General features: G+C 38.5%; 3 protein-coding genes and 1 long non-coding RNA gene across 5 annotated transcripts; 1 reads left to right on the top strand and 3 right to left on the bottom strand.

The window, feature by feature from the left end:
• Positions 1-13059: 13059 nt before the first annotated feature.
• ESD (esterase D) lies at positions 13060-38617 on the bottom strand. 2 transcript variants are annotated; one of them, XM_047079830.1, is made up of 10 exons: positions 38544-38617; positions 34893-34955; positions 34276-34350; positions 33612-33700; positions 29061-29159; positions 26466-26590; positions 25307-25426; positions 23407-23505; positions 21266-21433; positions 13060-13967 (listed from the first exon to the last, which is right to left on the bottom strand). In XM_047079830.1, exons 3-10 carry the CDS (start codon positions 34341-34343, stop codon positions 13887-13889), a joined length of 849 nt encoding a protein of 282 aa, XP_046935786.1. In that variant the 5' UTR covers positions 34344-34350; positions 34893-34955; positions 38544-38617; the 3' UTR covers positions 13060-13886. The 2 variants fall into 2 exon arrangements, with proteins under 2 accessions (XP_046935786.1, XP_046935797.1); XM_047079841.1 differs by lacking the exon at positions 38544-38617 and adding an exon at positions 38192-38486.
• A 37211-nt stretch (positions 38618-75828) lies between these two features.
• On the bottom strand, positions 75829-136091 carry HTR2A (5-hydroxytryptamine receptor 2A). The gene is made up of 4 exons (XM_047079802.1): positions 135489-136091; positions 134315-135049; positions 131336-131536; positions 75829-79536 (listed from the first exon to the last, which is right to left on the bottom strand). Exons 2-4 carry the CDS (start codon positions 134724-134726, stop codon positions 78737-78739), a joined length of 1413 nt encoding a protein of 470 aa, XP_046935758.1. The 5' UTR covers positions 134727-135049; positions 135489-136091; the 3' UTR covers positions 75829-78736.
• On the top strand, positions 134517-936956 carry LOC124512329 (uncharacterized). Its single transcript, XR_006962102.1, has 3 exons — positions 134517-134564; positions 524334-524556; positions 936810-936956. It is a non-coding gene; the product is annotated as an uncharacterized LOC124512329 (long non-coding RNA).
• LOC124512319 (non-POU domain-containing octamer-binding protein-like) lies at positions 314520-315964 on the bottom strand. The gene has a single exon (XM_047079812.1). It carries the CDS (start codon positions 315918-315920, stop codon positions 314520-314522), a length of 1401 nt encoding a protein of 466 aa, XP_046935768.1. The 5' UTR covers positions 315921-315964.
• Positions 936957-1013201: the final 76245 nt, after the last annotated feature.

Below are 1013201 nucleotides of genomic sequence, written 5' to 3'. Positions count from 1 at the left end.
TTAGGCTTCTGCACGTGATGCAGGACCAGCACTCATGAACTCTGTGCGTTGTAAGTCGGCTGGAACAACCGGAGAATGTGTGAGGGGCAAACCAAGGCGAGGCCACGGGAGCGGAGCACTGGGGGGCCTGGCAGGGGCATCCGCGCCGTGCAGCCATGTGGCGTTGGCCACAACTGGGGACGGTCCCAGAGACCGAGTCCTGGCCAATGGCCGCCTCAGGGGCGTCCCAGTGCTTCCTGGGTGCGTCTGAGAGATCCAGGCAGCAATGACCCTGGTGGGGCTGGTTAACTAACCTCCCAGCTTTCCCAGGAGGGCAGCTAGCAGAGCCCAGATCCAGGTGAGTCTGGTCTCTGGGGAGGTATGATGGGGGGGGGGGGGGTTCTCTTAGGACCTGGTAGTCCTTGAGTGTGGGGCATGTGTGGGAAACAAGGCCCACTCTCAGCCGCTACCTTTACTCCTCACGCTCACACGCTTGTGGGCCACCTTAATGGTTACTATTTATTGAGTGGCTACTGTTTGGGGCAAGCGTTTTTTCTGAACTGTAAGCTCCCTTAAAACAAGGCCGCTTGTTGTCTGTTTCGTTCTCTGCTGATCCCCCCATTGCCTGGAACAGTGCTTGTCCTGTAGGAGGCCCAAAAAGATGCCAGTGAGGAGAATTAATGAACCCTGCATACATTATTTCAAAAACTCTTGCCAAAATGCTACCAGGAAAGAATTTGTGGACTCCTATACCTCCGTACTACACGCATCCAGTAACTAACTAACCCTGCCTCCTATGCTGTGAGGTTTTGTGGTTCTTACCTGACATTGCCCACGTGGCTGTTGGTTCAAGAGCAGCCACCTTATTCAAAATTGAGCACTAAATCTCTTCCCCAAGATTTTAATTCTTTTCCTGACGACAGGAGACAAAAGACATAAAACCTGGAACAGACCCTGAGGTTAACACTGGCATTCAGAGAGATGTAGGGACAAGAAACAGGGAAGAAACCCCTGATGTTTGCACTCCTGGCTCCAGTAGGAAGAGCCTGGAATTTCTAGAGCTTGGGTAGTCAACCCCTCCCTGAGTCCTTTCAAGAGGCTAAGACTGTATAAAATCCATTGAAGTTGGACTTCCATCATTTCTAATTAAGACTACATGGGGCGCCTGGGTGGCGCAGTCGGTTAAGCGTCCGACTTCAGCCAGGTCACGATCTCGCGGTCTGTGAGTTCGAGCCCCGCGTCAGGCTCTGGGCTGATGGCTCGGAGCCTGGAGCCTGTTTCCGATTCTGTGTCTCCCTCTCTCTCTGCCCCTCACCCGTTCGTGCTCTGTCTCTCTCTGTCCCAAAAAATAAAAAAAAAAAAAAAAAAAAAAAGAAAGACTACAAACTAGTAAGGAAAAGACAAGACCGGGAGCCTTCAAACAGCTTGTTCAAGCTCACATCAGGTGAGGAAGAGCAAGGCAAGGTCAAGTTCAATTGTAAGGCATGCGTCCTGTTCACTGTACAGGAGGCATCCTGGCAGAGCTGACCAACTAGAGTTTCTAGAGTTAAAAAAAAAATGACTATGATGCTTTCAATGTTGCCAACAAAATTGGGATCATCTAAACAAGAGTCCAACTGGCTAAATATAAATACAATTTTTTTTTTTTGCCATAAAAACAAGAACAAAAGAAACACCTGTGGCTGTGCTGGCAGCACGTATTTTGGCTATGCTTAGGATTTTGGAGATACAAAAGAAAGTATATATTCATGGGATAAAACTTGATAAGCTGAGCCTTTTGGGACCAGTTTTAATGCCAGTAGCTAAGACAGATCAAGGCCAGGAAAAGAGGTTTACAAAACAGGTTAAGCACAGAGGAAGCATTCCTCACATTGAAATGAGGTCTAGGAAGAAGTTTCCAGTTTCCTCGCCATTTCTGTTTTTTTTTTTTTATTTTGGAATTTTTTTCTTCTGTTTATCGAAGTGATACAGGTTCATCATAGAAACTTTGGACAGTATGAAGAGATTGGGGAAGGTCACCTGCAATCCTGTCTTATAGGAAACTGTTAAACTTTTGAAATATTTCCTTTGAGACATCCCTATGTATTTTTACACAGTACAACTTTACGTACTGTCTTTTTTCCTTTGTTAGTACCAGAGGATATGCATTTTCCCCAGGATAGTATTATTTGCTGAAAGAAAAAATGGGGATTCACTGAAGAGCCACCAACAAGATATTTTAGAAGCCTCCTCTGGAAAAATGTCCAGTTCCTAGAGTCATGTGGTCTTAGGTGGGCAATACCTAAAAGAACTGGACAGACCCTGAAATAGAAGGGCCCTTAGGTCTTTGATGGGCACAGGGAGCCTGCGGGGGGATTGATAACAAGGTAGGGCTAGAAAGGGAAGGTGGCCAATAGGGGGCGCATTCTCAAGCCACTCCACAGTGAAAGACTGAAGTTCAATCCTGGAGGAAGCTCTGGGAAATGGTACAGAACATCTCATACCTCAGAATTATCCTGGCCAAACTCTCAGGAGGTATTTATATCCACCCCCAAAACTCCCTCAAAAACATGCCTAGAAATGCTTAAAAAAAAATAAATGTATGCGCATATCAATGCTTTGGTTATATAAGAAAATAAGGAAATCCCCAGATTCTCCAGTTCCCTCTCTCTGCCCCTCCCCGGCCCTCTCTCTCAAAAATAAAAAATAAACATTAAAAAAAAAAGAGGGGCACCTGGGTGGCTCAGTTGGTTGAGTGTCAGACTTCAGCTCAGGTCATGATCTCACAGCTGGTGAGTTTGAGTCCTGCATCAGGCTCTGTGTCGACAGCTCAAAGCCTAGAGCCTGCTTTGGATTCTGTGGCTTCCTCTCTCTCTGCCCCTCTGCTGCTGGTGCTCTGTCTCTCTCAAAAATAAATATTAAAAAAAAATTTAATAAATAAAAAGTTACTTTACCTGTGTTCCCCTCTTGTGGGTCTACCTGATAGAAATGACCGATAGGCTAAGTTTTTCCTAAATTTCAACATACATCAGAATCTCCTGGGAGAGGGAGCTGGAGACCAGAATATCAAAATGAAGGCGACACCATGATGGTGCTGGGAGAACCGGTCCATCATCCCCTTGACCAAGAGATGGTGTGTTAACTAGTGGGCACTCCGTGACAGAGACAGATACATGGGCCCCGTCAAGGTGGGTCCTGAGCAGGATCTGAAGCCTGCAAAAGCCAGCATCCATAGAGAGCTGTATCTTCACTGAAAGGATAGAGGGAAAAAAAATTAGCCTATCTACAAAGAGAGATGTCAAGGAGAGTAGCCAATCCTTGGGCGAGAGGAAGTGGGAAAATAGCAGCTCCTGTGATGTTGTTACTACATGCCTCATCTTCCATAGATTCATGCTTTGAATTTCCGGTGCAGCTGTGGTCTGGGAAACCCCGAGATGAAGAGTATTTACTTACAGCGTTTCAGGGTGTTCACACCCCGGGACACCGAGGAGAGGAAAAAGCAATCCCTTGCTGAAGCAGGCCCCACAGATGCCCCGGGATTACACCCAACCGAGCGTGAGCTTCCTGTGCAAAATCGCAAAAGAGGTTCTGAAACTTGAAGCCTGAAAGGTTTCTACTTAAATGTAGTGGTGAGACTCAATGTGAACTGGCGGGAGGCTCTTCAAGTATTTATTTATCATCTTAGTGTGGTGTTTAGAAGACAGCAAATACAACACAGGAGAGGCGACGTAGAGATGGTACTTGAGAACTTTCTGAAACTGAGAAAGCATTTGAATGGTTGGATTCAGGACACACAACAAATTTCAGGCAGGACAAGTGAGGATACATGTATACCTGTCGTGAAGGGGGAAAGACAAGGTGACCCTGAAAGTGAAGACAGGAGCCCAGACTTCTTCATTCTGCCTTCTAGTGGATGGGTGCTCCACTCGTAAAGGTACTTGAGGAGGACCATCTAAACAGGTAGGTAGAACCCTCCACCAGCAGTACTGGAAATCCGTGTCACCATACAGCCAGGGCTAATCCAGCTGTGTCCGACCAGAAGATCTGAAGAAGTACACCTGTCTGTGGGCAGAGGACCCTGTCCTGGCGAGGAGGTCTGGAGCTGAGTTTTGGTGCATTACGCGAAGTGTCATTGAGAATGCCGGACAAATGTCTCCAGGAAGACAGTAAAGAGGTCTTTTCTGACAAGGTCCAAGAGGTGATGAGACCAGAGGAACGGAATGCAGCTAACAGTTGAAAATCCACCTGACCAGCCTCGGAGCTTCTCGTATGCTGGACTTGAGGTCAATTGGTTCGGCAACACTCACGAAAACAAAACAAACTAAAACTGCTGAGGATTTATAGGGGGCGGCGGGCGCAGACTCAGTAGTATTTTACAAGATCACAGGGTGTAAGGTGGAGGTGGGATTGGGAAGGAGAAGCAATGGTGGGTAGGCAGTCTACTTTCCACTGTGGTTACAACGCCCAAGTACTTGGCCAGCAAACTCCCTAACAACTATCATTTTTCTCTGAGAGGTAAAAGAAAGCTTTTGATCTCTTGGAATGTGATTGCCACATAAATACCTGTTATAGTCACTGAAGCTGGGGATGGGGTCAGAGGGAAAGACGTGCCTACTGTCCGAGGAAGATTCCATATAGGTAGACTTCACCTTCCCCTCAAAATACTGTCTACGCTCCTGTCCTCCCAGTCCTTAGTGAATGTTCTTCAAAGAGTGTTCTATAAACAGTGCTGCAGCACAATCTCCATTAGGGCAGGGGTCTGTGTTTGGTTTACTACTGTATCCTCAAGGCCTGGAACAGTGGCTGATACATAAGAGGTGTTTGGTAAATATTTGTTGAGCAGATGAACGAACAAATGCCTTCAATTTCTGTTCATTTTCCCTTCTATCCTTATCACTCTATTGAAAACACTCATCACAAAGTCATGGGTCCCGTCCCTATGGCTTCTTCCTGTATAGGGAAGCATAAGGGATGGTTGACCACCTGCTTCTTGAAACCCAAGAATTTTCTTCTGATGACATTTTAATAAATGTTTATTTATTTAAGAGAGAGAGAATGCACTTAAGTGGGGGAAGGGCACAGAGAGAGAGGGAGAGAGAGAATCCCAAGCAGGCTCTGCATTGTCAGCAGAGCCCTTGACCATTCTACTCTCAGCACTTCCTCTGCTGCCCCTCGCCCCTGACCAAATATCTACAATAATAAAAATAAGATACAGAGCTAAAGCCTTTACTTGGGTTATTTTATTTGATCCTCACCATGGCCCTAGGAGTAGGCCCCATTATGGTCATTCCTCTTTTACTCTCCTGAGTGTGACAGGAAGTTGTAGTGGGGCTCTCTCTATCCCAGTTCTGACAGAGGTCCCCAAGTAGTGGGCACTATGTTCCGCCACCTTCCAAAGGGAGGCGCTAGGCCATCTGCAAAGGGGATGCCAACCCAGCTCTGTCCAACACCCCCTGTGAAGGGGAAGGAGAAGAGCTGAGAGATCAAGGGTTTTCGGAGAAAGTTGCGGGGTGCGGTGCACTTCCCCGGCCTTGCCCTGTCATGGGAGATGGGCAGCTGGTCTACCTCCTGCCTCATCACATGGGCACACAGGGAGTATTTGGAAAGCCTGATGGGTGCTCCCTGGAGTCTTTGACACAGGGGCTCGGCGTCTGAGTCCTGGCCTGTGGGGTGGCAGGACGGAGAGAGGGGCCACGCTGGGAAGGAACAGTGCTCCCTCTGGGGTGCAGCACAGGACAAAAGCTTCTCCAGATGCAGTCTCCCTTCCCCCGCACGAGGGAACTGCTCTGGAGATAAGTTCTTGGGGGGGGGGTGGAATGGGCCACGGTTGCAGCAGAAAAGCTGTGGGGGGGAAACGCATTGTGAAATCCCTCAGCACGCAACAACTGAGTAAGGCTAGCATATTAGCAGGATTATCTCCGAATCCATATTTTAATAAAACGTTCATTCCGACAGCTGGGATACCCTCTCTTCATGATGCAGCACGTTCGGGCTGGATTAGCCTACATAAGGCCAGGATGTTCTACAGTCCATCAGGCCTTATCTGTATCTGACTAAAAAAATGAGTCATTTGCCATTTTCTCTGGAAAACTTTATTTTTTTGTGTGTGGTCTACGGTCATTGTCCTAATCAAAACACTGGGTGGCAGTATTTTTACTGAAATGATTTCATAAGCACCCCGAAAGGAGTAGGTTTCTGTCTTCTGAGAAGAAGAAAAATCCTACTTCACCAGCAGTGAACAAAAAGGCAGTCCACCATCAGTCCACCACCCGCACAGCCCGTGCTGAAGATTCCAACTCCAGATGCAATGTTTACCCCCCCCCACACACACACAGACACACATATAGCACACGCAGACGCGCACGCACACACACAGACACACACACACACACAAGCCAGAACGCCATGCCGGAAATACTATCTTGATGAGTTAAAAGAAAAGTCTGTTGCCTCATCTAGTTCTCACCTCCATGCCCCACTTTGAATGGTACTTGGATCTAATGAACCCGATGAGATGAAAATGCTAATACATTTGACTGGTTGAGTATATACACCATTGTCATCCAAACAAAGGCGCTGCTGGGGTTCTGTTCTTTACATTCTATTGCCAGGAAGTGAAGTGCCCATTAAACATGGCCAGTGCCAGGCTGACACCTGGTGCCAAAGGGATAAGAATGAAATTGGAAATTCAGTGCTCTTGGACTGGATTCCTGGTCTCCGGCCAAATACAACAAGGGTGTACATTCCCTTTATTTTATCTCTGAAGACCAAAAGGACATTTGCTCCTGGACTGGCTGGGGCTGCACAAAGACCCGCAGAAGTTTACAAAACTATGTTCTTCTGGAGGAAACAATTGTATATCTACTGCCAATCACTCTAGGTACAGGGTGATTGCACAGCTGATATTCAGTGTGTTGGTCTTCACAATGCTTTTACTCAAAAAGTTACGGTGGGGGGATTTTAGGGGGAGAGGTCTCACACATGCCGCACGCATCCACGGTATGGGTAACTATTTCCATGTCATTGCACGTATCAGCATGCCAGTAGGTTACGGAAATTATAAAGCATGCACAGAAATATACGCTTTAACAGGAGGGGGATGAACTCAAAATAAGCATAGACAGAAGCTCTTATGCACCCTCCCAAGATAGCATGCCTCATTTTGGAGGCCAGTGACACTGATGTACCTGGCCACTAACATCTGGATAGGATAATGGTGATTTCAAAGGCCATCTCGTTCGGCTACGCTCCACAGCCCTGTGAGTTAAACAGCATAGGAGCTCTTGTCCACCCCATTTGCAGACGAGCCACCAGTCCCAAGGTATCTTATAGATGCGGGAGTCATATAAGGTTTTCTTCTTCTGAAAGTCTCACTGTGTCACAGAGTAAGTTAATTCTATTTTTTTTTTTTTTTTTTTTTGCGTTTTTGAATCAGAATTGAAATTCCCGGAAGTATAAAGAAAGTAGAAGGCATGAAGGTGTGTTTCTGGGCCTTGACACAGCTGGGTGTAAGCACTGTTTGTTCTTTCTGGCTTTCCACATTTATTAAACATTAAGGTTTAAAATTAATGTTTTACAACCCCAAATATACACGCGTAACTTCCGTTTGTAAAAATGATGTCCGTCATCAAAAATAAAGCCCTTTGACTATCATCTTCAATTCCGAAGCTCTTCTTTTTTCCCGGAAGTAATGGCCATTTATTTTCATTCAGACCTTTTCCCATGACGTGTTTGTACCTCTGGAACATATAACACGTTGTGTCGGTGGTTTAAAAACATAACAGTACTGAATTATGTGCATTGTTCAGCAGCTTATTTTTATTCGTAAACACTTGGGGCTGTTCTCATATTTTCTCCACGACAAGCAATGTTGCAATGCAGGGCCTGGCCGGGTCTACTCTTGGTCGTGTCTCCCCACGAAGCTGCTGGGAAGTCATTTTGCAGCACCGTACGTGGAAGCGTGCCTGTTTTCCTCACCGACTTGAGACAACACCAACCCCCGAATTGGTCTGCAGCGGGATTTCTTTGGTCCACTGCACTCTTCTGAGTCCAAACCTATTTTCATGATCGCTGCTTTCCAACGTGTCTTGACACCAGGTAGAGCAATTTGTTCTTTTTCAAGAAAAAAGCATATTTTTCCGTATGAATTTTATAATTAGCTTGTCAATTTCCATAGAAAGCATTGAGATTTGGGTTAAGGCAGCATTGCATCTATAGATACTATGGGGTGTGTTAATACCTTTACAATATTGAGTCTTCTGTTCCATTAATGTATTGCTCTCCATTTGTTCAAGGTTTACTTTACTAAAGACCTTGTACAACTCTTGCTCGCATGATTTCTAGGTACTTTCGTTCTTCGTTGCTGCTCTGAATGGGATCATTTTCCTTTTATACTCTTTTGTTAGATTATTGGGGCGACTGGGTGGCTCAGTAGGTTAAGCATCTGACTTCAGCTCAGGTCATGATCTGGAGGTTTGTGAGTTCGAGCCCCCCGTTGGGCTCTGTACTGACAGCTCAGAGCCTGGAGCCCGCTTCAGATTCTGTGTCTCCCTCTCTCTCTGCCCCTCCCCTGCTCATGCTCTGTCTCTCTCTGTCTCTCAATAATAAACATTAAACTTTTTTGTTAGATTATTTATAAGCTGATAGGAAAATTATTAATTTTGAGATGTTGATCTTCATTTGAATACTTTGCCCCCCATCTTGAACACAGCCGCTGCTTCTGTCCTCAGGTCACCGGTGCTCCTGTGGCCACTGCTGCTACTTGATTTGCTCCATCACTTCTGCTCTCCTCACCAGGAAGCACCACCAATCGTATGTCCTTTCTTCACCCAAACCCGATAAAATGAAAGCTTTAAAACAACAACAACAAGAAAAAACCCGACACGTGGCAGATTTGTTTTAATAAAGTGATTTTGGTTCCAGAAGTTTCTTTCTTTTTTTTTTAATGTTTGTTTGTTTAGAGAGAAGGAAGGGGCGGAGAAAGAGGGAGACAGAGAATGTCAAGCAGGCTGCGTGCTGTCAGCACAGAGCCCGACCCAGGGCTCTATCTCACGAACTGTGAGATCATGACTTGATGCAAAATCAAGAGTTTCACTCTCAACCCACTAAGCCACCCAGGCACTCCGGTTTCAGGAGTTTCATAAACCAGTGTAATCTATGTTGTATACGCTGTGTTCATCCAGTGTGCCCAAATGCAGATCTGCAATTTTTCTTTTCTTTTTTTTTTTTTTTTTAAATTTTTTTTTCAACTTTTATTTATTTTTGGGACAGAGAGAGACAGAGCACGAATGGGGGAGGGGCAGAGAGAGAGGGAGACACAGAACCGGAAACAGGCTCCAGGCTCTGAGACATCAGCCCAGAGCCCGACGCGGGGCTCGAACTCACGGACCGCGAGATCGTGACCTGGCTGAAGTCGGACGCTTAACCGACTGCGCCACCCAGGCGCCCCAGATCTGCAATTTTTCTGATGAGAATATGCAAAAAGGTTGCTTGGCTAACTTGGAATATGTTTATGAGCTCTTCTATATAAAATTCATGTCTCTTTGTCACAGCTTACAATACATATATATTAAAAATATTTTTAGGGGCGCCTGGGTGGCGCAGTCGGTTAAGCGTCCGACTTCAGCCAGGTCACGATCTCGCAGTCCGTGAGTTCGAGCCCCGCGTCGGGCTCTGGGCTGATGGCTCAGAGCCTGGAGCCTGTTTCCGATTCTGTGTCTCCCTCTCTCTCTGCCCCTCCCCCATTCATGTTCTGTCTCTCTCTGTCCCAAAAATAAGTAAACGTTGAAAAAAAAATTTTTTTTTTAATATTTTTAAGGGGCACCTGGGTGGCTCAGTCGGTTAAGCGTCCGACTTCGGCTCAGGTCATGATCTCGCGGTCCGTGAGTTCGAGCCCCGCGTTGGGCTCTGTGCTGACAGCTCAGAGCCTGAAGCCTGTTTCAGATTCTGTGTCTCCCTCTCTTTGACCCTCCCCTGTTCACGCTCTGTCTCTCCCTGTCTCAAAAATAAATAAAACTTTAAAAAAATTAAAAAAAATATTTTTAAGATGTTAGCTTAGAATTTTTCCACTGTAAGATTTCGTGAAATAGTTTTATTTAAACTCCACTTGCGTGTTCAAAATCAGAGACATCATGAGCTGATTTTTTGAGGCATCACATATTACATATTACCTTCACTTCTTAGTGGTTTCTAAGTGAGATATAACATTACTTGAATCTGTAACTGATGTGGCCACTGGAAATTTTATCCCCCCAAATAAGTGTCCTTTGTGTAACGTTGGAAGTTTTTCTTCTTCTTGCAGTATATTTATGATCTCGACAGAATAACTACTTAATGCATTTTTTAGTGTAAACTTCACAAAATAACACATATGAAAAAATGTGTAAACCTTTTTTAAAATTTTTTAAATGTTTGTTTACTTATTTATTTATTTATTTTTGAGAGAGAGAGAGAGAGAGAGAGAGCATGAGTAGGGGGAGGAGCAGAGAGACAGGGAGACATAGAATCCAAAGCAGGAAGCAGGCTCCAGGGTCTGAGCTGTCAGGACAGAGCCCTAAGCGGGGCTTGAACCCACGAAGTGTGAGATCATGACCTGAGGTGAAGTCGATGCTTAACTGACTGAGCCACCCAGGCGCCCCCCCCCCCCCAAATGTATAAATCTTAAAGTGTATGCATTTTCAGAGTGAACACATGCACGGAGCAAGCACCCAGATAAAGTAAGAGAGCCTCACCAGCTCCCTAAATGCCCTTTCATGCCAACTTCCCATCACCTCTCCCAAGGGCCCGCCCCTCCCCTGCTAGGGTAACACCACCCCGACTTCGAACATCATGGATGGGTTTTGCCCGGCTTGGAACCTTACATGAGATGTACAAAACGATTTACACAGTCTATGGGTTTTTTTTGTCTAGGTTCTTTTACTCGGTATTATGTTTGCAACCCCTCCATGTTGCACGTTCATTTTCACTAATGTAGCATATTCCACTTCTGAATATACTCCAATTTTACCCCTTCTGTGTAGGTGGACATTTGGATTGTTTCCAGATCGTGGCTATTAACGAGCAGTTCTGCTAAGAACATTCTCATAAGGGTTTCGCATGCCCTTGCTTCTCTACCTCGGGGGGAATCGCTGGGGAGGAACACGGCGTGTTCTACTGCGGCAGACTGGCCAGCTCCACGCCCACTGGCGGACTACCACACAGCCTCGCCAACACTTGGGGTTTCTGCCGTCCTAACCTTAGCCCTGCAGGTGGGTGTGCAGTAGTATTTTATTGTAATTTTTATGTGCATTTTCTTGGTCCTAGGAAGTTAAGCACATTTTCATGGGTTTATTAGGCATACTTACATTCTGTTTCGTGAACTACCCATTCGAATCTTTAGGCCATTTTCCTGTTGGTTTCCATCTTTTTAAAAAAAGGAGCTCGTGGGAGCTCTTTAGATATCTAGATACAAATTCTTTATCAGATATGTTTTGCAAGCAACTCCACCCTCTTTAGGACTTGCCTTTTTCTTCTCAAAGGTGGCTTTCACAGTATTGTATTCTTTCCTAAAGGGATCATAGAGGGTTTTACGACATCTGTAACCCAGGAAACGTGTCAATTCTTTTGCCTCCTTTTATACCTGATTCTGTCAGGTGCCTTTTAGAAGCACACAAAACTAGTATTAGGAGGTCATTTTTAGGTTATTTTTTTTTTACTATGAAGTCATGGGAGATGGTTCCTTATCATGTGAGCGACTCTGAGAATTATTTCCGGGGGGGTGGGGGGAAATATTTTACATTTAGGCATATATAAGAATTCATCCCTCCCCATGCCAGTCTTTGCAGCACAGAATAACAAGCTTAAATTTACTGGTTTCCTATAGATCCTTGACAGTCGATTCTGTGTTGTGAAAGAGTTCATTTTTATTACAGTTATCATTGGCTAGATGTCAGCAATTATTTACTGAATATCTAAATATTTTGCATTTACCTTGTAAAAGGGCAAAGCAACAATTTTCTTATAATGCTGAGCCAACTTGGCAGAGTAAAGCTCCCAGTCATTCAATCAAACACTAATCTAGGTATGCTATTAAGGGATTTTGAAGATATAATGCAAGTCCCTAATCAACTGACTTTAAATAAGGAAGATTATCCTGGATAAAATGGAGGGCGCCACCTTATCAGGACTTAAAAACAAGGCTGAGGCTTGCTCCAGACAAGAAATCCCACCTGTGGGCAATTGCTTCAGCCCACAACTGTGGGGTCCCATCCTGCTCATGAACCTTCCTTCTGGCCTGCCTTATGGATTTTACACCTGCTTAGCCAGCCCCTACAATCACAGAAACCAACTCCTCATAAAAAAAATCTCTTTATATATCTCCTACTAGTTCTGCTTCTGATTAAATTTGCAGCTAATACAGCGATCTTAGAAGTACACAACTGCTTTTCTTTACAAAGGAGTTACCAAAAACATGCAAAATTCCACGAATTAAGTGAACTTATTAGAGGACATGAGACTGTTTAGACTAGAACCATTTTGTGTGTAGCTCACTATGGGGCTCTAACTTGGCTACTGGTATTTCAGTAGCACTAATTTAAGAAATTCTAGTACAATCTAATTCACATTTAAATGGTACTAATTTGATAACTTTAAGAACCTGATGACTTCTTCGATTACCATATTAACATGCATTCATATCAAGTGTTTAAAATGTATAATCTGTGTGAAACAGGTGAAAGGGATTAAGAGTACACTTATCTTGATGAGCACGGAGTAATATATGGATGTGATGAATCACTATATTGCACACCTGAAATGAATACAATGTTAACTACACTGGAATGAAAAAAAAATTAATGTATAATCTTCATGCTTCTCTAACAGAAAAATGTTTTTAAAATAATCTGGGGAGCCCGGGGCGGGGGTGGGGGTCAGTTGATTAAGTATTCAACTTCAGCTCAGGTCATGACCTCAGTTTGTGAGTTTGGGCCCCCTGTCGGGCTCTCTGTTGTCAGCAGGGAGCCCTCTTCGAATCCCCTGTCTCCCTCTGTCTGTATCCTCCCCTGCTTTCTTTCCCCTCAAAATAAACATTAAAAAAATAAAATAAAATAGTCAGACTTTATCTATCATGTTTCAAAATGAGTTTATTCATATTAAGTTCGTAAAAGGAACACAATTTGGTATTTACAAAGAGACTGATTACTTTTCTTGGTGAGCTCACCAAGCTAAATTTCTGCATGTAACTACAGGAAAGTATCTGTTTACAGAAACATACGAAGCAACTTTCCTTACATAGAGCTATTTTCAGATTGAGTCTTATTATTTAATTCTCGTCTCTTGAGAAATCCCAGAAACCAATATCCACAAATCTGTTTGGCTTAATAGATAAGAAAAGAAGTCTCATTGGATTGGGTTTATGAAATCTGGCTTCTAATCTTAGCTGTCCCACAAATAACTGTGTAATGATGGAGAATTTACTTAATCTTTCTGAGCCTCATTCCTTACTCAACAACAAATAGTTACTAAATGCCTCCTAGAAGCCAAGTGGTTGGCAGATACTAGAGACAGAACAATAAACATAATGAAGACAGTCCATGCCTTCACAGACGTAAAGTCTGGAAAAGTGAGGGGTTTAGGCTAAATTACCTCTTAAACCAATTCCTGAGTTAACATTCTATGATTTAAATGCGATTATATTCATATTCTGTGGCCTGAGGTTAATACAATGATTTCCAAATGACCTTGAGAAAGCTGTAATGTATTAAATATTTCCCAACATTGGCAAAATAACTTTTCAATCAAAAGCAGGTTTTATATATTCATTCAGAAAGTGATTCAACTACGGAATGATTTTTAGCACTATGAAATCCAATGCATTGAAATCATTTTTCCCAGCAATTCTGTTTATTACAATTTTATAATCCTGAACAAATTTTCTTATCTGAAGTTTTTTATGCATTCAGGTATTTTGCATGATGTCTGATGTGATCAGTAATAAAGGTTGCAATGAAGTAGTAGCTATGATCATAACCCTAGAAGACAAAAAAGAGGAACATAAGATACTTTCCATTCAGAAACATCAAAGACATTAAACGTATCTCTCATGTCATTTAATTATCTGTAAACAGTGAAAAAATTACAGTATAAGGAAGGCTTATAGCCGAAATCAAGCTTAGGGGTGCCTGCAGGCCTCAGTCAGTTAAGCGTCCGACTCCTGATTTTGGCTCAGGTCATGATCTCATGGTTGTGAGGTTGAGCCCTGTGTTGGGGCTCCCCACTGGCATGGAGTCTGCTTACGATTCTCTTTCCTTCTGTCCCTCTCCCCAGCTCATTCTCTTACTCACTCAAAAACAAATACGTAAACGAACAAATAAAGTCGAGCTTATACTTGTACTTCAACATTTTCTCTGAACATTGTAAAAACAGCAAAAATATGAAGAAAAATAAACTTTCTGTATAGCTTAGTTTCTAGATGCTGCCATTACTATGCAAAGAGAGGAAATGACACATTAATTAAATGTACAGGACACACAAGTGGTCCTATCAACAAGGGCTAAAAGAATCAGGATTTAAAGAAGTCAGAAACATAGGCAAGAAGTTTTGACTCACAGAAGAAACACATTAACATCGATAAGACAGAAAGTATTAAAACGCAAAATAAGCACACATAAACAATATAGAGAAAGAACAAAAAACATCCAATGGTCAAATGTTGTCTGGGAAGTTAAACACAGCCATCATAAAGTTTTGTTACAAATTCTACTTTCTACTCAATAAAAGTCTATCACATCATCATTTGAGGAAAAAGGAAAAATTCATTAAAACAGACATCCCTTAGCAATAAACCACACTGGGGAAAAAAGTCAGTAAACTGTTTAGAAAACAATCACGAAACAGAAAGAAAATGTAATTTTCTGCCAAGCAGTTGAGTTGAAACGGATCTCAAACTATCTGGTCAATTAAATCCACTGACAAAGGGGCACCTGGGTGGCTTAGTTAGCTAGGCATCCGACTTCGGCTCAGGTCATGATCTCATGGTTCATAAATTCGAGCCCCAAGTAGGGCTCTTTGCTGTTCGTGCGTAGCCTGCTTCAGGTCCTCTGTCCCACCCCCTCTCTCTGCCCCTGCCCTGCTCTCTCTCTCACAAAAATAAACAAAAAAACTTAAAAATACCCCCACTGATACAGGTCAATGGACAGGCAATGCCCCCAGGGGCATCTTGAATACAAGAGGCTTTCTAAAGGAAAAAGAAACAAAATTAAGCTGGGAAGAACCTAAGGGGGTTAAACAGCAGGTAATCTGGGGGCAGCCTCCCTTCCAAAACACAATGAACACGCAAGGTGAATACACCGAAAGGACATAAAAGTCTTAAGATTTTTAAGTTTTTACCTTAATCTTGTGAATGGTCTCTGATGGGAGAAAATGGGAATTTTCCTAAGCACTTAAGAACCAAAAAGAGCCCTAATAAAAATATCACCTGGGTTTCAAGGAACAAGGCAAATCCCTAAGGTTTTAGCAAATCGGTCAACGTTCTCCATCTCTTACTTCCAGGAGTATTCGGGGTACGTATCTCAGAATGGCAGTTAATAAAGAGTTCTAGTTTAAAGTCATCAAAGCAACTCAAAAGCACTGTCTTCTATTTACTGTGGCCGAACCATAGAAGTGAGTCTGACAGGAACGTTGTCAAAATTAAGACTGACCTTTGGAATTATTTGGCTTCACATTTCTCAACGATTAGACGAGGCCCAGTTAATTCAATTTGGAGCTAAAGAACAATTTCTTATGTAGAGAAAGAAACGTGAAGAAAAGCATTTTCCATCCATGGAATTCTTGAATTGTTACCAGGTTAACCAGGCCCACGATTTGCAATCCACAAACCCTAGGGAATACAGTCCCAAGTAGTAGCTGCTGGTTTTTAACAGATGAAATGATGTATCTGATGGACAATAGGGACCGATGCAAGGAAATGGATGCCCCAAGCACTTGAGGAGCAAAGTCCCTACGGTGACTGCGTATGCTGTATTTTTATGCAGTTTCACAGATGTTTAATGCCTTGCAGTTTCGGGCACATAGTGGGTAGTCACTGTTACCACTGCTATTATTATTTATTATATTATTATTATGACTATATTAGAGAAGTCCCAGGGTAAAACAAAGTTACAGTTTTGAGCTCTCAGGGGTGTACTGCAAAAACACAGTACGTTTTATCTAAAATACCAAACCGATGCCCTTGACTTCCATAATGATATTTTCACAGAAGATCCACCTTTACGAGAAAACAGAAAATGCCTACTGTGACACACCAAGAAAGAGTTAAAGGCAGGAGAACACATTTGAACTACTGGCATTCTGGTACACAGAAGATCCTTATATAACCTCAGCCAATTGTGTCATTCCTGACCAGTCATGATCTATTTATCAATATGATTAAATGGGGGTGGGTCCTTTCATCAAATTCTCTGAATCGGTTTGGTTTGTTAGGCAGCTTGCACAATTATATATATCCGGCGACACTTGAAAGAGCCTAGGTTTCCTCTTCTACCTCCCACTCTACATGGAAAAATCATCAGTAGCAAGACTCTCTCAGAGTATAAAAATAAATGAACACATTTCTTTCATTCTTCACTCGGCTCTCAAAAAAGCAGCAATGCTCCAGCAGCTATGATGAACATTTGTCCTAAAGGGCAGTGCTTTCCTACATATTTTCCAGACCCAATTAGAAAGGCGCACATATGAATTCCTGGGTTATTAAATCTCTTCAGAATACAAAGAAGACTGTGGAAAAGGTGTTCACTTGTTTACTTAATAAACAATTCCTGAGAGTCTGTGCTGGGTAATCGTGCTGAGTATGAGGATACAGGGACGCCTGAGAGATCCCTGCACTTCTGGAATTCTGTGCCATGTTCTTACTGTTCTCTGACAGGCAGTGCAGAGGCCAAAACCATCTATGAATCTTCAGAAAGGGCCTTGAAGAGGTAGTATACAGCCTTGCTTCGATGTTGTTTCTGGAAGTTTCCATTAGGTCACTGAAATTTTTCCCTCACAGTGTAACTTTAAAACTGAAAATTAGACAAATGAGGCTTCAGAGTAAAATCTGATCTTTGTATACTATCAGGACTCTGCTATCTAGTGCTTTTTCAATTTAGATTCACTGAAGCCAAAAACAGAAAAGGAAAAATTCTATGAGGTGACAATCATACAAATGCCTCTATGCACCACACTTAGCTCTCAACTTTTTTCTGACAGTAGAGAGTATGTACAAAAAGACCCTGAGAGGGGTGCCTGGGTGGCTCAGTAGGTTAAGCGTCCGACTTCAGCTCAGGTCATGATCTCGCGGTCCGTGAGTTCGAGCCCCGCGTCGGGCTCTGTGCTGACAGCTCAGAGCCTGGAGCCTGTTGCGGATTCTGTGTCTCCCTCTATCTCTGCCCCTCCCCTATTCACACTCTGTCTCTCTCTGTCTCAAAAATAAATAAACGTTAAAAAAATAAATAAATAAATAAATAAAAGACCCTGAGATTTAACACCAAAAAGAAGTAAATAAATGAAGTTGGGTAAAGCATGTACATGATTGTAATAATTTTCTGCCTTTCTCCTCAGTTCACATACTTCTATATAGACCCCATTTTTTTCAGCTTACTTAATTCTTCACCACTCCCATTTCATAAAGAAATACAGTTATACTGTACTTATAAGCAAATGATAAAGCAGGTAAAAGTCTCGGACCTAAGGTCATCTGAAGTCAGTGGAAGCCGGCCTGAAAACCTGAAAGCAACTTCGCCAAAGCTATGCCCAGTCATGTCTACTCAGTCGCTCATTCAATTATAACAAGCCTAAACAAAACCTTCAGACTGTGGCCCTTGCCAGAAGGAAACTGAATGAAAAACTGCCCGAGCTAAAGACTGTGACTGGTTATTTCAATACTTTCTCGCTTTCTTTTGTTTTCAGAATTCAAGAACGTTTTGTCTTGGCTCCTCATTAAATACACCCATCTATGTTTTTTACTTGTTTAGGCTATGAGCATTTCAGAAATAAAAAGTTTCTTTATTTTTTTCCTCCTCTAAGAATTTCATCAGTGTTTTACTTCTATGCTGTTTTTATAACACGCTCTATAGAGATTTTTCAGTCTCTGTTGGCAGGCTGAAACTTTGTTGGTGGTGGTAACAACACAATTTCCTGGCACAGCCTCGCAGGGGCAAGAAGAGGCATCCAACATTGTGAGTGCCAAGAAATCATTTGGAAAGAAACGGTTTGTTATGTTACTTATAGCTATGGTTAATACAGTTAAACGCATTACTTTACAATCAAATCAGTATTTGGATTTCTCAAAGTTGGTTATTGATCTAAAACAGGCAATTTAAGTGATTAAATGTTTAAGTATTTTAACTAATCTAAGTAAACCCTATTTCTTAAAGGGGGACACTCAGAGGAAAAAAGGTATATCCAATATATTGGTTTTTGACATATTTTTCCTTGTGTATGTGTGTGTGTGTATATATATATATATAATATGATACACAGTATATTTATATAAATTGTTCACACGTTCAAAATATTAGGGAAATTAAAAAAAACAGGAAGATTGTTCAGATCTGTTGCATAAGTTAGACGGAGAGGAGGCTGTGCATAAGTTCTCGTATTAACTAATTCCATCCCTCTGTTCCTCAGAAGCACTGCTTTACCGTGCTTGGGATTGCTTAGACGGATGACAGGAGGTCAAGTATTTTCATTTCAAGTGACCTTGTTTCCAATCCTGGTTCTACTGTGAACTAGTTGTGAGACCTTAGATACGCAGGTTACTTTTCTGAGCCCATAAAGTAGATGGACAGGAGCCATATTAGAAAACCCACAGCAAACATCACACTAAATGGGGAAATACTGAAAGCTTTTCCTCTGAGATCAGGAACAAGACAAGGTACCTACCTCTGCCACTTCTATTCAACATAGTACTGAAGTCCTAGCTAGAGCAATTAGGCAAGAAACAGATATAAAAGGCATACAGATTGGAAAGAAAGACGTAAAATTATCTCTGTTCATAGATGATATGCTCTTCTCTTTACAAAACCCTAAAGCCTCCAAAGTTGCAGGATACAAAAGCAACACACAAAAATCAGCTGCATTTCTCTATACTAGCAGTGAACAGTCTAGGAAGGAAATAACGCAAATGGCTGTATGATTCCACTTAGAGGAGGTACTGAGTAGTCAGATTTACAGAGAAAGGGGAATTATGGTTGCCAAGGGTTGGGTGCAGGGAGGAACGAAGATGTGGTGTTTAATGGGCATAAAGTTTCAATTTTACAAGATAAAAGCGTTATGAAGACGGATAGTGGTGATGGCTGAGCAACATTATGAATATATTTATTAGCAAAGACATGTACATTTGAAAATACTTAAGATGGCAAATTTTATGTATGGTATTCTGCCACAACAAAAAAGTTGAAAAAAATGAAAGAGCAAACAAACAAAAAAACAGATGGGAGAGGACAAGAATGGTCTCTCATGTGGTCACATAAAAATAAAATGACCTAATGCTGTGAAAACATTTGGTAAACTGCAATGTGCCACATTATACATTGATCTAGATGTATCTGGACATTTATCATCGTAATTACACGTTTTAGATCAATGTGTCTGACACAGTACCCTTGAACATGAATAAAAATGTTTTTAAAATCACAATCATTTCGGGGCACCTGGGTGGTTCAGTTGGTTGAGATCTGACTCTTGATTTTGGCTCAGGCCATGATCTCAGGGTCATAAGACTGAGCCCCACATTGGGCTCTGCACTGAGTGTGGGGCCTGCTTAAGATTCTCTCTCTCTTTCTGCCCCTCCCCCATGCACGTACGCACTCTCTCTCTCAAGAAAAATAAAACTTAAAAAAAAATCACAATCACTGGGAATGCAAGCTGGTGCAGCCACTCTGGAAAACAGTATGGAGGTTCCTCAAAAAACTAAAAACAGAACTTCCCTACGACCCAGCAATTGCACTACTAGGCATTTCTCCACGGGATACAGGTGTGCTGTTTCGAAGGGATACATGCACCCCCATGTTTATAGCAGCACTATCCACAATAGCCAAAGTATGGAAAGAGCCCAAACGTCCATCGAGGGATGAATGGATAAAGAAGATATACAATGGAGTATTACTCGGCAATCAAAACGAATGACATCTTGCCATTTGCAACTACGTGGCTAGAACTGGAAGGTATTATGCTAAGTGATATTAGTCAATCAGAGAAAGACAAAAATCATATGACTTCACTCACAGGAGGACTTTAAGAGACAAATCAGATGAACATAAGGGAAGGGAAACAAAAATAATATAAAAACAGGGAGGGGGACAAAACGGAACAGACTCACAAATATGGAGAACAAACAGAGGGTTACTGGAGGGGTTGTGGGAGGGGGATGGGCTAAATGGGTGAGGGGTACTAAGGAATCTACTCCTGAAATCACTGTTGCACTCTATGCTAACTAACTTGGATGTAAATTTAAAAAAATAAAAAATAAAATCACAATCCCTTGTAATTTACAGTGTTCACTTTTCATCCTGAAATATTTTGTTTATATATTCCTAAGCTTATAAATAAGTAATTTTTTAAGAATAAAAACAGAATTCCTTTAATTATAACTGTATTAGCATAGAGTTAGGCGAGCAGTGGATAACCAAAAGTCATTTAGTCAAGGAAAACTTGCCAAGCAGCACAATGTTTAGGTTAGCACCTAACTCAAACTGTATAAAGTGCGGATGTGTGTGAGACCAATGGTTGACAGCCTCTGAGCTTAAGGTGTACACGAAGTGAAGAGTAATTAAGCTTATTCTTGTTATTTCCTGTGAGAACAGCCACATGTGTGTAAAGAAAGACATATCCAGTAATTTTGTTATTCACTGGTTCTACGGCCATACAGAAAATTATAAGCACTTTTCACTGCCAAAGCTTTCTTTTTTCTATGGAATTTGGTCTTAGATATCATTAATTTAATCAGAAGGCTTTCACATTAAGTATCTTATTATAATTTTAAAAATATCTTACTAGAGGTAGTTTTCCAAATTCCAAATATAAAGTATTATGGAATCTTGCCTTTTTTAAAAAGTTTTTTTGAAAGAGAGAGAGAGAGAGAGAGAGAGAAAGAGCATGTGAGTGGGGGGAGGGGCAGAGGGAGAGGAAGAGAAACTTAAGCAGGCCCCACGCCCAATCTCATGAACAACCATGAGATCATGACCTAAGCCAAAATCAAGAGTTGGATGCGTAACTTACTGAGCCTCCCAGGAACCCCTGGATTTGCTTTTTTATAGTTACTTGGAACAAGTTGAGGTTTCCTGGGACTCACCTCTTGCAATCTAAAAACAACAGGGACTTTCTTTTCTGTACAGGCAGCAATGAAGTTATCAGGTAGTAACTGTCCATCTGAAAGGAACTGGTCATCTTTTCCTTGATCGATTAGTATGTCCAGCTGAGAACCTGGGTAGGACTTCACAAGATGGGTAGCATCATAAGCCTAGAAAAAGAAAAACACTGAAAAATAAATTTGAAAGTACCCAGAAAGATATTCTTCAGAAGAGACCACAGTAGAACCAAATAGAAATTTAAAGTCATTTAAGCTCGAAGGCCTTTTAAATCAGAAAACACTTTTTACATTGGTTTGCCTGGTTTTTATTCACAAGATCTTCAGAATTCTATGTCCCAATTATAGCCTCTTTTCTACTTCCACGCAGTCCTGAGCCAGTGGCAAGAGTTCTGAATCTCAGCATTTTTCAAATATAGCCTTTTCCCTTCTAAACCTTTGAGGTTTTTAATCATCTCTTAACTCCAAAAAAAAACCAAAAACCAAAAAACAAAAAACAAAAACAAAAACAAAAAACCCCACATCATATCTTTTCCTTTATGAATCCCACCACAAATTGACTCTTTCTTCTAACTCCCTTGTATCTTTTTCTATTTCCAGATATTCTTTGTTTCAAATAAACAGTCTGTTTTGTTGTCTTCTCTTTTTGGCTTTAGTACATTCAGCCTTCTCTTTCATGGTGTTGAATAGCACCAAATATCTGCTATCCCCATGAGCTTTCAGGAAGATTTAATTTAAATAATCTGAATCATATAAACAACTCCTCAAATTTATGATCTCAGGAGCTGCCACTAGTTAGAATTTTATATTTTATTATCCACTTTTAAGTATTCTTGATTATTCATATATATTCACTAGCCACAACTTCCATGCACCAATCAAGACAAACAAAACCCCCAATATTTCCCCTTCTAAAGTATCATGCTTTATTAAGACTTGCTTTCTTTAATCTTAAAGGAGAGAGTGGAAGGGGATCTATAAAGTCCAACTAATTCTAAATTCTGTGATTTCATAGTCCTTAGGAGAAGGAGAAAAATTATAGATAGTCCAGGAGAAAAATTATAGATTCCTTTATCGGTTACCTGTGCCTTTACCTCTCCCTTCCTTTCTCCCAACCAGCTGGTCTTTTGCTCAATGCTTCTATGAGACCCTAAGACCCGTGTTGATGGGAAAGGTGATCACTTTTGTGACCTAAGGTCTCAGAACTCCACACAGACTCTGCACAGTGGCAAGGACTGCTAACACTGATGTATGTGCACTGTCAGCTCTCAAACTGCCTAATAGTAATCACATTCTGCATTCTTCCACTGTAACAAAAATCTAAGCCTAAGCAAAACACGATTCTAATTTAGTGACTACAGGATTAAACCTCTGCTTTGTTAGAATTTCAACGACCAATCTTAAGTAAAATTGAGATGCACGGGTGAATGACCTGGAACACACAACAGTAAGACAAAAAAGTTTTTCTCTTCCCCCCACTCAAGTATTTCCTACTTGTTCACATGCATATGATGATGAGTACATTTGCAAAATATTCAGACTCTTGGTGAAGTTTGCAAATAGTCTATTTCTGCACAAAAGTCAAATGAGTCTCAAGAGAAAGAGCCATTTTTAATTTTCATTTTGAAGCATCTGCTCCCATGCTTCAAAAAGCAATCTTGCTATTGGGAATGTTCACATAGATGTACATTACACACTATCTATTTTTAAAGACTTTTAAGTCTGGAATTGACTATCTCAATCTGAGAGATGCTGGATTTTGAAACAGACACATGAAACAATTAAAAGGCCGGGACTCATGGTTCCTGTTGTACAAATGAGCACAGGGTTAAGAGGCAAATCTAAATTTAGGGATAAAATGTGGTATTTTTTGGTAATGTTACTTAAGAAATAAACATGTAAATTAATCATTAGCAGAAAAAACATGTAGTCTCAGAATGTCTGCCACAATTCAATACAATGAGGAAAAGGGCTTTTTTTGTTATTATTATATGTATTTCCTTTTGTTAATTATTTTTAGCTCTGCGTCTGTGAGTGAGCTAGGAATATAATGTCTGCGATATGTAGCGTCTTCACAAATTTGAAAACTTAAAAATGAACATTAAGACAGCCTTCCCGGTACCTACCTTCCATTTATTTTGATCTGTTCCCAAATATCCACTGAAGGCTTTTTTGCCCCAAGGACAGAGCACTGGGTTGCAAATTGGAGCAAATGCTGACACAGACTTCAGAAACAAAGGAAATTTAAAAGCTATATTTTGCAAAATCAAACAGGAACACATATTTGCAACTTGCTTAAAAACTCAAAAGTTTATTTGCAACTTGCTTATAAACTCTGACTTGCCACGAAAACTACTTGTGAACAATTCTCTGTGAGTTATCATATGTGCTGGGATGGCAGGCCTCTCCATGATACATCTCTCATGTGTTCAAGTAAGAGAGCTAATTAACCATAGGTGCCAACATAGTGGAAAGCAAAACATTACATTTCATTAAATAAGGCACAAATGCAAGTTTACGTTCAGACTTTCTACTCCTTTTTTCCACTTAAAATTAATTCGTAGTGATATAAAACAGTTCGTACCTACTTTTGTGAGGTTATTAAATCTGAGACACATTCTTTCTCTTTAAACAGGACCAAGAAAGCACTGAACAATGCCCTTAAATGTGGCAGAATTTTAATACAACACAATTTTGGGTTCTAAGCAGTGTTGTTTTTCTTTTTTTTTTTTTTTTGAAAGTTTATTTTTTATTTGGGGAGAGGGGGAGGGAGAGGGAGGGAGAGGGAGAGAGAGAGAGAGAGAGAGAGCGCGAGAGAGTGAGAGCACATGAGTATGTGAGCCAGGGTGGGGAGAGAGAATCCCAAGCCATCTCCTGTCAGCTTGGAGCCCTACACACAGGGCTTGATCTCACGAACTATGAGACGCTTAACCGACTGCGCCCCCAGGCACCCCCATGCAATGTTGTTTTGCACTGGGTAAGTGGCACAGATGGAATCGCTCAGTTTCAGAGCACTTATCACTGTGTAGGTTTATCAAAGTCTAACGCTTTTTTTAAAGGACAAAAAAAAACAACTGAATTTGATTTTCTTCCTCAAACGTAATAAACGGATTGTCTTACGTACAAAAATATAAGACCATTTTATTTATTTATTTATTTATTTATTTATTTATTTATTTATTAAAAACCTAAAAACCCACTGCCAGGACTTGAATTAATTCAACTTTATATAGCAAAGCCCATTAAAAGAAAAATATTTGATGCCGCAATAAGAAGCTGGCATAAGAAATATTTTCCCTTCTCAGTGGCACACCCGAAATGACTAAGAAGTTCCTTCTGGGGGAAGGAAATGGATTAAACAAATCTTGAGGTATCCGACAGCCCTGTGATTTTAAAGACAGAGCAGTCCTGAGATTATCCCTGTTTCAACATTCCCTTTTTCAACACGATGGTATGCTGCTCTGCCAGTCAGACATTCTACATATGGTGGTCATTCCAACTTGGCTCATTTAAACAACAAAAAGTAAAGCTATACAGTTTCAAATAAATGAATGGAAAGACTGAGGATGTTATCTATCAGTTACGCTGCAATCCAATTTTCATCCAAGGCACTGAGAAGAGAGAATTCTTCACTTTCACAAATCATGAATATCTTCTTCTTCCCTCAGAACATCGAACTCAATTAACAAATATATTTCCTGGTAAAAATATGATATATACTGCAATAGTAACAAGAATACGACTTAGAGGGGAAACAAAGCCGAGAAAGCTACAGTTTGAATAGAAGCAGTAGAAATTGCTTTATAATGTTTTTAGTAGACCAAATGTGATAGAATTCCAATACTTCTGATTCTGGAGCATATAATTTTGTGTTCAGTTTAATGCTCTTCCCCTACAGCTCATTCCCAACACTAGAAAAGTTTAGTCCCAGTACTAATAATAATATCCTACTATCGCTCTTTGTAAAGTTCCTAATTGATATTATCCAAGAGAAATACTTGTCACTGGAAGCTTCGGTAATCTTACTTTGTACTTTCCAGGATTCTTCAGAGCACATATCAGAGCTCCGTGGCCTCCCATGGAGTGGCCAAAAATAGACATCCTTTGGGGGTCCACTGGAAAATTGGCATTTATGAGTTTGGGAAGCTAGAGAGAATTTAATAATATGACAGAAGGTATGAGAAGTAAGTTTAAACTTTTCCAAAGTTATATAAAATAATTACACAATCAATACTTCCAAATCTAGTCTTACAATAGTATGAACTAATAAAGATGAAAAAATAAAAATCTCAGGTAGACAAGGATTCTTAATGTAACACTGGAGAAAACATGGTACATCCTTCTAGGAAAGCAGCATAAAGAAAATGATGCAGAAAGAACCTTTAAAATGTCTAAAATTCACTTCTTGGCATCTATTCTAAGGAAAAAGTCCTTAGGGGGGAAAAATGATGCATAAAGACACTCAATGCAGTAAAACTTAATACAGTAAAAAATATATGTAAATATGTAAGTATCCTATATTACAAAAAAGTAAATTATGACACGTGATATAATATTATGAAATTATTAAGGTTATGTTACCAACAGAGTATTACAAAATGTTTGTTTTATGCAATTAAAAAAATGAACATAAAAAAACTTTTATAATTCTAGGAAAACTAGTCACAGAAAAAAAGTCTGGAATATACCAAAACATAGTTGTTGTTTGGGGTGCAGAATAATAGATGATTAAAATTTTGTTATCATTGAGTTTTACGATGTACATATGCAAAATTTAGAAAAATGCATAAACTACACATAAATATTATTAATAGAAGCAGTGATTTAGCTACTTATTTATCCTTTCTAACTAAGCCTTGGTAAATCATTACAAAATATGTCTGAATGAACTGGCTGCCAGAGAAATGAAAAGTTTTTTTATATATTATTTTCTTTGTATCTTCTGGGTAGTGTATAAAGGTGTCAATATAATTATTACCCTCTTTAAAAGTGTACTTAATGTTAACTTCAATTGTAATAAGACTATTGTACAAGTAAACTTTAGAACGTTCACTAATAAATATGTACCAAATAGATTCAATACTACCACACCCTGATTTAAAATTCTCAGGACTAGAAGGACTCTGTGTCCCAAACCAAACTATTGGCAATCATCAGTTAATAAGTACAACACAAATGAAATTACCTCCTCGGTTACGTAAGAATACATTCTGTAGTTAGTTTTCCAAGGATCTTCAGTGGCATCCACATAAAACCCAGCACCAGTGCCAAAGTCCCAGCTCTCATCTTCTCCTTTAATATTGCAGCCACCTATCAAGGGAAAATCCTGTGGTTTCACCTACTTCGTAGTGATAACCTGTATTTCGTAACACACTTTTAAATGAATCTGAAAGTTCATTTGCATCTGAGCTGATCACCAACTACTGCAGTTCTCTGCCTCTTACGGCACATACTTCCTGGCCCTCTTGTCCCTCAATAGGGCCACGTGACTAGTTCTAGTCAATGAGGCAAGGGAGGGAATGCCCTTTCAGGCTGGAGAATTCACTGCCAAGGTGAGGCACACTGATATTCTTTGTGAATGAAATGTCCTCCAATGTATTCTTTAAAAAAAAAAAAAATTAAGTTTATTTATTTTTGAGAGAGACAGAGACAGAGTGTGAGCAGGGAAGGGGCAGAGAGACAGGGAGACACAGAATCCAAAGCAGGCTCCAGGCTCTAAGCTGTCAGCACAGATCCTGAACTCACAAACCATGAGACCATGACCTGAGCTGAAGTTGGTTGCTCAACCAACTGAGCCACCCAGGGCACCCCTATGTATTCTGAATATATGCTTCTTCACTGTTCACCTCTCAAAGGGCTTATATCCTCTATCCTTCTAAAATGTGCTGAGATTCCTTCTCTGATGACCCCTCCCCTATTACCAACACTTCAAGGGAAGGGAGACAAGATGCTTGTGCTGAGTTCACTATCTTGCACTGAAAATGTCTCCTTATGTATTTTGGAATCACTCCATCATGTTTCCCCTATTTATTCATCCCCCAATGGGATTTTCTTATAATCTTTTAAAATTTATTAGGTTTTATTTTATATACTTCTAGGTAGTTAAAAAGCCAACTGAGACTGTTAATAGAATTATGGTAATACGTAATTTCAGGGAAATGACCTCTTTGTAATACTCAGTTTACTCATCCAGGAACATGACATTTTTCCATTTATTAAAGTCTTCGTTTATGATCTTTGGCAGGTTTTGCAATTCTTTTAAAAAATAATTCTTCATATTTTTAAAGTTTATTCCTAGGCATTTAACATTTTTGATAGTACTCTGAATTACATTTTTTAAAAAGTAGGCTCCACACTCAGCATGGAGCCCAATGTGAGGCTTGAACTCATGACCCTGAGATCAAGACCTGAGCTGTGATCAAGAGATGGACACTTAACCAACACTTAGCCACCCAGGTGCCCCTGAATTAAATTTTTTATTACATTTCTAGTGAGACCTGTCTTGCTTTGGTGTACTGTATGTGCTGTGAAAGGAAATGCACTACTTCCTAAGGCCCGCCATTTATCTTCCAGATAGTTTTAGCTGCCATTTTTTTAAACATAATTTATTGTCAAATTGGCTTACATACAACACCCAGTGCTCATCCCAACAAGTGCCGTCCTCAATGCCTATCACCCATTCCCCCCACCCCCCGCATCCGCCCTCAGTTTGTTCTCTGTATTTAAGAGTCTCTTGTGGTTTGCACCCCTCCCTCTGTTTGTAACTATTTTTCCCCTTCCCTTCCCCCTGGGTTTAAATTCCACTCAGGGGTGCCTGGGTGGCTCAGTAGGTTAAGCATCCGACTTTGGCTCAGGTCAGTTCACAGGTTGGAGCTCCATGTCTGGCGCTAGCAGCTCAGAGCCTGGAGCCTTTTCGAATTCTGTGTCTCCCTCTCTTCTCTCTCTCTGCCCCTCCCCGCTCACACTCTGTCTCTCTTAAAAATAAGTACACTTTAGGGGCGCCTGGGTGGCGCAGTCGGTTAAGCGTCCGACTTCAGCCAGGTCACGATCTCGCGGTCCGTGAGTTCGAGCCCCACGTCAGGCTCTGGGCTGATGGCTCAGAGCCTGGAGCCTGTTTCCGATTCTGTGTCTCCCTCTCTCTCTGCTCCTCCCCCGTTCATGCTCTGTCTCTCTCTGTCCCAAAAATAAATAAACGTTGAAAAAAAAAATTAAAAAAAAAAAATAAGTACACTTTAAAAAAATTAAAGACAAGTAAATTCCTCTTCCTGACACTTCTAGGGTCACAAAGTAAGCTTTAATTCTGATGGACTGAGTTTTCAAATATTTGATATTTTCATTTCTTCAATGTAAGCATTCTAGTTATTTATATTAAAACGAATGCACATTTCACTGTATGATTGTTTGATGAAGAGAGGATGAAGAAAACCTAATTTTCATGTGACAAGGCAGTTTATCTTTGAAACAGAAAAACTTCTTATCCATCGTATGTTCTTTTGGCACTGGTGCCAATATGGTATATTAACCAAGTTGCTCAATCTCTGTTTTGAAGCGTCTTCATCTATAAAATGGGAATAGCAAAACTGTCTGTTCTTTTGTAAGAGTGATGTCATGAGTAAAATTCGCAATGAGGAAAATATATAGCACAGTCTTTTATAATCATGATTATTACCTGAAAGGTTGAGATAATAGCAAAAATATGAAATACATTGTATAGCGTTACACAACTTATACTTTAAAGATTCATATTTTTACAAAGAATATCTGGAATGAGAACACTTACGAGGGCTGGTATCTGGAGCAATGACGACAAGGCCATGTTCTGAGGCAGCTTGATGATAACCAGACTTTGATATGAAATTTTGTTCCGTGCAAGTTAAACCTGCAGATGAATAGATTATTTCATGCTATACTGTGGATAGCTGATAAGAGTTAATCCCTGTATGATATGGGAAAATGAGCTCACTTACTATCAATAAAAGGCTTTTTTTAAAAGAAATAATTCTAAAGAAGATAATAAAGTTCCCTTTCTTGTAAAATTTACAACAGTATTAATCAAGAACTGTCTTAGGTTAAATGCTCTCATAGCTGTCCTTTCAAAGTCACTCACTGAAGTTTTAATTACTGAAATCCTTAGGACCAGATGTATTTGGGAATCAGAATTTTTCAAACTGGAGAATGTTATATCAACCCCACTGGGGTGCTGTCAAACATGCCAATTAAATGTGTTACTATTCCTGCATTAAAACATAAATACAATAAGTCACCATAATACTATAAATAACTTATAATTTTTTTATATATGAGTAGTCCTCAGCTACAAAATTCTGCCTGATCATCTCTGTATTCTTCACTGATTTAAAAGAGAAATGGTCGCCATGTACCTTCCTTAAATTTTAGCCCCAGTCTTTACAGCTGTTTCTTCCATTTTTCCTAGCTATCTAGCCTTTTCAGACATGTGATCGAAGAGATGACTGAATTTTCTTACTATAGGAGCCTAATACTATAATGACGTGAGAATGGCCAAGAATAAACTGGCAATAAATGACTGAGCTAAGTACTGCCCAACCTAACACACCTTTTCCCGTGTCCAATGCTAAATATTCCACTACATCTGATGATTAGCAACATCAAAGCTTACTAGTATGCATGACTCAGAATGAATTAACTATGGAACACTTTTATAGTTTCTATTTATCCCCTAACAGCCAGCACAGGGACTTATGAAATAGTTGCTAATGAAGATTAAATTCATAATTACAAGATACAAAGTTACAAGTATCATGGTATAAAGCGTTATGGGAGTTTATGTTTAAACTGTGAGGACATACCTACTTTCACTAGTCATGGCAGAGTACAGGGTCCTTGTTTGTCTACCATGTTCCTTCCCAGTACGTCTTCCAGAGATACTGGAGCCGTATCATGAAGGAGAGCTGCCCCAAATACTGCTAAAAGGTTAGCACTCTTGCTGACCTTAATGTAAATGTGTTTAGAGGCAAGGTGATAGTGTAAAAAGAATGTCTGAAAAGGATTTCAGACAGGATCTCATACTAAAGATGTTACTCAGCCACTCATTGCCTAACCAAAATTAGGCAAGTAAGCTGAATATTCTGAGTCTCAGTTCTTTCATTTCAAAAATGGGGATAATACTGCTTATGTTTATCTTATACTATGGCTGTGAGGATTAAATGTGGTAACATGTAAAAAGCCTTGAATTGTGCCTCGGACACAGTGCACAGTGTCTTACGCTTAAGAAATGTCAATGTTTAGAGCCCAGAGAAAAACTTGTTGTTTTCTAGTCAGAACACAAATTCCTTGATTAATGTAGGAGGGAATAAACTGTAGACTCCTAGAAGGGAAGATAATTCTACTAGCAGAATTACTCTCACAAGTATAAAGACGGTTACAAATTAATATCCACTAGATCAACTATATTTTCTATGAAGAGCTTTGAGGGTTTTTTTTGTTGGTTGACAGGTTTATTGAGGTAGAATTCAGATGCCATATAAGTATACAGCTCCACTGTTGGTATATTTACAATTATGGAACACTACCACTATCTAATTTTAGAACATTTCTATCACCCCAAAAAGAAACCCCATACCCATCTGTGGTCACTCCTATTTTCACCCAACCCTCCCTCCACGGCCCTAGGTAATCACTTCCCATCTTTATGGATTAGCTTATGCAAGGCATTTCATATATATGGAATTTAACAACATGTAGTCTCTTGTGAATGGCTTTTTTCACTTAGCAGGTTTTCAAGGTTCAACCATGTTGTATGTAGCATCTATAAAGACTGCATTACTTTTTGTTATTGAATTAATATTCCATTGTATGGACATACCACACTTATCATTTCATTAGTTGATGGACTTTCAGTTTGTTTCCATTTTTTTTTTTTGCTATTTATAATAGCAAATGTATAATGTAATATATGGACATTTATGTGCAAGTTTTTGTATGGACACATATTTTCTTTTTTTTTATGTTTATTTATTTTTGAGAGACACAGCATGAGAGCATGAGCAGGGGAGGGGCAGAGAGAGAGGGAGACACAGAATCAGAAGCAGGCTCCAGGCTCTGAGCCGCCAGCACAGAGCCCGATGCAGGGCTTGAACCCACGAGCCGTGACATCATGACCTGAACTGAAGTCAGATGCTCTACCGGCCACCCAGGCACCCCTGGACACGTATTTTCAATTCTCTTGAGTATATGGCTATTCTGATGGTCACCCTAACTTGGGAAAGATGTAAACCACACCATCAGGACCATCTTTGACAATTTCAGTTTGGATGTTCTAATTTTAGTTAATTTGTTAACTTTGCAAATATAACAACTGACATAAATCCTTGTCAGTGTTTTCCTATTCAACCTACTTGGAAATAAACATCCTGAAAATTTTCTGCCATTATTTCTCAAGTATATTGATCAGACGATCTCACTTTTTTTAAAAGAAAATCAAGCATTGATTTCCAAGGTCTATCTGTTCTTCAGCCTCTCACTAAGGAAAGCGTGCTGTCATGTGATGTAAACAAAGATTCTAGTTTTTATACTCATAAAGCTCAGATGATAGGTCTTGACAGATTCAATTCTGCTTAGGAATATAGGGCCTTATTATTATAGTACCTCTTACACAATACCCTCCTGGTACTTCTGATTTGGTTATCTTTCTTGCAGCCAAGAGACAGGTCTCTAGCGGCTGCTGCCAGAAAACAAAATGCAAAAAGAATAAGAGAAGGACTAAATCCAGTGCCAGGCTATGAGTCAGACAACTTGTTCACTCTGTCAAGGGATCTTGGGTAACGTATAACTTCTCTGGGCCTACAGAATAGTTACCTTTTTTCTTTTTTTTTGTTTGTTTTAATTTTCTTTTTTTACATTTATTTATTTTTGATAGGCAGAGAGAGAGAGAGCACAAGCAGGGGATGGGCAGAGAGAGAAGGAGACACAGAATTCGAAGCAGGCTCCAGGCTCCGAGATGTCAGCACAGAGACCGACGCGGAGTTCGAACTCACAAACCACAAGATCGTGACCTGAGCTGAAGTGTGACGCTCAACCAACTGAGCCACCCGGGCGCCCCAGTTACCTATTTTCTAAGGTGGTCTTCAGCTATACAATACTGTTTCTAAAACAAACATGCAATTTTGTTCTTTCTTTTGCTTTTGGCAATACTTGTTGCTCTTCTAGCAAAATCAGATTGCTTTTTTCAACCACAGAAATGGGCCGCTGAGTTACAATCACACAGACACTTAATTTTTGCCTTTTATTTATTTACTTTTAAAATTTTTACCTTTTAAAATGAAATATGTATTTTCATTTTAAAAGACTGGTATTTGGGGCTTATCCTTGATAAAACATATGTAGGTGGGAATTTATTAAAATCAAAGATATAAGCAATTTTAAGGTAACAAAAAGAGCACTCTATGATATAATTTGATTTCTACAGAGTGTCTCCTTACAATGTTTGCTTCTAAAGATAAAATACCAACAACATCTTGTGAAATAAGTTAGCAGGGAGCTTCAAACTACTGGTGGCAAAGCCTTACTGTCTCATAATCCATCCTATAGTCTTTAATATTCACCACTGCTTAAGAAGCTTTAGTATTCTTTTGTGATTTCCCAGACTGTTGCCAGAGAAGATTGGTGGAGTCCAATTAAAACATTCTAGAGAAGGCTCTAAAAAAGTTATTTGCTGGTAGTTTCCAAGTAGTGTATCGTGGGTGCTCTGGTGTTTTACCTAATATTGTTCTATTTGAGTGGTAAAATCTCCATAGACTTCAAAAATTCTTAGGTAGGTACAAGTTAAGTAATTTTTCTTTCTTTTTTTTAAATAATGTTTATTTATTTATTTTTGAGAGAGAGAGAGAGAGAGAGAATGCACAGGGGAGTGGCAGGGAGAGAGAGGGAGAGAGAGTGAGAACGAGAGCAAGTGAGAGACTGATTCCCAAGCAGGCTCCACACTGTCAGTCCTGAGCCTGACACGGGGCTGTAACCCACGAACCGTGAGATCATGACCTGAGCCAAAGTCGGATGCTTAACCGACTGAGCCACCCAGGTGCCTGAATAAGTAACATTTCTAAGCTCTTGCCATTGAGTCCAGAATTTTACATTTTCTGTTAAATTACTTGGTTTAACTTTAAAAGAAGTGAAATAAATGTAATTCCATAGGGCTGAAGTTATTCTCAGGATAAAGTAAGAGTTGACTATAAGAGGCTCCTAAAGTCCTATAAATGGCTCAGAAAGCACTAGAGGAAATCAAGATAAAAGAGTAAGATGAACCAGTTAAAAACAAAAAGAAACTCCTTCCAAAACTTAAATACATAATACTTACCAGACAGCCAATACAGCGCAGGGCATTTTCCAGTTTCTGCCTTGGGTGGTAAGTAGATAGCGAATTTCATTTTGCAGTTCAGTTCAACACTGTAATTTTAACAGCCACAACAAAAAAATCAATGCCTCAGACTGGTTAAGACAGAAACATAAAAATAAGTGTTTTAATGTACAAAATAAGTGATTCTACCAATATTTAAGGAACATAACTTGATCCTTAAAGAATGGGGCCAAATTAGCATACTGATCTATTAACCAATTTGAGTCTTTGCTGTGCATGGCACGTAAGTCACTTGGGGGATGGGGGAATAAATTAAAAGAATAAATGTAACATCCTCAATGTAGCACTAATATTACTAAAAGAGAAACTTTTTCTGTTTCTAAAGAAATGTATGAAATAACAAATCAGCTTTTATAAAAAATGAATTCTAAAGATCTTAAATTACATTTTTGCTCATGGGCACTGAAATGTACCACATCTTTGTTTGTCACTCATATAGTATTATAATCACTAATATCACAAATGAGGTAATTTTGATAAGAACTATATGCATTTTTCTACGTAAACAGTAATTTTTTGCAACAGTGATCGTTCATGGGCCTATTAAGGAATCAAATAGAAGCAGGATGAAAGATATCTAAAATTAGATCTTCTTAGTAATTACCTGTCATGTTCAAAAACTTTCTGCAATCCTCCAAAGCACTTGTTACTGGAAATCTGTTTCAATGCCATTCTTCTCCTATTAGTAAAGATCAAGCTCATTCATTTCTACATTCATTCTTGAAAAATTTGAAAACTCATTTTCAGATAGATTATCAAACATGCAACTGTTTTCCACTTAGAATATTTTTTCACATGCTAATTTTCTCTGATAAATAACATTAAGAAACTGACTCACTTTCATGCACACAATTATACTTGTTATGCACTTTAGGAAACTTTAGTACTTTGGTATGTCATTACTAATTTGCCTAATTTATTAACAAGCTTCTTTTTTTTCTTTTTCTGGACTGCTCCAAATTCTTTTCAGAAAGAATTTTAATTATTTTATCTCCCTTTTGTTCTGCCCCTCCCCTGCTCATGTGCACGCACTCTCTCTCTCTCTCAAAAATAAACATTAACAATTTTTTTAAAAAAATTGCTAATAGTTTACCTGTCAACTCTAACAAAGGAATCAAAGAATTGGTATTACTGATTATGGCTGATTTTAAAATGGGAGGAGAATGATGTAACAATAACCATTTTGGTAACAGTAAGTGAAAACATTTATTGAGCACTTACAGCGTGATCGCCACTCTGTGATATGCTCACCCCGATCAAATTCCTTGTCCCAGGAGAGTTTTTCTGAGAAAGCAATGTACAGCTTTTAGATCAACAATTTTCCTTTTAAAAACATTACTGAATTAAAAGTGCAGCTTATCGTTGGGAAATTTTGAAGTTTGGTAATTCTTTTCTCTCCAATAAATCTTTTAAATGTCATAGATAGTTTTAAACTTAAATGTTAAAATACCACACATTATTAATTTTGAATGATACGAAAAAAGCTGGAAAAGCATCCTTACCATAAGTGCCCGCTGAGCAAAGAAGAATCTTCTGATTTGTATCTCTTGAGGAAGGTTCCCTTCCCCTCCTTATTACAGACCAGCCAAACACACTGAATAGAAAATCCTCAGAAACTGGAAACAGGTATTACCACTCTAGTTTTATTCTCAATGAATATGTTCTACATAATTTCTACTGATATGCTGGGTTCTACAGTACGCTGATCAGTTGTGGTGTTAGGGTCACTCTAAAAAAATACTTAACAATAATCTTAAAAAGTTAATCTTGGAAATGTCTTTGCAAAATTAAAAAAAATTAGTTTAAATTCCATCTTTTAGTAATGTCCTCAGTAAATCCAAATACTTAGCTTTGCATTGGAAATCTGGGATTTGAACCAGGAAGCCTGACAATAGGACGTCTACTCTACTGCTATGCTCTCCCTTCCTTGGAGGGTCTTTAAATACTCTCTTTGTTAGACACTCTGAGATTGACTAATTTTATAGGATTAGGGTTTACAATTATAGAGACATTACCTTCTATCACAGGTGTATGCATTTAATCTATAAAAGATCAATTTTTAACAAATTTTATAAATGTTATTAATTATTGACTATTAACTTCAGCTATTCTTATTCATGATCCTAACTTAAATAATACACTGACAAAGACAGATGCATAATTTTAGCATATATACATAAGACCAAGGAATAAATTTTTTTGCTGAATTATTCTATAAGGATGTCCTATTAAATTTAGTAAGGACTGTCTGCTTTCCCAGGCCATGGTACATCTAGTAGATAAGAGATAACTAATAATTATTTGTTGAATTAATGAATAACTTATTTTATTAACTTCAGACTACCAATTATATGCCAGTTTAAAAAAATTGTTTTTTAACATTTCTTTATTTTTGAGAGAGAGACAGACAGACGGAGTGCAAGCAGGGGAGGGGCAGAGAGAGAGGGGGACACAGAATCTGAAGCAGGCTCTGGGCTCTGAGCAGTCGGCACAGAGCCGACATGGGACTTGAACCCACAGACCACACAAGATCACGACTGGAGCCGAAGTCAGACTCTTAACTGACTGAACCATCCAGGTGCCCCTCATCCAACTTTCAAAGTAACATATAAGAAATATAAATTTACCTGACCAAATGCTACTTGCCTTTTTGTCTGCACCAATCCTCGCCTCAGAGAGAACTCGAGAGCCGGGTTCTCCTACTCCTGCCCCTTCTCCCTTTCCTTTTCTCTTCACAGGCACTTGCCCTACCTCCCCATTCCCTACGTTTCTACCACATTTTCTAGGTGGAAGAATCAAATTCTGCATCTCTAGATCCAATTGTTCTCACACATTAGTGCCAGAATTTAAATGTCTTGCTGGACCCTTCTTCCAAGATATGTCACCAGCTAACAAAACTCAACACATCTGGGGCATCAGGGTAGCTCAGTAGGTTGGTTAACCATCTGACTCGATTTCGGCTCAGGTCATGATCTCACGGTTTGTGAGTTTCAGCCCCACATGGGGCTCTTCACAGACAGTGCAGAGCCTGCTTGGGCAGAGCCTTCTACCTCTACCTCTATCTCTGCCCCTCCTGCTCTCTCTCTCTCTCTCAAAAAATAAATAAACTATTAAAAAATTAAAAAAAAACCCTCAACACATCTAAAATGAAGCGTCTGTGTCCCACCTTCAAACCATTTTCTTTCCTTTGTTTGCCTCTCTTTTCATCCATGCCTGTCTATGTGTAAAATGTCTTAAAGTTACTCCTTTGAATTCTCACTGCTACCATCCTAATTATACACAAGAAATGAAAACTTAGGCTCCTTTGTTTCTTTCTTGTATATCCCACTAAAATCAACCCTGCATGGAAGCCTAGGATACCTGTACCTAATGGATACCTGTACACATTACATATTCAGGCCTAACATGGCCTGCATGCAATTGCTGGTCATTTTGATTTATTTTTTATTTTTAAAAACTGTGATAAAAAACACATACCATAAAGTTTACTGCCTTAACCATTTTTAAGTGTATAATTCAGTTGTGGTAAGCATGTTCTATCAATTTTAAAAACATGGTTAGCCTGCCCACATTAACTAGCAGAAGAGAAATCTTGGCCATCTCCAGGCTGCTGCTACAGGTGTAGGGCTTATCCGACTCACCTAGTGGTTGAAACCCACTAAGTTATTGAAACGAAAAATAATGCAACTAATTATATATATATATTTTCAGGTTTGAGGCCATTAAAACTTCATAAAATTGAAACTATGAAGAAATGACAAAAGGTAAATAAAGACGAATAAAACTTTGGTTTATTTTGGTATATATATAATACTTGCCCTACTTTGGTAATATACTTTGGTCACATTTTAACTGCGGTACTAAGCATAATCTCTTTTCCTTTATAAACATTCACATGGCTGGCCCACATATACATTTCTTAATCCACCGTGGGAGGAAAAAATACAGCATCCACGAATTCCAAACACATTAACTTCGCTCTCAAAATTGTCTTCAACGGTCCCACAATACTTTTTTGGCCTCACTTTCTATTACCTTAAATCAGTCAAACTCATTATGCACAATCCTAGTACAGCCTGGATGTTTCCACTGGGTGGCTTTACTCAACGCTATGGTTTAACAATTTCTGAGTAGGTTCCGGGGCCAGACCCTCCAGGTTAAAATTCCGGCTTCACCACGTATATCTAATATGTATAATATCTAATACGATAGAATATTCGTGATTGCTCCCGAGACTAAATGAGTTAATTCACTACTGGTTGTGACAATGCTGACTATGATATGCATGCAAATGTTAGTTATTATTATTCCAGCAACTTTGAATGCCCTCCTTCAAGGTCCGCCCCAATGCCAGCTCCCTGGCAACGCCTTCAGGGGTGACCTCCGGACCCCTCCAGAACTCGCAAAACATTTACGACACGAACAGACGAACAAAGCGCTCGCTGAGCCCTGAACGCGGCGCTTGGCAGGGCCACTAGCGCTTTGGGGTCTGTTTCTCTATAAACTGGGTACACATATACCTCGTGCAGTGGAGATCGGGTCAAAGGGCGGGGAAAATCTATGCAAAATGGAAAGCGCTAAATAAACGTAGCAGAGACCGTAGGCCCGAGCACCCCATTCTTGGAAGTTCAGTGAAAGAAACGGATTCGGGACGAGGCCTGCGTCTGCAGCCAAGGTCCTGGCCTCGGTGCCCAGCGCTCGGCCTCCGGCCTCGGCTCGATCGCAGGCGGGATCCCGGCCGCAGTTCCCGCGATCAAGCCTGCGGCGCCACTGGCCTCAACGTCCGCCCGGACCAGGCTCCGCCGCGTCGCGGGTGCAGTCCGAACCGCAGGCGAGCCGAGGACACCCAGGCCTCAGTCCAGGCAGTCTTACCTCTCGGAATCACCGCGGCAAGGAAAGGGGCGGCAGCTGGAGCGCAAAGGCGGGGCCTCATCATGGCCGCCGGGGCCAACGTTTGGGGGAGCCCATCCTTGACCACGCCCCCGTCGGGCCCGCCCACTTACGGGTCTTTGCTCTTGTGTCCCTTCTCCCGCGCGGGGTCAAGCCACAGCCACGCCCCTCGGCTCCGCCACGCCGTCTCCGCCCTCCCTCACCGCGCGCTGCTCCGCCGCCCAGCTGTCGCGGGCTCCTCCTCCTGCTCCTCCTGGCCTAGCGTCCCTTCGTGAAGGACCAGCTCGTCCACCGACCCAGGTTGTTCCCGGAGGCCTGAGGTCTGGCCCCACTTAACTGGTGGAAAGGGTTTACACGTAGGCTTTGAAATTATTTAAAAACCAGGTTATATTAGGGAGTCTGGGAGCCCCCAGGCCCCCCAATCTTTCCAGTTCACCTTCCTGAGAGCTTGGAGTTCAACAAGCGGCGTTTTTATTATTTATTCATTTTTATTTCCAGTGTAGTTAGCATAGTGTTACGTTAATTTTAGGTGTATAATATGATTCAGCAGTTCCATGTATTGCTCAGTGCTCATCAAGTTAGGCATACTTTTTTTTTTTTTAATTTCTTAAAGTTTATTTACTTTGAGAGAGAGCACGCTGCGTGCACAAGTGGGGGGGGGCGGAGAGAGAGAGAAAGAGAGGGAGAGAGAATCCCAAGCAGGCTCTGCACAGCGCAGAACCCGACCCCACAAACCCTGAGATCATGATCTGAGCCAAAGTCAGAGGCTTAAGGCACTGAACCACCCAGGTACCCCTGGGTAAGCATACTCTTAATCCCCTTCACATGTTTCACCTATCCCCGCCCCCAACCCACATCAAACATCATTTTTAAATCTCCAGTGCCAGGCACAGAGAAGGAGCTCCACCAATGTTCTGTTTTCTCCCTTCTTTGAATATAACTTACTCGAATTAATAGTTGCTGATTGATAATTTACAGCAAATCTTCTTTGATTTTTTGATATGATTTAATTGAACTGATTGTTAGTGTAGTTTGTTGCCTTTTGAGAAAAATTAAATCTGATCACAGTTTTGTTTTTTGTTTTTTTTTTTTTAAGCCAAACAGACAGTGTAAATGATACAATCTGAAAGTCAGGACTAATTTCATGGGTGTGCAAACCGTGCCGGAGAACAGGGTCCCTATCTCAGAAGGACCCTTCACTTGGTACAATTCTCTGCTTGGTGTAATTATTTTCTGCGCCACATGGTTAAAACGATTTTAAAGAGGGGTTCCCATATTTTCATATGGCACTGAACCCTGCAAATTATTGTGGTTAATCCTGCTGAAAGGACTGTGGGTGACATGACCTCTGGGAGCTGACATGGATGCCAGAGTCTGTCCTGTGGCCCAAGCCCATTTTGTCATAACGACCTGTGGACTAAACCTGTGCACCTGCAGATCAATTGAGACTCAGTCTGAAAATAATGTTTAATCAAAATAAAGCTTTTATTCTGGGAAAGTGAAGTTGAAGTGAAGTGAAATTTCTTTTTACTTTCTATTGTTTTTATTTAAGTTTATTTACTTATTTTGAGAGAGAGAGAGAGGGAGAGAAACCGTGAGTGAGGGAAGGGCAGAGAAAAAAGAGAGAATTCCAGACAATCAACACAGAGCCCTTAATGGACCGTGAGATCATGACTTGGGCCAAAGTTGGATGCTTAACCAACTGAGCCATCCAGGGGCCCCTCTATTGTTTTTAAATATAAATCACAGAAAAGGGAATTTTCTCTAAACTGAGCTTCACAACAAAACAGAACACCTGGGTTTGCAAGTTATTTCAAAGTGATAGGAAATATTTGAAGAAAGTTAAAGGGTGTTTATTTAATAAATTAATTGCTGTGGGGTGCAAACTAACCTAATGAGCATGAAGTCGTTTATGCAAGGGTTCTGGTGTTAATACAATGTGATAATAACCAGAACTAAAATTTCTTTTACTCCACATAAATAATAAGTGATCCAGTAAATTTCTGTTTCTGCTTGAAAATATTACGTACTCATATACATGCATGGAAGCAAAGTAGGCTGAAATAATAAATTAAGGTTGATATTTCTCATAACAAAACTAGTAATAAAAATGGCTGAATATTAACTACTTAAAGAAGTAGACCCAAAATGATCTGTAAATATGTGGCTGAGAAGATTTAAGGACTCTGTCTGAACTATAATAAATAGGGTGTAATCTTAGGGAGGCAACAAGGATCATGAAAGAGAGAAAAGCTCAACTCTGCTTAAGGTCTTTGGGAAAGGAGACAGAAAAGGCACCACACATACATGAAGAATGGTATAATCTGTTGGACGTCAGCACTGTGCTACTTGAGAAGAGTTCTTATGGCTTTTCCACAGACTTGATCAGTGTTTCTCAACGTTGGCGCCATTGACATTTAGGACCAGATAATTTTTGGCTGTGGGAAACTATCCTGGGCATTGTGGGATGCTTAGTAGCACCCTGCCCTTTGTCCACCAAATAACAAGAGGATTCCCAGACCTCCCCTTACCTCCAAGCTTGAATTTTACTCTGAGGCTAATATAACCAGATGAACTTTCTTTTGCTTCCTGTGCATCCAAGCTGTGATGACCACAATGTCCCTAGATCTTGCCAAATGTCCACTAGTTTGGTGGGGGTGGGAGGGGAGGGTGGGAAATTTGCCCCCATTTGAGAAACTCTGGCCTAGGTAAACATTTTCCAAAACTCCTTTTATTCTGATTCTGTCTGTTCTCATCTAATGACATTTTAGAAAAGAATAGCCCTCATTATTATTTAATAAATCAGAATTTGGGTTAATAATGTATTAGTCTCTGGAGAATCTAATTGGGGTGACTCATTCTCTAAGAGACTGTTCACCTTTGAATGTGATACTCACCTTATAAAATTGAGTTTCTAAATATGTATCGCTGAAGACCAGATTTTGAACCATGAGAACTCAACCCAGTACTGCAAATGTGTAGCCCTATGTCAGTGTCGCATCCCAACATTATGACCTTAATTCTAACTGCAGAGTTCAGTAGAATGAGTACAGATGAACCTTAGTGAAGATTATCTAACTCCCACACTCGTATTGACAAATGTCCAAATCTCACAGACTGTTTTCCATTTTATTTCCCAATGTCGTTTTTTTTTAATTTCTTAAATCCTAAAGCTTGTATTTCTTTTCCACCACACATTCACTCCTTACTTGTAACTCCTTACTTGTCTCAAAAAGATCGAGTGACATCAGATGGTGAACAGATCCATGAAAAGGTGCTCAACATCACTAATCGTCAGGGAAATGTAAATCAAAACCATTAGATACCACCTCAAACCTGTTAGAATGGCTAGACTCAAAAAGACAAGAAATGCCAAGTGTTAGTGAGAAGGTGGAGAAAAGAGAACACTCATGCACTGTTAGTGGGAATGTAAATTGGGGCAGCCACTACGAAAACAGGATGGAGTTTCTTCAAAATATTAAAAATAAAACTACCATATGATCCAGCAATTCCATTTCTGGGTATTTATCCAAAGGAAACATACTAAGTTGAAGAGATATCTGCACCCCCTCCCCCAACGTTCGTTTCGATGTTACTTACAATATCTAAGACATGGAAACAATCCAAGTATCTATAGATGGATGAATGGATAAAAAAATGTGGTGTGTGTATGTATATATATATATATATATATATATATATATACACACACACAATACAATATTAATCAGCCATAAAAAGAAGGAAATCTTGCCATTTGTGACAAAATGGATGGAACTTGAGGGTATTATAAGTGAGGTAAGGGGGTGCCTGGGTGGCTCAGTTGGTTAAGCCTCTGACCGGCTCAGATCTTGCAGTTTGTGGGTTTGAGCCCCGCATCAGGCTCTGTGCTGACCGCTTGGAGTCTGGAGACTGCTTCAGATTCTGTGTCTCCTTCTCTTTCTCTGCCCCTCTGCAACTCCTGCTCTGTCTCTCTCTCTCTCTTAAAATTAAATAAATATTAAAAAACTTAAAAAATAATAAGTGAAGTAAGTCAGAGAAAGGCAAAAACTGGCTCACCTACATGTATGTGATCTCTCTTAAATGTAGAATCCTAAAAATTAATAATAATAACTCCAAGCTCATAGGTATAGAGAACAGATTGGAGGTTGTCAGAGTTAGGCAATTGGGGGTGGGCAAATGGGCAAAAGCTCAAGTGGATTAAAGCTACAAATTTCCTATTACGTAGTTAAGTCCTGGGAGGCAGCTCAAGATGGCGACCCAGGAAGACCCTGAACTTATTTCCTCCCACGGACACAGAGAATCTGCAATTACATATGGAACAATTTCCTCTGAAAAAGACCTGAAAGCAAGCTGAGAAACTCCTTCACTTGGGCAAATGAAAACATCGGAGCAGGTACGAGAGAGGCTGGGATAAAAGCTCACCTTTAACTTCCCTCCCACGGTGACTCACAATTAGAAGGAATCCCACAAACTTGAAGTTTCTCTGTGAGGAATGATGAGTTTGTATCCCACATCAGGCACCCCCAACTTTTAAGACCTGCATCCGAGAAAGGAACCCACAAAACATCTGGCTTTGAAAACAAACAAGGCCCGAGTCCATGAGACCAGAAGGGAACCAAGGAGCGGCCCTTAAAGGGCTCCCGCAGACTCAGCTGCCCTAGGGTCTAGAGCAGAAGCAGCTCTTTGAAAAATACCCAGAATTTAGGTGAAAGAGATTCAATTGCTAATTTTAAAGGATCCCCGGAGGGGCAGGGGCCTGTTGGGATACTCCTAGCGATAGCACTGGTGGCAGGCGCCATTTTCCTTTTTTTCCCCTAGACCTTTTTTCTTTCCTTGGCGGGCGCCTTCCGGATCTCCCTCTGCCGCACTCCACAGCCTCAGTATCTCCCAGACGGGAGCTTTCACACAGTCTGGTGCCCCAGGTTTTGCAGTGAGAAACCAGGGGAAGCTCCTTGATGGGCTGGCTCTGGAGGGAAGAGCACCAGATTTGCACCCCTACAGCCCTGCGCTGATAGACTGCAACACAGGCCTGTCTTTCGGAGGAGGAGGCCTACTTTGCTTTTTCTGGAGCTTTGGCCTGGGAAACAGGCTACACTTCTGTTCTTATCTCTTTCTAAAGAGCTCAACGTCCCCAGCCAAATGAGTACCACCTTGACCCTGCCTTTCACTGATTTCAAAGCTTTGTAAAAAATTACGTATTGTCAGTTTCATGATTTCAGTTAGATTCATCCAAGTTTTTAATGCATTTTAGTTGTAATATTACATATAATATTATATTAATCATATAAAAATTTATTTGAGAAGTAGAACGCTTAGAAAATATGGAATAGTGGAAAAAGAAAATTAAATCACCAATAATCCGACTGGTTAAGAGAGAATTTGGTTTAATTTCTCTGATAGGTCTTCCGTTCATTCAAGTTTTGAAACCACTTGCATGCATAATTTTTTGTGCCTGACAATTTTTTGGAAGCTGCAGTGAAATATTTTTTACCTTCTAACATAATTACTTAGATTTTAAATGTCTGTTTTTAAAAAGGATAATTTTGATAATTTGTATTTTCAAAAACAATCTATTTTATCCAATTTTATATTTTTTGGCATTGAAAAATTTAAATCTCCACTCCTGTGTTTATCACACTTTTTTTCCTCGTTAGTTTTGAATGTTTGTGTTCTTTCTTTTTTTGCCTGATTCTTTCAGATGGGAATTTTTTTTAGTTGACTTTTTTAAAGAACAATTCTTAGATTCACAGTTAAGGTTTTAAAATGCAAAATATAGATATATTCTTACAAAAGGAATTATTGGGTCAATTGTTTTGGACATTTCTACTGCTCTTGAAATAAATGTACTGCCAAATTGCTTTCTAGACAGTTCATAAAACTCATATGCAGTATTTATTTCTCTGTTTTATGAACTGGGTCATAACTGTCAATTATACTTCAATAAAGTTGGAACAAAATTTTTAAAATGTAGGGGCTGCTTTTAGGCAACCAACTTCAGCAATGGAAACCTGAGTAAGGTAGAAGAGACCACAGTGACCCCCTTGACTGAATACAAGCAGGCCCATTAGGACACACCTCTAAATACCCATAAGCTCTAGCTGACCAATGTGACCAATGTGTTACTTACACCCAGACATAGATACCAAAAAAGGGAAAATTCTGCACCTCCCCCCTTCACTATAGTCCTGTACCACTCACTGCCTTGTGGGAGTCTCTCCTTTGCTCTCCTGACAGCTGCTCCCTTACAGTATATTCAAATAAATTCCTATCTCCTTTGTTCTGCTTTAAGCGGATTGTATTACTGCCCATTCTGTCAGCCCCTCCCTGATCAGGCTGCCTCACAAAAAAACACAAAACCAAGTTGGGTTATATTATGTATTTTTTCTAAAACTACGCCATCGTTTACTTTTTAATAGCTGTCAAGTGTTTCCTTCAATGATGTACCATATTTTACTTAACCAATGCCTTATCATTCTGGGGAGCTATGCTGCATAAAAACTACCCTAAAACCTAGTCATATGAAATACCATTTTGTTGTGCTCACCCTGTGGATTAGGAGTTCAGACAGAGTACAGTGGAGATGATTTATCTCTGACACATGATGTCTGTGGCCTCAGCTGGGGTCACCCAACAGCCAGACAGACTTAACAACCAGGGAGTGGAATCACTGGTAGGTATTTTCACTCACATGTCTGTGGTTGCTGCTGGATCTTGTCCAGAGCACTTACCTCTCCATGTGGTCTGAGCTTCCTCACAGTATGGCAGCTTGAGTGCAGTTAGACATTTTTCATGGCGGCTGACAGTCCTAAAGGTGAATGCCCCCAGAGTACCAGGCAGAAGCTGCATGGCCTTTTTTGGCCTAGTGTCACTTTTGTTGCACTCAGTCGGTCATGGTAGTCACATCAGGAGAGGGGACATAGACCCCATCTTTTGAAGGAAGAAGTGTCAGAGACTTTGTGGATAAAACCACCACATCTATTATGAATAGTTAGGTCATTTACGATTTTGTTCATTACAACATAGCAAATAACATGTGCATACATGTCTGCATGCACACGGTAAGAGTTCCTACAGGGCATATTTCCCATAAATAGAATTGCTGCTCCATGGGGGTGCACATGTAGAATTTTGATAAATCTACCTAATATCTCTCCCATAGGGCGTTGCCAAATTTATGCACCCTCTACAATATGAAAGAAGTTATTTCTTTACCACTTTCCTGACACTAACCTATATATATTTTAAATTTTAACCCTGTTATTGAGGAGTGATTGGCATGCAAAAAGCTGTTGATATTCAATCTATACAACTTGATGTTAAAACTTTGGTAGACATTCCATATTGGTTTCCCAAAACATTGTTCTAATTAGACTTCCACCAACAATATAGGAGTGTGTCCGTTTCTAATGAACATCACCAATTCTGCAGAAGATCATTCTCTTGCTAATCTGATGAAAAAATTTGTATTTACCTGGTTTTTGAGAAAGCTGAGTATTCCTAAGTTTGTATTCCTTTTTCCACTTTTTTAAAAAAATTTTTATACATTAAAAAAAATTTTTTTTAATTTACATCCAAATTAGTTATTATATAGTGCAACAATGATTTCAGAGGTAGATTCCTTAATGCCCCTTACCCATTTAGCCCATCCCCCCTCCCACAGCCCCTCCAGTAACCCTGTTTGTTCTCCATATTTAAGTCTCTTATGTTTTGTCCCCCTCCCTGTTTTTATATTATTTTTGCTTCCCTTCCCTTATGTTCATCTGTTCTGTGTTTTAAAGTCCTCATATGAGTGAAGTCATATGATATATGTCTTATGTCATATATCATATGATATATGACTAATTTTGCTTGGCATAATACCCTCTAGTTCCATCCACATAGTTGCAAATGGCAAGATTTCATTCTTTTTGATTGCCGAGAAATACTCCATTGTGTGTGTGTGTGTGTGTGTGTGTGTGTGTGTGTGTGTGTGTGTATACACACCACATCTTCTTTATCCATTCATCCATCGATGGACCTTTGGGCTCTTTCCATACTTTGGCTATTGTCGATAGTGCTGCTATAAACATGGGGTGCATGTGTCCCTTCGAAACAGCATACCTGTATCCCTTGGATAAATACCTAGTAGTGCAATTGCAGGGTTGTAAGGTAGTTATATTTTTAATTTTTTGAGGAACCTCCATACTGTTTTCCAGAGTGGCTGCACCAGTTTGCATTCCCGCCAGCAGTGCAAAAGAGATCCTCTTTCTCTGCATCCTCGCCAACATGTGTTGTTGCCTGAGTTGTTAATGTGAGCCATTCTGACAGGAGTGAGGTGGTATCACATTGTGATTTTGATTTGTATTTCCCTGATGATGAGTGATGTTGAGCATTTTTTTCATGTGTCAGTTGGCCGTCTGGATGTCTTCTTTGGTGAAATGACTATTCATGTCTTTTGCCCATTTCTTCACTGGATTATTTGTTTTTTGGGTGTTGAGTTTGATAAATTCTTTAATAGATTTTGGATACTAACCCTTTATCTGATATGTTGTTTGCAAATATCTTCTCCCATTCTGTCAGTTGCCTTTTAGTTTTGCTGATTGTTTCCTTTGCTGTGCAGAAGCTTTTTATTTTGATGAAGTCCCAGTAGTTCATTTTTGCATTTGTTTCCTTTGCCTCCAGAGACATGTTGAATAAGAAGTTGCTGCAGCCAAGGTCAAAGAGGTTTGTGCCTGCTTTCTCCTCAAGGATTTTGATGGCTTCCTGTCTTACATTTAGGCCTTTCATCCATTTTGAGTTTATCTTTGTGTATGGTGTAAGAAAGTGGTCCAGGTTCATTCTTCTGCATGTCGCTGTCTAGTTTTCCCAGAACCACTTGCTGAGGAGACGGTCTTTATTCCATTGGATATTCTTTCCTGCTTTGTCAAAGATTAGTTGGCCATACATTTGTGGGTCTATTTCTGGGTTCTCTATTCTGTTCCATTGATCTGAGTGTCGGTTCTTGTGCCAGCATCAGACTGTCTTGATGATTACAGCTTTGTAGTGTAGCTTGAAGTCTGGGATTGTGATGCCTCCTGCTTTGGTTTTCTTTTTCAAGATCGCTTTGGCTCTTCGGGGTGTTTTCTGGTTCCATACAAATGTTAGGATTATTTGTTCTAGCTCTGTGAAGCATGCTGGTGTTATTTTGATAGGGATTGAAACACTAACCTGTATTTGAGCATATTTCCAGGATAATACTTTTTCTGTCAAGGAATTTTTAATGCATAAATAGTTTTCCATATAATGAATTTTGCCACTCTTGTATTGTTTGGGTGTTTAGATTGTTCCTAGTACTTCACCACTCTAAGGAATTTGATGATGTATATATCCTTGTAAGTAAACCTTTGCCTACTTTCTTAATTATATCCTAAGGATACAGTCCTAAAAGTAGAATTGCCAAGTCAAAATTTATCCTCTTGTTTAAGCCTCCTGATACATATTGCCTAAATAACAGAACATTTATGTCATTTTACATCCTATCAACATGTCCTTTCATTAGACAATGTTCTTCAACAGTGGGGCACTTAGCATTTTCTAATATAGAACATAAAGCACATTTAACTACAAATTTTCAGAGCAACTCAGAAATCACATAGAACAACTCTCTAGTTGTAATTCTCTAGGAATAGGATGTTTTGATGAATGTTTTTTGTCTTTTTCACGTGCACCATGTGCTAAAGAAAATAGAAAATTCAATACTTGCACTGCACCACTTGTCTGTATTTCCCTGCGCCCATGATAACTACATTTACAGAACCATGCTTTGGCTTATTTTCTTATATAGATGGCTGATGTGAAAACATGTAACATTTGAACAACCTCCTTATAATATTTTTAAAGCAGTTCAATGGCCTCTTACAAAATCTCCTAGGAGTATTTCTCTTAGCACTAAGAATCTGAATAAAAGTTTGTTTTTCCCAATAAACTAGTGTACTTCTGTCTATCGGTGAGAGCTATGTGGTGTACTTCCTTTTTTGTCCTGGTTTTTAGGATGATCAGAACTAAGTTCTATGCAATTACTATAGCATTATTCACTTTAAGCAAGATTTTTTAAAATATAAATTTTCTTTTGTCCTTTTTTATTTCTCTCTCTCTTTTTTTGTGGAATGTTCAGCTCTTACTATAATTAATCTACCTTTAATACTTTTTAGAGGGTAGAGAGAGAAGGTCAAATTATAAACCAGTTGATAAAAATTCTATCTTGGGGTGCCTGGGTGGCTCAGTGAGTTGAGCGTCTGACTCTTGATTTTGGCTCAGGTCATGATCCGGGGGTTGAGGGAAAGAGTGCTGTGTGGGACTTTACACTGGGCATGGAGCCTGCCTTATGATTCTCTCTCTCTCTCCCTCTGCTCCTTCCCCCTGCCTCTTAAAAAAAGTTATATCTTTAATTAGTAATATAGATGATTTTGGGGTTGGCCTAAATATGTATTAATTTTTATGTATGACTTAGAAACAGTTTAAAAATTAGAGTGTGAGTTATTTTTCTATTCACCTTTCTCTGCCTGGCAAAAGAAACTAGGACTTTGGGAGTAATCAAAGGCTTTATTTTAAGTTTAATCTGATTTTGTTTTTATAAACTGTATTTAATAAAACATCTAATGGATTCCTTTATAACACAGAACTAGCTATAGAAGAGAGGTTTGCATGTTTTAACGTTTTATATTTACACAGATGACAGATCTAGCAACTGTAGGTTGACAGCCTGAAATAGTTTATGTTTCTGGTTCTGTATTTTTTAAACATTATCATGTTTGGTATCTTGGCTTTCTGTTATTATGTGTTAGCTTGCAAATATGACATGGGAGACTGGTTAGGTTTCCAAATGTCATGGGAAAATAGGATTTACATCTCATAGTTATGTGTACATTTATTTGTCTACTGAGTTAATTCTGTGTCCCTTCCACAAATGTTCTATGAACCATGTAAAATCAATTCTGATTGTAGCTAGTTAAACAGCAATTTCCTCCTCAAAAATGCTGTTTCGAGAGATGAGACAACTGGAATAAAAGTTACCCATGACTTTAGCCATGAGTCATTTCAAAGAACTCAAGGTTGATTCAGTTACTAATGCATTCGTTCAGTGTATATTTGTTTACCTTTTATGTATCAGGTACTATTACTGGGATAAAATGGTGAACTGGACAGCAGTAGACGGGCAAGGTTCTTGATCTTATAAAACTTACATTCTAGGGGTGCCTGGGTGGCTCAGTCAGTTAAGTGTCTGACTCTTGATTTAGGCTCAGGTTATGATCTCATGGTTCGGGATCTCAAGCCCTGTATTGGACTCTGTGCTGACAGTGTGGAGGCTTCTTGGGATTCTCTCTCTCCCCCTTTTTTTGCCTGTCCCCCAATCTCTCTCTCTCTCTCTCTCAAAATAAATAAATAAACTTAACAAAATAAAAAATAAATAAAACTTACATTCCAGAAGGAGGAGCCAGAAAATAAAATAAAAATAAATATGTAAATAAATAAGAAAATTTTAGTTAGTTGTAAGTACTATTCAGAGAATTAAGTAGGGATATAGTAATAAGCCTCTACTTTAGAAACATTGGTCATAGAAGGACTTCTGAGGAGGCTAAATTTTAGCTGAGATCAGAATCAGAATAGTTCCTTTCTGTAAAGATGAGTGGAAGACAATTCTAAGTAGAGAGTATAGGTAGTGCAAAGGCCCTAATGTAGGACCTGGTGTGCTTCCACAAAAGAACGAAGGCTAACAGGGCAGATAGTAAAGATGCTCTGATTTTTTTTTTTTTTTTTTTTTTTTACTCTAACAGAGACTCTCTGTCTTTTGGTACCTAAAGATCAAAATGAGAAGCACCTGGGTGGCTCAGTTGGTTAAGTGACTCTTGATGATCTCAGCTCAGGTCTTGATCTCATGGTCTTGAGATCAAGCCCCACATTGGGCTCCGCACTGGGTGTGAAGCTTATGTTAAAAAAAAAAAATCAAAATGAAAGGCAGCCTTTCCGATTTCTAACGGCTGTTCTGCGTTTTTCTGATTCTGAGATAGGAGTGCACAGTGCTATTACTAATAACAGTAGAGACTCATATAGTGCTTCCTACAGGCAGGTACTATTGTAAGTTCTTTACATGTGTTAACCTATGAGGTTATGAGATACATATTTTTATGTTTATGTTTTTGTAGATGAGGAAACCAAAACACAGATAAGTTACTTAACATGGGATCAAAGAGGTAGTACATGGCAGAACAGAGATTTGTTTCCATTAGTCAGAATTGAGAATTTGTGTGTTTAACCATTAAACCATACTGCTGCTTGATAACAATAATGAGGAAGATAGTGGCATACACCTTTATTTTTGTTATCAAAGCATCGTAGATTAAACAAATCGGTGTTATCCTCATGTTACATCTTATGAAAAGAATAAGGAATTGGTATTTAAAATATAAGATACTGGTTACAAGGACATGGGTTTATTTTGCATCACTGGGCAAAGTAAACTCATTTGCCATTCCTTCTGGATCTATACCTTCTGGATCTCCACTTATACCATCATCCATTCATCCATTCTTTTACCCACCAATAATTACTGTTTGCCTACCATATATACCAGGAACTTTTTTAGATACTACCAATACAGAAATGGACAAGTTAGTCTCTGCTTTTATGGAGTTTACTTTTTCCAAAAGTGTGACAAAAATTCTGTATTAGTAAAGCAAATCTTTAAAACTAATTCAGTTAACAGAATCAAATATCTTCAGATACAGTTAATTTGGTCTTTACAGATTACGTACTAATTCGCAAGGGAATAAATGACTTGAGTCAAGGCATTTGCACAGCTGGAAATCAAGTTTAAGATTAGATTGCCATGAACCCAAGTGATCTGGCTCCAGCCTAAACACTGAATGAATCCACTTACTTGGAGCGGACCAAGGTTTGCAAGAGAGGCAGCATCTGTCCCATAGAATGGTAGCTGATGTGTTTGTAAATGACCAGTGCTTTCAACTCTGTAAAGTTCAGTTGAACTTGAGAAGACATAGCCAGTATCTCCTGATTCTTAGTAAATTCTGATCTTTTCCAGTTTACCTTCTACTAAATTAGGCCATAGAACCTGGAAATCAGCCATGTTACATAAACACTCTAGAAGCATTACGCTGTGAGTAGGAGACAGGGGTAATGAGCCATATCTAAAACTGTTTTTATTGGAATCCAAAAGAGAAGGAGAGAGTAGAGTTTTAAAAAAGTATGAGTGAGATGAGTTAGTGGAAAATGAGACTAAGGTGAGAATAAATGTGTGAATATTAGAGATTTTTACAGACTGGAACTTGATTTGAAATGGAAGAATGGAAAAATGCTGAGACCATTTTGGACTTAATGGAAATGGTAAGGAAACTGTGATAATTTTATTACTATATTTGAATTGCCTGGTACTATAAAAAACCATTCTTATAAAACTGCCAGATTTCTGGAATTTTCATGAACTAATTATATAAAACCATAGACCAGGATGTTTCAGGAATACACTTGGGTGAAGTCAGAGCTCACATAATTTATATCTTACTTTAATTTTATCATCACTTGACAAAACTTGTTTAATAAATGCACTTTCTTTATAAATCTGGTGCCACATTTCTCAAAGTGATGTTGAGAAACTCGCATTTCCTTAGGAAATTATTTAGATTCATGTTTCTGTGATTAAATGTGGGAGTGGTAGGTTAAACAAAGGACTTCACTGAATCTTCAAGGTGCTAGGGAACATATAAATCTCCCCTTGTGGGATATAGTACTGTTTTTGTCTTAGAGCATTCTGATAGATTTGTGTTATCTGAAACACAATTTGGGAAATTCCCGTCTAGTTCACTGGTGGTCATGTTCCCATTGGATCAGACCCCATAATCTTTTTCTAAGTCCTTAACTGTTTGTATTCCAAGGACGACTTGATGTCTCTTCATTCTTAATATCATAGTATCACCTGTTTCTTAAACAAGAAACTCCAAGCAGTTATATATTTGATTGCCTTTTATTCTACTTTCCCAGCCAATTGTCAACTCCTACTTCATTTTTCTTCCCAGAATTTCACAAATATTTCTCACTTTTTAATTTTCTGGAATTACCTCCTCAAGAGGGGAGATTTTTTTTTTTTTTTTTTTAAATTTTTTTTTTTTTTTTTCAACGTTTATTTATTTTTGGGACAGAGAGAGACAGAGCATGAACGGGGGAGGGGCAGAGAGAGAGGGAGACACAGAATGGGAAACAGGCTCCAGGCTCTGAGCCATCAGCCCAGAGCCTGACGCGGGGCTCGAACTCACGGACCGGGAGATCGTGACCTGGCTGAAGTCGGACGCTTAACCGACTGCGCCACCCAGGCGCCCCGGGAGATTTTTTTTTTAAATATTATTTATTTATTTTGAGAGAGAGTGAGAGAGTGCAGGAGCAGGGGAGGGGCAGAGAGAGAGGGAGGAGAGAATCCCAAGCAGGCTCCGTGCTGTCAGGGTGGAGTCAGAGGTGGGGCTCCATGTGGGGGTCCATCTCACCAACTGTGAGATCATGACCGGAGCGGAAACCAAGGGTCCAACACCTAACTGACCCATTGAGCCCCTCCAGGCGCCCCAGAAGGGGCTTTGATCAACATATGCCTTGGTTGTTTCAGCCCCCTCAACAGGCCTAATTTCTCTCCAAGGAAATTTTTTATTACTGATAAAGACGTCACTCCTTCTTCTTTTGACCATGTTGCCTTTTAGGTTTCCTTGGAGGAAACATTTGTTACCTGATAGTCCTGCTAAGTGTAATTTTTAAAAAGTCATGTGCATGTGCATGATTTTCATACAAGTAAAATGAGTAACATGAATCAAAGACTTTATTCAATTTATTTATTCTTATTATTTTTTTAAAAATTTTAATGTTTATTTATTTTTGAGAGACAGAGTACGAGCAGAGGAGGGACAAGAGATACAGGCTCCAGGCTCTGAGCTGTCAGCACAGAGCCTGACGTGGGGCTTGAACCCACGAACTGTGAGATCATGACCTTAGCCAAACCTGGTGCTAAACTGACTGAGCCACCCAGGCACCCCAACTTTGTTCAACTTCTTAATTAAAGGAGAAGCTAGTAAGATGTTAAAATTGGTTCAAAGTTTTATAGTCAGAGATTATATTTTCTACTAGATAAAATTAATCTGCATTACTATAAATATGAGTAATTTGCATTGTGACTAACTGGAATCATTTGCATTGCTACAAGTTTTCTATTACTTAACCTCTACCCCTGTAGCATTGTAGAATAGCCTCGCCAATAGAAAGTCAATCGCGGATGCAAGCTCCCTTACAATCAGGTAATACCCAGAGTGTCCATTAGACAATGCCCAATCTCCATCCAGGGCACTCCCAGTAATCTTTTTGCCTATTTTTAAGTATTGGGTAATTTTTTCTCAGCAGTCAGTAATTCTCCACTGACAGTATTTATTTAATCAGCGTTTGTGTTACTTTGTTTCTACAGTGGTGCCACGGCCTGGGTTTAGTAACTTCTAGAGAAGGATTTATGTGGGTTTAGCTTGCCAGGTGAAGGCCTTGCATAGTTCCACTGGAGACAGGAATTTTAAAGCTTTCTGTGAGAACATGAGAGAAAAACTTTTCCTAATTAAAGAAAACTAAAAATAAATTTCCACATAGATGTAACTAGTCAGTGGATTTTAACCTCCTAAATGTGCTCCACTTCCCATTCTCCAGCCTTCCAAATACTGAGCTAAGTATACAGTCCCCTCATAATCAGTGCACACTGCAGATGTGAGATGGCCGTGGAAGTGTGCCTTCTTGAACGAGGCTGTGGTCTCGAATGATTCTTCTGTGAGTAAGGATAGCTGATGCTTGCAGAGATGAAACCCACATATTTGGGCTCTTCCATTACCAAACTGGGTAGAAGTGACAGCATAGTTCAGTTATAGTGGGAATATTTATTTGAATCAAACAAACAAATTAAAGAAATCCTATCAATCCACTGGATCCTTTATTCTCTTAGTGAAAGAGATCAGGTCCTTTCAGTAAGCAGATACCTCTGGGAGGCTGGATTGTTTATGCATAAATCAGTCTTTTAACCAGTGCCTCTTAAACTGTCTGCAATGAATAACCGCACATATAATGCCCAATTTTATGGACAAAGATAATAAAAATGAATTTCTCGAAAAACAAAACAAAAACCCCCCACAAAGGCCAAAACGTAAGTAAGTTCCAATTTTTTAATTAGTAGATTAAACAGATAAAAACTACATTTCGGTAAATATAATTAGCATAATATAAGAAGAGAAAACTCTAATTAGAAAAAATGTTTATTGAATATGTTCATGGGAATAGATGATAATCACTAATTACTTTTTAAATTCCACATTCATAAGTAAACTAAAAGTTGAATCAAATAGTCATTCCCACATATAAAATGCCTATATGCATACTTTGAATGAGCATAGTGCATATCAGTATTAAAAGTGTCGATATGAGGGGCCCCTGGGTGACTCAGTTGGTTAAGCATCCGACTCTTAATTTTGGTTCAGGTCACGATCTCATGGTTTGTGAGGTTGACCTCTGGGCCGGGTTCTGTGCAGACAGTGTGGAGCCTACTTGGGATTCTCTCTCATCTTCTCTCATGCTCTCTCGCACCCTTTCTTTCTCTGTTCCTACCCCACTTGCTCTCACTCTCTCTCTAAATAAATAAATAAACTTAAAAAAAAAAGTTTCTATCTTATTTTTCCTTCCCTTTCCCTATGTTCATCTGTTGAATTTCTCAAATTCCACATGAGTGAAGTCATATGATATCTTTCTCTTACTGACTTATTTCACTTAGCATAATATGCTCCAGTTCCACTCACGTTGTTGCAGATGGCAAGATTTCATTCATCGCTGAGTAGTATTCCATTATATATGTACCACATCTTCTTTATCTATTGATGGACATTTGGGCTCTTTTCATAATTTGACTATTGGTGATAGCACACTGTAAACATTGGGGTGCATGTGTTCCTTCAAACCAGCACTCCTGTATCCTTTGGGTAAATCCCTAGTAGTGAAATTGCTGGGTTGTAGGGTAGCTCTCTTTTTAACTTTTTGAGGAACCTCCATACTGTTTTCCAGAGTGACTGTCCAGTTTGCATTCCCACCAGCAGTGCAAGAGGGTTCCCCTTTCTCCACATCCTCACCAACATCTGTTGTTTGCTGACTTGTTAATTTTAGCCACTCTGACCAGTATAAGGTGATAGCTCAGTGTGCTTTTGATTTGTATTTCTCCGATGATGAGTGATGAGCATTTTTCATGTGTGTGTTAGTCATCTGGATGTCTACTTTGGAAAAGTGTCTATTCATGTCTTTTCCCATTTCTTCACTGGGTTATTTGTTTTTTGGGTGTTGATTTTGGAAAGTCTTTATAGATTTGGGATACTAACCCTTTATCTGATATGTCATTTGCAAATATTTTCTCCCATTCCATCAGTTGCCTTTTAGATTTGTTGGTTGTTTCCTTTGCTGAGCAGAAGTTTTTTGTCTTGATGAAGTCCCAAGAGCACTGCGTGTCATATGTATGACATAGTCACTGGGTTCTACTCCTGAAGTCAGGACTACACTGTATGTTAACTAACTTGAAAATAAATAAACAAAAGAATATATATAAAGCACATGAAAAAGAAGTTTCAATTTGACAAATGAGTTTGCCTTTTGTGTGTTACTTTATCTAAAGTAGGGTGGATTGATAACTTGTGTTACACATAAGGGATAATAGTCATCTAAAATGTTTTTATGTTTTGTTTTAATAGCACCATAGTGGAGAAAACAGTCTTATGGAGGTATATTACAAGAGTAGTAGAAAAGATTTTAGAGGAAAAGATTTTAGAGGAATTTCCCATGCTTGGGATATTCATTTTTGGGTAACATTTTATGATGATGTAATTTAGAGATTACAAAATAATTGCAAAAATAACATAAGGAAGTCTTGTACATCCTTTACCACTTATGCTCTATCAAAGACACTATTTAAATTTGAAATAACCTAGTGCCATTATTGAAATCAGGAAATTAACATTATATAACACTATTATCTAATCCACAGTTCATGTCTGAATTTTGTCAGGTTTCCCTTTGAATATTCAAAGTGTGTGTGTGTGCGCGCGCGCACACGCACACACGTGTGCATCTATGTGTGTGTGTATTTTACCCCTCACAGTCCAGAGTCATGCATTTAGCTGACATATCTCTTTAGTCTCCTTTAATCTAGAACAGTTCCTCAGGTTTTCTTTGCCTTTTTTGAAGAACACAGGCTAGTTAATTTTAGAGTATCCTTTCTTATTGAGTTTTTATTTGTTTTAGCATTCATTAATGCTTTTCTAGCTTTCTTGTTTCTTCTGTCTTTATTAGCGGGCATTCTAATATAAGGAAGATGTTTCCCTTCTCCTCTATTTGTTTATTAATTCACTTATTTATATCAAAATGTACTCATGCATTTGTATCTTTCAATGGGTTATGTAATCCATTACTAATATGATTTATTCTGATGCTTGAGGTGTCCCAGATTTTGCGAGGGGCTCTCATGTCTTTCTGACATGTTTCCATTATTTTTTTGAGCAATTTCTTACTTTCTGGAGCAACAAGATACTCTAGGCTTATCCCTGCCCCAGAGCCAGAGTCAGTCTTTTCTCCAAGGAGGTCTGTTTTTATAAATTAAGATTTAGGAGTTAAGTGTGCTAATTGCTTCTGGCATGTAATTGCTTCTGGGCCCTTTCAGGAAGCCAGACTAGAATGGGCACACATATTCCTGTAGGCATACCTTCCTGTATTTATTTCTATACATATTAAGATGAATGTGTTCAGGCTGATGTCCCCAATTCCTATCCAATGCCAAGGCCTAGTGTTCCCTCCTTTCCATACTTGTAATTCTCCTTTCTATCTTCTAGCTGTCTGTTGTTATTGATTGCTAATTTAATTTCCTTGCTGTCAGGGAACATACTGTGAAAGCTTTCAAACTTTTGAAATTTATTGAGACATTCATACAACCCAGTATAATGTCTGTTTTAGTGAATATTCCATGTGCACTTGAATATATTATGTGTGATGTGGTGTTGAGTGTACTGTTTATAAATATTGATGAGGTCCAGTTGGTCAATAATGTTGTTCAGCTACTCCATATCTTTACTATTTTTTGTGTAGGTAGTTTTAAAGGTGTTCCATTAATTTTTCATAGAAGGGTATTTAAATGTGCAACCATGATTATAGATTTGTCCTTTTTCTTTAGTTCTGTCAGTTTTCCTTCATGTATTTTGAAACTCTGGTAAACATTTTTTACTGTTAAACTTTCCTGATAAATTGACCCTTTTTCATTTTGAAGTATCTCTGTCTTTTTTTTTTTAATTTTAATGTTTATTTATTTTTGAGAGAGAGAGAGAGAGGCAGAGAGAGAGGGAGACACAGAATCTGAAGCAGACTCCAGTCTCTGAGCTGTCAGCACAAAGCCCAATGTGGGACTTGAACCCACAAACCATGAGATCATTACATGAGCTGAAGTCAGACGCCCAACCAACTGAGCCACCCAGGCACCCCTGAAGTGTCTTTGTCTTTTAGTAGGAATGTTCAGTCTATTTGCAGTTAATGTAAATATTGGTTGAATTTACATCTATACGTTAGCTATTCATTTTCTATTTGTCCCCTCTGGTTTTTATTTTTCTGGTATTTTTTTCTAGCTTTCTTTTGGGTTCATTGAATATTTGTCAGTGTTCTATTTTCAGTATTCAGTATTCTTTATTGCCTTTTAATCTAACCTTTGTATTTTTAAAAAAAGTTTATTTATTTTGAGAGAGAGAGCCAGAGTGCAAGGAAGTGGGCGAAGAGCAGAGAGAGAGAGAGAGAGAATCCCAAGTAGGTTCAGCGCTGTCAGCACAGAGCCTGATGTGGGACTAGAACTTGTGACCTGAGTTGAGCTCATGACCTGAGATGAAACCAAAAAACTGGACACTTAACCGACTAAGCCACCCAGGCGCCCCAACCTCTATATTTTTAAATTGATTTCTTTAGAAATTACAATGTACGTTCTCATTTTACCATTGTCTACCTTGATTTAATATTATGCCACTTTATGAAATGAGAATTTTGTGACCATATAGTTTCGTTTCTCCACCATCATTCTTTTAGCTATTGTAATCATTAATATTACATCTACATACATTATAAACCACATGATATGACAGCAAATATATGAAATATTATACATCCAAGACTATTTGTTGCAGCATTGTTTATAATGGTAAACCAAGGAAAACAACCTAAGTCTCCGTCAGTAAAAGGCTGGTTAAATAAACTGTGCCACATCACAAAATGGGATTCTATGTGGCCTTACATGAGAATGAAGAGGTTCTTTGTGTACAAATATGGCATGATCTGTAGTTCAAGGAAAAAGAAAGGTGTAGATTAATGCATGTAGTATGGTACCTTTCATATATAAAAGTGGAGAAATATAAGTAGGTATTTGTATTTGTGTAAAGAAATACTGGGAGGATACACAAATCTACTGAAGTGTGCTATCCATAAATAAAATTTTGGAAATGAGGAAGAAAATGAGGAAACAGGAAGCCATGGGAGTCCTAATTATTTTGGTTTGATTTTTTGAAAACATTTGAATCTGTTAACTATAAAATTAATTTTAAAGCAAAATGAAAATATTTATGTTCTGTGGTTAGCTGTAAAAGAAATACATCATTTATTTAGAAGTTCTGCTCATTCAGTGTTGAATCAAAAGATGATGACTCCAGGGGAAGGTGGCCCTGTGCTGCTGAAGGTATGTGCCACACAGCTTTCCCCTTTCTTTTCACTTGATCATATCCACCACCTTTTATCTTTGATTTTAAATGACCGTCTTGTATATCCTGGCCTTTTATTCTCTCAGAAGAATATTTATTCAGGAAATAAATGCTACCAACTATTGATGAAGGATGTATATTTACTTTGGGCTATTAATTTTTGTCAATTGCTAGATCTTTTATTCTCTTAACTTTTTTTTAAAGTTTATTAATTTTGAGGGACAGAGAGTGCAAACTGGGGAGGGCAGAGAAAGAGGGAGACAGAGAATCCCAAACAGGCTCTGTGCTGTCAGCATGAAGCCCCACATGGGGCTCTATCCCACAAAACATGAGATCATGACCTGACCCCAAATCAAGAGACAGGTGCTCAACTGACTGAGCCACCCAGGTGCCCCTGTTCCCTAAATTCTTAAATGTGTTTTGAGTAAATTGTTCTCCCAAATGTTAGCAAAAGAGTATATAAGTACTGAGAAACAAGTCTTATGAATATTTTCTGAATGGATTGTTGAGAAGACTGCTGGTTTGTGTGTATAGACTACACCCATCTCAGCCCTGCATGAGGCATTGTGAGTCCAGGAGATAATGGGTTCTCAGTAAGAGAAACATATAAGACGAGCAAAGAATGGCTAAGCATGACCATGAAAGAAAAGATCTGGGCCACTAGTTAGAAACATGAAATAGGGGGAAAAGATATTCACATTGTTGATAAACTACTAAGGCATCTTGATCGTAAGTTTGTGAAACCTATGCAAAGAGAAAACACAAAATACAGTACAGTACTTGGGCAGCCTGGGTGTCTCTGGGTTGAGCGCCTGACACTTGATTTTGGATCAGGTTGTGATCTCACAGTTCATGGGATCATCTCCCCTTTCCTCCTCCCCCAACCCCATCAGGCTGTGTGCTGATGGTGTGGAGCCTGCTTGGGATTCTCTCTTTCCCTGTCTCCTGACCCTGCCCCCTGCACGTGCACTCTCTCTCTCTAAAAATAAATAAATCAACCTAAAAAAAATTACTGAAACCACTTCCCTAAGAAGAAGAGCAGACAATTAAAAATGTAAATTCTTTCCATGGGCACCTGGATGGCGCAGTTGCTTGAGCATCTGACTGGCTCAGGTCATGATCTTGCTTGTGGGTTTGAGCCCTGTGTCAGGGTCTGTGCTGACGGCTCAGGGCCTGGAGCCTGCTATGGATTCTGTGTCTCCCTCTCTCTCTGCCCCTCCCCTGCTCATGCTCTGTCTCTCTCTCTCTCTCTCAAAATAAATAAACATTAAAAAAATTTTTTTAATGTAAATTCCTTCCAAAATGATGGACAAGTTTTGTGTAATATCCCTCGAAATTCCAAAGGTGTTCTTGTGGAACTTGGCAAATGATACAATTCATCTGGAAGAATAAGAATTAAAAATTTTTAAAAAGCCCTAAGACTTTTAAAAAGTCCTAAAACATGGGATGGATTGATTGTTAGTGAGGCACAGGGATGATTAGATAAGAATAAAGTGGACATAGCAGCAGGTGAATTGTGGAACCCACATTATGCATATAGGATCTTTTATGTACAATTTTTCAACTGTTTTTCTTGTTTGAAAATTTTCCACGTAAGATGGGAAAATCTATGCCACAGCTCCCTACTTTTATCACATTGAGTCTAAATGCCTCTGCCTGGCTGTTAAAACTCAGAATTAAAAAGTTGTGCTATACCTGTCCAACTTTATTTCCACTGCTCCCTATCAAGCCCTGTGCTGTAACCAAGCTAATTTCCTCACTCTCCCTCACTTGTGCTATGCTCATTTCCTCTTCCACACTTTTGCTCCTGCTCTTTCTCCTGCCTAAGATGCCCTGATATCCCCTTTCCACTCATCCTAATCTTGCAGTCCTCCATTTAGGCCCTGCTGAATGCAGCCCTCACTCTGGTCCATATATGTGGATCTATTGCCATCCTTATGATTTAACGTAAACTCTGTGGTGCCTTACATTGTTTATTATCAGTCTAGTCATACATAATTGTGAATCTTAATGCTTCTTTGTGTTACTCAGTGTCTGGTATAGTACTGAGTAGTAGATGATCAGCCAGTAATTGCTAGATGGCTAATGGATGAGCAGTAACCATAGTCACAAATTCAGTCCTTGAATGATTACTGTCCTTTGTTTTTTCAGGGGCACACTGCCTGCCATGGTTATGGCATCTGGCCCATTGGAGATTTTCAGTAATTTCTGGATAAATAAAAAATTTTTTTAGGTTTCTGCCCTTTCTCTTTTTGAATGCCTGTTTTTCTATACATTATGTCTACTGAATAGGCTAGAATTCCAGTTGCCATATATTATACAAGCATAAACAAACAAATATGTAAGCAACTAAGTAAACAAGCATCCACAGATTCACTGGGAGATTAGTGAAATTTCAAAGTTGCAAGTACTTTTTCTACTTGTGTCTAGAAGGGATGCTTGCCTGGGGCTACTGTAAAAGAATTGCAGATTATATATTAGTTTCCTATTATTTATGTAACAAATTATCACAAATTTAGTGACTTAGAGCAGCACAAACTTATTATCTTCTACTTTCTGGAGGTCAGACATCCACAATGAGTCTTCCAGGCCTAAAATCGAAGTGTTGGTGGAGCTGTGTTCATTCTGGAGACCCTAAGTGGACCCAGGTCTGGCACATTTGAGAATAGCAGGGAAGCCAGTGCGGCTAGACAGAGCTAGGAGAGTTACAGAAGATGAGCTCAGAGAAGTAAGAACTGGGGCAGATTTTATAGAACTTTCTGGGCTCCAAAAGGACTAGACCTTTGACTGTGTGAGGTGGGGAGCCACTGGAGGCTTTTGAGCAGAACGCTGTTTTCAGAAGGATCCTTCTGACTGTTGTGTTATGAATAGATTTTTAGGGTAGGGTAAGAATGGAATCCGGAAGACCAGGAAGGAGGCTACTGCAGTCATCCAGGTGAGAGATGATGGTGATTTGGGCCAAGGTGGTGACAGAATGGGGTGATGGATATATTTTGAAGACAGAGTCGACAGGGTTTCCTGATGGAGAAGACATTAAATGTACAGAGAGAGAGAAAGAGAGAGAGAGAATCTAAAAGGAACAACAATTGAATCCCCTTTGAACTACTGTTGGAGCACGGAAAGGGTGTGCAGCATGAAAAACTTACACCGAACTGTTGTCAGTGACATGAAATACAAGAGCCTAAATGGCTGTGAAAGGAATCTTCCCATTTTGCTGTGTGCTGCTGAGTATTTGAATCTTTCACAACAACAATATAGTCTTATGTTACTTGCATGATATAAAAAAAAAAAAAAGTTACAGATGAGACTGACAACTTTTGTCAAGGACACTTCTCCCTTCATTTGGGCAACATGTATGCAATTTTAACATGAGTTTTATCAGAGATGTAGGTTAATTGAGACAAATAGTTAGCACCTACAATTGGCAAGAACACTGCAAAGTGCCATGGAATCATCTGATAAACAGAATTATAAAGAAAAATGCAATCAAGAGTGAACAATTAAATTCGTTATTGACTCAGGAGATTGAGATACAGTTGAGGTTAACAGATGTATAATTATAGATCATGGTGCATTTTTTAGAAGGGAGAAAAGTTTACTGATTGAAAGAAATAGTGATCAAACCATATTGTTAGAATGCTTAAGGAGAGAGAGGTACAGCCTGCCTTTTTTTTTTTCCCTACAGAAGTCCCATAATCCTGTACCATTTGATGAATTCAATACAGATTTCAACATCTTCCACACTGATATGGAAGTACACCAGTTAGACTTCATGTGGCTCTATAGATTCTTTTCCCTAGATTAGCAAGCCTTTCCCTGTACACAGAGGCTTTTCTGATATTCAGTGCATGTTTTCAAACATTACAGATGCAAAAATAAACTGACTGCTTCTTTTTGAATTTAAAGTTCAGCTAAGTCTATGAGTACATTCACACAAAAAATCCCCTGGGGTGGTTCAGAGGGCTAAGTGGTATAGTTATAGGACAGTGCTCCATAATCTCTAAAGCACACGACAATATAAGGAATTACTGTTTTGATTTCATTTATCTAGCTTTAAAGAGATTTGAGATATTCTAGACACATGGATTTCTAGATAGGTGTAATGTGCCCATTTAGACACCATTTTAAAAATCAATTATTTTGTTTTTGTTTTTTATTTTAGGGAGAGAGTGTGTAAGTGGGGGGAAGGGGCAGAGGGGGAGAGAGAGAGAGAGGGAGGGAGGGAGAGAGGGAGAGAATCTCAAGCAGATTCCATGCTCAGCACAGAGCCTGATGTGGGGCTTGGTCCCATGACTCTGGGATCATGACCTGAGCCAAAATCAAGAGCCGGACACTCAACCGACTGAGCCACCCAGGCGCCCCCAAAATGAATAATGAATTGGAGTATTCCTGAGCTCCTTTCAAGTGTTCCTTGATCTCTTGGTTCCCTCTTCATCATTCTGGATGATGAGAGTTTTTATTTATTTTTTTTTTATTTTTATTTTTTTAAATATATTTTTTTTAAATGTTTATTTATTTTTGAGACAGAGAGAGACAGAGCATGAACGGGGGCGGGGCAGAGAGAGAGGGAGACACAGAATTGGAAGCAGGCTCCAGGCTCTGAGCCATCAGCCCAGAGCCTGACGCGGGGCTTGAACTCACGGACCGCGAGATCATGACCTGAGCGGAAGTCGGACGCTTAACCGACCGAGCCACCCAGGCGCCCCTGAGAGTTTTTATTGTCCTAGACCCAGGCCGGAAATGAGATTTCTCTCTCTCCATCACATGCAGGTACAAGTCTTGATCTCCTTTTCTCTCTTGATGCTGTGGCTATTTTAAGTCAGGGCAGGCTCTTGGCTCTAGTTTCATAGGGCCACAGCCCTTTATCCAAAATCCTTGGGACCAGACAGATGTGTCTGTGAATTCAGATTATCCTGATTTTAGACAAGGAATCTGGAACTTGAAGCACACATTCCATAACATCACCAGCAGGAGCTAGAACAGCAATGAGGAATCGGATCCTTTAATATTTCTGCAGCAAAACATAAAGTCACACCAAGGGGGACGACTAAACATTATGCAAGATTTATCATATCAGCTCAGGGCTGGTTTTGTCATAAATGACTAGATCAGGTCAGGTTTTGCTACCACATCAGTTATTAGGAATTATTTTTTAGTTTTCAGAGCTTTTTGGCTTTGGAATTGAGGGTAATGGATTTGGGACTTACAGTTAAAAAACTCAGTGCCTGTTGTATAATGGTTCCAGGAAAGCTTGATGCTATAGTCCTCCCATCTCTAATTTATTCTTTATACTAGCACATTTCAACATTTTGGGCTTCTCCACCCTTGCTACTATTGCTTTACATAAGGCTCGGGCTTATACCGTTGAAGCCGTCGGCACCCTTAACCTTCAAGTGTGGGCTGCCTACTGGCACCCGAAAGATCAAAGGTACAAATCTATGTGTTGTTTTTCCACCAATTCTGTCAGTGGCTCCCCTCTGCCCACAGGAGAGAGTCCTAACATGACAAGTTTGCAATTCAGGGTTGGCTTTGACCGGCCCCCTACCTGTACAGTTGTACCTCCTCTGCTGTTTCTCTCTTCCTCCTTCACTCTCAAGGTTAGACCTAACAGTTCTCGCTGTCCTCACTTTTCCAACTTCGGAGCTCATCTGTTATTTAAATGCCCTTTCCTTAGGTCAGCTTTGTGAATTCATACATGTTCATGGTGCAATTCAAACATCTCCTCATCAGGGAAGGCTTTTCAGCTCTGCCAAGGTAGAGTTGATTGTTCTCTTTTTGTCACCAGTGTGCTTAGAATATGTATAAATATATGCCAGCAGAGTATCGATGGCATTGTTGCAGATTTTATCTACCTGTCTGTATCTCCACCTAGGCTGCGGGCATCCCGAGGGCAGAGGCCATGACTCCATCATCTCTGTATTCCCAGCATCCAGCTCAGGACCTGGTACATTTGAATTTTTTTTTTTTTTGACGTTTGTTTATTTTTGAGACAGAGAGAGACAGAGCATGAACAGGGGAGGAGCAGAGAGAGAGGGAGACACAGAATCTGAAACAGGCTCCAGGCTCTGAGCTGTCAGCACAGAGCCTGACGCGGGGCTCGAACTCACGGATCGTGAGATCTTGACCTGAGCCGAAGTCGGACGCTTAACCGACCAAGCCACCCAGGCGCCCCAGGACCTGGTACATTTTAAAAAAAACATTATTTGAAGGAATGAATAACTGGGGTGCAGTCATACCTTCAGTTCAACATTCTGAAAAGTGATTCAAGGGCTTACTCTTACAAAAATACCCAAGGTCTCTTAAAAAACTTCAGGTTTCTGGGCCCAACCCTAGGTGACCCCAAAGAGAATTCCAAAGGGAGACTCTGAAATCTGCACTTTAAACAAACTCATGGGGTGTTTTGAAAGCCGAAAGCTGTTATTTTGGGGGTCTTTGAAGCACGTGGGAACTGTAGCAGAAAGAAACTGTTCAGGTGATTTTCTTCTCCTACCTGCTTTATAGTTTTTCTGCCTACCACTCAGCCATGGCTGTTCTTTAGATCCCATTTCCTTCCTATTTCCCCGTCTTCAATTCCTAATCTGTTTTATAACCAGCAACCAGACAATAGTAATCAAGAGCACCTCATCTTCTGATCCTTGCCACAATCCCAAGGTACAAGGAACCTCAAGTTTATGAAGGTGTGAGGGACATAATATTGCTTATTACATAGACAGATTGACTCTGCTTCGGGGTTTGAGGGCATTTTCTGTGGAATAAAGAACAGACTTACGTCGATGGCCTTGATGGAGGTTACTTTGGCCCCTCAAGTCCTTTTCACTCATTTCTCTCTGTAACTCTGTTCTGGAGATCTGAGGTGGCTGGACAGCTAATGCCAAGAAAATGTCAGCCAGTGGTACAAGAATTCCTTTAATTAGAACAGGATTATTCTGCCCAGAGATGGCTTCACTAGAATGGAATGAGGCCTTCTCATGGACAGTCAGGACTGATAGTCTTCAGACTCATCATCAACGGACAAACAGACTTATCATCAAAGGGCAGAGTTGAAAAAGGAAATGGGACTTTCCTTCCTTCTTCCTTCTTATTGCTACTCTATATAATGACCCCCAAGAGCAACAAAACAAAACAACAAAAAATTACTTAGTTTTCTAAATAAAAACAAATCTGGGCCTGAGCTCCCCTCCCTCCTCTCCCTCCCCTCTCCCTGCCCCCCCCAGGTTTGGAGAACAGTCCAGTTTGGTCACTGTTGCCAGGGAGTCGATTATTTTACTTTGTAAGAATCCAAAGATCATCGTCCAGAAACTTGGAGACACTCATGGCTATGGCTGTGCTGAGGAGGGAGGGTGGGAAGCATATACCGCCCAGGCCTTCATCAGGTCTGGAGTGCTTTTTTTATTTATTTATTTATTTATTTATTTTTAACATTTATTTATTATTGAGAAACAGAGAGAGACAGAGCATGAGCATGGGAGGGGTGGAGAGAAAGAGGGAGATACAGAATCTGAAGCAGGCTCCAGGCTCTGAGCTATTAGCACAGGGCCCAACACAAGGCTCGAAGTCACAAACCACAAGATCATGACCTGAGCTGAAGTCAGACGCTTAACTGACTGAGCCACCCGGGTGCCCCAGGCCTGGAGTGCTTTTGCAAAGGCATCTGCTTTTCTGTTCTCTGCCATTCACTGGGAGCCAGACAGAAGCGTTCCTGAGTCCCAGGGCCCTGGATGGGGTAGAGGACAAATCTTTCTCACTTATAGAAATGCTCAACCTGCACTTTTCCGAAACTCAGGGAACCTGTGGTGCAGACCATCACCTCCACCTGCAGTTTAAAGCATTCGCTCTGTCTTCTGTGCTTCTGATAGAACACAGTCTTGGTAGGTCTGAAACAGGCCTGTTCACCAACCCCCTTGTGGCAAGGAGCCCACAGAGTTTTAGAGACAGGTGGAAGTAGGCAAATGAAATTATTCCTTTTAAATCCCTACAGGTAAAAAGCCCCAAACAATCGTGGGTTGTTTTTTTTTTTTTTTTTTTTTCCTTGCCAGCCCACATTATTATGTAAACACCAAAGGAAAAGCAGGGTAGGGATAGATTGGTTTGAGAGGCTTGCCAGACCTCAGGTGTAATTTTTGCCTATGACTTGGTAGCTCTAGAGATCCCTTTGCCTTCATTTTGGTCCTCCTTTGTGTGAGAGATAGGCAGGCAGATGCTCTTAATAAGCAGAGCTGTGTCTTTGCTCTCTAGCTGGTGACGTTAATAGTCATCATCAAGAATAGGTCAAATGCTGTCTGAGGATCCACCTTTAGTTCTTACAACACCATGAGGTAGTAGCATCCCCATTTAACAGATTAGTCTCACAGAGGTTAAGTAATTTTCTCATACAGCCCCATTAAATAGTAGAGGCAGAATCTGAAGTAATGTCTATATTAAACTCCTAAACCCATGCCCTTTCTAACATTTTCCTAAGTGTTTTCCCATTAGGTTTAAAACACAACCTCCCCTAATGGCCTTACCATGAACTTTGAATTGGTGCAATTTTCACTAAAATAAAGCCCCCTAGCTCTCTGGTGTAACTTCTTGTTATTGTGAATCCAAGGAATATGGAATAACTCGAACAATGCTTGCTGCATTACAGGGGAAAATATTTTATTAGCTTATTTTTATTAACATCCTGTAGTTAATTCCCTCATTTCTTCTTAGAGTCTTGGTTTGCAGATAACTAAACCCATGCTCCTCTCTGCTCATGGGTATAAGCTGGGCATTGTACTGAGGGCTGCAGGCCACTTGTGTCATTCTTTGCCTTTCTTCTCCTAGGTTTGTCTTCATAACATCAGGGTCAGGTGTTTGGAGGACTCTGCTAGCCCAGTCAATAACACAAATGTTTCCAACTCAGCTACTAAATGATTTCCTCCTCTACTGAGGCTTGGCAGATTTATTCTTCTGTGTTGTCTAATTTTCTTTAGATTGTAAGATGGCTATTTTAATCACAGTACACTATGTTACTTGTTGAGGCCATCAAATCACAGTTCCTAGGGAGAGTGCTGGAAAAGCGTCATTGAGTTTGGTTCATCTCCTGTCCATTGTATTTTCTGGGTTTCATATTTAAGCTTCTGTATTTTTTAGCAATGACTGTTTTGCAGATTGCCCCATAAAAGAAAATTGGCTGCCTCGCTTTTTGGTAACATTCTTTAAAATGTGACTGTTCTGTTTTATAGACTAGGTAACAGGTAGGAAATTGGAAATTATTGTATTACAAGGGGAAAAATAGGAGTGCTATTTGAAAGAAATGGCTTTCCTTAACAGAATAGTAAGTCAATAGATTTTTTATCTTTTCATATAAGGTGCTGATTAGACACAGTACTGAACACTTCTTAACCTGTTACATGAAAATTCTTCTTCTGTCCAGGGACCCAATGGAAGTTGGAGGGTACATTCTTCACAGTCCACACAGCTGATTGGATTGGGATGGGCATCTGGCCTTACCATGGTAGTGGACCATAAGAGGGGCTCAGAACAAAATCTCTGCCTAAATAGGGAGAGTATGGACCAACTACCAACTTGATCACCATCTTTTAGAAATCTGAACAGGGTAGCACAGCAAAGATCAAGTAACTAGTGGCAGGTGTAGAAGATGGAAGTCCATGAAGTAGAGAGAGGTTATGGTGGACCATGAGTGAGAGTGTTACAAGTAAGGAGAACCTGGAAAGAAGCCAACTGGTAGGTGCAGGAGGAGTTAAAGAAGCACAGAGAGGAACAGGCTGAGAGGGAGTAGCTGGATCCCATGGATGATCAAACCCTCTAATCAAGGTGGAAGAACTGGTGCCTGCGTAACCTCAGATCTTAGATTTGTTATGAAACTGGGCTTTTCTTTTTGGCTTCTGGGAAGTCTACTTAACATTTGTGATTCCTCCTTACTCATTTTGTGTGCCTCCTGACAATAAACTCCATGTTCTCTGAAGGAATTTGAGGACATTTTTCAACAAACCAGCATGTCTAACACTCATTTTAAATAGTATTTTTATCATTAGTTCAAATTCATTCTTTTATTCATTAGTGCAAGATATAGAAAGGAAACAGCAGAAATGTATTTTTAAGCATAATTCTACTAGCATGAAGGACATAGGGTTTGTTCATTTTAGCCTTCTTTGGGAGGAACTTAACGTGACATACGTTCTCTGGGTATGAAGGTAAGCCAAGAGAAGAGACAGCAATCAATATATGGTGATTGTATCTTATAAGATCCGGAATGATCCTTTAGGTAAGCATTAATCATGTTGATGATGAACTATACTCACAGGTTAAAATGTTTATTCAGCAGTGTCTCCTGTACTCTGCATTATAGGTTAGTGAAGTTAGGAGGGGTTGTCCCTCGACAAGGTTAGAGTTCTGTTCACCTTTTTTTTTTTTTTTTTAATTTAACTTAGGAAGAACAGTCTTGGACATAATGTAGGCATGATGGAGATTTGCTCTTACATTTCTGGAGTAGGGAAGAAATAGAGCAAGCGGCTGAGAATATGGACTGTTGATTCAAAAATCCAGCTCTGCCATTTACTATGTGTGAGCTTGGTCAAGTCCCTTAATCTTGAATTTCCTTATTTGCAGAATGGAGATAATAATAGTATCAAGCATTTAGTGTTGATGCTGTAAGGATTAAATGAAATGATATATTAAAGGACCAAACAATACTTAGCATTCAGTAAGGGTCCAAATGAATAGTTGTGATGGTAGAATATGTCATAGTTATTGTGTTTGTTGTAATTATTACTGTTCCTGGATGGTGTATTCCAGAGGGTGGCTAGCCCAACCCAACGGCCAAATTTGGCCTGCCACCTATTTTTATAAATACAGTTTTAATGGGAGACAGTCATGTCCTCTCATTTGCTTATTGTCTTTGTCTGCTTTCACACTACAAGCAGAAGAGCTGCATGGTTCTGACAGATCGTATGGTCCACAAAACCTAAGATATATACTACTTGGCTGTTTGTCGAAGCTGTTTTCTGATCTTTGGCATAGTGGAAAGAGGAAACAGTAAAAGTATAACAGTCATACAGCTCTGAACTTGAATTCTGATTGGAGTCGTTAGCTTAGGGAAACTGGGCCAATTTCCCTTTGAGACCTAGTTTCCTCACTGGTTATAGTGAGATACACTATAGACAGATGGACATACGTATCACTGTGATTACATATGTGAAAGCCCTTAGTACCAAATAGTTGCTCAATAAATAGTAATGTCAGTGTCTTCCTTTTACATTCTTCCTTCTGCTTTCCTTCCTACTGTAAGGAAGAAAGATTGGATAGTTCTGGGTTTAATTCCACGATTTCAAAAAGATGGCAAAACACTGTAGTTTATGTTCATATTCACGTTATCATCTACCTACAAGTAGCTGGCTGTACTTTGCATGAATTCTTAGAACCAAGTAGGACCACTCAAAACCCTTAGCAATGCAAGTTATTATTGAATTCAAATAAAAAAAATTCTTCTCCAAGGGGGAAATAATTTGTCTTTCAAAGTCATTGGCAAATTCAAATTTGTGTTTCAAATTCAAAGTATTAAGCAAATTTCCTAAACCAGAAGATTATATAAATGCACCTATAGCTTCAGTGTTTTATTTATTATGCTTAACATGAATTGAGATAGCATGATATTTGCATCATGATTACCATTATAATTCTAAGGGTGACAAGAATTATTCCTTTTGAGTGGTGCAAGTTGGTTAGGTCTATCTGGTGGACAGATGGAGGACCAAATGTGAGTCAGAACTTCACATACTACTGTAGACAAGTACAGGGATGAATTTATCAAAGACGATTTCTCTGGTGAACTGAAGGCTGAGAATAGCATGACATTTTCATGCAAATCACTCTTGCTCTTCAGTCTTGGAAATGTTTAGTTGAATTAAATTTGTCATACTCATAATCACTCATGAATAACGAACATTTCCTATTTCCTGCTAACTCAGAAAAAAAATGCACCATCTCATTTTTAGAAATTAAATACTTCTAGATATTTCTCATTTTCAGAGTATCAGACAAGTTATTAAATGAGTACATGCTGAGCAAATTAGTTTTGAATTTTATCATCGTTTTATTTCTTTTTAATTTTTTTTCTTATTAAAAAAAATTCTTCTCTGTTTGCTTGTCTATGTTGACTCAGTTCCCAGCTTTTGGATAGTCTTCTTTATATAAACTATTGTGAACCTGTGTTGTAGAATGCAGAACATTGATAGTATAGCCTGGAGATAATGCTATTGAACATTATATCTAGTTTTAATTTTCCCCCCTTTAAAATTAACTTCCAATTTCAATATTTTTAACACTTTTGCCAGTGGCCCACATGAATCTGCTTTTCACTAGGGTCTACAGTCACTGAAACATCAACGTGAGAGAGGTGGCATGCCCTGGGAACACCTATCAGATGCAGTCTCTCAAGAAGCATCATGGGTAAGTGTGTTAATTAGAGAGAGGAAGATAGAGAATCCCAAGCAGGCTTAGGCGCTGAAGCCGGACTTGGGGCTCAAACCCATGCATGACTTGTGAGATCATGACCTGAGCTGAATTCAGATGATCAATTGACTGAGCCATCCAGGCACCCCAGGAGTAATTTCATCTTGAGACTTCCTACACTAGACGATGTCTGAGATATAACATAAACATAGTAGACCCTCACTGACAAGCATGTTGAGAGAGTGTTGCAGCACTGGTTTCTCAACCTTATTTAAATATATTTTTGGTTATATGAATAAATACGCCATATAAACCATGGACCAATGGGCCCTTCTTAGATCCTTTTCTCATATAAAAGGAGAAATCTAGAGATTGGAAGATGTGAGGCCCTGATCCTATTGCTGGCTCTGATCAGCTGCTTGGCCAGGTGGCCTTGCATAATTTCTCTTATTTCCCTGGCTCTTTATCACCATTTCTGCTAAAAGAGAATCCTGGATCAGATGATGTCTAAGCTTCTCTAGCTTTTTAATTTATTGAGTATGTTTCTTTTTGTTCCTTATATTTTAGTAGTTTAGAACCATTACATAGGCTAAATAAGTAGAGCTCATACAGAGAATTAGTCACTTATGTATTTGGATGTTAGAGAACTTTTCTAGGTCTTCTGCAGCTCCTGTGGGAATGGTAATGGCTAACCAGAACTGTCTTAGCAAAGCTGGAAGGAATTACTGAGTTTCATTCTATAAGAAATGTGTTTGACGGTCTCAGTAATAATTTTAGACGTGATTGTACAATATGAATGTATGTTCGTTTAAGTATTGTTACTAACCATAATAACAGCATTTTCTGTTCAGGATGCATATTGATTTTTGAGACTATGGTTAATCACCAACTGAGTAAAACCTTCATGCAAGCTCAACCGGTTGCTTTTGGCCCACCTTTGATTTTAGTTCCATCTGCAGTGAAGAGTTCCAAGGCATCTCCGGGTAGGGGAATTGATCCCTAACTGTCTGTGGATCCTTGGTACCATACCCTTAAGTAGACTTTACTTATTCCCAAATTCTATCTGCTTCTTGGGATCATGCTCCACATAAACAATCTGCACTCAAGTTCTTGTTTTGGCTCTGTACTTGGGGTCACCCCAAGTAGACAAGATCATCAGAATAATAGCATATTATTACCTTTCAATATCTGAAATAAATGTAGGACAGGAAGTACAGATTGTGCTGTTCTCCAGAAGCCAGAATAAACACCTTTGAAGATGTTATAATCTTAATTATAAATAAAAACTTAAATGACCTTGGCTCACTTTCAATAAAAATCTAGCAGTTAAAAAGAGACCTCCTCGGGGCGCCTGGGTGGCGCAGTCGGTTAAGCGGCCGACTTCAGCCAGGTCACGATCTCGCGGTCCGTGAGTTCGAGCCCCGCGTCAGGCTCTGGGCTGATGGCTCGGAGCCTGGAGCCTGTTTCCGATTCTGTGTCTCCCTCTCTCTCTGCCCCTCCCCCGTTCATGCTCTGTCTCTCTCTGTCCCCAAAATAAATAAAAACGTTGAAAAAAAAAATTAAAAAAAAAAAAAAAGAGACCTCCTCTGCACCATGATATCTAAATCTTTTTGAGCTTTAAAAATTTAACCCTTTAAGGAAATTGAACTTAAATAGTGAGAGTACTTGTTCTTCAGGAAGCTCGGGGGCTGTTATAAAGTGCAACCTGATATCTGGTAGCAGCTAGAAACTGTGCAGAAGGGAGGCTGATTGTAAGAAAAATGCCACGTTAGGGATCATTTGTGTTGATAATCTGACTCTTGGTCTCATATCTTAGAAACTCCTTGGATCATTAAAACTTTGATTTTTCTCATAATATTCCCATATAAAACTTAAAACTGTCATTTATTTGCAATTCATCTAAAAGAATTTAAGAGAATGTGAGTATTGTTCTAGAATGTTCTTTGGTCATGAAGCTGTGTCTTGGTTCATCAAAGCCTTGACTGGACTCTGTAGCATTGAGATGAGCATAAACCTAGAAGAGACCTTTTGAAAAGATCAGTGACTCTAGTCCCATAGTATACACTCAAGGGAAGAGAGGCTTTGTTTGTGCAGGTTCAGAAAGTAGCAGCAGACTGAACCTCGGTTTCCTTCCTCAGTCTTCCATGACAATAGGTTACATCAAATCCTGAGGCTCCAATTGGGGGTGAAAACCGCCCATCATGTGTTAGCTAAGGTGGATATACTGTTGTTAAATATCAAAAACGAAGAATAGAGCTAAAACTGGGGTATATACCACTAGGGAAAATAGGGAAACCATTTGTTTTAGCAAGCCACCTGTTAAAATAATAAAAATTTAACAAAATTTTTGTCTTACTGCATAGCGACTGGGGCGAATGTCCATTGGGTATTAAACTTGAGATAAACTTAGTAATATTATTAGTGTTCTCAGTTAAAATAAAATCTTAGAAATCAGATGTTTTCTTTCAAATCGCTGTTATTATTATGGATTGAAATTTAATATTGATTTGTAAAACTTTATATAAATTATGGAGTTTCTGAAGGTGCTTGTTTTTCTGTGGGTCATTTGAGTGATACCAGGAGACTATTTCTTGTCCCTAAATTTCTTTCTCACTTGTCTTCCTGGTGCTAAAGTTTTACCTTTTGGATTAATATCATGGTGAACAGCTAAAGGGACCTCAGTGATAGACAATAGTTTATCAACCTGAATTACTTATTGGTGCTCCAGCAAAGAGGAGAAACCTAATGGAATGGGTCATAGAATGGGCAAGTTTTGATGTGAGCAGGAAGAGTACCAGCAAAGGGAATTCTGCATCATGGTGAGGACAAAGCAGAAGTAAAAAAAAAAAAAAATTAAAAATGAGAGTACTCACAGAATGTGGAAGCTATTGAATAATAATATGGACTGTCCCACAATTTGTCTACTTTTTGCTCTGATAGCTAATAATATATAATGGCTGTGTTTTTTTTCTTTTTAATAACAACAGTTATTACATTTACATAGTGCTTTACAGGTTATCAAGCACAGCTATAGTCATGACCTCATTTAAGTGATGCTGTCAGTCAGGACAGGTGCTAGTAGCTCCATTTTTAGAGACAATGAAATTGAGACACGGGGTTATTAAGTGATTTGTCCAAGCCAAGATGGGATCTCGCATCCTTTGGTTCTAAACTCAGTTCTCTTTGTTCTCTGCCAGATTGGGTAGAAACAAGAACTTATTTTTCGGAGTCAGATGAGCCAGGCTTGAACTTGCCACTTTTTCTTTTTTTGGCAGCTGTGGGACGTTGGCCACATTACTAACTGTTCTGAATCTCAGTTTCTTTAGCTATGAAAAATAAGGCATAATAATACCTACTTTATAGGATTGTTGTGAAGATTCCATTAGGTAAAGCAAACAAATCGAACAGCTTAATGCCTGGCACGTGGTAGGTACTCAATACAGGGAGCTATAAACACCTGGAAAAGATACCTGCTGTCCCTATTTCATAAACTTTTCCAACATTTAGAGGTGAAATGACAAATCAAGGCAGCTTTCCAGTTTATTCAATGATACTGTGTTTTCTTGGTTTACTTTAATTCCTGAAATTATCTCCTGTGAAGATGTGTGTACTGTTTGTGTGAATGCACCCGTGCATGTCTTGGGGTATGCCTGTACACACGTGGCCATCAGTACCTGTGTGCATGTGTTGGGGTTACAGCAGCAGTTCTCTATGTTTCTGGGCTGTGTGCAACCAGACAGAGTGACCAAATGTGGAGTGTCTCTGCTGCAGATAACTGGAAGCTGAATCATAAGCAGGTAAGTCCTAGTTGAGTCACTGAACTTCAGAAGAACAGGCTTTGTTCTCTCAAAATATCTAAATTATACATGGAGTTCCTAGTGTGAGTATCTGAAAGGTGTGGGTCACTCCCTTTGGCAGACAAAACTATGGACTCACATAATTGCATTGATTTTTGAGTAGACTTTATTGATAATTATTCCTTCTTTCTTGAAATCTTTTAGAATTACCTTGATTAAAATCATTACACAAAATAATCTTCACCGTATTTATTATATATGGCACAGAATAATTTAACACTTTATGAACATGTTTCATAGATGCGCAAATGGGAAAAGCACCCTTTGCCAAAAGCAGTACAGTAACTTAGTTCAATTTGGCTACGGTAGCACTTTAAAAAATGACCATGAGGTGCCGCTGTGGCCAAGTAGATTAAGTATGTCTAAAGTGAGTGTTTCCCCTAATTAGGTATGGCATTTAATTCCTTTCTTTAAATATAGAAGAATCTACCATTCAACTTAAAGTAGAGTAAGGTTGGTCACTGTATTTTAATAGTATTGACTAGGAGTGAGTCCTTTAATCACAGATCCATAAATCATTCAAGCACCGTGTTTCACTGGGGCCGGGGGGTGTATTTTTGAAATCCTTAGTAGTCAGAAAGTCCCTAGACTAAACAAAGGGCCCAAAGGTACCATTTTATTCAAGATCACTCAACTGTATATAAGGGCTATTGTTTTCACCACCCTTACAGAATTGTGTTAAAGTCTTCCCATAAAATCAGGTGAATTTCCAGTTTATTTAAAGAGCTGATACTTCTGTTACATTTTAATCTGCCTTTGACCGCAATGGAAGGTCATAGAAACATTAGAACATGAATTCACATTTTAATGGACAGGATACAAACATGCACACATGTGTATATATTGAAGGTTTTCATTAATGACTTCTTGCTTTTTCTCCATATAAATATATAAATATCGAATAAAGTGCATGAGAACATGTCTGTACATGTACGCAGATACATGGTTGTCTATATACACTTGAATAGATACTTATGGAAAGAAAACACATACACATTTGTAATATATATGTAGTCAAAAGATATCTGTCAGGCAGTATTTATGTTCATTCTGATCAAGATTGAGTGTATGGGGATAGAATCTGGAATTTTTTCTCTAATATTTAATGAGATGTGCAGAGTTACAAACTAAGGCAAAATACAGTAGAGAAGAGATTTTTTAACATTTGTAGTTTTATCAGTTAGTATGGTGTAATCATTAAAGTAGTTCAGTTCAAATGCAGCCTTGATACAAGTGGCTTACTATAAATTCTAGCTTTGAAATACATATCTTTCAATGTATCTACAAGGACATAATTGGATAGTCTTAATACATTTCCAAATTACACAGTGGCATCTCCCACATTCTTTAGTTTTCAAATCCATAATATTTTTCAAATGGCTTAGTGCAAAACACTATTTTTCATTCAATAGAAATGCTTCAGTATTATAATCTCATACCTAACTTCTATTTTAGTAAGGATATGTAATTTAATCTCGAGTGGCGTCAAGGTGAATTAACTGCTGTTAGTCTTTCTCTCTTTAGCAAACTTTTTTACATAGCATTATATTATTGCTTTTTTTTTTTTTTATGGAGTCCAGTGTTAGTAAGTAATAAAGAAGTTAGTTTTTATGGAAATGAACCAAAATTTTGCTCCAAACTTTGGTAGTCATAGGTTGGGCCCAGATTGAGGTGTATATTTCTAAACTAGTTACAAATTTTGACCTCATGTAATATTTCCCCTCTCGGTCATTTGGTTGATATTCATCGACAACCAATCAGGAAACTTACTGAGAAAATTACCCTCAGGGTCAAAACAAGCCTTTTTCTGAACTACGTAGAAGGAAATAGTTTGAACCAATTCTCAAAATGTCTGTTAATTAATATTTTTGACAAGGACTCTTCCAATTAGGTCATTTGCTTTAAAAGCAGGGATCTTGTTTTAATTATTTTTATATCCTCAGTACCCAGGAAATTTCTTCACAGATAATGTACACTCAGTAGATGATCGTGAGACCAAAGCTGAACAATTTTGGCAAATAATAGAGATTAATTGATCAGAAAGCATCAATTTACCTGATGGGTGCCAATGGGAAAGTCACCTGCATTTATTTTACAGAGATCTCCTAAGACTGTACTGCTGGCAGTAGCCAAAAACCTGAGTTTATTCCTCAATCTTGACACAGTTACATCAATACTGCTTACTGCTCAACGGAGCGCATGCACGGTGCAGTCATTAAAGAGCGAGTTACCAAACACCACTATGGTGTCGTTTAGGAGAAGCAATTTCTAGAAATGTATTTGGTAATGTTAAGTTATCCTTTTGATAGTTTACCTATGAGAAGAAACACTAAACAAGACCACATTGGAAATTCAGAATAAAGCACAAATAGTAGAAGAGAAAGCAGCAGTAGTTATTAAATAACATTTTAAAACTTTTTCACTTCTTTGAAGAATTAAGTTGAAATGCAGCAAATGTCAGCAACTTTGTGAATATTTCAAAACGACATCTGTGAAAAAGCAGGAATGAAAAAGTTGTCAAGTATTTCATTTAATTATCTTAACAATACAGATTTCATAACACCGTCGTTAGTGTCTTTTTTGTTGTTGTTCAAAATATGTAGCATAAGTTTTAAAGAGGATTTTTCTTTAAGAGGTCATTATATTATATTCACCCAACTTCTCACTATTTGTAGCTATTGTTATTTACAGCAATAGGTAACCAACTCATGCCATCAACTAACGTAGGAGCAAGGTTTCCACTTGGAATAGAAGTTAATTTAGACTTATTTATGGCCTCATTATAATTTTACAATAAAAGCTAATTATTTTAAAGATGTATATCATTTACAATGTTAAAAATAAGTATCGTAAAGCTCACAGCTGAAATGCTGTCAGAATATTTTTGAAGTGCACATTTTGTGTCTTTTAACCCTGCCTTTTTTTTTTTTATTGACAGAATAAAATGAGGCATATAAATATTATTGTTGGTTCTACTAGATCGGCCTAATTGTTTTTCCAGTCTCCCCTTGTCTTTTTTTTCCCCCAGATAGGTAAAAATTTGCCCAGTTTGCCCTCCATGGTTGCTATGGCAACCAGTCTATCACACATAGCTAACCTTTTCATTCACTGTGTTAATATTGTCTGTAGGAGCATCTTCTGAATGTTGTTTTCCTAGAGCAACCATACTGTAGTCGTTATCTGTGGTCTTGGCATCTTTCTTTGAATTCTTTTTTTGTCCCATTTGGAGTTGACTAGATTTGTAGGCCAAGGCCGGTATAGTGTTCACTAAAATTAACTGCAATGGTTTTTTATTTTCCTTGTACTGACACTGAATATACCGTGAAAAGGCCGACCTGTAGGTCTTGTTGAACAGTGTATACACAAGTGGGTTGACCGCTGAGGAGAGGTAACCGATCCAAACAAACACATTGAGCAGGGCTCCGATGATATCCTCGTTGCAAGACTCTTTGCAGATGACGGCCATTATGTTCGTGATGAAGAATGGGCACCACATCACCACAAACAGAAAGAAGACAATGCCCAGCACCTTGCAGGCCTTTTGCTCATTGCTGATGGACTGCATAGTCCTTCTCCCATAGGACCCTGGTTCCCTGTGGATTGACCGCTGGAAGAGTTTTTCTGAAGACAGGGAACTCTGAGGAAGGAAGCTGAAAGAAGCTAGTTTGGCCCGTGTGCCAAGATCACTCACACACAAAGTAGCTTCTTTCTGGAGTGACTTGATAGTTAGAAAGTAGGTGATCACCATGATGGTTAAGGGAATGAAGAATGACACAAAAGAGCCGATCAGGACGAAATTATCATCAGCAAGTAAGCAGCTCCCTTTCTTAAAGACCTTGGAATCATCCTGTAGTCCAAAGACTGGTATTGGCATAGATATCCCTGGAGTTGGACAGAAAACAAAACATGATTATGAAGGAATCGTCTGTGAGTATCGCTACATCATGGTGGCTGTGCAAAGGATTCTGTATTAACATTGTTTAAAATCTCAACATATACCTTCAATGAGAATTTAAAAGTCTCCTGTCTTTACAGGTATTATGTGGTTATTATATAAAATTTAATATATGGTTATAATATATAGTTATATGTAGTGACATTATATGTAGTGATAATATTATACTAATGTATATAATATATATTTACTATATATAATGCATGGTTTCTTAAACTTGTATGTTGTTTGCCCTATAGAGATAGTCCTTTACTTATAAAGAAGTACGATAAATCTAGCTTTAATTTTTCATGTTTTTTCTGATTATAACATAATTCTTGTTAATTGCAGAAAATACAGAGAGTCAAACAAAAATAAAAATGACCAATGATGCTATCACACAGAGATAATCACTATTAACAATATGATGCTATTTATTTTAGATACACACACACACACACACACACCATTCACACCCATTTTATAACTGAATTTCACATTCAGTTCTGTAACTATTTTTCCCCTAACATTATAAGTATAGTTTATAAAAATAACTTTATGAAATTGTAAACATATTTTCTTTTCAGAACACTTGAAAAATAGAAAAAAGTAACAATAAAGAATAATAATATATATTCTTGCCAGCCAGGGAAAATTCTGATACACATTTTATGTAGTTTTTCTTCCATTTATATGCATGTGTAAATAATTATGTATATGCAGTATTTTATGTGCAGTTTTAGATCTTCCTATTCCATTTAACATTCAATCATGCAAATTGCACATATTTTAAAGTATTTTTGAAAAATATAATTTCCTAATGTGAATTAAAGTAAGTCACCAATTATATATTTTATTTTTTTTTAAATCTAGCTAATTTTGATTCTTTTTTAAAAAAGCTTTTTACTATCAAAAAGTTCTCACACATACAGAAAAATTACCACCGAAAAACCAAAACAAACCTAGTACAATGAACCCATTACCCAGCTCCAGCAATAATTAATTCAAGGGAAATCTTGTTTCACCCATACTCCCACCTGCTACAACTCCTCCCATGTTATTTTGAAACAAATTCCAGACAGCATATCATCCAATCTGTAAATATTTTCATATATAGATATAAAAGCTATGCATTCTTTTATATTTTAAAGTTTATTTATTTATTTTGAAAAAGAGAGACAGAGAGAGCAGGGGAGGGGCAGAGAGAGAGAGGGAGAGAGGGACGATCCCAAGTAGGCTCCATGCTGTCAGCATAGAGCCTGAAACAGGGCTCAAACTCACAAACTGTGAGATCATGACCTGAGCTGAAACCAAGTCATACGCTTAACCGACTGAGTCACCCTGGCGCCCCAAAAGCTATGCATTCTTTAAGAAACCCCAAATATTACAGTATCATTCCCACTCCTAAATAGAAATTTAATATTTCCTTAATATTTTAAAATATGGAATCAGCGTTCAAATTTCCAATTGGTCCATAAAAATCGTTATATGTTTTTAGTAGTAGAACATTCATAAGGGTGGAATACAAAATCATAAGCAGCCACAAACTTTTCTTTTATTGATAAATACGGGAGTTAGGTATGAGATGAGAGAATACATGGGAACACTAGCCCATGGTCAACTGTTCCATCATTGAAATTTAGAGAACCCATGCAGCTCCCTTAGGCACAGGGGTTAGGCAGAAGAGAGAACAAAGTGAGTTAAAGGAACACTTGGCCTCTAATGGTGCTAATTTCTCCCCCATGATGTAGGACCTTATTTAAGGGAGATTGAGCCGGCCACTACCACCACTGTGCAGTTTTGGGGGACTGGGAATGTCTTCCTCTACTGGCCTGGGACAGACCAAGACAATCATGTGATTGCCATAAAGGAAGAGTCAGGGAGAGAGGAAGGAGAGAAAACATGAATCAAATAACTACTTTGTATAACTTAGTTTAAGGTGGCTTCTTTCATGAAGGGTTGATGCCACAGGGGCACCCTGGGAGAACATCAGAACAAAGTTTCTTCCTACCCTCTCCCTCAGAGCTGTGTAACAGGGAGCATCTTGCTCACTGCTTCTGACCATCAGTTAGAGCCTAATAAATGGTCACAGTCCAGCCAAGAACACAGGTTCATTTCAGATTTGGGAGCTGCTGCTTGTTGGACTCTTCTATCCATCTGGGAAAACTTCTTTTGAGGCTCTGTAATCTAGTTTGTGCATACTCAGAACACAGTTCAGCTCCATCCAACCACGCACCTGACTCTCCTAACCTCACATTGGCCATCCTTGCAAGGAGGGGACATTAGCTTGAGTTAATGTTTAATGCAAGTCTTTCTCAGTGGCATTTGCCATTATCTTCACAAACTTAATTGACAAGTATTTGTCACTTGTCCATGCCGGGGCATCCCAGTATTCTTGGAAGGTGGAACATACCAGTTTTGTTTAGCCTTCAGAAAACTCTGGATCACAAAAATTAAGAGATGGTTTCTAAGAAGAATGTTTTGTTTTCCAGGTGTTTGAGTATGTACCTGTGACAGGTGTTTCCTGTACTCATCTAGAAGGTCTTTGTTCGACAGTGTAGTTGCTCATTGGTTAGAATGGAGGCTTTGGAGTGAGACAGGCCCTGGATTTGAGTCTGTGTCCTGGCTCTGTGCTCCTGGGCTGGTTACTTCATTTTCATAGTTCCTCATCTATCACCAACGTGCCTCCGTGGATGTGGGGAGGATAAAATGAATCCAGTGTGCAAACACCTAGGACAGTCCTTAGTCCAGAGTGGATGTTCTGCCAATGGTAGATCAACATGGGAGTAGCCTGCTCCACAGAATCACTCAACTTGAATACATTAACTTGATTTTGTTCTATTTTGTCTTAAACCAAAAGAAGTTAAAAAAATTTGGCTACTGGCTATATTGTTAATAATGATGTAATTATTAGCTTCTGCCAGGGTAGACAAAAGGTCTCAATCAATTTTAATTTTCTACAGCTAGAGCGGTTGATTGCTTTTCTGTTGTGATGAATTGCAGCCATTACCATTAGTCATGATACACATAAACAAAATACCAACTGTGTAAAAAGGTATGTGGTTTTGTTATTAAACTCTTGGGTGTGCATTTTCCTAATGCAAAGGAAGTTGCTACTGTGAGTCTTTTGCCCTATTTTGTTTGCAGCCTGGTTGGTGGTTTATATAAGTGGCAATTCTCATTTAACCAGAATAAAGTACTGCTTAAAACACAAAACTCTTCAGTCATTTGGAAGTCAGATGAGTGTACTTGTTTGGCAAGAACAGAAGCACACACACCCTCCAGAATGGCTCAACTTCTGTAGCCAGGGAGATAAAGGGATGATGGAGCCATTTTACAAAGTGGAGATTCCCTCTTTTAGCTGCCTGGGATAAAGAGCCACTTTAAAATGCATATGGCAAGGAGCGCCTGGGTGGCTCAGTTGGTTAAGCGCCTGACTTTGGCTAAGGTGGTGATCTCACAGCTTGTAAGTTGGAGCCCCACATTGGGCTCTGTGCTGACAGCTCGGGGCCTGGAGCCTGCTTTGGATTCTGTGTCTCCCTCTGTCTGTGCCCCTTCCCCGCTTGTGCTATGTTTCTCTCTCTCTCTCTCTCTCTCAAAAATAAATAAACATTTAAAAAAATTTAAAAAAACCTCTTTATAAATTGGATATGGAACGAAGACACAGGCAGGCTGTCTGGAAGGGGGACCTTGATTTGGAGGAGGAGAATCAACCTGATTGTTCTTTAAATGGCCCATTCCTCTTTACATTTAACACGAATGTCCTGACTATTGTCAATTTACCATTCTTTTTTAGTGCCTCACTTGTAGTAAAGGTCAGCAAGGGTTTATGGAAAGAAAAACTAGACAGTTAAAGCAATACTCTGTAAAAGAGGGGAAAGAATTTTATGTCAAAGAACTAGAACATTTAAGGAGGCTTTGTGGGTAGGAGAGAGTTCAAAAACTCTCCTACCAAGAGAGACGAAGACACTGGCTCGTATCCAAGGTTGCGGTCACAGCCATCTGCAGTGCATTAATTTTCTGGCTGCTTTGTTTGATAATAGCTGCTTTTGGAGACCTGACATCTCCTCTCACTTGAAATTTCTGCATATAAAGCATTTTCCTTTATGAACAAATAGACAGTAGCTTAAACTACGTGACTCTGCATTTTGTTTAATATATTTTTCTGAGGAGTGGTAAATAGCAGTCAAGATTCAATATCAGTACTGGCTCCTCCATGCACATTTTCATTTTGTTTTTTTCATTAAAATTCAGACAATGAAATGCATGGGAAATACTGACACCCAGGAGCATGAAGACTTGGGCCGGTGTCGTGTTTTAGGGTGCCTCTGCTTACTCTGCACATTAAGTTTGCACCTCTGGTTAACATCTAACCATGGTCTGGTGAATGGCCTTAACTCTGGAGCACTGGCTGTGAAAGATAAGCTTTATTCTTAATCCTAGCTTTTTACGCTTTAATATCTTGGGACTGAGTGTGCTTCTGCAGGAGCGTTTCCTTGGGAAATAAGAAGGTTGCCTTACTAGGTATGATCCTCTGATAGGGAACACGACAATGGAGTCCACAGGGACTCAGGTCTTGTGGGGGGTAGAGGGGAAAGAAACAAATACTTCAGGGCTTTTGTGAAAAAGACTGAATTTTGGTTCATGGGTTTCATTTCCTCTGGAACTACTTCCTTTCCTTTGTATTTTAAATTTTTTTTTTCAACGTTTTTTTTTATTTATTTTTGGGACAGACAGAGACAGAGCATGAACGGGGGAGGGGCAGAGAGAGAGGGAGACACAGAATCGGAAACAGGCTCCAGGCTCCGAGCCATCAGCCCAGAGCCTGACGCGGGGCTCGAACTCACGGACCGTGAGATCGTGACCTGGCTGAAGTCGGACGCTTAACCGACTGCGCCACCCAGGCGCCCCTGTATTTTAACTCACACCGAATGTTCTCCAGTAATACGAATGGCTTTACTATCAGTTTGACAGAAAGCGCCATTCGTGAATACCGCAGGATAGCGGCAGGGAGAGAGAGAGAGATGGGGTATCTAAGGGCAACTGGGGCTGGGACTCATCCTTCTAATAGGAAGTGTAAAGTTCAAGAGTTGCTAAATTTCTTGTAATCTATGGTCTGCTGACCAGGCAGATAAAAGTGAGAGCTAGATCAACATGTCAGTTACCCAAGAAATTATGTTTCTTTTTAGATTAATTCTTAATATCTCTAATAATAAATCATAACTTCTCAAAGTACTTTCACATGTATTCATTCACTCTTGACTTTTTTTTTTTTTTTACAAAATCGTAAAAATATTACCCACACTGTCCTATGGGTAGATAAAAATTTCAGTTTGTGGAAAAGCTGAGGGCTAGCAAGCTTAGGTGATTTATTTACACTCATAGCAATTTAGGGGCAAAATCCAGACTCCTATGTAAATTTCTCATTTCTTATGGATGATTTTTTTTTCCTACTTGCTTATTTACAAGAGTAGCTACAAAAGTCTACGACTATACCAGAGGTCCTTAACATTGGTTTCAGGAAGTCTGTGATGTTTCTGAAATCTGCACAATTTTCATATATGTGCTTACTTTTTGACACAGATTATCAAAAAAAGTTCCAGGCCCCAAGGCAGTTAATAAACACTAAATTATATCGCTTCCCTGTGTCAAGAGCACACACACACACACACACACACACACTCTAATGATTCTCTGTATTTTGATACTTTCTTTTTTTCATTCTTTAATCTCAAGGTCAAAGTTTCCTCTGGTGAGACATTATTCTTTGAAGTCAGACAGCTATTCTAAAACTAAAATCCTTATAATCAACACCTAGTTTCCTCTTTTGTATGGTAGTTATTCTTTTTTTAAAATTTTTTTTTAATGTTTTATTTATTTTTGAGACAGAGAGAGACAGAGCATGAGCAGGAGAGGGGCAGAGAGAGACGGAGACACAGAATCTGAAGTAGGCTCCAGGCTCTGAGCTGTCACCACAGAGCACGATGCGGGGCTCGAACTCACGAACCATGAGATCATGACCTGAGCCGAAGTCGGACGCTTAAGTGACTGAGCCACCCAGGCACCCCAGTATGGTAGTTATTCTTAAATTTGGCTGCATATTAGAATTACCTAGGGAGCTTTTAAAAATTACATTGCATGGGCACCATTCCCAGAGGTTCTGATACTGGTACTTTTAGAAAATGGTAATGTTCGGACCCCACATGAACATTGTTACTCAAACAAAAGAACACCTGGGTGATCCTGATATGCAACTAGTGCTGAGAACCTGGGATGTATAGGGTGAAAAGCATAGTACAAATGTCTTTATTTTGAAAGAAGAGTAAATAGAGGAAAGTCTTACAGCTGCTCCCTTTGCCTTTATTAAACAACTCTATTAATTTCCAAAAGGCTCGGGCTGACCTCAAATGGAGAAATGATGGAGAGTTTCCAGGGAAAGAAGCCTGCCTCCACCCCTCCCTCAACTTGGCTATGAGTTATCTGGGGGAAAAAATGTGTTGCGTGAGTTATTGTATAAAGCTACCCATCCTTGTTTTAATAGTTTGACTGTTATGGCTAAATGCCCCCAAAGGCTTAAAGCTTGTGTTCTGTCCCAGGAGATAGGAGATACTCGGAAGAAATACTCAGTCTCCCTGAAGTATAGCCAGTCGGGAACTACCGAAAGCCACTGTCCCAACTGCCCTGTCATGGATTCCTGGAAAGATGGTCTCTTGCTTTTCAGACCCTCATTCCTTTTCCTTTCAGTTTCATAGCCCGGAAGTTGTGCTTTACTATGATGATCTTGCATTGAAAGGTAAAGGGACTGAATTCTGACTTGCAGGATGTGGATTGTCAGCTGTCGCTGTGACACCTGGCGGCCCATCATGTCTTTCCTTCCAAGGCAGATTGACTTCCATGTACCATCTTTTCCCGTCAATGTGTTATGTTTCCCACATAGAATCTGAATGATATGTTGGCATGTGGATAAATGATCAGGGCCTCATTTTGCTGTTGGAATCACAATTCGTAGAGAAACTTCTCAAATTCTTCAACTTGTCATCCACTGACCCTTTTTTAAATAAGCAGATATTACACTATTCACCAACAATGGAAAAGTTTCTTTTAGCAATATGCTCACAAACAGAGGTTTATTTAGAAAAAAAAATCATCTCTGCTCCATATTACTAAACCTCATCTTCAAAGTATCACATCCTTTCCTCCATTTGTTTTAAAAGATCTTGTAGCGATTCTTTCTGAAAGCATGGGGAATGGGTCTCACATGTGACATCTCATTTCAGAGACTCTGGTCTAGAGTGTGTTCAGCCACAGGGATGGTAGCTGGAAAGTTGGCTTGCAGCAGGTGACCACATAATCCAGGTCCACAGGTTGTCAATTCTCCTTCCCTTAGCCTCTCTTATACTTTCCCAAAGCAGCATTTATCATATGACATAATGAAGGACTACAGTTGCCCTAATGCTCAAGCCATTACCAACTACTGAGCCCATCCTACAAGGTCTTCGTGATCTGGCCTTAATGTGATCATTCAACGTTGTCAATTTTTGACATAGTCATGTGGCGGTCTCTCTCTTCTTTATGCCATCTCTTGAACGATTCAGAATGGAGTTACATATAGCTTGATTTCTCAGCCAATCACATAATATGATCTGAAGAACTCTCAAAATCTGCCGGCTCCCACCTGTGTCTTTTCCCAGTGGCTCGCTTGCTGGAACATTGCAATGTGCCACTGCTAGAATGAGAGAGGTCCCATTGTTTTGTACCTGTAACACCTCAGACGGTTAACCAATAATCCAAGCCCAAGTTGTAGTGGCACAGAGATGCACAGCCGGGAAGAACCCTGGGGGCGTGGCCCTTGGAAAGGAAAGCAGTCACAGGAGAGAAGACACAGGCTATAGCTCAGGGATGCAGGTCAGAGAGGATGTGGTATCTGTGGCATGTCGTGTTTCCTCTGGGGGAACGTGTACTGTAAATAGTAACTGAAAGGTAGACTCACTTCTCCATTTTGCCCTGGTTCAGTTCTGATTCCATCCTCTTTCCTGAAATACTCTACCAACCAGTGGGGGCTCCAGAATGTCTCTGTAGCAGGGCCCTACGGGTGGCATCTGGCTGGGCATGGGAGACTGAAATAACCTCATTTTGTGGCTCCATTTGCAGAGGAAGCATACTGTTTTTGCTTTGACTCTATGATTGTTTGGGTTTGGGGGGCTGCAGAAGGAGGTTATGTGCCCAAACCACTCCCTACATTTAAGATATATCTCATGACATCTTTCTTTAAGGACATGCCCTGTATGAAGCTTTCCTAAAATTCTCCCTGTAATAAGAGCTCTTTTAGTCTATATTCCTTCATCACCTTCATAAATAATTTATGCTGTGCTAATTCACACTTCTAATACCTTAGAATTTTTCTCTGGAAGTGTCATTTCACCCACGAGGCGATAATCTCATTAATGGCAGGGGTATCTTTTACTTACTGGAAGCCACTCCAGCATTTTGTGGGATTGATGAGTGAGTCAGTGAAAGGGAGGAAAAAAAAAAAGAAGGAATCATAATCAACTTTAGTGACACAGCTTGAATTTACTGCATTATTTTATAATGTTTCCCTTCATTTTCGCTGGGAAAACACAATAAAATGTGGCTTCCCAATTAGCCACTGAGGGCAGAAAGAAGGAAAGTGGGTATTGCAATGATACTTAATAATTTGTGTACTTTTCGGAGAGAAGAACATATAAGATTAACTAGCACGTGCACTGACTACTTTGACAGCTAAAATCACCAGGGGAAAGATGCTGTAAAATACAGTGCCTGAGCGGGAATCAGGAGACCTGGGCTTATTCTTGTATGTTTTGGCTCATAGTCTGGATGTAGGGCTGTTATTTTTCTCAAAGCTCTCTTTCAGATAGACTGAATGAGTGTGTGTTGACAAATAAGAGCCTGATGCAGTGAGGTAAGTACAGACTGGGCCACCCCAAGAGGCACGCGTGCGTCCTGGCTGACAGTCACCGACTGTGTGACCCTAGGTTGCTTAACTTTGAAGCCTCCCTCTGTGAGGTGCAGATACATAAACAGAGGACCTTCCGTAATTTACATATAGGGCTTTGGTGAGAAAACAGTGGGGCCATGTGTCTGAACTATTTTGTAAACTTTTGAGATGACAGTGATTATAATTTACTTAGTGCTATGCTAGACTCTTGGGTACCTCGAAAGGCCTTTGAGAACCTTCATGGAGCCTAAGATCTTTATCTCCTAAGATAAAATACACACACCTAATCTAGACAGACAGTGGTGTGGAGTAGAATGAGATCAAGAGGGGGCGCCTGGGTGGCTCAGTCGGTTGAGTGTCCGACTTCGGCTCAGGTCATGATCTCACAGCTCGTGAGTTCGAGCCCCGTGTCGGGCTCTGTGCTGGCAGCTCAGAGCCTGGAGTCTGCTTCGGATTCTGTGTCGCCTCTCTCTCTCTGCCCCTAACCCACTTGCAGTCTGTCTCAAAAATAAATAAACATTAAAAAAATTAAAAAAAAAAAAAGAATGAGCTCAAGGGACAAAAGCAGCCACATGGATAAAGATAGATGGATGTGTGAGCTCAGCATGTGATGCTCATTGTGGGTTACCGTCTCTGGGGGAAAAAGCTGTGTAGGAGACGAGTTGCTGATTCACGTCCTGTGAGTGAACAGAATCCGGATGGCAGTATGATCTGGATGGGGGAAACAGGTGTATGATTGCTGTGCACCCAGGACCCCGGTGCACCTGGCCTTGCTGGGTTGAGTTCTGCTGTGTTTGGCATGCACCTGTGAACTCAGGAGCAAGCACACATGTTACTTCTCAGAGGCATCAAGCAGGCCTCTCTGTGTTAGCAGTCAGTTTCAGTTATCCACCCGTTAATCAAATATTAATTGAATATACAGTGAAGTAGGTACTTTAGGGATTTGAGAGGAAGGAGGTGCTTGAGTCTATAATCGCTGCTTTCCATTCCAAGACTTTTTGCTGTCACGCATGAACTCCTCAGTCGAAACCAAGACTAGGGAGAAAGACGGCACAGAGATGTAAGCAGAAAAACTAGGTTTAACAGGGGCATCAGTTGGTTAAAAATAATACAATCAAGGGAAATCTGTATTTAGCCTGGATTTTTTTTAAAGTTTATTTATTTATTTTGACAGAATGTGCATGAGCATGACCAGGGGAGGGGAAGAGAGAGAGGGAGAGAGAGAATCCCAAGCAGGCTCCATGCTGTCAATGCAGAGCCCTACGTGGGGCTACAACTCACGAACCAGTGAGATCATGACCAGAGCCAAGATCAAGAGTCAGATGCTTAATTGACTGAGCCAGCCAGGTGCCCCTGGGTTCTTGTTTTTTAAAGGCAGCTATAATGAGAGATAGCAGTTCTCAAATGTTTTGGTCTCAAGACTCCTTTACACATTTAAAAATGATAAAGGACTCTAAAGAATCTTTATTTCTGTGGATTATACCTATAAATATTTGTGGTATTAGAAATGAAAACCGAGGGCACTTAAAATAATGATGTATCAATTCATTAAAAAAGAAAACTAATAAACCCATTCCATGTTAACATAAATAACATTTTTTTAAATGTTTATTTATTTTTGACAAAGAGAGAGAGAGAGCGAGAGAGAGCATGAGTGGGGGAGGGTCAGAGAAAGAGGGAGACACAGAATCTGAAACAGGCTCCAGGCTCTGAGCGGTCAGCACAGATCCCGACGTGGGGCTCGAACTCACGGACTGTGAGCTCATGACCTGAGCTGAAGTCGGACGCTCATCCGACTGAGCCACCCAGGCGCCCCAACATAAATAACATTTTTATGGAAAAGAATTATATTTTCCAGAACAATGGAAGAATGGCAAATCTCAAATGTCAATAGAAGAATGGCACTATTTTGTAGTTTTGAAAGTTTCTCTTATGGCTGGTTTAATAGAACACAGCTGGATTCTCACAGACGCTTCTGTTTTAGTCTGTTATATCACATACAACATACCCTCCAGAAAACTCCACTATACCCTTATAAAAGGATGAAAGGGAAAAGAGAAGATAACACCTGATTTCTTGCCAGCTTTATGGAGATATAATTGACATATAACATTGTGCAAGTTTAAGCTGTAGTGTGTGATGATCTGAAGCACCTATACATTGAGACGTATTTGTCACAATAAGGTTAGTTAACACATCCTTCACCTCACACAATTCCCATTTCATTGTTATTGTTATGGTGAGAACATTAGAGCTCTACTCTCCCAGCAACTTTCCAATATACAATACAGTTTTGTTAACTGTTGTCACCATGCTGTACCTCGGAAACCCCAGAACTTATTTATAACTAAAAGTTTGTACCCTATGTCCAACACCTCCTCATTTTCCCCGCTTTTCAGTTCCTGGTAACTACCATTCTTCTCTGTTCATAGAAGTTTGATGTTTTTAGATTCCACAGGCAAGAAAGGTCATACGGTATTTGTCTTTCTCTGACTTATTTCACTTAGCATAATGGCCTCAAAGTCCATCCATGTTGTCACAAATGACAGGAATTTCTTCTTTTTCGTGGCTGAATAATGTCACATTGTATCTATCTATATCTATATCTATATCTACATACATACACATATCTATCTATCTATCTATAGATATAGATATACAAGCCACATTTTCTTCATCCATTCATCGTTGGGCACTTAGGTTATTTCCATGTTTGACTAAGGTTATTTCCATGTTTGACTATTGTGATACGGCTGCTACAAACATTGAGGTGCAGATATCTCTTTGAGATAGTGATTTCTTTTCCTTGGATATTAGTACTGTTGTTGTTCTTGTTTTTGTTGTTATGAAAATAGTATCAATTTCTTGGACATCTTGAAAGCATCTCAGGTATCCCCAGAAATCCCACTGATGTAGGAGGAAAACTATCAGCTTGGGATCAGAAAACCCACGTTTGGATTCCCTATGACTTTTTTTTTTTTTAATTTTTTTTTAACATCTATTCATTTTTGAGACAGAGAGAGACAGAGCATGAACGGGGGAGGGTCAGAGAGAGAGGGAGACACAGAATCCCAAACAGGCTCCAGGCTCTGAGCAGTCAGCACAGAGCCCGACACGGGGCTCGAACCCATGGACCGCGAGATCGTGACCTGAGCCGAAGTCGGACGCCCAACCTACGGAGCCACCCAGGCGCCCCTCCCTGTGACTTTTAAGCAAGCCACTTAATCCCTGTGAGATCTTTCACCTTTAAAATGGGGAATGTTCTATTATTTAATAGTATCCCCTTTAACAACTTACCATGAGGGACAATGAAAATTGCTGTTCTCTTGGTAATAAATACAGTATTGTCTAGTAGATGGAAATCATAGAGAAGAATGCTCCACAGCCTTCCTTAATGTGCTGAGTTCTTTATTCTGTCTAAAAATCCCTTCGGTAGCTGAGACCTCCAATGCCCCTTGTTTGGATGTCATAGAAATCCAAACCAGCCTGATGTCATCTTTACAGTTTAGCTTAAAAATCTGTGCCTCGCTTGCTCATGTAGAAGTCTGTTAATATGGAACCTGGTTATCACTTACCTAGAGGCCTCGTAGAGCAAGACCATCGCCCAGAATGGTTGATAATGGACTCCTCAAAGCTGTAATTTTCCATAACTGACTAGCAAATGATGAAAATTTAATGGCCTCTTCTGTGAATGGTGACAATTAAGTCAACTGCCAGGAGTACTGAGTAACAGGTGTGTAATATGATATTGCTTTAGAAAGTACATGCTAGGATTCACAGAGCAAGGATAAAGAGAGATTTCTACTGCGTACTTCCTCTGTGGGAACAAGGATGGCCTTACAAAATCTGGGGTTTCTTTCACAGGTGTTAAGGTTCACAGATATCAGCGTGATTGGCTTTCTCCCAAGGCACCCCCAATGAAAGGAGGGTCTGCCGTTGCTTGTTTTATCAGTCAGGGTACTTTGGTTTGAAGCAACAGAAGCTGATTTGGGCTGATGTAGCAGAAAATGAGTTTAATAAAATGATACGGAGTAGTTCAAAGAATTCTTGACAGGGCTGGGCTCCAGGCTAAAATTCCAGGAGTAAAATTGCATTACAAATTTGGTTTGATGAGGAAATGTCTGTTTTCCTTGTCCTCTGAGCACCAGGGGCGACAACAACAGAAGGTCTTGCCTCACCAATGCCACTTCTACATCAGGGACTCAATTACGCAACTGCTGGAAGCCGGACACCTTAGCCACCTCCATGCTGGCAAAAATAGAGGTGGTTTGCTCACCTATTTGTTCACTTTGCTCTTTTCTACATCACAGTTTTGCCAGGGTACTGCTATTTGGGTGAATCTAGGCGATGAGCCAATGTTCTAGCTATAGGGAAGGCTTGGAATTTGAGTTCTGCTTCTTGGGAATTTCCCTAAATATAGAAAGGTTAGTTGAAAGAGACAGGCAGCCACAAATATGTCAAGAACCCATTTAACTTGACCTTTATATGGCATGATTTGTAGCTGCTGTAACTGAGCTGGGCCTGGGAGATGCTTCTCCCAAAGATGGCGATGCTAGAATTTCTGACATTTTCCTATGTTCATCTTTTTTCCTGTGATTGTTCTCTTTTCTCTGCCATCTCTGTGGTCAGCATACGTTCAACTATTTAATATTTTAAAACGAGCCAATCTGGAAATTACCTACCAGTACCTGTGAAATGTTTGTGGGGCTAGCGTGGTCATATAACTGAGCCATGTTGTGGGGTATAAGGTGATAGATAGAACAGTACTTGGTAACCTGGGAAGTGTCTAAGGACAATCAGGTTCAGTTAAAAAAAAATACACATTATACAAGCCAGAGAACACATATCTCTGGGCTAGACAAATTTTTCATTATTCAGTTAGCTTGGCACAGGTTTGGAACTTTAAATAAACTTTATTTGGGGTTCTTCTTTATTCATATCTCTTATGGGCTTCTTATCTTGGCTTTGCTCTTGGGGTCACTGGTCCTGCATTGATAGATTGACACTATTTCCATCACAAGGCTCAATCACGTTTTTGTTTTGGTTCCTAAGCCCATCGATCAAGCAGGGTCTTGATCTCAGCATGGGTGTCAGATGCAATCCCCTTGGATTCAGATCCAGTCACACAGGTGTCACAGAGGGTGGATAAGCTCTGGTTCTCACAGTGTCTGTGGAGGAGGGGACACAGAGAGTCCCCAACTAGCAACTCATTTTTCTAAACTGAGCTAAACTTCAGGATCTCCCTCCTGTCTTAGCCACCATCTCTTTGAGCTGCTAGGATTCTAGAAATTTCTCTGCAGTTCCACCTTTCCCATCTGGTCTGGCCCAGACCTCCAAACTTCCCATCCAGTTTAGGAAGCCTGAGATGAAGAGCTTTGGGTTTTGATTCCTCTCAGACTGTGTTTGTGGTGAGATTTCATTTACTCCATCTTCTGCATAGTCGTTTGTATCCTGAAATTTTAGTGGTTTGGGGGAAGAACATTTTTGTGACATCGGAGATACAGTTCTCTGGTCTAATTTCTGCTTCTGAATGCCCTGTCTTCTTTGGTCTAAGTGGTTTTGTGGAAAGATGCAGTGATATCAGATTAAAAAGCAGCCTTCACCAAGAAGTGTTATCTGGTTGTTATCAAGACAATCATTTGTTGTTGTTGTTTTCAAAGACCTAACATGGAGCTTAACGATCAGCTGGTGAAGCATCTTCCTTTCATAATTGGTGAACTAAGGTAGAGAGATATTAAATGCTTCTCACAAGTTTACACTGATAAAAGAGTGGTGTACTGGCAAAAAGAGTGACAAACCCTATACTTACAGGTATCCGCCATATGTCAGACACTGTGTAAGCCTTCCACAAATTTCATCCCCACAAGGTACCCGTAAGGCAAGAGTTATTATCCCCATTTTCAGGTGGAGAAAACTGTGTTTCCAAAATATTCTGTAATTGGCTCTAGGTTTTCAGTTAGTGAATGAATGGACTAGGATTCCAACGTAGGCCTCATTGGTTTTCTTCTGTACCTCGCTTTGTGTTAGGACCTTGGCCTTGTGATCCCTAGTCTAGAGGGCCTTTGACTACATCAGCGTTTAGTCAGCTTTTTCATTTGCTTTCATTTTATAACAAATACTTCGTTAGGCTTTAAGGATTATGAGTGTTTATTTGTAACACTTGAGATGTTGAGATGCACTTGAACGTTATGTGAGATCTTATACATGGGAGGTAGGAATAGAAACCGGAGATAAGGAATGGAAAACAAATCAAACCTCCACTTCAGGGCTCATGAAGCTCTTCAATAAAAGTATTCTATTCAAGGTCACAAACAACTCTTTAATAAGGAGTAAATATCTAGCTACCTATGTCGCCTCTCAGCTTGGATGTCTTGAATAGGCACCCGTAGCCTTACACGGTCACAATAGAACTCTGGAATGCACACTGCCTCCCTATCCCCTGAATGCCCACTTCCCATCATTTCCCCATCTTAGCTCATGGTGCTACCATCCTTCCAGGTGCACGGCTCAAAAACTTAGAAGTCGTTCTTTCCATTAGCCTCCCCTTGGAAAAACCTCACCCACATCCTATTAATTCTATCTCTGAAATATATTTTCTGTCCAAATCTGTCCACCTCTCTCCATCTCCACTGCCGTCTCAGTACTCCAAGCCATTAAGACTCACAACCGGATTATAACAAGATGCAATCCCCTTGGATTCAGATCCAGTCACACAGGTGTCACACCAGGTGAATAAGCTCTTGTTCTGACAGTGTCTGTGGAGGAAGGGACACAGAGAGTCCCCAACTAGCAACTCATTTTTCTAACCTGAGCTACCCTCACTGTTTGTACCCTTACCTATGTACCCCCACCCCTGCTTAAAACTCTCAGAGGTCCCCCACTACACTCAGAACAATGTCCGAACTCCTTACTTGGTTATAAGGCTCTGCTTACCTCTCCTTCCTTGTCTCCTATACTTATCCCTTCTTGATGAATTGCTTGAGCTGCATTAGCTTCTTTCTGATCCTTCAACCCCAAAAGCTGGTTTCCACAGTAGGGCCTTAGACTTTCCTGATCCCACTGCCAGGAACATGCCCTCCACTGACAGTCCCAAGGCTGGCTCCTTCTTATTCTTCAGCATCAGTTTTAATGCCCTCTCCTCAGTGAGGCCCTTCCTGAGACATTCACATAAATTAGTCCTTCCTCACCCCTACCTGAGTCACTCTATAGCACATTTCCCTGATTTGTTTTCTCCATAGCATTTGTGACTCCATGACATTTTTTGTTGGTCTATTTATTTGCTTGTTTGTTGTCTGTCTCTTTTCATGAATGTGAACCCCATAAAATCAAGGCATCCTCCTAAGATAGTGGCTGCCTGGCACATAGTATTTAAATGGTAAATACTAAATAAAGATCTGTGGAATAAGTGAACAGGCAAATTCAGAGGCCTTTGGGAAATAAAAAGAGAAATTATGACTAGATGGTAGACATCTTCATTATCTTGGTTATAGGGGTAAGGGTAAGAATTTGCCCAAAAAAGAGGTCATTTGGGCCAGGAAAAATTCTGGTAAATTAGGGCTTTTTAGGTGAAAGGTAAAGTTATTAAATATGCGGGCTTTCTACAGATATTACTCTTTCTCTAATATCCTGGAGTTGATAATACTTGATCTTTACAACCTAACTACTTCAGGGACACTATGCCGCCGTGGTAGTGATAAGAACAGTAAAAATAGTAACAGCAAATCCTTGTGTGATGTTTCCGATGTTCCAAGTACTAGCCTGAGCACTTTATACCAATTAGCTCACTTGATCCTTAGCAGCAACCCTGTGAAGTACATACTACAGTGTCTTCATTTGCTGATGAAACACTTGAGGCACAGAGAAGTGAAGTTTCCTTCCTGAAGTCACACGGTAACTTGCCTAAAGTCACACAATCCTAGGTAGGAACTAGGACTTTGAGATGCACTCGGCCTGGCTCCACAGTCTGTGAGCTGCTTTGCTGTGCGGCCTCAGCCCAGCTTAGCCCTCAGGCCCGCAGGCTTGTGTGTGTGTGTGTGTGTGTGTGTGTGTGTGTGTGTGTGTGTGTGTTGGTGTTGGGTGGGGGAGGGATCAAACTACCCTGCTGCAGAGAATCTGCTGCTTGACGAGCCCCATCAGTCAGGCCTGGTTCCTGCACCCAGCAGCCTCAGGTCTGGATCCTGACATCCCTGCCGTGCTCTACTGATAAAGTGAGTGCGACTAGCTTGAGTCTCCTTCTTCCTGTGTTTGGGCACACGTTTCACATTTAGAGTCACATTGGTGCTCTCCACGGGAAGGCCAGTCATGGCCCTGAGTCATGAATGAGATACGATACGGGACGTGCTGTTGCGGGGCTCATGGTTGTGGAGTCATTATGTACTGTAAGCCTTTGATATCCACCCCTCAGGAGTTTTTTTCCCCCTAATTTAGCATTTGTACATTAGTATTAACAATGTTAACATTTAAAAAATTATAATTTCCTCCACTTAAAAACATTTTTTTGTACATTTATTTATTTTTGAGGGACAGAGAGGGACAGAGAGTGAGCAGGGGAGGGGCAGAGAGAGAGGGAGACACAGAATCCGAAACAGGCTCCAGGTTCTGAGCTGTTAGCACAGGCCCCGAAGCGGGGCTCGAACTCACAAACTGTGAGATCATGACCTGAGCTGAAGTCAGTCGCTTAACTGACTGAGCCACCCAGGCACCCCTCCCCCACTTATTTAAAGTGGACACTTAAAACTTATTGAAGTGTAACACCCACAAAGAAAAGTGTATAATCAGAGGGTAGAGCTGAGTTACTGAAGGTGAGTGAATCCATGTGCCTGACACACAGCATTACCAGCACCTCAGAGGCACCCTGGAGACTCCTCCCGGTGGCCACTCCTCCTCTCCCCCTCCCCCTTCCCCTGCCCAAAGGTCCCGGGTCTTCTTCCTCTGCAATAGATTAGCTTCGTGTGCTTGTAAACTCTCTATATTGGAGTCACTCAGCATGTATTGTTTTGTGCTTGGCTTCTCACTAGCAGTATATTTGGAAGATATGTTTTTAAACATCTGCGAAGTGTTAAACTCGCTCTTATTATGGTTTCAGGTATTTTAGAAAATAATGAGAGTTTACAGGCACTAAATGTTGGAAGAAATGGAAATTTGTACCCGTAAGGCACTCTGCATTCTCTTTTTTATCGTGGTAAAATATACATAATATAAAATTTACTATTTTAACCATTATATTCTTTTTTTTTAACGGAATTTTATGCTATATCTTTGAGGCATATTGAATAAGACTTGTTGGCATGATTTCTTACTATGCTTATTTTCTTTTCATGGGTTCCAGAGGATTAGCGTCCTATACCCGTTCTGATGCTGAATGCTTTTCTTCCAACTTAACCTTTATATGATTTCAGGGGTGGGAGTGGGGCAGAAACCCCCTGAGAATGAATAGAAAATTTATGTTGTTGTGACTGTGTAAAATTTTCATTAGACAGGTAATCCCCTAATACTCTGTAAAACAAAATTGATTCTGAATCACTGAGCGTGGGTGTACAAAGGCTATGTTGTGTGTGTCCCCAAAAAACCAAAAAGACAACAAAAAAAACCATCTCCAGAGTTCTACTTCCCCTGGATAGTTCATTTCTGAAAATGTGGAAGCAATCTGGAGCCTTGCAAGACATTAAGGAGACAATTCACAGTCAAAATATAATGAGCCAGATAGTTTCAAGGAAATGCAGGAAAGTGGTAAAGAATGAGTTCCTTTATGAGTCGTGCATTCAGGTTAAAACCCACAGACACACACTCCACAAAACGCATTAATTCATTCACTTTGGTATCCTGTGGAGAAGTTAACTTGCCAGGCTAGACACATGTTAAAATTGAAGCACTTAGAATAAGTCAACCCAAAAGATACTTTCACACAGGATATCTATCTAATGGGAATAGGAACATGTGAAAAATTGGTTCAGCTTTCCACCTGGCCTTATAAAGTTAGGATGGTTTTAAGCTAACTGGGAGAGAAGTCCTCCTTTTAACAGTATTTTAGGCACCTGGGATGGTTGTAGATCAGCTAAATAAGCTGTGAACTTACTCGTGTTGTACTCATCACTTTTCTAAAGTTTGTGACAGTAACAGGGACATTGTTTAACCAACTTCAGCCCGCTAAACATTTGACCCCAATGCATCTTGTGGTAGAAATAACGATCCCCCCCAAAGTTTCCATCTGTCTCCTGGAAACTGAATACGATGTGTTCCACAGCAAAGGGTAATTAAGGCTGCTAATTCGCTGACCTTCAAATAGGGCGAGGATCGTGGGTTTTCTGGATGGATCTGGTTTAATCACTAGCGTTCTTAAAAGTGGAGGAGGAGGGCAGAGAGGTATGTCAGAGTGCTTCTGTCTTTGCAGAGAGTGGAAGGTGTTCTCTGGAAGCTGGAAGTCTCAAGTGGACGCTTTTTCCCTTAAAGCCTCCGGAAGAGATATAGCCCTGCTGACATTTTGAATTTGGCCCAGTGAGACCAGTTTTGGACCTTGAGCTGAAACTGTAAGTTTTGAATTTACGTTTTGTTTTTTTAGCTAACAAAAGTGCTAGTGTTTTAGAGCAGCAAAATAAATGAAAGTATGTTGGCTGGCCCCATTCTTGCTCCAACATTTGGATGTTGCTGTAGGTGTGCACACTCCTGGAGAGGGTGGGGGGCTGCTCTTCGGCCTGGGAGGACTAGGTTTTCTTGTGTGGAGGGCTCCCCTGCTCCCACTGTTTTGAATGGCATTACTTTGCGTTTGGAGTGATCTTCACTTTGAGAATCCTTCAAGGGGATGGACTTGGTGGGTTTTTATGACCTTCAGACTTGTGTATTAACTTTCAAATTTTTCCTGTGAGCAAGCTGTAAGTAAGCAATGCTTTTCACTTTTACTAGCCTATTAAAATGTAACTCAGAGCTGTAGACAAGTAGGGTAAAGTGAGGCCCAGTCTGGGGGGTGAGGGCCCTGGCTTTTCCCTTGTTCCTTCCTCTGCCCCATGCAAGCTGTGGTTATTTTCCCAGAAACATCTTTACAGGAATTTCATCAAGGTCAAGTCCTACCGGCATTTGAATTGACACCGTCAAAACCGTGGGCTAATTTGGGGGAGAACAAATATCTTAGTCCTGTAACGTACAACACTAAACTATCCCAGTACAAACGTGTTGTATTGAAAAGGCTAAGTCTTTGATGTCCTATAATCTTAAGGTTTCATTGTTCCCCCCCCCCCCAAAGATCTTGTAAGTTTTTATGTTAACCTGTCTTTACATCCAGTATTGCTGCGTTGTTCTTTTTGCTCATTTTGTTCCTTTGTGCCGTGTATTACTTCTGAATTGTGGGGTAGAGGTTGGTCTACTTGTTACGTGTCTTTTATAGAGACTTGATTTTCCTATGCTGAAATATTTTTTTCTTGTGTGTTAATATTGCTCTGGGGATATAAGCTACCACAACCAAGTCTATATAACAGAAGAAGGGGCTGCAGCTGAAGCCCTACTCTGTTCCCTTCCTGGTGATTCTGGCTGGAGTGGAAGGAGGAAATGAGGGCAGAGAACCTCTAGAATTAAAATGTGGGCTTAAGGCTCCCTCCACCCCCGCACTCCCCATTTACCTGCATCCTTCCCAGATCCCTCTACGGACACCTGTCTGGGCTGCTACTCTAGATTCCAATTTCTTGGGTTGGGAGGAGCAGGAGGAGAGAAAGCTAAGACCAGACAGGTGGCCTTTCACCCTCCACTTGCCTAAATTCTGTGGTTCTCGACCCTGGAGCATGTTGGGACCACCTGGGAGCTTTAAAAATATTGATACTTAGAATGAACCGAGTCTCTCAGGAGCTGCAGGTGAGGCCTCAGGCATAAGGAGGCCTTAAAACTCCACAGGTGATACTAACGTGCCACAAAGCCTAAGCTTTATCTAGGTGGCTAGGGGCCTATCCTGAAGTTGCTCAACCAGCTGGAGGAGGACCTGGGCCACCACTTGGTCCTGGGCTGGTAGGCCCCTGCCAAGGGCCTTGTGGAGGTTCCAAAAGGGAGCCAACCACCCTGTCTGTGGCTCTCTGGCTTTTCCATCTGGGTTACGTGTCTGCCATGTATGGATCTAATCCCCTTCTCTAAGGTTTTTTTTCCAAAGCTTTTAGGTTCTAAGATTCACCAACTTCCCTCTTAGGACTGCCAGCTGCCTCTTGTAAACCTGATCCACTTGCCTACATGACAGCACCTGGAGAACTGAAGGGAAACCAGCCTGAAGGGTCCTGGTCTTCGGTGTCCTGTATATTTTGCTTCAGAACATTATCCAATTGAGGGGTTATTGGAGAAGACCCAGGCCACATAGTGCCAAGTCTGGGATTAGATACTTAACAAAACAAATTTATCCCTGAGTTCTTGTGAGGATTAAATGGGATAAAATACAAAAGTATGCACCAGCAATGGGCTCTCAGGAGGTAATCCTAGATATTAGCTGGAGGTTAACTGTTGTGGGGGGAATAGGATAGAAACATTAACTGATAAGTGACCAGGGATCAGTTATCTGAGAATAGAAGAACCACCTAGTAGGTGGTGGTAAAAAATCACAGACTTAGGGGTTCCTCAGTGGCTGTGAGCCACACCTCAGTGCTTCCTTCTGTTAAGATCGCTTATTAGAATTGGCTAGAATTTAGTTGATGAGATTCCTCTGTTAGGCTACAAGAGGGGCATTAAACCTCCTGTAACTTCAGGCTTGGATTGGCTGTTGGTAGAAAGTGATAAAACTTTGTGTCTGGACTTAATGGTTTTTGTTTTTGAGTTTGTATTAGAATATATTGGAATAAAATCTCACCGTTCCAGGTCTGGCCCTATCTGACCTCAAGCCTCTGCAGGCTGGAATCTGCCCTGAGGTTATTAGTCTACCTAACATAACTCGGCAGGTGTGATAACATTTGAGGCTGAAACTGATTGGGGCTAGTAGACCATAGATGCCTTTCTGTCCACCCCCCCCCCACCTCCCATGTTGAGATCCTAACCCCTAGCACCTCTGAATGTGTCCTCATTTGGAAATAGGATCTCTGGAGATGAACAAGTGAAAATAAGGTCATTAGGGTGAGCCCTAACTCAATATAACTGGTGACCTTACAAGAGGTGAAATGATGGTGGAGACCACACAGGGATAACACTATCAAGATGAAGGTAGAAGTTAGATGATGTCCATCAACTGAAGAAATGCAGAAGATGGTCAGCAAACCAGCAGGAGCTGGGGGAGAGAGGCATGACATGGATTCTCTGAGCCATCCAGAAGAATTGGCCCTGCCAACATCTTTACTTTGGACTTGTAGCTTCCAGAATTGAGACCGTAAATTCTTGTTTGAGTTGCCTAGTTGGTAGTATTTTGTTATGGCAACCCTAGGAATCCAACACACTATTTCTGTCTGCCTCTCAGGAGCAGGGACGCCATGGATTGGTTGACTTCAGAGACCCTCAGTGAACTACTAGGTTGGAAGTGAAAAGGCTGGTATTTGACCTTCGGGAAGGGTAGTATCCCATGATCCACTTAAAAACTTTTCTAGTGGGGGGACCCTTTTGTGAGACCTGAGAATCTCAGGGTAGGTGGGGGTGCTCTCTGGATTTTTCACTTCCTGTGGGGTGAATGAAGGAAGTGCTCTGAACTGGGGAACATCCTGGCCACCTATTTCTTAGGCTTTCCCTTTTTGTGGGGTTCTCCTATCCCATATGGTGATGTAAAAATCTGGTGGGATAAGGGAGGAGTAACAGAACTCTAAAGCTTTCCCTCCCTGCAAAGGCCTGAGGTGGGTGGGTAGGTGGGGACCTTTTGGTGTTCTGAAGGGCCTAAGAAAATCTTAAGACTTGGAAAAAAAAAATCCAAAATATATGGAACCTCAAACACTTGAATATCTAAACTATAACCCAGCCAGATCGGTTTAGATAATTACAGATCAGTAGACCACATGAAATCCTATTTAAGCTATGATGTGGGTGAAGTCTCTAAATGTAACAGTAAGCAAAAATCTTCAACAGCCCTGGGCATCGGGGCAAGTGGTTTTTCCTCCTCTAGCTACTGCCGTCTAGCACCTACCCCCCTTTCTCGCTCGTACACTGACCTCTGAGATGAGAGACTTTGTGAACGGAGCACAAAAGACCTGGAATAAAGCAATCCTTGGTGCTACTTCATCTCTGATACATGGGGAAAATGGACTGTTGTGACAGTGGGCTGAGAACAAGATTCAGGTGATTTTTCCCCCTGCCAGTGCTTCCTTGTTTTGTAAGAGTCCCCACTTGAAGTAGTCGATCTCCATTAAAAAATTTTTCATTAAACAAAAACCCAGCAATCCCCTGTGGCTTTGTAATCAAATACGCAGTTTAGAAAAGATGTGAAATGAAAGCACGTACATAGGCACTATCTCCTAAGTGGACAGTGAACCCTCAATAAGTAGAGGTAGCCTCTATTTTTCCTAGGCAAACAAGTTGGAAGTAAAGATGTAAGGTGTTCCTTCATTCACTCTGATCCAAGCTTCTGAAACTCAAGAAGTTAAAAAAAAAAATGCAGAGTTTTTAATAGCAGTCCTCTAAGTGGACATGAAGCTTGGTTATCCCCCTCCTTTATGGAATATAAGTCTTTTAAGTGGATAGGAGTCTGAGACCCTAAAGCTGGTAAAAGGGAAGATAAACGTGTTCTTTCTTAGCAGGCTTTGACTCTTACTAACAAAACACAAGGATGAAAGGACCCCTAGAATAGTAGGGTGATGGTTGTGGGTTTTTTTTTTAATGTTCATTTTTTGAGAGACCAAGCATGAGTGCGAAGGGGCAGAGAGAGGGAAGATGCAGAATCTGAAGCAGGCTCCAGGCTCTGAGCTGTCAGCAGAGCCTGGCCTGGGGCTGGAACTCACGAACCAAGAGATCATGGCCTTAGCTGAAGTCTGACACTTAACTGACTGAGCCACTCAGGTGCCCCATGGTGATGGTTATATTTACAATCTAAGTACTTTGATCCTGGGATCAGTTTCTTCTTAAAATCCTCATAACTTAGGTTAAAGGGATTTGATGATGTAATTAATCATTCTGCAGATACTTTCTGGATGTCAAGTAAGTGTCAGGCATGATGCTAAGCAGGGTGGATGCCTGGCCAAAACAGCCAGTCTCTGGCCTCATGAAGTTTATAGTTCAGTAGGAGGCATTAAGAATTCATGGTAACAGGTTCATGGTAACTGGTGCTGTGAAGAAACCATGGAGCACATTTGACTTGAATTTGAGGACTGATCAAGAACGCTTTCTATAGAGAGGGACTCTAAGTTATGACTCTAAATAAGAAGGGTATATATTCAGGCAAACTGGACAAATTGCCTAGAGGCAGAAAAGCACAGTACATAATAGGAACTGAAAGTAATTCACTAGGAGGATCCTCAAGAGAGAAGAACTTGGAGAGGTATGCAAGAAGGGCATTGTGAGCCATTTGAAGTTTTACTTTTATCCTGAGAGCAACCAGTTGCCATTAAATCTTAGTGAAAAGGATCAGAGGAGTTGCCTGGCAGTGTAAAAAAAAAAAAAAAAGGGATTAGAAAGGAATTAGATTAGTAATGGGGCTGATGCAGTAAACAAGGGGAGAAGTGACCAACAGTGGCAGTGTGGGATACGGGAGCTACTAAAAAATAGAACTGGTAGAATTTAGTGGGTATGGATGAGAAGCGGAAGACTGAAGTGTGTTTCTGTTTCTTAAGGTTAATAGAGTGGTACCCCCCCCCTTTGGAACTTGAACTCCAGGAGAAGGATCAGTTTTAGAGAAAAGGAAAGGAAGTTAGCTTGAGACACACTAATTGGGAGACAGGGCATATCCAAGTAGAGCTCTCAGGTAAACAGATTCATGAGACCTGGAGAGGGAAGGTGCTAGAGACTCTTGCAGGAGGAGGAGTCGCTCAGAACTGCTGTTGGAGGAGGACCCCAGAAAGCAGTACTGAGCTGAGTTTTGAAGGATGAATAGTAGTAGTTGGGTGGTAAAGAAGGTAAAGGTGCTCCAGAAAGGAGCAGGTTGGTGAAAGAGACCAGAATGCATCGAGGAACTGTACATGGTATAGGGGATTGAGATGGAGTAGGAAGGCAGGAAATCATGAGGTCTTCCATGGCCTGTTCGATGCCTAAGGGACTAGGAAGGAGCCAATAAGGTTTCAGACAGGGGAGAGACCTCCTCTTATTTGTGCTTTAGAAACCTAAGTGACTAGCAGGAGTACAGGAAGTGGGAATAAGTCACGCTACTTAGGAGAACACAGTACTACTCCTGTCAAAAAAGAAGTTACAAACTGAGGCAGAGGGGATGGAGAAAGGGTGAATCCAGGCACTACTGAGACAGAAATGGCAGATGGAGCCATGGACTCAGGGAGGCAGGAAGGCAAGAATGGTGCTCCGGGTTCTGACTTTGCTGATGGCGGGTCACTTGGTAAGGACACCAGATGGGTGATGATAAGAGGGAGTTTTAGGGAAAGCAGTGTAGATGGGTCACAAACCTCGGTTTTTCGTCTGACTCAAGTCATGAGTTACTGAAGCATTAGAAGTGGCAGTCACTATGAGAAAAAGCAACTTTTACTTCCATCTGCAGTAAAGAATTTGCAGTGATGTCCCTTTTACCTGTTTATATCCATATTGAGGCTTAGGAATTTTCACTCTGCAAAATTACTTTTCTTTTCTTTTTTTTTTTTTTTTTGAGAGAGAGGGAGAGAGAGTGTGAGCAGGGGAGGAGCAGAGAGGGGGAGAGGTAGACACAGAATCTGAAACAGACTCCAGGCTCTGAGCTGTCCACACAGAGCCTGACGTGGGGTCCAACTCACAGACCTCGAGATCATGACCCGAGCCAAAGTCGGACACTACACCAACTGAGCCACCCAGGTGCCCCAAATTACTTTGTTTTCTAAAGAGGTATCCGTATTCAACACGTGGAGGGAAAAGTACTAGGACTTAGAATCGGTAGGACGGATTTCTTTCCCAAGTCAGATACAGATATTGGTAAGAAAAGCTTTTTAATAACTTGTCCAAGGCCTCAAGATGTTATATGGCTGATCTATTTTTAAAGTTTCAGCTGAAATGTGAAAAGCTTTCCTTGAACACCTTCTCTAAATAGTATCATAATAGTGGGAACTATGGACTATGTGTTCAGAACACTTCCATCAGCTTCAAATCCTTTTTGTTTATATGGTTGTCATTCTTACTGAAATGTCCTTGGTGTCTGTGTTGAATAGGTCAGTGAAATCTTTTGATGGTACCCTGTGACTACACTCCTAATTCGTGGTCAGAATCTGCTTTATGTTGGTTTATGATACATGGAAACCTTTAGAATTTGAGATGGGCAATGGTAACATGAAAAAGGGAAGAAAACCTGTAGTGTCAGATATGGTAAGTGGGTGGGTCTGTGTGTGTTAAGGTCGGAGATGGGGAGGTCTGTGGCTAGGGAGGATTGCAGAGCTATCACCCTTTGTTTTGAAAGAAGGACAAAGTTGCCTTGCTTTCAAAGAGGAGAGCTGTATGGAGTACAAGTTTCTTAAGTTTTTTAAGGTTTATTCATTTTTGAGAGCGTGTGAGTAGGGGAGGGGCAGAGAGAGAGAGGGAGTCGGGATCTGAAGCAGGCTCTGGGCTCTGAGCTGTCAGCACAGAGCCCCATGTGGGGCTCAAACTCCTGGACCTCGAGATCATGACCAGAGCCCAAGTCAGATGCTTAACGGACTGAGCCACCCAGGCAGCCCAGTCAAGCTTAAGTTTCTACGACTGAGAGATGCTGAATGAACCTTCCTCCAGAAGCTGGCTTAATTGGATCCCCACTGGGCAGAATGAGTTCTTAATCAGAACATATTTTATTTGCTTAAAATTAATATTGTTGAAGTTATCCCGTATTTATCAACAAAGTGGTCATTAATGGCCATCAGGGGCTGACTGACAGATTCCATTACTGAAATAATGAACTATGATGGGTTACTATTAACATATGCTAATAGTTGGACTTGTGCAGAGCACATGAGCCTGGAGTGAAATACGTCTGCTTACTCAGGTTAACCCACAGGGAGGAGGTGAGGAAGGAAGTAATGAAAGGCACAGGGAGCTTGATGAAAAATGAATGGCTTGCAGGAAGAATTCCTACAAACGAATGCAAATTCAGATATATATCTTTTAATTACCATATTGGAAAGGTTGATTTAAAATTAGACTTGCCAGATGTTTTTGTTGGAGGCAGGAATGGGGAGCTGACTGGGGGGGGGGAATAGGAATTTATCCTTTCAAAAGGTCCTAGTTATTTCATAACAGCTGGTAGGAAACTGAACTGAAATCACGTTCAGAGGGAAATGGAGGAGAAAAGCTTAGAAGTGAGAAGGAGAATAAATCAAATCCTATGGAGTGTTAGCGTTTCTGAAGTCGGGAAGCTTGGGCTGCTGTACACAAGAATGCGATTTTCTTCTCCTAAGCAGCTTCCTCCTCCCTGACATATTTGGAGATGGTAAAAATTTTTCTTTCCTTATCCCCCAGGCCATTATTAAACTTGGATTATCTCCAGGCACATGACTGGCAACAACAAGTACTTAAATGGGTTCCCCTCCTCCCTCCATAGACAACCCCCAGTCAGCTGTGGACAAAGGAGTGAACCTGCTTCTAGGATATAGTTGGGGAGACCATGGAAAGGCCTGTTCTCAAATGAGCTCTCCCACCTTCCTACAATTTTTCAATCAGATTCATTCATTGTATCAAGCATCTTGATTCCCCCCCCCCCACTTCCTAGTTCTTTGTTCCTGAACACTCCTTTCTGGAAGAGGTAGGAACTTGGAACCTACTAGCTCAACTAAAACCTTAACCCAAATAGAAGTCCTGTGGGGACTGAAGCAGGTAGAATAGTTGATCGGGAAATCGGCATATGAAAGAGGGGGAGAGTAATACACTCCAAAGGGAGAAGAGTGGATTTTTCTTTTTCATGGTAAAGAGCATTTATTTATACAATGAAAATCTTTTTCATTGGTATCATAACACATTGGCTTTTTTTTTTTTAACTGGCATTCTGCATAAACGGTATCCCAGTGTGGACCAAAATATTTAAATGATGATTATATACTAGATAAAGGACATTTGTGCAAACCCCACACTTAACATATTCAGACCGAAAGCCTTCCCCTTAAAATAAGGAATAGGACAAGGATGCCTGCTTTTACTGCTGCTACTCAATATTTGTACAGAAAATTCTAGCCAGAGCAATTAGACAAGAGAAAAAACATCCAAATTGGAGAGAATTAAAACTAGGTCTATTCATGGATGGCAGGATTCTATATTTAGAAAATCCCACAGAATCCACAAGAAAGCTGCTAGTGATGGTGTGTTACAGCAACCTCAGAAAAGTCCGTCACATTCTGAAGTGCTGGGTGCTTGTGAACGTGGGGTGGGGAGAGGCACTATTCAACCCACTACACTGGGCTTTCAGATTCCTTTACTGACAATTATTCTTGTATTCCTGTGCGTGTATGTGTACAGAACTCGGTTTTACCTGCTCTCCTCTGAAGAGGAGGCTCCTTCTCTGGCTCTGTTTCTACTGCCAACTTTCCCAATCACTAATTGCCCAACTCAAGTCAATTTCCGTTTTTTTTTTTCTTTTCTTTAAACTTTCTTTAAACTAACGGGGAGGGGAAGGGGGAGGAGGAGAGAATCCCAAGTAGCTTCTGCACTGTCAACGCAGAGCCCAATGTAGGGCTCAGACCCACAAACTTCCAAGCCCTCCCAAGACTGGGACACACAACTGAGCCACGCAGGCTTACTGATGGCAGTTGTCATACCTTGATATATTACTGAAGAGCCTAAGATGGTAAATACTGAATTTATTAGGGAGGCAACCTCACAGACAAGATTCTGTGTTGCTGTTGCCTGTCCTTTAGTTTCTGGATCAGGGGTCTAAGACCTAGTAGTTTATTTCATAAGAAATGAGTTGGGGGTTTAAATGATCTCTATCCAAGCATGCAACAGAGTACTTGATGAAGATGGGGAAGTTTCTTGTCTGACTCTGTTCTAATGAAGGAAATTACTGTACCTTCTGAAAGTATACTTAAACTCAACAGTTACTACACAGCATGTAGGAACTACATCTAGAGTTGGGAACCAAGCAGCTCAAAGCTCAAGCATATCACACGTTGGAAGAAATAGACTCGTGGCAAGCAGTTCTTAGGGGGCAGTGGTGGTAGAGATTTTGTGTATTAGATCATTTCGAGCCTACTGTGGTAGGTATCACAACCAAAGAGTCTAGAGGTAAGCACTATAAGATCAGTTCAATCCAAATGGGGAAGATAAACTGTTTCACTATACAGTCTAATATAAACAAAAGAAAATTAGCTGGAAAAGAAGTAGAACTATGGTTTTAAATGTGGCGTACTGGGACCTAGAAGCCCCTAGTGAGAAACCCCAGAAATAGGAAGAAGAATGAGAATTTGGCTGACCAGTGAGGGGAAATAAAGTTGTGAGGGGTTTCTGTTAAACTGATGATGACTTACGTTGGGTTCACTAACTCCATGTCCTCTAACTAGTAGTGGCTCCAGTAGTAAAACCTAGTAGTTTAAAAAATTTGGGGTTCAAACCTAAAGGAAGAATAGGAAGTGAAGTGAATAGTGGGTGGGGGAGGAAGTCCTTGACCCCTGAAGCAGGAGCAAGACTGGTGTGGGAAAGTCAAGGCAGGTCTGAAGCGAGATACGGAACAAGTGGGTAAAAAGAGGGTGGAGACATGAGCAGGTGTCGGGGCGGGGGTGGGGGGGTGGGCAGAAGGGCTTCCTTAGCATCTAAGCCTAGTGAACACCTCTCAAACTCGTCCTAAAGGCTGGTAAGCCATTGGAAAATTTACTAAAAGCTCTTTCAGAACCCTTCCCTCTCAATTCTGAGTACCTAAAATAATGAATCAAACCTCTGGGTGTTTAAACATTCAACTATTCAACCACAAATTAACTGGGTTAATAGGTATATGTATTTAAAGAGTATATAACAATCTTGGTACTGTTCTGACCACTTGATTGTCATTAAGATCTCTAGGAGCAAGAAATATGTGGACCATAGCTGACTGCTCTTGAGATGAATGATGCTAGGACTCCTGACTGATGTTTATCAAGTACCGGAATCAACTGCTAAGAAATAGGGTTGTTTGAGTTTGCCTTCACAATGACAAAGCTGATAGGAGTGCATCATTGTTACATATGACATTTTCAATAACACAAGTCAGACCTATAGTAAGGCCTGTCATGCAACCCATCCAAGAAAAATTAGGTTCTTCAGTTCCTATAATAAAACTATCACTACTTCACACAAGTATTTCTCATATATGCAATCTACAAAATGACATTTCTATAACCTCAAATAAGTTATTGGGGGAAATATTAAGATGTCTACACTGCTTTTAGGTACATGGTCCACATTGGTGTGAATTCACTACTTACATAACTGTTTAATTCAGTGGGAGAAGATATCAAGGACCTATGTACACTGCCTTCTCTTTGGTATAACCCTAGTTTACTATGTGCACGTGAGGGTAAAATTAATAGGCACTTAAGATGCTTTAATTCAGATTTGCTTTCCCAACGATTAGATAAGGTTTCATTATAAGTCAAGATACAAATTGGAAATAGCCTATTGCTTATGAAGACTTGAAGGACAAATACAAGTGAAAAAAAGGCTTAATTCCCCTTAATAAGGGGAGAGACCTTCCCCTTCCTTTTCTTAAGGCATTTTCTTTGATCAAATTGTAATGGTATATTCTTTCTTGGCCTTGTTGAATTTTAAGTCATCTTACAAGCTTATTGTGAGTCTTAAAACTAGGGGATATCTTAAGGATCAGGAAGCCATCCTTTTGAAATGTAATTATTAAAGGAGATCTTACAAGAGTGATGCTACATCTACCAGGTTCTGTAGGAAGGTGGAATCTTAAGTTTGGCCAATACCTCCCACTGATTTGCAAAACTGCCTCCTGTCATAAAGATGAGAAATTCACATTTGTATACAACAAATTAGCTAACACAGATAGTCAGGTCATGCCAATTACCAGGTAAGTCTAGGATGAACTTTGTGAGACAAGTGTTGCCGGCAAATCCTGTATACTTAAGGACCAGTTGCTTCAGACCACATGGGTATCCGGCTGTCCCTGCCTGGCTAAATAAAGGAAAATTCACCCTGTCTCCTCAGTCTTAAGTTGCCTGTGATGCAGAGTATGTGCTGACCAATGCTTCTTAGTTAAGAACTCTCGGTTGTTTTGTGGAGAGGTTTTCTGGGTTGGGAGAATCTGTGTTTAATTTCTCAACAAGATCTAAAATTGATGTTCTATTTCCTGCTGTTAAAATATTCTGCCAGGCCTCCAGCAGATGTGAATACTTAAATGACCAGAGATTTTGAGAGACGTTAGGAGACTGGCCTATGGGTTAACCATGAGTGCCAAACTTGAGTTCTCCTATTTCCATATCTGGCTACTTGCTACTGGAAGAGATTTTGCTACCCCTCCCCATATTCTGGGATTACAGCTAATCCTGTAATTTGGGCATGGAGACCCTGATGCATCAAAGAAGGAGAATAGCAAACTAGATTGTCCTAAGTCTCATGTGGCCAGGAAGTGCCAGCTGGCTGACAAAAACTAGTGCATGTGGGGAGGGAACAGTCTCAGCTGTTGAGGACTCAAGGTCAACAAGAAAACCCTGATGGAGAGTAAAACTCTTGCTGGCCTCATAAGACTGTATGAGACCAAGAAATGCCCCAAAATTCATAAGAAAAGTGTTGAAGGGACTATTGGGCACAAGTTCTAGCACCAGGACTTCCCATAGACTGCCATACAAAACCATCGTAGCTCTACCAGGTTGACATGCGGAGTATACCTGTTCACATGGGCTGTACCTGGAATGGTGCTGTCCGTTAGAACTTTCTGTGATGGAAGTGTCCTATATCTGCTGTCCTACACAGTTGTCACTGGCCATATGTGTCTACTGAAAATTGAAAATGTAGCAATGTGAATAATTACCTCTTATATTTTCAAGTTTAAATAGCAATGCACGGGTCGAGTGGTTCCTTCATGGGTAGCTTTATGGAACTCTTTGATTTAATGGAAATCTTGGGTTCACTTAGGGTATATGTGAAAATATACATCACTTGTGTTATGAGGGGGAAATAAGTCTAGGATACTGGTGAGGATCTATGAATGACAGCAGGATATGTAGACACTGGAGTGGAAGTTCTAAAAGTTGTTAGCAGTGATGGGAATATTGGGATGCTCAGACCGAGGTAAACTCCTTGGGGCTTTCCAGCCATCTCATGAGGCCTTTTTGCTGTTGGTCTCACTTACTTCATTCTTTTCAAGTTCTGCTATTTTGTCTACATCCTGGGAATCCTAAGAGGATTCGCTTGGGAGAGTTTTAGAAATTGCTTTGTAGATTAAAATTCAATATCAAGTGTTTATTACTCTGGGCAGTCCTGACTTGGAGAGATTAGACTTCTGAAAGCTCACCTTTGTAGATTTCAGAGATGTGCATGTGTTACTAACCCAGGAGGCCAACGCATACATACGGCTGGATCAGGTAGTCTGTTTACCCGGAAAGCTGACTTATCCTTCTGCTGCCTCCTAGTCCCCCCTTTTCCTGGGGTCATTCGGCTCCTAGGTCCAGCTAGCACAGACCATGCCTAGAGGCCTGAGGACAGGGAGAGGTAGAGATAGTAACTGAGCCAGAAGATCTGTATCTGCGTCCCAATCCTACCTCTTTAGGAAATCCTGTGCCTCTGTTCTCTCCTTGAACAAACTGAGCATCAACTGTGGGTGCATAGACATTGTTGGGGGCTGGAGATTGATCAGGTACTAGATTACAAACTTCTACCCTCATGGAACATAGATTCCAGTGGGGGAAGCTGAAGATAAACATAAATATACATAAAAAGAAGGTAATAAGCTGGGTAGGGTGGATGGAAGGGTAGACAGGAAAGAATGTGAGAAGTTCTCCAGATGGGGTCAGGTAGCCTTCTCCAGAAAATGAACACAGGAGCAAAGGCTTGAAGGTACATGTCCTATTGGCCCATTTCCTATTTGGGGAGGAGCTTTCGAAGTAACACAGTTCTGGATCCAGAAACAGGAAAATAAAAAACCTAGTTTGTTGTATATAAATGAGTTTTCATAGCTTCTATATTTTATATATAGTTTAATGTATTAAACCACACTTTCCTGGACCTAATGACCTTGAAAACAGCTCCTCCAAGATGCTCATTACATGTGAGGCCCAGAGTAGATGAAGTAGCTGGCATAGATGATAGCTAAAATAGTGTAGATCTACTTTACAAGCTGGTACCAAGTGACCTTCATCCTAGAAAGTGAAGGCAGCTCTCTTGTCCCCTGATACTGATAATTTGCCATTTTTAATTTGAAATCTGTCTTGTTTTAGCATTTTTTTCTCGCCAATTTAGATCAACTTTGTGACCGCCTGGTACATACGATGTGCAATATAGCATAAAAAAGAGCCAATCTAACACTGTGTTAACTACCCTGGAATTAAAATTTTAAAGGGATAAAAAAATTAAACTGGGGAGACCATTCTCCACAGAATTCCGGGTTGTCGTTCCTCCAGAGCATCTCTTCAAGGCTGTCTGAAAAGTGAACAGCCTTGGATGACAGAGCTAACCTTTTCATGTGGAGCAAGGTTGCTTACTGCTCACAAGGAAGGATTTGGGTTTAAGCTCAGGTTCATTTCCTGTAATGCAGTACACTGTGTGGTTGTGAGATGGCTCTCTGGGTGGCACACTGTGGGAACTAGGGCTCGGGCAGCAGGTATAAGAATATTCTGATACTCTGTGAGAGGAATCTCTGACCCAAGAGTTTGATATCCTCTGCCAGCATCTATAAAACTGGCAAGCTAATTTGTTAGCTTTGCACGTAGAGGTAAGCCTAAGATCCACATTAATTCTTCACATCTATTATTTGAATTAATTAGATTTTGCTAGAACAGAATAGTTAAATTGAAGAAATAATAAACTTGAAGTTACAGAAGAATCTACACCTCATTTGTCCTGAGGTACAAAATAACCAGATCATAAGGTAGAATATAAAGAGGATATTTCATTAATTGTCTCAGTATTGCAGAGAGATGGTCAATTCTTAGGTAGCTTGTTTCCTTAGGCAATTAGAAACCTAGATGATATAAATTGTGAATTTAAAAGCTGATCAGTGGAAATCGTTCCCATTTTAAAATGTTTCCTTCCCATCTCTAAAGCCATGCGGATGTCCTCTCCCTTGAGAGGTCAGGCTTCAGGAAGCACATAACATTTGCATCATCTGAAAGCTCAGCATCCTTGGATGTGCAAAGCTGCCAGAGCTGGGTCAGAGTCCAGCCGAATGGAATCACCGAAGGCTGCTGTGTGGCTGGAAATGCAATCTGTAGATGAACTAGATGGCAAAGATCTGACAGCTTGGTATTGAGATTTAACCTTCCTATAAGGTCTTGGAGGGTGAAGCCAAGAACAAATAACTATTCAGAAGATCATGTATTGGGAAGAATCAACCATATGAGGAAGAACAAACTCCGACTGAAGGAATTAGACTACCTAACACTTGACTAAAATATTGCTCGATTCTTTTTATCTCTTAAATGAAGGAGTTAGCACCATCAAATGTGTAATTATACCTAGTTCTTTTGAGAGTGTTTTCACACAGGTGTAGAATATCTTAAATTCTCTATATTTGACTGCATGGGTATTTCATTGTCTACACCTTATTTTCATGATCTGTCATGAGGTACTTCCCCAAAGAAATCTAGGGTGGCTCTTTATCCTTGAAGCATCCAAAAGTGCTCTGTAAACGACATCAACACTTGCCAACTGCTGACATATTGCCATGTCTGAAAATGGAAGGGTTCACTTCTTTTAACAGTGCCACACACGATTTCAACACTTAAATGAAAGGAAACAACTTTTTGCAAATCTATTTAAACCTTGATAATTGATTGACTATATAACAATAGTATAGCTTGTGATAAACCTTAGGGAACATGAAGGGAGGAAGGAAACTAGATGAAAGGAATAAAAAGTGATTAAACCAGGACACTAAAAGGACAAGCAACAGAAGAAAAAGGTAAATTGGACTTAATGTCCTTCCGTGCACAAGTGTAATTTTGATTGTCAAAAGGACAACCTATAAGGGAAAATATTTGCAAGTGTTGCCTGAAAGGCTTATGTCCAAAATACGTAAAGAATTCCTAGAAATCAAAGGATAAGCATCCCAATTAAATTTTTTTATTACATTGACTTATTTTTGAGAGGCAGAGAGCATGAGCGGCAGAGGGGCAGAGAGAAGAGACAAAGAATCTGAAGTAGGCTCCAGGCTCTGAGCAAGTGTTCAACACAGAGCCTGATGTGGGGCTTGAACCCACGAACCGTGAGATCATGACCTGAGCTGAAGTTGGACACTTAACTGACTGAGCCACTCAGATACTGCTAAGCATCCCAATTAAAGGGGAAGAGTTGGGGTGCCTGGGTGGTTCAGCTGGTTAAGTGTCCAACTTAGGTTGTTGAGGTTGTGGTTCATGGGTTTGAACCCCACGTTGGGCTCCGAGCTGACAGCTCAGAGGCTAGAGCCTGCTTCGGATTCTGTGTCTGTCTGCCCCTCCCCTGCTCATGTGTACTTGCTCTCTGAAAAATAAACATTAAACCGTTAAAAAATGGGCAGAGGACTTGACAGTTCGTCAAAGACACACAAAAGTCAACAAACACATGAAAAAACATCGGTCGTTAGGGAAATAAACTTCAAAGCCACAATGAAATACCACTTCACCCTTACTAGTATGGCTACAATAAAAAACAAGGTAACTTTGATACGGGGAAACTGGGACCCTTACATGTTGCTGATGGAAATGTAATGCTGTAGAAGACAGTGTAGCAATTCTTCAAAAAGGTAAATCTAGAATACCTGCAATTCTACTCCTTGGTAAATACACAAAAGAATTGAGAATGTGACTCCGACAGAACCTTGAATGCCAAAGTCCATTACAGCAGTTGGCACAATAGGCAAAAGGTGAAAATAACCTAGGTGTCCACCACCAGATAAATCAACAAAAAATGTACCTACAATAGGCTACTGAGCTAGAAGGAGGAATAGAGTTTCTAGATACATAGTGTAATGAACCTTGGAAACCTAAGTGAGGTAAGCTAGGTTCAAAAGGACGAATATATTTCCTCTTCTATGAAATGAAGAGACTGATTCAGAGAGACCAAGTAGGTTAGCAGTTAGGGGCTAGGGTAGGAGGGAATGTGGAAAAATTGCTTAATGGTCAGCTTCTGCTTGGCATGGAAGCTTGGAAATGGAAAGCTGTGATGGTTGCACAAGATTCTGAAGGTGAAATCGTGAGATTAGATGCTTAATAGTGAAATGGCACCTTGGATGTTAAAACTTGGTTTCGAAAAGTACATGCCTTTGTGACCTTAAATAAATGAAAACAACAACAAAAAAACCTTGGTCAGATTTGCTTAAATAGGAAAACAGTGAAGAAATCATTTGGACCAGGGTAAATGCACCTGAAGGAAATATGGGCAAGTGAAACTGAAAGTACTAAACTAAAAAGTAGACAACCATAAGGACAGAATATAGTAAATGCTATTAAGTGCCAAATGAATGTCCTGAATATACTACTGTTGGTCAAAACTAGAAACCAAGGGGAGATTGCTAACACAGTATGCGTTACCAACATGAGGGAATGACTTGTCTCTGTTAAAACCCTATAACAGAGCCTGTAATGGAAAAATAGAAAAACATCAAAACAATGTTATGAAAGTATTAGGATATAGAATCACATGAAGGGTATTCTCTTTGCTAAAATACTTTCTACGTGGGAGACCGATGAAAATAGTTCTAGGATTAAAATTGCAACTGTTTTCAACTTTTTTTTTTTCTTTAAAGAGGAAAGCTATTGCCTGGCTCAAAACCTTGTGTATATTAATAATGACCTGTTAATTACCTATTGGAGTTTTGAGCCATATTTTAGAGCTATATCAGTTATACTCGATTTTAATCTGGTGAATTCTATCTAATTTGAGCTAAAATGTGAAGAACAGCCAAACTGGTGGTTTAGAGATAATAAATGCTAATTAAGCTTTACTTGGGCTCTCCCTAAATATTCTCCTTTGATACCAAGACTTCAGGGTTCAATTGTACAGACTTTAGGACTGTAGTCCGAACTTGGCACTTTGCGAGTACATGGACACAGCCCACATACTGATGAAAGCTGGATGGTAGCCTAGGTCTCCTGGGTCTCCATACCCAGCTCATCCTGCCGGTGAAGCTTTCTACCTGGTTGGTGCTCAACTCTGAATGTCAGTGTACCATGGACAGAGGGGCTTGGTGCTGCAAGGCCGCTCTAAAATGTTGAACTTCTTGCTATGAGCCACACCCATCATCCCTACTCTCCTTCTTTTTAACTTTTAGGGGTCTTTGACGTGGTGAGAATTATTTCAACTTAGAGTAATTGGACCTTAAGCTTCTAGCATGTATTAATGTGGAACAATCTTCCTAAAGAACTCTGAAAGCAATCTGATTCTGATTTCTTATTTTATCCTTGGGAAAAATCTGTTAAGAGCCCCTAACCCAGTCAATTTTGACCTGACAAACCAAGGGATATCAATCGTAAGACCCTATCTTTTATGATTGCTGTCTACTGAGTTCTACTTGAAACTGGATCTGGGCTAACCAAAACAAAAAACCCCTTTAGATTCGTTACTCCTCACCTGCTCTAATTCTGTTTATATCCTGTTTCGCGCTGCTGAGCCACTGATTGGGTTGCTAAATAAGCGATGTCTTCTCTGCCTTCAATCTTTATGGAAAAAGAAAAGCAAATCATTCTGAAGCTAGGCTATTTAGCATTACTCTTTCAATAGGGTCTGTAAATTAGTCACCCAAGAACCATCCCCATTTCAAAATAATTATGAAGAGCTGACACACTTTCCAAATAGGGGAACAGATAGTTGGAGGTAACACTGTCTGGGCAGGCCAGTAAGTGGTTTCAGTGCTCTCCTCCATATTTTGACACACAACTTGTTCTGAGCATGATTCTGAAGGTTGAATGCAGATCTAGAAATAGAATTCTTTGCTACAGGAACAAAAGCATCTTTGTTCAGAGGCTTGCTGACCATTCTAGGTCTTGAGACCCAAGAGTAGAAAGTGGAATTAGAAAGTTAGGATCATCAAAATGTAATTTAATTCTAGACAAATCCCATGTAAGATGTAAAATTTTCTAAACCCTTTCAAAAGAGCTCCAGGGAAATTAGGTCTTAATTGTATTTTACCTCTTAAATTCTGGTAATATTACTGATGGGTCTTGATATCTGTAAAATATCATGATCTTCCTTTAGATGTGAGAAAGTACTTTATTACCTTGACAGATTTGAAAGGAAAACTGAGGAAATCGGGATTGGCTCATTATTGGTCAGTTGTGCAAGAAATTAGTGACTATCTACTGTTATTAGTAAAGAACACAGACCAGTAAGACCTGCCCCTGCCCCTCCCCACCCCCCTTGTTAAAAGCCTAGTATGTTCTTCATGGTTGAACAGCTGTGTACCAGTGGAAATGCTGACCTGGTTCTTGACAAATACATACAATCTGAAATCTTAATACATGTAGTATGATACATGAAAATATACATTAAAAAAAAAATTCAAATGCCAAACTGATAGTCCGGGCAGTGCTTCTTGAGGTATACCAATTCCTGGGCTTCTCTGTTCCTATTGAACCAGACGATCTGGGAATGGGCCCCAAGCACGTGCATTTTACAGTAATTTTAAGGTACTTCCATTGTTACAGAAAAGTCCTCCTTCAGACACAAAGGAAGTTCTCCTCCAAGGGTGGAAATGGTCTTCAGTTATGGGTTGTCAATTTTGTTGCACATGGTTTCAGAAACTGGTCTGAGAATGGCTACTAGGGATGCTTAGAGAAACACTTCACTTTCACAATTCAGTCATCTTCTTTGAGTCTTTCAGTTTTCTCTAACAATCCAAGTGTTTAGCTAAACCATAAAATACCTCAAAATATGCAGATGAGCAAGTGGTGGCTACGACAGTTCACGGAGAAAAGGGCTGGGTGGGGGGCGGTTCTGAACACCATACCCAGAATCTGTAAGTTTTCCATTCCCTAGAGGAACATTACCAAGTCACACTGTTGTGTGACTGCTGTCAATTTTACGAGAAATCTAAGTCAAAAATGAAACCTCATTAATAACTATTTTTTGCTTGACTTAATAAAGCTCTCCTGCTGAGTTTAAAGCACCAAGTTATAGAAGAGACCAAAGTGTGACTTTTAACATTTGCCTGAAGTTCGTGTAATGCTCATGGTAGGTCTCTGCTGCTTTGACCCGTCTTTGCCAAACCTGTGTCTATGGTAACAGACCTTACATCTGAATACTGAAAAAAGCTACGCTTGGCTAACTGAGGTCCTGTATGTAAAACAGCTGGCATAGGGGACCTATTACTTTATTTTTAAAAAAAATTTTTTTTTCAACGTTTATTTATTTTTTGGACAGAGAGAGACAGAGCATGAATGGGGGAGGGGCAGAGAGAGAGGGAGACACAGAATCGGAAACAGGCTCCAGGCTCTGAGCCATCAGCCCAGAGCCTGACGCGGGGCTCGAACTCACGGACGGCGAGATCGTGACCTGGCTGAAGTCGGACGCTTAACCGGCTGCGCCACCCAGGGGCCCCTGGGGACCTATTACTTTAAATATGACTTGGTATCAGGGAAAAACTACAAGGGCCTCCAAAGAAACCCTATTGCTTTCCCTCCCTTTGCTTCCCTATCCATTCTTCCAGGTCTTCCTCCATCCTTTTCTAGTTGATTTACTTAGTTGAAACAACATGATTGAGCTCCTCTATATGGCTAAATACACTCTGCCTTTGTCTCCTAGGTGTTTGATTCCTTGATAGGTGGCTTTAGGAGACCAATCAAAAGAAATAATGTCTTCAGGCATACGTCGGGGGAGCATGTGTGTTAAGCCCGAATGATAGGGTAGACTTGGTGACTTTTCATCATGGCATCCAAAAGGTAATGCCTCAGTATACATCTAAGAATGGTGATGCCTGAATAGTGATGGGAGCCACAATAGAATGCTGGTTGGAATGTAAAGGAAGGTGCTGGGAACTTAGGTAGTTGGGAAATGTAAGAGGACCCTCTCCTTTCCCTCTGAGTAGAGAAACCACAGGTACATGGTTTATAGTACAACATGGGCATTTATGAGGGGTTCATTAGCCAGTGCATAAGGCAGACACAATAACCACTGGGCCAAATAAGACAACCAATGAGCATCAACTTTCTCCCAGACAGGGTGGAGTATCTTTCATTGGATGAAATGAAATTTTAATTAAAATTAAAAAAACAACAAAAACAAACAAAAAACTACATGGGGTAACTGCTGTATTGGAAGCAAAAAGGATCCCTGAGTAATCAGATCTTGGGTTCCTATATCCTGGGTGGTTTCCAAAGTTCCTATACCAAATGTGTTAACTAAGTGGTATCCTTAAATGTGGTGGGAATTGGTCATGTCTTAACTCTGAGTGTAGCCTGTAAATACGATTCCTCATATAAACCTTCACAGTGATTCTTCTGGGAGGTAGTAAAGGAACAGAGGAATTTTTTGAAGAAGAGATTACTCTGAATTAAATACATAAAAGAATAGACAAGGAATGAGAAATCTCTTTGAATCAGGGTTGTGTAGACAACCCTAAAATTCCTTTGATCAAAAAACAAAACGCACAGGTCAAAATTAACTGGAATAACCCATGTAAAGAATGTACACTCATTAGTAATTCACAAATGATGGAGGACAGCAGATGGGATCTGGTTTAGAAAACGCAGAACTTGAAGAAAGGGCCAAACCAGAGCAACTGCAGCGAAGGCCAGCAGGGTTTAGAAGGAACAGCTTGAAGTGCAGAGTCCAAGGAGAGACAGATGAAAGGGGACTGAGGGGCATTGTCAAAGGGCCGAAATCTGAGGGATCTTTGCTCGGTACTACTCACTTGCTCCTCTCATGCCTGTGCTCCGCGTTGAATGGTAAGGTGAGGTTCAAGGTTACCCCAGTGGGTTCTGGTCAGGAAAGGCAGAAGAGATGAAAGCGACTTTGTGTTCTCTGTAGTCCGAACTGCTTGACTTTCACATTGAGAAGGTATTTACATATTACTTGAGAATATTATTAAAGCCTTCCAGATACGGGAAATGAGAAAGGCTTTGGTGACCTTGGGAACAATGAAAAGGAGGGCGGCCAAAGCTGGATGGTGCTTTGAGGGTGAACGATGTGACAAGATGGAACAAGCAAGGGTGGAATTGTTAAGGAGCTAAATCAGGATGGGGAGGAGTTGAAGACACTTTGGGGAAGGACAGGAAGTAGAGACAAAGTACAGAAGAACATGGATGGTCCTAGAATGCCTATTTGGAAATTGGAAATGGGAAGTAGAAGTAGGGAAAGGGGGAATTGGGCTTGATGGCTTTTTCTTAGAGGAGAATGGGATAAGGTTATCTATATGGAGAATGAATGTCTGAGGTTGAGAAAACTTAAATAGGAAAAGACTTGAAAGATCCACTAGGGACAAACCAAAGCACTGACCAGAGTGAGGGTCCAGGCAAAGTTGGAAACCAGGGATCTATGGTGCCATGAAATTCAGTGGGCTACTTTCTCCAAAAGCTCTTGGTTACGTGGGTGCAGCAACAGTGAGGGCTGGTGGTCTGAGTGATCCAGGGTTGGATTTTTGTTGGGCCAACGAAGAAGCAGGTACTAGGACATGAAGGGTGCTGGTGATAACCTATCAATCAGATGATCTACCATAGTCCCTGACTGGAGGGTTCCTACCATCTACCCCAGAAGGAATGGTTAGATGTGGAAAAAGTGAAAGCCTCCATAACCTGACGTTTCCTGACACCGCCCGTGGGCATGGAGGGGCAGTATATGGATGCTAGTCCTCTGCTTTAAATGGCCAGAAGTGGGGTGCTTGGGTGACTCAGTCACCCAAGGCAGAGCGGCTCTTAATTTCAGCTCAGGTCATGATGTCACAGTTTACGGGATCAAGTCCCATGTCGGCCTCCATGCTTGGGATCTTCCCCCTTGCTCTAGGCCACCTGCACCTCATGTGCACACGCTAAGTAAAACTTAAAAAATGGTCAGAGGCAACAAAAGTCCGAGTCCTGTCCCTCCTTTCCTTCCTCATTTTCCTTGAGGGAGTGATTAAAAAGAGCAAAAAAGTCCATAAGCAGGCCACAGCACAGACAAAGTATAAGCCCTTCTTCTTTACCACCCAAATCAGTTGTTAATGTTCTCACCAGTTTCCAGTAACCCTGGAGAGTATATGCTAAGTGTCATTTTATTGAGCATATTGTCCCATAGCTATGGCTGAGTCTGCCATGCAGAAAGAAGTCAGCTGTTAGTCTGGCAGGTTTTGAGCTGCGTGCACCATTAAATGGCTTCCTATCCATGGGCGAGCATCCTGGAGGACAATCAAGGACGTGTCCTCCAAAAGCCTAGCCTTTCTGTGGTGTTCCTAAGTATGAGAAGCGCTGGTCAGCAGGGAAGAGGTCCCTAAATTCTGCACCTGTGGGCAGAAGAGGAAAGGACTGTGGAACTCAAGGGATAAGAGAAGGTGGGTTGAGTGGGTAGAGGCCCTGCGGGGGCTGGCCACTTGGCAGCTTGTCTGGCACTGTGCTCCTCTTGGGAAGGACAGCCATCTGTGTGTGGCTGTGAACATCCCTGTTCGTGGACACTGGCCCACTCACCTGCAGGCTGAGGTGGTGCCCAGAGCTCCTGGATTAAGACAATGCAGTATGGCAGAGGCAAAAAAAAAAAAAAAAAAAAAAAAAAAAGTTGGGGGGGGGGCAATTTCACTTCACCCAGGAGATGAAATGACTACAGAAACCAACGGGAAGGAAGATGTAGATTAATTCGTCAGGTTTGCCTTTATGTCCTGGTAGGTGCTAGCCTACATTGTGATCTCCCAGCAGTGGGAGACAGAACAGGTGACCCATTGGCTTCCTGTCCTGGTTGCTTGAGTCGCTGGACCCCACTTCCTGGGCTGACTCCTGGCAGTAAGGGAGTTGGGCATAAACCCGTCAGATTCCAGAGGACAGAATCCCAGGCAGACTCCTTAGATACTTGGTTTCAGGCAGTGGAGCTGGGAATTGGCCCCAGCATAAAGGCCAGCAGAACACTGGTGTTGAGCTCATTTGATTCAGTTAATTCAGTTTGTATTTTGTAAGTTTTTTTTTTTTTCCCCAGAAGATAGGATCTGATAGAAAAATGAAGCATAGTTCACTATTGTTTCTCTTGGACCTATGTGCATATGGCTTTTTAAAATGCCAAATGCTAGAATTTTAGATAGTTATATTTGTTTCTATACGTTCAGTTCATTCCATATTGGAGTCTGCTTACAAAAACACAGAAAAGTAGAAAAGACCCAAAAGATACACTATACCACCCAAAAGTTCTAGAAAGTTGATTAAGCTAAATGCAATTTCAATAAAACTATTTTTTCCCCCCTGGAGCTAGATGTGATTTCTAAAACTCAAAGCAAGTGAAAATGGTCATGGTAAGTCTGAAAGAATGAGGGAGTTGATATAAGATAATAAATGCTATTATGTATTCTTAATCCAAAATACACCTTGGGTAAAAGAATAAACAGATGAACAAAACAAGTCCAGAAATAAACCCAAATACATATATGGGAACTCAGATTATGATAAAGTGGCATGTCAAATCAGGGGGAAAAAAGGCATAAGTAGCAATGTAGAAAGAATAAAATTGCAGGTTAAATTCTCTAAATGGCTCAAAGACTTAATCTTCCATTACTTTTATTGATTTTATATTGTTAATAACTTAGAAAGGCAATTTTAGTAACTCAAAATTCAGAAGACCTAAAGAAGAAAAGAACATACCCAAAAACAAAAATCCCTGTGGTAAAAACCACCAATGTCAAGTGACCAGTAGTAACGTACTGGGAATACATAGATCAATCCTGAAAAGAGACAAAATGCTAATCCCGATAACTTGTTAGGAAAAAAACCCAAGAACCTTACAGAAAGGTTTACATGTTGTAACACTTAAGACACAAACACTATATTGACTCAATCCCTAAAGGTCAGGACATAGGTACTATTACTGTCATCGTGCTTGGGGAACCTAAGGTACAGAAAGGTTAGTAAAAACTTGTTCTGTCACAGAGATTAGGAGCGACAGATAGCGATACTCCAGGCTTTTACCTTATAACCCAGATCTGTGACCAACCGACCATACCAAACAAGATAGAAAATTGTCTAAAGATACTCAAAGTCCTATACAAAATATTAAGGCTACACCGAGATCCTTCCACTGTCCCTCAGTTTCTTTATCAATCTGCACTAAGAAGGTAAATTTTTGACTTGCTCGAAGGCAAGAGGTTGTACCTAGTGGCCAAGGCATTTAATTTGAGGATTTCTGCCTGCTGTCAGTTTGTGAAAACACAGGTTCTGAATACATGTGACACAGCTGGCCTTTATCCTTCTATAAAAGTAGTAATGTAGAGAACACATAGTCAGGCATAGCCTTGAGGAGGGAGGCAAAAGATCTTTCTTTTTGGACCCATGATACTAAAAAGTGATTCCATGAGCTGCAAATAGATTTCTGAAATGCAAGAAAAAAATTTACATAGGTGTCTTTGCCTGTCACGTGAATGACTGTGAAAGAGAGTCTATTTCACTTTTTCCATCTAATCTGTACTTAGACTTGTTAAAGACAGTTGGGGAATAAAGTATTTTCTCTTGTTACATGACATAAGCAAGGCAATCATTGAGGGGAAAGGGTTTGCTTATTTTATACGTTGTAGCGAAGTCATGGTTGCCTCTGATCATGGGAATTGGGTTTATGAAGGGATGATGAAATCCAAAGAACCCTGGGATCATTCTTAATCTAATGCCTCAATCTTTTCTGTCATCAATTCTTGACTCAAAGAAGCTCACGAATAGAAAGTGCAATTGATTTGTAATTATGTTCATTTGCCTCAGAATTGGATGAAAGCCTTGGCAATGGCAAAATGACCAAGCTGGTAGCAGTAAGCAGGGGAGGCAGCAGCAAATCTCAGAAACGCCAAGTGCAGGAGAAAACGAGCTATCTAGGCTGTGGTTCCCAAGGTTTGCTGTATGCTAGATTCAAGCCAACTTGGAAGGTCCGCCACCGTCTCCATGAAGCCTCTCCCATACCACAGATGGAAATGTTTCATTCTTGATCATCATAACAATATTTGGGACAAAACTATACAGAAGAATACAAGGGAAAATACGATAATCCTGCCATTTTTTCCCCCTAATTTCACCTTGTTGGCAAATGTGAAGTCCTCAGATTCTCCTTGCTAATAGATCTCCATAAATTCCTACTTTACCAGCAGGGGCTCATATCGTCCACACCATGCTGAAATCTTTTTTCACTTAGAACCACGGCCAGTTTTCCAGTTGAATATCCAATAACCCCACCTCTGTATTCTTAAGAGCTATAAAATGTTCTGTAATTAGGATAAAAACAGTACAACAAACCATAATCCAACCTTTTCTGCTACTTCCCAAGACTGCTGCACCTCTTAATATTGTAGGCATAGATTCTTACATCTACTTTGGTTTTTTTTGTAGAACAGATGATCTGAAGTAGGTAAAATTCTAATAACTTTGGCTAGACTGTCCAAGAGCAATTCATATTCACACAAATGTGAGTACACGTGGAAACACCTAGCGTGGTGCCCTACTCATTTTAACTTTGAGACAGGTGAACAATGGTAATGCATTGTTTTAAGTTACAGTTCCGTGACTATTACAGAAGCTAAGCATTTTCCAGTCGATTTATTGTCCTTTTTTCCCCAGCATTTATCGTCCATTTTGTTCCTGTTCATATTTTTCCTAGTTTTTTTATGGGTTGTCTTTTTGTTTTTCAAAATGTAGGTACTTACTGTAGGTTGGAAATGTCAACCCTTGGTCTCTTCATACACACAGAAATTTTTCTTTTGACTGTTCATATTGATTTTTTAGCCATAAAATTTTTTCTCAGGTACTCAGGTATGTCTGGATATTGACAGTTTGTGCATTTTTTTTGACTTAAAAAGCTATTTCACTACTAAGTTCTTTTAAAGTTATGGAAAAGTCTGATTTTGGCCTCAAGGTGAACGAGGAAATGAAACAACCTTAGAAGGATTATTTATGATATATTAATAGAAATATCAGTGAAATGATTTGGGATAATGAAAGGAATGGAAAAACCAGCTAATCCAAACTGTTGGGATGGGGTGAAGGAAATGAAGGCCTTGTACAATTGAGTAAACCTGAGAAAGGGAAAATGAGCTACTACAAAGGAAAGCATATGAAATAGAAGAATAAAATTGTCAATTGTGACAGTAACATAGGCTGAATTTCTTCCTCAAAAGGCAGAGGTAGGCAGATGGTGTGTTAAACACAAGTTGTGAAAATATAAAAGGAGCAATGACAAAAATGAGAGGAGAAAAGATGCACTGGACAATTTCAAATGAGGAAAAGGTATGGTAATAGTAGTTTGAAATAAAGCAGAACTCAAGGCCCAAAGCCTTGTCTCAGGAGTTAGGGAGATCAAGAATTGGAGTTAGGGCTACCAAGGCAGCCAGGATTTCAGGAATTAAGATTCAGGAGTGAAGGGAGCACAAAGAATGTATTAACGTTATCCACTTCTGCCAAGTAGTCATATACCAGTTAGTTAGAGGAATAGACTGAGAGGCTGAGTAACTGAAGAGTCAGCAGCAGTCCTTAAAGTGCTGAGAAGATAGGTGGTCAGAGTTGCGCAAAATGGAAAACGCTTGAGGCTTTCATTTGAAGTCATGAAGGACTATACCCTTAGGTATAAGGGTAAACTAAAAATAAGTGCTTATGAAGTCAGACTAAAATAAACTCAATCCCTGATTGGATTAAGGGGATTATTGTAACTGCCTGCTGAAGCTAAAGAACCCCTATCAAGAGAGAATATTCACAATTTTTCTCAGTGTCCAGTATTAAAAAAAAAATTACCAGGCATACTAAGAGCCAAAGAGAAAAAAGATCCCAGAAAATAGAAATCCCCAGGTAACTCAGCTATATAGACACCTGTGATTCAGTATTTAAGAAAACTGTTAAAAACATGGAGAATTATTCCAGAGAACTAAATACATACAAAAGGAATTTGATGGAAATATCAAAACTAAAAACACAGTGAACTATTAAGGCTATAATACGTAGGTTGGACAGCAAATTAGAAGTAGCTGGAGAGAGGATTAATAATCCAGAAGAAAATGCAGTAAAACTGCCCAGACTAAAGACTTAAAGATGAAAAGTAGAAAAGTTGAGTCCTAACCATGAAAGTTCCACCATCCATGAAACTGGAGTCCAAGAAATGTGTTGGGGGGAGAGACTGTGGCAGAAGCAGTACTTGAAAAGACAATGGCCAATAGTGTTGCTAAATTAACAAAAGACATTGAGTAACAAATATAATAATAGATAAAAGGACCATGCAGGACAAAACCAAAGCTAAACCTCATGTACGCCCATCATAGTAAAATTGCTAAGATACAAAGAAAAAATCCAAAGCAGCAAAGGGTAGCAAAAGATATGGTAGTTTCTAAGGAACACCGCTAAGTCAGCTGAGTTCTCACAATCAAACAAAATCCTAAAAACTAGAACTTGAGAATGCCACTTCTAAGTTGCTGGAAAACTAGAAACTTGGAATTATTGACTGGGCAAAAATCCTGCTTAAAAAACAGCAAAATAAAGGTGTTGAGAATAATAAGCTGAAAGAAAACTACATCCTTAGGCTAAAAGAAATTCCTCAGAAGTAAGGAATATGAGGGCCAGCAGAATCATGGAAATGACCAAAGTAATGAACAGCAACAGAAATGGTTAGTATATGGGAAGTAGGGAGAAGAACACTTAAGTCCTAGGGGTTTTAAAAGGATTCTTAAAATTACGAAATAGGAAAAAATAATAGGAAATCTAGGGGTACATGGGTTAAATTATTCCAAAGGTTTTCCACTATCCAACAAATACTAAGGTAATTTGTGTTGTACTCTAGTAGGTAAAAAAAAGAATATTAAATCACTAAAAGGATTTAAAAGAAATAACAAGCTTATAAAGGGAATAATGAATGAATAATTCTTGATGAGGCCACTGAAGCAAGGATAGAAACCAGAATATAGAATAAATGTGATAGGGTGCCTGGGTGGCTCAGTCGGTTGAGCGTCCAACTTTGGCCTAGGTCATAATCTCATGGTTCGTGAATTCGGTCTCTGCATCAGGCTCTGTGCTGACAGCTCGGAGCCTGGAGCCTGCTTCCAATTCTGTCTCCCTCTCTCTCTGCCCTTCCCCCACACATGCTCTGTCTGTCTCTGCCTCTCAAAAATAAAGAAAACTAATAAAAAAATTTTTTTAGAATAAATGTGAAGATACAAAGAAAAATAACTGGGTAAATTTAAACCCAAATACTGCATATATGGGTTACATGAAATATAAATGGAGTAAATACTCCAATTAAAAGGTAAAGATTGGATTACAAAGAAAACTATTTGCTGCTTAAAAGCAATATACTTTATTAAATCAAAAAAGTAACAGTAGTAAGATGGAATAAGATAGATCCGGAGTATGATAACCAAAAGGGAACTGGCATAGCTATACTAAGATCAGTTGACTTTGATGTTAAGGCAAGAATTGCATTTAATAATCAGTATGATAGAAAATTTTAACTTTGTAATTACTAACCCAAGGCAAGGTAGAAAATGTAAATAACCACTGAAGAAAGGTTAGGGTTGCAATTAAAGATAACATTTGAAAAGGTAGCAGGAAGAGAGATTTGGAATTAAATTCTATATAGCTTTTATTTATTTTTAAAAATTTTTTTTCAACGTTTATTTATTTTTGGGACAGAGAGAGACAGAGCATGAACGGGGGAGGGGCAGAGAGAGAGGGAGACACAGAATCAGAAACAGGCTCCAGGCTCTGAGCCATCAGCCCAGAGCCTGACGCGGGGCTCGAACTCACGGACCGCGAGATCGTGACCTGGCTGAAGTTGGACGCTTAACCAACTGCGCCACCCAGGCGCCCCTCTATATAGCTTTTAAAGAATGTTCCTACTTAAATAAAGACCATGGTGGAAGGGGGGAGTAATGCCCCAAATTTACTTACTGTAGCTAGAAAAAGAATCTTTCTAAGAAAAACTAACAAGGTCCTCCAAAAACAATTTCATTTAGGAACGTATTGCAGGAATGCAAGGGCAGTTCAAATTCAAATCTAGGAAGAAAACAAGATACCAGTTTTTCCCCTTCAGTTTATTGATCTATCAATAGATGCTGAAAAGGCTATGTTCATTGGTACAAGAACCCTATGACCCAGTAATTGTGCTACGAGGCATTTATCCAAGGGATACAGGTGTGCTGTTTCGAAGGACACATGCACCCCCATGTTTATAGCAGCAATATCATAATAGCCAAAGTATGGAAAGAGCCCAAATGTCCATCGATGGATGAATGGATAAAGATGTGGTATATATATACAATGGAGTATTTCTTGGCAATCAAAAAGAAATGAAATCTTGCCATTTGCAACTACGTGGATGGAACTGGAGGGTATGATGCTAAGTGAAGTTAGTCAAAGAACCCGTTATTTTGTATACACAAAATTCCATCTCAACTAAGTATCTAAATGTAAAATAGAAATGGAAACACAAGAAAATTCAGAATAGTTAGGCTAAGCGCCTTTGGGCTCTTAAGAATTTTTTCCCCCAACTGTCCTCTACTCAACCTTACATCTCAGACCTGTGATATAGAGCCTAGGTAAACTCCATTTTTGTCTTCTTACCTGCCTTCCCCCACCACCTTGTTGGAGGTCTTCAAATACATAACTTGGTCCATTCAGTGCTAAGCACATAGTAGCTATGCTGTAAGCATGGCTTCATTGATGATGACCCCTACTAGCACTCCCACAACCTTTGCAGCCTGCCTTCCTCCTGGAGTGATGGCTGAATGGAGTGATGTCGTCCTGTGCAACCTCTCTGCACTTGATTTCCTGTAAGGTGCTTTAAACGCTGCCGGGTTGGTAGTCTTTGCTCAGAAACAGCCCTTCTAGTGCTATTGAGCTTGACTAAGATGGGGCAAGGGCTGTTAGTACAGCAGAAGGTAAAAGATGGGTAGTGCTCCTAGTGTCAGTCTCACCAATGGGACAGTGTACAAGGGTAAAACTTGACTATAGCATGGTTTACTTCATTTGCATTATTGCCTACTTTTGCTAATTACCTCTTGCTACTTGTTTCAGTCCTCCTCAACCCTAGTTGTACTCTTAGAATCACCCTCCCATAGAAGAATTAAATCACAATGCTCCCCAGGGGTGCAGCTGGGATTGAGAGTCACTAGTCTTTCTCTTGAAAGAGAACGAGTCTAAGATTGCATAGATGCAGAAACAACAAACTTTGGTAAAGCAAATATGGTTTTATAAAGAAGGTGGTCATTCAGCAGTAAGTGCAGGGCTTGGTGCCAGAAGGGTGGGAGTCCCAGTCCCGCCGTTAGTTGGAGAGCTGATCCGGCAAGCCCACAAGACCTTTCATTGCTCTGGCTCCCTAACTGATCAAATAAGCTTAATGAGATCTATCTAGTTCAAACTGCAATAGGAAATTTAAAATGGAAAAATAGAAGACTCTACACAACTTAAAAAATCATGCAGATTGTTAGCATTTCCATCATAATTTGGCACGGTCCTATGTGCTAGCTGTGGGAGTCCTTTTGGCTAGCTGTGCAGGAGTCTTTTCACTTGTTGAACCCTAGTTCCCTCATCCATAAGATGGAGTTACCTATTCTGCAGAGGAATCTGTAGCAGCAAGGCAAACAATGGGAACTTAAAAAAAAAAAACCCATCCTCGTGTTAGCTATGAACTAGGATTTCTATTACACGCTGTGGGGTAGACTCAAGCCTGCTATCAAATCCCATAGTCTCTCATGTTAGTAGATGCTGGTACCCATGTGACCATAAGCAGGTGCAGTGTTATTGCCTGTGAAGTTCTGCAGCTTTAAAGCAAACCCCGGGGGAATCTGGTTATAAACCAAGTCTGCTGAGGTGACAGGTGCAACTGACTTAGTTACCTGGGAGCTGCCCCTCTGGCTTCCATTACCCGGGCTTTCCTGTTTGTTGGGTGTGTGACAGAACATCAATCCTGGTGAGCGGTGAATGTGTGTGATCAACATATAAGGGGGTTGAGATCTTCTGGGGTGTGGTGACATAACAGGACCAGGGTTTACAGAGGCATGAGGCAGGCAGAAACGTCTTGACCCTGAGCAAGTACTGCCTCTGCAAGTCTTCTGTCCTCTGCCTCTGAGTTAGAGAATCCAGCACCTTTCCCCAGTCTCCAGAAGCTGTGTGTTGTTCAGTGTGGGGATCTGTAGTCTTAAACTGACCACAGTCTGGTGATGACAAATGCTGAGGTCTCTGGGGGACTTGTAGAGAACTGAGTTTGAAAGTGTGAGGTGGGGAAAAAGCATCTGGTAGTGGCTTTTGCACAGTTAGGTCTAATTTTGGCGCTGTAGGTATGTGTGGTCTTAACTGTGAAAGCTTGACATTGTCAGCCAGTGACGTTAATAGACTTTGCTTCCTAAAGCAAACCTGATAATGACTACATTATACCTTCTCTTGCAACAACAACAGCAAAAAAAACACCCAGAGATTCAGGGTGTCAGGTTTCAGGGCAACAAAACAGGACCAGTCCCTCTGGAAGGTGTGACCTGTCCTTTCAAATGAGACCCTGAAATCCTGTACCCAACTTACCCACTGATATGGTCCAAACAGCAATTATTTTCAGGAATGCCTTAGTTCTGGAGTTGAATCGGCTGTGATGGATGGGATTCTGGATGGCAACGTAGCGATCCAGCGAGATGGCACAGAGGTGCATGATGGAGGCCGTGGAGAAGAGCACGTCCAGGTAGATCCAGACAGCACAGAGTTTGCTAGGTAGAGGCCACCGATAGCCTGTGATGCAGAAGGTTAGCGTTAGTAAGGGACCTCCGGCCTCTTGGTGGGTGGCACTTACCGTGCCGGAAGGGTTTCCATGCCAGGGAAAGGCACAGGTGCTGGCAAAGGGCAATACCACAGATTTTCAATATATTAAAAAGCCTTAAAAAAATTGTGTTTACAATAAGCCCATACTAGCTGAGGAACACAAGGTTTGGAAATTTCTTGTGGCTGCAGTTAGGCCAGGGTGTTGTGGTTAACGTGGGTTGTCTTCAGGGTTTCTCTTGATCTATCTCCTCTGCCTAACGGAATCGACCTTTGTTGTCTTGAATGAGCTAGCAGCCTCGATGTATTTTGAGCCCCTCTATTGAAGCGCCTCTTGTAGTGCACTGCCTTCAGTTCACCTCTTACACATGTTGTAGGGTCCCGGAGGTTCGACCCACCTGCGGATCACTAGAACCCCTCAGTCTTCCACAGTGATTGCATTTGGTGGTCTCCCAATCAATGCTATTGGTGTGAATGAATAAATGATTAAAAGGTCCAGATGGACAATATTTTTATTTGGAAAGACAAAGTAATTACATAATATTTGGGGATGTTTAACTCCAGTTTGGGACGTGCCTGTGGGTAGGGGAAACCTGCAGAAAAGCATGGTGTTCTTGCCCTGACCATTGTTTCAGGGAAGTGGCTCTCAAACTTGAGGGAGCCTCAGAATTTCCTAGATGGGGTCTTAAAATGGTACTGCCGGACCCCACCTGGAGGTCCTGATGATGTGACTCTGCAGTGGGGCAGAAGAGTCATTTCTAACAAGTCACCAGGTGGTGCTGCTGGTCGAAGGATCACATTTGGGCAGCAGCTGCTGCCGGCAGTGGTTGTCAGCCCACCCCCGCACTTTGCAATCAGCTTGGAGAGCTTTTCTCTAGGGTCCCGGGGCCTAGGGGTGTGGGTGGAGGTGGGCCCCAAACAAAGTGTTGCAAATCTGTCCCTGATGATTCCAATATGAAGAGCTCTGCGGGAGGAGGGTCCATAAGGCATATTTGAAGTGTCCTGTCTTTGTTGGAGAGGGATTCAAACAGGTAAACCTGTATTAGTTTTGATAGCTGTGTAAGCAGTAATGTTGCATCTGTGTGCTTGTGAAAAGGCGAGTCCTAAAGATTGCCTTTCTTTGCGATATTCCAGACTGACAAAGCTGAATGAACTACATTCGCAAACAGACTCTGTGAAAATGCCATCACCTATATTTAGGAAAGTAAAGGGTGCAGGATACCAGCCTAACATAATGCTGTTCACTCTGATTATTTGGAGGGGGAAAAAACCAACAACGAAAACCTAAAACAGGAGCGTCTTCATTTGCAGTGCCTGGAGGGAAGCCCCGCTCCGTCTGGTCGGAACTGATGTTTGCCTCTGGAGTTTGCTCTGCAGGGAGGAGGCAGTTGGGGCGGGCCTAGTCTGGTTTCCGAGGCAAGAATAGGGAGGGAGCATTTCCTCACCCTGCGGTGATGGGTTCGGGGAGAGGTGCAGCCTGCTGGAACAGGCTGCACGCGGAGTGGCCGCCGCCAGGGGGCGCAGTTGGATCCCGAGCGGGAGGCCCTGGCCAGGTCCTAGCTTCTTAACCCAGCTGGCGGGTGCCTGCCCCCCACTTGCCACTGGGGTCACCCCCGCCCCCGCCCCGCGCTGTGGTTTTGGTTCCCTGACAGAACCTCTGGGAGTCGTGCGCAACTCCCGGAGTTCGCCTTCTAAGGGGGTGGGGTTTGAGGAAGCCAGAACCTTTGCAGCCTGTCTGGGAAATGACGGCGAATTTAATGAAATCATCCCGGTGTGACATTTGAGTGGCCAAACGGAGGCTGGCCTTGCAAGGAAGCATTATCGACCCTGTGCAAACCGGCGCCTGCTCTGCGTTGCCCATCTCCCTCCTCTTCCAGACTCGGCGCTGGGGTGGTACATATATAGCCCATAAGACCTGGCCAGAAAAATCCCCTCTTACACTGACCATAATGTATTTCCAGCTCTGAGTGACTGTGTGCCTATGTCAGTCTAAATATTGTTTTAAAAAGAAACCCGGCTGTATTACTCCTGACTTGAAAACCTCACATTCTGCTTTCTGCTGAAGCCGTCCCAGTGTTTGCTGACTTGCTAAGAGGTCTGACTCTTTGAAACTGTTGGAGACAGCAGGATTAATGTCTTCCCGTTTGTTTTCTACCCTCCAAACCAGACGGGAGGAGTTGGTGTGGCTGTGTTTTTAAAGAGCGGAGGGCATAATTCAGAGGCACGCTTCTGAATTAGCTTCTCTGGGTAGGAACAACTGACACTGGAGTAATTCATTTATTCTAAAGGAGAATCTGCATATTTTAACATCACACCCGCTGCACCACTGAGATTGTCTCTGCACATGTTCTAAGGCAACTGGGAAGGTTTTACCACTCCAGTAGAAGTGCTGAAAACTGTGACAAAGATACCACTGTGTTTTGTCCCGGAGGCTGGAATACTTGGGAATCTACAGAAGTGAAAATCAAGGGGATTCAGAAGGACAGATTACTGCTTTATGACTTCTTTGGGGGCATTTAAAATTACTAGATGAAATGTACGTGTCCCAAAGCCCCAAACTCTCCAAAAATAGGTTGTCAGATCGTGTAATATGTGAAAGTTCACTTTAAATTTAACGAGTATGACACGGTAGACCCTTGACTATAAATAAACCCTGGTGTTGAGTTTGTCCCTTGAGCCCCAGCTCATCTGCTCCTCACATGCACATGCTATTACCAGGGTGGGTATAGCTGGGAAACTAATGCCACTCACCATATAGGATGGTTAACATGGACACGGGCATGACAAGGAAACCCAGCAGCATATCAGCTATGGCAAGTGACATCAGGAAATAGTTGGTGGCGTTCTGCAGCTTTTTCTCTAGGGACACTGCCATGATGACGAGTATGTTTCCAGCAATGGTTAGAATAATCACTACAGCTGTCAACAAAGCAGACCAGTTTTTTTCCTGGAGATGAAGTAAGGAGAAGCAGGGTGGTGAGAGGCAGCCCTCACAGGAAAGGTTGGTTCGATTTTCCGAGTCCACTGTCCAGTTAAACGCATCTGAAGTGTTAGCTTCTCCGTTGTTAAAGTCATTATTGTAGAGCCTTGTGTCGTCATGTAATTGCACTAAGGAGTTTGTAGTGGAGCTCAAGGAAGCATTTTCTTCAAAAAGAACATCCATTGCTAAGCCGGAATTTGTAGCAGCTGAAGTAAAGGAAAACTAACAAGTCAGAGCCTCAGCCCGCCATTCATCTTTCTGTCCTCACGCTCTGTCACACGGAAGCTGGTGTACATGCTGGGCTCCTTGGGTTGCCTTTTTTCCCTCATGATCACAATGGTTGTTGAGGAACTGCAGTGGCTTCTTCTATTTCTTTCCTTCACAATGTTAGGGGAGTCTTGTTGGTTGCATTTTTTTTTTTCCTTCAAAGCAAGGTCAAAAAAGCAGAATGAACTTTTTAACAGAGGTTGCAGAGTTTTGAGGATTCAGGAAGAAACAAGGTGATCCTGGCCAGAAAAGAAAAGTTTGGTGATTACCAGGAATCTCCCTGAGCTCTATCTCATTCTGTTGGTTATGTTGATCACACTAGTTTAGCCACAGCAGTATTAAAATAGCATGCAGTCCAAAACAGTGGGGCGGGAGGCATTCTACATGAAGAAAATCCATTAAAAATACATCCAGTGTTAATCCCATAGTAATTGAATCTAGTTGGGGTTATAGTTCTAAGTCTGAGGCTGAATGTCGGGAATTTCCCAGCTGCTGTCGGGAATTTCCATTTGCATTATTCTTAGTTAATAAAAGAAGGGAAAAAAAAAGTCTTAAGCAAAGATCAGACAACTTTCCACGCTAGCAATTCTCATGGAAATGGTAACATTTTGGCCAAGCATGATTTCAAGCCAGAAAGAAAATTGCACGGCAGTAAAATACAGCAGCATGAGAACTTACATTTGTCTTCAGGGTCCCCACGTTAGACATACTTTGCTGTTCTGTGACTTGCCGCATCTCTCATGGTAATTAAGCGAGCATAGAGTCCCTTCTTGAGCATCGACCAGCATAATAGGATAGTAATTTGATTTCTGTTTTGCTGACTTCAAAAACTGCATGCACGAGTAGAACCACTTCCAGCGCTGCGCGGTCTGTGTTTGCTGGCTCTGCCCCCACTCAGCTGGGTTACTCCCTCCCTGTGCGGCTTGCCTGAGCCAGGCACACGTTGAGAAATCATTCATGAGCCCCTCTCAAAGTCGCACAAAAGAAATCCCGCAGGAAAGTAGGGAGAGCTGCCTGTGCCCAGGGATTCGTGGTTTCCACGGGAATGGACCAGCTCTCCGGCTGCCTTGTTCACTTCACCAGACCTCCCTCTATCTGCATGTCATAAACTGCAAGGTAGCAACAGCCAGGGAGGGCGGACCAAAGAGGCTTTTTTTTTTTTTTTTTTCTTTTTCTCTTGTTTCTCCTTTTTGCTACATGTTAACACTGGGAAGTTTTCTATTGTTAGAAACGGGAGAAATCGCCTTCTGTACAGATGGCTAAAGCAGGTAAGCTGCTCTCTGGTGTTTTTAGGGTGAAGAGCTAACATAAATAAGGCTAGAAAATGGCATATCCCGGGAGCGCTGTAAGCATGCCATGCTTCCGTCCAGAGCCCGTAAGCGCTTATGCCCGAAGCGCAGCTACTGACGTCAGTGACTTGGGCTCAGAGTGGCCAAGCACCTCTTGGGCGATACTCAAACCGTTTGTAGCATTTTTAGTTCTTAAAAGCATAACACCATTCAACTAACTTACTTTGTCCAGACTTGTACCGCCTAGAAGTAATTAAAAATCTCACATGTGGAAGACAGAGTTAGTTTCTCAGAGAATTTTGAAGGCCTCCTGCCTTCCTTGTAAACCAAACAAAAAAGCGCCTTCTATAGTTTCTAAAGAAAGCAGCTATATGGCAGACGCAGAAGCGTATATATGCATACACACGCTATCTGCTTATTTTTACAGAAGAAAACAGGAGTCTTTGCTGAATAGCACAGTTTTCTCGGTTTCTGTCCATTGTCTTCACATTATCTCTGGACACATTCCATCACTTGGGTCCCTTCAACATGTCTTGGGACAAACCTGTACCTTCTTAGCAGATGGTTTCTCTCAGCTCTTGACTTAGACATTCAGCTGCCTGACCCCCTTCGTCTGTGCCCTAGAAGACCTTGACTCTGCACCTTTCTCCCTACCCCGTGCCCACTTCTTGGTGCTTATCTCCACCCATTCTCTTAGTCACAGAATCAGCATCTCTTCAGACAGCTGGCTGTTAGCAAGACTCTTCGTTTGTGCTCACTGCCAGAACTTTGTCCACAATGCCACTTGGGTGGACTCAGATGTCCTATCCTCCGGCCCATGCCCTACAAGCTTGCTGGGCTGGAGCGTCTCCTTAGGGGGAATTTTCCCTTTCTGCCACCCTCCTCCCCCTCTGCATTCCTCGGAGAAGGAGGGGGGTGATGCCGGGCACCTAGAGCAGGCAGCGGAGAGCCTGGGCTCTGGGTCATGACTCCTTGGTTTTGAATCCCGGCTCCTTGACTCAAACAGCAGAGCCCTGGACAATCCAGCTGTCCTCCTTGAGACTCTGTATCCTCCCTTGTAAAAATGGGATAATTGTAGTACCTCCCTCAAGGTGGCAATGAAACTAAAAGGAGGTCATGCATATAAATAATTAACCCAACATGCTTAAAGGATGTTGTTAATGTCAGTGGCTTCTATTAATACTAGTGTTGACTTTATTAAAACAAAATTGACCTCGGGGCGCCTGGGTGGCACAGTCGGTTAAGCGTCCGACTTCAGCCAGGTCACGATCTCGCGGTCCGTGAGTTCGAGCCCCGCGTCGGGCTCTGGGCTGATGGCTCGGAGCCTGGAGCCTGTTTCCGATTCTGTGTCTCCCTCTCTCTCTGCCCCTCCCCCGTTCATGCTCTATCTCTTTCTGTCCCAAAAATAAATAAACGTTGAAAAAAAATTAAAAAAACAAAAAAACAAAATTGACCTCACTCCCAATCAACTTGTGCTTCCATTCGTTCAGTCTCTCCCTTGTGAGGCACAACTCCAGTCTCTTCTGCCCCCACCGTTCCCACTTCCCAGGCCTGGATTCCTGTTTTCTTCTATAGGCAGCCTGAGTGCAAGTGAACTTGCAGGTTTGATCCTTTCGAAGCATCTGTACTTGCAGTTCCCTGTGTCTGGAATGCTCCCCACCCCCCTCATAGTATCCATCTGGCAAATTCCTACTCCATTGTCAAGGCTCGGTTCCAGAGGTAAGTCCTCTCAATCCCACTCTTGACACTCACTACCTGTGTGACCTTGAGAAGCTGCTTCATCTTTGTGCCTGAATTGCCTCATCTGTAAATAGGGAAAAATAGTATCTACCTTAGACAATTGATGTCAGAGTTAAAATGTACCAGGCACGGGGTACCTGGGTGGCTCAGTCCGTTGAGCATCCGATTCCTGATTTTGGCTCATGTCGTGACCTCTCAGTTCATGAGTTTGACACTGCATTGGCTCTGTGCTGATGGTAAGGAGCCTGTTTGGGATTCTCTCTCCCTCTCTCTGCCCCCTCCCCCAAATGTGTACGTATGCATGCTTGTGTGCGTGCACTCTTGCTCTCTCTCTCTCTCTAAACAAAAAATCACCAGACACGTGTAAACTTAAGAGCTCTGTAAAGGCTAGTTGTTGGCTTATGGTTATCAAGCTTTCCATGGCTCTCCTCCCATATGTAGGCCCCTTCAGCCTTCTATTTTATCAGGTCTTACATTGCACGTAGGCAAAGACTAGGTTTGTCTTGTTGATGGCTGTACACATAGTGCTTAGGTTTGTTTGTTGAAAGAAACGTGTGACTGATAAATACCTGTTCACATGTCTGTCTTTATTAAATGGTGAACTTCTTACCTATCTTCAAGGCTAAGCATGGTATCTCCTGCTGAATTTTGAAAGAATAAATGAATTGACAGCCTGTATTAAAAAGCAGAATCAGGGGGCGCCTGGGTGGCGCAGTCGGTTAAGCGTCCGACTTCAGCCAGGTCACAATCTCGCGGTCCATGAGTTCGAGCCCCGCGTCAGGCTCTGGGCTGATGGCTCAGAGCCTGGAGCCTGTTTCCCATTCTGTGTCTCCCTTTCTCTCTGCCCCTCCCCCGTTCATGCTCTGTTTCTCTCTGTCCCAAAAATAAATAAACGTTGAAAAAAAAATTTTTAAAAAAATAAAAAGCAGAATCAGGGGGAAACAAAGAATCTCTAGTTCCTTTTTCATTACTTTGCCCAATGAGATACTAATTTAATCTTAAGTGTGATTGAAAAATACTTTGTTATAAAATTAAAGCTTTCTGATGATACATTTTGTTTTATGGATTACTGTGTTTTTCTTAGAGAAATCTGATCTCAGGCTTCATGTCTTCATGAATAGGTAGGTTTGCAATCATGGCAAAGCCAGTCCATGAATTTCTTGGTGTACGATTTATATTGCAAAAATAATTGTCAGTAGCCTTTGGGGTTATTCACGACTGTATGAATACTTGTGCAAAACTCAGAGCCTTGGCTACTGTGCTTAAGCAGAGCTTGTGTATTAATAGGGTGGGGGTGAGATTTGGTAGGAATGGTTTCTAAAAGGTCAGACACTGTTGAGTTGGGAAGAGGGTTGTAGGTTGGCTGCTATGGTGAACACTGATGTGCAGCCCGGCTTCTCCTTCAGAGGTACTTGTTTTCCCTGTTGCTGGAAGTGTTGATAACTGATGGCTCTCAGTGGATTCTAGTTGTGAAAATTAACCTCCACCAAAGAGGCCATTTTGCCCATAGTCCTGCCTCTCCCCTGGGGTCTGCTGTGAGGATACAAAAGTCTGGCTCCCTTGCCTCGGGACTGGACGATGCTGAGGGACCATCCTGGTATACCAGAGCCTCCATGACATCTGCTGAGGCCTCTGTTGGGACTATACCATAGTTAATCTCCTCCCTCTCCCTTGTCCTGCCTCCCTCGCTGCCCTGCACATATGGATCTGGAGCTCTAGGCAATCCTTCTCTTGCACACAAGTGTGTCTCTTGCACACAAGTGTGGCTTCCTAGGGAACCTAAAGCTTATATTTAAAAAATAAAAAAAAAAATTTAACGTTTATTTACTTTTGAGAGAGACAGAGTGAGCAGGGGAAGGGCAGAGAGAGAGAGGGAGACACAGAATCCAATGCAGGCTCCAGGCTCTGCACCGTCAGCACAGAGCCCGACATGGGGCTGGAACTCACGAACCTCAAGACCAGACCTCGGCCCAAATTGGCCGCTTAACTGACTGAGCCACCTAGGCACCCCCCTAAGGCCTATATTTTTTTCTAATACTTATTTATATTATTTAGTCGTCCCATTTTATTATTTTTAATATAATTTATTGTCAGATTTGCTTACATACAACACCCAGTGCTCATCCCAGTAAGTGCAGTCCTCTATGCCCATCATGGGTGGGGGTGGGGGAAGAAAGACCTATGTTTTTAAACCTGTGTTTTTAATGCTCACTCTGGATGAGCTTAATATCTTAGAGAAAATAGAAAAAAAAAAGTATGTTGATGAATATACTATTTTCCGGGCACCTGGGAGGCTCAGTTAAGCCTCCGACTTTGGCTCAAGTCATGATTTCACGGTTTGTGAGTTCAGCCCCACGTTCGGCTCTGTGCTGACAGCTCAGAGCCTGGAGCTGCTTCAGATTCTGTGTCTCCCTGTCTCTGCCACTTCCCCCCCTTGTGCTGTCTCTCAGAAATTAAACATTATAAAAATACATTATTCTCATAATCTAGAAGTTCTTTATTGGACAACTGGCTTTACTATATACTTCCACAAGGAATTTAAGGCCAATAACCCCCAAAAGAAACTTCCTTGGGGCACAATTACTTGAGTCCCTAATTGGGCCCTCTTTCAGGATATGTTTTGCAATGTTCTGTTTATTCTGGGAGGGTTCACCAAAAGATGATTGCCTAAATCAGATGTTGACTTTTTTTTTTTTTAATGGTTGCAGTGGTATTGCAACCTTGAATTTTCCTACAGTCAAAAGTGAGTGGCTTCTGAAACATGAGTGCCTTACAGATATTAGTAGATGTGTGAGGGAAATTGTTGAGCAAGTAAATCGGGAGTAGAATGCATCCTATTGCCTCCTCTTAGATATCTGCAGTGTACTGTAAACCTAATATATGCAGTGAGGGACTGTGCAGTGAAGAGATTTGCTCACAATTACCTTTCTCAATTCCGATCTGTCCCCCACAACACTCATTTCAGGCCCCTTTCGCTCATTTAAGGACTGTAAAACTAAAATGTAAAGATCCTAAGCATATAGTTCAAGTTTTGATGAGCATCCACCGGTGTGACCATCCCACAAATAAAAAAGCCACCATTGCCATCACTTCTGAAATTTCTCTCCTCCTGCTCTTCTCACCTTGATTTAAATGGTAACCTATAGTATATACTGATTTTCGTTCTGGCTTCTTTTGCTCAGTAGTATGTGAGATTTACCCATGTTGCTGTAAACTTTCTGTGGATCGTAGTCTGAAAAACTGTTAAATGACCTGTACATTTGGGAAGTCGTTTATTTCCTCTTGTTCAAAGAAACCTAGGTCACATCCTTGTTCCAGTCTTCCTAGGTTTCTCTTCAGGGCCATGTCAACCTTCACCTCTGCTCAGTGGACTGTATCTGATTTCATTCTGAAATGGCTGCCTAGAATTCTTCAACTCTGTTCTTAAGAATATATCCTTGAGATTTAGGCTGTCCAAATCCTACTAATAGTCTGAGAATGAGAACAATTTTCTTTAAATTTTTACTTAGAAAATTTTTTTAACATTTTTGAGAGTGAGAGACAGACAAAGCGTGTGCAGGGATGGGGCAGAGAGAGAGGGAGACACAGAATCCGAAGGGGCATCCAGGCTCTGAGCTGTCAACATGGGGCTCGAACCCACGAACTGTGAGATGATGACCTGAGCCGAAGTTGGCTGCCCAGTGGACTGAGCCACCCGAGTGCCCCGAGAACAAATTTTAACAGAAGATTTCCCAAACGATAAATGATCCATCACTTCCTTTGGATGCTCTAGTTCTCAGGTTTAGAACAAACCAGACCACTTGATGACTGCATGCTTGAAAAGCAAGGTCTTAAATTGTCCTCCCTTACACCATTGACTTAGGTCAAAAGAAGCAATTACTTGGAATTAGCTAATCACTGTTCTCTGTTAAATATTTGCACAGTGGTGTTTAGTTTAACAATACTCCTAACAGACAATCTTTGAGTGCTATGTCAAGCCCTGTTGTAGTGCTGAGTAGAACATTGAAGATAAGATTCCTGCCTTAATTCATAAACTTACATAGTTGGTGGCAGCAAGTTGGAGTTCAGGGGTATAGGGAGGAGGTATAAACTTGGTGATCCATGGCATTGTGGTGGTACTTAAAGTATGAAACTTGGTGGGAACGCTGAGGGAAGGAGTGGAAACATAAGGGAAAAGAGGTTTGAGGACTGGGCCCTGGATTATTCCAATATTTTGATGTTGGAGCAATCTAGGGGGGAACTACTCAAGCAGAATGAGTAGCACTCAGTGAATTAGGAAGGACAAAGAGTACTATCCCAGAAGTCAGATAAAAAAAGGGGTGAGGGGGGAATATACTCAACTGTCCAGTGCTCTGATTAGCTGAGTATGAGATAGAAGAAATGACAATCACACTTGCCAAAATGGAAACTTTTGGCTTTGACTGTAACTGGAGTAGTTGGGAGTAAGAGCCAAACTATGTGGATACAAAAAAAATATAGGAAGACGGGAAGAAGTGATAAATATAGACAGAGATAACTACTTTGATAATCTAAATGGAATTGCAAATGACGGGATATGAGGCAAAGGGAATTTTTTTTTTCAAGATAAAAATAAATTATACTGTGTCTTTGTGGTGGTAGGAATGATCCAGAAGAAAGGAAGAAATTGACCATGCAATAGAGGCAGGAAATAATTGCTGGAATGACAGCTTTGATTTAGAGACAAGGGATGGATTTTAAAGATTTTAAGGAGGTAGAGGATTCAACAAAAAATCTTTAGAGAAATGGTAAGACCACTTAGGGGAGTATGGTGTCTTGGAACCCAAAAGAAGAAAGTCTTCTCAAGAAAGAGGCTAAGAGGTCCGTGAATACTGAGATGTCTATTAAGATGAAAGCACGGAAGAGTCCATTGGATTTAGCAACATGAGTTTGGTGATAACCTTGATAAGATCCCTTTCATTGAAAATGTTAAAATATACACGAACAACATGGGTTGATAGCAGGGGGTGAATGGGAGGTGGAAGGATAGCATGTGACACGTGAGAAAACCAAGTGTCCAAAGGTGACTATGAGGTTTTAGATCTGAGCAACTGGGTGGGTGGAGTGGTCCTTAACCGAAGTGGGGAAGGCTTTAGGAGGTACAACTTTTAGAAAATTTCAGACCAGTTTGGGGCATGTTAAACTGGAGATGAATTATAACAAATAACAATGTCCTAAAACACAAGTGAATGTAAAGGTCTGGAGGAGAATGAGGGAGATTGAAGTTGGAGATACAAATTAGGATATTGTGAATATATAAGTGATGTTGAGAGTCATGAAATACTTGAGAAATCATCCCATCTAAGGAGAGTAAGAAGCTGTCCAAGGACAGAATCCAGAGATTCTTTAACATTTAGAGGTGAGGGAAATGAGGAAGAACCCACAAAGGACAGTGGGGTGGAGGTGATGACGAAGGAGAAAAAGGCAAGAGTGCAGTGTCCTGGGAGCTAAGACAATAGAATATATTTTTTAAGAAATTTATTTACATGTATGTATGACATAGAGGGTGTAACATAATGATTTAAAAACGGTAGGGGCACCTGGGTGACTCGGTTGAACATTGGCTCTTGATTTTGGCTTCCGGTCATGATCTCATGGTTTGTAAGACTGAGCCTTGTGTCAGACTCTGCACTGAGTGTAGAGCCTGCTTGGGATTTTCTCTTGCGTGCTCGCGTGCGCTCTCTCTCTCTGCCCCTCTCCCCTGCTTGCATGCACTTCTGTCTTTCAAAGTATATAAACTTTAAAAAATACTTTAAAAATTCTGTACGTTACCCAGTGCTCATGATAAATGTACTCTTAATCTCCTTTACCTGTTTGACCCAGCCCTCTCCCAAACTCCCCTCTGGTAACCACCAGTTTGTTCTCTGTATTGTAACCATCTTTATGTTTTTGTTTGAGATTACACATACGAGTGAAACAACACGGTTTGTCTTTAGACTCTATCTGACTTATTTCTCTTAGCATTATACCCTTTAGGTCCATACATGGTGAAAATGCAAGATCTCAGTTTTTTTTGACTGAGTAATATTCCACTGAATACATATAACACTGTCCATCTATTGATGGACACGTGAGTTGCTTCCATTTGTTGGCAATTGTCAGTAATGCTGCAGTAAACATAGGGATGATAGATCTTCTCAAATTAGTGTTTTCATTTTGTGGGGGGGGGGGGCGGGTAGATACCCAGTAGTAGAATTCCTGGATCATATGGTATTCCCATTTTTAATTTTTTGAGGAACTTCTGTACTGTTTTTCAGAGTGGCTGTTCCAATTTGCATTCCCACCAACTGTGCATGAGTTCCTTTTTCTACACATTTGCACCAACACTTGTTATTTCTTGTCTTTTGGATGCTAGTCATTCTGCCTGGTGTGAAGTGATATCTCATTGTGGTTTTGATTTACATTTACCTGATGATGAGTAATGTTAAGCATCTTTTTATGTGTGGTCCTCTGTATATCTTGTATGGTGAAAGGTCTATTCAGGTTCTGTGCCCAACTTTTAATCAAATTATTTATCTTTTTGGTGTTGAGTTGGAGTTCTTTATTTTAGATATTAACTTCTTATCAAATACATCGTTTTTAAACATATTCCATTCACTATGTTCCTTTATTTTGTTGTTGGCTTTTACTTTGCAAAAGCTTTTTTATGTTGGTATAGTCCCAATAGTTGATTTTTGCTTTCATTTCCCTTGCCTTAGGAGACCTTTAGAATAAGTTTCCATTGATGTCCAAGAGATTAATGCCTGCTGCCTGCTTCAAGATGTTGGATGGTTTCAGGTGTTCAACCTATTTGAAGTTTCTTTGTATATGGTGTAGGAAAGTGGTCCAGTTTCATTCTTTGCCATGTAGCTGTTCAGTTGCCCCAGTACTATTTATTGAAGAGATTGTCTTCTCCCCACTGGATACTCTTAGCTACTTTGTCCTAGATTAATTGACTAGATAAGCATGGCTTTATCTCTGGGTTCTATATTCTGTTCCATTGATCCATATGTGTTTTTGTGCCAGTACTATCCTGTTTTTATTACTTCAGCTTTGTGGTATGACTTGAAATCTGGAACTGTGATACCTCCAGCTTTGATTGCTTGGCTAGTTGGGATCTCCTGTGGTTCCATATAAATTTTAGTATTCTAGTTCTGCGAAAAATGCTGTTGATACTGCATTGAATCTGTAGACTACTTTGGGTAGAATGGACATGTTCCCAACGTTCTTCCAATCCATGAATGTACAATAGCTTTCCATTTGTGTCCTCTTCAGTGCTTGCGTTTTCAGGTAACAGGTCTTTGGCCTCTTCAGTTAATTTTATTCTTAGGTATCGAACTCTTTTTGGTGTAATGGTAAATGGAATTTTTTCCTTAAAAAAGAAGGTGAAATACTGTGAAGCTTCTAGGAATCATGCACTTGAAGAGTATTTCATCATGTGGAAAACTACGCATAAGTTAACATTAAACAAGAGTAGGATATAAAGACCTCTCTAGAATATTATTGTTACTTTTGAGAACATGTATGCCTTTCTTAAATTTAAAGCAAACACATTAAAATGGTCAAAACCATCTGGGCCAAGAAGTTCATCATATTTTGGACTTTATAAGCTTTCTGAGCCATGTATATGCTCCTAGAAATATTACTTAATGATCAAATGTCCTATGAAGAGAGCTGGGGATGATCTTACATTCTTACTATGGGATACACTGACTTTAAGGTGAAATTTTTAAAAAATAGCTTGTACCTTTAAGACATAGTAGTTGTGGTATTCAGGATTTTATTGGCAAGGGGAAAATATCTAAGTCAAAGAAACCTCAGAAAGAGAGGTAATTGACAAGTCCAGGAATAGAACTGGAGCTTAAGGCATGGCAATATCTAGAAGCTAAAAAGATGGAGACAATATTTCTATCCCTAGAACTGGCTTTCCTTTGGGCTGAATTGATTTTCTTTTACTGAGATGGCTTCCTTCATATAGTTGTGAAAGATAGCTGCTGACAATGCCAATTTTTGCATTATTGAAGCTTGCGAAAAGGATTTAACTGTCATAATCCTTTTATCACACGGAGGGAAGATCCTGATTGGACCTGATGTTCAGATGCCCATCTCTGAACCAATCATGGTGGCTGGAAGAATTGAGTACTTGAACTGGCCAATATGGGTCCTGCCACCCGACCATCCTTGTGCGGAGATACCAGGACATGTGATTAACCAGTGCATTAGGACCCCTTTCCTGAATAAGGACTTCTACTCAGACTAGTAAAATGACTATCTAGCCTATTAATTGAATGACACACTTGATTTGCCAATTTCTTCTTTATTCAGTCGGATTAACTGAGGTGCTTCAAGGTGCATTGCCTTTATTTAAAGTCATAAGGAATCCACTTGGTACATTCTTACTAGATGTGCTTCCTGAAATACCTAATTTACAACCAGACACAATGCAGGTTTGGGGATAAACATATATATATTCTTTAGACTAATTATACGGCAGGGGGATAACCTCTTATATGAAGAGCACAGAACTATTTAAGGCAAATATTTTTGCCGGTTCCAAAGGATTGCCTCATAAAATCTTGCAGATGCTATTAAGTGAATCTCCAAGACATTTGGGCAGGATCCCAAATTTTGTTCTGGCACCAACTGAGGGTGGTGCTACCCTGGTAGTTGTTTGTGATATGTGCTGGAGGAATATTCCTGGCAAATACACATATTCCTAACTAGGACATGTAGTGAACCACATTGGACCATGTGAGCTGTGAGGGTTCTATTTGTGTGATCAGAGCCACACCTAACAGCCTGTTAGACCTCCCTTCTGTGTCCCCATTCCATTTCCAATTTTGGGGTATTAGGGAATATGGGTAGCTGATGGTTGAGGTACTTTCCAAGGGGGAAAAACCCTTGGGGACAATTTTACTGAAGGAGCACTATGAGAAAAGCAGCCTATTAGAGGAAATGCATCTAAAAAGCAAATCATGACAGCTCATTGCTCAGAGGATAGATTTTTAATGTCTTGGTTTCTTTCAGGGAAGGCTCTATCTTTTCACATTACAGCCTAATTGTGCCCTTGGGTTTGACCCACATTGGATCTCTACCTCATCTTGAATTTTGGTAGAATAAGATGGGTAGACAATATACTTGGTTCCTCTGTATTCTAATGGCTGCAATAATCATAGATTAGTGAATGTGAATAGTAATTATTGACCTTCCTCAGGAGTAAAACTGTATATCAGAAAAGCCAAATTTTCACCTTCATGAGGCCCTTGTTTATTTTTATTTTTAAATTAGGTAAATTACAGTTAACATCAGTGCAGTATTAGTTTCAGGTATACAATATAGTGATTCAAAACTTGAATAGATCTCCTGATGGTCATCACAACAAGTGCACCCCTTAATTCCCACTACCTATTTAAGCCATTCACCCACCCATTTCACCTCTGGTTACCATTGGTTTGTTCTGAATAGTTAAGACTTTAAATCTTGATTTGACTCTTTCCCACCCCCCCCATTTGTTAAGTTCCACATGTGAGTGAAATCAAAGGGTATTTATCTTTGTCTGACTTATTTTGCTTAGTATAATACACTCCAGCTCCATCCACATCATTGAAAATGTAAGATTTTATTTTTTTAAAGTTTATTTTTGAGAGAGCATGAATGGGGAAGGGGAGAGAGAGAAAAGGAGACACAGAATCCAAAGCAGGCTCCAAGCTGTCAGCACAGAGCCCGACACGGGGCTCAGTACCTGAAATGGGAGATAATGATCTGAGTTGAAGTCGGATCCTTAACTGACAGAGCCACCCAGGGGCCCCAAGATTTTATTATTTTTGATGGCTGAGTAATATTCCACTATTTGTATGTATATGTGTGCATGTGTGCTATGTATGTTTATATATATCTTACCTCTTTATCCATTCATTAGTCAGTGGACACTTGGGCTGCTTCCATAATTTGGCTATTGTAGATAATGCTATAAATATTGGGGTGCACGTATCTTGTTGAAATAGTATTTTTGTATTCGTTGGGTAAATACTTAGTGTGATTGCTGCATGGCAGGGAAGTTCTATTTTTAACTTTCTGGGGACCCTCCATACTGTTTTTGCAGGGTGGTTGCATTCCTTTGCATTTCTACCAAAAGTGCAAGAAGGTTCCCCTTTCTCCACATCCCTGCCAACGCTTGTTTCTTGTGTTACTGATTTTAATCATTTTGATAGGTAGGAGGTGATATCTCATTGGAGTCATTGATTTGTATTTCTCTGATAAGTGGTAATGAGCAGCTTTTCACATATCAGTTGGCCATTTGTCATCTTTGGAAAAATACCTATTCATGTCTTTTGCCCATATTTGTATAATTTGTGACTTTTTAAATCAAATATCCCTTCTGTCCACCTGACATTGCTGTTTCTGGCAGTTAAACCCCTCAGGGTCTTTTATCAAAACCTCCAATGGGGTTCCAGAAATTATTGAAATGGACAAGAATATTACTGTACATTAAAATTATTCCTTCAGGAGAGAAGGGTTTAAGATGGCAGAGGAGTATGGAAACCCTAGTTTTGTCTGGTTCCTGGAGCACAGATAAATATAAAATCATTTTGAACACCCAAGAAACTGATCTGAGGGCTCAGCAAAAATGTACAACTAAAGGTGAAAATAACCCATTGTGGAAGGTAGGAACTACAGGGAGTTGATTTGGGGGAGAGAAGAGCTGTAGGTGCTGCAATGGGGAGGGAACCCTGATCGGAGAAAGGGAGAGTAAAAGCACATGCAGGAAACTGCACAAGGAAATCTTCCTCTGAGCGCTTGGATGGCTCGGTTGTTAAGCTTCCCTCTCTTGATGTCAACTCAGGTCATGATCCTCTTGGTTCATGGGTCTGAGCCCTGTGTTGGGCTCTGCACTGAGAGTGCAGAGCCTGCTTGGGATTTGCCCTCTCTCTCCCTCTGTCTCTGTCCCTCCCCTGCTTTGACTCCCTCCCTCTTAAATAAAAAAGCCTCTTCCTCCAAACCATTAACTGTGGAAAAAGCAGGGCTAAATACCACAAATTTCTATAAACAGTGGAGTGCAGAGTCTGAAATTGGGGAGGTTTGGGCCATCAAAGATGTTGTCTGGTGGGGTTAGTGTTGTTCCAGTGGGGAAGGAGGGCAGAGACCTGGGAGTGGGTAGTATGGGCTGAGGCTCCCCTGGGTTGCATGGGGGAGATGCTCCCCTGCTTGGGATGCATTTGGGAGATGGGACACAGCCTCTCTGAGAGCAAAAGACCCGGCAGGTGCCACTGAGCTGCCCTCTTCAACACAGGACCAGGGACACTGGCTGAGGGCAGTAAGCCTTCTGTGCTTTACCATAAACTCTGACCCACTGCACAGCTGTACAGCTGATTTCTTGGACAAGCCAACACTTGGCACAGCTCAGTGAGAGCCTCTCCCAGAGGATCAGTGTGATCCGTGCTGCAGGAATCTCTAAAATTTGGAGAGACAGAACACAGGTATGTTGTGCCACCTGGCAGGTGGGCAGGTCAGATGCAGGCAGGGATCTGGTGAAGCTGGGGACACAAGAGAGGTGAGGGCTTCCTGAAGAGTGGTGGCCCACACTTCCTACTCCAGGGACAAATGAGCTTGGGGATGTCTTTTTCATCCTGTCCACCAGCACTGACCAACTTCATTGAGCAAAAACAGTGCTCTGTCCCTCTCCTGCTCATGCTGTTTCCTTCAAAAATAAAAAAAAACATGAAAAAAAAATTCTTTTTTAAAAGATATATTCTGTTCTTGGATGGCATGTTCTGTATACATGTTATGTCCATCTAGTGTAGTGTGCCATTCAAAGGCATTGTTATATTATTGATTTTCTGGCTGGGTGATCTATTCATTGATACAAGTGGGATGTTAAAGTCCCCTACTATTCATTACCATCCATTTCTCTTCCTGTTGATTAATTTTTGCTTTATGTATATAGGTGCTCCAGATAAAATGCAGTTAAATGCATTTTTTTTTTTAGCTCCAGTTAAAAATGCAATATCTTCTTGTGGGATCAATCCCTTTATCATTGTGTAGTGCTCTTTTTTTCCCTCTTGTTATAGTATAGTTTTGAAGTCTCTTTTATTGGTTAAAAGTATAGCTTGGGGCCTCCCCTCTCCCCAAGAAAAAAACAAAACGTTTCTGCTTCTATTTGCAGGGTAAATGGTTTCCCATCCCTTCACTTGTTGTCTGTATGTGTCTATAGGTCTGAGGTAAGTCTTCTGGAGGCAGCACACAGATGGGTCTTGTTTTTAATCCATTCAAACTGTTTTTTGACTGGACCGCTTACAGTTTAGGCCGCTTACAGTTAATTATTGATAAGTATGTACTTACTGCCATTTTGTTATGTTTTCTAGTTTTTGTTTATTTTTTGAGTTATTCTGGTACCTTGTAGGGATTGACTTTATACAGTGTTACATTTGGCTTGATTTTTTTTTTTTTTTTTTTTTTTTTTTTTTTTGTGGATCTATTACAGGTTGTGAGTTTCTGGTCACCATGAGGTTTATTTGTAATAACCTAAGTACATAGCAGTCTATATTAATTTGACTATCATTTAAGTTCAAACACATTGTAAAAAACTTGCTTACTCCTTTTACATTTTATGTATATGCTGTTAGATTTTACATCCTTTCATTCATCATGTTCTTATATCTAATTATGGCCTTTTTTTTTTTAAGATTCTCTAAAGGTTTTTGTAAGCATTCAAAATTTCTTTGAAGTAGACATATCTTGTTAGTTTCAGGTGTATAATACAGTGATTTGACAATAATATACATTCTAAAATGCTCATGATAAGTATGATTACCATCTCAAGATTTAAAGTTATTGCAATATTGTTAACTATTCGCTATGCTGTAAATTTTACATCCATGACTTATTTTATAACTGGAAATTTGTATGTCTTCATCTCCTTTATCTGTTTCACTCCATCTTCACTCCTACCCCTTGGCCAACAACCAGTTCTCTGTAGTTGAGTCACTTGTTTTGTTTTTTTGTTTTGTTTTTGTTTGTTTTTGGTTAGATTCCACATGTAAGTGGAATCATACAGTATTTGCCTTTCTCTGACTTATTTCACCTAGCAAAATACCCTCTAGGTCCATTCATGCCCTTGCAAATGCCAAGATCTTATTCTTTTATATGGCTCAGTAATAATCCTGTGTGTGTGTGTGTGTGTGTGTGTGTGTGTGTGTATGTATTGCATCTTCTTGATCCATATATCTATTGATAGGTACTTGAGTAGTTCCCATGTCATGGCTATTATATAAAAAAAAGCTGCAATAAACATAGGGGTGCACGTATCATTTTCAATTAGTGTTTTTATTTTTTTCAAACAAACACCCAGAAGTGGTAATGCTAGCTCTGTAGAATAAACTTGGAATCATTCTTTTTCCTCCTTTTATTATTATTATTATTTTTTGCAATAGTTTGAGAAGGATAGGTGTTAGTTTTCTAAATGTAGTGTGGAATCGATGAAAACACAGGTTTCCTTTAAATTGTCAGCTCTAACATTTTTACATTTTTAAAACTTTTTTTTAATACATCTTATAAACCACCAGTTGTTAAAACTTGTGCCTCACTGTTAGACACAAAAAAATTTAAGTGACACATAAAAATATTTAAGAAATGTTTATTGTACCTACAAATTTTTTTTCATTTATATATAAACTTTCAAGGCCTAAAAATGAAGCAATTTGGGGAACCTGCAATCTTTGTAACTGAAAAACCCTGACTTTCACTTGGAATATCTCTGTTCCTTAGTTGGGAATTCTCTGCTTGTACCATTTCCATCAAAGTTAATTTTAACTCTGTTGTAGTAACTTGGTTCCAGATAACTTGTTAACAAAGGTCAAATGTCTTTCTCTAGATCATTTTCCACAAAGAAGAGTCAAAGACAGGAGAAAATACTTAACCTACTCAGGCAACGTAAAAATGTAACACCTAGTACTTGTGAAGATCTGTGCCTGTGATTGAGGTTTTTACATCTTTTGTAACTTTTAAGTATATGTGTATACCTTTACTAGAGAGCTTTAATAAACTATAAAAAGAGAAAATCAGCATGCTTATATTACTACTTTTTTTCCCCCTGGTTTTCCTTCTGGTTTTGTTAATAACAATACTAAGAATTTCTGGGGTTTATAATGTTAAATACTATTTTGTGACCATAATCCCCATATCTAATCTAGGCTTAGTCCTATGGTTTTCTGGGATGTACCACCATGTAGTTGATCATTTGTCTAGTTATCTTTTGGTTGATAGAAGATAGTTCTGTAGTAGTTTATTCAAAAACGACACCTGAAACTATATGACCTGACTTTGAAAAGTTAAAAAACACCTCTGTAAGTATACTTAAACGTTTAGTCAGATTCTTGCCATTTTCTTGAACATTGTACATAAAGTCTTTAATCACTCAATTCAGGTATGCTTGACAAAAAAAATTGTACATATTTAATGGATACAGCTTGATGACTTTGGAGATAAGTACGCATCTAGGAACCTCTGAACACATTTTTGTCATAAACATAATTATCACCTTCAAAGGTTTCCTCACTTTTGATTTGTGGTAAGAACACTTAACATAAGATATACCCCCTAAGCAAATTTTAAAGTATGCGATATGCTATTAACTGTAGGAACTATGCCAGATAGTAGACCTCTAGGACTTAGTCATTTTGCATAACTGAAAGTTAGTCCTCTTGAACATCTCCCTCTTTTTCTCCCCTTGCCCTACACCAAGTCGTAGCATCCGTGATTCTACTCTCTGCTTCTGTGTTTAGCTATTTTAGAGTTCCTCACGTAAGTGGTATCATCTAGTATTTCTCCTGTATCTGGCTTATTTCATTTAGCACAGTGCCTTCCAGGTCCACTTAAGTGATCCCAAATGGTGGGATTTGCTTTAAGGCTGAATAACATTCTATTGTGTATATATCACATTTTCTTAATCCATTTATCGATCATAGACATTTAGACTGCGTCCATGTCTTGGCTATTGCCAATAAAAGGACACCATGTATATTCTTAGTATCTTCTGTTGAATATGGCTGTGTAGAAATATGAGTTTAGTGAGATTTTTCACACTGTTTTAAGCGTTTGATTCCTTGTGTTGGAATGCTCAAAGGGCTTAGGTGTGTGTGTTTTTTTTAATTTTTTTTTTTAAAGCTTTTTGATGTCGAGTAAGTTTACCTGGAAATGTACTACTATTGATCCTTGTCAGTTTTTCCTGGAACATACTGTGCCCTTTCAATGTATAGATGAAATTCCTCTTGAAGTCCTCCTGAAACTTTCCTGAATTATAGCTTAATATCTTTTTTGTGTGGCCTAAAACAACAAATACTCTAATAGTTGTGGAAGCCAGATGCCTAAAACCAAGGTTATGACAGGGCCATGATCTTTCCAAAGGCTCTTGGAGAGAATCCTTAAAAAACTTTCCTAGTATTTGTCCCTTCAGGACACCAATTATGAGTTTGTCTTACTGCTTTAATTTCATGGCCATCATTTTCTTTGTAATGCATCTTTGTATTTAATTTTATTAATCTTGACTGTCCTACATTTTAGTGTTTTAGCACTATCTATTTCTGCTATTTTCAGTATGGTCTACATTTGTGAAACTACTTCGTATTTTCTGTTGCCATGAGCCAGGTCCTGCTATATTTCTTGATTTCCCTGTTAATCTTACCTGAGACTGCCCAAGATCTTAGAATCACTGTTTCAAGCTCTTGATTATAGAGGAGATTGATTAATACCTTTACATTCATGACCTATGTTTGGTCAAAATTTTAATATTCTCCCCGGAAATGTTTTGAGAAGAGCATATAGTCTTGGTCTGCTAGTTTTTCCTCAACCACCCCCCTTATATTCTTCCCCTTTGCTTAGAGAATTTGTCCATAGGTCTAGAGCAATTTACATCTTGTTTGCTCAAGTTGCTGATCATACACTGTGAGGTTTACAGCTTACTTCTCTCTAGCTGTGAGAGATGGATACTGCAGGACAATGATGCAAATATTGGCCGTAGATACCCTGCCTCACTGCTACTTGAAGATTTTTCATTCAGCCTTGCCTTCTCTATCCCAAATTGGATTAGGAAAGCTCATGTTAACATGCTTATTCTATCCTGCATATTACAAAAAACAAACACCAAAATGGTTTGTTGGTCCTCTCTCTCATAGTGGACCATTTCCTGGGAACGTCTATGCTGCCAGCTTTGAGATACGAAGCCACAGGCACTCTCTTGGCATGTCCCATACCTCTTTTCTCCTGAATTTGGCAGCCTTTTTTCACATATGGTTGCAATGCGTTGCAAGGTTGCAATAAGCTATACAGCCTGTATTTGCTTCTGACTCCTGGAGTTTGTATGGTGCCACTAAAAAAACAAAGGGGCAAAATTGTCTTAAGTACATATATTGGAATTGTCTTTTTGTTGTGCTGGATGAATTCTGTTGGAGTCAGACTGAATTCTCTTTTCCTACCAATTCTATTGTGTCAAAGCCTTATGTTTTAAAGTTTTGATTCTATAATTCCTGAGCTTATGAAAACAGGTGAAATGTGTTTAAATATCAAGAAGAGAAGGTCGTCTTATTTTTCTCAGTGTAAGGAGATTTGAAGAACTTAATGTCTTCCAAAGTATGTGTGCTCAAGCTTTTGGCTAAGGCTTTGAGGACTGTTATCTATTCATGGCCAGTTTGAGGAAAAGGGTGGTTTGCCATATTCTACCACATCTTTCTATTTAAATTTTTTGTGTATTTTTGAGAGAATCCCACTGCCAGTGCAGAGCCTGATGTGGGGCTCAAACTCCCGAACTGTGAGATCATGACCTGAGCCGAAATCAGGAGTTGGATGCTTAACTGACTGAGCCACCCAGGTGCCTCTATTTTTTTGTTTTATTTTAATCCTATTTAGTTGATACAGTGTTATATCAGTTGCAGGTGTACAGCATAGTGATTCAGCACTTGCATATATCACCCTGTGCTCCTCACAAGTGCATTTCTCAAGCCCCAACACCTACTGAACATCTCCCCTCTGCTAACTAGGTCTTAATATTCTAAAGAAAGGGTTGGGGTTGCCTGGGTGGCTCAGTCGGTTGAGCGTCCGACTTTGGCTCAGGACATGATCTCCTGCCTTGTGGGTTCCAGCCCTGTGTCAGCTTCTGTGCTGACGGCTCCGAGCCTGGAGCCTGCTTCGGATTCTCTGTCTCCCTCTCTCTCTGTACCTCTCCCCTGCTCATGTTCTGTCTCTCTCTCTCTCTCTCTCTCAAAAATAAACATTAATTTTTTTTTTTTTTTTTAAAGAAAGGGTTGGGCCACCTGTGCTGTCAGCACAGTCTGCTTGGGATTCTCTCTCTTCTCTCTGTCCCTCCCCTGCTTGCCTTGCTGAGTGTTCATTCTCTCGCCCTCTCTCTCTGTCTCTCTCTCTCTCAAAATAAAAAAAAAAACAGGGACACCTGGGTGGCTGAGTCAGTTAAGCGTCCAGCTTCAGCTCAGGTCATGAACTCAGGGCTCATGGGTTTGAGCTCCGCGTCGGGCTCTGTGCTGACAACTCAGAGCCTGGAGCCTGCTTCAGATTCTGTTTCCATCTCTCTTGCTGCCCCTCCCCTGCTTGTGCACTCTCTCTCTCTCCCTCAAATATAAACAAACATTAAATTAAAAAAAAAAAAATTGTCAAAGTATGGCTCTCAGGCTAAATACTGCCCCCTGCCTGTTTCAGTCAAGGCTTATTAGAAAATGACCATGCTCATTTTCTTCCATGTAGTCTATGACTTCTTTTGAGCTACAACAGAGTTGAATAGTTGTGGCAAACCATTTAGCTTACATACTCTAAAGTGTGTTTTTTTTTTTTTACAGGAAAACAAAAACAACTGATCCCTACTTGAGAAGAACTAGTTGTCTACCATCTTACAAGGCTCAATTTTTATTTTTTCTATTACAGTCACTCTAACAATAAATCAAATTTCCATTCTTCCTCTCCTATCTGAGTAGATGGCATGTGAAAGTTTGGCATATAAACAGTGCTTTTAAAGTATTTCTTAGCCATGGGCCTGATCCCATATTTGTAAGCCATCATTCATTTTTGGGGAGAGGACAGAAAACTAGATTTTAAAGATTTAAAGGTAAAGAGCAAAGTTACAGGATTTTACTCTGGAGTTACCTTTTGTGATACTCAGGTGTGTATTATCAATCTCTCATGGCTATATAACATGCCATAATTCCCTCAATTTAGTTACGATCTATTTTGGGGTGCTCATGATACATGACTTACAAAGCCATTTGCAATTCACCTGGTAGCCAAGTAACATAAAGATAGTGGGATATAAAACCACCCTATTCACCCAGTCACTCCTTTCCCTTCCATTCTACTTCCTCCATTTCCAGGCATGGGTTCATTATTGTAATCAGAAATTAAAGGGATGATATCCTAACTGCACATACTACTCTAAAACAAGGCCAGTGAAGGAGCCATTATTTTGTCTGGGGGGCAGAAAGGGGTCCAGTAGGCATGGTGCTAAAAACATGCAGTAAAGTTGAATGACAAAAAGGTTTGATCTTACCATGTATTTGTAACTTCTCTCAATCTGATCTTTTGATTCAAACACAGATTGTTGAATTGTGCCCTGCTTTTCTCTTCTTTGAGTAATGTTGGTCAGTTGGAGTTGTGCTTGTATGTCCTAGTCATCAACCTTTGCTGCTGTTAAGCATCTTCAACCCTTCCCTAAAGCCCAGATGAGGACTGGGTGGTGAGACCAGAGTCTCCATACACAGCAAATGTTCTGTCAGTGTGCTATGACTAACAATAGGCCAGTTCGTGCTACATCTGATGATTTGCCTTTTAAATGGAAACATGCTAGTGCTAACTGCCATTCAACTCAACATCGTTCAATACCCAGATCTCTTTTTTTTTCCTGCTGCATTTGAATTTGGCTGCTGGAATTTGATCATTTTTTCCTTCAGTGACACATTTTAGCGATATCCCACGGAGTTAGAATCACAGCTCCTGGTTGTTGAAAACTGTCAGTGTTTCAGATAGCACATTATGCACTCCATGGATTTGGTTGCTGGAGATGTCTGTCTGGTAGCTTAGTCATCACCTATCATTTGCTTTCCCACCCCAGAAAAGCATGCAAAATTAGAATTACAGTGAACCCTAGAAATGTGAGTAACTTGTTCTGTGACTGTTCTGCAAGACGAGCAAACATTTCTAATAAATTTTAATTTGAGAAATGAGTGATTTCTTGCAATCTGAGTAGTACATGATGCCAAAAGCCACATGATCATAACTGAGCCAATGGTTGTTGAAATTTGCTTTGATACACAAATGCTTTGGATTACAAGCATGTTACCAGAACAAATTATGCTCTCAAACCAATGTTTTACTGTATCTAAAAATACTCTGCAATTACTTACTTCTGAACTGGCTTAAAATTTCTTGGTAGTTTTTCCTGCATTGCTACTACATTTAAGAATGGAGGGGCGCCTGGGTGGCTCAGTCGGTTAAGCGGCCGATTTCGGCTCAGGTCATGATCTCACGGTCCGTGGGTTCGAGCCCCGCGTCGGGCTCTGTGCTGACAGCTCAGAGCCTGGAGCCTGTTTCAGATTCTGTGTCTCCCTCTCTCTGACCCTCCCCCGTTCATGCTCTGTTTCTCTCTGTCTCAAAAATCAATAAATGTTAAAAAAAAAAATTAAAAAAAAAAAAGAATGGTAAGAGTTGATTTTTATGAAGCTTAAATTTTGTTATACAATCAAGGAAGAAAGAGAAATGAATGTGTATGGTGAACCAAGTGCCAAATATTAAGCTTTGTTAGTGTTACATAATCCTAGAAAAAACCTTTGCAAGAGGTGAAATATAATATGTGACTGAGTCTTCAGAAGTTTAGGGATGACAGTCCATTGAAGTCCAATAGGCTGATGGTCCTGTTGGGACTTGAACCCCTATCTATTACTCACATCACATTTTCTTTGTATATTTTAAATGGTCTTGGTTCTTAAATTCTAAACTGCCAAATGACTGCTATTTTATGGGCGTTTTGTATTTATCATTAAGGTGCTATATAATATAGCAAAGTGCACATAGCATCTCTGTACCATTTGATTAACCTTCCGAAACTGAATGTACCCATGTGACAAGTTGGAGAAACAGAACAGTAGCAGCATACAAGAAATCCTTAATCTCCCTGTCCCTCTCCCCTTCCTGCAGCCTTACAGGTGGCTGCCATCTAGACTTGTTTTAGGGCAATGGAATTACACATGGTGTACTTTTTTGTGTCTGGCTATTTTCAACATTTTGTGAGATTGATCCTTACTGCATGTAGCTGTTGACTGTTTTATAGCATTCCATTGTGTGAATAGACCACAGCACTTATTTATTCTGTCACTAGGCTTTTGGTTAGCTTCTAATTTGGGACTATTGTCAGTCGTGCTGTTACTAATCTACATGTGTTCTGGTAAACATGAGTATTCTGTCGGGCATATGCCTAGAAGGAGGAATTGCTGAGTTTCTGTTTTTGTAGGGATTCTGAGTCACTGGTCCATTCAACAGATATGTGGAGATTTTTAAAAATGCATATGCCTGAATTCTACCTTACGTTGAGATTCAGCTCCTCTGGAGTGGGGCCAAATTTTCTTCACTAAAACAAAGTCCATGGGGATGCACCTGTGCATTGAAAGTTGAGAATCAATCATACTCAGGAGAGAAGAATGTTAAATATTCTTTGGGCACATTAACTATATTTGCTATAAGGGTTTATGTATATTCATATATAGTATAATGATACTTCATAAATGATAAAGATGTATGTATAGTTTATCTTCAATTTTTAAGAGGAATCAATTTTAACCGACTTTATTTATACCCCGTGTTTGCTCTGTGTTCAGCTCTCCAGGGATTGGAAATTTTCGTACAGCATGTGTTTGAACAGATCAAGGAATTCAATAGCTTTTATTATAAAAGATAACCATTATCCTTGTTTAAAAAAAAACAGCAGATACAAACTCTTGTTTAGCCACCACTTGTCAGGCTCAGTTCCCAGAAGCGAGCACCATCTTAATTTTTCCAAGCCTATGTGAGGTGTTGGACTTGTGTTGGCAATATGGTGGCCTTAGGCTAGCCCAAACGTTCTGAGCCTTAACTTCTTCCACTATAAGATGGGGTAGTAATTCCTTTGAAGATTGTGAGGAATAAATGCAGTTTCTGGAGAGTACAAAGTATGGTACCTGGCACGTAACAGACATTCAATAAATGGAAAATTGGGATTAGAATTATGAGAGCCAACAAGTGCTTTGTTGTGAAGAGAGATGAAGGTCAGGAAGTTGCTTCAGGTTTTACTCTCAGGCAGCATTTGCTCACTCTACATGAATCGTATTTCCACATACAGAGGACAAGTTAAAAGCTTGTCTCATTCAAAGAAAATAAGGATGGTATGTTTGTAATTTGCTGAGTTAAAAATATGCCAAGCTGCTTTAAGTTATATTTTCTGGGGTCTGGACAATCTGTGACTGTTGGAGATAAAATGATGTTTTCATCCTTAAATTCATAGTTTGTGTGGGCATAATGCATTTTACTTTGTCCCTATCAGAAGTGCTTTTTAGGGTCAAAAGTGTCTAATTTCTAAAATACAGTGTTGATCTTGGTTTGAATTTTTCATTCTTCTTAGAAATAGTTTCTGGGGGCGCCTGGGTGGCGCAGTCGGTTAAGCGTCCGACTTCAGCCAGGTCACGATCTCGCGGTCCGGGAGTTCGAGCCCCGCATCAGGCTCTGGGCTGATGGCTCAGAGCCTGGAGCCTGTTTCCGATTCTGTGTCTCCCTCTCTCTCTGCCCCTCCCCCGTTCATGCTCTGTCTCTCTCTGTCCCAAAAATAAAATAAACATTGAAAAAAAAAATTAAAAAAAAAAAAAAGAAAGTTTCTGATACTTGTGTAAAGTCTCCACCTTACCTTTAGTTGCCACACAACAATGTTTGGAGATATGTCCTCCGAGGACATTCTGTGCTCAATTTCATAATGTGCTTACATTTACACACAAAATGCAAGGTTTTACTTGGGATGGACTAATTTCTGTTGACTATATCGGTACATCTCAGAATATGCTTCTTCGAAATCATGAGATACTCTGCTGTTGAGAGAGGTTGTAACACTGAGTGCCATAATTGTGTTGAATAGATAAATAATGGATAAATGGGTGGGTGAGGGATCCTCATAATAAAAGTGTTCTGAAACAGTTCCAGCTAACTTTACTAATTCTGAATTTTAGGAGATGGAAGGGTAATTGCTATTTTAAAGAAATCTGACACCAGTGCTTTTTAGAGGATTATTTAGTTGAATGATTTCTCTGCTTGCTAAGAAGGGATCTGAATCACCTGTTGCATTTAATTTGTCGTCCCCATTAAAAGCATAAAATGAACATAAGCCTAATGATGTTTCACTCATAGTGCACACAGTCCTGTAGTATAAATTGATCACTGTTTATGCTATCCAGCTTGAAAAATGTCCAGCAAACAGTGGTTTCTCTTAACCATTTCTTTGTTTTTTAAAACAATTGAATATGAGCTGATCTAAAGAGAAAAACAGGTTGTATCAGAACACCTTGCTTTAGTGGAAAAACAATTTGAAAATTTCCCACTGAAATGGGACATATAAGTGACATTATAAGGTTATATATGTTACTTGGCAGATGCCTTTTTACAATTAAAATTAACCTATAACATCAATATTTGAATACACTTAATACTTCACCCTCTATTAGTCTTAAAAATATAGAACCCTGGTGCAACCAAACAAAAGGAAGTATATGTCCTGTATCCTTACTTTCCTTATGTTTCTTTTTTCTTAGGAGAGTTGAGGTAATTTGAACATGGCTGTCTTGTTAGGAATTGTTGAGTAGCAAGTAATACAACCCACTCACACTGGCATAAGGCCAAAGGAACCTGACCTGGAAAAACACAAGGACACCTGTCTTCGACATCTCAGAATTGGGAATTGCTGCTATGCCTTGCATTAATGTGGAACCAAGAACTCCACTGTCAGGAGGAATCAAGGCAGCTATCTATTTAGACTGCTCCTTTTTCATAGCTGCTCATTCTTACCTGCCTTGTTTGCTTTATTCTCCAATCACTTCAAACTTCTTTTCCTGCTTTACTTGGTCCAACATGGCCTCCCAGCCTCCATTTTAAATCCACTCTCAGCTCAAGCTCCCAACAGACTTGCTCTGTTTTATTTGAGATGATTGTAGATTTACATGCAGTTTCAAGAAATAGATTCTGTAGGGGCGCCTGGGTGGCTCAGTCGGTTAAGCGTCTGACTTCGGCTCAGGTCATGATCTCGCGGTCCGTGAGTTTGAGCCCCGCGTCGGGCTCTGTGCTGACTGCTCAGGGCCTGGAGCCTGTTTCACATTCTGTGTCTCCCTCTCTCTCTGCCCCTCCCCCGTTCATGCTCTGTCTCTCTGTCTCAAAAATAAATAAACCTTAAAAAATAAAAAAAATAAAAAAAGAAATAGAGTCTGTGTACCATTTACACATTTCCTCAACATGGTAACCTCTTGGAAGACAGTATTACCTGGATATTGACATGGGCACAGTCAGGATACAGAACATTTCCATCATCACAAGGATTCCTTATGTTATCCTTTTATAGCTACACCCAATTTCTCCTGTCTCCGCTTCCTCCTGATCCCCTGACAACCACTAATCTGTTCCTCATTGTAATTTTGTTATTTCAAATGGTACATGAAGGAAATCATGCAGAATGCGATGCACTGAAAAGGGCTTTTGCACTCAGCTAATTGTCTGGAGGTATATCAGGATTTTATGTGTACTGGCAGTTCATTTTATTGTGGAATAGAGTTCTGTGGTAAAAGTGTACTGTAGTTTACCTATTGACCTGTTGCTCAACAGGTTTCCACCTTTTTGCTATTTCGAATCAATTATAAACATTGATGTTCGGGTAGCTGTGTAAACATAAATGTCCATGGGATAAATATCTGATAACACTGCTGGGTTGTAAGGTTGTTTCACGTTTAGATTATTACAAAAAGGCCAAACTAATGTTTACAATAGTTATAAAATCTTATATTCACATGAGAAAGGTATGAGTTTGTTTGGTTTCCTTCCCCACATTTGGGGCTGTCACTATTCTTTATTGAGTTTTGACAGGTATGTAGTGATCTCATTGTTTTAATTTTTTAGCTCCTTGGTTGTTCATAACATTGAATATCTTTTCCAGTGCTTATTTGCCATCTGTATATCCTTTTCAGTAAAACAATTGTGGATATCTGTTGGCCATTTTCAGTTTGGGGTTTTTCAATTTTAATTTACAAAATTTTAATTTTACACTGAGGATTCTTTGTATAGTTTACAAACCAGTCCTTGATCACAGGTACACCTTATAAACATTTTCTCTCATTCCACAGACTGTTTTTTCATCCTCTTCATCCACAATTTCACAGAGAAAGCTTTTTTAGTATTAATTGATAAATAGATTAAATCAAATTTATGTAGTTTTCCTTTCATGGGTTGTTACTTTGGTGTCAAGTTGAGAAACTCTGTACCTAGCCCTAGACCCCAAAGATGAACCTGGTTTTTTTTCCGAAGAAGTTTCATAGTTTTATATTTGGGATTGCTTTAAAGGAATTTTTGTATAAGGTGTGGGACTTAAGTGGAGGTTCATTTTCTGGCTATAGATGACCAGTTGCTCCAGTGCTATTGAAAAGGCAACTTTTGCCCATGCATTGTTTTTGCACCTTTGTCAAAAGGCATAATTGTGTGGGACTAACTCTGAGTTCTTTATTCTTCGATCGGTATGCCTGTTCCTCTACCAAAACCACACAATTATGATTACTGTAGATAAATAATCCTTGAAATTGAGTAACTTGATTTCCTACTTTCTTCTTCAAAAAAATGACTGCTATTCTAGATCCTTAGCCTTTTCATTGAAACGTTCAACAACTTCACTTGTATCTATAAAATTGTTGTTGAAATTGGGGACGGAGTTAACTCAATTTGTGCATAAATTTGGAGAGAATTGACATCTTTAATATGTAGAAACTTCTACTCCATGAACATGGAATGTCTATCCAGTTCAGATCCTTGATTTCATTTTGTTTTAGGTTAAGTGAGTTATGGTAGTTTGTACTTTTCAAGGAATTGGTCCATTTTATCTAAATTGTCAAATTTATGTGTGTAGACTTATAATGGACACTTTGTCAATATATACAAGGTTTTAGTGATATGCTGGATTTTTTTCCCTTGACATTGGTAATTTGTGTCTTTTTTCAATCTTGATAGAGGATTATCAATTTTTTTATTTTCCAAGAACCAGTTACTTGTTTCATTGATTTTGCTCATTTTTTTTTTCTGCTCAATTTTCTTGATTATGCTATTTCATTACTTCATTCCTATATTGCAGTTTATTTTTGCTTTTTCTGGATCCTTGATAGGGGAGTTTTGATTATTGACTTGAGACTTGCCCTCATTTCCAACCAGTATCTTTTAATGTTAAAAAATTGTGTGTTCATATTAGCTAACTTATATTGTTAGCTCTCTCCATTTACTGTCCACTCACTGCCTGGCCCCATATCTTCTCCATTCTGCTGTTGAGCCCATTGAGCGTGTAAAATTTTTGTAGTTTTCAGTTACGAAATTTTCATTCATTTCTTTATATCTTCCTTGACACTTGATACTTTGCATTTGTTGCAAGTGTGTTTGTGTTTCTTGGAGAAGTATTATAATGGCTAGTTGAAAATCATTGTCAGAAAATTCTAATACACTGTTATCTGAGTGTTTATTGATTATCTCTTTTCAATTAGAGATCTTGTTGCTTTGTATATTTTTTTTCAATTGAAATCTGACATTTGGGTATTTTGATTTGAGATTCGGGATCTTTAGTAAACCTTCTGTTTTTGTTGGTTTCCTCTGATACATGCTTTTGCAGGGAAGTGGAGGGGAGTGCCTCTGTTACTGCCATGTGGACATTAGAAGTCCAGGTTCCCCATGCAGTTTCCAGTGACACTGAGTTAGGGCTGTTTGTCACTCAGTAGAGGTAAGTGTCCTGGCAACCTACTCAGCCTTCTCTAATAACATCTTAGGTCCTTTAGGTACCTCAGTATAGCCTGGAAAGAGTGGAAGTCTAGGATTTCCACTCTGCTTTTGCTTTATGGGACCACAGTTTAATCTTTTGATGTTGGATTGGAGGAGAGTTGTTATTAGTTGAAAAAATATCTTCCTAGGCTTGCCTTTTTTTGATCCTTTGGCTAGAGAGAAGCTTTTAAAGTTTTTTCTTGTTGAATCCTATTGGTGTTTCCAGGTTTCTGCCTTCTCTAGAAGTCGGTCTGGAATCTACGAGAGAAAAAGAAAACCCAAGGAACTCACCACTGTGTGGTGTTCCTTGGATTCCAAGGACCCTAGCTGGTCTGCTTCCTTTCCACCATTCAGAATAGTCTTAAATTCATTTTACATACAACATCTAGGGTTTTTAGTTGAATTCCATGGAAAGAATAAGGAAAAGTATGTCTCTGTTCCTGGAAGTGAAGTTTTATTGCTGAAGGATTTTGAAGACCATCTCAGAATTAAAGACCATCTGAATGGCCCAGTTAGGGCCAGTTATCCACTTCTGTTCTATTTATCTATAAGGAGAGCAGTACTGTTAGGGACTTAGTACCTACTCCGTTGGCATGCTGGAAGCAGAGCCTGTGAAAGGGGAATTAGAATAGGCTGTTGCTCTAGGAGATAGTTATTATGTAGATTTTTTAAGGGTTTGAAAAACCACTATCTTCGTCCTTAATTGTGTGCCATTCGTGAGAAGAGATGCCACTTTAGCACCACTTGGGCAGTCTGAAAACTGTTTATAAATGGACAAATTAAGTATGAATGGATATAAGAAAAAGGACTGAATATTTTAGATTGAGACAAAATTTAAATAATAAATCATAGATATTAATAGTCTTTAGTATTAAATGAAGAAATGCCATACAACATGGATTTACAAAGATAACTGGACACTATCAAATTTCATATGCATTACTTAAACATACTAGTTCTAAGATGCAATTTATTAATCATAACCTACTTAGTCAGAAGATGTTCATTACGTATTCCTAACAAATCTCAGCTGTCATTTTCTTGTCAGAAGTTTGACAATCTCAATGTTGGTACTTTTTTTAACAGTATTTAAAAATCACTTATATTCCTGCAAACATAATTGGGTTAGTGATGTTCTGTCACTAATAAAAACTCTCTAATTAAACAGAAAGATGTTTTCTGTAATCTCTTTCCAGTTCCAGTTACCCTGACAGCTAACATTTTCCCCCAGTTTCTCTTCAACAGCCTCTGACATTTGCCTCACTTACTAACTATTCTGGGTCTACCATTTTTTTCCCCAGTGCTCTAGATTCTGGGTATACAGATGTGTATAAAGATTCCATTCTCCTTGGGAAGATAAATCACGGTATACAAATTAATATATAATACTTGGCCAGGTGATGGTGAATGCCAAAGACCATGACACAGTGTAGGAAGATAGGTGGGTGGGAAGTATTTAGAGAGGGTTGTTAACATCTTTCAGAGGATGCTACGTTACAGCTAAGATCTGAATAACCAGGGGGATTGAGCTCTGAGAATTGGGACAAGCGCTTTCCAGGCAGAGGAAAAGTAAATGTGAAGACCTTTTGAGATGGATTTGGGATATTTGAGGAATAGAATAATGTCCAGCTTGACAAGGGAGAAAGTGAGAGGCGGATGGTTTAAGGAGGTGGGAGAAATAAACAACTATCAGATGATGTAGGGTTGCACAGATCATGGCAAGTAGGTGGATGCTTCAGAACACAAGAGTGTTTCGCAGTGGGGTAGAAAATTGTAGGAAGCTAGAGGGTAGAAGGAAGACAAGATGGAAGTTGTTCAAATAATCTAGGCTTGGGCTACCTGATTTTGGTGAAAGTGAGAAGGTACTCATTGGATTGAGGATATATTGTGAACGTAGAAGCAATAAAACTTGGTGGTGGATTGAAATATGGAGTGTGACAGGAGTCAAGGACAACTCTGGCTTTTGATCTAAGCAGTTGGATGGAGTTACCATTTACTGAGACATGAAAGACTGTAGGAGAAACTTATTGTGGGGTGGAGGGTAAATGTTACATTCGATGTGCCCCCTTAGGCATGCAAATGGTGATACAGTTGAATGTACGAGCCTCGCATTGGGATTAAGACTGGAGTATAAATTTGAAAGTCCTCAAATTGTATACAGTCTTTGAAACTATGGAATTGGCAGACTTGCCTAAATGGTGAACATAGATGAGAAAAAGATAACTAAAGGCTGACCTCTGAGGTAGAAGTCCAGAAGATGAGGGATCACTGGCAAAGGAAACAAGGGGAGAAGTCACTGAGGTGGGAGGACACTAAGGAAAGAAAAGTCTTCTGAAAGCCAAGAGAAGGAAATCTTCATAGGTGACCAGATAGTGTCAAATGTTTCTGAGCAATGAATCAAGAGAAGACTGATAATTGATTGTAAGTCTTAAAAAAGAGATAACACTTGAGGACTTTGTTGACTAAAGGTTTGAGGAAGTAAGTAGGATGAAAGTCTGATTGGCATAGATGGAGAACAGGATTAGAGGTGAAAAAGAAGGATAGTTAATAGGCAGTTCTTGAGTTTTGCCATAAATAGGACCAGAGAAACAGTGTGGGAGCTGGAAAAGAAGGTGGGGTTTAAGGGGGAGACTGTGATGGAAAATGTTGCAGTATGTTTCTATGCTTAGAGAAAAAAATACTATAGCAAGGGAGCAGGAAGTGCTAAGGAAGAAGAACTATAACTGCATTAAATACAAAGTGGAATAAGATGGGAATTAAAATCTAACAAAAATATAACAATAAAAGTAGAACAGCATAGAATATAATAGTTGTGTTTTAAACTGTTAGATTACTTTCAAGAGTTTGTTTTACCATTGCTTTTAGCACGTGCTTTTCAGTTTAACCAAACCCAATTGATCGTGTGAGATGGACACGTGTTGCCTTTTTCAGCCCAGCATCCCTCTTTGAGTAGTAGGGAAACTGTCCTCTCAAGTCCAGGGTTCTGATAGACTTGTTGTTAGGGCTTTCTGACTTTTAGGGTGAGAACAGGACCTAACTAGTGGGATCTGGATGCCCATCTCCTTCACCACTGTGCTTGGTCTAGGAGTGGACATGGCATCTAAGAAGACTGAGGTAGAGTCCTGTGAGATTAGAATTATAAATTCTAGGAGACAGAACATCTCACTTTTGAAGAATAATCTGTAAGCTTGAGGTAGGAAAGAATGAGGTAAATACACAAGGAGAAGCAGAGCCCAGGTAGAGAGACAGTGTGAATGACCACATTCAAGCCTCTAGATCTATCTGTGCTTGAAGTGTATCCTCCCTTGAAATTTCCAGTTGCCTAAATCAATTCCCTTTTTTGGCTTAGGGTCGTTGGATGAATTTCTACAAGTTGTACCTGAAAAAGTCGTAATAATCCTTAACACTACATGGCACAGGTAACAGAATTATATATTTTCAGATACTGAATCCTGAGCCTATTGGAAAACAATGATGATCAAATCTTTTGGTTGTCAGATAGGATTTCCATGTCTGCATGGAATGTGGGTGGATAGTCTAAGAAAGGAAATTAGTGGAGAAATACATTGCCTATATCTTATTATTGAGCTTCTTTGTTCAGATTATTTACCACCTACTTCTAACAAAGAAACTACATTGTCATTCTAGTTGCCAGCATATGCCCCAATTTTGGTTATGCTGCTGAGTTGCATGTAAAGTAATTGAGTCTGTGGGACTAGGGAAGTGGACCATGTCTGTTTAGTGAGTATATTCACATTCTTCTTGGAAGCCCACCATGATGCATTGCCATGAACACGAAGGAATGTCCTGCAACAAGAAACTCTATATCCCTAACATTTATTGCAGTATTTGAACAGAAGGAGTGGCAATGACAAAATATGGAAGAAAGTCATGATGTACTAGAAATCTCTTATTTCTGTAAATGTTCATTTTGAGAGCATGTGTGAGTTGTGGGGAGGAAGGGGCAGAGAGAGAGACTGAAGTGGGCTCCACACTGCCAATGCAGAGCCTGATGTGGGACTTGAGCTCAGGAACCATGAGATCATGACCTGAGCCAAAATCAAAAGTTGGATGCTTAACCGACTGAGCCACTCAAGTGTCCCAGAAATTGCAGTATGTAGAAGTCCCCATAGAGGCCGACCTTCGTTCCACCTTCTCAGCAACAGATCACAAGTAAATGGGATGAATAAGTGGCATCTGTTTGTCCGGGAGAAAAAGGGGATCACAAGAGTAGGAATAGACATGTATTCTCTCATTCTCCACCTACAACATCGTGGGACTTGGTCCCCTTCTCTCTGATGCCCTGGAGTTGACAGGCACATTATGTGTGTGAGGGTATGTGGTGGTCATGGGTGTTGACTATCCCTTGTCCTCTCCTTAGGCTGTGGTGGAGGCTTCTCTGAGGCTGTGATACAGAAGGGAGGCTCAGGGCCTTGGTGGCTCCTGGCCTGGTGCACATCTGGCATTGACCGGTGATCTGCCCCAACTCGGGCTAATCAGTCTCCTCAGTTTTCTACTAAAACTCAGATGATGTTCTTTTATCTCCTCTCTGCACTGCAGCTCCCTTTTGTAAAACCTGGTGTATATGCCTGGGTGCCTCAGTGCAGACTGAGAAACACATACTGTATGTATTCAGTCATCCTTCTCCTTGGAAAACAGAATTGTTGGTGTGCTAAACTTGTTTCTCTGACAGATTTAAGGATGCTCCATTGGAAGGTGGGTCCACTTTTCCTGAATTCAGGCTGGCCTGCTATAGCTTTTCCAGTGGATTTTGGAAAAGCAGTGCTATGTCACTTGTAGGCCTAACTACTAAGGGGATAGCAGTTCCTACTTACTGTCTCTTGGAGTGCTCCTTGAGAGTTCTGGGCCATACGTCCACAGTCAAATCAACATGCTGGGAGATACCCTTGAGTAGTTCTGAGTCTAGATGGAGAAATTGAGGGGCCCATCCAAGCCCAACCTTCCAGCCTCCCTCATCTGAAAGGCCTAGGCACATTGAGTGCAGACATTTTAGACATTTTATTCAGTCACCACCTAAATACAGCTGAGTGATCCAAGGCGATACTACCATGGTCCAGAATTGGCCAGCCAAGACTCGTTCAAATTCCTGACTCATAAAATTGAGATACAACAGTTGTTTTAAGCCACATAATTTTGGACATAGGTTGTTATGTAGTGATATTTCTATAACTGTAATGGCTTCTGACTTTCCTCAGGATATGTTGGTTCTTCTGTTTCCTTTGGCAACCAAAGGGTCTCAGATTTTCAGCACCAATGTCCCTGCCGGTTCTGTGCACAAGTCTGATTTTACAGGGGCAAACAGTGTGAGCTCTCCTTCTGTTGGTCCATAGGAGGACCTCACACAGCTTGGGTGAGGCTGGCTCTATGTGTTTCACCTTCACTGCTTCCTACCTTCCAGCCAGACTTAGCACTTCCTCACCTCACTCTATTGTTACCGTAACAGCCAGAGTACTCTTTGCTTAGTTTTTCTGAAGGTACTTTCTTTGGGAGTGGATTAGAGGAGACCTCTATATCCTACACCATACAGAAAAAAATAAGAATTTCCCATTACACAAATATGTTCTTTTTTTCTCATGTGTGTGCCCTGCCATGTGTCTAAAATCCCTCCTATTATTCAAGAGAATGGGCTGTCCCCATTAGTTTGCCTACCCTTCTGAGTTTCAAAACAAAGTAACTTTTGCTTCTTGCTAAGCCACTTGTAGCAGAGGAGGAAGATGACAGAAGTATTGGTGGAAAAATCCTATGTAATATTCACTGTCCCTTGATTTCCCTTTTGACTAAGATGCATAGTTGAGCCCCATCTCTTAGGCCCAGCCACCCACCTCTTCCCTGTCCCTTCAGGATTGAGCATGGCTAATCTGAGGAACTTTATTAGGTATCTCTCCTTAGCCTGGACATTAAAGTGCTGGGAAGATTTGTGCTCTAACCTCTGGGTACAGCTCTCCTGCCATTGCCCAGGCAGATGAGTGCCTTAGAGGTAAGCCGGTACCTTAGGGAACATGAGGGATTTGAGTATTGAGTCAAACTGAGTCACACCAGTGATGGGGCAGAATCCCCATCTGGGCTGCCTTTTTGTTGCTTCAAATGGAATCCAACCATACCTGGGTTATCTGACCCTCCTCTTACTCTGCAAAGGATAAGGAACACTGTGTAGGTTCCCTCCCACCCCTCTTAAGTATCTCTTTTCGGATTTCCTCTGATAAAGACACGTGGCTAAATCACTAAGTATATTTCTTTGTGGTGGCAGTCTGTCTTCATGTGTTCCTTCTCATCACAACTGACATAGGTGTACGTTTCTACCCCTCAATATGCTGGACAGTGCCAGAATTGATCTAGAATCTTCCCCACATGAATGGTGTCAAAGAGGAGCTGGTAGTTGTTACATACTTGGTAACGGCTTTGCTGTTGGTTACCATCCTTGTGAAGATAGCGGACTGGGTGGCTTGGAATCCTGTCTGACCGCAAGGGCCTTGACAAGGATGTAACCTTTTAAGAGGCTAAGCCATTTCTCTTCTCTACTTCAATGCTATCCTTAAACTCCTTGTCTCATTCCCTCAGGGAGCCAATTCTTCCCTGTTGCTTCCCACATTTGCTCTTCTGATAACATGAATTCAGTCTCTCAAGTCTGAATTTTTTTCCACATGAACCTCCCTAGGATAGTACCTTCTGAGTGCTTCATCTGTATTCCTTTGCTGCCAAGTTCTCTGGATTTTGAACCCATGTATAGAGTTTGCAGTATTGTTTTGGTTTGAGATATAGCTGACCTATAACATTGTAAATTTAAAGGGTATGATGTGTTATAACACATTTTTATGTTGTAATATGGTAACCATTACAGTTACCATTAGCTAAGAAGTGATCATGTTAATTTTTTTGTGTGTGTGAGAAAAATCTATGCTTACCAACTCCGAAGTATATAGTGGAGTATTACTATAAACACGATACTGGGTATTAGGTTTCCAGAACTTATTCATAATTGCAAGTTTGCACACTTTAACAATAATCTCCTCAATCATTCCACCTCTCAGCCCTGATGAACTACCATTCTACTGTTTCTAAGAGTTTAGCTTTTATAGATTCCACATGTAAGTGAGATCATGAAGTATGTTGTCTTTTTTCACTTGGTTGTTATACCCTCCAATTTATATTTCAAATGGTAGGATGTCCTTTTCTTGGTCATGATTAGAAAAATACATATCATGTACACCATATCTTTAGCCATTAATTCATTGATAGATACTTAAGTTTTTTTCCATATCTTGGCTATTGTAAATAATGCTGCTATAGATAAAAATAAACAAAAATACATGAAGTGGAAATACTGTTTGAATATCCTTTATTCATTTCCACCGGATATATATCTGGAAGTGGGATTGCTGAATCATGGTAGTTAGAATTTTTTGAGAAGACTCGAAACTATTTTCCACAGGGACTGAACCAATTCACATTTCAACCAACAGCATAGAAGGGTTCCTCTTCTGCCACATCCTTCCATGTAGGTACGAAGGCTGATAGATTGAACACAGACTCTCAGATTTCGTTGAGGACCCTTTCAGAGGAAAAATTTGGCAGAGAATATAATGACCTTTAAGAACAATAACCTGAAGCAGAGAACTATAATACCAAGCAACAGAGAAGACAAGAATGGGAAACTCTAAGATGGTATCCTATCCATAACCAAGAACCCAGATGAGCTGAAAACACCAAAAAGAAAACTGGCTAAAAGTTAAAGCTTTGAAAATAGACTAGATAAACCGTTCTAACCTTCAAATCACTCATTGTGAAATAGGGCAGTGGGACTGGGTATCTCAGATGTTGAGAGAACTAAATGAGATAATACCTGTGAAGTGCTTTGCATGGTGTCTGGCACATAGTAAGCATAAATGTTAGTACGCTCTTCCTAATGTTTATAATACCTATCGGAGCTGATGGGTTAGAAATTGAATTAGGTGGGGCTTGGTTGCAGTGAAACATTGGCCTCTGTGTACATGTTGACACAGACTCAGTTGGCTTTAGAATTACTAGGGGATATTGGTAATCATTTTCTTAAAAAAAGGATTTAAATATAATAAGGTTCTTGTGGTTTGTAGCTGCAAGAAGGTAAAAAATCATGGAGCTTGGAAGCCTATGTTTGAAGGAGTTGTGTCTATCTTTTAGTAGTTACAAATATGGACATGGTAGCCTCCAAGCTGGGTTTATTCTTCTAATATTATCTTTTAGTGTATGTACAACTATATTAATAAGTGCTTAATATGATTTTTTTATTCATAGGGGGTATTGTAGTTGCCACCTTATAGTTAGTATGGATAGGTGCAAAATTGCCAAGATAGACTTACTTAAGCTATACTTTAACAAAGACAAACCATTTCCTATGCTAAAACAGCTTCCCTTTGAAGATCTTAGGGAATGTTAGGGAAATACGTGAGCTATTACATAGAGGTTAAAATGACAAACCTTAAACTAGATGCTAAAATGCTGCCATGCTGAACTGAAATACAATCTAGTATAACTTGATCAAAGCATCTGACTTATTTGCAGCACATGTGCATTGTATTCATGCAACCAGAAACATTATTGTGTTTCTGCTATGTGCCTTAGGCCAATAACAGGAAAGGTTTCATACAAAATACAACACTTAAGTCAAGATGGCTTTCACCAGATAAAGGCTTTATTAAGTATTTGTTGTATGCCAAGTATTATGTTGATTGAACAGCATTTAATTGTCCCAGCAACACTATGTAGTAGGTACAAAGGAACCAAGCACAGAGGCTGAAATAACTTTCTCAGTGTCACACGTTAAGCAGCAATGGGAGTGTGACTCCAGAGTTCATGCTTTCAACCCCTACATTGTACTGCTCTCTGATACCCTAGAGGCTCTTTTATACCCTTCAATTTATTTCTGTATTTTGCCTCATAGCATTTATCAGCTTGGGTTGTATTAACATGAGAGATGGAATGTCTGATGTGGGTTAGTTTATTCTTGATGCCTAGTAAAGGTTCAATACATAGCAGGTAATTAATAAATACCAGACGAATGAATGAACCAGGTTGACATAAGGGAAGGGCATTCCAGGAAGAGGAAATAGTGTGGCAAAATCATGGAGGCATCAAAAGGACTCGGGGTGTTCTGAAAACAATAGCTACCCATTGCTGAACACATATGCTACAAAATTTCAGCATGTCCCAGGCATCCTCACAAAAGTCCTTCTGGGCAGGTGTTAATCCCATTATTACAGATCAGGAAATCAAGGTTAGAATAAAGTAACATGTTCAAGATCCCATAGTAACTGAGGGATCTGGGTTCAAATGCATGTCTGTCTAAATCCCAAACACAAGTTCATAACTTGGTAGTATCCCTCTGGTGGTAGTTGAGGATAGCATTAATAGCAGATGAATTGTTCTTTGGAACCCTAAAGCCTTCAGAAATCGTGGAGATCAATATCTAAAGTCATTTCTAGCCATAGGGTCTACAATCAAATTAGAAACCAGAGTAGTTCACATGTGTATAGCACACACATACTTCTAATGGTCTGTTCTGGATGCTCAAATGCTTGAATTACTTTTGGCAATACAGATTACATGTTTTACCTAATATACTAAATCAGAATTTCATGTTAAAATTACTGTATTGTACTAGATTCTGATATGGTTGTTACTAAGGTCTTGGGTATAAAATCGCTTCTGTCACCCATCTATTAAAGAAAAAGCTCATGAGAATTTCGAAGGAACACACTTAAGGCTAGAAAAAGGAATTGATGACTTCCTTCATTCTTGTTTTCTTGGATTTTTCTTTGGCATTGAGTCATTATTGTGGGTATTTCTGGTGTGTAGGGAAAAAATGATCAATGTTCTATGGAAGCAAATAGATGCATTAGAGTCTTCTTTGAAGATGAATGGAATGTATCTTGTGTGTAAGCCACTCATTGGTTCTTAATTTGAGCTGCTCTTCAGCATCATCTAGGGAATTCTTAAAAATTTTTTATGTTTATTTAATTTCAAGAAAGAAATAGAGCTTGAACAAGGGAGGAGCAGAGAGATAGGGAGACACAGAATGTGAAGCAGGCTCTAGGCTCCGAGCTGTCAGCACAGAGCTGGACACGGGGCTGGAACTCATAAATGGTGAGATCATGACTTGAGCCAAAGTCAGACACTCAACTGACTGAGACCCAGGTGCCCCAAGGGAATTCTTAAATAATGATGGCTGGGTTATGTTCCATTCTAGACCAATGATTCGCAAGTTTAGCTGCACATTGGAATCCTCTGGGAAGTTTTAAAAACTACTGATGCCTGGCATCTACTCCCAGAGTTTCTCATTTAATTGGTTTATTGTAAGGCCTGGGTGTTAGGACTTGTAAAATTCCCAAGGTGATTCTAATGTGTCGTCAAGTTTGAGAAAATGATTATAATAAACTAACCTAATAAGAATCTCTGGTGGCTATCAAGTTTAATGATTGTTAAAAATCAAAGCTTTTTATAGCATGGAATTGTGCTCTGCATCCTCAGATCCTCTAACTCAGTAACTTGTGGTGGCGTCCATGAGTTTGCATGTATATTAGACCCCTAAGTGGTGGTGATAATGCTGGTTCAGTGGCTACTTTTTGTGGAGTCCTGATCTGGTTATATTACTCTTAGTGCTCACTTTTTATTCCCAATTTTCAACTAAAATCTAGTGTGTAAATTTGCCACATTACCTCAGTTTAGCTTGAGTTGTAAGAGAAGTTTCCTATGCTGTGTCTTAGGCTGAAATATTAAAGGTGTGGTGTTCCCCCGGGAGACAGCTATAGTCAGTAAGAAGATAAATCTCTGAGAGGGAAGGTTATGAGGTCCAGTGATGCTTTCTCTTCCACCTGACCTTCTTTTCCATTATCAATGGAAGATATGGGGTTTAATTTTTTTTTTCACAGACGGAATGATTTGACTTTACAGTAAATAGTAAGACATGTGAAACTACAAATGCAAGTGATTGCATTAAAAAGAAGACAATTTCCAACTCAAAACAGTTGTCCCTTTAAAATAATCACTTTGGAAAACAAAAAGAGGTTAGAATGGAAGAGAGCCAAAGCATAAGAGACTCTTAAAAACTGAGAACAAACTGAGGGTTGATGGGGGGTGGGAGGGAGTGGAGGGTGGGTGATGGGTATTGAGGAGGGCACCTTTTGGGATGAGCACTGGGTGTTGTATGGAAACCAATTTGACAATAAACTTCATATATTGAAAAAAAAATAAAAATAAGTAAAATCACTTTGGGAAGACAACCGTATGCTTAAAAGAGGCTGGTAATGCGCCCAAATCTTCTATTACTTTATCAGAGATAATTCTGGAACTTAGCTGGCAGAATTGGAAATATCTTTATGATCTCAGTGACTACTCTTAATAAAAGTTTTTTTAAACATAAAAACATCAAACATACAATAGTACACAGGCTAGTACTTGAACATGCTCAACATCAAGGTTTAAGAGTTAGGATTTTTCTATATTGACTTCATAACTTTTCTGAAGTGTCAGAAGACAAATATCAGACATCTCATTTTACACCTTCGTGCTTCTAAATTTAATTACGATGCTATTATACCTAATAATTCATTATAACCCAGTACCATGTTCTCAAAGAGGTCTCTTTCTCTAAAGCTAGAATCCAAACAAGATCTATACATTGTATTTCATAATTGGTTCCTAAGACTCTTTTCATGTATATTGACTCCTTCCCTATTTCTCTGGATGACCTTTTGACTTGTGACAGCACCAGTTCAGTGACTTGTTATAAGAAACGTGTAAAAAGTCCTAAGTATAGAATAGTTGGCTTCCTTGTGTCATTTAACTAAATGATAGCTTCCATCACCTATATTTCTTGTTATTTATACTAATTTTAGGTACTTGATCTGACTTTTGTTCAACATTTTTGGCAAGAATACTTCATAGAATGGATCTTGGGTGCTTTTTATTGTGTAACATCAGAAGGCAATGTCTGGTTGTTTTAATCCTTGGGATATTAAGAGTCAATTGCTGAAGCCTGACTCTTCCATCGTAAAGTTGCCATTAGCATATGTCTAAGGGTTTCTTCTTAATGTTGTCAGAATCAATTATTTTACTTAGGGGCTGCAAAGTAGTGTTTTTCTTTTATATATATTATATATTTATATTTATATTGTAAATTTACATCCAAATTAGCATATAGTGCAATGATTTCAGGAGTAGATTCCTTAGTGCCCCTTACCCATTTAGCCCATCCCCCCTCCCACAACCCATCCAGTAACCCTCAGTTTGTTCTCTATATTTATGAGTCTCTTCTGTTCCCCTCCATTTTTATATTTTTGTTTCCCTTCCCTTATGTTCATCTGTTTTGTCTCTTAAAGTCCTCATGAGTGAAGTCATAGGATTTTTGTCTTTCTCTAATTTCACTTAGCATAATACCCTCCAGTTCCATCCACGTAGTTGCAAATGGCAAGATTTCATTCTGATTGCCAAGTAATACTCCATTGTATATATATACTACATCTTCTTTATCCATTCATCCCTTGATGGACATTTGGGCTATTTCCATACTTTGGTTATTGTTCATAGTGCTGCTATAAACGTGGGGGTGCATGTGTCCCTTCGAAACAGCACACCTGTATCCCTTGGATAAATGCATAGTAGTGCAATTGCTGGGTCATAGAGTAGTTCTATTTTTAGTTGTTTGAGGAACCTCCATACTGTTTTCCAGAGTGGCTGCACCAGCTTGTATTCCCACCAACAATGCAAAAGAGATCCTCTTTCTCCACATCCTCGCCAACATCTGTTGTTGCCTGAGTTGTTAATGTTAGCCATTGTGACAGGTGTCAGGTGGTATCTCATTGTGGTTTTGATTTGTATTTCCCTGATGACTGATGTTGAGCATCTTTTCATGTGTCAATTGGCCATCTGGATGTCTTCTCTGGAGAAGTGTCTATTCATGTCTTGTGCCCATTTCTTCACTGGAGTATTTGTTTTTTGGGTGTTGAGTTTGACATGTTCTTTATAGATTTTGGATACTAACCCTTTATCTGATATATCGTTTGCAAATATCTTTTCCTGTTCTGTCGGTTGCCTTTTAGTTTTGCTGATTGTTTCCTTCCCTGTGCAGAAAGTTTTATTTTGATGAGGTCCCAGTAGTTCATTTTTGCTTTTGTTTCCCTTGCCTCCAGAGACGTGTTGAGTAAGAAGTTGCTGGGACCAAGATCAAAGAGGTTTTTGCCTTTCTCCTCAAGGATCCTGATGGCTTCCTGTCTTACATTGAGGTCTTTCATCCATTTTGACTTTATTTTCATGTCTGGTGTAAGAAAGTAGTCCGGGTTCATTTTTCTGCATGTTGCTATCTAGTTTTCCCAGCACCACTTGCTGAAGACACTGTCTTAATTCCATTGGATATTCTTTCCTCCTTTGTCAAAGATTAGTTGGCCATACGTTTGTGGGTCTATTTCTGGGTACTCTATTCTGTTCCATTGATCTGAGTGTCCTTGTGCCAGCACCAGACTGTCTTGATGATTACAGCTTTGTAGTATAGCTTGAAGTCTGGGATTGTGATGCCTCCTGCTTTGGTTTTCTTTTTCAAGATTGCTTTGCCTATTCGGGTCTTTGCGGGTTCCATACACATTTTAGGATTGTTTGTTCTAGCTCTGTGAAAAATGCTGGTGTTACTTTGATAGGGATTGCATTGAATATGTAGATTGCTTTGGGTAGTATCGACATTTTAACAATATTTGTTCTTCCTATCCAGGAGTATGGAATCTTTTTCCATGGTTTTGTGTCTTCAATTTCTTTCATAAGCTTTCTATAGTTTTCAGTGTATAGATTTTTCACCTCTGGTTAGATTTATTCCTAGGTATTTTATGGTTATTGGTGCAACTGTAAATGGGATCGATTCCTTGATTTCTCTTTCTGTCGCTTCATTGTTGGTGTATAGGAATGCAACCGATTTCTGTGTGTTGATTTTATATCCTGCAACTTGGCTGAATTCATGAATCAATTCTAGCAGTTTTTTGGTGGAATCTTTAGGGTTTTCCATCTAGAGTATCATGTCATCTGTGAAGAGTGAAAGTTTGACCTCCTCCTGGCTGATTTGGATGCCTTTTATTTCTTTGTATTGTCTGATTTCAGAGGCTAAGACTTGCAATACTATGTTGGATAACAGTGGCGAGAGTGGACATCCCTGTCTTGTTCCTGACCTTAAGGGAAAAGCTCTCAGTTTTTCCCCATTGAGGATATTAGTGTTGGGTCGTTCATATATGGCTTTTATGATCTCAAGGTATGCCCCTTCTACCCCTACTTTCTTGAGGGTTTTTATCAGGAAAGGATGCTGTATTTTGTCAAATGCTTTCTCTGCATCTATTGAGAGGATCATATGGTTCTTGTCCTTTCTTTTACTGATGTGATGAATCATGTTAATTATTTTGTGGATATTGAACCAGCCCTGAATCCCAGGTATAAGTCCCACTTGGTCGTGGTGAACAATTTTTTTAATGTATTGTTGGATCCAGTTGGCTAATATCTTGTTGAGGATTTTTGCATCCATGTTCGTCAGGGAAATTGGTCTATAGTAGTGTGTTTCTACATCTCGTATCCCTCTTACATACTGTAGCTAGAATATTTGGGTTAAGAAAAATAAAATAAAAATTTCCATCATGAACTGAAACTATGCTAAAACACAGTTCATGTAGGGAAGGCAACCTGATGGTCAAATTCTTTCCTCTTTAATTTCCAATAGCCAACCTCCAAAATAAGGCACTGGTGACCTACTTACTTTCAGAGATGTTCAGTTAGTTTTTTTCCCTTGCTCTCTTTAAATTGTCATTATGAATTCATGGGTTTTAGTATTGTGTTTCTATCAGCATTCATTCTTTGATAGCCCTTTCTGATAAGCTTCCATATCCTCTTGGCACAACACACTTGTCTTTGATATTTTTTTGTTAATGGGTACAAAGTGTTTCAGTAAATGTGGCAAATATTTGATAGGTGTTTGCCAGAAAACATTGCATTTGATGGAAAACTGAACTCGGTGAAACCAGTTTCATATAACAAGCCAAAAATACATTTTATATATATATATATATATATATATATATATATATATATATATATATATATACACACACACACACACACACACACACACACACACACACCTGTAAAATTAAGTTTCTCAGCTACAAAAACTTTATCTTAGAGGTAGATCAAAGGAGTAATGATAGATTTTTTGAAAATATAGTTTGAGATCTAGAACTTGTAATTGTGCTGTTTGGTGAAGGGATGTTTTAATTTTAATTCTAGTAGTTAATATGCAGTGTTAAATTAGTTTCAAGTGTATAATAAAATGATTCAACAATCCCACATACCACCCCAATGCTCACCACAACAAATGCCCTCCTTAATGGCCATCACCTATTTCCCCTATCCCCCCAACCACCTGCCTCTGGTGACCATTAATTTGTTGTCTAAAAGTCTATTTCTTGGTGTGTTTTTGTCTTTTGCTCCTTTGTTTCATTTCTCAACATTATACATACGAGTGGAATCGTACGATATTTGTCTTTTTCTGACTTAGTTATTTCACTTATACACTCTAGCTCAAACCATGTTGTTGCAAATGGCAAGATGTTATTTTTTGGGTGGCTGAGTAATAGTCCATTTGTATGTATACCACATCTTCTTTATCCATTAATCAGTGGATGTACACTTGGGCTGTTTCCATATTTTGGCTATTGTAGAGAATGCTGCTGTTGACGTAGGGGGTGCGTGTATCCCTTGGAATTGGTGTTGGTGAGTTTTTTGGGTAAATAGCCAGTAGTACAATTACTGGATCCTAAGGTACTTTGATTTTTAACTTTTATGAAGTTTATTTTTAGAGAGAGGGAGAGAAAGAACAAGTGGGGGAGGGTCAGAGAAAGAGGAGAGAGTGAGAGTCTCGAGTAGGCTCCGTGCTGCCATCACAGAGCCTGACACAGGGCTTGAACTCATGAACTGTGTGATGATGACCTGAGCCAAAGTTGGATGCTCAACTGACTCACCCAGGCACCCCTTTAAGTTTTTGAGGAACCTCCATCCATGCTGTTTTCCAGAGTGGCTGCACCACTTTGCATTCCCACCAAGAGGGTTGCCCTTTCTCCACATCCTTGCTAACACTTGGGCTGATTTTAGCCATTCTCATTAAGTGTGAGGTGATGCCTCATTGTGTTTTTGATTTGCATTTCCCTAATGCTGAGTGATACAGAGCATCCTTTCATGTGCCTGTTGGCTGGATGTATGTCATCTTTGGAGAAATGTCAGATCCTGTCTTCCAATTTTAAGTTCTGTATGTATTTTGGATACTAACCCTTTATTCCATAAGTGATTACAAATATCTTCTCCCATTCAATAGGTTGCCTTTTAGTTTTATTTTTTTATTTACTGTGCAGAAGCTTTACCTTTTGATGTAGTCCCAATAGTTTATTTTTGCTTTTATTTCCTTTGCCTCAGGAAAATGATGTTATGGATGATATCACTGAGCACTTGTGAGCAGAGATATCACTGTTTCTGCTCTCTGCTAGGATTTTTATGGATTTAGGTCTTCATTTTTAGTGTTTTTTTTTTTTTTTTGTATGCTGTAAGAAAGTGGTCCAGTTTCATTGTTGTGCATGTAGCTGACCAGTTTTCCAAACACCATATGTTGACAAGACTGTCTTTTTCCAATTGGGTTTGCTTGCCTCCTTTGTGGAAGATTAATTTACTATACAATTGTGGGTTTATTTCTGGATTTTCTATTCTTTTCCACTGATTACATTGAATACTATGATAGAATTGTGGGCTTATTTCTGGGTTTTCTAGTCTTTTCCATTGATTATTGATTATGTGTCTACTTTTGTTATTACTTCAGCTTTGGAATAAAATTTGAAGTGCAGAATTGTGATAACTCCAGCTTTGCTTTTTGTCAAGATTGCTTTGGCTATTCGAGGTCTTGGGTGGCCTCATACAAATTTTATGATGGTTTATTCTGTGTGAAAAATGCTGTATTTTGATGGAAATTGTATTAAGTGTGTAGATTGCTTTGGGTAGCAGAAACATTTTAACAATATATTCCAATCCATGAGCATGGAATGTCTTTGCATTTCTTTGTGTCTTGTTCAATTTCTTTCATCAGTGTTTGATAGTTTTTGGAATGCAGGTCTTTCAACTCTCTGGTTAAGTTTATTCCTAGGTATCTTAAGTTGGCTGCAATTGTAAAGGAGATAGTTTTCTCAATTTCTCTTTGTGCTACTTAATGATTAGTGTATAGAAATGCAACATATTTCTGCAGATTGATTTTGTATCCTGTGACTTGACTGAATTCATTTACCAGTTGTAGTTTCTTGGTGGAGTCTGTAGGGTTTTCTGTATGGAATATCATGTTAGCTGCAAATAGTGAAAGTTTTACTTATTCCTTATTAATTTGGGTGGCTTTTATTTCTCTTTGTCTGATTGCTGTGGCTAGGATTTCCATTACTATGTTGAATAAAAGCAGTGAAAGTGAACAGTGTCCTTAGGGGAAAAGCTCTGTTTTTCCTGAGTATGATGTTAGCTGTTGGATTTTCATATGTGGCCTTCATGATGTTGAGGTATGTTCAATCTAAGCCTTCTTTGTTGAGGGATGTTAATATGAATGCATGTACTTGGTTAAATGCTTTTTCTGCATCCACTGAAATAATCATACTGTTTTTATCATTTCTCTTATTGATGGGATGTATCATGTTGATTGGAAAATATTGAACCCCCCAGCCTTGCATCCCAGGAATAAATCTCACTTGGTTGTGGTGAATGGTTTTTTAAATGTGTTGTTTATTTTGGTTTGCTCGTACTTTTACTGATTTTTGCATCTGTCTACACCAGAAAAATTAGCCTGTAGGGTTTTTCTGTGGTATGTTTATCTGGGTTTGTTATCAGGATGATACTGGCCTCTTAGAATGAATTTGAGAATATTCCGTCAATTTTTTTAGAATAGTTTAAGAATAGGTATTAACTCTTCTTTAAATCTTCGGTAGAATGCGCTGTGAATCCATCTGTTTCTAGACTTTTGTTGGAGTTTTTTTCTTTGATTATTGATTCAATCTCCTTGCTGATCATCTGTTCAACTTGTCTATTTTTTTCTAGCTTCAGCTTTGGTAGATTATGTTTCTAGCAATTTATCCTTTTCTTCTAAGCCGTCTAATTAATTGTCATACAGTTTTTTATAGTTCTTTCATTTGTGATTTTGTTCATCTCTTCTTGCCTCCCTCCTTTTTTTTTTTTTTAAGATGAGTCTGGCTAGAGGTTTATCAGCTTTGATCTTTTCAAAGAACCAGCTCCTGGTTTCATGGATTTTTAGTTTCTATATAATTTATGTCTGCTCTCATCTTACTTCCTTCTTCAGCTTTTGGGTTTTATTTTTCTAGCTCCTTTAGGTGTGAGGTTAGGTTGTTTGAGATTTTCCTTCTTGAGATAGGCATGTATTGCTACAAACTTAAAAGCACTTTTGTTGCATTCCAAAGGTTTGGGACCATTGTGTTTTCATTTTCATTTGTTTCCATGGACTTTTGGATTTCTTCTTTGATTTCTTGCTTGGTGCATTTATTATTTAGTAGTATGTTTAATGTCCATGTATTTGTGGTCTTTATATCTTATTTTTTTCTTGTGGTTGATAGTGTCATAGCTTTATGGTCAGAAAAGTTGTATATATGACTTGAATATTTTTGAATTGATTGGGGCTTGCTTTGTCCTAATAGTGATCTATTGTGGAGAATGTTGCATATGCACTTGGAAAGAATATGTATTCTGCTGTTTAAGGATGGAATGTTCTGAGTATATCTGTTAAATCCATCTGATCCAGCATCATTCAAAGCCACTGTTTCTTGATTTTTCTCTTTAGATGATCTGTACATTGATTTAAGTGGGGTGTTAAAGTCCCCTATTATTATTGTATTATCAATTAGTTTCTTTGTTACTAAGTGTTTCATGTATTGGAGTGCTTCCATATTGGTGCATAAAAACTTAAAATTGTTACATCTTCTTGTTGGAATATCCCTTTTATTATTATATACTGTCCTTCTTTGTTGTTAAAGTCTTTGTTTTAAAGTCTATTTTATCTGATACAAGTATTGGTTCTCTGGCGTGCTTTTGACATTTACATGATGTTTCTCCATCCCCTCACTTGCAATCTGCAGATGTCTTTATGTCTAAAAAGAGTCTCTTGTAGGCAGCAAATAGATGGGTGTTCCTTTTTATTTTTACAAAAAAAAATTTTTTTTAACGTTTATTTATTTTTGAGACAGAGAGAGACGGAGCATGAACGGGGGAGGGTCAGAGAGAGGGAGACACAGAATCTGAAACAGGCTCCAGGCTCTGAGCTGTCAGCACAGAGCCCGATGTGGGGCTCGAACTCACGGACTGCTAGATCGTGACCTGAGCCGAAGTCGGCGCTCAACCGACTGAGCCACCCAGGTGCCCCGGGTGTTCCTTTTTAAAAAATATTTTTTAAACATTCTGTCACCCTATGTCCTTTGATTGCAGCTTTTAGTCCATTTACATTCAAAATAATTATTGATATGTATCTGTTGCCATTTTGTTACTTTGTGCTTGTTTTTGTTGTTTTTCTCTGATCTTTCTCTTGCTCTTTCATGGTATGCTGGCTTTTAGTGATACACTTGAATTGCTTTGTCTTTATTTTTTGCATACCTATTAGTAGCTTTTGATTTGTTACCATTCGGTTTGTAAATAAAATCTTCTGCATATAGCAGTCTATATTAAGTTCCTTTAGTTTAAACCCACTTTTTACTCCCCTCCCTCACAGTTGAGGTATATGGTGTCATATTTCACATCTTTTTATTTAGTGAATCCCTTGACTGATTTTCTTCACAGAGACTTAATTTTACTGCTTTTATTTTTCCTACTTTGCATACTGTCACTTAAGCTCTTGCTTAAATATTAGAGTACTCTTTAATATTTATTGTAGGTTTAGTGCACATGAACTGCTTTAGATTTTGTTAGTCTGGAAAACTCTGTATTTATCCTTCTATTCTGAATGATATCCTTGCTGGATATAGAGTATTCTTGGCCGCAGATTTTCCCCTTTCAGCACTTTGAATGTATCCTGCCACTCCCTTCCGGCCTGTAAAGTTACTGCTGAAAAATCTGCTGGTAGCCTTATGTGGTTTGTCTTTTACATTACTACCTTCTTTTCTCTTGTGATAAAATTTTTTCGTTAGTTTTCTCCATCTGGATTACTGGGTGTCTTGGTGTGGACCTCTTTAGGTGGATTTTGTTGGGTGATCTCTGTGCTTCCTAGATCTGGATGTTTCTTTGTTGCCCTAGATTAAGAAAGTTTTCATCTATTATTTCTTCAAATAAAATTTCTGCCTCATTTTCTTTATCTTCTTCTTGGGATCCCTATAATGTGATGGATACTATGCTTGATGGAGTCACTGAGATGCTTAAATGGTTGTCATTTTGCATAATCTTTTTTTCTCTCATTTCAACTTAATTACTTTCCATTACTCTGTCTTCTATTTGATTGATTCATTCCTCTGCTTTTCCAGTCTACTTGTTCTACCAAGTGTGTTTCTCTCTCTCTCTCTCTCTCTCTCTCTCTCTTCAGAGATAGCATGTGTGAGTGGGGTTTAGGGGCAGAGGGAGAGAGAATCTTGAGCAGGCTCCACAGTGCAGCAGAGCCTGATGTGGGGCACAATCCCATGACATTGGGATTGTGACCTGAGCTGAAATCAAGAATCACTCAACCAACTGAGCCACACAGGCACCCCATCTATCAAGTGTATTTTCAATCTTATTTATTGTGCTTTTCCTCTCTAGTAGTTTTCTACCTCTTGAGGGTCTCTTGAGGTCCTGCATTCTTAAGTCCAGTGACTCTATTTATGATCATTATCTTAAATTTTCTATCAGGCATGTTACTCAGATTGTTGCCTAAAACTGACCTTTGTGCTCTGAAGCTGAAATACTTACTGTGAAGACAGAGTTGGGTATAAAGAGGACCAGTAGCTTTATTGTTTTCCCAGGCAAAGGAGACTGCCCCAGGCTGAGTACTTGAAAACTAAGGCCCACCTACAGGAAAGGGCTGGGAGGTTTATGGGAAAGTCAAGTATCTAGCTTCTTTTCCCAGGGATTTTTTTTAAGTGCTACTAGCCTCATTTATCATGTCTTTAGGTTGGTACCAGTTTCCTAAAACAGAAGTGTAAGAAGGGTGGAGGAGGTTCCAGGAGGGAGGGAAAAGGATACTTAGTATAAAATGAAACCTTACTGAAGCATTAGTACAGCCATTTTGCTTTTTGTTCAACTTTATGCTTTTAAGAAGTTTTAATAACTGTTTTGCTTAGGTTTCCTGCTATGGTTTTGCCATTCTTTAATTTGTGACCTATTCCTCTGTCTCCCCATTTTACCTGTGCCTGTTTTTGCATGTTAGGAAAGTCAGTCAAGTCTTTCTCTTGAAAGTGGGTGGGATGTGCACTACTAACTAGATGGTGCTGGTGGTCCTCCACAGGAGACTTGGAGCCACTGCGGAGACTGGGGTATTTGGGGCTGCCCTTCACAGCAGCCAGGGCAGTATAGGTCTAACAAAGCGAGGGCATCCTCCATGGGAGGTCAGGAGACCCAGTGTTGGTAAGGTTTGTGTCGGTTTTGTGGAGGAGGGGATCCTCAGCCCTGGGACTGACAGAGGCCTGGCCGGAGGGTGTGGGTCACGGTGTAAGTAAGTTAGGTAAAGAATGCCAGTGGCCTGCTGGCTCCCACAGGTGGTTGGGTGTTTATGTTGGGGGTCGGGGGAGGAAAATGGTGCCAGCCAGCTCCTTGGTTTCTGGAGAAGTCCCTCAGTGAACTCTGAGATTAGTAACTCTCCCTTGCCTAAACCCCAGATGCCTTTCAAACTGCTGCTTGTGAGCTGTATTTGTATTTATGCAGGCTGTTTGCTGTGCTGTCTGTTTAAGGGCAGGGACTCAATTTCCTATTGCCCTTCAGGCTCTTAGTGGTGAGCCTGCTGATATTAAAAGGGCTAGGCTTTAAGTCCTGCTGGTTACACGCACTCATAAAATTAAGCCCCTATAATTTTCAATGCTAAATGCTCTGGGGATTGCTCTTCGTGTTGCAGGATCCCTGGTAGGATACTGCTTCTGGCTTCTCTCTGTGCCTATGGCTCCCTCTTGCAGTCAGACCTACAGGACTTAGGTTCACAATGAGTCCTCACCCTTCGTACCCTCTTAGCTGTGACCTCTTATCTACATTTAGTTGTGGAGTTTGTTTGGTTAGCTTCGGGTCCTTTTCTGGGTTGTTTGCTCTGAGTGTTATTTAGTTGTATCTGGGGTGAGGTGAGTTTAGGGTTCTCCTCTGTCATCTTGCCCACTGATGAAGGCATATTTAGATGGGTTAAAAAATCCTAGTGCCTCTGGTAGAGCTTCATCTGTTAGTCATTTGTCTTGAATTTCTTACATTAAGTTGTAAAATTTCTATTTTGTTCCTTCATTTATTGGCTGAGACTTGAGTTTTTTTGTTTATTTCAATAGTGTTTACAATTGCTTCCTGGAACATTTTTATAATTCACCACTTTAAAATCTTTGTCAGATGGTTCTAGTATCTATTTAATCTCAGTGTTAACATCTGTGAGTTGTCTTTACCGTGTGACCTAGGAATGGGGAATTTGCTGATTGGGAGCTTAGTAATTTATAAGTATTAACTTAAAATACAGTTAATAGACACTGCAATATTAGTTTCAGGTGTACAATTTAGTAATTCAACATAAAACAAAGTGCTCATCAAAAGTGTATCTATAGAAATTTTGCATTAAGTATGGCACAGTTTGAATATTAGGTTGCGAGATGCTGGGTCTTCTTTAATCCTATGGTGAATATTGACATTTTGTTTTAGCATCCTGATTAGCTTTAGGCTGCAGATTCACAGCTGCCTTCAGTGTGCTATGGTTCCAATATCAGCTCAGGTTTCAAAGTCTTTGCAGTGCTGATTGTGTCTACCCCATGTTGCATCAGCCAGTGATGGCCAGTCTGGGATCTGGGTGGTAGTCTTAGTTCAGTTCTCAATCTGTTATACTCTGATTAAGATCCTGTCTACACATGAATGGCTCAAGGATGAACCCAGCTATTAATAACATACTATAAATAGTCTTAAATTTTTAGTATAGTTTATATTGTAGATAATTTAACTATAAAGATCAAAAATAAAAAATTAAAAAGAATTAGATCCCTTTATGAAGTCACAAGCTTCTCTACCATTGAAATCTTCTCGGTACTTTCCAGCTTTCTGGGGATATCCTTTTCAGTCTTCGGGCTGGATACATGGGGCTTTAGTTAAACTGGTTGGCCATGGTCTTCTGCAGCTGTGTCCACTTGTTGGGGACAAATGGGAATTCTGAGAGGAGGGAAGAAAAATGGCAAACTCACCATAGGTTTGGTGGTACTTTGAATTAGGCTCTTTCTCCTCAATCCACCTGCTGGTAATTTTCAAAGTCCTCTCCTAGTTTCCCTGTGCATTTTTTCCACGTTTTATAACTGAAGCAAATGGGAGGAACGCTGAGGGTGGGATGGGGTAGGAGTACTTTTACCCCATCTTACCCAGGGCCAGAGACTTTTGCCCAGAATTTAGATTAAAGGTTGACAAATTCTTTTCTTAAAGTGCCACAAACAATTTAGGTTTGTAGGTCGTATGAATTCTGTTGCAACTACTGAACTCGGTTTTAGTACAAAAGCAGCCATAGACAACATATAAATGAATGGGTATGACTATGTCCCAGTAAGAATTTATTTATAAAAACAGGTGTTTTGCCTGTAGACTACAGTTTGCCAATCTCCATTGTAGATAATGAGTGAACTGCTTACTGAGGGAAGGATGTTTACTAGGAATGTGGAATGATAATAGGAAATGTAAAATCTCTCTTCAACTCACTGAGAAAATCTAGCAGGGATGATAACTCTGAAAAGTTAATTACCTCATCCTGAATTAAATACTATGACACTCCCACCTGTTGCAATGTACCCTACTGGGCATTAAAGTGTTGAGGATTTACTTCCCGAATTACAGACAATGTTCTCTTACATTCCTCCTGTCACTCATTGCTTTGCTTTTGTTCTTTAGAACTACTTGGTTCTTGTCTGAGATTTAGTTAGCTATGTCTTTCCTCAATGTTGATTTTTGACAGGATGAGGGTGGGATGGCAAATGGTCTCATTATCTGAACTGGATTCTGTAAACATACTTGAAGGCAGCAGTACCTCTGCAGGTGTCAGCCAAGAAGATGACAAGCAGGCATGATGCTTTAATAGGACAAGGCTGACATGTATAACTAACTCTAGTGGGCATATCAGCACAGGCTTTACTATTTACCACGCAAAAGATTGCTGATATTATTCCTGGTTAAATAGAAGCCTTCTCTTAGACGTTCTCCAAGGCTACACAAACCAGTTAGAAGTACATCCTGACCAAAGAAACTTAGCCAGCGTGCAGGTATAGAAACAAATGTATGTGAGGGTCTATGAGGGTGATGGGCCTAGGCCTAAGTGTTATCCCAGAAAGTCCTTTTTTTTTCTTTTCTTTTTTTTCTGTATGGGAAGACAAGACCTTTTGGCAGAACTGCCATTTTCAATTTTGTATTGCTGACTGAAGTCTGGTTACTCTGGTAAAAGCAGGCATCCCTGGAGTTTCTGTTACTTGGGTCTGCCTAAGGTTTCACATCTAGAAGATGCTGTTGGGAGGCTGTATCCTGGGGTTCCTGTTGACACTTCTAATGAATTTCTGTTACCTCTGCTCAGCACCTCTCATTGAAGAGCATTGGGTTTTGCCACAATACCGTTTGAGGAGCTGATAGGAGAAAAAGGAAAAAAGAAATGGGAGAAGGAAGGAAGAGGTGGAGATAAGAAATTGAGAAACCAACATGTCTTTTAAAAATAATAGCTTAATGCTTGAAAGTGTATCATTGAATCATTACAACCACTCAGGAGACTGTATGGTTTTTTTTCTTTTTAACATTCATTTTTGAGAGTGAGAGAGCATGAGTGGGGGAGGGGCAGAGAGAATGAGAGACACAGAACTTGAAGCAGGCTCCAGGCTCCGAGCTGTCAGCACAGAGCCCGAGGCAGGGCTCGAACTCACAGACCATGAGATCATGACCTGAGCTGAAGTTGAACGCTCAACCAACTGAGTCACCTAGGCACCCTGAGTGTATGGGTTTTAATTTGCATGAAAGTAGTATTGATGATAGGAGCTTAGATTGTGGTGCCAATGTCTCAGGATTGGAATCTTGGGTCCCCTACTTTATTACTTTGGACAAGTTACTTAATATATTGTTGCCTCAGTTTCCTTATCTGGAAAACGGAGAAGATAACGGTGCCTATTTCAAAGGATTGTTGTAAGGGTTGAATTAGTGTAGGAAAGCACTAAGTACATTGCCTGCTGTGTAGTAGACACTATATAAGTTTCACCTACTTGGGAAAAAAAAAATCTTGTTACATGGAGCTCAAGGGCAGCCTTCTGGGTTTCAACCAAGGTGAAGGATATTTCTGGATACTGAAGGAGCTGCATGTAAGGCAGATAGTCTGAACATAGAAATTTGGTCTGGAGATAGTCACTGTGAATTTGAAGGAAGAAATGTCGAACATGACATATGATCCCTTGGGTTATTTTTCAGATTCCCATTAGGGAGATAATAACAGGTTGCTGAGGTGGACCTACATTAAAGCTTTTAAGGAGGCAAGTTAAAGAACCGTGTATAGTCTTAGGACTGTGTTAGTGCTGTGGAACGTAAGATTGTTCTATATTATAGCTTAAAAGTAGATTTCAACCCAGACAGGGGGTTGCATTTCTCCCTTCAGTATGACCACAGGTAAAATACAGATGAGAGGCAACACCCATGGTGTGTGATATAATAAGAAAAAATAGTAGGACTTTGTTCAAATTCCTGGCATAGACCTCTTGAAATCCTTGAAATTTCTCAAAAGGATGATAGGAACTCCTTTCAACCATACCTGAGTTTATGTTAATAAGGCACTTCTTGGTGGGTCCCCTAAATAGCTTCAGGATGGAGGCTGGTTGCCCGAAAGACCTGGCCTTGATTAGAAGCTTAGAACATTCAACTCTACCCCTCAATATCTAGAGAAGGGAGAGACTGGAGATAGAGTTCAATGACAGGTCAATTAATCATTCATGCCAACACAACAGAACTTCTATAAAAACCCCTAAAAATGAAGCTTGGGGGGGGGCTTCCAGATTAGTGAACACATAAAAGTGCTAGGAGGATCGTTGACCCAGAGAGTGCATAGTAGCTCTGTACCTCTTCTATTCTCTGTCCTATGTATCTCTTCAATTGGGCTGTTTTAAGGTATATCCTTTGTAATTAACCAGTAATAGTAAATTGAAGTTTTCATGAGTTCTGTGATTAAACTATCAAACCTGAGAAATGCATGTGTTTATATTAGCTGGGCAGAAATGTGAGTAGCCTGGGAAACCCATTTGCAGATGGTGTCTGAATTGGGATTAGATTTGTGGGACTGAGCTCTTAACCTGTGGAGTCTGAATTAATCCCAGGAGTAGGTATCAGAATTGAATTGTTGGACACCCAGTTAGTATGGAAGAACCAGTTAATTGGAGGAAAAATCCCAGATACTTTGTGGCAGAAGCAAGTTCAGAAAGAACCTCTCATGTGGCCAAATGAGAAATAACAATTGGTGAGTCATTCTATTGACCACAGACACAGCTGCTATCTTGAACGAGGACGTGCGCCCCTAAGAGCCTCACAGAGAGTGGAGATGGCTTGAGAGAGGTGCTTGGATATTATAATAAGGAACAAAAATAACTGCTACTTCATATTTATATGATGGAAGGTAGAGTCACAGACTGATTCAGGAGTAGCTTCTGGACTCAATATAATTAGGCTTAAAATTTTTTCATTCAGTAGTAATGTTCCTCTGTTATATACCTACCATTTTGTTAAGCATTTGACAAGGCACAATGATGAGACAAAATCCTTCAGTTAGCTTATCTTGCAGAATAGACATTAAGCCAATAATGGAATAACTGAAGAACTGATAAAAGCTAAAGCTAAGGACTATGGGTTGTTGTTTTCCAAATCAGAAGCTCTCAGGGCTATATGAAGGAGATTAGATACAAAAAATAAAATGCTGTAGGATTACCTACCTGCACTGTACTGTGTGATACTTTATCCTTCATGAAAGCTTACCATTATTTCACTCTAGGATATAGAGAGGATGGAAAGGAAGATGAGAGGTGTGAAAGTTTAAAATTCTTGTTAGAAACTCCTAATACACTAACATAGGTCATAATTCAATAACCCCTACTGTGGTAGAGAGGCCCCTACTCAAGACATTCTGGTCTGTTCTTAGGTCTTCTCCCTTAATAAAATGAAATGATGAAGAGTAATAATAATGAATGGTGGTCCCAAACACATGAAAGGATAGTTATCCACCCTAAGGGTGATTCAAAAAAGATAAGACCAGGGGCGCCTGGGTGGCGCAGTCGGTTAAGCGTCCGACTTCAGCCAGGTCACGATCTCGCGGTCCGTGAGTTCGAGCCCCGTGTCGGGCTCTGGGCTAATGGCTCAGAGCCTGGAGCCTGTTTCCGATTCTGTGTCTCCCTCTCTCTCTGCCCCTCCCCCGTTCATGCTCTGTCTCTCTGTCGCAAAAATAAATAAACGTTGAAAAAAAAAAAAAAAAGACAAGACCAGGAAGCAAGAGGGATGTGACTTTTGAAGTTGGTATGAAGAGAGGAAGAATTTGTATAAGAACTTAAAATTGACACTTGTAGTTTCGATTAGGACTAATTGTGGGTCTTTGTTTATTAAGGTTATATTTACATTCTGAGGTGGTACTAAAATGATAGATTCTGATTACCCAAACTTAATTGTCACACCTATAGAGATTGACACTTGAAGGAACTCAAATGGGTTGATTTGACTGTTCAAACTCAATTTTCAGGTTCTAAGGCCCTTCTTGACATAGTAGAGGAGTATGTGGCTGGTAGAACATTGCCAGGGCAACATTGATTTTGGGCCATGGCCTTTGAATCCACACCCTGCTTGCTCATCCTAGGATATCATTCATCTTAAGACTCACTGTGGCTTTAGGACTAGCTTCTGGGGGGGGGGGATGCTGTTAAACATGTGCATAGATTTTCTTACCTAAAACATTATAAAAAAAGTAAGAAATGAAATAAAAGGATACTTCATTATTTTTCTATGCTTATGTGGCATGATTACATATGAATAAAGGAGTGTTTGGAGATATTACTATCCTTTGCAATACTGCATAACTAGTTAGGCAAACCTATATATATCTACTTTATACTGAGTGGTTCCAAATGGCAGTATGCATCAGAATCACCTGGGAGAGGTTTTAAAATCTGAACATACCTGAATCCAGTAAATTTTGAGTAAACCAGAATGTCTGGAGTTGTGCTCAAGCATGGGTATTTTTAATCTAGGTGATAGATACAGCCTTAGGTAATAACTCTCCTGATCCAAGGTGAATATTAGTGTTGAATGAATGATGCTCATTTATAGTTACACAAACAACAGACTTAGAGAAGAAACGTGTTTTGGCTTTTAGCAAGGCAAACTTCCATGTATTTTCTGGACTTATTAGACAACATTTGGATTGTTAGGTAGAAGAATTCTGTTGGAAACATGGTAATATACTTGAAAATAAAATGTATAATAGGATAGTGTTGATTGTGATTTTCTGAAAAAAGGACAAAGCATCATCTGTTTTAGGAATTAGCTCTTTTGTATGATCCCTTCCCAAATTTCAGCCATTCCTAAATTTCATCCAAGGATTATTGGTTTTCATTTAAGTAATTTACATAATTCCTATAAGCTAGTGTTTCCTATAAGCAAGTATTTACTCCATTATTATCGTTCAAATTTTATTAAAACAAAAGTAGTAATCCTAGCATAATCCAGAAAGTTGGTACGGTATATTGACTACAATAGTCTCTGATTTCTGCTGTATTTTAAATACTTACCATCGGTCTGCTTTGGAGAAGATCACCCCAGATCAGTAAAGAGGCTCTTATTATTTGTACTAGAAGACTTGATAATTTAGTAACTAGTAATCTTCACAAAAACAACTTGTTAAACACTTTTGTACAGGCATATCTAGGAAATGGAGCCTCTATTTTAACTGATGTTTCTGTTAACATCAGAGGGGCGAGACTGTAACTGGTCAGCCAGATTCTTGACTTGGCTGAGGTCAAGTAAGTCAGGCCCTTATTTGTGAATCTAATGAAGGATCTACATACTGTGTTCTTACTTAATTAAATTGTCTCTCTACTCCTTGAATGCAGTTTTCAAGCTGCTGAATTGTGCACCTGTAGCAATTTTTGGCTGATTTTCAAGAAAGCCCAGGAAATGAGAAATTACAGAGTAATGTGCCTGCACAAAAGTTTAACAACATGGCCCCATGTAGTCTTTGCATTAAACACATCAGAAATTAAAGAAAATGAAGATGTATAAAAGAGCAAATGGTAAATTGCATTGCTCTCAGCATGTATGGAGAATAGGGGTTGAACAGTTATTTGCTTACTAATTCCATATATGGATAGAACCTGATTTATTTCCTACCACTTTCTAAAAGCCTGATACTAGGTGTCTGGAATAATTATGTTCTGGTTTTTATAAAAACAAAAACCATTGATCATTATTTAATAATGAAATCTGAGCAAATAATTCAAACATCAGTGCTCTCAATCAACAGATCATCTAAGTGAACAGATAATTGTCCTGTGTGTTGTTGCAGGAAAATGTGTGGGAAAGTGGGACAGTTAAGCACTCTGTAGTCAAAAGTCTAGTGTCTGCCTAGATAGTGTGACTTCTAAGTTAGGTGAAGATTTGTACTATCATAAAAGTAGATGTTTCTATATGTAGGGATTGAGATAAGATAAAGAAAAACTACATGTTAATGCAGAAAGTGGTTTTCTAACTTCATTATTCTATCTTGGCACCTCCAGCAGAATAACATCAATAGATGTTAAAATTAGAGGGCAAATATTGTTGAAAACAAGAAACTAACATTATTTTGAAATATCCTTTCCTAGATAACTATTTGTTTTGATTTAATCCCATACTTGAAGATGTATTACAAAGCTGTAATCGTCAACACAGTATGGTACTGACACAACAACAGAAGCTTAGATCAATGGAACAGAATAGAGAACACAGAAATAGACCCACAAATGTATAGCCAACTAATTTTTGACAAAGCAGGAAAGAATATCCAATGGAATATAGACGGTCTGTTCATCAAATGGTATTGGGAAAATTGGAGAGTGACAGGCGGAAAAATGAACCTGTAACACTTGCTTACACCATACACAAAACTAAACTCAAAATAGATGAGAGACCTAAATGTAAGACAGAAAGCTATCAAAATCCTAGAGGAGAAAGCAGGCAAAAACCTCGTTGACCTTGGCCACAGCACCTTCTTACTGAAAATGTCTTTGGAGGCAAAGGAAACAAAAGCAAAAATGAAGGGACCTCATCAAGATAAAAAGCTTTTGCACAGCGAAGGAAACAATCAGCAAAACTAAAAGGCAACCGACAGAATGGGAGAAGATTTTTGCAAATGACATATCAGATGAAGGGTTAGTATCCAAAATCTAGAAAGAACTTATCGAACTCAACACCCAAAAACCAATCCAGTGAAGAAATGTGCAAAAGACATGAATAGACACTTTTCCAAAAAGACACCCAGGTGACTAACATATGAGAAAAAGCTCAACCTCACTCAACAGGGAAATAAAAATCAAAACCACAATGAGATACCATCTCACACCTGTCAGAATGGCTGACATTAACAACTCAGGCAACAACAGATGTTGGCGAGGATGTGGAGAACGAGGATCTCTTCTACATTGGTGGGAATGCAAACTAGAAAACTGCTGTTTTCAATAATGTCTGTACCATATTACATTTTCACCAGTAGTGTATAAGGCTTCCCTTTTCTCTACATCCTTCTTAGCATTTACCTCTTTTTGATACTAACCTTTCTAACAGGTGTGAGGTGATTGCTCATTATGGTTTTGTTTTGTATCTTCCTGACAATGAGTGATGTTGAGCATCTTTTCATGTGGGCCATTTTCATATATTCTTTGGAGAAGTGACGATTCGGGTTTTACAGTTATTTCTTAATGGATTCTTTCCTTTGTTGTTACTGAGTTGTATAAGTTCGTCATATATTTAGGATATTAACTCCATAGCAGATAAACATTTTGTGAATATTGTCTTCCATTCTGTAGGATGCCTTTTCAACTTGTTTTATTGTACAGAGCTCTTGAAAGTAATCCCACTTATTTTAGTTTCTGTTGCCTGTGCTTTTGGTGTCTTTTCCAAGAAATCCTTGACAAAGTTAATGTTAAGAAATGTTTCCTTTTGCTTTTTATGTGTTGCAATCTCAGGTCTCACATTTAAGTGATCCATTTTAAGTTAATTTTTGTGAGTAGTGGAAGATGAGGGTTCAGTTTCATTCCTCTCCCTGCAGATAGCCACCTTGCCCAGCACGATATTTTGAAGAGACTGTTCAGTCCCATTGTGATTTTTTTTTAAGCCTTGTAAAAATTAGTTAACCTGATATTTGTAGATTTATGTGTGGGATTTCTATTCCACTGACCTATGTGCCTGTTTTAATGCCAGTATAGTACTGTTGTAATTACTAGGCCTTTATAATATGGTTTGAAATACGGTAGTGTGATGCCTCTGTCTTTGCCCTTCTTTCTCAGGATTGCTTTGATTATTCAAAGTTTTTGTGGTTCTGAAAACATTTTATTTATTTATTTGTTTGTTTATTTATTTATTTTTATTTATTTTTTTCAATATATGAAATTTATTGTCAAATTGGTTTCCATACAACACCCAGTGCTCATCCCAAAAGGTGCCCTCCTCAGTACCCATCACCCACCCTCCCCTCCCTCCCACCCCCCATCAACCCTCAGTTTGTTCTCAGTTTTTAAGAGTCTCTTATGCTTTGGCTCTCTCCCACTCTAACCTCTTTTTTCTTTTTTCTTCCCCTCCCCCATGGGTTTCTGTTAAGTTTCTCCTGAAAACATTTTAGTAAAATGATTTTCTATTAAAAAAAATGCCATTGGGATTGCATTGAATCTGCGTAGTTCCCTTTGGGTAATATGGATGACTTTACAGTGTTGTTCCAATCCAAGAACACAAGAATATCTTTGCATTTATTTGTGTTGTCTTCAGTCTTTTATCAGTGTCCTATAGTTGTATCATGCAGATCTTTCCCCTCCTTGGTTAAATTTATTTCTAAATATTTTATTGACTTTGCTATTGTAAATGAGATTGCTTTCTTAGTTTCTCTTTCAAATACTGTATAGAAATGCAGCTGATTTCTATATGGTAATTTTTATATCCTGTAACTTCACTGAATGCATTTATTTATTTTTAGTGGAATTATTAGGATTTTCTTTTTTTAATTTTACGATGATTTATGCATTTTGAGAGGGGCAGACAGTGTGAGCAGGGGAGGGGTAGAGAGAGAGGGGGAGAGAGAGCAACCCAAGCAAGCTCTGTACTGCCAGCACAGAGCCTGATGTGTGGCTCAAACTCATGAAACTGAGATCATGACCTGCACCAAAACTGAGAGTCAGATGGTTAATGAATGAAACACCCAGGCACCCCTAGGATTTTCTATATGTGAGATCATGTCAGCTGCAAACAGATAATTTTACTTATTTTCTGATACAGATGACTTCTTTTTTTCTTGCCCAATTGGTCTCGCTAGGACTTCAGGACTCTGGTGAATAGAAATGACAAGGTGGGCATCCCTGTCTTGTTGATCTTAGAGGAAAGGATTTTAACTTTGAACCATTGAGCATGATGTTACCTGTGGACTTACTGTATATAACCTGTGTTATACTGGGGAATGTTCCTTCTATACCTCATTTGTTGAATTTACCTCGAGTGTTTTTTTTTCCCTACATCTATTAAGATGATCCTGGCAGCTTTTATTTTATTAATGTATATATGACATTTATTTTTTTTAAATTTTTTGATGTTTACTAATTTTTGAGACAAAGAGACAGGCCATGAGAGAGAGGGAGACCAGAGTCTGAAGCAGGCTCCAGGCTCTGAGCTGTCAGCACAGAGTCTGATATGGGGCTCAAACTCATGAACCTGGAGATCATGACCTGAGCTGAAGTTGGACGCTTAACTGACTGAGCTACCCAGGTGCTCCATTTATCACATTTGTTGATTTGTATATGTTGAATCATATTTACATCCTCACGATACATCCCACTTGATCATGATGGATTCTTTAAATGTACTATTGAATTCAGCTTGCCAGTATATGGATATTATACATTTTTCTTTAACTGGGTCCTTTTTTCTTCTTTTCAAATACAATTAATGTACTGTATTATATTAGCTTTAGGTGGATAAAAACAAATACCATATGATTTCACTTGTGGAACTTAAGAAAATGGACAAAGACAACAACAAAAACAAACCTTTAAATACTGAGAACAAACAAGTGGTTTCCAGAGGGGTTGTGGCTGGAGGGGAATGGGATGGGCTAAATAGATAAAGGGAATTAAGAGGTACAAACTTCTGGTTTCAAAATAAGTCACTGAGATGAAAAGCATAAGGGATATAGTAATACTGAAAAAAAATAATTTGCTGGTATTTTGTTGAGAATTAGATAACTTAGGGAAAACTCAACCTTGTAATGGGGACGTATGCCTGTGATCATCTTAAGCAATTAAACTTAGCATCCTTAATAGTGGGACAATGGCCATCATGTACATCCTGATTAAATGAAATGAACACCTAATATTGCCTCTAATGTTTTTATAAAAATTGGCTGAATTTATTAATGAACCTTCAATCAGACAAATTATGTAGGATATTCTGTAAGATCGTCCTGGCTCTGGCTTAAAAAAAAAAAAGCCATTAAAAAGGCCAAGGGTAAGAGATTGCTACGGCTGAGGTCAGAGAGGTCTTTTCCTGCTTTCTCCTCTAAGGTTTTGATGGTTTCCTGTCGCACATTTAGGTCCTTTATCCATTTTGAGTTTATTTTTGTAAATGGTGTGAGAAAGTGGTCTAGTTTCAACCTTCTGCATGTTGCTGTCCAGTTCTCCCAGCACCATTTGTTAAAGAGGCTGTCTTTTTTCCATTGGATGTTCTTTCCTGCTTTGTCAAAGATGAGTTGGCCATACGTTTGTGGGTCTAGTTCTGGGGTTTCTATTCTACTCCATTGGTCTGTGTGTCTGTTTTTGTGCCAATACCATGCTGTCTTGACGATTACAGCTTTGTAGTAGAGGCTAAAGTCTGGGATTGTGATGCCTCCTGCTTTGGTCTTCTTCTTCAAAATTCCTTTGGCTATTTGGGGCCTTTTGTGGTTCCATATGAATTTTAGGATTGCTTGTTCTAGTTTCGAGAAGAATGCTGGTGCAATTTTGATTGGGATTGCATTGAATGTGTAGATAGCTTTGGGTAGTATTGACATTTTGACAATATTTATTTTTCCAATCCATGAGCAGGGAATGTCTTTCCATTTCTTTAAATCTTCTTCAATTACCTTCATAAGCTTTCTATAGTTTTCAGCATACAGATCCTTTACATCTTTGGTTAGATTTATTCCTAGGTATTTTATGCTTCTTGGTGCAATTGTGACTGGAAAGCATTGTGGAGGTTCCTCAGAAAATTAAAAATAGACCTACCCTATGACCCAGCAATAGCACTGCTAGGAATTTATCCAAGGGATTCAGGAGTACTGATGCATAGGGGCACTTGTACCCCAATGTTCATAGCAGCACTCTCAACAATAGCCAAATTATGGAAAGAGCCTAAATGTCCATCACCTGATGAATGGATAAAGAAATTGTGGTATATATACACAATGGAATACTACGTGGCAATGAGAAAAAATGAAATATGGCCTTTTGTAGCAACGTGGATGGAACTGGAGAGTGTAATGCTAAGTGAAATAAGCCATACAGAGAAAGACAGATGCCATATGTTTTCACTCTTATGTGGATCCTGAGAAACTTAACAGGAACCCATGGGGGAGGGGAAGAAAAAAAAAAAAAAAGAGGTTAGAGTGGGAGAGAGCCAAAGCATAAGAGACTGTTAAAAACTGAGAACAAACTGAGGGTTGATGGGGGGTGGGAGGGAGGGGAGGGTGGGTGATGGGTATTGAGGAGGGCACCTTTTGGGATGAGCACTGGGTGTTGTATGGAAACCAATTTGTCAATAAATTTCATATATAAAAAAAAAAAAGGCCAAGGGACAATTCTATATTAAAGAGAAAAGAAGAAAAAAAAAAACCACACAAGCAAACTCATTCCCTGAATCCTGTTTAGATCCTGGGTCGGGGGCGGGGGGGGGGGGGGTAGGGGGCGGGGTGGAGAACAAACTTGAAAAACAAATTTCATATTCAGGAACAAAACAAAATATTTAGGAATATTTTGGGAATTGTTGAAATTTAGGTAATACTTAGGAGTTATTGAATTTAGTCTCTGTCTCCCTTTACTATTTAGAGAGCACATTGATGCACACCAGCCAAGAAGGGACAGAGAAAGGGAGGGAGACAATCTTAATCAGGCTTCATGCTCAGCATAGAGACTAAGGAGGGCACCTTCTCAGAACCCTGAGATCATGACCTGAGCTGAAATCAAGAGTCAGGATGGTTAACTGACTGACTTGAACACTCACATTCTCTAAATAAATTTAAAAAAGAAGGGAAGTCTGAAGTTAACTTAAAAGTGGATCAGGAAAACAAACAAACCCACCATGGGTAAGCATATAAGAGTGAGCAAGAGAGAATGAAAATATATTCCCAATTGTCGCAGATTTTGAGTCTGGAATTTGCTCTTGTCCAGCAAGAGAGAAATGCAAAATTAAATGTGAGAGCGGCTAATGTCTGGGAGGAGACAAGAGTCCCGAGGAAGGGTCCTTGCTCCATTTTTATTAGGATCAGAAGGCTTACAAACGTGATGGGTGTGCAGAAAGAAACTGTGAAAACAGTGAACATAAACTCCTGTGTGAGAGAAAGGGGGTTTCAAAGATAGATGGTGTTAGGGATTTGGGTCAATACAAAACAAAATCCTAGCACTGAGCAGATGGTTATTTCTGACAGGAGGTACTGTGTCTGTTTATCTTCACTTGCCTGGGGGATAAGACAGAACATGCTACCTCAGGGTCCACAGGGCACCTTTCTTTTGCTAATTAGCTCTGCTCTGGGCAATTTCACCCTGCTACAGAAGTCTATAACCTTGTTATCCTGTTTACCTATTCTGGACCTTCCATCCAGTGAAAGAAGCTTGCTGCTTTTGTACTATGTTGGGGATGCTTTTGCCCTGTTTACCTAATTGTGGATGCTTTCATCCTAAGCCTTGTTAACCCATTGGTGCTCAGGGAATTCCTAAACTTACTTCCCACACCCAAAAATGTTGAGGATTAGTGAATCTACTTGAAAGTTATATGGGGTCATGTGCTATTCTTCCAACTCCCTTGTAGCTTTGGAAATATTCAAAATAAAGAGAAAGATCTTAAAACATTCATAAAAATCTAAATGAGAAAGAAACTGACTTCAATAATCTAAGTTACTTTAAATGAAAATGGAATTACTTATATTTGAACAGTTAAAGAACATTTTATAAGGATGATATTTTGAACCTATAAGCATTGTTTACTCACCTGTGGATTCACAGACCTCTTAAAATACCTCTACTCCTACTTCTTTATGGTCAACTTTTAGGTCTGTGTTTCCTTGGGAAAGAAGTTTCTGATCAGCAGAGGTTAGTTTCCTTTTAATCAAAGCCAGTCTGATAGACCTTTGTGCCTAGTGGAAAGGCAGTCTTTATTTCAAAAATAAAAATTACACCTTATTGCAGCTGTTTTGTGGGCTGTTGCTCATTCTTAGGCTAATGATGTTTATTTCTGTGTTGCTGCAATGGCTGCTCTGCCTGTGATCTGTCCAATGAACATTTCCAGTTCTAAGAAAAACACCACATCTCTTTAGTTCTGTCTAAATTGAAAATTGGTTTATTTTCCTTGGATATCCTGTTTGCGCTCAAACTTCTGGAACTTTTATGCTATTGAGGCACTTTTTACTTTGCTTTGTAACCACTTCTTGAGCCCCTGTTGTATGCATGGTTGTGTACTAAGCATGGATATGACCAAGTTTAGTTTTCAATAAAATGGCAACTCCAGGAAGGGGAGTTATTTAAAAAGCATGATTGTAAGTTCAGATAAAAAAGCAAAACCCTGGTCTGAAATAAAGTATTTAAAGAACTTTATTTGATAAAATCACTGTAAAATGAAAGAATTGTATAAAACATATGTAACTTAGTGAATTAAGGCAAATACATTTATAAATCACCCATGTGAAGAAATAAAATTTTTTGCAGTCACCTTAGAAGTCTTTGAGTCTTTATATTTGCAATTCCCTATTCTACTCAAAATTTCTTAGACTTCTAAAAAAATAACCACTATAGTGACATTTAAAGTAATTACTTTTTTGCTTTTCTTTGTCTTACCACCAAAGTGTGCATCTTTGGTGCCCTTTGGTACCCTCCCTCCCTGTCTTTGTTCCTTTCTAGTGCTTCTACAGTAGAGTATAATATAGTCCCTTTATGGTCTCCATAATGTACAGGTTTTTCTTCTCTCTCTCCTCTTTCCATCTTTTCCCTTGAAATGATTTTTGCTGAAGAAACTCAGATATTTGATCTGTATGTAGAGTTTCTCCTGCTCTGGATTATGCTAGTTGCATGCCCCACATGTGGTTTTAGCCTGTTCCTCTGTCCTCTGTTTCGTGTAGATTGATAACTGGATATAGAAATTTAATTACGTGTGAATTTTTTGGCAACACTATTCCATGGGTAGGACACGTTCTTGACTGATGGTGGCAGCCATTTGTGCACATTGCTCAGGTACAGTCATTCATTAAGATAACAGGTTGTGGCTCATTTTCTATGTTTCCTGTTCCTAATAACAGCATAATCAGCCACTCACCAGGGGTTCCTGGTATTTTTTAGGGGGAAATGGTTTTCAAGACCCTAACCTCAGTGCTAGGGCTTTTCCTTGCTACTGGACTGGTTGTTGCTAAGCCATTTGAGTGGATGGTTAGGAAGAAAAATCCCAAAAGCATAAATACATTATATGAAGAGAAATACGTAGACATTAAATTTCATGACTATAGGGTTTCTGTTCAGTAGTTTGTATCTAAAATCTGAATCTTTGTCCCACATCAAGAATTTTGCTTCTGAAGGAGATAGGATGATTGAATTAGAATATCATATAATTATTCTATTACTTTATTCTGCATCATTTAAACAGCAGGCTCTAAGAATTACACAGGACTACTGTTATGGTCCATGTAAAAATGGTTAACATTTCTTTATGCACATGTTTCCTCAGTATTTCCCATTAAAAAACTTCACAATTTCTTTATTATAGTATAGTAATATTATCACACTTTTAACCATCACTGTGTCCTAGCTCTACAAGTAAGGGCATATTAATGCTCATCTCTTGTCCATAGGTCAATGTTTCTCTAGTAATTTGGATGTTAAACTTGTTCTCTAGTAGATCCCTCAGGAAAATCATGGGAAAAAATACTACCTGAGTTGTTACGTTTTGATACCAGGTTGATTTAGTCCTCCTATTAACAAGTTTTTTTGACTAGATATAAAAATCCTTGGCTTACATTTTCTTTCCTTGATCACTCAAATGTCTTACTATATTTTCTGATGGTATAAAACACTGCTATTTATTGAAAGGTCAGATAAAAATAGGATTTCTTTGGAAGTAATACACCCTTAGTCTCTTTTTTTTTCCCATTTCACTAGAATTTGGTAGTTTCTATTTAGGTACCCTATTTGTTTCAAAATTCAGTTTGAGTATACAGTTACAACTTTTTCCTTAATTAAAAAATTGAATCAATTCATATACTGTATTCTGTTTCCTCAATTTGATTTTTATCTTTAAGCACTTATATTTATGTATGTTGTATCTTCTCTGCCTACCTTTTGATATTGGTCCCTTAGTCTCAAATCTTTGTTTCTGCCTCTTAAAAAAAATACTTTGTTTTTAAAAATAGTTTACGTTTCTCAGCAAAGCGGAGCAGAAAGCAGAGTTCCCAGGTTGCCCCTGCCACTCCCACACACAGCCTTTCCATTCATCAGCATGCCTACATCAGGCTACATTTGTTAAAATTAAGTAACCTACATTGATACATGATTGTTAATCAAAGTCCATAATTGACATTAGGGTTTACTCCAGTGTTGCACATCCTATGTGTTTTGACAAATGAATCCACCATTGTAGTATCATACAGAATAATTTCACTGCGCTAAAAATGCGGTTTTCTGCCTATTCATCACTCCCTCACCCCAACCTCTGTTGGGTCGTTGAGTGTCTTTTTAGGGTCTTTATGGTTTTGTTGTTTCCAGAATGTCATATAGTTGAAATCATACAGCATGTAGTCTTTCAGATTGCCTTACTGCACTTAGTATTATGCATTGAAGATTCCTCCTTGTCTTTTCATGGCTTGATAGCTCATTTTCTTTTTCTTTTTTTTCTTTTTAGTTTTCAATAATCTGTTGTCTAGAAGTACCATAGTCTATCCATTCACCTACTAACCTCTAGGTTACTTCCAAGTTTTGGCAATTATGAATGAGACTGCTATTAACATTACTAAGATCCAGCTTATGCAGGTTTTGGTGTGGATACAAGTTTTTTACTCAGTAGGGTAAATACTTAAAGCAGTGCAGTGGGTGGATGATTGGGTGAGAGTCTTTGTTGTGAGGAACGATCACCTAAAGTGGCTGTCCTTCCTGCCACTCTACATTCTTGCTAGCATTTAGTTTCATTAGTGTTTGGGACTTTCAACATCCTGATAGGTGTGTAGTAGCATCTAATTCCTATTGAAATTTCTTCAAGATGTTTACAATTTCCTTTCCTCTTACCTTCTATGTCTCCGATGTCTACTTTTCCCCACTTTATTCTAGTTGAGTGTTCTTTTCTAAAATTACTCTTGTATTTCTATTTTTCTTCTGAATTCTGTTAACCTCATTTCTCTAATTCTGATTTATGTTAATCTTATTTTAAGTATATTTGACTCATTTTGAAATATTAGAGTTTCCAGACGATTTTTTGGAGATGGCTTTATAGAATGCTTTTATTCTGGTAGTTTAGCAAAGGGATCCCAAGAAGGTCTCCTGTGAGCCTCAGTTTTCCTAGTTATAAATGAGGGGGATATTATTAATCTTTTTGTGGCTAACTCCAAATACTGGACCAAATCATTCTATAAATAAAATACTTTTAAATGTACAGATTTTTACCCAAGTACCCTCCAAGTCACGTGGCAAATCCTCTGAAGCTGTTTCCTGGTATATAATCATGATGACCTCAGTTCTACAGAAGATGGCAATTACTTAATTTTTCTTACTATGAAAGGAGGTTGACCTCTTGCTCTTTTCTATTGCTTAGTTTTACATGACATTTTCTTAAACTTTTATTATTTTTAAAATTTTTAAATTTATTTTGAGAGAGACAGAGACAGCACGAGTGGGGGAAGGGTAGAGAGAGAAGGAGACAGAGAATCCCAAGCAGGCTGCACACGCTGAGCGTGGAGGAGCTGTACGCAGGGCTGGCACCCACAAAACCATGAGATGATGAAAGCCCAAACCAAGAGTCGGATACTTAACTTACTGAACCACCCAGGTGCCCCTGAAATTTTCTTAACGTTTGGAGGGAGTTTTCTGACTTGACACTCGAAAGGTAGGTCGTGTACTGTTCTGTGTAACGTTAAAATACCTGCTTTACTTTGAGACCTCTTGGCTCTGTTCCTATGTCCAACTACCATGTGAGCCACCCTTTTTTCCTTTTTCTCTTTGAAGTGTTACTCCTAGCACTTTATTCTCAGTGTGGGGCTTCTATTGCAAGGGAGCTTGGCAGGTGGTTTTGAGAGTTAATGATGAACAGACTGCTCCAGTCTCTCCACAGCCAATTGCAAGGTTCATCACACTGACCCACTACTAGTGTATGAAAAACCCAGTAAGTTCTAGCTGCCGTTCTCACACTGGCCCTCTGAAATGTCTAGTGACTTCCTCTTGGCTATTTTAGGATTCTTAGGACTGTGGGATGCCTAGTTGCTTAGTCTTTCTCTGGTGTGGATGCTATGCATGTTATAGCTATTAAGTTTATCCACACCTACCTATATTGTGGGGTGCATGAAGATACTTTGTCACTTAAGTTTGTTGAAAACATGGGTCGTCTGCTTTTCTAACTTTCAATCTGCTTTGTATAGTGGGATTAAAAGAGATTGAAAAACTAAGCTGCCACTGCCACCATCTTCCCTGAATCAAACTTCATTATTATACGTTCAAGAATATATAACAAAAGTAGTGGATAGTTGAGTCATTCATGGAATTAGATTCAACACACGGATGATTTCATAACATTTTTTTATGGTATAGGAGTATGTAAAAATTTCTTGGAATTAGAACTGATTGTATAGCAGTATGATCCATGGACTCCTATGAAACTGGCTGAGTTTCATAAAATACTGGCTTCTCTCTCCATTCACTCCTCCAACTTTAGCCTTGTATTCTTCTCAAAGAGTAAAGTGGCAATTCTCTATCTAGGACCACTATTACAGTAATTTTCCTTTCCAAAATCATAAATCCTACTCTATTTGCTAATTGGCTTTCCTTGGGGGATATATTTTTGTTTTTTTGAAAAACAGATACTTTTAATTTTTTATAGGAAAATAGTCTTTGACTGTATAAGCAATATGGAATCCTAAACTTTTTACTTTTTTGGAGACTTCTTTGTTGAACCATAGAGGCCTTAATGCCAGTATGAAAGTGGCTTATGAAATAGCATAAGGAAAACAGGGAGCAAAAAGGTAGAAAGCTGGAAAAGTTAGCTTTAAGCCATACTTTTAAATACACATACAGTTTTCTAGATCAGACACTAAAAAAAAATCCTGCATTCATATCTTTGGCCCGTTTCTACAATGTACATTTAATGCCCAGATATAGCTTGGTCTTTAGTTTTGTCCTCTACATAAAAGATCAGGTCTTCTTGAAGGTATTTGATATTTGCTGCTTTACAGCTGTAGGGAAAAAAAAAACAAAACAGGATAGGTCTGAAATATTCTGTTGTCAGAAAGCAAGAATGCTTTCAAGGATATAAGGGACTATAAAATCTATGAATTCCTAATACACACGAAGTAAAAAGTTAGTATGCAGAGGGTGGTCATATAAAAGAAGCTTTTGTATGCGGATGCTTTTTAAAAAATGGGTTTTTACAGTAGAGTATATTTGGTATTTGGCTTCTATTACAAATATGCATACATAGACTTGTTTCTTTGTAAGCAGGAGACAAATCCTGTATAAAGTAGGAACTCTACCAAGAATGATATGTAGTGATGCACTTTTGTAGTTATTTATATAAAAGAACCTACTGTAATGGGTTGTAACATGTAATACTACAAAAGGTAATCAGACCTGTTGGTCAGTATAATGGATATTTCATAAGTTGCTTCCAGTAAAACAACCTAATCTCTCATCTTTAAGCCTAATAGCCCAGGAGGTGAGCTGTTCATAGAGATTAAGTTTTAGGTGCCTCCAGTAATTAAAATAAAACTGGTAAAATATATACTTAAAATGTCGGTAGTTTTAGGTTCATACATCATAAGGGCAGAATAGTAGATGAGAAACAAAAGTTTAGGAATATATCATTTCCAGACAGTCACCAAGTCAAAAAAAACCCCACACATTTATTATATAAGATGATTCAGCTTACCATATTTAGTGTCTCTTGATTGAATCACTGTGGACCTTTGAGTCACAATTGAGGTTCCAACCCCGGGTCACCTAGCCAGCAACTCAGAATCTGCAACCTTGATGGGTATAAGATCAATCTTTTTCCTTTGTGTTCGGTAAGATGAAGAACTCCTAAGAGTATCTAAAAATAGGAGCCCTAGCAAGGTGTCAAAATAAAGGTAGGAATAAGAGACAAAGTTAAACATGTTTCAGCATTTTGATAACTAGATTTAGTGTATTGTAAATTTTGTAATCCTTTTAATTGTATATGACTTGTCTGCTGTTTTAGATGCTTAATACAGTCAAAGGAATCAACCATACTCAACTTGTAATTACAGTTTAAATTGAGAGGATTTAATCAAAGTTATAATCGATGTCTAAGTCCTCCATAAATCTTCAAGTTTTTAATCAGATAAAAGTTTAATAGACTAATATTAAAAGACCATAGTAATGTATATTCCTTTCCTTGAATTAAAAACCCATTAGTCATAAATATTGGTTCTCTGTAAGGAAGTTTTTAATTTAAAACCAATTTTTTCTCATATATATATAACTTGCCTTTCAAATTCCTTTTTTTCCTGCATTTAAGTAGCTACACTGGGGAAACACAACCAGCCATAAGACTCACTGCGTTGTGATCTATCATTGTGTCCACCACCATGCGTTGGCCTTCTATTTGAGTCATGGCCGAAATGAGAGCAGAGGAGAATCGAGCACAGTGAACAAGTTGGTTATGTAGGTATTGAATTTGCAGAATTTTGCCTCTCTGCTTTGTTCACAGGGTTTGAGACAATGGCCTGAAGAAGAGAAAAGGGAGGCATAGAATATTTTTGAGGTATCTGTAGTAGACATTTACTGTTTTTGTCTTACCCTGCTCCTTCTTTTGGGGGAGATCTTGTTTGCCATTTCACCTGTGTGCTTTTTTTTTTTTTTTTTAATTTTTTTTTCAACGTTTATTTATTTTGGGACAGAGAGAGACAGAGCATGAACGGGGGAGGGGCAGAGAGAGAGGGAGACACAGAATCGGAAACAGGCTCCAGGCTCTGAGCCATCAGCCCAGAGCCTGACGCGGGGCTCGAACTCCCGGACCGCGAGATCGTGACCTGGCTGAAGTCGGACGCTTAACCGGCTGCGCCACCCAGGCGCCCCTCACCTGTGTGCTTTTGGTGGCAGTTGCAGTGATAGCTCTTATTTCCTCTCTCCAGAGACAAGCATGTGTCACATAAAGTGTCCGACTTGTACACCCTCTTGGTCATTGAATCATTGAATGACTCAAAACTTCTTTGGAGTTTCTTTGGAGTCTTTTTTACAATGGAGTTGAAGGAGAAGATGTCCAACGCTTAAACTCTAGTTTTGATTTGAAAAGTATGGTTCCAAAGGTGACAATATCCATGATCTCTGATTCATAAAAGAGCTCATCCAAGGTTGAATGGTGGAATTAGGAGGATTCTTTTAGAGAAGAAAGCTTTTAGAGAGCTGCACAGGCAAGATGCTTACAGTGTGGGACCCTCGGCTCCTAGCATCTCCAGTCTTAGGGGCTAGCCTGGTTTTTATTATCACCTGCTCCAGTTTGGGAAGTATCAGTTATTACTTTCAAATCCACTGGTTTTTGTCTGAATGTGTAAAAATGAATCTGGACTGCGTAGAAGTAACTTCTGCTTTACCAACTGGCTTGATGTTAAGCTCTGCCAGTAGGTGGTGCTGTAGGGAGATAGCAAGGTGGGAGAAGGACCCCCCCCCCCCCCCCCCCCCCCCGGGTTGGAGTTTGCTGTCAGTTGCTAGGGGACCAGTGGGTCCTGGCAACCCTTGCCACAGCAGCAACCAGCTTTCCTGGTTCTGGCAAGTAACCTGGAACCTGTTGCCTCTTCACCTTGATTGATGGCAGCATATTTCTGCAGCAGGCAGTTTCTCCTCAAATGTCAGAATGCTCATCCTGTGGTAGACCCCTTCTTTTGACCCTTCCACGACCTTCCACGACCCCTCCACGACCCTTACTCAGTTTTTCTCTGCCTTATGGTGGCAGCCACTTAGTGAAGTTGCTACCCCCTTGGACCTAAAAGTTTTTACAACTTTTAAATAATTAACTACCTTTTACCTTGTTAACCTTTGTATTAATATTTTCCTTGTTCAAATTACTGGCATGGTTCTGTCTTCTAATTAGATCCCAATGGATCTAGAGAGTTTTCTAAGACTGTTACTTTCTAATAAATACTAATCTTGCCTGAGGGAACTCAGTTTGGGTTTCTGTCACTTAAAAGAGAGTCCTGACTAATCTTGCCTTACACCAGCCTTTGATAGCTGTTCTTTGGATTCATTTGTTATCATTCGTTAAAACATCATTTAATCATTCAAAGTATGTGAGCCACTGGGTAAGCACTGTATTAAAGACTTGGGGTATAAAGATGAGTATGCTAAACTATTCAAGGTAGTAGACAATCAAGTAAACAAGAAGTTGTGACTGTCCATGTTTGTCCTGTATGGGAGAGGGGAGATCGACATCGGGAGCCACTGACGATGGTGTCCAGCACAGAAAAATTGCTGGCCAGTCATGCCTATATAAATTTTCCTATTCCTTTAGAATAAAGGGAACCATAAAGCCAGCAGAGGATCAGACGGCCAGTTCAGCTGCTGCTTGACTCAGGCTACGTGATGGTATTTCCAAACTGTGGTGCTCGGTCTAGGGGACAAGGAGATCATGAATCAGTTCTCTCTCCATACTTTTCAGGATCTAAACTCTTCTCAGATGCCAGAGTTGGTTTTTTTTTTTCCTCTCTCCCAGCTACATAGTTTGTTCTAGTATTAGCCACTTCTTCCCTTTGCTCAGCCTGATGGGTCAGGTGTCAAGTGGGTTAGGGTACAGTTGTAGACTGGTGGCAACTTAGGATGCCCCTGTCACTTCCCAAGTAGGCCACGCCGAGTAGGGATTGTCTAGAGTTTAAAATTCTTGCGGCTGTTACATGTGCTTGTGGTCTGTGATCTCTCATAGTTGATAACTGAAATGAAATGGAGTCCAAGCAACAGGGGAGAGTCACTCACACCCTGTTGTTTAATTGCCACACTAAGATGAAATTTCGCAGACCTCCCAGATAGAAGAGTCAGTGGAAAAAAAGAGAAACATCATATTGTTGGAATTGCAGAAAAGTTCATCTGTCCTCTACTCCCCACTGCTGTCCTGAGTTTGCCAAAGGCAGGTTCCCTCAAAAAGAACAGCTGCATCTCATGACTTGGCTGTCTCACTACGTGTTGGTCCGCAATGATGACAGTGTATTCTGTACAGCGATCTTTTTCAGTCAAGTAGTTAAATGTTTATCTCACCTTTTGGTTCTGCCAGAAGCCTCAGTGAATAAGGGTGTGAAATATCCATTGAATGCCATGCCTGTTTACCCACTGTTAAGTCCCTTCTTCTATGAAACAATATCACTGTCTTACTGTAAAAGGCCCAGATGCCCCCAAACATGGTATAGTTGGGTCTGCAGTGCTACTGTGTGGTCGTGGCTGGAGTAATTGTTGATGGTTTCCAGACAACACTGGTAGAAGAAGATAGAAGGGATTGAGGTACTCTGTTCACCAGGAATGGGCAGAGGCTTTGAGCTATGCACCCTCCCTGGGAAATGAGATTGACAGTTGCCTCTGGAGACAGAACTCTTAGACTCACCCCAAGTCCCTCTTTTTGTTAAGGCTGTCAAATAGGGCAGGGTGCATGGTCAGGCACCATGGAGATACCTAAGGAATAGTTGGTTCTAAGGGAGGTACCCAGCTCCCACCTTCTTAATTTTTCCTTTGGAACAACATCGATCTCCAAAGAGGAATCAGGTTCCATAGAGGCACTTTTGTGAAACATGACATTGTTTTAGCCAAATGATCTGTATATGTTGGAATAGTGGTGTCAGATTCGAGCTGGCCTAGGTGCTGCCATTCACCTAAGAGAATAACATCTCTAATTCCCTCATCACAGAAATACACTAGCCATGTCCCTAACAGATCCTAAATTTGTTGATGAAAGCGGTTCTGCATTTCCCTCCCCTTCTCTCACTGTGGGCCTACATCTTATTAGTTTGTATTGGAATACGGTGCTCGGCAGGGGTGGTTCTGGTAGGTGTTAAAACAAGGTATGGCCATGCTTTCTTTGTTGACAGGGGCCAGGGTGCTTTCTTAATGCATTATCCCACAGAGCAAGAATACAATGGCACTTGGTTAGACAGCTTGTTTCAATCCTACTTCTCACTATTCATTGGCTCAACTCTTTTTAGCAAGTGGGACAGTGAGAGATCATTGCTTCCCTTCACCCCCAGCCCATCACTTGGATGGGAGCCTTTGCCGCTAGTCCCTGGGAGTTTTCTTATATCTTAGAACCTGGCCCATGAGGCTCTTGCCTTTTCTTTTCTAAATATCATTGTCTAGGCACCTAGTTGGCTGCTGAAGAATCCCAACCCTATAGCTATATCATAACCTAAGGCCAAAAAAAAAAAAAAAGCCAGTAGAACACAATGGATCAAAACAAGACTGTTGACTGTTGACAGAGTGCCCCTACATCAGAGTAGGGGCATCCATATAGTAGTCAACTGTATAGGGGCATCCATATAGTATATCCGTATAGTAGTGCTAGTTTCATAAGCAGCAAACAACCATCTCGTGTGTGGGAAATGCATAGTAGTCAACTGTGTTCACCTTAATTGTGTGACTAACTATAGAAATTATGACAGGACAGTCGGGCCTTGCAGTTTGGCAGACTCAACAGGGACATGTGGGAAGGAGCACTCAAGGCCTATAGCAGATTGCCTCTCCTAATGGTTATATGTCTATGTTTTTAGGACCATCTGTATTTACAAATTACAAGTGATTAAATTTTAGAGGGCTTTTCTGTGAATAGAGGTGTAGCTTCATGTGATGGTCCCTAAATTGGCGGTTACTAAGAACATACCCGTGTTGATAAGTAGGTTGTGCAGAGGAAGTTTGAGATAGTTAAGGAAATCTTTCTCCTATTCTTTTACTATCTTTCCCGCATGCCTGATGACAATTGTAAAAAAGATAAGCTGATTTTAAATCTCTGTTGATCTGAGAAGCATGGTTGTAGGTATGCTGTTACTTGGATCATTGCAGTATTACTCAGCTAACTTGCTTCTAGATGGGCTGTTAAAAAAACTTGGGTCTAATCTTGAGGTACCTCAGAGGACAGCCACTCGTTGGTTATGGCTTTGACATTCCCTTCAAAGGAAGTGTACAAACTTCCAATCGGAACATTCAAAGCTCTCTAGAAAGGTTAATCACACGTGTGGTTGCTGCTCTTTCGAGTAGCAAAGGGAGAGAACACCCTATCCTGAAAATTTGTTTCAATTCCTTTATTCATGACACTACCTAGATCTCTATTGTATACTCATCTATTTTCCATTTCCTCAGTTGTTCCTTTAACATCTAGCACATGGTCCAATTCGTGACAACAAACAGGAAAGTAGCTTGCTTAGCACAGTAAGTTTACATATCTGGCACTTAACATTACCTTTCAACTCTGCCTTTACTTGCCACTAGAAGGCAAAGTTTCTTTGAGTTGCATATTGTATTTACCACATGGATTGCTTACCATGGTAGTTTGTATAGAGTGATAAATATGTACTCAGTGGCGGATGGATTTTTTTTTTTTCAATAATGGAGGAATTTCAGGTGAGATAACTGTGTTTAAATTCAAGTTACTTAACATAAAGTGTAGTCTTGCCTTCAGGAGTAGAACCGAGTGATTCATCTCGTACATAAGTAATCCAGGGCTCATCCCCAGAAGAGCGCTCATTAATGCCCATCACCTTCTTACTTGACATGTCTCCAGAGGCAAGGGAAATAAAAGGAAAAATGAAATATTGGGACTTCATCAAGATAAAAAGCCTCTTTGCAGCAAAGGAAACCATCAACAAAACTAAAAGGCAACTGGTGAAACGGGAGAAGACATTTGCAAATGGCATATTAGATAAAGGGTTAGTATCCAAAATCTATAAAGCACTTACCAAACTCTATGTATGTCTTGATAAGTTCATCCTAAATGCAATCTGCTTTAAGCGTATTCTAGGATAATTTTTGATAGTTCCTTTAGTGGATTTCACTATGGTAGTTTTGCAGATGATAGACTTGTCAGACTTTCACATTTTCTCCATGTATCTTCTCTGAGGATAAAATTCCCAGTGGGTCCATCTGGTCTCTTACTGATGGAATTATGTGTTACACTCGCCTTGCTTTGAGTGATTCTCAAAACCAACTGGTACAGCTAAGAGAAAGGGAAATGAGCTGTGGGAAGAACCACAAAACTGACTTGGGTGTGTACTAAATTTAGAGTATACATTGTAATAGCTACCTGAGTGGTGACTATCATACTGTGAAATAATCCTTGTCTGATTGATTGCTTTGGCTGAACAACATTTTTAGAAAAATAAGTTTGGCATAAATTGCTTACATGCATTATTCACTGAATAGAATATTTGTTCTTTTGTCAAGATCAGGCACCCTCAAGTATTTATTTCAGAAGGAGAAAAATAGTTTATTCATTGAGTTCAGAATTGTCTGATCCCTTAGCAGCCCTGAAGGTACTATTTTTGTGATCTTCCAAAGCCCTAATGTCCTTAGGACAACAGTAAAAAATACAGACTATGTACCGTCAACAAATCAAAAAATATTTATAGACCTTATTCCTACACAGAAGAGGAAAGAAAGGCCATCTGCAGAGCCCAATATTTACTGAAGTAAAGGGGAGGAGTGCAGTGGTAAAGAGATCCCACAATTTTGCAATATCTCAGGGTAGCTCGAAGAGCACCTATGTGAAGTGTGGGTGAGAGGTGGGATGGGGCTGGGGACTATCTGTGGCAACTTGCTGAGGCATTTTTAAACTGTATTGCTATTTTTTTTAAGTATTCTATACACCCAGTGTAGGGCTTGAACTCATGACCCCAAGATCGGGTCAAATGCTCTACCGTCTGAACCAGCCAGCTGCTCCTCATGAGGCATTTTTAGGTTCCAAAAAAGCTACAATGATTAAAAGATGGAAAATTGGATGAAATGGCCACTCTTCCTTCAATGTTACAGCACCAATATCAACACAGTAGGACAAGTTAAATTTAACTTGTTAAAATGGAACTAATTTTATACAAATGTCATGATAGATGCAAAAGTCTCTGACTCCAGGGAATGAAAATATTTAACATTTGACAATGGGTGGCCGGTGACCAATCAGGGCCCTGGTCACAACCCTTTTATGCAGCCAGGTGTTAATCTTCTTGATTTAGGATCTTGGAGATGACAGGGTGGTTGCAAGGGAAGGCCTGGTGAGGAGGAAAGGAGGTATTCAGGAGGTGCTGGGCAGTGGCTATTTCCCAATATGAATATACTGTAATAGCTTAGAAGCTAATATTGCTATACAATGTGTACTGGCTGAATATTAATCAGTGTTCACTCTAAAATTCTGTCTTGAGAAATTTTTCCCAGGAAGTGAGCCCGCATGTTCAAAAAGCCATATACATGCTGATAGTCACTGTGATAATTTAAGCTATTTCATAGGGGACTGTTTAAGTCTTGAGGTATTTAATAAGAATGTTATGAACTTTATAAAATGGTTGCGAAGGCCTTACGTTGTTGAGTTGTAATGTGCGTTGCACATAAGCAGTCTGAAGATACACAATAGGAATTGTTACTTGTTCTCTAGGGTTCTATTAAGTACGCAAAGCTTTCTTCTTTTTTTTAAATGTTTATTTTTGAGAGTGAGAAAGAGAGAGAGAGGGTGTGAGTAGGGGAGGGGCAGACAGAATCCGAAGCGGGCTCCAGGCTCTGAACTGTCAGCACAGAGCCTGACACAGGGCTCAAACCCAGGAACTGCAAGATCATGACCTGAGCAGAAGTCGGACTCTTAACCGACTGAGCCACCCAGGCGCCCCACAAAACTTTTTTCTAACACAGTTGAGTTAACCCAGATGTTTCTAAACTTGACAGTCATTTTTTAAAAACCTAAGGGCAGAATTTTAAAGTAATCATCACAAAAGTTAATTTTTAATGTTTGGTCCACTGTTCCAGATAACCACCTTCTATTAGCACATGTAATTCCTCCACCAAAGCCCAAAGCATACGATTCATTCTTGTTTTCTCTTCCCCCCATCTCCTCTAATTGATCAACAAACCTCTATCAGCAGCATTTTTGAAAATCTATCCTTAACCTGCTCTGTGCCCCAGCTCCCACTGCTACCGTCTTCTAAGCAGCCACCACCTTTTGTCTGAAGGCCTATCGCAGTCTAGCAACTTCTATCCCCACTCTATATCTAGTGCCCACAAGCTGTTCTCCACATAAGAGCTGGAGTGATAATTTTGATGTCAGCCAGGTGATGTCACTGTCCTTAAAATTCTAAAATGTCTTGCTACCCTCATGGAATAAAATTGGTACTCCTTTACAGAGGTTATGTCTGGCTGGCCTGCTTCCTATCTATATCTGCAATCTCAATTTTATCATTCTCCCCTACATGTGATGCCTCTTGAGCCACTCTGATTTTTTCCCCTAAAGTGTTTTAAGCCTCATTCTCCCAAATGTGTGTTCTACCTACTACTGTCTCAAATGCTTTGCCCTTACACCTTGAAGAACAGTCTCCTTGCCATTCAGGTCTGATCCAAAATAGTATTACTATAGGGGCGCCTGGGTGGCTTAGTCGGTTTAGCAGTGACTTCAAGTCATCTCATGGTTTGTGGGTTCGAGCCTTGCATTGGGCTCTGTGCTGACAGCTCAGAGCCTGGAGCCTGCTTTGGATTCTGTGTATGTGTCTTCTCTGTCCCTCCTCTGCTCACACTCTGTCTCTCAAAAATAAATGAACATTATAAAACCAAAATAGTATTATATTTGTTGAAATTTGTAGGCATTTTTTTGTGTAGGACTCTGCACATTCTGCCAAATGTTAGGAAATACCTATTTTTAACAGAAAGGAAATCGGTGAATAACATAAAAAAACTTTGTCCTCATAGGCTTGATATGTATATATATTTTTTTCTGGTAAATAACTTCTGTGGCTTCTTGTTTTAGGAACAGTTGGAGGGCAGGAAAAACAATTTGTTCAATTGAGCATTATGATTGTATTTGTCAACAAGAATTCATTTACTGCTAGACTTTATTTAATCTATTTTAAAAGGGGCCAAACTGTGTGTATAATAAAAGACAAAAGAGGAATGAAGTGTGTGCAGCTGTTTGACATTTCATATTGCTTAGCTTCCAGCAGAGAAAGCTTGAGACCCATGCTTTTCTATTTGAGAGGCTGCTAGAATGGTGAGCATGGTAGAAATTGGACCAAAGATAATGGATGCAATTACAACTTTGCATCTGTGATGGAATATTTGCAATTTACATACACACACACACACACACCATGGTTGCATTGATATTACTAATCAACATTATAGCTGTTACTGTTATCATTTTATTACTAATCCTATAATTACTAATTCCAGGTGAGAATTTTTATTTTACAATAAAAGTCCATTTTCTAACTTTGTAAACTACAAAATAGACATTTGGATTTGTATATGTAAGTTGAAAAGGCACTTAAAAAGGGGAAGTACATTTAATTATGAGGAGAAACTTAAAGGATATTTACTAAGTTTGTCATACTTAGAAATCTCACAAATCGGTTTGGCAATGTGTTGTAATGGCTTGTCCACCTTCATTATAGACTACTTTTTATTCTCAACTTAGGTCATAGATCTTAGTTTTTAGGTTGGGATTTTATAGGACATGGAAATTATACAGTGTAGGCTTGCATTTCATAGGTGAAGAAATTGTAGTTGAGCATGTAGGGTTACATCCATAGCTCCACTGGGAGTACATGACGTAGGAGTGACATTAGAAAGAGGGTAGAAGCCCCATACTTCACTTCTCCACAAAAGAGACACGGTTGTACCAATTTCCTTTGTGATACTTCCAGAAATTAGTTAAGAGGCACCTGCATCCCAGGTGAGCATGAAACCAACTGCTTCAAGGTCTATAGAATTCATGGCACTCAGTTTGTCTTCTGGTCCCCATAGCTCTGTGGTGTTATCAGGAGAAAACTCCCACACCCTGGCTTCTTGGATAGGGAAACACACACTACCAGACTGTACATCAAATATACAGATATATTGAGGAGGTACTGGAGGAACTGGTTTTTGTGTTGCCTGAATCTAAGTATTGACCTGAAAGAGCCAAAGCTTGGGGGCAGCTGAGAACAAAAGTGATGGTTTGAACTAAGACCTTCTATAGTCTCTCCCCCTGACTCAGTATGGAATGAATGTGAGAAAACTTGCAACTCCACCTTCTCTGTGGGGGGAGAGAGAGTTGGCACACGAATACGACATTTCAGTATTTTAGGGGGATATATGAGGGGACTGGTTTGTCTGATTGAACTAGGAGCATGGGTAGAACCTGGCATACTTAGGATTATCTAGATGTCACTGAGAACAGGAGCACTATGGAGCTTGTTGTTGAAGATGATGTGAAGTAGAGCAAACAAACTAATGAAATTTGACCTCTCCTTTGTGGGAGAGTAGGGAGAAAGGGGGTAGATCGTGCATTTATTATTACAGCTTTTTAAGCAGTTGCCTGAGGGACTGATTTCGGTCTCATCTGACTTGGAGCACTGTTGGGGCCTGGCATACTCTAGAAACTTGGAGCCATAGAAACAAAAGACTGCTGGGTGGGTAGGGGATCTCCAGAGAAACTGCAGCTGCATAGACGGACTCCAGAGGAAGGAAGAGAAAATGAGCTCCTGTGGGGAGGGGTGGGGGTGAACTGGAATATCCCTCTAATTCATAATTTACATGTAAAAATGCAGGGAATAACCATACTGACAGAAAAGGTTTGAAAGGTCCCCACAATCTTTAGCCAGGCCGAATAGTGAATTGGTGAATCTTTGCCCCTGTTTAGATGGACCCTAAGGACTGGGAGAGTTGGCTCTTCTTTTTTTTTTTCAAAGTGTGAATCCTAACAAGTTGTAAGGCATATGAAAAAAGGTGGAGATATGGCCAAAGGCACAAGGCAAGTCTCCAGAAAACAATCCCAAAGAAATGGAGGAAAATGAATTACCAAACACCTCATGATGACCTAAAGATGGTCAATAAACTTGAAAAAAACAATGCATGAACAAAGTAAGAGCATAAGCAAAGAGAAGATGAAAAAATAATGTGGAGCTACAGAAATAGCTGAATTTAAAAATTCACCAGAGAAATTCAACAGATTTGATCAGATGAAGGATCTGGTAAAGTCCAAGATAGGTCATTTCTAATTACCCAATAAGAAGAGCAAAAATAAAAGGGAAGCAAACAGCAGAGTGAAGAACACTAGGTAAACCAATATATGCATTGTAGAAGTCCCAGAAGGAGGAGGGGGAGAGGGCAGAAAGATTATTTGAATAAATAATGGCTGAAAACTGCCCAAATCTGGAGGAGATACACGTTCAAATTCAAGAATTCCATACATAGATGTTCAAATAGGATGGAAACATAGTTCATGCTGAAACCTCTTGCAATCAAGTTGTCAAAAACCAAAAATCTTACAAGTAAAAGTGGCCTGATAGGAAGGAGACTCCATAAAACTACGTGTGGATTTTTTTTTCCTGTATATACTTTGCAGGCCAGAAGGCAGTGAGATCTTACATTCGAAGTGCTGATAAACATTTTGAGCCAAGAATACTACATGTAGCAAAATTCTTCTAAAAATGGAGAGATAAAGGCTTTTCCAGAGAAACTAAACATGAGGCATTTTATTATGAAGAGACATGGTTTAAAAGGCTATAAAGGAAGTCCCTCAAGTTGAAATTGAGGATTCTAGACTGGACATGAGACTATAAAGCTCACTGTTGAAAGTAAATATCCATTTCATTGTGATTTTGATTTGTATTTCCCTGATGAAGAGTGATGTTGAGCATTTTTCATGTGCCTGTTGGCCATCTGGTATCCATCAACTGAATGGATAAAGAAGTTGTGGTTTATATATACAATGGAATACTACTTGGCAATGAGAAAGAATGAAAAACGACCTTTTGTAGCAATGTGGATGGAACTGGAGAGTGTTATGCTAAGTGAAATAAGTCATACAGAGAAAGATAGATACCATATGTTTTCACTGTTATGTGGATCCTGAGAAACTTAACAGAAGACCATGGAAAGGGGGAAAGGGGGTAAAAAAGTTAGGGAAGGAAGCAAACCATAAGAGACTCTTAAAAACTGAGAATAAACTGAGGGTTGATGGGGGGGTGGGAGGCAGGGGAAAGTGGGGGATGGGCATTGAGGAGGGCACCTGTTGGGATGAGCACTGGGTGTTGTATAGAAACCAGTTTGACAATAAATATCATATTTAAAAAGAAAAGTAAATAGACAAATAGAGAACACTATAATACTGGTATGTAAACCACTTCTAATGGTCATGTAGAATTTAAAAGATAAAAACCCTAGAAGATAAAACTATAAAAATGTTAATGGATAGGATATAAAAAATGCAATTTGTGACATTAGTAACAGTATGAGCAGAGTTAGAATTTTTTTTCAATGTGATTAATATTAAGTTACCAGCTTAAAATAGATCTTGGTTGCCAGAGGGCTCATATAACACAACATACTTATAGAAGATTCAAAAAAGAAAATGAGAATGGAATCAAAGGGTGACGCTACAGAAAAAGCAACGCACAAAGCAAGACGGACTTTGAGAGGAAAAGATGCAAGAACTATAAGAGAATAACAAAATGATAATAGTATATTCTCCCTTAACAGTAATTAGCTTAAATGCAAATGAATTAAACGCCACAAACAAAGATTATTTGGATTAAAAAAAAATAAGTTGTAAATATACACTATCTGCAAAAGACTGACTTTTGACTTAAGGACATGTATTGGCTAAAAGTGAAAGGATGGAACAAGATACTTTGGTAAGTGGTAACTAGAAAAGAGTGGTAATGGCCAAAGTTAAAGCAAGCAAGGTAGATTAAATCAAAAACAAGGAACAAAATCCACTGAAAGAGCCAATTCACTAGGAAGCTGTAACAAGTATAAATGTACTCCATATTAAAGCATGAAAAATTTCACTTAAGATAGTGGCGAGAGCATCCACATGGGTCAGTAAGGAAATAGACGGCATGAATCATGTTATAGGTCAAACAGTCCACACATACACAGAACATTGCACCAATGAAATATTTTACAAGATTGTTGATACATTAGGTCACAAAATACTAGTGAGAAGACTAAATTCCTTCGAAGTATTTCTCCCTACTGCAATGGAGTGAAACTAAAAACTAATAGCAGAAGAAAACCAGAAAATACAAATATGAGGAAATGAAACAACATACTCTTGGACAACAAATGAACCAAAGAAGAAATCAAAAGAGAAAATAGAAGATACGGTAAGACAAACACAAGGTAACAAAATATTGGGATGCATCAAAAGCAGTACTAGAATAAAAATTTATAGTGATAAATACCTAAGTTGAGATCTCTCAAGTATTCTAACTGGGCACTCCAAGAAAGAGAACAAGCTGGAGGCACGAGGAGAAGTTAGGATGGCAGAGCTGTATGAAGAGCCTGAGCTTGTCTTGTCCCTGAAATGCAGCTAGATCAGCACCAAACCATTTTGGAACACCTGGGAAATTGATTTGAAGATTAATGTAACAATCTGTGTAACTTGACACGCAAAAGTTGGCCAGCATGTGGTACAGAGAGGTGAACTGGGGGAGAGAAAAGCCGTGGAGGGTAGGGAGCTGTTACTATGGAGACAGAACAGAGCAAAAGGCTGAGAGAGAGGGACGTCGGGATTGTGCAAGAAATGCACTCCCCCTGAAAGTGGTTGGAGAGAAAGACTGAAAATGCTTGCAGGGGACTGAACAAAAAATCTGTTCCGCAAAACCATTGTTGGGAAGAAAAGAGAAGGTTTCAACACCACCAGAGTTCTATAAAGAGTGGAGGGCAGAGTTGGAAATTCTAGGGCTCAGTGCCTGGGGACGCTCTGGTGAAGAAGTAGGGCAAACTCCCAGAGGCAGGCAGTGGGGTCTGAGGGGTCCATGTGCCACATGGGGAGAAGCAGTTCCCCTGCTGGGATAGCATTTTGTAGAGACCATACAGCCTACCCACAGGCAAAGGTTCCAGTGGACCCCAGAGAACAGCCACATTTGCTGCTATTGGAACAAAGATGCCAAAGTGTGGTGAAACCTGGTGCCAGCTGTTTGTTGTGATATGCCACAATCTCCAAACCTCTACCACTGTGTGATCTAATGAACATTTTCTGGGGCAAGATGGCACCAGGCCATTGCTCAGCAAGACTCTCCCCCAGAGAGTTGGTGGGGGGGGTCCAAGTTGCAGGGTCTTTGAAGTATGGACTTGTGAGAGACAACCCCATCTGAGATAAAACTCTGGATAAAACCATGTGGCAGGCAGACAGCTTGGACATGGATAGGGTAGAGGTAGGGAATGGAAAAAGGCCTGAGTTAAAGGAGGGGTGTTTGATCATAGGTAGGTGAGAGTGCAAAGTTCCTATGCCAAAGACTCGGGAGCTGGGTGAAGCCATTGCCGCTTCTCCCACATATGCACGTGTGCATGTCTGCCACACTGATCCACCCCAGTAAGCTAATAAGTGGAGAATGGAGTTGTTAAATCAAGCTCTGCCCAATTGCAGCCTCCAAGCACATCCCCTAGAAGACTAGCATAAGGCGTATCATAGTCAAATTCACAAAATACACAGACAAAGAATTATGAAAGCAAGGGCAAAAAAGTCCTTAACCTCTTTAGGGAAGACAGATCATGTTTGCAGCAGATGTATCCACAGAGAATTGGCAGACCAGGAAGGAGGGGCAGGATATATTCATAGTACTGAATCTGAAAAATGTGCAAATGAGAGTGCTTGATCCAGCAAGGCTGTCATTCAAAATAGAATGAGATTGAGTTTCCTGGACACACAAAAACTAAAGCAGTTTGTGGCCATTCAGTCAGCCCTGCAAGGAATTTTAAGTGGGACTCTTTGGAGAAAAGAAAAAAAAGACAAAAGCAACAAAGACTAGAAAGGACCAGAGAACATAACCAAAAACTCCAACTCTACAGGCAACAAAGTGGCACTAAATTCATCTTTTAGAACTCACTCTAGAAGTCAATAAACTAAACATTCCAATCAAAAGACCTAAGGTGTCAGAATGGAAAAGAAAACAAGCCCCTTTTATATGCTGCTGACAGGAGACTAATTTTATATGTAAAGACACTCACAAATGGAAAGGGGATGGAGAGCTATCTACCATGCTAATTGTCATCAAAGCTGGAGTAGCCATACTTAGATCAAACATACTAGATTTTAAAATAGAGACTGTAACAGATGAATAAGGTCATTGTATCATAATTAAGAGATCTATCCACCAAGAAGATCTAACAATTGTAAATACGTATGCCCCCAACTTGAAAGCATCGAAACAAATAAACCAATTACAAATGCAAAGAAACTCATTGATAATACCATAATAGTAGGGGACTTCACCCCACTTAAAGCAATGGACAGATAATCTAAGCAGAAAATAAACAAGGAAACAATGAGTCTAAGTGACACAGTGGACCAGAAGGATTTAACAGATACATTGAGAAGATTTCATCCTAAAGCAACAGAATACACGTTCTTTGTGAGTTCACATGGAACATTTTCCAGAATACATTACATACTCAGTCACAAATCAGCCCTCAACAAGTACAAAAGATTGAGATAATACCTTGCATATTTTCAGATCACAATGCTGTGAAACTCGAAATCAACCACAAGAAAAATTTGGAAAGACCATGTATACTTGGAAATTAAAGAACATCCTACTAAAGAATATTAAAGAGGAAATTAAAAAGTACATGGAAGCCAATGAAAAGGAAAACATGACAACCCCAAATCTCTTGGATGCAGCAACAGCAGTCATAAGGGAAGTATGTAGCAATCCAGGCCTTCTTAATGAGGGAAGAAAGGTCTCAAATACACAAATTAATCTTACACTTAAAAGATCTGGAAAAATAACAACAAAAAAGCTAAAACCAGTAGGAGGGAAATAATAAAGATTAGAGCAGAAATCAATGATATCAAAATAATGATAAAAAATAACAGATCAATGAAAACAGGAGCTGGTTCTTTGAAAGAAGTAACAGAATTGGTAAACTGCTAGCCAGATTGATCAAAAAGAAAAAGAGAAATGACCCAAGTAAATAAATTCACAAGTGAAAGAGATAATACCAACACTGTAGAAATACAAACAAAAATAGAATATTATAAGCAATTATATGCCAACAAGTTGGGTAATCTGGAAGAGGTGGACAAATTCCTAGAAACAAAACTACCAAAAGTGAAGCAGGAAGAAAGAGAAAATTTGAAGAGACCCATAATCAGTAAGGTAATTGAGTCAAAAATAAAAATCTCCCAACAAACGAGTCCAGAGCCAGATGGCTTCCCAAGGAAATTCTACCAAATGTTTAAAGCAGAGTTAAAACCTACTATTTGAAAGCTGTTCCAAAAACTAGAAATTGAAGGAAAATTCCAAATTCATTTTATGAGGCCAACATTACCTTGATGCTAAATCCCAAGACCCCACTAAAAAGGATAACTACAGGCCGATTTCCCTGATGGATGCAAAAAATGGCAACAAGATACTAGCAAACTGGATCCACTGATATATTAAAAAATTACCACGACCAAGTGGGATTTATACCTGGGATACAGGGCTCGTTCAATATCTGCAAATAAATCAATGTGATACATCACATTAATGAAAGATTAAGAGCCACATGCTCAATAGATGCAGAGAAAGCATTTGACAAAATACAGCGTCCTTGATAAAAACTGTCAAGAAAGTAGGTATAGAAGGATCATACCTCAAGATCATAAAGGCCATATATGAAAGACCCACTGCTAATATCCTTAACAGGGGAAAACTGAGAGCTTTTCCCCTAAGATGAGGAACACGACAAGGATGTCCACTCTCACCACTGTTATTTAACATAGTGTCGGAAGTCCTAGCCTTGGCAATCAGGCAACTCAAAAGACACAAAAGGATCCAAATAGGCAAGGAGGAAGTCAAACTTTGACTCTTCGCAGATGACATGATACGTATGTGGAAAACCCAAAAGACTCCACCAAAAAACTGCTAGAACTGATTCTTGAATTCAGCAAATTTGCATGATATAAAATCAATGTAGAGAAACTGGTTGCATTTCCATACACCAATAATGGAGCAACAGAGATCTCAAGGAATCGATTCCATTTACAATTGCACAAAAACCCATAAAACACCTAGGAATAAATCTAACCAAAGAGGCAAAAAAATATATACACAGAAAACTATAGAAAGCTTATTAAAGAGATGGAAGACAAACACAAAAAATGGAAAAATGTTCCATACTCATGGATCAGAGGAACAAATATTGTTAAAACGTCAAAACTACCCCAAACAATATACATATTCAATGCAATACCTATCAAAATAATACCAGCTTTCTTTACAGAGCTTAGAAAAATCCTAAAATTTGTATGGAACCAGAAAAGACCCCAAATTGCCAAAGCAATCCTGAATAAGAAAATGAATGCTGGAGGCATCACAATCCTGGGCTTGAAGCTGTATTACAAAGCTATAATCAAGACAGTATGGTACTGGTACGAAAACACACACTCAGATCAATGAAACAGAATAGGAAACCCAGAAATGGACCCACAAACATATGGCCAACTAATCTTTGACAAAGCAGGAAAGAATATCCAATGGAATGAAGACAGTCTCAAATAGTGTTGGAAACCTGGACCACTCTCTTACACCATACACAAAAATAAATTCAAAGTGGACGAAAGACCTAAATGTAAGACAGGAAGCCATCAAAATCCTAGAGGACAAAACAGGCAACAACCCCCTTGACCTCAGCTGCAGCAACTTCTTACTTGACATGTCTCTGGATGCAAGAGAAGCAGAAGCAAAAATGAACTACTGGGACATCATTGAGATAAAAATCTTCTACACAGCAAAGGAAACAAGAAAACTAAAAGGCAGCCTACAGAATGGGAGAAGATATTTGCAAATGACATAGTAGATAAGGGCTAGTATCCAAAATGTATAAAGAACCTACCAAACTCAACACTCAAAAAACAAATATTCCAGTGAATGAATGAGCAAAAGACATGAATAGACACTTTTCCAATGAAGGCACATCCAGAAGGCTAACAGACACATGAAAAAATGCTCAATATCACTCATCAGGAAAATACAGATAAAAGTCTCAATGAGATACCACCTCGCACCTGTTAGAATGGTGTGCTAAAATTAACAACTCAGGCAACTCAGGCAACAACAAATGTTGGCAAGGGTGTGGAAAAAGAGGAACACTTTTGCATGGTTGATGGGAATGCAAACTGGTGCAGCCACTCTGGAAAACAGTATGGAGGTTCTTCAAAAAATTAAAAATAGGACTACCTTATGACCCAGCAATTGTACTACTAGGAATTTATCCAAAGGATAAAGGAATGCTGGTTTGAAGGGGCACATGCACCCCCATGTTTATAGCAGCACTATCCAACAATAGCCAAGGTATGGAAAGAGCCCAAATGTCCATTGACAGATGAATGGATAAAGAAGTTGTGGTATATATATACAAAGGTATTTTACTCAGCAATCAAAAATAATGAAATCTTGCCATTTGCAACTACATGGATGGAACTAGAGTGTATTATGCTAAGCGAAACAAATCAGGTAAAGACAAGTATCATGTGATAGCACTCATGTGGAATTTAAGATACAAAACAGATGTACATAAGGGAAGGGAAGCAAAAATAATATAAAAATAGGGAGAGAGGCAAACCATAGGACAAAGAGAAAGAACAAACTGAGGGGTGCTGGAGGGAAGATGGGTGGGGGAATGGGATAAATGGGTGATGGACATCAAGGACACTTGTTGGGATAAGCACTTGGTGTTAAATATAAGTGCTCAGTCACTAAACTCTATTCCTGAAATGATTATTATACTATTTAACTATTTAAATAAAAAACAATATATATTTATAAACAGATAAGCTAAGTTCAAAATTAGTAGAAGGAAATCAGAGCATAAATGAAACGGAATTACATAGAAAAGGTCAGTAAAACTAAGAGTTGGTTCTTTGATAAAAATGAATCAAGAAAATGAGACTCAAAATCAGAAATGAAAGCAGAGGCATAAAAAATGATTCATAAAAATGAAAGAATTAGAAGACTTATGAAAAATTGAAGACAGGAAATTGGAAAATCTACAGGAAAAAAATGCCTAGAAATAAGCAAACTACCAAGACTAAATTATGAAGAAAAAGAAAAACTGAAGAAACGTATAACTAGTAAGGAGATTATTTCAGTAATCAAAAATCTTTCCACAGTAAAAGCCTGGGACCAGATGTCTTCATTGGAGAAATACACCAACCATTTAAAGAAGCATTAATGCAAGTCATTCTTAAACTCTTGCCAAGAAAAAAAAAATGCTTTTAAACTCATTTCATAAGGCTATCATCCTGCTTACAAAGCCAAAGGTGTGTGTGTGTATGTGTGTGTGCACCTGTGTGTGCGCCCATGCACGCGTGCGCGTGCACAATACCTGATGAATACTCATGTGAAACTTGTCAACGAAATACCAGCAAACGGATTTCAATATCACATTTAATGGGTCATACAGCATGATCTTGTGGGATTTATTTCTGGGATGCAAAGAGTCTTCAATATATGGAAATCAATCATACCATGTGAACAGAATGAAGGCTAAAAAAATCACATGGCAATAGATACAGAAACAGCAAATGACAAAATATACCATCCTTTCAAGTTAAAACACTCAAAGTAGGAATAGAATGAAATTACTTAAACATAACAAAAGCCATACGTTAAAATCCCATGATAATTGCATACTTGGCGAAAAACTGAAAGCATTTCTTGTAAGATCAGGAACAAGTCAAGGACACCTACTTTTGCTAGTTCTTTTCAACATACTACTGAACAAAATAAGTATAGATACCATTATTCACAGGTGGCATATGTAAAAAGCCCTGAAGACCCCATAAAAAACTATTGGACCTAATTCAGTGGAGTTGTCAGATAGAAGGTCAACATACAAAAATTACTTGTATTTCTATATACTAAACAACAATCTGAGAAGTTAAGAAAAAAACCCTCAATTATAGCGTAAGAAAGGAAAAAGTATTTAGGAATAATGTTAACCAAGGAGGTGACAGACTTGTATATTGAAAACTTAGAGAACATTGTTGATAGAAATTTTAAGACATAAATAGGTTACCTGTGTTCATGGACTGGAGAACTTAAAGCATCCATACTACCCAAAGAGTTTGCACATTCAATGCAATCCCTATCAAAATCCCAATGATATATTTTGTAGAAATAGAAAAAAAAATCCTACGGTGCCTGGGTGGCTCAGTCTGGTATGTGGCTGACTCTTGATTTTGGCTCAGGTCATGATCTCACAGTTAGTGAAATTGAGCCCTGAGTTAGGCTCTGCGGTGGCAGTGTGGAGCCTGTTTGGGATTCTCTCTCTCCCTCTGGCCCTCCCCCCACACACTCAGTCTTTGTCTTTCTCTCTCTCAAGCATTTTAAAAATAATCCTAGAAGTCATATGGAACCACGAAGATCCTGAATAACCAAAACAATCTTGAGGAAGAACAAAGCTGGAATGCTCACACTTCCTGATGTAAAAATCTATTATAAAGCTACAGTGTCCTATATCCTAAACATAGGACCTGAAACTATGAAACTTCTGTTAGAAAACAGAAAAGATGGATGATAATGGTCTTGGCAATGATTGCCTGCCTAGATATGACAAAAGCACAAGCAACAAAAAATTGGACAAATGGGACTATGTGTGGTCCCTGACTTACAATGGTTCCACTTAAAACTTTTCAAGTTGATGAAGGTGGGATAGTGACAGATACTCAGTGGAAACTGTACTTTGAATTTGAACTTTTCTGGGGCTAGTGACAGGTGGTACAACACTCTAGTATGATGCTGGGCACCAGCAACTCCCAGTCAGCTGTGTGATCATGAGGGTAAACAACTGATATACTTATAACCATCCTGTACCAATAAAACCATTTTGTTTTTCACTTTATGGTATTCAAAAAATTAAATGAGATCTTCAACCCTATATCATAAAATAGACTTGGAGTTAGATGATTTTGCCCAATTGTAGGCTAATGTAAGTATTCTGAGTATTTAAGAAAAATTTTTTTTAAATGTTTTATTTTTGAGAGAGAGAGAGAGAGAGAGAGAGAGAGAGAGAGAGCGCGCGCGCGCAAGTAGGGGGAGGGGCAAAGAGAGAAGGAGACAAAAAATCCGAAGCAGGCTGCAGGCTCCAAGCTGTCAGCACAGAGCCCAACACGGGGCTCGAACTCCTGACCTATGAATCGTGACCTGAGCTGAAGTCAGCTTCACTTAAACGACTGAGCCACCCAGACACCCCGATGTTCTGAGTACATTTAAGGTGGGCTAAGCTTAAACTGCTAGGAATGGTAGGTTAGGTGTATTAAATGCTTTTTCAGTTGACGATATTCTCAATTTATGATGGCTTTATTGGGATGTAACCCCATTGTAAGTTAAGGTAGATCATTGCATTAAACTGAAAAGCTTCTGGTTTTGTTAATTTTTTTTTTGTTTTTAAACAAAGGAAACCTTCCACAGAGTGAAAAGACAGCATATGGAATGGGAGAAACTATTTGATAAGGGGTTAATATCCAGTGTATGTAAGAAACTCGTTCAGCTCAACAGCAAAACAAAACAGAACCAAAACCAAAACTAAAATCAAAACCCAACCTTGCTTGATGAAAGAAGAAAGGGACTGAATAGACAGTTCTCCAAAGAAGACCTACAGTGGTTAACAGGTACATGAAAAGATACTTAACATCTCTCATTATCAGGGGAAATACAAATCAATACTGTGAGCTGTTATTGCTCACCTGTTAGGGTGGCTATTAGAAAAAGTTTTGGTTTGTATGCAAAGAAAATGGATCTCTTCTCCATTGTTGGTAGAGATATAAAGAGGTGCAGATACTATGAAAAACTAGTATAGAGGTTGAAAAAAAAATACTGTGATCCAGCAATCTCACTTCCTGGTATTTATCCAGATGAATTAAACTTAGGATTTTGCATGGACATTTACATACGTATGCTTATTGCAGCATTGGTCACATTAGCCAAGAGGTGGAAGCAACCTAAGTGCCCATCAACAGAGGACTGCATACAGAAAATGTGACAAAAATTTACAATAGAATACTCAGCCTTAAAAAAGAAATTGTATTTGCTACAATATGGTTGGATCTTGACATGATGCTGAGAGAAATCACCCAGCCACAGGAAGACGAATCCTGCATGATTGTACTTATAGCAGGTATGGAGGAGTACAGAAGAGCTATGAAGTTCAGTGGATATGGTTTATCATGCAAGATGAAAAAGTTCTAGAGATCTGTGCATCACAGTGCACATAACTAATACTGTGCTATATACTTAAAAATTAGTTGCAGATCTCATATTGCCTTTTTTTTACTGTAATAAAAAATATAGCAGTAGATAACATCTTTGTCATCTTTGTGTCCCATCCAATCTACCAGGCTTTTGGAAACATGAGAAAGTAAGGGAAAAGGAAAACATGTTAAATTTTGGAATTGAAGATGAATAGATACGATCTGATTTCTTAAAGCTCCTGGTTTAGGCAAAACTGATTAAGGACTCAGGAAATGGTGTTCATAATGTTAGTGGCCCCATTTTTAAAGCAAATCATATTTGATTTTTATAATGAAACCCAAAAGTTTAATAATACAGAAATCTTTAGAATATAGAATATATACTTTACACATAATTAGATATAATGTATACAGTTTATTTATACATAACAGACATCACACACACACATACACCATATAGAAGATATTCTCTGGGGACCATGAGCGTAAGGGTAAGTTAAAGGGGATAGATGGAGGTGAGTCTGAAATTACAAGATGCTCATCCCCTTTACTTTGATGGAGAGGGAATGACTGGCATTAGGACGGGAAGAGAAGGTACAGGAGTTGCTTTAAGAGAGTGTACCTAGCTCCTGAGCATTGTTGGCCAGGAGTGTTGACCACCCTGGTCCTGAGGAGCAGCAGCATGGCAGAACGGATGTTGGTACTAGGTACTGGAAAAAGTAGTTCTTACTCTGTAATCAGTGGAAAGTCCCTAAACCTGCTTCCTTTATCTGTGAAATGAAGATGGAGTGTACCTGACTTGTAGATCAGTGGCCTGGTCTTATTTCAAATCTGTTTCTTTCTCAGACTTTCCTTGGTATTGACTGGGTAAATATGGCTGTCAAAGTTCTTGGATCTGTCCCAGACTAAATCTTTGATTATGGGTCTCGTCTCTGAATAAAACCCAGGAAACTCTTTCTTCTGTGGTTTCTGATATGCAGGTTTGGACAGAAGAATGAAGGAGCAGATAGGTGATGAGCCACTTTTAGCAGCATTCAGTTCAAGTATCAGGTTCTGTGTCTTTGGGTGACAGCACATCCTGCGGAGTGCTGGCAGCATGAATGCTCTTTTTCATTAAACACCAAATTCATCCACAGAAGGAAGGATTTTGCCATTTAACCCCTCACCTTGGCTGAACTTGCTTGGGATGTAATTTGTTAGTATCCGTTGTTAATCTCCTACAGGTCATAGTACCAGTTCCCATGAGAATGTGTTTTGCAGCCATGGGCAGGGGCAGAGAAGCCATGTGTAGGATTTTGTAGAAAGGCAGAGCCTCTGACTGTCATGAACTATAAGGTCATCATTAAAAAAACAAGCTTAACATGTATCAAGCACATACTATAAGCTAGACCTGTACAGGATGCTTTGCCATACACCAACTCCCTTATTTTGGTCGCCAAACTGCATATTTATCAGTTCTGTTTTGCACTATAAATTTTGACCAACGTTCTAACGTCCTGACCTATTTTAGATCCTATATGCCTTGTTTCTGTCGTGCATATTTGTTTCCGTCTGATGGATAGCCACCGCCTCCCTCTACTACCTCTGTAGTTCTACCTCTAAGACATCTCTGTGACTTCTTTGGTGAGTTTTATTTGATGGCTGGACATACAAGCACACTTATTCCCAGGAGGGCCTTCAACCACTGAGGACCCTTCAGGTATAGTAAGGGGAAGTTTGTATTGTAGGTCATGGCTCCTGTGTCACAGAAGTTGTGTTATGAAGCCTTTTACTGATACTACATCTACCTACCAAACTGAAACTGTGTGTTGACTGAGTACATTCTCAGATGCTGAGATTATCATATTAATGTGTTTCAGATTAAATTTACATTGGTATCTCCAAAAATCTTGAAAGTCCATTCTTGCTGAAAGAAAACATAGTTAACTCAGACGTCTATCAACTGGCTTATCATATAATATCCCAGTTCCTCAGCCTCCTTGGTAACTGTGAAATCAAGACATTTATGTAACTGATGGCATTTTTTTGATGACCATAAGTGTAAAAACTAGATTAAAGGTAAAACTAAGATTCGGTTTGTGTATTGGTTTTAATTAGTTAGGAAATGAATTTTAATCTTAGAGTCTTCAGAGACCAATGTTTTTGTTCATTAAATATAGCTCAAATGATTATATTTTCTTTGCTGTTCTAGAACAAGGAACAAATGATAATATGTAACTTTTATGTTGCTTTTTATAGTCATCAGTGTTTTCACAGCTATAATGTTATTTAGATATGGTCTGTGTTCTCAAAAAGCTTACACTGAGCAACTTGAGGGAGAAAAACTAACAGATACATAACCATTAAAAAAGTATTAAGTGGTTGTGACCCTAAATAGAGAAGAAGAAAGGTCAGTGTAGGTTGAATAAATCCCATTATGTGAGAGTTGGCCTACTCTTGCCTCTGATTTGTGAAAAAGTATCAGCTGAACTTCCCTATATTTGCACAATGGAAACATTATCTTAGCTCCTTAATGTTAGATTGTAAGAAGGACAGAGGTGCTCATATTTTACAGATACAGAACATGTCTATCTGTGTCTAATCACCCTTGATTAATTCATTGTAAAAGTCATAGATGTGCAATTAGAGAATAAACTCATTATCAAAAGAAACACCAAGTAATATATTTTGGCTTTCATTCTTAGGAAAACACAGATGAATGGATGCACTCGCATTATGTTATTGTGTTGCTGTTGGCACAATGAGGCTGGGTCTTCCGCAGACAGACACTTGAAGATCTTGCAATTTATGTTATGTTTCCCATCAGTTTCTTAACTGCAAAGCCTCATTACTTCAAGTTATACCATTTAGCCCTTATAGGAAATGGAGGCAGAAGGAAGAAAATTCAGATATAGAAGTAGCTTAATTTTGCATTAGGAAAAATGGGAATTCATTTATGAGCTCTTTTTGCTTGAAGTGCATTCTGTTGGTAAGCCCCACTCTGAGACTGTTTATTATAAAACAACTGTGCTACTCAGTACAGCTCAAGGGCTAGAGGGAGAATGATGCCCCAGGAAGGCTCATACTTGTTACTCTGGGTATTGCGTATGCGTAAGATTAATTGTGACAGCAGTGCTTAGGTGCTTATGAAGCATCGAGAAGCTAGTGTCTTGAGAAATGAAAGATTTATCACATGGTGTCTTATAATTTTATATAGAATTAAAGTCAGTGATGCTCAAACCTGTGTAGCATGACACACTTTGGATCCCCGGGCCTCTTAAAGATTTTGAGTCAACAAAGCTGGGAGGGAATCTGGGCGTCTACGTTTTTCAAAAGTTCTTCAGGTTATTCCAGTACAGTTGGTTCACTTTTCTTTAGAAATGCTGGCTTGAGTTCATTAAAATTTTGAGGAGTGAAATGATTTATTGCAATTCACTGAAAAATAAATTCTAACATATTGAAGATAATTAAGCCCATATTTTTGTGATGTATTAAGAATTCTTGGAATTTGTTATTTTTTAAAAGTGGTTCATATTACTTTGGAGAGGTGTTGCATTTTGGAAGACTGCTCTTATGTTGTATTACCATTAATCAGGTGCTGTTGCTTCTGAAGTAAATATCGGATAGGCATATGAACTTCACCTCTTGTAAATCCACATTATCTTTTTGAGTTTTGTGAGATTAATCACTTGATTTATTAATGCTGTATCAGGAGAGGGAAATGCTTCTGTAATAACCTCTAATTTCATTTTTATTGAAGAGCCAGTATGGATACATTATTAACAAAGCCCAAAGTTCACATCAAGTTTATTTTTTGTTCTACGTTCTGTGGATTTTGACTGCCGCATAATGATCCATATCAACTGTCACAGTGTCCTACACAATAGTTTCACCACCCTAAAAATTCCCTGTGCTCCGTGTATTCTTGCCTTCCCCCTTTCCACAAATCTCTAGCAACAATTGATCTTTTTACTGTCCCCATAATTTTGCCTTTTCCAGAATGAATACAAGATTTTCATGTTTTTTCATGGATGGCCTGATGTCTCATTTTAAATAATACTCTCTTGAGTATTTCGCAGTTTAACCATTCACTTACTTAACATGTTGGTTACTTCTAAGTTTTGACAAATATGGTTAAAGACGTTGTAAACATCATGTGCAGGTTTTTGTGTAGATACATATTTTCAACTCCTTTAGGAAAATAGCGAGGAGCATGATGACTGCATTATGTTAAGGCAAAATTTCAACATTGTAAAGCAAACATCTTCCTTGTTCAGGCTACATGTTCATCTTGAATTGTGTTGGGGACTCTATTCTACTCATTGAGACTCAGGCTCAAAAGCACACCATAGCCTGACATGGACTTTCATGATGAGCTTAGAAGAAATGGGGGTGGGAAACTCTGGAGGATCTTACAAGAGCAATTGGATAATGTAGCCTGGAAATGACCCACATCACTCATGCTCCCTGGTTTCATGGTTTCACCCCCACAGATGGGAGCCTGGAGATTTAGTTGCCCATGGCCCCAAAAGGAACCGATAACTGGATTTTAGTGAGCAGTTGTAATAATGACCACATTCTGCCCGTATGTTCATCAAATATTTAGTTTACTCTCCTAAACACCCGAGAAGTACACTCCTCCCTCTCGGAGGGTCATGCTCCAGAAGTGCCTTTTAGTCATGACATGAAGTTCAACGTACGGCATCTCTGGATTGTGTATATGAGTTTACACACCAGGGACAGGGAAAGGGCCACTGTTTCTAGATACATACCTGGGAATAGACTTAACTAGTAATGATTGCTGGGTGGGGCTCCCACCCCATTGTGCTCCATAGCCCTTGGCTTCACCTTCTGGGAGATGTGCTGTTTTCCTACTATCCTCTTTGGTCACGTATGAAGTAGGGATTGGACAAGACATCTTCTTGTGATCTGAGCAGCCCCCTAACCCACTTCTTACTGTAGACGTTTGAGAACGTCAAGTTCTTAGTAGGTGTCATGGTTTTGGTTTGTTTTGGCAATTCAATTCTCTCCATGTCTTAGCTCTTCCAGTCCAAGTACCAAAATGTTCTAATGGCCACACTCAGATATTTGGTAGATGTTTTCTCCAGATTTGCTCTGTATCTGTTTTCTAACCCTCTCTTCCTTGGCTTAATGGTGGGTGCCATAGGGGCCTATCATGCTGCTTTGGCAGAACTATTTCTTCAGTGTACTTTTTGCTGAGCCATTTCTTCCCCATCTGACATAATTGGATGCGACTTAAATCTGTTCAAAGATTGTAACTATGAGTGAAGCAGCTAAACTCCGGTTGAATTCTTCCTGCAATGGAGAATTTTAGTGGGCATGCACTGTTGAAGACATTGGTCATTTTTCCTATATATGTTAAGTTTGAGAAAGAGTTGTCTCTTCTAAACTTAGAAGTTCCTGCAGTATGGGCTCTATTACCTGATATTTCTGCTTATGGCATGGCTAATTTGTTCCCTGACTTTATCTTTCTTGTAGTACCTATGCTATGCTATTGTGTCCTCTGTAAAAGGTCTAAAGTCCTAACCCCTCATTACTTCAGAAAGTCACCTTATTTGGAAAGTCTTTACAGAGATAATTAAGTTCAAATGAGGTTTATTAGGCTGAACGCCAGTACAGTACCGTGTGTGTCCTTATAAAGGGGAAAATTTTAGAAAGACAGGAATAACGCCATATGAAGATGAAGACCGAGTAGCCCATGTATAAACCAAGGAACACCGAAGATAGTCAACAAAACATCAGGAGGAGGGAGGGACATGAAACAGATTGTCCTTCATACGAAGTCCACAGAAGTCAACCTTGGTGACACCTTGATCCTGGACTTGGAGCCTCCAGAACTGAGACAATACATTTGTTTTTTTTTTTGGTGGTAGTCTATTATGGAAGCCCTAGAAAACTATAAACCCTTCAAATGAAGCCAACCACAGTGGGAACATAGTATGCTGTTGTGATTCCTAACAACTTCGAGAGATACACACTCACTAAGTATATTGATCAGTTGACCAAATCATCATAGGTAATAGCATTGTCAAATGTTTTCACTGTATGATATGGATTACCATATTCCTAGTAGCAGTGTCTGCTTCATTCAGGATAGATTATGCTGCTGTAGCAAACACCCCTTAAAAACTCCATGGTAATGGCCTATTATCCCTGGTGCTACATACCCATTGCCGGCTGACTGGCAAGCTCTGGTCTCTGCTGTCCTCATTCAGGGAGCCAGACTGATTGAAAAGTGCATTTCAGTGTGATCCCAAGATCACCACAGAAATCAGAAAAGAAGAAAGGTTTCCTACTGACCGTTAAATGTTTCATTGATCTGTAACCTATAAGCCAGACCTGGTTGCATATCCTCACCCAACTATAAAGGTAACAGGAATTTTGGTGTTTTGTGTGCTCAGAGAGAAAGGAGAATATTAGTGTAACATGGATAGTTACCACCAAATATCCCCAAAATACTGGTCTATAAATAGCTAGTGTTTTAATTTATTTACTCAACATTTAGTAACACCTTATGTACCCAGCACTACAATAGGTGCTGGTGATAAAGAGAAAAATGGAAAGGATTCTCTGTCCTCAAAGTTTTAGTCTTGTCAAGGAGATATTGATCAAATGTAAAATTGGAACTAGGGTGATTGCTGGGAGGTCAGGAAAAATTCCTTAAAAGTGATGCTTGAGTTGAGGTTTAAAGGATGAATAAGAGCAAACCAATGAAATATAAGAATTTTCAGGAAGAAGAAACAACATACACAAAGGCCTAGAGTAGGAGGAAACATTAGATGGCATGGTGTGAAGATGGTTAGGGACAGCATCATGAGACCGAGGCTGCAGGGATAGGTAGGAAACACATCCTGCAAGGATTTTGAGGCTATGGGAAGGAATTTTGTCTTTTCCTCGATATAGAGTAAGTTACAGAATTGTATCCAGAAATAGAGCATGTTTCTCTGTGGTTGATGGCTGATGGGCATCCTGAAGACTGGGTAGCTCCTCTTTATATCCCTTTCGCTCAACTAATATGTGGTCAGAACCAAATGTGCTGAGTCAAAGTTGATTATGTGCTTCACTGCCAGGATCCTGGGGATCGAAGGTATCAAGGTCAGAGATAGGAAAAACGGCAAAGTGTAGTGGGGAACTTGGAAGATTAAGATAATAAGAGAGATAACAAATACAAACCATTCTCATTCCCCAAACAATATTTTAGCAAATGAGTCATTTTTTTTCTTCAGGGCTTTTCCCCATTTCTGTTAACTTGGATACAAGAATATTTGACATTTTTTTCTCTAATTTGACTATTCACAGCCTATTTAAAATTGATTTATAGCCTTAGAGTTCTCAAAATCATTCCAGGTATAAGCCAGGAGAAGGTCATCTTGTTCACAATTTGTACAGATTACCAGGGTTTTTTTCCCTGCCTAGTTTAAAGGGACAGCTTCAATTTCATTGCTTTGTGGCCCTTGTCTTTTTTTTTTTTTCTTTTTTCTTCAACATTTATTTATTTTTGGGACAGAGAGACACAGAGCATGAACGGGGGAGGGGCAGAGAGAGAGGGAGACACAGAATCGGAAACAGGCTCCAGGCTCTGAGCCATCAGCCCAGAGCCTGACGCGGGGCTCGAACCCACTGACTGCGAGATCGTGACCTGGCTGAAGTCGGACGCTTAACCGACTGCGCCACCCAGGCGCCCCTGTGGCCCTTGTCTTTAACATACATTATCTCAAGCTAATAGCCCCAACCTGGTTTTCACACACCTTGATCTGCTTGGGATCATTAACTCAGGAGGCCACTGAGGCAAAGACCTGTAGCCACTTGCTCAATGTCATGCCAGTAATTGGCCTGAGAGTTGCCCATGGGAACCAGATGTATCGTCTCCTCATCCTAGGGTTTTGCCATTATGGGCCTCAGCCTCCTGGTTTGCTGAGGCAGAAGGAGCTGCCATGAAAGTGCCACCCAGTCCCTATGCTGAGTAGTGCATTTTTGGAATGATTTGATTTGCTATAAAGAGATGGTGTATATATATTTTTTCTAGCTCTGTCGGCCTCCAAACAGCCCCTGTTTGCTTCTGTTTAATTTAGTCCTTAAACTAATGAACTCTGAGGACCGTCATTTTTATCTTTTGCTGTCTCTAAGGTTTAGAAAACCCTTAGACTGAATTTTACTGTAATTTGAGATGTTTGCTTCTCTCCTATGGTGGTGTTTTGCAGCATGTCCTGTAATTATCTTGTTTTCTTACGTATTCCTCATTTTTCCTAGGTCATCAATTATCCTAGGTTAGTGGCATTTGTCCCCCAGGTAAGTGAGGTGCTGTCTTTTGGCTTGGGAATACTTTGATTTGTATCTAGTATTGATGGAAAGTTTTTTGAAAATGCTTTATATGCTTTCATTTTTAATGTTGAGAGAATATTAAATATTATTGGTATTTCACAGTAGGATTGGGAATGAGGTCAAGATGTTCTACTCTGGTTCTAGGAACTGTCCTTACAAGGAGGACATAGGGAATAATAATAAAATACAAACTATAAAGCCAGATCACCTGTGTGCAAATCATGATTTTTTTTTTTTGCCATCTATAGAAAACATAAATCATTTAACTTTTCTGAGCGTTCTCTTATCTGTAAAGCAGAACAAACCTTGTCACAGGATGATCCTAGAATTTTATGAGATAAGGCATGTAAGGGACTTAATATGGTGCCTGAAACACAGATAGGGTTTTACTAAAATGTATTTGTTGACTATGTGCCATATCCTGGGTATTATTTCTTAAGTACATAATCTCTTAAGACTATTAAGAAGCTTTACTAAAATGTCTATGGCTTTCTAATGAGGAAACTGTATTTAAATTTCCTCATTACAAATTTAAATTAGTCATGGTCATGAAGCTAGTAAATTGTGGAGTTGGGGTTTGCGTTTATATCACTCCAGAGGGTCAGCCAGTTGATACTATACTGCAAGGCCTCAGGAGTACTGTTTATTGCAGTCATTGTACCGTTGTGTAAAATGGGTTCTCTTCAAGGGCTCCTGGGATGTATATGGCATGACTTATTTCTTACTGGAGTCCCTAAATTGCTTTTTGGTTCCACATGTGTTTTCTCATACCAACTCTGTTAGGGAGTTGTTTATGCATGTTTATGTTCTCAAAATTAATGTGCGGAATTCCTAATCCCCAATAGGATGGTATTAGGAGGTAGGGCTTCTGGAGAGTAATTAGGCTCAGATGAGGTTATGAGGGTAACCCCTCATGATGGGATTAGTACCTTTGTGAAAAGAGGAAGAGCTTTTAGAGCTCTGTCCATCTATCATGTAAGGATACAGCCAGAAGGTGGCTGTCTATAAGCCAGAAAGAAGGCTCTGAGCAGGAAACAAATCTGCCAGCATCTTGATCCTGGACTTCCTAGCCTCAGAACTGTGAGAAATAAAAGTTTGTTATTAATGCTACCCAATCTCTGATATTTTTGTTAAAGCATCCCAAGCTAAGACAAACTCCCCTAGGATTATCCTCTTTTAACCTGCTTTGAGTTCCTTGTACCCAACCCCAATATCTGATTTGTTGCCCTCCCTGTCCTATGTTCCTGTGCCCAAAACAATTATTTTGGTGGTAATCCATCAGATAAGTTTCATTTCACATATATTAAGCATCTACGAAGTGCATCATGTAAGGCATTCACCATTTTTTTTTAATTTCAAAAGAACCATATTGTATTACACCCACTTTGTGGTTGAATGTGCACCAGATCACAGAGCTGGGAAGTGTAAGAACCAGTATCCAAACCTAGGGGTTAATTTAGTAATAGGTACTGGGATTAGTAATTGCTTTTACAGGCTTGAAGGTAGTGAGGATCCCTTGTATTACAGTGGGAGACATAAGTATTCCCTGTTGCAATGGTTATTTAATCACCATTTGAGGTCATTTGGAGAGAGAAGCCTCTCAAGACATAACTTGGATGGAACTGAAGGCATCTCCCACAAGGTAATATGGATGCGCAAGGAATACTGACCAAAGGATGGGTTGCTTCTGGCTGGGCTCCAGAGCTTAAGAGAAATGAAAGCTCAAAGCTTTATCTCCTATCACTCTCCACCTTATTTTTACATTGAATATGTATGTAATTTAGGCCACAGCCTACAGAACATAAGATTGTATCTGAATTAGAGGATGAATGTGTATCATTCATATAGGTACAGGGATCAATAGGACAATGGATCTGTACTTTTTGGGGAAAAAGTTTTAATGTTTATGTAAGGCAGAGTTGGATTAAGTTAGCAGGAGGTGTTGTGTTTTGTGTTTTTGAGGTTCAATTCTAACAAGGAAGGGGTGGAATGATGTTTTGTTATAGGAACAGACTATGACCAATACTTACTTTGGCTCGTATGACACCCATTCTAGTTCCCTTTTTGTTTGTTTTCCTCTGCTAGGGACCAACATTTTTGGATTCCCTAGCAACTTAAAGTGCTAGCAAGTGGATTGGGTTCCTCCAAACCAATGCAACATAAAAGACTTAGGAGTCATTGTGGCTGTGAACAAGGAGCAAGTGTAGTGGTGGAAATATCTGAGTGTATGGTGTGGCCACAGTGGACTTTCTGGAGCTCCTTCCTCACTGGTGACACCTAGAGGGACTTACTAGTCCAGTTTGTGTGTTAACTTGCCAGCTGTTCTCTTGTCTGGGCAGTGACTGACTATAATATGCCCAAGGAAGTTCCCCAGCATCTGTAGAGATTTTTGTCTTGGACAAAATCCACATCTGCTTACACTTCCCAGACTAGGTTGTCATTTTCAACTGAACACTGATCGATATATTAGGTGTTGTGGTTCCAATTTCCTAGTCTTTCTACTTAATTACAGCTTCTTGTCAAGAAGAAAACGCAAAGTTGGATTAATCATGTAAGTCCTATTTGTAAGACTGATATAGTGCATGGGAACACTTTGTGACACATAATTTAAGATTTTCACCCTGGAAGCTTTGAACGGATTTCTAGAGGGTTGCTGTTTCTGATCATTTGTAGGAGTCCCTGCTTTAACAAAAATACCAGAGATTGGGTAGGAGTCCCTTGTAATAAGTAATAGACTATATTTCCATAAAGAAAAACTTGATTCTTATGTTAGGTAAAACCAGCTATGGTATTTATTATATACCCCTCCCCCCAATATTATTGCAGACTTGATAGAAATCTGCCCAAGAGGGTCCAGATATCTTACATGGGGGTGGGAAGGCAGGTCTCAAGCCAATACATTGAAGGAGGAGGGACTTCCTCTGTGCAGAGGCAGCACAGGCCAGCCATTCTGCCTGACCTAGGGGATGGGAGTCAGGGAGAGGCAGCCCCCTCCCCACTCAACAACTGGGCTGTAGAATAATTCAGAAGGCAGGACACTGAGGCTCTGACCCAAAACAGGTTGACTTATGTCTGAGAAAAGAGATGAGGCTCCTCACCTTTTCCAAAAGGTATGGGGGAGGGGAGCATGACAGCAAGGAATCCCCAGGGGAGAAAAGTCACATGGTTGGGAAAGAGGGTATGTATATTATTTATTACATTTTGAAAACAATGAGTTTAAGGGTTCCCCAAGGATTTTAGAATTGCTAATTTTATTACACGACCTGGCTACCTGTAATACCTTCATGGTTATTTTCGGAATATGCTAGAGTTGTAAATGTGAAAAGTGAACTTTTCCTTTTGCTGGTGAAGCCAACAGTATAGAAATTCCAACATAAATTAGTATTACCATTCACAGGGTCTCTGTTCTGAGATCTACAAAGACCTTGGCGACAATGATTCATGGGGAGAAAGAAGAAAGGTGGGTCTCTTTGGGGCATGGGCTGCTATTGGAGAGAGTCATCAGAAGTATAATGAACTCAGCTTGCTCTGGGCCCCTAAGAATGTGATTTGTTAGTTGGAGCCTGGTAGCCTGAGTCGGGTAGTAGGGAATACTGAAAGTTCAGGTTAGTGGCTGTGGTCTCATTAGTTCACCAAAGGTGGTCAGTTTATGTCTAGGATTCAGTGCAGGATCCTGCTTTTAGGGGAAGGAAAACTGACAGAAGCAGTTCAAATCTTAAGGGCCCTAATCAGGTGGTTGAGGTTAGGGCAGAGTTATAACAGATGGGAATAAAAGCAGAATAGGGAAATCAAGGTAGATGTTCACAGCCAGCTATTGGACAAGTGTCACAAATGCATGGGTATGCATATGCATGCCTGCGGGCGGGTCTGGTAGAAGTAAGACCATGGTGTGGTCCTGGAGAATGAGGAAATGAGTGGGGCAATCCATGATTTGCGAGTTTGACTTTGGGCCAGGAACTTGTTACCTATAGCAGTGAGACTGTCTCCACACTTGTGCTAGTTAAGATGAGGTGGCTGCTTTATTTCCTGTTATGACTATTTTAGGAACCTGGGAGGGAGTTGTAGGAACGTCATAAGTGAGCCTGGTGAGAGAGGCTACGTAGGCAGGGGCTGACAGATGGGTAATGGAGGGAATGGAAGGCACTGTTTTGAAATGGGAAACAATAAAATTAACTTGCACATCCTCTATGCGTGAGACATTAGCAGTCACTTTCAGGCCAATTATGTTGGCCATCACATTTTAATAGTGGCACTTAAAGTCAATTTAATTAGTAAGTTTTTGTGAATAATTTAACATTTCACTTAATGTAAAACCATTCTGAGGGGAAACTAGGTATCCTCTAAATAATCACAGCTCTGCAAAAGCAACTCAGACAACTAACAACAGAGAAATTGCTCCATTTTTAAAGTGACATTTTAATTAGGTATTTAAAAATGAAAAATAGAAACATTGCTATCAAGGGTGGTGATGAATAAGATGGGTTTCAATTTTGGTATTTTGTTCACTCTTCTCACTCTTTCTTGAGTTCAGAGTTATTAACTTTGATCCTGTTCTTTCTTATTTTCTCTTTAGTTTTCTCTCTACTATCTCCATCCCCCATTTCCACGGTTGCTATTTGATGTAAGCTTTTAGCACCTGGTGATATTTTTTTGGTGAAATTCTAGTTTGTTCTTCTACCAGCCTACCCTACATAATACTAGCAATTTAAGCTTCAAAAGAATTGTTTGGTTCTTGGTCCTCATTTACTTGAAGAAAGGCAATAAAATCTTCATAGTTCGTTTTGACCAATTCCACATTGTTTAGTTGTATTCAAAGCTATCCACAAGTGTGTCCTTAGTCATTTTTAATTGGAGTTGTTTATTTGAACTTTTTGAAAATCTATACCTGCTGATAACATTTTTCTGAGAAAATGAGATCTATATATTACCCATATGCAGATAGAAATATGTATATGTCTTTTCATTTTCTCTAGCTTCTCTGTACCAGTCAACCTACTTATAAGCCTATACTTGATTGTTCTTGTTAATTTATATACAGTTAAGAGTCCTACCTTAATCTCAAGACAAATACCCTTAAAAATCAGGCAGAAGTTGACCATCTGTTGTGGGCTGAATTGTGTCTTCCCTAAACTCATATATTAAAATCCTAACTCCTGAGAATGTTACCTATTTGGAGATAAAATCTTTAAGATAGTTTTTTTTTAAAGTTTCTTTTTGAGGTGGGGTGGGTAGAGGGAGGAAGACAAAGAATCTGAAGCAGGCTCCAGGCTCTGAGCTGTTAGCCCAGAGCCCAATGTGGTGCTCAAACTGATGAACTGTGAGATCATGACCTGAGCTGAAGTTGGATGCTTAACCCACTGAGCCCCCCGGGTGCCCTGAAGATAGGACCTTTAAAGAGATAATTAGGTTAAAATGAGATATTTAGGGTAGACTGTACTTGAGTATGACTGGTGTTACTCGAAGAAGAGGAAATTTGTCCAGACATGTGCTGAGGGAAGAGGATGGGGAAACATAGGGAGAAGACGATCTTTCACAAGCCAAGGTGAGAGTCCTTGAAAGAAACCAACTCTGTCAACACCTTGATCTCAGACTTGAGCCTCCAGGACTAGAAGAAATTTATGATGTTTAAGCCACTTAGTCTATGGTGGCAGGCCTAGCAAACTAATACACAATCCCTTTTTAAACGACAGTGAGTCTACTCAGACCTCGTTGGTGCCATTCCTCATCTCCCTTCTGGGGGTCATGCACAGGGGAATTGAGTTCCTCACTCCCAGTCTTTTCCTCAGGGTGTTTTGCTAAAACTAGGGGACTCCCCTGAATAAACCGTGTCTACTTACCATACATATCCCTTTTTCACGTCTACTCAGAGACAGATTAATCTTTGTTCTGAAAGGCAAAATGAAGAACTTGTTCATTTTCTAACTTGAAAGTCCCAGTTGAAAGTCCCCCTTGAAGCAGTCTTTGTCCCACATAGTCTTTCTTTTTAATGTTTTTTTTTAAGTAGGCTCCATGCCCAATGTGGGGCTTGAACTCACGACTTTAAGATTGAGTTGTATGCTCTACCATCTGAGCCAGGTGCCCCTCTCACACAATCTTAATCATTACTTGGATCATGTACACATTTTCCACCTTACTGTAATTCTTTGTGCATGCCTCTGTCACTGTGTTTATAACACAAAAAGCCTAGAACCTAGAAAGTCATGTTAAGGGAAGCCAAGAACAATTTCTGTTCTTATTCTGCTTTGGTCATTTAAGCAGACTCAGTGCTTTTTAGTGTACCTCCTAAATTGATCCAACTTCACATTGCACTAACGATAAATGGACAATTTACTGCAGATTCAATGTGGAGCTGGAGTGTGAGTGGAGCCATCTTGGCAATGATACAATTCTGCATCCTGTCTTCTGTTCGCGTTCAGCCATCTGATGGCTCCTTTAAAAATCTGCCCTACTGAACACAGCAGTAAAATGTTCATTGCTGAGTTGCATGTTCCACCTCAAAAACAAAGGAAGGGGGAAACAAACTTTGAAGGAATGGAAATAATTTTCTTTGGTTGTAGATGGATCTCTATTCTGTGTTAGATGTGGAACAGGAAAATGGACTAATCTGATCTAAAAAACTAGAACTCATACATATTAGGCCTAGGTGGGGAAAAGGGAAAGAAAGGCTATACCAAAACCACTGTAACACAAATGATCCTCTTTCTCCTATCCATAATAAGCTTAATTACTCAGCAGAATACCTTCAGGAGACACTTACCATGTGGGACAAGGAACTGCGTGATAAAGTTGTGATGGTTTTTTGGCAGAAGGATGCCAGCCTATGCAAAATACCTGTGAGAGCAGTTGGAAAGGTGTTTTACGGATTTTCTAGTTTATATTGGATGGCCTGCTATCACAGAAATGAGAGCCAAACCATGAAGTCACCTAACTTATGCCTACCCACAGGGCACTTGATATCACCTTTCCCACTTCAGTGAGAAATGGGTCAAGAGCCACTTTCCTCTGGAGAGGAATGTATAACCTAAAGCTTGCCACCTCTCAGAAGTTTCTAGCTCTCTAACTTGATTTAACCATGTAGAAAGGCACTTTATTAGATCATATATGAATTCTGGATAATTCCAATCTCAGGGCTCCCTAATATCTCAGGCACTATTTAAGCCAGTTGTATATTTAGCTAATTTCCGAGTTTTTTTCCCTGAAGAAATTTTCCTCCTCATTCAATTCTTCTAACTTTCTTTGATTTTTTTTTTAATGTATAATATGGGTTCTTCAATTTTAAAAAAATCATGGATGACATAAAGTACTTTTTACCATGATCCAGACTAAAATGAGTTAATGTATTTTGGAGGTATGTTGATGCTCTGAATTGGGGTTGTCCACTGACTTGTGATCCAAATGGAATCCCACATGCTGGTATAATAGTAATCTGGTCACGTTGGCATAGGAACACATCCTTCATAGGAGCATGAAAGAATTCACACAGAGAAAAACACTCCCAGAGGACAGCTGTCAACATGACCTGTATAGGGTTGCTTGTCCAAGCCATGTCTTCATGGGTCATTGGATGCTAATGGTGACAGCAGAGGGGTCTCTCAAATTCCTGGATGAGACGCATCTGATCATTTAAATATCTCTTGGCATCGTTCTGTTTCTGATTCAATGTTTGCTTGGAATCCAATACTGATCTAGTTCTATTGTAGTGATGGTAGACGTGGTCAATGGCTGTGTGAACAAGGACAAGTAACTTAGGCTCTCTGAGCCAGTCGTAGTTTTGTTTTCTCTAAAATGGTCATTATAATGCCCATATCACTGTCATTTTGCACTAAACAGAAGTCTGTTTTTCTCTCCCTTCGTCGATGGCTTCTCCCTTGATCTTTGTAATAAAACAGCTCCCTCTTAACACTCTATTGCAATATTTATATATGCATTATTAGAAGTCAGGAGAATGTTTTCTGAACCTTCTGAAGCCCAGGTTATTCCTTGAGTGTGTAGGGTTTCACCTATAAACAACTGAAGTTACTCCAAGTGAGCATGTCAGCACCATTCTGGAGGCCAATCTCAAACGTACAAAAGAAGTAGCTCGCTTCTCAGTAGGAGTGATTTGCCTCTCATATCTCATTCTCCTTAAATGGGGCTGGTCCCTGAGCCCCAGCATGACCCCACAAGCACAAGCCAGGGAGGTCCTCCAGGCTTTGGTCAAAATCCTGTGCAGGATAGAAGGTCTGAGAATGCCTTGAGAGGAAGCAATGGGATTCGGCTTGGGGTGCTTTGCTAGAATGCTTTTGTTCACCTGTCTCAGACACCTGATACGGACTTAAAAAATTATAAGAAGGGCACTGCAAAGCGTGGGAACTCCTGATTTCTGGGCCTGGGGCAGACCCCTTTGGCTAAAGCCTAAGGGAAATACTGTCTGCATCTGGTAATTCTCAATTTGACATTTCCAGTCATTGGTTTGCAAAGCACTCTGCCTTGGGGCTGTGGATTTTCAGACTAGATTATGTCTCCCCTGCTTAGTGTCCACCAAGTATAATTTAGACTTAAAGGGGCTGGGAAATTATCTAAACCTGTAAGAATACCCAAAATCCCAGGAGGAAAAATTAAATATGGTTATTAACCAATGTGAGACTCAAAGCCTCTCTCATGCAAATTTTTCTTGTCAGGAATGATGAGAGTTTAATGGTAGAAATTTGTGGATTTGTCATCTCAGATGTTGTCTGACTTTTTTGTTGTTGTTAACAAAGTCTCTAATTTCTCTCCCACAATAATTTACATTTCCTAAATTATCAGCGAAAACTTAAAGAAAAATCTAGCTTTATTGGTATGTGCCCTTATTTATTCTCTTGTCTGTCTTTAAAAGCTCATATTTTTTATTTTGTCAAGAATTTTTTTTTTTGGTCTTTATTCTTAGTGAAATTGGTCAGCCATGTTGTTTACTTAAATAGAACATTTCTAGGGTGTTGATTGTCCCAAGTGTCTCCTTACCTATTTTTCTATTGTTAAATTAGAATGTCTATCTTGGGGTGCCTGGGTGGCTCAGTCAGTTAAACATTGACATTGGCTCAGGTCATGATCTCGCAGTCTGTGAGTCTGAGCCCCACGTTGGGCTCTGTGCTGACAGCTCAGAGCCTGGAGCCTGCTTCAGATACTGTCTCTATGTCTCTCTCTCAAAAAAAAATTAACTAACATTAAAAAAATGAAAAAAAAATGTATATCTTAACCTTCATCTAGTTAAGCCCACAAAAATCACTATTTCTATGTATAGTGGGTTGATTTGTGGCTTCCATATGGTTTTTCAATTTAATCTCAATTCTAAGCATTTCTGGATTTGTTTCTATCTCACATGTATGTCATTTATTAGGAAATAAGAATTAGTACATTTGTTGACCATCTATAAATAGTCACTTAGTATGGATTTATTTAAAAAAAAACTAACTGGTATGTGTCTGATTTTTAATAAGTATCTTCATTAGAGACCACTGGCAATACCTGATTGCCATGAGCTACAACCTTTGGGCATAGCCCCTGACAAAGATTGTCAAGTTTTGTGGCTCCTAGATTCATTACTGTCCTTAGCACCTGGCAACTATGGCCTCACACTGGGTCTCATACTTCAAGGGAGCAGGGTGTCAAAAAAAATTACACCAGACAAAATTCCTGGGCAGGCATAGAAGACTTTATTCCAGCCTATTGCAGTAGGGGTCAAGACTATTTGGGGAGGAAAGATTAATTTCAGCCTTGCTGAAGCAAAAGGTAACTGTTTCAGCAAATGCTGGGGTGAGCTAGTTGAAAAGTCCTGGGGGACTTTAGTGAGGGATGTAGGTCAATGTGTTTGGGCCATCTGTTTCCTAATTGGTGTTCTTGCAAGTTGGGGGTCCTCTTTTCCCACAGAAACTAGGAGGCATCATCTCCTTTATTGATTATATATTTTTTTTAATGGATTACATTTTTAAGGGATGGTGACCAGGTCCTTGAGAAAGACATTCCTCCCTATAAAACTGGCAAGAGAATGGGAGATTTACATCTGAAAGAGGCAGAGAAAGAATTTACAAAAGGAAGTTTTCTAAAGTAAATAAGGGAGGCCAGGAGCCTGACAAAAGTCAGGAAGACACTTGTCTAAAGTATAGTCAACTTGAGACTATCTTACTCCCCATTCTTCCCCTCTACTGGTTGTATCCTTCCTGAAAGGACAGGAATCCTTGGGGCAGAAGGGAGGAAACTACCCAGCATGTAATTCTTTATTTTTAAAAAAAATTTAATGTTTGTTTTATTTATTAAAGAGCATGAACAGGGGAGGGGCAGAGAGAGAGGAAGAGAGAATCCCAAGCAGGCTCTGCAAGGTCAGAACAGAGGTTAGTGTAGAGCCCAGCATAGAGCCTGATGTGAGACTCAAACTCTCAAACTGAGTCTGACGCTTAACGGACTGAGCCATCCAGGTGCCTCTTGTAATTCTTTGTAGTGTCACCTCTGTGTTTTTCATGGCTGAACTCTACAGATTGAGGAGATTTCATTAGGTAAATGTGCAAGACCATCAGCTGATTTACACAGAACTATTTCACTATTTTTTTTTTACCTTTATAGAGCTTGTTTTTTAAGTAAACTTTATAGAGTAAACTACACAGATCTTAATGGTACATCTCAGTGGATGTTTATATTGGTAGGTATCAATGGAACAATACTCAGATCATGAAATAAATTGTTAGGATTCTGTTAGGCCTCCTGTTGCCCCTTTAAGTGAATACTACATAAAGGTAACCATTTTTGCGACCTGTATCACCATAGGTACGGTGTGCCTATTTTTAACTTCATATACATAGAATCATAATGTGTGTGCTTTTGTATTATTTATTTATTTAAATTGGTTTCAATACAACACCCAGTGCTCTCCCAACAGGTGCCCTCCTCAATGCCCATCACCCACCCTACCCTCATTCCCACCCCCCATCAATCGTCAGATTATTCTCAGTTTTTAAGTCTTTTATGATTTGGCTCTCTCCCTCTTTTTTTTTTTTTTTCCTTCCCCTCCTCCATGGTCTTCTGTTAAATTTCTCAGGATCCACATAAGAGTGAAACATATGGTGTCTGTCTTTCTCTGTATGACTTATTTCATTTAGCATAACACTCTCCAGTTCTGTCCATGTTGCTACAAAAGACCATATTTCATTCTTATTGCCACATAGTACTCCATTGTGAATATAAACCACAATTTCTGTATCCATTCATCAGTTGGTGGACATTTAGGCTCTTTCCATACTTTGGCTATAGTTAAAAGTGCTGCTATAAAGATTGGGGTACAAGTGCCCCTATGCATCAACATTCCTGTATCACTTGGGTAAATTCCTAGCAGTGCTATTGCTGGGTCCTAGGGTAGATCTATTTTTAATTTTTTGAGGAACCTCCATGCTGTTTCCCAGAGTGCCTGCACCAGTTTGCATTCCCACCAACAGTGCAAGAGGGTTCCTGTTTCTCCACATCCTCTCCAGCATCTATAGTCTACTAATTTCTTCATTTAAGCCACTCTGTCATGAAGTGGTATCTCAGTGTGGTTTTGATTTGTATTTCCTTGATGAGGAGTGACGTTGAGCATCTTTTCATGTGCCTGTTGGCCACCTGGGTGTCTTCTTTAGAGAAGTGTCCAGTCATGTTTTCTGCCCATTTCTTTACTGGATTATTTGGTTTTTGGGTGTGGAGTTTGGTGAGCTCTTTATAGATTTTGGATACTAGCCCTTTGTCTGATATGTCATTTGCAAGTATCTTTTCCCATTCCATTGGTTGTCTTTTAGTTTTGTTGATTGTTTCCTTGGCAGTGCATAAGCTTTTTATGTTCAACAGGTCCCAATAGTTCGTTTTTGCTTTTAATTCCCTTGCCTTTGGAGATAAGTCAAGTAAGAAATTGCTGTGGCTGAGGTCAGAGAGGTTTTTTTCCCCGCTTTCTCCTCTAGGGTTTTGATGGTTTCCTGTCTCACATTTAGGTCCTTTATCCATTTTGAGTTTATTTTTGTGAATGGTGTAAGAAAGTGGTCTGGTTTCATTCTTCTGCATGTTGCTGTCCAGTTCTCCCAGCACCATTTGTTAAAGAGACTGTCTTTTTTCCATTGGATATTCTTTCCTGCTTTGTCAAAGATTAGTTGGCCATACATTTGTGGGTCTAGTTCTGGGGTTTCTATTCTATTCCATTGGTCTATGTGTCTGTTTTTGTACCAATACCATGCTGTCTTGATGATTACAGCTTTGTAGTAGAGGCTAAAACCTGGGATTGTGATGCCTCCCTCTTTGGTCTTCTTCAAAATTACTTTGGCTATTCAGGGTCTTTTGTGGTTCCATACAAATTTAAGGATGGCTTGTTCTATCTTGAAGAAGAATGCTGGTGCAATTTTGATTAGAATTGCATTGAATGTGTAGATAGCTTTGGGTAGTATTGACATTTTAACACTATTTATTCTTCCAATCCATGAGCATAGAATGTTTTTCCATTTCTTTATATCTTCTTCAATTTCCTTCATACGCTTTCTATAGTTTTCAGCATACAGATCTTTTACATCTTTGGTTATTTTTATTCCTAGCTGTTTTATTATTGTCGATGCAATTGTGAATGGGATCAGTTTCTTTGTCTTTCTGTTGCTTCATTATTAGTGTACAAGGATGCAACTGATTTCTGTACATTGATTTTGTATCCTGCGACTTGGCTGAATTCATGTATCAGTTCCAGCAGACTTTTGGTGGAGTCTATTGGGTTTTCCATGTATAATATCATGTCATCTGCAAAAAGTGAAAGCTTGACTTCATCTTTGCCAATTTTGATGCCTTTGATTTCCTTTTGTTGTCTGATTGCTGATGATACAACTTCCAACACTATGTTAAACAATAGCGGTGAGAGTGGACATCCCTGTCGTGTTCCTGATCTCAGGGGGTAAGCTCTCACTTTTTCCCCATTGAGGATGATATTAGCTATGGGGTTTTCATAAATGGCTTTTATGATGTTTAAGTATGTTCCTTCTATCCCGACTTTCTCGAGGATTTTTATTAAGAAACGATGCTGAATTTTGTAAAATGCTTTTTCTGCATCGATTGACAGGATCCTATGGTTCCTTTCTTTTCTTTTATTAATGGGATGCATCACATTGATTGTTGCAAATGTTGAACCAGCCCTGCAGCCCAGGAATGAATCCCACTTGATCATGGTGAAATTCTTTTCATATGCTGTTGAATTCAATTTGCTGGTATCTTGTTGAGAATTTTTGCATCCATATTCATCAGGTATATTGGCCTGTAGTTCTATTTTTTTGCTGGGGCTCTGTCTGGTTTGGGAATCAAAGTAATGCTGGCTTCATAGGTTGAGTCTGGGAGTTTTCTATTTGTTGGGAGATTTTTGATAACTGATTCAATATCTTTGCTGGTTATGGGTCTGTTCAAGTTTTCTATTTCTTCCTGTTTGATTTTTGGAAGTGTGTGGGTGCTTAGGAATTTGTCAATTTCTTCCAGGTTGCCCAGTTAGTTGGCATATAATTTTTTATGGTATTCCCTGATAATTGCTTGTATTTCTGAGGGATTGGTTGTAATAATTCGATTTTCATTCATGATTTTACCTATTTGGGTCATCTCCCTTTTCTTTTTGAGAAGCCTGGCTAGAGGTTTATCAGTTTTGTTTATTTTTTTTCAAAAAACCAACTCTTGGTTTCATTGATCTGCTCTATAGTATTTTTAGATTCTGTATTGTTTATTTCTGCTCTGATCTTTATTATTTCTCTTTTTCTGCTGGGTTTAGGCTGTCTTTGCTGTTCTGCTTCTGTTTCCTTTAGGTGTGTGGTTAAATTTTGTATTTGGGATTTTTCTTGTTTCTTGAGATAGGCCTGGATTGCAATGTATTTTCCTCTCAGGACTGCCTTTGCTGCATCCCAAAGCATTTGGATTGTTGTATTTTCATTTTCATTTGTTTCCATATATTTTTAAATTTCTTCTCTAATTACCTGGTTGACCCATTCATTCTTTAGTAGGGTGTTCTTTAACCTCCATACTTTTGGAGATTTCCAGGCTTTTCCCTGTGGTTGATTTCAAGTTTCATAGCACTGTGGTCTGAAAGTGTGCATGGTCTGATCTCAATTATTTAATACTTATGAAGGGCTGTTTTGTGACCCAGTATGTGATCTATCTTGGAGAATGTTCCATGTGCACTCGAGAAGAAAGCATATTCTGTTGCTTTGGGATGCAGAGCTCTAAATAGATCTGTCAAGTCCATCTGATCCAGTGTATCATTCAGGGCCCTTGTTTCTTTATTGATTCTGTGTCTAGGTGATCTATCCACTGTTGTAAGTGGGATATTAAAGTCCCCTGCTATTACTATGTTCTTATCAATAAGGTTGCTTATGTTTGTGATTGTTTTATATATTTGGGGGCCACTGTATTCGGCACATAGACATTTATAATTGTTAGCTCTTCCTGATGGATAGACCCTGTGATTATTATATAATGTCCTTCTTCATCTCTTGTTACCGCCTTTAATTGAAAGTCTAGTTTGTCTGATATAAGTATGGCTACGCCAACTTTCTTTTGACCTCCAGTAGCATGATAGATTTCCATCCCCTTGCTTTCAATCTGAAGGTCTAAAATGAGTCTCTTGTAGACAGCAAATAGATGGGTCTTGTTTTTTTTTATCCATTCTGATACCCTATGTCTTTTGCTTGGAGCATTTTGTCCATTTGCATTCAGTGTTATTTTAGAAAGGTATGGGTTTAGAGTCATTGTGATGTCTGTAGGTTTCATGCTTGTAGTGATGTCTCTGGTACTTTGTGGTCCTTGCAACTTTTCACTCACAGAATCCCCCTTAGGATCTCTTGTAGGGTTGGTTTAGTGGTGATGAATTTCTTCAGTTTTTGTTTGGGAAAACCTTTATCTCTCCGATTCTGAATGACAGACTTGCTGGATAAAGGATTCTTGGCTGTGTATATTTTCTTTTCATCATATTGAAGATTTCCTGCCATTCCTTTCTGGCCTGCCAAGTTTCAGTAGATATATCTGTCACTAGTCTTATCGGTCTCCCTTTATATGTTAGAGCGTGTTTATCCCTAGCTGCTTTCAGAATTTTCTCTTTATCCTTGTATTTTGCCAGTTTCACTAAGATATGTTGTGCAGAATACTGATTCAAGTTCCATCTGAAGGGAGTTCTCTGTGCCTCTTGGATTTTAATGCCTTTTTCCTTCCCCTGATCAGGGTATTTCTCAGCTGTGATTTGTTCAAGTACACCTTCAGCCCGTTTCTCTCTCTCTCCTTCTGGAATTCCTATTATACAGATATTGTTCCATTTGATTGCATCACTAGTTCTCTAATTCTCCGCCTCATGCTCCTGGATTTTTTTTATCTCTTTTTCTCAGCTTCCTCTTTTTCCATAATTTTATCTTCTAATTCACCTATTCTCTCCTCTGCCTCTTCAAACTGTGCCATGGCCACCTCCATTTTATTTTGCACCTCATTTAGAGCATTTTTTAGCTCCTCAAGACTACTTCTTAGTCCCTTGATCTCTGTAGCAATAGATTCTCTGCTGTGCTCTATAGTTTTTTCAAGCCCAGAGATTAATTTTATGACTATTATTCTAAATTCTTGTTCCATTATATTGCTTAAATTGTTTTTGATGAATTCGTTAGCTGTTGCTACTTCCTGGAGTTTCTTTTGAGGAGAGCTCTTCCATTTTGTCTTTTGGGGTAGTCCTGCATTGGCTCCAAACTGCAGGGCACTTCCCCTGTGCTGTCTGGAGGAACTTGTCCTGGTGGGTGGGGCCACAGTCAGACCCGAATTCTGCCCCCAACCCACTGCTGGGCCACAGTCAGACTGGTATGTACCTTATCTTCCCCTCTCCCAGAGGCAGGAATCACTGTGGAGTGGTGTGGCCCCTGTCTGGGCTACTTGCACACTGCCAGACTTGTGGTGCTACTTCTATGGGATCTGGCATATTAGCCGGTGTGGATCTGCAAGGTGCACAGGGGCGGGAGGGGCAGGCTTAGCTCGCTTTGCTGGCAGTGGTCCCCTGTGGGAGGAGCCCTTCAGCACCGGGAGGGAGGCAGACCGGTTGGAGGGATGGATCCACAGAAGCACAGCGTTGGGTGTTTGCATAGTGCAAGCAAGTTTGGTGACGGGAACTGGTTCCCTTTGGGATTTCGGCTGGGGGATGTGAGAGAGAGATGGCACTTGCCCGTGCCTTTGTTCCCCCACAGAGCTGAGCTCTGTCTTCTGGGGCTCAGCAACTCTCCCTCCTGGTGCCCTCTCACCCTTCCAGCTCTCTGAGAGCAGAGATGTTGACTTTTAACATTCCAGATATTAAGTCCCTCTGGCTGCCAGAACTCACGGAGTCCAGCCCCTCTGCTTTTGCAAGGGGCTCTGCTTTGCCGGGTGGGCTGCCCCTCCACTGCCCCAGCTCCCTCCCACCAGTCCGTGTAGCACTTGGTCCTTCCTAACCTCTTCAGTGGGCCTCTTGTCTATGCTTGGCTCAGGAGAGTCTGTTCTGCTAGTCTTCTGGCGGTTTGCTGGGTTATTTAGGCAGATGTGGGTGGAATCTGAGGGATCATCAGGAGGAGGTGAGCCCAGGATCCTCCTATGCCGCCATCTTCCCCTCTCTTCCTGTGTGTGTGTGTTTTTTTTTTGTTTATTGGTGCTATTGTGTGTAGCACTAGTTAAAAACCTTTTTTCTTTTTGTAGAGTATTCCTTTCAGTAAATGGATCAGTCCTTGGATTTTATTGCTGGTGAGAATTAGGGCTTTGTATCCACTTTTTGGGTTATTATGAGCACAGTTGTTCTGAATGTTTCAGTGCATAACTTGAGGTGGACATGCAGATTTATTTCCATTGGTATATTCAGGAGTGGAATTCCTAGTCATGGGGTAGGCATGTATTTTTCTTTAATGCATACTACCAAGCCTAATGCATTGCACAATTGGCACTTTCACCAGTAATAGGAGTTCTAATAATTCAACATCACTTCCCATTGTCAGTTTAGTTTAGTCATGTTGCTGAGTTAATGGTATATCATTGTGACTATAATTGCCATTCTCAACATGAATGATGTGGAGTACTATGCTCGTGTTTGTTGGCCATTTAAATATGATTTTTTTTGGGGGGGGGCTAGTTTTCTTGTCATTAATGCTTTGTGTGTGTGTGTCTGTGTAGGTATAGATTTCCATTATTTTTTTTAATGTTTGTTCTTTTTTGAGAGAGGGAGGCAGAGAAGGAGAGAAAGGGAGAGAGAATCCTAAGCAGTCTCCATGCTGTCAACACAAAGCGTAAGGTGGGGCTTCAACTCACAAACTGAGATCATGACCTGAGCCAAAATCAACAGTCAGATGCTTAACTGACTGAGCCACTCAGGTGCCCCAGATTTGCATTCTTCCTTACATTCATGATTGGACAGATCTTTTCTCAATCTCTGTCTCACCATTTTACTCTTTATAGTACATTTTGATAAATGTAAATTCTTAATCTCAGTGATTCTAGTATTATGTAGATCTCAGCAAGAACATTCTCATGTTCATGAGCATTTCCTGCAGTAGCGGGGTACATGTTGCTTACATTAAAACACTTCACTATTGCCTTGCTTTCACCCAAGGATTTAGGCTTAGGGTTTTAATGTGGAAAAGCCTAGCCTATGGCCATCTGTATGCACTTGCCTAAGTCAAATTTGGTGCTTAGAATCATTCCTTTTAATTAGTTCCATACATACCCAGAGACCTTCAGTGGTTAAAGATGAAAAGACAGTAATTTGGGGAAAAATGAAGTGGGATGACCTTCTAGTACAAACCATGGCATCTGCTCTGTTCCTCTCTGCCTAACCACTCTGTCCACTGGAGAAAAGCAGTAGGGAGTAGAGTAATTCTGGAGTCCTATATGCCATTGCAAAGGGGGTGAATTAATTTATCCAGCAAATGTTTAATGCCTACAATGGAACTCTATTTAAACAGTAGGAATACATCTGGACCAAACAAAACTATGTACTCTTATAAAGCTTACCTCCTACTGGGAAGGGGGAGATAAATAAGCCTATAGTATATCAGATACTAAGTGGTATGGAGAGAAGAAAAGGGGTGTAGCGAGTGCTGGGGTATAGGGTTGGTGTTCCTTATTTCCCAATACTCCTCCTATGGAAAAACATCTGGAAGATGAGGGGAAAACCAGGGCCTTGTGAGATTCTTTGGGTGATTGATGAAACAGAGATTAAGGAATGAACAAAATGAGTCCTGGGGATCCCATGGCAAATGGTAGTGGTATGTAGCTGTGAGGGTTGGGGTCTTGCCACAATCATGGGACTCTTCTCATTCTTTGGAATGAGGTCCAACTCTTCAATAGTGGCTCTCCTTTGTTTGTTTGTTTGTTTGTTTTTTTAATTTTTTTTTCAACGTTTGTTTATTTTTTTGGGACAGAGAGAGACAGAGCATGAACGGGGGAGGGGCAGAGAGAGAGGGAGACACAGAATCGGAAACAGGCTCCAGGCTCTGAGCCATCAGCCCAGAGCCCGACGCGGGGCTCAAACTCACGGACCGCGAGATCGTGACCTGGCTGAAGTCGGACGCTTAACCGACTGCGCCACCCAGGCGCCCCTTGTTTGTTTTTTAAATAGCAAGTAAGAATGGTTCTTAATTGTTGCAAAAAGCCACAATCAGCAAACTTCCTATTAAATTACTATAAAAACCCTGGAAATGAGAAGAAATTGGAACACTAATATTGAGCAATATTATTCCTCCTTAGAGAGATACCTTTGAATTCTAACATACCTTTCAGGTTCTAAAGGGAACACATCGTTTAAGAATATGTTCTGTGTTTTCTATCACCTGATTTCCAGCAATAGCTGTTTTGTAGGATGTAGTAAGAGCAGTATTCACACATTTTACACTGTAGCTTTTGTTCCTCCTCAGTAGATAAAACTGACTACTAAGTAAAAGGTAGTGGATATGATTCTAACGGCTTTGCCACTGTTGTCATTGCTCCAAGTTACAGAATTTAGCCATGCTCTCCTGGACCATCTGAATTCCAGCATCTAAACTCCATTTATTGATGGAAAATGTTTTGGGTTCTGCTCTTTGGGTAAACTCATAAAAATGATGAGAGGGGCTGGTGCAGTTAGAACAGCACTTGAATTTCTTTACCTGCTTTTCTTGTTAGTTCCTTCCTACATATGGGTGAAGATAATCAAAATAAGTCTTCAGATACATGACTATTGGAGTTAATCAGTGAGAAATTAGTTCCACTAACTTCTTAGGGAATATGTTGATAATCATGAGTGAATTAAGCCTTTTCACCTGGTCTTCTTTGATAGTTGAATTCATGTCCCTTTTTATAGTTTGAGCCATTTTCCAACCTGGTTCTTTGCCTGGCAGTGATAAGGGATGATGATAACCCTGATAAGGCTCCTGATACATCCTCATTAACATTTTAATAGCATTTATTGAATACTTAACGTGTGCCAGGAATTTTTCCGAAAAACTTAGATACATAACCTCGAGTAATAACTATTCTATTCAATTGGAAGGAGTTAGAAATTTAGTTAGGGTGGAGGGACAGGAATTAACTGGAAAAGAGCACAAAAGACTTCTTAGGGTGTTGTAAAGGTGGCCATTTTTTTCAGGTGGCTAATAGAGAGGTATATACAATAATAGAAATTTAACAAAATGGAATAACTGAGATTTAGGCAATTTATTTGGTTAATTATACCTCATTAGGTTAATTATACCTCAGGCAAAAAGGAATTGGAGAGTAAGGAAAAATACAGGTGATAGGGAAGAGAAAGTGTATTGCAAAGGAAGAAAAGATAAGGATAAACTTTTAAAATGTAAGCTGCATTTTATAAATTTCATTAACATTGCAGTATTAAACCTTTCTCTGGAAACTCTCTTCCACAGTTCGACAATTCCATCATCCTCTTCCTTCCTTCATTCTTGATGGCTGATGCAATTCACAGCATTGGCAGGAATGCCAACTGTTGAAGTCTATTAATTTCCAAAATCAAACACAAAGAATGTTTGAATTGAGCCTATTTCCATGGTTCATCCAATTCTAATTTTACCAATTCTATTAAGGGAAACGTTAGTCTGTGGTGTGTGTGTGTGTGTGTGTGTGTGTGTGTGTGTGTGTGTAAGTTTATTTTTACATAGAGATGGAGAGAGATGAAGACAGAACATGGGGGGGGGGGAGAATCAGAGAGAATCCTAAGCAGGCTCTGTGCTGTCAATACAGAGCCCGATGCAGGGCTTGAACTCATGAACTGTGAGATCATGACATGAGCTAGAATCAAGAGTGGGACACTTAACCGACTAAGCCACCCAGGCGCCCCTGTGGGGTTTTTTTTGTTTGTTGGTTTTTTAGTTAAAATTTTTTTAATATTCATCTATTTTTGAGAGAGAGACAGCAGGTCACCAGGGGAAGAGCAGAGAGACAGGGAGACACAAAATGCGAAGCAGGCTCCAGGCCCTGATGTGTCAGCACAGAGCCTGACACAGGGCTTGAACTCACAAACCATGAGATCATGACCTGAACGGAAGTAGGATGCTTAACAGGCTGAGCCACCCAGGTCCTCCCGCCCCCCTTGGGTTTTTTTAAGCCAAATAATCTGTTCTGTTTTTTTCATCAAAAATAGTATTTCTAAAATTTTAATTCCAGTATGATTAACAGTGTTACATTAATTTCAGGTGTACACATAATGATGCCATAATTCTCTACATTCCTCAGTGCTCATTATAAGTATACTATTAATCCACTTCATTTATTTCACCTACCTCTCCTCTAGTAACCATCTGTTTGTTCTCTGTAGTTTGAGCCTGTTTTGTCTCTTTTATCATTGTTCACTTGTTGCTTAAGTTCCATGCAGGAGTAAAATCATAAGGTATGTGCCTTTCTCTGACTTATTTCGCTTAGTATTATATCCTCTAGCTCCATCCATGCTTTTGCAAATGGCAAGATTCCATTCTTTTTTATGGCTGAATAATATTCCATCATATGTGTATACCAGTTATTTTTGTTTTTAATTTTTAATGTTTGTTTATTTTGGGGGGAGAGACATAGCATGAGCAGGGGAGGGGCAGAATCCTAAACAGCCTCTGTCTCTGAACTGTCAGCGCAGAGCCTGACACCGGGCTTGAACCCACCAAGCATGATATCATGACCTGAGCCGAAGTTGGACACTTAACTCAGCCACTCAGGCGCCCCCACTTACTGTTTATCCATTCACATATTTATAGACATTTAGGTTGCTTACAGATATTGGCTATTGTAAATACTGCAATAAACATGGGGTGCATATATTCCTTCGAATTAGTATTTTCGTTTTCTTTCGGTAATAGTACTGGAATAACTGGATCGTATAGTAATTGTTTTTAATATTTTGAGGAACCTCCATACTGTTTTCTACAGTGGCTCCATCAGTATTTCAATCAATAGTGTACAAGGTTTTGTTTCTCTACATTCTCATCAACACTTGTTTCTTGTGTTTTTGATTTTAGCCATTCTGAAGGGTGTGAGGTGATACCTCATTGTGTTTTTGATCTGCATTTCCCTGATGAGGGATGTTGAGCCTCGTTTTGTTTGTATGTTGGCCGTCTGGATGTCTTCTTTGCAGAAATGTCTATTAATGTCTTCTGCCAATTTTTAATTGGATTATGTCTTTCGGTGTTGAGTTGTATAAGTTCTTGATACATTTTGGATACCAACCCTTTATCAGATGCATCATTTGCAAATCTCTTCAGTATGTTGTTTTTTTTATTTCGTTCCTTTTCCTGTGCATAAGCTTTTTATTTTGATGTAGTTGAAATGATTTTTTGCTTTTGTTTCTCTTGCCTCGGGAGATATACCTAAAAAATGTTGCTCTCGCAGATCATAGAGAAATTACTTCCTGTGTTCTCTTCTAGGACTTTTAGGGTTTCAGATCTCCCATTTAGGTCTTTAATTCATTTTAAGTTTATTTTTGCATATGGTGTAAGAAAGTGGTCTAGTTTCATTTTTTTACATGTAGGTTTTCATTACATATTCTTGCCTCCTTTGTCAAAGATTAATTGACCATAAAATCATGGGTTTATTTCTGAGCTCTCTATTCTGTTCCGTTGATCTGTGTGACTATTTTTTGTGCCAATACCGTAATGTTTTGATTACTACAGCTTGTAGTATATCTTGAAATCTGGGATTGTAATACCTCCAGTTTTGTTCTTTTTCATGATTGCTTTGGCTCTTTGGGTTTGTGTGTGTGTGTGTGTGTGTGTGTGTGTGTGTGTGTGTGGTTCCATGCAAATTTTAGTACTATTTGTTTTTCTGTGGAAAATACTGTTAGCATTTTGATAGGGATTGCATTAAATGTGTAGATTGCTTTGGGTATGATAGACATTCAAAAAATATTCTCCCAATTCATAAGCATGAAATATCTTTCCCTTTGTTTATGTCATCTTAACTTTCTTTCATCAGTGTATTATATTTTTCAGAGTACAGGTTTTTCACCTCCTTGGTTAACTCTATTCCTAGGTATATTATTCTTTAGGGACAATTATAAATGGGAGTGTTCTCTTAATTTCTTTTTCTGCTGCTTCATTATTGTATGGAAATGCAAGGGACTTCTGGATATTTATTTTGTTTCCTGCAACCTTGCTGAATTCATTTTTCAGTTCTGGTAGTCTTTTGGTGGGGTCTTGAGGGTTTAAAAATTTTTTTTTAATGTTTGTTTTTGAGAGAGAGTGAGTCGGGGAGGGGCAGAGAGAGAGAGGGAGACACAGAATCTGAAGCAGTCTCCAGGCTCTGAGCCATCAACACAGAGCCCAATGTGGGACTTGAACTCAGAAATCATGAGATCATGACCTGAACTGAAGTCAGACACTTAACTGACTGAGCCACCCAGGTGCCCCTAGGGTTTTCTATAAATAGTACCATGTCATCCGCAAATAAAAGTTTTACTTCCTCCTTAAGCAATTTGGATGTCTTTTATTTCTTGTTGTCTGATTGCTGTGACTAAGATTTCCAGTAGTATGTTGAATAAAAGTGGTAAGGTGAGAGGGAGTGGACATCTTTATCTTGTTCCTGATCCTTGGTGAAAAGCTCTCAACACTTTGTTGAGGGTTCTGTTATGAATGAATGTTGTACTTTGTCAAATCCTTTTCTGCATCTGTTGAAATGATGTGGTTTTTATCCTTGGTTTGGTTGATGGATTGTGTCACATTGATTCACTTGAACCACTCTTAGATCCCAAGAATAAATCCCAGTTGATTGTGGTGAATGATATTTTTAATGTATTGTTGGCTTTGGTTTGCTAATATTTTGAGGATTTCTGCATCTATGTACATGAGAGATAATGGCCTATAGTTGTTTTTTTATGGTGTCTTTATGTGGTTTTGGTATTGGGAATGCTGGCCCTGCAGAATGAATTTAGCTTTCCTTCATCTTCTATATTTTGGAATAGTTTGAGAATACTAGGTATTAACTCTTCTTTAAGTATTTGGTAGAATTCACCTGTGAAGGCATCTAGTCCTAGGCTTTGGTTTGCTGGGAGTTTGATTATTCCTTCAACTTAATTGCTGGTAACTGGTCTGTTCAAATTTTCTTTTTTTTCCTGCTTCAGTTTTGGGAAGTTATTTCTAGAACTTTATCCATTTCTTCTTTTTCCAATGTGTTGGCATTTAATTTTTCATAGTCTCCTAGAATCCTTTGTATTTCTGTAGTGTCATTTTTCTTCCCTTTCATTTGTGATTTTGTTGGAGTTCATGGTCTTTCTCTCTCTCTCTCTCTATTTTTTTTTTTTTTTTTTTTTTTGTGAGACTGGCTAAAGGTTTTTTGATGATCCATTCAAAGAATCAGCTCCTGGTTTTATCTATCATTGCATTTTTTAAGTTTCTATTTCCTTTATTTTTGCTCTATATTCTTTCTTCCTTTCACTGGTTTTGAGTTTTGTTCTTGGTACTCTAGCTCCTTTAGGTGTAAAGTTAGATGTTCATTGGAGATTTTTCTTGCCTTTTGAGGTAGGCTGGTATTGTTATAAACTCCCCTCTTAAAACAGCTTTTGCTGCATATCAAGGAATTTGAGCCATTGTGTCTTTATTTTTGTCTTCATGTATTTCTTTAATTTCCTCTTTGATTTCTTGGTTGGCTCGTTCATTGTTTAGTAGTATGTTAATTAACCTCCATGAATTTGTGCTCTTTCCAGATTGTTTCTTGTGTTTTTTTCTAGTGTCATTGTGTTGTGGTCAGAAGATGCATAGTTTGACTTCATCTTTTGAATTTATTGAGCCTTGTAGCCTAGTGTGTGATTTAGAGAATGTTCTGTGTGTAATTAGGAGGAATGTGTATTCTCTTGTTTCACAGTGGGCTGTTCCTGAATGTGTCTATTAGATCCATCTGGTCTGATATTTCAAAGTCACTGTTGCCTTGTGGATTTTCTGTCAACCAAAATGGATGATCTGTCCATAGATGGAAGTAGAAGTGTTTAAGTCTTGTATTTCTATGGGCCACTTCCTTTATCTTTGTTATTAGCTACTCTGTGGACTGGGTGCTTCTGTGTTGGGCACATAATTATTTTCCACTGTAACTCTGGTTGAATTATTCCTTCTATGCTGATGTGGTTACCTTTTTGTCTCTTGTTACAGTCTTTGTTTTAAAGTCCATTTTGTCTGATGTAGGTATTGCTACCCCAGCTTTCTTTTCACATCCATTTGCATGATAAATGTTTCTCTATATCCTCACCTTCAATCTGCAGTGTCTTTATGTCTGAGATGAGCCTCTTGTAAGTAGTAGATAGAGTGGTGTTTTTTATTCGTTCTTTCACCCTGTCCTTTGATTGGAGTATTTAGTCCATGTATGTTCAAAATAAGTGTTGATAAGTATGTACTTACTGCCTGTTTTCTTTTTACTTTTCTTAGTTTTTGTTGTTCTTCTCTGTTCTTTTCTTTTGCTCTCTTTTAAATTAGTTGCTTTTCTTTAGTGATATACTTAGATTTCTTTCCATTTATTTTTTTTGCATGTCACTAGTTTTTGATTTGTGGTTACTGTTAGCATTATATATAGCACTTTATTCACATAGGCTATATTAAATTGATAATTGCTTAAGTTTGAATCCATTCTGAAAGCAACAACTTTTTAATCCTGTCCCCCCTGCCACATTTTAGATATATGGTGTCATACTCTGCACCCTTTTACTTTGTGAATCCCTTGACCGATTTTTATAGATATACTTAATTTTACTGCTTTTGTGCTTCTTACTTTCCTTACCTTCTCTTATGGTCATTCCTTTCTGTGTAGAATCCCCTTTAATTTTTGTTCGTTTGGGAAACTAGCTCTCCTTCTGTCCTAAATGATACCTTTGCTGGATAAAGTATTCTTGGATGCAGGGTTTGTTTGTTTCTTTGTTTCAGCACTTTGAGTATATCATTCCACTCGCTTATGGCCTGCAAGGTTTCTGCTAAAAAATCCACTGATAGCATTCTGGTGTTTCCTTGTATGTTACTGTTTTTTCTTGGTGCATTTAAAACTCTTTATCACTGCTTTTTGCCATTTTAGTTACTCTGTGTCTTGGTGTGGACCTCTTTGGGTGGATTTGTTGGAGCGCTCTGTGCATCCTGGATCTGGATTTGTTTCCTTACCCAGAATAGGGAAGTTATCAGCTACCATGTGTCCAAAGTTTTTGCCTCCTTTGCTCTCTTCTGGGATGTCTACAATGAGAATGTTACTACACTTGATGGTCTTGCTGAGTTCCATTGGTCTATTTGCATTTTTAATTAATGTTACTTTCTCCTGTTCAGCTTGATTGCTTTCCATTATTCTCTTTTACAGGTTGCTGATCTGTTCTGTTTTCTCTAGTCTACAATTTCTTCACTCTCCTGTATTTTTAACTTCAGTCATTGAGTTCTTTGTCAAATTCGTTGTTTTCTCTCTGAGGGTCTCCCTGAGGTCCTCCACTATTTACTCAAGTCCAGTGTCTTTATGACCATGACTTTAAATTCACTATCAGGCATACTACTTTTCTGTGTTTCATTTATCTCTCTTGCTGGTATTTTGTTCTGTTCTTTCTTTTGGGACATACACTTCTGTCCATTTTTTTTTTTTTTTTTTTTTTTTACAAATGCTGTTTGTGTGTTTCTATGCATGAGGAAAGTCAGGTACATCTCCTAATCTTGAAAGTAGTTGCCTTATGAAGAAGTCCTGTGATGCTCTGCAGTGCAACATCTTCTATTCACCAGGATTAGTGCAGGGGTGTCTCCCATGTGGGTTGCAGGTACCCCACTGTTGTGGCCGTGCCTTCAGTCCAGTAATCTGTTGTGGGCAGAGTTTGGTCCATGTGTTGTTAGTGGGCCAGTTGGTGGCTGCCTTTGGCTTGGGTTTGGTGAGGCTATGCTTTTGCCAGGGCTGTAGTAACACCAATCTTCAGGGTGCTCTCCCTATATTATATCCTGAGTAGCTTTTGTAGATTGGGGCCAGCAGTCAGACCAGATATCTGGGGCTGCAGTCAAACTCAGGTGTGATTTTCTTCCCTTTAGGGCGGGAGTTGGGTTGAGGTGGTACTGACCTTTGTTGTGGTGGCTTGCACCCTGCCAGACTTGTGGATCTGCTTTGGATGGATTCCTATAGGCAGTGCATTGGAGGATATGGGTCTTCAGAGAATGTGAGGGCTGCATATGCTGTTAGCAAGCTAGGTGGGCAGTGTTGGTGCTGCACTTGTCCCCCAGGTGTTAATGTATCTAGGCTTGGGGCGGGGGAGGGGGAAGGGAGGGGAAATGGTGTCCTCTAGCTCTTTTGTTCTTGGAGAAGTCTCCAAAGGTCACTGCCCCCCCAGTATAGGCCCTGATAATAGTAAAAATGTCTGCCTCCCGTATATGCCAGGCATTTTTCAAACTGGTATTTTTATGTTGTGGTGTTGTATTTCAGTGGGACTGTTTGTTATGCTATCTCTTTAAGAGTAGGTACACAGTTTTCTGTCATCTTCCCAGATCTCCCAGTGCAGAACCTGCTGATTTTGAAAGTTGTAGATATTTAAGCCCTGTTGATTGTAAGAACTCGAATTAAGTCCGTCTGGTATTCAAAGTCAAACGTTAAGGAGATTCATCTTCCTAGTGTGGGTCCCTGTGCCTGATGTACCTGGTGTGGACATGTGCTCTGCTCTGCTCTGGAGATATCCCTTTCTCTTGCAGACAGTCCCACATGTCAGTTTGGCTCATGTCCAAATCTCTGTCCTTTCTAACGTCTTCGATATTGCTTCTTCCCATTTATCTGTGGAGTCTGTTCTGCTGGTCTTGAAACCATTTTCTCAGTTCTTTACACTGATGTGGGTTATTTACACTGAGGTATATCTGTGGGAGGAGGTGAGCCTTAGGTTCTGCTATGCTGCCATGTTCCTCGGACATTAGTCCATTTTGGATGCAGGTGTGAGTTTCTATGGTAGGCCAACTTAATGAATACACCCTACTCCTAACCTATAATATGCAGAGTCTGTGACAATATAAAGTTGTAGCTTAGGAATTAAAGCCCTGGGTGAAAAAGTATTCATTATTAGCTAAATTAAACTTTAAAAAGCAATTAAAGAATAATGTTTTAGCTGAAGGAGAGAGGAGGAGAGGGAGGGAAGGAAGAGATTGGAGGAAGGGGAAAAGGAAGCCTCATGATCATAAGTAGACAAATAATAAAGCCCTTGGGGCGCTTGGCCTGAAACTCACTTTTGGATCTTGAGATGAGTGCCAGTCTGTTCTGAATTGATCATCTTCATGCTGCATCTCCTCTGATCCATCCTTTGGGCAATGTGCTAGAACCTACCTCTATAGATGGTGTTCTGTCCATGGTCTCTGTCTTGATGGCCTCACACACTGTGGCCTCTTTGTTCTTTTCTCAGACTCCTGGTTACCCATTGACTCCTTGAGCATATTTACACCTAGTAACTGAGGCATGTGGGAGCTTCTCCATTCCATGTATAGCACATATAGCTCATCGACAACCAGGAATATTTATCACCTCACACCAAAGCTTCTACTTAATTACCTCCCATTCTGTTGGCTGCTGCATTAATCTGTGCCATTTGGTAATATCCATGAATAAAGCTTGCAGTCTTCCCCTAGCATTCCTAAGCGTGCTGCCAGTGTGTTTGAGCTATCCTTCTGTATACCTGCATGTTTCCCATTTTCCTGTCCTAGTGAGGCTTGATAGAAAGAGAAGCAAAAGAAATGAAAGCTCTTGCTTACTTCCCTCCTCCAGTTTTATTGAGATAAAATTGGCACATACCACTGTTTAAGTTGAAGATATACAGCATAATGGTTTGACTTACATATATTGTGAAATGATTACCACAGTTTATTTAGCACCCATCATCTAATATAGTTGAAAGAAAAAGACAAAGCAAAACTTTTCTTGTGATGAGAATGCTTAGGATTTACTTCAACAACCCTTTTACTATCATACAGCAGTGTTAACTATAGTCATGATGTCATGTGTCACAATCCTAGGGCTCACCATATGTGATTTTGTACCTTTTGACCACCTTTCTCCAATTCTCTCTCCTGCATTCTCACCCCCCTCTAGTAACCACAACACTGATCTGGTCTTCCCCCTATCCCCCACCCCCTCCATGAGTTTGGTGTTAAAGATTCCATATATAAGTGAGAACATACAGAATTTTTCTGAAGGCCCTTGCTTTTGACCTATTCACTGCCCCCTTGTTCCCACAATCCACTGAGCTGGAAGAGGCCAGCTTTAGACTATTTATCTATGTAATTTTCTCTTCCTATCCTGAGCATAAAGGTAAACTTAATTGTCTGGATTTCTAGATTTATTTCTTGAGATGAAAGAATTTAGAAGAAACTTTTGTCTCCTAACAGTGCCTACTGTCTCACTGCAAACTCGGAACTCATCATGCAGATATTGGAAGATAAATATTAATGCCATCTTTCCATCCTTTGGAATTCTTTCTGTAAAAATCTTTACTACTACCCCTACCTCCTTGCCCCAATCCAGGCAGATGGATGATTCAGGTTAACTAGAGAGATGATTGTACTGGTTTTCAAGCTATTACGTGTTTCAAAGGCTTTCGGTTCTCTTTGGCTTTGAAATGGAATGATTCTGCAAAGCAATATTCTGTTTTGCCAGAAGGGGAACCAGAGGAAGACTGGAACATATGAGAAGGGGGAAGCAACTTAGTCTTTCCTGTTGGCTTCCTATCCTTGTCACGTTACTTCAGTAATGACTTCTACCCTGACTAGTGACAGGTAGTTACAATTGTGAGTTTCAGTCTCATTCATGCCACCTCCTCAGAGGCCTGAATACCGGCTCTCTAGATGTTTCTCTGAGCTTCCACTGTCATCCCTTGGTTCCAGCCCTATGGGGCCATAGCTGCTTCTTGCAGTTAGTATCTTGGTGTTACCTCCATTTATTCTCTCTTGGCCTTCTCTATCATCTCCTACTCAGCCAATTCATCTGTGTTAAAATTTTTCTGTTAAAGAAAACTAGTAGAGTTTATCCGCCTGACTCGATCTGACTGAAGAATCGTGTATATATAAGTGTGCCAGAGAAAATCATGTTAATGTATTTCAAAATTGGAGTATTATACCAATATAGTAAAATTGTGGGGAGAAAAATTCATTGACCAGAGTTCTTTTGGTGATAGCATCGCATTTTTGGGGGAGAAGAATATAGTAAAGTCTATTTGGCATGAGAAGTATGTCCCCAAGCAGCAGATTCTACTGTCAGAAGTTTCTCTGATACTTGATTTTAATAAAGATGTTAATTAGAGGTCATTTTGTGGATCACTGGTGGTTTTGCATGTGCATGAATGAAATTGCTCTGTATACCCAAGGAGGAAAAAAAGGAGCAGGCATTTTGATAAAGGAGTCTAGGAAGGAAGGGGAGAGGAGAAATACTCAGATGGTAGCGGAGTGACCAGTGATTTAGCAGCATGGAAACACATAATGAAAAGTGTGACCACCTCCCAAATTGTCTCTACAAAATTTTCAGTAAAGCTTCTCTTGCTGTCTATTGCTTGTGTTTTGATGCATTGTTGTCATGAGCAAATGTCCAGTGCAGATTTCATTGTCTACATTTGTGGAGGGGCTGCGATGGGGGTACTTGAGATCTAGGTTGTTGGAGCCTAGAGCTCTGGTTGATGTGGTTGCGAATGCTTGCATTATGGACTTAGCCAGATCGAGGTGTTCATCCCAAGTCCACTGCTTATTAACTGTGTGGGTTGGGCTATGTTGTTAAACATCTCTGAGCCTTTTTTTTTTTTTTGTAATCTGTAAAAGGGAATAATGACAATTTCATATGGATGTTAGAATCACATGAAAGAAAGAGATGAAGTGCTGGTATAGTGCCTGGCACGTAATAACTACTCAAAAATGTTACATAGACTATTGTGGGCCCATCTGAAATGTCATTTATTCTATTTACTGAAGGCTTCAGCCTTTCTCAGTTGTTGATTTCCACCTCTTGTCAGAATAACTCAGTCTACTTATATTTACTTATTATCAATTAGGCGTACCTTGGAGACATTCAAGGTTTGGTTCTAGATCACTGGAATAAAACAAATATCACAGTAGAACGAGTCAAAATAAGTTTTTGGATTCCTAGTACGTATAAAGTTATGCTTACAACATACTGTAATCTATTAAATGTGCAAAAGCATTATATCTAAAAAAAAACCCAAACAAAGCATACACTTTAATTAAAAAAAAACTTTATTGCTAAAAGATGTCAACCATCACCTGAGCTTTCAGTGAGTTGTAATCACTGATCAAATTATCATAATAAATATAATAATGAAAAAGTTTGTAGTATTTTTAAGAAATATCAAAACGTGTTACTGAGACACAAAGTGTGTACATGCTGTTGGAAAAAAGACACTGATAGACTTGGTACATGAGGGGTTGCCACAAACTTTGTTTAAAAAAAAAATAGAAAAAAAAACACATAGAAAACCCCCCAAAACTTCTCAGAAAAAACAACAACAAAAAAAACTCTCATGATATCAGCGGAGAACAATAAAACAAGGTATGCTTGTACAGATATTTATCACATTGTTTTTGTTTCCTATTAGATCCCAAGTCCCTTATAGCCAGAATTCATATCTTTGTTTGTTCATCACCTTCAATCCCTGGAACATGATAAAAAGGTTAATGAATGTTGAGTGAATGGGTAAATTTTGAAAAATGTTTTCCTAGGAAAGTTTCTGCCAAATGACCTTCATTTAGTCAGATACTTATGATGTCATATGGAAAGCAAGAGACTTTCTTTCTTTCTTTCTTTCTTTCTTTCTTTCTTTCTTTCTTTCTTTCTCATTCATTCATTCATTCATTCATTCATTCATTCATTACAGTGGAGTACTATGGCAACACTCTGCTGCTTCTGTCCTCTCCCCAAATCAGGATACAGATGAGGAAACCTGGAATGCTTCATGAGGCACGTGGATATTGAGAAAACTCCTAAAAGAGATCGACGTAATTCTGCACAGCGATAAGCATATATGGTGTGGAAAGGGTAAATTAGATGAAGCAGGTGGAAGATAAGTGACTAAATGACTGTGACTAGGTAAGAGTGTGACAGAGTGCGACTGTAATGGTCACAGAAGATAATGCTAGGAATAGACGTTGGGCACCATATTCTGGAAATTTTTGAATGCCTGCCCGAGGAGTTTGGGTTGTATTACCTGTGTTTTAGAGAGCTATTGACTACTTTTCAACAGGATCACGCCATGATACGAGGTGTTTAAAAAATTTTTTTTAATGTTTATTTATTTTTGAGACAGAGACAGAGCATGAATGGGGGAGGGGCAGAGAGAGAGGGAGACACAGAATCGAAAGCAGGCTCCAGGCTCTGAGCCATCAGCCCAGAGCCTGACGCGGGGCTCGAACTCACTAACCGTGAGATTGTGACCTGAGCTGAAGTCGGATGCTCAACCGACTGAGCCACCCAGGCGCCCCAATACGAGTTGTTTTAAAAACATGTTGGGAATAGTGTGTGCAATTGATGATAAAGGAAGCAGGAAGAAGAAAAGAATTTATTTCCTACAGCACAGAACAAGAAAGGTGGGCCAGAGCGGAGTTAGGAGCACAGGGAGTGGAAAGGGGAGGATACGGGGGAGCATTCCTGCAGTGATTGAGATGGCAGGAAAAACCCTGAAAATAGTCTTTAAAGAGAGGGAGGGAATTTACAGAATTTCAGTCTGAGAAGCTAGGGGAAATGTGTTGCTTTTAATAATTAGGAAGGCAGGAAAAAGCACAAAATAAAGCAAGAATTTCTTGTTCAAATAGGATGTGTTTGTGGTGGTGAGGTCATGGAAATGATAGTGAATATTCAGTCAGTGATTTCACTTGGAGGACGTCAGTACTAAAGATTGAAACTATGAGCATAGGTGACTGAAAATGATGGCATTGGAAGCTTTATATATGAAATCGAAAGATTTTTTAACCAAATAAAGTAGCCTAGAGAACTTTCTTGAGAAGAATAGTCACTGGGTGATGACATCAGGTTTTTTCTTCCCCTCTAAGGTGGAGGGAGAAGATTCAATTACCCTTGCATATTGAAGGCATGATGTTTATTCTTTTATCTCTCCATGCATGAAGAATTTTCATTAAGTGACATCACTACTGTCAAATGTCAGAATCTATCATTAGATTCCGGGAGTGTTGAGGGTGGGTGGAAGAGACTCTCACTTGTTTTGGAAGTGGAGAGAGAGAAGGAAGACAAGGTAGGAGAAATGCGGTTGGAGGGAATGTTTTAGAGGCTGAATCAAAAATACCTGAGTTGGTCAAGGTGCTTGGCAAATGTAACATTTACACTGAATCAAAGCCGTTTTGCTTTTCTACAAAATGAACGCTAAACAAATGATTTTTCCTAGGCAAACACTGAGTGAAAGCCTTGGCATTTTACACCTGATGCCAATCCAGAAGAAACGCCTCAGGTTTACCCCAGAAAAGTGTCATCAGCAAGCCCCTGTGTGTTTGCATTGGTTTCTTTATTTGTGTCCTGCCCTTTTTTCAAAGTTGACAACTGCGCAAGACAGCTGAGAAGATCTATCTTGAGAATAAGTTGACTGCCCGTGGCACTCTGCCTGCCTGATTGCTTTAGGGGGACATTCAAAAGAAAGGCTTATTTTCTTTCACAACTAAACATAAGTAGGCATGGCAGACACATTTTCAGGTGATGGCCGAGGCATCATGCTCTGTATAATTACCTCCCCTTAAGTAGAAGTGGAATCTGTGATTTGTCTCTAACCAGTAGAATATGGCAAAGGTGATGGGATGTCATTTTCCATACGGTTACATTATACAGTACTGCATCCTAGAAGACTGGGGCGTTCTAATTTTGAAAAAGCAAATGCCGTAATGAGCACTGCTTATGGGAATAGCCACATCGTAGCTAGCTATAGCCAGTGTCCAGGAACTAAGGGCCTTAGTCCTACATCCCAAAAGGACTGAATTCTGTCAACACCACATGAACTTGGAAGAAAACCCTGAGTTCCAGATAAGAGTAGAGCCTGGCTGACACTTCGCTTGCAGCCTTTGTCAGATCCTAAGCGGGGAACCTAGCTAAGCCGTGTCCAGACTCTTAAACAACTGAAATCATGAGGCAATATATGTAGATTGTTTCCAGCTACTAATTTCGTAGGATTTATGACATAGCAACTGAAAACTACTCTAGCAGGGAAAGTTCTGATTGAGTGATGAAGACCCCTTGAAGAAAAGCTTTGGATATTTCAGATTCATTTTCTAGTTAATTATACATTTCTTGTGTTAAAATCTAAAACAAAAAACTAAAGGCAGAACATGAGGACCCCGTAACTCATCACACCAAGCATAGTCCCTTGGGAGATAGCAAGTTTGTTCCATAATCACCTGATGAGTGGTAAGAGCTAAGTGACCCATTGCCAAGAGACAAAGTAGGTCCTTTCATTCTGCCTGTGTCCTGGTAGTCTTTGCTAGCCTGAGGTTCAACTTCTACTAGTAATTACCTTCTCACGTTGTTGTGAAAAATGGAATCTTTTTCTTTGGTGCCTGCAGATGAAGCAGCATCAAATGAGGAAACGCATTGGTCCCTCTTCCCACCCACTGTTTGTGTTCATTGTATTTCCCTTTATTTCTCAGAACTTCTTTATGTTTTTTGTATTCTAATGAAAGTCCGTATTAATTGACTAGGTGACTCTTAAGTGGCAGAACAGGAGCTTTTCTACTTATGAAGTGTTATTTCATCCAATTTTAATGAGGGACATAAAGCTACGGTCGAGAATAAGTCAGCTCTGCCACCACTAAGAAAGGACATGGGTTGTTTGGGTAGTGTCATTATGGATTTGGGAATGCGTGCCCTTAGAAACAGACTTTGGGCTTTTAATCTCTTTGGAGATAGAGTACCGGTATTACCTTAATTTTTCAGGTGGAATCCTGAGGACCAGAAGGGGTAGGTAATTTTTCCATTGCTAGGGAATCTGCCCCCTTCTTTATTCACTAACTGTGCTTGACTTGGGAAAACCACATGCTTTTGCTGGGTCCCAGTTTCTTATCTGCTAAAGTGAATATAGGCAATCTTACCTGTGAGAGAGGAGATTTGGCCAGATAATCTGCTGGCTCTTTCAAAGCCATTAAATCCATTCTATATTGGAATCAACTGTAGTTTCTCCAGTGGTTTAACATTGCCAAAGCTTACCTAAAATAGAATCCTACTTACAAAGAAGTCTGAAAGCTCAACAGCCTAAGTGCAATCCAATTAGAAAATGGACAAAGCACACGAATAGACATTTCACCAAGGAGGATGTACAGATGGCAAATAAACACATGAAAAGATGTTCAACATTATTAACTATTACAGAAATACAAATTGAAACCACAACGAGATATGGCTACATGCTTATCAGAATGGCTAAAATAAAAGATGAATTTCCAGCAAGGATGTAAAGTCGATCACTCATACATTGCTGGTAGGAATTTAAAGTGGTATAGCCATTCAGGAAATGACTTTGGTAGGTGCTTCTACAACTAAATGTTCAATTGACATAGGATCCAGCAATTGCATTCGTGGGCGTTTCCCCCAGAAAAATTATTTTCAGCACAATAGAAAAGAAAGGGCTACTGAAACATGCAGCAATTTGGATGAATCACAAGGGCACTGTGCAGAGTCAAAAAAAAAAAAAAAAAAAAACCAGGAAGGAAAGGTTGCATACTGTGTGAGTCTATTCATACAACTTTGTGAAATTATAAAATTATAGAAATGGAGGATAGATTAGTAGTGGCATGGGGTGGGGATAGGTCAGAGTTATAAAAGGGCAACAAGAAGAATCCTTGTGGCAATGGAACTGTTTGTTCCGTATCTTGTCTGCAGTTCTGGATACAAGAAACTGTTATAAAAGTTTATAGAAGCTAATACAGGTACAGCAATTCAGTACTAGGAAAATCTGAGTAAGACGAATGGCTTGTATCAATTTCACTTAGCATACAGTTCTATAGTTTTGCAAGATGTTACCTTTGGGGAAAACTAGGCTAAAGGTATACACAATTTCTCTTTATTATTTCTTAAAATTGTATATGAATCTACATACACATAGACTCTAATTCTTCTTGATAAAAACTATAAGAACTCTTGCAGAAATAAGATATGAAAGCATCAACATGCATTTATTAAGCACTTATTGTATGTCCCTGGGCTAGTCACTGCCCCTTCCCTAGAGACTTTTGGCCAACTCAGCCAATTAATAGTTAAATATTTCGTATGGTCCTCAGTTAAAACAACAACAAATAATGACTTGAATCTTTTGACATTTGATTGATAGCATAACTAAGCACTAGGAAATAAGTTGGGGAGACTTGAGTGTAATTCAAAAATAGACATTCTTAAAAAGAAGCACCTACTTATAGCATAACATCCCACAATCCTCTTAGAGTTTCGCCCTGTAACTGTAACAACCCACATCTTAAAATGAGGGTGGGAGGTAGGACACAGGAGCCTGCCACTGTCTCCTTTAACTGGGGTCCGTCGTTCAGGGAGGTCAACTGACCTTTTATGCAACTTGACATACACATTAAGATTGATGGACCTCTTGAAAAACATGTTCTATCTTCAGAAGTAACAGTTAATAAAAGCTTCATCTTGGATCACTGTAAAATGCCCTATTACATGCTAATGAAATGTTCTAAACAACCTTCTGAAATGATCATTTGAATTGAAGGTATTAATAGATCGAATGCATCCACAGAGGAATGCTCGGTGCCAATGTTATTCTCTATTCAGAAAACTATGCTATTATTAACTACACCTAACAAAATTTAGAGTCACCATTTACTGAAAACAAAAATCGTTCTGTACTTTGTGCTAGTTCATATTTGGCATAATAGGTCTCAAAATGGCAGCATCTTTCTCCTGAGAACAACCTTGCTATGAGCTTAATTTTCCCAGTGATTAATCCATAAAGATTTCTAAAGGTGGTTAATATGTGGTGGCAGCAGATGCTGGTAAGGGCTTGAGCTTAGCTGTCCGTCTCGGCCAAAGTAGGTCATGCATGGGGCGGTTAAGGAGTATTTTACTTCTTGAAAATTGAGCTATGCAAGTTAATTTAAAAAATGATAGCATAGATATGGTGCTTTTGAGACCATGTGCAGTCTCCTTACATGGTCTCATTCTTCATCACCTGCAAAGGAACGAATAACGCCATAGTTGGCATCCATAGAGCACCTGGCTTCCAAAAACCCAAAGCACTCTCCTATTTGATCTTGAATCAATATTCAGGACTGTCATGTTGCCTTCTTTTGGCATACAGCCTCTGCACGCATGCTTTTGATCCCATTACCTTATTTTTCACTTCCTTGTTAGATTCTATTTGTATTTATACTCCTGAAGGTAGATATTCCCTGGGACCTTTATCTCCCACCACTTAAAACCTGGCAAACGGGGTGTCCAGGACTGGAAATATGTTAATAATTTTATTTGTAAAATCACGATGTGGGATGTTGAGGATTGAAGGAAGAATACAGCTCCAAATGTTGCTGAAGTTGCCTATTACGCAGACTTGCTGGCCTCTTGTTAGGCCAGCCTAAGATTGAATCCTGGGATGGACTGGCTTTCAGCCAGTTTCTTGTAACTCATCCACCTCCCCTATCCATTCCCCTTTAATTTCTCTTGGGTTAAACTATTAAACATGATGGCACTTATTTTCCCTGGCTTGATGCCTGGAATCTCTTCAGGAAGAGAAATTATCTCTTTGTCCGGTCATTCCCTTGCTTTTAGCTCCAGGACTTTGAAAGCTGGCATCTAGGAGCTTTTTTTCTGACTGCCAGCTAATCAGGAAAGACAGCGCTGGAGGAGGAGGGTCTGTTCATCCCTGCTTCTCCTCTGTGTCCCATTTATAATTGAATGTCAGGTATTGAAAGGCACTATGGAAATGCACTGCCCGACAAAGGAATTAGATAGCCAGGAAGTGAATTTGGGAATGTTCAGTTATTTGTTGAATTAAACGAGCAACAGAACATGAAAAGCTCCAAGGACGTGAAAGTGCCTATGAATCAGAGCTAAGGAAGTTAAATTGCTTCCATTTCTCTGAAGAAGAAGAATGAATGAAAGTCTCCCCAAAACACGATCTTTTGTAGTGTGGAGCCAAGAACTGAACCAATACTGGACAGATTACGTTAGACAAAAAATGCACAGCACAATAAGACACAGGTTATAGGTGTATGGTTTGCAGAAAGGAGATAAGAGGAAGAGAAGACCAGAATAAATTGTGACTCGGAAAGAGGGGGAGAGAACCAAGAATGGAATTAGTATTTACAAAGTTTTCAGGGAAAAGAGCTGCTGCAGAAGTGACATTTACAAATGAGGGGATGAATGATGGTCATAGGAGGTTAGATAGTAAACTGATTTTAAAAGGTGTCACTACAAGGTAGGAAAACATAAGAATGTATAAAATACCTATTGATAGGGGATGAAAGGAACCACTCAAAAGCTTCTGGCGTTAATTGATTATATCATTAGGACATAGATACAAGGATACTGAATGCAGGAGACAGATTTGCACAGTTGAATTAAAAAGTTTTTACATTAGCCTGTGTGAATGGCAGTTTGAGGTCCGTAGTATGGCAAGCTCTCACCACCTAAATGTGTTAAGTGTGGTTATCGGCTAAATCTTAAAATGGTAAAAACTCCACATCACTGAGGTGATCCAGACAAGCTAAGTCATAACATCTTCATAGTAGAATTGTAAAATGTTACAAAAATCGCAAGTCTTTGAGTAGGCCAAACTGACTTTGATGTGAAATTGCATAATCTTATTTATCAAATTAATACTTTTTCTTAGCTATGTCCAGACGTTGAAAAGTAGATGAGCTGTGGACAAACACACAAGGGTGAGTGTCCAAGTATCTTGTGGTAAGAAGTAGTTGTCAAATTGATGAATTTCAAGTCTGCTCTTAGTAATTTCGTTTATAATCTGGACAAAATAGAGTATGAGTTTTGGACAGATGTGAATTTTTAGTACAAGCATGGGACTTAGATAACCTTGAGAAAGTTCTTTAATGTCACTGAGCTAGTTTCCCTATTGTAAAATAGAACAATAGCTATTTCATGACACCTGTCCCCATGGGAGGTTATAAACATATTGGGAGAGCCTAAGTGAAATGCCTAATACAGTAGGCAGTCAGTGCATGCAGCTTCCACTTGCTCTTGTACCTGTTCTTAGCAGGGTCTAGCTGGGATGCCACTTTATTTTTGTGTGTATTTACTTGTTGTCTTTGATACTAGTAACTGTACACAAAGTGTTGGTTAGTTTAAGATGGAAAGTTACAGAATACCTCATTCAGATGTCAAATAAACATTAATAAATGAAAGAATGGAGACTTAAACCCTTGAATTAGTTTTAACAAGGAAGAACTTGACAGAGTTGAAAATGCCAAAGACAATGATGTCTTCAGTAGATGAACTTGACCTGTAGGGTGCTGCCTTGGTAGCAGAAGATAACCGCAGCAGTGATTACACTACTAGGAATTTATCCAAAGGAAACAAAAATGCTGATTCAAAGGGACATATGCACCCCGATGTTTATAGCGGTGCTATCATCAATAGCCAAATTACGGAAAGAACCCAAATGTCCACGAACTGATGAATGGATAAAGATGTGGTATATTGCACAGTGGAATACTATTCAGCAATGAAAAAGAAGGAAATCTTGCCATTTCCAAAATCATGGATGGAACTAGAGTGTATTATGCTAAGTAAAATATATCTGAGAAAGACAAGTATCATACAGACAAATACATGATTTCACTCCTATGGAATTTAAGAAACAAAACACTTGAACATAGGGGAAGGGAAGGAAAACTAAGATAAAAACAGAGGGAGGCAAATGATAGGAGACTCTTAAAGATATAGAACAAACTGAGAGTTGCTGAAAGGGAGGTGGGAGAGGAAATGGGCTAAATAGGTGATGGGCATTGAGAAGGGCGCTTGTTCGGATGAGCACTAGGTATATGTAAGTGATGAATCACTGTGGTTCTACTCCCAAAACCAGTACTACACTGTGTGTTAAGTAGCTTGAATTTAAATAAGTAAGTTAAAAAAAATAGGAATGAAGGAAGGGAAGGAAGAAGATAAACCTATGTCAGCAGGTATATGAAAACTTGACCAACATCACTAATCATCAGAGAAATAGGAATCAAAACCATTATGAGATATCACCTTCACATGTGTATAGATAGTTATGATGAAAAAAAAGTTATTGGTGATGATGTGGAGAAAAGGGACTCTAATCTACCACTGATGAGAGGTAAACTAATACAGCCAGTTTGGAAAAGAGTATGTAAATACCCTATCTCACATTTTCCCAGGTATTTATTATTCTAGGTATTAAATTTTTTTTTTCTTGAGCCATCAGGATGATCATATACCCTATTGTCTAAATTAGGACATATTTGAGAATGAAAGGATGTACTATTAATTATCTGAAGACCACAGACTCAAACCAGGGTAATTCTAGGCAGAGTTGGATATATTAACAACCTATAGATTTGGAAGTATATTTTACATGTACTGTAAGCAAATTGTAATTATGGATATTTGTGTCCCATTTTTATAATTAAACATAAGTACCGATATTTTGACTTGTTGAGATATTTTATAGCTCAGAATAAGGACAGTGCATCTGTTACACAGGCTTTATTATTAAACTCCCCACTTAAGGTGGGCCCTGGGCTTTCTTCCTTCATTCTAGAATTTTTGTAGAATCAAAAGCAAATCTCAAAACTGATGATTCATCCAGTGACCCCATGGAAAAAGCTGTCTCTTCCAGTTTGTTTTCTGCCTCGTAGATTTCTTCTTTAGTCAACAGAGCTTCCCCAAGGTGAATGTTCAGATGTCTACTGATTGTTCTGTGCTTGTTATTCACATTTTCTCCACACTTAATTTGAGATTAGATTTGAAATGTATGGTCAAAGGTCATTGTATTTAGTTTTTCTTTGTGTGTCTGACTGGTAGTTTTAGAGCAAAATCTTGATGAGCCCATACTGTTCTTTAGATAATAGATTATTCTAAGGGACTGATTTAAGATCCCAGATCTTGGATGTTGCTAGTTTCGGTGGTACTGGGAGGAAAAGAAAAGGAACATTTCTTGAGCGCTCACTATGTGCCAGACCTTATACCAAAGATCTTGTCTATGTGCTTTAGTCCTCTTTTACAGAAAATGTGTTCTTTTTGTTTTAATGTAGACATAATTTAAGCATCTGTGCCTCCAAATGAAGCCTGTTACTCTTGACATTATTTCTTACTAGGTTGTGTCTCTCCCATCCCTCACCCCACCCATGCTCCTATAACATGTCTTATCGTTCATGAGAGGTATATACTTGAGCAACATTTAACATCTATCTATCTATCTATCATCTGTCTATAAATGAACAAATTCTGCATGTATCACCATACATGTGAGATCCATATAATTCTGAATAAACTGAAAAATAGAGTTTAAAAAGAATATTTAAAATTTTAAAGTATTACCTAAAGTGAGCATTTTTTAAGTTACGGTATTGCATGAAGTCATGGGTGTCTTTGTTGATAGGTTGGAGAAAGAACTGATCTTAGGAATCACACTGAGGTTTGACTTCCAGTTTGGCTATTTGGCAGCTGTGTTGGCTTGGTTAGTTTTCTGGGATATCATTTTTTGGGTTTTAAACAGGGAAAGGATAATTTACAGGATTGTTATGAGACTGAGTGAAATTAAGGTATGTAAAATATATGTAAACACCTAGTGTACATGGTATTTTCTATTTTGACATTTTATTTTTTTCAATTTTTTTTAATGTTTATTTTTTTGAGAAAGACACACAGAATGGGAGTGGGGGAGGGGCAGAGAGAGAAGGAGACACAGAATCTGAGGCAGGCCCCAGGCTTGGAGCTGTCAGCACAGAGCCTGATGTGGGGCTCGAACTCACAGACTGTGAGATCATGACCTCATTTGAAGTGGGACACTTAACTGACTGAGCCACCAAGGTGCCCCACTATTTTGACATTTTAGAAATAGCTATTATGGTGCCTGGGTGGCTCAGTTGATGGAGCTTTTGACTCTAGATTACAGCTCAGGTTACGATCTCAATGGTTGGTGAGTTCGAGTCTGGCATTGGGCTCCATGCTAGCAGTATGGAGCCTGCTTGGGGTTTGTTCTCTCTCTCTCTCTCTCTCTCTCTCTCTCTCATTCTCTCCTCCTCCTCCTCCTCCTCCTCTTCTTCTTCTTCTTCTTCTTCTTCTTCTTCTTCTTCTTCTTCTCTTTGCCCTTCCTCAGCTTGCATGCATTCTCTCGACACCATCTCTCTCAAAATAAATCAATAAATTGAAAAGAAATGGCTATTATGAGATGTTTTCTGAAGAACCTTGAATTTGTGTGATTGGGGCTATTGCCTTGAACTAAAAAAAAAACAAAAAAAAACAAAAAAAACAAAAAAAAAACCTTCCCAGTGGTTGCTTGGGTAGTAGTCTGTTGTAAAGTTAAATTATACACTTCTTTCTTTCCAGACTTAGGACGCTAATGTTGCCTAGAGGCACATTCCAGAGCTTGGCCTTTTAGTTAGTTTTCCCCAGCAAATACATCTTACTCTAAAAAACTACTTGAGGTTTTTTTCCTGGTCTTTACAACCCAATTTTACTCGTGTTAGAAGAAAAATCTCCCCTCTCACTGTGTGCAAATGGTGCACATTTCATGGACAAAAGGGATGCAATCAACTGAGAACTGCCTCATGTTCCCAGCACCAATTTTACCAGCCCATCTTCCTCTGCTCCTACAGAGTGTACCTTCTGTCCTCTTATAATGGAATTGTCTGTTCTCGTTGCTAAGGGCAGCCTCTCTACAATCTTTCTGATCTTCTCGAAAGATCTGCTTACACCGTTGTTGCTCTTCCATCACCACTTTCTGTGTCCATATCAGATCCTTCCTGTGGGCATACAATTATCCCTTCGTAATATTTTATTCATGTTGGTATTGAGTCCCCATCTTCCCCCACTGCAACTCTCTTTCACAGCAGACATCTCTGTGGATGTTTTTACTGTCTCTACTTTTCAGCTTAGATTTTTCCACAAGTCAGCCCAATGAGGCTTTTCCTTCCCCCTCTCCCTGGAAATGGCTACTATCATGGACGCCAGCAATGTCAGCATGCCAAAGCCTCTGGGTAATTCTTTGTCCTCCTCCAAGCTGATGTGGTCAGTGGCACTGCCATTATAGACAACGAACTCCTCAAAGCACTTTTTAACTGCCTGTCCTTCAGAGACCATATTTGCTGCTGTGCTTCTAACTCCCTGGCAGCTTTCATTTTCTTGCTCTAGCTTCTCTTCCTATACTGAACTACTAAATTTTGAAACAGTCCAGTCATTTTGTTTGCTTTATATGAGTCATGTCTAGTGTTCAGTCACTCACAGTTAGCTTTTTCTCCTTATAATCTCTATCACTCTACTTTTCTCCTTCTCTCCTTAAATTAACCGACTTTTATCAAGTACTCTGTTTTTTTCTGGGCCCCAGGCTATGTGCTGGAAATGGAAAAATAAATAAGATACATTCTGTCTGTTCAATTCATAGTCTGCTGGCAAAAGGTAGACATGGGGAAAAAATAACTATAATAAAGAACCATGAAAGGACTAAGGTAGGTAATGAAGGGACACAAGGGACAATTCTTATTTTCTGATGGATTTCTGTCTCTTATATGAGAAGCTTTTCTCAGATGTCTAACGGTCTCAGGCTCACCACTCACTTCAGGTTGAGGAACAGAAATCCTGATTCTAAGCACTGTCTGTGTGTGTCTATGTGGGGGTGTCTTCTAGACGATTTTGTTGGTGGGGGCAATCACTTGCCTATTGGTTTCACTAGCTCTATTCTCTCTGGTCATATTTCCTTCATGGCTTTGGATTATTTTCAATTACCTGTGGAAGGTACAAGTCTAGTTGATTTTATTTTGGAATCTGAGTTGGGGAAGGGATTGGGGGCCTCATTACCCAGTGGATTGTCTTTGACTTAGCAATTCTCAGTTGGGTAACTCTGCTCCCAACTGTGCCTGATACTCTCTAGAATCCCCCAATTAACCCTATTGAGAGAGTAAATTGTCCATCTTTGGCTGAGTTTGGAGCATGTTTATTTTCTTTCTAAACAGATTTTCAGCCAATCAGCTCTATCTGTATCTCTTCCTTTCAGAGGTACCATGTAACTTCAATTCTTTAACACTTTTGTGATTTGTGGTATATAATGACCAGATTTTGGGCTTCCCCATCAACCAGGCTGGTTAGGGCTTTCAGGTTTGCTAAGTCATTTCCCATTCATTCATAGGATTTCTAGCTTCTAAAATCTTGATGTTTTCTTCACCCTGTTATCTTTGTCCTTGAGGATCTATACTTTTGAAAGAAATTATCTATTTCCACCTTAGAAGAATTTTGAGAGGAGAGAGTTCAATGTGTATATAAGATCGAAAAGGGGGGGGGAAGATGACCAAATAAACAAGAGTAGATAAAGTCAGACTGAAGTGGAAGACAGGAAGCAATCCCCGAAAGGTCAAGATAAACAGGTAGAGGGAAGAATGAATAAGAGATTGAGGACAGGCAGAAGACCAGAAATACTCAAATCACAATGGCATTGATATGATCACATTAATGTATTTACTCATCTATTCTTTGATGCAAAAAGTTTCTCTAGAGCCTTTATGTTAGGAACTCTGAGAGGTGTTTTACACACCAAATATGTGAGTTGAAAGTAAATCAGCATTTTTCACTGATAAACAAAAGCTAACATTTATTGAACCCCCAAAAGGCTTAGGGCTTGGTATCTTCAGATTATTTCAACTAAAAAAGATATCTAAGAGTCTAGTCAGTCAGGCATGGTTCTATGTGATCAAATACTAATTTCTTTTACAGCCTCTGATAAATTCATGGTTGATCCCTACTGTGCTAGTGATTACTTTTTACACCTCTGTAGGTGCTCCTTATCTTTAAAACCATAACAGTTTGTGAATCTACTCATATACTGATGGATTTATATTGATAGGTGACCAAGAAGTAACAAGGGGATTTTTTTTTTTCATGTGTTACAGATCTTCACTTACTAACTTGTAGTTACCTACAGGATACTTACACGGTATTTGGAAATTTTGCTTGAATTTAAGTATTCAGGGCATAATAAAAAGACTTGTTAATATTGAAGTACCTATATGGCTAAAGTACCAGAGGTTTAGAAGAACTTAGGAATGTAGAATTTGGTAGTAGGAGTAACAAAAATAACATTGACTGAATATTTAGTATGTGCTAGACATTCTAAGTTTTGAACTACTATTAACTCATTTAATCCTCAAAGTGAAGGAGACTTTATCTTCATGTTAGAGATGAGAAAGCTGATGCATAGATTCAAAGACAGTTGGAGATGTTTGTAGAGTACCTAGACCATAATTATCAACATGAACTTTCGCTATTGGACTTGCTCCATTTGTCAAAATGAGAACTGGATGGTAGTTAAAGCAGTAAAAACAGATTTTACTGAGGAACTATTGCAATACGGGAAAAAAAAGATCTTAGTATAGAATTGGGCTCAATGCCAAATACAGCATGGGCAAGTGGGAATTCATAGTCAAGGAAGAAGGTGGAGGGGTCAGTGGATACAAAATGATAGAGAAAGTAGAGTAGTTCTTTGCCAAACTGAACCTCACATGATTCTTGCTGAAGGCAGGCCTGAGTGGTCACATTTTACCTGGAAGATAATGGAAGAAAAGGAAGGTGGGTGGGGATTCAGGCTAATCTGACTTAGTATTCTTGGTAAAACGAAACACTACAAGGACAGTAACAGAAACCAAGGGTCCAGTCTAAGTTAAGCAGAGTGCTCAGAGGAGCCTGACTTAAGTGTGGTGAACCAGAGAATTTTCCCTGTGGGATGGCAACTGAATGATCATCTGAAACACCTGTTAGAAAAATGCCAGAAAACATCAGTGGTATCCAGGGACTTGGTAAACCTGGTAGGTTTTTGTTGACTTGTTCATTTGCTAGTTTTAAGATTTGATTTACACTGATGACTGAGTAGACTTGATAAGTAAGGTAGAGCTAGCAAAAAGAATTAGGAAACTTTGAAATTTTTAGAACATTTTAAGAATAATGTGTTAGAGACGCTTTGTCCTTGCCCCTGCCATTTATTCAAAACTATCAGTGGATTTTCAGGGGATGGATTTGTTCGTGTCAGTTTTATGGAAGGAGGCACTTAGGGAATTCTTGGTGCTTCAAATATCTGTCTAAACCCAGTTTATGAATTATTACTGAGATACTCTAATATCAGTGTCTCATCAGCCTTACAAGTAGTCAAGATTTGCAAATGAATACCTATACATTACTGATATGGATTTTGACCTCATGGGCTTGTATTTTCACTGTTAAAATAATGAATGGTCATGCACCCTTCTAGCTGTTGATACTCCCTTCAAGTGCCTGAAGAAATCAATGTCAAATGCAGTGCTTTATGGATGAGTGGGGCTGCACAACTAAGTAGTTAGCACTTCCATATAGAACATGATAGTTCTAAGGAATTCCTTTTTCACTTCTACTCACAAAAGATAATTTCAAATTCTTGTAGTCTTTGGCTGTTGTATGGAACAAAACTAATATAAATTAGAAACATAACCTCATAGCTTGTTTGATGCTTAAAGAATGAATTAGTGGCTTATCACTATTTCCATCTTTAAACTCCATAGGTAAGCTTATCCTTCTTTATGAACTAGTGTGTAAGTAGTCTAATAGCTACATCATCCCCAACAGGATCTATTATTTGTATATGCCATTGTATCTAAACTCCATAACCTTTCTTTTTTTCTTTCTTTCTTTCCTTCCTTTATTTTGAGAGAGAGAGAAAGTGAGCAGTCAGGAGAGGGGCAGAGAGAGGGAGACAGAAAATCCCAAGCAGGTTCTGCACTGTTAGCATAGCGCTGGATTCAAGGCTGGATCTCACAAAGAGTGATATCATGATCTGAGCCAAAAACAGAAGTCTGGCACTTCACTGACTGAGCCACCCATGTGACCCAGGTCTATAACCTCACTCAAATAAAGTTTATAGAGCTTAGAATTATTTTTTTCAAAATTTTTGCTAGCCTTGTGAAATTGAGCAAAATTTCTAGCCTTTCTGGGTCTCACTTTTGTCACTGGTTAAATGCAGGCAATGTCATCATACCCATCTTAATGGGTTATGTGACAATGAAAAGTAGAATTAAGGCAAGTGAAACGTTGGACAATAATGATCACTCAATAAGTGTTGTTAATATCAATGAAAAGTGCTCATTTACTTATAACCCCTATGAAGTATTCACCTTAAAGTATGTTCTGGGCATTTATCCTGCTCTTTTATGCTGTATCTCTGGAGTAAGAGGCAAAGGCCATCCAGTCTAAAAAACTATAGTCTGGTGAGTCTGTGAAATCCAATATATATGATTCAATCTCCCATTGTTACACAGTTGCTAAGGAAACACATGTTGACATTACATGAAAACGTTCCTCGGTTGAAGTGAGTTCTTAAAAAAGATTCCATTTTCTAGCCTCTCCCTGGTCCTAACAGTAGCATCCATCCCTACCCATTGTAAAAATATCTGTACAGAAGAGCATCGCTGAATATCAGTTACTGTAAACACCTAAAAATTCAATGCAAACATACTGAAAATCTCAAATCATGGTGGAGGGATTTTAGGTTTCATGACATCCATGAAAGTGATTAATCACATAAAAATGACTGATAGTGTAAGTCTACCACATTTTCAATTACCAACTGAAGAGAAAAATAATGAAGTGATGGACCTGAAAAGAATTTGAAAATTAAAGGCTTAAGTGGCACAATTTTTGTGTGTGAAACGTGTGTCTTTATGATCATAAGAATCCAGTATAAATTATATACAGTATATTTGTTTGAAAAATCATGTTCATATACTAGTTTTTTTCTTAAGAATGCACATTTGCAATTACAATGTAAATAAATACTAAACATGAGATTAAAAAGACAATTCCATAATTTTAGTTTTTTAAGATATAATCTTAAGCAAGTCTTAATGTCCTAATGTCTTCTTTCTCACTGTATTCACATTAAATTTAAATTTTTTTTTTCAACGTGTATTTATTTTTGGGACAGAGAGAGACAGAGCATGAACAGGGGAGGGGCAGAGAGAGAGGGAGACACAGTATCAGAAACAGGCTCTAGGCTCTGAGCCATCAGCCCAGAGCCCGACGCGGGGCTCGAACTCACAGACCGCGAGATCGTGACCTGGCTGAAGTCGGACGCTTAACCGACTGCGCCACCCAGGCGCCCCATGTATTCACATTAAACTTAAAAAAATAAGTAAAAATAAACAAATCACCTTTGTGAAATGCCTACTACCCCTTCTGTAAATGAACATTCAGTATAAGCTTCTTAAGTATGCTCCGAGGCTATCCGCATAGGTCAGAAACGACTCATTCCAAATTCTGCCACATGGTTTATGTAAACAGTAAAATCAGGGAAAAAAAAATTAAGATTCAGTTTGTTCTTGTGCTTCTGGATTCTTAAATGCCACCTCCCTGTACTTCCAATTTCCATTTTCCTCAAATAGATTTTCATCCCTGCCTGAACATGCCAATTAATATTCTAGCTATTATTATGTCATTCACCTCAAAAAAATTTCCAGTGAAGCCCAAATTAAGTTATTGAAAACATGAAGTTAAATAAAAAAATAAGACCTAGAGAAAATTTTTGCTGAGGGAGAAAAAAAAATGCCCTGTTTAACATACAATTTTACTATTACCTTCCAAGAATGTCAATTCCTTCTTCAGCTCTGGTCAAGAGTGTGAAATCATTTCAGAATTTCAATGTTGATTGCTCCAGCATTTACAGGGGAGAAGCAGAAAATAGTGGTTATGCTACAGTTTGTGTTCGAGACCATTCCATAGAAAAGAGATGAAGGCAAAAATGTTTCAAGGGTAAGTTGTTTTTTGAAAGTTTGGCAGAGTTTGTTGACAGTAGATGAAGTAATGCAGGGGTCATTTATCAAGGAAAAGGTATCTCCATAGATTTCTAAAATTAACGGCTCTACCTCTGTGCTCGATGCAGTCCTGTCTTGGGCCTTCCGGAATCCGACTTTATAAGACTATTTGCTTTTCCTGATTCATGCTCTGGCCTCGTCTTTTCTTCTGAGTTTCCGTTAGTCATTTGATCCCTTCCTCTAGCTTTAATTCACACATGGAAGCAGATGATTCCCAAATTTGTATTTTTAGCCCTGTCTTACCTTCCAAGCTCAGTCTCACATCCCTAACTCTCTCTGCTAGACATTTGCACCTAAGTGTACCACCCGTATCTGAAATGCAAAGTGTCTAACTTACTTTCTTCCTGCTTGCTTTTTTGAAAAAAGGTAGTGATATTCTTTGATGCAGTATCAAAATCAGATTGAGTGTAGTTGGAAGTTTATCTTGCTTCTACATTCCTGTTTTCACCAAATTCCACCAATTCTTTTTTTTAAAGTAAGTCCGTTCAATTCCATAAACCCGTAAATTGGACATGAGCTACAGCCGCAGCTCAGTGCTGGAAACTGGGGTATATGGTTAACTTACCCTGAACAAAATGGAAATCTTGTGCCCAGGGACCCTAGAGTCCAGTTGTTAAAATGTGTGTACAGTTTTCATCCCCAGGACCATTGGATTAATTGTTGTGCATTCCATATTCTCCTGCTCCAAAACCACCAATGCTCGTTTTCTACTGGATAATGCTAATATTCTGAATTCTGGGTTTCAAAGTAGCCCTTAATTGGCTCTTTCATACTATAATAACAGTTTACATGCTTCATTAGTTCACTGTGTGCCAAGATCTAAACCCATCCCACCCATTGCTTCACAGTTTTGTTAGGTAGATACTACTCTTACCCTTTTACAGATGAGGAAGCTGACACAGAGTGATTAAATAACTTGCCCAAGGTTGCACAGCTTGTCAATGAAAGAAAGATCCAAGGTTTGAACCCTGGAGTCTGATTCCAGACTATCCTCTCATGCCTGCCCTGTACCTCTGGGCTATGCTCTTCCTCAGGCCAAGTCACAGGGAAGAACTTGAACACCAAAAGCCAATCTATTGACAGGCCAGTCACTTAAAATTTGTGATTTGGCTTGAATGGATGAACTGCACCTCTCTGAGGTTGGCTGCATGAGAATTTGAAATAAGAAACAGCAAGAACTGCCATTCACACGGATGCTTAAATATGGGACTTCTATGCTGTACTGTTTTGCCAATTCTGATATATTGGGGATGTTTTTGAATTGAGAACTTAAAATTGAGATTAAGATAAATTTGTAATTCACATTATTTATTGTAAAATGCCTTTTTGATAGGTATTTAAGTTGCATCTAAATTGCTTTATAACTGTCACATCTGTTTTTCTTTCTAATCTTGCCAACTTTTTCGTATTTTTCTACAAATTTTCTCTGGTAGCTTGTCAACTTTACTTTTTTGGTTTTAGCAATTAGTATCCAAAAATTAATATTTAAAGTGTTTGTTTTGACACATCTGTGATTTCTCACTAGTCCAGATTTAATGATCCAGAATAGTAACCCTTCCTAGATTACTCAGTCCCCCCTCACTGCCTGATTTGACTTGACACTTTGCTTTTTTCTATTTTCTGCAAACTTGTACCAATTACTCATGTCGTAGTTAATCTTGTTATAAGCACTTCACATTTACTCAGATTGTTTTGGCTAATTTCATTTTCCTTTAGATACTTTTAAAAACCATTTTTTTTTCTTTTTCAAACTTTTAGTATTCTTTTTCAACTTCTTGAAAGATACTAGCCATTTGCAACAATTATGGATCTAAAAATTTTAAAATAAGTTTAATTCAAAACTAGATTGACATTTTAGCACATAACTTAGAAATAATAGTACAATTAGAAATATTTTGAATATTTGAATCTGTATAATAGAAATTTTAATATGTGACTAATATTTCAAGTTAAATTTTATTCAAATCAATGACATCTCTGAAAGGAATCAAATTAGCCCAGATAATCTTGTATTAAAAATTATAAGAAAAATACCATATATGAAATCATCTTGATTACTTCTGATATATTTATATTTCATTGTTAAAATATATATTCATATATTAAAAAATATATATTTTATATGTTCTTATATTAAAATATATATTTTATATATTCATATATTTTATTATGATAAAACATACTTCTATTTCATCATATATATTTTGAAACGTTTTTGTTAAGTATCTTAAAAATTCCTGTTAGAAATTATAACATAATATAAATATAATATAAAATTCAGAAAGCTGGCTTTTTTGCAAGCTATCCACTAGGTAAAATAGCTTTCTGAAAATGGATTTAAAAATGTTTCTAACATCTATTTTAAGTTTATGTTGTCCTACACACTGAATCCAATGGTCAAGGGTCAGTTTTATTTCACTCATTATTTAAGTAGCATTTATCATAATTCTTTTTAAAATGCTTCTTTCACTTCTAAAATACCATATAGTAAAGTGGTCCCTTAATTCCTGGGTTTGCTTCTCTGATTCTGTCTCTTCTTGACTTCTAGATATTGGAGTCTTTGTTTTCTCTCCCTACACAACTTTCTACTCTAGATCTCATAAAGGTGCATGGTTTTAAGAGTCTCTCCTACTGTTCTCTTCTGAGCTTATATCTTTAGTCCTGCCCTTGCTCCTATCCTCCAGACTTGGAGATCCAGTTGTTGTCCACTTAGATTCTTTATAGGCATTTCAAATTAAACACACTGAAAACAGAACAGTGAATTCACAACTCCTCTCATCCAAATTATTAACGATTCTCACCTTGTCCTAGTCATTACTAATTCACATTCCTGCTGTGACCAGCAGCTGGTCCCTGCTTCTACTCTGGATCCTCTAACTTCTATTTTCCACAACATAGCCAGAGGAGTAAGGTTCTAAGAGCATACTCCAGACTCAGTACTCTGCAATATCTTAGTATCTGTAGATCCCACAGGCCTACATTACCAGGTCTCTGACTATCTCTTCATCTCCAACCCCATTTCCTTACTGTGTTCCCTGTTTAGTTCCAGTGAGCTAAAAGTTATTTCTAGAACATACCAAGTTCATTTGCATCTCTGAACCTTTGTACTTGCTCTTTCCTATGCTATAGCACTGTTCTCAGCCTGATTTTCTTTCACATGATTTACATCTTTTCTCACATATCTCATCCTTAGGGAGGACTTCCCTGACCATTGCATGTAGAATAGAACTCACCCCTTTTTATGCCTTGAACCTGTTTCATTTTCTTGATAGCTATTATCACTACCTGACATTATGGTATGTATTTTGTTGTTGTTCCTATCCCTCTGACTAAGCTTTATGAAGTTGGGGATTTTGTTCAACTCAATGCTTTCCTAGTAGAGCACCTGGCACATAGCAGATGTTCAGCAAACATTTGTTGAATCCATGTACATGGAAAATGCCACTTTCTTGACTTGGTGAAACTTTGGTACAAATGGCAGTCATCAAACTACCAAAGGTGTCCTTATGGCTTTCACCATCTTGTAAAGTTTTCAACATCATACATACATTATATTGCTTAAAAGCCACAGGCAAATGGGGCACCTGGGTGGCGCAATTGTTTAGGCGACCGACTTCGGCTCAGGTCATGATCTCGCAGTTTGTGAGTTCAAGCCCCATGTCGGGCTCTGTGCTGACAACGCAGAGCCTGGAGCCTGCCTCAGACTGTGTGTCTCCCCCTCTCTCTACCCTTCCCCTGCTCATGCTCTGTGTCTCTCTGTCTCTCAATAATAAATAAACGTTAAAAAAAATTAAAAATAAAAAAAGCCACAGTCAAACTTGGTATGGAATACAGCAAGGTCCTTCAGACAAATTGATCTCTTTACCTCAAAGACAAATTTTTAGTTCCATGGAAAGATTTCTAACAAATGACAGTCACTGGGCTGCATCATGTTAGTTTTTGCAGCGAAAACAAAACAAAACACCACCACAAGGAAAGTTAGACGGTCATTCCAGATTCTAAAATTTCTCTGAGGAACAAGGTCTTAGCTTGAGTTGAAAACAGCCAATTTGGCTGAAATCAATAGAATATGAATGTTGGCTGGAATGTGCATGGTTCTGACCTGTTAAAGAGGGCTTTATTTTGTATGCAGATTTATAGCAGTGGGCATTATATAAAATGCATGGTGGTTTTTATTGTGTAGCCTTCCGATAATACATGAGCAATGGTGTCAATGTTCTGCTAGGATTTATCCTCACCCTCTGAGCACACCAGACCTTATATTCTGTTATAGAGCTCATTTATTGTGCAACAGATCATCTCCAAACGTGGGAGAGATTAAGATGCCTCACAGGTCAGAAAACTGCTGAATGGAGCTGGTGATAGAATGCTTGAAGGATGGCCTGGGTACCACAATGATATCTTAACACATCCTCAAACCTGACTGTGTTTTGTCAGACGATTTTCCTGGCAAGAAAAAAAAAAAACAAAACAGAAGAATCAATTTGCTTCTGTGTATCTGCGTGTTCCTGCACCTTCAGATCAGCGTGGGTGTATTAAAGGGCATGTGGCTAAAATAATAGCTACCAGGAAAAGCAATGATAAATTGAAAATTAAAAAATTGCTATTGAAGATAATTTTTTGCTTATTTTAGTGCATTCGTGTTTTTGTAGAATTCCTGAAAGCACATTTTGACTCTTAATCTTTGAGTACTTGCCTCTTATGCCTTACTCGTAACAACATAGCATTGGTTCAACATAGAGTGTTTTCAGAACATTTGTGTTCTCTTTACCAAATAACTTGCTGTTCCATTTGTCCCTGATTTCAAGTCAAGGGGCGAATATACCCAAGACTCAGAATTTAGATACTTCAGATTTGGTATCTGTGAGATGTATAAACAGAAAAAGAAGACCTTCCCTTGTTTTTTTGTATTAATTCATAGCTGACAAAGGAGGGAATTTTAGATCTCTCTCTCCTATTCACCCTATGCAAATTGAACAAACATCCATTCCAGAGGGTTACATTCTAACTGATAACAGTACTGTGGTTAAACTTTTAAAGGCCAAGAAAGACCAATGAGGAAATGAGGGGGCAGAAAGGCCTTTTAACATGGTGAATAAGCAGTCAATCGGAATTGTTTCTTTCATTCTTTTTTTTTTTTTTTTTTTTTTTTTTAACAGGAAACTTCCTGGTAGGGTCTGGGGTAAGGGAACTTTGCTTTTTTAGCATCTTTTCTTGCCTTGCCTGTGGCCTGCATGCACAACCTTTATCCCGTAACCTGCTCTATTGGAAGTTTAGGGCATCAAGATGGTTCTGAAGTGACTATTGAGGGCATCCCTAAGATGATAAAGAAATGTGTGAAGATGTGTGAAGCTAGCACTGCAAACAACTTGGTAATGTTGGCAGTAGGAAGGATGTAGGATTTGGGTCTGATTGTGTTTTTGAGATTCAGTTAATTTTTATTCCGTTAGCTGGCAGGACTGTCTTTATTTGGAGATAGAAAATACAGTCTTACGTTGTGGTGGGCATTAGCTTTGGAATCAGGTCGCAGTTTGAGAATGTATTCCTATCAACCACTTAACTATAGTATTTTGAACAAGTCTGTTAACTCCAAACCTCAATTTTGACATCTGTAGATAGCATAAAAACAATGTTTAAATGTTCTAACAATTAGAAATAGTTGAAGAACAATGCCTGTCATAGAGGCTGCCCCTAATTCTATTGTACTGCTTTCCTGAATTTTTCTTCGTTATGCTTTCTATTAACATACTCCCCACCCCATCACCACCCCCACAGAAGCTGTACCACACTGGGGTCTGTTACCCCAAGGTCAGTGCTGACTTGTCCTTTGGGTAAATGAAGCTGTGATTGTGTTTCGTTGGGGTGAGGGGCATAGAAGAAATCACTTAGCTGAATAAACAAAAATCTATCAGGATGGTGGCTTTGAACAGAGGTACTTTGAGACTATTGGAGAGGAAGTGTGATGAATAGATCAGGAAACTGATTTTGCCTTTCTGAATTTTGTTTTCTTTTTGGATGGGGAGCGCTTTCATTTCAAGGGTGTTTTAATGCTTTTTTTAGGGGTACACTACTCTAACCTGAGTGTAGGGAGAAGCCTTTTCTTTGATTTTCCTTACCAGATGGGAGGCAGATGGTAGTGTTAAAGGAGTGGGGGAGGAGGAATAGAAGAATTCAGTTAGTGGTGAACTCTAGCTGGGCCCCTACTGTTGAGTGTGTATCTTGTATTTGCAACACCAGGGGACTGAGTCACACACTAGGGTGATCGGAAAGAGAAACCAGAGTGCTGGTTCATATATTCTACAGTATCCTCCACATTAGGTCAGCAGCTGGCCTTGGAGTTCCCCCAAAACAGTAGATTGCTTTTGACCAGCTGGGCTTTTTGTTACATGATTGGTAAGAACTAATGAATCTGTAAGCCTCTCTCTCCCTATCAGAAAACATTAGAGTACCCACATGCATTACTGTGAGGCTCACATATTGAGATTTCAGAAACCTTTCCCTGGAGACCACCATTTTGTCCAAGTTGGAAAAACAGGGACCATATTTACCCTCCTGCCTGAAACATTTCACTCAGATAAAAATACATGAAACAACAGTTTTTAAAAGGTAATCGGTATGATTCCATGAATGTGATCTCTGATCACATCAGGCAGGATGGGAAACAAGCAAAGCGATAGGGGAAAAAAGCAAAATGCACTCTGATTGCCACAAATACTGGCTTGAGAGAACTTGTAGCCCATTGTGCAAAGAGGAGGAACCCAGAAGGACCCCCTCAGTTGAATGAGACTAGGGTGAGGGGCCAGGAGCGATAAGGCACCTAGAGTTTGTAGGATAGAACACAGTAAAGACGATTGCTGTGCCCAGCAGAAACATACCAGAGATGTGTGAAGGGATCCTCAAGTATTAAGCAGGGAACTGATGATTGCAAACATAGAAGGAAAGTATTCAAGACTGGAGAACTATCTGAAAGAATGAGAAGTGACAGTCCCTGGAGTTGACACAGGGCCAGGAATTGGGCCTCTTTCCACCAAACTGCAAAAAACCTTTATTCATGGGACATGAACTAGAATAATCAGAAGAGTCTTCTGTCAGAACTGGAGAATGATTAGCCTCAGACTATATACTTCTCTTGTCTCACCTACCAAATAAAAAAATAATGCTCACAGGGACCAAACTGTTTATCAGTAAGTTGACTGCTTCGTAGAACAAAGTTGAAGAGTATTTATATGGATGTGAAAATATCCATGACCTAAAAGGTAAAAATCACAAAGGCTGGAATCCAATTAAAAATTACAGTTCAAAAAGAAAAAAAAAAAAAACTTCTTGTCATTATTAATTGAAACATAAACAAATCATGCTCAAGGACATCATAGCCTACTTGATGTTGCAACAACTTTGAGGATCACAAAGAAACCAATTTCATCTTTATAGAATCACATTTATTAAATTTTTCAGTTAGTGACAAATGAAAGATCATGAGGTTCTTAGCTAATTTCACTCTTTAAGTCTTCCTTAAGACATAAAGACAAAAACACAACCCAACAAAACAAATGTGTGCGTTAGTAGTAAAAGAACGGGTGTAATTGGTCTCTGAACAACGATACCTACCCCCATTGTTATACAGGACTATTTTTCATAAGAATGTTCAATTGTCATGTCTTAATTTAAAACATAGTATGAAATTTGGGCGTCTCCTGTCATAAGATTTCAGGAAAGGTAATAAGGAACTTCTCAATGTTTAGATCAGAGTTTTCAGACTTTAAATGACCTTAGGGTATTTTTGTTGTTGGTGGTAGGTTTTTTGTTTCTTGTACTTTTGTTTTGGTTTTGTTTGTACCCCGTACCACTTCTTTTCACCTCCCTGTGAGTTTGGTTTCAGTCTGTTTCCTAGTTCTGCCTCTCAGACATAATGAAACCATTAGCAAGGAAACTGTTGTCCTCTGTGTTCTCTTTAAATTCTTGTCAATAGACTAAGCTGGTCTTTGTGGTCCCTTAGATTCTGGAAACTGCTCTAGTCCCTTGTCTTGCTGCTTGATTTCTGGCAACCAATTCAATAACCAAGTCTTGGTGGGTAAGTTTATACCTAGAAACTAAGAAGAGTCACCCGGCATGAGTGAGCTGATGGATTCAGATCTTACTTTGATCATATAAAAAAAGTAAGTGGCTTGAGGACAAGGGAGAGTCCTTTGTCTTTGATTACTTAGCGTTACAATTGATACATAACATAAATTCAACACAGTTGGTGAGGGTCAGGAGAAAATATCAATATAAGAGCCAGCATACAAACTCACTTTATAGAAAGTGGCTGTGATAACTAAAAACACAAAGAGGGAAAACTTGCCTCATTGCTGACAAAGGGAATGATGCCAGCCACCTATCAGTATCCTGGAGAAATCTTGGTCTGCCTGGTGGTATATTGAAGGAAGTAACAAAGGATCAATTCATAGCTCTCTTTCCCCAGTTAAATAGTATAGAATTCTAGGAAACACATAGTTTTGGAGAAGACCACATTATTTTTGAGGGTTCAACTGTGGAGGTGAGGGGTGCCATGGGAAAACAAGGACTATTTCACTCAAAGCTAATTTTAGTTTTACCGATAAGGACTTGGAAGGGTTTCAGCATAGACCCTGGAAATGTAACATTTGCTATAGTAAATAGGAAGTGTGTGAGCAGTAGGGCACTTCCCTTGAAAATTCAATAATTGGTGGGTGTAACCATTTTCCAACTAAAAAGTCAGGAGCACTAGAAAAAAAAATAGTAGATGCATTTAGTCCGTATCTCTGAAGTAAGGGCCAGACCAAAGAGATAATCACATATAGATAAATAGATGCAAAAGGTAGAGAAAAACATGTGGAAAATTCTCCCCTTCTCTGGGGCATTCCATGACCTTGCTTCCCATGGTATTAGGGCTCCTAATGATTTGAAGTTAATTGAAGTAGACTGTCTAACATTCTTGGTTAATATCTAAGAGGAGAATTTCGAACATACCTAGATAAATCACGGGAGACCCGAAGGAAGATCTATTTACATTAATTGTAAGCCAAGATTAGGTGAAAGAATGCCTGTCTTTATTAAGATGAAAACTGAAATGATAGAAATGAGATTTTTTTCTCAGAGATTCTGCAAGAGGAGAATTTCAACACTTACATAAATGGTGAAGTTTCTACCACATATTTTCAAACAAATAACAGTTGTAGGAAATATTGCACTCAGAATAACATGGAGTTTTTGGAGAAAGATTTTGTGTCATAAGTAATGGCAAGTTAGAAGAAGAACCTATTTAGGGGAATCTGGTTGGCTCAGTGGGTTGAGCATCTGACTCTTGGTTTCAGCTCAGGTCACGATCCCAGGGTTTTGAAATAGAACCCTGCGTTGGGCTCCTCATTGAGCATGGAGCCTACTTGAGATTCTCTCTCTTCCTCTGCCTCTCTCCTCTGCTTGCGCTCTGTTTCTGTTTCTAAAATGAAGAAAATCTATTAAAAATTTTTATTACAGGGGCACCTGGGTGGCTCAGTCGGTTGGGCAACCAACTTCACTCAGGTCATGATCTCACAGATCATGAGTTCAAGACCCACATGAGGCTCTGGGCTGACAGCTCAGAGCCTGGAGCCTGCTTCGGATTCTGTGTCTCCCTCTCTGTCTGCCCCTCCCCCATTCATTCGCACTGTCTCACGTGCACGCTCTCTCTCTCTCTGTCTCTCTCTCTCTCTCTGTCTCTCAAAAAGAAACATTAAAAAAATTAAAAAAAATTATTACAGACAGAAAAAGAAACTTTAGAATTTGCTATGAGTGCTTGTGTGCACAAAAGAAAACAGGAACTTGTTAGGAAAAGACAAGCAACAGACTTTATTGAATTAAAGACCTGGTAGTGCTGAGGAAAAAAATGAAGGAGATGGAAAACGAGAACACACAATTAGTGGAAGTAAAAATAACACTAGACATTGTAAAGAGTTGACAGAGTTTTTGTTGAAAATCAAATGAGGTATAAAGCAGATTGTGAGACTCCATCTTAGAAAAAAGGGTAAATAGGATAAAGGAAAAGAAGGATAATGAGATGAAAGTGATTGAAGACAACAGACAAGGAGCACATTTAACAAAGACCTAACACAAGGATAGTTTGGTTTTTCTGAGGACGTGAACAGTGTGAATTGAAAGGATGATACCATTCTCAGTTTTAACAACAAAAAAAAACCCAATACTGAATTGAAAAGCCCTGAACCAGCTGGTAAAAAGACTCAGTCCACCAAGTAAAGTTAATGAAAATTGATGAATATCTGCACATAGCAAAGGTTTGGAATTTTGTGAGACCTGCAAGAATAGAGGGGAGAAAAGTGCTAATAAAGGGGGAAAATAGCGAATTGGTCTCAGACTTGAAATATTAGATACCCCCCCAACAAATGGAGAAATACGTAAAGTGAATTGGGGCTATTTTTGTGTCCTCACCCTTTCAACTGTATGTCATCGCAGGTGGTTTTTCATTTATGACAACAATGAAAATGTAGTTTCAGATCAATAAGGCTCAAGGTGGAAGTCCTTCCACACACACTGTGTGGCAAGATATATTTTACTCAACTGAGAAACAATTGAAAGACCACAAAGGAAGTCACAGTCTGAGAAATAATAGTACCTATGAAAACTATTTGAGAATGGAATTAATTATAAGTAAAAATGATTGGAAAAGATGCAAATATCATTCTTGAGAACATACGGACTGTAGCAGAAACACAATGACCATAATGAAATGAAAGTTCCAAATCATACTTGACACAAGTAAAAAGAAAATGTCAGAGAAAGGGAAGAAGTGCATTATTTAACCTTACATAGAAAAAGAGAAATTCTGTTGACATTGAGAAAATTGTTTAAATTGTTTTTTCTAAAACCTGAAAATTAAGTACTTATAAAAATCACCTGATGTGGCTTTCCAATTAGAGAAGCAAAAGCAATATCTAAAAGAAACCAACTGGGAAAAAAAACAATCAGAAATAAGACCCACTGTGCCTGTTATGACTATAAATTACATAAAGTTAATTGAATAAAATGTATACTTTTGGGTACCAAACCAAAATGGAACTTTATACTATTAACAAGTGACGCACCCATAACACAGTGCCTCATGAAAACTAAGGTAAAACAAAAATCCTAGTGCAAGTGAACATTTTTTTTTAGAGAGCAAGAAATTTAAATTTTTTTCTTTAATGTTTATTTTTGAGAGAGAGAGACCAAGTGCAAGTGGGGGAGGGGCAGAGAGAGAGGGAGACAGAATCAGAAGTAGGCTCCAGGCTTAAACTCTCAGCTCAGAGTCCGACGGGAGGCTTGAACTCATGAACTTTGAGATCATGACCTGAGTTGAAGTCGGACGCTTAACTGACTGAGCCACCCAGATGCTCTGCAAGCGATCATTAAAAAAAATTTTTTTTTAACATTTATTTTTAAGAGAGAGCGTGCATGAGCAAGGGAGGGGCAGGGAGAAGGAGACACAGAATTCAAAGGAGTCTCCAAGCTGTCAGCACAGATCCTGACATGGGGCTCAAACTTGTGACCTGAGCCAAAGTTGGACACTTAGCCGACTGAACCAGCCAGGTGCCCCACAAGTGAGCATTTTTAAAGAAAGTTGGGTGCAGTATTTTCAGACAAAATGAAGTTTAAAATATGAACCATTAAACTGATTAAAGGTGGAATTGTATGTTATAATGAAGGAAATTACCGAAAAATGAAAGTATGATTTTCATCAACCTTCAGGGAGGTAATATCACAGCATTAAAATAGATACTACAAAATGATTAAGGACGAACAGAGAAACCAGAAAAGATAAATATAACCAAGTAGATATATACATACATAAAGCAATTTTTAAAAGACTGTGCAGTGGAAAAACCTGGATGCTTTTGTTCTCCTAGATGATAGTGTTCTGGATTTCACAAGTTTTTAAGGGTGTGGTGAGATATATCCTAAACAGTTCAAATTGTTCCAGTCTTCCTGGGTGTGCAGTTAGGCAATGTGCATCAAAAAAAGCCTTTAAAAAGTCAGTGTTTTAAATCTATTCTACCTCTAGGAAATTATCCTGGGGAAATAATGGGAGCATATACACTGATACATTTACTCATTCACGAGAGGATTAAAATCCCTGTATTAAGATAAATATACTTGTTTGAATAAAAGATTTAAATGCAACAATGAAATCCTCCTCCCCAAATACTAGAGGAAATCAAATGAGAATCATTATATAATCTTTAAGTGTGAAAAATAAATATGGGACATGAAAAGACTTTGAGCCTTTAGGACCTTTCCTGTTAGTTTTACTGGGACTCTGCCTACATATTTCCATCTGAAGAGTTCATTCCCACCCATTCAAAGGTCACCTTCCTTGCCAACTTGCCTAAAAGCCTGGCTTCTCCCTCTGCAGCTCTGCAGTGCAACATCACATCACCCTCCTTTGTTTTGTAAATTGTGCTTGTCCCCAGATGCATTTATAATATATATTTATTTGTTGTTCTCCCACTGGAATATAAACTCAAGAGCACAGGGGTATTTTTATTCATGATGATATGCGTTGAGACCAGAAAACTCTCCTGAATGTTTGTGATATGAATGAATGCATCAGATAATGGAACATAATATTAAATGGCAGTTCAAAATGATAATGTGGCTGCATATTTATAGAAAAATTATTACAATAAAAGGTGTACGTACATAGGTACAAACTTATTTTTGTAAAGCCAGCACATATTTGCATGTGTCAAAATGTGAAAAAGCAGTTGGACTATTTTAATTTGTTTTCTACTTGCTAGTTGTATTCTCTACAAAGGTATGTGTAACCTGTGGGAGTAGATAGAAAAAATTTCAAAAATAGATGTTGAATGACTTGTGAGGGTGTCCTTGCCTCTGTATTTTGTTCCATGAAGAAGCAAGCAATGTGCTATTTATGTGCGGGGTGTGACTAAACTACGTAGGTCTATGTTCTGACAGGTTATTTTTATATAGTGTTCCAAAGACTACCATAGCTACTACTCTTCTAATTTACCAATATGTCTTTGAAATGTTGGCTAAAACAGTTCTGGTAGGAAGCCTCTGGAGTAGTACCAGGCTAGACGGGCAATCGTGATTGTGCTATGTTGACAAGATGAGAGACAGGGGTGTAATACATGAAAGATGTGACGTTGTGACCAGGAGAAAGTGGAGTTTGTGTCATGGTGGGAAGAGATTGAGACCATACGCCAGAGAGAGCAGTGGGCTGGGCAGAAGAATATCAGAGAAAGGAGACACACATTCAACTTTAAGGACCGAGTCCTTAAATAAGGGACACTTTCATGAAGTCCCCTGCTACTTACAGGAGCTATTTAAGCTGGGGCTATTTTTTCTTTTCTTTTCAAAAAAAATACCATTTTAAATTACAAAAGTTACACATATTCGTTCTGAAAAAAAATTGGACAATGTGAGGGGAATAAAGTGAAAGGTTAAATGCTGCCATGACTGGTCGCTTCTACTTTGCCCCCATATGCATTGTTATTCCCCAGACCAACCACTTTGTTTTCTACTTCATCTAACCTAATTTACTATGCGTTAAAAGTACTTACCTATCTACCTATCAATCCATCTACCTACTTGCTTTATACAAACCATGTTATTCCATGCATAAGTTTCAGCCAATGGCTTTGTTCACAGCAACATTTCCCATTTGAAAACACAAGGATAGATCTTCAAGGCAATTATGCTATTGAATGCATGTTCTAAATACATGTTTGCAGGTATGTCTGTTGAATAAATTTCCAGAGCTTTCTGGGTCAAAAGGTATGCAAACTTCATTTTTATTGATATCATCAAGGTGGTCTCCAAATAATTGTAATAATTTGTTCCTTTTAGAGCAGGGTATCAGAGTGCTGGATTCTTCCTACCTTCATAGTACTAGATTTATTATTCTTGTAAACCTTTTCTAATTTTCCAGGTGAAAATCTAGAATATCTTCTAGTATTTTCCTGTTAAAATTAATATTCCTTTGATTATGAGTAAGGTAAGTATTGCTTTCTAGACTTATTTGCTATTTTTTTTTCTGTGAATTCTCTATTCACATTGCTGGCTCATTTTTTAGTTGTGCTATTCATCTTTTGTATTGATTTGTAAGAGTTATCTGCCTGTCAAGCAAATAAGTAATCTGTCATGTATACCTACATATATTTCTTCACTTGCCATTTGCCTTTTGACTTTATTTCTTTTGCAAAGCTTTAAACTTTGGAGGAGTCAAGTTTATGTTGACAGGACATTTTATTAATAGTCTAGAAATTTCTATGATCTTCATAGCCTTTTACACTACTGTTTTGTACTATAAGGGCTTAATAAGTGGCTAGTTTATTCTCTGGACTGGGAAAAAAAAATCTCACAAAGACAGCAAGAGTTGGAGCTTAAACCTAATGTGTTTAAATGTGGGACTCTGACCCTGGAGGACTATAGAGAGGTCCCACCATGAAGGTCTAAAGTTTTCCTCTTGGAAAAGAACATTAGAAGGGTGGTTCAGGCCAATAAACTTAGCTCAATAATTAGCCTATGTTTCCGGAAAGGATAAGCACAGTGAGCCTAGAACTGACTTGTGGGCCTAAAGGGAGGAGACTTAAAAGCAAATGTTAAAATCCTGTTTCTACTGTTGCCTGCTGGAGTGCAAGGCAGTATACTGGTTGGGTATGAGTTCCTTTAAAAGAAGGTAATATATGTGGTTTAAAAAAAATTAAAAATAAAAAAATTGTATCTTATTCTGAGAACATTGCACAGTCTGGATACCTAGCAAGGATTCCAGAACATCAGCAGCTTTGTTAGTGAATTTTGAAACACAGGGAGCTCAGCCCTTCATAAGGCACATGTGGTCAACAAAAGCAACAACCCTCAGTGGAGGAGCAGTGTGACTTTTTATGTGATGACAGCACCAGAATTCACACTGGTGCTGTCAGAAGTCAGTGAGGGGGAATCGAGAGAGAGCAAAGGACAGGAGACTGAGTAATGGACACTGTAAGAGAGAACCTCCAGAGGCAGCTGACATGATTCCTTCGACATGGAGAAGAGTTTGAATGAGTGTCACGTGAGACCAGGAAACTTGAGAAAACAACGTTGATTTGTTTGAAATTTAAATCCAGAAATTTAAATCATTAGGCTATTGTGGCCCGTATGAGAACAAGGCATTGGGAAAGGAGAAAGAAACCTAACTCAACTCTTACATAAGTGGTTGGGCTGGCAGATAAGAGACCTAAATGTAGTATTAAAAAACAAAACCCAGTTGAGTAAGTTTGAGGATCTGATTGGCTTTAGGTGATTGTTAAATCAGGCAGCATCTTAACTAGCACATAAAGGGGAGATCTGAGGAGTTGTGCAAAATGGAAAGGTTTTATAAGAAGGGGGGACAAGAAAGTTAATGGTAAAAGAAAAGACTGTTCTAGGCAAGGTCAACCACCCTAAAGGGCAAGGCAGGGAATTTTATTTAGTGGATTTATCCCATCTTCCTTTGGGAGATAGAGAGGACCCATGTGACAGACTACCTCATTGACAATCTGAGAATTCATGATTGACAGATGAAGACGTAAATGCCCAAGAGAGATTGAAAATACAATTATGTTAGCTACTAAGCCCCAGTTTGGTGACTTGGCCTAAGGGACACCATTTTGGAGCCTATTTTTTTTTTTCTTCAAACAGTAGATACCATGACAAATTACTGCTGTTGGAATTGCACTGCTAGGTATTTATCTAAAGGATACAGGTGTGCTGTTTCTTTCTTGACATACATATATTTTTAAAGTTTATTTTTGAGAGAGAGTGAGAAAGCAAGCAAGCAAGCAGCGAAGGGGCAGAGAGAGGAGACACATAATCCCAAGCAGGCTCCAGGTCTGAGATGTTAGCACAGAGCCTGACATGGGGCTGGAAATCACAAACTGTGACATCATGACCTGAGCCGAAGTTGGAAGCTTAAATGACTGAGCCACCTGGGCGCCCCTAGGTGTGCTGTTTCAAAGGGGCACATGCACCCCAATATTGATAGCACTATGGACAATAGCCAAAGGAAAGAGCCCAAATGTCCATCCACTGAAGAACAGATAAAGAAGATGTGGGGTGTGTGTGTGTGTGTGTATATATATATATATACACACACATATATGTGAATATATATACAAACATACATGTATGTGTATATTTCTTTGTGTATGTATATAGATATATGTACATACACAATGCAATATTACAGGAAATTGAAAAGAATGAAAATTTACCTTTTGCAACAATATGAATGATGCTGGAGTGTCTTATGCTAAGCAAAATTAGAGAAAGACAAGTATCATGACTTCACTCCTATGTGGAATTTAAGGTAAAAAACAGATGAACTTAAAACAAACAAAAAAAAACAGATGAACTTAAAGGAAGGGAAGCAAAAATATAAAAACAGGGAGGGACAAAACATAAGAGCATCATAAATACAGAGAACAAACTGAGGGTTGCTGGAGATGTTTTGAGTGAGATAATGGGCTAAGTGGGCAAAGAGCATTAAGGAGAACACTTGCTGGGATGAACCCTGAATGTTATATGTAGGGGATGAATTACTGGATTCTACTCCTGAAATCTTTATTGCACTATAAGGTAACTAACTTGGATGGAAATTAAAAAGAATTACTGTTGTTGCATACGACTGAGGTTATTTAAAGCATGATGACTGTTCTATGTATTTGGCTGGCTGGAATTGTTTGGAATATAGCATTAACCAAGAAATAACTCACTGAAAATTAAAGCTAACATAGGTTTGTTTATTTGGGCTGTTAGAATTGCAACTTGGGAGACAGATTCAGGTAGAAACCTAACTCATGTTCTGAGAAAGACATTGTATGTGTGCATGTGTGTGTACAGAATTATATAGGCAGAAGGCTACAAGTGTGGTTCTCAGGTCTGTCCTCTACAGGAAACAGGGATTGAAGCTAGGTTAAACTGGGATTCATTGAGTTACTATTCAAATGAGGAGTTGAAACTTGTTAAATTGCATTGATTCCTTTTGACTTGAATAATGCCAGTGATCCAGGCCTCAGGGTGTGGAGGCAGTTAAGTGCTGACTGAGGGCTTCCAGCTGATGGAAAGGCTTACAAAATAAGTTTATAGTTTCTCCAATGAGGACATGCATAAATTCCTCCTCCCTGTGGCCTTCCAACTTTATTTTGAAAAGCGACCCTCGTAACTAGGTTTGTTTGGTCACGCCATTTTGAAGTTTCCTTTTACCTTAGCTTGACTCTGCTGATGACATTGGGCTAACTCTAATTTTCAGAAGGTGAGTGAGCCAGGCAGGATAGGAACCATCAACCATCTCTATCTACCCTCCATATTAGCTCTTGTGGGACAACATATGTGGGCAGAGCTGGTGTTCAAAGGTATTTGGAGCTCTTAGAGGACCTGTCCCATTAGTCTCCCGCTTGAAATCTAGTGTGCATAAAGCAAGCTGCTTTAAGCAGGCAGTACAAACCCAGATACAGGAGAATGAGAAGTCACTATAAGCAGTTTGAGGTGTCACTCATTAGATTATAAAATACCTGAGATCAGACTGCTCCCTCTCTCCCCCCCCACCCAGTTCTTACACTGTGTACACTTTCATTAGATATTTGATGAACTGATGACCAAATTAATTCATGCCAGACAGCACCAAGCCCTAGGAAGCCCTGCCTAGAAAGGAAGGCTTACAAAGTTTTGTGGACCATTGTAAAGAACCAGGGTGTGGCCACTTTAAGATCTCATTTCCTGTTAACAGTAAAGACAAAAGGAGGGTGGGTAATGATAGAGAAATGTCGCTAAAAATCTGTGAGATTAATTCTTCATTATAATGACAGTGATATTAGGAGGATATGCTCTGGTTGGACGTCATATAATTGCAATCTCTTACTAGATAGAATGTGGCCCTTATCAAATTTAGGAAACTAGAAGTAGGATCACTTCATGTAGCTTAAAATAGGTAGTTTTTAAGACAGCAGCTAATGAATTTCTGGAAGTCATTTAAGAGGTAATATGGTCAAAAATAAAGATTTAGGCAAATGTTTAGAAAATGATAATTTTCAAGGAAAATTAAGTCCATTGGAAACATATTCTGTACTGTTTGGAGATGATTGAGTTCAAAATGAGTTTATCCCCCTCAAACAAAAAACTCAATGTAACTTTATGCCTAAAGAAATTAGAAAAAGAGCAAATCCCAAGGTGAGTAGAAGAAAGTAAATAGAGATCAGGGCAGAAAATAATTGACAGAGAGACTTAAGAAAAAAACAAAAACAAAAAATACAAAAAAAAATAGAACGAGGAAACCAGGATATGTTTTAAAAACTTTTTTGCTTTATTTTTGTGAGAGAGACAGAGTATTGGGGGTGTAGGGGCAGAGAATGTGGGAGGCACAGAATCTGAAGCAAGCTCCAGGTTCACAACTGTGAGCACAGAGCCTGACACAGGGCTTGATCCCACATACTGTGAGATCATGACCTGAGTGGGAGATGACCTGAGTCAAAGTCAGATGCTCAACCGACTGAGCCACCCAGGCACCCCAGACATATGGTTCTTCAAACAGATAAAATTGACAAATCCTGGGAGGGCAAACTATAAGAGACTCTTTAATACAGAGAACAAACAGAGAGGGTTGGTGGAGGGGAGGTGGGTGTGGGATGGGCTAAATGGGTGATGAGCATTAAGGAGGGTAGTTGTTATGATGAGCCTTGGGTGTTTTATGTAAGTGATGAATCACTAAATTCTCCTGAAACCATTATTAAACTATATGTTAACTCACTTGGATTTAAATAAAATTTAAAAAAAAATTGACAAACCCTTAGCCAGATACATCAAGAAAAAGAGAAAGGGCCCAAATCAGTACAAACTGGACAATCTAGAAGGGATAAATTCTTAGAAACATAATCTTACAAAACTGAACCATGAAGAAAGAGAAAATCAGAACAGACTGATGACATGTAACAAAGCTTAATTGGTAATTGAAAAAAATTCCAAAAAATAAAAGTCCAGGACCAGATGGATTCACAAGTATATTCTACCACGTATTTAAAGAGTTGATAACTATACTCCTCAAACTATTCCAAAAAATATAAGAGGAAGGGAAGCTTCCAAATGAATTCAATGAGGCCAGCATTACCCTGTTACTGAAAGCAGGCAAAGACACCACAAACAACACACAGACAAAAAACCAACTAAGGCCAGTATCCTTGATGAACACAAATGGAAAAAACCTCAACAAAATAATAGCAAACCACATATAACAATAGGTTAAAAAGATTATTCACCAGGACCATGAACAGGATGCAAGAATGTTTCAGTGTTTGCAAATCAATCAGTATCCTACACCACCATCAACAAAAGGAAAGATAAAAATCACATAATTATCTCAATAGTTGCAGAAATAGCATTTAAGATTCAACATTCATTCATGATAAAAAAACCCAACAAAATGGAATTAGAGCATACTTTAACATAATAAAGGCTATATATGAAAACCTAAAACTCAAAACCTTCTCGGTGGTGCACAACTGACAGATGTCCCTCTAAGGTTAGAAATAAGACAAGGATGTCCAGTCTTAGCAATTTCATTCGACATAGTACTGGAGGTCCTAACCACAGCAATCAGACAAAAAAAAAAAAAAAAAAAAAAAAAAAAAGAAATGAGGCTTCCATATTGTTAAAGAAAAAGTTAAACTAATTATTTGTAGATAATATGATACTAAACCTAGAAAATGCTAAAGACTTAACCAAAAAACTATAAATAGTAAATGAATTTAATAAAGTTGCAGGATACAAAATTGTTATAAATTCGTATTGTTTCTAACATTAAAAATGAAGTCACAGAAAGAAATTGCACCAAAAAGAATAAAATACCTAGGAAGAAACTTGGGTGAAAGATCTTACTCTGAGAACAATAAAATGCTGATGAAGGAAATCAAAGATGACCTAAATTAGGTATTCCATGCTCATGGATTAGAAGAATATTGCCATATTCTCAAACGTTTGAGTAAAACGTCCATATTACTCAAAGCAATCTACAGATTCAATGCAATCCCTACCAAAGTAACAGCATTTTTCATAAAACTAGAACAAATAATCCTAAAATTTGTATAGAACCGTAGAAGACCACAGATAGCCCAAGCAATCCTGAGAAAGAAAAGCAAAGCTTTTCCAATTTCCAAGCGATTCCAAATTTCAAGACGTCCTACAAAGCCATAGTAATCAAAACCATATGGTACTGGCACAAAAATAAGCATACAGATCAGTGGAACAGAACAGAGACCCTAGAAATAAAATCACATTTATATCATTAATCTATGCCAGAAAAAAGAAAGAAAAATAAAATGGGGAAAGACCATCTTTTCAATAAATGGTGCTGTGAAAACTGGACAGCTACATGTAGAGTGAAACTGTATTACTTTTAACACCACACACAAGAATAATAGATTAAATATCTAAATGTGAGACCTGATACCATAAAAATCCCAGAAGGAGAAAATAGGCTGTAATTTCTCTGCCATTGACCATACCAACACTTTTTCTAGATACCTGTCATAAGGCAAGGGGAACAAAATAAAAAAATAAACTCTTAGGACTACATCAAAATACAAGGTTTTGAATGGTAGAGGAAACCATCAAGAAAACACAAAGACAACCTACTGAATGGGGAGGATACTTGCAAATTATATATTTATTAAGAGGTTAATACCTAAAATATAAAGAACTTAACCCATTGAACACCAAACAATCCAATTAAAAAATGGGCAAAGGACTTGAATATTTTTCCAGAGAAGACCTACACATGGCCAACAGACAAATGAAAAGATGTTCAACATCACTAATGAGAGAAATGCAAAACTACAGTGAGATATTACTTTACATCTGTTAGAATGGCTACAGTCAAGATGAGAAGAAACAAATATTGGCAAGAATGTAGCATAAAAGGAACCCTTGTGCACTATTGATGGGAATATAAATTGGTGCAGCCACTGTGGAAACCAGTATCTTTAAAAAATTAAAGATACTACCTGATCTAATAATTTCAGTACTGGGTATTTACTCAGGGAAAATAAGCTAATTTGAAAAGATATGTGCACCCCTATATTAATTGCAGCATTATTTACAACAGCCAAGACATGGAAACAACCTAAGTGTCCATCAACAGATGAATGGATTAGGGAAACCTGGTATTTATGCAATGGACTGTTAGCCATAAAAGAGGATGAGACTGTGCCACTTGAGACTGCACACAGGGACCTAGAACAAAAGTTCCAAACGTTTCTAAACAAGAACAAAAAGCAGAATTGACTTATAAATAGAATAAACTAATGGTTGCCAGAGGAGAAGGGGATGGTGGGTTGGGCAAAATGAGTAAAGGACAGTGGGAGATACAGGCTTCCAGCTATGGAATGAGTGCGACACAGCATAAAGAATATAGTCAATGATGTTTTAATAGTGATGTAACAGGACAGATGGTAGCTTATACTTGTAGTGAACATAGCCTAATGTATAAACTTGTCAGATCACCAGGTTGTATGCTTGAAACTAATAGAACACTATGTGTCAGTTATGCTCAAATAATACAATAAATTCCTAATTCAGGGCTCGAGTCATGAAGCATGTGGATTAGTTGTTTCAAGCACCAGCTGTGGCATCAACACGCCTAGGTTTAATTCCAGGCTTCACTATTACCTGTTTTGGGTAACATGCCATAATTTTTCATTGCCTAAGCTGCCTGGTAACCATTGTTATCACAGTAGTCCTAATTTCATAGATACTTGTTTAGGGCAGCTTGGAACATTGTCTTGCCTAGAGTGAAGATTTTGTCGATACTAGCCTTTAAAAGCGGATGGCTTTGAGGTACGTTCTTATTTTTTTTTTTAATAAAGAAATATGATGGTGGGTTGACATTTTCTCTCTCAAAATAATTTTCTGAACTGAGGAACAAAGGAAAAAACCAAACTTGGCTGGCATGAATTATGCTATTTCTGCCCTGATTTTGTTCATGAAGCAGCTTCATCTCTCATATCAAGTAAGGAGGGTTTAAAAGTCCAACGAGGTGGTGAAAGGTCAATGTGTAGCAAATAGAAATAGAGGATGCCTAACTGAATTTAAATTTCAGATGAACAATGAATACATTTTTTTTTCACATAAGTGTGTCCCACGCAATGTTTGGAACATGCTTACTTTTAGAATTTTTTGTTGCTTATTTGAAATTCAAATTTAACTAAGCCTTCTACGTTTTATGTGGCAACATGAACACATGTGGTGCTAAAGAACCCTGGGCAGTGTGTCTTTGCAGAGTGATGAGGCAATCATGTCTTTGGGAAGCTGATTAATAATTTTTTTAATGTTTATTTTTGAGACAGAGCATGAGTGGGGGAGGGGCAGAGAAAGGGGGAGACACAGAATCCAAAGCAGGCTCCAGGCTCTGAGCTGTCTGCACAGAGCCAAATGTGGGGCTTGAACTCATCAACGGTGAGATCATGACCTGAGCGGAAGTCGATGCTCAAATGACTGAGCCATGAAGGTGCCCCAAGGCTGACCAAATAGAGTCCTTTTCTGTCTATTCTGAAACATACTTTATTCCTGTCCCCACCTGCATCACAAATTAAAAAAATTGTACACATTTAAAATACATTATATTTCATTTTGTAGTAAAGTGGGATGGACTTAAAGCTTTACGATTTCTGGAAAACTGTAATATTTAGTATGAGGAATTGGTAAGTATGTCCTAGGCAAATAGGTGGTTTATACCCTACAATTTACTGAACAGTTTAGTATAGATGAAACTCCTTTTTACATGATTTGTGGTGTTCTTCTGAGTTGTCAATGTGTGTAATATGAGTTCGTTACAATCATGCTGTTCAGAATCCTCAAACCGTGTAGAAACAGTCATGAAAGTTAACTTGAGTGTCTGAAAAGGGGCTATTATCTCTTAATGAGAAAGAAAGCCAGCACTCCAGAGAGAGACACTAGTTAAAGAAAAACTGCGGACTACACTGTCGTGGTAGTAGCATTTTGTATTTCGTTGGCAATTTTTTGAAGAAATGCTCCAATTTGGGTCAGAGTAATGGTAGGGCGTATACAGATCACATGTTGTTTATATTCCCATAGTATTTCTTAACATACTGAGTTATGGGGGGGGGCGAGAAAAATAAAACAAAACTTTGTTTCAATGCTTCTACCTCAGAGTTTGAGATCCTTTCTAAAATGTATCTCTTCTCTCATTGATACTATTTGAGGGCTCCCCTTGCCGTCAGAAGAGTATCTCCCTGTCCTTCCTTGGTCTTTAGACCTTGGATCTACCGGGTTTCCAACAAGTGAACCTTTGGGCATCAAGGAAGGTCTGTGTTTGTGTTGGAAGATGCTACCTTTTTAAGTTAAAGGGAATAATTTAGTTCTTACTTCTACTTGGGCTTATTTCTGAAATCTAGCACAACACCCACAAAATGGAGAAAATAGAGTGGCTGCAAGAGAAAAAAAAAAAAAAGAACAGCTTGGTTACAAGGTTGATGAGCTTGCTTGGGCGTGTTGTGTTAAGGGAGAACCTCCGAAATCCTCCGCCAGGATCCCAGACAAGGCCGAGGAGTTACTACAGGAATCAAGCAAGACAAAAGGGCAAATAGGAGATTTGACCTTTAAAATATTGTGCCCTTTTCTGAAGAAATGAAGCACAACCATGAAATCATAATTGACAACTTTCCCCGCCTACCACATTTTTTTTTCTTAACAAATTCTAGGGTCACTGTGCTTAAGGGTATGTCAGAAACAATGCTATATCACGCTGTGATCAGTGTCATGTGTCATCTCATTTTGGTGAGTCTGGGACGGAAAGGGAAGGATGGATGTGGGTAATGCCTATCTGTACTATCATAACTTGTTGTACATCTGTGGCACCAAAAACACTTTCTTGTAGCACTGGCTCTATTTTACAGTTTTGTGGGGCTTCTTAGAATGTCAGGGATTATAATAGACCGATCAAATTGAGGAAAAACTGAGTTATTTAAAACTCAAATGTGGGCTTGTCGGATAATTTATTTTTTATTTTTTTTTTTTTCCTCTATCAAATTCAGGGCAGGAAACAGGAGGAAGGCAAGGCTCTGATGATAGGACTATGAGCTTGCAGTTTGGTTTCTCCTTTGATAGGACTACTGGCCAGTCTTACCCTGTAATAGCTTCCAGCCTGTTTGGAGAGGAGTGCTTCTTCTCACTCCTGATGTTTCTTCCAGGGTAGATGCAGCACCAGTGGGATATCAGTCTTTGCCTGCTTCTACTTCCTCATGCCTAATCTTTTCCTTATAATTTCAGTTGGTCCTGAACCTCTGTGAGGGAGACAGGTGTTACCTATTGAGCCCATCGGTGCCTCAACACAGTTGTTCAGTGCCGTTCCATGTACCCAAAAAGCATGCCAACAGTGACATGAGACAGAGAAAGGATTCAGCAAATGAAACATCTGGTCAGCATATGAAGAAAGACTGTGAGATTTGGGGGAGTAATTCATAGAGGTGGTGAAAAGATAGAGGCTACCTTCAGAGCCCAATGACCAAAAATGACATGCAGGCATCTCCTGAAAGTGAACATTCTCCTTTATAATAGACTTGGCACTAGACTGACCAATAAAAATAGTAACATTTATGACAAGGTAAGCAATTATCAATATGTATTTTTTTCCTTTTAATCCTTACCACTAGCCTATTAAGTACTATTTTTGCTCATTGTACAGATGAGGAAATGGAAGCGGGATAAGAAACTTCTGCAGGGTCACAAATAGCAACTATTGAATAGGTGGTAAATGGTGGGGCCAGGACCTACAGCAAGGAGGAGTGGCTCTCGACCACTCTTGTACCGTCCCTCATACGAACTCCACACCTGTAACTTAGAGTTGACAAAACTGTATTCTGTAGGTTCCCCGATATTTTTTTCAAAGGATATAAAAAGTGTTCATTTAGAAAGCCAAACTGGAATGCTTGCTAAGCCCTTAATTTTTCTTCCTGAATGCTCTTTCGTATCTTGTGTCAGTGAAGGAGCTGTACAGCAAGCTCACTTCAGAGAAATTGCAAGACAATTGAAACTTGAAGGGGAAAAGTGTATCAATTTAGGGATGTTGTGGGGCAAGACAAGAAAACTGAATCGGAAAGCCATCAAACTAGGAGCTGGGAATTGTGCTTAGAATGGAGACAGAGTTGAGAGAGAACCTCCCCTTCCCCACCCCCACCCAAGCAAAGAGGTTTATCACTGAGTCCTGTAGAGCAATGAGAATCAACCCAACATGTTCTTTGGAAAGAAAAAGACAACTACGTTTTGTTGCATGATGTTTCATCAGAGCAGCTTCAGAAACAGATTGAAAAATTTCTGGAGCAACAGCAGCATGGGAAAAGGATACCAGTTTCTGTGGCATGTGTGTAATATGCAGCAAAGAATTCATGGAAAACACAGCTGTCTTTTAGATCCACGTGACTAGAAAGCAAGCCTTCAAGATTTTACTACTGGGAAATTGCATGCCACTTTATGTTGCGAAAAAGTAGGTAACTTGCAGTATGAGCGTTGACCTCTCCGGAGACCAGTGGATTGCAAGTCGAAGATGCAGCATTGTAGGATTAGTACTGCTAGTCTAAACACAGGGACGATTTTGCATTGTTCAATATTTGAAACTAGGAAAATCTTGGCAAGAAATTGATGTGGAAGATACTCGTAAATTGTTAGAAGTTTGGGAAGGTGACCAGAAAGATCACAAAGGAGTCCATCTCTGCTGTAGACTTTGCTTTATGGGAGAAAGTATCTTAAAAGCTAAGATGTTCACCTCTCAAAAGAAAGCTATAACATGGATTTTATTTCTGCCATAGGGATGTTCATTATGGTTTAGGATACTATAGATGCCTTTAAACCAAAATAGAATCAAGGATAGCACAATAAAGCTAAAAGATACTTTTAAAAAGACACGCATGGGAATACACTCACTATGAACTTTTTCGTCTATGGAAATCATCATCTTTGTTGACAATGCTGGGGGTGATGATGACCTCATTGCTCAGAAATAGAAGGAAGTTAATCTCAGCATCAGGAAAATTATATCCAACTGCAGCCTGTGAAACCAAGCTGTTCAGGGAATCAGTTGAAGTCTGTAGTTGGGTGTTCAGTAGGGATTTTCCTGAAAGACAGGTGGACAGAAGAGTTTAGACTTGAATGATGGCAGATGATTAGTCTTTTGAGAAATAAAGATTTAAAAATTAGATGCTGTTTTTAAGATCAAGTGAAAGGATAATATCCATACTTCACAAATCACTGATGAGCCACAAGTAATTTTGGATAAGAGTTCAGGCGTAACTGAGGCCAAGTCAGAGTCCAGATCTCAGATGCCCAAAGGAGTGAGGATATTTTGAAGACTTAATCTAATCCTTATCATCTTGCCCCTTAAGGAAACCTTGGCCTTGAAGAAGGAGCGATGAGACGTATCATAACACAAGGGAATTTACATGGACATCCTTTCCACATGTTAAGTCACCTGAGGTCCTATTATGTTGGAGATGAGTGTTAGGTGTGTGGTTGAAGCAATAAGTGAGACATGATCCCACATGTGGAAGAGATAAGTGGGGTTGGGAAAAAGCAGAGCATGCTTGTGGGCAAGGAAGGAACATGGGATGGCTTGAAAACTGAGTAGGAGAAAAAGAGGTGCTGATGTAGGCAGAGTGCATAGGACAGCCCTCTCAGTCACAATTGCCCCTTAGCTACCGGTATAGAGAAAATCTATTTGGATAAACAAGCTCATCTTATATGCAAATAAGTTCATAAAGAGTATCTTAATTTGGCTCATTCAAAAACAGATACTGAGGCAAAAATCTGTGTGCAAAGAGTTTGTTTGGGAGATAGATGTAGGGAACACTGGTAAGGGAGTGAAGAATTGACACAGAGGAGATAAATCAGTCAATAGGGAGTACATCATGATGCCGACAACGATGGTAGGAGACTAGAAGTTAATCCATCAAGGAAACCCCGGGAAACACACAAAATACACTTCACAGAATTCACTAACTTGAGGAGGAGGGAGCTAGGGTTTTTATACAACCAATTTCCTCGAATCATTAGTTGAAGCCTGCGAGGTGAAGATGTTAATGACCCACAGCTTCTGGCCTGATTCATACATACTTCATCCTTACTCATTCTGGGAAAACTGTAGGCACAGATAGAATGTTATGTAAGTTCCCAGGAATATGGGCAGTGCGAGCTTGTATCATTGAATCAAACATCCGCTGGGGCCCCCACCCGGTGGGCCGCCGGACAAGTTGATGCCTTTGGCCCTGGTGAGCCTGGGAAGCCACCCAGAGAGGTTGTGTTTTGTTGTTGTTGTTTTGCTTTTTTAACAGAAAGGTATATGTGTATCCCATCTATTTGTATTAACACTGTATTGCAGTCTATGTGCTACCTGTCTTGTTTCTATGAAATTACGTGTAAATAATATAATACATAATATGTATTTTTTTCAAATTCATCATTAGTCATTTCCAATGTGATGTGAAACTTGAGTCCAATTGTTACTTTCTAGATAGGACTAAGAATTTTGATGGGTTTGTATGGAATGTAGGTAATTTGAGTTGACATCCTGGAAAGAAGGCCAGAGTTTGAATTATACCTTTGCTTATAACCCACTGCCTCATCCCCAGTCGCATCCCCAAAACTGGTGGTTGAATAGTATTGGAAAGGAGAGTTAAAACAGAGGTGGGAAGTTCATTCAAAGACAAACTTCAAAAGTTCTACCGTTTTAGTTGTGTTTTTTGAGTCTATAAACCCTACCTCTTCCTTCACTAAGGTATATATACTTGGAATTTCATAAGTGACAGCATTTGGAAAACAGGATGCTTAATAAATATTGAACAAGAACAATGAGATAATCTGTATCTCCCACCATCTGCAGATTTTCACACTAGTATTGAGTTTTCTTGTTCTTATACCTCCTTTTCAATTATACTCCTTGTACCAACATAAATAATTCCTTTCACTGAAGGAAGTTATTAAGTATCTTTTTATTTTTAATCTTCTAAAAATGAATTATATAATTTCATATTCTTGGAATGATTCATTTTCCTTTTAGTTTCACTTCTGAAACCTTTTATCCCATATCATTTACTTGGGAGTGGGGGGGGGTGCTAATTTTATTGATTTGATTACATGTTACAATATGATAAACATAATCACAGTGATTTTTATTTTGTACTAGATAGCTTCCTTTTTTTAGATATTGTATACAGTGTGGTGGTTCTTGGAACTGTTGATGATACTTGGCTTTTAAAGTACCTCTCCAGGTCCTAAATCTATTCTGGTCCATGTGGTAAAGATTTCAAATGTCCAATTGTTGAGTAAGTTTTATTTACCATCACATAATTTTCTTTCTTTTTTTTTTTTTTTTGATTTGTTAAATTTTATTGCCCCTCCCTTGCCCTCAGCCTCCAGCATACTCCCTTAGAGTAGTACAGGCAAGGAAGACCTCACTATTGGGAAGAATCCCTAACACTTTTTCCAGGGCAGAATTCTGGCTAGTCCAAAAAGGGTCTTTCTTTTGAGGGTTTTTGGGAAACTAGACAGTGAAATTTTTATTAGTATCAGCGACGTTTGTTTGGAGCAAATTCAGCTCCAGGAGCTGCACGGTCGAACGCAGGAGGGGTTCCACCAATGGCCCCAATTCCTTCCATGGTAGCAGCCTGGCCAAAGCGTTCAGTTGTTGGTGGGGTCAATCCCAAGGTTCCATCTGGCATCATAGTGGCAGGTCCTGGAGGAGCTGGGGTACCAGCCGGCACTGGAGCAGGGGGCATGGCGCCTCTGTTGTTTATGCCCATAGCACCTCCCATGGCCATCTGGCCCATCCGTATCTCCTGTTCTCTCGCATCAGGGAATGTTCCCTTGAATCCTTCCTGCTGTCGCTGCATCATTTCTTCCTGTTGCTGCCGCATCTCCTCTTCACGGCGCCTGCGCTCTTCCTCCTGCCTGAGCTCCAGTTGCTTTCGTTTTTGCACTTCTTGGTTGTGCAGCTGTTCCATCCTCCGGAGTTCTTCTTGGTGCCTCATCAAATCCTGTCTCATTAACATGACTTGGTGCTCATGGCGAGCAGCCTCCATCTCCGTCTCCAGCTTCTCACGAGCTTCCTTGATGTTGCGGTCCACTTGGTCCTGCTGCTGCTTCTCCATCTCAGTGAGTGCCTTCCAGCGCATGGCATACTCATACTCAAAGGAGCCAGGCTGTGCAAATCTGGGTGGCTGTTCTCGCTCCTTATGAAATTGCTGGTTCTTTATAACCAGCTTCTCTGGAAGTCCCTCTTCATCATCCAACTGGTCCATGGGCTCCACAGTCACAGGCCGAGGAAATGTGGTTAACAGGAAGGAGCCTTCACTGCACCTGTCCAGAGCTTTCCGAGCAGCTGGCTTCCCTGAGAATTCAACAATGCCTTTTCCTGAGGGCCTTCCTCTATCATCCACGATGACTACAGCCCCTTCCACTTGGCCAAACACAGAAAAAGCTTCCTCCAGCAGTTCGTTAGAAACATACTGAGGAAGGTTTCGGACTGTGAGCGATGCACTATGGCAGGCAAAGCGCACACGCAGCTGCTTTCCACGAAGTGGCATGTTGTCCAGCTCTACTTTGGCAATCTCCGCTAGGGTTCGCGTTTCCAAGCGGATAAAGCAAAAGCCTTTATCCTTATGAATGAAGACTTCGCCTGCCTTCCCGTATTTCTCAAATAGTTTCCTCATCTCCTCCTCAGTGATGTCAGGAGGAAGATTGCCCACAAAGAGCCGGCTACGTTGGGTGAAGGTCTTCTCTCCTGGTTTCCTAAAATTCTTCAGGTCAATAGTCAAGCCTTCATTTTGGCTGCTGGCTTGTTGCCCATTTGCAGGTATTGGTGGCAGTGGTGGCTGTTGCTGTTGGTGGTGCTGCTGGTGGTGATGCTGATGATGCTTCTTTGGAGTATGGTTTTGCTTCTCCAAGTTAAAGGTTTTATTGCTCTGCATTTTTGCACCCCTCTACCGACTGTTCTCTCCTCAGAGTAACGGCGACACTACACGGCCTCTACCGTCCCAAGAAAAAAAACTACCATCACATAATTTTCAAAAGTTTTCCTGTACCATTGAAATTCATCAGGGGCCTTTAAGACATGGGTTATTAAAATGCGCACAATAGAATTAGGACAAATCTTCAAATACCACTCCCATTTTGTGCCTGGATGTCACATACCTGACTCACTGTCATTACTTGGTATATCACTTGGCAGTAAATTCAAACTTTTTTCTTAGACTTTGGTCCTAGTGATGATGGTGCTGACAGGGATGTTATCAGGTACTGGGGAGTGGCATGGAGAAGAAGCAAAGGTGAAAACATGGTGGAAATAATAAGGACTAAGCTAAAGTCAGTAGATGACAATTTGTCCTATCAGTAGTGGTTTGCTGAGAATCATGGGGAAATTTAGAAAAAGTCCTCCAAAGAAGAATAAGAAACATGTGGAAACCTTTATAAGTTCCATGACATTTCAAACTCGCTCCTATTTCAGGACCTGTGTGCTCTTTCCTTAGCCTGGAAATCTCTTTGTCAGTTCTCTTCTTGAGGTTGTGTACCAGACTACCTGTAGGTGCTTGAGTCGACCATCTCTGTTTTTCTTCATTTCATCAGTCTGGCTGACCACCTTAAATATGTCCTTGCCAGTTCCCCATTTCCTTCTTTTCTGTGACTTTTTATGTCCCAGAAAATGTCCATGTGGGTGTCTTCTCCTAATTTTTGTCTTATAATAAAACGTCATCTTTTTTGAGTCATTTGCCAACCACTATAGAGGACCACTTCTCCCTAAAACAAATACCCAGTCATGTCATATTCTGTTGTCCTGTTTTATTTTCTTCACCATAATTACTGTCTGAAATTATATTACTTATTCATACTTTTTTGGGGGTGTTTATTGTCTCTGTCTCTTGATTGGAATGTAAGTTCCATAACAGTGGGGACTTAATTTTGTCCACAACTGAATCCATGGTGTATAGGATTGCTACATAGCAAGTACTACATAAACATTTGTTTAGTGAATAAATCTTCATGAAATTAGGAGACGCTATGAGGAAAAGGATAGTTTCTCAAGTTTTTCTTCTGGGAGTTCAGTTTGATAGACAAAATTTCTTCCCTGTTACACTCCAGGAGTGTATGGTTTTTACTATCCAACTTTTTAGGGATTATCTCTAATGAGTGGTATTTGGAAAACCTCTGATTTTCCCCATCACCTCAGAATTTCTTGAACCAAAACTAGTATTCTGCTTTTGAAAATTACAACCTGTCCATATTTTATTTACCACAGGGGTCCCTAGTTTCCTATTTGGGCCGCAAAAAGTTATAGGCAAGATAGCTATAGGGGATGAGCTGGGGTGTACTGACATCCCCAAAGAGACCAAGGAAATGAAGAAAAGTAAATGTGCTAAATTCAAATATCTACAGAGGACAAGTATGCAACTCAAAGGAGAGATTTGGGTACCATTTTTTTCTTTCTTTTTTAATGTTTATTTTTGAGAGAGAGAGAGAAACAGAGTACAAGCGGGGAAGGGGCAGAGAGAGAGGGAGACACAGAATTCAAAGCAGGCTCCAGGCTCTGAGATGTCAGCACAGATGCAGGGCTCAAATTCATGAACCATGAAATCATGACCTGTACCAAACCTAGATGCTAAACTGACTGAGCCACCGAAGTGCCCCTGGGTTCCATTTCTTTGGATCACAATCCTGTGGGCTATAGGCCTGTGTTCCCACATTTTCTTATTTTCTAAGAAAAGACAATTATCTAGATTTGTTTTTGAAATTTTGTACATTTTCAATTGGGGGATAAAAAATTTAAAGATACTGAGCAAGACAAATAAAGTTTGTCTAAGGATCCTAGATAGCCAGCGTGCTCCCAGGCTATAAGCTGAAAGAAAGTTTTTAGGCATATTTCTGGACTTTGCAATGAGTTGTTATAAGAACATTTACCTAATCTTTTGGAGTGAATTGTGAGGGTGGGGTGGGAAAGGATTCTGAAGTGATGCTATTTGCACAGATTAACTTAGTTCTGATATGAACTCTCTAAAATGTTAAGTAGTGTTTCTCAAAAGCTCTGTGCTTAAGGACTGGTTATATGTATATGTATGTATATATACACATATACACATGTACATACATATTCATATTCACATATATATGTATTTTAATTACAAATATGTTATGGTCTGAAGTTATGTAACATACAAAATAAATGAATTACTAGAAAAGTGATCATATGCTTAGATATGGCAGTAATTTCAACCTTACATAAAATTTTCTAAAGGTATAGTCTCATTTTGTGTTGAATTCCTTGCAGACCAGTAACTAGCAGTTGACAAACCAGGATGACTTGGAATAGTGACTAGCATGCCTCAAGGCCAAGAGTAGCTAGCACAGATACTCTTCCCTCTGCTCTACATGTTTGTCTTACATATATCAAGTGTCTTAAAGGCAAGGTCTTTGTATTTTAATGTATTTCTGAGCCTCTCAGCCTGGCATATAGTAGGTGCTCAATAAATGTATGTTGACTAACCCAAAGTACTAAGGTAGATGAAATTAAAAAGGGGACTGTACATTTTGTAGATAATATATATTTAAATTTCTCATACTTTCCTGTGATAGAACTTGATATCATGAACATTATTCTATCTAATGTCCACCAACATGACCCTGGTTGGAAAGGATCCCTCCCAGGGTCTCATTTCCTGTGGACTTAAATGAACAGATAAAAAAGCTCCTTGACCATACATCATTTCCTTAAAGACTACATTATTCCAATTAATTTCAAAGCTGATGACTTAACATGTACTAAGCTTCTTTGCTACTGTCTAAAAATGGGAATTTGCTTATAACGAAACCCCTCTTTATAATGTGACTTAATCTTGAGTAACTCAAGTCAGTCTGTGAACATAACAGTGCTCTTTTCAGATGCCATGGAGCCTACTGAAATACTTCTTCAAAACTAATTATTTACAAAATCTTTTTCTGTTTTTTACAGAGAAACAGAGAAGGAGTTTATTCCTCCCATTTCTTCTGTGTTGCCACTTTCCAAGGCAGAGCTCTTGCTCTTAGCTATACGTCCACCTTCTCTATCGACTTAGTTTTCTGTATGGTCTGCATTTCACCCAGTTAACTACACACTCCAAATTACTCTTCAGAGAGGAACTGATTTCGTTGAGTTGTTCTCTGGAATGCAGTAAGTTAGGGAGGGTTCTAAAAACTGAATGAACAAAGAAGAGAAGGAAGGAGTGATGATCTTAGACTTAGTTGCTTTCTACTTTATTGAGTAATGAAATTTCATTTGGGCTGTAAATTCTTACCCTGGGGGCTGAGGCTCCCCATGGGCTGTTCCAGCTGCGATAATGATGGAGATCATTAGAGCAGGCTCTTCAGGGATCAATCCACAGCTGGGAAGTGCTTTCCTAATTTGGTGAAATGATTGATAATTTCAATCAATGTCTCTTAATGGTCTTATCAATATGTTATTCTGACTGAAAAAATTAATAAAAATAGATACAAAATGTTTGTTTGCTTTATGCCTATCATGAGGATGATGAGTATCTCCATGTTATTTGGGAGTAGAATGGAATTTCATATATTTGCTCTAACAAAATCAGCAATAATTAGACCCCAAAGAACTGCTTCATATGTGTGTTTGTCTCCAAGTTCTCTTTGTAGCCTCAAAGAGAATTCTCATGATGGAATCATCAGAGCACCATCTTGTGAAATTGGTTGAGAAATTTGAGGGTGATTGCCTTTCCTTCTTTGCAAAACTGAAAATGCCAACTCACATTCTTGTGGTATGATATTTGCCTATTTGAAAAAAAGACCGTGGATACATTTTAGGCTAGCTCTTTAGGTTTTTTCTGAGCTGTGTGTCCAGAATGCCAGCTGTAGTCTTGCTTTCTCTAATGTTCGAAAGCCAGACCCACTGATCACCTCCACCTGCAGTCTGAGGTGCAGGTGGTTTTAGGTGCAGGTAGATTAAGGATTTAGAATCCTTACTTGTAAAAGGATACCTTGAGGATAGCAGTCTGTCTTCCATGTTGACTCTTAAATATATCAATCTCAGCCTTCTATATTGTCTGAATAAAAGGGCTATCTTTCCCCATTTCCTCTCCTAAGAATTGAATCTCTATGTTAGCATCATGCCTAACTTTTGAGAATCTCAATGCTTAAAACAGGGTTCTTTGCCTTTGTCCACCTGAGTTCTGAATCATGTGAGAAGTAAAGCAGACAGGTGGGGGTGAATCCATTAGCTTTATTAGTGATTATAGCTGGATCAGAGGATATGGCTTACATTTGCTTCTTTGGTGGGTTCCCTATACCAACCTCCAGAACTGGATACTCATCCAAACATAGGCAGCGCTGAAAGACCGCACACCTTCCACCCACCCTGCGCGGGGGTTGGTGCCTGTAGAAGCAATGGCCTGGAGAACCCAGGGAGGTATATGCTTCCTGCAAGGGCTGCCCCAGGAGGAAGGGAGTAAAAAGAGGCTGAGTTAACTATATGGCTTCTCAGTGAAACTCTAGGGAGAAGAGTAAAGAGTGGGGACAGGCCAGGGGTGTTATGGGAAAGTCTGTATTCCTATTGCTGCTGTGACAAATTATGATAAGCTTAGTGACCTCAGACAACACAAGTACCTTAGAATTTTGGGGGTTGAAAGTCTGAAAGTGGGTCTCCTGGGCTAACATCAAAAAGTCTGCAGGGTGCATTCTTGAGGCTCTCGCAGAGAATTTTCCAGCTTGTAATGGCTGCCCACATTGCTGGGCTAGTGCCTCCCTTCCAGTAATGGCATCACTTCAATTTCTGCCTCCCTTGTCGTGTCTCTGACTCTGACCCTCCTGCCTTTAAAAAACACTTGTGATGACGTTGGCCCACCAATGGAGACCTTCCAGGATACTTGCCCCATTTCATGATCCTTAATCATAACTGTTAGGTCACATATAATATTTGCTAGGTGTCAGGCATGAGGATGTCGATCTCTCTAGGGGTGCTATTATTATGCCTATCATCTGTCTTTATAGAAACCAGGGGAGTTGAGAAGTAGTATTGTGTCTAACTTCTTCCCGGACCTTGGTGTCCTGTCCGGGCTGCTACGTCAACATTAATTGATCTAGTGACCAGCCCTCCTACATGACACCAGAATTTTAAATTCTGCCGTTGAGACTTGGTGTGCTTCAAATCAAGAGAGAGCACTTTGTGCATCATAACTGAAATTAACCTGACCTGAGATAGCTGTGCCTTAATACTACTACAACAATACACAGAGCCTACTGCTTTCGAGCTTTATATGAATTATATTAAATTAAAAACAGGTATTAACTTTGTAACTTCACTAACAAGAACTGAACTTAAAAGGATAAATTACTTGCTGGACAAGTAATTTAGACAAGACAGCTAGAAAGGATTAGACCTGATATTTCAACTTAGGTCTTTGATTTCAATCTCATGTTTTCTTTTTCTGTAATTTTATTTAGTTTTGACAGAGAGACAGAATCCAAAGCAGGCTTCAGGCTTTGAGCTGTCAGCACAGAGCCCGATGCGGGGTTTGAACTCACAAACCTGGAGATCATGCCCTGAGCCAAAGTCAGACGCTTAAGTGACCGAGCTGCCCAGGTGCCCCTGTTTGCTGTTTTTCTTGTTGCTTCTTCACTTTTCACCATGGTGGTTCCTGAGGCCCTGTCCCACCATGAATGGGCCTTTTCCTGTTCTTCATCATTCTCTATCATTGTGGCTGAGGACCCATCATGTCTTATTCCCGTTGACATAAAACAGTAGTGAATCACAGAACCTCCTTGTGTATGGCTTCTTAGACTCCCTCTATTTCCATTTTAGTACAGCTTCAGAGAGAGTTTCCTTCAAAGCACTTGCCTGTGAGTGTATGAGCTAAAAGAATGTCTTTCAGTCAAACTCAGAGAAGCCTATCCCACTGCCGCGCTTGGGAAATGTGATGTCTGTTTCTTCCCAGGGAGTGAGCTACTCTAGTTCTGTTCCAGGGTAACTTGGATGATTGACAGCAAGTAGGGCATACTGAAATTTAATGAGAAGAATGAAACCAGTTGCTTATGAACTTACGACTAACCAGAGAAATAGTCCAAGCATGAGTCTAGGCTTTTTAGGGTACACATCCCCTTTTTCTGGACCGCCTAACAAAGTATTTGGAACAAACATGATTTGGAACAAAGACTGACATATGGTTTTTAGCAGAATTGCCTTCAAGTGTATCATTGTTAATATTAGGATCTATTGAGATCTTAGTATGTGGCCAATAGTGGAAAGGAAACCAAAATACCTAAGAGTGAGATAATACCATAATCTATATCAGATGCAATAAAATTTTTCCTTGGTTTTATCTTTAGTAAGATTGCGTATGAGACTAGCTTTTAGCTTTAATATGTATTCGATCTTTGAAACAATCATACTAAGGAAACAAGCCTTTATAAAGCAGTAATGACAGGATTCCTTCTCGAATTTTATTGTTAGCTTAGAAAATAATTATCAAAATTTTTAGGTTCCTTTGATTATATTGCCTGGCGAATTTTCATTGTTGCAATTCACATGGGATAATGGAATTTAGCAAAGATATAATGTTTAAGGACATTAGCTTCAATTTGTGGTATATGTGTTCACTCTCCTCAAAAACTCAAATGTTTAAGACCTAACCAAAACTGGACTATAGTGTTACCTTTATTTCCCCCAAAGGCTGCTTTTTTTAAATGCACTTTATTTTGCTTTTTGAAGCTTGCATGATGTTAAAAATGTTGTGTTTCATCCTGTTTATACAATGAAAGAGTCAAATAACTATGCAAGATTGGTAGGATGCAAAGTAAACTTATTTCCTTTTCTACAGACATACCCTCTTAGAATATTTTTACCTAAGGTTTTGCAGTTTACTTCCATGTCTATATATAATATGTGTGTATTACTACTTTTTTTTTCTTTTTTCTTGTTTCAAGTTTGTTTATTATTTTGAGGGAGAATGAGCCGGCCGGGGAGGGGCAGAGAAAAAGAGGTAGACAAAGGATCCCAAGCAGTGTCCCCCTATCAGTGCAGAGCTCCAAATGGGACATCATCTCAGGGTTTGTGAGATCACAACCTGAGCCAAAATCAGGAGTCACACGCTATGAGTTAACACTTAACTGAGCCACTCAGGTGTCCCACTACTTTTCTTCTTACATCAGTTTTTAATATTTTCTGTTGATTGACACTTGGAAGATCAGGAACTACCAAATTTTTCCCTTTTTACCTTGACAGGCATACTTGCCTTTCCCTACTCTGTTGACTCAATATAACTAGAATGTAACTTCTGTTAAATCTTACATTAACTATTGACGTGTTATTTAGAGCTAAGTTAGTAAGCTATGATCATATTTCCTTCACGTACAACTTTTGGTCTTTCCTGGCATTAGTAATTATGCATGTTTGCTTATCTTTCTATATTTGTGATATTAATCACATACTTTGTAACAGTTGTGTAAATATATTCTCTGTACACACAGGTTTATCTATTTATAGAAGTCTCTCTTGATGATTTCTGATCTGTTTCCTTCGGGCTGTTTGCTTTCTATACCTGTGTCACAGATGTGTTACCTTGGGAATCTTCTGTTTGTTTTTTAAAATTATTATTTAAGTTTATTATTTATTTTGAGAAAGAGAGAGTGACAGCGAGCAGGGGAGAGGCAGAGAAAGAGGGAGAGAGACAATCCCAAACAGTCTGTACACTGATGTAGGGCTTGAACTCATGAACCTCAAGATCATAACCTGAGCCAAAGTTGGGTGTTCAACAAACTGAGCCACCCAGGCTCCTGTGTCTTCTGTTTCTTGTGTCCCTTTGTTTTTAATATGTGGTTTAAGGACTTGTTTTATAGGAACACATTTTCTGGTAGTTTTCTGGGAATAGTGTATGAAGAAACACATTCTGGGATTTTGTGTTGCTACTATAAATGTCTCTCTTCTGTCCTTAAACTTGATGGCAGTTTGGTTATAAATAATTATCTTTCAGTATTTTGGAGACGTTGTTCCATTTAGATTCCAGAATTGCCATTGAGAAATTTGAGGTTTTTCTATTTCCTGATCCTTCACGTTTGACTTAATCTTTTTCTCTCTGGAGACTTGTATGATCTTCAGCTCAGATTCTGAAATGTCTACAATGACGTAGACTAGTGTGTCTAGTTTTATTCTGTGACTTAGACATTTGATGGAATTTTTCAATCTGGAACTCATGTCCTTAGTTCTGACAAACTCTGTTGAATCATTTCTATAATGATATCCTTTGTTTTCTTTTTCTAAAATTATTTAAGTGAATATTGGATGATCTGTAACAGATGGAATGTGGAAACAGATGTGAGAATCCAGCTGTCTTTTATTAAGCTAGACATTAAAGAGAATTGAAAAAATCTAAAGCAAAGTAACGATTGTCACTGATGATTTTTTGTTTTGTAAAATATTTTTTCATAAAAATGCATTACTTTTGTTTTTACTTAAATATCCTACATAATATTTGGTTATGTGGAATACATATTTTTAAATTTGGTTTCACTTCTAATAAGATACATACTGATAACCTACAAAAACAAAAGCTTTGGGGGGCCAACAATTTTTGAAAGTATTTAGGTAAGGAATATTTATACTAAAAAGGTTTAAAACTGCTGCTTTAAATGTTTCTTATTGGATGATTGAATTCTTTCACATATATGATCCTTCTCTTACCTCTCTGAGGATATTAATAGTAATGGTTTGGAATTTCCTTTTGCCTTGGAATTTTCTTATCCCTTGACAGTCTGTTTCTAAGTTTGTTTCTTCTGTTTGTGTCTTTTGGTATCCATCTGAGAGGCATATGTGAGGTGTCTGGTGATTTTTGGTTGTCTGCTCGTAGAAGGGTAGGGGCTAGCAAAAGTGATGGAAAGTTCAGTGGGATTTCCTTTGGTGCCCTTCACTTCAGGTTGGTCTCACTGTTGAGGAAACTCCAGATGTGGAAGTTGGTATCTTTGGCTATTTCTTGTTAGGCTGAGTGGATTTCCCATGAAGATTCTTGGAACCCCTTGCCTGGAGACTGACAGGGAGAACTACCATTGTTTGGGGAGCCAAGTGTCAGAATCAACCTGGGGATCTCAGCATTGACCATGCCCAAGTGTGATAACCTCCCTTGATTGCAGTGAGGTAGCTCTGTCTTTATCTGTGTGTTTTCCCCTCAGGGCAGAGATCTGTACTTTATTTTCTCCAGAGGATAAATGTCCAGCATTCTGTACCAGGGAAGGGGCAGCAACTCAGCAGCATGAGTATGTAATGTAGGAATCTAATGGTTCTCATATGTTTTTAAACCAATCTTAGCGTTTCCCCTGGAGCCCTACCCTAGGAAGGGCTGAATTCTGAGCTTTTTGAGCATATACTGGGTAAATCAGGTTACTAACCAAAATTCTGTTATTGGATCTTTTTCTTCTAGTCATGTTAGTTTATGCTTGTAAAAAAAGAAAACTCATTGTATATAGCTCTTTTGGGGGTTGCTAAATCTATAGCAAAATTGGTTGGATGTGTTCAATGTGGCAACTTTACACAGAACCAGGCCCAATTTCTATATGGGCCGAGGCATGTGTCCAGTGTTTATTTTTATAAATGTTCCATTCTGAATGTTCAGTAATTATGTTCTCTTGCCAAAGTTGTCTTTTAGCACTCTGCCTAGTTTATTTTTAGCAGAGGACAGATACATTGACAAGTCTAATAATAAAAATCCTCCCCAAGGGTTGTTTTGTTTTTTTGCATTACGGCCTTAAATAGATATATTTGATTTCCAAGAAGTTGATTTTAATTTAAGAAAGAAGAAATTGCTTTAAAAAAAAAAGTTTCACAATGATAAATGTTTGTCTTCAGAAAATGGTATCAGGGCAGTGTCATTTTCTACAAGAGATGAACTTGTCCTGTAAAAAATCATATAAAAATCAGATAAGCTGCATATCCTATAGGGATATTTTTGATATTATTAAAATTCATTAATATTTATTGAACTCCATAATTCTTGGACTCTACGTCATACCCCCAGTTGTATTTAAGGAGGCTCTGTCACCATTTCAGGTTCCTTGGAGACCATTTAAGGCATAGTAAGTGCTAGAATCATTTTTAGAAAAATGACTAACCAAAATCTACCACTAGGAAAAAAAAAATGGGCAACGTTCCCTGGCTTGGTATAAGTTTTTAAAAAGATCTTTGTATTCCCTGCTTATTTAAGTGGCTCAAGAAATGAGACGCTATACTTCAGGATCTTGTAGCCATGACTCCAGAGATAAATTGTTTGAGCTATAATTAACCCCCACTTGGGTTTTGGACACTTGTTCATCTTCCTTGGAGGGGTTAGCTTCACTTCTGCACTGAGGGCAGCAGTTTCAAATTGCCTAAGGCAATTAAAGCTGGAATCATGGAGCAAAAAGGAAAAAAATATATATATACATATATATATATATATATGTATATATATATAATTTACATATAATTATACTTTAGTATTGCGGCTGCTGGGAAAGATTTTACTTTGACAATTTGCCTTGTCACTTTTCTATTGGTGTATATTGTGGATACAATTTAAATTAAAATCTCTTTGTTTATTTTTGGTCTATAGTTGGGACCCTCGAGCAGTAATGTGAGGACTGAGTGCTTACAGCTAGTGGAGGGATATAAATGTCAGTGTAATTGATCGGAAACAGGTTGCAGGTCAGAAGTCAGATAAGGGTGACTAAATAATCAGCAAAAGTTAGGGATAGGACCTGGAAGTTTGTGATTAAAGTCAGCCCTGAAACACTGGACTCTTAGACCCACTGGCTGAGTGGGTCCAGAACACTGCATGCAAGATAAATCCCTCAGGTGATTCTTACTGAGGTTTTCCTTTATAATTTTAAGGGCCACTTTTAAGACCTTTATAGATTCTTACAATTCTGTCGAATTCCTTGACTTTAAGTCAAAATGCAAATATCATTAAGATTGTATACATGTAAATTGTTTATGTCTTGTGAAGATTTTTGAGATTTGCTTTTGACTTTTAAATGTTTTAATTAAAAAAATTTTTAATGTTTACTTAATTTTGAGAGAGTGTGTGCAAGCAGGGGACAGGCACAGACAGGAACAGAATCTGAAAGGGCTCCAGTTTCTGAGCTGTCAGCCTAAAGCCCCACGTGGGGCTTGAACTAAAAAATGGCACGATTGTGACCTGAGCCTACTTCTGACACTCAAACAACTGAGCCACCCAGGCACCCGCAGATCTGCTTTTGACTTCTAAAGAGATTTGGCTAGGTGCACCTGGGTGGCTCAGTGCGTTGAGCATTCGACTTAGGCTCAGGTCATGATCTCACGGTTCGTGAGTTTGGGCTCGCTTTGGGCTCTGTGCTGACAGCTCAGAGCCAGGAGCCTACGTCAGATTCTGTGTCTTCCTCTCTCTCTGCCCCTCCCCCACTTGTGCTCTGTCTCTCTCTGCCTCTCAAAAGAAAACTAATAAAATTTTTTTTAAAGAGATTTGACTATAATAATTTATAACGAGCTCTCATTTCTCTACAATTGTGCATATTTGGAAATTACTGGCAAGTGAGAAAAACCTACTTATTGTTTGCATATGTAATTATTTTGTAATGAACATAAATTTAATCTGGCAAGTGATAGGTTTTGTGGATGTCTAACATATTTTATTTGTTTTTAAAGTTTTCTTTAATACTTTGGAGTCAATACTCACTTTTACATATATTAAGCTCTGAAAAGCTTGTAGGTCCTAAGGCCAGGTGTCTGTAATATTTGAAAGATAAACCCACTTAATGCTGTAGAGTTTGATCTTGGTGTAGGTGTCGAGGCATCGTCAGATGAGTCCGAAGTGTAGAAAACTTTGATCCAAAAGAGCATGAAGGAACACTGATTGGGACATTAGAATCAATAACTAACTGAAGAAGAAGGTTAAAACAGATATGTCAATGACCTTCAATTATCTGAAGAGATAATTAGTGGGGGAAAAAAGGACTTAATTTTTTATGATTCATAGGCCAGACTTAGGATCAATAGATGTATTTTTGGAAATGTAAATTTTGGTTCAATTTTTTTTTATGTTTATTTTGAGAGAGACAGCATGAGTGGGGGAGGGGTGGAGAGAATCCCAAGCAGGCTCGGAGCTGTCGGCACAGAGTCTGAGGGGCCTCAAACCCACGAAGCCATGAAATCATAACCTGAGCTGAAACCAAGAGTTGGAAGCTTAACCGACTGTGCCGAGGCCCCCCAATTTTGGTTCAACATAAAGAAGGATTTTCTAACAATGAGAGAGTGTCGTTGATGGAATTAAGTGGATTTCTAAGATCATGAACCCATTTTACTTGTTTATTTAGGAGGCACATACATCTACGAGAATATGTAAATTTTTGACAGATAATTGGTTTAGATAACCCAAGATCCTCTCAAAGTCAAACCTGAGAGAAGTTTTAGAAACACATGGTTAGTAGGTAGAAAGTGGATTGCATTTGAAGATAAGCCCTGAGAAGTTTGCCTTGGTGTTTATCTGTGGTCAATGAGTCTGTTGCCAAATGTAAGGATATACTTTCTTTAAATACATTCACTTCAGCACTTTAATTTCATTAATTTTTTATTAGGTATTTGTTAAAGGATATAAGAGGCTGCTGAAGCAAGGGAGTCTATCATATTTGTCATGAGATTTGAAAAAGCAGAAAAGTTGCACGTTGGAGGAGCAACTGAAAGTACCACTACTCTGTCACCTTGGAGTCAAGGCTTTAAAAAAAATTATAATAGTTGATATTACCTTTTTCTAATTAAAATCTGCACAAGATAAAAAAAAAATTAATGAGAATATTGGTAGGGCTGTCTTATTAGCCCAGAGTTGCGGATGTATTTGTTGGAAGTTTTAGTGTTAGGCACCAGTTTAAAGACAACGGGGTGAGTTTCAGGCAACATGTCGATAGAATGTCCCACAAACAACCCTGATCCTTGTTCTCATATTACCTTCACACCAACAAAACCAGAAGCCTCTCGATAATATAATTTCTTGTGCTTATTGTAAAAGATAAGCTAAAAATTTGGACCAGTAAAAAGCTGTCCAAGATTTTTAAAAACTAAAGATTAAAAAATAAAAATGAAGCCACTTTAGTGGATGGACTTGTCTGTCTGAAAGGGGGAAAATTGTTAAGGCTCTAGTATTTGATGATATACTATTAAAGAAATGTTGTTTCAAGTATTTTTACCTACTTTGTGTGCGTGTGTGTGTGTGTGTGTGTGTGTGTGTGTGTGTGTGTATTTATTTTACCTTGACAAGAAACATGAGGTTTCTGGAATAGAGAACAGAAGAATTATTTACTTACAGAACATCTGTGCCCATTCCTGGGACCCATTCTCTCTAGAAACAACATGGTAAAGCCAGCTATCTCCTGCATACACAGTGGTTTTAAGGAGAGGAGGTTTAAGATGAGGAATTTTGGAGTTTATAGAGGAACTGCTTGCACAGCTATGTCTTGTCACTTTCAGACAGAAAGAATACTTTTTAGCTTTTATCGTGTGGAATGTAAACAAATCCTTCCTAAAGAGACCAACCAAAGTGCCTAGGTCTGTTACTCTGTGGAATGTAAACAAATGGCTCCTGGGAAGAGAAACTAGTACATTTCTCCGGCTAGCTCTATGTTTAACTTCTCAGACTTGTTTGTCATTTACCATCCTTTAACCAGGCTGCCACCACTCTTTGCCCAGGAAGCTGTGACCATGCAGAAACAGGAAATCAGTAGTTGCTACCTGACATTAACAAACTCAGTACCACTTATGTATCACCTGTGGTTCAGGATTGGGTTCCCTTGTATCATTTCTCAAGTCTTTTATTATGGGCTTTGTTTCTTGCTTATGGAAACTTAATAGCAGAATTGGATATTTGCATAATTATTCAGAGTTCCTAAGGTCATTTATATTAGACTATTGTTAGGGGCCGAATTGGGTCCCTCTCAAAATTCACATGTTGAAGTCCCAACCCTCATTACTTGAGAATGTAACCGTTTTTGCAGATAGGGCCTTCAAAGAGATGACCAAGTTACTGAGGTCATTAGGGACTTAATCCAGTAGGACTTGTGTCCTTGTAAGAAGAGAGAGAGACACCAGAGATGTGTGCACACATAGAAAAGGCAATGTAAGCACATAGGAAGAAGGTGGTCATCTGCAAGCCAAGGACAGAGGCCTCAGGAGAAACCAAATCTGCTGACACCTTGATCTTGGACTTGTAGCCTCCAGCAACGTGAGAAAATTAATTGCGGTTGTTTAAACCACAAGTCTTGTATTTTGTTATGGCAGTCCTAGCAAACTGGCACAGATTTCACTCATTCTTGTACTTAGTACGTAAGTATTTACTGAGCTCTTGGAACATGTGAGGACGATCTATTAGGGCAGGCAGGACAGAAGTGCTGATAGGAAAAAAAAATGAGCCTAGAAAACCTTACTTACAGAAGTAAGTAATAGAGTAAGAACTTTAATTCAGGTTTCTTGAATTTCTAATCCTAGTATGTTTGCTTCTGTCTTTGAATAGAGCAGCTGTTTATGGAAGTTTATCCAAGTTAATGTAAGTGTTTCAATCCATTGTTGTGTAAAAAAAAAAAAAACACCTTGAAAAACCCACTGGCTTAGTAACAATTGCAGTTGGTTGTCATAATTGCATGGGTTACTGGCTCAGCTAAGTATTCTTGAGCTACATATCAGTATAGTTGGGGTCACTCACATGACAGATTCACCTGGGAACTTACTGGTGTTGGAACATACAAGATGGCCTCTCATCCTTTGGGGCTTCTCTCCATATGGCCTGTCACCATTCAGTAGTCTAATTTTAGCTGCTTTATGCCATAGTGCCTGGCTTTCAAGGGAAAGTGTTTGAAAAAAGACAAGCCTCACTGTATAAATTTGCATCAAGCCTCAGATGACATCCTGCTTGCTAATGTTCCACGGCTCACATGGATAACTGGGGTCAATGGAGGAGCAGATGACACATGTCATGCACATAGGAAGGTGGGAATCTGTACAGGCCCATTTGTAACAGTCTATCTCAAGAATGTGGAAGGTAGTCCTTAAGTCGATTTTTGTACTATGAGAAAGATTCCCAGAATTCTCAGGTGCTGATAAGAAATAGATACATACAACCAAAAAATTATCACTTGATACCAGGAATTAACAGATTTCTGTGTTCTATTATTACTGTTCTTCCTGCAAACATCTGTATATCATTTGGCTTACGTTCTCTCCACTAATAGCTCAGCTTGCTCGTTTAAAAACATAAAAAAAAATTCTAATTCCTGCGTAATTAACACAGTGTTACAGTAGCATCAGGTGTAAAATTCAACAATTCTATACGTTACTCATTGCCCACCACGGTAAGTATACTCCTAATGCCTTTCATCTATTTCACCTATCCTCTCATTCGCCCCCCTGTGGTAACCATCAATTCTCTATATTTAAAAGCCTATTTTTTTGGTTTCTCTTTTATTTCTTAAATTCCACATGAGTGAAATCATATGGTATTTGTCTTTGTCTGACTGACTTCAGTTGACGTTATATCCTCTAGATCCATCCATGTTGTTGGAAATGGCAGCTTTTCATTTTTCATGGCTAAGTAATGCTCCATGTTACGTGTATACTATGTTTTCTTTATCCATGCATCTGTCGATGGACACATGGGTTGTTTCCATAATTTGGCTATTGTAAATAACGCTGCAATAAACATAGGGATGCATGTATCTGTTTGAATTAGTGTTTTCATGTTCTTTGGATAAATACCCAAAGTAGAATTTCTGGATCATATAGTAATTGTGTTATTAACATTTTGAGGAATCTTCATCCTCTTTTCCAAAGCGGCTGTACCAGTTTGTGTTCCCACCAAAAGCGCATAAAGTTTCATTTTTCTCCACATCCTTGCCAACACTTGTTTCATGTGTCTTTTGGTTTTAGCCATGCTGACAGGTGTGGTGTGATATCTCACTGTGATTTTGATTTGCATTTCACTGATGATGAGTGATGAGAATCCTTTTATGTGTCTATTAGCTATCTGTATGCTATCTTTGGATCAGTGTCTGTTTGTGTCTTCTTCCCATTTTAAATTGGATCTTCTTTTGTTTTGGTTTTGAGGTATAGAAGTTCTTTTTATATTTTGGATACTAAGCCTTTATTGGATATATCGCTTGGAAATGTCTTCTCCCATTCAGGAGGTTGTGTCTTTGGTGTTGTTTGTTTGTTTTGTTGATTGTTTCCTTTCTGTTCAGAAGCTTTTTTTGCTTGCTTTGTGTCAGGGGACATATTTAGAAAAATGTTGCCATGGCTTATATCAGAGTCTTTCTTTTTGTTGTTAATTTAAGAAAAAAATCTCAAAAACGAGTACATGATTGTTAAAATTAGTTATCATCTTTCAGCACTTTTACTCCGAGATTCATGTCCAGTGCCATTGTAGGCCACTACTAGGTCATAGTGCTATACTAATTCAGCTGGCTATCACCAGAGGACAGGGTCATGGGGTGAAAACATGTTGACTTTTGCAAAAACAGAAGGTGTCTCTACATAAAAAGCCCTTAATGAGAGCAGCAGGAGACATGAAGTCTTGGCCAGTCTCTTTTATGCCTTAGTATTGCTTTGTTCCAGGTATGTTCTTTAGTAACATGGTTAGTCTGCTTTCAGTTGCTGAAAAAGGCTAATATCTGTGATCACCAAATTATTACTTTTCCACCTTCCTTACAAATCCCTGTTCAAAAGCCCAAGAGCACTACCTTGTCTCAGAGTCATCATTTACCTAGTTCTGTGGATGGTGAGGCCCAAAATTACATGACTCAGTGAAGCTATCGCTTCAGTACCAGACTTCCAGGGAATCTTGACCCTATCTTGGCTACTACTTCTAAATCTCTGAGGACCTAAAGGTTCAAAATAATCTAGAACTAGTCAATCAATCCTTGACGTGTACAAAGGGAAAATAAAATAGTTGAAAGCTGCCAAAATTAAGAATAACACTATAACATACCATTGCCATAAAGTATAACTGACCTATTTAAATAAACTCTTTGTTTCATTAAAAGGAGATGCCATGCATGTGAAGGGAAATAGTATACTGTAAAGCCATGTTAGCTGCCAATGCTGAGCGTTCCTATTACTACAAATCTATTTCTCTAAGAAGCTCACTCTTCCATCCTCTGTAATGACAATTGCATACTGTAACTCTCTTCTCAAAATTTGCATTTAGACCCCAATCGTCATTTTATCTGATACCTTGTTTTCTATGTCACTGAAGAAAATATTGTTACTGAGCTACGTCCACATCCTGCCATCTTTAAATCTACATATGTGAATGTACCTTCATCCACTTATCCTTTGCTCCTGCATATAAAATGACCATGTGTGCTTAGGATCCCTTCCATTTTCATTATCCTAAGGACTTTGTTACTTCAAGAATAGCCTGTCTTTTCTGTATATTCAACTTCTATTATTTCAGTCACAAAAGACCCTTCATTGACACTCTCTCCCCTTTCAACTATTTCATTATTCTCTGTTGCCTAAATTCTCAAAAATTTTGTCTACACATTTTCTTTCCTTGTGTGCTTTTTCATTATTGTACTCATTTTGTTCTTTCCATATATAGAAACTTTTTCCCCCCAAGGTTACTAGATAAGTCCATCTTTGAAAATCCTTTAACTTCTTATTCTGGATAATCCATCAAAAACTGATTGACATTGGTTCCTCCATCTTTGAGACCATCTCCTTGATATATCCTTGTTCACTGGACATCCCTTTTCTATTTCCTTAGCTCCTGCTACCAGACTGCAGTATTGGAGTAATAGATGACTCAGTACAGAAATCCTTTCTCTCATTCTGTAGTTAATTTCATTATCAGGGCTTTAGATTCTGTGTGTGTGTGTGTGTGTGTGTGTGTGTGTGTGTGTGTGTGTCTGTTTAATGTTTGAGAGGATGTAAGCATGTGTGTGAGCAGGGGAGGGGCAGAGAGAGACTGGGAGAGAGAGAATCCCTGGCAGGCTCCACACTCAGTATGGAGCTCAACATTGGTCTCAGTCCCACAACCCTGAGATCATGAGATCATGACCTGAGCCCAAATCAAGACTTGGATGCTTAACCAACTGAGCCACCCAGGTTCCCTTAGATTCTGTCTGTATTTTGACAAATCTCAAATTATCTTCACTGAAGGCATCTCCATGATTCTGGACGTCTTAAAAATATATATTTCATGTTTACTTCAATTTCATATTTTATCTTCACTTATATATTACATAAGGTCTTTCCTCCCTATTATTCCCACAGTCTTGCCCAATTTAGTAAGTAGTTTACCTACTTGAAGCAGGAATCTTGGGAATATCTCAAACCGTGATCATTTAATCGGAGTTTCTACTGAGGATTTATTGTACATGCTTGAAATCAAATGCCGTCAAGCAAAAAATGTGTTTATAACAATTTCTAAAGAGTGAATAACAACATGTGAAATGCATAATAAATTGACACTCATACTTTTTAATGGCCATTGCCACTGACACCTTCTCCTTCTCTTTTTTGAAGTGAGGGGGTAGTGGGAGCATCCAGGCCTGCATCCACTAAAGTAAAATTAATATCCCATCTTTACACACCCCTTTGGTAGAAACAGCAGGTTTGCAGGTCTGTGGACTTACCAACTAAATGCTTCCCTAAAAAAAGACTAATTAAAGGTGTTGTACTCTTAGGATTGGGTGTAGTAAGATTTCCCCTTTTCTTCCATTTTTTTGGTGTCATCTTTATGGCATTCTAGGAAATGAACTTGTGTCAAGTAAGTGCAATGGTAGAGAAATCCAAAGTCAAGCCATTTTTCCCCCCTTAAAATCTCTTGATTAACCCATTGAGAAGAAGTACCTTATTCATCATGGATAATAAAAAGTATCCCCTTTATCAGTGTTGTTGGAACACCTGTCCTGGTTTGACCCTAAATATATTGTCTCCAAATTATTTTGAGAACCTTGGCTATGTATATATACCAAGAAAATTAGGACATTGTAGATGCATGAGAAGTTGGCAAAAATTTTGATGTAACACATGAGACTTCAATTTTAGCATCTTTTAAAGTTATTTAGAACTTAATAAAGATTACTTAGGATAATTTGTTTTTTCTAATTATCTTTGAATAGCAATGAAAATTTGAAGTTCCTATTTTTTAAAAGGAGTTTCAGTACTTTTATCTTGTGGCATGTAAAATGCCTTCCTTGTTTTTCTACTTAATTTTTAAAGAAACTCTAATTAAAAAAAATCAAACTTAGTGCCAAAATTTATATGTGACTCTTCAGGGTTCAATGCACTAAAATTTAGAATTAAATTATAGAATTTTAGCAAGCATTTCAGTTTAGTAATCATTTACTGAGCATTTTCTATGTGGCTGGCACTGACACAAGTAACTTTGTCAGCATTAATGGTGTGCACACTGCAGCTTACCTGCTGGCTTGCTTGGCAGGCATTGCTAATGTTTAACTAGAGTCCTTTAAAACGAATTCAGTTGAAGCCTCCTTAGCATTCAGTCCCAGTACAGGTCACTTTCATGCCAGGCACAGTATATTTACCATTTCAATTTAGCAGGCTCCAGATTTGTGAAGGGCCTGAGATTTTATTCTACTAGCAAGCTAATAGATTATCTTCTTACTGTTTTGTTGGTGCTAGCAAAAGACATGAGATGCCTGGGACAGAGACAAAGAAATTTATTACTCGTGGCATAGCAAGGATCTTGAGCATCATACTCAGGCATGACGATTTGCTGAGACCCAGTCCTCACAAGTTGTGTTAGAAACCTGAGTCTGAGGAACCCCAAACTTTAATAATAGGAGGTAGACCTGTTGGCTCTTTTATTCAGAGGGAGAAATTATTTCTCTCTTTCAAGGCTGTTCCTACACAAAAATCCTTGAAAAGATAATCTTAAAGAATAGTCTGCGTCTTTGTTGGCAAGACATAGAAACAAACAAAAAAAACTGGTGGAGAATGATCTCTCAACAAACAGAATATTTGGTCTCTCAAAGTGTGAAGGTTGAACTTAGGACTTAATCCACTTAAAGCAATTATACATCACACATCTTCTCCAGAAATCAGAAAAATAAATTGTACTTTAACAGATGGATCTATTCAGTCACTTCCTATACAACTAGGAACCAATTTTGAGCAAATAATTTAAGGTACAGTGATCAGAATTAATCTTGGGTTTTCACTTGGCACATACGTACTACATCTGGATTGGGTCTGGGTACCATTTTAGTTTCAAAGGGCATTGCAATCATTTTAATTATTCTTTTTGACCAGTTGTCCTATTAAGTGCAGATCTCAGTCTTGCTCTCTTTAGAAATCTATCAAACTAGTATTTTTTTTTTACTTATTATTTTCCGATATACATAAAAGTAGGGAAAGGAGTACTTGTAATGAAATTTAGGTATACATCACCCAGTTTAATCAATTAGCAACTCATGGCCAATTTTCTGTCCCTATCTGACTTCTCTTGGATATGTTAAAGAAGTCTCAGGCTTCATAACATTTTACTTGGGTTATTTAGATCTTAAGATATTTTTGCTGTTCCCCTTTTTTTGCCTATTACCTTTTAAAAAATACTTATTTTGATAGAGAATGTGTGTGTGTGTGTGTGCATGCAAGGGGGGGAGGGCAGAGAGAGAGAGAGAGAGAGAGAGAGAGGGAGAGGGAGAGAATCCTAAGTAGGCTCCACATGTCAGCACAGAGCCCACCGTGGGGCTCAATCCCACAAACCGTTAGATCATGACCTGAGCTGAAGTCAAAAGTGGGCTGCTTTCTGACTCCCATTACATTCTGGTAAGTTTATTCTAGTGTCTGTGCCTATTTGGAAGCCCGTGTAAGTTGTAGATTTGAATCTTGTTAGGGGGCTTGGCATATAGGTGCCCTGTACTGTATTTTTTTTCTTTTATTCTTTGACAGTCTTCTTTTTATATTGACCTATGAAGATGGAAGTTCCAGTATCAAATTTGGGCAGCAAGAAAGCTTGAATTTTTTTGTTTCTGATAAAGAAAAGCCCTACCTTTGGTTCATTTCCTTTTAACCCAGCAAGTATGTCCTTAAGTCTGTCTCACATTTTCGTTTAGGAGATATGTGGCCATGAAATTCCCTTCGACTTGCTAGGACACCTTGTACACCTGAAAATTGCTGTAACCTCCCTGAAGTAATGATTTTGTCCAAGCCATGAATCATTTTTTTAATTTTCCTCTGACCCTTCTCTCGGTGTACCTACAAGTTTAGAAATTAGTTATGCAAAGATGCACGTAGGGCTTAGGCTTCAAAATAGACGTGGCCACAAACTCTGTGGAGACCTAGATCTGTCTGTTGAAAAAGAAAGCAAATGCTTGCAGAACTTGTGATTTGGTTGAACACTTCAAGTTAATCTCTCATAAGTACAAAGTAGGGCTTCCTTTCAACTTGAGAGCATTCTTTTGGCAGATAGTGATTTGTCGGTAACAGTTTAGGTGCTAAATTCTTAACATACGCTGATAATTTAAAATTTGTGGTTCAAATGCTACTATCCTGTACTCCCATAATGGATAAGGAAACTTTGCTGTGGAGAGAGTGGGGTGGGAGATGGTGATACACAAAGGAAGCAGTCTTTAGGGATGAGGTTGTTGATTGCATCAATCAGGTAGCAAAATAAATCCATGTAAAACAATTCTCAAAGATGGGACTTCCTAAATAAGAGGAAAGAACCAAGGAAGCTGGCAAGGGTAAAAACAAAAAAAAAAAACAAAAAAAAAGGAAAGTCTTAGCAAATGGCTAGGAGTTTGAGATACGTTTCTGGAGTAGTGGCAATTGAATGGTTGCTTGCCTTAGGTAAACAGATAAATCTTAGGAAAAGAAGAAAGTCATTGTGATTATAACTTTGCACAAAGGCACTGGCAAGTAATCATCACAGGATCAAAAGCCCCCCAAAAACCAAGAAAAACAAACCATCTTTAGTGAACTCCCTGTGTTTAGTGGGTTTTTTTTTTTTAATTTTTTTTTCAACGTTTATTTATTTTTGGGACAGAGAGAGACAGAGCATGAACGGGGGAGGGGCAGAGAGAGAGGGAGACACAGGATCGGAAACAGGCTCCAGGCTCAGAGCCCGACGCGGGGCTCGAACTCACGGACCGCGAGATCGTGACCTGGCTGAAGTCGGACGCTCAACCGACTGCGCCACCCAGGCGCCCCTGTTTAGTGGTTTTTATTCCTCTTCTTTGGTTGGTTTTAGAAACAGTTCTTTGGGATGCTTCAGATTTTCTTGTGAAGCATATCCATAACTTTTAATGGTTCTCTCTGTTCACTGAGGAAAAAGATTTTTTCCTTCAGTTCCCAACATATTTTCACATGTACTACTACAAAATTTGTAGGGAGAAAATCTACAGGATTATTTTACGTGTACACTATACCAATACTCATGAATAAAACTTAATGTTCTCTTTTAATAGCATTTTGCGGAAGAATTTTAAGGAAGTATCTATTAAGTGTCCAGGCTGATGTCTTAGGTAATGTTATCTGTGGCACATCTGTTGTACATGGATCATGAGTTTCATTTTATATATATATTATTATATATATAATTATGTATAATTATAATATATATAATTTTTTTTTGCTTAGCTTTCAGTCACATAAAACATTCTGGAGATGAATGTTTTTCATAAAAATCAATAATTACCACTTTACAATCTTATGTGTGACAATTTTAGCTTTGATTCCTTTTCACAGGAAAATGCAAGATTTATAAATAGAATATCAAAAGATCGCTTTCTGGAGTGTACCGACGGTGTTTTCTTTGATGGCTTCTGATAATACTAAGTAGGAAATAACAGCGTACTGAATCACACTCTTCATGTTATATAATCGCCTAAAGTCAGTTACATAAGGAAGTAGACAAATAAGGCAAAAGCCAAATGTCTGTTGCATTTGTGAAAAAACCCAAGGTACGTAGAGTGGAAATGACCATTGGTTGCCATCCAGGGTCTTACCACTCATCAGTCTTTCAGGTTGCTGATTGCAGTAAGCATCTTTATGTTACTTATACCTTATGGATTGCAAAGGGAATAAGAGGAGAAATTAATTTCCAGTAAAGAAACATAACCTTGTTAATTTCTTAAGGCCTGTGCTAGATCTCAAAATCTTAAAATACCTGACTCTGAAGGACTGGGGGTGGGAAAGCCCAGATGTGAAAGGATCAGCTCTGATAGTCCCGTCTGTACCAACATTTCATGGAGGGCGCTGGTGGGGCAGAACAGAGGCAGTACTGACTGAGTATGAGTTTGGATAAATCACTTACCATTTCTGAGCCTCACTTTCTCCTCCTTTATAAAATGTGGACAGTATTATCTGTCCATATCAGGGTGGTGTTCAGAAGGTAAAATGAGATGATATGCGTTAAAATGCTTTATAAACTGAGTGCTATGCAAGTATAAGATGTTAAAAATCTTGAGTTTTGTTCTAATAAGGCACACAAAGAATGACATCCCTGGAGAGACAGGATGGGGGGGATAATCAAGGATTTTGATATAATCTTGTGTAAGACCTGCCCTTGAACATGATCTTCTCAGTTGCTAAAGGGATTAAGGGATATTCTTATAGGGATGTATCTTTTCTTCATCAACTTGTATAAATTTTTCAGAAGATCACAGCACTTTACTTAATGTTGTAGCTCTCCAATCACCTGATAGAAAAAGCTGTGCCTTTTGTCTTCTAAGCACACAATATAGGCCATGTCACAAATATGCTTCATTGGATTATCAAGAATATTCATTGTGCACACAACTCAAATAGCATCTGGGGGTGACATAGAATGGACTTCTTAGGGGGTGGAATGTAATCATATGCTGGCTGTATTAAAATCACTCATTTTGTTTAGAATTCAAGAGTATCAGAGGTAGTAAGAAGTAGGGAGGTCAAGAGGTTCATAAATTGCTTCATTTCTTTATTAACACATTTCTTACACAAAAATAGGTGGATCCAGTGTAGGGACCAAAAAGCAAGACCTTTCTGCAAGCCATGTTAGTCTGCTTCCGTCTTTGGAGGGACACGAGGGAAGCTTTAAGAAGTTAAAGGGCATACTGATTTATTGCACTGATTAGCGAGGCCTTGGCCTCTTAAAGCTCTGTCTGGGAAATCCAAAATGGAGAGTTGAGACCATTAGCAATATGGTTCCAACAAGATTCTCCACTCAGTAATGACTGGCTAAGTATTCATATAGGAAACATTTGGCCTGAATTATACTGAAAATTAAAACAGTCCTCTGTTTGACTTTGTATTTATAGAGAAACACTGCTTAAGTGTATTGTAGACGTTGGAACCATGTTGCTGGGCACACAGATCTTCATGCTCTTTAAGGCACTGGACTAAACAGCCCATTGAGTCTTGGAGGGTTCACAGGATGGAACCACTCTCGATCTGACTTTCATTCTTAATGGACCACGCAAAACAATACTGGAAAGAGCAAAAGGGAGACTGACTTGTGATCTCACTCTGTGTTCTAATTATAGTTGAAATTGTGCATGATTGGTTTCACATTACTGAGGTAATAATTTTTGCTTTTTGCCAGGTCAGAATATTAATACTGGCCCTTCCTGGAGTGGCACATAAATAACTTAATGAACATAAATGAATACAGACACAGGAGGATCACTATCCTGTCTCTACTTCGACCAAAAGCTGAATTTCCTGACAAAGAGCTCACAATCAGACTGACTAAATGAATGAGCTCTGTCAAAGAGTACAGAGCTCAACAAATGTGCCGAGTGCATACATCCAGCTATGCTTGTATGTGTTAGAAAACCGCCATGGTCTTTGGGACCCAGGAATGAGAGCCAGCCGCCACTTGTGCCACTATTCAGGACTTCTAGGAAGCTGGACTCCATCTTTAGCATACTGACAGGGGGGCCTCAGTGAGGGATAGCAGAAGAGGCAGACCTTTGTAAGCAGCAAGGTTTGGGGTTGAATCCTTGACTGTTTACTACAAATGATAAAACTCCCCTTGGCCTCATTTTACTCTGAAAAATGGAAATGTCATGCTTTCATGAGACAAAACTAAGTGAACACAAGTAAAGTGTCTAGAACCACGTCTGACTACAAAATGGCAATCTGTGCATATGGCTTCCTTGCTCTTCTAACAGGTTACTGGAGAAAGAGGAATGAGCGTATTTAAGGTAGCTGAGGTTTAGTCCATTCACTTAGGGATCATGGGGTTGTCTTTATGTTGCAGGACAATGGACTCTAGAATCTAGGTCTGAGCCTTCCCTCTGGGTCACCTTCAACCTCTTCCTTCTTTGCACATTCCGATTTGCAGCTGGCTATCAGGTGACACCAGGGGCTGTAAGAGGAGATCCTGGTGCTCCTACAAATGCAGGTGCATTTTTCACAGTTCTGACTCCTGGAGAAGGATCCTTCATTATTCCTGTCCAAAAAAATACTGTTCCTTAAAGAGAACTCGAGGGAATTTGCAGGAATATTTGTATTTGACACCATGCTACTTCTCTGCCTGATGCCCCTCCCAAAACAATTTGTGTTACTTGGCTGTTTTTTTGTTTTGTTTTTTGTTTTTTGTTTTTTTTTGGTCATCTTAAGGTCACTCTACTGTAAAATAACTTCAGATGTTTTTGAAATAAGTTTCTCCTCCTGTGCCCCCCCCCCCCCCGCCAAACAACTTCAATTTAGTATGATTTCAGGTAGATTTTTTTTTTTTTTTTGAGAGAGAGAGGAAGAGAAAATACCAAGTAGGCTTCACACTGTCAGAATGGAGTCCAGTGCAGGACTCAGAGTCACAAACCATGAGATTATGACCGGAGCCGAAACCAAGAGTCGGATGCTTAACCGACTCAGCCACCTGGGAGCCCCTCAGGTAGATTTAAATAGAAAGGCAAATGGGTTGCAGTAAACGTGTATCCAACTCAGTCAACATTTATTGGTCCTTTGTCCTTGGAGCTGTGCTAGGAGCTGGGGATACGAGTTAACAAAATACATCCCTGTCCTCACGGCCACAGTCTGGGGATATCAGAGCCACATATGAGGGGGAAAAAAATAGCATTGCAGTTGGAGTCACGGACTACCAGAAAGAAGGAAGAGCCAGGGACCATGCCTGAAGCCTTCTCATATGTTTCCTTAATTCTCACGGTGTCCCTGGGAGGGAGGTTTTGACATCTCCACTTGTATGTATTAGGAAATGTCTGGATAGAGATTTTGATTAAAATAACACATTAATGGCAGAGCAGAAAAACAAGAAAACTTGCTCTGCCTAGGGACTGGAAATCTTTACATGGAAGAAATGGCATTTGATGTTAACCTAGAACTAGGATGAGAAATTGGAAAGTTGTGGCTGAGACAGACAAAGGGTTAAACATTAAGAGATAGTGGATTGCCTCCTTTCTTAGAAACAATGCTCAGAAACACCAGCTCAAGCACAGAGACTGACTACATTGGGAGAGGTGTTCTAATCAAGTAATCCTGATTCAGTTGCCCTTAATGTATACTGTTACTAGAATTTTCTGTCTTCATCAGTACCACTGTGACCGTAGAGTAGCCATGGGTTGTTGAATTGGCTCCTCTTAGCTTAGAGAAACAAGCTGGAACTTGAGAAACTGTACTGAGTATCAGTGGAGAAAGAATAAAATGCAACGAGTTTAAGGGCATGGAGATTACCATGTACTGGTTTTCCAATACTATTATAGATTTTTATTGCCAGGGTCCCCTTATCTTGACCAGCACCCCTGTCATTCAATTTCTGTAGGAGAGTGGGAGTCTAACCTTTATAAATGGCAATTAACAAACACAAATGGTCTGATCACATAGGCCAAATATCCCATAATGTCTTCCAGTACTTTCTCACTAGCTCATCCCATCTCATTTCTGTGGGCTCAAATTCAATCTCTGTTTTAACAGTCTTGAGTAAAATCTTCCTTACCTGTTGATATTCATCCGGTGCAACTTTTATTCAACCCTGCCACATAGGCACACACATAGCAACCTGAAATTTCAGGTAAAACACTTGTTGTATAAACCAGGCAAACAACAACTACTCTATCTTGGAAATTAAAATGCAGCATGATTGGGCTTTTGATGGAGTATAAGAACGAGACATCTTGGGGACCGTTAGTGGCTCAGTTGGTTAAGCATTCGACTCTTGATTTTGGTTCAGGTCATGATTTCACAGTTCATGAGTTTGAGCCTCACATCCTGCTCTGTGCTAACAGTGCAGAGCCTGCTTGGGATTCTCTCACTCTCTCCCCATCCCTCTCTGTCCCTCTCCCCGCTCCTTCTCTCTCTCCCTCTCCCTCTTCCTCCCTCTCTTTCTCTCCCTCTTTATCTCTTTGCCCCTCCAGTAAGTGCACACATGCTCTCGCTCTCTCTCGCTCGCTCTCTCTCTCTCTCTCTCTCTCAAATAAATAAGCTTAAAAAAAAAAAAAGAATGAGACTCTCTATAGCATCTTAGGGTGGCATTGAAGCTGTGAGCTTTGAGACCATGAAGGAATGTTGTTTACTTCAGATATTACCGTCTGTAAATGCTATTTCCTGCCTTTTAATTTTGTAATCCCCTGTAGACTAAGGATTACTTAATTATGATTACAGAATAAAATATAAATGTTTTCACCCTTGATAATGTCAAATGTGGAGGTGGGAAAAGGGAAGGAGAGAAGCAGGAAGGGATGAAGGTAAGGGTGTGAATACAGCTGATCTAAAATGGCTTAAATATTTTACTAAAAACAAAACAAAAAAAAAAAAACCACCAAAAACCTAATGATATTGGGCTACACTGGAGGACGGGAGAGGATGAAGAATTTTAATCATATTAAATGCAATTATAAGAATAATTTTTTTAAATGTTTATTTTGTGAGAGAGAGCATGCATGCATGCGAGAGCATGGAGTCGGGCGGGGGGGGGGGGGGTTGCAGAGAGAATTCCAAGCAGACTCCACACTGTCAGCACAGAGACTGACTGTGGGCTCGATCCCATGAACCGTGAGATCATGGCCTGAGCCAAAATCAGTAGTCAAGCCTCTGAGACACCCAGGCATCCCTACAAGAGTAATTTTTAAGGGTAATAAATCAACAGATAATATGTGTGGTAGTTAAAATAGAAGCATCATGGCATTTGAAAACAAGATCTAAAACCAGAAATATTTAAAAGTTACTGGCTCTGAAATGGAGTTTTGGAAGGTAAAGAGTAAGGTGGTAAGAGACTGTATGTCATTACAAATGTTCTTGTACTATTTTTTTAACCATAACAATTATGTATTATTCAAAGTTTCTCTTTGGAAATCATATACTGGTTCTTTTGGTGGGGGGCAGTGGAGGATTCCCTGTCCCAGGCCAGGCTCAAATCTCTCTGAATCCAGTTCCTCTCCAAGCGCATGCCTCTGAGAATCTTTGTGTCTCTCTCATATTCCTAGTGAGTTTAGCCTTTTTTTTTTTTTTTGTCTCTCACAACTGTGAGAGACAGTTTGTCTCTCAGAAGGCTAATGGACTTCCCCTTTTACCTTAGTTATTTCTTTTCCTAAAATCCTTTTTTTGAAGCAAAATTCTCTCCCTCTTAGCACCTTTGTCATACTCTTCATTAAACACTTTTGTCATATTCTAGAACTTTATTCTGTCCTCCTTTAGACAAGTTTGTTAATGTTACGTTTAATGGTTGGTTCTCAGGACTGAGTAGAATACTCTTTCATGCAAGACTAAATAGGAAAGGACAGACCAACCCCTTTCTTGGATTCATATATTTAGAGTTCTCTTTTTTTGGGCATTAAAATTAATTTTATAAATGCTATGCCTAGGTGCTTAAAGTAATTACACTTGACTAATTCTAGTCACCTGATTTGGATATTTATTGCGATGAGTATTCTTATGGTGAATGCTTATTGTGGTGGAGAGTCTTGTGTGTTTACTATTCCTTAATTCCTGTTAAATCATAATTTGGGGAGCCAAGTGTATATTTGCTGATGTGAAGAATAATCTTAAGCAGAGGAAGATATTAATGTACAAAAAAATAACATTTTGTAACCTTTTTTCCATGTATTACTTTATTATAATATTGACTAATTACAATTGTAATTTTGACTAATTGTAATATTGACTATTTACATTTTTATTCATTTCCTGAACTCTTACTCACTTGAGAGAAATATTTCCTAAGGGTTCCCTCCATATGAGGGTTTATCACTTGGTTGGAAATGGGTAGGCCGGCAGGAGCTAAGGGACAGATGGGACAGGTATTAAAGCATCATGATTTTAGAGGGAAAATATAACTCTCTCTGAACAAATAAAGGGTGACTGGGGGATTATCCTTAACTGTTGATTTCATTAGTGAATTTGCAATACTTAGAAGGACGGGCAAAGAATGAAAGGGCAAGTATATAAGGTGGTTGGTCTAAGAAGCTGAGTGATTTGTTGAAAAGAGAAAAAGAAACATTGAAATAAAACCCAAGACTGCAATACACTTCTGAAAAAAGACTTTTCAGAATTATTAAAAACTAGGGAAGTAGAGTTTATGCTGAAGAATCTGTAGATAAAATTACTATAAAGCTGTTCTACATCACTGTCCAGTGTGTAGTATTTTACATACCACAAAATAGTAATCATTGTATGACCAAGTAAATTAGTAAATTGATAAAAAAAAAAAAGCAAGACTTTAACTCTGGTTTCCATAACCCCTTCAATGTTAACTAAACATTGAATCTCTATTCCCATATCCTCATTCTTCTAAGTCAGGCACATACATGGCAGCTGTCACCAAGAAGCCACTTCCAAAAAAATAAATCCTGCTCCAGGAAATTTCTAAATTATACTTATCCTCCCTTGCTCTTTGCTTTCAACCATTTTTATCTTGGATCCCTAGTGCTATAGAGCAGATTGCCATCTTGTTTTTATACTGTGTTTTGATAACTATCTCTTTGTATTCTCATTTTGTCCTGACTCTGCTTGTCACAGGGTCTCAGCTTTGGGCTTTTCCTCATGTAGGGGTATCGCAAAGATGTGGAATCCTACCTTAGCTTCCAACTATTATGAGGAGGGGAGCTGAGTCACATTTGTTCAGCACCAGTTCTCATGTAACTATTACGTTCTGTCTTCCTTTCTAGCTTTGGACACAGTTGCTATTGTTCTTTTTACTTTGCTTCCTCCCGTTTACTTCCTACACCTACTTTACCTTCACTTTTGCTTTCATCACTACACCTCACTTTTCTTGCATGATGACCAGTGAGCAGTCCCCTTGCTGGGATCTTCAAAGGGAAAACCCAAATCCTTAACGTACTTGACTGTGTTCAGAATTAAACATTCCCTTCTGAATAAGTACTTGACTTTCCATATATCTCTCTGATAACTCTTTCTTTTGTTTCTCAGAATCCATTTCCTCCACTTGCTCCTGAGATCTTCTCTGGGACCTGTTTCCTCCTAGATCTACAAACTACAGCTAGAAGAGCATTTTCTTCTGTTTGTAAGACCCCTGTCAACTATTGCTCACCTGCCCAAATCTCTCCCTGGAGTTCTAGACCTAAATATTCTTGTACTTACTAGTAAGCATCCCCACCCCATTGTCAGATCACGTACAGTGAAGGAAATCATATTTAAAAAAAAAAAAACAAAAAAAGTAACATCAAGTTGGTATCATCTGTTTAAAATAATAAGTGTCTCTATTTCTAGGAAATGGTTATGACTGTTAAAAATCTTAGAATTATAACCTAGAATCTTAGAACATAAAAATTACTGAACCATATAGGAAAATAATACAAGCTGACACTTAGTAAGCACATACTTTGTCCCAGGAACTGTTTTAAGTCTTCTGGATGTGTACAATCATTGAATCCTTGGAACCACTCTATAAAGTAGCACTACAATTATTGGCTGCTCTGAATAGAGAGCAACATTTTTTCCAAGTCACATAGGAATAAAGTGGCCTAGGACTTAAATTCATGCCCTGATGTCAGGGTTCACATTCCTTATCATCTTTGACTTCCTTCCAGGAATACTCTGAGAGATTGTAGCACATTGTTAATGAAATACTAGAAGACATTAGGAAACACATAAAAGAGATGAGGAGATAAAATGACTCTCTTTGGATATAGAAGAAAACTCTGAAACCAGACAATGACTCAAAATATGAGGAAGATCCAATACAAAGTAGATAATTTTAATGCTATGGTCAGGATGGAAGATCATAATATAGAAATTTGTGTTTCAGTTGAATCACTGCCATCGATGTGTTGCCTTCTCAGGGGACTGCTAATTCGATTATAATAGGATGCATTATATATATGTATGTATGCATATTATAAGGCATTAACAATAAACTTAATAGGCAATAAGATCTGCTATAATAGTACACAGTACATTGGGTACAACTGAGTTTTTTTCTTTCATCAGCTATGGGAGAATTTTATTTCTTCTGTTATGAATTCACCTCAACACACTGAGTGCATTGGCAATTCCTAAAAGACTCCATTATGTAAAACAAACAATAAAAAAAATGTATATGTACTTGTGGATTGGGAAGACAACTTGAAATGGATTTAGGAAAACTGGGCTTTGATAGAGTTAACAGCGGTTCTATTTGGCCCCAAACTGGAAGTCCCATGTCCTGGGAAACTTCTCAGTCCCAGGCAAACCAAAGTGTTTGGTCATAGCTAGATCCACTTCTGTGAATTACCAGCCTTAAAACTCCAGGCAGATCCTTAAGTCTTTCTGATCCATCTCTCCTCATCCATGAAATGAGTCATCCCAGCACTAATGGGGCTGTGTGGACAGTGGTGCTACTGAGTCAAAGCAGGCATGTTCCCTGTGGGTGTGGGGGACCCTGGATGTGGTTCTCCTACTTTGTGTGGAGCACTGGCATTTTTCTCTGTAATGCTCATCAAGCTTAAACCTAGCATATATAACACCGTGTTGACCATTGCTTTATCTGTAGCTATAGTCAGAGCCTGACATAGTTTATCATCAGTCACTCTTTGTTGGATAGACAAATGGGTCTGGGGCAAGAGGCCTTGGAATAGAAAAGTGGTCATAGTGCACAGGTATTGCCCTCATCTACATCTGTCACCCACACTGTTCTCTACTGTCTTTCTGTAGCATTCCCTACTCCTTAAAAATACTTGCCTGGTTTACCACATATACACCAAATGGGAGATAGGTAGAAGGCTCTTGGGCGGAATCCAGCAGTGCAACAAACCTAGGGGTCTCTAGGCAGGAGTGGGGGCAGGACTTAACAGCCTTTGCATGGACTATATTTACGCTACCTTGGCTACTATTTCTGAGGATGAAACATACTAAAAACACAGATTTTTTAGACACTGAAATGTTGGGTAATTGTGTTTTGTGGAGATGAGGGTGTCAGTGTAAATATTTACCTTATTCATGCTTCCTCTTCCTTATTTTGTAAAACCATACGAGTGTTCCTTGTCATTACAAGAGGGGTGGAGTAGGAGGCTGATTGATTGATTTCAGAAAGAAATGGCTTTTTTCAAGTGACCATTGAAGCTAGAGTTTGAATAATGTGTTTGAAAATTAGAGGGTTGAAGCTACGCACTAAAAGAACGATAGCAGTAATTTTCACAGATGTCATGTGAATGAGCCAAAGGAATCAATGGAGTGCAAAAAAAATCAGTGACCTGAATATATTTCATATACTCATATTTGAAAACCTGCGTATAATATAAATGTCTCTGTTGAGGCAGTGTGACTAAGCATTTATTTATCCAAAATTTTAAAGACCTATTATGTGTGAGAATTTTGGTCAACGAAACTGTACATATGCGTCATGAATCTTTTTGGTTATTTCCAAGCTTAAGGCTCTCGTCTTCCACCATAGAAGCCTCACTACTGGGTGCCTTGTAAATATCCGCTGTTAAGAGTTTTAAAAGGACTTACTCTTCCTTCCTTTGGAGGAAAGAGTGTATATCATATAATGGAAAATTACATCAAGGAAAAACTGGCCATATAGTCTAGACGGTGGAAAACAGATGTCAGGCACATACGTTAGGTTGAAAATAGCAGTTAGATTAAACAGAGGAGCAGATTCATTTTAATGACCCTGAGGTTATCTCCTGGAACTCAGGGACATAAAAGCAGTCAGATTTCAGGAAAGTCTGCCTCTGAAGTCTGCTCAGTCATCTCCGGAAAGGATGCTGCTCATCACGAGAAAGCAGGTGAGAGAGTGGGTGACTCAGTGGGGAGTCTCCAAAGTTACTAGGAAAACATTAACTCTGAGGGACAAATAAACGGCAGATGCAAGACTTGTGGGTTTGAGTCAGTTCTGAGTCTTCCTACATCAAGAACATGAAAAAAAAAAAAGGAAAAAAAAGAAAGACATTTATTTTTCCGTTTTCCTGGATTGTTTTCCTTCTGAGGAGCCTTTTGCTTAAACTAAAATGGCATCACCTGCACATGGCTTCCTAGAGCAGGAACTGTCAAATCGTGAAGTACAATTATTATAACATATATATTTTAGCATTGTGGCCTACCATAGTAGGAGTCTGTTGGCACATTTTAATGAAAACGCCTCACCCTCAGGATTTCTCAGGTCTGTGTGGCCTAAAATGAAGTGAGGAATTAGAGTTAAGTGAGTATTACTGACTGTCCATAGAGGCAAAATGGTTAATTCAAAACGCTGAACAGAAATTATAAAGTAAATTTTCGGGCTCAATTGTTTGATTGCTTTACCTTGTGTGTGTTGATAGGTTTGTTTCCAGCAGATACAACCTCTACTGTTTGGTGTAAGCGCTGCCTCCCTGGTTCCACCGGGTTCGTACATTCCAACTGAAAAAAAAAAATTGCATGCCTCCCTAGGGACTCGTTTTCAGTGTCCTCCATTCTTAAAATCACTTGTTCAAGATTTCTGGTGATTTTCCTTATGAATTGGAAGAAATGGTGAATTTATACTTCTTTGCCCATTTAACAATTTTTTTTTTTTGACAACTTACTATGCTCCAGGTTCACGTCTGGGTTCTTGGAATACATTGGTGAATAAACCAAAAATACCTCCCCTCAAGGAGCTTATATTTCGGGGAAGAAAGACAAACGTCATAGACATAAGAAATAGTAAGTTATATATTAGAAGGTGATAAGTGCTATGGAGAAAAAAACAGAGGGAGGTAAAGAGAATAATTATGTTGAGTTGGAGTATGTGGAGTTGGGTGGGTGGAATTTAGTTTCAATTCAAAATAGTGTGGTTTATGTACAGCTCATTGATCAAGTGACTCTCGGAGCCAAAGACTTGAAGTTAACAAAATGAGCCATCCTGAGGGAAAAGCATTCTCAGGCACAAATAATAGTGAATGCCAAGGTGCTAAGTGGGGAGAGTCCTGGTATGTGCATGGGCAGTAAGGAGGCCGGTGTTGTTGAAGTGGGGTGGGTCAGTGATATGAGACTGTGTATGGGTCAAAGAAAGGAAGGGGTTTGAGATGACAGCCTGTAGGCCATGTAGAGTTGAATGAGTTGTATTATGTCCCCCTCCTCACCCTTTTGCATCTGTTGAAGTCCTAACAACGAGTACTTTAGAAAGCTGCTTTATTTGGATATAGGGTCATTGCAAATGTAACAAGATGAAACCATACTGGGCTTAGAAGGGGCCCCTATTCCAATATGACGAGTATCCTTATCAAGAGGGGCAATTTGGAGATAGACACACAGGATAAGGACACGTGAAGATAAAGGCACAGACTGGGGAGTTGCTTCTACAAGGCAAAGATTGCCATAAAATCACCAGATGCTAGGGGAGAAACATAGAACGCATTCTCCCCCACAGCCTTCAGAGGGAACTGACTCTGCCAACACCTTTAACCTGGCCTTGAACACCTTGAACACACGAAGCCTCCAGAACTGTGAGACCATACATTTCTGTATGCAAGTCGCCTTTTTATGTGGTATTTTGTTACTACAACACTACCAAACTGATACATAGGGAATTCAAAGGATTTCGGCTTTTACTCTGGTGGACAGAAGAGGAAGTAAAGAGTTTTGAGTAAAGGTAGGGCATAGTCTGATATATATATATATATATATATATATATATATATATATATATATACACACACACACACACGTAAATATGTATATATACATATATACATACATATACAGATATATATGTATACACATATATATACATATACGTAGACATGAATACAGACATACAAATATGTAGACATACGTATACGTATATATACATATATATATACATGTATATATACACACATACACGTACATATACACACACATGTATACACATACATAAAAATATATATATACACATATATACACACATATATAAATATATATACACATACATATTTTACCACTTAAAAAGTTTATTTTAAAACTTTAATTCCAGTATGTTTAATATATAGTGTTACATTAGTTTCAGGTATACAAAGTAGTGATTCAACAATTATAAACATTATACAGTGCTCATCATGATAAGTGTACTCTTAATTCCCTTTACTTATTTCATCCATCCTCTCACCAATCTCCTCTCTGGTAATTATCAATGTGTTCTGTATAGTTGAGTCTCTTTGTTTCTTTGTCTCTATTTCTTTTTTCTCTATTCATTTATTTCTTAAATTCCACATATGAGTGAGATCATATGGTCTTTGTCTTTCAATGACTGATTTATTTCACTTACCAATATACTCTCTAGATCCACCCATATTTTTGCAAATGGCAACATTCCATCCTTCTTTATGGCTGAGTAATATTCCATTATATATTCTATACCAGTTTTTCATTATCCATTCATCTGTCAATGGACAGTGGGTTGCTTCAATAATTTGGCTATTGTTGGGTGCCTGGGTGGCTCAGTTGGCTAAATGCCAGACTTCAGCTCAGGTCAGGATCTCCTGATTTGTGAGTTCAAGCCCCATGTTGGGCTTTGTGCTGATAGCTTGGAGCCTGGTGCCTGCTTTGGATTCTGTGTCTCTCTCTCTCTGCTCCTCCCTGCTCATGCTCTCTCATTCACTCTCTTTCAAAAAATAAACATTAAAAAAACCCCATAATTTGGCTGCTATTAATAGTGTTGCAACAATATAGAGGTGCATATAAATTTTGCAATTACTGTTTTCATATTCTTTGGTTAAATATCCCGTAGTGTGATTACTAGATCATCTGGTCATTGTAATATTTCGAGGACCCTCCATAGGTTGCACAGTTGTCGCATCAGTTTGCTTTCCCACCAAGAGTGCACAAGGGTTCTTTTTTCTCCCTACTTTTCCCAACATTTGTTTTTTGTGTTTTTGATTTTAGCTATTCTAACAGGTATGAGGTAGTACCTCCTCATGGTTTTAATTTGCATTTCCCTGATGATTCGTGACGTTGAGCAACTTTTCAAGTGTCTGTTGGCCATCTGGATGTCATCTTTGGAGAAATGTCTGTTCATGTCTTTTGCCCATTTTTTAAAATATTTATTTTTGAGAGAGAGTGTAAGCATGGAAGGGCAGGGAGAGAGAGGGAGACACAGTAAATGAAGCAGGCTCTAGGCTCTGACCTGTCAGCACAGAGCCCAATGTGGGGCTCGAACTCAGACTGTGGGATCATGACCTGAGCTGAAGTCAGACATCAACCAACTGAGCCACCCAGGTGCCCCATCTTTTGCCCATTTTTAATTAGATTACTTGTAAAGTTTTTGTGTTATGTTTTTTAAATATTTTGAATACTACCACTTTATCAGACCTGCCATTTGCAAATATCTCCTCCAGGTTGCCTTCCAGTTTTGTGGGTTGTTTCCTTTGCTATACAGAGGGTTTAATTTTGGGGCGCCTGGGTAGCTCAGTCGGTTAAGCGGCCGACTTCAGCTCAGGTCGTGATCTCATGGTTCGTGAGTTCCAGCCCCGCGTCGGGCTCTGTGCTGACAGCTCAGAGCCTGGAGCCTGTTTCAGATTCTGTGTTTCCCTCTCTCTGACCCTACCCTGTTCATGCTGTGTCTCTCCCTGTCTCAAAAAAAAAAAAGAAATAAAACGTTAAAAAAAAAAGAGTGTTTCTTCAGAGGGTTTAATTTTGATGTAGTCCCAATAGTTTATTTTTACTTTGTTTCCCTAGGAGACATATCTAGAAAAATGTTGCTTAATGCAGCCAGAGAAATTACTGCCAGTGCTCTCTTCTCGGATTTTTATGGATTAAGGTCTTGAATCTATTTTATTTTTGTGTATGGTGCAGGAAAGTGGTTCGGTTTCATGCTTTTGCATGTTGCTGTTCCATTTCCCCAGTACCATTTGTTGAAGAGACTGTCTCTTCCATTGCACATTCATGCCGCCTTTGTCAAAGATTAATTTACTACATAATCATAGGTTTACTTCTGGGCACTCTCTTCAGTTCCATTGATGTATGTGTCTGCTTTTGTGCCAGTATCATACGGTTTTGATTACTACACCTTGTAGTATACCTTGAAATCTGGGATTGTGATACCTCCAGTTTCTTTTTTCTTTAAGATTATTTGGGAATTGAGTCTTTTGTGGCTTCATACAAATTTTAGGATTATTTTTCCTAGCTCTGTGAAAAATGCTGCTGGTATTTTGAAAGAGACTGTATTAAATTTGTAGATTGCTTTGGGGATTATGGACATTTTAACAATACTTTTTCTCTCAAACTACGATCATGAAATATCTTTCCATTTGTTTGTGTGGTCTCCCAATTTTTTCAGTAGTGTTTTCTACTTTTCAGAGTACAGGTCTTTGACCTCCTTGATTAAGTGTATTTCTAGATAGTATTTTTGGTGTAATTGTAACTGGAACTTTGTATTAATTTCTCTTTCTGCTACTTAATTACTATAGAAATGCAAGGGGTTTCTGTGTATTGATTTTGTATTTTGCAACCTTATTGAATTTATCAGTTCTAATAGTTTTTTGGTGTAGTCTTTAGCATTTTCTGTATATATAGTATCATGTCTTTTTTGTATAAGAAATTTATTGTCAAATTGGTTTCCATACAACACCCAGTGCTCATCTCAACAGGTGCCCTCCTCAATGCCCATCACCCACTTTTCCCTCCCTCCCACCCCCCCATCACCCCTCAGTTTATTCTCAGTTTTTAAGAGTCTCTTATGTTTTGGCTCCCTCCCTCTCTACCTTTTATTTTTTCTTCCCTTCCCCTCCCCCATGGTCTGTGGATGGAACTGGAGAGTGTTATGCTAAGTGAAATAAGTCATACAGAGAAAGACAGATACCATATGTTTTCACTCCTATGTGGATCATGTCTTTTATAAATCGTGAAAGTTTTACTTCTTCCTTACCAATTTGGATGCTTTTTATGTTGTATGATTGTTGTGGTTAGGACTTAGAGTATGATGTTGAATAAAAGTGGTGAGAATGAACCCCTCTGTCTTGTTTCTGAGCTTACAAAAAAAGCGATCAGTTTTTCCCCATTGAATATGATGTCAACTGTGAGTTTTTCACATATTGCCTTAATAATATTGAGGTATGTTCTCTCTAAACCCACTTTATTAAGAGTTTATTTTTATTTTGAATGGATGTTGTACTTTGTCAAATGTTTTTTCTGCATCTTTTGAAATGATAGTACTATTTTTTATCCTTTTCTTGTTGATGTATGTGTCACATTGTTTAATTTGCAAGTATTGAACCACCCTTGCTTGCATTCCAGGAATAAATCCCACTTGACTGTGGTGAATGATTGTGTGTGTGTGTGTGTGTGTTTAGTATTTTGGATGTGATTTGCTGAAGATTTTTGCATCTGTGTTCATTAGTGATACTGGCCTGTGGTTCTCTTGTTGTAGTGTTTTCTTTTGGTTTTGGTATAAGGGTAATGCTGGCCTCATGGAATGAATTTGGAAAGCTTCCTTCCTCTAATTTTTTTGGAACAGCTTGAGAATAGGTTAACTCTTGTTTAAATATTTGGTAGGATATACCTGTGAAGATATCTAGTCCTGGACTTTTGTTTTTGTTGGGAATGTGATTCCTGATTCAGTTTTATGGCTGGTAATCAATCTATTCAAATCTTCTGTTGCTTCCTAATTCAATTTTTGGAGATTATATGTTTCTAGGAATTTATTTATTCTAATTTGCCCAATTTGTTGGCATATAATTTTTCATAATTTTTCTTATAATCTTTTTTACTTATGCAGTGTCAGTGTTATCCTATTTCTGATTTTGTTTGAGTCCTCTCTCTTCAATGAGTCTGGCTTAAGGTTGATCAAGTTCATCGATCTTCTCAAAGAACCAGCTCCCAGTTGATTATTTTTTTCTATTTTATTTCTGCTCTAATCTTTATTCCTTCCTTCTGCTGGTTTGGGATTTTGTTAGTTATTTTTATAGCTCCTATAGGTGTGAGGTTAGGTTGTTTATTTGAGATTTTTTTCTCCTTGAGGTAGACCTGTATTGCTATAACCTTCCCTCTTAGGACTGCTTTTACTTCATCCCAAAGATTTAGACTGTTGTGTTTTCATTTTCATCTATCTCCATCTATTTTTTTTTTAATTTCCACTTTGGTTTCTTAGTTAACCCATTTATTGTCTAGTAGCATGTTATTTAACCTCCATGTTTTTGTGCTCTTTGCAGATTTTTTTCTTGTGGGTGACTTTTAGTTTCATAGCGTTGTACTCAGAGAACATGCATGGTATGACTTTGATCTTTTTGAATTTGTTGAGACTTGTTTTATAGTCTAATATGTAATGTATTCTGAAAAAGGTTCCATGTTCACTTGAGAAGAATTTTTATTCTCTTTTAAGGTGGAATGTTCTGAATATATCTGTTAGACACATCTGGTCCAATGTGTCATTCAAATCCATTATTTCCTCATTGATATCCTGTTTAGATAATCTCTTAATGTAAGTGGGGTGTTTAAGTCTCTTACTGTTACCAGTATTGCTATTGATTACTTTATGTTTGTTATTAGGTGCTTTGTGTATTTGGGTGCTTTCATGTTGGGTACACCGGTATTTGTAAGTATTATATCTTCTTGTTGGATTGTTTCCTTTATGATTATATAGTATCCTTATTTGTTTCTTGTTATAGTCTCTGTCCTAAAGTCTATTTTGTCTGATATAAGTATTCCTACCCTCGCTTTCTTTACACTTATTTGCATACCAAATGGTTTTTTGTCCTTTCACTTTCAATCTGTTTATGTCTTTATGTCTGGAATGAGTCTCTTGCAGGCAGCATATACATGGGTCTTGCTTTTCTATTGATTCCTTCACCTTATGTCTTTTGATTGGGGCATTTATTACATTCACATTAAAAGTAATTGCTGATAGATATGACCTTACTGCCATTTTTTCCCTTATGATTGCTTTTGTAGTTCTTCTCTGCTCTCATGATTTGTCACCTTCTTTAGTGATACACTTGGATTCCTTTCTCTTTATTGTTTGCATATCTATGGTTTTTGATTTGTGGTTACTATCAGGTTTGTATATAACATCTTCCGTATATAGCAGTCCATATTCAGTTGATGCTCATTTAAATTTGAACCCATTCTCTCTTTTTTTTTGTTTTTAATTTAAATTCAAGTTGTATAACATACAGTGCAGTCTTGGCTTCAGGAGTAGAACCCAGTGATACATCTGTTACACTGGACACCCAGTGCTCATCGTGAAAAGTGCCCTCCTTTTTTTTTTTTTTTTTAAATTTTTTTTTTCAACGTTTTTTATTTATTTTGGGGACAGAGAGAGACAGAGCATGAACGGGGGAGGGGCAGAGAGAGAGGGAGACACAGAATCGGAAACAGGCTCCGGGCTCCGAGCCATCCGCCCAGAGCCTGACGCGGGGCTCGAACTCACGGACCGCGAGATCGTGACCTGGCTGAAGTCGGACGCTTAACCGACTGCGCCACCCAGGCGCCCCGAAAAGTGCCCTCCTTATGCCCATCATCCATTTAACCCATCCCACCCTCCAGCAACCCTAAGTTCTCTGTATTTAGGGGTCTCTTATGGTTTGCCTTAATCTCACTAATGGTCTTTCCTTTCTACTCAAAGAATCCCCTTTAGCATTTCTTGTAGGGCTGTTTTAGTCATCACGAATTCCTTTAATTTGGTTTGTCTGGAGACCTCTTACACTCTTCTTCTGTTCTTAATGATAAGCTTGATGGATAGAGTATTTTTGCCTGCTGGGTTTTTTCCTTTCAGCACTTTGAATATTTCCTGAAAGTTCAGCTGATTCAGTTTCCCTTGTACACAACTGTTTTCTCTTGCTGCTTTTAAAGTTTTGTTGTTGTTGTTGTTTTGTTTTGTTTTGAGAGAGAGAGAGGGCCAGAAAGAGACTGAGAGAGAGAATCCTAATCGGGATCCATGCTGTGAGCACAGAGCCTAATGCGAACCTTGAACTCCCAAACCATGAGATCATCACCCCTTCTAGATGCGTTAAAATTTTTTTGTCACTAGTTTTTTGCCATTTCAATTACTATGTGTCTTGGTATGGACCTCTCTGTGACTGCTGGATGTGGATATGTTTCCTTAGCCAGATTAGGGAAGTTTTTAGCTATGTATTCAAATATTCTCCCTCATCTGTCTTCTCCTTCTGGGAACCCTATAATGCAGATGTTATTATGTTTGGTGGTGTAGCTGAGTTCATAAGTCTATTTTCATTTTTAATTATTATTTTTCTCTTTCCTATTCACCTAGATCACTTTGCATTACTCTGGTCTCCAGCCCACTGATCCATTCTTCGGTTTTCTCTAGTCCACTATTTATTCCCTCTCTCGTATTTTTCTCTTTATTGAGCTTTTCACCTCTGATTGGTTCTTTGTTTTCATTCTCTTTGTTAAGAGGGTTTCACTCTACTCTGCTGAAGTCAAGTGAGTATCTTTATCAACATTACTTTAAATTCTCTATCAAGTATGTTTCTTATCTGTATTTCCTTCAGCTCTTTTGCTTTGACTTTGTCTTGTTCTTTTATTGGGGCCATACTTCTCTGTCTCCTCACTTTGTCTTACTCTCTGTGTCTGTTTTTATGTTAGAAGTTCCACTATGTCTCTTGGTCTTCAAACTACTAGCCTTATGTAGAAGAAGTTCCAGTGGTGCCCTGCAGTGAAATACCCTATGTTCACCAGAAACTGGTGCTTCAGAGGTGTGTCCTTTGTGTCTTCCTGCATCATACAGTTGGAGCTGAGCCATATTTGCCTTCACTCTGCTACTCTGCAATGGCTCTCTTTGCCTGTTTTGGGCAGGGTTTTGTCTTTGTGTTGTTAGTGGTCCACTTTGGGACTGCCCGGCTGGGGCTTGAGTTGTGTCAGACCAGGTGTCTGCCAGAGCTGTAGTAACAGCAAATTTCAGGGTGCACTTCTCTGTTGTCTCCTGAGATGCCTTTGTTGGCTGTTGGGGACTGCAGTCAGACCAGGTATCCGCCCCCATCCCACTGACAGGGCTGAAGTCTGGCGTGTGTGGTTATTTTTCCCTCTCCCCAGGACAGGAGTCACTTTTGAGTAGTGCTACCCCTTTCAGGGCTGCTTGCACCCTGCCAGGTTTGGGCACCCCTTTGGGTGGTCTCCTGCCAAGGGTGTGTTGGAGGGAGTATGTCTGTGGGAGAGGGAAGGGGTGGGATGTGGTGTGCCAGCCCTGTCTTCTACAGAATAGGATTTGCAGCTTCCCCAGGAAACCTCCTGCACAGGCTGCAGTGGAGAGGGTCAATCCACAGAAGAGTGCAGGAGCAGGGTGTATTTTCAGCAAGCTAGATGGAGAGTATTTACACGTGCTGGTTCCTGCAGGTGTCTGTATATCCAGTCTTGGGGTGCAGGGGAGGGAAATGAAGCTTGCCAGATCTTTTGTTTTTAAAAAAGCCTCCCAAAGATCCCTGCCCCTCTAGAACACCCTCTGATGTGCATAAATAAATTTCCTTCCTGTATGCCCCAAGCATTTTTCAAACCTGTGCTTCTATACTGTATCTCTTTGGGGCTGTTTGTTGTGCTGTCTCTTTAAGAGTAGGGACTCAGTTTCCTACTGCCCTCCAGGCTCTCCCAGAGCAAAGCCACTGATTTTTGAAGTTGCCCTAAGTGTAAGAACTTACCAAGTTAGGCCTCTTGGACTTTCAAAGCCAATTGTTAGGGGGTTTTATCTTCCTAGTGCTGGTCCCCAATTCCTGGAGTGCCTAATATGGGGTCTGCTCCTCTCTTCTCTCCTCTCCTGAGATGTTCCTCCCTCCCATGGACAGTCTTGTGGATCAGTTTGACTTCCAACTGCATTTCCACCCTTCTTGTCCTCTTTGATGTGTCCTCTTCTCTACACTGAGGTGTGGAGCGTCTGTTTGTCAATCTTCCGGTCATTTTCTGGTTTATTTACTCTTCTGTGGGTGTTACCTAGGTATGTATAACTGGGAGGAATTGAGCTTAGAATCCTCCTATTCTGTCATCATCCCCAGAAGTCCCCTGGTACGTTTTTAAAGGATACTTGTGAATGCCATGTGGGTAAGAGACTGCCAAGGAGCAAAAGTGTGATATTCATATCATAGGCCAGAGATGCTGCTTGCTCAGACAGGGTGGTGGCAGTGAATATATGAGAAGTGGTTGGATTCTGTGTATATTTTGATAGCAGAGCTAATAGATTGGATGCATGGTAGATGGGAGAAAGGAGTCGAGGATGAATGTGAGGTTTTGGACTTGAAATACTTAAAGTTTGATTTCCTGTTCACTGAGAAGAGGGGAGTCCTGGGGTTGGGGTAGATTTTTGTTTCCTTTTGGTGGGAGGAGAGCAGGATTTCACTTTTACACATGTGAAGTGTCGGATTGCTAATAGACAAGCAAGTGGAGGTATTAGCAAGTAGTAGCACAAAGTGTATTCCTTTCCCTTTAATGCTGAGATAAAATGCATTAAAATTTAGAACAGCTGGCTACAGAAACCTGATGCCAGTTAATGTAACAACAGCCATTTAGTGGATTCGATGGACACCATGACAATAGGAAATTAGGTACACATAAATATGGTGCAACTCTGCAAGATAGGCCTTGTTTTTGTGAAAATTCTAATTAAAACCTATCTGCTGTTTCACATAGATTGTTTATGCTGTATGCATACTGAAATGGGTTGAAGGAATCTCGTCAGTTATAAGAACTCTGAAATACTTTTTCTTTTCTTCACTGTGATAACTTTTCCTAGTGTGGTACCTTTTAGCTTTCTGTATATTTAGTATTGTAGACTGGCTTATACCTCTGTTAAGCTACGATTAATGATGTTGAATATTTTTATCCAATGCTCACTTTCTTCTGAGAAACCAATATCCATGACCATTAGTCTCAAAGTTATTTTCCTGAGACCTTTTAAAGCCCATTATCATGCAAATTAAAAGGAGTAAGTGGGGCCCAATATTTTAAGAATTAAAGAGTTTAAGAATTGTTTATTGTTATGGTTATTTTAAGAATTTTGTTTTATTTTTATTTTGTTGTTTATTTTTGTTATTTTGTTATTTTTATTTTGTTTTATGTTTATTTTAAGAATTATTGTTATTTTAAGAATTAAAGAGTTTAAGAAGAATTGTTATGTTATTGTTATGGTGTGATAACAATTGAGGACAAACTCCAAGTGTCAGCAGCACTTTTGCTGGGTATTTTGAGCGCTGTTTCCTTGGGTAATGGCAAAGAAGGCAGCGCTTGGGAGGTAAGTGGAGAGGTGGTGGGTCCGTAGGAGACTGGAGTGGCAGGCGGCCAGCTGGGACGGAGGCTGCAGGATGTGGGTGTGTGGGGAGCCTGCAAGGGGAAGGAGGTGTGAAGAACAAGTGGAGATGGTAGAAAATGTTCTGGAAGGCAAAAGAAACAAGCAAGGAAGTGGGAAACAAAGACTGAGGGGAGAGCATTTGCATAGTTAATAGCCATATGCTTTAATATGGTTGAGATTTAATTTGGCTTATTGGCCTGGAAATTATATGAGGAAGCTTATTTCACAACCAAGATGAATGTGGAAAACATTTGTTTTAGCACCTATTGGGTGCTAGGTTCAGTACCAGGGCTCAGGATCTAATTTTGGGGTGCCATTTAGCACACTATAGTATGTTTGTAAATCTATTTTCCAGAGTAGTATTCATTTGCATTGAGCTGATAAAATTTGACCTCTGAGTTGGAGAAACCAATGGCATATTCCCTAAGGAGTGAAGACTACCTTGCTGGGCTGTGTGGATGATAGCCTGGTGACCTTTCTCCCTCCTGAACTCACATCTCTGATTTACTGTCACCAAATTTCTTCCTTTTTGAATTTCTGTAGGAAACACCTTCCTTGCAGAACTGAGGGGGTTAGAGTATAGTGAATGATTGAATGAAAGCAGAAGATAACAATAAGAAGTGGTCCAGGACAGGCTAAAGAGGTAGCTGAGGGCCTGCTCATGGAAGGCAGGGGGACTTACATTAACTACATTTTAGAACCAAAAATAAAAATGAGTCAGACTTTTAATGAAGACTGTGTTGGTTGTTTTGCCTTGATAAATGTGGTAACACCTTACCCTTAGTGAGTGCTGCTTGCCAGGCTTTGTTCTCAGCACTCATATGTCTTCGTTTATTTGACCCTTAAAAAAATACTATGAATTAGATAATATTCTTATTTTACTTTACATGTGGGATAAGTGAGGCAAAGAAATTACGTAACTTAACCAAGTTCACTCAGCCTGTAAGTGGTGGATTTTTGATGCGATCTAAGGGAAGTCGGTCTCAGAAATGATGCGCTTGGCTACAGTGGCACCACATATAACCTAGTTTTGTGCCTGTGTGCATTTATTTGCTTTTTTTCCCCCTTCCTGTTACAGCTCTTCAGAGCTAAGAGTTATGCATGCCAGGTGCCAGCCGCCAGAGCAGTGCTCGTGCACAATGACATGCACTTTGTGTTGTCTGCATGGCTGGTTGATGCTCTTTTGGTTTTATTGGTCACAAGGTTATGGTGAGAGAGCAACCTGAGTTCCACAAAAGAGGAACCTGGGGCTAATAAAGGAAAGGCTTGCACACAACAACATGAACTTGCTTGCATCAAGTAAGTCTTTGTAGCACTTAAGTGTTGAGTCGGCTCTTGGTGTGTGACTTTCAGGACTGACAAAAGAGGTCTTTGGATGGTATGTGTGTGGATTCTCAGGCCATATTTCACATGTGACTTTTAGAACCTGAATGAATGTTGACGCTCCTGACTAGAAATAAAGGGAAGCATTGATAGTTTCATTTAAACTTCAACTCCCAATACCTTCTTGAATGCAATTATCAGAAAATTTAGATGTATAAAAGTAAAGCTCTTGTAAGGTGCATCTGGGTAGAGGGATTTGAAGAATGCCAGCAAGAAAGAGAGAGATGCTAAAAGAATTGTATTTTATTTCCCTAGAAGTTTCGGTGGAGATGCAATCTCAGTAACATGGTTCACGAGGATATAGAAATAATGAACATAAATAAGTATACCATCCACAGTTGAAGTGTTAGCAATATGTAAGATAATTTTTGATGATTTCTTTCATTTGAGAATCCAAGACATTCTGATCATGAAAACCTTAATCATCTTGATGGATATAGGGATTTTCTCTCTATTCTGAAGGCAATATCAAGCATAATTTTGAAGGCAAATGGGAGGAATAATAGCACCATTTTAACTAAAGGGAAAACAGAATCCCAGTTGTGAATAAAACATACTCCATTCTACCTGGTCATTCAAGGACAGTAGTAAGACTCCAGCCTGCCTCCCAGGATTTCTGTGCTCGGTGGGGCCATCAGATGGTGTCTGTAAATACCAGAGGGACTTGGCCTCTTGGAGCCATGGCATCTCCAAGTCTAGCTAATGTCAGGCCTGAAGACCAAAAGCACATATGAATGATTCCATCATCCTCTTGCCTTCACATTGGGAAAATGTTCTGCCCTACTTCATGCAGGAATGGGACACAGAGAAGGAAACTAACTCACTCTCTCTCTCTCTCTCTCTCTCTCTCTCTCTCTCTCTCACACACACACACACACACACACACACACACACACACACACACACACACACAGCAGCCCTCAGCTGTAACGTATTGTCCCAAGTCTCCTTTCCATTCACCCACCTTCCATAGTCACAACACAATCCATTCTACAAAGTACTGAGGAGTCAAGATCAAGGAAGCTTATCTGTTCAGAAGTCCTTATCTTAGCATTTCAAGATCTACCAGATGGAAAACCGAGGTGAGAAATTCAACATTGCCAACCATATCCAAACGTTGAGGTGTCTGCCAATATATCTGTAAATTCGATAGTCTTCCTCTCCTCTTGGTCCAAGTACCAAGAATCCCAGTTTATAGATGTTCTAGAAGTCAGTGGAAAGAACACACCTTATTTTTTTTTTTATATTTTGCCTTTTTAACAGCTTTATTTAGAGATAGCAAACATACAATAAATTGCACAGGTTAATGGTGTACAACTCGAAATGTTTTGACACCTACATTAGCAAACCATCACCACAATCAAAATAATGAACATATACATCACCCCTCTTCAAATTCCTCATGTCCCTTTGTTGTTTCTTCTGCTTGATGTTCCTACCCATTCCAAGGTGTTACCTGATCTGCTTTCTGTCACTATAGATTATCTTGCATTTTCTACAATTTGTGATAAATGGAATTATGTACTATGTGTTTTTTTGGGGGGGGATGTGGTTGGAGGCTGCGTGTGTGGGGGGCTGCGTCTGATTTCTTTTGCTCAGGTATTCTTGTAAGTTATCTTTTGCTCATGTAATTTGTAATTTATCTTATTGTGGTTTTCATGTGAATTTCCTGAATGGTTGATGATTATAGAATGCGTATCATTTTTTGTCATTGCTGTGTCTCCTTGGATGCACCGTCTGTGTAAATCAATCATCAGTTTTGTTTTTGGGTTGCTTGTTTTCTTATTAGTGAGTTTTGAAAGTGGTCTTACATTCTGGATGCAAGTACTCTTACATGTGATTTGTGAATATTTTCTCTCACTATTTAGCTTACCTTTTCATTCCTTAAACAGAGTCTTTAAAAAAAAGAACAGAAGTTCTTAATTTTGATGAAGTCCAGCTTACCATTTTTTTCACTAATAGATTGTGCTTTTGTTGTTGTATCTAAGAAATCATTGCCTAAGCCGAATTAAAAATTTCCCTTATGGTTTCTTCTTTTTTTTTTTTTTTAACTTTTTTAATGTTTATACATTTTTGAGAGAGAGAGAGAGAGAGAGTGAGAGTGAGTGGTGAAGGGACAGAGAGAGAGAAAGAATCTGAGGCAGGCTCCAAGCTCTGAGCTGTCAGCACAGAGCCTGATTCAGGGCTCGAACCCACAAACCACGAGATTATGACCTGAGCCGAAGTCAGATGCTTAACCAACTGAGCCACCCAGGCACCCCATTCTATGCTTTCTTCTAAAACTTATCTAATTTTAGATTTTTGGTCTCTAATCCAATTGGTATTAGTAGATGGTACAAAATGTGCACTCAATTTTTTTCCTTTTTTTTTTGTCCTTAACCTTAAGCCCAGAGGCTATTAGTAGACTTAATTAAGTCACTAGAGAAAATAACATCATTCTTTTTGCAGCTCCTTTTGATGTTAGAAAGTGATTATAAGGAAATATAGGAATAAGGTAGTAGGTAATTCCTCATGGGAAAAGTGTCAGAGCCTTGGTTGTCATTGAGATGAAGGTGTGGGACAGATATTAAAGTCTTTGGTCTTTCCCTGTAATTTATCTTAATTCTGTTTATTGTCAATAGAATTACTAGCCTTCCCATCATTAACCTAAATTTCATTTCAACATTTGGACCTTAGAACTTTAAAATAGTAGCTAGAGACCTAATGATTAGAGAGACAGAAGGTCAAAATAGATCTTAAAAATTTACGTACCCTGTCTCTCAGGCATCCAATGTGACAGCTTTTTAAAATCTTTTTTTTTTTTTAACAGAAGAGAATCTGTGTTACTGTTAGAAATGTTAAATATTAAAAAGGACAATGCATGTTAAAATTTCTAGTCCTATGATAATTGTACACCAAACAAATAAGGAGCAATTATGGAGTTTCAAATTTGTTCCTGGCACGGCTACTTACAGAAGGAAAAATGATCAAATATATATTGAAAATAAAAACACACCATATAGTCATATTAAATGTGTATGGGTGTGCATGTAAAATGTAAATCGAAGTTTCTTGAAGGTGGTTAGAATCCTATATCAAAGATACCTGTGAATTCTTGGAAATGCAGGTAGTTTTTTTATTTTAATAAGGAAAATTTCCTTAGATGAATCATGGTAATTTGGAGTTCTCCCCTCAAGATTGCACCATACTCAAAACCTTTCCCAACGATTGCCTTCCTTTATTGGAAACTTCGAATAGAACTTAATTTATAATGTAAGAGATAGAATATTTAAAATAATAAAAATATTTTTGTGTGGAACCAAATCAAGTAATGAAACAAAGCATATTTTGATGCTTATTTGGAGTAAATTGAGTGACCTGTCTTTTGGATGTATTTCTCTGGTTTTGTGTTTAGATCCATTTATTTATTTTCAATTTTTTTTTTTTTTTTTTTTTTTTTTTTTTTTTTTTACTACTTGTTTGAGAGAGACAGAGCATGAGCAAGGGAGGGGCAGAGAGAGGGAGACAGAGAAGCTAAAGCAGGCTCCGGGCTCTGAGCTGTCAGCACAGAGCCTGATGTGAGGCTCATACTCATGGACCATGAGATCATGACCTGAGTGGAAGTCAGATGCTTAGAGGCTGAGCCACCCAGGAACCCCTGTGTTCAGATCCGTTTAAATACAGTTCAGAGAAAGGAGGAATAAAGTATTTTTAAACTCTGTATCTAAATTAACAACACACTTAGCTGCATTATTAGACAAACACTCAGATGTAAAACAGATAATGATAGAGCTGCCCTGGTAGAGAAGGGCATTCCTGCCTTCTCCACCAAGGTGGTTTCTGAGACTCATCCCCAGGACGCCTAGTTTCTGAACAGAGATTGAAACCACCAGTACCCAGGCTAATTCTCAGCGTCTTCACCTTGCATTCAGGCTTCACTGTGGTCTGTATTTCCTCCCTCCAAGTTATTCTTTCCCACTTCTCCCCTCGTCCACCTCTCCCCTGCTCAAAAGCTGCGCCACTTGGTTTGCTGATTAAACTATATGCAGGCATCACTCATTCTTTCTTACGACTTTCTCCTTTTATGAGAATGTACTTTAAAGCATGAGTATATATGGACAACTTTAAAAACAACCATCTTTGTAAAGACAATCAAGGAATGGACTTTAAAATCCTGGAGAAATTTCTGATCTGATTCCTACCTAGTAGACTTATGACTTTATCAGACGTTTTTATTACTAATTCACAAGAGGTGTGAGGTTGACTATGGACTTATTAAGTTGTCTGTATTTAACCTTACTTTAAATGACTTCCCCACAAAAGGAGAAAGTCTGGAGAAAAAGGTGAGAGACACCTAAACATTGTTGAGTCTGGAAAGAAAGTGGACCAAATTTCAGGTTGTGGCCAAGTGAGAATGGCCGGAGGATAGGAGATGTAGCTCTCAGTGAGGCTTGAAAACTGTATGAAGGCGTTTAGAATTTAGACTTGAAAACTATTCTGGATCTCCAGGCTTTTTCTGATACTTGTTTTCTGTTCACTGTAAATAGTATTAATTAAATATGCAACAAATGCTTGGTTTTGACACTTTGAAATTAGGACACATAAGTGAGCCAAGACTATATTTTAAAAGATAGTGCGTTCAGCAATGAATAAATGAGCCCATAGATATTTACTAATTTGGATAAACATTGAAATAAAGTCCACAGTAGCAGCACCAGCCATGTGTCACATCCGGTTCAGGTGGCCCAAAGGCACATTAGTGAATACATCACATTCATACATGGAGTCATCCCACACCACCTGTCTGCACTGTCCCTGTCCTCTGGCCAAACACCATGTGTTTCTCTGTTCCTGCCTCTGTCTACCCACTAATTTTGATGGCCAGTTGGTTATTCCTGCCTCCTGTTATCTCAGCTTGTAGACAGTGGGATTACCACATGGGCCACTGGGTCCATGGATGGGCCATTGCTGGTGACCATCTGATTTGGCTTCTGCCTAATGGACGACAACGATAGCTGCTGCTGGAATCAGCTTGGAGTCAGTGTGGTTTTTTTTTTTTTTTGTTTTTGTTTTTGTTTTTTTTTTTGTTTGTTTTACAGAGAAGAGCTCGATTTGACAGAGCAAGAGAGAGAGCCGCGCTACTGGGGGAGAGGCAGTGGGAAAGGCCGGGTGGGGGGAGAGAGAGACTCTTAAGCAGGCTTTGAGCTGGGGGCTCCATCTTAAAACCGTGAGATCAACCTGAGCCCAAATCAAGAGTTGAACGCTTAACCACCTAAGCCACCCAGGCACCCCTTAGATTCTGTGTTCTAATAAAACTTACATTGAGCCACAGATGACTGAAAATTGTAATTGGAGAGGACAAGAGAATTAGTATGTAAGTGGCTGAAGAGCAACTTTCAGGACTTTGAAATAAGAACATAAAATCCACTCCAAATTAAGTGTGCGTATGAGGATGTATGTATTGATGTAAAATTTAAGAATCAAAGCAGTGCTGTCACATTGGGAATTCCATAAAACAGAGAAAGTTTAAATCCCAGGCCTACTTATCCTCTTATGAATACACAAACCTTTGAGGATGTTTCTTACCTGCACAGATGCTAAATGCTGCCCGCCCTCCTCTGCCCATTTTCCCAAGGCTGATCCTGCATATCTGCTGTTTGCCCTGATGATGAATTCTGCTCACTCAGCTTCCCAGGAGGACAGAGGTATAGCCATAATATTATTGCTGGCCCTGGGGAAGCAGCTGGGTAGTTTTGTGGCCATTTAACAGATGGCTGAAGCCAGCTTCCAGTTTAAATTCCAATAAAGGCAGCACGCATCACCTCTTGGGGAAGTAAGACTAATTTCTAAAATTTTGTTTTCAAATCCACATTCATCAAAGCTTTATGATGTACCCACAGGAGCTAGTAAGAGCTAGCTTGTGCTATATGTGCTACAGAGTGGCCTTCCCTTTCTGCAACCATTATTTCTGCAAAAAAAAAAAAAAAAAAAAAGCATTTACCAGAAATTAGCAGTGAGATTGCTTCTGGAGGTAAGAGAAATGTTAGCCTCATGTATATGTGTATGTGCTGATAACGGATGCACAAGAAAGAGGAAAACCACCATCCAAAAATACCCACCCTACCATCGTGAAAACATTTAGAGCTGCTTTCTTTTGTATTGGGCATGTTTCTCCAATAAAAGACAAACGACCTTGGAACACAATTCATTCAGCATAAAATCATTGATTAGATCCTTTCCTCAGGGACAAATGATGGAGAGAAGCACCCTTGGTTTGTAGGTCAAGTTTCGCGAATGTTTTACATTTTTAACACATTTTACCAATTAAAAAACTTTATATATATATTCCTCATTTGCTACTCAGAACAGTTATTTATGACAAACGGGGCAAGAATTCTGTTTTACAGGTGAAGAGACTGAGGTGAGAGATGTTAAGTAATTTACCCCAAATTACATAGTGAAAAAAGAACAAGGAAAAGATTCAAATCCAGTCTTCTGACCCCAGTTTTTGTTTTCTCTATTTAGGTCAATTGAAAATTTGTTTGGGGGCAAGAAAGAAATAGAGGTCCAGAGCAAAGCAAAGCATCTGAGGACCTCGTGGAGGGAGGGGAGGGCAAGGAGAACGAGGTCTCCAGCTCACTGGGAGACAATTGGACAGGAGATGACAAGGGCATTCGATACTAAAATAATTCTTATGTTTAGCTGTGGTGAACCAAATGTCCAGAGAAAAACCTTCTTGTGCATAACAAGTAGAGATTTTTGAAAAGCTATTTTTAAAACATATTTTTAAGGACATCAAAGTACCATACATGGGGGAGGGATTTGGGAGGGAGAAAGGTAAGGAAGAGGAGGCCAGGAGGGAAGAGGAAGTATTAACCCAGATTAGTACTGCCACCGGAATGTTTCCTGGGGGGAAATGGCTGATTGCTAATATCTGAGAGCCTGGGTTTTAAGTGGTGTGTGACCCGGAGTTAGGTGATCATGCCTGATACTTGAACAGGTGTGAAATTAGATCAGAGACCCACATATAAGTGACATAGGGGACACCAAAGAGTGACACCTTGGTGGGGGAATAAGAAAAAATAGCTCTGCAGAGGAATTAAAAAATCCCTTGATTCCTGCTAGAAATCCATCCTCACGGGAGTTTAAAACTAAAGGTCAGAGTGTCTGTGGTCAAAAACCAAAGCTCAGAATTAACAATGGTCCTTAATTGGTAGAGCTTCAGGCAGAAGCACACTATAAGCTTATCTGAAGAGTTCCCGCAAAACGGAGCTCCAGAAAATACAGGCTCACAATAAAGAATCTCTAACATGTGAAGAGATAAGCCAACATTTCTAAGGGTCCAAAAAATATACCATGGAATAAGACCTGAAAAGATGGTTGATACTGGAATTTTTAGATAGAGATTAAAAACATACATTTTACATGATAGAAGAAATAAGAGGTACTGAAAATATGTAGAAAAACCGAAAGAATATACAAAGTGACTAAAAGATCACAATGAAAATTAGAAACTTAAGAATGTGACAAAGCCAAAAGGAAGTTGTGAAATAAGTTAATTCACATGATGATATTAAGAACAAAATATTGGTGGGTCCCTGTGTGGCTCAGTCAGTTAAGTGCCTGGCTCTTGATTTTGGCTCAGGTCATGATCTCACGGTTTGTTAGACTGAGCCCCACGTGGGGCTCTGCACTGACAGCATGAGTCTGCTTGGGATTCTCTCTCTCTGCCCCTCCCCTGCTCGTTCTTTGTCTCTCAAAATAAAGAAACGTGAAAAAAAACTATACAAAAAAAAAAAACAAAATAACGGCTGAAAATGGGAGCTACAAGAGCATACATATAGAATGAAAATATTAAAATCAATATATTCATCTAGATTAATATAAATATAATTTTATGAATTCCTTTTCAGCTATGTCACCTACCTTAAGTATATGTATGTATGTAAAATATATATACTATATGGAGTAAATGTACTCTATGTCTACCTATAGAGTCCTATATTTGTGCATACATATAGGGAGACACATATATATACATACACATAAAAACAAATACATTGAGAGAGAGATTACAAAGACTAGGAAGGAAAAGAAAGATCAACACAAAATTTATGATAGGAGGTTCTGGGTCCCATCTCAAAATTGGGCATTATGAAACTCGATTTTGAAGGTGTTGATTGTATTCTGTTCTAGGAACTTGGTGGGGGATAAATGAGTTCATTTAATTTTTTAAATTGCAGTATCATTAACATACATCATTACTTGGGTTTATTAGGCATACAAAAAATGATTATATATGTGTAGATTGTAAAATGATCACCACAGTAAGTCTAGTTAACATTCATTGCTATACAGTTACATTTTTTTCTTTAATGATGGGAACTTTGAAGATTGACTTTCAGCACATATCAACTATGCAATACAGTATTAACTGTAGTCACAATGCTGTACATTACATCCCATGACTGTTATTTTACAGCTGGAAGTTTGTGCCTTTTGACCACCTTCACCCATTTCACATCCCCCAGACCTTCCCACCTTTGGCAACCACCAATCTTCTCTAACTGTGAATGCATTTTTTTTTTTAAGATTACACATATAAGTTAACACAGATCACATCTGACTCTTTATCTGACTTGCTTCATGTAGCATAATGCCCTTAAGATTCATCAGTGTTGTCACAAATGGAAAGATTTATTTTCTTTCCTTTTTTAAGACTCAATAACATTTATTGTATCTATTTACTACATTTTCTTTTTTTCATCCATCCATGGACACTTAGGTTGTTTCTGTCTCAGTTATTGTAAACAATGCTGCAGTGAACATAGGGTGTAGTTATCTTTTCAAGTTAGTGTTTTGTTTCCTTCAGATAAACACCCAGATGTGGAATTTCTGTATCATAAGGTAGTTCTATTTTTAATTTTTTTGAGAAACCTCCATTCGGATTTCCATAGTGGGTTCACCAATATACATTCCCACCAACAGTGCCCCGGGTTTCTCTTTTCTCCACACCCTCACCATCACTTGTGATTTCTTATTTGATGATACCCATTCTAACAGGTGTGAGGTTTTATGTCATTGTGGTTTTGATTCACACCTCCCTGATGATTAGTGATGTTGAGTACCTTTTCATGTACCTGTTAGCCATCTATAACATGTCGCCTTTGGAAAAATACCTGTTCAGTTTCTGTGGAGTTATTTCTAGAGAGTGTATTGTAAGCCCTGGGAAAGTGAACGGGGTAATTGCTGAAACTTCAGCGATGTTCGGGTCTCAAGGCTGTCGAATGCAATAGTGCTATGAGAACAGAGCCCCATGATCTCCGAGGAGCCAGTTAGGGAACAGACCCACTGTAATTGCCTACACATTGAAACTGCACATCTTCCGTACATGCTTTGACGTAAACATCAGATGTGTGTTCGGTCTATGTTTGGAGGCTTTGTGTTTTTCTCCCACGCTTTAACATTCTTTGATGTTTATACCTGGCGAACGTGAAATAAAGACTATATGCAGTTTGCTGCTGTTGCTGTTTGCTGGCAGAGGCAGCCCTGCGCGTCTGCTCAGTGTAAGTGTCTGAGAACCTTTTCTTCAGTGCGTGGCTAGTTTCTCTGCCTGTTTTTTCTTCTTCTTCTTTTTTTTCCTCAAGATTTTTAAAGTAATCTCTACACTCATCATGGGGCTAAAACCAACAACCCTGAGGTCAAGAGTCGCATGCTCTACTGACTGAACCAGACAGTCCATTATCTCTCCAATTCTTTTTTTATTTTTTTAATGTTTGTTTGTTCTTGAGAGAGAGACAGAGCTTGAGTGGGGAAGGGGCAGAGAGAGAGTGAGACACAGAATCCATATTAGGCTCCAGGCTGAGTGGTCAACACAGAACCCTATGCCGGGCTTGAACTCATGAACTGTGAGCTCATGACCCGAGTTGAAGTTGGAGGACTAACCAACTGAGCCACCCAGGTGCCCCAGTATCTATCCTAATCCTAATTTGCTCTTGAGTTGTATGACATTTTTATATATTTTGGATATTAAGCCCTTATCAGATAGATGATTTGCAAATATATTTTTTTCCATTCATTAGGCTGCCCTTTCATTTTGTTGGTGGTTTCCTTTGTTGTGCAGAAGCTTTTTAGTTTGATGTAGTCCCATTTGTTTAGTTTTGCTTTTGTTGCCTTTGTTTTTGGTGTCAAATCCAAGAAAATCATTGCCAATACCAGTATTAAGCTACTTACCACCTATGTTTCCTTCTAGGAGTTTTATGGCTTCACTTCTTATGTTCAAGTCTTTGAACCTTTTGGATTGATTTTTATGGTGTAAGGGGTCCAATTTCATGCTTTTGTGTGTCACTGTTCACTTTTCCCAGCACCCTTTATCAGAGATACTGTCATTTTGGATTGTAGATTTCTGGTTGTTTTTGTAAGCTAATTGACTATATATGTGTAGGTTTATTTCTGGACTCTGTTCTGTCCCACTGAATTATGTGTCTGTTTTTATGCCAATACCATACTGTTTTGGTTACTATAGTTCTTAATCTAGTTTGAAATCAAGAAGCAGGATGCCTCCAGCTTTGTTTTCTTTCTCAAGATTGTTTTGGCTATCTGGGGTCTTTTTAGTCCACACAAATTTGAGGTTTGTTTACTCTAGTTCTGTGAAAAAAATGCCATTGGAATTTTAACAGGGATTGCATTGAATCCATAGGTTGTTTTGAATAGCATGGAGAGTGCAACAATATTCTTCCCTTCCATAAGCATGGAATATTTGGTCTTCTATTTGCGTCTTCTTCAAGTTCTTTCATCAATGCCATAAGTTATATATAAAACTTATTAATAAATGTGGCATATTTACCAATTAAGAGCATACATATAAAAAATAATTTTACCTCTGGTGAAAATCTGGAGGTGGGAGAGAAGTAACTAAAGTTGGAATTGAGTGCATATTGAACAGTGGGTATAATTCATTGCATGCATATATGGATGCCAGGCATATTCCTCATATATTTTGTATTCCTTGTTGTACCCTGCAAAGGAGTGTTGTTGTAAAAGTAGGTGTTAATGAGCAAGGGAAATTGATACACAGAGAGTTGATGTTACTTACCTAAAAAAATAAATAAATAAAAACAACAAAAAAAACATAGCTGGAGATTCAGAACTAGGTTTATCTGGTCACAAATCCTGTTCATTTTCGCCTGCATCTGGCTGCATTCCACACTGCTTTTATCACTTTGCTCAGTTATTAGTAGTAGAAATGATGAATGATAGAAGTAAGCAGGAGGGAAATGGGCTACTCTATCTACATCCAAGCAGCCAACTCCTGTAACCCGCAATATTATCTCCACGGTGGAAACTCAATCAGGGGAAAATGAAACTATACATTCTGCTTGTTTCCTCAAATCACTCAAATAGGAGAACTAAAACTCCCCATGTGGTGCCATCAAAATCAGACAGGATTCAAACTCTCAGGGTTCCAGTCACCTATGATATAAGGTATTGATCAAGGAGTAGACGCAATATATCTAAATTTTCTGCAAAAATAAATGCTTTAAGATTTCTTTCACAGGCTTTCCTGCCCACAAAATCAGTGTCTGTGTACATGGGGGAAGAGACAGAGGGGGAGAAATTAACAAAAAGAAATGACCAGGAGATTTGTAAAAGTGGAGCACAGTGATCATTATAGGGAATCAATAATTATTTTAGCAGGTTACCAATGTGATCTCTTTTGCTTTTTGTCTTTAAATGATTAATAAGATGAACTTATCCTGGCAATAACAATACAAACCTTAACCACAACAACCAGTCAGATCATTGATCTGAACTCCCCCCCCCCTCATTTTAGAGAAGAGAAAACAGGTTCGGGGCCTCACCAATATAACATGGCTACTAGGTATATAGGGCAAATGGGCTGGATGAAAAGTGCAGAGTGAAAATCGGGACTCCAAATTCTGCTATACTACTTACTACCTCCTTTGCACCCTGATTGTATCTGATGAGAAGACAAAGGATGCTGCTCACTTGGACCTCAGTCCAGAACATTTTCTAGGAATGGCAGCCACAGGCACTGATGCACCAGATACAGTCCACAGTGTGTGCTCAACCAGCCACTGAAGTATAGAAGGAGCCTAGGCAAGGGACTGTGCTGAATTTCTCCATTACCTCTGAGAGAAGAGTCATAATGCTGAGAATACTGGGCCCATGTAATGAATGTCTATGCCTAATGAGCAAACTCAATTAAAAAAATTTTTTTTTTACGTTTATTTATTTTTGAGACAGAGAGAGACAGAGCATGAGCGGGGGAGGGGCAGAGAGAGAGGGAGACACAGAATCGGAAGCAGGCTCCAGGCTCTGAGCCATCGGCCCAGAGCCTGACGCGGGGCTCGAACTCACAGACCACGAGATCGTGACCTGGCTGAAGTCGGACGCTTAACCGACTGCGCCACCCAGGCGCCCCACAAACTCAATTAAATCTCTCAAGATCCAAGCAGCTCTGTACAGTGTACCAAAAGAGCTTGGGTGGAGTTTGACCCGAAGCTCTTGGCGTTTCACAGGTACCTCATTGGCCTTTTTTTCCCCCTTTTCTGAGAGTGCACAATTTAGGGGTAGGGGGATAGGGAGAGAGGGAATCCCAAGCAGGCTTTGCCCTCAGTGAAAGCCCAATGAAGGGCTCGACCCCATGACCTTGGGATTGTGACCAGAGCCAAAATCAGAAGTCAGACACTCAGCTGACTGAGCCACCTAGGCACCCCTATGTCGTCAGCCTTTTAGCCATATAACATGGATGAAAAAAGATTATTTTTGTTGTTCTGTTTTAGTTTTTTGGCTGATATGTACAAGGTGAATATTCTCTCAAGACAGTCCTTCTACGAATTAATACTGCAAAGTCTAACAATTGGTGACTAAGAGATTCCTAAGACGACAATTTTCTAATTTGGCTTTGTAATAGTTGCTTTTGTTAGCAATACTGTAATACATTATAAATAACAAAACGCTATTTACTCAAATTTTTATCAACTTTCTGTTTAGGGGCACCTGGGTGGCTCAGTCGATTAGGCATCGGACTGTTGATTTTGGCGCAACCATGATCCCAGGGTAGGGGGATTGAGCCCTGTGTTGGCCTCCATGCTGAGCATGGAGCCTGCATAAGAGTCTGTCTGTCTGTCTGTCTGTCTCTCTCTCTCTCTCTCTTTCCCTCTGCCCCTCTCCCCTCACTCATGCTTTCTCTCTCCTAAAAAAAAATTCTGGGGTGCCTGGGTGGCTCAATCTGTGAAGTGTCTGACTTTGGCTCAGGTCATGATCTCCTGGTTCCTGGGTTTGAGCCTCCCATAGGGCTCTGTGCTGACAGCTCAGAGACTGAAGCCTGCTTTGGATTTTGTCTGTCTCTCTGTCTCTCTGTCTCTGTCTCTCTCTCTCTGCCTTTCCCCTGCTCACACCTTGTCTCTCTCTCTCAAAACTAAATTTTAAAAAGTTAAAAAAAATTTTTTAAGTTGTGTTTATACAGAATACTTAACAGAAATAAATTGTCTCCTCACTCTACTCTCTCCTTTCTGAAAAAATAACTTATCACACTGGCTTGTCTCTAGACATTTGAAGACACTACTACACTCTTACTTGGCACATATTGCATGTATAAAATAGCAGGAAAGAATCAGTTCACAAATCCAGGTGATCAAGTAACACTGCATTTTTTCACTTTTCTTAAAATGTGCTATTCCTTTTTACTGGCAGAAAGTTCAAAACCATCATTCTGGGTTCCTTGCATCCAGGGATGGATGGCACAAAGTGCAGAGGTTTTCCAAGCCCCAAACATTGAGGAAGCTCCACTAGCACAGGTGTAAACCCATGCTGTGCCACCCTTTCTTTTCATTTTATTTTTATTTTTATTTGTATTTAATTTATTTTTGTTAATTTACATCTGAGTTAGCATATAGTGCAACAATGATTTCAGGAGTAGATTTCTTATGCCCCTTACCCATTTAGCCCATCCCCCCTCCCACAACCCCTCCAGCAACCCTCTGTTTGTTCTCCATGTAAGAGTCTGTTATGTTTTTATCCCCCTCCCTGTTTTTATATTATTTTTGCTTCCCTTTCCTTGTGTTCATCTGTTCTGTGTCTTGAAGTCCTCATATGAGTGAAGTCATATTTGTCTTTCTCTGACTAATTTTGCTTAGCATAATACTCTCTAGTTCATCCATGTAGCTGCAAATGGCAAGATTTCATTCTTTTGCATTGCCAAGTAATACTCCATTGTGTGTGTGTGTATATGTATACATATATACATGTTTATACATATATATGTGTGTGTGTGTGTATATATATATACACACACATACACACACACACCACATCTTCTTTATCCATTCATCCATCGATGGACATTTGGGCTCTTTCCATACTTTAGCTATTATTGATCGTGCTGCTATAAACACTGGGGTGCATGTGCCCCTCAAAACAGCATACTTGTATCCCTTGGATAAATACCTAGTAGTGCAATTGGTGGATCGTAGGGTCGTTCTGTTTTTAATTTTTTGAAGAATCTCCATACTGTTCTGCAGAGTGGCTGCACCAGCTTGCATTGCCACCAACAATGCAAAAAAGATCCTCTTTCTCTGCATCCTTGCCAACAACTGTTGTTGCCTGAGTTGTTAATGTTAGCCATTCTGACAGGGGTGAGGTGGTGTCTCATTGTGGTTTTGATTGGTATTTCCCTGGTGATGAATGATGTTGAGCATTTTTTCATGTGTCGGCCATCTGGATGTCTTCTTTGGAGAAGTGTCTATTCATGCCTTTTTCCCATTTCTTCACTGGATTATTTGATTTTGGGTGTTGAGTTTTGTAAGTTCTTTTAGATTTTGGATACTAACCCTTTATCTGATAGGTCATTTGCAAATATCTTCTCCCATTCTGTTAGTTGCCTTTTACTTTTGCTGATTGTTTCCTTCGTGGTGCAGAAGCTTTTTATTTTGATGAGGTCCCAGTAGTTCATTTTTGTTTTTGTGTCCCTTGCCTCTGGAGATGTGTTGAGTAAGTAGTTGCTGTGGCTGGGGTCAGAGAGGTTTTTGCCTGCTTTCTCCATGAGGATTTTGATGGCTTCTTGTGTTACATTTAGGTCTTTCATCCATTTTGAGTTTACTTTTGTGTATGGTGTAAGAAAGTGGCCCAGGTTCATTTTTCTGCATGTCACTGTACAGTTTTCCCAGCACTGTTTGCTGAAGAGACTGTCTTTATTCCATTGGATAGTCTTTCCCGCTTTGTCAAAGATTAGTTGGCCATACATTTGTGGGTTCATTTCTGGGTTCTCTATTCTCTTCCATTGATCTGAGTGTCTGTTCTTGTGCCAGTACCATACTGTCTTGATGATTACAGCTTTGTAATACAACTTGAAGTCTGGCCAACTCTTGTTTTTGTGCCTTGCCCTGTGTTCGAGAATCTCTGGCAAGGCTGGGACCTAGAGGTGGAGCATAGAATCATTACTTTTCACTTCTGTCAGTTCTCCTGAGAGTTCTCCAGAAAGTGGAAAACTCTTCTTGCTTCTTAGGTACCAACAGAGCTCTATGTCTTTTCCAGACCCAAAGAATGTCTCCTCCCAGCCTTGTTGCTTGTCAAAGGTGTACTCTCTCTTCTTCCCTTGGGTGAATCACAATTCCTGATACAAGACAATGAAATGAGCAGGGAGGGAAAATTAGAGGCAGGAAAATCAGAATTCAATAGCGTAATAAATCATTCTGCCATTATAATATCATGCCTGTAAATTGGAATTTTCCTCTTAAAGACATTTGGAAAATTCACAGAAGGAAATCAAGGGTGAAATTGTTTTATTTTCTCTAAGAAACACAGATACATGGGTGTGTGATACATATAAAGTTTGTGTATACAGATATATATTATGTAAATATTTATACAAATATATAATATAAACATATATAATATATATTAAATGTACGTTATGTAAAATTATATATATTATACATACTGATACACAAGTATATGTATGCAATCTATATATACACATAGGGACAATATATACATATGTATATTTATGTGTTTGTATCCATTATAAGGTTATAAGTACCTGCCAAGGAATCAGATTTTATTTTGGTCTTTTCACTATAATCCTGAGTTCCATAAATGGTAAAACAAGGGATTAGTAGCATTTGAGAACATCATTCTTCTTGCCACCTGAGCTTTCATTTATTTTCTCCTTTAAATTTTGACCAATTATAAACTGTTTATATATGTATTCATAGGTTTTATTAATTTCAAAATTCTTGTTGATGTAAAAACTTCGCTGTGACAGAAGGTTGGCCAGATACATTTGATGCTGCCCTCAGTGGAGGGCACTGCACTGGGCTTGGTGGAGGTCTATGATGTAGGAGGCATGGTTCTAACCCAGATGAGCTGAGCTGTCCATCAATCAGGTTAGATAGGCAACTCTTGAAAAGAAAATGGAAGAATAAGTACAACTAATGGCTGAGGGAAAAGTATAAGCCAGAGTGAGTTTTAAAGGAAATAGGAAAAGTATGAGAGGCAAATTGGGTTGAAACATGTAAATTTGATAGAGAAACCAGAAGTAGAGGTGCATGATGTGTACCAGAGATCTTGAAGATCCCTGAATGTATGTCCTTGAGAACCCAGGAGTCTGCCTCAAAGCTTTTGGCAGAGTAACAGTTGAAAGTATTTCATTAAAGCAAATCTTGCTCAGAGAAACCAAGACAGATGACTCGACTGCTGTATGTAGTCTTTGGCAATCAGAGAAGTAGCATTTCCCCTGGGGAAGAGAAAGAAGCTCTTAGACCTGCAAGGAAAAGTAACTTCTTATCAAGTGACCTGAGGAAGCCACTGCTTTTGGAAGAAGTGGTCAAAAGAGTGCAGGCATAGTAAAAGCTCTAAAGTCACAGCTCGAAGGAGTTGCAGATTATCTCCTCTGATCTTCTGACTTTATCCAGGAGAGGAAACTTGAGCTCTGAGAGAGGAAGTGACGTATTGAAGGGCACATAGTTCATTAACAGTGAGCTTGGACCACAACCCAGATGAAAATACTTGTTTTGATCCCTTTGAAAAAATGTTTTCAGCAAGAATTCCCTGACTTGTGTCCAAAGAATAGTGAAGTGATTTCTCGTATTGAGGGTTGCAGGGGACGAAGGTGCAGCAGGCATCTTACTACTTAAGTGACAGCACTTAAGGACTTCAGTTTTATGGACGTTGATCATGCTTGGGAAGTAACAAAAGTAATCAATCCTTGTCTAGATTATCTAAGTGACTGAAGGGGTGGGGGAACTTCAAGCAAGATCGTGCTTAATTCATGTCATACTCTCAAAACATTTCTTTGTGTTTTCTGCCATCTCTTAATGTTGTCTCTTGCTTTGGAGGAAAGCCAAGCCTTTTTTCTAAGATTGATTCTCTGTTAGACTTCATTAAACCATATATTGAATTGCACTCCTGAATCTTCCAAGTTTGACTTGAAGAAGATTCCCATGGCAAAATCCAGTTCTTTTAAAAATAATTTTCTGAACGTTGACATTGTCACTCAGGGCACAAGTTTGATCATAAATGACCAGACCTTGGTATAACCTTAAATTTTCCACGTTGGTGTAAACATAACTTACTGGCGAATTGCCGTCAAGAAGGGCATATAATCAGCGATAATTAAATAGTATTTCAACATGAAAATATGCACCACATGATACGATAGGCCTTAAAATGCCCCTTTCGGTTATCTGGCAATTTGATAGATGTACTATTTACAAAACTTGTCTGCTCTTCATAGGTTAATAGAAGCCAATGACCCTTTCCATTATTATAGCACTTAAAATTTTCCGCATAATTAAGAGATCGTTCTGGTTCTGCAGAAACAAGAAAGCGTTAACTCTGAGGCCCAAGTAGATCAGAGCAATACTAACAGTTCTAGAGTTATTCTGATATAATTTCTAAATTTGGCAATCCTGATAACACTTTTGGATTCCTCAAACCAACACGAGTTCTTGTACTTGAGTACATTGTCTCTGTCAGATCGTGTGTGGAGCTTTGATAAATGAGGGTTCTGAGGAGAATGAAATGGGGCATTGGGAAGAGCCTACTAATTTACATCCACAAGTAAAAGAGCTACTCACCAACATTCCAAGTTCCCTGACCCCAATTTTTCTTCTCCCAGTGTTTAATAGTTCCCCCACTAGCTGGGTAACCATGGATGTGCCAGCTACTTACTCTTGCTGTACTTTAGTTCTGCACTTGACATCTGAATTAATGAAAGAACTTCCTTCAAAGGGTTCTTGGGGTTGGATCAGTCAGGACTAGGACCTGGAAAAAAGCCTGGTCTGCAGGAGAAATCAGTCAATGCTGGCTCTACGCTAGGAGAGAAGACTACCTCACCTTCTAACCTGTGGCACACTTCTGGTGATCTCTCCAACAGCCAGGTACCTTACTGCCTCGAGATAATCTTCAGCAAGCCCCTTCCTTTCTTATGAGCTTGGTTTCATTCTCTCTAAACTAAGTGGTTGAAGGTATCACTGATTTCTCAAATTTAATACTAGTTAAATTAATTTAGTGGTTGTGACAGCATTTTTATTTTCTACTTAAATTCCAGTTAGTTAAAATGCAGAGTAATATTGGTTTCAGGTTTACAATATAGTGGTTCAACACTTCAGTGCAATACCTAGTGCTCATCACAACTTTGCTCCTCAGTCACCATCACCTATTTAACCCATCCCCCACCCATCTCCCCTGTGAAACCACCAGTTTATTGGCTATAGTTAAGAGTCTGTTCTTTGCCTCTCTTTTTTTCCCTTTGCTCATTTGTGTTGTTCCTTAAATTGCATAGATGAGTGAAATCATATGGTCTTTTTCGTTCTCTGACTTATTTCACCTAACATAGTACTCTCCAACTCCACCCATGTCATTGCAAATGGCAAGATTTCATTCTTTTTTATGGCTGAGTTTTATTCCTGTGTGTGTGTGTGTGCGCGCGCCACTTCTTCTTTATCCATTCATCAGTCAGTGGACATTTGGGCTCTTTCCGTATTTTGGCTATTGTAGATAAAGCTGCTATAAACACCGGGGTGCATGTATCCCTTTGAAATTGCATTTTTCTATCCTTTGGATAAATATCTAGTAGTGCAATTGCTGGGTCATAGGGTAGTTCTATTTTAAACTTTTTGGTGAAACTCCATACAGTTTTCCACACTGGCTGCACTAGTTGCCATTCCCTCCAACAGCACAAGATGGTTCTCTTTTGTCCACATTCTTGACAACGCCTGTTGTTACTTGTGTTACTGATTTTAGCCCTTCTGATAAATGTGAGGTGATACCTTATTGTACTTTTGATTTGCATTTCCCTGATGATCTGTGACGCTGAGCATGTTTTTGATGTGTCTGTTGGACATCTATAGGTCTTCCTTGGAAAAATGTCTATTCATGTTCTCTACCCGTTTTTAAAAATTGCATTGTTTGTTTTTTGGTTGTTGAGTTGTATAAGTTCTTTATAGATTTTGGATTTATCAGCTATGTCGTTTGTAAATATCGTCTCCCATTCCATAGGTTGTCTTTTAGTTCTCTTGTTTATTTCCTTCACTGTGCAGAAGTTTAAAATAGTTTGTTTTTGTTACCTTTGCCTCAGGAGACCTATCTAGAAAGAAGATTCTAAGGGAGATGTCAAAGAACACTGTGTTCTCTAGGATTTTTGTGATTTAGGGTCTCATGTTTTGGCTCTTCAATCCATTTTGAATTTATTTTTGTGTAAGGTGTAAAAAAGTGGTCCAGTTTCATTTTTTTGCATGTTGCAGTCCAGTTTTCCCAGCACTCTTTGTTTAGGGGAATGATTTTTCCTGTTGGGTATTCTTTCCTGCTTTGTCAAAGATTAATTGACCTTATCATTGTGGGTTCATACCTGGGTTTTCTTTCCTGTTCTGTTGATCAGTTTGTCTATTTTTGTGCCAGTGCCATACTGTTTTGATTACTATAGCTTTGTAATATAACTTCAAGTACCGAATTGTGATGCCTCCAACTTTGCTATTGTTTTTCAATGTTGCTTTGGCTCTTCAGAGTCTTTTGTCACTCAGTATAAATTTTAGCATCATTTGTTCTAGATCTGTGAAAAAGGCTGGTGGTATTTTGATAGGGATTGCATTAAATGTGTAGATTGCTTTGGGTAGCAAAGAAATTTTAAAATATTTTTTCTTCCAATCCATGAGCATGGAGTGTCTTTCCATTTCTTTGTGCCCTCTTTCATTCCTTTAATCAGTGTTTTAGTTTTCTGAGTACAGGTCTTCCACTTTTTTGATTAGGTTTATTCCTGGGTATCTTACTGTTTTTGGTGCAATTGCAAGTGGGAGTGATTCTTTAACTTCTATTTCTGCTGCTTCATTATTGGTGTATAGAAACAGATTTCTGTATGTTGATTTTTGTATCCTACAACTGGGATTTATCAGTTCTAGCGGTCAATTTTTTTTTAAGAATCCTTAGCAGTTTATTTAAATATATATATATATATATATATATATATATATATATATATATAGTCTGCAAATGGGGAAAGTTTTACTTCTTTCTTGCTGATTTGAATGCCTTTTTTTGTTGTTGTCGTTACTGTCTGATTGCTGTGGCTATGGTTTCTAGTACTATGTTAAATAACATAGGTGAGAGTGGATGTCCCTGTATACACATTCTTTTCAAGGCCACATGGGACATTCTCCAGAATAGATCACATAATACGTCACAAATGAGGCCTTAACAAATACATAAAGATTGAAATCATACCACACACATTTTCTAACCACAACATTATGAAACCAGAAGTCAACAACAAGAAAAAATTTGAAAGACCACAAATACATGGAGGTAAACAATATGTTACTAGATAAGGAATGGGTCAACCAAGAATTCATAAATAAAATAAAATTTAAAAATAAAAAAAATTCATAAATAAAATAAAATAAAATAATAAAGCATAAATCCATGGAAACAAATGAAAATGAAAATATAACAGTCCAAAACAGTTGGGATGCAATAAAGGCAGTCCAAAGAGGGAAGTATATGGCAATACAGGCCTACCTCAAGCAAGAAAATCTCAAACAACTTAACCTTACACCTAAAGGTGCTAGATAAAAGAACAAAAAATGAAGCCTAAAACAAGCAGAAGGAAGGAAAAAATAAATATTAGGGCATAAATAAATGATACGGAAACAAAAAAACCCAAAAAACAAAACAACAGATCAATGAAACAAGGAACTAGTTCTCTGAAAAAATTAATAAAATTGATAAATCTCTAGCCACACTTATAAAAAAGAAAAGAAAAAGGATCCAAATAAATCACAAATGAGAGAGGAGAAATAACAACCAACACCACAGAAACACAATTAGAATATTATGAAAAATGGTACACCAATAAATTGGACAGCCTGGAAGAAATGGATAAATTCCTAGAAACATAAAAAGTACCAAGCCTGAAAAAGGAATAAATAGAAAAAGATTGAACAGACCAATAACTAGCGAAGAAATTAATCAGTAATCAAAAAACTCACAACCATCCAAAGTCCAGGACTTGGCTCCCAAGGCAAATTCCACCAAACATTTAGAGTTAAAACCTATTCTTAAACTATTCCATAAAATACAAAAAAAGGGAAAATTTCCAAATTCATTATATGAAGCCAGCATTACCCAGATATATATATATATATATATATATATATATATATATATATATATATATATATGTATGTATATGTGTATATGTATATGTATTTACGATGGCAAACTGAATTCAACAATAAATTTAAAAAAATGTATCACAACCAAGTGGGATTCATTCTTGGGGTGCAAAGGTGGTTCAATACTTGCGAATCAATCAACATGATACCTCACATCAATAGAAAAAAGGATAAGAACCATATGATCATTTCAGTAAATGCAGAAAAAGCATTTAGAAAGTACAACATTCACTCATGGTTAAAAGGGGGTTTAGAGGGAACAGATCTCAACACAATAAGGCTGTATATGAAAAACCCAGAGTTAACATCACCCTCAAAGGGGAAGAACTGAGAACTTTTCCTCTATGGTCAGTGAGTAGTATTTTTTATTTAGAAGGATCGAAACAAAATATAAGAGAAAATATCAAAGCACATCATATGTATTAAGTGCTAAATTAGTACATATTATTTAAATGGTTATCCATATTTAATGGATTTAAATCCGTTGTTTAAATGGATATCTATATTTAAATGGATTTAAACCCATATTATTTAAATGGATTGAAACAGAATATAATAGAAAATATGAAAGCACATGATATGTACTAAGTTGAGACACTTATGTTTATATAAGTTGGGAGCGGTGCTATAGTGAAAAATTTTACTTGTCATGCTCAAGATTTGGAAGGTACTGAATTGTATGCTACCCCAAGTTTCCTTATCTCTTGAGTGGTTTAGTATTCCATTAAGAAGCAAAAGTAAGGGACAGTGGAGGGGCCCTGGTGATGGAGCCAGAACATTGTGTTGGGCCTGGTCCTTCCTTGTTGAATTAATCCATCTTTCACTGCTTGTCACAAGAATAGATAAAGTAATGAATATAAACTACATATTATAAAATACACATTTTATCATGATTATACTTATTCGGTGATTCTGAGCATGCAGATGTCTTGCCTTACTACTCTTCTTCCTTCATAAACTGTTTCCTTCACTCCACACCTTTCCTCTTGCCAATCCTTCCACCTGAAACTCTTGTTTCACTTTTACTACCTTATCCATCCTTTAAGACTTAGGCACTCTCTCTCGCCTCAGCAGAGCCTTCTGTAAACTTCTAATTGTATTTGTATGCCCCCTACCATCCCAAACATGTACATCTATTTTTGCTTGATTTTAAAATAAAAATCTGGTCATAGGTCGGACACCCTACTAGGACATCACATTTGAAAACTTATTCCCTGCTTAATTTCTGAAAGTTGGCTGAATGTCTGCTTCACTCTTGTTCTCCTATACACCTTTTCAACATAGTCATTTGTTTTCCCCTCCTCTTACCCATATCTAGCTTGAACGTGACATAAATAATAGCTAGTTGGGCAGCAACAATTACCTCTTGGTTTTCTTTATTATAGTGTCTCCAGGGGAGGCTATTATAAAAGTCTGTGCAAAAAAGTGAAACAGTAACTGTGGATGAGACATACTGGCCAGGTAAGAAAGGTGATGACATCAAGTTATTCACACACCGTGACACTGAACTGGGAAATCACACACAAATATACAGGGGTAGGAGAAATGGGGAAAGCTTGCGGTCCAAAGGTGATTCACCAAAGGACAGTCTGGTCCATTCCTCTGTATCTTTTCCTCATCTTCCCATAGCCTCATGGAAAGACAGAATATTGGAATCACCATGATACCCCAATTATGGTTGTCTTTCTGCACACAGAGAAAGGGAGGCCCCAGCAGCCCAATGACCCTTATTACTTGCCCAACCATCCTGATTTGGGAGCTTTTGATTCCTGATATAACCTACAAATAATTCACAAAGCAATTTCCAGGCCGCCATGATACTGTGACCTAGAAATCAATAAAGTCTTGGCATAAGGACAGATGATTTTGCAAACTCTGTGTCTGATAAGATGGTTACATCACTCTCTGACTGTTGAATGTTTTCTCTCTCGTCACTGCCAAATGCTGGGTTGATTTATCAGGAACAAGAGGTAACAGTCACCAACTCATTGCTGTTAGCTGATTCCTGTGAGAGAACAGGTTATGAAAACATCTGGTTTGTCTCCCTTGCATTTACCTGTTTATTCATGCATGGAGTTTTGTTCTAGGGGTAACTCAAGCATGTAATATTCAGTTCTAATAAATTGAAAATTGCTCCTCCTCAGATTTCGACAAGTTATCTTCCTGCTGGGATTCAGTCAAGACTTCTCTTTCACAGAATAAGGCAGCTTCCACTGTATCAGATACACTGTGAATAATTTTCAGTGTTACACCTTCAGGATAGGCTCAGTATGTTTTTAATAAAAGCTCTGAGTCACCCAATTTTTTTCAGTGTATACTACCAGTTACAATCTTTTTTCTGGCAACTCTCTAAAAGCTGTAATAATAATGGTACCTTGTAGTTGCTTGCCTCTTGAATAAACCTTCCTTATCTTAGAGATGGCAAAATCTGAAAAAAAATGCCCTGCTGTAATTCAACTGAAATCCTATCTGGACCCTTTCATGCATGTTCCAGGTTGCAAAGCATTTTCACATGTTATCTAATTTAATCCTCATAATGTAATGTTAACCCTTTGAGTATAGCAGTGTCTCCAATATACAGAATAATGAACATTGTCTTAGAGATAATCAGAATTCCCAAGCAGTGGAATTAGAAAAAGGTAGGGCCAATGCTTAGTTCCTTTGATCTAAATCTGTTGCCCTTGTTTTATCTTTAACCTGTGGCACACTTCTGGTGGGTTCCCCAACAGCCTGAATTAAGTTCTTTCATGTTGAGAACTCCATTTTGTTTTCTCTTCAATGTATCTAGTTCAGGAAAGAAACCATGAATCGTCTGAGAGGAGTGTTTTTAGAGTGTTCGCATAGGAGAGAGAAACCCAATGAGAAAGTCTTTTTTTCCCTACCACCCTGCTTGGTTCCCATCATTGATGCTGGTACGTGATACATGAAGCATTGAACAGCCATTTTGTTACCATGCAGGATGGTTTCTGAAAGGGTGGAAAGCTCCTGGGTCCGTGATACCAGTGAGTTTCCAAACCAATCTCATCTACTTCTGGACTTCTTGTTAAGCAAACAAACACACATTTGCTTAAATCATCTTCAGATTTTCAGTTACTTGCACCTGATTGCATCCTAACAGATACACAGCTGTTCTTCATCAGCACTGTTGTAGGGACACCAATGAACAAGATGTTTAAAATGCCTCAGACTTGCTCGGTCATGCTCAGCTCCAGCAGGTGCTTTGACTTAACCTCTAAACCTATGTTAGCCCTGTTTTGAAATAACAGTTGCCCTCAAAAATACGTATTGCACTCTGCCAAGAGTTGTCTCAGTCACCCAGGAGCCTTTCCATGTTCAACTCTGCCTGCTTGGCCCTAACCTTGCTTGGACATTCATCTTTTCCAGTTTTGTGTCTGTTTTGCCTTACATTTCTTATCTGCCCCCTCCCCCACTCCTTCAGCTTTTGCCTCCTTCTAGTCCTTGAGTGTTTACTTTCTAAACTTTGACCTTGCTCTGAGCTCTGACATTTGTATCCATTTGATTATAGCTTTGGGACTTTGGTTGCCATTACTTGGTTATTAGTGTGTGATTCATTGTCTTGTTTTGGATCCTTACAGGAGAACAGAGCTGACATTGAGTAAGCATCTAGTATGTGCTAAGTATACTAAGAGTTTGTCATATTTAATCCTTAGTAACTATTTCACATACTTTTTAAATCTCCATTTCTCATAAGTAAAAATCTCAGAGTGTATGCAAACTACCCAAGATCAAACCTCTAGAAGTAATTTGCCTAGGAGTCTAACCAGCTGAGTTGGGCTCCAATGTCCCTGTCTTGTGACTATAGTAAGACACAGTATATGACAAATTCTTCAAATCTTACTGTATCTTCCCTGATCCTTACTTGGTTGGTTTAACCTAGACTTCTCAGTTCTGACTTCCAGATTCTCCTTCTGAATCTATTAGAAAAGCGTCGAAATGTTATAAATGTGTATCACACAATTATTCTCTCTCTGAAATGTCTCGGGTCATATGTGTTATATGTTCAGAAGAGGACAGTTTAATTTCATTTAATTAACATGCACTGGTGAAGAGAAGTAGTGAATCTTTCTGCTAAGTCACTTGGTTGGGAGTCACCACTTGATTTTTCAGTATTGGCTATTGGTTTTAAAAAAGAACCAACAAGACTTACCTTAAGTAAAAGTGTCAGTTGTGTGTTTCTTGGATATACAGGTCCATTTGGTGAAACATTGGTCAAATGTGATGTAATTTAGAATATACGTGTGTTTGGTAGTACTTATCACACTTTTATATATTAATCAAAATTTGCCAGTAACCCACATATTCAGTAATAAAGGTTTGGCTAAATAAGTTACCATATTATTTTAGAGAACATGTTATGACAGGATAAGAAAATTAATAAAATTTATAGTTCTAAATTGCATACACGATAGGGCTTCACATTCATAATGAATATACATGTTTTTTGTGCATAGAATAAACGACTAAATGGAAATATTACCAAATGTTTTCTGTAATAAGATGCTGTTTATTTTCATTTTTATAAATTCTTTTTGCATTTTCTAATTTTTCTACAATGAATAGACTTTATTTTCTTCATCAGAAAATAAATCATGATTAGGGGAAAAAGTGACTTATAAGTGTATTTGGATTAATAGTCCTGAATAGTTTCTTATCTAATAAAATTTAAAAAATATTATTTCTAAATAATAACACAACTTTTCAACAGCATATCTGTAACAGTATAATTATTTCTTTAAAACTTAATACATTTTCATATTACAGTGGGTGGAGGGGACCATCCTCTCAATGTGAAGCCACTGAGGTTTCTGCTAAGGGTTAGCCTATCTGTGGGCGTTGTCTGGGTAATTCTGTGTCAGCGAGAGAACTGGGGCTTGGCATTCTTCAAACTGCAGTACAGTGCAGTTGGACTACCTCAGAAAAGGTAAACAAGTGAGTTAGCACTGTGATCTTATTTTTATTTATTTAAGTTTTTATTTAAATTCCAGTTATTAAAATACAGTGTGTAATCGTAGTTTTAGGTGTTCAATACAGTGATTCAGCACTTCCATACATCACCTGGTGCTCATCACAACACAAGCAGTATCATCCTAGATGGTGGTAAACCCAGAGAGGAAAATGAAGTCGGGGGTTTGACATTTGCTTGCAGGAAGAAGACGTGGTAGGTTGACTGTATTTGAATGAATTGCTGGGGACGACTTTCTGAAGAAGGGACGGGGCTGCTGAGAATTGAATTACAAGAAGGTCTCAGCTAAGTAAGGATTCAGAGCAGAGTGTAGTACGTGGAGAATAGTACATACAAAGGCTCTAAGGCAAGGGAGGCCTTGACCCAGTCGAATAAAAAGCAGGCTTGGGCATGTGGATGGAGTTAGTGGGTAAGGAGAGAGTAGAACAAGATAAGACTAGAGATGAGGGCAGCATTCACATCATATGGAACCCAGTAGGGAATTTTATTTTGTGTGCAATATTTTCATTTTGAGGTAAAAGTCAGTATATACAGTAGAACAATAGAGTTTGAGCCTTGAAACTAACAGAGGCTACCAGACCAAGGATTTACAAAGAAATTGAGCTGTGCCAAAAAGAAGTTAGACTTGACAGAAATGACAGTTTTAATAAAATGAGAAACTGTGTGAAATGATGTCTCAGAATCCTATTGGTGGGTCAGTTGTGTAGTTGTAGAGAAGAAAAAAGCTTATGAATGCTTTTGTAGGCTGACCATGCATTTTAAATTGGTCTTCAAGGAATATTTAACCAATGTGGTCTGGTAACTATGGATGCAATGACTATGAAGATTCAGGCAAATGTATTACTTCCTGATTTATCAGAATCAAAGGAATCATCTGCTTACATTATACTGCGTTTACTTAAACATGGCTAACTCTTCTATTTTCTAGTGGTTCTGTGACAATTGAGGATGTAACTCAAATTTTATGCTTGAAATTTAGAACTCAATTTTCAAAAGTTCTCAGGTTTTTTTTTCTTTGAATTAAAGCTTTATTTTTCAAAGCAGTTCACAATTCATAACAAAATTGAGGGGAAGACAGATTCCTCATGTACCCCCTGCCCCACCACACACATAGCTTCCACCATTATCAACAGCTTCTACCTGAGTAGTACATTTTGTCAAAATTGATGAGCCTGCATTGACACATCATAATCACCCAAAGTCCAAAGTTTATTTTATGCCTCACTTTTGGTGATGTACATTCTGTGTATTTGGACATATGTATAATGACATGTATGCATCATTATGATATTATGCAGAGTATTTCTACTGCCCTAAATATCCTGTGAGCTCTACTGTTGATCCCTCTGTCTACCTTACAACCCTTGGCAACCACAGATCTTTTTACTGTCCCCTTAGTTTTCTCTTTTTTCAGAATATCCTATAGTTGAAATCATAGAGTATCCAGCCTTTCCAGATTGGCTTCTTGCACTGAGTAATATAATTTAAGTTTCCTGCATGTCTTTTCATGGCTTGATGGCTCATAGCTCATTTCTTTTAAACACTGAACAATTTATTGTTGGGATTTGCCAAAGTTTATCCATTCACCTATTGAGGGACATCTTGAGCACTTACAAGTTGTGGAAATAATGAGATGCTATAAACAACCATGTTCAGGTTTTTGTGTGGACATGTTTTCAATTCTTTTGGGTAAATACCAAGGAGCATGATTGCTGGATTATATGTTACAAGTATGTTTAGTTTTCTGAGAAACCACCAAACTGTCTTCTGAAGTGGCTGTACCATTTTGCATTTCCTCAGCAATGAATGAAAGTTGCTGTGCTCCACATCCTTGACACCATTTGGTGTTGTCAGTGTTCTGAATTTTGGTCATTCTAATAGGTGTGTGCCGGGGCGCCTAGGTGGCGCAGTCGGTTAAGCGTCCGACTTCAGCCAGGTCACGATCTCACGGTCCTCTGAGATCGGGCTCTGAGCTGATGGCTCAGAACCTGGAGCCTGTTTCCGATTCTGTGACTCCCTCTCTCTCTGCCCCTCCCCCGTTCATGCTCTGTCTCTCTCTGTCCCAAAAATAAATAAACGTTGAAAAAAAAAAAACTCTAATAGGTGTGTGCCGTGGTATCTCATTGTTTTAATGTGCATTTCTCTCATGACATACAGTGTAGAGCATCTATTAATAGAATTGTTTGCCATATGTATATCTTCTTTGGTGAGGAGTCTATTAATGTCTTTGGCTCATTTTTAGGTTGGGCTCTTTTCTTGCTGTTAAGTTTTAAGAGTTCTTTGCACATTTCGGATAACAGTCCTTTATCAACTCTGTCTTTTGTGAATATTTTCTCATAGTGTGTGGCTTATCTTTTCACTCTCTTGACACTGTCTTTTGCAGAGCAAAAGTTTTTACTTTTAATGAAATCCGGCTTTTCAATTACTTCAGAATTGTAGCTTTGAATTTATTATTCAAAGTTTCAGTACCATTATCTGTGGAGAAAGCCTAAGTACTGTTAAGAAGAAATATACATTTGTTAGCCCTGCTTGAAGAAAGTTTCTTGATCTAAAATACATTAAGCTTCTGCTTAAAATTAAGTGATTCTTAACTAAATCTGGAGGTCTGAAATTTGAATACACTCACGGTCTCCAAACAAGGTAGCATTATACGTAGAGTGATCTTACAAATAATGTCCAGGGGGAGGCATAGATTGGATCCATAAGAGTCAGTTTTCTAGATGATACATGTTTGAAAAAATACATTTGACCTCAAGGGCCAATGTGCTTCAAACAAAGCAAAATACTTTTGGTTAAATCATAAGCACAAAGCCTAGTGAATAAGAAAAGATAAAAATAATTGGGACTATGTCACCCTCTAGGGCTTGTTTATATGGTTAAATGTCTCTACCTTTGTGACATGTCTTATTTTGCACCTTTTGAAATTCCATTATAACATCATTGACAACATTGGCATGGATAAAACTTTCAATTCTTTGCTATGAATACTTGATCACAAATTCAGAATGAGGAACACAAACAGTAATGAAAAGCAAATTAATATTCAGTGCAGTCTTCTTAATGTATGTGGTCATTAGAGTTTTAGTTGATGGTTTCATACCTTGTAAGAATGACCTTCATATCCTGCTAGAAATGTAATTTCCAGACATTAATTCCATTATATTATGGCTCTTCATGTAGTAGACTGGCAGCTACCTCAGTGATTTTTTTTTTTAAAAGAACATTTAAAAAAATTGCCTTCATTACCTCGCCAGTTAGGTTTCCTGAGTCATCAAGATAAGGGATGACTGGAGAGCCTCAAATGATTTGACTTTTCTTATTCTTAGGCTAGATTTTGTGCATTAGTTTTTTTGTGTGCAACATTTCTTATAAAGAGTGTAATTCGAATTCCAAAAAGCTGTTTTAGTGAGTTGGCTGAAAACGTATGCCCTAAAGTCAGGAAATCCCAAACTTGTCCATATTGTGTATATTGTATTTCAGATGAGTTTGGATTTCTAAATATATATCGCTTTATATGGTGTTTCACAGGAGAAGAAGTCAGGGTTTTTGTTTTGCTTTGTAGCATTTAGTGTGTTTGGTCTTCTAAGTATATCATTTTAAAATAGCTTTGGGTGTTTGGATGTGTTGTTACTTTGTTAATCCCACAAAGAAAGCTGAAGCTGTGTTAAAGCAAGTTGTACCACTCTGGTAATACTGTTGAAGCCTTCTGCGATACAGAAGTGATCAACTTCTGTTTTACTGACTTAGCTTTTCCCTGAAAGTGTCCTCACAGTATCTATTTAGTATCTGTGCTGGTACATTGTCTTTAAATAGTTCCCGCAAGGAATTGATGTGCTGCTATCGCTGTGCTTATCCTTTGTGGTTTTACATCAACAAGTATATTACGTGGTGCTAAGTGCCAACACAACCCAAGTTCAGGAAAGTATGGAATTTCAGGTTTGGAAGGGATTTTCAAGGTCATTTTCGAAAAGTATTTTGAAATAGTGATAGGTTTACCGGAAGTTGCAAAAACAGTGGAGAGAGATCCAAGGCGATACATGTTAATGACCCACATTGCCTTTTAAGATTTCTCCATCTAGAACTAAGGACTTTTTTTCTGAAGATTTACCCATCAGGAACTTAAGAATAAGGCATCCAAACCAAAGAACCACTTTATTAGAATGTAGAAAGGTGGTAAAGATATCAACAGTGACACAACAAATAAAATCCTTATCCAAAATGTCATCTATTAAAATGTGATGATGAAATAGGTACTTAAAAAATGCATGGAGTTTCTTTGGTTCTGGTGTTACAGTGGAAGAGGTGTTTACATAATCACCTGGGCTTAGAAGTCAAAACTAGTTTCAAATTCAGCTCTATCACTTAATTAGCTGTATAATCCTGAGAAGATAATTGATCTCTTTGTGTATTTGTTTCTTCCTCTGTAGAATAACAATAATAATACCTTCCTCATAGGGTTGTCAAAAAATAAAATAAAATAGCTAATAAGCAGTAGGCACTTAGCATGGTATCTGAGAGCGTTTGCTGTCTGTGGTAAAGGTGTTATTAATTTCACTTCTGAAAATTCAAATACAGTTTATTTCTGTTGGTGGTTATAGTTGTATTCTATTCAGTCACTGTGAACCCTGAGTTAGAAAATTACAAAACTTAGTCCTTAGGTAAAATACAGGGGTAGTTTCCTGCAAACCTTTGATCACAGTAATTTTTCTGCTGATCTCCATATGAGCTTCTTTTGAATATTCTGTTCAGAGACACGTTATTATATGTGTGTGTTAGATATACATGAGTTATGTAAGTTTCCTTTAGGTGTGAGTTAGAGTACTGTTGACATGAATTCAGTGTTAATGAATTTCATATATGCATAAAAGTGTATGTATAAATAGATACAATGAAATATTATGTATTATATGTTATACATTGTGACATATTATAGATATCATTCATAAATATATATTTATATATTTATGAAATATGTGAAAATGTGTATATAAAATTCAGTGGCCTTGAACTCATGGCCAACAGTACTATAACTCATGCCTAAAGGAAGCTAATCTAACACATGTATTTTTTCCATAAAATACATTACAGCCTTCTTGTAGGAATACCACACAGTGCCTCAGCATGGTGCTTGGAGGCCGTGTTAAATAGAATCACCGACTGGTACTAAATAAACTATGAAAAACACATATTTTTAGTATGGTGGTGGGGGAACTCAAAATTTTCATGGCCCTGCACATGTGCATATAATCTGTTTTTATATGTAATATAACATATATTAATAGGATGTATAATATAATTACATTATATTACATGTAATATATTACACGTAATATATATTAATATATCAATATATTGATACATAATTAGTGATTGTGTTAACATATACATTAATATAATTGTTATATATTATATGTAACTGTGATCACAATGAATATATTGATATATAAATCTGTTTTTTTGAATTCAAACCACAAACATTGTACAATATACTAATTTAAGCCTAAACATACACAATAAATTATATATTCTGTACCCCAACCCTCCACAACAGGTTTCTCATAATGGCTTTAGTCATTTGGGAACTTTGTTAATTATAAAACCCACCCCAGATATGCTAAATGTACCTGATATTTAACAAGCTTTCCATGTGATATCTATCAGGTGGCAGCCACAACTTTGCCAGATAATCTCACGAAATACTGGCATGCATTAGGGTGTAAGCACTTTGGTGAGGGCAGGGACCTTGTCTGTTTTACTCAATACCATCCCCTGTTACCTAGAACAAGGTATAATACATAGAGAACAATAAATAATTGCTCATTGGACAAATACGTTAATTATGCAGATGAAAAGCAAATCCGGAGTTCGCAGCAAGCACTATGGATCGTGTTAGTGAACTGAGAGTCCCCACTGGCTCTCTAACTTTGTGTACTTAACAATCATTTGAAAAGCCCACTTGAAAGGAATCTTCAGGTTTCACTCTCTGGAGGTGGAGTTAATAAGTTTGGGGGCTGTGCTGCATCACTTTTGACATGATTTTTAGCATGATCAATTTTTAACCCAATCATAAGTGATTCCAATGGAAGTGATTTTTGCTACATACTGGCAAATGCAGTATATCATCCAAGCAGTGGTCCACTGATCGAAATCGAATGGAAACAAATCTTTGCTGTGTGGTTTAGCTAGGGGCTGTGCAGTTGTCAGTGCAGAGAAGAGCTTATATGTAAGATTTAATACCCTAATCAAAACTGTCAACGTGGACCACAAGATGATGGGGGCTCTGCAGTGTTACTCCAGTAAATGCTCAGAAACCTGTGTGCGTTCACAGAATGTTTAGAGTAAAAAGTATCATTTAAATTATTTTCTATTCTGGACCTTAGTTCTTTTTCTGATAGAGAAGGAACATGGCAGGATAAATATGGGTCCTGCTCACCGTCTCCTATACATGCAGTGTTTAATCAATCTGTGGAAAACAATAGTGAGACCTTGGCCTCTCAAAGTAGTTCCCTCATCATTGGATATTGTGATTGTTGCCATACCTTACATTTTTGACGGCTCTTCTTTTTTGGTGAAACTTGTTTTAAGGTCCTTTGCAAGACTTCTGCTTCTGAATTATCCGTTACGTCTTCATTATTAAAAGCTATCCCTACCTGCTGCCACACTTGTTGCTTTGCAGGCTTTTGAAGAAGAAAAGGCCTGTGGGATGTTGGGGGGAGGGTATGTGTGGGCTGGAAGAGTTTCTGTAGGCAGCCATGGCAAGGGGAAAGCAGGATAGCCAAACTGAAGTTGTCTGCCTCTGGGCTGCTCTTGACTGCAGAGTAATTCATAATGCTCTTCTGCCTTTATCTGTAGCCTGAATGTAAGCACATTAAAAAATATATATCTCTAAGGAACTCCTGTGCTGGATGGATTAAAAACTGTTTGAGTACATTTTTAGAGTTTTCATGAGGTAGATAGGATAAGCCATTCCTTTTAGTTTGCTGATTAGTGTAGTAAACTCTACTGTTTGAATAGTGCTGTAGATAATAATAATCATATTTTATTGCATGCTGTTCTAGCCTCTTCTTGGGCTGTTATGACCATGATAAAATAATCATCTGTAGTTATCTGATACTGCAACTTAAGGTAAAATTATCCTTGAGCACAAAGTTTTTAAATGTCTGTTAGAGACCAAAGGAAGACTATCCACATTTTTTAAATACAGGAGTTTTGTTTACAAGTAAAAGCTGGATTCTTTTTCCTACATATTTCTAATTAAAGGGAAAGAAGTGTCACTTCACCTTTTCTTGCACACGGACACAGGTGCTTTTTCCGGATAGTTTGTAAGATGTGAAGTCAGGGCCCCATAACTGCCGAAGGAAGCTGGCTGTCTGGTGGGGCTGCAGAAGGGACCTTGCTGTTCTCTGCTACTCTTGTTTTTGCATTTGGGTTTAGGGGAGTCATTTTATTGGCTTGCTTGCATGAAAAAGGCATACATGTTCATGGCCTAAGGTCTCAAAAACTCAAATAGTGACTAATTGAAAGAAAAACAAATGCCCTGATCTCATTCAATGTCTTACTTTAGTTCTTTTCTCAAAAGACAGCTGTTCTTGATTAGCTTTACAGAGATCTTCGGTGCACAGGTAAATGTGTCCGTGTTTGTGTAGTCTTTTTAGAAAATCACAAATGCTGTCATAAAATACACATGTTAAAATGTATTTGGCGTTTTTCCACTTAGCTGTATCTTTTGTGTCCATGATCATTTTTCCTTTCCAGTCCAACTTATTGTTTTCCCTGGAGGTATTTATTGTCTTGGTTGTATGTTTGCTTCCTTTTCTATGAACTTCTTACTAATTCAACCTTAAGCACCTGTCACTTACCTAAATGTGCTCTCAATCTTTTCAGTCCGTCAAATATCCTAATGATAACTCCTGAAGAAATTTCTCTTGGAGCCTCCTACTCTGTTCTTTCTTAAACTGCTTGTCATCAATGCCTGGTGCAAGCTGTCATCCTGGAATCTTCCCTCACCATCGTTCTGGGGATTTCATTGCCTCTTTTCTGTGTGGGAGTCCCTGGTTTTCCAGTCTTCCTACTTCTTGTTTTACTCTTTTTGGTGAAGAATATGCAGCAGTATTCTCCTGAGAAAGAATGTGTAGGATGGAAAAATTTTTTTGAAAATATCTTTATTCAATGTTCACATTTGGTGGATAGTTTAATTGAGAATTCATGGTTGGGGGGGGTGCCTGGGTGATTCATTTGTCGAACGTCCAACTTTGGCTCAGGTCATGATCTCACGGTTTGTGAGTTCAAGCCTTGCATCGGGCTCTGTGCTGACAGCTCAGAGCCTTGAGCCTGCTGCGGATTCTATGTCTCTCTCACTCTGTGCCCCTCCCCCCCCAAATAAACATTTAAAAAATATTTTAAAAATTGTGGGTTGGTACACAGAAAAGAGTTAATATACTGGGCCTGATAATATTATCCTTAGGAAGGCCTGCTTGAAAGGTTGGTCCTTGGCTGGTGTCTGCAAACTTGAACTGTAAACACTTCCTACACTGACATAAACGTTCCCTGAATGATAAGAGTGCTTTGCTATGCCTTAGCTGTTTGTGCAAATGATATGGTTTATGCTGAACCCTTGCATTTCTTTTGGGAGTCTTGAATTTTGGTAAATGCTAGCGAGAAGGTGCCTACCTGACCAGCCTCCAGTAAAAATACTTGGGCATATCCTCTCTAATGAGCTTCCCTGATAGATAGTCTGCCACACGTGATGTCACATGTGAAAGAGTTCAGCATAGCCGGAAGAGTTAAACACATCACTTGTGCCTTCACTGGAAGACGGCTCTTGGCAGTTTGAGCCTGGTAGTCTCAGGTCTTTACCAGGTGTGCCTTTTCTCGTTGCTGATTTTGCTTTGTACCCTTTTGCTCTTATAAACCACAGCAGTGAGTATAATTGTATTCGGAATCCTTTGAAATTCTTCCAGCAAATAAGTGAAACTGGGGTTAGTCTTGGGGACCCTTCTGATAGAATTGGAAACTGTTTTCCTTCAGAATTTGTTTGGCATTTTCCACTGCCTTGTAGCTTCCATGTTGTCGAGTAGTCAGGTATCAATCCTATTTGTATGTTTGTAAGTAACTCTCCCCCCACCTCTTTATCCCTCAACCTCTTCCCCTCTCCTTCGTTCTCTCAAATTTTTTAGAATCTTCGCTTTGTCATCAGTGTTCTGAAATGGGGAAAGGTCATGATGATGGGCCTTGGTGAGTGTTTATTTTCTTCTACTCGGTTGGTCTCTTAATGAATCTTTTTAATCTAGGAGACATTTGTCATTTATTCATGGAAAATTCTTCATCAATTAGCTTTTGATGATTTATTTCTATTTTTTCAGTTTTCTATTTCTAGATTCTCATTGATTGGATATTGAACTTCTTGATTCAATCCTTTAATATCCTTGCTTCTTACCCCCTGCTCCTGTTTTCCATGTGTTTGTCTAATTTCATATAAGTTTCTTCTATGGCTTTTTAAAAATTTCTTCTCTAATATTTTAAATTTATGAAAGCTCTTCTTTGCTCTCTGAATGTGCTTTTTAAATGATTCTTTCCCCCTTTTTTTCCATGGGTATATTAGTAGTATTTTGGAATTATTGCCTGCTTGAAGAATCTCTTTCTGCTTGGAGCATTAGTGCTATGTGATCCTTTGATCCCTGCTATGAATATTATAGCTACATGATTCTTCAGATGTTTGCTAATCTTTGATTATCCATGGTCAAGACTTGGACAAGAAAAATCTGTAGTCTCTGAGCTTGTGGGTTTCACTTTGGAACTCTCTAACTGTGGATATACTTCAGAGATATCTTGCCAAGGTTCCAAGATTTCCTTGGAATGTCTAATGGTGAGCATTTCTTCAGCCTTTTGAGCTGCTTAAAATCCTTGAAGAAGGAATTGAGTGGCAGACGAAGGTGGGACTCTCCTTATTCTGGCTGTAAATATCCACTAAAGCTGTCTGTGATCATGTGATCCTTCTATTCTCAACCCTGCTTGGTGACACCCTCCACTCCAAAAAACCATCTATTTTCCCCGTTCCCTAAGGTACTAGGTAACTCCAGTATTGAGTAGGAGAGAGATTTGGGGATCTGACTGAATTTCAGACTGTGACCCTTTCTCTTTTTTTTTTTTTTTAAAGCCAACCATAGCCCCACTTGCAGAGGTAATTGGTGGTGTTAACTTGAAAAACTTGGGGGGTTTCAGTTTGGGAGTATATAGGTCAAGTTAATTCTTTCCTTGCTATTGGTCACCATTGAGTCCCTTAGGTTTTCCTGCTATTGGCTACAAGAAAAAGAGCTTTCTCAATTATTTGCTTACTAGCTACCAGAACTTGTTGCTCCTATGATTCTCTTTGTCCTTGTAAGTTTATTCCTTAAAAACAATCTTAATATTATTTTAGATGTATTTTTAGAAAGAGTGAAGAAAATATGTGCTTAAAATTCCATCTTAACCCAGAACTTTAAGAAATGGCACTCATAAGCATGCATAAATATGTCTTCTGTCTTTAAATCTTTAGTCCCTAGGACATAATTTGGTAAATATTAGACCCTCAATATATGTTCATTGAATATGTGTGTATGTACTTGTAAATTTATATGTGTACATTCAAATATATGTATATTGGTATATTGTATATATCGTGTATGTGTGTGTGTGTGTGTGTGTGTGCATACATGAGTTCTTTTGGTTACCAGTGAAAGAAACCCAACTAAACAAGCTTAAGCCCCAAATGGAATTAACTGGCCTATTTAATAAGAAATGTGGGCAGCTTCAAACACGAATGAATCTAGGGACTCTAATGAAATAATCAGCTCCCTTATCCTCTGATTCTCTTTCACTCTTTGTCTGCTTTTTCCAGTTTTGTCCTTATTCTCCTCTTTAGCAGACACAGAACAGGCAGAATGATTCATAGAGTTGAGCTCCATGATTCTTCCAGCCTGAAATTGAAGAATCCCAGAGATGAAATTTCATTGGTCCGGTTGAAGTCTTAGGTGTACTCCTGAACCAATCAGTGTGGCCAGGACCATGGAATATACCAGGACTTGATACATACCATGAGCCACGTATGACTGACCCCCTATTTTTTTTTTGTTATTTTACCATAAGCTAAGAATGATTTTTTATATTTTAAAATGATTAAATTTTAAATGCCTTTTAAAAGCATACTTGTATAATATCTCCTTTACGACTTTTGTTCCTCAAAGCCTGAACTATTTACCCTGCAATTTACTATGATTGGCTTGATCTGGGTGTGGGTTATGTACACACCGTAGCCAGGGGAATGAGATAGAATGATGGTTGGCCTCAAGATTGAAATGTTTATAGTGGAGAAAGCAACAGCTTTCCTGATAAAGTGTACATCCCAAACAGTCAAAAGCTCATAAATATCCACATTTATGGGTAATAATTTATTCCTGAACATAAAAACTATTCCTGTTAATGTTATAAACCCAAACATGTATTCATATAAATGCTCTATAACTAAAACAGTTTTCCATTATTCCAACAACTTTAGAGTTGTTTTACAGTGTTATTGTAGCACTATTGGGAGAAACAATTTATCTACTCCTAAGACTAAAACTGCACTGGCCTAGGATTAGGTAGTCTTTAGGTTTGGTTGGACTAGTATTCATTTACATCAGGTTTTGAGCTTCATATTGAGAAAGAGAACTAGCCATTTGACCTGGGTCAATTCAATTACTAATTCATTATTTATTTAACAGACATTTCTTAATGCTTACCTGAAATTGGGCCAGACACTGGGCACACAATGGGAAGGAAGATGCAGTTTTTCCTACAAGGGGTCTATGATCTAAGGGAATATTTGAAACCCACACAACTTTCTCAATAGGGTATTCCATGCCCTTCTCAACTAGCTTCACTTTCCTGATAAACCCGGACCTTCCTCCTTCATCCTACACAAATCAGACATTTCAGCTGGGTCGGAAACCACACCGAGCCCCTCTTGGAGCACACATGCTCCCCGGTCTCTAGATCCATTTCCCTTCCCAGGATTGTGTGTTCATAAATGGAAATCTAGCATTATCCTTAAGACTCCGCCCAAGGCCAGCTGGCTCTCAGTGTATCTCAACTATAATTCAGAAATTACTGTAGCACCTAGAATGTGGACCATACAACCTAACACTTAGGTGATTTGGCATCCTGTAATTTTTATCTTGGATTTTCATTTGAACATTTCGAGTCTCTGTTATTTAACACTTAATAGTTTCTGTCTTTTTAAGTTTCCCATAAAATTTAGTATTTCACCTTTAAATACAGATGGTGATTTAATTTAGTCTGACCTTTGGGAATCAAGATGTATATCTCTAGGACTATCTAAGAGAGATGAACAGGAGAAAGTCCTGATGAACTGATTTTTGTCAAGTGAAGAGCCTTTTAAAATGCTCAAAATCTTAAAAAAAAAAACCCAAAAAACAAAAAAGTAGCTCCTGGCTTGTCCTGGAGGTAGTGCTGGTGCCCACAGTGATGATTCTGTAGTGGCTGTAGCACAGGCAGCCCTAGAGGTTGGAGGCTGGGCTAACCAGACTTCAGTAAAACCTCTCCAAACTGAACCTCAGTCACAGATGAAATCAACACTCAGTGAAATCCTGCTTTATCTCATTTTAGCCACCAGTCATAGGAACTCCTGCTGTCGGGGAAAAACAAAGCAATGCAAGAATATTCCCCAACTTCCACTATTTTTTATATGTAATATCTGCTTATTAATCAAACATCAGCATGAAAAGCAAGTTTAATTGGGGATCTGGGCAGAGGAAAGAACCAATCCATAGGTCAGCCAGATCCTGGAACTAACAGATGAGGGTTTTAAAATTATTATAGATGTTTAAGGATTTCTAGGCGAGCATAGAATGGATCAACAGAGAAGGAGTATCAGCACAGAATGGAAACTATTAAAAATCGCATAAAAATCCTGGATATGTAAAGCAAATACCCAAAATAGGAAATAAATTACATGGTTTTGAGAAGTAAATGAATACTGAAGATTTAAGCAATGTTGAAAACAATCTAATTCCAATTATATAAAGTGAAGTACACGATGGAAAAAAGACTAAAGAGAATGTTGGATAACGATAGGACAATATATCAGGTGGCCTAACAAGCCTATATTTGGAAACCTCGGAACAAAAGAGAAAGAAAATGTGACACGCACAAAAAATGTGAAGGGATATCAACAAAAAATTTCCTCAAGTTGATGAAAAACATAAATCTAAAGCTCAAATTCTAAATAAATATGCTGATAGCCCCACTTGGGTACATCACAGTCAGAGTATTAGAAATTATAAAGAAATATACATAAAATCTAGCTGTAATAAATGATGTGATAAATATTAGCAAAAATAATTAGAAAATAAAATTTAATAATACAAAAGCATAAAAATGATAAATCTTAGACCTCATTGAAAACTAAAAACATATTGAGAGACATTACAAATTCTATATACAATTAGAGATGAGGCTATTTTTTTTTTATTTTTTTCAACGTTTATTTATTGAGAGACAGACACAGAGCATGAGCAGGGGAGGGGCATAGAGAGGGTGAGACACAGAATCTGAAACAGGCTCCAGGCTTTGAGCTGTCAGCACAGAGCTCGATGCAGGGCTCGAACCCACAAACCGTGAGGTCATGGCCTGAGCCGAAGTTGGTCGCCTAACCAACTGAGCCACCCAGGCGCCTGAAACTATAAATATTTTATGAAGAGAATAATCATGCTAATGATTTGGAAGATTTAATATTCCCCCCACCAATAACTCTGCAGGTTCAATGAAATAGCAATAAAAAATACCACAGTTTTTAACAAAAACTGTCAAGCTGATCTTACAATCTGTATGTAAAAGGATAAAGTTGTAGCACTTACATGATCTGATTTTAAGACAAAATAATGAAAACACTGTGGTTTTGGAGTAAGGACAGACAGGTCCTTACAACACAGCAGAGTCCAAAAATACCCCTGTACGTATAGAGAGACAGAGTCAAGTATTTGAAAAAGCCATCACTGAAAAAAGGACAGTTTTTTTTTCAGTAAGTTCTGTAAAACCACCTGGATATGTGTGGAAATAAAGTGAATTTTGATGCATACTCCATATGATACACAAAAATTGCCATAAAATGGATTGCGGTCCTAGATACAAAAACCACAATTAAAAAGCTTCCAGAAGAAAGTGCAGGAAAAATCTTAGCAAACTGGAAATTAGGCAAAGATTTTCTGTATGGAACTCCATAAGCTCTAACTATAAAAGAAAGAAAAAAGATAAACTGGAGTTAATGAAATTTTAAACCTTCTGTTCTCAAAAGACACTGTTAATTAAAAGCAAGAAAATTCCAGTTCCTGATCTAACATGAGAAGAGCCTAGAGCTTGTCACAATAAGAAAACGCTGAACAAACTAAAAATCAACAGCCCTTAGATGTGTCAGAGAATTGAAGTCCCAAAGCAAACAACTGTCTTGAAACACGGAGAGATGGGTGGATACAGAGAATCAAACTTATCAGGAGCAGAACACTTCCCTGTAGCCAGCAGTTGATTGCTAGAGATGGAATGGACCAGTTTAAGAGATTAAAACTCACGAGGGTGCACGGTTTTAGGAGGCGCCTAATCTTTTGTGAATTTTACCTTCAGGACCCCGCCACCAGGTCTTTGCCGGGATGAGAGAAAATTCCCCTCTGGCATCCAGCAAGGGAAGGGGAAAGGAACCATTTTTGAAAAACTGCCGGAGGATTCAGTTCTTAAAAAGGCAAACTCTTAAACTAAACTATTTTTACCGCAGCCCAACCAAAGTGTGTTTTACCGAAACCTAACTCATGTGGGATAAGTAAATAACCAACTCCAGCCCCTTTGAGACTTTGAGGTCGGCAAAGATAAATACCAGGCTCCAAAACCTCCTCTCCTTCGATGTTGGAGAAGGCGAACAGCCAACTCGAGGCCACCAGCTTCTCGGTCTCACCTCAAGGGTGGGGAAAGCGAGAAGGGCTTATGAAGGTCAGAGGAACAGGCTCAGAGCAGGTATTTGGAAGTAATCAAGATGTCCTTTAATAAATGAATGCTGATCACAATCTGCGATACATCCTGTCGATGAACCACTTATTATGCAGCAATCCAAAGAAATAAGCTATCAATCTAAGAAAGGGCATGGAGGAAACTCAGATGCATACTGCTGGGTGAAAGAAGTCTGTTCGAAACGGCCACGTGCTTTATGATTCCAAACATAGGACATTCAGGAAAAGGCAAAAGTCTATAGACAGTACAAAGACGAGTGGTTGCCAGGTGTTGGTGGTGGGGGAGGGGTAGGAATGAATAAGTGGATACATGTAGCGTGGATATTTTTAGGTCAATGAAACGGTTCTGTATGATACTGTAAAAGAGGATGCATGACACTTTGCTCTTATCCGAGCCCACAGAATTGAAAGGCAACAAAAAGTAAACTCTATAGTCTTCAGTTAATAATGTGTCAATATTGGTTTCCCATTGCCAAAAAATGTACCACACTAATATACAATGTTCGTAGAAGAAGGTGTGGGAGTGGAGGAATGGGACGAGGCGAAGGTAACACTTGACTCTCTGCACAGTTTTTCTATGAACCTAAAAGTGTTTTAAAGAATAGTCTATTGAGAAAAAAAAGGAAGCTACAGACTTGGAGAAAATATTCCCAATACATTCATCTGACAAAAGACTCATATCTGTAAATCTTAACTCTATAATTGATAATTAAAAGGCAAGCAATTTAATTAAAAGTGGCTCGGGCACCTGGGTGGCTCAGTTGATGAAGCATCCAACTACTTCGGCTCAGGTCATAATCTCACAGTTTGTGAGTTTGAGTCCCTCATGGGGCTCCCTGCTGTTAGCAGAGAGCCTGCTTCTGATCCTCTGTTCCCATCTCTCTCTACCCCTCCTCTGCTTGCTCACTCGCTCGCTCTCACTCAAACACAAACATTAAAAAAAGTAGAAAAAGGCCAAAAGTCTTACATATTTCACAAGAGTCATGTAGTAGTTGGTCAATACTTGAAACAGTGCCAGTACTTGTCATGAAAAATGCACATTAAAATCACAGTGAAGTATCACTGAATAATCACTAGAAAGGCTAGAATTTTTAAAGACAGATAATACTAAAAGTTTACCAGAATGTGGAACACTGACATCTTATACATCCTTGGAGATGATAGCCCCATCATAGTGGTTTTCATTAATCACATACCTGCTTGTGATATATCAATTTCAACCCCAGGAACTTAAACTTTACTTCTATAACAATAATTAAAGAATAATAATGTAGTTTCACTCATAACAGCAAAAACTTAGGGAACAACCCAAATTTTCATCAACAGAAGAAGGGATAAACAAAACAAGTGTATTTTCATCCAGTGGAATACTCTTCAGTAATAAAAGGAATGAACTGATAGAGCAATATGAAACCATCTCAAATTTTTACTTAACGAAGGAAGAAAAGAGTACACTTTTACAGTGTTTGAGAAGAGGCATAATTAATCTATGAAGATAGAAATCAGAATAGTGGTTGCCTCTAAGTGATGAGTTTAGTTTGCTTTTATAAATAAAATTCGATTGGAGCAGAGATACACTCATTTGTTTGTATATTGTTGATGGCTACATTCATGACAACAGCTGAGTTAAATAGTTGCAATAGGGACCATATGGTCCACTAAATTCAAATATTCTTAAAAAGTTTGTTGATCCCTGGTGTAATTGACCAAGAAAGATTACCAAAATGTTGATAATTGTAGAGGCTGGTCAATGGATACATGGGGATTCATTTGACTTTTCTCTCTACTTTCATGTTGTTAAGGATTATAATAATTCTGACCAAGTTTTGGTCATCTTGACCAAGAATTGCAAGGAGTTTTCTGGCTAAGCAATTTTCTAAAAAGTTTGAGAAAAGGAAATGGAGTCTATGCTGGGAAAATAAAGGTGGCAATAGAGATATCCCCGAATGTGGTGGAAGAAGCAGGCAAATATTTAGACAAACCTATTGTAAGTTCTGATTGCTTGGGCTAGATTTTACACTTGACGGAGTGGCAATGGTATAACCTCCAGAGAGTTGAAGAATTGCCCTTTGTTCTACCAGCAAGAAGGGTGGAGAAATGGTCCAGGGAGTAAGGATTTGGTCTTGAGGCTGGGGGAGGAATTTTTGATGGAGTGAGCTCTTCTGTGTGGTTTTTCCTTTCTCGATCTTCTGGCCTTTTCCTTATTCATAGCATCTTCCTTTTAGAAGGACGCTGTAGCTCTTTTCCAGCTTGTGTATAGTGAAAAGACTAGCGTGTCCCCTGCTTAGGGTAGAAGTAGAGGCTGTGGACTGGGCTTTCCCAGCCAAGCAGGTCTGAATTTGGAGTGAAGGAAAGGGAGGCATGGTGTGCATGGCATAAGTGAGTTCTCTTCTGGGTCTTAGATATAGATGATATTTTTCTTGACTTTTCTTTTGCTTGTCCCTACCCGAGGCAGTTTCTAGACCAAGATCAGATTGAAATTCTGGGTAAAAGAACTGAAAAACCATTTGATCTGGTTCTGGTTAGACTTTGGGCCAGAGGAGTACCCAATTAGACCATAGAGCATTCAAATAGGGCCTTGCTTCAAACCCCAAGACAGGATTAAAGACTATTCATTTGTCAGGAATGTGCCCAGTATTTACCTCCTTCCTGAAGCTGTGGCTGAAGTAGCCAGGTGGTTAAGGCTCAGGGTTTTTGGATCTTAACCACATCTCTTTCTCCTGAGAACCAAGCAGTCCTTGATAACTTCCGTATGGAGTCAACCCAATAAGTAAATAACCTAATTAATGAAATTCATGCATGAAATATGTTAAATACTGAAGGAAGACATGACTGTATTTCATAGCCAAGGACTGGGCCCATTATAAGGACTTGTTTGTATATTTTTGAGATTAATGCTATGTCCTGGGATTGCAAATTAAGTTGGTATGACTTGGCATTTGTAAATTTTACTGTGAACCTAATTCATTCACTCCTTCCTGATGGAGTTTTGTTGTATTTATACAATCATATCACTCAGTGCCCATTGCCCATTGTGAAATTATCAGTTTTCTGGAAATTCAGCAGTTTGTAACTAAGTTTAAAACATCACTTATGGGGGTGCCTAGGTGGCTTAGTCAGTTGACTCTTGATTTTGACTCAGGTCATGATTCCAGGGTCATGGGATCAAGCCCCCATTGGGCTCTGTGTTGAGCACAGAGCCTGCTTAAGATTCATTCTCTCTCTCTCTCTCTCTCTGTCCCTCTCTCACTCCTGAACACTCTCTCTCTTAAAAAAAAATACAAATCATTTTTCAAGCTAATTAAACATTTTCCTCTTTCCCTCCCTTTAATGTTTCTTTGTATACTGACTATAATTAATTGAGTTAAGTGAAACCTCACTTTATGAAGTCCATAACACAATTCAGAAGTGCAACAGGGAGATATTATTTAAGAATAGATACAGAACTTGGGGCGCCTGGGTGGCTCCGTCGGTTGAGCGTCTGACTTCGGCTCAGGTCATGATCTCACGGTCCGTGAGTTCGAGCCCCGCGTCGGGCTCTGTGCTGACAGCTCAGAGTCTGGAGCCTGTTTGAGATTCTGTGTCTCCCTCTCTCTCTGACCCTCCCCCATTCACGCTCTGTCTCTGTCTCAAAAATAAATAAAACGTTAAAAAAATTAAAAAAAAAAAGAATAGATACAGAACTCAAAAAGTTTGGAATCTAAATACTATGAGAAATAAGTTCAGATATGGGGATAGTTTAAGCATCATTAATGGGAACTTATGGATAGGGAACAAAAGTTGGCTTCTGACTGAAGTTCCAGGAATGATTTCTATTTTTAAATGTCTTACACTAGTTGCTAAAATATTGTTTGAACACCTCTTATTTGGAGCTAATTATTTTGGAAGGGCATATTCTATCACTCATGGCTGTGTTGTAGAACGTGATGTGTAAGGGGACAGAATGTTAACCTACGAATCTTACACTTTTTAATAGCATCTAGTATTTGTATCATCTTTTTACAATGTACTGCTTTCATTCCCTTACCTCATTTAGTCCACACAACCATGCTGCAGATGAGGTATTCCATCCCTTTTGTAAAAATGGGGAAGCAACTAAAGCTGAGAGGTTAAGTGGAAAAGCAAAGGTCACAGCAAACAAGTTTCACATTGAGAGCTTTAGCCCGGGTCTTCCCCTCTACAGTCTGTGCTAGCCCTACCATCTTCTGCTAATATTTTAATTAGCGTAGCAGACACTAATTGACCTTCGTGTCAAATACAGGAAATCCACACTTTGCACGATAGCACAAAACTATAAAAATGCTCGTGCAAGCTGAAAATATGCAATGAAAAAATGAACAATGTTGCATGACTTTTACATTTTTGTTAAAGTTCTCATTTAAATCATTAGACGTGAAAAATGAAAATCTTTTTTTTTTTAAGTATCAAGAGCAATTTGAATAGCACTTGCTTTCTTGTTGCATAACCTATAATACAGAATGAGCATTTCCTCTATGCCTTGGCCAGTGGCTATACTCGTCTCTAGGTTTCAATCAGCCTGAAACATTTGTCTTTCCTCTTTTAATGCTGGAAAATATCTGAGTTCCCTTAATCTTAAGGTTTTTACCAGTGTTGCTTTCTCTATGGCATCTTCATCCTTTTCATTACAATCTTTCTTCATTTATGTCAGTAAGTTTGCTTTCAATAAGTTCCTTCCACTGCATATCTAGAGTTTCTGACCCACCCACTGTACCATTAAAGTGTCCAAGATCAGCTATTGCCTCCGTATCTCCACTTACATTCGATTTGAATTTCACATCCTGAGTTAGAACTTTGCAATCCTTTGCTGTGCTTTCACCTTTCTTGATCAAGTCCCTGATTTGTGTATCTGACTTTATACAATGCCGTGTAGGTCCATCTCTGGACGAAGAGGCAACACAACTGTACATTTGCCGCTAATGCAGGAACTGAGTAATGGATGCACAGGGACCCATCGCTCAAAAAAAGGTGAAAGATACCACATATTAGTCACTAGTCGTGATGCACATTTCTTTACCTTGTGATTTGCAGACTGAAGAGTCGGCAGTGAAATGTGTACATTATGCAGTTCCGTATGGTTAATATACTGTGGTGAATGAAATTTGAATAGTTTTTAGGGGACTGGTGATACTAGACTACACTGTGGAATCTGACATTTGTGTTTATCAGAACAGTGCAAAGGGAAGGATGCTTTCATTTGGGCCTATGATAGTCTGGTGACCACTAGCTGAAATCAGAGTACTAAATGGATGGGAATTTAGACAGAGAAGGAGAAATTTTACTGAACAGGGAGGAGAGTTAGAGCTGCAGGGAGAGGCAAGAGAGGTGATGCCTTGGTTTAGGTCAAGGGTGTGACCCAAGTTTACAGAAAGAAGGGCAGAGTGGTAGGTGACTACAGGCTGACTTCACCTGCTTCACAATATTGTCTTACACAAAATGCCACAGTTATTAGAAAATATAGTTTTTGGGGGCGCCTGGGTGGCGCAGTCAGTTAAGTGTCCGACTTCAGCCAGGTCACGATCTCACGGTCCGTGGGTTCGAGCCCCGCGTCGGGCTCTGGGCTGACCGCTCAGAGCCTGGAGCCTGTTTCAGATTCTGTGTCTCCCTCTCTCTCTGCCCCTCCCCCGTTCATGCTCTGTCTCTCTCTGTCCCAAAAATAAATAAACGTTGAAAAAAAAAATCTTTAAAAGAAAATACAGTTTTTGGAACTGGAGAAAACACATTAGAGCTGTGTTCTTGGGGTGCCTGGGTGGTTCAGTCAGTCAAGCATCTGACTTTGGCTCAGGTCATGGTCTCTCATCCATGGGTTCGAGCCCCATGTTGGGCTCTGTGCTGACAGCTCAGAGACAGGAACCTGGTTCGTATTCTGTTTCTCCCTCTCTCTCTGCACATACCTTGCTCATGATCTGTCTCAAAAAATTAAATAAAAAGTTAAAAAAAAAATTGTATCCTTAAAAATAAGTAAATAAATAAATGCATATGTTAGTTACAAAAGGAACACGTACTTATAAAATATTTGAATATTATGGAAGGGAAGAAAGCAAAAATGTCAAATTTCTTTTATACATGAATCCTTTTTCTCAGGAGGTGATAAATGCTAGTAGTAAAATTTCATTTCAGTGGCCGTTCTTACTTTGAATCTTCTGTATCATTTGAATTAGTTTAATGCCAGCTATGATATTACATGACACTTACTACAATTACATATGTGCAAATTAGGAAGAATGATATTAGTTGAACCTTAAAATGGATTTATGTTTATATTTTTTAGATGTTTATTTTTGAGAGAGAACACGAGTGGGGGAGGGGCAGAGAGAGAGGGAGGGAGACAGACAGATTCCAACGCAGGCTCCAGGCTCTGAGATGTCACCACAGAGCCTGATGCGGGGCTGGAACCCACAAGCAGAGAGATCATGTCTTGAGCTAAAGTCGGATGCTCAACTGAGTGAGTCACCCAGCCACCCCTCAAATAGATTTTTAAGATACTTTTTCTATGAAGAAATGATGAATTTATTGCACTTAGAAAAGATAAGCCTTGTTTCTATTGCTGTACTCAGTGGGTATCAGTGGTGAGTCATTAGAAAATAAAATAAATAAAAAAGACCCTTTCCAAGAACCAAATGTTCTAGTTTACCAGTGAAAAGATAGATTTCAGAGTACTTTCTTTTGGGATGAACATCTGAACTGAAAATCTCATTCATACTGACCTTGAAATATTTAAAAAAAAAAAAAAGAATATATTTTAGCTGAGATATTGTATAAGCCTCCTATTTACCAGAAAAATAATGTGGTCATCTTAAAGGTAAATTTTTTTCTTTTAAAATTACACACATTGAAATATGTAAGAATGTTTTGATATTAGCTACATGTGAGAGTACCTCTTGTGCCCCTTAAATGTAGAATGATTGCACACATATCTAGTCCTGAGCTTGAGACCTAAACCTGTAACTTTGTATTTTATAGCTTCTGTGCCCCTCCTTAAAGTTACTCCTAAAAACAGAAGCATTGTTTTGAATTTTTGGCTTTATTCTCTTTTCTTTGGAGTTTAACACAAGTATTTGAATTGTAAGTCATATATAATTTCTTTTTGCACATTTTTGAAATGTTTATCAACTTTATGCTTTAAAGTGTTTCTCATTTTTTTGTCTTAACATTTCGCTAATTTAACCATGATAGTTTTTGCGATATTAAATTCTCCATTTATACTGTATAGTATGCCACTATAGGAATATTCTATAATCCATCTATCATTTCTTCTGGAAGGAGACATTTGAATTGTTTCCTATTTTTAAACTGCTTTAAGGATTTTTTGCATGTGTTTTCTGGTGTTGATGTACCAGTATGTTCCTGAGATTTACTCCAAGCAGAGAAATTGCTGGATCAGAGAGGATGTGCAACTCCTCATTTTACTTAGGTAGTCCTGCCTTTGTTTTTTCAAAGGGATTATTTGAATTTCCTTCCCAGTGGCTATGCATTGAATTTCCCCTTTCTCCACACCTTGCAAAGTTGGGTATGAAATTATATTTCATTGTGGAATTAATATACATTTGACATTTGGCCCGTTTGTCTTGGCCTTATTTAAACACCTAGGGGTTCCATCCTATATGGCATTTATGTCGTCGTTGTCTTTAGTGACAGCAAATTCAGAGAAGTTGATGGAGACAGATAATGAGAGATGATACACATAAGGTCACAGTTTCTCAGTAAGATATCGTGTGTCTTTTTGTCTGCTATGAATGAAAAGGTAAGGAGGCCTCAAGGAGGCTGGCAAAGATTTTGATTAACTGGGAGACTTTGGGAGACCAAAGACCGTGTTAAATTTTTCCTCATCAGGCCTCATTTATTCATTAAACATTAAATTTTTGCTGTTGTTGAAAACACCCAAATTTAGTTATTGGAAAAGGAACAAGCAAATAAGACCCAGTCCTGGTTCCAAAGAAGCCTAGTGAGAAAGTGAAATGTGTAAATATAGAATTATGCAATGAGAAGCTTGCTCTGCTCAAGGGTCTACTCAGCACAGCAGGAGCACAGGAAGGAGTAATTGCCTCTGAGTGAATGAACAAGAAAGGCCTCACAGTGACAGATAAGTAGGAACAATTATCAGAGGGCATCATGCTTAGAGTGCTCTCAGCTCCTTATTTCTGAGGGACAGGCCAGGAGGGATAATGTAGGAAAGAAAGGTGTGACAAAGTCGGTTTCCTACATTAAGGATCTAGGAACTTATCTTTTGAACAATGTAGTGGCATCAGAAGTTTTGTTTGTTTTAAAGTTTTTGTGTGTTTTTTTTAACGAGGCTATTTTTAGAGATGTTTTAAATTCACACCGAAATTGAACAGTACAGACAGTTCCTATTTACCCCCTGCCTCCACACATGCATCAGAAGTTTTTGAACAGAGTATGGTGATTCCAGTGCTCAAAAAACTAGTTAACGATGCTACAAGAGCTGAGAGTAGGAAGAGGCTGGTAGGAAAAGAAGTTAGGAGGCTGAATTTGGGGGTAGCATGAATGGGATCTGCTAACCAAGTGAGGGATGAGGAAGATTGATCACTTCCTGCTTCCAGGGAAATAGAATTTACCTCGGTTCAGTGTGCAAGAGGAAGAAAAAATTGGGTGTGTTATGTACAGAGAAGAATTAGAGGCTAAGTTTGGGGCAGTTTGCTTGTTTGTTTATTTATTTTTAATGTTTATGTATTTATTTTTGAGAGAGAGAGAGAGAGAGTGAGCGAGTAGGAGAGGGGCAGAGGGAGAGGGAGAGACAATGCCAAGCAGGCACTGTGCTGTCAGCAGAGAGCCTGATTTAGGGCTCAATCCCACAAACCCATGAAATCATGACTTGAGCCAAAAACAAGAGTTGGATGCAAAACTGACTAGAGCCACCCAGGTGCTCCTGCCACAGTTTTTCTCATTTTCTATAATGTTCAAAGGAAGTTGAATAAAGCTAACCTAACAGTGAATAATGAAACCTCAATCTTACCGTCTCATGCCATGATGAACCAAGTTTTACTTACCTAACTCTAGAGACTGTTTTGTCTGTCATATGTTAATAAAATAAAAAAAATATTGCTTTTATAGAATAAAATATCTCTGGGCACTTGGGTGGATCAGTCAGGCTTGGGCTCAGGTCATGATCTCACTGCTTGTGAGTTCGAGCCCCACATCAGGCTCTGTGCTGACAGCTCAGAGCCTGGAGCCTGCTTTGGATTCTGTTTCCCTCTCCCTCTGCCCTTCTCCCACTCGTTCTCGTTCTCTCTCTCTCTCTCTCAAAAATAAATACTAAACAAAATTAAAATGTGTATGACAGTGGTCGTCATATACACTCTCCAAAATCACTAGTCAAGGGAAGTAAATGATATTGAAAATATTCTGACCTCAAATATAATTACTATTGGGTTAATGACTTTTCATAGATGCATGTGCTTGTATCTTTATAATCCTTTTCTGATCAAAATTCATTTTAGTTAAGATTCTCTAAAGTTAGTAAAGAATTTGATGACAATTTTCTGAAGTAAAATATGGCACATTAGGATAAGGAGGACTATAGTTACATTATTAAATAGAAAAGCTGGAAAGGTATCTTTGACAACATAATTCTTAATAAAGGAAAATGTGAGAAACTATTCTGAGATTAAAATCACAAAGCACAATCTCATGCTTAACTTGAAATAATAGTGAAAGAATTCAAGGAAGAATAGCATTTACTAAAAGGTGGTCTACACTTCTCTGCCTAATCTCTATAGTAATAATACCCCAAACATAGTCTACACTCCTCAAAAGATAAAATGTGCTCAGCATGGCTTTATTTTCAAGTGAATGTTGCTGTTACAGGCTAGATGTTAGCTGAGGTTATTCTGTCTTTTAAATATAACTAAAATGGGCTTTAGTTCCTTTCTCAAGTCCTGTGGGGTATTTTGTGCCAGTTTCATGATTTCTGCAGATTATGATGCTTTATCTGCATTTCTGATTATGCAGATATGTCTGTTTCTAAATTTTCTGATTATGTCTATTTCTAAAGTCCTGTCTACTCCTACAATTGTTCTCTCTTCTCTATGTCACACCAGCCCTGAAACAGCACAGATGTTTTTCTTAAAGGGATTAGTTCTTCCCGCAAAATCCCACTGATGTGTTTGTAGATGTACCAAACTTTATTGATGTTTTGTGGTTAATATCATAACTATACATAACAACCTTATATTGAATATTAGACATCCCTGTTTTGGCTCTCCTGCCACCAGTGATTGCTCGCTCTTAATTTCTGAGGGCCCCAGATTCCTGAAATTTTGCTTGATGCTCTCAAGACTGTATTCATCTATATCTACCCTACTTTAGTACTTTGTTCTCTTTTCTAGTGGCAGTGGCGAGTTAGGGTTTTTCCCAAGAATTGCCATTTCCTTTGTATTTGATTAGGTCGAGTAATGTAGCTTCTTTCCTTTTTCTACTCCAAGGTATTTTGGCAGATCCAAAAACCCATTTATGTGCTAGGTAAATGAAGGGCTCTCCTACTCAGAGTCTCCGTTTTTGGCCATACAGCCCTGGTGGCCTCAAATTCCACTATGTCCTTTCTCCCATCCCTACCAGTTGAAGGAAGGAGGCACTAGAAATATTTATTTTCCTTAGATAGAAATTATGCCACATCTCTTAAAGAGGTGGCATTCCACTTGAATTTCATTGTACTTTGTATTTGTTTAAGGGATGGGGGGAGCCCATGTCCCTCAGACAGATGGTCATTTGAGGGAACCAAGGTCAAAATCTATACTGACCAGAGGGTGTCTAGGTTAGATTATAAGGCCTGTAATATGTTCACATTCAAAACTGTTCCTACCAATCATACAAATGTCATTTTCTCCTTTACTCAAAAAGGCAAGAGTATAGTCACATGTTGGGCGTAGCCAATAAAAACAATGACTCTCAAGTGCCCCAAATAATGAGAGCCTTCTGTAAGAATATACTTTTTTTTTTACATTTGCTTTTTTTCCCCTTTTAAATGTCCTATGGGGATATATTTACATACTATAAAACTCATGCATTCAAGTGTACACAAGGTAAGAAACACAGATCTAAATAAGGCTTTGAAATGACTCGTTTCATTTCTCCAGAACTTCCATTTTTTTCACTTAATAAGCAAAGCAATTGATGCGTAGTCATATTGAAAATATAGGACAGACCCACATATGCCACTATAGCATTTTTACAATAATAGTTACGTTGAGATACAATTCATAAACCATAAATTTCACCTTTTGAAAGCATATAATTTAGTCTGTTTCAATATGTTTACTGTTCAGTCATCAGCACTTTTTAATTTTTGAACATTTTCTTTGCCACTAAAAGAAACACCATAACCATTAGTAGGCATGTTACATTCCCCGTGTGCCATTTCTTCTGGTGGCTGTTGATCTACTTTTGGTCTCTATGAATTTACATATCCTGGATATTTCATACAAATAGACTCATATAAGGCCTTTTGTGACTGGCTTCTTTTTACTTGGGGGGATGTTTTCAAGACTGATCCATGTTGTAGCCTGTGTCAGTATTTTACTCCTTTTTATTGCTAAATAAGATTGCATTGTATGTATATACTACATTTTGTTTATCCAGTCATCAGTTGATTAACGCTTGGGTTGCTTCCACCTTTTGGCTATTAGAAATAGTGCTGCTGCGAACATTATTGTACACGTTTTTGTAGGGACAGATGTTTTCAATTCTATTGGGTATATACCTAACAGTAGAATTGCTGGGTCATATGGTAACTCTATGTTTAACTTTTTGAGGAACTGCCATACTGTTTTTGTTTTTGTTTTTTCAGTGGATACATCATTTTATATTCCTTCCAGCTGTGTGTGAAAGTTCTAATTTCTCTACATCCACACCAACACTTCCTACTGTCATCTGAGTGGATGTTAAATGGTGCTTTACTGTGCTTTTTACTTGCATTTCTCTAATGATGTTCAGCTTCTTTTTATGTCCTTATTAGCTATTTTTTAAATCTTCCTTGGAGAAATGACTGTACACAAACTATGTGCACTTTTGAATTGAGTTATCTTTTTATTGAGTTGTAAGAGTTTTCGTATATTCCGATATAGAACTATATACATCTAGTATCTATTGTTCTATATATAGATGGTATCGATGTTAGATTTATGTCCCCTATCAAATATGATATGCAAAACTTTTCTCCCGTCATGAGTTGTCTTTTTACTTGCTTGAAGGTTGTCCTTTGTGGCACAAAATTTTATAATTTTATTTATAAAATTTATTTATATTTATGTTTTGCTGCTGGTACTTTGGGGATCATATTGAAGAATTCATTGCTTAATACAAAGTCATAGAGATTTATGCCTGTGTTTCTCAGAGTTTTATAGTATTAGCCTTTATTTTTAGGTTTTTGACAGTTTGTAGCTGATTTCTTCATATGATAGGAGGTTGGAGATCCAACTTCATTATTTTGCATGTGGCTATCTAGTTATTTCAGCATCATTTATTGAACAGACTATTCTTCCCCCATTCACTTGTCTTAGCATTCTGGTAAAAAGTGACTTAACCATAAATATGAGGTTTTATTTCTAGATTCTTCTGTCACACAGATCTGTATATCCCTATGCCAATATCACACTGCCCGTTGTCTTTATTACTGTAGATTTGAAATAGGTTTTGCAACTGGAAATTGTCAATCTTTCAACTTTATTCTTTTTTTTAATTAAAAAATTTTTAATGTTTATTTTTGAGAGAGAGAGAGAGAGACAGAGCATGAGCAGGGGTGGAGGGGACACAGAATCTGAGACAGGCTCCAGGCTCTGAGCTGTCAGCACAAAGCCTGAGATGCGGGCCTTGAGCTCAGGGACTGCGAGATCATGACCTGAGCCACAGTTGGACGCTTAACCCACTGAGGCACCCAGGTGCCCCCTCAACTTTATCTTCCTTTTTAAAGACTGTTTTGGCTCTTTTGGATTCAAGAATTGTTCTTTATATTTCAGGATCATCTTGTAATCTTGGCAAAGATGTTAGCTGGGCTTTGGACAACTCTTATATTGAATCTGTAGATCATGTTGGAGAGTGTTGCCAGGTTAACATTGTCTTTAACTCTAAGAACATGAAATTGATTTACATTTATTTAGGTCTTCTTTAATTTTCTTTCAGAAATTTTTTTTTCAGAGTGTAGGCTTTGTGCTTATTTCTTAAACTTATTTCTAATTATTATTTTTGATGCCATTATGATTTTTTTTTAATTTCATTTTCAGGTTAATTGCAAGCGTATAGAAATAACATTGATTTTTGTGTATTGATCTTGTATCCTGCAACTTTGCTTGGGTTCTTTTTTTTTTTCTCATTTATAAGGGATTCCTTTCCTTAGGATTTTCTGTAGATCACATCTTCTGAGAATGGAGATTTGTTTTTCATTTCCCACATATGTATGTATGCATGTACTTATTTCTTTATTTGTTGTTTTCCCTAATTGTCATAGTTAGACCTGCCAGTACAAGGTAGAACAGAAATGGCCAAGGCAGACATCCTTGTTTTGTTCCTGGTCTTGGGGAAAAGTATGAAATGTTTGACCTGATGGTTACATTAGGTATAGGTTTTTGGTAGGTTTTATCACATTGAGGAAGTTTCCTGCTATGTCTAGTTTATTGAGGTGTTTTTCTGTTGTTGTTGTGAAAGGTTGTTGAATTTTGTCCAGTGATTTTTTTTTTGTACCTATTGAGAAGATCATGTGTTTTATATTTGTTAAGAAGTTTTACAGTAATTGATTTTTGGATGTTAAGACAACTTTGCTTTCCCGAGATAAATTCCACATGGTCATGGTATATAGTCCTTTTTATGAGTTCTTACCTGTAACAGATTTTGGATTATAGGTGTCTTGGTTTTTTTGTTTGGTTTTTATCAATACTTGCTTTTTAAGTGGGGTTCAGAGTTAAGGAGGATAATGAAAGTTTACGTGCAGCCGTTAAGATGTTAAATCCTACCTCTGGTGCCCAGTTTACTCACACACTCATAACAATTTACTGTGAATGTACTATCCATACTTCTGTTCTGAGTTTGGGGAACATAGCAGTTAATAATGGAAGATCTCTCCTCTCACTGAGCTTAATAAACAGCATAGTATAAAATAAAACAGTTGAAGAAATGAATATAAACAAGTTACATCAGAGTATAATAAGTGATTAAGAGATAAAGCATGGTAAAGGAAAAAAATGAAGAAGTTGGAAGGACCTTAGATAGGGTCATTAAGGAAATCTTACTGTGAGGGGTCATGTAGTGGAGACCTGAATGAAGTGAAGGCATGAGTCATATGGACATTTGGGGGTAGAGTTCTCCAGACAGAAGAAATAGTAGGTGCAAAATCTGAGGCAAAGGCATGCTTGATGTGTTTGAGGAATAAAAAGAGGCTCATAGAGCTGGAGTGGAGTCATCACTTAGGATTATGTTCTGCTGCACACAACTGAAAACGACATTGACAGTGGCTTAGTCAAATAGTAGTTTTATGTGCATATCGTGTAAAAGAGATTAACATGGAAGCTGTATGTTGCCATCAGGAACCCAGACTCTTTTGAGCCTTTCTCTGCTCCATTCTTAATAGAAAGCTTTAAAGCGCATGTTTGTGATTTTGAGATGACTGCTCCACTCCTTTTCCATTTAGCTTTCAGGCAGAAAGAAAAGTGAAAGATAAAGATAGAAAGGCCACATGCCAACTGAATCAATTCCTTAAATGGTTTTATTTTTCATTCTGGAAAACTACCAGCAATTTCTGTTTATTGCCCGCAACCGAATCACATGAACACACCTAGAAGCAAAGAAGGATATGTATGGCCATGTGACCAGTGAAGTGATTTAGCTGGGAAAATTACCTATCTCCCTAACACTGGGACACAGATTACATAAATTAGTTGTTCAATTCCTGTTACCTGCCTCAAATGTCTTACTCTCACTCTCCTCACACTAGTTCCTCCTGAGGCATTTCCTATAATCACCTAAAGGAAAAGAAAAAAAAAAATCTGACCTGAGATTCAAACATGGGTGAACTCACGTCTTCTTGTAAGGCAGTAACATAGTGCTCCCACATTACAGCCCAACACAGGGGTTGCCTAAAAGGAAAGTGAAGGAAATCCTCCCAATAGGTGGATGTGAGAGCAGTACATGGATTTTTATGCTTGAGGCGGAAGAAACAGTGGCCCATGACACACATACTCTTGAACTCATAGGTGGCAGGGAATGAAATAGTTGATGGTGTCTGGGAGGTTGTGGACTTCCATGGACACATTACTCGGAGGAAGCTTTATCCACAGGTTGGACTCATGGGAGTGGGCAGCAAATATAGATCTTTGTAGCTCAAGTTTATGCTCACCAAACAGAACCCACTGCAAACAAGATTCTGAACAACTCTTAGAACTGGATGATTCATCCTATGGATATCTATTGGTTTGCCCTCAGCCTTCCCAGTGCTTGTGCAGGGGACCCATGAATGGAATGCCATGGCAGGGTTGGAAGCTATGCATTTAATCACAGAATGGGCCTTGTAGTGTCTGATTTTGGTGGCTAGTACTTATGGTACTAGGTTGAATCAAAGTGGTGACAGTGGACATCCTTGCCTTATTCCTGACCTTAGGGGAAGTACTCCCTGTTTTTCCCTATTGAAGTTGATGTTAGCTATGGGTTTTTCATCTATGTCCTTTATTATGTTCAGGAATGTTGCCTCTAAACCTATCTTGTTGAGGGTTTTTTTTGGTGGTTTGTTTGTTTTTGGTTTGGTTTTTTATCATGAATGGCTGTTGTACTTTGTCAAATGCTTTTTCTGTTTATCGAAATGATCATATGGTTCTTACACTTATTGATGGCACCACAAGAATAAATCCCACTTGGTCGTGGTGAATGATTTTTTTAAGTATTGTCAAATTCAGGTTGCTAGTATTTTGTTGAGAATTTTTGAATATATGTTTACCAGGAATATTGGTCTGTAGTTCTCTTTTTTACTGATATCTTTACCTGGTTTTGGTATCAGGGTAGTGCTGGTAGCATAGAATGAATTTGGAAGTTTTTCTTCCTTTTCTATTTTTTGGAATAGTTTGATAAACCCGGTATTAACTCTTACTTAAATGTTTGGTAGAATTCACCTGTGAAGCCATGTGGTCCTGGATGTTTGTTTACTGGGAGTTTTTTGATTACTGATTGAATTTCTTTGCTAGTTTTGTGTCTTCAAGTTTTCTATTTATTCCTGTTTCAATTTTGGTAGTTTATGTGTTTTTAGGAATTTATCCATTTCTTCCAAGGGTCTGATTTTTTGGCACATAGTTCTTTGTCATATTCTCTTACAATTATTTGTATTTCTGTGGTGTTGTTTCTGATTTCTCCATTCTCATTTGTGATTTTGTTTGAGTCCTCTCTCTCTCTCTCTCTTTTGATAAGTCTAGCTAGAAGTTTGTCAATTTTATTAATTTTTTTTTCAAAGAACCAGCTGGTTTCACTGATTTTTTTTTTTAGTTTATATATCATTTATTTCTGCTCTTATCTTTGTTATTTTTCTAGCTTCTTTAGGTGTAAGGTTGTTTATTTGAGATTGTTCTTGCTCCTTGAGATAGGCCTATATTGCTATAAACTTCCCTCTTACAACTGCTGTTGCCTTGTCCTAAGGTTTTGAACCATTGTATTTTCATTGGTTTCCATACACTTTTTTTTATTGCTTCTCTCATTTTCTGGATGACTCATTCATTGCTTAGTAGCATGTTGTTCAACCTCCATGTATTTGTGGTCTTTCCAGATTTTTTCTTGTGAATGACCTCTGTTTTCATAGCATTGTGGTCAGAAAAGCTGCATAGTATGCCTTTGATTTTCTTAAATTTATTGAGGTTTCTTTTGTGAACTAATATGTGATCTATTCTGGAGGATGTTCCATATGTACTTGAAAAGAATGTGTATTCTGCTGTTTTAAGATGGGATGTTCTGAATATATGTGTTAAATCCATCTGGTCCAGTGTCATTCAAAGCCATTCTTCCCTTTTTGATATTCTGTTTAGATGATCTATTGATGTAACTGGGAGGTGTTAAAGTCCCCTGATATTATTGTGTTATTGTTGATTAGTTCTTCTGTTATGAACTGCTTTGTGTATTTGAGTGCTCTTATGTTGGGTGCATAAATATTTACAATTGTTATATCTTCTTGTTGGACTGTCCCCTTTATTATTATATAGTGTCCTTTGTCTCTTGTTACAATCTTTGTTTTAAAGTGTATTTTGACCAATAGGAGTATTACTACTCTAGCATTCTTTTGACCTCCGTTTGCATGATAATTGTTTCTCTATCCTCTGACTTTAAATCTGCAGATGTCTTTACATCTAAAATGAGTTAGGGCTCCTGGGTGGCTCAGTCAGTTAGGCATCCAACTCTCGATTTCAGCTCAGGTCATGATCTCAGGGTTATGAGATGGAGCTCCATGTCAGGCTCCATACTGGATGTGGGGCTGCTTTAAGATTCTCTCTCTCTCCTTCTAACTCTCCACCTCCCCCACTGCCCCCAGCTCATGTGCTCTTTTTCTCTCTCTTACTCTAAAAAAATAAATAAATAAAAATAAAATGAGTTTCTTGTAGCCAGCCTGTAGATGTCTTTTTTTTTTTTTTTTTTTTTAATCCATTCTGTCTCCCTATGTCTTTCGTCTGGAGCATTTAGTCCATTTATAGTCAAAGTACTTATTGATAGCTATGTATTTAGTGTCATTTTATTTGTTCAGTGTTTTTTTCTGAAGATATTCTCGGATCCTTATCTTTCTCTGTCTCATGTTTTTCTGATTTTCTTAATGATGTATTTGGATTTCTTTCCCTGTACTCTTTGCATATTTATTAGTGGTTTTTGATATATGGTTACTATTAGGTTTGTATATAACATCAGCATATAGCAGTCTGTATTAAGTTAATGATTATTTAACCTTGAACTCATTCTTTTTCTCATCTCTTCACCACATTTTAGGTATATGTTATTATATTTTATAACTTGTTTGTGAGTTCCTTGACTGATTTTTTACATAAATAGTTATTTTTACTGCTTTTGTGTATTTTACTTTTCATACTCTAATTTTTGGTCTTTCTTCCACACCTAAAGAGTTCCTTTTAATATTTCTGGCAGGGCTGGTTTAGTAGTCATGAATTCCTTTAGTTTTTGTTTGGGAAACTTTTTATTTATTTATTTATTTATTTTTTTAAATTTTTTTTTTTCAACGTTTATTTATTTTTGGGACAGAGAGAGACAGAGCATGAACGGGGGAGGGGCAGAGAGAGAGGGAGACACAGAATCGGAAACAGGCTCCAGGCTCTGAGCCATCAGCCCAGAGCCCGACGCGGGGCTCGAACTCACAGACCGCGAGATCGTGACCTGGCTGAAGTCGGACGCTTAACCGACTGCGCCACCCAGGCGCCCCAGTTTGGGAAACTTTTGATCTCTGCTTTACTTCTGAATGGTAACCTTGTTGGGTAGAGTATTCTTGGCCACAGATGTTTCCCATTCAGCACTTTGAATTTATCATGCCACTCCCTTCTGGCTTGCAAAGTTGGTTGAAAAATTTCCTGCTGGCCTAATGGGTTTTCCCTTCTCAGTTACTGACTACTTTTGTCTTGCAGCTTTTAATTTTTTTATCTTTATCACTATATTTTGCCAATTTAATTTCAATATATCTTTGAAAAAAATTTTTAACATTTTTTTTTTTTTTTTGAGAGACAGTGCATGCAAGCAGGGGATTGGCAGAGAGAGGGAGACACAGAGTCTGAAGCAGTCTCCAGCCTCTGCACTGCCAGGCTGACAGCAGTGAGCCTGATGTAGGGTCTGAACCCACAAACCATGAGATCATGACCTGAGCCTAAGTTGGATGCTTAACTGACTTAGCCATGCAGGTGCCCCATAATTGCAATATATCTTGGTGTGGGTCTGCTTTTGTTGGTTTTGTTGAGGGTTCTCTGTGTCTCATACATCTGGATATCTGTTTCCTTTCTCTCAGATTAGGGAAGTTTTCAGCTATTCTAAGTCTTTTCTCGTTTTACATAATTCTTTTTTTCTTTTGTTCAGCTTTCCACTACTCTCTTATGGTCACTAATTCATTCCTCTGCTTCTTCCATCCTGCTGTTCATTCCATCAAGTGTGTTTCTCATTTTGTTTATTGAACCCTTTATCTCTGCTATGTTATTTCTTATCTCTGTCTAAGGGTCTCTCTGATGTCTTCTACTCTTTTCTCAAGTCCAGTGAGTATCCTTATTTAAAATCTATAGCATGTTAGTTATATCTGTTGTGCTTAGATATCTGGCTGTTGATGTGTCTTGTTCTTTTGAATTGGGATCAATTTCTCTGTCTCATTTTGTCTGCTTCTCTATGTCTGTTTCTGTGTTTGAAGTCATCCAGGTCTTCTGCTCTTGAAAGTAGTAATTTTATGAAGAGGAGGTCCTAGAGTGCCCTGAAGTGCAGTATCCCCTGATATTGAACCTGGCAGTTCAGGAGAGCATCCTATATATGTTGCTTATGCTCTGCTATTTTATATGAATCACTTTTACTTTCACTGCAGTTGTCTGCACTGACTCTCTACCTGTTGTGGGCTTTGCTTGCTCTCTGTGATATTAGTTGGTTCCAGGCAGGGCAGCTTTGAGGAGGTGTGTCTGCCAGGGAACTTGGGACCATGGCGGCAGTGTTGGCAAAATTTGTGCTGGACCACTAGTACTATGGCAGATCCCCCCAAATGCTGCAGTGGCTGAGGGCTCTCTATGGTGGCTGTGGGCCTGAGGCTGGGTGTGGCACGAGTGCAACTTCAACAAAATTTGCTCTGAGCCCAGGGCTAAGGCTAGCAGGTTCGGAGTGGGAAAGTCCTCAGGAGAACTCACGGGCATGGCATGGTACTAGGAGATTAGGTAGTAAGTATCTGTGTAGCCCTACTGCCCACAGATGGCCATGCATTTATTCTGGGGCAGGGGATGATAATGGTACCTACCAGCTCCCTGATTTTGGGAAAAGTTCCCCAACATGCTCTGAAATCCATTTGAACAGATCTGTGTCCCATTTGCCCTCCTACCTTGGCATTATGTAAACTTCCATTTTTATCTTGCCTCTCTGTAAGCAGCTGTCTTTTTAAGGGTGGTGACCCAGCTATCACTGGCCCTCCCAGCTTGCCCAGTGCTGAGTCAGATGACTTTTAAAGATCCAGGCTCCAAGTCCCACTGGTTATACACACTCAGGGAATTTAGCCCCTCTGGTTTTTAAAGCCAAATAACAGGATTATTCTCCCTCCCTACACCACCTCTCATATGAGCTCCCTGGTATGAGGGCTGCTTCTCTGACTTATCTGTATGCACAGCTCCCTCCCTCCTGAAGGCAACCTTCTTCCCCCTCTGACTTTCCTAACCTTTCAGATGCAGCTTCTTGTCTACATTTAGTAGTGGAATTTTTTCCTGCAACTCTTCGATTCACTCTCTGGTTTGTTTACTTGGATGAGAATGATATATAATTGTAAATGTGGAATGGCGTAAACTCAGGGTCCTCCTCCTCCTCCTCCATCATCTTTCCAAGCTCCTCATTGATGTCACACATTCTGAATCTTTGTGGTGCTTATCTCCCTCCTCTGACCTATGATTGTTTTATAGGACATGCCCTTCTACTTCTTAGTTGACACAACTTTCAAAATAGTATCTCTATTGTGTAGTATACATTTTAACTGATGTACTTTCATTAGGAAGCAAGTTGAAACTTGTATGGTAGAAACAGGCCCGATCCACTGACAGCTCTCAGATATGAAAGTAGGGTTATTTAATATCTGTTGTCTTCAGTTGCTTGTCTTTGTCAGATGTGAGGATAATAAATTTTCTTAAAAGACTTCTATGGATATTTTTGTTTCCTTGCCAATCAAAGGTCCAGATTCACAACTTTTCCACAGTAAAACCAACTAGGAACAGGTTTCTGCTAACTAGACAACCTGTGAACATCTGTTTCCAGCACATTACCTCCAATGAGAAGTTTATGTATAAGAAGAGTGACATTATTTATGTGAAACACAGACATGAAATGGCTGCAATGGCAGCTGCTTCCATTACTCTTCCAATGAGTGCCAAACAGAGTAACAGGGTGCTTAATTTACTACCACCTTATGTCTAGGTAGAGTCAAAGGTGAGGGAAATCTAAACTCACAACACTGGATCTATCAGAAGTAGGGTCAAGAAAACCAAAGGATAAATAGATGGGCAGAGAAATCAGTCATGATCCTTTTCTAGCTAGACTGCATTATAAGCAAGGCAAGGAATCACTCAGAAGTAAATGTGAAAAGTCAGGGTCACTGGTAAGGGATGGGGCGGGGTAAGGGATGATTCTATTATTTGGCTAAATAATAGAATCTTATGGTATCTCACAAAATAAGGCTCTCTATCCTCTTGGCCCTGGGGCTGAAAATAGCTTATTCACCAGGTGTAAAGGCAAGTGTGTTTACCTAATGGTAAGAAGGCAAAGCTTAAATCCCAGTTTTGCTCATCACAGTGTTTTTTGTTTGTTTGTTTTTTGTGCTTCTGTTAATGCTAATATGCTCATTCTCAGATCTTGGTTGTAGTATGCAGAATAATGGCCTCCCAAAGATATCTACATCCTAATCCCTGAAACTTGTGAATATGTGATGTTACAATACATAGAAATAGGGACTTTGCAGATATAATCGAGTTAAGGATCTTGAAATGAGGGGATCATCTTTGATTATCTAGTTAGGCCCAGTGTAATCACAAGAGTTCTCAGAGAGACACTAGGTAAGAGTCCAGGAAGGAAATAGGTCATGGTAGCAAGCATCAAAGTGAGAGAGAAATTTGAATATGTTAGCTTGCTGACTTTGAAAATGAAGACCCTAAAGAATGCTTGTAGGTGGCCTCTAGAATCTGGGGGAACAAAAACAAAAAGGTTTGACCTTAGAACCAGAAGGAATATAGTTCTGCTGACACCTGAATTTTAGCCCAGTGAGATGGATTTCTAATGTTTGACCCCCAGAATTTTAGATAATAAATTTGTGATGTTTTAATCCACCAAACTGTGGTAATTTGTTTCAGCAGCAATAAGAAATTACAATGGCCAGCGTTTATTTACTAATGCTAGAGTTTGTCATTTTCTTTCTAAGGTTTCCACAAGATAGAGAACCAAGGCATAGTTCAGCCAAATATATGGATGGATGCATGGATGGATGGATGGATGGATGGATAAATAAATAGAATTTCTTACTAGAAGGTCTCTCCTTTTGCAATATGATGAATTCTAATTTTTAGAATTAGTCTGAACATTAAGAAATGTTCAGGTAAAAGGAGATTCCTTTTACCTCTTTGCTTGTGTTAAAAACTATTTCTATGAAGTTAGCAGTCAGCTTTCTCTTATTTGAGCTAAAGCTGAGCTCTTCTCAGTTATTTTTGGAGTCAAAGTTTTCATAAATGCAGAAAACAGTCCTTGCACAAATTAAAAAACAAAAATCTTGTGCTAAAGTGCCTAAGAGCCCCAAAGTCCATAATCATAAGGATCAGGGTAAGGTTCAGAAGACTGTTTAATCTTCTTGCCAAAAAGTCCACGACTAAGAGGTCTGCTGGAAGGAAATACCCTTCTCTTTTCTTCTCCTAGAGGTATGATTTTTGTATTCCTTCTATCAAAAGTTTATCTACTGTTTTTGTCCCTGCTCTGTTCTGTTGCTATCCTTTGAGAAATAGGAAAGAGGTAGCAGAACGTCTGTGCCTCTATCCACTTTCATTGAGGACAAGTACTACATTCTTGATCTTTGTGTTTTCAGTACTGGCAAAGAAGAGAAACTAAATAAATACATGCTGAACAGCATCCACAGTTGCACTTTTGTAAATGTCCTTCATGCCCAGAAGCCTTATAAATCCTCAGAGCTTCTTGCTAAAATCTAGTCTTTTGAGAGATGAATTTGTACCTCTTATCTGATAACCACTTGAAAGAAATTAATTGCTCATTAAGGTCAAGGCCAATTGGAATAATATGTTAATATTTATTAAATACCTTCTGCATCCCACATGCTTGATGTATATTACCTCATTTAAACCTCACGACAACTCTACATGGAATCATTCTTTGCATTTTATAAAGAAATGAAGCCCACAGGCATACCTCTAATAGAGAAGTCTTTGCTCTTCCTGCTTCTCTACACCGAAGGGAAGGGGTCATTTTGAGGAGTGAGGTATGACATGTATATCTGCCTTTCCCCTTGGATGTGAAAAAGTAGGTCAAGTAAGAATAACAGTTCTATATGAAAGTTTTCTTGGGATTTGGCATTATCACAAGACTGGCATTTTACTAGGATTATGAGTAACATCTAAACTGAACCTGAACACGGTAATGCTTTTGGTTGCAAAGCCAGCTCTGAGCTTTTGACTCTGGCTTCTTCCTGGGTAATGCTTTGAACATAGCTATTTCAAAAGATATTTCTTATTATCTTTGATTCTTTTATAGAAGAAAAAGAATGTTCAATGTATTCTTATCTCATAATATTCTACTTACCAGAATCAGAGTTTCTGGACCTGTGGAACATCTTAGTAAAATTGGTAGCTCTGATTTATCTTGTCTATGTCTTGTTTTTTTCCCTTCTTTACCTTAATGCCTTAGTGTTTGGAAGTGTTCCCCAAACTTAGCAAAAGTGTGAATGGGTAATTCATCTGCTGTTTCTAGTATTTTTCTTTAGACTATTTTAATTTTGTATTTCAGGAGATCTATGATTTTAAATCTAGAAAGGTTTGATCAACCCTCTGACTTAGGGAGAAGGATAATTAACTTTTTCCAAGTTAAAAAGAGCTTCAGAGGCTCAATTTGTTAAGCATTCAACTTCAGCTGAGTTCATGATCTTGTGGTTTGTGGGCTCAAGCCTGCACTGATGGTGCAGAGCCTGCTTGGGATTCTCTTTCTCCCCTCTCTTTGCCCCTCCCCCACTTATGTGCATGCTCTGTCTCTCAAAATAAATAAATAAACTTAAAAAAAGGAAAATTCCCATTAATAAATATTGGCCCATTTGAATTGTTTTGTCAGGAAGTCTGAAATTGCAATTGATGTCACTCAGCATAAATACCTAGTTTGAAATTTGCCGTTTAAAAATGGTTTGATACCTTGTCAGTATTTTTATCAGAAATAGAAAATGTATGGGAAAAAACATCACTTGTAATAGTGTCATAATTATTAAGAGAGAACATCAGCAAGGTAGAATAAATAGGGAGTTCCAGCCTTCATCCCTCACAAAAATACTAATTTAACAACTATTCACACATGAAAACTCCTTTATGAGAGCTCTGGAATCCAGATGAGAGATGATAACACCCCCGTGGGGCACAGAAATAACTTTACAAAACACTGACAGGGTAAAATGAACAGTTTCACTTTACCTGCAGCATTCCTCCCCTAAGCCAACATAGCATAGTACTGAAAGAGATCCCCTTAGCCATAAATCCTCCTGTGTAGAAAAAAGAGATATAAAGTGAATATTTGACTTCCTTAGCCTTTGGGGGCACTGCCTGAGAGACTGCTTCTGTCCATCCTCATCCAGAACCCTGAGGGAGTTGACACAGTTAGATCCCTGAGGGGTAGCTAAGAACAAAGGAAAGGGGAGGGGACTCTCAACAACCTGTTTGCAGATCAATAGCTGGCCCCAGGTCCTGGTAGCAGGTTTGTCTCTAGCCTCTAGCACCAGCCCTGCACACCTGAGAACTACAGCAGCAGGTCTTCTGGCCTGAGGACCATGGAAGCAGGCTGCCCGTGACACCACCAGCTGGTGCCCGGAGAATCTTGGGCCAGGCTGAATTGTGAAAGCCGACCTGCAGAGACTGGAAGAGGTGATTGTTTCCTCAAATGTTCGGACACATAACACAAGGCTGCAAGGATCATGAAGAATCAGGAAAACATAACACAATCAAAGGAAAAAAAGTAAAGCTCCAGCAATGACCCAAAAGAAATGAAGGTCTGCAAACTGCCTAATTACTCAAAATAATGGTTTTAAACTCAAGGGAACAGAAATAAACAACTAAACCAAATCATGAAAATAATCTATGAATAAATAATCACTATGAATAAAGTGAGAAGTTCAACAAAGAGTTAAAAATGAGAAAAAACCTGAATTTTGGAGCTGAAGAATCCAATGACTGAAAAAAAAAAATTAGAACTTCAATAGCAGACCTGATCAAGCACAAGAAAAAAATCAGTAAATGCAAAGATAGGTTATTTGAAAATACCTGGCTAGAGGAACAAAAAGGGAAAATGAAAAATAGTGAACAAAGATGGATCCCAAAAGATACTTAATAGGTTTAAAAAGTCTATACTGAGACATTATAATGGTCAAAAGTCAGAGATTTTGAAAGTAACAACAACAAAAAGCTATTCATTGTATACAAGGGAATTTCCATAAGACTATCCAGGAGTTGCTCAGCAGAAACTCTGTAGGCAAGAGAAGATGGGGATGATACATATAAAGTGCTGGGGGGTGGTGGGAACCTGTCAGCTAAGAAAGCTATAGATGGCAAAACTATCCTTTAATAATAGATAAACTACCCTAGTTTTTGTTTATCTGGGCAAGACCATCACCTCTACGAAAAATGCTACAGGGAGTTCTTCAAGTTGAAAGGATGTTAAATAGCAACACAAAAACATATGAAAGTATAAATCTCTCTGGAAAAAATAAATAGATAAATATAGAATAACATAGTACTGATATAGTGATGCATAAATCACTATTAACCCTAGTATAAAAATAGGAAGAAAAATATTAAGAATTAACTATAACCACAAAAAATGGTTAATGGATGCACAATATAAACAAATTCTAAAATCAATAACAATGTAAAAGAAGCAAAGGTGTAGATTTTTGTATGTAGTTGCAATTAAATTGTTACCAGCTTAAAATAGACTGTGATAAGTTTTATGTAAGTGTCATGGTAACCACAAAGGAAAAACCTATAGTAGCTACAAAAAAGATACAAAGGAATTAAAATATGTCACTATGAAAAAATCATCAAATCAGGGGCGCCTGGGTGGCGCAGTCGGTTAAGCGTCCGACTTCAGCCAGGTCACGATCTCGCGGTCCGTGAGTTCGAGCCCCGCGTCAGGCTCTGGGCTGATGGCTCGGAGCCTGGAGCCTGTTTCTGATTCTGTGTCTCCCTCTCTCTCTGCCCCTCCCCCGTTCATGCTGTGTCTCTCTCTGTCCCAAAAATAAATAAACGCTGAAAAAAAAAAATTAAAAAAAAAAATCATCAAATCATTAAGACAGCAAGAAAGGAAATGGGGAAGAACGAGCTACAAAGCAGACAGAAAACAGTTACCAAAATGACAATCGTAAGTTCTTCTCAGTAATTACTTGAAGTGTAAATGAATTAACCTCACTGATAAAAGATCCAGAGTGGTTGAATAAACAAGATTCAACTCCATGCTGTTTACTAGAGAATCTAGATTTAAGGACACAGATAGGCTGAAAGTGAAGAACGGCAAAAGATATTCTTTGCAAATGGTAACCAAAAGAAAGCAGGGCGTTTGTATTTATTTCAGACAAAATAAATTATAAGTCAAAAACTGTCACAGACAAACAAGGTCATTACATAATAAAGGGTAAATTCAACAGGAAAGCATAGCAATGATGTATGTGTCCAACGTCAGAACACCTAATTACGTATAACAAACATCGGCAGAACGTAAGTGGAAAATAGACAGCAATACAATAATGGTGGGAGATTTCAATACCCCTCTTTCAATAATGGATAAATCATCCAGATAGAAAATAAATCAGTGATGAAAAAGTAGACTTAAGCCGTGCTACAGACCAAATAGACATAACAGACATACACAGATGATTCTACCTAAAGAGCAGCGGAATACATTCTTCTCAGGTGCACATGAAACATTCTCAAGGATAGAACACATGCTAGGTCATAAACAAGCCTTAACAAATTTAAGAAGATTTAAAACATATTCCAAGTATCTTTTCTGACCATAGTGGAATGAAACTAGAAATTATTAATAAAAGGAAAATGGAAAAATTCACCAATAATGGAAATTAATTAACACTTGGAAAATGAATAGATCAAAAAAGAAATCAAATGAAGGAAAAAAATTCAAAAGAGAAATTAGAAAATGTTAATATAAATGAAAATGAAAACACACTAAAGCTTATGGTATACAATAAAAGCAGTACTAAGAGGGAAGTTCACAGCAATAACTGCCTATGGTAAAAAAAAAAAACAAAAAACAAACAACAACCCAAATTTAGACCTCAAGGAAATAGAAAAGAACAAACTAACTTCACAATTAGAAGAGAAATAATAAAAATTATACCAGAACTACAGATCAAAACTACAATGTGATATCACCTCTCTCAGAATGGCTAAAATCAACAACACAAGAAACAACAAGTGTTGGTGAGGATGTGGAGAAAGAGAAACCCTCTTGCACTGTTGGTGGGAATGCAAATGGGTGCAGCCACTGTGGAAAACAGAATAGAACTTAAAAAATAGGACTACCCTATGATCTAGCAATTGCACTACTGGGTATTTACCCAAAGAATACAAAAATACTAATTCAAAGGGTTACATGCACCCCCATGTTTATAACAGCATTATCTACAGTAGCCAAATTATGGAAACAGCCCAACTGTCTATTGACTGATGAATGAATAAGGAAGATGGGGTGTATATATATACAATATTAGTCATCAGAAAGAATGTTATCTTGCCATTTCATCAACAAAGATGGAGGTATAGACTATAATGCTAAGCAAAATAAGTCAGAGAAAGACAAATACCATATGATTTCATTCATATGTGGGATTTAACAAATGAACAAAATGAAAAAGGCAAACCAAGAAACACTTAACTCTAAAGAACAAATTGATGGGTACTAAAGGGGGGCTGTGAGGGGATGGGTTAGATAGGTGGTGGGGATTAAGGAGTGCACTTGTGATGAGCACCGGGTGTTGAAGGGTTGAATCACTTTATTGTACACCTTAAACTAATATTACACTGTATGTTAACTAATTGGAATTTTTTTTTTTAATTTTTTTTTCAACGTTTATTTATTTTTGGGACAGAGAGAGACAGAGCATGAACGGGGGAGGGGCAGAGAGAGAGGCAGACACAGAATTGGAAACAGGCTCCAGGCTCCGAGCCCTCAGCCCAGAGCCCGACGCGGGGCTCGAACCCACGGACCGCGAGATCGTGACCTGGCTGAAGTCGGACGCTCAACCAACTGCGCCACCCAGGCGCCCCAACTAATTGGAATTTAAATAGAAACTTAAGGATTAAAGCAGAAATGAAATAGAGAGTATAGAAACAATAGAAAAAATGTGCGATGACCAAAGTTAACACTACAATAATCTCACTATAGCATCAAAAAGAAAAACAAGGGGCTCCTGGGTTGGGTTAGTTGGTTAAGCATCTGACTTTTAGTTTCAGTTCAGGTCATGATCTCATGGTTCGTGGGTTCTAGCCCCACATCAGGCTCCATGCTGAAAGTGTGGAAACTGCTTGGAATTCTCTCTCCCTCTCTCTCTGCCCCTCCCCCAATGGCACTGTCTTTGTCTTTCTTGAAATAAAGAAGTAAGCTTAAAACAAAACAAAAAAAGGAACCAAAATACTTAGAAATAAACTTAAAGAGGTGAAAGAGATCTACACCGAAAACTGTACAATGCTGATGAAAGGAATTAAAGCAGACACAGATCAATGGAAAGACATTATGTTCAAAATTGGAAAACTTAATACTGTTAAAATGTCCATGCTACCCAGAGTGATCTATAGATTCAATGAAATCCCTATTAAAATCCCAATAGAAAAAAAATAACTATCCTAAGTAGTCTATATCCACAAAAAAAGAAAGAAGAAGAAAGAAAGAAAAATCGTAGCCAAAACAATCTTGGACAAGAGAAACAAAACTGGAGGTATCATACTGCCTGTTATGTTACTAAGCTCTAGTACTCAAAACAATAGGGTACTGTTATAAAAATAGGCAGAGACCAAAGGGATAGAAAAGAGAGCTCAGAAGTAAACCCCTATATATACAGTCAAATGATCTTCAACAAAGTTGAATACAGTATGGGGTAAGGACAGTTTTTTTAGTAAGAGAGTTGAGGAAAACTGAATATCCACATGCAAGAGAATGAAATTGGACCCTTTTCTTATATGACACATAAGAGTCAACTCCAGAATAGATAAATGACTTAAATGTAATACCTAAAACCATAAAAGTCTTTGAATAATATCTAGAAACATTCTTGAAATTGACCTTGGCAATGATTTTTGGATATGTCACCAAAAGCATAGGCAATGAAAGCAAAATAAGTCAGATTACATCAAATTATAAAGCTTCTTCACAACAAAGGAAATAATCAATGAAATGAAAAGGCAACCGAAAGAATTGAAGAAAACATTTACAAACCATACATCTGCTAAAGGATTAATATCCAAAAGTATGTAAGGAGCTCCTACAACTCCACAGCAAACAAACTACAAAAAAATACACCCAAATAATTCCAAAAATAGGCAAAGGGACTGAATATACACTTCTCAGAAGAGGCACACAAATGGCCAATAGGTATAAGAGGGATGCAAATTATGACCATAAGAAGATATTACCTCATACCCGCTAGGATCACTATGACATATTAAAAACAAAAACAAGTGTTGGTACGGACGTGGAGAAAAGGGAACACGAGTGCACTGTTAGTGGAAATGTAAATTGCAGCCACTGTAGAAAACAGTATTGGAGGCTCCTCAAAAAATTAAATTAGAACTACATATGATCCAGCAATCCCCAAACCCAAAACTTCTAGGTATATTTCCAGAGGAATTTAAATGAGGATCTTAAAGAGATACCTGAATTCTGTTGGTTACAGCATTACGTACAGTAGCCAGGCCATGGAAGCATTCTAAATTTCCAGTAACAGAAGACTGGATAAAAAAGATGTGATATATACATAAAATAGAATATTATTTAGCCTTTAAAAAGGAAATTCACCCATTTGTAACAACCTGGATGAACCTGAAGGACATTATGCTAAGTGAAAAAAAAGGTAAACAAACACAGCATAATACCACTCATACGAATCTGAAATAGTCAAACTCAGAGCAGCAGAGTGTAGAATGGTGATTCTCAGGGCTTGGCAGGACAGGAAACTAGGGAGGTTTTAAGAGTAAACATTTTTAGTTACACAAGATAAGTAAGTCCTAGAGATTTAAGTGTACCGTATAGTTAACAGTACCACATTGTATACTTAGAATTTTGCTAAGAGGGTAGATCTTAGGTTGTGTTCTTAAAAAGAAAAAGCTGGAGGACATTTTAGAAATGAAGGATTTGTTTATGACAATATGGTGGTCACAGTTTCCTGAGTATCTCCGATGAGTATCAGGTTGTATACATTAATTATGTGTAACTTTTTATATGTCAATCACACCTCAGTAAAGTGGTTTAGAAATATTAAATGTATGTTTCCTATAAAATAACTGAAAATAATCATAATTGATATCCAGAACATTTTATTTATTGTAATTGAGGCATAATTAACATGCAAAGTTCTATCAGTTTCAGGTGTACAATATAATTCAACACTAGTCAGTGCTCATCATAAGTGTCCTTATCATCTGTCGCCAAACATTACAGTCTTACTGGTTAAAGTCCCTATGCTGTACATTTCATTTCTGTGACTTTATTTTGTAACCGGAAGTTTGAACCTCTTAACCCCTTCTATTTCACCTATCTCCCAATCCAACTTCCCTCTGAAAACCACCTGTTTTATTTTCTGTACTTAAGAGCCTGGAGTTTGCCTCTGTTCATTTGTTTTCTTAAATTCCACATAAATAAAATTTTAAGGTATTTGTCTTTCTCTGACTTTTTTCACTTAGCGTTACACCACCCTCTGTGTCCGTTTACATTGTTGGAAATGGCAAGATCTCATTCTTTATTATGGCTGAGTAATATTCTATTGTTTATATCTGTCACTTTATTCATTATATATTGATGGACACTTTGGTTGGGTCCATGTCTTAGCTATTGTGAAATCATGCTGCAATAAACAAAGGAGTGCATACATCTTTTAAAATTCCTTTTTAAATTTTCTTTTGGTAATCATCCAAATAATAAAATATTATTTAGGCTTTAAAAGGAAGGAAATTCACCCATTTGTAACAACCTGGATGAACCTGAAGGACATTATGCTAAGTTTAAAAAAAGCAGACAGATAAACACAGCATAATACTACTCATACGAATCTGAAATAGTCAAACTCACAGTTCTATCAGTAGTGGACTTACTGGGTCATATGGTATTTTTATTTTTAATTTTTGAATGAACTTCCATACTGTTTTCTCCAGTGGCTGCATGAATTTACATTCCTACCAACACTGTATAATGGTTCCTTTTTCTTCATCTCCTACCAATATTTGTTATTTCTTGTCTTTTTGATAATAGCCTCTGGCGAGTTTAAGGTGATCTCTCATTGTGATTTTGATATTTTCCATGATGATGAGTGATGTTGGGCATCTTTTTATGTGTCTGTTGGCCATCTGTATGTATATCTTTGGAAAAATGTCTGATCCTTTGCCCATTTTATAATTGGGTTATTTGCTGTTTTGGTGTTGAGTTGTATAAGTTATTTATATATTTTGGATATTAACCCCTTATTGGATATATGATCTGTAAATATCTTCTCCCATTCAGTAGGTTGCCTTTCTGTTGATTGATTTCTTTGTTGTGCAAAAGTTTTTTATTTTGGTGTAGTCCTTGTAGTTTATTTTTGTTTTTGTTTCCCTTGCTTTGGAAGACGTATCTCAAAAAATGTTCCTAAGGCTGATGCCAAAGAGATCACTGCCTATATTTTCTTCAGAGAGTTTTATGGATTCAGGTCTCAAAATGAAGTCTTTAATCCATTTTGAGTTTATTTTTGTGTATATTTTAAGAAAGTGGTCCCACTGCATTCTTTTTCATGTAGCTGTCCAGTTTTCCCAGCACTATTTGTTGAAGAGACTGTCTTTGCCTCATTGTATATTCCTTAGATGAATTGACCATTTAACTGTGAGTTTATTTCTAGGCTTTCTATTCTTTTCCATTGATCTATGTGTTTGGTTGGTTTTTTTTTTTTTGTTTTTGTTTTTGTTTTGTGCCAGTACCATACTGTTTGATTACTACAGATTTAGGTATATCTTGAAATTTGGAATTGTGATATCTTCAGCTCTAGTTATTCCAAATTGCTTTGGGTATTTGGGGTCTTTTGTGGTTCCATATATATTTTAGGATTATTTGTTCTATTTCCATGAGAATTGCTGTTGATATTTTGATAGAGATTACATTAAACCTGTAGATTGCTTTGGGTAGTATGGACATTTTCTAAAATTTGTTCTTGGAATCCATGAGCATAGAATATCTTTCCATTTGTGTCATCTTCAATTTCTTTCATCATTGTTTCATAGCTTTTGGAATATAGGTCTTTCATGTCCTTGGTGAAGTTTATTTCTAGGTGTTTTATTCTTTTTGGTACAATTGTGAATGGGATTAAAAAAACTCTCTTTTAAAAAATTTCCTTTTCTCCTACTTCACTGTTAGTATATAGAAATGCAACAGATTTCTCTGTTAATTTTTATCCTGCAACATTATTGCATCTATCAGTTCTAGCGGTTTGTTAGTGGAATCTTTTGGATTTTCTATGTATACTATTAGGTCATCTGAAAATAGTGGCTGTTTTACTTCTTCCTTAACAATTGGATGCCTTTTTTTTTCTTGTCTGATTGCTAGAGCTAGGGCTTTCAGTACTATGTTGAATAAAAATGAGAGTGGACATCCTTGTCTTGTTCCTGATTTGGAGGAAAACCTCTATTGAGTATGAAATCCAAAACATTTTAAATTATCAGTTTTACTAATCTAGTTTTTGCTTCTTGGGAGACTTAAAATATAAAAATATGTTAATACTAAATGCTGATATATGTTTAATTGTGGCACTGAAGGCAATCATAGTAAAGTCTATGGATGGTTGCTTTTTGACTGATAATGATCCAATTGACATTACTGCTAGGTTACTAGGGAATTTAAGGATTGACAGTTTGCATTTAATCTCCTAACCAGCCTTATAAAGGCTTGAGGATAAAATCCTATGTAGACTCTTAGAAAAAGTAACTGCCTGAGCTTATAAATTATACCACCAGTCTCATGATTTCAACATCATTAATATTTTTAATGTTGGAATTTTGTGGGACTTGCTTTTCATGCCACATTTTTAAATAAAGAGGCATTATAATAAGGACCAGAGGAAAAGAAATCTGGCAGTGGTGTTTAAAATGAATTAAAAGAGAATTATATAGGCAGTGGGAAGACCATTTAAAAAGCTTTTGAGTTGTCCAGGGCAGAAATAATGGGGCTGGTAGTTGTTGCCAGCAGTGGAACATACAAGAGACGGATAGAAGCAATAGAAGCAATGGCATTAAGTTAGAGTTTTTGTGGTTTGCGTTTGCTGGGCTGTAAGCAAATGAATGGAGCATGTTCAGATAAATTCCACTCCCCTAAGGGAGCCAGGATGGCACGATGTTTAAAAACGTGGCATTTGAAATCAAACTGGTGTATGCTGGTCAACTGCTTAAGATTCAGGTCCTCAACCTTAGAGTGGGGCTGATAATATTCCTTAAAGGATGGAGGGCACTTAGCGTTTTAAGCTGCTACGCACAGTGTCTGGCAGTTCGTCACTATTCCCTAAAAAGGTTATTATAAATATTAGTCACCACTTAATTCAACATCTTTATTGTGATACATAAGATCTCTAATTTGTAGTTCTTGCTAATAGAACAAGCCCTCTATTCTCTAAATAATGAAAGTTAAACTTTAATATTTTAATAACTAATGTTGTTCATAATACTAGGTTAATTGAAACCTTGTCATAAGGTGCATTTCCGTGAAGCAGAATTATGGACGAAGGTAATGTGCACAGGATCTTATTTTAAGGGGCTTTATCTGTGATGTATCATTTTAAAAGTTTTAATCACTGAGGTACCAAAAAGACTCCCATTTTAGGCAGTTTAACACTTAAAGTAGTTCAAAGCAGGGGTGCCTGGGTGGCTCAGTTGGTGAAGTGTCCAGCCCTTGGTTTCAGCTCAGGCCCCGTATTGGAGCCTGCTTGGGATTCTCTCCCCGTCTCTCTATGCCCTTCCCCCCACTCAGTCTGTCTTTGTCTCTTTCAAAATAAATAAACTTAAAAGAAAATAGTCCACAACAGAAATAATAAAGCACAACTCTGCCACAATCGAGGCATCTTAACTGTCGTACAGTGGAATTTGTTTTATCAGAACTGATTGCATCAAAATAGTTAATAGGGCTTTAATGGACTCTGCTCTGAGTAAACTCATAATCTGTCTCTAAGACTACTTCATGCAGCAAGTTATTTTAGCCAACAAATGTTCTATGAAAGTCCAAATCCTTCAAGAATGATGTTTTTGGCTCAGCTGTAGTGAAGTAGGTATGTTGATAGGTAGTAAACCACTGTTTGCCAAAATAAAAGGGGAATTAATTAACAAAAGACAAGCCTAAATCTTCCCCAAATTCAGACCAAGCAGAGACATAAAATAGCCAAAAGTGTAAGGGATAAAATGGAACTTTGGAGGCCATGATCCTATTTACAGATCAAGAAACAAGAATCAGTGATCATATGGATACTTAATATTGTGGTACTTGATATTGTGGTTCTAGAGAAGTAAGCAACACTACAGAGCATCATGGGCAATGGTTTAGGAAGAAATGAAGCAAAAACATAAAATGTCACATGTACATTTAGATGAGGTGATAGATGAAGTTGTTTTAAATAATCATAAGCAGATGAGTTGAGATTACATTGTTTTCAGACACTAATTTCTCCTCTAGGCCTATAACCTGTGAGTCTGAGTTTCTATGGAAACACCTGTATATACAAAAGTTTACATTCTGTCCTCATATCTTATAACACTGTATAACCATAAATAAGCACTTCAAAGATTGTGTTACTTGTTTTTGTGCAAGACTGAAAAGAAAAGATACTTTAAGCTTTTGTAGCTAGAGAAGGAATGCCTAGATAGCAAAGTGCTTTCAGCAAAATCTCCACATTTAAAAATCTTCATGTATTACTAATTCTATAGGAGGATAAATGAAGACATGAACATATTATTTGCCTAGATAAATTTACCTTACATACCACATTATTTTTCTTGAAGACAGGGAATGGAAGAGTCTGTATTCTGAAGGGAGCTATTGATGAGCCAGAAGATGGAGATGGGAGAAAAGAAAATAAGAATTTCACTCCATTATATAAAGGATAAGTGAATGAGACTGACATTTTCATTTTTGACAAATATTGCTACAGATATTATTAGAAAGATTAATCTCTGTCATATGTCTACCTTCAAAATATTACAGAGGAGAATAGATTCATCAAATAACTCATCTATTTAAGTCACATTATACAAAACAAATGCCTTTTTGGTGGGAAACCAACTGTGCTTTAAAATATAATAAACAAGCTACTTAATTTTGTGATTGTCTGTTTTTTCTATTTTAGGATTGGTCTTGTGAATTTAGGAATACTCTGTATTAGGAGTCAGGAATACAGGGATCTGGTAGCAGTTGAGATGATACTTGTTATAAACTTCTGGGCCAATCCCTTCAATTTCCAGAGCCTCACTAACTTTATTTGTAAAATGAGGTTGATAATATAACTCACTCCACCACAACAGAGGCTCCAGATCATCTAAATTTGGTTATTGAATGTCTATTTAGCACCAAGGTCTAGGATAGAGGCATTAATAAAGCTTGTATATGTGAAATCATTTTGAAAGTTTGAAGTGCTAAAGTAATTCAAGATACAAATAATGTTAGAAGAAGTGTGTGTGTGTGTGTGTGTGTATACTTAAAAATGAATCCTTTCGAGAGTGTATTTTTAATCCTTAATACATCACATGTCTTTCTCTGAAAGTTCAGATAACAGCTTCAGGATTTCCATCCGGTAAGAAAATTTTTATTCCTTTGCAACTCTTTCTCCCAGGCATTTAATATCCCGTTATGGCATGCATGCAATGAATACCTTAGGAAAAAATAAGTTTCTCCTAAAATAAAATGGTAACATCCCAATGAGAACTTAGGGAGAAGAAAACTAAGTGTAGATGGATAGTTTTTATCTGGTCTTCAGTAGCTCCATAAATGACCCACAAACTACTATGATTGTAGTGAGTCTGTATTCAAAAGGGACTAATGATACTACAGTCTGTTAATCATTCTCCCATAGGTTCTTACAAATTGGTTATATAGTCAAGTATTTGTTGAGTTACTATTAAAAATACATGATAATATATACTTAAATTAGAGGAAAATCCTTTAGAAAAGTGAGACTAGGTTTTATGGAACAGAAACAATAGACAATAGTAGACAAATGAACAATAAACTATTGGGAACAAACCATAGGTAAAAGAGGAATAGGTAAAAGATGGGAATCAGACTGGGATTAGAAAAGTGAGTAGGCATTGAATATACAGAGTGAGAAAGGGCAAAACTGGCAGGTGTGTGTGTGTGTGTCTATGTCTATCTGTCTGTGTTGAGCAGTCACATGAGAGGTCAGGGAAATGAGTCACACTAAAAATAACAATCAAGCTTTTATTCACTTACTGCAACATTGAGGCAAAACGAGCCTCCAGCTCTCCAATGTTGCATTTTTTTCCCCCCGGGGAATAGCACTGGATGAGAGTCAAGGGAATGCAACATAGACAGGAGGAATCATCTTATTCCTGAAGAACTCACAAAAGATTTCTGGCTCTCTGTGGACCCATGGAGTGGGGAGGGCTGCAAGTGTAAAAGTACTGAGTCAAAGTGGAGATAAGCACCTCTGTCACAGTCTCCCTGATAATGAGGTCTCTGAACAGAAGCACCTAGGCTAAGAATGCAGATGTGCCTGTGTGTGGCTGGTCAAAGAAGGGGTGAGTTGAAGGTCAAACCCTTAACTGCAATTCCCTGCAAAAAAATTGCATTGGGTTGGGTTATGCACCAAGTCTGGTGTAGAATGGGTAGCCTTCCTCCCTGGGGCTTGGTAGCCAAAGTCTTGGAGTTGTGTAGGGTCAGGCCTGGAAGTTCACATATTGGATCTGGCCTGGAGCCAGATTCAGTGCAGGACATGGTGGCATGAGGAAAGAACGTTCTCCAGCCAGAGTAGAAATAAACTGGGGAGACTGAGGTAAGGTCAGGTGGTAATCTTTGTGAAAATAACAGGGGGGTTTCACATTGATGGGGAAATCAGGACTCTGCATTCCAGCACATTTTTTGTCCCTTGCTGGTTGAGTTACCTTGGGCAAAGCACTTTCATCTAAGCAGTATACCTCTTCATCTATAAAATGGGACTATAATCGTGGCTTATAGGTTTCAGTTAGGTGAGGAAATACCTGAAAAAACGTCTGACCAAAGTCAGTAATGTACATTGTCCGCTCAAGTCAAGGCTATGTTCTTCAGGCACTTTGAAGACGTTGGCATAAAACTAATGCTGAAGCAGAAGCGAGTACTTGAAGTCTGATCCAGCAATGGAACTGTGTAGGATGAGTAATGACCCCCAAAATATTCATGCCTTAGTTCCTAGAGCCTGTGAATGTCAGATTCTCTGACAAAAGGGCCTTTGCATATGTGATTAAGGATCTTGAGATAGCGGATATTCAGGTGATCCTAAAGGCAATCAAAAGTTTCCTTACAAGAGGGTGGGAGAGGGAGATGTGGTTACCAATGAGGAGAGAGCATTACAATGACCAAAGCAGATATTGAAGTGATGTGGCCACAAGCCAAGGAATGTGGACAGCATTAGGAGCTGGAAGGGGTAAGAAACAGATTCTCCACTGGAGCCTCTAGAGGGAACCAGCCCAGCTGATACCTTTATTTTAGCGCTTTAAGACTCAGTTCAGAATTCTGAGCTTCCTAAGTATCATAATAAGTTTGTGTTGTTTTAAGTTGCTAAGTTTGTGATGATCTGTTACAGTGGCAACAAGGAACTAACACAAAAGCCCTAGTTCTCATTTGGATGGACACCTCTCAAGACAGCTTGGTTTCTGACAGTCAACTTTGTGTCTTAGCTTCGTTCTCACTGGAGCTATATCTGATTGTTAATGTACTTTTCTACTTAAGAGATGGAGGTACATGATGGGACTGCTTTGCCATGTAAGCTGAAAAGATGCAGACAAGTGTAGACCATTGTGCTCAGTGGAGCCTCAGAAATAAACAGGCTGGCAAATACATGGGCAAACATCCCTTGGACTTGCACATTGGTAAAAGGTGGTGCCCTAGCAATATTTGAGTTCTTGCTATTAAAGTGACTTTGTGATATCCCCTTGCTGATGTGTCCTAAGGAATTTGTGTTATATATTCTTACAGATCCTTAAATTAATGGTCTGAAGTCTTGGGGTTTTTTGTTTTTCATTTTTGTTGTTGTTGTTGCTTTTTAGGCCCTGAGGTCTATGTTTATAGATAAGCTGCTTTTAGTCCAATGTTTAGGTTTGCATAAGCTAAAGGCCACTAGTTTGATTGTATATTCACGTTGTTTCACTACAGCAGTGAGAATGGCAAGCACATGGAGAACCCCAGAGACTTTGGCAAATGATGAAAGCCTCTGTGGCCATGTGGATACCTGAAGTTACCACACTCAGAGATGTGACAATCCACCAGCTTGACTCTCTGACCTCCTTTCCCTTCCTTTCCTTCTATCCCTCAACTTCTGGCCATCTGCTTCCTACCCTTTGTCGTTTTCATTAGCACCTTCACTGGAGGAAACATTGCAGAGAGAAAGGGGAAAATGTAAGTCCTACAAATCAATTTTCCTATTTTTCAGCAGCTATCACACTTGATTTACGGGAGATGAAGGTGAAAATTACTGGCAGAGTAGAGTTTGGAATAGCTGCAGAGTTTACTTGTCTAGTGAAAACGGTTTTCATTGAGAACTGAGGATCAGAATCTTGTTCATTTGCAATTGGTGTTTTTATTCTATCAGCAGAGAATATAGGGCCTTTTTGGCCTTTTCTGTAAACGAAGACAAGCAAAAAGGGAATGGAGGGAGAAAAAACATTTCTGACTGCTCTGAATTATTTCTCTTGGTCCTTTTCATGGAAGTGATAGCAGACACTTTCAGTTTATTTTGGAGTAATTCCCCACCATTTGCTTGGCTTATGGTCCATCACATGTTAATCTCTGGCTCTTTGAGTTATTTTCCGCTGAAGAATATGACTGTTCTCTTCACAGTGGCTTGAGGTCAGCTCTACATTCTGTCCCTGATACTTAATTTTAGTTGTAGAATAACTGCCAGTGGGACAACTAGATATCTGCATAAGCATCTGAAGGGATTTAAGCAATTTTACAAAGACTTATTTCTGGAAGACGAAATAAGAACTGATGAGTAGAAATTACAGGCATAGGATTTGGGCCTGATGCGAAGAGTAGTCTTGTAATGTCTAGGGCAGTGTGGCAATGCAACCAGACGAATAATATTGAAGGTATCAAAGCAAGGGTTGGGTGGCCATTTGCTAAGAATGCTGTAGAGGGGATTAATGAGCATAGTAAGGATGGAACCAGAAGAAAATTTGTACCTTCTAATTGGGAGATTCTGTTAACCTAAATTAAAGACAATTAGCCTATCACTGCATTTTATTTTTCTCAAAAAACCCTGCTTTCATAGGTTCATATTCAACTTAAGCTGTTCTACCAAACTGTCATACCCTCCCTTATCTGCCCATCTGTTCAAAGCATTTCCATCTTTTGAGGATCAGTTACAACTTCACTTTTTCAGTCTTTTCTTCAATCATTGATCTTTCTTTGCCCTGATAATTGTAATATTCACTGAGTGCTTCTCTTTAGCACTTAATTACACACCAATACTTGTATTGTTATCTACATGTGCGTATCTGGTCTCCTCCACAAAATTGACATCTGCAAGACATGAACATTACAGAGCTGAATAAATAATAGGTTTTTTTAAATAATTAAAGTTAATTTCCCTTATATTGGATAGCAATGAATAACTTCAGCTTTTTGGTGAAGTTTCTCCTTTGTCATTGCTGAGACTTCTAAAATATACCATCATATTAATTACAAACAATCTTCATAGGGTAGTTGTTTCTTTACAAAATTTGTTATGTGGATACTTTCTAGAGCCAGGTTTTAGAAATGATGAAATGAAATTTCTTTAGCATCATAAGCCCTGAGTATCTCTGTTCGTGATCTTTTGTAAATGTCAGTTCATGGCAAAATAAAATAATGACACAAGCAGCTTCATAAAAGATAGCATATGAAAGTGCAGAGCTACAAAAGTTTAAAAGTCAGACTAAAGGAATGAATTTCATAAAACTTTCATAAGAGAAAACTATTATTTGACTACAAAATACTTCAGTTTTATCAGTTACAAAAACTGAATAAAGTTCACCTTTTCCCATAAAGTTATTTTAACTGTTCACCTTTCTAAGACTGGTTTTTGCATCTAATTAATTGAAGACCAATTGTGGGTACTGTTCAAGAAGGTATAGGTAGGAAAAATACACAGGACAGTTGTAAGGATTTCCAAAATCCTTGACCCCAAAATCGCGTTGTGAATTATAAAAAGCCATCACGAATTCATTTAACAAACACACATGAAACAACTTGTTATGTACCAAGAGTTAATCTTCCTTTCCTTCATTTACATTATTATTTTTTTAAATGACAATACCTGCCTAGCTCAGTGTCATCTGTGAAATGAAAGAAAGTCATAGACTTGAAAGATGTGAACTTTTCCAGGCTGCTAGACCCTTTATGCCTGGAGCACAGCGTATCAGACCTAACTCAGAATTAATTACCCCTAAAAATATTGAGAGTGTCCTATACTTTCCTGGCCCTCCTCCCCAAGCAAGAGGCAGTGGAGCAGAGTAGGTGAATGAGTCCCTAGAACTTGGACCTCATGTCTAGGCTGGGTAGTGGTATTAATTTCACTTTTATTATTTGTCTTCAAATTTATGTTTATACATGTAGATTTCCCAATGAACACAGTTGTAAAGAATGATGTACAGTATAGGGAATAGAGTCAGTAATATTGTAATAACTTTGGTGACAGATGGTAACTAGATTTATTGTGGGGATCATTTTGTATTATATAAAAATGTCAAATCACTATGATGTATGCCTGAAGCTAATAAGATATTAAATGTCAATTATACTTTATTAAAAAAAAAAAAGAATGACAAGAACAGGAAATAGAGTGGGGATGAGAAGGGTAGAGCACATTCTTTCCACCATACCATGAAGCAGGGAAGGGGAGAATCCTATTCCAGTTTTCTAGACTGTGGAGGTACAGAGTGTTCCTCATTTTTGTGCAGCACCTTCTATTTCAAAATGCACATTCTGTGTCTCCCATGAACTAAAAACTAGATAGGTTTTTCTCAGTCCAGTGTTTATCTACTTTACCATTAATGCCAAGACCTCCTAAATTCTATAACTTTCTTAAATTTCTTTCATGTAGTATTAGGAGTCTTCATCTTTTTTTTTTTTTTCAGTATGTTAGTATTTTAGTGAGAAGTTAAAATATGTTTTAGTAGAGACTATTGACTGGATACCATTTGTGATGTAATTTTTGGGGGGGGGTGTTGCAATGAGGTTACATCCTTTTTCTTGTATACATGTCCTGAAAACATTTTTTTCTAATTTTGTTTTATTGTGGTAAAAACATTTCAGATGAGATATGCCTTCTTAACAAAATTTTTAGTGTGCAATATTGTTGACCATGGTACAGTGTTATACAGCAGATCTCTTATACTTGAAATTCTTGATACATTAGTTATATTAGTGCTCCTAATAAACTGACAAAGAAAAAGATAAGGTCTCTTCTAATTCTTGGGGTCTTATGAAAGTTTCTTGACTAATCAGTAAGAGTAGAACATTGATTTAAATTCGAGAAGCATTTTTTTTATCCAGTCTTACATGTTATTTACCCACTGAAGAAAGAAAACATGCAAATAGCTAATTGTAATAAATGGATAATATCAAATAATTTTAATTGGGATATCAAAACAGTACAATAAGAAATGCCATGGAGTAGGAAACATTTGTGTTGGGTCTTCAGAGTAAATTTTAATATATAAGATGAAAACTGTTTTAGGCTGAGGAATGAACAAAAGCAAAGATATTGCATGAGGTAACAATTATATATTACATGTATTAGAGAATAACGTAAATATTTGTGTATAAGTCACATGGGGCACCTTTATTCAAAAAACAAACAAAAAAACCTCTAAACTCCTTCTGACCTCAGAGCCTTTGCGCTTTCTGTGGCCTTTATCTGGAAAGCTTCTCAAATTTGACTAAACTTACACTTCCTCAAAGGTTCTCAAAGTGACCTACCTTGACTATAATATTTAAATTTGCCTTTTCTGCCCTCCTTGCCCTCCATCATGTACACAATGCACATGTCGCAATGCAATATCTTATTACGTAGCAATCCTTAATGGGTAGCTTATACTGAAGTCTTTATGTGCAGATGTGAATTTTTACATGTAGGTATCTCGTCTGCACAAATAATGAAAATTATGAGAAATACAATGTTCTTTATAGTTCCCTTTTTGTGTTCTCCATTCACTGTTCGGTCTGCTTACGTTATATCAGGATTAATCAACTATTGGTTACAAGGTGTCTTCGCTCACATTGTTTTGTAGGGAGGCAAAAGCCAATAATGCCAAAAATACTATTCAGCCTTCCACAATGAGGTGGGCTCTGACAACCACCACATAGAACATACAAAGCAACTATTTGGGCCATTGTGAGGAGAGGTATTGCACAACCTTTCCTGCTTCTCTCCCCCACCTCTTTTTTTTTAGTGGGTTTTATTTTTTAGAACAGTTACAGATTTACGGAAAAGTTACGCAGAAGGTAGAGAAACTTCCCATATATCCTGACTCTGCATTCTTCCTGGGCCTATACCTGCCCACAATTTTCTTTATTCATATCCTGAATTGGTGTTGTATTTGTTGCAATTAATGAACCAATGTTGACAAATTATTACTATATAAATTCTATACTTTGTGTTAAGGATCACTATGCTCTATAGTTCTATGGGTTTTGACAAATGCATAGTGTCATGGATGGAATAGTTGCACTGGCCTAAAATCCCTTTGCTCCCCTATTCATCCCTCTTGGCCATCACTTTATTGTTATTATTATTATTATTATTATTATTATTACTATCTCTATAGCTTTGCCTTTTCTGCCATGCTATATATTTGGGATCAGTTTGTAGCCTTTTCAGACAGACTGTTTTCACTTAGCACTCTACATTTAAGATTTCTTCATGTCTCTCTGTGGCTTGAGACATTTTTCTTGATGTGACATTCTGTGGGTGCACCTTGATTTGTTTATCCTTTCACCTGTTGAAGTACACCTTGTTTGCTTCCAATTTCGGGGCAATTAATCAATAAACATTTACATTCAGGTCTTTATATGGACGTATGTTTTTAACTGCCTAAATAACTGGAAGGCAAGAGCCTAAGGTAAGACTATGTTTACCTTTGTTAGAAAGTGCCAGACTGTTGACCAAAGTGGCGGTACCATTTTGGATTCCCATGCAAAACTGAAAGTTCCCTTTGCTTCACATTCTCACCAGCACACGGTGCTATCAGTGTTTTGGATTTTAGTAATTCTAATGGGTATGTAATGGCATCTCATTGTTTTAATATTCAGTGCCATAATGACATATGATCAGTTTCTTTTCATGTACTTATTTCCCTTCTGTATATATTCTTTGGCAAGGGGTCCTTTGGCAAGGGATCTGTTACATGTCTTGTTCATTTTTTATATACATAAATGTTGGTTTATTTTTGAGAAGGAGAGTGCACGTGAGCAGTGGAGGGGCAGATAGAGAGGGGGACAGAGGATCTGAAGTGGGCTCTGCACTGACAGCAGCAGAACAGTGAGCCCAACGTGGGGCTCAAATTCACAAACCATGAGATCATTACCTGAGCCAAAGTCGGATGCTCAACCGACTGAGCCCCCGGGCGCTCTATGTCTTGTTTATTTTTAAATTGGATTGTTTTCATATTGCTGCATTTTAGGTGTTTGTATATTTTTGGACTTGTAACAACTTTAGAATCAGTTTGTCAGTATCCACCAAATAACTTGCTTGGATTTTTATTGCAATTGCATTGACTTCAAGAATCAATTTGGGAAGAATTGACATCTTAAAAAATAATGCATCTTCGTATCCCGTGGACATCGAACATCTCTCCATTAATGTAGATCTTGGATTTTTTTCATCAGTGTTTGTAGTTTTCCCATATATGTATATTATATATATTATATATTTTATATATATTATATTATATATGTTATATATTTTATATATTTATATGTTATTTTGGATATATTATATATATACTTATATATAAAATAATTATATATTATATTTTGTATATATTATACATAATTATTGGATATATTCTATATTATATAGATTCTATATTCTATATATAAATTATATCTATTATGTATATAAATTATAATATATATGATATATTAACTATATATTATATATACATTATATATATTATATTTAAACATATATTTACATAATATATAATTATAATATATATAATTTTATATGTAAAATATTTATATATATTATAAATATACATTTACATATATTATAAATATATTATAAAATATATACAAAAATATATTATAAAAATATACAATAATTATATAATACATATAATAACATGTACATATATACATACATATATGTAATGTATACATGCATAATAATACATATAAATATAGGTAAATATATATTTGTTATAGTAATTATTAATTATTAATGTATATATAAATACATATATATTTTTTGTTAGGTTTACACCAAAGGGTTTTTTTTTTTTTTTTTGGTGTTAATGGTGTAAATGGTGGTACTTTTAATTCCAAATTCCATTCTTCATTGCTGGTTTGTAGAACAGAAATTGCGTTTTGTGTATAAACTTTGTGTTCAGCAAACCTACTATAATTATTAATTCTAGGATATGTTGATTCATTTAGATATTCTACATAGGTAACTATTTCATCTGCAAACAAAGACAATTTGATTTCTTGATTTCCAACCTGTTTATCTTTTATTTTTTGGTCTCATTTGACTGCATTAATTAGGACTTTGAGTATAATGTTAAATAGTGTGGTGAGAAGAGCCATTCTTACCTTGTTCCACATATTAAGATCTAATTTCTTACTCTCAAGAATGATGTCAGCTATGGCTTTTTTTGTAGATACTCTTTACCAAATTGTAAAAGTTCTCTCTTCTAGTTTGCTAAGTTTTACCTTGAATGAATGGGTGTTGAGTTTTCTCAAATGCTTTTTCTTCATTACTGATAACATTATATGACTGTTTTCCTTTTTTTTAATATGAAATTTATTATCAAAATGGTTTCCATACAACACCCAGTGTTCATCCCAACAGGTGCCCTCCTCAATACCCATCACCCACCCTCCCCTCCCTTCCACCCTCCATCAGCCCTCATGTTGTTCTCAGTTTTTAAGAGTCTGTTATAGTTTGGCTCCCTCCCTGACTTTTTTCTTAGCCTAATGATGTGATGGTTTGACTTTTAGTTGTTGAACAAGTCTTGCATACCTGAAATGAATCGTCCCTGGTCATGATGATGTATGGTTTTTTTTATTAAGGCATACTTGACATATAATAAATAATTCTTTTAATATATTGTTGAATTCAAATTGCTAATACTTGGTAGTTTTTTACATCTACCTGAAAGGTCCCGGTCTGTATCTTTTCCTCCCCCCCCCCCCCACCTTTTTTTGTAATGTCTTTGTGGTTTAGGTGTTTAGGTCATGCTGGCCTCATAGAATGAATTAGGAAGCGTTCTCTCTACTTCAATTTTCTGGAAAACAATGTAGAAAATTGGTATCATTTCTTATTTAAATGCTACGATTCACAGTTAAAGTGTCCTCCCTGGTGCTTTCTGGTTTGGGCAGATTGTTAATCATTGATTAAGTGTCTTTAATAGTTATAGGCTTGTATGGATTATTTATTCCTCCTGGTGTCAGTAATGTTACATTATGTCTTTTAGGGAATAGGTCTACTTCACCTAAATTCTCTAATTTGGGGGCATAAAATTATTTATAATACTCCTTTTAATGTCCATTGGATCAGTAATGATGGCCACTCTTTCATTTTCTGATGTAATTTCTGTCTTCTCTCTTGTTTTTCTTGGTTAGCCTGGCTATAGGTTATCAATTATATCGATCTCTTCAAAGAACCAATTTTTGTTTTCATTAATTTTATGTATGATTTTCATGTTTTCTTTTTTTTTAATGTATGAAAAGTTTTTTTTTTCAATATATGAAGTTTATTGTCAAATTGGTTTCCATACAACACCCAGTGCTCATCCCAAAAGGTGCCCTCCTCTCCCTCCCACCCCCCATCAACCCTCAGTTTGTTCTCAGTTTTTAACAGTCTCTTATGCTTTGGCTCTCTTCCACTCTAAACCTCTTTTTTTTTTTTCCTTCCCCTCCCCCATGGGTTTCTGTTAAGTTTCTCAGGATCCACATAAGAGTGAAACCATATGGTATCTGTCTTTGTATGGCTTATTTCACTTAGCGTCACACTCTCCATTTCTATCCACGTTGCTACAAAGGGCCATATTTCATTCTTTCTCATTTCCACGTAGTACTCCATTGTGTATATAAACCACAATTTCTTTATCCATTCATCAGTTGATGGACATTTAGGCTCTTTCCATAATTTGGCTATTGTTGAGAGTGCTGCTATAAACATTGGGGTACAAGTGCCCCTATGCATCAGTACTCCTGTATCCCTTGGGTAAATTCCTAGCAGTGCTATTGCTGGGTCATAGGGTAGGTCTATTTTTAACTTTCTGAGGAACCTCCACACTGTTTTCCAGAGTGGCTGCACCAGTTTGCATTCCCACCAACAGTGCAAGAGGGTTTCCGTTTCTCCACATCCTCTTCAGCATCTATAGTCTCCTGATTTGTTCATTTTGGCCCCTCGGACTGGCGTGAGGTGATACCTGAGTGTGGTTTTGATTTGTATTTCCCTGATGAGGAGCGACGTTGAGCATCTTTTCATGTGCCTGTTGGCCATCCAGCTGTCTTCTTTAGAGAAGTGTCTATTCATGTTTTCTGCCCATTTCTTCACTGGGTTATTTGTTTTTCAGGTGTGGAGTTTGGTGAGCTCTTTATAGATTTTGGATACTAGCCCTTTGTCCGATATGTCATTTGCAAATATCTTTTCCCATTCCGTTGGTTGCCTTTTAGTTTTGTTGGTTGTTTCCTTTGCTGTGCAGAAGCTTTTTATCTTCATAAGGTCCCAGTAGTTCACTTTTGCTTTTAATTCCCTTGCCTTTGGGGATGTGTCGAGTAAGAGATTGCTACGGCTGAGGTCAGAGAGGTCTTTTCCTGCTTTCTCCTCTAGGGTTTTGATGGTTTTCTGTCTCACATTCAGGTCCTTTATCCATTTTGGGTTTATTTTTGTGAATGGTGTGAGAAAGTGGTCTAGTTTCAATCTTCTGCATGTTACTGTCCAGTTCTCCCAGCACCATTTGTTAAAGAGACTGTCTTTTTTCCATTGGATGTTCTTTCCTGCTTTGTCAAAGATTAGTTGGCCATACATTTGTGGGTCCAATTCTGGAGTCTCTATTCTATTCCATTGGTCTATGTGTCTGTTTTTGTGCCAGTACCATGCTGTCTTGATGATTACAGCTTTGTAGTAGAGGCTAAAGTCTGGGATTGTGATGCCTCCTGTTTTGGTCTTCTTCTTCAAAATTCCTTTGGCTATTCGGGGCCTTTTGTGGTTCCATACGAATTTTAGGATTGCTTGTTCTAGTTTCGAGAAGAATGCTGGTGCAATTTTGATTGGGATTGCATTGAATGTGTAGATAGCTTTGGGTAGTATTGACATTTTGACAATATTTATTCTTCCAATCCATGAGCATGGAATGTTTTTCCATTTCTTTATATCTTCTTCAGTTTCCTTCATAAGCTTTCTATAGTTTTCAGCATACAGATCTTTTACATCTTTGGTTAGATTTATTCCTAGGTATTTTATGCTTCTTGGTGCAATTGTGAATGGGATCAGTTTCTTTATTTGTCTTTCTGTTGCTTCATTATTAGTGTATAAGAATGCAACTGATTTCTGTACATTGATTTTGTATCCTGAAACTTTGCTAAATTCATGTATCAGTTCTAGCAGACTTCTGGTGGAGTCTATCGGATTTTCCATGTATAATATCATGTCATCTGCAAAAAGTGAAAGCTTGACTTCATCTTTGCCAATTTTGATGCCTTTGATTTCCTTTTGTTGTCTGATTGCTGATGCTAGAACTTCCAACACTATGATTTTCATGTTTTCAAATAAGATTTTTGTTCTCATTTTAATGTTGGTTTTCTTTTGCTTACTTTGCATTCATATTTCACTTATTTTTCTAGTTTCTTAAGGTGACAGATTATTGACTTTTGATCTTTCTTTATTTCTAACAAATGCATCCAGTGCTATAGATTTCCCTTTAAGCATGGTTTTTGCTACATATCACAACTTTCGATAAGTTGCATTCTTAATTTAGTTATTTTTATATTTATTTTGAGGCATCTTTGATTCATGTGTTACTTAGAAATTGTTGTTTAATCTCCAAATAGCTTGTTATTTTCCATCTTTTTCCCTGTTACTGATTTCTAGTTTAGTTACACTGTGATCTGAGAATATGCATTATGTGATTTCTTTCAAATTTGTTAAAAAAATATGTTTTGTGGCCCAGAATATCCTCTATCTTGGTGAATGTCACATAAGTTTGAGAGGAATGTGTGTTTTGTTATTTCATGAAGGATTCTGTAAATGCCAATAAAATCTAGTTGGTTGATGGTGTTATTCAGCTCAGCTGTGTTCTTATGTTGTGCCTGCTAGATTTGTCAATCACTGATGACGAGCTGTCAAAATCTTCATCTATAACAGTGTATTTGTCTATTTCTCCTTGTAGTTTTATAAGTTTTGCCCCATGTAATTTGACACTCTGTTGTTAGGCACATTCACATCTAACTTTGTCGTCTTCTTGGAGATTTGATGCCTTTATCATTATGTAATGCCCCTTTTTACCTCTGATAATTTTCCTTATTTTGGACTCAGCTTTGTCTGAAATTCATATACCTACTCCAGGTTTCTTTTGATAAGGGTTAGCATGGTATAGCTTTTTCTATTTCTTTACTTTTCACTTATCTATGTCTTTATTTTTAGAGTGAATTTCTTGAAGATAAAATGTAAGTTTTTTAAATCCACTCAATCTATTAATTGGTATACTTTGTACATATCAAGTGATTATCAACATAGTTGGTTCAATAGATAGCATATTTATAACTATTTTCTGTTGATTGCCCTTGTTCTTTGTTTTTGGTTCTTTGTTTTCCTTGTTTTCCTGCCTTCTCTGATTCTGATTCAACATTTTATGATTCACTTGTCCCTCCTCACTTCACATATTAATTATACTTCTTTTAACACTTTTACTATTTTAGTGCTTGACCTAAAATTCACTCCATTATGTTCTTGTTTCATTGGTTTCTGAAGAAATCATCAATATAATTCTTATACTTGCTTCTTTCTGGGTAAGATGTTTGTTTTCCCTCTGAGTTCTTTCAAGATTTTATCTTTGTTTTTGATTTTCCTTTGAGGGTAAGACTTTGTTAAGGAGAATAGTATGCTCTAGGTGTATTGTTTTAAAGGGTTACTTTCCCCTTCCCCCTGCCAGAAGCAAGAGGTAATTTTTCTTTGATCTTCATAATGCAAACCCGCTGGAAGTCTAAAACTCATGAAACTTGGGGGCCCCTCTAGCATATTTAACTCTCAAATTAGTCTACAGTGAGCCTCCAAAACTTATTTTCCTACAATACCGGCTCCACGTGGGGGTTTCTGCTCCCAGTAATGATTTTCTCCACCTCTCTCTGTCATTTCCTGCAGAGTAGTTTGCCCTATGACATCAGTTCTCTAAGAAGAATTACTTGATTTTCAGTTTGTTTAGTTTTTGTTGTCACTGTTGTGAGGATGGTATAGGACTTCCAAGCTCTTGAGATGTCAGGCCAAAAACCAGAAATCTATCTCTACCCTTACCATGTATAAGCGTGTTCCTAATATTTTATCTCTTGCAAAAGGCCAAGCATATAGCATTTATGCTTAGGCAAGGTGGGTCTGATGCATCATAGCACAACATGACATATTAATATTGCAGCTTATTCAAAACACCGTATGGCCCTGGAAAACCTATAGATAATATTGGAAACATTTGTAATTTGTGGAATTCAGAGTGGCATATCAAGATTCTGTTTGTGTAAACTCTTTGAGAACCTCCAGAGGCAGATGTCTCTATCCTAATCTTCATATTCATGTTCCATCTCCAGTGTAGCTCTATAGCTCCTTCTTCTGGGTATTCTTTTGGAGATAAATCTACCTGAGAGACGAAATTCCCAAAGATCCTCAGAGCTAATTTTTGTACCTGCTAGCATTTTGACTTCTCAAAAACCCTCTCCAGAAATTAAGTCAATGGGGAAAGGAAACGAATAGTATTTGGAGGAAAAAAAATATGTTAGGATAGGAAGTAAAGTAGGTCACTGTTATAACAGATGATTAGGACCTCTTCTTGGTCTCCTGGATTATTTGAAGATTGCATTTTTGTGATTTAGCTTTCTAGATCATCTCATTTTGCTACTGGTCAAGGATATTTCTTGAGTTCTGTATTTACAGAGTAAACACCTGGACGCTTGAATTATCTTGTATGCCCATAAAGCATAAGACAATCTTCCTCCTTCAGATTATCATATCCACAAGTGCCCACCTCCTATCTTGAACTGCTGCTAAAGTGTGGGTATTGCATTCATTGATGTTACTGCCTATTTAGTATCCAATGTCTCATTGGTTTGGGGATGACCTAGCAAAACATATCCTTCTCAGCCTAGAAATATTCTGACTAGGCAGAGAAATCACAGCAACTGTAAACACTTCAGAAATTACTTCAAATCTACTTAATGATTTAAAGATCTGCAGAAATCAGAATTTTTCCAGTTGGTGGTTGTTTCTTGATGTCCTGAGTATTTATAATGTTTTACAAGAACTGCAATTCCATTAAACATGAGTGAAAGAATGTCAACCAACTACCCAGTAACTCAGGGAAAAACTATGACTAAGTGATTCAGAAGGGCTGGATAGTGGCATATGGAATTGTAAAATTAAATCACCTTAGTGTGTACCTAGGTTTCCTTTTGTTTCCACAAGCCTCTTATGTGAAGTAATGGACATGAGATGAAAAGCCTTACTCAGTTCAATTAGTTTAAAACAAAGTAGGATGAATGATAATTTTTTGAATGCATCCTACATGCCAGACACTGTGCTAAACATTTCATTTAAATCATTTAATTTCATTCTCCTGACAGTGTTAGGAGGGAAGTGATACTATGTCCTAGTTTGGCAGAAGAAGAAATTGAGGCTCAGAGAGATTATGTCCAAGTCTTCACAGCCATAAAGAGACAGGGCTCAGCTTTAAACCCAAGCAGCCTAGCCATAAGGGTTTTAGTATTTACCACTATACTGTATCAAGAGGTAGAGCCAATTATATATCCTTTGTCACCTATATCACATAATCTGAGAAATAGAAGAATTCCACCTGTCTACATAGATCTTTTCAACCACTACCTAGTCAAGTCTTATGTGTTATGTTTTGCTTGATACTTGCCTTCATGTTTGTAAAAGCAAACTCCCTAGGGGCTGAGGTTGGAGGTGGGAGTAAGTTACTAAACACCTTTGTTCTGAACACCTTAGTATTTTTTATAGAGATGTCAACCTCTCATGATTGCTGTCATTAGTGAGGAAGTGATACATTGAAAGTAAAAAGGAAATAATATATGAAAGGTATTTACTCATTTGCCTAATATATAGTAATCACTTAGTCTATGCTCTTGATTATTATTACTTGTACATTAGTGAGATTAAGAGAGAAGGTCAAGTTTCCTTCCTATGTGACACATTCTTGTTCAGTTTACTTATGGAATGTGAACCACAAGTCCACTAAATCTTCCTTCCATGGGGTCTTATCAAATATCTGATAATCCTTCTCAACTCAAAGTTGACTGTGTCTTGATTCGTTGGTACATGGCACTAAGCCATTGGTTTTACTTTCTCCATAATGTGAATTTAGTAAAAGGTGAAGGTTATTATTGGTATTCTCAATAGCCAGAAAGACAAAGAAGTCTCCAAAGCTAAGAAGTTCACCAGCTGGCAACATTAAGTTTCTCACAGCTTTCCAAGCACACAGATGATTTCTTTGCCATTTTCATGCCTCTAGGTTTGCAAAGGCCATTTCCTCTGCTTCAAAGTCTGTTGTCCCTGGGCTGTTCTACCCCAGCCTCTGCTTGTTTATCTGTTAAATTGCTAGTCATTTATAGTAGACACTTGCTTTCTTATTTATGTGATCCAGCAGCTGATCCAGTAGCTCTATGTTCAGAAATGGGCTTTTGTGTGATTTGTGGTGGGTACAAGGACCTCCCTTTCTAGACAGGCAAAACTCTGGCAGAATGAGTCCTGGCATGTTATCTAAGATACTCCTCATGAAATTTTGAACCTGGAAAAAAAGTGATGGAGTACATTAGAGGACTGTTTAGAACACATTCTGCTGGCAGCTGCGTAGTATCCACGGTCGCATGGTGGGTGTATGGTGATAACATCCGTGGTGTGCTGGAGCCAGATGATACTGGCTTCTGATGGCCAGATATTGTATCTGTTGTTTAACAGTTATTATTAAGTATCAAATTATTTCAAGTTCTAATTAAAATTTTTTTTCAAGTTTATTTATTTTCAGAGAAAGAGACAATCCCAGGCAGGCTCCATACTGTCAGAGCAGAGCCCAACACACAAGGCCTGATGCCACCAACCATGAGATCATGACCTGTGCTGAAATTAAGAGCTAGATGCTTACCTGACCTAGCCAGCCAGGCACCCCTAATTAAATAACTTATAAACAAAGCTAATAAACATTCAAAACTCATAAGTCTCTATTTCATTGCATTTTCTAATAGATAGTGTGTATGTGTGTGTGATAAAATGTTTTTTATTGGATGGCCAGTTTTTAAATATTTATCAGCACGATAATGATGACCAACCACTGCTTCATGGTGTTTATGCCAGGCTCAGCATCAAAGGTCAGGATTCGTCGCAGTGGTGTCCTGACCAGGCTATACATACATAGAGGAGTGTCAGGGTTAGCTCTCTATAACAGAGTTTGAAAAAATGATATACCTGTTGGGGTTCTTATTTTTCAAGATAGCGTTGTCTATTTGGTGTCTTTTGTGATGTCACACAAATTTTAGTATTATTTGTTCTAGTTCTGTGAAAAATACTTTTGGAATTTCGATAGGGATTGCATTAAATTGGTAGATTGCTTTGCGTATTATTGACATTTTAACAATACTTGTTTTCCCACTCCATGATCATGTAATATGTTTTCATTTGTGCCATCCTCAGTTTTTTATCATTGTTTACTAGTTTTCAGAATACAGGTCTTTCACCTCTTCAGTAAAGTTTATTCCTAGGTATCTTATTTTTGGTGCAATTGCAAATGGAACTGTTTCATTAATTTCTCTTCCTGCTACTTCATTATTGTATAGAAATGCAGTGGGTGTCTTTGCATTGATTTTGTATCCTTCGGCCTTTCTGAATTCATGTATTAGTTCTAGTAGTTTTTGGTGGAATATTTCACATTTTCTATATATAGTATCATGTCTTCTGTGAATACTGACAGTTTTACTTCTTCCTTACCAATTTGGATGTCTTTTATTTCTTTTTGCTATCTGATTGCTGTGGCTAGGACTTCCAGTACTATGTTAAATAAAAGTGGTGAGAGTGGATCTTAGGAGGAAACTGTCAGATTTTCACAATTAAGTATGATGGTAGCTATGGGTTTTTCATGTATGGCCTTTTTTGTGTTGGCGTATGTTCCCTCTAAACCTATCTTGTTGAGGGTTTTTGCCATGAATGGATGTTGTATTTAGTCATACACTTTTTCTGTGTCTATCAAAACAATTATACAGTTTTTATCCTTTCTTTTACTGATATGATGTGTCATATTGACTGATTTATGAATATTAACCACCCTTGCGTTCCAGGAATAATTCACACTTGATTGTGATGAGTGATTTTTTAAATGTATTGTTGGATTCGGTTTGCTGGTATTTTGTTGAGGCTTTTTGTATCTGTGTTTGTCAGGGATATTGACTTGTAGTTTTTTTGTGTGTGTGTGACATCTTTGTCTCATTTTGGTATCAGGGTCATGATGTCCTCATAGAATTAATTTGGAAGCACTCCTTCCTCTTAGATTTTTTTTGGAATATTTCGAGAATAGATTAATACATTTTTAAATGCTTTGTAGAATTTACCTGTGAAAATGAAGATGTCTAGTTCTGGACTTTTGTTTGTTGTAAGTTTTTTGATTCCTGGTTCAATTCATTGCTGGTAATCAGTACGTTCAAATACTCTGTTTCTTCCTGATTCAATTTTGGGAGGTTATATGTTTCTAGCAATGTATTTATTTATATGTGTCCAGTTTGTTGGCATATAATTTTTCATAATCTTTTATGATCATTTGTATTTCTGTGCTATCAATGTTCTTCTATTTCTGATTTTGAGTTCCACACTCTTTCTTCCCCCTCTCCCTCTTTCTCTCTCTCATTAATCTGGCTAAAGGTTTATCAGTTTGGTTGATCATTCCAAAGAATCAATTCCTAGTTTGATTAATCTGTTCTATTGTATTTTTTTCTATTTCATTTATTCTGTTCTAATCTATTATTTCCTTCCTCCTGGTTTTTGGTTTTGTTTGATATTTTTATATATCCTTTAGGTGTGAGGGTAGGTTGTTTGAGACTTTTCTTGCATCTTGATGTAGACCTGTGTTGCTATAAACTTCCCTCTTAGAATTGGTGTTGCTGCATCTCAAAGATTTGGAACCATTGTGTTTTCATTACCATCTGTCTCCATGTATTTTTTTTTTTCTGTTTGATTTCTTGGTTGACCCATTTATTGTTTAGTAGTGTGTTATTTAACCACTGTGCATTTGTGTCTTCCCAGATTTTTTCATATGGTTGATAAGTAGTTTCATAACATTGTGGTCAGAAAAGATGCATGGTATGATTGATTTTTTTGAGTTTGTTAAGACATGTTGTATACTCTATTATGTGATCTATTCTGGAAAATGTTCCATGTCCCCTTGAGAAGAATGTGTATTCTCTTGTTTTAAGATGGAATGTTCTAGAATATATTTGTTAAATCAATATGGTACAATGTGTCACTCAAAGCCATTGTTCCCTTGTTAATGTTCTTTTTGGATGATCTACCTATTGATGTAAGTGGGGTGTTTAAGTCCCTTCCTATTATTGTATTACTACTTCCTTCATGTTTGTTATTAACTGCTTTGTGTATTCGGGTGCATAAATATTTATAATTGTTATAATCCTTGTTGGATTGTTCCTTTATGATTATATAGCATCCTTCTTTGTCTCGTTACAGTCTTTGTCTTAGTCTGTTTTGTCTAATAGAAGTATTGCTACCTCTGCTTTCTTGATTTGTATGATAAATACTTTTCCATTCCTTCACTTTCAGTTTGCTATGTCTTTGGGTCTGAAATGAATTTCTTGTAGGCAATGTATAAACAGGTTTTAGGTTTTTTTTTAAAATTTATTTAATTTATTTTGAGACAGAGGCAGTGCCATTGGATGGAGGGCAGAGGGGCAGGGGGAAGAAAGGGGGAGAGAGAGAGACAGACAGACAGACAGACAGACACGGAGATCCCAAGCAGGCTCCACACCATCATCTTAGAGCCCAACACTGAGCTTAAACTCAAGAACCATATAATCATGAGCCGAGCTGAAATCAAGAGTTGGATGCTTAACTGGGTACTCCACCTGGGTACTCCCAACAGATCTTAGTTTTTAATCTATTCCTCACCCTTTGTCTTTTTACTGGAGTATATATTCCATTTTCATTCAAAGTAATTATTGATAGGATTTGCTTATTGCCATTCTATTACTTGTTTCATGGTTGTTTTTGTAGTTCTTGTCAATTCCTTCTCCTCTTTTCTATCATTAGCTTTTCGTTAGCTTAATTAGTGATATATTTGGATTCCTTGCTCTTTATTTTTTTTACCTATTCCTGGGTTTTGACTTGTTACATTTAGGTTTGTATATAACATCTGCATATAGCAGTCTATATGAAGTTGGTGGTTTCTTAAATTTGAACCCATACTTTTTTCTTCTTCCTCCCACATTTTAGGCATATGGTATCATATTTTACATCCTTTTATTTTGTGAATCCTTTGACTGGTTTTTTTATAGATCTTCTTTTTACTGCTTTTGTGTTTCCTACTTATTTCTGTATACAGTCTTTCTACTCCCTTTAAAAGTTCTTGTAGGGCTAGATTAGTCACCATGAATTCCTTTAACTTTTGGTTGGCTAGGAAGCTCTTTGTCTCTCCTTCTATTCTGAATGTGATAGCCTTGCTGGATAGAGCATTCTTGGCTACAGATGTTTTTCTTTCAGCACTTTGAATATATCGTGCCACTCCTTTCTGGTCTACAAAGTTTGTGCTGGAAATCTAGCTGATCAGCCTATGGGGTTTCCCTCTATGTAACTCTTTTCTCTTGCTGCTTTTAAAATTCTCTCTTTATGACTACTTTTTGCCATTTTAATTACTATGTGTCTTCATGTAGACCTCTTCAGGTTGATTTTATTGGGGGCTCTCTGTGCATCATCTCTGTGATCTGGATATCTGTTTGCTTTCCCAGATTAGGGAAGTTTTCAACTATTATTTATTTAAATAAGTTTTCTGCCTCTTTTTCTCTCTCTTTTTCTGAGATCCCTATAATGTTGTTAATGGTCTTAGGCTTGATGGTGTTTCTGAGTTTCCTTAATGTATTCTCATTTTTTATTAACACTTTTTCTTTCTCTTTTCAGATTAATTGGTTTCCATTACTCTGTCCTCCAGGTCTCTTATCCTTTCTGTTTCCTCTAGTCTATTTATTCCACCCCATATGTTTTTAATTTCAGTTATTGAGTTCTTTGTGTCTATGATTGGTTCTTGTTTATGTTTTCTGTCTCTTTGTAAAGGATCTCACTGAGGTCCTCCACTTATTTCTCCAGTCCCTTGAGTGACTGTATGACCATTTAAATTCTCTATCAAGCATATTACTTATCTATTTCATTTAGCACTCTTGCTGTGATTTTTTTCCTCTTGTGTCATTTGGAACATATTCTGTCTTCTCATTTTGTGTGACTCTCTTTGTTTCTCTGTGTTAGGAAAGTCAGCTACATCTCCAGGTCTTGAAAGTAATGGCCTTATGAAGAAGAAGTCCTGTAGAGCCCTGCAGTGCAATGTCCCCCTGTTCACCAGAACCTGGTACTTTGAGTGTCTTCTAAGTGTGTTGTATGTGCCAAGCTGTAGTGACTGCATCATTTTTGCCTTTTCAGTCACAATGGCTTTCTTTGCCTGTTGTGGGCACTCTCTCTGTATTGGCCTTGGGGGTCTTGTTGGACTTTGGGGCCTGCAGTCAGACCAGATGTCTGCACTCAGCCCACTGCTGAGGCTGTAGTCAAACTGGTGTGTGTGGATATTTTACCCACTCCCCAGGGCAGGAGTCACTCTGGAGTGATGCTGGCCCTTGTTGGGGCTGTTTGCACAATGCCAGACTTCTGGCAGTGCTTTGGATGAACTCCTGCCTGGCACAGGTTGGAGGGGGCGAGTCTGCAGAAGAGTGTGGGGGTGGGGCACTTACTGTTTGCAAAATTTGCCCTGGTACGTTTTGGGAGGAAAATGTCACAGCCTGGAGAACTGCTGAGGGTGGTTTGGACATCTACAGGAGTAGATGGAAGTAGGTTGCACTGTTAGCAAGGTAGATGTTCATGCTGTGCTAGATCCTGCAAATGTCTGCTTACATAGGCTGAGGGGTAGAGAATGGAAATGCATTCCAGCTCTTCTGTTCTTGGAGAAGTCTCCTAAAGATGCTTGCTCCTCCAGCACACCTTCTGAGATTAGTAAATAATAGTCTTCCCTGTATACCCCAGGCGTTTTTCAAACTGCTGCTTCCATGCCATGTCTCAGTTGGGCTATTGGTTATGATGTATCTTTAAGGACAGGGACTCAGTCTCCTATCACCCTCTGGCTCTCACAGAGCAAAGCTAGCTGATTTTTAAAGCTCCAATTGTTAAGCTCTGTTGGTTGTAAAAGCTCACCATGGTAAGCCCATCTGGCCTTCAAAGCCAAATGTTATTGATAGGGAAAAATCTGTTACAAGATGGCCAACAGGACTAATAGGAAACTCGAGTCCCTGACCAAAGATTCCCCTTTTGGGTTCTTGTTCCTACCCCACTTGCCGAGTGGACCAAATTACTATGAGGAATGCATAAGTAACAGATGATAAATTGTTGCCTCTGCTTACGCTAGGGAAACAGAGTGATCTCCTCTGAGCCCACTGGTGTAAAATAAACCTCCTGCCTTCCAAGATCTCCAAGTGCCACTGTTCTTGCGCCGGGTGATCCAGACCAGGTTCTGTAACCTTATGGGGATTCATCTTCCCACTGCAGGTCTCCCATGCCTCATGTGCCTGTTGTGTGGTCTGTTCCTCTCCTTTCTCCATGCTTGGCAGTGTCCCTCCTGACTGCAGACAGTCTTGCAGGTCACCTTGATTCCCATCCATGTCTCTGCCATTCCTACCTTTTTTAATGTGGCCTTTTCTGTATGATTAGCTATAAGGAGACTGTTCTGCCAGTCTTTGGGTGGTTTTCTGGTTTATTTACATTAATGTGTTACCTAGGTATATCCGGGGGATGAGGTAAGCCTAGGATCTTCCCACTCTGTCATCCTCCTCTGAAATCTTTAATCCTAGCAAATTTGAAATATAAGTAGAATTCTCATGTGTATCCATCTAGTCCTGGACTTTTATTTTTTGATCGATTTTTGAGGACCAGTTCTACTTTGTTAGATGTAATCAGTCTGTTCAGCTTTTATATTTCTTCTTAATTCCGTTTAGATTTTATGTTTTGCGGAATTTACCTATTCTTTTAGGTTGTCCAGTTTATTGTTATATAAGTTTTCACAGTAATCTCTTATAATGCTTTGTATTTCTGTGGTGTCCATTTTTGCCTCACTCATTTCTGATTTTATTTATTTGGGGTTTTTCTCTTGATGAATCTGGCTAAGAGTTATCAATTTTGCTTATTTTTTCAAATAAATTGATTCTCTCTTATTATGTCATTTATTCCTGGTCTAATCTTTATTATTTACTTCTTTCTACTTACCGTGGGGTTCATTTGTTCTGTTCTAGTTCCTTTAGGTGTAAGGTTAGATTATTTGAGCTTTTTCTTGTTTTTTTGAATGAGGCCTATATAGCTATACGTTTTCGTCTTAGAAGTGCTTTCAGTGTGTCCCAAAGATTTTGGAACAATTGTGTTCTCCTGTATCTCCATGTATTTTTTTTTTAATTTCTTCTTTGATTGTTTCATCGACCCACTTGGTTGCTCAGTATTAAGTTGTTCATTTAAATTATTTTATTTTTTATTGTCTTTTAATTTCCAATATAGTTAACATACCAGGTTATATTAGTAGTTTCATATGTACAATACAGTGATTCAATAATTGTATACATCACTTGGTGCTCATCACAAGCGTATTCATTAATCCTCATCACCTATTTAACTACCCCCCACCTCATGTGTGGTAACCATCAGTTTGTCCTCTATAGTTAAGAGTCTGTTTCTTGGTTTGTCTCTCTCTTTCTTTCTTGTTTTGTTTCTTAAATTTCACATATAAGTAAAATCCTGTGGCATTTGTCTTTGACCTATTTTGCTTACTATAATACTCTCTAGCTCCATTCCTGTCAAGTGTTTTGATTATTCATCTTTAAGAAATGAGTTCTGGGGTGTCCAGGTGGCTCTGTCAATTAAGCATCCAACTCTTGATTTTGGCTCAGGTCATGATCTCATGGTTCATGGATTCGAGCCCTGCATGGGGCTCTATGGTGATAGTGCAGAGTCTGCTTGAGATTGTCTCTCTCTGCTCCTCCCCTGCTCACATACTCTTTCTCTCAAAATAAATAAATAAAAACTTAAAATAAAAAAGATTTCACTGAAGATTGGAGAGAAAGAAGGAGATTTCAGGGAGATGGAAAACTTACATAAACTTTAAATTTTGTTACAGGTGGGAATTAAAAATGTTGCACACTTTTAAAAAGAAGTAGGTATAGTCAAGGTATGGTCAACAAATAGGTATAGTTCTACCTCCTTTGCAATTACTTGCCGTTGTTTTTTCTAAACTCTGGAATCTAATATCACAAAACTATGCCTTCAAATCAGAATCTCCTTACTGCCAATTTAGTTCAAAGATATAATGGCTTTAATCACAGAGCATTTAGCTCAATAAAAACTCCTCAGCCATTACTCAGCAAGTTAATCTTAAATGCTGTAAGGATTGTCTTAACAGAATTCAAAAGGTCACAGGGCTATTAATTGCTTAAACCCCTATTTGGTGCAGGACCTTATCATTTTTCTCCATGGAGGTGAGTCAAAGCAAATGGAATTTCTACAGTATATTCCAAATTACCATACAATATTTTATCTTAAAACCAGGGCAAAAAATAATTATGATAATAATGTTAATAATTACAGTAGCTACTAATTCTATAACACCTTAAGCACTTACTAGGTGCCTCATGTTTTTGCCAATAACAATAATTAATATTTGTCTAGCACTTGATAAGTCCCTGACAATATTATAAGTGCTTTACATGCATTGTTTTATTTAATTCTGCAAAAACCTTTATAAAGGCTACATTGTGGTTTTTCTAGAAGCCACTCTTCTTTACAGAAGAGGAAATGGAGGCTCATAAAATTTTAGACACTTGCCCAGGGTTACAAAGCTAATAAATGGCATCACGGGGATTTAAACTAAGATCTCTGAGTCCAGGGTCCAAACCTGTTAACCCTGTCATACACTTCTCTCCACATACCTCATTTGTTAACTACTCACTGTGTTCTTATTAAGCTCATGTTAAAGTAAATGACCCCCGGGGAGGGCAAATAACTTTCCCAAATGACAAAGCTAGTCAGTGTCAGAGTAGTGATTGGAAACTAAATTGTCTTATTCTGAGGCCTGTGCTCTTCTTATTCCCCTGTGTATCTATTTAGAATAGATCTTCCGTGAAAATGTCCTCACTCACACTAGAAAGGAAAGCATGGTATCTGACAAAATTCTTGGCCAGGACTCATGCTTTACTCTCCCACTACAAAAGAAGACTTTTTTTCATCCATGATTTCAGCTAACAATTGGTGAATTCAAAAAGCCTTTGAATTTGTCTGGCCTATTATATATAACACAAATATGTATGCATAAGTATATATAAATGTAGGTAGTAATATGAAATATATATCTATAATATATAATCAATAACATGATCAGTGATTTGTTCTTATCAAGTTTTTCTAAGCATTTTTGGTTTTACAGAAAAAAGATTTCCTTTTGCACACATCTAAATTGGTTTGGGTTTATTAAATATAAAATTAATTAGGGTAATAGCTATAATGGCAAGTAGTTGGAAGGAACAAATAAAACTAACTCCTGGCAAGCAAATATCTTAGTGGATGGGAGCAGAAGTGTCCAGCTCTGTAGAAGAGCCCCTTAGCTGCAGGTATTCTGGAATGTTCTACAATAAGACCACGTTAATCCTGCTGCGGAATTTAGTAGAGATTGATTTTGAGGATACATACTATTATTTTAATAAGATAATTATGATTTCTTTCTTCAGATAAGAATTTTGCTCCAATTTCCTTGGGTTAAGTGAACCTTCATAATCTCTGTAATGTGTTATGGTTGAGGGTATCTTTAAAGCATTCACAAATTTCAAATATTAGAAACAATATTGTAAGAGAAACAACCACTGGTGACAGTTGTTCTAGACTATTTTTCCCTACTTTGAGTCGTGGTGCTTAGGCAGCTATAATCATCTAAAACAACTCATTCTAACAGTGGTTCTGAACTTTGGTTGCACATAAAATAACCTGAGGGCCTTTAAAAATATTGAAGCTGGACCCCATCCCCAGAGAGTTTGATCCCCTTTATCTGGGATGCAGCCTGGGCAGTAGGAGTTTTTAAAAGCCTCCCAGTTGGTCCTGATGTGGGACCAAGGTTCAGAATCATTGAAGCAGAGACTGAAGGACTTGAGGTTGCCACTCAGCACTAATCAAGGATTGTAGTGTCCCTTTCCTCTACTGCACTGAGCACAACTGTTTAACAAACCTTGGAAGGTCTCATTGGGTTTTACTGTGTAATCAAAAATTACGTAATTGTTTTAATTTTAATGTGAAGGCATAGATGAATTGGACCATTGAGAGATAAAATTTGGGAGAGTTGTGTAAGCATCCTAACCACTTATAGAAGATTTATGCTAGGATTGATATACATTTGAAACAAAGTCTCTGAAGTCAACTCTAGAAAATTCTCATACAGATTTTTACCTCAAGGATTGGTTCATGTAATGCACATAAAGCCATCAACATCGTATAACCTCAGTAAACCTGACATATTATCAGCTTGCATGGACTCACCTGCTGCTTCTTGGAGGTCCCGCCCAACCTGCTTTCTACTGTAGTGGGCATTGCTGTGGAAACACCACTGTTGTAAGGGCAATCTTTGGTTGTCTCTAGGTCTTGGTCATGGAAGAACTATTGATCCTGGGGAAATTTCTTCATCGTTTTGGAGTTGGATTTGACAATTACTAATGATTTTTTACCCTAAATTTTATGTTTCCTTGTGTTTTAGCTGCTCACTAATGTTTTTACTGAGGTAAGAACCACATCATATCCTTGTTTTGATGACGTTCTCTTTTTTGTTATCTGGTTCAGCCCTGTGTGAATAGCACACATCATGCCTATATCAATGCATGGTGCTGTCTTCTGGGTGATCCCAATTCCTCTTTCTACTTCAACCCTTTCCTTATTTTTTATTCTCTTCTTTCAAGGAAGAGGAGTGCTGATGACCACTGCTGGGGTCATCTTCTCTGTAGCTAGAGATTCATTGATGTAAATAAAGGAGTTATTTCAAGCACTTAGTCCTCTTACTCCCTTTCCCCTGACACTAGTGATAGTCCCTTTCATCAAGCTGGCATGGTGTGATCTGAGATTCACTTTTGAGCCTTGAATGAAAATGGATGAAGTAGGTTTCCTTTGCTTCAGAGGTTCTTGTCTTTTGACCCCTTTGCCCTGCCTTACCAATAGAAGAAATGAATCCTCTGTGTGGTCCAGACCATGGCTCCATGTTGGGAATTGGAGAATATCTTATGAAGACTGAGAATTAATTTACCTTACTTGGCTGGTCATTATCAGTCTGTATTCTCTCCACCAGCATCTTGCAAATTGATTGGTTCAGAATTGGTTTCTAATGTTTTTGGGTTCCTTAGCTAAAATAAGCCCTAATATACTCTTAGTCACATGATCATGAAGGAAAACTATTTGCTAGGCTAAGGATGGCCAAATGGGCATTGACTCCTTGAGAAGATAGCACAATAATGGCTTAAAAAATATTTTGTTGACTGTTTTAATGAGTGCATAACTGAGAAATAAAGTTTCTAATTACTCTTTTACCACATTGATGATAATGAAGTGAAGCTATAAGAGCAGACTTTTAGCTGCCAGGTACCAGGCCGGCTGCCATTTCCTCATAAATGCCTAGCTACTAGCTTTACCCATTTAGGGCTCATAAATAAATTCTATAGCCCAAAGAATCAATAGGATAGGTACTTACATTTAACCCTAATTATTTTTAAGTATTTCAAGAATGTTTATTCATTGGTTATGTGTGCATCTGGAAAAGGTGATATTTAAATCATTTATGCAAATATATCACACATGATACATACACAGTTTGAAATAACTGTCTTGTATTCTATATACAAGTGGTTATTTTTATAAACCAAAGACACCTCAGCTATATCGCAGTTACATATCGAAAGAATTGAGTGAGAGAATTGTAATGTATTTCAGTTTATTTTTAGTGCAGTATGCAAATTTAGAATTGGGGTAAAGCCAAAATGTGCAATAGCATATGCCTACTGGCATATCCTTCTTACACTAAGTTCTCATTGCTTTATTTCTGAATCCTTTCCCTGGCAGTTTCTCCTTCTATTCACCCTCCAGTGGCCTCATATTCTCTCCATTCTGACTCTTCCCATTATAATCCTCCCTCAGAAAACTATTTAATAAACTTTGTCATATTGAAGTGTAAATAGATGTTTTGTTTTTTTTTTAAGTTGAATGTGCCACTCTCAGGAATTTTCTTTTTTTTTTAATGTTTATTTTTTTCATTTTTCTTTTTTTAACTTGTTTTATTTTTTTACGTTTTTCAAAATTTACATCCAAATTAGTTAGCATACGTACAACAATGAGTTCAGGAGTAGATTCCTTAATGCCCCTTACCCATTTCGCCCATCCCCCCTCCCGCAATCCCTCCAGGAACCCTCGGTTTGTTCTCCATATTTATGCGTCTCTTCTGTTTTGTCCCCCTCCCTGTTTTTATATTAGTTTTGCTTCCCTTCCCTTATGTTCATCTGTTTTGTCTCTTAAAGTCCTCATGAGGGAAGTCATAGGATTTTTGTCTTTCTCTGACTAATTTCACTTAGCATAATACCCTCCAGCTCCATCCATGTAGTTACAAATGGCAAGATTTCATTCTTTTTGATTGCTGAGTAATACTCTATTGTATATATATTCCACATCTTCTTTATCCATTCATCCATCAATGGACATTTGGGCTCTTTCCATTCTTTGGTTATTGTTTATAGCGCTGCTATAAACATGAGGGTGCATGTGTCCCTTAGAAACAACACACCTGTATCCCTTGGATAAATGCCTAGTAGTGCAATTGCTGGGTCATAGTTCTATTTTTAGTTGTTTGAGGAACTTCCAACAACTTTTCCAGAGTGGCTGCACCAGCTTACATTCCCACCAGCAATGCAAAAGAGATCCTCTTTCTCTGCATCCTCACCAACATCTGTTGTTGCCTGAGTTGTTAATGTTAGCCATTGTGACAGGTGTAAGGTGGTATCTCATTGTGGTTTTTATTGGTATTTCCCTGATGATGAGTGATGTTGAGCATTTTTTCATGTGTTATGAGTTGGCCATCTGGATGTCTTCTTTGGAGAAGTGTCTATTCATGTCTTTTGCCCATTTCTTCATTGCATTATTTGTTTTTTGGGTGTTGAGTTTGGCTAAGTTCTTTACAGATTTTGGGATCAACCCTTTATCTGATAGGTCATTTGCAAATATCTTCTTCCATTCTGTCGGTTTCTTTTTAGTTTTGCTGATTGTTTCCTTCACTGTGCAGAAGCTTTTTACTTTGATGAGGTTCCAATAGTTCATTTTTGCTTTTGTTTCCCTTGCCTCCAGAGACATGTTGAGTAAGAAGTTGCTGTGGCCAGGGTCAGAGAGGTTTTTTCCTGCTTTCTCCTAGAGGATTTTGATGGCTTCCTGCCTTACATTGAGGTGTTTCATCCATTTTGAGTTTATTTTGGTATATGGTGTAAGAAAGTGGTCCAGGTTCACTCTTCTGCATGTCGCTGTCCAGTTTTCCCAGCACCACTTGCTGAAGACACTGTCTTTATTCCATTGGATAGTCATTCCTGCTTTGTCAAAGATTAGTTGGCCATACATTTGTGGGTCCATTTCTGGGTTCTCTATTCTGTTCCATTGATCTGAGTATCTGTTCTAGTGCCAGTACCATACTGTCTTGATGATTATAGCTTTGTAGTATAGCTTGAAGTCTGGGATTGTGATGCCTCCTGCTTTGGTTCTCTTTTTCAAGATTGCTTTTGCTATTAGGGGTCATTTCTGTTTGCATACAAATTTTACGATTATTTGTTCTAGCTCTGTGAAGAATGCTGGTGTTACTTTGTTAGGGATTGCATTGAATATGTAGATTGCTTTGGGTTGTATTGACATTTTAACACTATTTTTTCTTCCAGGAGCATGGTATCTTTTTCCTTTGTGTGTGTGTGTTTGTGTATGTGTGTCTTCTTCTATTTCTTTGATAAGCTTTCTGTAGTTTTCAGTGTATAGATTTTTCACCCCTTTGATAGATTTATTCCTAGGTATTTTATGGGTTTTGGTGCAACTGCAAATGGGATCGATTCCTTGATTTCTGTTTCTGTCGCTTCATTGTTGGTGTATAGGAATGCAACTGATTTCTGTGGGTTGATTTTATATCCTGCCACTTTGCTGAATTCATGAATCAGTTCTAGCAGTTTTTTGGTGGAATCTTTTGGGTTTTCCATATAGAGTATCATGTCATCTGGGAAGAGTGAAAGTTTGACCTCCTGCTGGCTGATTTGGATGCCTTTTATTTCTTTGTGTTGTCTGATTGCAGACGCTAAGACTTCCAATACTATGTTAGATAACAGTGGTAAGAGTGGACATCCCTGTCTTGTTCCTGACCTTAGGGGGAAAGCTCTCAGTTTTTCCCTATTGAGGATGATATTAACATTGGATCATTCATATATGGCTTTTATGATCTTGAGTATGCTCCTTCTATCCCTACTTTCTTGAGGGTTTGTATCAAGAAAGGATGCTGTATTTTGTTAAATGCTTTCTCTGCATCTATTGAGAGGATCATATGGTTCTTATCCTTTCTCTTATTGATGTGATGAATCATGTTAATTGTTTTATGCATATTGAACCAGCCCTGCATCCCAGGTATAAATCCCACTTGGTTGTGGTGAATGATTTTTTTTTAATGTATTGTTGGATCCAGTTGGCTACTATCTTGTTGAGGACTTTTGCATCCATGTTCATCAGGGAAATTGGTCTATAGTTCTCCTTTTTAGTGGGGTCTCTGTCTGGTTTTAGAATCAAGGTCATGCTGGCTTCATAGAAAGAGTTTGGAAGTTTTCCTTCCATTTCTATTTTTTGGAACACTTTAAAGAGAATAGGTGTTAACTCTTCCTTAAATGTTTGGTAGAATTCTCCTGGAAAGCCATCTCACCCTGGACTCTTGTTTTTTGGCAGATTTTTGCTTACTAATTCAATTTCCTTACTGGTTATGGGTCTGTTCACATTTTCTATTTCTTCCTGTTCCAGTTTTGGTAGTGTATATGTCTCTAGGAATTGGTCCATTTCTTCCAGATTGCCCATTTTATTGGCATATAATTGCTCATAATATTCTCTTATTGTTTTTTATCTGCTATGTTGGTTGTGATCTCTCCTCTTTCATTCTTGATGTTATTTATTTGGGTCCTTTCCATTTTATTTTTGATCAAACTGGCTAGTGGTTTATCAATTTTGTTAATTCTTTCAAAGAACCAGCATCTGGTTTCAATGATCTTTTCTGGGTTTTTGTTTTTTTTTGCTGTTTTTTTGTTTTTTGTTTTTTGTTTTTTGTTTCGATGGCATTAATTTCTGCTGTAATCTTTATTATTTCCTGCCTTCTGTTGGTTTTGGGTTTTATTTGCTGATCTTTTTCCAGCTCCTTAAGGCCTCAGGTTAGGTTGTGTATCTGAGATCTTTCTCCCTTCTTCAGGAAGGGCTGGATTGCTATATACTTTCCTCTTATGACTGCCTTTGCTGCATCCCAGAGGTTTTGGGTTGTGGTGTTCTCATTTTCATTGGCTTCCATATACTTTTTAATTTCCTCTTTAACTTCTTGGTTAGCCCATTCATTCTTTAGTAGGATGTTCTTTAGTCTCCAAGTATTTGTTAACTTTCTAAATTTTTTCTTGTGGTTGATTTCAAGTTTCGTAGCGTTATGGTCTGAAAATATGCACAGTATGATCTCGATCTTTTTGTAGTTGCTGAGGGCTGATTTGTGTCCCAGTATGTTTTCTATTCTGGAGAATGTTCCATGTGCACTGGAGAAGAATGTATATTCTGCTGCTTTAGGATGAAATGTGAATATATCTGATAAGTCCATCTCGTCCAGTGTGTCATTCAAAGCCATTGTTTCCTTGTTGATTTTTTTGATTAGATAATCTGTCCATCGCTGTGAGTGGGGTGTTGAAGTCTCTTATTATGGTATTACTATCAATGAGTTTCTTTATGTTTGTGATTAATTGATTTATATATTTGTGTGGTCTCACATTTGGTGCATACATGTTTACAATTGTTAGGTCTTGGTGGATAGGCCCCTTGATTATGATATAATGCCCTTGTGCATCTCTTGATACAGTCTTTATTATAAAGTCTAGATTATCTGATATATGTATGGCTACTCCAGCTCTTTTGTTGACCATTAGCATGATAGATGGTTCTCCATCCCCTTATTTTCAATGTGAAGGTGTCTTTAGGTCTAAAGTGGGTCTCTTATAAACAGTATATAGATGGATCTTGTTTCCTTATCCATTCTGTTACCCTATGTCTTTTTAAAAATTTTTTTAAGTTTATTTATTTATGACAGAGAGACAGCATGAGTGGGGGAGAAGCAGAGAGAGAGGGAGACAGTACAAAGTAGGCTCCAGGCTCCGAGCTGTCAGCACAGAGCCCAATGCAGGGCTTGAACGTGGAGATCATTACCTGAGCCAAAGTCGAATGCTTAACTGACTAAGCCACCCAGGTGCCCCTACTCTATGTCTTTTGATTGGAGCATTGAGTCCATTGACATGTAGAGTGAGTACTGAAAGATACTAATTTATTGCCATGATGATGCTTGTAGAGTTGGAGTTTCTGGTGGTGTTCTCTGTTCCTTCTAATCTTTGTTGCTGAAAATCTATATTTTCATCTTTTCTCCCCTCAGAGAATTCCCCTTAAAATTTCTTGCAAGGCCAGTTTAGTGGTCATAAGCTCCTTTAATTTTTGTTTGTCTGGGAAACTTTTTATCTCTCCTCCTATTTGGAATGACAGCCTTGTTGAATAAAGAATTCTTGGCTGCATGTTTTTCTGATTCAGCACATTGAATATATCCTGCCACTCCTTTTGGGCCTGCCAAGTTTCTGTGGATCAGTCTGCTGCAAACCTGATCTGTCTTCCCTTGTAGGTTAGGGACTTTTTTTCCCTTGCTGCTTTCATAAATCTCTCCTTGCCTGAGTATTTTGTGAATTTGACTATGATATGCCTTGTTGATGGCCATTTTTTTTTTCTTGAAACTAATGGGGGTCCTCTGTGCTTCCTGGATTTTGATGTCTGTGTCTTTCCCCAGGTTAGGAAAATTTTCTGCTATGATTTGCTCACATAACCCTTCTACCCATATTTCTCTCTCTTCCTCTTTTGGGACTCCTATGATTCTGATGTTGTTCCTTTTTAATGAGTCACTGATTTCTCTAATTCTTAAATTGTTCTCTTTTGCCTTAATCTCCCTCTTTTTTTTTTTTTTTTTGCTTTGTTATTCTCTATAAGTTTGCCCTCTATATCGCTGTTTCTCTGTTCTGCCTCATCCATCCTTGCCACCTTGGCATCCATCCGTGATTGCAGCTCAGTTATAGCTTTTTTTATTTAATTCTATTTTTTACTTCTTCTGTCTCTGCAGAAAGGAATTCTAACCTATTTTCAACTCCAGCTAGTATTCTTGTTATCGTGATTCTAAATTCTGGTTCAGAAAGCTTGCTTGCATCTGTGTTGGTTAAATCCCTGGCTTTCGTTCCTTCGTGCTCTTTCTTTTGGGGTGAATTCCTTCAGTTTGTCATTTTGAAGGGAAAAAAGGAATTAATGAGGTAGAAAAATTAAAATTAAAACAATTAAAATTAAAAAATATTAAAATTAAAAAATTACACACACACACACACACACACACACACACACACACAAATCTAACAAATGATGTTAGATCCTAGGTGTGTTTTGGTCTTAGTGTTGAAAGTGGTTTGACAGATTAGAGAAAAAAAAAGGTACGAAAGGAAAAAAAATTATTTGAGAATTTGAAAAAATGAATACACTGAAATAGACTAAAATGAGGTGATGGGGTAAAATAGAATTTGAAAAAATTTACACAGAAGTAAGGAATATAATAGAAAAAAATTAAAAATCTTTTTAATAAAAATTAAAAATAAAAAATTTTTCTCTGTATTCAAGAAAAAGAAAAACAAAAAATAGAAAAAAATTGTTTGAGAATTTGAAAAATTGAATACACTGTAGTAGACTAAAATAAAATGATGGAAGTAAAATAGAATTTGAAAAAATTTACACTAAAGAAAAAATATAGTAAAAAGTTAAAGGAAAATATTTTTAATATAAATTGAAAGTAAAAATTAAGTTTTTCTCTTTCTGCATTCAAGAAAATAAAAGAAACAAAAAGGAGAAAAAAGAAAAAAAGGGAATCATTTGAAAATTTGAAAAGGTGAATACACTGAAGTAGACTAAAATAAAATGATGGAAGATAGAAATTTGAAAAAATTTACACAAACTAAAAAATAGAGTAAAAAATGAAAAATATTTTTATTAAAAATTGAAAATAAAAATGAATTTTTTCTCTTTATTCAGGAAAAAGAAAAGTAGTGTAAAAGACAAAAAAGAAAAAAGAAAATTGAATAGATGGATCTGCTAACAGATTGAAATAGGACTGAAATTACTTCATTTTCCCCTAGAAGTCAGACTATGTAGCACTTTATAGTCCATAAACTAAGTAGGCGGTAAGATTTGTGTTCTTGAAGAGTGAAGTTGGCCCAATTGGGCGGGGCTCAGTGTTACGGCTCCGTTCTCCACTAGATGGTGCTGCTAGCCTACTGGGGTGGATTATTGAGGTGTTCGTAGGTGCGCACGCCCCTGCGCAGGACTGGTGAAAATGTCACCCAGCTACCCAGTCTCTAGTATCGGCACTCTGTTCTTCCCCATCAGCAATCGCGCACCTGTCCTCTGTCTTCAGCTTCTGTCTGCTCCAGCTTCTTCACTCTCCATGACCAGGTCCCAGGCAGTACCTCTCTCCCGAGTTTTGTCTCAGATGTGGCTGTTTCTCCCCGGCTCCATACTTCTGAAGGACTGCAGCTTTGACTCGTTCCACCCCTCTGCAGGAGGGTCTCACAGCAATGGCCAAATGCTGGCTGCACCCAGGAACACGTGCAGGACCCTGCTTCTGCTGGTGCCCCAAGACTGCAGCCAGGTGCCAGCCCGCCCCAGAAAATGTTCGCGAGATAGTGTAGCAGCAGCATTTCAGGGATTATGGAAAATCACAACACACATCTGGCATCAGGCTTCACCCTCAACAACCTTGATCCAGCACCAGAGAATGTGGCTGTTTTCTGGGGTCTGCTGGGACCAGGTGGCTTCAATAGTCTCTACCAAGTGTCCTTTCAGCAGTGGAACCATTTTTCCCCATGTGGCCTGAGAACCCCACTCTGCTCCTAGGTATTTGCCCTTCCCAGCAGAGCACCACCAGGTATCTAGCTGCAGAGTTGTAGACTTTGTGCTCCCCTTCTTTACAGACTTAATGGAATTTAAACCCTCTCCTTTCTCCCTTTTTGGTTTAGTCCCTGCGGCTGTTTCCAATTTTCCACTTTCTCTCCAGCTGCTTTTGGGGAGGGGTGCTTTCCCCCTATTCTCCCCACCCCCAGTCTCCTTCCTCTCTCCACCTGCAAAAGTGGCTCCCTGCCCGCTGCTGGCCTCTCTCTCCTCAAGTTCACCTCTCTGTGCCATGTACCTGCTGAATTCTGTGGTTCTGGTTGTGCAGATTGTTGTGTTAATCCTCCAATCGGTTTTCTAGGTGTGTAGAATGGTTTAGTGTTGGTCTGGCTGTATTTCATGGACGCAAGACAAACAATTTCCATGCTGTTCTGCCATCTTGGCTCCTCTGAGCTCTTTTTTCTTTTTTCTTTTTTTCCAAGAGACAGAGACAGAGTGTGAGCAGGGTAGGAACAGAGATAGAGGGAAACAGAAGTGGAAGTACTTCTCAAACTCATGTACCATGAGATCATGAGCTGAGCTGAAGTTGGACACTTAACTGACTGAGCCACTCAGGCACCCCAATGTTTATTTTTGAGAAAGAGACATAGTGTGAGAGGGGGAGGGGCAGAGAGAGAGGGAGACAGAGAATCTGATAAAGGCTCCAGGCTCTGAACTGTCAGCACACAGCCTAACACGGGGCTCGAACTCATGAACCGTGTGATCATGACCTGAGCCGAAGTTGGATACCTAACCGATTAAGCCACCCAGGAGCCCCAGAAATTTTCATTTCAGCAGGCAACAAGAGGACTTTACCCAAAGAAATAAAACTTTGTGGAATTTTCTGGCTCAGTAGGCTTGAGGAGATATGTCAGAGTTATAGGGAGAGTTTGGAAAGTAACTTTCACGTGTCTCTGAATGCAAACCTTCAATTAGGTTAAGTCCAGTGTGTGGTCTTTAGCTAGTCTAGCCTAGAGGTTACACACACTGGACCTTAGTTTCAGTAAAGAGCACTGGATTTGAATATGAGCTCATACTTTATAGCTCTTGAGGCAAATTACACAAGATTTCAAAGCTTTTGTTTCCTTATCTGTAAAACGTAAATAGTTTAGTGTAAGGATTAAAAAAAACAATACAGATAAAGTACTTACTTTGCACCTGGGTACCTAGAAAATGTTCAGTTTAGTTTGTAAATATTCCCCCTTTCTCCTTTCTCTTTGTCTCCCACTTTCCTGCGCGCACGCGCGCGCACACACACACACACACACACACACACACACACACAGAAAGTCAAGTCTGGCCTCTTCAGCTTTAACATTTTAGGAGGTTAAGAATACAGCTGAGCCTTAGCAATTAGGGAAGACAAAGAAATGCATCCAAAGTGGAAAAGAGGTAAAATTATCTGTTTGCAGATGATATGATTTTATATGCAGAAAAACTTAAAGGCTCTACCAAGAAACTGTTAGAACTAATAAATGAATTCAATAAAATTTAATGATACAAAACAAACATACATTAGTTGTATTCCTATACACTAACAACAAACTATCCAAAAAAGAAGTTGAGAAAACAATTTTGTTTGTAATAGCATCTGCAAAAAGATGCTTAAAAATAACTTTGACCCAGAATGGAAAGATCTGTACATTAAAAACTATAAAACATTATTAAAGGAAGTTGAGGAAAACAATAAATGGAAAGATACCATATGTTCATGAATTGGAAATATTAATATTGTTAAAATGTACATACTACTCAAAGTGATTTGATATAAATTCAGTGTTGTCCCTATCAAATCACCAATGGCATTTTTCATAGAAGTAGAAAAAAATCATAAAATTCATATAGAAACACAAAGGATCGTGAAGAGATAAAGTAATTTTGAGAAAGAACAAAGCTGGAGGTATCAAACGTCTTGATTTTAAACTATATTGCAAAGCTACACTAATCAAAACAGTATGGAAATGGTAGAAAAACATAGACCAGTAGAACAGAATAGAGAGTGCAGAAATAAACTCATACATACAGTCTTCAAGAACAGTGTCAAGAATACACAATGGAAAGTATACTACTCTTGAACAGTTTTTGGAAAACTGGTTATCTATATGCCAGAGAATGAAATTGGACCCTTTTCTTACATTACACACAAAAGCCAACTCAAAATGGATTAAAAAACTAAGACCTGAAACGATGAAAATTCTGTAAAAGAGCATAGGGAGAAACTCTTGACATTGGCTTTGGCAATAAATTTTTGGATATGACACCAAATGTACAGGGCACCAAAGCAAAAATAAACAGGTGGGAATACATCAAACTAAGAAGCTTTTGCATGGTAAACGAAACAATGAAATGAAAAGGAAACGTATGGAATTGGAGGAAATATTTGCAAACCATGTATCTGATAGCAAAAAATAAATAATAATAACTCAAAAAATAGACACTTGATAGACATTTTTCCAAAAAAGACCTACAGATCACCAACAGCTATATGAAAAGGTGAACAAAGTCACCAATTATAAGGGAAATGCGTATCAAAATGACATATCACCTACACCTGTTTGGATGGCTATTTTTTTTTTAATTTTTTTTTCAACGTTTTTATTTATTTTTGGGACAGAGAGAGACAGAGCATGAACGGGGGAGGGGCAGAGAGAGGGGGAGACACAGAATCGGAAACAGGCTCCAGGCTCTGAGCCATCAGCCCAGAGCCTGACGCGGGGCTCGAGCTCACGAACCGCGAGACCGTGACCTGGCTGAAGTCGGACGCTTAACCGACTGCGCCACCCAGGCGCCCCTGGATGGCTATTTTTTTTTTTAAGTGTTGGTGAGGGTGTCAGAAAAGGGAATCCTGGTATACTATTGATGGGAGTATAAATCAATACAGCCATTATGAAAAGCAGTATGAGAGATCCTTAAGATTTTAAAAATAGAACTACCATATGATTCACCAATACCAATTCTGGGTATTTACACCAAAGAATCGAAATTAAGATCTTGAAGAGATATTTGTACTATCCTGTTCATTGCAGCCTTGTTTGCAATAGCTGAGATGTTGAAACAACCTAAATCCCCATCAACAGATACATGGATAAAAAAAAGATGGTATATAAACACAATATTAATCAATTTTAAAAAGAATGAAATCTGCCATTTATGGCAACATGAATGCACCTGGAGAGTATGCTAAATGAGTAAACCATATGCAGAAAGACAAATACTGTATGAAGTCACTTACATGTGAAATCTAAAATACTCCAACTCCTAGAAACAGAGAGCAAAGTAGTGATTACCAGGAAATGGGGGATAGTTTAATGGAGGGAGGTGATGATTAGAGGGTATAGTTATATAAGATAAATAAATTCTGGAGATCTGTTCAACACAGTGCTTATAGCTAATAATGGTATATAGTTAAAATTTGCAAAGAGGATAGATCCTATGGTGACTGTTCTTAGCACACACACAAAATGTGTGATGGTCACAGATGTATTCTCTCCAAACACATTGAGTTTTATAAGTTAAATATCTACAGCTTTTTAAAAATATGTCAATCATACCTCAATAAAATGGTTTTAAAACCAACAAGAAATCTGAGGAAACTCCTTGGCTGGTGCAGTCTATAAGGGACAGGGATGGGAAGTAGGAAGCAGTGAGAGGTAGCTGGTGCTGTCACAGGATGACTAAATGGAGAACCACCAGGATTAAAATGAGCCTGGCTCAAGTAGGAAGTGATGGGAGCAGAATAATGGCCAGAAAGAGGGGAAGGACAAATAGTACCTAAACTCATTCAGTTTCAGTTTTAAGTTCTGACTCATCAGCTTGTCATTTTAGGTGTTTAGATTGTAAAAGCAGCATAAACACTACCATCAAAAACAGGAAGTTATATTATAAAGTAAATGTCTCCACTGAGTGTTAACATTTCTAAGTTGTTTGTTTGTAGTTGGCAGACACTAAGATACCCAGGAGTAGATTCTGCTTTCTCCTGGTGACTTTAATTGGATAGCAATGGCACACATCACCTTGAATTTTATTTGCCAATCCTAAATCAGAAAAGAGACTTTCCAGAAGCGTGGAGACAAGTCTAAAAAGCAAATGTGCTCTAGAATTACACTATATTGATTTGGTGCTACAACAGAAGAGAAAATTTTACTCAAATGTTCAGTTTAGTCACCACTAAAGTGGTTTGGAGAAGGAGCTATAAGGTCTGTTCAGTTGTATTCCTTACATCACGTACCATTATTTGCAGTGTGGAGAAGTCCAATTATACAGTAAAAAATTGATTCGTTGGAATACCTTGTGCACTTCTCTTGCAGAGAAATCTCACAGGAGAGATTTAAGAAGGTATTCTGGGGAAATTCTAGGAGTAACGAATATTGTATACAGTCTTCTCTGCATTTCTAAGATTGAGTATAGAGAGGGATAACAAGTGAAGGTTAGAAAAACCCGGGAACTAGCAAGTTCTCCAATAAACAAAGAATATTCACTTCTCTTTTTACACTCTACCCACTAAGGAAAGTCAACTAATAAATTAAAGGATGTTTTTCCAAAACAAGTGTTGAAATTAAAAACCAAATGAAACAAAGGATTTTCTACTTTAACTTATGTCTACCACAGTGTTCAGTTGCTAAATATGCCCACCCTTGGTATTGTTTGAATGTTTGATTCTTACAGGAGACTAAGAATGAACAGAAACATTATATATGTCTACACCCTGACAGGCTGCCATGAAAGAATGTCAATTTATAGTCACAGTTTTCTTTTTTGCCATGTTTTTTTCCAGTGGGTTTTATCACCAACTGAAGAATTTCCAGTCCTCTTGACAACCACATAGATCCCTCTTCTTAATATCTCAAGGGAATTCTGTTTTCAGCAGGGCCTTGCTGCACAGCAGGCACAGAATAGAAACAGAGGGAAGAAGGAAACAAGTCACCTCCTATTGCGGACAAGTATGATAGGTTGCATGCAGAATTCTTTTTCCTTTCTTAAAGCTGATGCAGAAAGATGGAACAGAATCTTGGAAGTGCTCCCTGCAGTGAATGATTGATTAGGGCCAGGACAGAAGATACAGCCAGGAAGAGCTGGCAACTCAGGCTTGACGTAAGGGATAGGGATGGAAGGGGATCCTTAGGTTGGTACAGGTTTTGGCACAGAACCAGAAAACTGGTTATAACAACGTACAATGATTTAGAAAGAGGAGTATTAATAAAAAATCAAGACCCTGCCTTTGTCTGCAATGTTCCTGATTTCACTCTTGCTCTAGCAACAAAGCTTGACTTCCATGCCAGCTACCTTTAGTCTTGTCTCTGTCACCCTTACCTCTGTTCAGAAGTGCCAGACTCTCCTATCTGTATATGGTGGCTAAAAAAAAAAAAAAAAACATTTTGTGGTTTGTCCAGTGGAAATCAATCCCATGTATAACAATTTCTGAGTTCCAAAAGTCTTAATGTTTACCTGTGCTTTTACAAAAGTCCATTTGTCAATTGAAGTTGCAATGAAGTAACTATCTTATATGCATAAATTACATCTGTTTTTTGTTTTTACTAAAACTTTATGGACCCTTCCCTTTAATATTGAAGTATATTATCTCTTGGATATAGATTTATAAAAATTAGATCTGCCTGATTTCATTTTGCTTCACCTGATTACTGGCTTAGACCTATCTTTGGAGATAGATGGCTGCCTGTACCCATCATCAGTACAATGGGTTTATATTTTATTAACTTGAGATTGCTTTTTGCTAAGTGCATGCTTTTTTTTCATTTCACTCTTAAATGTAATTTATCCCTACAGGCGGGTACTAATACATCTCACTGTAGAGGCATATTTGTGAATAAAGACAGCAAGACCAAAAAAAAAAAAAAAAACCAAGGCCAGCAAGTTAATTACCTTGCCCAAGTTACCTAGAGAATTTTATTTTGGCATTACTAATAATTTAAACCATAGCACTTTTGATCTGGAAGGGATTTAGGGTTTATTTCCTAAAATTCCCTCTGTTCAGAGAAAATAAGCCAAGATTACAAAAATTAAGTGAGCTGCCCAAGGCCACACAGCTAATTGGTGGCTGGAGTAGAGCTAGAGCTGGGGTTTCTAGGCATTTGTGCAAAGTTCTGTCTACACTACCACACACTCATTCAGGTCACTTGGTCTAGAGTTTCCAGGTAGCTATGTTATGAGAGCCGGTTGGTGGGGGGGGGGGGGTGGCGGGTAGGGGTGGTGTCAAATAGTAGATATTAGGGGAGATTTAACTGATAGTGTTAGTACCTAGTAATGGTCACATGGCTACCCCCTAGAAAAGCAGGTATTTCCAGTTTCTGATTATAATCAGAGGTTATAAGAAGTCTATTTTAATAGCTATAGAAAATTATCAAAAATCCTAATGACTTATGAAACCAGCAAATTCTGACAGAAGAAACTGTTAATTGTTCCCTATGAGAAAGAGGAGATGGCTGGCTGGCTGTTAGGAGCATATCTTTAAAGAATAATAAATAATGTACTTGATATTAATTACTAATAAAAATCGCTCAGGTGCCAAAAAAAAAAAAAAAGAAAAAAAAGGCTTCATCTGTCAGTGCATGTGTCCCCCTTCCAAATGCAGTCAAAGACACAGATAAGATGTAATTTGTACTTGATTTGTCTTCTAAATTAGATAATTCATTTTCGAATAAAACCTTTATGATGCATTTCAAATAAGAACTGTAATGATGCATAAACTTCTCAGTTGTGGCGGACCGGTTTGTTGTCAGATTGATAGACCTTACCCCCTTTGCCTTTCCTGAGTTAGTTTGTTTATTCTATGATCGTTGGGACCCATTCCCACTATAGGGGCTTAATGTGCAAATAAACCATTTTACAGCCTCCCCTAAGGTTATAGAGTGGCTTTTGACTCATTTCTAGGCACTTCTGTAAGGCACTGAATAGGCTGAGGCACTTCTGGAAGAGGTTTCCACTCTGACTAAAAAAAGAAAAAAAAGGACTGGAAGGGAAACCTCTCTCCCTGCCTTTACTTGCAGTTGTTCAAAAACATGCTGTCTGGGTAGAGGGAGCCATCTTGGAATCATGAATTGTTGAGCCTGAGATTAAGAGCCCTTATTGCTAAGGATGGCAGAAGTGGAAAACACAGACAGCCAGGTCCTTGATTATTGTTCGACCACTGAGTTGTAATTCCAGAATCCTCCACAGTGGATTTCTTGTCATGTGATCAACTGGAGTCAGTATTCCTGGTTGACACCAAATGTGTGTATCTCTTCCCAGTTCTACATTAATGTGTTGGTAACATGAAATCAACCATGTCAGGAGTATTTATACCCTGGGAACTGCAAATGGTACAGATTAGAGTACTCTGGAGAATCCATTGTTAAACATTTACCACCACACCACAGGCATAATCAATTCTTAAGATTCTTAATGAAATGGACATAAGCCATTTTTAGTTGGGTACTCTGGTAGTTGCAATTCAGAGGCAACTGACTATATACTAGTCTGGACTCCAAGGCTTACCTGTACTGAACTATAAATCAACTAGTTGAAAAGAGCTAATCATCCTAGATGCTTGCAAATATGGGAAATTCTTTCCAATTGGGCACACATATCTCACACTGCCAACAGAGAAAGTCTGTTAACATATGTCTCAGTAGGAACTTTCTACTCTATATTGGCCTGATGGCTAGAGGCTTTGGGTAAGGACCCTTTGGTGACTGCCCCATTGTAGTTTTCATGAATGTATAATAAGGATTCCTGAGGAAGGAGCTATGTGGGAGAGAGGGCATTCCAGAATGACAGCAGACAGGAACTTTAAGAACCCTGGATTCTTTGAGCAGTCTCTTAGACATCCTGTAAGTCCTTCAAGATGGTTTGATGCACAAGAAATGCTGACTTGCGAGCTGTTCATGAACTACCAGAGAGCATGGTCTTTATTATGCTTCTCTTTTCCTTTCATGCAATGAAAACAGTGATACCCAGTTGAGTATAAGGAGGGAACCTGGGTAAGGCAATATGATATAGGGATATGAAGAGGATCCTGAGTTTCAGTAAACCTAAATTCCAATTTTGGATGTTTTCTGAGTTTTAGGGAAACATTGTTGGACTAAATGTTTTAAAATAATCCTTCCATTTGTGAACCTATTTCCAAGAGCTGATATGCTTGCATGTACATATAAAGAAAGTTATCATTCCTTCATTTATTTTTGTAGCAAGCATTTAGTGAAGAGAGTACATTATTTGCATAGTATGAGTCTGGACTCAGTCATATTAAGACCACATGTCTGTGGGAAAGACAACTTACCAGATCATCTGTTACCTCACTTAATGAAATGGACATAATGATATGCAGCCCATAGGTTTGAGGGATGACTGATGAGATTATGTTATGTTATAAAGTTATAAAATCTTAACATCACTATTAGTATCATTACTGGTACTCATAGGAACTATTTGTCATTTTGTGTGGAGGAGTGTTTGACATTCACTTCTACCCCTTACTTCTTTACTAATAACATGCCAATTTCCCTCTGAAGAGAATGCTCCATTGTGTGTTGTCTTAGATGGGGGTAGTTCTTTTTTTTTAAGTTATTATTTTTTAAATTTAGAGTGGGGGAGGGACAGAGATAGAGGGAGAGAGAAGGAATCTCAGGTGGGCTTCCTGCTGTCAGCACAAAGCTGGAAATGGGGCTTGATCTCACAAACTGTGAGATCATGACCTGAGTCAAAATCGAGAGTCAGTCACTTAACCAACTGAATCACCCAGGTGCTTCTGTGGGTAGTTCTTGGTGCCAGCCTCTTGTTGTCACCTTCCACTGCTGTCTCTACTGTGGAATCTAATGGAGTTTGATTGGCAAATCACACACTCCCTTCAGAGATTTGAGTCTGTGAAAATTGAGCAAATGACTCAAAGTAGCAGTCAGTTTGGAGGCTAGTTTCACTGGAGCAACAGCAATAGAGTCCCTATCTTGTGTCCAGGGCTATGACTTCCAGTGTTAGACCTCTCAAACACCCTTGAATCTTGACTTTTCCCCCGTTGTGTTTTGCTTTTACTTGAGACACTCACGAGCATGTTTTCACCAAAAAAAGAATTGGTATCTTGTTTTAATCCTTTGTATCTATCTAATTTAGAAAACAAAATCAACTTGCAAAAAAAACAAAGCTGTTGAGACCAAATGGTGTGACTAATGAATATTTAGGACAATCTAATGATAACTATAAATTCGACATCAAAAAAAAAGTTGTTCACATTAGTGATCATAATTGTGTCTGAGAGTCACTTAATCTCAAATCACCTCCAGGCTCAGGCAAAAGAGGAGAATTCTTGGATGACATGGGCATGGCTCTGGATGCTACAAGCACATGATGCTTTTTGAAGGAAGAGTTAAGTGGGTATAAATGCAAGACAAACTATTTTGCCAGACTACTTGTAAGCATCACCATTAGGCACTGAAGTGAGGTTCAGAAATTTAAGTTCAAAGTTTGAATTCTATATTTGTGGTTAGTAGCAGAAAGAAACTTCTGTCCTTAACACAAACTGTCCTGTCCTTCAGCTGTCAGGGTGAATCAGCTGTCTACCCGAGCATGTCTGATTGATCGATTGCTTAATGTCATTTACTAAGCAACACATACTGTGCTAAAATGACATTCTCTATTGAATTTTCGGCATAAAAGACGCGATGTTGTGTCTTCTGGGGCAATATGGCCAAACGATATTTAATTTCACATATTTTTCTTTTTTAATTAATGGACTAGTTTTTAGCAGTCTTAATTTATAGAATAGAATGAAAAGTACAGAGAGTTCCCAAATAATCCCTTACCCTTCCCCATCCACCCATTTGTCCTGTTTTTAGCATCTTGCTCTAGTGTGGTACATTTGTTACAACTGATAATGCTACATGGGCACATCATTGTCACCAAAGTCCATGGTTTATATTAGAGTTCATTCTCTACATTTTGTGATTTTGATTAAATGTATGATGACAGGAATCTACTCAAATGTACAGTGTCACCAAGAATAATAATTTCACTGCCCTAAAATTCCCCTGTTTTTTCTAAGGGTTTCTTGGAAGCTCTTTTAAATTTGACAGGAATTGCATGCTTCATGGGATAATGAGACAGAATAGTTGACATCCGTATTTTGATATTAAAGTATTTTTTGCATTTTCTAGTTTAGAATAACAACATCAACAACAACAAAAAGACACATTTACTAAGCACTTGATGTGTGGCAGTCACTCTGAACTTTGCACAAATTTCTTACCAAATCCTAACAACAGCTCAGTGAGTTTGGTACCCTTTTGATCTACAAAAATGAGTGAACTGAAGCTCAAAAGATCTGCCCTCAGATTTACATGGTCTCTAACTGACACAGACTGGGTAACATTTTTTTCTAGAAACTTTCCCATAACATGTTACTGCCTCCTGAGTTTTCTTAACTAGTTTTTTTTTCAACTTTTAACTATGTGACATTTGATCAATTGATTTATTAAATAATACTGATGTTCAATAGCACTGCTATAGCACAGACACAAGATGGGAAACATATCCAGAAAAGACAAAGAAATAACATGTTTTATTTCTCCAGAAATGCTTTTATTTTATGCTCAACCAATAAACAGTGTGATTTACACCTAGTAACCATATTCAAAACATAGAGCAGACCCATAAATTCTACTACAGCATATTTTTACAATGGCTACAATGTGATATGACCATATACCATAAAGTTCACCTTTTAAAAGTGTATAATTCAGCAGTTTTAGTGTATTTGCAGCTGTGACACCATCACCATTATCTAATTTTAGAACATTTTAATCACCCTCCAAAGGGAAATCCACACTAATTAGTAGTTGGCATTCATTCATTCCTTGCCCCTGGTAAAAACCAGTCTACTTGTATTTTCTATGAAATTCCCTATTCTGTACTTTTTATATGAATGGAATCATACAATATGTTTTAGTTTTTGTTTTATTTTTTACTTAGTATAACATTTTCAAGGTTGATTCATATTGTAGCATATATCAGTACTTTATGTTTTTTATTGCCAAAAGTAATCCATTCTATGGCTAGACCATATTTTGTTGAGCCATTCATCTGTTGATAACATTTGGATTGTTTCCTTTCCTTACTTTTTTTTTTGTGGCTATTATGATAATACTGCTGTGAACATCAATGTACAAGTTTCCTTGTGGGCATCTGTTTTCTGTTCCTTTGGTGTATATACTTACGAGTGAAATTGCTTTGTTCTATAGAAATGCTATATATTGTTTTTTAAATTGCTTTGTTTCTTTTTTAGTAGTAAAAGTTCTCTGTTGATACTGAATACAAGCTCCTTATCAAATACAGTATTTATATATATTTTCTTCCATTTTGTGTATTGTCTTTTTACACTGTTAAAGGTGTCTTTGAAAGAAGAAAGATGTTAATTTTGAAATTTTGTTAGCATTCAATGTTAATTTTATTTTTTATTGTTGCTTGTGCTTTTTAGTGCCATATCTAAGAAACCATTATCTAATCTAAGGTCATGAGGATTTACACTTATGCTTTCTTCTAAGAGTTTTGTAGTTTTCTATGGTCTGTTTTGAGTTCAATTTTATAGACAGAGTGAGATAAAGTCCAACTTTATTCTTTTGCAAGTAAGTATCTAGTTGTCTTAACACAATTTTTTTTGAAAAAAATAAAAGCTTAGCAGACTGAATTGTTTATTAGTTTCCAAATGTTGCTGTAACAGAGTCCCAAAAATTAAATGATTGTAAAAAACAGCAATTGACTATCTCAAAGTTCTAGAGACCCAAAGTCCGGAATCAGATGTTGGAAGGGCCATGTTCCCTCTGCAATTTGTAGGGGAAAATCCTTTCTTGCCTATTTTAGCTTCTGGCCTTTGTTGGGAATCCTTGGTGTTCCTTGGCTTGTATATGCATTGCCACAATCTCTCTTTCTGTCATCGTATGGTTGTCTTTCCCTCTATGCCTCTCTCCTCTTCCTATAGAGATACCTATCATATTGGCTAAAAAGCCCATCATACTCTAGTATGACCTCAACTAATTGCATCTGAAATGACCCAATTTCCAAATAAGTTATGTTCTGAGGTACTGGGGGTTGAGATCTCAACATATCTCTTTTGGGGTGGGGCAGGCACAGTTCAACCCAAAATAGCGTGTACTTTAGCCCTACACCCCCAAATTCATGTCCTTCTAGAGCAAAATACACTCACTATAACCCCAGATTTCTCCCAAATCTTAACCCTTCCACCATCACCTTTAAGTCACAAATAACATCTCAGTGTTACCAACTCAAAGTCCCAGGTCTTATCTAAATAACTTAAAGCAGTTGTGGGTGAGAATCATTATGATTCATCCTAGGACAAAATTATCCTCCATCTGTGAGCCTATGAAACCAGACAAGTTACCTATTTGTAAAACAGAATGGTAGGATCAGCATAGGATAGACATTTCTATTCCATAAGGAAGAAATTAGAAGGAAGAAAAGTCCAGGGTCTCAAACAAGTCCAAAGGCCATCAGGGCAAATTCCATTAGACTGAGACCTGAGAATAATCCTGTTTGTCTTAATATTTTGTCCTCTTGTCCTGAATGTATGCAGTCTCAAGCTTCAAGCTCACTGGAGTGGTAACCTTACCCTCTCAGCCTTAGGAGATTCTGTTGGCAGGCTTCTACATCCATGGTTATGCCCTCAGAGTTATACTTCCTTGGTTTCATTCTGTTTCTGTTCTTTCAGTCCAAGTTGGCAGTATTTATGCTGGTAAAAAAAAAAAAAAAAAACAACCTCAGAAATTCTATTGGTCTTCCAGTAGTTTATGGGAGTCGAAGATATTAACAAGAGATACATGCATAGCTCTTCCCCAGTTAAATACATCTCTGTTTCTGTGAAATGGATGACTGGATCCATGTGTCACATACCTAATCTCATTAGCAAATGGTTTGTTCAACCATACCCTTGGATCTGCTTCCATAAAACTCTGTCTGGATAGGCTTAAAATTTTCCAAATCTTTAAGTACTGGTTCCTTTTTGCTTAATAATTTATTCCTCTACTTATCTCTTTTCTCTCATATTTTATAATAAGCAGCAAGAAGATACAAGGCTGCACTTTCCACATTTTGCTTAGTGATCTTCTCAGCTAAATATCCAAGTTTATCACTTACAAGTTCTATATCTCACCCAACAAGAAAACAAATTCTCTGCCACTTTGTAACTAGGATTGCTTTTCCTCCAGTGTTCAATAACCTGTTCCTCATTTCCATCTGAGAACTCCCCAGAAGCACCCTTGGTGTTCATATTTCTCGTCTCATTCTGTTTATGATAATTTGTACATTCTCTAAGATAATGGATGCTTTCAGAATGTACTTTTTGTGTTTGAATTTCAACAGTTTGGCTCCTGTATCTAGTCTACCCTCTTTGGGGGTATCATATTTGAAGTTTGTTGAATTTCTTGTGTATTACTGAATTTCATAATTTGGGTATGTCTTCAACCACTATGTAATATTATTTCTATCCCTTTGTCTCTTTCTTCTGTCTGAAATTCCCATCCTGTGCATGTTGACATGCTTGATGTTGTCCCACCAATGTCTAAAGCTCTATTAATTCTCCTCATTTTTATTCTTCAAACTGGATATTCACAATGGGTCTTTCTTCAAAGTACCTGATATTTTTTTTCTTTTGCCTGCTCAGATTTGTTATTGAGCCACTCTAGGCAATTTTTTCATTTAATTTATTGTATTTTTTACCTGTATAATTTCTACTGGTTCATTTTAAATAATTTCTATTTATTGTGATACTCTTTACTTGGCAAGACATTGTTCTCATACCTTCCTTTAATTCTTTAGCTATATTTTTCTTCTTTGCATGTATTTATAATAGCTAATTTATACTTGTGCAGTAAGTCTAAATATGGATTTGTATTTGTAAGTTTTTCCTGCGTTTGGGCTTTATTTTCCTATTTCTTCACATATTGCATTGTTGTTATTTTTTAAATTTTTAATTTTAAGGTTTTTTTTTATTTTTAAGTAATCTTTACACCCAGTATGAGACTCAAACCCACAACCCTGTGCTCACGAGTCACATGCTCTATTGACTGAGCCAGCCAATCATCCTGTTGTTATTTTTAAAAACTGGGTAGTTGAGAATTTGGAAGGGGAAGATGGCACCATAGGAGGATGCTGGGCTCACCTCGTCCTGCTGATCACTTATATTCCACCCACATCTGCCTAAATAACCCAGAAAACCACCAGAAGACTAGCAGAATGGACTCTCCAGAGCCAAGCGTAGACAAGAGGCCCACAGAAGAGGGTAGGAAGGGTGGAGAGGCAGTGTGTGCTACATGGACTGGTGGGAGGGAGCTGGGGTGGTGAAGGGGCAGCCCACTGAGCAAGGCAGAGCCCCCAGAGTCTGGCTTGCAAAAGCAAAGGGACCGGACTCTGTGAATTCTGACAGCCAGTGGGACTTAACATCTGGAATGTTAAAAGTGAATGGTTGTGCTCTCGGAGAGCTGGGAGGGTGAGAGGACACCGGGAGGGAGAGTTGTTGAGCCTGGGAAGACAGAGCTCAGCTCTGTGGTGGAACAAAGGCACTGGTGAGTGCCATCTCCCTCTCCCATCCCCCAGCCAAAATCCCAAAGGGAACCAGTTCCTGTCACTGAACTTGCTTGTACCGTGCAAACACCCAAGGCTGTGCTTCTGTGGATCCATCCCTCTGATGGGTCTGCCTGCCTCCCTCCCGGTGCTGCAGGGCCCCTCCCACAGGGGACCACTCACAGCAAAGCCAGAAGAGCCTGCCCCTCCCACCCCTGTGCACCTTGTGGATCTACCCTGGCTAATACGCCAGATCCCATCAAAGCAGCACCACAAGCCTGGCAGTGTGCTAGTAGCCCAGACGGGCCACACCACTGCACAGTGAGTCCTGCCCCTGGGAGAGGGGAAGATAAGGTACACACCAGTCTGACTGTGGCCCCAGTGGGCTGGGGACAGACATTGGGTCTGACTGCGCCCCGCCCACCAACACAAGTTACTCCAGGCAGCACAGGGGGTGTGCCCTGCAGTTCGGCACCACCCCAGGGACTACCCAAAATGATGAAACGGAAGAACTCTCCTCAAAAGAAACTCCAGGAAGTAGCGACAGCTAACAAATTAATCAAAAATGATTTAAGCAATATAACGGAACAAGAATTTAGAATAATAGTCGTAAAATTTATCACTGGGCTTGACGAAAAGTATAGAGGACAGCAGAGAATCTCTTGCTACAGAGAGCCAAGGGACTAAGAAGTAGTCATGAGGAGCTAAAAAATGCTCTAAGTGAGGTGCAAAATAAAATGGAGGTGGCCATAGCATGGATTGAAGAGGCAGAGGAGAGAATAGGTGAATTAGAAGATAAAATTATGGAGAAATAGGAAGGTGAGAAAAAGATAAAAAAAAATCCAGGAGCATGAGGGGAGAATTAGAGATCTAAGTGATGTAATCAAACAGAACAATATCCGTATAATAGAAATTCCAGAAGAAGGAGAGAGAAACGGGCTGAAGGTGTACTTGAACAAATCACAGCTGAGAAATACCCTGATCAGGGGAAGGAAACAGGCATTGAAATCCAAGAGGCACAGAGAACTCCTTTCATACATAACTTGAATCAATATTCTGCACAACATATCATAGTGAAACTGGCAAAATACAAGGATAAAGAGAAAATTCTGAAAGCAGCTAGGGATAAATAGGCTCTAACTTACAAAGGTAGACCCATAAGAGTAGTAGCAGACCTATCTACTGAAACTTGGCAGGCCAGAAAGGAATGGCAGGAAATCTTCAATGTGATGAACAGAAAAGATAGGCAGCCGAGAATCCTTTATCCAGCAAGTCTGTCATTCAGAATAGAAGGAGAGATAAAGGTTTTCCCAAACAAACAAAACCTGAAGGAATTCATCACCACTAAACCAGCCCTACAAGAGATCCTAAGGGGGATTCTGTGAGTGAAAGGTTGCAAGGACCACCAAGTACCAGAGACATCACTACAAGCATGAAACCTACAGACATCACAATGACTCTAAACCCATATCTTTCAATAATAACACTGAATGTAAATGGACTAAATGATCCAACCAAAAGAAATAGGGTGTCAGAATGGATAAAAAAACAAGACCCAGGGGCGCCTGGGTGGCGCAGTCGGTTAGGCGTCCGACTTCGGCCAGGTCACGATCTCGCGGTCCGTGAGTTCGAGCCCCGCATCAGGCTCTGGGCTGATGGCTCGGAGCCTGGAGCCTGTTTCCGATTCTGTGTCTCCCTCTCTCTCTGACCCTCCCCCGTTCATGCTCTGTCTCTCTCTGTCCCAAAAATAAATAAAAAAACGTTGAAAAAAAAAAAAAAAACAAGACCCATCTATTTGCTGTCTACAAGAGACTCATTTTAGACCTGAGGACACCTTCAGATTGAAAGTGGGGGGATGGAAAGCTATCATGCTCCTCGTAGTCAAAAGAAAGCTGGAGTAGCCATACTTACATCAGACAAACTAGATTTTAAATTAAAGGCTGTAACAAGAGATGAAGAAGGTCATTTATAATAATTACAGGGTCTATCCGTCAGGAAAGCTAACAACTATAATGTCTATGTGCTGAATATGGGAGCCCCCAAATATATAAAACAATCACAAACATAAAAACTGGGTAGTTGAATAATATTTTATGACAATTAAGAAAAATCAGATCCTTCCTCTTTTAGAGTTTGTTGTCACTGTTTTCTTTTTTGTTTGTTTTATTATTTTTTTGTCAGTGTTCTTACTGTTGCTTATTTTGTGACTTCTTTGATGTGATTCTATAAAGGCTGTATTCTCTGTCATTGATGGCTACTCATGTCTCTATTCAACTAGTTTGGTAATCAGTTAATGTTTAGACAGATATTTTTTCTTAGAAGCCTTAAACCACAAAGTCTCTGAATCTTTGGTAAGGGGTTCTGTGTATGCTGGGCATAACTCAATGCTCCAGCACCTTATCTCCATAACAAATCTCTGCTTGGTCTTTGCTTCCCATTTAGATAAGACCTCAAGATGAGCTAGAGGTGAGATAATGTGCCATTCTTAGTTTTTTGCTAGCCATGTGCACAGCCCTGAACATATGTATCGCCTTCTATGTCCCTAGGAATAGGACTGAGTTCTTCAAAGGCCCCAAATTACATCTCATCCCAGATTTTGCTTTTAAGTTTTTGGTGATTTTTCTTAGTTGCTCCGCAAGATATTGCTGCCTCAGGCAGCTCTGATGTTAATCTGTCGCCAATGATTGTTTTTGACATATGCTCTAGGGTGGAGCTTTTCCCAATGAGAAAGCTCTAAGTCAAAATATGACAAGCTTTGTGGATGGGATTTTCTAGGGATCTTCCAGACAGATTAAATAATGACAATTTTCTTGGGATGGGACTTTTTGAAAAGGTTTCAAACCTGTCTCATTCCTCCAGTGCCTGTTAGGCTGATGGTTTTCACATCTATCATGCTCATGGGACTCTTTAATTTAAAGGCTATGATGGAGTTTAGGAAATTGGGAATAGAGTTTATTTAAATGACACAAATCTAGTAAATCTTACTGATATCCAGTCACTTCTCTTGAATAAACACTCCTTGAAATTTTTGTAAGTTTTTGGTTAATTTTTAGATTTCTGAACAAGTCAATTTTGATGATATGGGGCAACCTTTCCATTGCTTTATGGAGAAGCAAAAAATTGGGTATTCCATACTCTGCCATTACAAAAGTCTTTTATCAACTCATTATTGATCCTTACATGAATCTTATCCATCAGATAGGATAAATACTGTTTTGATTATATAGGTGGGGAAATACCAGAGAAATTAGTCACTAGTGACTTTCTCAAAGTCTTAATTACTAATAATTAACTTGTGAATCATGACATTATCATTTAAAATTGAAGCCTTGTGGCACCTGGGTGGTGCAGCCGGTTAAGCGTCCGACTTCAGCCAGGTCACGATCTCGCGGTCCGGGAGTTCGAGCCCCGCGTCAGGCTCTGGGCTGATGGCTCAGAGCCTGGAGCCTGTTTCCGATTCTGTGCCTCCCTCTCTCTCTGCCCCTCCCCCGTTCATGCTGTGTCTTTCTCTGTCCCAAAAATAAATAAACGTTGAAAAAAAAATTAAAAGAAAAATAAAATAAAATTGAAGCCTTGATTTCAAGAGTCTAACTTCACTGTCTAACTTCCATTACACATCAGTGGTCCTTGGCTCATTCCCACAAGAGGGAATCATTGGAGATATCTCTACTTAATATACTCTGAGCTCTGTGCTGCTCATTTTCTGGTCAAGTATGCTTCAACATAGTATACTGGAAAGTCTTGGGGTAAATGATGATGACTGAAGCTTCTTTGTTTCCCTACCTCTCACTGCTTTCCCAATGCAATGAATAAAACTTACCTAGGGTTCTTCCTGACTGCTTACCTATTCATACTCTTATGACTCAAATATTTTCATGAAATAAGCACATGTAAATACTTGAGCTTCTCTCTAAAAGAGGAGTTGAAAATTTTGTGAAAATATTCCCTGATTTTTATCAGCACTGCCAAGGAGTTCATTGAATATGTGATTACCATGCATTCCTAAAATTAGTATCTCAGATTATGCTGCCTTTATATCTCTTATGATCTTATTTCTTCATAAGTTTCAAAAGCTTCCCACTTGCCACTGAAGAGTTAAATCTCCTTTGTGTGGTTTCATAGGATTTATAATGCAGTTTCAAGTTAGGTTACCAGGTGTGTTTTAATCTTCCTTATTGTAGATATGTTTCTCCAGAACTGAATTCCAGTTTTATTGGCCCCATTTCTTGAATAAATCATTAATTTTCTTGGTTTTTATTAATGTTGTGTCACTTTTACAATTATCCTGGCTTCTCTTTATTACTTCATGAACTCATGATATAGAGTTAACTCAAGATCCTTTAAAAAAATTTTTTTAAGTAAGATAGAGTACTGAACTAAACAACAAACAATGATATATTGTTATGGTCTTAAATTAACAATTGCTAAAAATTTTCCAATTTAGTCTATTTTTAGGAAAAAATGCTGTTTAGGAAAATCAAATATGCTCATCATAATAAAATCAAATAATGAAGCAAAATATGAAGATAAATTTAAAAGATCAGTTTTAACAATTCTTATATTCTGCAAATCAATTTAATCTTTAAATTCATCAGTATTATAACCAGTACTCTTAGGGTGTCTCTTAAATTTAGCATACCTCTTTAATTAAATTTAATTTTTGTTTAGTCCTTATGTGACTGTATTCCAATGTGAAGTAATTTTTTTAAGAAAAATTCAGCCTCTATTGTGGTTGGGAATATCAACTAGTTACCACTGGATTTGATGGACATTTTGCTGTAATAGTCTTCTGTCACACTTTTGTTACTTTAGAATTTATATGCATTTCATACTGTCTTCTGGCATTGAATTATACTTTATAGTTATATTAAATTAGTTTATTTTTTCCTTGATATTTTTCGTCTATGTCTGGATCCCAGAGTAATTATAATAATAATTATCATAATTTCTATTTTCCTTTAGGTTCAATAGCTTATCTAGTTTATGTCTGGTGTTGTGCTATGTTTTCATATTTTTTCACGAAATACAATGTGTTTATGTACAAGAAGCAAATGTTTTTAAGAAATTATTTTAGAGAGTTTTTTTCTCTCTTTAAAAATTTTGGGGGGAGAATTTTTCTTAGGTAATTTCGCTTTATATTGCATTTCATAATCTCTACTTGAGCAGCATTAATTATCCTTACATATTTTATCTTTTTTCTATACTTTTTGGGTTTTTTTGTTCTTTAGAGTAATCATTGTCTTTAAAAAACAAACAAACAACACTGCCCTCACTTTCCATCCTACTATTGCAAGACTTTTCTTTGTGCCAGTAATTCCATTTCTATCTCTAATTTGTTTTAGTTTCACTTGTTTCACTAAATTTACAAGGTACCTTTTAATTTAATTGTTTCATCATCTCACTTTTGAGCTTTGATTTTATTGACTTTAGACTCATAATTAAGTTCTTGCTTTAATGAATACCCTTACTAAGTAGTCCCATTTTTCCTCCAATTATGAAAAATTAATTTCCAATTTGGGGTAGTTATTTTTTTCTGTGAGGGGTATTTTGAATTTTATGTTATATATTTGCTTTCCTTGTTTGGAGCTCTAGAATTTTCACAGTTTCTATTATATTTCTATTCATCCTGGTCATGCTTGGGTGAATCTGCTCAGATACTATATATATATTATATATAATATATATTATATATTAGTAATTGTATATTAATATATTATATATTATACATTATATATGTATTATATATGTAATATATATGTAGTAATATATAAATGACTTCTTTCTGAGATCAGTTTTTTCTTTTTCTTTTTAACTCTCACCTCAGAATTTGAAGCCTTAATATTTCTTGTACTGTTTAATGCAGATCAGCACATTGTTTCACATAGTTGGTGTTCATCTGTAATGCCACCATTTTATTTTGTATTTTGTGGTTTTTATTTTATTATGTGGTTTTATTAAATAATGATTTTTTATTTTTTATTATGTGGTTTCTTGTGTTGCTATGACCAATGAAGAGAGAGACTATGAGTAATCCATACCTGCTCTGAAATACTTTGGCATATAAATGAAATACATTGTTTATGTTTATTTTTCAGAAGTGGTATATGGCTCCAACATAACCACATGGAAGTCTGGGAAATGTAGGGGAATTCATAAAACACTTGTTGATCGTTACAGTCTTTGCCATAGTGCTTAACATACAGTCATCAAGAACCTGTTTTTCTGTATTTCTTGGCTCTTCTCTTCTCCGTATTTACTTTGTTGACAGCCTCGCTTTGTGAGAGAACTGTTGCAAATCCCATATTATATTCCTCCAGTTCATGCAAGCTCTTAGAGAGCTTCTGTGTACCCAGTTTGTTCAGAATTTATCATGAATGGATGTTGAATTTTGTCAAATGCTTTTTCTCTGTTTCTTGAGATGATCATAATTTTCATTCCTCATTCTATTAATGTTGTATACCACATTGAATTTTAGAATTTTATGTGAGTTTTATTTAATTGAATATACACATAGTGTAATATTAGTTTCAGGTGTACAGTATAGTGTTTCAACACTTCCATCCAACATCTGCTCGTCACTTATTTCTTGGAGATTTTTGTTCAGTATTTCAACCTCTTTACCAGTAATACATGTGTTCATATTTCTTTTTCTTAATGATTCAGTGTAAGTGGGTTGTGTGTTTCAGAATTTATCAGTTTCTTCTAGGTTCTCTAATTTGTTGGCATAAAATTGTTCCTAGTAGTCTAATAATCCTTCGTATATATGGGATTTCATTTGAATGTATCCTTTTTATTTCTAATTTTATTTAAATCTTTTTTTGTAAGTCTAGCTAGAGTTTGTCTATTTTATCTTTTCAAAAACACTTTTATTGATATTTTTTCTATTCTTTTAGTCTCTACTTTGTTTATTACTTTTTTCATCTTTGTTATTTCTCTCTACTAATTTGGGGTTGTACTTTGTTCAGTTCCTTGAGGGATAAAGTTATGTCATTTATTTGAGAAAGTTATTTTTTCTTAATGTAGGTATTTATTCCTATCACCTTTCCTCTTAGAACTACTTGTACTGCATTTCATAAGACTTAGTATGTTGTATTTCCATTTGTATTTGTCTAATGATTTTTTTCAATTTTTCTTTTGATTTCTTCTTTGACCCATTGGTTGTTCAATAACATGCTGTTTCATCTCCACATATTTGTGAATTTTCATGTTACCTCTTATAATTGATTTATAGTTTTATACCATTATGGTCATAAAAAGTCTTTATTTGATTTTAATGTTCTTAAATGTATTAAGACTTGTTTTGTGGCCCAACATGTGATCTATCTAGGAAAAAGCCCAAGGTGCAATTGAGAAGAATGTATATACTGTATATTCTTCCATTGGATGGAATGTCACATATATTCTAAGTCTTTTTGGTCTAATGTGTCATTTAGCTCCAATGATTCCTTAATTGATTTTCTGTCTGAATGACCTATCCATTATTGAAAGCAGGGTATTGTGATCCCTTTCTCTTATCATATTACTGTTTATTTCTTCCTTCAATTCTGTTAATATTTGCTTGATGTATTTAGGTACTCCTGTGTTTCATGGATAAATACTTAAAAATGTCATTTTCTTGTTTGTTAGACCCCCTTATTGTTATATATAGATCTTTGTTTTTTGTTAGTCTTTGGCTTAAAATCTATTTTGTCAGATACAAGTGTAGCTATCAATGCTTTTTTCTGGTATCCATTTTGTGTGAAATCTCTTTTTCTAACTTGTTGTTTCATGAAGTCTGTGTGTCTGTAGCTGAAGTGAGTCCCTTGTAGGAAACAGATAGTTGGGTCTTTTTTTTTTTTTTTTTAAATCCATTCAGGCACCCTATGTCTTGTGATTGAAGAATTTAGTCCATTTACATTTAAAGTGATTATACATACAGATTTATTATTTCCATTTTATTCATTGTTTTGTGACTGTTTCATAATTCCCTTGTTCCTTTCATCTTTGTCTTTTCCTTGTGATATAATAATTTACTCTAGTGGTGTGCTTATATTCTTTTTTATGTGTCTACTTTAAGGTTTTGCTTTGTGGTTACCATGAGGCTTGCATGAAGCATATTTATAACAATCTATGTTGATAACACCCTAACTTCAAATGCATACTAAAGCTCCATGGTTTTACTCCCCCAATTCCCCATATTTTGTTTTTGATACCACATTTTGCATCTTTTACATTGTGTATCCATTAATATGTTATTGTAGATATAGTTAGTTTTAAATAATTTTGTGTTTTAAGCTTCATACTAGATTTGCAAGTGATTTGCCCACCACCATTACAACATTAAGGTATATGAATTTACTTATCTATTTACTTTTACCTGTGAGATTTATTCTTTCCTATTTTTCTGTTACTAGTTAGAAAACTTTTATTTAAGCTTGAGGATGTCCCTCTAGCATTTCATGTATAACTCATCTTGTGGTAATCAACCTATTCAGCTTTTGCTTCTCTGGAAAATTATTTCTGTCTCTAATTCTGAAGAACGACTTTACTTAAAACCCTTTTGAAGGCAGTTTATTTTTCTTTTAGCACTTTGAGTGTATCATGCCACTCACTTTTGGCCTATAAAGTTTCTACTGAAGAATCTTCTGATAGTTTTTTTAGGATTCTCTTGTACTTTAGAAGTTGGTTATCTCTTGCTGCTTTTAAGATGCTCTCCTTGTCTTTAATTTTTGACAGTTTAATTACAGTGTGTCTTGGTGTGGGTCTTTTTATACTTATCTTATTTGTGCTCTCTGAGATTCCTAAATCTGGATGTCTGTTTTTTTCCCTAAGCTAGGGAAGTTTTTAGTCATTATAATTTTTGTTTGAAGAAGATAATTTCTCCTTTTTTTCTTCTCTTTTTAGGAGACCTATAATGGGAACATAGATCCACCTGGAAGTCATAGTCCTTTCAGCTGTCTTCATTCTTTTTCTTTCTTTTTTCTTGTCTGCCTTGAATTCTGCTCTGCCTCTGTGTTTGCTAATCCTTTCTTCCACTTGATCTAGTCTATTAGTGAAACCCTCTTTTGAATTTTTCATTGCAATTGTTGTATTCTTCAACTCCACGATTTCTTTTTGGCACATTTTAATATTTGATATCTTTTTGATGAAATTCTCACTTTGTGCATGCATTGTTCTCTCGACTTGGGTGAACATCTTCATTACGTTTATTTTTTTAGGTAAATCACTCATCTGTTTCTTTAAGGTCTGTTTCTGGAATTGTATCTTGTTCTTTTGTTTGGAACACATCCCCCTGTTTCTTCAATTTCCTTGACTCTCTGCATTGGTTTCCATGCCTTAGATAAAATAGTCACTTCTCCAAGTCTTGTTGGAATGGTCTTGTGTTGGAGATAAATTTATCTTTCAGCCAGCCTTAATTTTTTTGTTGTCTCTTAATCTTAAGCATTTTTAGTGATTAAGCCACTTTCTTTATTTTTACTGGACCCTAGTAGTTGAGGTGTGCCAAGACCTGTCAGTATCCCAAACAGAAGGCTGTCATTTGGCACCTTGATGCAGGCTGGTTGGTAGCCAGACTCTCTAGAAGCATCTTTAAAGTATGCAGATAGGCCTCTTTCAGGGCAAGGGTGGAGAGAGATGTTTCTGTCTGTTCCCTTTGTACCTAGCCCTTGGGAGGTAGCTGGTTAAGAACTGTTTCTTATTTTATATAGTTCTTTAGGATTCACAAATGCAAGCCTCACTCACCACAAGATTCAGTCATTCAAAGGGTACATCCCTTAGGTGGTGACCACAAATGCCAGGGCACTAGATATGTGCCTAACAAGCTCCTTCCAGGAGGACATCTGGTAGGTTATATAGGTTAGAGGCAGAACAGAAATGGCATCCACTGATCTCTAGGAAGGATTACAGTGAGCCCTTAGGCATGAGCTAAATTAGAAGCCTGACCTTGGTTTAGAGATTTTAAAGTATGCAAATAGCCCTCTTTTGAGTAAAGACTTGCATATGGGTATATCTATCTGCCCCCTCTGTGCTGGGGAGTGTGGATGGGGAGTAGCTACACCAAGTACTTTCAAACCTTCAGAACTGTTTCTTTGTTTGCTATGGTTTTATGGTTTCATGAATGCTTGCCCCATTGACTTTTGAAGCTAGGTGTTGTGGGTGCTCATCCCTCAAGTGGAAGGCTTAAAAATCGAGGTGCTAGAGGTTTTATCCAAACCTTTCACTCCGCAGAGAAAAGCCAGGAATTGTAAGTTCCTACATGATCGTTGATCACTGTGCCATCGGTGGATTTTAGGCAAGGGGTGTCTCAGTCTGTCCTACCCATTTTGACAAGGATATTTTCTCATTCACTTGATGTTGAGGAATCATTTATGTAGTTCCTGGATTACTTTCAGAGACAATTGTTCCATGTATACCTGTAGATTTCATGTGTCCATGGGAGGATGTGAGTTCAAAAGCCTCTTATGTGACCACAGGACCAGAATCTGATAAATCCCCTAATATTCTGCAAGCCACAGACTTCTCTGTTTTCACTATAATAATTATTATTATATTAAAGCTTAATATTTATTAAATAATTTATGCATCTAACCTGTGTTTATATAATTAAGCAACTAATTTTTACTGATAAATTAGCATGTGTTATTTGAAAAATTATGACTACAATTGTTATTAAAACAACTTCTGAAATGTATTGAATACTTACTATGTGTAATTTTCCCATTTTTTCTGATCATTAGTAGTGTTTTGACCAGCATTCAGACTTAGTTTTATTGGACTCCAAGTGTTTTGTGTCCATTCACTGTCACCTGATTCTGATTTTACCTGTATCTCATTCCCTTTATTTTTTTCCTTTTGTTGTTGTTGTTGTTTTTTAATTTTTTAAATTTAATTTTTTAAATTTAGATTCAAGTTAGTTAGCATGTAGTGCAACAAAGATTTCAGGAGTAGATTCCTTAATGCCTCTTACCCATTTAGCCAAACCCTCTGTTTGTTCTCCATATTTAAGAGTCTCTTATGTTTTGTCCCCCTCCCTGTATTTATATTAGTTTTGCTTCCCTTCCCTTATGTTCATCTATTCTGTGTCTTAAAGTCCTCATATGAGTGAGGTCATATGATATTTGTCTTTCTCTGACAAACTTCACCTAGCATAATAGCCTCTACTTCTATCCACTTTGTTGCAAATGGCAAGATTTCTTTCTTTTTGATTGCTGAGTAATACTCCATTGTATGTATGTATGTGTGTGTGTGTGTATGTGTACACACACACACACACACCACATTTTCTTTATCCATTCATCCATAGATTGACATTCTGGCTCTTTCCATACTTTGGCTATTGTTGATAGTACTGCTATAAACATGGGGGTGCATGTGTCCCTTTGAAACAGCATACCTGTATCCCTTGGATACATAGCTAGTAGTGCAATTGCTGGGTCATAAGGTAGTTCTACTTTTAATTTTTTGATGAATCTCCATACTGTTTTCCAGAGTGGAGTTTTCCATCTGTTGTTGCCTGAGTTGTTAATGTGAGCCATTCTGACAGGTGTAAGGTGATATCTCATTATAGTTTTGATTTGTATTTCCCTGATGATGAGTGATGTTGAGCATTTTTTCATGTGTCGGCCATATGGATGTCTTCCTTGGAGAAGTGTCTATTCATGTCTTTGCCCATTTCTTCACTGGATTATTTGTTTTTTGTGTGTTGAGTTTGGATAAGTTCTTTATAGATTTTGGCTACTAACTCTTTATCTGATAGGTCATTTGCAAATATCTTCTCCCATTCCATCAGTTGTCTTTTAGTTTTGCTGATTGTTTCCTTCGCTGTGCAGAAGCTTTTTATTTTGATGAGGTCCCAATAATTCATTTCTGCTTTTGTTTCCTTGCCTCCAGAGACGTGTTAAGAAGTTGCTGCGGCCAACATCAAAGAGGTTTTTGCCTGCTTTGCCCTCTTAATAGGGATGACTGGGTAGCGCAGTTGGTTATCGGACTCTTGATTTAAGCTCAGGTCATGATCTCACGCTCATGAGATTGAGCTCTTTGTTGACTCTTTGCTGGGCATAGAGACTGCTTAAGATTCTCCCTCTCCCTCTACCCCTTTCCACTAAGCTCTCTGTCTCTCAAAAAAACAAAAAAACAAAAAAAACCCCTCTTAATAGTTCAATTTCTATGAAAAGAAAGTTTCTTTGATTGTAAACCTACTTTTTTTCTTGTTTTAGCTTTCTTACTTTCCCCTCTCATCAACTAGTAATTTTCATGCTTTGTTAATAAGTTCTCCTTTCTCATTGAGGTTTGAATTAAAAACAAGGAGTCTTTATCAGAGAAGTTGCTATTGAACTCTATTTTAAAAATATGTGTTATAATTTTTAGCCAGGGAGTTTCCCAATAAGCATTCTTTGAAATGACTTACCACATGCTTGGTGATTATGTATGTTTTTTACAAATGTGAATTGTGAATAAGAGGCCTGTTTATGAGAAAAGTATGTGTGAAGTATGTAAATCTTGGCCTTCTTCATAGTCCATTAGAATAAAAATTAATATTTAAATATGGTAGGTTATTACTACATTATCATTCATTTTGAAGTTGACACTTTGTTGTCTCTCAGACTGAGCAGTTCTGTGGGGAATCCAGCTTCTGTAAAGTTAATATTTTTTGGAGAGTGATTTCCCAAAAACTATTCAGAGGATCTTGAAACCCAGAGGAACACTAAATATTAGTGTTGGTTTTGAATCCTCTTACTCTAGTGTGCTTAAAAAGAAAAACCAACAGTTCTATAAATAATTCTGTCACATACTTGCCTATTAACACAACAAAATGCATATGTGTATGTATAGAAAGATTTAGAAAGATTGTCACAGAAATATCTTTTAGGTATACTAACTGTTATGGGTTGAATTGTGTCTGTCTAAAAAGGATCTTTTGAAGTCCTAATCTCCAGTACCTCAGAATGTGACAGTTTTGGAAGTAGGGTCATTAAAAGTATAATTAATCAGAATCCAGGACTATGAGCACCTAATCCAACATGACTAGTGTCATAAGAAAATTGTTGTGTGAAGACAGACACCCATGGAGAGAACCATATGCTGAAAGCATAGAATGGAGTTACACAGCTCCAAACCAAGGAATTCTGAAGACTGCTGACAAACCACCAGAGGCTAAGGATTCCTCTATGGGTTTAAGAGGAGCTTGATTTTGAACTTCAAGCCTCTAGAACTGTAAGACACTAATTTGCTATTGTTTCAAGCCATGTACTTTGTGTACTTGATACACCGCCACTAGGAAACTATTACACCAACTATTCACTTTTTATTCAAGACAGTATCATTATTAGCAGTTACCAAGAAATTAATACCTAGTATTTTCACATTGTAAAGTTCTTATTAAATACCCACTATGTTTGCTTCTATGTATGCCATAGGCCTCACAAATGTTATTATTTACACTAAGTAGTCACTTATCCTTGACAAAGATTTCAATAATAAGGAAAAAATCATTTATATATTCCATATAAATGTCCTTTGTGGTGGTCATTGTTCCTTCTTCTAAAACCAAATTTTACCAGGTGTCATCGTCCTTCTTCCTGAAGTACTGGATTTTTTTAAAACACATATTTTAGTCTAAGTATGCTGGTGATAAATTCTTTAAATTTTTGTTTATATATAAAAATCTATTTCATTTTCCTTTTTTTTTACATTTATTTATTTTTGAGAAACAGAGTGAGACAAAGTGTGAGTTGGGGAGGGGCAGAGAGAGAAGGAAACACAGAATCTGAAGCAGGCTCCAGGCTCTGACCAAGCAGTCAGCACAGAGCCTGATGCGGGGCTCGAACCCACAAACTGTTAGATCATGACCTGAGCCGAAGTCAGACACTCAACCAACTGAGTCACCCAGGCGCCCCATTTCATTTTCATTTTTGAAAGATATTTTCACTGGGTATAGATTCTAGTTTGATTATAATTTTTAAGTACATGAAACATGTTACAGTTTTCTGGCTTGTGTCCTTTCCAGTCATAAACCATAATTCTTACCTTTCTTCATCTGTATGTTATGTGTCTTTTTTCTTTGGTCACTTTCAAGATTTTTTTTTTCCTTTGTTGATGGATATAATCAATGGATTATGTGTCATGGTGTAACTTTCTTCATGTTTTTTTGTGCTTGAACTTTGTTGAGTTTCTAAGATCTGTGGGGTTTATTTTTCACCAAATTGGGAAAAATTTTTGAGGATTATTTCTTCAAAATTGTTTTTCTCAACTTTGTCCTGCACCTACCCTTTTGGTGATTACAATTACATGTAAATTTGGCTGTTTTAAACTGTCCAAAACTTACTGATACTCTATTCATTCTTTTTATGAGGTCATTTTTGTCCTGATTTTTGTATAATGTCCATTGCTGTATCTTCAAGTTCACTAATCTTTTCTTTTCCAGTATTTAATATTCCATTAATCTTATCCAGTCTATTTTTCATCATCAGATACTCACTTTGGATCTCTTATATCTTTCTTTTAGTATTTAACATGTTCAGTATTTCTTCTAGTTTCTTGGACGTGTCCAATTAAGTTATAATTATGTTTTTCCCTCACTAAAAATTCTATCAGCTGTGTTATTTCTGGGTGGGTCTGTATTGATTGATTTTCTTCCTCTTCATTATGGGTTGTATTTCCTTCTCTGCATGGCTAATCATTTTTTATTTAATGCCAGATAGCATGAATTTTATCCTGTTGGGTTCTGGATATTTTTGTATTCCTATAACTGTTTTTGAGCTTTATTCTAGGTTGCAGTTGAGTTACTTGAAAAGTTCAATTCCTTGTGTTGCTTTTAGACTCTGTTACACAAGATCAGGGACTTAGTTCATCTGGGATTAATTTTTCCCCACTGAGGCAATTGCCTTTTGAATCTATACTCAATGTCCTCTGAATAATGATGCTTTCTGCCCTGACTGGATAGGAAATATTACTGGTCCTCTGAGTTCTAGTCTATCACATTAAATATTTTTTATTCTTGCATTAAGTAGTTTCCTCACATACATGCAGTGGTAAATTCTCTAACAAATAGTTGAGGTAGACCCTCTGCAGATATCTGAAGTTCTCCTCTCTCTACTACTCTTTCAAGTCAGTTTTAGATGCCTTGAATTCCCAAGATTCCCAGCTCCACCTTTCCACCCACCTCATGGAGACCACCAAACTCTGCATGATTCTTTCTCTCATCACACACAGTCTGAAAATTCTCTGTAGGAAGTAATCTGGAGCTGTTACAGTGTTCACTTTGTTTGTCTTCTGTCTCCCAAGAAATCCTATTTTTCACTCCCTTTCATTGTCTGATGTCTGATGTCTGTGAAAAGTTAAAAAAATATTTTTCTACACTTTTTTTTGGATAGGAGGGTAAATCAGTCTTCATTACTCCATTGTGTTTAGAAGTGAAATCAGAAAGCATTTTTGGTTTTGCAATATGAATTAATATATTTCCCCTTGTATTTACTTTTACCTTTTTGCTCCTTAACTTCTACTCCTCATTTAAGAAGTTGCTAGCCATAACAAGCATAATATCCCAAAGGGTCCCAGCAGATGTAAATGAGGGCTTGCTCAGAAGCAAAGTACATGGACTGATTGCTGAAAGCCCAGAGATCAGTATTCTGGAAGTCTCAGAAGATGCCAGCATGAACAGCTAATAGCAAGGGCATGGTGTCCACTTTTCATGTTGCAATAGCTCTATGAAACCCCTGGGACTTGGATGTGCCCAGGGAAACCAGGAAATCCCTGAATTGACTGAGATTCTATTTCCTCCAATATAATAGAATACATTTAAATTTTATAGCTCTCTGCATATAAGGTATTCTACATGCTGAGACAAATGGAATATTAGGAATGAAGAGTGAAGGAGGATAAGGAGAGATAAGGAGGATAAGGGCAACAGTGGTGCATACATTTTTAGCCATATTTGATGGAGGTAATAATAATTTATAAAATATAGGTATAGATATTAGGGCAATAAATGTAAATTTAGGATTCACATAGGAATTCCCATAAGAATGAAAAAGGTCCCTGAGGAAATGAGTTTAGACAGAGACTGATGAAAACAAAAATGGTAGAAGGAAGCAAAAGCTATGTCAGGAAGCAGAGAAAGAACATTCAAAGCCACTGGCAAACAAAACAAGTCACAGTTCACAGAACAGAGAGTTTAAAGAAGTGGGTTGTCAGCGATACTTTGGGCATAGAGGACATATTATGTTAGGATGAAAAATTCACAGCAAACACGTTGACACCTTTACCTTCTGGATCTTTAGGAACCAGCATAGAACTACAATAGTACCTTTTAAAATTGGGCCAAAGAACATCCTCTCAGTTCTTATCAACTCAATTTTCCAACCATGCAAGAGGAGGCCTGTTAGTCTTTAGATCTGAAGTTATGGACACTATGACTTATAACTTGGCCTTGAAAGCATGATTATTTTCTCTCCTATATTAAGAGAAACTTACTATGAGCCACTTTGCCTGCTATACAATTCAAGTATATTTATAGTCCTTTTGTCTATACTTAGTAACTCAAAAAGTGGATTCATAATTGTGCCTTCTGTTTGTATAGTGTGTCACTGTTTGCAAATCATGGTTATATTTTGTACAAAATTTCAAAATAGATTTATTTGATGGGATGAGTAAAAATTATTGAAATTGCAAAATGTATGAATTTTAATTTACACATTTTAATTTATCAATTACAAAAATTATAGTCATAATTTATGGCTGATATAACTGAGGATTTAAGAGGTTAAATGAGTTGCTCAACATTACATAGCCACTAAACAGCAAAATCAAGGCAAAACGAAGAATATCTCTGAATCCAAGCAGTACTCTTTTTCAGTTCAGTTAATTTTTCATCATTTTCTAGATAAAAGTTCTATTTTTCATACCTTGCTTTCCACTCTGAGCTCTGTAACACAGGAGAGGCTGAATTTCTCTGGCTACCTGTAAAGTAAGATTAAATTATTTATGGTCCTTTTGCAGCAATCAGTTACTCATTGTACATCTGCTATTTTAATTTAGTTCTTATTATGACCTCATGAGTATAATATTTTATGCACGAGGAATCAGGAGTTTGGAGAGCTTAAATAACTTACCGAAGATTTGACAGTTAATTGGTGGAGGTGGAATTCTAACCATGATGGTGTCACAGACTAATTTTTCCTGGTCTTCAACCCACCTTTAACTAAAAAACTGCTAAAAGCTTTATTCACTTAGTTCTCAGACATTTATTTTACCCCCTAATCCCCTGTGCCGGGAACCATAGAAGTTACAGAGATAAAAAGATGACTCTCTGAGTCTTTTATAAGTTCATGGTCCACATACTGTCCTCTATCTGAATCCCAAACATCTAAACCACTATTGCTCACTGACTTGCAAAGTCATTAATCCCTCTTGGAAAAGTCAGAGTGGCTTCTGTGGTCTAGCAGTTAATCCTGGGGTCTGTGGTCATATGAAATTCTGTTTGACTATATAGTACTCTCAATTCAGAGCCTGTGAATGAGTGGGATCATTATTGTATCTTTTAAAAGCTGCTCTTAGCTGGCGTGAAAATGTCCTCATTTCACTGGTATAGATTTTTTCCCCTGAGGATAGTGTCTGAGCAGACTGACAGTGTGTAGGTGGTTATCATCACCATCTGCATTTGCCTTGTAGAGATCTTAGGAGTATCACCAGCTGTTATATATGATTTTTGTGATGCTTTATATCCTCAAGGGAAAGCAAAACAGAAGGACAAAATCCTTTTTGTTTTAAAGAGAATGTAAGTGTGTGGAACCTGGGGTAGAGAGGAGGGCAAAGTGAATCCTATATTTGGGATTTTATAAGTCCCAAAAGCTGGAGTTTGCTTTTGTGTATGCCCAAGTATTGGTGAGACAAAAGAAATGAATACTCATTCAGAACATAAAATCATGGAGCTTTCTTTTGTGTTTGCCTGGTGGGAACATTTTGTCATATTGGATATTCAAACTTCCCCTTAAAGTTTCATAAAAGGAAAGTAAACCCGATATTCCTGGGATCTAAGGTTCAGCCCCAGAGAGGCACATATATTTTTAGGTTTCCTGATTTATTGTAAGAATTCATGAAGTATCTGTATCTGACTAAATGTAAAGATAATGCTTTCCCCAGAAGCTTCTAGAAAGATGGATGCCCTAGGAAGACATGATGTTTGCCCTAGGGTTTTTCTTACTCTTTTGAGCATCTTTTATATATGCTCTAGCTTGGTTCAAATAGCGTGGAACTGGGGAGCAGATCTTTGAGATATGATACTCCAGCTTACTTTCTCCCCCCATAAATGTTAAAGGAAGTTAAGTGCTGCAACCATCTTCTCTTGACAGCCCATCACTATAAGCTTTCAGACCTCTCAAAAGCAGAGGGCCTGATTAGATGAAATCTACAGGCTCTGCTTTGTTTTATTCCAGGCTCACTATGGTATGAATGCTTTAGCTGTTGAGAATGGTTTTGCATGTAAATCATCTTCACCTTTTTAGTTTGGTGATTGGCATTTACAAGGCTTCAGTATATTGTGAGTGGGCTTCATTCTTATGTGTACTACTCCATTTCACAAGAAATCCTCAGAGTCATTCCCCTAGAACTGAACTACTGGGTAGTCCTTGGAATTACATCGATTGCCTAGAGGTCTTGCAAGCCTGATGGAATTGTTTTGAGATTGAATCTGTTCTTACAGATCTGAGAATTTAGAATTCTCTCTGGGCAAGGAATTGTGTTTGACCTCAATAGGAGTGGTAATGGACGATTGATTAATTCCATAAGAAACTCTAACAAGAACTCATGATAAATTTACATGGGGTCAATTAAATAAATATCTGATAGCTACATACTGCTAGAATATGATTTAATAAACATAAAGAGAGCATTGATAAATGATAAAAACTTCTTTTAATCAATACATATTACTTGTAAATATTTATGTATTTTGAGAGAGAGAGTGCGTGTGTGTGTGTGTGCGTGTGTGTGTGTACGTACATGCGCATGTGCAACCAAGTAGGGAAGGGGCAGAGAGAATTCCAAGCAGGTTCCATGCTGTGAGCACAGAGCCCAACATGGGGCTCAATGTTACAAACTGTGAGATCATGATTGCCAAAATCAAGAATTTGATGTTTAACCAACTGAGCCAGCTAGGTGCCCCAATCCATACATATTATTAAGAACATTTAGGGTTATTGGTATATTTGGTAGACTGTATTTCAGTTTCCTGTCATCTATTTTCTGAAAATCAGTCAATCAATAAATAACACTCATTGTTTTTAGACAAACCATGGCTCCTACAGGTCAAGAACTCTTAGTAATAATGAAAACAGCAACAATAATTACTGCCACTTTGGAGAATTTTCTGAGTCAAATGCTAACCCAAGTGTTGTTCCCATATCATTTATGATCTCAATAACCCCAAGAGATATGTATCATTATAATTTCATGGGTGAGATAGTTGAGTGATGCTACATAACCTGTCCAAGTTCTCATAGTTAGAAAGTAAGAGTGGTGGAGTTCAAACCCAGGCCACCTAACTTCATGGTCTATGCACGAAGTATGACTTCATACCACCTTTTTGTATGCCAGATTTGCCTTTGTGTTCCTCCCCTTCTCACCTCTGGCACTTACCACAATTCTCTGATAGATGCTCCAAAACTCATTTAGTTGAATGGGAATAAAAAGTAATGCGTTAAATTTAGTTGTGAATATATAGTGATCTTCCTCCACAGACTGTATATAGTGGCATCACTTACCTATAAAAAAAGAGGGACTAGTAACAAAATCCATATTATTTGTCTTTCTCTCTTAGAAAAATCCTGTGTTCAGCATGAGCCATTATCTCTGGTTGTTTTATCCCTTTTAGCAGTCAGATGCCCTGAGATCTTTGATTCAGTACTTATGCTTCCTGGTGATGATCCCAGTATTGTTTCAGTCATGATCCTCAAGCACATAACCCAGGCATTTGATTTGATGCACTAATATGAGTCAATTGAATGAAAAGTATCTTTCTCTCCTCTCAGGAAAAATTATAAATGAACCTCTCAAAACTATAAATAATCTTAACTAATTAGTTTGATGTGTTCATTCATTCATTCGTCTACTCTCTCAAACTCTCCTTCCTTCTTTTAAGAACTAATTTTTCAAAGCTTGATATAATTTCTGCCTTTAAGGAGTTCACATATAGTGAGGGTGACCAGGAGGTAACTGGGTATTTACACGTATAAATGCTGACACATGAACACAGGCAGGAGGAAGTTTCCCAGAAGAGGTAGTTCTAATGCTAAAATTTAGGCCAGGAGGGTGGGAGATCAGTTCCTCAACAACCTGGCCCAGTGGCACCCATTTCTTATTCTCCAGGGATCCCGGGAAGAAGGAGGCATAGGATGTGTGATGCTGGACTAGACTCTCTTTCTCTCCTCTAAACACACATACATGGGAAAGGCGGTGTGGGGAAGGAAAGGGCGATGGAATATAAGCATAAGTAAGCAGTTTGGATGTCTTTTTAAAATTATTTCTAAAGTCATGAAGCCATCTTATATATTCTACTCCTTTCTGTAATCAAAGCCTGAGCCCTATTGCAGGGCATCTAAAGCAGAATGTTTTTAGAATTTTAAATCTGCTGTATTTCACCCTAACAGCTATCATAGAAAGAATTCTCACAAGAGGAAAAGAAAGGGCAAGTATTGCAGCAGGCTTCTGTTTGCTAGGTGACACTGAGTCACTGACAATGATTCCCTGGGTGCAGCTGAGTCACTGCTGACGCTCTTGTGGGTGACCCAGGCAAGAGCATAGGCTAGAACCTCTGTTGAGGACAGATGCTCTCTGTTCCAGAGGCAGAACTAGATCTCTGGAGGCTTGCTATGTTAAGGTGGCACAAAGCTGCCAGAAAACATAATAATTGCTGTGATTATGATTATGAGTGTCTTTTAATTGCTGCTGTATCATGCCAAGTATCTGGAGAAGGAAAAGTGGGGCCTTATGAATAAATGATCATTTAAAGTACTTAAATAGATGATCATAATATACAACTTTTGAATACTTTGCTTTATATTACCCTTGAAGCTAAGTGCTTCCTGTGAAGTATAGAAAATTCACACTCATACTCAATGGCTGAGCAGTTTAGTTAGTGTCTGATAGCTTGCAATACATATAAATTATTTAATGAAATATGGAGATTAATTTTTTTGAGCATTTATTTTGAGAGAGAGACAGACAGTGTGAGTAGGGGAGGGGCAGAGAGAGAGAATCCCAAGCAGGCTCCATGCTCAGCACAGAATTCACTGTGGGGCTAGATCCCATGACTGTGAGATCATGACCTGAGCTGAAATCAAGAGTCAGACACTTAACCAGCTAAGCCACCCAAGTGCCCCCAAATAGGGAGATTGATGATGCTTATTTCAGGGATGTGTTGGAGTATATATTAAAAGCTGGTCTGCTTTGGTTAAGGAAGAAAGGCATTTCCTAAGATCCAAAATGTCCTTTATATATATAGTAAAATACAAGACTAGTGCAAGCACAGTGGAAGAGTTTTCCTATAAACCATAGTTTAGAAGATCAGAGGACACGATATGCCAAACAGAAAAAAGTAGAAAACTGTTTGCTGAGGGGAAAGGAAGAGTAATTTAAAGAAGTTTCACAGGATGGGAAGTCTGCTGCCTGGATCCCTGGAAGCAGACCTGTACCCCCTATTTCCTGAGCCTCAGGCCATCACAATTCCAGTAGAGTCCTCAGGTTAAGAAGGAGTGAAGGAGCATGCCAGCCCTTGTTCTGTTTCTGGGATCATTGTGGTATGGAAGTAATTTTTTAAAAAGCACTCTAGGAAGAGAGAATTTTTGTTAGTGGACAGACCTGAAATCATCCACAACCCCCCACAGACTTTGTGGGGCATGCCAGGAACCCAGGAGTTGTTAAAAATCCATGTAGGGAACTAAGAGAGGCCCAAGTTCAGAATGGAAGGTTGTAGGTCAGAAGTTGGCAAATTGTGGCCAATGGGCCAAATTCTGCCACTCTGCATTTTTATGGCCCTGAGCTAAGAGTGGTGTTTACAACTTCAAACAGAAGAAAATAATGATGAAGAAGAGGGAGAAAGAGAAAGTGAAGAAAAGAGAAGCGGAAAGAAGAGTACCAACCATCATCACCACTACAACCACCACAAGAAGAATGAGAAAAAAGAAGAAAAATATACAACCGAGACTGTATGTGGCCTGAAAAGCCTAAAATATTCATTCTCTGGAGCTTAACAGAAAATGTTTCCCAACATCATAACATAAGGACTTCATAATGGAGGCAGAGCTCAGTCCTCCAACTTCAGCTTCAGGAACCAATCAGATGCCCAGGAGTCCGAGCTGGAGTAGGAACGTCCTGATGGACACCAGCACAGGTACCAGAACAAACTAACCACATGGGGCTAGGAGAGCAGGGACAAAATCTGGGCCTCAGCAGCTACTCCTTGTAAATGCTTGAGGATAAGTAAGGTTCCTCTTGACCCCATTCATGGGTCTCAGGAAGGAGAAGAAAGACATAAACTCTATTGAGAGAGGAGAAATGGCTGTGATTGAGAACTGGAATTTTGAATCAAGTATCACATAAGGCTGAGTTAACCTGAACATGGTGGCCTAAACTTAAGACTTCTTAATTTAGTCACTTTATCTTGTTTTCTGGGATATTAGAAGAGAGCTCCAGGGCCAAACAAGCAGAGTCTTTGAAAGAAAAGATTATTTTTTATTGGTATACGTCTGTGCTATTTACATGTTGACCCCAATTGCATTAAATTTATAAAAGAATCTTCTATTTAAGAGAGGTTATACTATAGTTTAACTTTGAAATCTCAGTGGCTTGTCACAACAAAGATTTATTTCTCGTTCATTACTTTTTCCTGCTTGGTGGGCAGAGGACTTTCCTGCACATGGCCTCTCAGAGACGAAGGCTAATGGAGGCCATGTCATCTTGTAGTTGTGCTAAATGTAGTCTCTGAGGTCACTACAGGAGACAAGAAGTAGATGAGGGGGGAATATCTGCTCTAATTGTCCTAACCTGGAAATAAATACATCAATTCTGTTCATAGTCCTTGGAACAGAATGAGTAATATGATATCAGCCTAACTGCAAGGCTTGGAAAGGTAGCAGAAGGAAAACAGTAGTTGGTTCTCTTCACCTTTACAAACATTAAGTTTAGAAAGTGTACATGCTTTAGAAAGTGCACTAAGGTGTTTACAGACAGAGACAAGGGCCGAGAATTTTATCTTTTTAATGTTCATTTTTGACAGAAAGTGAGCAAAAAAGAGAGAGTGCCTGAGTGTGAACATGAGTGGGGGAGGAGCAGAGAGAGGGAGACCCAGAATCTGAAGCAGGCTCCAGGCTGTGAGCTGGCAACACAGAGCCCAACACAGAGCTCGAACCCCAAGGTTATGACCTGAGCCAAAGTAGGACACTTAAGCAAATGAGTCACCCAAGCATCCCAAGGGCTGAGAATTTTAAAACATAGTTTGAAGGCAAAATCATGAAGACAAAATAATACACACTAAGCAATAAAAAGTTAAGACAAATTAAAATCATGAAAAATTAGAAAAAAATAAGCTTAGGGAAAAACATAATTTGCTTTCCCAAGACTTATTTTATATTTTTGAGTCAAATACTTGTATATGTGTTTTTTCTTTTTTCTTTTGTTTTTTAGTTTCAGGTATACTACACAGTGATTCAACAGTTCCGTACATCACCCAGTGTTCATCTGGACAAATGCGCTCCTTAATTTCCATTATCTCTTTAACCCATCCTCCAATCCCTCCCCTCTAGCAACCATCATTTCTCTATAGTTACGAGTCTTGTTTCTTGGTCTGTCTGTCTCTCTCTTCCCCTTTTGCTCATTTGTCTTGTTTCTTAAATTGTACATATTAATGAAATCATATAGTATTTGTCTTTCTCTTACTGGCTTATTTCACTTAGCATGATACTCTAGCTGCTTCCATATCCTTGCAAATGGCAAGATTTTAATCTTTTTGGGGGCTGAATAATATTCCAATACGTATCTATACAACATCTTCTTTATCCATTCATCAGTCATTGGACACTTGGGATGCTTCCATAATTTGGCAAGTGTAAATAATTTTGCTATAAACATAGCGGTGCGTGTATCACTTTGAATTAGTGTTTTTGTATTCATTAGGTAAATATTCAGTAATGTGATTGCTGGATTGTAGGGTATTCTATTTTTAACTTTTTGAGGAACCTCTGCACTGGTTTCAAGAGTGACTGCACCAGTTTGCATTCCCCTCAACACTGTAAGAGGATTCCCCTTTCTCCACATCCTTGCCAACACCTGTTGTTTTGTGTTGTTAATTTCATCCATTTTGACAGGTGTGAGGTGATGTCTCCTTGTGGTTTTGATTTGCATTTCCCTGATGAACAGTGGTGATGATCATCTTTTCATGTGTCTGTTTATATCTAGATGTCTTCTTTGGAGAAATGTCTGTCCATGTCTTAATGGGATTATTTGTTTTTTGGTATTGAATTTTATAAATTCTTTATATATTTTGGACACTAACCCTTTATTAGCTTTGTCATTTGCAACTATCTTCTCTCATTCACCAGGTTGTCTTGTAGCTTTGTTGATTGTTTCCTTCACTGTGCAGAAGCTTTTTATTTTGATGTAATCCAAATAGTTTATTTTTGCTTTTGTTTCCTTTGTGTCATGAGCCCTATCTAGAAAAATGTTGTTTAGGGCCAATATCAGAGAAATTACTGCCTATTTTCTCTTCTAGGATTTTTATGATTTCAGGTCTCACATTTAGGTTTTTAATCCATTTTGAGTTTATTTGTGTAAGTGTAAAAGTGGTCCAATTTTATTCTTCTGCATTTAGCTGTCTGGTTATCCCAACACCATTTGTTGAAGAGACTTTTACCCATTGTATATTCTTGCCTCCTTTGTTAAAGACTGGCCATATAATTGTGACCATATAATTGTCTACACTCCCATGTTCATAATGGTATTATTTACATATCAAAGACGTGGAAACAATCTGAGTCCATTAATGGATGAATGGATAAAAAAGTTGTGATGCCACATATATGTGGCTTTATGATAAATAAGTTAGAGAAAGACGAATACTGTAAAATCTCATTTATATGTGGATTATAAAAACAACAAAAACGCCCCCCCCCCAAAATGACAAAAAACAACCTCATGGAAAATGATCAGACAAGTGCTTACCAGAGGTTAAGGGTGAGGAAGGGAATTTGAGGAAGGTGAGCAAAAGGTACACATTGTCAGTTACAGGGTAAATAAGTACTAGGGATATAATATACAACATGACAAATACATAATTAACTTTGTTGTATGATATGTAGGAAAGTTTTTAAGAGAGTAAATTCTAAGAGTTCTCATCACAAGGAGAAAAATTTTTTCTTTATATTGTATGTATATGAGATGATAGCAAAACCTGTTGCAATGATTTCACGACATACATAACCTAATCAACATTAAACTTATAAAGTAATGTATGTCAATTGTTTCTCGATGAAACTAGAAAAAACTGTGAAAGGTTTAAAAAGGCTCTGTACTGTATCATTCAGTTGATATTGCATCCTTAAAAGGGCTACACTAGGGATTGAGAACACATCAGTGGTCTTCAGAGATTAAAGTAGGATAAAAGAACTTGGGGGAATAATGAAACTGTTCCGTATCATGATTGTAGAGATGGCTACCTAATTCTATGCTGTTGAGTCACACACCATACAACCCCTACACCACAAAATGGAATTTTACTGCATACAGATTTTGGAATTTTTAAATATTAAAAAATAATATCATAAAAATATTTTCTATGGAGCAGGAAAGAAATGGCATTTGGTATCATTCCCTCCTGAAAAATAAAGGTAAGCTAATTGTAAAAATTTAAGGTGAAATTTAAGACTTTTGCAGGCAAAAGTTGAGGGAAATCTGTGCTTCCAGACCTACCCTGTAAAGAATTTGACATCTTTAGGCCGAAGGATAATGTGCCCAGGTGGAAGTACAAAACTGGAGGAAGAACTGAAGAGCCCTGGGGAGAGTAAAGATGTAGGAAAATATAAAAGAATAATGGATATTTAAAGCAAAAATAACAACAATGTATCATGGAGCTTATAACATGTAAAAATGGAAATCATAACCCAAAGTGTTGAAGGACTACACTGAGTTAAACTGTTTAAGGTATGTGGAATGTTTGGGAAGAGGTAAAAGTATTAATCTGTGGTAGGCTAAGGTAACAGATTTATATTATTATCACAACATGAAAAGACAAAAGATCTAATGAGAAAGTTAAGAGACCAAATGGAATAACATAAAATTTCATTATTTTCCAAGTAAACAATAAACTTCTGAAATGGTGCTCAGTATTGTCATTCCTTAGGGAAATAATCAAATCCAAAATGAGATATTAGTATATACTCACCTGTTAGAATCACCTGCAGTTATGAAATAAAATGCTCCAAAACTTAGTGGCCTGAAATAATAACAGTAATAATTTTCCCGATTCTTCATCTGGACTGGACTCCCATTGGGCAATTCTGCTCCATGTTGCTTCTGTTGGAACTTCCAAGGTGGCTTCCTCACCCAGCAGGTTCAGCACTTCAGTGGAGATGGCTGGAACATCTAGGGCTCATCTAGTAGCCCATGCTAATGTTTCTCCCTCCTTTCTCCCTTTCCAAACTACATGGAAAGGGCATAGCCAGACATCTTTATATGGTAGATCAGGTCTGTCCGAGCAAGTGTCCCCAAACAATAAGCGCCGATGTGTAGGTGTTTATCAAAGTTTAACTTTTGTCACACTTGCTAATACCCCACTGGCTGAAGCGAATCGCATGGCCAAGACCCAAGTCAATGTGGGAGGAGACTGCACAAGGGTATGAATACTGACATGTGACAGTAGACTATCACATGGCAAGAATGACTAAACTTTAAAAAACTGACATGCCAAATGTTGGTAAGGAAGTGGAGCAACTAAAGCTTTTACGCTTAATAAATTCTTCCAACTATTTGAGAAAACTTTGGTGGTCTCCATTAAAACATACCTGTGCTATGAGGTATTTCTTCTAGCAAGAGAATTGAGTAAATATCCACAACAAGACTCCTGTGGCATTGTTATTAGCTTTATTCATGAATGTCAAAAACTGGAAACGAATGTCTATCAGCAGGATAATGGGCTAATACATTATAGAGTAGTAATAAAATGGAATAATACACAACAAGAAAAAGAAGAAAACCTTGCTACACTGAACAGCGTGGATGAGTCTCACAGACAAGATGGTGTACAAAACAAAGCCCATTGTATGTTTCAATTGAAAGGATGATCAACTGTGCTAGATTGAGCACTGAAAAGTCCACATCTGGGAAATTCCTCGGCTCTAGGCAAACTAGGATGGCTAGTCATGCTACATTTGTGTGAAGTTTAAGGACAAGCATAATTAATCCACGTTTATAGGAGTCAGAATAGAGTTGCATATTGAGGAGAAAGAGGCAAGAAGGAACTTCCTGCGATGTGGAAACTTTGTATATCCTGAGCTCAGTGGTAGTTACATGGGCATAAACACATGTAAACATTCACTGCTGCAAATTTAAGATTAGTGTAGTTTATGTATTTGAATGTTAGACCTCAGTAAAAATTTAAAGATTAAAACAAACATTTCTACTACTCACTGGCTATGTGATTTTAGCAATTTCTTAAAAGTTTGAGCTTACCTTTCTCACATGAAAAGTGAAGATAAAAATAATTACCTGCTCTGGTGGTTGTGATATTAAATGATATTTATAAAGTGCCTGACAGATAGTAAGTATTCATCTAATATTGGGTCACATCTCTACACATCTGAGCCTTTCCCAAGGGAAGACTTTCTGCTTTCAGAATTTAACTTAAGATAAGTTCCCACTCTTGAGTCATGCATTAGGTGGTGACAAGTTATCTTCTTGAACAACTTTTCCTCTCGGCAGTCACCACCTGTGATGAAAACACAGGACAGGAAGCTATATCCCAGCAGCTAAGAATAATAGCAAGCAATCTCCTGAACTATTTGGCTTGAGGAAAAGATATAACGTTATTGAGTCATGAGAACGGTTCACCGTATCACGATGCTCCATGTTGCTTTTGTTGGAATTGGAACGATGTATTTCCCACTGTTTCCTAAAGAGTCCTGTGAGGTTTTCCTAGGAAACTTGCTGAACAGTAGCCAATTGATGTGAGCTCTTCTTGCTGAAAAGAATGCAGTGGTCTCATTTTGGCAGTGTAAGATTACAGAATGTCTAGTTTTCTTCTCCTACATCAGCAATGGCTTAAGCACAGCTCTCAGAAAGAATGCCTGACTGAAAGGGATTCTTGCAATTCTGGGTGTTGAGCTGCATATCCTAGTGCTTGAACTTGGCAATCCCCCTTCATTCACTTGCTTGTATCCCTGACAGGAAGAAATGTTGAGGTTCCTCTTCAGTCGAATTCCTAAGCTTCCAGAAGGCCTATAAACCTGACTAGGAATTCTTATGACTTTCGGATATAGTTTGGCAGAGGGACAGGAATACTGCCTATCCCTGCCATCCAGTCCAGTACAATATTCTATTTGATTCTTCATTTGTCTCTCTTTACATAGTAATTTCTGGGAGAAGTTCACATTATAAGCAAATATATAGAAACATGTTCTTTCACTAGAGAGCTCTTCTGAGTACAATTTCCTGGAAATGAGAATTATTCAGAAGACAATTGTAGTTAAGGAATACGTTCCCATATGTTGTTTATAGTGAGGGCAATTCTAGTTCCCATGAAACAATGTGGACTTAAAATTAAAAACTTGGGTTTGATTTATATTTAACTCCACTCTCTAGAACTGTGCAAGTTTGGACAAGTTACCTAAATTCTCTGGATCTGAAAATGCGGCATAATAATACCTGCTTGTCAAGATTGCTAGAAAGCATTTATACAGTCATGCAGTGAAAACTTACACAGCACTGTTTGCTGAGTCAATGTTTTATTAATGGCAGATTTCTGCTGTTCATTCTCACTCAAATGGTTCCTCAAAGGTCCACCCTGAGAGCAGATAGTAAGGACGGGAGTTGGAACGATAGTATTCTTAACCTCATCCACACAAACCAGTCCACCCACATACAATCCTCAGTTCAGGCTATTATTGTTTGAGCCTCCATCCGGTGCTCTACCACTGGGAAAGGCTCTTCACAACACATGCAGGATAAGCCCTTGAATGATAAACAATTGTTAAATAACAAATTAAATAACAAAACCATTAACTGCCTCAAGGAATTAGCTGATCCTTGCCTGTTTCTGAGAAAATCAATACTTTCTTGCTAGGTTTCTGAAAGAAGGAACTGAGCTTTACAGAGCATTGAAGACTTTAAGGGCTAGTTGTGGTTTGTTCTGTTTTGTCTTTTTCCTTTTCATTTTTCTGCCTTTGTATCCCTAGGTCTCAAAAAGAAATTCTGCAGATTAGAGATAGTGGCCCAGAGGGAGAACAGCTTGTACATTATGTTGAAATAAATTTCTAATTTATTTTGTACAAAGACTTAGCTACAGGTTTTTTAATAGTTTGAATTCCTTTTGTAGCATTTAATCTACTGATTTGATCCTGGAAATGATATAAAATTTAGCTATTTTGAAACTTGTTGCTTGAATTGAAAGCATACTGGAGCATTTATAGACTCTGTCAACTTGGTTTTTTTAGAATGTTCACCTAATGATTTCAGTGTCAGCCTAATTGCTCAGCTCTTTCCTAGGTGTGGGGGTTCGGAGTGAAGTGGATAGTTGAGAACGAAGAAGTAGACTTTGTGGTGTTATTTCAGGGAATCGGAATCATTAAGGCATCCCCTTCATATCCTTCATGATACCACACATCTATAATTAAACCCCAATTACTTCACTTAAGACCTTGTTTCTTGATGAATAAGGAAATCCCCTCCATTGGCACCTTGGTTCTATCCCTGGGCTCTGGCAAGCAAGCCCTCCCTCAGGTGATGTTGAGTGTCACTTCTCTGGGAGAAGGAATAATTTCCTTTCTCCTAACCTGGTTCCTGAGCATCTTCGTTTTCTTTCTAAGAAAAATTCTTAGCAGGAATTCCAAACATGACCCATTAGCACTCTTTCTAGCCCTGGAAGGAATTGTCTTGTCACATATTAGCCATGTTCTTCCCTTTTGTGACTTAGGAGCATGTATCCACCTAAAATTCCTACCCAAGCCTTTGTCCAAGGAGTGGCCCCTCCTTCAGTTAATGCTTTCCCCCCCTCCTAATTATAAAACGACTTTCATAAAGGAGGGATCTTGCTGGCATAGCACAGACAGTGGACTCTGCACGGTCCAGGTGTAAGCAAAACCTTTGGCTCTCCTGAGTCAGATTCTCATGACTCTTACGTGTTGACAAGGAAGCAAACCATTCAATGGTCCTGCCTGTTTTCTTAACTAGTTTGTTCACTTCCCTAAAGCTTTAATTACCTCAGTTTCCCTGGAATTTACCACCACATCCCTGTTACCTCTTGCTGCTTTGCCCTTTCTCCTATACAGCAGAGTCTTCTCTGTTCAGCCCTTCTTCTTTGCTCTCCAGCAACCTGCAACTTGAACATCATTACTACCTTTAATGTAAATGAAGATCTGAAAGCAGATTGCCGCTATGTAATCCCTACCTTGCTATGTCTCAGGGCTGGCCTAGCCCATTGCTACAACTCCTGGGGCTGGAACTGCAGTGGGAATTGTAACCTGAGGCAAAGGTTGAAGAGTAAACAAGTTAAACAATCAAACAGGATTCTAGAAGTAGGAGCCTAAGGGTCTGGAGAAGTGCTGTCCAATAGAACTTTCTGAGATGATGGAAATGTTCTATAACATTCTGTATTGTCCAATATGGTAGCCACCAGCCACATGTGTCTACTGAGCACCTGTGATGTGACTAGGGTAACTGGAGAACTGAGTTTCTAATTTCTTTGCTTTTAATTAATTTAAATAGCCACACGTTAGTAGTGGTACGCGTTGTAAAGTTTATGCCTAGAAGGAGATATACTAACTTCCAAAGAGGACAGAAGAAAGACTAGAGCCAGATAGAGATTCTGGAGTGGGAGCCAAGAGGAGATTATACTCAATGGCAAATTAGGCAAGAGTAAAGAGTAAAGGGCCATTGGAAGAGGTATTACAAGTATTTTTCTAGAAAACTAGTCTTTACTACGTCTGTGCCCCAACATTTCTTCCTCAAGAGATCATCAGGCAGCTTTCTCTGAAAAATCATCTAAAGCTCACATACCATGACAATTAGTATTACAGCTTTCACTTTTGCAAATCAACTATATAGCTTTAATTTCAATTACTATTGTTTATAGTTTAGAAGTGTTTTTTATTTTTTGTAATATTTATTTTTGAGAGACAGACACAGCACAAGTGGGGGAGGGGCAGAGAGAGAAAGAGAGAGACACAGAATCTGAAGCAGGCTCAAGGCTCTGAGCTGTCAGCACAGAGCCCTATGTGGGGCTCGAACCCATGAACTGTGAGATCATGACCTGAGCCAAAGTCAGACTCTCAACCGACCACCCAGGTGCCCCATAAGTGTTTCTGTTTAATACTGAATGTTTCCAAAGAAATTTACAAAGATTTATTATTGATAAATGCTTCTCACCCTTGTTTAGATACTTAAAGGCATTCTTTGTAGACAAATCACCTAGGAATAGATCTGATAAAACGAGTCCAGGGATAGAATCAGACAGGATCTTAAAGGCAGGCCTGGAAGCTACAGTAGCTTATGTTTCCAGGATATAGAAGCTTCTGGGAGAGTAGCAGCCTTTATCACCCTATACATTTGCACAAAACAGAATCTATTCAAGATAGATTAATAAGCAGAAAAGGAATTTATTATTTTTTCATTTAACAAGTATTTCACATGCCCAGCACTGTTCTGGGGACTGGAGAGAGAGGAAATATAAAACAGATGTATCTCTGGCCCTCGGGAAGGGAGACAGCAGATGCTTAACAAATGGCAAATCTATAATAATTATATAAATAAAATGATGGGTATTGATACATCCAATAAGAACATAGCAGGAGTGGAGCTCCTGGGTGTTGCAGTTAAGTGTCCAACTCTTGATTTAGGCTCAGGTCATAATCTTGTGGTTTGGGAGATCAAGCCCAGTGTCAGCTCTGCACTGACAGCACAGGGTCTGCTTGGGCTTCTCTCTCTCTCTCCCTCTGTCTCTGTCTTTGTCTCTCAAAAATAAATAAAAGTTAAAAAAAAGGCAGGAATTAAAAAAAATAGTGCTAAGTTGTAGGGAAAGTACTGTATTTTGGGTGGTCAGGGAAAGACAAATATTGTCAAATAAGACAATATTTGATTACAGACTAGAAGGAAGTGAGGGCAGGGGCCATGGGCATATGGGAGGAGGACCCTTTGAGACCCAGGAAGTAGAAAGTAAGTGCAAAGACCCTGAGATGAGAGCATGCATGTCATGTTCAAAAAATATCATGGAATGTTAGAAGCACGGGAAGGGGGGACCAGTTAGAAACCTATTACAGTGGCTCACTGCTGACTGAGGACAGCAAGGCCATGGACCAGGACAGTAGGGGTGGGGAGTAGAGCAGACTGAATGCGTCTGTGGTGATCTTTGGATTTAGGGAGAGAAGGAGAAGGATGAGTCAAGGCTTTGTGTTCATGATTAACATACAGAAGGACTAGGGATTATAGTAGATAAATCACAGCATGAAAGGAAAGCACAAATTTAGGGAATATCAAGATAAATAATTGATAAGGTTTTTTTTGCATAACTTGCATTTGTGGTACTGGAGGTATTTGGGTACAGGTAGTCAATACATGGGGAAAATGTGTGCCTGAAATCAAGGAGAGAAGTGGTGCTAAGGATACCAGATGTGAAAGTATTGGTAATTGACACCATGGATACGGACGGGTTGGTTTAAGGAAAATGTGTAGTGGGATAAGAAAAGGCAGCAAGGACAGAAATCTAGAGCACACAGCATTTAGAGAGGGTCAGTTTTGTGATTGGGTAGAGAAGTGACAAATATTCATTTTCTCCTCACCCTTAACATCCTCTCCACCAACCACAGTGGATAAAGTGCATTCCTTCGCTTAAGCCAATGGATTGTTAGCAGGCATAACAAATACCACATCTGAGCACAAGCTTTAATTAATGTTTGTGGAATGGCTGTTTCTTTTATTTTGTCCCCCACTATGAGAACAGCATGGACCAGATGGTAGCTACTCATCATGTGTCCTACCCTGCAACCATTATATAATGTGAACAAGAAATAAATAAGTTTTATAAGCCATTGATTTTATTTTTTTTTAAATTTTTTTTTTCAACGTTTATTTATTTTTGGGACAGAGAGAGACAGAGCATGAACGGGGGAGGGGCAGAGAGAGAGGGAGACACAGAACTGGAAGCAGGCTCCAGGCTCCGAGCCATCCGCCCAGAGCCTGACGCGGGGCTCGAACTCACGGACCGTGAGATTGTGACCTGGCTGAAGTCGGACGCTTAACCGACTGCGCCACCCAGGCGCCCCTATAAGCCATTGATTTTAGAAGTTGGTTGTTGGTGCAGCCCAAACTGACCGATACTATGATATTAAGGGAGTTGTTGTGGGGAGGGAGACAGGAAGATAGCATAGGGAAGGGGGGGAGTGTCACATAGCAAAGATGTCAAAGATTATGGGAATTGAAGGAAGGTATTGAATATAGTACGCTGAAAATACATGAATACTACAAGATGCCTTATATGTGTCCAGGATCAGGGCTTACCTTGGCTAGTTAATGAAATTTATTTTGGACCCACCCCCTCTTGGAAATCTAATCCCTCTTTGTTATTTTCCACCCCTTCTGTCTCTTGGTACCCATCAGAAACAGAATCCTTTTCTCTACTCAGCTGTTCTTTGTATTTGGGTCTCCTGGAGATCCAAGAGACTTGGAGCCTAAGTGATGTTTAGATTCTGTGAAAGACAGTGGGTAGGTAATGGTGCCTTTAATTGCATAGCATCCTACCCAGAAGGATGTTCTGCTCTTGGTAGAATTCCTTATTACTTATTATTTCTTATTCTTTTGGCTTTATGGGGTCTTTGTGTATATTTAAGATAGCACAAAATCCAGAGTCAACTAAGCTGTCTAACATTTTATCTAACCACTTGTAATGAAATGAGTCCTCGAATTCTTTAAGCTGGGCCTAATTTGAGGGTCAATGCCTTGTAACTAACTGCAGAGGACAGTGGTTGCAGATTTAAGCTTTGGGGTTATATTTAGGCTCAGCAAATTCCTAGATTTGTATACTTGGAGATGTTATTTGACTCTCTGTACTTTATTTTACTTTGTTTTTAATGGTGAAACGTAATAATATATTTTGCATAGTGCTTGATAGTAGTTAAATCAAAAATTGCTTAGGAGGCATTTAGCACAGTAATTGGTACATGGTTAGCCCTTAATGAATGTTAGCTATTACTATACTGATAATGCTTTTATTATTTACTGCCCTGTTTCTTAAATTTACTTCTTTGTATATGTAGTGCAAGTCCCATCTTATCTCTAAACTGGGATTTAGCTGTGTTTGGATATGAACTAGGAGGGCTGCTGCCAGGAGTCATTGTGAATAAGGATTTTTAGATGAAAGGAGAATGAGAATGTATATTCCTGTAATGGCAAATGGGTAAAAGAAGATACTTGGCATCTATTCCCTGAGAGTGTTTTGTCATCATGGCCCCTCCAGGCCAAGTCCAGCTGACGCAATTCCAAGAACTGAGGACTGACATCTGGAGAGAGGTGGTTATACTCTAAATCAGTGTAGCTTCTCATGAGGTACTATTCTTACAGGGGATTCTTCTGGACATTAGGGTGCATCAACAGTGTTCACTCAAGAATCTGACCCCTGCAGTGGAAGAGACTTTCTCTATCCTTCCATCTGGAACAGTAGCTCCAACCTAAAGAACGCTCTGCTAGTGACTCCACACCAACACCTCAGAGCACTTGGGCAGCTTGTAAAAACAGCATCCTTGCCACAAATGCCAGCCTCCTCAGTGGGACTATGGTTGCAGAGGTAAGTCTTGTTTCACCTGGGTTCTCAGGCAATCAGCGCCAGTAATGAGGGGACTCCAGCAGAAGAGTATGAAAAGACTACTTGAGAGTTCCCACAAGACTCCTCAGAGATAAATATGGGTAAGTCTTATGAATTAATGACATTTTACTTCCTATCTGGTGTAGCCTAAGGCCGTATAGGACTCAGGTTTGGATCTATGTAGTTGAAGAGAGGGCTGATCTTAAAAACACAACTGTATTCCCTCCTGGCCGATAGGCTGAGTTGCCATTATCTCAAAATTCCCTTCAACTCTTTCAGTGTGTGTGTGATATTCCATGTAATGGTCACATCTCTTTATTTCTGGAGTTAAAAATACATTCCCCAGGGGAGAAACTCATAACTTTTATTAGAAGTAGTGTTGAGTGTGTGAAGATGATAAAAGATTTTCAAAAGGTGACAAGTATGAGAAGCGTGAATATACATATTTGGTTTATGAAGTAGGTTGGAGAGTGGCTGACAGGGCACGGGAAGATGAGAAAGTCACAGAACACAAGTTGAAGCCACGAAGGCCAATTCTGTCAACTTCACAGCTCTGTTCCGACTCTGTATTAACTCTCAGTTTAATTAAGTAGGAATATTCATTCCAGTTCATAGGCACTAGAGAATTTGTCTTTTATTCGAGTGTTAAGCATGTCTAAAGAGTGTGTGTGTGTGTGTGTGTGTGTGTCAAATAATACAACTAGCTGATGTAACAGATAATCTTTGGGACCCAAAATTGTTCAGCATAAAGAATGGGGGGTTAGGGATGCTGGGCTGGACCCAGCTGTGTTTAGTTTGTGTCTTGGAAGGTCGCCCTGTGTGGTGGATATAGAGATGCAGCATTCAGATGCCCCTTCAAAGAAGGACTTAATGCTCCAGCTGTTGGAATGCCTTCAGATGTCATGCTCTTTAGGGACAGCCTCAGCTTTAGAGACGGGCCTGACCCAGCGTCATTTTCTGGAGTGGCCCACATCTAGAAAGTGACTGAAGTAGATACACTAACCGTTTCTGCTCAACATTAGCTCACTCTCTTGGGCTTTGTTAGCTCTTGAAATCCCACGAGGTGAGCCACAACTGTCATCAGGCCTGCTTCATAGCTCTGCTTTCCCCCTACCCTCCATTGGTCCCTAGTCATGACCTAACATACACGCAGCTCAGAGTCTGCTTGTTATAGATCCCAACCTGGGAAACTCTGAGAACTGGCTTGCAGCCTGCAGAGAATGAAACAAAGGAGGTCACCCGTGGAAGGTTTGATTTCAAAGGGGCACAGGTCCCTTCCACTGATAACATTAGCTAGAACTCCATCACTTGATCAAATACCCCAGCTCTTCCTTCTGTGAAGAACCAAAAATACCCAAAGATATTGGAGGTCTTACCCAAGATGGTACAATTCATTCTGTAATTCAGATCATTGGATTCCTTGCCCGTCTGAGGAAATAGTATGGTTTTATTCTTCCCATGAGAGAAGGAGAACTATTAACTGTCTGTCTCTTTTGTCTTTGTTTCAGGAAAGTTCAGAAACATTCAGAAATAAATTATAGCAAGTGTGTAATCCCTTACAGAATACATTTCTTTATTTTGTTTTCCACTGTGTCATGACCTGCTCTTCTAATTTATCTTTGCCCTGAACTGTTTTTTTCCCCCTTTTCAGTTGTATTTTATCATGTTATTGTGTTTCTGTTGCAAATCACCTAAAATTCTTTTTTTAGAATGAGTCAGGGTGTATGTAAATAAGTGAATAAATACATAGAAGCATGATTCAGTATTCTTTATACCAGAGCATCCTATTACAAACCCTTCCATTACAGTTGGGCATCATTACAGGAACATTTCCATCTCATTATAAAATGAATTGACTAAACATACAGAAGGTCTGCTTTGAATAAACATTTTGTACAAGGCACCTGTTAAATAGCTAGTGTCTATTAGAACTTCTCATTTCCAGACGGGAAATGGCAATGCATTTTATGAGTTATGATTCATTCGTAAAATTTCCCTTAAGAGCGAGTACCTATCCGGCAGATAAAGTTTAATCATCCTCTAAGGAACTTTATTTTTTTGGCGGCTACTCCGGTTATGTTACAATCCTCCATGTTATGGTTGATAATACTTGGGTTTAAAGAGGTCGTTGCTCATAGCTCCACACCTAGGGAGCAGGAGGATTGTCCTCCTGGGCTATTTTTTTTCCATTAATCTCTCTAATTTAGGGGGGGGGGACCAGCCTCAATATAGGATTTCAGTGCCATTTTTAAAAATTTCGTAGCCAGTGTCTTTGCATTTCCATTCTAACATGCTTTGATATACTATCCGTCATCCAGGCATTCCTCTTGAATTGTGTGCTCTGGCATCTGAAACATTTATGACTACAGCTGCTTCTCTCTTCTCTTCCTATTGTCCTATGAATCTTCTTCCCTCAAAATTCTGCCCCGCTTTGCCCTCTCTAGTGATAACTTCAAGCCCACACCCTGTGATCTTCTTCATGGCCCACTCTTAAGGCAGGCAATGGATCTCGTCCAATTCAGCTCTCTAAATTTGTTTGTTTGTTTTGTATGTGTGCTGCCCAGTGATAAGAGCCCCAAAAGTACCTTAGAGGGCCCTAAAAAAGGTGCAGAACCTTCTGCAGCTAAACTCAACCTTGAGGTTCAGAGATCTCATCCGAGGTGAACTGTTCCCTGACAAGCTTTTGGTGTATAACGCTTCCTTATCTTTCAGGGCAGCATGTATTTCCCCGGAATTTGGCTCTTGGGCTTTTTAGTTGTTGTTGTTGTTGTTGTTGTTGTTGTTGTTGTTGTTGTTGTTTTTAATCATTATATTTAAAACCATATGTCTGGGAGACCTCAAACTCTAGCTGGGCATTGATGTATAGATCTCTACTCCCAGTAGTAGGAATTCAGCTCTGGAGTCCACCGAGAAGTCATTTCTGTGGGGTGATTTGTAGCTTTCTAAAACTTATAATTGTGCATGGTGTATCAGCCCTGCCTGCCTGTCAAAGATAGCTCACTTCTTCCATGTGATGCAGATACTGTTTTCAACATAGCTATGGTTGCAGTTCCCTAAGTAATTTTTTCCCATTGAAACAAATATTGCTTCCTTCATTCACTGCCTTGCCATTCATGTATTTATTTATTCAGCAAAAGTTTTTGAGGATCTACTAAGAGCCAAGTGCTAGAATGTAATCTCCATGATGGCAGGGGTCCTGCCAGTTAATTATGGCTACCTCCCCAAGGCTTACTCCAATGACTATCACTGAATAAATATTTAGTAAATTTTATATAGTACTGGTTGTGGCAGAGACTGTTAGTTGCCTACACCAGCATCCCTTCTCTCCTTCCTTGTTAGCTATCACAAGTCTGATTTTGAGCTAAGTACACTATCACTTATCCCTTCTCACAGCTAATACTGGTCTTATGGTTTTGTTTAAGCCTGTGGCATTCAGAATACTTGTAGTGGGGGCAGAGAAACTGCTCAAAGGGAGTTGGCTTGGCTGTAAAGAGTTGTGTTTACCAATCCCTTTACCACCCCCACCCCCCTTCTAGTTTGTAATATAGGGTTTTCCCACTATTGTGACTGAGGAGTAATTTACCTGGAGGAAGGTGTATAAATCTTAATCAGGTAGGTTAATGGAATTTTACATGTACATATACTTATGAAACCATTACCCAGATGAAAATGTAAAATATTCCCAGAACCCCAGAAAGCTCCATTAGGACCATCCCAGTCATTATACTTCCCAGAGATAATCTCTGTCACCATAGATTAGTTTTGCCTAATTTTGAATTTCGTGTAAGTGGAATCACATGGTCAACAGACAGGTTCCCATCGGAAGATAGAAACTGTACCAGTAATTGTAACAGAAGAAAATTAATATAATGAATTATTAATGACTAAAAGGTAGATAACCATGAAAATTGGTAAAAGAAGATTCTTTTAACAATATAACTTTAACAATATGAAATACTAGTACAAAAATAGCAAATGTAGGTGGCAGCTATTGCTTCCGGGGCTTAGAGTGATCAAGGCAGACGATAGGAATTTAAAGGTTCCGCCCTCACCTCTGGGGCTTGGACATGGAGAGGCTCTCACTCCTGCTGGAAGTAACTGTCTCCCTCCTAGTGGAGGACACAGGCCTGTGTGGGTCTGCAAGGGCTGCCAGTATGAGTGCTACCAGGCTACCCATGCCAGTCTGCCAGCTACATGCATGTTCGAAACAGTACTCTAGAACTAGGAGTCAAAGCGCTGCAGTATTTCCACAGAGCCATTTACTGATAAGGCCAATACTGAATGAACTGGCAAAGGCGAATATCAGTAGGGGTAAGCACCACTCTTGGAAAGCTGATTTGGAGCTTAGAGGCAATAAATTGACAACTGCCGCATATAACATATGATCTCCGGTGTTTGTTTTCTTTCATTAATAATTATATGCATACTGGATTTGGCAGCTTAAGCCCTCACAGCCCTCCAAAAACATGATGGAGCCTTAAGAGTGGAAGCCATATAGTAGGATGGTGAACAACATGTTAAGAAGCCCGAGTCTCTTATGATAGCTGTAAAGCTGCCACACCACTCTGGGATTTCTCAAATTTGATGACAGTGATTTTTAATGTGAGAGGGAAAGAATACTTTCCCTTATTTACCCCATGTGATAATTTCCCCCTGATACGTGTGGTGCAATCAAATGATAACTAATACACCTGCCTCAAACTGTTCACAAGCCACCAGAGATTGTCATGTAAACAATACCGTTATCAGGATGAGAAAGATGAGTGAAAGAACTAGAATTGGTTCCTTCCTTTGTTCCAAGGCCCCATGCTAGAAACTTGGGATACTGGGGATATTCAGATCTTTGTATCATTTCATTTTGTGTCTAAGTATCCTATCTGACATCACAGATAAACTTGGGGTCTAGGTTTTGTGACTTCTAGTTTAGTGCTTTATTACTTAATAACCCAGAGGTCTGCTCTGATCACCTTGCCTCCGAAGAACAAAATCAGGTTTCCTAAATGTGCAGTTTGGCCCTTCCCCTCTTCCCCTCAAAGTCTAAAACCTTCCCTAAAATCTCTGTCAGTTTGACAGTTGGTGATGACGAAAGGGGAAAGTGGCTGTGTAATGCGTTTAAGTTCTTACAATTACCTCTGGTTAGGAACTGCTTCTTCAGTTCTTGGATCAGTCTTCGGTCTTACTAGTTCATGTACTAATTTTCATACTGTATCAGTTCAGCTATGAAACTCAACATTCATCAATTTCTATTAAAATACCTACTCACACAAGTCAGTACTTATGTGTAACAGTCTTTATTGAAGCATAACCAACACTAGCCCAAGTAATCACTATTTTCTTAAAATTTTTTATTAAGTCTTTTGAAAATATGATATATTTAGATGGTTCTAAACAATGTCAAAGTGAGAAATGGTGGGTGCCTGGGTGACTCAGTTGGTTGTGTCCGACTTTGGCTCAGGTCATGATCTCGTGGTCCATGAGTTCGAGCCCCACGTCGGGTTCTGTGCTGACAGCTCAGAGCCTGGAGCCTGCTTCAGATTCGGTGCCTCCCTCTCTCTCTGCCCCTCACCCAGTCATGCTGTCTCTCTGTCAAAAATTAATAAACATGAAAAAAAGTGAGAAATGATAAATAGACCACCCGATTTTCTATTGGGTTGCTGATCCTTGTTGATTGGTAGAAGCTCTTACTTAATATGTTAAATGAGCCCTTTGTGATAAGGTTGCAAATCTGTTTTCTCAATGTATCCTTTTCCTTTTGGCTTTTCTTAAAGTGAGTAAATGAGTATTTCTAAATGTTTATGGTCACATTTTTCAATCTTTTATTTTCTTTTAAGTCTTAAGAATATTGTCTCTTTTTTTTAAGATTTATTTATTTTGAGAGAGAAAATGCGTGCTTGTGCGGGAGGTGGGGAGTGGCAGAGAGACAGGGAAAGGGAGAGAACCCAAGCAGTCCCTGCACTGTCAGCACAGAGCCCAACGGGAGGCTCGAACCCACAAACAGTGAGATCATGACCTGAGGTAAAACCAAGAGTCGGATGCTTAACCAACTGAGCCACCCAGGCACCCCTCACATAGAATAGTATATTTTAATTAGAGCTAATGCTATATAATGAATTCTTAATGATTAAAAGGTAGTTAACCACTGAAATTGGTAACAGAAGGTTCTTTTAACAATATAAAATAGAAAATGCCAGTACAAAAATAGCAAATATAGGTGGCAGCTATTACTTTGGGGGCTTAGTATGATGATGATGATGATGATCTGAATATCCCTATGATACCTCATGGTTATAAATAATTCTCTAAGTTTTTTTTTCCCCTAGTAATTATAGACCTTCTTTTTTACATATACATTTAAACCATTGATTTATTTTTGTATGAAGTGTTGTTGGTTCAGATCCAGTTAATATTTTCCAATTATCCCAATACCATGTAATTCTTAATATTTCCCCCATTGATTTGAGATACCACTTTTATTATTTATTGAATTAATACTTATATTTGTTTGTATTAGAGGATTTGTTTTTGTTCACCTCTGTCTATTCTTGAACCTGCATCACGTTGCAGTAACTAAGTTTCACATGTTTAAATAACCGATAGAGCTAATTCTCTTCATTACTCTTATTTTTCGTAATGTTTCCATTCTTGGCTTCTTGATATTTTCATATGATGTTATAATCACCTTATCTAGTGTGAGGACAAAATCCTGTGGGTATTTTTATTGGAATCATGTTGGATCTACAGATTCACTGTACAGAATTTAAACACTTTTGATGTCAAGTCTTCCTAAAGCACACAACGTGCTTTTCCATTTTTTGTGACTTGTGTTGTCCTTCAGGAATGTTTTATAGTTTGTTTCCATAGATCTTAATATATTTATTGTTTTTCAGTTGATTCTCTTGAGTATCTCAGTGTATTTCATGTTATCTCTAATAGTAACTTTGCATCCTCTTTTAAATATCCAGCCCCAGAGGCACAGGGTGGCTTAGTCGGTCAAGCATCCAACTTTGGCTCTGGTTGTGATCTCATGGTTCCTTAAGTTGAAGCCCCACCTCTGACTCTCCACTGAAGGCTTGGAGGCTGGAGTGTGCTTCAGAGTCTGTCTCCCTGGCTCTCTGCCCCTCTCCCGCTCTCTTTCTGTCTCTCTGTCTCTCTCAAAACTTAAACATGAAAATTTTTTTGACAAGTTGATGTTGAAAACTCCTGCACTACACTTATATTGCCTTCCATCCATACCAGCCTTCTTTTTGTTCCTCAAATATACCAACTTCTCCCTTCTTAGAGCCCCAGAATACTTTTGTTGTCTCCAGATTTTTACCTAGCTTTCTCTTTGCTGTCATTCAGCTTAAATATCTCTTTATACAAGCCTTCCTTGACCAAGAGTCAAGAAAGTTTCTTTACAGAACTGACCACTTCTGGTAATGTAAAAATAGATTTGATGGGAATGACTTTTTCTGTTATTTACTAGTGAATCTGTAATGCCTAGAAAACTTCAGGGTTGGTTGAATTAAATTCTTAATAGCCATTGTCTCCCTCAGCCCCTATACATTTCCCCCTGTTTTGATATCACATCACACTCCTGGCCATCAGCCCCTAGGTTTAGGAAAATCTCCTAACAAGTAGAAAGCCATTCTAGCTCAAACAAGAGGAAGAAATGAGGCCTGGTGCGCAAGGTCTTGTGGGAGTTCCTACACTCCTGCTAGGTAATGTCCAAATGTTTGATATGTCACATTATCTACAACTGGGGGGGGGGGGGAGCCTGCCACAGCCTTCATCCCAGAGTCAGCAAGTTCCTTCTCCTCTTCCAAACAAACTACCTTGAGGAAAGATAAAATTTATTGGCGAACATAGCTTGACTGTGCTGAGAGTAGTTCACAAGCTCAAAGGAGGAGCTCCAGGGTCCAGAGCCCCTGGGTCTAGAACAGAACCTCATACCACCAGACCTTTCTTCTCTCCTTCATGCAGCTTTTTGTTAGCCTGGCCCTGCTCAACTTGATTCTGCACAAAGGCTTCTCCAGGTCACTGGGAAGTTACAGTCTGGCTGCCTGTTGGTTGAAGTAACAGCGGCTTAAATAGAGCTTCCTTTTCCAAAGGTTTTGTTAAAGGGAAAAACTTTTTTTGGCCCTTCATGGATCATGTGTCCACTCCTCGACTAACCACCACATACCCAAGAACGAATGGGGAACTCTGACTGGCCAGGCTCTGTTCCTTTGGTGATGGGAGTGCTTATTTCCAAAGTTGCTGCGGGTTGGGTTGGGGAGTAACGCGTGGACAGGCGGAAAAGTAGCTACAAAATTCCCCCATAAACACTTATTTAAAAAGCTACTGGAATTGGAAACTTTCACTTTGTGTGTGTTATTTAAAAGATGACCTACATAAGAACCAAATTATGTAAGAAAAGACATTCAACTAAGTAATGATGGTTGCAGTTTGTGTTTTGATATGCTTGGGTTTATTTTAGCACTTTTTTGTTGTTGTTCCTGTTATTTGAGAATCTAACCTAGGTTTTCAGTATTGTTTGTCTTTACTCAAATTTTGTTACTCTATTGTTACAGTTCAGAATCCCGATTGTTTTCAATTCACTGACTCAGTAATCATGGGTTTATTTCTGTGCTCTCTATCCTGTTCTGTTGATATAAGTGTCTTTTTCTTTTGATTACTACAGCTTTGTAGTGTATCTTGAAATCTGGAATTGTGGTACTTTGAGTTTTTTCCTCATTCGTGATTGGTTTGGCTATTTGGGATCTTTTGTGGTTCTATACCAATTTTAGTATTATTCTAGTTTTGTGAAAAATTCTGTTGGCACTGATAGATATTCCACTGAATTTATAGATTGCTTTGGGTAACATGGACATTTTAATAATATTAATTCTTCGAACCTATGCATATATAAACCTGTCTAATCACTATGTTGTACACCTGAAACTAATGTAAACTTGTGTGTCAACTGTACTTAAAAAAAAAAAAAAAGTCCTGAGGCACCTGGGTGGCTCAGTAGGTTGAGCGTCTGTCTTCGGCTCAGGTCATGATCTCAAGGTTCATGAGTTCAAGCCCCACGTCGGGCTCTGTGAGGGCAGCTCAGAGCCTGGAGCCTGCTTCAGATTCTGTGTCTCCCTCTCTCTCTCTCTCTCTCTCTGCCCCTCCCCAGCTTGCACTCTGTCCCTCCCTCTCTCAAAAATAAATAAACATTAAAAAAAAGTTTTTTTTAAAATCCCAATTGTTTAACCTATTCCTCTCTGAGAAGGATTAGTTTTGTATAGTTGAAGTCTTGTGACCTTTTAACTCTCATCAGGAGCTGCAAGACTATGCCAGCCTGATGGTAACTTATGGTGTGAGTTATGAAGAAGTGTATTAATCAGTCTCTTTGCTTAGAACCCAGCTTTGGAACCAAACCATAGATGAAAACTCACATGAAGTTTCTGATATATAATTGAGGAAAGATGTGGCTAGACTTGGAGTCCACAGGAGCTGGGTTCTACTGCAGACTCCATCCATTATTCTTTGTAAAACTTCTGGAAAGTACATGAACTTCTCAGACTCTCATCTGTCTTTATGGTACAAGTGAAGATTTTATTGCTGATTTCACAGAATTGTGAAAATAATATGTATGTAAATTCGCTTTATAAGTTGCAAAGCACTGTATGTATATTTAAATGCTTACAATCAAGCTGCCTTAAATCTTTCAAGTAACAAAATAGGTGAGGATAAATACCATTATTATGAACAAATAAAGTCCTAAAAAATTCCACTGCATTTATAATCTGAACCTTTTTTTTTTGAACCATTCATTTTCTGACATAGCCACAGATTCTTTGCACATTCCCCATTTCATATATCTAGAACTTGTTCTCTCTGAAAGTATTTCCTTGAAGAAAAAACATTCCATGTACATTTTAGAATACCGCTGCAATGTCTGCCATAAAGCAGGGTACCTAGAAGGCACTCCATAAATGCATGTAATATTAAGATATAGGGTTGAATCATAGGGCAAGTGAAAGTGGGGTTCGAGGCATTTGAGGAGAGGAAGTCTGGAAGCAGCACTGGAACTGGATCCTTTGCTTCTTGAAGTCATAAGTCTGAAAGCAAGTTTAAACAGGATGTTAGAGATCTAGAATAGGCTTCCCTTTGTGAGTCCTGCCATATACCCTTTCCTTCAGGCTTCTGACAGACCTAGAATAAACATAGACAACTGGGTGAAGCGGGGGAAAGAATGAAGTTTCCAGGGCTTTTTGGAGTGACCGGAGTAGGGAATGCATTGGGGCTTCCTTCACACCAAACCCTTAGAAACCTCACAGCCTTGGTTTTCAGGCTAGTTTTGTGTAGTTAAACTGGACTGGCCCCACTGGTTGGTACTGCCTGAAAGAATTAGCTGCATCTGAGGTTCTCCAGGACATATTAGTTTCCTATTGCTGCCATAACAAATTAACACAAAAAATTAACACACACTTAGTGGCTTCAACCACACAGATTTCTTACCTTATAGTTCTGGAAGTTAGAAGACTAAAATCTGTCTCCATGGCCTAAAAGCAAGGTGTTGGCAAGGCTTGTTCCTTCTGGAAACTCTAGGGCAGAATCCGTGTCCTTGCTTTTCTTTTCTTTTCTTTTTTTTTTTTTTAAGCCCCTAGGTGCTCCTCACATTTCTTGCCACCCCACATCTCCCTCTGCTACTATCATCACATCCCCTTCTCTCTTTGAATCACTTGTTCACTCTTAGACCCATGTGATTACATTGAGTATGCCCAGATAATCCTAGATAATTTCTCTATCTCAAGATCTTTGTCTTAATCACACTTTGAGAGTCCCTTTTGTCCTGTAAAATAACATTCACAGGTTCTTGGGATTAAGACTTGGAATTTTGGGCTCAAAAAAAAAATGGCTCCTCCTACAACAGAGGTCTAAGAACTCAAGAGAGAAGGACCCAGGTGCTGCTTGAGGTTTAATGTAGTGACCCTTATTTCTTATGGTCCAATAGTTGTCAGGCTTTCCTCCAAGTCTTACTGATCACATTAGATACTTGCCCTGAGGGGCAAGTCCAGGTGTTGGTGAAGACAGGATCTGTGAAAGAGCTCTCTATTGCTCCCTCTGAGGAAAAAGACATTTGTCTCCTCAGGCAAATGCAGTACCTGGAGATGATTCCCTTGGAGAATGAGGGAAGGAGAGGCTGCATCCCATGTTTGCCTAGTTGTTTCATCTTTGAAGAGTCAACTTCGAAAGTGGATAGACATACATACACAAAATGAAGACACTGAGCCACAGAGCACTTCCCACTTCATTATCTCACTTCCTCCCTCCCTCCAACCACCTTCTGCTTTCTCTCTGCGGCAAATCCCAGGGGGAGAACTAGATAAAGAAGGAAAGAATTAGCAACAAAGATCAAAATAACAAGCAGCAGGGAGGAGATGCAAGGAAGAGATAGAAAAAGAAGAGTTATCTAGGGGAGAAGTAGAGAAAAGAGAAATTCAAAGCTCCAGAGCAGTGCTGTCCAATAGAAATATATTGTGAGCCACACATGTGAGCTTTGCATGGTATTTTAAGTTTTCTAATAGGCATACTTAAGAAGTGAGAAGAAACCAACATGTTATTTTAATATGCCATCGACATAGATACTTGTTAATGAATTACTTTACTTCTCCTGTGCTAAATACTTAGAATTTGATGTGTATTTTATATTTGCAGAATATATCAATTGGGTTTCACCACAGGTCAAATGCTCAAAGGCCACACATGACTAGTGGCAGCTTTATTGGACAACATAGCCATAGGAGATTCCACTTCTCTTTTGATTCAGTTTTCAGGGAGGTAAATTAATTCCTCAGAAAAAGCAATGTGGATTGATGAAGTTTTGACTAAGAATGTTAAAAAGAAACTAGCATTCTAATTGTGATTTCCTCTGCAATCTACTATGTAGATCATCTCTAATTCTCCTGTGAAGAAAGATGCTCATGATACTTGAGTTTCACATTTCCGGCAGTGAAATCAGCTGCCATGACAATAGATTCTCAAAAGCATTTTGCACTTCCTGAAAACAGATGTTGCATTAGGTATACTTAGTAGGTGAATCTGTTCATTGTATTGTCTTGTTAAATACAATGTTACTGGTAATACCTCCTGTAAGTTTCAGTACTTGATACTGGTTACGCTACTTTATGTTGACTAAAGACATAAAGACTAAGAAAGGAGACTTAATGTGTTGCTACACATTCTCATGGAAGTGAGGAACAGAATAAATACCAAGAGTTTTTTTTTTCTTGCACTACTATATTCACATTTTCTATGTAGTGCCTCATTTTGTCTTGTCTTACTTGCCCTGTTTATCTACCAGTCATGGCCTGAAATTTTAATTGTGGTATAGCTGGCTGTCGCCATATTAAAGAGACATAAAAACAGACCACAGGTCAGTCAGCCAGAAATTGTTCTCTTAGGTGATGCCCACTAAAGCAAAATGAAGGTGCCAAGCAGTTATCTGGTGAGCGAGATCAGTATAGACAGTGAAATAAGATTATTCATTCCTCGCTACTCAATCTTCTTCCATTATGGGACCAAAATCACCAGGGAAAGTTGCAAAATCTTCACTTCATGCTATTCCTATAGGTTCTGTGTTGGCAGGGCTCACTTTCTTAGGGCTTGAAGACTCTCCTTTGTCTTTACTAAGTCCCAGCACCTCTTGGCATCTCTATATATATGTATGTCTTGTCTTGTGCACAATTGTGCAGTCAGTGACAGCACAATATTTTGATTGTAAACTATTTAAGTTTTGCAGAATTGCAGGTAAGGCCTCAAACTGAGGATAAAAACTGGTACATGTGTCTTTAATACGACTGGTCAGTGGCTGCCACCTCACACCTCTGGTAAGTGGTGGCACCTCCTTACCACCTTTGGTAAGTGGGATTTGGTAAGACTGCTCCAGTGAGAGCTTCCTAGGTCCCAGGAGCAGGGCTGCTATGTGCTGAAGCAGCTTGTATGGAGCACAACTCTACGTGCTCAGCTCATATTGGGGATATTTGTTATTATTCCTCTTCCTTTCTGTGGGGAAGTAGGGATGCTTGTTATGTATCCTCTGAAGTCTGGGGGTATAGTTGACCAAGACACTGGGCCTACTTCTAGATTGGACATTTCCAAAGGTGAAAGACCTATTGTGTCCCAGTATTCTTCAGGCTTCCTGGGTCTGTGCTGTACTATTCTTAAGAAGAAAGGGGAGTCAACTTCTACTCATTCCAGTTCTCTGGTCTCTCATGAGAATATGTAAAAGGGAATCTATCAATTCCAGGATCCACACAGAGGCTGGAGGAGAGGTGGTAATCTTGAAGCTGTCCTGGTTGCTGATGGGTCAAATGAAGGACCATCTCATCAGGTGAAGCCTTGAGGGTGGGCCCCCACGTTGGAATTGAAGGGAATCATAGTGGTCCCTCTGGAAAAGATTCTTAGGAATGGAAGGAGGTTTAACATGACCCTAGGAAAACTGTATGCAACATTTATGTGGAAGCCAACACTCCAACAAAGTCCTTAATATCTCAACCAGCCAGGGCACCTTTCCAAGTACCAAACATTGGCAGTTCTGGGAGTGAATATGTTAAGTGTTGCATCAATCAAGGTTCTCCAGAAAGAAATAATGAATAAGATATATGTATGTGTATGCATATCACATCTATAAGATATCTTCACAGCTCTAACTAGACTAATGTTTAACCAAATGGGCACCATATCCTAACCAAGTTGACACACAAAATTAACCATCACAAGAGGTAATCATTGGAAAAAAACATATTTATAAGCTAACATGTTGAGACTCCTTGATAAACTGGTTACATATTTTATAGGAGAAGTAGGAAGTAGACAATGACAGAGATGCAAAGTGCTGACTTCCCTAAACAAAGCTACTCTGGTGGCCTATAGGTGCATGTAATTTGTATGTTTGCATATGTGTGAAACAAGTTATGAGGAGGAATTGTGTGTTTTTCTTTCCTGTGGCTGTTTCCCCTGGAGACATAACAAAGCTGTGTAGATGCATTAAGTGTCTGGGTGTTGTAGGTCCTGTTTGCTAACCTGATTCCTACTCAGGTATAGGGTGGAGCACTTTGAGTGGGACTATAGGTCACTGAAATCCTAGTTAAATTGTGATGATGATGATGGTGACTGGGAAAACAGTACCTGGGGAAACAAAAAGATCTTTGTCTGAACCCAGATAATGTGGGGTTTTACTTATGAAAACAAGAGAAGTAGCAGCAATATAATCAGACTTTTTATTGTAATATTGAGGGTATAAGACCTAATTTTGATACTAAGTTGTAGAGTATTGCAGGACACAAGTGCATTTGTGAAAAAAATATTGTATTTGTGTGTGTGTGTGTGTGTGTGTGTGTGTGTGTGTGTGTTTGTGAGTACCTATGTGAAAAAGGGATTAACCCTTAGGTTAAACTAAACAGCTTCCCAATCTGGGATTCCCTCTCTCCTTAAATTTGGGATTAGAGTGCTTCTTATGGCCACTATTGTGTGCACATACTTTAATGACTTCCTGCTATGTGTTACTTCACTCCATCACTGTTATTTCATTAATGTCCAAGTGAGTTCTTCTAATTTTGTGTGAATTTAATCTCTGGTTTGTTTATAGTCTTCAGTGGCTGTTCACAAAGGATAGTTCACAAAGCACCCCCTAATTATGTAGATCTCGAAAGCCAAATTTAGAAAACAAGGCTAAATGTATTCCTTAAAATTATTTTAAGGAATAATTAAATAATATTATTATTTAATTATTAATAATTAATACATTAATTATACAATAATTAAAATTATTAATAATTAATACTTTAGTTATTAATAATTAAAATTATTAATTATGAAAGATTGCCGACTTCGCCCCTTCAATCCAGAGACCACCCAGGAAGGAGGCTGTAATATGATCATCCTTTTTTGATGTATTTATACCTAAGCATTCTCTTACCCTTTAATTCAAGAAATTATTTTGAGACTCCTATTATGGAGCTTTAAGCAAAAAGCAATGATAGTATACAAAGGTAAGATAAAGCAAACAATTAGAACTAATTCTGACAATTGAAATAACGTATCAAGAAATGTGTTTGATATTAAAAAAATCTTTAATGCTATATTGCCAGCAATCTTATCTGATTCCCTTTTATTTTTATTTCATTAGGTAAGTCATGAAAAGCTGTCAGGTTTTGTATTTCTAAGGAAAAGCCCCTTTGGGAATTAATTGCAAATACCTGTTCAGTACCAGTTAGCTGCCAACTCTTATTCTTGGTTTTGAGGGAAAGTTGGAGGGAAGGGAGGGAGCCATAAAAGAAAACAAAACAAAAAGCTGTAAGACAAAGAAACTTGTTTGAAATACATATCTCACCATGCCAACACATTTCATAATATAAACAGGAGATAAAAATCATAAGAACAGTAGGAGTTTAAAGGGGAAGATCAACAACACATAGCATGAAAGACAATTTTGTGTAAGAAGTAAGTTTAAACTAGAATATATGGATGGTGCAGAGTGAGAAAGATTTTCATAGGTATGGAAGAGGAGGGCTAGGATTCAACAAAGAGGCAAGAACCACATGTGCAAGTCTCAAAAAAGAGGGAACTCTTGGGGCGCCTGGGTGGCGCAGTCGGTTAAGCGTCCGACTTCAGCCAGGTCACGATCTCGCGGTCCGTGAGTTCGAGCCCCGCGTCGGGCTCTGGGCTGATGGCTCAGAGACTGGAGTCTGTTTCCGATTCTGTGTCTCCCTCTCTCTCTGCCCCTCCCCCGTTCATGCTCTGTCTCTCTCTGTCCCAAAACTAAATAAACGTTGAAAAGAAAAAAAAAAAATTTAAAAAAAAAAAAAAAAAGAGGGAACTCTTTGTGGATGGGTGTACGGTCAGAGGAAAGGTTGCCTTGTCTAAAGTTGAAGCTTCCTGTTGAGGAGAAGTAGCAAACAGATGGGGTGAGAGATAAAATGTAATGGGCCTATTGCAATAGCAATAGCACTCGTTAATGAGGAGCATTTAAAAGAAGAGAGAAAAATCCAGGGCTTGATAAAATAAAAGGGTCATTGAGAAAGGGTAGAGAGGTGTTATCTTGGAACATGCAAGGACAGGGTGGTTCTTTGCTGTTGGCCAAAACACAAAAAGTTGAGTGTTTTTTTAACTGTTTTCAGGGAGCACAGGGTTCAAAGTTGAGTATTGTTGATGCTAAGGCACTGTAGATTTGGGGGTTCTCACAAGGCAGATGGAGAAAGTTACAGTTGAAAGAGGGTATAATAGAGAAGCGCAAAGTCCACATGATAAAGGTGGTGTTGAAAAAAAAAATGCAGGCTATCCCACATTTGGTCCTGACACCGGATAGGATAGGATAGGATAGGATAGGATAGGATAGGATAGGATAGGATAGGATAGGATAGGATAGGATAGTGTGGATAGGTAGGTAGATGGCATAGAAAGTAGTCATTAAATCCAAAGTGAGTGGGGAAGACAGGGAGGCAGTAAAGTTTGATAGGATGAGTGCTGAATTGGGTATAACTGAGAGAACGGGTGGGTGAAGTTGATATCTAGCTGCAAGAAAAGAAGGGAGGGTAAGTTGATAAAGCAGGTGTATGGAAAAGGAGAAAGAAGGTAATTTGTTTTGGGAAATAACCAAAAATCTATGAAAAGAAGCAACTGAGCAAAAATACAGTTCAATCAGATTTTCTCAATCTACTTTGAGATTCTGATGCTATATAGTGTTTAGTAGGAAAATGATTGGCACTTAATAATGGTGCTTGTGTCACCAAAAATTGGAATTCTTTTGTTAACTGTAATTCATGTAGTTGTCAAAGACTAAAGTGAAGAATATGGGCCATGTGAGTCACAGTGAAGATATTTGAAGTAGTGAAAGGCTCGCTCTAGACTTGGAATCAGGTATTGTATCTTGCTTATGAGTTGTGTGTTCTTGGGCAAACTGCTTAACCTCTCTCTGAGTGAGCTTCTGTGTCTTGAAAAGAGGAATAGTATCTTTTCCATCAATGAGAAAGAATGACATACTAAACTAATCTTCATAACATAAGTACTATGCAAATGCAAATCTTTTATTTTTTACTTATTAACTTTGCATTTACTGCCAGCAGGAATTTAGGACAGCCAACTTGAAAGATTAACATATATAAAAGTCATGGTAGCTTCTGTTTCTCAAACATTCACTACGTGCCACTGTGCTACCTACTTTGTATACATTATTCTCATAGTAATCCTGCAGATATTATTTTTATCACAATGTTCCAGTAGGAAATTGAGGTAAGAGAGGGAATGAAAAAGTCACACAGCAATGGTAAAGCCAGAATATAAACCCATATCTGTCCTTAAAGATTGAGCTCTAAACATTGTACCCAACCGCCTTTCAGAAATCAAATAGAAAAATCCAAGTATAGCAGGAATTAGATGAAAATCATACCAGGTATAAGGTTATACAAATTTTCACAACTTAGAGTCCTGTACGTTTGTTATCAGCAAGATACAAAGTAGGCTGTGGATATTACATGGGGAAGAACATATGAGTAGTTACACAATTTATGGTGTCAAGATAAAGTCAAAACACGAAAAAAAAAACAATTATTGTAATAACACCAGAAAGAAATGTCTCCAAAGAGTTCACACCATGCTCAATATACATCATCTTCAGTAATATCCTTAACATAGACAAAACGGTGAGTATCAGATAAAAAAAGTAGTAGTATCATTGCATATGTAACAGGATGTTAAAATTAATTTGAACCAAGACATAAAAATAAATTGGATAAGAATTTTCAAAGCTACATCATATTTGCACACATATTACACCAGTTTGAATTCCCAGCCATATCAATTATATAAAGGGTTGTCGAGTGTAGAAAGGGATTAGTAGAGGTGTATCTTTGAAAGATCTGTTATAATGCTATGAGTCCCACCTCCACCCCTGGGGGATAGGAGGATGGTGGGGGTGTCCCCTGTTTCACCTTAAGCCTAGTGACAAGTTATTTTTCAGTGTAAGCAGATTAATTCTTACCTGACTGAACTTTACCCTGGATTTTTCTCTCTGGGAATTTGACGTGGAGCCTAGGGAAAATGAATTGCTTTTCTCCTGTTCATCAAGAGGGTAGAACAGAGAAGTGAGACTGAACAGAAATGATAGTGAAAGAGGGTCAGAACGAAACCAGCCACCTTAGGAATGACAGCCTATGCACCAAGGGCTCATAAAGTCACTTGTGGGAATTAAAGGGGAGAAACAGTATTGACATCCAACCATACATTCAAACCAACTCAAGACCAAAGGGTCTATTGCCAAGAGCTCAAGAGGAGGAAGATGTTCATTGGTGATCAGGAGAACCTCACTAATGAGAATGTATGAACCTGCCTGGAGGGCTTCCTGAAATAGGAGAGCAAAGTGATGAGGATGGGAGGTGTTATTCTTTTTGTGTAGTCTGGGGCAACACATATTCACTGTTACTGGAAAGCTTTGTGATTAGATGTCGATCATGCCTTTCTAGCTGAAAGACACATCTTCACATATCCCTCTCAAGTAAAAGTTTAATCAATTACAAGCACTTTAAGGAGCACCAGTTAACGGGCTAGATTACCTGAGATATAAGAAAAAGAGAGCTCATGTTTCAGTTCCAAATGGAGGAAATGAAAAGACCAAGAGAAGGATTTGTGTTTTTTTCCATGTTATAAAGCTCCATGGCTGACATCCTACAACCTCCTCTTCAGTTCAGGACTCCCTCAGGTCTGTGTGATGATTTTCCACTAGAAAGGACCTCAGGACCAAAAGAAAGTATTTTTCATATTACCATGCCTGGTTCACTGGTGGAAGTGCTTATTATTGGGATTGAGGAAGATATTTTCTACCATAGACATTCTCCTCAGTTCACATGGAGACCCTAAACAGTACCCATCTGTCCACACTATAGGATTACCTAATTCTGTCCTTGAATTGTTGCTCTTTGAATTGGTTATCTTTTTTAACAGGTACAAAATCCTGTTCTTGATTCCTCATTCTCTAGTCAAACCGGTTATCTTCATTATTTTGACCTTTCTAATGTTTGGTAATTGAATTGGTTGGCTGATCTATTTCCATTAAAGCCTCCCTTAGAGCAGAACCTTCACATGGGGCCAAATGAGAACTAAGAGCTCTTACAAAGAAGCACTTAAACACTCATTTATTTTGTCTCTCATTGTTAAGTCTTCTGCTCCATTTGCTGAGGTAGAACACCCTGCCATTTGTGGAAGACACTTGGCTCTCTATTGTACAGAGCAATGTCTAGGAGCTATGACAGAGTTTATTGTTAAATCCTTCACCCTGGCTTAAGTGCATTTTTGTGCATACATCATGTGCCTGACATTCTGGGAAGACTCTCAATCCCATTCCTGCCTTAACCTACAGACTTAGCTGGACTTGAATTTTCTGTCCACCAACTGATTTCTCTCCTTTCTTGATTTTTGCTGCTTACTGCTGTCCCTGTTCAATGTCCCTCTGTGTTTCTGGCCTATAATTCCCAGTAAACTGAGATTTTTATGAAGGTGAATTTTCATCACTGCCCAATGTTATCGATACCAACACTGGGACTTAACCTTCTATACCACTGTTTTCCCTCAGAACACCAGGGATCTTGCCTCATCTTGTCTCTCTTTCTTTTTTTTTCATAAAGGAGTGAGCTGAACCATTGAAACAGGTTCAGATGAGGCTCAGCAGCAAAGGCTCATTGTAGGGTATCTGTGGACTCAGGTTTGTTGGCTGACAAGTGGGGGCTGGATAGGCACACTTTCTCATAGCTCAGGGAATTTCAAATTTCCTAACTTCTCATTTTCTCTTCTGTCATACAGAGGCTATGCTGGACATGCCATTTATATAATATTTTTAACTTTTCTTTAAAAAATAGTTACATAATTGTTATCTTAGCATCATTTTTGAGTGACAGAAAGGAAGAATCATTGAGACTGGGAGAGTCAGACAACAGGGTAGTCACTTGGTTAATTTCACACAGTTTGTAAAGAGAGAGCTAAGATTTTTTTTCTAGCCACATGGCCTACCTTAGATAATTACCCAATTTTTGTCATCTGCAACCACAAAATATGTAATAGACACTTGAAGTTTTTTTCATTTTTGATATGGAAAAATGGGAAATATTAGAATAGTTGGGTACTTGTCTTAGATGTTGCTTGACAGCTGAGAATTTTTGTAGCTTTCATCAGTAGTTACAACAACATAGCTATATTCGCTGGTGTTTGTAAGATGATGGAGAAAAGTGTGCATGTGTAGTAAGTTTGATCTGTCAAGTAATAACAGTCTGTGAATTTAATTTGCCATTTTCAAGCAGATTCTAAGAGGGCTTTGCTGGAGAAAAACCCAGGGGTTGCTCTGTTGCCTTATCTTGGCTTTCCTTTAGCGTTTCTGATTTCCCTTTAGTTTTAAGTTTTTCCTTTATTCATCGCCTGGAAATAATAGCACTTGATTCTTCCTGGCTTTCTTCTCTTGCACATGGTCCTTTATCAAGATCTCCTTGGTCAACACATTGTCATTTATGGTAGCTGTTGAGTGCTTCCAATGAAGGGGATACATTCTGAGGCTTTTGTGACTTATATTTGGGGGTTGCAGCAGATTTTTGTTGTGGCGATTTTTGAGTTATCACAGGAGGGCTTGACACTGAATAGATGTATTTAATCTGTTAAAAGTGTTGTAACTTATATTTTTTCCCTATGATTTAACTAAGGATTCTTGAGGATTAATGTCAAATACAGTATTTCCTTTGTTCCTTGTTACCATGATGAGTGAACTCTTTTTTCCCTTACTGACCTTCTTACAATTATTAGTTTTATATCAGATTCTCCTGAGTCTCTTCTGATGTGGATCTGACCTAGGTTAATGTATGGTAAAAACACACAGTCCATTAACTTTATCCTTTTTTCTTTTTCTAAATTGTGTTTGGAGATTTATACTTCTCTCTCTTTATTTATTCAAATAAGAACACAAATAATCACATCCTCAAAATAGGTATTTTATCACCCATTGAAGGATGCATTCAAATTAAAACAAGATGTTAAAATGTACAGCACTTTAGGTATTGTCTGGTAACTTTTTGATTAATTTTCCACTGTTCTTATCAATTACTTCTAAATTTAACTTTAGTCTTCCTTATGCTAATTTAAGGAGAACATTAACGTTTCTCAAGTGATTAAAAATAAATGTTCACTGGAGTCCCCATTTGCTTCCTGCAGCCTAGTCAGCTCAAACTCCCTTTACCTCAGAAAAACTACACCCCCATGTTTAACTACCTGCTTCAGAATTATCAGAAAACATTAAGTTCCTCTTAAACACTCCCAATTAATTTAAGGTACCGGCTTCCCACTTTGCCTCCTCTGCATGTAATTCTCAATTCCCCAAGATCAGCCCCTGCTCGCTCTGCCCAGCTTCCTTCACACACCCCCACCCCCACCCCACCCCAGTCCCAGTGTGCTCTCTCCCTCATGAGCAAAACACATGCGTTGTGTGCACACATGCAGAGCTATGAAGACACAGATTATGGTTATATCTGAAATGAGACTTTATTGTGAAAACATGCTCCCCATTTGGTCTCCCCTGTGTTCTAGGAACTAAAGTTAACATTTTACTTAGCCTGAATTAGATGATTTGATCAGTGCATACAAGAATCACCTAGGGGGTAAGATGAGTGGGATGAATCCCAGAGATGCTGAGCTGGGAACTCCTGGGTGGGAACCAGGAGATACCATTATAAGCAGCCCGTCATCCAATTGTAATGCAGGTGTTTGGGATGAATCTTTCAGGAACTCTGCTTTATTTTTAATCCAGTAAATTTAAACACTGATTCTTCTTGGCTGCTAAACAATTTCAATTTACTTAAGCAGGTAAGAACATATTTTAGAGGTCAAAACAGGATTACTAAGGAATGTTAATAGTACACTGAAAAGTTGAAGTCAGTGTTATTCTAGGCTTACAAATGTCTTCCCCATAACTTTCCTACACACTTAGCTTAAAACTTCTTTTTAAATTTTTTTTTTTCAACGTTTATTTATTTTTGGGACAGAGAGAGACAGAGCATGAACGGGCGAGGGGCAGAGAGAGAGGGAGACACAGAATCGGAAACAGGCTCCAGGCTCTGAGCCATCAGCCCAGAGCCCGACGCGGGGCTCGAACTCACGGACCGCGAGATCGGGACCTGGCTGAAGTCGGACGCTTAACCGACTGCGCCACCCAGGCGCCCCGCTTAAAACTTCTTTTAGATAAGATGGTGTCTCGTCACTTTTTAGTGATAAGGGCCTTTATTTATTATCTATTTAATTTAGAACAGGTGTCTGGAGATCATAGAATACTAGCATTTATGTTAGACAAATCCATGTACACTTCGATCAAGTATTCCTTGAATCCAATAAAACAGAATATTTTACATAGGTTAAAAATTGCAGCATTTTTAAGGAGTTTTTGTAATCCTTAATTTGTGTCCTTTTCCTGTACTGAAAGTGTTCATTGGACACTTGCCTATCAGTTTGTTACATAGGTGAATTTACTGTCATTAACCAAACAGAGAAACAGAACTGAGGGGAATAGGAATTGTTGGAAGCAGAAGAGAATGCTGAATAAAATGATCTAATTGTCAAGAAATCCACATAGAGGTTAGAGCAGATTTGTACTATAATCCTTACCTCATCACTATGCATATTTGGGATGGTCACAGTTTCTTTTAATATTTAGCTATGCCATGTCTGGAACAAAGTTGCTTCAGAGCAGGGTTATTATTAATGATAGTGTGAGAAGATTTTTAACTTTTCTGAAAAATGTCTTCCTGAGCCATTTTCTTCAGGCCATACTATGAGTCTTGCCTTACACTGATGAACATTCCAGGGATCATCAACCACAGTGTGATGACAAGCTGTGTTTGTGATCAATTCTGTTGTATATCACAACACACAACTGGTATATAGCAAATATTTTATTATCAAAAGTAAAAAAAAAAACCAGGGTTTGAAATAATTTTCATTTTAAAATTAATTAGAGCAGATTGAAGATTTTTCTTTTGGCAATAATGCATCTTCGACAGTTTGTTTATTTACATTGTGACATGCTTTCTAAGCAGACATGAAGGAGTTGAGCTTAAAGGCACCTTATGGGAACTGATTATAAAACATGCTGTATAATCAAGGATGTCGCTTAAAATGAGTTACCTCATTATTAATAGTTCTTTTACTTAAAAAATGTTGCAGTATTTTGTATTGGGGATTTCTACTTTGTAACCTAGTGTTTCCTCTACCAAGGATCATCTCACTCCAGCTCTGTGTTTCTCAAAGAATACTCTATGGACCTCCTGTGTCAGAATTATCTGGAGTGTAAAAATTCTTACTCCTAAATCATTAATGAATCATGATTCCAGAATCTGGGTGTTCAAGAAACACCTAGATGCAGACTACAGTTTGAAAATCACTGTTACAGGGGCACCTGGGTGGCTCAGTCAGTAAAATGTGTGACTTCAGCTCAGGTCATGATTTTACTGCTCACGGGTTTGAGCCTGTGTCAGACTCTGTGCTGACAGCTCAAAGCCTGGAGCCTGCTTGGGATTGTGTCTCCCTTTCTTTCTGTCTCTCCCCCTCCCTTGCTCATGCTCACTCTCTCTCTCTCTCTCTCTCTCTCTCTCAAATATAAATAAATACTAAAAAAGTTTTTTTAAGAAAAGAAAATCACTGCTATAGTATATTACCATTATAGTAAATCACATTTCCAGGCTGTGGCTGCTTTGCATTCATTTATCTCACTGTGCCCCTCCCAGTTATTTTACTACCGTCTCAAAATAGGGGATAGAGGGCTCTTCTAGAATGCTGATCTTGCCGTAGAAATGCCTGCATACAGGTAAACATGGAGCTGCCAACACTTTGCTTGGCTGTGCTTTTGCTCTCCACAACATAAGTGGAACATAAATTGAGAACCAGAATGTATCAGCATCACAGACAGCATCACGAGATGGTCTTTCCATCACCTCTTCCCCCAAAGGCAGTCACTATCCTCTTTTCACCAAAGATTAGTTTTCCTGTTTCTTTAATAGTAAGTCAAATTGAATCATATAGGATGTCATGTTTTGTTTTTGGCTTCCTTCACTCAGGATTCCGTTTGTAAGACTGACATATACTGTTACCTGTATCAGTTCATTTATTCCAATTGCCGCATCGTGTTTCATATGTAAATTTATAATTTATCCATTCTGCTATTGATAGACATGTGGATGGTTTTCAGTCTGGACTTGACTATTGCTGAAGAGTGCTATGAACATTTTATCTATTTGGTTATATTTTGACTGTTATCAAGAGAACTGTTAAGTCTTCCACCATAATTATGAACTTCTACATTTTTATTTCTCTATGTTTTGCTTTATATATTTCGAAGTTAGATTATTAGGCATATGACAAATTACAATTTCATTAGTTTGGGTAAGTCAAGCATGTATATTATACAATACATATGTTTCTCTAGTGTAACCACAAAAAGATTTCATAGCTTCCAAGCTAATAAATTAATGCAAATAATTAATAAGCATAGAGAGAAGAAACTGTTAAAATAAGCAGGAGAAAATAGTACACAAATTGTCAGTTGATTAATAAGAATACCAATGTATCTCTACTTAGATTAAATGTTTACAGCAGCATTATCTACAATAGCCAAATTATGGAAACAGCCCAGTGTCCACTGATTGATGAATGGATTATGAAGATTGTGTGTGTGTGTGTGTGTGTGTGTGTGTATACACACACACATTCCATATATATATGGAATATATAATGGAATATTACTCAGCCATATATGGAATATATAATGGAATATTATTCAGCCATATATATATATATGTACATAAATGGCATACGAATATATATATATATATATATATATATAAAATATATAATGGAATATATTCAGCCATAAAAAGAGTGAAATCATGCCATTTGCAATGACATAGATGGAGCTAGAGTATTATGTTAAGCAAAATAAGTCAGAGAAAGACAAATACCAAATGATTCACCCATGTGTGGAATTTGAGAGACAAAACAAAAAAAAAAAAGGAGAAAAAAAAGAGAGGCCAACTAAGAAACAGACTCTTTAACTACAAAGAACAAACTAATGGTTACCAGAGGGGAGGTGGTTGGGGGGATGGGTTAAATAGATGATGGGGATTAACACTTAACTTGTGATGAGCACCAGGTGATGCATTCAAGTGTTGAATTACTATATTGTACACCTGAAACTAATACTAACCCTGTATGCTAATTTAAAACCTTAAAAAATCAAAATGGACTAATCCAATAAAAACACAAAAGTTATCGGAGCTCTGTGCTTTTTACAAGAGGTATAACTTAAATACAATACAGAATATATTAAAAATCCTCTTTTATCTAGTATTATAGCTATGTCCACTTTCTTTTTTGGCTTTTATTAGCATGGCTATAATTTTTCACTATTTTACTTATATTTTTATGTCCACTGACAATTTATTTTTACTTCTTTGAAGGTTTTATTCATTATTATTTTTTTAATTACCAAGGTAGTGTGTGTAGACAGGAAGGAAAGAAAGATTACAACCATGAAAATTTTCCGTTCATTAAAGTGAAATTAACATTTTAGATCAGTTTCCTTCTTGAGAATAAAACGTAGGAGGAAAGAATTTTGATTATATGAGTACTATAAAATTTCAAAATATTATACTGATAAGTTTTTTTTTTTAGAAAAGTAAGGAAAAAAAGGCAGAGAATATTAACATCCTGGGACTACAGGTGATCAATGAACACAGGGCAGTGTGGGAGAATACATAATAGAGGAAAGGTCTCATTTAAATCTCATTATGCTGTGCCTATTATTTACTGAGAGAGGGCACATTTCCAAACATATTTAATCTCCCAGAAATTTAACCTTCCATTTAAATTGGGAAGCCCATGGTGTATATAGTGTTATTAATTTATTCTGTAAAATATATTTATTATAAAAATATGGATTTTTTGGTTGCAATGAAAATAAAATCACCAGCCTTGAATTAATTGATCCAAATTACATGAATAATGTAGACCTTTTGATAGTTTGAAAACTAAGTTACTAAGATTCTTCTTCTTGCAGTCTTGCCCCAAATAATAAAATACAAGTCTAGCAGATTCCAATCAAATCCAATGAGATGCATGTTATGTTCAATAAAAAAGGAGGAAGGCTAAGGACTCAGGCCAGAGGACATCTAATAGAGCCCAGGAGCAGGAAGTGAACCCATTAAAGGCAATTGAGATTAGAAGCCAGTGAGAATGGAGAAAAATACAGTTTGATATCTTAGAAACCAAATAAGGAAATTTCTTCAACAAGGAATGAGTGATTATTTGTGTTAAATTCTGGTGGTTCAAATAAAATATGAAATAAAAGTTGGCTATTGGATTTGGCAAGCTGGTAACAACATTAAGTATAATCTCATTGGACTTTGGAGGCAACGTTGTGCCTGGCATAGGTAGATGAATGGATGAGTCCAAGGAGGTGGGGACATTGAATCCAGAGAAGAGATTTGTTATAAAAGAAAGAGACTAGGGAGTGGCAGGAGGGAAACATGGAGCCTAGGGAAGGTTAATGACTATTTATTATAGTATTCTTGTATACTATTTTGAATGATCTAGAAGACACGGAAGTTAATGATGTATGAGATTGAAAGGCAGTTTTAGGCATCGTATCTAAAAATGTAAGGGGACATGGATTCAGTGCATAAATGAGGTGGTTGCCCTTAGATTAAAGTCAGAACAGTTTACTCATTGTGTTAGAAAGAAAGGAAGAATCTGTGGGTATTTATATAGGCTGGTAGATTTGGTGGTGAAGAAGGGAAGCAGCTTTCTTTTGGTTTCTTAAAAGTTGTCAATAAAAGGCAATTCTGATCTGAAAGTAAGGGGAAGTGATCTGAGAGTAGAAGAGTTAATGAAAGAAGAGTGTCTTGGAAAATAGAAGGATTAATTAACTGGAGCACATGGTAATGTTGAGAGGCAGAGCCCACAGGTGGTAGGCATGTTTCATAAAGCGAGAGAGAGAGAACCTTCAGAGAACAAGAAATTTTGCTGACCCTTGTGTTAGAAAATTGCAACACAATGGAAATATTAGAGGACCCAGTAAAGGGTTGAAGATGAGGTCAGACTGGGAGAACTCTAGATGATGATGGTGTCCTGAGAGCCTTGGGGTTCTTGCTAATATCTACACAGATATGACTTGATGGAATTAGTTCTGATAGTCCAGAAATATTGCCAAGTGTTTGTGAAAGGTAACATGCAGTTGATATCATAAATGGTGTGAGAATACTCTCTCTGTACTCTCTACTTAGAAAACAAACAGGGTCCCCCTCTCTCATCAAAGACAAAAGTGAATTCTAGATTATGTAAAGACCTGAATTAGGGAAGTGTTATACTATAAGAAAGAAACAGAGGAGGGGTACCTGGATAGCTCAATTGATTAAGCTTAATGTCAGACTCTTGGTGTCTGCTCAGGTCAGGATCTCATGGTTCATAAGTTGGAGCCCCGCATTTGTGCTGACAGTGCAGAGCCTGTTTGGGATTCTCTCTCCCTCCCTCTTTCTGCTCCTCCCCTCCCCGCCCCTCCCCTTCCCTCCCTTCCCCTCCCCTCCCCCTCCCCTCCCCTCCCCCTCCCCTCCCCTCCCCCTCCCCTCCCCTCCCCTCTCTCAATAAATAAATAAATAAATAAACAAACAAACAAACAAACTTAAAAAAAATGTAGGAAAAGCCTTTGTGTTTTTGAAATTAGAAAGTATTTTTTAATCAGGTCACTAAAAGCACAGCACATAAAGGAAAAGATTAATCAGGTTGATGTCGTTCAAGATTAGATTTTAGCCTGATAGTGGCATCATAAACTTAGAAGTCAAAGGAAAGAAGGGAAGTCAACATCTACACACGAAAGGTAGAATTGATCTAGAGAAAAAAAAATTAAGTGGGCAAAGGAAATAGAGATGCAATTCACAGAGGAGGGATATAGAATGGCAAATGAACATCTGAAAAGACACTTCACTTATCAGCGAACTATAAATTGAAACATTCAAATCGTATCACACTTACTAATTAGAATGAATAAAAAATACAATGGTATTCACTAGTGACCATGAGAAAAATACAAACTTGCCTACAATATTGATGGGAATAAATTTGGTGTAATTATTACTGACCATTTCCACTTTCGGGCACTCCCCTGGAAAAAATCAGACCCATGTTCACAAAGAGAGATAGGCAATAGTGTTCAGTGCAGCAGTACTCATTATAATGAAAAAATTGTAACAATTTGAATTACTTGGCTTAGGGGACTGGATGCATGAAATATGGTATATTCAAATTAGATAATGATGCAGTTGAAGAGAGAGATACTATATGTCCTATATGGTATGTATATACTATACCAGCACACATAGATCTGAAAATGTGTGGAATGAAAACGCAGGTTGCAAAGAGACATGCACCATTTTATAATTGATACAAAGTTTTATGTATGCTAAAATTCACCGTATTGTTTATGGATATCATATTCTAAAAATAGAAAACAATGAACATGGAAAGGTTTGTATTGCATTTACCATAGCAGATGTCTCTGCAGGAGAAGGCAGGCACAGGAGAGAAAGAGCCCTTAAATTCATTTTCCTCATTTATAAAATTGAACATACATGAAAATGGAGCACATATGAGTATTGATTACATGTGTCTTTGACATATTTGATAAATTTCCAATGTTTTTTAATTCTAAAAATCAAAATAAAAAGAAGTAGGTATAGATTAAAATAAAGACAAACTTAAAAGTGCACCCAAACACAAATGAGCATGTCTATTAGTCAAAATAAAACAGCTATGATTGTTGAGGACAACTTAAAGGAGACTGAGTCATTGGGGGCCCCCGACCTAAAGGAGCAGAGTTCTTTTTTTCTTTGTTTTTAATGTTATTGTTATTTTTTAAATGTTTGTTTATTTTTGAGAGAGAGACAGAGTGTGAGTGTGGGAGGGGGAGAGAGAGAGGGAGACACAGGTTCTGAGCTGTCAGTGCAGAACTAGACATGGGGCTCGAAACCACAAACTGTGAGATCATGACCTAAGCCAAAGTTGGACACTTAACCAAACTCAGACACTTAACTGATAAAGCCACCCAGGTGCCCCTGAAGGATTGGAGTTCTTAAAGTCATACTTGGTTTTCAACTTTCTGTTCCTATTTCTTACACAATTGAAGTCACCTCTTACCTACAGAGTGTTCTTAACTGTTGGAAAGGGTTACTGATTACAAGGTTTTCCTTTTCCTTTAGAGCATTTAGTGCTTACATTTCCTCCAGTTGAGAACTTTGACCTATAGAGTTTTGGCATTCATCTAATATATTAATATCAGATAAAGGAGGGTAGTGGGGTGGTATCCCCGGTCCAAAGAAGTCAGTAGAGGCCAGATACGTTTTATTTGGTACCTAAAGAGGCTGTGAATAAGAAAATACCATGAATCTCTGGAGAGCAGGTAGGATGACCTGATTAAACATCCCAAAGGCTAAATGAATGATGAGAGAGGATTACATATGTAAAACACAGTCTTCCATTTTATATCTCAAGAGATAGGTAAAGACTGCTGAACGAAAGCATTCGCTAAGCCATTTACCAGTATGTGGACTATTGCAGAAGAGCAAATACAAATGGTATCTGATCCCCCACTCAAGTTTCCAGTTAGAGAGAGATGTGCCTCAACCTCTCCATGCCAGCTACTCCAATGTCAAAGTGCAGACCGATCACTTTCATACCAATACTACCTATCAAATAGCTAGTTGGCCCTTATCAGGCAATTACCCTATTTTATCCAGAAGTTGTGTGCATGTGTGTGGGGGAGAGAGAGGGAGGGAGGGAGGAAGATGGGGAGGGCATGGAGACAGAGAAGGACAGATGGAGAAAATGAAGAGGGACAAATAGTCACATTTCTGATCTCTGCCAGCTGTGACGTCTTAGTTGACTGTAACTTGCATGGCAGTCAGAACTCTTGGGAAATTTAGTCAAGGAAAGTGGACATCTCCAACCACAAAACCTCTTGGTTTTTGCACGTGCAGAAAGAATTGGTAGTCCCTTAATTCTTATTCAGGACAATGTTAAGGAGAGGATGACTCACTCAAGACATACAGTTTCCTTCTTTGAAATATTCTGAAGATGGAAGAAAAGACAAGATCCCCTACAAGGGCACAAATTTCAAGGAGCAGAGTATGCATATGGCTTATTTACATATGATTCAGAACTTGTGTGCATGAGTGGTGTTAGATCACTTCATAAAGTCATTTTCAAGAGAGCGGGAACCATACAAGATGTGTGGTTTTTCTTCCTCGCCCCCATGCACACAGCTATATTCCCCCAGTACTGCAAAATCAGTTTTCTGGAGTGCACACCTGTATAAAATGGCTCTCAGTACAAAGACCGCTCAATTTCCTTTGTTTCCAAAGCCACTGAAAGTAGAAAAGGTGAAATATCCTGAGATCAAGTCCTCACATTTCCCATGGCAGAGCCAGAATCTCAATCACTTCTAGCCTTAATTTTCTTTAATTTGTAATGGATGGAAAATTACCTGGGCAAACTCTCTCATTCTCATGTCTTCTCATTAGACTAATGAGAAGCCAGAGCTGTGACTCATTCTCTCCTTCCCCTGATAACCTGGCAGCAATGTGAGTGTGCGTATGGGCTAGAGTATGCATGTACATGGACTTTTGTGTTTGTGTGTTTTCATAGGGGAGAGCTGCTAATGTGGGAATGCATAGGTGCAAAAATCTTTTCTACTTTTTGGACGTTGTGAGATGCAGACCCTCACCAGGGGTCTTCTTGGTAAATGCTAGTTAAGGCTGTCCTTCCCATCACTCCAAAGGCCTGCAGGGTAGGACATCTTTTACCACACTGTGCTCCCTGAGGTATTCTTAGCCAAGGGAAATTGGTTTGGTGCTAGAAAATGTCAAGGAGCCATACCTAAGGCTACATAACCCTGGAGTCAGAGCCAGCATTTGTCTAATGTTTTGTAGTTTGCTAAAGTGCTTTCACATAGGTTAATTTATTTAATAAAGATTTGCCAGAGAAATATTTTATTTCAAAACTTTTCCTCACTTGCATTTATTTATATAGCGATATTTTTTAGAACGTTAAGAACAGATGAAAAATCAAGAGATAAATAGAATCCACCCATTTGTCACCAGGTCAGACTTTCTATTCAGAGCCCTCAACCAAGCAATAGCCTGCTTAGTATGGTGCCCTCCAAAGGAGTGCCCCCCCCCAACCAAATTGTTTTTGCACTGAGGCTGGAAGGAGGCTTTGTCACAAGTTTCATTTGAAGGCCCAGACTGGAACCTAATGGCTCTTCCTTGTCAATCAACTCCAACACGACAGACAGACAGAAACTAACATTTATGGCATGCCCCTTGTGTTTCACTTGTCCTATATTTATTTCATTTACTTTCTTACACTAACCAGTAAAGATAATCTTGTAATATTTTTTATAGTAAAGAATTTTATGTAACTTATTCCCAAGCACAGAGCAGTACATGTTAGAGTTAATGTTTGAACCTCTATCTGCTAGAATCAAAAGAACCTCTATCTACTATAATCTATGGCACACTGTATTTTAATCAATATATTATTATATAATAGCTTTTTCCCAATATGTAATGGCATCAGAAAGAGGAATATGCAGGTTTTTGGAGTGAGACTTCTACCCATAAATCCCAGATTCTTTCTTGTCTTTAATCTAAAATAGGACTCTTTTCTATTCCTCTAACTTTAACAGAAAGAAAACACATCTCCTCATTGCAGTTCATACAATCCTGTGAAAAGGGAGTTATCTGAAAATGGAGGTTCTCTAAACAGGTACTAAAAGAACATGTTTAAGGGTGTAGTCAATTGACCAGAACCTGCTTCAGAGCAGTAGAGGGATATCTAAAAGCTACCCATACTCTGTGCCTCCCTCAGTCAACGATAAGATTCATTTTCCAACTCTCTAAGCAAAATAATTTATTACGCAGTCTTTCTAGCATTAACCGTTGCCAGGGGGCCAAATACAGTAAATGGATCAATAACCTGATGCTATTAAGCAGCTCCTGTGAAGGAAAGAAATAACCTGCAGAGTCTCCTTGGCAATAAGACATCAATACTAGATCTCCTCCAAGAATGCTTCCAGAGCAGAGTGCCCACACACTTTCCTGATCAATAAAGCATTAAACAAGGATAAGTGTACTAACTTGACAAACAGTGAACAGTCCTGAATCATCTGCATCCCCTCAGAATGAACCAAAGTTCAGATCATGTAAAATGGAACTTTTAATCATCATACCCAAATCTTGACACACCGTTGTGCATGATGGACTAGAAAGCTGTCCTCTTTGTGCTGGGGTTCAGGTAGGCGCTCATGCAGCACCTGACCTGATGACATTGAACAACATTGAACAGTAAAAATAATATAGTAATAGTAATAAGTAACAGTATTAATAATAATAATTTCTAAATGCTGCACACCTTTTAACTCGTTTAATCCTTACAACAACACTATCGTATAGGTAGCATTACTGTGATCTGCGTTCTAAAGGAAGAAATGGAGACATCACCAAGATGATGACCGAGGAAACTCCTGACTTTCCTTCCTCCCACAAACACAGAATACATAGCTACACGTGATCAATTTCCTCTTAAAAAAGGCTTCTTGTAGAAGCCTGATGTGGCTTCTACACATCAGGCAACCGAGAAAATACCTATATTGAAGGTAGAAAAGGCTGAAACATATTCTTACCATAAACCTCACACCTCCACAGTGCCTTATAATCAGGAGGGAACTCCCAACTCCTGGCTTCTCTGAGAGGAGTGAAGGGTTTGGCCCTTATATTTGGGACCCCATTTTCTAAGGCTGACAGCTGAGGTGTAGCCCTCAAATCACCTAGCTTTGAAAGCCAATGAGGCTTGTGTTCATGAGTTCCACAGGAGTATAGCAAACATAGAAGCAGTTTTAAAAATTTTTTTTTAAAGTTTATTCATTTTTCAGAGACAAAGCGTGAGTGGGGGAGGGGCAGAGAGAGAGAGAGAGAGACACAGAATCTGCAACAGGCTACAGGCTCTGAACTGTCAGCACAGAGCCCGATGCAGGGCCAGAACTCAGGGACAGCAAGATCATGACCTGAGCCGAAGTCAGACGCTTAACAGACTGAGCCACCCAGGCGCCCCTAGAAGCAGTTTTTAAATGGATATGCAAACACTCCCTGTGGCTATACACCTGAGATCCATGCAGAGGGAATAAGCAAAAACACACATCTCCCGGTTTCTCCCTGGAAGGAGTTTGCACACTTTCCCAGATGCTGCTTAAATGTCTAAGCTTCTGATCGGCCTGCATCAAGTTGCTGACTGTGACCCTCCATAGAGCCCAAAAGACCTAATGGGCACTTACCCACATTCCCCTTCCCCTGGCTTACTCCATCACTAAAACCAAATCTCTCATTTCTCTCTGGAAGAAGCTTGTACACACATCTGGTATGCCAACTTTTGTGGCGGCTCTCTGAAGGCATCACGTCACCCAGCTCTGATACCCAGTAGGGGCTGGAATGCATGAATCCCACAGGACCATTTTGAACAAACAAAACAGCTTCTCATGGACATGCAAGCGCATCCTGCAGCTATCCTCTTGGGATCGGCAGAGGGAACAGGCAAAAACACCAATTTTTTAATTTCTCTCTGGGAAATATTTGAATGCATACTTTCCCAGCTTTTGCCTGAGGTTCTAGCCTAGTCAGCCTGTATGTAAAAGCTTACAGGGATCCTTCTGGTTGCCTGATAGAGCTGGGGGTCACATCCACCATTGTCTCCCCATGACTCCACCCAGTAGTAACAGCAAGTCCCAAGATTCTCTGTGGAATAAACTTGTCCACACATCTAGTACCCTAATTATTATAGCTCCCACCCAAAGGACTGGCTCTCAACTCACCTAGCTCTGGGACCTAAGAGGCTTCAACAATTAATGAGTCCCTGAAGAGCACACAATGGTCACAGAATTTGGGTGGAAATAATCTGCCAATGGTATATGTCAACTACATTTTTTAGACATTAATCCCACAGCCTTATGCACTTGTATTTTAAAATATAAGTGGGGGCGCCTGGGTGGCGCAGTCGGTTGGGCGTCCGACTTCAGCCAGGTCATGATCTCACGGTCCGTGGGTTCGAGCCCCGCATCGGGCTCTGGGCTGATGGCCCAGAGCCTGGAGCCTGTTTCCGATTCTGTATCTCCCTCTCTCTCTGCCCCTCCCCCGTTCATGCTCTGTCTCGCTCTGTCCCAAAAATAAATAAAAAACGTTGAAAAAAAAATAAAAAATAAATAAAATATAAGTGGATGCTGTTGTGATTACTAAAATGCAAATTCTTTACGTCAAAGTAATAGTTTACAGCACAGAGGAAAGTCTTGAGACTTTTCCTCTTGAGAGGAAAGACTATGTTTATTCATTCTCATGCCTATCACATAATATGCACTTAATACATAGTGTTAAATATAAATCTTTGATATGGATATCTCATTCTTTAAAAATTGGGGTTTCTAAAAATAAAATTTTCAGAAGAACTGATTTTTTTAAAAGAGGTTCTTATAGTGTAAAAGTTTGGAAACAGCTGACTAAGACATCTAACTTTTGTTTGGGTTGAATCTTTCTCAACAGTATATGGTTCGATGATATTGAATATAAATATACTGATAAGATGGTCCCAGTACTGCATGTGAAACGTAAGCTGAACTGTTCTTGCAAGACAGAAATTGCCTTTTCTCTTTGTATAAAAACTATCAAGCTTATGATAAAATTTTAGACACCAAGTGGGCATTAGAAAATGTTAATTGGGTGTTGACATTGGCTTTGCTGTCATGTACAGCCCTGAGATCTATCTGTGTGTTAGAATTTCCTTTCATGAAAAAGAGAGGCTAATCTAGACCTGAGTATAAATTTAAGTCATTTTTATAATGCAAAGAGTTACATAATGAGCCACAAGTGGTGTGTGAACCTTTGGAATAAAGCATGACTTTCTAGATATATTGAACCAAACAGTATCAGTCCTCAATATGTCAACTTGGAACAAACTAATGTAGTCTGCTAATATAGACTCCTCAACCTAACATCAGCAGAGATTTTTTTCCCCTGCCTTTTTCTCTTTTTTCCTAAGGACAATTACCTCAGGTGGGAATGACATCACTATGAACTTGATATTCTCCTATTAAGTCAGCACAGTGCTTATGTGAGGAGACATAGAAGAGGAGACATTTCAGGAATCTCCTTGTCAAGCAGTAACTTATTATTTGACTCAGAATTAGTTAACACTACGGTGTCTCCTTCTAATATGCATTTGGTCACCTTCAACTCTTGGTCCAAATGCTCTCATACTCAGCACAGAAGCAAACAGACATGCTCGAGTCCTGTGAATTGACACTAAACCTGTCACGGGAAAGGGCTTCCTTAAGCAAGGAACTCCAACACTAAACCTTACCTTAGAGTTCCAGTTTTCAGGCAAAACAGAAAAAAAAATACAAATCAATTGCTTTTTCCTTAGTTTTATATATATTTTTTTAATTTTTAAAAATATTTATTTTTGAGAGAGAGCAAGCGAGCATAAATGGGGAAGGGGTAGAGAGACGGGGAGACACAGAATCCGAAGCAGGCTCCAGGCTCTAAGCTCTGAACTGTCAACACAGAACCCAATGTGGGGCTTGAACTTACTGACCTAGTGCTTAGCCAACTAAGCCACCCAGGTGCCCCTCCTTAGTTTTATTTTTTAAAGTACTAGTATACCCAGAGAAATGTTAAGATATGTAATATATACTTACCATTAGTTAATTTACCATTTTGGGGGTTGAGGATTTTAGCATCTCTGAAGGAAGGTGCTTATAAACACAAATATGGGTATCACTAAGTCTGCAGGGTACAGTTTTTTCTTTCATCTTTAATGTTATGCCTATTTCAAAGAAGCCCAGATGAATTCATGATGAGAATTCACAGTCACCAACTGTTTTCTCAGCTGGTGTTACTTCTTTTTTTTTTTTTCCTACGAGAAGAATATTTAATTTCAAATTTTCATTTTAAATTAAGAGAAAGTCATTGTGGTGGTAGTACCTGTAATTCACATGTAAGAAATAAACCTACTTAATTCATATGAAATAAATTATTTTGAAATTCTAAAAGTGAAGTGAATGTAGAATGGACATTAACTCAATTACTGCCTCTAAGAATGGCAGGAGTACCCTCCTAAGCCAGGGAGCATATCCTACCAAGAGGTCGTATTGCTGTTTCTAAAGATGTAAATAACAACACTGTCCTAGAAGAGTTCCTTCTGGCTCTTTGTAAGATACTTCTGATTCACAGATCTCCAATAGCTTCTGTCAGGTGAGTAAACTATATCAAAATGCCAGCTACTCTGTTTGCTAGACATTTTAACTTAATGGGAGGACTGGAAGTTAATGAGTATAATAAGGGCACAGTTTATTAAATGAGTTTGTAGTTCAGATACTTTTAAATGCTATCTTATTCTTAGGAAATAGCGACTTTCCCTGAAAATATTTAAGATACATCAGGACTTGTTTGGACAAGTCCATATACTCTTGTCCCTTTCATAGTAATTGTACCCGTGGCAGAGGTGGTGGAGGCAGGGGGAGGGTAGAAGGGATGAAGAGAGAATGGGAGAGAGAAGATTCCTTCAGTGTGACTAGAACTAACACATAAGCTTTGGCTCTGTGAACAGCAGCCGTTTTACACCATCATGGCTAGGAAACAGGGAGATCTATGCCTTAAGAATGGCAGCAGATCTGCAGGAAGGGACAGGGCTGAAAAGGTGGTTCAGAAGACTTTCTTATTTCTCAAAATGCTCCCAGCAATAGTTATCTTCATGAAACCCAGTTGGGATGCCCAGTATCATTTCATAAAGTTTCTTTTTTCACCTTAAGTTAGTTTGGTTTTAAATTACTTGGAATCAAGAGGGTCTTCATGAGCATGGTCATCAGAAATGCAAGCAGTGACATCCACCAGGAAAGTATCTTGTTCAGAAATAAACCAAGGACCAGAATAGATTCCTGTCTTGTCTACTACTACTTAGCTGTCCCTCGTAGTGTTAAGAAAAGCTACTTTATTGACATTATTATCAGTATTTACCCACTATTTAAAATATTCTGTTACTATAATTCTTTACCACAAAGCACTTTTAAAACTTTACTCGAGCTTCTGCTGTATTTACCATTAAAATAAAATGTGTAAAATCTGTTCCTGACTCAGTATAGATGGGTGTTAGGAGGATGGAATTGAACGTTTGGGTCTGAACATCAGAAAAAAAAATCAAATTTTTGAAGGTAATTCTCAAACCAGGAGAACACAAAGGCATCACTTGGGCACCAAACCCTTCATTTCCTGACTGAGCTTCCTCATGCACCCTATTTCTCTCCTGTATCATATGCATTACCAAACATTGGCTCTCCTCTCTCAGGATAGATCATCCTCTTCTACCAGTCATCTGACCTTTAAAGGAGGCATGTAGAAGATTGAGTGAAGAAGTCACCTGAATGATCCATCAAATAATCTTTAGCGGGTAAAATGACGCCTATTATAGCCACGTGATTCTTCCAACAATTCACCTTAATCAGGTTGGTCTACAGGAAGTATTTAAAATAAGGCAGAATAAAAAAGAAAATGAAGGGGTGGTGATTCAGAAATCTCCTTAGTGTGATCGAAATGGAAGTTTTTGACATCAAGGTGGAATATGGTAAATAAAAAGGAGAAATCAGTGTGTAGATCACGAATATACATAAGCTGCAAATGGTTTCTCACACCCTACTTCAATCACCACTGAATGTCCAGCCTCATGAAGCAAAGAGAAACATAAACCAAACCTATTGACTTCCACCACATTTGGTATGTGACAATTGGTGTAAAAACATACTTCCCCTTTCTCCATTCCTGTTGACCAACCCCAAGATGAAGTCATTTGGAAAAGTTTCAGTAATGTCTAGAGTCAGCAAGCTGTTCTTTCTTACTCACTGTTACTGTAACCACACCATAATTCTCAAAATGTTATCCCATATTTGTCTCTATTCAATACTTATTCCCTGGCAAAATGGCAATTTAAGCCAGGCACAAGATTACATTGATCAGGTACCTAATTTGGCTCTATTAATTTTTCTTAATTCTAGTATCTGAATTAATATTGAGATATTAAAGAGCCATCCAGGAGTTGGCATTTGGCTATTATAGACCGTTTTCACAGGTATCTCTCAAGCGTAACAGCACTTCTCAAGTTCTTAGACTTAATGAAATTCATGTTAAATATTCATGAGTGATTTGAACTATCTCTTGGCCTCTTGATTAATTTTTTCCTTAACTGGTCTAAACACCAGGATGTCTGTTAAGTATGTTTATCTTCTCTTTATTTAAGCCAGTGTGTCTCACAGTAAAGTATTGCATTTGGAATGTTTCTTTTGACCTTCCAGTATCTTTTCTCTAAATTACAAACAAGTTCCTAATGTTGGCTAGAAAAAAAATTAATTGGAAAGTGAAAGAAACACTCAAACTAAATAATGGTAAGGGCCTACATTGTTTATACATCTTTAAAAGAAAAAAAAAAAAGGAATTCCATTAAAATAAGACCAGGGGCGCCTGGGTGGCGCAGTGGGTTAAGCGTCCGACTTCAGCCAGGTCACGATCTCGCGGTCCGTGAGTTCGAGCCCCGCGTCAGGCTCTGGGCGGATGGCTCGGAGCCTGGAGCCAGTTTCCGATTCTGTGTCTCCCTCTCTCTCTGCCCCTCCCCCGTTCATGCTCTGTCTCTCTCTGTCCCAAAAATAAATAAAAGTTGAAAAAAAAATTAAAAAAAAAATAAAAATAAAAAATAAAATAAGACCAGAAATTTAATCTCAGAACTTTTATTTTACTGACCTCAAGAGTCTTGTGCATAAAACAGTGATGAACAGTCAGTTAAAATCAACTAATGGTTGTTCTTCATTCACTAAAGGTACTAGGCTAGGTGACAAGATACCAACATCAATAAACTATTATCAAGATTATAATCTAATGAGAAAAACAATGATATAGGCAATTATCACGTGGTAGGCTGGGATAACTATTAAGCAAGGGCATAAGAACCAAGTCATGGAGACTCAAAGGGAACAGAAAGCAATTTCTGGCTAGAAAAATCAGGGGTTACAGAAGTCTTGGAGAGAGTGTAAAATTTCACTGAGTCTTAAAGACTAGGGTTATTGAACAGGTGGATAATAGGGGTGTAAAGTGCATTCTACATTGAAGAAACAGCAGGGACAAAGGCTCTCATATCTGAATTACATGGGATGTTTAGGAAATGGCATAGTGTGTGGCAAATAGAAGGTGTTGTTGAGGAAAAAGTTAGAGAAACACTTTGGATATAGATTATAAAAGACCTTGACTACCCACATGATTCAAATGGCCTTTTGATAGATAGCTTTTTGTTTTTTTTTTTCAGTAAAGGAGCCATAAACAGAATGTACTTTTACAAATAGCCAGGGGGCAGTGTGGAGAGCACACTGGAAAGGGAGGAGGCTATTTTGATCTTTTTCCAAAATAGAAAAGCTTTGTGAGATTAATTTTTATCACAAATTCTGTGTTCAAAAATGGTCTTGAAATTAGGAGGCATATATGTACAAATACAAAAAATCCCATTTGAGGATAGATATGTCAATGCTTCTGCCACACAGAGGGGATAGTGTTATGGTCTGGTGCCTGAATATAATCCTAGAAATCAGGTGCTTTAGCATGCCCATTGATTGGGTCACAGGCCTAATTTGTATAAAGCTAACGTACAAAGAGTGTTTGATCTTGTGTTAAGGAGGTAACTTTTATCAGAAATAGAATAAATTGGATTCAGTTGTAACACAATAAATGTAAACCCCATCTCTGGGTGAGACCCTATTAGTTGAGAGGAGACTGTGTAATAAGCACATAATTGTTTCATTTTCCCAATATATTGAAATTAAGATTCTTGCAGTGTGGAAGGGAGCCTTGGTTGAAATATTAAATTTCCATTTAAAATCCAAGCCACAATATTTAAAAAAATGGTTATACTTATCAATTTGAAATGTAACATAGGATGACATGAAGCAGACTTGAACTTGTGTGAAGAGAGTAGAGGCTGATGGTGAAAAGTGTGAGCTTTGGAGTCAGCCACACTTAAGGGCATACCCTCAGCTTTATATACTGGTCTCAGCTCCCAAAATTATAGAGTGTAAATAATAGGATTTATTTTTTGGATTGATAGGAAAGTTCTATAAGATCATGATTATCAAATTCCTGACATATCAAAGCATTTAATATATTGATTGTTGTTATTATTCACTCTATCATTACTTGCCCCATAGTATTCACATATTTTCATTAAAGATCACTTCTGTTTTGGGGATCTCCTGGGAGGCTCAGTTGGTTAAGTGACTCCTTTTTAATGTTTATTTTATTTTATTTTTAATTAATTAATTAATTTATTTATTTATTTTGTAAATCCAAGTTAGTTAACATATAGTGTAATAATGATTTCAGGAATAGAATTTAGTGATTCATCACTTACATATAACACCCAGTGCTCATCCCAACAAGTGCCCTCCTTAATACCCATCACACGTTTAGCTCATTCCACCACCCAACACTTTTGATTTCAGCTCATGTCACGATCTTATGGTTGTCTGCTTAAAATTCTCTCTCTCTCTCTCTTTCTCTCTCTCTGACCCTATCCCCTCTTAAAATAAATCACTTCTATTTCTATGTAACAAATATTTGTGCTTTTTTTCATGACATTTATTCATTCATACATTCTTGGTTCTACAGTATGCTTGGCAGCAGGTATTTTCATTTTGACTATCTGTATCTGCATCATAGTCTTTACACAGAAAGTTTCAGATGGAAGGATATTCCTCTGCTAGGAAGCATTGATATTTTTCATCCACACAAGGAAAATCTTGATTGCTTTCCTCAGGTCCTCAGGTTGCTTTCTTCCCTGACTTCTAGATATATAGATATAATGTATGTATGTATTCTTTAATTCATTAGGATGCTCCTCCTCTTTTCCTAGGAACCCAAACTGCATAGCCCACGGGATATCCTGGGCCCTTCTGTAGGGAAGTATGAAAAGTCAGCACACTTGGCAGAAAAGACTTTATTTATTTAGACCTTTATTTACTTATTTTCCATGAAGTAAAATTAGTAATTTCCAGTCTAGTCTGTTTTATGAGTGGGCAAGATTATTTGCATCGACATGGAAGGCCTACCTGACTTTCTCAACCTGTGTTCTCCATTTTGCATCCTGTGCTCCAATGAGTATTCATTTCTTATTTGCACACATAATCCATTCACCTCTACGTGCCCTTGGTGAGAGGGTTTTCTTTCTTTTTTTTTTATACGAAATTTATTGTCAAATTGGTTTCCATACAACACCCCAGTGCTCATCCCAACAGATGCCCTCCTCAATGCTCATCATCCACTTTCCCCTCCCTCCCACCCCTGATCAACCCTCAGTTTATTCTCAGTTTTTAAGAGTCTCTTATGGTTTGCCTCCTTCCCTGTCTGTAACTTTTTTTTCCCCTTTCCCTCCCCCATGGTTTTTTGTTAAGTTTCTCAGGATCTACATAACAGTGAAAACATATGGTATCTGTCTTTCTCTGTATGACTTACTTCACTTAGCATCACACTCTCCAGTTCCATCCACGTTGCTACAAAAGGCCATATTTCATTCTTTCTCATTGCCAGGTAGTATTCCATTGTGTATATAAACCACAATTTCTTTATCCATTCTTCAGTTGATGGACATTTAGGCTCTTTCCATAGTTCGGCTATTGTTGAAAGTGCTGCTGTAAAGATTGGGGTACAAGTGCCCCTATGCATCAGCACTCCTGTATCCCTTGGGTAAATTCCTAGTAGTGCTTTGCTGGGTCCTAGGGTAGATCTATTTTTAATTTTTTGAGGAACCTCCACACTGTTTTCCAGAGAGGCTGCACCAGTTTGCATTCCCACCAACAGTGCAAGAGGGTTCCTGTTTCTCCACATCCTTGCCAGCATCTATAGTCTCCTGATTTGTTCATTTTAGCCACTCTGACTGGCGTGAGGTGATATCTCAGTGTGGTTTTGATTTGTATTTCCCTGATGAGGAGTGACATTGAGCATCTTTTTATGTGCCTGTTGGCCATCTGGATGTCTTCTATCTGCAACATATTCTTCCTAATATCATCTTCTTTCTACAATGCATTCACCCTTTAAGTCTTAGCTCCTTTCTGCCTCTTTTGTGAAATCTGTCCTGATCACCTGAATCCCAGGAGATCCTTCTCTAGTTCCCTTTCTTAAACAAGATGGTACTTACAGTCTCCACCAAGCAATTTTATCACATCTTTATTTGTTATCTCCTCTGCCTAATTTTTATTTTCTAAAAGTTCTGTCAGCTTCTTTGGAGAAGGAGCTATACCTTATAATTTAACTGTATTGCCCTCAGTGTTGAACACAGACTTTGACAGAAGCTACTGAATTAATATTTTTAGCAGACTGATCAAGTTCCATATCAAAATAATTATTCCCATTTTATATTACAACAAAACTTTTTCACAAGATAATGTAAGTTGTGTATGCAAGATCTAGAAAACTATTTTTAATCAAAGATCAAAAAAAATGTGTACTAACTGGGTCAAGAGGGAATAAAAATGACTTTGTCGTTTTACTACTCTTCTACAATAGATTGGCTAGAAGTTTTGCATGAGACCAAAAATATGAATAAGCCTGTAAAGGAAGATGTAATGTGGGAGGTTGGTGACTGACATAAGTGCTGCATTTGGGCTTTTTAATTCTGAAAGAAAGAATTCATTTTTTTCCCACCTACATCTTTTGCATTAAATAAAATGTTTTCTTATATTTATAAGTGTTAACAAGAATATTTTCCATCAGCTCCAGGTGTGTGTATGTGTGCTACACTTTGTATCCAAACTCAGGTTGTATTCTATTAGTATATCTTGGAGTATCACACCATGGAGAGGAAGACCAGTGACAAATATGGTTAAGGGAGCCAAGAAGGTAGAAATTGATTTTCTCTTTCAAGACGGACCATATTGGTGACACAGAGATACTGATGTCCTTATCAATTTTCCTAACTCATTCCCAGGAACCAATTTCTGTCCTTCATATAAAGTAAAAGAAAAACCATAACTGATGTATGATAATAGAATGAGCCTTACTACGTGTCATTTAATTATCACTTTAACTTAAGAAGACAGACCCTCTATTCTCATTTAGATAAGATAATACATGAGGAAACTGAGACAAAAGAGGTTAAGTGATCTGTCCCAGGTGACATAGACAGTAAGTGACAAAACCTGATTTCAAACACTAGCAATCTAGCTCCAAAGCCCACAATTTAATTGCTATACTATAAATGTCTCTTTGTCTGTTATACTAATGTTATTATGTTATTTTTATGATGTATATTATTTATTGGAGATATATGATTTCTGCAACATACCATGACAAGAGTAATTAGATTTCCACTCTCTTAAAACACACATACGCGCGCACGCGCACACACACACACCTGATATCTATCATACCATTCTGTTTTATGTTATTAGCTATAATTTTATAAAAAACTGAATGATTTGTGTCTGTTGCTAAGCAGGAAGTAAGATTTTTAGGGTTTGTATTAGTATGCTAGGACTGTCATTATAAAAAAATCACCACAAACTGGGTGGCAAAAACAACACAATTTCATTTCCTCACAGTTCTAAAGGTATGAAGATATTGTCAGGATTGGTACATTCTAGAAGTTCCGAGCAGAATCTGTTCCATGTGTATCCCTTAGCTTCTGATGGTTGGTTATCACCAATCCTTAGTGTTCTTTAGTGGTAGACACATCACTCCAGTCACTGTCTCTGTCTTCACATATGTTCTCTGTGTACCTCAATGTCCAAATTTATCTCCTTTTATAAGGGTACCAATCAGTGAACGAAGCACCACTCTGATCCAATATGATCTCATCTTAACCTGATTACACCTGCGAAGACCCTGTTTGCAAATAAGGTTACATTCACAGATACTGGGGGTTAGGATTGTTGTATATCTTTTCTGGGAACACGATTCAACTCTGAATTAGCACCTTTGACTAACCTAGAGTATCAAAGCAGTAAGCCTTACAATGAGGATTAGTCTAGGCACTTAGTGCTACTGCTTTTAAAAAACAGACCATTTAAGACCAAATTGTGAAGGAATAAAACGTTTCCTTTTTAGTTTGTAGCTTATTTGCTTAGTGTGCTTTTGTCTCTGATTTTAACAGTATCACCTATTAAGGAGGGCACTTGTTGAGATGAGTACTTGGGAGTTATATGTAAGTGATGAATCACTAAATTCTACTCAAGAAAAAAAAGGAAGGCGGGAAGAAAAGAAAATCACCTAGGAATAAGCTATGTTTCCAAAGGAGTACTTAACACTGTTTTCCTTGTGCTAGCAAATGTCTGCTGTGTACAGTGTGATGAATATACAAGTTTCTCAGTCCTTGCTTTGACCTAGCATGTCTCTAATATTAACTCAGGCCTTACATAGTAGTTTGCTGAGCACATTTCCTGCCATGACTGCTTTCTGTCACAAAATGTAACATGTCTCATGAAAAGGACACCATCCTAATTCACTATCTTTAATTATATTAGCTTTTCACAACATCTATTATTTTACTCTGTTCTCCTCCCAGTTTTCAAGTCTGTTCCTTTCTACCAGTAACAATCATCTACCTGTTTTCACTTTTTTTCTAAGTGATCATGATATGGGATGTCAAACATTTATTCTTACAATTGTCACGGTGAAAAAAAGTAAATTACAGAAACATAGAAGGGATATGACAATACTAAAGATAGTGTTTTGATATACTGGTGTATCTTCTATGAATATGTATTTTTACATCATTGAGATTCAACTAGAGTTTTTTTATCATTTTTATTTATGTACTTATTTAATTTTATTAGTGTATCATAACTTACATTATTAAAAACATCCTAAAAAATAATTTTAATAGCTGAATAATATTTTATCATGTGGCTTCACTATTACTTAGTTAAGCATTCCTCCTTTGTTGAAGATCTGAAGGGTTCCCAGTTTTTATTATAGATACAACGATGATTACCAATTTTGGACATAAATAATTGGCCATAGTTGTGATTATTTCCATAATACTAATGCTTAGATGGAGAAATAATTAGTCAAAAGGCATGAACATTTTAGAAGTTCTATCTTTATTAATTCAGTAGAATCTAGATTTAACCAATTATATAACCTCAACAATGACAGAGAGTTTCACTTCACTACTGCTTCATTTTCACTTAACCCAATTGTGCAGATGAACAGTGCTTTTCATTAACTTCTAGTTAGAGTATTGAAGGATGCAAAACATTTTTGCTTCTATGGTAACAACCAGAAAAAAAAAAAGTAGAATAAACATGCTTTACATTCGGTTGTCAAAGAGCTGAGGATTCAGGGAAATGTTAGTGAACTGAATTCTTGAGAAGGAAGAGCCCTTCATACGTGAGCAGAGAGTTGTGTGAGCACCCATACATGAGATCAACCACCTGGCCTGAGTCTGAGCAGATAAAGAAGGAAACCTACAACAAATGCCATTGCAAGAAAAGTAAAACATGTTGATCTTTGAAAATACGGCTGAGATGGAAGAACAGATTGACTTCTAGTTAGAACCCCAAATATAAAAAAGTAAATCACTTAGCTTGATAATTCTCATTCATGTGCAAAATTTTACTGAGAAGGCAATAGTAAAGAAAATAACAGAAATCAGAGAGAATTGGTGGCTCTAATGTGCTTATATTCTAGAATTCTCCTGGGGTTGAATCCAAAAGCTAATGAAACCTATCTTAAGTTGCAGGACAATCCCCTTATAGCTCAATACTCCTGAGAATAAAAAGATCAAAACTTGATGGCAGTAGTGTGTGAAGTTGGATACTGTGCTAACCAGAGTTGAATCAAATTATTAGAGCTGTGGATGAGTACCAGCTAAACTTGATCCTTGTTGGAATCTTAAGCAGCCCCTTACCCTAGTAGGCAAAGAACAGAGTGGTATACTCTAGGAAAAACAAAACAAATTAAAAACAAACAAAATATCACACTTCAGTCTCCACTCTTCTTTAAAACACAATATCCAGAATAAAACCTAAAAAATTGGATATACATTTAAAAAAAAAAACAGAAAATGTAATCCATCATCAAGAGAAAAACAGGAAGCAGACACAGACATGATCCAGAAACTGGCATTAGGAGATAAGGATTTTAAACTATTATCTTTACCAAGTTTAAAGGAAGATGGCAATAATAGGTAAAAACACGGCGATTTTCAAGGGAGAAATAAAAACTTAAAAAAAAATGGAAATTCCTACTCAGCCATAGAAAAGAATGAAATCTTGCCATTTGCAACAACATAGTTGGACCTAGAAAGTATTATGCAAAGTGAAATATGTCAGTCAGAGAAAGACAAATATCATTTGATTTCAGTCATATGTGGAATTTTTGAAACAAATTAAGTGAACAAAGAATAAAAAAACAAAAAAACACAAACAAACCAACGAAACCAAACAAACAAAAAACAGATTCTTAAATACAGAGAACAAGCTGGTGGTTCCCAGAGGCGAGGTGGGTGAGAGATGGGTGAAATAGATAAATGGGATGAAAAGTACACCTACTATTGTACACCTGAAAGTAATATAACACTGTATGTTAATTATACTCCAATAAAAAAGAAATAGGAAAAAATGGAAATTCTAGAACTGAAAATACAGTATCTAAAATAATGTGCTAGATATCAGCAACGATAACTATAAAACATTACTGAGACAAACTCAACAAGATATAAATAAATGGAAACATAAATCATGTTTATATATTAGTTATTTTTAAGATGTCAATTCTTTTCAAAGTGCTGAATTAAAAAAATAAAAATTGCTTAATAGATGAACAGCTCACTTTTTTAAATGAAATTGAATTTCCAGTTCTAGATCAGATAAATTCTAGTAGATGAATTCTTCCTTGTTCCTCCCACTAAGTTCCATTGAAAAACCTGGATATTACATAAGAAAAACATTAGAATACTATAAAAGATGGCAAGAAGAAGGCATACCAACAGGGGCTTTAGATCGTAAATAACAAAATGGTAGTGTAATGTCAGGTTTGATTTTGTTTTGTTTATCACAGTATGTGTGCTTAAATACTGGAAACACCAATAGATTGAGACCAAAAAAAAAGACCCAAGAAAAGCCTGTTTCTAGTAAAAGGATCAAGAGAAATTCAGAGCCAAGAGAGAAAGCTTTTAGACAATAACTGTCCTACTTTAGCAAACACTCCAGAAAAAACTGACCTCAGCTGATCACAGTCAGCAAAGACCAAGTGAGGGAAACTAGACTTCCACCTTTCTCTGGCTATAATGAGGCTCCAGAGTGGAGTCAGTGAAGTTCGAAATGGGGGACTTTTATGTTTACTGGACAGTAACAAGTCACTGAAGGCAATGTGGAGGGGAGTTGTGAGGTGTAGTCACTCCCAGAATATAAATAGAGACCAAGTGAGGAAATTCTTCAAGACTGGCATTAATGAGGCAGCAAGGAAAAAAGTTGAAGGCAGCAAGAGAAACAACACTTTATCTACAGAAGAAAAGTAATTTGAATGGCAGTGGATTGTGGGAGGCCGGGCCCCGGTGCCAGGCTGAGACCGGGTCGAGCAATGTTCTCTGTTGACTTAGCCAACCCGGTGGTTCCCCCTCCCATTCCCCCACTTTCAAGGGCATACGAAAGCCTTGTCAAAGCTGAGAAAGTTAATTCCTGAAGCCTGTGGTCTGCAGGTGTTGGCAGTAATGCTACCTCCCTTTTTCTACCCCGAGTCAGATAGAAACAAACATGGGAATTGTGTTTTGCTAGCAATCTTATCAACAAGGTCTTGTTGTGACCTGTCTAGAAAATGCACAAGAAACACAGAACTAAATGTTTTGGCTGGCAGTGATCATGTGAAACCTGTTTATTCTTAGAATGACCTGATCCATAAGAGTCTTATATTATAAAAGATTATGTACAGCAACAATAAAGTCGTCACTTGGGCCATCAGCCCAGGGGACCCTACTGTTCCCAAACTTTCTCTTCTCTCTTTTTTTTTGCATTCCCCTACCCTCAGGATCCTGACCTCGGTGTTTGTCACGCCTGTCGCGACAGTGGATTCCTTATAAGAAATTATTGAGGCCAGAATACATTGACACATGGTTTTTAAAGAGATAAGCGAAAAGAAATGTCAACCCAGAATTCTGTATCCAATGAAAATATTGTCCAGAGATGAAGCAAAAATCAAGATATTCTCAGATGAAAGAAAATTAAGACAATTTGTATACAGCAGACCTGTCCTAATATAATTGTTAAAAGAAATTCTTGAAACAGATAAAATGGTAAGGAATCTTGGAATATCATAAAAGAAGGGAAAAAATGAAAAGAGGAAAATAGGGGTAAATACTACATAATGTTATTTTTTTGAGTTTCTGAATTATATTTGATGGTTAAGAGAAAAAATTATAACATTGATGAGGCTTTCAATGTATGTAGAGAAAATATTTAAGAGAATTTAAATGGAGAAGAGTAAAAGGACTTTAAAGGGAAGCATGACCTCTAAATTTCACTTAACTTGATAAAATGTCAACACCAATAGACTATAATAAGTTACATATATATAATGTAATACCTTTAGCAACCACTAAAAACATACATGCAAAAAGATCCACATATTACAAAAAAAACTCTACAGAAAGATAAAAATGAAGTTCTAAAACAGTCAAGTTACCCACAGGAAGGTAGAAAAAAGAAAACAGAAAAATGGAACAAACAGAAAAACAATATAATGTCAAATATATTCGTTATTACATTCAATATAAATGACTTAAATGTACTAATGAAAAGGCAAAGATTTTCAGAGTGGGAGGAAAATGATCCTGTTACATAGTGTCTCTCGGATATAACAATATAGGCCAGTTGAAAGTAAAATGATGTAAAAATATTTATCATGCAAATAGTAAGCAAAAGGAAGTAAAACCTCCACATCAATATAAGATAAAGTGAAATTTACAGCCAAAGAAATTATCAGGAAGGGCAAAGATATTACCTAATGATAAAATCAATCTGTGAAGAAATGGAATTGTAAAGCATGTAAAGCCAAAACAAATAAAACTAAAAGGATAAATAGGAGAACCTGGGTGACTCAGTTAAGTGTCCAACTCTTGGTTTTGGCTCAGGTCATGATCTCACTGTTCATGAAACACTTGGAAACTAAAATGGATACTTTTTAACAATCCATAGGTCAAAGAGGACTCTTCAAAAGAAATATTTTAAAAATAAGAACTGAATTAAATTAAGAACACATTATATCAAAATTTGTACAATACAGCTAAAGTGGTATTGAGGGCAAAATTATAGTACTAAATGTTTACATTAGAAAAGGGGGAAAATATCAAGTCAATAATCTCAACATACTAAAAAAAGAACAAGGAGCACCTGGGTGGCTCAGTGGATTGGACACCCAACTCTTGATTTCTGCTCAGGTCATGATCTCATGGTTTGTGGGATCGAGGCCTCCATCAGGCTCTGTGCTGACAGTATGGATCCTACTTGGGATTCTCTCTCTCTGCTCCTTCTCTGTTTGCTCTCTCTCAAAAAAATAAATATTTAAAAAAATAATAAAAGAAGAAAATTAATCCAAAGCAAACAAAAGGAAGTAACAAAAGATAATTACAGTTTTCAATGCAATATAATACAGTAAAACAGTAGAGGAAATCAGTTACACAAAGGGCTTGTTTTTTGAAAAGATCAATAAAATTGAAAGACGTTTCTCAAAACCAAAAAAGAGAAGGCGCAAATTACCAACATCAGGAATGAAACAAGATTACAACAGGCAAGAAATAAGATTATAGACATCAAGAGATAATAAAGGAATAATAAGAACCAACTCTGCACACATAACTTTAACAACCTACATCTTCCTGTGAATCTACAACTATTTCAAAATAAATAAGAACAACTTTTGAATACTTTGTATAGATATTCAGATTACCATGAAGTTCATGAAAAGATGCTCAAAATCATTATGCGTAAGGAAAATTCAGATTAGTCACTGTTCATTCAAATGATCGCAAATATGTTTGCGTTATTTATTTAGATTATTATTGAAATGAATTGAAATTTAAATAAACTTGTAAATTTTTGTGGATTACTGATTTAGGAAGCATTTCTTTGAAGAATGTTCTACTTCTTTATCTAACCACTCCTCAGCCTTTAATTTTCTAGCTCCCTCAGCTCCCATTTTCACAAGGTTCTTTGGAATGATAAATCATTGTGGATGTCTTACCTGATTCTAGCTCAACTCTCTAGGAGGCTGCCTCTAGAATCTGATCTAATGCCTCATGCATGGGGACTCTTGAGAAAGATGCCCTACCCCAAGTCCTGCCTCAACCTCTTGGCAGTTACTTTGAAAAGGTGGCTACCCTCCACCCCTGGAGCCTTCAGTCCATCATTCCTCATGGCCTTCACCTCCACAACCAGTGATGATACATATCCAATATGCACAAGTTGTTAATGTATTAAACACAGGGGACATGCCAGCAATCAGTCTGAACCTTCGCCTGTCTTCCTAAACCAAGAGAAGGAAGTTGAAACAAGGGGAACAAAATTTGGCTGGAAGGTAGTTTGTGTTTAGATAAGAGAACATACGAAAATGAGACTAAAATGTCTGACACATTTTTAGGAAGTAGGAGACAATGGAGTTGGGGACAGCACAGATGTTTTATTTGTTTTGGAGAATAAATATTATGATTGGCTTATATTTTAGGAATATAACTCCATGGACAATTTCAGTGAATTATGGGTAGGCAAGTAATATTATCTGTGATGATTAAAAAGCATAACCAAATATATTCTGAATTTGATTCAGATTGCTATTCCTGGAGAAAGTTTCCATAGAGAAGTAAGCATGCAAATCCAGATGTCTTGTGTCAAAAGCATATCCATCCTTGTTATTTATATCTCTGGAAATGATAAGTAAATGGTACATGCTTTAAAAGTACCAAGTACAGAGGGTTGATATGAATGATAAAAATTAGGATAGATTTGAAGGAGAGATTGTAAACAGGGAAGGCCACATTGATCTCAACTAGAGAATGAATCAAGAACAAGAAAATTCTCTCTTCCAACATCTTCCAAAGCTATTAAAAGTGGAGCTGAGTGGCTCAGCTTGGATGGAATATTCTAGCTTTTAACAACATAACTTGAATAGCAATATTTGAAATATCCTCACTCTGTGATGTCTGTTGAAAGCAAATGATAGTAAAAATGACATTAATGTGAAAAGGTCAGTTTGTAAGTATTTGCTTTTGCATTTGCCGTATTATGGAAGAAACATTTCAATAGTTGGTAAATATGTTCGCAAACATTTCTCAGGTATCAGAAAATTAAACCCATCTCTTTTCTATTTGAACTTGGCTTTGAATATTTCCAGCATTACTATATCACTAACATCACTATAAAATTTATGGGTCTGCTAGACTAGGGTTTCTCAACCTCGGCACTATTGATATCTTGAACATAATCCTTCCTTGTTGTGACACCGTCTTGTTCATTATAGGATGGCTCATAGCATCCTTGGCCTCTAACCATTAGATGCCACTATCACACCCTTCCCAGTTGTGATAAACAAAAATATATTCAGGCATTTCCCAATGTCTCCTGGGGGACAAAATTTCCCCCAGTTGAAGATCGCTGTGCTTGACCAATCTACCCAAGAGTAAAAGAGCCCTAACTAGGACTGAAGCACAGAGAATTGTGTTAGAAGATTTGACCTGAAGAACTGACTTTATGAGAACAGGGAAATTTCTGCCTTCTACACTCTTTTACCTCCAGAGTTCTTGAATGGTGCGTGGTAGTCCATAAGTTCTCAATAAACATTTGTTGAGTGAATGAATGACCCTTTCAGAGAAGATATTAAAGGAGAGGATTAGACAAAGAAATAAAATAGCTTTTGCTCATAAATTGACTTCAAAGTTCTCAGTAGATAAATACTTAGAAGAATATTAGACACGACCTAATATTAAGGTCAGATTGATGAAGAGATTATCAGATGAAGCTTCCAGAGGGGAAGTTGAAGTATTTTAACAACTGACCTTTAGAAGTTGGGAAACTTCTTCACAGACAGCCATAGCCTCCTATGAATAGAGTATGTTGCTAGCTATTCACACTTTGAAAGGTTCTGGGATTGTAGTCAAACTTTCACTGCCAAAAAAGTTGAGGAATAATGTGAGTAATCTAATGGGCATACTTTGTTGGAAAGACTACCATGAAAGGTCTTTATACTATTCAGTATTTCATGATAAATTAAGAAATACAAGATGTTAGAAACATAAAGATAGTAATTTTTTAAGAATCTCCCTTGATATGAGGTCCATCTTTGTCTTCAGGTTTATGCTAGACACATAGACCCTCTGTAATGCTTTCCTTTAAAAAGGGGGAGGGTGGCCCAGGTGGCTCAGTAGGTTAAGCCCCCAACTTTGACTCAGGTCATGATCTCACAGCAGGTCATGATCTCGTGGTTCATGGGTTTGAGCTCTACATCGGGCTCCATGCTGACTGTTCAGAGCCTGGAGCCTATTTTGGATTCTGTCTCTCCCTCTCTCTGCCCCTCCCCTACTTGCATTGTCTCTTTCTCTCTCAAAAATAAACATTTTTAAAAAAACGCTTAATTGCCCTTTTAAATTAACCTTTTGTTCCTTGGATATTATTTCCAATCATAGACTTCTCAATGGCATTTTTTAAAACAAAATATGCCCTTCTTGTGGTTTGAAATTAATGTTATTCATTCAGAAATGATATAATACAAACTTCTGGATATTAACAATCATAATGTTTTACTCTTCTAATCTAGTATACTGAATTAGATTAACTATATGAAATTCCCAGTCCAAGATCCAACATAAAATATGTGCTAGGGCAAAGTTTATTAGTTAATCCAGCCAGTGTTGATTGCTGTTCAGTCTGTGCAGGGACTATTGTAGTTGTTTGGAATATATTCAGTGAACAAAGCAGATGTAGAGTCTAGCCTTGCTTATATTCTAGTAAGGAAAGCAAACAATAACAAAAATTATAATAGGTAATTTATATTGGGGTTAATGAATAGCAAATCTTTGGGGGAACAAAGGAAAAAATCAATGCATGAACTTGAACCCAGAAAACAATAGAGAAAACTAATGATGCCCAAACCTGGTTCTTTGAAAAGATCAATAAAATTGATGAAACTCTTGTCAGAAACATCAGGGGGGAAAAGATACAAATTACCAATATCAGCAATAAAAGAAAAAATATCACCCTGGATCATCGGACACTTAAAAGTATATTAAGAGAATATGAAATTTAACTTTATATTTATTTTTTTTAATTATTTTTTAATTTCTATCCAAGTTAGCATACAGTGCAACAATGATTTCAGGAGTAGATTCCTTAATGTCTCTCACCCACTTAGCCCATCCCCCCCAACCCTTGGTTTATTCTCCATATTTAAGAGTCTCTTATGTTTTTGTCCCCCTCCCTGTTTTTATATTATTTATGCTTCCCTTCTCTTATATTCATCTATTTTGTATCTTAAAGTCCTCATATGAGTGAAGTCATATGTCTATTGTCTTTCTCTGACTAATTTCACTTAGCATAAAACCCTCTAGTTCCATCCACAGAGTTGCAAATGGCAAGATTTCATTCTTTTTGATTGGCACGTAATTCCCTCTATATAAACATCACATCTTGTTTATCCATTCACCCATCAATGGATATTTGGGCTCTTTCCATACTTTGGCTATTGTCGATAGCACTGCTATAAACATTGGGGTACATGTGCCCCTTCGAAACAGCATACCTGTATCCCTTGGATACATACCTAGTAGTGCAATTTCTGGGTATAGGGTAGTTCTATTTTTAATTTTTGAGGAACCTCCATACTGTTTTCCATAGCGGCTCTCCAGTTTGCATTCCCACAAAAATTGCAAAAGAGATCATCTTTTTCTGCAACTTCATCATCTGTTGTTGCTTGAGTTGTTAGCCATTCTGACAGGTATGAGGTGGTATCTCATTGTGGTTTTGATTTGTATTTCCCTGATGATGAGTGATGTTGAGCATTTTTTCATGTGTCAGTTGGCCATCTGCATGTTGTCTTCAGAGTAGTGTCTATTCATGTCTTTTGCCCATTTCTTCCATGGATTATTTGGTTTTTGGGTGTTGAGGTTGATAAGTTCTTTATAGATTTTGGACACTAACACTTTATCTGATGTGTCATTTTAAAATATCTTCTGCAATTCTTTAGGTTGCCTTTTAGTTTTGCTGGTTGATTCCTTTTCTGTGCAGAAGCTTTTTATTTTGATGAAGTCCCAGTAGTTCATTTTTGCTTTTGTTTCCCTTGCCTCTAAAGACGTGTTGAGTAAAAAGTTGCTGTGGACAAGGTCAAAGAGGTTTTTGCATGCTTTCTTCTCTAGGATTTTGATGGCTTCCTGTATTATTCTTCCATTTTGAGGTATTTTTGTGTATGGTGTAAGAAAGTGGTCCAGGTTCATTTTTATGCATGTCACTGTCAACTTTTCCCAGCACCACTTGCTGAAGACACTGTCTTTATTCCATTGGATAGTCTTTCCTACTTTGTCAAAGATTAGTTGGCCATACGTTTGTGGGTTCATTTCTGGGTTCTGTTCTGTTCCATTGGTCTGAGTGTCTGTTTTTGTACCAGTACCATACTGTCTTGATGATTACAGCTTTGTAATACATCTTAAAGTCCAGGATTGTGATGTCTCCAGCTTTGGTTTTCTTTTTCAGGATTGCTTTGGCTATTTGGGGTCTTTTCTGGTTCCGAACAAATTTTAGGATTGTTTGTTCTAGCACTGTGAAGAATGCTGGTGTTATTTTGATAGGGATCACATTGAATATGTATATTGATTTGGGCAGTATCAACATTTTAACAATATTTGCTCTTTCTATCCAGGAGCATGGAATAGTTTTCCATGTTTTTGTGTCTTCTTCAATTTCTTTCATAAGCTTTCTATAGTTTCAGTGTATAGATTTTTCACCTCTTTGGTTAATTTTATTCCTAGGTATTTTATGGTTTTTGGTGTGATTGTAAATGGGATTGATTCCTTGATTTCTCTTTCTGTTGCTTTTATTATTGGAGTGTAGGAATGTAAGTGATTTCTGTATATTGATTTCATATCCTGCGACTTTGCTGAATTCACAGATCAGTTCTAGCAGTTTTTAGGTGGAATCTTTTGGGTTTTCCATATAGAGTATCATGTCATCTGGGAAAAGTGAAAGTTTGACCTCCTGCTGGCCGATTTGGATGCCTTTTATTTCTTTGTGTTGTCTGCTGAGGCTAAGACTTCCCATACTATGTTGAATAACAGTGGTGAGAGTGGACATCCCTGTCTTGTTCCTGACCTTAGGGGGAAAGCTCTCAGTTTTTCCCCATTGAGGATGATATTAGCATTGGGTCTTGCATATGTGGCTTTTATGATCCCGAGGTATGCTCCTTCTATCCCTACTTTCTTGAGGGTTTGTATCAAGAAAGGATGCTGTATTTTGTCAAATGCTTTCTCTGCATATATTGAGATGTTCATGTATTTCTTGTTCTTTCTTTTATTGATGTGATGAATCATGTTAATTGCGTTGTTGATGTTGAACCAGCCCTGCATCCCAGGTATAAATCCCACTTGGTTGTGGTGAATATTTTTTTAATGTATTGCTGGATCTGGTTGGCTGCTACCTTGTTGAGGATTTTTGCATCCATGTTCATCAGGGAAATTGGTCTATAGTTCTCCTTTTTAGTGGGGTCTCTGTCTGGTTTTGGAATCAAGGTCATGCTGGCTTCATAGAAAGAGTTTGGAAGTTTTCCTTCCATTTCTATTTTTTGGAACACTTTCAAGAGGACAGGTGTTAACTCTTCCTTAAATGTTTGGTAGAATTCCCCTGGAAAGCCATCTGGCCCTGGACTCTTGTTTTTTGGCAGATTTTTGCTTACTAATTCAATTTCCTTACTGGTTATGGGTCTGTTCACATTTTCTATTTCTTCCTGTTCCAGTTTTGGTAGTGTATATGTTTCTAGGAATTGGTCCATTTCTTCCAGATTGCCCATTTTATTGGCATATTATTGCTCATAATATTCTCTTATTGTTTGTATTTCTGATTTGTTGATTGTGATCTCTCCTTTTTCTTTCTTGATTTTATTTATTTGGGTCCTTTCCTTTTATTTTCTGATCAAACTGGCTAGTGGTTTATCAACTTTGTTAATTCTTTCAAAGAACCAGCTTCTGGTTTCATTGACCTGTTCTGGTTTTTGGTTTGTTTGTTTTGATATCATTGATTTCTGGTCTAATCTTTATTATTTCCTGTCTTCTGCTGGTTTTGGGTTTTATTTGCTGTTCTTTTTTCAGCTCTTTAAGGCATAAGGCTAGGTTGTGTATCTGAGACCTTTCTTCCTTCTTTAGGAAGGCCTGGATTGCTATATACTTCCCTCTTATGACCACCCTTGCTGCATCCCAGAGGTTTTGGGCTGTGATGTTATCGTTTTTATTGACTTCCATGTACTTTTTAATTTCCTCTTTAACTTCTTGGTTAGCCCATTCATTCTTTAGTAGGATGGTCTTTAGTTTATAAGTATTTGTCATCTTTCCACATTTTTCTTAGGGTTGATTTTGAATTTCATAGCATTATGGTCTGAAAATATGCATGGTATGATCTCAATCTCTTTGTACTTGTTGAGGGCTGATTTGTGTCCCAGTATGTGATCTGTTCTGGAGAAACGTTCCATGTGCACTAGAGAAGAATGTATATTCTGCTGCTTTAGGATGAAATGTTCTGAATATATCTATTAAGTCCATCTGGTCCAGTGTGTCATTCAAAGCCATTGTTTCCTCATTGATTTTATGTTTGGATGATCTGTCCATTGCTGTGAGTGGGGTGTTGAAGTCTCCTACGATTGTGGTATGACTATCGATGAGTTTCTTTATGTTTGTGATTAATTGATTTACATATTTGGGTGCTTTCACATTTGGTGCATAAATGTTTACAATTGTTAGGTCTTCTTGGTGGATAGACTCCTTGATTATGATATAATGCCCTTCTGCATCTCTTGATACAGTCTTTATTTTAAAGTCTACATTGTCTGATATATGTATGGCTACTCCAGCTTTCTTTTGTTGACCATTAGCATCATAGATGATTCTCCATTCCCTTACTTTCAATCTGAAGGTGTCTTGAAGTCTAAAGTGGGTCTCTTGTAAACAGAAGATAGATGGATCTTGTTCTCTTATCCATTCTGTTACCCTGTGTCTTTTGATTGGAGCATTGAGTCCATTGACATTTAGAGTGAGTACTGAAAGATATCAATGTATTGCCATTATGTTGCCTGTAGAGTTGCAGCTTCTGGTGGTGTTCTTTGGTCCTTTTTAGTATTTGTTACTTTTGGTCTTTCTTTTTTTCCATCTTTTCTCCACTCAGAGAGTCCCCCTTAAAATTTCTTCCAGGGCTGGTTTAGTGGTCATGAACTTCTTTAATTTTTGTTTGTCTGGGAAACTTTTTATCTCTCCTTCTATTTTGAATGACAGCCTTGCTGGATAAAGAATTCTTGACTGCATATTTTTCTGATTCCACACATTGAATATGTCCTGCCACTCTTTCTGGCCTGCCAAGTTTCTGTGGATAGGTCTGCTGCAAACCTGATCTGTTTGCCCTTGTAGGTTAAGGACTCTTTTTTTTCCTTTGCTGCTTTCATGAATTTTTCTTGCCTCATTGTTTTGTGAATTTTACTATGATATGCCTTGTTGATGGCCCATTTTTGTTGAATCTAATGGGAGTCCTCTCTGCTTCCTGGATTTTGATGTCTATGTCTTTCCCCAGGTTAGGAAAGTTTTCTGCTATGATTTGCTCACATAACCCTTCTACCCCTATCTCTCTCTCTCTTCCTTTAATGGGACCCACATGATTCTGATGTTGTTCCTTTTTAATGAGCCACTGATTGCTCTAATTCTTAAATCGTGCTCTTTTGCCTTAGTCTCCCTGTTTTTTCCTGCTTCATTATTAACCATAGGTTTGGCCTCTCTATCACTGATTTGCTGCTTTGCCTCATCCATCCTTGCTCCAGTGACATCTATTTGAGATTGCAGCTCAGTTATAGCATTTTTTTGTTTCAACCTGACCAGCTTTTACTTCTTTTATCTCCCCAGAAAGGGATTCTAATCTATTTTCAACCCCAGATTGTATTCTTATCATGATTCTAAATTCTGGTTCAGACATCTTGCTTGTATGTCTGTTGATTCAGAGTCTGGCTGTCATTTTTTCCTGTTCTTTCTTTTGGGGTGAATTTCTTCCATTTCATTATTTTGAAGGGATAAAAGGAATTAGTAAGGTTAAGAAATTTCAGTTAAAAATTAAAAACAAAAAAAAATCAAATGATGCTTGATCCTAGGTGTGTTTTGGTATGGTTGTTAAAAGGAGCTTGAGGGCGCCTGGGTGGCTCATTCGGTTAAGCATCCAACTTCAGCTCAGGTCACAATCTCGCGGTCCGTGAGTTCGAGCCCCACGTCGGGCTCTGGGCTGATGGCTCGGAGCCTGGAGCCTGCTTCCGATTCTGTGTCTCCCTCTCTCTCTGACCCTCCCCCGTTCATGCTCTGTCTCTCTGTGTCTCAAAAATAAATAAACTTAAGAAAAAAAAATTAAAAAAAAAAAAGGAGCTTGATAGATTAGAGATAAAAGGGAAAGATAAGAAAGGGAAAAGTAAAATTTGAAAATCTGAAAAAAAGAATACAATGAAATGGAATAAATTGAAATAAGTAAAATATAATTTGAAAATTTTCCGAAAAAAGTACTAGAAAAAAATGTAAAGAAAAATACTCTCAGTAAAAATTGAATATTAAAAAAAATATTTTGTTTCTGTATTCAGGAATAAGAAAAAAAATGGAATTGATGGACCAGCGAACAGACTAAAATATGATTGAAATTACGTCAGTTTCCCCTAGAATTCAAACTATGAAATTTACTTTATAGTCCGTAAACCAAACATGCAGGGAGACTTGTGGTGTTCTTCAAGAGCAAGATTGGCCCAGTTGGGTAGGGCTTAGTGTAACTGCTCCCTTCTTCAGTAGATGGCACTGCTTAGCTTACTCGGTGGATTGTTGTGGGGCTTGGGACGGGTGAAAATGACATCACCCAGCTACCCAGTCTCAACTGTTGGAACTCTATTCTCCCCCACCAGCAATCGCACACCCTCCTTTGTTTCCAGCTTCCATCCAATCCCCGCTTTTACACTGTCTGTGACCAAGCTGTCACGTTGCCAGGAGGCACCTGCCTCCTGAGTTTTATCTCAGATATGCTGTGTTTCCCAATCCCTCACTTCTGAGTGACCTGCTCAGACCTTCTGGGGGAAGGTCTCAATGAGTAATGGCCAGGTGCCTGACCGTCCCCAGGAACGTTCACAGGATCATGCTGCTGCTGATGCCCAGAGACTGTGGCTGGGTGCCAGCCTTCCCCAGAAAAAGTTCATGTGAATATACAGCAGCAGTGTTTCAGGGATTATGGTAAATTGCAACAGACATCTGGCACCAGGCTTCAGACTTAATGTCCTTGTTCCAGCACCAGCAAATGTGATTGTTCTCCAGGGTACACTGGGACCTTTGTGGGGTGGTCACCCAGCCTCTATTGAATGTTTTCCCAGCAGGGGAATTGCCTCTCCCTGTGTGGTCTGAGGACCCCTCGCTTTCTGCTCCTGGAGTTTGCCCTTCCCACCAGAGCACAGCTAGGTATGAGCTGCAGAATTTCAGACTCTGTGCTCCCCCTGTTTGTAGGGTCTTAATGGAATTTGAACCCTCTCCTTTCTTCTTTCTTCCTTTTTTGCTCAGTCTCTTGCATACTCTTTTTTCTCTCTAGCTGCTCTTGGGCAGGGAGGAATAATTTCCTGTACTCTCCTCAACACCCCATCCCCCCCATACCTGTATCTCCACAAGCAAAACAGCTCCCTGCCCTCTGCGACTTCTCTTTCCCCCAGTTTACCTCTCTGTGCTGTCTACCTGCTGAATTCCATGGTTCAGGTTATGCAGATTGTTGTGTTAATCCTCAAATCAGTTTTCTAGGTGTTCTGGATGGTTTAGTGTTGATCTGGCTGTATTTCAGGGACAAGAGATGCAAAAAAAAAAAAAAAAACCTCCATGCTGTTCCACCATCTTGGCCCCTCTCCTAACTTTGCATTTATTAATTCAACAACTTAGAAGAAATGGACAAATTTCTTGAAAACTGTAAGATTTACATGGAAATAGAATAAGGAAACACTTCCCAGCATATTTTATGAAGCCAGCATTGCCTTGCTACCAAAACTGGACAGTGATACTTTAAGAAGAGGAAACTGCATATCAATATTTCTCTTAGACATAGATACAAAAGCACTGAACAAAGTATTAGCAAATTGAATCAGAAATATGTTAAAAATATTATATATTGACCAAATGAGGTTTATCACAGGATGCAAATTGGTTAAGTGCACAAAATCACTTAATGTATTTTACAGATAAACAGACTAAAAATAAATCTGACCAATTCAAAACATTTAATAAAATTCAATATCCTTTCATGATTTAAATATACATGTACACACACACACACGCACATACACACACACACACACACACATTTGCTGAAAACTTTTGAAAGGTTATGAAAGCAAATGAAGAAGACAAAGGGGAAAACATTCCATGATTATGTATTAGAAGCAAAAATTAAAATGTCTATACTACTCAAAGCAATCTACACATTCACTGTAATCTCTATCAAAATAACACTGGCATTCTTTACAGAGCTAGAACAAACAATCCTAAGATTTGTATGGAATGAGAAAAGACCCCACATAGCCAAAGTAATGTTGAAAAGAAAAGCAAACCTGGAAGCATCACAATTCCAGACTTTAAGCTATATTACAACGCTGTAATCATCAAGACAGTATAGTACTGGCACAAAAACAGACACATAGATAAATGCAACAGAATAGAGAACCCCAAAATGGACCCATAAACATTGCCAACTAATCTTCAACAAAGCAGGAAAGCATATCCAATGGTAAAAAGACAGTCTCCTCAGCAAATGCTGCTGGAAAAACTGGAAAGTGACTTGTAGAAGAATGAAACTAGACCACTTTCTTATACCACACACACAAAAAAATTCAAAATGAATCAAAGATCTAAATGTGAAATAGGAAGTCATCAAAATCCTAGAGGAGAAAACAAGGCAACCTTGTTGACCTTGGCTGCAGTAACTCCTTAATAGACATGTCTCAGAAGGCAAGGGAAACAAAAGCAAAAAGGAACAATTGGTACCTTATCAAGACAAAAAGCTTCTGTATAGCAGGGAAAACAGTCAACAAAACTAAAAGGCAACCAACAGAATGGGGGAAGATATTTGCAAATGACATATTCGATAAGGTTAGGATCCAAAATCTTTAAAGAACTTATCAAATTCAACACCCAAAAACATATAATCCAGTGAAGAAATGAGCAGAAGACATGAATAGACACTTCCCCAAAAGACATCCAGATGGTTAGCAGACATATGGAAAGATGCTCAATATCACTCATCATCAGGGAAGTACAAATCATAACCACAATAAGATACCACCTCACACCTGACAGCATGGCTACAATGAACAAATCAGGAAACAACAGATGTTCATGAGGATGTGGAGAAAGGGGAACCCCTTTGTACTGTTGATGGAAATGCAAAGTGTTGCAGCCACTCTGGCAAAGTGTATGGAGGTTCCTCACAAAATTTAAGACAGAAATACCCTATGACCCAGCAATTATACTACTAGGAATTTATCCAAAGGATATGAAAATACTGATTCTCAGGAGCACATGTGCCCCAGTGTTGATAACAGCACTATCAACAATAGCTAAATTATGGAAAGAGCCCAAATGTCTGTTGATTAATGCATGGATAAAGAAGATGTGGTGTGTATATATGTACACACACACACACACACACACACACACACAATGGAATACTAAGTGATCAAAAGGAACAAAATCTTGCCATTTGTAACAACGTGGATGGAACTAGAATATATTATGCTAAGCAAAATAAGTCAGGAAAGATATATATCATATGATTTTACTCATGTGTGGAATTAAAGAAACAAAACATGTACATAGGGGAAAGGAAAGAAAAAGAAGATAAAAAGAGAGAGGGAGGCAAACTATAAGAGCCTCTTAAAGACAGAGCACAAAATTAGGGTTGCTGGAGGGGTATTAGGTGAACGGATGCATTAAATGGGTGATGGGCATTAAGGAGGATGATTGTTGGGATGAGCACTGGGTGTTACATGTAAGTGATGAATCCTGGATTCTATTCCTGAAACTAATACTACACTGTGTGTTAACTAACTTATTTAAAAAAATAAATTAAGAAAAAACATACATTAACAAACTAGGAATAAAAAGAAACTCCTCCAACTTGGTAAGTGGTATTTATGAAAACCAACAGGTAATGTTATACTTAGTCATGAAAAGTTGAATATTTTTCCCATAATATTAGGGGGGAAAGCAAGGATGCCTCCCCTGAGCTGGATGTTCTATCTAATACAATAGGGCAAGAAACAAATTTAAAAGGCATACAGACCGGAAAGCCAGATATAAACTGTCTTTACGATAGACAGTATGATCACATACATGAAAAAGACCCCAAAATATACAAGACAAAGCTATTTAAAATGGTATGTAATTTCATTGAGATAGTTGGATTCAAGCTTAATACACAAATCCAAAGGTATTTATGTGGACTATCATAGAGCAAGAGGAAATTGAAATTTTCAAAATAGTCCCACTTATCAGAACATCTAAAACCATAACATACTTAGGAATAAATCTGACACAAGATGTCCAATATTTATATGCTGAAAGCCACAAAACACTGATGAGAGAAAAAAAGCTATTCAATTCAGATTTATTTACGGATAAGAAGACACAATATTGTTAATATGTCCTTTCTACCCAAATTGATCTACAGAACGAACAATCAGTCCCAATCAAAATCTCAGCACACTGTTTTTTTTTAGCTGACAAGTTTATTCTAAATTTTATAAAGAAAATGCAAAATTATAGGATCGCCAAAATAACTTTGACAAAGAAAAAGCTAGAGGACTTACTGTAAAGCTATAGTAATCAGTGCAGCATTGATATAAAAATATGCAAATACATCAATGGAACAAAATAGAAAGTCCAGAAGTAGATAAACAACGTATGTTCAATCAATTTTGACATATTTGCCAAAGCATTTCAATGGTGAAAGGATAATCCCTTCAACCAATTGTACTGAACCACCTGGATATCCACGTGCAAAAATTGTAAGCCTTACCTCTAACAAGACACAAAATACAGCCCAAATCATAGGTCTAAATATGAAAATGAAAACCATAAAATCCCAGAAGAAAATATAGTAGAAAATCTTGTGACCTTGTGCTTGGCAGTGATTTCTTAAATATGATGTAAAACATAAGCTATTAAACAAAGGATCAACAAATTGGATTTTATCAAACTTAAAAATATTTTTTTCATCAAAAGACAAGGTTAAGAAAATGAATACACAATCATAGTCTCAGAAAAATATTTGCAAAATATGTATCTGACAAAGGACTTTATACTTTAAATATTCAAAGAACTCTTATAACTCCAAACACACAAACAACCCAGTTAAAAATGTGCATAAAATTTGAGTGCATTGTCACCAGGCATTGATTTGGAGGTAGAATAGGAGGTGTAGGTCAAGATATCTTCATGACTTTTGCATGGGGAAGATTTTGTATCAGAATACAAAAAGCACTAATGCTAAAGGAAAAGGTTGATAAATTACATTCAAATTAAGTACTTATCAAAAGATACTGTTAATGAAATGAAAAGTCAAACCATGGGGAAAGAAAACATTTTCAGTATATATGCATGTTTAATGGCAGAGAACATGTTCTCAGAACATGTGAGGAACTTCTACAACTCAATAGGAAAAAGACAACACACTAGGGAAATGGTCAGTAGAGTTGAACAGATACTTTCACCACAGAATAGCCAAATGACCAACTAGCTTGCAAAAAAGTGTTTAAACTTATTGTTGATTATGGAAATAGAACTTAAAATCACAGTGATTCACTAAACCCCAAAATGGCTAATATTAAAGATGAACAATACCAAATGTTGCCAACGAACAAATTGGAGCTTCTTTACCTGTGAGCATGTAAATATTTTAGAGTATCTACTAAAGCCGCCCTATCACCCAGTGATTCCATTCCTAGAAAGATGTGCACATGTTTCTTATAGTATGTACATGTGTTAATTAAATAACATAAGGTTCATAGCAGAGCTATTCTTTATAACACTAATCTGAAAGCAACCTAAATGTAATGGTAAATACACAATAATCATATAATAGAGTATTATGTGGCAAAATGAATGAAGAAATAGTATATGGGTGGATAATTACACTGATGCAAAAGGAGACACAGAGTAGTATGTACTGTGTAATTTTGTTTATAAAAAGTTTAAAAGGAGTGAAAAATAACCAATGCTAGTAGAAGACAAGACAGTGTTTACTTTCGTCGGGGGAGAATCATGCCTGAGGAAGAGCACCCAGAGGTTGTCTGGGTTGCTGCTAATACTCCATTTCTTGTGATATTTGGTGGCAATTACATGAGTGTATTCACTTTTTGAATATTCATCAAGCTGAACAATTACAATTTGTTCACTTTTCTGAATACAGAGCCAGTATGGGAAAGACTGACCTTTCTTTGGAAGATGGCAGGGGAGCAGGGTAAACAGAAATCAACCAGACCCACCATTTATGTTCTAGTAGGATGGATATACACCATACTGTTGCTTTAGGTTCACTGTATCCTGATCCTTGCAAAGCTTTCAGAATTTCTTTTCCCTGTAGTTTTAATATATGCTGGCAAGTTTATCTTACTTTGTTTTTAATAATGTATACTAATAAGTTGTACCTGAATCTCATCTTCTGTGCCATCCCCAGTTCTTGGGTTCCAGGTCCCTGCCTGCATGAGTCTTGCATTAACAGTCTCCTTTGACAGCTCTCAAGTTCCATCCATCCCAGAGAAGTGTTTACAGTGTGCTTGTAAAAGTCTTATTTTCCTGCTTTCTCTTCTCACACCCACCTGCACGTTCTTTAGGAAGAACAAGAAACCTTTATTTTTTCCTGCTACCTACTTTATTCTCTTAGGGGAAATTCCTTCTTTTTCTAAAACGTGCCCTTCAGGAATCACAAATGAATCCTTACTCTTAAACATTGATTACTTGTTGAAGTTGCTGCAAGTGTATGCACATGGACTTTTCTCCTGAGGTGAATTTTTTATTGGAGTGGAATTGCTGTATGACTCAAAATGTTTTTGTCTCATTTTCAGAAAAAGGGATTGGAAGGTGGAGAAATATTTGTTTGTTCAAATAAACAATGTAAAGGTTTTTTCAGCTTGCTGCTTATATAAGTGTAGAGTGGTTTACATGAATTCCATATTGCTCTCATCCCTGCAAGGGAATCTGACCTTCTGAGCAAAGTATATTGGTAATAAATATTGCTACATCCTACAACTCAACTTAGAAGGTACTCAGATAAGCTCAGAATGTAAAGGTGCTTTTGTTTCTTTTTCTTTTCCCCTCCCTCTCTCCCCTTCTTCCTTCCTTTCTAGAACTTTCCACTCCCTCTTACTCTTTTTCTCCTTTCCTACTATCCAAGCTGACCCGTGTCTAGTGCAGACTCACAAATATTTCTGATTGAATCAAATAATCGGATGGAGACAGATCAACTTGAGCAACAACCATGTTGACAGGCAGTTTATTATTTCATTTTGAATTGAGATCTAATATGTTGAAATAAAAATGTGAAGAAAAATGTTCTGTTTTCGTACTTGGATTGGAGGAGGAGAATTTCAATTTAATTATCTTAAGAATCCATTAGCTAATGCGTAGTTTTATAAATGTTCCCAGAAAAGTTTGGCTCACATGCTTGGTGGGCAACTCTTCAGTTAAAGAGACCAAGGGGGTGGTGCACCAAGAAAGTTATGACCTGTAGAGACTGACATTGTGAGTCAGATAATATAGTTTGGTGGGGGTCAGACATCCAAGAGTTGAGCTGATGAAGATATAACCATAAATTCTACCTGAGCACAAGGCTTATGAATTTGTAACTCTTAGCTTTGAAAAGTGACTGGGTGATTTAATTCATTGAGAGCCTGTACAAATTACCTGCTTTGTGAATAAGGGATTGATTGATAAAAGTGGTCTGTTTATTGAATCTATAAATGCCTGCTTCTCTAATTTATTTCTTATGGCTTAGTCATCTTCATCATAAATTCATGGGGCAACTTTACAAGTACATAAAATTGAGGGTTCAAATCAAGTATTTCTTCCTCAAAGATGCCTTCCTTGACTTTCTAGGCAATGCAACCCCTTCCTAGCTGCCATTATACTTTATTAGCCTATTTTTGTTTGTTTGTTTATTGTCTATCTTCCTCCACCAGAATGCAGGTTCATTCTGTTTTGGGAGCAGGAACTTAGTTTGTCTTCTATCTCCACAACTTATACCAGGGTCCACGCAAGTCACTCAATATTTACCTTGATGTCTTACGTGCTAATTGTCAAGCATGCTCAAGAATGGCAGAGTAGGAAACAGTGTTCAACAAATGGACATGATATAAAGCCTCGCCTCAAGGACAGTTGATTCCTGGCCTTTCACAAAGAGTTGGTTGTTCAGTCCTACACATCCCTGTATGCTCCCTTTATATCCTTTATTTATCACAACCCTTACATTCTCACCAAGGACTTTACCTCCATTCCCAATCCAGTGCACCAGCAAACCATCAGTCTTGCTTGGAAATGTTTAGTTCTTTCACATTCCTACCATACACAGGCCATCATCTGTAGTCTGGTATGTTAGTAAAGCCTTTTATTATAGTAACTCTACCTTTCTAGTTATCTCTCTCTCTTATTCAAAGCTGAACCATATGCTCCAGAACACCCCCATATCTTCCAATTTTTGCACTTTTTCATGCCACCTCTGTTGCCTAAAATGTTCTTTTCACACTATCTATTAGAAGTTTATCTGTCCAGGGGTGCCTGGGTGGCTCAGTCGGTTAAGCATCTGACTTCGGCTCAGGTTATGATCTCGCAGTCCTTGAGTTTGAGCCCCATGTCGGGTTCTGTGCTGACAGCTCGGAGCCTGGAGCCTGCTTCAGATTCCGTGTCTCCCTCTCTGATCCTCCCCCGTTCATGCTCTGTCTCTGTTTCAAAAGTAAATAAACATTAAAAAAAAGAAGTTTATCTGTCTATAAAAGTACCAGCTAAAAATAAGCATGCCTTCCTGAAGAAGATCCCACTATCATATTACGTGAATCAGTCTCTCTCCCTCTCTCCCTTCTTTGAATTCTATTTGTCCATCAATTCATTCAAGAAATATTTACAGAGCAATTCTATGTGCCAGCTACCTTGCTTAGTAATAAAAGTGTAAACCAAAAGAAAAAAAAAAGTCTTTTTCACATAGCTTATGGTTCAGTGAGGGAGGCAGATAATATAATCACATAAGTAATCATGAAATGACAACTATGCTAAAAGCCTCAAAGGAGAAATACACAGTGCTTTCAGAGCACACAGCTCAACTAACTAACCTACAGAGGAAGGCCAGGGGAAGCTTTCCTGCCTGATCTGAGATATCAGTGTTGATGAACTAGGTGAGGGTGAAGGCAGATGAAAGTCTAAGCAGAGGGTACAGCCTATGCATAGATTTGGTGGCAGCAATGAGCATAGTGTGCTTGAGAAAACGGAAGAAAGCTGGTTGTGTCCAGGGCTTGAGTGAGGAGCAGCCTGGGGCTGCAGACACAGGCAAAAACCAAATTGTCAGTGGGGTGTCACAGACTGTAATATGAGTTTGAATGTCTATCATAAGATGAATTATTGTTGTATTTTAAGCAAGAAGGTGACATAATCAGATTTGCAACTCAAAAAGATCACTCTGAGTGCAGGGTGGAAATTAATAGTAAATTAGAATGATGTGAGTGGATGCGACAGATCACCTGAAGTGGTGTAGGCAAGAGCTGATGGTGACTTGAACTTGAGGGGTGATTGTGATGGCAGAAGTGACGAAAGGCGAACAGATTTGAGACCAGTTTAGGAGGCAACATCAGCAGGACACAATGGAAGATTGCATATGAGGGCTAATAGGGAGAAAGAAGACAAGGAGCCTCCTGGCTTTCTGACTGGAATAACAGAATAGATTGTGGCAGAACTATGCACTGAAAGAGGGCCAGGTGTAGTATTTGGGGGAGTGTAAGACACCAATTACTGTAATTACTTTGTGTGGTGTCTTTCAGAGTCAGCCTTGTGTTGTCATTTTAGTATATGCAGCATCTCTGCCATCTCATATACACTGCATACCTAACTACATAACCCACACATGGTAGACAGTCCACAAAATATTTCTTAAATGAATGAATGCACAAAAATGTCAGCACACCCTTGGCACACTTGGAAAGGCAGTGACATCAGTGATACAGTGATTTAACAAATAGTGTAAGTACAATAAACAAATCATAAACTTCTATCTTTAATCTTTGTGCAAGATTAAAAGATCAAATTATAGGTATTTCAAATAATCAAAGTGGTTATGGGGCGCCTGGGTGGCGCAGTCGGTTAAGCGTCCGACTTCAGCCAGGTCACGATCTCGCGGTCCGTGAGTTCAAGCCCCGCGTCAGGCTCTGGGCTGATGGCTCAGAGCCTGGAGCCTGTTTCCCATTCTGTGTCTCCCTCTCTCTCTGCTCCTCCCCCGTTCATGCTCTGTCTCTCTCTGTCCCAAAAATAAATAAACGTTTAAAAAAATAATAATAATCAAAGTGGTTAATCTGTTTATTTAGCATCTTCAGGGGTTATAATCACTGATAGCTTTTATTTAGATAGATCTTCTCAGCTGTGAAATTGTGGTGTAAAACTCAGCTGAAGTTTTATAGTAAATAGAGTGTCTTGCTCCTGAAACTTTTGTTGTAGGCCAAAAACCTTTTCTAGAAAGTTTATCTCCCAAATGACTATATTCCACTGTTAGTTTGGGGACATGTCCTGGCTTCCTGGTGACAAGATGTCTTCCCAGGTGTCTCCCTCATGAAATTGGAGAGGCAACTTGGTTAAATGAAGAAACCTCTGGTCTAAGAGCAAGGAATCCTGATCCATTGTTGTGGCTTTACCGCTATCAAGTTATCTAACCTCTCTTAAGTCACTTCTTAGATTTTTCAGTTTTCTCATGTACGAATTGAGATTATTCCTAATTTAAAAAGACTAAAAAGAAGTGGAAAACGTACAAAGATCAAAGGAAAAGGTGCTTGCAATGTATTTGATCCCTCTGCATGTCAAAAGTCTTCATTTTCACATATTTTAGGCTTGGTTTAGTGGAAAGAATTTAGATCTGATGAATTTGCATCTACTGATTTCATTGCAACTACATGATACTTGGTATTATCACAATGTAGATGCAAGATGGCGCTGACCTTAGGAGAAGGCAAGTGGAAACCCTTTTACTAGAAGTTCTATATGATATGCTGTGAGGACACTCGTGCATGCACGTGCACACACACAGCCCATTCAGAAAACAAAAGAAACACCTCTCTTCAAAATCTTTCCATCCAAAGAGGTAATGGATCTTAAACATGAGGAAGGCACAAAAAAATATACTGCAGCATACAAACAAAATGATATCACAATTATGTAACAACAACAAACTTACATAGCATTTACCATGTAGTAGGAGCTATTAAAGCACTTTGCATGCCTGATTATATTCTTTCCCCATAACAACCTTATGTGATGACCTGCTATTAGTATCTTCATTTTACAAGTTAGGAAACTAAGGCACAGAGAGGGTAACTTGCCCACATTCACAAAGTTAGCGGCAGAGCTGAAGTTCCATGCCTCTCATAGGAGGCATGCCGTCTCAGATCTCTGAAAACAGTTTTGTCCTATTTCTTGCTAAGATTCTGAAAACAGATTTTGTGTGAATAGGAGTTGTTATTTCCTATAACTTGATTCTACAAAGCTCTTAGTTGCTGGACAATTTTTCCACTAATGATGAATTTATTTTTTATTAACAGAAGCATAAATACAACTTGAGATGAGACTAACCATTTTGGTTTTTGTTTTGAAAGACAATAACAAAAATTTGGAGTGATCCAGAAGATCCAGAAAAATGACAGGGGTAAAATATGAAAATATTACAAAGTCCAAATTCTGCTTGTATAAGCTATTCCTTTAACATAGAATGCTTTCTTCCTCCCTTTCCTCCCGGTCCTCATTCCCATGAAGACTCCTCTAAAGTATCACTTCCTACCAGGACACCCCACTTGGCCATCCTCCTTTTCTCTCTGTTGCAGGTGGTATTAGAGTTCCTCCTCTATGCAGTCATGGCATCTATGTATTGTCTGTCATGATACTTGAACCCCTCTACATAGGTATCTTACCTATTTCTGTCTCATCATCTACATTTTAAACCTTTTGAAAAACAGTGTGCTTTATCTTTATAACCTCTGCTTTTACTATGGGACCAGGATTTCAATATATGTGTGTAGTATGAATGCCCATAAACATTTGTATTGGTTTTCATGGCAGATTTTATGTAAGTACCATCGGTCCCTATGATGGAGGATGGCTAATGAAAGGGATCAATGGTATAATGATAAATGGCCAATTCTGTGGTTGTTGAAGTTTCTGGGTGTTGTCAGGGATGAGGAAGGTGAGTAACAGAAGACTAATGAGGTAAAGTGTATTTTGCTTCCTCAACTTTTATGAGTCATCCATGAAAACAAGAGAAGCAAACCCAGGTCCTTGAACCCTTTCAACTCTCTCCTCCTGCTGCTGCTTTGGCGGCGATCACCACCAACCCTTACTCCCATTGGACTCATTAGCTGGAAAATGCAGCACATCCAGACTACTTTCACTAACTATGTGTCTCTGTCATCATTAGCCAGTGTTTTATACTAGTAACAAAAACCACACTTTCCAAAGGGAAATAATAAGCCCTCTGGATTTTATGAGAGAAAAATGTGGGAGAGTCGGGACTGAGTGAGAAGGACATATACTCTAGCTTTCTCCCTCCCACAGTTTGGAAGCTGAGGGAGCTCTTTGAAGTTTAAGATAGCAACCCTTCTTTTTTTAAAATTTTTTTTTTCAACGTTTATTTATTTTTGGGACAGAGAGAGACAGAGCATGAACGGGGGAGGGGCAGAGAGAGAGGGAGACACAGAATCGGAAGCAGGCTCCAGGCTCTGAGCCATCAGCCCAGAGCCTGACGCGGGGCTGGAACTCACGGACCGCGAGATCGTGACCTGGCTGAAGTCGGACGCTTAACCGACTGCGCCACCCAGGCGCCCCAAGATAGCAACCCTTCTAAGCAAGAGATTACTCTATTCCAAGAAAGATGGTGAATAGCAGGGGCCTACAGTTAACAATGCAAAAATAATCTGTACACTATAAAGTACTCCGCAGATTCTAATATATTTTTAGTGCCCTACACATTGTGTGGAGTAAACACAAATGTGTGGAGAAGAAACGAATGAAAACTTAGTTCTGTTGTAAGAAAAGGAAGAGGATGTCCAGGGGTCAACTCAATTCAACAAGCATTGAGATCAATGCCCCATGTATGATTCAGAGCATGTAAAGATGAGTCAGGGAGCTCTTCTGACCAGTATATTGGAGGAAAAAATGGAAATGAGGCCAGAACTCTGGAGAACATTTTTGTCAGGATATGTGGAAAGAACAAGAGAGAACAAGGAAAGGTTTGGGAGAGTTCACTGCATATGGTGACATACACTTAGACTGGAGTAAAATCTTAGAAATTCAGGTTGAATTACTGGCATGATTTAAACCCAAGTAGATCTGGATTATGATATTTAGATTAGAAGATTAGAACCAATGTCTTACTATAGCTTTCTCCTCTGTATCCTGTATCCTGTTCCCAAGGAACTATGAAGTAAAGGCAAAGAAATGTTATTTTTTAGTTTCTTGAAAATTGTGTGTGTGTTTTGTCAGGTAGAGGGATAATCATCTTCAACTATAAACCCTTCATATGGAGCTTTTTAATACATGACTTCCTCGAAGTACAAGCTTTATTTTTTGTGTTCTTATTTTCAAGACCCACTATACCAATGTTTGCTTCACAAGACACTAGACTCTATTAAGATGTTAACTGAAAGGAAGTACCTCTTTCTGTCTGTCTCTGCCCCTATGTCTCCGTCTCTGCATGTGTCTCTTTCCCACATACAAATAACTTACATACATGCATGTGCTCATACAACACATCCAAATTGTTATCATAGATTTTTATTAGTTTAACTAAAATATTCATTGAACTCCTTCTATGTGCTTCATAATATGTTAGATGCCACAGAAATATACTGCATCGTATAATCTAGTTGAGGAGAAAATTATACATAGAGGTTTTAAATGCTTAATGAATATACTATAATAATGTCTTTTGCTGCTTTTAATGAAGTTCTTAAATATGTTATCTCCTTTGACTCTCAAGCAATTATCAGTGTCCTCATTTTAAGGATGAGGGAGCTAATGTATGGAGTTTATAACCAGCTCATGATCACACAGTTAGTATGTGACATGGTCAGAAAGACAAGCCTCATATTCTGAAATCTGATCCAGTGTTCCACAATTGCCTCTTTTGTCCTCTGGTCAAGACCAGGTAGAGGCAGATGCCAATATTTTAATAAAGAGACTCTGGGTCACAGGATTTAGAACCAAACCATTCTCTTGGTAGAGGAAAGCAGAGAGTCTAAAAGTGAATGGGGCACAGGGCCAAAGTAGGAGAATGGCTGAGTGGGAATGAAGCCAAAATAAGAATGAACAATGCTGAGTGGACATGGGAAAGGTACCAGCTGAAGGGGGGGGGGTAGAAAATGGATAGCCACTACTGCCAAATTGGTACGTGATTGAAGCAGGGTGATCAATAATTGAAAGATGAAACTTTCTCCCAGGAAAAGATTTCACATCTCTGTCCTACCAATAATAAGACCCAAGAGGGGCCAAATATTAATTAGGTAACTGAGTACATGTAGCTCTCACTAAACTTTGGGCAAGCCAAGTTTAATAAAAAGGAGACATTTCTCCCTAAATTGATTGAACATAAAACCTATGAAAATTCTAACAGAAAACAAGAAGCTAATCCTAAAATGGAAATACAGAGAACCCAGATTTATGCAAACAAATTTGAAAATAATAAAATGGAAAGACTTTCACTTTCAAATTTCAAAACTTACTCTAAAGCTACAGTAATGAAAAGAGTATGGTGCTGGCCTGAGGGTAGACAAATAGATCAACAGAACAAAATTGAGAGTCCAGAGGGGCGCCTGGGTGGCTCAGTCGGTTGAGTGTCCGACTTCGGCTCAGGTCATGATCTCACAGTTTGTGAGTTCGAGCCCCGCATCAGGCTCTGTGCTGACCGCTTGCTCAGAGCCTGGAGCCTGCTTCAGATTCTGTGTCTCCTTCTCTCTCTGCCCCTCCCCCGCTCACGCTTTGTCTCTCTGTTTCTCAAAAATAAATCAATGTAAAAAATTAAAAAAAAAAAAAGAGAGTCCAGAAATAATCCCTTACATTTAAAATAAATTGCCAAAGCAGTTTATTAGGGAAATGTATAATCTTTTCAACAAATGATGCTGGGACAATTAAGTATCTGCACACAAAAAGATTAATTTAGATCCTTACCTCACATTATACACAAACTCAAAAGTGATCATAGACCTAAAAGTAGGAGATAAATCTATGAGAAGAAAAGAGAAAAAAAATTTATGACATTGGGTTAGGCAAAATATTCTTGATATGACACTAAAAGCAGGAAGGAAACAATGGGCTTTATCTCATACTTTTTTATTCTATTTAAGCAGTGTTTGTAAGATTCAAGAGAGAAGTGGTATACATTTAATGAATGGAAACCTCTTTGTCTCAGTAATCTTTTTGCTCATTCTCTGGTCTGGACCAAAAACCCAGTAACTGGAATAACCAGTAGTTGAAATTACTGGAAATAGTAATTGTTGTAGTTTCCTACAGCTGCTGTAACAAATGATAACAGAATTGTGGCTCAAAATGCCACAAATGTATTACCTTATAGTTCTAGAAGTCTGAAGTCCAAAATCAGTCTTACTGGGCTAATGTCAAAGTGTCAGCAGGGCTGGTTCCTTCTGGAGGCTCTAGAGAATCCTCTTTCTTGCCTCTTCCAGCTTTTACAGAGAACCTGCATTCCTTTGCCCATTGGTCCATTCCTTCATATTCATGGTCAGCAGCACAAACTTTTCGCGTTCTCTCTCTCTCCGTCATTTGTTTCTATCATCGCATTGTTTTCTCTCCCTGACCCTTCTGCCTCCCTCTAATAAGGACTTGTGATTACATTGGATCCACTGAATAATCCAGGATAATCATCCCATCTCAAGGCACTTAATTTAATCATCTACAAGGTCTTTTTTTGTCATGTAAAGTCACATTTTACAGATTCTAGGGTTAGGAATGGATATCTTTAGAGGATTACTATTCAGCCTACTACACTAATTAATAGTATAATCATAAATGGACATTTTGGGGTGCCTGGGTGGCTCAGTTAGTTAAGGATCTGACTCTTGATTTCGTCTCAGGTTACAATTTCACAGTTTGTGAGTTCGAGCCCCACATTGGGCTCTGTGCTGACAGTGCAGAGCCTATTTGGAATCCTTTCTCTCTCTGCCCCTAGCCCTCTCTGTCTTTCTCTCTCAAAATAAATAAACTCTTTAAAAAATGGACATCTTTATTTTTTTACTATGAAATTTATTGTCAAATTGGTTTCCGTACAACACCCAGTGCCTATCCCAACAGGTGCCCTCCTCGCTGCCGATCATCCACTTTCCCCTCCCTCCCACCCCCGATCAACCCTCAGTTTATTCTCAGTTTTTAAGAGTCTCTTATGGTTTGGCTCCCTCCCTCACTAACTTCTTTTTTTCCCTTCCCCTCCCCCATGGTCTTCTGATAAGTTTCTCAGGATCCACATAAGAGTGAAACCATATGGTATCTGTCTTTCTCTGTATGGCTTATTTCACTTAGCAGAACACTCTCCAGTTCCATCCACGTTGCTACAAAAGGCCATATTTCATTTTTTCTCATCACCAAGTAGTATTCCATTGTATATATAAACCACAACTTCTTTCTTTATCCATTCATTAACTGATGGACATTTAGGGTCTTTCCATAATTTGGCTATTGTTGAAAGTGCTGCTATACACATTGGGGTACAAGTGCCCCTATGCATCAGCACTCCTGTATTCCTTGGGTAAATTCCTAGCAGTGCTATTGCTGGGTCATAGGGTAGATCTATTTTTAATTTTTTGAGGAATCTCCACACTGTTTTCCAGAGCAGCTGCATCAGTTTGCATTCTCAGCAACAGTGCAAGAGGGTTGCCATTTCTCCACATCTTCTCCAGCATCTATAGTCTCCTGATTTGCTCATTTTAGCTACTCTGACTGGAATGAGGTCCTATCTCAGTGTGGTTTTGATTTGTATTTCCCTGATGAGGAGCGACGTTGAGCATCTTTTCATGTGCCTGTTGGCCACCTGGATGTCTTCTTTAGAGAAGTGTCTATTCATGTTTTCTGCCCATTTCTTCACTGGATTATTTGTTTTTCGGGTGTGGAGTTTGGTGAGTTCTTTATAGATTTTGGATACCAGCCCTTTGTCTGATATGTCATTTGCAAATATCTTTTCCCATTCTGTCGGTTGCCTTTTAGTTTTGTTGATTGTTTCCTTTGCTGTGCAGAAGCTTTTTATCTTGTTGAGGTCCCAATAGATCAGTTTTGCTTTTAATTCCCTTGCCTTTGGAGATGTGTCAAGTAAGAAATATACTGCGACTGACGTCAGAGAGGTCTTTTCCTGCTTTCTCCTCTAGGGTGTTGATGGTTTCCTGTCTCAAATTCAGGTCCTTTATCCATTTTGAGTTTGTTTTTGTGAATGGTATAAGAAAGTGGTCTAGTTTGATTCTTCTGCATGTTGCTGTCCAGTTCTCCCCCCACCATTTGTTAAAGAGACCGTCTTTTTTCTATTGGATATTCTTTCCTGATTTGCCAAAGATTAGTTGGCCATATGTTTGTGGGTCCAATTCTGGAGTCTCTATTCCATTAGTCTATGTGTCTGTTTTTGTGCCAATACCATGTTGTCTTGATGATTACAGCTTTGTAGTAGAGGCTAAAGTCTGGGATTGTGATGCCTCCCGCTTTGGTCTTCTTCTTCAATATTACTTTGGCTATTCGGGGTCTTTTGTGGTTCCATACAAATTTTAGGATTGCTTGTTCTAGTTTCGAGAAGAATGCTGGTGCAGTTTTGACTGTTGCCTTGAATGTGTAGATTGCTTTGGGTAGTATTGACATTTTAACAATGTTTATTCTTCCAATTCATGAGCATGGGATGTTTTTCCATTTCTTTGTATGTTCTTCAATTTCCTTCATACGCTTTCTATAGTTTTCAGCATACAGATCTTTTACATCTTTGGTTAGGTTTATTCCTAGGTATCTTATGATTCTTGGTGCAATTGTGAATGGGTCAGTATCTTTATTTGTCTTTCTGTTGCTTCACTATTAGTGTATAAGAATGTACCTGATTTCTGTACATTAATTTTGTATACTGCGACTTTGCTGAATTCGTGTATCAGTTCTAGCAGACCTTTGGTGGAGTCTATTGGGTTTTCCATGTATAATATCATGTCATCTGCAAAAAGTGAAAGCTTGGCTTCATCTTTGTCAATTTTGATGCCTTTGATTTCCTTTTGTTGTCTGATTGCTGATGCTAGAACTTCCAACACTATGTTAAACAGCAGCAGTGAGAGTGGACATCCCTGTTGTATTCCTGATCTCAGGGGCACTGCTCTCAGTTTTTCCCCATTAAGGATGATATTAGCTGTGGGCTTTTCATAAATGGTTTTTATGATGTTTTAGTATGTTCCTTCTATCCCAACTTTCTCGAGGGTTTTTATTAAGAAAGAACGCTGAATTTTGTCAAATGCTTTTTCTGCATCATTGACAGTATCATATGGTTCTTATCGTTTCTTTTCTTAATGTGATGTATCACATTGATTTCCGAATGTTGAACCAGCCCTGCATCCCAGGAATGAATCCCACTTGATCATGGTGAATAATTCTTTTTATATGCTGTTGAATTCGATTTGCTAGTATCTTATTGAGAATTTTTGCATCCATATTCATCAGGGATATTGGCCTGTAGTTCTCTTTTTTTGCTGGGTCTCTGTCTGGTTTAGGAATCAAAGTAATGCTGGCTTCATAGAATGAGCCTGGAAGTTTTCCTTCCTTTCTATTTTTTAGAACAGCTTGGAAAGGATGGGTATTATCTCTGCTTTAAATGTCTGGTAGAATTCCCCAGGGAAGCCATCTGGTCCTGGACTCTTATTTGTTGGGAGATTTTTGATAACTGATTCAATTTCTTCGCTGGTTATGGGTCTGTTCAAGCTTTCTATTTCCTCCTGATTGAATTTTGGAAGTGTGTGGGTGTTTAGGAATTCGTCCATTTCTTCCAGGTTGTCCAGTTTGTTGGCATATAATTTTTCATGGTATTCCCTGATAATTGCTTGTATTTCTGAGGGATTGGTTGTAATCATTCCATTTTCATTCATGATTTTGTCTATTTGGGTCATCTTCCTTTTCTTTTTGAGTAGCTTGGCTAGAGGTTTATCAATTTTGTTTAATTTTTCAAAATACCAACTCTTGGTATCATTGATCTGCTCTGCAGGTTTTTAGATTCTATATTGTTTATTTCTGCTCTGATATTTATTATTTCTCTTCTTCTCCTGGGTTTGGGTTGTCTTTGCTCTTGTGCTTCTATTTCCTTTAGGTGTGCTGTTAGATTTTGTACTTGGGATTTTCCTTGTTTCTTGAGATAGGCCTGGATTGCAATGTATTTTCTTCTCAGGACTGCCTTCACTGCATCCCAACGCCTTTGGATTGTTGTATTTTCATTTTAATTTGTTTCCATGTATTTTTTAAATTTCTTCTCTAATTGCCTGGTTGACCCATTCATTCTTTAGTAGGGTGTTCTTTTTTTTTTTTTTTTTTTTAATTTTTTTTTCAACGTTTATTTATTTTTGGGACAGAGAGAGACAGAGCATGAATGGGGGAGGGGCAGAGAGAGAGGGAGACACAGAATCGGAAACAGGCTCCAGGCTCTGAGCCATCAGCCCAGAGCCTGACGCGGGGCTCGAACTCACGGACCGCGAGATCGTGACCTGGCTGAAGTCGGACGCTTAACCGACTGCGCCACCCAGGCGCCCCAGTAGGGTGTTCTTTAACCTCCATGCTTTTGGAGGTTTTCCAGGCTTTTCCTGTGGTTGATTTCAAGTTTCATAGCATTGTGATCTGAAAGTATGCATGGTATGATCTCAATTCTTTTATACTTAAGAAGGGCTGTTTTGTGACCCAGTATGTGATCTATCTTGGAGAATGTTCCATGTGCACTCGAGAAGAAAGCATATTCTGTTGCTTTGGGATGCAGAGTTCTAAATATATCTGTCAAGTCCATCTGATCCAATGTATCATTCAGGGCTCTTGTTTCTTTATTGATCCTGTGTCTAGATGATCTTACCCACTGCTGTAAGTAGAGTATTAAAGTCCCCTGCAATTACCACATTCTTATCCATAATGTTGCTTATGTTTGTGATTAATTGTTTTATATATTTGGGGAATCCCATATTCGGCACATAGACATTTATAATTGTTAGCTCTTCTTGATGGATAGACCCTATAATTATTATATAATGCCCTTCTTCATCTCTTGTTACAGCCTTTAATTGAAAGTGTAGTTTGTCTGATATAAGTATGGCTACTCCAGCTTTCTTTTGACTTCCAGTACCATGATAGTTATCCATCCCCTCACTTTCTTTTTATTTTTTTTTTACATTTATTTATTTTTGATAGAGACAGAGCAAAAGTGGGGGAGGGGTAGAGAGAGAAGGTCACAAAGAATCCAAAGCAGACTCCAGGCTCTGAGCTGTCAGCACAGAGCCCAATGCAGGGTTCAAACTCACAAACTGCAAGATCATGACCTGAGCCAAAGTCGGACACTTAACTGACTGAGCCACCCAGGCACCCCTTCATCCCCTGACTTTCAATCTGAAGGTGACTTCAGGTCTAAAATGAGTCTCTTGTAGATAGCAAATAGATAGGTCTTGTGTTTTTATCCATTCTGATACCCTATCTCTTTTGGTTGGAGTATTTAGTCCATTTACATTCAGTTTTACCTTTGAAAGATACGGGTTTAGAGTCATTGTGATGTCTGTAGGGTTCATGCTTGTAGTGATGTCTCTGGTACTTTGTGGTCCTTGCAACATTTCACTCACAGAATCCCCCTGAGGATCTCTTGTAGGGCTGGTTTAGTGGTGATGAATTCCTTCAGTTTTTGTTTGTTTGGGAAAACCTTTATCTCTCCTTCTATTCTGAATGACAGACTTGCTGGATTAAAGGATTCTCAGCTGCATATCTTTTCTGTTCATCACATTGAAGATTTCCTGCCATTCCTTTCTGACCTGCCAAGTTTCAGTAGATAGGTCTGCGACTACTCTTATGGGTCTACCTTTGTCAGTTAGATCCTGATTTCAGAATTTTCTCTTTATCTTTGTATTTTGCTGGTTTCACTATGATATATTGTGCAGAATATCGATTCAAGTTACATCTGAAGGGAGTTCTCTGTTCCTCTTGGATTTCAATGCCTGTTTACTTCCCCAGATCAGGGAAGTTCTCAGCTATGATTTGTTCAAGTACACCTTCAGCCCCTTTCTCTCTCTTCCTCTTCTGGAATTCCTATGATATGGATATTGTTCTGTTTGATTGCTTCACTTAGTTCTCTAATTGTCCCCTCATACTCCTGGATTTTTTTTTATCTCTCTTTTTCTCAGCTTCCTCTTTCCATAATTTTATCTTCTAATTCACCTATTCTCTCCTCTGCCTCTTCAGTCCATGCTATGGCCACCTCCATTTTATTTTGCACCTCATTTATAGCATTTTTTAGCTCCTCATGACTACTTCTTAGTCCCTTGATCTCTGTAGCAATAGATTCTCTGCTGTCCTCTATACTTTTTTTCAAGCCCAGCGATTGATTTTATGACTATTATTCTAAATTCTTGTTCCATTATATTGCTGAAATCGTTTTTGATCAATTTGTTAGCTGTTGCTACTTCCTGGAGTTTCTTTTGAGGAGAGTTCTTCCATTTCATCATTTTGGGGAGTCCCTGCGGTGGCTCCAAACTGCAGGGCACTTCCCCTGTGCTGTCCAGAGTAACTTGTGCTGGTGCGTGGGGCCACAGTCAGACCCGATGTCTGCCCCCAGCCCACCACTGGGGCCACAGTCAGACTGGTGTGTACCTTATCTTCCCCTCTCCCAGGGGCAGGACTCACTGTGGAGTGGTGTGGCCCCTGTTTGGGCTACTAGCACACTGCCAGGCTTGTGGTGCTGCTTCAATGAGATCTGGTGTATTAGCTGGGGTGGATCCGCAAGGTGCACAGGGGCAGGGGGGGCAGACTCAGCTCGCTTTGCCTTCGGTGGTCAGCTTCGGGAGGGGCCCTGTGGCAACGGGAGGGAGGCAGACCCGTTGGAGGGATGGATCCACAGAAACACAGTGTTGGGCTTTCGTGGGTGCAAGCAAGTTCGGTGAAGGGAACTGGTTCCCTTTGGGATATCAGCTGGGGGATGGGAGAGGGAGATGGCACGTGCCAGCGCCTTTGTTCCCCCATGATGCTGAGCTCTGTCTTCTGGGGCTCAACTACTCTCCCTCCTGGTGTCCTCTCACCCTTCTTGCTCTCCGAGAGCAGAGCTGTTGACCTTTAACATTCCAGATATTAAGTTCTGCTGGCTGTCAGAACTCAGGGAGTCTGGCCCCTCTGCTTTTGCAAGCCAGGCTTTGGGGGCTCTGCCTTGCCGGGCAGGCTGCCCCTCCACCCCCCCACCTCCCCCCCCCAGCTCCCTCCCACCAGTCTGTGCAGCATGCACCACTTCTCCACCCATGCTACCCTCTTCCATGGGCCTCTTGTCTACGCTTGGCTCTGGAAAGTCGGTTCTGCTAGTCTTCTGGCAGTTTTCTGGGTTATTTAGGCAGATGTGGGTGGAATCTAAGCGATCAGCAGGACGAGGTGAGCCCAGCGTTCTCCTACACTGCCATCTTCCATCTACTTCCAAAATGGACATCTTTAGAGGCACCTGGCTGGCTCAGTCAGTTGTGTCCAACTCTTGATTTCAGTTCATGTCGTGATCTTACTGTCTTGAGATCCACCCCTGCATCAGGCTCCACACTGAGCACTTATTCTGCCTTGGATTCTCTCTCTGACCCCTCTCAAAATAAATAAGTAAACATTTTTAAAATGAACATCTTTAAGGGATTATTATTTAGCCTACTTATTAACATCATCATCAAAAATGTTAATTTTGAAGTTATGTAGGATATTCTTTTGGAAGACACAATAAAACTAAACATAATAAGATTTTGATATATGATTTAATCCTAATAAAATTTTCTGTTTTGAAGCAATAGTGTGTGTGTGTGTGTCTGTGTATGCGAAGCAGTCTATCAGATTTCAAAGCTGGTTCTGTAATTTTGTGTTGATACTAAGAGACTAAAAATACCACCAAATGCATGATACAGATATAGGGATCATAGTGTGAACAGACCATCACATTCCCAGTCTTCAGTGAGTTAAGGAAAGGTTATACTTTAGAGTAATTGTAGAACAGCAGCTAGTGCACTGGTTAGAAAAACATCTTTAATTTTTATGGTTTTCTTAAAATCTGGTCTCTTCTAGAAAAATTGCAGTCAGAGAATTTTAACTTTCTTTTGAGTTCCTGAAATAATTACTCCTTTCATACTTTTGTAGCTTCTACTTGATTTCACAGCTAAGTGTTGAGATTATTTTAAATCCCAATGTTAGATTTTGTGACTTTCTCTAATATAGTAGTATCCAACAGTATTGACATTTCCCCCATGTTAATAATTTCACAGTATCTTATTGAACAGAACAGGATTACCCCAGAAAAATGACATATATCATGGTTTGAGAAGATTGATATTTTAACATCTGTATCCTGGCATTCCACTCTATAGTTATTATTCTCCAAGGGAATCTCATCTATTCACTTTTACTTATATTTCCTGTTATTGAAAAAAGGCTTTGAGAAAGATTTTTTTTTCATTTGAAAATCTATGTCTGGAGCAACTTAATTTAATGTACAAATCTCAATGGCATTTTTAAAGTTTCCCCTCGAAACTCTCCAACTCAGAGGTGAGAAAGCTTCCAGGATTCTTTAGAACAGTGTTTTTAATTTAGGTGTCTATAGTCCATCTCAGATGGTGCACTTGAGTTGGCACACCAACAATAGCTAATATCATGGAGTGCTCTCTTGGATATATGCCTAGGACAGTATAAACTCCCTCCACTGTCCCTGAAATGTGATTTGTGTCCAACTGGGTCCTAACACACTTAGTCCTCAGGGTGAGTCTTTGGCTAGGGTGGCACAAGTGACTCTAGTTGAGAAAACCTGTTCAGCCAGGTGCTAGAAGGTTGAAACCTACTCTGTAGCTGGGTAGGGGGGATCCCACATGGCTCAGGCGTGAACTTCACCCTCGTGTTGAAGTAGTTTACAGTTATTGTCTTGGTTAATCTTATAACATTCATATGAAGTAGGCATCATGGTTATCCCCATTTTACAGATGAAGATGCTGACGTACATCTGAAAATAATTTCTCCATACTCTCCATTCCCTTGGCACTTGTTCTGTCTCTAAATTAAGGTACTATATAAAAAAATATTGTTTAAGAGCATAGGCTTAGTGGTCCTCCAGAATTCAAATTCTAGGCTTAGAACTTACTAACCTAGTAACCTTAAGCATGATACTTAACTTCTCTGTGCCTCAGTTTCCTCACCTGTAAAACAAAAGGAGTGTCAGTGACTTTATCAGAGGGTGATCATAAGATCACCTGATATAGGGCCTATAGATTTTTTTAATAAAATTTATAAACCATATTTTATAAACTACAATGCTTGGCACAATGTAGTCACTAACTAAATCTCAGTTCTTATTTTTATTGTTTTTCACTTCATTTTTTGTGTTACAGTATTTTGTATGTGATTTTTTCCCCTGTTAGAAAGTAAGCCCTTTGGAGAAAAGTTTACTTCCCTGCCTTATTCATCTTGATTCCTTTAGAGTACCTAGCACAGAACAATCTCTCAATATGTATTCCATTTGTGATTTACTTAAACACAGTTGACATCTATATTTATTGTCATCTGAAGAGGTCCAAACTTGTTTTCATATAGCAGGGAAACCAAATTAAATGATTTAGTAACTTTTAGACTAAACAAGAACACTGTGTTGTGTACTGATGGCTAGTGTGAACAGATTCCGTAAGAAGAAGGGACTATTTCTCTGGTGACCTGCTTTTATTGGCTCCCGACATTGCTGGTGACTCTTCTCTTGCATAATGAATGCTCACTAATTATATCCAATGAACATTTATTAATTTCTTTGGAAATCCTTTTTCAAAATCTGTTCTAGGCAGAAGAAAATAAGATTTGAGGCAAACTGCAAAGTAATTAAGGCCTTGTTGAAATAGCTAGGTGCTAGAGGCAGAAAACACGCAAAATGTTTAGATATACAGATTACCGTATCTGAAGGGTATGTAGCCAAAAAATCCATGTAATTTAACTAGTTTATCAAGTTACTGTTAGTTGTTTTCTTTAAAAAATTTTTTTTAATGTTTTTTTGTTTTTTTTTTTTTAATTTTTTTTTTCAACGTTTATTTATTTTTGGGACAGAGAGAGACAGAGCATGAACGGGGGAGGGGCAGAGAGAGAGGGAGACACAGAATCGGAAACAGGCTCCAGGCTCTGAGCCATCAGCCCAGAGCCCGACGCGGGGCTCGAACTCACGGACCGCGAGATCGTGACCTGGCTGAAGTCGGACGCTTAACCGACTGCGCCACCCAGGCGCCCAATGTTTGTTTATTTTTGACGGAGAGAGAGAGAGGGAGACAGAGCATGAGGGGGTAAGGGCAGAGAGAGAGGGAGACACAGAATCTGAAGCAGGCTCCAGGCTCTGAGCTGTCAGCACAGAGGCCAACGTGGGTCTTGAACTCACGGACCGTGAGATCATGACCTAAGCCGAAGTTGGACGCTCAACCGACTGAGGCACCCCGGTGCCCCATACTGTTAGTTGTTTTCTAAGGTCAATAGACAATTAGAAAATTGTTTTGAGCATTTGAAAGGAATCAAATCCAATATATATCTGTACCCAAGAAAAGACTGATCCAAGTAATTGGTTCAGTAAATCTTAGCATGAAAGCTTTGGAACATCTCATTTGCTTTGTACACTGGAATGATATTTCAGCCTTCGTATGTAAAGCATTATTACTAATGGAAGAAATCATCGCATAAACGCTATCAGTAATAAGACTAATATTATGGACATTTTATTTAAATTCACTATGTTAACTAGACAATTTACATGAGTTCTTATAACCCATGATTCTATGATCGCTTGTCCCTATACTAATACCAGTAGTTATCATTCATTTAATACTTAGTATGTCCTGGCTTCCTTATATTTTATATCCCACTTAATATTCATGGCATTTCTAAGAATTCTGATTTCTGTTTCATAGGTTGAGAGAGATTAACTGTCTTGTTCAGGATTACATAGCTCATAAGAGGCTGTGCCGCTAAGGCTGTCAGCCCATCTCTAGCTAACTCTGAAACCCTGCTCTGGACTTTAAATCACACCATGCTCTGTTTTCTATATTTCCTCCCACAGAGCTTCTTACTTCCAAGGTAATCCTTGGCCTCGTATTTCTTGTATCCTCTCCTTACTTTCAGTACTTTACAGTGTGTTTATGGGTATCAAAATGATCTGAAGAATTTGACTCTCTTAAGTGCATGATAAAGCATGATGATATGAGTTCTTCAAAAGTCAGTAATTCTGGTATCATTATACTCAGGGCTGATGTGAACAATTACTGTACTTTGCTCTCAAACTAGTGGATCCTCAGGGGTCTATGGGAAAGCAACATTTGATGTGCTGTGACACCTGCATGCCAACCTCTTTATTTCTCATGAAAATAAAAATCCCATCCTTCTTCTCAAAAGAAATCAATAACTATTGCCATATTTGTTATTTTTCATAAAACACAGATATCTAATTTTTCATAAAACACAGATATCTAATTCTTAAAAGGCTCTTAAAGATCAGAGTAACTTTGTTCATTTTAGAGATAAGACCCAGAAGAGTTGTGACAACACAGGTGTATTCATGTGCACCTGCATCAAACAGGCACAGCTACACTATGGTTCCTGTTCATTGACATATCCCTTTATTCGTTGATTCCATAAATACTTATCACTGACTAAGTGTCACACACTGTGCAAACTCCTGAGGAGTCATTGTCTCATTCCTTAAATACTTAGAGCCCACGGAATGGATACTGACAAGAAAACAGACCATATCTAATCTAAGCAGTAAGTGATAAGCAGAGAAGTATAGGGTATTTGGGGGAGTATACTGGACAGGCATCTTACCCATCTAGAGGAGGTGATGTCAAAGCCAGACTTGAAGAATGAGTAGAAGTAGTCAGGAAGTGACAACAGTAAATTCATATGTCCCAATTCCCAGCGATGGAAACTGACTCAGAGAAGAGGAAAGAAGCATTCCATGTTTCCAACATTGTGAGATGTGCAAAAAGGGTTCCTTCCCTGCTGAGAATTTGGATTTTGGTACAAAGAAATCTCTTGAAAGGGATAGTAGGAGTTACATTATTAATTTTGAGATGACAGGAATCCAGGTGAGGAAAGCTTCATAGACCTAGGCTCATACTTTGAGCAGGTGGGTAACTCTGATGAGAGTTGATGTTTTCCACTGTTACTTTTGAGCCAGGCAGCAGCATCCTAGTTTTAGCAGATGGAGTAAGTTCTTTCAGTAAGTCTGACTTCTCAGGATTCACAGCACCCAAAAGTGAGAGTGAGACCCTCACAATGGGAGGCACACATTATCTGCACTAGGAGCTAGTCTCCCCTCCTTGGTACATTTTTCTGTGGTGACTATGTGGGTTATTTACACATTGGCTCTGCCCCCAGATATGTTCTCTTTCCCCAGCAGGCTTATTCTTACCAACTGTACCATCTGAACTCCCTTTCTTTCTGGCTTCTGATTTAATTCATTGAAATAAAAATATTGCTCGGTGACCAGAGATTGGGAGGGGAGAGTGTTTGGAGTATTTTTCTTCCAGTCGGACCCACCTTATCATTTCTGTGTCCCTCTGTGAGCAGCATCTGCTGGGCAAAACTTCCTTTACTGTTCTGGCTCCCACTGGGCTTCAGGAACAGTATTTCTTCCCACTATCCCATAAGCCTTAAGTTGACAATGGTTTCTTAGAGTTGTTGGTCTCTGGTGCTTCAACCTCTGCTATTTTCCCCTTACCACTGTCCATACCTCTTCAGCTAGTCGTTAAAATCTCTCTTTTCTCTCAGGACCCTGATCAATACTGACTCAACAGTGTTAACTCTGCTCTCTATTTTATATTGAGGAGTAGGAATATGTCATTCTCAACACAAGATAGCCAATGGCTTCTCGAGATTTCAAGCAAAACAATACATTTTCAATCTGAATCAGAATTCAGTTTTGATCTTCTAGAAGAGGAGAGAGATCGACTGGGTCTGTAGTCGCAGGTACTGTAACAAGTGTAAGAAATTAGTTTTGCAGCAATACCATGCTGTGGATTGCACCCATTTTTACAAACTATTATCAGGTTGAAGAAAATTAGAAAACTTGCTTAATCTCACACATAGCTGGTAAATGACTGGGCTGGTTTTAAATTGGTTCTGACTCTAAAGCCTATGCTCTTTTACATGAGTTGTTCCCATTTAATTTATGGACAGACTCTTTTGACTTGAAATATTCCTTGGTTTCACTTTATGTAATTGCCTATATCTAATGTTGCTCTGTCACCTCAAAATCAAATCTCTTGCTCTCACTCGCATCTTTTTTCTCTGCCCCACTGTCCTGGCCCAGCAAGGGTTCCAGGTTTCTGTTGGTTCCATGAGCTCAGAAGCTCAGAGAGCCACTCAATTCTCCCTTACAGACTCTCCATACACAACGAATCACAAAATGTAGAGTGGTTCCAGTGTGCCATGAAATCTGAAAGGGGATTGGAGACCTAGAAGGCCAGGATGAAGACAAGAAAAAAGATTTTTAGACAAATAAAACCTGAGGAAATTTGTTGCCAGCAGATCTACAGTACAAGAAACGCAAAAGCAAATTCTTCAAGTGGGTGATGGCAAATGGAAACTCACATCTGTAAGAAGGGATGATGAGCACTGGGTTTGGTAAATATATGGGTAATGTTTTTAAATTTCTTCACAATTTCTTTTAAAATCTATAGAGTGCTTAAACCAAAACTAACCAAAACAGTTTGGGAATTTAGAACATAAGTAGAAATCTATAATAACACAAGGAATAGGATAAATGGGATTATACTTTTGGATAGTTCTGTTTTTATTTTTTTAAGTTTATTTAATTATCTTAGAGAGAGACACAGCATGCACGTGCACGAATGGGGGAGGGACCGAGAGAGGGAGAGAGAGAGAGAATCCCAAGCAGTCTCTGCACTGTCAGCACAGAGCACCATACATGGCTCATACTCACAAACTGTCAGATCGTGACCTGAGCTGAAGTCAGAGTCTAAACCGACTGAGCCACCCAGGTGCCCCTGGATAGTTTTTATATTCTATGATAAGTTACAAATGTTTATTATAACATATATACCTATATAATGTCTATACCTGTAACTACTATAAAAGCAACCAATAACGAGATTAACCAAGGGTTATAACTAGTCTGTAGAAGAGTAACAGAGTAGATCTGAGACTGTTCTCTGCTACAAGGTGCGGGAGTAATGTATCCTCCACACTGAGAATGTACTTGAAAACTGAAAAATGAAGCAAGCCACTCCATACTCTATTTACATAGAATTTTATTTAAGGTAGCTCATTGATGGGGTATCTTGGCAGACAGATGATCCAGAAGGTACACAGCTATTCTCTATCTTCCATCCTCTGTCACATTAGGAATTTAATCTCTGGCTATTATAGAGTGAGGGGCATGATGGTGTGATCACAGGGCTGTTTTCTAATGTGGGGCCATCTGTGAACCAGAGAATCTCTACTAGTTATTTAAAGCAGCACCTTTTGTGGGGCACCTGGGTGGCTGAGTGAGTTAAGCTCCCAACTCTTGATTTCAGCTCAGGTCATGATCTCATGGTTCATGGGTTCAAACTCCACATCAAACTCTCTGCTGACAGCACAGAGCCTGCTTGGGATTCTCTTACCCTCTGTCCCTCTCTTGCTCGTGCTCTCTCTTTCTCTATCTCAAAATAAATAAATAAACTTTAACAAAAATAAAATGGTACCTTCGTGCACCACTTCAGGGAAAATAAGAACGAGCCTTCCCACATTCTGATCAGGGCATGCATTAACCTCCATGGGACCTGGAACATGTGGCCCTGAGGGAGGTCATTGTGTGGGCATGAACAAGATAGAAGGCCAAAGATGAAGTCACTGTTGCCAGCACTCCTACATTCCCTCATAAAATCCTGCTTTCAAGGTTGGCCCTTGGCTTGTCTTGGAACTTGGATTTTGTTGAGGCTCCCACTGTTCCCTAAGTGTGAAAACATGGTTTATACTGAACATTTGCCTTTTTTCTAGAGACCTGGAATTTTGGCACACACTAGGCAGAAGGTGCCTGTATAACCTGATCCCAGTAAAACCCTTGGGTACTGAGACTCTAAAGAACTTCTGTGGTAGATGGTGTTTTGCTGGTGATGTCACATTTCATTGCTGGAAGAATTAAATGCCTTTTATGTGACTCCACTAAGAAAGGACTTGCCCTGTCTTCAGAATTCACTCTGTCTTTTGCCTTTGCCGATTTTATGTTGTATCCCTTCACTGTAATAAATCATAGCTATGATCATTATTATATGGTGAGTCCTATGAGTTTTCCTAGAAAATCACCAAACCTGGCATGTCTTGGGGGATCTCCAACACAACCAGTAAGGCAATAGTGAAATAAAATGGAAAAGAAAAAAAACTTCTTGATTAAGATAAAAGAAGGCTTAAACAACTGACTAAAAAGTACGTAGGCCAAATATTAAATAGCAAGATTATAGGCATAAACCAAATATCCATAATTTTATTAACTATAAGTGGAATAAAAACATTAAAAACAGATTCAAAACGTCTGGAATTACATTTTTTTCTCATAGTCACTTTTTCACTGTGGCACAGAACATGTTTACTAATATCTTAAGTTTCTCTGTAATCAGTCCAAAATGGACAAGCCTGTGTTCAGAAATGTTTCATTATTTTATCTTATTGGGAACTGATCTAGATATTCAATGATGGTCCATAATTTTACCTAGAAAAACTCTAAAGTTTCAAATTCCAAAATTATCTAAATCACTTGTTTTAAACATATTTAGATTACTTATGAAGTAAGGCAGGCTGAAAAAGATGAATACTGTATGATCTCAGTCGTAGGTGAAATCTAAAAATAAAAAAGTCCAAATCCATAGAAACAGAAAAAGTGGTGGTTGCCAGGGTGTGAGGGGTGAATAAAGGGGGAAAATGTTGGTTAAAGAGTATGAACTTCCAGGGGCGCCTGGTTAGCTCAGTGGATTAAGCGTCCAACTCTTGGTTTCGGCTCAGGTCATGATCTCACAACTTTGTGGGATCAAACCCCACATCGGGCTCTGTGCTGACAGTGCAAAACCTTCTTGGGATTCTCTCTCTCTGCCCCTCACCACTCATACTGTCTCTGTCTCTCTCAGAATAAATAAAGTTAAAAAAAAGATTAAACTTCCAATTATAAGATGAATACGTTCCAGGGATATAACATACAGCATGGTAGTTATAGTTAACAATACTGTATTATATACATGAACATTAAGAGAATAGATCTTAAATATTCTCCCCACACCCAAAACAATGCAATTATCTGAAGTGATAGATTTTGAACTATATTAGAATTGAGTCTCAAAAAATCAATTCTATCTCAATAAAGCTGGAGGAGGAGGTTAAAAAACATTTAAAGATGTACATTTGTGAGGCAAATTATGCAATAACATTATATAGCAGAATTTGTTGTCATTTATTAATTATTCCAACTCATCTGCTATAAAAGTCTCAAAATTTTAATTTTCTAGTCCAGCATAGTTGATCAGCCAAATATTTAGATTATGTCTCTATTTTATGAACCTGAATTTTCAGTACTTGTTATCAAACATGTTATAAGCCTCTAAGGTAGCAAAAGTGAACGTATAACAAATGTCTAGATTTATGTGCTCTTGTGTTTGCCATGGGTGCCTACATTCAAGAAAGTTACCTAAATTTCCTAACCTTTCACACTTTGTTGTATATTTATATAATATACATGTTAATAAAAGAGTGAAATATTGTTACCTATTTTAGTTAACAATCACCAAATATTAATTGAACACTTATCATATTCCAGCCCCTTTATTAGCCTATTCATCAGGTGTTAAAAAAAAAACTTCTTAGACTCTTTCTCAAAGTCATCAGCCTTATGATTAAGACCAAACTAATCCTAGACTATATTATTAAATTTTTCATTTGAAGAGGAGGGGTGGCAGGAAGATTACAAAATAATTCTAGAACACCAAGCTATATAAAGAGAATGAGGGGAGTGTGGAGGGGAAGGGAAGTTAAATAGAGAAATGCCATTGAAGAAGAACTTGAAATCCTACAACATATCTGTCGATCACCCCCGCTTATGAGAAGACAGGAAGATACAGTTGTTACAGGATTCCATAATTCTGTCCATGTAAAACTTTACAACATTATAAAACTGAGTCGTTGGGACCCCGGTACTAAGTTAGAGATACACATATTTAGGATATGGTCATTGTCTTTTTAGACAATGCAACCGAGGATGGTGAGTTCTGTGTGAAGCAGCCAATTGTCTGTTCAAGCAGGTCTCCAGCCTGCCGGTCAGAATGTTGTTTTTGTTGCTATTGTGTGAAACTGACAACATACCTATATTCCCTTCCGTTACAGAAAATGATGCCCAGCCTAGAGCATTCTTTCACATGCCCCAAGTCTGCCATTAAGTCACCAAATAATAGATATTACAATTGTTTTCATTCCAAACAAAGTTTTCAGTACTCCTGGTCCAATGGCAGCTACTAGTTAGAGATACCTTGAATTTATAGAAGTGGTAGCTGGGGTTTTAAGTACATCTTCACCATTTGACACAGTGGGAGTTCAGCAACACACTTTCCACTCTGAAAATGCACTGTGGGGTGGAGTCTATGTTTACGTGGAGGCCAAACTGTTAGCGTAGAATTGTGAAATATTCTGGGGATGTGGTTAATATGAATAGAACTATCTGTAAAGTCAAATTCTATTTGAATATTATGCCTTTGGGTAAAATTCACTTAAAGAATGTCAAATGATTGTCCTCCAAGCAGGCAAATGAAAATTATGTTCTATTCTTCATAAAGCTGACAAAGGGAGAATATGTCTCTGAGCCATAGAATATGAACAAAAGCAGGATTGGCTGTGATTGCTGACCTGCCTGTCTTTTGAAAGACTGACAGTGCTGGTGCACAGAGTTTAAAAATCAAATCTGAGAGATGGCATACATATGAATAAATCAGCATGGCTTAAGGTCTCTTTAATTTAGCACCCTGAACCCCGTTTTCCTCTTGAAAAAAAAATAAAACCTAGATCATTTACTTGGGTAGGCTCTGAGTGTTATGATTATTCATTTAAAATCTAAAAGAGGTCTCTTGCTAAATATTAACATTTGGTGATAATGGGGAGAATTATTCCTGTTTAACAAGCTCCAAGCAGTGCTATAAACAGTAAAGTGTTCAATAGATGTTTTTGATTAGGATGATAATAATGAGCTTTCTATTTTGTAGATGAAAATGAAGAGCCAAACAAGTTAGTCCATATGATGGCTATTATTTCTATACTGGTAAACACTTAGATTTTTCTATATTACCATTAAAATGTGGATAATTACCAGTTTCTTCTATGCTCATGAATTTTGTCTTAGAAAATTTCCCGTAAAGTTTAATGTTATTATTGACAACCAACTTATCTCTTAGAGAAAGTAAGCAGATTAATAAAATTTCTGTGTTCAAAGCCCTTCAGACAGAATTGCTCTGCATATATAAATGCTGTGAGTTTATATAAGTGATTTCAAAAATGAGAAGATAAACTAATAGGCAAGGTTCACTTTCCTTTGACCAATTCATAATTCTTAAAGTCAGATTCTATTATAGTTCAAGTTCTCAGAGTTATTTGACTCTGTTGTTGGTAGAGGCAAGGAGATTCATTCAAGTGTGAAAATTGTTAGTAGATTATAATGGGATGAAGCACCAAAGTAAACTTTTCATCGTATCACCACAGACAACCTGAGACATTAAACTGATGTTTTACTGGGATTCACATCCCTTACAGAGGATTGTATGCTAATAGCACATGTTGTAAACCTATCCCTGTATCACAGAATGCTTGCCATCAACCTGATTATAGCCAGAATGGTTGATTCACTTATAAAACCAAGGGGAATAGACCCCAAATCGTGGAATCACTGCATAGATAGCTTTGTTTTTGCTTGTGCAGCCTGCATTCACTAAGAGCATTCTTTTTTCCTTTGAAGAAATACTCTACTTTCCCATTGCATTCAGTCTTGATGGAGCGTGATAATTATAGAGCCTCTTCTTCTACCTGCCCTGGGCATGTGGCCTAAACTCAGCCAGTCAGCATCTCTTTTCTGGGAGTGAAATATTTGAGAAAGGTGTTCTTCTAAAATCTGGTTATATAGCCTTTCCTTGGATTTTCTTAGTCATTCCATTTCCTCCCAGTGAAGTCCTGTTTTGTTTAACTGGATCTGTTTTGTTAGCTATAGCCAAAGAACATAGACACATAAAACCATAGACTTTTATTGTTGGCAGGGACCTTAATGGAGAATAAAAAATGTAGGAAGCCCAAGGAACTATGGAAACACAGGGGAGAGGATGTAAGAGAAACCCATAAGCTTCAGTATTAGGCTGGGTACACAGTCTTTAGAAATAAGAAAGGAGTCAAGAAACCGGAGTCAAATTCACTTATGTCACAGAAAAGGACATGGGGACTCAGAAGTTACTTACTGAAGTTATTTACTATAGAGCCAGCATTACAACTGAGGTGTCCTGAATTCCAATTCCAATTTGCTATATTTATATTTTGCTATATTTCTGTCAGATTCTAACTTCCTCTAAATTTTTCTTTCTCACTTGTTAGGCTTTTGATATATACTAAATTTATGGCTGCTTCCAGAATTAGACTATGTACTCTGAGTAATCAAATATATTTTTCAAAAGCTGAGCTTACAGCTGAACACAGGAAATTGGAATACTCTTTTCTTTGATTTGCACATCAATCCCATGGAGCTCGACACCATTGTATCCCTTTCATTTTCAGTTTCATTCTCCTATTTCAGTTTTTTCTTCGTCATAATTTTCCACTTTATCTCTGTCCCAAAGGAAATGATTGATCTTGGAAAAAGTAACCTGGCCTTCGGGCTGATGAAGTTAAGCCTATGACTCATGAAGTCAAGCTTGCTGGCAAAGAAGATAGGAATAAAACAGATTAGACAAGATACTGGACATCTGTTTTAGTTTGGTAGCTGAACTGAAAATCAAATCTAACCAGAGTCAGCAGGCACTTATGGAATATCTGATATATTTCCAGTACTGTTTTAGGCTTTCTGAGAACTAGGAAAACAAAAATGATTCTTCAAAGAAAAACTTGACTACATGTTAACAACAAAAGACACCACATAAATCAGGGATAAATTGTATTTGACGTACCACAGTTCTATATTCTCTCTGAGAAAGTACTTTTCTAATCCATTGGTCATAAAACCTCAGTTACAAAACATAAACCATTAAAAATTAAAGTTGGCCATACTCCAGTGCATAGGAATTCCCATTATGGAATTAAAAATACTAGAGCCAGGGGTGTCCAGGTGGCTCTTTTGGTTAAGCCTCTGACTTCAGCTCGGTCATGATCTCACGGCTCATGAGTTTGAGCCCCGCATTGGGCTCTGTGCTGACAGTTCAGTGCCTGGAGCCTGCTTCAGATTCTGTCTCTTATTCTCTCTCTGCCCCTCCCCTGCTCACACTCTTTCTCTCTCTCAAAAATAAATAAACATTAACAAACAAACAAACAAAACTAGAGCCAAAAAGAAGTCATGAAAGCTCCAGGTCTAATTTCCTTTTAAGAAACTCAAAGCCATTTAGAGATAATCTTTCGTTATTTCCAATCCATTTCTCTGAGAGAGAATTGAGGTAAAACACTAAATTCATACCCCCCACAGTATGAATGAAAAGGAAAGGTTTATGATGACTTTAGAAATGTTTCACAAAGTATAACTAAAAATAGTTTCGTGAGCCCTTCCACGGAGGAATTTTAGTACAAAAGTGGAACATTATTACTTTCTTCCTGTCTGGCTGAGAACCCATTGTTCTCCAAGGAGAGTAGTGAAACTGAAGGAAGACCACTCTCAGCAAATTAATCCACTTTGCCCAATCTCAGACATGTAATTTTGGCGGGAATAAAAGCCAGGACAGCAATAGGCAACAAAGGTTAGCAAAAAACCCAACACATGCAGTGTCTAATTTCGATTTCACTGTTTGGTACTTATGTAATCTTGGACAAATTAATTTCTACATTGGTTAAACTATAAGATCCATTTCAGATGGTATAGTAGACTAAATATAATGAATACCCTTCTGACTAAAACATTGGATGAAATATGTAAAAAGTGTACTGTACTGTTGACTAAAGTAATCTGAGCTAGAAAACATGGTGAAAGAGATAGCTTCTTCCATGGGGTCACTGGACAAATCTTTAAAGATTTGGTTTTGATTCTACAAAAATTGTAGAATGAAGAAGAAAAGCCCAGGGCCCACCATAAGTGGAGAGCTTAATAATAAAGCCTGTGTAACAGTTGCATTGTCCTTATTCTGAACTATAAAATATCTCAAAAAGTCAAAATATTGGTACCTATGTTTAATTATAAAAATGGGACATGATATTACAATTTGCTCATGGTAAATGTAAAATACTGTTCCAAATAATCCATGTATACTTCATGTCAGTATATCCAACTCTGCCTAGAATTATCCTGGTTTGAGTCTGTTATCTTCAGATAATTAATAGTACATCCTTTCATTCTCAAATATGTCCTGATTTAGACAATAGGGTATATGATGATCCCACTGAGAGCTCAAGAATAAAGAAAAAAAAAACCACAAAGTTTTTTAAATACCTAGAATAATAATTACCTATTTACGTACGAAAAATTGTGAGATGGGGAATTTCTGTATACTCTTTTCCATATTGGCTGTATCAGTTTACCTCTCATCACTAGTATACCAGAGTCCCTTTTCTCCATATCCTCACTGGTACTTATTATCTTTTATAATAGCTATCCTAACACCTGTGAGGTGCTATCTCATAATGGTTTTGATTCATATTTCTCTGATGATTAGTGATGTTGATCAATTTTTCATATACCTGTTGCCATAGGTATTCCTTCCTTCCTTCCTTCCTCCTTCCCTCACTCCCTCCCTCGCTCCCTCCCTCGCTCCCTCCCTCGCTCCCTCCCTTCCTTCCTTCCAACCAATTTTTTAAAATTTATTTATTTAAGGGGCGCCTGGGTGGCGCAGTCGGTTAAGCGTCCGACTTCAGCCAGGTCACGATCTCGCGGTCCGTGAGTTCGAGCCCGGCGTCAGGCTCTGCGCTGATGGCTCAGAGCCTGGAGCCTGTTTCGATTCTGTGTCTCCCTCTCTCTCTGCCCCTCCCCCATTCATGCTGTGTCTCTCTCTGTCCCAAAAATAAATAAACGTTGAAAAAAAAATTTTTAATTTATTTATTTAAATTCAAGTTATTTAACACACAGTATAGTACTGGTTTTGGGAGTAGAACCCCAGTGATTCATCACTTGTGTATAACATCCAGTGCTCATCCTAACAAGTGCCCTCCTTAATGCCCATCACCTATTTAGCACATTTCCTCACCCACCTCCCTTCCAGCAACTGTCAGTTTTTTCTCTATCTTTAAGAGTCTCTTATCATTTGCCTCCCTCTCTGTTTTTATCTTATTTTTCCTTCCCTTCCCCTATGTTCGGCTTTTTGTTTCTTAAATTCCACCTATGAGTGAAGTCATCTGATATTTGTCTTTCTCTAACTTACTTCACTTAGCATAATACACTTATATGTGGTATACATAAGTATATCTTCTTTAGAAAAATGTCTTTTCAAGCCCTCTGCCCATTGTTTAACTTAGATTATTTGGGTTTTTTTGCAATTGAGTTATATGAATTCTTTATATATTTTGAGTATTTATACCTTATCAAATACACGATTTGCAGATATTTTCTCCCATTCCATAGGTTGTCTTTTTACTCTGTTGATTATTTCCTTTGCTGTGCAGAGGATTTTAGTTTGATGTCATCTCACTCATCTTTTTTTTTTTTGAAACCAAGTTAATTTTTAATAATAATTCTTACTTTCTATTGTGTTCACTCATCTGTTTTTTTTGTTGTTGTTGTTGTTGTTGCTTATATTTCTGTATCACATCAAACAAAAATCCTTGCCAAGACCAATGTCAAGGAACTTTTTCCTTATGTTTTTTTCTTGAAGTTTTATAATTAAAGCCTTATGTTTGTCTTTAATCAGTTTCAGGATAATTTTTCTATATGGTATAAGATAAGCATCCAATTTTATTCTTTTATATCTGAATATTCAGTTATCCCAATATCATTTATTGATGAGGCCATCTTTCTACCATTATGTATTCTTTAGCAGCTTTGCCAAAATATTAGTTGGCTGTACATACATGAGATTATTCCTGGGCTTTCTATAATGTTCTATTGGTTTATATGTCCTTATGCTAGTACCATTCTGTTTTAATTATGATAATTTAGTAATATATCTTGAAATCAAGAAGTGTGGTCCCTTCAGTTTGTTCTTCTTGCTCAAAATGGCTTTTGCTACACAGTGTTTTTTTGTGGTTCGAAATAATTTTTTTTTTGTTTTTCTATTTCCATTAAAATGCCATTGGAATTTTGATAGGATTTGTGTGGGATCAGTAGATAACTTTGGGTAGTATGAACATTACAACAGTATTAATTCCACCAATCCCTGAACACAGATAACTTTTTATTGTGTCATCTTCACTTTCTTCTGGCAATGTTTTTTATACTTATCAATGTGAAGATCTTTACCTCCTTGGCTAAATTTATTCTGAAGTATTTTGATTCTATCATAAATGGGCTTGTTTTCTTAATTTCTTGTTTCAATAGTTTGTTGTTGCTGCATATAAACAACCTGGAAACTGATATCTGTAGGTTGATATTGTTATCCTGCAACTTTACTGAATTTGTTTATCCTAACAGTTTTTAGTTGAGTCTTTATGGTTTTCTATATATAATAACACGTCATCTACAAACAGGTTTTACTTTTTCCTTTCTAATCTGAATGCCTTTTATTTCTTTTCATGCCTTACTGCTCTAACTAGAACTTCGACTCCTATGTTGAGTAGAAGTGGTAAGAATGGGCATTCTCGTAACTGATCTTGGGGGAAAGGTTTTGAGTTTTTCAACATTGAGTGTGATGTTACCTTAAGCTTGTGGTACGTGACATTTATTATAATGAAGTAGATCCCTTCTGTGCCTAATTTTTTGAGTTTCTATCACAAAAAGATACTGAATTTTTTCAGTTTTTCTACATCTGTTGACATGATTGTACGATGTTTATACTTCATTCTGTTCATGTGGTATATACATTTATTGATTTGTATGTGTCGAATCATGTTTGTGTGCTAGGAATAAATCCCACTGATCATGGTGTATGATTCTTTTAATGTGCTGTTGAATTTGGTTTTCTAGTATTTTGTTGAGAGTTTTTACATCTGTGTTCACCAGGGATATTGGTCTGTAATTTTATTTTCTTCGAGAATCTTGTCTGGCTTTGGTATCAAGATAACACTGGTCTCATAAAATGATCTTGGAAGTGTTCCCTCTGTTTCATTTTTTCAAATGAGTTTGAGAAGGACTGATGTTAATTTTTCTTTATTTTTTTTTCACATTAAGAGTTGGTTGTTTTTGTTTTTTTTATTTTTTATTTTTCTTAATAAGAAGTTTATTGTCAAATTGGTTTCCATACAGCACCCAGTGCTCATCCCAACAGGTGCCCTCCTCAGTGCCCATCACCCACTTTCCCCTCCCTCCACCCCCCATCAACCCTCAGTGTATTCTCAGTTTTTAAGAATCTCTTCTAGTTTGGCTCCCTCCATCTCTAACTTTTTTTTTCCCTTCCCCTCCCCCATGGTCTTCCGTTAATTTTTCTTTAAATGTTTGGTAGAATCAACAGTGCAGCCATTCAGCCCCATGTTTTTTTTTGGGGGGGGGGGCAGGGGGAAGTTTTTAATTACTAATTCACTCTCCTTGCTAATAATAGGTCTGTTCATATTTTCTAATGTTTCATGACTTTGTCTTAGTAAATTGTAGGCCCTTAGGAATTTATCCACTTATTTTAGATTATCCCATTTGTTGGTATACTCTTTATTTATATTTAAATAAATGTAAATATATATAAATATAAATACCCAATTGTTGGTGTAGTCTATTATATAAATTGTACTATAAAGTAGTCTTCTATGATCCTTTGTATTTCTGCAGTATAAGTTGCTGTATCTCCTCTTTCATTTATCCTTTTATTTATTTGGGTGATTATTCTTTTTGTACTAACTAGTCTTAACGATTTGTCAATTCAGTTTATAATTTCAAAAAACTAGCTTACACTTTTATTACTCTTTTCTTTTGTTTTTCTAGTCTCTATTTCATTTATTTCTGCTATAATATTATTTCCTTTTTTCTGCTGACTTTGGACTTTGTTTTCTTTCTCAAGTTTCTTAAGTGTAAAGTTAGATTGCTCACTTGAGATCTTTCTTGCATTTATGCATTTATCACACACAAAAAAAACCTTCCTCTTAGAACTACTTTTGCTGCATTCTGTGTGTTTGGTATGTTGTGTTTCCATTTTCATTTGTTTCAAGATACATTTTTATTTCCCTTTTTTATATATGTATAATTATTTTTAATTGAAGTATCATTCAAATACAACATCATATTGATTTCAGACGTACAACATAATGATTTTTCTATTTGTATATATCACAAATGATCACCATAATATCTACTTAACATCCATCACCATACATAGTTACAAAAAATTTTTGTTGTTGGTGTGAGAACTTTTAAGATTCATTCTCTTGTATTTCCCTTTCTATTCCTTTTTGATTCATTGGTTATACAAGAGGTATTGTTTAATTTTCACAAATTTATTAATTTTATATTATTCCTCCTGTTAATGATTTCTAGTTTTATACCATTCTTGTTGGAAAAGATATCTGAACTTATTTTAAATCTTCTTAAATTTTTTGTCTTGTTTTTTGCCTAATGTATGATCTATTCTGTGATTGCTTGAGAAGAATGTGTATTCTACTTCATACACTCCATATACCCCTCATATATGCATAGCTTCCTCCGTTATCAATATTACTCACCAGAATGGTACTTGTGTTACCAAGGACAAAACTACATTAAGATCTCTTAATCATCAAAATACCATAGTTCACCTTAGGGTTCATTAATGATGCTGTACACTCTGGATTCGAACAAATGTATAATGATATATCCATTGTTAAAATATCATAGAGGATAATTGTAATACCCTAAGATTTCTCTGTGCTCTGCCTATTCATCCCTTCTCTATCTCCACCCCTGGCAGCCACTCATTTGGTTGTCTCCATAGTTTTTACTTTTTAATAATGTCATATTAGACATCATGTGGTATTTAGCCTTCTCAGATTGGCTTCTTTTCTTAGTAATCTGTATTTTAGTTTACTCCATATCTTCTCTTAGCTTGATAGCTCATTTTTTTGAATTCCTAATATTTTATACCTGTATATACCACAATTTATTTTCTCATTCACCTACCGAAGGATATTTTGGTTGCTTCTAAGTTCTGGCAATAATAAATAAAGATATTGTAAACATTTATATGTACATTTTTATGTAGACACAAGTTTTCAATTCTTTTGAATAAATATTAAGAAATATGTTTGCTGGATTGCATGATAAGAGTATATTTAGTGTTGTAAGAAATAACCAGCCTTCCAAAGTGGCTGTATCAATTTTCATTCCCACCAGCAATGTATGTGTGTCCCCATTTCTTCACATCTTCACCAGCATTTATGTCTTTTACTTTGGACATTTTGGCTATAGCATGCCATGGTGAAAATCTCTTACTATTCACCTAGTCTGGCTCCTTAGGGTATCATGAATCTGTATATTCATTTCCCTTCCAGCTTTGGGAAGCTTCTGTCATTATTTCTGTGAATAAACTTTCTGCCTTTTCTCTTTCTCTACTCTTGCTCAGACAAGCTTAATACATATATTGTTGTTGTTGTTGTTTAACGTGCCAAAAGTCTCATAGACTCCCTTCAGTCTTTTTCATTCTTTTTTCTTTCTGTTCCTCTGACTGGATAATTTCAAATAATCTCTCTTTGAGTTTGCTGATTCCTTCTTCTACTTGATCAAGTCTATTGTTTAAGTTCTCTATTGATTATTGTTGTTGTTCAGTAATTGTGTTCTTCAGCTCCAAAATTTCTATATAGTTCCTTTTTATGGTTTCTATCTCTTTTTTTAAGTATTCACTTTTTTAATGTATTGTTTTCCTGAATTTTTTAGTTGTCTTTGTTCTTTTGTAGCTGAATTTAAGACAATTATTTTGATTTCTTTGTCAAGCAACTTGTAGATCTCCTTTTCTTTGAGATCAGCCACTGGAGCTTTATTTTGTTCCTTTGTGGTGTTATGTTCCTTGATTCTTCATGCTCCTCAAAGTATTGTGTTTCTCTCTTCACATATGAAGAAGTAATATCTTCCATCAGTCTTTGCTGACTGGCTTCATGAGAGAAGGACCTTCATTAGCCAGCCCACTTAAAGATTTTATGGCCTTTTTTATGGATGTGGCTACCCTATTCTTAATTCCTCTTGGCAAAGAAGTCCTAGCATTGTACACCATCTCTTGATCCCACAGAATTAGACCTATGTACACATCCTGTGTGTACATTTTTATACACACACACACACACACACAAATGTATATGTGTGTACATTTATAAATCCTCTCATTTATATTCTCCATGGCACTGTCCTTAAGTGTTCAAGGTTGTGTGCCTTCTCCCCCATTCTACAGAATTGAACCAGCTACTGATGTCATGTGCTGTCTCTGGGAACTTGTATGTGCCTTCTGTGGAACCTTGAGCTCACCATATGTGGAGGCTCATGTGTCCTATCGACAGGAAAACAGGCAGGCTCCCTGTAGAGGTTCATGTGTGTTATCCTGGGTGCATGCAAAGAGCTTTCGGTTCATGTCTGCCATTGGGAGAGAGCTGCAAGTGAAGAGTCCCATGGGGTTAATGGTTGGGCCTCTTGATGAAGTCTGCAAGCCTACCGACTGATGAAGTCCATAGGATCTGTGGCCAGTTTTTGAAATATGTGCATGATTTTTGTGAGCTCATGCCCCTTTCTCTGCTCCTAGCACCTCCAGACTACTGAGAGGTGCTGATCCTCTCAGTGATCTGGGTGATGCAAGACAGAAGTGGGCCTCATAGGCAGTGTTCCACAAGACTGGGGAAGTTGGCCACTCTGCTGTCACTTTCCTCTGTGGGAGAAATCATGGGCTGAAGGGGATCTTAGGGTAGGGATGACATGGGTAAAGTGAAATCACTTTTTACCCTCTTCAATTCATCTATTTTCAATTTTTTTTTTTTTTTTTTTTTTTTTGCTGAAGCAGGATGCTAGAATCTTTCCATTGAACTCCCCAGTTCCACAGAGATACTCCTGTTGATGTTCTAAGTGCTAGTTGTGCTCATTGCTACTGGAGTATCATTAGGTTCTCTCACTGACATAACAAACAAAATATGTGTTTATATTAACTTGGGTATACATACACATATGTATTTCTATATATGGCCTTCTCTATCTATATTCAGCTAAACATGAGTTCATGTTGTCTGCAACTCGAATCCATGACCATATTGATCTTCTCAACTTCTCTCTCTACTTACCTGTAAACTTTCACCTCAACAGTGAGAAATATCTGGCTCCCACCATAACTGTGTATTTGCTTAATTGTTCAGTTCCACCGTGTATCTCTAATGGTTTCAAAATTGTTAACCTGTACCACCATGAGAAACAACTTTACACAGGGCTTATGTGCAGTTCCTTTTGCTTTTAGGTATGCAGAGTGCGTTCATTTCCAGAGCTAATTAGTTCGCTCCCTTTTTCTCCACCCCGTTCACTGAAGTTGTTTTGTACACGTGCGATAGATTCTTTGCTCAGATTCTGTTATTACATCCCAGCAATCCCAAGATTGCTGAACCACCTGAATGAGTTTTTTAAAATTTTGTACATTAAGGTTTACTCTTGGTGCTGTAAAGCTTTTTGAACTTTAACAAGTGTATTGTGTCATGTATCCATCAGTACAGTATCACAAGGGATAGTTTTGCCCACAAAAAAAAAACCCTTGTCCTTCACCTATTCAATCCTCCCTCCCAACCCTTGACTCCTGGCAAGTACTGCTCTGTTTACTGTCTCTCTAGTTTTTCCTTTTTACAGAATGTCACATAATTGGAATCATTCGGTATTTGGCCTTTTCACATTAGGTTTTTTCACTTAACAGAATTCATTTAGCGTTAATCCCTGTCTTTGTGTGGTGTGATAGTTCTTTTTTTTCTTTTATCATTTAATAGTATTCTGTGTAGATGACCACAGGTTGCACATCCACGCACCTATTAAGGGAAATCTTGGTTACTCCTAGCTTTTAAGGATATGGATAAAACTGGGGCGCCTGGGTGGCACAGTCGGTTAAGCGTCCGACTTCAGCCAGGTCACGATCTCGCGGTCCGGGAGTTCGAGCCCCGCGTCAGGCTCTGGGCTGATGGCTCAGAGCCTGGAGCCTGTTTCCCATTCTGTGTCTCCCTCTCTCTCTGCCCCTCTCCCGTTCATGCTCTCTCTCTGTCCCAAAAATAAATAAACGTTGAAAAAAAATTAAAAAAAAAAAGGATATGGATAAAACTTCTATAAACATGCATGTGCATGTTTTTGTATGGAGATGAATTTTTAAATCACTTGAGCACTAGAAGCTCAACTATCAGATTATATGGGATGATACTAGAGATCTGCAAATAAAACTAACTTAACAACCTTCAAGGAGCTGATTGTCTGGTAGTAGAGAAAATCATGTAGAACAGTAATTAAACGTTACAATGAGAACTAGATAAAGCATGCTGTGGAGACCCTGGAGAAGGGTAAAGATATTTATTCCATTAAAATCATAACCTGTGTGTAGTATTTAGTATTAAAAGGAGGAAGGAAAGGCCAAACTGGTATAACAAAATTATTAACTTTCATTTAGTTCTAGAATTCCACAGAGGGCTTAAAATCTAAATATGAATGAAATTAATAACATCCAATAAGGGCAGAATAAATGGGGAAACTCAATTTATATATATATATATATATATATATATATATGTATATATAATTTTTTAATTTTACATTTTTCTATAATATATATTCAAATTAGCTACTAGAAATAATAAAATGTTTAAAACTGTATTTTAAAAATGTCATTTTCAGTTACTATAGTATCATTTTATTTACTCTGTTTTATAAGGAGTAGTATTGCCCAGTTATATGAAAACTGATTTTTATATTCACGATCTCTAAATGTGTGTAATTTTTTAAAGCTTATAGTATGCAATTTTCAAATACACACAGGGCTACTGATAGTGCATCTGGCTTACTGTTTGGATGGACAGATGGACTAGAAAGTCAATCCAAGGTTGAAAATACTCTGAAGAAAGTACAGAAAAACAAACAGGAAAGTGAGGGAGCCTACTGAAGTTTCAACAGTGAAATGGTTAAACATGGGGGCGGGGTGTGGAGGTATTAAAAAAAAAATGAAAGAGTTGAAGTACATATATGGGAGCTAATCAGAATATTTAAGTTGGCAGTGTAGTATTGTGAAACTAAATCAGTTTTATAGTTAGATATCAGTCAGAATCTTCTCTGACACTGTGTAAGCTTGGGGTAGTTTTCTGAGTTTCAACTATAAATTGGAATAGTAGGCTGGCATAGGTAGAGTACTTATTATTGGTGAGGCACATACCAAGAATTTTCCTTGGATTAGCTTTTGTTAACCCAAATATCAGCTCTACAAATTACATGCTAGTATTTTCCTCATTATGCAGAAGAGAACCATGCCCTAAAGAAAAAGATAGACTTGGCTAAGGATACAAAGCTGGTAGGTGGTTGCATGGGCATATGGACAGTAGTGACATGCTTCTAGTTCTAACCTGATCCAAAGCTTGATGTGTTTTCTCAATAATCTGAACTCTTCTTATGCCCCATCTCTTCTCATGACACTCCCCCTCAGTAAAGTAGTTACTTTTCCTAACCAAAAAAAAAAAAAAAAGGGTCATTTAATTCCCTTCTCACAATAGCCCCTTTTCCAGCCAGGGAACTGCATTAGACCAAGAAGAAGTGAAGAGAGATTAGGACACATTCAAGAACCAGAACAGGGTTGAACCCTAAGACAGGAGGGAGCAGTGTATGATCAGCAGTAGGTATTTTGTAAACCAGATAGGAAAAACAGAAATTCCCGACAGTAATGAAGATGTAGTAAGCAAAGATAATCTTCAAATGGTGTGACTCGATCGCTGAAGTGGCCATCCCAATGCAACCATTGCGCTAAGAGAGCAATATGTAGCATGAACAATATTAATAGCCTCTGAAGTACTCCAGATGAGAGCTACAGACCAGACCACCCCAGAAGTATGTGCTTGGCTAAAGTTTGTACACATTTTTGGCAAAGAGGAATTGGAGTATGCAGAAATATGCAATACGGCACATACATCTATTAGGTTGTTGCAACTCTTCAAAATAAGCCTTATAAAGAGTCTTACTATAAGTGCATATAGATAGAAAGTAAAAGAATCAGGATTTGAACCCAGTTATGCTCTACATTACATATGTAGTGATTCTTTCTACTATCCCCTGTTGTGGCTCTTTATTTATTCTTTTAGTACTCTTTATAAAGTGTTGGATTAACAATTCTCCAGCTATTATTATAACTATCTAGGCTTTATGCACCTCAATTAACTATTATAATAAAAATTCTGGGGAACTTGGGTGGCTCAGTCAGTTAAGCATCTGTTTTCAGCTCAGGTCGTGATCTTACGGTTCATGAGTTCCAGCTCCGTGTTGGGCTCTGTGCTGATAACTCTGTGTCTCCCTCTCTTCTGCTTCTCCCCCATTCACACTCTGTCTCTCTCCTTCAAAAATAAATAAACATTAAAAAAATTAAAAAAAAATTCTGGTCCCCAGAGTAGGCAATGCAGGTAAGAAATTCCTCTTATAAAAGATAAATTCCAGAATTAGTTCTTATCACAGAGGCCTCCGTCCATCTCTCTAAATTTATACTTCACTTGCTCTATATAAATATTCTGCAGAAATTAGGCTGTCTTTGTAACATGTTTTAAATACTGTTTTTCCCCTGATCCATAACGTTCATTCTCCTGAATTCTTTTTATTCATCTCTTACGGGGAAGTCCTCCTCTGCCACTCCCAGACACATGATCATGTACCTTTGATAATGTCTATTTGCACTGTCCATGTGACAGAAAACATAAATCCCTTTTCATTGGTATTTGCTCTTTTTAAAATGTGTATGCCCTGGCTCCTCAATCAGATTGCCTATCTCTGAAGAGCAGTCTTATATTGCATGCTTTTTCCAGTATATTCCTTGTGTCTGGTTCTCAACAAGCCTTCAGTTAATGTCACAGGTTGAGGATACAGTGAGAGATGATGATAATGATGATGGTGACTATGATATTTATGTTGACTAATGTCTTTAAAGCTGACCTGTCCACATAATTGGATGATATGAATGAAAATAAAAATATAAGGGTAACATTGAGTACTTGTCAGATGTTAAGCACCATCCTTATTTATTTCCCAAACCTAATGGGTACTATATATCTTCCCATTTTAATGAGTGTAGACAGACTAAGGAACTTTTCCAAGGTCATACACAATAAGCAGGAGTGGCAGAACTCTGGTCTTTCTGGCCCCCAAATCTCTATTCTTCCATGCTAAGCTGAAGTATCATGAGAGCTGAAAAGCCTCCATGAGAAAACCAGCTGGCAGCATCAGGACCCAGCCCAGGTGTGATGGACCAGCGACTGCCATCTGGCAATACAAATTTGCTTTTGAGAGCCTATGTCATCACTGAGATTCAAACTTGTGTATTGAAGACATTGTGACTTTTCAACCAATCCTTTGTTAACACCTAAATGTATATGCCGGTTTAATTACGGAGGTGTACTCAGAACTTAATTTCACAAAGTACCTTGCTCCTGATAATTATAGCCCTTTGCAAGACAACAAGTCACATCCAGAGGGTAGGAAAGGATATGACATTCTCAAATATCAGCATTTTTATAGGGGATTTACAAAAGAAAGAAGATACAATTAACAAATATAAAACATATGTTTAAAAAAAATGTTCTTTTGTTGATTCCAAGTTATTTTTTCTTCCAAGATGATAGAAATTTTGCCCTTTCTACTTGGTCACCAGAAATCTCCAACAACTTTTTTGACCAGGAGAAATGTCAGCTTGGGATATAATAGCCCCCAGCTGCTTGGCTTCTCTTTATTGCTACAGATTTCTTGGGACATGATCTGTTTCTCCTTGGCTTGTTTTTTTTTCTCAATTTTGATGTAAACAAGTTAAACATATTGCTATAGAAAGAAATTTTAAGTATTCCGTATTCTATGTTCACTGTGGTAGGTCATCGTTACCATTAATCAGAAGCTCTGGACATCTGGAGACTACATCTTCTACAATTAAAATAATAAAGGAAGCTAGTACACTCAGTGACCTTTGGGCTACTTAGGAGTTATGCCTTCAACTGAAACAGAATGAAGATAACTTTGAGGAAAAACCGTATCTTGTATATAGCAGAAACATGCAAAATGGTTACTCAAAATTAAAGAGATTCGATCCACTGGATAATGCTTTACCTATATTTTATTTGACTTTTTCAATTATTTATTAAATAAAACATCCCCAAATCTAACTGAAACCCCCCTTATCTCTACCTGTGTAATTTAGAAAATTAGGCACCTATGTCAACCAAAAGTTTCAAAACAGTAGCCTGCAATTTTTATTTTCCAAAGACCCGGTCATCTCACAAGTCACTCCAATGAAACTATACACACACACTATTGCTTCATCCCAGATTATCCCATGTAACCTTTTATGGTTTGAATTGCTGCCTGTATGCTGGTGTCTCCAAGATGTACATTTTCAGCTCAAAGAATATCCCCTCCCCAACATTTAGACTCATATGTCCAAATGTATCTTAATTGTCCCATAAGAATGTCAAAATCAACATGCTCCAAACTAAATTTGTCGTACTCTCCTCTAAACCTGCTCTTGTGTCATCACCTTTTTTTCACTGTCATTATTGCGTATCTAGTCACCAAGGTAGAAACTTGAAAAGTAGTCTATGATTCTTCCATGTCTTTCACATCTTAGACCCAATAGATATTTGGCAACTATACCTCACAAATCCGTTTGCTCACCTTTAACTTTACCGCGATTACCATGCCATGTTTCAGACCCTTCTTATCTCTGGTCTACACTAAAATAACAAACTCACAATTCTTATCTCCAGTTTTATCAGTTCTCCTAAGCTTCCATAGTGACCTACCTAAAAGGTACAAAGATATCCCTTCCATGGCTTCCCTTTCCCTCTAAGGTAAATCTGAAGTTCTGTTTAACCTATGAGGCATCTTTTAATCTGACCTCTTCATACCTCTCCAACTTCACCTTTTGTGTCTCCCTCTTCTTTCCTCTTTAAATGAACTGCTTGTTTTTTCAGTGTTAAATTTTCTGGATGACATAGGCTTTGCTGTTCTTGATCTTTTCTTGGAAGAGGACTATTGAGAAAAACAATTATTTATTTTGTACTAAATACATAAAATATATTTTAAAAAGTATTCCATGTTTTCTGGGTTGGGGGGATGGACATAATTTAGAATTATTGCAACTATAAAAATTTATGTAAAGGTTAAGCAGTGTTGTCTTCAGAGCGATCAGCAAGACAACCTTTATCCTTTATTTCCAAACCCTATGTATCGTGGTCTTATAAGGGTATCTATTGTTCTCATTGCCTTTTTAATAACATGTGGATTGTGTGTATGTGTAATTTATATGTGTGTGCGTGTGTGGCATGCATGTACACATGCATCATGACACGAGTGATGATGAACTTGAAGGCTTGTGTAGGGTAATGACAAATATTGATTGAATATCATTGACTATGATCTGTAAGCTTATTCACTGTTTTTAAAAGGAATTGGTTATTAAATGAGAGCTTTTTTTTTTAATTTTTTTTTCAACGTTTATTTATTTTTGGGACAGAGAGAGACAGAGCATGAACGGGGGAGGGGCAGAGAGAGAGGAAGACACAGAATGGGAAACAGGCTCCAGGCTCTGAGCCATCAGCCCAGAGCCTGACGCGGGGCTCGAACTCACGGACCGCGAGATCGTGACCTGGCTGAAGTCGGCCGCTTAACCGACTGTGCCACCCAGGCGCCCCTAAATGAGAGCTTTTAATGCTTAGTTCTATAATGATTATTATGTCCCTTCTAACAGGTGCATTTTCTATGTGTATTTTTAGCAGGAGTGCTTGTAAAAGCAGAACTACATGTTCTTCTGCCCAAAGCCCTCTTTACCTGTATCCATCAATTTTCCTGTCTTAGTCACCCAATAAACTGTCATCCCACTTACCTTACAGTGAAATGTTGACTTTAAGGGAAATTTTTTTAAGGGAACTTATTTTAAATAGCTGGATACACTTGTCTTTTCATGTTAAAACCACTTTCTGGACAAGTGTTGTATGGATATTTGAATTTTCATGAATATTCAATGTGATGAATATATTTAGGATTGTGATGCCAGGAGACATCAGGATGTCACCAAGTGTTCTTAAGAGGCTTCACCTCATCCCTGCCAACTTAATATCACTTATTCATTCATCAGGCATTTATAAGATACCCATTTTTCATAAGAAATAAAGTCATGAGTCATCCCCTCACTGTAATACAGTGTAGTATAGTGTAGTGCAGAAGGCAAGAAGCCCACTGAAATCCTAAGAATAATATATGGTGAATACCACTAGATAGTTGTAGAATACTAAAGCCAAAAGAAGGGTACTCAATGCCTATGGAAGGGTTAGAGGAAGCTACCCAGAGGAGGAGCCATATGAGTAAATTGCTTAGAAATCCTCTCTGCTCTTATTACCTGAGCCCTCACTCCAACCCATTTTTCCCAAAGCTACTTCCAGGTGTTTCCATGACTCCTCCAAATGACTACTTAATTTGAGTGTAAAAGTCAGTCATATTGAGTTCTAAATTAATTCCATTTTGTCATGTTTTATTTTATAAGAAAAGTTAACAATAATTACCCAGTGAACATCCACTGAGCACCTATTGAATGCCAGGGATTACGCTAGGTTTCTGGGATGTAAAAATAAGTAAGACATAGTTCTTGTACTGAAGGAACTAAAAAAACTCTTCAGATAATTAGTAGTCATTCCTATTCTGGAATGTTCTCTTTGCTTCTCCTTCCACCTGGAACTCCCTTAGCTTCTCTCTTTCCAATTAGCTTATACTCATTTCCCAGGTCTCAGATCGAATGCTACTCTCTCCAGAGACCATTCCTGACCACCTTATTTTTACTAAGTTATTCTTGTTATTTCTAGAAAACCATTCTTTTCCTTGATTGACCTTATACAGTTTCTACCTATGTGATTAATATATGTGCTATTTGTCTCCACTACCAATGCCCTGTTCCATTAGGGGAAGGACTTGTGTCTGTTTTACTCATCCTCATGTGTCTAGGGCCTAGCATTGTTTTAAGCAAGTAGTGGGTCCTCTACAAATATTTGTTGAGTTGGAAGAGTTTTAATTATGTATGAGGAAACTCTGTCCCTGAGAATTATATGATTTTGCTTATGCATTAAAATTTTGAGATACTGTGTTTTATTTATTATTTATTTAATATACTGTGTTTTATAGTTGAACTCTATAAAGATTTTGACAAATTTTCATTACACAAGTCAATAAAGTCAAATATTTACATTACTGAACAAGACACAGCTGGATATCGGCTGTGTAAGTATTAACCTCTTTAGCCCTTGTTCTATGGGTCTACATCTCTCTAAGGAAGCTACACTCATACTGGGCAGCTATGGCCAGTCCTGTCCCAAGACTGTTAGGTCAGTTAGACCTTAGAGCACAAGACATACCTGGAGGGGGATCCATTGCTATTCCCACCAACACCACCATTAGATTCTTTTTTTAAAAGTTTTAATTTAAATTCCATTTAGCTAACATACAGTGTAATATTAGTTTCAAGTGTACAACGCAGTGATTCAGCATTTCCCCACATCACCCAGGGTTTATCACAAGTTGCTCTTCTTAATCCCCATCACCTATTTCACCCATCCCCCCCCACCCAACTCCCTTCTGGTAATCAGTCTGTTCTCTGTAATTAAGAGAACTCTGTTTTTCTTTTCTTCCGTTCTTTTTTTTTTTTTTGCCTTTCTCTCTCTCTCTTTCTCTCTTTGCTCATTTGTTTCTTAAATTCCACATATGAGTGAAATTATACGGTATTTGTCTTTTTTCTGACTCACTTATTTCACTTAGCATAATATTCTCTAGCTCTATCCATGTTGTTACAAAGGACAAGATTTCATTTTTATGGTTAAGTAATATACTATTGTATCTACATACCACATCTTCTTTATCCATTCATCAGTCGACGGACACTTGGGTTGATTTCATAATTTGACTATTGTAAATACTGCTGCTGTAAACTTCAGGGTGCACGTATCCCTTTGAATTAGTATTGTTGTATTCTTTGGGTAAATACCCAGTAGTGAAATTAGTGGATCATAGGACAGTCCTATTTCTAACTTTTTGAGGAACCTCCATACTCTTTCTCAGAGTGGCTGTGCCAGTTTGCATAACCACCAACAGTTCAAGAGTGTTCCCCTTTCTCACATCCTTGCCAATACCTGTCATTTCTTGTGTTGTTGATTTTAGCCATTGTGACAGGTGTGAGGTGATGTCTCATTATAGTTTTGATTTGAATTTCCCTGGTGATAAGAGATGTTGAGGATCTTTTGATATTTCCTTTGGCCATCTTCCTTGGCAAAATGTCTTTCTTCCTTGGAAAAATGTCTAGTCATGTCTTCTGTCCATTTTTAATTGGATTATTTGTTTTTTGGTATTGAGTGTATAAGTTCTTTATATATTGTGGATAATAACTCTTTATTGGATATGCCATTTGCAAATGTCTTCTCCCATTTTACTTTGTTGATCATTTCTTTCACTGTGCAGAACCTTTTAATTTTTATGTAGTCCCAATAGTTTATTTTTCCTTTTGTTTCCTTTGTCTCAGCAGATGTAACTAGAAAGAAGTTTCTATGGCTGATGTCAAAGTAGCTACTGCCAGTGTTCACTTCTAGGAAATTTTTTGTGGTTTCAGGTCTCACATTTTGGTCTTGCATCTGTGTTGAATTTATTTTTGTATATGGTGTAAGAAGGTGGTCCAGTTTCATTCTTTTGCATGTTGCTGTCCAGTTTTCCAAACACCATTTATTGAAGAGACAGTCTTTTTCCATTTGGATATTCTTTCCTGCTTTGTTGGAGATTAATGGACCATATAATTGAAGGTTTATTTCTGGTTTTTCTATTCTGCTGATACATTTTTGTACCAGTAGCATATGGTTTTGATTACTACAGCTTTGTAATATAACTGAATTATGGAATCATGATGCTTCCAGCTCTACTTTCCTTTTTCAAGATTGCTTCGGCTATTTGGGATCTTTTGTGGCTCCATACAAATTTTAGGATTGTTTGTTCTAGTTCTGTGAAGAATGCTAGTGCTATTTTGATAGGGATTACATTAAATGTATAGATTGATTTGGGGAGTATAGACATTTTAACAATATCTGTTCTTCCAATCCATGAGCATGGAATGTCTTTCCATTTCTTGGTGTCATCTTCAATTTTTTTCATCACTGTTTCATAGTTTTCAGAGTACAGGTGTTTCATGTGTTTGCTTAGATTTATTCCTGGGTATTTTATTATTCTTGGTGCAATTATAAATGAGATTGATTCCTTAACTTCTCTTTCTGCTGCTTCATAGTTAGAGTATAGAAATGCAACAGATCTCTGCATGTTGATTTTGTATCCTTCAACTCCTACTGAATTTATCAGTTCTAGCAGTTTTCTGGTGGAGTCTTTCAGGTTGTCTGTATAGAGTATTATGTCATCTGAAAATAGTGAAAGTTTTACTTCTTCCTTGCTGATTTGGATGCCTTTTATTTCTTTTTGTTGTCTGATTGCTGTGGCTGGGACTTCTAGTACCATGTTAATTAAAAATGGTGAGAGTGGACATCCCTTTCTTGTTCCTGAGCATAAAGGAAAAGCTCTCAGTTTTTCCCCATTTGGGATGATAATAGCTGTAGATTTTTCATATATGACCTTGATTATGTTGAGGTCTCTCTAAACCTACTAAACCTACTTTGTTGAGGTTTTTTATCATGAATGGATGTCATACTTTGTCAAATACTTTTTCTGTGGATTAGATTCCATCTTTGAGTCAGAACCTACATATCATAAGAAGGCAATAAGGAAAACCCTTTTATCCTTAAAAACTTAAAAAAATTAACATGAACACACCACTGTTATTTTATTATGGCATTCTCTTACAGGGAGACAGAGACACTCTAGAAGCTAAAACAAAAACCAACATTTAAAAATCTATACTTTTTTTTTTTTGGAACAGGAAGTATGACAGAAGAAAACTGTAGAAGAAGTTAAAAGAGCAGACTTTCAAATTATTTTTTATCTTGGCGGGAAAGGAAAAAAATCCCTGGAGCTTTCTCAATATAGGAAGTGTGGATATTCTTGGCCTAATTCCTGTCTAGCACTTCTCTGTACTCTTTCTCTCTGACACACCTCCCCCAACCCCTCTGTTAAGGAGTTCTCATTTGCATAATTAAGCTGCTTGACAGGGATGCTGAGAAAGTTGAACAGCCAAGCACAGAGCCAAGTATCTTCAAATGCCATCCTTAGCCACATGCCCACTATACAAGGGAAACTGTTTAACCATTTGAAGAGAAAGCAGAAGCTGTATACTGATATTCAAAATGTCCATGGCATATATTTATGAAATCATGGGCCTCCTGGCCTGAGGGCAGAAAGAAATGATCACCAAAGGGGAAATAAGATGTGTGAGAACTGAAATGGAAAATTTAAATGTATTTTGCAGCTCTTGGAGGTGGTCACAGCTTACCCAATGTAGGTGAAGAGCTAACTCTCTCCATGATAGTCATGATACACCACATAAAATTCCAGTCAATAGAGTCAAAATTTTGGGTAAGTTACCTTTAGGAAACTAATTATAAAATGCACATAGGTTATCTGATAGTTGACGATCTAACCAAGCATATATATATACAAGACACTAGGAATTACTTTTCTCATAACAATGAGGAATAAGACAAATAGCTACTACTGAGTAGGAAGAATTCTGGAGAATAAAAGGAAAGCCTCAAGCTGGTTAAATTTGACCTAAAAGGATAATGGGACATATTGCCTCTGGCACAAAGGTTAGATGTAGGAAAGAAGCAGTCACTTTGCCTTTCTTTCAGCTTTGCCTTAGACTAGAGCTCTGCTGATTCTTCCAGTCACCACATGTTTAACTCTTATTAATGTTAACAGGAAAATAAGTTAAAATACATATGTGGGTTTTGATATGTCTTGGCTAAAGACTGGAATGAAGGTGTTGGCCAGAATCCAGGGCATCTGAGTTCTTGCTGGAAGTTGAATATACCTTCCACCACAGCGTGGACTCAACTCCAACCCTGCCTACATTTCTCCTGAGTAACACCTGCTGACCAGTGATATTCAACCCACCATATCCTGAGGCTTAATGTCTGTCATACTGTGTAGAGTGAACCTCAGCATCTAAGGGTCATCAATCCAGGGTCATGGTCCTGCTTTATGATAGCAGGAGCTTTATTTGACTTGTTCGTTGCTGTGTTTCCAGTAACTAAAACAGTGCCTGCCATATGGTAGGTGCTAAATAAATATTGATCAACAAATGAGTGAATGACAAAACAAGAAATTAAAGCAGAAATTGAGTAAGATGACCTACTTGTCTGGCTTTAAAACTGAAGGTTTTGAAGCCCAGGAATCTCCTCAGTCCAAGGTTAATTAGGATGGTTGATGACTCTAATGCCCAACCATATGGGTGAAATCCATAGTGTGGTCATGAGAGCTTATTCTTTCAACAAGTGTTTTTTGAGCATGTAATCTGTGCCACTGTTCCAAGCACTAGATGAGAGCAGTAAACACGATACACATCACTCAGATGGACCTTACATTCAATATGGCAGTCCTTTAAACACGCAGACCAACAGATACACAGATAATAGAAGATCATGTGGTGAGATGTTCTGTGAAGAACAATGAAATGGCATAAAGAGGGATAGACGAGGGGGAACTATGTTTGCTACGGTGATCAGCAAGAGTGTCCTTATTTGAGCACTATCCTGAATGAAGTAAGGGAACGAACTTTGATGATGTATGGGGGATGTGGCCTAAGAAAAGGAAAAGCAAAGACACAGGCCCTGATGAAGGAATATCCTAGGATTGTTGGAGAAATCAAACTGCTATGGTTTGAACCACCCTCTGAAGTTGAAAGCTGTAGAAAAACAAATCTCTATGACCACCTCTCTTCATGTGTATATTTTTTAAATCATCCATTTATTCCAAAAATATTTTTCTAGGTGCCCACTCTGTGCCAGGGGCTATGCCATATACAAAGATGAAATTGCCTCGTTCTTATTTTTATTGAAGTACAGTGGACACACAGTGTTACATTAGTCCCAGGTGTACAATATAGTGATTGTACAAGTCTATACATTACGTTATACTCATCACAATATGGCATCTATGATCAGATGATCATCTCTGACGATACAACACAATGGATTATGATTGACTACATTCCCTATGCTGTGCCTTTTATCCCCATGACTTACTCATTCCATAACTGGAAGTCTGTATCTCCCAATCTCCTTTACCTGTATTGCCCACCATACCACTGCCTTCCCCTCTGGCAACTATCAGTTTATTCTTTGTATTTAAGGGTCTGTTTCTGTTTTTTGTTTTATTTGTTTAGATTTTTAGATTCCACATATGAGTAAAGTCATATGGTATTTGTCTTTCTTTATCTGACTTATTTTACTTAGCATAATGCCCTCTAGATCCATCCATGTCATCACAAATGGCAAGATCTCATTCTTTTTCATGGCTCACTGATGTTCCATTATATAAATATACCATATCTTCTGTATCCACCCATATATTGACAGACGTTTGGTCTATCAATTAATTGCAAATAATGCTGCAAATAGTGCAAATTGCAAATAATGCCGCAATAAACATAGGGGTGTATATATCTTTTCAAATTAGTTTATTTCCTTTGGGTAAATACCCAGGAGTGGAATTAATGCACTATATGGTGTTTCTGCTTTTAATTTTTTTAGGAAACTCCATACTGTTCTCCACAGTGGCTGTACCAGTTTGTATTCCCAACGTCAGTGCACAAGATTTCTTTTTCTATGTATCCTCACCAACATTTATTGTTTCCTGTGTTTTTGATATATTTTGATTTGCATTTCCCTGATGATTAGTGATACTGAGCATCTCTTCACGTGTCTTGTGGCCCTCTGTATGTCTTCTTTGGAAAAATGTTTATTTATGTCATCTGTGCATTTTTTTTTAATTTTTTTTAACGTTTATTTATTTTTGAGACAGAGAGAGACAGAGCATGAACGGGGGAGGGTCAGAGAGAGGGACACACAGAATCTGAAACAGGTTCCAGGCTCCGAGCTGTCAGCACAGAGCCCGACGTGGGGCTCGAGCTCACGGACCGCGAGATCATGACCTGAGCTGAAGTCGGCCGCTTAACCGACTGAGCCACCCAGGCGCCCCCATCTGTGCATTTTTTAATTAGATTTTTTGGTGCTGAGCTATATAAGTTCTTTATATATTTTAGATATTAACCCCTTTGGCTATATCATTTGTAAACATCTTCTCCCATTCTTTAGGCTGCCTTTTTTATTTTGTTGATTACTTTCTTCATTATGCAAATCTTTTTATTTTGGCATATTCCCAATAGTTTCTTTTTTTTTTCTTTTCCCTGAGGAGACATATCTAGAAAAAATGTTGTTATGCCCGGTGTTAGAGAAATTACCGCCTATGCTTTCTTCTAGGAGTTTTATGGTTTCAGGTCTCACATTGAGGTCTTCAGTACATTTGAGTTTATTCTTGTTTATGGTGTTAAAAAAAAAAGTGGTCCATTTCCATTCTTTTACATGTAGCTGTTCAGTTTTCCAAGCACCACTTACTGAAGATATTGTTTTTCCCAAATTGTATATTCTTGCCTCCTTTGTCGTAGATTAACTGACTGATCATATGATCATGGATTTATTTCTGGATTCTCTGTACTATGATAGGTCAATATCCTTGATCTTTGTGTCTATTTTTATGCCAGTACCATGATGTTTTGATTAGTACATCTTTGTAGTATATCTTGAAATAGGAAATTGTGATACCTCCAGCTTTGTTACTGTTTCTCAAGATTGCTTTGGTTATTCAAAGTCTTTTGCAGTCCCCTACACATTTTAGGAGTATATGTTCTAGTTCTCTGAAAAATGCTGATGGCATTTTGATTAAGATTGCATTGAATCTGTATATTGCTTTGGGTAGTATGGACATTTTAACAGTATCAGTTCTTCTAATCTGTGACCTTGCCCTATCTTTCCATTTGTTTGTATCATCTTCAATTTCTTCATCAGTGTTTTATAGTTTTCAGAGTACAGGTCTTTCACCTCCTTTGTTAAGTTTATTCCTAGGTATATTATTCTTTTTGGTGCAATTTTAAATGGAACTGTTTTCTTAATTTCTCTTTCTGCTACTTTGATATTAGTGTAGAAACACAGTTGATTTCATGTATTAATTTTGTATCCAGCAGCTTTAATGAATTTATTTATTCTAATAGTTTTTTGGTGGCATCTAGGATTTTCTATGTACAGTATCATGTCATCTGCAAATAGTGACATTTTAACTTCTTGTTTACCAATATGAATGCCTTTTATTCTTTTTGTTATCTGATTGCTGTGGCTAGGACTTCCAGTAGTATGCTGAATTGAATAAAAGTGGCTAGAGTGGGGACACCTGGGTGGCTCAGTTGGTTAAACATCTGACTCTTGATTTCAGCTCAGGTCTTGGTCTCACAGTTAATGGGTCCGAGCACTGCATCAGGCTCCATGCTGACAGCATGGGTTGCGCTTGGGATTCTCTCTCCCTTTCTCCCTCTTCTCCCTGTTCATGTGTATGTACATGCTTTATTTCTCTCTTTCTCACAATAAATAAATAAACTTTTTAAAAAGTGGCTGGTGGGGTGCCTGGGTGGCTCAGTCGGTTGAGCATCCGACTTCAACTCAGGTCACGATCTCGCCATCCTTGAGTTCAAGCCCTGCATTGGGCTCTGGGCTGACGGCTCAGAGCCTGGAGCCTGCTTCCCATTCTGTGTCTCCCTCTCTCTCTGCCCCTCCCCCATTCATGCTCTGTCTCTCTCTGTCTCAAAAATAAATAAACATTAAAAAAAAAAGTGGCTGGAGTATTTTGTCTTGATCTTGCAAGAAAAGTTCTCAGTTTTTCACCATTGAATATGGTTTTATCCATTAGTTTTTCATATTTGGCCTTTATTATGTTGAGGTATGTTTCCTCTAGCTTTACCTTGTTGAGAGTTTTTAGCATGAATGAAGGTTGTATTTTATCAAGTGAGGTTTTTTTTTTTTGTATTTTTGAGGCAATAACGATTTTTATCCTTTGTTTTGTTGATGTGTTTTATCATGTTGTTTGATTGGAGAATATTGAACCATCCTTGCATCCCTGGCAGAAGTCTCACATGACTGTGGTGAATGATCCTTTTAAGGTATCATTGAATGTAGATTGCTAATATTATGTTAAGGAATTTTGCATCTATGTTCATCAGGGGTATTTTCCTGCCTTTTTGGGGGGGGAGGGGTTGCATCTTTGTCAGTTTTGATATCAGGGTAATGTTGGCCTCAAAGAATGTATTTGGAATCTCTCTTTCCTCTTTTATTTTTTTGTAATAGTTTGAGGAGAATTGTATTAATTTTTCTTTAGATGTTTGATAGAATTCACCTTTGAATCCATCTGGTTCTAGGCTTTTTTTTCTGTTGGTAGTTTTCTGATTACCAATTCAATTTCATTACTAATAATTGGTCTGTTCAGATTTTTTATTTCTTCCTGATTAAGTTTTGAAAGATTTTATGTGCCTAGGAATTCATTTCTTCTTGGTTGTCCAACTTGTTAGCATGTAATTTTTTATGATAGTCTCCTATAATTTTTTTGTCATATTAATTGTTATTTCTCCTCTTTTATTACTGATTTTATTTATTTGGGTCATCTTTTTTCTTGTTGAGTCTGGCAAAAGGTTTATCAATTTCATTTGTCTTTTTCCAAGGACCAGCTCTTGATTTCATTGATATTTTCTATTATTTTCTTAGGCTATATTTCATTTATTTCTGCTCTGATTTTTATTACTTCCTTCCTTCTACTTACCTTGGGCTTTGTTTGTTCTTTTTGTAGTTCCATTCAGTGCATGATATTAACATTGGCTCATTCTTGTCCATCCTTTCCCCCAAAGGACAGGGCCACTCCCCAGTATTCTCAGAAGGTATCCAAGGCTATACTCTGAAAAGACTAAAATGATTTTAAGTAACCCTGAAACATGCCTAACTTCTACCATTGCCATAATGTGGGATCTCTTGCTTTTAGGTCCCTCCCAGAAGGTTCATTACTGCAGCAATTACACAGAGTCGGATCATTGAAAGGAGTCATGAACCTTCCTAGGGTATACTCTTTTAGGACCTCAGTAAAGGTAAGGATACAGTGCAGCAGGAAAAGGAAAATGCAGACAAACATCAAAGAGTTCTGAGACTTCCAGGTAGTTTCCAGGATCCTCTCTCAGTAGCACAGGCTATGCTTCACCTTTGGATTGTTAGCCTCTAAGCATTTACAGTGATGCCTTGGTCTCAAGAGAGCCAGCCCATGTGTTTACTGAGAGTCCTTATTTCCTACTAATTATATGGCTAAAATCCAGCTGCAAACCAGTTAAATCAGGACAAACCATCAAGCTATACATTTTCAGTAAACAATACAAAGAAAATTCTGCAAGGTGCATGCAGGGGAGTTTTGATTCTTCTCAGCGTGTTATGAATCACCAACTACTTCTTTTCATCCTTATCTTGGCTGAAAGTACCAGTCTTCCAGGTGCCTCTGCCAGTGTGACTGCCACTGCCCCCTGCCCTGAACTGCCAAAAATGTGAAATTTCGTCTGTGCCCATCTTCTCTCTTCTTTACCTGCTCATCTCATCCAGGTCCATAAAATGAAACACATTTATCACCTGACAAAGCCTGAATTTACAGCTTCTGCGCAATTCTGCACTTAATATCTGTGTGTAGATCTGCAGTAGGCATCCCCAACTTAATATGTTCATAGTAAAACTGTTGTTTCTCTCCAGTCTTTTCCCTTTGGCAGTCATCTCCATGTCAGTCTTTGGCATGAAATCCACAGATACTATGTTGTACCAGTTATATATACCTCATCTGAGGGGACGTGTTCTTGATTCTTGATTTTTCACTTTCCCTTACCATTCATACATAAGCACATTCATTAGCTTTCTTTCAAAAGGATTCCAATTTTGACTCAGACAGGCTGCATACTAGAGTTGTACTTACAGAATATGTATAGCGAGCAAGTAGGAGGGTGGGGAGAGCTTAGGTAAATCTGAGAGCTTCCTTTCCCACGGGGAGCAGAAGGAGATGAGACTAGAACACGCAGTACTCAGAAACCAGGGACTGAAAAAGCATTCCACGTGAGAATCAGATGGGCATTTAGGGGTCAGGAAGCACATAGATCCTCAATATTTAAATGAAGCATTCTGAAGCATTATCAACAAGGAAACGTTGAAATTAAAGCTACTCCTGCCTCAGAAAGGAACCCTGTGACAGTTCCTTCTTTAGGAAAAAAAATGTATTGCAGGATAAAGCCACCTTTATTCTAAATAAATACTAAGAGACTAAGAATAAAGAGTAAGAGAAGGAGGGAAATTAACCTACCTGAGGTGGAACTTTGTGGAGCTGCATAAAGGTAGATTGACATAGGAAGAGAATGAGTTGGTTTATTTTGGTTAAGATGGATACTGTCCAATCAGAAATAAAGTTAGTTCCTTAATGACTGAGATGGCAATCTTTGACCTGAGTTGTAAATGGAATTTGCTATTTCAGAAAAATGTCAGGTTTTATCAGAGGCTTCAAAATTTTTAAAGGTTTTACTGAATTTGGCTTTCTGATACAAATGCAAATAAAACCAATTGCATAAACACAATATACTTGCATTAAGAGTCGCAATTGATATAGGTAAATTAGCTTTCTCATAAACAATACAATTCATGGGGGTATTGCTAAACAAGCTAAATATTGGCATCTTATATATTAAAAATAAGTCTGTTAAAGGTTTGTTCTCAGCACAAGTACCCACAATCATAGGACACTAGCTTATCGCCATCTCATCTGAGAAGAGAATCCACTTATGAATGAGGCTAGCAATGTACGGATGGATGTAGCAACAAGGGTGGAACAGAGTAGCAGTGTCTTGTATAATTAATCAAGATTCCATTCTGGGGCATCTGTTTTTCAAAAGGACACTAGCTAATAACACTCACAGAAAACAGTTGTTGATGGGCCTCTCAGCCTTAGAAGAAAGTGGCCCATTACATTCTACATAAACACAACTTTCACAATCGAAAAGAGGAGGTTATACATGATCAAATATAAAGAAACAAAAATAAAATAACTTTAAAAGTTAACTCTCTTGGCCTTATAAGTAGGCTTAAAAATGTGTGATTTACTAACTAGCTTAGTAACTTAAAATATCTCTGAAAAGAGGATAATAATGACAAATTATAACTTGATTATATTTACATTTTAAAATGTTTGGATTAGGATAAAATGTAAGCATTTTTAATATGACAGTTATTATATAAGTGATAATAAATACTCAGCTATAATAAACTTTTACATGCGTGGGTAGATTAGTGAGGAAAGAAGAAAAAAAATGACCAAATAAAAAGAAGCCATGTTGCAATATGAAATCTAAGTTGCTATGTATCAACGTTTGTTTTAGTGATTTGTGTGAAAGTAAATTGGTAAGAAAACCCCCTAAACCAAACCAATAAAAGGCTAAATTACATGGCATTTTAAGTGCAACTTTATTACAGATTTCTTTTTCTCAGATTTTAATTAAGAATATAATCTTGTATAGTCATCTGTAACTACTGTAGCTATAAAAGAGGTTTGACAGAACAACTAAAAATGAAAAAAAAAAAAAAACAACTATTTCCCTGAGTCATAAGACAGCTTGATGATACCTAATTAAGTCATTTCAGATCAATCCCAAAATGCTTCTCTTCCCCAAGTAAGAAACACTACAAGTAGAGGATTAAGTTAGAAAAGGCAACAGCCAGGACAAAGCTTCTTCTCCATGTCAGCTTTTCAAATTTTCTTCCATTTTAACATTAAGTGGCCCTTCTGTTGTGGAGAAAAATGTTTCAACAGTCTTCAACCTAAATAAAAGAAATGAAGCCAGGTTATTTAAATTCACAGGCAATGTTGGGTAGTGGTGGTGATGGTTTTTCATTTTCATTTAAAACTGGTTGAGGGGCGCCTGGGTGGCTCAGTCTGTTGAGCGTCCGACTTCAGCCAGGTCACGATCTTGCGGTCCGTGAGTTCAAGCCCCGAGTCAGGCTCTGGGCTGATGGCTCAGAGCCTGGAGCCTGCTTCCGATTCTGTGTCTCCCTCTCTCTCTGCCCCTCCCCCGTTCATGCTCTATCTCTCTCTGTCTCAAAAATAAATAAATGTTAAAAAAAATTTTTAAACTGGTTGAAAGTTCTATTGGACAAACTACAGAGAAATTGACAGAGAAAAAATACAATGACTAGTTTTATTTATTATGCATTCAGATCCCTTAGTAGATCAGACAGTATTTATTTCTCTTTGAGTTTCTGTTGCTTATAAACATCTACCAGGGAACGTACAGTCAACATTTCTTTATCCCAGACTGAGCCTGGATCTAAGCTTACAAAGCGCAATGAAGAAGTATGTAATTTATCTGCGTCATTCAGGGCCCCATTAGTTTAGCTTTGAAATGCCGTTCTAATTAATCAAATGTGATTTTTTTTGTTGTCACCCCTTCATTTAGAGTATGTTGAGAAAGCTCTTTTTAAGTCTCCTAAAGAGGACAATAGCAAAACTGATTTTGGCGGAATCTGTGGAGTATTATACTCTTCCTATGCTCGCAGAAAGAATCTCAAATTTTGGTAATCTATCTTTCAAAAACAGTACTACCTTGGATCTCTATTTAAAATGGCAAAATACTGGCATATTGAATTATTTCTCACATTTCCTGAAACTATTGACTCATTTAATTTTGTTAACTTTATTTATTTATTTTGAGGGAGCAGGGAGGGGCAGAGAGAGAGAAAGAGAATCCTAATCAGGCTCCACAATGTCAGCCCAGAGCCCGATGTGGGGCTTTATTTCATGAACCGTGACATCATGACCTGAGCCAAGATAGAGAGTTGGACACTTAACCGACTGAGCCACCCAGGCACCCCTTGACTCATTTTAGTCATATCTTTTTTTAATTTTAATGTAGCCTGTAAGTTTTATTATTTTCTTATAAGTGTAATACCTCTTAATTGAAACTTTTCCAAGGATACCCAAAGACTTGTATACAGTGGCTTATTGAGATGATTTTGTACCAGTGATCGTAACAGCTCCTCTGATTTAAATATCTAGTTATTTTTGTTTGCTTCCTTGATTAAAGTTTCAGAAACCATGCCTTCATTTCAATATGTCCTTACTGAATGTAAGAAGGCTAACATGTAACTTCAGAAAGTAGAGGCAAAGTAGAAGCCAAACCTTGTCAGCTTTGTAATAATTACATTTCCTCCCAGGAGGCCTAAACAAACAAAAAATACTTCCTATTTGAAACTTCAAGCTATTTTCTGAATCCAGAATGAGACTTAAATTTACATTTACGGCAGAGGGTCCATATCATCTAGAAAAAAATTCAACTGAGTTTTATAATCTAAAAAAAGTTGAAAAAATTACCCAATAATAATTCTTGGGGAGGAATACAAATTCTCAATTAGCCTAATGTCAGTATATATTTTTAAGATTTTATTTTTAGTAATCTCTCTACTCAACAGGGGGCTTGAACTCACAACACCAAGATCAAGAGCGGTATGCTCCGCTGGCTGAGCCAGCCAGGTGCCCCAACCTAATGTCCATATTTTAGACTGAGAAATGAAGGGTTTCATTAGTAATGTATGCTGTGAGATGTGAGCCAGAGTTTGGTATCCCTCTGAGAGATTTGGAGGGAGAAAGATGCATCTTGACTGTATGAATTTAGGGTGGCTGTGCTTAGGGGCTAACTTGAGAGGGTTCTCATGCATGCCTGTGTTTGCAGGACAGCTGGAACACATAGAAGGAAGACACTAATGCAAGGTATTCATCTCATGCTGGTAGAGAAATGAACAAATGAAATTCATTTAGGCTTGACCTGGACTGGACTGTTAAACTGAACGTGTGGTTGTTTAAGATTGGTCAATACAGAATGCTCTGATATTGGCCTTTCTGTTATGAAGTTACTGTCCTGCTTGAAGCCAGAGAGCCAGATGGTGTACAACCTCAGGAGGTTCATGGACTTCAGGAAGCTTTCATCTATACACCTCCAAAGTTGAGAATGGAACATTTTACTTACACGCACTTAGACCAGTTCCTTTCTAGGTCTGGAGCTACCTAAACAGGTACTCTGAAGAAAGAGTAAATGACAACGAAGCAGAGCTAGCTTTAAGCCCAGCATGGGATAAAGGATGATGTTCTGACTTGAATTATCGAGAAATCTCATACACAGAAAAGCGAAACTAATCGTGTTAGGGGCTTGCCAGTCTCCTTCCTCCTTGAAAGGGGCACGTCAATCCTTTAAAATCCCCTGAACAGTGACTTTATGGTAAACTCTTATAACTCAGCCTACATATATGTAACAGAAAAGTTGAGTGGGATTCTGTCTGTATCAGTTTCCACTGTGATGCCGGTTTGACAGAAATCAGGACACTAAAGTGAATGTAATACTGATTCTCTCGCTCCATGTGCAGATTAACTGAAAAAATGTCCCTAAGAACCTACTCCATGACTTCCGTTTCCTCAGCCTGATCAAGAATAGATAAAGGCTTCATAGAGGATGGGCAGATGAGTGAAAAGATGTGTTTGGAAATCGCTCTTGTCAAGCTGTGAGTTACCTACTGCCACCCCTTTTGCAGGAGGGGGTGGCATTTCCTTCTAACCACAAGTGAGGAGGGCCTCACTGAGAACTCTCAGAGAGCTTTGACATGGCTCTATCCTGGGAAATCGAGAGGCTGGAGGAGCCTTGCGGGCAGAGCCAGGAGAGGCTGCACTGTTGGCATCAGCCTCCACCCACCTGATCACGAAAGCAAGGGATATGTGGGTATTTTCCTGGACCAGAAGTGTTTGAGCTTTTGAGTTGACCACTCAAAAGCTTGAGTTGACCAAGGGATATGTGGGTATTTGCCTAGACCAGAAGTGTTTGAGCTTTTGAGTTGACTACTCAAAAGCTTGCATTGACCAAGGGATGTGTGGGTATTTGCCTTGACCACAAGTGTTTGAGGAAGTTTTGAGCCCTGCCTAAAAGAATCACTGAAAGGAAAGAGTAAGTATTAACAAAAAGAGACTGTAAGTTTACAGTGAATATGCCAGGGCTGAGGGTGGGGCATTAATCACTGTCCTGAGTAGAGAAACATCCACTTAGGTCATGAGAACTCAAGAGCCCATGAAAATATCCCATTAATAAAGATGCAGAGCCACCACCCAGCCCCTCCATGTCTGACAGTTTTAATCATCTGCTAGGATCATTTGGCACAGAACCACCCAGGGAGGTAGGAGTTGCTTATCCCTCACATCTATTCCCCACCAGAACTTAGAACTTGGAGAAGTCCTAAACAGAAGCAAGAACATAGAGAAGAGAGGAAGCAGGCTAAGAGGAGAGAGCCAGAGGGCAAGACCAAGTTCCTTACCTGCAGGCTCACAACCAGAAGGTCCAAACTGGAGGAGGGAGAACATGCAATTCAGAGTTATGCTTAGAGCTTTGCTTATTATATGAAGCTGGACATTTATTTTACTTACAAACTGAGGTCGCACCTGTCATTTAAAGTGAACACAGATCACATAAGAGAGCAGAGAAGCCAATGGGAACTGTCAAAACTTTCACTGGAGACTGGGGAAAGTTTTCCCTATTGAAGAAAGTTTAAAGGGATAGTATGTTTAAAAAAAAAAAAAGTACGTATTGGTAACAACTTGTGTATTTTGTTCCTTGTATGCTTAACTTATAAATAGGTTGTGAGTTTAGAAGAGTAGTCCTTTATCAGAGCTTTGTACCAGGGTCACCTAAGGGGATGCTTCAAAACTCATATGCCCAGGGGTGCCTGGGTGGCTCAATTGCTTGGGGTCCAGCTTTGGCTCAGATCATGATATCATGGTTTGTGAGTTCAAGCCTTGCATCAGGCTCTGTTCTGACAGCTTAGAGCCTGGAGCCTGCTTCAGATTCTGTGTTTCCCTCTCTCTCTCTGCCACTCCCCTGCTCATGCTCTGTATCTCTCTCTCTCTCTCTCTCTCTCTCTCTCTCTCAAAAATAATAAATAAACATTTTAAAAAAAGCATGTACCCAGATTTAATCCTGAGTGTTCTTATTTGTCAGGTAGTGGTATAGTCCCAAGTATATATTTTTTTGGGAAAAAAATCTCCAGAGAATTCTGATGCTCACCCCTGGTGAGGAACAATTTACTTATGTAAATCCATGGATTACAGTTCATTAATAACAAGCCATGGAAACAAAACAGGTTTGGGGGGAATGTGACTCACTCATTGAGTTGAATTAATTTTGAGTTAGATGGGCCATGTTGTTTATATCATGTAGTATTTCTCCTATTCTTCCAGGATTAGTGCCTAATGCCAAAAGAGTAATAGCTAATGCTCTAAAGAGCAATATAAGTGTAATTATTGGAAGCAGGAGATAGCTTCCAGGGAGCAGTCTGCATTGCTGAGTGCACAGTAGCCCAGGAAGTGGGTATTCAGGAAAAGAATGCAGTTTTGCTCCTGCTGGAGGATTATGGCTAGAACAGGTTTTTAAACATCACTACTCAGTTCCTTGAACTCTTATCCAATCTCCAGCTCCTTCAACTGGAATGAATGCTAAGCGATTAGAAGTGTAAAAAATCGTATGCAGTCTTCATTTCACGTTCAATGATACAGCAAATTGTAGTTAAGACGGTTCAGAGGGAAAAATCAATGCTTCATATTTCATGGAGCCACTAGAATCACTTTGCTTCTTTCAGTGTATCATTTGAGTTCACACTTATTTTGCCAATGCGTCAGCACAATCCATAATATTCAATCGATCGTGTATGTGTGACAAAATCAGCCTCTAAAAAAGGTGTGATGAGAGAGAGAGAATCAGCTATATGTCAGTGAACATTCTTTTTACCCTGCCTGAAAGTATATTTGAGAATTTAGTGATGAGTTCCTTTAAGACAACCACAAGAACTTGTTTGGTGCTTTACACTTTTTAAAGTGTTCTTACAAACAATATCTCCTTTTTTCTTTTACTGCTAACAGTCCAAGGAAGAAAGTACAACAGGTGCTAAATTTCAGCCAAATATCCTAACAACTGAAAGTAGCTAAAACCACTAAATGATTAAGTACACTTTCACTTTTCTCCTAGACTCTATAGACCTATAGACACTAACTCTGAACAGTTTCATGGTTAACATGTAGCATTCAATAGAAAGTTTTTTTAAGGGTTTGATTTAAATCCCAGGTAGTTTACACACAGTGTGTTAGTTTCAGGTGTACAATATAGTGATTCAGCACTTCCATACATCACCCAGAGCCCATCACAGCACGTGCACTCCCTAATCTTCATCACCTATTGCACCCATCTCCCCACCCACCTCCCAGGGGAATATTAGCTACAAAGAGAATGAAATCTTGCCACTTGCAACAACATGGATGGAATTAGAGAGTATTATGCTAAGTGAAATATGTCATTCAGAGAAAGATACCTTGTGATTTCATTCATACGTGAAATTCAAGAAACAAAACAAATAAGCAAAAGGAAAAGCAAACTAAGGGTTGATGGAGGGAGGTGGGCAGGAGATGAGCTACATGGTGACGGGCATTTGTTGGGATGAGCACTGAGTGTTATATGTAAGTGGTAAATCACTGAATTCTACTCCTGAAGCCAATATTGGACTGTATATTATGTAAGATTTAAATTTAAAAAAGTTTATAGAAAAAAGACAAAACATCTGACTTATTTGTGCCTTTTCAAAGATTTTTTTAATGTTTATTTTTGAGAGAGAGAAAAAGAGTGTGTGAGTGGAGGAGGGGAAGAGAGAGAGGGAGACACAGAATTTGAAGCAGGCTCCAGGCTCTGAGCTGTTAGCACAGAGCCCAACACGGGACTTGAACCCACCAACTGTGAGATCATGACCTGAACCAAAGTTGGATGCTTAACTGAGCTACACAGGAGGCCAGTACCTTTTCAGAGGCTGACTTTATCCAAATGGCAGCCTTGTGAAAGACATAGAAGGGTACTATTGGAAGGGTACTCTTAGCAAGTGGCTTCAGACCTCAAAGAGTTAGTTTTGTGAATCTGTACGTCACTTTGAAACAGCCAACCGAGTGTGTAAGGTCTCTCCCTTAAGATTTGTCATCACTTGTTTTCAGCTCAACAGCTGAGTCACCAAGGAAGGAAACATTTCTCAGAGTTTAAAGAAGTTGGGCTTTCTTATAATTAGTAAGCAACTGCTCTTGTACGTGAGGATGGTATGCAAAGAGCAAAATGCGGCAAAGTCTAAAACAGAACATCCCAAACCTCATTTCAACTGCAAATCCTAAATTGCATGATTTTGGAGTTTTTGATCAGAACCTTCAAGAAAACATCCATGGTAATAAATTTAAAACACCTCCATGTAAGCTCACATAAAGTCACATGAGTAACACTCCTGCAATACATTGGTCTTCCCCTATTTCTGTCTAGAATATTTATGAAAATGTTTTTGTAGATTCTCCTAGCCACAGCTCAAGATTCTAAATAAGAATGAACATCTAGTTGGAGTCCAGATTCCACAGAGTAGCCAGCCAGGTAGCCTTGGTCAAAGCCACTTCACTTCTATTTACCATCTTTTGACATCTGTAAAACTAGGATATTACTAGCTACCTTACCTACAGATGACATGGGATAAAATGTGGGAAAGTATTTTACAAACTTCAGAACACTGTGCAAATAGAAGATTGTTATTTCTATAGGATATCCCATCCACGTTGGGCAGCACGTATAGAGCACATTTTGGCTTTCGCAGTTGCTATTTGGAGCACCTTCCTTATAAAATCGTAGCACATTGCTTTCGACCCCTTTCTTATATCAATCTGGCCCTCATCCTTCTAGGCAGTATCTTATGCTCTGACCTTGGCTTGATGACAGAGTTGATTTATCTGTGTTGACCCTTGGCAAACTTCCTACCTGACCAAGTTCTGGCTCCCCGGGTCCCATCCTAGTGTCACAAGTCTGGCTAGTGCGTCTCCTAGGATCTACCCCTGAAGGAGGAAGGGAACATAATCATCTCTCTCACTTCCTTATTCCCATGTCCATTTCCTAGGTGCTAGCAAAGTGACTCTGCATGAGGAGAAAGGACAATCCTATAGGACCTAGCTAAGGGTGAAAAGGAGCTGGTGCACTCTCCACCTGCCTTACATTTTTTTTAACTTCCCATGTTATCACTTGTTTCTTCCAACAGCATAATCAACCCAGGAAAATTGGCCATTCCGGCCTCCCTTCTCACTACGATGCAGACAAGAGACCTCAGTGAGGTCCATCAATCAGATGCATTTGCATGAGACTTCTATTTGGAAGTGGGCAACATGAGTATGAAGGCTTGCCAAGGCATTTATTGGTGATATGAGTGACTGTGAAGAGTCTAGCTTTGGAAGTAGCAATACCAGGTGTAGAAAGGTCAAGTTCCTAGAATGGTCAGCAGTTGCAGTTAGGTTGGGTTCTTGGAGGCGGATGCAGGTATGAGGTCGTTTCTGCAGCGTGGTTTTCATTATTGATTTGGAAATCTTAGTGTAGAGTCTGTTTCTCTAGCCCTGTCAGCAATTCTGAGCTACCTAGTGCACTTCATTAAATTCCCTTCGTGAGTATGAGAAAACTGACTCACAGAGGCTAAGCAACTTTCCAACAGCCGCACAGAACAGAGATGAAAGTAAAAACAGTGTCATCTCCACAACACATTGAACTGTTTAGTGTAACAAGTTGGTTTCACTTTACTCACCCTGTCTTACATACTCTAATATTTAGCTATTGGTTCAGCCTTCTTGCTCCTGGCTAGAACCCAAACTGAGAATGTGAGCATCAAAACATCATGATCCTTGGAGTAAAGAGGACAGTTTTACAAAGAATTACAGTGACTGCCCTTGGCACAAGCATTTATGGGCTATGACATGCTCTTAACTGAAATGACCCTCAGTGACTCAGATGCATTTCTCTAGTGGTGGGTCATGTACTCTGTGACTCTCTCTGAGTCATTTCAAGGCAACAGAATCCACAGCTCTTTATCAAACAGAAGCACATGGCTGAGGATTATCGGGGACTGCAAGAGGCCCTGGGCTTGTTTGTGACTCAGAAGGGACATGGGGGGTGGGGTGGAGGTGAGACTTTATACTGTGACTTGTACTGTTCCTTTGTGGTTTTCATATATGGCTTTTTGTACTCTGACCCAAGACATCTCAGTGATGACAAAGCAGATGGTCCTTTTTGGAACATGCTTTGGGAGATCTAAAAGGAGAGCATGTGATAGATGGGCTGACAGAAATAAGCCATCTCCAAATTGAAATGTGTTCATTGTGACGAGACGCTTGTGAATGATATAGAGCAAGTGTTTAATTCCAGCCTCATATCTCCCACTCATTTTCTGGTATGTTTAGGGAATGAAATTGGCTTTGATATTCTTCTATGGAATACCACTGGGAAACAAATTGGCTGAAAAATTATCACAAATCAAAGAGTAAACGTTTTCAAATTATGAGCTTCTCCCCTTTTATCTGTGTCTTCCATTATATACATTGCATGGATGCCAGAACATTTTGCTTTAATTTTAAGTCTGAAATAACAGTATCTACTAACTTCTTTCTTCACTCACTTCATTAGAATATCCCTGACACGCAATTACATTTACATTTTATTTTGGTCCTAAGCTACTGCAATTGCCAGTCGATTTTAGCCTGATCCCATATCTTTTACTATAGGAATTAAATACAGTTGTCAATTATTAGAAGTTTCAAGGTATGAATTCTATGTGCAAAGCCTTGCAGGCTAAAAATAGGATGGGTGCAAACCACTGACTTCCTGAGTCAGATTTTTTTAGTACCAGATATTTAGTAGCAAATTTCTTATTTCAAAAGAAGTTTTACTCAAAACTCTAATAAAATATAAGGAAAAAATTGTTTACAAGGTTTATGTTTAAAACATGCAAAATTTACTTGTTATAACATCATGCAGTGAGAACACTGGAGTCATCTGACAAATGCAAATATTCGAAATCAGGAGCATGATTGACAGTTACAGTCTTATATTAAAATCCACATCCAATATACTCCTGCATACTTTGGATTGCATAGTAATGAGAAAAATGTAATTCACGCAGATAAGGATTATAAAAGTGGAAATTTTGACAGCTTGCTTTGAAACCTCAAGATGTTATTCAATAATCATTCTAAAACATTAAATAGGAGTCCTATGAAATTATGTTCCAAAGATTGAAACTTATGAACATGAAAATTAAACAAAAAGCACCCAAAACTTAAAAGTTCCAAAAATATCTGTCGTTCAGTTTCACTGTGATGCAACTGACCATGTATTTACTTGTTATTACACAATCCATGATTACTGAGTGGCAGGGCATCTACTAAGAAGATATGTTTAATTGGCATTCAATTTACTGAGGTTTTATGTACATAAATATGTACTTCCCTGTACACTTACATGTGCAGACACGAATTTGGATGAAAATACTACAATTTCCCTGATCTCACCCTTTTACAGAAAGTTTATATACCTGTAGAAATGGTAGGAGAAGCTTTAGTCCAAGTCTTGAACGTGAAAACACACATATACACATACACACATTCAAACACAGAATGTACTAGCACTATACATGAACAAGTTAGAAGTTTTACTCATGTTAAAAACTGTAATATATCATCTATGAGTGGTGTGATGTTTTTAAACTGTGATTTTAAAATATTAAAGGTAATCTAACACTTAAAAGCCCTTCAAAACTTCTGGAAAACTTCGAGTTTCTGACCTCTGAACATCACTGTCTAAATTACAACCCATAGGCTGAAATAAAGGATTAAAAAGATAAACTCTTCATCCCCATTCCCATTCCCGTCTCCATGACTGGTACAAAGTGGTACTAACAAATCGATCTGTCCAGTCCACCAGGGGTATTCAAATACAAATGAGCTTAATGTGTCAAGTGGATCCCTATAACCCACCATGTGAGACCCACCATGACAGAAACCACCAGATCCTTGGTTTCAAGCTATATGAGTTCATGTACACATGTGCAAAAGATGAAATTACGTAAGAAGAAATTCTTATCCATCAAAAAGGATAAAAGAGTATTTGGCCCAGAATCTTGGTCCCAATCAGTAGACTATTCATTTTGCTTCTAACGCAGTCGAAGAAGGAGCCATACATTTTGAAAGCTCTCATGTGGGTAGAATATATCCATTCTGTGTATGGAGCACAAGCTCTTAGTGTCACCCAAGAGCAATTTCCATCCTAGAGTTATCTTTAGAGGAGATGTATGTTTTCTTAATAAGGTCTTTTTTTCCCTTTGAAATTGGGTACAAAAAACCAGTTTGTCCAAAAGCCCAATATATATAAGGGACTGAAATGATCAGCAGATATGCTTGTCCTAGCAATGACCAGTGCGCATATGAGACTGATCAGAGGTAAAGGTATGGACGGGAATATGTAGCCTACCAAATGTTTGCCTTCTAGCAACCAGGGCAGTGTTTTGCTAATGGTAGAGGAACTTTGTAGTGGAAGGTACATAAAACATTTGGTACCCTATCCATGTACAGTGTGTAACAACACTGACTTTTGGCAGGATAGATATATGTTTTGACATTTTTAGTGGCTACAGAGATAAATAATGTCACAGCACTCCTTTAGTTCACTTCCCCCAGAGCTCAACTTGTTTTTAGTATATGTAGTGTTTAAATGAATTTCAACCCTGATTATATACCCCTGCCCCAGTTACTTTGGCAGCTTTAAATATGATTTTACTGTTTTTCAACCTATAAATCATTCAATCTGTAGGTTCTCCCAAAAGATATGAAATTTGCTGCTTCAAAGTTCTCCTGAGGAACCATACAGAATTCAATTCCTGCAATACTTGCAATGTTGGACAAACCTAAAGAAAGGAGCTTGTAATTTCTAAACAAATGGTGGGATTTCCCTGGGAGCATGGCCATGCATTTTTAGTCCAATTACCATGACTGTATAAGGACTTAATGCAGGCTCAGATTTGTAGTCTGGGACAAAAGTGGGCCTAAGAAGGATGGAGAGTGGAGCTTTTGCTAGATTGAAGTAACAAGGAGATTTCTACTCTGGTCTTAGAACTTTTCATTTCAGAAGCCCCTGAAAGTGTGAGGAGAAAAGGAAAAACTCTAGTAAGAGATTTGTGTCACTTTCAGGTAGGCCTGATTAACCATAGATTAACTTAAGAAACACTCAGAATAGCTTGGCAATTTTCCCCAAAAGTCAGGAGCAACTATGGTCTTAAACATAATACTATACTACAACACCTTCAACTGATGAAAACTCAAAATGCACAATTGATGAATTGATGAATACTATTGAGAACAAGAAAAATGGACTTTTTTTCTTCAACCATCTCATACCTGAGTGTATTTAAAAAAAAAAAAAGATGGAGCACAAATTTTTCACTGGTCTCATAACTGAATACCAAACCTGGGTTAATTTCACACTCTTTTGAGAACAAGAAACTTGGGAGCTTTTATCACCACAGCTCTTCATAATGAATAAAAGCCCATTATTTCAACAAAAACATATTAAAGTATTTTTTTAATTTTAATTTTGTTTTTTTTAATTTGCATCCAAATTAATTAGCATATAGTGCAACAATGATTTCAGGAGTAGATTCCTTAGTGCCCCTTACCAATTTACCCATCCCCGCCTCACAACCCCCCAGTAACCCTCTATTCTCCATATTTATGAGTCTCTCGTGTTTTGTCCCCCTCCCTGTTTTTTTTATTATTTTTGTTTCCCTTCCCTTATGTTCTTCTGTTTTGTATCTGAAAGTCCTCATATGAGTGAATTCATATGATTTTTGTCTTTCTCTGACTAATTTCACTTAGCATAATACCCTCCGGTTCCATCCACGTAGTTGCAATTGGCAAGATTTCATTCTTTTTGATTGCTGAGTAATACTCCATTGTATGTATGTGTGTGTGTACACACACACACACATACCACATCTTTATTCATTCATCCATCAATGGACATTTGGGCTCTTTCCATTCTTTGGCTACTGTTGATAGTGCTGCTATAAACATGGGGGTGCATGTGTCCCTTCAACACAGCACACCTGTATCCTGTGGATAAATGCCTAGTAGTGCAATTGCTGGGTCGTAGGGTAGTTCTATTTTTAGTTTTTTGAGGAACTTCCATACTGTTTTCCAGAGTGGCTGCACCAGCTTGCATTCCCACCAACAATGCAAAAGAGATCCTCTTTCTCCGCATCCTTGCCAACATCTGTTGTGGCCTGAGTTGTTAATGTTAGCCATTCTGACATGTGTAAGGTGGTAGCTCATTGTGGTTTTGGTTTGTATTTCCCTGATGATGAGTGATGTTGAGCATTTTTTCATGTGTCGGTTGGCCATATGGATGTCTTTTTTGGAGAAGTGTCTATTCATGTCTTTTGCCCATTTCTTCTCTGGATTATTTGTTTTTTGGATGTTGAGTTTGATAAGTTCTTTATAGATTTTGGATAATAACGCTTTATCTGATATGTCATTTGCAAATATCTTCTCCCATTCTGTCAGTTGCCTTTTAGTTTTGCTGATTGTTTCCTTCGCTGTGCAGAAGCTTTTTATTTTGATGAGGTCCCAGTAATTCATTTTTGCTTTTGTTTCCCTTGTCTCTGGAGACATATTGAGTAAGAAGTTTCTCTGGCCAAGATGAAAGAGGTTTTTGCCTGCTTTCTCCTCGAGGATTTTGATGGCTTCCTGTCTTACACTGAGGTCTTTCATCTATTTTGAGTATATTTTTGTGTATGGTATAAGAAAGTGGTCCAGGTTCATTCTTCTGCATGTGGTTGTCCAGTTTTCCCAGCACCACTTGCTGAAGACGCTGTCTTTATTCCATTGGATAGTCTTTCCTGATTTGCCAAAGATTAGTTGGCCATACATTTGTGGGTCCATTTCTGCGTTCTCTATTCTGTTCCATGGATCTGAGTATCTGTTCTAGTGCCAGTACCATACTGTCTTGATGATTACAGCTTTGTAGTATAGCTTGAAGTCCGGGATTGTGATGCCTCTTGCTGTTTTTTTTTTCAAGCTCACTTTGGCTATTTGGGGTCTTTTCTTGTTCCATACACAATTTAGGATTGTTTGTTCTAGCTCTGTGAAGAGTGCTAGTGTTATTTTTATAGGGATTGCATTGAATATGTAGATATCTTTGGTTAGTATTGACATTTTAACAATATTCGCTCTTTCTATCCAGGAGCATGGAATAGTTTTCCATGTTTTTGTGTCTTCTTCAATTTCTTTCATAAGCTTTCTATAGTTTTCAGTATATAGATTTTTCACCTCTTTGGTTAAGCTTATTCCTAGGCATTTTATGGTTTTTGGTGCAACTGTAAATGAGATCGATTCCTTGATTTCTCTGTTGCTTCATTGTTGGTGTATAGGAATGCAACCAATTTCTGTGCATTGACTTTATATCCTGCCACTTTGCTGAATTCATGAATCAGTTCTAGCAGCTTTTTGATGAAATCTTTAGGGTTCTCCATATAGAGTATCATGTCATCTGGGAAGAGTGAAAGTTTGATCTCCTCCTGGCCGATTTGGATGGCTTTAGTTTCTTTGTGTTGTCTGATTGCAGAGGCTAAGACTTCCAATACTATGTTGAATAACAGTGGTGAGAGTGGACATCCCTGTCTTGTTCCTGACCTTAGGGGGAAAGCTCTCAGTTTTTCCCATTGAGGATGATATTAGCTGGGTCTTTCATATGTGGCTTTTTTGATCTCGAGGTATGCTCCTTCTCTCCCTACTCTCTTGAGGGTTTGTATCAAGAAAGGATGCTGTATTTTGTCAAATGGTTTCTCTGCATCTATTGAGAGGATCATATGGTTCTTGTCCTTTGTTTTATTGATGTGATGAATCACGTTAATTGTTTTGCGGATATCGAACCAGCCCTGCATCCTAGGTATAAGTCCTACTTGGTCATGGTGAATACTTTTTTTTAATGTATTGTTGGATCCGGTTGGCTAATACCTTGCTGAGGATTTTTGCATCCATGTTCATCAGGGAAATTGGTCTATAGTTCTTCATTTTAGTGGGGTCTGTCTGGTTTTGGAATCAAGGTCATGCTGGCTTCATAGAAAGAGTTTGGAATTTTTCCTTCCATTTCTATTTTTTGGAACACTTTCAAGAGAATAGGTGTTAACTTTTCCTTAAATGTTTAGTAGAATTCCCCTGGAAAGCCATCTGGCCCTGGACTCATTTTTTTGGCAGATTTTTGCTTACTAATTCGATTTCCTTACTGGTTATGGGTCTGTTCACATTTTCTATTTCTTCTTGTTCCAGTTTTGGTAGTGTATATGTTTCTAGGAATTGGTCCATTTCTTCCAGATTGCCCATTTTATTGGCATATAATTGCTCATAATATTCTCTTATTATTGTTTTTATTTCTGCTGTGTTGGTTGTGATCTCTCCTCTTTCATTCTTGATGTTATTTATTTGGGTCCTTTCCTTTTTCTTTTTGATCAAAGTGGCTAGTAGTTTATTAATTTTGTTAATTCTTTCAAAGAACCAGCTTCTGGTTTCATTTATCTGTTCTTTTTTTTTTTGTTTTCAATAGCATTAATTTCTGCTGTAATCTTTATTATTTCCTGTCTTCTGCTGGTTTGGGGGTTTTATTTGCTGTTCTTTTTCCAACTCCTTAAGGTGTAAGGTTAGGTGTGTATCTGAGATCTTTCTTCTTTCTTTAGGAAGGCCTGGATTGCTAAATACTTTCCTCTTATGACTGCCTTTGCTGCTTCCCAGAGGTTTTGGGTTGTGGTGTTATCATTTTCATTGGCTTCCATATACTTTTTTATTTCCTCTTTAACTTCTTGGTTAGCCCATTCATTCTTTAGTAGGATTTTCTTCAGTCTCGAAGTATTTGTTACCTTTCCAAATTTTTTCCTGTGGTTGATATCGAGTTTCATAGCATTGTGGTCTGAAAATATGCACAGTATGATCTCGATATTTTTGTACTTGCTGAGGGCTGATTTGTGTCACAGTATGTGGTCTATTCTGGAGAATGTTTCATGTGCACTGGAGAAGAATGTATATTCTGCTTTAGGATGAAATGTTCTGAATATATCTGTTAAGTCCAACTGGTCCAGTGTGTCCTTGTTGATTTTTTTATTAGATAATCTGTCCATTTCTGTGAGTGGGGTGTTGAAGTCTCCTATTATGGTATTACTGTCAATGAGTTTCTTTATGTTTGTGATTAATTGATTTATATATTATTGTGCTCTCACATTTGGCACATAAATATTTACAATTGTTAGGTCTTCTTGGTGGATAGACTCCTTGATTATGATATAATGCCCTTCTGCATCTCTTGATACAGTCTTTATTTTAAAGTCTAGATTGTCTGATATAAGTATGGCTACTCCGGCTTTCTTTTGTTGACCATTAGCATGATAGATCGTTCTCCATTCCCTTTCAATCTGAAGGTGTCTTGAGGTCTAAAGTGGGTCTCTTGTGAACAGGAATAGATGGATCTTGTTCTCTTATCTATTCTGTTACCCTATGTATTTTGATTGGAGCATTGACTCCATTGACGTTTAGAGTGATTACTGAAAGATATGAATGTATTGCTATTATGTTCCCTGTAGAGTTGGAGTTTCTGGTGGTGTTCTCTGGTCCTTTCTAGTCTTTGTTGCTTTTGGTATGTATGTATGTATGTATATATGTATGTATGTATGTATTCATCTTTTCTCCCCTCAGAAAGTCCCCCTTAAAATTTCTTGCAGGGCTGGTTTAGTGGTCACAAACTCCTTTAATTTTTGTTTGTCTGGGGAACTTTTTATCTCTCCTTCTATTTTGAATGACACCCTTGCTGGATAAAGAATTCTTGGCTGCATATTTTTCTGATTCAGCACACTGAATATATCCCACCACTCCTTTCTGGCCTGCCAAGTTTCTGTGGATAGGTCTGCTGCAAACCTGTCTTCCCTTGTATGTTAGGGACTTTTTTTCCCTTGCTGGTTTCATGATGCTCTCCTTGCCTGAATATTTTGTGAATTTGACTATGATATGCCTTGTTGATGGCCAGTTTTTGTTGAATCTAATGGGGGTCCTCTGTGCTTCCTGGATTTTGATGTCTGTGTCTTTCTCCAGGTTAGGAAAATTTTCTGCTATGATTTGCTCACATAACCCTTCTACCTCTATTTCGCTCTCTTCCTCTTCTGGGACTCTATGGTTCTGATGTTGTTCCTTTTTAATGAGTCACTGATTTCTCTGATTCTTAAATTGTGCTCTTTTGCCTTAATCTCCCTCTTTTTTTCTGCTTTGTTATTCTTTATAAGTTTGTCCTCTATATCGCTGATTCTCTGTTCTTCCTCATCCATCCTTGCTGCTGCAGCATCCATCTGTGATTGCGGCTCAGTTATAACATTTTTTATTTCATCCTGACTAGTTTGCAGAAAGGGATTCTACTCTGCAGAAAGGGATTCTACTCTACTTTCAACTCCAGCTAGTATTATTCTTATCATGATTCTAAATTCTGGTTCAGACATGTTGGTTGTATCTGTGTTGGTTAAATCCCCGGCTGTTGTTTCTTTGTGCTCTTTCTTTTGGGGTGAATTCCTTTGTTTTGTCATTTTGAAGTGAGAAAAGGAATTAATGAGGTAGAAAAAGTCAAATTAAAAAAATTAAACTGAAAAAATATTAAAATTAAAAAATTAAAAACATACATACAAATCTAATAAATGATGCTAGATCCTAGGTGTGTTTAGGTCTGGGTATTGAAAGTGGTTTGATTAGAGAAAAAATGGAGGGAAAAATAGGAAATCATTTGAGTATTTGAAAAAATGAATACACTGAAGTAGACTAAAATGAGGTGATGGGAGTAAAATAGAGTTTGAAAAAAATTACACAGAAGTAAAGAATATAGTAGAAAAAATATTATTAATAAAAATTAAAAATAATGATTTTTTGTCTTTCTGTATTCAAGAAAAAGAAAAGAAATGAACAAGAGAAAAAAAGAGAAAAGGAAATCATTTGAAAATTTCAAAAAGTGAATACATTGAAGTATACTAAAATGAAATGATGGAAGTAAAATAGAATTGAAAAATTTTACACAAATGTAAAAAATATAGTAAAAATTTTAAAGAAAAATATTTTTAATAAAAATTGAAAATAAAAATGATTTTTTCCCTTTCTGTATTCAAGAAAAAGAAAAGAAGTGAAAAAGAAAAAAAGAAAGAAAATTGAATAGATGGACCTGCTAACAGATTGAAATAGGACTGAAATTATTTCATTTTCCCCTTGAAGTCGGACTATGAAGTTCTTTATAGTCCATAAATTTAAGCAGGTGGTGAGTCTTGTGTTCTTGAAAAGTGAGATTGGCCCAGTTGGGCAGGGCTTAGTGTAACGGTTCTGTTCTCCACTAGATGGCACTACTTAGCTTATGGGGGTGGATTGTTGTGTTTGTATGTGCATATGCGCATGTGTGGGAGCGGTGAAAATGGCATTACCCAGCTACCCAGTCTCTAGTATCAGAACTCTGTTCTTCCCAATCAGCAATTGCGCACCTCCATCCTCTGTCTTCAGCTTTCGTCCACTCCCCACTTTTTCACTGTCCATGATCAAGCCCCAGGCAGTACTTCTCTCCCAAGTTTTGTCTCAAATGCAGCTGTTTTCCCAGGCCCCTTATTTCTGAAGGACTGTGGCTTTGACCAATTTCCCCCATCTGCAGGAGGGTCTTACCAATCAATGTCCGAATGCTGGCTGCACCCAGGAACACTTGCTGGACCCCGAGACTGTGCCAGCTGTCAGTCTGCCCCAGGAAAAGGTCACGAGATAGTGTAGCAGCAGTGTTTCAGGGATCATGGAAAATCACAACACGCATCTGGCACCAGGCTTCACCCCCAATGACCTTGTTCCAGCACCAATGAATGGTAGTTCTCTGGGGTCTGCTCGGACCAGGTGGCCTCAACAGTCTCTACCAAATGTTCTTCCAGCAGTGGAACCACTTTTCCCCGTGTGGCCCCAGAACCTCCCAGACCCCACCCTGCTCCTGGGGATTCACCCTTCCCACCAGAGGACCACCAGGTATTGAGCTGTGGAGTTGCTTCCCTTGTTTATGGTCTTATTGAAATTTAAACCTTCTCCTTTCTCCATTTTTAGTTTAGTCCCTATGGCTGTTTCCAATTTTCCACTTTCTCTCCAGCTGCTTTTGGGGAGGGGTGGTTTTCCTATATCCCCCCCCATCTCTATCCTCTCTCCACAAGCAAAAACAGCTCCCTGCCTTCTGCAGCTTCTCTCTCCCCCAGTTCACCTCTCCATGCTGCACACCTGCTGAATTCTGTGGTTCATGTTGTACAGATTGTTGTGTTAATCCTTGGATCACTTTTCTAGGTGTGCAGGATGGTTTAGTGTTGGTCTGGCTGTATTTCATGGATGTGAGACACACAAAAAACTTTCATGCTGTTCCACCATCTTGGCTCCTCAAAACATCTTGAAGTCTTAAATATTCTTAAAATATACTAAATATTGAGAGCTGTTGACCAGAAAACTCAAATACAGCGTTCCACAAGCTGATCTGTATTTGTCTCAATTGAAATAACTTGAACCTTCTCGTTTTAAATGGTCTTTCTTTTTTTTTTTTTTTTTTTAATTTTTTTTTTAAGGTTTTATTTATTTTTGAGACAGAGAGAGAGCATGAATGGGGGAGGGGCAGAGAGAGAGGGGGACACAGAATCGGAAACAGGCTCCAGGCTCTGAGCCGTCAGCACAGAGCCCGACGCGGGGCTCGAACTCACGGACCGCGAGATCGTGACCTGAGCTGAAGTCGGACGCCCAACCCACTGAGCCACCCAGGTGCCCCTAAATGGTCTTTCTTTACAAGCTTGTCCTAGTAATGTTCTGATGAGGTAACTTTGAATTACTAAATTTCCCTATCTCACATTGTCTTTATTTTTTTTAAGTTTTATTTAATTTCCAGTTAGCATCTAGTGTAATATTAGTTTCACGTGTACAACATACAACATCTGATGCTCATCACAACAAGTCAAATTCTCTTTCCTAAGAGCAAAGGAGAACTTGGGCAGTGATGGCACTCTGGTACAGAAAGCACTGGCTTCGGAGTCAAAAGATCTAAGAAACACATGGGTCACTTACCTGAGTGGCTTTGAACAGATTCCTCAATTTCTCTGATGCCTGATTTTCTTCTTTGAATAATGAGAAGATTGAATAAGACACCCTTTTAGGTTTTCTTTAAATTTAAAGTTCTTTATCTCTTTCGCTTAGGTTAAGTCTACTTCCTCATTTGAAAAATGTAGAAGATAATGGGGCAACTCTGATGGTCTCATAGGATGTTTTGAAAATTATGTAACATGCTGAGGGTAGTATAGCCTGCATACATTCAGGACCAATTATATAAGCCAAACATCATGCTATGCATTTTACGTATGCTATGTCAAAGAGTCTGGCCAGTATTAAGTGAAATATACTTTTTACCCACCATCTTGCTCTACACTCCAACCTGCAATGTTTCTTTAGAAGTCACTGCCTCTTCCTTGTGTTGGAGTGAGGAGAGGAAATCTAAAAGGCATTTATGGATGTGAAATTCGATCTGTTGAACATAAAAATGCCAGAGTGCTAAATGTAATTATGATGTATCTAGAAAGACAATAAGAAATTTGCATATCATAGATTCAATAGTGGGGAAATTCCTTTAAATTAGAGTTGTAATCCCTCTTCCATGAATAAATCTTTAGCCTTAGCACATATTAAATTAACATAAGGTCAGTTGTTCTCCTACCTCAAAATAGCATGGTTTTAAGGTACAAGAAGCCAGAAAAATAATTTAATTCAATGCTCTTATTTTGGAAGTATGTAAACTGAGACTTGGAATGCTTAACGCCAACATGCACATGTTGTAGGACTGTAAATCGTAGTATTGGGACTCCTATGCCACTCTTTTGATGTCCAATCTGCTGCTCACTCTGCTAAACTTAAGTCATCACTGGGGAAGAATATGGACTACTGAGACACAGGGAAGAATACTAGTTTTTGTAGTAAACCACAATTTGGGTTGCCTGTGATCCAGTCCTCTTTGAAACTTAGCTAATACCAGCTACATTCCCTCTTTGTCTTTAGGTGGCCCCTAGAGAACTAGATGACCACTGTGGTTCCCAGTGCAGCAGCCCTGATTTCTGCATTAATGGGTCCCCTGGAACAGAACACAACCTCATCGCAGCCTGGGATTTAGATGAACCCAAAGTTCTCCCTATATTCTAGCATTACAATCGTTGAGAAATGTCTAAATTTGTATTGAAAACATGCAATGGTAAAATCCAATGCTGGGATGAGCTAAAGCTAGCCCAAAGCCTCCCTTTTCCCTTAATTTCACTGTGTGTGTGTGTGTGTGTGTGTGTGTGTGTGTGTGTGTGTGTGTGTGTGTTTTAAAGAAACCATTAAAGAATGGATCTGTATCCTCAGCTTTTTGGAAAAAGTACAAACTATTTACCAAAGTGCTGCAATTAGCCAGATTCTTCTGGTTGAATCCATAGGCTATTCTAGCATGAATTTTAATGAAAAACTAGACAGAATTTTTTTAAAACTGTATTTTTCTTTTTTATAGGTTTTTTAAATGTTTATTTATTTTTGACACAGACAGAGAGAGACACAGATACAGAGTGCAAGTGGAGAGGGGCAGAGAGAGAGAGGGAGACATAGAATCAGAAGCAGGCTCCAGGCTCCACGCTGTCATCACAGAGCCTGATGTGGGACTCGAACTCACCAACTGTGAGATCACGACCCTAGCCGAAGTCAGACACTTAACCGACTAAGCTACTCAGGAGCCCCTGGACAGAATTTTTAGTGGCTATACTTCAGTTTGCTCTTGCAACCAAAGTATACCTAATAAGACTTAAGGAAATTCTGTGTGAGGGTGAAATTTTAGCATAGTTGGAAGGAGCATTTTCAAAATGAAGAATATTAACATCTTATTCACTGGAATGAGAGAGGAGAAAACAGTATCTGGTAAGTTTAAAACAGTGACTGTACTTTTCAAATGACAAGTAAGGAGCTGAGATGGCTAATTATTATCCAGGAGGTGTCATTAAAATATTAGCTCATGAAGTGTGATTACAGAGTGCAAGCCTACGCAAAACTGCATATTTTTCTACACGTTGAGACTTGAAAAGCTACTTTTCTTTACCATTATTGTTATTATCATTGCTGTAATGATAGGAGGATGTTACATAACCACACTGAGTGAGTCTCAGCACTTCCAAAAGTGATCGAGTGCTGCCTTTCATGGAAGAATTCTAGAATAACACCAGGTCATCAGAGCAAATTCCTCATGTGCCCCAAAGTTTGAGTAATGCAATCATTATCTTAAATTTTCACAATTCCCAGAATATTAACATTTTTAAACATTGACTTTACTCTAGGCTCTTTCCTAGTGACACAATGTTTTTCTTAGCCCATAATAGAAGATAATATACAAGTTTATCAGAATCCCATGAGGAATGAAAAAGGTAGATTTTACACCGAGATATAGCCTTTTAACCACAGTGTGGTAAATAATAATATTTAGTTTTTATATCTTTGAAAATCTAGTAGAGATGATTTTCACACATAGAGAAATAAAATAGAGAAATAGTTACTGGATCAGTAAAGATAATTTTTCACTGAAGTGTGGATCAAGACTCAAAGGTTTAAGTCCCAGTTGAACTATGACTCTTACAACCTTTAAAATTTATGTTTATTAAAGTATATTTCATATTCAGTAAAAATCATTCTTCTCACTGTACAGTTGCATAACCACCACCACAATTAATATCTAGAACATTTCCATCACCCCCAAAAGTTCTCTTACACTCTTTTATGGTCAGACCTTCTTTTATAATACCCACAATTTTTAGTTCCCTCTGATCCAAACTGTTTTGACTTTTGTGTCCTTTGTTTGACCTTTACAAGCACTGAAGAATTAGAAACTGTGGTTTTCACTACAACAGTTTTGATTCTAATGTTTTTGTGTCTTGTCTAAGAAACGGTGTTTAAGATCACAAGGATTCTCTCCTATATATTCATTCTTCTAGAAGTTTGATAGCTAAAAGTTTTACATTTAGATTCATTTTGAGAAGTTAATTTTTGTACCTGGTATAAGGTATGAGTTGTGGGTCATTTTATATTTTTGCATATGGATATTCAATTATGAGTACACCATTTTTTTTTTAATTTTTATTTATTTTTGGGACAGAGAGAGAGAGAGCATGAACGGGGGAGGAGCAGAGAGAGAGGGAGACACAGAATCAGAAACAGGCTCCAGGCTCTGAGCCATCAGCCCAGAGCCTGACGTGGGGCTCGAACTCCCGGACCGCGAGATCGTGACCTGGCTGAAGTCGGACGCCTAACCGACTGCGCCACCCAGGCGCCCCGAGTACACCATTTTTTAAAAAAAGACTATGCTGGCATGTTTTCATTTGAAGCTCGCTTTCAGTTGGGACCTCAGTTGGCATTTCTACCATAGTGGTCTTTCCACCTGGTGGGAGCTTCCTCAGAAGCCCAGATGCCTGTGATAAAGTGGTCAGATCTCTTACATGGCAGCTCAAGGCTCCAAAAGTAAGTGTCCCAGCCAAAAAGGCAGAAGCTACACTTAATTCATGACTTAGTTTCAGAATCCTTTCTGCCATACTTACTGGCTCCTGTGGTCAGAAGCCCACCAAATTTTAAGAGAAATAGACAGGAGGAATGAGCTGCATACGGTGGCCACACTGAATAAAAGTATGCAGGAATATTATCATTGAGACCTTCTTTAGAAAACACAGTCTGCCAAGCCAAACTCTTTATTTTACTACATCTGATGCTAGAAACTCATAGGAAGTTGTCTTCTTTCAAAAAACTCAGAAAGGAGACTCTCTGGATTCTTCTACAACCATGAACTTACACAAGGCAAGAATGGCCATGTAGACTCATTTACATTACTGAATCATGACAGATGAATGATATATATCAGAAAGTTCACCTTAATTGCTATCCTTAGCATAGATTTATACGGTTGCAGAATTTTATATCTCCCCCTACTCCTGGTATATGAGAGATGTGGAAACTGGGAAAGGAAAGGAGAGGCATATCTAAGTGATACCACTCATTTCCCACTTGGCAACTGTCCCTGAATATCCCACTGTTGAGAAATGCTCTATGACCCTAAGGCTTTGGGTCTAAGTCTTTTTCACATGTATCTGGAGCCTGGCCAGATGACCACAGACCTAAATGTGTCAAGATGCCCTTACTTAAGATGAAAAGGATTCAGGACCTCATATATTGAGATTCTATATCCCTGAGTCTGAGAATAAGAACAACTGGTTAATGGAGTGATTGAGGGTGCTGAGACTGGGGGCTAGACTGGGTGGATTCCCAGAGTATCTGGGTGAGTAAATTTTATGTTACATGTATTTTGCCACAATTTAAAAAAAAAGATACAGGCAAGAGGGGAAAAGCCAGAGTATCTTTGTTAATATGATAAGTAGATTTCAAAGCAAAGAAAGTTATTCAGGATAAAGATGACAAATATACTAAAATCCACTCATTCATAATGGTACTAAGAAAAGACAAACTAATTGCTCACATTTGAAGATTGCTAGGACACCAAATCATTCTGAAAACTTATAAATATAAAAATCAAACCTTTAGTATCCACTTTCATGTACAAACTATTTCAAAATAACCACATATTTATTTAGAGAAAATTCTTGTCAAAAGTAGAAATTTAGTAAACAAAAGCAGAAGACATAACAGAATTGCAAAGTCATTATTTTGAAATTTCTAATGAAAGAATGGATCTAGGCAATTACCATCAATAACTGGCCTTTTTTAAATTTAAATCCAAGTAAACATGTAGTGTAATAATTATTTCAGGAATAGAATTTAGTGATTCATCACTTACATATAACACCCATTGCTCATCCCAACAAGTTCCCACCTTAATCCCCATCACCTCTTTAGCCTGTCCCACCCACCCAACACCCCTCCAGCAACCCTCAATTCATTGTCTGTATTTAAGAGTTTCTTATGGTTTGTGTCCCTTTCTGTTTTTATCTTATTTTTGCTTCCCTTCCCCTATGTTTGTCTGTTTTATTTCTTAAATTCCACATATGAGTGAAATCATATGATACCTGTCTTTCTGATGGATTTATTTTGCTTAGCATAATACACTCTTCATTCCATCCACATTGTTGCAAATGGTAAGATTTTATTCTTTTTGATCACTGAGTAGTAGTCCATTGTATATATATATACCACATCTTCTGATGTGATGTGATGACACATTCATCAGTCGATGGACATTTGGGCTCTTTCCATACTTTAGCTATTGTTGATAGCGCTGCTATAAACATTGGGGTGCATGTGTCCTTTCAATTCAGCATTTGTGTATCTTTTGGGTAAATACCTAGTAGTGCAATTGGTGGGTTAAAGGGTACTTCTACTTTTAAGTCTTTGAGGAACCTCCATACTCTTTTCCCTCACACTTGTCAGAATGGCTAAAATTAACAACTCAGGAAACAGCAGATGCTGGTGAGGATGCAGAGAAAGGGGAACACTTTCGCCCTGCTGGTGGGAATACAAACTGGTACACTCACTCTGGAAATTAATAACTGTGTAAACCATTAAGCCTATGAGGAAGCTTTATAATGAATGTATTAGGCTGGCACTGTCTGAGCTCACTGTGATGTCACATCATCACTAAAACACTAGACATCATGGGCCTCCTGGTATGATGCAATGGGAACTATATAGATGCCCATAAACAAAACAAATCTGAATTTAAGCAAGTGTCTCCATTTATGCAGGATATGGATGGGTGTGTTAATACCACAGGATGCAAAGAACCAAATTCAGAATTTGAGATATTTAACAAGGTAAAAGATTTAGTTCCACCAATAAATGGCATGAAAAAATATTCCTAAGAGACCTCTCAACCAACTGTAAGGTGTGGGCCTTACTTAGATCCTGATTTAAGAAAAACAACTATAAAAAGATATTTTTCACACAGGGAAAAATAAGCAGACAAGATATTAGATAATATGAAGAATTAATATAATACTTTTTAGAGTGATAATGGATTTTTTAAGTCTCAGTATATGTTAGAGGTACAGTATCTGTCCATATCTGTATGTATCTGTCCATACAGGTGAAACTATTCAGGGAAAAAAGTAGTGTGATATGAGTGAAACTAGATTGGCAAAATACAGAAAATTTTGGAAACCAAGTGCTGAGTAAATGAGAGCTAATGATATTATTCTCTCAGCTTTTAAATGTTTTTACTTTTTATAATAAATATACTTTAAAAATAGTGCTTTAATTATTATACACTATGAAACTTGTAAGTAATTATGAGAGTTACATAATTAGTGGAGATGAAAGTCTGTGAGTCTGTGTGAAACACTGAGAGGTTTCTATATCCTGGTGTCCTGATTTTTTTTTTCTGATTTATTAAAAAAGAGGCTAGTCAGGGGCACCTGGGTGGCTCAGTCAGTTAAGCATCTGACTTCAGCTCAGGTCATGATCTCATAGTCTGTGAGTTCGAGCCCCACGTCAGGCTCTGTACTGACAGCTCAGAGCCTGGAGTCTGCTTCAGATTCTGTGTCTCCCCCTCTCTCTGCCCCTCCCCTGCTCATGCTCTGTCTCAAAAATAAATAAAAACATTTAAAAATTTAAAAACAAAGGCTAGTCATATTCTAAAACAATGGGTTGGGAACTGTTAAATTTACTACCATCCAAATGAAATTTTCTTGGCTATGTTACCAGTTAATAGAGAACTTATTAGCCTCAGGTTTTGTTGCATGTAATCACTTCTGTGGAGAGGCAGAAAGCCTCGAATTTGAGACAAGACCTTGCCTCCTGTTCATGCCTTATTGTTAGCTGTTACTTTTCTAAATTTACCTCTTTTTTCCTATATGTGTTTGTAAGAGTTAAACCGAGTAAGATTTGAAAAATGTTCAGCTATAGTGTAATAACCAAATATACTTAAGCTTTCCTTTATTATCTCTAGATTCCCTATACCATTTTTCATATCATCAATATTAAGACATAAATGTATTTTTGGGGCACCTGGGTGGCTCAATAAGTTGGGCAGCTGAATCTTGGTTTCTGCTCAGGTCATGATCTCATGGTGGTGGGATCAAGCCCCACACTGGGCTCCACACTGAGTGTAGAGCCTGCTTGGGATTCTCTCTCTCCCTCACTGTCTACCTCACCCCTGCTCACACACTCTCTCACTTTCAAAATAAATAAATAAAACTAAAAAAAGATTCTCTCTCTCTCTCCCTCCCTCTGCTCTTCTCCCCCACTCATGCTCTCTCTCTAAAATATAAAAAATAGTATTTCCATATTTATATATATAATGTATTTAAAAAAATTTTACGGCGTCTTTTGAGAAAAATGGCTAAATACAAAGGCCAAAAAGGCACCTTTCTGTAACTCAACCACACAATTTAAAACATTCTTGGGGCGGCTGGGTGGCTCATTTGGTTAAGCATTGACTTCAGCTCAGGTCATGATCTCGTGGTTCCTGGGTTCCAGGCCTGCGTTGGGCTCTGTGCTGACAGCTCAGAGCCTGGAGACTACTTCAGATTCTGTGTCTCCCTCTCTCTGTCCCTCCCTACTTGCTCTCTGTCTCTCTCAAAAATAAATAAACATAAAAAAATTTTTAAACATTCTTACATTGTTCATTTTTCTCTTCAATCCCTCATGTATTTCTCCTAATATACATAACAAAATATCTACCCCCAAAATGCTTTTTTAAATGCTTTTCTTGATTTTGTGATAGAAATCCCATTTGAATTATCCTGAAGCCTGTTTTTTACCCTACCAGCTTCAATCACTTTCACAATGTTTAATGGGGAGTATGTTGTATATAGGTGAACATTTGCCAACTTTCAGATGCTAACAGAATTTGAAAAACCATGTGTTTTTGTTAGATAAGGATCAATTAATCTAGAACAGTATATGAGATAATTATATAAGGCAGCTGAGACAAATAATTTAGTGTCACTACCAAATACTTAAAAGTAGCATTGAGGGATTTTGTTGTTGTTGTTTGAGTATAGTTGACACACAATGATACATTAATATCAGGTGTACGACATGGTGATTTAACTTTTCTATCCTTTATACCATGCTTACCACAAGTGTAGCTACCATCTGTCACCATATAGCACTATTACAATATCTTTGGCTATATTCCCTATGCTGTGCCTTTTATTCCTGTGACTTATTCCATACCTGGAAGCCTGTATCTCCCACTCTCCTTCACTCATTTTGCCCAACCTCCCACCTGTCTCCCCTTTGGCAACCTTCAGCTTATTTTCTGTATTTATAGGTATGATTCTGATTTTTGCTTGTTTATTTCGGTTTTTTAGATTCTACATACTGGTGAAATAATGTGGCATTTGTCTTTCTCATGCTAACTTATTTCACTTAGCATAATACCCTCTAGGCCCACCCATGTTGGCATGGCCTCAACTTTTTTATGGCTGCATTATATTCTAATGTATGCTGGGGGTGTGTATATCACATCTCCATTATTCATTTGTCTGTTAATGGACACACGTTGTTTGCATATCTTGGCTATTGTAAATAATGCTGCAATAAACATAGGGGTTCATTTTTCTTTTTAAATTACTGTTTTTATTTTCTTTGGTTAAATACTCAGCATTGGAATTGATGGATCACATGATATTTATATTTTGAACTTTTTGAGGAAATGCCATTTTGTTTTCCCCAGTGGTTGTACCAATTTACATTGTCACCAACAGTGCATGAGGGTTCCTTTTCCTCATTGTTTTTTTAAAACTTTTTTTTAATGTTTATTTATTTTTGAGACAGAAACAGAGCATGAGTTGGGGAAGGGCAGGGAGAGAGGGAGACACAGAATCCGAAGCAGGCTCCAGGCTCTGAGCTGTCAGCACAGAGTGGGATGTGGGGCTTGAACCCATGAACCGTGAGATCATGACCTGAGCCGAAATCAGGTGCTTAACCAACTGAGCCACCCAGGTGCCCCTCCTCATTCTTGCCAACAGTTGTATTTCCTGTGATTCTCAAAGCTCAGTTTAGTAGGTATGATTATTATTCCCATTTTCCAACTAAGTATACTGAGATTAAGAAACATAAAGTTACTTTCCCAAAATAATACAGTCAGAATCCGGAAAAGTCACATCTCAAACCCACCTCTCCTATTGCAAAACCTTGCTATTGTGTGTTGGGCAGTGCAGTTCCACTAACCAGGGTCAGTCTAGTTTGAGAAAACATTCAGCTACAATATTAGAAAATTCAGTAATGCCTAATTTTTTTAAAGATCCCATCATTACTGCCATAAAACTATGAGTCAGAGTCTATGATATTGAATAGGGGTCACTGGCAAATACATTATAGCCATTTGAAGTAATTATGTCAGCATTGTTCCTGGTCTATCAAAGCTAATTGAGTTCCCCAATTGCTTTTATCATTGTCATTGATGCAGAGTATATGAACAACTTGTGTTCTTCAACAAGGTCTAGCCTTATTAAAAAAAAAAAAAAAACAATACACAAAAAGCGGTGCCTGGGTTGCTCAGTTGGATAAGTGTTCAGCTTTGACTCAGGTCATGCTCTCACAGTCAGTGGGTTCGAGCCTTGTCTCCAGCTCTGTGTTGACAGCTCAGAGCCTGGAGCCTGCTTCAGATTCTAGGTCTCCCTCTCTCTCTCTGCCCCTTCCCTGCTCATGCTCTGTCTCTCACTCTCTCAAAATAAATAAACATTTTTTAAATTAAAAAATTAAAAACAATATACAGACTAAACTAAGCAGGCCTAAAATCTTTGTCATTTGGAATATTTGGTTGGAAATAGTTTGTATATCACTTAAAAACATTGATTGCACGGGGCACCTAGATGGCTCAGTCAGTTGAGCATCCGACTTCAGCTCAGGTCATGATCTCGCAGTCTGTGAGTTCGAGCCCGGCGTCAGGCTCTGTGCTGACAGCTTGGAACCTGGAGCCTGCTTCAAGTTCTATTTCTCCCTCTCTCTGCCTCTTCCTCTCTCATGCTCTGCCTGTCTCTCTCTCTCTCTCTCTGTCTCTCTCTCTCTCATAACTAAATAAATAAATATTTTAAAAATTAAAAATTAAGTGTACAAGGAGTCTATTGTTATTTCCCAAGTCCAGGTAGTATAAAAATAGACTAAAGATACCCTAGATTAGTGATTACTCTCCCTGAGTAGGCACACCAGTGGGTTGCAGTTAGTATAATTCATTAGTATTCTAATGCCTCATCAGTTGTATAACAACTACAAGGCTCACCAATACCAACTTCTTAATTGAACGAGAGAAGAAAGAAATACCACAGATTTACGCACAAATTTAGTTTCTGAAATGAGGCAGCTAAGGATATGTAGGTATTTCAGACCTACTTGACCTGTGATTTATATATCCCGCTCTGAAAAAAGTCTGAAAGAAAAATTGAAACAGGTACTTCCTTTTCTTTTTGTCCTTCATTTGTCTCTTGTTCTCCTTCCAAACACTTAAGAGGAATCTGGTCTTAAATTTGTTAAAAAGTAAAATTGAGGTTCCTACCAACTCTGGAGAATACATGGAGGAGGCATAATTGCCCATTTACCCCATATCAGCAAAGGTTTTCAAGGACACTTCCACCTGCTCTACATAGTGTCTCCTCTCCCTTTACCAAATATTCACAATTGCTGACCTGCTGATTCTTTAAGACCTTCCTGAAATCATGTCCTTTTAGAAGGCTCTTCCGGATTCCCTGTCAAATGAACATCTCTTTAACTTACTATCTGATGTGCTTTGTTTATTACAGCATTATATTATATGAATCTCTGCCTATGGCAGCAGCTGGACCTTCATCTCTGTCTACATCTACATCTGCTTTTCCTATTTTACTCAGGACTGAAGTCCCTGAGAAATCTTTTACCCCCAGTTGTGTGCAGGATAGTGCCTTGCACATAGCATTTGCCAAACTGTATTGAAAGTCAAATAGACTGAACTTGTGGGTTGTCTCGCTACTTATTCCTTCCAGTTGTCAAATGTACTGGGTTCTGTGAACCTAATGATTGATTACCAGACTTACTGAATCAATCTGGATATATCCCACATTTAATCAGTGGTGTCATACTGCCAGATTTCACATTGCAAAATGATTTACTTTTAATAATCTTAAATATATAGAGTGTCATCTAGATTGCCCCAAACTTAACTTGGAGATCCCAAAATCTCTACGTGGAATTTTAGAAGACCACGTAATGGGTTTTTCTTTCTGCTGCTTCTATCTTTTTATGGAACCATAAGTAAGTTACTCAGAATCCCTGTGCAAAAACAGAAACAATCACATAGTACTTGTAGCCTAGCAACTTCTCAGACTCATTATGTGATAATGTCTATAGAGTGCTTTCTGCTTGTGAGATAGAAGTTTTGTGAAAACAAGCTATTACTGGGATCATTAAGGCAATATCTTCTGGAGCAGTGTCATATTGCCCAACATTTGCCACTGGTTCTATAACTCTCCAAGGAGCTCAGCTATCCATGACTGAAAATAGCTTTATTAATATGTGTGCAAGGTAGCTTCAGTTAACCAAACAGAAGTATAGCTCTCAAGCAACCAGCATTTCTCCAAACTGAGAACGCCCAAATCCTTTAAGCAACAATAATAACAATTAAAACAACAATTATTATTTAGAGCTTACTATGTGCCAAGAATACATCTAAAGGTTTAACATGCAATAAGTCAATTCTCATAGCAGTCCTGTGAAATAGACACTATTATTCCCATTTGATATATGATAAAATGCCACTAGGAGAGATTGAGTAAATTGACAATGGCAACTCAGAAATTGCAGACATAAGGTATAGACACAAGCCATCTGATTTAAGGCCCAGGAGTTTAACCATGATCTTTATCCAGTTAAAAGAGAAAAAATAAGAGGACTAGGAGAGGAAGAAAATGTGTTCTTCTTCTTGTGACATCAACAGAATTTTTTCACATTATTTATAATTTTAAGGTTGGATAGCATACAGATTATAGAAGGTAATGAAGTAGATGCCACAGCTGTGGTCCTGGAAGGATTTGAACTCCAGGAAGGTCTTCTGTGGCCATAAGAAGCCTACATGGAAAAGTAGATAGCATTTCCAGTATCTTCTTGAAGGCGATGACCACGTGCTTTCCAGAGTTCAGCTAATACTGCTAATATAACACTTAGCACAGTCATGGGATCAGCCTAATCTCTGACTCACCAACAGTTTCAGCTGAGTCTATTATTAACTAGGAAGAGAGTATGACAACAGGGTGCATTCGTGTGTTGACAAGTTATTCCAGATGTGTTGTTTTTGAAAACACTTCCTAACCTGGTAGATAAAGCGAATGCCATAAAGTTAAAATGCCTGGAATTCAGCAAAGGTTTTGGACAAGATACTCAAGTGCAGGCTGACAGTATAGGTAGATGGATTTGGATCTTGTTGAAGGACCACTGGGGGCTCATGAATGAAAATCAAGGTCAATGTAATGGAATTATCCAGTTACATGCTGCAGAGCTTTTTCCTATCATCATCAGTGTTTCTGTCAGCAATTTGGATGAGGACATAAAAAAGGAAGCCCATCTAATTTACAGATTTCAGGAAGCTGGAGGATTTCCTGGTAGCTGTATGACAGAATCAAACCAAAGATCTTAGCAAGCAAGGATGAGAGATTCAAATTAACAGGATATAATATAAACAGGGCTTGCTCACTCTGTATAGCTGTGGAAAGCAGACTAAAAGTAGCCAGTAGAAACTATTTAAAAGCAAATTTCAGTTTAATGTAGAAAATAGCTTTATGAGAATTAGTACTATTTAGGGGCACCTGGGTGGCTCAGTCAGTTGAGTGGCCAACTCTTGATTTTGGTTCAGGTCATGATCCCAGGGTCATGGGATCAAGCCCCAGGTGCAGCGCTGAGCCTGCTTAAGAGTCTCTCTTTCCCTCTTCATGTCTCCCCTACTCACCCTCTCTCTCAATTAAAAAAATTGCTATTTATAGATATTCTCAAATATATATCTTAAGGTGAAAATTAAATAAAATCCCTAGCCTAACATGCTTGGAAAATTTTATATTGACACTTAGTTGCCTAAATGGCTCTTTTTCAAAATTTTATTATCATTGTACTTTAAAAAATCTTTCTAGGTATAGTTGACACACAATATTACATCAGTTTCAGGTGTGTAATTTAGTGATTCCACCAATTTATATATAATGTGCTCACCACAAGTGTAGCTGCTGTCACTGTACAACTCTGTCACAATATCACTATGTTCTTTATGCTGTGTCTTTTATATCTGTAACTTATTCATTCTATAACTGTATCTCTCCATCATTAATTTTTCATACCCCTTCCATCTAGCAACCATCAACTTATTCTCTGTTTATAGGTCTGATTCTGATTTGAGCTTGTTTATTCATTTGTTTCTAGATTCCACATATGAGTTAAATCTTATATTTGTCTTTCTCAATCTTATGTCTTTCACTTAACATAATATTTTCTAGGTCCATCCATGTTGCATTAAATGCCACTATCTCATCCTTCTCATCATTTTTAGTGGCTGCATAATATTCATGTGTGTGTGTGCACACACGCGTGCCATGTCTTCTGTATCCATTTGTCTGTCAATGGATACTTAGGTTGCTTCCATATATTGGCTATTAGAGATAATTTTATCATAAACAAAGATGGGTATGTATCTTTTTGAATTAGTGTTTTAAATTTCTTTGGTTAAGTACCCAGTAGTGGAATTAATGGATCATATGGTATTTGTATTTTTAATTTCTTAAGGAATACACATGCTGGTTTCCATAGTGGCTGTGCCAATTTACAATCTCACCATCAGTGTACAATGTTTCTTTTTTCTCAACATTCTCACCAACACTTGTTATTTCTTGCCTTTTTTATGTTACCTATTCTCACACATGTAAGGTGATAGATATCTCGTTGTGGTTTTGATTTGAATTTTCCTGGTCGTTAGTGATGCTGAGAATCTTTTCATAGTCTGTGCACTGAATGGTATATACTTTTATAAGAATGTGTCATGAATTTTTATATTTTACAAGTATGCCTTGGAAAAATGGCGAATATGACCCTCTCTTTAGTTCAGTGAGTTTCTTTGAAGAATTAACTCAACCACCCTGTAGCATTTTTAGAACTCATGAAGCCAAAACCAGATATACAAGCCATAGCACATTTTCCACATAATAACATTGCATGTGTATGATTGTGGAATCGTGCTTTTTTATATATAGGATTACCACTGAATGAAGAGGAGACCATCTAGAGGAATCCTGAGGTTGAAAGGACCTTGGTTTTCCTCTGTTTGAGCCTCACTTAATGTAGTATTCCTTCAACTGCATATGAGACCTGTAAATTTTAAATTTTAAATCTGCTTATATAACTACGGGAAAAATAGACAAGAAAAACTAGAACATTTCAGTGATAAAATTTAGCTTTTTGAGTCCACTTTATTGCTGCCTACAGATTTGTTTTGCTTCTTTAGGCCATGTAACTTCTTGAAAAATTTTGTTGTACTGATTTAATTTAAAAGCTGTTGAGGTTATATTCTTCTTTCTTTGTGTTTTGAGTAATCTAAATGAGCATTAGAGTTTAGAAAATATTAAGTTATATTCAAATTTATTTAAGAGTAGATTTCTGCTAGCATATTAGAACTGATTTTTAAAGAAATACAATAAATGTCGAGACATACTGGAGCCATGGGTAATAATTACCAAGAATTTTCATTCATAAATTCTAAAGCTAAAGTGTTCTCCATTGGGAAAAATAGGAAAATGATTTTTCAAAGTGCACTATAATGTATTGTTGGATTCTGTTTGCTAGTATTTTATTGAGAATTTTTACATCTCTGATCATTGGGATATGGGCCTGTAGTTCTCTATTTTAGTGCTGTCTTTATCTGTTTTCAGTGTGAGGGCAATGCTAGCCTCATAGAATGAATTTGGAAGTTTCCCTTCCTCTTGTATTTTTTGGAATAGTTTCAGAAAAATAAATACTAACTTTTCTTTAAATGTTTGGTAGAATTCACATCTGAAGCCCTCTGGCCCTTGACATCTGTTTGTTGGGAGTTTTTTGTTTTTGCTTTTATTACTGATTCAGTTCATTTGCTGGTTATAAGTCTGTTTAAGTTATCTTTTTCTTCCTGTTTCAGTTTTTTTAAGTTTATTTATTTTGAGAGAGACAGATTGCATGTGCACAAGCAGGGGAGGGGCAGGGAGAAGGAGAAAGAGAATTCAAAACATGCTCTATGCTGTCAGTGCAGAGCCAGATGCAGGGTTTGATCCCATGATCAGTAAGATCATGACCTGAGCTGAAATCAAGAGTCAGATACTTAAACTGAGCCATCCAGGTGCCTCCTTCCTGTTCCACTTTTGATAGTATACATGTTTGTAGGAATTTATCCATTTCTTCCAGGTTGTCCAATTTGTTGGCATATAGTTTTTCATAATATTCTCTTATAAATGTTTTAATTTTTGTGGTATTGGTTGTTATTTCTCCTCTCTTGTGATTTTATTTGGTCCTTTCTCTTTTCTTTTTGATAAGTCTGGCTAGAGTTTATCAATTTTATTATTTTTTTTTTCAAAGAACCAGCTCCTGGTTTCATTGCAGCATTATCTATAATAGCCAAGCTATGGAAACAGCCAAAGTGTCCATCAACTGAAGAATGGATAAAAAGAATGTGGGATACATATACAATGGAAAATACTCAGCCATAAAAAAATGAAATCTTGCCATTTGCAACAACATGGATGGAGCCAGAGAGTATTATGCTAAGGGAAATAAGTCATTCAGAAAAAGACAAATACCATATGACTTCACTCATATGTTAAATTTAAGGAAAAAAACAGCAAAGGGGGGAGAAAAGAGAGAGAGGCAAACCAAGAAACGGACTCTTCACTATAGAGAACAACCTGATGGCTACTAGAGGGAAGGTGGTCATAGGGATGGGTTAAATTGGTGATGGGGATTAAGGAGGGCACTTGTGATGAGCCTGGGTGTTATATGTAAATGATGAATCACTAAATTCTACTCCTGAAAGCATTATTACTCTATATGTTAACTAACTAGAAATTAAGTAAAAACTTGAAACAAAATATAATAAAATGAAAAGGTGAAATGCAATTAGACTGTGCTCTAACATATAATAACAATACATGCATGTGTGCACGCACACACACACAACAAAAATATTTACCTGGATTGGAAACAGATAAGCATGTCTGGTGGGATCAAAATGTCAAAGACAGAACATACTGAAATCAGAAGGGTGTTGAGCTCAAGATGCTGAAGCAGACAATGGTATCCACGATTTTGATCTTGCAGAATAGAGAAAGCAAAAAGTGTTCCACATGAAATGGGACTGGGACACAGTGGAAGATGGGAAGAGTACTGGGAGTTGGGGTCATTGCTTAAATCCAGGGGCTGAGTACCATCTATCCTCAGCTAAAGAGATTGATCATTCTGCATCCTTACCCATAGCTATAAAAATTGATCAGAAGGAAACAGCCTTATCACAAAGGAAGTTGTACTAGGTGCTTATATAATTTGTTCTGGGACAAACCCGATGTTATCTCAGGATTCCCTCAGAAAAGAGGGAAGAGAAAGGCTTAGGATGAAGCTTGATAGAGAAAGATATAGTCAGAATAGGACAGAGAAAAAGATGGAAAAGGAGAAAGAAATGGAAGAACAGAAATATACATACATGCATACATACATACATACACACATACACACACACACGCATATATATGCATACATACACCCACAGAGGTGGAAAGAAAATAGAATACTGTCTTCAGAGTGGAAGTAACAGTTAACACAGCTAACCAATCCATCATAACTAAAAGAAAATATGTAAAGACATACGCTAAGAGGGTTAACCATTCATAGATCCTTACTAAAAGAATGAGAAAGAGTAAGAAAAATGATATGCTCTGGAAATGATTTAAAATTATGATAAATGTATTTATATTTAACATAATTTTTCTCTGCATGTGAGTTTTGAAGTACACTTGACCCTTGATTGATGTGAGAGTTAGAGGTTCTGACCCCCTGCACAGTCAAAAGTCCTCATACAACTTTTCATTTTCCAAAAACTTAACTACTGATAGTATACTGTTGACCAAAGACTTACCAATAACATAAAGTCAATCAACACATATTTTGTATGTTATATGCATTTTATGCTTTATTCCTACAGTAAAGTAAGCCAAAGAAAATAAAATGTTACTAAGGAAATCATAAGGAAGAGGAAATACATTTAGAAAACAATATTATTTTTAAAAATCCAGGTATGAGTGAATCCACATAGTTCACATCCATGATATTCAAGGGACAAATGTATAACATTGTAACTCTTTTTTATTTTTTTTAATTTTTTTTAACGTTTTTATTTATTTTTGAGACCGAGAGAGACAGAGCATGAACGGGGGAGGGGCAGAGAGAGAGGGAGACACAGAACTGGAAGCAGGCTCCAGGCTCTGAGCCATCAGCCCAGAGCCCGACGCAGGTCTCGAGCTCATGGTCCGTGAGATCGTGACCTGAGCTGAAGTCGGACGCTCAACCGACTGAGCCACCCACGCGCCCCTGTAACTCTTTTTTAAAACTTTTTTTCTGAAATATAGTTTTTTTGAAACTATGTTTGTAACATTTGTTACAAGTATACAACATAGTGAGTCAATAAGTATGTTATCCTTTGCTCACAAGTGTAGCTCTCATCTGTTACCATGGAACAGTATTAGAATGCTATTGCTATATTCCTTACATTACACCTTTTATCCCTATGACTTATTCATTCTATAACTAGAAGACTGTATCTCCCCATCCCCTTTACCCTGCTTTGCTCATCCCCCTACCCCTGTGTCCTCTGGCAACGATCAGTTTATATTTATGGGTCTCTTTCTGCTTTTTTGTTTATTCATTTGTTTTGGTTTTTAGATTCCACATATGAGTGAAACCATATAGTATTTGTCTTTTTCAATCTGGCTTATTTCACTTAGCATTATACCCTGTACATTCATCTATGTTGTCATAAATGGAAAGATCTCATCTTTTTTTTTTTTTTTTTTTTGGTGGATGAGTAATAGTTCACTGTATGTACGTATGAATGTATGTATACATACCACTTCTTCTGTATCCATCCATCTATTGATCCATATCTTGGCTATTATAAATAAAGCTGCAGTAAACAAGGAGGTACATATATCTTTTCAAATTAGTTTTTTATTTATTTTTCTTGGGAAAATACCCAGTAGTAGAATCACTGGTATTTCCATTTTTTATTTTTTGAGGAAACCCCATACTGTTTTCCACAGTGGCTGCACCAATTTACCTTCCCACTAACAGTGCAGAAGGGTTCCTTTTTCTCCACATCCTCGCCAACACTTGGTATTTTCTTGTCTGCCCTCTTCCAACCATTCTGGCAAGTGTCAGGGTATCTCTCTAATGATTAGTGATGTTGAACACCTTTTCATGTATCTATTGGCCATCTGCATGTCTTCTTAGGAAAAATGTTTATTCAGTTCCTTTACCCATTTTTTAATCAAATTGTTTGTTGTTTTGGTGTTTAATTGTATAAGTTCTTTATATATTTGGGATATTCAGCCCTTATCAAATATATCATTTGTAAATATCGTCTCCTATTTAGCAGGTTGCCTTTTCATTTTGTTGATGGTTTCCTTAATTGTGTAAACACTCTTTATTTTGATAAAGTCCCAATAGTTTGTTTTTGTTTCCCTTGCCTGAGGAGATATATCTAGAAAAAAAAAAATGTTGCTAAGGCTGATGTCATTGAGATTACTGCCTATGTTTTCTTCTAGGAGTTTTATGGTTTCACATCTCACATGTAGGTCTTTAATCCATTTTTAGTTTATTTTTGTGTATTGTCTAAGAAAGTGGTCCAATTTCATTCTTTTGCATGTAGCTGTCCAGTTTTCCCAACACCATTTGTTGAAGACATTGTCTTCCCCCTTAAGTATTCTTGCTTCTTTTGTCATAGATTAATTGACAATATAATCATAGGTTTATTTCTGGTCTACCTATTCTGTTCCATTGATTTGTGTCTATTTTTGTGGCTTTACCATGATGTTTTGATTATTACAGCTTTGTAGTGTATCTTGAAATGTGGGATTGTGATATCTCCAGCTTCGTTCTTGTTTCTCAAGATTGTTTTGGCTCTTTAGGGACTTTTGCAGTTCCATACAAATTTTAGGATTATTCTAGTTCTGTGAAAATTGCTGTTGGTATTGTGATAGGGATTGCATTAAATCTGTAGATTACTTTGGGGCACCTGGGTGACTGAATCAGTTGAGCCTCTGACTTAAGGTCAGGTCATGATCTCATGGTCTGTGAGTTCAGCTCTGCACAGTGTCTGTGCTGACAGCTTGGACCCTGGAGCCTGCCTCGGATTCTGTGTCCCTCTCTCTCTGCCCCTCCCTCCCTCCCTCCCTCCCTCCCTCTCTCTCTCTCAAAAAAATAAACATTTTTTAAATATCTGTAGATTACTTTGGGTAGTCTGGGAATGTTAACATTATTAATTCTTCAAATCCATCAGCATGCAATACCTTTTCATTTGTTTGTGTTACCTTCAATATTTTTCATCAACGTTTTATAGTTTTCAGAGTACAGATCTGTTGCCTTTTTTGTTAAGTTCATCTCTAGGTATTTTATTCCTTTTTGGTACAATTGTAAATGGAATTGTTTTCTTCATTTGTCTTTCTGCTAGTTTGTTATCACTGTATAGAAATGCAACACATTTCTGTATTACTGAATTCATTTATTACCTCTAACAGTTTCTTGGTGGAGTCCTTAGGATTTTCTACGTATAGTATAATATCATTTGGAATTAGTAACCATTTTTCTTCTTTCTTACCAACTTGGATGCATTTTATTTCTTGACTGATTGTTGTGGCTAGAATATTCAGTGCTATGTTGAATAAAAGTAGCAAGGGTGGTCATCCTTGTCTTGCTCCTGATCTTAGAAGAAAAGCTCTCAGTTTTTCACAATTGAGGATGATGTTAGCTGTGGGTTTGTCATACATGGACTTTGTTATGTTGAGGTATTTTTCCTCTAAACCCACTTTTTGAGAGTTTTATCATGAATGGATATTAAATTCTTGTCAGATACCTTATCTGCATCTATTAAGATGATCATATGATTTTTATTCTTCATTCTATTAATGTTGTGTATCAGGTTGATTGAATTGAAAATCCTCAATGATCCTTCTATTCCTGGAATAAATCTACTTGATCATAGTGGGTGATCCCTTTAATGTATTGTTTAATGTGGATTGCTAATATTTCATTGAGGAATTCTAGATCTGTGGCCTGTAGTTTGTTTGTTTGTTTGTTTGTTTGTTTGTTTGTAGTGTCTGTCTGGTTCTGGTGTCAGGGTGATTATGACCATGTAGAATGTATTTGGAAGCTTTCCTTCCTCCTGTTTTTTGGAATAGTTTGAGGAGAATACAAATTAACTCTTGTTTAAATGTTTGGTAGACTTAAGTTGTGAATCCATCTAGTCCTGGACTTTTGTTTGGGGGAGTTTATTCATTACCAGTTCAATTTCGTTACTAGTAATCAGTCTGTTCATATGTATATCTTAAATTATGGAATACCCAAAACATTTAGACTAATGCAAAGAACAATGTGATAAAACAAATGCCTATATTCAGTTATTTAGCCCTTTGGTATCCCAGCACTTTGCCAAATCTTCTTCAGACCATTCTTTAAAACTAAAAAAAAAAAGTACTGATGATAGGGGCACTTGTACCCCAATGTTTATAGCAGCACTTGCAACAATAGCCAAATTATGGAAAGAGCCTAAATGTCCATTAACTGATGAATGGATAAAGAAATTGTGGTTTATATACACAATGGAGTACTATGTGGCAATGAGAAAGAATGAAATACGGCCCTTTGCAGCAACATGGACGGAACTGGAGAGTGTTATGCTAAGTGAAATAAGCCATACAGAGAAAGACAGATACCATATGTTTTCACTTTTATGTGGATCCTGAGAAACTTAGCAGGAACCCATGGGGGAGGGGAAGGAAAAAAAAAAGAGGTTAGAGTGGGAGAGAGCCAAAGCATAAGAGACTCTTAAAAACTGAGAACAAACTGAGGGTTGATGGGGGGTGGGAGGTAGGGGAGGGTGGGTGATGGGTATTGAGGAGGGCACCTTTTGGGATGAGCACTGGGTGTTGTATGGAAACCAATTTGACAATAAATTTCATATATTGAAAAAAAAGATAAAGATAAAAAAATTTTTTAAATAAAACTAAAATGACCATTCAATCACAATTTGTTGTTGATGATTCTAATTCATATTAGAATCTATCTAGTTTTCTTTGAGAGATGTATTCCTTTATACAGATGCTCAAATAAAACATTTAACCTTATGTAGTGCTTTTTCACTCAGTACTATTTTTGGGATTTAGCCACATTTATATGGATACCACGGGCTTATCTGTTTTCATTGCTGTAGAATATTCCATCTTCTGGATATATTATAATTAATTCATCCATTCTCCTCTCATTGGACACATAGGTTATTCCTGTATTTTTATTATCACCAAAAATGCTGCTGTAAATATTCTTGTATTTGTCTTCTCGGGCATATGCACTTGAGTTTTTCTAGGATATATTTCTAATAGTAGAATTGTTAAGTTGCAGAATATAAGCATCTTCAACTTTAAGATATTGACAAATTGAATTGCTCTGCAAATGATTGCATCTTTCTTCTAGAAGACTGTGATAGTTTTTATATCTCAACATTCTTTTCAGAATTTAGTTCAGACTAATTTTTCCCATTTTATTTGTATGAAATATTTCATTGTGGTTTTATCTTGCATTTCTATGTGAGTTGAAGCATCTTTTCATATGTTTACTGGCCATGCATGTTCTCTCTTCTGTACAGTTGCTTTATTATCTATATTTCAAGGTTAATATATTGTACCACTTCAGAGAGAACATTTACTATTCATATTCCAAAGGGATAAGGCTGATAAATAGTTTCAGCTACAGAATACCCTTTTAAATGCCCTTGAAATGATGGGACCCTCTGCCTCATGCTATGACCTAACCGTATGGCCTTAAGATATTATCTCAAATAAAACAAGAACAATAACTAGGCTTCTCTTTGATAATAAGAACAAATGAGCTACTATCTTGAAGTACTTTAGAATGTATAAATGAACTAATTTTTAATTCTTCTCTTGAATGTGGGAAGCAGTGATAATACCAAAGCAATGAATAATTGGTTTGCAATACATTTCATGATTATCTTTGTTAGACAGGAATAGTATCCACCATTAATAATCTGTTCTCTCTTGGAGCTAGGCAGCTTGGCAGACCTGATGTCTTTCATACTTATGCTGAAAGATGGCTCCTGCAGCAGTAACAACACCCAAGTTCCAAGTTAAAAGACATGGAAAGGATAATGGGCAAAATATGGGTGCCACTGAGTATGTCCACTTAAAAAAATAGCTTTCCATGAATCTTTACCCAAGAGGCTTTCATTTGGACCTCATTGCCTAGAACTATGCCACATCGGTTCCATAGTACTCAACTGTGGGTATGTATTACCTGCCATATCTCCTGCATGCCAGGTTAGTTTATATAAACAGAAAATAAGTAAGATATAGTTTCTTCTTTCAAGTTACTTAAGGCCAGTGAACTCTGTCTCAACATTTCTACTTTATTAATTTTATATAATTTTATAAATGTGTTTTTACATAAGGACATATCCATAGAATTATTATTACAGTAGTTACATGGTGTAACTACTTTTCATTTGTCAGACCTCTGGCTTTCCTCCAGCTGTTCACTATTATAAACAGTGCTTCTGTGAACATCTCAGTAAATAGGATTAATTTTTTAAATAGAGGTGAATATTTACTTAAAGTGTACTGCCATTTACAATGGTCATTGTTAAGGTGTCTCTGAACTGAATTAGCAAATACTGAGCCAATGCTCCTGGAGAAATACAGGTTTAGGTTGCTGCAGTTCTCCACTCACATTTTTTTTTTTTTGTCAATCTATCAGTGCAAACCTTGTTTCATGTATGTTTCTGTTTAAAGACACCTTATTTACTATATATTGTTGATTCATTAACATTGATTTCATGGTCGAAATCACCATAACTAATGCCTGAATGAAGCTTACCTAAAATATGTATTTTTTCTGTACGTCACATCACACCTCCTTGCACATAAGTGTACTAGACATCCCTTCAGCACTATGCTTGGGGCCATTTTAAACAGCAGAATAACCAACCCAAAAACACAAAAAGCACAAACAAAAAAGTGGTAAAAACAAAACAAAACAATTGTTTAACAATATAGGAATCTCAAATTTTTCACCCCTCTCCAGATGTCTGTGAATGACTAGGAAAGTGCTTGAAGTATTTATTTTGGTGTTACAAATAAGTTTTAGTGAATAGGAAAATTCACAAATACAGAATTAACTCTATTTCTAAAAGTAAAATTATTGTATGTTTTAGTATGAATACTCTTTTAGTTCATACCATCATTAGAACACCAATGGTATAGGTTCCTCTAGTTGCTGATAGCAGAAAGCAAACCTTGACCAAGGTTAGTTGGCTCTGGAATAATCAAACACTGGGAGGAGATAAGATGCCTCTATCTAAAAACTAAGTCTGTCAGAACCTCTCTATCTTATTTCTGCTTTGCTTTGAGATCTCCACGGTCTCAAAACAGCTTTACTGCATGTTGCCAGGGACATGGTTATACTCAGCTCTGGACTCGTACTTTATCACCTAATCCAGAAGGAAAAGAAGCTTCTCTAACCTTCTTCAAGTTTGAAAACTCTTAGAGAAGGACTTGGGCAGACCTGACCTGAGTCCTAGGTTACTATAACCTGGGATACAGGAGATGAAGTTTGTTTTTGTTTTTTGAGTTTTTTGTTTTGTTTGTTTGTTTTGTTTTTATTTTTAGTAAAAAGGTGGGTAGTCTAGTTAGGGCCTCTACAGAGGTTCTGTCTGCTCTCTCGTTCATCACATCTGTCCACTTATGTTCCTTTTCTAGTAGACTTTGAGTTCCTTTAAAGCAGAAACCATGTTCACCTTAATAATCTCATCATCTAACAAAGAGTCTAGAGTGGGTACTTAATATTCATTAAATATTTCCAAGTGAAAAATAAATAAGAGTAAATAAATACTTCCAGATTGTTCTCCAGAAGTTCAATTTCTTTTTTTCAAAAATTTTTTTAATGTTTATTTTTTTTTATTTATTTTTTTAAATATGAAATTTATTGTCAAATTGGTTTCCATACAACACCCAGTGCTCATCCCAACAGGTGCCCTCCTCAATATTAAGATCTACCCTGTAACCCAGCAATAGCACTGCTAGGAATTTACCCGAGGGATACAGGAGTGCTGATGCATAGGGGCACTTGTACCCCAAAGTTTATAGCAGCACTCTCAACAATAGCCAAATTATAGAAAGAGCCTAAATGTCTATCAATTGATGAATGGATAAAAAAAATTGTGATTTATATACACAATGGAATACTACGTGGCAATGAGAAAGAATGAAATATGGCCTTTTGTAGCAACGTGGATGGAACTGGAGAGTGTTTAATGTTTATTTTTGAGAGAGAGACAGAGCATGAGTAGGGTAAGGACAGAGAGAGAGGGAGACACAGAATCCAAAGCAGGCTCCAGGCTCCAAGCTGTCAGCACACAGCCTGATGCGGGGTTCAAATTCATGAACCATGAGATCATGACCTGAGCTGAAGTTGTATGCTTAATGGACTGAGCCACCCAGGCGCCCCCAGAAGTTCAATTTCTAAATGCTCATCCAGAGTCCTGTTAACAATGAGTTTTTAGTTTATTTTTTATTAAATGTTTTATTTTAACTTTAGTATAGTTATAGTATTATATTCGTTTCAGGTGTACAATACAGTGATTCAACAATTCTATACATTACTCAGTGCTCATCAAGATAAGTGTACTCTTTAATCTCCATCACCTATTTCCCCCATTCCTCCCCCCCACCTCTCCACTGGTATTTCAGAAACAAAACAAATGAGAAAAGGAAAAAAAGAGTTTAGTCACTTTAATCCAAATTTTCTATATACTAACAAATTATTCCTTAAAATATATTTGAAAAAATAATTATGTATGTATGCATATGATAGATCACAAAAGGATCATGCAGGAGGAAAAACTGAATTTTAGGAAAGTTTTCTGCCTGTGAGGGCTTAAGTTATTACTAATTTTGAAAGAGCATCCTTTGAAAAACTTGAGATTCTTCATACGTTATGTGGAAGAAACAAAAAAAGCACAATACCAATTTATTTCCCAGATGTTTCAGTGAGGTAAGAAAATATTCCAAAGAGCTTTAAGTAAATATAAAGCTTTACTGTTAAAGAGACTTCCCATTTTGGAAACACTGTTTACACAATCAATCCTTGGATGTGTTTGCTCTATATGTAGCAAGTTATGTTAACAAACTACCCTCATAATCATCAAGATTGGCCACTCATTAGTGAATACCCAGGGAGAGCATACAATTAATAATGAATGTTATTCTTGTCCAACAAAGATAATCATGAAATATATTGCAAACTAGTCATTAATTACTTTTGTATTATCACGGCTTCCCATATTTGAATAATTAAAAATTAGTATGTTTATACAACATTTGATACTTTCTAACATACTTCAGACAATATCTCATTTGTTCCTATTACCAAGGAGAAGCCTAGCTCTTATTCCTGTTTTATTTGAGATTATATGTTAACGCCACATGATTGATTAGTAGCCTAAAGTTGAGAGTTCCCAAACCCTCCAAAATGTACATTTCAAAGCCTGTAGCTGTAAACTATCAGCCTTAAACAGCTAAGTTTCTTAGGTTCCTTGGTCATCGTTCTATCAGTCTATCTCATGGTCTTTACTGAAAAAAGAAAAGCATTGTCTAGGAAGTTTTCACTTGAAACATAGTGAGTACAGTCATTGTGTGATACAGTGAAAAGGTCACAGAGTTTGAGTTAGAGGCTTTGGATCCTTGTTCATGCTCAGGGTTGTCGGCTAGGTGACCTTGACCAAGTTGCTCAACTTCCCTGGGTCTCATCTTTCTTTGTATATAAATGGGGAAATAGCAACATATACTTCAAAGCGTTCTTGTGAAAATTAAATGAGATATGATACATGAAAGATGCTGAAAAAATGGTAAATTGTTATATATAATTATTTGACATCATTTCAGTTTTTTGCCTGACTGAATACTCTGCTAGGCAGAGTTCTGCATGAGGGCTGAATCTGCATCTGTTTTATCTTAATGATACCCATTAAGATAGATTATAATAACTGGTAGATATATACATAAATAGTAAACACCTATTGAAATAATTATATAAAAGGAAGTTATGTAGCGATATGAAACACTATTTTTCCATCATTTTACATTTATTCTGTAAGAAGGTAGAGAAAAAACTTTGGAGAAGGAAAAGAAGCTAAAACATTTATTTTGCAAACTTTATATTCCAAGTTCTGTTTTAAGCCTTGCAGAATATTTCAGGTAATAATCTGAATATCCCCCCAAAATAAAAATTATTATTACTACATTTACACACAAAGAAATTAAGGAGCTGAGAATTAATGAATTTGCTAATCTCACTCAGGTAGTACACAATTCAAATCCAGATCTTAACTCTCTTCAAAACTTGTTCTTAGAAGAAGTGGTATATATAAACAATGGAACACTACTCCGAGATGAAAAAGAATGAAATCTTGCCAGTTGCAACAATGTGGACAGAACTGGAGTATATTATGCTAAGTGAAGTAAGCCAGAGAAAGGTACCATGTTTTCACTCATATATGGAATTTTAGAAACTTAACAGAAGACCATGGGGGAAGGGAAGGAAAAATAAGTTACAAACAGAGAGGGAGGCAAACCATGAGACTCTTAAATACAGAGAACAAACTGAGGGTTGATGGAGGTGGAGGGTTGCGGGGGGTGGGGGAATAGATGATGGCTACTAAGGAGGGTATTCGTCGGGATGAGCACTGGGTGCTGTATGTAAGTGATGAATCACAGGAATCTACTCCCGAAGCCAAGACTACACTATATGTCAGCTAATTTGATAATAAATTATTTAAAAAATAAAATACAAATCTAAAAAATAAATAAATAAATAAAAACTTGTTCTTTATATTCTGCTGCCCTTTCCTAAACGCATCTAATTGTTTTGGGTCTCTTAGTAATTCATGATGAAATAAGGGAACCTACTTTCTCCTGGCCAAATATAGATACCTGTCATTTGTCATTATGACAGTAATTGCCACTGTTAGTCTGAAGTCTCTGGAGTAGCATGTCCCAAATTGTCTTCCACGGAAAACTATTCCCATGGAATGCTACACAAATAAAAGGTCACATGTTCTATCCTTCCGCAGAGATTCACAGAGTACTATAACAAAATAAGGGCTCTGAGAAGTCATAAGCCAAGGTTATCTGTTACATTTTAGTTAGCCAAAGTGTCCTTTGACCATAAAAATCTTTCTTTTACCACACAGTGCCAATTAACATTCAGGGAAATGCTGTTTTATACACTGGGAAATACTAGATGGAAACCTTCTGGGAGCAAGTGCTTGTTTTCTAATTTAAATCCAAGTTAGTTAACATATAGTGTGATAATGGTTTCAGGAGTAGAATTTAGTGATTTATCACTTACATATAACACCCAGGCTCATCACAAGTGCCCTCCTTAATGCTCATCACCTATTTATCCCATCCCTACCCCCACCACCTCTCCAGCAACCCCCATTTTTTTCTCTGTATTTAAAGAGTCTCTTATGGTTTGCCTCCCTGTTTTTATCTTATTTTTCCTTCCCTTCCCCTATATTCAGCTGTTTTGTTTCTTAAATTCCACATATGAGTGGAATAATGTGATATTTGTCTTTCTCTGACTGACTTATTTCACTTACCATAATACATTCTAGTTCCATCCACGTTGTTGCAAATTGCAAGATTTCATTCTTTTTGGTCACCGAGTAACACTCGAAGTGCTTTATAACTAAGTAAAACAATACCATTATACGAGACCTAAAATAGGTCACTCTGCAATAGAGTTTCATTGTGTATCCTCTTTAGTAGGAAATAAGCCAGAGAACAAAGATATAGCATACAAGACAGTGTTTCTCAACATAGCATGTGCCTTGGAGAAAGGTTCCAACCTATAATGAGCCTTGGTTCCCTGAGGGGGGAGGTTTCTAAAGCTGAGGGGCAAACAGGTTTTCCCTGAGGTCAAATTTACCTTCCTTATGATTTTACTTAAGGTGATTTTTATGTGACTATAGGAACTATTTTTTAAAAGAAGAAAATAAGCATGATTCTACTATTATACAAACTTGGGCTAGCATTTGGGTATAGTGTATTATATGGCTTGTTGAATTCTGAGATGCTCATGAACTATTCCTTTATGGAGAAATTGCATGCAAGGCCTAAGAACCTTGTTGAAACATGGGTAGAGGACATTGGCTGATGGTACATTGTTTTGTATCTGTACTAACTTCTCCCAAAAGGGGGTGATGGGAATTGTGTTATAATTTCTTAAAAAGTGTTGTGTAAGAAGAAGGAAATTTATGAGTGAAGGATGAATCTGAAAATTGTGACACTTAAGAATGTGCCATAATCCTACATTTACTGATTCTGAACTTGCAGAGTAGAAAGGGGAAAACCTTCACTCTTCACAGGGGTCTGTCATAACACATAGAGCAGGAACTTCTACTCCAAACAACATGCCCTTATTGGGGAGAACTGTGATTATGCAGGTAGCACTGTATTAGGAAGCTTTATTCCAGCCATTTATATTCCAAACATTCTTCAGTATACTTTCACAAGTAATAAAGCTAATATTTCAACCTCTAGATATAGGATTCCTGCCTCTCTATCTCTCAATCAATTGTTAAATTGGGGGGGGGGGGTAGATAGACATTATCCCCCAAACTCATCACAATAGTTTGCTTGTGGTGCCCTAGGCAGGGCTTGGGGAGTCAACAGGAACGACTGCAGATGTCACTTTTGGGTGCAATCCCCTTCCCTAACAATCACTTCCTGCCAGCCCTTAAAATTTACCCGAGATGGGAAAGAGATTTTTCTATCCCTTGCAGCAACTTGTTTTCTTTAACTGATTTTGGCAATCTTATTCTATGTTCTGGGAAATTGGACAAGTAAAATAAACTTGCTCAACTAGAATGACATCTTGGTTCTGCATACTGTTTTTAATACCATTATTGATTGTCAGACTCATAGGCCCCAGAAAAGGCTAGACAACCAACAACAAACTCAGAGTATGTTCATCTTCCCTAGAAGGCCAGAGATCATGCCTGATTTCTACACACTACCTCTGATGCCACTACTTAGTAGGCACTGAGGTATTCATTGAAAAAAATGAAATAAGGAGTTTTATTAGGCACCCCAGGTCAGTTAGTGGTAAGAATTCACTACTAAATCCTGTCAGTTACATCTTGTATGTAGATAAGATCAGTCAATAAATTCTACCTGGTTCTCTTTTATTTTTCCTTGAAGGGACATTTCCAGAGGAGGAAGCCAGGAAAACCCTGTTACAGGGTTTGTCATCAAATACCACTATAGTCTCCTGCATGAAGACTATTTCTGTCTTTTCACTCTGACTAATGCTACATCCCCATAGATACTACCTGTTCTGACTTGGCACTCTAAAAGGAAGTAGTTTGGGGTTTGGCACACGGGAGTCAGGGGAGAGGTGGAGTATAGTATTATTTTTTTCACAAATGTAAACCAGTTCATGAACTATCTTATAGTAACAACCCAAGGGGAGGAAAGTATTCAAAAGTAGACTGTGATGGTTAATTTTATGTATCAACTTGACTGGGCCATGGGGTGCCCGGATATTTGGTTAAACGGTATTCTGTATATGTCTTTGAGGATGCTTCTGGGGGTGATTAATGTCTGAAACAGTCAACTGAATAAAGCAGATTGCTCTCCACAATGTGGATGGGCCTCATCCTATCAGTTGAAGGCCTGAATAGAACAAAAGGCTCAGGAAGGGAGAATTGCTCTCTCTGCCTGTCTAAAACTAGGACATTGTTTTTCTCCTGCCCTTGGACTTAGATGGGAAGTAAGATCATCAGTTTCCCTGGCTTTGAAGATCTTAGGATTTCTCCACCTCCATAATCACATGAGCCAGTTCCTTAATATCTGTGTCTGTACATCTCTAGATTGATAGATGATAGGTAGATAGGAAGACAGAGGATAGGTAGACAGATTTATCTCCTATTGGTTCTCTTTCTCTGGAGAACCCAAAGAGAACATGTCACAACAATGCAAATTATTTAATCTGTAATAATCACAAGAAAAACACCACTCTCTAATACCATGGCCAGTTTATGTAGATGTTCTTGACCCAGAACAAAGTTCCTTGTCCTTCAAAATGTTATGGTTATTAGCCTAGCAACTGAAGGATAAACTAAGATCTACCATTCAGCCTTCTAGGATATCAGAAACAAGCTAGACATTAATTCTATTATGGAGAACAAAGCATTTCCTTCAGATGACTGACTCAGCCCCAAGTTTCTTTAGGAGTTTTGTCCATGGTGGGGAGCTTCCCTAGGAGAACTAAGTGTCAGATCCTCTGCAGTACATGGATTTGTGACATGTCTACTGCTTAGGAAAAGACAGGTTATTTGCTAAAGGACTCGCAGTTCAAAGTGGACTCAGAAATCGTCATTGTGATTCTTAGAGGTCTCCAAAGCACATACATCAGAAAACAGAGGGAAAATGTCCTCACAATGGAAGTTAAAATGAAAAGTGGGAAATATTATGGAAATAAGAGAGGTTGCCTAAATTTAGTTTTGGCCTTACAGGAACATTGCATGTCTATAAAGATAGGAATAAAGGGACAAAGGAAAGGCTTAGAAAATACACTTAGACTTTAAAAATAGAGAATTAAAAAATCTGCAATGGAAAAGAGGTATGAATCTTGAAAGGAGAGGGAGTGATAGTAAGTAAATTGCAACCACCAAAAAATGACTTGAAGATTTTATTTTATTGAGAGAAAAATTTCAAAACTCTGAGTACATAGCTACTGTAGAAACACTTGGTATTGTTCTTTATAAATGCAAATTTCTAGACCCCATCCCACATCTCTGAATCAAAATATCTGGGTAATACCCAGGAATTCACATTTTAAACAAAACTTAGATGGTGTTTATACACTCTAAACTTTGAGAACCCCTGATATTAATGCATCTTCGAGTTACTGTAATATGTCCTAGATCCTTACCTATTTGTACTGCTGCTTTGAATCTAGGAGTACATCTCTGATTAATGAGAACATGAAAACCCCAATGTTCCTATAGAGAAGGACTGGAAAACCATTCTTTATATTTTTATTTTTTTTATTTTTATATTCTGATTACTGTTTTTTTCAATATATGAAATTTATTGTCAAATTGATTTCCATACAACACCCAGTGCTCATCCCAAAAGGTGCCCTCCTCAATACCCATCACCCACCCTCCCCTCCCTCCCACCCCCCATCAACCCTCAGTTTGTTCTCAGTTTTTAAGAGTCTCTTATGCTTTGGCTCTCTCCCACTCTGACCTCTTTTTTTTTTTTTTCCTTCCCCTCCTCTATGGGTTTCTGTTAAATTTCTCAGGATCCACATAAGAGTGAAAACATATGGTATCTGTCTTTCTCTGTATGGCTTATTTCACTTAGCATCACACTCTCCAGTTCCATCCACGTTGCTACAAAGGGCCATATTTCGTTCTTTCTCATTGCCACATAGTACTCCATTGTGTATATAAACCACAATTTCTTTATCCATTCATCAGTTAATGGACATTTAGGCTCTTTCCATAATTTGGCTATTGTTGAGAGTGCTGCTATAAACATTGGGGTACAAGTGCCCCTATGCATCAGTACTCCTGTATCCCTTGGGTAAATTCCTAGCAGTGCTATTGCTGGGTCCTAGGGTAGGTCTATTTTTAATTTCCTGAGGAACCTCCACACTGCTTGGACTGGAAAACCATTCTAGTCTACATTTGAAACAGTATGTTCAATGCCAGAAAAGAAGAAGTACGTTGATTCTGGAGAAACAGATCCACCCTCTGAGGTTTTGTTTTGTTTTTGTTTTTTTAATTACAAGTTTTGATCCACGTGTACTTATTTGTAAGACCTGATACCCTCACACTGACTCAGCTATCATTTTTATCCTCTAAATGAGTCCTGGACAAGTTCGACTGAGAACTTGTCCTTGAAAAACTGAAGATATCTTTTTTAAGCATATATTGTTTTCACTTATATAAAATAGTTACGCAGCAGTGAGGGCTCATTTTCATGCTCAAAGGAAATAGGGAATTGTGCAGAGGGTCCAGATATCTGGCTGTGTCACTATTGCATTCTTGAATCTCAGGCAGGCATTTCATTCTCTGACCATTCTTAATTTGTAAAAGTAGAGAGTTGGACTTTAAGGACTCTTAAGAGCCCTTCACACATCAACAGAATGTGGTCTTTTTTTCTGTAAAGTTTAAAATCGATTTATTTTGCAGCTGTTGGTTCTGGTAGAAAATTACTAACTCCCATATATTTCAAAGTTCAAAATTAACAGAGAATATATATCACAAAGTATTTAGTCCATACTTTCAATATAGATATTGCAAAGCATGTTGATGCCAGAGAGGAAGTTTGAAGTTCTGAATGCTTTGATAGTATAAATGCAGATCCCTGCTTTTGAGAGATGTGAGGAATTGCCAAGATTACACCGTGAAAAAAGCAAATCTGGAAGACAGCATTTGGGGAGTAATTTCATTTCAGCAAGAGAGTTTTGTCCTAACTATTTTAATGTATAAAACATCTTAAAGAATATCTATTTCAGGGCGCCTGTGTGGCTTAGTTGGTTAAGTGTCGTACTTTGGGCCTGGTCATGATCTCATGGTTGGTGAGTTCGAACCCCATGTTGGGTTTGCACTGAGATTTTCTCTCTGCCTCCCTCTCTCTCTACCCCTACCCTGCGCTTGCTCTCTCCCTCCCTCTCTCTCTCTCAAAATAAATTAATGAACATTTTTAAAATTTTAGTAAAAATTAAAAAAAATAATATCCGTTTCAACATTACTACCTATATAAATCTATATAAATTATTTTCTAATAACATCTTGACCCCTTAAGGTCATATTATATCTTGCACTACATATTACTAAAGAACCTAGATTTTATATTTCAAACATCTCACAATTATTTTGCCAACATCATTTTAGGAATTCTGTGATATCCTATCCTACAACCTGTATGTCTTCTACATTATCTCTAACCTTTAAGTTTGAAAGCGTAAAATATTTAGGAGACAAGGTTTATATCTCAGATAATAAAGTATCTGAGGTGCACTATCAGGTATACTGTATTATAGGATCTCAGAATTAAAAGATCCCTAACCGGATTATCATTCATCCTCCTGCCATAATCCCACTTAGCCATCATAAAATGCAAGGATGAGGAAGATTTGTAATTATCCTATGTGATAATTATTACAATTTTAGAATACATTCATTATGCAGAATTCTCCCCTAGATTTCACCCAAGTTCCATAGAAGGTGACTTAAGTCTTGAAGTCCTTTTACTGTTGGTTGAAAAATTTTCTGTGGGCCAAAGACCAGAAAGTCCTTCCATTCTGAAAGCAAGGACACACGGCCCATCCATCTAAAGCCCATATCTTTCTTAAGTTTTTAAAAAAAAAGATAACTAGATCTTACAGAATTCCAGCCTCACATCATTCTATATTATTATTGTGCTTTCTAAAAAATCAAAAATAAATCTTGAAACTAAACTTTTCCTTCTCTAAAAATGTGTATAGTAGCAAAATTAGGGCTCTGAGCATTTTCTCTCAACTCAACTGATTACACCCTCTCTCCTTTCTATAAACTTCCTTTATGTAAAGTAGGACCAGGAGCAGCGACTAAGCCCTTTGCAGCTGCATCATTAGCAGCTCACATCGTTATCTGACCCATACAGTGTTATCAGAAATCTTCCGTCTTAGATTGTGAAGGGACTTTTGAAAATTTGCACCTGTGCATATTTTAGTAAAGCAATCAACTTCAAATCCAACAATGCCAAGGTTCTGACTGTAAGGTAGATGGGACTTACTGTGTTACATACTTCACTTACTGTGTTCAAATTCTGCAGCCTAGCAACTGTGTGACTTTGAGATGGCCAGTTAACTTCCTTGGGATGGTTTCTTAATCTATTAAAATTGGGGAAAATGGCAAAAGCATAGACCCATAGATCAGTGGATCAGAATGGAGAGCCCATAACTAGACCCACACAGTTATAGTCAACTGATTTCTGTTATGGAGCAAAGGCAATTCATTGAAGAAAGGACAGATAGTGCCAGAACAATAAGACATCCCCACACAGAAAAATAAACCTAGACACAGCCCTTATGCTTTACATGAGAGTAACTCAAAATGAACCATATATCTAAGTGTAAAATGCAAAACTGTGAAACTTCTAGAAGAAAACAAAGGAAGAAATCTATATAACATGGGATTTGGCAGTGGCTTTTGATGATACGACATCAAAACCACAATTTGTGAGAAAAAAAAAGTGTCACTACGATTAAAGACTTCTGCTTGATCAAAGACATTGTTAAGAGACTGACAACACAGGCCACAGGCTTAGAGAAATATTTGCAAAAAAAAAATATCTCCGATAAAAAACTTATATTTAAAATTTGGACATGATGAGATTTATCTTTCACTGATGTTCAAGTAAATGAAGTGCCAATTTGTAAAGCTCCCGACATACAATTAATTCAATAGAGGGTTGCTTAATCTGAGGGCAAATATGTAATAGGGTATAATGCAAATGGGTATTTAATTTTCCTAATGCCTCATACACAAGTTCATAAGAAACACTTCATAAGTGATCATGTTGGTGAATTTTAACTCATTGCCTCACTCGTCTAGCCATTCTTTCTAAAACAGGAAGCAGCTCAAAAAAATTCCCAGTCTGGTTCCATGTCTGTTCCAAAAGGAATAAATAATGATTCATGCTTTCTGGGAAAGACAGAAAAGGACCATCATAAATGCTTATGAGAAAGATGTTTAAGATGGCACACAAAAAAGTATTGGCTCAAGACACATAGCAAATTATTCCAAAGCTTGAAGAAAATCTAATTGTCAAATATTTAAGTGATACAAATGATCTTCACAGTGTGTTTTTTATCATATTTTCATCCCAAAGTGCAAAGTTATGGGGAGCTTTTATTAATATCTTCTTTTTTTGTAGTAAGGTAGGCCTCAGTGTTCTGTTGCATTTATTCCGATCAACAAAGGCTGACTGATTGATAAAAAGGAGCCTAATCTTCTCTGTTCCATTCCTTCTCTGAACACCTATCCTTGACTCAGGGCCACACTAGACAGACTGGACCTTTTTCATTTAATGTGCTTTTGCTCCTTCTCCCCCGCTAAAGTACAATTTCAGTGACTGAAACAACTTCGTCTCACATTTTGTCAAAAACTTGCATGCAGGGACCAGAAGACAGATCCAGAGAGAATACAAAAGAAGAAACTATGGATATTGAAAGTAAAAGTAAAATGGACATCCAAAACAATAAGGAAATAACAGGAAGCCACCTAAAGCAAAGCTATTGTATAGAATATACACTATGTCCATTGAGGCTGCATAGATTTGAATAGATAATATGTTAAAACTTTCTGGTGGGGGCTGATGACACTGGAGTTACATATTTTTTTCCTCAAGTTTTTATTTTAACTAGTCCAGCTAGCTAACATACAGTGCAATATTAGTCTCAGGTGTAGAATTCAGTGGTTCATCACTTACATACAACACCTGGTGCTCATTATAACAAGTGCAATCCTTAATACCCGTCACTTGTCTAACCCATCCCCCTCACACACACCCACCTCCCAACTAGTAGCCATCAGTTTGCTGTGTATAGTTCAGAGTCTGGGGCACCTGGGTGGCTCAGTCATTTAAGCATCTGACTTTGGCTCATGTCATGATTTCACCATTCATGGATTCAAGGGAGCCTACTTGGGATCCTCTCTCTTTTCCTCTCTCTCTCAAAATTAAAATTAAAAAAAAAAAGTTTCTTGGTTTGCTTCTCTTTTCTTCCCCTCTGTTCATTTGTTTTATTTATTGAATTCTACATATGAATGAAATCATATGTTGTCTTTCTCTGACTTATTTCACTTAGCATAACACTCTCTAGCTCCATCCACATCATTGCAAATGGCAAGATTTCATTCTTTTTTACAGCCAAGTAATATTCTATTGTATATATACACCACCTCTTCTTTATCCATTCATCAGTCAATGGACACTTGGACTTTTTCCATAATTTGGCTATTGTTGATAATGCTACTATAAACATCGGGGTACATAAATCCCTTCAAATTAGTATTTTTGTACCTTTTGGGTAAATACCTAGTAGTGCAATTGCTGGATCATAGGGCAGTTCTATTTTTAACTTTTTGAGGAATCTCTATACTGTTTTCCAGAGTGGCTGTTCCAATTTGCATTCCCATTAACAGAGTTAATATGGTTTCCCTTTCTCCACATCGTTGCCAACACCTGTTGTTTCCTATGTTGCTAGTTTTTGCCGTTCTCACTGATGTGAGGTAATATCTCATTGTAGTTTTGATTTGTATTTCCCTGATGATGAATGATATTGAGCATCTGTCTCTTGGCCATCTGGATGTCTTCTTTGGAAAAAAAAATGTCTATTCATGTCTTCTGACCATTTTTTAAAAATTGTATTTAAATCTTAAGGCAAGAAAGGACATGGGAGGATGATTCAGCAGATGGTGTAGGGTGAAGCAGGAGGCAGTAGGAAATTAGTGTGAGCAATGGTAACGTACTTGGCATACCACACAGCTAAAATGGAGAGGCTGTTTTGGTAAGTAAAAAGGGAAGAGGATGGAAAGAAAGGAGCAAGTTGATGAGTGTAAAGGTGAGTCTTCTGACACTTGGCTCTGTCTCAAGCAACATTCCTTGAACTTCCTCATTTTTACTTTCGTAGTCTCTAAGAGATCTCTAATGTCCCTGTCAATTGTAGTGTTTGTTAAATCTAGACTTTGCTCAAAAATGACTTTAGGGAGCACCTGGATGCCTCAGTCAGTTGAGAGAGGGACTCTTGATTTCAACTCAGGTCATGAGTTCATGGGTTTGAGCCCCACAATGGCTTCATGCTGACAGTGTGGAGCCTGCTTAGGACTATCTCTCTCTCTCTCTCTCAAATAAACTTGAAAAAATGACTTTAGGATTATCTGCCTCTCCTATCCAGCAGCTGTGAAGAAAAACCTGAACTTGTTACCAGCTGAAACTTGGAAAAGGAGGGGTTAAATGTGGCCCCCTATGATGGAGGTTGGTGTCAAAGGAGGCTGAAATTTACACTAAATTTACACTATACTAAGGACACATACCTCCTACTTCTTTACCCCAAATCACCCCCACAGACTTGAAAGTAACAGATTTTGGTCGGGAAAAAATCTCAGGTTTGGAAGCAAGACAAAAATAGATCGATCTCTTCAAGACTCTGATTAGCATCCTAGACCTATATCCTGGGTGGGTTATTCTTTATTCAGCTTATAATTTCTCCCAGTCATGATACTGTCCAGTGGAGTAGATGAAGTTTTAAGAGGGCTATCTTTCCTTCCAGATGATTGTGGGACGTGAATATGCTTTCAATATAATCAGCCTATTATGTAGCTCCAGGAGTAAAGTGTTCTTTTGAATTTGGCTATCATCATACTGTAAGAAGAGCATCCTCCATATGCTAAAGTGCCATAACCTGTGGGCTGCAGCTTGCTTTTGCACTGCAGATTTTTCACTGTAATTGCATGTAACACTTTATTTATAGTAATGAAAAAGTACTTAAAATCCAATTACATAGATGGAAATTGCATATCTCTAAACAGATGTAGAATAATTAAAAAGAAATCCAGCGCATCTCTATAGAAACTCTTTGAAATTACCAAAATGATTTATTTCAATATCCTCTAAGCTGTTCCTCTGGTTAAATTGCTAGCCTATATTAGGTACTTGAGCCTAGTACACCTTTCATGTGGCTTAATGGGGAATTGAAATGTAGTTTCCATGCATTTGCTTTTCTTTCTATGACCCAAATAATTCATTTAAGAGCAATATGTTTCTATAAATTTCCTTTGCTCAGAGGTTGTTTTGGTGAGTAAAATTCCTTGCTGGGAACATCTCCTGAGATGTTTACTGGTGAACTGAGAGTAAAAGAATGGTTTCGTCAGTGTGGATAAGGAAAGTGTGGCTTTATGGGACTATATCATTCAATGACTGCATCAAACTTCCTCTATTACATCAGTGGAAGAACCGGGACTGGAAACTTGCCACACGTGAGAAATCCCTGGTTGACCTCCATTTTTTGTGAAAGCAAATAGGAATATCTTGAATAATGGAAGTCCATCACTCTTGTTATCTATGCTCTTAACTATTTCCTTCTGAGCCACTCCAAAACAAAACCATTGTTTATCAATATAGACAGCTGATAGCCATCTTTCTCTTTGTTAATGGAATGATTGTTATAGCCTAAAAGCTAATGACACACATGAATCTAACAATTATAAATGAGTCTATTTTGCCCAAAGGAAGATTCTTGTTCTACTTTGTAGTTTAAAAAAATACTCTCAGAACTCTTGGGCTTACAGAAAAATAATCTCTCTGAAAACTCATATTAATAGCTTTAATATTGCATTAATATAATTTCTATCTTTAATATGTCAAGTACAATTGAAAATATTTTCAGTAATAAAAATATATGTATTATTTATACCTAACATGGAAGAGAGGTTGAATTTGCTTTGGACTTATTTGCTATGTACAATTTTTCTTCATAATGGGAATAATAATCCTGACATTTCTTAAAAGTCCCAGCAATTGGCACATTGTTGGGAAGCTCTTCTTCCAGTGTAACATTAACATGCCTCCTTTTCTCATTTTCATATTCTTAGCCTCAACAGAAACCTAGAAACCTTTTTCCCCCAACAAGTATTAAGGTAACTCTAGATCATTCGATTCCTTCTGTCAACCCTGCCACATCAGGCTTATTTTTTCCTGTAGTTTGGTGCCCTTTCTCTATCCTCTGCCTTCTCCCTTATCAAAACATGCTCTCAGGAACAGATCTGGTATCAGTCATTTTCACATGAGTGTGACTATCAGTTGCTATGCCATCTTGTTTCAGTAGGTGCAGGAATTAGGAAGTGGACAAAAAAGGTAAATTGAGGAAGTAAGAGCCTTATAACCCTTCAAACTATTCTACACTTTCACCTTATTAGACCCAATGTAATACTTAGTCTCCAAGGGAGAAGGAAATGTGTTCCTCTCCAATGTAGGAGTCAAATAAACCTGATGATAGGCTCCGTGATCGCCATGATCCTTGTTACCACCCCACCCCTCACGTGTCTGACAGGAAGACACATTGCTCTTTGGATTTTGTGACTGTGATCCAGTAATTTGTGACCTTTTAATTCATTTCTTACTGGTCTGTATCCCTTTGGTTACTTTCTATTTTTCAATTAAAAGACTTCTCACACTATAACAAACCCTGTTCCTTTCCATTTTTTCCAACTGTATTCTGATGTTTCATTTCAAAAGAGATGATAAACCTAATGTTTCTGATGACCAGCTTTATCATCATACAAAATGTAATTTTAAATCATTGGACTAAGCATATTATTCATGTCACATCTCTTTAGCCCAGATAAGGAAGTCCAATCCTGTTGGCAAGTGACCAACAATATGTCTCTTGACTTACCAGTCCATTTCTTGATTGACTGGACTGTCATGCCCCTGGGCATAGTAGGCATAAGAATGATAAATTGCCAGGCCAAGGAAGATCCCAAGTGCTATGGAGAAAAAGGCCCTCTTGTGCAGAGATGGTTGCCTGGGTCAGGCAGACCTCTCATTCTGAAAAACTTGCCATTCAGAGTCTCCTTCCACAAGGAAACAGAGGCAGTGCAAATGCCTACTACCTACTCTTTGGGTCTGTCTCTAAAGAAGATGTTGAAATCAGTAGGAATAGAAATCAGAGAGTAGAAGCCAGAATAAGAGATTTCTCATGCCCAAACCTCAGCCAACCTTCCTGCTGATGCTATGAATGGTATGACAAAATGGCCTTTGTCCTCTGAGCCAGTGGAAGGGATGGAGACAGATCAGAGAGAATGAAAAGAGACCAAGCTTGCACAATAAGAACTTTTATGTGGAAGTCAAAGTGGATAAAGTCTGATTGTCCCTGGAGGCCTTTTGAAACCATTTCTTGGAACATTTAGCTTAGATTTCATAAAGATAAGGCATATTTGTACATAACGTGTCCAGAGCAGTCAGTACTCCAAATGGAAACAACACACTGCCCAGACTGCACTGGTCAGCGCTCGTGATTTCCACACCCTTTAGTGTGTCTGAGTAGATGGCTCTAAGAGTGGCTCATCTAATAAGACCAGAGGAATAGGCAGCAAGGTGGACACGAGACATGAGAGTGTCTCTCATGCACATAAGAGTGAACGTGAATGAAGGCAAAAGCATTGAAGCCTTGAACTGAAAAGGAACAACCATGAAGTCAACATGGAAAATGATGGAGTAACTGAACATAGGAATTAAGTAGAGGAAGCACCTGCTGATATCTAGAGCAAAAATTAAGCCTCTGGTTTCCTATCTATCCTTTTCTAACTCAACATGCATTTCCCAATATTTCCAAGATAAGAATTTGAGGATAAAATGACCCTTACTCATCTCCTTTTCAATGTCCCTCTAATGACCTTAAGATATTCAGCATTCCTAAGATTCTTTTTTTAATCTTTATTTATTTTTGAGAGAGAGACAGAGTGGGGGAGGAACAGAGAGGTAGGCACAGAATCTGAAGCAGGCTCCAGGCTCCAAGCTGTCAGCACGGAGACTGATGCAGGTCTCAAACTCGCAGACCACGAGATCATGACCTGAGCTAAAGTCAGCTGCTTAACTGACTAAGCCACCCAGGCACCCTCCAGCATTCCTAAAATTCTAAGTCTTTTCTCTCCAGAACAGTTATCTGGGTACAGGACTAGCACTGAAGTGAGAACTGTAGAGTAGGAAGAGAAGTGAGGGGAGCCTGGCAGAGGGGTGCACTCAGCTTCCTTCAAAGGGGAAGAGAGCCAAGACTTTGCTTCCAATCTGGAGTCAGAGTTTAGCCCCTCTCCCCTACCACAGACAGATAAACCATAGAGTAAAAGAGAATATTTTGGCATCTGAATTTTGAGGGGAAGAGAGACTTTGGCTTGTACATTAGGAAGATGGATGGTCATCCTTATATTCCAATTCTCAAATTAGAACCATCCCTAACTTCTGCAATATACTATAATCAAAAATTTATATTCTCATCTTCTCTGGCAGTTTCTGGTCTCAGAAACCCCACTCTAGGTAAGTAGAGACATTCCTGGTCCCTATTATCTTAGGAATATAATTCCCAACCCTTGTTCTCTTTCTGCTCCACCCCTGGTCATAGCTCAGGATATCATTAGAAAATGCTTCCCCGAGGGGCACCTGGGTGCCTTAATCAGCTAAGCGTCTGACTCTTGATTTCAGCTCAGGTCGCTATTTCACAGTTCGTGGGATCAAGCCCTGCGTCAGACTCTGTGCTGAACGTGGAGCCTGCTTGGGATTCTCTCTTTCCCTCTCTCTCTGCCCCTTTGTCCCTCCCTCCCTCTCTTTTTCTCTCTTTCTATCTTTCTCTCAAAATACATAAATAAACTTAAAAAAACAACAAGAAAGAAAATTCTTCCCTGAAAGTAGTGAGCAAATGGGAGTTCAACATGTGCATATGTGCAAACGGCTGCAATCAGTCGACAATGCTTGGCTGTTGAACTGAGGAGGTGAGTCTGGCTAAACCAGCTGGTCACAGTCTAGGCTCCCACTCTCCAGTACCAGTGTGCACATTGCCACTGCCTTGATTTCTTTTTAAGACCATGATCTCAGAGTTAGAGTCCAAGAACATCTTCCCTAATAAACAATACTACCACAGCCTGAAGTTTCATCTTAGAAGGCAATTAATTACTTGATGCACTGAATCTAAAGTTGCTACTGTAGAGAGGCTTCTATTGTCCCTAAAGAAGGTCACTTTCATGGATCTGAATTAAAAAGGAGTTAGTTATGCACAGCATTGTTCCTGGTAATCGCTGTGTCATTGCTTTATTCCAATATGCACACACATGTGGAACCAAGGTAGTTTCAGAGGGAGAATAGAGACATAAAAAAGCAGTAAGTCACTGAGAGTTATGAGAAAGAGGGAAAAAGTTAGAAAAGGTGCTGTTGCCAAGCCTACAATTCCATGTCTGCAGTGACCTCTTTTATTCAGAAGTGCCGACTCCACTCCTCCTTCTCTGTTGCCTCCTGCACTCACCACTCAGTCCCGTGGTCTCTATACCAAGTGTGAAGTCTTTGGAAATTGTCCTGATTTAGGAAACTGGGGTCAGTTTTAGTCATGATATATGAAATTTTATTTTCAAAGAATTGAGACAGCAGTTCATTGGTGACCACCTGAAATCTACTCTATGGAACCAACCAGGGGGCCATTAATGTTCCTTTCAGTTTGTCTGAACTTCAGAAAGGTTTCTTCCTGACTAGAGGTCCCTGACTTCCTTTTTCTTAGAGCAGTGCCTTTAGCAAATTTGCAATTGTAAATTATTTCTCTGCTTCTTTGAGATGTAAATTTTCTCCCAGTCTCTTGCTGGCTTCACAATCCAGGAACATCTTTCTCAGGAGCTGGGAGTCATCCCTTTGAAATGTAATCATCAAGGTTATTCGTGGCCCTTGTCTTCCAGTCTCTGAGGGAGGGTAGGAACCTAACTTAGGTAATTTACAGTTAGCAAACACAGATGGTTTAATCACATTAAGGAACTCCCTTAATTAAAATTTAATTCCCTTAATAAAAACTCCCCCTCCACATCCTCCAGTACTTTTCTACCATCTCACTCCAGCACTTAGAAACTCTCTTATCTTTTATTTCAGCGGAGCAGAGTTTAATCTCTCTCCTCTACTATAATTGTCTTGACCCCTATTGCAGTAGTCTTGAATAAAGTCTTCCTGCCTGTCTCACTTACCTGGTACAATTTTTCTTTCACTAGAATTTCAAATTTGTGAATCTGTTTCAAATTAATTTCCTGCATTATCAAACCTAAAAAAATACTATCGGATGCATGTCGTCATACATTTGTCAAAACCCATAGAATGCACAATACCAAGAGGGAACCCTAATATAAGTTAGGGACTTTTGGAGATAATGATGTGCCAAAGTAGATTCACAGATTGTAGCAAATGAACTTCTCTGGTAGGGGGATGATGATAGAGAAGGAAGCATCACAAGGCGGGGAAAGGGAATATAGGAGAACTTGGTATTTTCTTCTCACTCTTGCTGTGAACCTAAAATTGCTCAAACAAGTTCTGTTATTAAAAAAACAATGACTGTGTGTTGAATTCTTATATTACCTTCAATGGATTCTTCCTGGTCCTGTGAAGAGACTGGGGCAGAATCCATCAAACATTTCACTGAAAATCCAGAGCCTGAACCAAGTAGCTCAATCTCCTGAATCTTGTGTGACTATAAATAATGTCATTTAGAGCCAGAAGTTGCTCAGAGGTTAAACATTAATTCTCTTTCCTAAATGTATTTTACAAGCCTTGAAGGTGGACTGAGATCTGGGTATCTTATGAGAACTTTCTATAGACTGAGTTCCTGACCCTTTCAGTGCTAAGCAGGCAGGATCAACTTTCATTTCATTTCATTTCATTTCATTTCATTTCAGTATTTTAAATGTGAAAATATGTTAGACCCGAGACTAACCATAGGCAGGTTTGCTTTACGTAAATGTGACCACACATTCTTGCAAAATGACTGTAACTTTGACGGTTTTAAAATTTATACCATGCAATTTTTAACTTTTTTATCATAGAGCCTGATTTTTCTCACTTCCCCGTTTGATTTTTTAACCAAATCTTTGATTGAAATTTATTTTTCTACTGAAGCTTCCAGTTTATTATGGTTTAGTTTTCCTAATAGAAGTACTGTGAAATTGAAGGCTCTCTTGTACTGATCTAAGTCTACATAGAATGGGTCATTCTTTAATGAGCCCCTCCGCTATACTGCAGACCCCTATTGCCCTAGGAAGACAGAGAATCTCATATGCACTTTCCTTTTCTTAGGTCCTCCTATTTAATTTACCACTGTAAAGGGCATATAACTAAACGTTTTCTAAGGAAAAGGAGATTATGTAACAGAAAACTAGACCGCTTGAATTATTAAATCCTTAGGGGTCACTTTGCGTTTATCATTTCACCTTTAAAGAAAGGTTGTAACATTTACAGACTACTGTGTGACTTACATGAGTCAGAACACTGCCTTGCTATTTACGTACCAAATTGCCTTGAGAGAGGAGAGTGAAGTCCCCTCTCACATTTAAATGCTGAAAAGCAATTAGCTGTGCTGGATATGGTATGATCTAAGGAAGGTTATAAAGGAAAATAGAATTTTGTTCAAACCGAATCAAATTGTGTCCTAAGTTGAAGTGGGTTTATATTCACATAGACAAAAATATTTTGGTAGATGAATTACTTGATTTCTGCTTTAAAAAAATTCATAGACTGCATTTGCTTAAAACTTTATGGAGAGTGTTGAAAATCCCTTTTTCTCAAATTCATTATGGCTCACTGAAGAGAAGTCATGATTCAGGTTAGTTTTAAGTTCCTTTTAGGCTAATCACAAAACAAATATTCAGTTAATTGGCATAAAATAACCTCTTTTGACTCCCATTTTAAGTGTCTTAAAATTTTAACTTGTGTGCAGTTTTTATGCAGCATGTAGTTTCATTTCTAATGCCAACATCCATGAGGAGACCATCCTAATTAACTAATTGTGACTGTAGAGTTTGATCCATTGTACAGTATTGCTCTCATTATTGGAAAGCAGGGAAGACCAAATACTGCTTCTCAAACTCCTGCCTTTGCTTTGATGCTAAGCTGCCATCTGTGTCCTGAGGTCCTACCTGATGCCCTCCCTGTCCTAAGCTTTGTGGGAATACACTACACGTAAAGCAATTATGCTTTGTATTATATATAGCTTTCTCCACACCCGCCATTGCATGTTTAAGTGCAGATTCTCAGAGATTGGACTATAGATCTAAATATTCTATAGCATCTAGTTCATAGCCTCACGCATAGTAGGCTCTCAGGGAATGAATAAATTGCTCCACATTTCAAGAAACTGTAAATACATGGAATTAATTTTATTACCATGTAAGCACCCTATCTTCTAATTTCCCCCTTTTCCTCTCCCACAAAACTCCACCAACACATACATAACAAATATGGACATTTAAAAACCATTTTCCTTTGTTCTTTTTCATTTTCTAAATTCCTTCTGTTGCAAGAGATGAAATGTTGACGTTAAAGGTACAGAAAACACCCACATGCCCATGCCATAGCTGATTCAGCCAAATCTACAGAGAAATGCTCTCCTAGCAGGCAATTCAGTCTATGCATCTTCACTATATCCCTACGATATTCCAGGCACCATCAGGTAGGGACATAGTGGTGAGCAAAACAGACATGGCACCTGTCCTGTGGCATTTGCAACCTACCTGGAGAAATAGACACAAAGTAAACAAAAAAATGCCAACATAATTACAACTGTGATAAATGATACAGAGGAAAAGAAAGTGACACTAGGGGTGCCTGGGTGGCTCAGTTGGTTAAGCATCTGACTCCTGTTTTTGGCTCAGGTCATGATCTCATTGTCATGAGATAGAGCTCCGCTGAGCCCATGCTGAGCATGGGCCTGCTTGAGATGCTCTCTCTCCCTCTCTCTCTCTCTCTCTCTCTCTCTCTCTCTTCCCCGCTCTTGCTCTTGCTCTCTCAAAAATAAATAACATTTTAAAAAGTGACACTAGGGGAAAGGATGCTGGGGAGGAATCACTTCAGAGTGAATGATCAGTAGGAACTTCTCCAAAGAGGTATTATTCAAGTTGACATTTGAAAATGGGCAATGACTAGTGGGGAAACAACATCTCTCTCTTTCTCTCTCTCTCTCTCTCTCTCTCTCTCACACACACACACACACACACACACACACACACACACTAACATGTGCCTACTGAGAATGGGGTGTGTTTTATGAACAGAAATTTAGTGAGAGGTGGACAGAGAATACCGTTTCTTTAGATTGGAGAGAAAGGCAAGAACATGATCATGCTGAGCCATGTTGAGCTTGGCTGAGGTATTTGAAAAGGTGAGACAGGCTGCTTTGTAGAGAATGGATTAGAATGGAAATTCTGACGGGGGAATGGCATCAACTGTCTGACAGAATAGGAAGCCCTGGACCACCAATAATTTCATGAACAAATTCTCTGGGGAGAAACCCAGAACTAATTGACAGAATACTGCACTCTGAGGGAATGCAAAACCAATGAGGAAGAGAACCCCTAGCTCACAGCTTCTCCTATCAACAAATTTTTTCAATGTAAATATATTAAATCACCTCAATCAAAACATATGAGGTGGCTGAATGCATTTAAAAACAAAAACAAAAACACCAAGATCCAATTGTCTGTAAGAGGCTCATCTTAGTGTTAAGGACACAAACAGGCTGAAAGTAAGGGGATGGAGAGAAGATACTCCAGGTAAATGGTAACTAAAAGAGAGGAAAGTTTGAGTTTCTTCTTGGAAGAAAATGAGGTTCAAGGGACATGGGGTTAGAGAGGGAGAGAGCCAAAGCATAAGAGACTCTTAAAAACTGAGAACAAACTGAGGGTTGATGGGGGTAGGAGGGAGGGGAGGGTGGGTGATGGGTATTGAGGAGGGCACCTGTTGGGATGAGCACTGGGTGTTGTATGGAAACCAATCTGACAATAAATTTCATATTAAAAAAAATAAAGACCTCTTACAACTCAGCAAAAAAAAAAAAAGAATAAAAAGGGACATGGGGCAGGGGACTTTTTAATGTATTGTCTTAGAGTATATTCTGATACTTTAGCTATATTTGTAAACCTGAATAACAAAAATTGTAGTCATAGATTATAACCACTCCCCTCAGAAACTGATAGATCAAGTAGCCAAAAAATAAGTAATTTAAAATCTCAATAACATGAAAAAATCAGTTTATATTGATAAATGTGCATGTATTTTTTGGGGGGTGTATATATATGTGTATATATATATATGCACATTCATATTCACATTTTTTCATGCTCACATTAGAACAGTCAAAAAATTATACTAATGACAAAGCATCAATACTGCCAAGGAAATGCTATTGTACAGAGTATATTATGCAACAAAATTGGAACTCAATTATAAAGATATAACTAAAAGGACATTTAACTGGAAACTATAAAGTATGCCACTAAATGGAATTTTTGTATGATAAACAGCAATATGAGAGAATATTGGGATTAAATAAAGGATTGTGTGTCAAATTCTGGAGAACACAGCTAAAGAAATACTTAGAAATTTATAATTTTTAATACATTTATTAAAAAACACAAGAAAGGTAGGAAACAAATATGTTAAGCTTTCAATTGAAAAAGCTAGAAAAAAAAGGAATAGAATAACTCTTCACTCACAGCCATACACATAAAAATTCTAAATAAAATTTTAACTAACCAATTTCAATATTATATTAAAAATGCATCATGATCAAGTTGGTTTTGCCTCAGGAATGAGAAGAAAAATTAACATCAAAAAATTGTTTAATATATTTCACATTAATGAAATAAAGAGGGAAAAATCATACTATCATAATAAATGAAGAAAAGTCATTTGATGGTATGTCAACATCTCTTTACGATGCAAATTAGCTGAAAGATAAATGTAAGGGGCATTCTTTACCAAAATTAACCGACAAATTACAGATAGAGGACATTTGTACCGTCTAAAACTGACAAGAGATTACTTTCTAAAATATGCAAGAAACTCCTATAAAACGGTGAGAAAAGTACAGAAACTGAAGTAGAAAAATAGGCAAAGAGTGTGGAGAAAATTTAAATGGCTAAAAATATATGTAAAGAAATGCATAACTCTATCAGAGAAGTAAAAAACTCAAACATCGATGAAATATTTTCCTACTGACAAACTGGCAAGTCAGAAGCCAGATCATAACATGTATTGATGAGAATGAAAGGGACGATCCCAAGCATTATTGATAAGGGCCATGTAGAGAACATAATGGCAAAATAAATATTCGTACACCTAGTGTCCCAGTAATCTCTCTGCTGGATACATAACCCAGAGAAATTTTCTCACAATCCTTCAGGGAGCATAAGGATATTCATTATAGCCTTGTCGACATTATAGGAGGACAGAAGCAATCTGAGAGTATGAGTATAGGTGAAATATACAGGACACGTGCTGTGGAATATTATACAACAGTCTGAAGAAATACCCATAAAGAAAATGAATAGATCATGCAAATATATTGCAAACTTTTATGAAAAAAAATGAACTCTTTCTCAATACCATTTGTGAAATTAATTATACCTAATAGCTAATATCTATGTTGTGTTTACTGTGTGCCAGGCACTGTTCTAAGCACTTTATATGCATTTTAATCCAAACAACTGCCTTTTGAGATGGACGCTATTATTCTGACTGTCCAGATGAAGATTCTGAGGTACACATGTTAAATAACAAATCCCAAGAACGCATGCCTCATATGTAGTGAAGTTAGAGTATCAACTTAGGCAGGTGGATCCAGGGTCCATACTCTCAATCACTATACTTATTACATCACACACACACACACACACACACACACACACACACACACACAAAACCTCTATATGTTATTCAAGAATATAATTTTATCCATAAATGTTTATGAAATGCATGGAAAAGGACATATTAAAAACATGAGAGTAACTGCTAATATAAGGGGGTGGGCCGTGGGACAGGGTAAGGAGGGTAATTAAGTGGAGACCAGAGGCTAGACACAGCTATTAACAAAAAATTCTAGAAGAACGATAATGATAGTATGTTAAACTCTCATTAACTCAACTCTTCACCTCTATATTGAAAACAAATAAGCAAAACAAATGTAAAGATACTTAAAAAAAAGAAAAGGATAGAATGCTAATGAAGAACATGAACCATTGGAGACTGACATACAGCTCCCCAACATGTTCAAAATAGCTAGTTTTTCTTCCAGCATTGGTACAAATTATTTCTTTGCTTGTTCCCAGAGAAAATAATTGCCTGCTTTGATAAAAGACAGATGTGTACAAACTAATGGCTCACCCAGACCATCAAAAGATGGAATGTATGCATCTGGGAACCCTCCTTTCTCCTGTTAGACACGAGGGCTTTTAAGGAGTGAACATTCAGAGGTATATATTGGGCTACATCATTTCAAAGGCACTCAGCTTAAATTGAATCATTCCAATACCTAAGTGGCATATTTATGAAAGGCAATGTAGCATTTAATCTTTTCCTGTGTTGCCTACACTATTTCACATAGAGAACATACGTTATGTTCCATCACTTGGGAATAGTCAACAAATAGGCTACTATTAACTACTTGATAATTAAAGAGAAAAATTTAATATTTAGGCAAAGCCTAAAATACACATTTCAGAATACCACTATCACCCTGACACCAAACCCTAGTAAAATTGTTACAGAAAATCCTAAGAGGCATCAGAGTAAGGAATGCAGACACCTACCCTAGAAAATTAGAGAAAGACATGGAAAGACATGCTGGACCCATATCCTCCAACCACTGTGTTCCAGGCGGGGAGTGGGGGGGGGTGCAGAGAGAAAGATACAGGCCAGAAAAGTGAGAGGTCATTGTTAGCTAAACCTACTCCATTTAAAACAACAAAAACTATAGCTTAGATACATTTAATGTGTGTATATACATACATATTAACATATGTATGCATGTGTGTGTGTGTATGTGTGTGTGTGTGTGTGTGTGTGTGTGTGTGTATATATTCATATGATGTCCATCTGTTAAACAATACTTAAGATGTATCTTTTAGGAAGACAGAGATTGCCTCATAGGTCAACTTGAACAGCAAACTCCAGGTTTCTTTAAAATATGTAATCTTATTTGTCTCTCTGTTGGATCATAAAGTATCACATTGAAGAATCTCACTGAAGTTCTGAATTTTTACTTTTGAGTCACTGGGTTAAAAATAACATTGTTGTTTATTGTCTGACCTCTCTACTACCCAGAATTCCTGGCACAATGTCTTGAAAGCTCAGGGCCAAAGGACTTCAGGGCATTTGGAGACAGGAGTGAAATATTGGGCTTGATTTCACCGTTCTTCCCCTTACCTTACAGTGGCAACTGCAAAATTCCTATTGAATGGATTGAGAAGCTGTCTGGTTTGATTGTAGCTTCAGTGATTTTGTGCTTCTGACCTCCACTGAATTGCTATTTTATTGCTATTTACAGCAATGTTCCCCAGCAAATCACAACTTCTGTCCCTATGGCAACCATATATACCTGAGATGTTACTGCCTCTTTTTCTGCCAGTAGAAAAACATAGTTAAAAGAGAAAATAATAAATTTGGCTAGTGGCCCTTTCTACATATTCATGCTTGTGTATTACTCTGAGGTGTGCATTTTCAATTAGGAATCCCCTGAACTTAACTCAGTAGCTGCGTGCACAAGCATGCCATTCCTTCAGCAGATCCAAATGAAAGACAAATGCATAAATTGTATATGTGATTAATCATTTCTGAGTATGAGCTGATGACCAAATGTCACATTATGCACAGGGCAGATAAAGAACACTTTCTGGCCAGGTGTAATTGCTGAGAATTCTGTGATAAAATATTTCCTTTTGCCCTGTTCTTCACATCTCTCTCTCTCTCTCTCTCTCTCTCTCTCTCTCTCTCTCTCTCATTCTCTAATCTCTCATTCTCTCATTCTTTCTCTCTCTCTCTTTTTAACATTCTTCCCATTAGCTCAGTACATCACAGAGTATGATTCTTGAATGGAATCACCGAGGAATATTTATTAAAAATGTGGAATTCTAAATTCCACCACGACCTGGCATGGAGGGCAATAATCCACATTTTAAACAGCTTTGCCTTTGATTTTAATCAAAATCATGAATGCTAAAGTTTGAGAACCATTGTAGTAGGCAGCCTTTGAGAGAAGGGGCCCCCTGTTATGCATCTTCGTATTTCCAGCACCTTCACAATGCCTGCTTTAGTCGCATTACTGTATATCCAAAACACATCAGGGTCCCATCTACTCAATCCTATGGTCAGGACAATGCCTGTCAGGTTTAGGATGGGGTATGGCCTGCTCTCGTGATCTTGGTCAGTGTCATGTTATTCCTAAAACCTCTTGAGAGTCAGCTGATCTCTGTGCTCTCCAAGAGCCTACAGACCATATTCGAGGGGGTTTCAAGTGTTGGTGAACTAGAATGGGATGGGATGGAGTGTAGCTTCTCAGATTGGCTCTGGATATAGCTGTAAGTTCAGAAGTAATGGCTGTTGGAGAAGGTCATCAAGAGGACACAACCACAGATTGACCCACGAGCTGGACTCAGGCAGTCAGAAGCTCCTGACCTCCTCCTCTGTCCTTGGAATGTATGCTCCACTTGCCTTTCCTGCAGTAGGGTGTGGCTGTGAGATAACAATACATTGTTGAGCCCATCTGAACAGTATATTACTGGAGCCAGCCACCAAAGACAAGTCCCTTAAGTTCCCTTGCTTATTAAAACTGCCACCTACCAACCTGGAGAGGCTTGTCTCTTTCTTCAGCCTCTCCTTCCTTTCTCTGTACAGGGGCCAGGTTGCAAAGCAACAGTGGCCTTTCATCCAAAAGCATGTGTTTGAGAGTTTGTAGTGCATATCTTAAAACCACAATGTTGGGCCTCAAGAGAAGGAGAGCTCTCCTTTTCTTCTTTTCCTTTGATGACTTCAGATGGAAACTGTAAAAGTCGTTGAAGGTGCTCTGCAAACAGAGATAAACCTATTTTCAAAGCGTCCAGGCTCTCTGATCCATTCCAGCATCTACCTAAATGGGACCACCCTTCCTTCACAGATGCTGTCCCAGAACTTTGCACAGAGATCTGGAGCACACATTCAGTGGAACAAATTTATCCTCTCAAAGAGAGGAATTAATACATGTCATGTATTGGGTCTGAACACTTAAAAATGTGTCCATGTATTCCCTATCAAGGGTGATCCTTGCTTTTTAGGTGATCTTACAAAGAATACAAGATGATTCTACTTGTCCTTTATAACTTTAATATGTTTTCTTGTACGGGAACATACAGTTTTCAGAGAATAAGAAAAAACTAAAGAGATTCTCATTGGTATATTATTTTTACAATGTCCATTGATTAATATATGGAGGTATGAGGAGGAGAGAGAGGAGGAAGAAGAGAGAGAAAGAGAGAGAGAATAGAAGAGGGAGTAAAGTGGTGTTTTCCATATTCATAGCCATTACAAGAATTCTAGGATGTCAGGCCAGAAGGCATACAACCAGGAATCCTTTCTTGTATGATGGATTTCTATGGGAAAAAAAAAATAGTGAAAGATTTGAGGCTTGAATGTAGATAGTTGGAAGCCAGGATTAAGATCTTATCTATTATTTTTTATTCCAGTGTAACTATGTACAGTGTTGTATTAGTTTCAGGTATACAGTGTAGTGATTCAACAATTCTACACATTATTCAGTGTTCATCATAACCGGTGTGCTCGTCACCCATTTCACCCATCCCCCCACCCACCTCCCCTCTGCTAACTACCAGTTTGTTCTCTATATTTAAGAGTCTGGTTTTTGGTTTGTCTCTTTTTTTTCTTTGGTAATTTGTTTTGTTTCCTAAATTCCACATGACTGAAATAATATCATATTTTTCTCTTCTGACTTCTTTCATGTAGCATTATATTCCCTAGCTCCATCTGTGTTATTGCAAATGGCAAGCTTTTATTATTTTTTATGGCTGAATAATATATATATATATATATGTGTGTGTGTGTGTGTGTGTGTATACATATATATACATACGTGTATGCATATATACAATATATATACTACATGTGTATACATATGTACAATATATATAGTATATATATCGCCTCTTCGCCTCTTTATCCATTCATCTATCAATGGACACTCAAGCTGCTTCCATATTTTTGCTACTGTAAATAATGCTGCAGTAAACATAGGCATAAATACATCTTTTCAAATTAGTGTTTCTGTATTTTTTGGGTAATTACCCAGTAGTTAAACTACTGGGTGATTTGGCAATCCTATTTTTAACATTTGAGGAACATCCATACTGTTTCCTACAGTGACTGCAACAGTTAGCATTCCCATCAACAGTGCATGAGGGTTCCTTTTCCTTTACATCCTCACCAACACTTGGTTTTTTTTTCCTTGTTATTTTAGACATTCTGACAGGTGTGAAGTGATATCTTATTGTGGTTTTGCTTTGTATTTCCCTGATAATGAGTGATGTTGAGCATCTTTTCATGTGTCTTTTGGCTTTCTCTATGTCGTCTTTGGAGAAATATCCATGTCTTGTGCCCATTTTTAATTGTGTTACTTGTTTTTCTGGTGTTAAGTTGTGTAAATTCTTTACATATTTTGGATAGTAAACCTTTATTGGATATATTATTTGCAAATATCTTCTCTCATTCAGTAGGTTGTCTTAGTTTTGTTGTTTCCTTGCTCTGCAGAAGGTTTTTATTTTGATGTAGTCCCAATAGTTTATTTTTGTTTTTGTTTCTTTTCCCTGAAGAGAAATATCTAGAAAAATGGTGCTATGGCTAAAGTCATAGAAACAACTGTATGTGCTCTTTTCAAGGATTTTTATGATACCAGGTCTCATATTTACATCCTTAAACCATTTGGGTTTACTTTTGTATATGGTGTTACAAAGTGGCCCACATTTATCCTTTTGCATGTAGCTGTCCAGTTTTCCCAACACCATTTATTGAAAATACTTCTTTCTCATTGTATATTCTTGAATTCTTTGCCATAGATTAGTTGACCACATAAGTGTGGGTTTATTTCTGGGTTCTCCATTCTGTTCGACCCATTAATCAATGTGTCTGCTTTTGTGCTAGCACCATACAGTCTGATTACTATAGCTTGTAGTATATCTTGAAATCTGGGATTGTGATACCTCCAGTTTTGTTCTTTTTCAAGATTACTTTGGCTATTCAGGGTCTTTTGTGGTTCCATACAAATGTAATATTATTTGTTCTAGTTCTGTGAAAAATACTGTTGGTATTTTGTTAGTAATTGCATTAAATGTAAGGACATGGGGCGCCTAGGTGGCTCAGTCGGTTGAGCGTCCGACTTCAGCTCAGGTCACGATCTCACAGTCCGTGAGTTCCAGCCCCGCGTCAGGCTCTGGGCTGATGGCTCAGAGCCTGGAGCCTGCTTCCGGTTCTGTGTCTCCCTCTCTCTCTGCCCCTCCCCCGTTCATGCTCTGTCTCTCTGTCTCAAAAATAAATAAACGTTAAAAAAATTAAAAAAAAAATGTAAGGACTGCTTTGGGTAGTATAGATATTTTACTAATATTTGTTCTTGCAATCCATGAGCATGCAATATCTTTCCATTTGTGTCATCTTCAATTTGTTTCATCAGTGTTTTATAATTTTCAAAGTACAGGTCTTTTACCTCATCGGTCAAGTTTCTTCCTAGATATTTTATTATTTTTGATGCAATTGCAAATAGGATTGCTTTCTTCCTTTCTCTTTTAGATAATTCATTATTAGCATATAGAAATGCAACAGATTTGTGTATTGATTTTATACCCTGCAATTTTACTGAATTCATTTATCATTTCTAGCAGTTTTTGGTGGAGTCTTTGTGTTTTCTATATATAGAATCCTGTCATCTGCAAATAGTATAAGTTTTACTTCTTCCTTACCAATTTGGATGCCTTTTATTTTTTTTCTTGTATGATTGCTCTGGCTAGGACTTCCAGTACTTTGTAAAATAAAAGTGGTGAGAGTGGACATCCCTGTCTTGTTCTTGACGTTAGGGAATATGCTCTCAGGTTTTCATGATGTAAGCTGTGGGGTTTTCATATATGACCTTCATTATGTTTGGGTGTGTTCCCTCAAAACTCACTTTACTGACAGTTTTTATGATGAATACATGTTATACTTTGTCGAATTCTCTCTTCACCTGTCAAAATGATCATATGATTTTTGTCCTATGTTTTGTTGATGTAGTGTATCATGTTGATTGATTTGTGAATACTGAACCCCTTACATCCTAGGAATAAATCCCACTTGATCCTGGTGAATGATTTTTTTTATGTATCATTAGATTCAGTTTGATATATTTTGCTGATGAATTTTTCATTCATGTTCCTCAGAGATACTGCCCTGTAGTTCTCTTTTGTTGTGTCTTTACCTGGTTTTAGTATCAGGGTAATGCTGGACTCAGAGAATAAATTGGAAGCTTTTCTTCCTCTTCTCTTTCTTGGAACAGTTTGACAACAAAGGATATTAACTCTTGTTTAAATGTTTGGTTGAATTGACCTGTGAAGCTGTCTGGTCCTGGACTTATGTTAGTTGGGAATTTTTTGACCGCTGATTTGATTTCATTGCTTATCATTAGGACCTTTAAATTTTCTCTTTCTAATTAAGTTTTGGGAGGTTATATGTTTCTAAGAATTTATCAATTTCTTCTAGGTTGCTCACTTTGTTGGTATGTAATTTTTCATAATTTTCTCTTAAAATTGTATGTCTGTGGTTTGATTGTTATTTCTCTTCATTTCTGATTTTGTTTATGTAAGTCTTCTCTTTCTGTCTCTCCCTACCCCTCTCTCTCTCATGAATCTGTCTAAAAGTTTATTGATTTTTTAGTTCTTCCCAAAGAACCAGCTACTGGTTTTATTGATATGCTACTGTTTTTTCAGTTTCAATTTCATTTATTTCTGCTCTAATATTTATGTTTCCCTTCCTTCTATTATGTTGGAGTTTTGTTTGTTCTTTTTCTAGCTCCTTTAGGTATAAGTTTAGGTTGTGTATTTGAGATTTTTCTTCTTAATGTGGGCCTGTATTGCTATAAACTTACCTCCTAAAACAGTTTTGCCTGTGTTTCAAATATTTTGGATCATTGTATTTTTATTTTCATTTGTCTTCTTGTATTTTTTGGTTTCTTCCTTTGATTTCTTGATTGATCCATTCATTGTTTAGTCCCATGTTATTTAACTTCCGTTTATTTGTGTTTTTTCTAGATTTTTTTCTTGTGGTTGATTTCTAGTTTCAAAATGTTGTGTTTATAAAAAAATGTATGATATGACTTCAATCTTTTTAGATTTCTTGAGATGTGTTTTGTGATCTAACATGTGGTATATCCTGAAAAAGTTTCCATGTGCCCTTGAAAAGAATGTTTATTCTACTGTTTTAGGATGAATGTATATTCTACTGTTTTAATGTTCTGAATATATTTTTGGGTCCATCTGATCCAACGTGTCATTCACAACCACTGCTTTCTTTTTGATAGGCTGTTTGGATAATCTATCCTTTGACTTAAGCGGGCTGTTAAAGTCTCCTACTATTGTATTACTATTGATTACTTCCTTTATGTTTGTTATTAGCCGCTTTAAGGATTTGGGTGCCTCCATGTTGAGTGCATAAATATTTATAATTGTTATGTCTTCTGTTGGATTTTTCTCTTTATGATTATGTAGTGCCCTTCTTTGTCCCTTGTTACAGTCTTTGTTTTAAAGTCTATTTTTTCTGATATAAATATTGCTATACCAGCTTTCTTTTCACTTCCTTTTGCATGATAAATGATTTTCCATCCCTTCACTTTCAATCTGCTTGTGTCTTTACATCTGAAGTGAGTCTTGTAGGCAGCATATAGATGGGTGTTGCTTTTTTACCCATTCTATCACACTATATCTTTTGATTGGAACATGTAGTCCATTTACATTTAAAGTAATTATTTATAGGAATGTATTTATTGCCACTTTATTTGTTGTTTTCTGGTTGTTTTGTGGTTTTTGTATTCCTTTCTTCTCTTGCTTCTTTCATGGTTTGCCAACTTTTCTTGAATTCATTTCTCTTTATATTTTCCAAATCTATTACCAGTTTTTTTTATTTGCAGTTACCGTTACATTTATATATAACATCTTATGCATAAAGCAGTCTATATTAAGTTGATGGTCACTTACGTTTGAACCCATTCTAAAAGCATGACGTTTTTTGTCCTCTCCTTCAACCCCACATTTTAGGCATATAGTGCCATACTTTACAGCTTTTTATTTTGTGGAGGTTTTGCATTTTCTAGTTTATTTTTGACATTCTGTTTTCTTTCTCCCCTGAACAGCCCAACCACACAATATTCTACCATGAAAATTGAGTTTCTAATTTAATGATGCTTGCTTTGCCATACTTTTCTGCATTGACTTCATTTGGCTTCAAGGAAAGTGACTCCACCATCATTACAGAGGTGGCTTTACCTCTGTGGTCCTGTATGGATAATCTGGGGCAAAATACAGATATAAGTGAAATTTATCTTCATTGCCACTCCCCTTATTACCATCATCCACTCCTCACAGTAAAATGGATAAAGATAATTATGTTTTTGATATCACACCTCTAAAAACAGAAATAGGCCCCTACAGAATAATAGGCACTGTCACTGTTTATTATTTCCTCTTATGTGCCAGTGTCTTTGAAATAGAATGGATGAGCTATATTTGCACATTTGTTGGATTTACTTTGTCATGTAAAATTATTCTATTTTTCTTTCATTGCCGTCTCCTGTGGCCTTCAGGAACAGATGTTTCTTTTGAGCATCTGGCAGCTGTAGTCCTGAAGTGTCAACTTAGAGAAACATGGTTTTGTCTAGCAGCTTAAACTACTGCAGAGATACAGCCTTAGAGGACTGTATGTGCATGTGAGACACACACACACACACACACACACACACACACACACACACAGTAAGCATGGAGCTATAAATATGTACGAGTCACTTAATAGAATAAGAGAAACAATAAGGAAATTTAGAAGTTGTATTTCTACTAACATATCTGTTTTCAAAAGTATTTGTTTTTAATGCCTTCAGCTTCGGGTATTATCTTCAACAGGTGCAGCAGAACCAGATGATTCAAGGTCATTTGTGTCATGTTTGTCTAAGACTAATGTTCTATGTTTTGTGTTCAGGATTTTTTGTAATGATCTTCAGCATATCATGAGGCTTTTTGTCCTAGATACTGACTGGTCTGATGATGTTAGAAAAGTAAATACTAACTCCCAGACCTTTCCTGAGGGGAAATTTCCTGACTTTAATGCCCATTATCCTTTTAGTGGACAATGTCAGTAGACACTGAAATTTTTTTTCAGTTAACCATTTCATACACTCCTATATTGAAACATTAGCTCCCCTGGTCTGGCTGAGTCCATGGATCATACTCTTAATTCATATACAATACAGCATTTAATGGAGTTATTTTAAACCATAATATTACCCAAAGGTACTAGATCATTTTTCCTGTAATAGGCTTATTTAACAATATCTTCAGTGCAACTTACAAGCAAATGGGTCGTCTTGCACTTCAATTCCAGAAAATATCTTCCTGCATGTTAATTCTACAAATAAGAAAGAAAACATCAAAATGATTTTATACCACTTGCAGACTTAAATATTTTTCTGCAGATTCTTTTTCTCAGCTTATTTGTTAAAGTATGTAACAAGACTGGGGCCAATGTTCTTTACAGGTAATGCCTCCGTTTATACCTAATTTAGAGGCTTCATTTGGAAGCTTCTGCTCAGAAAGAGGCTACATTTCTCAACTTCCCCTGCATCTAAGTAGGGCCAAGCAACTGAGTTGTGCTTAGTGAACTGTGGACGGAAAAACTATATTCCACTTTCAAGCCTCATCCACATAAACCTCCTAATATTCTCAATTTTCACTAACTTCCAAAAAATAGAAATGAAAGAAAAGCTTCCAAACTCATTCTATGAAGCCAGCATTACCTTGATTCCAAAACTAGACAAAGACCCCACTAAAGAGGAGAATTATAAGCCAATATTCCTGATGAAACTGGATGTAAAAATTCTCAACAAGATACTAATTCAAGTCTAATTCAGCAGTACATTAAAAAAATCATTCACCATGATCAAGTGGGATTTATTTCTGGGCTGCAGGACTGATTCAGCATTTGCAAATTAATCAGTGTAAAACACCACATTAACAAAAGAAAGGATAAGAACCATATGATCCTTTTAATAGATGCAGAAAAAGCATTTGACAAAATACAGCATCCTTTCTTCATAAAATCCTCAAGAAAGTAGGGATAGAAGGAACATACCTCAATATCATAAAAGCCATATATGAAAGGCCCATGGCTAGTATCATCCTCAGTGGGGAAAAACTGAGAGCTTTCTCCCTAAGGTCAGGAACATGACAAGGATATCCACTCTCGGCACTGCTGATGAACATAGTACTGAAAGTCCTAGCCTCAGCAATCAGACAACAAAAAGAAATAAAAGGCATATATTAGGCAAAGAAGAAGTCAAACTTTGACTCTTCCACAATACTCTATATGGAAAACCCAAAAGACTCTACCAAAAAACTGCTAGAACTGATACGTGAATTCAGCAAAGTCGCAGGATATAAAACCAAAGACAGAAATTGGTTGCATTTCTATATGCCAATAACGAAGCAGCATAAAGAGAAATCAAGGAATCGATCCTATTTGCAATAGTGCCAAAAACCATAAGATACCCAGGAATAAACCTAACCAAAGAGGTAAAAGATGTGTACACTGAAAACTATAGAAAGCTTATGAAAGCAATGGAAGAAGACACAAAGAAATGGAAAAATATTCCATACTCATGGATTAGAAGAACAAATATTGTTAAAATGTCTATACTACCCAAAACAATCTACACATTTGATGAATCTTTATCAAAATAACACCAGCATTCTTCACAGAGCTAGAACAAACAATCCTGAAATAGCCAAAACACCCCAAATAGCCAAAGTAATGTTGAAAAATAAATCCAAAGCAGGAGGCATCATAATTCTGGACTTTAAGCTATATCACAAAGCTGTAATCATCAAGACAGTATGCTACTGGCACACAAAAAAAGACACATATATCAATAGAATGGAAGAGAACACCTAGAAATGAACTCACAAATGTATGGCCAACTAATCTTTGACAAAGCAGGGAAGAATATCCAATGGAATAAAGACAGTCTATTCGGCAAATGGTGCTGGGAAAACTGGAGAGTGACATGCAGAAGAATGAACCTGGACCACTTTTTCACACCACACACAAAAATAAATTTAAAATGGATGAAAGACTTCTATATGAGACAGGAAACCATCACAATCCTACAGGAGAAAACAGACAGCAACCTCTTTGACCTTGGGTGCAATAACTTCTCACTAGACATGTCTCCGGAGGCAAGCGAAACAAAAGCAAAAATGAATCATTAGGACCCCATCAAGATCAAAAGGTTCTGCACCATGAAGGAAACAATCAAAAAACTAAAAGGCAACCAATGGAATAGGAGAAGATATTTGCAAATGACTTACCCAATAAAGGGTTAGTATCCAAAATCTATAGAACTTTTCAAACCCAACACCCAAAATCAAATAATCCAGTGAAGAAATGGGCAAAAGACGTGAATAGACACTTTACAAAGAAGACATCCAGATGGCTAACAGACACATGAAAAGATGCTCATCATCACTCATCATCAGGGAAATACAAATCACAGATACCACCTTATACCTGTAAGAATGGGTACAATGAATACCTCAGGAAACAACAGATATTGGTGATGATGCAGAGAAAAGGGAACTCTTTTGTGCTGTTGGTGGGAATGCAAACTAGTGCAGCTTTTCTGGAAAACAGTATGGAATTTCCTCAAAAAAATAATAATAGAACAACTCTATGCCCCAGCAGTTACAATAGTCCATATTTATCCAAAGGATACAGAAATGCTGATTTGAAGGGGCACATGAAGCCCAATGTTTATAGCAGCACTATCAACAATAGCCAAACTATGGAGAGAGCCCAAATGTCCATTGACCGATCAATGGAGAAAGAGGATGTGGAATGGAATACTACTCAGAGATCAAAAAGAATGAAATCTTGCCCTTTGCAACAATGTGGATGGAACTAGAGTGCATTATGCTAAGCAAAATAAGTCAGGCAGAGAAAGACAAATATTGCATTATCCCACTCATATGTGTAATTTAAGAAACAAAACAGATTAACATAGGAGAAGGGAAGGAAAAATAAAAAGAGAGAGGGAGGCAAATTAGACTCTTACATACAGAGAATAAACTGAGGATTGTTGGAGAGGGAATGGGGGGATGAGGTAAATGGGTGATGGGCATTGAGGATGGCACTTGCTGGAATGAGCACTAGATGTTATTTGTAAGTGATGAATTGCTGGGGTCTACCCCTGAGCCCAATATTACATGTATGTTAACTAACTTGAATTTAAATAAATAAATTAAAAACGAAGAAAGATTTCTGGACTGTTAGAGGAAAACCAATAGCCTGGGTTATTCTTACTCTAGGTAACAGAATATGTTCTAAATATGTTGTAATTGTCTTAAAAACTGGTGTTAGTAAGTGTAAGCAAACACACACACATCTACCTCTCTGTATTCATGCATTTTTATCTACAGTTACCACAAGAAGATACACAATACCTCATATTTTTATAGTTATTATGAAACATTTGTTAAAATGTTAACCATTAGGGGTAAACAATGTACTATCTTTAGGTAACAACATGTGTTTTAAAATAACCCCACCAGCATTCTTCACAGAGCTAAAACAAACAACCCTAAAATTTGTTTGGAACCAGAAAAGACCCCACATAGCCAAAGCGATCTTGAAAAATAAAACCAAACCTGGAGGCATCACAGTCCTGGATTTCAAGATGTATTACAAAGCTGTAATCATCAAGACAGTATGGTACTGGCACAAATACAGACACTCAGATCAATGGAACAGAATATAAAACCCAGAAATGGACCCACAAACGTATGACCAACTAATCTTTGACAAGGCAAGAAAGAATACCCAATGGAATAAAGACACTCTCTTCAAATGGTGTTGGGAAAACTGGACAGCAACATGCAGAAAAATGAAACTTGGACCTCTTTCTTACACCATACACAACAATAAACTCAAAATGGATGAAAGACCTAAACATAAGACAGGAAGCCATCAAAATCCTAGTGGAGAAAGCAGGCAAAAACCTCTTTGACTTTGGCCACAGCAATTTTTAGAATTTTTTTTAATAATGTTTGTTTATTTTTGAGACAGAGAGAGATTGCAGGATGCAAGTGAGCAAGGGAGGGGAAGAGAGAGAGACACACACAGAATCTGAAGCAGGCTCCAGGCTCTGAGCTGTCAGCACAGAGCCTGACATGAGACTCAAACTCACAAACTGTGAGATCATGACCTGAGCCAAGGTTGGACGCTTAACTGACTGAGCCACCCAGGCACCCAATCGGCCACAGCAGCTTCTTACTCAACATATCACCGGAGGCAAGGGAAACAAAAGCAAAAATGAACTATTGGGACCTCATCAAAATAAAAAGCTTCTGCACAGTGAAGGAAACAATCAGTAACACTAAAAGGCAAATGACGGAATGAGAGAAGATATTTGCAAACCACATATCAGATAAAGGGTTAGTATACAAAATCTATAAAGAACTTATCAAACTCAACACCCAAAAAACAAATAATCCAGTGAAGAAATGGTCAAAAGACATGAATAGACACTTCTCCAAGGAAGACATCCAGATTGCAAACCAACACATGAAAAAAAAATGCTCAACATCACTCATCATCAGGGAAATACAAATCAAAGCCACAATGAGATATGACCTCATACTTGTCAGAATGGCTAACAACTCAAGTAACAACAGATGTTGATGAAGATGCAGAGAAAGAGGAACTCTTTTGCACTTTTGGTGGGAATGCATACTGGTGCCACTCTGGAAAACCATATGGAGTTTCCTCAAAAAATTAAAAATAGAACTACCCTATGACCCAGAAATTGCACTCTAGGTATTTACCAAAGGGATACAGGTGTGCTGTTTTGAAGGGGCACATGCACCCCAGTGTTTATAGCAACACTACTGACAATAGCCAAAGTACAGAAAGAGTCCAAGTGTCCATCCACAGATGAATGGTTAAAGAAGATGTGGATATATATATATACACAAGGGGGGATTCCTTGGCAATCAAAAAGAATGAAATTTTGCCATTTGCAACTATGTGGATGGAACTAGAGGGCATTATGCTAAGCGAAATTAGTCAGACAAAGACAAATATCATATGACTTGACTCATATGAGGACTTTAAGATACAAAACAGATGAACATAAGGGAAGGGAAGCAAAAATAATATAAAAACAGGGAGGGGGACAAACCATAAGAGACTCTTAAATATAGAGAACAAACAAAGGCTTGCTGGAGGGGTTGGGGGGGGAGTGGGCTAAATGGGTAAGGGGCATTAAGGAATCTACCCCTGAGATTATTGTTGCACTATATGCTAACTAACTTGGATATAAATTTTAAAAAATTAAAAATAAAATAAAACAACCCCATTAAGATAGTGTAGTGAATTGATTAAGAGCATGAGCCTTGGAGTTGCAGACCAGGATTTAAATAATGTTGCTGTCACTTACTGTGTGACCTTGGCCAAATTATTTAATCTCTTGGAGTCTCACATTTATTTCCTGCAAACTAAAATATCTTAATCATTGGATCACTGCGAGGCTTAAATCAAAAAGACACACAATACCAGTAAAGTCCCCGATAAAATCCCCAGTATCGTTGTAAGCACTTAATAGAGTGTCCAAACTGTTTGAATTAGTGTTCAAATTATTTGAATTTTATAACTACAGATACAATATCATACACATTACAAGAAAAGCATCCCAGTATTTGTTCTTCATGGGCAAAACCAAAAAGCCTATCAAGGAAAGAAAACTACCTTTCCAAAAATCGAAGCAGAATCCAAGAAAGAACAAATGGGCTCCAAAGAATGTCCAAACTAGAAATATGCAGTTCTGTTACAAAGTCTGTGATTTACTTTGAAGTATTTTAGCATAATCTGTATAACACTATGTTCACACCAGTTAAAGTTTAATTTTAGAGGCAGTCGGCTGGCATTATACTCCAGAGGCAGCTCCTAGAAGTCATTCAGCTATTGGTATCTCAATCAACAATTGACAGTTTGCTAACTAGCATAGTAGAAGACAAAATGGATTTTCATTCCTAGAACAAGTGACTTATTATTAAGTATGATGAATATTAGAAATGGGTTCTTAGAAGAAAATAACGGTATTCTACTTGTGTGGATGTAGTGCTCATGTGTGTTGGCGAAAATTGCTTAAATTGCTCTCCGTCCTAGTAAGAAAAATCCACCCTGGATAAAAATCCACCCTGGCATGTATTCCTCACCTTTGTGGATGGAGTCTATGGCTTGGGCCCTAATCAGTTCTGTGTGCAGCCATCAGTTAAGGAGAATTGTAATGTAGTTACACTGTGACTTAGTGATACAGAATCCTCCCTCCGAAATTGTGTTGGTCTGCCTGCTAAAATTCTCACACAAGGGCAGAAAGCTGAAATTTCACTGAAGTTAGAGAAGATGATGTAGGAAATTTCTGTGCATTCGTTGATAATGAATAGCTGGCAAATGTATCCATGTGTAGAAGAACTTGATTAGACACTTTCGTTATCAGTAGGTAGCAAGATTGTGGGCAGTACCTAGTTACCAAAAAGAACCTCAGCTATGTGACAAATTGGCTAATGTCACTTCACAACAAATAGTTCACAAGCACCTCCCTTCTTCTTTTAAGGTCTCTCTTCAATAGCCGAGGACTCTCATAATGATAATCCAATCCTCTATATAGATTGCCCATTTACTAGATGGAAATATATCAAGGAACACAGCATAGTGCTTCAGAATTCAAGCACTGTCACTTGTTAGCTACACAATAATTAGCAAGTTATTTATCTTCCTGTGCCTGCATTCTTGCCTTGGACATAGATCACAGATCATGAGGATGATTAAATAATATATACATAAAGCACTTATAATAGTTTCTGCCACATCTTAAAAAGTGCTAGCTATTATTATTTCCCAAATTCTCCTCCAGAGACTTAGTGTAGTGTGGTAGCCATGTTGGCTAACACTCTGTTACTCAATTAAGGCCACTCGATTGCATCATGTCACAATTTTACTTGTGTCTTGAAAATCCTCCAAGGGATTCTACTTGAACTTAGCCATGTGCCTTCATTGAGTTCATCATTTAGGTGCATCTGTAGCTCTATCTAAAGTAGGTGATCTTCAACTTGGAGGCTGGAGAAGTTGGAATTGCCTAGTTTCCTCCCTAGTACAGACACCGCATATTCGCTCACTTTTTATAAAATTGTCTTTTCATTTGGAAGTACCCCCTGCACTATAATCATGGAATGGCCCCTCTTCTGTGGTCTAGCAGACTTCCTGTTCTTGATGAAAGCAAAACAGAATCTCTGTAGAGGACCTTCTTCATCTCTCTGCCCACACCTTGGACTCAAGGAGTGGTAAGTTTCAGGGAAAGAGTCGGGAGAGGAGGGGAGAGAATGTGTAGTGAGAAGGCACATTGAAAGAGGTGTCCTTCTCCTCTCTCAGAGTATAGTTCCTGGGTCATTGTCTTTCCTTTTCATCAGCCTCTATAATGTTGTTGTTTTAACTTCAAAGTTTTGGATTGCTGGTTTTTGACATATGTATGGCTTTAATAAGTGATCTTTTTGAGACTGATAGTTACTCCAGATTCCAATACAGTGTTCCTTGTTTTGTTGAAACTTAAAAGATTTATAAAAGTAATTCATGCTCATGGCAAAAAAAAAATCTAAAAATACAGGAAATCAATACAGTGAATTTAAGCAATCACCAAGTCATGTGTTTATGAAGGCTTTTTTTCTTCATTTACTTGACTGGTAAAGGGAAACTAACATTTATTGTACTCTGTGAATGTGCTAGATATGGATGAGCCTGACGACATCCCTTTGAAATAAGTATTAATATTTTCTCCCTTTTTAGATGTGAGTATTGAATTCTGAGAGCTTAATCTGGACAAAGACATAAGCCATCAGTGGCAGAGGCTTAGTGTGAACTCTGATTCCCATACCCCTACTGTGAGGTCAATGTGCTTACAGGCTAGCATTCACTCACACCTGCATTTCGCAACATTTCTTTCCCTAATGTTAACTAACGTGGAGATGGGTTTTCAAATTTTTCCTTTCCCACCAGTGTTGATGAAGAGTCTGACAAAATGAATCACTCATCATGGCTTCTAGCTCAGCTTCCACCTCTGAACATCCCAGGACAGTTTCTAAAACTGACTTCTCACAGTAGCAGCAATGTGTCCTAACCATAGGCCTTTCAGCCAGGTTACATTCCAGGAGGCACACAAGCAAAGCCTTGTAACCAACCCATGGGAAGAGACAGGTATTCTAAAAATATGTCATCAACTGAAAGAGTGTCAGCCAGTTTTCAGGTAATGCTGAAAGGGGCTGTTGCAAGTATTTGTTAGGAACGTCAGACTTCTGAAAACGATAAAAATGCAGATTTGAATTTTGCCAGAGAGAACTGGGTTTAGAGGATTGTAGGAATTACTAAGAAAAAGATATGCTTTAAGTGACCAGCTTTTCACACATCCTCTGTGACAGTGATTGGTACTTCAGCTTCTGAAGTAGTTAACCGAAGTCCTAAGTTATTTTTAATACAATGAACCCTCCAAGCTCTGATTTGGCAGAACTGAGGGAAATAGCATGGTGTGTTGATTTCAGGCAGCTCCAGAATAATACAAAACTGTCTGAGCTTGCAGTGAATAGAGGCAGAGTTGCTTTAAGTCTTTGAAAACCTTTGATTATTTTATTCTTCTATATATAAATATGTGCATCATGGGAACATCAAACAGTACAGAATATAAAGAACAAAGTAAAGCTTATCTGAAAACTCACTACAAAGAGATAGCTAAACCACTGTTTACATTTTGACATATCTCGGTGCGAGTTTCATCTTTTGGAACTTTCTAATTCCTCTTTTGTCTGCTATAGTACTCATTAATTTGTTCAAGGAACATTTATTTGGTACTTATTATGTGCAAGTACTACCAGGTCCTAGAAAGGTAACAACCTCATAGTAGACTAAGGAAGACAGACTATTAAATACAAATCAGAATACACAGATGGGATAAAGGTTGTCTTATGCATCTTCATATCTTCATTTCCTCAGGATGGAGGAGGCGAGGAGGCAGGGGGAAGATGCTAAACAGATATCTGCTGAATGAATAAATGATCTTTTGAATCAGTGGATTAATAAAATGTGTTAAGTACAAATAGAAGTAGCTCATGGAAGCACTAAAAAGGAGCACATAGGGGAACCTGAGTGGCTCAGTCGGTTAAGCGGCTGACTTCGGCTCAGGTCATGATCTCACATTTCGTAAGTTACAGCCCCACATCGGGCTCTGTGTTGACAGCTCGGAGCCTGGAGCGTGCTTCGGATTCTGTGTCTCCCTCTCTCTCTGCCCCTTCCCTGCTCCTGCTCTGTCTCTCTCTGTCTCTCAAAAATAAATAAAGATTAAAAATAATAATAATAATTAAATAAAAAGCACATAAATATGGCCAGAAGAAGTTTTCAGAAGTCATGTCCAAACTACAGATTGAGGTGTAAGAATTAATTCTAGCATAATTAATACCTTGCATATGGAGCAGCATATGCAAAAGCCATGGTGCGTCAAGGAAAATGCAAGGAACTCAGACTGGAGCTTAGAGTTAGTGTAGAAACGTCGCAAGAGATGAGTCTTGAATGATAATTGCAAAAAAGCCACGATGGCCCATCTATGCCAACCAGCTAACAAACCTTGAGTTTATTTTGAGACAAATGGAAAACCAAAAGGCTTTAGTTATTTAAAAGAAAAGCCTTTAGTTATTAGAAGAATGGCATGATTTCCATCTCAGGAGTCCAAACTATGTCCTGTGCCTTCGTCTCTTAAAGTTCAGTCGATTGGCTTTTTGAAAAAAAAAAAAAAAATTATGTCTCGAGTCTCTTGTACACATAAGCTTAGTTATTTGGATCAACACCTCTGCTGAAAATAAATTAGATTGGATATAATCACATAGTCTTAGACACATCCAAGATTAGGTAAGACAGCTGCCTGAGGAGTTCTGAGGGAAGCCATCCACAGAAAAGTGCCATGTATTCATTGGAAAACTACTCTCAGGGGTGCCTGAGGAAGCTAGCTGCCCATGAGCTGGTGCCACTAAACTAACCAAGCTAACCAAGGAGATATTAGGCAAAACCATCCATGCCTGGGGTTCTGAAAAGATACCTGGGGGGATGCCAGAGAAAGCTTCCATGGCACACTTCCAATTTCTATTGGCTCCTGGTTGCTGCTGAAAGTAGGTGCCACTGACAATGCCAAATGTACTTCAGAAACACAGAAGAAGCCTTCTTAGACAAACACACCAGAAAAAAAAAAAAAAAAAGAAAGAAACCCTGTCTTCCTCCCATGTCTCTCCAGTATTCTATACTGACAAAGCTTAACATCATCATGCTTTTGGCAAAGAAGTGTTTACAACTCTACTGTAATAGAGGTTCCAACTCTATTATTGCAGAGCTGGAAATAAAGTGTATTTGGAAATTTAGAGTCCACATCAATAACTGCCATAGGCAGGAAGAAAACCCAGAGAGATAAAAGCAATTTGAAAAATTTAAAGGGGATGTTGCAACAAGGATTTGTCCTAAAAATTTTTTTATCTTGTTGACATTATAGAGTAAAAAGAAGAGAAATCAATGTCTAGGTCAATCATAAAATATAGAATCTACAGGAAACCTTCCCTGAAATAAACTGGGCCTAAAAGTTACAAAGATCATTGTAAAAGTGAATCAAAAGTAAGTGAACCCTTGTATAAAATTAAAGTCTAGGTTTGATTTGCCTGGATCATTCAAGAGACACCTTTACCCTTGACCTTGGCTTAAGGTGATCCCAGAATGACTGTCCCAAAGAAACTGGTCATATATATAAAATCCTTTAATTCTTCAGTGTTTTCACCCTATCCTCACAAGACGGTTATAGGCTCTCTTGGATTTTTGATCTCCCAGAAATGAACTTCATTATGAACCTAGGCAAGATCAGCAAATGGCCCCAGGAACAACTACATGCATGCATCTGACCTTAGAAAAAAATCCTTTCCATATGGAATTTTAGTCCATCAAATTCACAAACATAGAAACAAATATAAGTATGATGAGAGAAATTCAAGGAGGAGGAAAGAAATGTTTCTTTTTTATAAAAGAATAAAAGAAACATCTAGAAATTAAAAAAATATATACAGTATCAGAATGAAAAATACTCAGAAGGAGGCTAACTACAAACTAGACACTGGTGAAAGACAAAATCAGAGAAACTGAACACATAGCAGTAGAAACTATTCAAAATTAAGCTAACAAAGAAAAATAAAATGTGAACATAGGGCCACCGACCTATGGATAACAATCTCATCTACTTGAAATTGAAGTCCCAGAAGAAGACAAAGTGGGGCAGAGGGGATACTTGAAAAAAATAATAGTTTAAAGTTTTCCAAATTTGATGCAAACTATAAACACAGAGATTCAATAAGCTGAAAAAACTTCAAGCAAAATCAACAGTGCCGGAGAACATTATAATCCAGAAACAGTTACTGAGAGAACTTAAAGACCTAAATACGTGGAAGAGAGAAAACATTCACGGATTGGAAGGCTCATTGTTGTTTAAGATTCAATTCTTTCTAAATTGATCTAGAGATTCAATGTAATCCCAATCAAAATCTCGAAGTAGTTTTGCTTATAAATTGACAAACTAATTTTAAAATCTGTGCAGAGATGCAAATCAGCTAGAATAACCAGAAGGATTTTGAAAAAGAAGTTCAAAGTTGGAGGACTCAAATTTCCTGATTTTAAGACTTGGTATCAAGTTAGTAATACATGGTGATATTGCCATAAAATACATTTAAATGGAACAGAATAAAAAATGTTGAAATAGATACATATTTGGCAAATTAACTATGACAAAGGTGCCGAGGCAGTCCAACAGAAGAAAAATCTTCTCAACAAATGGTTCTCTAACAATTGTTAGCTGTAGACAAAAAATATGAACCTTAGCCCTTGCTCACATACACAAAACATACAGAAAACTCAAAATGGAGTATAAATCTAAATGTAAAAGATAAAACTAGAAAACTCCTAGAAGAAAACATAGAAGTAATTTTAGTAATGTTGGTCTTGGGAAAGATTTCTTAAATATAATATACCAAGAAACATGAACTGTCAAGAGAATTCAAGAAATTGGGCTTCATCAAAATGTAAAATGGGGAGATCACAGGAAGATGGCGGCGTAGGAGGACGCTGGGCTCACCGCGCGTCCTGCTGATCACTTAGATTCCACCTACACCTGCCTAAATAACCCAGAAAACCGCCAGAGGATTAGCAGAACAGAGTCACCGGACCCAAGTGCAGACGAGAGGCCCACGGAAGAGGGTAGGAAGGGCGGCGAGGCGGTGAGCGCTCCACGGACTGGCGGGAGGGAGCCGGGGCGGAGGGGCGGCTCGCCGGCCAAGCAGAGCCCCCGAGTCTGGCTTGCAAAAGCGGAGGGGCCTGACGGACTGTGTTCCCACAGCAAGCGCGACTTAGCGTCTGGGAGGTCATAAGTTAACAGCTCTGCTCGGAAAGCGGGAAGGCTGGAGGACAAAGGGAGGGTGAGCTGCGGAGCCCCCGGACGACAGAGCTCAGTTTGGCGGGGAACAAAGGCGCTCGCCAGCGCCATCTCCCCCGCCCATCCCCCAGCCAAAATCCCAAAGGGAACCGGCTCCGGCCAGGGAAATTGCTCGTTCCGCGCGAACACCCAACTCTGTGCTTCTGCGGAGCCAAACCTCCGGCAGCGATCTGACTCCCTCCGGCTGCCACAGGGCCCCTCCTGAAGTGGATCACCTAAGGAGAAGCGAGCTAAGCCTGCCCCCCCTGCCGCCGTGCACCTTGCCTTCCCACCCCAGCTAATACGCCAGATCCCCAGCATCACAAGCCTGGCAGTGTGCAAGTAGCCCAGACGGGCCACGCCACCCCACAGTGAATCCCGCCCCTAGGAGAGGGGAAGAGAAGGCACACACCAGTCTGACTGTGGCCCCAGCGGTGGGCTGGGGGCAGACATCAGGTCGGACTGCGGCCCCGCCCACCAACTCCAGTTATACACCACAGCACAGGGGAAGTGCCCTGCAGGCCCTCACCACACCAGGGACTATCCAAAATGACCAAGCGGAAGAATTCCCCTCAGAAGAATCTCCAGGAAATAACAACAGCTAATGAGCTGATCAAAAAGGATTTAAATAATATAACAGAAAGTGAATTTAGAATAATAGTCATAAAATTAATCGCTGGGCTGGAAAACAGCATACAGGACAGCAGAGAATCTCTTGCTACAGACATCAGGGGACTAAGGAACAGTCACGAGGAGCTGAAAAACGCTTTAAAGGAAATGCAAAACAAAATGCAAACCACCACGGCTCGGATGGAAGAGGCAGAGGAGAGAATAGGTGAACTAGAAGATAAAGTTATGGAAAAAGAGGAAGCTGAGAAAAAGAGAGATAAAAAAATCCAGGAGTATGAGGGGAAAATTAGAGAACTAAGTGATACACTAAAAAGAAATAATATACGCATAATTGGTATCCCAGAGGAGGAAGAGAGAGGGAAAGGTGCTGAAGGGGTACTTGAAGAAATCATAGCTGAGAACTTCCCTGAACTGGGGAAGGAAAAAGGCACTGAAATCCAAGAGGCACAGAGAACTCCCTTCAGACGTAACTTGAATCGATCTTCTGCACGACATATCATAGTGAAACTGGCAAAATACAAGGATAAAGAGAAAATTCTGAAAGCAGCAAGGGGTAAACGTGCCCTCACATATAAAGGGAGACCTATAAGACTCGTGACTGATCTCTCTTTTGAAACTTGGCAGGCCAGAAAGAATTGGCACGAGATTTTCAGGGTGCTAGACAGCAAAAATATGCAGCCAAGAATCCTCTATCCAGCAAGTCTGTCATTTAGAATAGAAGGAGAGATAAAGGTCTTCCCAAACAAACAAAAACTGAAGGAATTTGTCACCACTAAACCAGCCCTACAAGAGATCCTAAGGGGGACCCTGTGAGACAAAGTACCAGAGACATCACTACAAGCATAAAACATACAGACATCACAATGACTCTAAACCCGTATCTTTCTATAATAACACTGAATGTAAATGGATTAAATGCGCCAACCAAAAGACATAGGGTATCAGAATGGATAAAAAAACAAGACCCATCTATTTGCTGTCTACAAGAGACTCATTTTAGACCTGAGGACACCTTTAGATTGAGAGTGAGGGGATGGAGAACTATTTATCATACTACTGGAAGCCAGAAGAAAGCTGGAGTAGCCATACTTATATCAGACAAACTAGACTTTAAATTAAAGGCTGTAACAAGAGATGAAGAAGGACATTATATAATAGTTACAGGGTCTATCCATCAGGAAGAGCTAACAATTATAAATGTCTATGCGCCGAATACCGGAGCCCCCAAATATATAAAACAATTACTCATAAACAGAAGCAACCTTATTGATAAGAATGTGGTAATTGCTGGGGACTTTAACACCCCACTTACAGAAATGGATAGATCATCTAGACACACGGTCAATAAAGAAACAAGGGCCCTGAATGAGACACTGGATCAGATGGACTTGACAGATCTATTTAGAACTCTGCATCCCAAAGCAACAGAATATACTTTCTTCTCGAGTGCACATGGAACATTCTCCAAGATAGATCATATACTGGGTCACAAAACAGCCCTTCATAAGTTTACAAGAATTGAAATTATACCATGCATACTTTCAGACCACAATGCTATGAAGCTTGAAATCAACCACAGGAAAAAGTCTGGAAAACCTCCAAAAGCATGGAGGTTAAAGAACACCCTACTGGGGCGCCTGGGTGGCGCAGTCGGTTAAGCGTCCGACTTCAGCCAGGTCACGATCTCGCGGTCCGTGAGTTTGAGCCCCGCGTCAGGCTCTGGGCTGATGGCTCGGAGCCTGGAGCCTGTGTCCGATTCTGTGTCTCCCTCTCTCTCTGCCCCTCCCCCGTTCATGCTCTGTCTCTGTCTGTCCCAAAAATAAATAAAAAGCGTTGAAAAAAAAAAATTAAAAAAAAAAAAAAAAAAAAAAAAAAAAAGAACACCCTACTAACGAATGAGTGGGTCAACCAGGCAATTAGAGAAGAAATCAAAAAATATATGGAAACAAACGAAAATGAAAATACAACAATCCAAACGCTTTGGGACGCAGCGAAGGCAGTCCTGAGAGGAAAATACATTGCAATCCAGGCCTATCTCAAGAAACAAGAAAAATCCCAAATACAAAATCTAACAGCACACCTAAAGGAAATAGAAGCAGAACAGCAAAGGCAGCCTAAACCCAGCAGAAGAAGAGAAATAATAAAGATCAGAGCAGAAATAAACAATATAGAATCTAAAAAATCTGTAGAGCAGATCAACGAAACCAAGAGTTGGTTTTTTGAAAAAATAAACAAAATTGACAAACCTCTAGCCAGGCTTCTCAAAAAGAAAAGGGAGATGACCCAAATAGATAAAATCATGAATGAAAATGGAATTATTACAACCAATCCCTCAGAGATACAAACAATTATCAGGGAATACTATGAAGAATTATATGCCAACAAATTGGACAACCTGGAAGAAATGGACAAATTCCTGAACACCCACACTCTTCCAAAACTCAATCAGGAGGAAATAGAAAGCTTGAACAGACCCATAACCAGCGAAGAAATTGAATCGGTTATCAAAAATCTCCCAACAAATAAGAGTCCAGGACCAGATGGCTTCCCAGGGGAGTTCTACCAGACGTTTAAAGCAGAGATAATACCTATCCTTCTCAAGCTATTCCAAGAAATAGAAAGGGAAGGAAAACTTCCAGACTCATTCTATGAAGCCAGTATTACTTTGATTCCTAAACCAGACAGAGACCCAGTAAAAAAAGAGAACTACAGGCCAATATCCCTGATGAATATGGATGCCAAAATTCTCAATAAGATACTAGCAAATCGAATTCAACAGCATATAAAAAGAATTATTCACCATGATCAAGTGGGATTCATTCCTGGGATGCAGGGCTGGTTCAACATTCGCAAATCAATCAACGTGATACATCACATTAACAAAAAAAAAGAGAAGAACCATATGATCCTGTCAATCGATGCAGAAAAGGCCTTTGACAAAATCCAGCACCCTTTCTTAATAAAAACCCTTGAGAAAGTCGGGATAGAAGGAACATACTTAAAGATCATAAAAGCCATTTATGAAAAGCCCACAGCTAACATCATCCTCAACGGGGAAAAACTGAGAGCTTTTTCCCTGAGATCAGGAACACGACAGGGATGCCCACTCTCACCGTTGTTGTTTAACATAGTGCTGGAAGTTCTAGCATCAGCAATCAGACAACAAAAGGAAATCAAAGGCATCAAAATTGGCAAAGATGAAGTCAAGCTTTCGCTTTTTGCAGATGACATGATATTATACATGGAAAATCCGATAGACTCCACCAAAAGTCTGCTAGAACTGATACATGAATTCAGCAAAGTTGCAGGATACAAAATCAATGTACAGAAATCAGTTGCATTCTTATACACTAACAATGAAGCAACAGAAAGACAAATAAAGAAACTGATCCCATTCACAATTGCACCAAGAAGCATAAAATACCTAGGAATAAATCTAACCAAAGATGTAAAGGATCTGTATGCTGAAAACTATAGAAAGCTTATGAAGGTAATTGAAGAAGATTTAAAGAAATGGAAAGACATTCCCTGCTCATGGATTGGAAAAATAAATATTGTCAAAATGTCAATACTACCCAAAGCTATCTACACATTCAATGCAATCCCAATCAAAATTGCACCAGCATTCTTCTCGAAACTAGAACAAGCCATCCTAAAATTCATATGGAACCACAAAAGGCCCCGAATAGCCAAAGGAATTTTGAAGAAGAAGACCAAAGCAGGAGGCATCACAATCCCAGACTTCAGCCTCTACTACAAAGCTGTCATCATCAAGACAGCATGGTATTGGCACAAAAACAGACACACAGACCAATGGAATAGAATAGAAACCCCAGAACTAGACCCACAAACGTATGGCCAACTCATCTTTGACAAAGCAGGAAAGAACATCCAATGGAAAAAAGACAGCCTCTTTAACAAATGGTGCTGGGAGAACTGGACAGCAACATGCAGAAGGTTGAAACTAGACCACTTTCTCACACCATTTACAAAAATAAACTCAAAATGGATAAAGGACCTAAATGTGAGACAGGAAACCATCAGAACCTTAGAGGAGAAAGCAGGAAAAGACCTCTCTGACCTCAGCCGTAGCAATCTCTTACTCGACACATCCCCAAAGGCAAGGGAATTAAAAGCAAAAGTGAATTACTGGGACCTTATGAAGATAAAAAGCTTCTGCACAGCAAAGGAAACAACCAACAAAACTAAAAGGCAACCAACGGAATGGGAAAAGATATTTGCAAATGACATATCGGACAAAGGGCTAGTATCTAAAATCTATAAAGAGCTCACCAAACTCCACACCCGAAAAACAAATAACCCAGTGAAGAAATGGGCAGAAAACATGAATAGACACTTCTCTAAAGAAGACATCCAGATGGCCAACAGGCACATGAAAAGATGTTCAGCGTCGCTCCTTATCAGGGAAATACAAATCAAAACCACACTCAGGTATCACCTCACGCCAGTCAGAGTGGCCAAAATGAACAAATCAGGAGACTATAGATGCTGGAGAGGATGTGGAGAAACGGGAACCCTCTTGCACTGTTGGTGGGAATGCAAATTGGTGCAGCCGCTCTGGAAAGCAGTGTGGAGGTTCCTCAGAAAATTAAAAATAGACCTACCCTATGACCCAGCAATAGCACTGCTAGGAATCTACCCAAGGGATACAGGAGTACTGATGCATAGGGGCACTTGTACCCCAATGTTCATAGCAGCACTCTCAACAATAGCCAAATTATGGAAAGAGCCTAAATGTCCATCAACTGATGAATGGATAAAGAAATTGTGGTTTATATACACAATGGAATACTACGTGGCAATGAGAAAAAATGAAATATGGCCTTTTGTAGCAACGTGGATGGAACTGGAGAGTGTGATGCTAAGTGAAATAAGCCATACAGAGAAAGACAGATACCATATGGTTTCACTCTTATGTGGATCCTGAGAAACTTAACAGGAACCCATGGGGGAGGGGAAGGAAAAAAAAAAAGAGGTTAGAGTGGGAGAGAGCCAAAGCATAAGAGACTGTTAAAAACTGAGAACAAACTGAGGGTTGATGGGGGGTGGGAGGGAGGGGCGGGTGGGTGATGGGTACTGAGGAGGGCACCTTTTGGGATGAGCACTGGGTGTTGTATGGAAACCAATTTGTCAATAAACTTCATATAAAAAAAAAAAAAAGGATCCCTTTCCCCAAATAACCACTATTCTGAATCCTACCAGTATATATTAGTCTTGCTTGTATGCTTATTTTTTTATATAAAAGGAATCAGGCAGTAAAAAAAAAAAAAAAAATGTAAAATGTTTGCTCTTCAAAGGATACTTACAAAAATGAGAAGGCAAGCCACAGTCTTAGGGAAAATGTTTGCAAAATATATATCTGACTAACGCTTGTACCTAGAACATATAAAGAATACCTATGAGTCAGTAAGAAGTAGTTAAACAATTCCATAAAAATATACGAAAGATTATGACACTACACTAAAGCAGATGTGCAAAAGACAAACACATGAGAAGATGCTCAACAATATTAATCATCAAGGAAATGCAAATTAAAATCATAATAAGATATCACTACATATCTACTAGAATAAATGAAGCCAGACCAAAAAAGAATACATGTCTATTGATTCCACATATGTAAAATTCTAGAAAATTCTAATGAATTGATAACAACAGGAAACATATCATGTGTCCTCTAGAGAAGAAGTGGGAGGAGGATGGATAGCTGGGCAAAGAGGGACTTGAAAGAGGAAATACAAGAGGCACAAGACAAATTCTGGGATGATGGATAGGATGATGGATATGTGATATTTTTATTATGTTGATTGTGCTGGTTTCAAAGGTATGTACATATGTCAACATTTATCAGATTATACACTTGGTGTGCAATTTATTTTATGTCAGTTATACCTCAATACACCTGTAAAAAATAGGCAAAACTAAATTATACTGAATACGTAGAAGTACCCATAGATAGTAAAACTATGAATACATTACATACATAGATAGTGAAACTAAAAGAAGAGTGAGTTATGGGACTCAGTTGGTTGAGTGGCTGACTCTTGACTTTGTCTCAGGTTATGATCCCAGGGTTGTGGGTGAAAACCCCAAAGCAGGCTCTGTACTGAGCGTGGAGCCTGCTTGGGATTCTCTCTCTTCCTCTGCCCCCCTCCCCAGCTTGTCCTTTCTATCTCTCTAAAAAAAATAATGATAATAAAAATTTAAAAATCAAATAAAAAAGAAGAGTAGGCTAATGATGATCCTGACAAGTCAAGAAAGTGGTCACCTTGAGTAGAGGCAGAGTGGGGTTGTAGTGAAGGAGGGAAGGGTTTATGATCGAGAATACATGGTGGCTTAAGAGGGGCCAGGTATATTTTTCTATCTCTTGACCTGGGTAGTGATTCATGGGAATTTTCTTTAGAAGATGTGTGTGTTGGTGTGTGTATTAAACACATTTCTTTACCTTAGTTACTTATATTTCATACACATAAGAGGTGAAGAATGAAAAGAAAAAGAGATGGAGGAGGATGGAAGGGAAACCGAGGAAGGAGAATTAGAAACACAAGAAGCAGATGGTGAAGTGGAAAGAACACCCAGTAAGTACATAGGGACCTGTGTTGCAGTTATTTTTCTGCCTGTGAATGAACGGGGTGCAGGAAAAGTCACTCAAACTCTTGGGCCTCATTAGTTTCCCCATTTGAGGTTTATTAGACACCGAATGAAAAAGTCTCAAACAGGTGATTTCTAATAGCTCTTCCATAGTTTGAATCTTTAAGTTCAATCCTTCAGCAAATAATGAAAAATGGGTTAATACTGCTATTCAGATCAGAGGCAAAAAGCCTTATAAATACAAAGAAATTAGTTATTGATTATAAAAGCTTGTCACCAAGGAAGGGCAGCTCCTCCCTCAGCCATGTGGTATGAGAGAAGAGCAACTTCATGAGCCTCTGCCTCTGTTCTGTCTTCAGTGTTGCAATTGAATGAGAATCACAAGGGCACCTGAGTGGCTCAGTCGGTTAGGTGTCCCACTTCAGCACAGGTCATGACCTCATGGTTTGTGAGCTTGAGCCCCTCGTAGGGCTCTGGGCTGACAGCTCCGAGCCTAGAGCCCGCTTTAGATTCTGTGTCTCCCTCTGTCTGCCCCTCCACTGCTTGCACTCTGTCTCTTGCATTGTCTCAAAAATAAATAAACATTAAAAAAAAAAAAAGATAATTGGATTGGAACTGGAGCCTTTGGGATCAAGCCATGGCTTCCCTTCCCACCGGTTGTGTGATCTCTCTGAGTCACATCTTCTTCATTTGCAAAGCAAGTGTAATAACAGCTAACACTTTCAGATTGCTTCCTATTGTATCAGGCATTGTTCTAAACTCTATACATATATATTTACTCATTTAATTCTCACAATTTGGGAGTAAATACTATTATTATCCCCACTTCAAAGGAAAGGAAACTGAGGCTGAACTGATGGTCTGAGATTATTGGGAGCACACTTAAAATAATGTACGTAAAATTCTCTTTTCTACTTAAAACTGTATATTTAAAGAGTACTTTAAAATTATTCTAATTACAAGAGAATTAGAAAACAAGTCACAGACTCAGAGAAAATATTTACAAAATACATAGTTCATAAAGGACTATTAACCAAAATATATAAAGAATTCTCAAATAGTGATGAGCACTGGGTGTTGTATGTAAGTGATGAATCGCTAAATTCTACACCTGAACCTACTATTACCCTGTATATTATCTAACTGTGATTTAAATGAAAACTTGAAAAAAAGAAAAGGATTTCTTAAAACTCAATAATAAGAAAACAAAGAATCCAATTTAAAAGTAGATAAAAGTTCTAAATGAACAGATACCTCACCAAAGAAGACACACAAATGAGAAATAAGCATATGAAAAGATGCTCAACACCATATGTCATTAGGAAAAAGCAAATTAAAACAGCAATAAGATAACAAACACACACCCATTTAGATGACAAAAATCCAAAACACTGGTAACAGCAAATGCTGGAAAGGATGTGAACCTACAGGATCTCTCACTCACTACTGGTGGGAATGCAAAATGGTACAGGCCACTCTGGAAGATAGTTTGGTGGCTTCTTACAAAGCTAAATATATTCTTACTATATGATCCAGTAATCAAGCTCCTCGATATTTACCCAAATGAGTTGAAAACTTATATCTACACAAAAACAAGCACATTATGTTTATAGCAGCTTTATTCATAATTGCCAAAACTTGGAAGCATCCAAGATGTCCTTCAGTAAGTGAATGGATAGACTGTGGTACATCCATACTGTGGAATACTCCTCAGCAACAAAAAGAAAAGAGCTATCAAGCCATGAAAAGACATGGAGGAAACTTAAATGTATATAACTAAGGGAGAAAGCCAATCTAAAAAAGCTTCATACTATATGATTCTGACTATAATGATATTCTTAAAAAGACAAAATTATGAAGACAGGAAAAAGATCAGTGGTTACCAAGGATTATGGGGAAGGAAAAGATGAATAGGTGGAGCACAGAGGGTTTGTAGGGCAGTGAATATATTCTTTATGAAATTACAATAGATATATGTCATTATACGATTGTACAAGCCCATAGAATGCACAGCACCCAGAGTGAATTCTAACATACACTGTGGATTTTGTGTGATTATGATGTGCCAAATGTAGGCTAATCAATTGTGACAAATGTACCACTTGGGAAGGGGATGTTGGTAATGGAGAAGCTGTGCATGTGTGGAGGCAGGGACTTTTGGGAAGTCCCCATATCTTCCTCCCAATTTTGCTGTGAATACGAAACTACTCTAAAAAATAAAGATTTAAAAAAATGAATATGATGCCATCCCTAAGGAGGTTGCATTTTGGCCCATAAAAGAATAGATCCCTTGGTCTATATTAAATTTTAATCTTGTAAATTTATATAATACTCAAAACACAGGTTTGCAAATAATCATATTTGGATTTAAAACTACCTGCTCCAAATGGAGGCATTCACCTCCATATATATATATATATATATATATATATATATATATATATATATATATATATATATTTGAACTGTGTTTTTACCTTACAAGGGACAGGAGAGTATCTGAAAACCAAAACTAAAACCAAAACCAAAAACAAAAAAACTTGTTGGCAGATAACATCCCAGGAAAAGACTGTGCTAATACAGAATTACAGCACTTGCAAATGCATTTCCCATTAGAGATAAATCCAGAGCATGTCAGCCTATATTTTCCTGTTAATTATTGACAGTGCAGAGGTAGTTAAAATGACTATATATCTTTATTTTATGTGTAAATGTAATTTAAATATTATTCTGGGTGCATTTTTTAAGTGAGAAGAAAATGAGGTCTGTAGATTCATCTGAAAAAAATCTGTAATACATGGGATTATGAGCCACATAAACTCAACATGAATATTTATTTCGTGAACATCTGCTTGAATACAGAATATGTAGCTTAAGCAAATTCAACATGAAAAATATTGCAATTAAAAGTAAAAGCATTTAAGAAGTGCACTGTCTTGAAAGGAATAGATTTTATTTGCAGACAGTTGATAAGGTTGTAAACAGTGTATGATAAGTGGCAAAGAACAACAAAAGAAATCATTTGCTGAAATTAGAAAATACTAATGAGAACTGCATAAAGAATTGTACATCTTGCCTTCATATTGCTTCAGCCAACACTTAGAGCGAAAAGATACTTGAGTAAAAAAGTTAATACAACAAACTGTTGAAAATTATTTCAAAGAGATAATTTGACCACTTTTGGCTTTTGCCTCAATTCTAAAATTATGTTTTTTAATTTATAAAACCTAAAACTTTCCATTCAGGAATTTATATCGCTCTAGATCTTTACAAATCTAAAATTTTCAAATCTTCTTTTTTCAAACTAAACATGGGTTTTTTTTTTCTTTTTTTAGGGAAATTGAAAAATAAAAGTATAAAAAGAAAACATCTATAACACTCATGTCATGGTATTATATATATTGGATCATGGCAGTTTTCTTATATAATCATGGAAAATATGATTTTAATGAGTGGCCTTATAATTATTTTTTTTATTTTGTTATTCACCAGAAGATACCCATTGAATGAAAATGAGCCTAGTTTAATTGGCTTATCTGCAAGAACATTCTGGGTTAGTGAGACTCCAGAGTTCAATCTTCTTTTTCTCAGAATCCACAGAATGTAAGAGTTTGCTAGAGCAAGAAGCTGTTTTGTATTCCAATTTATTGTCTAAACTTTCCACTAGGAAGTAGGATTGGAATATCATGGCCAGAAATGCTTAAAAGCCTACAAATGCACCACTAAATTTTAGAGTAAGTATGCATTGAAAATGCCAGTAGAAAAAGAGATCTCAATCAAAACTGACTAATTAACACAGAAAAGCAATTATAGATGTCTTGCTGTGACTTAAAAGGGTAACTGAAGTGAACCCAACAATATCAACCATATGGGACATGCAGTGGAAGGCAGGAAATTGTTATTGGTTAGTCTTGTCTCCTTGGAACAATAGCAGCTCATTGGCCAATCAAGTTCTTATTCAAAGTTGAATCCTCCCAAGGGGTGCCTGGGAGGCTCAGTCGGTTAAGGTTAAGCATCTGCTCTTGATTTCTGCTCAGGTCATGATCTTATGGTTCTTTGATTCCAGCCCCACATGGGTCTCTGCACTGACAGCACAGAGACTGCTTGGGATTCTCTCTCTCCCTCTCTGTCTCTCTGCTGCTTCCCCGCTCATTTTCTCCCTCAGTCCCTCCCTCCCTCTCTCTCCCAAAATAAATAAACTTTAAAAAAAAATACTTAAAAAAAAAAGGTTGAATCCTCCCATTTCATTCTTCCCTTCATTGCAGCCCACAGCTCACACTTTATATAGTATTCAAACCTTGCATTCTGCCTGTACTGCAAAATAGCCTTCAGGTTGTGTTCTGTCACATGGGCACCAAACAGTATTTCTCTACTTTAATTTCACATGTGAATCAGGCTTTAAGAAAAATGGGTTTCATGTCTACTATAGTGATATAAAGTGCCTTTGTTGTGTGAATCCAGAACTCATTGACAAATTCAGCAAGCACTTACCTGCTCTGTTCTAATCATTGTTCTGGGAATTGAAGATCAAGTGGTGAAGAGACATGTTGGCCCTGCTCCCTGGAGCTTGCATTCTATGAGTGGGGGACAGAAACACACACATCCATGCACACACACGTAAGTATTTCCATTAGCAGTAGGTACAAAAACACAGAGCCTAGTGATAGGGTGCAACTGGTGGGGCTTCTTTTCTTGGCCTGGTTCTCTTCTGCAGTGGAGTGAATTTTATTGTCCTTGCTCAGGTGATTTGTGCTCAATTCCATGGGCCTCAGAGCAGATGTCCAACCTGCCTGAGCCTAGAGATAGGGCTGCTTACTCTTGAGGTCCAGGCCAGCTCACTCAAGCCTGTACTTGTTTTGCTTCTAATTCTTTTTCAGTATGAGATGTTCCCAAACTCTGTGTTCATGCTTATTTACACACAAATGTATCTACACTTAGTATATTTTACATTTACAATATTTAACATTGGCACTAAACGTGTTTACACATTTTTGCTATCATCTATTTAGGTTGTGAATTCATCCTATTTTGGGCTGTGGGATTAATGTGATTAAAGGTGGATACACAGATGAAACACCCCTGGGAACAGAGCAGAGGTTGTGATTTCTATTTCTGTTTTTGTTGCTTCTTTCTTTCCTCTTGGAGTAAGCTCCAAAACGTGAGAAATTCAAATGATCTTCCATGTTGGCACGATCAGAGCACATACTGGCTACACAAAAATAAAGAGAAATCCTGACATTTCTGCCAGGGAACAGCAGGAGAATGTGAGGGACTATCAACTAGATTCCCTTACATTAGAATCTATTTTTGTATTAACCCATTCATGAAGCGATTGATCTTTTTGATGTTGATTTTATTCCAGAAAGATCCAGGGTTGATACTTTACCTCCTTTGTTTTTAAAATATTACACTATTTAAAAAATCCATCCCTTTTCTTTTCTCCATCCTTGTATAAACCTTTCAGGTAAGAGTAGTCTTCTTGGCCATTTGCCTTGAGTGAACAGTAGTTAGCCAGTCTGCTGTGGGGGTGCAGAATCATAAAATGAGGACTGTTTCTTCAGAAAGTCCAGGTGCTGAAGTAAGGGGTAAAAATGAGACTTGAGCAAAGCAGATCTAATTCAAACCATGCTTTTCTTGGATATTTAAAAAGCTTCCATTAAATTAGTGGAAAAGGTTTCTGGGATATTAAGAGTTTTCAGGTCACATTTAATCTGTCAATATTTATAGCCTCTTAGAAGGTACAAATGAATACATAAGTAAAAAAAGTATAAAAAATGTATACACAATTATAATGTAAAAACTCTCACCAGAAAGTTTAAATCTGACAATTTCTTCATGAGCTTCTACAGTGTGGTCTAGGTTCACAAAATCAAACTATAAAAGAAAAGTATAAACAGCACATTTCAGTTATACTTCCATGTTCACTTTATATTTATATATATTAAAATATTCATGGAATTTTTAGACAGTTTGAGGTCGGGCCCCAACCGTTTGCACAGAGAAATGTAAAAACATAGGAATTTCCATTTGCTGGAATACAAGTAGCCATAGTTTGGGGTATCAGTTGTAATACGCCCTGCCCATACCCACAATTTTACATTCTAAGGTAGTTTCTCTACCGAGAATGAGATAAAACGCGTCTTCACCTCAAAAGATGAAAGGCCAAATTTACTGACAAATTACTCCCCGATTCAATTGCAAACATCATGTTAGACTCCCCAGATATTATACCATATGTTTCATCACCTTTTACTTTTTATATAAAAATTAAATGTGTAATAATCCTTTCAAAATTACTTCATACTGTGCTTTCACTAAAAAATGGTTGTGGAGTTATTACCTCCACCTGTTCTGCCAAGCTAGGAGGTAGTGGCTTTTGGCCAAAATTATTAAAAAGCTTAAAAAGTTTCAAACAACTCCTAATTTCTGGCATGTTGCCATTACATTTTTTCCCCCTTTTTATCAGTGTCTAATCTCCAACCAGCCCGTCGAGACACTAAAGACTGCTTTTGACACAGAAAGAGTTCTTTTCTTAAAAAGTGGGGGGAAATTTTGCTTGATATCCAAGCAATCTTTCCTCAAATCAAGGAAATCACAATGAAAATGTAAAATGTATTTTTTAAAAAACCACATTCCCACCTTTTTTCAAATTCAACAGCTACGGAGTCTAAAATACAGAAGAGTTTAGTGATTAAAGTATGTGTGTTAATTTACACTAACAGTTTTAAGTTTCCAAACTCCCACTTATTGCTTTGGCAAATCCCCAAACCAAGGGATATAGTCATTATATTGCTTATGCCGGTGTTGCAAATTTCCATAGATGGATTTTTATCTCCAGCAAAAGGGGTCATGTCCGTGCAGAGAATGGAATTTTTCGACATTTAGACATACAGAGAATGTGCATATCCTTACTGAGAGTATTGCAAAAAACCCAGCCAAACTGCAAACAGCCAACCCATGTGCACCCACATGAACCAGGAAATTTTATTCCCATTCTCACAATTTTAATTATTCACTTTCTGACACAAGGCATCTGATTTCATAAAATTAATCCCACCCTCCTGTATTAACCAAGGAGTTAGTTTTATTATGAGGAAAAGTAGGGTTTTTTTCCCCTTTAAGGAAAGAAAAATGCACATAGTTTTACATGGAGTTATTCAGAATTAGAACTTGAACTTGTAAAGAGCATAGATGTTGAGTTGCAGAGAACCCAAGATGCTTCACTCATGTGGTTTTAGTTACCCCTTAGGGACGTTCGTGACATTGGGCCCTGTAACTCTTCTCTCCCTATCCCTATCCCTTCATTCTAAACGCCAGAAACTTTGAGTGAGGCCAACATTATGGACCTTCGGAGAGGCCAGGCTCACAGATTCCATGTTTTAATCAATTACAGTCACCCTCTTTGACATGTCCAGCTTCTCACACCACAGCCTGTACCCAGCTACACATGGACTCAGCATGTCATATCAACAGAAGGACTCGTCACCCAATTGTCCTTCCCTTAAGAGAATCACAGTCATTGTCTATTGATGGTGACAGATACCCTGGCAGTCTCTCTCCTGTCTGTTCTACTGTGCCTTGTGGGAAGGTCTTCAAAATTTACCCTCTAAGCTCCATTACCTGTGGTAAACCTAGTCTAGTTGATTTAAGCAGCTCCTTCTCTGCCTCTAGCATAGTACTTGGCTGGTAAATAAATTCCCCAGTCTAATTTAATGTGACAGCCTTTTGCTCAGTAGCTGGTCCCATTTGGAGAAATCCTCTCTGAGTTTTCTTCTTTGCTTTCCAGCTGCTAGCCCTTCACTTCAGGGGGTCAAGTTGTCATTAATCTACCTTTAGCTCCAAGAGGGATTGAAAAGAAAGTTTACGCTAATTATCCACTATTTTTTAAGGGCTTCTTATCTTCAACACCCTGAATTTCTCCTTCTCGTTTTTTGGTACATTTTGTTTCCTCTAGTCACCAGGCCATAAACATGGCCAGACCTTTCATGATCTCTTTATCCCGGGCCTCTGTATTTTCATCTTTTATATTTATTCCAGCCTTGTGCAGGACTTCTTCACAATACAAAGCATTGAATATGGCCTCCTAGTAACATGAGTAGGCACTTACCTGGGTCTTGGTCTTTTTTCCAGAAATTATAGTTATAGAGGTTGTGGCACTTCTGAAACACTTTCTGAAGACCTCCTAAGAGAAGGAATTTCCTCTGAGCTCTAGTCATATGTGTGACAAACCCTCTGGGTTTTTCAGAGGCTCCCGAGGCCCTGCCCCCAGGACCAAGCTGTTAAGAAACTTCTCTAGGCCCAATGATTGTATTTATGGGATCTCTTTAGCTTTATTAAAACCTTAAAAAGTTTTAAAACTTTAAAACTTTAGAGGTTTTGTTAGGGAAGTCCTCTCTGAAGAGGTGACCTTTGACTAGGCACACATGCAAACAAGAAGCTGGGCATGCAAAGATCTGAGGGGAAGAGATGTTCTAGGCAAAAAGAACTTCAAAGGGCAGAGGTCCTAGGATGAGTATGAACTTGGAGTTTTTGAGGAAAAATAAGGGACCATGGGACTGACGTGCTGTAATACCAAAGGAGGAAGAAATGTGAGGTGAGGCTGGAAGGGACAGATATCACAGAGTTTGGCAAACACTCCAAGGATCATTAATTCTAATCTCCATTAGGGTAAGATGTCACTGGAGAGCTTAAAGCATGAGTGATGCCATTTTAAATAATCATATAAGCAGAGCTGTGTAGAGATTAGGCTGTAGATTTCATGAGTGGGAGTAGAGAGATCCTTTTAAGATCATGGCCATAATCCAGGGAAGAGGTATTACTGGTATCAGAGGGAGAGCAGTGCAGATGGGGAGAAATGGTGGATTGGAGATCTGTATTGTATCTGTATCAATCCAGACTCACTGCTAGATTGATGAGGGCGTGAGTGACAGATGACTTCTAGGTTTTTACCTCGAGCAGTAGTAGGATTGGTTACTGAGACTGGGAAGACTCCTTAGAAACAGATTAGGAAGGGAGTGGAAGCAATAAGGAATTCTGTTGTAGACATATTGAACATACCTGTTAGCTGTTCAAGTGGATGTGTTGAATAGGTGTTGAGGACACACACAGGATACCAGGAGGGAGATCAGGCAAACTTGGAATTGTTGGCCTCTGGGACTTATTTAAAACCTGCACTGTTAAGATCACTTGCACTGTGGTAGAAGGACAGGATGAGAAAGAGGCCCACCATGGAACTTTAGAGTAGCCCATATTTAATCTCCAGAGGAGGAAGAGGATTGCAGCACCCTGGGAAGAAGCAGTAGTATAGGAAGGAAATTGTTAATGTCACAAAATCCAAGAGAAGAATGTTTTCCTGGAATCCCTAGGGAGTTGCTAGTTGAACCAAAGGCCCTAATGCTCTTTTAGGCCTCAGTGCTCAGAGAGTAAAAATGAAACACCTTCTAGCCATCAGTTACCTCTCCAGTTCCTGAAGGAATTTTCTCCCACCCAGAGGCTCGTGTATATCTCTTGTGGGACCAGCCAGTGAGCATTCCTTCTCATAAAGGTCTTCCTGGTGAAACACTTTAAGTAGAAGTGACAACCAGAAGCTGTGGTCTCATTGGAAGCCTCATTGGATTAGGGTGGTTGACGACAGAAGCATAAGCAACTGAAAGCATTGCCTCTCTGGGCCTCCTTGCCCTTCCAGTTCCCCCAAGATGTGACCCTCCAGGTTTTATGAAGGAGGCAAACACCTGTGCACGTCCAATTTATGGTCCTGGTTTGTTCCGCAGACACTCTAGGTCCTGGAAGGGCTGAAGCATCCCTCCATGGACCCCTATTTGGTGAAGATGCCTGGAAGAGTCACTTTGATTTGGGTATTGAGAGCTTAGTGATTTAAAGGCATTTTTCTTTTCTGGTTTCCTACATTCTTTCCAGAAACTACCAGCTGTGCTGAAATGTGGCTGCTGTTTTTGTTACTAAAAGGTAACCAGCCTTCTAGTGTGATGCTACCCTCTTAATCAGCTATGTCTCTGGGTTAATAATCCCAAATCAGGAAATCTTGGCATCTCCTTTAGGGAGTGGTGGCTTGAAGAGACCCACCATTGGGTCTACCCATCTTTAGAATGAGGAGGAAGGTCATAATACCGATTTGCAGAGACACCTGCAATGGTTTGTTGTTAGAGGTCAGTTGGCCACACAAGGTCCATTAGTTTTGCATGAACAGATACTCTCAAGGGTTACAGAGTTGCCAGCTCCTCTTTTCATCTTCTCCTTGCCAAATTTCCTTTTAAATTACTGTTTGAGTCACTATCCCAGTTGCTGCTATGATTCATTCTATTCTGACGTGAATGGATGAGGCAGGCTCTGACTTCCACTTTATCTCTTTTCCTCTAACATTTATAAACAGCTCACTCCGTGTGCATCTGATTGTTATGCTGTTATGTCTTCATTTTTATATTTTCTGACAATATTCATATTTTATAGGTCTCTTCTTTTTACAGAAGACCATTTTACCATGTGCATGTGGGTGTAGGTGTATTCATGTGTGTGTGTGGGGGGGAAATGGGATAGATATTGATTGGACAGAAATCTCACTTTTTTTCTGACAGCCTGACAATTAAACATAGCTGTGAAAGTCCAATCTCAGTGGGGTGTAAAATTCATTCACTTCTCTTTCACTGCAGCTCAGGAGGAGAGCTAGGGTTAAAGCAGTAATGGGCATATGACTGGGAGGAAAACACAGCGATGATGGTGTTTGAATACGTGATTCATTTTCTGGTACGAATATGAGGAACTCCAGGTCGTAGAGGACAGGACACATTGTTCCAGTGTGTGCTCCTGCCTAGACATGTTGAGTCTAGCGTTCTGTGTTTAGGAAAACCAAAGCAAAACTTCTTCTCATAATGTCTTCCAAGTGGTCTTCCTGATAAAACCGGAAGAATAAAATCACAGAGACAGAAGAATAGATGCTGTCACCTAAGAACGGCAGCAGACCCTGAAACAGTAATTTCAGCATGTTAACAGTGTCTTTGTATTAATAGGAGACAGAGACAAAGCTGTCTTTTTAAAATTTTTTGGCTTGAGGTGCAGATACCTTTGAAAGAAGGAACAGAGAGATGAGCTCACTTATTTGCTACAGTTATCCCCCCTTTTCAGGGTACTGAGAGGTTTCACAGAGGAATCTTACAAGGAGCCTTTCGATAATGTTTGTGTGGAGACGGAACGCTGGGATTTGTCTATTTTCCACCACGAACCACCCTAATCCAGTTTTACATTTCGACTTCCCTTCTGTCTTGCTGTCTTGTACCCAGGCAGCCCTCTTTTCGCAGAGTTATTTGAATGTATGCCCCGGCCATACAGCCCCATCAACTTATACTTTGGCTGTTATGCCGGTTATTGGACTACCGGCTCTCTCTCTAAACCCACCTCCTTACATGGCGCTGAGACCCCTAAATCACACTTTGTTTTTACTCCCTGCGTGGTTCTTCACTAGAAACTAAAAGGAAGAAGGGAGAAGGAAGTTATTCCTTCCCACTCAGCTTCCTGTTGCTGTCAACGTCGCTCCAGAATTGGCTCTTCACACAGCAGCTGGTTTCACACCAGCAGTTCTTTCATACCCTCAGAAGCAGCCTGGTTACACCGCTGGGAGAAGCCAGCTCCAGCCAGCAGCCTCCCTCCTCCAAGGTATGGCTCCCAGTTCCATAGGATTCTTCCTCTTTACCTCCTGGTCAACCCATCCACTTCCCTCATCCCAGGGGCGGTAGCTGCTGCTGCCTTTACTTCCTCGGTGAGACCTTAGTTTCTCCCTTCTTTGAAGTTCTCGGAGACTTAGTTAACAAATGTCTATACTAAATTATCTGTTAAGGTCCCTAAGTGGTTTCAATATCCTGACCGCATCCTGCCTGCACTCAAACTTCTCCCTTAGTGTCCCACTTCAAAACTTTGCTGTAAGTTTGATCCCCTTATAACCCAGGCCAGTGGATGGTGCAATCCCACATGAAGGCAGGAGAAGGGGCTTAATGGCCTCCCCATGCCCCTTCCTGCCTGGATGTCACTTCTACTTATGGTCATTCATATCTCCAGGACATTTCGTGAAAATTGTATGACCCTAAATACACTTTATCCACAATCTACCATCACTGTCCAGATTTTCCTCTCAAACCTGAAGGCTTCTGGGGAGTTAAACACGGTGCTGAGAAGCTGTACATAGCCCCAGAAGTAAGTTGTATTTAAATAGCCAAGCAATCCCTTGGGAATGAAGTGGTTCAAGGCTGAATGAAGACAAATGCATTGCTTACGCTTGTGAGATTTATGTAGTGTACACGTGGAAAATTTAGACTCTTTCCAAGGAGCTGGTGGATTTTAGAAAGTGTGTATAAATTTTCAACTTGGCCCTTCGTCTGTTTTATATATGACTGAGAGATTTTTGTAAGTAGCTGTAGTTGGGCCACAATTTTTAGCCTTGATTTACTACAATTTTTGTTCACTACAAGAAGCACAGTTTGTTCAGTGCCTTTCTCTGTTTGCACTAGTTACCAGAGATACATAAATGTATTCAGGAATTCTCAATCATTCATCAAATGACCACTGGATTCCTGAAAAATCTCTGCATACCGTGTCTTCCTGATGAGGACAGGGAGAGGGGCTATGTGAGAGTATCTGTGTGTTCAGGGCCTATAGCAGGGCCAGGACTGAGGAGCACGCCACATCTCTCCTTTACAACTCAGCTGGGTGCCGAGGATGAGCACTTCTGTAGTTTATTTTTTTTTAATTTTTTTAATGTTTATTAATTTTTGACAGAGAGAGAAACAGAGCATGAGCGGGGGGGGGGGGGGGCAGGGAGAGAGGGAGACACAGACTGTGAAGCAGGCTCCAGGCTCCCAGCTGTCAGCACAGAGCCTTACTCGGGGCTCGAACTCACAGACTGCGAGATCATGACCTGAGCCGAAGTCGGACACTCAACCAGCTGAGCCACCCAGGCGCCCCATCTGTAGTTTATTTTGTAACTTCTGGAAGAGTCCAGATGACTGACTCTTTCAGAGTGGCAAGTGAGCTGGAAATCTTTGGAAAATCTCTTATTTGTCAGACTAACGTCAGAAATTCTCAAATTGGGGTGTGTGTATATATACTGCTTTTTTAGAGCAGTTTTAGGTTCATAGCAAAATGGAGTGGAAAGTAGATTTCTCATATACCCTCTTTTACCCATGGCTTTTTTAAATAATGTAGGAGAACTAAGCCAAATAGATTTTATTCAATTTATTAGAATGTGGAAGACAAATAATATAGATCAAGTCATAAGAAACGCTGTCATGTACTCCTATTTCAAGCCATTTTCAACGTTTTACAAAATACACGGCAAATATGAAAAGCTTCAAAACACTGTTTTTTTAAACTTCTTCAATAAAATATTAACAAATATGATTACTGAATTACCAGTTTTTACAATGTTCATATATTTTTTTATTTAAATACTTTTAATGAGGTCGGTACCAATACAACATCCCCCACCAGAGTGGTACATTTGTTAGGCTTACTGAATCTACATGGGCACATCATTATCACCCAAGGTCCACAAGTGTACATTAGGGTTCACTCCTTGTGTTGTGCATTCTGTAGTTTTGGCCAAATGCATAATGACATGAGCCCACCATTCTAGAATCATACAGAGTATTTTCACTGCCCTAAAAATCTTCCATTCTCTTCCTGTTCACCCCACCCTCCCCCATAGTCTTTTTTTTTTTTCAACATTTTTATTTATTTTTGGGACAGAGAGAGACAGAGCATGAACAGGGGAGGGGCAGAGAGAGAGGGAGACACAGAATCGGAAACAGGCTCCAGGCTCCGAGCCATCAGCCCAGAGCCATCAGCCCAGAGCCTGACGCGGGGCTCGAACTCACGGACCGCGAGATCGTGACCTGGCTGAAGTCGGACGCTTAACCGACTGCGCCACCCAGGCGCCCCCGACCCCATAGTCTTAATCAGATCTTTTTACTCTCTCTGTAGTTTTGCCTTTTCTGGAATGTCATGTAGTTGAAATCAAACAGTATGAAGGCTTTTCAGATTGTCCTCTTTCACTAAGTGATATGCATTTAGATTCCTCTGTGTCTTTTCATGGCTTCATAACTCATTCCTTTTTATCACAGTTTATTCATCCATTCACCTACTGAAGGACATATTGGGTACTTCCAAGGTTTGGCAGTTATGAACACAGTGCCATAAATATCCATGTGCAAGTTTTTGTGTGGATCTAAGTTTTCAACTTCCTTTGGGTAAATACCAAGCAGTATGATTGCTGGATTGTGTAACAAGAGTGTGCTTAGTTTTTTTGTTTGTTTGCTTTTTGTTTTTTTTTTTTTAACATTTATTTATTTTTGGAAGACAGAGACAGAGAGTGAGTGGGGAGGGGCAGAGACAGAGGGAGACACAGAATCCAAAGCAGGCTCCAGGCTCTGAGTTGTCAGCACAGAGCCCGACACAGGGCTCAAACCTACGAATCATGAGATCATGACCTGAGCCAAAGTTGGACGCTTAACTGACTGAGCCACCCAGGCACCCCGAGAGTGTGCTTAGTTTTTAAGAGACCTCCAAACTATCTTCCAAAGTGGCTCTACCATTATCTTCTTTTGTACTGTCTGAGGCAAACCTGGCTCACACTCAAAGGCAGCACTCACTGCCCAAAGAAACACAATGCAAGCCACAGTGCTATTTTAAATTTCCTAGTGGCCCCATTAAAAAGCTTAAAAAGAAATAGATGGAATTAACTTTAATATATTTTTAAAAAAGAAATCTATAATATCATTAGAACAATAATCAGTATTAAGACACTAATGAATTGTTTTACTTTTTTTTTCAGACTGTCTTTAAATTCTAGTGTGTATTTTAGACTCAGAGAACATCTCAATTCGGATGAGTCACATTCCAAGTGTTCAATAGCTATGACTAGTGTCTACTGGATTAGACAACATTTTTCTAAAGGAATCTTGTCATTTTAATTCATTTTGTACAAGAACAGACAGGCATTGACAAACTAACATCATTGGTAGATTCAAGGGTCATCTAGTATTTGTGCAATTGGATTTTACTCAAACGATGCTGCATCTTTGAAAATCCGCTATCGCAAATGTCTGTTTTGCTTACTGTGGTAAGAACACTTAATGTAAGATCTACCCTCACGGTATTCTCCAGACTGGCTTCTTACATCTACCCTTGCCTCTCTGCAATCCACTCTCCACACTGCACCAAAATATCTTTCAGTTCTTTCACTGTCCCATGTTCCTTCTCAACAAGAGTCTTGGCACATTCTACTCCCTCTACCTAGGATTCCCCTTCACCCCCCCACCCTTGCTGCTTTGCCTGGTCAAGTCCTACTAATGCTCTCAATTCAATCATCACTTCCTCAGAGAAATCTTCCCTGTCTCCTGAACTCTAAGTCTTCTGTAATATTCCGAATGACAACAAAGTCCTCTCATTTATATTGCTCACCATCATGGATATTTGGTTACCCTGTTTCCCCCAGTAGAATATAAGCTCCATAAAGACAGACATTGGGTCTGCTCTGGCACAGCACAGGGTCTATCAGCAGGAGTTTGGTAAATATGTGATGAATGAATGCCAATAAAGGGATCTCAGATTAGATCTGTGTGCATGCACCATGGTGTAAGTAAACAAACACAGGAATGCCTGTGAATAACTGTTGGAGAGTTCTTTTCTAAAATGACCATCATTTTTTTTTAATTTTTAATTTTATTTTAGACAGCGTGAGCAGAGAGGGGCAGAGGGAGAGAGAGAATCTTAAGCAGGCTCCACTCCCAGCACAGAGCCCAAGGTGGGGGGCTCCATCCCACAACCTGGAATCATGACCTGAGCCAAAATCAAGAGTCAGATGTTCAACTGACTGAACCACCCAGGTGCCTCTAAAATGAGCATCTTTAAGACTAGAATGTCTAATGTTGTAACTCCTGACTCCTTGATGTGTTGGTGATGGAACTACTTGGAACAAATTTTACTTTCAAGTTTCATCGTTACTCTTTTTTAAATTTTTTAATGTTTATTTATTTGTAAGGGAGAGAGAGACAGAGCATGAGCAGGGGAGGGGAAGAGAGAGAGGGAGGCCCAGAATCTGATGAAAGCTCCAGGCTCTGAGCTGTCAGCATAGAGCCTGACATGGGGCTTGAACTCACAAGCTATGAGATCATGACCTTAGCTGAAGTTGGACGCTCAACCGACTGAGCCACCCATGCGCCTCTAGTCTCATGTCTCATCATTACTCTTAAGTAAAGGTGTAAGTATGTCCTACCTACTTGGTTGCATGACATTTCTCCTTTCACAAACTATAAACTAAAAAAAAAAAAAAAACGTTTTATTCAGAGCCTAGAACACAGAAACCTATAAGCCGGGGGAAAAAGTAGGACTTAACTCTGAATCCCCTCCAGGGAGAATCATCATTATATTAAAGCTAAAACTGTGGGAAAAATCTATTTTCTATGCTAAAGTGAGATACTGTTGTTTTCTGTATTTTATTCTTTCTCCAGTTGGGGTCCTTAGCAAAAATACTATGTTTTTACAAGATGCATCCATTAAAAATGACTGTAATCAGCAGAGGCTAAGCACTTGATACCAGTTGTATAGGCCTATTATTTCACTGCTCTGAAGCAGTTCTAATTAATAGTTTGTTGTTTTCTCTGGAAAGCAAATACTCAGAAGAGAGTAAAAATCTCTGAGTCAAATAGTATAACAATCAAGAGCCAGAATATATTTTTCTCTGGGAATTGAAAGCATCTCCTGAGAAATCCAGTAGGCCTGTTTCACCAGGAGAAAATCTATTGCCAGCACTTTATTTACAGATCCTCTTATGCTCGTGTGATCTCTTGTTCCAAAAATGTGGGCAGTTTCAAATTTTGACATACTTCAGCCTGTTAACAGCAGGAAAACAACCTACCCATTTCAACTTAAAGAACATGTGGCCAAAAGTAGTCCTGAGCCCAGTAAAGGCTGGGGACTCACCTCTTATTTTCCTCTGTTCTCCTCTTTAACTATGATCATGTGAAATCTGCTAGAAAACAAAGCAAAAATGAAATCCTGCTGTCAGCCCCAAGGACATGTCACCTACTTGACATGGAGCTTAACTAGGGTCTAAGTGGCTTAGTTCTATAGTAGATTTCATGCAATAATTGTCTGTTCCCAGGAAAGCTAACCTGAGGTCAGGCAACTAGGTAGTAGAGGAAGCTACCAATCTGGTTAAAAGCCATTTTGAAAATCTTGTATCCCTTGAATTTTTCAGGGTCTTGTCCCAAGAGCCCACGTTCTTTGCCATTATTTCCAATATAGTGTTTGTCTAGGTGGAAATACTTTAGTCAAACACAGAACTTTCGTTATGGACTCCTTTTTATTCCAGTTTTTCCCTTGTGCACTTAAAGTGTTTTTTATTATTGAAGTATAGTTGACATACAATGTTATATTAGTTTCAGGTGTACACGAATCCCAAGAAAATAAAAAACAGACTCAAATATAGAGAACATGCATTTTAAGTCTTACTGTTGGATCTTAAAAGCTTTAATTATATTCATATGCACATTATTCTCTTGTCCAGAATTTTGCCCTTGAAACTCTGTTTCCAATTACATCCATAGCACTCCAGGTAACAATACCAATCCTCACACTTGTGTCTTGAGAGCATGAGTGTGACGTGCCTTGTTCATTATACCTGCATGTGTGTTCTATTGGTGCAATAATAAATAACCTCAAACTTGGTCACTTAAAATAAAACACATTCATTCCCTCACAGTTCTGGAGATATAAGTCTGGGCATAAGTCAAGGAGTCAGGAGGGCTTCTTCTGCAGGTTCTAAGGAAGAATCTGTCTCCTTGCCTTTTCAACTCCTAGTGGCTACCTCTCATTCCTGGCCTGTAGTCCCTTCACTCTATCATCAAACAGCATCACTCTGTTCATACGATCACATCGCCTTCCCCTGTGCTAGTCACAGCTCCCTCTGTGCATGATACTTGTAGTTATATTTAGGGTCCACTGCTTTAGCCAGAATACTCCCTCCATCTCAAGAACTTTAATCTCATATCTGCAAAGTCTCTTCTGCCTTAGGAGTTAGCATGTTCACAATTTCCAGGGGGTAGGGCATGAACATCTTGAGAGGTCACTATTTAGCATACCATGAGACTCATACTCTTGATATATTTAACGTCAGCCTTTGGTCCATTTGTTTAAAACCAGCAATATAGCCAGGGTACAAACCCCCAGCCACCACAAATCAGACTCACCTAATATTCTGTCAGTTCTAGGGTGGCAAGTGTTGCCATCCTAGGCTCAAAGTCAGGTTCTTCTAATGATGATAAGCCAGTAGATGCCTCCTCCACAGCATATCATCCCACCACCCACAGATGAAGCCCTCACCTGTGCCCCAGAGCCCAGCATAATGCTGAATGAGAGCTCCTGGATTCAAAAATCAAACATTTGAAATGCAGGAAGAAAAACATCTTAGAATATAGATAGCTATGCAAAAATAAACAAACAAACAAACAAACAAACAGAGTAGATCCAAGTAGGGCAACCACTAGTTAAGAGTACTTTATTGTTTGGGATCTGTTTTAACCGCATGGAAAAGAGGACAAAACTGAGCTCTTGAGCTTCTATTTTCCAGTGAATAATTTTTTTTAACGTTTATTTATTTTTGAGAGAGAGAGTGCAAGGGACAGAGAGGGAGGGAGACAGGGGATCCGAAGTGGGCTCTGCATTCACAGCAGAGAGCCCGATGCAGGGCTTGAATTCACAAACCATGAGATCATAACCTGAGCCGAAGTCAGAGACTTAACCAACTGGGCCACCCAGGCACCCCCCCTCCCACACTCCACAGTGAATAATTTTTTAAGGCCCAAAGGACCTATGAAAAAGGAAGATGAATTCAGTACATTCTCTGGGTTATTTCACGAACATGGAGCGACTTCCCTGTCTATTTATAATCCTTCCATGCCATCTAGTTCCCCTCCATTCCTAGGATCCTCCAAACCAACACTAACACAACTGTTTAGAAACAAACAAACACCTTTCCAAATATTCAGAGTAGTTCAATGTAGTCCTTAACAATCTTCTCAAAAAGAAGCTCCTGAACACGAATTCGGGTGCTGTGCCAATGCTTCAAAATGCAGTGCAGCAACTCCCTCTCACATCTTGGAAGAGCTATTTTCATCCTGCTATGCAATGTAACACATGGTGGTACAAAATAGTTAACAGAAGCCGGTTTCCATGTTCTAGAGGAAGCAAACCTCGAAAGTGAATGCAACTTATTTTTAACCTCTATGTGAAATTACTTCCTTAAGAAGGACCTAAGGGTATCTAAAATGACCAAGACTTTTCTGGACCACTTCTGATTATGCCTTATTTCAAGATGTCAGACTATGGCTAAAATAAATCTGAAAAAGAGTTCACTTACGAGGAGTTATATTTCATCAAACTCCTTGAGATACTGTCTCCCTACCACTCTTCTACTCTAACTTTTGTATCATTAATGGACACATTATCTTAAACTAGTCTCATGCCAATTTCCTGAGGCACTGCTCTGGGCATCTTCCTGCAATTTTAATGCATTGATGACCATCATTATTCTTTCTTTATGGGATTTCAGCCAAAATTGAGCCCTTGTGACAATATTCACATCTGAGCTAATGTTACTTAATTTTCCAAGTTGGCTTCATGAGACAAAGTAGCAAGTGCTTTATTAAAATCTAGATAATAAAATTAGCCCATTTATCTACTAATTTTGTGCTTCCATCACATGATTAAATACATTTGTTATGCTAAAGTCCTATAAATTTCACCAAGGTAAAGTCAAATAACTGTAAACATTTGAGGCTCCTTCTTTTTTCAATATGCTAGACAGAATTTTAAGGTTAGCTCTTGGCATGTAGCCAAACATATAAACTGCTATTTAACCTCTAAGAGGTGACATTTATATTTTCTAGGCTCAGAGTAGAAAGATTAGAAACATTATTTTTAAAGGTATCCTTGGGCTTTTAAAGAAAAAGGTCTTTCAACTCGATTGAGCCAAATTCAGATGCTTCCAAAGTTATAATTTTAAATACATACATACATACATTTATTTATTTATTATTTATGATGTGTGGGGGGGGTGGGCAATGGAAAGTGGAAAGATTATATCCAATTCAAGTTGCTTTTACTTCTAGAACTTTAAACTCACACAAGTTGAGCAGCCTGGTCTGCAAGCCTAAGAAATAGTAACAGGGTCAAATGAACCATAAGAAGCCAGTTTTAGAAATGGAACCACCCTACAGAAACAGGTCCTAACAGGATGAGTTCTAAGTATCCAGGTTTACTTCATCACTAATCTGGAAATCCTCACATGAGCTCAGTCCCAGAGCCAAACAAAAAGCATTTATGTCTGTTTCTTTAGGGGAATATCTGAATGAGTATTTGACTCCAAAATTTACTTCTTGCCACCCCATTCTGGAATCCTTCTGTTCTTTCTAACCATCCAGAATCTCTGGAGACTGGCTCACCCCCAAACAGTTTCACTAAGAAGGGGAGAAGTTACCTTAGGTCACAGCTAGATTTATCAGTCAAGAGATAAGTAGTGAATTTCTGAAGAATTTTCAAGTCTAAATTCGCAGAGAACACAAACCAGGCAAAGAGGATGTTTTTATCCATTCTTTAGTGGAAACATTAAGTTCGCTTCAGTGGTATAGGACTGCCATTCTAGAAAAAATCAAAGCTTAGGTGGCCCAGTCCCCCTCCCACTTTTCTCTAGAAACCAGGGTATTGTGAAAAGACCTTTCTGATTCCCAGAGAAAGCACTTTCTGCCTCTTACAGAAAAGACTGTGTGTTTTAGGAAACAGTGACAAATTGTTGCAAGGTTGCTACATGTCTTTAAAATAAGGGGATGATTTATTTTTTCTCTCTTTATTAGAACAATTAATTGGTAATATAACAGAAACTCAGCAGTAGATGAAAAATGGCATAATCCCTGAATAGAGTATGATGGCAAGAAAGAAAAAACGTTAGTTTTGTTTATTTTTTCTAGCTTAATTGCAGGAGTTACTGTTCAAGAAATTCCTATGCTTCTCAGTCCTGTATGTTGCTGATTATAGGACTCAGAACTCTCAACTTGTTAGGATATAGAAAAATTGAAAATAAAAGGCTTAATTCTCCCTGTTAAAAATAAGGGAAGAGACACCCCCCCTTACCTTTTGTCAGAGTATTTTTTTTAATAAACATGTAATTGTAAATTCTCTCTGCCCTTTTGAGACTTTTTTTTTTTTACTACCTTGCCCAGTCTATGACCCAGGAATGTCTTTCTCAAGGACCCGGAAGTCATTCTTTTGAATCTCCCAGTCTCTATTGTGGGAGGGGAGGGGGAGGTAGGAGCCTAACTAGTGGTGCCTTGCTCAAAGTTGGAAAACTACCTCCCATCATAAGGCTATGAGAAGTTTGTTTTGCTTTTATATGAAGCCAATTAGCTAACACAGATGGTCAACCCAATTATCAGGTAAATTTAGGATGAACTATGTGTGACAAATGTGCTCTCAAGTCCTCTAACTTGAGGACTAGTTACTGTTTATCTTGAGAACATGTAGGGAACATTCTTGGCTTTAAAATCTGATTGACCATATAAGGGGGCGAAATTCCTGTCTTTGCAATTTCTTAGCAATTGATATGATGAGCGTCCCGTTCTGGTTAAATACTTATTCAATAGCAAAACTGTTTGTCTGTTTCTCCTGACTGTGTGGGGAGAGCTTTTCTGAGTTGGGAGAAAATTTGAGGGGTTTTCAATTATTTTTCCTTTACATTAAGACTTCTATCCCAAAATCCTAATCCAAACTCCCTAGGCTTGGACACTTGGAATATAAACTAAAAATCTCCAAAAAAAGAATACATTTGTTTTTACATTTTCCTTTAATTCTTGCTTCCTTTTAATGAAGAGACCTTCTTTCCTATTAGTCATACAAAACTGATAAGTACTGCAAAATAAAGCCTGTGTGACCATGCTTTCTTTAGTTGGGGTACGAGGGGGCAGCAACAAGGGAGTTTCATCTTTTTGAGAGGTAGGCAGGATATAGGTTATTTTTTTTAATTATTCCTATGGCTATTTCATACAATTCAAAGGTACTTCACACATGATTTGTTAATATGCCCTAACAAAAACCCTTAGAGTTTCATGTAATTCAAACATTCCAGTATTATTTCTAACCATAAATCAAATTTCCCCAAGACTCATCAATCCATGAAACAAATTATGCTGTATTTTTTTAATTACACAACTTCATTTAAAATTCTTCAGAAACGATTGATAATAATTCCTATTTTTTTAAGTAATTCAACTTTCGATGGCTTATAACTCTCGCTTCCCAATATGGTACATTAAGCCCCTGAAAGATTCACCTAACATTTGATAAAGGCCCAGGAAAGAAAATGGCCAGTTACCTGAAAAGCAGAACAAATGAAACAAGTTCTAAAATATAAGACGAACGTATTGTCAGAACTGGGGCTGGTGGTACATTAGGTGAATCCTAATAGCCACTAATTCCTCCTGCCCCATATCAGAGTAGGTTCTAGAGACTAAGGCAGGGCTGCATCTGCAGAAGGAGGTAGAGAAGCCCCAGCCATAGGACAGGGATAGATCCAGAACCTGAAAACTCTTCATCCACTTATTTTTTATTATTATCTGCTATGGATCATTCACTATTCGAGCTGCAGACAATTTAGAGAAGCAAATAATCAAGGAAAGTCTCTGCTCTCATGTCTAGTGGAGAAGACAGATAACAAACAAGAAAACAGATTTAAAAAACTTCAGATCATGGCAACTGCTTTGAAGAAAGTATGTAGGATTGTGATCTAGAGAATGGCAGGGAAGGAGAAGGGATCAGATTGGGTGATTAGAAGGGCTCTCTAAGAGGTAACCTCTAACTGGAGTCCTGAATAACAAAAGGTAACCCAACAACCGGAGAAGGCTATAGGATGAGGCTTCCAGACACAGAGAAGAGCAGATTAAGCAGCTTAATTAAGTCAAGGAGGAATTTGGCCTGTTTGAAATATGGAAGGAAAAATCAGCCTGCCTGACTAGGAGGCAGAGCTGGAAAATGGAGCATGTAGGGTCCCATCGGCTAAATACATTTTTTGTATTATATCTAAATAGGACAAGAAGGTGTGGAGGACTTTAAGTAGGGGAGTGATGGAATCTCATTTACACTTACAAAAGATCTCCATGTGGAGAATGGAGTGGAGGTGGGTATATTAGTTGACTCAGGCTACCATAACAAAATACAACAGACTGGGCAGATTAAAAAAAACAGAAATTTATTTTCTTGCAATTCTGGAAGCTGGAAGTTCAAGATCAATTTACCATCAAGGTTGGTTTCTAGTGAGGCTTCTCTTCCTAGCTTGCAGATGGCCACCTTCTCACTCAATCTTCACATGGCCTTTCTTCTGTCTTTTCTGCTCCTTGTAGGGTCATCAGTCCTATTGGATTAGGGCCCCATATTTATGATGTCATTTAACCTTACTTATCTCCCTAAAGACCCTATCTTCAAATACAATCATGTTTGGGGTTAGGTCTTCATCGCAAAAATTTTAGAAGGGTACACTTCAGGCCATAACAGTAGCAAGACTGGAAGGTCTTCTGTAGGTCCAAATGAGAGTTGAAGGTGTTTTGGATTTAAGCAAAAACAGTGAAAATAGGTAGAAATTGACATTCTGGATATTTTTTGGCAGAGTAGCTGATAGGCACTTTCAGTAATGTATATATGCAATGAATGAGGAAAAGAAGAATCAAAAGTAACACATAGTTTTGCTGACTGAGAAAATGGGTGGATCTTTACATACTTTTTATCTGAGGATCCCCCCCCACACACACACAATTATTCTTCTTCCCATGACACATTTGTTACATTCCATTATATTCTTTTTTACCAGAGTGTTTATCTTCCTCAAATTTTATTTTATATAGCATTCTTGATCAGACAGACTCTGGCCAAACCTGTTATTTATTCTCAGTCTTGTTAGAAGCTTCCTTACCTTGAGTCTTGGGTTCACATCTTCTGGGTTCTGATGGGGATGAACTCAAATCATTCTTCACAAATCCCAGAGTGACCTTTCTTTTTTTTTTTTTTAGAAAAAAAAAAGTTTATTTATTTTGAGAGAGAGCACAAGTGACCAGGGGATGGACAGAGAGAGGAAGAGAGAGAATCCAAAGCAGTCTCTGAACTGTCAGCTCTAAGCCCGATGTAGGGCCCCAAACTTACAAAACCGTGAGATCATGACCTAAGCCGAAATCAAGAGTTGGACGCTTAACTGACTGAGCCACCCAGGTACCCCCCCAGAGTGGCCTTTCTAAGAAGCAAATATGATTATGTGATTCCCCTGCTTAAAATTATTTAATGCCTCTTTATAGGTTTCAGGTTAAAGTGCAAGTTCATAGCTTAGCCACCAACACCCTCTGAGATTCGCCCCCTCCCATTTTCCATCTCCTTTCCTTCCAATCCCCAAACCCTCTAATGACTCCAACTATGGTAAAATACTTGAGGTTCCAGGGACACAGAACTTCTGTACTATAAATATGTTATGTCCTCACCCTGGAATGTCCTTTCCTACATGGTATCTAGCTAGCTCAGCTTAAGACACATCTCTGGAAAATTTCTATGAGCCCCCAGTCAGAATTAATGACTCTCCATGTCCTCAAAGCACCCTGGGAATAGCACTATTGTATCCTTTATTACTGTGTATATTAGTAGATTTATTTCTGTGCTATGCTTTAGGCTAAAATCCATTTCTTAAAAGAAATATGTCTTATTTATTTTTGTATTTTTTTGCAACTAGCATAAGGTAGATATATACTCCATAAACGTTGATGAGCGGACAATCAGTAAATACATGAGTCTGTATAAAAGCAGGTCACAGTCCATGCCATATATAAATCCACCCATTAATTTCCTAAGCTCGCTTTCACTTTCCAAAGATACACCTTTTAACTAAAAGATCTGAAAATACTATGTCCTCAAATCCACCAATTATCACATATAGAACACAAAGCTTTTTTCCAGATTCTTTTCTTGGCATCATTCATTCACTCTGGAGTTATTAGAGGGCAGCAGTTCTACCAGCTTGAGGAGTCCAAAGATACTGATCAATCACATCTCAGGCACTCGGCCCAGAAAAACAACCAATCCTGTGCATCAACATGTCAGAACCACACAGAGTGGCCAGGACTGGGGCCAGGACCAAGAGTTTCAAACCAGGAGAAGCTGTGTCTTCCTGTTATTGTTTAAATTGGTATAATATCCTATTTTCTTGTTCTGTCACCATTTCTTCTTTATTTTCTGGACAATATTCTTGCCTTTGTAATATTCTCTGTCTGCATAACTGTACTAGTCATCCTTTTCTATCACAGTCCTGATTCTGTCTTTGTCTCTTTCAGGTCCTCTTCTTAGATAATGTCTTACATCCCATATAAGAATTTTTTTTTTTATTATCGGAACATTTTTTGGAGATATATATATATATATATATATATATATATATATATATATTTCCATCATGATGATTGTAATCTGTTTTTTAATGTTTATTTTTTTAAGGAAGAGGTAGGGGCAGAGAGAAAGGGAGACAGAGGATCTTATGCAGGCTCTGCACTGAGAACAGAGAGCCCAGTGAGGGATTTGAACTCACAAACTGTCAGAGGTGAAGTCAGATGCCTAACCCCCTGAGCCACCCAGGCACTCTGATGAGTATACTCTTTAACCTCCATCCCCTATTTCCCCCACCCCCCTACTCATTTCTCCTCTGGTAACCATCAGTTTGTTCTCTATAGTTAAGAGTCTGTTTCTTGGTTTGCTGCTCTCTCTTCTTTTTCCCCTTTGCTCATTTGTTTTGTTTGTTAAATTCCACATGTGAGCTAGATCATATGGTATTTTTCTTTCTCTGACTGATTTCACTTAGTCTTACACCCTCTAGCTCTATCCATGTTGTTGCAAATGGCAAGATTTTATTCTTTTTTATGGCTGAATAATACTCCACTGTGTGTGTGTATGTGGTGTGTATATATATGTATGTATGTATATATGTGTGTGTATTGTGTGTATGTGTATCTCACATAACCTTTACCCATTTATCAATTGTTGGACACTTAGGCTGCTTCCATAGTTTGGCTATTGTAAATACTGCAAAAAACATAGGGTGCATGTATCCCTTTGAATTAGTGTTTTTGCATTTAGGGGCTAAATATCTACTAGTATGATTGTGGGGACATAAAATAGTTCTATCTTTAATTTTTGAGGAAACTCCCTATTGTTTTCCACATTGGCTGCACCAGTTGACAACAGTGCCTCACTAACACTTGTTTCTTGTGTTTTTTATTTTTGCCTTTCTGACAGGTGTGGAGTGATATCTCATTGTGGTTTTTATTGACATTTCCTTGATGATGAGCAATATTGAGTGTCTTTTCATGTATCTGTTGGTCATCTAGATGTCTTCTTTGGAGAAATGTCTGTTCATGTCTTCTACCCATTTTTAATTGGATTATTTATTTTAGGGGTATTCAGTTGTATCAGTTCTTTATATATATTGAATACTAACCCTTTATCAGGTATGTCATTTGCAAATATTTTATCCCATTCAGTAGGTTGCCTTTCTTTCAGTGTTGTACAAAAACTTTTTATTTTGATGTTGTCCCAATAGTTTATTTTTGCTTTTATTTCCCCTTCCTCAAGAGACATAGCTAGAAAAATGACACTATGGCCAATATCATAGACATTGCTGCCTGTGCTCTCTTCAAGGAGTTTTATAGTTTCAGGACTTTAATCCATTTTTGAGTTTACTTTTGTGTAGAGTCTAAGAAAGTGGTCCAGTGTTACTCTTTTGCATGTGGCTGTCCAGTTTTTCCAACACCATTTGTTGAAGAGACTCTCTTTTTCCCCTTGCTAATCATTTTCCCTTTGTCAAAGATGTATTGCCCACATAATCATGAGTTTATTTATAGGTTTTCTGTTCTATTCCATTGATCTGTGTGTCTATTTTCATGCCAGTACCATATTGTTTTAATTACTACTGCTTTGTGGTATAACTTGAAATCTGGAATTGTGATACTTCCAGTTTTGATTTTATATTACATGATTGCTTTGGCTATTTGAGGTCTTTTGTGGTTCCATACAAATTTTAGGATTGTTTGTTCTAGCTCTGTGAAAAATGCTGTTGGTATTTTGATAGGGATTGCATTAAATGTGTAGCCTGCTTTGGATAGTATAAACACTTTAACAATATTTATTCTTCTAACCCATGAGTATGGAATGTCTTTCCTTTTATTTGTGTCATCTTGAATTTCTTTCAACAATGTTTTATAGTTTTTAGAGTACAGATCTTTCACCTCTTTGGTTAAGTTTATTCCTAAATATTTTATTGTTTTTGGTAAAATCATAAATAGAACTGTTTTCTTAACTTCACTTTATGCTGGTTCATTATTAGTATGTAGGAATGCAACAGATTTCTGGACATTGATTTTGTATCCTGTGACTTTACTGTATTCATTTATCAGTATGAGTAGTATTTTGATGTAGTCTTTAGGGTTTTTAACATAGAGTATCATATTATCTGCAAATAGAGTTTTACTTCTTCCTTACCAATTTGGATGCTTTTTATTTCTTTATGTTGTCTAATTGCTGTGGCTAGGACTTCCAGTACTCTGTTGAATAAAAGTGGTGAGAGTGAATATCCCTACCTTGTTCCTGATCTTAGGGGGAAAGTTCTGAGTTTTTACCACTGAATATGATGTTGGCTCTGGGTTTTCACTTAAGGCCTATATTATGTTGACATATGTTCCCTCTATACCTACTTGGCAGAGGGTTTGTATCATGAATGGATGTTGTACTTTGTCAAATGCTTTTTCTGCATCTGTTGAAATACCATATGTTTTCTTTCCTTTCTCTTGTTGATGTAATGCATCACGTTGATTGTTTTGCAAATATTGAACCACCCTTGCATCCTGGGAATAAATTCCACTTGATTTATTTTAATGTATCATTGGATTCTTTTTGCTAATATTTTGTGGGGGATTTTTGCATATATATTCATGAGAGATATTGGCCCATAGTTCTCTTTTTTGTGATGTCGTTTTGGTATCAGTGTGATATTGGCCTCATAGAATGAATTTGGAAATTTACCCATTCCTCTTCAATTTTTTGGAATAATTGAAGAAGAATAGATATTAACTCTTCTTCAAATGTTTGGTACGATTGGGCTGTGGAGCCATTTGGTCCTGAACTTTTGTGTTTTGGGAGTTTTTTTGATTACTGATTCAATTTCATTGCTGGTAATTGATCTGTTTAAATTTTCTATTTCTTCCTGCTTTACTTTTGGTAGTTTATACATTTCTAGGAATTGATCTATTTCTTCTAAGTTTTCCAACTTGTTGATATATAGGTTTTTATAAAATTCTGTTAAAATTGTATTTTTGTGGTGTTGGTTGTCATTTCTCCCCTTTAAGTAGTGATTTTTGTTTTTTTTATGTCATTTTTTTTTCCTGATGAGACTTGCTAGAGGTTTATCTATTTTGTTCATCTTTTCAAAAAATAATCTCCTGGTTTCATTGATCTGTTCTATTGTTTTTGTTTGTTTGCTCTGTGTGTGTGTGTGTGTGTGTGTGTGTGTGTGTACTTTTTAGATCTTTTATTTCTGTTCTGATCTTTATTATTTCCTTCCTTTTGTGGGATTGGGCTATATTTGTTCATTAACTAGCCCCTGTAGGTACACAGGTTGTTTATTTGAGATTTTTCTTGCTTCTTGAAATAGGCCTGTATGGTCATAAATTCTCCTCTTAGAACACCTTTTGCTTCATCTTAAAGATTTTGGACCACTGTGTTTTTGGTTTCATTTCTCCCCATGTAACATTTTTATTTATTCTGTGATTTCTTACTTGACCTATTCATTGTTTAGTAGCATGTTATTTAACTTCCATGTATTTTTGCTCTTTCCAATTTTTTTTCCTGGGGTCAATTTCTAGTTTCACAGCATTGTAGTCAGATAAGGTACATGTACAACTTCATTTTTTTAAATTTATTGAGACTTATTTTGTGGTCCAATATGTGATCTCTTCTGAAGAATGTTTAATGTGCTCTTGAAAGAATGTGTATTCTGCTGTTTTAGGAAGGAATGTTTTGAATATATCTGTTAGGTCCATCTGGTCCACTGTGTCATCCAGAGCCACTGTTTCCTTGTTGATTTTCTGTTTGGGATGATCTGTCCATCAATGTGAGTGGGAAGGAGTTAAAGTCCCCACTATTACTGTATTACTCTTGATTAGTTCCTTCATTTTTAACTGTTTTATGTATTTGGGTACTCCTGTGTAGGGTACATAAATATCTACAATTGCTATATCTTCTCCTTGGATTGTCCCCTTTATTATTATATACTGTTCTTTGTTTCTTGTGATAGTCTTTGTTTTAAAGACTATTTTGTCTGATATAAATATTGCTACTCTAGCTGTCTTTTGACATCCATTTGCATGATAAATGTTTCTTTGTCCTCTCACTTTCAATCTGCCAGTGTCTTTAGGTCTAAAATGAGTCTCTTGTAAGTCATATAGATGGGTCTTGCTTTTTTTATCCACTCTGTCACCTTTTGTCTTTTGATTGAAATGTTTAATCCATTTATATTCAAAGTAATTATTGATAGATATGTTTATTGCCATTGTGTTGTTTTTTGGTTGTTTCTGTAGATTTTCTCTGATTCTTTCTCCTTGTGCTCTGTTTTATGGTTTGTCGGCTTTCTTTAGTGATATTATTGGATCCCTTTCTCCTTATTCTTTGCATATCTATTATTCGTTACTGGTTTGTGGTTACCATTAGGTTTGTATATAACATCTTCTGCATATAGCAGTCTACATTGTTTATAGTTAAGTCTAAACCTATTCTTTATTCCTCCCCCAACCCACGTTTTCAGTTTATGGTGTCATATTTTACATCCTTTTATTTTATGAATCCCTTGACTGATTTTTATAGAAATGCTACTTTTACTGCTTTTGTGATTTTTACTTTAAATACTCCTACTTATGATCTTTCCTTTGTATTCAGAAAGTCCCCTTTAATGTATCTTATAGGGCAGGTTTAGTTTGTGAAACTCTCTCACTCCTTTCAGTGTGAATGGTAGCTTTGCTGGATAGAATATTCTTGGCTGCAGATTTTTCCCTTTCAGCACCTTGAATATATCATACCCTTCCCTTATGGCCTGCATAGTTTCTGCTGAAATATCTACTCATAACCTTAAGGGGGTCTCCCTCACACATTACTGCCTACTTTTCTCTTGCTGCTTTTAATTTTTTTTTCTTTATTGCTACTTTTTGTCATTTTAATTGCTGTATATGTCTTGGTGTATACCTCCTTGGGTTGAATTTTTGGGGTGATCTCTGTCCCTCCTGGATCTGGATATCTGTTTCCTCCTCCAGATTAGGGAACTTTTCAGCTATTATTTCTGCAAATAAGTTTTCTGCTCATTTTTCTCTCCTTCTGATATCCTTATAATGTGAATGTTACTACAGTCACTGAGTTCTCTTAAGACTATTCTCAATTTACATAATTTTCTTTCCTCTCCTTTGCTTAGCTTGGTTACTTTCCATTACTTTGTCTTTCAGGTTGTTAATTCATTCCTCTGCTTCATCTATCCTGGTATTTATTCCATCAAGTATATCTTCAATTTCATTTATTGTGTTCTTCATGTCTGATTCATTCTTTTTTTTTATCTCTGTGTTAAGGGTCTAATGTCCTAAACTCTTATCCTCAAGTGCAGTGAATATCTTTATGATTATTACTTTAAATTATCTATTAGGCATATTACTTATACCCATTTCATTTCTGTGGTTTGTTTCTACTCTTTCATTTGGGAGATATTTCTCTGTCTCCTCATTTTGTCTAACTTTCTGTATATGTTTCTCTGTGTTAGGAATCAGCTACTTCTCTTGTTCTTAACAATAATGGCCTTTTAAAGAAGAGATCCTGCAAGTGCAGTGTCCCCTGTTTCCCAGGGCCTAGCACTTCAGGGAGTATCTCGTATGTGTGTTGCGTGTGCTCTGCTGTTGAGCCTTGGCCTCTTTTTCCTTCAGTCCCTTTGTCTACAGAGGGTCTCTTTGTCTATTGTGGTCAGTGTTTAGTCACCCCAGCAGGGGTGAGGCACATTTTAACAAAGTGTTTGATGGTCTATGAAAGCAGACCTGCCACTGCCATCACCAGAAGTGAAGTCCCACAAAAAAGGCACAAGTCAGGAGATGTGGTATGGGCAGGGTTTTCACCAGTCTCCTAAAGGAGGGGCCCACAGAACAAGGACTAAGGGAAAGGTAACTGGGAAGGGTGGATCTGCTGAAGTGCAAGGGGAGGCAGTTTGGTGTAAGCAAGTTAGGTAAAGACTGTCAGTGCTATACTTATTCTGTCTGGAGGTCATTGTTTATGCTGGGAAGCAGGGGATGGAAATGGCACCTTGCCAGCTCCTTTTTTCCTGAAGTGGTCTCCCCATGAACCCTGTCTCTTAGGGGCATGCTCTGAGATGAGAAAATCACCCTCCCTCCTGTCTATTCCTGGTATTTTTCAAACTGCTAGTTCTGTGCTGTATCTGCACAGGCTGATTATCATACTGTCTCTTTAAGGGCAGGAACTCTACTTCCTAATGTCCTTGGGGCTCTCCCAGAGCTAAGCACACTGATTTTTAAAATATCAGACTTTAAGTCCCACTGGTTGTAAGAACTCACAATATTTGGCTCTTCTCACTTTCAAAAGCAAATCTTATAGGGATTCCACCTCTCTGTACATGGGCTCCCTGGTATGAAAGCCTGTTTTCAACCCTTATCCATGCCCCTGGATCCCTCCCCACCACGGATGGCTATGGTCAGTCCCATGTCTTTACCTTTCCTGTCTTCTTCAGTGTGGCTTCTTCTCCACTATGTAGTAGTGGAGTTTGTTCTGCCAGTCTTTGGATTGTTGTCTGGGTTATTTACACTGATGTGGCTGTTACCTAGTTGTATCCATAGGACGAGACAAGCTTAGGTTCCTCCTACTCTGCCATATTCCCAGCCAACACCATCTAGGAATGTTTCATCCTCTCTGAGAAGCCAAGTTGCTTAAGTTCTTATGCCCTCTTAAGCAGAAAATAAATGGGGTACATTTATAGCACATGTAACTGGTGAATATTTCAGGTAATAAGACAATGCTGTTCACTAGAATAATTACCTAAGTGGCCAAATTTTCTGGAAAGCAAAATGAAGTCACTTGGGAAATACTCCCTAAAACTTGGCATGGAACACTACTTGCCCTTTTGTTTCTGGGCTCCTATGGAATTGATTTCCCTTATCTCTTCTGAAGTGAGTATAGTCCCTGGATATTATAGAGCAAACTACACTTGACCTTCTAGAACCTGTTGTCATTATATACTGTGCCAGATGGTATGTATCTTTATTATTTGATCATCAGGGATTTTTGACTTCAGCTTTAAATAGATTGAATTAAAGGAAAATGTATTTTATGATTGCCAAGTTTTCAGGGACTATTATATTTTCATAACCATGCGTTGAAGTCATATTTTCACTGTCCTTCCCCAGTTTGTCCACCAAACAGAGCACAAAATTTGCCCTTAATCCTGACAGGAACAGATATCAATTGCAAGTATTCTTTATGTCACCCTTCCTTTTGGAAGAAAAATACACTTGTATTTTGAAAATGGTATCAAATATCAACTCTAATGGAATCAGATGTCAAGTTTCGTTAATATTTGACATCAAGAAGCATTTTTACCTGAATTTTATGAGAGCTAATTTTAATGTTAGTATTTTTAATATCCTAGCAAATATTTGTGCTTGAAGATTTGTCAGAGCTTTACATATAGATACCTCTTCTGTCTTTAGTTTTGGAATTGGAACATTTCCTGAATAAGTGATCTTTCTCTCATCTGTAATTCATAATTACCATCCCAGGAGAGGTGTTCTAAATTTATGACCAGCATCCCAAGTGCACATGCATACTTGGTGAGAAACAGAGCAACCTCGAAGAGGAATGGCAGACTCTGGAGATTAGCACTATGCAGGCTATGGCTGAACCACGTCCACCAACTGTTCACCACGCCCCAGGGCTGCATCTCCCAGGAACAGGGCACACTACCACTTCCACTATATTCTGCCCCAGAATTACAAAATAACCTACCCATTAGATCTGGCCTAGGAAGAATGCCTATAAACTGTACATATAATTCAGCACATTAGTCCTAAATATTATAGGACCAATTTTCATTCATTTAATCCACCAAAGAGCCACAATGTAAATGATTCTATTTGAGAGTTTCTTCTCTAGATAATAAATTCTTGAGGCCAAAGACATGGTATCTTTCACATTGTCTCTCTACAGCCTGGCACAGAGAGTAGGAGTTCAGGAAGTATGTGTTCTCTCAATTATGCCCGGCCACCTCATGTAGGAACTGAGAGACTCACTACCTACCTAATGTACTCTACTGCCTTCTCAGAAACCATGCTTGCTCTTCCAGGCAAGCCAGAGACTCTTTTTTCTGTACCTGCTTAGGTATCCAAAAAGATTTCCTTTTACAGTACATTATCCCCTTGCTTTCTCATCCAACCTGTTCAATTGATTTGGGCCTTTCAATGTTCTGGTAAAAGATGAAGATAGAGGACTTAATCTGTCTTCTGACCTCTGGACTTGTTCCCTGAAAGTCAAGCCAAAGAAGGGATTTAGCAATCGCCGAGCACGCTCCCATCTCTGCAGAAACGTTCTGTGCTCTTCTGCTTACAGCTTCCAGAATCTTTGTGATGCTCTGGCCATTGGCCAAACTTCAGCAAAGTGTAAAGGAAAAATAATTGCATAATCTACAAATTCTTCAGGATATGTGTAGGAAGCCTCTGCATAGTAAGCAGATGCCTAGTATCTATTAGCCAGTTACAATTTCTTGTCCTCGGTAGAATTTTTTTTTAATACATGAATTCTTTAAAGTTCTTTGCTGTCAAGCATTTAATGGAAGAGGATATATAAGTTAAAATTGAACAGGCACCATTGACAAGTTACCCTAAAGTGAGGCTTGCTTTCCAGAGTGGTTTCATTCAGACAGAGGGTTTGGCAATAGAGGGGGCACTGCTCAGCTCTACCCCAACTCAGGCACACTGTGCTAATGCTGTTGCAGTGTCTCCAGGCTACAGGACCCCTGGAGCTATATACTTGATGCAAGTACCAGAAGTTTCTCAGAACACAGAAATTTGGAACGTTGGTAGCCGAGAGTTGCTCAGGGCTCCACTGCAGGACTTGGAAAACATTTACCTTCTTCTTTCCTTGTTCTCATTTTAGCATCCAAACCCTTCTCCACCCCAAAGTACAAACTCTACACCCCAAAGGGCATTGATGAACAGCCATGCAGAAGAACCCCACACAAACTTATAAACTAATGAGTGGAGGGGCAGGGAAAGATATTTCTTCTTCAAACAGACCCTTATATAAGAACATATGGTAGCCCCTTCCCAATCCATCTTCCCTCATGGTCAGAAAAATCATCTACAGTCATCTCTCATAGGAAGACTAGCTGTAGGCAGATTCATTATGAGGAATGATGTAAGGGGGATTGTTTTGTTCAGTTCTTAGTTGAAAAATGGGCCTTTTCTGATGTTAATCTGCTCAGTAGGGACTTCTGAAAATACAGCAAAACCTTCAAGTGACAGTTAAACTAATGTATCTTTGCTTGACTTAAGTCAAAGCACATACATTGCTGAGAGCTATAGCTCCAGTGCCGAATCTGTTTCTGGAAGCCCCTCATCAAGCAACTATAGAAAGTACCAGACATGCTTCCTTCGATGACCTCACTGGTACCCGTAGGAGAAAAAGTCTCCTGGAATAAAGCCAGACACAATTTTTATATCTATACCATTGTGGAATGTTCCCAGTGGACGAGACAACTGAGTACCCTAGGCCCCTACAACTTGAGTGCTGTTGGCACAGAATGTGGACTTAAGCTCCTGACGATGTTTAAAAAGAAAAGAATAACAAAGCAGAAAAAAAAAACATTTAAAGGCTACAAGAACTCAAAAGACTCAAAATTTAGTAAGCTCAGTATAGGGAAGTGTGACATGAGATCATGCTGCAGGATAAACAGCTAAGCCAAACAATCCATTAGACAGAAATTAAAAAGTGAGAAAAATCCCAGAAGTCTAAAAGAAAGATAGAATTAAATATATGTCACCAAATATTTAGGAGAAAAAGTTTATTTTTTTCATGAAAAAATTGTGTATGTTACCCTCAAATAAACTTTATTTACAACTTATTTTCTAAGTATACCAAACTTGTTATTTTTATGACCAAATGAATTGCTAACCACAATTCAGTTAGTTAGACTAGGGGTTGGCAAACTGCTCCTGAAAAGAGCTACCTAAACCTAAAAGAGTAAATATTTTAGGTTTTACGGACACACTGTCTCTATTTCAACCACACAACTCAGTTATTTTGGCACAGTAGCATCCATAGACATTTGTAAGCAAATGGCATGGCTGTGTTCCGGTAAAACTTTATTTACAAAAACAGATAACAGACTCTTTGGGCCTGTGGGCTACTGTTTATGGACCCTTGAGTTAGAACAATAATTCAGACCTGTACAAATAACACCAGAAAGTATATATTTACATTGTTTTCAGTATTCAAATATCTCTAAATATCCTTACTTCCTCTTTTTTTTTCCTTTGAGTATAGGTGACACATTGTTATGTTAGTTTCAGGTGTGCAACATACTGATTCTATGAGTTCATACATTATGCTTTGCTCACCACAAGTATAGCTACTCTCTATCACCATGCAATGCTGTTACAGGATCAGTGACTAAATTCATAATGTCCTGCCTTTTATTCCCATGAATTATTCACTTCATAACTGGAAGCCTATGTCTCCCACTCCCCTTCACCCATTTTGCCCATCCTCTCACTCACTTCCCTATAGAAACCATCAGTATGTTCTCTGTATTGTAGGTCTGATTCTGCTTTTTTTTTTTAATTTTTTTTTAACGCTTATTTATTTTTGAGACAGAGAGAGACAGAGCATAAATGGGGGAGGGGCAGAGAGAGAGGGAGACACAGAATCTGAAACAGGCTCCGGGCTCTGAGCTGTCAGCACAGAGCCCAACTCAGGGCTTGAACTCACGGACTGTGAGATCATGACCTGAGCCGAAGTCGGACGCTTAACCGACTGAGCCACCCAGGCGCCCCGATTCTGCTTTTTTTAGATCCAAATATGACTGGAGTCATAGAGTATTTGTCTTTCTCAGTCTGACTTATCTCAATTAGAATACCCTCTACGTCCATACAGTTGTTCCTAATGGCACAATCTCATCTTTTTCCATGGCTGTGTAATATTCCATTGTATATGTATACCACATTTTCCTTATCTAGTCTATCAGTGGACACTGAGATTGCTTCCATATCTTGGCTATTGTAAATAATACTGCAGTAAGCATAGGGGTGCAGTGTCTTTGGTATCAGAGTAATGATGGTCTTGTAAAATGTATTTTGGGGATTTCCTTACTCTTATTTTTTTTGGAATACTTTGAGAAGAATAAATATTAACCCTTCTTTAAAAGTTTGCTACAATTAACTTGTGAATCCATCTGATCCTGAACTTTTTGGGGGGTATTTTTTGGATAACTGATTCAATACCATTACTAGTAATCAATCTATTCAAGTTTCTATTTCTTCCTCATTCATTTTAGAAGATGGTATGGTTCTAGGAATGTGTCCATTTCTTTTAGGTTGGCTAATTTGTTGGCGTGTCATTTTTCCTAGTATTCTCCTATGATCTTTTGTATTTTTGTGGTGTCAGTTGTTACTTCTCCTCTCTCATTACTGATTTTATTTATTTGGGTCCTTTCTCTTTTTTTCTTGGTGAGTCTTGCTAAGGGTTTATCTATTTTATTTATCTTTTCAAAGAACCAGCTCTTGGTTTCATTGATCTATTGCTTTTTTAGTCTCCAATTCATTTATTTCTTCTCTGATCTTTATTATTTTCTTCCTTCTACTTGCCTTGGGTTTTCATCTTTTTTTAGTTCCTTTAGGTATAAACCTAGATGGTTTATTTAGGCTTTTCCTTGTTTCTTAAGGTAGGCCTGTATAACCGTATGTTTCTCTCTTAGAATTGTTTTTACTGAGTCCCAAAGATTTTGGACCACTGTGTTTTCATTTCCATTTGTTTCCATTTGGTTTTTTTGGTTTTGGGGTTTTGTTTGTTTGTTTTTATTTCTTCTTGATTGCTTCATTGCTCCATTTGTTGTTTTTTTACAATTTATTTTTTTAAGGTTTACTCATTTCTCAGAGACAGAGAGACAGAGCATGAGCGGGGGAGGGGCAGAGAGAGAGAGGGAGACACAGAATCTGAAATAGGTTCCAGGCTCTGAGCTGGCAGCACAGAGCCCAACGCGGGGCTTGAACTCATGGACCTGATCATGACCTGAGCTGAAGTCAGACGCTTAACTGACTGAGCCACCTAGGTGCCCCTGCATTGGTCCATTTGTAGTTTAATATCATGTTTACCCTCATGTGTTTGCATTTTTTCCTTTTTTTTTTCCTTTTACCATCTAAATAATTTAAGTTAACATATAATATTCAAGCTAGTTAAATTAATTAACATATTTAACTTAAGGTTAGTTAAATTCAAGTTAGTTAACATATAGTGTAGTATTGGTTTCATGAGTAGAATTTAGTGATGAATCACTATCACTTACATATAACACCCAGTGATCAACAAGTGCCCTCTTTAATGCCCATCACCCATTTAGCCCATCCCCCCACTAATTCCCCTCCAGCAACCTTGTTCATTCTCTATATTCGAGAGTCTCTTCTTATTTGCTTCCCTCTGTTTTTATCTTATTTTTCCTTTTCTTCCCCTATGTTAGTGAAATCATATGATATTTGTCTTTTTTTCTGACTTATTTCACTTAGCATAATGCACTCTGGTGCCATCTAATTTTTCTTGTGATTGATTTCTAATTTCATATCATTATGGTCAGAAAAGATGTATTATTTTAATCTTAAATTTCTAGAGGCTTGTTTTGTGGCTTAACATGTGATCTGCTCTGGAGAATGTCCCATATGCACTTGAAAAGAATGGGGTTCTGTTGTGTTTGGATGGAATGTTCTGAATATATATGGTATGTCCAATTAGTCTTATGTGTCATTCAAAGACACTGTTTCCTTGTTGACTTTCTACCTGAATGATAGAAATCATCTATCCATTGATGTCAGCAGGGTGTTATAGTCCCCCGCTCTTACTGTACTGTCAACAGTTTCTCTCTTCATCTCCATTAATACTCGCTTTATGTATTTAAAAGGTGCCAGTGTTGGGTGCGTAGACATTTAAAATTGTTATATCCTCCTGTTGAATTGATTTCCTTTATCATTATGAAATACCCTTTTTTGTCCCTTGTTACAATCTTTGTTTTAAAGTCTATTTTTTATCTAAGTATTGCTACCCCAAATTTATTTTTGCTTCCATTTTCATGGTAAATACTTTCCATACTTTCACTTTTAGTCTGTATGTGTCTTTAGGTCTGAAGTGAGTCTCCTGTAGGCAGGATATAAATGGGCCTTATATTTTTATTCGTTCCACCAACCCATGTTTGTTGATTGGAACATTTAGACCACTTACATTTAAAGTAATCATTGATAGATATGTACTTATTTGCATTTTTTTTTCTGGTGGTTTTTGTAGTTCCTCTCTGTTCCTTTACTCTTCTTTGATTTGGATGAATTTCTGTAGTGTTATGTTTGGCTTTTGTTCTCTTTATTTTTTTGTATCAATTATACATTTTGCATTTTTGGATACCGTGAGATTTATAGGTAACATCCTAAGTAAACAGCAGTCTTTATTAAGTTGATGATCACTGATCATCTAAGTTAAAATACATTAAAAAAAAACTTCCTTTTTTAAACTATCTCCTCCACATTTTATGTATATGCTGTCATACTTTATATTTTTATTCATCATTTTCTTACATTTATTTATGGTCATTTCTTTTCCACTTATAGAAGTGAATTTAACATTTCTTTTAAGACTGGTTTAGTGGTGATTGTCTCCTTTAACTTTTGTTTAACTGAGCAACTCTCTCTCCTTCAAATCTGAATGATAACCTTGCTTGGTATTCTTGATTGTGGGTTTTTTCTTTCAGCACTTTGAGTATATCATGCCACTGCATTCCAGCTTTCAAAGCTTCTGCTAAAAATTCAGCTAATTACCTTCTAGGTTTTGTCTTGCAGGTAACTTTTTGCTTCTCTATTGCTGCTTGTAATATTCTCTCTTTAACCTTTGACATGATGTGTCATGGTGTGGACCTCCTCAGGTTCATATTGTTTGGAACTCTTTGTGCTTTTTGGAACTGGACATCTATTTCCTTCTCTAGGGAAGTTTTCAGCTATTATTTCTTCAAATAATTTTATTACCCCTTTCACTCTTCCTCTGAGACCCATACAATGTCAATGTTTGATGTTGTTCGAGAGATCTATCTTCATTTTTTTATGTTTATTTTGAGTGAGAGAGAGGGTGTGTGTGTGAGCAGGGGAGGGGCAGAGAGAGAGAGAGAGAGAGGGAGACACAGAATCTGAAGCATCTCCAGGCTCTGAGCTGTCAGCACAGAGCCTGACTTGGGGCTTGAACTCACAAACCATGAGATCATGACCTGAGCCGGAGTCAGATGCTCACCTGACTGAGCCACCCAGGTGCCCCTATCTTCATTTTTAAAAATTCTTTTCTTTTTGCTCCTCAGCTTGTGTGCTTTCCTTTACGTTGTCTTCCAGATTGCTGATACATTCTGCATCCTCTAATCTACTATTGGTTTCCTCTAGTAGGTTTTTCATTTCAGTATTGTATTCTTCAACTCTGATTTGATCTTTTTAGTATTTCATCCTCTTTATTGAAGGTCTCACTGAGTTCTTCTACTTTTCAGCCCATTAAGTGTCTTTATGATCATTACTTTAAATTTTTATAAAGCATATTGCTTATCACCATTTCATTTAGTCATTTTTTGGAAATTTTTTTCTTATTCCTGGTTTTGGAATATATATCTCTGTTGCATTTTGTCTCTTTGTGTTTTTTCTATGGATTAGGCAACAAAATAATTCTCCTAAATTCATTTTTTTAATATGAAATTTATTATCAAATTGGCTTCCATACAACACCCAGTGCTCATCCCAAAAGATGCCCTCTTCAATGCCCATCACCTACCTCCCCTCCCTCCCACCCCCCATCAACCCTCAGTTTGTTCTCAGTTTTCAAGAGTCTCTTATACTTTGGCTCTCTCCCACTCTAACCTCTTTTTTTTTCCTTCCCCTCCCCCTAATTCTCCTAAATTTAAAGGAATGGTCTTGTGTTTGGCCATTCTCCATGTAGACTGTGTATGTTTAGTGACTTTTCCTTGCTGGCTGGAGTTGTGGCTGGTGTGGGCTGCAGGTGTTGGGGACTTATAGGTAATGGGCACCATGTCAGGACAGCTAAAGCTTAATTCAATGCAGGCTATGCTGTCCCAGGGTTCTATGTATTGAGGGCATCTTAGCAGGACAGATGAAGCTGAAATAAGTGCAAACTGGGGTGTCCTAGGGTGTTCTGTGGAGGAGGTGCCTTGACAGGGTAGCTGATGCTGAGGCAGTGTGTGGGCTGGGAGGTTCCTGAACATTCTGTGTTGAGGGTTCCCTGGCAGTATAGTTGAACCTAAAGTGGGTGCTACCTGGGGGGACCCAGTGGTCTGCAGAGGGTGGGTATAGCTGAAGTGGGTATAAACTAGGGGTATGTATAGATGGCTCTCCACACAGAGGGTGCCCTTAAAGGGTGACTGGAGCCAACATGGGCACAAGTCGGAAGGTCCTGGGGCACTCTGCACTCTGTGCAACTAAAACTAACATGGGTACAGTCTGGTATGAATTGTGGGCTCTCAACACAAAATGTGCCCTGGCAAGAGAGCTCAAATAGTTGCTAGCCAGGTTGTTCTTGGTATCTTTCCTCTGAGGGTGACATGGAGGGACAGGTCAAGCTGTACTGGGCACAAGCCATGGTATCCTAAGGTGCTCAGTGCAGGGAGTGCCTGCTGTGGTGGTCATACAGGGCATGTCAAAGCAGGAATACTGGACCCAAAACATGTCAGGTGGGAGGTTCCAGAGTGCTGTGCATAATGGGTGCTTTAGCAAGCCATCGGAAGTCAAAGAGATGTGGGCCTGGAGCGTTCCACTATGCTTTGCACCTGTGTCACCTTGACACAAAGGCTGGGGCTGTAGTGAACACTAATTAAGGGCGTCCTGGTTTTTTCCACCCTGTGGACACCTGGATAAGATGGTTGAGACTGTTACGGGTTAGGGGTCTAGGGCTCACTGAGGCAGCCGTCCAGTTCAGATACCCAGCCTGTACAGTAGTCTCTACTTCCAATGTGAGGGAAGGTGGGGAGCACAGACCATGTCGGTCAGCCCCTTCTACCCAGAAAGCTTTCCAGGAGCTCCTCCACCTCTTCGGCAGTTGGGTTCTTTTATATGTTAGTTGTTCTTTTAAACCAAGACCTTTTAAAGGAAAAAAAAGAAAGCAAAAAAAAAAAAAGTGGTTTTTTTCTGTGCCACAGAGTAACCCGGGCTGGTGTGGGTTTATAGACCCAGAGGGAGCTCATTTAGGCAGCAAGCTCTTTATGGCATCTGGATCCCCCCATGTGCTTTTAGGGTGGAGGGGGAATGTAAACCCTGTTTTTCTCCAGTCCTTCTGACCCAGAGAGTGTTCCTACAGTTCCTCCAACATTTGGCAGAGTTATGGTGCTGGCTCTTTTATAAGTTAATTGCTCTTTTAAACCATGGCTGTTTTTCTGTGCCCAAGGACAGAGGAATCTATTCCCTATCCCTCAGGACTACACCCCCCACCCCCCTGCATCCCATTGTGATTCACAGAGATATATGCCATCCACTTTGTGGTCCTCGAGTCAAGAGACCAGCAAGCAAGGAAAGAGTGAGTGATAGATAGATAGGGGTGATAGACTGTGATTGTCATTAGGAGATAGAACTGCTGCCACACAGTAGGGACAGATATCTGACACCCAGGTGATCCACTGATGTATGTCCAAATCCTCCTTGCCCAGCATTAACAGTAAATAGACTGTTACAGCAACCATGTCATGAGACAGGTATGGTCAGAGGCTCATACCTCTCAGGGATAAAGGTCTGTGTCACCCTACTGGGTATGTCACCTAGGAGAGGTGAGGTCGTAGCCAAACAAAGGAAAGGGGAATAAGAGAGGTGGAGGTGGACAGTATCAGTACAGCCTGAATCTAGCTGTAGCAGCAGGAGATTAAGTTTTTCTGAGTACCCACTCCTTCTAAGTTTTCTCAGAGAAACTGATGTACCAGAATCATAGAGGAGCAGTTCTCAGATGGGGTGACCTTATATACAAAACAAGTGGATATGAGAAACGTAAGAAGGAGGCTTTAGCGGATGCTGTAGTATGCCACCCAGACTCTATCTTCAGAACCAGTGTTCATGTTGCCAGCTATTAAAAGTATTGACAGCTGATGGCTCACAGCTGAGTTCAGTAATTGTTATCAATTCAAGGTAGCAAGTGGCCTTACCCAAGATTACATCCCCTCTTTCAGAGCAGTCCACATCCAATGGCTGGTTGATGTAGGGGACATAGGCCTTGTCCCCTTGCCTTATGTGAAGTCTGAATGGCCATCCTGATTCCAAAGCTCTCCATGGGGTCACCTAAGGTCTCTATTGCAGCTCAGCTGCCACTGTGCCCAATTCTGTTCCCACCCATCCCTAGTGGACCTTCCTGGGAGCACTCTTCAACAAACTTCTTACAGAAACATTTCCACTCAGAGTTCTTTCCCAGGGAATCCACCATAAGTCAGCAAATGTATGTGGTGACAATTCATGTGACACTCTGTTTTTACAGGAAATGAGGGGATAACAATTTCTACCTCATCACATTGTTTTAAGAAGTCAAGAAGCAAAATTAGTGAAAGAGCTGTGCAAACTTTAAGGTGCAGTATAAGTTTAACATGGCATTATAATAATTAGTATCTGTGCCTGGGTGGCTCATTTGGTTAAGCATCTGATTCCTGATTTCGACACAGGTCATGATCTCACGGTTCATGGGATCGAGCCCTATGTCGGGCTCCACACTGGGCATGGAGCCTGCTTACGATTCTCTCTCACCCTGTCTTAGAAAATAAAATAATAGTAATAAGGATAATTAGTACTTCTTGGTCTCAGGATGTCTTCACCAAAAAGAGATTAGTGGTCTTGCCATGCTTGTCCTCAAGAAAGAAATTTTTAACACAGCATTAGTGAATACCTTGTAGCCTGACATTCTGACCTTGGCCTCTAAATCCAGACAAACCTTTATCTCTATTTTATTGAATAAAGATACTAGTGATTGTAGACTATGACATAATGCTTTTTATCTCTGAAACATTTTATGTTAGAATTAATGAAAGAGCTACTTTAAATTTTATTAACCATGGATTTTTGCCATGGATCACTTCTATGTCTATGTTGTATAAAGAAATTGGTTAAGGTATTTCTAAAACTTGTTGACATGTAGAATCTGACTCTTCTGAAACATGTTAGAGTCATGAATGTCCGTGGTTTTCTACACCATATCATCCAGTGATCCTCAGTCTATTGACAGCATGAACAGTGCTGCATTTTGTAAGAAAATTCACAGAGAACAAAAGACACACGGTTTCCAGTTCTGCAGAGCTAGCTTACTTTTAATTTAAAAGTTAACTTAAAAGTGTTGGGAATGATGCTAAATCTGTCTGATATGCCTCCTTTCTCACCACCTCCACAACTATTTGCTTCATGGGAGTTAAAAATCCCACTATCCCGTCTGGGATTTTCTTCCCTAAAATTGGCACCCATTCTGCAAGGTTTCAACATGGCACTGTTGATGTTTATGACCAGACAATGAAAACTGTCATAAGATTCCATCAATTTGAAGATGCAGCATGATGTCTAAGAAAATAAAATGTAAAATAACGTTTGCCTCAGAATCAATGAAATAGAATAATCTCCCTAAAGCTGTTTCCTTTCATCTTATGTAAAAAGATAATGGTACCTGCCTCATATGTATGTTGGCTAAATAAGATAGAGAGGGTGTTTAGCATGTCTGGAATATAGTGAGCATTTAATAAGTGATATTTGCTATTACTGTTGTTAAAAAGTATTAGTTAACTTCAGCTGAAAGATGCTTGTCCATCAGTACCATGTATTGGTAAACTGATGATGAATAGCTGAAAATTGTTACCTCATGACTGATTTTTATCTCTCTTATGAGTTCTTGGGATCTGCTTTCTCTAATTTGGTTTCATCCCTAATATAACACTCTTCCCCTACCAGTCCTGAAATTCTTACCATTCTAAGGAAAACAATGAAAATAAAGGGACTGAGTCTAGAAGACCAACACACAGAGAGGTGCCCACCAGAGCTCTCTCATTAGCTAGTATCAATAAGATCAATATTCTCCTAGAGGATTAAGGGAAATTCAAAATAAGAACATGTGTTTTTCTGAGAGCTGAATTTAAATTTCTGTACCATTACACATACAATTTTCATATCAAAGATAGAGCCTTGAAGAATGTTCAAATCATATTACATGACCCCATTATTGATTTAAAAAATATAGTTGTGGGGGTACCCCACAGCTGACAGTGTGGCTCAGTCAATTGAGCATCTGACTCTTGATTTCGGCTCAGGTCATGATCTCATGGTTTGTGGAATCAGGTACTGCGTTGGGCTCCACACTGACAGCAGGGAGCCTGCTTGGGATTCTCTCCCTACCTCTCTGCCCTCTCTCTCTCAAAATGAATAAAAATATAGTTACCAAATATGTATGTGTTCCAAAGAAGAGGAGGAAAAAGCTCTTGCCATCACTGTTTCAACTCTATACCTACCTCCATGACCAGTGATATTCCTATTATTTACAGAAGCCAGAAAATTGTGGGTTTTATTCTGTCTGATTATCATATAACTCCAAAGCCTCCTTCTTCCTTAGACATTGCCTATCCTTCCTCTCAAAGATTGTAAAGCTTCCAGCAATCATTTTTAAATACCTCAATTTTACAAATAATCAGGGCTACATATCAGGAAAGACAAACACTAAGAAATACCATCTCTTTCCAGATTCAGAACAAAGCACATACAAAATCCAAATTTTATATTTCACAAATAGGATTTTGTAGATGACCATACATACCAAACACTACATGGAATATCAGATTCATTTGCCATATACAGGATGACACCTGTTGTCAATTAGATGCACAAGATTTCATGTCCTAGTCATGTATATGAGCTGTGATCACAAAATTATGAGACAGATCCCATAAAACATACATGAAAATAGGAACATACGTGCACCAATATGAATATATTTAAATTAGCTTGGATCCAAATTCCACGTTTGCTTATTACCAAAATGGCATAAGACATATTGTGAGAGTTGCTTCCTCTCCCTAATCCTGTCACCTATCATAGAACCATGTAACATCTTCCTATTGTCATATTCTGTTCTATTTCTGCACACAATTAAAAAAGAAGGAAGTCATGAGTTGGAATGTGTCAGAAGTAGTTTGGTTAATACTTGATATTTACCAAATCTGTAACATTAGAGACCATGTAAAAGGCCCAATCAGTGCCTAAATGGTACTGGAAATAGCCTACAAAGTCAGTGATACTGACTCCATGACATTCATTTTATGCTCAAAAAATGACTTTGTCTGAATAAATTCCACATGCAATGTAAGGGCCTGGCTGGTGGAGCAGGCTCAAGCTTACAGAACCAGCTCTGCAAATAGGCCTCTCAAGAAATTGGCTCACCAGTAATAGATGGCTAAAATTGGTCTGAAGGGCTGGCCTTTAAATACCCAGAGAGAGAAAATGAAACTTGAATTACCCAGTTAGTCTCAAAGAAAAAGGGGAAAAAACTGTGAATTATGATATTACTCATAGAAAAGCACATTAGTCAGGAGGGTGACCCAGAAGAGGTGCAGTCCTGAAACATGGAGAGCACAATTCGCTCTCCTTCCTGAGAAGGAAAAGGGTCATTTTAAAGGCAGATGCTGCTACTGCAGCCAGATGGAGATTAGCATGCTAGATGGAAAAGGGGGAAATCAAGCAGAGCTTTACTGGAATTTGAAATTACTTCTATTACAAAGTGCCCATTTCTCTCACTGGCCCTGACTTATACAGGTCTGATCCATTCATTTACATTCAGATTTAGAAACTTAAATTTGGATGAGGTCACCAAAAGAGAGCTATAAGGAAATGGGACCATCTTATTGCAATTCTCTAAAAATTAAACAAAAATGATAATATTTGAAGAATGTAAACCATTTTTTCAGAGTGCTTTGGCCATAAAGGATATCATTTTGTCCCCGTGAGTTGTTGCTTAAAAGCATGTTACTCATATACTACTACCTTTAATCCTTGAAAGTGATTCTCTTTAAGACCAGCTTTATTTTAAAGAAACACTCTTCATCTCCCTGGATATCCATAAAGAAGAGTTTTATCCAAGTTTGCACTTTCCCAGCCTTATCTGTCTGTGTGAAGAGTTAATGATAGGTATTCTTTCTCTCAGTGTCTCCACAGGGCTTCATTATGTTGTTCTCAGCATCAGGGAAGTGGGGCATAGTCTGCAGTAATTAATAGTTCCACACCCAGGGCTAGATAAAGGGTCACAATTCTTGGTGGCTCCATTGTCTTGACGCTTGTTGTCTTGCACGTCCAATATCTGAACAAAGGTTTCAAATGTATTGGAAAGGAATGCAGCAGGTCCATTTTGGTTATTTTGGATAGTTGATAAAGCCCTCCCACCACCTAAGTGGAAAGTCAGGGGAGAAGCTTGACAGCTTTCAGATTCCACATGAAGTGCTGATTCTGCATCCGTTAGTACTGCAGATGCACAGAAGGAGGAAAACCCCATCTTGCCCTGTACAACTTGGAAGGGCATTTGAAATGTCATTGGGAGAAAATGCTTAGAGAAACAAACTAACCAAAGAACACCTCTCAGAAAGCCCAGCACTCTTTACAAAGAAAGGGGCTAACAACAAGTCCTAAGGGCTCCAGAGACCTGGCAGACAACATACACAGGGGAATGTGGACTGGCCACGATGCAGTTAAGAGGGTTGGGGATAGTGGCAAATGGAGATCCCATGCTCTATCGACAGGACCTCTATTTGGCCAAGCCAATAGTTGCCATCAACAGCGTTATGGATATTCTGCCTTTTTCAGAGATGCCAGACATGAAAAGGTGTGTGTGTTGACAATGAATCCAGACAATATTGCACAGGCCAAATAAAAATATCTGTGCCCCAACCTAGCCTATCAGCCTCTAGTTTGTAACCACAGGAGTTTCTAAAAAGATATGTATACAAAAGATAGATTATAGTAGGAAAGAAAAATACAAACAGTTGCTATCATAGTTAGATATGTCATCTATTTCTCCAGGCTCACAAAGATGGGCATATTTATTGAGATATTTGCTAGCTGCCATATCAGGTGAGGCTTGAAATCTTTGTGATTTAACACAATGAAATGACATAAAATAAAAACAACACAATTATTTCTTGCTCACCTTACAGTTCAATTTGGTGTTCTGTGTGTGGGAGGGAGGGTGCTCTCCAGTAGGCATCTTTTGGAAGGCCTGCTGTCTTCACCACATGATTGTCTAGGTTGCCCTGAGGAGAGGGGCTGAGAGCTTGTCTCCATTCAACCAGTCAGAAAGGGAAGAGGGATTGATCTCGAAAGGATGTTTCTATAGGCCACTCTATAGAATTAAGTCCCACGACTCCACCTAAATGCAAGTATAATGGATATATCTCAAAAAATAAAGAGGAAACTGGTTTGAAGAATATATATCTGCCACTACTAGTAGCAAACTGGGTTTTCTCTCTCTCTCATCCCTATTTGTTGCTGTGAACCTTCGCTCAGAATATTACCCACTTCTGGGAGTTTTATCTTTCCATAATTACAAATAATTATCTAAATTATCGAAGTCTATTGTGCTCTGACATCCCTTCCTTCACATTCATGATTATGATTTAAAACTTCCTAAGAATATTCAGGCTTCCTTTGCTCCAAAGCATGGCATTCTGACTCCGTCAACTTTTCCAGTCCTGGGCCATGTGTAACAAGCAGATGGTACCTCATGGTCACCCTAGCACAATGTCAATTCAGGTGTTCTGGGCTTACTCATGAATACCTCATTAACCTGAGGCTGATTTTTCACTGCAGCTGGAAGCCTTAGAGGTAGAAGCTTTAGGCAATTCATCCCATGGCATTGTCTTCTGCTCTGTGGTCCTCCACTTTATCCACACAGAGTGACAGCAATTACCTTCCAGAGTTGATACTATAGGAATCTGCCTAGAACCATGGCTTCTTAAGACTGGGGCACCCTGAACGCCCCTTTGCTAGGACTGTTGGGCTCATAGCTGCTCCTTTCTCCAGCAATCACCCTCAACAAAGGAAGGTGCCTCACCCCAAATTAAACCCCCTCTCTGTAGTATGCATAAGTGACTGATTATGCAATATGCAGAGTGCAAGGGCCCAGCCCCTTTGCCTCAATCTGGGAGGCTCTAGCAGGAAAACTATCCCAGCTCTAGAGCCTCCCCATAGGCTCAGACAAGGACTTCAAGGCAACTTCATTACAGCCCAATTTCCCCTGCTGCCCAATCCTACCTCCATTACCCCCTCACAGGAGTGTTTCTGAAAGCACTTTTCAGCAAACCTCCTGCAATCCAATCTCAAGAGTTCTTTACCAGGGAACCAGACCTAAGGCAAAAGATGATACGAAATGAGGATTCAGCATGAATGTGACAATACCTTACCTTGACAATATTTGATTCCTCTTGTCATTCGGTTCAATTCATATAAATATGAATCAATGGGTAAATGTGTGTGTGTACAATGTACTGATTATTTCGTATAGCAAGGCACCGTTCTAAATGCTTTTCTTATACTAACTCCTTTAATATTCAAAACAACACTATGAATGTGGTGCTATTATTATCCCTATTTCTGAATAAGGAAACTGAATTAATTACCCATATCATGAAGCAATAATTGAAAGAGCCAGGATTTAAACCTGACCCAAAAGACTCACACAAGCATGTGAAAACACTGTGGGGCCAGAATAAGGGCCAAGTGAGTTGTGCTGCTTTGTGGGGCAGCATCACAGCTTCTGGGTGATTAAAAGTTCTGTACATGTCTTTATTTCTGCTTTGTCCTCTAGATTCCCAAAGGAGTCCTGATGTGGACAGGCAAAGCTTTCCATTAATGTAAAATTATGCATTTCACTTCTGAAGCCAGTACCACTAATCCTATCTCCCTTGCTGACATTTGGTTTATGAATTGTTATGCTGGGTGATGCTTGCTCCTGGGACATAAGAAAAAGTCTCTGGGGGCTTCTAGGAAAGCATTTGTTGATAATAAAAAGACATAAATGAAGAAAAGGAGTCTTTTCATCTGCATGTTGTTTTGTGATATGATATGGCAACCAGAACAACAAGGAGCCCCCTGTGATCATAAGGGATGACAGCTTCAGGATAAAACCCAACAGGCTAAAGGGAGCAGAGAGTCAAGGTAGAAAGAATGTCGGCCTCTGGCATCTTGTTTAGATGGCAACTTAACTGATTACAGATTCATCATTACCTGAAGACTTAATCTTATGTGAAATAATAAAGTTATGTATTGTTTTAGTTGGAATCCATGTTGGAGATGGAAGGGTTGCTTGTAGCCAAAAACATTCTAACTGTAGAAACCCTGTAAGGCTTAAATAAGAATATTTGAGGATTAATAAAATGAACAAATATCAAAAATATACAGTAATAAATACATGACAATAAATGAGTTGGGAATGAAAACTAATAGAAAAGACTAAGAAAGTAGGATAAATGATGAGACAGAAAGAAAAAGGTCAAATATCACAGTACTAAAGAATGCAATGAATTTTGCAAATCTTTATAGAATATTGAAACTGCCCCATCACAAAATTAAATTGCATAGTAAAAGTAATTTATTTCCAAGATCATTTTATCATTTGCATATCTTTATAATCTTGATCCTTCAAGAAATATCCTGCTTAAATTTACAGAACATGTTTTGTGTACCAATAGTTTTATATTTATTGTCTCACTTGGTATTGTTTGCCCCACTTTTTAAAAGAGATAACTGTGGGTTAGAGAGGCCATAGTTGGGTGGATATGACTCTTCAATTTACTGGTAACAGAAACCCAACTTGAACACAAGAAGGCTGACTTAAAATAGATTCCCTTATCTCAAAGAAAGAAATTGTCCTGCACAGGAGATGTGAATACAAAGTACTCATACTATCCAATGCAATTATAAATAAAGATTACCAAAGGAAACTTTAGAAGTAGTGGAGAGGGAACAATCACCCTGGATCTTAACATCTATTCATTAAGTAGGGTATAAATGATCTGCATGCACCAAGGTGAAAGTTCCAGTACTGAGGAGGCTTGCTCCCATAATGCTCTATATGGTCATAGCGCCAGTAGTCAGGGAACATCTATGTGACTACGTAACATTGGGAGATTGGGGTCACAGAAATGGCCTTGTTAGAAAGCAAGAGACTCTGAGTTCAAATGGGCATGCTCTCCTGTTATGGTAACTCAACCCTTCTAAGCCTTCTAAGCCAGCTTTCAGCTATGCAATTAAAATGGGGGATAAATGCATATCCAGAGCCATCCAGGTTTAATGTCTTGGCAGAAATGTGGGTGGGTATTGAGAATAAACTAAGAGCGGGTCTTTAGTCTGTCCATCATCTCTTGTTACTCTGGGCCTAGTTTATAACAAATGTGTACCTTTTACATCTCCATCCACAACGGCAAAAAACATGGCTGCCTACAGCTCCTGAGTATACATGTTATGGTCCAGCCATCTGGAGAAAGACTAAACCTACTGCAAATATCTGAAAGAAGACAAACAAATTTATGGGCCAGGATAGCATTTATTGATCCTGTGAACTATGGTAAGGAAATTGGGTCATATCAAATGTATATGGGGCATCTGTTACAATCTTGTGAATAGGTGCTAGACAAATAATCCAATATTCTTCTACTACAGAGAGACTGAATAATTTGCCAGTGGTAAATGTTAGAACCCAGGTTTGAAATTCAGTCTTATAACTCAAAGCTCTGTGATATTCACTAGTGTTAAAAGATGAATGAACTGAACCTGGAAACAGCCCACCAAATTATTCATATGCCCTTTTGGGTGTTTATAAACCCTCAGAAATATTTGCCTTTTAAAGTTTTTTAGTCAAGACGTTATCTATACTTGCTGCAAAAACTAAAACTTTCAAAGTGCTGAAAGGAAAAAAACCTACAACAAGAATACTCCACACAGCAAGATTATCATTCAGATTTGAAAGAGATAAAAAATGTTTCCAAAAAATAAAGAAGTTATCATCACTAAAAGAAATTCCTTTAACACTTCTTATAAGTCAATTTAAGTGGAAAATAGACATAATTAGACATAAGAAATCTATGAATAAAAATATGTAAAATGACAACGTATACATAAAATGTGAAGAAGGGAGTAAAAAGGGAAAAAGAAGATTATTTTCCCTTTTCCAGTTTTCTTTTTATAAGAATGTATTTGAACTTAAAATACCATAAATTAATATGGAAATTTATTTACTTAAGATGTTATTTATGAATGTCTTGGTAACCACAAATCAAAAACCTGAGATAAACACACACAAAAATTAAAAAACCCAAACAAAACACAATAGATACTCATCAATCACAAAGAAAGAGAACAAGTAACAAAGAAGAACTACAAAAGCAACCAGAAAACAAATTTTAAAAATGGCAATAAGTGTGTACCTATAAATAATTACTTTAAATGGCCTGAATGCTTCAATCAAAAGACAGAATGGCAGAATAGATAACATCCATATATATGGTGCCTACAGGATATTCACCACAGATCTAAAGACTTAAGACCTAAAGACACATACACACACATTTACATGCACGCGCACACGCACACACAAAGGATGTGTTTCCTGAAATCCATTGAATTCTGCTTAATACATCAACTAAAACTTGAATGCACAATAGTTGTCCAGCTAATGAGTTTTCTGGTGAATCACAAAGAGTTTCAAGCAGGCTCATGTTCCTTTCTAACTACCAGTCTTGGATTCGTAAAATGAAGGAATTACTCTTTCTTATTCCTTAGTTCCTTGCCATTCAGAGTTCTGTACATTGTTATAGATTAGAGCTTCGTACCTTAGATATGAAAAGTATTTTTATACACTACCTCTTTCATATAGAAGGCAGAGATGATCATCCTAAGAAATGAGTTACTGGTATTTTTCTGCAAAACTGTTACATGTTGGAACAATCTGTTACACCTCTATTTATAGAAATAAACTTTGCAGATAAAGCAAAAAAGGAAAAAGAAAAAAAAGTGAACAGATGAAGAAACAATGACCATGCAAATGGAAGCAAAAAATAAACTGGTATAGCAATACTTAGACAAAAGAGACTTTAAAACAAAGACTGTATATAATAAGAGACAAGGAAGAGCATTACATAATAGTACAGGGACCAATCCAACAAAAAGATATAACAATCATAAATGTCTATGCACCCAACATTAGAGCAACTAAATATATAAAGCAAATACTAATTGACATAAAGAGAGAAATTGATGGAAATACAATAGAAGGAGACTTTAACAATCAACTTATATCAATGGAGAGATCATCCAGACAGAAAACCAATAAGAAAACAATGTCTTTGGCACATTGGAGCAGATGGACATAACCAATATACATAGAGCATTGTACTTCAAAAACAATAAAATACACACTTTTTTCCAGTGTACATTGAACATTCTCCAGGATAGATCACATATCAGGCCATAAAACAAGCCTCATAAATTTAAGAGTATTGAAATCAGACCATGCATTTTTTGGACCACAAAAATGGAAAAAGGAAAACGACAAATACATGAGACATAAATAACATAATCCTAAACAACCAATGGAGTCAATGAAGCAATCAAAGAATAAATTTAAAAAAAAATGGAGGCAAATGAAAACTAAAGGGCAACAGCCCCAAATCTCTAGAACATGGCAAAAGCATTTCTAAGAAAGAATATAGCAATACAAGCCAAACTCAAGAAATGAAACTTGAACAAAGCCCAAGAAGAGTAGAAGGAAGGAAATGATAATTTATGTAGAAATTTTAAAAACAAATGTAAAAAAATCAATGAAACCAAGAGCTGGTTCTTTAAAAACATTTTTAAAAATTCTTACCCAGACTCATTGAGACAAAAAGGACCCAAATAAATAAAATCAGAAATGAGAAATAACTGATACCATAAAAATACAAAGGATTATAAAATAACATTATGAAAAATTACATGCTCACAAACTGAACAAAATAGAAGAAATGGATAAATTCCTAGAAACCTACAGTCTTACAAAACTGAACCAGGAAGAAATAGAAAACCCGAACAGACTGATTACAAGTAAGAAAATTTAATTGGCAATCAAAAACTAACAAAAAAATAAAAATCCAGGACCAGATGGAGTCACAGGTGAATTCTACCAGACATTTAAAGAACAGTTAATACCTATTCTCCTCAAACTATGACAAATAAGAAAACTTCCAAATACATTATATGAGGCAAGCTTACCCTGATACCAAAATCAAAGACACCACCCATACATACACACACACAAACTACAGACCAATATTCCAGATAAACATAGTGCAAAAAAACTCAAGAAAATATTATCAAACCACATAAAACAGTACATTAAAAAGATCATTCATCACAATCAAGTGGCATTTATTCCTGGGGTGCAAGGATGGTTCAATATGCCCATATCAAACAACATCATACACCACATCAACAAAATGAAAAATAAAAATCGTATGTATCTTAACACTTGCAAAAAAGCATTTGACAAGATTCAACATCCATTCATAATAAAAACTCTCAACAAAATGGGGTTAAAGGGAACATATCTTCATAATAAAGGCTATATATGAAAAAAAGAAAACAGCAAATATCATACTTAATGTTAACAAACCAAGAACTTTCCCTCTAAGGTCCAGAATGTGACAAATATGTCCACTCTCACCACTTTTATTCAACGTAGTATTGGAAGTCCTAGACACAGAAGACAAGAAAAAGCAACACAAGACATCCACATCAGTAAAAAAGAAGATACACTGTCACTATTTGCAGCTGACATGGTATTATACATAGAAAATCCTGAAGACTTTGCCAAAAAAATACTAAAAGAATTCAGAGGATGCATAATTCATACACAGAAATTGGTAGCATTTCTATACACTAATAATGAAGTTGAGAAAGAGAAAGACAATACCATTTACAATTGCACCAAAAACAATAAAATACCTAGGAATAAAAATGAGAGGGGTAAGATCTGTACTTTAAAAACCATAAAACACTGATGAAAGAAATTGAAGATGACACGAACAAATGGAAAGATATTCCATGTTCATGGATTAGAAGAATTAATATTGTGAAAATGCCCATATTATCCAAAGCAATCTACAGATTCAACGCAATCACTATCAAAATACCAACAGCATGTTTTATAACACTAAAACAAATCACACTAAAATTTGTACGGAACAGAAGCCACAAAATAGCCAAAGCAATCCTGAGAAAGGAGACTAAATCTGGATCTATCACAATTCCAGATTTCAAAATACGCTACAAAGCTACTGTAATCAAAAAATATGATACTGGCACAAAAACAGACATATCAATGGAATAGAATGGCGACCCTAGAAATGAACCCACATTTATATGGTCAATATATGACAAAGGAAGCAAGAATATATAATGGCTGAGTAATATTCCATTAGGGATAAACACCTCTTTTTTTTAACCAATTAATCCACCAATGGACACATAGGTTGCTTCCTTAATTTGGCTATTATAAATAAAGCTGTAATAAACAGAAGTCTGCATATATCTTTTCCAATTTATTTGCTGTTGGTAAATTCCCAATAGTGAAATTACTGGATCATATGTTAATTCTAGTTTTAATTTTTTGAGGACATCCATTATGTATTCCACAGTGGCTGTATCAATTTGCATCCCCATCAGCAATTCATGAAGGCTCCCTTTTCTGTACCACCCCCGGCCCCGCCAATGTTTGTTGTTTCTTTTTTTTTTTTTTTGATGATAGTTATTTTGACAGATGTGAGATGATATCTCCTTGTGGTTTTTATGTGCATTCCCTTGATGATTAATGATGAGCATCTTTTCAAGTGTTTGTTGGTCATCGGTATGTTTTTGGAAAAATGGCTATTCAGGTCCTCTGCCCAATTTTTTTGTCAGATTATTTCCTTTGTTGGTGTTGAGTCCTGTAAGTTCTTCATGTATTTTGGGTATTAACCCCTTATTGTATATATCATTTGTAAATATCTTCTCCCATCCAATAGTTGGCCTTTTCATTTGTTGATGGTTTCTTTTGATGTGTAAAACCTTTTTATGTTGGTACAGTCCCACTACATTATTTTTCCTTTTGTTTCTCTTGTCTGAGACATATCTAGAAAAATGTGGATCCAAAATCAACACCCAAAAAACAAGTAATCCAGTGAAGAAATGGGCAAAAGGCATGAATAGACACTTCTCCAAAGTAGACATCCAGATGGCCAACCGACACATGAAAAAATGCTCAACATCACTCATCATCAGGGAAATACAAATCAAAACCACAATGAGATCCCACCTCACACCTGTCAGAATGGCTAACATTAACAACTCAGTAACAAGAGATGTTGGCAAGGATGTGGAGAAAGAGGAATCCTCTTGCACTGCTGGTGGGAATGCAAACTGGCACAGCCATTCTGGAAAACAGTATGGAGATTCCTCAAAACATTAAAAATAGTTACCCTATGACACAGCAAAAACACTGCTAGGTGTTTTTCCAACAGATACCAAAATGCTGATTTGAAGGGGCACATGCACCCCCATGTTTTTAGCAGTAATATCAACAATAGACAAATTATGGAAAGAGCCCAAGTGTCCATCGACTGACAAATGGATAAAGAAGATGTGGTATATATGTACAATGGAATACTTGGTAATGAAAAAGAATGAAGTCTTGCCATTTGCAACAACGTGGATAAAATTAGAGTGTATTATGCTAAGCAAAATAAGTAAGAGAAAGATAAATATCATGATTTCACTCGTATGTGGAATTTGAGAAACGCAACAGATGTACATAGGAGAAGGGAAGCAAAAATAAGATAACAACAGAGAGGGAGGAAAACCAGAAGACACTCTGAGGGTTGTTGGAGGGGAGGTGCGTGGGGGAATGGAACAAATGGGTGATGGGCATTAAGGAGGGCACTTGTTGGGATGAGCACTGGATTGTATATGTAAGTGATGAATCACTAATTTCTACTCCTGAAACCATTATTACACTATATTTTAACTAACTTGGATTTAAATAAAATTTTTAAAAAAGCAGAAAGAAAATTGTGGGTAGGCCAATGTAAAAAAAAAAAAAAATACGGCCTAGGCTTTATTCTAGGAGTTTTATGGTTTTAGGTATCCCATTTAGGTCTTTAATCCATTTGGTTTATTTTTGTATATGGTGTTAGAAAGTAGTCCAGTGTTCCCAGAACTGATTTACTGAAGAGACTGTCTTTCCCCCATTGTATATTCTTGGCACTTTTTTTGATGAATTAATTGACTGTATAACCATAGCTTTACTTATGAGCTCTATTCCATTCAATTGACCTATGTGTCTGTTTTTTTCCTAGTACCATACTATCTTAATTATTACAGCTTTGTATTGTATCTTGACATCTAGGATTGATTCCTCAAACCGTGATTGCTTTGGCTACTGGGGATGTTTTTTTTTCCAAAAAATTTTTAGATTATTTGTTCCAGTCTTGTGAAAAATGTTGTGGGTAATTTGATAATGATCTCACTGAATCTGTAGAAGGCTTTGGGTGGTAGGGACATTTTAACAATATTAACCCTTCCAATCCATGAACATGTATTTCCTTTCCAGTTGTTTTGTCATCTCCAATGAGTTTCATTGATGTTTTATACTTTTCAGAGTACAGGTCTTTCACCTCCTTAGTCTTATTTATTCTTGGTATTTTATTCTTCTTGGTACAATTTAAAATGGAATTATTTTTTAATTTCTCTATTATTTCATTATTAGTATGTCAAAATACAACAGTTTTCTGTATAGTAATTTTGTATACTGCAACGTTACTAAATTCATTTATCACTTCTATTAATTTTTTGGTGGTCTTAAAGGTTTTCTATATATAATAGCATGTCATCTGATAATAGTGACAGTTTTAATTCTTTCATAGCATTTTGGATACCTTTTGTTTTTCTTGTCTAATTGTTGCAGCCAAGACTTCCAGTACTATGTTGAATAAAAGTGGTGAGAGTGGACATCCTTATCTTATTCTTATGTTAATATTTATTTTGAGAGAGAGAGAGAAAGCATGAGCAGGGGAGACAGAGAAGCCCCAGCAGGTTCCACACTGTCAGTGCAGAGCCCGACTTGGGGCTCCGTCCCACAAACCATGAAACCAAGAGTCAGACACTTACCCAACTGAGCCACCCAGGCACCTCATTTTATTCTTGACCTGAGAAGAAAAGCTGTCAGTTTTTCACCATTGACTATGATTTTAGCTATGGGTTTTTCATATACTGCCTTTATTATGTTGAGGTATGTTCCATGTACAACTAATTGTTGAGAACTTTTATCATAAATGAATGTTATCATAAATTATTTTCCTGCATCTGTTGAAAGAATTATATGATTTTTATCCTTAAGTTTATTAATGTGATATATTAATTGATTTGACAATATTCAACCAGTATTTCATCTCTGGAATTGATCTCACTTGATTGTATGAATGATTTCTTTAAAATATTATATGAGGTTTATTAATATTTTGTTGAAAATTTTTGCATCTATGTTCATCACAAATATTGTTTTATAATTTTCTTTTTTGTACTGTCTTTGGTTTGGTATCGGGTTAATGCTGCCCTCATAGAATGAATTTAGAAGCTTTACTTCCTCTTCTATTTTTTGTAATAGTTTGAGGAGAATAATTATTAACTCTACTTTAAATGTTTGCGGGTATTCATCTCTGAAGCAACCTAGCCCTGGACTTTTGTTTGTTGGGACAAATGAAATTGAATTGAATTGAATTAGTATTTATTAGCCTGTTCAAACTTTCTGTTTCTTCACGATTCAGTTTTAAAAGGTTATAGTTCTAGGAATTTGTCCATTTCTTCTTGAATGTCCAATTTGTTGGCATATAACTTTTTAATATTCCTATAATCCTTTGTATTTTTATGGTACTATCTGTTGTTTCTCCTACTTCATTATGATTTATCCACACTCTTAATGAGTGTGGATAAAGATTTATCAATTTTATCTTTTCAAAGAACTAGCTCTTGGTTTCATTGATCTATTGGGATTTTTTTGGTTTGTTTTTTTGTTTAGTCTCTGTTTTATTTCTGCCCTTCTCTTTATTATTTTCTTTTATCTATTAGCTCTGGTCTTTGTTCTTTTTCTAACTCCTTCAGTTGTAAGGCTTTGTTGTTTATTTGAGATTTTTCTTATTTCTTGAAGTAGGTCTGTACTATTATAAACTTTCCTTTTAGACCTATTTTTCTGAATTCCAAAGAGTTTGGACCATTCCGTTTACATTTTCATTTATCTCCAAGTATTTTTTGATTTCTTCAATTTCTTGGTTTATCCATTTATTATTTAGTAACATATTATTTAGCCTCCATGTATTTGTGTTCTTCCCCAGATTGTTTTTCTTGTAATTAAAGATAAGTTTCATGTGCCTACTGGCCATCTGGATGTCTTCTTTAGAGAAGTGTCTATTCATGTTCTCTGACCATTTCTTCAACTGATGAGTGGATAAAGAAATTGTGGTTTATATACACAATGGAATACTACGTGGCAATGAGAAAGAATGAAATATGGCCTTTTGTAGCAACGTGGATGGAACTGGAGAGTGTGATGCTAAGTGAAATAAGCCATACAGAGAAAGACAGATACCATATGTTTTCACTCTTATGTGGATCCTGAGAAGCTTAACAGAAGACCATGGGGGAGGGGAAGGAAAGAAAAAAAAATTAGGGAGGGAGCCAAAACATAAGAAACTCTTAAAAACTGAGAACAAACTGAAGGTTGATGGGGGGTGGGAGGGAGGAGAGGGTTGGTGATGGGTATTGAGGAGGACACCTGTTGGGATAAGCACTGGGTGTTGTATGGAAACCAATTTGACAATAAATTTCATATTTAGAAAGAAAGAAAGAAAGAAAGAGAAAGAAAGACAGAAAGAAGATATACAAAAAAATTAAAAATTTTTAAAAATTAGTTTCATACTTTTGTTGTCACAGAAAATGCTTGATAAGAAATTTAAGACCGAAATCATAAGGCTTCTGTTGTGGCCTAAAATGCAATCTATCCTAGAGAATGTTCCATATGCACTTGAAAAGAATGTGTATTCTGTTTTGGCTGGAATGTTCTGCATATATCTGTTGGGTCTGTCTGGCCCAATGTGTCATTCAAAGCCACTGTTTCCTTGTTGATTTTCTGCCTGGATAATCAACCCAGTGATGTAAGTTGGGTCTTTCAGTTTCCTGCTATTATTGTGTTACTGTCTATTTCTCCCTTTCGGTCCATTAATAATCACTTTATATATTTAGGTGGTTCCATGTTGGGTGCATAGGTATTTATAGTTGTTATATGCTCTTGTTCAATTGTTCCCTTTATCATTATGTAGTGCCCTTATTTTTTATCTCTTTCTACAGTCTTTGTTTTAAGGTCTATTTTGCTGGTATAAGTATTGTCATCACAGCTTTTTGTTCTTTTTGGTCTCCATTTGCGTGGTATATGTATTTTCCTCTCTTCACTTTCAGTAAACATGTGTTTTAGGACTACAGTGAGTCTCCTGTAGGTAGCTTATAGATGGGTCTTATGTTTTATCCATTCATTAGCCTTATGTATTTTGACTGGAACATTTAGTTCATTTACATTTAAATGGTGATTAATAGGTGTGTATTTATTGCCATTTTGTTACTTGTTTTCTGGTTGTTGTAGTTTTTCTCTGTTTCTTTCTTGTTCTCTTGCTCTCTTCCTTTGTGGTTTGATGACTTTCTTTAGTGTTGTGCTTGGATCCCTTTCTCTTTATTTTTTTGTATCTGTTATAGGTTTTTGATGTGTGGTTACAATTAAGTTGATATATAACAGTTTATGTGTATATTAAGTTGATGATCAATTAACTTTAAACACATTCTAAAAGCATGAAATTTTTTATCTCCCCAAGTACCATTTTATGTATATGAAGTCATACTTTACACCTTTTGTGTATCCCTTCACTATTTTTTGTAGATATAATTTATTTAACTGCTTTTGTGCTTTCACTGCTTTTTGTGTTTTATAAGTGATTAATTTACCATTTTTATTATATATTTACCTGTGAAATTTTTCCTTTTAATAATTTTCTTACCTTTAGTTTTAGACTTTTCTTTCCACTCAAAGAATTCCCTTTAATACTCTAACAAGGCTGCCTTAGAATGGTGATGCACTCCCTTAGCTTTTTTTTGTCTGGGAAACTCTCCTTCTATTGTGAATGATAAACTTGCTGAGAAGAGCATTCTTGGTTGCAGGGATTTTCCTTTCAGCACTTTTAATACATCACACCACTTCCTTCAGGCCTCCAAAGTTGCTGCTAAAAAAATCAGGTGATAGCCATCTAGAGTTTCTCTTGTATGTAACTCTTTTCCTTTTTCTTACTGTCTTAAAGTTTGTCATTTCAATTGTGTCTTAGTGTGGACATCCTTGGATTAATTTTCTTAGGGACTCTCTATGCTTCCTGGATCAGGATGTCTTTTTCTTTCCCAAGATTAGAGACGGTTTTTGCCCCTTCTCTCCCTCTCTTCTTCTGGGATTCCTATAATGTGAACATTATTATTTGATGATGTTGCTGGGTTCCCTTATTGTTTATAATTCTTTGGTCTTTTACTGTTTAGCTTGGTTACTTTCCATTATTCTGTCTTCCTGATCATTGCCCTGTTCTGCCTCCTCTAATCTGTTATTGATTCCCTCCAGTGTATTTTTTAAGTTTATTTATTTTGAGATATAGAGAGTGCAAGCAAGGGAGGGGCAGAGAGAGGGAAGCCCATGTAGGCTCTGTGCTGTCAGTGGGGAGTGGATTATTGAAAATAAATTCAAAGCATACAGAGACAATATAATCAACAAGATTTAACCAATGAACACAGGGATCACAGGAGATCATACAACTTGCACAATTATCAAATTCTCCTATTTTTCAAGTAATGATTAAATGCTAATAAAAATGGTAGGAACAGCATTTCTGCAAACCATTTGTTAAACAATTTCAATGTGCATTGCTAGCTAGTATCCCACATAAACACAAAAAAGTTAAGGTACTTATTTCAACAAATCTTCACAGAGACTGATTTTCAGTGTTTTAAAAATATTTGCAGGACTTTTGGGAAGATGCAGAGTAGGAGGACCCTAAGCTCACCTTGACCCATGGACACACCAAGATAACAGCTATATCAGTACATTTACCCAGAAAACAACCTGAAGACTGGCCAAACAGACTTACACAGTAAATCATAGAGAGGAGGCCACACTGGAAAGGGTAGGAGGGACAGAAACATGATACAGAACCCAACATCAACACTAACCACAAACAGAAGGGATACCACAAGTACAGAGAAGCAAGAGGAACAGATCCCACACCAGGGACATGAGTTCCAAACTTTGGTTTTGAAAACTGGTAAGACTTACCTTTGTGAGTTTTTTACAATCAGTGGGGCTTCATTTCTGGTATTTTAAAAATCAGTGGGCTTAGTTCTGGGAGAGCTGGGGTATAAGTAGGAAATGGAGTCTCCACCCGTAAAGAGCCAGCATAACAAATAACCCAGCCAAGACACAGCATAAAAGTGGCAGTTTAAAAAGCACCTGGGTATAAACAAAGAAGATTTATTTACTAGTCTTAGAATATGCATTGGAGGTGTTGGATCTTTAGGAGACTTCTCCAAGACCAAAAGAGCTGGAATTACCCATTCCCACCCCACCCTCCAAACAGTCTAGATAGCTAAACACTTGTGGGAATCAGCGTAACACTCCCCACCTATCTTGCTAGCACCATATGCCCTACCGCATCCAACCCCCATCAGGCCAAGGTGGCTCCTGCTCTGACATCCCATGCAAACAACTCTGGCAGGGAACAGCACCACTCCAAAGTGACTTCTGGCCTTGGGAAAGGGGAAAATAACCACACACACAATAGTGTACCCCCAGTCTCAGTAGTCAAACCTTATAGCTGGCAACATAGAGAGAGAGCGCCCTGCCTATCAGTGTGCCCAGCAAGGACAGCTTCTCAGGGAACAAGGTAGGGAGAGCACCCTGCAGTTTGGTGTGACTGAAGCCCCAGCAGAGAGATTCAGGGCAGGCATTTGGTCTGACTGCTGACAAGGCCCATCTATAAGCACCTCAAACATGCCCCAAGTAGCACAGGGACCAAACCCTGCCCAGCATGCCCACAACAGGTAAAGTGGGCTATTTCAGCTGACTATATTGAAAGCAATCAAGGCTTAGCCATACAAGTAAGGTACATGCAGCCCACTTAGGAGATACCCCTGAAGCATCTGGTTCTGGTGAACAGGAAACTTTGTGCTATAGGACACCACAGGACCTCTTCTTCATAAGACCACTACTTTCAAGATCAGATGTAGCCGACATTCTTAATAGAAACAGACAAAGAGGAGACAAGAATATGTTCCAAATGAAAGAACAAAACAAGGGTACAGAAAAAGAGCTAAGATAAGCAATAAGCCTGATAGAGAATTCAAGGTAATAGTCATAAAGATGTTTATTGGACTTGAGAGTGGAGAATCTCAGTGACACCTTCATCAAAGACATAGGAAATATTAAAAAGAGCCAATCAGAGATGAAGAACTCAATAACTGAAATAAAAAATATGATAGAATCCATAGCAGAACATATCAGTGACCTAGAAGACAGGGTAATGGAAAGTAACCAAGCTAAGCAACAAAAAGTCCAAAGAATAATTAAAAACAAGAATTTCTTGATAAATGAAATTGAAGATGACAAAAACAAATGTAAAGATACCCCATGATCATGAATTGGAAGAACAAATGTTGTTAAAATGTCTATGCTACCCAAAGAAATCTACAGGTTTAATGCAATCCCTATCAAAATACCATCAGCATTTTTCACAGAGCTAGAACAAATAATCCTAAAATTTGTATGAAACCAAAAAAAGACCCTGAGTAGCCAAAGCAATCTTGAAAAAGGAGAACAAAACTGGAGGCATCATCAAAACAATATGGTACTGGCACAAAAATAGACACATAGATCAATGGAACACAATAGAAAGCCCAGAAATAAAGCCATGCTTATATGGTCAATTAATCTATGATAAAGGAGGCAAGATTACACAATGGGAGAGTCTTTTCAACAAATGGTGCTGGGAAAACTGGACCGCTTTCTTACCCTATACACAAAAATAAACTCAAAGACTTAAATGTGAGACTTGAAACCATAAAAATCCTGGAGGAAAACATATGCAATAAGTATTTTGACGTGGCCTTAACAACATTTTTTTTAACGTTTAGTTATTTTTGAGACAGAGAGAGACAGAGCATGAACAGGAGAGGGGCAGAGAGACAGGGAGACACACCTCGAGATCGTGACCTGAGTTGAAGTCGGAGGCTTAACCGACTGAGCCACCCAGGTGCCCCATCATTTTTTAGATATGTCTACTCAGGCAAGGGAAACCAAAGAAAAATTAAACAACTAAGACTACAAAATAAGAAGATTTTTGCAAAGGAAACGAATAAAATATCAAGGAAACCTGAATGGGCAAAGATATTGCAGGTGATAAATTCGATAAAGGGTTAATATTCAAAATATGTAAAGAACTTATATAATTCAACACCAAAAAAATAATAATCTGATTAAAATGGGCAGAGGACCTGAGTAGACATTTAAAAAAAAAAAAAGACATACACATGGCCAACAGACATATGAAAAGTATTCAACATCACTCATCACCAGAGAAATGCAAATCAAAACCACAATGAGATATCACCTGACACCTGTCAGAATTGCTAAAATCAAAAAGGCAAGAAATAACAGATGATGGGATGGAGAAAAAGGAACGTTCATGCAGTTTCAGCAGGAATGTAAATGGGTGCAACCACTGTGGAAAAAAGTATGGAAGTTCCTCAACAAATTAAAAATACAATTACCATAAGATCCACTAATTCCACTACTGGGTATTTACACACAAAAAAATAAAAACACTAATTGGAAGGGATATATGCACCATTATGTTTATTGCAGCATCACCTATAATAGTCAAGATATGGCAGCAACCCAACTGTCCATTCAGAGATGAACAGATAAAGAAGAGGTCCTATATTTTTACAATGGAATATTACTCAGCTATAAAAAGGAATGAGATCTTGCCATTTGCAACAATGTGGATGGACCTAGAGGGCATAATGCTAAGTGAAATAAGTCATCCTGAGAAAGACAAATAACATTTGGTTTCATTCATATGTGGAATTTAAAAAAAATAGCAGATGAAGAAACCAAAAAAGAGAAAATACAGACTCTTAAATATGGAGAACAAACTGGTGGTTGCCAGAGGAGAGGTGGGTGGGGAATGGTGAAAACAGATAAAGGGTATGAAGAATACACTCTTATTGATAAGCAGTGAGTAAGGTAAAGAACTTTTGACTCATTATATTTTATACCTAAAATATAAAAAATAAAACTGTTCTAAAAAATTAAAATGAGCAAAATACACTAGCTTAAACATGTATTCCACCTACACTCCCTTCCCAGCGTCCATTAAAACACCTCTCCTATCATAAGAGCAGCAGGTTCAACTAAGCCAAAACAACAGAACCCAGACAGGTTAGGAGCCACAGTCGGAAAAGCCCTCTGGAGGAGGAAGATGTCATATGGGTCGGAAGGGAGACTGAAGCAGTGAGGTTGGGTGCTAGGTACTGAGGTTTCAGAGTTATGCATCACACCTGGATACTAATTTTTCTAAACTTTGAGCTTGATGACCACATCAAACTTACTGGTTGTCTCACATGGAGTAGGAGTGATGCTATTGCATGTGTGTGATGAAAGATGAAGGGAATAGTGTTGAACAAAAGAGCAATGGTAGTAGTACCATTCACGAAATTGTTCTGTTTATTGCCCACCAAGGGATGAGGTAGAGTTGCACCCTCCTTCCCCCCTTGTGGTTGGATAGGGCCATGTGATTTATTGTGACAGATAAATGGTTAAGAGGAAATGCTATGTGTTTTTTTTAGGCCAAAGTTCTTAACTAGATGATGCACAAACCTCCTGAGCTTTCTTTCTCCACCTTGGTTTGGCAGTGACCAATTTCCAAACAAATGGCTGACGAACAAATAAGAATAAAATTCTCTGTACACCCACAGAAGACATGGAACATAAACAAGAAATAATTCTGTATTTGTTTTTATCCATTAATCTTTGGACATTATTACCACAGTATCATCGAAGCTATCATGTTTGATAACACCTCCTCCTGGTAATTTAAGCACTTCCCTGGACTTTGCCAAAATGAAGCTAGCAAGATTTTATATGTCTGCCTTGAACTACTGTTTACTTCATTTGCCTGTGGTTTTTCTCATTATAATGTCATTACCCCATGATGTGGGCCCGTGAAGGGGTGCCTGTGCAATTACAACCTTTACTGATAACTTACTGCTACTCACTTTATCACTCACTGGATCTTGGCTCACCTTACTCTTTGTGGCAAGAAGGCAATCACTCAGTAGTTTTCCTTTCATAATATTCTCCATACCTATGTATTTATCAACTGTATGTCTATCTGGTTACATATATTTCTGTGTATTTTTATCTATCATCCATCCATCCATCATCTATCCTAGCCACTTGTACAGCTCTTCCAGGGAGGCTGCAGGATCCAAGATGGAGGCGTGTCTCAGTGAGGGTCTATGCTGACAGTAAGCTGAGCCTGAGTCTTCCACCAGCACTGGGGAGCAAGTCACACCCTTACTTAGGTTAGGACTGAGTACAGCAGAAGACACTGAGAAAGCTTTGAGCAAGCATGGCAGCTGGTGGCCAGCTGTAGAGTTGGAAATCAGGGTGACCCTGCAGCAGCTTTGGGCATCCAAAGAACAAAAATGGTTTTCCCAGAATCAGGAGGAGGAATGATGTGGGTAGAAAAAATAAGGTACTCTCATAAGTGGCTGTTGCCCTGTGAGAAAGCTGGTAACATGTTGGCTATTAATTCATTATATTTACTCTCAGACTAGGACCTGGGAGTCAGCTAGATGGGTTGAGGCTGGCTCCTTTTAAGGACCCATCCCTTTTAAGCTATCTTCAATGTCCATGTACAGCTAAGTCTTCACTTGAAGGGTAAAAAGAGATCAGATTTTATAAAGCAAAAAATTCTGCCTACCACAAAGCACTCATTGGAATTTCTACATTTAAGAAAATAAATCATGTGAAGCTAAACAGAATGTTAGTAATATACATTCTTCTGTTTTGAAGAAATGTATCCACCCAAGGAGATAAATAGGCCAGTGTACTTATACACTGACCCTGAATTTTATGACTATCCAGGAATGACTAATGTCTGTGTGACTCTTCTTCAACTTAACTCTTCTTTGAAGAAAGAACCAATGTCACCAGTTCTATAACTATGATTGAAGTCAGAGAAAGATCTAACTAACTCAATGCTCACATTTTACAAAGAAATTTTGACTCACAAAGCTACTAGAATCTGAATAAATAGTTCCCCCTCCAAACTGTTGAGCTTTCTTATTTATTCAGAGTAGTGCTAAATCTGAGATTTTTTTTTAATATCCTTATGCTCAAGGGCATTTATTTCAAATTTCAGAACAGAATTAAGCTATAACATTGGTATTATTTTTCTGACCATATTATTATCTTTAAATGGTTGGTTCTTATTTTCCTTCAGGCAGGAAGCTTCACTATTTAAAAACTCAAAGCAAGTTCCATTCCAAGAAGGAAGACCCTGAACTCACCTTCTTCATGAAATACACCATATTACACCTATTTACAGAACAATTCCTGTGGAAGAGTAATTGAGGGCCAACTGAACAGCTTCTGCACAACAAAAGAGAGAAAAGCAAAGATACAAAGACAAAATAACAAAGAAAACTCCTACTCCTGCTGCTGTGAACTTACAGTTGGGAGAGATAGCACTGAGGCATCAGAAACAAATTCCTCTGCCCTTGCAACCAGCATATAAAAGATACAGCACTAGATTCCATCAAGCAGTTGGGGGGGAGCTGCATGAACACTCTTTGGGAGGGAAGGGCTGATATATACAATCTGTGCTTCCCCTCGCTGCCACTAGAAAGTTCAGTGCACAGTCCAGTCACCCTAACCAGTCTGCCACCTCAGTGAACCCAGAACCCATGCCCATACCAGCCCCAGCCATCCCACCAATATGGCCACAGGGTGGTGCACACTGGGACACCCTGGTCAGCAGTCAGTACAGCTACAGCCTTCATATCAACATGATACAGGCACAAAGCACCCTGGGACACTCTAGGCCCATGCAACTTTGGCCTCAGATGTCTTGCCAGGGAACTCCCAGTGCAGAACAGTCCAGAACCTCACAGCCTTGCACACACTTTAGCTTTAGCTGTCTTGCCAGCCACCTCCCGATCTATATGTTGCCTACATGAGACTCACTTCAGAGCTAAAGACACATACAGACTTAAAGTGAAGGGATTTAAAACATTTGCCATGCAAATGGAGGTGGGAAAAAAAAAACTGGCAAGAACTACTTACATCAGACAAAATAAACTTTAAAATAGACTGTAAGAGAGACAAAGAAGGGCATTACCTAATGATAAATCAACCCAAAAGAAAATAAAACAATTATAAATATGTACCCATTCAACAATGAGCACCTAAATACACAAATAAAATATTAACAGACATAAAGAGAGAAGGTAATGGTAATATAATAATAATAGAGGACGTTAACACTCTACTTACATCAGTGGATAGATCATACAGATAGAAATCAACAAAGAAACAGTGACAGAGTGGACCAGAGAGACATAACAGATATATAGAAAATATGCCATCTGAAAACAGAATACACATTCTTTCAAACACACATGGAACATCCTTCAGAATAGATCACATTTAGGCCACGAAACAAGGCTAAATACATTTTTGAGGATTTAAATCATACCATACATTTATTCTGATCATGATGGTATGAAACTAGAAACCAAGCACAAGAAAAAAAACAGAAAAACACAAACACTTGGAGACTAAACAACACAATACTGAACAACCAATGGGTCTATGGAGAAATTAAAGAAGAAATTGAAAAATACATTGATATGGATAAAAATGAAAACACAACGGTCCAAAATATTCGGGATACAGCAAAAACAGTTCTTGGGAAGATACAGAAATACAGGCCTACCTAAAGACACCAGAGAAAGCTCAGATAAACAATCTAATCTTATACCTAAAGTAACTAGAAAAAGAAGAGCACACAAATCCCAAAATGAGTAGAAAGAGGAAATAATAAAGATTATTGCAGAAATAAATGACACAGAGATTAAAAAAATAGAAAAAAATCAAGAGTTGTTTCTTTGAAAAGATAAACAAAATTGATAAACCCTTAGCCAAATCATCAAGAAAAAAAAGAGGACCTAAATAAAAACACAAATGAGAGAGAGGTAAAAACTGACACCACAGAAATACAAAGAATTATAAGAGAGTACTATGAAAAAATTATATGCCAACAAATTGGACAATCTAGAAGAAATGGATAAATTCCTAGAAACATAGAATCTTCCAAAACTGAACCATGAAAATATAGAAAATCTGAACAGACTGATTACTATGTAATTGACTCTGTAACTTAAAAAGTTTTGAAAACTTCCAACAAAGTCCAGAACAAGATGGTGAATTCTGCCAAACATTTAAAGAAGAATTAATACCTATTCTCTGCAAACTATTTGAAAAAAATAGAAGAGGAAGGAAAGCTTCCAAATACATTCTACAATGCCAGCATTACCCTGATGCCAAAAACAGAGACACCACAAAAAAAGAAAACTACAGGCCAGTAACCCTAATAAGACACCTAAAAATGTCCTCAACAACACATTACAAAACTGCATTCAACAATGCATTAAAAAAATATTCACCACAATCAAGTTGGATTTATTCCAGGGATACAAGGATGGTTCACTATTTGCAAATTGACAGGATACAACACATCTACAAAATGAAGGATGAAAATCATATATATGATCATCTCAATATATGCTGAAAAAGCAGTTAATAAAATTCATGATCCATTCATGATAAAAACTCTCAATAAAGTAGATATAAAGGAAACTTACCTCAACATAATAAAGACCATGCGTGAAAAAAACCCATGGCTGATATCTTAATGGTAAAAAACTGAGGGCCTTCCCTCTCATATCATAAATTAGATAAAGATGTCCACTCTTACCCCCCCTTACTCAAGATAGTACTAGAAGTCCTAGCCACAACATCACACAAGAAAAAGAAATAAAAGCAATCTGTATCAGTAAAGAAGACGTTAACTTGCCACTAACTGCACATGACATGACACTAAACATAGAAAATACTGAAGACTCTACTTCAATGTTTTTTTATTTATTTTTGAAGGAGAGAGAGACAGAGCATGAGTAGGGTAGGAGCAGAGAAAGAGGGAGACACAGAATTCAAAGCTGTCTCCAGGCTCTAAGCTGTCAGCACAGAGCCTGACGCAGGGCTCGAACTCACGAACCATGAGATCATGACCTGAGCTGAAGTTGGACGCTCAACTGACTGAGCCACCTAGGCATTCCTGAAGACTCTACTTCGGAATTTAGAAAATCCTAAAGCTACTAGAAGTAATGAATGAATTCAGTAAAGTTGCAGTATACAAAATTAATATATGAAAATCAATGATATTTCTATATACTATTAATGAAGATAAATTAAGCAGAAAGATAAATTAGCAGAAAGATAAATTAAGAAAACAATTATATTTACAATTACACTAAAAAGAGTAAAATACCTAGTAATAACCAAGGAGGTGAAAGATATATGATCCAAAAACTGTAAAATACACACATTATTTTTCACAGAATTAGAAAAAATAATCCTAAAACTTGTATGGAACCACAAAAGCCAAATAACCAAAGCAATTCTGAGAAAGGACAGAGCTGGAGGCATCACAAATTCAGATTTCAAGATATACTACAAGGCTGTAGTAACCAAAACAGTATGGTACTGGCACCAAAAAAGACAGACGCACCAATAGAACAGAACGGAAACCCAGAAGTAAACCCATGTTTCTACGGTACATCTATGACAAACAAGGCAAGAAGATACAAAGGGAAAAGACAGTGTCTTCAGCAAATGGTGCTGGGAAAACAGTGACATTGTAAAAGAATGAAACTAGACCACTTTCTAACACTGTACATAAAATAATGTCAAAACAGATTAAACACCTCAATGTGAGACTGGAAAACATAAAAATCTTAGAAGAGAATGCAGGCATTAATTTTTCTGACATTGGCTAGAGCAACATTTTTCTAGGTATGTCTCCTAAGATCAGGGAAACAAAAGCATAAACAAACTATTGGGATTATATCCAAATAAAACGCTTTTGCACAGGAAAGGAAACCATCAACAAAATAAAAAGGCAGTTTTTATCAATGAGAATATTTGCAAATATTAATACCCAAAGCATATACTCACACAATTCAATGCCCAAAAAAATCCAATTTAAAAAATGGCAGAGGACCATTTTTCCAAAGACACACACTTTTCCAAAGAAGACATACAGATGGCAAACAGACACAAGAAAAGATGCTTAAAATCACTAATAATCAGAAAGCTCAAAAGCCACAATAAGATATCACCTTAAACCTGTTAGAATGGCTAAAATAAAATAATAATAAAAACAAGAAATTAGAAGTGTTGAAAAGGATGTGGAGAACAGGGAACCCCCATTCATTGTTGGTGGAAATATAAAGTGGTATAGCCCCCTGTGAAAAACAGTATGGATATTTCCCAGTAAGATAAAAATTGAAATACCATATGATCCAAGAGTTCCACTACTGAGTATTTACCTGAAAACAAAAACACTAATTTGAAAAGATACATGCACCCCTATTTTCATGGAAGCATTATTTACAATAGCTAAGATATGGCAGTAACCTGGCTGTCCACTGATAGACAGTTGGATAAGAAAGATGTGATACACACATACACACACAAAATGGAATATTACACAGCCATAAAAAGGATAGGATCTCGCCATTTACAACAACATGGATGAACCTAGAGAGTATAATGCAAAGTGAAATAAATCAGCCTGAGAAAAACAAATACCATAAATATGTGGAATCTTAAAAAAAAAAAAAAAAAAGGAACAAAAGCAGAATCAGATCTAAGAGCAAACTCATGGTTGCCAGAGAGGAGAGAGAGGAGGCGGATGTGGAGGTGGACAAAATGGGTTAAGAGGGAGATACAGGCTTCCAGTTATGGAATCAATAAGTCACAGGAATAAAAGGCATAGCATAAGGAATATAGTCAATGATACTGTAATAGTGTTGTAGGTGAAAGACAGTTACACCTATGGTGAGCATAGCATAACGTATACACTTGTCGAATCACTATGTTGTACATCTGAAACTAATGTAACATTGTATATCAACCGTATTCAAAAAATTATTTAAAAACAACAGAAACTCAAAGGAAAGAAACACCTAAGTAACTCATACCCTAATTTCTTGCTCAAAAATTACATTCCCAGTTCACATTGTAATTGATTTTTCTGAGTCAGTGATTTTTTGTTTGTATTCATAGTACTGAATGAATTTTATTCTGAAAAAAATAATTACTTTGAAATTGTGTTATCATGAAATAGAAATTAAATTCATAAGCATATCTGCTGGGCTTCTTTCTTCCTCTAAATGATAATTTCTTTGTGTCCCCAGTTTCTAGCAAAATGTGTAGAACTTAGGAGTTCAATACAGATAAAGAACTACTTACAATGATGGCTCCAAGGCCCCAAATACTAACATTTAAGTGCAGTGTACGTCCATTTTCTGATATCAGTGAGTTTTCTCACCACCTTGGTCTGGTCCACCATCATCTTTTACTTGAATTAAGACAGTAGCCTCCCGACTAATCTCCCTACTTCTTTTCTTGCTCCCTATAATCTCTTCTCAACACAGTAGACAGAATAATGCTGTTAAACACGTTTTAGGTCAAACTACTCCTAAACGAAACCTTCCAATGGCTTCCCATTTCCTTCATAGGAGATAAAAACAAAGGCATTACAATGGCCCATAGCCCTACCACTACCTCTTTGCTTCATATCCTACTATTGCACTTCCTGCTGCAAGCGATGAACATTGTTTCATTCATGTTTCATTGCTTAAAGCAAGTTATATTCCCATGCCCAAAATACAATTATACCTTGTACCTTAAAGCAGAAATAAAAATTTTAATGAAAAGCATTAATGGCTACTACAGAGTTTGACATTTCTTTATATGTTGTCCATTGTCTATGATTTGTATTTCTCCTCAAGTGGATGGTCTATTTGGTTTCTTCATCTCTCAGGATCTTTAGAATTTTAGCAATACTTAGTTCATTCTTAATTGTAAACAGATCCCTAGTGAAGAATACCACAGTCCCCAATCAATTTATATTTATTCATTTTGAGAAAGATATCATAAGTGCACAAGCCGGGGTGGGGGGCAAAGAGAGGGAGACAGAGATCCCAAGCAGGTTCCACACTGTCAGCACAGAGTCAGACAATGGGCTTGAACCCACAAATAGTGAGATCATGACCTGAGCCAAAATCAAAGTAGTCTGAAAATTACAAACTGAGCCACCCAGGCACCCCCCCCCAACGCCCGCCCTGACTCACTTTCAAACAGCTCTCTTATACCCTAAATTGGGGGCTCCTTTTCCTGATTTCTCTTTCCTTTTTTATAGCCCAGTACAGAGATCCAATAGTCGTGGGGTTTTTTTTTGTTGTTGTTCTCTTGATTCTATATAGACAATTAATATAGCCATCCCTCATAATTTCTGGACCTCCACTAAAATCCCTCAAGTTTCCACATTAATTTCATCCTTCCCCATCTGCGACACTTCTCTCCATCTCTAAACCAGCAGCTCATCTTTGTGACCAGAGTGTTGCCCTTTGCAGGTCTATAAATCCACATACTTTGTAAAGAAAGTTCTTGACAGATACCTAAGAGTGTTTTGGTACAGCAATGACAGAGATGATGATAGGATGCCCACTGCCTTCTCACTCACTGGTCTTCAGTCTCTGCATCACTTGTAAACCTAATTTGCTAAAGCAACAGTAAAAGAAAATACACTGACAAATTCCCAATACAACATTTCATTTATTTTCTGAGTATTTTCCAAATGTTGTAAAAGTGCTAGCCCTATGCTGCCACATAGTAGGTAGTCAATAAATTAAACCTGAATCAAAGAAGAAGTGGAACCACATATACAGTGTTCCTGAGAGGAGATATTTTAAATGAATCTTTGATTATCCCTAACACTTTTGGATGTTCAGAACAATAAAAAATTAAAAACAGGAACTTTAATACTTTAAGCAGTCTTGAAACATTCTTCATTTTGCCTATCTTGTGACTAACACTATTTTGGTGAACATTAAAACTGTGATACAGTTTATGTAATTAAAGCAAAAACTATCACCTGCTTAAAAGTAGCCGCAGGTGGGAGGAATTAATCTGCTAAGCAAAATGTTTGCTTAGTTGCAGAGTATAAACCTTTCATTATAGTTTGCTCAGATGTCTGTTATTCAGAGACTTGGTTATTTTCTAAGGAAACGGTAAAGGAATATAGATCATCTCAAACTTCACATGATTTCTTTTTATTCCTATGGTACCACATACAGTGGATGTACATGTTATCCAGGTATTAGCCATTAGAACAAACAGAAGATTGCATATGCCCAAAATTATCCCTTGAAAATCCTTTGGCTCCCTAGTGAAGAGGTTAAAATACACCTGCTATTGGGGGAAGGAATTTTAAAAAGAATTTCAACAATGTTTTTCACAGCCTAGGGATCCTTGCAGTCTAAAGCAGAAGAAACATTTTTAAATCAATGTCACTTTAAATAATTTAAATCAACCAAGGTAATACACCTTTTGGCTTCATAAATTGTTATTTCTATTTCTTGAATCTTTTATCCCCTTGGCTGAGCAGGTATTATTAAATTCACATAAATTAAAGGTACGTATGATGTAGTTCTGTAGATTCTTTAAAAGACTTATGAGTGTAACTATATGCAATACTAATAACTTTATTATTTATTTAAATTTCTATAAAATTGCATAATGAAAAATCATAGAAAAGTTTATAAACTGTAAATGAATTCTAAGTCTGGGATCTGTAGAATCATGGCATTTTATTTCATACTTGATTGATTTATTAAAGGTCCAACTTTCAAAAAGAATATAGCATTCCTTTTCAAAAGCAGTCAGTGGGAACATTAATTGGAGCACATGAAAGGCATTTAAATAAATATTAGTCAGCAATTGACTGATTTATACAAACTGAATATTTAAACGCATCAAGAGTCATACTTCAGCCAAAATGTTCCATATTCTGCATTTTTAAGGTGTAGCGTTACCAAGAGTAGTGAAGCTCTGAATGTTCTCAAAATTTTTCTAACTTCTCTTTACAACAAAGATCCTGAGCTATATAATTCCTTCTGTGATATAGCTATTTACAGGTTTTCTATGTGTACAAAGGGCAACCCTACTGAAATCTGCCTAGGGTTCTGAAGAAAAGCTCCCAAAATAATATACTTTTAACATTATAATTGTCTGGTTTGAGGAAACAAAAACCTTGACTACTGTATTTTTAATGCTACCATTACTATATTTTCTGGTTGAGAGTTCTCTACACTTTATTCACCAGGGTTAGCAATATTAATACCAAAGTAGAGAAAATCATTAAATGGAATATTTTTTTCTATCAGTTATTCTTCTAGAAATACGTATACAAATCTAAAAGGGAAACACTCATCCTAAACGTATTACTCTACTTTTTGATTTGGTGAGAAAATATTACAGTGCAACCATATTAAAAGCATTTTGTCTTTGAAGATGCAATATATTGTAGAAGGTTGAGGTCATTCTGAAATGATGTTAAAAACCAACTCTCATTACACCAATACGGGTATGTAGATTCTTGGGTTAACTGTGTACTGACCCCAAGACAATGAAATATATTTTTTTAAATAGATAGTTGATAACCTCTTGTTTTCTTGGAGTTTGACTCTTATCAAATTTCTAAAATACCTCTTCCTAGAAATCAAAAGTTTTGATTAATTGTGATCTGGTATTAGAAAAAAGCTATTGTTTCCTTTACAATAAAACAGACCCAAAAGGGAATTCACATTCAGTCAATGAGAGTAATTGATACCACTGGATTACTCTAGAGTTTCTCACAGTGGGATCAGCCCTACTATGAAGACCTTTGTTTGTTTTTTTTTAAATCACTGAATTCTTAAAATGATTTATTTATTGAGGGCATACTATACAACAAGTATTTTGCTAGATACTATATTTACACTTACTATTTTATTTTTTAACTACAAATTCATAATCTCTATTTTATTGATGTGAAATCTTTTTTTAATTCCAGTATAGTTAACATACAGTGTTACATTAGTTTCAGGTACAATACCGTGATTCAACAATTTCATATGTTACTTAGTGCTCATCAAGATAAGCACTTTTAATCCCCATCACCTATTTCACCCATACCCCCACCCACATCCTCTCAGGTAACCATCTGTTTATGCTCAACAGTTAAGAGTCTCTTTTTATGGTTTGACTATCTTTTCCCCTTTGTTCATTTGTTTTGTCTCTTGAATTCCACATATGAATGAAATCATATGGTATTTGTCTTTCTCAAACTTATTTCACTTGGCATTATACTCTGTAGATCCATCCACATTGTTGCAAATGGCAAGATCTCATTCTTTTTTATAGCTGAATAAAATTCCATTGTATACATATACCAAATCTTCTTTAACCATTCATTTTTATATGGATGCTGGGGTTGCTTTCATAATTTTGTTATTGTAAATAATGTTTCAATAAACATAGGGGTGAGTATATCCTTTAAAATTAGTGTTTGCACATTCATTGGATAAATAGCAGTAATGAATTTCTGGATTATATGGTAATTCTATTTTGGAGGAATCTCCGTACTGTTTTCCACAATGACTGCACCAGTTTGCATTTCCACTAACAGTGTACAAGGATTTCTTTTTCTTCACATTCTCACCAACACTTGTTTCTTGTGTTTTTTTTATTTTAGCCATTCTCACAGGTGTGAGGTGATATCTCATCGTGGTTTTGATTTTCATTTTCCTGATGATGAGTGATGTTGAGCACATTTTCATGTGTCTGTTGAGCATCCAGATGCCTTCTTTAGAAATGCTCATATCTCCTGTCCATTTTTAATTGGACTATTTGGAGGTTTTGGTTAGTTTGTACAAGGTCTTTATGTAGTTTGGATACTAACCATTTATTGGATATGTCATTTGTAAATATCTTCTCCCATTCTATAGGTTGCCATTTAGTTTTGTTGATTTTACCTTTGGTGTGCAAAAGCTTTTTACTTTGATGTACTCCCAATAGTTTATTTTTGCTTTTGTTTCCCTTGCCTCAGAAGACATATCTAGAAAAATGTTGCTTTGACCAATGTCAGAGAAATTACTGCCTGTGCTCTCTTCTAGCCTTTTTATGGGTTCAGGTATCCACTAAAATTATTAATCCATTTTGAGTTTATTTCTGTTTATGGTATAAGAAAGTGGTCCAGTTTCATTCTTTGCATGTAGCTGTCCAGTTTTTCCAACACCATTTGCTGAAAAGACTTTTTCCCATTGCATATCCTTGTCTACTTTGTCAAAGACTAGTTGATCATATAATTGTGAGTTTATTTCTGGCCTCTCTATTCTATTGATCTATGTGTCTATTTGTGTGCCAGTACCATACAGTTTTGATTACTACAGCCCCTGTAATATATCTTGAAATCTGGGATTGTGATACCTCCAGTTTTCTTCTTCTTTTTTTCAAGATTGCTTTGCATAGTCAGGGGGGTCTTCTGTGGTTTCATACAAATTTTAGGACTATTTGTTCTACTTCTGTGAAAAATGCTTTTGGTATTTTAAAAGGCATTGCATTAAAACTGTAGAGTGCTTTGAGTAGTCTGGACATTTTAATGATATTAATTCTTTCAGTCCATGAGCATGGAATAGCCTTCTACTTGTCTGTGTCATCTTCAATTTCTTTCATCAGTGTTTTATAGTTTTCAGAGTACAAGTCTTTTGCTTCCTTGGTTAAGTTTATTCTTAGGTACTTTATTCTTTTTTGAAGTAATTTCAAATAAGGATGTTTTCTTAATTTGTCTTTCTGCTACTTCATTATAAATTTATAGAAATGCAACAGATTTCTGTATCCTGATTTTGTACCCTGGGATCTTACTAAATTCATTTGTCAGTTATAGCAGGTCAGGGTGGAATCTTTAGGGTATTCTATACAGTTTCATGTCATCTGCAAATAATGAAAGTTTTACGTCTTTACCAATTTGGATGCCTTTTATTTATTTTTCTTCTCTGATTGCTATGGCTATAAGTTCCAGTACCATGTTGAATAAAAGTAATGAGAGTAGACATCCTTCCTTGTTCCTGATATTAGGGGGAAAGCTCTCAGTTTTTCACCATTGAGTATGATGTTTGCTCTGAGGTATATATGGCCTATAATATGTTGAAGTATATTCCCTCTAAACCTACTTTGTTGAGAGTTTTTATCATGAATGAATGTGTACTTTAAGTGCTTTCTCTGCATCTGTTGAAATCTTCATATAGTTTTTATCCTTTATCTTGTTGATGTGATGTATCATATTGACAGATTTGTGAATATTGAACCACCCTTGCATCCCAGGAATAAATCCCACTTGATCATGGTGAATCATTTTTTTAATATATTGTTGGATTTGGTTTGCTAATATGTTATTGAGGATTTTTGTATCTATCTCTATCAAAGATATTGGCCTTCACTTTTTTGTAGTGTCTTTATGTGGTTTTATTAACAGGGTAATCTTAGCCTTATGGAATGAATTTGGAAGATTTCCTCCCTCTTCTATTTTTGGAATAGTTTGAGGAGAATAGGTATTAAATCGTTAAATGTTTGGTAGAAGTCACCTGTTAAGTCTGGTCCTGCACTTTTGTTTCTTGGGCATTTTTGCTTTCCTAATTCAATTTAATACTGGTCATTGGTCTATGCAAATGATCTATTTCTTCTGATTCAGTTTTTGGAAGTTAAAGGTTTCTAGGAATTTATCCATTTCATCCTGGTTGTCCAATTTGTTTGCATATAACTTTTATAACATTCTCTTTTAATCCTTTGGATTTCTGTGGTTTCAATTGTTTTTTATCCTCTTTCATTCTGATTTTGTTTGAATCCTCTTGTTTTTATGAATCTGGCTAGCTTATCAATTTTGTTGATCTTTTCAAAGAATCAACTCCTGGTTTCATTGATCTGTTCTATTGTTTTTTAGTCTCTGTTTCACTTATGTCTGCTCTAATCTTTATTATTGCCTTCCTTCTTCTGGCTTTACATTTTATTTGTTCTTCTTTCTCTAGCTCCTTTAGGTGTAAGGTCAGGTTGCTTGAGATTTTTTTTTTCTTGCTTCCTGAGGTAGGCCAGTATTGCTATAAACTTCCCTCTTAGAATAGATTTTGCTGCATCCCAAAGATTCAGGACAGTTGTGTTTTCATTTTCATTTGTCTCCATGTATTTTTTGATTTGCTCTTTGGTTTCTTGGCTGACCCATTCATTTTTTAGTAGCATGTTATTTAACCTCCAGGTATTTGTGTTCTATCCAGATTTTTTTCATGTGGTTGATTTCAGGTTTCATAGCATTGTGGTCAGAAATGATGCATGGTATGACTTTAATCTTTTTTAGATTGTTGACACTGGTTTTGTAGCCTACTATGTGATCTAATCTGGAGAATGTTCCATGTGCACTTAAAAGGAATGTATATTGTGTTGTTTTAGGATTGAATGTTCTAAATATACCTGGAAATCCATCTGGTACACTGTGCCATTCAAAGCCACTGTTTCCTTGATTTTCTGTTTGGATGATCTGTCCATTGATGTAAGTGGGATGTTAATGTCCCCTACTATCATTGTATTACTATCAATTACTTCCTTTATGTTTGTTATTTGATACTTTATGTATTTGGATGCTTCTATATTGGGTGCATAAATATTTACAATTGTTGTATCTTCTTGTTGGATTGTTCTCTTTTTGATTATATAGTGTCCTTCTTTGTCTCTTGTTACAGTGTTTTAAAACCTGTTTTGTCTGATAGAAGTATTCTTACCATGACTTCCTTTTCACCCCCATTTGCATTATAAATGCTTTTAGATCCTTTCACTTTCAATCTGCATGTGTCTAAGTCTGAAATGAGTCTCCTGTAGGCAGCATATAGATGGGTCTTGGTTTTTTGGTCCATCTGTCACCCTATTTTTTTTATTGGAGCATTTAGTCCACTTGTAATCAAAGTAATTATTGATGGAAGATATGTACTTATTGCCAGTTTGTTACTTGTTTTTGTTACGGTTGTTTTTGTAGCCATCTATTGCTTTTTTCTCTTGCTTTCATCTCTCATGGTTTGCTGGATTTCTTTGGTGATATCTTTGGATTCTTTTCTCTCTTTTTTTTTCCATATCTAGTACTGGCTCTTGATTTGTGACTATTTTAGGTTCATATGTAACATCTTATGCATCTGGCAGTCTCTAACTTGAGCTTGAACCTGATTTTTACTGTTCTACCCCCGCCCCACGTTTAGGTATATTGCATCATACTTATATACTTTCATTTTGTGAATGGCTTGACTGATTTTTATAGATATACTTAATTTTACTACTTTCTGCTTCATATTTTTCCTTACTCATACTTATGATATTTCCTTTGTACTCAAAAAGCCCCCTTGAACATTTTTGGTAGGGCATGTTTAGTGGTCATAAATTCCTTTAACTTTTGTCTTGTAAACCCTTTCTCTTTCCTTCCAGTGTGAATGATAGCCTTGCTGGATAAAATGTTCCTGGCTGCAGATTTTTCCCTTTCAGTATTTTGAATGTATCCTCCCTTCTGGCTTATTTTCTGAAAAATCAGTTGATAGCCTCTGGGTTTCCCTTGTATGCAACTGTTTTCTTTTTTTCTTGCTGCTTTTAAAATTCTCTTTATCATTACTTTTTCCATTTTAATTACTGTGTGTCTTGCTATGGATCTCCTTGGCTTGATTTTGTTGGGGGAATCTCAGTGCCTCTTGGATCTGTATTTCTATTTCATTTCCTAGAGTCAAGAAATTTTCAGCTTTTATTTCTTCAAAAAAATTATCTGGTCCCTGTTTTCTTTCTTCTGGAATCTCTTTAATATGAAAGTGATTACACTTGATGTTACTACATTTCCTAAGTCTAGTTTCATTTATTTTTTTCCTCTTGCCTTTTTTTTAGGGAAAGAGAGAGAGACAGAGACAGAGAGAGAGAGTGAGAGAGCGAGAGAGCGCATGGGTACATATGGGGGAGAGAGGCAAAGATAGAGAATCTCAAGCAGGCTCCACACTCAGTACAGAGCCTGATGCAGGGCTCAATCCCACACCCAGGGATCATGACCTAAGCCAAAATCAAGAGTCAGACACTTAAGTGACTGAGCCAACCAGGAGCCCCCAATTTTTCCATCTTGTTCAGCTTTAGTTTTTTCTATTACTCTGTCCTCCATGTGACTGACCCATTCTTCTGCTTCCTCTAGTCTACAATTTATTCCATCTAGTGTATTTTTAATTTCAGATATTGAATTTTTGATCTATGCTTGGTTCTCATTTATGTTTACTAACTCTTCATTTAGGGTCTCTTGAGGTCCTCCACTCTTTTCTGAAACCCAGGGATTATCTTTATGACCATTACTTTAAATTCTCCATCAGGCATACTACTTAGATCTGTTTCATTTAGCTCACTTGCTGTTCTTTTGTCCTGTTCTTTTATTTGGGACATTATCTTCTGTCTCATTTTGTCTAACTCTCTGTGTCTGTTTTTATGTATTAGGAAAGTCAGCTATAGCTCCTGCTCTTGAAAGCAGTGGCCTTATGAAGAAGAGGTCCTGTAGTATTCTGTACTGCAATATCTGATGTTCACCAGAATCTTCTGCCTCAGGGGTGTCTCCTATTTGTGTTTTATGTGCCCTACTATTATGACTGAGCCACTTTTGCCTTCAGTCCAGTCATCTGCAATGGTGCCTTTGCCTGTTGTGGGCAGTGTTTGGTCCCTGTGATGTTAGAGGGCTAGTGTGGGGCCACCTTGGGCTTGAGTTGAGTCAGACCAGGCGTTTGCCAGACATGCAGTATCACTGACCTACAGAATGCTTCTTCTGTGTTGTTTCCTGAGAAGCTTCATGGTGGGTAGGGTCTGCAGTCAGACTAGATACCTACCCCAGCCCAGTGTTGGGGCTGCAGTTGGATTGGTGTGTGTGGTTATCTTCCCCTTTCCCTATAGCAGGAGTCATTTGGAGTGGTGGTATCCCTTCAGAGTTGTTTGCACACTGCCGTTTGTGGCTGTGCTTTGGATAGGCTCTGGCAAGGGTGTATTGGAAGTGACAGATAGGAGAACACAGGGCTGATGCACATAATGTTAGCAAGGTTTATGCAGGTCTCTTTTGGGAGAGGAACCGGATCCTCTTTAGAAAACTGCTTCCACGGGGGCTGGAGGAGTAGATCTGCAGAAGAGTGCAGGGGTAGGTCTGCTGTGGGAGGAGACCCCAAGCTGAGGCCTGGATGGATGGAGCAACTTCACAGGAGAATGTAGGAGGTGGGACACAGTGTTAGCAATCTAGATGGAGAACGTTGACACTGTGCCATTCCTGTAGGTATCTGTGTGTCTAGGCTGGGGTAAGATAAGGAATGGCACTCTCCAGCTCATTTGTCCCTGGAGAAGTCTCGTAAAGATCCCTGCTTTTCCGGAGGCATCACAATCCCAGACTTCAGCCTCTACTACAAAGCTGTCATCATCAAGACAGCATGGTATTGGCACAAAAACAGACACACAGACCAATGGAATAGAATAGAAACCCCAGAACTAGACCCACAAACATATGGCCAACTCATCTTTGACAAAGCAGGAAAGAACATCCAATGGAAAAAAGACAGTCTCTTTAACAAATGGTGCTGGGAGAACTGGACAGCAACATGCAGAAGGTTGAAACTAGACCACTTTCTCACACCATTTACAAAAATAAACTCAAAATGGATAAAGGACCTAAATGTGAGACAGGAAACCATCAGAACCTTAGAGGAGAAAGCAGGAAAAGACCTCTCTGACCTCAGCCGTAGCAATCTCTTACTCGACACATCCCCAAAGGCAAGGGAATTAAAAGCAAAAGTGAATTACTGGGACCTTATGAAGATAAAAAGCTTCTGCACAGCAAAGGAAACAACCAACAAAACTAAAAGGCAACCAACGGAATGGGAAAAGACATTTGCAAATGACATATCGGACAAAGGTCTAGTATCTAAAATCTATAAAGAGCTCACCAAACTCCACACCCGAAAAACAAATAACCCAGTGAAGAAATGGGCAGAAAACATGAATAGACACTTCTCTAAAGAAGACATCCAGATGGCCAACAGGCACATGAAAAGATGTTCAGCGTCGCTCCTTATCAGGGAAATACAAATCAAAACCACACTCAGGTATCACCTCACGCCAGTCAGAGTGGCCAAAATGAACAAATCAGGAGACTATAGATGCTGGAGAGGATGTGGAGAAACGGGAACCCTCTTGCACTGTTGGTGGGAATGCAAATTGGTGCAGCGGCTCTGGAAAGCAGTGTGGAGGTTCCTCAGAAAATTAAAAATAGACCTACCCTATGACCCAGCAATAGCACTGCTAGGAATCTACCCAAGGGATACAGGAGTACTGATGCATAGGGGCACTTGTACCCCAATGTTCATAGCAGCACTCTCAACAATAGCCAAATTATGGAAAGAGCCTAAATGTCCATCAACTGATGAATGGATAAAGAAATTGTGGTTTATATACACAATGGAATACTACGTGGCAATGAGAAAAAATGAAATATGGCCTTTTGTAGCAACGTGGATGGAACTGGAGAGTGTGATGCTAAGTGAAATAAGCCATACAGAGAAAGACAGATACCATATGGTTTCACTCTTATGTGGATCCTGAGAAACTTAACAGGAACCCATGGGGGAGGGGAAGGTAAAAAAAAAAAAAAAAAAAAAAAGGACGTTAGAGTGGGAGAGAGCCAAAGCATAAGAGACTGTTAAAAACTGAGAACAAACTGAGGGTTGATGGGGGGTGGGAGGGAGGGGCGGGTGGGTGATGGGTATTGAGGAGGGCACCTTTTGGGATGAGCACTGGGTGTTGTATGGAAACCAATTTGTCAATAAACTTCATATAAAAAAAAAAAATCCCTGCTTTTCCAGTACTCTCTGAGATTAGTAAATAATCCTCCTTCTTGTATACCCCTGGCATTTTTCAAACTGCTGCTTCTATGATCTCAAAGGGGCTGTCTGTTGTGCTGTCTCTTTAAGGGATTGAACTCAGTTTCCCAATATTTTCCAGCTCTCCCAGAGCCAAGCACTGATTTCTAAAATTCCAGATGTTATGCCTGGAAGTACTCATTGTAAGTACTTACTGAATTGTAAGTTCTCATGAAATTAGGGCCCTCTGGTCCTCAAAGCCAAATGTTATAGGATTCATCTTCCCATGTGGGTTCCCCATGCCTGGAGTGCTTGGTGTGAGGGTCTGTTTCTCTCCCCCTCTCTGTGCCTGTGGCGCCTCTCCCTCCCACAGTCTTGAAGGTCTGGTTAGCTCCCAACTGTGTCTCTGCCCTTCCTAAATTCCTCAATGTGGCTTCTTCTCTACATTTAGCTGTGGCGAGTCTGCTCAGCCAGTCTCTGGGTTATTTACACTGATATGGTGACATCCAGTTGTATCTATGGCACGGATCTTCCTCCCCAGAAGTCCATCCACGACCTTATATATATTAATGTAACTCTCTCAAACCACTCCATGAGGCTGATCTATTATTAAAACCATCTCACAGGTAAGACAACTGAGGCACATCGAGTTTAAGAACTGGTTAATAAATAAATATTGAAGTTTCTACTAGGCGACAAGCCCAGTGCCAGACTTTGTGACTATCACGATGGCACATTACCTAACGCTGATACGTTCTAGCCTGGCAGTCTCTGCTCTGGTAGGTTTGAAACCCAACTGCTCTGGGAACTTCCTCGGAGAATAGGCCATCACTTAGTTAGTCACATTTCCCAGCAGAGGAGAAATGGAGTATGTGTTCAAAACATATCTGCCGAAATAGCAAGGCCTATTTCAAAAAGGGAGATATCAAATCTGATGGCAAGCCTGAGGAAAATATGGAGAGATAAGAGTAAAATATAGAAGTTGTAAAAGGAAAATACTGAGGAGTGAAAGAGGATGTCCCAGAGATATTTTTCCTTTTTTGGCTGGGAAGAGATACAGGAGACTGAACTCCTTCTACGGAATAAGGTATGCCACCCCAGGAGCCAATGAGCAAGTAGGACTGAAGAGCCGAGTTTAGTGGGCAGGAGCTACACTGAGATAAGGTTTGGGAAGGGGTTCACATTTTCTCCATACTGCACCCAAGGAGGTAGGGTAGAGGAAAATTCAGAAAAGCTTAACTTCATCTAGTAGCTTTAAGGAGTCAGTGGTCAGGGAAACAACAGGATCAATGTTTTGTTTTGACTTTTAGGAAGAACACAGCGTAGGGGCGCCTGGATGGTCAGCAGGTTGAGCATCTACCTCTTGATTTCACCTCAGGTAATGATCCCAGGTTCATGGGATTGAGCCCTGCAGCATCAGGCTCCACACTGAGCATGGAGCCTGCTTCAGATTCTCTCTGTTCCTCTCCCCTGCTTGTGCTCTCTCTCTCTAAAATAATTTTTTTTAAAAAAGAACACAGTATAGAAGACAGATTTCCTTGTCTATATTTTCCTGCTCGCAAAGATTTTTTCCAGCTTCAATATTTTTGCTATTATCCTAATTCAGCAGCAAATTGGTGCTTATTCCAATTCCGCATAATCAAAGCTATTCCCATAGATGTGTTCCATAAGCTCTAATGACAAAGCCCAGAAACTGTAATGATCTCAGACATTTGAAGTTGTTGAGAGATACTTAACAAGAATATCAAGAAATAAATTCCACCTTTGAAAGTTCACAGTCAATACATTTTCATTACGAAGAAGAAGAAATGTGCACCTGCATGATCAGCAGGAAAGAAATCACAAGCTGCACTTAGTTGGGGTAGAGTGTGAGATTATCCTGCATGTAAACCCAAGGATTCACACACACTGGAAATGCTCATCTGAGCTTGCTGATGTGATAATAAGCTAGAGGTGTTTTAACTATTTTTTGTTTTTTTCTGTCAGGCAATTTTCCTACTGACAGGAGAGGGCTTGGAAGTCCCACAAAAACACACTCCTGATTTTGAAGTCACCAATGTGTTTCTCACCACTGCCAAATCCAATAAATGTTTTCCTATCCTCACCCTCCTGACCTCATTGAACACTGTTGACCATACCCCTGCAAAGTTATCCTTTCATAGGCCTCTAGTTCCTACTTCTCTGACATTTTTGACAATGTTTTATTATTACTACCTCTTACAAATGCTTCTCTTCCCATACCTTCACCATCTTGTTCTTAGCCCTCTGTTTCTTGCTTTAAACCCTAGTTTAGTGCTCAATGCAAACGTACTAAGGCTGATCAAGAATAAATAGATGGCCGTCTCCATCTAAAGATTGCTTCTATAATTAACTCAAATGGTTTTGCAGAGTTAATAGTGGTCAGTTTCTGGTCAACACTGGAAAAACAATGTCAAAATCTTACTTCTTAATTTCATGTTCTTAGATTCCTTGAAGTTTACCATCTCTGTCTTCATGACAATGTTTCTCAGATTTAAAAATTATGGACTCCTTTCAAATAAAAAATATTCCAGTAGATTAAATGTTGATGTGAATTAGTGGTATTTTATACTCAACATATAAAAACATAAAATTGGGTATAATTCTTACATCTCTTAAAAAACTATAAAACTGGGGCGCCTGGGTGGCGCAGTCGGTTAAGCGTCCGACTTCAGCCAGGTCACGATCTCGCGGTCCGGGAGTTCGAGCCCCGCGTCAGGCTCTGGGCTGATGGCTCGGAGCCTGGAGCCTGTTTCCGATTCTGTGTCTCCCTCTCTCTCTGCCCCTCCCCCGTTCATGCTCTGTCTCTCTCTGTCCCAAAAATAAAAATAAAAATAAAAAACGTTGAAGAAAAACTATAAAACCAAAATGAATTAAATATAACAAAATTACAAAACTGATAAAATTCCACTTAACACTATTTAATGTAACAGATAATCTTTTTTGCTGAAAATAAATCACTGTTTATAACAAGAAGAGGGAATGATCTGTTACTGTCCACGTTCATTGGAGTTGGTATGCCTATAATTAATGCTACAGAGAAATATACCTTTGTCTATAAATTCAGGTGTAAAAATCATTTTATGCATCATTTTCACGACTCAAGTTAATTTCTCTCTTTAGCTGTCATCTGCCAGGACAGTAGAAACTTAATCTCAGAGTTAATTCAGGATTTGCCTTGCTTCTCTCCCTGATTGCACCTAAGTTCTGTGGTTCTTAGATGGTACCAAAGCGCATGACAGAGATGAAAAGAGACAGGGGGTTGGTGGGACAGGGAATGTAACTATCTGATATTCAAATCCTCTGTCCACACTAGTGTTTGTGGACTAGTTCATTGGTAGCACACGTGGGTCCCCAGGAAGAATGCCCTTGTTTCTATCCTTTTGCTCCTTCAGTCTTCCAGCACTTTCCTCCATATCTATGCCTGGCTGAAGCTCAGGAGACCCCACTGTACTGTCAATGAGCCCATTTCCCAGCTATACTCAACAGTCAAAATCAGTATGGATCTTGCCACCTTCATTAGGCTCTAACCCTGGGAGCAAAGTAGAGATACCTTCTACTTCTGGATGCCCCAAATATATGTAAACGTTTTCCACCTCCTACATGTTCTTTTTATGTATCAGGATGCAAAATAAAGTCCATGTAGGAAAGGACTCCTCTAACATCTCTGTTGTGAACAGTATGGACACAAAGAATTTGTTAGGAGACTTGTAGTCCAAGATGGTGATGAAGGAAGACTCTGAACTCACCTCCTTCATGAAACACACCAAATTACACCTATGTGTAGAACAATTCCTCCTGAAGACCTGAGGGCTGACCAAACAGCTTCTATACAAAAGACATAACAGTAAAAGAGAAAAGGGACCGAGACAAAGTAACAAAGGGAACCTCTAGCCCTGATATTGCAAACTGCAGTGGGAAGGGGTAATACTGAGGGGACCTGAAACAATTTCCGCTTTCCTTGGGCACAGAAAAAAAGCCACAGTTTAAAAAAGCAACTAGCATATAAAAGAGCCAGCCTTAGAACTCTGCCAAGTGGGGAATGAGCTGAGTGAATTCTCTCTGGATCAGAGAGACTGGAACGCAACATGATTTATGCTCCTCCTCCACCTTGAAAGCACAGATCAGAGCAGGGTCAGGATGCCAGAGCCAGCTCGCCACCTCAGTGAGCTCCAGATTCACTGGCCCACACCAGCCCTGGTCATGCTGGGGCACAGAAAAAAAAGCTGTGATTTAAAAGAGCAACTAGTATATAAAAGAGACAGCCCTAGAACTCTGCCAAACAGAGGGAAGCTGCCAGAATGCCCTCCAGGTGGGAGAGGCTGGCAGACACAATTAACATACTCCCCCACCCCCACCTTAATAACATGAAGAGGAACAGAAACCATGCATACTAGCCAACCTGCCACATCAGTGAGCCCCAGATCCCATGGCCCACACCAGCCCTGGTCACCCTGGGGCACATAAGAAAAGCTGTGGTTTTCCCAACTAGCAATGGGGTGCCTGGCCAGCTTAGTCGGCTAAGCATCCAACTTTGGTTCAGGTCATGATGTCACAGTCTGTGAGTTCCAGCCCAGTGTCAGGCTCTATGCTGACAGCTCAGAGCCTGGAGCCTGCTTCGGATTCTGTGTCTCCCTCTCCCTCTGCCCCTCCCCCACTCGTTCATTCTCATTCTCTCTCTCTCTCTCTCTCAAAAATAAGCATTGAATAGAACAGAAAAATTAGCATATAAAAGGGCCAGTCCTCCAACCTATGCCAAACAGTGGATGGAGCTTCTGGAACACTCTCAGGTGGGAGAGGCTGATGGATACAATCTATACTCCATCCCCAACTTGAAAGCACAAACCAGTGCACAGTCTGAACATCCTAACCAGCCTGATTCCTCAGTGAGCTCCAGACCCCCAGCCTACCCCAGCCACCAATCCCATGAGAACCCCATGATCAGTGTTTACCACAGTTCCAGCCTTCATGCCCATGTGACATAGGTGCAAAACACCTGGGAACACTCCAGGCCCATGGCACTTCAGCTCCAGATGGTTTATTAAAGCACCTCCAGTGCAGAACATTCTAGAAACTCCTGAACAATGTCTCCTTCAAATCCAGCTGCCCTGCCTAAGTACTCACTACATGAAGCACCCCAGGAACCCCAAGTCTGTGCTTGCTTCAGTTCCAGCCATGCTTACAGGGCACCTCCTGCACAGAGTGCCCCAGAATACTCCTGCCCACACCAGCCTCATCTCCAATCATCTAGCCAAGACAATCCCTGCACTAAGTACCCTGGAACACCTGGCTTGCACCAAATTCAGCTTCATCTGTCCCACCACATTGCCCTCAGCGTGGAGAGTCCTACACATCACCTCAGTTCTAGCCATTCTGCCAGGATTCCCTCTGCACAAAGAGCCCCAGGACACCCCCAGAAACTACTGCTTCAGCTTCAACTATCCTTTCTAGGTGCTTTCTACATGCAGACCCTCAGGACATCCCACCGTGCACCTACTTTAACTTTAGCTATCTGCCAAGGCACTCACTGTGTGGAGAATCCAGGGACCCCCGTACACACCAACCACAGCTCTAGCAGACAGCAAAAGTCATCAACACAAATAGTCTACATAGGGGACAACCATACATGAGACCATTCCTTCAAGTTTAAGAGAAGGAGCTGTTCCACTTAATCCACAGAAACACACAGTCAAGCAAACTGGGGAGACAGAGGAATATGCTCCAAAGAAAGAATAAGAAAACACACACACACACACACACACACACACACACACACAGAAAAAGAACAGAAATACAGGTAAGCAATGTGCCTGATAAAGAATGTAAGTAATGATTGAAAAGATGCTCGCCAGGCTGTCCACACTAGCGTTTGTGGACTAGTTAATTGGTAGCATATGTGGGTCCCCAAGAAGAGTGCCCTTGTTTCTATCATTTTGTTCCTTCAGAATGAATCAACACAGTGAGACTTTCAATAAAATGATAAAAAATAATAGGAAGAACCAGAGTTGAAGAATACAATAACTCAAATAAAAAATACAGTAAAGGGATTGGACCAGAAGAATATAACATATATACAACATTCCATCCAAAATCAACAAAATATGCTTTTCAAGTGCACATGGAACATTCTCCAGAATAGATCACATTAGCCTACAAAATAAGCTTCAATAAATTTTTGAAGATTTATATCATCCTATACTTCTATTCTGACCACAACAGTAGAAATCAAACTAGAAATCAATCACAAGGAAATAACTAGAAAAAAACACAAATACATGGAGACTAAACAACACAAGACCAAGCAACCAATTGGTCAATGAATCAATCAAAGAATAATTTTAAATAAATACAAAGAGATGAATTAAAATGAAAACTCAATGGTCCAAAATCTTTGGGATACATCAAAAACAGTTCTAAGAGAAAAATATATAGCAATAGAGGCCTACCACAAGAAACAAGCTCAAACAATTGCCCTTACACCTCAAGGAGCTAGAAAAATAACAAAGTCCCAGGTGGGTACAAAGAAGGAAATAATAAAGATCAGAGTAGATATAAATGACACACAGACTAAAAACAAACAAAAACAAAAACAAGTAAAGAACAAAAACAAAAACCAAACAAAAACAGAAAAAAAAATCAAGTGAACCAAGGACTGTTTCTTTGAAAAGATAAAATTGACAACCCTTAGGCAGATTCATCAAGAAAAAAAGCAAAATGACCCAAATAATTAAATCAGAAATGAAAGTGAATAAATGACACCACAGAAATACAAAGAATTATGACAATACTATGAAAAATTATTACATGCCAACAAACTGCACAACCTAGAAAATAAATTCCTAGAAACATACAATCTTTCAAAACTGAATTGGGAAAAAATAGGAAATCGGATCAGACCGATTATTAATAACAAAATTGATTGATAATCAATAAAACATCAAAAAATAAAAGTCTGGGACCAGGTTGTTTCACAGATGATTTCTATCCAACTTTTAGAAAAGAGTTAATACCTATTCTCAAACTACTCCAAACAGAAAAGAAAGGAAACCTTCCAAATTCATTCTATGAAGCCAGCATCACCCTGATACCAAAACCAGATACAACACCACAAAAAAGGAAGCTATACATGATACAATGTTCACAAATCAGTTGATACTACAACACAACAAGAAAACAAAGGATAAAAATCAGGTTATCATCTTAATAGATACAGAAAAAGCATTTGAAGAAATTCAACATCTGTTCATGATAAACTCTCAACAATGTGGGATTAGAGGGAATGTATCTCAACATAACAAAGGCCCTATATGAAAAAACCACAGCCAAGATCACACTCCAAGGTGGAAAACACAGCATTTTCTCTAAGAAACAATGCAAAGATGTCAAGTCTCACCACTCCTAGTCAACAGAGTACTAGAAGTCATAGGCACAGCAATCAGATGATAAAAAGAAATACAAGACATCCAAATTGGTAAGGAAAAAATAAAGCTTACACTATTTGCAGATAACATGATACTATATGTAGAAAATCCTAAAAAAAAAAACTACTAAAAGTAATCAATGAATTCAGTAAAGTTGCAGAATAAAAAATTAATATTCAGAAATTGGTAGCATTTCTATACATTAATAATGAAGTAGCAGACAGAGAAATTAAGAAAACAATACCATTTACAACTACACTAAAAAGAATACTTAGAAATAAATTTGACCAAGAGGTAAAGTACATGTACTCTATAAGAAATTGATGAAGAAACTGAAGATGACACAAATGGAAAGATATTCCATATTCTTGGATTGAAAGAATTAATATTGTTCAAATGTCCATACTACCCAGAGCCATCTACAGATTCAGTGCAATTCCTATCAAAATAACAAAAGCATTCATCACAACACTATAACAAATAACCTTAAAATTTGTTTGGAACCCAAAAGACCCTGAATAGCCACAGCTACCTTGAGAAAGAACAATCTTGGAGTTAGTACAATCCCAGATTTCAATATATACTACAAAGTTGTAGTATTCAAAACAGTATGGTACTGGTACAAAAATAGACATATAGGTCAATAGAACAGAGACCCCAGAAATTAAGCCATATTTATATAGTCAATTAATCCATGACAACAGAGGTAAGAATATACAATGGGGAAAAGACAGTATCTTCAATAAGTTGTGCTGGGAAAATTGAACAGCTGCATACAAGGAATGAAACTGAACCACTTTCTTCTACCATATACAAAAACTCAAAGTAGATTAAAGACCTAAATGAGAGACCTAAACACACAAAATTCCTAGAAGAACACATAGGTAGTAATCTCTTTGACGGTAGCCACAGAGACATTTTTCTAGGTGTGTCACCTTTAGCAATGGAAATAAAAGCAAAAATAAACTAACTATTGGAACTACACCAAAATCAAAAGCTTTTTCATAGCAAAAGAAACCATCAACAAAATGAAAAGACAACCTACTGAATGGTAGAAGATATTTGCAAATTATATAACCAAGGAGTAATATCCAAAATATATAAAGAACTTATCCAACTCAACCCCCCCCAAAATAATAATATCCAATTAAAAATAGGGAGATGACCAAAATAGACATTTTTCCAAAGAAAACATATAGATGGCCAGCAGACACCTGAAAAGATGCTCAATATCACTCATGAGGGAAATGCAAATCAAAATCACAATAAGATATCAACTGGGGCACCTGGGTGGCTCAGTCGGTTAAGCGTCCGACTTCAGCTCAGATCACGATCTCACGGCCTGTGAGTTCGATCTCGCGTCGCGCTCTGGGCTGATGGCTCAGAGCCTGGAGCCTGTTTCCGATTCCGTGTCTCCCTCTCTCTCTGCCCCTGCCCCGTTCATTCTCTGTCTCTCTCTGTCTCAAAAATAAATAAACGTTAAAAAAAAAATTAAAGTTTAAGATATCAACTTACATCTGTCAGAATAGCTAAAATAAAAAAGTAAAAAAATACAAGTGTTGGTGAAAATATAGAAGCAAAGTAACCCTCATGCACTGTTGGTTAGGAATGTACATGGGTACAAGCCACCATGAAAATCAGTATGGAGATTCCTCCAAAAATTGAATACAGAAATACCACACAATCCAATAATTCCACTACTGGGTATCTACCTAAGAAAATGAAAACACTAATTTGAAAAGATATATGTACCCCTATGTTTATTGCAGCATAGTTTGCAGTAACATGGAAGCCATCTAAGTGTCCATCCATAGAAGAACAGATAAAGAACATGTGGCATGTGTGTGTGTGTACACACACACACACACACACACACACACACACACACACACTGAAATATTATACAGCCACAAAAGAGGTGAAATAATGCCCTTTGCAACAACATGGATAGACCTAGAGGGTATTATGCTAAATGAAATAAGTCAGAGAAAGGCAAATACATTATGATTTCATTCATATGTGGAATCTAAAAAAAATTTTAAAAGAAGAATCGAACTTAGAAACATGGAAAACAAACTGATGGTTGCCGGGGGGGAGGATCTGGAGGTATGGGAGAAATGGGTGAAGGGGAGTGGGAGATAAAAACTTCCAGGTATGTAATAAATAAGACACAGGAATAAAAGGCACATAAGCATAAGGAATATAATCAATAATATTGTAATATGTCATATGGTGACAAGGGGTAGCTACACTTGTAATGAACATAGCATAATATATAAACTTATCAAATCACTATGTTGTACACCTGAATCTAAAGTGATATATTTTAACTCTGCTCAAATGAATTTTTTTAAAAATCAGTTAATATTTTTTAAATGTTATTGAGTTACATTGTCATGTGCTGTGTGTAACTCAATTCTTCCACCACATTTATCTACTCAAATTCTTACTTCAGCACACCACGGCATCATTTGGTTCTTGACTGACATGAACATTTCATTTTCATATTTAATCTACCCATTTTTCTAACTGATAGCAAACCCAGGTACTGAAATGAAGGAAATATCCTGTCATCTTTCCATATAATATTGTGGTCATACAAATAATCCAAAATATCCATTAGTTGAGTTGAAAGGGTGGTTACTTTGTCATCATAGTGAAAATATAATATCTGAAAATTCTTTCATAGAACTCTCAGACACCCCAGAATACATCCTAAGATCTCTGGGGTCTGAGAACCCCAGTTTGTAAACACTGTGTTACAACAAACCTCTCTTCTTTTCAACTCACCTTCCTGACAAGAGATAAGTCCAGCAAATGGTTATGAATTGATTATCTTTTAGTTTTACTATCACATGTCATTATGTGGATATATCTTATCACCAGTGAGAAACCCCTCCAAATCTCACTTCCACATACCTTACTTGTGGGAAAGACCACTCTTGGGTCCTCCAAACCCACCTGGTGCTGCTGTCTTCTCTTTTTGCCTCTGCCCACAAAGGAGAGTATTTGGCTCCTCTCTCCATGGAGTATAAATTTTATTAATTCAGCCTTCTAATTTTTGGCTGTTGTTCCTTAGTCTTCTTTATTCCATTTGTTACCTTCTGTCTATCAACTGCATTTTGCTAGCTCAAGTCTCTATTCCCAACAATTAGAAATTTTGGTTGAAGATTCTGGAAACATAGGCCAATATCACCAAGGTGAACCTGTGATTAGCACTTGCTGGTGCATACAAGGGAAAATATTGTTTGGGGGTAAATAACTAACATTAATTATAGCCTTAAGAAAATGATTGGAGAAAATTAGCTAATGATCCTTAACCTAATTCTGCTGTTTAACTGATTAAAATCTATTTTCTCAAGTTCTGACATGGTATGTAACACCCTGAAGAAGAAAAACAGATTGTTGTTTATCTTACCTGTGCACCCCAAGCACCAGAATCTTGGCTAAAGTTGTTTGTTGAATTCTTCTCATCCAGGTATCAATTGATAACAATGTCAAAAGGTGGGTATTCTTTAACTTGGATCTGCATAAAGATAAAAAGTTACAGATTACTGATCTCTTTTCACGGGATGAGATCCATTTTTCCATTCATTTCTTCAATATTTATTAAGCACAAGGTATATGCTTAATACTTATTCCTAGGTATTAACATAGTACATCTCTAAATATTGTAAAAAGCATTCCTAAATTTCAGGGGGTTTACAATATAGGAAACTAGTAAACAAGGCTAGAAAAGGATGTATTCATTAATTTACTAAACACACACATACACATACACACAGAGAGAGAAAGAGCATTCACTATAGGCCAGTCAGTATTCTAAACCTTTTAAAAACATCAGACCAAGAAAACTTCATAATAACCCTGTTAGGTATTTAGTATCATCTCCATTTTTCCTAGGAAGAAACTGAAGTTCATAAAGGTGAAGTGGTCCAAGACCATAGTACTATTAGTGAAGGAATTGGGATCTGAACCCACAAAGTATAGCTCCAAAGTGCTTACTACACATGCTGTTACCAAAATACATTTCCTAAATGTTGTTCACAGAAAGAGTTCTATGGGACAAGTCATTTTAGGAATACTTCATACTCTCTCCTATCTCTACAAAATTCATAATGCACATTAGCATATTAAATCCAACTATAACAAAACCCATTTAGCTTTAATTAAAACAAAGATGCTCAACATCACTATCAGAGAAATTCAAATCAAAACCAAAATAAGATATCACCTTATACCTGTCAGAAGGATTAGTATCAAAAAGACAGGACAAAAGACAAAGACTTTTGTCAAAAAGACAAGTGTTGGTGAGGATGTAGGGAAAAAAAGGGAACCCTTGTACACTATTAGTGGGAATTATTGGTGCAGTCACTATGGAAAACAGTATGGGGGTTCCTCAAAAATTAAAAATAGAGGGGCGCCTGGGTGGCGCAGTCGGTTAAGCGTCCGACTTCAGCCAGGTCACGATCTCGCGGTCCGTGAGTTCGAGCCCCACGTCGGCTCTGTGCTGACGGCTCAGAGCCTGGAGCCTGTTTCCGATTCTGTGTCTCCCTCTCTCTCTGCCCCTCCCCCGTTCATGCTCTGTGTCTCTCTCTGTCCCAAAAATAAATAAACGTTGAAAAAAAAAAAAAATTAAAAATAGAATTACTAGATAATCCAGTAATTCCACTATTGGGTATTTACCCAAAGAGAATGAAAACACTAATCTGAAAAGATTTATGTACCCCTATGTTTATTGCAGCATTATTTATAATAGCCAAGATATGGAAGCAACCCAAGTGTGCAGCCATACATGAATAAAGTTGGTGTGATACACACACACACACTATATATATATATATATATATATATATATATACATTATATATATAGATATATATACACACACTATATGATATATATATACATATCATATATATGTATATGATATATATGATATATATATACACTATATATAGTGTATATGATATATACATATGATATATGATATAGTATCATATATGATACTCTATGATATATGTATATACACTATATATATTCTGGAAACATAGGCCAATATGCACCAAGGTGAACCTGTGATTAGTACTTGCTGGTGTATACAAGGGAAAATATTGTTTTGGGGTAAGTAACTAACATTAATTACAGCCTTAAGAAAATAATTGGAGAAAATTAGCTAATGATCCTTAACCTAATTCTGCTATATATATAGTGATCCTTACTATATATATATATAGTAAGCTAATGATCCTTAACCTAATTCTGCTACACTATATGTATAGTGTGTGTGTGTGTGTGTATATATATATATATATATATATATATATATATCTCAGAGCCTGGGACCTGCTTTGGATTCTGTCACCCTCTCTATCTGCCCCCTCATAGTCCCACTTGGACTATGTCTCTCTCTCTCTCCCCCCAAAATAAATAAAACATTTAAAAAAATTAATAAAGAGTACACTTATCTTGATGAGCACTGAGTAATGTATAGATTTGCTGAATCGTATTGTATACCTGAAACTAATACAACACTATATGTTAATTATATTTTAATAAAAAAAATACCCAAGTGTTTTTACTTTATTTATTTTACTTTATTTATTGCCTTCTCAAAAGGCAAGATAATAATCAGAATGAGTATTTTTAAGTGTCTTCCATGTGCCTGGAGCTGAAAAGCACAGCACCACACCAATTTAGGGAATAATCTCTACATCCAGAATGCCTTAGTTTAAACCCCAACTCTAACACACTATTAGACAGTCTAGGTTAGGCTATGATGGGCTAATAAATAAACTCTAAAATCTCAGAGGCTTGATTCAGTGAGGAATTATTGCTCATCATGCAAAGCACAATGTAGATTTTTCCCATGGGGCAGCTCTGCTGGAGTTCTTCCCAAAGGGATGACTCAGAGACTCATGTTTCTTTAATCTCACAGCTCTGCTACCTTCAACAAATGACCTCAGTGTGATCAAGGGAAGAGAAAAAGGGAAGGTGATGGTTTGCGGCTGTATTTTATAGGCAGGCCAAGAAATAATATCCATCATCTCTGTCCACACTTCATCAACTAGAAATCAATCAGACTACCCTCTACCTAACCACAGGGTAGACCAGGAAATGGAGCTTTTTGGTGTGGTTGGGAAAGAGTTCATGACTGTCAGTGAACGTGTAATATTGCTAACCGTGTAAACTTGGGCAAGTTACTGAACTCCTTTGTGCCTCAGTTTCCTTATATATAAAATGGGTATAAGTTATCTCATTGGATTGTTATGAAGGTTACATGAGTTACTATTTTTAACCACTTAGAATCACATTTTAACCACAGGTATTTGATTCAAATGTGCAATCATATATAATCCTAATTCTGAAGGACAAATATCACCATATTTAAAGAAGAGGAAAGAGAGCCTCAGAGAGACTAGGTGATTTGCCTAAAATCACCCAGGTGCTGTATTAGCCAGCTGTTTTGTTTCTTTAGAGAAATAAAAACAATAGGATGTATATATACATTTATAGAAACAAATCCATTGTAAAATATTGGCTCATGTTATTATGCAGACTGGTAATTACAAATCTGCAGTATGTGCCAGTAGGCTTGAGACCCAGGAGAATTAATGGTACAAATGAAGTTCAGGGTCTGGCAAGCAGAGGAAGATCAGTTTTTGTTCAAATCAGGCCTTCAACTAGTTAGATGAGATCTACACACATCATAGAGGACAATCTACTTTACCAATTAAAATGTTAATGTCACCTAAAAACAGCCTTGCAGAAACACCAGAATAATGTTTAACCAAGTAGCTGGGTACCCTGTGGCCCAGTCAAGTTAACACATAAAATTAACTACCACAGCAATCCCTGTCAAAATAACACCAGCATTCTTCACAGAACTAGAACAAACAATCCTAAAATTTGTATGGAACCAGAAAAGACCCCAAATACCCAAAGCAATTTTGAAAAAGAAAACCAAAGCTGGAAGCATCACAATCCTGAATTTCAAGATGTATTACAAAGCTGTAATCATCAAGACAGTATGGTACTGGCACAAGAACAGACACTCAGGTCAATGGAACAGAATAGACAACCCAGAAATGGACCCACAAACATATGGCCAACTAATCTTTGACAAAGCAGGAAAGAATATCCAATGAAATAAAGACAATCTCTTCAGCAAATGGTGCTGGGAAAACTGGACAGTGACATGCGGTAAGATGAACCTGGACCACTTTCTTGCACCATACACACACAAAAAAAAAAACGGATGAAAGACCTAAACATAAGACAGGAAGCCATCAAAATCCTAGAGGAAAAAGCAGGCAAAAACCTCTTTGACCTCGGCTGCAGCAACTTCTTACTCAACATGTCTCTGGAGGGAAGGTAAACAAAAGCAAAAATGAACTACTGGGACCTCATCAAAATAAAAACCTTCTTCACAGTGAAGGAAACAAATCAGCAAAACTAAAAGGCAACCGACAGAATGGGAGAAGATATTTGCAAATGACATATCACATAAAGGGTTAGATCCAAAATCTATAAAGAACTTATCAGACTCAACACCCAAAAAAAGAAATAATCCAGTGAAGAAATGAGCAAAAGACATGAATAGACACTTCTCCAAATAAGACATCCACATGGCCAACCAACACATGAAAAAAATGCTCAACATCACTCATCATCAGGGAAATACAAATAACAACCACAATGAGATACCACCTCACACCTGTCAGGATGGGTAACATTAACAACTCAGGCAACAACAGATGTTGGCGAGGATGTGGAGAAAGAGGATCTCTTTTGCACTGCTGGTGGGAATGCAAACTGGTGCAGCCACTCTGGAAAACAGTATGGAAGTTCATCAAAAAATTAAAAATAGAACTACCCTACAACCCAGCAATTGCACTACTAGGTATTTATCCAAGGGATACAAGTGTGCTGTTTCGAAGGGACACATGCACCCCAATGTTTATAGCAGCACTATCAACAATAGTACTTTCCAAAGTATGGAAAGAGCCCAAGTGTCCATCGATGGATGAATTGATAAACAAGATATGGTTATGTATATATAATAGAGTATTGCTCAGCAATCAAAAAGAATGAAATCTTGCCATTTGCAACAATGTGGATGGAACTAGAGGGTATTATGCTAAGTGAAATTAGAGAAAGACATACCATATGACTTCACTCATGAGGAATTTAAGGTACAAAACAGATGAAAATAAGGGAAGGGGAGCAAAAATAATATAAAAACAGGGAGGGGGCCAAAACAAAGAGACTCTTAAATATGGAGAACAAACAGAGGGTTGCTGAAGGGGTTGTGGGAGGGGGGATGGGCTAAACAGGTAAGGGGCACTAAGGAATCTACTCCTGAAATCACTGTGGCACTATATGCTAAGTAACTTGGATGCAAATTAAAAAATAAATAAATTTTAAAAATGTTTTGAATTAATAAAAATTTTATAGAGTGAAAAAATAAATTAAATTAACCATCGTAGTTGCCAAATATCAAAACATTCAGAACCTTTCTTGAGTCTTCTGATCCATCCATAGTTTTAGGGACTTGTTGGCTTACATAGAATCTAATCTATAGTAGAAGATTCTTTCATCCATTCAACAGTTTTTTCTCAATCACTTAAACTTTTCAGGATGTGGGAAAAAGAAGGGCAAACAAAATGACCCAGACTCTGATCTCAAAAAATTTATAGGTAGTGAGAAAGTCATTTATTTGTACAACAATTGTGTCATCACCCTATCCATCCGTGTTGTCACATGTACTTACAAACATGCACAACCATATTCTAGTAGGAATCTGACTGCAACTTCCTACTGAATGTCTCAGATATTACCCAACATCCCCAAAGGCTCAAACACCACACGAAACACAATGATGAAGAAAGCATTTGCTTCATTCTTACAGGAAACAAGGTTGGTTTCTATGTACCTATTCAAGCCTGAAAGGTCATATTTTGGTCTTTGTCACTGCTTGGTACTACCAAAAATTTCCTAAACTAAGCACACTTAGAAAATGAGAACTTAAAAGGTTTATAGGTTATTTGGTACCAGGCTGGTTCAGCTAGATCACAAATACCTGTAATTGGCATTTACTCTCTTATGTTGATTTTTTCTCTTAGAGCCACACGGTACCCCCAAAGTGTACAAAATGAATTCTATCATTACCCTGGTAAGCAATGCAAAGGCAGAAGTTATTTTCAGTCTAAACCTTGCAATTGAATAAGCAATGATCAGAAGTGATTTTCATCTAACAAAAAATTATGCCTAATATATGTGTTTGTGTCATTTCTGATGTAAACTCAAATCTCCTGGAGAAGGATGACCTTGTCCAATTTGCTTTTATAGGCAAAGCACAACTCTAAGAAGAAAAACATTTGATAAATACAGTTGATTCAGAATCAACAAACAGTACTAGACATCTATAATGTGAACAGACACCATATTTTCCATTATAAAGATTAGGATACATCATCTAGTACATAAACAGTTTGAATTAAAAGTTTATGTGAAAATCATACAAATGAATAAAATGATTTTGCATATAGTTTCATATTTAATGAAGTATTATTACTGAAAAAGGAAGAAAAGAACACATGAAATGAGATTGTCTCAGAAAATCCTAGACAGTCTCTATTACTATGGTCTGTCCTAGACATTTAACATACAGTGTCTCATTTTGAGATTAGTTAAAAAATAATGATTCCTGAAAAGATTAAATAGGGTCAATAAATGATATGAAAGAAAGAATCCAATTCAACATTTAGTGACCATTTAGTGACCAGTTAATAAGAAGCATATAAAAATAGGCAAATACACTTTAACGTCAAGCAGTGTAAAACTGAATGATAGGAGACATACTCAAGTAATAGTGACATGAGGCAGATTACGGTGAGTGCCCTTGGAAGTCTCCCCAGTTTGAGTAATAATCATTCCTGGTAGATTTGGGGAGCCAGGCTTGTTGCCGCTTTAACAATTCCCCAACATTCAGACAACAGATCAGGAAAGTTCTAAGTGAAACAGATTTATTAAGGATTTTTACCAACCAACCAACCAACCAACATTTTTACAGAGACTGTTTTGATGTTAGATGCAGAGTGTGACACTTAGGTTCCATTGCTCTTGTGCCGAAGTTCACAGAACTGGGCTGCATATCACTGTTTAAGCTCATTTGATGAACTCCTCTCTCCTCCATCCTCTAAGCTGATCAAGGTTTTCCTGCACTAAGTGACCGTCTAGAATGGTCACTAAAACTCATCCCCTTTCTTACCCTCTGCCTGTTAATTATCAATGGGGGGCAGATCATGAGAACAAATAATGCTAAAGTCCATGGGCTTAGCTGCATCCACCCTAGAGGTGAGTGTAAATGCAGAGTCTGGCATTCCCGTTCCCGTTCCCGTTCCAGTCTAGCAAAGGCCAAAGGAGAGGATGTGCAAAATGCCTGTGAGTTCAGCAAAGGGAAACAACAGAGAGTTTTTGTGAGACAGATGGAATTTGAGAAGGTGTTGAAAAGCTGGTAAGAATGGGGTGAGGGGTGTTAGAGGAGTGCTTTCTAGGCAGAGAGAAGGGCCAACAAGCATCAGGAGCAGGAAAACATGACCAGGGAGTTGTGAACAGACTCGTCAAAATAAAATCTAAGTTTGTAAGTTCCCCCCTCGCACCCCCCCCCAAAAAAGAAGAAAAAACTAGAAACATTGACTCAAGCACCATTCTACAGGGCTTCATACTCAGTTTGAAGGCTTTAACCTAATTTGTGTGAAACTTCATCTCAGTCCACAAACTTCCATGTGTAAACAATATAACTTGGTTTCAATCATTCAACTTCATTTCTAGTTTAAGCCCCACTCTGCTGAACTGGGCAGAAATTTGAATCTCTTTTTTTCAGTATTCTTTCCTTTTTCTCCCCCTGAATGAGTAAGTTCAGGGTTTGCATCATGCCCAGGCATCGGGAAGGCATTGGCCTACTGGATCTTTGAGTCTCCCATCCAGTTTACTGCACAGATGTTTCCTTCCTAGCTTGCCAGCCCCTGAGGTTCCTTCCAAAGGCCAATTATTGCCCTATCTGTCTAATATAACATATGGTCACCCCCACAACCCCAAATCCCCAGCAGTGATACTGAGAAGCCCAAATTCCCTCTCTAGAATTCCACAAACTTCTCTAAGTCTTTGCAATTACTGGTTGCACTGGTTAGAAAGTGGACCATGTCCTTACTATTACCACCATCACCACATCACCACGCATCTTTTCCCTCCAGCACAGACTTTAGCTGCTCTTTAGTCTGGGACAATCTTGACTCCTGCAGGTTTTTTGATCAAGAAACTGTTAACAACCCGAGCTCTCGTTCTGTGTTCAAGGGCTCCGTCTTTTGGGAAAAAAGTGTATGAACTCCCTGATTATTTCCGTTTTTAATTCTACCTCATCTCTGCCCTGAGACAATGAACAGGAGGACTGGCTAACTGATGGAATGAAGAGGATGGGATAATCAAGGGAAAGGAAAAAATATTTAATGTATAAAAATATTATTCCATTAAATATATATGCAATGGAGGGTGTGGGAGACATTGTAGGTTTGAAGAGCATTATAATAATTATTCTGGAAGCAGAGTGCAAGATGGCTTGGAGGAGGTCTAATATAAAATGAAGAAACAAAAATATTATAACTGGTCACAGTGAGGCAGGCCAGTGGCAGTGAGGATGGAAAAGGGAAGACGAATATGAGAGATTCCAAAAAGCTGAGACCACTGGGACTTAGCTTATAACCTAATAAATATGACAAGCAAAGAAAATGAAGCAGCTATTAAGAGGATGCTAGAGGGAATAACGATGGCATTTTGAAGAAGAAAAATCAAAAAGTGAAAGAGCTCATTTACAGGAGAAAAATAAATTCCATTTTGACAATACCCAGTTTCAGATGTCAATATCATCCCTAGATGAGGATTCCCTGGAAGTGTTTGGAAATCAGAATCATGGCTCAGGAGAGACATCATCCAAAGTGCCTCAATTCTTTTATGGAACCAAGTCATGTGAATCAACTAATTAATTTCATTCAAACAAATTAGTCTAGAAGGGCAGAAGGGCATCTATGGTTGTAGGGAATGGTTCTTTGCACATGGTAATGGGAAGAACATGTAAATTTGGAAGCTGAAGGAAAACAGGAGAAACAAAGAGCAGACATGAGAGAGAAGAAAGACCTAAGAAAGAGGGGTGGCCATTTGTGTCGAGAGCTTTAGAATCTTCTAAACCAGGAACCAAAGGAGAGTCAAAAAAAACGTGGAAATGTGAAGGTCACTGGAGGTTTTCCCAAGGCTGATGTCTGCTAGAGAGTGCAGCTTGGAGATATATTGCAGATTTGAACTTGCCTATATGGTGTGGGAACCTTCTTTCATAAAATCTAGTATCAAAGGGATGGAAGAAATGAGACTGTGAAGCTAATTCAGAAGGAGTGACACAATGAGAGAGACAAAAGAACAACTCCCAACTCTTCTACAAAGTCTTTGGACCTTGGTTAAACTAGTCCCTACTTTATAGCTTTGGGATCTTTGTAGACTGTGCCAGCTACCTGGAGTGCTCTTTCTTCTGTCCTTCCCTCCTTCATCTCTCTAAGTATCAGTTTTTCATTTGTAAATGGGGACTAATAATACCTACCTTAATCGTTATGAGGAAAATAAATCAAGCTGCAAATGAGCCTATATCAGTGCCTGACACATAGTAGATAGATATGTAGTAGTATTTTACTAAGAGTTGTACTAAACAAAAATTATAATCCACACAAAACTACCATAGGGCAATAGAAAACTATTATTCATGACGTTAGTATTGAAGAGGCTATAACTGATACAGTGTCAGATTGCTTATATCTGGGAAGAAAAGAATTGCCTAAAAGCAGAGCCTTGCCCAAGGCAGACACAGTGAGAAATTGACCCAAGGAACTGACAACTCCAAGAGGTACTTAGGAGAGAGCAATGCTGGGGTACCTCCTCTATAATCTCCATTAGCTTCATCAAGCCACCTCCAGTAATCCTAAATTGCATGAAAACTTAGCTTCAAAATGCATGCCCTGGTCCCCTTTTCCAAAAATTGGAAGGTGTTTAATTTGACTTTCCATTTCCCAAAAAGTTTTGGGAACACCAGAAAGGAATGTAGTCCAGGGTTGGTAAGGCTCTAGGCAAGAATCAGAGGAACCATTCCTTGTTCTGCCTGTACTCAGCCAAGAGACCTTGAATCAGTCATTGAATCCCTTTGGTCCTCAATTTACTTGTCTATAAAACAAGAGAATTAGACTAGATCAGTGGTTCTCCACAGAAGCAGCACTACCCACAGGGGGACATTTGGGTCATGGGTGGGAAATGGCCATGTGTGGGAGAAGTTCTGGTTGTCACAGGAATGGATAGTGCTATTGGCATTCAGCAAGTGTGGATAAGGATGCTGGATGTCCTTCAACGCTTAGCACCGTCTGGGACAATCAGTAATTGATCTGCATCCTGCATGACTTTCTAATGTCCCTCTGTCATTGAGGTAAGTGAAGGACTTTATTATAGTTAATTAACCTATAACCTGTTTCACACAGAGAAGCAGAATATTTTTGCACAGTTTTAAAATATACTGGTCCTACTAGTTTTTATTCCAATATCTACCTGCACTTGCATTGTACAGAATGGCTCCTGGTCTTTTAAATCTAACTGACTCACCATAAGTTCAAGTCCCATCTACTCCAGTATGTCTTCTTTCATCAGACCTGTAAGTCTAGTATTGAAATATGTATCACCATCACTTTCATTTTATTTCTCTTCTAGTTAGGGTATTTTTAGATGTATACATACTCAAATTACTTGTCTATGAATCTTACTTTAGGGTAGGACAAGGGTGTCACCAAGGATTCGTTATAAAAGTGTTCTTGGGTCTGAAAGGTTGAGAGTCACTAGACTAGACGCTCTGATGTTCCCCCTTCCTCTAAAATTCCATGACACACCATTTGTCCACATTGTCTTCCTCTGCGGGCAAACTACAGGGGGAAAGTTGAATATTGTACTTGTTGCAACATTCTATGCCGCACTTAAGTGTATGCTCAATTGGGGTGCCATAACTATTGACCTTTCTGCGCACAAATAGCCATTCCAGACTTAAATAACCTAAGTAAATCATCAACAAATAATGGAACCTGAGTTGAGCCACATTCATATTTACTACCAATTTCTTGTCACCTACACAAGACACATTCAGGGCATTGCAATTATGCTAATTTTTAATGAAGATGACTCTCCTTTTAATAGTTCTCTGAACCTCATGCCCAGCTTACTTTGCCTCAGTGAGCTCCCACATCTTGTTCCTCTTGAAAGACTTCTTAATTTGTTTTGCTACCAAAAGAGATAAATGAAACTATTTTTCAAGAAAAACAGAAACTTTTGATAGAGTTGAAATGACATGTCAAATACAGACAGCCGAAATAAGTTGTGTTTGGTTACTGTCTATGTTTCTTGAAGAAAATAATCACCATTGGGACTCATATGCAATTCTGAAGCACTGGAACAGTCGAAGTCATTTATTTTTGTTTCACCTCTGAAAAACACAGCCATGACAAAAAGTACAGAAGTGATGCATATTTTAAAGCTTAGCTATTTCACTCCCTCCCCTTTTATTTTGAAAAAAATAATAAATGTCTTTATTTTTCTATAACCAGATTAAATTTTCATCTCTACCCATCATCACTTCCACCTGATGGCATGATAATTAACTCAATTCCAAGTGAAGTCTGTCAAATCCAGTGATCTCAATCACTTTGGGTTTAAAACTTAATTTCTTTTAGAATTTTCTCCACACCTTATCCTTCAGGGTATAACATTGGTAAGGAGGAAGCTATTCACTCCTCTATCTTCATCTCTGGTAGCCTGTATGAAAGCCACAGGCACCTCCTAATATTGGTGTCTACTGGAAAGCCACTTCTTAAAATTGTACTGTCCACACTGCTGTTTTCAGGTGCATTGCCCAGGCCTGACCCTATGGCCACTTCTGCGTCCTTCCTGCTCTTGGCATCTCATTCAAAACACCCTTAACCACCAAGGAAATAGCTGACTGTTTCCCACACTCCACTGGCATCAGAGAGAACTCAGACCCAAGATGCTGCATGCAGCCATCTTTTTTCTGATGTGTTGTCATGGTTCAAGGATGCTTCTGTGGGAACAAACATTTCCAGAGCAGAGAGATCCCCAAGGGTGCCATTTATCTCATTTACTCTTAGATCTCCAAATTTAACGTGGAATAGGGTTCCTTCATCCCCTGCCCCTGCACAGGACTTGGCACATAGGAATGCCAGATGAGAAAGATGCACACAGCTTCTCACAACAGGATCTAACTCTCTTGCTTTATCTCCCAGTCAATCTGTCTGTCTCTTTCTCTCAACATTTATCTCCCCCTCCCACCTCCAAACTCCAAACTCTAGGGGCACTTATGTAATTTTTGGCAAATGAGGAAAAGAGTTCTCTCATTCACTATCTTTTTCAAATTCTTTTTTGTCTTATAAATGATCTAAGGCTTTAAGAAGTTTAACATCTTCCTTCCATTTACAGGCAGTGAAGTAAAACGATCTCTCATAGATTGGTAATGGAAGTTTAGATGATACAAACTTTCGACATTAGCTTTTGTGAGATCTAAATAGTTCTATTCCTGTGAATCTGGCTTAATAGTCATAACACTGAAATTAATTTTACATAAAAATGCTAAATAACCGTGTCATTTATAATAGCCCAAAATGAAAACCATCCATGTCCAAATATATAGAAGCAGAAAATTACAGCACTTTTCCGTGATTCAGTAACATTCAACAATTAGAAATTGTGTTCAGTAAAGGGATTAGCAATACAGAGTGATACAATAGAAAGTTAAATTAAAAAGTAAGTGTAAAATATACACCAGATTTCAAAGACTTCGTATAAAGAAAAAGAACATAAAATATCTCACTGATAATTTTAATACTATTTACATGTTGAACTGATGATGTTTTATGTGTGTTGGATTAAATAAATTTTTACAGTAATTTCACCCGTTTCTCTTAACCTTTTTAATGTGACTACTAGACAATTTTAAATCACCTACGGGGGTCAAATTATATTTCTTTTAGGACAGTGCTACTCTAGAGAGTGACCCCAAAAGAAAGACCAGTGAATGCTGTGGTGCTCCACAGGTGCACATGAAGTGAACCACCCCCAAAACAGAGATGCTTTCAACAGATACTTCTGTCTCTCTTAGAGGTGCTTCCTTTTCTAATATTTTTTTTCTACTCTTCTGAGCACACAGAGTAAGGGCTTCTGATAGATGTGAACCTCTTCTGACCTCATTACTAGAGCATTTGATGACACGCCCCCCCCCGCCCCCCCCCCCGTCTCCCTACTAGGGAGAAAGCCTGGACCCTATTGCTAGGATGGCAGCAGCAGCTAGCCAGAGGCGAGCTGCCCTTGAAGAGCAGCAGGTATCTGAATCCAAGTGAGTGGGCAGAGCAATTGGAAGTACTTCAAATGCTAATATTAAATACAGATGGTCTCTGAATAAAAACCAATACATAATTATAAAGCCTCTTTACCTGATTCTTTGTCTATTAGTCCCCTGTGACATTTTGTTCAGAGGCTACTCAAAGCGAATGCTGCAAATCCTAAAAATCTCTTTAGAAGGCATCCCTGTACCCTTACCTGAGGTGAGGTCATTGACAGGAGACTCAGCCTGTAACTTCAAAGGTCTCCTGCTGGGAGAGAAAGGCTCAGAGGACGGAGGTGGGAGGGGAGGCACCACCTCACCCAGGGACCCAGATGCCGCCCAGTCATGGGCACTCAGCCCCAGGCTCAGGCCATTTGGACACACAAGTGACAGGAAGAGTGAATTACTTAGCCAAGGCTCTTAGCTGGGGCTTTCAGTAACTGATTTGTTGTTGCTGTTGTTTTTCTTAAGGGGAACTGTGCAAGTCAGCAAAACACAGAAAATAAACCTTCCTCTCTGAGCCTGGCACACCCAATATACCCTGATTAAGAGCACATCAATCCTACAGGCTGTCATCCAACAACCAGCAAGCAATTTCACTGTGCTCCTTTATTAAGAAGTGCACATTTTTATATTTCATCTCTTCTAAGGATTGCTATTATTCATCAAAAGCTGATCTACAAATTATTTATGGTTTATTTTCAGAAGCCGTGAGCTCATTTAATTTACAACGAAGGAAGAGCTATAACTGTGTGATGGCAATGACATTACACTTCTCAAAACTCTGCCTTTGCTAAATGACAACCTTGCCATCTGCATTTGCCCTCCAGGTTTCTCTAGAGCTGTGTCTGTCACCAAATGAGCAAAGCATTTCCCTGTTCTCCAACTGCCTGCAGGTAGAAAGACCTCAGTTTCTCAGGAGCTTTGCTGAACTTGTCCCACACTGCAACTGACTTGGTTTAGCCACCTGTTATTTTTTTATTGCATCTTCCTCTCTTCTGACCAGCTTTGTAGTTTTGCCACAGATCAGAGCAACAGAGGTGCTCTGGAGCAGGCCTCCGTTTCCCTGTCCTAATGCCCCTTTTACCTTGCACACACACACACTTCCTGGCAACACGTGCATCTTGGTCAATTGTTTTCTTGCTCTTGCCTTGTCTGAGCCAGAGCTGTGCAGTGAGGATCGTGGGGGGACTGCAGGCATCAGGACTGAGAGAAAAAGCGCCATGTGTTTCCATGACAGGGAAATGATTGACTGCGAAAGATCTACAAGGAGTTCGAGGGCCTACCTTTCCATGCCTTCAATGCTGTTGTGAATGGAACTTTCATTACCTTGTACCAGCAGCAGCTCAGGAAGCTCGACTGCTGTTTCCTGAAAAGAGGCTTAAAGAAGAAACAAGATCAAATAGATCTTCATACTCCCTGGCCAACAAGCAATTTCCCTCATGTGGCCTTTTGTCAACTGTGGCTGTGCAGGCTTCAGCATTAACAATGCTTTTTTTCTCCAGTTATGAGGACTGCTCAGGCTATAAACAGGCAAGTCGTTACAGAAACCCATTGTTCTCAGAGAGGCCAGAGCAAAGAACACATCTTACTGGGGGGTTTTCTCCCTTTGAGGCTCTCAGTGTGAAATCAGAGTGACTCTCTGAGAAGTCTATTTCATGCTTTAAGTTTATAGAAAACATCTTTCAGATACTTTGGATATATAAAGCAATAGGTTCCCCTATTTGATCCCTCCAGCTTTATATCTGGGCAGCAGCCCACTCTTAGCTTCCTTCCCATCAGGCATCTATGATGTCTACAAAGCTTCTGAGGAAGGCTGTCTCTGCCTTCTAATTTCTCATATCAAAAATTACTTTCGATGGTGACTCCCATGAGGATTCATTTTCACCTGTTACTATTCTTCTTCCATCTACTCCCTGGACACGAGGATTTAGCTTGATATTTGTATGTCTTAAGCATTTAATGCCTGCCTCGCCTGTATCACCTTCCACATTCACATCTTGTCGTCCTTCTTTCTTACACCTGCTCCTTATCTCTAGTCAGTAAGGACATAGAAAACTTTACTCATGAGGTATTTGCAGAGGAAGCAAATAGAAAAGCATGTAAGTGAATGCCAGGAGACAGGGGCTCTTCAGTTCATACTCAAATTTTACAAATGGTTAACATTTTAGCTAAGACATTATAATTAACTGCCAGTTGTTTTAGAGGATTTCATCACTAATGAATACCTAAGCATTCAAACCAAAAGCAAAGGAGAGAGAAATCATAGTGAGTTTTGAATTCTGTTACTCTTGGCTTCCCAGGCCATTTAAAATAAAGAGGAAGCTTGATTTCATGCTTATTTTAAAAATTACCCCAGCAAGCTCAAGTTTCAGACTAATCAATAAATATTTGTTGATTATTCAATGAATAAAACTTGATATCCAACAACTTGCTCAGTTCCTGAAATATGTTAAGCCTGATTTATGTTGGCAAATAATGGTTTGAAAGAAGGAACTGGGAAAGAAAGCACTAAGCACCTGAAGGTGAGAATAAAAGATGTTGAGGTAAAGAAGGCTAGAACCAGACAAGAAGGGGAGCATGAAAGAGAGAACCACTTTGTCACCAGTTTGACCACAGGGTGACATTTCCTGAAAGCGACTGGATATCATTGTAATGGTCTGAAAGTGTAAAAAAGAGTCCTTAAGGAATCAAGAACCCATCCTAGTGCCAGGAGATCTGATCATTAACACAATTATGAGGTATTTTATAACCCCCTTTCTAGAATAATACACTATTCATGTAGCTACCTGAACATTAGAACTATTTAGGAGCTTTTCTTTAAAAATACTGTCTGGAAACTTAACAGAAACCCAGGGAGGAGGGGAAGTAAAAAAAAAAAAAAAAAAAAAAGAGGTTAGAGTGGGAGAGAGCCAAAGCATAAGAGACTCTTAAAAACTGAGAACAAACTGAGGGTTGATGGGGGGTGGGAGGGAGGGGAGGGTGGGTGATGGGTATTGAGGAGGGCACCTTTTGGGATGAGCACTGGGTGTTGTATGGAAACCAATTTGACAATAAATTTAATATATTAAAAAAATAAATAAATAAATAAATAAATAAAAATACTGTCTGGAATCTATAAATCCAGGGCCGGGGAAGAGGAGGTACAACATGAGCCTGGAACACCTTGCCTTGCTAGAAAGTAAGGAGGTGTTGCCAGTACACACACACACACACACTGGAAACATGTCAAAAAGATAGAAGGCAGCTAGGTCAGCTTGAAGGAGCTCCTACTGGCCACACCTAGGACAATCTGAGCATCTAAACAGGTAAGAATAGTTTTAGATTATAATCCACTGAATAAAATAGGAATCCATGAGTCCATACTGATAATGTAGATAGATAAAGACAGAGCATAAACACACAGAAACATAATGTAATGTTATGGTAAATGTAGAGATTGTTTTTCTGGGGCCAGAATCAACAATGATTGTTAAACCTACAAGTGTAATACTTGATGAAAGGTGCAATATATGCATTATCTTAAAGTACTTAACCATAAATTGCTTGTTGTTTGCAAGAGGAAAAATGGTAACTGTCAGGTGGAGAAATTGTACAAAACCTTTACTGAGTGATCGAATCTAATATCATTAAGGAGAGGTAGATGGGTTTTAAGCACCTCTGGACAGGATGCCCCGAGAAAGGCACACATCACTTTTATAGCATTCTGGCAAGGGATACATAACCTGAATCAAATTATGAGGAAACATGAAGTGCAAACAATGTAAGGATCATTCTATGAAATAAATTACTTGTATTTGTCAAAAGTGTCAATGCAACAAAAGACAAAAAAAGAGAAACATCGCAGATGGAAGGAGATTAGCAAGACATGGAATATGACTGCATTCCATAACCCTGGACTGGATCCTTTCTTGAAAGAATAACTATCTATAAAGAGCACTGTTAAAACAATTGACAAAATTGGACCATAAACAAAGTCACATTATAAACTACTACATAAAAATAGCACATCACTGTTAAATCCTTACAGCTGGATAACTCTACAGTGGTAATTTAAAAGAATATCCTTGACTCAGGAGAAAGGAAACAAATGTGGAAGATGTTAAAAAATTAGTAAATCCTGATAAAATGAATTCAAGAGCTCTGTGTTAATCTTGCAACTTTTGTGTGGATTTAAAACTATCTAGCTTTAAATTAGAATTCTTCCATTTAATTCCCCAGTGATTCTTTTAAAAAAAATTTTTTTTTTACATTTATACATTTTTGAAAGAGCACAAGCAGGTGAAGGGCAGAGAGAGAGGGAGACACAGAATCTGAAGCAGACTCCAGGCTCCCAGCTATCAGCACAGAGCTAGACGCGGGGCTCAAACTCACAAACCACACAGGGTTTGAACTCGCAAACCGTGAGATCATGACCTGAGCCGAAGTCGGATGCACAACCGACTGAGCCCCAGGCGCCCCAATTCCCCAGTGATTCTGATACAGCACATCATGACTGGAATTTGGAGACCACTGAAGTAACAGTGTGAATGTCACCTAAAGAAAACTAATGAGATGCTTTCTCATCTTCTGTCCAGTTATTTTTATAATAGCCCTTGAATGAATAACCAATGTATTATCTGGAGTTCTTGTCCAAGTAAATAACAAGGTAGAAATTATCACAGGTATTAAATTAGAAGAGGAAATTCACATGCATTTATACTTAAGCTTCTACATAAACTTTTCATGAAATCAATTACTTGTCTCAACACTTTCAGACTTTTCTAATTACATGTGCAATAATGATCTGCCTGTATGCTTATTCATTATGATCATGACATTAATGATTACAAGAAAGAAACTTCAAAATTTCACAGATACTCAGGTCCGTTTTGCTCTTTTCCTTCCTATTTCCTTTTCACTAATGATAAGACATTAAAACATCTTTGGAGGATACTTCTAATTGAACTATAAGATTCCATTTTAATAACTATATTTTTGAGTACTTTCTATGTGCCAGAAGCTTTCTGCTATATCAGGTGCTTTCATTCTATATCAGGAAAGGACAGGTCATGCTGCTGTAGTCAACACCATCAAAGATCTCAGTGGCTTATAAAAATGCAGGTTTATGACCTGCTCACACTACAGGTATTCTGCACATCAGCAGTGGGATTCTGCTCCCAGTACTTATTCAGGAAGCAAATTGACAGAGCAGCCACCATCTTGAACATCTGATCACCATATGCTAGAGGGAATGAGGTCTTTAGAGGATTATGTACCAGGCCCAAAATGACACCATAGCTTCCATCCACAATTCACTGGCCAGAATGTCATAGGGCCCCAGCCAACCAACAAGAAGTTAGGACTTAACAATGCTACCGTGGACCTAGGAGGTAGAGATATCCCATCCAACAGTGCTAATTCCTACAAGCCATGTTTCAAATTGTTTCTCCTTATCTCTGAGAAAGGCTTATAGAAATTTAGAAAATGCCCATAGTTACACAGTAAAGGAGTCAGAATTTGAACCCAGATCTGCGTGATTCCCAAGCCTGTGCTCATAGCCACTAAGATATGCTACATAGCTGCTCAATCCTGGCTCAGGATTTTACATACAGCTATGAAGAGGCTTTACTCAGTACCATGCAGACTAACATGGCAATGGAGGGACAGCCTTCCCTGTGAGGGAAAATATTCTTTTAAACCAGCTACCTGGGCTGTCTAGCTCATTTCTACTGGTCCGCCTTGGCAGTGTTACCCTTCAGCTTGCCAGCTAGCTACTCTCTTCCCCAGTTCACTTCCCACTGTCAGCATTTTCCCCTCCATCTCTGAGGTTTATTTGCCTCAGCTACTCTCTCAGACAAGCACATCAGAGACATGGCTGGTAGACTTCTTCCACAAATCCTGACCACAATGATCTTCAGATGTGTTAGTACAACTTAACTGGGTAGTATTCCTATGTTCTCAGAATCTATTTATAGCTCAGAATTCTGTAATCCAGCTTTATCATCTTCTGGATAATCTTGCCAGGACATTCCACTGTCATGTTTCTCATCAGTCAGCTGGTAATACTCAGTGAGCCCCTCCACATAAGAGTGGCCAGGCACAACATCATTGGGGTGGTTGGAGGACTGCAAAATCTCGTGCACAGAGTGTGCAATGATATATATGTCTATTTCTATAAAAGAAAATGAGTCACGAATCAGAAACACTAATCCAGACTTTGGCCCCTAAGAAACAGATGAAGGAGCTAATGGATGAATTCCTTACTCTTTCTCAATCCCACACTTCTACCCCAAGAATTGTTCCCAGACAAGGTGCTTCTCTGTGGATTCTCCAGAGACACTACACATGGTAAAGCAATCAGTTTGATTTCTTGCAGGACAGTAACACATCACCTTGTAACTGCATTTGCTCCTTCCCCACTTTCCTTCCACTCTGTTGCAATCCTAGAATCGTACTCTTTAATAAAACATTATCTTGTATTATTTGCCTCAGTCTTTCTTTTCTAGGAAACTGTACTTAAGATAGTAGGATTATGAGATACACATCCGCAAACTCTTCTATAATGGTATATTCTGGTATATTCATAGATCCAAAGATGCAGACCTATGACTTGGCATCACCATCATGCATTGTCTTGCTCCCACCTTGACCCAGGTGAATGTCAATATTTTAAGCTGTGACCACAGCAGAAAGTCTTGCAGGTCTCCCTTCTGCCTCTGAACATTCTTTTCTCTCTGCTTATAATGGCCTTGTTTCATTTGCAGAAACATATTCACCCTTTTAGTCTCTGATGCCACTAGCTACCTCCCTATGAAACCGTACTTCACAGATTCTTTATTACCCAGGGCCAGATGCTCACTCTTCCCTACTGATCATACAATTTGTTCTTGTATAGGCTTTATTAGCAATGGAGGTAGAGTTGGGGTTTTTTTTAATTAGCATATGCTTTGTATGATATTAAAGTCAAGAAATGATCTGACAATAAAAAGGCTACTTGTGAAGTAATGTTATGCTTAACTTCTACTCTAAAAAGATGCTATAACCTTGCAACTAAGATTTTCCCAAGAAAAAGATTAATCAGACTATCTATTGCTTTTCAGAATTGATAGTTGCTGCTTCAAAAGTGAATTTACTCAAGTACTGGATCAAAACAAAACACAACAACAACAACAAAAAACCCATAGGACAAAATGAATTGATTTACTTTGGTTTCCATCCACATTTCGGCCCTGAGCAGCTCCAAAAAGAAAATCCGAAAAGGTGGTGATTTGCTAAGAAGTGAAATAGCCAATTTGAGGGATCTGCTGGGTATGCTGAGTTCTTTCTTAGTTCCTAGGGGGGAATGTAAGAGGCAGAAGCCAGGAAATCAAAGCAGGCACTGAATTCAAGGTTAGTTTTGTTCTATATTTGTCACATTCTAAATGAGTACTCAATGGAGAACAAGAGCCCTGTTTGTTTAAAGCACATCTTTTCAATTTTCAAAAGCAAAAGTAATTATGGGGAAAAATTTCATTCAGGACACATGTGTGCTTACAAGAGCCTCTGTGTCCTTTCTCCAAATGTAACTACCAAGGCTTTTCAGAGCTGTCAGGACTGAGTGATCCTGGTGAACTACTGCTTTTTTCCCCTAAATAAAATGTGAGCTAAAAACCCTTCAGTTGGTGATAGCATCCGGGTCCACTACTGCATTAAAACCATCTACTTCATTTATAAAAATCTGCTAACATATCTTGAAACAGGAAGTGCTTTTGATTTTCATGGTTCCCATTCTAAGACTGTCTTTCATACATTTCATGGTTTTCATAATGTTCTTGGAAGCCCAACTGTTGACCCTGTTCATTTTGTATATATTGTATCTTTTTCATTTTCGAGATACCAGCCAACTGTGCCATCTCCCACTCCTTTTTAAGTTCTTCCAATGTCAGAAATTTCTAGGGTTTTTACTCCTAGGTCCAATATGGCTGCTGTCTTGCATCACTGTCATTGAGAAAGCTACCCTTTCTTTATGGGGATTGCAGAGTGCTCTCAGTGTTTATTCAGGTGACCCCCTGAATATAAAGGTGTGGTTAATAATTTATCTCTATGATGTAAATTATCAAAAAAAAAACAAAGTGGGAATTTTAATATCTGAAAAAACTATAATGGAAGGCAAAAATGGCATGGGGAACAAAGAGGTATGGTAATACCAATTAAAAGTAATAGGTAAGTTATAATAACCTTAAACACATATTCATCTAACAATATAGCCTTTGAATACCTAAAGCATCAAATTATAGAGTTAGGTAGAGTCTGTTGTCTTCTGTCCATTCTCTTATTTGTTTTCTGACTGAGTTTTGATAGGTATTTATATAGTCTAGATTCCAATCCTCTACTAAATGTGATTTTCACGTTTTTCTCCGACTCTTATTTTTATTCTTTTAACAATATCTTTGGAGAGAAGTTTTCTATTTTGATGAAGTTCAATTTATCATTGTTTTGATTTATTGGTTTTACTTTTAGTGTCATAGCAAAGAAATCTTTATTCTAATATCACAAAATTTTCTCCTGTGTCTTCTTTTAGGAGTTTGTGTAGTTTTGGGGGCAGTCAGTTGGTAGAGTATGTGACTCTCAATCTCAGGGTCAGCGTTCAAGCCCCACATTGGGCATGGAGACTTCTTTTTTTTTTTTTTTTAATTTTTATTTATTTGTGACAGAGACACAGAGAGAAACAGAGCAAGCAGGGGAGGGGCAGACAAAGAGAGAGACACAGAATCCAAAGCAGGCTCCAGGCTCTGAGATCTTAGCACAGAACCCAGTGCAGGACTCAAACTCATGAATGGCAAGATCATGACCTATGCTGAAGTCAGACACTTAACTGACTGAGGCACCCAGGCACCCAGGCATGGAGCCTTCTTAAAAAAAAAAAAAAAAAAAAGAAGGAGTTTTTTTGTTTTTGTTTTCGTTTTTTTAATTTTAGGACTTACATTTAGGTCTACAATCCATTGAATTAAATTTTATAAATGATAGAAGGCATGAACACAAGTTTTTTTTTCTTGGCACATGAATACCACTTGTTTCAGCTAATTTGTTAATACTTTCTCCACTGAATTGCCTTTGCATTTTTGTGAAAAATCACTTCCTTATACATATGTGGATCTATTTCTAGACTGTGTATACAGTTCCTTTTGATCTTATTTGTCTATTTTTAGGCCAATGTCATGGCTGTACCTTTATAATTAGTATTGAAATGTGATAGCTCCTAACTTTATTCTTTTTCAAAGTTCTTTTGGTGCTTCTAGAACCTTTACATATCCATATAAATTTTATAATCAGCTTGTCAATTTCTAGGGAAAAGTTTGCTTAAAGTTTGGTTTAGAATTACATCGAATCAACAAATCAATTTAAAGAAAATTGCTACCTTAACAAGACTGATATAAACAAGACTATCCCATGTAGTTATGGTATGTTCTCCTATCTTATATACTGTTGGATTTAATTCTCTAAAATTTTGTCTAGAATCTTTACTTCTGTGATCATTGGCAAAATTAGTCTGTAGTTTTTTTGTTTTATGTTTACTTATTATTTTGAGAGCAAGTGCGAGCATGAGTGGGGGAGGGGCAGAAAGAGAGAGAGAGAGAGAGAGAGAGAGAGAGAGAGAGAGAGAGAGAGAATCCCAAGTAGGCTCTGCACCATCAGTGCAGAACCCTACATGGGGCTTGATCTCCATAAACTATGAGATCATGACCTGATCTGAAATCAAGAGTTGGACACTTAACTGACTGAGCTACGAGGCCCGCTGTAGTTTTCTTTTCTTATCATCTTTCAGAATAATACTGACCTCTAGAATAGTCTGAGTAGCATTCCTCTCCCTTCAATTTTCTGAAAGAGTTTGTGTAGAATTACTATTATTTATTTCTTAAATGTTCGGTGAAATTCACTCAGGAAGCCATCTATATTGCCCGGAGTTGACACACAAGTGTGCGTGCGTGTGTGTGTGTGCAGGATTCTAACCAGAAATTCAATTTCTTTGAGTGACATAGGCATTCAGATTATTTTTTGAGTTATGGCTGTTGTGTCTTTCAAGGACTTTTACCATTTGATCAAATCATCAGATTTACTGGGGTGAAGATCATCACAATAGTTCCTTATTATCCTTTTAATATGTGTAGAATTTTTCAGGATGTCACTTCTCTCATACTTTATCATTTTCTGATCAGTCTGACTAGTGACTTATAAATTGTATCAACCTTCTCATTGAATGAGCTTTGGTTTAACTAACCAGAAGTCAGGTGGTTTTTTGGTATGTGGTTCTTGTTTTGTCTTCTGTTTCCTTTCCTTTCTGCTTACTTTAGGTTTCATTTGGACTTCTTTTTCTATTCTTTTATTGTTCACTTACTTTTTGCTCTAAAACCTCTAAGATGATTAATTGATACTGACCTGAGTGTATGAGGTTAATGCCCTTTGAAATATTGGACTGCATGCTTGGAACCTGGATGTTCAGTTATTGCCTCTTGTTTGCTTCACTTGTTGCAGAGCATTTTTCTAGGTGCCTATATCATAGCTTATTATATGTTAGTCTGTGACTAGATGAGCTTTGCTTGATTTTGTTTTTATTTGACTATTTCCCAATTAGTCTAACAACTGTGACAGGAAGGACATTTTTCCAACTGTCACCCCAGAGCTCTTATTTCAGAGCCCGGGTCTGAGAAATTCTTCAATAAATGTTTGTTAAATTGATTTGGTCTAAAGTGGCACAAGTCAGTTTTCTGAGGCGCCACAAGCCGATATTCTGGCATCCTAGATCTAAAGTCTTTCAGTGAAGCCAGCTTAGGTTAATGGCGTCAACCCCAGCCAACTCTAGAGAAATCGAAGACTGAATTTGAGATTTTCAAAGAATCAATAGTCCTAGAGACTTGAAAAACATAAAGTTAAAAACTGATGTGTTATAATTTCTTCTGCATTGTCATGGGGAGGAAATTCAGGCTGAGAAGCTGGTGGGCAACTGTTCGTTTTTTAGAAGTTCTCTGTTCTTATAGATAGTTATTTCAGCCTCAAGCAAAGATTCTAACTGTAAAAAACACATTAGACTTTAAGTACGTTCTCTTCCTAAACAGTATGAGGCTTACCTGCCTGATCTCTATCACCTTGTATGTTCCACTTGAGCTTTGTGGTCTGAGAATGCAGACTGGAGATGACTCTTAATAATTTCTTTTAAGCCACCACTGTCATTTTATACCTGAGATGACCCTACTTTCAAAGCCCTAGGAACATGTTTAGAGTACAAATTTCAGATGACCTTGAACAAGCACATTGACCATAGATAAATGACCAATAAGCAAAAATTGTTTCCTCCTCCAGTTCTGAGTAAAGTCAGGAAAGTCTCTTAGTTTCGTTATTTCACTATTTTCTCAATTATAAAATGGCACTATGTGGCAAAATATACCTCTCACTGTTTACCTGAACTACAGACACCAAATGAGGGGCACGGGGCGGGGGGGATCATGTATGGAATTGTGAAAAAAATCCTGTAGAACTGGTTATCTATATTGGTTAGCATAATTGAACAGACTGAGCAGTAGATAAACCAATGTTTGATCTGGAAAGAAACAGTTGGTGGATAAGTACCTAGAAGAAAAAGCTGCCTGGAAATCATGTTTTGACCAACTGGGAGTCTGCATGACCACAATAAAGAAGTAGATTTTTAGGAGAACTACACAATCAGGAAGCAGGAGAAAACCTGTTAATTCTGTCCTGAACAAATTACCCTGCAGATAAGAAGTTTACTATAAGAAAATTATGTTAGAGAAATTTAGAGTCACATTTAAAATAGGGTTTGGTGGCTGAAAGACATTTTAGTCTAGCAATGAATATCCCAGAAGAACCTCTCCCCCTTTATTTTACTTAGTATCTTTGGCATATAGCTTTATTCATTCACATAATGAATGCATATCTGTGTACATATATGTGAACACGTACATATGCACATGTGTGCGTGTGCGCTCACATATCTGTGCTGAGAACAGGTGCTTGGCCCTAGATACAGTGGTGAATGAAAAAGGCATGGAACCTGCCCCCCTAAGGTTAGTTTCCAATGGCAATTTTAAGCAGGAGAATGACATTAGGTTTGGAGAGTCTTTGAAGGCCAGAATTGACTATATCAAATTCATCCAGGTCTAGCACAGTGCTTTAAAAATCCTAAGTGTTCAATTGATGCCTGGTAAATTAATGTTTTAATAATGTTAAATTTTTAATAACTTTTCATGATCTTAAAATGCTTCAGGCTGGAATCACTATCAAAGCTGTGATTTGTGCCAAAAGAAATTGTTCACCATGAACGTATACATGTCTATTATAGCAGATAGATAGAAAAAAAAGATACGCACACTTTGAGCATTATCATTGTTCTCAGGTGCAGTCAGCAGAATCTACTCTAGATAGTTAGATCAGAAAGGCATTTACTGGAGAATGTTAAGTGGTACACAACATCTCCAGGAGGGCCAAGAATCAAGAGTAAATGCTACACAACCAAGAACAAATGCAGACAAGAGAAACACCCTACCCACTGTGAGACCATTGCAGGGCAAACTTCAATCCTGCCACAAGCCACACTCTCCCCAGATTTTCCATCAGAGCTTCCTCAGAAGAACCAAATGCTTCAATCACAGTGCCCACACATCACTCACTCACTTCTTCCAAATCTCATGGATGTATAAAACCTGAGCTACATATGGAAGCTGACTGCAAGGGAACGTGGAAATTCTAGCTATTAACTTTCTAGCCTTCCCAGTACCTAAAAGGCAAATGAAAAGGGGAACTGGAATGAGTAATATACAAACCTATGCATCATGAAATTGCCTTGGGTTACACTAAGACATTTGTTACAACCAGCTGACTAATTGGGACTGCGTTCCTAGAAGAGAACCATAGTTAAAAGTACAGGGGGACGTTGTCATTGCTAGAATGGTGCTGGAGAGATGGATAAAGCCCTTCCCTTACTCCTACTCCTTATCCCCTGGGTGCTAGTGGCAAGCAAGAAGTAACTCTGCAGATGTGGAGGATCTTAGGTTTTAAAAGTGGCTGAGTTGCCTTTCCTCAGAGGAGAATGATGCCTGCATGGCTCACTTCATAGAGCTGTTGAGAAAATAATGCATGGGTGTGTCTATAGTTGTCTCATTCCATATCCCTGGTCTCACATCCATGGTCCGTTCCTTCTTAGAGATTTGTGTCCACCAATGGCCATATACCAGCCTCATCACTACGTTTATCTCACCTGCCTCAACTGAATCAATCACCAAGATTAAACATAATCCACTTCAACAATTGCCCTGAAATCTAGGCTCTCGCTTCCATCTCCACTACTGAGTCAGTTCAGGTGCCTGTCCTGTCACATCTAGGTTGTTACAGGTGTTCTAACTATTCACCTTGCCTCTCGTCTCACCAACTTTCCCCCTGTCCATCCTGAGAAACAAATCAGATCATGCCACACTCTCTTGCTTAAGCATTATTTTTCACTGTTATTGCATCAAAATTCATGCTGTGAAAATACCACTGTCTGAGCAAAGATCCCCTTTCTAAAGAGGGGGCAAATAATTCCAGTGGAGACCCCTACAATCACTTGTTGGATGTGATCAATGTTACAAGTTCGAAAAGGTGGCAAACTCATTAAATGATGCTCCGGTGGTCACTTCTAAAGATAGATCAATATTAAAACTGGAATATTCTCTTCATCGAAGATGTTTTTCCTATCTCCTCCACATAATTCCTCTATGTGCTCTTCATCTCATTAGTAGGCAACTCATTCCCACTTTTCAGCTTCATTATTTCACCTTACCTCTGTCAACTTCGTCCTAGCCAGCCTTCACTCCTGTCATTTTGCACTGATGAAAAACTGGGGCATTCTATGTTTTACCTTTATATTGCACCAAATGATACAACCCAGCCATATTCTTGATGCCATTCAACCCACCTCATGATGTTGTTGCTTGAGAGAAGTCCTCTATATGTCTACTACCTAATTTGGAGCCTCCATTTGGTTTTTCATCACCTTTACCTCAAGACAGTTATTTCTCTGACAACTATGGAGCTGAACAAATTACCTCTAATAAGCAAACCACATGACACTTTTTAAAGTTAATTCTAGGGGCGCCTGGGTGACTGAGTCGGTTAAGCATCCGACTTTGGCTCAGGTCATGATCTCGCGGTCCGTGAGTTCGAGCCCCGCGTCGGGCTCTGTGCTGACAGCTCAGAGCCTGGAGCCTGTTTCAGATTCTGTGTCTCCCTCTCTCTCTGGCCCTCCCCCATTCATGCTCTGTCTCTCTCTGTCTCAAAAATAAATAAAAACGTTAAAAAAGTGTTTTTAAATACAGTTAATTCTAGGTTATTACTTTATTTTTACACCCAGGTAGTTTTTATACCCAGGTAGCTTTAAACAAAAAGAACACAATATGCAAAACAAGTTATTTAAGAACAGAGATCAGCATTCACTTCTAATGCCTAATTATTTTAAATAAATACCTCACTCACAGAAATCACAGAAAATCAGAAACTGCCTGTCAGACTGTGAAGAATGAAAGATGCTTGATCAAGAGGGAAAAATTCTTTTTAAGGGATAATTGGGAGAAGCATATTTAACGTTTCTAGAGAGATTTTGTACCTCTTGATGTGGGTTTGGAAAAAATACATATCCTTCCACTGAAAATACACTCAGTATTTGGCCATTTCTGTTTTCTTTGGAAGCCCCTCCTCTGCTCCCTAGCTGGATACATGTCCTCAGTACTCTCTCCTAACATTCCATCTCTCATCTCTCTGCAGGCTTTCTCTAGTTGTATCTCCTCCCTTCTCATGGCTTCATTAAATATCATCAATATGATGGTAACTGCCATATTTATATTTCCAGCCTGGAATTCTCATCTGTGCTCCAAGACATGAGCCTCTTGACTAGTCTACTTGGTTGTCCCAAATACAACTTACAATCAACCTAGAGTGAAGCCTTGATTTTCCCCTTCATAATTTCTCCTCCTCACTGCCTAACCTCTGTAAATGACACTGGAATTTACCCAGAAACTTCAAACCCAAATACCTGGGAACCACATTTGGCATCACTTCTCCATCACACCCCACACCCAGTCCTTCATCGAACTTTGGCAATACAGACTCTACAACTTAACTCAGATTTGCTCATTTCTTACCATATCTGTCAGCACTCTACACTAAGCCATTGTCATCTCTTGCCTGCACTACCTTGATAGACTATCATGTACAGCCTTGTTTACTCTCTAAACTTTAGTTTGAAAAGCAATCATAGTGATCTTTGTAGAACATATATCAGCCTGCATTACTCTTGTGTTAAAATATTTCAATAGGTTGAGAGATTATATTTTTCAAAGATGGCCATAATAACCCCCATCACACAAGCTCATATGACCACATGTGATTATGACTCTCCGCATCAAGAGGCAGAGTATAACTCCCTTCCCCCCCTTAGTCTGGAATAGCCTGATGACTCACTTACAATTAATGGAAGGCCGTGTACGTGACACTGTGTGAATTCTGAAGCTAGGTCCAAAAGAGCCATGAAGCTTCCATCTGATTTCCTTGAGACCCTTATTTTGGGGGCTGCCAACTGTAAAAATTTGACTATTCTGAAACCACCATTCCATAAAAGTCATATATGGGCATTCCAGTCCAGAGCCTCAGATGAGCTCCCAGGATCAACAGCCAACCACGAGGGAAATATCTTACCCTTCCAACTCAGCTGAGACTTCAGCTGACAGTAGACCCAGGCAACACCTGAACATAATTTTGGAATAATTTGTTATATAGCAATAGTGACTGCATTAGCTTCCCCTTGTTCTCAAAATAAAACCCAAGATTCTGCATGATCTGGGTCCTGGCTAGTCCTTCAGTCTCTTTTTGTGCCTTGCTCACCAGGCTTCAACCACACTGACCTTTGCCTAGTCACAATTAGGAACTTTGCTGAGGCTATTGTTCTCCTGCCTTAAATGCACTCTTTACCTGGCTAACATCAGCTCAAACCTCCACGTCTTAACTGTCATTTCTTCAAGAAAGCTAAAAAGACACATGGCAAGGAGGGAAGGTTTCTTTATTGTGATGTTGTTGTCAAATGGAAGAAACCTGAACAAAAGTATCCAGTGATGGGACCTAGTTGATCGAAAAGGAGAAATTGATGACAGGGCACAGAAAAGATGATTAATGGACAATGGTGCACTGCGGGCATTGCCTCCCTGTCTCAGATGTGGGAGAGAAAGAAGAAAGGGTAGATAGCATGTGGATACCACCTATATTCCCTGCAAATGTACTCCACCCAGCTAAGACTGACCTGTAGTGATTGTACCAACAGGCTCCCATGCTTTCTGATTGCCCTTGAGATCAGCCAATGAAAAGTCCCGGCAGGGGGCTGGTGGGAGGCGGGAGAGAGAAGTGGGAACATTTGGTGCCCCATCCCTCCGTATGGGGACACTTCTGGCTGGCTGTTTCCTTCACCATGCAATAGTCAGGGCTCCTCTCATCACAGCCCCACCTCCTCACACTGGCTCCATTAGGATTCAAGGAGCTACTTCCTTTCCCCACTCAAGTTCCCTCTGTTACTAGCACCAGGTGATTCACTATTCCCTGGGGTTTCCTACGCCCCACCAATGCCTTTGTAAATAGTCTGTTTATTAAACCGTCCTCAAATTATCCCAGTTTCAGTGTGACATCTGTTTCCTGCTGTGTTCCAGTCAGATATGAGGAGGAACACTGATGAGTAAGTAGGTGGAAAGGGCAAGGAAATGTGAAGCAGGCAACAAACTCAACATCTGATGCTATTCCAGTTAAAATAGAAAACTGAAAAATAAATCACTAAAACAATATTACCATTAAACCAAGGAGTAAAATGAAAGAGTTGAGGTGTTGTCATCTGTATAAACATATACATAGAGAGAGAATGCTTATAGAGGGGGGGAAAAGTCTCTGCTATTAGACAATGGAATCAAGATTTTCTTTTTTTTCCACTTAAAGCTCTGAACTAGCAAAGTTCATGAGAGATTATGGAAAACAAACCAGATGAGTCATTTTATTCCTTTTCAGTTACCCACACATAGCAAACTTAGAACATCACTCTTGCCATATACATCACAGTGGCCTCCGCAAAATAGAACACCTTATGGTTTTTTTTTTTAATTTTATCTAAGTTTTCCTGAATTCAAAAATAAAACTTTTGGCTGTTTAAATATAATTTATTTACAAATTTGTTTCCATACAAGACCCAGTGCTCATCCCAACAAGTGCCCTCCTCAATGCCCATCACCCACTTTCCCTTCTCCCGCACCCCCATCAACCCTCAGTTTGTTCTCCTTATCTAAGAGTCTATTATAATAAAACATTTTTTTAAATAAATGCCTGAATCAGGACAGATGCACTGTGCCTGAGATCCACTGAGCCTGTGTCAACTCTTGAAATAACCCTGGCTCCTGCAGGAGGAATAGCAAAAGTGTAAATGAGAAATTCTAGTCCAAGTTGATTTGCCATCATCTTCAGCATCCCCACTGGGCTATTTTTAAGGTATTGTTATTGCTGTTGTTATGTTGATGGTGAAAATGATGATGATGATGGTAATGATGATGCTCTGACTGCTGGAGGGAAATGCTAAGAGCATTTATACCATTTATGGAGCATTTACTTTTATGTCAGACAGTGTTTTAAGAAATCGTTTCCTCAGGACAATCCTATGATGAAAGACATTTTTACTCCTATTTTCAGATAAGAAAACAAAAGCACAGAGAAGCTTGGTAAGTTGACAAAGTCACTCATTCATCAGCTGTATAACAAAGAAAACCAACAGGGCTTCAGGATCATCAGGGACAACATATAACTGAAATGCTTGAGAGAGGAGGTTTTGTTTTGGCATTTTGTTTGTTTTTTTCTTTTTAATAATTTATTGTGATGTTAGCTAACATACAGGGTATACAGTGTAGTCTTGGCCTTGGGAGTAGATTCCCGTGATTCGTCACTTAAATACAATACCCAATGCTCATCCCAACAAGTGCCCTCTTCAATGCCCATCTCCCATTTCCCTCACCTCCCAACCCCCATCTTCATGAACCCTCTGTTTTTTCTCTGTATTTAAGAGTCTCTTATGGTTTGCCTCCCTCTATGTTTGTAACTTATTTTTCCTTCCCTTCCCCTATGGGCTTCTGTTAAGTTTCTCAAATTCCACATGTGAGAGAGGAGCTTTTGTTTTTCCTTCCTTTTTCTTCTTTTTAACTGCTATGGAATAGTCATCAACCTGGGGGAATTTGGATCTATCTGACCTCAAACTTCTCTGGGAAGTAACAAAGAAACTTATTCTCACCCCGCTGTCTCAGACAAAGATGATTCCTAAGCGGGTGGGGGGGGGGGTGCTGGGAAAATGGTGGAGTAGAAGGACCCTAAGCATACTTCATCCCATGAATACAACTAGATAGTGTGCCTATCTAGTTGTATCCTGCAATAGGTTCCTGCCTTTAGTGAAACAGCATTACAAATAGCCTAACGGTATGCAAGTAGCAGTTTGAAAAACATCTGGAGCATAGGGGAGGGAGAATTATTTATTAATCTCACAGTGTGTCCCAATGGGGCAGGGTGGCTGAGAGACTTCTCCAAAAACCAAAGAGCTGGCAGGCTCCATTTTCCTGCCCCCGAGCATAAACACACAGCCACCTGTGGCCACCTGTGGGAACCCACATGACACCCACATTCACTATAACATGCTTATACCAAGCCCCACCCCACTGGGCTTTAGTGGATCCAGCCTTTCCAGTCATGCTTGCCTCAGTTCTGGCACTGTGGGTCCCCTCTCCCAGAAGGCTGGTGCAAACCTTGCCAATACTGCACACTTTTTACAGGGCCTCAGTCCAAGCAGTGGCAGCAGTGGACCCTGCAGAAGACCTATGTACACCTTGTTAAATTACGCATCCAGCAGACCCACCCTAGCTAGCCCTGCTCAAGGTGGCAGCAGGGGCAGATCTCATTAAACTGGAGCACACCTTGTTAAACTTCACACCCCACCCTAATCAACATGATCCCAGGAGCAACAGTGTCCTCTCCAATATGCTGTTGGTCAGAGTCCATTTAAACTGGGGCCAAAAACCTGACAGTATGCCAACAACCCCACCAGGGGGAAACACCACTCCAAAGGGACTCTACCCTAGGGTGAGGTAAGATAAACATCACACCAGTTAGACTGGGGCCCCAGAAGTGAGCTGAGGGCAGCAGTTGGTCTGATGGCAGGCCCCAGCCAACATGAAAACTTCACAGGGGACAACACAGCAAAAGTGCACTGCAGATTGGTGCTACCTCATCTCTGGCAAATGCCTTGTCTGACTCAACTTAAGCCCAAGGCAGGCCCAGGCCGGTCCACTAAAACCACAGGGAACAAACATTGACCAAAATAAGCAAAGAGAGCCACTGCAGATGACTGGGCTAAAGGACAAAGTGGCCGAGACACGGCAGCAGGGCTCAGGCAATACACAAGGGGATACCCCTGATGCTCCAGGTTCTAGTGAACAGGGGACGTTGCACTACAGAGCACTAAAGGATCTCTACTTTATAAGGCAATTCCTTTCAAGAGGTAGAGATTTATCTGACTTTCCAAACACAAAGAAATAGAGTTAGGCAAAAAGAGAAGACTGAGGAATATGTGCAAATAAAAGAACAGGACAAAATCACAGCAAGAAACCTAAGCAAAGGAATATGAGGAATGTGCCTCACAAAGAATTTAAAATAATAATCATGAAGTTACTCACTGGATTTGAGAAAAAAGTGGAGGACCTCAGTGAGACCCTTAACACAGAGATAAAAAAAAGAACCAATCAAAGACGAAGAACACAGAGTCACTAAGTTCCCTAAGTCTATTTTCATTTTCAATAGTTTTTGGGGTTTTCTGTTGTTGTTGTTTGTTTGTTTGTTTTTCTTTTCTTTTTTTTTTTAAGGAACTCAGTGGCTCCATCAAGCATAATACCATTCACATTATAGGAATCCCAGAAGGAGAAGAGAGAGGAAAGGGGGTAGAAAATTTATTCAAAGAAATGATAACTGAAAACTTCCCTCATCTGGGGAAGGAAACATATACAGATACAAGAAACACAGAGACTCCCCTAACAAAATCAACCCAAGGAAGTCCACACCAAGATACATAATAATTAAAATGGCAAAAAGTAGTGATAAAGAGAAAATTTTTAAAGCAGCAAGAGAAAAGGAAACAGTTGTATATAAGAGAAACCCCATAAGGCTCTCAGTGGATTTTTCAGCAGAAACCGTGCAGGCCACAAGAGAGTGGCATGATATATTTAAAGCGCCGAAAGCAAAAAATCTGCAGTCAAGCATACTCTATCCAGCAAGGCTATCGTTCAGAAGAGAAGGAAAGAGACAGTTTCCCAAACAAAAGTTAAAGGAATTCATGACAACTAAACCAGCCCTACAAAAAATACTAAAGAGGACTTTTTTTTAGTAGAAAGTAAAGACCATAGGCAAGAGTAAGAAAAAGAAGCACAGAAGCAGAAAAAATAAATATATCTATAAAGATCAGTCAAGAGGTGTACAAAATAAAAGGACCCCATATATCTAAAATGTGGTAGGGAGAAGAGTAAGGAATGGATACAAACTTCAGTGACCGTCAACTTAATATAGATTGCTATATGCAGAAGATGTTCTGTACAAACCTAATGGTAACCACAAATCAAAAACCAGTAATAGATATACAAAAAATAAAGAGAAAGAAATCCATGTGTATCCCTAAAGAAAGCCATCAAATTATGAGACAAGAGAACAAGAGAAGAAAGGATCAGAGAAGAACTACAAAAACAACCACAACACAAGTAACAAACTGGCAATAAATGCATACTTATCAATAATTAACTTTGAATGTTGATGGACTAAATACTATAATATGTAAGTGATTAATTACTGGGTTCTACTCCTGAAACCAATACTACACTGTATGTTAACTAACTTGAATTTAAATAAATAACTTTAAACTTAAAAAAAGTCATAGGGCAATGGAATGAAAAACAAACTAAAACACATCTACACGCTGCCTACAAGAGACTCATTTCATATCTAAAGATCTATGCAGATTGAGAGTGAGGGGATGGAGAAATATTTATCATGCAAAAAGATATGAAAACAAAACCAGGGTAGCAATACTATATCAAACAAAATATATTTTAAAACAAAGACTGTAACAAGAGACAAAGAAGACACTATACAATAATAAAAGAAACAATCCAACAAGAAGACATAACAATTGTAAATATTTATGCGCCTGATATGGGAACACCCAAAAACATAAAACAGTTAATAACAATCAAAGGAAGTAATCAATAGGAATAAAATAATAGTAGGAGACTTTAACATGCTTTTTACATCAATGGAAAGATCATCCAAGCAGAAAATCAACCATGAAATAGTGGCTTTGAATGATACTCTGAACCAGATAGACCTAAAAGATACATCAGAACATTCCATCATAAAACAGCAGAATGCACATTCTTTTCAAGTGCAGAGTGAACATTCTCCAGAAGAAGTCACATATTAGGCCACAAAACAAGTATCAACAAATACAAAAATATTGAAGTCCTACTGTGCATCTTTTCTAACCACTATGAAACTAGAAATAAACTACAAGAATATATCTGGAAGAAGCAGAAATACATGGAGGTTAAACAACATGCTAGTAAACAATGAATGAATCAAACAGAAAATAAAAGAAGAAATAAAAAACACATGGAGACAGATGAAAAATGAGAACACAATGGTCCAAAAATCATTGGGATGCAGCAAAAGCCATTCTAAGAGGGAAGTTTACAGCAATACGGGCCTACCTCAAGAGGCAAAAAATCTCAAATAAACAATATTTATTCACCTAAAAGAGCTAGAAAAAGGAGAACAAACCTTACACCTAAAAGAGCTAGAAAAAGAAGAACAAACAAAACCCCAAATCAGTAGAAAGAAGGAAATAATTAAAATTATAGCAAAAGTAAATGATACAGAAATTTAAAAAAACAACAGATCAATGAAAACAGGGGCTGGTTCTTTGAAATATCAACAAAATTGATAAGTTTCTTACAGACTCATAAAAAGAGAAGACAGAGAACTCAAACAAAATCACAAATGAAAGAGGAGAAATAACAACTGACACCACAGAAAAATAGAGGATTATAAGAGACTATTACGGAAAATTATATGCCAAATTAAACACCTAGTAGAAATTAATAAATTCCACAAACGTGTAACTGACCAAAACTGAAGTGGGAAGAAATAGAAAATTTGAACAGACCAATTAACAGCAACAAAATTGAATAATAAAAACTCCCAAAAAACAAAAGTCCAGAATCAGATGGCTTCATGGGTGAGTTCTACCAAACCCTTAACAAGAGTTAATACCTATTCCTCTCAACTTTCCAAAAAATAGAAAAGGTAGAAAATCTTCTAAATTTATTCTATGAGGCCAGCATCACCCTGTTTCAAAACTAGATAAAGACACAAAAAAGAGAACTACAGGGCAATATCTCTGATAAACATAGATCCAAAATTTTTCAACACAATATTAGCAAACTGAGTGTAACAATACATTTTTAAAAAATCATCCACCATGATCAAGTAGGATTCATTCCTGAGAGGCAAACATGCCTCAATATTTGTAAATCAAGCAGTGTGATGCATCAATAAGAAAAAAGATAAAAACCATATGATCATTTCAACAGAAGGAGGAAAAACATTTGACAAAGAACAACATCCATTCATGATAAAAACCTTCAACAAAGTAGGTTTAGAGGGAGCACACCTCATCATAATAAAAGACTTATATGAAAAACACACAGCTAACATCATTCTCAATGGGAAAAAAAGCAGAGAACTTTTCCCCTAAGTTCAGTATTTCCAAGAGAAGGTTTTCCACTCTCACTGCTTTTATTCAACATTGTACTGGAAATCTTAGCCACAGCAATCAGATAACAAAGAAACAAAAGGCATCCAAAGTGGTAAACAAGAAGTAAAACTTTCACTACTTGCAGATGACATGATACTATATAGAAATCCCTAAGCACTCCACCAAAAAATCTCCTAGAACTGATAAATAAATTCAGTAAAATCACAGGATACAAGTCAATGTACAGAAATTCATTGCATTTCTATATACTACCAATGAAGCAGCAGAAAGAGAAATTATAAAACAATCTCATTTACAATTGCACCAAAAATAATAAAATATCTAGGAATAAACTTAACCAAAGAGATGTAAGACTTATGTTCTGAAAACTACAAAACAAAGATGGAATAAATTGAAGATTACACAAATGGAAAGATATTTCTTGCTTATTAGATTGGAGCAAATATTATTAAAATGTCTATACTATCCAAAACAATCTACACATTTAATGCAATCCTTATCAAAATACCATCCGCATTTTTCACAGAGCTAGTACAAATAATCCTAAAGTTTGTATGAAACCACACAAGACCTCAAATAGCCAAAGCAATTTTGAAAAAGATGAGCAAAACTGGAGGTACCATAATTCCAGATTTCAAGTTACACTACAAAGCTATAGTAATTCAAACAGTATGGTACTGGCACAAAAATAAATGCATAAATCAATGGAACAGAATAGGGAGCCCAGAATAAACCCCATAATTATATGATCAGTTAATCTTCGACAAGGGAGTCAAGAATATGCAATGGGAAAAAGACAGTCTCGTCAACAAATGGTTTTGGGAAAACTGGACAGGTACATGCAAAAGAATGAAATTGGACCTCCAGCTTACACCATACACAAAAATAAACTCAAAATGGATTTAAATGTGAGACCTGAAACCATAAAAATCCTAGAAGAGAGCATAAGCAGTAATTTCTCTGTCAGCCACAGCAACATTTTTCTAGATATGTCTCCTGGGGCAAGGGAAATAAAGCAAAAATGAACTGTGATGACTACTTCAAAATTAAATGCTTTTGTACAGCCAAAGAAACAATCAACAAAAATAAAAGAGAATTTACTGAATAGAAGACATTTGCAAATGATATATCTGATAAGGATTTAGTGTTCAAAATATATAAAGAACATGTATAACTCAACACCAAAAAAACAAATAATCCAATTAGAAAGTGGGAATAAGATATGAATAGACAATAGATGGCCAATAGACATGAAAAGATGCTCAACATCACTCATCATCAGGGAAAAACAAATCAAAACCACAATGAGCTATCTCCTCATACCTGTCAGATTGGTCAAATCAAAAACTCAAGAAACAACAAGTGTTGATGAGGATATGGAGAAAAAGAAATCTTCATGCATTGTTGGTGAGAATGCCAACTGGTGTAGCCATGGTAGAACACAGTATGGAGGTTCCTCAAAAATTCAACAATAAAACTACCCTATAATTCAGTAATCACACTACGGATATTTACCCAAAGAATACAAAAACACTAATTCAAAAGGATATATGCATCCCTCTGTTTATTGCAGCATTATTTACAAGAGCCAATTATGGAAATAGCCCAAGTGGTCCACTGATAGATGAATGGAAATCAAAGAAGTGGTATGTATGTATGTATACACACACACACACACACACACACACACACTGAAATATTATTCAGCCATAAAAAGAAAGACATCTTGCCATTTGCAAGGACATGGATGGAGCTAAAGAATATAAATGCTAAGCCAAATAAGTCAGTTAGAGAAAGATAAATACCCTAAGATTTCACTCCTATGTGGAATTTAAGCAACAAATAAACAGGAAAAAAAAAAAGAGAAAAACCAAAAAACAGACTCCTAACTATATAGAACAAACTGATGGTTGCCAGAGGGGTGGTGGGTAGGGGGATGAGTGAAACAGGTGAAGGGGATTAATAGTACACTTATCTTGATGGGCACAGAATAATACATGGAATTGTTGAACCACTATATTATGCACCTGAAACTAACATAACACCCTATGTTAACTATACTGGAATTATCATTTAAAAAAAATAAATTTAAATTAATCACAGAAATGAAAAAATTTGAAATAAAATTGAAGCATGGTAATGGCTACCCAACTCTGTAAATTTATTTAAAAATTTAATTCACATACTTAAAAAATTGATAAATATTATAAATTATACTTCAGTAAAGCTTTTAAATATTAAGTGTGAAATAAAATTAAAAAATAAACAAAGACACTCACGGAATAGCATGTTACTTGTGGTTAGTTTTACCAATTGAAGCATATGCTGTACATAGATGTCCACTGAAGTGCTTGGATCATCTTCATAAATAGCTTTAGGAACACCATGCTTCTGATCAAGTTTTGGGGTGATGGTGGGGTGGTCCAGAGTCAACGACCAAGAAAGAATTCCTCAAGGTGTCTTTGGTGCAAAAAAGGTGATTTTATTAAAGCACGGGGGACAGGACCCATGGGCAGGAAGAGCTGCTCTGGGGTTGTGATGGGCAACTCATTATATATCCTCAAGGTATGTACCTTCCGAGGAATTTTGGAAACAAGGTTTCCAGAACCTTGAGGGGCTAGCTGTTGCTAGGGAAACACCATAAATTACCACTTAATAAAACCACAGTCTTGAGACCCTTCAGATGCATATCAGGGGGCCAATAAGGTTGGAGCATGATTGCCAGCATATATCCTGGAGCAACTGAGATAAAGGAGATAGATTTACAGGATCCTTGAGGTTGGGACAATGTTAAACCAAGGTTCTCTTTTGCCCCTAAAGAAGTGTCCTCACTGAGGCAGTTGAGCTCCTAGAGGGAGGTCACTCTGCCTGTTTCAAGGACTTGTCAATGGGCTGAAGGCAGTAAGGGAATTTAGTTTTCTTTAATTTTTTTAATGTTTACTTATTTTTGAGAAAGAGAGAGAGAGAGACAGAGCGCAAGCAGGGGAGGAGCAGAGAAAGAGGGAGACACAGAATCTGAAGCAGGCTCCAGGCTCTGAGCTGTCAGCACAAAACCCAATGCAGGGCTCCAACTCACTAACCGTAAGATCATGACCTGAGCTGAAGTTGAACGCTTAACCAACTAAGCCACCCAGTGCCCGGGGAATTTAATTTATTTGCCTTAGTTTCCCACATCAACATGGCAAGCACTTAAACCCCTTTCCTTTGTTCTTGGGTAGCCAGGAGTGTCAGGATCCCACCTGGGGGGCTGAGGGGCGAGGTGCTAGCTTGTGCTTTGCCCCTCAGCCTGCCTCATGCTTCCTCATCACTCGTAAGTTTGATGCTTAGGTGACCCAAATTCTTAGGAAGATTTTTTTTCTTTCAGTCTGTAATACAAAGTGTCTGGTTTTGCTACAGGACTCTTGTCCAGAGTGCTTTTTCTATCAATGTTTGGATTGTAAGTTTTGTATACACTACCACACTGGTGGGTTCTTTCTCTAACTCCATTTTTTTGGTTTAATTTCCCATTTTGAAAGTAACATATGCTAATTCCATAATAGATGAGAGTAAAACAAACCTCCCATTGGCCCACCATCCAGTAAAAATAACTTAAAAATAATAACCAGTAATAATAACTTCCCCCATTTCTTTCTAGTCTTTTTGTTCTGCATGGTTTTCTATAGTATATAGAAGCTCATGCACGGTAATTTTTAATAATGTTTATTTTTTCAGTATATTAATGTATGCAATTACAGATCTTCAAAATATAGAAAAATATACATTAGAATTTCTCCACTCAAATTTCATTAACTGAAGGGTGATTTGCTGGATCTTCTGGGTTGTAGGTACACAAGGTTTTGTTGAGGGTGGAAATTAAAACTCTGCTTCAACATGACTTTGCAACTGCTTCAATACAATGATGTGTTTGCACAACAGTAAGCTTTAAGTTGTTCTGTGGCCTTTCTTGATACAGTGGAAAGAACTACCAAGGCGGCCTTGAAGGGATTTTCCACTTCTTTGTGTTATTCTCTTTGTTCAGAGAGCAAACTGAGATGGCAATATTAAAAGTGTTCTCCTTTATACCACCACTGTAACCAAGGAGAAATTTATCAGAATGGGGGCGGGGTAAGGGGGGTTGTGGCATGGAAACAAAATATAGATGTCAGAAGTGGTTTATATAAAACAAATCTAGGATGGTTCAGGAGAGTGAAGAGGAGGAGGAACCTCACCCAGAGTAATTTCTATTTCATCTTATTCTAATTGGAGGGCTATCAGTACTCTCTGAAATTCTGATTCGTCAGGGTGGCCCCCTCTTGCCTGGTTTAGAAGTAAATATTGAGGGAAGAGATTATGCAAGTAAATATAGAATTGGCACTTTTACTTATGTATCTGTGTTACAGAGCTCCTTAATGACAGGAAGAGAAGTAATTTAAAGAGAGAAATTGGCAATTAGTTAGCTCCTTGCAATCATTACCATGTATGGGAAAAGGACTCCAAAGTCAGTCCCCTGCCAATGACACATGGCTTATAACCTCTCACGCCCCGTTACCATTTCTAATATGACCACCCTCTTCTCTGGCATCAGCTCGTTCTTTTTCCCTTACAGAGTCATTAAAAAGTAAAGGCTGAAAGCCCTTCACCTCCTCCAGGGCAGAGCAGGAGAAAGAAACTCAGACATCATCAGAACCTACTCTCCAGGGCTGATTGTGTCCCCAGGGAAAGACATCACTTCTAATCAGTTCTGAAAGCAGTGGCTATTCCCTTTTACAGGGAAAACAAAATCATCCCTCTGTGGAGTTCTAATAGATCTACTTAAGATTTCAGGGGGGTATAAAAGAAACTGTCTCAAAAGGAAAGACAGACAGACAAGTGAAGACTTTGCAAGTAGATAGCTTATTAGAGAGGAACATTGCTCCTTTGGAAGGTGACATTGTGATGTTGCCCTCATGGCAATGAAAAGAGCAATGGCCTGTCAGTCAGAAATCAAGAGTGCAGCTCTGCACTTCCTAGCTGTGTGACCCTGGGTAACTTACTTGAGCTTTCTGGTCCTCAAATGTCTCATTTAATCAATGAGATATGTTAATAACACTCCTTGTTACAGTTAGTGATTCAAATGAAAATGCATTTGAAATGTCTTTGCATTATGATTATTATTATTTTCAAGATATGATATTGAACAACACAGAAATGGGTTACTACCTTTGAAACCTAAAATTTAGTAAGGGAAATATATCAAACAAGTAGGCAAATGGACATATTGCTGAGAAGGTGGAAAGGGAGATGAACTTGTAATTGATGATCAGGGAGAAAGACAGTAAATAATCTGAAACTTGAAAAATGAGAAAGTGCCAGTCATGAGTAAGAGTGGGGGTGGGGGGGGTGCTGAAATTCTGTGGTAGATAAAATAGATCAGTGAGTTGAAGACACTAAAGTAAGATTAGTGACTCTGTAACACACTAAATGAGTAGGAGAGTAGCATGAAATGGGAATGGAAAGAGATTCTGGAAGCTTCTTTTTTATCTTTTACATACATTCTGAGATAGAAAGATTGGGATGGGATAGTTTGCCCAGAGCTGGAGAACAACACCTGACAGCTCAGACTCAACAATAACAGACCTAAATCCCAAAGTCTGGCCTCACTACCCTCAACAAAATTGCAAGTGCTCATGTACATTAGGCCCATAACATTCCAACACTCTCCCACTGGCAAGATATAGGAAGACAAGAAATCAATAATATTTCATGATGACCACTGGAGACACTACTCAGGTCACTTCTCCAGTGTGGAAAGGTATCCACTGAGACTCCTTTGAAAGAGAGCTTAAACTCTTTAATCTCAAATCAGGAGCAACAGAGTTAGGCCCTATCTGCCACTTTTCCATCCTGGCTATTTTCTGCTACGTGTTAACAAATCTGAGCATTTGATCCAACCAGTTGGAAATGTTAATTCATTACTTATAGGCACCCCTATCAGGAAACTATTTAAAAATAATAATTGCTGCCCAATTTGTATAGGAGATGCATTTGTCTGTTTAAGGCGCAGACCCAGAATCTCTCTTCTTTACTCTATGGCCCCACCCTAAATAGTCAAATCCAAATCTCTGGCATAAAAATCAGGAATATTGGGATAAAGCCCAGATCTATTCTCTGGCGCTGACCTCTCTCCCACATGCCGAAATGCTGCTAACCATATCATGGGTAACTTTATTAATTTATCCCATTGGCAAATTGATCACCTTTCTCCAAGCCAGCTCCTCCACAGTGAGGTCATTACCATCTGATACCAAACTACTCAACCAAGAAATCTGGGACTCACCTTTACTTCCACTCTTCCACATGCAGTCAATCATTGGTCTCTATAGCTTCTACGGCCTTAATACCTCTTGAGTCTTCCCTCCTTCCACCCATCCTGTTAGGTTAGGCCTTCACCATTTTTTGCTAGATCTCCCAACTTCCCTCTGATCCACCTCTATTTGCCCTCCACAGAAATATCACGATGTCTTTATCAAAGGCAAACAGTTATGTCAGATCTCTGCTTAAAATTATTCAATGTATTCCCTAACCCCCTAGCTTTCATAACAATGGTCATATGCCATTACTCAGGACCCAAGACCCCTCATGATCTCTTTCCTACCTTTCTGACTGTGCTTTCCTCAGCCCTTACACACTTTTCACTCCAGCCCAGCTAAACCATTTGAACTTCCCTATACATGTACCTTGCAAGTTTGTTTTTCCTGCACTTATTTTTCCAGGTCTTCACTTAACTTTTTTTCTTTATCCACCTAAGTTATATTTAATATATTGCTAAAATAAGCAAACACTGAAACAAAATTACTTTTAGTCTTTTAGGGTATTAAAATCATGGAAGCCACCTTCCACTCCAAAAAGTTTTCTCAAAGAACAATTTCAAGTTTCTTTGGATGTTCAGAACTCAGTTCAAGCCCCCTGTTTGGTTTAGCTGTGCTTCCTCCGTGTCCCCAAAGCACCCTGTTCGTGTTTGTGCATAACACTCACCACACTGGGCTATCCTTACTGGTTTACTTGTTTGTCTCACTAAACGGACTGCAAGAGCATCTCTCATTTGTTTCCCCAACACCTAAAACCATGCACAGTGTAAACATGTATGCAGAATATTTAACCAGTGGAATATTAACTACAAGCCACAATATAAGTGATCTGAAAACTATGAAATATATGGGAAAAAATGATTGTGGTTTTATCTGAGAATGTTCCATACACAATATATTATGGAAGAGTTTTGTTCATGGTATTCCATCAAATGAAACTGTAGGTAAAGACATATTTAAAACACAAATCTTCTTTTCTATTCTTGCAGTCATTGTCAAAAGAGTAAAATATCCTGCCACAGAGAACTATCCTCTTCTGATAGTGATAAATACAGGGAAAATCACTGCAGCGACACAACTCAAATCATTTGCAGAATGCAAGTCCACAATCTATTAACCGAAATTCTGAAGAAAGAATTCAGAAAGTTCTGAAAACAAATGTTTTTTGGAAACTCATTTGGCAGCAAAACCTGGCCTGACCTAAACCAAATTGATGACAAAACTTAATGCAAGGGCTATTTTAAATTTATTTATTTTTTATAATGTTCATTTATTTTTGAGAGAGAGAAAGAGCAGGGGTGGGCAGAGAGAGAAAAAGACACAGAATCTGAAGCAGACCCCAGGCTCCAAACTGTCAGCACAGAGCCCAAAGCAGGGCTCAAACCCACAAACTGCAAGATCATGACCTGAGCTGAAGTCCAACACCTAATGAACTGAGCCACCCAGGTGCCCCTGCAAGGACTATTTTAAAGTCATTATTTATCACATCCTTGGGAGTAAAATTCAATACTAATTCAGTTCAAATTTTTTCCCCAATAATCCTTCTCCAGTTTCACTCTAAAATCTGGTTAGTAAAAAAGGATAAAAGGTCAAGAATATAAAATAAAATAAAGTAAAATATAAAATAAAATAAAATAAAATAAAATAAAATAAAATAAAATAAAATAAAATAAAATGTCTGGTTAGTAGTGGGGCACATGGGTGGCTTAGTTGGTTAAGCATCCGATTTTGGCCCAGTTCATGATCTCACAGTTTGTTGGTTCAAGCCCCAAGGCAGGCTCTGTGCCTGGAGCCTGCTTCAGATTCTGTGTGTGTGTGTGTGTGTGTGTGTGTGTGTGTGTGTGTGTGTGTGTGTCTGCCCCTCCCCTGCTCACACTCTGTCTCTCAAAAATAAATAAATATTTTAAAAATAAAATAAAATCTAGTTAGTAGTTAGATAATAAATAAATGAAATGAAATGAAATGAAATGAAATGAAATGAAATGAAATGAAATGAAATGAAATGAAATGCTATTGTGTCCTTTGTCCTCAAAAGTCTGGTCCACACCTCACAATACTTTAAGGCTCTTTAACCTTCTGTTCTTCCATTCCATACCTACCACTGGTCAGAACTCTTTGTGTCTGCCTCCAAGCTAATGTAAAGAAAGAATATTTCTTTACCTAAGTTCTATTTAATACATGGCTGAAATAAACAAAAAAGAATAGAAATGAAATTGCTTCTAGTATTTTGGAGTGTTGAAATCATGGCAGCCACCTTCCACTCCAAAAATTTTTATAATAATTCTAGTATTTTAGGATAAAAGAACATCTTCAAGTTTCTCATTCTCAATTACTTATTTTTCTGGTCTAAGCTAATTGTCTACCCAGGGATTCCAACTTTATATCAGCAAAATTTCCAAATACCTTTAAAAATTAAAAAACACACAAAACCATGGTATTAGAGGGAAAACAGGAGAATATTTTGTACAACTTCAGAATAACAGAGACCTTTATAACTTTATTACCTTACAAAATTTAAAAACAAATTTTTTTAAAACAAATTTTAAATAACCGATAAATTTGACTACTTTTAAGTTAAAATTTTCTGCAAAGCAAAAACACCATAAACAAAGGCAAAAGACAAACGATAACTTCGGGAAATTTATGTATCAGTTTAATTAATACATAATGAATTCCTACCAATAAAAAATAGAAAAGGCAAAAGAAATGAATAAATAGTCCACAGACAAGGACCTATATATACTAAATATAGGAAATGCCTTCAATCACATTCATAACAACAATGCAAATTAAAATATACTATGTTTTTAATTTATGCAATTGGCAGCATTTTGAAAATTTGGACGCAGCTTTGTTGGCAAAGCAGTGGCAAAAAGATGAACTACTCTTCCATATTGCTGGTGAAAATGCTGTTTGGAACAACTCATATAGAAGCAATTTGGCAAGATCTATTAAAATTACAAATGTGCATATTTGATGTAGCAATTCCTCTTTTAGGAATTTATCATACAGATAGATCAACAGATTGTAAAAATGACACATGTATATGGTTATTCATTGCAGCACTGTTTGTGGTGGGAAAGATTAAAAATTACCTAAATTTCCAGCAATATGAAGTCAGCTATTATCTTACTTACATCCATTCAGTAGAATACTTCACAGCAATTTTAAAAAAAAGAAGGAAGCTCTTTGTGCACTGATATGGAAAGATAGCCAAGATATTTTTTTTAATGAAAGAAGAATAAAAGCACTGGCCACAACTGTATCTGATATATACAGATGTTCCAGCTACAATTCTCTAAAATGTCCCTTCCAGGGGCGCCTGGGTGGCGCAGTCGGTTAAGCGTCCGACTTCAGCCAGGTCACGATCTCACGGTCTGTGAGTTCGAGCCCCGCGTCAGGCTCTGGGCTGATGGCTCAGAGCCTGGAGCCTGTTTCCGATTCTGTGTCTCCCTCTCTCTCTGCCCCTCCCCCGTTCATGCTCTGTCTCTGTCTGTCCCAAAAATAAATAAAAACGTTGAAAAAAAAAAATTGAAAAAAAATAAAATGTCCCTTCCATAAATCTAATTTTGAATATCAATCTCTTCTTGAACTAAACTTAGAGAAAAAGAAATTTAAGGTAAAAGGACAAATGTAAGAGAAATCATGTATTTTCCAAATGAACTGCTCAAAGAAAGTCTCCTTCATACTGGAGCTTTTTGAATTCACTCCTTTACATTCTGGATTAAATTGGCTTCCTACATTATTGTAAGTTTCATTAAGTCCCCAGATCTATTGAAGAGTCTTTTCACACACTCCGTTTTAAGACAACCATTTATATAGTACCATTATTTTTGAGCACCAAAAATACTCTGAATTTGTGAATACTCCTGATTTGAATGGTGATTCATTTGCAGAGGTAATTAATTCTATCAGTTTCAACCCACAGGATTAGAGGCATTTTGCACTGGTAAGAGGTTCTCCTACCTTTCTGACAGCTCTCTTACTCTTGGCTGACTTATCTTCTTCCTTTCCCTGTTTTTCAATTACTGGTATTCTCAAGGATCTTTTCTCTCTTTATAATGTCCCAGGCAGACTCATTTTCTTCAAGAGCTTCACCCTCTATTGTAATGAAACTGACTTCCATTAACTCCATCTAGGTGTCCTATGACCCCTCAAGCACATATCCAAAACTTAACTCTTTTTCTTCACCCAAACATCTTTTCTCCTCCTGAATCATAGTCTCCTTTCTTCTTTACCCCTAGTATCCAACCAGTTGCTGAATACTATTTTTCTGCCTCTCAAATATCTAAGCCAGTAGTCCATCCCCACCACCCCCACCTGGTTCAGAGCCACTTCATGTCTCACACCAACAATTGCAACAGCTCACTAATGTGTCTCCTTCATCTATCTAACCTGTCTTTAAATCAGTCCTTGGCACAGCTATCATAATTTCATCTTTAAAGTAAAATCTTGATCATAATACTTCTTTCCTGGATCGTTGAATGGCTCCTTGTCAGCTATAGGATAACATCCATACTATTACCTCACCCAGCATACCAAACCTCCAGGAACTGGCTCCTCTCTACCTTTTAATTCATATCCCTCACCACTCCCCTAAACCTACTGCGCAGGTTTCAGCCTTACCCTTCCAACCAATTCTGAGACCTACCAGGCTGTTTACTTCATTCTCTTCGTCCTGAAAGCCCTCCTCTGCCCTTCCCACATCTCCTTTCACTTAGTGAGCTCCTAGCCATCTTTCAAGACCACCTCAAATGTAACCGCCTGTTAAGCACTCTGGACATCCCCAGAATTGTCTGTTGTACTCCACCTCCATCAGAATGCATATGCTGTGTAGTGTCTGCTTGTTTAATGAAAATCTATCCTAACCTGCTGGTATGATGGCATCTCAAGAAGCAGTGTCAGCTTCCTTATCTCTTCATCCCCACACTTAGCACAATATCTAGTACCAGGGTGTTCGATAAATTATGGTTGAATTAAATAACAATATCTAATAGGGGCGCCTGGGTGGCGCAGTCGGTTAAGCGTCCGACTTCAGCCAGGTCACGATCTCACGGTCCGTGAGTTCGAGCCCCGCGTCAGGCTCTGGGCTGATGGCTCAGAGCCTGGAGCCTGTTTCCGATTCTGTGTCTCCCTCTCTCTCTGCCCCTCCCCCGTTCATGCTCTGTCTCTCTCTGTCCCAAAAATAAATAAACGTTGGGAAAAAAAAAATAACAATATCTAATATATGTTTGGTTCTTAAAGCTCCAATAGCATAGTGAGTTAAAGAAGAAATGTTTGAAAGATTAGAAGTGGAGTGTCTTAAAAAGCAAGTAACGGGGCGCCTGGGTGGCGCAGTCGGTTAAGCGTCCGACTTCAGCCAGGTCACGATCTCGCGGTCCGTGAGTTCGAGCCCCGCGTCGGGCTCTGGGCTGATGGCTCAGAGCCTGGAGCCTGTTTCCGATTCTGTGTCTCCCTCTCTCTCTGCCCCTCGCCCGTTCATGCTCTGTCTCTCTCTATCCCAAAAATAAATAAACGTTGAAAAAAAAATTTTTAAAAGAAAAAAAAAGCAAGTAAAAGAAGAGAAAGAGAGTTTAAACAACTACCATGGCAAATGTTCAAGAAAGAGGGCTGAAAATGATGTATGTGACATAAGGAGTGGGGGTCAGAAAAGTAGCATAATGAATAGATGTCCCCCAAGAGATCTAGCGGTAATAAGCTTTCTTCTTTTGCCAAAACCAAGCAGAATATTAGGACTATTGCCTTGTGCTTTCACTTCTTCTGAAATCACTACAAATTTATAGACAGAGTCACTTTTTGACTGCATTAACATCCTTTAGCGTATTAATCAGGCTTCTAGTATACCCCATTTCTAATTCCATTCTTGCACCTCCTGCTGGTAGCCTCAAGTGTTCAACTTCTCTAGTACTAGGAAAATAAATATCTGTGGGGATCATTTCCCAAGTAATTCTGCTTTCCTATGTCAAAAGAAAGTCGAGTAGCAATATTTATACTGGACAAACTAGACTTTTTTGTTCTATTTTTTTCCTGTTTTGGTATCTGGGTACTACCAGCTTCATGGAATGATTTTGAATGTGTTCCCTCTATTTCATTATTTGTAAGATTTTGATAAAGTTTGTTCTTAATTACTTTTTTAAATGTTTTGTAGTATTCACCAGTGAAACCATGTGGTCGTGGGCTTCTCTGTGCTGGGAGATTTTTGATTCCTAACTCAACTTTAATTCTTGTTATTGTCTAAGAAGATTTGCTATTTCTTGGATTAAATATTCATGGCAACTTGTGCATTTTTAGGAATTGTCTGTTTTTTTTCTAAGTTATCTGATTTATTAGTATATAATTGTTTATAGTAACTTGTTATCACATTGTGTTTATCTGATGATTGTCTTCCATTTCTCATTTTGGTTTTTGAGGCTTCTCTGTTCCTTTTTTTAATGTAGTTAAAGCATTGCCAATTTTGCTTATTTTTTTTGGAAAAACTGGTCACTATGTTCAATGTTATATATTTGTTTATTCTGATCTCTATTTTATTTCTGAATTTTCTTTTTTTTCCTTCCTCTGCTAAATTTCAGCTAAGTTTCTTCTTTTTCTAGTTCCTTGTGTTATAATGTTAAGAAAAAAAGTTCAAATAAACAACTTAATACAAGCATTTATATGATAAATTTCACTCTAACATCTGCTTTTGCTACATCCCATAGGTTTTGGAATATTGTGTTTTTCTTTTGAGACCTATTCTGATTTTCCATTTGATTTATTTGGCCCATTGCTTATGTAGTAGTGTGATGTTTAATATTAATATGTTAAATATTTAATATTTATACTGTAAATTTTCTGGCTTTGTTATATTGTTGATCTTTAGTTGTGTGCCATTGTGATTAGAATGATTTGATTTCAATCTTCTTAAATTTGTACTATTTGTTATGTTTCTTATTATGTGAGTTAACCAGGGGATTCTTCCATGTGTTCTAGAAGAAAGTGTGTATTCCATCTTTCTTGGATGGAATATTTTAAATGTATCTTTTAGAATCATGTATTCTGAAGTATGCTTCAAGTAAAAATTGATCTTGTTGAAAAAAAAAAAAAAACCTTAAGTAAGGGTACCTGTTTAAAATAAAGCATATCAGAGGTGAGGTGGGTGGGGGAACGGGTGAAATAGATGAAGGGGATTAAGAGTATCCTTATCATGAGGAGCACTGAGAAATGTATAGAATTGTTGAATGACTATATCGTACACCTGAAACTAATATAACACCATACGTTAACTATACTGGAATTAAAATTAAAAACTTAACTAAAAAGAAAAATAAAAACACTCCAGGTATCTAGCTGCTTATCTAGATCCTAGTCCTGAAAAAGTTGGCTCCTGAATCATTAAACCCATTGTCACAAGGAACTTGAGTTAGCTACTTTTTCTAGAACATAGCCCAGAAATGGAGGACTATATCATTCCTAGTTTTCTTCTCTGGTACCTTCCTGTCTATCTGACAAGATTTCTCTAAGTGGTCCCCTTTTCCCTTCATTTCCTGTCTCATCAGTAAATATAGTTCTATTGTGATGGTCTTTGTAACTCTGGCACCTGCTTCAGGTCAAACTGATTTCTGTTTATCAACTGTCTCAGACAATGTCCTTTTTCTCTCCTTCTCTTCTGCTTCTTCCTCCTGACTCCCTTCTAATCTTCCTCCCCACTTCCCTCTCCCTCTCCCACATACAGACACAGAGAACTCATACACACAATCTCCATTATTTGTCTTTCTCAACAACTACCAATGTTCACAAAGCACACATTTACACTTAAGATGGCGCCAGCCTTTCAAGACAAATGCACTTTCAGTTCCAAACATGCTTTTGGGAGACAGATTTTTGCCATCAAGAGAAAATGCCTGAGAAACAAACACTCTGGAAACTGACTGGAAAAAAAAGTTCAAGCCAAAGTAAGAGAAAATTTTATTTTCTTCGTGGTGTTCCCAGAATGTATACTGGCCTCTGTTCTAAAATTCAGTGCAGGTGTGTAGAAGTAACTGAAGGAAAAGATTTAGATTCACAGTGGGGTGAAATATCTCTGGCTTAATAAAAGCCAGCAGAACAATTGCAGAAAAAAAAGGAAGAGATGCAGAGGGAGATAGTTATACAAAGCAGTTTCAGAAATGTCTTGACTCTGCTCTCATAAATAAGTATATATACGGCCAACATGTATTAGATGGGACTCAATGTCTCTATTATTTTTAAGTATCTTTTTCTTAACCTAAGAATTGTTGACATAGTATTATACCATACAATTCCTATCCAAGTTATCACAAGATTATATTCCAAATATATACACTTTTTGTTAATTATATTTTCTTTCAATCTCTTGAAATCCAAGATATTTTTGTTTGCATTCATTTCTGAACCCAATTCCTATCCAACCCATATTTTCTCTAAACACACACACACACACACACACACACACACACAAGCAAACAAAATTCTGCACCAACAGAACTCATCCAGTTCTAAAGTGATGAGATTAAATTTGCACATTCTCATCTATCTATCTCTTTATGTAACCTTCATGCCTAGCACAGAGCCCAACACAGGGCTTGAACTCACAACCCCAAGATCAAGACCTGAACTGGGATCAAGAGTCATAACCAAGTGAGCCACCCAGTTGCCCCTCACCTTCTCATCTTTTTTTTTTTTACATTTATTTATTTTTGATAGAGAAAGACAGAGCACAAGTGGGGGAGGGGCAGAGAGAGAAGGAGACACAGAATCCGAAGTAGGCTCCAGGCTCTGAGCTGTCAGCACAGAGCCCCACGTGTGCCTGGAACTCACAAACCACAGATCATACCCTGAGCCGAAGCTGGACGCCCAACTGACTGAGCTACTCAGGCGCCCCGCTTCTCATCTTTTAAATCTCAGTTTAAATGCTAACTCCTCAAAAGACTTTGCTAGAAAAGATCTAGTTACTCCTAGATAGCAGCAACTTATTTATTTTCTTCATGCAGTTATTCAAGTGTGTAATTTCAAAACTGTATTTCATTGTTATTATCTGATTCTTCCAATAAAACAAACTTTATGAAGGCAGGAACCATTTCTGTGTCTCTTGCTTTGTAGTCCCATCACATAGGATTGTGCCAAATACATTGTAGAGGTTTACTAAATATTAATTTAAAAGTATGTATTTTTAATTTTCTGTAAACATAAAAGTATGTATGAGATGAAGGGATTTAAGAAAATCTGCTTACACAGAATTTACCACCCAAAATTCTTGATGTTAATACACAAACAAAACCAATAGTAACAAAGCAGGAAACCAAAATGAAACAAATAAAATTAGCAGGTAACACAATTAACAAAGACATTTTATCCTTGATACTCCAAAATGGATAATGGATTAAAAAGTTTTCTAATAATGTTTAACAATACATGAAATATACACACTTATTTTCTCAGTTTCTATGGACCAAGAGTATGGGCCTAGTTGGGTCCTGTGACTCATGATTTCACAAGGTTCCAATCTAAATATCAGTGGGGGCTGCAGTCTAATCTGAGTCCCAACTGGAAGGATCGATTTCCAAGCCCACATAGTTGTTACCAGCATTTGGTTTTATTAAGTTGTTGGACTGAGAACCTCACTTTCTTGCTAACCACTGGCTGGAAGTCACTCTCAGATCTCTGCCTTCCCAACATAGTCATACCTTTCCTCAAAGCCAGCAGGAAAGAATATCCTTGCAGGACAGGGTTTACAATATTATATAATCACTTACATATAATCACATATGTCTTATCACATTTGTCATATTCTATTTGTTACAAGCAAGTCACAAGCTCTACTAACACTCAAGAAAAGGAGACCACAAGAATCAGAGAACAAGGAAGCAGGGATCATGGAGGCACCCTATAGTCTGCCCACCACAAACAGAACAGTAATTATGACCCCAGTTCATCTAAGAATATTAAGAAATAAAATATTTTCTGGTAGTAAAGAATTTGTCCAACCTCACAGGCTCTTCCAAAGTTTTATGAATATTAAAATAATTCACATTAAATATTTAGTAATATTTACTAACTTACATTAAAATATCCACCCAAATGATACTCTATGGCAGGAGACTAAACAATTGTGAATGTCTTCAGAGTTTTATCAAAGACAGATGGAATAAATAAGTTAGATGATGCAAATAGCATGAAGTAGCTATAGATTCTATATACAAGAAACTAACTGAAACCCAGAAGTACATATGGGAAATTATATCACAACCCTTTATTCTGTCCTCATCTTTGTCATGGTTCACTGTGAATACAGTAGATGTCCTTGCCCCATTGGCTTTGGAGTTGGTCATTTGACTTGCCTTAACCAATCAAGTGTGAACAGAGATGACAATATGCCAGCTGTTAGCAGAGACTGTAAGAGGTATTACAAGTTTCAGTTTGCCCCTTTTGCATTCCTGTCCTCCACCATGAGAATAACTCACGCCAAAGAAGATCCCAGAATGAAAGACACATCAAGCTTAGCAAAGCCCAGGAGAGCCATGGCCAGCCCACCATTAGACTTATAAGCAGTGAATCAATATTTGTTATCATAAGCCACTAAATTTTGGAATTGTTCATTATACTACATTGCATCAGCAAAAAACTAACAGTGCAGAATTTTTCAAGTAACTGATCAATAAAATGAGAAGTAACTTAGCATATCTCTACAATTAAATTGTTTTGATAAAAGTGTTCATATGTGTTTTTATACCACACATTCTGATCTCTGGCAATATTATCATTAATTTATTACCATTGTTGAAGAGCAAGGTACAAAAGGCAAAGAGGCCTATTAAATGCCAGAATTAAGCTTCTCACTAAGGCAAACATAGACAAACACAGTCTTTGCTTACAAGGTCAGAGGCCTCTACCACTGAAACTGATAGATTGGAGAGTAGATCTGAACAACATCACTTCTCCTCACTTAGTGGGGAGAGAGGCCAGAAGTGTTAGCCTAAGAAAGTTTCTAGAAGAAAATAGGAGAAGGAAGTCTTTCGTATTCTAAAACCATTAATCTCTCATACTCTGGTATTTGCACAACATCCTAATTATAGCACTGATTAGGGCTACCTTGTATTCTAGCTATTTATGCCTTTCCTGTCCCTACTACTGAATTGCCATTCCTTAAAGAGCAGAGACCACAGTTTACTCATTTTAAAAATTCCCGTGACACACAGTACCCGCAAAAAACAGGCATTCAAGAAATGAATTGAGGATCACCTAGGTGGCTCAGTTGGTTAAGCTTCTGATTTTGACTCAAGTCTTGATTGTGCAGTTTATGAGATCGAGCCCCACATGGGGCTTTCTGGTGTCAGTGCAAAAAGCCCACTTCAGATCTTCTGTCTCCCTCTCTCTCTGCCCCTCCCCTCCTTGCTCTCTCTCTCTCTCAAAAATAAATAAACATTAAAAAAGAAAGAGATGAAATGCATTTCTATGTTCTTTGATAAAAGTAGTTTCTTGCCTATCAGTGAAAAATAACTAGAGGTAAGTAACTAAAGTGCTAAATGGGAGAAAAATTGGTTGAGTTTCATTTTAGGCAAAATGTAGGAAATTCTCTTGTTGTCTTGATGATAGAAGGCCAAATTCCCCATGCCTGGAGACCTAAGACTTCAGACCCAGAAGCATTGGATTCAAGCCAAGATCAGCTCTGATTTTTGGCAGCACTTGTAGAGAATTATCTTTGATGAGTTAGCTCCACGATACTATAAATGTTATTGGTAAAAATCATTGTTCATGTATTAAGGAATATATAAAATTTTGTGTATCTAGTTTAGTGAAACATATTGATCTCCTGGAAGGTTTGAATATAACATACTCCAAAGTGCATTTCAAATTACCTCTTAGATTTTCTGGCCCATAGTCTGCCATGTTTAAATAAATATTAGTATAAGACTGCTTTCCAAGAGTCAGGCTTCAAAAAAAAAAAAAAACAACCATGCGTTCATTCAAAGATAAAAAAAAATCATGTAGTCTGGCACAATAAAAAGTACATTTCTGTTCTAAAAGGAAACTTCAGTAATTGAAAATTCCTAAACTCAATAGAGAATATTTCTTTCTGATAATTGGTTCCAACTTCATACAAGTGAAAGATGCTGAGGTCAGACTGAGCATATTCTGTGATTCAGCCATGTACTCAAGCAGGAAATGTCCTAGGTTTGGGAAATACCCAGCAAAGAGTTGTCTGCAGCCAGGTAGGGCTCTATTCTCCAATCAGTCTAAAGAGTGGCTTTCAGCAACCCACTTGACAGTTCTGATTGAGATGAGATTGCAGTCTGCAAGGGGTCAAGAAAACTTATATTCTAGCTGCCTAGATCACAAAAATGTCAAAAAGTAGGTGACAAGGACACGAAGTTTGTAGAGAATAAGAAAACTTGATAGCCCTATCTCCTCCAAGCATGGTAAAAGATAAAATGTGGCTGAGAACAAATATTAGCTGCCAGGCCAGACCAATGGGCTAGAGAAAAAATCAATATGGAATCCAAAAATCTTGAGACAAATGAAAATGGAAACACAACAAACCAAAACTAATGGAATGCACTGAAAGCAGTTCTACCAGGGAAGTTTATGGCAATAAGCACCTACATTATGAAAAAAGAAAGATCTCAAATCAACAACCTGATATTACACTTTAAGAAACTAGAAAAAGTAGAAGAATGTTAATAGAAGGAAGAAAATAGCAAAGCAGAGCAAATATAAATAAAATAGACTAGAAAAAAATAGAAAAGATCAATTTCTAATATTGAGCGAATATTTTTTAAGAAAAATTTTCTCTATAAAAACTAGAAAAAAAACAGAGAGAAGACCAAAACTGGAAATGAAAGAGGTGACATCACAATGGTTAACACAGAAATTTAACTAAGGATCATAAGAAATTACTATATGCAATTATATGCCAACAAATTAGACAACCTAGAAGAAACCAGAAATTCCTAGAAACATACAACCAACCAAAACTGAATCATGAAGAAATAGAAAAATGGGATAGACCAATTATAATTAAGGAGATTGAACCACTAATCAAAACCTTACCAATAAACAAAAGATTTTGTATCCTCACCAGGACCAGAGGCTTCACTGATGAATTCTACCAAATATTTAAAGGAGAATACCAGTCCTTCTCTAACTCTTTAAAAAAACTGAAGAGAGAAAACTTACAAACTATTTTAAGAGACAGCTTTACCCTGATTCCAAAATCAGACAAGGACACTAGAAAAAAGAAAAAAACTACAGAGGCAAAACTCCTAAACAAAATATAAGCAAACTGGGGTGCCCGGGTGGCTCAGTCAGTTAAGCGTTCAACTCTTGGTTTCACCTTGGGTCACGATCTCATGATTCATATGTTTGGGCCTCGCATCAGCCTCTGCACTGACAGTGTGGATCCTGTTAGGATTCTCTGTGTCCCTCTTTCTCTCTGCCCATTCCCTGCTCATGCTGTCTCTCTCAAAATACAATGGGGAAAGAGCAGCCTCTTCAATAAATGATGCTCAGAAAATTGTATATCCACATGCAAAAGAAATAAACTGCACCACTATCTTATACCATACACAAAAATGAATTAAAGACTTGAAAATAAGACCTGAAACTATAAAACTCCTACAAGAAAACATAGGGGATGAGCTCCTTGACATTGGTCTGAGCAATAATTTTTGGATTTAACATCAAAAACGAAACCAAAAGCATAAATAAACAAGGGGGCTACATCAAATAAAAAATCTTCTGTGTAGCAAAGGAAACCATCAGCAAAATGAAAAGCCAACCCACAGAATGAAAGAAAATATTTGCAAACTACATATCTAATATCCAAAATATACACGAAACTCCTATAACACAATAGCAAAGAGTTTTAACATGGGCAAAAGACCCGAATAAGTATTTTCCCAAAAAGAAATAAAAGTGGCCAATGGGTAAATGGAAAGATGCTCAAAATCATTAATCATCGGGAAAATGCAAACTGAAACCACAATGAGATATTATTTCATACCCACTGGAAAGGCTATTATCAAAATGACAAGAGATAACCAGTGCTGGTAAGGATGTGAAGAAAAGGGAATTCTTCTATACTGTTGGTGGGAATGTAATGTGTACAATCATTATGAACATTATGAAATTTCCTCAAGAAATTAAAAATAGTGCTACCATATGATCTAGCAATCCTACTTTTGGGATATACATAACTAAAGAAATTGAAATCAGGAGCTCAGAGAGATTCCTGCCCTCCCATGTTCATGCTCTTCGCAACATTATTCACAACAGCAAAGGTATGGAAACAACCTAAATGTCTGTCAACAGATGAATGGATAAAGAAAATGTGGCATATATACACAATAAAATATTATTTGATCTTTAAAAAGAAGGAAATCCTGCCATGCGTGACAAATGGATGAATCTAGAAGGTATTACGCAAAGTAAAATAACCCGACAGAGAAAGACAAATACTGCATGGTATCTCTCATATGTGGGAATCTTTTCAAAATACATATGTATATCAAATCATCACACTGTATACTTCAAATATATTACAATTTTATTTGTCAATTTTATTCCTTGGTAAAACTGGAAAAAGAAAGTTCTTACCACAACAAAAGAAAGTTTTAAAAAAGAACTAGAATCTATACATCGTGATTTTTTTTTTTTAAGTTACAGTACTTCAAAGAGAGGAGAAGCACAACCAATTATGGGAATTAAAAAAAATTCCATAAAGGAGGTGGCCTTTCACCGAGGTCTGAAAGATGACAAGAATTTGACAGAACCCAGGCTGTGGGGCATTCCTGGTCAGAGGAATCAGCATGAGACAAGTTCAGGAATCACAATGCCTAGAGCACAAGGGGAAGCAATGACTCTCCTGATTATGTAGGAATATGAAAATAGACAGTGAAGTAAGCTTGTGAAGGTGATTTGAGGTCATTAAAGAGAACTTTCAATAAGATGCTAAAGAATTGGGGCTTAATTGCATAGACACGGGGGACTATTGAAAGTTTCTGAGATTAGCGTGGATGGTCACAGCTGGGCTTTAGGGAAGAAAGTCTGATGCAGTTGTAGAGGATAGAGTCAAGGGGGAAAGACCTGGAGGCAGGGAGCACAGCTGGGAGGAAACATTTGCAGCAGGCCAGTGTGCAACTTACATCTCATGAGAATAAATCCCGAGGTGCTATCACCACCAATAACAAAACTATTATCCAATTACATTTTAAAATCATTACAAGCACCATAAGACTGAAATTCCTATGGCACTTTATACTTAGTAATCAAGTACTTAGCTGATGTTAGGTAGAAACTAGATGTCAGCAGTGGAAGGAATGCAGGAGGCAGAGTCCCAAATCCTTAAAGGGGAATGATAGAGACATAAACGGGGGCAAGGATGGTAAGAAATAAGGTACATTAGAAGCCTGGGGGCACAACATCCTGACCCAGTGGCTTCCAAGACCTTGAAGCTGAAAGATCAAGAGCCCCAGGTGTGGAGCATGAGCTTTCCTCTTCCACCTCTGCCCCAGGGTAGCCCCTAGACTCATTGTAATGCATTTGCACAGCGGGACAGCCCCTCCTGATAAAAGTTTCCATGATGGTTCCGGTACAACCTTGTAAAGGGTCAAAAACTCCCCAACCTGTTAAAGGACTTGCCCCAAATTATTAGAAGCAGCCTCCAGTAGAGACCACCCCACTGTAGCCACAGCTCCTCCAAGCCCAAAGAGGTGCAAAAAATATCCAATACCAAAACAACCCTGGAGCCACCTCAAGGACCCTGCCCCTCTCCCACCTTGAGAGTGTACTTTTGCTTTAATAAACTCCTTTGTGCTTACTACTTTCCTTCTGGCTGTCTTTACTCCAGCATGGATAGACACATAAATGTTTTCGCAGGGGAATTCAAGGGCTGAGACCTCCATTCACACAGGGCAGACTCTCCCACCAGAGACACTATGATAAATTGAAGGAGAGGGGATGTTCACATAAAAGTAAAAGTGGTATACAATGAAAAGATCTTAAGATATTATATACTTAATTATAGGGATCACACTATATCAGATCAATTTGTCTATCAAGAAGGTAATAGCTAGTTTCATGGCTTTTGATAGTCTGAGCCTAAGACTGAAATATACATGGTAGGTAAGGAAATTATACTAAAAGTTATAATAGATGTAGATACAGTACATTACATTATGCAAGTGTTCACAAATGAAGATTGGTTGAACAGCTGAATTAATCAGATCCCCAAAATAAGAAAGAATCTTGAGCTGATATTTACTACCTATTATTATTTTGAGACATCATTCATTCACTCAAGGAATACTTATTAAGCACCTACTATGTTCCAGGCATTGTTCTAAGTGCTTGGGATATGTGAATCACGAAAACAAATATCGCTGTAGTCTTGAGGCTTATATTCTAGCAGGGGAAAAAGAAAAAGACTATGAACAGAATAGTCAGCATAGTATATTAGAAGGTGACAGATGCAGGAAAAAGGAAATGACAACAAGGTATAGGGAGTCTGGAGTGTTGCAATTTTAAATACAGTGGTTCAGGATGGGTGTCTTTAGGAAGGTACTACTCAAACAAACTTTCCATAACAGATCATAGATAAAAGCTGTGGCTTCAAAGACTGATAACAAAAATTCCACCCAGGATGCCAAAGAGTCTATCATCTGAGGTTCTAGAAAACATCAGATTCCAAACTTTTAGCTTCTAGAGTAAAAGCAACATGGAGGGATAGCTGGCATCCTCTTAAAGCTGTAGGTGCACTCACTGCTGTTGTATTAGCAAGTAGTACATGAGACAGCAGACAGCACAGTTGTGTGGGCACTGCCTACCACTCTTCTTTGACACCTTCCTTTCACTATCACCCCCCAATACTCCCCACCACCTACCCCAGCCAACTCCCTTTCTGTTTGCACTGTATGATTTGGCTATTGTGTGTCACAGTCCCAGATTTGAGTTTCAAATAATCAAGTCATTCAGACTTGATTTTTGCTGTTAATCAGAATTCCTAAACTACTCACGGTAGTCAGCAAGGATTTTTTTAATCCAGGGCTTACAACAAGGAGAGAGTCTTAGCTTTCTGAGAGATTAGATACTTATGCATTATGCAAGTCAGTAAAGTAGGAGTCCAAGTGCAGAAGGAAACAGAGTACAAGCTTCAAGAGATGGCAGAAAACACCTGGGACGCATCTATTATAGAATTAGCCAGCAATTAGCTTGATAGACGTCAGCCAATGTGCCGAGGCTAAATGGAGAAGTAGCCAAAAGCTGTCCTGGAGCTGAATCTACATCATCCAACAGAGAACTGGGGAAATGTTAATGGATCTGTGAAGAACCTCTTTTGGCAACCTCAGAGGCTGTATCTCTAATTGTAATTCACATTCAAGTTGACTTTTATAGGCAATGTTTTTACACAAAGAGAACTTTAATAAAAATTAGAGACAGAGGAAAAAGGAAAGGATTTATGTTAAATTGCTTTCCTTTTAAACTTCCATGGGAATGGAACATTTCAGGCATCTCTAACAAGTTAAATAAGTTAAAGGACGCACCTAAAGCAACCCAGATCTGGACTTGGACGTGTTATAAAACAACGATTGTTTTTAAATGGCATCTAATCTTTTGACAGATCTATCTCCAGATCCTTCAGCTAGCACCCAATGACTTGATATAATTGAACTATTTCTGATGAAATGAATTGAAGGACTCAGAGGAGAGATCAAGGGCCACATATAAAGCCACACATAAAGCAGTTTAATCCTTGCTTTGTTCTGTTTGGTAACTTCACAATACCAAGTGGTTTAAAAAAAAAAAGAGGGCTATTTTTACAAAGGGAGAAGATCTTGAGACTATGAGGGCTGGAGACTAAGAGGGTTGGAGAGTCGGGGGAAGAGGCAGTAGAGCACGTATCTCCAGAATGGCCTTTTAAAAACATAAATCAGATCATGTCATTCCCCAGTTTAACACCTTCCAACGGTCTCCCTTCCAACCAGTCAAGTCCAAACTCCTCCTAATGGCCTTCCCTTCCTTTTCCTTGTTCATCCCTCACCTGCCAAGCTGGCTTCTTGCTACTCAAACATGCTAAGCTCCTTCCCACCCCAGGGCATTTGCACATTCTTCCATCTGCCTCGTTCACCTCCTGCCTTATTCTCACTTACCATTTGGGGTCTGCCCAAAAGTCACTTTTTCTAGGAGGTCTTGCTTCACCTTCATTTGTGAACATCGGCTTCCACTCCCTTCTCTAATTCAAACACTCTGTAATCTGCCCTTGCTTCGTTTTTCCATGACTTATCTCCATCTGAAATTATATGAATTCTTTTTTGCTTATTTTCTACCTCCCTGACTACAACATAAGCAGAAATTGAGGTGCCACATTACCCTTGAAAAACTAGGAAATAATAAGGAGGGTTAAGTACCCAGAGAGAGCAGCAAGGATGGGCTAAGAAAAAACTTAGTATGTACAATAATTTAAAATAGTCATTACTTAAGGCAGAAAAAGAAAACACATTTCAGAAGCTGTAGAAATGTCCTGGAGGAAGTACACGTAGGAGTGAAATTAAATGGTCAAATAAGGGAAAGCTATTAATTAGTACCTATGAGATTTTCTTTCTTTTCATTCTAACTGGGATTTGCAATTTATACATAAGAAGTTACCAATACCTAAGTAAATTATATAGTCAGAGGAGAGAAGTGAAAAATAGATATCAGCTAGACAACAGTAAAGTCTAATTATATCCAATATGAAGAAATATTAAATATGATAATTTCCAGGCTTTTCAAGTTGAATAAAATCTCATATCTGGCACTCTCAGATGTTGTTGCTTCACAACCTTGAGAGTTCCCCTGGTGAAAAGAGACCTGGTTCCTGGCCCAGAGAGCAAGGAGGAGAGATGGAAGAAAGGCCATTGCAGACTGGAAGGCGGCCATCTCAATAAGCAAGGGAACTTACTTACCAGGCTTATCTTGGGCAGCTGGGAAATGAGTAGATGTCCACACCTGCCTTCCAGAATCTTAAAAGTTTATATAGAGACCTGCACTGAGTTCAGTCACAATTTAGCCCAGATGGTCTCAACAACATGTGGCTTTCTCAAGGAAGCGTCCTTGAAAATGGCTCTGGCCTTGGGAATAACCAGGGAAGTGGAAGGTATATTCCAAGGATGGGGAACAGGTGAGCAGCCTGATAGCCCAAGTGTAGCTCATAGGTCAACAGGCGGTCACATCCTCTTGACCCCTTTCAACAAACATACATTTATTAGTGTGAATACAAAGTGTTGCCACTTTTTTTGTATTCACAAACATGAGTATGTTTATTTAAAACTGAATAGGAACCTATTCTGTCAGAAAGTTTATTCTTTTGTTGTAGCATAATGTTACATGAGTTTCAGGTATACAACCTAGCCATTGAACAACTCTGTGTACTATGCTATTCTCCCTACAAGTGTAGCTAAAAATGGTGCAATTTATGAAGAATAACATGGCAATAGACAGCTATCAATCCCACTTTTAAGAATTTATTTCACAAATACACATATTTGCACAAAGATGTAAGGAAGTTACTTTCAGGATTAATTGTAATAGTGGGAAACAACAAAAGGTCCATCATTTAACTTGGTTGATAAGTTGTGATGATTCCTTATGTAAGATGCAATAATTAGGTCAGGTAGAAATGGAATGGAATTATATCAAAAATAAATTGTTTTTAAAAAGCAGTTTGCAGAAATAGGCACAGTGTAAATTGTAAAAATAAAGATTGAATGCACAGGGAGGTACGCACAGAGAAAAATGAAAGAAAACATGGAATATCTTAAAGGTTTTGATTCCTCTGGGCAGTGGCACTAGGAGATAAAGAACTTTTACTTTTCACCTTATATCTTTCTGCATCATTTGGATTTGCCTACTGTAAATAAGTATTGTTTCATAATGGAATACTAGCTAATAGAAAGAGAATAGCAGGCAACTGCATGTGTGACCCGACTCCTGCTTAGTTCCTATATTGCCATTTATCTACCTTCACAAACTCACCTATTCACATACAATTCACTCTTTTCTTTCCAGCTTTATTGAGATATTGCTGGCATATAACATTGTATAAGTTTAAGGTGTACAATACTATTTAACACATATATATTGCAAAATGATTACCACAATAAGCTTAATTAATACATCCATCACCTCACATAATTACTTTCTTTTCTGCAATTCTACTTCTGGGTATATATTTGAAAAAAAAAAATGAAATCACTATCTTGAAGAGAAATCTGCACCCCTATGTTCATTGCAGCATTATTCACAATAGTCAATACAAGGAAACACCTAAGCATCCAGTGATTGATGAGTGGATAAAGAAGATGTGGTAAACATTTACAATAGGATATTATTTAGCCAGGAGAAAGAAGAAAATCCTGTCATTTGTAACAACATGGGTGGACCTTGAGGGCATTATGTTAAGTGAAATAAGTCAGACAGAGAAAGACAAATGCTGTATCATCTCACTTATATGTAGAATCGAAAAAAGCCAAACTCAGAGAAACAGTAGGGTGGTGGTTGTCAGGGACTTGGGGGGTGGGAGAAATAAGGAGATGTTAGTCAAAAGGTATAAACTTCCAGGTATAAGATGAATAAGTTCTGAGGATCCAATGTAAGTGTGGTTACTATAATTGATGATACTGTATCATATACTTCAAAGTTGCTATGAGAGTAAATCCTAAATGTTCTCCCTGCATACACCACTTGCTGGGACAGAAACATCATCTCCAGAAACATCAGCTCTCCACCCAGACCTAAAATTCCTTTAAGACTATATGCACAGATGCAACCTCATTTTAGCAGTTGTCCCTGACCTCAGAAAGCTGAGCTGGTGTGCCTCTTCATGTGCACCTCCCAACTACCCCTGGCTGACCCACCACACTGCCCACCCCCCTAAAAGTTGTGGCTATATCACTTTTATGCAATCATGAGAATCTCAGTATGCACGGCTCTTTCTTGAAGGAGTTAAAGTTTGGATCCCAAACTTCAGACACTTCTCCACAGAGGTTTTTAGGAACATCCTGTGTGGGAGGGAATACTGTCTTGTCTTTACAGGTGAAATGTCCTATGAGCCCTTTAAAGCAAGGATCATGTCTCTATAATCCCCAAATCTATCCCTCAGGCACACAGTAGGCTCTCAATAAATACTGGTAAAAGGAAGACTTAAAGCTCATGTTGAAAAAAAAAAATCTGAAAACCTGCTTAAAGTATTTACATTTTAAAAAAGAATAGCCCATCTTTCAAAAGACATGTTTTAGCCCCTCAGAGAGAGCTGCCTGTCTGGTGGGGCAGATGTGGCCTCCTTCACATAAGCTTAGTGCTAATTCCCAGAGCCTGGGCTTAAGAGACTACAGAGCACTGCTCTCTTTAACTCAGGTGGCCCAAGGACATTTGATTGAATGATTATCTAGACATGTAGGGTATAATCTGCCTCAGGGTTGAAATCTCCAGTTAGCAGGAATTCCCAAGGTGTCAGTATTAATGGTCACAAAAGGACCTCAAATGAATACAGGAGAAAATGGCTTATTAAAGGGTTAGAGAGGGAGAGAGCCAAAACATAAGAAACTCTTAAAAACTGAGAACAAACTGAGGGTTGATGGGGGGTGGGGGGGGGTGGGAGGGAGGGGAGGGTGGGGTGATGGCTATTGAGGAAGTCACCTGTTGGGATGAGCACTGGATGTTGTATGGAAACCAATTTTGACAATAAATTTCATATTTAAAAAAAGCAACTGTTTTACCATAAAATAAATAAATGTTTAAAAATTAAAAAAAAAGATAATGTAGATCCATATTGGTTGTCATCTTTGAATCTTATTCTACTCATCAACGTATTCATCAAGTTCTTTTGATTTTGTTCCTCCTACATATATTTTTTAAATGTTTATTTTTGAGAAAGAGAGCACAAGCAGGGAGAACCACAGAGAGAAGGGGACAGAGGATCCAAAGTGGGTTCTGCTCTGACAGCAACAAGCCCAATGCACGGCTTGAACTCATGAACCGTGAGACCATGACCTGAGCCAAAGGTGGATGCTCAACCAACTAAGCCACCCAGGTGCCTACCCCCTACACATTTTTAAATATGGCCCTCCCCCTTTACCCCAGCTCCTTACCAAGACTTCACAGTGTCCCTGTGATCAGGATCCCGTAGAACAATATTCTGGCCTCTTCTCTTGCAATTCCCTGCCTTCATCCATTCTTTCATTCATTCAGCAACGATGACTGATCATAAACCATGTGCCCTGGGTCCTCAGGGAGCTGAGTCTATAACAATAAGCAAGACAGGTAATGTCTTTGCCTTCAGGAACAATGTTTCAACCACTACAAACTGCTTCCAACTTAGCCCCTTAAGGGCCAACTGCCTAAATTCCCCTCCACCTGGTTAACCCTTAATTGTTTCATGCCTCACCTCCTCCAGGATACCTTCCAGAATTCCCACATGCTGTGTTAAGTGACCCTGTGCTGCATTTCTAAGGTGCCTCCTCCATCTGGCAGGATATAAGCCACACATTTAGTGAGGGCACCCAGGGAGGCCCTTAATAAAGTAACTGTTTACCAAATGTGGCCAGGGTCAAGAGATACAAAAGGATAGCAAAGCCCTGAGGCTAGTAACACCAACGAGCTGTCATCTCCTCCTAGGACTGGACCAGCAGGGGAAGAGGCAATTACCAAAACCTTGAGAAATCAGTAAAATTATAAAGGAGGACCAATCACTTAACAGAAGCTGTGCTCTTAAGTAAAAGAACTCATATAACCTATGATAACCAGGAGAAAAGCCAAGGAATGCCTCAACCTGATTGCCCTCCCTCCCTCCAATCTCTTGCTAGTGCTTTCCTTTGCCCAAACCCTACCTGGAGCCAGAGGGTAAGAAACCTTCTGATTTATTCATGGGGCTCAAAGCATGATGGAAAAGGGAAGAGAGTATAACTGGAAGGGCAAACAAAACATCCAACGCAATTTCACTCATTGTGCTTACATGGTATAATGGCTTTCCCAACTGAACTGTCACTTTGATGGAGAAGACTCAGGCCTCTTTGATGTTGGAATTGAGATGTGTGTTAAGTTCATCAACCACATGAATAAGATACAATTAGAGCTGTCTTCCAACCTCTTTAATCCTTTCCCTTTGTCTCTACTCTGAAAAGAAAAAAAAAAAAAATGGAAGCCACTGAAATGCAGCTCTCCTCTAGCCTTAACATGAAAACACTCCGTCTATGCTTCATTGGGTTGAATATACTGAAGAATTTTTTTTAATTAGATATGACCCTTCTGGGCCACAGAGTGACTGTGTGCATACACTGCATACTCTGATCAGCATTCCCAAGTCCTAGAAGCTCAAAGGTCACCCAGCCAGGACTTCTGTCCTGTCAGAGGAATGGTGGGGACCTCAGTACTCAGCCCACCTGCCCCAGTGTGGCCAAAACTCCAGTGGCAGCCACCTGGGCCATGAACATCCTTGCTCTCTTAAAAAAAAAAAAAAAAAAAAAAAAGGATTGAGGGTTGCAAGCCTGTTTTCAAGGCAGGTTTTAAAATAGCACATGATGAACACATATTATAAGAAAATATTGAAATCTCTGATGTCTCATGAGAAAATCAAAGGAAATGTTCACCACTAGCATATTTGATATTACTGAGCCCCTTCTTCAGGCCAGCAGTGTGGGTAAGAATCAGGATGAGATCTGAGCTCATCTAATTGCTGAAGACATATGCTGCACCACAAGTTCAGCTTGTCCCTTTTAAGCTCATTGTTTTTACCAAGTAAGTTCTTTTTCCTCTCCAGTGCTGCTTAATTTAACCAGAGATTAGAATTCTAAGCCCTCTGGGAATGATCAGAACTCTCCTCCACCATGATGTTTCATCCAAGGGAGTTAAGGCAAAGGGAATATGTTTTTTCCCAGGGTCTCCCATAGCTCAAGAAAATTTAATCACATTCGCTCCTTTGACATCTTCTTAAAAGTCCCTTCAGAAGCTTCCCAGAACTTGGCCCCCAAAACTGATCTGAGTTTAAACAGGCTTAGTGAAGGGCAGTTTTTGCCCCCACCCTAGGCTACAATGTAACAGGTTTACCAAGCACCCCCATAGGGGTTGAGAGCATTTCTGTAAGGCAGCCTCCTTGCAGAGGTGGCCTTTTCAGACCTAAGGCTCTCTCTTTTGCAGTTATTTTGATTTCTGTAATGACCCACCTGCCTGATGCTAATAATCACTCTGTGTGCTCCACCCACATAATATTCTCTCCAGTTCAGGAATCTAAGCTTCCTTTATGTTCTAGATGAAAACTCCACATTTGTGTGAGTTAAAACCATGCTGATTCAACTCAGTAGACATCAACCAAGTGTCTTCCATGTACAAGACATTTGGTGAGAATTTGGGGGAAGGACACAGAAGAGTAAGACACAGTCCCTTCAGACAATTTACAAATGGCTTGTGTTGAGCAAGAGAAGCACAAATACTGAGGAAGAGGTAAGTGACTAAGAGAGGGGGCAGAAAGAAGTGGTATTTCAGCACGAGAAAAGAAGAGGTCCCTTCCAGCTGGAGCATCTCACGAGGGGCTTCCCAGGGGAAGGAGAATTTTCTATGGTCCCAGAAGGGTGTGGGCAAGTTCCAGGAACATAAACTACTACAAGCAGAGACAGCAGTGGCATCATGAACAAATGTCTCCTCTACTAACCTGATTCAGGCATCCATTTGTTCATGCAATAAGCATTCATGACATGCCTAGAATGCCTGCACTGAGGATATAAAAACAAGTAAGAGTAAGACCTTCCACTACCAGTTTACAGGCTGGTAGGGAAGGAGAGGTAAACAGTAGTTGCTATACTAAGGGATAAGCACAATCATAGACATTCAGCCCATGGTGGCCAAGAGAGATCCCCTCTAAATGGAGAGGGAAGTCTCCACAGAGGGAGAGCCATCTGAATTGGATCTGGGAGAATGAGTACATGCTTGATAAATAGGCAAAGAGGCAAGGAATTTCTGGCAGAAGGAAATGCAAAGACATGGACACGGGAAATGACGTGGGATACCAAGAAAGTGCAAGCCTTCTAGCCTGGCTAAAACACAAGTTTCATGAAAGGGAATGGCAAGGAAATGAGGTAGAGGGTCAGGCATGAACATAATCCACAAGGTCCTCTTATGATGGCCCAAGAAGTTTCGAGTTTTACCTGTGAGATATGAACCTTAAGAAAAGCACTAACCGGATCTGATTTACATTTAGAAGAAGTCAAGAAGCTCTAGAGAGGATAAAGTATATTGTCTGGAGAGGGAAGAATAGGTTAGGAGAGAATTGCATGAGTACAGGCAGGAGGTGATAGCAGCCCAAGCTGAGTCAGCTGCTGTGAAAATAGACAAAAGAAAGAATGAATTAACAAAGTGCAATGATTCTTCAAAAAGGTAAAGTAAAGTGAGCACTTGAGATGCCCAATGGATTTGGAAATTAGAAAATCCTTAGTAACCTGAGCTCAAACAGATTGGGGTTTTTTTCCAATTTGGAAAATGTATTTTTGAGATTTTTATTAAAGTTTAGCGTGCACACCAAGAAGTACACATAAATTTACAGTGTGAACACATTCACATAACCAGGTTTAGAAATAGAACAATACCAATACCCCAAAACCTCCCCTTGGCCCATTGCACTTATCCTGCCAAGGATAAACATTAGCCTGACTTCTAACACTATACATTAGCTTCTCTATTTTTATAACCTTTTCAAAAAAATTTTACTTACTTTCTAATTGAAGTATAATTAAAGTACACTATTATATTACTTTCAGGTGTACAACAATTCTATAAATTGCTCAGTGCTCACCATAATAAGAGTATTCTTAATCCCCTTTATCTATCTCACCCATGTTCCCACACACCTCCCCTCTGGCAAACACCAGTTTCTTCTCTGTATTTAAGAGCATGTTTGCTTGTCTCCTTTTTCCTTTGTTCATTTGTTTTGTTTTGTAAATTCCACATATAAGAGAAATCATTACAGTATTTGTCTTTCTCTGACTTATTTCACTTAGCATTATACCCTCTGGGTCCATCCATGTTGTTGCCAATGGTAAAATTTCATTCTTTTTGTGGCCATTTAATATTCCATTGCATATATATACACCAGATTTTTTTTATCCATTCATCTATGGATGAACATTTGGGTTGTTTCCATATCTTAGCTACTGTAAACAATGCTGCAATAATTTTCTTTTTTTTGTAGTGCCTTTGTCTGGATTTGGCATCAAGGTAATGCTGGCCTCATAGAAAATTTGGAAGATTGTCTTCTCTTTTTCTGGAATAGTTTGAGAATCGGTGTGAACTCTCCTTTCAATGTTTGGTAGAATTCACCCATGAAGCCATCTGGTCCTGGACTTTGCTTTGTTGGAAGCTCTTTGATTACTGATTACTTGTTAGTAATGGGTCTCTTCAAATTTTCTACTGTCTCCTGAATCAGTTTTGGAAGGTTATTTGTTTCTAGAAATTTATCCATTTGTTGTAAGTTGTCCAATTCCTAGAATATGATTTTTTATTCTCTTATAATATTTTGTATTGCTGTGGTATTATTTCTCTACCACTTCTTTTTTTCCCTTTTCAAATTTTTATTTAAATTCTGGTTAGTTAACATATAGTGCAGTATTGGTTTCAGGAGAATTCAGTGATTCATCACTTACATACAACACCCAGTGCTCATCATAACAAATGTCCTCCTTCGTACCCATCACCCTTCTAGCCCATCTCCCACTCACCTCCCTCCATCAGCTCACAATTTGTTCTCTGTCACTAAGAGTCTCTTGTGGTTTGTTTCCCTCTCTTCTCTTCCTCTGCTTTCCTAGATGTTTATCTGCTTTGTTTCTTAAATTCCACATATGAGTGAAATCATATGGTATTTTTCTATAATTTTTCTTAGCATAATACACTTTAGCTCCATCCATATCACTGCAAATTGCAAGATTTCATTCTTTTTGGTGGCTGAGAAATATTCAGTTGTATATGTATATACCACTTCTTCTTTATCCATTCATCAGTCCATGGACATTTGGGCTCTTTCCATAGTCTGGCTATTCTTTATAGTGCTGCTATAAACAATGGGGTGTATGTACCCCTTTTAATCTGTATTTTTGTATCCTTTGGGTAAATACCCAGTAGTTTCTGATTCATAGAGTGCTTCTATTTTTATTTTGAGGAACCTCCATACTGTTTTCCAGAGTGGCTGCACCAATTTGCATTTCCACCAAAAGTGCAGGGGCGATTCCCTTTCTCTGCACCTTCACCAACACCTGTTGTTTCTTTTGTTTTTAACTTTAGCCATTCTGACAGGTGTGAGGTAGTGTCTCATTATGGTTTTGATTTCTATTTCCCTGGACATAAGTGATATTGAGCATCTTTTCACATATCTGTTAGCCATCTGTATGTATTCTTTGAAAAAATGTCTATTCATGTCTTCTGCCCATTTCTTATTTTGATTATTTGTTTTCTGGATGTTAAGTTTGATAAGTTATAGATTTTGGATACTAACCCTTTATCAGATATTTCATTTGCAAATGTCTTCTCCTATTCCATAGGCTACCTTTTAGTTTTGTTGGTTGTTTTCTTCACTGTACAGAAGGTTTGTATCTTGATGAAGTTCCAATAGTTCATTTTTGCTTTTGTTTCCCTTGCCTCTGGGGATGTGTCAAGTACAAAGTTGCTCTAAGGTCAAAGAGGTTTCTGCCTGTGTTCTCCTCTAGGATTTTGATGATTTCCTGTCTCACATTTAGGTCTTTGATTCATTTTGAATTTATTTTTGTGTATAATATGAGAAAGTGGTCCAGTTTTATTATTCTGCATGTTGCTGTCCCATTTTCCCGACACCAAATGTTGAAGAGTCTTTTTCCACCAGTTATGCTTTCCTGACTTGTCTAAGATTAGTTGACCATTTAGTTGTGGGTCCATTTCTGGGTTTCCTATTCTGTTCCACTGATCTCTGTGTCTTTTCATGTGCCAGTACCATACTGTCTTGATAATTACAGTTTTGTAATATAGCTTGAAGTCTGGAATCATGATACCTCCAGCTTTGCTTTCCTTTTTCAGGATTGCTTTGGCTATTTTGGATCTTATACGGCTTCATACAAATTTTAGGATTGTTTGGCTGGGTGAGTAAAAAACGAGGGGACTATTTTGATAGGGATTGCATTGAATGTGTAGATTGCTTTGGGTAGTATAGACAGTTTAACAATGGTTGTTCTTCCAATCCATGAGCATGGAATGTTTTCCCATTTCTTTATGTCCTCTTCAATTTCTTTCATAAGTGTTCTATAGTTTTCAGACTACGCATCTTTTATCTCTCTGGTTAGGTTTATTCCTATGTATCCTAGCTGAGGCTAGGACTTCCAATACTATGTTAAATAACAATGGTGAGAGTGGACATCCCTGTCTTGTTCATGATCATAGAGGAAAAGCTCTCAATTTTTCCCAATTAAGGATGATATTAACTGTGGGTCTTTCGTATATGGTCTTTATGATGTTGAGGTATATTCCATCTATCCCCACTTTGTTGAGGGATTTTATCAAGAATGGAGGCTATATTTTGTCAAATGCTTTCTCTGCGTCTTTTGAGAGAATCGTATGGTTCTTATCCTTTTCTTTTATGAATGTGGTGTATCATATTGATTGATTTGCAAAGATTCCTTGCAGCCCAGGAGTAAGTCCCACTTGATCATGGTGAATAATTCTCTTAATGTACTTTGGATTTGATTTGCTAGTATCTTGTTTAGAATTTCTACATCCATGTTCATCAGGGATATTGGCCTATAATTCTCCTTTTTAGTGGGGTCTTTGGTTTTGGAATGATGGAAATGCTGGCCTTGTAGAAGGAGTTTGGGAGTTTTCCTTCCATTTCTGTTTTTTGGAACCATTTGAGAAGAATGGGTATTAACTATTTAAATGTCTGGTAGAATTCCCCAGGGAACCCACCTGGCCCTGGATGTTTGTTTGTTCGGAGTTTTTTGATTCAAAATTCAATTTCTGTTCATATTTTCTATTTCTTCCTTGTTTTAGTTTTGGTAGTTTGTATGTTTCTAGGAATTTGTCTATTTCATCCATGTTGCCCAGTTTGTTGGCATATAATTTTTCATAATATTCTCTTATAATTGTATGTGTTTCTGTGGTGTTGGTTGTAATCCCTCCTCTTCCATTGTGATTTTATTTTTGGGGGTCCTTTCTCTTTTCTTGTTGATAAGTCTGACTAGGGGTTTATCAATTTTATTAATTCTTTCAAAGAACCAGCTCTTAGTTTCACTGATCTGTTCTACTTTTATTGTTTCTATATTGTTTATTTCTGCTCTAATCTTTATTATTTCCCTTCTGCTGGCTTAGGCTTTATTTCTTGTTCATTTTCTAGCTCCTTTAGGTGTAAGGTTAGGTTGTATATTTGAGACTCTTCTTACTTTCCGAGGTAGGCCTGTATTGCAATATACTTCCCTCTTAGGACTGTCTTTGCTGCATCCCAAAGGTTTTAGACTATCATGTGTTCATTTTCACTTGTTTCCTTCTAATTTCTTATTTCCTCTTTAATTTTTTGGTTAACCTATCCATTCTTTAGTAGGATGTTCTTTAACCTCCACATATTTGTGGTCTTTCCAAATTTTGTCTAATGGCTGATTTCAAGTTTCCTAGCACTGTGATCTGAAAATATGCGTGGTATGATCTCAGTTTTTTTACTGGTTGAGGATTGATTTGTGACCCAGTATGTGACCTATTCTGGAGAATGTTCCATGTCCACTAGAAAATAATGTGTGTTCTGCTGCTTTAGGATGAAATGTTCTGACTATGTCTGTTAAGTCCATCCAGTCCGGTGTGTCATTCAAAGCTATTGTTTCCTTGTTGGTTTTCTGCTTAGATATCTGTCCATTGCTGTAAGTGAGGTGTTAAAGTCCCCTAGTATTATTGTATTATTATCAATGAGTTTCTCTATGTTTGTTATTAATTGATTTATATATTTGGGTACTCCCAGATATACAAATTTATATATTTGGGGCATAAATATTTACAATTGTTATATATTCTTGATGGATAGACCCCTTAATTATGACATAATGCCCTTCCTCGTCTCTTGTGACAATCTTTGGTTTAAAATTTAGTTTGCTGATATAAGTATGACTACTCTAGCTTTCTTTTGATGTCCGTTAGCATGATAGATGTTTCTCCATCCCCTCACTTTCAATCTGCTGAGGTCTTTAAAATGAGTCTCTTGTAAGCAGCATATAGATGGATCTTGTTTTATTTTTATTCTGACAGAATATCTTTTTATTGGAGCAGTTAGTCTATTTACATTTGGAATGGTTATTTAAAGATACTAATTTGGTGCAATTGTGTTACCTGTAAAGTTGGGGTTTCTGGTGATGTTCTCTGTTCCTTTCTAGACTGTGTTGCTTTGGTCTTTTTTCCCCAAAGAGTCAACTTTAATATTGTTGCAGGAGTGGTTTAGTTGTCACAAACTCCTTTAGTTTTTGCTTGTCTGGGAAACTCTATCTTTCCTTCTAATCTAATGACAGCCTTGCTGGATAAACTATTCTCACCTGCATATTTTTCCCATTCCGCATGCTGAATATATCCTGCCATTCCCTTCTGGCCTGCAAGTTTCCTTGGAGAGATCTGCTGTGAAACTGAATTTTCTCCCCCTGTAGGATAAGGAGTTCTTTCCCTTGCTGCTTTCAGGATTCTTTCCTTGTCTGTGTATTTTGTGAATTTGACTAAATGTCTTGGCAATAGCCAGCTTTTGTTGAATTTAATGGGAGTTCTCTGTTGTTCTCAGATTTTGATGTCTGTGTCCTTTCCCAGAGTAGGGAAGTTTTCAGCCATAATTTTCTCAAATAAACCTTAAATTTTCTGTCCCTTTTTCTATCTCTTTATCTTCTGGGACTCCTATGATACAAATATTATTATATTTTAAGAAGTAACTGAGTTCCCTAAGCCTATCTTATGATCCAATACCTTTCCCTCTTATTTTCTTCTTCATTATTTTACATAATATTATCTTCTATATCACAGATTCTATATCTTCTGCATCGTCCATCCTCATTGTCATGGTATCCATTCAAGTCTGCATCTTGGTTATGGCATTTTTAATTTTGGCCTAACTATATTTTAATTATTTTATCTCTGCAGTAAGGGATTCTCTAGTGTCACCTATGCTTTTCAAGCCCAGCTAGTATTCTTATAATTGTTGTTTTAAATTCTAGTTCAGATATCTTACTTCTATCTGTATTGATTAAATCTCTGCCCATTACTTTTACTTCCTGTTCTTTCTTTTGGGGTGAATTCCTCTGTCTTGTCATGTTTCCCAGAAAAAAAAATATAGAGAAAACAAAACAAAAATCTAGATCCTAGGTATGTTTTTGTCTGCTTGATAAAAGAAGCTAGGTCCAAAATTGTGTGTGTGTGTGTTTAAAAAGAAAAAAGAAAAATAAATAAAAATTTTTTAAGTTTTAATTTAAAGATTAAAAATAAAAAGGAAGCTCCTATTTCCTCTAGAGCTGAAGCTTTGTAGCACTCTATGACCAGTAGACTTTGTGCTTGTGAAGGGTTTGTGCTCCTCTTCTGTAGGAGAGGCCTGTTGTGCTGACTCTCAGGGGGACTTGCCCTGGCACAGGGTTGTGAGGCTTGGTGTAAGTGACTCTGTCTTCCCCTTGGTGGCACTGCTTTTCTCAGTGAATTCAGAGCTGATGGGTGGGGTGAAAATGGCTTCATCCTGCTCTCTCATCTCTAGAACAGGTAGTTAGCACCTACCAATGTTCAGGAAGCCCTCAAAGAAGAGCAACCCCCTCTCCCCCACTGTGTACCCGGCCTCCATCTGATCCCTGCTTTCACCCTGCTTGTGTCTGAGCTATCTGCCTACCAGGCAGCACAGCACTCCTGGGCTTTATCTCAGGCACACAGCTGGATTCCAAAACTCCAAATTTTATAGATGCATGAGGTGAGGGCCTGTGCTTATTCTCTGGGGAAGGGTCTCATTACCCTGCAGCAATATACAGGTTTGGCCCAGAAATCAGTCAGATAACCATGGAGCAGCTTGGACTTTATGGCAAAGCACAGCAAAAAGCCAGCATTGAGACTCACTGCCTTTAGCTAGAACCCCCATTCCTATGCTAGCAAATGGGGCAGCTCAGTGGTGCCTGCCAGGTTCCTTGCCCCCAGAGAGGTTGCACCCCCTCTCCCATATGCACTTGAAGCAGGGGAAGTGCCTCTCCCTGTTCAACCCAGGGGATCTTTGGACCTTCCCACCTGCTCCCTGGTCTCCACCCTCCTTCTCCACCAGAGAGCACTGCTAAAACCACCAAGGCTAGCTACCCTGGTGATGTCACAGACCTCCAAAACCTCAGACTCTGCACTCTGCTGTTTATAAAAACTTGCAGTAGTCCTCCCCTCTCCTTTCCTCAATGTTTTTGGGGAAGAGTTTTTTCTTGTGCAATTCCCCACATGTACTTCCACTCTTCCTTCTCTTTCTCCCTTCTCTCTCCACAATCAGGGCTCCCCCTACCACTGCAGCACCCACACTTCTTTTGTCCCCCAACTGAAATCTCCATAGTTCCTACTTTTCATGATGTAGCAGCTTTTTCACCTCTAGTTGTACATTTTTTATTTCTCACCCAATTTCTTGGGCATTCAAAATGATTTTATATTTATCTGTGTTTGAGGGATGAGGCAAGCCTAAGGTCTCCCTACTCCTCCATCTTAACTCCTTCCCTTCTCCATTTATGATTTTATTTATTTCAGTCATCTCTCTTTTTTTGATAAATCTGGATAAATATTTATCAACTTTTGATGTTTTCAAAGAATCAGCTCCTGGTTTCATTGATCTATTTTATCTTTGTTTTGTTTTTTAGTCTCTGTTTCATTTATTTCTGCTCTAATCTTTATTAATTTCCTTCCTTCAGTTGGCTTCAGGCTTTACTCTTTTTTGTAGCTCTTTTAGGGCTAAGGTTTGGTTGTTTATTTGAGGTTTTCTTATTTCTTGAAATAGGCTGGCATTACTGTAAATTTACATTTTAGAACAGCTTTTGCTGTATCCCAAAGATTTTGGACTGTTGCGTTTTCATTTTCATCTGTCTCTATGTATTTTTTATTTCCTCTTTGATTTCTTGGTTGACCCATTCATTGTTTAGTGGCATGTTATTTAGCCACCAAGTATTTGTGTTTTTTCCAGATTTTTTTTTCTTATGGTTGATTTCTAGTTTAATACTACTGTGGTCAGAAAAGATGGATGATAGGATTTCAAACTATTTGAGTTTATTAAGACTTGTTTTGTGGCCTAATATGCAATATATCCTGGAGAATGTTCCATGTGTGTTTGAAAAAATGCATTCAACTCTTTTGGGATGGAATGTTCTGAATGTACGTTAGTTCTATCTGGTCTAATGTGACATTCAAAGCAACTGTTTCCTTGTTGATTTTCTGTCTGAAATATCTGTCCACTGATGTAAAGTCCCCTACTATTGTTGATTGCTGTCAATTTTTTCCTTTATGTCTGTTAATAGTTGCTTTATGTATTTAGATGCTCTTTTGTTTGGTGCATAGAATTTACAATTGTTATATCAACTTTTGGATTTTTCCCTTCTTCATTACATAGTGTCCCACTTTGGCTCTTATTACAGTCTTTGTTTTAAAGTCTATTTTATCTGATATAAATATTGCTACCCCAGCTTTCTTTTTGCTTCCATTTGCACAGTAAATGTTTTTCTATCCCTTCACTTTCAATCCACATGTGCTTTAGGTCTGAAGTGGGTCTCTTGTAGGCAGCATACAAATGGTTCTTACTTTTTGATACAGTTACCCTGTGTCATTTTTTATTTTTGTACTTTGTACATACTAAATCATATAACAAGTCACCTTTTGTATCTGCCTTCTTCACTCAACATTATGTCTTGTGTGGGTTTTTTACTGAAGTGTAGTTGACACTAGTTTCAAGTGTACAACATAGTGATTCAACAAGTGTATACCTCATGCTATGCTGACAAGTGTAGCTACCATCTGTCACCATACATTGCTATTATACCATTGACTATATTCCCTATGCTGTATCTTTTATCCCCATGGATTTTTCATCCCCTAACTAGAAGACAGTACCTCCCACTCCTCTTCACCAGTTTGCCCATTCTCCCAAACCCCTTCCTTCTGGCAACAGTTTGTTGTCTGTCTTTATGAGTGTGGTTATTTTTTCGTTTATTTGCAATGGTTTGATTTTTAAATTCCACATATAAGTGAAATCATATGGTATTTGTCTTTCTCTCTCTGACTTATTTTACTTAGCATATCTTCTAGGTCTGTCCATGTTGTCACTAATAGCAAAATCTCATTCATTCTTATGAGCAGTTTTGATAAAATTATGGAGAATAGAAGTCTGAGAAATGGTTGGAAGGTGAGGAAGCAGGAGCAATGAGCACAGATGTCTCATTCAAGGAGGTTGACTTTAAAGGGAGTGAATATAAATGGGTGATATGCATCTGGGGTTGGAGTGCACTTATTAAGATGATAGATATTTTAGCATCTCTTTTTTTTTTTTTTTTTTTTTTTTTTTTGCTTAAGAGAACGTAGTGGAGATAAAGGTTTAAAATATAAAGTTAAACCCCTAATCTCTAGCTCTGTTTAGAAGAAAGGAAGGGGTGACTTTAAAACCACACTTCTCAAACTTTAAGAATGTGCATACAACTCTGTGGTTGTTGTTAAAATGAAGATTCTGGTTCAACAAGTATGGGATGGAGACTAAAATTCCACATTTCTAACAAGACCAGGTGATGTCTATGTTATTGGTCTAAAAATTACATATGAGCAAGACCTTAGTTAATAAGAGGGTCCCTTCAATATCATAAAGATAAAAATTCTCCCCAAACTACTTATAAATTCAGAGCAATTCTATTTAAAATACCAACAGTATTTTCCATGAAAATTGATCCTGAAATTCACTTTGAAAGAATAAAAGGCCAAAATAGTCAAGACAATTTGAAAAAAATAAATAACAATGAGTCACTCACCCTTGAGACACCATAGATGTTAAGACAAATTGCAAAGCTATAAAAGTTGTAGTGTGGGAACAAAGAGAATCACACAGACCATGAATAGAATAAAATGTGCTTAGACAAAAGGTCCTTCATGTACACAGTGAAAAAATTACATTCTAATTTTATACATACAAAAAGGTCAATGCAAATAGTTAAAGAACAAAGGTATTTTTTTAAAAAATCAAAGCTAAACTTAAAGAAAATATAGCATAGAGGAGGAGTTAAGATGGCAGAGCAGTAGGGGGACCCTAGGTTTGCCTCATCCCTAGAACATAGATAAATATTAAATCATTCCAAACACCCAAGAAAGTTATCTGAATGCCAAAGAACAAACTGAGGAACTTGAGGGAGAAAAGAAGCCACAATGTGGCAGGTAGGAGGTGCCAAGACATGATTCCAGGGAGAAAAGAATAGTGGGTGCTGCAGAGGGGAGTGAGTCTTGATCTCAGAGAGACAGAGAGAAAGTGGCACACAGGACTGCACAAGAGAATACTTCCCCAAAACCAATGACTTGGAAATGAGAGGGGCTGATTATTGCAAGTTTTTATAAGCATCAAAGCCCAAACTCTGAAGTTTTAGAAGTCTACACCACCTCTGGGTGGACCCTGGAAGGCATAGCAGTACTCCTGTGGGAAAGGAGGGCAGAGGCATGGGAGTAGACAGTGTAGTAGTCTAAGAATCCCCTGGGTCACACTAGGAGAGACAATTTCCCTTCTTGGAGTGCATTTGGGAGAGGTAGCATGGTCTCTCAGGGGACAAAAGAGATGGTGGGAGCCAACATGCTGCCCCATTCATTAGCATAGGAACACAGACCCCTTTTTGAGGGCAGCAAACCTTGGTGTTGGTTTTTTGCTGTACTTGACCATAAACTCCAAGCTGCTGCGTGATCTTGTGACTGCTTTTCTGGGACTAACCGGCACAACTGCAGTGTGAGGAGACCCTCCCCCAGAGGATCAGCAAAGGTCACCATGCCAGGTCCCTAAAATTTGGAGTTTGAAACCCAGCTGTGTGCCTGAGATAAAACACAGGCAGACAGCTCTGGTACAGGGTGAAGGCAGGGATCTGAGGGAAGCCAGGGACACAAGAGGGGAGAGTGTTCACTGTTCTGTGAGAGTTTCCAGAATAGTGGCAGATGTGAACTCCATGCTCCAGGGACTGAAGTGTGGGATGATACCATTTCTCCCTACTCCCCTGCGCCTCGGCACTGACAGACCTCAGTGAGCAACACAGTGTCCCCAGTGGAGGCTGGAGCAACTTACACCAACCCCTACCCACTGCGCCCTCCAGGTGCATCTTTTCTAGGCAAGTCAGCCTGAGAACCAGGGCATCAGGCCCATCACCCAGAAAACCAATACAATTCCCCACACACACCAAGTCTACTGATCATGGAGAGCTGCAAATCTCCAGCTCCAGGGGAAACAGGATCTAGCCTCTTAATAAGCAGACTAAAACACACTTATTTAAAACTTGCCACACTGTGGACAAGGTCCAAACACTCCCCACTGCAGTCAAGGACAAAATCTGCAGAGGACTGTCCTGAGGAAGAAAGCAGCCAAAATACAACAGCAGAGTGCATGCTCTGAAATACTTCCTGAAGCATCAATCCATGGACAGTACAGCACCTCTTCTTAATTTAATAGCCATCAGTCTCAGTCAGGAGCAGAATATATAACAAATTTCGTAACACACACACACACACACACACACACACACACAAACAATAACCTAGATAAAATGACAAAATAAAGGAATTCACCCCAAAAGAAAGAACAGGAAGAGGTCATGGCCAGGGATATAATCAAAAGAGATATAAATAATATGTCTGAATCAAAATTTAAAACAACAATCGTAAGGATATTATTTGTGATTCAGAAAAGCATAGAAGACACTAGAGAATCCCTTTATGTACAGGTAAAAGAACTAAATTCTAGTCAGCCCAAAATAAAAAATACTATAACCCAGATGCAAAACTGAATGGATGTGGTGACAATGAAGATGGACAAAGCAGAGGAACAAATCAGTGATACAGAATATAAAATTACAGAAAATAGTGAAGCTGAAAACAATAGGGAAAGAAAAGTATTAGATCACAAATGTAGCCTTAGGGAACTCAATGGCTCCATAAAGCATAAAAACATTTGTATCATAGCAGTCACAGAACGAGAGAGGGAAAAGGAGCAGAAGGTTTATTTGAGAAAATTATAGCTGAAAACCTCCCTAATCTGGGAAAGGAAACAGTCATCCAAACAAGGAAGCACAGAGAACTCTTATCAAATTCAATAAGGCCAGCCAAAATGAAGACATATCATAGTACAATTTGCAAAATATAGAAATAAAGAAATAATCTTGAAAACTAACCTTACCAACATCCTAACCAACAGGGAAAGATAAATCAGGTTATCAGTAGATCTCTCACAAAAACCTGGCAGGCCAGATGAGAATGGCAGGATATATTCAACATGCTGAAGGGGAAAGTATGCAGCCAAGAATACGTTATACAGTATGGTTGTCATTCTGAACAGAAGAAGAGATAACGAGCTTCCCAGACAAACAAAAACTAAAGGAGTTTGTGGCCACTAAACTAGCCCTATAAGAAATATTAAAGGGGTCCCTTTAAGTGGGAAAGAAACACCAAAACCAACAAAAAACTAGAAAGGAACAGAGAAAATCTCCAGAAAGAGTGACCTTCTAGGTAACACAATGGCACTAAATTATCATCTACCAATAATTACTATGAACGTAAATGGACTAAATGCTCTAATCAAAAGATATAGGGTATCAGAATGGATTTAAAAAAATAAGACCCATCTATATGCAACTTAAAAGAGACTCATTTTAGACCTAAAGACATCTGCAGATTGAAAGTGAGGGGATGAAGAACCATCTATCATGCTAATGGAAGTCAAAAGAAATCCAGAGTAGCTCCACTTATATCAGACAAACTAAATTTTAAACCAAAGATTGTAACAAGAGATGAAGAAGGGTTTATATCATAATTAAGAGGTCTATCCACCAAGAAGATCTAACAGTTGTAAACACTTATGCCCCCAACTTGAGGGACATACATATATAAATCAACTAATAACCAATATAAAGAAACTCATTGAATACAATAATAGTAGGGGACTTTAACACCCCACAATCAACAAGAAAATAATGACTTTGAATGATACACTGGACTGAAAGGACTTAACAGACATATTCAGAACACATTATTTTACAGTGAACATGGAACATTCTCTAGAATAGACTAAATACTGGATCACAAATCAGCCCTCAACCAGTACCAAAAATTGGGACCATATTAAGCATATTTTCAGATGACAACACTCTGAAACTTGAAATCAACCACAAGAAAAAATTAGGAAAGACCACAAATACATGGAGGTTAAAGAACATCCTACTAAAGAATGAATGGGTTAACCAGGAAATTAAAAAATTAAAAAAAAAAAAAATAGAGGCCAAGAAAAATAGAAGTGAACTGGGTGGTTCAGTTGGTTGAGCATCTAACTCTTGATTTTGGCTCAGGTCATGATCTCACAGTTCATGGGATCTAGACCCACGTCTGGCTGTGCACTGACAGTACAGGATCTGCTTGGGATTCTACCTTTCCCTTTCTCTCTGTCCCCTTCCCTGCTCACTTGCTCTCCCTCTCTCAAAATAAGCTTTAAAACGACTTTTTTAAAAAAGAAATAAAAATATAGGGAATCAAATGAAAATGAAATCATGATAGTGATTGTCCAAAACCTCTGCAACACAGCAAAGGAGGTCCTAAGAGGGGGGTATATAGCAAAACAGGCCTACCTCAAGAAGAAAGAATGGTCTTAAATATACAACCTAACCATACACCTAAAGGAGCTAGAAAACAAACAACAAATAAAGCCTAAAGCCAGCAGAAGAAAGGAAATAATAAAGATTAGAGCAGAAAGAAACAATATAGAAACAGACAAACGAGAAAGAGTAGAAAGATCAATGAACATGGGGCACCTGGGTGGCTCAGTCTGTTAAGTGTCCAACTTCAGCTCAGGTCATGATCTCATGGTTCATGAGTTCCAGTCCCACATCAGGCTCTGTGCTGACAGCTCAGAGCCTTAAGCCTACTTCAGATTCTGTGTCTCCCTCTATGTTCCTTCCTCCCCTGCTTGTGCTCTGTCTCTCTCTCTCAAATATATTTAAAAAAAAAATTTAAAAGAAAAGAAGGTCAATGAACCTAACAGCTGGTTCTTTAGAAGAATTAAAATTGATAAACTCCTAGCCAGACTTATCAAAAATAAAAGAGAAAGGACCCACATAAATAAAATCACAAATGAAAAGAGAGATTACAACCAACACCACATAAATACATATAATTATAAGAGAATAGTATGAAAAATTATATGCCAACAAACTGGGCAATATGGAAGAAATTTACAAATTCCTAGAAACATACAAACTACCGAAACTGAAGATGGAAGAAACAGAAAATATGAACAGACTCATAACCAGCAAAGAAATTAAATCAGTAATCAAAACTCTCCCAATAAACAAAAGTCCAGACTTTCTAGGAGAATTCTACCAGACATTTAAAGGAGAGTTACTACCTCTTCTTCTCAAACAGTTCCAAAAGAGGAAATGGAAGGAAAACTTCCAAACTCCTTCTATGAGGTCAGCATTTCCTTGATTCCAAAACCAAAGACCCCACTAAAAAGAAGAATTATAGGCCAATATCCCTGATGAACATGGATGCAAAAATTCTGAACAAGATATTGGCAAATCAAACCCAAAGTACATTAAAAGAATTATTCACCATGATCAAGTGGGATTTATTCCTGGGCTGCATGGTGGTTTAATAGCTGCAAATCAATCAATATGATACATCATATTAATAAAATAAAAGCTAACAAAGGATATAGGAGTGCTGATTTGAAGGGGCACAGGCACCCCAATATTTATAGCAGCACTATCGACAATAGCCAAAGTATGAAAAGAGCCCAATTGTCCATCAAGTGATGAATGGATAAAGAAGATGTAGTGTGTGTGTATCCATGTATGTATGTATGTATGTACATTGTATAAATATACATACACACAATAGAATATTAGTTGGTAATCAAAAAGATTACCATTTGCCATGTTGCCATTTGCAACAATGTGGATGGAACCAGAATGTATAATGCTAAAGGAAATAAGTCGGTCAGAGAAAGCAAGTATTTTATGATTTCACTCATATGTAGAATTTAACAAACAAAACAGATGAACAGAGGCGAAGGGAAACAAAGATAAGATTAAAAAAATAGAGAGGGACAATGTCACTCATCATCAAGGAAATACAAATCAAAGCCACATTGAGATACCACCTCACACCAGTCAGAGTGGATAAAATTAACAACTTAGGAAACAACAGATGCTGGTGAGGATGTGGAGAAATGGGAACCCTGTTGCACTGTTGGTGGGAATGGAAACTGGTGCAGCCACTCTGGAGAACAGTATGAAGTTCATCAAAAAATTAAAAATAGAACTACCATACAACCCAGCAATAGCACTACTAGGAATTTATCCAAACAATACAGGAGTGCTGATTCATAGGGACACATGTACCCCAATGTTTATAGTGCTTTTTATAAAAAATGGAATACTACTTAGCAATGAGAAAAAAAAATGAAATCATGCTATTTGCAGCAATGTGGATAGAATTGGAAGGTATTATGCTGAGTGAAATAAGTGGGTCCGAGAAAGACAGATATATTTCCACTCATATGTGGACCTTGAGAAACTTTACAGAAGACCATGGAGGAAGGGAAGGGGAAAAAAAAAGTTACAGAGAGGGAGGGAGGCAAACCATAAGAGACTATTAAATACAGAGAACAATCTGAGGGTTGATGGGGGGGGTGGGGGAGAGAGGAAAATGGGTGATGGACATTGAAGAGGGCAGTTGTTGGGATGAGCACTGGGTGTTGTATGTAAGCGATGAACCACAGGAATCTATCCCAAAAACCAAGAGCACACTTTACACACTGTATGTTAGCCAATTTGAAAATAAATTATATTAAAATAACAATAATAAATAAAATAAAATAAAATAAACAGAGAGGGAGACAAACCATAAAAGACTCTTTTTTTTTTAATTTTTTTTTCAACGTTTATTTATTTTTGGGACAGAGAGAGACAGAGCATGAACGGGGGAGGGGCAGAGAGAGAGGGAGACACAGAATCGGAAACAGGCTCCAGGCTCTGAGCCATCAGCCCAGAGCCCGACGCGGGGCTCAAACTCACGGACCGCGAGATCGTGACCTGGCTGAAGTCGGACGCTTAACCGACTGTGCCACCCAGGCGCCCCTAGACTCTTAAATACAGAGAACAAACTGAGGGTTGCTGGTAGGGTATTGGGTGGGGAATGGGCTAAATGAGTGATAGGCATTAAGGAGGGCACTTCTTGGGATGAGCACTGGGTGTTATAAGTGATGAATCACTAAATTCTATTCCTGAAATCATTATTACACTTGGTAACTAACTTAGATTTAAGTAAAAAATAATAATCAAAAGAATAGATAAATAAATAACCAAAAGGAAAAGAACCATATGATTATCTCAAAAGATGCAGAAAAAGTATTTGACAAAATACAGCATCCATTCTTGATAAAAACCCTCAACAAAGTAGGGACAAATGGAGAATACCTCAACATCATAAAGGCTATATACAAAAGACTCACAGCTAATATCGTCCTCAATGGGGACAAACAGAAAGGTTTTTCCTCTATGGTCATGAACAAGACAGGGATGTCCACTCTCACCATTGTTATTTAACATAGTAGTGGAAGTCCTAGCCTCAGCTCTCAGACAACAGAAAGAAATAAAGGCATCCAAATGGACAAGGAAAAAGTCAAACTTTCACTATTTGCAGACAACATGATATACTACGTAGAAAACTCAAAAGACTCCATCAAAAAATTACTAGAACTGATACACAAATTCAGCAAAATTACAACATATAAAATCAACGTACAGAAATCTGTCGCATTTCTATAAACCAATAATGAATCAGCAAAAAGAGAAATCAAGGAATCAATTCCATTTACAGTTGCACCAAAAACCATAAGATACACAGGAATAAACCTAACCAAAGAGACAAAACATCTATGCTTTGAGAACTATAGAACACTAATAAAAGACACAAAGAAATGGAAACAAAAAATTCCATGCTCATGGATTGGAAGAACAAATATTGTTAAAATATCTATACTACCCAAAGCAATCTACACATTTAATGTTATCCATATCAAAATATCACCAGCATTTTTCACAGAGCTAGAACAAACAATCATAAAAATTCATATGAAACGTCAAAAGACCTCAAATAGTCAAAGCAGTCCTGAAAAAAGAAAAGCAAAACTGGAGGGATCATGATTCCACACTTCAAGCTATATTACAAAGCTGTAATCATCAAGACAGTATGGTACTGGCACAAAAACAGACACATAGTTCTGTGGGACAGAAAACAGAACCCAGAAATGGACCCACAACTATATAGTCAACCAATCTTCAACAAAGCAGGAAAAAGTATCCAATTGAAAAAAGAAAGTCTCTTTAACAAATGGTGTTAGGAAAACTAGATGGCAACAAGCAAAAGAATGAAACTAGACCACTTTCTTACACCATACGTGAAAATAAATTAAAAATGGATGAAAGACATAAATGTGAGACAGGAAACCATCAAAATCCTAGAGGAGAAGACAGGAAAAAATCCCTTTGACCTTGGCTATAGCAACTTCTTACTAGACATGTCTCCAGAGGCAAGGGAAATAAAAGCAAAAATGAATTATTAGGACTTCATCAAGATAAAGAGCTTTTGCATAACAAAGGAAACAATCAACAAAACTAAAAGACAATCTATGGAATAGGAGATGATATTTACAAATGACATATCAGATAAAGAGTTAGTATCTAAAATCTATAAAGAACCTATCAGACTCAACACCCAAAAAATAAATAATCCGGTTAGGAATTGGGTAGGAGACATGAACAAGTATTTTCCAAAGAAGACTTCCAGACGGTTAACAGACACATGAAAAGTTGCTCAACATCACTCATCATCAGGAAAATACAAATCAAAACCACAATGAGATACCAATGAGATATATATTGTATATACATACACCATGGCTTCCTTCCATGGGGTCTACACTAGATCACAGAATGGACACAGGAAGGGATTGATGAATTGGAAAAGCAAATAAAAAAGAGGAACTGGGGGAATTTAAATGTTTTCTTGGCATAAAGAAGATATTTTGTATGAGTATGGAAGTAAGAAATCAGGAAGGACATGAAAGTATGGTTGAGGTATAAATACTGACATTTAAGACATCAGAGATTGGGCAGTTCCTGGGGTATCAATCTTCCAGCCTTGGAAGTGGGTTGAATCTAGCACATCATTAATTGGAATATGCTATACGCCATCATTTTATAAGGTACTAAGAAAGAAAAAAAATGAAGATAATTAAGGTACAATACATTCTTACCACAACTTTTTATAAAAAAAAAAAACCTTTAAAATTTTAGATGCAGATTTTTTCACATATCTCTCCTATACATTTATTTAAAAGGAAAAATGTATACTTATAATAAATTGTTTAAGGCATTCCCCAAATTTTTTCACACTGGATGTAGCTCTGTTCAGATTACCTTTTGACTCATTGATGGTCATATTTTTCTGCACATTACTGTCCTTTGTGTCATTAAGAGCAGCATTTGTCTCTCAGGCTTTCTTTCAAGCCCTTTACCATGCAAACTACCAATTTTAATACTAGCACTTTTTTTTTTCTTTTTTAACTTACCAGAAAGGGTAATCAGAAAGTTCCCAGACAGGAGCACCTGGGTGGCTCAGTCAACTGAGTGTCGGACTTAGGCTCAGGTCATGATCTCACATTTTGTGAGTTCAAGCCCCACTGCTGCTGTCAGTGTGGAGCCTATTTTGGATTTTCTGTCCCCCCCCCACCTCTGCTCCTTCCCCACTTGCACTCTCTCTCTCAAAAATAAATAAACCTTTAAAAAAAAAAGTTCCCAGACAAGAGCCAGGATTCACATTCCTTCCTAAAATTGTCTTTAAATGGTCTGTGGCTGGAAATGTTGAAGGCTTACAGATGTCCCATCATGCCCTGAAAAATAATAACCAAGTCCCTAAACTTTATGTGAGTTTGTTCTTTAATTATTTGAACATATATCCAAATTACATTAAGAATTAACATTTTTGGTGATTTATACACAGCTACAAGCAGTCAATATCAGATTACATTAAGCCAATCTTCTATCAACTCAACCATCATCCATCCATATTCTTAAATCTTTGAGGAGTATCTTATTCTTAGATATTGTTTCGTGGACTAAATTAAATATGGCTAACAACTTCTGGCCTCTGAAATTTTACATATTATTACAGTAATATGATGTTTTTCCCTACCCATGATCAAGTTCTTTATCTCTCTCATACCTCTAACATAAAAATTTCTAAACATGCAAAAATTATTGAGACTTCATCAGCATTTTCCATTTGATTTAATTTATACTTTTTTCCTCAGTTGAATCACATGTTGCTGAAAATTAATCTGCTTCCATTCAAAGTTAGCAAAATTTTCTCACAAATTGATGTTTAGTGATGCAGTGCCTTAAGCATCATCATCTTCAACACATAGCCTCCTGTGGCTTTAAAAGTTCTTTTCATGTATTCTGAGAACTTTGACAATTTTTCCATCTTTATTTGCATATCTAAGCATGAGGCTGGCAATCCTTGTATATATATCTCAGCAATAAAATATAACAGTTTTTTTAATTTTTTGTTTACATTTATTTATTTTTGATAGAGAGAGACAGAGCACAAGTCGGGGAGGAGCAGAGAGAGAAGGAGACACAGAATCCAAAGCAGGCTCCAGGCTCCGAGCTGTCAGCACAGAGCCCGACGCGGGACTCGAACTCACCAGCCGTGAGATCATGACCTGAGCCAACGTCAGACGCTTAACCGCCTGAGCCACCCAGACGCCCCAAAATATAACAGTTTTATCTACTCATGGGAGTTTTCCTTCCTTAGGTCCTATCTTGGCTCTTCCTGTTCAAGTGAATATGGAATTGTTATCATGCCTCCAACTACAAATATCCCCTTAAGTAATATTAAATGTACATGCTGCTGCTCTGTTTCCGTGTCTATTTGGGTTCATAATGTATCACTTTAATGCCAACTATCAGCATAACATTTATTAAGGTATTTAAAATAACAATCAAACCAACACTGTACCTAACTCAATTGCAGCAACAATAATATGAATAGCTGTGGCCCAGTTTGTTCATGCAATGACAGGCAATGCCAACTGCATCACAATTCCTGCCTGGCCCACAACAACTGTAAAACTCCATCCATTTTAAGATTGATCCCAGTTTTTGAAATGCAAAAATGTACATTTGAGAGCCAATGAAGTATGGTGATAGGAGTTGAGAAGAAAGGGGATTTTGGACTCTGGGTGTTAGTAAGTCTCCGCAAGGATGTTGAAGTGGTCTCGGAGAGTGGTGAATCTTGAGATGGAGAGGCCACTTACACATTTAAGCACCCACTTCTCCATTTCCATTTGTCCTTTTCTGTAAACATAGGGGTAATTCAAATACTAATGCCATTTGTTGCATGATTCTTGTATGTCAGGCATTGTTCAAAGTGCCACATATGCATGAATTCCCACAGCTCATGTTACTCTTTACAACAACCCAGTGAGGTTGGCACCATTATCATCGAAATTTTTCTGAGAAAACTGAGGAACAGAGAGGCTAAGTAACTTGCCTATGGTAGTAAGTGGCAGAATCGGGATTAAAATCCAGGTAGTCTGAATCTGAATCCATAATTTAGCCATTATGCTTCTCTATTCATACCTTCCCATGTTTCCCAGCAGGATCAATAGATCTGCTAAAAGAAGTGCCTTATGGCCCTCCAAACCCTTGATTATTGGCACCCATCTTCTATCCCATCCTCTGTCATGCCTACCTGTGGTCTCATGTACAATGCAATGTAATGGCCAAAACAATAAAAGCTAACATTATAATAGTATGTACTTTACAATTTATAAAACATTTATATACATCATGTAACAACCCTCACAACAGTTCTGTCAAGAAGCTATGATTTCCCCAATCTTACAATAAAGATATAGATGTTCTATTAAGGCTAAGAGTAAGTACCTATAATGAGACAAAAAATGCCGTGGATGAAATAGACATTTGTCTCTCTCATACTTTATAGTATGGAGCTTTGGAGGTGCAAGCTGGCAGGGCAGCTAGATGTCATGAAGACATCTTGAGATTCAGGTCCTTCCATCTTATTCATCTGCTATCCCCTAGGGGAGTTGTCTTCATCTACACCATAGAAGCTGGGTCATCCTGCCCCACTAATACAAGGAGAAGGAGAAAGAATGCATGGTAGGCAATTTCCCCACACATCACCTCTCCTTACATTCCACTGGAGAGAACTTAGTCATGATACCATACCCAGCTATGAAGAAGGCTGAGAAATGTGGTCTCTAATTGGGCAACCACGTGCCCACAAAGAAAGAAGGAAAGATTTTAGAGTACAGCAGATGCTCAGAAAGACTATGTGAATTTCCTAAGGGCACTTAGCTAATGAGTCAGAACTCAAACCCAGCCTTCCAACTCCAGACCTAGGAGTTGATTTTCCTACACCAGAGCACCTTCATGATGAAAACTTCAAAGACACCTTAAATAGCATTCCTACCCAATTTACAGAGACTAATCAATCCTGTTTCAATTAAGGCAAGATGAGCAGCCTAGGAAACATGTCCACTCTAAATGGGCAACAAGAGTCCCTGAGGATCAGTTTTTCTCAGAGGTCCCAGCAGAGATGACAAGTAACACAGTCACATTACACTCTCAATGACTTATCCAGATCCTTTTCTTTTTTACACCATTTGGAATGCCAGCTTTTCCGTTATTTCTGTTTTCTCTGCACGTCTGTAGCTCTTGTTAAAATTTGCTAGTAGATGGGATTGAAAAGGAACAGCTTATCTGAGCAGCTGTTAGTCAGCGACAGGCGGCACCTGAAAGCAACATTGTGACATTTTTGGAATGGGAGATTTGGAGGTGAAGAGAGACAGGGAAGATTTTGGAACCCTCAGACTAGCACTAAATAAAAAAAGATTTGAGGTACACTAAGATATGTAAATATTTAATGATGGTTAACACATGGAAGCCAGTAATGTCTGGGTAGAATGCACTGAGATACATCCAGTGAGAACTTAACAGAGGAGAAAGATGATGTGTCATCATTAATGTGACCTTTAATCTTTTCTCTTAACTGAGTCCTGCCCCTCTTGGATCACTGAAGCTCATCTGCCCTGAGCTTGCTCTCGCTCTCTCGCTCTCTCTGGGCTTCAATCCCCTGGCTTCCAGGACTGACTGCAAATGACCCCTGGCGTCACAGCATGACACTCCAAAGAAAAAATGTCACCTGTCCTGACATTGCATTTCACCCAATAACAGAGCAGTTTTGCATGTATATGGCATTTTACACGGTACAAGGTTGGTGCTGTTCAGTGCAGCACCGGCCAGGTGTCTTGTGTAGACATAGCCCTCTCCCTTCCAGGGCTCACCTCCACTTCAGGGTCTCTTCAAGGTCAGGAATAAGAACTTAGTGACTAATGCCTCTCCACCCAGTCTACAGATGGAAAAAGAGGCCCAGAGTGGCAGAATAGCTAGACTTACCTCTTTGAGTGGACAGACTAGAGCAGCACCTCTCCAACTCTGATGTGCACGTGAAGTAGCTGAGATTCCAGATTCTGCACCAACAAGTTCCTAGTGTTTGCCACCCTGGTCCTTATTCTTCGTGCATCACTCCTCATACCTACTTCTCAGTCTGTTGAATGAACTCCGTATTTCATAGAACTCTGCATTTCAATTCTGTGACCAAATGTGATTTATAAATATGAGGTGACATGGGAAGTCATTCTAGAGTTAAGAATCTAGTCCTTACATTCTGATGTTAAAACTCCAAAGCTTTCCATTCACTCCAGCTTTCCTCAACCATTAAGTGAGTTTTATGAAGATGTTTTCTTAGTCTAGACCTAACATACATTCTGAAAATCTGAAGTTAATTTCTTTTGCCTTCATTTTCCTTAGGAAATCCTTACACATATCAGTGAAAGTCTATTTTTAACTATTAGGGAGGGGAACAGAAGACAGTTCTTCTTCAGGATTAATATTCCATTTTACAGTTTTGAGTTTTTAAGCCACATTTAGTCATGTGGATAATTTGCCATAAGAACTTTATTTCCTCCAATTGCTACAGACATCTTAAAGCACACAAGTTCCTTATCTTCTATTCAGTGTGTTGTTGTCACTTTGATCCCCTAAAGTTCAAGGACATTTTTTCCATGTCCATTATGAGGCAGCTGGGAGATCCTAGTGGTTCTCAAGGAGCACCTTCTAATCACAGAGCCTGCAAGGTGACTGATTTCATAAAACAAATGTGCTGCTTATGACTGAATTGTAAGTCTGGCTTTTCAAAGCACCTACAGGTAATTCACAAACAGTCTCATTGAAAAGTGACATATCTGTTAAGATAAATTGGCCTGAAGATGAGACAGTATACCCTCTCCACTTCCCCTCTGTATCAAGAGGGGATTAAAACAACAGTAACAGAAAGATATTCTCTCAACATCAGTTTAAGATAATTATTACTGACGTTGTATCATATATTAATTTTTGTTATCCAATGAGAATTAACTTTCTCACCCCTGGAAATATATTGTGTAATGCCCCTTGGTTTCTTTAAAATCAAAAGCTTTTTTCCAGGCAATTTCATCAGTATATTGTGTTTATTTACCCAATTTCTGCTCTGTTTCTATTTCTTAAAGTTTCTTAAGTCACACCATCTATTATTAGAATATATTCTACTAACGTTCTAGCAGTGACGTGGACATTTCTTTATCCTTTAACATAATGATGTGTGATTCAATGCAGGCCATACATATCTGAGCACCCACGTAAGCAAAAAAAATATTGTTTAGACACTGTGTAAATAAAGATTGTTAATGACAAATGACTCCAGAAAACAACAGCCAATCTTCTGCCTATTTCAGTCATCCATTCATTCCTTAAAAATTTTTTGAATGTCTTTCATGTGACTGACACTGTGAAAGTCACTTGGAAATCAGAGATAAATGGGGCATGGTTTCTACTGTCAAGATGCTCAAGGCTTATTTTTTTAAAATTTATGTATTTAAATTCAAGTTACTTAACACACAGGGTAGTATGGGCTTCGGGAGTAGAATTCAGTGATTCATCACTTACATATAACCCAATGCTCATCCCAACAAGTGCCTTCTTAAATGCCCATCATCCATTTAGCCCATATCCACACCCATCTCTCCTCCAGCAACCCTGAGTTTATTCTCTGTATTTAAGAGTCTCTTATGGTTTGCGTCCCTCTAAGAAACAAAACTGATGAACACAGAGGAAGGGAAGGAAAAATAAGATGCTCAAGGCCTATTAGAGAGTAATACTATTAAAGACAATTGTCCTTCAGGGTAATAAGTGCTACTGCAGAAGAATTCAGTGTTCCTGTGGGATTACACTGAATGATCATCTAACTAACAAGGTCAAGGAAGTATTATACAGAAGACACTTGAGCTTGATTAGTAGGATTTAGCCATTCCTAGAGGGAGAGAAGAGGAAATGGGCATATCTGACTTGGGGGATAGCACCTGAAAAGGCCAAGAATTTATGGAGGCAATATACATGGACTTCAGGTGCGTCTGAATGGTTGGGAATAGAAAGTGACAAAAAGTGAAAAGCGATGTGCCTAGAGAAACATTGGAAAGGGGTCAGAGAAAACTCAGTTCCAGTCTTTCCAACTCCAAACACTGGTGCTTCTACCATACCAAGCTGTTCAGAGCAACTATATGAAAAGCCATACATGCCATACATTCTGTAGGAGGCTGGAGGAAGCAGAAGTCACGTTAGGTTGGCTCAATCATGGAAGAGTCTATAGAGTAAGAAGAAACTTCACTGCATCTGATTCATGTTGAACAGTTGGAAAGTGTCATGGTGTGCACGTTCCTGTGTCTTTTTTATCCTTTTCCGACTGGATCATTTCCAATAGCATATAATGGGTTCAAGGGATTACCATCTTAAGAAAACCTTCCTTGGGGAACCTGGGTTGGTTAAGCGTCCGACTTTGGCTCAGGTCATGATCTTGCAGTTCGTGGGCTCAAGCCCCACATTACGATCTATGCTAACAGCTCAGAGCCTGGAGCCTGCTTTTTATTCTCTCTCTCTCTCTCTCTCTCTCTCTCTCTCTGTCTCTCTTTGTTCCTCCTCCATTCATGCTGTCTCTGTCTCTCAAAAATAAATAAATATTTTTAAAAAATTTTTCAAGAAAATCTTCCTTGACCCCACATCCCACACCCCCTTCCACTCTACCTTATTTCCCTGCTGTTCTTCCTGTGTAATTTTTTGCAGGGTCTTTTACACCAGACAGTCTCCATGTCCTTACCTCTAGTTCTATCCTCAATGATTCTAGTCTGGCTTCCCACCATCAACCTGAGGAAGCATCTCTTATCAAGGTCATTGATGCTGCCATGGTTATCCCACTAGTCAATAACATTTGAAATAGTGACCACTCCTTCCTTCTTGACCAAATCTTCTCTCTTGGCTCCTTTGACATCCTTTCCTGGTTTTCCTTCTATTTCCCCTTCTACTCTGTCAAACACCTTCCCTATGCATCCTCTAAATGTTGAAGAACTTAAGGCTCAATCTTTGGCTCATTTCTCCATTCTCTACTCTCTCTTCCTAGATAATCTCAACAATCCTTCTGGAGTTAAATGTGTTATGCTATTGACTCTGAAACTTGTACCTCTAGCCTACAATTTACTGAAATTGGAGGCAAACGTCTAAATTCTTACTTGATGTCTTCACCTGACTATCCCATAGGCAATTCAAATTAATATCTCCAAAACAGAATTCATCATCTCCCCACTTGTCCTCTACTTCTTGTCTTACCTATCCCTTTAGCTGTTCACCCAGGAAAATCATGGAGAGTAAGAAGGAACAAAGGAAGACAGGAAGCAACCAGTTTATAAAGGACCAATGATGGAAAAGATGAAATCTGGGATTAAAGATGGTATATTAGAGGGGAACCTGGCTGGCTCAATTGGTTAGGTGTCCAAGTTCAGCTCAGGTCATGATCTCACGGCTCCCTGAGTTCAAGTCCTACTCTGGGCTCCATACTGACAGTGCAGAGCCTGCTTGGAATTCTCTCTGTCCCTCTCTCTCTGCCCCTTCCCCTTTCATGTGTGAATGCTCTCTCTCTCAAAATAAATAAGCTATTATTAAAAAAATTATATGTTAGGGGCGCCTGGGTGGCGCAGTCGGTTGAGCATCCGACTTCAGCCAGGTCACGATCTCGCGCTCCGGGAGTTCGAGCCCCGCGTCAGGCTCTGGGCTGATGGCTCAGAGCCTGGAGCCTGTTTCCGATTCTGTGTCTCCCTCTCTCTCTGCTCCTCCCCCGTTCATGCTCTGTCTCTCTCTGTCCCAAAAATAAATAAACGTTGAAAAAAAAATTTTTTTAATAAAAAAAAAAGATTATATGTTAGATAGACTATCACCAGCTGCTTTAACAAATAAGTCGTAAAATTCTAGTGACTTAACACAAGAGAAGGTTATCACATACTTATGGCACTGTCCAGGCATTTGCCAAGTGTCTTCACGTGGTAATTCAGGACATAGTCACCTTCTGCCCGGTGGCTCCACCATCCCCTTGGACCTCAGAGTTCTTTGAATCTTGTCAGAGGTCCTGAGAAGAAAGGGCTGAGAATGCACAATCATTTCTTAAAACCCCAGCTCAGAAGAGAAGCATATAACTTCTGCTCATATTCTATTTGGAGAAAACTAATCACACAATCCTGCTTTGATTCAAGGAGACTGGGAAGAGTAGTCTCAAGCTGGACAGTTGCCCACTGTGGAAAGGGAAGTACACATGTGTGGTGGTTAGCTAGCTGTCTCTGCTACAGACAGATAACCCATAGAACCCAGACCTGGGGTTTATCTGAGGAAAAGTAAAGATCTAAGGAGAAATTACAAATACAGTGAAAAATAATTTTCATGTGAAGAAAGAAAAGAGTATTATGTGAGGGTAGAGAAGAGAATTGAGATGTTACAATACTATAAAATTTTTACAAGGGGATTTCTTATACCTTCCCTTGTAAGTTAACCTGAAGCTCCTGCTCTCTGGACTCCTACAAGCTATATTTCTTTAGGATATGAAAAAGTACCATCTCTCCATGAGACTACCATGGAAGAAAAACTGAAAACTGGATTTCTACTAGCTCCTGCCAGTGTTTTTAAATGAATGAACACACAAATATGTTCTGACAGTTGCAAGAACAGGATAAATAATGAAGTAGATCCAGAAAAAGATATTGTCAGCTAATTGTTCTCTGCTACTTTCTTACGTTCCCTTGGATGTCTGTTACAAATGAAGTTTTTAGTAAATGTAGTTTTCAAGGTAGCCTGACATCTTACCTAGGAATTTGGCAGCCCTGTGTAATGAGCTGCCAGAGAATGGGATGGCAGGTAATGAAGAATTGAGTGCTCTAAACTCCCTTCCTCCTCTTTGACTTCATGTTCTTATTATTAAGAAGTGGGTCATGAACAAGAAGAGAACTTTATTCAAGTGTCGTGACAGATCAGCTGCCAAAGTATATCCCTGGGTTGGAAGAGACAGAAAATCACAAAGTCCTGCAGGGCATGGATCATAGAGGGAATATCAAGGTCACAGACAATGGCCAGATTGGCAGCCATAAGCCTTTCTCCTTCTAAGAAGTTTGGCTTTCCCACAGAATCAATGACCTGGGATACTAGCCACACCAGAATAGAGAACACAGACTTGAAAGAAATGGGTGGTGTCATGTCAGGTGGAGATCAGTAGAGTCCCAAACTATGAAATATAAGAGTCTAAATCCTCCTCAGGACAAATATTCAGGGGATAATATTCTAATATGATGCTCTGTAACTTGTTAGAAATGAAAAATAAACAGCTGGTGGCACTTTTCCATAAGTCAGGGTGGCTGTGGGACATGTTCTCACCCACTTAGTTGCCAAAAAGACTTCCAACTAGGTTGCCATGGAGACAACCTAGAAATCAAAGACATGACTTAAATTATTAAAATCTACTAATCCAAGAAGGAGAAACTCTGATTGAATAGGTTTTCACTGAGACTGGCAATACTTATCTCAGGGAAAATGAAGAATTAAAACCTTTTTCTACATTGTTTATGAGCTGTGACACCAGGTTTATAGCACTGTATTCACTATTAGTTTAGACATAGAGATATTTATAGCACAGTAAATTCTTCTTTCAGTTTATCAACGTATATATGATTTATCATGTATATTAGTCTCACACATAACAAATGTGGTAATCAATGCCCCCCCAACAAATAATCTATGTTCTATCCCAGTTCAATGTCAGAAGATGGCACAAGAATAATTCATTGGTAGAAAAATCTGCCATTTGACTTGTGATGCTGGTGGCTTGTGAATTAAATACAGTCATGAACATAAAACAGCTTTTGCACAGAAGGCCACCCTGTTCAAAGTCTATCCCCCAGGAATCTAGAGAGCATCTAGATAGAATTCTAGCATTCAGGGCTTAGGTATTCAGTGGCACTGAGATGAGTTAAAGGACAATGTCTACCACTAAACACCCTTGCTTAGGCCAAGTAGAAAACTTGATGTATTAGATAGATGGTACGAACTTGTATCTTCCCAAATCCCTCCTACTTAAAATTGCCTGCCTCACTAGTATAATAATCTCTGCCCTTCCTAACTACTCAACCAGAAAACATGATCTTAGAGTCATTCTTTTGCTTTAGACAGCAAATGTACATACAGCCAGTGTCTCCAGAGAAATAAGGAAACTCAAAGAAACCACTTTGGTTGTTGACAGAGAAGACAGACAACCACCAAACAGGTATTGTGGACCAAAGCAAATCCTTGTAAGACTCATCAAACAATAATGGGTGAACAAGAGGTTCTCCTTTCAGAGAGGAAAGGAAGGCAGAAGTGGCATGAAATTTAAGGAATACTTACCTCCTAGGTCTTCTCTCTTAGAAACAAAATGGCACCTTATATGAAGTGGAAATTAACTAAATTTACTAAAAATGAAGGGATTCCATTCCTCTAGCATCCAATTCCTCTTCCTGACAGTACCTTCCTCTTTCTCCTATCCTTTCCCCCATATCCTCAACCTACAGTTGTTTCTAACCACCACTGCAACAAACTATAGAAAAGAAAAAGATAATAAATAATGGAAACTGCCAATATCCATTCATCCTTTCCTCCTCACTTAGAGAATCCCAATTTTGTTTTGGGAGGCAATATGACCACTGAGAAATATTCATCTCCTCAGACTCTATTCCATTGTGGAACACCATGGAACATAGTTCTGGCCAGTAAGATGTAAGCAGAGTAGGGAAGCTCTTGTTTTGCTGGTAAAAGTATTTGTTGGCATAATCCTTCTCCTCCTGCCCTTTCTTTCCTTTCTTCTAGAATGGAAATACAAAGCTGTACTGAGCAAAAGGTTAATAGAACTTTGTTATCATCTTATATCAGGAGTAGGAAAACCATGGCCCAGGGGTACTAGTGGGGGGCTAGAAGGTGCCTTGGTTTTTAAAGTTTCCCTTGAGGACCCAGCTTAGACTGCAGACTAATTGTTATGTAAAAACAATAAAGCTCTTTTGATGAAGACATTATGTCTGTTTTATGCCACTAAAAAGTAATGTTGTCCAATATGCCATGGCTGTTATTTGACAGTGTGAGAATTTCCATGAGCGGAGACACATTTAAATATCAGGGAATGATGGAAGAGATGCCCAAAGGTACATGTCTATACCAAATCAGGAGCTGTGGCTTAATGGCTTGGCAGCATTGTCAAGGATTTGGAAGGAACAAGGTTAGAAAATTGGTGGTTAGGAGGTCTAGGAAGGAGGTATGTAGACAGCTATTTTTGAATAGACACAGAATGTGAAAAATATTTTTGTCCCATGTGAATGATCTCAGAGGATTTTAACATACAGGTGGTTTGGACAGCCAATCCATAAAGAGTCATCAGCCTCTTTCTCCAGCCACCCCTGCCATTGCCCAACAAGCTCATGAACAAAATGGCCATGGCAGCAAGGATGGAGGTTATGCATGGGCTCAAAACCACAGGCTTCCACTTGCCAAGGCCAACCTGGCTTCAGCTACTGCTGAGTGCCCAATCTGCAAACAGCCAGCAACTATGTGAATGGATTACGGAAGCAGACCTTCCTACAGTCAAGCCTTGAGATGATTACAGTCCCAGCCAACAGCTTCACTGTAACTTCATGATAAACCCAGAGATAGAAACATGCAGCTGAGCTGCTTCCTACTTTCTAACACACAGAAACTCTGATATAATAAATGTTTATTATTTTAAGCTGCTAATCTTGAAGTAGTTTGTTACACAATAGTAGATAATGTATATTTAGAGTGAAAAACACTGTGACCAGAGAGTCCCAGATAACCTAGATGTGATAGTGGTAAAGAACTCCAAGAGATATACTCAAGGCTTTTTTTAATTTTACTTTTCTATCTTGGTATTTTTTTTTAATTCTTACATTATGTGACAAATAGAAGCATGCCTTATGGCTAGAGTTAAGTAGCTGATTTCCAAAAAATGAAATTTCTTTTTTATTATTTCCCCAGAAGATTATATCTGGATATTGACAGCTTGGAGAAAGTTCCCCTTAAGTGCCATCTCTTTCACCTGTCAGCTGTCATCCAAAGCACCATGATGATGATAGGAACTTATAAAAATAAAAGGGAGAGTGGATGATCAGAGTCATAAAAACAGCTGTGTGACATCTCTGACGCAGTAATAGCCAAGAAAAATGAAAATTTATAATGGCTATGAGAGTTAAAATTGAGAATTCATAAAACCATGATGAATAAAACCAGGATGAATAGGAACATCTCAGCTTCTAATTCTTTCTCACTCTGATTGATTTGCCCTTCCTATAGAACAGAGTGCAGCCACCTCTGAGTGACCAATGGACTCTGACATGAAACCAAACCCGACTTCCACAGATCTTTTAATCAGGAATAATTTTTATTCATGTATCGGTCCCCAGCCAGCTGACACTCAAAGAGCAACCACAATCACTTTCAACGGATTTATTTCCAGGTATAAATCTATGTCTTTTTAATTGCATTTTTGTTGTTGTTGTTCAGAAAAAGATTAATTCCGTGACCTTGCAATATAATTTTCCTCTTTGATTTTCTAACAAAGAAAATAGGTCTTTGGAGAAATCATCACTATGGACAAGTTTCTTTTATCAGAAAGCTATTTATTCTCCTTTCTCTCCTATCTAGTAAAGATACAGATCTTGTACCTTAGCTCCAGAACTAGTGTCCTTATCTCAAGTCTTTAAGATTTAATCTATTTCATTTTCTACCTTAGGTCTGCAATTATTCACTACAAATCACTTGCAAATAACCTTTGGTTACTTTATCACTTCCGGATGTCAAGAGATCACTGCAATTTTTACTTCAATATTATCCTATAGGAATTAAATTTTAAAACAATGTATGATCTTCACTGTGGCGTTGTCACATCTCCTCAAAGAATGTGTTAAACTACCCATTGGCATGGTTTTCAGATCTAGGGACACCAGTTGCTCGTGAGCTAAAATCAATTTGCCAAGTAATGAAACAATCATCCTTACCCATTTCCCTAGTTAGTATTTTCCATATTCAATGGAAATTCTGACCTCTTCTTTCTGTCTTCCTCTAAGCAAATGATTAAAGACAAAACACTGACCTTGGGTCTCCAAGACCCAGACTCTCCAAACTTCACCTAATGTCACCTGACCTTTTTCTATTTAAGATTGGTTGTAAGGCCCTACAATTACACAACCAGCAAAGGCAGACACAGCATTAATAATTAAGATAGGAAACCAAGCTAACAACATTGCTTCAAAGTTTGGGAAAATGTCTGAGATAGGAATCACAGGAGAGGGAAAGCACTCAAGAAATGTAATTTCTTACCATTTTATTTAGCTTATGCATATAAATACATGGTATATTCATTCCGAGTTTGTAGTAACAAATTACTCCAATGTTGGTGACATCAAACAACAGAAATTTATTCTTTCACAGCTATGGAGGCCAGAGGTCTGACATCAAGGTGTCTTGGAAGTTTGTGCAGGAGCATCTTTCCCTGCCTCTTCCTGCTTTTGATGGTTCAAGGCATTCCTTGGCCATCATTCCAATACCTGCCTCTGTGGCCCCACTGTCTCCTTCACTCTTCTGTATCTTCTCTTCTATCTGTCTCAAATAACCCTCTTTGTCTTGCAATTGGATTTAGGGCCCATCTGGGAAATCTAGGATAATGATCTCCTCATATCAAGATCTTTAATTACATCTGCAAAGGCCCTTTTCTCAGCTAAAGTAACATTTACAGGTTCCAGGAATTTGACATGATCATTTTTCAGATGCTCATACATGAGTATATGGATAAAGGTAGGGACATACACTCAGGGGAACCTATTTCTGTGCTGGTTGAAGAATGAGATATTGGATCAGTTGAGTACAACCACAGCAGGTTAGCATTTTTTGATGTCTGCTTTGTGCTCGTCATGTGTGATTCTGTGAAAATACAGAAATTTTAAAACTTGGTTCAATTTTCAAACTGTTAGAATAGAATAAAATACACTTGATGCTAGAAACCTGCTAATGCACAGAAAAGAAAGAGCATGTGGGCACATGAGTTAGAAAGAACAGAGTTTAAATCCTGGCTGTACTGAACTCCAGTTGTATGATTATGGGTGAGTTAATTTGTTCATTATTTTTTTAAAAAAAATAAATAAATATTGTGGTTATAAGAGTAGTTTGGAGAGATGTATGGAGAGGGAAACTAACCACTGAAGTAGAGCCTTGCTATGGTCCATGGGAGAAAGGGGATTTAACGCCTACTCATTAGCACTCTTAGGTATGTTATACTTTCGACTTTATTACCACCTCACAATAATGCTAAGGCATAGCTGTGTAATCCGCAATATATAGGTGAGCAGAGAGGGTGAATAACTTGCCCAAAGTCTCACAGCTGTTGACCAATACAGCTGGAGTCCAAATGCAGCTCTTTCTGACCACAGAGTCCATTGAAATGAGAAAAATGATTAGGATGTGTTGACTAACCTTATCGTGCTAATCATTTTTGTAATATCTAATCATTAAAATGTGCACCTTAAACTTACACAACGTTTAATATCAATTATATCTCAACAAAACGGGGGAGGGAGAGAAATTGTAAAAGCGCTCTTTTGTGCATTCAATGGGAGTTGCATGCCCAGGTTATGGATAGAACATAATTCTTACTTGGATCAGGGAAGAGAGTAAAGAAAGGCACAAGGGCATTTAAAGCAGTGCAAAGACTTGGAAATCTAAATCAGTATCTAAAACTGGTTGGTGTCTACAATAAAGGATTAAATATGAGAGCTTGGGAAAAATAGGAAAAATAAATGGTAAGGCTTATAGATTGAAGCTCACTGTCTAAAATATCCTTTCTGGTATTTATTCAGATGTCACCTGTGACATGTTGGCCATGTTCAATGCATAGTGAGAGGTCCTGAGATGTGTAAGAGAATAGGTAAGTCACAGCTCTTGCCCTCAAGAAGCAACCTAAAGTATACTAGGTCAGTCATCTGGAGGTTTGGCCATGGGGCAAGAGGAATCCAGGCTAGCATCAAATTAGGAACTTCCCAGTTATCTCCTATCTCAAGTCTGAATATCTAGAGTAGAGGGATCCTAAATATAGCCACAGATTTTGTATTTTGTTCCCATTCCATAGGATCTTCCCACCTCAACCACAACGTGCTGCCCAGGCTTTCTGCTAACTCTACCTCCACCCCACCTCCAGCCACCTACCACGTTCTGAAGGGAGGAACTGGAACAGTCATCCTGAATTCTAACCACTGAGCTAGGTGACCTCACATACTTGCCTAGTTCTTACCAGTCCCCTTGGGAGTTGTAACCAGTTACTGGTTCTTCTCACATGAAGGCCAGACCCAAATATCGGTCAAGATGCCAGTGCCTTTGCCCTTTTGTGATTCAGGCCAGTTCTCTGGGTAGTAACACCAGCCTGTATTTGATGGAAGGTTTTTCACATTTGTTCAGACTTCGCTGCAAGGGACAGGGTACCTGCCACTTCTGTCCTGATAACTTTTTCTATTCCCATCCATCTGGCCCTCTCACAGCATATGCCTAGCAGCACTTAATGGAGGTGTTTGTCAAGTGACTGAGATGCACAGGGAGCTGTATAACAAATGAAGTAAATTAACAAGGAGCTACCCAAAGGACGAATGAAATGAGCAGGGTAGTGTATAACAAACGAGTGAAAAGACCAGGGAAGGGAAAGTTTGGAGGTCTCAGTGAGGGTGGAGAGCTAACACAGGCAGAGGCAGGTACATGGGCTGTGGCAGAATAACAGAACCACTGAATTTAGAGGGTTCTATTTCCTTACATGTCGGTCTTCACATTAGTGAGTCAACTTCCTTCATGTATTTGAAGAAATGTTTTTGTCATATTATTCTCAGGTCACCTAAAATAGAGGTGGGGTCAGCACTCAAAAAAACAAAGTACTCCTGTGATTTAAAAATAAGCTATTTCCCAGGAAGAGATGGATGGGTTAAACTGTTCTATACATGTTCTGCTCAACCATATCAATTTCTTGGGTGGGTTGTTTTCCTAACAATTGTAGAGAAAGTGACCCCAAGATTCCCAGAATCAATCATGGCTAATCTCAATAGTGTGTTATTCCAGGAAATGCTCTGATCTAACAAAGGTTTCTTTCAAATGACGCCTCAATTGCCTAAAATTTATACCTACCCAATGCCCTGGTACCTTCTGTGATTCTGAGTCAGCGATAATTATCTTAGGTTTTCTAAGCTTTATTATTAACAGAGCCAAATCCAAAGAGGAAGCAAAACAGGTTAAGGGGACATCTCTCCTCTCATAATTCACAGAGTGTCAGTATAAAGCACCCAGACGATGACAGATAATTACAAAACAGTATTTATAGCTAACGCCTAAGTATTCAATCCAGTTTATGGATTAGACTCTCCTGCCCCATTACTTTACCTATTTTCTTTCCATCTCAGTGCTTCCCATCATCACCAAATATTAGATTAGCAAGAAACAAAAATAAAACTCAAACTAGTCTGTGAAGAACCTAGGGTCTCAAAGATGGTTGGTAAGGATTAAAGCAATTGACATTTTTGGATTAGCATAAATTTCTACCATCCATGCTTTCCCTGTGTTCACCTGTGTTTACTAGCATAGTAATCCTTTCAGATTCTCCACAAAGTAAATACTTATACCTAAGGCTCTTCTCCGCATCTAGGGTGAGGCCATGGTGAAATGACATGACTTGGTATGAAAAAAGACAGTTGTGCTAATTTCACATGAAAGTCAGAGGAACAAGAATGGGTCTGTGCCTTGCAACTCCCACGGCCCACAGACTGTATAAAACCACACCCAAAATGTACACCCATCCCAATGCTGAAATGCCCTGAAAGCTTCAATCAAGAGACCTTTCCTGGAACAGATCTAGGAAATGTCACCCATGGTGGGCCTACATTCTCCCTCTTTCTTAGGAAGGACAGCACACTTATTCCACACAAATTTAAGAGATTTCATCTTTCCTGTTTCTTTCTTTGGCATTTTCCAGGCAAGTAGATCTGAGGGTGAACTTTAAAGTGTGATTTGATTACAGGATTTTTATACTGGTTGTGAGGCACTGCTTCCCTCAGTTACCCTCTGTCCTCTTGAGTCTGCAGAGTGGTGATTTGGACCTGACTCACTTGCTCTGCAGGGGAGGATAAAAATGATGGTCATAGTAATGCCTTTTGGCATTTACCAAGAATTTGCCATCCACAAGGCACTGTACCAAGTTCTCTGTGGTTTATTTTATGAGCTGATTACTATAAGGCACAACCAGGAAACGGCTCTATTTTTCTCCTGTTACTGGCATGCTACATCAAAGCTTACTGTGCCCCCCAGACAACATCTCAGGCAGTTCCCACCACTTTAATGCAATTTAAGACTCACTCCCAGGTATTAAAAAATTCAGTAGTATCATATAAAAACAGCAATATCATATCTTATTTACAATTTCTTCCTTGCTTCCTAATTCAGTTCTGGCCCATGGGCCAAACACATGCCATAGGTACATGATCTAGTCTCTCACACCGTTTCCACCTTTCACTTTCCATCTTTGCCCTCTTCCACACTCAGGGAGGCAGGGAGGTGGGGACGATGAAGGGGAGCAAACTATAGAAAATCCCCCTGAGATCACTGTAGCCAGACATCAAGCCTTCAAGTTATATAGGGGCCCGTCCTTCAGAGCCTCCCTGACAGACGTGTTGAATTTGGCACTGACCGGTTCTCTGACCTGGGCCCTGGGCTCTCTGGACAGCCTCTTCCAGTCCCCCCCCCCATCTCCTATTCTCAGCAGTCCAACCTTGGCCTCTAATTGCTGCTGTCTCCCTCCCCCTTGCAGGTGCCCTTTTGGGGGAAGGTCCCTTCAAGATGGCTGGTAGCCTGTTTACCTCTACTGGTGATGGTGATGGGAACTCAAACGTCATTATAGATTGGCCCAGATGCAGTGCTCCCCTGCCCCCCTTCTCTACCTCTGAGGGCTGTTCCAGACAGCCTACCCACTTCATAACTCTCTATGAAGGAGACAGGCATCAATCTTACTCTCCAATCCCAGGGACACGTGAAGTTTCCCATACCTCTCTCTCTCTCTCTATGCCCCATTCCAAAAGTAAACTACCCACCAGGCCTCTCCCAGGATTGAGAGACCAGCACTCCCTTCTGTAGGACTGCTAGTCTCTACAGTGGTCCTCTTGGAAAGGAGTTGCGGGGGGGGGGGGGGTGGCGCGTAGTGTTTGGAACAACCCGGAATAAAAGCCAAAAAGTTTTCCATTAATATGGAAATTAATTAATGGAATTAATTCCATTAATATGGATTTCTTTCAATAAAATCCTTTCAAATGTCTTTTCTTTTTTTATAAGCAAAAACAGATGAAACAGATTGTTACTTGCTGATCATATTCATCATCTCTTAGTAAAACTGCCCTAGATGTGTCTCTCCCTTGTCTTTAGAATGTAAAACTTCACATTCCATATCATGTTCTATTATACACATCCAACACAGGTGCCCACTTCCCTTTATTGCTCATATTCCAGGTCTCATTAACACATGGAGACAAGCATACAGCTTTACACAGCTCTAAGTGGTCACTCAGGAGCAGTCTTCAGCATCAAGGATTCATACCCCATCCCTCCCAGCTTCCCCTGGGCAATTACTCACAGTCCTGATGTCCACACATGGAAATCCCAACTCTATCTACCCATAGGATGAAGCTTCCTCTTTAAGATACAAAGGGGATGGGGCACAAGATTCCCTTTTCTCTTTACCACCCTGTCTTTCATATCCCCAGAAAGCCATAACAGGCTGTACATACATGAATTTCTTCACTAAACAAATTTTTAGAGGGAATTATAACTTGGGAGAAGGAGAGATTAATTGTAACTATTCCCAGAGTCTAGAGGAAAAGTCCCCAAGAAAATCAGCCCATCACAAGAAGATCATTCATAGATGCTCCCCCCAGATTCTAACCTGGTTGCCCTCCTGGAGGGTCCTGATTTCCTCTCTCTGCAATCACTTATTTTTATAAGCTTCCATCCATGAATTCCATTCACCTCTCAATAAAACTACCCCTATCCACAGAGAGGAATATAACTTCCTGGATCTTACCTAATAAAAATATGTGTTTTTAAAGTGTTTATGTGTTTCATAAGTTTTATTATAAAATATGTCAAGCAATGATAACACTATAAAGTACCCTATTCCAAATATCCATGCATCCTCTACTCAGCTTTATCAAATATTAACATTTTGCTATATTTGCTTCAGATTCTTTTTCTTAAAAAGAAACATTTTACAAGTGTGGCTGAATCTCTACCACTCCACCACCCCAAATCCTGCACCCATTCCGTATTCTATCCCCAAACCCACCGTGACAAGATGCTCTACAGGATATTATGTTCTGCCTCATATTTTTCCTTAGGCTTCAATCAATCAGGTTATACTATCCTATGGTTTGCTTTCCATGATATCAGCAGGATGTCCATGCTTCTCAAAACAATCTGGAGAAGATGGAATCCCCTCAAGATGCCACTGTATAAAGTGGACACAGGGTCTTTCAGGCTGGGTTTCCCTTGTGATTTCCCATTCATTTATCAATAAGTGTATGTGCCAGGCACAGTTCTATAGTCTGGGAACACAATAATGAACAAGACTGGCAAAACCACCACACCTAAAGAACTTGCATTCCTATGCAGGAAGAGAGACAATAAAAACGTAAACCAAGGATCACAGGGCACCTGGGTAGCTCAGTAGGTTGAGCATCTGACTCTTGATTTCCACTCAGGTAATGATCTCACAGCTCACAGGAAAGAGCCCCACAGTGGGCTCTGTGCTGACAGCACAGAGCCTGCTTGGGATTCTCTCTTTCTCTGTCTCTCTCTGCCCTTCCCCCACTTTCTCTCCCTCCCTCAAATTAAATAAATAAACACTTAAATATATATATGTATATAAATGATGGGTGCCTGGGTGGCTCAGTCAGTTGAGCATCCAACTCTTGATTTTGGCTCAGGTCATGATCTCAGGGTCGTGGGATTGAGTCCCACACTGGGCTCCAAACAGAATGTGGAGTTTGCTTAGGATCCTCTCTCTCTCTCTCTCTCTCTCTGCCTCTCTCCCCCACTGGTGTGCTCTCTCTATATATAAAATAAAATGAAGTATAAAGTATAATAAAAGTAAAATAAAAAATATTTAAAAATATAATAAAATACATACGGTATATATACATATACCAATAGATCAAATAACCATTACCAGATAATGGGTAAATGTTTAGTAGAAAAGGGGGAGAAAACCATGATTGTAGGATAGAGAGTTTTGAGAAGCAAGAGGGGTCATTTAGCTAGGAGGGGTGGCCAGGTCCTCTCTCTTAGGAGATAACAATGGACCTGCCTAGGACTTAGATGATGAGGGAAAACCTGGAAGAGACATGTTCCAGGCAGAGAGGACCACGAATGTCAAGTCACAGATCCAGGATTGAATTGAGAGTTCATCAAGCGGAAGGACAACCTATTGTGCCTGGTGTCTGGAGGGAGGAGAAGACAGGAGGCAGAGGAGCCTCCAGAGCCTGGGCGGCTTGTGAGATCAGTCACTTGCAGTCAGCGCAGGTGGGGTCAAGGCTGGGGTGATGGGAAGTAGCATCAAAACCTGGCTCAGAGTTGACATCTGCACTTGCTGCATCATAATTAGCAATATAGCCCCTCTGACCTTTGGACCCTGTAAGACACTGGTAGGCAGAATAGAGTCTGGCTCTTTTCCTGCTTGCCCCAGACCCTACAGAATCAAGAAGTGGGCCTTAATGTACCTTAATGGTACCTTTCAATAGTTTTCTCAAGAGACTCCATTAAATGGCTCATTCTAAGAGCCCTATTATACTCTTCCCAGAAGTCTTGACTCTAATTAGTCTGGGAGAAGAGGAACAGGATGGCCTGTCTTCTCAATATATAAGCATTCCTGCATCTAATCCCCCAGCAACCCAGTGACAAGGGTATCACAAACCCTGTTTTTCAGGCAAGCCATCTGAAGTTCAGAAAGTTTCATCAGCTCCTCAGAGGGGCACACAGCCACACCCAAAATCAAACACACTACTATTTCAGTGAAACATGAATATATACACTAGGTAAGATAAAGATCATAGATACCAACATGTCAGTTCTGGTCAAGTTTTACTACCAAATAATTACTTTTTAAAAAATCTCTTTGTTTCAATGCTTTTGGATGCAAGGGATTACGAACCTATGCTTGGGTGACCCTAAGGTGCTCATCGGTTAAGTGGGAAACAAAACTATCCTGACTGGGTCACAGATTTCCTGGGAAAAACAAAGGTAACAAGAGCCATCACTGAGTACTTCCTATATAGTAAGCACTGTTCTAAGTCCGTCTAAACTCTCACAACCCTAGCAAGCAGGTAGGTACTTTTACTATTCCCTTCCAGCAAAGGAAATGAAGCACAAAAAAAGGTTAAGTAACCTGCAGAGCCAAGATTTGAATGCAGACAGTCAGTCACCACAGACTGGAGTGCATAAGCCACTGCCCTGCACCACCTCGTGGAAATGGGGACTCTGAAAAGAAGCCTAGACTTAGAAGCAACACAATGCAAGGCAGTGAGTGAAAAAGGAATTGCACCTGTCACTCCACAAAAAAGATGTTCCCGCTGCAACCCACAAGCAGGGCGTGAAGGCTCCCAGTGGAATGAGGGACTGACAGCCTATCAGCCAGAGGTCAGACCACATCTGTGACACAGCGAACTTTCAAATGGCCAGATCTCTGGCCACCAAGCCCATGTGTGACCTCCTGGCACGAGCTACTTCAGAAAGACCCATGATGTCTCGTCTGGTGAGAAAGGGAAAGGGCTCTGTGACACAGGAATACAAAAAACTGGCATTCATTCACAGGCTGAAATACTGTTAGTATCACATCCATAGCAGGGAGATATTGCCACAAAAGTAGAAATTGACATTTGCTCATGACCGTGTCCAGCTTTCTCCCTATTGAAAAAATAAGTACAGGAGAAGACGGAGGCCTCTGGGGAGATAAAATGTCTCCCTTCCTGCTTATTTCACTTTTAGGTTTCTTGCTATAGGAATAGGGAGTGGGGGTTGCCACATAAAGAGAGTCCTTGTCCTTCCAAACAAGCAGAAATCATGCTTTGCCTGGAAATTTATGAAGAAACGCTTGCTTAGAATCTAGTCCTTATTCATGAGTTTTCATCATTACACACATAAAATATAATCACCATTTGTTGAACCCTGGCTAAGCTCTTTGCAGGCATTATGGTGGAGAGTCTCAGACTGTTGAAAGGTGGGCATTATTAACACCATTTTACAGAAAATAAACCGAGCTGTCCTTCAGTTGTGGGCAAGATGCTCAGTCTGCTGCTTTGCACGATTACCTCGCATTTCATGCGATGACACCAAAACCCTAAGGCACCTTTATCCCCGTGTGACAGGCATGCAGGCCAAGGCTCAGATATGGAAAGTAGCCATTTGTGATGTGCAAGACTTTGGAGGCAGGCAGCCTGGTTTGAACGTACTGGCTAAATGGACACCTAAGTTCCTGAAATCTCCCCAAGCCTTATTTTTCTCCTCCATAAAATGGGCCAGGGCAGTTCCTAGGAGTGGAACATCTCAGACATCCACGATCACACAAGTGGCCTACATCTTAGTAAAATGCAGGCTCTGATTCAGGGGATCTGAAGCAGGTTCTAAAAGCTGAATTTCTCACAGGTTCCTAGTAATGCCCATGCAACTGATCTGCGGACCACATTTTGAGGAGAAAAGCTATATAGGGTTTTTAAGACTTAAATGAGATTTGATGCACATAAAGTTCTCAGCACAGGGGCACTTGGGTGACTCAGGTGGTTAAGCGACCAACTCTTGATTTCGGCTCAGATCATGATCTCATGGTTCATGAGTTCAAGCCCTGCATCAGGTCCTGCACTGCCAGTGTGGAGCCTGCTAAGCAATCTCTGTCTCCCTCTCTCTGCCCCTCCTGTGTGCTCATTCTCTCCCTCCCTCCCTCCCTCCCTCTCTCTCTCTCTCTCTCTCTCTCTCTCAAAAATAAATACAAACTTTTAAAAATTAAAAAAAAAAGTTTTCAGTGCAGTGCCTGGCACATAGTAAGCATTCAATAATTATTAGCTGATATGATTATTTTTTTTCTTTTCTTTTTTTATTTTATTTTTTTTTATTTTTTTTTTATTTTTTTGTATATATATATATGAAATTTATTGACAAATTGGTTTCCATACAACACCCAGTGCTCATCCCAAAAGGTGCCCTCCTCAATACCCATCACCCACCCTCCCCTCCCTCCCACCCCCCATCAACCCTCAGTTCGTTCTCAGTTTTTAAGAGTCTCTTACGCTTTGGCTCTCTCCCACTCTAACCTCTTTTTTTTTTTTCCCTTCCCCTCCCCCATGGGTTTCTGTTAAGTTTCTCAGGATCCACATAAGAGTGAAAACATATGGTATCTGTCTTTCTCTGTATGGCTTATTTCACTTAGCATCGCACTCTCCAGTTCCATCCACGTTGCTACAAAAGGCCATATTTCATTTTTTCTCATTGCCACATAGTATTCCATTGTGTATATATACCACAATTTCTTTATCCATTCATCAGTTGATGGACATTTAGGCTCTTTCCATAATTTGGCTATTGTTGAGAGTGCTGCTATGAACATTGGGGTACAAGTGCCCCTATGCATCAGTACTCCTGTATCCCTTGGATAAATTCCTAGCAGTGCTATTGCTGGGTCATAGGGTAGGTCAATTTTTAATTTTCTGAGGAACCTCCACACTGCTTTCCAGAGCGGCTGCACCAATTTGCATTCCCACCAACAGTGCAGGAGGGTTCCCGTTTCTCCACATCCTCTCCAGCATCTATAGTCTCCTGATTGGTTCATTTTGGCCACTCTGACTGGCGTGAGGTGATACCTGAGCGTGGTTTTGATTTGTATTTCCCTGATAAGGAGCGACGCTGAACATCTTTTCATGTGCCTGTTGGCCATCTGGATGTCTTCTTTAGAGAAGTGTCTATTCATGTTTTCTGCCCATTTCTTCACTGGGTTATTTGTTTTTCGGGTGTGGAGTTTGGTGAGCTCTTTATAGATTTTAGATACTAGCCCTTTGTCCGATATGTCATTTGCAAATATCTTTTCCCATTCCGTTGGTTGCCTTTTAGTTTTGTTGGTTGTTTCTTTTGCTGTGCAGAAGCTTTTTATCTTCATAAGGTCCCAGTAATTCACTTTTGCTTTTAATTCCCTTGCCTTTGGGGATGTGTCGAGTAAGAGATTGCTACGGCTGAGGTCAGAGAGGTCTTTTCCTGCTTTCTCCTCTAAGGTTTTGATGGTTTCCTGTCTCACATTTAGGTCCTTTATCCATTTTGAGTTTATTTTTGTAAATGGTGTGAGAAAGTGGTCTAGTTTCAACCTTCTGCATGTTGCTGTCCAGTTCTCCCAGCACCATTTGTTAAAGAGGCTGTCTTTTTTCCATTGGATGTTCTTTCCTGCTTTGTCAAAGATGAGTTGGCCATATGTTTGTGGGTCTAGTTCTGGGGTTTCTATTCTATTCCATTGGTCTGTGTGTCTGTTTTTGTGCCAATACCATGCTGTCTTGATGATGACAGCTTTGTAGTAGAGGCTAAAGTCTGGGATTGTGATGCCTCCTGTTTTGGTCTTCTTCTTCAAAATTCCTTTGGCTATTCGGGGCCTTTTGTGGTTCCATATGAATTTTAGGATGGCTTGTTCTAGTTTCGAGAAGAATGCTGGTGCAATTTTGATTGGGATTGCATTGAATGTGTAGATAGCTTTGGGTAGTATTGACATTTTGACAATATTTATTTTTCCAATCCATGAGCAGGGAATGTCTTTCCATTTCTTTAAATCTTCTTCAATTACCTTCATAAGCTTTCTGTAGTTTTCAGCATACAGATCCTTTACATCTTTGGTTAGATTTATTCCTAGGTATTTTATGCTTCTTGGTGCAATTGTGAATGGGATCAGTTTCTTTATTTGTCTTTCTGTTGCTTCATTGTTAGTGTATAAGAATGCAACTGATTTCTGTACATTGATTTTGTATCCTGCAACTTTGCTGAATTCATGTATCAGTTCTAGCAGACTTTTGGTGGAGTCTATCGGATTTTCCATGTATAATATCATGTCATCTGCAAAAAGCGAAAGCTTGACTTCATCTTTGCCAATTTTGATGCCTTTGATTTCCTTTTGTTGTCTGATTGCTGATGCTAGAACTTCCAGCACTATGTTAAACAACAGCGGTGAGAGTGGGCATCCCTGTCGTGTTCCTGATCTCAGGGAAAAAGCTCTCAGTTTTTCCCCGTTGAGGATGATGTTAGCTGTGGGCTTTTCATAAATGGCTTTTATGATCTTTAAGTATGTTCCTTCTATCCCGACTTTCTCAAGGGTTTTTATTAAGAAAGGGTGCTGGATTTTGTCAAAGGCCTTTTCTGCATCGATTGACAGGATCATATGGTTCTTCTCTTTTTTTTTGTTAATGTGATGTATCACGTTGATTGATTTGCGAATGTTGAACCAGCCCTGCATCCCAGGAATGAATCCCACTTGATCATGGTGAATAATTCTTTTTATATGCTGTTGAATTCGATTTGCTAGTATCTTATTGAGAATTTTGGCATCCATATTCATCAGGGATATTGGCCTGTAGTTCTCTTTTTTTACTGGGTCTCTGTCTGGTTTAGGAATCAAAGTAATACTGGCTTCATAGAATGAGTCTGGAAGTTTTCCTTCCCTTTCTATTTCTTGGAATAGCTTGAGAAGGATAGGTATTATCTCTGCTTTAAACGTCTGGTAGAACTCCCCTGGGAAGCCATCTGGTCCTGGACTCTTATTTGTTGGGAGATTTTTGATAACCGATTCAATTTCTTCGCTGGTTATGGGTCTGTTCAAGCTTTCTATTTCCTCCTGATTGAGTTTTGGAAGAGTGTGGGTGTTCAGGAATTTGTCCATTTCTTCCAGGTTGTCCAATTTGTTGGCATATAATTCTTCATAGTATTCCCTGATAATTGTTTGTATCTCTGAGGGATTGGTTGTAATAATTCCATTTTCATTCATGATTTTATCTATTTGGGTCATCTCCCTTTTCTTTTTGAGAAGCCTGGCTAGAGGTTTGTCAATTTTGTTTATTTTTTCAAAAAACCAACTCTTGGTTTCGTTGATCTGCTCTACAGTTTTTTTAGATTCTATATTGTTTATTTCTGCTCTGATCTTTATTATTTCTCTTCTTCTGCTGGGTTTAGGCTGCCTTTGCTGTTCTGCTTCTATTTCCTTTAGGTGTGCTGTTAGATTTTGTATTTGGGATTTTTCTTGTTTCTTGAGATAGGCCTGGATTGCAATGTATTTTCCTCTCAGGACTGCCTTCGCTGCGTCCCAAAGCGTTTGGATTGTTGTATTTTCATTTTCGTTTGTTTCCATATATTTTTTGATTTCTTCTCTAATTGCCTGGTTGACCCACTCATTCGTTAGTAGGGTGTTCTTTAACCTCCATGCTTTTGGAGGTTTTCCAGACTTTTTCCTGTGGTTGATTTCAAGCTTCATAGCGTTGTGGTCTGAAAGTATGCATGGTATAATTTCAATTCTTGTAAACTTATGAAGGGCTGTTTTGTGACCCAGTATATGATCTATCTTGGAGAATGTTCCATGTGCACTCGAGAAGAAAGTATATTCTGTTGCTTTGGGATGCAGAGTTCTAAATAGATCTGTCAAGTCCATCTGATCCAATGTCTCATTCAGGGCCCTTGTTTCTTTATTGACCGTGTGTCTAGATGATCTATCCATTTCTGTAAGTGGGGTGTTAAAGTCCCCAGCAATTACCACATTCTTATCAATAAGGTTGCTTCTGTTTATGAGTAATTGTTTTATATATTTGGGGGCTCCGGTATTCGGCGCATAGACATTTATAATTGTTAGCTCTTCCTGATGGATAGACCCTGTAACTATTATATAATGTCCTTCTTCATCTCTTGTTACAGCCTTTAATTTAAAGTCTAGTTTGTCTGATATAAGTATGGCTACTCCAGCTTTCTTCTGGCTTCCAGTAGCATGATAAATAGTTCTCCATCCCCTCACTCTGAATCTAAAGGTGTCCTCAGGTCTAAAATGAGTCTCTTGTAGACAGCAAATAGATGGGTCTTGTTTTTTTATCCATTCTGATACCCTATGTCTTTTGGTTGGCGCATTTAATCCATTTACATTCAGTGTTATTATAGAAAGATACGGGTTTAGAGTCATTGTGATGTCTGTATGTTTTATGCTTGTAGTGATGTCTCTGGTACTTTGTCTCACAGAATCCCCCTAAGGATCTCTTGTAGGGCTGGTTTAGTGGTGACAAATTCCTTCAGTTTTTGTTTGTTTGGGAAGACCTTTATCTCTCCTTCTATTCTAAATGACAGACTTGCTGGATAAAGGATTCTCGGCTGCATATTTTTGCTGTCTAGCACCCTGAAAATCTCGTGCCAATTCTTTCTGGCCTGCCAAGTTTCAAAAGAGAGATCAGTCACGAGTCTTATAGGTCTCCCTTTATATGTGAGGGCACGTTTACCCCTTGCTGCTTTCAGAATTTTCTCTTTATCCTTGTATTTTGCCAGTTTCACTATGATATGTCGTGCAGAAGATCGATTCAAGTTACGTCTGAAGGGAGTTCTCTGTGCCTCTTGGATTTCAATGCCTTTTTCCTTCCCCAGTTCAGGGAAGTTCTCAGCTATTACTTCTTCAAGTACCCCTTCAGCACCTTTCCCTCTCTCTTCCTCCTCTGGGATACCAATTATGCGTATATTATTTCTTTTTAGTGTATCACTTAGTTCTCTAATTTTCCCCTCATACTCCTGGATTTTTTTATCTCTCTTTTTCTCAGCTTCCTCTTTTTCCATAACTTTATCTTCTAGTTCACCTATTCTCTCCTCTGCCTCTTCCATCCGAGCCGTGGTGGTTTGCATTTTGTTTTCCATTTCCTTTAAAGCGTTTTTCAGCTCCTCGTGACTGTTCCTTAGTCCCTTGATCTCTGTAGCAAGAGATTCTCTGCTGTCCTGTATACTGTTTTCAAGCCCAGCAATTAATTTTATGACTATTATTCTAAATTCACTTTCTGTTATATTATTTAAATCCTTTTTGATCAGCTCATTAGCTGTTGTTATTTCCTGGAGATTCTTCTGAGGGGAATTCTTCCGCTTGGTCATTTTGGATAGTCCCTGGTGTGGTGAGGACCTGCAGGGCACTTCCCCTGTGCTGTGGTGTATAACAGCAGTTGGTGGGCGGGGCCGCAGTCAGACCTGATGTCTGCCCCCAGCCCACCGCTGGGGCCACAGTCAGATTGGTGTGTGCCTTCTCTTCCCCTCTCCTAGGGGCGGGATTCACTGTGGGGTGGCGTGGCCCGTCTGCGCTACTTGCACACTGCCAGGCTTGTGATGCTGGGGTGGGAAGGCAAAGTGCACGGTGGCAGGGGGGGCAGGCTTAGCTCGCTTCTCCTTAGGTGATCCACTTCAGGAGGGGCCCTGTGGCAGCCGGAGGGAGTCAGATCCGCTGCCGGAGGTTTGGGTCTGCAGAAGCACAGAGTTGGGTGTTCGCGCGGAGCGAGCAATTTCCCTGGCCGGAGCCGGTTCCCTTTGGGATTTTGGCTGGGGGATGGGCGGGGGAGATGGCGCTGGCGAGCGCCTTTGTTCCCCACCAAAGTGAGCTCTGTTGTCCGGGGGCTCTGCAGCTCACCCTCCCTTTGTCCTCCAGCCTTCCCGCTTTCCGAGCAGAGCTGTTAACTTATGACCTCCCAGACGCTAAGTCGCGCTTGCTGTCGGAACACAGCCCGTCAGGCCCCTCCGCTTTTGCAAGCTGGACTCGGGGGCTCTGCTTGGCTGGCGAGCCGCCCCTCCGCCCCGGCTCCCTCCCGCCAGTCCGTGGAGCGCGCACCGCCTCGCCACCCTTCCTACCCTCTTCCGTGGGCCTCTCGTCTGCACTTGGGTCTGGTGACTCCGTTCTGCTAATCCTCTGGCGGTTTTCTGGGTTATTTAGGCAGGTGTAGGTGGAATCTAAGTGATCAGCAGGACGCGCGGTGAGCCCAGCGTCCTCCTACGCCGCCATCTTCCCCTCTCCCCTGATATGATTATTATTATCAGCTCTAAATTATTGGGTGGCTCAAAGCTAATGATTGGATAGTCTATAAAATCTTCTTTACAATGTTCTGGAAAGTTCTTGAAAGAACATGGTAACAGGTAGAGCAGTGTGGTGTAATGAAAAAGCATTGGAGTTAAGATAAAAAGATCTGGATTTGAATCCTGGTGTTACCCTTTGGGCAAGCTTGAAACCTCATAAGATCTTTTTATTTTTTTAACATTTATTTTTAAGACAGAGAAAGAGCATGAGTGGGGGAGGGGCAGAGAGAGAGGGAGACAGAGAATCTGAAGCAGACTCCAGGCTCTGAGCTGTCAGCACAGAGCCTGACACAGGGCTCGAACCCATGAACTGTGAGATCATGACCTGAGCTAATGTTGGTCACTTGACCGACTGAGCCACCCAGGCACCCCTATTTATTTTTATTCTTTTTAATGTTTATTTATTTTTGAGAGAGAGATAGACACACACACACACACACACACACACACACACAGTACAAGTGGGGGAGGGGCAGAGAGAGGGAGACACAGAATCTGAAGCAGGCTCCAGGCTCTGAGCTGTCAGCACAGAGCCCGATGCGGGGCTCGAACTCACAAACCGTGAAATCATGAACTGAGTCAAAGTTGGACACTTAACCAACTGAGCCACCCAGGCACCCCAGAAACCTCATAAGATCTTTTAAGATAATAATAGAACTAGTTGAGGGAACTGTTACGAGAATCCAATGTAACAACATCTGGGAAAGTTCTCGAAAGTAAGCCCTTCAGGTACTGTGTGTGGAAGGTAGAAGGTGGTCTGATTCTTTCTGTCCAAGTGTAAACATTTTCCAGCCACTAGCCCCACACCACCTCTCTCTAGGATGTCAAACTGCTGGTGTCTGTGATGTCAGGAGACACAGAGGGTAATGCAGACCAACCTTGACATCTGGTGGGAGAAACAGATACGAGCCATTTCACATGCTGCCTCTACTGTGCATGCATAAGGTCATGGAAGAGGAGGAGGAGAGTCTTTAGGAGAGAAAACTGCAGAGGAGAGATAAAAACCCTGGCCAGCTGACCCAACCCTCAGCCCACACTATATTCCCTGCACCATGCTTCCTCCTAAAAGTCACACTGAAATAGTTGGCTCATGCACGATGCTAACAAATACTGAAGGCAGTGAGGGGCTGGCCCCAGATCTGAGGTCTCACTCTCAGAGGGATAAGACCATGAGACCTAGATTCAGGTTGGGGCCTGGGGAGAGCAACCCAAGAAGGCATCTGCCTGATTTCCATTTTGGTCTAAGGTAGAGGGAGGGAAAGGACAGGTACCCACATGCAAATGTGACTTGGCACCTTGAGAGCTGCCCTGTGGTCCATGTGTGACACTTGGGAATCAGAAGGAACAGCCCAATAGATTTCTCAAGGTTTATGGATGGTTCCCAATGCTATCATTTGAAGGTCTTTCCATCAAACATGGCAGGCAACCTAGCAGAAAAGATAGGCCAAATTTACACGTTAACAGTTTATAAAACTGTTAACAAAGAGTAGGCATCTATATGAAATTATATATTTGGTACGGTAACAAAATGGCTACCATCTTGAGCAAAAGAATCAATATTAGAGTTGAAAATGTGAAACTGGGTTCAGATTCCAGCCTGTATTGCTGGTTAATTACAGTAAAACCGAATACTTAGCAGCATGACCTGGGGGCCTGCAGACATTTGGAGGTGGGCAGCCCTCATGAGTCAGACAAGTGATCTTAGACAAGTTAATTAACCTTTCTGGGTCATACTTCCCTTGCTCATAAAAATGAGGCTAATGATAGAACCTACCTCATAGGATGGTTGTTAGGATTAAGTGAGTTGATATCTGTAAAATGCTTAAAACAGTAAATAGACAACAGTAAGCACCAAATAAAGAAGCTCTTATTGTTTGACCTTAACAAATCAATTGACCTTTCTGAGTCACTTTTCCTCAGCTGTAACAGAATAACATGCTAACAGTGAAAACAAACAAGGTATGCAACATATTCTGAAAAAATAAAACAACTAGATAAGCCTGTGAAATGATACAATTTTTAGTATTACACAAGAGGTTTTTAATTTTGTGCCACATTTCTATTCGGTAGATGGGAGCCTCTGCGTGCATTGTCTCTGGAATGAATATTCTATAATTTCTCTAAATGTCTGACATCTCCTCCAGGGCCTCGACCTGCCAAGAGCTTTCGTTCTACCACATCCAGAGGTCATTGGGAGGAGGAATCAATTAATACAAATTTGAAAAGAATACGAACTCTAAGTTAACCCACCGCTTGGAGCAGGAACCAATCTGTGACAAAATAAGTCCCTCCCAAAGGTGTAACCCCCTATTTTAAACAAATTTTCTTTGTCCTCTACACAAGTCCAAATCCTTGACAGGCACAAGATATCAGACTGAGGGAGCTACTGAGCTCATGCTTTGGATCCACACTAGACTTTGAAGTCACCGATTTAATGAGGGAGTGATTCTGACTGGGCTGAGTTCTATGTACACAGCGTCCTTGATACAGAAGGGTGATCCTGCCAACCCACTGTGGGCAGAGAGCTTATTCTCGTACAAGGGATGTATTTATACCACTTCCTGCACACTGGGGACCACCCCACCCAAATGATCAAATAATACATGTCTACAAAAACACCAAGAAACAGTCTGGGGTCCTCAGTTCTTCCCCAAGAAGGAAGCAGTGTTTTATCATCTAATCCAAAGTGACACCCAGTCCTCCTGCCCTATGCTGTTGGTCACACAAACCAACCCTGGTACAACGTGGGGACTAAGGACATGATGGTGTGAACACCAGGAACTGGGGACCATTGGGGGCCACCTTGGAGACCTGATAGGGTTACTGGCAAAATCAGTAAGTTCTTAACTGTAAAGGTCCTAGAACAGTATCAGTACTCAGTGTAAGGACTCAGTAAAATGTTAGCTATCACCATCGTGGTGGTGGTGGTGCTGTTGTTGACAGCATTAAGGGTTCAGTTGGTGACCGTGAAATGTCGACACCAGCCAAATCGCCCAGAAAATCAGCTCCACCCCTGACCTCATTAACAACTTAATCTAACCAGTCTACATACACGATTTTCTCTGCAACTTGCCCCTCAGTTTCTTTGCTTTTCAAGTGTGTTCCAAGTATCAAATGCAGCACACAAACCTTAAAAGGAAGTCTCCTCCTCCCCTGATCATTTGACAGATTTATAGATGGACATATCAGAATACCCAAAAGAACTCTTTAGGAGTTTTGATTCTTTCACATAATAAGAAACCTAAATAAAGGTGGTGCCAAGGTTGGCTCAGGGATTCAATGTGTCATCAAGGATTCAGGACTTCTCCACCTCTCCTACCTGCCATTTTTGGTGCAAGAGTGGTGGATCCCTTTGTTTTTTTTGTTTTTTTAATTTTTTTTTAACGTTTATTTATTTTTGAGACAGAGAGAGACAGAGCATGAATGGGGGAGGGTCAGAGAGAGAGGGAGACACAGAATCTGAAGCAGGCTCCGGGCTCCGAGCTGTCAGCACAGAGCCCGACATGGGGCTCGAACTCACAGACTGTGAGATCATGACCCGAGCCGAAGTCAGATGCTCAACTGACTGAGCCACCCAGGTGCCCCAGTGGATCCCTTTGTGACAGCAAGAGGGCTATAGTGAATTTAATCACAACGCAGTGCAAAGGCAGGAGGGGAGGGCGCTGGGGCACATGGACAGTAAGAGAACTTTCCTGATAGGTCTCTGTATTGTTCAGTTGTTTTGTTTTGTTTTTTTTTTTTTTTCAAAAAAATTTTTTTTTTTTTTAATTTTTTTTTCAACGTTTATTTATTTTTGGGACAGAGAGAGACAGAGCATGAACGGGGGAGGGGCAGAGAGAGAGGGAGACACAGAATCGGAAACAGGCTCCAGGCTCTGAGCCATCAGCCCAGAGCCTGACGCGGGGCTCGAACTCACGGACCGCGAGATCGTGACCTGGCTGAAGTCAGACGCTTAACCGACTGCGCCACCCAGGCGCCCCTCAAAAAAAATTTTTTAATCCAGGAGGAAAGCTTTTCCAGAAACTTCCCAACGGACTTTCCCTTGCATTTCATTAGTCATATGTCAGTCATATGCTGACCCCTAGCTGCAAGGAAGACCAGAAAATTATCTGATATTTTCTGAGATGGTGGCCTTCATCAGAGCCATCTTGAGAGAACAAAGTGGGACCTGGCTGTTGGGGCAGTAACCAAAAGACTGTCATGCTCCTTCATGCAGGTTCTCTCATTTGAGCAACTTCGCTATCATTCTTTCTACCTAGAATAGAAATATGCATGAACCCGGAAGGCTGTGAACCAAGCAACTCATCTGAAATTGATTAAGTCCTATTTGCCTAACATCATCCAGAAATTGCACAGACCTGAATTTTGCAGATAAGCTTTCTCTAGAAGTGCTAAAGCTTACTGTATTTTTACCACTCTTATGACAGTCTTTACTGAAATGCTTTACCTCTATGTCCTATTTGGGGGTGTGTCTAAACATAAGTTCACACTAACTGGGGGAACTTGGGTGGCTCAGTCGTTAAGGGACCAACTCTTGGTTTCAGCTCAGGTCTTGATCTCATGGTTCATGGGTTCAAGTCCTACATCAGGCTGTGTGTTGGTGGCACAGGGCCTGCTTTGGATTCTCTTTCTCTCCCTCTCTCTCTGCACCTCCCCTGCTCATACTCTCTCTCAAAATAACTAAACTTTAAAAACAATTAAAAAAATAATAATTTTACACTTCCTGAATGGCAGAACTGCCATTATGGTTATCAATTATTGCACCAGGAATAAACACTCTAATACCCCAGGAGGCTCCCTCTGCTCCAACACCAAACATCCCCATCTTGCTCAGCCTGCTCCAGGCAGTATATGCTGCACCTTAAAATATCTGTGGCTTCTGTGGAAGTGCCTTGTTTTCTGCTGCCACTTCCAACTCCTCAGAACTTCCAATGACAGTACCTGCTACTACACTTTAATCAAGACTTAGGACAGCATGGAAAAAGACCAGGAGAAAGCCTAAGGAGTCAGGCTTCCCTGCAGGGACACAGCAGTAAGGAGGCTGCCTCACAGATTGCAATGGAGCATTGGAGGACAGGTCTGAGTTGGTAGAAGGGATGTCACCACTGGGTGCCAGGGGAGTGCAGGAGGTCTGAGACGGGACCTTGAATTCAAGGTCTCTCCATGGTGTTAGACAGGGCATCTTGGACCTAGGGGCTTTGGGAACTCAGTTCCTTGTTTGGCAATTGCTTCCAAAGTTTGAAATGACCTCAGTGTTCTCACTACTCAAGTGGGGGTAGCTTAGATAGCTTGCAAAGATGAATCAAACTTTACAATTAACCAGCTAAATTATTCTTCCTACCTCTCTGGCTTTCACCTATGAATTTAATTCATGGAGGCGTATAAGCAGGACCCAGATTAGACTTCCTGGCCTCTCTGTGCCTGAGTTTAATTCCCTGGCTGCATCAAACAGCATCTTCCTTTGCAGGCTGTTTGATTGATGGCCTTGTCTTGGGAGGAATGTAAGGTTAGCTTTGGCAATCCCTTGTCTTCTTGATTCTCCTAGGGTGGAAGTCCTGTCTCAAGATTAAAACCCTCTGTGTTTCAAGGCACCTGGGTGGTGTTTCAAGGCACATGGGTGGCTCAGTCGCTTAAGCATCTGACTTCAGCTCAGGTCAAAGTCTCACAGTTTGTGGGTTCGAGCCCCGCATCGGGCTCTGTGCTGACAGCTCAGAGCCTGGAGCCTGCTTCAGATTCTGTGTCTCCCTCTCTCTCTGCCCCTCTCCCACTTGCACTCTATATCTCTCCCAAAAATAAATAAAACATAAAAAAAACCCTCTGTGTTTCACATGCTGTTTTACATGATACATGGGAGGCAAAAGGAGGTTAAGTCTATTGTGAGTTCTCACTACTTAAAGGGAAATATGGGTTAGCCATCGACTGGCTGGTGTTCTCTCACTTGGACTGGTGAAAGGGTCTTTGCTGTCATACAAGGTTTAAATTTGCAAGGCAAGCACGTCATCCAATTGTTGCTTTCTCCCTACAAATCAGAGCAGAACAGTGTGGGATCAAGGATTTCTTCAGACAGGGGTAACTGAGCATAGTTTAGCACATGGTTAACCAAATTAAACTTTGGTTATATAAATAACTCCACTCATTCATCATGTACAGTCAATCTTCATTATTCATGGATTCCATGTTTGCAAATTCTTTGTAACTTCAAAATCAATATTTGGGGGGGCTCTTGTGGTCATTTATAAAAATGTGCAGAGTGGCAAAAACTTTGAGTCACCTGATTCACATGTTCCTAGTGTTCCTAGCTGGTGCTGCACCTTCTTACTCCAGCTCCCATACTGGAGGTAGATGTCCTTTATGCTCTCTACTTAGTGCCACACTTTCACATTTTTGTGTGAAAATGGCTCCCAATCATTGGGGTGCTGAAGTGCTGTCTAGTGTTCCTAAGTAGAGAAGGCTGTGATGTACCTTATGTAGAAAACACACGTGTTACATAAGCTTCATTCAGGTATGAGTTATAGTGCTGTTGGCCATATAAACGAATCAACCATCTATATTAAATAAGGTGTCTTTAAACAGACATACACATAAAACAAGTTTATGTATTGATCTATTAATGAAAATATTGTGACCAGAGGCTCACAGGAACTTATCCTGCATTCCCCCAGGAGCCAACATTCATTATTTGCTAACTCTGTGTTCACGGAGAACACGACTACTGTGAATCATGAGAATTGACTCTATTGTGAATGTTCTATTTTAAATGAACTTAAATGTTTCTGGACCTTTCATAAAACCAGAAGACTTTATGAATGTAGACAGGCCTCCAACTCTCAAATATGTATTTGTGGTAACAAAGGTTTGATTTATTCCTGATCTAGACTTCTTCAGAATAAATTAAGAGGTCTTCTGTTTATCTATCAAAACTAGTAGAAGTACTATAAACAGAGCCCTATCTGTCATGAAGAATAAAGGAAGATTGCAATTTATTAGTAACTAGGAGATCAAATTAAAGTTTTCAGTTCCCATGTGCATTAAGAAAGTCCCCACAAGCCTCAAGAAAGGCCATAGGCAAAGGCACTTCAGGGGATGATATTTCCCATTTTCCAATTTTATTATGGCATATCTCCCAGCATTCTCCACGGTAGATGAAAAATTCAGCCAAGGTCACAGAGAGAAAAGAGAGGGGAGATCTACATTCTCCTCTAAATTTAACCTAGAAACTCCTTTAGAGGGCATTACTCTAAGAAAACAGATTCATGGGGCGCCTGGGTGGCGCAGTCGGTTAAGCGTCCGACTTCAGCCAGGTCACGATCTCGCGGTCCGTGAGTTCGAGCCCCGCGTCAGGCTCTGGGCTGATGGCTCGGAGCCTGGAGCCTGTTTCGATTCTGTGTCTCCCTCTCTCTCTGCCCCTCCCCCGTTCATGCTCTGTCTCTCTCTGTCCCAAAAATAAATAAACGTTGAAAAAAAAAAAATTAAAAAAAAAAAAAAGAAAACAGATTCATGACTTTTTATTATCCACTTTAAAATTTATAGCATCCTAGTTGAAGCCTTTATCATTGTGCTAGATTATACTGCCACAGCCTGCCAAGCACTCCCTCTGCCTTACCTCACCTCACACCTTCAATTTTTTACAACTCCATATAGATTTCTATCATCTAAGGTGCCCGCAGTTCTCAGATAAAGTCCAAAATCCATAGCCTGGCATTCAAGACCACCTGAAATTTAGTTCCAAGCTATGACATTTACCTTCCTTACCTCTACTTTCCAATATACAATCTCTTCTCCAACCCACTTAGCTCCCTGTTTCCACATGTAACTTGTTTCTGCTCAGCATAATGACTGAGTGGCTGAGACTCTAGAGCTAGGTTGTCCTGAGTTCAAATCCTGGCTCAGTCACTTACAATATAACTTGAGTTAAAAAAAAAAAAAAAAAAAAAACACACCCCTCAATGCCTTCATTTAAAAAATAAGGTTAAGGGGCGCCTGGGTGGCGCAGTCGGTTAAGCGTCCGACTTCAGCCAGGTCACGATCTCGCGGTCCGTGAGTTCGAGCCCCGCGTCAGGCTCTGGGCTGATGGCTCGGAGCCTGGAGCCTGTTTCCGATTCTGTGTCTCCCTCTCTCTCTGCCCCTCCCCCGTTCATGCTCTGTCTCTCTGTCCCAAAAAGAAATAAAAAAAAAAAAATTATAAAAAAAAAATAAATAAATAAAAAATAAGGTTAATAAGAACACATATCTCAGAGATATGGTCTGATAATTAAATGTTATTATGCATGCAAAATACTTAGCAGTACCTAGCACATTAAAGGTAATGAATAAATATTAACATAAAAAATAAACATTGTAAAGTCCCATTTCCACATTTTCACCTCACAACCTTGAAATATTGTCCTTCCTATAATTTCCATTTTCCTTCCCAACTCCTAAATTTACCTTTCTTCACAGCTTTGACCAATGAAGTAAGTCTCACATCTTGAGGTTAAGGGTAGGGAGGAGGAACAAGGAAGAGTAACAAGGAGAGTATACGTGCCAGGTTTCCTCGGAAAAGTGGAAATAGAAGGTCTACTCTTCTACAGTTGGCAAAATTTTTCTGTAAAAGGCCATATAGTAAATGTATTAAGCTTTGTGGGCCATTCAGCTTCCATCACAACTATTCAGCTCTGCTGCTATATCACAATGGCACCCATAAAAAGCATGTAAATGAATGGCTGCATTTCAAAAGAACTTTATTTACAAAAATAGGCAGCAACAACTCAACAGAAACATCAACAACCTGATCCAAAAATGAGCAAAGGACTTGAATAGACATTTCTCCAAAGGAGATATACAAATGACCATAAAATGATGCTCAACAAAACTAATCATTAGTAAAATGCAAACCAAAGCCACAAGATACCACTTCACACCCATTAGTATGGCTGTTATTTTAAAAATTAATTAAAAAAAAAAACAGAAAATAGCAAATGTTGGCAAAGATGTGGAGAAACCTCATGCATTGCTTGCAGGAATGTAAAATGATGCAGCCACTGTAGAAAACAGTATGGTGACTCCTCAAAACACTTAAACATAGAATTACCATATGAGCAATACTCCTTCTAGGTATATACCCCCCAAAAATTGAAGCAAGGAGCATTATTTGCAAGAACCAAAAGATGGGAACAACCCAAATGTCCATCAACAGATGAATGGATAAACAGATGTATTATATGCACACAATGGAATATTATTCAATCTTTACAAAAAGAAGGAGATTCCAACATGCTATACAACATGGATGAACTTCAAGGATGTTATACTAAGTGAAATAAGCCAGGTACAAAAGGATAAATATTGTATTATCCACTTACATAAGGTACCTAGAAAAGGCAAATTCAAAGAGACAGAAAGTCAAACAGAGATTCCTAGGAGCTGGGAGGAGGGAGGAATGGAAGTTTCACTGAACAGCTACTAATTTTCAGATTGGGAGGATGAACGAGTTCTAGGGGTGGAAGATGGTGATGGCCGCACAATGGGAATGTACTTAACACCACTGAATGTACATGTAAACATAGTTAAAATGGTAAAATTTGTATTAAATATATTTTACCATAATAAAAGAAATACAAAAAAAAGTAAATTGTTGAAACTAGGCAGCATGCCAGACTTGTCAGTAGGCCATCATTGGTGTATATTTGTGAAGAAGCATATGGTTGTTAGAATAGGTTAGGCTATGCTGCACTAACAAAGAATCCCAGAAATTTCAGAGGCTTAAAACTACAAAAGTTTATTTTTCACTCATACCAGATGCCCAGCATAGATTGGCAGATCAGTTTTGTTTCATGTGGTCACTGCATCGAGAGACGCCGCCATTTCTCCACCATGACTCAGGGCACACCACTGCAAGGAATAGGCAGAGCTGGAGGGTCACATACCAGCAAGTAAGTGCTCTAACCCTGAAGTGACACGTTTCTTCCACTCACAACTCGGTGGCAATAACTACTTAGCCAACTGCAACGCAGCAAGAAAGTACAATCCTCCCATGTTCCTGGAAAGAGACGGGCACTGGATTTGGGAGCCTATTAGAAGTCTCTTCCAGAGTAGATATTTTCCACAAGGTACTAGGATAATAAATTCAGGAACATATGTATCTGTTTTACCAGGGTTTATTCTAAGTTCTTCAGTGGTTAAGATAATTTACGTACCATTTGAATAAAAAAATGGTGAAAATATTTCTAAAAGTATTAACTATAGTGCATGAGGAAATTCCAGAAGCTCATTATAATGCCTCAATCCCAGTAAAAATTAAATATACACAAGGACTTCTATAGGTTACCACCCACCAGAGTAGTTAGAAAGAAGGCTAATATCTCAGCAGTTATAATACCCCTGCAATACCAAACACATCTTTAGTGAAAAGGAGAAAGTGACTTTAAAGTTGGAAATGCCTCAGGGAAGCAGGACACCAGTTGGAAGGATTATCTAGCAATACCTTGCAGATTAGTACAAATCCATACTTCAAGAATATTTCTAGAACTCAGAGAAGAGCCATCATTAAAGACTAAATCTTACTAGCCTGGATATAAGAGAAATTCTGAAATAAAAAGTCTTATTTCCAAAATGATTTTTTTTTCAATTAGACAAATATATTCAGGCATATGAAATGCTCAGCTCCTTACCTGGTGATAAGGAATGACAAGCCTTCTTCCTTCTAACATACCCTCTACCTTTTGAAATTGAAGCCTGTATTACTACCATCATAATTTTAATAAAAATGCTTCCCTAGTAGACCCTAGGACCCTGTCTCAGACATCTCTCCTGCTTATCCAAACTCCATAGAAATTGTTCCTCAAAAGTGTAGTCTCTTTGAAGGAAAGCATTTTTAAGCATAATATTAATAATATTTATGGTAGATAATTAAACTGTTCAACACTCCCCACTTTTTAAATCATCTCTAGTATTTCCAACCCCTTCCCATGAGGCCGCATTTATGAGGTCTCTTAAAACAGAAGCCATTGAGGTATCATGAAAACAGGAGTTTGGCTTTGCCCTGAGGGGGGTACTCCTACCCAATAATCAAAGGCTGTTTTATTTCCTTTATTTTCTTAAAGAAAACTAGCCTTATTTTCGTGCTAACCTGGACATATAACCAGACTTCTTCTCACTGGTATTTCCAAAATGGAAGGCAGTGAGCAAGGCCAGGAGGTGGGATGAGGTTGTTCAAGATCACACTTGGGGAGAGATTCGGGTATGATGGTGTGCAGAATGGTAGGGGAGGGCTCCACACACCTCTGTTCATTGCACAGGCCTTGAAAACACTTAACACAGAAGCTCGCCCCTCCATAGCTGTTCTTTTAACCCCAGATCGCAATTCCAAATCTCTCATTTCTGCCTTTCTCTCCTGGCCTCTTTTTCCTCTCCCATGAGCACTGTCCCCTCCTGCCTCCTTCCTATCCTCATATTGTATTAGACTGAAAATAACTATCCATGTTACCTCCCAACAAAATCCCTATAGTCTAAAGGAGGAGTTGTATCACAGAAGATGGCATCAACATTCCTTTGTAAGAAAGAGCTGGGAAAGTAAGAGTTCTCATCTCCTGACACCTGCATCTGAAAGGAAGCTAATATTCCTGCTCAAACAGCAAACTAAGCGCCACTCAAACTTGAGGATGAGAAAGAAGAAAACACACCCTTGCTTCACCTCTAGCTGCATAGAACACAAGCGTTGCGTGAAGGAGCCATGGTTGGCTTGTTCCGTAGCAAACAAATCACAGTTTCAAAATCCCCACACTGACTCCTGAGAGGAATCCCTTTCAAGCATGACTAGACACTTCTCTGGGCATATGACCAGCCCACCAGCCATCAGTCACCTTGCCTGCACTAGCTCAAAAGTTAGGTAATGTATTGCTCTGGAAATGTCATCTGGGCTTTTTAACATTTGAGTTCTTCCCCAAACTGCACTTTGAAGTAGCATGCTTAGAGGAATGAGCAGATAAAGGAGATATTTTATGTCCTGCAGAGAGGGACGAGTGCAATTATCTCAGCAGGCATACTTCTTTCTTCCACTTCTTCCCTTTCGAAACTCTGTCATCCAACATGGGTAACTACAAAGAGAATCAGTTTGCAAAATGAAGCTAATGGCTGAGTTGACAGCAGCATTTTCAATGGAAGGCTGACATAGAAAGTGCTGTGGCCTTGATGCGTGGTATCTGTTCCCATAAAATGCTGGCTACATCATCCAAACGTAAGCACGGTCACTCTTACAGATATTAAGGACTTAAGGCAAGAGGAAAATAGTTATTTTTAAAATAAATAATTGAGGGTGTGTGCAATTGCCTTTGGGGAACTGTGCTGGACTTCTCCCATTTAAATGGACACTCTGCAGCTGAATGTTTAATAACAATGATAGTGCTGATGGTGATGACCACCTGAGAGCAACAACATATGGCTTCACCTGGAAAATACTTCTTTTTCCTTAGGCTAACTGCTAGGTGCCAAACATTCTGTTACTTTGGTGTGGGATCCAGAAGCTTGCTTCTAAACATAGATGGCAGTACTGACTGGATTTACATGAGACTGCCTGGAAAAGACAAGGTCACGAGAGCCAGACCTCCTGAACAAGAAAGCTGGTGACCACCCAATGAGGACTCTGAATCTTTTTAAAACATTGATCATTCCCATTGTTTTCCAAAAGCCAAAGCGTATTAGTGATATATTGCTGCATAACAAATTACCTCAAAATTTAGTGGTTTTAGGGGCACCGGGGTGACTCAGTCAGTTAAGTGTCCAACTCTCAGTTTCGGCTCAGGTCATGATCTCATGGTTCATGGGTTCGGGTCCCACAACAGGCTCCATGCTGATGATGCCAAGCCTGCCTGGGATTCATTATCTCTCACTCTCTGCCCATCCCCTGCTCTCTCTCTCAAAAATAAATAAACTTTAAAAAAAAAAACTTAGTGGTTTTAAACAAAATTTTTCAGCTTCAGGAATTCAGAAGCAGCTTAAACAGGTATTTCTGCCTCAGATTCTCTTGTGAGTTAGAATCAAAATGGCAGCTAAAGCTGCTGTCATCTAAAGGCTTCCATGGAGCTATAGGACCTGCTGCCCAGCTGGCTCACTCACACGTACCTGGCAGCTGGTGCTGATTGTGAATAGGAAGCCTCAGGTTCTCCCCACATGAGCCTCTCCTCAGGTACCTTGAGTGTCCTCACATCATGATGATGAGCTACCCACTTGTCAGGAGTCATCCAAGAGAACAAGATGGAACAGCAATGCCTATTATAACCCAGCTCAGAAGTCACACACCAACACTTCTGGAACATTCGATGTGTTAGAAGCCAATAACTAAGTCCACCCACATGCAAGGGGAGGGTGAGTTAAGACAGTAGGGGAATTAGGCAGCACCTCGTAAAAGGAGGAGTGTTGAAGAATTCATGGACATATTTTTAAACCACCACATAAAGTTACATAGTCCTTACATAAATAACCCACAAATAGAACTTCTTGTGTTTAGCAAAATGATCTCACTTTTTAAAAAATGCACATCTATGGAGCATTTTATAGGCATGACTTGAAAGTGATAAAATACCTTGGTCACAGTCATTCTTCATGTGTGGCATGCTTATTGCTTTCAAAATACAGAACTCATATAGAAGTCCTTGACAAATGAAAGGATTTGTACAACGATAGCTCAACATGCCAGACGTCAGGCTGTACCTCTCAACTCCAAACCCACCCTTGCACCCTGGGCTGTGTGATGCTGAAGTGTGATTCTGTCACCCCATCTGCTCCCTTGCTTGCTCCTCCTTGTCAGGCCCTGCCAGTACCAGGGTGACAGGGAGATTGCAAAGCTAGAGGAGGGAGAAGGGATTTGCTCCTTCCTGTTTGCTTCTTTGGCATTTTCTTCTTGCTTCCTGTGCTACCCCTGCCTGTGTCACCCCAGCAGCAGCTCCCACCCAAGCAGCAAGTGGACCCAGTGCTGTGGATCCAGCCACATTGCAAGCACAGAGATGCCAGCACCCACTAGCCAGTGTCCTTGCCTTAGAAGTCAGAGCACGTTAGCGCACCTAGGTGGCTTAGTTAGTTAAGTTTCTGAGTTTGGCTCAGGTCATGATCACACGGTGTGAGTTCAAGGCTGGCATCGATCCCCACATTGGGCTCTGAGCTGACAGTGCAGAAACTGCTTTGCATCCTCTGTCTTCCTCTCTCTATGCCCCTCCCCTGTTCATTCTCTATCAAAAAATTTTTTTTAATTTTTAAAAAGAAGAAGTCAGGGCACCTGCTCCAAGCTCAGAGACACCAGACTCAATGAGGCAGCGGCTCCTTCTCAGAATTCTGAGTTTTTGTTCCTTGGGACATCTTTTCCATCGCTCTAAATTTCAAGAATTCCAACCTCTTCTCTTTGTTCCGTGATACCTCCATGATAACTTAGCATAGTTTGCCTTTCATTTACATCATTAACCATTCTCTATACCAAATTCTCTCTGTTAAAACAATGCAAGTTGTATGGTTTCTATCTCCTGACTGATGTACTCATCATGTATTTTCCCAGAAGAACCAGGAGAGACGTATGATGGATGGTGTTGTTTGGAACGTGGAAATTAGGTAAAGTCACAGGGGAATATTAGCATGCCCTCATCAGTGCTTGGGATCATTTAAGGTCATAGAGCAAAACTATCAGTCATGAAATGGGGAAATGTTATAATCCCAATGCTTTAAACATGAAAAGCTTTTTACTGATAAGGTTTTGTGAGGTGTTTTCATTTTTAAATCAAATCAGACACATAGGGAAACACGAATACATCCAGAATTCCCCAGAGAGGGCTACAGGAGGATGAGGAGTCTTCTCCTGAGGGGAGAAGACTGGAGAACAGGCTGTCCTGGTGCTCACAACCCTCTAGCCATATACACACTCTGCTTCAGAATCACTCCAATGTGAAAATCAGGAATCTTCTGTCCAGTGACTAGCCACCCCATGACAGACAAATGAAAAGCGACCCTGTGTCACTTTGCTGCACATGGCAAAAAAACCTACTGCATCTTCAACCAATAGCCAAGAACTTCATCAAGCTAAGGCAATATTGTCCCAAACCAGCAGGTATAGGTAAAAGGAAAAAGTAAGTTCAGAAATCTAGTTTAGAAGTAAACTGTTAACTGAATAAAAAAAAAAAAATCCACTCCGAGCAGAGAAAGGCACAAAAAGGTGGGGCACAGAGGGTAACACCAGAAACAGACTGGTTTCAAGGTTAAACCAAAGATGACCCAACCATCTGGTTGTGACCTTATAGAAGTACTAATAAAGAACTTTCTGATCTCTCTCCCACGTCAGTCCACCTTTTGCATTTCAACCACCAACGATGTTGTTCTTTTTAGTGTTTTTATTCCTCAGATGTAACTATGATTTACATGTGCACCTTCCTAAATATATTCTGGGGGTTAAGAAGACATCATCACCACAGCTACAAATTAGACTCAAAGCCACTCCCTTCACTCAGTATATAAAAGAAAGAACATGAAACATGAGCAAAAAGTCACTAACACTTATGAATCCAGAAGTCAGATAAACAGAAGGAATTTAATGTCAGTTGCAAATAACAGAATATTAAATCAACCATAATAGCATGTATTATAAAGTTATAAATACATACACAGTAACTTCTAGAAAAGAGCTGCTATAATTTAAATTTTATTACACAAGTACTTATTTCAAAATTGCTGAGCTGAAACTAAATTACCTCTTCAAAATGGTTAAGTGGTTGTTCTTGGTTTGGGCTGAAATTTTGTTATATGACTGAGTAAGTATAAAATCTGTTTCAATACATTTGCTTTAACTGCATGGGTCTCTTAACCAAGAGGGATTTAAAGAATTGGTACAATAAACTGACAATTTACCTACACTAAATCTTCAAGAAAATGTTACCGAATGTGACAAGTTTGGTGAAAGGGTCTTAAGTATTAGAACTTTGAGGTATTTTCAGAAGACCCAGTTTAGATCTGGGCTAACATCCAAAACCAGACCACCACTCTCCACTAGCCACATCAAGAAAAGGCATAAAAGCAGCACAAAGGCAGGAAGACCCCACACTGTGCACATTTGCAGAGGAAGGAAACATGTACAGATACTAAGAGCATGGTCTTTTAAGGAAGATAAACTGAGCTGCCAGCTTGCACTAAGACTAACCTTTTTTTTTTTTTTTTCAAATCAAGGTATTTTTGAGAGAGATAGAGAAAGAGAGAGAGAGAATGCATGCACGCGAGTGGGGCAGGGGCAGAGAGAGAGAGGGGGAGAGAGAGAATTCCAAGCAGGCCCTGCATTGTCAGCACAGAGCCAGGCACGGGGCTCAAACCCACAAACCACAAGTTCATGACCTGACCCAAAATCAAGAGTTGGATGCTTTAACCGACTGAGCCACCTGGGTGCTCCAAGCCTAGTTTAAACTATCTTCTAATCTCAACTTGTTCATCTGCAAAATGCGAATACCCGCAAAACTACTCTAATACCCGAGATGTCCATGTGACCAAATTAGATGGGCACTTTTCCACGATGGCTTGCTTAGCTTCATTCAACATAGCTAATACTGTCTCCTTTTGGGAAAACTCTCCCCAAGCTTTGTAGAAGAGAGGCATTATCCTCTCTCCATATTCCTACTTTGGTTCCCAGTGGTATGAGCCAGTCTTTCCTGTAAATATATGACTTCCATCAAACCACACTTACTAGGAAGCAAGGGCATGGTTGTAAAAGGTCACTGCTCATGCATACCAGTCCCCTGCTAGCTATGGCTAGCACATGCCTCCCAACACCAGGGCCCATGTGCTGAGCCTATCACCCCCACCTCCACCAAGGGGCAGGGCCTCTGCACAGGAAAGATGCCCACCACTGATTCTTCCTTGCTCTTTGTTTCTCCTCTCTCCACTCATTCCCGGTTTTTTCTCTCCCCTTCTTCCTACATTTGACTGGATGACTGAGGTAGGACTGTGTTGTTGTTCTTTTTTAATTTTTCCAGAAATCAAGGAGATGTTCTTGATTCCTCCTGATTTTTATCCCTGGCCACAATCAGTCAACACCAATTTGTGCTCATTCTTTTTTTATACTAATCTTGACTCGATTAAGGAGAGTCTCGACCCCCACAACCACCCTCTATTTCACCATCATTTCTCACTGGACCATGGAAATAGTTCCATGTGATAGCAATTGTTAATGTTATATGTCAACTTAGTAAGTTATAGTGCCCACTTGTCTGGTCAGACTCTGGTCTACATGTTGCTATGAAGATACTTTCTATACATAATTAACATTTAAATCACTAGACTTCGCCTAAAGCACATTATCCTCCATAGTGTGGGTGGGCGTCTCTAGTTAAAGACCTTCAGGGAAAAGGCTGAAGAGGAAGGAATTTGAACTCAACATCAATTCTTTTTTTTTTTTCATGTTTACTTATTTTTGAGAGAGAGACAGAGCGTGAGTGGAGGAGATGCAGAGAGATAGGGAGACACAAATCTGAAAGTGGCTCCAGACTCTGAGCTGTCAGCACAGAGCCCAACGTGGGGTTCAAACCCACAGACCATGAGGCCATGACCTGAGCCGAAGTCGGACGCCTAACCAAGTCACTCAGGTGCCCCATTAGACTCAACATCAATTCTTACTGGCATTTCCAATCTGTTGGCCTGCCCTGCAAGTTTCCGACTCACTAGCCCAAAAAATCACATGATCCACGTCTAAAAACAAATCTATGTGTGTGTGTCCAGATAGATATGTTTATATCCTATCGCTTCCATCTCTCTAGAGAACCCCAACTAGACTAACACAGCCCCCAGGTGGTTTCCTCACCCTACTTTCCTCTCCATTCTCTACAGGGAAGGCTGAATGTTCTTTCTTAAGGCACATACTTTATTGTATCATGTCATTTTTCAGTATAAAACACAGCTATGGCTTCCCATCGCACTTAGAAAAATAAAAAAACTTAAAATTCTCAAATCTCGACATAATCTGATCTCTGTCCTCAGGAGCCTCATCTCAGCCTCTGGCCACTTGGCATACTCTCTACATGGGCTCTTTCTGCCTTCAGTCTCTCAAATGTACTGTGCTCCTTCTTATCTCAGAAGCTTTTCCCTCTGCCTAGAGCCCACTCCCTAACCTTCTTCATGGAGCTTCCTCTAAATCCTCCTCAACTGGCATTTCCTCAGGGAGGCTCTCTCCCTGACCCCCAGAAGTAATAATAATAGTCAAAGTTCTGCTTTGTGCCAGTCTGTTCTAATCACCTTGCACATACTAATTCACTTAATCCTCACAACTCCATCAAGTAGATATTATTAGTATCCCCATTTTCCAGCTGAGCAAAGTGAGGCACTGAAGGCTTAAGTAATGTGCCCAAGATCACACAGCTGAGGTGGGATTTGAATCCAGACACTTGGACTCCAGAGTCTGTGAACTTCACCAGTGAGATCATCTTTCCCCGGGCAAATCCTCCTTTTATTTTCCTTCACGGTATTTATTGCAACTCATAGCATATATGCACATATCTGGTCACTTTCTAGCTCCCTCCACCATCCTATCAAGTAATATGAAGACAGAGACCCTACTTGTTTTGCTCGTCTGCATACCTGGTTCAGTGTTTAGTATATATTTGTTCTCAGTAAATATTTGTGGTTGTATATCCTCATGCCTCCTTTCCCCACCTTGTCATTTACAGGTAGCAAATTCTCAAACTCATCCTCAGTGCTTCCAAACCAGTTAGGAATAACAAAGGGAGTCCAGATGAAGAATCAGACTAAAATCCTCACTGTCTGACTTTGGCTCTGTTTTTGTAAGCTGTGTTCATTGCATGGAACAGCCTCCATAGCAACACAGATACCTGTGGGATAAGACTGGAGAATTCCCCAACCCCCAAAATTTCACCCACCATCTACTTGAAATATAATCATTAGAGATGCTATTCCTTATAACCTCTCATTACAACTCAAAAAGGCCCTGGAATCTGAGAACTGGAAGTCATTATTAATTAATATCTCAGGTAGGATTATAGGACACCCTGGGAATGCAGCACTGAGTAGGGTCTCCATAGCAGATGGGCCTGGTATTTGGAGCTGGGTCACTAGTCGAGAGGGAGGGAGCTCTAGGTAGAGTTCACATCACCCAAAGCTGATTGTGCCTTCTCTACATTGTTCAGCTGCTTCCAAGTAAGCCCTACAGGAGCTACGTTGACAAATGTCAATGCCTCCTATGGTTTGCAGAAAACCTCTAATTTTTAGTTTTATCTGATGATGTAGCCATGCAACAAAAAGCCACCCAATTTAAAAAGTGAGAAATTTAGTTAATCAAGAATTTGCTTTCCCTTAAAGACACCAAACTGGTTAGGTTGATTCTTCACTGATTTAATGACAAGTCATGTAGCTACAATCCAATTAAACATTGTTTCTTTCTACCTACCACCCTCCCCACTGAGAACACTGGAATACAATTTAGTACATACTAGGATTAAATTGGGAAAATTTGGATGATGGCCATCAAGAAACATCAAAAGGTATTAGTTATTTTCTTCCTACTTCTCAAATTTATACCATCCCCTTTTGATGGTGCTATGCTAACATTTTAAGACAAAATACTTATAAACTTACTTTGCATTCAAACTGATTGTCTCAGGAAGGAAATACTGATCTTGTAATGACTACACTGATTGCCTTTTAAGGAAAGGGAAAGAGCCCAATTTGTTGTCAGAATAGTGCCAAAGAGTCTTGAACCCAACCTACTAATCCTGGAAACACAAGTAGCTAAAATTCTTTGAGGTTAACCTAGATGGACATACAATTAGGTTGTATTTACTAATTAGTGGGGAAAATATGACAAATAGCTGTCTCAAGAATCTTCTAGGAACATCCTAGTAGAAGACTCAAAATCGTAGCAATTGTTTTTAATATGGAGACAAGCCATATTGTCATTCTCAAAAAATGAGATTTTGATCACCTTTCATTAGCACAACAATCATAGTCCAGTAGAAAAAAGTCTAGATGTGTAGTCAGGCTTGGCTTCTTGGTCCAATTTCATAACTTTTGGCTGAGTGATCTTGGAATCATCATTATATTTCTCTGTGGGGAATAAGCTTAGGAATTCCCTGAGCGGTACAGATGGGCTAACAAAGCATAAAGGTTTATATACACAATGGAATACTACGTGGCAATGAGAAAGAATGAAATATGGCCTTTTGTAGCAACGTGGATGGAACTGGAGAGTGTTATGCTAAATGAAGCAAGTCATACAGAGAAAGACAGATACCATATGTTTTCACTCTTATGTGGATCCTGAGAAACTTACCAGAAGACCATGGGGGAGGGGAAGGGAAAAAAAAAAAAAGGTTAGAGAGGGAGGGAGCCAAAACATAAGAAACTCTTAAAAACTGAGAACAAACTGAGGGTTGATGGTGGGGGGGAGGGTGGGTGATGGTTATTGAGGAGGGCACCTGTTGGGATGAGCACTGGGTGTTGTATGGAAACCAATCTGACAATAAATTTCATATTTAAAAAAAAAAAAAAAGAATTAGAAAGCCACAGGATGAACACACCCAAGTGTGGGTAAACAAGATGAGGTAAACAAGGCAAAGGTCCCCAGTATAGGACAAAGGTATAAGAATAGGAAATCTCAGGATGGAAGCATCCAAAATTAGGTAAACAAGATTAAGGAATCAGGGCAGAAACACCCCCAATTTAATACTATGGCAGAGAGCTGCTTTCACAGGAAGGAAGGGCAAAAATAGGAAAACAGGACTTCAGACCACAGCAGGGCCAAGTTGCCCAGAGCAGAGCTAATTAGCAAAAGAAAGGTACCTTGTTGACCGTGAGGTAGCATGCTCTATCTGTCTTATCCCCTAGGCAAGTTAAGATAAACAGACAGCACCTCCTTTCTGTCAGAAACAACCATCCGCTTAGTGCCAGGATTTTGTTTTGTATTGACCCAAAAACCCCTAACTCCGCATATCTTCAAAGCCCCCTTTCCCTCACACCCATGAGTTAATGTTCACAGTTTCATTGTCTCTTTGTGCACGTCCATCACGCTTCTAAGCCTTCTGATCCTAATAAAAATTGAGGAAGGACCTTACTCTTGTCTCCTCCCAGACATTAGCCTCTCTCGCATTTCTACCCTCTATCCACTCTCTTACTGGACAAGAGAGAACTCCAGACCCAGAGTCTATGACATTTCTCAAAAACTCAAGGGGAGAATTTTAAGAAGTAGAGGATGGCTCATAGACACAATTATTTAACTACCTTTATAAAACAGAACAATTAAAATGTTCCTGATTCTAGTTCCATATGCAAAATTTCCAGGATAAAATGTAATACTTCAAGACTGCACCCAGGCCACCAGGAAAAGTTCTGAAAGACTTTCAGAGAAGAACATCCAACACAAATGACCCTCAGAATCCTGCTGCCCACATCAACCTTTCTGATTGGAGTCACTGGCTGAAGAAACTTTCCTAAATGACCACTTCTGGTGTTCTGCACACTAAAACAAAAATCAACTTTTCAAAATTAAGCTTAAGTTCTTCCCTGTGGCCCTCAATTGCCTAACCATCCTCCTTACTTCATTAAGCATTGGGATTGCTTTTCTTGTTTTTGTTATTGAGTGCCTACTGTATAGCTGGCACAATGCTAAGTACTTTGCACGCAGGATTCCCAAGGGAATAGTTCATTTATATTCAATCTATAAAGCAGGACATTGTGCTATATTGGCTAGAGATTGAGTTTATTGGGAGTATGAGAGAAGAGAGGTAGTGCTTTATGATCATATTTTTTCCTAAGCTTTCTTTAAACCATAATCTATCAATCTTTCTACTACTCTAGACTTAAATTAAAGAAAAAAAATGTTTAAATATGTTAAACACATAATAATTTTGGGAACTTTATATGAAATTTTCATGTGGCAAAATCTCCCAATACAGTTGTAGGAGGTGAGATTCCACATTAAAATATATCAAGTAACAGAACAGCTTTGAATATTGGAAGCATTTATGTTACAGATTGGCATTAAAACTTGGGTGACTGACTGATCCTAAAGTTCTCATCGAGGGTTCCAGAAGGTTTCTGTGAAGTTTCCTATGCTGAGAAACTTTCACAATTTCAAAACAGAATTTGTTGTCTCATCAATTTCCCTGACAATGTTCTTGCATGCTGTTTCCAAATAGACAAACAAATCATTTTGCAAATGGCAAATGGTGAAGTTGTACTTATTGGAAAGATAAAAATGAAACAAACCTGCCAACTGAAAACATCAAATTTCACAAGTGTTTGATAAAAAATCCACTATTGATTGGATTTGATCCACATACATGTCAGCCGCCTAAAAACTCTGCTCCATGAAGGATTTAAATGACTGTATCTGAAATCATTTGAAAGAAGTAAAAAAAAAAAAAAAAAAAATTGGTCAGTCCAAATAAGTGAAGCCCTTATTCACTTAGTAGCATCGTAACTGGTGTCCTGGTGCCTCTATTTTCATACCAAGGCACATCTTTATGTTTCTTTTTTGCCCACTTCCTTTTCCACTGGGCCCATCTACATTCTGTCCTATTGTTAGTATCTACAATTCTGTAGATTTTGTTCCCAAATATTTGTTGATCCCTCTAATGGGAGAATTTTGTTTCCTGTTCCACTGGTATCAGGTCTGGCTATGTGGTTTGCTTTAATTCATAAAATGTGATGAAAATCATGGTGCCATTTCCAAGTTAGAGCCTTAAGAATGACCCCATCTTATCACCATCTCTTTTCGCCCTTTGCCATGAGCACAGCCATGTCCCAAGTACCGGCAGCTCCTTGACCTGGATCCTGGACAGAAAAGAGCATGGAGTAGGGTCACCAGTGACATGAGTGAGAAATAAACCTTCTTGGCTGTTCTAAGCCACTGAAACTTGGGAATTATTAATCCAGCATTCCTTAGCCTGTAATTGAATGATATAATCAATTATCTTCACACTTTAACTGTATATCTCCAAAATAATTTTGAGAAACTATGGATCACCTCTAAATTGTTTGTTGACAACTAAAATTTCCCGTCTGATGTCCAGCATGTGCAAATGTTGTCATTTCGATTTTTGTAAATTGTAAATTTTTGATTTTTGATTGTTTAAATAAAACCATTACATCACTCTTTTAAATTGCCCCAAATGGGTAAAATATCATATTATTATAAGACCTACCATCATCTATTTTAAAAATACATAAACAAGTTCTGATAACTGGAACATTTACATCATTCTCTTTTCTATGCACTTTCTGCCCTCTAACATGAACACAGTCAGATGCCAGGTAGGAGCTGGTCTTAGATCCTGGAGTGAAGAAAGTATGGAGTATGTTGTCTTTACATGTTTTCTCTCATGAGCCTCTCCCTAGGAAGTATTGCTTTCACAGATATCAAGTAGGGGACAGGAAAGCATTTCATCTTTCCTGCTACACATTTGCAATATATGTGAGTTCAGTACATTGTCACAGACGCCTAAATACCCTGTTTGTAATGCCACAATTTGTACTCAACAGAAATAAGTAAAAGAAAAGACACAAAATCCCATAGCAGGTACATGGGGTTTTGATTAATGGAAGCATCATCAATACTGATATGTGTCATTTGACTGGAGATTTTCACACCCCTGAACTATTCACTGTGCTATGATTTCAGATGTGAGGAAGTATGACTTCCTTTGGGAAAGTGGGAGAAAGGCAAATGTGAAAAGAAAGGTAAAAAAGAAGAAACCATACTGCTTCCTGAATTTGCAGGCACTTTTCTAAGCCAATAAATTTGAGAAAAATGTATAGGTATATAACAGACTATGTATGGACACTGGGAATACAAAGAATTGATGCCCTTTTTGTGCCCATGTACCTTTTGGAAAAGTCTCCTAATCTCTGCCAGGTTCCTGGACCCTGATTTGAAGACTGTTGCTGCCAACTCAAGACAATTGAGAAATCGAATTGGCAGTGCTTAAGAAATAAGGTATTTTATTGTCTAATATTTGTATTAGTCTTCTGTACTGCATAACACAGGCAGCAGCAGCAAATGACACATATCTATTGTGCCACAGCTTCCGTGAGTCAGGAGTCTGAGCACGACTTAGCTGGGTCCTCTGCCCAGGTCACGAGCCTGCGGTCAAGGTGTCAGCCAGGGCTGCAATTCCATCTGAGTTGCAAACTCCTCTTCCAGTCTCACTGGTTGGTCACAGAATTCAGGCCCTTGTGATTATAGGACCAAGGCCCTCACCTCCTAGGGGCTACCCACCATTCCCTGCCATTTGACTCTCACCCCAACACATTAGCTTGTGTCTTTAAGGCCAACAGGAGAATGCTTCTGCTGCCTCTTCTATCTCTGACCCCTAGACCCACTTATAAAGCATTCAACTGATTAGGTCAGGCCCACCAAATTAATCTCCCATTTGGTTAACTTAAACTCAGCTACTGCAGGGGCTTAATTACATCTGTAAAATCCCTTCGCCTTTGCCATCTCATGTAACATAATCAAGGAAGTGGTATCCCATCATTTTTGCCAAAATGTACTGGCTAGAAGCAAGTTAAAAGCCCCACCCACAGTCAAAGAGAGATTTTACAAGGGCATGGGTCACTGGAATTCATCTTAGAATTGCCTACCATTCTATTTAAGCCAAAAAGAACATTAGACTTACAAATGTGACAACTGTGGAGTGTTGTTTTTGCTTGTTTTAAATGTTAATTTATTTATTTTGAAAGAAAGAGAGAGAGCAGAAGAGGGGGAGGGGCAGAGAGAGAGGAAGAGAGAGAATCCCAAGCAAGCTCCATGCTGTCAGCACAGAGCCCAGTGCGGAACTTGATCCCATGAACCATGAGATCATGACCTGAGCCAAAATCAAGAGTCAGACACTTAGCAGACTGAGCCACCCTGGCACCCAACTGTGGAGTGTTTTCAGTTTAGAGTGTAAGTCAGAGAGAGACAAATACCGTATAATCTCACTTATATTTGGAATCCAAAAAACAAAACAAAACAAAACCAGACTCTTGAATACAGAGAACAAACTGGGGGCTGCCAGAGGGAAGGTGGGGGGGGGGATGAATAAAACAGATTGAGAGGTATATCCACTTATCAAATAAGTCACAAACATGAAAAGTACAGCATAGGGAATATAGACAATAATACTGTGATAACACTGTATGGTGATGGACAGTTACTACACTTATTCTGGTGAGCACTGGGTAACGTATAGAATTGTCAAATCGATATTTTGTATACCTGAAATACAATACTGTATGGTTTTGGGGTTTTTTGTTTTTGTTTAAATGTTTTTTATATGCATTTTGAGAGAGAGGGGCAGAAAGAGAGAACAAGCCAGGGAGGGGCAGAGAGAGAAGACAGAGAATCCCAAGCAGGCTCTGCATTGTCAGCACAGAGCCCAACGCAGTTCTCGAATCCACGAACCATTAGATCATGCCCTGAGCTGAAATCAAGAGTCAGATGCTGAACGGACTGAGCTACCCAGCACCCCATCACTGTATGTTAATCATACTTTAATTTATTTTTTTAAGTTTATTCATTTTTGAGAGAGATAATGAAAGACCAAGTAAAGGAGGGGCAGAGAGGGAGAGAGGGAGACAGAATCCCAAGCAGGCTCTGCACCATCAGCACAGAGCCTCACCCAGGGTTCAAACCTAAGAACCTTGAGATCATGACCTGAGATGAAATCAAGAGTCTGACACCCAACCAAGCCACCCAGAGGCCCCAATCATACTTCAATTTAAAGAAAGCCAAAAACAAAAACGAACAACAACAAAACAACAGCAACAACAACAACAAAAACTGAAGGAAGTCCCTCGGGCACTCATTATTTAATAATCCTTATAAGGATCGCCAAGAAAATTAGTTTAAAATATAGATGTCCCAGGCCCCACCTCAGAGATTCTGATTCCCTAGGCAAAAAATCAGCCAGAAATCTGCATTTTAAATAACTTCTCCCTGATGATTCTGGTCCAAGTGCTGAGCTCACACTGAAAATCACTAATATAGTGCTTCCTAATTAAAGAATGGCTTAAATTTTCCCAAGGCTCTGCGGTTTGGACCAGAGAATTCCTCCGCACGTGTGTAGCCCCTCTCATTTATAAAAGGCTCCACCTCTCTGCTTAACACCTAGTGCATTGAGCAACCTTTTTATGGTTCCAGAAAGTACCCTAGGCCTAAAGTCCTTCTTGTAAGACTAAGCTGATAGCTTTATCTCCAGCGTAAACCATATATAAAAAACATGTTAATAGTATGGAGTGGATATAAACCTAGCTATTTCTCCAACTATAGTTTCTACCATTCTTAAGAGAAGAATAAGAGAGGACAAGAGCCTAACTCTCCAGTAGGCCAGGATCTTCCCTCAGGCAGCAACCCTACCTTACTGGCACATTCCCCATTGGGGCCCTTGCTGAAGGCAGGGGCTCCCTGGAGTCCCCAGGATCAGGAAGAGGGTGAGAAGGGAGTGGTGGCCCCGAAGATACAACTCCCTACTTTCCTCACAGACCCTGTGTAACTAAAGATACAAGGCAGTGTGCAAGTCAGCATGGGTTAGGCTGGGCTGCGAAACCTTTGAATGCCAGAACCTTTCAGAGTAGGGAAACACTGAAAGCATTCTAGAAGTCAGTGAAGGCATTAAGAACATTTGCTACAGATACCCAGAGGGAAATTAGGCTTCATGAGGACAAGTCAGACGGAAGGAACCCACAGCACTTGATTCACTCACTGAGGGCTTACGAGGGACAGCACACGCCGGAGGCATTTTGACAGCCCTCCACGTTCTGCACCAGAGAAAAGAGGTTAGCTTTCTCACAGCCTGATTTTGCTCCTTCTTGGACAGATCTTCAAGCTCACCATGCTCCTCTCTACAGAGGATCGCTTGTGATATATAAAGGATGTTTTAAGAAATTGTTCTGTAGTCCGTCTTTACCCAAAAATCCCATCATGCCATTTAGAGTTCTCCAGTACAACTTGACCTTGACTTCCAGAAAAGATTCTCAAATACTGAAAAAAAGAGGCACATCAGGAAAGTCTATAAGGCATGGCTCCTAGGGAGTAGGAAGTAATGCGTGTAGCTCAGTCATCACGTGGCAACCCAGAGAAGAAAGGTGAGAGAAACCAAAATTTGCAGTGTCACAAGCGTTGGGGCAAAAAGCTACATTGTTCCGCTTTCACCCACAAGTTAAATAGGAAGTTCAGAGCAACTGATCCAGGCAAACTACTTAGCAGGTAAAATTAATGCTATTCCAACCTCCCAGGTCCTATCTGTAGGATAGGATATCTTATCTGCCATCATTTCTTCCTTGTATGTCCATGCTATCCTGTCTTGTATTTCACAGACTATAGCCTTGAATCCTTTTTCTATCAAAACAATTTAAAAAGAATCAGAAGCTCATAGGGGAAAAAAAGAGAGACAAAGCAAGAAACAGACCCTTCACTATGGAGAACTGATGGTTACCAGAGAGGTCGGGGGTGGAAGATGGGTTAAACAGATGATGGGGATTAAGAAGTACATCTGTCCTGTCCTGGTGAGCACCAGCTGTTGTATGGAATTGTTAAATCACAATATTGTACACCTGAAACAAATATTACAGTGTAGATTAACTGCAAATTAAATAAAAACTAAAAAAAAAAGAAAAGAAAAAAGAAACCAAAAAAAAAAAAAAAAACAATCAGAAAGTCATTTATATGATCTCAGACAACAGGTTAAATTATTATTATTTTCACTGAAGAAAGATATAAAAAATTTTAATGATACCTTTATAGTGAAGATTAAAGCAATAGTCAGCAGACAAGACATATTTGTTATTGTAGGATTTTTTTAAGGGAAGGCAAAAAAAATTTCCAAAATCATTCCACATAGGCAGTCCTGTGGACTTAAGGCTTTGTGAATACTTAAAAGGAAAATATATGATTTTCCCAGTAGTATTTCCTCCAGTCACTGTGGTTCTTTGAAAGATAATATCCAGAATTCATGTTTCATCTCCAACACGTAAACAGCTTAGAAGTTGTCACTCCCATCCTTACAATAAGAAAAAGCTGGATAAATTTGATAAATACTTGTGCACAGGATTTTGTGTAGACAAGTTTTTAAGTCAGTTGGGTCAATACCTAGGAGTACAACCACTGGATTGTTATGTTAAGACTCGGGGTGCCTGGGTGGATCAGTCGGTTAAGCATCTGACTTCAGCCTGTCATGATCTCATAGTTCATGAGTTCAAGTCCTGCATCGGGCTCTGTGCTGATAGCTCAGAGCCTGGAGCCTGCTTCAGATTCTGTGTCTCACTCTGTCTCTGCCCCTCCCTGACTCACACTCTATCAAAAATAAACATTAAAAAATTATTTTAAAAAATACTATATTTGGCTTTGTAAGAAATTGTCAAACTGGCTTCCAAAATGCTCTACCATTTTTCATCCCTACCAACAATGAATGAGAATTTCTGTTGTTTGTATCCTACTTAGCAACTGGCATTTTCAGTTTTTTGGATTTTAGCCTCTCTAATAGGTTTGTAGTGGTAGCTCATTATTGTTTTACTTTGCATTTCCTCATAACATACAATGTTGAACATTTTTCATATGCTTATTTTGCTATTTTATTTGGTGAGGTGTCTGTTCACATTGCTCACCTCACCTATTTTTAAAATTGGACTGTGTTTCTTGTTGAATTTCAAGAGTTCTTTGTATATTTTGGATACAAGCCTTTCATCAGATATATTTTGTAAATATCATATTTTTTTCTGCCTGATCAGCTTCTTTTAAGATTTCTTGCAGGACAGATCTGCTAACAATGAAATCCTTCAGTTTCTGTTTGTTGAAGAAAGTCTTCATTTCTCCTCAATATAGAATTTTAGGTTGGGTTTTTTTTCCTTTTAACACTTTACTTCGTTCTCACTCTTCTTGCTTACATGATTTCTGATGATTAAGTCCACTCTAATTCTTATCCAGGTTCCTCTATAGATAAGATATTTTTTCCTCTTACTTCTTTCAAGATATTCTCTTTGCTTTGGGCTTTCTATATTTAAATTATTACATGCCTAGGTATAGATTTTTGGTTTTTATCTTGCTTTGTGTTTTTGAGCTTTCCAGATTTGTGGTTTGAGGTCTGTCCGAATTTTGGAAAATCTTCATACATTATTACTTCAAATATTTCTTTTGCCTGGTCTTTCTTTTCCTTCTGGTATTCCAATTCCAGGTATGTTACACTTTTTGAAGTTTCTCACAATTCTTGGATTTTTAAATTTTGTTTCATTCTTCTTTTTCTGTTTTAATATCAGTTTGGGAAGTTTGTATTCACATAATTCAAGTTTACTAACCCTTTCCTTGGCTATGTCAAGCCTACTGATGAGCCCATTGAAAGCATATATTCCTTCTATTACCGTCTCTAATTTCTAGCATTTCGTTTGCTTCTTTGGGGTTTCCATCTCTCTGCTTTCACTAACCCTCTGTTCTTCCATCTTGTCTACTTTTTCCATTAGAACCCTTAACATATGTTTAATAATTATTCTCAATTCCCTGGCTGGTAATTTCAACATCTGTGTCATATCTTATGCTGGTTTTTATCATTGCTTTGTCTTTTCAAACTGTGATTCTTTTCTTGCTTTTTGACATATTGAACTTTTTTGTGTGTGAAAGCCAGACATGTTGTATTGTGTACTAAAAACTGAGGTAAATCACCTTTTAGTGTGGGAATTTATGTTAATCTTGCCAGAAGTTAGGCTATGTTTCATGACTGCTGTAGTTGTGTCTGTCAGAGGGATCAAATTCCTCTACTGTCCTTGTTTGTCTCACCTGTTGACTTTGGAGAGGGTTCTGAAGTATTGCTCCTCTGAGACAATCCACATCTTGCATCTTTTCACCTGTAATTCAGTTGTTATACAGGATCCCTGTTTGTGTGGTCATAAGGGACAAAGGAGGGTAAATGTTCTATAATCTTATGTTAAATCTCAGTCTTTTAGTAGCCTTGTATCTCTTGTCTGTGAACTTCACAACTTTTTTCCCCCCAGTGCTATAGCTCTTCATTTCCTTCCTTTCTCTTATTCCTTTGCCTGGCTGCAATGTTCCAATCTACTCCCTTGAATCTCTTATCCCTGTTGACTATGTTTCCTATCCCTCTCCCCATATTAAGTGAGACAGGAAGGCTAGAGCTGTCTGGAATGGGAGTAAAGCTCTTTACCCAGCTGACAGGAACCTCAAAAAATCTTTTCTCCTGGAGAGAAAGTCTTTGTTATGGATGGTTTGGGTATATTTCACGATTGGTACTCTTCTTATTCCTGTGAAAGAACAGTGAGGGGATGTTTGCAGGATTTTATCTTAAGAACCAGTGAGATTTCTGGGGGTTAGCCACACAGAGATTTGAGGACCCCCAAGAAGCTTTTTACTGTCATGTCTCATGTCCAAATGCAGCCTCCAGCAATACATCAAAACCACCATTCAAATATTTCTACTGTTTTATCACTCTAGTGACTACTACTCCATGGGTGACTCTTTGTATGCACCTATTTCTCGTGATTTGGGGGCAAGACGTTCCCCTCCAACTTTGATTCTTTGATGGGTGTTAGAAAAGTCATTGATTCATAATTGCCAAAAACTAGAAGTAACCAGGATATCCTTCAATAGGTTAATGGGTTAACAAACTCTGATACATTTTGAACACTGAAATACTATTCAGCAATAAAAAAAAGAATGAGTTATCAAGTCATTCAGTGACACAGATTAGTCTTAAATGTATTGTGAAAGAAGCCAGTCTGAAAAAGCTACATACTATATAATCCTATTTGTAAGACATTCCAGAAAAAGCAAAACTATAAACATAGAAAGCAGGAGAGTGGTTACCAAAGGTTTGGGGCATGATTAAATAGTTCAAGCACAGGGGATTTTAAGTCAGTGAACTATTCTATATGACACTGTGATGGTGGATACATGAAACTATGCATTTTTCAAAACTCATTAACTTGTGCCAGAAGCACAAGGAGTAAACCTTATACATACAAATATTTTAAAAATTATTTAGCAGGGAGATCTCAGGATAGAATGCAAAATGTAAAGAAAAAAGTATCTAACTATCACAAATGTCTGAAACAACATCATTGAAGGGAATGGAGGGAAAAGCTGCTGACCTAAGTGACTTTGGAAATAAGTGGAATCTGTAAGACAGAGATGAAAGGAACTATACATAAGACTGTACTCTAATTGATAAAGTTGTTTCCCATGGGAGGAGACATTAACAATTTGAAACCACCATACATGCATATTGAAATTAAACAAGTAAATGGAGGGCAGACAGTGGGAGTCAGGTTTCTCACTGCCAGAGTGAAAGGCTACATATAAGCAAGGGGTAAAGGCTATAATAATCCATTTGGCAATGGACTCAAAGACATCATTATGAACTCATGCTTGCCTTGATATAAATATGGATAGTTACATACAGGATTATTTATAGACACGTGTATATATACAAGAGCCCAGAAGCAACAAAAGATCACCAACAGATTCAAGGACACCTGGAACCCAGATCTTGGTTTCTAACACTACTCTTCAATAAAAATAAGGATTTCTTTTTTGAGAAATGGCCGATTCTAGGGCTGGCAAGAAATATATAAAATGAGTTTGGAGTATTTTATAATACCAAAAAGTATGGAATTACTAAAAAACAAAACAACAACAACAACAACAACAACAAAACACACACACACACACACACACACACACACATATTGGCGGGAGAGGGTTGTCAAATAAGTTAACTGAAAGAAATCCCAATAGCCAAAGCTGGAAACATTTGAGTGCCAAAATAAATAATGTAGTATTAGATTATAATCCAAAGTATAAAATAAATATCTATGAGGCCATATTGATCTAAGAAAATGATTTAAAAAATACATACATAAATAAGTAAATAGGGGAGAATAAACAAATCATCCATGCAGAGGAAGTCCATATAATTTGTGTAGATACTGTGCCCTCAAGGATGTGGAGTTTAACTCCCCACTCCTTAAGTATGTGCTGTGCATAGGGATTTCCCTCCTAAGAGGGGAAAGAGGGAATAAAAGTAAGTTTACAATGGAGAAACTTGACAAACACTAACATCAGTAATGATAAGTTATGTTGCTAGTATGTATACCTGATGATATAAAGAGAGTGGCACTTCATCTCTGTGGTTTTCTTCCACAAAATCCATAACTTGGCCTAATCATGGAGAAAACATCAGACAATTGAGAAACACTGTACAAAATATCTAACCAATACTGAAAATCTTGAAGGTCATCAAAAACAAGCGAAATCTGATAAACTGCCACAGCAAAGGGAAAACTAAAGAGTCATCCCATCTAAACATAATGGGTAACTATGTGGTATCCTGGGTGGGATCCTAAAATAAATACAGGTCATTAGGTAAAAACTAAGTATATTTGAATAAAGTGTGGATTTAATTAACAATAATGCATTGATGTTGGTTCATTAATTGTAACAAATGTGCCATATCAACCTGAGGTATTTATAAGAGAAGAAACTGGGTTTGGGATATATGGGAACTCTCTGTACTGTTTCACAATTTTTCTGTAAATCTGAAACTATTTTAAAATGAAAAGTTTATTAAACAGTGTTCAGCATACCATAAAAATTATGAGACATACAAAGAATAATAACAGATAACTGATAATAAGAAAAATCAAAAAACAATGGAAGGAGACTCACAGATAAAAAAGTTATTGAAATTAGATGACAAGGACTTCAAAATAAGTATTAGAAATAGATTAAATAAATGAGAGGAAAGATGGATAATTTCTACAGAGAAGTGAAATCTCTTAAAACTAACTAATGGATAGCCTAAGACTGAAAAATACAGTGTCTTAAATTAAGAATGAATTTAAAAGGCTTAGTTAACAGCAGACTGAACATCAGAAGGACTCATAAACTTGAAGATTAGTCCATTAAATGATCCAATCTGGAGAATAAAGAAAAAAGAATTAAAAAAAAAAAAAAAAAACAGGGGCATCTGGGAGGCTCAGTCCGGTAAGCATCCAACTTTGGTTCAGATCATGATCTCACGGTTCATGGGTTCAAGCCCTGTGTCAGGCTCTGGGCTGACAGCTCAGAGCCTGGAGCCTGATTCAGATTCTGTGTCTCCCTCTCTCTCTGCCTCCCCCCCACACACTCAAATAAATGTAAATAAATAAATAAATAAATAAATAAATAAATAGCACAATGTGAAAGGCATGTTGAACAACACAAAGTTTTCTGAGATACATTAGCTGGAACGGCATACATACAGATGAGAGAGAGAATGAAACAGAACAATATTTGTAGAAATAATGGCCAATAATTTTCCAAAACTGGTAAAAAGACATAACATCACAAGTTCAAAAAGCTCAGCAAAACAGGATAATTATCAAGCCAAGCAATAAAAACACAAAGAAAACTATACCCAGGCACATCAATTAAATGGCTAAAAAAAACAAAGATGAAGAGAAAAGTCTGAAAAGCACTCAGAAACTACTATACCTATTACATTCATATCAACAGCAATAAGAATTTTGGCTGATTTCTCAACAGTTACAATGAAAGCTAGAATGGCACAATAATGTATGATAAGAAAAAACTGCCAGCCCTAGAATTCTATACCCAGTGAAATATCCTTCTAATCCAGTGCCTCCAAACAGAACTTACCTTCTCTCCTTACAAACCTTGTCTTCTTCTGAAACTCACTACATGCAATATGGTTTCAACATCCAGACTCTTAGGGCCAGCCTTGCCTTCTCCTCTTTTTGACTCTCACAATCTCACCAATTTCTATCAATTCCACTTCAGAAAATCATCAGAATTCAACACTCCTCTTCAACCTCACTAATACTGCACTCTTCCAAGCCTTCAGCATTTCTTGCCTAACCTATGACAACAGTTCATTGTCTAGGGCTCTCTACCACTGCTCTCTCCCTACAAAGTTCATCTTCCACACAACCTCTGATATCAGTTTTCTAAAAACAAAGTCTATCCTGTCTCTCTGATGCTTGAAGGTCTTTTCTGACTTTCCATTGTTTTTGAATAGAATTTACATATTACAACATATAAGATCCTTCACAATCTTAACCCCAACAAATCTTCTACCATCTATTCTTGCATATTATTTTCTTCTTTTGTTGTTATAAAAATGTAAAATAATTATAGGCTTATGTCTTTTTCTCTTTTACCATATCATATATTAACTTCTCAAAGTAAATGACCATGATCATCTGGAGAATGTTCTGCTAAAGACTAAAACTTGAAACGGTGGAGGAGGGTAAGGAGTCATCATCTTCTATATCAGGGGTTTCCAGAAAGTCATATTGAGTCCTCACAAGACAGAAAATACCATGGAATAAAAGGTTTATGATGAAGGTTTGGAGTCCCTGGAAGCCATCAGGGGAGCCATTAACAGGGGAAGTTATATAGTCCTATCCTCCAATAGTTAATATAGTAAGATCCTTTGTAGGTAAAGAGCCAGAAGGATGAAAAGCTGTCCAACCCCTAATAATATAAATTGGTTGCAAGACATAGGGGACTATTTCACAAAGAACAGATCCCAGAGTCAGTTCATTAACAGTGTTCTTGGGGCTTCTGGTGCCTTTGAAAATGACTTTATATGGGACAAAAAGAAGCATTAAGGGCTATGTCCCTGGGAACTCAGGGCACAATACAGATTCAGTGAATTACCCACCACACAGACATTTCTTCCAGGATTCCCAGTGCCTTGCACAGATGTGAGCCACAAGCCAACCTGAAGACTCTGTCAAAATGACCAGTTGTCCACAGTGACATCATGTGGCCAAAAGGAGTAATGGCAGTATCTGACCCATCTTCTGTTCCCCTGGCTAACCTTAACTTTCAGATCATGTTAGTTCTCAGGGTTCATAAAAGGGTGTACCCTAAAAAGATAATGCTGAACTTCCTCCTAATTTGGCATGCGATAATTTCAGTTGTTGCCTTTGTTAAAATGGAAAAATAAAGGGTTTATGGCCATAATTGTCCTCTAGTATCTACAGTGATACAAACTGGGAAAAAAATATTTGCAACTCCTACCACTGAAAAGGAGTTTAAAAAAAAAAACCTAGAATCTTTTGTATCAAGGAAAATGTATAGGAAACACTGGCACTCTGTATTGCAGAACCCATCAGAACTGTTCCGGCTAATGTAGAGGTTGGAGACTTGGAGCCCCTGTGACTCAGACTCCTCATATGCTTGCCCAGCCTCAACAGCAGGCTTTGACCCTCTCCACAGAACCCAAGAGCTCCACAGAACATAGTTTACAAATCACTTTCTTTTTAAAAAAAATTTTTTTTCTTCAACGTTTTTATTTATTTTTGGGACAGAGAGAGACAGAGCATGAACGGGGGAGGGGCAGAGAGAGAGGGAGACACAGAATCGGAAACAGGCTCCAGGCTCCGAGCCATCAGCCCAGAGCCTGACGCGGGGCTCGAACTCACGGACCGCGAGATCGTGACCTGGCTGAAGTCGGACGCTCAACCGACTGCACCACCCAGGCGCCCCACAAATCACTTTCTTGATGATAGAAAGACCATGAAAATTTTAAACCAGAGGATGGCATCACCAGATCATCCGTGAAGGACACAGAATGTTTTTAAAGGGGGGGGGGGGGGACAAGACAAAATTGGGGACAATACACCTGGATTGGAAGAATTTCATGGAAGGACAGGCAAGCCTTTTGACCAGTTTGATGCCATGAGTAGTAATGTTAGATATTAATACCCATAAAATGTGCTGAACTAAGTTTATTTCTTTTTTTTTTTTTAATTTGAGAGAGTACAGTGGAGATGGGGAGAGAGGGAGGGAGGGAGGGAGAGGAAGAGGAAGAGGAAGAGGGAGAGAGAAGAGAGAGAGAGAATCCTAAGCAGGCTCCATGCTCACCATGGAGCCAGACACGGGGCTTAATCCCACAACCCCGGGATCATGACCTGAGCTGAAATCAAGAGGTGGATTCTCAAACAACTGAGCCATCCAGAAGCCCTGAATCTATTTCTAAATCCTTGTCAAAAGCAGTCCTAGGGAAAAGAAAATAGATCTTTCGGTCCTAGTAAGAAAGGATTCATATTTGACTACCTTCCAAATATGATTATCATCAAATTCTTCAATTGAACTCTTTTCTGTTGAAAAGGTTCTTTTATGCAAGATTTTTTTTCCTGAAACATAGCTCGGAAAAATTATTTTCATCAAAATGAGCCTAAATTCTGCTGAAAATGAGGAGATTTAAGCCTGTTGTGATGAAAAGTCATGTTTCCAAGCTAATTTTTAGGAAAAATCTAATAAAAGAAATACTTAACAGAAAAGTACAGAATGCCTGCTGGGATAAAAATGAAATGAAGTTTCCAAGCAACTTCTGAGTAAAAATACAGTAAAAAATAATGTTTTTAACAGAAATTATGGAATTCAACAAACTGAGGGTTGATGGGGGGTGGGAGGGAGGGGCGGGTGGGTGATGGGTATTGAGGAGGGCACCTTTTGGGATGAGCACTGGGTGTTGTATGGAAACCAATTTGTCAATAAACTTCATATAAAAAAAAAAAGAAATTATGGAATTCAAGCATCTTGTAATAAACATGTATTTTCAAGCCAGTTTTGAGACCTATCTAGGAAAAAAATTTTTTAAATAAAAATGGAATTTAATCCTGTTGTCTTTTCCAAACTGGTTTTGAGGGTAATTTCAGCATAAAATGGAAAAAAGAAAAAGAAAAAAGTACCAAATTTAAGCAGTACAATTGCAAAAAAGACAAAAACACAACGGAAGCATTATGAAACAGAGATGAAATTGTCCCAAACATGCCAAAAAATGACAGCCTTTGTATCACACTGGTGTAATCTTGCAGTGAGGCAGTTTCTGTAGTCCAAGGTGATTCCCTGGAAGGGTCTGAGCTGTGAGCTGTCAGCAGCCTGGGGAATGAGTACCTGGGTCCCTGTGAGGGGTCTGGGTAAGTGCTTGGCAACACTATTGGCAAAGAGCACAAGTGGTAAATTTAAGGAATTTAGGAAGGAAAAATGTGGGACCATCTAATAGAGAACTTTAGGTAAGTCAGAGCTTACCAGTGTCTCACCAACTCAAGAAAAGATGCCTTAATGAAGACTCAAGTTCTCAAAAAGGCATCAACGTAACAGTGTTTCAACATATTTAAAGACAGAAAAGGGAGGGAGGCTAAATAAGGTAGTTTTATTCATTTTCACCAGGTGGAAACTCTGACGAATTTCAAGCCCACATGCTATTGAAATATAAGTGATGGCTAAGGGTAACAAAAGCAAGTTAAATCACATCTTTAGAAGAGAAAATCTAGAATTGCCCTAATGCAGCTGTGCTGTAACTTGCACAGGATATGGAGGAGAATTTTTTCCTGTTTTCCCAGATTCAAGGCTTGCCACCCCATACTGAGTCCAAGAAAGCATCACAATACATAATTGGGGTCAGACACTCCCATAGAACACCTCCTCCCCCCAAAATTCACTGCCCACCCCTGTTAGTCTACAAATGCATACACAGGAATCAAAGAAACCACTGGACACACAAGTCAAGAGAATTTAGTATTCGTGATGAGCTTGTCCCTCCTTTCTCTGTGCTCCCATCTCAATTCAAGCAAGGAGACAAGAGAATCATTCTACTTAACCAGCAAAGAGATTAGCATTTCATTCCCTTGTTGGGCAATGGTGCTTCTGATCTCTTCTCTGTGTGCTATTTGAGAAAAACACAAGAGTATGGGAACAGGGTCGCCAGATAAAATATGAATGCATGAGACTTACACTAAAAACTTATTCACTGTTTATCTGAAATTCAATTAACTGGATTTCCTCTGTCTTTATTTACTAAATCTGGCAATCCTATTTGGAGGGAACAACAAGGCAGAGAGATCAAGTGGCAGAGGGACAGTGGAAATTGAACACATGAAGGTAGCTGGACCTGTGCCACCTTGCAGGTACCCATTCGAGATCTCACTGACAGTAAGGAGATTCCACCAACAATAATAACCTGAACCTGAATATCTGGGGCAGAAGCTGTGTAGGGAGAATCAGGAAGGACCAAGAAACTAGGAAGCTTTGAAGGGTTCTACAGAGAACTCTCCCACACATATGTCCCAGAGGGAGCCAGTATGTGAACACTTGTCCAACATTTAGTCAAAGCCAGAGAAACAGTAACAGCAGAGAGAACAAAGGTACCAGTCAAATAAGAGATACTTGTGTCTTTCCATGTCCCTACAGCCAGCCCCAAAGCACCAGGGAAGACAGGACCCCAAAATGGCAGAGGTGGGGGAGAAATGAAAGAGCAAGTCCAGCGAGTCTCCTGAACCACATTGAGAAGAGGGAAGAAATGAGAGGAAATGAGCATTACACTGGATTGCATTAAAATTTTAAACTGGGTCAAACTATATTAATACTGATGCAAAACAAATTTAGTGGCTTAAAACAACAGATGTTTATGATCTCACAGTTTCTGTAGGACATGAATCTGTATACAGATTCAGGCTACAATCAAGATAGTGGCTGGGGCTACAACCATCTCAAGGCTCAACTTGAGGGAAGATCTGACTCCAAGCTTATTCATTCATTCAGTTCCTCATAAGCTCTTAGACTGAAGGCCTTAGCTTCTCCCTGGCTGTTGGCCAGAGACCATCTCAACTCCTTGCCATATGTCCCTCTCTAACACAAGAGCCATTTTAAGAACTTTCTACCACAGAATGCATTGACTTAATAACTGAGAGTGATCAAAAAGCTACAGTACTGGGACACCTAGATGACTTAGTCAGTTAAGCATCCGACTTGAGCTCAGATCATGATCTCACAGTTCGTGAATTTGAGCCCCACATCAGGCTCACTGCTGTCAGCACAAAGCCTGCTTTCGATCCTCTGTCCCTTTCTCTCTCCGTCCCTCCCCTGCTCACGCTCGCTCTCTCAAAATAAATAAAACATTTTTTAAAAAGGATACAGTACTGGGGCGCCTGGGTGGCGCAGTCGGTTAAGTGTCCGACTTCAGCCAGGTCATGATCTCGCGGTCCGTGAGTTCGAGCCCCACGTCAGGCTCTGGGCTGATGGCTCGGAGCCTGGAGCCTGTTTCCGATTCTGTGTCTCCCTCTCTCTCTGCCCCTCCCCCGTTCATGCTCTGTCTCTCTCTGTCCCAAAAATAAATAAACGTTGAAAAAAAAAATTAAAAAAAAAAAAAAGGATACAGTACTGCCAAGTATTTCATTTATGGATGGGGAAAAAGAGACTGAACAGAGCATAACTGAAAAAGGTATTGAGAAAACTCAAACTTCTATTTGTACCCATTAAATTCAAACAGTTCCATAAATTGGATACAAAAGTTTACCCTCTTGAGCCTTTGGCAGCCATTGTATAGTAAGGAAGAGAGACAATGTGGTAGAGAAAAGAGAACTCATTCTTCGGAGAACATCAGAACCATTTGAAGCTCAGCCTCAACACTACTAATAGCCATGTGTTCATTAACATCTTTGAAATACAATCTTCTTCTCAGTAATCAGAGTTGTGATGTGCATAACAGATGATGTACATGGTTACGTAAAATGTCCACTCTATACATACTGGCCATTACTATCATTATCATTGTCATTACCATTGCCATTACCATTACACAATCCTCCACGGCTCATCTATCCAAGATTAGTGGTGAGCAGAACCCAAATTGTTCTCATCTCTATTTTAAAGCAAGAAGAAGACAGAAGCCAGAGCAGTCATTTGTGCATAAGCAAGCACATATTTCTAGCTTGTACCTGAATTTTGTCCTAAATGTGTAATTTTTCTGAGACTGACTCACTGCTCAGTGTTGCACTTTCCCAAAGAAAGTGAAAAATCATGTCTGTTGACACCTAGGTAGAGCTTGGTATGAAGTAGAATATCACTCGTGTGTATCTGCTCATAGAGTGTCACTGGATCAAGATGCTGTGAGAGAATCCAACACAGCCATACGCAACTAGAACGTCTCCACTTCCAGCAAGAGCCTCACTCCCGAAGCAACATCACAGCAGTCTTTATCTCACAGTTCAGACAATGAGTAGCTGGCCAGAGAAGCAGCAAAAAATATAAGAGGGGTTTATAAGATGTTTTTCTCTCCTCCCAAACAGGAGATTTTGGGGTTAATACTAACTACCCTCCTCCTCCTCTTCCACTATCATCATCTTCATCATTATCTTCTTCTTCATCTTCTTCATCATCTTTATGATCACAACCATGACCACCACTACCATTCATTGGTATCTTTCCATGTATATTATTTATCTATTGTTGTGTATAAATTATCCTAAAACTTATAGTTCAACAGTTTAAAACAACAAGTATCTCACAAGATGTCAAAGGGTCAGGAATCCAGAAATAGTCTAGTTAGATTCCTCTAGCTCAGTGGCTATTATGAGGTTTCAGTGAATCTTCTGACAGAGAGAGATTCAGGCTTCAGTGATCTGAAAGCTTAACTGAAGCTGAAGATCCACGTCCAAGCTCGCTCACGTGGCTATTGTCTGGAGGCTTTAGTTCCTCACCGGGTGAGCCTTTCCATAGAGCAGCACAGCCATGGGCTTCCCCCCAGGTGAACAATTTGAAAGGGAATAACCAAGACAGAAGCCACAGTGCCTTTGCATGACCATTTCCCCAAAGTTATACACTATCACTTCCACTTCAATCTATTCCCTAGAAGTCACCAAATACAGCACACACTCAAGGCGAGGGGAATTAGTCTCCAGCTCTTGAAGGGAGGAATATCAAAGAATTTGTAGACATATTTTTAAAACCATCACATCATGGTACAAGGACCATGGTAAACATGATACATGTATACTCTTCTCTGGTATAAAAGGAAAATTGTTTATTCAAGCATTTATTCATTCAACAAACCTTTATTGTGGACTTTACCCATCCAAAAATATGTTCCAAGTGACTATTTTGCCCAATCCTTTGTGCACTTTATCCCTTATTGTTTCCTGTTTCTACCTTTATTCTTTTTCTTTAGTGTACCTATTCCAATCTCTTCCTGGAACCTTGCAATAGCATCTCTCTTCTGGCCCTCAAAACATCCCCACATTTATGTTTCTTTCAAGCCAACTTAACTCATTACAAAGCAGTATCTTAAGTCTACGCTTAGATATAACATTTATAATTTAGCCACTGTCTGCAGCAAAGATATAATACAATATTAATTGGGGAAATAGTCGACACAAGATCGTCTCAAATGTGACAGAAGACAGTCACCTTCAGGATGTGATCTGGGAAGGAGAGAAGTGTTGCTGTTACTAGAACAACTCCCTCCATCTATTCTTAGGAGTTCTTGCTTAGAGGAAATTCACCAAAGTTACTCTTTAAAATGCAAGTGTTCCCAGAAGACACAGAGGCGAAACTATTAGTGGCACACAACTCCTTGACGAAAATTGCTCCATCAGGTTAGCTATACAACCACCTGACTGGGCTCAGAAGAAATTAGACACAAAATACAAAAGACTTATTGAGACACAGAAACTTAGGAAAGGTGTAGATTAGGTTCCCATAAGATTTTGCAAAGATAGCTCAGGAGATGGGGGAGAGCACAAGATACCAGAGGCAGCATAAAGGAGGTCCACCATGAATGCTTTAGTTTGGGTTCTCTCAAAAGCAGGAAGGACATGGTGGCAGGGACCCTATTCAAGAGACTCTCCCAGGGTGCAAAAATGGGAGCAAAATGATGAGGCAGAAAATACAAGCAGAGGGTTCTGTTCTGCTGGGGTCTTCTCACCTCCCAGAATTGTTTCTGCCTAAAGGAATGGACATTAAAGAATTATCCACAGTCTCCCTTCCCCCATTGGATAAGGACTCCTCTAGGACAACAAATCTGTTTTTCTGATTGTACTGTGGGCTTCTGCACTCATAGGAGAAGACACTAGAGCCAAAAGTATAAAGACATGCTGGCCTCACCCTAAGTGAGTGTTTTGTACTCTAGGGGCACCTGACCTCACATGGAACTGTCCCTGGCAGCCATGGCTGAAAATCAGCAGTGAGTGAAGGGATGTGATGTAGGATGCCAGAGACATCTACTAAATGGCAGGTGCAGGAAGTGTACCAGTGAGGGGCAGAAAGGGGGTGCTGAAAACAAGCATCATCTACATCCCATTTTTACTTAGGCTCAGTGCTAAAGACAGCTCTGTTTGAACTCCCATGAAAGTGGGAGTTAATTATTACACATCCAAGAAGTATTCCTTCTAAGATGATCTCCCATAGCAAAATCTCTATGGTGTGTTAAAATGAAATACCAAAAGTGCAGGAAACAAAAGAAAACATTAAGAAATTGGACTTAGTCAAAATTCAGAACTTTTGAGCTTCCAAGGACACCATCCAGAAAGCAGAACAACAACCCACCGAAACTGGGAGAAACTATACGCAAATCGTATATATGGCAAGACTTATATATAGATTATAATAAAGAGATCTTATAATTCCATAATAAAAAGAGACAGGCAACCTACTAATAATTGGACAAAGGATTTGAATAAACATTTCTTCAAAGGAGATGAACAAGTGACCAATAAGCACACAAAACGATGTTCAACATATATTAGCCATCCGGGAAATACAAATCAAAAAACACAGTGAGATATCATTCCATATCCATTAAGATGGCTATGATCAAAAAGAAAGATAGTAACAAGTGTTAGGGAGCATGTGGAGAAATTGGAACTCTCAAACACTGTCACTGGTATTGCAAATGGTGCAGTCACTTTAGAAACCATCTGGCATTTCCTCAAAAAGTTATACATAGAATTACCATATGACCTAACAATTCCACTGCTAGATATGTACCCAAGAGAAATGAAAAATGTGTCCACACAAAAACCTGCATACGAATGTTCAGAGCAGCATTATTCATAATAGTCAAAAAGTGAAAGCAAATTAAATGTCCATCAAACCAATGATCAACAGAATGTGATGTATGCATAAAATGGAGTCAAGTTTGGCAACAAAAAGAAATGAAGTAATGATACAGGCTACAACACGGATAAATCTTGAACACACTATGCTAAGTGAAAGAAGCCGACCACCTATTGTATGACCTCATTTATAAGAAATATCTAGAAGAGGCAAATAAAGAGACAGAGTAGATGAGTGGTTGCCTTTGGTTTAAAGAGTTTGGAGGGATATGAGGAGTGACTGCTAATGAGTACAGGATTTGACAAAAATAGTCTAAAATTAGATACTGTTGACGGTTGCACGACGGTTAATATACTAAAAACCATTGACTTGTACACGTTAAATAGGTGAATTTTACAGCGTGTGGATCAATTTTTAGTAAAGCTGTTATAAAAGAAAATTTTAATGAAAAATCAGGTGGTGCTGCCACAAGATCAACAAGGCAATATTGGTACATATTGTAATAAATTTATAAGAAATACTGAGCACCTGCTGTATGCAAAGCACTATCAATAAAATTATAGAGGAAATACCCAGTGCATAACAATAAGCTAATCTGTCACATTATGTATTTTGATGCAAGCTATGCAAGCCTGATAAACAAAGAAAAGGTTAATAACGTTTCTCTTCAATGTATGCATTTATTCACTTCTTTTAAGTGAAGGAGAGCAATCAAGTTGCATAAAATTAAAATCTTAATTGCTCAGCTCGAGGCTGTATTTTGTAATGAAGGTTCATAAACACAGTGCATGATCAGAATCTATGGAATGTCCTGAGAGAACATCAAACACAAATGAGTTGCCACAGGATGTTTCCACATAGAATTAAATACTACCGTTACAAGATTAACAAATGATTTATTTATAATTGCAGACTCTTTGTTGAGGAAAAGCTGAACAATATTTCAGTTCTAAGAGGTTGCTAAAATTTTAGCTATGTCTACTATCTCAGGAAAAAAACTCATTAGTTGAGAGACCTCACCTTTCAAGATGAGAATCTAAGATGGATTCATTGTCATTCTAATAATGAGGGGAAAATATCCCCAATATCCCTATTCAATGAGCACCTGGCCAATATCCAGCCCCCGAGGAAAGTGAAAATTCTGCTCAGTGACAACACATTATTTAACTCACCAGGGCAATTTAAGATAACACAATGTGACTCACACCTATGCAAGGAAGTTTGTCACATGAAAGCATTTTTTTCCTTAAGAAATACCTGCTGGCCGTCAAGATAGAAAAAATACATGTCAAATTGTGAGCATGTTTACAGAATTGCCCTGAGGGATTCTGTGACCATGCGCAAATTAGCTTCCTTCCAGATCTTTGTGGGGGTGACTTCCAAAGGCTTCAAACCACATACATGGCTTGATGGGAGAAGGTAGCAGTTTTTAATTTGATTATATAGGTAACAAATCTATATAATATTGAATATATGATAAAAGTTAAAACTGGGGCACGTGGGTGGCTCAATCGGTTAAGTGTCCAACTTTGGCTCAAGTCATGATCTCACGGTTTGTTTGAGCCCCGCATTGGGCTCTGTGCTGACAGCTCAGAGCCTGGAGCCTGCTTCAGATTTTGTGTCTCTCTACTCTCTCTGCTCCCTTCCCCACTCATGCTCTGTCTCTCAAAAATAGCATTTAAAAAAATGTTTTTAAGTTAAAACTACATGTAATATATGATACATATAATCCATGGAAAATACATGTTTATAATTAATTTATATAAATAATATATATATAATATAAATATAAATATATTTATAATATATACTACATATAGGAAATATGTATTTATAATTTATAATACAGTATTTATAGAGCATGTATAAATAGTTAAATTTTGAGCAAGGAAGAATCTGTAACACAAAATGCTCACTGTGCCTTTCCACTAGCTGAGTTTGCACTTACGTTTCCTGGAAGTTTCTCCAGTGCCCTCATGTTAGCACTTCATTTCACACATCCTCCACGGTAGATAGGAGGCAAAGGACACGGAATCCTCTTTTTATCCTCACGCACTAGTTGGTTATCTGAAATGCAAAATAAATGAGAGGGAAAGAAAAAAGTCAAACAAACTGCCAGATCATCTCTGTATAATTTCACACTTGCAATTTTACCTAAAACAGTGATTTTGCTAAAAAGGGAAGTGACAGGGTCCTAATATGGATTTAAGAGTCCTTTCTTCCCAAGTGGAAACGGCTGCCGCACCCCATTCAACTGTTACCAAGGTCCATACTGCTGTTTCACTTAACATCTTTAATTAGCTCCCCTCTGAGACACAACAACAAAACTGAGCTCGTGATCATAAAATAAACAGAAAAGATTTGCCTGGAGTCTAAACTAACCAGTAGTTGGTTTCTGCCTCCCCCAGGAAGCTCACTGGACTCCTGCAGCCCCCACTGTCCCTCATTAGCAAGTGTGAGGCATGCCCCGCTTTGAGGGTCTTCCCAGGTGGGGCCCCGTGTGACCTTGCGTTGGGTGTCTTCCCTACGCTGGCCTAAATTTAGGAAATGCTTCCCAGAATGAATCCCAGCTGGATGCACTTCTCCAGGGCTTTTGTTGCTGCTTCTGGTAAGTGATCGCAGCAGCAAAGGGTATTAAATTTTAAATTATTGGGGATTCTTCTTCCTGTAACTTTGAAATTACTTAGCCTAGACATTTCTTAGGATGAGCTCAGAGCAGAACCCACTGTTCCCTAATCCTCCAGAGAGAGGCTCTGTTCTGACAAGCTTGGGAAGGAAGGAAAAAAAAAAAAAGAAAAGAAACCATTATTAAGCCTCTAAATGCCAGAATACTTCTGTTCTCATCTTACTTAGCCTTTATACCACACCTGTGAGATGTTCATCCTCATCCACTCACAGACATGCTGAGATGAGGAAACTGAGTCCCCAAGGTCAAGCCACTTATCCAAGGCCACACAGTGTGTACCAGACAGAGCAAGACAGCCGGTCTCTAAAGCAGTGGTTCTCAGCTCCTTCTGAGCCACGGACTTCTCTGAGCATCTGGTGATAGCTACAGACTGCTCCATGCACACATTTCATAAACAAATTTAGAAGCCGGGCACCCCTTGAGGACTAGCCCTGAGCCCGTAGAAATCCGGGCCTCGAAGCTTTCTTTCCTCTTCCCACGCCGCTAGGCTGCCTCCCACGGGACGAGGCTGGGGAGGAGGGAAAGGAAATCGCCCGATATTTAAAACATCTGTTTTTCTCACGCCAAGACGCTTCCACCTACCTTCCCATGGTATTAAATTCTTTATGAGTCCTTTTCTACTGAGCAAAAGCATTTTGATCAGAAACTACTTATAAGAAGCAAAAATTAAAACGATTTCAAAACCTATTCATCAGCCTCCTGTGTTGTTTTCCTCTCCGGAAGTCCCACTTGAAGTATTTACCCAAAAGAACTGAACAAAGAATCTCCTAGAGCTGTCTGCACTCTGATGTCCACTGCAGCATTATTCACAACAGCCGAAATGGGGAAGCAAACTACCAGTCCGTTGACAGATGAATGGACAGAGAAAATGTGGTAGGTACATACAATGAAATAGTATTCAGCCTTCAAAAAGAAGGAAATTCTGCCATGGGCTACAATATTGATGAAACTTGAGAACATTATGCTTACATTACATACATACATACATACATTACAATACATTCTTGTGAAGTAAGAGTTGTAAACATACACACTCTGAAGAGTAACCACCAGTAACAGTGACCAGAGATCTGGTTTTCAGGTAGTCCCAAACATGAAACACTGAAAAAACATTTTGTTTTCTGTTAGTCCCTCTATATCTAACATAACCATCCCTTGTGCTGAAAATCACTTAGCATCTCGTTTCAAGCTCAAAAATTAATTTTCACAACAGAATACATTACTCCACTAAAAGATTGCTGTCAGTAAAAGGGCCTGTATTTTCAAAGTCCATTAGGGACTGAACTGTTTGTTTTTGTTTTTGTTTTTTTTTTTTTGGAAAGAGATACAAATGGGTTTCTTCTTTATAAATTAATGTAAATGCAATTTAAAATGCACTAAGCTACTTACTTATTGACACTCTTCTTGGCACAGGGGAGATCGTGTTCTAAGCCCCTGCTGATCAGGTCCTGAAGATATCTCTTTCTTCCAAAGTCTGCCAGGGTCTCAGTCAGCTTGCCACCACTTTCCACTCACCAAGATGGTCCTAATGTTCCCCTAAGCCTGACTAAACTTTACTTGGTTTCTTCCTGACTGTGGTACCCTGACTTCCCTTTTCTTAGAACATTGACTTTTGAAAACTTGCAATTGTGAATTCTTTCTCTGCCCCCTGGAGATAAAATCTCTCAGGCTCTTGCCAGGTTTACAACTCAGGAAAGTCTTTCTCAAGGATCAGGAATTGCCATCGTCAAGGAAGATAACAACCCTATCTCCCAGTCTCTGTGAGAGGATAGGGGTCTAACTTCAGTTAAGTGTCAATTAGCAAACACTGAAGACCTAATCACATAGACCCAGCTCCTGCATAATATCCTTAGGTCTCCCTCACTAGCTCACTCTAACACTTAAAAATCCTTCCCCAGGGAGCCGGGGTGGCTCGGTCAGTTAAACATCCACCTTTGGCTCAGGTCATGATCTCTCAGTTCATGAGTTTGAGCCCCACATCAGGCTCTGTGCTGACCGCTCAGAGCCTGGAGCCTGCTTCAGATTCTGTGTCTCTCTTTCTCTGCCCGCCCCCTCCTTGTGCGCGCACGCGCGCTCTCTCTCTCTCTCTCTCTCAAATAAGCATTAAAAAAACCTTCGGGGCACTGGGTGGGTCAGTCGGTTAAGCGTCCGACTTCAGTTCAGGTCATTATCTCATGGTTTGTGGGTTCAAGCCCCACGTCAGGCTCTGTGATGATGGGTCAGAGCCTGGAGCCTGCTTCAGATTCTGTATCTCCCTCTCTCTCTGCCCCTCCTCCATTCATGCTCTGTCTCTCAAAAATAAAAAATAAACATTAAATTTTTAAAAAAAATTTCTCCCCCAAAGGATGCAAGGATATACAATGAGGAAAAGGCAGTCTTTTCTATAAATTGTGATGGGAAAACTAAGCAGCTATCTGTAAAAGAATAAAACTAGATCACTTTCTTACACCATACACAAAAATAGACTCAAAATAGATTAAAGACCTAAATATATGAGATCTGAAACCATAAAACCCCTAGAAGAAAACATAGGTGGTAGCAATCTCCTGAATATCAGCTTTAGCAACACAGTTATGGATATGTCTCCTCAGGCAAGGGAAACAAAAGCAAAAATAAACTGTTGGGGCTATATCAAAATAAAAAACTTTTGCACATTTAAGGAAACCATCAACAAAATGAAAAGGGAACCTACTGAATGGAAAAGATATTTGCAAATCATATATCCGATAAGAGGCTAACAATCTAAAATCTCTAAAGAATCAAAAAACCAAACACTCTGATTAAAACATGGCAGAAGACCTGAATAGACATTTTTCCAAAGAAGACAATACTGATGGCCAACAGGCACATGACAAGATGCTCAACATCACTCATCATCAGAGAAATGCAAATCAAAACCATAGGAGATATTACCCTACACCTCAGAATGCCCAGTATCAAAAAACAAGTAAAAAATAACAAGTGTTGGTGAGGATGTAGGGAAAAGGGAACACATGTGCACTGTTGGTGGGAATGTAAATTGGTGCAGCCACTGTGGAAGACAGTATGGAGTCTCCTCAAAAACTTAAAAATAAAAATACCATACAATCCAATAATTCCACTACTGGGTATCTACTGAAAGAAAAGAAAAACACTAATTCAAAGGGATATATGCATCCCTATGTTTATCGCAGCATTATTTATCATAGCCAAGATATGGATGTAACCCAAGTGTCCACTGATAGATGAATAAAGAAGAGGTCATGTGTGTGTGTGTGTGTGTATGTGTGTGTGTGTATGTGTGTGTGTGGGCGCATATGTATATATAATATATATAGTGGACTATTGTTCAGCCATAAAAAAGAATGAGATCTTGCCATTTGTGACAACATGGATGGACCTAGATGGTATTATGCTAAATGAAATAAATCAAAGATAAATGCCATATGATTTCACTTATATGTAGAATCTAAAACACAAATGAATGAACAAACAGACTTTTAAATACAGAGAACAAACTGGTGGTTGCCATAGGGGAGGTGGGCAGGGGGGCAAAACCGATATAAAATAAATTGAGGAGATGAAAACTACAGCACAGGGAATATAGTCAATAATGTATGGTCAATAACATTGTATGGTGACTATATTTATCATGGTGAGCACTGAGCAGTGTATAAAATTGTTGAATCAATATGTTATACACACCTAAAACTAATATAGGACTGTATGTTAACTGTACTTCATAAATACATACATACACACACACATACATAAAAAGTCCCATCTTCGGTTTCAATGGAATTGCTTTCAATCTCTCTCCCCTATTGCTATAGTCTTGAATACAGTCTTCCTTGCCTGTACCTTTGTTGAGTGCAATTTTTCTTTGACACTGCACCTCTCCAGAACCACTACCACCCACTCCATTTTTTTAGGCCCTTCTTTAGGACTAGAATCAGAATAAAATGATGGAATTTGAGTAAACTTAGTGAAACACAAAGAGATGAATTGATGTATTTTCAAATCTAAAAGCCATTACAAAATTGTTGATCAGTCTGTATGCTTCATGCACAGACATACACTATATGCCTGCAACTATATCAATCCTCTGAGGTTTTTAAATAGGCTTAGAAAAGAGTCATTAAGGGCATATACCGGAATGATTAAAAATTGTCATTTCTAGGCAGCAAGATAATGCAATTTTTCTTTTCTTCTATAAGTAGGCCATATTTTCTAAATTTTCTACAAAGAATTGCATGTGGGGGCAAATTTTTTTAATGGGAAGAAAGGGAAGATTTCAAATAGTAAAAAGAATTCTCAAATGCTATCCCTCAAAATAATCACACTAGCTTTTCTTTTTGCCAGCTTTCCTCCTAAGTATTGTGGGTCGGAAACAGACAATGCTAACAAAAAATATTACAAATGCATTCGCTGCTCTGGATACTAGTTTTTCATTCCTGGATGTTTCTTAGAAAACTAAAGCCTTCCGACCTTTCTCTTTGATTCTTATATGGTGAGTCCATGTAGGACCTACTGCATAGGTCCTGTGTCCTCCTCTGCTCCAGGCAAGTGTCTACCACACAGAAGTATCTGAATTCAATGCTGCAGACCTCTAAAAAGCCTCCTCAAGCCCCCTGAAGAAGCTACCATTCCCTCCAGCGAGTGATTTATATCTCAGATGTCAAAGACGCAGTAGGGCTCTACCCCCACCCCTGGCCTCAAAGTTCACAGGAACGAGGACCACTCATGTCATTCTGTCCCTCTCAAGTGAGCCAACTGACTGCCCAGAAGGGCAGATGTGAGCTCATATTCTCAAAGGAAGAGAACTTGGCACTTGTTAAGGTCAAACTTTAAACAAGCTAATGCTCATCTATAGGAAGAAATTGTGGCCGGGGATGAGAGGATAAGGGGTCAACTCTATTTACAAACACTTGTAACAAATATCATATGATTTCACTCATATATGGAATTTAAGATACAAAACAAATGAACATTAGGGAAGGGAAACAAAAATAATATAAAAACAGAGAGGGAGACAGACCATAAGAGACTCTTAAATACAGAGAACAAACTGAGGGTTGCTGGGGAGGTGTTGGACAGGGGGGATGGGCTAAACGGGTGATGGGCATTGAGGAGGACACTTGTTGGGATGAGCACGGGGTGTTACATGGAAGTGATGAATCACTGAATTCTGTTCCTGAAATCATTATTACACTATATGCTGTCTAAGTTAGATTTAATTTTTTTTAATTATTTGTATAAATTTATATTTACCTAAGGAGAAGGAATACATTGTGAGTAAAATAAAATGGAATAAGATACCTAAAAATAACAAAATAAATAAAATTAAAATAAAACACTTACATTAAGACCACAGAAGGGAATCTCCCTGTTTTGGAGTCAGACTCCTGGGTGGCCCTATACCTATTATTTCAAATGGAGTCCCCTGCACATAAGTAGGACACAGACTAATGAGAGCCCTGAAAAAAGAAACCAAACTGCACCAGGATTAACCAATATCTACAAGGAAAAATTTGGGAAGAATTAATCTCTGTAATAGGAAGCAGGAATAAGTCCTTGGCAAGGCAACACTTAACAGTGGAGAAGGAAAATTATTTATTCAAAAAGCCTAAGGAAACTATAGGATCTCCACTGGAAAGATGGAAAACCCCAAGCTCCAGGGAAAGCCAGGTTGAGGCGGCTATTTACAAAAGTTCTTTGCACTAAGCAGAAACAATGTAGCCTGAGTCCTCATCCTAGGAGATATCAGGTGCCAGAGAAAGAAGGCTCTCCTCCACAGAGAGAAGCATTTAACAATCACAGGTCCCCAGACTCTAATACCAACCCCTTGGTGCCACATGTGTTCTCATATTCTGAATTTTGGGGATTTTAGGAAGGAAATCTGGTGCATAATCAACAACATTGTATAACATCTCCAGCGGGGTCTGGGGCAACATCTCATTAATTTTTTTTTTTAAGCAAAACACATGAAGAGTCACACTAAATAGTATAAATAAAGGATATAGATAAATAGACTCACATCAGTTCAAGTTTTGCTGCCAGATGGATTATGGAAAAAAGAATTCAATTTCGTGAGGTTTGGGGGTTTCAGAAATGTCCATAAGGGATTGTGGAGCTGGATTTTTTAATAGGTCTGTCTTTCCCGCCAGAGACTGAGAATCGTGCCTTATTTATCTTCCCCACTACCTGGCTGATGACTGGTGCTCAGCAGGCATGTTGAATTTAATTGATTAACCCCAGGCTTTCCGTCTCGGCACCTCTCCAAAGCTCTGGATGCCCAGAGAGACCCACACAGCAAGAGCAGGGGGTACTCTGCTCAATGTACTCTGAGCCTCTTTAAATTGAAGGAGTTAAAAACCAAGGAAATTTTCTGCCTGCTTTTCACTTCCCCAATTTCAAGTGCTGCCATTGTGATCACAAAGGCCAAGAATTCGGTTTCTGCAGTATCATGTTGTTGGGAGGTTTGAGAGCAATGTTCTGGAAAACCCTCATGAAATGACAAGGATGCCTCATCTGGGGAAACTAGTCGCCATAACTATTAATGCCCGTCCCTGTGAAGGTTGCAGCCTGGAGGCAAAGGGAATGACTGAAGGCATAGCGGGAATGGCAGTTTTCACCTCCCACCCTGGGCAGGCGAGATTTCTGGAGGGACGCTTCTCTGAGCCAGGCTTCTGTGCACGGCCTCCTCGGCACTGCCCTGTCTGCCTCTCCCCCTCACCACTGCCAGAAAAGGAAAGGCCATCAGCTCAGCCCTGCCTCCTCTGTGTCTCCCTGGAAGTCACCGGAGGTCTGGAAATAGATGTGTCCTGTTGTTCTCTATGGTCCCAGTCCTTTATCATGGGGGACAAGGTCACCCTACTTCCTGGCAGTACTGGTAGCACAATTAGTCTTCTGTTTCATGAGGAAGAGAGTGTGACTTTAAACTTTAAGGCAAGGAAGAAAACACAGATTTTAGAACTAAATAGTTAAAGGGGTGCCTAGGTGGTTTGGTCAGTCAAGCATCCAACTCTTCTTTTTTTTTAGTTCAATTTATTTATTTATTTGCAGGGGGAGGGGGGCGGGTGCAGAGAGAGGGGAGAGAGAGAATCCCAAGAAGGCACTGGGCTGTCAGCACAGAGCCCAACACAGGGCTAGAACTCACTGTGAGGTCACGACCTAAGCCACAATCAAAAGTCGGAGGCTCAACTGAGCCACCCAGGCGCCCCAAACATCCACCTATTGATTTGGGCTCAAGTCATGGTCTTACAGTTCACGAGTTTGAGCCTCGCATGGGGCTCCATGCTGACAGTGCAGAGCCCTGCTTGGGATTCTCTCTCACCCTCACTCCCTGCCCCTCCACTGCATTCTCTCTCTCTCAAAATAAATAAGCTTTTTTAAAAATTATAAAATTCAATATTTAAAGCAATGAGGACACCGGAAAAAGCAGCTGGGAGTAGGGAGAGCATCACAGTCACACAGGCCAACTGGGTATTCCTACCTGCTGACACCAAGGGCTGGTCCTTTGATACGCAACAACTGTCTGATCTAGAAAACTCAACATGAAGAAATTTAAATGTGGAGAATACATTCATTCTCTAATGGCCATACTGCAAGTACTTTTTTTAAGTTACCTTATGCTTGCATTACCTAGTTAAATGCCTCACGTCTATTTTTCGGTTTTACTTTTTTGCAGTGTTCCTTAGTGTATACATATACACAGCTCAAATCAAGCAAGCAAACAAGCAATGAAATAGATTATATAGGGAAAAATTAAGTCTCCAGTACCACTCCTGTTCCAAGGGCCCTGGCCTCAAGTTCTTTTTTTTTTTTTTAATGTTTATTTATTTTTGAGAGAGACAGACAGAGCATGAGCAGGGGAGGACAGAGAGAGAGGAAGACACAGAATCTGAAGCAGGCTCCAGGCTCCTAGCTGTCAGCACAGAGCCTGATGTGGGGCTCGAACTCAAGAGCCTTGAGATCATGACCTGAGCCGAAGTTGGCACCCAACTAACTGATTGAGCCACCCAGGCACCCTCCCCCGCCAAGTTCTTCTTTTCAGAGGAAACTACTGTGGCTAGATTTGGGATTCTTCCAGAAGTAGTCTCTACATATATAAGGCTGTATCACTTTTTAAATGTATGCTCTATGGCACTGTACACACTATTCCACATCTTGCTCCCTCTCTTCAAATGCATTGAAATTATTAATATCCCTCTATGCTTTCAGCATGCTACCCTCTTCTGCAACATGCACAGGCCTTCAGACTTCTTCAGGGACTCCCACTGCCTATATCTGAAGACCTCAGCTTGGCATTCAGGGCTGGTCTGCTACTTTCTAACCAACCCCCATAGATGCTGCTAGGCATTGAATTGGGTCCCCCAAAAAGACTTTTAAATCTTAACCACCAGAATCTGTAAGTGAGACCTTATCTGGAAATAGTCTTTGCAAGTGTGGTTAAGATGAGGTCATATTGGAGTAGAGGGAGCCCTTATTCTAAAGTGACTGTTGTCCTTGTAAGAAAAGAAGAAGAAATACAGAGACCTACATGCAGAAATGGAAGGTCATGTGAAAAGACACAGGAAGAATTCTGTGTAAGGATGGAGACAGAGATTGGAGTGAGGCATCTACAAGCCAAGGGACACCAAACATTGCAAGAAACATCAGAAGATAGAATAGAGGCATGGAACAATTCTCCCCAGCAGCCTTCAGAAACAGCATGGCCCTTCTGCCATCTTGATTTTGAATTTCTGGGCTCCAGAATGATGAAAGGATAAATTTCCATTGTTTTAAGCCACTCAGTTTGTGGCATGTTGTCAGAGCAATTCTGGGCAACTAATACAATGCCATTGAGCTTTTCTTCTTTCCTAACGTTTCCACCCCAATGGACAACACTTGCCTCCCTCTCCTTTTCCTACCCACTCCTCACAACCCTGTCAGCCAAGCTGAGTGGCTCTTTCTCCAGAATCTTCCTTGAACCTTCAGGCCCGCTTTTTCTCTGGCCTCCCCTGAACTACTTATTTGTGCTCTGCATAATTTGTTCCCTTGAGTTCTATTGTCTCGTGTGTGCACGTCTTTCCTCCTCAACCAGACCGAAGTTCCTTGAGTATCGAAACTGTGTTTTACTTTTTTCTTGATCCAGGATGGACTTGCAGTGTATATTCAACAAGCAATCCTTGATAAGGTAGTATTAAAAGGTTACTAGCTTCTGGAAATGAAAAGAAAAGAGCCCTCTGAGATTCTTCATTAGGCTTTCCAAAGTATGTTCAATGTCTCGAATCTAATACGATGAAAGAAAATCTATTAAAAAGGAATTTATTCTTCACTGCATTTCAAATGTAAAATGGCTTCCTTGTTGTTGTGTTGTGGGGGTTTTTTATACGAAATTCAAGTGAGGATAATCATTACAAAGTTCACTATTACAAGTAGTAAATTAAATGCTAAAGTATAAGGTGACTCATGAAAACCAAATATAAATTACCAGAAATACATTTATTTTATTGTAAGACAATACCTCATTTTTTGATAATCTGCAGAAAAAGGAATCTAAAATAATAAGGACAAGGACAACATTAATGGAACCCTAACAGGCAATTTATTTAGAAAGTCTGAGAAAGTGCCCAGCCAACTTCAGACATTACTGGAATAAGAGAACTGAGTGCACACTTATCAATAGACCAGTACTAATGACCATTGGATTTACCTAGATGCAAACTTCCTTCTCACAAAATTATTTTAGGAGTACTGCAGATCCTAGAATCAAATAATCTTATGAGTCAGAAAGGACCTTGAAATTCAATATCATGTAATCTCTTACCCCATATAGAATCTCCTTCCCTTCCTCCCTGAATTTCCATCAAACCTTTGACAAACAGTTGACAGCAGAAAGCTGTGTTGAAGGTCCCTGGAATCTGTTCCAACTGTGCATCCTGAAGGAGAACACCTAGAGAGAGACCCCTCAACTCTACCTCCTCACCCTCAGCTTTAAGTCTCAACAGGAAGATTTCACATCAGAAAAAAAAAAAAAAAAAAAAAAGATGAATGGTAATTCTTTACCTGAGTCACCAGTCAGGTCAGCCATCTCTTGGCCCTTGAGTCCTCAGAACCACCTCTCCAACAGGTCACTTCACATTTCCTACCAAGCATCACCTGTAAGATCAGGTACTTCTGAAAAAAATAAGGGTTTGCTCACTGCACCCAGCAATGGCATATTTCACTCACACAAAGGCTGTGGGAGTGAAAGAGCAGGTTTTGGAATCCTACAGCTTAGACCTAATGGGTTTCAGAATGACTACTATTGAGTCATTCCAGAAGCATCTGGATATCTAATCAGCATCTCGTCTTAAAATGAGACCTCAACTAGGGTGGGTTATAAAGAAAAAGCAGAATAGACCATGTATTAGTTTCTGACACTGCATAACAAATTATCACAATTTAGCAGCTTTAAAAAAAAACCATATTTATCTACTTCTACAAATCAGAAGTCGAGGCACAGCTTAGCTGGGTCCTCTGCAAGGCTGTTACCGTGGTTTCACCCAAGGGTTCAGTTCTCCTCTGGAGTCATGACTGGCAGTAAATCTATTTCCAAACTCCTTCAGGTTGTTAACCAGAATTCATTTCTTTGTGGCTGTAACACTGAGGTCCCTGGTTCTTATTGGCTATTGACTGGAGGCCTCTCTTAGCTCCTAAAGGCTGCTCACAGTTCTGCCACTTGGCCCTCTCCTTAGCCTTCTGAGAACATGGCAGACTGATTTTTCAAAGCCAGCAAAGGGAAAAGAGCAAGCCTGCTAGTCAGAAACTTATTTTACCTGATGTAATCAGTCATCACATAGTGACATCCTATCGCCTTTGCATATTCTGTTTGTCAGAATATTAGTCACACGTCCTAGCCCATACCCAAGGAGAGGGGTTTTTACAAGAGCTTGAACATCAGAAGTTGTGGTCATTGGAGGATTGCCTTAGAGTCTGTCTACCAGAGCCCCAACAATCCATATTTTTTAAAGATCTCCAGTGACACCGATGTTGAATCAGTCTTCAGAACTATTGTTAAAAGATATAGTAGAGAAGACAACACAGGGGGTAGATTACTTTGCTGTTGTAGTTTTCAACCTGGACTGTCCCTTAGAATCGAAAATACCCGTGGAGTATTTTCAAGTTCTGCACCCCAAACCCATCAGATCAGAATACCTGGAAGTGGATTTGTTTTTTTCAAACACCACAGGTGTTTCCAAAGTGCAACCAAAGCTAAGAAACACTGTTTTACTGGAACAGTGGGGAGTCAGAGTCAGTCTTAATGGAAAAAGGTAATCCTTGGGGCAAGTTTTGAAAAACAAGTAGATGTTTTCTAGGTGAAACACAGGAGTGACAAGTGATAAGGCAGTGACATTTATAGTAATTTCATGAACTTTGTGGAGTCAGAGAAGGGAATGAATGTAGGAGGCAGCACTGATAAGACTTTGTGCCAAATGTAAGGTTAACAAAGAAGGAGGAATCTCAGATGACTTCCAGACCTCAAGTTTAGATGCATGAGAGAGCATATAAACCACTAACTGAGAGAATCAAGAGGAGAAGCTGGTTGGAGGATGAGAGGAGGTAGAGACGCTGAGCTCTGTTCTAAATATGTCAACTTGTACACATGTTTAAAGGCATTTTACTTTAACTTGTACTAATGATCCATTGCTTGCTGAGTCCATTTGATATAGATGGGGCCTTGCCAACATTTTCCCAATTCATTTACTCTTCTGTTTTCTATTTTCCATAGGATTTAGCTGCCCAGCACAGTCATGTGAATTTCATATTTACCTCTATTTCCTACCCCAAAACGTCATTTATTTTACTAGTGACACAACCCCTTGAATGACCCTTCCCACCATTAAATGTCAAGTGATTATTTTGCAATGCTAGCTATTAAATTTTAATGTGTGTTGATTTAGCAATTACCAAGGTGTTAAGATTTTTGAGAACCATAATAATTAAATCCTCTTCTAAAAATCCTTTTTAATGTGTTCAACTTGAGCTCCTCAGTACTCCCTTCTAAAGGCAAGTAGCCTCCCACAGAAATGAAGAAAGACTGAACAGTTCTCTGATGAATGATTGATGAATGATTATTTCCAAAATTTATAGAATCTAGCATTGTACACTATGTTGTGCAGTGGTTAATTATCCAATTGAATGATGTCAATGTTTCTTTGCTTATTTACACATTAATCAGAAGTCTGACTAGTGTTAAACCTTGGAAGAATTTTATGTGCATTTGCGCATAAAAATGTGGACTAAAACTCCTTCCCGCAATCTTAAAGTGTTATCAATTACTGGTCTTTAACGAATCAGTGAAAACATTATAATCACTGCCTCTTCTCATAAACAAACATTAGCCATAATAATATGTATTTCTTTTAAATGCTATAACTCAGCACCCCTTATTCTCATCACTTTTTAAGGCATTTTTCCCTAAACTATCATCATTTTTCAGAACTTCTCTAAGAAAATCACAAAGAAACCTTTCTAAAATCAAAGGAGTGCCTGGGTGGCTCAGTCGGTTAAGCACCTGACTTCAGCTCAGGTCATGATTTCTCTGCGTGACTTCAAGCACCGTGTCCGGCTCTGTGCTGACAGCTCAGAGCTAGGAGCCTGCTTCAGATTCTGTGTCTCCCTCTCTCTCTCTGCCCCTTCCCTGCTCACAGTCTGTCTCTCAAAAACTAATAAACATTAAAAAAATTAAAATTAAAACCATAACATGTAGACAACAAGATATTTAAGATAGTGCTTGAAGGCTTTTTAAGATAAGAAAATTACTGTTACTTTCTGCATACGAAAATAGAAACGTATCAAAACCTCAACCTCACATTTTAGAGGTGAATATCAAGGGAGATCTTTAAGGTGAGACGGAATTCCCAAAAACATTACTAACTGAAAACTCTTGGGGAAAGTAATAAATTGTGATTCAATAATACTTTCTCTTCATCATTATTAAGAATGTTCTTAAGTAGCCACAAGGTACATTTTGCTACCAAAGAAAGTGATGAGGTGTTCATAGCAAGATTAGTTTGGGAAACAAATAAATCTTCCCATTAAACTTAGAAGAACACCATACCCTGAATTTCCCATAAATTAGGTGAGTGTGACTCAGTGAGAAGCCAAAGTGGAAAATCTATCCTGTAGGATTTTTCATTTGTAAAACACTTTGATTTTTAAAGCATCATTACACCATTATCACATTTTATCTCAAAATCATCCCTATGATGGGCAGATGCTCATTGTTCAGAAAGAAAGGGTGGAAGCAAGGTTTGTAATAGGCCAATACATTTTGAAACTATCTTGATCTAGGTGAAAGCATTTCCTGTATGTTAAGGACAGTCATTCACTTCAGACCACTAGGGCCTGAGGTCAGAGGGGAGTGACTACACACAAAAGCCAATTTACAGCTTTTCTCCTACTCACAAGACAGCCAAGCAGCAAACACTAGGGAGACTCTGGTTCCTCCTTCAGCTGAAAGTGAGTAACTTTGCTAAAGGAAAGAATATCCCTGTTATCTAATAGCTCATTTCATTGTTCTTTAAGTCCACTTTCCTCTGTCCCTCACTTCTCATCCCTCTTTCATCAACTCAAGGCAGAGTCTCTCAGAATTCCAGAAAGCCCTGGGCCATTTCCATTGTTTTAGGCTCCCGGCATAATAAGACATAAAGACAATCCAAAATAGGATGACAAAGTTATTATTTAAAAGTAATTCTTCTAGGAAAATAAGCCTATGAAGAGATGTTCAACATCATATATTATTAGGTTAATTGCAAATTAATACAATAAGATACCACCAGGCACCTGTGAGAATGGCCAAAATCCCAATACTGATAACACCAAATGCTGGCGAGGATGTTTAGCAACAGGAACTCTCACATATTGCTGTTGGGAATGCAAAATGGTACCACCAGTGTGGAAGATAGTTCAGCGGTTGCTCACAAAACTAAACACACTTTAACCAGCAGTTATGTTCCTTGATTTTACCCAAATGAGTTGAAAACTTACAGTCACACAAAACCTG

This window comes from Lynx rufus, unplaced genomic scaffold (assembly GCF_022079265.1).
Source record: "Lynx rufus isolate CCGP_SWC_20201006 ecotype Redwood Valley unplaced genomic scaffold, mLynRuf1.p SCAF_1, whole genome shotgun sequence".
In the NCBI taxonomy this organism is placed as follows: Eukaryota; Metazoa; Chordata; class Mammalia; order Carnivora; family Felidae; genus Lynx; species Lynx rufus.
This window is presented reverse-complemented; position numbering and strand designations above follow the sequence as displayed.

Excerpts from the sequence above, each read along its gene's own strand:
- ESD (XM_047079830.1), bottom strand. The coding sequence starts at position 34,343 with ATGGCATTGAAACAGATTTCCAGTAACAAGTGCTTTGGAGGATTGCAG. Across the intron at positions 29,160-33,611 it reads TGCGCTGTATTGGCTGTCTG|GTTTAACTTGCACGGAACAA; the intron begins GTAAGTATTATG and ends ATTCATCTGCAG. Across the intron at positions 25,427-26,465 it reads ATTCTTACGTAACCGAGGAG|CTTCCCAAACTCATAAATGC; the intron begins GTAATTTCATTT and ends AATTCTCTCTAG.
- HTR2A (XM_047079802.1), bottom strand. The coding sequence starts at position 134,726 with ATGGATGTTCTTTTTGAAGAAAATGCTTCCTTGAGCTCCACTACAAAC. Across the intron at positions 131,537-134,314 it reads CATGTTAACCATCCTATATG|GCTATCGGTGGCCTCTACCT; the intron begins GTGAGTGGCATT and ends TCTGCATCACAG. Across the intron at positions 79,537-131,335 it reads TGTTTGGACCATATCAGTGG|GGATATCTATGCCAATACCA; the intron begins GTAAGTTGGGTA and ends GTCCAACTCCAG.
- LOC124512319 (XM_047079812.1), bottom strand. The coding sequence starts at position 315,920 with ATGCAGAGCAATAAAACCTTTAACTTGGAGAAGCAAAACCATACTCCA.